The 1,077,676-nt window shown below is 41.6% G+C and overlaps 5 protein-coding genes, 1 non-coding gene and 4 pseudogenes across 9 annotated transcripts; 7 read left to right on the top strand and 3 right to left on the bottom strand.

The window, feature by feature from the left end:
• Nucleotides 1–51,538: 51,538 nt before the first annotated feature.
• On the bottom strand, nt 51,539–197,625 carry LOC126419551 (uncharacterized). Its single transcript, XM_050086741.1, has 13 exons — nt 197,466–197,625; nt 95,640–95,774; nt 93,227–93,383; nt 83,004–83,256; nt 82,631–82,741; nt 82,390–82,495; nt 71,915–72,066; nt 67,194–67,299; nt 64,592–64,748; nt 60,103–60,355; nt 59,702–59,812; nt 59,470–59,575; nt 51,539–51,997 (listed from the first exon to the last, which is right to left on the bottom strand). The coding sequence occupies exons 2-13, from the start codon at nt 95,716–95,718 to the stop codon at nt 51,843–51,845; spliced, it is 1,746 nt and encodes a 581-aa protein (XP_049942698.1). The 5' UTR covers nt 95,719–95,774; nt 197,466–197,625; the 3' UTR covers nt 51,539–51,842.
• On the top strand, nt 133,329–133,447 carry LOC126420204 (5S ribosomal RNA; annotated as a pseudogene).
• LOC126419104 (retinol-binding protein pinta-like) lies at nt 193,603–517,298 on the top strand. The gene is made up of 7 exons (XM_050086202.1): nt 193,603–193,997; nt 311,137–311,295; nt 374,826–374,982; nt 385,677–385,929; nt 493,153–493,263; nt 501,244–501,346; nt 515,801–517,298. The coding sequence occupies exons 1-7, from the start codon at nt 193,982–193,984 to the stop codon at nt 515,956–515,958; spliced, it is 957 nt and encodes a 318-aa protein (XP_049942159.1). The 5' UTR covers nt 193,603–193,981; the 3' UTR covers nt 515,959–517,298.
• On the top strand, nt 259,959–260,033 carry Trnap-ugg (transfer RNA proline (anticodon UGG)). Its single transcript has one exon. It is a non-coding gene; the product is annotated as a tRNA-Pro (tRNA).
• On the top strand, nt 355,491–355,608 carry LOC126420246 (5S ribosomal RNA; annotated as a pseudogene).
• Nucleotides 417,597–417,715, bottom strand: LOC126420276 (5S ribosomal RNA; annotated as a pseudogene).
• Nucleotides 517,299–518,123: 825 nt separating the features above from the next.
• LOC126419552 (hydroxyproline dehydrogenase-like) lies at nt 518,124–698,509 on the top strand. The gene is made up of 10 exons (XM_050086742.1): nt 518,124–518,177; nt 559,662–559,851; nt 580,415–580,599; nt 606,846–606,969; nt 607,074–607,239; nt 618,430–618,581; nt 635,058–635,218; nt 654,641–654,834; nt 667,718–667,882; nt 698,430–698,509. The coding sequence occupies exons 2-10, from the start codon at nt 559,684–559,686 to the stop codon at nt 698,507–698,509; spliced, it is 1,395 nt and encodes a 464-aa protein (XP_049942699.1). The 5' UTR covers nt 518,124–518,177; nt 559,662–559,683.
• Nucleotides 698,510–743,151: 44,642 nt separating this feature from the next.
• LOC126419553 (uncharacterized) lies at nt 743,152–744,957 on the bottom strand (annotated as a pseudogene).
• A 68,124-nt stretch (nt 744,958–813,081) lies between these two features.
• LOC126418796 (uncharacterized) lies at nt 813,082–894,144 on the top strand. Of its 3 annotated transcripts, none has more exons than XM_050085727.1 (14): nt 813,082–813,352; nt 860,298–860,823; nt 862,477–862,645; nt 863,898–864,253; nt 864,658–864,879; nt 870,208–870,586; nt 878,915–879,209; nt 879,380–879,561; nt 879,665–879,780; nt 882,931–883,044; nt 884,354–884,616; nt 885,378–885,809; nt 887,442–887,829; nt 892,697–894,144. In XM_050085727.1, the coding sequence occupies exons 1-14, from the start codon at nt 813,297–813,299 to the stop codon at nt 893,321–893,323; spliced, it is 4,125 nt and encodes a 1,374-aa protein (XP_049941684.1). In that variant the 5' UTR covers nt 813,082–813,296; the 3' UTR covers nt 893,324–894,144. The 3 variants fall into 3 exon arrangements, with proteins under 3 accessions (XP_049941684.1, XP_049941685.1, XP_049941686.1); XM_050085728.1 differs by lacking the exon at nt 813,082–813,352 and adding an exon at nt 840,484–840,601; XM_050085729.1 differs by lacking the exon at nt 813,082–813,352 and adding an exon at nt 841,266–841,285.
• Nucleotides 894,145–919,906: 25,762 nt separating this feature from the next.
• Nucleotides 919,907–1,030,352, top strand: LOC126418801 (guided entry of tail-anchored proteins factor 1-like). 2 transcript variants are annotated; one of them, XM_050085736.1, is made up of 4 exons: nt 919,907–920,041; nt 994,177–994,342; nt 1,027,628–1,027,695; nt 1,030,124–1,030,352. In XM_050085736.1, the coding sequence occupies exons 1-4, from the start codon at nt 919,973–919,975 to the stop codon at nt 1,030,127–1,030,129; spliced, it is 309 nt and encodes a 102-aa protein (XP_049941693.1). In that variant the 5' UTR covers nt 919,907–919,972; the 3' UTR covers nt 1,030,130–1,030,352. The 2 variants fall into 2 exon arrangements, with proteins under 2 accessions (XP_049941693.1, XP_049941692.1); XM_050085735.1 differs by lacking the exon at nt 1,030,124–1,030,352 and adding an exon at nt 1,028,621–1,028,921.
• Nucleotides 1,030,353–1,077,676: the final 47,324 nt, after the last annotated feature.

Consider the following 1,077,676-nt stretch of genomic DNA (forward strand, 5'->3'; position numbering starts at 1 on the left):
TGAAAGTTAGTTCTGAAAACTTTAACTACCTTCCGTCATTCTGTCACTTTCCATGTCGACCCATCTTAATGTGCTGATTCCATACAACCCATAAGGGAACTGTGTTACTTATGTGGCTCATGGTGTGTTATACAACCTGATTCAATTGATGTATGGATATGTAATGATGTTCATATAGAAAGATAGATGTAATGAACACCTTGGGAAACCATAAGATTATTTGATAAAAGATATTTAACTACTGATCTAGCCTTAAATAAACACTGAAGCAGCAAAGAAACTGGTACAGGCATGCGTACTCAAATACAAAGATATGTAAACAGGCTGTGTACGGTGATGCGGTCGGCAACGCCTATATAAGACAAGTATCTGGAGCAGTTGTTAGACCGGTTACTGCTGCTACAATGGTAGGTTATGAAGATTTAAATCAGCTTGAACGTGGTGTTTTAATCGGCGCACGAGCGATGGGTCACAGCATCTCCGAGGTAGCGATGAAATGGGGATTTTCCCCTACGACCATCACGAGTGTACCATGAATATCAGGAGTCCGGTAAAGCATCAAATCTCCGACATCGCTGTGGCCGTAAAAAGAACCTGCAATAACGGGGCCAACGACTGAAAAGAATCGTTCAATGTAACAGAAGTGCAACCCTTCCGCAAATAGCTGCAGATTTCAATGCTGGGCCATTCACAAGTGTCAGCGTGCGAACCATTCAACGAAACATCATCGACGTGAGCCTTTGGAGCTGAAGGTCCACTCGTGTACCCTTGATGACTGCACAACGCAAAGCTTTACGCCTCGCCTGGACCATTCAACACCGAAATTGGACTGTTGATGACTGAAAAGATGTTGCCTTGTCGAACAAGTCCCGTTTTAAATTGTATCGAGCGGATGGACGGTATGGAGAAAACCTCATGAATCCATGGACCCTGCGTGTCAGCAGGGGAGTGTTCAAGCTGATGGTGGCTCTGTAATGGTGTGGGGCGTGTGCAATTGGAATGATATGGGACTCCTGATACGTCTAGGCATGACTCTGACAGGTGATACGTACGTAACCATCCTGTCTGATCACCTGCATCCATTCATGTCCATTGTGCATTCCGACGTACTTGGGCAATTCGAGTAGAACAATGCGACACCCCAAACGTCCATAATTGCTACAGAATGGCTCCAAAGGATGCCTTGCAACGTGCTGTTCAGAAGAGATCTCCACCCCATCTTACTCTCATGGATTAATGGACAGCCCTGCAGGATTCATGATGTCAGTTGCCTCCAGCACTACTTCAGATATTAACCAAGTCCATGCCACGTCGTTTTCCGGCACTTCTGCGTGCTCGCGGGGGCCCTACTCGATATTAGGCAGATGTACAGTTTATTTGGCTCTTCATTGTATAAATGAACACTAAATGTAAATTATCTGAGCTCCACCTAAGGGTAAATTAAATATTTGTTACGCAGTGAATACTATTCTGCATTGGAACTGTTGCAGCCATTAGACCTGAGGATAACCGGGCCATTCCCCCTGTCGTTCAGTTCTGGAAATGTCTTTTCTACGAGGGGATAGCGCAGCAGATTCGCTCAGGGGACAGCACAAAAGAAGGATGGCAGGTGTGACTCGGCGTTTTGGGAACGCCTTTTTTTCCCAATAGGAGGTTTCCTGCAGACAGATTGAGCTGTGGAGAGGAGTCTGCCGGTAGTGATAGTGAGAGGTCATGTGTGTGCTCTACAATACTGGAATATTTGTGGTAACTTTGGAACAATTGATGGTAACAAGTAGTAACTAGCACTTCTGCAAGTAAACATCGTCCCTGTTATATTTTTGACGTGGACACAAGACTTTTCTCAGCATTATTTGGTGTGGCAAATGCTGCACCATATTGTTTCAAGTGTGCTGAGCAAGGGTAGCCAATATGACACTTCAGTCTACCCAAGTTATTGGAGACGTAAAGAATATGCTAGACTACCTTAGAACCGCGTCCTCTTCTTCATTGCATCAACAAACAAAAGCAACAGATATTTTATTCTTTAGTATCGTGCAATAGAGCCAGACTCATATTAATTCGACAGTGTGGGAAGTGTTTTGATTTCATACATCAACTGTGAAAATTAACGAGTGTCCACATATCACTTCAACCACGTTTCCCATATATTTTAAATCTTCTCTTAAAATTATTAGTTCACCAGTTAAAGCAGTGGTGCTGTTGTGTATTAACGTTAGAAAAGGAGTCTCACAAATCTGATGGATCGCACTGCATATTTGCTGGACTTTCGTTGACATAAATTCATTCACTCACGGTTCGAGATTAAAATAACTGATTGCTGAAAATCAGTATTAAGCTCAAGTCTGTTAACAAGTTACATAAAGTAATGCTTAAATACGAAGTAAATTAAACTCTATAAGTTTCATTCCGGTACAGCAAGCATCAATAATATTCATAAAATATTAAGTTCAATAACTGTTATTAATCAAACTAACTAGTTGAGTTTCGTATCTCCAGGAGATGCCTAACGTTTATAACAATTACTAAATTACTTCTCAGAAGAATGGTTCACAATCTGAATCATAATTGATCCTGCCCAGGTGCTTTAGTGGAAAACATCATCTATTAGTTGAAGGTAAGAAGTAAAGTGCATTTCATTGGTTTTCAACGATCCTCTAGTTTGTCCACTAAACGATTCAGACGAAGTAAGATTGCTTAGTTAATTTTCAATCCAGATAATTATATGAAGCGTCTCCAAGTTAAAACAACAATCTACGAAGTGTTTATATTGTTGATTTAGTTGCGGGTCGAAAATTATAAGTTCCGAAATTGGTGGCAACGTCACGCTGCTTTGCAGGTGCGACCAAAAACTCTTAACATAAGACGATCACAGAACACTCTATTTTACTATAAGGAAAGGGACTGATAGGATAGTTACAAACCAACTGGCACGTACACATCGTTGTGACCTTCAGCCGTGATCACGTGACCATCTGGATGTAGCACTAGAGCATCAGCAGCGCCTCATATCAAGATAGGGATGACTAGTATTTTGTCTGAAGAGCCTGTTTTGTATTGATGTCTGCACTGGTGTCGTTCTTAGCTCTCGTAGACTTTCGTTCCCAGTTTTCCCTGCTCTGAATCGTCACTTTTGCAGCTGTAAGTTACGTTTCCTGGTACAGAGTATATGTAATCACAATAGTGATGCAGATTTGTATCCACCTCCAGATTCCAGCCTTCAGCATGTCTGACTACCAGACAGAGGTCCTCGGTTCGAGCACCAGCAATACAGAAGATTTTTTTCCGTGATGTAGGGCAGTATGTCAACACGAACTCTTCGCAATGAAGCCTTGTGGTGATGCCCTAAGGCACAGTGTGAAGAAATGTGAGGTCGAAAAGGCTAATGTCTTCTAGGTTTAACCTCACTAAGGAGTTTACTTCAATCACGTTTTCACTAAAAAATGATCATAACGTGCTTGATGGGCAGTGGTTTGGGGGCAGTGATTTACGAGCCTATCAGTGTACTTAGACTCATCCTAAAAGTTTAATTTAAAGAAGAAGACAACTCAATAAGAAATACCAGAAGCAACGTGTTTCAAACCTTCGTGGAGATGCCACTGCAGAGTATATGCAATACGATGAATTAACGCACAGGGAAAAGAAACAGTTACCACAACATTCCATCAGAAATACTTCCTACACGAAGAAATGGAATTTAGTACATTTCATGTATTTGCCACATACCAACAGCGTGCTGCAAGACAACTGTACATATTACAGACTGGGAATAAAATTTCTCAACATATTACATCTTTTATGTGAATGAATACGTTAGTGATCAACCAGACATGTGCAATATATTTAATAGTCAGCCACTTCCTGTCAACAGCTAGCAGGTTAAATCAGAATGCCAAGAATGGTCCAACCATGTTTCAACGAACAGGGTTGAGCAACAAGTATTGTAAAAATTTTTACGGCAGGTTCTGATGTCTCAGATGTCCTGAGATGATCACATTCGAAGATAGCTTATTTAGTTTCACTATTTTTTTCTTTTTATTTGATTGTAGTTTTCCTTTTGTTTTGTTTCATAAGGCTTATTCTTTGATTCCTGCTCCCCTTGCATTGAAATCGATTCGTGTTAGCAGACACACTGGTGGAGGCAAACATTTTTAGCATTTTATGTAAATCAACGTTCGATATCTGAAGTGAACACAGACCGGGTGCCAAGCACCAACGATTCATTTACATGCTTTTCATCTGTGTCACCTGCCGCCTTAGTCTTTCGTTTCCTGCGTTACCACACTACTAACATCTTTAAGAATCAGAAACAAGTCCTCGGTTAGCCACATGTGCAAGTCTACGGAAAGAAGGAGTTAGGTTAGAGCACAATATACCGCCGACGTTGAAGTCATTAGAGATGGGACACCAGCTCGGACCAGCCAAGAAAGAATCCTGTCGTGGCCCAGTTTAAGTAACCACACAATAATTCGCCTATAAAGACGCCTATAAACCATTTCAAAACTCAGTCAGGACTGAAATTTGTTTTCGCTCTATGTCATATTCATTGTATCTCTTCGCTCATTGCCGGCCGGCGTGGCCGAGCGGTTCTAGGCGCTTCAGTCAGGACCGCGCGACCGCTACGGTCACAGGTTCGAATCCTGCATCGGGCATGGATGTGTGTGATGTCCTTAGGTTAGTTAGGTTTAAGTAGTTCTAAGTTCTAGGGGACTGATGATCTCAGAAGTTAAGTCTCATGGTGCTCAGAGCCATTTGAACCATTTTTCTTCGCTCATTAACTCTGATCGGTAGTATTGTAGGGATTCAGAGGGGAACAGGTCCCTTAATTTCATTTACTAACATTTTAATGGCAAGACTAATACCCACCCTGACAGCTGCGCACATTATCACGCATCTTTCGGGATTGTGGGAGATGCGCCAGCCCCCGGTAGAATCTGCCCGACGGAATAGAGATGAGCAATGATGTGCCGGTCAGCCTGGATGTGATTTCTGGGGGTCATCCAAATCCGACTAGTCGAACATTGAGCTGGTGCTTACGTCCAGGCTGTTTTACTTGTTTCACAAACATTTCGAAGAAACGTTCTCTCAATTTCACATGGGTTGACCCTAGATGCAAACAAATGAAGGGGGACCAAGAGGGGGTGGGGGGGGGGGGTGGAGGCGACAGGAAGATCATTTGACTGCCCTCTGCTACTCTCAATGCCAAATCCAAAATAACAGGCAGACTATGTATAGACACAAAATAAGGCCAGGGCGCCGTGAATGCAGCATCCAAGCCACTTCAAATTGCTACGAAGGTTCCTTCATGCTTTTGTATGCAAACAATTAGGATTTGAACATAACCGTACGATGCAGCTAGCAGTAACACCATCTGCATTCTGTACATAACGAAAGATTGTCCAGCAAGCTTCTCATTCAGCAGCTGCATTTGAATATTCTTTGCTTGTGGGAATACCGTATTATGGCTTGTGTAGAGAGGAGGAACGCCTACCAATAAGTGTCGAAATTCGACGGCGTAGGATCTTGATCTTTCTACTTATCCGGCACTTGAGTTACAAATTCTACCTTCTCGAGCTGCGTCGCAACCGTAATGGCAGCGGCCAAATCCTTTGGATTCTCCGTCCACACTTTTCTCGACACATCAGGTGAAAGTCGCCTCAAAAATACATCCAGCGGCCTGTACTCTGCCTCTTGCACAATCATCTTATCAGCCTCTTCATTTCGTGTGCACTCATAGATTTGTGCATTGATCTTTCTGATTGTATCCAGGAATGCTTCTAACGAATCGTTTTGTTTCTGAGGCAATGCATTTAGTTGTTCCCTGGATAACCTAGCACTATTTTGTTTTCGGTAACGCCGAAGAGTTCCTTCTTAATGTGTTCAAATATACACGCGTAATTTAACCCCTCATGATACATGACGTACGTCTTCGCATTACGCACCAGTCGTAACTTGGCCACGTGCAAGCGTATCTCATCTGACCAAATACACAGCAAATCGGCGGCTTCCCAGTCATTAATAAACCAGTCGGCCAACCTAAAAAAAAAAGATCCACTAAGTTAGCCACAATGGGACCCACCGAATTACCTGGTCTGTCCTCGTTATCTGCCTCTACACTGTCTATCCCCCATTTTAATGCTTCATCCTTCTCTCTCAGCTCGGAAAACAGCTTCGACGAAACTTCACTCAGCTCCTGCGTCGTTAAGACTCCTGTTTCCGGCATTGGTGCAACCTCTATGTAACAACACAGTAGAATTAAATTACGGCACAAATCAAGGACACGAACTAGAAATACACAAACAGAGATATCTGACGAATGACACTAGTGTCTATGGCAGATCACAGCCCACCGAAAGTCCGGGTGCTGATAAGACCTCGTGCCCATCATGTCGGTATATTTCACAATGATTCACGACCAACTAAATCACAATATTGTCACTTCAAACACCTTTCTTTGTAATACTCTTAAACTGTGTTAATCAGCTTTCATTAACTGTACTTTCATATTACTACATTTGCCGGCCGGAGTGGCCGAGCGGTTCTACGCGCTACAGTCTGGAACCGCGCGACCGCTACGGTCGCAAGTTCGAATCGTGCCCCGGGCATGGATGTGTGTAATGTCCTTAGGTTAGTTAGGTTTAAGTAGTTCCAAGTTCTAGGGGACTGATGACCATAGCAGTTAAGTCCCATAGTACTCAGAGCCATGTGAACCATTTATTACTACACAAGTCCCGTCTGTTCACCATGGTCGTGAACAAAAGAAAAAAAGGGCCACAAAAATAAAAATCACTCACCAGAATCTGTATGCTGAAATGCACCTACAAATAGAGATGTGGTCCAGGATCCCAAACCACTGACCACTGTGAAACCGTTCGTAGCGACTGGAGTGGTTGGCTGCTGTGGTGGTTGGTGGAACTGGATAAATCCAAGTCAGGAAACCGGTAATCCACCACTCAGGGCGAGGGTAGCAGTGGTGTGGTGAGTGGGTGCCTGCTGGACGCCCGATGAGACTTCAGAGAAAGAGCGTTGGAAAACTAATCATTTATTACTCAGACTGCATCAGTAGTCTGTTCGTTCCCCAAAGAGTTAGCGCACATAGGGCATCAGCAGTACACGTTCTAGGGGAGGAAGAAAGCAGTGATCAGCACACTGCTTTTGGCTACGGCCAAGAAAGCAGTGACGTCAGCCCCAGTGACACCGCAAGGCCGCTGACCCAACAAGACGTGAACACTGCATCAACCGCTTCGACTAGAGACCGCTAACGGCACCGGGAGCGAACGGCCGCGGCGTGCCGGACCACGCTGGTGACCTCGTGCTGCAGAGGCAACTCACAACAGCAGAGTCTGTCCAGAGCTGAGGCTGGCAGCAACCAGTTCGACCGCACAAGCGATGATGGTTGAACGGCTACACAGACCTGGATGAAAGCCAGCGATCTTCAGAGTGGAAGCTGGCATCAGCCAAAGTAGGCTCTCCGTGTGGCCCGCCGGACCCTGCACAAAGAGCAGCGCCGCAGTCAGCAGCGACTAAGTCCAAAGGAGGAGATTTGTACAACCACAGAGACTGGTAGATTGCTAGGCGCAAAGACTTCACACCGTCATGGATTCTTGTAACTGATTGCCAGCAGACTGCAATGCCTCTGGCTGAAAACGAATATCTTTTTTGGTTTGCCCTGTCATTTTTTTGCTACTTTACTGGTTTCTTCCACACAAGTCACAACAGAACCATGACCCTAGCACGGATAATCAAGCCACCCGCTCTGTGGCAGCTCCTCCTTTCCGCTGCAAAAAAATGTTCAAATGTGTGTGAAATCTTATAGGACCTAACTGCTGAGGTCATCAGTCCCTAAGCTTACACACTACTTAAATTAAATTATCCTAAGGACGAGCACACACACACCCATGCCCGAGGGAGGACTCGAACCTCCGCCGGGATCAGCCGCACAGTCCATGACTGCAGCGCCTATTTTTTTTTATTTTTCTCTTTTTGTTCGTTATTGATCGTTGTGTTAGGTCGTTGCAAACGTCGTAAGACATCCTGTTCAAGTTCTGTGGTTGATCCTTCCACTCAGTTTTTTTATTACAGAGGCCAACCGACCGGCTCTCTGACCGAACACGCTGAGCTACCGTGCCGGCTGTTTTTTCTTTTTTTTTTCGCTTTTGTTCGTTGCATTTACTCGGGGCGGACGTTGTAAGACATCCGTTTTAGTTCGTTGTTGATCGATTAACTCAGTTTTTTTTTTTATTACAGAGGGCAGCTAACCCACTGACCGAACACGCTGAGCTACCGTGCCGGCGGCCTTAGAGCGCTCGGCTAATCCCGCGCGGCCCTTTCCGCTGCATTGATGCTTTTGCGCCTCTGGTCGCCCTGCTTGGAGACAGCCTGAGTAACCCCCTCCGCGTCGCGGCTGTAACAATCACTGCATCAACAGGCCACCCTAACGTACCTTGCTCGGACGCCCCTTCTTGACCCGTTTGTCTGACTCTTGCAGTATGCGAAGAAGCTGCCTCACTTCCCCTCCGCGGCGCGAAGTGAATTTTTGCAGCGCAACAACGCCTTCAATGGACCTCACATCGCAAACACTGGACAGCAGCTGACAGGAGGCGATTTTGTCTCGTTTCAAATGATACAAGGCATCGACTGCAGTGACAGCCGAATGAGGCGTTTAACCAGCGGAGCAGGTAGTTCTGACCCCCGCTTTCTGGGCTAAGAGTATTCTTCGTGAATGTACAGACTTGCCCCACAACAATTTACTATAAATATAACAGATAATCAACTAAGAAAGTGTAATAATTTGTTTCGGAAATAGATGTAGTAATGCCAGATTCCAACCTTATTGCTTGGATGATAGTAAGAATGATTGCCTAAATTGGGGCAACGACCACCGAACTATTAGCAAGAGCGAAAGGTGAATAAATAAAATAGAATCAATTTAGATGTCGAACGTTATTTCCGAAAATGAAATGATCGTATGGCATTGTTGGCCGAAAATTATTCACCTATAAGCCCGGCATTAAAGTTTTAGTGTGGCGATTTACAATGGGCACAGCGAAAGGAAAATTGAATGTAAGTGAACAATAACAATTGTGCTAAATATCTCACCAAGCATAAAATCGTTTATGCAACGTGGCTTTTAGCCTTATACTACAAATGTACCTGCGGGCCTGAACTGTTATACTCAAATACAGGCACTGAATAAGCACACTATCTGTAGAACAAACTACTGCGTCTCTGCCACCTGCTTCAGCAACAATACCTACCTTTACTATTGAAAAGCATGCAAGGGAACATATTGTACAGTATTACTAGCGATTGTCACTGTTGTTGACAGAAATTGCAACGATGAAAATCAGGAAATTCTACCAATTCCGCTGGGGAAATAATACGTTTCCCAGGAAGTTATCGTATTTCAACTGCTGAAAGCAAATCGGCCTAATTCGTTTAAACAGAAAAATGACTGGCGTGGAAAATGAATGGAAAGGATATTTGAATGAAAATTCATATACTTTCCTTTAGAAAAGTGATTAACTCATAACGGCACAAGTACTACTGGTGCCCAGAAAACGTGTAGCACACAGAGTTCCAAATGCAAGAAAATCGAAGAAAGTGAGATGTTCGCTAGTAGAGAGTGTGACTACATTGACAGTATTATCATTCGAATGAACTGATTACAAACGGATTCTGTACCGAAACATATTCCTTCATAATGAAACAAACACTACTATCCACATTTGAGACGCGTGTCCAGCACACGAAAGTTAAAGCAACTTAACGATCCGAAGCAAGAAAATAGTTGAGCCTGAACCACACTTTCGTCGTGAATGAGTAACTGAATAGTACTGTAAGCGTGCACTGGCTGCAAGCCACATTTCACCACCGTACCATCCAGTGATCAGAAACCCACAGCATTCGACACCAAACCACGACCTTCATCAACATGGCGGAACAGCAGAGTGTATATCCAAACTCGTGACGCAGCATTCCCAGCGAAGCGGGCTGTGACCAAATTAATCGGTTCAGCCGGTACTCATAGAGTCCTTCCTGTACGCCTCACGGACTATCTCAAAGATAGCTAAGCTGTTCATAATAGGTAGTAAATACGGAACTATATCTTTGCAGTAAGCCTCCAGAATTAGTACACGAAAATAAATGAATCGAAAAAAATATTAAAAAAATATTGAAATCTGCAATGTAACAGACATTTTTCAAGGGGAAGTAACATTGTTTGGAAGATAAACGTAGTTATTCCAATGTGTGGCATCTAAAGTGCGATTAGATCTAGTTATGAATGTGGAACCTTTGTCAGAGATCTATCGCTCTTCTCGGCCTGTACGTCACAATTTTTGCAAACAGAGTCTCACAAGACTTTCATCACGCAGAATATGCATACGAACGGAAGACAAAATGGTTCAGATGGCTCTGAGCACTATGAGACTTATTATCTGAGGTCATCAGTCCCCTAGAACTTAGAACTACTTAAACCTAACTAACCTAACGACGTCGCACACATCCATGCCCGAGGCAGGATTCGAACCTGCGACCGTAGCGGTCACGCGGTTCCTGTCTGAAGCGCCTAGAACCGCTCGGCCACATCGGCCGGCTAGCGGAAGACAAGAATGGCATAATATGCTAACCGCTGCCGCGACGGATGCATTATAAGGGCAAGTACGGATTCCCCATGCATTGAGAAACTACTGAATACCCGAACGATGGACCACTTGTTACAAAATATGCATTGGCTGTAATAAAATCTAATTCTGGGTGGCATGTGGGTAGCACACGTTACAACGAGTGACAGTATTCGCTTTGAAATGCATTTTGTACGCCTTTACCAGCTTCAGATAATTTTGCACACTTTTGGGGAGGCGCACGTTTAATTATCAGCTTCGTCGTGCTTTCTTCATGCTTTCCACACCAAATACAATACAAAATTCATTCTAACTGCACTCTTATGTATGTTTCTCGTACTCTGAGTAAGAGACGTAAATGTATAATGAGGAAGCATCTTGTTGCGACTTAAGATGCGAAATTAAGAGAAAAATTGATTGTGTCGTATTGAAGGGACAATACCCATCATAACCCGAGTGTGGGACGTTATTATCAATAAGAAAACGTGAATTTTTAGAAAACGGTGTAAAAGCATACAAAACCGGCAAAGAAAATGAAAATACCTTGCAAAACCGAAACTGTACCACTCTGATGCACCCCTCCCACCGGCAACAAGGCTTACATGATAATACTCTTTCAAGTTTGTGGTAGTGTACGATCATTCACTCTAAGACAAGTAACTGAGAAGGTATGGGAATTCCAAGTAGATGTCCACATATTATTTTTAGATTTCAAAAAGGCCTACGATAGCATACACCGACAGACGCTCCTAAATATAATGAGGGAATCTGAAAGACCATCAAAGCTCATACGATTAGTTAGAATCTGTATAGACGAAACTTTCTATGTCTACATCTACATGGTTACTCTGCAATTCACAGTTAAGTGCCTGGCAGAGGGTTCGTCAAACCATTTCCATACAACTTCTCTACCATTCCACTTTCGAATGGCGCGTGGGGAAAAGGAACACCTAAATCTTTCCGTTCGAGCTCTGATTTCTCCTATTTTATTATGATGATCATTTCTCCCTATGTAGGTGGGTGTCAATAAAAATATTTTCGCATTCGCAATAGAAAGTTGGCGATTGAAATTTCGTAAATACTCCTCGCCACATAGAGAACCGCCTTTGTTTCAGTGACTGCCACCCAACTCTCGTATCATATCAGTGACACTCTCACCCCTGCTGCGCGATAACACGAAACGAGCCGCCCTTCTTTGCACCCCCTCGATGTCCTCTGTCAATTCCACCTGGTAAGTATCCCATAACGCGCAGCAATATTTCAGCAGAGGACGGACAAGTGTAATGTAGGCTGTCTCTTTAGTGGGTTTGTCGCATCTTCTAAGTGTTTTGCCAACAATCTGCAGTCTCTGTTTCGCCTTCCCCACAATATTATCTATCTGGTTCAAATGATTCAAATGGCTCTGAGCACTATGGGACTCAACTGCTGTGGTCATCAGTCCCCTAGAACTTAGAACTACTTAAACCTAACTAACCTAAGGACATCACACACATCCACGCCCGAGGCAGGATTCGAACCGGCGACCGTAGCTGTCGCAGGGTTCCGGACTGCGTGCCTAGAACCGCGAGACCACCGCGGCCGGCTATCTATCTGGTCTTTCCAACTTAAGTTGCTGGTAATTGTAATTCCTAAGTAATTAGTCGAACTGACAGCCTTTAGATTTGTGCGATATACCCAAAATTTATCGAGTACCCATGTGGAAGACCTCGCACTTTTCTTTCTTCAGTGCCAATTGCCATCTTCGTACCATACAGAAATTCTCTCTAGATCATTTTGTAATTGGAGTTGATCGTCTGATGATTTTACTAGACGGTAAATTACAGCGTCATCTGCAAACAATCTAAGGGCGCTGCTCAGATTATCACCTAGATCATTTATGTAATTTTGAAGAGCAGAGGGCCTATGACACTACCTTGAGGAACGCCAGATATCACTTCTGTTTTACTCGATGATTTACCGTCCATCCTCTCTGAGAGGAAATCACGAATCCAGTCACACAACTGAGACGATACTCCATATACACGCAATTTGATTAATAGTCGCTTATGAGGAACGGTATCAAAAATCTTCTGGAAATCTAGGAACATGGAATCGATCTGAGATCCCTTGTCGACAGCACTCATTACTTCATGGGAATAAAGAGCTAGCTGTGTTGCACAAGAACGATATTTTCTGAATCAGTGTTGGTTATGTATCAATAAGTCAATTTCTTCAAGGTGATTCATAATGTTCGAGTACAGTATATGATCCAAAATCCTACTGAAAATTGAGGTCAGTGATATGCGTCTGTAATTCAATGGGTTACTCCTATTTCCTTTCTTGAATATTGGTGTGACCTGTGCTACTCTCCAGTCTTTAGGAACAGACCTTTCGTCAAGTGAGCGGTTGTATATGATTGCTAAGAAAGGCGCAATTGTGTCTGCATTCTCTGAAAGGAGCCTGGTTGGTATACCATCTGGACCGGAAGACTTGTCTTTCTTAAGTGATTTGAGTTGTTTCACAACACATAAGATATCTACTTTTATGTCACTCATACTAACAGCTATTCTGGTTTCGAATTCTGGAATACTTACGTTGTCTTCTTTCGTGAAGGAATTATGGAAAACTCATTTAGTATCTTCGCTTAATTGACACCATCATCGGCAACATTTCCATCACTATTGCGCAGTGACGGTGACGATATTGACTGTTTTTTGCCACTGGTGTACTTTACATACGACCAGAATCTCTTTGGGTTTTCTACCATATTTTGAGACAATGTTTCATTGTGGAAACTATTAAAAGCATCTCGCATTGATGTCCGTACTAAATTTCGAGCTTCCGTGAAACTTAGCCAGTCTTGGGGATTTTGTGTTATTCTGAATTTGGCATGCTTTTTTCGTTGCTTCTGCAACAGTGTTCTGACGTGTTTTGTGTACCATGGTGGATCAGTCCCGTCTCTTATTAACTTATGCGGTATGAATCACTCTATTGCTGTCGATACTGTATCTTTCAGTTTGAGCCATATCTGGTATACACTTACATAATTAGCTTGTAAGGAATGGAGACTCTCTCTTAGGAAGGCATCAAGCGAATTTTTATCTGCTTTATGTCATATAAAGACACCTGTAGGAGAAACTGAAAATTTTAAGGTGTTCTCTGGACCGAGACAAGGGTAAACGATTACACCTATTTCCATTTTAATCTAGTCTTAGTTGAGATCGACAGAGAATTTAGTAAAACTTATCCACAAGGGATCCAATAGGATTAATAAGTAGTTCCAAAACAGAATTAATCAGAGTGATGCAGAATTATTACAAAATCGCTGAGAAAACAGGATTACGGGTCAATGAATATAAGACTGAATATCTGATCATAAGTAACAAAATCCAAAGTGATGCATCTCTGGCTGTAGGTGGATCAACTTTCAAGACCGTTGACCGCTTCAAGTACTTACGGTGTCTTTTTAGTAACAACAATAGAAAGGAAATATAAATAGATTCCCGTGTAACAACAGCGAACAAAACACTTTTTAGTATTATCAAAATCTTCAAGAAAAGATCATTTAGTGCACTTACAAGGGAACCTCCCCATCGCACCCCCCTCAGATATAGTTATAACTTAGCACAGTGGATAGGCCTTGATAAACTGAACACAGATCAATTGAGAAAACAGGAAGAAGTTGTGTGGAACTGCGAAAAAATAGCAAAATATACAAACTGAGTAGTCCATGGGCCACATAGGCAACATCAAGGAGAACGTGAGCTGAGGAGTGCTGTGGTCCCGTGGTAGCGTGAGCAGCTGCAGAAGAAGAGGTCCTTGGTTCAAGTCTTCCCTCGAGTGAAAATTTTACTTTATTTATTTTTGCATAGTTATTATCTGTCCGTTCGTTCATTGACGTCTCTGTTCACTGTAATAAGTTTAGTGTCTGTGTTAGGCGACCGCATCGCAAAACCGTGCGATTAGTAGACGAAAGGACGTGCCTCTCCAATCGGAACCGAAAACATTTGATCGCAAGGTCATAGGTCAACCGATTCCTCCATAGGAAAACACATCTGATATATTCTATACGACACTGGTGACGGCATGCGCTTCACATGACAGGAATATGTTGTCGACCCACCTAACTTGTACACTTGGCGAATGGGTAAAAAGATTCTTCTACCTTGCCCGATTTAGGTTTTCTTGTGGATGTGATAATCACTCCCAAAAAGTGATGAAAACATAAGAGTGTGTCACATAAACTGAAAATAAAAAATTAAAGTTTTCGCTCGATGGAAGATTTGAACTAAAGACCTTTCGTTCCGCAGCTGCTCACGTTACCACCACACCACGGCGCTCCTGCGTTCACAGTGTCCTAGATGCTGCTAATCTTCCCATGAACTACTCAGTATGTATATTTTGCTTATTTTTTTCACAGTTCCACACAACTTCTTCCTGTTTTCTCAATTGACCTGTGTTCAGTTTTTCAAGGCCTATCCACTGTGCCAACTTATAACTAAATCAGAGGGGGGGTGCGATGGGGAGGTTCCCATGTTAGTGCTTACTTAAAAATCCGTGGCGCGTGGGATTAGCCGAGCGGTCTAGGGCGCTGCAGTCATGGACCGTGCGGCTGGTCCCGGCGGAGGTTCGAGTCCTTCCTCGGGCATGGGTGTGTGTGTTGTCCTTAGGATAATTTAGTTTAAGTAGTGTGTAAGCTTAGGGACTGATGATCTTAGCAGTTAAGTCCCATCAGATTTCACGCAAATTCGAACATTTTTCAAAATCCGTTTGTATCAATCAACTGTTATACCAATAACATTGCACGGATGTGAAGATTAAAATTGAAAAAAAAAGATGAAGAAAAACTGGTAATATTCGATAGAAAAATACTAAGGAAAATTTTGGATCGGTATATGATAAAAATAACATGGTATGTTGAGGCAACAGCTTTTGCTACTTTAGATGCGAAAGTAACAGAAAAACTGATTATGTCGTATTGGAGATTGAACAAAGCAGGCCGTGTAGCAAGAGTAACAGTAAATAGGCTACCCAACACAGCATTCGACATGACATTAGATGGAACGAGAGGAAGAGGAGGATCCAGTATTAGGTTACCAGAGAACGTCAAGGTTTCACTTTCATATCCGAGGGAAAGATAGTGTTTACTGGACTTCCAGGCAACATGGAAATGCTGCGCTGCGTTCTTTACAAAACCTAGTGGAGATGGATTACCAATTTCTTCCTCCACCATATTGATTGAGAGGTCGCAATGCGTCATGGGAGTCATTGTGAAAAGTTCTTAGACACTGGAGTGTGTTTCTGTTGGTAGGGATCGCAGGATCAAATCAGATGCCGACGTTCAACTTGCACTTATCGAACAGCAGTGTGGTTACAGTCAAGACAGACCCCACGCGTCGGACCTATCTTACTACGTATTAGGTTACTAATTCTTAAATGCACCATAGTGAGATTCGGAACTTAGCACAGAAACGTAAACTGTAAGTTTTCAGTTCTGTTCCTCTACCTGCTCAAGCTCAGATTACGAAAGGGTAGGAAGTGAAATCGGCTGTTCCCTTTTCGAAGGAACCATTCCGTCATTTGCGTGGAGCGATTTAGGGAAATCATGCAAAAACCTAAATCTGGGCGGTCGGACGGGGATTTGAACCGTCATCCCCCCGACTGCGGGCCCTGTATGCTAACCACTGCGTGACATCACCTGGTCACAGTCGAAGGAATGTCAGCGTTTGATGTCCCGTCTAAGTTAACGACATCGGGATAAAGTAGTTGTCCAGGTCGAAAGTAAGAAATCGACATTTCGCCGCAGTAGAGCTCTTCAGTCTGTTCCCCTGAAGGGATTTGCAGGAAAAAAATCAAGGAGCATAAAAATCATAATGGCCAGTTGGGGATCTGAACTCAAATCTCAAGAACGGAAACCTAGCGGCATGGTCACTACGTCTCCTCGTCAGAACGTTACGCAGGCTGTCTCCACGGTTCATTAGTGAGCATGGGATATTCTAATACGTTTAAGCAAAGGTTTACAACGCACACGCTTTCGGTAAATGCTGTTAATTCATTGCCAGAGATATCCGTAGGTTCAAATGTTCGCATATCCATTTCTTCTGCGGGATCGAGTAAAAAAAACAAAATAGATTTTTATCTCGAAGTTATAATCCCCTGACGAGAAGCACTTTCATTTGCAAGGCCGATGTTGACGTGCGAGACTTTAAAGCTATAAAGCTGCATTTGGGAATTTGACCTCAGTGGCGTTAGCTAATTAACTTCTTTAGAGCGTCTGTCTTCTAAAGAGATAAGTTACAGTGAGAAGTGGAATCAAAGTGCAGTGCAAACAGGACGCCGGCCACTGATAAAATCCGAGCGACTGCTGCCTGCAATCTTGATAATTTTCGTATGGCGAAGTCACGCGTTATATACGAAGCGTCTTAGAGGAAGAGGTTCCCCACAGAAGTCGAACAAGACTGCTGTGACTATTACAGCCCTAAGGGGCCCCCAATTTCACCTCCGTAGCCAACTGCCTTAACGTACACGAGTTCCGTGGCGCTCAACGAGGAGATACCTGATTCAGAATATGGTGGTGGAAGGAAGTTCATCAGAAGTCCAGAATAAATGTTTCACTGTGCAGAGTAGCGTGCGCGGCTTTTAAACTTGCTGGCAGATTAAAACAGTGTGCCAGATGGCGGCTCGAAATAGAAACTTTTGCTTTACGTTGGCAATGCTCCTACCGACTAAGCTACGCAGGCACGACCCAGCACTCGACTTCACATCTGAAATTTCGCCAGTACCTCACTCCTACTTTTCAAATTGCACAGAACGCTGTCTAGCATATCTCGCTGGACTAGCACTCCCGAAAGTTAGTGTATATCAGAAAAATGTCTTTGACACTCTGTTGGTTGTTCACTCTGAAGCGGAGTGTGCACTCTTATAAAACTTCCAGACAGATTAAAATCTGTGTGCCTAGCTAGTAGTCGAAATTGGAACATTACTAGTTTTGGAAGGCAAGGGAGGAGAGGATATGGCGTGCAGTTAACGACTAACTGATTTTTCGGCAGTACACCCGGTACACACCGGTAGCTTACGAAAATGCCTAAGGACGGAAAGAGAAAGTGTCACTTTTCGCGTGATTACATAAAAGAGTGGTATTTTGACAAGAAAGGATGGTACGAACAGAAACCATTGTGTGAGATTTGTAGCTGTTTCATCTCAGGGGAGGATGGGGAAGGAATTCGACTGTGCCCTTTCAAAGGAACCATCCCGGCGTTTGCCTGAAGTGATTTAGGACAATTCCGTAATCCAATACCCGATTCTCGCTCTCTACGACTGTCTACTACTCACTAGCTACACACGCGTCTTAATATCGCAGCATTCAACGGTGTAAACTTAATGTCACAGTTGATGATTTCATTTACCGATGACAAGCAATTTTCGCCATCCTAACTCATTCACATGCTGGTGTTACGAATAGTCTGACTTACGATTAATCTTTGAAGAAATTTCCGAATAGCACTGTTTGCGTCCGGCAAATTGTAACACGAATAATAAAACAACACCAATTGGTATATTTTGTAATCTTTCCAAGGCGTTTCACTGCATTAATTATGTTACTCTCGTAGAAAAACTATAATTTCATGGAATTGATGACTTTACACACAACTGGTTTCGGTCACACTTAACAAACACGAGGCAAAGAGTTGTGCTGAATAATTCAAACACTGTTGAAAGGAGAGAAAACTGTAATGATTGGGGAGGAATAATGAAGGGAGTCCTGCAAGGTTCAATTATAGGTCACCCCTATTCCTTATATAAGTGAATTACATTCCACTTGACGAAAACCGGTTCAAATGGCTCTGAGCACTATGGGACTTAACTGCTGAGGTCATCAGGCCCCTAGAACTTAGAACTACTTAAACCTAACTAACCTAAGGGCATCACACACATCCATGCCCGAGGTAGGATTCGAACCTGCGACCGTAGCGGTCGCGCGGTTCGAGACTGTAGCGTCTAGAACCGCTTGGCCGCTTCGGCCGGCTCCACTTGACATTCATGAAGCAGAATTGGTACTTTTTGCAGACATGACTAGTGTTATAATTAATCCCATTAGAGTGAAAGCAAGATTATAGATTGTTAAACGATGTATTTCAAACAAACTCTCCCTAAATTTTGAGTAAGCACGCCATATTCAGTTCTGTACAGCAAATAGAGCCATACCAACAAGTGACGTAGCTCATGAACAGGAGTCAGTAAAAAGTGTAGAATGCTCCAGATCTTTTGGTGTATACATACGAAGGTTGCCCAGAAAGCAATACACCGCATTTTTTTCTCAGCCGAAAACAATGCTACAAATGCGGTAGTACCGTATTGTTCGAAGTCTCCTGAGTGAGCGCACCCAGTTTCCGTCACTTCTGACAGATAGTATAGCTGCAGGACACTTTCAAGATGACGTCTGTAGGTGATGTACGCTACAAGCAACGTGCAGTCATTGAATTTCTCACTGCAGAGAAAGAAACTGTGGGGAATATTCACGAACGCTTGTGGAATGTCTATGGAGCATCTACTGTCGACAGAAGTTCGGTTGGTCGCTGGGCACAGGGGGTGAGGTCATCATAAGGCCGTTCGGCGGAGCTTCATGATATGCAGCGGTCGGGGAGAACATCCACGGCTGTCACACCTGAGCTCCACTTGTCTGGGCCATTACAGGATGCCATTCGTGGAAGACATTTTAAGGACGATGAGGAGGTGATTCACACAGTGAAGCACTGGCTCCGCCACCAGGGCAAGGATTGGTACAGACAGGGCACTCACGTCCTTGTTTCGCGCTGGAGGAAGGCCATGGAACGAGATGGAGATTACGTGGAAAAATAGGGTGTGTATATAAAACTCCATTCTTTTGTGTGTGTAGTTATCATTATGTTCAATAAAGAACTGTTGACGAAAAAAAATTCGTTGCATTACTTTCTGAGCAACCGTCGTATTTATGCAAACTTGAATCGGAAAAACCACATTATTGAGCTGCTCAGACAGTTAGATTCTGCTACCTTTGGACCTCGTAGAAATGCTACTCTTGGAAACAACGAAGCATCCTTCTCACATATTTTGCATGTTTCCACTCAATGTCCTATGGAATAATTTTCTGGCGTAACTTATTACTTATATAGAAAGTAATGATTGCACATGTACGAACAGTAAGAATAATATTTCGTGTTCACCTGCGATTGTCACATTTAGACACCTCTTTATGGAGTTAGGTATCTTAGCTATACCATCACGATACACATATTAGCTAGTGATATTAACCACAAATCCATCCCAATTTGGGAAGAATAGTGATGCCCATAACTACAACACTAGAGGAGAAAGTGACCTTCGTTACCCGTTATCAAAAACGTCAATGTCTCATAAAGGAGATGTATTCAGGAACAAAAAATTTGATCATCGACCCAATATCATAAAATATTTGACAGAGAGCAAGGAAAGTCTATAGCTAACGTAAAATCATTTCTCCTGGATAACTTCGATTTCATGGCCAAATTTTTATTTAAATGTGGTAGCCAGTAAAAAAACTCGTTTTTTAAATATATTTCCATGAGAATGAACAAAAAATTGCATGTTTATTAATGTTGATACTAATTATGTATGCGTATCCTGCAAACTGACTCGCTCCAGATCATTTCGGTGAAAAAATCATCCAAATGATCTATAGAACGTGTAACTATTTAACTGACTGAAATGAAGACAGGCTGGAAGATTCATCTTCGTATCAGGCCCTGTGACGTAGGTTCCCCGACTACGAGCGTAGTTCTGTTTCCTCGTTTTCTGTCTGAAACTCTGAGACGGTGTAGCGTTTGAACGTCACACGCGCAGACGGCGGTGACTGAGAACGCGCTTTAGTACCCACTCACCTTCTGCTCGCATAGGAGGATTAGTTATGAAGCTTCTCTACACAAGCTGGATATTAGGGATACAAGAACTATTTAATTTTTTAAAAAGTCGCTCTTCGACTAATACAGCTTGAAACACGTCACAGACAGACGAAGGTAGGTCAGATAAATTTCTAGTCCGGTTTTTGTGCCGTATAAAAATCAACAGCCCAGAATAAGATGCCCAACGTCGTTCCATTTCGTGTTGGTTTGAACTGTCGCACGAAAGTATTTTAATGAAGTAAGTTTTTGATAGTTGCATATAAACTCAAGGGGAAACCAGCTCACCGACGGGTTCATTAGTTGAGCCTGCACATTATCACACATATCTGTTTACACTCTTCTGACTTGAAAATTCATTAAATAACGATCAGCTGCTTCTAAGTGTGCCCACGCACGTAAATGCGAGCTTGACAACTACTCGCAATCAGATAGTTTGTGAAGGTATCGACGAAAACCCTACGACTCCACCGAGTGCAAGCACGCTTGTAAAAACGAAAAAAGAGGAGAAATGTTGCATGTTGGATAAACAGTTGTTAAGCAAACGAGAAATGGATTCTCACATTAAGCTACTCCGAGGAAACGTGTATTCCCATGACTGGTCAATTATTTCGCAATAAATCGAGCAACCTATTTGAACCTATTACTAGTCACGACATTGTCAATTAAAAAGCAATATACAGTCATGAGAGAAACCGTACCACCACACGAAAGACTGACAACAAAATCGCGATTTCTCGAGTTATTAAAGTTGTGTGAAAATTTCAAATAAACATCCATACACAACCATAATACACAAATGTTGAGTTGTGCATTTAGTCTTCCTGTCCCCGATCAACCTTCGATTTATGCCATCCTGACATGCCTCTCTACTACAATGTCAATTGCTATGTATTTTGTTGAATGTGTAACATATGGAACGTTCCTCTTAGCCTTACCATGATAGGATTTCGATTTGATGCTGTTTAAACAATATACTCGAATAAACTTTTCCGGCATTTTGCTTTTGATTTGTTTCGTGTCGCTTGACGTAGTGCCAGTACAAAGATTGCCTGGCAACTGACGTTTGCTTGTACAAGCCTGCATATTGTCGGTCATCGCGCTAAAGTACATCTATTTTGGCATGACTGTGAAAACTTCCAGAACTGAAAATCGACCAAGCCTCAAGCAGCTCGAATAATCCCAATGGTAGCTAAAAATTATCCTACAGTCAAGCACCCCTGTGAGTCAATTCTAGCGTCTGATTCCATCTGTCCGTTTTGAGCAATGACGTCGTTAAGGCAAAGACGCTATGCAGTGTCAATCTTTAAAAAACAACCGATCATATTCGTAAACAAAAAGATGTATCATTACCATAAAATTACAATTACGGTTCACGTGATTAATTACTTACCCACGAATTATATCGAAAAAAGGATGGTAACGAAAATAAATAAGAACAGAGAAAGAGAAATATACAGGTCTGAAATAAATGTTTATTGTAATTTGTGCGAGTAAGAAATGCACAGACAACCTTTAAATCTATTACAGTATAGCGTATGGTAAAGTCGTAATATCGTGACATAGCATTAATTTATAATAATAATAATTATTGAATTAACGGGACTACTACGAAAAGTGGTGGTTTTGCAACAAGGGGTAACTAAATTTTAACACAACAACGGGAAAATGAAATACATAATAATGTATATGAAACAGTACCATGAAATGTGGAGCAACAGACACAGAAATCCTAAAAGAAAAGCCAACACAAAAGTAACTGAAATTCACAAAAAGTAACAAATACTAGAATCGGTAAAGCTATATAGGTCAGTTCTAGTTAGCTATTCCAACCATTCTATGATTCGTTACTTACTGCAGTTGTAATTTCTCTCCGAACTACGGCGAGAAAATAACCAATATTGAAATCGGTAACTAGTATTAAGCTATATAGATCAATTGTAGCTACCGTTTCCAACCATTCCACAGTTTGTTATTTAAATCGTTTTTGCAACAAGAGTGTGCACTACAATGTTACAAGATTTCTGCATTTGATATTACCCTCTTTATTACAAAACTTGGAATCAATACAAGCTATATTTGTTACATTTTCACAGTAGTTCAGAGAACAATAGGAACTCTACAAATCCTACAAAAACCGAATTCACACACTTACTTCAAACATGTCCAAAATTATGAACCATCGAATGGCTGGAATTGATGACCAGAATTAACCTCCTATGTGAGTCAGTTCTGCTTACCAATTCAACACTTTCATGGTCCATTATTTAGGTAGTTTTTCCTGTAGCTGTGTACAATAAAGTGTAATAGGATTTCTGCACTTATATTTCCTCTCTAAACTACTGGGAAAAATGACAGACATTGGGATAGGGAACTATAATTAAGCTGTATAAAAGGTCGATTCTAGTTACCGATTCCAACAACTGATAGTTCATTATACAAATCGTTTTTGCAGCAGGTGTGTGCTTTGAAATGAAAAAGGATTTCTGCACTTGTAATTGCTCTCTGAAGTGCTGCGAAAAAGTAACTAATATTTTGTTCGGTGACTAGAATTAACGAATAAAGGTCAATTCTAGTTACCGATTACAATATTTGTTACTTTTTGTGAACTTTCGTTATTTGTGTACTGCCTTTTTATTTATTTCTCTCCACGTTTCATGCTACTGTTTCATATGCGTTATTATTTATATCATTTTTTCCGTTGTTGTGTTACATTTTAGTTTCCTGCCGCCCACTTTCCAGTGGTAGTCCTGTAAGATTCAATAATTATTATTACATATTAACACTACTTTACAATATTGCGACTTCACCACTATACTGTAATGAATTTAAAGGTTATCTATGCTTTCCTTAGTCGCATAAATTACGACAGTAATAGATTTCAACCATATATATATATATTTCTCTTATGTTTTATTCTTATTTATTTCCGTTATCTACAATTCGTTTTGATATAATCCGTGCCTAAATATATAACCGCGTGAAATGTGATCGTAATTTTATCGTATGCTACATTCCTTTGTCTGCTAATATCATCCGCTCATGGAAGTAAAAAAATAGGGGGGTTTCATTATGTCACGAACTTGAATCCGATGCCCGCCATCTTAACTAGCCCAAAACATTAGGTTCACCGCATTCATACATCCATGGTTCCACGCTTTGACGCTTCCCTTGACGTGCCCGTGCCTAGTTTCGACCGTGTTGGGTCTTAATTGCGTGGAGACGTTGTTGTTCCATCGAGAATGTCAGCTTGCGTTGTTTACGGCTGTACTAATCGATCCGGTCGTAATCTAAAGTTTAAAGAAATCGCATTTCATTCCTAAGTGGTGCCATTAAAGCAATATTTTCTTTTATATGCATGAATTATTGCTGCACTGTTTACTTTTATTGTAGTGGTCTAGTTTCTGTCGTTTGGCTTTAGATTTGCCCTACTTTACTCAGTGTCCGTTCTTTCTCTTCTTTCCTGTGTTTTCCTACATCCGAGCCGCAATGTATCAACCGTCTGGTCCCCGCACAACACAGGGCTACGTAACCGCGCTGATTTTTGGCAGCATCCGATGTGCTAAATTCCTCTTGTTGTTGATTATTATTCATTGTGTACATTTCCTCCCCCTATAAAAACGATTTTGGCCAGAACAGCTGGAGACAGCAGTCTTGTGAGCGTGAGTTTTGTGTGTATGAATGTGTATGTGTGCTATACTCCCTTTCTGAAGAAGGCTTTGGCAGAACATTTATGTGAAGACTCGTTTCGTCGTGCCTGCCTTGTGCTCAGCGTGCGACTAGCAATCTATCTGTTTCGTTGTATAGTTATTCCGCCATAAAGTTTGTTGTAAATAGTCCACTGCACTTAAACACTAACAGTGATGTACATAATTACAATATGAGAAGAAAAAAATGACATTCATTACGCCACATGAAGTTTGTCTGTAGCACAAACAGGGATTCACAATGCACCAATCAAAAGTATTGATCACTTACGCATTGATATAAACTGCGTGACACACAGCAAATTAAAATTTGAAACTTCTCTCTTTGATTACTTCTATTCCGCAGACGATTATCTATTACTGTAAGGTGTAAATGTCTGTCTTCAATTAAAAAACATAAAAACCAATAAATAATCAGCGTAGACGCACATTTATAAAAAAATGATGTCAATATCATGATTACGATTCATTGTTTAAATGATACATGGAATATGAAACTAAGTAACTAGCTATTCGTATATCACAAAACATGGTATAGACTAATATGCTATGAAAACCTGAAAATGAAATTCAAAAGTAAAATCAAGCAGATGATCAATGTAGACGTATATTCATGAAAAACTGACAAGAGTTACTGGCGAAAAATATTCCGGGAAAAGAAGCAAAGAGGCTACTGTTGGAAAGGTAGGCCCACGTCTTACACATGTTAGGCTAGCATTACTAAAAAGTTACTCACTGAAGCGTTTGAGACCATCCCCTTAATCACATTTATAGCATTCCAAAATGCTTAAAAAATATATCTTTTTTACCCTGCTATTATTGGCCACTGAATGACGCATCATATATAAGATTTCAAAGTAAGAAGATGTGTAAACCACAGGGAGACTAACGCACTGACAATCTAATAAAGCAAGAACTCATTCTGCAAGGAAGTACACCTCTACGCAATTCTGTTTCTTTGACATTTTGGTGATCATTTACGTTGTTGACTTAAACAGTATACGATGATAGCATGCCTTGCATCTTTCTTCATTGCACACGTTTATAGGCTAGCAAAGAACATGTAGCAAGTTTTTTGCAAACGTAAACACTGCTAATGTTGTCATATGGGTTGAAAGGTGAAAAAGTAATGAACAAGAAGCATTACCGGTACCAGTAAGCAAACACACATTGGTTTCAGAGTTGCAGTTTCATTTGCTATCGATACACATAGGATACAGTAACAGTGGAAATAAATAGACTACGAAAGCATGCTTTTCACATCACTGCTTTCTGTTTCTGATTATCCGAAATATAGCAGCAAAAAGCAAGTTACGTTAACGGGGCCGAATGTGTTATTACTAGAGCAAATGCACATTCAAGAACAGAAAAACGTTCAAAATTCCTTTCCTTACACTACGTTATTCACGTAAACACTGAAATGTTTAGTACTGAAAACAGTTGTTGCGCGCACATGACAGGAATAATGAACAAGAAGCAATCGCAAACAGTAGCCTGATAATGTTTTGGGCTACTTAAAATGGCGACAGGACCAGCTCACTTTGGCTTCAGAACAAAGTAAAGCAAACGTCTGTAGTGCCACCTCCCTTATTTTTTTACCTTCATGCATTCGCTGCTTTCAAAGATTGCCTCTATGTAGCGTCTTTGCCTCTGGTATCACGTCCTTGCTCAAAGCCGACGAGTGGAATCGTACACTAAAATCTATCCCAAAGCCTTCCACATGCACGCTTATCAAACTTGCAGTTAGATCTGTGGCCGCCTTAACCGCCATTCTTATAATTTACGGCGGGACCCGCAAAGATATCTGCGTTTTTCTTTCGATATAATTAATTGACGGTTTATATAAAATGTTTGTGTTACGTTCTGACAAATGTGTGACAATCGTCAATAACCGTTCCGTGATTGTGGAAAAGGACAACGGTGTCAGGAGACATTGAAATGAGAAAAGCTTCTAAAAGTTTACCTTAACGTAATACTCACCGCAAGAAGAACAAAGTCCGACACCACTTCTTACAGAAGTAGCGAAAGCTTGCCATTTACGCATCGTTCGTGGAAACTGCAAGAACTCCGAAGAGAGGCCAGATGTCATGCGATGGGTCATCACCGCGGATAGCGAATGTCACAAATCAGTTACCACGGAAACCTCGTCGTGTCTAGTCATTGTTGTCGGAGGACTACGACGCCAGGAAGAACTTCGTAGTATCCTCGCGCACACAGGTGAGGGAAGAATATAATATTCTGAATGCGATTCTGCTTTCCGATGAAACTGTTTTCCATGTTGCTGGGTTCGTCATTGCCACCTTTGGCATTATTCTGCTTCTCATGTAGAAAGTTTAAAACTGTAGACGAGGAAATTAATTTGTTGTTCGTCCATCGTCGTGTGCTGTTATAGCCGAGACAGTAATCGGTTGAGTACGTATCTTCTTAGCGATCTAATACGTGTGGGTAGCTGCGTGCAGTTGCTATAATCATTCGTTCAACCGAATGTTGTAACACAGAACGCTGAAGATGATGAGCACATTTTGCACTCTTCAACTGATATTTGGCGCATGCCAAATGTACAGAAAAGCTGATTAGCTGCAATGAGTCTTGTTTTGAGAAAGGCGGATATAGGGCCTATACTTTTCTCGCAGGTCTTGTAGAGGGCCCAGCTCTTAGCAACCTAGTACAAATTAACACTATCGCATTCTGTTAAAAAATTCTCTATTTATTTCCACGATATTAGCCCGAGCAATACCAATGCATTTTCCATATCCCGTGTTACCAAGGGGTTTGGGCTGTACCTTTCCAACCCTAAAAAATCAATAAAGCAAATTTCATTAATTGTTGTTGACTTGTATGAACAATATGCTTTTTAAAGAGATACCGACGTGTAAGCAGGATCCAGAACCTGAAAATACCTTTCAACACACTCTTAGCAGCCGACCGGAGTAGCCGAGCGGTTCTAGGCGCTACAGTCTGGTCGCAGGTTCGAATCCTGCCTCGGGCATGGATGTGTGTGATGTCCTTAGGTTAGCTAGGTTTAAGTAGTTCTAAATGCTAGGGGACTGATGACCTCAGAAGTTAAGTCCCATAGTGCTCAGAGCCACTTGAACCACACTCTTAGCAATACTTAGGAAGGGCACCTAAAAAAAGTTTTCAAATGCAAATTTCGTTAATTGCTGTTCGCTTTACGCCACAACAAACTATTTAAAGATATTTTGATGTGTCAGTAATGACCCGAACATGAAAATACTGAATACAACATTCATCGGAGAAAGTGGTATCTACTACTAAGATTTACATTTTTGGATTAGATTTAACTGAAAAATTTGAAACATCTATGAAATCTGGTAGAAAAATTCATTAAAAACAATAAACATTTTTTTCAAAATTTTAAAATATAAAGTGAGTGACTAGAGAACGATACTTTTAAGGTGGGCATAAAGTATCTCCCCCCCCCTCACATTGATATTGCGAGGATTAACCACTATAACATTATTTGTAAAGGAAGACCTCTTTGGCCGCGACATAAAATGCACACATTCACATTCAGTAAGTGCGCTGACAATAAAGCCGTCTAACGTCTTAAAATAATCATCATCTCCGTCTTCTTCTTCTTGTCATTTAACCCCGCTTAGTGTGTTTCTACAAAGGTTTATAGCTCGTCAATTACGCTAATTTTCAATTGTGCAATTTACGGAGTGACCCTATCGTCTAGCAGGTAGAGCACTAAACTCCAGGCATGCAGGTCCCAAGTTCAGTCCTAGATAGAGGAAGGGATTTTCTCAGGATGGAGACAGGTCCTCTCAGTCTGCTGTCAGATAAGGGCTGAGGATCGTTCCCGGGGCAAAAGGTGGTCTGGGCCATGGTCGCACCATCCTCCCTCTCCTAGTGCGTGGGGAAGAAAGGCTGCTTTCTACTTACAGTCCGGCCAACAGACGTTTACATCCTACTTCACGAAACGTAAAAAAATGTATCCTCTGCCTCCAGATTAAATGGGCCACAATTGGGGTCAGGTATGTCAGACAAGTGTCTAGGAATAACAATGCGTAGAATGCCAAACAGGGCGACCGCTACGCTCATTTCAAGCTAAAGGAAACAGCAGGGATCGAATAAACGGTAACATCTTAAAAATAGTAATTTGTATACGAATGACATTACTTACTAAACACCTGTGCAATTTTTATTGCGATCGATTTACACAACAATGTTTTGGGCTTACTCTTAAGTCTACTATGTATCACACCAGTATAGGACTGATAATACAAAATAAAACTACTAACAAGTCAAACACAGGCACAGGAACTTCCTTTCCTCCGCCTACAAATAAGATATGAAGAAACTGTGATATAAAGGAAAACATACCTTCGTTAGGCAGTTTAATGTATAGAGATTGATGCGGACCTAGATATACCCAAAATTGCGTACATTAGTGCAGAGTCTGTCTTCAGTGTTTGTGTGTGTGTGTGTGTGTGTGTGTGTGTGTGTGTGTGTGTGTGTAAAGTTCGATGCATGCGTGTCCGAAAGAACATAGTATCGAACTTTATAGACACTGTCAAATACAGACAACGCAATAAAGTATTTCATGCCAAAGCCGAGGCAACCTGACGAGAAAACTAGTCTCCCGCTATGCGAGAACTGTGGGAAGCAGACACTGGGACAAGCGGAAGTTTGAGTCTGTCCAGAAACTGTTCAGATAGCCAAAGCGGTTAAGGTTACCGCTCGCGTAAAGCGGGAAATCGGGATTCGAGTCCCAATCCGATACATATTTTCATTTGTTTCCAGTAAATTGTGTAGCTGTGGTGGCACCCTACACGCAGTGTGCGAATACGTTTCATGATAAAACAGCGTACCCTTAAAACCACGTGGTTGCAACACATTAGAAGCTATTATTAGATAAAACAAAGTGCCTGCACGTCACTGGACATACTGTCACGACCCTACCGAGCGTTCAAACACACCTTCAGTAATGTCTCTTGCATGTCAATCCTTCAATTGAAACATGCAAGAGGAATTTGCATACTACACTGCCTAATAAAAAAAAGTAATAAAGCACCAAGAAGGGAAGGAAGTAAGAGTAGGGTTAACGTTCCGTCAACATCGAGATCATTACAGGCGGAGGAGCACACGTTCGGATTGCCTCAAGGATGGGGAAGGAAATCGGCAGTGGCTTTTCAAAGGAAGCATCCCGCCATTTCCAGGAGTAATTTAGGTAAACCACGTAAAATCTAAAACGAAAGGGCCGGGAGCGGATTTGAACGCTCGTCGTTCCGAATGCGAGTCCAGTGTGCCAACCAATGCGCCACCTCGCTAGGAATCCAGAACGGGAGAAGGAAACGAAATGAAATTTCACGGGTTGAGACGAAATGTGATATTATTTCAACAATTCAAAATCGAGTCAAATTTACAAAGTAATTGGCAATATGAGCCCCCTTATGACGTTGCACCCCCTCTGGTCTGGAATTACATTCTCTCTTGAGACAAGCGGGCTCAAACCGTTGTAAGTGGCCTTTGATATCCTAGATACTAGCGTTGGTATGGAACTGACATCCGAGTTGTTCCCACGTATGTGCTATCAGGGACAGATCTGGAGATCTTCCTGACCACGAGAATGCATCAGTATCATGCACACAGTTCATAGAGACACATGCCGTGTGCAGACTAGCATTGTCCTGTTGAAAAATGGTACCACGATGAAAGATAACATATGACGACGTACGATATCTGTGATGAACCGTTGTGCCGTCAGATGTCCTTCAATCATTATCAGCCCTGACCAGACCCTATGGCTCCCGGTAGAATGGGATCTCTCCCCAAATCGCCACCATATATGGCAATGATGGTCATTCGGGGTATGCAGAACCACGATTCACCGCTAACACAATGTGACGCCATTCGTTAGCATTTCGTGCTTCCCTGGTCACGGCACCACTCCAAATGCAGCCATTTGTGTTTTGGTGTTTATGCTGTTCTACTACGTAGTGTCAGTGGCAGTCTACGCATTGAATGGTTATTCGCCAGTCCTGCTGCCGCTACTCTCTGATTACTGGTGCGGTATGGCACAGAATACTACAGGGAATCCATTAACTTTTCTGGGATGTCAGGCGTAGATGAGAAGCGGTTAAGACGTGCTTGGTGCACAACACAGTGTTCCCCCTTGTGGTGGTCAGTCGTCGTCGATCGGAGCCATGAAGACGAGTACGCCTGTTCGCATGTTCCCATGCAGTCCTACAAGGCACCACTGTCACATCCGTATGCCCACAAATGACATTAGTGCACAACCTGACTAGTGGGCAAAAAGGAGACCCACAATGAGGCCCCTTTCAAACTCTTTTAGGTGCTGATAACGCTGTCTCACACGAGAACGCAATGTCTCCGTGTCCTTGAGGGTGCCGTGCGGAGTGGTCGCACGGTTAGAGGCGTCATGTCACTAATCGTGGGACCATTCCCGCCGGAGGTTCGAGTCCTCCCTCGGGCGCGGATGTATATCTTGTCCTTAGCGTTAAGTTAGTTTAAGTAGTGTGTATGTCTAGGGATCGATGACCTCAACAGTTTGGTCCCTTAGGAGTTCACACACATTCGAACATTTGTCCTTGAGGGAGATCATACAATATATGCCGCTCTTCACACGCCTTATATACCCTACCAGGCCTAATAACAACACTAAACACGAAGAACAGTAATTCACTTCAGTGACTGTTGGAACTGTCACAGAAAATTGTAACTACACTGGTGTCAAAAATTAAAGCAACAAACGGAAATTTTCCAAGGTTCCGTTTATTTCGTCACAAAGTAGTATAAACAGGTGACAGTAAAGTAGAAAATGTAAAGAATGCACAGCGTAAACAGCTGCAATATGCATAACGGTAGGCAAAAATGTTCTTCGTTTTTGCCAGCTTAACGGATTTGTACACACTTTCCGACAACTGGTTATTGTGCTCAGTATTGCCCTGGCAGCAATACAGCATGTTGTGAATGATATCACCAATCTCAAGTTGAGGTAATAACCCCATTCTTCCTGGAGAGCTGCTCGCAAGTGTTGATGGATGCTGACGTGATGCAACTCGTCTTCCTAGTGCACTCATGGGATTCAAATCAGGAGAGCGAGCAGGCTACGCGATACGTGCAATATCTTCCGCTTCCAAGAAAAAGCCAACCGTTCTTGCTCTAAGAGGGCCATCATTATCGTCCATCAATACAAGTCTGGGCCCGCACCGCCTCGCAACAGCAGCACATGAGATCCCAAGATCGCGTCACGATACCTGACAGCAATTAAACCGTGCTGATTCATCCATACTATTTCATGAAGAGGTTTTCATGTGGTCAACACAATCCCTGCCCACAACATTAGGGATCCTCCTCGATGTCGGTCTCTTTTCACAATATTTGAGTCCTGAAATCGTGTTCCACGTTTCCTCCAGATGCGAATGCGTTGAGAATCACTCTGCAGACCAACTCGGGACTCATCTGTAAAAAGAACTTTGGCAAACTGTTCGACCGCCAGGTGGCATGTTGACGATTCCACTCTAGACGTTCCCTTCTGTGAAGACACATCAGAGGTACACATACAGCACGTCTGCAACAATAAAGGCCACTCTGCTGAAGCCTTCTGTACACCGTTTGCCTCGATACAACACGTCAAGCGTATGGTGTGAGATCAGACGCCAGTTGCTGTGCAGTGCTAAGGCGGTACCATCCCTCCCTTACATCCAAATAACGGCCCTTTCTTTCTGATATCACACGTGGTCGGCCTTGTCCTGCTCTTCAGGATACTGTTTCGGTCTCTATAAATCGTTGCCACATCCGAGAAACAACAGAACGATTCACATTAAGCCATCGGGCCTCATCAGTGCTTCCTTTCTTCTCATGGCTTTCCACAGCAGAGAGTCTGGCAGGCGCCTTCTTTGTGCCATACTGCACTGTCGGTGACTGTGTACACAGCGATTGTGGATGTGGGACTACCCAGCAAACACTAACACGTTTGATAGGTACTCTCACGTCATCGTTGACGTGGTTGTTTGTTGACCGTAATGCCATTTTCCGTGCAGAAGACAATTGTATGACATCTGTTGACAGTTTGCACGATTATACGGTGAATTAGACACAAGTCGAGGAAATAGGGTTCGTTGCTTTAATTTTGGACACAAGTGAATAATCATTTATGTACCCATCGATGGTGTGTACGTGAGCAAGTTACATTGGCATACGACCACGTCTTCAAAGTGCCTCACTTTTTTCGTCAGGCGGGGTACCTTTTCTGCGTAATTTGTAACGCAATGATGCCAAATTTTAAATACCGAATACCGTAATTTATCCTATTATCAAAGGCTATAATTCTGTATTCGGCTACAGTACCCATACTTTCAGCAGTATGACGTATCTCACTATCTCACGAAAAATATACCAGAGTTTTTCTGTGAACAAAGCAAAGGCATGAAAGCACTTCCATCGAACCCAAAGCCACCAGACCTTAATTATGCTGAATACAAATTCAGATACCGTCCAAAGTAAAACCCGGCGACAGTTGTACAACAAAAACAAGTGACCCACGAAGCATAATGAATAAACAAATAATGAGAAGATGGAGGTGCCGTCCAAAGTGACGGAAGAATAATTAAAAACAATAAATACAATCGAACGTCAGTCAGTCATTTCCAATGCCAACTTTCATAATCAACAAAATGCTGATAACTCTGATCTCTAAGGACATTCCAACAGTAGCCTACCCTCTGCCTTGTTTTCTACACCTTTCTTGTAAAGCTTTGTGTTCTCCAATACAACAACAAAGAAATCTAGCAACGTATGTGGCGTTCGGCTTGCCTCTTGTCTGTCAAATCTTCCGCTTTAGGTCCAAATTGCACTTGGAAAGGCTTCATCATGGATCATGAGAAACAAAAGTAGAATCAATTAAATGCGGCTCTCGCATCAACTGGCACATGCTAATATTAGTGATGTTGTGTCCAACAGAAAGTACGACTGCAGTGAATCGACACCAAATCTGATATCTTCTTTTCGTGTCTCATATTTCCCATCACTAAGAACAAACACATAATGTCTGATTTCCGTTCTGAAGGACTTGAGATCATTAATGTATTTTAATTTGATTTTGTGGTCCTCGTGGTTATGTTGTCACTATCAGACACTGAAGGCAACTCCTTGTAGATGCAGCCATCATTCTCTGAATCTCGCCATCTTTACCATGTGGTTGTAGTTGCAGCAGTTGATTCTGCGGATAGCACTTTGTAATATATTTTTCCCCATGATCTTTCCTTCGAAATAATTTATACGAAGCTGGTATGACGAGTTAGCTGTCTAGTTAATTTCGTTCTCCTTCCCTATATCATGTGAATCAACGTACTTTTCTCTTTAATTTCTTTTAGTGTTTGTTCATTTGATTTTTTTAAGTCCGGTTAATTTTTGTGATTCTTCTCCGTATTCACACCTCCATTGCTTCTAATATTTCTTTTTCCTCGTTCACCCTGAGGCCATCCTTCACAAACATAATTAAAATGCTCCAAACATACGTCTTGATGATATGCCCAGTCGGAAATTGAGTTGTCCCTCTTTCAGGCTGCATCCGTCCACTAGAATTTGCATTTTCGGCGGTATTTGCCTTTTAGTAGTGATGTGTTTCAAAAACATTGTCTTTTACAATATTCTGTGTGGAATTCCGGGCAAATGTGGTTCACATTTACAGATCGGTATAACGGCGATAAGCGTTCTGTCAGGGGCAATAGCACGAAACTCCTATATTACATGAGTCACGTTAAGAGTCTGATAACTATTGTAATGAGTTTATGTTGATATTCAGCGCCGATAAGACTTGTTGTGAACACTTGCGGTACGCCAGTAATATACGTCAATCAGATTCCCTATTTCCCCTGTCCAGCTCCTCCCGTTGTATGAGGGATATGCGGCGAACAAACGCTGGTTAGAATAGCAAATAGAAGTACCTAACGACAAATAACAACTCAGGTAGCAAGAGCTCGACAGGAATACAGTTAGCAGGTGTACAGCAGCAAAACGTCAGAGAATCATTCGTCGCTGTCGTATGTAATATTGGCAGTGAACTAGAAAGAATCAGTAAGGTTCATAGGTTGTCAGTCAGCGATGTAGTTGTTTAAAGTAAATGCCATGGCTGTAAATTTGCAAAAAAAGCTGTAAACGGAGTCATTTACTTACATAAACGTTAATTTATTTGTCATATACGTATTATAGCAAGATTTATACAAAAAACGAAATACAGATACATCTACATCTACATGGATACTCTGCAAATCACATTTAAGTGCCTGGCAGAGGGTTCATAGAATGACTTCACAATCTGTATTACTCCAGTCTCGTATAGCGGCCGGAAAGGACGAATACCTGTATCTTTCCGTGAAAACCCTGATTTCTCTTATTTTATCATGGTGATCGTTTCTCCCTATGCAGGTCGGCGTCAACAAAATATTTTCGCATTCGGAGGAGAAAGCAGGTGTTTGGAATTTCGTGAGAAGATTGAAATGGCTCTAAGCACTATGGGACTTAACATCTGAGGTCATCAGTCCCCTAGACTTCGAAACTAGTTAAACCTAACTAACCTAAGGACATCACACACATCCATGCCCGAAGCAGGATTCGAACCTGCGACCATAGCAGCGGCGCGGTTCCAGACTCAAGTGCATAGAACCGCTCGGCCACAACGGCCGCCATTAGAAGATTCCTCCGCAACGAAAACCGCCTTTGTCTTAATGATGTCCACACCATATCCTGCATTATTTCAGTGACACTCTATGCCATATTTTGCGATAATACAAAACGTGCTGCCCTTCTTTAAACTTTCTCGATGTACTCCGTCAGTTCTGTCTGGTAAGGATCCCAAACTGCGTAGCAATATTCTAAAAGAGAACGGACAAGCGTGGTGTCTCTTTAGTAGCACTGTTACATTTTCTAAGCCTTCCCCACAACATTTTCTACGTTGTTGTTGTTGTGGTCTTCAGTCCTGAGACTGGTTTGATGCAGCTCTCCATGCTACTCTATCCTGTGCCAGCTTCTTCATCTCCCAGTACCTACTGCGACCTACATCCTTCTGAATCTACTTAGTGTATTCATCTCTTGGTCTCCCTCTACGATTTTTCCCTCCACGCTGCCCTCCAATACTAAATTGGTGATCCCTTCATGCCTCAGAACATGTCCTACCAACCGATCCCTTCTTCTGGTCAAGTTGTGCCACAAACTTCTCTTCTCCCCAATCCTATTCAATACTTCCTCATTAGTTATGTGATCTACCCATCTAATCTTCAGCATTCTTCTGTAGCACCAAATTTCGAAAGCTTCTATTCTCTTCTTGTCCAAACTATTTATCGTCCATGTATCACTTCCATACATGGCTACACTCCATACAAATACTTTCAGAAATGACTTCCTGACACTTAAATCTATACTCGATGTTAACAGATTATTCTTCTTCAGAAACGCTTTCCTTCCCATTGCCAGTCTACATTTTATATCCTCTATACTTCGCCCATCATCAGTTATTTTGCTCGCCAAATAGCAAAACTCCTTTGCTACTTTATGTGTCTCATTTCCTAATCTAATTCCCTCAGCATCACCCGACTTAAATCGACTACATGTCATTATCCTCGTTTTGCTTTTGTTGATGTTCATCTTATATCCTCCTTTCAAGACGCTATCCATTCCATTCAACTGCTCTTCGAAGTCCTTTGCTGTCTCTGACAGAATTACAATGTCATCGGCGAACCGCAAAATTTTTATTTCTTCTCCATGGATTTTAATACCTACTCCGAATTTTTCTTTTGTTTCCTTTATTGCTTGCTCAATATACAGATTGAACAACATCGGGGAGAGTCTACAACCCTGTCTTACTCCCTTCCCAACAACTGCTTCCCTTTCATGTCCCTCGACTCTTATAACTGGCATCTGGTTTCTGTACAAATTGTAAATAGCCTTTCGCTCCGTGTATTTTACCCCTGCCACCCTTAGAATTTGAAAGAGAGTATTTTCTATGTGAGCTTTCCTATTTAAGTTTTTCGTAATTCTAATTCCTAGGTATTTGACAGAATTTTCGGCCTTTAGATTTCAGTGATTTATCGTGTAACCGAAGTTTAACGGATTTCTCACACTTTTCGTTATTCACGGTCAATTGCCAATTTTCACACCATTTAAATATCTTTTCTAAATTTGCAATTTGTTTTGATCATCTGGTGACTTTACTAGTCGATAAACGACAATGACACCGGCAAACAACCTAAGACGGCTGCTCAGATTGTCTCCCAAATCGTTTACATAGATAAGGAACAGCAAAGGGCCTATAACACTACCTTCGGAAATGCTAGAAAACACTTCTGTTTTACTCGATGACTTTCCGTCAATTACTACGAACTATGACCTCTCCGACAGACAATCACGAATTCAGTAACATAGCTGAGACGATATTCCATAAGCATGCAATTTCACAACAAGCTGCTTGTGTGGTAAAGTGCCAAAAGCCTTCCGGAAATCCAGAAATACGGAATCAATTTGATACTGCTACAGTCGAGTCGACTTGCGGAAATCACTGATATCTGGCAGCGCTTTTGACTGTAGCAGTATCTTAGTAGTAAAGAATAAATGTATAAAAACTTCATGCGTGAAGCGGCATTTTTTCACGCATCCTAGTGTTTATGGTGTCATATCTCCTGAACTATGATAGGTACATGGTTCTTACACTGACAATGATTGTTGCCTGACAGGAAGGGAAATGTAAACCCAGTTTGGTTGAAATGGTTTAGGAGGTAGTTTGAAATTTATCTTCTTCAAAAACATTTTTATTACTATTACTAGTCTGCATTTTATACCCTTTTAAGTCAGCCTTCTTCAGTTATTTCACTCTCCTAATAACAGAACTGATACGCTATTTTGTTGCCCCTTTCCTAACATAATTCTTACAGCATCACTTGATTTAATTCGATTACATTCCATTACCTTTTTTTCTACTTTTGTTGATGTTCTGCAGGTACATCTACATCTACATAGATACTCCACAAGCCACCGTATGATGTGTAACTTCCTTTCCTGTTCCAATCGCAAATAGAACGATTCCGTATAAGCCCCAATTTCTCGTATATTACCTTTGTGGTCCTTAAGTGCAATGTATGTTGGCGGCATTCCGGTCACGGGACAGTCACCTCCAAATGACTGTTCTCTAAATTTCCTCAATATTAATTCTCGAAAAGAACATCGCCTTCCCTCCAAGGAGTTCCCACTTGAGTTCCCGAAGCATGTTCTTACATACCGGTAACAAATCAAACAGCTCGCCCCCAAATCGTTCGTCTTAAAACCTTTCTTCAAAACATTACCTATTCCGTTCAACTGGTTTGGAAGTGATTTACCGGATCTGACCGTACTACAATGTCCTCGACAAACCGCAAAGTTTTGGTTTCTTGTCGCTGACGTTTATTTTCTCTGCCAAATTTCTCCTTCCTTTATCCCACAGCTTCCTTAGGATATAGAGGGAATAACTGGAGGAAGAGGCTACACACCTGTCTCACTCCCTTATCAACGACTGCTTCCTTTCATGTCTTTTCGCTCTTGCGATTGCAGGCAGGTTTTGTCTCCCTGTATTTTGTCCATTCCACCTTCAGAATTTCAGAGATTGTATTCCACTCAACACTGTCAAAAACTTTTACTGTATCTGAAATTGCTATAAACATAAGTTAACTTCTCCCCAGTCTGTCCTTTAAGACAAATCGTAGGGCCAGAATTACCTCGCACATACTTACATTTCCCCAGAATCCAAACTGGTCTTCCCCGAGGTCGACTTCTACCCATTTTTCCATCCTTCTGTAAATAGCTCATGTCAGTATTTTGCAACCACTGTTCATTATAATACTGGTTCTATACTACACCACTGGACATTAAAGTTGCTACACCAGGAAGAAATGCAGATGATAAACGGATATTCATTGGACAAATATATTATACTAGAACTGACATGTGATTACGTTTTCACGCAATTTGGGTGCATAGATCCTGAGACATCAGTACCCAGAACAACACGTCTGGCCGTAATAACGGCCTCCATACGCCTGGGCATTGAGCCAAACAGAGCTTGGATGGCGTGTACAGGTACAGTTGCCCATGCAGCTTCAACACGATACCACAGTTCATCAAGAATAGTGACTGGCGTATTGTGACGAGCCAGTTGCTCGGCCACCATTGACCAGACGTTTTCAGTTGGTGAGAGAGCTGGATAATGTGCTGGCCAGGGCAGCAGTCGAACATTTTCTATATCCAGAAAGGCCCGTACAGGACCTGCAACATGCGGTCGCGCATTACCCTGCTGAAATGTAGGGTTTCGCAGGAATAGAATGAAGGGTAGAGCCAAGGGTCGTAACACATCTGAAATGTAACGTCCACTGTTCAAAGTGCCGTCAATGCGAACAAGAGGTGACCGAGACGTGTATCCAATGGCACCCCATACCATCACGCCGGGTGATACGCCAGTATGGCGATGACGAATACACGGTTGCAATGTGCGGTCGTCAAACACGGATGCGAGCATCATGATGCTGTAAACAGAACCTGGATTCATCCGAAAAAATGACGTTTTGCCATTCGTGCACCCAGGTTCGTCATTGAGAACACCATCGCTAGCGCTCCTGTCCGTGGTGCAGCGTTTAGGGTAACCGCAGCCATGGTGTCAGAGCTGATAGTCCATGCTGCTGCAAACATCGTCGAACTGTTCGTGCAGATGGTTGTTGTCTTCCAAACGTCCCCATCTGTTGACTCAGGGATCGAGACGTGGCTGCACGATCCGTTACAGCCATGCGGATAAGATGCCTGTCATCTCGACTTCTAGTGATACGAGGCCGTTGGGATCCAGCACGGCGTTCCGTATTATCCTCCTGAACCTACCGATTCCATATTCTGCTAACAGTAATTGGATCTCGACCAATGCGAGAAGCAGTGTCGCGATACGACAAACCGCAATCGCGATAGGCTACAATCCGACCTTTATCAAAGTCGGAAACTTGATGGTACGCATTTCTCCTCCTTACACGAGGCATCACAACAACATTTCACCAGGCAACGCCGGTCAGCTGCTGTTTGTGTATGAGAAATCGTTTGAAACTTTCCTCATGTCAGCATGTTGTAGGTGTTGCCACCGGCGCCAACCTTGTGTGAATGCTCTGAAAAGCTAATCATTTGCATATCACAGCATCTTCTTCCTGTCGGTTAAATTTCGCGCCTGTAACACGTCATCTTCGTGGTGTAGCAATTTTAATGGCCAGTAGTGTATAAACACCTGTCAGCTCCTATGTTCTTGGGATTTGGATTATTACGGCCTTCTCGAAGTCTGGGAGTGTTTCCTCGGGCTGATGGTCTAGCTGCTACATAACGGTAGCTCTGCGCGTGCAGTCAGAGGGCTGCCTGTCCTCTGTAACAAAACAACTGAATGAAATATTCACCGATGAATCTGAAGAGGTATCACGTGACATCCAAATGCTAAGAACGAAAACGTAGAAAATGGGGAGGAGGGAGGGGGAAGGCGATTAGCGCTTGACTGGAAACAAAGCACCAGCGGGGTCTAATCCTGGTCAGACCCTGGATTTTTCAATTTGCGTTTTAACCTAGCTTCCACCTCTTAACGACGAGAGGAGCCTCCAGAAATGACACGTGGCTCTGACTCCGTTTTAACTATACGTCCTCTTCACCCGGGCCGCGCGGTTGTAGCCGTTCGGTCTTTGGAGCCTTGCCACGGTTCGCGCGGCTTCTCCCGTCGGAGGTTCGAGTCCTCCCTCGGGCATGGGTGTGTGTTGTCCTTAGCGTAAGTTAGTTTAAGTTAGATTACGCAGTGAGTAAGCCTAGGGACCGATGACATCAGCGATTTGGTGCCATAGGACCTTACCACAAATTAAATCTTACTCTGTTGGACAACTGGAATAGGTTCGAGACACGCACGCCACTCATTTTCGATGCTAATAAGTCACAAAATTTCAGGTTTTCTACTGTTGTTAAGGTATTTACACTGTCCTAGGCATCACACAAGCCAAGAAATAAATAACAGGCGGAAATTTGTCAATTACATAAATGTAAATTCTCAACATGGTTCTCCACCAAGTGGAATTCCAATTTCTGTCACTCAGCGTTTAAGCCTAAAGAAGAGAAAAGGTTGCTTGTAATGTAGGTGTATAGCACAATAAAGCCTTCTTTTGAGCAGTTGAGGAAATAGCAGCTTGTTGCCAGGAGTGGATACGGTATCAGGTCCCTCGTTCAGAGGTAATCGAGTACTTCAGTTGCTATCGCCTGACAGCTGCTCCTCTACTGAAGTAGGCCGCTCCTCTGGCCTTGCACAGGTACAAGTAAGGTGGCAAGAACCCGGTGGTCTAGATACGTTCTTATCTCGATTGTCTTCGGCACATCGCTATATTTTCTCCACCACAGAAGTGACCACATTGTGCAGGGGAGTAACTTTTGTTCGTGTGCAAATGCAGAGGTTCTTCAATTAACTTCCAATTCTGTCAACTTCATTGAATTATTTGAGGGTTACCATGTAATTCTCCTCAATCTTTTCTTTATTAAAGCCTTTTGTGTTTATTTTTGGGGCTATCGGACTGTCGAACTCAAGTATTGGGAGCTTTACACAGAGATCATGCTTCCTCACAAAAATAACCTGGCAATGTGGCTAAGGCGATGAATGAAACATGTCGGTTTGTAATAATAGCAGTACAGGTTAAGTTAGTTTAATTCATTGTTTCGCCTAACACACTTCCCTGACGACGTCTACGTTCATCCAGACTCGTTTAACAGTTATGTTAGTCACTCATTCACACTGAAGCAACCATTGATACGTTGCGTTTCCACTGATCACGGAAGCCTATTTATTTACGTTCTACTGTTGCTTCTCAACGAGAATTAGTGATTTTGAAATACGACACTGCACCAGGCATAAATCTCATAATCAACCCCGGACGCCTTTCCGCGAAATAACTGAAGTACTTTTCTTATAGGAACCGGACGAAACACTTTAGACGATTAATTCCACTTCCTACCAAATTCTGTACATGACTTAAGCGACTGTTGTGTACAGAAGCTGAACACCGACTTCTCTTTACACGCCAAGACGGTACGTGACCACTAGCAGTGGGGCAGGCCCGGCTCTAGGGGGCGGGAGGGCGGGGGAGGGGGGGGGGGGGTGTGAAACCGTGGTATCTGCCCCGGGCGTCAATTTCACGGGGCACCAAATTCATATGCATGAAGAAAAAAACCTTGTTTCACAAAGCGCCTGGTCTATCGATTATTCATATGATTTGAAACGCATCCCAACTGGTTTTTGAACATTTTTGAACACATTCTAAGTTGATTTCTGAACGTATCATAAGTCGATTTTTGAATGCGTGCATAGTGTACGTGATGTCTCTGCTAGGGGGAATCCCCGTTGCATCCAGAAATAAAAAACTTTCCGCAGGCAAAAGGGAACGGAGCTATACGAGCTGAACCAAACCAGAACTCTTGAACGCCAGTCGCTGTTTGCATATGTGGTTTGGATGGATGTGCGAATGATCAGCGTTGTTACAGTTATTAGCGAAATCCATAGATTTAGATTTCCAGAGTGGAAATAAACCACTAATAGGAATAACAGGTAAGAAAGGTTACATGCCTTGTCGGTGTATCCAAGAAAGTGAAATTTTGACAAAAAATTTTTGTCAGGTCGCTACACTACTGCTGGTACAGTGCCCTGTTAGCAGTCGCTTTTAGTTCTATTCTCGGAACAGCGCGGAGAACGCGTTGCACGAACACGTACGAACGCCTAACCGGAGAATAAAAGAGGGATAGCTGACCGTGTCATCCTGACAGGGTTAGTGAAGTTAATTGGAGAATAAGTTGTGACAATGGCAGGAATAGTTAGAGAGTTGGTGATGACAAGGTTATTTGTTAGAACGAGGAAGGAGAAGAAACGGGGACATCACATAAATTATAAGGAAGAATATGACGATTCCAAATTTGTATAAAACTTTCGTACTACTACTTTTCGATCTCAAGCTTGAGAAACTGCAGCGTATGAGTGAAATGTCAAACTATTTCCTAACGTAAAACTTTTTGCTTGTAGTAGGCGTGTTAGGCATTTGATATTGATACCTCGTGAATTATGTTCTGTCGTGTTATTTATGTAAATACTCGCTTATTAGGCATGTATCAACAATTGCTGCAATATTAGAGAGGCCTATTTCGTTTTATCTAGCAGACAGTGACAAAATGGACATAATAAAATCGAGAAACTACATCACTCTTGGGTACTTTTCGTATCAACAGATTTTTCACTTTTAGACAGCGACAGTTTGATTTTTCATGGAACGAAACGTTTGACGAACTTTGATGAAGTAACCGATTCTTTCGCAGAAAGGAAAGCACGCCGTGTAAAACTGTAACGAGATTAGAGAGAAAAGAAGACGGGGAGCTAAGTATTGAAGAAATGGGTACTGTCTTGCTTGTCTGTTGTCTTTACTGGTTTTATGTTTGCTATATTTAATTTTGTCATACAAAAGAGGGAGTTATTAGCTAATAGGCAATAAAGAGTGAAAATGTTTTGAAGAGTTCTTATCCTCCCGGTCACAAAAAATCCCACCCACTATTAATTGTGAGTTTTTTTAAGGGTTGTAGGATGTCAGACCGGCCGACTTGGAGCAGGTGAGGCACCACAGGACATTTTAATATCCACTGACCTGAATATAGGTTTCATAGCTTCCATTACAAAATACACACGTCTGAATTGAACGGAGCGAAATACAGTGACGTGCGTTAGAAGAATGCTCTGTGAAGAGACTTGGCACTGCACTTTGGCACATCTAAGACCTAATAACATGTCTTACATTTCCTCGAACGTATGTGTTTTATACATCAAACTCTCAGGAAGATGCCGGCCGGTGTGGCCGAGCGGTTCTAGGCACTTCAGTCCGGAACCGCGCGACCGCAGGTTCGAATCCTGCATCGGGCATGGATATGTGTGATGTCCTTAGGTTAGTTAGGTTTAAGTAGTTCTACGTTCTAGGGGACTTATGACCTCAGATGTTGAGTCCCATAGTGATCAGAGCCATTTGAACCATCCCAGGAAGATGTGGACTACAAAATGAACATATTTTTGAAAATCATTTTTTTTTAAATTTTTACATTCTGTCTCAAACACTCGAAGGGGGGTGGGAAAACGATCAAGTTTTTGCCCCGATTCGGAAATATGGAAGATCCGGGGCTGCACTGGGGCATTGTTGTTATTATAGGCAAGACAATGCTTTCACTGATAAAAGGCGCCCTCAGCTGCGAAAGTTCCAGAAGCCAGCGATTAACTAAGCAGTACAATATCGATACGTTTGCCATTAAAGACAGCAGCACTCCTTATAAACAGTGATTTGTATGTAAAAAAAATTAACCTGGTAACGCCATTTGCTTCCTTTAATCTACAAAATAAGTGGACCAAAATCCCGTGCTTGTAACAGGAATAAACTTAATGTGGTTGCATGTTGAAACCAAGTCGTATTTTATAGGATGGTCAAGTAGTTGCCCATATTATCCCTATTCTGTATCGGTGGAAAAATGCACTTATCGGAGGACAAAAGAGAAGAATATGCTCTTGTTTATTAAAAGACTAACTGAAAAGTGGGGTACCAGCTGCGCCATTCTACCTCCCTCAGCACCTTTAAAACTTTTTGCATGCGACATAGTCGCGCTTTTTTAACATGCAGCTCGTCTGTCACTTCTACAAGCTCCCCCAACAGTCACTCACTCACACCCACTAGTCCATCGCTGTAAGTAGCTCGCCAATCCACTACTATTTATACTACAGTGTGTAATGCATATTAAGGGAAACTATTCCAGTTATCAACAGTGTGACATGCGACATAATTATAACAAAAGAAGCAAGCAGAACATAGTTTCTTTCCCAATATAACTACAAAAATACACAAAAGTGCTTCCTGTACAAGTCCATAAAAATTTTAGTGCCATACCCCAACATATCAGGGAGGATCTTCCAATTCAACAATTCAAAAAAAAAGTAAAAGAACTTCTTCTTGAGCTCAGCATTAATGAAACTGATGAATTTTTAAGAGTGGCAAAGAATATGGTATGACTACACTTTATGTGATCAGTTTGTATATGCTTCTATATCTCAGTAAGCCTGTAATTGGCTAAATTTACTATGCAATATCAATTTGTACCAGAAGTTTCTCTGTTTTGTATTTGTGTGAAGGTACTATAATTATTTGTGTAATATTTATATTGTGTAATATTTTTCTTGTTTATGTAATTATTTTTGTAATATTTGTACTTTGTAATATTGACTTTCGAAATGCCTCAGGTGATCTCTGAGGTCTCTACAACAATAAAAATCAAATCAAATCAAAGAGGCACTGCAGGCGATGTCGTGCTGTTAGCAAAGGCACTCTGCTGCCATAGCCCATTAACCCCAGATTTCGCCACACTGTCCTAACCGATACTTTCTTCGTACGTCCCACAGTGATTTCTTCGTTTATTTCACGCAGTGTTGCTTGTCTGTTAGCAATGACAGCTCTGCACAAACGCCGCTGCTTCTCAGTCGTACGGGAAGGCCGTCAGCCACTGCGTTGTCCGAGGTGAGAGGTAATACCTGAAATATGGTGTTCTGGACACACTCTTGACACTGTGGGATACTGAATTCCCTAATGATTTCCGAAATGGAATGTTCCAAACGTCTAGCTCCAGCTACCATTCCGCATTCAGTGTCGAATCATCTGCAGTGGCGTAGCGTGAGGGGAGACTTTGAAACTTAGTCTCCCCTGTATTCGTGCTTAAAAAAGATGCAATAGTAATTCATAACAAAACAATAAACAACTTTCTACTAAGAGCACTAAATGTGCGAAGACGTCAGTTTTGTAGACCGCGCCGCCGCACCCTGAGTATTGGTGTTTTTGCCTGTTTGAGACTGAACTGCTCCCAGTCTGTGCCTCCCTTCCCCTCCCTTACCAGGCTGTGTGCACTGCCCACATTCATAAACTGGACTAAAATACGTTAAAAATAATGTATTAAGAAACTATGAAGACCACTGAGTCCTCGCAGATTACTGAGTTAAAATTATTAAAACACTGAAGCAGCATTATCGGAGCTAATATTAAGTTGTAATTGTAAATAGAGTGTACATGAGCTCAGCGTGTTTAGGCTGAATTTACACACGCCGGAATGGTAAATGGTCATCTGTCATTTTGATGGTCCAAACCCTGTGCAAAGTGCGATGGGAATCAGCCTTTAATGTAAAAATTAAAAAGTGTTTCAAGCCTCACAAAAGTATCCCTATTGTTGTCACGTTAAGATAACCTTTTGCTACCTTCCAATATTGTGGCCATACTATTAAATAATTGTGAGCCCTAAAATTATTTTCTGAAGCTTCACAGTCGCAACTATCACCTAAAATATCATGGTTTGTTAAATTGATAGTATACACTTTTGTAAAAGGAAATGGGAACTGAACCTTTGAATTACACCTAAAATTGTCATCCCAAAACTGATCTGATCCTAAGGTTGACAATTTTGGCACCTCCAATATTCTTTATTTAAGTTTAGCTGCAAACATTTATAGAAGATGTCAATCTACTTAAGTACATTTAGATATATTCCTTTAAAAATTAAAATTTCTTACTAAATTGTTGATTATCATTAAACAGACCAGTAATAGCAAGGAGCTTACTACTGAAAATTAATTGTTACTAAAGAACGTCACAAATAAATGTATTAGACCTACTTTTCTTATACATTAGAGACTTTTTGAAAAGATATTTAACCATTTCCTCTGTCACTGACAGTGTAATTTGAGTTGCTTTGCAACACCAGGGATATCTACTTCTAAATTATGTTTGCAGCTGTTCTCATTTCGAATTCTGGAATATTTACTTTATCTTCTTTGGTGAAGGAATTTCAGAAAATGCATTTAGTAACTCCACTTTAGTGGCACTGTCATCAGTAACATTACCGTCGCTGTCGCACAGTGAAGGTACTTACTGAGGCTTTCCGCTGGTTTACTTAACATGGGACCAGAATCTCTTTGGATTTTCCGCCACATTTCTAGAGCGAGTTTCGTGGTGGAAACTATTAAATGCATCTCGCATTGAAATCCGCACCAAATTTCGAGCCTCAGAAAAATTTCACCAATCTTGGGGATTTTGCGTTCGTCTAAATTATACGCGCCTTTTGCGGTGCTCCTGCAGCAGCTTTCTGTCGTGTTTTGTGTACATGGGGTATCAGTTCCATCTCTTATTAATTTATTTGGTATAAATATCTCGAGTGCTGTTGATACTATTTCTTTGAACTTAAGCCACATATGGTCTTCATTTACATAGTTTGGAAGGATTGGGGACTATCTCTGCTGTTTTTATAAATAGATGTATTTCGCGATCAGTTTTTTTTTAATTTCTTTGTTACGGAAGTGAGCCTCGCTACGATTTAGTGTTCACTAATCCTTGTATCAGTCGTGATGCTCAGGATTATTTGTGGCTAAGAGGTCAAGTATGTTTTCGTAACCATTTACAATTTGAATGCCCTCGTCAACTAATTGTTAAAAATAATTTTAAAAAAAAGCATTTAGAACAATTACGGAAGTTGTGTTCTATTTACAGTAGGGTATGAAAATATATTTTTGTCAACATACGGAAAGTAGATTGAAGTCACTGCCATTATTGTATGAGTAGGGTAACTATTTGTGAGGAGACTCAAGTTTTCTTTGAACTTTTTACAGCAACTGTTTCATCTCAGACAGGGTGTCGGTAAAAGGAGCCCGTTAATAATTTATTCCGGTTGTCGAATATAACCTCTTCCCATGTTAAGTCACAGGAACTATCTGCTTCAATGTCGATTGTGAGCTTGAACACAAATTACATTATTTTTCCTTACGTTGTCCTTCTTGGTTCAGTTGTAGTGCAGATAATTACAATTACGGCTTTTTCCTCCAGAACCTAGGATGCTTTCTCTGTGACCCTGCCAATACCAGAGCTAAACAATGTAGAACAACAACGTACGTTACAAGCGTAGCATTCTGTATAACTTCATTTCCTTATTTCTAACATTTTAAAATTGTACGTTGACTTCAGATGACATGTCAATCATAGATGTTCTTATCTACATTTAGTGAACATGTTTTCAGTTATGTTTTGAACATTGACCCGCTACACTTTATTAACTAATGTTTTTAGAGAGTAAGTTAATATGGCGTATGTCGTTCTTCTTTTCAAACATTCACATACCCATTTATTCTTTCCTTATTGTCTTTTGGGTATGCAGTTGTAGTAATTAAAGTAGGCACAAATGCAGTGATCAAAAAGAAATGATTAGTATACATTCGCATTCTAGTTACATCGTTCCTTTCTTGTTGCTCCCATGGCGATGGACTGTTTCTATCGCAATCAGTAAGCGTGAAAGGAAGCTACCTTACAGACAGAGGGATCTATATTTATACTTGGCAGAACTAATTACAGACTGACAAAATCGTCGGTATTGATTTCGTTTCCCAAAAGTTATAAATATTTCGATTTCGGAAAAGAAGCTCAATATTTCACCAAGATGAAAGTCCCTTACGTACTGGTCGTATCGAGTAAGATGTGGAGACGGCGGTTTGAAAGCGGACATAAGAAGTGCGAGGAAGGGCGTCCCTTACCTGAGGGATCGCTACTCAAGCTACCTGGCGAAGGGGCAAGTGTGGCATATGTCCGGCGTGGCAAATGTCCGTCATTCATTCTCGGCTCCCCTCTCGCACGAAGGCTGGTGCGCTGCGCTTGCTAGCAGGTATCGAGACTAGTCTCCGCCGCTTCTATGCTGGCTTTTAACACGGAAGTGAACAGTCGCGCTGTTTGTTTTCATAGTCATTCTTGTTTGATTTTAGTGCATATTTTCGTTGTGTCGCCAACATGAGTGAGCCAGCAACTGAACACCTTATAGAACTTTTATAAAAATGCCCTTTTCTACATTATCGTACAAAAAAAAAGTGCGAATTGAAGGAGAAACGACCTACTCCTATACTCAGTGTAGTTTTAAGTGAAGCCAAACAAAAACGCACTTAATCATTTTGTGGTGCAGTTCTTCTTGAAACGCACTTTTCAGACAGCCTGATACACAAAGTATGCTTGGCTGACTACGAATGCAGTTAGTAACAGATTATATTGTTATATATGTCTTCTATTTGGTGGTGAAATGGAATGATGCAATGAGGGCATTTGTACAATAAAGAACTTTGAGCCGGCGAAGTAGCCGTGCGGTTCTAGGCGCTGCAGTCTGGAACAGCGAGACCGCTACGGTCGCAGCTTCGACTCCTGCCCCGGGCATGGATGTGTGTGATGTCCTTAGGTTAGTTAGGTTTAACTAGTTCTAAGTTCTAGGGGACTAATGACCTCAGAAGTTGAGTCCCATAGTGCCCAGAGCCATTTGAACCAGCCAAAGAACTTTGACAGGAAAGCACAAAAGCATCAGACATCAAAATGTCACCTGCAGAACAAAGAATCATTCAGCAAAAGTAGAATGAGCACGCCCTTTCTGAAGCCGCTCGTCTGACAGCAATAAAATACGACGAACAAGTTGCATCCAGCAGGAGAGTATTGGCTCGTCTTATTCAGGCAATTGTATTTCTTTGTAAACAAGAACCAGCCTTTCGCGGCCATCGAGAAGACGAATCCTCCAGCAACAAAGGTAACTATCTGGAATTGTTGGATTTACTAGTTCAAGGAAAGCAGTTAATCCGAGACCATGTGTCATCATCTTCAACCTTTAAAGGAACTTCTCCAGATATACTGAATGATGTAATAGAAATGATAACTCTGCAAGTTAATGAGAAAATAAAATCTGAAATTCAGAACTGCAATTTCATTTCGATTCAGGCTGATGAAACATTAGACGTGTCATGCAAGAGTCAAATGAGTATAACATGCAGGTATTGTATTGCAGACAAAATTGAGGAAAGATTCGTTGGATTTTACGATGTTTCTGGAGATAAAACTGCTGAAGGTTTGTCAAACATTATTCATGCAATATTGAAAGAATGGAATGTGGAAGGAAAAGTGGTTAGTCAAACATATGATGGCGCTTCAGTAATGGCGGGCAGAGATAGAGGACTACAACAATCGGTGAAGCAGTTCTGTCCCCATGCGCTGTTTGTTCATTGTTGCGCACACCAACTGAATTTGGTACTGTTACATGCCTCCAAAATCATACAAGTACGCATGTTTGTAAGTGTGCTTACTGTATTCCATTCTTTTTTCAGCAAGTCATCAAAACGAACTGTATTGCTAACTGAGAAAGGATTTAAACTGCCACATGCAAGCAACACTCGCTGGAACTTCCGTTCCAGGGCAGTTTCAACAACATCTAGTCATTTTTTAGGGCTATATAGTGTTTTTAATTATATATTTGATGATACGGATTCTCAGTGGGACCCAGAATCTTCGAGCTGTGCTGTGCGAATGAAACAACGGATGGATGATCCTACGTTTGTCTACTTGCTTTGCTTCTACCGAGGGTGCTTTGTTTATGTTGATCATCTCTTTTACGTTCTTCAGTCGAAATTGTCAGTATAACTGCTTGCCACGACGAAATAAGAACTGTTTTGAGAAACTTACGACAATTAAGAACGGAAACATTCGTTGATGAATGCCTTAAATGCACTTTCTGTTTGAATGGCAACTTACCATTCTGTGACAGTCAAAAGACATCTCTCAGGGCACTAACTTATGGGATACTGGATTTGCAAATTGTTCAGGTGGAAAGAAGGTTTGAAGACTTTCCTCAAATTCAGTTTGTTGAACTTTTGAACGAAAAGTGTTTCCCAAACTAACAAAAAGAATTTCCAAAGTTGAAACTGCTTCAATTATTAGAACAGTGCCCTTTTTTCAAACAAGAACAACTTGAAAATGAACTGTGTTACATATACGCTGGTGAGAAAATACACTTATCTCCAAGAATCCTCTTAAAGTACGTTATCAACAATGATTAGACTCCGTTTATGAAGAAACAACGAAGCTCCTGCGTTTGGTTTTGACCCTACCCGCAACTACAGCAAGTAGTGAACGAAGCATGAGTTCTCTTAAACGAGTGAAGAATTATTTACGGAATTCAATGTCCAACATCCGGCTGTCGTGTTTCAGCACGTTAGCAATAGAAAAGACACTACTTGAAGAGCTATCCATTGATCAGATCTTTGTAAATCGAGTTATAGACTTATTCGTGGAAAGAAAAGTCAGGCGCATTGGGCTTGTGTACAAGGAAATATAAGTGCTTCTTCTCTTGCTGCTGGAGTTCTACAAATTTGTCATCGTTTCTTGAACAAGTTAGTTATTATTACTATTATTATTAGTGGAGGTGGTAATGGTAGTGGTAGTAGTAGTTGTTTCATTTGATGCATTTTGTTTCATTTGTTTAAATTATTGTTTATTCTACTATTTTGTCTCCCTATAATAACTGCAGAGTCTCCCCAACCTTTACAACCACGCTATGCCACTGCATCTGAGTACAATTAACTGCACCGCCAATGCATTGCCAGTTAATACCTGTACGCGATACTATCGCCATCTATATATGAGCTTATAGCTATCTTATGACTTTTGTCACCTTAGTGTAGTTACGTTTCACACTGGCGTGTAACGTGTGCTACAATTCGGAGCCCTCTAGCGACAGACAACTAAAAATTTATAGTCAAGAAGAATAAAGATGTAGAATGTTAATAACGTTGTATTATTTAAAAAGCCTTAAGAGTTTTCACATATAAAAATTCGGAAGCATTGTTCTCTTTTTTGTTTTTGTTTTTCTTTTTTTTTTGTTTTTGTTTTTCTTGTTTGCCTAACCCTGTGACGAGGCTGTATAGTTACCACGTGCAAGCAGGCCACAAGGCAACAGCAACTACTTTCGGTGGTAAAGGGTTCTCTTCCTGCCACCTATTTACGTTTGACACAAAGTGTATTTGATGATTACAAAGGGACAAGCATCCTCATTTTGCTGTAAAACGTAAGTTACATACAGAACAATGTGTTCTAAACGAAAATATTAAATTTAATTTTCCAAAAATGCATGGATAATCTGCCAACTAGATAATCCACACACGGACAGTCGAAGCTTACTGTACATCCCCTAGCCAACAAGCTAGGCTAACAGAAACTGTTACCCCTTATGATGAAGGGGCTTCATAGCGAATTAAATGTAAATTTGTGTCGAGAGTGCAGAATTCTATTAATTATTGAAACTGAACCAAATGATCGTTATCAGTGCGATGAGAAACATTTTCGTTTGTGAGAGAGAAGGAAATCTTAAGGTGAATTTGACTAGTCGTTTTAAAGTCAACACAGCATGATTTCAGGTATATGTTATATATTTTAGTATCATGGTAGCTCTTTTACATGGTAATCTTTACAAACAGAGAGTGTCGCAACTTCATTTACACTACTGTCAGTTGACTGAACAGTGAATGTAGACTGCATAGTGAATATCGTAGATGTTATCCCATTTTTTATTAGAAATAGGACATACCAGTCCCATTTCTGAATACAGCCTGCAAGATTTTCTTGCTCCTGTTGTATAAAAAGAGTGCACGCATCTTGCGAAGTCTGGACAGGAGCTCACTGGCTGCTGACTCATTCTCTGCACCCGCAGACTTCTCAGTCGATGGACAGCTTCTTGAAGGACCCCTCTGCCCCGAAGAGGTCTCCCTGCGTCTTCAGCTTGCCTTGCCTCTTGCTCTCGTCCACTCTCCATTTCGACTCTGCCTCCACATAACTTCCTCCTGTCTTAGTCACCAGCTCTCGCATTTCGCCTGCAACAAATTTTACATTTACATATTCTTGTTACATGTTTCTGAATGATTTTGTCATTTGTCATACTCTATTGTTATGACAGTGTGAAGTGAAGTGTATGTGGCACAGAGGAATCACAGAGAGCCCATACCACTCGTGATCAGCGACACAACTATTCAGCGATATGCAGCTTACTCATTTTTTAGATAGTATTTTACTTGCTTATATTTCTTCCGTATGAAGGTAACGTCTAATGAAATGTTTTATGACTAATTTAGTTACTAATATGCAATACATCATGATTTTTTAGCCATCATCCAAGCAACATAATCATTATGACTTAAGATTCTGAAACTATCCGTCACACTTGACTCTTAACAGTTTCCAAGAAAAAATCGTAAAACTGAAATATAAACTTTGGATCACAATTCACTTAGGCCATGCACATACTGAAACTGACCCAAGTGATCAGAGTGCTCTCACTTTTACTAACCGGGCAGAGCAAGGAAACTACAGTCACATATTTTTATCATTGCTCGAATGACCAGCAAGTAGAAGTGACTGTTGCCCGGCATTGCAGACTCTCTCAAAATTGATCATAAATTACCATTTACAGCTCACATGAAAAAGTAAATTGCAGCTTATTATAAACTTAGAGTTTCAACTTTAGGATATAAAAAACTGCAACAGGCACACAATAATTCTGTGCCACACAGAAGACAGTAAATTTTTTTTTTTTTACATCAGCTACGAAAAAATCTTTTGTTACATCAGCTGGGAAACGTTAATTTACTACAGATTGAATGGTGGAATTTGTAAGTCCTACACTGCAACATTTGGTGGATGAAAGTGAGAATATTGGCGTATCGTAATGATTTAAAAATTTGGACAGGAATGAAAACTTTACCAATGCATGGCAGCAAACATACTGCAAAAATTCACCGCATGTGAAGGTAAAATTAGTGAAAGAACTGTAAAAATATCATCGCAAAAACAACACCACATGAGCTAGATTAGCTTTAACCTTAATTCAAGGCACAGCTTCTTACTTTGTGAGTATTCTGGTTGTGCGATTGTTTCAGTGACCGGCCTACACTGTTTGTTGATAAGCATCACCCTCCGGTGTGGCCTTGATCAAATTGTTGGCACCATTTCATTACAGATGGACGCATTTGGTTCATACCCCACCAGAATGCCATGGTGAATCTGTGTGCAATTTGCCCACAAGAATCGTTTTGTCCGACATATTCAACTATGGAGCAAGTTTCCAGTTTCACTTCCACACTGTGACACACCTGTTATCCATACCACAGTAGAATTATATCCACAGAAAACCCAGACCATGTACAATATATTCTCCGCTAGCCACCAAGCGGTGTGTGGAGGAGGGCATTATTCGCGCCAAAGTCGTATTTCCCTCCCTCTGTTCCACTCGCGGATCGCGCGAGGGAAAAACGACTGTCTGAACGCCTCAGCACGAGCTCTAATTTCCCTTATCTTTGAATGGTGATCATTGCGCGATTTGAAAGTTGGTGGAAATAATATATGCTCTACATCCTCGACGAAGATCGGATTTTGGAATTTAGTCAGCAGCCCCTTCCGTTTAGCGCGCCGTCAATCTGCAAATGTGGCCCATTTCAAACTTTCTATGAGATTTGTAACGCTCTCACGATGGCTAAATGTACCAGTCACGAATCTTGCCGCTCTTCTTTGGACCCTCTCAATCTCTTGAGTCAGGCCCAACTGGTAAGGGTCCCATACAAACGAGCAGTGCTCTAAGACTGGACGAACTAGAATATTGCAAGCAATTTCCTTTGTTGAAGGGCTGCATCGCTTCAGGATGCTACCAATAAACCGCAGTCTAGAGTTCGCCTTACCCGTTACTTCTGCAATCTGTTCATTCCATTTGAGATCATTTCGAATAGTCACACCCATATACTTGACAGATGTTACCGCTTCCAAAGACTGGGCACTTATTTTGTACTCGTACATTAATGGGGATTTTCACTTTGTTATACGCAGTAGGTTACACTTACTAATATTAAGCGATAACTGTCAGTCATTGCACCACTCATTTATTGTCTGCAAATCGTCATTGATTTGTTCACAACTTTCGTGTGATACTACTTTCCTGTGGGCTACAGCATCATCGGCAAACAGTCTAATGTCGCTGTTAATGCCATCAACCAGATCGTTTATGTAAATCGTAAAAAGCTGAGGACCTATTACGCTGCCCTGGGGCACACCTGAAGTTACTCTTGTTTCTGTTGAAGTTACCCCGTTCAGGACGACATACTGGTCCCTATCTGCCAGAAAACTTTCTATCCAACCGCATATGTCATCGGATAGACCGTAAGCGCGCACTTTTTGTAGCAAGCGACAGTGCGGAACTGAGTCGAACGCCTTCCGAAAGTCGAGAAATATGGCATCAACCTGGGAGCCGATATCTAGAGCCTGTTGTATATCATGCACAAAGAGGGCCAGTTGTGTCTCGCATGACCGCTGTTTCCTAAAACCGTGCTGGTTTCTGCAGATGAACTTCTCAGAGTCTAGAAAGGTCATTATGTCTGAACACAAAATATGTTCCATGATTCTACAACAAATCGATGTCAATAAAATTGGCCAGTAACTATGTGCATCCGATGTCCTACCCTTTTTATAGATTGCTATGACGTGGGCCTTCTTCCAGTCCCGTGGAACTTTCCGCCGTTAAATCTCTGATAGATGACGGATAAGAATAGTGCTATATTTGTAGCATAGTCAACATAAAATCTTACGGGGATACCGTCTGGGCCAGATGCCTTTTGGCGTCTAAGGAACTTAACTGTTTTACAATCCCGGATACACTAAACACTATGTCATTCATCCTTGCGTTTGTTCGATATTTGAAAGGGGGAATGGTGCTGCAGTCATCTACCGTAAACGAGTTTTTGAAAGCTAGGTTTACAATTTCGACCTTCTGTTTATCATCATCCGTTACCTTACCCGTACTATCAGCAAAAGAAGGTATTGAATTGTTTGTAGCGTTCATAGATTATACGTACGACCAAAATTTATTGGGTTTATTTTTAGAATCTGATAAAATATTGCTTTCAAATTCGTTAAAAGAATATCTCATTGACCTTTTGACAGCTGCTTTCATTTCACATAATTTCTGTTTGTCAGCGGGGCAGTGACTACGTTTAAAACGACTGTGCAAAATTCTGTGCTTTCTCAGCAACTTTCTAATACGTTTGTTGAACCAAGGTGGATCCTTTCCCTTCCCTATATTTTTGCTAGGCACATATTTCTCTAGCACGTTGTGGACAATACCTTTAAATTCCGACCAAAGGTGCTCAATACCTTTGCGTCCCGCGGTGCATGCTTGGAGCTGACAATGAAGATATTCATTAACAACACTTTTATTTTCTTTCCCAAACAAGAAAACTGTACGTTTCCACTGACATAGAAGCCACAACGACATTATGGTCGCTAATACCTTCTTCTAGATTAACTTCCTCAAAAAGATCGTGTCTGTGTGTCACCAATATATCTAATATGTTCCCGTCTCGAGTTGGTTTTCTAATCAATTGCTTAAGGTTGTATGTTGAGAGTGCTCCTAGAATAACTTCACACGAGTCTTTGCTTCTGGCCCCTGTGATAACCGTGTAATTTTCCCAGTCAATGGATGCCGGATTAAAGCCTCCAACTATAACTACCTAATGGAAAATTTGGATATTTATTTCCTATGTACCAGTACTCAAGACTTTCCCTGAAACGTTCTGCGATGTTTGTTGCAGATGCTGGTGGTCTATAAAAACATCCTAATACAATTGTCTGATTGATAGATTTATCCAGACTTTTTCACAGTGTCATCCAGTATCGATCTCAATTGCATTTAAACAGCTTTTAACTGCAATGAACACACCACCTCCCATAGCATCAGTCCTATCCTTCGTAAACATTGTCCAATCCTAGTTAAAAATTTCACTGCTATTTATGTCTGGTTTCAACCAGCTTTCAGAACCTAATACAATATTGGCATTACTACTGTTTATTTCAGAGAGTAACTCGGGGATCTTGCTACAGACATTTCGACAATTTAGTAACATGAGATTTAGTATACTTAAATCCTTTGGAATTACCTGTTTAGGTGTACTAACAATTTTTACAGTTGGCACACCCATATCAGTGTCATGAACTGGTAATTTTTCAGGCCTTTTTACTTAAGGGAAGTTTAATCGAGCAATAATGGGACCTATTAGCCTGTTAACATGCATGACATTCCATTTACTTATGTTAAGAGTTCATATCAGCAGTTCCTTAAGCTGAGAAATTGAATAAAGAATGCATGGTAAATACACATATTAAATCACATTCATTTTGCTGAAGACATTCTGCTGTTTGCTGATACTATAGATAATATTTAACCACTTGTGAAAGGACATACTAGGCAAAGCTTGAAACTAGGTTTGGAAATGAGTTAGAACATGATAAAAATTATACAGGGTGACTCAAAATTCCTATTGCAGGTTTCTAAGGGTTGGAGAGGGGACTTGGTAGATGAAGTTTTGATATGGAAGCCATGTCCACAAATGTGCCACTTGGATATAAAGTAAGTTTGAAGATTGAGACACTTCAAATCTCCTTCATCACAGCACACACACAGTGGAGACAATGGGCCCCAATCTATGTGCTGTAGGAGCATGTGCGATAGGCAACATTTTGAGTACTTGTCCTCATGATTTCTTCTGTGTGACAAAGGATGTCCTCTCCAAAGTCTCTTTGTAGCACATGTGTGGAACACCACAGCCAGCCTTCCTAGTTTCAAAAGTACCAATTTCTCACAGCTGCTGTTGTGTGATGTCATAATTACAACAGGAACTACAGTGCCCTCTTCTCAGCTTATGTGTGTACAATGAAGTTTGAGATTTGAAAGAAATCCAGACTTCAAATTTATTTTATATCCAAATGGTACATTTCCAGACTAGGATTCCTTACCAAACCTTCATCTGCTAAGTCTCCTCTCCAACCTCTAGAAACCTGCAAAACCCTGTACTGGGTAGTGAACAAACTGAAAATGATTTTCTTTTCCTTAGTGCTACTGAAGACGAGACAGACATCAGAAATTGCTTTTGGTCTGCATTATCAGTAGTGGAGATACGTATGTCAAGGATAACTGGGAGAGGAAGGAAAACAATCAAATGGGCCAGGGAATGCAAGAGGCAATTACGAACATGAAATGGCGGTGAGCTGATCATGTAGCCATACAAATAGGTAGTAAATGGAAAAACTTTTCTTGAATTCAAGAAATTAGAAAATGATACAATGACAACTTAGTGGAAATGAGTGGATGGCATTATAAAACATCTGGGGGGCAATGTGGACCTGTGTAGTTGAAGAATGCAAAAAAATGCAAAATTCTGAAAGAGACCTGGGTATATGCAGCAACAGATGTCAAATGGATGTCGCTGATGATGTTGACCTTGCAATATTTGCAGCAAACAACAGTGTCTGCAGGTCTTTCCATATTTCACAACAGTTTTCCAATGAAAACCCCCCTTCCACCCCTCCCCATCCCTCCTTTCCTGCTTTTACTGCAATATCCTTGACTAGTCTCGAAGAACTGCTGATATCTGCCATACCACTAATTCATGTAAAGAACGATAATAATTGTATCACACTTCCTTGTGGCATGCATGCGCATACTTTCACCTCTATCAGTTTCTACTCACTGAGAATGACATACGAAGCTCTGTTAAAGCCTTTAGTAAATTACATTTGATCCCAGAAGGAGCTACCGCTAACCAATCTTACAGGCTGTATTAGGAGGTGGAAACACACTGTCGTTCATACCTGATGGCAACCTCATTAATAGAAACAACAAATTTGTCTTTGTGCAGCTTGGCCATCTGGTTTGCAATTTCTACGGTGGGGTACATGTAATACTGCACCTTATTTGTCAGCAGCAGGCCACAGCCTTTGTCAGTTTTAATGTTTTGCAGTGACAGATTCCTGAAGTTGAATATACACCACCAATGACTCCAATATGAGGAGACAAGTTTGTGCCATCCTGGCAAGACATTCACTGTTAAGTTATCACTACCTTCTAGCTGATTTATTTGCAACTTATATCCAATAGAAGAAAGGAGAAATGGTGCTGTCACTAACAATTTCATTACATGTGTGCAGACAGATGATACTGTCACCAATTTAATTAAGTATGTGTGATAGGACCACTCTAGTTCTTTATAAACGGTGACTGTTAACTAATGATGTTGTAGTGTAACGAAAATTTTTGTCATTGTGTGACTGTAGGAGGATAGGGATGACTTAGATAGAATTTATATTTGGTATGGTGAATGACAGCTTACTCTAAATGTAGAGAAATGTAAGTTAATGTAGATGAGTTTGAAAAAGAATCCAGTAATATTTTAATACAGTGTTAGTCGTGTGCTGCTTGACAGAGTCACATTGATTAAATATCTAGACATAACATTGCAAAGTGATATGAGATAGAATGAGCACATAAGCTTTTGGGATTCGGACCAGTTCAGGTTAAAGGAAGACACTAAATCAATTCAGAGGTGTTCTGCTAGATTTGTTACCAGACAGTTCGATCAATGCATGAGTGTTATGGAAGTGCTTCATGAACTCAGATAGGAATTCCTGCATGGAAGAGAGTATTAATCAAATTTAGAGAACTAGAATTTGTGACTGATTGCAGAATGATTTTAGTGCCACCAATAAACGTGTCACATAAGGACCATAAAGACAACATATGAGAAATTAGGACTTGTATGGATGCATGTAGACAGTTATGTTTCCCTCACTCCATTTTTGAGTGGAACAGAAAAGGGAATGACTAGTAGCAGTAAAAGGTACCCTTCACAATGCACCATATGATGGCTTGCAAAGTATGTATGTAGGCACAGATTTAAATGCAGATATTGATCTGAGATGTGATCTGTCACAGCACACTAGTTTTTCCAAATATTGTAGCAACACTAAAGCACAATCATGTGTGTCATAGCAAATATACTCTGAGCAAATGCATTGGTGACAGTTTAGGTGAACCATCAATCTAAAGAGCACAGAAACTATAAATCAAAAGAGCTGACTCACAATCCAATCCATTCACTATGATCCCAACTCCCTGACTTCATAAAGAAAAACTTTAAAATTCCTAAAGCTAGGTTGTAAGCCACACAGGTACCATTCTATGGTGTAGTTTTTGTATTCTTCAGACATTGGTCTGATACAGCTTTCTATGCTACTCTGCCTTGTGCATGTCTTTCCACATCTGCATGAGTGCTGCACCTACATACATTTGAATCTGCTTACTGCAGTCAGAACATGGTCTCCATCTACAGCTTTTTACAAATGAAAATGTTTAAGCAGTGTCCTGCAGCTGTCAACCTTGGTTCAATTCCATAACAGAAAAATGCAAAACTACAGTTATTCACATAATTTAATTCAGCAACTGAAGTCACAGAATTACTGTTACTCATACCACTTAATTCAGCAACAGATTTCTCTTTGCCACCATAATCCTTTGGCATCCACTCCTTGTTATACACCTTGTAGAAGTCTGCATTATCTGCCTTATGGAAGTAAAGCTGTAAAACAAGATTAATCTTAATGCAACCCATCTCTTTTGTGTACTTATAAAGTGTAACATATTTCCTACAGTGACTTAGTGTTGAAAAATCAAAAGCAAAGGCAAAAAAATTTATTTCACTTACTATTGCGGCCAGTTCCTTATTAAGGAATGGTTTGATAAGCATCATGATCTTGTCAATGACAGATGTTGTGTTGATGACATGTACAGCTTTCATTCTAAGTGGAAAGCCTTCCTATTCACAGAAAAAGAAAATTTGAAAGAAAACCATATACCAAAGGAAATAACTAAATTCTTAACCATAACCTAAAGCTTGTATGGAATTTTGTGGGAGGTACTCCCAGCCAATCACTGCACATGACTATTACAATTATTGTGGAGTATAAAACGTCCCTCACAGTTTAATTAGGAACTGTTTCATTGATTTACAAAGTGTTTTTAGTATTAAGAAAGTGCTAACTTCTAGAATTTAATATTTACCTGTAAAGTGATATGTTAGTAAAGTGTATTGATGTTAGCATATACCTGAACATATACAAAAAATTTCCTGATTGTGTTCACAGATATTCTGGCAATATGTTGAAGAGAAAACCCAGTCTGGTCAAACAGGAAGACATAACCTTCAGCTGTGGGCTCATCCCTTATTATTATTTCAAGACCCAACAGAGCTGCCTTTACAATTTCATCGAAATCAAATTTTGAGGGATCATTATCCTTGAGACGTGTCAAAATCACTGTGTTTCCCTTCTCATCTTTGTGTGGCAGTTTGCAGGCCTCACTGTAAGAAGTCAAATTACACCATAAATCATTATTGTAGCTTACATTAGAAATAAAAAATGTATGTTCAATAATGTTAGCATTTAATTTTGAGGAAAAAATTCCATTAATATAATACATAGTCCCTTAATGCTGAGTGGTTGGGAAGCTGGGCTGTTGGCTAGAGGATGTGGGTGCAATGGGATAGTGGATAGTTAGGCCAGGAGAATTACAGGAATGAAGGATATGTAACAAGGCTGTGGCTAAGCCATGTCTCCGCAATATCCTTTCTTTCAGGAGTGTTAGTTCTGCAAGGTTCGCAGGAGAGCTTCTGTAAAGTTTGGAAGGTAGGAGACGAGGTACTGGCAGAAGTAAAGCTGTGAGTACCGGGCGTGAGTCGTGCTTCGATAGCTCAGTTGGTAGAGCACTTGCCCGCGAAAGGCAAATGTCCCTAGTTCGAGTCTCGGTCGGGCACACAGTTTTAATCTGCCAGGAAGTTTCATATCAGTGCACACTCCGCTGCAGAGTGAAAATCTCATTCTGGAAACATCCCCCAGGCTGTGGCTAAGCCATGTCTCTGCAATATCCTTTCTTTCAGGAGTGCTAGTTCTGCAAGGTTCGCAGGAGAGTGTCTGTAAAGTTTGGAAGGTAGGAGACGAGGTACTGGCAGAAGTAAAGTTGTGAGTACCGGGCGTGAGTCGTGCTTCGGTAGCTCAGTTGGTAGAGCACTTGCCTGCGAAAGGCAAATGTCCCGAGTTCGAGTCTTGGTCGGGCACACAGTTTTAATCTGCCAGGAAGTTTCATATCAGCGCACACTCTGCTGCAGAGTGAAAATCTCATTCTGTAACAAGGATAACTGCCATCTACATAGTTCAGAAAACATGATACAGGTAGGAAGGATCCAGATGGCATGTGTCACCAAACAGCCATTGAACTTGAGCTTGTTATGATCAACAGCGTGTTCCACCACTGGATGTTCAACTCTCCTCTTGTCCACAGTGTGACTGTGACATTCATTCTGGTGGGCAACTGATTGGTGGTCACACCAATGTAAAAATACTGTGCAGAAATTGCAACAGAGCTCGTATATGACTCAGCTGCTACCACAGGTGGTCCTACCTCTGAAGAGATAGGATAAGTTTGTTACATGCTAGCTGTATGAACTGGACAGATCTTGCACCTGATTCTTCTGCAGGGATTTGACCCCTGTGGCAAGAGGTTTGAAGTATAAGTGGCATAGCGATAGACCAGGATATTATGTATGTTGGGTGGTTGGTGGATTACCATTTTAGGAGGGGCTGTATAAACTTTAGCTAATATTTTCAATATGTAATAAATCTGAAATGACTACTATGAGACAAGGAAAAAGTAAACTGTCCTTTTCATTCTTATCCCATCTGGTAGGTCTTCCCTGACCCGGCATTCTGGGCAACTTTTCCAAATTCTCTCCCTTTTCCTAGACCTCACCAGTCCTTTTCCATCACCCCTCTCTCTTCCCCTTTAACCCTTCTACCAGAAGAAGGACCCACTGTCTTCGAAAGCTTGCAAACTGTACTACTTCTTATATGTATGTTCCCCTGCCACCTCTTGGTGAGTAGATTTTTTATCTATCTAGTTACAGTAACGTAATTTTAGCATTATAATTCTTCAGTCAATTGTTTGTAGCACTCACCAGACATTGTAAATTATAGGCACTAGGAACTACTGACTATTAAAGAAAAGAACAGGTTTTAAAACAGAAACTCAGTATTGTGAAAACAAATGATGAAATAGTTATGATATCTGATTTCAATGCAGCAAACAATGTGGAATGCTACAAGAAAGAAAAAACATCTGAAAAAATAAAAAACACTGAGCTGTATAAACCACTCTTTATTTATCACAAAAAGTTTGACTTTAGCCATTATTTCAATAGAAAATTAAGGCAAGAAATGCAACAGTCTTATAATGTGTAGCAGGCCTGTATATCCAGTGATTTGAACCATGTTCACAGTTGTATATAAAACAGCTAATACATCTTATTTCAAAATTTTGATGAAGGAAATTTAACTGACAAAAGCAAGCCATCAAATATGATAAATATTATGCAGTGAAAACAGTTGCTAGGCAGTAACAATTATCTAATATGAATCTCGTAAACACAGACTTTAACCTTTTAATGTAGTTAATTAGAATAAAATGTGGTGGATTTATTATAAAATTCACTAATTTTGATAATTACACGTGTAGATCACAAAGAGGCAAGTTCTGTTCCAAGAAAGCAGACATACGTGTTTCAGAATGGTAAGCCTGATGATCTGATATCATCATTATCTTTTATTTCTTATGGTTAAGACAAGCCAAGGTAATAGAAAACTTTGCTAGCATAGTTAAAAAAAAGAAACTGAAATGTGATAGTAACATAAAATATTTTAGACTTTGAATATTAGTTTTAGTGTTAATAACTGGACTGGTGTATATGAAAGAGTTTTAGGTAATAGCATGCTTCCAAGACTGAAGTATTAGTTTCCATTCAAACCACTAAAAATGTTCCTTTGCAGTATCATTTGCATGAAACCAGGTAGCTCTGCTGGATAATTCTGTTCAAAGCTTCTACATGATTCCAGTTGAACATCTTTGTTATGAACTCAGGAACTTATTACATACTCCATTAATTCATCTAAGAACCCAATAACATCTATTCACTATATCAGTGGGAAGAATGAAAATAAATTTCACCATCAGTGTGTCATAACTTAATTGAAAGCTGAAGATTAAACATCATGATAGTAGTAAAAGAACCTTGTATATTGTATTAGTTACATAACTGGTCTCTTTGGAATGAATAACAGTGGGCTTCAAAAGCATTCCAGTACATTGCATACACAAAAAAACTTATTAATGTAGAAAATTTAGTTATGTCTGTTGTATGGGTATATGCTTAATTACAGTCTTTTCTACAGTAAAATGGGGTTTTTGAACTCAGAATCAAAATGTTATGGTAATTTGTGAAAGGAGAGTCTATTAACTCCAGGTTATATTTTAGTTTAAAAATTCTGTCATTTATAAGTCTCCTGTAGGGTCTGTGGACAAACAAAAAATATTGGCATCAGAAATAAAAGTGCTAATTTGCATCTTCAACAAGGATGCAGAACCCATGAATCCATATGTATGTAATGCCTATATCCTGTCTTGCAGTAAAGTTTATCGTTGTTTACTTCAAACTGCTCTAATATTTGAAATGAATAACACTGTAATCAAATTACTCTTCATACAAAAGTAAGAAAAAATTATAAATAAAACAAATAAAAAGCCCTTGAGTTGTATTGTACAAATATACACAATATTCTCATTTGTACAAAAAGCATTTTTACTGAACTCATAGTCAGACTCATAACCTCAGAAATTGTCTCATAAGAAAGCAAAGACAGAAGTTATGCAAAAAATGTTAGCATGTTCATCTAGTAAGCAAAGAAAGGTAGGCTTACTGTTTATAGGAGAAATAAATAACTCTCATAAGTTTTAATTTGTATTATATAGTGACACTGAGAGAGAAGTTTTTTGCTGGGATTCGCATAAAACACTTGTCTTAGCTGTCCAAGTATTGTTGAGTGTATTCCTCTTATTGGTGTACTCCCCATAACATCAAACAATGGAAACTCCAGATTGGTACTTACCATAAAGAAGACACATCACATAGCAGACAGGCACAATTAAAAGACATAAAGCTGTCGATCACAGTCTTCATCAGTAAAAGAGAGACACACTCCATTCACACACATTCAAGCAAGCACACCTCATGCACACATTACTCCCAACTCCAGCATCTCAGGCCAGATGCTGGAGCTGGTGGTCATGTGCGCATGTGCTTGCTTGTATGTGTGAATGGTCTGTGTCTCTCTTTTAATGATGAAGGCTGTGGCCAAAAGCTTTATGGAAGTGTCTTTTAATTGTGCCTGTTTGCAACTTGATGTGTCTTCTTAACAGTAAATAGCAATTTGTTTTTTCCTACATTGTTGATATTCCACATAATATAAAATATGATAAATAATCATGGGGAGATGACACTTATTTCACCTGTAACTTTAAAATTCATATGTATACTCTTCACAAATTGTAAAGCATAGCATTATTACTGGCAATCTGTGGCCCATTTTGAGACATATTCTGAAGTAAATGGTTCATATTTGTAACAGTTGCATTCATGGCAATAGTTGGCGGAAAACTTCATCAATTTGAATAGTTCTATCACATCTGAAAACAAAAAATCAATGCTTACATGACATTCATAGCTGCCTGAACCTTGGGCAACTTTGGGTCTCTGTTTGAAAAAACTTCAGGTGCATGTGTCCTTACTGTGTAGCAGACATCAAGCGCTTGCTTCGCGCGTTCGATGCTGTAATAACAGCTGTGCAGGAAAAGCACCAGTTGATCATCTGCAATAGAGAGTACAAATCAGTTTTCAAACAGTAAACTTTTTAATTATTGATATAAAGGTGATGTTTGCAACATCAGTTTCAACCAGACCTTTTTGCTGTACAAATGATATTTGCAAATGTTACTTTTGTTGTGAGGTGTGCACTGAATGTTTTAATTTAAAATATTATATTTTTGAGTATTAATCCTGAATTAATTGTATGTATGTTTCTCATTCTCTGTCGCATAACCTTTGTAACTGTATGTTATTATCGAAGTTAATCTACTTGGACTTCAAGATTTTGAGGTATGGATGGTACCAAACATCCACTTGAAAGCCAAATTTGGTACCCAGCATTCATTCCACCATTTGGTTATTTTTAGCATTAAAATGTAGACTTTTTTATCTCTTGTGGTGAGTATCAAATGTGAACACTGTGTTTGTAAAAAAATTGCTGATTTTTAGACTAGACCAGCATAATGCAGATAAATAACATTGTTGTATGTTTTCTTTCTCAGACTTGATCTCTTCCATAAGCGTTGAATTCACTCACAATGTACCACCATTGAGTACCCTTTCCCCCAAATATTATTCACATATATCACAGTCCTTCAAAAGAGCTCTACTACTCTGACAGTTTGCAAATCTAGATCGGAACGTTCAGCATGGCATTTCTTTTTGATGGATGATTATGATGGCTTGAGACTTGGTGACAGAAGTTGGTGTATGTTCATTTTCTGGATACGCTGTGGCCAAAGGATCCATTTACTTTTCCCTTAACTAAAACATGAAGAAAAGGTAGCTGCCTCTTTTTTTAAGTTATATCATAAATTTTATATCGGGATAGATATATTTTAGATATTCTGAGAAATCATAAAGTTTTTCCATTCCATTTGGTCACAACATACAAATATTTTCCACATATTGATAGAAATAAATTGCTTTAAAAATGACAGAGAGCAGCAATCAGCTGTCATTTCCTTTCTAGCTTTATTAAAGCAGAGCCATATTTCTTAGAGTTCATTCAAGACTTGAATGAAATGTGACAGGAGCCCAAAATATGGGGGAAGATGTGCTAGGCCATGTGTTAAAACTCTAAAATACTGCATTGATAATGGGCAGTTACTACCCAAAATATGGCTCTGCTTAATAAAGCTAAAAAGGAAATGATGACTGATTGCTGCTCTCTGTCATTTTGAAAGTCATATCACAGTCAATGAGTGCATTCCACTTTCCTAACGGAAGGTAATTTGAGAAATACATTGCCTTTAAGGTTCTAGTGCCTTCGCTCATACTGTTCCATATATAAGTTTGCTATAACTTGATAGCCCTCTCATTAATTTGTGCATAAGATTGTCTGTTAGCCAGGATGTGGTGTTCCTGAGGAGTTTGGCAAATGATAATTGAACTTTTCACCTATTAGTTATAAAGTGCCATCAATGATGAGGTCATTAGAGGTGGAGCACTAGCTTGAATTAAGGAGAAATGGGAAAGGAAATTGGACAGCTTCCAATGTCTGCCTTATGCAATTTCCAGAAACCATGGAAAACTCAAATATAGATGGATTTATGGATGGATTGCAATTTGAGCTACCATTCTACTAGATGTGAGTCGAATATCATGCTGTTGCAGCCCTCACTTGGTCCTAATAGTTCCATTGATTTCAAAGGTGGTAATTTTGTACAGAAGGAAGTAGTATCAAAAATAACAATAACATTAACATTCTAGAGCCATAATTAAATGAGATGCTGAACAAATGCAACAGGGTGTGAATGAGGTGTCTGCTGTTCTCCAATGTTCACTGCAAAGGCTTTTAAGATATTTTTCCAGCTTGCACATGATTGTGTCAGTGCTACACAACTACTGGCCTTAGATGACTTTCTTCCTTATATGCCGGATGAATCTTTTAGCTTTGCAGTTCAACAGATGTTCATATTCCAAGATCCTTAGTGACACCACGTGACAAGCCTGATGCATTAAACAGATTCATCACATTCTTCCTGATTTCTTTTGTTCACATTTGGCTGTTAGTTATATCATTTGAGAGGTCACAGTTTTTTTGTTACAATCCAGTGAAACATTAAGTTTGTAGCATTGTCCTTGTAATTTTTTTATGTGTGATTCACAGTATTTTCTGTTACCTACATCCATTATCACCAAAGTCTCTATAATGAACACTGTCACCCCTCAACTGCCTGTTTTCTGCGATATCCTACATTTCTTGCCAGCATATTCTCCTCAGTTTTCCATGTTTTCATCTTTCAGGAACTACCCAATTCGAATTTTTTTAAGCTCACCTTTTCTCTTTCATTTACACACATAGCTAAAGCATTAAGAATAAAAATATTTATTTTCTTTATTCAGTGGCATAAATTATAGATTCATCAGACCAGTTATACACAGATAAATATGTTTAAATAATTTTCTGTCAATGAAATATATACTAGTTCAGTATGTTGCTCACCTGGAAGAGATGGAAGGTGTGGCTGCTTCTTCAGCCATTCCCGAAGTGCTTCCATATCCTCTTTTTTAACTCCACTCATCTTGGTTTTATTGATTTTACTGTGAAACTGTTATAAAAAGTTTGCCAGAAGTGCACCTGCAACAAAAATATTTCATTGCCCATATAATAATAAATTATGAAGAAATCATTGTAACTGTTTTATTGCCATTGTGATGAGTACTATATATATTATTAGCATAGTATTCTAGTTCCTATCATCATTTTGTGGGTTCTGTTACAAAAACCTGTCTTTATCAAAAGACATCTTAAGTATTTTGTACTTCCTGTGCCACAGTTCTGTACAAATTTAGTTTACATATTACACTACTAGCAACACCATTTGCAAGTGTAATAATAATTCCATAGTCCTACTTGCTATACAAACTAATTTTACAGGAATATATTTTTCATTGTCTATTTGTATCAGTTTTCAATGTAAAATGCAATTTGTTAACATGTTTTTGTCACAGATATGGCAGTACTTACCTAGGCACTGAATATGATTTTCTCAATATAAGTAGTATTATTAATAGTAATGAAGGTGTAGCTATTTTTTCATGTCATGCATCTTTTTCTGATGGGAAAATTCAGTGTACTGGTTGTAACATCTCATAAAAAATGAACCATTAAAAACTTTTTATTAAAATTTATGCAAACTGAAAATTTCTATATCTGCACAGTAATTGCCAAAAGAAAATTGTAAACGTTTCATGATTTTTCTTTACATCTGTCGGCAACATTTATTCAATAGAATCACGGTTCTATGAATAGATTTTTTTTTTTAATTTCAGGCTTTATGCATGGAAAAAATCTCAGTCAATGTACCTGTATTATTTATTCTAATATGGGAGGTATCTGAGGTGTTAATTCTTCCATCTTCAAGTTTTTCAGGTCAAAACTTTTCAAGCTATCACAATTACTTATCTAGTCATCTTCAGAACCAAAATCACTAACAATATTATTGGACAATTCTTCCTCAAAAATAACTTAGAATTCTGCGTCGCTTAAAGATTGTATCCTATTCAACTTTATTTGCTTCAGATGTGAAGATCCTGCTAATCCATTTTTTAATGGCTACAATTTATTCCGATGATACAGATCTGTTAATGATTTGTAGATGTGATACAATTGTGTATGTGAAAAGTATTAAGTTGTACTGTACTTCAGATTACACATTAAATTCCAGGTTCTCCTAAAGTCAACTTTATAAATTAGTTCAAAGGTCAGAGCATTTCAGTAGGCATTACATTCTTAAAACAAACCTTCAGCCATTGACTGCTAATGTCCAACTGTATTAACAGTAGTTTACCAATGTTAGTACCTGTATGCCCTTATATATTCAAGCATGGTTATCACCCAATGAAAGTTTGTCAGACAATGTGGGAACTGCTACCAATGAGTTTAGTACTATATACATATATTATACATTGTTTTACAGAACTATAAAAGTAATCAGTAATATGTACTTCCATCTAAAGTGTACTGTAAAGTATATGAGCTGGTGGGTGAATAAAATTGAATGAACCATCTTTTGATGCATGAAATACTTTTTTTTTACAACACTAATCAGTTCATCTAGTTAAATGTATTAAAATTACTATGAAAATAGGCATACTTTTTCATTAAAGATGCCATTAAACTTCATTGAGTCTGCCCTGAGTGTGGGCAAACTTTCTGTTCCTCTCTTAAATAAAAATATTTTTTCATACACGTAGTTATTATCACTGTTCAGGAATAATCAGTGCACTCAAATATTTATTAAATATTGTACATCACTCTAGACATGCAGAAACTGAATTGTACAATTAGAAAAGGCTTCTTAGATCTTTCTACTGAGTATTGAAAAACTGGCTTGCAACCTTTTTTATTGTATTATTTCAAGTCACATAAGCTGCCTAACATTTATACCATTTACAAAAGCAAATCAACATAGCTGAATCTCTGTGAGGGTGTATAGTTTAACTTGCTACCATTACAAGAGGTTCATTTCCTGATAAAGTTATTTGCAGACCATAGTGAAAAAGGATGTAAAATTTATGTCCTAGGAATAAATCCAAAATAATATATTAAAAACCATATCCCAATAATTATAAAAGATAGACATATACTAATCAACTTGCTTAATGTGTATCAGTAAATGTACCTGCAGCTATTAGATACAATTATTTGTCTAACCTGTCAGAGCTCCTTCTTTGTACACAGCTGAAACAGGACTGCAGCCACAGGCTCACCTGCTAAGCAGAGTCCACTCTTCACTTGGTGCAAGAGATAAGATTCACACTTCTCAAGATTGTAAGCTTAGCTGCTCTTTAATACTTTGCCTCCAGGTCATTGAGTAAAACTACTATTTCATGGGTACACTTGTCCTTGCTAAGCTTCATTCAGGTAAGAGAAAGTAAGAGAAAAAGAGACAGACAGAGAGAGAGAATGTGTAATGCTTTCTTATATAAATTAATGGCTATTCAACCTAATCTGCATTAGAAGGGGATTTAAATTATGGTACTTGAATCTATGAATGTTAAGTGATATCTGAGTAAGATATTTGGAACTTCCTATATCCATATATTATTAATCTTAGAACTTCACAAAATTCTTTAAGTTGAAATGTGGATAAAATTTGGAAAAAGAAGCAAAATATTTTGCTCTTTAATTCCTACTGGTTACTAGTGACTTAAAGAGAAATGTATTTGAAAACATTTGTAATGTTTAGAAAGCTACTGCAATCTATTTCTTTTTCCTTATTGGTATAGATAGTGTTTACTTACATTTGCTGGAAAAGATAATTTTCAGGTCAGTTTTTGACTGACACAAATATTTTTACATTGCAGCAAGTCAGACCAGTTTATGATTAACCAGCCATTCAGTATTAAACTAAGTTACTTTCAAAAGCCACATAAGTAACTAAACAAATTTTATAAGTGCATACAAGTTGCTTGTGAATCAACACTCATTACTTTTTTACATGTAAAACACAAAAGGAAGTTACTTCCTGTGATTGTTATCATAAGTTTTAGATTTTTCTTCCTAGTTTCTGTATTACTTATTGGCTTAAAAACCACTGATAAGATTTTTAAAAGAATATTTGAATGTCATTATGAAAGCTAGAAATAAAAAAAAGATATCTACTCATACAAATATAACTGGAATGAAACTTTGCTTTATTAAATTGTACTCTTTAATCCTTTTCACCCATTTTGTATTCTTTCTTCCTTTCACAAATTTCTGATTACTCAAATCACTTATCTCTTCGTGTGGTTCTGATAATTATTGGAATTCTCCGTTTCTTTTTGTTGGGATGGTTCAGGAGTTTACACTTAGGTTTTTCTAACTGTACGATACACTATAATGTGCACATAAGAAGCAGGATGTAGATTAGCCCTCTACATGAACCCAACCTGTCTGTGAAATAACATTCTTTATCTAGGTTTATCTTTCTTGATTACAGATAACTGTGCTTGAGTGTTATATTTTTCTGTTCCAGAGATTACATGATAAATATGTTATCTTCATCCACAGCAATAGTTGTTATTTTGCTGTTGTTTTTCTTATCAAATGTAATTATAGTTTGCATGTGATGTTATACGCAGTTCAGAGTAATTATTTAACATTTGGGTGCCATCGGTACCATATTCCCCCCCCCCCCCTGTCCCCCCCCCCCCCCCCCCACACACACACACTACAAATATTTCCAGAATCCGGGAACTACCAAGATTTGTTTTTTTATATAGTTGAGTTATTCAAGAGTCAATAAATGATTATTGTCAGTTTAACAATACAACAGAAATTACTACTTGGATAGCAACTGTGTGTTTTACATGTCACCTACTAGAGTTTTATACTACCCATTTTTACTATCAATTACTTAAATACCTCAATTAATGAACTTATTAACTCATTCCACATCTCAGAATGTATCTGCATAACCACAACAAATTAATGAAATAATTTAATATATGCATTATGTTTATTTCCACACTGATTGTTTTTAAAACTCCACAACAGTGGTAGACAATGTCATTTAATGAATAAACATTACAATCAATCAATTTAAATAAGTAAGTTTTATTTTTCCATTTCAATATTTATGATTCACAAATGTAAAAGCAAAGTTATGACAGTCCTGAAAAATAATATTTTTACTTTATTGACTGAAGACAAGTAATTTAGTTCTTGAAACACTCTGTAAAGAAATAAGTAATATCTTGCGACTGCATGTAGGAAGTTTTCATGTTCCTTATATTGTCAATTGAATCAAGCAGTTGTTACTTTCTTGGTAATAATCATGACTGTTTACAGGAAGAGAAGGAAGACTCAAGCTGAATTTTGTGGTTGCATTTAAGACAATGTGAATTTTTTCAGATAACATTTATTGCAAAAACACAATACCATTCCTTACATTTTTTATCTTATTATACAGATAGTATTGTACTCGTTCTGCTACTATTAGTTATTTGAACAAGAATTAATAGCTCACTGTATCATTCAAAATGTATTTTACTGCATGTTTAACAGTGTAAATGTTTTCTATTTTATTTTCTGCAAAAGAAAACAACACATTTCTGAATATGGACTACAGGATCCTGTTGTTTCTGTGGTTTTGCGAGAGTACATGTATCTGCTTAACTCCATGCAAAAAATGTCACTGGCTGCAGACTTGTGCTCCATCTCAGGCAGCTTTTTCAGTCGATGGACAACTTCTTGAAGGACCCGTCAGCTCCAAACAAGTCTACCTTCGTCTTCAGCTTGCCTTGTCTCTTACTCTCATCCACTCTCCATTTAGCCTCTTCTGCCACGTAACTACTCCCTTCCTTGAGAACCAACTGCCGCATATCATCTGCAACATATAGCACACTTTTGTGTAATTGTAATCAAGTTACTGACTGAAAAGGATCCCACAAATATTTTATGCACTTAATTCAATGAGTAGCAACTTTTTCAAATGTATAATAACACAAAAAGTAAAATTTTCAGAAGAAGTGAACTACTTATACCACAAAAAGTATTTTATTAATTTTACACAAAATACTTAGGTAGGGCTGCTGATTAAAATTCGTTTATTACAAGGATATTTTTTTCCCTTCAAGATATAAGTACTTTTTTGACAGACTAAATGGTTTTTGTTGTCTTCTATTGGACAATATGACTTTTGATGTAAGCTAATTTGGACATCGTGCATTTTGATTAGTTTTCAATAACATAAAAATATTTTTTGAAAATTTACCACATTTTAATATTCAGTAATATTCAGTAAAGCATAAATGAAAACATAAATGTACTTCATTTCTAGTTACAATGTCCACATTATTTTTCCAAAACAGGCTCCTCTTCTATACAATCCAAACAGTGTCTTGGACAATTGGTTCATTACATATAAGGCTGATGATTTTGGTGAAAATTTTAAACACTTAATTTTCTCTCCAATCTCTTCTAAAGCTAAGGCTTAGTAGTTTATTACATCATGTTTCTTTTCTTGTTTAATCCTGTTTAGAGATGTCACTTTAGATCTATATGCTATGTTTCTAAAGCTGTATCCATGTTTGTCTAATGGCAAAAATCACTTTGAAGGATTATTAGAAAAGTAGTGCAGGTGAGTTTTCATCATCACATCAATTACTTTTTTGTGTATCATGCATTTCTTCAGATGAAACCGTTTCAGATTACTGGTCACATTCAGGTTTCAAATTTTTACTTAGTTCTTTGTAGTCAAATATTTCCCAATCTTTCCCCAAAATCTGTGTTTCACCCACCTCTCTGTAAACTTCCTGGTATTTTCAGATTCAATATTTCTGAAATTTTATAATTTTTTGTTTATTCTCAGTCAAAAATTCAGTCAAAACCTCAGTCAGCAGGTAAAAAGTAGTGTTCTTGAATTGGAAAGCAGAGAAGTGCGTCAGTAACATGCACTGGAGATACTCTTCTAACTAAAAAAGGTGGAAATCAATGAAAAATATGCACCCACTCTCTATCATATACCTGATTTTAACAGGACAAGTTTTTACATCTGTTTCTTGAAAAAGAAACATACACAACACTGCTGTAATATTGAAAACAAATACTAATTGGTCATTTTGGTCAGTTAAACAGTTTCAAATCAATCCACCAGTCTTACATTGTAGGCAACATTGCTTAATAAGAAAATAATTAAATCAGCTGATGGACTTCATACAGTTTCATTCATTCCTATTTGCTATATATTGCATTTTCTACTTTTCAAAGCTCTCCTTGAAGGTTTTAAAACACATTTTCATGGGACCTGCTTGTAGAAGTCTATGGCATGGGTCAGAAAATACATGATTTCATATCAAATTCAATTTTGTCCACCAGTGGACATAATGCATTTTGAAAAGTTGCTCCTCAGTTATTAAAAATTAAAACATATAAATAACTGCCGTACTCAGAAAAATAATCTAGCCACCTCTGTTTGGCTAGGCACTGTAAAAGAGTGTTTAGAAAGTAGTCATCATTGAGAAGTTTATACCAAAAAAAAAAAAACTTCTTATGTCGAAGCATGTACTCATACATAGACCAAATGTATACTGTGATTACAGCATTATATTTTTTCCCTCTTCAGATGCACAGTAGGATACTGATGTGAGCCTTGTCAGGGAAGAATAAAAAAGAAAGATTGATAAAAATTATGTGAGTAAATTCTGAATGGAGATTTTAAACAGGTATAAGTTCAGGTATAGAGACAAAAACAGAATAAAATTATAATGTCACTGTAGGTAGAATCATGTTTTCATTATAAATTTACATGTCACAGACCATTTTGTAAAATGAAAACAAGAACAAATCAATACATTGTATGTACATGAACACAAAGAAAACAGAACAAGAATGTAGCTTCTACATGTACAGAATAAGTCATAAATGTAATTTTTTTGTAAGCTTGACTAGATAGCGAAGAGAAGTTTGTGTTTAACCACTGCACAACCCTGAATAATATGGAAACACAGAAATGGTGCAGAGAAATGACAAATGGTGAGTGATCATGGGTGTATCAGCAGTGGAAAATGCATTTAAAATGCTATATCTTAGTCAGTTTCTTGAATTTTTAGAACCGTAAGTAAGATGCAAGTAAGAAGTTAAATTGCAATAGTCAAAAATGTATGACTCAATGATATTGGTAACAACAAACTGAAATTGCTACAATGTGTGTACAGTTCATAGCATAAGAATCTATTGGCCAATTCACTGACAGACACAAGCAAAAATGATTACCATTTTCTCCATTCAGTGTAGATTGTCTGCCACACAGAAGTAAACCTTTTAACAATGTATCACATAACAAAAAGATTATATGGGTTACTTAACACCACTGGACATTCAAAGGTTGGAAGATGGTCACCTGTACTGAGTTGCAGTGTCAGTGAACATTGGTAATTCAAACACCACATGAGACAATTGTCCTCACGTGCTATTAGAGTATGCGTCAGGTGAATGATGACATCCTCATTTGGGGAATGTTTATGTGGAGTGATGTGAAATACTCAAAGGCCTGTCTTATTCCTCACAGGAGAAGATACTTACTGAGATATCATTTGAACCCCTCACAGCATGTACTTAGAAACATATCCCTATAATGATATAGTGCACTGTCACATTCGATCTAAACAGTGTTTAAGTGGTTCCACAAACACTTCATGGATACAAAATTATTTGCCTGGTCTCTGATGTTGTCTGTTCTCTGTCCTATTAATGATGTCTAAGATGCTATCAAAAGCAGTATGCCTACTTTAGAGTTCTATCTGACTAACTTGCAACTAGAATGAAATTTTCACTCTACAGCGGATTGTGCACTGATATGACACTTCCTGGGAGATTAAAACTGTGTGCCAGACCAAGACACGAACTCAGGAACTTTGCCTTTCGCGGGCAAGTGCTCTACCGACTGAGCTACCCAACCACAACTCACGCCCCATCCTCACAGCTTTAATTCCGCCAGTACCTCGTCTTCTACCTTGCAAACTTCACAGAAGCTCTCCTGCGAACCTTGCAGAACTAGCACTCTTGGAAGAAAGGATATTGTGGAGACTTTGCTTAGCCACAGCCTGGAGGATGTTTCTAGAATGGAAGGTAGGAGACGAGGTACTGGCAGAATTAAAGCTGTGAGGACGGGGAGTGAGTCATGCTTGGGTAGCTCTGTCAGTAGAGCACTTGCCTGCGAAAGGCAAAGGTCCCGAGTTCGAGTCTCGGTCCAGCACACAGTTTTAACTTGCAACTGTCTATCATTCTCACACCATCATCACTTTTGAACACTTGTTGTGTCCTGTGGAATTCACACCTACATAAAAGTGAGCACCATCATTAGAACAAAAGGGCATGCTGCATGCTGTGAGTGACATTTCTTTGTCTGAACAGCTTCTCAATGTACTTTATCCATATGGTCATATGTGCAATGTAGTACCATACTGTGACAAATAAAATTGAATATTGTTTTGATATTGATTTTTTAAATTTATTATATGGTCTACATTGGACCACTTTAGTCAGTAATATGAACTAGGTTCTTCTGCTTCTTGTTGATCCAATACTTTTTCATTCTTTCAGATTGTGCCCTTCTCTCCTCATCTGAAATCACCCTTCTCATTCTCTGTTTGTTAATATATATTGGTAGTGTGATATACTTGTGCTGATGTGCCTTGAGTTCATTTGTCTTGCCATTCAAATCCTCCATCGTAATCTGTTATTTTATCATGTCCTCCTTGATCTCTGTGATCCATCTAATGCGACTCTTACTATTCCATAATTTCTCGATTATTTTCCTGCTAATTCTGTTGTCCTCATCAGATGTCCTAGGAAAGAGATCCCTTTCTTTTTTATTGTACTTGTCACTGTTTCTATTTCTTTACAAACTGTTTCATTTGAAGCTATTCTCCAAACTCTGTCTTTTCTGTATTTTTTTATTTATACATGTTCTGACTATCCTTCTTTCTATTTAAAGTAATTTGTCTATTGCTACAGTATTGGTTGTTTTAAATATAGTTTTGCTAGCATATGTTATTTGTGGCTGTGTGACTATTTTGTAGTGTTTCAATTTTGTGGCTATTGAGAGGCATTTTTTGCTACATGTGTTCTTGGTAACATGATGTGTTTTAATCAGTTTTTCTTCCACTCTGCTACAATGGTTTCTCATTCAGATTGTGTGTTATTATTTCTCCCAAGTGTTCAAACTTTTCAACAATCTTGATGTTATGTTCTCCAATTCTAATTTTGTTTGCCAGTGGCGGATCTTTTAGCATAATTTCTGTTGTTTCAAAATGTATTTTAAGGCCAATATTGTGGGCTATTTCCTGTAATGTTTGTATTTGTTGTTTGTTTCTTGAATGTTGCTGGTGAGAAGAGGGAGGTTATCTGCAAACCCTAAACAGTTCAACTTTATGTTATCTTTTTGTGTTCCAATCTTGATGTTCTTTGGATTGTACTTGTAGCATTCCTTCATTATGTATTCAAGAGCACAATTAAAACGAAGTGGTGGCAGGCCATCTTCCTGACTTAAATCTGTTTTTACCAAGAATGTTTCAGAAAATTCCCCTCTGAACTTAATTTTCGAATTTGTATTTGTTAAGACAAGCTGCATCAGTTTAATTAATTTTGGGTGGAGTCTGAAATGTGTCAAAATTTTTAACAGTGAGGGTCTATGGGCAGAATCATATGCTTTCTTAAAATATACAAATGTTATTCAGAGAGGCTTGTTAACGTTTGCGTTAATAATTCGTGATTAATTTCAGAGTAATTATTTGTTTGGCACAGCTGCTCCAAGGTCTGAAGCCTCCTTTGTATTCCCCTTGTTCCTTATCCAGCTGTTCTTTGATCCTAATGTGTAAAATCTTGGAAACAATTTGGCAGATACAGTCCAAGTGCAAGATTCCTCTATAGTTATCTAGATCACTTTTGTCTCCTTTCTTATAAAGTGGGTTAATTATAGCTCTGCACCAATCTTCTAGGAATTTTTTTCTATTTCTTGTACTATAGGTGGGTTTATATTTTCTGGCTTGGTTTTTACAGGGACACTTGCGTCTATTGTTAAAAGCTTTCCATGTTCAACACAGTTCAAGAGCTTGTTGAAAGCTTCTGCCATGATTCCTGCATTTTCCTTTTTATTATGGGCTATGATATTGATTTTTAAAACACTGCTTTTCAGCAACATAAATATTTACATACTGTAGTCTTACTTTGCTATCACACTGCCCAAATATACAAAAAATTACTAACGTTCTGGCCAGCAACCTCAGCACTTTACCACATAAAGCAGATTGTATCATGAAAATGTATCTACTTATGAACATCACTACTGTGACTACAAAGATAGACAACACTCTTGAACTGGTTTAAAAATATATTGTTGAGTGTCTAAAGAAGTGGTTCTCCAGATGTGATGTCCTTGTCAGTCATCACAACTGTAGCATTCCACTGCTGAAAGTCATCATTGATCATCTACAGGCAATATGTGCCAGTATGTTAAAAAGTATGGAGCTACCCCCACATGTCATAAGAAAAATTTATCGTAGTATTGGTGGCAATTTTATAAGCAACAACCATTGACTGTAAACTGCATACACATTCTGCCATCACACAAGCACAGTAGTGATGAAATTACCTGTAACCCATGAATTAGTTGAAAATTGAAACCTACAGTCACATCTCACTATCAACCAATATTTGGCTATGATGTGAATTTGTGAAGAACTTCATTGTTATCGGCATGCTCTATTCCATCAGTGGAAATGATGCTCCTTATTATTCTATGGCTGCAGCCATCCCTCTAGCATCAATGTCAAACTGATTCTATAGTCCAGTTGGCTAATTATGAGCATTTGCACCTTATTGACAATGCTGCTTTTGAGAATGAGTGCTGGTGATTTTCCATACAGTGAGCTGCTTCTGCAGTGTCCAGAGGTTACTGAACCAATGCCTAACACAGCATTAAAGAAACTTTCAACCAAGCACCATACTGCTAGGAAACCAGGGCCACTGGTCAATGCGTTGGTATGCCTGTTGCCCCAAGAGATGCCTCAAGTCTCAAATGAAGAGACAAGGATTCTTCTTTAACCTTATGCTTGGGATCTGCTGACCTTCAGATATAATTTGGGCTTCGTCATTCCACATTGTCCTGAATATGTGTTTAGTGAAAATTGTTGCCAAATGTGGACTTGCACTAGATTCCCTGCTTCTTTGTGCTTTCGTTACATTGTGGGTTCAGCATTTCTGACATTGGTTTCACCTCCATCAGTGGGCTTTGTGGTGTCTTGGTAAAGTTCATACCTGGAAACCAAAAGGCTGTGCAACAGAATCCCACTGAAATCTTGAAATTTTTCAGTCTGCCTTTGTCCCTAAGTTTTCACCTCTCCGTGATGTGAATATACGCCAGGAACAATATTTAGTTCAACTTCTGTGCTAAACTGTAAGTCTCTTTTTGCTCCCAGTATTACTTGGGTAGGGTAGTGACATCCAAGTCTCCAAAGTGGCAACCCCTTGAAAAACGTGCACCAGGTGACTGAACACCTCTCTTAAGAGACTCTGAACCAATCATACTTTTTTTACCCACACCAAAACAGTCATTTCATTTAAGAATTTCTCTGAACCTTATTCAGCTGATACACATCTGGCATGGCTGAGTAACCCAACAGCAAATTCCCCCCCCCCCCCCTCCTGTGGCATATTTCCTATATTATGCATAGAAGAACTGCCAGTTGCAGTGTTTGGAAATGATACCTGGAAACATGAATGACAATGAAGCACTGAATGAGGCCTGGAGGTTTACTCAGATAGAAAAGGAAGTAATCTGCATCTGAAAATTGGCCTGACACATATTTTTGTTTAGTTGTGGCATATTCATTACAATGAAAGTACATTTCAGCTGCCTAGTAATCACTGGTATCTTCTATCACTGTATCTTTATTGCTTTTATTCCCATGAATTTATTCACTTAATTTCAGTGAATCTAATTCAACTAACTATGCGCAGAGTCTAAAAATAATGATGGACTGCACCTTTGTGGTGTTGTGGTGTCCACTGAAAAAAAAAAAGAAAAGAAAAACACACACAGAAGTAGTGCACACTTCAATGCAGAGTGAAATGTTCATTCTGGAAACATTCTGCTAGGCTGTAGCTTTGGCATTTCTCCACAATATCCTCTCTTCCAGTTGTGTTAGTCTAGGAACAGATCATCTGTGTTTTCCATAAAAATCTTATTGCTACAAAGCTCATTCCTAAGGCTGCTGTTGGCACTGCATTTCATTTTAAATTAATACCATCCTGAGTATACAACGCTATGGAAAATATTTCTGCATTTCACGTGTGAGATCACTCAGGATCTCAGCATCTGCTACATATAAATCAATGAGGTACGGTAAGAATTATGTGATCTGCCGAAGCTGAAGATCTTGCACATCTGCAAGAAGTATCCAACACACTCTGAGGCAGTGGATTCGTGATTAAGCACCCACATGAGCATTTGGAAAAAAGTCTTTCACTGTGGAACATACTTACTTCTGGAAAGTGCAAGGGCTATGTACAAATTCACACAACCCATCGTGGTGCATGTCACTTGTGGTGGTTCTTGAGCTCAATGAAGTTCTATCATAGATTTTTTTTTCTCCTACCATGTACTTTTGGCCACACCTCTCAGTACGTTCCTGAGAGATTGACAAGAAGACTTATTGCTGTATATAAGTCAAGCAAACACCACTATCACCAACTATCTTAGTGATCATTCTACTGGCTTACACTCCTCCTACAGCATCACTCACTCTCATAATTGTAGGAGCTGTGCTATGACATTGCATCAACCAATAATGGCAGCCTTTGTTATTCTCTAGCCAAAAGCTATCACTGTTCAAAATAATTGGTCTGCATGTGATAATGAGCTATATACAGCCTACACTTAGATAAAGTAATTGTGGAGTGTTCTCCAAGGTCAACAACTTATATTTATCATGGATAAAAAAACATTTCCTTCCAGTGGCCAGATAAAGCATAACTGTGACTGTTGTGATATTTAGACTATGATGCACTGTTCACAACAGCTCTCAACTATGTTGACAATTAGTGGAACACACAAGTGGCCGACACTCCCATACTGACTTGCTCATCAATTATCTTGAATGCATCATTCATACACAGGAGGGAGACAATAATCTTAGGTATTCCTTATAGATCCAGCAGATGTGTTGCTTTGGTATGTACAAATGTCACATTGTAACACTGAGCTTTATTGCAGTGTCTCAATATCACACTCTGCAGTCAGTCAAGAAAGCATTAATCTCAATGAATACAGAGAAAGACTGCAAGTACTTAATAGATCAGGGTGATACCTGCTGATGTAATCAGGTGACTCATCATATTGCAACACTATTTTGCACTTTTGTTGCTCCAAATCAATGATTCAAACATTGTGAATACTGCCATATTGTGACCATTACCACAATTCAAAGGGCATGATTATTTCTGACAGCAACCGAGCACATCTCACAATGCCCTGAAGCATTCTTCTAGGAGAATGCAACAGCCTACCCTATTCCTAAGACTGCCTTCCATGAATGAATCATCTGCTTCAAAAATCCACACTATGTTACACTGGACATGCAGTCTCAACCATGCCTGCTTAAAATACTTGCCTATGGCCAGAATCAAGTAGATTGATAGAGGTCTCACTCATATGCCATGTCTATGAACACTTGACTCAGACTCTTCACATAACCTTACTGGGCTTACAAAAAGTTTTTAAAGAAGGCTTCACTGTAATAAAACCTGAAATAGTTTATGGTCAGACACTTCTGTTTCTTGGTGTAAACTTCCCTGATGCAAGAAATGACACCATCATGTTAGGTTTTGTGCAATACTTGTGGTCACATAACTTAAAGCAAAGTATTCTTGCATGGAAACAACACAATACTCAATGCTCATTCATTTTTCTTAACATCCAGTCACATAAGCAGATAATGTTGTCGAGAAACCTCCAGAATCACTTTATGATGAATAATACAATGTGATATTTGAAGCAACATAAACAGCATTTCAACTACAGTCCATGTGTCAAGTTTAAACCAGCAGTCTCAAAAGACACTCAAACCCTTAAGCATGGGAAGACTCATTGTTCACAGGGTGACTGGACTGCCCATATTTTACATAAGTGGCCAGCCAGTGACAATTTCCTGTGGCATCCTTGATGCCCCCTTCTCATTTTCCTCACGTTTTATTTTATTATACAGCATTTTTCATCTTTTCCCACTTGCTTTGCATGTATGCTTCCATTTTACTAAATTTGTCCACATTTTTTTTTTTTTTAATGTGTGTCGAGCGCTGATTACCTCGGCGTCGAGTGCCCGTACGCCCCAACACACACACACACACACACACACACACACACACACACACACACACACACACACACACACAGTGTAAGGGATCACCTGCATGTTAGCCCACAAGAGCTTGGATGTATCCACTCCTCAGCAAATACCTTCAACTAGGAAACCAGTCATCATGCAGTCAGAATGTCAAGTACATTTGATTCCCATATACAATTAACACTTGACTGGTAGTACTGAGGCTATAGTCGTTACTTCTGATATATATATTATGTAGACTGAATTTTATAATCTATAATCTTTGGGATCTATAAAAAATATGCTCTTTTTGCCAAATTAGTATGTATATGCTACATTACCAGTCACAAAACAGCCTTTTCCTCTAGAAATCAATGTGAAGTTCCCAAATGAGTATGCATTACTCAAGATTAAGTCATGTATAATTTCTGTATATGATTCATTTTGCTGATGGATGGTACATTCCTTGAATTTTAGGGAGAAATGCAAGTCGTTCAGTTGCCCTCTGCACAGATGATTTTATATTTTCATTCTGTTTCATATTTTCTTTATATTGTTACCCACAGATTAGAGTGATGGGAGAAAATCCAGAGATTCATCCCTAGTGCTCTAACTAAATATTACTTTCTCACAGAGAACAGGATGATCATGAATGTAAAAGATTGAACTTTCTTTGATGGTAAATTAGTAAAGCTACTTCTGGCCAGTTCTGAATGCTAATTACTCATTGTATAATTCCTCATGTCATTAATTAGTAATCTAAGATATATTATACCGCATTTGAAACCTAACAGCTGAAAAGTTTTTAAAATGGTTGTCATTCATACCAGTTAGTTCAGCAAAAGTTTTTTCCTTGCCACCATACTCGCTTGGCATCCATTCCTTATTATACACTTTGTAAAATTCATCATTTGGTGGTGTGTGGAAGAAGAGCTGTAAAACAAATATCAATTACAAATAGTCTTATAGAACACTATTGTTTATGCACAAAATGTAATACATTTCTCAAAAGAGACACACAGTACTTATAACACATATATGGAAAAAATGTGTATTTTATTTACTTACAATGCTAGCCAACTCCTTATCAAGGAAAGGTTTGAGAAGCATCATGACCTTGTCAATGATAGCATTTGTGTTGAGCACATGCACAGCCTTCATTCTAAGAGGAAAACCTTCCTGTTTATCAAAAAAATGCAAGTAAAATGCAAGAGCAGTCCATGTAAGAAACAGGTTAACAAAATTCTTTGCGTACATAGATACTACCATAGTTCATAAAGAAACTTGTTCAGAAGGTAATTTATTGTAATTCAACCAAGAAAATGTACTGAATTGTAAATACACCTGCAATGGCGATCAAATTCTACAGTTTTGAGATTTTTGATGTCGTGTTTCTTCAATAGAATACAAATAAAAAAAAAGGGTTGATGTATTTACGTACCTGAACATACACCATAAACTTCCTGATAGTGCTTATAGTTACTTTGGAAATATGTTGAAGACCAAAGCCTGTTGGATCAAACACAAAGACGTAGCCTGGAGCTGTAGGATTCTGTTTCAAAAGAACTTCAAGACCTAACAGAGCTGCCTTTATAATATTATCACAGTTAAATTTTGATGGATCAGTATCCTTCAAACGAGTAAAAATAATAGTATTTCCCTTATCATCTTTGTGTGGCAGTGTACAAGCTTCTCTGTAAAATAACCACAAATTATATCATAAATAATTGTTGCAACTTATTGTAGTTATCAAAATTTTAATCATTTTATTCTACGAAATTTAATATATTGCCAGTATCAATAAATCATTAACGTACAATGACTATAGACATAAGAAAAATGTAAGTGATAATTTTCATATCTACATTTTAATCTAATGAGACTGTGATATGCATGATCATTAGCTGTTTAAATTTCACATTTTGCAATACATCAGTACCAAAATTTTATAGATTTGAAAAACATGAGAAAGTAGTAGCCTTTTATTCCAATGAAGTTATGGGACAAATCATGTTATAAATACTTAACAGACAGATGATAATAAAACTGAAACTGAGAGCTTTAATTTTAACAGCAATGTCAGTACATTTAGTCACTTGGCACAATGTTGCCATTAAGGTTTGTATTTTTATGTACAGGGTAACAATTATTGAATTATATGAAATAAAATCATCATAATTTCTGAATGGTTTGTGTTAGGACATTCAAACTGCATGATTGGCTGCAGGGCATGATGGGAATTAGTATGCACATGGTGTGGTTTAGCGATGAAGCCCACTTTCATTGGGATGGGTTCATCAATAAGCAAAATTGGCGCATTTGGGGGACTGAGAATCCACATTTTGTGATCAAGAAGCCTCTACACCCTCAACAGGTGACTGGGTGGTGTGCAATGTCCAGTCACGGAATAATCGGTGTGATATTCCTTGGTGGTTGGTGACTACCAAACTCTACGTGAAGATTTTGGAAGATGATTTTATCCCCATTATCCAAAGTCAAGATGTGGTCCATGCAAGATGGAGATCAACCCCATCAAAGCAGGAGAATGTTTGGCCCTGGAGGAGCCCTTTGAGGACTGCATGGCTTGAGGATACCCAGAGGCCACTGGCATGAGCCTCGATTGGCAACCATATTCTCTGGATCTGAACACATGCTACTCCTGTTTGTGGGGCTATATTAAAGACAAGGTGAACATCAATAACCCCCCACACCATTGCTGAGCTGAAAACAGCCATTCAGGAGGTCATCGACATCTTTGATATTCTGACACTTCAGCAGATCATGCAGAATTTCACTATGCATCAGTCACATCATCGCCAATGATGGCAGGCATATTGAACATGTCATAACCTAAATCCAAATATCTGTAGTGATGTTTGCATGTTGAATAAAGTGTCTGCATGCTGTAGTTTGCAACTAATTTACTTTCTTCCAAATAGTTCAATAACTGTCACCCTGTATGTCTATGAATGCATATTTTGTTAGCTCTGAAAAAGGTTTACCAGGAAGCTTAGCAACATTATCAGCCTTGATTACGTATCTCTCAACACCTGAGTTATGCTGTGAGCTGTTACTTTTACTTCTTCAATTATTTATTATTAAATGCACTTTGTTATGGAAAGGAAAAGTGATAACCACAAATGTGATATATTTTAAAAGCTACTAATGGCTGGATTGACACCACATAGAAATAACACAATTAAATCAGGAAATACAATAAGAAACAAAACATTTTGATGCATTGTAATGAGAATGACAAAATATCATAGTGGCTATTTCATCCCATCTGGTAAATCTCCCCTGACCCTCTGTTCTGGGTGACTTTTCTGAACTCCACCCCTTTTCCTGAACCTCTCCAGTCCTTTTCCTTTATCTGTCTTCCTTTCCCTTCTCCCTTCTGTGAGAAGAAGGAGCCACTGGCCCTGAAAGCTTACATATGTAGAACCCTTTTTATATGTATGTACTCCTGCCACCGCTTTGTGAGTAATTTTTTATCTTGCTAATTACATTACGCTATCAAAAATTTATTATTTTTATTGTTTTGTAGTGACTGAACTGATATCCACAATTCTATTAAGATGCAAAAGGTTCCTCAAGGCTGTTATTCGAAATTAATCAATCATAAAATGTGGAAAATGTAATCTTTACAATTAATAATTCATGTTTGTTAACATTGTCTTTCAAAATCAATCAATCTTAAAATGTGGAAAATTTTTCTTCACAATTCATAATTCATGAAGATAACATTACTGGACTCTCTCTATGAATAAAATCTTTTATAATATACATATAAAATCTGTAATGGACATACAGAAAGATTTTCATTTTCAATAAGTTGGCAGTTTCCTCAGAATTTTGCCACCCATTTAGTCAGCTAAAATTGTTGTGTCCAGCATTAACAGTTTAATCAGTGAATATTATTTGGCTAGGTTTAATATTTCCTAGCAACAATAGTTGTTGTCTAATTTGTAGTCAAACAGCACTAAATTCAGCAGCTCAAAAAAAAATATTCACATTCGAATCACGGTAGAGACAAATACACAGTGCCATTAATCAATGGACTTTTAGACTTCCTGGTGGAAAGTGATATTACAAACATTAAACATAACAAGGGCAACACCCATTACCAGAAGACAGAATATTTACAACTCCACATGAGCATGAAAAATTTGGGAAAAGACAGTAAGACAGTGAAAACATGAACAAAATGTCATCTCATGATAAAGTATTTAAAATAGATAAATGCAATAGTCAGCAGAGGAACTGAAGAAACATTGATAAAAGCAAGTATTTCAAGTTTTGAGAACCCAGGAACTTGTATGTAGAACATCATAGAAAATTGTCATACTGTGTCAAAAATGCAATATATTGTGATATTTGGCAGAGCATACAATGTGTACAGAAACAAACTCATTGAGGTAACCCACATTCTAAGCTACATCCTCACCCCAAAATAATGGATCAAAAAATGAGAATTACAGGCATACCACGTAGTCATAATCTCATACTGTCCTCATGTGCAAATATTGAAACATAAAAGGCAAACAGGTTATCGAAAAAACTCTTTCAGTTCAGTACTTATGCCTCCTTCCTCACCATGGATGAAATGCAGATAATGTACTTCAATGAAGCAAATATGTACTTGGAAAAGTTGAGGAAATCAAAGCCAAGCCAATAAATCAGTACTATTCTGAAAATTATATATTCAACATGTGAGATCCTAGATCCATTTCCTGTGTCACCAGCTCCTAAAGAAAAGGAGGAAGAACCATCACCAGCATATGAGGAAAAATCATCTCCAACTACAGTTCAAGAAAAAAAAGAGTTAGCAGCAGCAGAATGTGAGCAAGAAGACTAAACACATCATCATGCACAGCATCTTAGGAGGAAGCATCTTTGAGTTCTCCCCAGGATATGGGAGGCATGTGAAGAGTGAGTGCCACAGCAGTAAGGGAGCACGGAGAAGGTGAAGCATCATGTGTCACCAGAATCAGTACCGGGGAAAAAAAAAATAGCTGAGCATCCATTGGAATTGGAAACAGCAGAATAGCTGTTGAGACAACACCTGGACCCATGGGAAGAAATGCCAGGAATGAGAAGTCTACACAAGAAGATCAAATCCTTTCATATCCAGATGTAAGAGAAAAATCAATATAACAAACAGAACAAAAGTTTCTAATGATTTCAAATTAAAAACACTGCACCAAAATGTGCAATATACATCTAATACATTCAACATGTGAGATCCTAGATCCCTGGAAGAGCCCTTTGAGGACTGCATGGCTTGAGGATACCCAGAGGCCACTGGCATGAGCCTCGATTAGCAACCATATTCTCTGGATCTGAACACCAATTGCTTCTGACCATATAGAGACACTTGAGTCACAAAGAGACTGTTACACAATAGGCTTTCAGCCAACAAGGCCTTTGGGAGAGGGCAGGATAGCAGGGTAGGAGTGGGTGACGGAAGAGTGCTGCTGAGAGCATGCAGGGACAAGGTGGAGAGTGGGGCAGCTTAGGTGCAGTCGGCAGGTTAGATGGAAGGAGGGGAAGAGAAGAGGGGTTTAGCGGAACAGGAGGGAAGTGAAAAGACTGGGTGTGTTGGTGAAATAGAGGGCTGTGTAATGTTGGAATGGGTACAGGGGCTACATGGGTAAGGACAATGACTAATGAAGGCTGAGACCAAGAGAGTTAAGGGAACATAGTATATATTGCAGGGAGAGTTTTGACTGCACAATTCAGAAAAGCTGGTGTTGGCGGGAAGGATTCAGATGGCACAGGCTGTGAAGCAGTCATCAAAATGAAGCACGTTGTGTTGGTTGGTGTGCTCAGCAGCAGGGTGGTCCAGTTGTTTCTTGGCCACAGTTTGTCAGTGGCCTGCGGACATACAGCTTGTTGGTCTCATACCCACATAGAATGCAGCACAGTGGTTGCAGTTTATCTTGTAGATCACATGACTGGTTTCACAGGTAGCCCTGCATTTGATGGGATGGGTGATGTTTGTGACAGGATTGGAGTATGTAGTGGTGGGAGGATGTAGGGGACATGTCTTGCATTTAGTTCTATTACAAGGATATAAGCCATGAGGCAAGGTGTTGGGAGCAGGGGTTGTGTAGAGATGGATGAGGATATTGTGTAGGTTCGGTGGGCGGCAGGATACCATTGTGGGAGTAGGAAGGATAGGGGGCAGGACATCTCTCATTTCAGGGCATGAAGAGAGGTAGTTGAAACCTTGGCGAAGAATGTAATTCAGTTGCTCCAATTCTGGGTGGTGGAGTGATACTCTGTGGCCAGATGGTGAGGCTTTGATAGGTGTCAGGTGAGTGGAAAGATAAGGCATGGTAGATCTGTTTTTGCATAAGATTTGGAGTATAATTACAATCTGTAAAGGCCTCAGTGAGACCATGGTATATTTCAAGAGCAAATGCTTGACACTACAGATGTGACAGCCATGGGCAGCTAGGCCGTATCGAAGGGACTTCTTGGTATGGAATCGGTGGCAGCTGTATTACCTACAAGCAAATCCAGGGTACGGCTATGGATACCTGCATGGCACCATCCTATGCCAACTTATTCATGGACCATCTAGAGGAATCCTTCCTAAACACCCAGAATCGTGAACCCCTCACCTGGTTCAGATTCATTCATGACATAACCATGATTTGGATCAATGGTGAGGATACCCCATCTATAGTACTCTATAACCTCAACACCTTCTCCCCCATTTGCTTCACCTGGTCCTACTCAACCCATCAAGCCACCTTCCTCGATGTTGACCTGTACCTCAAAGATAGTTATATCAGTACTTCTGCCCATATCAAACCTATCCACCAGCAATACCTCCACTTCAACATCTGCCATCCCTTCCACACCAAGAAGCCCCTTCAATACACCCAAGGCTGTCACATCCTTAGTGACTAATGGCTCCTCCCAAAATATACTGAGGGTTTCACTGAGGCCTTTAAACTTGCAATTACACTCCAAACCTTGTACAAAAACAGATCTCCCGTGCCTTATTTTCCAGTCATGCAACACCTCCCAAAGCTCCTCCGTCTGTCCACAGAGGAGGATTCCCCTCATGACTCACTACCTCCCAGGACTGGAGCAACTGAATTACATTCTCCGCCAGGGTTTTGACTACCTCTTGTCATTCCCTGAAATGAGAAATATCCTGCCCACTATCCTTCCTATTCCTCTAACAGTGGTATCCCACCGCTCACTGAACCTTCACAATATCCTCTTTCATCACTACAAAGACCCTGCTCCCATCCCCTTGCCTCATATCTCATATCCCTGTAATAGACCTAGATACAAGAACTGTCCCATACATCCTCCCACCACCATGTACTCAAGTCCTGTTACAAACATCACCCATCCCATCAAAGGCAGGGCTACCTGTGAAACCAGTCACGTGATCTACAAGCTAAGCTGCAACCACTGTACTGCATTCTATGTGGGCATGATGACCAACAAGCTGTCTGCCTGCATCAATGGCAACCAACAAACTGTAGCCAAGAAACAACTGGACCACCCTGTTGCTGAGCACCCCACCCAACAAGATGTCCTTCATTTCAATGACTGCTTTACAGCCTGTGCCATATGGATCCTTCCCACCAACACCAGCTTTTCTGAACAGCACAGCTGGGAACTCTCCCTGCAATATATGCTCTTTTTTCATAACCCTCCTGGTCTCAACCTTCGTTAGTCATTGTCCTTCCCTGTTCCCATTCCAGCATTATGCAGTCCTTTATTCCACCAATGGACTCACTCTTTCTAATTCTCTCCTTTTCCATTAACCCTCCCCTCTCCTCCTCTCTCTGTCTAACCTCCCAACTGCACCTAGCTGCCCCACTCTCCACCTTGCCCTGCATGCTCCCACTGGCACTTTACTGCTTTACCATACCCCACCCCTACCCTGCTATCCCTCCCTCTCTCTGCCCCAGCCTCTTCCTTATCCCCACCCAGCTGCCTCTCCCATAATGCCCTGCTGCTTGTGGTTTGGCTCCAGCTGCTAGAGGTCATGTGTGTGTTGTCATGCGTGTGTGAGTTGTGTTTGTGTGACGGTGTGCATGTGTGTATGTTGTCTAATTTTGACAAAGACATTGTTGGCCAAAAGTTAATTGTGTGACAGTCTTTTTTTGTGCTTTTCTGTGACTCAGCATCACCACTATATGGTGAGTAGCAACTATCCTTTTCACTATATTGTTACATTCCCTCTTGGATTGCCCATCATCTAATATAGCAGCAACATTAGAAGTATTATTATCTGCTGCTGTACTTGGCACTTTCATGGTGACAGAGCATTGAAGGAAAGTGAATTAATGCTTTTTAATCCAGTGACTTACAAAAATGTAGCATACTACCCCAGAAAGAACTGCAAAAGCATGGGAGTAGCAATATATGTACCAGCAAAGTTAGAGACTACACTCCACAACAGGTCTCAAATTGCACAGAATTCTGCTGTGATGTAACAGCAGTAAAAATAAAGTTTATTAGGGAAAAGTGTCTTCTTATAGGAATGTATCAATTGTGATGCTCAAGTACTTGAAGCCTGTTATTGGAATTTAATGTATTGTTGTATAAATCAAGAAGAAATTCACTTTTGTAATAATATCAGGCGAACTTTAGATAGATATCCTGGAAGACAATGGATGTACAAGAAGTTTTCATGATGCTGTAGGAACCTACAATCTCCAGTTCCATGTAAGAAATGCAAAAATGTGTACAGACACATGAACCTCATTAACACACTTCATTCCTAGCCTAGAATTCTTGCTAAAAATATAAATATGGAGTGATATTTCTGTAGAGGATAGAGTAGGAGAGAGCTGGGAAGCTTCTGTGATATATATTAAGATACCACATAAGTGTAGTTTGCCCAGAAGTTCACAGAACTGTTAATGGTAAATTAAGCATGAAATGGATCACCATGGAATATAAACATCTGAAATGAACTGATAGACCTGTATACAAAATACCAGAAATATAGATAGGCCAGACCAGTCATGAGGTTTGCAGAAACAAGAAGAAAGCATATACTAAAATGATAAGAGAAACAAAAGCTAACTAGGATAGAGATGTCTTCAAAAATCTCTCAAATAATATGTAATTATGTAAATTTGAAAAGAAAAGAATTACATGTCTTAAAATGTATCAATATAATATTAATAATGAATGGGAAAGAAGTAACAGATCCATTAGAACTGTGTAATATCTTCAGTCAGCACTTTATAGACATAGATGAATAACTACTTAAACAAAACATAATACCACAGACAAAGTGCCAAAAGTGTGACTGAGAGCTTATTTCTATTTGCAACAAACGGCTTGGAAGTTTTGAAGATTATTGAGGCATTAAAAAATAAAAATACAGACGTACTGAATGGGATATCAACACAAATGGTTAAATAATTTGCTAATGCCTTACAGAACCCCTGACCTCTCTGGTGACTCTAGTAATAAAGAAAGGATTACTCCCGACATGCCCAAAAAGTAGCATGATAATACCAATACTCAAAAAAATGGATAAAGGAGACTCTGGAACTTACATACCCATAACTAGTACAACATCTGTCTAAAACGTTATACACAATCATTAAGGATAAAATAATAAACTTTACATGACCATGAAAGACCTTTGTGCAACTAAGAGACTCCTCCCATTTAGACCCATCAGTCTACACAGGAATAAAACTGTGGAGCTTTTTTAATACACTGACTGCAGTGATGCCAGTGGCAGTCATAGCAGACCTATCTGTTCAAATGGTTCAAATGGCTCTGAGCACTATGGGACTCAACTTCTGAGGTCATTAGTCCCCTAGAACTTAGAACTAGTTAAACCTAACTAACCTAAGGACATCACACACATCCATGCCCGAGGCAGGATTCGAACCTGTGACCGTAGCGGTCTCGTGGTTCCAGACTGCAGCGCCTAGACCTATCTGTTGTGGTGCCTCCAGCCTCATGCCAGTCAATGTGTTCCAACATTGCTAAAAAATATTTGCAAAAGGAAACTAGAGGTGCTATATTTTTCTTAAATTCATCACACCTAAAACAACTAGGGGCCCCTTAATAAGCCAAACTGGTGATTTTCCTCCAACCCTGGCAGAAAATATTGCTACTTGCCACACTAGCATTTAAAAGGTTGCTCTTTATATGAATCCCATGGGCCTCAGTGCTCTAACACAGACTGGCCAGTGATGATATGATGTACAGGTATTTGTGGTAGGGAATAGATATTATATGCCTGCTGCATCATGAGCAGATGCCACATGATATTAATGGCTGGTTCCCCAATCTCAGCACAAATGCTGGAGATAGGACTGGTCCTAAATACTCTGTGGCTAGCCTGTTTCCCTTCATAGAATCATACAAAGGGTTCATAAAATTGGAGTAGGCATGATCTGTTCACTCCCAGAGCCATGTGCCTTACACATTTTAAAATACTGAGTGTTTTGAGACAACTTGCTTTCATGTCTCTTAGGTGCTGCAAACAATTTAGTTTTTCATCAAATATTTGGCCCTTGTGAATCTTTCAAAATTTAAAATGATATCCCACTTTTTAATTTGTGGAAGATTAAAGATACTTACATAATAATTAAAATGAGCACACATAGATTTTTGAGCATAAAACTTAAAACCTGTATTGTCTGCTCATTTCTCCAGCCTTTAACAGTTAATTGAACTGTTGTGTGGTTGCTGGGAGGCTGCAAGAAGAGCAGGAAATTGATAAATCAACCACAAATAAGAAGCTCCATAGAGGCCATTAAAAAGATGGCTACTATTGAAACACTACCTGGTGGGACACCTTTCTCTTGTATAAAACACTCTGATAAGACATTACTGAGACTGTATTTAACATAAAGAGGGGATATGAAGGGCCTTAGCAAAACTGGAAATCATCCCTAAGAAAACAGACACATGAAATTAATTGAAGATGTTATGCCTTCTGGTAGTACTGTAGGCCTCCTCAGTGTCAGAAAGGATACCTACTATATGACACCTGTGCAGGAAAGCAAGTTGTATAGCTGCTTCCAGTAGGCAGGTTGTCAGTGATGAGTACAGCTCACACGCACACACAGCCACTGTTATCTCAGACCCTACTGCCCAGAAACAACATTGGCCATTTGTGCATGCTTTGCTTGTGTGGATGTGTACAAGTTTTCTACTTCTGATGGACGACATAGTCCAAAAGCTAAACATTTTAACAATCTTTTTCATTGTTCTACTCTGTGACTCAATCCCTTCTCTATATGGTGAGTGGTAATCTATCATTTCCATCTTGTTGTTAGTTTTTTCCTTGATGTATAGTGACCCCTCATTTTTGCAAAATGTATATGCACTTAGGGCTATCCAGTGGCTAGTAACATTTTTGTATTTGTTCATTAAGGGCGTCAGTTTTATTGGGAAGGGCACATCATAACAGTTCTGTAGAACTCTCATTAAATAATTCACCTTAGTGTCAACACACCTGGTAGAGTAAATATTGTGTCCATATTCAGAACTGTGTTCTTGTTTTTAACTTTGTATGTTATGAATAAGTATGTATTGCATATATACTGGTTGACACCCATACAGTGTAAACTGTCTGAGTGAACAAAAAAAAAGAAAAAAGAAAATAAGTCAAGGTATACAAAAAAGAGGAAACTGAAAATGAGTGCTCACATTACATTCACAGCTGACTGGACATCAGCTGAATCTGGAGCTCTGTTTTCAAAAACTTCAGGTGCATGTGTCCTTACTGTGAAACAAACATCAAGTGCTTGCTTCGCACGTTCCAGACTGTAATAACAACTGTGCAAGAACATTATCAGTTGATAATCTGCAACAAAATGAAAAAAAATACCAGTTTTTTTAATTGCCATATTTTAAACAGTAATATAAAAATGGTGTTTTCAAGGCCAGATAAAACAGTTTTGCTACCAAAATTATCTTTCCAACATGTATCTTTGCTTTAGCAGTTTATGTTGAAAATTTAACACTTTGTTTTCTTAATTTGAAGTATGTCCACTTTTTTAGCTCTGCATGTATTTCTAATGACATGACCCTCACAATAATCAGATAAAACAGTTTTGCTACCAAAATTATCTTTCCAACATGTATCTTTGCTTTAGCAGTTTATGTTGAAAATTTAACACTTTGTTTTCTTAATTTGAAGTATGTCCACTTTTTTAGCTCTGCATGTATTTCTAATGACATGACCCTCACAATAATCAGCTGTTCTCAAAATATCAGCAGCAACACAAATAAACAGAAACAAACAGTTAACTGTACAAAAGAGAAAATTTATTGAGAAACCTGTAAACTTGTAACACAGCATTTCTGGTCAGTGATTACCCTCAGGATATAAAATTCTTACTTCTGCTAATAGATGTACATAAAACTTGAAGAAAATGCTCTAGCTTTCAGAATTATTAGTTCTTTTCAGCACAACTAGAATGGTTTGAGCAGTTTACATCACTGGTCAGAAGATCTTGAGTTTTGCTTGAGCTTTCAAGAACCATGCAATCTGGTGACTTTTTGTTGGTACTGTCTCTGTGACATACCTTAGAACTGCATTTTAATAATAAAATTAACTTTGAAACCTGGACTGCAGTATCTTCTATGTAGCAGGTCATATGTAGGAACATCAGCTATTAAGTAAATAAAAGGTCACAATCATGCTTCCGTCCAATTATCAAGCTTTTGCTCATTGCATGACCTAGTGATGTCTGTTGGTACTGCTTCCATGATGCGTCACACCAAAATAATAAATTTTCATGATCACTATTGCAGTCAGTTTAATATAATTTAGTTTGTGTATTTGTCATTTAATTCTGGGTTATTTTTCTTCTTTGTTTCAGCTGAATGTTACCATCTTGTTTTTAAGCTGATTAAAAGATAGTAACTGTTTTATGTGTTATTCTCATATGTAAACAGGGATCAAAATATTCATTTGCAGTCCACTTGGTAAATCATTATTGTCTCTGATAACCAAGTAAAATACTATGTTCAGTTTATTAGCTTTGCTTTTGGTCAATTTATGCACCATCCTGCACCAGCACTAAAGCACAAATGTATCCATACACTGCTTGTGTCTGACCCTAATGGTTCATGTTAAACAGTCATAGAAGAAGAGAGAAAACATGAGTATTTCAACAAGCTGTATTTTTGTGCTGTTTGTTATCTATCTGTTCTTGACCAAAAGAAGAACTAATTACTGAACAACTCAATATCTCCAGGTACCTTTCTTCTCATGTCATCCAAAAAATTCTCAAGTTCCTTGAATATATTGTGAGAAGAGATAGACAGAAATCTACAGACAATAATAATAGTAGGAAAGATTGGGGGCTTGAGACAAAGGCAGAGAGAGCAAGCAAGTGGACAGGGTAAATAAAGAATATCTCCAGTCTACCTATTTAGCAAGCTCTAAGAGAAGCAGGTAACTGTCCAGGACAGAGTTGCTTGGTTCATAGGATCCCAATACTCAGCAATCAATTGCTCACCCTTAATTCCTTCCTTGAAAGAAAATAGGGATAAGCATCAGATATAAAAACAAGCAGCAGTACGTGAGATACAACTCAGAAGAACAGTGCTCAGCAGAGTAGTGTTGGCCTATTCCAAAAGTGAATATGGAATTGTTTAGCTTTGAGCAGGAGCCTCTTTAACTAATTGTTGTCTGTAAATTCTTATACTCTTTCCCTTTAATACACTTGCTACATATTTAAAATATGTATAGAACTCTTTTAACAGTGATTTATTGTCTGGAAATAATTGTAAAACAAAGAGCACAATGCTTAAGACATCAAAATATGAATTCCCATATTCCTCAGAGGTACAATCCATGCTTTAAGTTATTTGTATGGTTATTATTTTTCAAATAAAATTTAGTAAAAATGGGTTTTTATTTATGCTGTGTCACATTTTTAGGCAACTGCTGTGCCACAAAGATTGATATGATTAACATAACGGTGTATTTTTATGAAACTGTGTTAAATTTAGGTGCTACAACTACAGTATAGTTCCCTGTCTCACCAACTGAGTTGAACATCATAAAAGATTTAGATGTATTACTAAAATTCACACAAGGTTCTCTCACCTGGAAGAGATGGGAGGTGTGGCTGTTTCTTCAGCCACTCCCGCATTGCTTGCAGATCCTCTTGCTTAACTTCACTCATCTTTGTTTTGTTGCTTTTACTATCAGAGTCTTAAGGTGAGCCAACCAAATACACTCCTGCAGTAAACAAAATATATGTGTTTCTGTATTTATTCACATCAAAAGAAAATGAGGAAAGCTACACAATGACCAAAACTATGGTTTTTTATGATTTCTGAAAGTTCTAGAGATAATATTATTTGCACAATCTTCTAATTGGAAAAGTTCTTTCTATGGATTCTCTTTCCAACCTTGTATTTATGAAAATACAGAAGGACATATTAGATATCACTCAGCATAGCTTTGTTCAAAATTGGTGGACTGGTCATTCTGCTATGACTATAACTTCACAAGAATATTACCTGTTCAATATTCCACTTAGATCCCAGTGGGAGATATGACTGCTTAAGTATAGTAATGTGCTTCACAGAATTATAGACATCTTACAAATCAAACTTTCATGTGAAGTGTACCACGCTGACCAACAGACAGGAAATGACTTGAGATGACAAGCATACACATCAGATTTTTTCATTTAGTGATGAGTAAAATATCTGTGCTTCTTAACGGCATTGCTCCAAAAGGACTATAACTTCAATGTGATGTAATGTAATCACAATTATTTATTGAAAAAGGTAAGCGGCAAGAATTATTGGAAAAAATCAATGACATAGAAAAGAAAATACTTTGGAAAAAAAACTAATATCTTTGGAGTGGAATACATGTGCAACATTAACTGAAAGCACAAACATAACAAAAACATGGAAAAGCTCCAGAAAGAGAGCAGTTTAAACAAGTAAACAACTACAAAGAGCAACACAAGGAACACTAAGAAGAGTGAAAAAAGTTCCAAAATAGTCATGTTCACAGGAAAGCAAGACAACTTCATAAAAAAATAACTCTCAAAAATTTTGTAATCAAGAAATTGAGGGATGAAATGCAGAAATGACTTAGCAGTGATGACAAATGTCATCCACTTCTAAAATGTCTACAGCTAAACCCTAAATTTAGAATTTCCAGAGATTAATGAAGATCTAGAAAAAAATTCTGCAGATACTTTTGATTACATTAAGAATGTAATTACTGAAAAACCCTACAAATACCAAAATGAAAGGGGAAGAAATACATAACAGATAATATTCTAAAATGGCTCAACTGAAAATTATAAAGTGATTTACAATCAATTTATAAAAAACTCTGGAAGACAGAAGATTCCAGATCAAAATTCACTTTTTTTTTTTTTTACGTTCACAACATGTACTTTTACAAGCATGGACAGTGTCAGTATAGTACAAATTACAGCATTATTTCTTACGTTATTCTGCAATTACATAATTCAGACAGTAGGACCGTAATTCATTCTACAATAGTTCTAAAGCAGCATTCCATAAGAAAGATAACCAAAAATATCATTTCTGCCTTTTGGCTCTTAGACAATGTTGCTGGTAACAGAAGAAATTTCGATAACCTAGATTGATGATTTGAATATAATCCTAAATTTACAAACATAAAACAAAATTATCATCAGAGCATTAAATTCCATCATTCATGCTGAGGAGAAAGAACAAAAGTAGGAAATTAAATTTCTGGTATTTGATGATGATTCTTAGTATATTTTCTGAAAGATGAACAAATGCAACTGTGCTAGTTAATCTCATGAAGGAGGTAGCCAAAACAGGTTTAAGAATCTCTGTGGAAAAAAATAGATTCATGGTGGCACAAAAATTTCAAAACATTCAGTAATATACACTCCTGGAAATGGAAAAAAGAACACATTGACACCAGTGTGTCAGACCCACCATACTTGCTCCGGACACTGCGAGAGGGCTGTACAAGCAATGATCACACGCACGGCACAGCGGACACACCAGGAACCGTGGTGTTGGCCGTCGAATGGCGCTAGCTGCGCAGCATTTGTGCACCGCCGCCGTCAGTGTCAGCCAGTTTGCCGTGGCATACGGAGCTCCATCGCAGTCTTTAACACTGGTAGCATGCCGCGGCAGCGTGGACGTGAACCGTATGTGCGGTTGACGGACTTTGAGCGAGGGCGTATAGTGGGCATGCGGGAGGCCGGGTGGACGTACCGCCGAATTGCTCAACACGTGGGGCGTGAGGTCTCCACAGTACATCGATGTTGTCGCCAGTGGTCGGCGGAAGGTGCACGTGCCCGCCGACCTGGGACCGGACCGCAGCGACGCACGGATGCACGCCAAGACCGTAGGATCCTATGCAGTGCCGTAGGGGACCGCACCGCCACTTCCCAGCAAATTAGGGACACTGTTGCTCCTGGGGTATCGGCGAGGACCATTCGCAACCGTCTCCATGAAGCTGGGCTATGGTCCCGCACACCGTTAGGCCGTCTTCCGCTCACGCCCCAACATCGTGCAGCCCACCTCCAGTGGTGTCGCGACAGGCGTGAATGGAGGGACGAATGGAGACGTGTCGTCTTCAGCGATGAGAGGCGCTTCTGCCTTGGTGCCAATGATGGTCGTATGCGTGTTTGGCGCCGTGCAGGTGAGCGCCACAATCAGGACTGCATATGACCGAGGCACACAGGGCCAACACCTGGCATCATGGTGTGGGGAGCGATCTCCTACACTGGCCGTACACCACTGGTGATCGTTGAGGAGACACTGAATAGTGCACGGTACATCCAAACCGTCATCGAACCCATCGTTCTACCATTCCTAGACCGGCAAGGGAACTTGCTGTTCCAACAGGACAATGCACGTCCGCATGTATCCCGTGCCACCCAACGTACTCTAGAAGGTGTAAGTCAACTACCCTGGCCAGCAAGATCTCCGGATCTGTCCCCCATTGAGCATGTTTGGGACTGGATAAAGCGTCGTCTCACGCGGTCTGCACGTCCAGCACGAACGCTGGTCCAACTGAGGCGCCAGGTGGAAATGGCATGGCAAGCCATTCCACAGGACTACATCCAGCATTTCTACGATCGTCTCCATGGGAGAATAGCTGCCTGCATTGCTGCGAAAGGTGGATATACACTGTACTAGTGCCGACATTGTGCATGCTCTGTTGCCTGTGTCTATGTGCCTGTGGTTCTGTCAGTGTGATCATGTGATGTATCTGACCCCAGGAATGTGTCAATAAAGTTTCCCCTTCCTGGGACAATGAATTCACGGTGTTCTTATTTCAATTTCCAGGAGTGTATTAATCAAATAGGAAAATCAAATATGCATAAAAATAATTCCTGACTGTGATTTAGAATTATCTGCTCTAGAGGGAATGATACACAAGACAGAGAAATCCTGTGGCATCATGAGGAATTTTTACAACACATACATAATATTGGAAAGAAAGATTATCAGGAAAAAGTTTAACCAAACTGATCTTCAAATAATTTTGTCATCAAAAGTTAATGTCAAGCTGGATTCAAGAGATCAAGAAAGATTTACAAAGGAACAACACAAGAGAAGAAGGGACAACACAGAGATTTTGGAACAAAAGTGTTACAAATGGGAAAATTCCAAACAGGAGGAATAAAAAAATAGACTCAAAAGGGATAGAGGAGAAATAAAAGGACACAGTGTTGGGATGAAGGAATACTTGAGGGAAAATGAGAGAAAACAATAAAAGTTGAAGAACTGATATTGATATGTGGTCCTGAGGAGAGAAGAAGATTTAAACCACATGGAAACAGGACAGCAGAAACGAACAGTGTCTTGTCCATACAACATTACCCATTCCCACCAACAATTTATGTTATGCTTGCTGTAAAAATAAGTACAATCTGTGGTTAAGGACTCTCATTAGCCTAAGTTGACTGTGAACTAAGGTTTGACAAAAGATTCAATTCAGACTAATTTGATCTGAGAAATATGGCAATAAAAGCACTCAGAGACATGCAAGCCACATTGTAAACTTGTTTTGTAGTGCATAATTGCTGCCTTACCTGAAAAGCCTGGAAGAGAAAAAGAAATTTACAGCAGGATTAAAAACATTTCTACTCAAGAAACGTTTATATGAGTACGCTTGTATTGAATATGTTGATTCCAACTAATACTAACTCATTATGGCTTTTGCTGAGTATAGTCTTAGACAGATAGTAGGTTGATAATCTAACCAAAGAAAAGGTTGTGAAATGTTGATTGAAGTTGGTGTATGTACTTATCTATTCATCTCTCTCTCTCTCTCTCTCTCTCTCTCTCTCTCTCTCTCTCTGTGTGTGTGTGTGTGTGTGTGTGTGTGTGTGTGTGTGTGCGCACATGCATGCATGATTGGGTGTGGGTGTCTGTGAGCATGTTTGTTTGTGGAATGACCAATTCACTAATATGATTGTTAGGTATGTTTGTAGCATATGACCATGCAGCTGAACAGTAAATTTTAAATGTGAGGGTTTCATGGCAGTGATTTGTTTACTGGTGATTATATAAGATATTAATTTGCTGCCATTCCAAGTGCAAATTGAATATAACATTGTCATTGACAAATAAAACAAGCAGCAGTTCATCATTAAAAGAGTTAACAGTTTTATAGTGTACAAAGCAGTTCACTACTGCTCTACCTAAATGGTAATGCATATTTTTACTAATTCTACAGCACACTCTGTTCTCCCTCATAATGTGCTCCTTGAAACACAATGAGTGAATAACAAAATGCATAATCAAAATGTGTTCTTCTATATTGTCAAAGGCTCTGCCTCATTGTGGCATCTATTTAACACTCTGTATCAATGATTTGCTAGCATGTTATAAAAACTGTTCTAGCATTATTTCAGAACAAATTTATATAAAAGCTACATTCAACTATGAGTAAGAGTAAAGGGATGGACACATGTATACCAGACTGTGTTTGACAGAAAAACTCGCAGCTTCAGACATTTGTCTCACCTGTCAGAGCTTCCTCCTTGTGCACAGACAACACAGAACTGCAGCCACAGACACACCTCTTAAGCAGTGTCCACTCCTTGGTGGGTCTCAGAGATAACACTCACACCACTCCAGATTATCTGCAGTAACCTGTCTTTAGTAGTTTGCCCTCTAGTCATTACATAAAACCATTACTTAGAGGGTACTCTTTTCTTTGATAGTCTGCATGTAGATATATATATATCTGTCTGTGTGTGTGTGTGTGTGTGTGTGTGTGTGTGTGTGTGTGTGTGTGTGTGTGTGCGTGCGTGCGAGAGAGAGAGAGAGAGAGAGAGAGAGAGAGAGAGAGAGAACAGATTGATTGATTTTCATATGATAGACACACTACTTAAAGGTTAACAAAGCAGTATTTAAATTGATCACTGAGTAAAAAAGACAGTTATATTTGAATTGTGCAATAAGAAAACTAGATTTAACACAGAGACAGGCTTTTGTACAACTAATTCATCCACCACCACAATTTGTTCTTAGAATGTGCAGCACTCTTCAGTCTGAGTTGCCCAAATTAATTTCAAAGAAGTGTCAGTTGTGTGCATTTATGAAGTTTGTTCAAGTTGTGTGTCACAATCCAGCTGAAATTCAGCATCAAACAAGTAAAAAGCATGACAAAACTATCAGGAAGAAGGGCTTACCTAGCAAGGAGCAGGCGAGGGCATGTGTCATCCCCCCCCCCCTCTCCCCCTCTTGCCCCTTGGAAAAAATCTTCACACATCAAACTCATATACTGCCTCACCAAAAAGACAGATATATCAGTTCAGTATCAGTTTGAAGAAATGCAGAACATGCGGTGGCAATTCTAAATGTTAGTCAGGGGGGGAGGGGGGGGCTAATGGCAGAGGGGGGCGGGGGGGGGGGGGGATTTGAGAGAATGGAACATCGCTTAACAGCAGGAGAGTTGGGGTCCTCCACTGACAAACTGGTAAAATTTGGTGTTGCTTAAAGTAGTTTTTGGTAAGTGTTTTGGAGTTCAGAGTAAAAACGTGTCTACAGAAGTATGTGCTCAAGAAAATAATACGATTTGACCCAGATGTCCAGCGATTTTGAAGTTTTTGTTTGGGGTCAGCAGTTTAAGTGTTGGTAGGCATACCCGGCATATTTAGCTTTCTTGATTATTTTAAGTGATACTCGTACATTGGTATACATCCAATGTATAATAATAAATAATAATGAAATACATTGCAAACTATATTGCTACATAATTATAAAAAAATTATTGAATCTGTCGAAATAATATATTCGCTGATTTCTGAAGTCATTTTATCTGGTATAATATGATACTCCATTGAGGGAGGGGGGGGGGGAGTTTCTGTAGCCCCCATAGCCTCCCCCTTGCCACTGAGAACGTGTAATGGATTCTGACTAATAGTAGGTGTACTCAGAGCCATAAGTCCTGGAACCTCAGTCACCACAAAACTAACATGAGTTTACCCACTCCACATAGCTCGGATCCTAGTTACAGTGTTGATTATGAGTAAAATTTAAGAATAGCAATGGTGCAGGAGTACTCAGTACAATGTAACAACAACTGTTTTCTAGTTTGCCAGAGGGACAAATCTATTGTGCCACTGGACCTTGTGCTATTAGAAGGAAGGGCTCAGCTAACAAGGGGCAGGGGAGGGCATCTATACCCCCTTCCCCCTTTTCTTAAAAAATATCTTCACATATCAAACTCACATCCTGCCTCACTAAAATTGCAGACATATCAATTCAGTATAAGTTTAAACTATATAGTTTGTGAATTATGTCAAATCACAATTGCTGAGCTGTTCAGCAGTTTTCCTGTGAATAAACGAGTGGCACACTCCATCTGAGAACTTTGAATTTGGAAAATTGGTGTGGTGGGTTCACAAGATGTAGTGTCATCATTAGAAAATATAGTGCATATGTAAAGCATTGGTGTTTTTCAATTGCTAGCATAAGGAATGAGAAAAATTCCTGAACAACACTGTAATTCTAAATGAGGTGTGGATCTTTTTCAACATTGAGGAAAGTATAGAACAATCAAAACAAGTGACACATTGTCACTAGTTAAACAATCCATAATGTTGAAACATATCAGCAGAAAATGTATGCCTACTGTGTCTTCAGACAGAAAAATGAATTTGCTATTTGAGGTCACAAACCCTACAGTGCGCATAACTGCAGTCTCATATTGTGAAAGAATTCTTTCGTTATAAAAATAATTCCACAACAAGTTCTTACATGTAATATTCTTTTGTGAACTGTGGGACATGCTCTAGCTTTGTAGAAGTGACCAAATTAAAAAAGAAAAGAAAAGCGTTATAAAATTACAATGAAATGAACACCTTTAGCTGCTTACAGGCGTTGATATATGTCGACGGGGACAGATGAAAATGTGTGCCTTGACCGGTCGGGGCACACATTTTCATCTGTCCCCGTTGACGTAGGTCAACGCCTGTAAGCAGCTAAGGGTGTTCATTTCATTGTAATTTCATTCTAACGAGCTACATGGTCACCGATGGTATCTGTTCTTTCAGACATGTCCGAAAGAACAGATACCATCTTAGTAAATATAAAAGCATTATATGCGGTTTTGAATATGGGATTCTGGAAAATTGATTTTACAGACAGAACTCTGAACTGAGTGACTTCTGTGTTTTATAACATGAAGTAGCATCTATGAGTGCAGTATTTCTTAACAAATGAGTTGCTGCAGAGAACTATGAGGAACTGGATGAACCAACAGATTGTCTCTTTGTGTGTAGCTGCTATAGGAAACTAGTGCTCCAATATGAGACATGTGTTACCAATTCCACAAGTTCTGTTGAAAAGTAGTGTTACAGTGTACGTGCTTGGTGCAAATTAAGGGTATTTCAATGTCAGGCAACCTAGCAGACATTGAAAACTTTATATCACTCATCTCAGAGCTGGGCTAAAGATTTATTGTGAAACTCCCTCCCAATGAAATGCAGAAAAATCTTAGGGGGGGGGGGGGGGGGTGAATGCAGTAGACAAAGGACTACTAGGGTCAGTAAACTGAAATAAGGGTAGGCAACAAAACAAAGGGTGAAGTATCAGCAGGAAGAGGTGACTTTCTGGCATTAAATAATAATATTTTAAGTCCAATGAACTGTTAACTTCAAAAAGAAATACATTTAAAATTATAACTTTTGGATAGCTTACAGATTTAATTAATATGGAACTACTAAAAGTGTTCATTCTAGTTGCTTGAAATGATAATCTTGTATTCAATTTCTCAATTTCACACATATTTTTCCATTATTGCAGTCCATAAAACTAATGGTTAACTATCCAACTGTGAATACAAAAGTTACATAGATACATAAGTAATAAAAATACTGTTTGCAGTACACACAAATTGTTTGTGAACTGCTGTCTGCAAACTCTGGCCAATATTAAACAATGAGACATTGTACCCTATGGCCATTACTATATGTTTCTCTGTATTAGCTTCTGAGATGCAAGCAAAACCAGTAAAAAAGATTCCAGAGGAATGTGAATGTTTTTGTAAATAGCTAACACAAAATTCCTAAGTATTCAAATAATAATTTTTCAAAATTTCATATATACAGGTACACTCAGAATAAAAATACTTTATTAAATTGTGATAACTGCTCCATTTCTGTGTTCCTGTTTCCTGAATTATCTCATTGCAGTAACATGTTTTGTTTTTTCCTCAGAAAAAGTTTTCACTCAGTGCTGTAATGTTTGTGTAATATATTATACATGAATATATGTTATCTGAGAAACAAAACTGTTTATCTAAATTTCCTTGGTTGATTACAGATAAGTGTGCTTGAGTGTTATATTTTTCTGTCACAGAGATTACATGATAATACCATGTTATCTTCATCTGTATCAAAGGTTATTATTCTACTGTTGCTATTGAAATACAGTTGCAAGAGAGTTACTGAATAAATGTTTTCTGAAGTATCTGTCCATAAGACAGCACTGTGTATTACAGCTATTCCATGAAACATTTAAAATGTATTTCCCACATCTCTGATGAGTCTCCTACACACTGAGGTCTATGGAACATTATATGAGAGGGAGAGAGGGAGAGAGAGAGAGAGAGAGGGAGAGAGAGCATGCTCTGATGTTTATGATTTAAGTAGTTTTGAAAAACAAAATATTGATGGCACGTAGAAGGCTCTCACACGCAGGCCTGATGTAATGGCTAGATTTGGTCCAATGCTTTTTAAAGTCAAGTGCCAAAACCAGGCATATTGCCTGATGTATGAGAGTGCATTTTAGGGGATATAATATCATTTGATTGTGATCTACAATAGATGAGCACATGCAGCTAGAAAGTAAGTCAGATCACAGTGTTAAAATATAGAGAGGTGCCATAATTTATTGGTAGGCAGTATGGTGAAAAGTTTTTTGATCACACAGTATATTTGACCAGTACTGCAAAATTGTTATAATTACATGAAATACCCAGGTACACATATTCCTGTGTTTTGTCCTTCGTAAAAAACCGTAAGTTGTTTGACCGGAATGGATGTGCACGTAAAATAAATATCAGACATGGTGAGCCTAATTTGGTTGCACATGGCAAAATATTTGTACTAATTCAGAGCTGTAAGATGCTATTCTTATTAATATTGTATTACTGTCACTTGTTTTAATTTAATGGTGAGATGAACAATATTTATTGTTTTTCATATGACTAAATATGTAAATGTTTAGATGATAGCCATAATCTACATGACATAACCTTTCCCATTTGTGTAACAATTGTATGATTGTTATTGTCATTTGTTATACTGACTGTAATAATTAAAAAAGATGCTTTGATACTTTCTAATTTAAAAGCCAATGCACTCACTGGCCACAGAGTTGCACTTGAATATAAGACACGACACTAATGCCATTGAACATTTCCCAGTACTGTTGTTGGCTATGCTTGCCTTCAGTTTGATTCTAGATTGTATAGTGAGCATATCTATACTGTGACATTTATTTGCCATCTCTGTGAGGTGCATGTATTGGAAATTTTAAATGGTTGCAATTAAGTTCAGGCACTTTCAGTGCAGGTGTTACTTAATAAAATAGTTAATTACTTTCCATATTTGTATTTTACTGTTTGCTTACATCTATTTTTGTATTGTAGCTTCAGTAGGTCAGACTTGAGAATGAACCACTTCGTTTGAAACTAGTTGTCAAAATATATGTGCTGCAATTCTGATAGATTTGTAATAAACTCTTCATAAGAAAGTGTAATGTATTTTGCAAAATAGGCACTAAAATCCTTTATTGTTAGATTAGACAAGCTCTTGAAAGATCAGATTCATGTAACTACTGCTTGTTACAAATTTTTTTGTACCCATCATCATAATAAGCAGTTGCACAAGAAATAGGTTACTGAACTCAAGGGCATGACTAGGATTTGTACATTTATCTGCTCTTGTGGAACCACATTTCATGATGAAATGCTTCACATTGCTATTATTCCAAACCTTGCTGACAGCAGGATATAGGCTGAAACTCTGATGCACCACAGTCCTGGTCTCAATGGCATGCTTAAGGTAACTGAAACTCAGAAAGTTAAAGACTTTATAGAACTGGACTTAAGTGTGCATGTTGTTGCAATGATAACCTCAGACAGCTCACAGCAGCCCCAATTTTGCAGGGCACACAACAACTGCTGCCACAAACAATGACATAAACACAACATGAGGTGCTCAACCACCAACCACTTCCTTGGCTAATTCAAACCTTATGAAGTCTTGTGTGAAATTTTGTGTAATGCATGACTGAAAAAACGGCTTTCTCCACCATACAGAATGCCAACACTGCCATAATCAAGACACACACATCAAGTGTGAATGCAAAGGAACCATAAAGTAAATTCTGTTCCACACAAATCTCAAACTGAGAGAATGGAAGTACATATGATCTCCCATTCTGATTCTTGTTGACTCCTTCTGGTGATCCACATAGGAACCACAGATGTAAGTGACAGAAACACACAGAAAAATTCTCAGTGTGAAACTTGCCTCATTCTAACCAGCTCTCCTCTAACAGATGTAAGCTAACTACTTTGTCAAATATAAATCTGGCAATGATTGTCTTACACAAGTCAGAACAGATAGTCAGATTCAGGGGAAAAACCAAACTCATTGCCCCCCCCCCCCCCTTGCAGAATTGTGATCATTCTGCATCATTTCAGTTACATACAGATGCTTCAGTCACACTGATTAATTGAAATACTTATGAGCAATTGCTACCCCCTTAACAACAAAAATTATGTCTACATCTCATGGCCTACAATGGCAAAAATATCTTTATTCTTGGAATGTGTTCTTTTCATGCAGCATATAGAACAATTACTTCATCAATTTTGGTGTATTCTTGCATAAATTTTTGTATGTAATTCTAAATTTTTCCACCACCATGGGTCCTTTTCCTTCCATCTGCATCAATACAGAAAAGTTTCCTTATTCCTAGCCAGACCCCAGTCTCACATACTGTCCCTGCGCTGTTACTTGGCTCATGGAATCCCCCCCCTAATGACCTTACCATCAAATTACCAATCTCTGTCTGCCACCCCTCCTTCCACAATGACCTCCACCTGTTCAGAGTCCACCAATCCTTAGCCCTCACCAACATAGTCCTGCGAAACCACATCAACTGAGCCCAAACCTCCTTGCACTACCTTCTCTCCATCTGCAAAATTCCCCTGCTGTGCAATCCCAGATCCCTGGAACCCATAACACATATTGAAACTCTTGCCCTGCAGGAAACTGAGCAACATGTACAACATCACTTCAAAAAGCTCTCCATCCTGCTCACTTCCCACTCCTGCCTTGGAGTACCACTGTCTACCACCTCTACAACAACCTCCAAACCTCCCCCACAACCCTTCACTGCTGACAAACCCTATCTCGCAGACCTACTACACCTACTCTACCCTCCAAAACTTCATCCTACCATCACACAGAATCCAGAGCCTAAACAGACCCGCAACACAGTCATGAACCTTTCCTCCAGAAGCCTTAGTCCCACAGAAATATCAGTCCTTTCCAAAGGCCTCACCCTCTGCCCCACTCCCAAATTCAATCATGCAGGATTTGTTAAAGACCTCCCCTTCTCCTGGTTCCTACAGTAGGAACACTTTTTTGCCACCAACCCTATCAATCAGACTCAACCAAAGACCAATACTGAACCTTGCCTAACTCAGTTCACTCCTCCATCCAACCATGATCACCACCACAGCCCCCAAACCACTCCCTGTTAACTTTCCAGAATTTCTTAACCTTGAACTTTGCCTCACCAGCATGCTCCAAATTCCCTCAATATGCAAGCTAATCTTACATCTACAGAAAGAACTGCAGTCCACCGTCTAAAAACTGATCCTGACCTTACAATCCTACCTGCAGACAAAGGCTCCACCACTGTTGTTTTGAACTGCAAGGATTACCTGGTGTATGGACTCCACCAGCTGTCAGATACTTCCATCTACAAACCTAGCCACTGTGACCCCATTCCAGTAATCCAGCAGGATGTCCAATCACTACTCAAATCCTTAGACCCATCCCAGAACCTCTCCGCGGAGTCCATCTCTCTAATCACCCCACCACTCCCTGCACTCCTACCTTCTACATGCTTCCTAAGGTCAATAAACCTAACCACCCAGGAAGCCACATTGTGGCCATTACTGTGCCCCCATCTGAGAGAATCTTTGCTTTCATAGACAGACATCTTCAACATATTACCGGAACCTAACCTTCTTTATAAAAGATACCAACCATTTCCTTCACCGACTCTCCACAGTTTCTGTCCTTTTACCACACGGTGCCCTGCTCGTCACTATTGATGCTACCTTCCTCTACACTAACATTCCTAAATGCCCATGGCCTTACTGCTACTATGCAACTACACTTAAAAACAAGTTTTTTGTATGGGAGGTGTAACCCGGAAGGTGTACACGATCAAAGGCAGAGCCAAGTGTGAAAGCACCCACGTGATTTACCAACTGACCTGCCTACACTGTGACGCTTTCTATGTGGGAATGACCAGCAACAAACTGTCCATTCGCATGAACGGACACAGGCAGACAGTGCTTGATGGTAATGAGGATCACCCTGTGGCTAAACATGCCTTGGTCCATGGCCAGCACATCTTGGCACAGTGTTACACCATCTGGGTTATCTGGATACTTCCCACTAACACCAACCTGTCTGAACTCCGGAGATGGGAACTTGCCCTTCAGTATATCCTCTCTTCCCGTTGCCCACCAGGCCTCAACCTCTGCTAATTTCAAGTTGCCGCCACTCATACCTCACCTGTCATTCAACAACATCTTTGCCTCTGTACTTCCGCCCAGACTGACATCTCTGCCCAAACTCTTTGCCTTTACATGTGTCTGTATATGTGCGGATGGATATGTGTGTGTGTACGAGTGTTTACCTGTCCCTTTTTCCCCCTAAGGTAAGTCATTTCGCTCCCGGGATTGGAATGACTCCTTACCCTCTACCTTAAAACCCACATCCTTTCGTCTTTCCCTCTCCTTCCCTCTTTCCTGATGAAGCAACCGTGGGTTGCGAAAGCTTGAATTTTGTGTGTGTGTTTGTTAGTGTCTCTATCAACATACGAATGCTTTCGTTTGGTAAGTTACATCATCTTTGTTTTTAGATATAAAATAATAAAGAGATTGATATGACACCATTTTCTTCACACTGTGACTACGTTATCAAGTTTAGACCAAGTCAGGTATACAAACAAAGATTAACGGCTTTGTCAGTGCAAGGATATATAATCCACACTTTAATTAAACCAGTTGTAAAACAAAACAGAAAAATGCAATATCTCTGTGAAATAATTTCTCTACAAATGCTGTATTTATCTTCGGATGAAAAATAGAATGGGCTATAACTTTATTTAAATGCTTATTAGTGTATGCAAACTAAAGGTATTTTTGCACAACTGTATTTATTTTTCTAAATCAGATCTGTTACACATTGGTTCAAAGACTGTGTAATGACCAAATTTGACTAGCTAACCAAAGACACAAAAATGCGAACTCGTCTTATGTTTTCAGTTATGTCCTTTATTATAAAAGCTAAATATATCTAACCAAACAATTATATAATTCCAAGAATTAAAGTCATTAAAACAAAATTGTTGAACTGACCAGTAAATGTGGTGTTGTCCACATATCAGAAAGCATCTGTTTTTGTGTACAAAGAAAGGGAAAGTGCCTTGTAAGTCAGTCAGAGAGAGCTGTCAGTGGTGGAAGCTAGTAGTTTCTTTTGTTTTGGTGCTTGGAAATGTTACATAATGAACTGCTTCTTTTCTTTTTCTTTTAAATTGTGATTGATCTACAGCAGTAACAAGGAAATGACATGGTTTTGGAAATATAAAATCGGAAAACATCTTGTGTCCAGTTTAACTGTTCTTATGACCCGCTGCCCAACTTCTGAAAACAGTAGGAGAAAGCAGAAGCAAATTGGCGCACAAAGCAGATAGGTAACAGAACTCAAATTCTTAAATTGAATGTATTCCTCTCATCATATAAGCTATGAGCACTGACACATAAACAGATGTACTGGCACTTTCACTGTCGTCAGAAGAGCAAGCCAGCAATCTAATACTTTTTATATATGAAAGAGGTTTACATGTGGCTTCTGAACATTGGGCTGGATGTTTTATAAACCATTTATGAAACTGGATAACTCGATGTTTTTATTCTTTATTTGTCTGTGGATCATTTCTTACAATGACATTGGATACTTTCATGTTTACATAAATCTTGCATATACATAGCTAGTTACAAAAAGGTAGTACATATACATATATTTTATAGAATATTAACAGAAAATGTCACTAAAGTACATTATAAAAATGTATACATACACACTATTTAATTTTTATTCCAAGATTTTCTTTAACACTGTAAGGACAAATACTGATCAGATGTCTTTTTAATTTTCCTTTAAAAAGAGACATATCTTCTATCATCTTTATACAGTATGTGCCCAGCATTCACAGGTTCTTTGTCTGTTAATTTTAGCCTAGTCAGTTTTTATTCTTGTGTTGTGTTCCTGATATTCTCTGCTTAGCAATGCTTTATTTCTGCAGGGTTCTCTAGATGATACTTTTGCGATGCATTGTACAGCTCTCTTTTGTAATCTTAACACCCTTTGTGTGTGTATATTGGCAGCATTTCCCCATGCCAGGATGCCATATGAGAGGTGTGAATGGACTAGTCCATAGTACATTGTTTGTATTGCGTGTCTGTTTATTAACTTTGGCATTTTTCTCATCAGAAATATGCTTGAACCTATTTTGCTGCAGGTTATTTATGTGATTCTACCATGTCGTATACCTATTCACTGTCACACCTGGAAATTTATAGCTGTCTGTCTCCTTTAGTTCTAGGTCTCCAAGCCTGACTGTGATGTTGTCCAAAGTGTGTTGTTTGTTTGCATGTATCTGTATATATGTTGTTTTGGTTCCATTTATAAAGAGATTGTTTTCCCTGAAATAATTGTTTCCACTTTTCATATTTAGCAAAGCCTTCTCTTGCAGGTCATCTGTTGTAGAACTGGTAACAACAATTGAAGTGTCATCTGCATACATGACTACACCATTGGATACTGATTTGGTCATATCATTGACTTAGAAAATGAAAATTAGTGGACCAAGGATGGACCCTTGTGGAACTCCATATTTAACAATTTCATAATTTGAAAAGACCCTTGTAACATTATTTCTCACTTTCTGCTTTATTTCTATACACTGCTTTCTATTTTCCAAAAATGATTTAATGATGTCTACTGCTTTTCCCCTTATACCACACAGATGAAGCTTTTCTAATAGGATGTCATAACGTACACAATCAAATGCTTTAGATAGGTCCAGGAGCATACCACAGACTTTCTTTTGCTTATCAAGTGCTTTAGTTACCAGTGTTGCGAATTCAGCTATTGCTGTTTTGGTAGATTTGCCCTTTCTGAATCCATGTTGTTCATCGTTTTGAATATTGCATGTTTGTATAAAATTTAATATTCTGTCTTTTATTGTGGTTTCTATTAGTTTGGAGAGTACAGATGTAATAGTTATAGGTCTGTAGTTTCCTGGGTCTTTTTTGCAGCCTCCTTTATGTATAGGGATTACTTTACACTTTTTCAGGTACATTGGAAATATTCCTTTTTCTATAGATAAGTTTATCAGACAGGCTAATGGCTTTACTACCCATTGTAAACAGCATTTAATTAGTTTAATGGATATACCATCAATCCCTCAGTGTTTTTTGTTTTTAGACTATGTATTATTTTTACAATTTCTGATTCATTATTTGGGGTCAGGAATAAGCATTTTGTCTCACATGGAATTTTTATTGTGTTTATTTTGGAAATATTATTTTGAGTTATTAATTTTTCCACAACTTCAATATAGTGTTTGTTTAAAGTATTGCTGACATTTTGTGCATTCCTCAGTTCTCTACTGTTTACCTCAAGTGTTATGTTATCAGTGTTTTCCGCACCTACACCTTTCCTCTTTTCATTTATGAGAGACCATATGGTCTTAGTGACATTTGTTGTGGTTGCTACCTTGTTTTCATAATATGTCGATTTAGTCTCTTTTATCAGTTTGGTGTATGTTTTCTTCTTTTCCCTATATGCATCCCTATTTCCTTGGGTTGGCCTTAACTGACACTTTTCATACCTGCTTTTCACCTCTTCCCTCTCCCTTTTTACCTCTACTGTGACCCAATTTTTATTCTTCTTCTTATTTATTTCTCTATGTACTAATGGACATGTAACATTTATGTAATGGCCTAATGTTTCACAGAATGATTCCCAGCTTTTATCTAGGTTTTCTGTTAAGTATACTTCACTTAAGTTTTTGCTTTCCAAGAGCCTTTGTATCCTATCTATGTTTGTTTGTTTTGTTTGTCTAAACTCTTTAAATATTTTTTTTTCTTGCTTTCCTATGTTGGCTACTAATTCGACTACTACCCCATAGTGGTCTGTCTGTAATGGTCATGTTTATGACCTGTACTGTCTGCCTGCTCTGTTGTACATTAGTGATCACGTGATCTATTCATATTTCTGTTTTTATACAGTATCTAATGGGATTGTCTACTGCTAAATGAAGGCCATAAGTTTTAATCTGATCTTGAAAACTCATGGTGTAACAGCTGTCTTTTAGTGTGTTGATATTTAGGTCAGGAGCTACAATTATATAGGAGAATTACCTGCTAGCCTTATCCAACAGTACTTCTAACTCTTTTAGAAGTCCATTTATCTGACTGTTTGGTGATCTGTGTCTTTTACAACTTCATTTAGAGTTGTGCCCAGATGGGTAAAATCAGTTACTTTAAGTTTAGTTTGCACAGTTTTATGGTACGTTATTTGGTCATGTACTTAGGGAATGTACAATCAGAGTGGGCAATACTTATTTGTACACAATCTGAGAAATTTTTTAGGTACGGATAGCTCAAGTCTCATGGTAAAAAAAACCATGGACACTTAAATATTTAAACTGATCGCTGATTTTAACTAAATGTCATGCAAAGCTAGTATTTCTGAACCAAAATAATTATTTCATAACATTATAAGTTAGTGGCAAAAAATTCATAATTTTGTTCAAAAGCATTTTATAACAAAGATGAGATATAGAATATTTATAACCATTTTTTATTATTTTATTCACAAATTATTATTGCCTTCTGTCATAATTTTACATCTTCATGACTTTCCATGAATTAAAATTGCCTACAGTGTAACAATCAACACTGCACTGTTGAAAAGAGTCCATTTGCTTTTTTCATCTGCTTCTCTTTCAACTTGTATAGCCAAACTGAATTTGTACATGGACGAGAATGATCCAAGAAGACCAGTACTTGGGAAATGGAAACTGCACACTGATCTTTTGATGATGACTATTTGAAAGCATTAGCAGGATCATGAGGTGTCATAAAGAAGTCTTGCAGCTCATGAGGGACACGTATTATCTGTCCCATCCACTACTGATTGTCACACACAAGAAATGAAGTGGCTCACTACAAAGTCTTTTAATGTATACCATGGTCTCTGCATTTCACACACACTAACAGGCTGCATTTCGTAGAGAACCATTCTTGCAATGTGTGTGTCACTCCAGGATGCAACCTGGTAGTGACTAGATTGTATTCCTACCACAGGCTTCATAGCACACCACTCTTCTCTGTTTTTTAAACAGAATTCCCTGAATGAATTTTCATTTAGAATTAAGAGTTTCATGTTTGTTACTAATTTTGGGGATTGCAGAAGGGTCCAATTTCACCTGTCTGCTTAGACCCATGACATCATCAAAATGGCAAAAATAGCTAGTCTCAGCTTCTCCAATATGGTGCCTAAGGAGTCACTACGTACACACGGCAACAAACATTAAAATACATATAAATAAGACAATTACATCTCCCTCCAAAAATACAATCAAACTAGCATACTAACAGAACTGTGGAAAATTGGGGGTTTTAGGCTGGGGACAAACTAAATATAACAGTAAAGAAAACAAACCATGATTCCAAAACACATAAAATGATGAACATAAATAAATTACAGCATTCCACTGCACCAACAAAAATCCATAGGTATCAGTCACTTCTCTTGACCTATATAGCTCAACAACAACTATTGATATCACAAAAACAACACCTACAATATGAAAATTCGAAATGGGTATTTCCCTTGACCTATACAGTTCAACCACAGATGTTGGTACCAAAACACAAACATCACCAAGTATGAAACATACAATCAGACATTTCCCCTCACGTATATAGCCCAACCACAACTATCGATACCAAAAAACCAACACCCACAACTACAAAAAATAAAACCAAAACCACAACACCCTCAAAACCCCAAAAGTAAACATCCCGACATAAATTAAAACATGATCAATACACAATAAATACACAAAACATGACAACTCGAGAAGAATTGACCCAAAAAAACAATTACTTACCACCAACAAACTGTGGTGCTGCAAACTAGAACAGCCACACCAACCACACGGACAGAAACACACACACAAACAAACAAACAAACAAACACACACACACACACACACACACACACACACACACACACACACACACAAAACTGAAACAACCCACAACCTACCAACCCCTACCAACCCCAAACCACCTACCTCACCCCCACCCCCCCCCCAAACAAAAAACCACCAAAAAATAAAAACCACAAAATAAATGAAAAACAATAACAATGCAATGGCCACCATAAAAGGTCCTCTACAACATAATCATAAAACAATTCTCCTCACCCATAACCCATCCTCCTAAATCCACAACTATTACCCACAAGCCTCCCCCCTCTCCCACACATACCAAACCCTCTCAACTAACCAACCTTGAGCTGTACATCATACCTACAGCATTAAAAAAACACAGAAAACACAATAATCCCCAGGGATGCTCTTCCGCCAGTAATACTCGTCTAAATGAGACGTAGGTTAGAAGAGCACCTCTAAACCCCCCCCCCCCCCCCCCCCCTTATGTCTGATTTAACTTCCTCCTTTGCACTGGACAGTGTGATGCACAAGAGGGTGGAAGTACTCCAGCAGCAGCTGGAAATGATAAAGAGAGAACATATGAAAGAAATGAGAATAAAGAATCTCAAAATTTTGGCACTAAAAGAAAAATTAAAATATTGGAAGCAGAAGAATCCTACCAAATGATATGTAAACGTTTAAAAAAAATTGTTATTTGTGCACTATAATAATTTCAAATAAAATTAATTACATATTTTACATGTATTAAGTAACAGTTTACCTCAGTGAAAATGTTCATCAATTATAGGGTGATGAACTGCTCGTCCCAGTAATGTGTCATCACGATACATTTGCTAACCAGGAGGTATTGGCTCATTATTGTTGATATCAGGGCCCCTCTCGCTATGTAATAGCCTCAGCAGCCACATAATTTCCATATCTTCTGGTGGCTCTTCCTTGCTTGTGCTCCTTGCAATATTATTCAAGACAGCCAAACTCACTATAAATGCCATTGTCTTTTGTGGATTACACCTCATTCCCATAGATAAAATGGGGAATCTCTTCTTCCACAAACCTTATTGTCTCTCCACAGCGTTCCTTGTGGTAATTTGAGACCTATTATATCGGTGCTCTGCTGCACTCTGTGGATTTGAAAGTGGTGTCAATAGCAAGGTCTGCACGCATAGCCATTGTCTCCTAGTAAGTGACCGACTGGTATTTCACCATTTTCAAACTGTGCTCTTCAAGCGCGATTACAAAATATTGTACTATCATGCACAGAGCCAGGCCACCAAGCCACAATGTCCCGTATTATTAAATTGTGGTCGCTTATTGTTTGATAATTAAAGGAGAAATATGATTTCCTACCGCAGAAATGTTCTGCATTCTGTCCCCCAGGTGACTTAATCCTTATGTGAGTGCAATCCATTGTACCAACGACCCCAGGAAATCCAACCAGTGTTTTGAAACCATCTGTCACAGAGCGTACTTCCACTCGAGAAGAAAACTTTATGTTTTGACGAGACATTGTTGCTATGATTCCCGACACTTCATTTATAATTCTTAGTGCCATTGTAGAATGTACCTCTAGCACTGTCACCAATTACTATATTAAATGCTCCAGTTGTGTATGCCCTTAATGTCATCAGAAGTGTGTTCATGGACGAGACCGGATTATTTCGGTAAGTTGGAAATTCTAACCTATTGTAGATTTGATCCAATAACCACCACACTGTTTCTTTAGAAAGATGAAACCTCTCTTCAAATTTCTGGTCACCGTAATCTTTGAAAGGATTTCCCCTTTCCACAAGTACACCTACATGGTTGTGATGATTTATATGTTGAAGATATAGCATTTCTTTGCCTTCTATGCCATCTAAAACGCCAAAACGTGCTGCCAAGTTACTTGTTTACAATAAGTTAACTGCGATCAATTCGAGATAATAGACCCTTAGTCATGATCAAATCCCTCGATTAACTTTGATTGAGGTTGGTGCAGCCAAATATGGAGTTAATCAGTGTTAAATGCTGACTTGACTGTGGTTAACTTTTAATCGGCATTGGTGCAGTTGGCCCTAAGTTAGCAAAACAATCTCTCTCACAGGCAACCCAGATTTCTCAAACTAGGTCTAATGGAGTGCCAGACATTATCATGCTGACACTGCCACCACCATGTGCACCGTCCCTGATCCGAGATGGCGGAACTCTGGCCAGCCTCATGTTCTCATGGCAAATATCATACTTCACAACCTCAGTGATGAGTCCAAATAACTGGAGGAATTTAATAATGAGCAACATTTCCTCCCCCATCTCTGAATGCAACACAGTACTGCTATATTTCATCACCACATCCATACCTAACAACAGAAGCCACACAATAAATTAAACATCTTACAGCACCACAAACAATAAACCAATATCACCTAATGAAAATACAAAACACATAAACAAAAAAAATAAATTAATTGATAACTCACTGAAAACTTCCAATCCTTACACCCCAAACTACAAACATTGCCAACGGCTTCAAACATCCAATGCCAGAGCTCAAATGGTTCCTAATGAACATGAAGACAGTGATATGTGCATGAAATGTTGTGTGCTGTTTCAAAACCTAGACACTGCTATCTCAGCAGTCATCTGTACTGAGAAAGTACAGTTATTGATACTGATACCAGATAGCTACTCTAAGCAGCAGATATAGAAATACATACCCACTTCCTCACATTATTTGACTTTAAAATCACGTAAAATAAAGAATGAGAAAAGTATTTGGGCATGCCCAAAGACATCTGTTACAAGATGATATGCTTACTGTTGCTCTGGAATATTACCTAAGTGATGACAAAGATTGCAACAGGCAAAGTCCTAACCAGGCTGATGTTATCTCTGTTAGTGAAAATGGTGAAAAAGTTGAAAAGCTAAGAAAATGTATGACAAGATCAATAAGAGTGGCATATCTCTTAATGAAAAAGGACAACCGGAATTTAAAAATTGGTCTCTTACAACCAAAATGGGTAAAATACCAGCCAATGAAGGAAGTATGCACATGTATTTACTGCACAAATTTGAAACTTGTTTGTTTCACCATAAGTAGTGTCATAGGAAAGAAGTACACAGAGATGGACCTGAAGCTTTTGTGTATATATCAAGAGCTGCAAGATAAATGTTGGCTGCAGGAGTGTGCAATGTGTCATGGTGCTGAAGCTATGACCACTGAAGCATTACACCTGGGTATGCCTTTCTTCTGCTTTTCTTTCTTGCAGTAATCTATTACATTTTCCATCATTTTCCACTCACAGCTTAGAATTGCAGATCTTTTACTTTCGGATTTGACTCATAATGACCCAACAAAGATTGTGGGGGGCCTCTTAATCAGGGAGTGAAACTCATAAAGGAACTTCTGGTAACATGAACTTCATTCACTGTCAGGCCATCTGGAGCACTGTAAGTTTATCAATCCTTCATCTCAGTTTCTTAACAGAAGCTCGTTCCATTGCAGAGCACTCTGTGGACATTTGTTCCTTCCTATGAATCCATGATTGAAATGTTTAATTTAAATCTTTTACAAGTATATTGTTTATATTCACATCATCATAATTATGAACACAATGTGTTAAAACCAAGTGCTAAGGTGCAATTATTTGTGCTTCACAATGGCCAAATGGCCTAAAATACAATACTGTACTTTGCAATAACAATAACAGAGAAGGAAAGTTGCTATTCACCATATAGCGGAGATGCCGAGTCAAGATAGGCACAACAAAAAGATTCACACAATTGTAGCTTTTGGCCATAAAGTCCTTTGTCTGCAGTAGGCACAAATACACATACGCGCACACACACTCACATAATGTGGTTTCAGCTCTCTGAGACTGTAGACGTGTGTGCAAGTTGTGTTTCCGTGAGTTTGTGTGTGCGTGCATGTGTGTGTGTATGTGTGTCTACTGCAGACAAAGACCTTTATGGCTGAAAGTTACAATTGTGTGAATCTTTTTGTTGTGCCTATCGCAACTCATCATCTCCGCTATACGGTGAGTAGCAACTTTTCTTCTCTGGTATTGTTACATTCCATCCTGGATTTTCCATTGCTGGACTTTGCAATAAATAATTTTACAGTCAAATGGCAACAACAATATCATTTAAAAAATTTTATATGATTGTGAACCACAGTTACAAGAAGTTAACCTTGGTTTTTGATTGAAGTTTCCCTAATATGTTACTTTATGAGATCTGTCAGTTTGCAGGCAGATGACAATGACATGCGATGACCCATCAGGATGTACTACCCTGTCGGAAGACATGTAGCTGTCCAATCCTGGCTCCATTGGACACCTAAACCCTGGCAACCAGAAGTGCCTGCAGCAATAATCAGGAACAGAGGCACCAGACTGGTCTCTCGCCCGATAGAGACGATGTCAGTGCAACAAGTACTGTGAGATACACAGTTGTTGGAAGGCCCTTATCCTCTCCACCACTGATGTGGCAGGCAACCAATGAGATGTCCAATGAGTAGAAGGTCATGGTTACTTGGATGTTGTCACCTTGGGAATGACAAGCAGCATGTTCACTGGAAGAACTGGAACTTCTAATACATAGATGTCACTATACCGTAATAATCACTCAAGTGAGTGTTTCAGTACAAACACCATTGAGCCTAATGACCAATGTCAATAGTCCCTGTTCCACTGTGTTTGCTTAAAATTGTGCTACAGACTTAACTGTACTGTCAAGTCTCTGGTGGATATTTCTGCATCCAAGGTATAGCCTGTTGTTACATGCATTAAGAGCGGCAATGAATATGTATCTCTCTCTCTCTCTCTCTCTCTCTCTCTCTCTCAGTGGACGTTCTGGTGAATGTATAACTTGTGCCTAGTGACTGGTGCCAATGTAGCAACGAGTGCTCATGTCTGCCACTGACTTCAGTGCAGACTGTTTCTTTCTGCTGGATAACTGTCACCATCTCTGTCTGATATTCCCTGTGGCTGTGCTAAGCGTGAACTTCAGGATTACACATGTTAACTCTGAACTAGACAGGTGACCAAAATGATGTGTGCCTTTGATTTTGTGAAGAATACATTCATTATAATTCTACTTTATAAAACCACATTTGGCATACTGCAAGTAGGTAAAGGTGTTTTATTTGAATGTTTTGTAATACTATAGTCTGCTGCACATTATAATGGGCGTGCATCACAATATTGTAGACTAGACAGCTTTATTTACACTCTTTACAAAGGTCATCTAAAATCCATCGTGTTCCTAGTGTGCGCAACTCAGCCACACCAGTAGATATTTTTAATAGGTTTCTCTTTCAGGATGCTTTCTCTCTTGATTGGTCCTACATTGTGAATATGTTTGATCTTATATTGAGATTTAAGAGCTACCAACTTTATATTATTATGTAGGCAACTAAACCCCCAGTACCAACAATCAGAGTGCAGATATGTGCATATTGTGAACACCATTCTGAGAAGGTCTCCCGTCAATGGGTAGCCAGGCAGTGAAGTTTGTATACGTGAGAATATGGTATGAAAATCTATATTTTTACTTCAGAATGTAGGTATGCAATTTAGATGACACTAAAGCTTCACCTGGCAGACGGCAACCCATAAGACTTTAGCCGGATCGCTGGAGCAGCAACATTGCCAGCTGAGCTTTTAATATCTCTTTATAATCTACTAACTATCCCTGCACAATTCTGTGAGTGAACTACGTTTCCTACTTAACCATCTATATACTCGCAGAATCGATGCGCAAAGTAGTACAGTACTATTACTATTCCATAAAGCACATAATTGCACACTCTGGTGTGTGTTGGGGGGACTTCTAGGATCTTCTCCGTGCCAAATAGCCGTATTGAATAATTGTAATTTTGTTATCGAAATTACTAGAAGAAAGAGATTGAAAACATATTGTATGCTACTAAAGAAAATATATGCTGAGCGTTTACATCAAAGGTGTGTAAGGAATTTCATTATATATGTATTCTCTAATTGGATATTTGCACGGAGGTGTCGTTTCATAGGTAATCAGAAGGGAACTTCCAATGAATTGGAAATGAACCTGCAATTATTAGATCCAAGAGCTCCATTATTTCATCGGATGATTAAACTCTATCAAAGCAAACTTTCCACTTGATTTGAGGTTTCCTGACTGACTACACAACGCAAGAAAACCAAGACATTTTATTTACAAAGGATTACAGATTGCTTCGAATCATCGAGACTGCAGACAAGGAGAGTCATCGTCCGATTCTGATTAAACAAATAAAGCTTAATTATAACTTTCTTGAGCGACTGTGATGACTGTGATATGGCTGCTTATGAATGAGATCATTAATAAAATACTAATAACTAACTTTCCTCCTCACCAGCAACCAGTATAAACACAATAGTAATTAAAATTATCAGCTGATAACAGGAGTCAGCAGAATTTCACAATGGCACTGGTACATGGCACCCGCAGAGGCTGACGGAAAGACACAAAGCTGTAAATTTGAATGAATAAATAATAACTTGCTAAAAATGTTGTATTAGTGCCAAAGATGCTCTACAGGGACCACAACACCGTCTTGGTGATGTAGAAGTGTCTCCGCACAGCACTCCTGCAGAAGTGGGCACTCTGAAAGATGCGCAAGATCCATCCGAGGTAAACCTTGATACCAGATCTGCAGCAACTTTGTTCCTCCTAGCTATATGTGATATTACCTTTAGACCTACATCATCTTTTGGCACACAATACTGGAGAAGGTAAATTTAGTCCAGCAATGTCTACAGTCTCCAAAAATGACTTTGGATAACGGCCTCACTAAATTAAAAACAAAGAAACAGTTTTTACTAATGAAACGAACTACAATTAAGCTAAACTGAGGCAAGTGCACCCCAGAAATGAAGAAACAGAGCTTTAAGCACATTTATAACTGTTTAATTTAGCAATCTGGAAGAATGTAATCATTTTTTCACATCCTTTGAAACATGTTGAATTAGATTTTATGGATGTAGGTGACACTACTAGATGATAAAATTTTCTGCATTTTTAAATGATAGTCATCATCAAAATGCACTTGCCTCCCCATAGACGTGCAAGTGCATCTTCACGTAGTAGTTGGCATACAATATCAATGTGAGACACGAAAGGGCAAGAGCGTCTTACTACAACCTTCCCTTGATCTTGGTTTTGATTTAACACAAATGTCATGGATAATGCAGGTTGTGTGCACTTATTTGTTAAAAAACAACCACTGCGTGTTTCATAAGACTGCTTATTTAACTCAAGCAATGTTTCAAAATGACAAGTAAGTTAGTAAAAACTTAGAAATAAATACATGGACTTATTTCTTATTGTATATTGTAATTATCGAAAGACACATTGAAATTTATTTCACCTCTATGACCTATGTTTGGGATGGGTGAAACAGGTACAACGTTACTTTTGAGAGCAATGGACAAATCTTCAGCTGGTGCGAATATAAATACTGGTTTGTTCTTCAAGAATGAGCTCTTTCTGGTGAACTTCAGGGAAATTCCGTCATTAGAAATACCACAGACTTGAACTACAAAAAATCTGGATAACCAGTTCCCTCTTGTGCAATCCATTCGTTCCACATACACTTATCTTTTAAGACAATTGAAGGGGGAAGCTTTTTCCCGGAAGCACTACAAGCCATTAATACAGTTGTATTTTCTCGTCCTGGTCCACTTACTGTCCTTGTAGATGGTTTGCCAATTCTTCCTACTACTTTTGTTTTTGAAGGGTTTGAGCAAAACTGAATACCTTGTCTGGTTTATTCAAGAAGTTCTAAGTTGGTAAGAATAGATTCAAGAAGGGTGAAATAATCATGAATTATGAAAGGACCCAATACTTTCTTTCGAGCCACTTCTACATTTTGAGGCTTCTTAATAGAAAAATGTTGGCGCTTTATGAAATTTGTCAACCAGTCTTTTCCCGGTCGGCCACGTTTAAATTAAGTTTTATTCCAATCTTTGTAACAAATTCTCCCACAATATCTAGTAACTCAATGTGTTTGAACCTGAAGCCCCATTTTTCCATTGTATAAAATGTATTGGCAATACTTGTTTCAATTTCAGAAAACATGTCCAGTGTTCGACCAAAAGTGGAGCTCTTCCTTCTCTTCTCCCTTTCAAATGAAATTGAGTTGTCAAACGAATGTTGTGCATTCTACTTGCTGTTTTTATTGTCAGAGTTCCAGCTTTTATCTCGGCGACAACGTTTTGTAATGTTTCTTCAATGTATGATTTAGCTGGATCGCATTTTCTGACGTAATTGCGGACCATATTGAGGCACCTGTAATAATAAGGTTTTTCACGCAGAAATATTTTATTTAATAAAGTTTTGAGTAAAAATATTAAACACTGAGTAATCATGGGGCAAGAGCGTTACGCTCACGCTCTTGTCCCTCAGAATATACATTACGGGGCCCCGTATGTGTATTCTGAGAGGCAAGAGCGACCCCCTTAGTAAACAAAAATCGTATGTATATCTTAAAATTAGGTATATTTATGATGTAATAATGATTTATATTTATCAGGACATGTGTTCACAGTAAATATCCACAAAATTACAGACGTAATGAACGACGAAAAAAATGTAACACACTCGTAGTCACACTATGAAGCGCACTGTCAACTGCCAATTGTTACCTCGCGAGTCAGAATTTAATTGTTTACGCGTGCACCACTTTGCAGTGTTGCCACAGCTCCAAGGGAGTGGAACATGCACGAAAACTGCCAACACTGACACATAAAAATCCTTTTTGGCTAAGAGACGCACTTGCACCACCTTACCCAATCTTCATCTACATCTACGTGATTACTCTGCTATTCACAATAAAGTGCCTGGCAGAGGGTTCAATGAACCATCTTCATGCTGTCTCTCTACTGTTCCACTCTCGAACGGCACGCGGGAAAAACGAGCTCTTAAATTTTTCCGTGCGAGCCCTGATTTCTCGTATTTTATCGTGATGATCATTTCTCCCTATATAGTTGGGTGCCAACAGAATGTTTTCACAATCTGAGGAGAAAACTGGCAATTGAAATTTCATGAGAAGATCTCGTCTCAACGAAAAACGCCTTTTTTTTAATGATTGCCACTCCAATTCATGTATCATGTCTGTGACACTATCTCCCCTATTTCGCGATAATACAAAACGAGCTGCCCTCCTTTGCACTTTTTCGATGTCATCCGTCAGTCCCATCTGATGCGGATCCCACACCGCACAGCAGTACTCCAGAATAGGGCGGACAAGTGTAGTGTAAGCAGTCTCTTTGGTAGACCTGTTGCACCTTCTGCCAATAAATCGCAGTCTTTGGTTTGCTCTACCCACAATCTTATCTATGTGATCGTTCCAATTTAGGTTATTTGTAATTGTAATCCATAAGTATTTAGTTGAATTTACAGCCCTCAGATTAGTGTGACTTATCGCGTAATCGAAATTTATCTGATTACTTTTATTACTCATGTGAATAATTTCGCACTTTTCTTTATTCAGGGTCAATTGCCACTTTCGCACCATACAGATATCTTATCTAAATCATTTTGCAAGTCGTTTTGATCATCTGATGACTTTACAAGACGGTAAATAACAGCATCATCCACAAACAATCTAACAAGGGTATATTTTCTCGACAACGGCTGGGAAGTGCATCTTGGTGCTTTGCCACATTACACCTCTGGCCATGAGCTTTTATTATGCGCAGTATGAATCGAATCTGAATTTCACAATTGGTGGCCTCCCCTTGTAAGATGGCTACTCAGATTGTCTCCTATGTCGTTAATATAGACCAGGAACAATAGAGTGCCTATAACACTTCCTTGGGGAACGCTGGATATTACTTCTGTTTTACTCGATGACTTTCCGTCTATTACTACGAAATGTGACCTTTCTGACAGGAAATCACGAATCCAGTCGCACAACTGAGGCGATACTCCGTAGACATACAGTTTGGTTAGAAGACGCTTGTTAGGAACGGTGACGAAAGCCTTCTGAAAATCAAAAAATATGGAATCAATTTGACATCCCCTGTCGATAGCACTTATTACTTCATGAGTATAAACAGTATTTGTGTTTCACAAGAACGATATTTTCTGAATCCGTGCTGACTATATGCCAATAAATCGGTTTCTTCGGGGTACTTCATAATGTTCGAATACAGTATATGCTCAAAAACCCTACTGCAAATCGACGTTAGTGATATAGGCCTGTAATTCAGTGGATTACTCCTACTTCCCTTTTTGGGTATTGGTGTGACTTGAGCAATTTTCCAGTCCTTAGGTACGGATCTTTCTGAGAGTAAGTAGTTGTATATAATTGCTAAATATGGATCTATTTTATCAGCATACTCTGAGAGGAACCTGACTGGTATACAATCTGGACCGGAGGCCTTGCCTTTATTACGTCATTTAAGCTGCTTTGTTACACCGAGGATATCTACTTCTATGTTTCTCATCTTGGCAGTTGTTCTTGATTGGAATTTAGTGAAGGTATTGACTGCGCCTTGCCACTGGTGTGCTTTATGTATGACCAGAACTGTTTGGGTTTTCTGCCAGATTTCGAGACAGAATTTCGTTGTGGAAATTATTAAAAGCATTTCGCATTGAAGTACGTGCCATATTTCGAACTTCCGTAAAACTTTGCCAATCTTGGGGATTTTGGGTTCTTTTAAATTTGGCATGCTTTTTTCGTTGCTTCTGCAACAACGATCTGACCCGTTTTGTGTACCATGGCGGATCAGTACCATCACTTATTAATTTATGTGGTATATATCTCTCAATTGCTGTTGATACTATCTCTTTGAAAACATTCCACAACTTTCCTACACTTACATGGTCAGATCGGAAGGAGTGAAGACTGTCTCTTAAAAAGGCGTTAAGGGCATTTTTATCAGATTTTTTAAATAGATATACTTCGCGTTTCTTTTTGATGGTTGTAGGTGTTACGGTATTCATCCTAGCAGCAACTGCCTTGTGGTCGCTAATCCCTGTATTCGTCACAATACTCACTATTTGTCCAGGACTATTTGTTGCTAGAAAGTCAAGTATGCTTTCGCAACCATTTACGCTTCGAGTGTGCTCTTGAACTAATTGTTCAAAATAATTTTCTGAGAAAGAATTCAGTACAATTTCGGATGATGTTTTATACCTGCCGCCGGCTTTAAACGTATAATTTTTCCAGCATATCGATGGTAGATTGAAGTCACAACCGACGATAATTATATGAGCGGGGTACTTATTTGAAATGAGACTCAAGTTTTCTTTGAACTGTTCAGCAACTATGTCTTCTGAGTCCGAGGGTCGGTAAAACGATCCAATTAATAGTTTAGTCCCGATTGTCAGGTATAACCTCTACCCATACTATTTCACATGAACTATCTAATTCAATTTCGCTACAAGGCAAACTACCTCTGACAGCAATAAATACTCCACCATCAACTGTATTTAATCTATCCTTTCTGAACACTGTTAGATCGTTTGAAAAAAATTTGGCTGAACTTATGTCCGGCTTTAGCCAGCTCTCTGTACCTACAACTATTTGAGCTTCAGTGATTTCTATTAGGGCTTGGAGCTCTGGTTCTTTCCCAACACAGTTACGACAATTTACAACTACAATACCAATCGTTTCTACAACTACCTTACTGTGTTTTACCTGTCCACTTTCTGACGGACGCCCCTTCTGTGGTTCCCTGATACCCTCTAACCTAAAAAACCGCTCAGTCCCTTCCACACAGCCCCCGCTGCCCGTGTAGCCGCCTCCTGTGTGTAGTGGGCTCCTGACGTATTAAGCAGAACCCGGAAACCCACCACCCGATGGCGCAAGTAAAGGAATCTACAGACTACACGGTCATAGAACCGCCTGAGCCTTTGATTCAGACCCTCCACTCGGCTCTGCACCAAAGGACCACAGTTGGTTCTATCGACGATACTGCAGATGGTGAACTCCACCTTAATCTCGGAAGCAAGACTGGCAGTCTGTACCATTTCCGCTAGCCACCCGAAACCAGACAGAATCTGCTCCAATTCAAAGCGACACACGTCATTGGTACCGACGTGAGCCACCACCTGCAGTTGGCTGCACCCTGTACTCTTCATGGCATCCGGAAGCACCCTTTCCACATTCGGAATGACTCCACCCGGAATGCACACAGAGTGCACACTGGCTTCCTTCCCCTCCTTGTCAGCCATATTCCTAAGGAGCCCCATTACGCGCCTAACGTTGGAGCTCCCAACTACCAGCAGACCCACCCTCTGTGAATGCCCAGACCTTGCGGGCCGAGAAGCATCCTCTGGGACAGGGTGGACGACTGCATCCGGCTCAGAGACATCGTCAACCACAGATAACGCCTGAAACCTGTTCGCCAAACGAACCGGGGAGGCCCTACGATGGGCCCCTTGGAAAGTTTTTCGCTGCCTGCCAGACTTTGGAATGATCTCCCACTCGACCATGGGTGAGGGGTCAACCTCAGTGCAGGCAGTACCCGGGGAGGTCACAGCAGTGGACCGATCGGAGGACACGTGGGACGTGCTCGACGTCCCTCGCATCCTCGCGTCCGATCTCCCACAGCGACGCCCCCTGGCAGCAGCCTCAAGATGTGTGACGGAAGCCAACGCAGCCTGAAGCTGTGAGTGAAGGGTCGCCGGTTCAGCTCGCATCTGTACACAACAACCACAGTTCCTACCTATTACTGCACTCCTCCTGTTTGAAGCTAGTAAAAAGATGTAATAAACGAACGGTGTACTCGCCTTAGTAGCAGCAGGAACTACCGATCCGCTCTCTCTGATAGTCTGACACTGAGCTGTTCTAACCAAACAAACAAAAGCCTGTACGATACGAGGGTCGATACAACGGTCGATAGCAACGGCAGTACTGCACACTACTGTTTCTCCTGCCGCACATGGATACTATCTCCATTGCTGGACCATATGACAATGACCAAGGCATCAGAATGAGGACATTGCATGTAACTACAGCCACAATCTACATGGCACCACCGACTACCTGGCCAACAACGTGGGCAACAACTACCTGCAGAACCATCACACAACCTTTTCACAACATTTTAGTACCACCAGTAGTGCCTCCGGCCCCCTAGGACACAGCACCAGCACCGTCGCCACTAGCTAACAGCACTAACCACATTATCGCCAGCAGCATGATTAGCCACAGCATCAACAGCAAAAGTAGCAGCCATCAGCAGGAACAGCCCCAGTGCCCCCAGCCACAACACCAGCTATGACGTAGACAGTTACACCAGGAATCAAACATTCCCTACCCCCAATCATCCCATATAATCCCTTCCACATCCAACCTAAACCCATCACTAAAACTACGAAAAGGCGAAGTATAAGTGAGCGTCAGGATGACCCAGCCAACGCTTCCAGATACTGATGATATGCAGGTCGATCTCATCCCAGAACCACAAAACCAAATCCACTCCCCTTCCGTACGCTGAGCAGATATGACCCCAAATTTCTAAATCCTAAGACAATCCTCATTCACATTCAGCAGTACATACCGGCAACACAAATCCAGAAACTCATCCCTAGGAGAGATTTCGTCATCATTAAAACCAACTATCCTCATTACCACTTAAATACAAAAAAAAAATGGTTCAGATGGCTCTGAGCACTATGGGACTTAACTTCTGAGGTCATCAGTCCCCTATAACTTAGAACTACTTAAACCGAACTAACCTAAGGACATCACACACATCCATGCCCGAAGCAGGATTCGAACCTGCGACCGTAGCGGTCGCGCGGTTCCAGACTGTAGCGCCTAGAACCGCTCGGCCACCGCGGCCGGCAACTTAAATACAGCCAAATGTGAACTGAACTCACAACCAGGCATCAATGCATGCAAGGCACTCCACATTCGGAGTGATAATAGGAGTATTCTCTAAATCACGACACTACTGACAAACTAATAAAAAATTGGGCCTTAATTTACCACACAAGCATATTGCTGTCAGCTTTATCACCTGACAGAAAATTGCAAGCCGGCCGTTGTGGCCGAGCGGTTCTAGGCGCTTCAGTCCGGAATCGCGCTGCTGCTACGGTCGCAGTTTCGAATTCTGCCTCGGGCATGGGTGTGTGTGATGTCCTTAGGTTAGTTAGGTTTGAGTAGTTCTAAGTCTAGGGGACTGATGACCTCAGATGTTATGTCCCACAGTGCTCATAGCCATTTTTTTGAAAATTGGAAAAAATCCAACTTGTCAACATTGCGAGGAACACCATCTATCAAACAATGCCCGGAGATTAAATCCCCACCTACCTGTAAAATCCTGCGTCCAGTCTCTCCTTACCTACTGCTGCAAGTGCAAATCAGAACCTTCTCCCCAAGAATCTGGACTCGCCATCCCCATCTGCACAATCTGTCCGCCACTCCACAAACAATACCTGCCGTCCTCCACCACCACTAAAGATATTATCCGTTCCATAATCTTAGTCCTGCTAAACATACAAGCGTTTGAAAGATCCCACATCCTACAGCAAAGAACCCTCGCTACCTGCATCATCTTCCATATCAATACGTATGTCACCTACTCCCAGAATCGCGCCTATTTCATTTTTGATCGTCTCGAAACTCTAGTCTAAACCTATCACTCATGCACCTATTTGTTCTCCTGAAAATGGCGCAAATGAGTTAGTTTGGGTTGGGGTCATTCTCGGCAACCGTAATAAAATAATAATTGGATACTATTAAATACCTCCCAACTCTAATGATAAAACTTGCTGAAAGGCTCAAAGAAAATTTCAGTCTAATTTTCAACACATACCCGACTCATACAATTATAGTTGGTGGTGACTTCAAGTTCGGAGGTATGTCATCCGACATTGTGCTAAACGCATTCTCTGAAAATCATTTCGAGGAGTTAGTTCATGAGCCCAGTCGAATAATAAACGGTTGTGAAAACACACTTGATCTCTTAGCAACAAAGAATCCTGAGTCAATAACAAGAATCAAAACGGATATAGGGATTAGTAAACAACGACAACGCTATTTGTCGTAGCGAGACTGAATTCTGCAACCCTCAAATCCTCCAAAAATAAACAAAAAATATTTCTATTCCTAAGAGCACACAAAAATTCGCTTGGAGCCCACCTGAGAGACAATCTCTACTGCTTACAAATTAACAACGTAGTGCAGAACAGATGTGGCTTGAATTCAAAGAAATAGTATCGACGGCAATTGAGAGATTTACACCAAACAAATTAACAAATGCCGGAGACGATGCCCTATGTCACTCAAAATACATCAGAACACTGTTGCATAAACAACGAAAAAAGCGTGCCAAATTTAAACGATCAAGATCTTCAAGACTGGCGATCTTTTACAGAAGCTCGAAATTTCGCTCGGACTTCAATGCGCGATGCTTATAATAGTTTCCACAACGAAACCTTGTCTCGAAACCTGGCTGAAAGTCCAGAGAGATTTTGATCGTATGTAAAGTATGCTAGCGGCAAGACACAATCAATGTGCTCTCTGCATGATAGCAATAGAAATACCAACGATGACAGTGCTGCTAAAGCAAATTACTTTACCAAACAAGACGAAGTGAATATTCCAGAATTCGAATCAAGAACAGCTGCCAACATGAGTAACTTGAAGCAGATATCTTCGGAGTAGTGAAGCAACTTAAAATCGCTAAATAAAAGCAAGTCTTCCGGTCCTCAATCTATACCAATCAGGTTCTTTCCAAAGTATGCTGATGCAATAACTCCATACATAAAAATCATACACAACCGCTCGCTCGATGAAAGATCCGTACCCAAAGATTGGAAAGCTGCACAGGTCACACCAGTATTCAAGACAGGCAATAGGAGTAACCCACAAAACAGGCTCATATCATCAACATCGATATGCAGCAGGATTTTGGAACAAATCTTGTGTTCGAACGTTATGAATTACTTCGCAGAGAACGGTCTATTGACACACAGTCAACACGGATTTAGGAAATATCGTTCTTGTGAAACACAACTAGATCTGTACTCACACGAAGTGTTGAGTGCTATCGACAAGGGATTACAAATTGATTCCGTATTTCTAGATTTCCAGAAGGCTTTCGACACCGTAACTCACAAGTGGCTTGTAATCAAACTGCGTGCTTATAGAATATGGTTTCGGTTATGCGAATGGACTCGTGATTTTCCGTCAGAGAGGTGACAGTTCGTAGTAACTGACGGAAAGTCATCGAGTAAAACATAAGTGATTTCTTGCGTACCCCAAGGTATTGATATAGGCCCTCTACTGTTCCTTACCTATATAAACGATTTAGAAGATAATCAGCAACGGCCTTAAGTTGTTTGCAGAAGACGCCGACGTTTGCCACCTGCTAAAGTCATACGAAAATCAAAACAAATTGCAAAAGACAGAAAAGATAATTTTATGGTGCGAAAATTGGCAATTGACCCTAAATAATGAAAATTGTGAGGTCATCAACATGAGTGCTAAAAGGATTCCGTTAAACTTTGGTTACACGATAAATCAATCGAATCTAAAGGCTGCAAATTCAGCTAAATACCCAGGAATTACGATTAGGAACAACTTAAATTGGAAAGAATACATAGAAACGTTGTGGGGAAGGCGAACAAAACACCGCGTTTTATTGGCAGAACACTTCAAAAGATGCAACAGATCTACTAAGGAGACTGCCTACATTACGCTTGTCCGTCCACTTGTGGAGTATTGCTTTGCGGTGTGGGATCCTGACCAGATAGCGTTAATGGAGTACATCGAGAATATTCAGAGAAGAGCAGCACGTTTTGTACTACCGAGAAATAGGGGAGGAGAGTGACACGGACATGATACAGGATTTGGGTTGGACATCATTAAAACTCAGGCGTTTCTCGTTGCGGCGGGATCTCCTCAAGAAATTTGAATCAGCAACCTTCTTCTTCGAATCGGAAAATATTTTGTTGATGCGAACCTACACAGGGAGAAACGATCATCATAATAAAATAAGCGGAATCAGAGCTGTCACGGAAATATACAGGTGTTCGGTTTTTCAGCGCACTGTTCGAGAGTGGAATAACAAAGATTTATTGTGAAAGTGGTTCGATGAACATTCTGACAGGCATTTAAGTTTGATTTGCAGAGTATCCATGTAAATGTAGATTAGAGCAGATATACAACATCTTGCATCAAGATATCCATACCCTCCATTCCAATAAATTTCTTCTTATCTACACCCTCTGACAACATGAAATACATGCTGTCCTCCTCAACGAAACCATTCTTCAACCCCACCATTTCATATATATATATATATATATATATATATATATATATATATATATATATATATATATATATCCTTACATAGTAGCCATCTCCCATCTTCGAAATAGCTCTTATACATCCCAGCCACTCCTAAAGATCCAATTGAGCACCTCATCAGCAACATCTTTGTACCAAAACTCATACTAACCCTCCCACCCCTTACGATTTCCTAACTTGTGGGGACTGAACATTTACCACGTACATATTCACTGTTGACCTCCACCTTCACTCCCGCGCAGTCGCCAAGAAACAATTGTGGCTCAGTATATCAACTTCTCAATAGCTATGATATTCACATCTCTGGCGACGCCCGTCCTGACACGGATACTACGCTCAGTTCCATTATTGTCTCCCCTAACTTCTTAAGGTGTACCACAACTGATCCTAGATGCAACTGGGAGTGATCATTTACTTGTCCTTCTCCAGCTCTCATATTGTGCACCAAACCCAACTCATCCCTCTCATAATCACCATACGTGACAAATCCACGAGTATCCCTGTGCAGACTGCAATGCATAATGTATGCCGTGTCAACGTCCATACTGTAATCGAAGCCACAGTTTCAGCCTTCAAAATCGTGACTATATAAAACGTGAGGATGATTTCCCACGACACAGCATCACAGATGTAATTTCCAATCACATCTTACTCCCAGCCATCTACTGTGGTAGTTCTACTCTTCCTCAACATACTCTTGCCCTGCTCCCAGAATCCCACCATTTCTACAGAGAATTCCTTCGTACTCATGACTGGGACTGCCACCAACAGTTATAACAAGCTGAACGACATCGGGACAAGACATGACATGCACTAAACTATAAGAAACACTTATAAACTCTACAGAGTATTGGAAAGCATTTCATAGGCTCTCCAGAAATAACCCCACTCCCATCTATCCCATCCTAGATAACAACAAACCATTTCCTGATAACCTCACCAAAGCCAAACACTTCCCATCCTACCTGGAAGATACATTCAGCATCCCTTATAATCCCATCTTTGATTACTCGGTGGATCTCTATTTGTGTGTATGTGCCAACACAGCTATCCCACTACTCACATCAAACTTCCACTTCTTACACAGCACTCCATGAACAGGAACAAACACCCCAATAACAGCTAAAGACATTACAGAAAAACTCGCTAAAAAGCGAGACACTGCACCGGATCACAATACAATAAACTACCGCCACCTCAAGGAATGTCCTGGAGCCTATCACGAAACTCTTCCCTGCCTTTACAGTATCATTGTCCACACAGCTTATTATCCAGAGCAATAAAAAACGTCCAGTCTTCCTCTTCCTGATATCTGATAAAGCACACTACATCTCATCCTATCTGCCTATAAGTCACTCACCAGATTCAGCTAAATCCTTTGTTGGTGAAAAAATGTTACCTTCTATGCCAATGCAATCAGACGATATGACCATTTACGTCGTGTATTTTGAGACTCGCGCCAACGGCCTTGCTACAGTGGTAACACTGGTTCCCATCAGATCACCAAAGTTAAGCGCTTTCAGGATTGGTTAGCACTTGGATGAGTCATCGTTTGGGTATGCCGGGTGCTATTGGCAAGTGGGGTGCACTCAGCACTTGTGAGGAAAATTGAGGAGCTAGTTGGTTGAGAAGTAGTGGCACCAGTCAGGAAAACTGACAACGGCTGGGAGATTAGTGCTGACCACATGCCACTCAGTATCTGCCTCCGGTGATGACATGGTGGCCGGTGGGTACTGTTGGTTCTTCAAGGCCTGTTCCGACAGTGTTTGTTTGTTTGTTTTATTTTGATATACGCAGACTCACTCACTAAAACCTGTAGGATACTTCCCCTTGATGTAGAATCATGTGATTTGGTAGCAAGAAAGGCTTGACAGTACAAGTACAGGAGAAAAAAATCAGAATATTGTTAATTTGTAATTATATCACACCAAAACATATTTGTTTTGTCATTTGTAATTTGACTTAAACTTGAAATTAAAACAGTCTCGAAAGTCTTGGAGTCCTTAGGGCCGATATCTTGCCAGTATCAATGAAGATAACATGCAAAACTCGTCAAGATCCTCCATTCCCGGAATGGATGAACTCTCTATACACAAAATTAAGTTTATATAGTACCCTCAGTGCATATGTCCTACTCACATGTGCCAATTTATGTAATTTGAGTTCCAGAATCCTGTAAGATTTTTCTTTGTTCTCTAGTCCATTTTAAAACTCAGTCAACGCAGTATGTTTTACGTAAGTTTTACATCATTTTATTGAAATTTTCATCTCATTTCACTGATAAGTTTCTAGGAATTTATGTCTTAAAAATCTGGCCCCAGCGGTTACAGGCTCTTTTTCATATTCATAACGTAAACGAATTCTTACTAGGGTCAGCTGCCCCCACTGTGCCCTCCCCCCCTCCCGCTGGGCGCCAGCTTCGCCCCAACAAACTACCGACCAATTAGGTTGTTGCAGAAGTTCATAGCGTTTTTCCGCAAGTTTAATAAACGCGACACATACACGTAACAGAGATTATAGTCATTAATAATATATATTCTTCACTATTTGCAAGTCTGGGCAACAGCCTTGTCACAGTGGTAACACTGGTTCCCATCAGGTCACTGAAGGTAAGCTCTGTCGGGCTGGGCTAGCACTCGGATGGGTGACCACCTGGTCCGCCAAGCATTGTTGGTAAGTGGGGTGCACGTAGCCCTTGTGAGGCAAACTGTGGAGCTACTTGGTTGAGAAGTAACGTCTCCGGTCTTGTAAACTGACATATGGCCACGAGAGAAGTGTGCTGACCACATGCCCCCTCAATATCAGCACCCAGCGATGCCTGTGGGCTGAGGATGACCTGGCGGCCGGTTAGTACCGTTGGCCCTTCCAAGGCCTGTTTCGGGCAGAGATCAGTTTTTTTTTTTTTACTAGTCTGCCAACGCTTACGTGACTTTACGATTCCGCAACCGTAGAAATCACGTGGTTTTGAAGCAAAGGACTCGTCGAGCATGTTTGGAAAGCATTTTCATCTGGAAAGGAAGTTCCTTGATAGTTGTTCGATAGAGAGCAGAAAAGATGAAAATCTGAGGGTGCAAGACCAGGTGAACAAGGTGGGTGTGGAATGATTTCCCAACCCGACTCCTGTGTAGTGTTTTTTGTCAGTCTAGCAGAATGTGAGTGGATGCATCACTTCACTGGTCATTGTTCTTGGATTGTGTCTGCAAGACGTCTCAGTTGTTGTCAGTACCTGCCAGCAGTGATTGTTGCAGCTCGGGGAAACAATTCGTACACCACACTGTTGCTCTTCCACCAGATACATAATACTATCTTTCTTAGATGCACGCATGTCTTTGTCCGAGGAGTTGTTTCTTTGTTTGGGCCCAATCATTCCTTTATTTTCCTTATAGTAGAATAAGGACACTATTTCTCATCACCATAACGATGCATGATATGAATGGTTCATGTTATTCACAATGTAATTGATGACGAGTAAGTAGAAATGTGGATATGTCCACTTGGTGATTTTGGCTTAGAGAACACATTACTCTTACACCCAGCTTTTGCATTGTCCCCATTGTATGCAAATTTCGCACGATGGTGAAATGACCACAGTTCTCACATCTGCCAGTTCTCGAGTACAATGGCGTGGGTCATTGTGGATTACAGCGTTTAAACGATGTTCTCCATATCTCATACGTCTTCCTGAACATGGTGAGTCACTAATGTCAAAACGATCCTACTTAAAACGAGAAAACCATTTTCTTGTCGTGCTCTGTCCAATGGCACTATCCCCAGACACCTGACAATTGTTTTGTGGCTGCCTCCACTGCCGTCACCCCGCTATCACACAATAGAGAGTATACAGAAAGGAAAGCTGAGGGCGGGTTATACGAATGACGCCAAACGTTGCGCTCAATGCTGTATTGAAATCGAATAAACGTGAAACGACAGCATGCGCTCGTAGGTAGCACAGTGCGCCTTGTACACGTCAACTGCGGCACTCGGGGGTCACAGCACCAAGTTAACACACCTGAAGATGGGTATACAAGAACCCAAAACTGGTCGTGTGATAATAAAAGAACTTTAGAACTGAAGCGGTATTTTCAACCTCTGGTATAATGCTCAGTTGCGGATGTTCCTCCAACAAGATTGTTTGTAGTAAAATACAGGGCGTTTGAAAAAGAACTCCCTAGTTTTAATGTGTTCTAGAATCTGTACAAAGTGACATACGCTATTCTAGTTTGTGTTGTTTGATTCGTCAACTCTCCAAGTTTGGCTCCCCTACAGTTGGCAGGTCTGCTTGACCTTGAGACGGCACCAGTGCTGTTTTTTCCTCTGTTCCCTCAGTTCACTCCAGGCGTGTATGCAGTGCAGTGCATGGCAACTCAGCAACAATGTGTACTCCGCAACAGAAAGCACAGTGTGTTATTTGGCTTGTGAAAACGGAGTCATTTATAACAGCGCATCGTGTGTTTTTTCCAACAAGATGGCGCCCCACCTCATTACAGTAACCATGTGCGTGCGGCTCTTGACACTCACTTTCCAGGAAGGTGGCTAGGCAGGGCTGGCCTAATACCTTGGCCACCACGAAGTGCAGACTTAACCCCACTGGACTTTTTCTATTGGGCCACATAAAAATTTTGGTTACAGTCAAAAGATCAGAGACATCAATCATTTACAGGAGAGAATCGTCGCAGCAGTTGAGGCAGTTACACCTGAAATGTTGGTGAATAAGTGCCGAGAAGTAGAATATCATCCCGACGTGTGCAGGCCGACAAATGGATCCCACATTGACGTGTACTAACATTAAACAAAACCTGAAGGAATTCTCTTTCATGATATGTACTCATTGATGTAATTTTTCATAAAATTCTGCATTAAATTTATACTTAGAACTAGAGAGCTTTTTCAAACACCCAGTACTGAGCATTATTTCGGCTTATTTGCAATGGAAGTAACATAAAAATTGAAAAAGACGTTGCCAGTTTCTGTACTTTTCCCGCTGTGCCAACCGCTGTCTGGAAACTACGCTCATGTCTCGCCTTACCCACGCCAAAAATGGTGTTTCTTCCAAATGCTTGGCATCTGGAACGCCCACTCCTGCCACTTTCACAGACCAGATACACTGGCGACCCAAAAATTTACGATCACCTATTTAATAGCTTGTTTGTCCGTCTTTGGAACGAAATATATCACTGATTCTGCATACAAGGGGTTTGTACAGTTTTGTGGCGCTAGAGGTCTAAACACAGGTCACATAATTCGCGTAAATAACGGGCCGCTGATTTGTGTACGCTGTGACGGTGCCCGATAGCGACCCAGATGGCTTAGGTATGATCTACATCAGGCGAATTTGGTCGCCGAGACACCAACGTGAGTTCACCATAATGCTCCTCAGACCACTGTAGAACGGTTCTGTCTCCGAGACACGGACAATTATACTGCTGAAAGATGACATCTACGTCGGGGAAGACATCAAGCATGAAGGGATGCAGGTGGTTCGCTGCTGTCAACGTCTCTTCAATTACTACCACAAGTCCCATGCAAGCGCAGGAGAGTGTCCCCCATAGCATAAAACTGCTCCCACCTGACTGCATTCGTGGGGCGCTGCACGCTTGAGCTGGGATTCAGCTCGATGGCAGTGTTTGTGGAGACGACCATCGACGTGTTGTAGCAAAAACGTGATTCATCCAAAGAGTTGACACATTTCCATTGATTGGCGATCGAATCCCGATGGTCGCATGCCCACTGCGATCGTTATTGACAATGCCGTTGGGTCAACATCTGAATACTTAGGTGTGGTCTGCTCTGGAGCTATGTGTTCAACAATATACACTACTGGCCATTAAAATTGCTACACCAAGAAGAAATGCAGGTGATAAACGGGTATTCATTGGACAAATATATTATACTAGAACTGACATGTGATTTCGTTTTCACGTAATTTGGGTGCATAGATCCTGAGAAATCAGTACCCAGAACAAGCACTTCTGGCCGTAATAACGGCCTTGATACATCTGCGCATTGAGTCAAACAGAGCTAGGATGGCGTGTACAGGTACAGCTGCCCATGCAGCTTCAACACGATACCACAGTTCATCAAGAGTAGTGACTGACGTATTGTGATGAGCCAGTTGCTCGGCCACCATTGACCAAACGTTTGGTGAGAGATCTGGAGAATATGCAGACTAGGGCAGCAGTCGAACATTTTCTGTATCCAGAAAGGTCCATACAGGACCTGCAACACGCGGTCGTCCATTATCCTGCTGAATTGTAGGGTTTTGCAGGGACTGAATGAAGGGTAGAGCCACGGGTTGTAACATATCTGAAACGTAAGGTCCACTGTTCAAAGTGCCGTCGGTGCGAACAAGAGGTGACCGAGACGTGTAACCAATGGCACCCCATACCATCACACCAGGTGATAAGCCAGTATGGCGATGACGAATACACGCTTCCAATGCGCGTTCACCGCGAGTCGCCAAACAGGGATAAGACCATCATGATGCTGTAAACTGAACATGGATTCATCCGAAAGATGACGTTTTGCCATTCGTGCACTCAGGTTCGTCGTTGAGTACACCATCGCAGGCGCTTCTGTCTGTGATGCAGCGTCAAGGGTATCCGCAGCCATGGTCTCCGAGCTGATAGTCTACGCTGCTGCAAACGTCGATGAATTGTTCGTGCAGATGGTTGTTGTCTTGCAAACGTCCCCATCTGTTGACTCAGGGATCGAGACGTGGCTGCGAGATCCGTTACAGCCATGCGGATAAGATGACTGTCATCTCGACTGCTAGTGATACGAGGCTGTTGGGATCCAGCACGGTGTTCGGTATTACCCTCCTGAACCCACCGATTTCATATTCTGCTAACAGTCATTGGATCACGACCAACGCGAGCACCAATGTCGCGATACGATAAACCGCAATCGCGATAGTCTACAATTCGACCTTTATCAAAGTCGGAAACGTGGTGGTATACATTTCTCCCCCTTACACGAGGCATCACAACAACGTTTCAACAGGCAACGCCGGTCAACTACTGTTTATGTATGAGAAATCGGTTGGAAACTTTCCTCATGTCAGCACGTTGTAGGTGTCGCCACCGGCGCCAACCTTGTGTGAATGCTCAGAAAAGCTAATCATTTGCGTATCAGAGTATCTTGTTCCTGTCGGTTAAATTTCGCGTCTGTAGCACGTCATCTTCGTTGTGTAGCAATTTTAATGGTCAGTAGTGTACTACTAACGGTGTGCTCTGAAATACTTGTGCATGCACCTGCATTGTACTCTTTCGACAGAAATGCCACACATCACCATCTATCCTACTTTACAGAGCACACAAACCTCCGAACCCCACATTCTGTGCAGAGTCATATACCATTTAACGCTTAGTGGTAATTTCACAGTCCTACTTCTTTCTGAAGGTGCTCATGACAGTAGCTCGTGAACATTCGACCAGTTTCGCTGTTTTCGATATACTCGTTCACAGGCCCTGTGTAATAATAGTCTAACCTTTATCAAAGTCGTTTATCTCCATGTATTTCCCTATTTGTGGCATATATCTTCGCTAGGATGATCCCCGTCCACAACTGCTCCGCTTACATACTTTTGTTACCGCGTCATGTGCCGTCAACGCTACCAGGCGGCTTCCAACGCCGCGGTGGGTAGTGGTCATAATATTTTGGCTTATCAATGTATTCCTTAAGTTTGGACGAAATTAGAGATGACGAGTACGAGCGGTCCCCTTGAGGATAGCCAAAAGTTACGGAAAGAGTTGTCATGTATGATGATGCTCAGCGTTTGGCGTCAGAATGTTACAGGTAAATGTTGCGTATGGAACCATGATATTTGTATCTCAGCAGTTTGTTACAGACAGGTGAGTAGCGAATATGACAGCATCTCGTTGAATGTGGGATGATAATCGATGAAACATGAAAGGATCATAGTGTATCGGACATTAAACATGGGTTCGGAACTCCGAGATCAACAACGTTTAGCATAGATCTTAGATATCACTGCGATAGTGATTCCATGCGCTTAAACATCAGCACAGGGCGACTACGAGTGTTTCACGAACGGATGTCACGTTGGCTCTGCAGTCTATAGGGCGATCGACATTCTGCCGAGAGTCGTATCGCCACCGATGTGAATGTGGAGCCTCAGGAAACCAGTTCTTACCAGGAGTGTGCTGAGACATATGGACCACACAGGCAACAGCAGCACACGACCGAGGAGTCACACACTGTCTTTCCATAACTTTTGATCACACAGGGACATCACCTACACTACCTGATCAAAAGTTTCGTGACACACATTAGTGAACATTAGTAAGGGGTGTGTCCACTCTACGCCTTTATGATGGCTTGAACCCTGGATGTGGCACTTTGGATGAGATGTCTGAATGTCTGTGGAGGAATGGCAGCTCATTCTTCCTTAACTGCAGAAACCAGAGAAAGAAGTGATGCTGGACGTTGGGGTCTGTGGCGGAGTCGATGTTCTAACTCCACCAGAGGTGTACCGTTAGGTTCAGATTGGAACTTCAGCAGATGAGTCCATTTCAGCAACATTACTGTCCACAAACCACTGCCTCACAGATGATGCTTTAAGACAGGGTGTATTATCAAGTTGATACAAATAATGATTGTCTTTGGACTGCTCCTTTACTGTACGTGTAAAATGGGCTCACACCCTTCCGCATCTAGAGTTTTCTTAAGCTAAATGAAGGAACCATACCATAACAAGGGAAACCCCCCCCCCCTCACACACACACACACACACACACACACACACACACCACATTCACCACTTCCTCCATGCCTGACAGTTCCTACTACAACTGATGGCTGGTAATCTTCTTCAGGCATTCGCCAAATCCAAATCTGTGCCACTGAGCTGATCATCAGTCGTCGCTCCAAATCACTCAGTTCCAGTCATACACTGACCCATGGCATCGCTCTTTAGACGACCACGAGCTTTGCTCAGCACTGCCTAGCAAAAGCTGTGGCTTATAAGTAGCTATTCGACCACTGTACTCCATTCTCTGTAATTCCCTACGCACAGTCATTGTGCTATTTGGACTGCTGGTAGCACTCTGGAACTCACGAGTGAGTCAATCTGCTGATTTCATGCCATTTTTTTACAACCACTCTCCGACTGCACGACAGTCCTCCTCTGTCAGTGCATGAGGTTTGGTTGGGCTATTTTCGTTCCTTCGCGTTTTCACTTCACAGTTACATCAACAACAGACTAGATTTTTCCTGATAGATTTGTTACTCATGTAACATCCAATGACTATCCGCATTCGAAGTCTATAAGCTCCCTGACCATTCTGCTACTACTGTTTCTCTACTGGCAGGTCCGCTTCATGTGAGATCTAGTGCTCAATTCCGCATAACCTAGGGCTGTCCAGATACTTTTCATCAGATAATATACACTAAAGCGCCAAAGAAACTGGTATAAACATGTGTATTCACATACAGAGTTACGTAAACAGGCAAAATATAGCACTGTGGTCAGCAACTCCTACATAACACAACAAGTGTGTGGCGCAGTTGTTAGATTGGTTACTGCTGCTACAATGGCTGGTTATCAAGAGTTAATTGAGTTTGAACGTGGTATTATAGTTGACGCCAGAGCGATGGGACACATCATCTCCGAGGTAGCGATGAAGTGGGGATTTTCCCGTATGACTGTTTCACGAGTGTACTGTGAATATCAGGAATCCGGTAAAACATCAAATTTCCGACATCGCTGCGGCCGGAAAAAGATCCTGCAAGAACGAGACCAACGACCACGTCCAACGTGACAGAAATGCAACCTTTCCGCAAATTGCTGCAGATTTCAATGCTGGGCCAGCAACAAGTGTCAGCGTGTGAACCATTCAACGAAACACCATCGGTATGAACTTTTCGAGCCGAAGGCCCACTAGTGTACCATTGATGACTGCACATCACAAAGCTTTACACTTCCCTTGGACCCATCAACACTGACATCGGACTGTTGACTCGAAACATCTGGTCTAGTCGGACAAGTCTCGTTTTAAGTTGTATCGGGCGGATGGACGTGTACGGGTACGGAGACAACCTCCTGAATCCAAGAACCCTGCAAGTCAGCAGGGGACTGTTCAAGCTGGTGGAGGCTCTGTAAAGGCGTGGGGCGTGTGACGTTGGAATGATGTGGGATTCCTGATACATCTAGATATGACTCAGACAGATGACACGTACGTAAGCATCCTGTCTGATCAGCTGCAGCCATTCATATGCATTGTGAATTCCGACGAACTTGGCGATTCCAGCAGCACAATTCGAGACCCCACACGTCCAGAATTGCTACAGAGTGGCTCTAAGAACACTCGTCTGAGTTTAAACACTTCCGCTGACCACCAAACTTCCCAGACATGAACATTATTGAGCATATCTGGGATGCCTTGCAACACGCTGTTCAGAAGAGATCTCCACCGTCTCGTACTCTTACGGATTTATGGGCAGCCCTGCAGGATTCATGGTGTCAATGCCCTCCAGCATTACTTCAGGCATTAGTCGAGCCAATGCCACTTCCGTGTTGCGGCACTTCTGCGTAATTGCGGGAGCCCTACAAGGTATTAGGCAGTTGCACCAGTTTCTATGTATATTCTGTGGTGTCACCGCCAGACACCACACTTGCTAGGTGGTAGCTTTAAATCGGCCGCGGTCCATTAGTACATGTCGGACCCGCGTGTCGCCACTATCAGTGATTGCAGACCGAGCGCCACCACACGGCAGATCTCGAGAGACTTACTAGCACTAGCCCCAGTTGTACGGACGACTTAGCTAGCGATGCAACACTGACGAAGCCTCGTTTATTTGCAGAGAAGATAGTTAGAATAGCCTTCAGCGAAGTCAATGGCTACGACCTAGCAAGGCGCCATAGCAAGTGATAGTTATCGTATGAAGCATGTCTCATCAAGAACGATGTATACAAATGATGGATTAAAGTTAAGTATTCCAGAAGCCACGTACTTTTCTTTATAGCATTCATTACGTATCCTGTTTCAGACCTCAAGCCATCCTGCATGAGCTTATAGCGTGCATTTCGGCCTTCGCTAGCAATATAACATATTCAGTGTACGTCAGAGGCAGCAACACCGAGGAGAAAAACTTAACGAAGTAGCTCGAGAATAGCTACAAAGCTTCACGGAAGTTAAAAAAGACAAAAGAGATCTAACTGAGACTGACCTAATATCCCTTGGCATATAGTTACTTCTGAAGGACTGCAAACTAAAGCACAAATTATCGCGCAATGTTACAGTCTCCCAGAAATGGAATGAAGTTTGTGAAAATGCGGCACCAGGAAGAATACATGTAATTACAAACTGTTTTGTACTACAGATTACTTACATAATAATACGCAAATGATTAAGAATGCTGAACTACGCCAGATCTCCGACTTCGAGATTTCAGTATGGTATCAAGCCCTCACGCACTGCCATCACACATCGTAATCTTCGTGACATGGGATAGATCGTGGTTTGGATATCTTCCTAGTGAATCTACCCATGTGCATTTTATTTGCAAGTTGGCAAACCTGGTCTACAGATATTCTTGTGACGATTTGCCTTAAAAATGTAAAATTCGAGGAAACAGTGGCATCTACTGATCGTCGAAGAATGACACGCGCAACAAAAGAAATCGTCGAACCGCTGATGCTGAAAAGGTTGACGCACGTCACTATGCTCAAGTGTAGAGAGACAACACAGGACAAAACTGGACGGCCCATTATGGTCGCGAGTACTAAAAGCTGTCAGTGACACCAAAGTTAAAGTACCCAGATACTCGTAGGGGGCGTAGGAACGGAAATCTTCAGTAGCAAAGAAAAAATGGAACTGCCTAACGTTTTAAATGTGGAAAGGAATATCTGGGTGAATTGCCCCAGTTCAATTCTCACGCCAATGGAATTAAGAGTGATATAGATATACAAGGTGAGTCAAAAAGGACTTTACAACTCCGGAATGATATCGAAATTTGTTGAGATAACTTATAGAACCGGCAGTAAACAACCTGAAGTTTGATTCACATGGTGCACCTGTACCCCATTCCGGCACTATGAGCGCCGGCATATTGCAAGTTAAAATGTCTACTTTCACTAGTACGAACCGTGCTAGCTGTACGTTTTGGTTTCATGAAACGAACTCTGCAACAACTGTTTGGCTTAAATTTCGCATCGAATACGCTAATGGTCTTCAAAGCAGGAGTACAGTTTACTCTTGGCACAATAACTTTGTTGAGACGGATTTTTCACTGCGACAGGATAAATCACCAGCTCACCCGCATTTTCATGAGTATGTCGAACACGTTAGGGAGGGCTTTGCCCGCAGCCCACAAAAATCAACGCGACGTGCGTCTCGCGAGACTGGCATTCCACATCAGACTGTTTGGCGAGTCCTCCGTAGATGTTTACACTTGAAACCATAAAGATTCACAATAATTCAGCAGATTAGTGACGCAGATCTGGTTGGTCGTGGGGAATTCTGTACGGAAATGTTGAATCGGACAGAGGATGACGAGCCATTCCTCAACACAATAATCTTCAGCAATGAGTCAGCATTTCATATCACTGCTACTATGAACACCCACAACTGCAGAATATTGGACAGCGAAAATGCTCATGCAGTCCTGGAACTCGTCCGTAACAGTCCCAAATTAATGTATTCCGTGCCCCTAGGAAATTGGAAGTGTGCGGCCCTTTCTTTTATATGGAGAAAACTGTCGCTAGTATTGTGTATCTCGATATGCTTGAAAAAAAAATATTTTTAGCTTTACACAGACAGTATGGTTTACTACCAACAAGACGGTGCAGCGACTCATTTCCTCACGGAATTTCGAGATTTCCTCAATAATCGCTACTTAGATCGATGGATTGGCTGTGAAGGACCAGTCGCATGCCACTTCTCTCCCCAGACTTGACACCACTGGATTTCTTTGGAAAATTTGTGGTACGTCCCATGGGACCAAATAGCCAAGGTCATCGGTCCTCAAGCTTACACACTACTTAATCTAACTTAATCGACCTTACGCTAAAGACAACACACACACACTCACGCCCGAGCGAGGACTCGAACCTCCGACAGGGGCAGCCGCGCGAACCGTGACAAGGAGCCTCAGACCGCACGGCTACCCTGCGCTGCTGGATTTCTTTCTCTAGGGTTTCATTAAAGACCGTGTTAGGTTTCTCCCCTACCAAACCACTTAGACGATCTGAAAAATCGAATGTACGCTGCCGTTATATCGGGCGTGCCCGATTTGTTGCAACGAGTGTGGGTAGAAATTGACTACCGGTAGAATATTTGCTCATCAAAAATGGTAGTAACATCGAACCAAAATGACACTCGACATTTTTATGAGAAACTTGAGGTTATTTTCTGCAAAATGACACACCTACCGATTCTTCAAGTTACCTCAACAAATTTCCATGTCATCCCAAGTGTGTAACGTTCTTTTTGACTCACCCTGTACGTTGATATTATTGTCAGTGGCATTGGGAAATACCTGAAATCATTAAAATTAAACAAGGCTTCAGGATCCAATGTAGTTCCTATCAGGTCCTAAAGAGAACTGACAGCTTAGTTATCTCTTCTTACAACCATAATGTACCGTAACGAAAGACATTGCTCAGTATTTGGGAGAAGCACATGGGAAACCCATCTTTAACAAGAGTAGCAGGAGTGATCCACGAACTACCGTCCATTATTTTTGACATCCATCTGTTGTAGTCTCTTAGAACACAGTCTGAACTCAAATATTGTATATTATCTTTTCCTCTGTGGTGCATCCACAAAGTGTCACGTCCTGGATAGGGCTCGAAGGTGGATCAACCACGCGTTACGTCTGGAGACGCGTTCTGTTTTCTAAGTTGCATCCACCATTGGGAAGATTGGGCCATGGGAGCTGTCCGCAACACATGCACAGACTCAGACATGAAGAAAACAGAGCAAACGCATTGCAACTGTCGAATATTTGGTTGGAGGTGACTGGGCGCGTTACAGTACAATGCTATACTGTACTCCGACCAGAAAAGTAGTGCATTTGCATGTGTTGCTAGGTGTTGGCAACTGTACTGCATTTACAAGCAGTTTTAGAATATGGAGTGAGAAATAATCTCATGAATGCGCAGAAGTGACGCTGGTGTTGTTGTTGTGGCCTTCAGTCCGGAGACTGGTTTAATGCAGCTTTCCATGCTACTCTATCCTGTGCAAGCTTCATCTTCAAGTAACTACTGCAGCCTACATCCTTCTGAATCTGCTTAGTGTATTCATCTCTTGGTCTCCCTCTACGATTTTTACCCTCCACGCTGTCCTCCAATACTAACTTGGTGATCCCTTGATACCTCAGAACATGTCCAACCAACCGATCCCTTCTTCTATTCAAGTTGTGCCAAAATTCCTCTTCTCCCCAATTCTATTCAGTACCTCCTCATTAATTACGTGATCTGTCCATCTAATTTTCAGCATTCTTCTATAGCACCACATTTCGAAAGCTACTATTCTCTTCTTGTCTAAACTATTTATCGTTCATGTTTCACATCCATTCATGGCAACACTCCACACAAACAGTTTTAGAAAAGACTTTCTGACACTTCAGTCTATACTCGACGATAACAAATTTCTCTTCTTCAGAAACGCTTTTCTTGCCATTGCCAGTCTACATTTTATATCCTCTCTACTTAGATCATCATCAGTTATTTTGCTCCCTAAATAGCAAAACTCATCTAGTACTTTAAGTGTCTCATTTCCTAATGTAATTCAACTCAGCATCACCTGACTTAATCTGACTATATTCCATTATCCTCGTTTTGCTTTTGTTGATGTTCATCTTATATCCTCCTTTCAACACACTATCCATTCCGTTCTACTGCTCTTCCAGGGCCTTTGCTGTCTGACAGAATTACAATGTCATCGGCAATCCTCAAAGTTTTTGTTTCTTTTCCATGGATTTTAATTTCTACTCCAAATTTTTCTTTTTCGTCCTTTACTGTTTGCTCAATATATAGATTCAATAACATCAGGGATAGGTTACAACCCCGTCTCACTCCCTTTCCAACGACTGCTTCCCTTTCATGCCCCTTGACTCTTACAACTGCCATTTGGTTTCTCTACAAATTGTAAATAGCCTTTCGCTTCCTGTATTTTACCTTAGCTCACCAAATGGAAGAGTTTTGTCATGGTTGGCTCACATAACGCTATCAGTAGTTCTAATGGAATGTTGTCCACTCCCGGGGCCTTGTTCTGACTTAGGTCTTTCAGTGCTGTGTCAAATTCTTCACGCAGTATATCATCTCCCATTTCATCTTCATCTATGTCCTCTTCCTTTTACATAATACTGCCCTCAAATACATCGCCCTTGTATAGATCCTCTACATACTCATTCCACCTTTCTGCTTTCCCTTCTTTGCTTAGAACTGGTTTTCCATCTGAGCTTTTGATATTCATACAGGTGTTTCTCTTTTCTCGAAAGGTCTCTTTAATTTTCCTGTATGCAGTATCTGTCTTACCCCTAATGATATACGCCTCTATACCTTACATTTGTCCTCTAGTCATCTCTACTTAGCCATTTTGCACTTCCTGTCGATCTCATTTTTGAGACGTTTGTATTCGTTTTAGCCTGTTACATTTACTGCATTTTTATAATTTCTCCAAGGATTTCTACTAGCACTCGTCTTTTTTACCTACTTGAGCCTCTGCTGCCTTCACTATTTCATCTCTCAAAGCTACCCATTCTTCTTCTACTGTATTTCTCTCCCCTGTTCTTGTGAATCGTTCCCTAATGCTCTCTCTGAAACACTCTAAAACCACTGGTTCATTCAGTTTATCGATGTCCCACCTCCTTCAATTCCCAAGTTTTTGCAGTTTCTTCAGTTTAAATCTACAGTTCATAACCAACAGATTGTGGTCAAGTCCACATCTGCCCCTGGAAATGTCTTACAGTTCAAAACCTGGTTCCTAAATCTCTGTATTACCATTATATAATCTGTCTGAAACCTTCCACTGTCTCTAGGCCTCTTCCGCGTATACAGTCTTCTTTCATGATTCTTAAACCAAGTGTTAGCTATGATTAAGTTATGCTCTGTACAAAATTTTACCAGGCGGTTTCCTCTTTCATTCCTTACCCACATTCCATATTCACCTACTACTTTTCCTTCTCTTCCTTTTCCTGCTTTCGAATTACAGTCACACATGACTATTAAATTTTCGTCTCCCTTAACTATCTGAATAATTTCTTTTCTGTCATCATACATTTCTTCATCGTCTGCGAAGCTAGTTGACATATAAACTTGTACTGCTGTGGTAGGCGTGGACTTCGTGTCCATCTTGGCTACAATAATGCTGTTCGTAGTGGCTTACCCGCGCTCCTATTTTTTTATTCATTATTAAACCTACTCCTGCACTACCCCTATTTGATTTTGTATTTATAACCCTGTATCCACCTGACCAGAAGTCTTGTTCCTCCTGCCACCGAACTTCACTAATTCCCACTATATCTAACTTTAACCTATACATTTCCCTTTTCAAATTTTCTAACGTACCTTCCCGATTAAGGGATCTGACATTCCACGCTCCGATCCGTAGAACGCCAGTTTTCTTTCTCCTGATAACGACATCCTCCTGAGTAGTCCCCGCCCAGAGATCCCAACGGGGTACTGTTTTACCTCCGTAATATTTTACCCAAGGGGATGCCATCATCATTTAGCCATACAGTAAAGCTGCATGCCCTCGGGAAAAATTAGGGCTGTTCGCAGTGCCAGCACAGCAAGGCTGCTTTGCTTAATGTTACAAGGCCAGGTCAGTCTATCAACCAGACTGTTGCCCCTGCAACTACTGAAAAGGCAGTTACCCCTCCCCAGGAACCACACGTTTGTCTGACCTCTCAACAGATACCCCTCCGTTGTGGTTGCACCTATAATACGGCTATCTGTGTCGCAAAGAGACGCAAGCCTCCCCGCCAACGGCAAGGTCCATGGCTCACGGCGGGGGGGAGGGGGGGGGGGGGGGGGAAGTGACATAAAATTTATAAAATTACGAAAAATGACGGAAAATACGTCTAAATTGAGGGAAAATACGTCGAAATGTGGGGAAATTGAGGGAGTATTTAAATGTTTTCTGCTTGGTGCAGCACAATTCTTATACTTTGAAACGAGAACGTGACAGCAAGAGAGATACAAACAAAAGTTGACATGGAAGCACTGGGAACTAACGAATTAGTCTTTTTTTTTTCGTTGGCAGCTATAAAATGGTTGGAATGGAATGCTTAACGTGATTGACCACCAAATGTAAAATAATAAAATACTATATGTCGGATCACAAGCCCAGGTGTCACCCCAAAGTTATCAGCAGCTATCTTATAGATTTTATTAAGTGTCCTTAGCTGAAGAGCGTTGTGTTACCAGCTGGGGTGACTGCAATGTTCAATTACAGAATGGTCGCATGTTTGACCCCGTGTAGGACTGTTTACGTGTTTTAAAAATTAACAAGTTGTATTTACAATGTGCTTCTCTGTATTCTCCGCCAATCGCAACGTTGAAGTGTCAGCTGACAAGCAGTTGCTGTATGGTTTTTCTAAAAACACTCTACTGCATGTCTGCTGAGTCCTGTGTGTGACTTGGAGCACTATCTACCTGTGATCGTTAACAGCAAACCACTCCATACCACAGTGATCAGAGGACTTCCAGCTCACGTGTAATGAAACATGTCCATCGGTGGGAAGCTTGTTGAAGTACCCTCCTCTAGAAAAACAAAGATGTATACGAAGTAGTCCATTTCTCTCCCCATCTTGGATGTAAATCGAGTCTTCCGTTTCATATAGGTATGAAGTGACTGTTACTATACTTTTCATGTTCGTCCTATCCTAAATGCATGCAAGTGGATCATCGGGGAGAGGACAAGTCTCAGTAAGTTGGTGTAAAAGATGCTCAAACATTCTCGTACAAAATCAAAACAGCATATGGGTACGTCAGCAATGTGAGCATGTCCATACGGAAAACTGTGGAAAAAAATGAAAAATGACAAAAAATCAGTAAAATTCGAGGAAACCTGGTATAATCACGAACAATTGATGTGAGATACGTAAAAATTGAGGGAAATACCACGAAATAAGTAAAATAGCGAAACAAAGCAAAATTATGGAAACTGATTCAGAGTGCATAAAATTAGAGACAAATACCATGAAACGGTACTGAGCGAAACCAATAAAATTGTATGCTCTGGAAGATGAGAGTACACTGATGCTACATATACACACCTTAGTAGTGAAGAGAGGAGGCATTATAGAGATGTGGCGTCAAGGCTAAACGGCAATATTATCCCACAAATGAGTAATATAGCCTAACGTCAGGCCCTGACTTCTGTGTGCAAGAGGAAAGTACCCAGGGGCAATGATAAATTGCAGTAAGACTATTATATCTCTCCTGGCTATTGATCATTGTGTTTATTTCCTTATAATATGTCGCAGTTTGTTCATATGTATTTTCGGCTGTCGACAATCATTTTATAGGGCTGTTTGAACATATCATAATTTCCTAACCGTAATCTGGCCTGAACTTCTTAAACAGCAGGCACCATAAACCTCTGGAAAACTATTTGGTATTTGTGTCACAAAGATTCGATGTTTTCTTTCGTGTGCAAGATAGTAGTTTTATCACTTTACATTTTATCATCATAATTTATCGTAGACAAACTTGCAGGGAAAGTGTATGTCATGCGCTGGTGATATACACAGAACAGCCAAAGAAACTGGTACACCTGCCTTACATCGTGTAGGGCCCCCGCGAACACACAGAAGTGCCGCATTACGACGTGGCATGCTCTCGACTAATGTCTGAAGTAGTGCTGGAGGGAACTGACACCATGAATCCTGCAGGGCTGTCAATAAATCTTTAAGAGTACGAGGGGGTGGAGATCTCTTCTGAACAACATGTTGCAAGGCATCCCAGATATGCTCAATAATGTACGTGTCTGAGGAGTTTGGTGGCCAGCGGAAGTGCTTAAACTCAGAATAGTGTTCTTGGAGCCACACTGCAGCAATTCTGGACGTGTGGGGTCTCGCATTGTGCTGTTGGGATCGCCAAATCCGTCGGAATTCGCAGTGCACATGAATGGCTGCAGGTGATCAGACAGGCTGCTTACGTATGTGTCGCCTATTAGATTCGTATCTAGACGTATCAGGAATCCCATATAACTCCAACTGCACACGCCTACACCATTACGGAGCCTCCACCAGCTTGAACAGTACCCTGCTGACATGCAGGGTCCTTGGATTCATGAGGTTGTCTCCATATCCGTACACGTCCATCCACGCGATACAACTTGAGACGAGACTTGTCCGACCAGGCTGCAAGTTTCCAGTCATCAACAGTCCAACGTCGATGTTGACGGGCCCAGGTGAGGCATAAAGCTTTGTGATGTGCAGCCATCACTGGTACACTAGTGGGCCTTCCACTCCGAAAGCCCATATCGATGATGTTTCGTTGAATGGTTCGCACACTGACACTTGTTGATGGCCCTGCATTGAAATCTCCAGCAATTTGCGGAAGGGCTGCACTTCTTTCACGTTGAACAATTATCTTCAGTCGTCGTTGGTCCCGTTCTTGCAGGATCTTTTTCGGGCTGCAGCGATGTCGGGAATTTGATGTTTTCCCAGATTCCTGATATTCACGGTACACTCGTGAAATGGTTGAGAGGCACCTACGTGCCTTGCTCATACTGTGGCATCAAGCAGTCAGGCCTGCAAGATGAGTGGTCTGCCAAGCGAGTGGATTCATTCTTATTTATAGAGTAACATGAACTCTCGTACTCACAATTAAGTCACTAAACAACCTCCTGTATGAATAATACGCAACGGAAACGCACAACTGACTATCAGTAATTTACAGAACTCTGACTGTTCACTACGCACTGGCAATACCACATTTTCTTTTTTCTTTTATTTAACGGCTTTTATCAATACGTGGCCACAGCACTGAATATGAATGGCGCACACATTATAAATTCGGGATATCATGACAACATAGAATTCGAAGGAAAAGTCCACCAATCTTTTTCTTTTCACTATCTTATTTATTCCGATAAACTCTATAACCTAAGCACACAAATTCTATAACCTACAACAATAACACATGAGAAATTCTGCCCAGTGGGCATGGCTTTACATTGGTGATTCTCTACCATATGGTCTCGTAATTATTTAACGCTACAGTGCACTTTCTGGATAGGATGGTGGATCTTTTATTATACCTCACACTTCGACTCTCACAATCATCATCACGAAACTTTCCTCCAGACCGAGCGGTACCGAAGGAACAAGCATAACCCACTAATCTTTTGAAACTACCTTGCTACTCTCCCATGCAAACTACACATACCCAAATTACATGACATACACCACACTACAACATGAAATACTACACAGGGAATAGTCACAAAATTATCACTTTCAGCTTTCCCACTTCAATTAATATTTATCCCAGTTTCACACGACACTGCCCCACTTCGTAATTCTACTTTCCTACTATGAACTCTGGAGATATATGCACGGCTTCCTGTGCAATGCAAGCCAAGTGGCGTTGCTGGATAGACAGCTGACTCACCTTGTTTCTCTCTCAGAGTGTTATAGTTTGAATCAAGCGTCACACAGAATAATATCACGCAAAGTAATATTAAGAACATATTCATCACACATGCGAGTCCTCAACTGATACTATGGACGAGTACTTCTCTTTATCCTTTGTCTCATACACAGATTGAGACTCACACAGTACTCACCACGTGGAAGTACTCGTCTCTAATTTCAAGTCCTGCACACGCCATTTCTTAAATATTTCAACTTATGGTACACACGCTATTTCTTAAATATTTCAACTTATTGTACACACGCTAGTAGTTCAGCTTAACTTAAGCACACAGAATTATTTCAACTTATTGTTACACGTGGTTTCATTGTGACCGTTGGTCACTTCCGAAGATTACTACGATCCCTTTAATATTACCTGCCTGACATTTAATTCTCCCCACAAAAGTTCCTGAAATAGAGAAATTATTATTTCAAACTACTCTTAAATATTCCACATGCATACCATGCCTCCACTCTTTTGTCTTTACGGGGCACACCCAAGACAGGTCTTAACAGCACAAGATCCAGCGGCAGAGTGCTGAAACATGGCCATTCTTCAGGTCCTCTCGCACCTCTGTCGAAGTGGGGGAGCACCTTGCTACCGTATTGGTCAGCCACATTTCAGGCGCTCAAAGCTCAGGTAAATTTCATCTCTTTGGTCCCACCAAAGGATCATCTCAAAGATGATCATATATTCACATCCACTATCTGCGGTTAGCAGACGACCATACATTCATTCATTTCACAGATCTCACCAAACTGGATGTGGGGATTTATTTTGAGGGAGTGCACATGTGATCAATTAAATAAATAAATTGTCATTCTTTCCCACACTGGTATCCGGCTTCACTGTATTAATTGAAATTGAGTTATTATTAGAAAAAATATGTTGTTCAGACAAGAATAATGAAGTATGTTGTACCTATTTTCAATGTCGGGCGGTACTGTGCCCTTTCATGGTCATACAGGAAAATCCGCACTTCATCGATACCTTGGATATGCCGTGTCCCATCGCTCGTGCGCCAACTAGGAGGGGAGTTGGAAAATAAGTTTCCCATGTCGACTGTGCGCAGAGTTGTGTGACATGGGTGAAAGACGACACGGCAGGTGAACACGCACGTGTAAGACACCGATACACGATTAGGTAGAGGTCGACCGTGATCAAGCAGATGGCTCTGTCGCAGTGCCTGCGCAAAGCGGAGGCCAGCAGCTGATTTTTTTCTGGAGCTATGGAGAGAAGGTGCGTTGTGGAGTCGTGGTCAAAGGCAGAAGTGAGATCTGTTATCCGCTATGAATGGGCACGTGGAGTATCAGGCACAGAAATTCATATCCGCCTTGTTGAGGTGTATAGGTCAGGCGTGATATCGAGGCAAATGGTGCGGAGATAGTGACAGCAATTCAGTGATGGACGTCAGCAAGTGCAGGGCACACCAAGACCTGGACAGACACGCACGGCCACTACAGATGCAATTGTCAGGAAGGTGGATGACATGATTAAAGTGAACCGGCGTATCATCATCGATGGAGTAGCGGTAGAACTTGGAATCGGACATGATCGAGCTCACAAGATCATCCACGCCGTTCTTCGATTCAGGAAGGTGTCAGCATGATGGGTGCCCCGCCAACTGACCCCGACGCACGTGGAACAACGCATGGCGTTCAGCCTGGAACAGCTCGTGTGTTACCATGAATCTGACAATGACCTTCTGCTTCGGGTTGTGACGGGGGATGAGACGTGGGTCCACCATTACACGCCTGAATGGAAGGCCGCATCCATATGGTGGAAACATCCATCATCACGTGTCTGAAAGAAGTTCAAACGCGTTCCGACTGCAGGTAAAGTGCTACTCACCGTTTTCTGGGACGCCAAAGGAGTTTTGCTACTGGACTTTCTGGAGGATGCTACCATCAATGCTGCGCGGTACTGTGGCACTCTGTCGATATTGAAAGGGGTGATTCGGAAAAAGCGGCCTGGCCTTCTCAGATCTGGCGTTCTGCTGTTGGATAACAACGCGAGACCACACACGGCGACGACAAGGCAAAACCATATTGCAACTCTTGGCTGGGAGCACCTACACCATCCGCCTTACAGTCCGGATCTCGCACCAAGTGACTTCCATCTGTTTCCTGCTTTGAAGAAGACTCTCGGCGAAGGCGCTTTGGCAGTAATGCTAACGTCAAACAAGCTGTTCAACGCTTCTTCCATATGAAAAGCCTTGATTTTTTCCTGGAAAGCTTTTCGAAGCTTATAAAGCGGTATGACATATGTCTCAATGTACATCGAAATTATGTAGAAAAATAAAGATATGTCTTATCTTTAATGTCTTTCTCTTGTTTTTCCTTTCACACACAACTCTGACCACAGTCGACAGGGGATTCTTATTTTCCAACTCCCCCTCGTATAATACCACGTTCAAACTCATTTAACTCTTGATAACCAGCCATTGTAGCAGCAGTAACCAATCTAACGAGTGCGCTAGACACGCGGTGTCTTAGACAGGCGTTGCTGACCGCAGAGCTATATTTTGCCTGTTTATGTATCTCTGTATTTGAATACACATGCTTATACCAGCTTCTTTTGCGCTTCAGCGTATTTTTTACACTGGAGTATTACAGCGTTCCATTTCTCACAACTAACAGGTCAGAAGCTGCACCACTTTGGCGTTATAGCATGTTTTAAGTACAAAACCGTCTAGCCCTAGGAATGTATGTGTTTATGTTCCATGATCATTTCTCTCTTAGCAGCACCTGTTTGGCACTGACGCCAGACACTAGAACAATACTTTAGAATTTATAGCACAGTTGATTTACATAAAATGCTTCAAACTACGTCTGGCTGAGGCTCCATCATGCATAAAAACCACACATTTTGTCATCTTACCAGTCTATTGTATCATCAAAACACCTTCATATCTGTTATACACCAATGAGGGGTACTAACTTCCTTGACATGCGCGCATCTGGAGAAATCTTGTGCTGTTGGATGGGTGCCATGAGTAAGATTGGCGCGGAACAGCCATTACGGACACAGCTCACTCTGCTCCTTCACGAGATGTGGAATGCAGCCTCCTAGGCTGTAGAAGACACTTCAATTGCTGGCGACCTGCTTCAGTGAACCAATACCTGTACATTTAATAGGATCGCCACATGTGCTCAAAGTCAGTATTTGTTTTCTATATATCTGAAGAGACAGATATGGTAACATCTTATAGAGTCCTCTATTGGATAACATTAGCGGAGTTTTTATACACTCCTGGAAATGGAAAAAAGAACACATTGACACTGGTGTGTCAGACCCACCATACTTGCTCCGGACACTGCGAGAGGGCTGTACAAGCAATGATCACACGCACGGCACAGCGGACACACCAGGAACCGCGGTGTTGGCCGTCGAATGGCGCTAGCTGCGCAGCATTTGTGCACCGCCGCCGTCAGTGTCAGCCAGTTTGCCGTGGCATACGGAGCTCCATCGCAGTCTTTAACACTGGTAGCATGCCGCGACAGCGTGGACGTGAACCGTATGTGCAGTTGACGGACTTTGAGCGAGGGCGTATAGTGGGCATGCGGGAGGCCGAGTGGACGTACCGCCGAATTGCTCAACACGTGGGGCGTGAGGTCTCCACAGTACATCGATGTTGTCGCCAGTGGTCGGCGGAAGGTGCACGTGCCCGTCGACCTGGGACCGGACCGCAGCGACGCACGGATGCACGCCAAGACCGTAGGATCCTACGCAGTGCCGTAGGGGACCGCACCGCCACTTCCCAGCAAATTAGGGACACTGTTGCTCCTGGGGTATCGGCGAGGACCATTCGCAACCGTCTCCATGAAGCTGGGCTATGGTCCCGCACACCGTTAGGCCGTCTTCCGCTCACGCCCCAACATCGTGCAGCCCGCCTCCAGTGGTGTCGCGACAGGCGTGAATGGAGGGACGAATGGAGACGTGTCGTCTTCAGCGATGAGAGTCGCTTCTGCCTTGGTGCCAATGATGGTCGTATGCGTGTTTGGCGCCGTGCAGGTGAGCGCCACAATCAGGACTGCATACGACCGAGGCACACAGGGCCAACACCCGGCATCATGGTGTGGGGAGCGATCTCCTACACTGGCCGTACACCACTGGTGATCGTCGAGGGGACACTGAATAGTGCACGGTACATCCAAACCGTCATCGAACCCATCGTTCTACCATTCCTAGACTGGCAACGGAACTTGCTGTTCCAACAGGACAATGCACGTCCGCATGTATCCCGTGCCACCCAACGTGCTCTAGAAGGTATAAGTCAACTACCCTGGCCAGCAAGATCTCCGGATCTGTCCCCCATTGAGCATGTTTGGGACTGGATGAAGCGTCGTCTCACGCGGTCTGCACGTCCAGCACGAACGCTGGTCCAACCGAGGCGCCAGGTGGAAATGGCATGGCAAGCCGTTCCACAGGACTACATCCAGCATCTCTACGATCGTCTCCATGGGAGAATAGCAGCCTGCATTGCTGCGAAAGGTGGATATACACTGTACTAGTGCCGACATTGTGCATGCTCTGTTGCCTGCGTCTATGTGCCTGTGGTTTTGTCAGTGTGATCATGTGATGTATGTGACCCCAGGAATGTGTCAATAAAGTTTCCCCTTCCTGGGACAATGAATTCACGGTGTTCTTATTTCAATTTCCAGGAGTGTAGTTCGTAGTTTATCTCTGTTGGGTGGTATAAAATAACGTTGATAAAGAGAATGTTTGATTGACAGACATGAATGCACTCTCAGGGGCTGCAGATCTCCTTCGGACTGCAGTATCTGTATGTACGAGGCGTGTTTTTTAAGTAAGGTCCATTTGAACATAAGTACACAACGAAAGGTTATTTCAAAAAAGTAAGTTTATTTCCAGAAAGTACATACTTCACTCTATTTTTCGACATAGTTGCCAAGTTTGTTGAAACATGTATCATACCTCTCAACCAATTTTAAAATACCTTCTTCATAAAAACTTGCCGCCTGCTCCGATAACCAAGAGTTCACTACCGTTTCCATGTCATCGTCATCATTGTAACGGTTGCCGCTGAGGTGTTGTTTGAGGTGGAGGAACAGATGATAATCGCTCGGCGCAAGATCAGGACTGTAGGGTGGGTGGTCTAAAACTTCCCAGCCAAAACTGTCCAATAAATCAGGGGTGTGACCTGCAGTGTGAGGTCTTGCATTGTGATGGAGGAGGATAATTCATTTTGTCAACATGCCACGTCTTTTGTTTCTGCATTGATAGTGGTTCCTCATTGCATGAAGTCGACCAACAAAATATCTTGCCTACCCCAAAACACTGATGCCATGATTTTGCCGTGGGACAAATTCTGTTTGGCCTTCACCTTTACAGGCGAGTGTGTGTGTGTCTCCATTCCATGCTCTGTTGCTTCGATTCTGGCATGATATGCGAAACCCATGTTCCGTCTCCAGTTACGATCTGATCCAAGAAGCTGTCACCTTCGACGTGATAACGAGTCAAGAACTTCATCGCACACTCAAACCTTTGGTTTTTGTGGTCCTCTCTTAGGAGTTTCGGGACCCAACAGGAGCACAGTTTCCTAAACTTTAGGTGTTCAGAAGCAATGTTGTAAAGCACTGATCTCGACACGTCAGGAAATTTGTTTCAGAGGCCTGTTATTGTGAAGCGCCTGTTCTCACGAATCGTCGCTTCAACTGAAGCCACCAAATCGTCTGTAATCGAAGAAGGGCAACCGGAGTGGTCCTCATCATGGACATTATCACAGCCATCTTTGAATTCTCATACCCATTTACGCACTTTGCTTTCACTCATAACAGTATCACCGTATACTTCGCAAGTCTGTCGATGAACTTCTGGAGCAGACAGGTTCCTTGCTGACAAAAACCGTATCACTTAGAGCGAACCTCACACGCGGCGGGCAAGTTGAACATTTTGAAAGCACAGAAAAGAACCGCACAGGTTAGCTACAGAGCTGAAACTGAGCACAGTTGTTCCCGAGGCATGCCGGTACACGACGCACGCGCTCGTTGCGGTATGCGCACGAACTGCTAGTGTCTACAACAAAACTGATCTTTCTTAAATAACACTCCTAGTAGTTCGGAGACACATCGCAATGAAGTAGCGAAATCCTCATCTGTCTTTCAGTTCCTGTATGATGTAGTGTCTTGCTAATTTTTCCAATAAGAAATTGCAGGAGAAAGTTTTGTTTGATGCTGGCTTTAAACACTGTACACGGTTGACGAAGCTACGACAACATGTTCCCATTTCGGTTCTTTCGCATTGACTCAGTTCACCCTCTTTCTCCAACAGCTCCAGGGGATGCTAGATATAGTGCTTTCCGACTTCTGCTCAGTTACGACTTAAATTGGATCATATGCACAAAGGTGCACGCATGGCGGGGCAGGGACTGAGTAACAGTTACAAGACATAGAGAAACTGTCCAAAAAAACCACGCTGGCGTTTTGCTGTAGCAGATAGATTTAAAAAAAGGTGACACGTTTCGAGATAGGAGCGTGTCGCGAATATGATTCACCAGTGGCTGTAATCATTAAAATATTTCTTCATAATATCTTAGGCAAGTATGTGGTTGAACAACTTGATTCCAAATCACAGACAGCATTTCTACCAGAAAGTGTTACACTATCAGCGACTCTTGCGTGAGCCTGTAGAACCAAGACCGCTTTTTTTGGAGGGTGACAGTAACACAGAAGTTGTGATGGTTTTAATAGTGCAGTCCTTACGCGAAATGTATGTTGCTAGCAGTAGAATCCTTCTGCGGTCAGCTTCAAATGTCGGTTCTCAGTAGCGTTCCTCGAAAAGAACATCGTCTTCCATCCAGGGATTCCCATTTGAGCTACTTTGTGAGTGTAATCCGACTGCTGGAAAAAATTACTCGCCATGCAAAGTGACTTTCACGATCAGTTTCATTAATTAGTCTATAAATTTGATGTCAATGATGTGCTTCCTGGTGGGTGGAAGCGATGGCTATGGTAAAACAGATATGATTCTTGACTTGGCGTTTTTTTTCCTTGTGGCGACATGTTTTAGCGATGTTTCAATCCCTCACCTACACAGGAAGTGACGACCATTGTAATAAAATCAGATGTATTGCCGAATTTATAAAGTGATAACTAGCATAAAGCTGATGTATACAACTTTTCTGCGCTGTTACTTAAGCGACTTTGTATGTGGCGAGGCATTTGGGTGCTTTAAGTGAGTTAGAAAGTGAGGAGGCGTCCTCTGATAGAGGTAGATCTTAGCACTCCAAAAATGAGTTTAATATTTTAATTCTGTGATGCCTGATGTACCTGATAAGAAAATATTTTTTCCTACCTGATGAGAAAATAAATTAGAGGAAATGTAGCATATGCCAGCAGAATTTTCACGCAAGTAACGATACTTCAGTGATGTGAGAATGAGTGTATGTCTCAATTTCTTCTGTCTTCGAAAATAACTCGTATAAAAGAGAGAAGTCTGCATTTCACGTGAGAATTTCGAGGTGTATGGACAACAACATCGCTGCCTCAAACTACTGTATACGTTGTAATATTAGTATCTGCTTTGATAGCTTAAACAAACTTAGGTTCGATAATCTAACCATGCAGGTTCATAAAACCTATCTGTGTAAAAATTTCTTATATCGTCGCTGAGTAGCGACCACCTGATATTTCAAAGAATATCTTACGCACCACGGCGCGGAATACGAATTGTTGATAAATTGTATCGATAGAGATATTTTGTGTTTCTTATTTTTTGACAGCTGAAGAATTGTAACCCTCATCTGTTAACACAGTCGTGATATTTTTTAAAGACAGCGGACGCATATATGGCTTGGTCCGCAATCACCAATTAGTTATTATAAAATATTACTATTGTGAAGTGCTATGTAAGAATTTATGTGTGCAGCTAAGATGAAATGTCGAAAATTTTGAAGTACTTAATTTAAAGAAACAGCCAGCAAGATATAAAATTGAAATGTACAGAGCCTATTGTTAGAAATACTGACTAAGTGTTGTGTACATAGTTCTGCGTAGTCAGCGCATACACAACTTTCCCACTAGAGCGTGCCCTGCTAAGCATAACAGCACAGGCGCATCGCACGTCCATCTCCGCACGACGAGATGGCGCTGCATAAGAGATGGACCAAAGTCTGCTTCCGCCAATCCGCGTATTAATATGTAATGCAGCCAATAAGATTGCTGCTAACGTAGAACCTTTTCTCCTCGCGGATCACAATCGCGCAGTGATACCTGAACGCTCGAGGTATTATAATGAGTGTACAGACCTCAGATTTGCCAGTCTACATTAGTCTGTATTAGTCTGTAGTCAAGTTTCAGTCTGCGCCTAATAGGATTATCATATTCCTGTACATAGCCATGAAGATAAATGTATAGATACTTTGTCAAGTATCAGAGATGTGTGAGAATAAGATTAACGTACCAAGACCAAAGGAACTTCAGATTGTCAGTTGTAAATAGCATCTAGAATCAAGTTAAGTAAGGTTTATGATTGTTATTATTTTAATAAATGTGTGTGAAAATTAATCAAGTTCTGTTTAAAGTTGGTCACCGTCAATCTGCTACTCTAAGCATGCAAGTGGCTCTTCTATCGTCTGACCTAACGGCAGAAGATAAACACGCCACGATAAGACCACGAGACATATTGCTGACACTCGCCTACTTCGCTAGAGCGACAAGTCAAATAATCTGATGGTGTGTGTGTCGAAGGTCTTACAGTACGCACACCACACTAAGGTAATTAAATTGGTTATTGTGCTCTCAAATGCTGTAGTGCCTGCTTATTACTGAAAGTATTTCTATACTATCCATCTCCTATTAATGGCAACAGAAATCATGGTGTTTCATACAGCTACCAGGGACCGAATGCATGTCAACAAATGTCATAGTTAAGGCAGAAGGCGCATTGCTATTTACCTTGTTTGTGATTTAAATCCAACTTCTTTTAATGTGTGGTGTAGTATAGCAAAGAAAATTTGCAGCTCTGTCTGGTCCGTTAGGTTTCTCTGTTCGTAGTTGCTATGTCCCATATCCGGTCGTGATCGAACATGATCACGACACAAATAAATTAAGTGGCAATGCGAACTCTGTTCTTGATATTGAGAACGTTACGCCTTCTGCAAACGATTTCAGGTGAAATATAGATAAACTATAACTTACAGTACTTAAGTTTTTTGAAAAGTCTTTGCTCTTCCCGCCGAGAAGTGGTGCAAAACTCACAACAGATTTCTGAATCTTCACAAGAGAATAATAATTTCATCAAAATATATTTTTAAAAAAAAGAACACCACAACGTCCAAGCTGCAGCTGCTTGATTCACGGTACACCAAGGCTGGCTGCAAGGGCGATCACGAAGCTTCGGCAACTGGAAGTTGAGGATTAGCTCAGCCTGCGATAGGTTCAGGGAATGCGCCGAACTGTCTCATCTCGCCCACGGCAGCAAGGGCTGACGAAGTGATCAGTGTGCTGGGCGAGTGTGACAGAAGCGGACGTGCGTGTTGCATAAGAGAAGATTCAATACGGGCATGTGTTTACGCTGGACATATTGATAAAATTTGAATTCCTACCACTCCAATCATCCCCAGATGCCCTCCTTGGCCGGGGGTGGTGCACTCTGGCAAGCACAGGCGTCCGATGCTGTGGCTGCAGCTGTGGTGGTAGATTTCACCGACCTCTGAGGGTTGGGGCCAGCGGCACGCTTCGTGTGGACATAGGGACGAGAGCACGAGGAATGTGTGGGTGTTTTAGCGCTCTCCGATATCTGGTCATGACAGCTACTGCTACGGACTGGGTCGTGGGTTAAGCGTGTCACGTTTACAGCTTCTCAGAACATCGCAGTGGACTCTGTCTTGCATAGGTATTTGTTGTTGTTGCTACAATCCCATCAAATGGTGGCCCCCGTTCTCCCTCCTTCTTCGTAGTGGTGTAGCGGCGCGAACCAGTCAACTTAGAAATTCTTTAGCACTTTAAAAAGAAAATACACTTAGTAGACCTGTAGAGATCGGGAACTATAACCATGATGGTAAAAATTTACGCCGAAATTTGAAATTCGAACTATAATTTCATACATCACCACTTCCAACTTTGATGTCGAATAACAATAGGTTTGGATTATTTAATGAAATTTCTCATCAAAAACATAACAATGTTGTTTATGCACGCGAAATACTGTGCAATGTCGATTTTTTTTATTTTGAGTAGTTTTAAACTGTATGTTGCAAGTTGTTTAAATGCTTTATTAACGATTTAATTAATATTTCCCTTGGCACATCTTCTGAAGCAACATTTTTGACTTCTTCCATATGTGGTATTCCGCACCAGATTTAATAAGTCCTGAGGCAGTTCGTGAAATGCACCACAAGCAAGTGGGCCAGGATGGCTGCGGCAGTTTAGAGCCCACGGCGAAATGAAATACCCCATGCTAGTTCATATGTCATCCGCAAAGCAGACTACAGCTCTCTCTCTCTCTCTCTCTCTCTCTCTCTCTCTCTCTCTTCGTATGCAACAACCTTCTCTTTAAAGTGTATTTTGAGTCAGCCTGCTCTTACTTTTGTGACGTGGTCAATTTGTGAGTGTGTGAAAAAGCTACCGAGTCCGCCTTATATTCTTTACATCACAATCATGTGACCGGAGATTAATTACACAGGTCTGCGACTAAAAAACTGCACAGGATTTTTTAACATTTTCTTATAGATTTTGACCTCCAAAAAAAAGGAAAAAATATTCAAAAAATTCTATCACATAGGTTTTTATGTATATTGCAGTATTTATCTTCATTAGTAATAAACATATGTCTTTTTTAATTTAATAATTATTAAAAATATCAACTATAATTGATAAAATAAACTTAAATTTAAAAATTTTCAATGTTAACTATTCTTTGTTACCATTTACAGGTTTTACCGTGAACTCCTGGGCGCCAGGAGCAAATGCAAACAATCTTATTGTTCAGTTTTATCGTGTTGCGACAAATCAAATGACGATTTGTATCTCGCAAGAAATGAAGAGAAACTCTCAGTAGACATATTGCTATTCAAGTGAACAGTGCTGTTGTTTCTGTCTAGTCATGGCTACAAGAGGTTGTGTTATTTCTCCAAACAGTTTTTGCTATATCTGTGGTGAATACACTATTAAAAGTCAATAGAGAAACATAAGTGATTTTGCTTACTTTAAATTAAAACTTGGTGATCAAGATAAACCATGGGCCCCGCATAAGGTGTGTAGAAGATGTGAAGAAGATCTTCGTTTGTGGTTTAAGCGTAAGAAAAATGCATTTCGATTTGGAATTCCTATGATATGGCGTGAGCAGAAAAACCATACCACTGATTGCTACTTCTGCTCAGTTGACGTAAAGGGATTCAATTCAAAAACAAAAGAAGTATAAGTTATTCTAACCTTGACTCAGCTATACTTCCAGTGCCCCATAGCTCTGAAACACCTATCCCACAACCACCTTCCGGTTTGGATGAATACCCGAGTGAGTTGGAGGACGAAGCTACCTTACCTCCTGAGGGTGAATCAAGCTCAGATTTTTCTTCAGACGAAGATGGAAGGCCTCAACTATTTTCTCAAACTGAGCTCAATGATCTAGTAAGAGATTTAGGTCTTTCAAAAGATGCAGCCGAACTGTTAGGTTCCAGATTAAAAAATAAAAACCTTTTATCATCTGACACCTCATTTTATGGTACAGACACCGAGAAAAAGAATTTACCCAGTTTATCTCAAAAGAAGGAAATTTAGTTTTTTGCAATGATGTGGAAGGACTCATGCATTGCTTTGATATGCAGTATGACTGATCTGAAAGGCGCCTATATATTGATTCATCCAAAACTAGGCTTAAAGTATTATTATTGCACAATGGAAATAAATTTGCATCGCTTCCGATGGGACATTCTGTGCATATGGACGAAAACTATAACGATTTGACCATTATACTGGAAAAAATCAAATATCAGGACCATCAATGGATGGTTTGTGGGGACTTCAAAATACTCACAATGCTTTTGGGTGAGTAGGCAGGCTATACTAAATACCCATGCTTCTTATGCTTGTGGGAAGTAGAGCCAGAGAACAGCAATGGACTAAAAGTGATTGGCCACCCCGAGAAACTTTAAAACCTGCGGAGAAAAATGTTATCAATAATACTTTGGTACCACCAGAACAGGTTTTATTGCCCCCTCTCCATATCAAATTGGGGCTGGTGAAACAATTTGTAAAATCGCTGCAAAAGGAGGGGGACTGTTTTAAATATCTATGTACAAAATTCTCGAAGCTGTCAGAAGCAAAGTGGAAAGATGGAGTTTTCACTGGCCCCGACATAAAGAAACTTTTAACCGACACCCTCTTTGTGAAAAGTATGAATGAGAAGGAAAAAGAAGCTTGGGTATCGTTCAAGAATGTAGTGCGAAAGTTTTTGGGAAGTAATAAGGGCCGGCCGCGGTGGTCTAGCGGTTCAGGCGCTCAGTCCGGAACCGCGGGACTGCTACGGTCGCAGGTTCGAATCCTGCCTCGGGCATGGGTGTGTGTGATGTCCTTAGGTTAGTTAGGTTTAAGTAGTTCTAAGTTCTAGGGGACTGCTGACCACAGATGTTAAGTCCCATAGTGCTCAGAGCCATTTGAACCATTTTTTGAAGTAATAAGGATCCTGACCACAAAACCATTGTTCAACGGATGTTAACAGCATACGAAACTCAAAGCTGCAAGATGAGCTTGAAAGTCCATTTTTTACACTCCCACACAGACAGTTTTCCTGAAAACATGGGAGCTTACAGTGAAGAACAGGGAGAGCAGTTTCACCAGGATGCCCGTGATATCAAGAGACGGTACCAAGGAAGGTGGGATGTCACTATGCTTGCTGACTACTGTTGGATGCTTAAGCGGGAAACTAAAGATATAAATCGGAAAAGGACTCGGCGAAGTATCAAAGAAAAGAAGAAAAGGTTTCATAAAAAACATGAATAAGTGTAATATTCTCACTATATGTTTCAAAATAATGTTTTATTGGTTGTACAAAAATATGTTTGATAATTTTGAACAAACGAGTGCTTTTACCCATTTTTTGTGTTTGAATTTGCGAAAAAACCTTATTTGATAGAAAAAAATGGACATCACTTCTGAAATGAGCGCATCCTAAAACATATTATTCAGTAAAAATATATCATGCAACTTATAATTTTTTCAGACCTGTGTTGTTTATTAATTTCAGCAGTATTTCAGGATCGATTACCAATCAGGTATTTCCTTTGGAAAGAAGGCATCTCTCGCATGCACTGATATCCGACAGGTTGGTTCACGCATGCAGACCACTTGGGACAGCAGACGAAAGCCGACAGCGGTGTTGCGAGATTTTTGGCGTTTCCAAAATCCATCCAGTACGTCCCGACTCCGGGCACCCTGCGCGCATGGTGCGATGCGAGGAAGTTTATCAGATATCTTTAAGCAGTCTGTGACAGTGTAAATGGGTGTTTCCTTACGCGATGGGAATGAAGGAGCATCGCTATTGTTTAAATGTTCCATGCATCACCTTTTATGCCATAAATTGTTTAAGTAAACAATATTCCACACATTGTCTAAATTGTTTAAACAATATTCCACATACTGCAATCGATTTTCCACCAAATTCTTTAAATAAATGAATAACCCATCTACATCTACGTGATTACTCTGCTATTCACAATAAAGTGCCTGGCACAGGGTTCAATGAACCACCTTCAAGCTGTCTCTCTACTGTTCCACTCTCGAACGGCACGCGGGAAAAACAAGCACTTAAATTTTTCTGTGCCAGCCCTCATTTCTCTTATTTTATCGTGATGATCATTTCTCCTCATGTAGGTGGGTGCCAACAGAATGTTTTCGCAATCGGAGGAGAAAACTGGTGATTGAAATTTCATGAGAAGATCCTGTCGCAACGACAAACGTCTTTGTTTTAATGATTGCCACTCCAATTCACGTATCGTGTCTGTGGCACTATCTCCCCTACTTCGCGAGCCGCCCTTCTTTGTACTTTTTCGATGCCATCCATCAGTCCTACCTGATGCGGATCCCACACCGCACAGCAATACTCCACAGTATGGCGGGTAAGCGTGGTGTAAGCAGTCTCTTTAGTAGAACTGTTGCACTTTCTAAGTGTTCTGCCAATGAGTCGTAGTCTTTGGTTTGCTCTACCCAGAACATTATCTACGTGATCGTTCCAATTTAGGTTATTTGTAATTGTAAGCCGTGACTATTTAGTTGAATTTACAGCCTTCAGATTAGTGTGACTTATCGCGTAATCGAAATTCAGCGGATTTCTTTTAGTACTCATGTGAATAACTTCATACTTTTCTTTATTAAGGGTCAATTGCCAATTTTCGCACCATACAAATATCTTATCTAAATCATTTTGCAACTCCTTTTGGTCACCTGATGCCTTTTTTTTTTAAGACGCTAAATGACAGCATCATCTGCAAACAATCTAGGACGGCTACTAAGATTGTCTCCTATATCGTGAATATAGATCAGGAGCAATAGAGGGCCTATAACACTTCCTTTGGGGAACGCCGGATATTACTTCTGTTTTACTCGATGACTTTCCATCTGTTACTACAAACTGTGTCCTTTCTGCAAGAAATCACGAATCCAGTCGCACAACTGAGGCGATATCCCATAGGCACGCAGTTTGGTTAGAAGACGCTTGTGAGGAACGGTGTCAAAGGTTTCTGGAAATCTAAAAATATGGAATCAATTTGACATCCCCTGTCGATAGCACTCATTATTTCATGAGTACAAAGAGCTAGTTGTGTTCCGTGCTGATTATGTGTCAATAAATTGTTTCCTTCGAGGGACTTCACAATGTTCGAATATAGCATATGTTCCAAAACCCTACTGCAAATCGACGCAAGTGATGTGGGCCTGTAATTCAACGGATTTCTACTACTTCCCTTTTTTGGTATTGGTGTGACTTGAGCAATTTTCCAGTCTTTAGGGACGGATTTTTCTGTGAGCGAGCAGTTGTATATAATTGCTAAATGTAGAGCTATTGTATCAGCATACTCTGAGAGGAACCTGACTGGTATACAATCTGGACCCAAAGACTTGCCTTTATTAAGTGATTTAAACTGCTTTGTGACACCGAGGATATCTACTTCTATGTCTGTCATCTTGGTAGTTGTTTTTGATTGGAACTATTCCATGCATGGCTTCATATCCATAAATTGTTTAAATAAATATTTTACACATTATCTAAATTATTCAAACAATATTCCATACACTGCAATCGATTTCCCACCAAATTCTTTAAATAAATAAATAAACTATATTGTATGAATTGTTTAAACAACATTCCATACATCGTAATCAAGTTCCCATCAATTTTTTAAATAAATTAACTATTTTCATACACACTCTTGCAAAACCATAAATTGTTTAAATAAACAATATTCCTCACATTGTCTAAATTGTTTAAACAATATTCCATACACCGAAATCGATTTCCCTCCAAATCGCCAATCAAATGAGTCTTTATCCTGCCAATTTCTGGGTGGGGAGAGGAGGGAGAAGTGTGCTAGTATCAGTGAGGGTAGTTCCCAGAGGGATGAGGGAGGAGAAGGGGGAGGGAGAGGAGGAGGAGGGGGGACAATATGTTAAGGACTTGTCAATGAAAAGGATGGATTGTCCCCAGGGCTCATAATCCTCTTAGCAGAATAAATACTCCCCTGAATGTATACTTACCCCTGATTTAGGTGACCCACACTAACAAAACGCTCTGGTGTCAATGTTGTCCCGCTACTGTCAGGTAGATACAGTATTTTGTGATTTCTGAAACGTATTTGACTTAGTACTGCAGCTATTGTCGTGAGTGTAATTCATGACTGGCTTGAGAATTTCTCGACAGGGACACCGCAGTATGTTATCTTAGATGGAGAATCATTGACAGATGTTGAAATTACTTCAGACGTGCCCCAGGGAAATGTGTTGAGACCCTTACTGTTCATGTTGTTTATTAATGGCCTTGCAGATAATATTAACAGTAACTTCAGAATTTTCGAAGAAAAGGCACTCATTTATAATGAAGTATTGACTGAAAAAACTGCACAAATACTCAGTCAGATCTTCAAAATATCTCAAACTGGTGTCAAGACTGTCAACTCCCTTTACATGTTCAGAGATGTAAAATTGTGCGTTTCACAAAAGGAAGATACATAGTCTCCTATGACTGCAATATCAATGAGTCACAACTTGATTCAGTCGACTCATACAAATACCTAGGTGTACGAAATGCAACGGTCACACAGTCTAGGTCGTGGGTAAAACAGGTGGCAAACTTTGTTTCAGTGATACTATACTGGAAGAATGCAATCAACCTACAAATCAGACTGCCTACGAACCACTGGTGCGATCCATCCTAGAATATTCCCAAGTTTGTAGGACTCATACCAAATAGGACTCACATCGAATATTAAAAGTACACAAAGGTGGGTAACATGAATGGTTACAGATTTGCTTGACCTATGGGAAAGTGTCACAGGATTGCTGAAACACCTGAGCTCGTAAGATACTTGAAGAGCGACCCCTGCTTTAAAAGTTTCATGAACTAGTTTTGAGAGAGGAATCTAGAAATATTCTACAATCCTCTATGTATCTTTGCAGTACGGTAGGGGAGATAAGATTAGACCAAAAATCTGGAATGGTTGGTGTTCAGCTTTAAGATACACAATGTGAACAAAAGCATCCGGCATTGTGCTGCCATCTACTGCCAGGTACTCCGTATCAGCGACCTCAGTAGTCATTAGACATTGTGAGAGAGCAGAATGGGGCACTCCGTGAAACTCACGGACATCGAACGTGGTCGGGTGATTGGGTGTCACTTGTGTCACACGTCTGTACGCGAGATTTCCACGCTCCTAAACATTCCTAGGTCCACGGTTTCCGATGTGATAGTGAAGTGGAAACGTGAAGGGACACGTACATCACAAAAGCGGACATGCCGACCTCGTCTGTTGACCGACAGAGACGGCCAACAGTTGAATAGGGTCATAATGTGTAATAGGCAGACATCTATCCAGTCCATCATACAGGAATTCCAAACTGCGTCAAGATACACTGCTAGTACAACGACAGCTAGGCAGGAGGTGATAAAACTTGGATTTCATGGTCGAGCGGCTGCTCATAAGCCACACATCACGCCGGTAAATGCCAGACGACGCCTCGCTTGGTGTAAGGACGTAAACATTGGACGATTGAACAGTGGGAAAACGTTGTGTGGAGCAACAAATCACGGTACACAATGGGGCGATCCCATGCTAGGGAGTGGGTATAGCGAATGCTCGGTGAACGTCATCTGCCAGCGTGTATAGTGCCAACAGTGAAATTCGGAGGCGGTGGTGTTATGGTATGCTCGTGTTTTCATGAAGGGGCTTGCACCCCTTTTGTTTTGCGTGGCACTATCACAGCACAGGCCTAAAATGATGTTTTAAGCACCTTCTTACTTTCCACTGCTGAAGAGCAATCCGGGAATGGCGATTGCATCTTTCAACACGATCGAGCACCTGTTCATAATGCACGGCCTGTGACGGAGTGGTTACACGACAATAACAACCCTGTAATGGACTGGCCTACACAGAGTTCTGATCTGAATCCTTTGGGATGTTCTGGAACGCCGACTTCGTGCCAGGCCTCACTGACCTACATCGATACCTCTCTTCAGTACAGCATTCCGTGAACAAACCTTCCAGCACCTGAGTGAACATATACCTGCGAGAGTGGAAGCTGTCATCACAGCTAAGGGTGCGCCAACACCATATTGAATTCCAGCACTACCGATAGAGGGCGCCACAAACTAGTAAGTCATTTTCAGCCAGATGTCCGGATACTTTTGATCACATAGTATTAAAGAGCATTTTCTACACACCTCGAGCTGCACTTGAAAAGTAAATTTGCCAAACCCATTCTCGGCTGTACAACCCATCTTCAGTGGCATACTACGTGCCTTCTATAGCAGTGATAGGCGTGTGAGTAAATACGATAGAATATGAAATCCGTCCTATCACATAGCACACATGTTGTCGTGTATGTTATTGCTGTCAAATGGCAGGCAGCGATAACTTTTGATCACGTCTGACATAACTATAATGCCGCCAGAGGGCTCCTAATTGTAGTGAGTAACTTGACAGCGTGCTGTAATCGATTTTCGAATTCGAAGAGCTGGTCCGCACATGATACATCCTCTCCTTGAGCACGACAATGCCACACCACGTACGAGTGCCGCGATATCGGCAACAGTCCGACGCCCTGCGTTCACGGTCATCGATCATCCTCTTTGCAGTCCCGACTTGGCCCCACCAGATTTTCAGCTGTTTCCGAAACATAAAGAACACCTTCGAGCACTTGTCTTTGACAGTGCTGAAACGGTGTAATCATGGGTAAGATTTTCAACAAAGTCAAACATTCTACAGTAACGGAATCAACAAACCGGTCCCTCGTTGATAGAAATGTGTTCGTCGCCCGGGTGACTATGCTGAGAAGTAAATATGTAGACATGAAAAATAAAAATGTAGAATACTAATATTGTTTGTTCAATTTAAAAAGCTTTAAGAGTTTTCACAGGGGCACTACTTTTCTGCACGCCCTCGTATGACACTTATTTTGAAAATATTTTTTCCCCTTCCAGTAGATTATTCTTGAAAAACTCAGCAGCACATTAAAAATAAACCAACACAGACGGAAGCAAATATTCACAATATTATTCCTTCTCAAATGTACGTTAATGTTCATTCTTGAAACGCAAGGAAAATAATAGTTAAACCAATTTTCTTCATCAGTGTGTAACTTTGGAAAACAAAATCTAAGATGATATTTTTTATTTCGCATTTTTTTTATAAAGGAAAAATGTATCCCCTGTGCTTGAAAGGGCTGAAACTGATGATTCACACAAATCGAGTGATACAGGCAAACTTCATTCACAAATTTAGCGCTTGGGATAAATGCTATACCTGTCCCACTGAGATAGACATAGGAGACGGTGACAGACGTAATAATATAAACAGTGGGAGACATTGTATACAAGTCAAAGCCTGCAACAGCAGGAAACTGTCGGTATTGCTTGCTGGTAATTCAAGCGATGGTAACAATGTGAAACAATGACTCCTTACTCTTCTGACTTAATGAATGCAAGGGGTGAAAACCGCGGTCATTTCGATACTTTCAGTGTATACAATGCCTAAGAAGGTAGTGCTCCAAAAATTTTCTTTCAGTTTATGATGGAGGAACTTATCGTTCATAATAATTAAACAATACTTTAAAAATTGAATACATATTGGTGAATAACGGCTTCTTTTTCATCACTGTTACTGATCCCGAGCGACCTAAAACGAAATGTATGAAGAACGGACAAGATGAACGGAGTCCAACAGGAAAACGGGTCAAACACAATGTAGCAAACGGGAATCTTCAGCGTGCGCTAACTCAACAACGGTCTTCTAAGCCTGACTCATTAAAAGGTGCGAGAAACAAACAAGAACTGTGTTTGCAGCGAAGAGCGTGCAACTGAACCTCAGGAGCCGTAAAATGCTAAACACGGAGGGGATAGTACTACTTTCCAAACACATCGAGTGGATGGAAAACGGCAAAAAAATATGAAACACTATCAGAGTCAATAAAAACGAAAATGTGTTGGAAGTATGACTCGCAAAACAATAAAGGGGTTGGGCTGATTTGATGGAAGAGACCAAACAGCGAGGTCGGTCTCATTGGACTAGAGCAGGACGGGGAAGGACATCGGCCGTGCCCTTTCAAAGGATTCATCCCGACATTTGACTGAAGCGATTTAGGGAAATCACGGAAAACCTAAATCAGGATGGCCGGGCGCGGGATTGAACCGTCGTCCTCCCGAACGCGAGTCCAGTGTGCTAACCATTGCGCCACCTCGCTCGGTAGAACACTAAAAAAGAAAGTATAAAAAAGAGGTATAAAAAAGTACAATCAAAATTGCCACGTGGATTATGCTTGAAGATATGCAGAGTATCCTAAGAGGTGCTCCATATCTGATAAGTAATTTATGGAATTCATCTTGTATAAACACCCTGACAGCTAGTGGGTGAATTGTTTTAATTTTACAACCAGGTTCGGTCTTTAAGATCATTTTCTACATCTACATCTATACTCTGCAAGCCACCTGACGGTGTGTGGCGGAGGGTACCTTGAGTACCTCTATCGGTTCTCCCTTCTATTCCAGTCTCGTATTGTTCGTGGAAAGAAGGATTGTCGGTATGCTTCTGTGTGGGCTCTAATCTCTCTGATTTTATCCTCATGGTCTCACACTGGACTCGCATTCGGGAGGACGACGGTTCAATCCCGTCTCCAGCCATCCTGATTTAGGTTTTCCGTGATTTCCCTAAATCGTTTCAGGCAAATGCCGGGATGGTTCCTTTGAAAGGGCACGGCCGATTTCCTTCCCCATCCTTCCCTAACCCGAGCTTGCGATCCGTCTCTAATGACCTCGTTGTCGACGGGACGTTAAACACCACTAACCTAACTAACCTAACCTCATGGTCTCTTCGCGAGATATACGTAGGAGGGAGCAATATACTGCTTGACTCTTCGGTGAAGGTATGTTCTCGAAACTTCAACCAAAGCCCGTACCGAGCTACTGAGCGTCTCTCCTGCAGAGTCTTCCACTGGAGTTTATCTATCATCTCCGTAACGCTTTCGCGATTACTAAATGATCCTGTAACGATGCGCGCTGCTCTCCGTTGGATCTTCTCTATCTCTTCTATCAACCCTGTCTGGTACGGATCCCACACTGCTGAGCAGTATTCAAGCAGTGGGCGAAAAAGCATACTGTAACCTACTTCCTTTGTTTTCGGATTGCATTTCCTTAGGATTCTTCCAATGAATCTCGGTCTGGCATCTGCTTTAAAGATGATCAACTTTATATGATCATTCCATTTTAAATCATTCCTAATGCGTACTCCCAGATAATTTATGGAATTAACTGCTTCCAGTTGCTGACCTGCTATTTTGAAGCTAAATGATAAGGGATCTATCTTTCTATGTATTCGCAGCACATTACACTTGTCTACATTGAGATTGAATTGCCATTCCCTGCACCATGCGTCAATTCGCTGCAGATCCTCCTGCATTTCAGTACAATTTTCTATTGTTACAACCTCTCGATACACCACAGCATCATCTGCAAAAAGCCTCAGTGAACTTCCGATGTCATCCACCAGGTCATTTATGTATATTGTGAATAGCAACGGTCCTACGACACTCCCCTGCGGCACACCTGAAATCACTCTTACTTCGGAAGACTTCTCTCCATTGAGAATGACATGCTGCGTTCTGTTATCTAGGAACTCATCAATACAATCACATAATTGGTCTGATAGTCCATATGCTCTTACTTTGTCCATTAAACGACTGTGGGGAACTGTATCGAACGCCTTGGGGAAGTCAAGAAACACGGCATCTACCTGAGAACCCGTGTCTATGGCCCTCGGAGTCTCGTGGACGAATAGCGCGAGCTGGGTTTCACACGACCGTCTTTTTCGAAACCCATGCTGATTCCTACAGAATAGATTTCTGGTCTCCAGAAAAGTCATTATACTAGAACATAAACGTGTTCCAAAATTCTACAACTGATCGACGTTAGAGATATAGATCTATAGTTCTGCACATCTGTTCGACGCCCCTTCTTGAAAACTGGGATGACCTGTGCCCTTTTCCAATCCTTTGGAACGCTACGCTCTTCTAGGGACCTACGGTACACCGCTGCAAGAAGGGGGGCAAGTTCCTTCGCGTACTCTGTGTTAAATCGAACTGGTATCCCATCAGGTCCAGCGGCCTTTCCTCTTTTGAGCGATTTTAATTGTTTCTCTATCCCTCTGTCGTCTATTTCGATATCTACCATTTTGTCTTCTGTGCGACAATCTAGAGAAGGAACTAGAGTGGAGTCTTCCTTTCGGCCTTTAGTCTGTCATCCTCTGTTTCAGTACCATTTTGGTCACAGAGTGTCTGGACATTTTGTTTTGATCCACCTACCGCTTTGACATAAGACCAAAATTTCTTAGGATTTTCTGCAAAGTCAGTACATAGAACTTAACTTTCGAATTCATTGAACGCCTCTCGCACAGCCCTCCTCACACTACATTTCGCTTCGCGTAATTTTTGTTTGTCTGCAAGGCTTTGGCTATGTTTATGTTTGCTGTGAAGTTCCCTTTGCTTCCGCAGCAGTTTCCTAACTCGGTTGTTGTACCACGGTGGCTCTTTTCCATCTCTTACGATCTTGCTTGGCACATACTCGTCTAACGCATATTGTACGATGGTTTTGAATTTTGTCCACTGATCCTCAACACTATCTGTACTTGAGACAAAACTTTTGTGTTGAGCCGTCAGGTACTCTGTAATCTGCTTTTTGTCACTTTTGCTAAACAGAAAAATCTTCCTACCTTTTTTAATATTTCTATTTACGGCTGGAATCATCGATGCAGTAACCGCTTTGTGATCGCTGATTCCCTGTTCAGCGTTAACTGTTTCAAATAGTTCGGGTCTGTTTGTCACCAATATGCTATCGCCACGACTCGGTTTCTCTGTTTAACTGCTCAAGGTAGTTTTCAGATAAAGCACTTAAAAAAGTTTCACTGGATTCTTTGTCCCTGTCACCCGTTATGAACGTTTGAGTCTCCCAGTCTATATCCGGCAAATTAAAATCTCCACCCAGAACTATAACATGGTGGGGAAATCTACTCGAAATATTTTCCAAATTATCCTTCAAGTGCTCAGCCACTACAGCTGTTGAGCCAGGGGCCGTATAGAGACAGGCAATACAATAACATACTAACCGTTATTTTGCTCTGTACTTCATTAAGTAGGTGCTGTAGTTATGGGGTAGGTAAAACCCTCCAGTGACATCAAGTTGAGGCGGCGTCCTTATGGATGGAGGTGGGTGGAAGTCTGGGGGTCGGGAGATGGCAGGTACAGGAAACGTCACTAGTAAGTAATTGGATTATTGATCCACGGATAATTTTACAATGCTATATCTGCAGATGACATAATATGGACACTGGTTAGTCGGACTCTCATAAAGGTCTGTAAGACTATAATCTGTATTTACGAACTGGAGTGTGCAGTATCCGAACAAAACATTAATGAATACTGATTAGTGGACATTAATATGGGGAGTATCTACCTTAGTCTTTATTAGGGCTTGAACTCTGCTGGGGGTTGAGATGTCTGAATGTCTGTGAAGGAATGGCTGCCCATTATTTCTCAAGAGATCACTACCAGACTGGGTGTTTGTGTTGTCATCGTTTCATCATCACTCATGAAAGTGGCGAGATTGGACTGAGCAAAGGTTGGGAATTTGTATGGGCGCTGATAACCACGCAGTTGAGCGGCCCACAAGCCAAACATCATCATCATCATCACTACCAGAGTAGGTAATGATGTTGGGCACTGCGATCTGGAGTGAAGTTTACGACCTAACTCAGCTCAAAGTCATTCTACTAGTTTCAGGTCATTAACCTGGGCAAGCCAGTCCATTTCAAGATGGTTATTGTCCAAAAACCATCGCCTCAGAGATACTGCTTTATGAGAGAGTGCACTGTCATTCTGATACAATCATTGGCTCTGAACAGTTCCTCTACAACACCACCACCTCCCTACTTCACTGTCAGTACTACACACGATGGTAGGTAACGTTCTCCAGATATTCACCAAACTCAGGCTTTTCCATCGTATTGCCACAGCGTATAGCGTGATTCATCACTCTAAATCACTTGTTTCCATTCAACCACTGTCCAGTGACGGCAGTCTTTACAGCAGCTGAAGCATCACTTATAACTGTCTACAGGAATGTGTAGTTTACGAGGAGCTGCTTGAACATTATATCCCATTTCTTTTAACTACCGCCGGCCGTTGTGGCCAAGCGGTTCTGCCGATTCCTTTCTTTTCCCTGCTACAGCAGGACATGTCACAGGTATGAAAATAACTTCGTGGGCCAGTTAATTTTGATAGCATACTTACGTGGAATTGCACTAACTTAAATGTAATTTTACACTTCAGACCCGATTTTACAGGCACAAAAATTTTAATGAGCTTCAGACAGTGGCGGATGCATATGGGCATATGGGGGGGAGGGGGGCGCTCGGGGCCGAACGCATTGATACTATCTCCGCCCCCGCCAGTCAGCCCGCAAGCTATTCGTTTGTTTCTTTCGTCAGTCGACTGGAGTGAAGTTATCGAGTAGTTGTACTTTCCTACGTAGCATGCGCATCCGCGTTTCTGTCTGGCACATAGACAGATAACAAATACCTAAGAGAAAAGTCGCGGCCATTCTAGTGATCTCGATACATTATTCTGTCTGGCATTTGTTCGAGAAAAGTCACGAATATTCTACTGTTTTCTTGCGCAGAGAACCTTCGAGGTCGACAATAAAGGAGGACCGACTTAATGGATTAGCTCTGTTGCACACTCACCTTGACATTTATTGTCCTATTTATTATATAATTAACCAATTTGCCAGGAAGAGTAGGCACATATGATTCATCATTTAAGGAAGAGAACCACAATTCTAACATTTTATATCATAAGATGGCTTTGTCTTGTGTACGTATTTAATCAGTTTAAATAAAACTTTCTTAAACTCTGAATGTGACGATTATTTTTTATTACAGTAAAACTAAAGGTAGCTCAAGATATCTTTAGCGCCCCCTCCTTGAGGTTTTTCTGTATCCTCCACTGGCTTCAGTACTACAACAACATGGGGCTTCCAAAACCTTCCTGAAGATAATGTAGACACTTTACAGCATACCGTATCTCTCCGTGCTACGTAACTTTAGAAACTATGTTCTCGCATCACACCAGATTTTACCTGTGTATTTTACGTATACAAGTAGGGTAATTTTGAACCTATGTATCTCGGAAACAGATAAGGACATCACGAAAAATTTCAAGGTGGTTCTATACCGTGATCTTAGGAACGTATCGTAACAATTTCCAACCATTTGGCACGCATAGTCGCCTTGAAATCTGCAGCTCGGTTTTGGTATCCAAAAGTATTGTTTTCCATGTTTTCTCAGGACCTGGCTGTGAACTAAATGGTGCCTCCACAGGCCCCTTAAGACACACCATAGACCACATCTAATGCAAAGAGAACCGACCGATCTGCTCCATTTCCCTAAGCTGGAGGAAGTGTGTAATGTTTAAACTTTGACCCTGTACAGTATGGTAGTTACAGTGGTGCGATCCTTCTGTTGGGTATTCAAATGGTCACTTTCCCAAGTGTCCTCCAGAACACTTCATCTTGCCTTTCTCCCACCAACAAAGCCCGAAGTACGAGCCTTCGAAAAATTCCGCTTTTATGCACGGCGTTTTGGAACATACAGTGACATAACAAAACATCGGGACGCCAAGAAGGATTGTGCCACGTAAACGAAAGTTGGTAAACGTATTTCAACATCTGAAAGATGATGTCGAAACAGATTTCTCACTAGTCGCTTAAGAGTGGCGATAGTAACGCCACTACGTGCTGGCAAATCAGGTTTGCTTTAAACATATGCTGTAACGGTTGTCAGAGCTTGTTTGTTACCTTTGAGACTGGACATGGTGAGATGATATTAGTTAAGACTGCCCTTAAGGCGACTCAGACGCTTTTATCAACACTTGACTGAGTTTGGACGATGTCACGTAACAGGGCTACGAGGAGCTGGATGTTCCCTCTGCGTTTGCAGAAAGACTTGGCAGAAATGTAGCCACTGTACACGATTGCTGACAGCGGTCACGAGAAGACTGGACTCTGGATGGCCAGGTAGTACTACTGAGAGGGAAGACCACCGTGTTGGGCATATGACACTGGTGCATTGGCTGCATCTGCAGCACCAGTTTGAGCAACATTTGGCACCACAATGACACAACGAACTGTTACAAATCTGTTACTTCAAGTACAGCTCCGAACCAGAAGCCCTGTATCGTGCATTCCGCTGACCCCAAACCACTATAATTTGCGACTTCAGTGGCGTCAAGCGAGAGTTCATTGGAGGGCAGTGTGGAGCTCGTTGTGTGATAAAAGCTGGTTCTGACTTGGTGCCAGTGATGGCTGTGTGTTGTTTAAGACAAGGCGAGTTGAGTGCCTGCAACGAACCCTTCTGTGTGCTGGAGACACTGGACCTACATCTGGAGTTATGGTATGGGGCGCAATTTCATATGATAGCAGGAGCATTCTCGTGATTATCTCACGCACCCTGACTGCAAATTTGTATGTCAGTCAGGCGATTCGACCTGTTGTGCTGCCATTCATGAATAGTATTCCAGTGGGTATTTTCCAAGAGGCTTATGCTTGGCCATACACCGCTATTGTAGCTCAACTAGCTCTACAGAGAGTCAATATGTTGCCTTGGCCTGCTTGATCACCAGATCCCTCCAATCGAGCACATATGATACACCTTTGGATGATAACTCCAGCGCCATCCACAAACAACATTAACCATCCCCGTACTGACTGACAAAGTGTCCGCCCCCGCTAGCTGAGCAGTCAGCGCAACTCAATGTCAATCCTAAGGGCCCGGGTTCGATTCCCAGCTGGGTCAGAGATTTTCTCCACTCAGGGACTGGGTGTTGTGTTGTCCTAATCACCATCATTTCATCCCCATCAATGTGCAAGTCGCCGAAGTGGTGTCAAATCGAAGGGCTTGCACCCAGTGAATGGTCTACCTGATGGGAGGACCTAGTCACATGACATTTACATTTTACTGACAAAGTGCAACAGGCATGGAATTTCATCCTGCAAACTGACATCTGGTACCTGTACATCACTATGCATGCACCTTTGCATGCTTGCATTCAGCATTCTGGTGGTTAAACTGATTGTCAATGCACCAACATTTCACAACATCAATGGTTTACCTTGCATTTAAATTAACCTGTGGTCTTGCAGTGTTCATCATTTAAATATGTACCTAGACAAATGTATTCCCAAAATGTTGTTGCTCCGCAAGAATTATCTTTTTGGTGTTGTGACTTTTCTTAATAGTTTATTAGGTAGCACATGCCATTGCATGTGTACCAATAATCCTTCATTCCAAGTGGTATGTTGTAGCAAATGGTTCATAGCTTGCATGTGTGATATTCATATACAGGCAAACAAATGTGTATCATAGCAAAGCTTTGTGGATGTGTATGACACACAGTTGGAAAACCTGAATAGAGGAGTTTCGAAGCATCTGCAGTATGATATTATAGGAAAATGCTGAAAATTAAATTGATTGATAACATAAGAATGAAGGATGTCCTTTGCAGAATCAGTGAGGAATTGAAAATGTGGAAAACATGGACTATATGATGGGACAAGATGACAGGGCTTGTGCAATACTACAGGAAACTGTAAAGAGCAAACAGTGTAGGGGAAGATCGAAGCTGCAATATATACAACAAATAATTGAGATATTTGTTGTAAGTACTGCTCTGAGATGAAGAGGTTGGCACAAGAACCGAAAGCATGATGGTTGACGAAATGAAAGCCCAAAAAAAGAAAGCTGAGAAGTTGTATTTAGCCAAGTACCCACAAGGAGGCATCCAGTGCACAAATTGTTCCCTAGATTGTTTCAGCAGTTAAGGGAAACAAGGCAAGTGATATGGGCAGGGAGGGGGAGTCACAGATTCTTGCAATCTCTCTCCTCCCACTGTCAAATCTAAGTTGATGTCACTACTACCTTTAACACGCTATAGACTCCTACAATTATAGTAACAATAACAATAAAATATTTTTCATGATGAAACTTGGTTTACATCAGTCAGTACATTGTTTTTGCATAACTTGCTTAAAACTCCATTTTATGGAACTGCAGCATTTGTAAGGTATACATCCAATAGTGTGAGAAGTAGATATAGTGTGCAACTTATTTAAGAACTATAGTCCTAATAGCAACAAATTTTCATATTTTACAACATCCAAATTTACAAGTATAAAATCAAAGTATGCACTCACCATGATCAGTGTTTCACTCAGTAGTACTATTATGATCATAGATCTACAAAATACAGCTACGTGAGTTGTAAATGAGGAGAAACCTGCTGTTTCATTCAGACTCTTCCACCTACATTCTGGAAATCAGTCTCTGTGTTTTTCCTTTTTTCTTATTTTTTTTCTTAGTGGGATGGTAGGTGTTTCTCTTTCTGCCTAAGTTTACTTAGCTTCCTGTGGTTTAACAAGCATACCTGTGGACTCTTGAACAGTGATGAATTTAATTAACTTTTCATAACTGGGATTCACAGTCATGTGAAATTTCTTGAAAGACATCATGTTTATGCCAGTGACTGTAAGGCTTTTTATTTCCACTACTGCAATTTCAGGCTTAGGCCATTATTAACTTGTGTGCAGTTACAAGAAATGAGTGGTTCATTGGCTCTTACCTGTTTTCTCCTTCATTAAATGGACCCAAAAAATTGCTTTTCTACAGAGACATGCTCATCCATGTTATTAGAAGATATGACACTTGATCTCCATGTAGATTATGTGATTGTAACGTGATGGAGTCACCAGCATTGTTTGAACAGGTCCAACAGAAACTTCCTGGCAGATTAAAACTGTGCAGGACTGAGACTCGAACTAGGGACCTTTGCCTTTCGTGGGCAAGTGCTCTACCAACTGAGCTACCCAAGCACGATTCATGCCCTGTCCTCACAGCTTCACTTCTGCCAGCACCTTGTCTCCTACCTTCCAAACTTTACAGAAGCTCTCCTGCGAACCTTGCAGAACTAGCACTCCTGAAAGAAAGGATATTGCTGAGACATGGCTTAGCCACAGACTGGGGGAAGTTTCCAGAATGAGAATTTCACTCTGCAGCGCAGTGTGCGCAAAGGACCCGAGTTCGAGTCTCAGTCCGGCACACAGTTTTAATCTGCCAGGAAGTTTCATATCAGCGCACACTCCACTGCAGAGTGAAAATCTCATTCTGGAAACATCCCCCCAGGCTGTGGCTAAGCCATGTCTCCGCAATATCCTTTCTTTCAGGAGTGTTAGTTCTGCAAGGTTCGCAGGAGAGCTTCTGTAAAGTTTGGAAGGTGGGAGACGAGGTACTGGCAGAAGTGGAGCTGTGAGGATGGGGTGTCAGTCATGCTTGGGTAGCTCAGTTGGTAGAGCACCTGCCCGCAAAAGGCAAAGGTCCCAAGTTCAAGTCTCGGTGCGGCACACAGTTTTAATCTGCCAGGAAGTTTCATATCGGCACACACTCCGTTGCAGAGTGAAAATCTCATTCTGCAAACATCCCCCAGGCTGTGGCTAAGCCATGTCTCCGCAATATCCTTTCTTTCAGGAGTGCTAGTTCTGCAAGGTTCGCAGGAGAGCAGAAGTTTGGAAGGTAGGAGACAAGGTACTGGCAGAAGTGAAGCTGTGAGGACAGGGCGTGAGTCGTGCTTGGGTAGCTCAGTCGGTAGAGCACTTGTCCGGGAAAGGCAAAGGTCCAAAGTTCGGGTCTCGGTCCAGCACACAGTTTTAATCTACCAGGAAGTTTCATATCAGTGCACACTCCGCTGCAGAGTGAAAATCTCATTCAGGTACAACAGAATTTTGTGCTCTGATGTCATACCAGGATGGATAGGGTACACCACTCGGGCAACTGCTGTGGACATAGCACCTAATGGAAGTGATGCAGATAAATAAAATAATTATGATAAGATTCGTCCATGAATTTTTATCATTGTGTCACCAGACAAAAAGTAAATTTGAAATTTCCCTATTTTATAGCTTTCAACTTAGTTGTTATCAGACTTTCATTCTCTTTTTCAATTCCATACATTTGCTTCCCTTCATTAAATCTGAGTGTATGTATCATTATCACAGAATGATACAGTATGTCAAGATTCAGGGGCCATTTTTAGATTCAAACTATACAAGTGGACACTTGAGCTGTCAAGCCCATAGGGTCACCACGTGCACCAAAGTGCAACATGTCTATACAAGGAGCAAAACTGACACGGGATACGAAAACATTCCAGTAAGCATGAGTCTGCATAAGAGCTGTTTGTGAATAATTGTGAATGTCCATTTATTTTTAAAGTTCTTACAAAGTGTACAAGGAAAAGCAACTAATTTCTTATGGGAATTGGGGGAGGGTGCAAATTGATATGTTGCTTGGGTGGAAAAGTTTTCTCAAACTGCCCTGTCCAAGCTGTGGCTTTGTCATTTCTCTGCAGTACCCTTTCTTCCAGGAGTGCTAGTACCAGAAGAGCTTCTGTGAAATTTGGGAGATGTACTGCAGAAGCGAAGTCGTGAGGCAGAGTCATGAATCATGCTTAGATAGTAGAGCACTTCACCCATGAGAGGCAAAGCTCCCATATTCAGCTCCCCGTCTGGAACAATATTTCAATCTACTTAACAGTTGCTGGCTTGAGGGCTAGCTGATGATGCACAAGTCACTCTCCACTTCAAACACTTACTTTCACCAAAGTAACAGAACCAAGATATCTTCAACATAGCAATTATTTCTAGACCAACCGTTCATCACTCTGTCAACAGAATATAGTTTGGAGTGTACATCACTGTATATGTCTGCTTGTGTCTGTATATGTGTGGATGGATATGTGTGTGTGTGCGAGTGTATACCCATCCTTTTTCCCCCTAAGGTAAGTCTTTCCGCTCCTGGGATTGGAATGACTCCTTACCCTCTCCCTTAAAACCCAAATCCTTTTGTCTTTCCCTCTCCTTCCCTCTTTCCTGACGAGGCAACCGTTGGTTGTGAAAGCTAGAATTTTGTGTGTATGTTTGTGTGTCTATCGACGTGTGAGCGCTTTCGTTTGGTAAGTCACATCATCTTTGTTTTTTAGATATATTTTTTCCCACGTGGAATGTTTCCTTCTATATATATATATATATATATATATATATATATATATATATATATAGAGGGAAACATTCCACGTGGGAAAAATATATCTAAAAACAAAGATGATGTGACTTACCAAACGAAAGCGCTGGCAGGTCGATAGACACACAAACATACACACAAAATTCAAGCTTTCACAACAAACTGTTGCCTCATCAGGAAAGAGGGAAGGAGAGGGAAAGACGAAAGGATGTGGGTTTTAAGGGAGAGGGTAAGGAGTCATTCCAATCCCGGGAGCGGAAAGACTTACCTTAGGGGGAAAAAAGGACGGGTATACACTCGCGCACACACACATATCCATCCACACATGTGTGGAATGACTCCTTACCCTCTCCCTTAAAACCCACATCCTTTCGGCTTTCCCTCTCCTTCCCTCTTTCCTGATGAGGCAACAGTTTGTTGCGAAAGCTTGAATTTTTTGTGTATGTTTGTGTTTGTTTGTGTGTCTATCGACCTGCCAGCGCTTTCGTTTGGTAAGTCACATCATCTTTGTTTTTAGATATATATATATATATATATATATTTACTGAAGGAGGACTACATTCAGTACTATCTGAATAAAGCTGGAAATTGTGAAATTATTGTATTAATACTGATGATAAAATGTGGTAAAATACAACTTACATCAAAAAGTTTGATGACTGGCATAATTATGAAAGGGAAACAGAAGATATAAAAACAATATTATTATTTGTCCTCAATCTCTATTAGCCACAATACTTCATGACAGTGCTTATAAAGCATCGAAAAACTGTCAGCAAAGGCTTATTTTGTAACCGATCAAAGCATTTATGTCAAACTTCTCCGAAGATGCAGCACAATTTCCTGCAGGTGCCATGGTATCCTTTTCTTGAACAAGCTCTTAATACTGGAGTGTGTCAACTATGATGATATGGCCAGGAGTACCCACACCTATGAGCAAGGGAGGGAGGGGGGGGCATGCTCCTTCGCTCCCCCCACCCAGTTCTCAGGGAAAGGAAAAAATACAGTGTATTTAGGTGTTTTCATTCAAGAAAATGACTTAAAAGTCCGTATTTCTCTGGTTTTTAAAATGGTTGAACTTGAAAAATTTTTATGGCTACTTGCATGTTGTCACTCATCTTCCGAAATATTAAAAATACACCATTTCCCATGTCTACGCCTCCCCTTGCAAATTATTTATAGGCAGCCTTCGATATGGCTCAAATAACATCTGCAGAAGTTCTTGTCCTGAATATATGTATTCTGAATCAAAGACTCTCTATATCAATCTTTTCAAGCACGTAAGTGTTCTGTCATGGTGATGATAAAATTTTGAGAAATATGACACAAGCTTGTTGTGATTTGTTGAAAAGTTGCACTTCTATCAAATTCACAGGATATAGAGCAGTTAGGCCATTTGTTTTCTCTTGGGAAAGTGAAGTATATGCTTGCCCTTACTTAGATTAATTCTTTTGTAAGTACATTTGTATTTCACAGATGTCATTAACTTCTCTGATATGTTTATGAAGTTATAATCAAGTGTTATAATGGCAGTTTGCCCATTGATATGTATTTCATCACATATAGTTACATTTGTGATCAGCAGCCAATTGCTATACCGGACAGTAATTTTCTGCATTTCACAATAATCTTTTTAGGGTACACAATAATCATCTTGGATTCTGCAGTTCCATAAACAGCATTGTCCTCAGGAGATGTTAGAGAACAAAAGAGATTACCTAATATACCATCTGCGTGTGTTGTGAACACTGACGCTCTTGCTGCATTTATTACTATTAGTGGTACTATTTATTAGCAGATCCGCATAATTCACCAGTCACGGTGTGACAGATTGCATCTTATTTACAATATTAATGAATTGCAATACAAGTATTATTTGTATGACATTAAAAATAATTTGAACAAAATATATATTTTATTTTAAAATACATTTATGATCAACATAGATTGCATCAATAAATTTAATATTTGGAGAAAGTTTGTCATACCCATTCACTGTTATCTGAGACAAAAAATCCCTGTAGTAATTACAGCTTCCCCCGCAGTAAGATCTGCATATGCAAGAGTAGTGAACAACATTCTCAGAGCAATTGTCAGAAAGTTCTCTCTTGTTTTAGATGGTTGGGAGTTTGCTGCATCTATGGTCTCTTTGTTGTAAGTATTGAGGTTGTATACATTATGCTTATTGCTGAATGTACTTAGGTTCCCTGTGAAACTGATAAGGCACAATAACATATACTGGCCATAAAGGGTCATTATTCCATGCAGGGCACTTGCTTACTACTTAGTAAGATAATTTGTACTTAGTTTTTTTACAGTAATGACCCACACTTGTAGCCCATATGGAATACGGCTGTGGAATATAGTGTGATATGTAGTTACCAGATAGTCTGTAATTAGTCTTTTCAATCTCTTCAGGAGGTACAACACGTGACAATTTCTTGCGCACACAGGCCTACTCATTATATCAGTTTCACTAAAGTATGTGATCAATAGATCAGAATAGATCCATAGCTGAGAAGTTCCACAGTTTCCACACTCTCCAGGCATGTGTTTTTGGGAGGCTGCATGCCAATGAGTGAACCACTCTTTGTTCATTTTGAAATGGCACATCTACCCAGGTATAATTATTTCCCTTGGCAATAAGAGTAGTGTAATCAGCTATTTATAGGTGTGAGCATCTTGGCTTCAGATCGTTTACAAAGATCCCTCAGTTATTTCTGATATTATGCTTATGCTGGATGGAGACTTATTAACCAGAACAATAGGTTCAGGTCTGCCTGTTGTAAACTTCCCAATGTAGTCAAATATAGGCTGAACTAGATGTCCAACAACAAAATTTTGAATATCCTTCAGGGATATTTTCTGAGTATTTGGGCATTAGGAATCCATGGTCTCCAATAGCTCACTACAGAGTAATAACACAACTATGATTTTTTCATTAACTGTCCCAATTACTTTGTTTCTGTGAAAATACCTCCAAAATAGTAATACAATACTGTAATTTGCTATACCCAATGGATTTCTTCTTCAGGGGCATGGAAGATCCTAGTTTACAAGACTCTGGAAAATACTCAAATGGATTTGGTTACTAGGATTATCACAGCTGCAGAAGTAATACACCAAACTCCTGGGATTCTGGAATGTGTAGGACAGTCAATGATGCATTGCTGTACACGCCATGTGGTAATTATGGTCAACAGTTTGGACAACACCTGTAAGTGAACAATCCTGCATTTGTTATATATTGTATTGTACATAGATAGAACAGACTGAACAACTGTGATAGAAGTGTATGTGTTTTACCTGAGAGTTGTTGTATTTCTTTATGTTTTGTGTTTTACATTTTTGTGACTGCATAATATAGGCTATTTCAGTGTTGTAATGGTGTTTTCACAAAAACAAAGATAACTGGGATAATAAATGGGATAAATAATAATTATATTATTAGTCCATAAAGAGCCCCTCGAAACCACACATTTCTTCTATCAAAATAGCCAAAAAAACTTTAACAACCTCCAAAACTTCATCACTGCAGGTCTGGTTCATAATGTATGTGCTTATCTAAAACATGGGGTATATTTTGCTTAAAATAGCAGTCATGAACTACACAGATGATTTTTTAGAAGCATCACAATCTGGCAGACATCATGAACTTATTATTCGCATATTTATACAAAACCCAAAAGAGCAGTGTAATTCAGAGAACTGAGATGCAAATATGGATTCAGGCTGTTGTGGTCTTTAGTCCTAAGACTAATTTGATGTAGATTTTCATGATAGTCTACCTTGAGCATGTCACTTCATCTTGGCATAAATACTGCAACTTACATCTATTTGAACCTGATTGCTGTAGATGAGTTTTGATATTCCAATTTAAGTTTCATCTCCCATGCTTCTTTTCAATGCCAAATTAACTAAAATTTTAATCCTCGGGATGTGACCTACCAGCTGTTTCTTTCTTTTGCACAAGTTGTGCTCTAAATTTATTTGTCCTCTATTTCATTCAGTATCTCTTTGGTTACTTATCTGATCTATCCACCTAAGCTCCAGCATTCTTCTGTAGCTCCACATCTCAAAAATTTCTATTCTATTTCCATCAGTATTGTTTATCACATTTGTTTCATTTCTGTATATGGCTACACTCCAGACAAATACTTTCACAAAAAAATTGCTAGTACCGAGATTTAGTGTGTTTTTCTTTTCTGAAACGCTTTCCTTGCTGTTGCAATATGTCAGTTTACTTATATTTTGTATCATCAATAGTTCTGCTGTTCTCAACTACTTTGATCAAGCAAGGAGGCACACTGGTTAGCATACTAGACTCACATTCAGGAAGATGACAGTTCAGATCTGCATCTGGCCTCCAGATTTAGGTTTTCCGTCATTTTGCTAAATAACTCCTGGGATGTATCCTCTGAAAGAGGCTACCTTCCTTCCCTATCCTTGAAATATTCCAAGTCTCTAATGACTCCAGTGTCAACAGAATGCTAAACCCTAATCTTCCTTCAACTATTTTGCTACCCAAATAGAAAAACTTGTCCGCCACTTTCTGTGTCTCATTTCTGAATCCAATTCACTTAACATCATTGATTTAATTTGACTACATTAGACTATTTTTGCTTTACTTTTGCTGATGGTCATCCTGTAGCCTTCAATGAATTAAATTCATCTTCCAAGTCCTTTGCAGTCTGTCAGAAATATAATCTCATTGGGAAACCTTGAAAGTTTATATTTCTTCTCCTTGAACTTTAATTCCCTTGCATAATTACTTCATGGGTCCCTTCACAGTTTGCTCAAAATACGGACTGAGTTACATGAGTTGAAACACAGAAGAGGATTCAGGCTGTAGGAGAAAGAAGGGTAAAGTTGCCAGGTTGAGAAAAGTGGTCACTGCTTATTTGATGTCTTCAACAGTGCTGCTTCCCACCAAGAAGTGGTCAGACTAGGTGTAATAAACACTATTAGTGTTACCAGTGATACTGACAAAGGAAGCTTTCTTCATTATCTTTCTCTGAAAACATTTAGGTTTTTGGGTCATTTAAAGTAAGGTAAGTCACTTATATTGTTTGAGTTGCATCACTTTTATATATAGCAATAGGTTTTTGCAATTTCACACTTTACATAATGCCTTTTGTCTTACAAATATAAGACGCTATTGTTTTCTTTGGTTGCACTATTTACTGTGTGAACCACTGGTACAGACATGGTGTTCAATCAGAAAAACTGCCCACGCTACACATTGGAAAAAGCAGCCAAGGCAACCACAGGTGGCCATTATTTCTAACCTGTTTATCCCAATGACAATTAGCTAATTCCATATTTTATGCACAGTATAACAACTAAACTCAAAACACTGCAAAACATTTTATGCATAAAACTAATATCTGTTATCCTGTTCTTCTGCAAGGGTTTTCAAGAGCTTCAAGATGCCAACAAAATACATCTGGAAAACAGAGGAACAAACATGAGACCTTGTTGTGATGCAAATGGCAATTGAAGCAATAAAGAGTGATATAATGTCTTTTTCAGCAGCAGCCAAGTCATTCAATGTTTCATGTAATACGCTAAAACAAAGAGTTATAGGGAAAAATAGAGATTCAGTTGGCAGTAAAAAGGTTACAGGTAGCTCAAGGGCAGTTTCCAGTGACGAACAAGAGCAAGAAATCCTTAATTACATTTTTTGAAATGGAAAAGAGATTTTATGGAATAACAGTGAATGACCTGAGGCAATTAGCATTCAAGTTGGCAGAGGGTAACAAAATACAGGCAAAGATTTGGTGGTATGCTTTAGAAAACAGCATCTTAATATTAGACTTAGGAAGACAAAATCTGCCTCTTCTGACAGTTCAGCCCAAGGACAGCAAAGCGTTTGCACTCATAGGAAGACAACAAGTCAGAGCCGTTATATCATCTGATAAAGGTTCAGCATCAACTTTTATAGTGCATGTCTGCAGGAGGAAATTTCATTCTGCCTTTTGTAATCTTCCCTGGGATGAAGAATGAAGGTTGAATTTAAAAATGGGTCTCAGCCAGGAACTGAATTTGTGTGCCACTCTAGCTGCTGGTTGAATAGAGCAATTTTTTTGGATTGTTTTGAACATTTTTTTAACAAGCAAAATCAACTGCTCAAGATCTATTTATACTAATCTTAGATGGTCGCTGTACCCATACTAAGAACATAGGCTTCATTGACAAGGCCATGAAAAATCATACAACTGTTTTGTCCTTGGCCCCACACTGTAGCCACAAGCACCAACCTTTTTATGTGGCGTTCATGTCTCCTTTTAAAACCTTCTACATACAAGCTTGTGAAAAATTTCTTTGCACTAATCCAGGAAGAACTATTACACAGTTTCAAATATGTGCACTCTTGGATGAAGTGTTTCTTCATGCAGCCATTTCAGCGAAAGCAATCAATAGCTTTAGAAAGTGTGGAATTTTTCCTCCAGATCCTAACATGTTTGCTGATGAAGACTACACTGCAGCTGAGGTTACTGATATTCCTTTTGGTCGGGGCACTAATATTGTGCCTTGTTCAAATATAGGTCCTTCTCATTGCAAAACTGCTGAGTCTTCTGCAAATGCTGGTTCTCTGGACATCAAACTATTGTGTCTTCTTCAAATAGACCTACTGGTTCATTTCAGGAACCAACTTATGAGGATGTCTTCAAGTGCAGGCTGCCTTCAAAATATAGATGATAAGCCTTCTCTAACAAAAGGTTTCCATCAAGGTACGATCACTGAAGAACGTCTCTCCGAGTACCCACCAGGTGGGTCCCGCACAACCCCGGCCGATGTAAAACTTTTGCATAAGAAGTAAAGTGTGAATCAAAGACAAACTAGGAGTGAAAGAGGAAATACTGCTGTAATCACACCAAGTTTTTATAACAATGTGTTGGCTGAAGCTAAAAGATGAAGTATGAAGAGCTTTTAATGAAAAATAGGAAGTACGTAGAAAAACAAACAGATAAGGCCAATATTCTACAATGTAATGCAACATAAAATGTGGCTAAGAAGCTAAAAGTGGAACCAAATGCTACACAAGTTCTTCTAAAAAGAAACTTTTTGAAGAAGAAATGGAAGAAGAAAATTCCACTTTTGAAGTCAGCCAGACAGACTCCTTTTCCTGCAAGGAAATGTTTTCTAGATCTAAATAAAATTAAGGATGGATAAGACATCAGAGCTGTAAATGCGGGGCTTGTGAACTGTGCACTGGATGTGATGAGGATGATGACAACACGAGTTTTGCATATGACTTAATTTTGTTCCTGAATGGATAAACTGAGAATGAGTTAAACTGAATACTAACCCATAGTAAATTGTTGATTTCTTCATTTACAGAATGAGATGTATGTGCCACGAACTTCTGTTAATAGCAATGGTTTTAAGAATATTCAATTTCACTTAGAGTGGTCATTTTATCCCACCTTCCCCTAGTTGACAATATATTAGAACTGAAGAAGATAACAAAAGTATTAAAAAGAATGCAGAGATCTGAGCCAGATTTTGTGAGACTATACTTGGCTTTCTTTTCAGAGAATCCTTTGCAAAAGCCAAACTGAAAGGCAGTTAATGTGCTGTGCTACAAAAAATGAGTCAGTGTTCTATTGTACACCACTTTCTCAAAACATTGTAAGAAGTCTGAGAAGAGGCAGGTGAGTCTGAAATCAGAGGTTATTTGCTTGCCTGCATTTTTTGTGGGAATGTGTTGGTTTATATACTGAAGACCCTCAGTAAATATGCCTTGTGCTATGCAGCAGTTACAAATATAGGTCAATGAGGATCCCATAACGTGCATAAAAGTTTTTAATACACTTTTTAAAAAAATGTAAAAGTAAGAAGAATTACTGCTTTCACAACATAATTTATGTAATTTCTTTGAAGCTATATTTCTGACACTAATTCATGCTGGTGGTTAAAACAGTGAGTGCTGGAGTAAATCTAATACGGTTTAATTTGATTATTTATGAACAGGTGCTATGTCTGCTGCCAACTGTGTAATAATGACACATAGTTTTTGCTTTGGTATTTCAGTGTTCTATTCCTATGTAGATTACGTATATTTTAGCCGTTTTGATAAAGAACAGAACAATATTGTGGTACAGTCTAGTTGTTACAAAATAGTTTAAATCATATGTTTTATCCATCCATTCTCCTTCTTCTTCTTAATTTTACCCTCATTTGTTACAGAGAAAAACAGGATTCTAAATGCTGAAGCAATATGTTTAAGAAAGAATTCAGTTTGACACAAACTTAATCTCTGTAAATCACTTTCCAGTACTTCTCTGAGAAGTTTTATCTAAACTTTATGATCAAGATATTCTCTAGACACTACTTTTATAACTGAATCTAACAATCTGGTGTGTTTTATTGTCAGTATTTGACCATCATTGCTAGATAAAACATTTGTTATTGCTCTTACATCTAATAAGTGAGGGTATTTTTTGGTCTAATAACTTTTTGTATGCACTATGTCCTTCATGCATATCAGGGCTTTTGCATTGGGAAGTAATTCAAAGCTAGACAATAATGACTCTGTATTGCACTAATAAGTATGATCAGACAGGAAATAATATTAAAGTCTCCACAAAGACAAAGTTTTGACTTCCTCTTTTTCTAAGTACTTGATTAAAGTTAAGACAAGTCTTGTTGATAGTCTGAGAAATGTCAGTACTTACAGTTTGTGTGCTTTCAGATCAACTACTGTTATATTGTAATCGAAGACTTGTTCAACACAAAATCCCTGAACTTTTGGATGCTGAGAGTTTCATGTAAGCCACTTCTCATTTTTACAGATCCTATGATATTAACATGTAATAACTACAAGCTCTGTTAAATTTCAGTGATTTCTAATTGAAGTTCAATTAATGACAACACAGCTACTGATATTCCATGTTCCCTTTAATTTTCCTGTACTTATATCAAAAGTTCATTCTTGTTATTCTTTGAGATTCTTATATTTTGGTCCAAGTTCTTTATTTTGGTTTCTTAATAATTGTTTCAACTGCATATTTGCTTTGTAGTTCTGTCTGTCAGAGGAATTCACTAAAACAAGACCAAGCAGGAACATTGGAAATCACTGGTATGGAGTACCTGCAATGGTATGGAATACCTTTGGTTGGACTGAACTGAATGCTGCTGGCAACTGCCTGTTCAAGTATTCTCCTGTCAAAAACATTAAGTTGTAAGTTATATAACCTGTGATGATACCAAAGCTCTATACAAAAAAATGTATATCATGAGTCCCATGAAATTATGAGTAAAACCAAATCACAAATTATAAGATATAACAGAAAATTATGTTTATTCATTCAACATCCAGGAATGAGAGTATGCAGTCAACTCTATACAAAAAATGTATATCATGAGTCCAATGAAATTATGAGTAAAACCAAATCACAAATTATAAGATATAACAGAAAACTATGTTTATTCATTCAACATACAGGAATGAAAGTATGCAGTCACATTGTGACGTACATAGCCAGCCAGCTCTCCAAGAAATTCATGATTTAACTGAAAAAATTTTGTGTACATCACTAAAAGTGCTGAATTTCTAGTTACAAAATTGTAGGTTTTTATTGAACTTCAGATATTTTCTCAGTGCTTACTTTATGTTCTGTATACAATCATGTAGCTGCAATCTTTATATATAATATGATTCTTTAGTAAACCAAAACAGAATAAAATAAGAAAGAAAATGTAAAGCTCCTGTGTTTTTGCGTGTGCCTGTCAGCAACTCCGCACTTCTGCTATTTGGTCAGTGGTCTGCATTGTTCTTAAAGTATTTACACCACCAGAATTTCCCATACTATATCAAATGTTGTAGGTCAGATGATTGCACGACTGTCTTTTTCATTTTTGTATCAGTGCAATTTGATATTTTTCTATGGTCATTTACTTGTATTAACAAATGTCTGATACTCCATTTAATATAAAATTTAACTCAATTTTTTTATGTGTATTGCCTTTGAACTGACTTATCACCACTGCAAAAATGATTCCTAGGCCAAATAAAAATGAAATAAAATGGAAAGGGGGTATGTTCTAAAGATATTAATGCACTAAGACTGATTTATTGATTGAAAAACCAGTGTGGTGATATACTAACTCCTTGTTAAGTAATATGGCCAATTTTATGTATTAGTCTTAGTTCATGAACATGTAATGCTATGTCAGGTCCCCACTTCCCTTTCTTTCCCCCTTCCTGCTTTCCCCAGCCCACTTGCCAGATGTCCAGCAGTGGCTCAGGAAGAGGAGTGGGGAGAAATGAGGTCCAGTTGAGTAGCAGCAGCAGAAAGCACAGGTAGGGGGAACTGGAGAAAGAAGAGACAGGTGTATTGTAGCCTGCACTGGGCAAGGGGGCTTGGCACTCTATGTGGAGGGGGCACTGGAAAGCTGGAGTTGTATAACATAGAAGGACAGAAGTGGGCAATGTTACACAAGCAAGAACGCCTGGCATCCGAGGAGCTCAGTAGCTGTCAGTGTGTAAAGTCAGGGGAGACAGTTCAGAATGTTTTGGTGCAGCTGGTGAAGCACTTCCTGTATCAGCTGCATAAGGAACTGTATCTGATTAACACTAGGTTTTGAAAATGTGCATTTTAGCTCAGTGACAAAAGGAATATATTTTCTGTGCATCAGCAGGATATCTCAGTCATCATGACCGGCACAGCAGGTAAACAATACAATATTCCTTTACTTGTAACAATATGATAGTTGAAACTGAAGATGCCAGTACACAACACATCCTCATGAGTTTAAATGCCACAATGTGCCCTCATCATTCTTTCACTGGCACATAATTCCAATATTTCAATATAAGAAAAAATGTGATCTTATAAATAGCATGAAAGTTTTTAAGCATAAGTGTAAAAATGTATTTCTTATCATTTCCCCTTCTCCTTGTCTTATTTTGCTCCTTCATGGAATGAAAGGAGCAATTTAAGCCTTTTATAATATATGTTCAAGTGCACAAAACTGTGGATTTTTACTCATGTACAGTGAGGTTTTGCATTACAGCACTTGTTTAGTATTTCCATCCAAATGAAATATTTGTGAGATAAAATCTCAGTTAGCAGCAAAAATAAATATGATTAAAATGTCTAGCATTGAGCTATCAAGAAATATATGGAACTGGTCTATAAAGGGACAAAAAAAATTAGGAGCGTAAACAACTTAAAAAATTTAGAAGTGCACTTGTTATTAACCAATCAAAAAATTATTTGATTGTATAGGTATGATGATTGATGATTCTTGTTAGCTTCATGACAAGTAACAATGTTCATTGCTATCATGTTTCTGCTGTCACCAATGTAAATGGCTGTCATAATTTGTTCATTAACAGTGAAGTCATACAAATGTTAACCCAGATGTAATAGGGAAAGAGCAGTTATTAGGTATACAAGAGAGAGCAACAGCTTATCTCGAAGCACTGGTAGCAGCTTTTCTGCTAATCTTATTGTGTTAAATTTAGCCAGTGAAAGCAGAAATAATGTGTAGCAGTAAACAGTGGTTGTGTATTGGTAACACAGCACTTAGATTTATTTTTTAACAGTTGCTTCTCTTTTGTTAATCCCACATCCTGAAAGTAATCTATCAGTATGCAATTTGTGGAACACAATAAATGATGAAAGAATGGAATCAGTAAGTTAATAGCCTTGCCATAGAATAATCAATCTGTCCTGTAAGTTCTGTTTTTGAATGGTTCTGTTTTTGAATGGTTTATCATTCATTAAATAAAACTCTTAGCACATTAGATCATAAGGGACATAAAAATACAACTTAATTTTTTGGTCAGGAAGTAATAATAGACATCTATAAATAATAACACCAATACACTTTTGTTTATTATTTGATAATGAAATGAGCAAATATGAAAGAAAGAAAGTTTCACTAACAAGAGGACAGAGTGACCCAATTTTGCAGACCTGTCAGCTGTAGAGGCTGCTTAACGGTAGTGACACCGCAGTCTTGAGACAGCCCTGTGACCCACTTATTTGAATGGTCTGATGCACTGACAGCTCTCTCCACGTGCTCTCCCCACATAGCAAGCAATCTACTTCCTCCTTCACTACAGACTGTTCTGCTGCAAAAAAAGGTCAACTGCACCACCATGCATAACATTTCTTACAAAAGGGATAAAATGATTTTGTCAGAAGCTAATACAGAGGAAGATTTAGCGCAAGATTTATTTAGCACTAGCGTCACCTAAACACTTACATTCATCTTATTTGTCCCATTTATCTCTTACAAGGAAAAATTTCTAAATAAATACATAAAGTGAGTCTATTTCATTTAACATCTGCACACAGAAAACACTAGTATTTTGCCTTCATGCTTCTATTTTTCATCAGAACAAAGATGAAGAAATGTTTGTGCACACTTTTGTGTGATTTTAAACAATCTGATCCCTGTCCTGGTGAACAGAAGTTAGAAAACTCATAATTATAACCTCCATTTCAATATGTCAGTATTCCACTTCTCCCTTTTTTAAGGGAGGTGATGCTTTTGTTATTTCAGGTTTTAATGACTGTAGATCTTGACATTTCTGCAGTTTTTCAAAAGTGTATTCATTGAGTTCCTATAGTTAATTAATTTCTCTTGCTCCTTTTTTGAAAAAATATTTTTGGCACTACCAAGTGCAGGCAAGTGCTCTACCAACTGAGCTACCCAAGCATGACTCACGGCCCATCCTCACAGCTTTACTTCTGCCAGTAACTCTTCTCCTATCTTCCAAACTTAACAGAAGCTCTCCGCTGCAGAGTGAAAATCTCATTCATTTATCTGCTAACTTGTCGCCATTTGAAAACTTGCTGCTACTTTCCTTTTTATCCAAGTCCTTTAGACTCAAAGAGCATCTTTTCTTGTCTTCTTGTTACTAAACAGGGAAAGTACACACCCGTCAAGCCAATCAATATGGTAGTCAATTTTTTGTTGTTTGTGCTATGATTCCATGTTTGTCTATAAAATAATTAACCACTGAAAAATGTAGACCTGTCTGATTACTGTGCAGATCTTTCACTTGCTACCACATAGGCTGTGGTGATTGAGAGCCATAATGACACTTCTAAAAAATTGGCCATTTTGACATATCTGTTTCACCACGGTCTTAATGTTAAAGCTGGAAAATTGTTGAATGACTGTAAGCATGAGGTATTATGATTATCACAACTTAAATTTTGTGGTGGTAGTGACAGTGTTTCTAGTGTTGCAAAATTTCTTTTGCCTTCATCTCAAAACATGAATTTTATAGATACATCATCATGACTCTAAATCGTTGTAGAGTGACTGTCATTGCTGCAAATTTATGTACGTAACCTCCAGATTGTACCTGTGAGGCTTTATGAATACCACACATTTTTGACACTGAAATTGGACAATTATGAGGAACACAATTTTTTTGGGTATGTTACATGCTTTGACTAATGATAGTGAGATTTTTTATGCAAAAACCATTAAAACAATGTGAGCTGCTCATTGAGAAATGGAGAGATACACGTTGGAAACCAGTGTGAGAGACTGGAAAACTAATCAGGGTACACAACACCAAAGTGAAGTGATTATGATTTTTATGTTGACGAAATGGAAGTTGTAGGGACATGAAGCCAGATTAATGGATGATGGTAGATGAACCAAGAAAGCTCTCTGCCAGATCCAAAGAGATGAGGAGAGAGCAAGATGACGACCTAAAGGACGGCAGGATAGAATGATTGACTGATTTTTGTTTGGTACTGTTAAATTACATTCTGTACCAAGTTTGTACTGTGGGTAGTTACTATTAGAAATTATATGTTTAGTTGAAGATCATAACACATGGAAAAACTGTAGATGACGCTGTTATTCGCCAATGAATGTCAACTGGTTGCTCTCGATGATAATGTTGACTAGGAATTGAACGTAATGGAACCACTAGTCTGTAGATGTGGCCACCATAGTGAAGTGCACCAAGGAGGTTATGCAGTTGAACCGCATGGTTAGTTGCACCATACGGGTTAACTATAGTCGATGACAAACGATGGTGTTTCGCGCAGGTCAAGGCACGGACGGTCCAGTTCCTAGCGACAGTAGCGGTGCACGCATACACATGTTTTCGTTTGAGGAAAGCGTGTATCCTACAAATTATTATGTAGAATTTGTCGCTTACCATCACCAGATATAACAACTTGCAACAGATGGAATAAAAATTCACTAAATAGCTCGCTTCGATCACGTTTGATGCTCACTCTGGCTGCTACATTCACAGCAGAGCACACAGGATACTGCGTCCGTCGGAGGATGTCTGACGTAGGTGCGCAGAACGAGTCTAAACACGCCCGCCATCATTTCTGACTCCAACTGCAGCGAACCGCTAAGGGAGCGGAAATTGCGAAACTGAGGCGAGGAGTAGCAAAGTTTGGATGGGAGTCCAGAAAAGTTCGGGAAATTGTGTTATGCTGTTAGCTGCTTACCTACATCATGGTGAGCATTTCTTTTCTGGCCATGAAACCAGTAGCGAAGTTTAGTAGAAGACTGTTTCCTACACGAAATCACAAAACTACAGCGCTATTAAAAGTGTTTTACATAATGAACTCGTACGTCACCAGAAGTTGTTCAGGGTTCATTTCTGAGTGTTTCAGCATAAGGGACCCGTGGTCTTCCACACAGTGTGGTCTACGGTACCGTACAGGGTAATAATGTAGTCATTATTCATTTGGTTCGTCATCCGAGACACCTTTATTTCTGTGAAAATACCTTCACGACGGTGAAAATGCTTGTAATGTGAAATCACTAAAATGTACAACACAAAATAACAGAGTAATGGAACAATCCTGAGATACAAAAGTACTGTAACGTGGTTGTCGTCGCTGCAGAAAAACTGAGCATACCCTGTCTTCTATTGTTGTGTGAACCTGTACGTGAGGTAGGCTACATGTCAGGCAACTTGTGGTGTCTCACTTAAATTACCGGCAAAACCAAACCGCGAGACAACGTAGCAGAACTGTCTACAAGTTTGAGGGCGAAGAGTAAATTAAGTATTATTATTTCCCACATCGAGTACCGTGAATTTGTTTCCAAACAAGACGCACAGCACAGACTTTGAAAATTGCATTCTTGTGCAGATATTTTTAATGTAATACAGAAACAAAGATAAAGTATGAACTAACGAGCCACTGGATACCACGGGTGACTTATGCCAAAATACTTTTAAAATACCCCCGGACAGCCTCCGAAATTCCATCGGTTGAATTCGGGTGCACCTCGTACATAAAAACAAAAACTACAATACGTTTTTCCACTTTCTTGAGTATTTACTTTAGCTTTCATCTCAAAATCTTTCATTTCCGACAGTACTAATTTCTAGCAACTTCTCGTTGCGAGCGGTCTAAGGTTGCAGTCGTGGACTGTGCGGCTGGACCCGGCGGAGGTTCGAGTCCTCCCTCGGGCATGGGTGTGTGTGTTTGACCTTAGGATAATTTAGGTTAAGTAGTGTGTAAGCTTAGGGACTGATGACCTTAGCAGTTAAGTCCCGTAAGATTTCACACACATTTGAACTTTTTTTTTCGTTGCGTTTTATTGTTATTACTAAAGTATGCATACGTTTTTATCTCAGGTTGATTGTTATTTCTTTTATTGCATTATTCGACATTTTAATCGAATTTATTTCTGCTAATCTTCGGGTGGGCGCTGATAACCCCGTCGTTGAGCGCCCCTAAACACACACGCACTCACACACACATACACACACACACACACACGCACACACACACACACACACACACACACACACACGTTATTGCTGAAGCTGGTGCCTACTGGTTAGCATATCGGTTTCTTCTACCCATGGTTACGGCTTTAAAACCGGCAGAAATGGATGGCTGTTTCTTCTTCCTCTTTTCTGGTTAAGAAACAATACATCGCATACATTGTAATACAAAAATATAGCCTCTAAGAAAGCTATGGATTCATCTTTACTGCACTTCCTGTAAAAATCAAACCTTGGAATTCGCGTCCACATGTTTACTAGTGAGGCAGTAGAGGAAATAAAATTGAGGTGAAACTGACCTCTGTAGTTTCGAACAACATCCGAGGCCTAGTTGACAATTGTATTATTGTCGTTAGCTGTCATTAGTCTGTGCACGAACGTAGCTATCCCACAGTGCAGGGTCAAAATTTAAATATTAGACGTTTCCTCCAGACCAGGGAAATTTAGGAATTCGGTTGAAAAACGGCACTGAGCACTATGGGACTTAACTGCTGAGGTCATCAGTCCCTAGAACTCAGAACTACTTAAATCTAACTAAGCTAAGGACATCACACGCATCCATGCGCGAGGCAGGATTCGAACCTGCGACGTAGCGGTCGCGCGGTTCCAGACTGTAGCGCCTAGACCGCTCGGCCACTCCGGCCGGCCCAATTCGGTTGGTTCTATCGTCTTTAGTGTGGTCTGGTTTAGGCATCAGGCAGCTTATAACGCCATCATTTTTTCATGCGCTGTTTTGAGAGGACTCCGAAAAACAATGATATTTGTCCATGAAAAATACCAGTTGTGGGGATGACCAGTTCTATAATTTCTATTCGAATCTTTTACAACATGTTCTTAAGATGATGTTCTCAGACAACTTTCAAACTTTTTTCGGTATCATCACCAGTTACCGAGATCTAGGTTCAAAGTTATCGAATTTACGCACATAAAATACACTCCTGGAAATTGAAATAAGAACACCGTGAATTCATTGTCCCAGGAAGGGGAAACTTTATTGACACATTCCTGGGGTCAGATACATCACATGATCACACTGACAGAACCACAGGCACATAGACACAGGCAACAGAGCATGCACAATGTCGGCACTAGTACAGTGTATATCCACCTTTCGCAGCAATGCAGGCTGCTATTCTCCCATGGAGACGATCGTAGAGATGCTGGATGTAGTCCTGTGGAACGGCTTGCCATGCCATTTCCACCTGGCGCCTCAGTTGGACCAGCGTTCGTGCTGGACGTGCAGACCGCGTGAGACGACGCTTCATCCAGTCCCAAACATGCTCAATGGGGAACAGATCCGGAGATCTTGCTGGCCAGGGTAGTTGACTTACACCTTCTAGAGCACGTTGGGTGGCACGGGATACATGCGGACGTGCATTGTCCTGTTGGAACAGCAAGTTCCCTTGCCGGTCTAGGAATGGTAGAACGATGGGTTCGATGACGGTTTGGATGTACCGTGCACTATTCAGTGTCCCCTCGACGATCACCAGTGGTGTACGGCCAGTGTAGGAGATCGCTCCCCACACCATGATGCCGGGTGTTGGCCCTGTGTGCCTCGGTCGTATGCAGTCCTGATTGTGGCGCTCACCTGCACGGCGCCAAACATGCATACGACCATCATTGGCACCAAGGCAGAAGCGACTCTCATCGCTGAAGACGACACGTCTCCATTCGTCCCTCCATTCACGCCTGTCGCGACACCACTGGAGGCGGGCGGCACGATGTTGAGGCGTGAGCGGAAGACGGCCTAACGGTGTGCGGGACCGTAGCCCAGCTTCATGGAGACGGTTGCGAATGGTCCTCGCCGATACCCCAGGAGCAACAGTATCCCTAATTTGCTGGGAAGTGGCGGTGCGGTCCCCTACGGCACTGCGTAGGATCCTACGGTCTTGGCGTGCATCCGTGCGTCGCTGCGGTCCGGTCCCAGGTCGACGGGCACGTGCACCTTCCGCCGACCACTGGCGACAACATCGATGTACTGTGGAGACCTCACGCCCCACGTGTTGAGCAATTCGGCGGTACGTCCACCCGGCCTCCCGCATGCCCACTATACGCCCTCGCTCAAAGTCCGTCAACTGCACATACGGTTCACGTCCACGCTGTCGCCGCATGCTACTAGTGTTAAAGACTGCGATGGAGCTCCGTATGCCACGGCAAACTGGCTGACACTGACGGCGGCGGTGCACAAATGCTGCGCAGCTAGCGCCATTCGACGGCCAACACCGCGGTTCCTGGTGTGTCCGCTGTGCCGTGCGTGTGATCATTGCTTCTACAGCCCTCTCGCAGTGTCCGGAGCAAGTATGGTGGGTCTGACACACCGGTGTCAATGTGTTCTTTTTTCCATTTCCAGGAGTGTATGCACGTCTCATCCAGTTTGAAGCGTAAATGTAGTTTTAACTGACGTAGTGAACACTGGCAAGGATTCTAAGGTCACCAAACTATGTTTTTAGTCAACATTTTTCACCAATAATTATGACGTACTGTGCCTATATGCTGACCTGACAGAAGCCCGGGGACACCTCCTAGTATCGTGTCGGACCTCCTTTTTCTCAGCGTAGTGCAGCAGCTCGCCGTGGTATAGACTCAACAAGTCGACGGAAGTCCCCTGCAGAAATATGGAGCCATGGTGCCTCTACAGCCGTCCATAATCATGAAAGTGTTACCGGTGCAGGATTTTGTGCACGAACTGATCTCTCGATTACATCCCATAAATGTTCGATGGGATTCACGTAGGGCGATCTGGGTCGCCAAATCATGTTCTTCAAACCAAGGTGGAACTGCTTGTAGCCTAGTTACATGGCGCATTGTCATCGATAGAAATTTCATCGTTGTTTGGGAACGTGAAGTCTACGAATGGCTGTGGACGCTCTCCAAATAGGCGAACATAACCGTTTCAGTAATCGGTTCCGTTTGACCGGAGGACCCAATCCACTCCATGTAAAAACAGTCCACACCAGCTTGCACAATACCTTGTTCACAACTTGCGCCCACGGCTTCGAGGGGTCTGCGATACACTCGCACCCTACCATCAACCCTTTCCAGCCGGAATCGGGACTCATTTGACCAGGCCAAGGTTTCTAGTCGTCTAGGGTTCAACTGATACGGACACGAGCGCAGCAGAAGCGCTGCAGGTGTTGTGCTGTTAGCAAAGGCACTCGCGCCGGTCGTCTGCTGCCATAGCCCATTAACGCCAGATTTCGCCGCACTGTAGTAAGGGATACCTTCGTCGGACGTCCCATCTTAATTTCTGCGGCTGTTTCCCGCGGTGTTGCTTATCTGTTAGCACTGACAACTCTACGCAAACGCCGCTGCTCGCAGTCGTAAAACGAAGGCCGTCGGCCATTGCGTTGTCCGTGGTGAGATGTAATGCCTGAAATTCGGTCTTGTCAGCATGTTCTTGATACTTTGTACCTCGGAATATTGAGTTGCCTAACGGTTGAAATTGTAATTTTGTCACAGACAGCAAAGGACTTGGAAGAGTAGTTCAATGGAATGGACAGCGTCTTGAAAGGAGGATATAAGATGAACATTAACAAAAGCAAAACGAGGATAATGGAATGTAGTCGAATTAAGTCGGGTGATGCTGAGGGAATTAGATTAGGAAATGAGACACTTAAAGTAGTAAAGGAGTTATGCTATTTGGGGAGCAAAATAACCGATGATGGTCGAAGTAGAGAGGACATAAAATGTAGACCGGCAATGGCAAGGAAAGTGTTTCTGAAGAAGAGAAATTTGTTAACATCGAGTATAGATTTAAGTGTCAGGAAGTCGTTTCTGAAAGTATTCGTATGGAGTGTAGCCATGTATGGAAGTGAAACATGGACGATAAATAGTTTGGACAAGAAGAGAATAGAAGCTTTCTAAATGTGGTGCTACAAAAGAATGCTGAAGATTAGATGGGTAGGTCACATAACTAATGAGGAGGTACTGAATAGAGTTGGGGAGAAGAGGAGTTTGTGGCACAAGTTGACTAGAAGCAGGGATCGGTTGGTAGGACATGTTCTGAGGCATCAAGGGATCACCAATTTAGTATTGGAGGGCAGCGTGGAGGGTAAAGATCGTAGAGGGGGACGAAGAGATGAATACACGTAGAAGATTCAGAAGGATGTAGGTTGCAGCAAGTACTGGGAGATGAAGAAGCTTGCACAGGATGGGGTTGCATGGAGAGCTGCATCAATCCAGTTTCAGGACTGAAGACCACAACAACAACAACAACGATTTCAGAAATGGAATGCCGGCCGAAGTGGCCGTGCGGTTCTAGGCACTACAGTCTGGAGCCGAGCAACCGCTACGGTCGCAGGTTCGAATCCTGCCTCGGGCATGGATGTGTGTGATGTCCTTAGGTTAGTTAGGTTTAATTAGTTCTAAGTTCTAGGCGACTGATGACCTCAGAAGTTAAGTCGCACAATGCTCAGAGCCAGAGAAATGGAATGAAATGTCCCATGCGCCTAGCTGCAACTACGATTCTGCGATCAAAGTCCGTTAATTTCGGTCGTGCGGCCATAATCACATCGTAAACGTTCTCACGTTAATCACCCGACTACAAATGACAGCTCCGCCAATGCAGTGCCCTTTTATACCTTGTGTACTCCTATCTGCCGCTATCTATGTATGTGCATATCGCTGTCCCCTTATCGTAAATTTTGTCACCTCAGCGTGTAATGGGCACTTCCCGCCTGTACAAGTATGCCCAAAGTGCTACAGCAGTGACAAAGCATGGGCTAAAATAGTCTTAACATGCCTGAAAAGAACTTAAAATGATTGTCAAATTCACTCAAATAATTGGAATAATATTTTTGCACACTTGTGACGCAAATCATAAGTCGGGCGTTTTCGACCGATTGTGAGCGGTGAGCGAACTATCCAGAAAAAAAGTAAAGCAAACGACTTGTGTTAATCTCATATTATTCATACTTATTTGTTTGTATAGGACAAAGTATATAAATGTGTCGAAGTATATAAAGAAACTGTCAGTAGTTTAGTGGTTTACAAAATTAGTCTTATAGGAGTATAAGCAGTGCACCCTGGTGTAGGAAGCAAGAGAATGGAACCAGTGGAAAAAAGCTCCTATCGCAGCACAAAAAGGCGAATTTGTTGTTCTTTAAAAGACTGACAGAAAAGTGAGGAATCAGCTGCATCACTGCTCAACCCGCCTTCCTCATCAAAAATTTTGGCATGCGATGATGCGCACATATTCGCGCTTTTTTGTGCTGAAAGGCAATAGCAGAGGGACAATGACAGTGTAAATAAAAGCAGTGTGGGTAAAAGAGAGGTGAGACTGTAGAAATGAAAAATACAGATGAATGGAGGCCACACGTTGGCTTTGGTGAGGTGGAGGGGGGGAGGGGGGGGGGGGCTCGATTCTCGCAGATCGGCAAACGTTTACACGTAGGTATAGGGGAGGGCGCATTTTAGACCTAAATTTTAAACACTTGGTGTAGGAGGAAAATTAATTGGACCCTCGAATTGTGAGCTGCCGAAGTACGCTGGAGACAGTGACAGTGGGAAAGAAACACAAATGGAGACAGTGTAAGTGTGTGACGAGAAGTGACAGTGGGATATACAAGGAGAAAAAGGAGACAGCAGGAGAGAGATATATAGACAGTGGCATTATGAGAGAGGTGCCGACTATTGAGGCTTAATTACAAAGAGCGACTGGATAAAAGGATTTAGAATGATCGGTGTTAAAACAGCGCGAATATGATGGCATGCCAAAATTTTTGATGAGGAAGGCGGAATGAAGTTTCAGGCAGTTGGTTCGCCTCTTTTCCGTCAGAATCTTTCAAAGAGGAACGTATTCGCCTTTTTTGTGCTCCGATAGGAGCATTTTCCATTGGTAGATACTGTGTAATACTTCGTTATTTTGTAACTTCTTTGATATTGTTTTTATGACAAATATCACAAACATTACTAAACCATCTTTTGATATGCTTTTTCTATACACTGTGACCTGAGAACTATAAATTCAGAGCAACAGAAAAATTCAATACTCATAGATTTCCGGAAACCGTTCGATGTTGTACCACCGCTGTAGACTTAACAAAAGTCCGGAGACCGGGCATACGCAATAGAATGTCAGTTATATGGCTGGATCGGAGACTTTTAGAGTGATACAATGAAGTAGTCGCGTATGTCGCATTTGGCCGGGAATCCCATTGTGGCGAATTCGGTCGTCTGGTCCAAGTCTTTTCATTAGACTCAACTTCAGGCGACTTGCGCGTCGATGGTGATGAGATGATGATGAAGTCACACACACGTGCACGTACGCACGCACTCCCACACAAACACATACACAGTCAAGAGCGAATGGAAGTCCCAACCAGACAAGGTACTGAAACCCGGGGAAGGGGAGGGGGGGGGGGGCTGATCGAGGGTCAGCAACCCTAATAACAAGACCGCGAGCTGTTGTATCCTTCACGGAGAGGTTCGTCAGACACTGCAAACGACAGGAGTGTCCCAGGGTAGCGTGAAAGAGCCGTCCTGGTTCTCTCATATTGCTTTGACACAGTTGTGTACACTGTACGGGAAAGTTTCGTTGTCGACCAACTGTAGAAGGATTCGAGATGACTTGATACTTCATTTCTGTTTGCCGTGAGGCATGGCAGTTGCTTAAAATGTTTAACAATTGTAAGAAAACGCGAACGGATGGGAGAAACATTTCTGCAGTGTTTGAATACAGCGTTAGTTGTTTAATGCCTCACTCTGTCACGTCGATTACATATAATAATTTTAATAGGCGAACACACGAAATCGATTGTAACAAAGTCGAATGGCGGCCTATGAAGTGTTGAGAAAATTCTGGGATAGTACAAAGGAGGCCAAGCAGAGAACTCGAGACCGAAATGTTGAGAGGAACATCATCATTCTTTTCAATTCAAAATACACAGATTACTACACCTTGTGCAGAATCGCAAGAAAATCGCAAACTACCGTTGTCAACACCGTACTGCATAGTTAGGTCGTGGGATTCTTGCCGGTCCAACGTTAGTATTATGTCTACCAAAGAAATGTGTTGCCAATCAACTGATATTCCACCTCGTGTTCATTATTCATCATATGACTGACGACCCGCCACGGTTTCGCACAGGTAGCACTGAGTATCTACAGCCGAAACACGTGTCTGTCTTGGCAGTAATAAATTACATACACAAACCTCGCTCGTGAGTCAATCTATTACTCAAAAGCGCATCAAAATCGCTACAGTAGCTCCTGAGATTAGCCTTCACATACGAATACAGACAACAAAACCGGGCAGGGAACTTTAACTTATAATATTTGTAGATATACAAGGCGATCAGAAGAGAGTTGCCAATCAGATCGTTGTATGCGCAGATTGAAGAGGCCCGCCAAATAAAAATGTGTCAAGCTGTTCTCATAGCATAGATGACAGCGCACGAGACTGTCAGCCTGTGGCTCGGGGTCGATCCTTATTACCGTACAATGACCAATTTTTGTATTGCTCTTTTGCCCGGTTTTAGGAAACCACAAGATACGGCGAAATTATCGTACAGCATTGAAGGTCGGGAGTCCGCATCTGGTTAAGCTCGGTCGCCGAGTTGCAAGTTTTTTCAGTCGACGCCATACGGGGCGACTTGTGTGTCGATGATGGTGAAAACAAAACACCCAGTCCCAGAGTGGAGAAAAACTCCAACCTAGCAAGGAATCGAACACGTGTCCGCAGCAAGGCAAGCAAACGCGCCGACCGCGCCAGCTTTTTACTGCTTTTTCCACGAGATACCGCCCGCTCTGGTAGCTGATCGCTCCGTAGCTTCCATCATTGCCACTAGACGTCCTTCCAAATGCCAATTAAACAGATAACAATACATGTATTACATACTCGTCATTATTGTAATTATACAAACCTTCCTTGTGAATGAGTCTCTTTATTAGTGCAAGTACATCAAAATCTCTACAATAGCACTTTTTTTTAATTTTTATCTAGTTAAGACAGTAATCTCAATGGAACATTTTAAAATTAAAGCAGTTTTGATCGCAATACAATATTTATTAAAAATGGAAACCAGTTTCGGCCAAATAGCGCCCGTCTTAAGACCATATGCATTGAAATTTAAGTACAATATAGAGGGAAATCTGATAACAGTTAATGTCAGATACATAAAATATGACCAAAGGTAAAACACGCTATTGCAGTGTCTGTATTATTCCTAATTACAATGCAATGTATCTTTGTACATGCATGCATGTCCAAAGGAACAGTCATTATGAAATACTTTAAATGTATTCGCCGTTGTGAATATCGACAATCGTCAGTTGTAGAATGGAATGGCTGAAGACATATGGAAATTTGTGTGTTGTACTGAGTCGTGCACGGATAGCCAAATGGTCAGGCGACTGCTCGCGATAAGTGGGAAATCAGGGTTGGTCCAACAGAAATGCTCACTGTCGTCATTCCGTTCTACGTTTGATGGTTGTCCATACAAAATTTAAATAAGTTATACCCATGATGGTAGGTGGTTGCGGGGAACGGAGCAGATATGCTAGATGCTTAGGGTAGAGGGGTCTAAGGCGCTGCAGTCATGGACTGTGAGGCTGGTCCCGATGGAGGTTCGCGTCCTCCCTCGGGCATGGGTGTGTGTGTTTGTCCTTAGGGTAATTTAGGTTAAGTAGTGTGTAAGCTTATGGACTGATGACCTTAGCAGTTAAGTCCCATAAGATTTCACACACATTTGAACATTTTTGCTTAGGGTAGAGGGGCTATGGATGCTCTGCTCACCGCTTTTCGCATTTCGTCTGTAACAGCCAATCACGCATACTGACGTAAAAAGCGTTATTACAAATCGTGTGCAGATAAAACAATTGTATAAATATTAAGTTACGTTATATTACTTGAATATCTGCTACATAAAGCAGTTTGTCAAATTACATCCAAATAGATACAGGAGAATATGCAAGAGAATAGCCAGTTGAAATCGGCTGTCAGTACGGAATTGCCTTCTATGAACATCTGAAGAAAATTCGTAGAGCGTATAATCATGACAGACGTAAAGCTACAGCGTTCCTGAGATTAGCCTTCGCATACAGCGGGGGACTTTAATAAGTATAGGTAGATTTTCGAGTTAGTAAAGCGACGGTATCTACGAGTGATTTATAGGTCTCAACCCCGTCTAAACTGTTTCTGTAATGCCTGACACAAAAGTGCTTACAGATGTAACGAAGGTAACAGGCATCTCAGCGGGAGATACATTCTACGATGAAGTGTGTGGTTATGGCCGATCATTCCTGATACCTGTAGAAATTTCGGTGCTGACAGCTCAGTTGTTCGCTATCTTTCAGGCCATACTACATGCAACACAGTTAAAAATCGACAGAGTCCTGTTACGTACCGATTCCATGGAAATTCTGTTATCCCTTACAATAACAGTTCAAGGAAAACGTTAAACTGTCTAGCACATGACATTCTAAGACGTCTACTGAACCTTCGCCACTACAAAGAACAAAATGAGCCCTAGTTTCCTTGCTACACAATTCTTGCAAATATTCTCAGTTCGAATATAAGTTTCCGTGAGAAGGAAAATCTTCTGTCCACGAATCAGGACGGTTATAGACAACATAGCTCGTGCGAAGCTCAGCTTGCCCTTTCTCACATGACATTCTGAATGGAGGGCAACAGCCAGATTTCATATTCCTAGATTCCAGAAAAGGATTTGACACGGTGTCCCATTGCAGACTGTTAACGAAGATACGAGTATAGGGAACAGGTTCCCAGATATGTTAGTAGCTAGCAAACTTCTTAAGTAACAGTCCAGTACGCTGTCCTCGATGGCGAGTGTTCATTAATGACAAGGACATCGTCAGGAGTGCACCAGAGAAGTGTGACAGAACCGTAGTTATTTTATATTTACAAAATAATCTAGCAGACAGGGAAGCAGCAATCTGCGGTTGTTTGCTGATGATGCTGTGGTGTACGGGAAGGTGTCGAAATAAAGTAGCTGTAGGAGGAGACAAAATGACGTAGACAAAATTTCTAGTTGGTGTGATGAATGGGAGCTAACTCTAAAATTAGGAAAATTTAAGTTAATGCAGGTGAGTGGGAAAAACAAACCCACAATGTTCGAACGTAATTTTAGTAACGTGCAACTTGACACGGTCACATGATTTAAATATTTGGGCGTAATGTTGCAAAGCGATATGAAATGGAAAGAGCATGTGAGGATTGTAGTAAGGATGGTGAATGGTCGAATTCAGTTTATTTCGAGAACTGTGGGAAAGTGTTGTTCATCTGTAAAGGAAGCTAGTGCGACCTATTCTTGAGTGCTGCGCGAGTGTTTGGGAACCGCACCAGGTCGATTGAGGGCAGACGTCAAAGCAATTCAGAAGCGGGCTGCTAGATTTGTTACCGGTAAGTTCGAACAACACGCAAGTGTTGCGGAGATGCTTCGGGAACTCGAGTGGGAATCCCTGCAGGGATGGCGGCGTCCTTTTCGAGGAACGCTTATGAGAAAATTTAGAGAACCGGCATTTGAAGCTGACTGCCGAACAATTCCACTGCTGCCAACTTACAGTGCACGTAAGGACCACGAAGATAAGATACAAGAAATTAGGGATCGTATGGAAGCACACAGACAGTTGCGTTTCCCGCGTTCTATCTCAAGAGTGGAATAGGAAACGAAATGACTGTAGTTGCAGTCACGAACGATGGCGGTCGAGTTTAGGCTAGTTTTGCGCACCTACGTCACGAGTTCTCCGACGGCCAATGAGCGTTCAGCAGTGTTCTGAGCGCTCTGCTGTGAATGTTGTCTGCAATGTGAGCATGTACGCAATCGTAAAGAGTTATTTAATGATTTTGTACTACATTTGGTGTGATTTATCATGGTTGACGGCGCTGATGAAAGGCAAATTCTGCCAAGCGAGCGAGCGACATAATTTGCAGGATATGCGCATTCCTCAAGAGCAAAGCATATTTAGCCGCATACCACAACTGCCGCTTGGAACTGGCAACACTGCTATCCCCGTCCTTGTCTCGACCTGTGCAAAGCGCCATCGTTCGTGGCTCGCACTATAGCGTTGGTGTAGAGTACCCTCCACCACGCATCGTACGGTGGATTGCGGAGTATATACGTAAATGTAGATGTATAAATATAAGTAAGGAGAAAAACTTGAAATTGCCTAACATGCCAGAGAAATAAATCGCCAAAGATGATGACCTTGCAGCAACATATTTAAAAATAAATCCTAAGACGTCTTACGATATCGAAAGACCTCCATAAATCGAAATGTTTCCGGTGGGTACCGGGCCACATCGATTTAATGAAATGATATAATGGCATGACGTCACTGACAGCAAGACGCCATCTCGGGTAGTTCGGCGATTTGCGTGTCGATGAGAATGAGATGAAATAATGAGGGTGTAGCGGTTCATTTGGTGTATGAAAAACTGAGTTAACCTGAAAGTAACTTCACTCTTCAGTTTCCAAGCTTATAGTAAAAGTGAAAGTTTATCTGGGGTGAACCAGCAGCAATAAGGATGTAAGACGAAAATTCCCTGAGAATACTGATAAAACAGCACAAATTTCGGGACTCGGATACTAGAATACGTATCTGACTACGTTAGGAACATTACGCTTCATGTCTGCAGAAAGCAATGTCAACTATATTCTTGATAAAAGCTACAGGCAATGCGCCTTGTATTATTAAACCCCTGCCTGACTTTCAGTAGTTCAGTTAGATCAGCAAAGGCCTGGCGCAATGATAATCTGGTCAATGCACAAAGAACACAAATCAACGGTAGTATCAATCCGGTTTAAAAAAAAAATTAGAAAAAAGCCAGCTGCTTATTGTATTACCATTGTTTTGCACTTCAGCCGCATCTGCGTAGCACTTCCGGGTACTCCATCCCACGGGATGTGTTACTGCGTGGCGGCTCGTACGTTATTTGCTTGCAACGGATTTTCACAAAATGGTTAATAATAAGATTTTCTTCTCACTTGCCGCTCTCCTCCCATCACTCAACAAACGTTTGGAATTCACTATCGAAGCTCTTTATTTGGAATTAATATTTTAGAAGGACCGTTGGTGCGGTGGCTTGCGTGCCTCAGCGATACAAACCCTAAGTGCAACCACAACGGAGGGATACCTGTTGAGAGAACAGACAAACGTGTGGTTCCTGAAAAGGGGCAGCAGCCTTTTCAGTAGTTGCAGAGGCAACAGTCTGGATGATTGACTGACCTGGCTTTGTAACATCCACCAAAACGGCCTTGTATTTGTATGGAGTGTAGCCATGTGTAGCCATGCAGGGAAGTGAAACACGGACGATAATAGTTTAGACAAGAAGAGAACAGAAACTTTCGAAATGTAGTGCAACAGAAGAATACTGAAGATTAGATGGGTAGATCACGTAACGAAGTACCGACACAACTTGACTAGAAGAAGGGGTCGGTTGGTAGTTCTGAGGCATCAAGGGATCACCAATTTAGTATTGGAGGAAAGCGTGGAGGGTAAAAATCGTAGAGGGAGACTAAGAGATGAATGCACTAAGCAGATTCAGAAGGATGTAGGTTGCAGTAGGTACTTGGAGGTGAAGAAGCATGCACAGGATAGAGTAGCATGGAGAGCTGCATCAGACCAGTCTCTGGACTAAAGACAACAACAACAACAACAACAACAAAAAGGATGTACACTGTGTGATAAAAAGTATCGGGACACCCTATCTAATTTGGATTTGACTCTTAGACGCCATTAGAAGCGGACCCGTCTGTATAAGAGGAAGCGGTCATTATTGTGATGTCGGAGAGAAGTAATAACAGCAGAATTTGTCGGCTAGGAGAGTTCAGTGTCTTCCAGCGTGGACTAGTAGCCACTGCATGTCGCTTCAGTAATCAACCCATCAGGGACATTTCTACCCTTCTAAAGTTGCCCATGTTGACTGCTCGCGATTTGACTGTAAAGTGGAAATGCAACGGTAGAACTGCAGTTAAACCAAGATGAGGCAGACTGCAATGTACCTACGGATAGGGACCGCTGAGCGTTGACGAGGCGGGTTGTAGGAAATCACATTAATTGAGAGGAAGAAGAATGCAAAATCCCCAAAACTGGCTGAGTTTCACGGAAGCTCGAAATTTAGTGCGGACGTCAATGCGAGATGCTTTTAATAGTTTCCACAATGAAATATTCTCTCAAAATATGGCAGAAAACCCAAAGAGATTCTGGTCGTATGTAAAGTACACCAGTGGCAAAAAACAGTCAATATCGTCACTGCGCGATAGGGATGGAAATGTTACCGATGATGGTGCCACTAAAGCGGAGTTACTAAATACAGTTTTCAGTATTTTCTTCACGAAAGAAGACGAAGTAAATATTGCAGAATTCGAAACCAGAACAGCTGTTAGCATGAGTGAAATGAAAGTAGAAATCTTAGGTTTTGCGAATAACTCAGATCACTGTAGAATGGCAAGTCTTCCGTTCCAGATGGTAAACCAATCAGGTTCCTTCAGAGTATGCAGACACAATAGCGCCTTTCTTAGCAATCATATACAACCGCTCACTTGACGAAAGGTCTGTTCGTAAAGAGTGGAATGTAGCACAGGTCACACCAATAATCATGGAAGGAAATGGGAGTAACCCATTGAATTACAGATCAATGTCACTGACCTCAATTTGCAGTAGGATTTTGGAGCACATACTGTACTCGAACACTATGAATCACCTTGAAGAAAATGACTTATTGATACATAACCAACACGGATTCAGAAAATATCGTTCTTATGCAACACAGCTAGCTCTTTATTCCCATGAAGTAATGAGTGCCGTCGACAAGGGATCTCAGATCGATTCCATATTCCTAGATTCCCAGAAGGCCTTTGATACCGTTCCTCACAAGCGACTATTAATCGGATTGCATGCATATGGAGTATCGTCTCAGTTGTGTGACTGGATTCGTGATTTCCTCTCAGAGAGGTCACAGTTCGTAGTGATAGACAGTAAATCATCGAGTAGAACAGAAGTGGTATCTGGCGTTCCGCAAGGTAGTGTCATAGGCCCTCTGCAGTTCCTGATTTACATAAATCATATAGGTGATAATCTGAGCAGCCCCCTTAGACTGTTTGCAGATGACGCTGTAATTTGCCGTCTAGTAAAATCATCAGACGATCAATTCCAATTACAAAATGATCTAGAGAGAATTTCTGTATGGTGCGAAAAGTGGCAATTGGCACTAAACAAAGAAAAGTGCGAGTTCATCCACGTGGGTACTAAAAGAAATCCGATAAATTTTGGGTATACGATAAATCGCACAAATCTAAGGGCTGTCAATTCGACAAAATACCTAGGAATTACAATTACGAGCAAATTAAATTGGAAAGACCACATAGATAATATTGTGGGGAAGTCGAAACAAGTCCGCAGCTCGTGGTCGTGCGATAGCGTTCTCGCTTCCCGCGCCCGGGTTCCTGGGATCGATTCCCGGCGGGGTCAGGGATTTTCTCTGCCTCGTGATGACTGGGTGTTGTGTGATGTCCTTAGGTTAGTTAGGTTTAAGTAGTTCTAAGTTCTAAGGGACTGATGACCATAGATGTTAAGTCCCATAGTGCTCAGAGCCATTTGAACCAATTTGAACCAAATCGAAACAAAGACTGCGCTTTGTTGGCAGAACACTTAGAAGATGCGACAAACCCACTAAAGAGACAGTCTACATTACTCGTGTCCATCCTCTGCTGGAATACTGCTGCGCGGTGTGGGATCCTTACCAGGTAGGATTGACGAAGAACATCGAAAAAGTGCAAAGAAGGACAGCTCGTTTCGTGTTATCGCGCAATAGGGGTGAGAGTGTCACTCATATGATAGGCGAATTGCGGTGGCAGTCACTGAAAGAAAGGCAGTTTTCTATGCGGTGAGATCTATTTACGGAATTTCAAAAAAATGGTTCAAATGGCTCTGAGGACTATGGGACTCAACTTCTGAGGTCATCAGTCCCCTAGAACTTAGAACTACTTAAACCTAGCTAACCTAAGGACATCACACACATCCATACCCGAGGCAGGATTCGAACCTGCGACCGTAGCGGCCTCGACGAAATTTCAATCACCAAATTTCTCTTCCAAATGCCAAAATATTTTGTTGACAGCCACCTACGTAGGGAGAAATGATCATCGTAATAAAATAAGAGAAATCAGAGCTCGAACGGAAAGATTTAGATGTTCCTTTTTCCCACGCGCCATTCGAAAGTGGAATGGTAGAGAGGTAGTATGAAAATGGTTCGATGAACCCTCTGCCAGGCACTTAAGTGTGAATTGCAGAGTAACCATGTAGATGTAGAAGATACCGATCGTTAGTTACAAAGTGCGAACAGCAGAGAAACTATCATAATGACTGTGCACAGGATGTTGAGTAGAATGGAGTACACCGGTCGAGTAACTCTTCATAAACCAGTGCTAAGGGACGCTTGAGGCGGCGTTGAGATCGAAGCCTCCGGACAATGGATGCATGGCAGGAGAAGTTTGAGCGATGAATTACGCTCTACCCTGTGACAAACCGTGGAAGAGTTTGGATTTGGCGACTATCTTGACGACGTTACGTGCCATAATTTGTATAGTCAACAGTGAATTACGATGGAGGTGCCGCTACGGTTTGCGGGTGGTTTCCGTGGCTGGAATGTGGAAGTTTATGAACACATTCCAAAGCATTTTGTGCTGCGTACAGTGGAGGAACAGTTCGCAGGCGATGATTGTTTGTGCCAGGGTAACGATATAATGTCGTGTGACTAGGGCCTCCCGTCGGGTAGGCTGTTCGCCGGGTGCAAGTCTTTTGATTTGACGCCACTTCGGCGACTTGCGTGTCGATGGGGATGAAATGATTATGAATAGGACAACACAACACCCAGTTCCTGAGCGGAGAAAATCTCCGACCCAGCTGGGAATCGAACCCAGGCCCTTAGGATTGACAGTTTGTCGCGCTCACCACTCAGCTACCGGGGGCGGACAGGATAACAATGGACCCTGTCAAAAAGCATCCTCTATGATGAACGGTACGGGGACATTACTTACTTACTTACTCCTCGGCTCTACAGCCCTTGAAGGGCCTTGGCCTGCATCACAATATCCTCCCATTCTATCCGGTCCATGGCTTTCCGTCTCCATCCTCTGACACCTAGCTTTTTCATGTCTTCTTCAACTCCGTCCACCCATCTCTTTCTGGGGCGCCCCCTCCGCCAGTCTGGCTCCAGCCTTGCCATCAAAAATCCTCTTACATGCTGTCTTCTTCCATTCTGACCACGTGCACTGCCCACCGCAGCCTTCTTATTTTAATGGTAGTGACAGTGTCAGGCTCTTCTAAAAGGTGTTGTAGTTCTGCATTCGTACGAATGCGCCAACTTTCTTGAACATATATAGGGCCGTATATTTTACGTAGCACCTTTCTCTCCCAAATGCTAATGATCCTCTCCTCATTTATAGTCATTGTCCACGTTTCGGCACAATACATAAGACTGGTCTTATAATTGTTTTGTAAATGAGGATTTTGGATTTTCGTGATAGAAGCGAACTCCTAAGCATGGGTAATGCGGCAAAGTAGCATCTGTTACCTGCTGCTATTCTGGCTTTCACTTCACTGCCGCCGGCCGTGGTGGCCGAGCAGTTCTACTCGCTTCAGTCCGGAACCGTGCGACCACTACAGTCGCAGGTTCGAATCCTGCCTCGGGCATGGATGTGTGTTATGTCCTTAGGTTAGTTAGGTTTAAGTAGTTCTAAGTTCTAGGGGACTGATGACCACGGCAGTTAAGTCCCATAGTGCTCAGAGCCATTTGAGCCATTTGTCTCAGTGATAGTCGACCCAATGTAGTTGAAGTGTCTCACAACTCCCTGTCAGCTATTCTGAGATTTGGTACGTTTTGTTGGTTGTTCATTGCCATATACTTGGTCTTTTCGAATTTGACTGTCAGGCCAAGTTCTCTTGCACCTTTCTCCAGTTGTTGATTGGTTTCGCCTAGTACAGCAGTGTTTCGTGCGAGTAAAGCCACATCGTCAGCGTAGGCTAGGTACTGCAGTAAACGATTTAAGAAGGTTCCTCCTTTATGTAACTCTATCTGACTTACGACTATTTCATTATAGCATTTGTAAAATAGACTGATATGCACATAGTCCTGACCAGATCCCAAAGGAAAACCTCTAGGATGAGGTAGAACGTCGACTTCCTCCCAGACTGTAGTGTCCAACTTCACTATCTTCCCTTGTTTTCCGCTCTACATCTACATCTACATAAATACCCCGCAATCCACCATACGGTGCGTGGCGGAGGGTACCTCGTACCACAATTAGCATCTTCTCTCCCTGTTCCACTCCCAAACAGAACGAGGGAAAAATGACTGCCTATATGCCTCTGTACGAGCCTTAATCTCTCTTACCTTATCTTTGTTGTCTTTCCGCGAAATGTAAGTTGGTGGCAGTAAAATTGTACTGCAGTCAGCCTCAAATGCTGGTTCTCTAAATTTCCTCAGTAGAGATTCACGACAAGAACGCCTCCTTTCCTCTAGAGACTCCCACCCGAGTTCCTGAAGCATTTCCGTAACACTCGCGTGATGATCAAACCTACCAGTAACAAATCTAGTAGCCCGCCTCTGAATTGCTTCCATGTCCTCCCTCAATCCGACCTGATAGGGATCCCAAACGCTCGAGCAGTACTCAAGAATAGGTCGTATTAATATTTTGTAAGCGGTTTCCTTTACAGATGAACCACATCTTCCCAAAATTCTACCAATGAACCGAAGACGACTATCCGCCTTCCCCACAACTGCCATTACATGCTTGTCCCTTTACATATCGCTCTGCAATGTTACGCCCAAATGTTTAATCGACGTGACTGTGTCAAGCGCTACACTACTAATGGAATATTCAAACATTACTGGATTCTTTTTCCTATTCATCTGCATTAATTTACATTTATCTATATTTAGAGTTAGCTGCCATTCTTTACACCAACCACAAATCCTGTCCAAGTCATCTTGTATCCTCCTACAGTCACTCAACGACGACACCTTTCCGTACACCACAGCATCATCAGCAAACAGCCGCACATTGCTATCCACCTTATCCAAAAGATCATTTATGTAGATAGAAAACAACAGCGGACCTACCACACTTCCCTGGGGCACTCCAGATGATACCCTCACGTCCGATGATCACTCACCATCGAGGACAACGTACTGGGTTCTATTACTTAAGAAGTCTTCGAGCCACTCACGTATTTGGGAACCAATCCCATATGCTCGTACCTTAGTTAGGAGTCTGCAGTGAGGCACCGAGTCAAACGCTTTCCGGAAGTCAAGGAATATGGCATCCGTCTGATACCCTTCATCCATGGTTCGCAAGATATCATGTGAAAAAAGGGCGAGTTGCGTTTTGAGAAAAACAGTCTGACATTCCTCCACAGACATTGAGTCCTAGCAACAGTCATAAAGACACAGGGTGGCCCCACCCCATTTTGATGTCCACTAACAGATGTCCAGATACTTTCGACCAGATAGTGTAACTGTAGCGTCACAAGGGGTAAAGGACACGCTGACCAGTTGGCCAAAAACGTGCGACATCTCGTACGCTCTACAATATCTCGTCCGATCTATAAGTACTATGATGCCTCCCAGGAAAGGCAAAAGCAAATGGTCATCGTTACGTAATGAGAAGACTAACTTGAAGGAAGTTGGTACTGAGATATCCAACAGGATAAAAATAACTCTATGGTCGTCTGCATTAACCTAGAACGAGGAAGATATAGCATCGACGATTCCTTGAATAGACGAAGCAATTTCAGAGAAGACCTTATCTGGACACGGTCGTATGTCTCCGTGTCTGAGCTTCAGTAGTAGCTCCACGTGCGAGACGGAGTGCGCTAGTAAACGCCTCGCCTTAGCTGGCCTTCTGTCATGGCCGGTAACCGGCATTCCATAGGAGAAATTCCCTCGGGCTGGCCGCTCAGCTGGCGGCCTATGCGTCGGACAGGCGCTATTTGTATGGAATCTGTGCCTCATACAAGTACACTTTCTCCGCCACAGACTAGTGGACGTTCCGCCGCTCGGCACTCCCAGCAATGTCGTCCCGATGGGCAGCTCGAAGAACCGAGCTCGCGTGTATGTACCGACAGATGTCTTTGGACACTGCGCTGAATGATCTGGATTCCATTACCAGGCGGTAATTCCTGCATTTCTGGCAGGAGAATGTCAGGGTTGCGTTTCACGCAACTTTCTGAAGCCAAATAAGGGGGGGTTTTGAGATGGAACCAACGACATTCACGAGCCGCCGAAGTTTCATAAAGGACAAGACCTCCACAAGTTCATTCTTCTCAAACTAATAACTCTCCTGTATGGTTCGATGCGGACCGCTACGACTTCCTCACCTGTGCCAACCTCTTCATCTCATCTCAGACCAGAACTTACACTCCACAACCTCAATTACTTGTTGGATATACTGCAAAATCTGTTTTCCCCTACACTTTTTACCTTCAACGATAGAGCTCCCTTTAGACCTATAGCAGTTATGTCTCATGACCTGTCCTACGATCATGTCACTGCTATAATCAGTGTTCTCCACATACTCCTTTCCTCGCCGATTGGTGGAAAATCTCCCCACTTCTTATCTCATCAGTACATAAAATTTTCAGCATCCATCTGCAACCCCTTCTTCGCGATTTTCTCAAAGCTCATGCATGATTCACCTCTGTGCACTGGACGTGCAGTCTCAAGAATTTAAAATAAGGCCCATGTTGATATTATTAGTCTCCTTTTAGCGAGGAATACCCTCTTGCATTAAAAGGTCTCGAATTTAGAACCCAGTTTCACAAACCAAATGAGATTAACTGCTATGGTTCTCTCCCCAAAAGTGGCTCTGAGACTGTCAATAATATTGCACAATATTACTGACGTTCTCCCTAGACTGCTCAATAATACTGTTGATAATACTGCTCAATAATACTTTGCTTCGGAATGTTGGACGATAATGGTGTTGGTGATGTGATAATTAGTTTTCTTTGTTGCAAGCAGAGAAAAAAAGTGGATGAAAACGGATCCAAGGGGCGTCAATGATCACTGATGAAAAATTGTTGAGAGAATTGAGGATGAACAAAAAAGATATTGTTATAACGCTTTGTTTCTTGATGGTCCAATATTTGACACACTACTGGAAATGGTTCTCCCCATACATTGGCGTCTCCATACATAGGCGTTGCCCTCTCCCCCTCTCCCCTTGTCAAATTTCAGCGTACGCCAATGTCACCATCATCAGAGAAACAAAATAATTCAACGTGAGACGCAGCTCCACTAAGTTAGCACTTTTCTATTACGCTACGTTATCTTGCTACTGGCAACTCTTTCGAAGACTTGTAGACATAGTTCTGGAAATGGGTCACAGTTATCGATTAATATGAAATAAAATCGTCATAACTTTTCAACTGTTTGTGTTGGGACTTTCACACTGCACAGTTGGCCACGAGGCATGATGGGAACTAGTATGCGATGAATGGTTTGATTTAGCGACGAAGCCCACTTCCATTTGGAGGGGTTCTTCAATAAGCAAAATTGGCGCATTTAGGTGACTGAGAATCCGCATTTTGCGATCTTCACCCTCACTGGTGACTGTGTGGTGTCCAACGTCCGGTCACGGTATAATCGGTGCGATATTCCTTGATGGCATGGTGATTACCGAACGGTACGTGAAGGTTTTGGAAGATGATTTCATCCCCATTATCCCTTGTGACCCTGATTTCTACAACATGTAGCAGGAGAGTGTCTTATGTCCCGGTCGGCGAGTACTTTGGGGACGGTATTCTGGCTCTGGGGTACCCAGAGGCCACTGGCATGGGCATCGATTGGCCACCATATTCTCCGGCAGACGCATGTGACTCCTTTTTATGGGGCTATATTAAAGACAAGGTGTACAGCAATAACCCCAAAACCGTTGCTGAGTAAAACAGCATTCAGGAGGTCATCGACAGCGTAAATGTTTCGACACTTCAACGGATCATGCAGAATTTCACTATTCGTCTACGCCACATCATCGCCAATGATGGATAGCATATCGAACATGTCATAACTTAAATACGAATATCTGTAGTGACATTTACGCGTTGAATAAAGTGTGTGCACGCCGTGATTTGTAACTAATTTAGGTTTTTTTCATATATATCAATAATTGTCACCCTCTACATGCACTATAGGATTATATTCGGTTAAGTAATGTACGTACAGAGATAAATATCTACCTACCTTTTAATTCAAAATTTTGTATTAAATAATTTCCTTTATAAACAACTTCCTTCGTGACAGTTCCCTATATTTTCTGAGCAACAAATCATTCGATACATCATTAACATTTCTGCATTTGTACTCATCTACCCTAATATCCCACAATTTGTGGAATGATTTATACATTTTGATACAACCTAACATTAACGCTCTTTCGTTTCGTTTTGAACTCATTTTTCAACGCAACAACAACAAATCTAAACTAGCCTCGCCCCCTCTTCTGTGTAGGACGCGAGAGACTGTCAAGAATACTGTCGATACTACGCACAGATGGCAACAACACTTTGAGGCAGCGCAGTATATTTCCAAAGTTTTTGATGTTCACAGTATTATTGCGCAACTTCTCAACCTCAATCCCTGACAGTCAATAACTGCGCAACCGGGAAATACTGTCAATATTGTTGACCGTCTAGGGGCCGATCAATAATAACATTTCACCACGCTGATTATCGGTGGACGAAGTGAAATTTCCCTTCATAATCTTTATATTACTGGACGGTTTCGTTTGTGATGTTAGTTACAGATAGCCATTCTGGTGGACTGCACTTATGTTTGCTAGAAACTCTTCACTCTGTCACATAGTTGGTCTGATATTCCCTACAGTCGTATTTTCTTCATTAGGCGGCAATGCGGAACTGCACTGAATCCCTTTCGGAAGTCAGGGAACAAGGCGTCTACTTGGGCGCCTGCATCTACCGTCTTCTTGATTTCGCGGACGAACGGGGCGAGCTGTGTGAGATACGACCGTCGTTTTCGGAACCCTCGTCGATTCCTGAAGAGGAGATTGCCGGACTACAGAAATGTCGTAGTACCCGAGCATAAAACAATGCAAGTAGCGAAACCGCAGAACGATAAACCATTGTCTCGACAGACCACCCTTCTGCTGCTGAATTCCGACACGTGTTGGTAGAGGTTTCTCCTTCTTACATGAGGCGAAACGTTTAAATGCGATTTCTGAATGAGAAACCCGCTGCATAACGCTTCCTCATATACAGAATGTAAACAATGTGCAGTTTGACGTCTGTTGCGTGCCTCCTTCGCAGTGCTGCAGTTTTAATGATCAGCTGTATTAAGAGGGTGGTTTCAAAAGTTCACGGAACGGAATAGAAAAAAGTACTTATGTCACTGAAACGTCTTTTATTTTTCAATGTAGTCTCCTTGTAGATTAATGCACTTGGTCCAACGATGTTCCAGTGCCTTGATCCCATCTCGAAAATGAGTTTCCTCCAGGCCTGCAAAATAGTTGTAAACTCTGGCTATCAATTATTCGTTTGAAGTGAATCTTCGTCCACCAAGAAAAATTTTCAGTTTTGGGAAGAGGTGCAAGTCTGACAGAGCCGTATCAGGTGGACAAGGTGGGTGTGGCAACAATTCATACCTTAGTTCGTGTAATTTTGCCATGGCGACGGCACATGAGTGCGGGCGTGGATTGTCTTGATGGAAGATGCTAAACCTGCTAAACCTGGCTTTTTTTCGCGTATCTTTTGTTGCAATTAGTCCAGAAGGTTAGCATAGATTCTCCAGTAATTGTTTGCCCAGCGGAGAGATAATCTACAAACAGTATCCCATTTGCATCCCAGAACACTCATGCCATGACCTTTCTCGCCGAAGGAATTGCCTTTGCTTTCTTTGGTGGCGGAAAATCAGCTTGTTTCCACTGCTTTTACTGTTGTTTTGTCACTGGGCTACAGTAGTGCACCCAAGTTCCAGCTGTGGTCACAAACCGTCGCAAAAGATCTTGTTCGTTTCTCCTAAAATGTCCATTCTCATGCGTGTTTGATCCAGCAGATAATGTTTTCATTTCTAATTCTTCAGTTAAAATGTGATATACCCTTTCAGATAACATCTGGAAAGCATGAGTAATTTCACGCACTTTCAATCGGCGATCCTCCGTGAGCATTTTGTGCACTTTTGCCATGATTTCTGGAGCATTGACGCATCTTGGCCGACCACTGCGCGCATCATCATCCAAGCTCTCCTGGCCAAATTTAAACTCATTTGTCCACTTGGCAACAGTTGAATATGATGGATCAGAGTCCTCCAGAGTATTCTGAAAATCGGCATAAATGTCCTTTGTTTTCATACCTTTCTTTACGAAGTACTTAATCACTACTCGAATCTCGATATTTTCCATCTTCGCAAACCACTACGCGAGAACAACAGAGCCACATCACCGCCACAGCTCTCTTCCAAGAGCACTGACGTGGCACGTGTTTACAGGCCACAGTGCAATGAATATCACGTGAACAACTAGTTGCGTTAGGCTGACCTCTCGTGGTGATTCCGAAAACTTTTCAAACCACCCTCGTAAATACACAACAACTGTGGTTAATCGGCGGCGCCAATCCCTGACAGATGTCTGAAAGTTAGCGTATACTTTAAGCACCGGTGAGTATCGCTTCATAAAAATATCCAGAACAACACGTTAAGTGCAGCAACGTTGCGATCTCTAGTTTACGGCTGAGAAACTCATTTTATCTGCGAAAGATATTTCTTGTAAAGCCCTATTGATGTTCACTGGATGACTGCTCGAGATTGAGAAATCTGCATCCCCTTTTATTGACTGACGCACTGAACCTTTCTAAATAAGCGCAGCGCGATCCGTCAAAGTCTGGCTTGACATCCTGGAGAATGCCATAGTAACGCCGAAAAAAGTTAAGGATGTTTAAAACTGACACTATCATACCGCATCACCTACTGGATGGACGGATTTTACGTATCTATTACTAACAATGATCAACTTGGAAGTATCATTTTGTCCGGCTCATACTGATATATTAGTTAACATGAAGTTAGTATAATAGCTCGTATGAGAGAACATTGGGGAGAACTGCCTAAATCGTACGACTTTTGATATTGCATTTATCATTGCTTAAACAGTAAGTTACAAAATTACTCAAACAATGGCATCCTCAGCTGCAGGACGTTGTACTTGGTATCTAATTTAAAGACTAAGAATTGTGAGGAAAATAAATACGCTATACACTTCGAAACATGTGCAGGTGGTATAAATTAGGAATTTCGTTTCCTAATTAGTACCAGTGGGTGCATAAACCGTGCCGCTCGTATAAACTAACTCCCTGAGCATGAAGAAATGTGAGTTTAAGGAATCCTTACATGTTTTTATTCTTACATCGCTATTTTCAGGCATTGCAGTATAACTTTTTCCCTCCTTTCTCCATCATTACACCCTTCTTGATTTCATGTATCCAGCCATTTCTTCCATTCTGTCTTCCTTGCACAACTGGCTGCACCAATTCTCTGTTTTACGACTGGGTTTTTTTGGTGGCTTACTCGCAGAGTTTCAAAACCACTTCTTACTGGCAGCTGTACCTATAGCTAGTTCTACATTTCTTCCCCTTTGCTTCGGTCACTTTTCTTACGTTCGACATGCTTAAACCGATCGTCATCTCTTCAAATGTAAAATATGCTCTTCCGCTTGGTTTTCAACACCGCCAAAAATGTTCATACCCCAGTTTCCATTTTCCTTTTTATTTTCAGCATGTCTCTTAATTTTTTTTAGCTTAGGCCCATTTTATACGCGTACACAATCATTTAATCCATAATCCTCATTTAAATATACTGTTCATCTTCGCCTCACTTTCCATAACGCCTTTCTGTTCCCATATTGTAACACAAAATAACTGTTCAATTAATAATTTGGAGTAAAGAACACATTAGAAAGTTCATGACATTTTTTGTAAACAATATGTTGCATTAATAATGCTAAACGTATTTTTAAAGCTCGCTATACGAGTTAATTTCTCAAATTGTACCGGTACAACATCAGCAGTAGGAGCAACATCGCTATTTTCTCTTTGTAGATTTCCTGCAAACGAGTCACTACGAGTACAGAATCACGATTGTCTGGAAACCAAGATATTTCATGTGCAGCCAGCCCTAAATAAAACATTATGTTCCCACTTACTTTACAGCAATAGTTCTCTTCGTCACGTACACAAAACGTTAGATGAAAACTATTAAAAAAAATCAGCGTTGTCTTCAGACGATCTGTTTCTCACCACACAGAGCTCATGGCCGAAAATATTACTGAGAAAGCACATAGATTTCGCTGACCTCACTCATTGTCGGTTAGTACACGAGCTACGAATTTCATATCAGCGGTACAAATTAGGTCGGTACAATATAGGAAACTCTGCACTACAGTCTACCTTCTCACATTCCACCCTATAATTTAACGGAAAGAAACATTAACGTACATTGCAATATGGTCATCTGGATCCACTGCATAGCCACCATCTCTCCCATATATATCCACAAGGTCATCTGCAGACAGAGTGTAACTCTGAGACAAAACTGTTGTCGCTGTTGAGTATTTCTTCCCTTGTGAAGGCAGCCTTTTTAGTATATAAAACACACCTTTAGAAGTCTGAGATGTTTACGGTTTGGTGTAGATACCATTTTCAGAAATGCACGCGCTGCGGAAAAGTCATCAGCTGATACATCTTGTATCTTCTGATACTTGAATGGATACATTTCCGTCCCGTGCAGGACCTTCCACAATTACCGTTGGAGGCATTAACTTACTTGGCGTTGACTCGTCTGCTGAGAGCGTCCTCAATTCGCTGTAAGAAAGTGTCTCAAACCGAACAGTTTGCACACGATGAGGTCTACCAGTTTCCCGTCCCATCGGTCTAGTATTAAGGACCCTGTTTCACGAAGACTGGTATCAAATCTTTGAAATGTGACATAATTTGGTTACGTCTTCCCTGGAAAACGTTCTGCATGCAGGCACCTTGCTTCTCTTCATTGTTACTACATCCCCCTGGCCCCATATGGGCGGGAGAGGAATTGGGGCCGGCCGCGGTGGTCGAACGGTTCTAGGTACTTCAGTCCGGAACCGCGCGACTGCTACGGTCGCAGGTTCGAATCTTGCCTCGGGCATGGATGTGTGTGATGTCATTAGGTTAGTTAGGTTTAAGTAGTTCTAAGTTCTAGGGGACTGATGACCTCAGATGTTAAATGCCATAGTGCTCAGAACCATTTGAGGAATGGGTGGGAGCGGGGGGTGGGGGGGGGGGGGGGAACTTTCAACGGTGCAACATCACTCTCTTCAACCAAGAACTTTAGCAATATAAATAAAGACTTACAAACAAGATTAAATGATGCAAGTTTTTAACAATTCATAAGCAGATGAATGTTTGATCCCATTTACGTAAAATTACAGTGTTCTTTTTCTTGGTTTCTTCGAAAATTAAAATAAAAACGACTGAAAGGTAAAGACTAAAAAGATACTTAAAACACTTTGAAAAAGACGGCAGGTTTGTTAACCCTAGGACACTAAAGAGGAAAAAATGTTACATTGCTACTTACTTGTCGTGAAGTTTACTATGTCACATTTTATTCAAAGGAAGTCATAATTTATAGGTTATGCATTAGTTAATTACAATTATTATATCACCAATGATATGCTGCGTATCAAATTAAGCACAAAATGTCCTGTTTTGTACCCTACTGCAATCGAAAATTTTACGAGGATTTATTAACCTAGGGTTAAAAAGGAGCACTACACTTTCACTAAAAAGTTGAAAGTAATTCACTGGGTAAAAGACAGGGGAAAATACATTCTGTAGGTTCGAAGTGTGTGTGTGCCCACGCACTTTTATGAGAAATTGGAATGATGGGCATCATATTGGTCTCGCTGTACGGACGGGCTGTCGTTATCGCTAATCTTCTGACAGCTGGTAGTGCAGTACTCTCGTGAAACAGGTAAGGCGCAAAATATTGGTGTTTACTCTGCTAACCAAGTGGCTCCCTGGAGTTGTTTAAGAAGTATGTTCATAAAGTAAGCGTGCTGTGTCCATAACTTGCTGTATTTTTTTTTTCGAGGGTTGTCAGTCGTAGAGGGGGTTCCCCTGACCAGAGCGAGCATCGTAGGAACACGGTAGTACGTAAAGAGACGTTGTAGTGTCCAGTTACGTGAAATTTTGGGTAAGAACTCCCGCCAGGCGCGAGCCACGTGCTGTGATCGTCTTTCTACTCGCGGAAGGAATTACACGTACCCAATTTTTTTCGCGGATCAAAACGGTTTAAGACAAAAGCGTTACGCATAGGACCGAATGTGTTAAAGTGGTGTAGGGAGTTAAGTCGAGGCAGAACAAGAGTTCATGACGAACAGAGGAGTCGGAAGATCTTTCATTTTAACTGATAAGTTGGTGCAAAAAATCGAAGAAACTGTTCGTGAAGGCCCGCCGATAGACAGCAGAGGAAATCTCCGCGATGTTTCCACAGCTCTCCAGAACTCTCTCATACGAGACACTCACAAAACGCTGGGATACTGGAAACTGTGCCCAAGATGAGTCACAAAACAGTTAACAGAGCAACACGAGTAAAATCGGGTCAACAGCGCCCGCAAGTTTCTTGAGCGACTTGAACTGGAAGGTGACTATTTTCTGAGGTCTGTTCTGACTGAAAATGAAACGTAGGTGGCACATTACTAGTCTGAGACACAAAGACAGTGGTCACAGTGGAGTCACAACGATTTCCCATCTGCCAAAAAATTCAAAACGGCGATTTCGGGCAAAAAATCATGCTCAATGTTATTTTGAGATCATACAAGAACACAAAATCAGCTTTCAGTACAAAATGAGGGAGATACTGATGAGTGGAGTGTGTTTGCTGCACGACAACGCACTACCTCACACAGCCTAATTCACCAGGGCGCTCTTGGGCTCATTTGGTTGGGATATTTTGAAGCACGCCCATATTCCGCTGACTTGGTGCCTTCAGTTCATCGTCTTTTCCCTTCATTCAAGGCACACGTAAGTGGAATTAAATTTTCAACAGACGAGCAGGTGTAGCATGGGGTTCTCAAATGGGGGAAGGAGCTGCCGGAAGAGTTCTTCGAGAAGGACATAGAGAAGCATGTGCCATGCCTCACCACATGTATTGAAGGGGATGGCGATTATGTAGAAAAATAGTTAAAAAGTGCAGCAGTATCCTGTAACTTTTTTTTCGAATTTGCTTTTTTCTAAAAAAAAAATACAAAAATATAGTACACGTGCTTTCTCAACAACCCTTTTATGTTCCTCGTGCTTTGCAGCTGCCTAGTTGCATCCTCGATGGCTACAAGGCTGCTACTGTCTGTCCTGTTAGAACTGAATTTGTATTTATACTTCCACAGCCTTCCAGAATTTCGTTCTATAAATATTAGGTGTACAACTTTGCTTCCGCCGTTTTTTCCCCAACATTTGAGGCTTTAATGAAACAAACTGGTTACACATGAATCATTCAAAGTATTTTCCATCGCTGGCCACTACTTTCTCCCATCTTTCGGGCAGTGTACGAATCCCGCGTCGAAAAAATTTTTCATCTTTTGAAGCGATCCACGAATCGATCCAATTTGTGACTTCTTCATGAGATCGGAAGTGTTGCGCAGCTAGGCCATGCGCCATTGATCTAAACAGGTGATAGTCAGAGGGAGTAATGTCTGGAGAATACGGCGGGTGGGTAGGACTTCCCATTTTCACGTTTCCAAGTACGTTTTGACCTCTTTTGCAACGTGGGGTCGAGCTTTGTAGTGCTGCAAAATCACTTAATGGTGCTTCCGGCTGTATTGCGGCCGTTTGTCTTTTAATGCTCTGCTCAAATGCATTAATTGCGTTCGATAATGAGCACCTGTGATTGTTTCACTTGGTTTTAACACCTCATAGTACACGACGCCGAGCTGGTCCCAGCAAATGTAGAGCATGATCTTGGAGCAGTGAATATTCGGTTTGGCTGCCGACTTGGAAGCATGGGTGGGATATCCCCATGATTTTTAGCGTTTAGGGTTATCGCAATGAACCCATTTTTCGTCCCCGGTCACAATGCCATCCAGAAGTCCCTTCCGTTTTTGCCTCTGAAGCAACTGATCACAATCACACAAATGCCGTTGAACGTTCCGTGGTTTCAGCTCACACGGGACCCAAGTTCCTTCTTTCTGAATCATGCCCATAGCCTTGAGACGTTGTGAAATGGCTTGCTGTGTCACTCCTACTAATCGTGCCAATTCTTCTTGAGTTTGACGCGAGTCTTCACTCAGCAATGTCTCCAATTCTGCATCTTCGAAAACATTCTCTCTTTTACCACTATGCCGGTCTACGACGTTAAAATCACCGTTCTTGAAGCGTAGAAACCACTCACGACACGTTCTTTCTCTAATAGTGTCCTTAACATACGCACTTGACAGCATTCGATGATAGCCGCTGTTTCCTTCACACTGAACCTAAACAGTAACACCTCCTGCAAATGACGAGAATTAGGCTCGTAAACTGACATTTTCAATCAAGAACAACTTTATGATGCAGACACAAATCGACTAATGTTTGAATGAGGTTATGTTGACCAAGGTCCAAGCTAGCTGCCTGACGTCTGGGATCTGTTTCTTTCGACCGTTACTTACCGTTGTCACCATCTATCGGCAAACGGCGGAAGCAAAGTTGTACACTTTGTACTTTATTAGCTATCACGTTTTTGCTGTTAAAATTTGTGTCTAGTGAGACAAGCGATGGTACTCATCGTTACTCATTGAAGTCTTGCAACTATCTCGCCATACGTGACACTCCAGTGTCCTACTGAAGCATGTCAGATGGATTCGCCAACACGATATTGCAACGGAACAGCTCTTTCCGGTCTGAGCGTAACCAAATTAGCAATCCTAAAAACTACTTGCGGCTATCCAAAAGTACAGTACGCATAAGTAAAAAAATAATCGTAAAATTATAACGCGAAACTCTGCTAAAGTCAGCCAATGAGTAGCCGTCGTCACAACTTGTGTATCGAATAAAATTACATCTCCACGCCAGTGACACACTTTACCGTTAATAGCTCATTTTAAGGTAAAGATCGTTCCGAAACCACCATGCGTTACTCGGCATTGTCCTATTGGAGGTGGTATGCCCTTGCCTCCCTCGACCTTTGGACTGATTTGCTTCAAATGGCTCTGAGCACTATGGGACTTAACATCTGAGGTCCTCAGTCCCATATAACTTAGAACTACTTAAACCTAACTAACCTAAGGACATCACACACATCCATGCCCAAGGCAGGATTCGAACCGGCGACCGTAGCAACTGCGCGGTTCCGGACTGAAGAGTCTAGAACGGCTCGGCCACCGCGGGCGGCTTGATTTACCTAGCTAGTTACACACTGAGGTGACGAAAGTCATGGGACAGCGATATGCGCATGTACAGAAGGCGGTAGTATCGCGTACACAAGGTATAAAATGCCATTGTATTGATGGAGCTGTCATTTGTAGTCAGGTGACTCATGTGAAAAGGTTTCCTATGTGATTATGGCCGCGAGAAGGGAATTAACAGCCTCTAAATGCGGAATAGTTGTTGGAGCTAGACACTCCATTTCGTAAATCGTTAGGGGGTTTAATATTCCGAGACCCACACTGTCTAGAGTGTGCGAGAATACCAAATTTCAAGCACTACCTTTCGCCACGGACAACGCATTGACCGACGGTCTTCAAACGACCGAGAACAGCGGTGTTTCTGTAGAGTTGTCAGTGTTAACATACAAATAACACTGCGTGAAATAACTGCAGGAATCAATGTGGGACGTCCAACGAACGTATCCGTTATGACAGAGCGGTGAAATTTGGTGTTAATGGGCTACGGTAGTAGACGACCGACACGAGTGCCTTCGCTAACAGCACGACAGCGCCTGCAGCGCCTCTCCTGCGCTCGTGACCATATCGGTTGGACCCTAGACGAGTGGAAAACCGTGGCCTGGTCAAATGTGTTCCGATTTCGGTTGGTAAGAGCTGATGGGAGGGCTCGAGTGCGGCGCAGACCCGAGCTGTCAACAAGGCACTGTCCGGACTGGGGTCGCTCCGTAATGGTGTGGGCGTAGTTTACATGGAACGGACTGAATCCTCTGTTTCAACTCAACTGACCATTGACTGGAAATGGTTATGTTCGGCTACTTGGAGACCATTTGCACCCATTCATGGATTTGATGTTCCTGAACAACAATGGATTATGTTCGAGTATAATGACTTTTCTGGAGACTAGAAATCTACTCTGTAGGAGTCAGCATGGGTTTCGAAAAAGACGATCGTGTGAAACCCAGCTCGCGCTATTCGTCCACGAGACTCCGAGGGCCATAGACACGGGTTCTCAGGTAGATGCCTTGATTCTTGACTTCCGCAAGGCGTTCGATACAGTTCCCCACAGTCGTTTAATGAACAAAGTAAGAGCATACGGAATATCAGACCAATTGTGTGATTGGATTGAAGAGTTCCTAGATAACAGAACGCAGCATGTCATTCTCAATGGAGAGAAGTCTTCCGAAGTAAGAGTGATTTCAGGTGTGCCGCAGGGGAGTGTCTTAGGACCGTTGCTATTCACAATACACATAAATGGCCTTGTGGATGACATCGGAAGTTCACTGAGGTTTTTTGCGGATGATGCTGTGGTATATCGAGAGGTTGTAACAATGGAAAATTGTGCTGAAATGCAGGAGGATCTGCAGCGAATTGACGCATGGTGCAGGGAATGGCAATTGAATCTCAATGCAGACAAGTGTGATGTGCTGCGAATACATAGAAAGAAAGATCCCTTATCATTTAGCTACAATATAGTAGGCAGCAACTGGAAGCAGTTAATGCCATAAATTATCTGGGCGTACGCATTAGAAGTGATTTAAAATGGAATCATAATATAAAGTTGATCGTCGGTAAAGCAGATGCCAGACTGAGATTCATTGGAAGAATCCTAAGGAAATGCAATCCGAAAACAAAGGAAGTAGGTTACAGTACGCTTGTTCGCCCACTGCTTGAATACTGCTCAGCAGTGTGGGATCCGTACCAGATAGGGTTGATAGAAGAGATAGAGAAGATCCAACGGAGAGCAGCGCGCTTCGTTTCAGGATCATTTAGTAATCGCGAAAACGTTACGGAGATGATACATAAACTCCAATGGAAGACTCTGCAAGAGAGACGCTCAGTAGCTCTGTACGGGCTTTTGTTGAAGTTTCGAGAACATACCTTCACCGAGGAGTCAAGCAGTATATTGCTCCCTCCTACGTATATCTCGCGAAGAGACCATGAGGATAAAATCAGAGAGATTAGAGCCCACACAGAGGCATACCGACAATCCTTCTTTCCACGAACAATACGAGACTGAAGCAGAAGGGAGAACTGATAGTGGTAGTAAAGGTACCCTCCACCACACACCGTCAGGTGGCTTGCGGAGTATGGATGTAGATGTAGATGTAGATCTGGTATGGATGAAAATGCGCACATGTCACTACGCCACAGCTGTTTGCGATGGTTTGAAGAACATTCTACACAATTCGAGTGCCCTACATGAGTGTCATCGAACATTTATGAGACATATTCGAAAGGTCAGTTCGCGCACAAAATCCTGCACCGGCAACACTTTCGGTATTATGGACGTCTATAGAGGCAGCATGGCTCAATATTTCTGCATGGGACTTCGTACGACTTGTTGAGTCCATGCCATGTCGAGCTGCTGCACTACGCTGAGCAAAAGGAGGTCCGACACGGTATTAGGAGGTATCCCATGACTTGAGTGACCTAAGAAACGTGAATTCAAAACCAAGGTGCAACTCGGTATTTTGACACATCAACGAACATCGCCAAAGATCAAAGAAATGAGAAGTGACAGATAAAGCTCCTAGGATCGAACGCAGAACGAGCCAGAGACTTTTGGATTTATAGTACGGCACTTCAGCACAGAGCCACCGAGCCACAGAGTCAAACGTTCTAATGGTCTCGTAGTATTTAAGGCTGCATTGCGAGTGTCAACGACATCAGTCGTCAGACACTGTCGCAGGAGGTCGCCCGATAACATCGGACGATAGCTTCCTCACCGCGCATCCGATTTCATTCCTCAGTTTTTGGCGGGGTCGAGTAGGTTAGGTTAGGTTAGAATCTGTTCTGTGTATGAATTACATTAAATATTAACCTCCAAGGGCGGGGTGATTACCACGACGTCTCTGTGCTTGGAGACGAGTGCTGCAGTGCGGCGTTCGCTGTTAAAAACATGCCCAATGAGCTGTGTATGTCTCGAAAAGAAAGTGACCAGTACTGTAGGCTCTCTCTTCAGTTACTGGAATTAATAGACAATAACCGTGTCTTACGTGTTTGTGTGATTTCAGTGATACACCTCATTAAGGAACTCTCCAAAACACGTTGCTGAGACTATTGTTTGTTATGCTACAGTGGCGACTTCGGTGTATAAATGTTTTGACAATGAGGTTATGAGCACATAAGGGTTAGTTTACTTGGGGAAAGTAGGTGTTATCTGTGTGTAAAAATGGCTATGAGCACTATGGGAATTAACATCGACGATAATCAGTCCCCTAGAACTTAGAACTACTTAAACCTAACTAACCTAAGGACATCACACAACACCCAGTCATCACGAGGCAGAGAAAATCCCTGACCCCGCCGGGAATCGAACCCGGGAACCCGGACGCGGGAAGCGAGAACGCTACCGCACGACCACGAGCTGCGGACTATCTGTGTGTAACTATGCAAGTATTATTTTATTAGTAAAAGGTAGATTTGCTGTTTCACAGCAGCACACTTCAATTTAGAAAAGGTGAATATACATGCAATACTGGCAGAAGGTAAATCACATTCTAGTGCAAGAAACTTCACTGCTCTTTAAACACTTGCCCAGTGGATTTGCGAAAGGATGTAACAAGATTTCTGGTGCCAATATCATTAAAGATTGACTATAGCTTTTAATAAAGAAAATCAATTATATTATGGTGTCTTTTAGTGCGCTTGCACGAAGCATAACTCCAAAATTCGGGATAGAATAAATTAAAAATTTCGTGGTATATGGAGTGCAAAACTGAAAACATTAACTTTTAAGTTAGTATTTAGGGCATCGTAAATATCTTCCAACATATCACACAAAAACTTTGAAATGGTACTTTTCAGAACGTGATATAGGCCTAATCATTGGAAAGATGTAATCACCAGATTTCAAATAACAAAGTGCATCCTTAATGTGACAACCGGATTTTTTTAACAGTGCTCAAATCACACCTCTACAAGCACTAGAAATCTGTTTTGCAAAATTTATTTGAAGTTCTGCAGATGTGCGTTAATTACCTTCAATGACTGTCAGTCAGCATACGTGTGGAAGTTTGGAATAAGATACTCTGAATAGCTAAAGCACTGTGAAGTGTAAACGCATAAGGGCACCACATTCGCAAGCCGCTTCATGTAACAGAATCACCAGCTTGCTGGCATGAAAACGCTAGCAAGCAGTAATAAAACTTTGTAGGCAGCTAACGTCCACCTACCACAACCCAAAAAGACCCGCTACAGTAACCTTAAACATATCATACAGCATCTTCCCCCCGTCATTTGAACAATCTTCCGTCGGAGGTTCGAGTCCTCCCTCGGGCATGGGTGTGTGTGTTGTTCTTAGCATAAGTTAGTTTAAGTAGTGTGTAAGTCTAGGGACCGATGACCTAAGCAGTTTGGTCCCATAGGAATTCACACGCATTTGAACATTTGAACGAACTATTTTTCCAGGTTACAATCTACACTTAAAGTTCCCGATAAAGGTTTTGCCTACTTGTGGTTTCCAATAAACCAGCGATTTCAGTCCATAGATGTCCGCCCCCGGTAGCTGAGTGGTCAGCGCGACAGGGCCCGAGTTCGATTTCCGGCTGGGTCGGAGATTTTCTCCGCTCAGGTACTCAATGTTATGTTATCATCATCATTTCATCCCCATCGACGGGAAAGACGCCGAAAAGGCGTCAAATCGAAAAACTTGCACCCGGCGAACGGTCTACCAGACGGGAGGCCCTAGTCACACGACATTTATTTAAAAAGTCCATAGGTTGCGAACTGTATCCAAATTATGATATTTTTCATCCTCAGGATGCCACAAAGTAGTCCTCTGAGTAAACGTATCAGTTTCTCGCTGTCCATGTTTCGTGTCGTGTGTGCCATTATGACCGAAAAAGCAACTGATCTGAATTTTACCGAGTGTCTTCTGAGATCTGTACGTTCGTGCGATGAGATCGGCTACCTTGTGACCGCACACGTACTGGCGTCCTGATTCGAAAAGATCTGGCGTCTTCAGACGATTTAGGTCGTCGGCAGAATCCAATGATATCGGTGTCACTGTGATCGGAGCACAATGAATAACCACCGGTCTGGCTGCAGGAACTGCCAATTACTTGTAAACATTATTCAACGGAATCACGGTACAAGGTACGTTACGATTAACAGTGAAAACTGACGCAGGTGAAAGTATGCGACAACACAGCAGAAGTAAAAGCGCTTTCGTAACGATCAGTCCGCAAACAAGCAGTTTGCGAGATAACTGCGACTGTGTGCTTATGGGCTACCACTCACTCCGTTATGATATATTGCCCCAGTTAATACAACTACATTTGAAATGCAAGCTTCCTGATGAAGGCCCCATCTGATTGGGCTCAATTTTCACCACCGCCTATATTAACGAGAAATATAGTAGTACATCTGGATCAGAAAAACAAAGTGATTGACTGTTGGACAAGGAAGAAAATGATGTCGGTGCGCCGTTAGGCGCAAGCGCAATACGGGTTCGGTAGCCGTCGCTGTGCGGTTGCGTACCGAGTACCTTCACCTGTTCCCCGTTAACGTGCTGTGTCTAATGACCGCGATGTCAACGGTACGTCGAACTCTGGTCTTCCTGCCCGTTAACCTGCATTATCGAGTTCGCTCTAAAGGATCTTAATAGTCTCATCAATAGCCAAAGAAGTTTCACAGTTATCAAATTCCACAAAAGAATCGTATCATACTAATTAACGAGCGTACGCGGATTTTGGTGGTGGTAAATTCCTATGGGACGAAATTGCTGAGGCCATCGGTCCCTAGGCTTACACACTACTTAATCTAACTTAATTTACGCTAAGGACAACACAAAAACCCTTGCCCAAGGGAGGACTCTAACCTCCGACGGGGGGGAGCCGTGGCAAGTTGCCTCAGACCGCACGGCTACCCCTGGCGGCCGAGAACAAATCTCAGCCATTACACTGAGCTGACAAAAGTCATGGGATACCTTCCAATACACTACTGGCCATTAACAATACTACACCACGATGATGACGTGCTACAGACGCCAAATTTAACCGACAGGAAGAAGATGCTGTGATCTGCAAATGATTAGCTTTTCAGAGCATTCACACAACGTTGGCGCGGGTGGCGACACCTACAACGTGCTGACAGGAGGAAAGTTTCCAACCGATTTCTGACACACAAACAGCAGTTGACCGGCGTTGCCTGGTGAAACGTTGTTGTGATGCCTCGTGTAAGGAGGAGAAATGCGTACCATCACATTTCCGACTTTGATAAAGGTCTGATTGTAGCCTATCGCGATTGCGGTATATCGTATCGCAACATTGGTGCTCGCGTTGGTGGAGATCCAATGACTGTTAGCAGAATATGGAATCGGTGGGTTCAAAAGGGTAATACGGAACGCCGTGCTGGATCCCAACGGCCTCGCATCACTAGCAGTCGAGATGACAGGCATCTTATCAGCATGGCTGTAACGGATCGTGCAGCCACGTCTCGATCCTTGAGTCAACAGATGGTGACGTTTGCAAGACAACAACCATCTTCACGAGCAGTTCGACGACGTTTGCAGCGGCATGGACTCGGAGACCATGGCTGCGGTTACCCTTGACGCTGCATCACAGACAGGAGCGCCTGCGATGGTGTACTCAACGACGAACCTGGGTGCACGAATGGCAAAACGTCATTTTTTTCGGATGAATTCAGGTTTTGTTTACAGCATCATGATGCTCGCATCCGTGTTAGGCGACAGCGCGGTGAACGCACATTGGAAGCGTGTATTCGTCATCGCCATACTGGCGTATCACCCGGCGTGGTGGTATGGGGTGCCATTGGTTACACGTCTAGGTCACCCCTTGTTCGCATTGACGGCACTTTGAACAGTGGACGTCATATTTCAGATGTGTTACGACCCGTGGCTCTACCCTTCATTCCATCCCTGCGAAACCCTACATTTCAACAGGATAATGCACGACCGCATTTTGCAGGTCGTGCACGGGTCTTTCTGGATACAGAAAATGTTCGACTGGTGTCCTTGCCAGCACATTCTCCAGATCTCTCACCAACTGAAAACGTGTGGTCAATGGTGGCCGAGCAACTGGCTCGTCACAATACGCCAGTCACTACTCTTAATGAACTATGATATCGTGTTGAAGCTGCATGGGCAGCTGTACCTGTACACGCCATCCAAGTTCTGTTTGACTCAGTGGCCAGGCGTATCAAGGCCGTTATTACGGCAAGAGGTGGTTGTTCTGGGTACTCATTTCTCTGGATCCATCCACCCAAATTGCGTGAAAATGTAATCACATGTCAGTTCTAGTATAATATAATTGTCCAATGAATACCCGTTTATCATCTGCATTTCTTCTTGGTGTAGCAATTTTAATGACCAGTAGTGTATGTACATATCGCTATCCCATGACTTTTGTAACCTCAGTGAATGTTACAGATTGTAGTTGTTGTCCATAGCTGACTGGCAACCAGTAGCCGAATTAGCTGAGCGATATTGCCAAAGTCGGGAACTTTCGGCATTATAAATCCTTAAAATAGGCAGGCAAAAAGGCGATATAAATAGCTGAAGTCATAGAAAAACCTTATTGATTTTATTTTCTGCTACCCGTCACTTTTATTTTTTTCATGTTTAATTTAACATACCGCAACCTGTTTTTAACATGTTCTCATTCACACGTTTATGTATACAGGAGTTCGTTACTTAAAAAATTGTCTTAAACTAAATTAACATAGATCTTTTTGTTACTGTTCGCCGCTGGAGTGGCTGCTGGGGTATCTGGAGGGGTGGAGGTGTCATTGATTGGCCAGAAATTACTGTCCACTGATATTTTCTGCAGGTGTGGAGTATGTCTCGTAGGTTATTGTGACTGACACTATATCTGGAACGGTCAGTGAGGAAACGCTGTTGGTAGCCTCTTCTTGGTTCAGGGGCGGTCAGTTGCTCAACAGTTAGACGTGTATTCGCCCATAAACATCTCCACAGTCAACGACCACCCCTGTCATCTCTGGCCGTAGAACACCACTGTTGCCTCACCAGCTTGTTTTGGATAGCACCGTTTTACTTTAAACACGATGGCACGCGAACAGTTTAGAAACTTAGGCCTTTCGGAAATGCTTCCACCCTTGGCCCGAAATGCTTCCACCCTTGGCCCGAAAGCCAATGATCATCCCCTTTTTACGTCAGGTAAATCCCTCCGTTCTCAAATTGTGACAAAGAGTGCACTGTTTTCCGCCCCCCCCCCCCCCCCCTGCCCCCGACAGACGTTATACACCCTCCACTGCTAGTGCTACGACCTGCCGTCTCTGAGTATCTATTGCACGTTAGACGTCGAACATAGTCGGTGGTCACATTAATGTCCCTCGGCCGTGTATACGCCAAGTTGCACTATACTTCGGATTCCACGTGAAACAATACGTCCCCCTGTAACTGAGGGCGATAGCCACAGCAGTGATCGAAGAAGTCAAGAGGATACCATCAGCAATAGTACCAGTCCTCTTAAATCTGCAGATTGCAGACATTATTATTATTATACAGGATTGATTAATACAAAGATCACTTAATAACAACATTCGCGTTACCTTCTGCCATGCCTCACTATTCAGAGGATCCACCTTGGATACACCGCGGTACTCCACTATTTTAATGATGCGGTCTTTCTAAGAACGCAGTATGCTCTCTTTCGGTCTGCCAATTAAAAACTGTCTTTGGCTAGCAATGATATGGCGTTCCCAATATGTGTCTATACCAGTTTAACGATTTTTCTTCAGTTCCATCATTGTTTCATTTGTCCATATCCTAGCTCTTGCTTCATTGTCCACTATTCTACCTGGTGAGCGAGATACGGGAGACAGGGAAAATACCCTCAGACTTCAAGAAAAATGTAATAATTCCAATTCCAAAGAAAGCAGGTGTTGTCGGGTGTGGGTATTACCGAACTATTAGGTAAATAAGTCATGGTTGCAAAATACTGACACAAATTATTTACAGAAGAATGGAAAAACTGGTAGAAACCGACCTCAGGGAGGATTACTTTGGATTCCGGAGAAATGCTGGAAGATGCGAGGTAATACTGACCCTACGAGTTACCTTATAAAATAGGTTAAGACAAGGCTAACCTACATGTATAGCATTTATATACAGGGTGTTACAAAAAGGTACGGCCAAACTTTCAGGAAACATTCCTCACACACAAAGAAAGAAAAGATGTTATGTGGACATGTGTCCGGAAACGCTTAATTTCCATGTTAGAGCTCATTTTAGTTTCGTCCACCTACGCTCAATGGAGCACGTTATCATGATTTCATACGGGATACTCTACCTGTGCTGCTAGAACATGTGCCTTTACAAGAACGACACAACATGTGGTTCACGCACGATGGAGCTCCTGCACATTTCAGTCGAAGTGTTCGTACGCTTCTCAACAACAGATTCGGTGACCGATGGATTGGTACAGGCGGACCAATTCCATGGCCTCCACGTTCTCCTGACCTCAACCATCCTGACTTTCATTTATGGGGGCATTTGAAAGCTCTTGTCTACGCAACCCCGGTACCAAATGTAGAGACTCTTCGTGCTCGTATTGTGGACGGCTGTGATACAATACGCCATTATCCAGGGCTGCATCAGCGCATCAGGGATTCCATGCGACGGGGGTGGATGCATGTATCCTCGCTAACGGAGGACATTTTGAACATTTCCTGTAACAAAGTGTTTGAAGTCACGCTGGTACGTTCTGATGCTGTGTGTTTCCATTCGATGATTAATGTCATTTGAAGAGAAGTAATAAAATGAGCTCTAACATGGAAAGCAAGCTTTTCCGGACACATGTCCACATAACATATTTTCTTTCTTTGTGTGTGAGGAATGTTTCCTGAAAGTTTGGCCGTACCTTTTTGTAACACCCTGTATTTCCTGAAAGGTTGGCCGTACCCTTTTGTAACACCCTGTATACACTGACGGAAAAAGTCACAATAACAAAAAATAATTGATGTAGTGTACTGAAATTTCGGGAATACATTTGTCTAAGTAACACATTTAAGTGATTCACGTTGCAAGATTACAGGTTAATGTAAGCGCGAGATAAGCCATTGCTGATGTGGAATGTTGCTACATTAAGAACCGTTGTAGCCCCCTGAATGTTAAACGCAGGTAAGCATTGCGTTGCGCAGGTGCCGGATGTCAGTTTGCGAGATGGAGTTTCACGCCTGTTGCACTTGGTCGGTCAGTACAGGGATGATAATTATGGATAATGCTGGAATCTTCTTCCAGTGATGTCCCATATGTGCTTGATTGGAGACAGATCTGATGATCGAGCAGCTCAAGGTAATAGTAGAGCATGCTGGGTTACAATAGAGGTATGTGGACGAGCGTTATTTTGTTGGAAAACATCCCCTGGAGTGCAGTTCATGAATGGCAGCACAGCAGGTCTTATCATCAGATTGACGTACAAATTAAAAGTCAGGTTACGTGGGATAACAACGAGAGTGGTCCAGCTGTCGTACAGAATCGAATCCCAGACCATAACTGCAGGAGTATGTCCAGAGTGTCTAGCACGCAGACAGGTTGCTTGCAGGCTCTCAACTGGCCTCCTAACCAACACACGGCCATTACTGGCACTGAGGCAGAACCAGCCTTCATCAGAAAACACAGCAGACCTCGACCCTGACCTACAATGAGCTCTCGCTTGATGCCACTGAAGTCGCAAACGGCAGTGGTTTGGGGCCAGAGGAACGCACGCTGCTGGCCGATTGGCTCGGAGCTCTCCTTGAAGTAACTGATTTGCAACACTTCGTTGTGTCACTGTGGCGCCAGCTGCTGCTCACATTCTGCTGCAGATGCAGTACGACGTGCTAGAGCCATGAGCCGAGCACGATGGTCATCCCTCTCGGTAGTGCAACGTTGCGGTCTTGTAGCCGCCGTACATTCCCATGACCACCGCTGCCAGCAGTCTTGTTCAGCGGGTATATTCCTGCCGGGTCTTTTTGTAACTAACATCCCAGGAGCAGCCAGCTTCTTGTAGGCCTAGTACACGACCTCGTTTAAACTCAGTGAGGTACTGATAATGACGTCTTTGTCGCCTTAAAAGCATTCTTAAGTATTCTAACAATACCAACACATGCAAAGTAGATTAGAAATCAGATTAATAATGTTGCTCACGCAGCATATGTTCGCTTTATCGGGCAACAACAAAGTTATTGACTGTGGATGGTATCGTCAGAATGGAAATAATGAAGTCGCTGTAAAAAAGTCATTAATTTTGGCACTTATCTTGAATGGATTCACACGTAGATTTCGTCGAAGTTGTTATGGCTCATCTTGTTGAGTCTAGGGTAATTCCACTTTGACCGCTAGAAGGTCCAGATCTGTATTTTAGCGATATTTGAAGTCCTAACAAATGCGTTTTTCAGGAAATTCTTAATGATCAAACAATCCCAGATCAGAACAATGGTATGGTAGAAACAATTTTTGACTTGGTGTTCACGATCCACATTTTTATTAAACTTCTTGTAAATTCACATACACTTCTTCTTAATTGTCACATCATCAAGAAAACAGTTTTGTATCAGTCTTCATATATTTAATTTCCACTTTAACCAAACACAAGACTTGACTGTTCTTTTACAAAGCGAAATAACAACTTAACTTCTGCAAAGTGAAACAAAGACTGCTCTGTGCGCATTCGCGCCAAAACGGTTACAAGTAAGTCAAAGATTATGACAGTCTCACAGAAATGAATACACACAGGAACCATATCACTGTAATATATCGATACAACGGAGTAGCTATACATTAATAAAATCAAATGTGAATATTGTCACAAGAATATGTCTGTTACTTCGCAGAAACGTAGTACGATATTACTGGTATCGAGAACTTGGGTTAGAGTACCGCAATGGTCACGTAAATAAAGAACCATTACAGTACCATCAGCTCATTGCATCCGGTCTCAAAGGTAACTAACGCTCGAGACCGTTACAGCGTGTATTTAAAGGAAACCTGATTTTCCACTTTTACGTGACTACCGCGAAATTTCATAGACATCATTTTACAGATGTAGAAACTCTCCTACCAACTTTCGTTTATGTCGCACAGTTCATTCTTGGTGTTACGATTTTTTTTCGCGTCAGTGAATATTTGTAGAAAGATTTTGACAATGTTGATTGGAACACTCTTTAATTTTCTGAAGGTAGCAGGGGTAAAATACCGGTAGCGAACCGTTCTATGGAACGTGTACAGAAACCGGCAGACAGTTACAATAGTCAAAGGGAAGCAGTGGTTGAGAAGGGAGTAAGACAGGGTTGTAGCCTATCTCCAGTGTTATTCAATCCGTATATTGTACCACGCTGTGAATTGAAGCAAGGAGAAATCAGGAAACAGGCCTGAAGTTCAGGGACAAGAAATAAAAACATTATGAGTTGCCAATGACATTGTAATTCTGTCAGAACCAACAAAGGACTTAGAAGCGCAGTTGAACGGAATGAGCGGTGTCTTGAAAGGAAGATATAAGATGAACATTAAAAGAAAGCAAAACAAGAGAAATGGAAAGTTGTGGCGATGCTGAAAGAATTAGATTAGGAAGCGCACCACTACAAGTAGTAGCTGAGTTTTGCTATTTGAGCCGTCAAACAACTTATAATCGTCGAAGATGGGAGAATATAAAATGTAGACTGGCAATGGCAAGAAAAGCGTTTCTGAAGAAATTTGTTAACATCGAATATAGATATATGTGCTAGGAAGCCTTTTCTGAAGATATTTGTGTGGAGTGTAGCCCTGTACGGAGGTTGTTCCGTGGTTGACAAGCATTTCAGACAACAACTGAATAGAAGCTTTTGAACAGTAGCGCTACAGAAGAATGCTGCAGATTAAATGAATATATCGCATCACTAATGAGGAGGTACCGAACAGACTTAGGGAGAAAAAAAAGTACGTGTCATGACTTGACTAAAACAAGTGCTCGGTTGAAAGGACATATTCTGAGCGTCAAGGATTTTTTAATTTAGTGCTGAAGAAAATGTGGGGAGAAAAAACTGTAGTGGGAGACCAACAGACGAGTACTGTAAACAGTTTAAATGGATATGGGTTGTAGTAGTTATTCGGAGATGAAGAGATAGAGTAGCGATGAGACAGCCTCAAGCCAGTCTTCGGGCTAACGACCGCAACAACTACTACTATTACTTCAGCACTAGGTTTTTTTCCTGAATTCTTGATCTCCTGGCGTTCCAAGGATCGTTGGAACAATCTGTTTAGGGAACTGCCTCAGACATTTCGCCGCTGCGGCTAGAGTACTGTGCTCCTCCGGTCAGCCCTCTCTGGTACTAATCCCCGACGAAGACGTCAGCTTTTCGGGTCGATAACAAAGCCGCCAGCTAACTAACGGTACCAGAGAGGGGCAATTATCACGCCATAATGAGAAAGCGGCAGCGTCATGCTACCAAATACGTTGCCCTAGCAACCGAAGCCAGGTGGCTGGGAAGAGGGGGGACCAAGAGTTTCTTTTGGTTCGCCAGCTGTTGCGACCAGTAGACCGTGCTGCACGGAAGAACGCTCTCTTCCACAACGCCGCGCCGACGAGCACGCCTTGAGGTCGTGTCCTACGTAAGCGTCAGAAGCGACCGACAGCGAACGACGTCTGGATGCGCGACACTCCAGCAACAAGCAGAAGCATCGGCGAAAAGCCCGGGTGTCCTGCGTGCGAGCGACCACCTCCCACTACAAGAGAGCCGACCAGCTGTTTCTATAGATTAGATTAGATTAGTACTTGTTCCATAGATCATGAATACAACACTTCGTATTGCTGTGGAACGTGTCAGGTTAATAAAAGGTGTCTACACAAGATATTACATTACACAAAATATTACACGACGCTTAATATTTTTAATGTTTTTTGTGGGAGTTGGGGAAATTACCCACTTACTATATCCAAAAATTCATCTAATGAGTAGAAGGAGTTGCGATTAAGAAATTCTTTTCACTTCCTTTTAAATGCTGTATGGTAAGTGACCAAAGACTTTTGTGGCAGCGTAATTTACTCCCTTGTGAGCCAAAGTTAGATGTAACCTTGAGTAGTGAAGATCATCCTTTCTCCTAGTATTGTAGCCATGTACACTGCTATTAATTTTGAATTCTTTCGGATTGTTAATAACAAATTTCATAAGTGAATATATATATATATATATGTATATATATATATATATATATATATATATATATATATATATATATATATATATATATTGTGAGGCTACAGTGAAGACCTCTAGCTCTTTAAAAAAGTTGTAACGTCCCCTTAGAAAAATTAATGAATTACTGTGCTGATAAACCCCTACGTTATTTGATTTTCAAACAGCTGAGCAAAACTGAACGTACTCAGAGATTCACTAAAGTGACACACAATATTCTTAGCGCAACGCAATCTGACTTTCAATAATCCCTACGAAAGAATGGCCCTCACTAACATTAACCTACACGTTTCACAAATCACTTACCTCACAAAAATCTTCGTTACTCGAACTACTGCAATACAGCGAGCGCCACTACTGCCAGCTAAATAAAAGATTCAAACTACTAAAGGCACTAACTACTGATAGGCATAGTTAGCAAATGAAAGATTTTGATAGAGAACAAACAATGTCTTTACCTTACTAATGTTCAAAAGTCATAATATATATAGCAGTTCATGACAACCAGTCTTACAAATTTCAAAACTCCGCCATTTCTCTCCCCATATCCACCACTGCTGGCGGCTCACCTCCAACTGCGCAACGCTACGCGCTGTTCACATCCAGCTGCCCAACACTACAATGGCAGACAACAATGCAAACTAGCCACAGACTGCACACAGCACAGCCAGTGATTTTCATACAGAGCGCTACGTAACGTTGCCAATAAGAAAACCTAAACAGCCTACTTACAAATTGTCTGCAGGATGATCTTACATAAGCTCCAGCAATTATTCTGATTGCACACTTTTGTGCAATGAACACTCTTTTACTCAAACGGCGCCCCTAAACTCTAGAATACTGTAGCTCGAGAGTTCTTTCTTTCATTCTTTCTCGGGGCCTTTGTCCCACTCCAACGAGGGGTCGGCTTTGTTAGTACGGATCTGGCAGTGTTAATTGCAGAGGCTGGCCGAATGCCCTTCCTGATCCCACCCCGAACCCTCCAGGACGGAAGTAAGGTACCCCAGCTGTCTGTGTCTGGTGTAAGTCATGAAATAGTGTGAACGTTTTCAAATGTCTGTGAGTCGTGTAACTGAGGCGGAACTGGGGGACCAGCCCGGTATTCACCTAGCAGGATGTGGAAAACCGCCCAAAAACCACATCCAGGCTGGCCGGCATAGCGGCCCTCGTCGTTAATTCGCCGGGCGGATTCGATCCGGGACCGGCGCGCCAACCCGAGTCCAGGAAGCAGCGCATTAGCGCTCTCGGGTACGCTGGCGGATCACTGTAGCTCGAGACTAAGGCTACAAAATTAGCTTTACTTAGGAAAATAAAGCGAAAAGGAGTGCTGTGCATGAAATTTACTAAAGGAGGAATCTCCATTCAGAATTTCATGACTTACATCATCAAGTACGAAGATCACCAGACAAGTTCTTCTAATACACGTGAATGAGCAGCGGAGCATTCGACTATCTCATCAATAAATTAAAGGCAATGTTTTTTACATCATCAATAACTTTTAAAAGCCGATAAATGCGGAAGATTGACTGACTACCTTAAATACAAGAGATTGAACATGGTGCATTAGAGCCCTCTGTGATGTAACGGTAGCGTACTCGGTTTGCAAGGACGTGCGTTCTGTTCCAGCTACTTCTTATATCTAAACTCACTCACCTGCAATTCTGTATACTAAGTTTTATATATAACTGTTTACAATGCATCAAATTTCAAATGTTCTAATGTGGGAGAATTCCTAAGGGACCTAGACTTACACACTAGTTAAACTAACTTATGCTAAGAACAAAACACACACCCATGCCTGAGGGAGGACTCGAACCACCGGCGGAAGGGGCCGAGTTTACACTGCATCGCTAAGTATATTTTTAAGTTCTTGCCTAAGTACTGGATCTTTAAGTGTACACACACTGAAACCTCCCCTTAGAAAAATTTATTGATGACTGTGGTGATGAGCCCCTTACGTTATTTGATATTCAAACAGCTGAGCAAAACTGAACGTACTCATCCATTTCGCTCTTTACTTATTCTGATCAACACTAAACTGACACACAATATTTTTAGCGCAACGCAGTCTCACTTTCAATAATCCCTACAAAAGAATGGCCCTGACTGACAATAACCTATACCTTTCATGAATCACTTACCTCACAGAAATCTTCGTTACTCGAACTACTGCAATACAGCGACCGCCAATACCGCCAGCTAAATAAAAGATTCTAACTACTGAAGTCACTAACTACTGATAGGCATAGTTAGCAAATTAAAGATTTTGATACAGAACAAACAATCTATTTACCTTAATAATGTTCAAAAGTCGTCATATATATATTAGTTCATGATATCCAGTATTACAAATTTACTCTTTCTGATGGACACACGTTCAGATCGTCCGCTCTCGAAAGTCTGCCATCTCTCTCCCCACATCCACCGCTGCTGGCGGCTCACCTCCAACTGCGCAACGCTACGCGCTGTTCACATCCAACTGCCCAACGCTACACAAGCAAAAAGTCCAACAATGCAAACCAGCCACAGACTGTACACCGCACAGTGATTTTCATACAGAGCGCTACGTCGCGTTACCAACATAAAAACCTAAACAGCCTACTTACAACACCTGTCCCCGAATATCACACACGTTAAATTCCTAATAAAATACAATGAGCTACCACGAAATTTTACTAATATTTGATTATTGCGAACGCACTTCATCAGCAGTCAACGTTAAGGCCAAGCGATTCAGTTAATCTAAATAGTCAGTATGAACACAGCAAACAATATTTTTGAAAAGGATATCAAAGGTTTTGTGAAATGATTTGTCTAAAAGTAGGAATGAAAATATTAGAGAAACATTTGATGCACCTTATTTTCTGTTCATGATTTCGAGCATCATTCAAAGACACGTCGAATGTTCATCTAGTTTTATTCAGAATGCATGACCTTATCGACACCTCGTTTGCCTACCTAACGTATTCTGTTCTCGCAGATCCTAACTTTGGCACTTGATTCGATGGAAGCCTTTTTGTCATTCAAATATCGCTCCAATGTATCTTCTTATTGCACAATAACTAAGCCTTGAACAGATGAACTTTTTGACACTTCATTTACATATACTATGTGAGCAAAGGTATCCGAGCACCCCCAAAAACATACGTTTTTCATATTAGGTGCATTGTGCTGGCACCTACTGACAGGTACTCCATATCAGCGATCTCAGTAGTCATTACACATCGTAAGAGAGCAGAATGGGGCGATCCGCAAAACTCACGGACTTCGAACGTGGTCAGATGATTGATTGGCTGTCACCTGTGTCATACGTCTGTACGCGAGATTTTCCACACTCCTAAACATCCCTAGGTCCACTGTTTCCGATGCGATAATGAAGCGGAAACGTGAAGGGACACGTACAGTACACAATGTGGGGATCCGATGGCAGGGTTAGGGTGTGGTGAATGCCCGGTAAACGTCATCTGCCAGCGTGTGTAGTGCCAACAGTAAAATTCGGAGGAGACGGTGTTATGTTATGGTATGGTTGTGTTTTTCATGAAGGGGGCTTGCACCCCTTGTTATTTTGCGTGGCACTATCACAGCACAGACCTGCACTGATGTTTTAAGCACCTTCTTTCTTCCCACTGTTGAAGGGCAATTTGGGGATGGCGATTGCATCTTTCAACATGATCGAGCACCTGTTCATAATGCACTGCCTGTGGAGGAGTGGTTACATGACAATAACATCCCTGTAATGGACTGACCTCCACAGAGTCCTGACCTGAATCCTATAGAACACCTCTGGGATGTCTTGGAACGCCGACTGGGTGCCAAGCCTCACCGACTAAGATCGATACCTCTCCGTGAAGAATGGGCTTGGACGTATGCCTGCGAGAGTGGAAGCTGTCATTAAGGCTAAGGGTGGGTCAACACCATATTGAATTCCAGCATAACCGATGGATAGCGCCACGAACTTTTAAGTCATTTTCAGCCAGGTGTCCGGATACTTTTGATCACATAGTGTAGCCTGCAGCAGCTTCTCGTGAGATATTTTAATTTTTCCTCAACTCAGTAATTAAGCTATACTTAATTACTCTATTTACTATTAAATATTTTCATGCAAAATTAGATCTCACCCTGTTAAACTATTTCTCTCTCTTAGGTTGCTATCAAAATTCGAAGAAAACCTCATTGTGTAGTCCATAGGGAGACTTGTTTTCGCTCTGCTCACACGTTTGACAGAAACATATCTAGTGTTACTCATATAATAAAATAGTCCTTTCTGCGTGCTGTCATTTTCCAAAAAACGTCGTTTCGATATCTTGAACCGCTTATGAGTACGGCGATTCTTACGCCAACGTGTCCTGATGCGCACAAAAGCATACGGACCCAATGCGAGCGACCCGTCCGCTGATGTAAGAACCAGTATTTCAAGGATGAAAAGAATAACATTCCGCTCTCACCTCTGAATACAGTTTAGACATATTTGTTATATTTCACACGCAGTAGCGTATAGCCTAAAATGAACTGTACGGACAATCTACGTAATGTGATCTTACCTCTGCAAACTCTTAAAAATTTCGTGCAGCCATGTACTCAGTTTAAAGCAGCACAATAACTATGACGAATGGCAAAAATAAATTCAGACCTTTATCGAGTGAAAATATCAAGCTGTAAGAATCAATTTTCTTCACCGAATAGTGTTCTTAAAATCGGATGGTAAGTGTTTCATAGCTGCCGGCGCGTCCGCTCCACTGCTTTGCCGAGAAGACTCAAAGCTGTCGCCCTCACTGTCGCGCATGCTGCAGCGGCGAGATTCAAACACGTTTGAGTTCAAACGTCCCTAGTTGCAGCAGAGGACAGCCAGCGCTCCGGAAGTCGCCCACGCAGGACAATTCAGTAACCGTACCCGCGGTGGTGGTTAGTCGTTTATAGCTGTCAACCGCTGTCGGTCGCTTCTGTCGTTTACGTAGGACGCGGCCTTACTCAAAACTGCCTGTGGCCATGGTTTCACCTGACGATGACGCTTATCTGGTCTTGTACATATATTTTTGCTGTTTAAGCTTGAAAATCAATCATTCGAGAGAGCAACAATCGATATTACGAGCAATATTCTAAAAGTACAACACGTTTGTTTCTCAGACATTTGAATTCAAAATAGTAGCCGTAAAAATTCAAACATTTGTCGTAGGTCTGCAAGTTTTCCTGTGTCTTCTCCATACTCAGTTTCCACTAAGATGTCAAACCAACCAGCAACGCTCTCTTTCACTTCGTTGTCATTCTCATAGCGCTTTCCTCTGAAAAAATCAATTTGAGAAAAAGATGGTAATTACTCGGGGCTCAGTCCATCAGTCGTGAAACGCCTGCTGAATTTTTTCTCAGTCCTAACTTTCAGTTCATCATTCACTACTGAAGGTCGGTCTGATCGTTCATCAAGAATTTCATTAGTCCGCCATTAAACACGATCTTTCATTTTCGAACTGAAGCTTCATTCATTACATTTCTATAAACTTCGGTTATCTGTCTGTAAATTACGATAGGGGAGTGTCTCTTTCACTCACAAACCATACGAAGTTCAGACTTGGTCGGATCATAAATTTTGTCACACATTTTAAAATGCTTGTATCTAAGCACCGATATGTACGAAAGGAATGAGAGTGGTGTAAGTGTCTTTCCGACGTGCGTGTGGTAAATGCAGAAATGTGAAATATGGCGACTTTTTACCAAATTCGTCAAAACAGGACCAGCGTGCTGCTATTTTTTCCCTTGGCTGCCGTAGGATAAACGCCCAGGACATACATTGGAGAACGAGGAATGTATATCGGGCAGCATGTCTGTCGAAAACCGCCGTTGTGGAATGTTGCTCCAAGTTCCGTTCTAGTCGTCTAGACGTCCATAGATCGGAAATGTAACGCGAAAGTTTCTCCAACTTAGGTGGCGACACTTGAGCACGCCTGCAAGAGCCGACGATTCCTGTCGGACCGAAGGGAGACATCGAGGTCATTGGAGATGGAGCACGAGCACGAATTGTGTCAAGGTATGGAAGGAAACCGGTTGTGCCATTTCAAAGGAACCATCCCGGCAATTGTCTCGAGCGATTTAGGGAAATCACAGAAAACCTAAGTCAGGATGGCTGGACGCGGGATTGAACGTCGTCCTCCCGAAGTCTAATGTGCTAGCCACTGCGCCACCTCTCTCGATATTCCTGTCGGAGAAAGTTGTGCAGCAGGCAGTTACGGAATTTTTTCACTCAGCCGAACACGATGTTTTACCAAAAGAATGTTTTTAATTTGAAGCTTCGGTGGGATGATTACACTACTGGCCATTAAAATTGCTACACCACGAAGATGACGTGATACAGACGCTACATTTAACCGACAGGAAGAAGATGCTGTGATATGCAAATGATTAGCTTCTCAGAGCATTCACAAAAGGTTGGCGCCGGTGGCGACACCTGCAACGTGCTGACATGAGGAAAGTTTCAAACCGATTTCTCATACACAAACAGCAGTTGACCGCCGTTGCATGGTGAAACGTTGTTGTGATGCCTCGTGTAAGGAGGACAAATGCGTACCATCACGTTTCCGACTTTGTAAAGGTCGGATTGTAGCCTATCGCGTTTGCGATTTATCGTATCGCGACATTGCTGCTCGCGTTCGTCGAGATCCAATGACTGTTAGCAGAATATGGAACCGATGGGATCAGGAAGGTAATACGGAACGCCGTGCTGGATCCCAAAGTCCTCGTATCACTAGCAGTCGAGATGACAGGGATCTTAGCCACATGTCTGTAGCAGATCGTGCAGCCACGTCTCGATCCCTGAGTCAACAGATGGGGACGTTTGCAAGACAACAACCATCTGCACGAACAGTTCGACAACGTTTGCAGCAGCATGGACTATCTGCTCGGAGACCATGGCTGCGGTTACCCTTGACGCTGCATCACAGACAGGAGCGGCTGGGTGCACGAATGGTAAAACGGCATTTTTTCGGATGAATCCAGGTTCTGTTTACAGCATCATGATGGTCGCATCCGTGTTTGGCGACATCGCGGTGAACGCACATTGGAAGCGTGTATTCGTCGTCGGCATACTGGCGTATCACCCGGCGTGATGGTATGGGGTGCCATTGGTTACACTCTTGGTCTGAATTATCCATTTTGGTCTTGAAAACAAGTGCAGCATGCATCACTTCAATCCAATCTAGCTGAAAAACGAAGGTTTATTATATTAATGTGAAAACTCTTAGCTTTTTTTTTTAACAGACAGCAGCTAGCCCTCTGACTGCACACACAGAGCTACCGTGATGGCGCAACTAAGCCATCCGGACACAGTACTCAGCGCAACTGCATTGACTACTGTAGAGCGCCTCCCGTCAGACCCAAAGTGTGAACTTATCCACACACTAGTAAGTCGTGCCCCTGCCCGTAGTCCTCATTACTCGTGGCTTTTCGCTGATTCTCGTAAGTGTTCGAGCCTGTTATGCATTTGTACTGAAGAGCTGATTGGCCGTCTTCGTCTTAACTACACTCCTGGAAATTGAAATAAGAACACCGTGAATTCATTGTCCCAGGAAGGGGAAACTTTATTGACACATTCCTGGGGTCAGATACATCACATGATCACACTGACAGAACCACAGGCACATAGACACAGGCAACAGAGCATGCACAATGTCGGCACTAGTACAGTGTATATCCACCTTTCGCAGCAATGCGGGCTGCTATTCTCCCATGGAGACGATCGTAGAGATGCTGGATGTAGTCCTGTGGAACGGCTTGCCATGCCATTTCCACCTGGCGCCTCAGTTGGACCAGCGTTCGTGCTGGACGTGCAGACCGCGTGAGACGACGCTTCTTCCAGTCCCAAACATGCTCAATGGGGGACAGATCCGGAGATCTTGCTGGCCAGGGTAGTTGACTTACACCTTCTAGAGCACGTTGGGTGGCACGGGATACATGCGGACGTGCATTGTCCTGTTGGAACAGCAAGTTCCCTTGCCGGTCTAGGAATGGTAGAACGATGGGTTCGATGACGGTTTGGATGTACCGTGCACTATTCAGTGTCCCCTCGACGATCACCAGTGGTGTACGGCCAGTGTAGGAGATCGCTCCCCACACCATGATGCCGGGTGTTGGCCCTGTGTGCCTCGGTCGTACGCAGTCCTGATTGTGGCGCTCACCTGCACGGCGCCAAACACGCATACGACCATCATTGGCACCAAGGCAGAAGCGACTCTCATCGCTGAAGACGACACGTCTCCATTCGTCCCTCCATTCACGCCTGTCGCGACACCACTGGAGGCGGGCTGCACGATGTTGGGGCGTGAGCGGAAGACGGCCTAACGATGTGCGGGACCGTAGCCCAGCTTCATGGAGACGGTTGCGAATGGTCCTCGCCGATACCCCAGGAGCAACAGTGTCCCTAATTTGCTGGGAAGTGGCGGTGCGGTCCCCTACGGCACTGCGTAGGATCCTACGGTCTTGGCGTGCATCCGTGCGTCGCTGCGGTCCGGTCCCAGGTCGACGGGCACGTGCACCTTCCACCGACCACTGGCGACAACATCGATGTACTGTGGAGACCTCACGCCCCACGTGTTGAGCAATTCGGCGGTACGTCCACCCGGCCTCCCGCATGCCCACTATACGCCCTCGCTCAAAGTCCGTCAACTGCACATACGGTTCACGTCCACGCTGTCGCGGCATGCTACCAGTGTTAAAGACTGCGATGGAGCTCCGTATGCCACGGCAAACTGGCTGACACTGACGGCGGCGGTGCACAAATGCTGCGCAGCTAGCGCCATTCGACGGCCAACACCGCGGTTCCTGGTGTGTCCGCTGTGCCGTGCGTGTGATCATTGCTTGTACAGCCCTCTCGCAGTGTCCGGAGCAAGTATGGTGGGTCTGACACACCGGTGTCAATGTGTTCTTTTTTCCATTTCCAGGAGTGTATTTACAAGTGGTGTCTGTTCTTACGGGTATGTCCGCACTAGTGCACTACGGTTACTTCCTTCTGCGTGACAACTGCAGTGTGAGCTGCTTGAGTGAACATACTGTACAGTCCCCATTTCACAATACCATACAGCACGCAATGCAGTGGTGCAGTTGCTCGAAACAAGGACATAACAACTACAGTTCACAAACTATAAAGACATCTTCATGCTTGGAAACTAGGCATTTCCTCAACAAGGGACTAGCACCTCTGCAATCAGCGACACAGTACGCGCCCAGTACGTATGTTTTTACCAAATACGACACATACAAATGAAAAGCATTATGAGCGTTATCACGCGCGTTTTCACAGTTTTTCCGGCAGTTACATATGTTTAACTATATGTAGTTGTCTGTTGTTATTACCTACTACATTAAGAGTGGTGGAGAGTAAGCCACGAAACAAATTGTTCAAATGGCTCTGAGCACTATGGGGCTTAACATCTGAGGTCATCAGTCCCCTAGAACTTAGAACTACTTAAACCTAACTAACGTAAGACATCACACACATTCAAGCCCGAGGCACGATTCGAACCTGCGACCGTAGCAGTTGCGCGGTTCCGGACTGCAGCGCCTAGAACCGCTCGGCCACCGCGGCCGGTTGCCACGAAACCATAACTTTAAAACATACAGTACAACTTCCAAGATACTTTTAAAGAACAGTCTAATGTCTATTTTCCAGATCGCTAACATTATAATACGTGCTGTATTTTACTTCAATGTCCTATAGCGCCGCTCATATTTGTAATCATTTGTTCGTCACGTCTTCCTTGCCCGACTTGTCCTGTCCTGTGTACCGAGCCGCACCGCTCTCTCTCTCTCTCTCTCTCTCTCTCTCTCTCTCTCTCTCTCTCTTTCTCTGCAGCCTCCATGGAGCAGAGCTACTCATCGTGTTTTAACTGCCCTTGTTAAGACCTCTCCTAACAGCCGTCAGACGCAATTACTCTAGTGTTTCGGTAGATATTTGCACTTTCGTTTCTGCAGTGTATAGTTGCAGTCAGTCCAAACAAACAGAGCTCCATTGCGTCTTCCATGCAACGCAAAATGTCGACGAACATGGTTTGTTTCACATTACAATCTAAAGTATTTTTAAAGCTTAGTTTTACATATCCATTCGACTGTGCGGCTGCAAATTAGTCTAGTGTGACATTCGTTTTATTGGTAGATATTAAGAGAAGCAGTGAAACACGAAGCTGAGTGCAGCTGCTAGCAGTCCACACGAGCAAACCAGTTGCGTCTCTACCTGCGGTTACTAGCACTTTAGGTACTAGAGTTATGGAGGGTTCTGTTTAAAAAGAGTAGTTCGATGTAGTCGTAGGGCCGAGTCGCACACGTCTGCTTTCATGCCCCGCAGCTAATTCGCTGCAGATAATAACCTACAGCTAAGATCCTGCAGTCAAGTAGTCTGTGCATTGGCTAGAATTGCGAATTAATAAAACACACAGAAATATAAAATAAAAGATAAACGAATAATTTAATACAAAAGTTTCTATTCTAACATCCGTAATTGATGAAGGCGACTGAGAATTGTGCTAAATAATGTTTATTCGAAAAAGGGTTCCTCAAATAAACGGGAAGTGGTCCTATGATATTGTTAAAATACAGACAGAAAATACCCTTATCAAATGCAGTAAAGTTACGTTGAGAGCTTTACGAGAATGGTAGCAAAATCCCCAAGCTAAATTGTGATCAAAGACTCGCTAAAACTAAGTCCAGTTTGTTATCACAATACACGAAACATTCTCCAGCTGAAAATAGTTCAGAGTTTAAAATGACAGTTCACAAATTAGCACACGTAATACGAAGACTAGTAACTCATTCGCTGTCTATTCTCAGTTCCGTAAATCAAGCGGCAAAAGTTAAAGGAGTCCTACTCTCGAACACATTCAGACCTCTCGAAATACGCGTATAAAGTACCTTCAGAAATCGGAGTATTCTAGCGACCGTTCACCGCCCAGAAACAATCACCTACAAGGCGAAATCGCGCACGCTACTCTAGACAGGTCTGACTTCTTCCAGAACTCCCCACCAAAGTGTCGAATCACTCCCTTGAGCTCTTCGCTCAAACAATCCAGTCTCCACCTGAGCCCCGTAGTGTTCCGCTGCTGTCTGGTTTTCCATTGGCTGACGGTCATTCCCACCAAAAACACGTCGTTCTGATGTGCTGCAGACATGATTTGAGGCATCTTGACCACTTCTCAGGCTAAACTAATATATTACAACAATAAATATCATAAATATTGTCATATTCAATAATTTACAATAATAATAAATAATGGTTTGTCTATAAGTGAATGGGTCAGTAATCTTTCGTGAGTGCGCTCACATTAAATGGCAACGAATTGTCGTTAAATATTATTTAAATAATTATTTATACCTTCTTGACAGAAGCGTCTTTTGATTCTCTGTTCGCTTGTGGAGTGCGCTAACACATGCGACTGACTACCTTTAAAATAGCACAATTTTTTAAATATCACCAGCAATAAAGAATTAAATAAAGGTACTGGCAAAACTGTAAACTTAATTACATAAATAAGCAAGTATGACAAAATATGAGACATTCATGCTGTATTCATTAGCTGTGCAAATGTGGAGAATACAATGTTCTGACAAATATTTGCATAACTTTTTGTTACAAAAAAGGTCAAATCAATATACAAAATAGATCCAGATGAGTGGCTTCCAGGAATGATACCTATCGTGCAATGCTGTCGTCGATTTGCTGAAATCGCGCGAAGCGATTAAGACTTGTTAATTCATAGGTTCATTGTGAAAATGATAATTCACTGTGAAATATTACCTTCTGTAGTTTTAAAGATATTGAAATATTGTTGTTTCATTGGAAGTGCCTCATATTTGAGAACTGCGCTAATATTTGACTGTGAGTTACTGTCGAATCTCAAAGAGCTGTGGCTTAGCCATCTTTAAGGTTCTCTGACAGTCCGCCATTTCTTGGGGCATCTCCTGTTGCAAGACCACGCGAGTAACAGCCGCTAAAATTCCCAGCTTCGGGATTTTCCCCATTTCCGGCGACGTTGCTAGCCTTTGTACGTGGACTCACTCGTAGCGGTCACCTAGCCGGAAGCCGGAACTGTCGCTTAGACCTGGGCCGTTAGTGCTCAGCCGTACACCAAATTCATCTCTTCTTGTAGCACTTCCATGCGACCGATTAGCTCTTCGACACACGCGTAACTTTGCAGACTGTGCCACCCAGCGCAAGCCAGGGCGGTGCTATCGCTGCTAAAGTTTTGCCATTTCTTCGTGTTTTAATGTCCCTATTAAGACATATCGATAAAAAGAGTATCGAACTGGACTAATCTGAACAGCTCTATCGAATGAGCATGTAAAATTTCGCTTTTAAAAATCCCTTTTATTTGTCACGGAAAAAAGTCAACGTTTTCCGTCGCAAGTGTGCGCCGAATGAAACACGTGATGAGCATTATTTAATTTGGCTGACTCCAGCTACAGATTGCAAAAACGGAATTTCAAATATCTGCCCAAAACCGCTGAAAATGCGCCTGGTGACTCTTAGAAGAGACACCCCATATATACGGGCCATTAAAATTGCTACACCACGAAGATGACGTGCTACAGACGCCAAATTTAACCGACAGCAAGAAGATGCCGTGATATGCAAATGATTAGCTTCTCAGAGCATTCACAAAAGGTTGGCGCCGGTGGCGACACCTACAACGTGCTGACATGAGGAAAGTTTCCAACCGACTTCTCATACACAAACAGCAGTTGACCGCCGTTGCCTGGTGAAACGTTGCTGTGATGCCTCGTGTAAGGAGGAGAAATGCGTACCATCACGTTTCCGACTTTGATAAAGGTCGGATTGTAGCCTATCGTGATTGCGGTATATCGTATCGCGACATTGGTGCTCGCGTTGGTCGAGATCCAATGACTGTTAGCAGAATATGGAATCGGTGGGTTCAAAAGGGTAATACGAAACGCCGTGCTGGATCCCAACGGCCTCGCATCACTAGCAGTCGAGATGACAGGCATCTTATCAGCATGAGTGTAACGGATCGTGCAGCCACGTCTCGATCCTTGAGTCAACAGATGGGGACGTTTGCAAGACAACAACCATCTTCACGAGCAGTTCGACGTCGTTTGCAGCGGCATGGACTATCAGCTCGGAGACCATGACTGCGGTTACCCTTAACGCTGCATTACAGACAGGAGCGCCTGCGATGGTGTACTCAACGACGAACCTGGGTGCACGAATGGCAAAACGTCATTTTTTTCGGATGAATCCAGGTTCTGTTTACAGCATCATGATGCTCGCATCCGTGTTAGGTGACAGCGCGGTGAACGCACATTGGAAGCGTGTATTCGTCATCGCCATACTGGCGTATCACCCGGCGTGATGGTATGGGGTGCCATTGGTTACACGTCTCGGTCACCTCTTGTTCGCATTGACGGCACTTTGAACAGTGGACGTTACATTTCAGATGTGTTACGACCCGTGGCTCTACCCTTCATTCGATCCCTGCGAAACCCTACATTTCAACAGGATAATGCACGACCGCATGTTGCAGGTCCTGTACGGGTCTTTTTGGATACAGAAAATGTTCCACTGGTGTCCTTGCCAGCACATTCTCCAGATCTCTCACCAACTGAAAACGTCTGGTCAATGGTGGCCGAGCAACTGGCTCGTCACAATACGCCAGTCACTACGCTTGATGGACTGTGGTATCGTGTTGAAGCTGCATGGGCAGCTGTACCTGTACACGCCATCCAAGCTCTGTTTGACACAATGCCCAGGCGTATCTAGGCCGTTATTACGGCCAGAGGTGGTTGTTCTGGGTACCGATTTCTCAGGATCTATACACCCAAATTGCGTGAAAATGTAATCACATGTCAGATCTAGTATAATATATTTGTCCAACGAATACCCGTTTATCATCTGCATTTCTTCTTGGTGTAGCAACTTTAATGTCCAGTAGTATATACACTCCTGGTAAATGGAAAAAAGAACATATTGACACCGGTGTGTCAGACCCACCATACTTGCTCCGGACACTGCGAGAGGGCTGTACAAGCAATGATCACACGCACGGCACAGAGGACACACCAGGAACCGCGGTGTTGGCTGTCGAATGGCGCTAGCTGCGCAGCATTTGTGCACCTCCGCTGTCAGTGTCAGCCAGTTTGCCGTGGCATACGGAGCTCCATCGCAGTCTTTAACACTGGTAGCATGCCGCGACAGCGTGGACGTGAACCGTACGTGCAGTTGACGGACTTTGAGCGAGGGCGTATAGTGGGCATGCGGGAGGCCGGGTGGACGTACCGCCGAATTGCTCAACACGTGGGGCGTGAGGTCTCCACAGTACATCGATGTTGTCGCCAGTGGTCGGCGGAAGGTGCACGTGCCCGTCGACCTGGGACCGGACCGCAGCGACGCACGGATGCACGCCAAGACCGTAGGATCCTACGCAGTGCCGTAGGGGACCGCACCGCCACTTCCCAGCAAATTAGGGACACTGTTGCTCCTGGGGTATCGGCGAGGACCATTCGCAACCGTCTCCATGAAGCTGGGCTACGGTCCCGCACACCGTTAGGCCGTCTTCCGCTCACGCCCCAACATCGTGCAGCCCGCCTCCAGTGGTGTCGCGACAGGCGTGAATGGAGGGACGAATGGAGACGTGTCGTCTTCAGCGATGAGAGTCGCTTCTGCCTTGGTGCCAATGATGGTCGTATGCGTGTTTGGCGCCGTGCAGGTGAGCGCCACAATCAGGACTACATACGACCGAGGCACACAGGGCCAACACCCGGCATCATGGTGTGGGGAGCGATCTCCTACACTGGCCGTACACCACTGGTGATCGTCGAGGGGACACTGAATAGTGCACGGTACATCCAAATCGTCATCGAACCCATCGTTCTACCATTCCTAGACCGGCAAAGGAACGTGCTGTTCCAACAGGACAATGCACGTCCCCATGTATCCCGTGCCACCCAACGTGCTCTAGAAGGTGTAAGTTAACTACCCTGGCCAGCAAGATCTCCGGATCTGTCCCCCATTGAGCATGTTTGGGACTGGATGAAGCGTCGTCTCACGCGGTCTGCACGTCCAGCACGAACGCTGGTCCAACTGAGGCGCCAGGTGGAAATGGCATGGCAAGCCGTTCCACAGGACTACATCCAGCATCTCTAAGATCGTCTCCATGGGAGAATAGCAGCCTGCATTGCTGCGAAAGGTGGATATACACTGTACTAGTGCCGACATTGTGCATGCTCTGTTGCCTGTGTCTATGTGCCTGTGGTTCTGTCAGTGTGATCATGTGATGTATCTGACCCCAGGAATGTGTCAATAAAGTTTCCCCTTCCTGGGACAATGAATTCACGGTGTTCTTATTTCAATTTCCAGGAGTGTCTATATATGAGCCACAGAAACTGGCTCGTATAGGGCCACCGCGAGCAAGCAGAACTGGCGCAACACGACGTGGCATGGACTCGACTAATGTATGAAGTTGTGCCGGAGGTAACTGACACCATGAATCCTGCAGCGCTGTCCATAAATGCTTGAGAGTACGATGGGTGGAGATCTCTTCTGAATAGCATGTTGTAAGGCATCCCAGATATGCTCAATAATGTTCGTGTCTAGGGAGTTTTTTGGCCGACCGAAGTGTTTAAACTCAGAAGAGAGTTCGTGGAGCCACTCTGTAGCAATTATCGAAGTGTGGGGTGTCACATTATCCTGCTGGAATTGTCCAAGTTTGTCGGAATGCACAATAGACATGAATGTATGCATGTGATCAGACAGGATGCTTACATATCACATGTCAGAGTCGTATCTAGACGTGTCAGGGGTCCCATATCACTTCAGCTGCACACGCCACACACCATTACAGAGCCTCCACCAGCTTTAATAGTCTTCTGCCGACATGTGGGGTCCATGGATTCATGAAGTTGTCTCCATACCCATATACTCAATCTGCTCGATACAATTTGAAAAGAGACTTGTTCAGCACGACAACATGTTTTCAGTCATCAACAGTCCAATGTCAGTGCTGATGGGCCCAGGTGGGGTGTAAAGATTTGTGCCGTGCAATCATCAAGGGTATACGAGTGGGCTTTCGACTCTAAAAGCACATATCGATGATGTTTCGTTGAATGGTTCACACACTGACACTTGTTGATGACGTAGCATTGAAATTTGCAGCAATTTGCAGAAGGGTTGCACTCCAGTTATGTTGAACAATTCTCTTTAGTCGTCGTTGGTCCTGTTCTTGCATGAGCTTCTTCTGTGCGGATGCACGCTTATTCCCCGAACTCTTACGGGACTTGGTAAGAATGTCTTCCACGAGTAATGAGTGTGTTGGGGTGGGACATTAGGAATGTAGTGTGTGGACATACAAGGTGAGAATGTGAGTCTCGCGGGAGGCGTGCGCGAGATAGTCCCTACAGTCGCACTATCCTCTGTGCCCTCGGTGGCTCATATGGATAGAGCGCCTGCCATGGAAGCAGGAGATCCCAGGTTCGAGTCCCGGCCGGGGCACACATTTTCACCTGTCCCCGTTGATATATATCAACGCCCGTTAGCATCTGAAGGTATTAATATAATTCTAATTTCATTCCTTTTATATTGGCGGGTCCACCTCTCCTGACGTGTACCGGCCAATTCCGCATTACATAGAGATTCCAGATGCTTCAGGTCAAAAGGTGTATAAAGGCTAGTGGACCTTAACTATTCGCATGTGTCGTTCCACATGCATTGCAGGTTTAAACAAAATATAAAATTACATACACAAATGTTTTTTATCAAGACGTGCATAAAACTGCATTAAAACGTCTGAAACTAGTATGCCTATTTTAATTTTCAGACCTCTTATGGTATGGCACCACTGTGTTTTACACATTCTAGTTTTGACAAAATTTTTATAGCTAGATTTTAGCTTTTGAACTTCTTTTGCATTATTGACTATCTTGCAGATTTTTCTTGCCGAAAATTGAATGTGATTGTGCCGGACAATAAACCGTTTTTTGAAAATTGCTGCAGCGCCATAGTTGCGAAATTGTAAGCGACCCTCCTGTTTCACTACGTGATGTCATATTTAGTTTAAGGTAGGTTACGCGAACGCTGAACTCAAGTTACAGTTTGGCAATCTAGCAGATGTAAATCCCACTAGTGGCATAATCTCTATTAACATTATTACAGGCGTCTACTGAAGCGTGTGTGATACTGAATCCCACGAAAGTTTCGTCAAACCATATGCCTCGACTACTTGCATCATCTTAAAGGGAAATGAACCTTAGAGCTTAACAGCTCGTTGGCGTCGGAGGTTTAGGGACAGATTACTACTCCGCTGCAGAATAGAGAAAGTGTGATCTGCATGTGCAAACATGGCAGCACTCGCACGAATTGCTTCGTGGAAAACACGGAAAATCATTGTGACCGGACGGCTACCTCAGTCGTGCTCCCTGGTCGCAGATCGAGAGTTTTAAATCACAGAGCAGTTTTTCTCTATCTCGCGCATTAGGTCTTAAACTCTGAAGTTGTAATTGAAATTCCTCTTAGATATTCATAGAGCTTATTAACAGCCTATATAATATAGCATTTTACTCAACAACTATGTTGCTGATTGCAGTATTAGATAATTAATTGCGTGTTGCAGAAGGTAAGTTTAGTGAAATCAGATATCACATGGATTCTAGGCATTCTGTGTACCAACAATTTAGGCATTAATGCTGCACATGTAATCTAGGGAAGCTGAAATGTATGACGGCAAGTCCATAGCAATTACACATAAATCAGATCAAGGACTAACCGCGGTTTACGTGGATTATCAGTTCCAAACATTCAGTAATAACGGATAAACTGTACAAGGATTTTACTGTGATTTTAAAGGAATTGTCAACACTTGTTGGCTGAAAATGCAAACACAAATGTATGAGGGATAGTCACGATCCGCCGTGGTTACACGAGATGATTATGAAAATGCTAAAGAGGTTATAACAGCTACTATTGTAGAACTCATAAGAGTACGCGAAAGCAGAATTTAAATTTGACCACACAATTCAACGGTTTCTTCATATCATTCTGACTAACAGCTGTTATAGGAATTCTGCACATTACAGTAAATATTACAAGAAACTATTCGAAAAAGCCTAATGACGTTTAGGGCCTTCGAAGCCCCACATATTATCTACTATGCAACCACAAAATTGGTTGTTAATAGCAACAGGGGGCGGGACTGGATGTATAAAATGGTGAGTACATAATGAGGCTACGGGGCGTAGTTAAACTGCTTGCTGGACGAGTGACTCACAACATTGCTCCAGTGCTACTGGTGTTGATACAAAACATTATGCCTACAAACACAGTGGCCGATGTCAAAATTTCTTCGGAAACGAACCCAAGGAATTTCGCAGAGTGAGAAAGAAGAGACAGATGAGATACTAGCATTTCTGCAAGGCGAGTCAGTGGAATGTGTGATGTATTCACTCGACCTTGCGGATAATGTACACGAGGAATACAATGATGACGATACGTCCTTAACAAATGAAAGTGATATTGAAACAGTTGACGAGCCATGTGGCTCCTCATCCCTGTCGGGCAGGGAGCCATAAATCCCGTCTCCAGTAAAAATGGAAATGAGCGTTTGGCGTCATTGGCCGGGAGGCGCCTTGCGGGGCAGGTCCGGCCGCCTTGGCGCAGGTCTGATTACATTCGACGCACATTGGGCGACCTGCGCACCGGATGAGGATGAAATGATGATGAAGACAACACCCAGTCCATGAGCAGAGAAAATCTCCGACCGCACCGGGAATCGAACTCGTGCCCATAGGACGGCAAGCCGTCACGCTGAGCACTCACTATCGGGGCGGACACGCCTGCAGTGAAAGGTAGTGAAGGACAAGCGTTGTCCAAGGAGCGGATACTAAACATAATTAAGTACAAGGAAGACCAGCCACAGCATAGTTAAAAAGAATTACGAATAGATATCGAATACGTCTGCAGCAGCATGACCGTGTAGTTCATAAGAAAAACCGCAGATACTCAAGGGAGGACAAGGTGCACTTGTTGCAAAGCTGGTGTTTGCGAGTTTCAGAGGTGCTCGATACAGTTTCCAGAATGTGCTTAATGGGGACCTACTACGCTATGCACATCAAATTTCGCGCGACATAAATTACAGTGACTTCAAGGAAAGCAGTGGATGGTTAGATAACTTAAACAGTGCTACAGAATTGGAAGACGCAAAATAACGAAATTTTAAACAAAGCGTCAACTTGACGATCCACACCAAACTGCGGAATCGATCCGAAAATTTATAGATGAGGTAAACAAACTTATCCTACCGTTCAGTAAGGAATTTATTTTCAACTCTGACCAATCGGGATTTGAAGATGAAATGCGTATGAAAGGAATCCTGGAATTCAGAGGTAACGAGAGAGTTTTATCGAGATCAACTAACATCGGTGCCTTAATGCATTCGTATACAATTACACCAACTGATAATCTGGATGGTGAGTTGGCTGGAAAGTTATTTCTTGTGCTGCAAGAACTTGGAGGTGCTCTGCCCCCTATGATTATTTCTCGCGTGTGTGATCTTGCATGGGCTGCAGGGAATATTTTAGTGATAGCAGGCAAGAGTGGGTAAACGGGCGTAAGAGTAATATAACTATGGTTTGAGCATTGATTTTGGCCAATAGCTGGAAAAAATAACTTGCTTTTGCTTGATTCCTAGTCTGCGTATAAAAATCATACTACCTTAGAGCAAAGTATCCCTCCTGAAAAGTGTGAGACGTTGCAATTCATGGCTGCTGGAACAACTGAGCAAATTCAGCTTTTGGATATTTGTTCTTTTCGTCTCTATAAAACATATTACCACACTATCTGCAGCTACGTCTTAAAGGATAACCAGTTTCACTATAAACTCGACGACAGAATGTTTCGTGTTCGTGTGCTTTACACCACAATCCGTCAGCTCTCACTACCCTGTTACACCAATACGATTCGATGTGCATTCTTTAAGCGTCGGTACCTAGTTGAACGTCCGGCAAGGTTTCTATCTCTCAAGCAATTCGTCTTCGATCTTGATGGTGCAAACCTTTGTGATCATTGTGGCGCGCCATTTTCATTCGGTGTTCATGGTGCAAGTTAATAGTTTGTTTTGAACATTTCTTAAATGTCGACGATGTCCATTTTGTGAAGTATAGTACACTCATCCCAAAGAAGGTTGATCTCTGTCTCTCTCGGACACACATTCTTTATCTCATGGTGAGCCATTAGCAACTAATACCTTTCATGTCACAACTGTTAACACAACACTTTCAAATGAACCTTACTAAAGACTGAACTTGTGACCTCGCACTCAAGGGTTTCTTGTTCGTTGTTTATTTGTGTATGCTCTCGGACAATGTTTAAAAAAAATTCTAATGACCAGATATAATTATTGTAATAATCGTGCAGTAATCGAGGAACTCAGTGCGTCTTTTCCGGAAAGTTCACTATTTAACTACATTGGTGTCCAAAACTAAAGCAACAAAAGAAAATTTTTTCGAGATTGCGCTTATTTTGCCGCAAAACAGTATAAACAGGCGATAGTAAAGTAGAAAATAATGTAAAGAATACATAACGCAAACAACTGCAACATACATAACAGTAGGCAAAAATAGTCTTCATTTTTTCCAACTCAACGGATCTGCACACACATTTCGACAACTGATAATTGTTCTCAGTATGGGGTGTGACCACCTATCGTAGCAATAAGGTATGACAACGACGGGGCACGCTGTGAATGAAGTCATCGGTGTCACGTCGAGGCAGTGACGCCCATTCTTCCTGGAGAACTGCTCGCTGGTCTTGGAGAGTGATTTGTGGTTGCAACCCGTGTTCCTAGTGCATCGCCGGCCGGGGTGGTTCAAATGGTTCGAATGGCTCTGAGCACTATGGGACTTAACTTCTGAGGTCATCAGTCCCCTAGAACTTAGAACTACTTAAACCTAACTAATGTAAGGACATCACACACATCCATGCCCGAGGCAGGATTCGAACCTGCGACCGTAGCGGTCGCGCGGTTCCAGACTGTAGCGCCTAGAACCGCACGGCCATTCCGGCCGACGGGCTGCGAGCGTAGTGATGCTGTCACCAGAAAGCATGGACTACTGATGAATGGCGTCATATTGTGTTCATTGTTGAGTCGCAGTTCTGCATTACCCCGTATGACGAACGTCTGCGAGTATCGCGTTGAAGTGGGGAGACGTACCATTCTTCAAAACGTTTTGGACAGGCACAGCTGTGTTACTCTTTGCCTCATGGTGTGGGGAGTCATTATATATGACTTCAGGTCACAGCTGCTTCGATTGAGGGAACTGTCACGGCACAAAGATACGTCAAGGACATATTGAATACTCAAGTCTTACCTCTCATGAAATACACACATCAAAAAAAGTTTTGCATCACCTCAGTTCCGAGAGTTCCGGAACCTGTACAGAAATTTGGAATAGAGATCAATATAAACATTATTTCCGCCCTTTTTATTGCTCATGAAAACCACACATTGCATGTCGTACCACCATACAGCGAGACCTTCAGTGGTGGTGGTCCAGATTGCTGTACACAACGGTACCTCTGACACCCAGTAGCACGTCCTCTTGCACTGATGCATGCCAATATTCGTCGTGGCATACTATGCACAAGTTCATCAGGATTGTCCCAGATTGTCCCACTCCTCAACGACGATTCGGCGTAGATCCCTCAGAGTAGTTGGTGGGTCACGTCGTCCATAAACAGCCCTTTTCAATGTATCCCAGGCATGTTCAATAGGGTTCATGTCTGGAGAACATGCTGGCCACTCCAGTCGAGCAATGTCATTATCGTGAAGGAAGTCATTCCAAGACGTGTACGATGGGGGCGCGGATTGTTGTCCATGAAGACGGATGCCTCGCCAATACGCTGCCGATATGGTTGCACAGCAAAGGACTTGGAAGAGCAGTTGAACGGAATGGATAGTGTCTTGAAAGGAGGATATAAGTTGACACATCAATAAAAGCAAAACGAGGATTATGGAATGTAGTCGAATTAAGTCGGGTGATGCTGAGGGAATTAGATTAGGAAATGAGACACTTAAAGTAGTAAAGGAATTTTGCTATTTGGGGAGTAATATAACTGATGATGGTCGAAGTAGAGAGGATATAAAACGTAGACTGGCAATGGCAAGGAAAGCGTTTCTGAAGAAGAGAACTTTGTTAACATTGAGTATAGATTTAAGTGTCAGGAAGTCGTTTCTGAAAGTATTTGTATGGAGTGTAGCCATGTATGGAAGTGAAACATGGACGATAAATACACTCCTGGAAATGGAAAAAAGAACACATTGACACCGGTGTGTCAGACCCACCATACTTGCTCCGGACACTGCGAGAGGGCTGTACAAGCAATGATCACACGCACGGCACAGCGGACACACCAGGAACCGCGGTGTTGGCCGTCGAATGGCGCTAGCTGCGCAGCATTTGTGCACCGCCGCCGTCAGTGTCAGCCAGTTTGCCGTGGCATACGGAGCTCCATCGCAGTCTTTAACACTGGTAGCATGCCGCGACAGCGTGGACGTGAACCGTATGTGCAGTTGACGGACTTTGAGCGAGGGCGTATAGTGGGCATGTGGGAGGCCGGGTGGACGTACCGCCGAATTGCTCAACACGTGGGGCGTGAGGTCTCCACAGTACATCGATGTTGTCGCCAGTGGTCGGCGGAAGGTGCACGTGCCCGTCGACCTGGGACCGGACCGCAGCGACGCACGGATGCACGCCAAGACCGTAGGATCCTACGCAGTGCCGTAGGGGACCGCACCGCCACTTCCCAGCAAATTAGGGACACTGTTGCTCCTGGGGTATCGGCGAGGACCATTCGCAACCGTCTCCATGAAGCTGGTCTACGGTCCCGCACACCGTTAGGCCGTCTTCCGCTCACGCCCCAACATCGTGCAGCCCGCCTCCAGTGGTGTCGCGACAGGCGTGAATGGAGGGACGAATGGAGACGTGTCGTCTTCAGCGATGAGAGTCGCTTCTGCCTTGGTGCCAATGATGGTCGTATGCGTGTTTGGCGCCGTGCAGATGAGCGCCACAATCAGGACTGCATACGACCGAGGCACACAGGGCCAACACCCGGCATCATGGTGTGGGGAGCGATCTCCTACACTGGCCGTACACCACTGGTGATCGTCGAGGGGACACTGAATAGTGCACGGTACATCCAAACCGTCATCGAACCCATCGTTCTACCATTCCTAGACCGGCAAGGGAACTTGCTGTTCCAACAGGACAATGCACGTCCGCATGTATCGTGCCACCCAACGTGCTCTAGAAGGTGTAAGTCAACTACCCTGGCCAGCAAGATCTCCGGATCTGTCCCCCATTGAGCATGTTTGGGACCGGATGAAGCGTCGTCTCACGCGGTCTGCACGTCCAGCACGAACGCTGGTCCAACTGAGGCGCCAGGTGGAAATGGCATGGCAAGCCGTTCCACAGGACTACATCCAGCATCTCTACGATCGTCTCCATGGGAGAATAGCAGCCTGCATTGCTGCGAAAGGTGGATATACACTGTACTAGTGCCGACATTGTGCATGCTCTGTTGCCTGCGTCTATGTGCCTGTGGTTCTGTCAGTGTGATCATGTGATGTATCTGACCCCAGGAATGTGTCAATAAAGTTTCCCCTTCCTGGGACAATGAATTCACGGTGTTCTTATTTCAATTTCCAGGAGTGTAGTTTGAACAAGAAGAGAATAGAAGCTTTCGAAATGTGGTGCTACAGAAGAATGCTGAAGATTAGATGGGTAGGTCACATAACTAATGAGGAGGTACTGAACAGAATTGGGGAGAAGAGGAGTTTATGGCACAACTTGACAAGAAGAAGGGACCGCTTGGTAGGACATGTTCTGAGGCATCAGGGGATCACAAATTTAGCATTAGAGGGCAGCGTGGAGGGTAAAAATCGTAGAGGGAGACCAAGAGATGAATACACTAAGCAGATTCAGAAGGATGTAGGTTGCAGTAGGTACAGGGAGATGAATAAGCTTGCACAGGATAGAGTAGCATGGAGAGCTGCATCAAACCAGTCTCAGGACTGAAGACTACGACAACAACAACATGGTTGCACTATCGGTCGGAGGGTGGCATTCAAGTATCGTACAGCCGTGGCGGCGCCTTGTATGACCACTAGCGGCGTACGTCGGCCCCACATAATGCCACCCCAAAACAGCAGGGAGCCTCCACCTTGGTGCACTGGACAGTGTGTCTAAGGCATTCAGCTTGACCGGGTTGCCTCCAAACTCGTCACCCAAGATTGTGTGGTTGAAGGCATATGCGACACTCATCAGTGAAGAGAACGTGATGCCAATGCTGAGCGGTCCATACGGCATGTTGTTGAGCCGATCTTCACCGCGCTGCATGGTGTCGTGGTTGCAAAGATAGACCTTGCCATGGACGTCGGGAGTGAAGTTGCGCATCACGCAGCCTAATGCGCACAGTTTGAGTCGTAACACGACGTACTGTGGCTGCACGAAAAGCATTACTCGACATGGTGGTTTTCCTGTCAGGGTTCCTCCGAGCCATAATCCGTAGGCAGCGGTCATCCACTGCAGTAGTAGCCCTTGGGCAGCCTGAGCGAGGCATGGCATCGACAGTTCCTGATCTCCTCCATGTCCAAACAACATCACTTTTATTCACTCCGAGACGCCTGGACACTTCCCTTGTTGAGAATTCTTCCTGGCACGAAGTAACAATGCAGACGCGATCGAACCGCGGTATTGAGCATCTAGGCATCGTTGAACTACAAACAACAAGAGCTATGTACTTTCTTCCTGGTGGAATGAATGGAACTGATCGGCTGTCGGACCCCTTCCGTCTAATAGGCGCTGCGCGTGCATGATTGTTTACATGTTTGGGCGGGTTTAGTGACATCTCTGAACGATCAAAGTGACTGTGTCTTTGATAGAATATCCACAGTCAACGTCTATCTTCATGAGTTCTGGGAACCGGGGTGATGCAAAACTTTTTTTGATGTGTGTAGAATCGTTATGCCATTTTCCAACAGGGCAGTGCACGTCCGCACATGGTCCGTGTGTCTACAAACTGCCTGCGTGACAATGAGGTACTCCCACAGCCAGCATGACCCCCAGTCTGTCCCCAATATAACGTATGTGGGAACAGCTCGGAGGTCAACCCCTTCCCAGCGCCAGTATCGAGGATATCAGGGTCCATTTATAACAGCAGTGAGTCAGGCTGCCTCAGGAGAGGATACAACGACCTTTGACAGCCTTTCCAATCGAACCTGTGCATGCATCCAAGCCAGCGACAGTGCTACGTCCTGTCACATTAATGAGATCACGAGTAGAGGCCTAAATAACCTCGTTTTACAGCGTGGACCGCTGTGGGATATACAAAGAGAGTCACATAGGTTTTGGAAGGTACTGACAGCGATGTGGAGCCATGCTGACTCCTGTGCCATAGCCATCTGCGGTTGAGGACCGATGGCGTGAGCAGTCCGATCTAGATGGTCCCACAGATTCTCAATTGGGTTTAAATCCGTGGACTTTGGTCGCCATGGGAGTACAGTAAACTTATCCTCGTGCTCTTCGAATTACAAACGTGAACTGCGAGCTGTGTGACATGTTGCACTGTCCTGCTCTTAGATCCTGTCATGCCAAGCAAGAACAAACTACAGGTGGGGGTGGACATGGTTCCTTAGGAGAGAAGCATACTTATGGTGATCTATTGCGCCTTTCGGAATGATAATATTACCCAGGCAATGCCATGAAAACATTCCCCAGACCACAATTCCTCCTCCTCTGGCCTTTAACCAACCGATGATTGTTGCAGGATGTTTGCTTTCAGACGTTTCATGCCATACATGCCAATGGCCATCTGTCCAATGGTGGGTCAAACGCTGAAAACGCCACCTGCCGCCCGTCGATGGACGTCCCGTTGTGGTACTGGCGTGCAAACTTTAGTCTTCGTCGCCGATGATCAGCAGTCAGCATGGGTGCATGAAGCAGGCACCTGCTGTAGGGGCTTAGAGGCAGCAACGTTCGCTCAACAGTCGTTAGGTTGGTAGCCCCTTGGATCATCTGGGTGGTCAGCTGCTCAACAACTGCAACGTCTATTCGTCTGTACACATTTCCATAGCGATCGTTCACAGCCATCACCTACGGTCTGTAGTGCCGCTGTTGTCTCGGCACCCCACAGTTGTCTCGGCGCCGATTTTGGATAGAGCCATTTTCATATGCGCGGTATATACCGGGTGATCAAAAAGTCAGTATAAATTTGGAAACTCAATAAACCACGGAATAATGTAGATAGAGAGATAAAAATTGACACACATGCTTGGAATGACATGCGGTTTTATCAGAACCAAAAAAAAAACGTTATCGTGCCTTTTTTCTTCGAGGAAATGCGTGATTCTGGTTTTGTAACTGCTACCGTGACGGGTGAGAGGTACGCCGATATGTTACAGAATCGCATCATCCCCAGCCTGGCTGATAAACACCTGCTGGATGTTTATGCAGGATGGCGCTCCACCCCATATTGCTACACGCGTGAAAGATCTCTTGTGCGCGTCGTTTGGTGATGATCGTGTGTTCAGCCGCCACTTTCGTCACGCTTGGCCTCCCAGGTCCCCAGACCTCAGTCCGTGCAATTATTGGCTTTGTGGTTACCTGAAGTCGCAAGTGTATCGTGATCGACCGACATCTCTAGGGATGCTGAAAGGCAACATCCGACGCCAATGCCTCACCATAATTCCGGACATGCTGTTCACAACATTATTCCTAGACTCCAGCTATTGTTGAGGAATGATGGCGGGCATATTGAGCATTTCCTGTAAAGAACATCACCTTTGCTTTGTCTTACTTTGTTATGCTAATTATTGCTATTCTGATCAGATGAAGCGCCATCTGTCGGACATTTTTTTAACTTTTGTACTTTTTTGGTTCTAATAAAACCCCATGTCATTTCAAGCATGTGTGTCAATTTGTACCTCTCTATCTACATTATTCCGTGATTTATTCAGTTTTCAAATTTATACTGACTTTTTGATCACCCGGTAGTTTAACCATCGCGGCATACGAACATTTTGCATATTTAGCCGTTTCGTAAATGCTTCCACCCTTGTCTGGAAAGCCAAGGATCACACACTTTTTCTCCATCACATAAATAAAAAAAAATGGCTCTGAGCACTATGGGACTCAACTGCTGAGGTCATTAGTCCCCTAGAACTTAGAACTAGTTAAACCTAACTAACCTAAGGACATCACAAACATCCATGCCCGAGGCAGGATTCGAACCTGCGACCGTAGCGGTCTTGCGGTTCCAGACTGCAGCGCCTTTAACCGCACGGCCACATCGGCCGGCTCACATAAATCGCTCAACGCTTTACGACAACGACTGTACTAACGGCTGCATTCTTTTCCGAATCTTCTCGACACGCTTTATATACCCTCCACTGTAGACGGTCTAAGACTAAGAAGATCCCTGACAGCGCGCCGCGCTGTTGCCAGTTTTCAGTTGCGAATTGCTTACGGCAGCAAGCGCGAACATCAGTCTCCAGAGTTCTGTTAATACTCAGGCATTCCCACAGAAACGTTTATAAAATCACGCTACATTATTGGTTGAGGTAACCCTGCGAAGTTGCCATGTCCGGCCCACTGCCGCTGTCAGAGATCAACTTCCGCCGAATCAACTACAGTTCTACCACCTGTCCTCTGCGGATGGTTATTGCCCGTTGACGTCGAACATAGGTGGTGGTCACATTAATGTGTCTCGACAGCCTCATGATGCTAATTTCTTTCTAAATTTGACTCGATTTTGTGATCACTGAAATAACACCGTACAAGTTTTCAGAGCTTGAAGTTTCATCTTATTTCTTCCTTCTCTTCTGAGTGCTTCAATTTTTTTTACCTGTCAGTGTATGTGATAACAGAAGCAAAAACATTCCAGTAAATATGTGTCTGCAAACGAGGTGTTTGGGAGATAATTTCAAACACCTTCGGGTTATCTCGTAAATCTAGACAGAGTGGTGTGATTCGCTTCTCCTGTTTGTCAACAGTATGAACTACAGTGCTGTGCATTTCATGTTTGCGGATACATGTCTATACAGTGCAGCGTTTTTGCATCTATTACCACATACTTTTAGTCGTGTTAGTTTTCAGTATTAATTATGAAACACCATGTACATATCATCAACATCTTTAATCGCCGTTAGACGCCTGTTGAAACTGGAGCCAGGATAATATGGCTCTGCCCGGGTTCCCGGGTTCGATTACCGGCGGGGTCAGGGATTTTCTCTGCCTCGTGATGGCTGGGTGTTGTGTGCTGTCCTTAGGTTAGTTAGGTTTAAGTAGTTCTAAGTTCTAGGGGACTGATGACCATAGATGTTAAGTCCCATAGTGCTCAGAGCCATTTTAATATGGCTCTGAGCACTATGGCACTGAACTTCTGAGGTCATCAGTCCCCTAGAACTTAGAACTACTTAAACCTAACTAACCTAAGGACAGTACACACACCCATGCTCGAGGCAGGAATCGAACCTGCGACCGTAGCGGTCGCGCGGTTCCAGACTGTAGCCCCTAGAAACGCTCGGCCACTCCGGCCGGCGCCAGAATAATAACTCAGGCGTTTCTGTGCAATGCTCAAGAAAGTGTCCAAGTTCAATTCGTTTTACAATTAATATTTATGACAATGCTGCAGTTCTTTTTGAGTTATTCCACAGCATTAACCACAATACCTTTATTAGGGTGGTAGTGTTGCAATACCTAGAGCATGGCCTCTCAAACACGGAAAATCGCGCGCATGCAAAGTAATGTGCAGAGAGTGTGCACGGTGCATTGGTCCAACTCGGCTTAATTTGCCTTAACTCGGCTTGCGTGGTGCAACTACCGTAGTGCGCTGCGGACTGCGTTGATGATGGGTTTTTCAACACTGAAATAAATGAGGGAAGAAATATTGGAATAATGGAACAACCTGCTTCGGAAAAAAGCAAATATTTCCGAACGTCCATTTAAGCCGGAGTGGGAACAACCTTACTTTGTTTGTTAGCTGTGACGATAAAGCCAAATGTCAGACCCGCCTTACAGTAATTACGTTTGTAAGAAAATCGTCTTTTGAAAGATACTACAGTAAATTGCATTCAAAAATGTATAGTGAAATCATAGGGGACGCCAGAGGGGAAGAATTAAGGAAGTCGCTAACTCTTTCAGAGCAGAATTCTTTATCCGCAAATGAGGTTTGTACGGGAACTAAAGAATATTTCTTTTGGTTAAATGTCCTGAGAAACTAAGTGAAGTTTGTTTGCATACCTCTCAAATGTGCATTCTTTTCGTTTTCGCATGTATTATTCCTAACACAATCCTTTCTCAGTATTTTAGGGTGAAGAAGATGAAGTGTGCTGCGAAACGACTCTTAGAGCTAAAGTTCCTCTGCGTTTAGCAAGAGCTGAGAAGCCATTTATGGAAGGACCATTAACAAACAGTATTTTGTTGGACATAGTACAAGTAATGAAACACAAATTAGCTTCCGCATACAGCAAAGCACCAGTTTCCAGGATGACAGTATCATGGCGAACCAGCGATATTGCAAGGAAGTTGCATGTATAACTAGCAGCCAAAATTTAAAGCCTCCTTGCGTACTCCATCGGACTTAATGAGCCCGTGGATATTAGCGTCACAGCTCATTTAACCATGGGAAAATGTGTTTTCCTTAACCACAGAGGCGCCAGCAATGCGCGGCAAAGCAAAAAGAAAACAGGGGTCAAGTCTTGCAGAATGTCGAGACAGGCGCAGCGAGCCACACGAGCGTCGGGAGATAGAGAGAGATATTGCGCAAAGTTAAGCAGAAGAGGTTCGCAATGTCGTCAACGTAGCGAAGCCGTCTTCAGCACTGCGCGATACGGTGGTGTAAACACCCTGAGAGGCCCTGAGGTACAGTCTAGTAGAGCTGTTAACACGGGGTTTCTAAATTGATACCGCAGATCGTTATGGGCGTCATGTTAGGTACATTTTAGGAGTATGTCTAGACTTACAACAAAAAATAACAGCATAGGACATTAGGCAATTCTTGCCTCAATCGAAATTATTAGGCATGGTTCTGTTGGAGGTGCCCTTGCCTTCCTTTCGATATTTTTTCGCACTGATAATTGTGTCAGTTGAAAACGGAGTTCCTTTGTGTTATTTTTTATGATTAATGGTAGATCACTGACAAACGTCAAGAAAACCGTAATACTCACTCCCACTCCTTCCTATTAGATTTTAATTAGTTTCCTGATTGAATTTACTGCAAAACTTGCTTTGCAAGACTTGACCTCTGTTTTCTTTTTGCTTTACCGCCCATTGCTGGCGCGTGTGTTGGTTACGGAAAACACATTTTCCCAAGTGAGTCCTATTCCTTCAGCTGCAGTTTCAACCGCTTCTAAACTATCTGCCCGTGTAGCAGTGTCCTTCCCGAAAATTATATTCAGGAGCTCTTCCATTACATGTAGGTCGTTGTCCGCGTCATGCAAAAAATGGCTAAATGAGCTGTGTCGCTAATATCCACGGGTTCGTTAAGTCCGAAGGAGTACGCTAGGAGGTTTTCAATTTTGGCTCCTAGTTATTCATGCAAATTCCTTGCAATATCGCTGATTCGCCGAGATATTATGCTGTATGTAGGATCTAATGTGTGTTTCATTGTTTGTACTATGACCAAGAAAATATGTTTTGGTAATGGACCTTCCGTAAATGGCTTCCCAGTTCTTGCTAAATGCAGGGGAACTTTATATCTAGCTCCAAGAGTCCTTTCGCAGCACATTTCATCTTCTTCGCCCTAAATTAGTGAAAAAAGATTGTGTTAGGAATAACACATGCGAAAACGCATGTAAACTTGTATATGTGGTATGAAAAAGTTCCCTGTAATCCGCGTACAAAGCTAAAGCAGTCCTGCAATAATAATGGACAGGAGTATTCTCATGGAAACCTTAAAAAATGTTCGTGTCGAGTGGCAAGACAGGCTGATAAAGGAATTCTACACAAGTCGGAAAGTGGTAGTAAGGATTGGCTATGAGAAAACACATGAGACAGATATTGGAAGAAGTATCAGAGAGAGTGTTGTGCGTCACTAATGCTTTGCAGTATTTTTGTGATGAGAAACAAACAGATTAAGCACTGGAAAAAACAAGACGTATAACGCCACGAGATGAACGCATGAAGACAATTATCTATGCCAGTGCCAAAGCAATATTGGCTGAATCTGAGGAGGAACTACAGTATATGAGGGAGAGGGTAGTAAATGCAGGAAATGAGTGTGAGATGAGGATTACTGTGGGAAAGATTAAAGGGATGACAATCACCAAACACGAAGGTTCCACCAAAATATGACTGGACTTTGGAAAAAGTAAAATTTTACATACTGAAAATTTTGGTGACGGACAACGTATGGGTAGGTGTCCGAAATCGGAGAGTGTGGATGGGGGAGGGGCACTTGCGTACCCCCCCCCCCCCCCCCACATCCCCCACACACCGCCCCGGAAAATAAAAATTCCGATAGAATTAAGAAATATATGCTCCAAGTCTTTTATCTGTATTGAAATATTGTAAGGCGGCGAAACAAGAACAGTCAAAAAGTAAGAGAAAAAAATGCTTCGATAGGTTTGAAATGTGGTTGTAGAGAAAAATGCTAAAGTGTAATGGTCTGACAGAATGACGAATGAAAAAGCACTTCTAAGAGTAGAAGAGGAAAAAATCTAGTGAAAATGTTAAAAGTGGAGGAAACATTTGTAAGCTTCCCACTATATGTTTCTGTATGAAATTTAGCCCGAATTTACCTCCAACACTATTAAAAAAAAGAAAAAAAAAGAAAAATCTACCTATTACCAAAACTAGGCACCCACAAACTGTTACCCACTTTACCACTTTAATACTCGTATGCTAACCTTCCACTAAGCAGAACCTAAATCGAATTACACTGTAACTGGTCTGAATACATCTTGTCTTTATATTAAATGCGCAACTGAAGTAAAACAATTATCTGGCTGTAGTCCAAAATTTCCATTTACTTCGCGTCTTGACAACATTGTTGCAGGTTTCAAAAAATGGCTCTGAGCACTATGGGACTTAACATCTATGGTCATCAGTCCCCTAGAACTTAGAACTACTTAAACCTAACTAACCTAAGGACATCACACACATCCATGCCGGAGGCAGGATTCGAACCTGCGACCGTAGCAGTCGCGCGGCTCCCGACTGAGCTCCTAGAACCGCTAGACCACCGCGGCCGGCTGTTGCAGGTTTCAAAAATATTCAAATGTGTGTGAAATCTTATGGGACTTAACTGCTAAGGTCATCAGTCCCTTTTTTTTTTTTTTTTTCAAATACGCCAATTATACCGGTTTCTCCTTCCAGTAAACAAAAATTAGTCTCCTTCCTCTTCTACATCTACATCTACATTTATACTCCGCAAGCCACCCAACGGTGTGTGGCGCAGGGCACTGTCATTACCTCCCTTTCCTGTTCCAGTCGCGTATGGTTCGCGGGAAGAACGACTGTCTGAAAGCCTCCGTGCGCGCTCTAATCTCTCTAATTTTACATTCGTGATCTCCTCGGGAGGTATAAGTAGGGGGAAGCAATATATTCGATACCTCATCCAGAAACGCACCCTCTCGAAACCTGGCGAGCAAGCTACACCGCGATGCAGAGCGCCTCTCTTGCAGAGTCTGCCACTTGAGTTTATTAAACATCTCCGTAACGCTATCACGGTTACCAAATAACCCTGTGACGAAACGCGCCGCTCTTCTTTGGATTTTCTCTATCTCCTCTGTCAACCCGATCTGGTACGGATCCCACACTGATGAGCAATACTCAAGTATAGGTCGAACGAGTGTTTTGTAAGCCACCTCCTTTGTTGATGGACTACATTTTCTAAGGACTCTCCCAATGAATCTCAACCTGGTACCCGCCTTACCAACAATTAATTTTATATGATCATTCCACTTCAAATCGTTCCGCACGCATACTCCCAGATATTTTACAGAAGGAACTGCTACCAGTGTTTGTTCCGCTATCATATAATCATACAATAAAAGATCCTTCTTTTTATGTATTCGCAATACATTACATTTGTCTATGTTAAGGGACAGTTGCCATTCCCTGCACCAAGTGCCTATCCGCTGCAGATCTTCCTGCATTTCGCTACAATTTTCTAATGCTGCAACTTCTCTGTATACTACAGCATCATCCGCGAAAAGCCGCATGGAACTTACGACACTATCTACTAGGTCATTTATATATATTGTGAAAAGCAATGGTCCCATAACACTCCCCTGTGGCACGCCAGAGGTTACTTTAACGTCTGTAGACGTCTCTCCATTGATAACAACACGCTGTGTTCTGTTTGCTAAAAACTCTTCAATCCAGCCACACAGCTGGTCTGATATTCCGTAGGCTCTTACTTTGTTTATCAGGCCACAGTGCGGAACTGTATCGAACGCCTTCCGGAAGTCAAGAAAAATAGCATCTACCTGGGAGCCTGTATCTAATATTTTCTGGGTCTCATGAACAAATAACGCGAGTTGGGTCTCACACGATCGCTGTTTCCGGAATCCATGTTGATTCCTACATAGTAGATTCTGGGTTTCCAAAAACGACATGATACTCGAGCAAAAAACATGTTCTAAAATTCTACAACAGATCGATGTCAGAGATATAGGTCTATAGTTTTGCGCATCTGCTCGACGACCCTTCTTGAAGACTGGGACTACCTGTGCTCTTTTCCAATCATTTGGAACCCTCCGTTCCTCTAGAGACTTGCGGTACACGGCTGTTAGAAGGGGGGCAAGTTCTTTCGCGTACTCAAACTTCCTGCATTTCGCTACAATCCTCTTGATGGCGAAGAAGCAATCTTTTGGAACAAAAAACGTTTCTCAAAGCCAAAATCAAATTTCTTTTTCCTTTAAGAACAAATTATGAGGAATAAATAAGCAAAAGTTTAAGTTGTCGTGTGGCTTGTAGTTAAAGACCAGTTCTTACAGGAGCACCTGAAGTGTCTCCGCCTACAGCAGGCCAGCTCGTCCAAACGTGTCTTCTCATTGCGTAGGCGTGGGTTCTGGGTAGCAGATCTATTCAGTTCGGTTCTGTTAATACAGTTTTCAGCTTCTCAGGGCTTGGACGTTCCAGCTACGAGGTGGGTCGTCGAAGGTGTTCCGTAAGAAATTGGGAAAATATTGCTTATAGCGTGGGTTGCGTATCAGGACGCAGTGTCGTTCGTTGAGATAAGTCCAATATCCTAGCGTAGACTTGTCGCCAGAAGTAAAAAGATAGCGGATCGTGTGGCCACAGATCCAATTCACAGAGTGAGTTTTGGCGGAGGGGTAGAAAGTCTTATCGGGGTACAAAAGCATGTGGACGTCGATCTGAGCTGGTGTCTGTCGAGTAAGAAACGCCAAAATTCGCCGCGCAAGTGTCCAGACGTCGAACGCTGTGCCACAGTGGAACCGGTGGACATCCGTGTCATCCACTCCACAGTGGGTGCAGAGGGATGAATCGGCGAGATGGATGCGGTGTAGACGATCTCGGTTAACTTGTTTGCCATTCACGGTGATGTACCACGCTGATTGAACGTCTGATTCGAGAAAACGCGCATGGATCGCCTTCCATATGTGTCGCCACACGTACTGTGAACACTTACGTTCGATGGGGCTGGACGGGCGGCACTGTTGTAACAATTCGGAGATTGTTTTCGTGAGCTACAAACGTGTAAGTGGTAAGGAGATCCGTTATCGGAACCCGCCTTGATAGCATCTACCACTTCATCTGTGGTTACGTCGTCTTGGAGGTCGTGCACTGCATCCTCCGGAAGTGTGTTCGTAGTAAGCTGAGCGACTTCTGTGATCAGTGCTGCAGAATGCGGTACGGCTGCGTATAGCCCGGCAAAATGAACATGGAGAGCACGACCGATGCTTTGTTGGGTGTCGTGCCGGCGCCCTTCCACATCAGTGAGTACTTGGATCAGAGCTCGTCGTCGTCGTTGTCTTTCCTGAAAGAGGTGGCACATCGACGGACGTTCTTGAGGGATACGATTAGAAGCACGAGAACGGACTACAGTTCCTTCCAAGTGACGCCGCATGATCAAGGAGATCTGCGCCTTCGTGAGATGGACCATCGACTGCCGGGCTGGCGAGAAAGGCATCGTCGCACAGTCACGTAGTATGGTGTAGTAGAAGTGCAAGGTATTAGTTTGCCACGCCTTAAATTCCTTCCCATAACTCATCAGTGTCTTCCTGAGGGTCGGCTTTGCACAGGAGAGCCACCATGATAAGGTGGAGTCATAGGCTTCTCGACGATGGCGGCAGCGTGCCCAGTGCTTCTTCGACCATACGGCGACAGTCTGAGGAGGTCAGGTGAGCGACATTAAGTTTCCACAGACCACTATGCCACACTCGCTCTCGGGCGAGAGTGAAGTCACAGAGGTACGCATCATGGTCTGAAAACGCCAAGGGCCAGACTTCCGCATGACGTGTGCCATCAGCAAGGGAGCGGGTAACGTAGATGCGATCTATGCGGCTTGACGAGTGGGAGGTGTAGAATGTATAGCCCGGTTGACCACTGAGAGAGATGCACAAGGTGAATGTCGCGGGAGTTGGTCCGCGGGCTCTTGTGTCGAGTTAAAATCCCCACCGAGTACCAAATCGTCCTGCGGACCTGTGAAGAGGAGTGTGACGCTTTCGGCAAAAAAAGTTTGTCGGTCATGACGACGGAGCGTAGATATTAATAATACGCACGCCGAACAGCGTGAGGGCCATACCTCGCGCAGTGGGGATGTAGATGACGTCCTCTGCAGGGAGTCCGTCGCATAGCAGGATGGGCGTTGTATCCGGTGGGAACTAGGAAGTCAGCCACAAACACCTCTTGTAAGAGTGCTATATCAACACCCGCAGAGTAAATAGTGTCTCGGAACATGGCCAGTTTATGGGGGGCACGAATGGTGGCAAGATTCATCGTGGCGATACGATAATGCTGTGTACGGCCATCCTCACTATTTGCAGAAAGTGCGGTAGAAGTATCCGGTAGGTGGAGACCCGCCTGTGGTGCCGCAGTGGTGATAGTTACTGGCAGGGCGCCAGCACCAGTGTCGCCGTGGTGGACTCCTGTGCAAACACGCTGGCAGTCTGTTCCACTTTTTCTTCGACGTCATCGGCCCAGGAAGCCGACGACGTGGTCATGTGACGGTCACATACTTCCGGAACGGGTGTTGTGGATTCCGCAACATGAGTGGCAGGGGGACCGCCGTCATCATTCGTTGACAACGGCGAGGAAGCGTCCCAGGCTGGGAGAGTCGTGTGAAGTTAGCACCCCTTTTTCGAAAAATATACATTTTTTCACAGTTCTTGTTAGATGTGCCACAGTTCTAGAGTTCTTTGCATAAAATTTCAATAGTTCTGCAAAATGTAACGACGAAAACAACAATACTCGAAAAAATTTTCGTATCGAAAACATTCTCTGACAATTTCCGCGAAATGTAAATAAGTACAAGAGTTCTGAGCACAGTTCTGAACAGAGCTCCAAGAGTTCTTTCGAAAATCCAAGTAACATTTTTTTCTGCAGCTAATAGTTTACGAGATAATTGCAATTTAAGGAGAAAATCTTTTCACTTACTGTGAAGTTGGCACCCATTTTTTCAGAAATGTATATTATTTTCAGAGTTCTTGATAGATATGCCATAGTTCTATAGTTCTTTGTACAAAATTTGAATAGTTCTGCAGAATTTAGCGACGAAAACAACAATATTCGAAAAAAATTTTCGTATCGAAAACATTCTTTGGCAATTTTCGCAAACTGTAAATAAGTACAACAGTTCTGAGCACAGTTCTGAACAGAACTCCAAGAGTTCTATCGAAAACCCAAGTAACATTTTTTTGTGCACCTAACAGCTTACGAGACAACTGCAATTTAAGGAGAAAATCTTTTCACTTACTGTGAAGTTGGCACCCTTTTTTCCAGAAATGTATACTTTTTTCAGATTTCTTGGTAGATATGCCATAGTTCTAGAGTTCTTTGTACAAAATTTCAATAGTTCTGCAGAATTTAGCGAAGAAAACAACAATATTCGAAAATTTTTTGTATCGAAAACATTTTTTGTCAATTTTCGCAAAAATTAAACTTGTACAACAGTTTTGAGGATAGTTCTGAACAGAACCCCAAGAGCTCTATCGAAAATCCTAATAACATTTTTCTATGGCGATAATAGTTTGTGACAAATTGATTTAATGTGGGACACACTTTCTCTACAGAAAATATAAATATATTCGTACAACAGTTCTGATGACAGTTCTGGACACCACGTGAAGAGTTCTATCGAAATTCCTAGTAGAATTTTTTAGTGCAGGTAATAGTTTAAGAGGTAATTGCAACTTAATTAAAAACCCCATAAGAGCTCCTACTGTGAAACTGGCGCCCTTTTTTTCAGAAATATATATTTTTTTCAGAGTTCTTGATAGATAAGTCATAGTTCTAGAGTTCTCTGTACAAAATTTCAATAGTTCTGCAGAATTTAGCGAAGAAACAACATTGTATAACATAGCTGATTCAGGAACCCTTTCCTTCTGATACAATTCTTACTGTTGCCACAATATATCACTTGTGCATAGATTCCAACTGTACTGATCATTACAAAAATACAACCATTGACCAGCGGCGCACATTTCTTGCAGCGTTGTACAAAGCATTCGGCTTATCCGCTGTGAAAATACCACACTTAACGCTATTGTAAAATTTACGGTGGATGGCTTCCGTTTATCTACAATGTCAGCATCTATCGAATTATCTTCATGCAAACGTGATGCCTGGATCACTCACTTCCCCTTTTTAGGTACGGAGGAAATTAGAGTTCAGTCTTGTGGAAGCCAAAAAAGGAAATGTGGGCAGCCCTTCTTTTACTGATAGCAAACTCTAGAGAAATCTCCACGCTTGTTTTTCTTCATCATGCCAACAAAAGAAAAATTCTCCCTTCATAGCTCTATTATCATTCCAGTACTAGAAAACCAGTTGTCCGCTTTCACATTTCGACCTGACTGATATATAGGTTTACACAGTCACAGAACAACATCAAAATGTTTATTGCTCAGTTGGTAAATTCTTCTGGTTGCAACACAGCGTATATTTCCAAATTGTACAGGTAAAATACTTAAGAATCCACACTTAAGAATCCATACGCGTTTGTTTTGATTGATACATATTGGCGAAAACTGTACCTTCCACAGAATCCTTCCAGCTTCTTGTCTACTGTAACATTTTCTCCAAGGCTGTAAGATTTGTGGTAGTTGCATACAAACACAGTAAATATTTCCCAAATAGCTGTTAGCTTGTCTAATTGTCTCCTTTCATCACGAATAGCGCGACTGTAAAATCTAAGGCTCTCCAGAATAAATTTGAAACGTTTTATGTTCATTTGCGAGGTGAAATTTTTCAATGCCATCACCATCAGTTCCACATAGATCTTCCAGGCTTTATCTGTTACTTTTGTTAACAACAATTAAAAACAAGAGACTGATGATGGCTTTCAATTCAATATCATCTATTGATTTTACCCCTCTCTCACGGTGAAATGAGGCTTTGATGCTCTCAAAATTCTGATTGGAATACAAAACTACAATAGACAAATATCGTTATCTATGAGGTAGTTACAGCATCACAAATACTGCTTTGGCTGCACCTATTGGTACAGGTAAATTTCGAATAATATTATGCTCTTCGAACAATATGCTTTGGATTTCTTCAACATTATCTAGTACTTCCCACTTACAATAATAAAATTCCTATAAAATAACGCAACCAGGCGCAGTGTATTAATCTGAAATTTGACATTCAGACAGCGGACACTGACGATTAAACAGTTCAAACAGAATTTAAGTGCAGTTTACATTCTGGATTAGCTTTGTACTACTTACTACGTTGATAAACAAATAAATTAATCGCTGAAATGAAATACGAAAGGGCACAGTGGATAAAAACGAGCAATCGTCTCATATCTCATCAAGAGAGCATTAGCGTCGATACTGAATCATACAACAATGAAAGGCATACATGAAGTGTATATTTTTAGAATCAGGAAGAACCAGATGAATTTTATTACGTAAAACAGTAATTGTTTTGAGCTCTCATGACATCCAGGACCCAATAACAGCTAAAAATATGCCCAGGACCCTCATGGATGAAAGTTATGTGGCAACATCACCAGACGCTAGGATACATAAAAACATGTGCTGTGTGTAACGAATAAATTTGAAATTCCTGTCGTTAATATTGTTGCAAACATTTGTTCTAGTTAGAAAGGAAGTGTGGAAGTTTGATGAGTTACACTACAACGAGATTTAAAAGTCTTTACAATGTATAGAAATGTAAGTATATTTACTGAATATATCGTACAAACGAACTAAGTAGTATGTTTAAATCCTAATTCAATACATGACTGATAGAGGTGTTATAATGTTGAGGGGATACAGTATTAAAGTTAATAAGAAGTTCGAAATTTGTAAATAAGAACCTCGTTTATTTGGTCCTCAGTAATCCGGATTTCCGGTTTATCCGGATTCATATTTTGTGTCCCTTGGTATTTTTCTCTTTTTTCTTATAACACGAAGATGTGTAGTCGGTGAGGTACATAGGCCGCTTATCACTAGGCCGGTAATTTAGTCTAGTACTGAGTGATAAGGAACTCGGAGTGTGTGAATGACATTGTTTCTCAAGTATTGTACATTAATATAACGGTGCATTGATGCCCATCAAGTAAGTTGCATAGTAACCACGCCAACAGCACTCCACCACAGCTCATTGTACCTCTGGTGCGATTCTCGACAGGTGTGACACCATCTGGCTAGTGGCGCGTGTGAATGTATCTGCTCTCTCAGCCATCTGTTTGTTTTGCACTGACGAGCCTTCTCTCCTTGAATCATCTAAGCGTCCACATCCCACGCTTCCACCTACAGTTACTACAGTCAGTCTCAAGAAGGTGTACTGGCATTTGTATAGTGCTGAACATTTAGACTTTTTGCATTTAGTAGAATATACATCCGGGTTTTCGATTTTCGGTTTTCCAAAATAAAAGTGAGAATTTACCATCGTCCTCATAGCTGTACTTCCAGTAGTACTTCATCTCCTGCGTTCCCAATTTCGTAGAAGTTGTCCTACGAAAATTGCAGAAGAAGCACTCCTGGACGAAAGGATATTGTGACGATATTCTTTCGTCACAGCCTGGGGTTAGAGACCCGGTCCGGCACACAGTTTTTATCTGCCAGTAAGTTTCACATCGGTGCACACCCACTGCAGAGTGAACACACAATCTATTTCATAATCTACTGGCACCATAAAAATGTTATGAGGGTTTTTAAAAGAACTCTTTCGGTGCTATCCAGAACTGTCAGCAAAAGGGTTGTGCCAATTTATTATAATGTAGACCAAGTGGGTCTCTCGAAATTGCTATTATCTCATTAACTGTTATCCCCACAAAAAATGTTTTTACAGTTGTCGGTAGAACTCTTAGGGTCGTATTAAGAAATGCCATCAGATCTTTTGTACGAATTTATTACTTTTACATGACAAAAGTGAGTCCCACATCAATTATCTCATATAATGTCATCGTCACAAATAATGTTATTATAGTTTTTGGTAGAACTCTGTGGGTGATATTCAGAACTGTCATCAGAACTATTCTACGAATTTTGCTATATTAGATAAAGTGAGTATCAGATAAAAACAATTATTGTATAAACTATTATCGCCACAAAAATGTTCTTGTCATTTTCAATGCAACTCTTCCGGTGCTATCCAGAACTGCCAACAGAACTGTTATACAAATTTATTTTTTCCAAACTGACAAATAATTTTTTACCATACCAAAATTTTGCCGAGTTATTGTTTTCTTCCCGAAATTCTGCAGAACTATTCGTGTTTTGAGCAGGGAAATCTAGAACTATTGCATATATATCAAGAACTATGAAAAAAAATTATATTTATCGTAAAAGGGGTTCAAACTTCACGGGAAATGCTCATAAGCATTCCTTAATAAAGGCAGTTACTACGTAAACAATTAACCTTGAAATGTCCCCTTTGAACAATTATACATGACTGTGCTTAACCTGACACACAATATTTTTTAGCGCAACGCAATCTGACTTTCAAAATTCCCTACAAAAGAATGGCCCCGACTAACATTAAACTATACCTTTCACAAATCACTTACCTCACAAAAATCTTCGCTGCTCAAGCTACTGCAATACAGCGAGTGCCACTACTGCCAGCTAAATAAAAGATTCAAACTACAGAAGGCACTAACTACTGATAGGGATAGTTAGAAAATGAAAGATATTAATAGAGAACAAACAATGTATTTACCTTGATATCATCATATAATATTTAGTTAGCGCAACGCAATCTGACTTTCAAAATTCCCTACAAAAGAATGGCCCTGACTAACATTAAACTATTACCCTTCACAAATCACTTACCTCACAAAAATCTTCGCCGCTCAAGCTACTGCAATACAGCGAGCGCCACTACTGCCAGCTAAATAAAAGATTCAAACTATGGAAGGCACTAACTACTGATAGGGATAGTTAGCAAATGAAAGATATTAATAGAGAACAAACAATGTATTTACCTTGATATCATCATATATAAATACAGCAGTTCATGACAAATTTCAAAATTCCGCCATCTCTCTCCCCACATCCACCACTGCTGGCGGCTCACCTCCAACTGCGCAACGCTACGCGCTGTTCACAGCCAGCTGCCTAACACTACAATGGCGAGTATTACAACAATGCAAAGCAGCCACAGACTGCACACAGCACAGCCAGTGATTTTCATACAGAGGTGGCGTTACCAATAAAAAAAAACCTAAACAGCCTACAAAAACCTAAACAGCCTACTTACATAGCCCCCATGCTCCCCACAAAAAAATTTTACAAATTGGCTTGGGCAGTGGCCAATACAGATTTGAAAAAATTTTTCATAATTACAATAACAAAGAAATCAAATGCACACACTTATTGATACAATGTTGGTCAAAAGCTCAAATTTTCTCACAGAATGCACACACTTATTGATACAATGTTGGTCAAAAGCTCAAATTTTCTCACAGTCCATAAAGACAGTCCTGATCATTCATCATAATAGTAATTACAGTTTCTCATTAGTAAAAGAAATTGCACATAGAAGTAGTGGGTTTCCATACAGTCTTGAAGAAGTAGTGTTGTCCTTCCAACAGAAAGACAGTGCTGACTCTTGACATGCTGACAGGTAATGGGCCACAATGGAGCAAACCCACAGCAGAGTCATTCGAAGTTTTGAAGAATATTGGTAGGTAGGCCATCACAGAGCAGACCCACTGGAGTCCTGGTAGAGATTGTGGTATTGGTGGGCCACCAGAGGTGCAGACCCACTGCAGTCCTTGTAGAAATAATGGTATTGATGGATCATCAAAGATGTAGACCCACTGTAGTCCTTGTAGAGAAAATGGTACTGGTGAGTCATCAAAGATGCAGACCCACTGTAGTCCTTGTAGAGATAGCCAGCAGCCATCTGTTGCGACTGTGCAGGTGCACAATCACCATCGAAGAGTCTTGTGGACAATATAGCAAGTCCATAAACCACCACTTGTGCACTCACAAAGTTTTTGAAATTGTCCTTCGAACCAGCAATGCTGTTTTCCAGTCCCTTGCTGAATTATTAACACACATGCAAACACTAACAGTCCCTACTTCTCACATATTGTCCATATACTATGACCAACCGAAACATGTGCAGTGAAATGTAACTAACAAGTTAATAATATCATGAACTGGTGACAATTACAATTTTATAACATAAGAATACAATAACAAAGGTACAAAATACAGCATTAAAAACATAACAATACAGATAACATTTGTAGTAAAACAGGCTTTACAAAAGAATAGAAATAGACATATACATCAGTGTTACAGGAATTATGACATGAGTACATACATAGAAGATCAGAATAACTTGCGAAACATCAACTTCACACATGAGCATTTAAACAGAATGAATAATGTCTAACATCTTTACAAAGTAAATAACATATTATTAATGCCAATTATATTTGAGGATAACAGTATTCCTCATCATAGTGAATGTAGCTTAATATTAAAAGAGGAAAAATTTCTATGAAACTACACAGAGACAGGAAGAAAACAACTACACAAGGGTACACAAACACATAGTGGGATAACACCAATAGGAAAGGACAGGGTTCGTTTTAAAAGATTCAAACTACGGAAGGCACTAACTACTGATAGGGATAGTTAGCAAATGAAAGATATTAATAGAGAACAAACAATGTATTTACCTTGATATCATCATATATAAATATAGCAGTTCATGACAAATTTCAAAACTCCGCCATCTCTCTCCCCACATCCACCACTGTTGGCGGCTCACCTCCAACTGCGCAACGCTACGCGCTGTTCACAGCCAGCTGCCTAACACTACAATGGCGAGTATTACAACAATGCAAAGCAGCCACAGACTGCACACAGCACAGCCAGTGATTTTCATACAGAGGTGGCGTTACCAATAAAAAAACCTAAACAGCCTACTTACATAGCCCCCATGCTCCCCACAAAAATTTTTACAAATTGGATTGGGCAGTGGCCAATACAGATTTGAAAAAAAAAAATTTTATAATTACAATAACAAAGAAATCAAATGCACACACTTATTGATACAATGTTGGTCAAAAGCTAAAAGTTTCTCACAGTCCATAAAGACAGTCCACATTGTTCATCACAGTAAAAATGCAGAGTTTTTCTCAAAGTCTGAGCAGTAAAAGAAAATGCACATAGAAGTAGTGGATTTCCATGCAGTCTTGAAGAAGTAGTGTGGTCCTTCCAACGGAAAGACAGTGCTGACTCTTGACATGCAGACAGGTAATGGGCCGCAACATAGCAAACCCACAGCAGAGTCATTCGACGTTTTGAAGAATATTGGTAGGTAGGTCATCACAGAACAGACCCACTGTAGTCCTGGTAGAGATTACGGTATTGGTGGGCCACCAGAGGTGCAGGCCCACTGCAGGCCTTGTAGAAATAATGGTACTGGTGAGTCAGCAAAGGTGTAGACCCACTGTAGTCCTTGTAGAAATGGCCAGCAGCCATCTGTTGCGACTGTGCAGGTGCACAATCACCATCGAAGAGTCTTGCAGAGAATATAGCAAGTCCATAAACCACCACTTGTGCACTCACAAAGTGTTTGGAATTGTCCTTAGAACCAGCAATGCTGTTATCCAGTCCCTTGCTGAATTATTAACACACGTGCAGACACTAACAGTCCCTACTTCTCACATATTGTCCATATACTATGACCAACAGAAACGTGTGCAGTGAAATGTAACTTAATTTGAAGAACTGGTGTCTGTACAATTATAAAATTACAACATGAAAATACAATTACAAAGGTACAAAATACATCATTAAAGAACATAACAATACAGATAACATTTGTAGTAACACAGGCTTTTCAAAAGAATAGAAATAAACATATACATCAGTGGAATTATGACATGAGTACATACATAAGGGATCACAATAACTTTTGAAACATCAACTTCACACATGAGCATTGAACAGAACAGAATTAATAATGTCTAACATCTTTACAAAGTAAATAACATATTATTAATGCCAATTATATTCGAGGATAACAGTATTCCTCATCATAGTGAATGTAGCTTAATATTAAAAGAAGAAAAAATTCTATGAAACTACACAGAGACAGGAAGAAAACAAATACACAAGGGTACACAAACACATAGTGGGATAACACCAATAGGAAAGGACAGGGTTCGTTTTCAGTGTAACATTTGGTACTGCAGTCCAACCCAAAACTTCATATATCTTTCCTCTTATTTCATCCTTTGTTTCCACCAAAAAAATTCTACCTAAGCATGCTTTCTGTATTTATATGTTCACACATTTCTTACCTCAACATTTATTTCCAAGAAAATCCTACCTAAACCTGTTTTCTCAATGCATTTCTTCCAATTCATCGCAACTCATTCTCTTAGAGGCTACCCCCTCTTAAGCTAACTTAAATCTACTGAGCTCAGATGCTAAACTAAGGGACGAGGCAATGCAGCAGCACAAAATAAGTAACACAAACAGCAATGACCAAAAAATTGGAAAATTGCAAAGCAAGCTACAGTAAATCTAAATTACCAAGCAATGCAACATTACAACTAATATGAGCCAATGTGCAGCAACAAAAAAATAAATCTGGCTTAGCAGAGTAACACAAATTAAAGTTCAGTAGCACTATGCCTGGCAAACAGCAGCTTATATCTAAACATGACATAGCTCAAGCAGAAAAAATATTACAGTAAAAACAACAATGCAGATAAGGGAAATGTATATTCACATCTTAATGTCTAAGTAATTAAAGTGGTGCACCACAAGAAGTTATTCTACCAAAAAGTTACCAATTACTTGAAAAGAAAATTATGAATGAAGTTCCTGTGAAGGTAAATGTCATTTTGTGCTCTCTCATTTTTTTAAAAAAAATTATTATTTACTCGATCTGTAGACAGAAAATATTTATATTAGTACATCTATAAAATTTTATTTTAACCAATGCTGCAGTGCAGCTAGAAACTAGATATCAAATGAAATAAGCAACTATGTACAAAGCAAAGCATAAGAACATCGTTCAATAGTCATGTGGCATTTCATAAGTAGTAAAAAAATCTCTCATCTAGAAAGACAGTAGTCATAGTCAGGTGTGTAGACAAACTATTTCTTGTCATTTCATTAGGCATTTCAGTAAATATCAGAAAGTACGATATGTTTCCAAGTAATCAGCGTGTCGGATTTGCGATGCTTTCTCTAAAGGAATGACAATGGCCAGGATAATGGCCTCCCTTTTTTTTTTTCCTGTGCTCTGAAAGGCACGCGCTAATGGCTTTTTCTCCAGGCGTCTGACACAGCTGGGTGCCCACGACGCATTACGTGCAGGTGGTCACTTAATTTTCTTACGGAAAGATTTACGACAACAGTTCCCGCTACAGTGGCAGTCTCATATAAAAATATTTCACAGGTCAAGAATTAGCGTTGCAAATCTGTAGAAAGAAAATCCTATAAATATAAGTGTCCAAATGAAATATTCGTCAGCATTGTGATACAGTCACGCATTTACGCACATTTCATAACTCTTAAAGTATGATTCTTGGTTTCCAACATACTTCTTATTCCTCATACACGGTAGCATCATCTTATTGATCATAAACGTATCTCAACAGCATAGTACACATCATCGTAAAAATAATATCATAACATCTCAGTCAATTCTCAAAATCGTCGTAGCTTCCTCCAATAATTTCAAAACCTAAAAAAAATTCTCTGCTCATTTCAATAGTGTCATCTACCTCAAACATACTTTAAAAATCATGAATCCATACCAAATATATCATTCAAAGCTCTCATAGTATCACAATGATTCCGAAAAAATATGAACAGTTTACAAAGTACAGACAAAATACAGTTTCATAAGTGTGAAGTTATCCAACTGTGTAATTACGTAAACATCTGTCACTGATATAGTAAAATAAATGTTTGTCTCTCTCAGTTAAATGATCAGATAGCTGTGTAATTTGTGTGTTAGAGAAATATGGTACCGATGTGTGAAGTTGTATAAGCAAATACCATATTAGCTAGGGCTCCTTGTGTTTGCCAAACACATGGTACACAAAGTAGGCGTATACCCCCCTGAGGATAAATGTAATTATACTCCCAGGTGTTACAAATTACAGCAATGGAATGAAATGTATCATGGAAAAACTTCGTATCATTGTACTTCAAATATCTTTAAAAATAAATGTTTTAAGTACAAAATTAATCACTCAAATGCGTGTCCTGTAGCGCTAAATGTGCGTCTTGTTGCAACATAATCTCTGTGGAAGTGTCGTAGTTATCGTCCTCCGAAAGCTAAGTTCAGCAGAAGTCAATGTACTTACCTCATAATACACAAAAGTGAAATGCTTTGCGTATAAATGTCTTAGTTATTACGCTTATTGCCGTAATGAGGAAAGTACTGTGCTGTAATGTATTGTTGTGCTACGGAAAAGGCAGTCTCATTGTAGCTATACCACAAAAGTTACTACTAAAACCTGTTTTACTTTCCAGAATAAAACAGAAAACTGTGCAGATATAAAACAGAAACACTGCAAAAGCAACATTGTAAATTGTCACTCATTAGTAGCGTCGTGATAAAATCGTGTAGCTGTCACATAAACTAACCACTGTGCCGTCTGGTATCTCACAGAAAGTACTTTAAACCCAGAATGTATTTTCAAGTAAACCAAAATGTTGCATTAAAATCTCATTAGCAGTACCAGTATGTGTCCTAAGTATGTAAGCCTGATAGTCGTTACGTAATCGTGCAACTAACAAGCAAGAATGTACAAATACAACACTGTGTCGTCTGTTCACTATAACAATGCATTCGTAATTTCTGTTTCAATAAGTTCTCTTGGTTCTTGACTGGATATTTAACTTCAAACATTGTTGTATGTTAACAGATTCTTAAGTCTGACAAAGCATACTAGAAATGTGAAGTGAAAAGTTTTATGGCAAAGACAAAGTTAAAAAGCAGATTATCTTTCAATAAACGGTTTTACATGTGAAATGTGGTGTAAACCTTTACTCTTCCTAGTGCACAGAGTTTCAACTTCAAAGCAATTATCATGTTGTATACACCGGTAAAGAATGCTAAAATTTTTCTCAAGGCTAGCGTCTTATGTTATTTTTCTCGGAGCCAGCGGGCGCAAGCGGCTGCCTGCTGTGCAAGTCATTGTCTGTCTCTTTGTTGGCGCGCGCCGTTATTGGGATTAGGAGACCTAACTTCTACAAATTCACTCTGACGAGAAGGCCCTGCCCTGTTTGAATCCCACCAGTTCTGATGCAATTCAGCTCTGTCGTTACGATCACATCGTCTGTCGTCATGTTGGTAGTTCCTGTAGTTTCTTTCTTGTCGGTTAAGTGGTGGAGAATTTCTCCCTGAATCGTAACTGCGCCCTGGACCGTTGCGTCTAAAGTTATTCTGTCTCCCGTAATAATAATTATTTTGGTTCCCATATTGTCTGTTTCTCTGATTGTCTCTGTAATAGTCATTACCGCGGAGAGGTGATCTTTCCCTGTAATTATTACTACTCTGCCAACGGTTGTCATACGGGTGGTGTCTGTTTTGGTCACGTTATAAGAATAGCCTTGTCGTGTATTATTTCTGTCATCGCGGAATTGTGACAGATGTGACCTGTAATTGTTGTGCTCCTGTATCCGCATCCCCCGATTGTCAGTGTCAATTTCCAGTTCTTGTAACAGTCCCTGAAAAGCCTCAATGTCTTCTTTGCAACGTCCTGCTAAAATAATATGTCGTAAATGTTCAGGTAATTTGATTAAGCAAATGCGGATGAGTTCTGAGGGGCTGTATGGGTTTGACAGGTACTGATTCTTGTGCAACATGTCTTCAAAATATTTCACAAGACTGGAGAATTCAGATTGTTCGAAATGTTTCATCATTATGATGCCATGTTTTACTCGGTCTTGTGTGGCTTGAGACCAATATGCTGAGAGGAAGGCATGGTAAAATTCTCCTTCACTGTGGCAATCGTGAATGACCGATCGCATTCTTACAGCTGGTTCATTCTCTAAATAGTCACACATGAATTCTAATCTGTGTTCTAACGACCAGTTGGGAGGAAAACAATGAGAGAATTGATGGAGCCATGCTTGTGGATGAATGTCGTTGCCAGAATTCTTAAATGTTTTGAATTTACGTGTAGTAATGAACAGCTTATAGTCAAAATCATCATGTCGGCAAGTCGCATGTCGGTCATTGTTACGTCGTTTCGGCGGTTCCATCTCAAAATTCGGCGTACCTTGCCAACTTCTTTCACAATTTCCGAAGTGCCCTGTGTTGTTATTTTGTGTCTGTTCCGTATTTGAATGTCCCTCTTCCCGTATTGGGGCGCGAGTGTCCTCTGAAATACGTAATTCTTGTACTACTTGTGCCAACTGATCTTGTAGTTCCCGGATTTCTCTTTTGTACTGTGTATTGATTTGATTTTGATTCTGTTTGAATTTTCTAATTTGTTCATACTCTTCTGTGTCAGTGAAGGCTACAGGTCTTGTGTCATTCAGATCATCATCTACCTTTGTAGATAAGTTAGTAACCTGATCCGAAAGTTCGGCTACTTTCTCCGATAGTGAACACATTTCCTCAGTGTGTTTTTCTGAACCAAGTTTCAGAGTGTCCATTTGTGTTGAAATCGAATCTACTGTGTCCTTTAAGTTTTCCTGAGTTTTTGCAAGTTGCATAACCGTTTTGGTAGATGCAACTGAGTCAAATTTTGCTTGCAAGGTCTCATGATTTTCATGAACAATAGTTTGCAGTTCTTTTATGGCTGCTTCGTGATTCTGTAGTGCATTTTCATGACGCGAAAAAATAGGTTGGAAATGCTCACAAATTTGTGTTTTTACGTCATTACAGACTTTTTGACATTTCGATTCAATGTGATGTAACTCAGCAGTTAAATCCTCACGTGTTCGTTCAAGAGTTTGCTCCAATGAGTCTAAGTTTTTAAGATTTTGTTCCATTGTGTCTAACTTTTGAAGCTTTTGCTGTGTTTGTCTCTGATTTTGTTCCATTGTGTCTAACTTTTGAAGCTTTTGCTGTGTTTGTCCCATTTGTTGTATTAATTGTAATAACAATGCATTGGTGTCTGAAACATGTTCCTCAGTGCTTTTCGGCAGTGAATTTACACCGGAAACATTCACATTTTGACAAGCAGAAAATGTGTCTTGACTTATTTGAGAAAACGGTGAGGATCCAAAACCTGAATCTACAGTATTTGCGAGATCGTGTCGTGTCATTTCGGCTTCCTGAGGCGAGCTATTGCCGACCAATCGATCGATAATGCTTCCCTCTTCACTAATTGTTTCACTGTCCACGCCATTGCCGCCCGCTCCATTTCCCTATGCACAATTACCAAATTACTACTTTGAACATCAGTTAATTCATTACTCGGTGGCGCTAACACACTGCTTTCATTTTCACTGTCATTTCTCAGTTTACTTTGGAGCCTAGTATTACGTTTTTCACACGCCATTATTGTCACAGTATTTCACACGACAACACAGAAAAACACAATTTGAAGAGCAAAAATAAGAGAACACATTAACATAACACTGAAAACAATATCTAGTTAATTGTAGCTGCGAAATACTTGGTGCAAATCTACATGCATGCCACAACTGTTTTACTGTACAACAATGAAAGACTGCAACTACAAAGGAGATTTTCTCTACAATTACGCGCTAGCAATAAACAAAATCTACACTAATTAAACAAACTACAACAAAAGATCAGAAGATTCCAGTGAGGTATCCTCGGCTAAGGGTCGACATATGAAATGTCCCCTTTGAACAATTATACATGACTGTGCTTAACCTGACACACAATATTTTTTAGCGCAACGCAATCTGACTTTCAAAATTCCCTACAAAAGAATGGCCCTGACTAACATTAAACTATACCTTTCACAAATCACTTACCTCACAAAAATCTTCGCTGCTCAAGCTACTGCAATACAGCGAGTGCCACTACTGCCAGCTAAATAAAAGATTCAAACTACGGAAGGCACTAACTACTGATAGGGATAGTTAGAAAATGAAAGATATTAATAGAGAACAAACAATGTATTTACCTTGATATCATCATATAATATTTAGTTAGCGCAACGCAATCTGACTTTCAAAATTCCCTACAAAAGAATGGCCCTGACTAACATTAAACTATTACCTTTCACAAATCACTTACCTCACAAAAATCTTCGCCGCTCAAGCTACTGCAATACAGCGAGCGCCACTACTACCAGCTAAATAAAAGATTCAAACTATGGAAGGCACTAACTACTGATAGGGATAGTTAGCAAATGAAAGATATTAATAGAGAACAAACAATGTATTTACCTTGATATCATCATATATAAATATAGCAGTTCATGACAAATTTCAAAACTCCGCCATCTCTCTCTCCACATCCACCACTGCTGGCGGCTCACCTCCAACTGCGCAACGCTACGCGCTGTTCACAGCCAGCTGCCTAACACTACAATGGCGAGTATTACAACAATGCAAAGCAGCCGCAGACTGCACACAGCACAGCCAGTGATTTTCATACAGAGGTGGCGTTACCAATAAAAAAATCTAAACAGCCTACTTACAACCTGCACAGAAAATGTTACTAGGATTTTCGATAGAACTCTTACAATGCTATCCAGAGCTGGCATCAGAGCATACGAACAGACATAATTTTTTTTTTTTTCGGTAAGTGTGCCCCACAATTAATCAATTACCATACAAACTATTATAACCACAAAAAATTTTATTATGATTGTCGATAGAAGTCTTGAGGTGTTAACCAGAACTGTTCATCAAAACTGTTGAACGAATTTACTTTTTCTGTCGAGAAAGTGGGTCTAACATCAAAGCAGTTACCGTATAAACTATCATCGCCACAGAAAGATATTATTAGGATTTTCGATAGAGCTCTTGGTGTTCTGTTCAGAACTGTTGTAAGAATTTCTTTTTGCGAAAATTGACAAAGAATGTATTCGATACGAAAAATTTTTCGAGTATTGTTGTTTTTTTCGCTAAATCTGCAGGACTATTCAAATTTTGTACAAATAACTCTAGAACTATGACATTTCTATCAAGAACTCTGAAAAAATACATATTTCTGAAGAAAAGGATTCCAACTTCACAGTAAGTGAAGAGGTTCCCTCCTTAAATTGCAATTATCTAGAACGTGTTAGCTGCACAAAAAATTGTAATTAGGATATTCGATAGAACTATTGGGGTTCTGTTCAGAACTGCCCTCAGAACTGTTGTCCGAATTTACTTTTTGCGAAAATTAATAACGAATGTTTGCTATACGAAATTTTTTTCGAGTATTGTTGTTTTCTTCGTTAAATTCTGCAGAACTATTCAAATTTTGTACAAAGAACTCTAGAACTATGCCATATCTATCAAGAACTCTGAAAAAAATATATATTTCTGAAAAAAAGGGTGCCAACTTCACAGTAAGTGAAAAGATTTTCTCATTAAAATGCAATTATCTCGTAAACTATTAGCTGCACAAAAAAATGTTAATTGGATTTTCGAAAGAACTCTTGGAGCTCTGTTCAGAACTGTGCTCAGAACTCTTGTACTTATTTACATTTTGCGGAAATTGCCAAAGAACGTTTTCGATACGAAAATTTTTCGAGTATTGTTGTTTTCTTCCCTAAATTCTGCAGAACTATTGAAATTTTGTACAGAGAACTCTAGAACTATGACTTATCTATCAAGAACTCTGAAAAAAATATATATTTCTGAAAAAAAGGGGTGCCAGCTTCACAGTAGGAGCTCTTATGGAATTCTTAATTAAGTTGCAATTACCTCTTAAACTATTACCTGCACAAAAAAATTTCACTAGGATTTTCGATAGAACTCTTCACGTGGTGTCCAGAACTGTCATCAGAACTGTTGTACGAATATATTTGTATTTTCCGTAGAGAAAGTGTGTCCCATATTAAATCAATTTATCTCAAACCATTAGCGCCATAGAAAAATGTTGTCGGGATTTTCGATAGAGCTCTTGGGGTTCTGTTCAGAACTGTCCTCAGAACTGGTGTACAAGTTTAATTTTTGCGAAAATTGACAAAAAATGTTTTCGATACGAAAATTTTTTCGAATATTGTTGTTTTCGTCGCTAAATTCTGCAGAACTATTGAAATTTTGTACAAAGAACTCTAGAACTATGCCATATCTATCAAGAACTCTGAAAAAAATATATATTTCTGAAAAAAAGGGTGCCAACTTCACAGTAAGTGAAAAGATTTTCTTATTAAAATGCAATTATCTCGTAAACTATTAGCTGCACAAAAAAAATGTTACTTGGATTTTCGAAAGAACTCTTGGAGCTCTGTTCAGAACTGTGCTCAGAACCCTTGTACTTATTTACATTTTGCGGAAATTGCCAAAGAATGTTTTCGATACGAAAATTTTTTTCGAATATTGTTGTTTTCGTCGCTAAATTCTGCAGAACTATTCAAATTCTGTACAAAGAACTCTAGAACTATGCTACATCTATCAAGAACTATGAAACAAATGTATATTTCTTGAAAAAGGGGTGCTAACTCCACACGACTGGCTGGGAGAGGAGGCGTCACAGGAGGGGCGCCTGTTCCTGCCGCATTGCGTGACTGGACGCAATGTGGGAGATCACCGTCAGACATCAGGTCGACATCTCGTGGGGCCGTCTGAGAAAGGGCGTCATCGGAAGGCGTTCGTCGTCGTTTCCTGTGTTTGCGAGGCGACCGCTGTTTTCTGATGTGGCCTTCTGAATCAGAATGTGGTCGCCCGTCGTCTGACGCCGAACCTGTCTGGACAAAGGCAGACGTCGGCACGACACTGAGGTCGACGTCCATGGTTCCAATAGGAACATCGGTTTCGGTCTGCAACCCGGACGGTCCTGAAGCGAGCAGTGGAAGCGACGCCGTGCTTATGTCGTCGGCGCGTTGTGCCGCGGTGGGTGGCGTTGACGATGCTGCTGGCGCAATCGGAAGTGTCACGACGGGGTCCTGTGCAACCTCATCGTAGGTGATGGGTAAGGACGTGACCGTCGAAGCCTGGGTCTCTTCACGTAACGGCGTCTGTATTAAACGGTGGTGTAAGCATTCGGAACGTACATGTCCCTCCTGGCCACATCCCGCGCACGTTCGTGGCTGTCCACCTTACATGACGATAGCCCTCACACCGCCAATCAGCAGGTACGATGGGACATGTTTCGTCAGCTCAATTTTTATTTGCAGGGCGCCATTTAGTGCGGGGTAGGTGGTAAATGTTTGCCACTTCTCCGCGACGTGACCCAAGACGGTGCCATATGATTGGAAAGCGGCAATGACCATATCGTGAGGCACCTCGAACGGGAGCTCAAACACCCGCAATGTCCGGAGACCGAATCCAGCATGGGCGACTGTCACAGCACCCATATGTCCATCAGAGTGTTTAAATTTTAGTCTGGGGGCATGACGGTGAATTATGTCAGTGCAAATTTCCTCCGTCGACATCTTGATGTAGACAACACTTCCAGTGATGGAAAAATGTATGCCGATTACGTCCCGGGGGTTCAAACGTAGATCCTCTCGGATGAACTGTTCGACTTCGAAAGCTCTGGGTCGTGGATGTTCGGCCTGAAACGTTACTTTGATCGTTGCACGGCGGTACGAGTGCGCCATTGAGTACGTTAATACTGGACTCGATAGACACAAACACCGCGACGCGGAAGTAAACACCGCCGAGAGCGGAGCGTCGGACAGCACGCGGAGCAGCTTCGCACGCTAACACGGCTGTGGACCGCTCGGCTAATCCCGCTCGGCTGTTGCAGGTTTCTCGAAAGCACAACAAACAGTAAACAGGCAGCAGCTAAGCTACTTTTCTATTTTTTCGATAAAATTTCCACACAATATGCGTACCATATGGTACAAAGTGGTGATGCGTAATGATAAACCTTCTTTAAACAATATGATGTCGAAGGACATGAAAGGGAAGCAGTGGTTGGGAAGGGAGTGAGACAGGGTTGTAGCCTATCCCCGATGTTATTCAATCTGTATATTGAGTAAGCAGTAAAGGAAACAAAACAAAAAGTCGGGGTAGGAATTAAAATCCATGGAGAAGAAATAAAAACTTTGAGGTTCGCCGATGACATTGTAATTCTGTCAGAGACAGCAAAGGACCTGGAAGAGCATCTGAACGGAATGGACAGTGTCTTGAAAGGAGGATATAAGATGAACATCAACAAACGCAAAACGAGGATAATAGAATGTAGTCGAATTAAATCGCGTGATGCTGCGGGAATTATATTAGGAAATGAGACGCTTAAAGAAGTGAGTTTTGCTATTTGGGGAGCAAATTAACTGATTATGGACGAATTAGAGAGGATATAAAATGTAGACTGGCAATGGCAAGGAAAGCGTTTCTGAAGAAGAGAAATTTGTTAACATCGAATATAGATTTAAGTGTCAGGAAGTCATTTCTGAAAGTATTTGTATGGAGTGTGGCCATGTATGGAAGTGAAACATGGACGATAAATAGTTTGGACAAGAAGAGAATAGAAGCTTTCGAAATGTGGTGCTACAGAACAATGCTGAGGATTAGATGGGTAGATCACATAACTAATGAGGAGGTACTGAATTGGATTGGGGAGAAGAGAAGTTTGTGGCACAACTTGACTAGAAGAAGGGATCGGTTGGTAGGACATGTTCTGAGGCATCAAGGGATCACCAATTTAGTATTGGAGGGCAGCGTGGAAGGTAAAAATCGTAGAGGGAGACCAAGAGATGAATACACTAAGCAGATTCAAAAGGATGTAGGTTGCAGTAGGTACTGGCAGATGAAGAAGCTTGCACAGGATAGAGTAGCATGGAGAGCTGCATCAAACCAGTCTCAGGACTGAAGACCACAACAACAACAAACAATATGATGAGGACCGCAACTATTCCTATGAAATGATATTCCAAGACAACGATTTTAGAATGAAGTATGTATTCGAACGACAGAGTTAAATGTCGCGTGATCGTCACCCATATCATTGCTCTGAATAATACTACGCTTAATAAAGTGAACAATGATTTGAAAAGGATACAGTGATAGCAGAGAATTTCTATAAAAACAAACAGCTTAATTAGCTGACATCTTAATGCACGACGCAGGGAAGTGGGGTGGTCTTTCTCTCAGCTCTAAGCAAGTTAATTATTGACAATAATCATTCAGACAAACTAGATGTGCAATGCTACAGTCTTACCTCAAACATCTTCTCTTCAAAAATATTTTAAAATTTACATTATTTTCGCCTTCCAATATATACATCATATTCGTCCTTGCTATCCTTTACAATAATTCTTCTGTGAAAGATACAATCACAAAGCAGTATACCACTACTGAATATGTGCGTCATCCACAACATTTCAGTTAAGAATGTACCAGACTGCGCGGAGGCAAAGAGTGTGCCACAAAAAGACCAAAGATTGTTTAACAGTAACCTAAATTGCTCTCTCTCTCTCTCTCTGACCTGAACATCGATAACTTACAAGATCAAAAGGATATACCCACCTTAAACTTTTTGGCTGGGGACACATATTGCAAAGAAATTGCCTGGAGGAATAGATATTGAAGCAAAGATTGTAGGAGAGAAGAGGAAGAAGAATATTTGGAAGGCTGGATGACGTTAAAGAAGGATGAAGTTAGCAGCAGATTAAGCGTCTAGCCGTTATCCATCATGATACAGATCTGCCAAAGAGGAAGAAGACTGTTGTATCGCTCGTAGCATGGTTCAAGCCTTTCGACTTGAAGCCAGTTCAGCTGCTTGAGTGTCAGTGCCGCTAGTTGTCTTACCAAGCTGCTTATCATTTGACCTCCCGGTGCTGAATGAACCCCGATCCAGACTTCCCTCAGGAAAGTCTCAGATTGTCATCGAGAATCGTTAGGCCACTGCGGTGCTAGTCGATGGACTACGGAGGTTGCCTAAGGCAATAACAACCAAGATCGCATGACCAGAGACTAAGCCGGCCGCGGTGGTCTAGCGGTTCTGGCGCTGCAGTCCGGAACCGCGGGACGGCTACGGTCGCAGGTTCGAATCCTGCCTCGGGCATGGGTGTGTGTGATGTCCTTAGGTTAGTTAGGTTTAAGTAGTCCTAAGTTCTATGGGACTTATGACCTAAGATGTTGAGTCCCATAGTGCTCAGAGCCATTTGAACCATTTTTGAACCAGAGACTAATTAGATATTATGCATCACTGGGTTTTCCAAAACCGCAGTTGCGGTTGAGCTTGTGACGAACACATGGCGAGACGTTGTTTGCACAACAGCTGGAACACGACGAGCCATGACCTTCTTCCATACAGCAGCCTTGCTGGGGTTTTATAAGCAAACAAACCGGTTGTCTCACACAGCAGCCGAAGACGATAAGGAGACAAGTTAAGAAGAGGGGAAAGGCAGAAAGAAACCTCCACCTCGTTGACTTCGTAACTATCTCGGGGATTTCCACTCTTTGTACGTGAGAGACTTGCGCAACTAGCTGATTTTAGAACAACACGGTTACTCAGTATAGGATTACAATTAAGAATAATCACATCTCCTTAACACGTAACAAGCATGTAATAAACAGGACTGCCACTAATCAATGCCAATATTGATACATTATGAACAAAGCGTGCAAATTATACGACAGCTACACTATCTGATCAAAAGTATACGGACACTTACCGGTGGCCATTACTGTGAGGTGTGTTCAGCGTTCAGCTTTAAGATGGCTTAAACTATGCTGGGGACACTTTCCATAAGGTGTCTGAATGCTTGTGGAGGAATGGCAGCCAATTCTTCCTCAAGAGCCGAAACCAGAGAAGGTAGAGATGGACACTTGGATCTGAAACGAAGTCGACGTTCAAACTCATCCCAAAGGTGTTCCATTTGGTTTATGTCGGGACTCTGGGAAGACCAGTTCATTTCAGGAATGTTAATGTTCAGAAATCATTGCCTCACACATGCTGTTTTATGACAGGGAGCAGTAATCGTCTCCCAACTGTTCCTCTACTGTTCAGAGTACTCAGTGCTGTGAAAAGTGTTCATAGCCTTTTCCATTTAGCGTTTACTTGAGCGCACTAAGGGGACCACACCCCAAGCACAAAAAACACCCCCATACCGTAACACCACCTCCTCCGTGTATCAATGCAGGCACTATACTTGATGGGCAGGTAACGTTCTACAGTCATTCGCGAAATGCAAACCCATCCCTCGGATTGCCACGGGGTATAATGCTATTAGGCAGTCCAAATCACTCGTTTCCAGTCAGCCACTAACCATTGGCGTCGCTGTTTACACTACCCAAGCGTCGCTTAGCACTGACGATAGAAACGTGTGGATTATGAGAAGCTGGTCGACCATTGTTCCCAATTCTTTTTAATTCCCTACAGGCAGTCATCGTGCTAGCTGGACTGCTGGTAGCTCTTTAGAATTCCGCTGTTATCATGCGATTTTCTTACAGCCACTCCCCACAGCTCTTGACGGCTTCTGACCATCAGTGCATTAGGTCTACCTGGTCTACCGTCCGCCCCGATAGCTCAATGGTCAGCATGACGGACTGCCGTCCCAAGGGGCCCGGGTTCGATTCGCGGCTGGGTCGGGGCAAGGCGGCCGGACCTGCCCCGTAAGGGGCCTCCCGGCCCATGACGCCAAACGCTCATTTACCTGGTCTTGTATTAGCAGCTGTTGTGTTTCCTTCGCGTTTGCACTTCACCGTCATATCACCAACAGTGCGCTTGGTCAGCTTTAGAAGGGCTGAAATATCTCTGGTGTATTTGCTACGCCAGTGATATCCCACGTTAGTGAGTTCTCTTGAACCACTCATTGCGCTGTACTGCTTCTCCAGTGGCAATCCAACACTCCCCGTCTCCTTTCACACTGGCGGGTCCGTCTCTCCTGACATCTAGTGGTCAGTTTCTCGTTACACAGGCGTGACCGAATACTTATGATCAGGAAGTGTAAACGTGTGATATTCGAAGTAGTGTACAACGTGTGCTTCAAATTACATTTGTTGTTGTGGCCTTCAGTCCAGAGACTGGTTTGATGCAGCTCTCCATGCTACTCAATCCTGTGCAAGCTTCTTCATCTGCCAGTACCTACTGCAGCCTAAATACTTCTAAATCTGTTTAGTGTATTCATCTATTGGTCTCCCTCTACGATTTTTTCCCTTCACGCTGGCCTCCAATACTAAGTTGGTGATCCCTTGATGCATCAGAATATGCCCTACCAACCGATCCCCTCTTCTAGTCAAGTTGTGCCACAACTTTCTCTTCCCCCCAATTCTATTCAATACTTCCTCATTAGTTTTGTGATCTACCCATCTAATCTTCAGCATTCTTCTATAGCACCACATTCCGAAAGCTTCTATTCTCTTCTTGTCTAAACTATTTATCGTCCACGTTTCACTTCCATACATGGCTACACTCCATACAAATACTTTCAGAAACGACTTCCTGACACTTAAATCTACACTTGATGTTAACAAATTTCTCTTCTTCAGAAACGCCTTCCTTGCCATTGCCAGTCTACATTTTATATCCTCTCTACTTCGTCCATAACCAGTTAATTTGCTCCCCAAATAGCAAAACTCACTTCTTTAAGCGTCTCATTTACTAATCTAATTCCCGCAGCATCACGCGATTTAATTCGACTACATTCCATTATCCTCGTTTTGCTTTTGTTGATGTTCATCTTATATCCTCCTTTCAAGACACTGTCCATTCCGTTCAGATGCTCTTCCAGGTCCTTTGCTGTCTCTGACAGAATTACAATGTAATCGACGAACCTCAAAGTTTTTATTTCTTCTCCATGGATTTTAATTCCTACCCCGACTTTTTGTTTTGTTTCCTTTACTGCTTACTCAATATACAGATTGAATACCATCGGGGATAGGCTACAAACCTGTCTCACTCCCTTCCCAACCACTGCTTCCCTTTCATGCCCTTTGACTCTTATAACTGCCATCTGCTTTCTGTACAAATTGTAAATAGCCTTTCGCTCCCTGTATTTTACCCTTGACAACTTCAGAATTTGAAAGAGAATATTCCAGTCAACATTGTCAAAAGCTTTCTCTAAGTCTACAAATGCTATAAACGTAAGTTTGCCTTTCCTTAATCTATTTTCTAAGATAAGTCGTAGTGTCAGTATTGCCTTACGTGTTCCAACACTTTTACGGATTCCAAACTGATCTTCCCCGAGGTCGGCTTCTACCAGTTTTTCCATTCGTCTGTAAAGAATTCGTATTAGTATTTTGCAGCCGTGGCTTATTAAACTGATAGTTCGGTAATTTTCACATCTGTCAACACCTGCATTCTTTGGGATTGGAATTATTATATTCGTCTTGAAGTCTCAGGGTATTTCGTCTGTCTCATACATCTTGCTCACCAGATGGTCGAGTTTTGTCAGGGCTGGCTCTCCCAAGGCTATCAGTAGTTCTAATCGATTGTTGTCTACGCCCGGGGCCTTGTTTCGACTTAGGTCTTTCAGTGGTCTGTCAAACGCATCACCCAGTATCATATATCCCATTTCATCATCATCTACATCCTCTTCCAGTTTCCATAATATTGTCCTCAAGAACATCGCCCTTGTGTAGACCCTCAATATACTCCATCCACCTTTCTGCTTTCCCTTCTTTGTTTAAAACTGGGTTTCCATCTGAGCTCTTGATATTCATGCAAGTGGTTCTCTTATCTCCAAAGCTCTCTTTACTTTTCCTGTACGCGGTATCTATCTTACTCCTAGAGATATAGGCCTCTACATCCTTATATTTGTCCTCTAGTCATCGCTGTTTAACCTGTCGATCTCATTTTTGAGACGTTTGTATTCCTTTTTGCCTACTTCACTTACTGCATTTTTGTATTTTCTCCTTTCATCAATTAAATTCAGTATCTCTTCTGTTACACAAGAATTTCTATTAGCCTTCGTCTTTTTACCTACTTGATCCTCTGCTGCCATCACTATTTCAAAGCTACCCATTCTTCTTCTACTGTATTTCTTTCCCCCATTCTTGTCAATTGTACCCTAATGCTCTCCCTGAAACTCTCTACAACCTCTGGTTCTGTCAGCTTATCCTGGCCCCATCTCCTTAAATTTCCACCTTTGTGCAGTTTCTTCAGTTTTAATCTACAGTTCAGAATCAATAGATCGTGGTCATTTCCACATCTGCCCCTGGAAATGTCTTAACATTTAAAACCTGGTTCCTAAATCTCTGTCTTTCCATTATATAATCTATCTGAAACCTTTTAGTACCTCCAGGCTTCTTCCATGTATGTAACCTTCTTTCATGATTCTTGAACCAAGTGCCTTAGTAACCTGATAAAAACATCCTCCTGAGTAGTCCCCGCCCGGAGATCCGAATGGAGGACTATTTTACCTCCGGAATATTTTACCCAGGAGGACGCCATCATCATTTAATCATGCAGTAAAGCTTCATGCCCTCGGGAAAAATTATGGCTGTAGTTTCCTCTTGCTTTCAGCTGTTCGCAGTAACAGTACAGCAAGGCCGTTTTGGTTAGTGTTACAAGGCCAGATCAGTCAATCATCCCGACTGTTGCCCCTGCAACTACTGAAAAGGCTGCTGCCCCTCTTCATGAACCACACGTTTGTCTGGCCTCTCAACAGATTCATTTATTCACTAAGAATTTTTTTTACCAACAATCATTATGATGTTGGCCCCAACAGCAATATCCATAAAAACACAGTGTTAGAAGGGAAACTAACTGCTTTATTCACTACTGAATTTAACTCTGATATGGAAGGAAGTGAAAAACACGCTACTACCTCTTCGACAATCCACCCACGGAGGTGAAGCCTGAGAGACAGCAACTTCAAACGCAGATTTAAGATATTTGTCTTCGATGGTTCTTCTTTTTCACATAATATTTCCTGAAGAGAAATAACTAATAGACAATAAGTAGCCATGTAACAAATGTTTTTAAAGAAGACGTGTAACTTATGTTTACCTGGCATGTTCCACCTAATGATACGTCTCATTAATATAGCTTAACAGTATAATTAACAACTAAGTAAAATGTAAATTATACAAGTTTGCTGCGTACGTAGTCTGAACAACGTCTGCTGAATAGAAGCATTAAGCGTACTGAACACATAGTCCTAAGTTATCATATGCCTTTCATTCTTGTTTTTGTTTATGGATAGTGTATATGAACCTATTGAAGTTATCCCATGCATAAACTGGCTCCCGAGTGTTTATCTAATATCCAGTTTAAACATGAACCGGCGGAGTGATCTCACAGCATTGTAACATCGGTTAGGACCTTTTTACGACCACTGTTCTCCCGCTGTGTTCATGGCTGTGAGAGATACACCACTCCCTGTAAATATGCTGGACAGTCCTCGTTAGTACACCAACAAATCGGGAAACTTCATTCTCGATATGAGCATGGCCAAAAACGATAGCTCCTTTCTGCCACTCTGTCACACCTCCATGTCGGCCCATCTTAGTGTGCTCGTTCCATACAACAGACTGGCACATACACATTGCCATGACTTTTCTCACCAGCAGAGCGTCCTGTGACCGCCTGGTAAAGTCCGCGCACGATACGGTGGCCGACGTGCAGTGACCAATATTCGACCGAAGCGCTGGACGAGTTCATTCGTTTGACCGGAAGGGGAGGCCAACATCGCTCGCTCTCGGCCAGTCAGCGGCGCGCTGCGGTGACAGAATCTAGGCGCACGTTCTGCAATCTTTCTCAAACTATTTTACAGAAATTATTCGATAAAAAATTGCATTTTTGCACTACTTATAGCTTTTTAGGTCAGCTTCATGATGACATGGCCATCACTTCAGTAAAGTTATAGTTTTTGTGATGTTTGCAGTAAAGTAAGAAAGTGCACAAATTTCGAAAAAGTATCCAATGGAAGATGGGTGTCGCTATGATTTTGCGTTTGGTGCATATTACATAATATGTTGCTCCGTATGAAATTTAGCTGACATATTGAAGTTTTCTTTAGACTTGGGTGGAGATCTCTATCTGCCACCAATCTTCAGAAAACCTATCTGTTGTAGCACACTCATTTGCGAGCGCATTTGAAAGCGGCAAAGCTAGAATGAAATATCCACAACGTCCCTCATACTTCATAAACTGTTTGAGATATAGAAATGAAATTTTGGCAAACGACAGTACAGGAAGAGGAGAATATTTTGCTATATATTTATCATGCGAAACTTCATTACATACTGTATGAAATTTCCCATTAGAAAAATTACGAACGACTGTAAACCTCTTACGTTATTTGACTTTCGAACAGCTGAGCAAAACACAATGTACTCAGACAATTTTTCTTTACTTATTCTGACCATACACAATATTTTTAGCGCAATGCAATCTGACTTTCAATAATCCCTACAAAAGAATGGCCCTGACTAACAATAAACTATACCTTTGATGAATCACTTACCTCACAAAAATTTTCGTTACTCGAACTACTGCAATACAGCGAGCGCCAATACTGCCAGCTAAATAAAAGATTCTGACTACTGAAGGCACTAACTACTAATAGGCATAGTTAGCAAATGAAAGATTTTGATGGAGAACAAACAATGTATTTACCTTATTAGTGTTCAAAAGTCATAATCTATACACTACTGGCCATTAAAATTGCTACACCAAGAAGAAATGCAGACGCTAAACGGGTATTCATTGGAGAAATATATTATACTAGAACTGACATGTGATTACATTTTCACGCAATTTCGGCGTATAGATCCTGAGAAATCAGAACAACGACCCCTGGCCGTAATATCAAAAAAAGGTTCAAATGGCTCTGAGCGCTATGGGACTAAGTTGCTGAGGTCATCAGTCCCCTAGAACTTAGAACTACTTAAACCTAACTAACCTAAGGACTTCACACACATCTATGCCCGAGGCAGGATTTGAACCTGTGACCGTAGGGGTCGCGCGGTTCCAGACTGTAGCGCCTAGAACCGCTCTGCCAGGCCGTAAGAACAGCCTTGATACGCCTGGGCATTGAGTCAAACAGAGCTTGGATGGCGTGTACAGGTACAGCTGCCCATGCAGCTTCAACACGATGCCACAGTTCATCAAGAGTAGTGACGGGCGTATTGTGACGAACCAGTTACTCGGTCACCATTGACCAGACGTTTTCAGTTGGTGAGACATCTGGAGAATGTGCTGGCCAGTGCAGCAGTCGAACATTTTCTGTATCCAGAAAGGCCCGTACAGGACCTGCAACATTCGGTCGTGCATTATTCTGCTGAAATGTAGGGTTACGCAGGGAACGAATGAAGGGTAGAGCCACGGATCGTAACACATCAGAAATGTAATGTGTACTGTTCAAAGTGCCGTCAATGCGAACAAGAGGTGACCGAGACGTGAAACCAATGGTACCCCATACCATCACGCCGGGTGACACGACAGTATGGCGATGACGAATACACGCTTCCAATGTATGTTCAATGCGATGTCGCGAAACACGGATGCGACCATCATGATGCTGTAAACAGAACCTGGATTCATTCGAAAAAATGACGTTTTGCCATTCGTGCACCCAGGTTCGTCGTTGAGTACACCATCGCAGGCGCTCCTGTCTGTGATGCAGCGTCAAGGGTAACCGCAGCCATGGTCTCCGAGCTGATAGTCCATGCTACTGCAAACGTCCTCGAACTGTTCGTGCAGATGGTTGTTGTCTTGCAAACGTCCCCATCTGTTGACTCAGGGATCGAGACGTGGCTGCACGATCTGCTACATACATGCGGATAAGATGCCTGTCATCTCGACTGCTAGTGATATGAGGACTTTGGGATCCAGCACGGCGTTCCGTATTACCCTCCTGGTCCCACCGGTTCCATATTCTGCTAACAGTCATTGGATCTCGATCAACGCGAGCAGAAATGTCGCGATACGATAGACCGCAATCGCGATAGGCTACAATCCAACCTTTATCAAAGTCGGAAACGTGATGGTACGCATTTCTCCTCCTTACACGAGGCATCACAACAACGTTTCAGCAGGCAGCGGCGGTCAACTGCTGTTTGTGTATGAAAAATCGGATGGAAACTTTCCTCATGTCAGCACGTTGTAGGTGTCGCCACCGTCGCCAACCCTGTGTGAATCCTCTGAAAAGCTAATCATTTGCATATCACAGCATCTTCTTCCTGTCGGTTAAATGTAGCGTCTGTAGCACGTCATCTTCGTGGTGTAGCAATTTTAATGGCGGGTAGTGTACATCGGTTCATGACAACCGGTCTTACAAATTTCGTTTTCCGCTCTCAAACCTCCGCCATCTCTGCCCCACATCTATCACTGCTGGCGGCTCACCTCCAACTGCGCAACGCTACGCGCTGTTCACATCCAACTGCCCAACACTACAATAGCGAATATTCCAACAATGCCAACCAGCCACAGACTGCACACAGCACAGCCAGTGATTTTCATACAGAGCGCTATGTAACGTTACCATCATAAAAACCTAAACAGCTTACTAACACGTGTTATTCAAATAACAACAGTTTTTCGATGAAGGAATGTATTTTTTTAAGAGCCATCGATAGCTGGTGAAACGAGAAGTGCTGTGGGTTTTGGAACAATATAAGTGAAGACATTACACGTTTATATTTGTATCGATGACGTGTTTTTTCATAAGCTATTGGACTTCTTCTCAGTTGCTCTCTGAATAAGACATTGTTTCAGATTTCTCTCGCAGTTGCGTCTGTACATGTTAGTGAAGTGACATTGCGTAAACTGTGCTGTATTTTGGTAAAAGAAGCAAATTTTAACATGAGAGCAAGACAAATGTAGGCTTTACTCAAAATTCGCTACTCTCGACGCTTCTCTGAATGTTACAAATGGTTAACGACCGACGCGAAAATAAATCGCTGTTTTTTTTTAGTGGAATTCTTTTTAGATACTAACGAAATTAGAGGTACTGTAGAACTTTTTTAAAAATCGCCATGTAAGTGCCGGCCTCTGTGGCGAGCGGTTCTAGGCGCTTCAGTCCGGAACCGCGCTGCTGCTACGGTCGCAGGTTCAAATCCTGCCTCGGGCATGGATGTGTGTGATGTCCTTAGGTTAGTTAGGTTTAAGTAGTTCTAAGTCTGGGAGACTGATGAGCTCCGATGTTGTCCCATGGTGCTTGGAGCCATTTGAACCATCACCATGCAAGTGTAACTGTGGACGGTCTCCACATTATACGAGAGTCACTCCAAAAGAAATGCACACTACTTTTGTAAAAATATAGTTTTCATTCTACATGTGTGAAAGTTTTACAATGCGTAGATACATCCTTCCCACTTGTTTTTGGATCTATGGAACAAAAAACTAATCTAATCTTCAAACTTAGTTCAACCTGTTCCCGTGATTGGCGTTACAATGCGTAGATACATCCTTCCCACTTGTTTTTGGATCTATGGAACAAACAACTAATCTAATCTTCAAACTTAGTTCAACCTGTTCCCCTGATTGGCGCCGTCACAGCATGTCTTCAAGATGGCTGCTACACTTGACGTTCGACAGAAGCAACGTCCTGTCAGAATTCCTGTGCTGTGAAAACGAGTCGGTGGGAAACATCCACAAGAGGGTGAAAACGGTGTATGGAGATGCTGCTCTCGATTGCAGTACAGTTAGTCGGTGGGGAAGCAGGTTACGTGATGAAAGCGCGCATGGCAATATTGAGGATTGTCCTCGCAGCGGCAGGCCTCGTACTGCACACACACCAGACAATGTGCAGAGAGTTAACGAATTGGTGACTGCTGACAGACGCATCACAGTGAACGAATTATCACGCTACTTTGGGATAGGGGAAGGAAGTGTTTGCAGAATACTGAAAGTATTGGCGTTAAAAAAGGTTTGTGCCAGGTGGGTTCCCAGGATGTTGACAGTGACTCACAAAGAAACAAGAAAAACAGTATGCAGCGAACTTTTGGAGCAGTACGAGAATGGTCGAGATGAATTTCTTGGAAGAATTGTGACAGGTGATGAAACATGGCTCCATCATTTTTCACCAGAGACGAAGAGGCAATCAATGGAGTGGCATCATGCAAATTCACCCAAGGGAAAAAAAATTCAAAACCACACCTTCTGCTGGAAAAGTTGTGGCTACGGTGTTTTTCGATTCTGAAGGACTCTTGCTTGTGGACATCGTGCCAAGTGGAATCACCATAAATTATGATGCATATGTGACGACACTGAAGAAACTTCAAGCTCGACTAAATCGTGTTCGACCACATCGGCAAAAGCAGGATGTTTTGCTGTTGCACTACAATGCACGGCCACATGTCAGTCAAAAAACCATGGAAGCGGTCACAAAACTCGGATGGACAACACTGAAACACCCGCCTTACAGTCCTGACCTGGCTCCATGTGACGATCATCTCTTTGGGAAACTGAAAGACTCTCTTCGTGGAACAAGGTTTGAAGATGATGACTCCCTTGTGCACGCTGCCAAACAGTGGCTTCAGCAGGTTGGTCCAGAATTTAACTGTGCGGGTATACAGGCGCTGGTTCCAAGATGGCGTGAGGCAGTTGAGTGGGATGGAAATTATGTGGAGAAATAAAAATATTGTTCCTAAAGGATGCATCTACACACTGTAAAACTTTCAGACATGTAGAATAAAGGATGGATTTTAAAAAAATAATGTGCATTTCTTTTGGAGTGACACTCATATTTACATAAAAATATGAGTGTAGGCTTCAGTTTCGAAGGGCACTTTCCTCCAGCGCTCGGCATTTCCCCTACAGTGCCTGCCGTGTAACCCTCACAGCTGCCGCTCTCCGCACGCGTGCCCAGCCTATTGCGCATCTAGCGGTCACGTTATTCTGGACGGATTCTGCTAACCGTATAGCATATACAGTGCAACAAACAGAGCGGAACACTCTTTAAAATGACTGAGTAATATTGTCTGGCATCTAAGTTAACTGTTTACTGGCTACAGCTTGGGTGGTTTCTTCAATTGCTACTTGTGTGTGCGCAGCTCCGCCGGCAGAGACGGAAGCGCCTCCGCGGGACCAGAAGGAGCCGCCCTCGCCATTCCTGAGGGGCCTTCCTGAGCCGCTGCCCGAGAACCAGCTGCCCGCCGTCCAGGAGCTGCGCCGCTGGCTGAGCACGCAGCCGCACCTGCCGCCGCTAACAGGTCTGTACCCTCGCCCACCCACGTCCTGTGGCAAAGTCAGGCACTGACAGAGAAACAATCACGTCGCACCAAAGACCAACTCCAGGAAAATTAAGCTCTTATGAGGGGTACTCATAAAGTGTTAATCAACACCTCGAATGTATCTAACTGCGACCATGAATTCTAGTGATGGTGCAAGTCCTTCTCCTAATGTTCACCCTTCAATGTGGCACTGTTCTCAGCGACGGTAGACTTGACGGAGTCCTTGGTTGTACGAATCTGAGTTTTGGCTGTTCAGGAAACGTTCCACCTCGAGAACGACAACATCGTCACTCTGGAGATGCCGCCACGGAATGGTTTGTTAAGGGGGGTAGGACGTTAAACGGGCCGTCTTGGAGCAGGAGAGACACCACAGGACTTTTTAATTCCCACTGTCTATACTTCTACGAATAAATTCTCAAAACTTTGTCAGCATGACCAGGAAGGATTCAGGATTCACACTCATAGCAGTGGAAGTTTAAAAACATAACAAAATTAATTTTGTTTTACATGTGCAAGTTCATCATTTCTTCACTTAATATTGGCTGCGTTTGTTGCTGTAGGTACACGTTTCTTCATAAGTAAGAGAGATTGTTCGATGAATTTTGCACAGCATAAAAACTATACTTACAGGTGCATGAAACTCTAGAAATTATTTAATTTATGAAAAAATGAAGGTGCTGTTACATTTTAAACTTCATGTTTAGAAAAAACTCAAATTTTATAGTTAATTATCTCAATTTTTAGCATAGTTTTCAACATATTTGGAAAATTCTAGAGTTTCATACACCTGTAAGAATGGTTTGTATGCTGTGCAAAATTCATCGAAGAATCTCCCTTACTTATGAAGAAAAGTGTACCTATAGCAACAAATGCAGGCAATGGTAAGTGAAAAAGGTCAAATTTCAAATGTAAAAAAAAATTATTTTCTTATATTTTTGAACTTCCACTGCTATGAGTGTAAATCCTGGATCGTTTCTGGTCATTTTGGCAAAGTTTTATGAATTTATTCGTAAAAGTATAGACAGTGGAAATTAAAATGTCCTGTGGTGTCTCTCCTGCTCCAAGTCGTCCCGTATGACGTCCTACCCCCCTTAATGCCAAAGAAGCAGCACGTGTGACTGTTCTCCAGAATAAACGGGGACCTTGTCATGGAGCAAAATTCTTATCTATCGAATTAATACGAAACCCTAAAGAACCCTACACAATCACCAATTGACCGGCCGACAAATTGGACGCGTGTAGAGTTTTAGCCAGCAAACCGACTGACTTTTGCTGTCGACTGTCAGCAGGAAATTTTCTCTTCGAGTGTTTTGTCGAAAAGGGAAAGAGAGATGCGGCGATAAAACTCCCGATAACGAGACTTCACGCCAATAAGAGGCTTCTGATCAAATAGCGTACCTATGACGTATCGTCACAGTGGTGATTTCCTGTCATAAATAACACAGTTGGTAATAATTCACTGAACATCACGAAGTAAGACGGAAGTGATACCTGGCGTTCCCAAAGGAAGTGTTATGGGCCTTCTCCTGCTCCGCTGCCACTAATCTATGTAAGTGATTTAGGGACAATCTGCGCAGCCCTCTTAGGTTGTCTACAGATGGTGCAGTCATTTACCTTCTCGTAAAGTCATCAGAAGATCAAACCCAAGTGCAAAATGATTTAAACAAGACATCTGTATAGCGTGAAAGAAATTGACTCTAAATAATAAAAGCGTGAGGTCTCCAAATAAGTTCTAAAAGAAATCTATTAAATTTTGGTTGCATGATAAATCATACAAATCTAAAGGTTATCAATTCAATCAAATACCTGGGGATAGCACATACGAACAACTTAAACTGGAACGCTATGGGTTAGGCGAACAGAAGACTGCATTTTGTTACCAGAACACTTAGAAGATTCAACATGTCCAATAAAAGGACTGCTTGCGCTACGCTTGACCGTCCTCTGCTAGAGTACTGTTGTGCAGTATGGAATACTTGCCAATGGGATTGAGGGAGGACATTGTGAAAGTTCAAAGAAGGGCGGTTCGTTTTGTACTGCCACAAAATAAGAGAGAGTGTCACAGATATGACACTCAATTGAGGTGACAACCCCTAAAACATAGGCGTTTTTTGATGTTCCGAGATCTTTTCACGAAATTTCAATCTCCAATTTTCTCCATCGAATGCCAAAATATTTTGTTGACGCCCAACTACATAGGTAGAAATAATTGTCGTAATAAAATAAGAGAAACGACAGCTCACACGAAGATATTGAAGTGTTCGTTTCTTCCACGCCCTTTTCGAGAGTAGAACGGTAGAGAGAGAGCGTGAAAGGTGGTTCGATGAAACCTCTGCCAGGTACTTAAGTGTGAATCGCATAGTAGTCATATAGACATAGCTATAGGTGTAGTCCTGGATTAAAGTCCTAGCCTCTCCACTTTGGCTAATGGCATGAAGGTGTGCGGCACGGTTGGTGGCAATACAGCAGTCGGACGTGGACGATGAGCTCGACGGCACTCTCGCTACTGTTCGACAAAGCCGTCTTCACACGGAACGTGCGTCTCTCCGTGATGCACGCCAGACGTGGTGTAGTCGTGATTGCTGCACGCTCTGAAACGTTCTCCTCATCGTCATATACGACCTCAACGCCCTCCAGTGGAAGTCTTGCATCTGGCTCGTAAATCACAAAGTTTGTTTGCGAAAACAAACGCGCGTAAAATAGTAGATTTCAAGATCGAGTTTCGTTTCTCAATTTCGTTTGAATGGAAGAGGAAATTTTTTCGAAGCTGCGCACCATAATTAAAAAAGATATTTACCGATAAGATTCCAATATGAGGCAGTCTATAAAACCAAAAAGGCACCTAGCGGGGTGGCGCAGTGGTTGGCACACTGGACTCGCAAACGGGAGGACTTCAAACCCGCGTCCGGCCATCCTGATTTAGGCTTGCCGTGAGTTCCCTAAATCACTTCAGGCAAATGCGAGGATGATTCCTTTGAAAGGGCACGGCCGACTTCCTTCCCTATCCAATGGGAATGACGACCACGCCGTTTGGTCCCCTCCTCAATCAACCAACCAAACATTTTAGACAACGTTTCATAAGTGTGTAGCTTGTGTTTACTTTCTGATATACACCGGCAGTCACGTAAAGATTTCTGGCCACGAGGGAACATTCCATCAAGAATTGCAACAGACACATTATTTACAGTAAGTAACGTCGACTACTGCAGGTAATACTTGCATGAAATCAATAAAAAAAGTCCCAGAATCTTTTAAAAAACAAAAGTAGAATAAAAGTTTAGATGCTAACCTCCTACTTTTTGCTTCTCAGCTCACAACGCTGTCAACTAACCTATGACTTGAACGTGGCAGCCAGGTCTCTGTATATGGTATAAACTGTCTAAGGACTGTATCTGCAAATGTCTTTATTTGACATTTAACTACGACAAACTGTATCAAAAGGATGAGATTTGATAGCTCACCATTGTGCCGTAGCATTGAAACGGTATACTTTCATAGCATATAAGTTATAACATTAAAAACATCGAATACAGGAAGCCCTAACTACCGATATGTAGTTTCTAGTCAATTTATAATAAAAAAATCGTAGCTAAAATTGCGCGTTTTCGAGAGACCCTCAATTTTCTAATGCTTTTAAACAGCTTATCTTCATAATCACTTACTCTTTGATAAAGAAAATCCACCAAATACATAGTTTAGCTCAACACGGTATGGCGGGTCCTGAGTTCTGCTTGCGACGTAAAACGATGTCGCATCTCATTGATCACGTTTATCACCACGAGACACAAGCTGGACTTGCCACATTCTTTATGTCACGCTCCGCATTGGAGTGGAACGTAGAATTCCATGCTGTGACGTCACGAGCTCCTCATCCACGTGCATTTAAAAAAAATGGCTCTGAGCACTATGGGACTCAACATCTTAGGTCATAAGTCCCCTAGAACTCAGAACTACTTAAACCTAACTAACCTAAGGACATCATACACACCCATGCCCGAGGCAGGATTCGAACCTGCGACCGTAGCAGTCCCGCGGTTCCGGACTGCAGCGCCAGAACCGCACTGCCACCGCGGACGGCCACGTGCATTTCCACATAGCGTGGCAGGATGGCTTAAGCGTAGGCTGTGTACCGGAATCGGCTTACATCCTCTCACTTCCCTGATCATCAATTAGCCGAACGTGACACTAAACTACACACACACACACACACACACACACACACAATTAGAGTCAGATACGTAGTTGGGACACGTTCCATGCAAACCGCCCAGGTCATCTGCAAAGGCCTGCACCAGGCTTCTCTATGATAGTCCCTTTCCAGTCTATCTCAGTTACAAAGTGTAATTTTTTCCCGTCTCGTGACATACGGATCATCCAACTTGCACGGGTCCCCAATTGCAGCACAGATTATTCCCTATCAAATATCCTCTCTGTGGAAAATAATGCGTATTGAGCTGTCATCGGACAACAAACTTCCTCTTCAAATTTCTAGGTTCGCACTTTTTAATCGGAAAAATTTGTAAGCGACTGTGCTTATGTTGAACTAAACGACCGCGAGGATGTGAAATTTGTTTATCCCGTATTATCTGTTAGTTACCACGAGCTTGCGTTATCGCTCGTCTTGCTTATCACTCACTGCTTGTATCTGGGCTCCGAAATCCTGTTATCGTAAAACAATATACCAACACTGTTTCTGGTTTATCATGTAAACTCTCTGATATCGAGTTTGGAAACGCGATTTTAGCCACGGATTTTACTTCCACAACTGAATTCGCCCCCATACAAAAGCTTTTGAAACCTGCTGAGGTTGTCAGGTTCCCACTAGCATTTTAAAATGTCAACCAACACGTACGGAGTGATTCTCTGTGCAACGAAAGAGAAGAAGGAATATTAAACTGAGCGCGAAATCGTCCACCTTCCTACATTTAACACGAGAGCAACAGTTACAATGCTCACAAAAACCGAAACCGAATAGCTGGTTGCCAGAGGTCATTCGTGTCTAACTATCCAGATGGTGTGACGACAGCCCGATGTTGGACTGTGAGTGAATGTGAGGCCAGGGATATCCGCCGTTATGGTTCAGGTCGACCTCGCCTGTGTACCGGAAGAGAGGATCACCGTATTGGGCAGCAAGCGCGTCGCAACACCTTCCCGCCTGTGGGTGTCATTCAAGAACAAGCAATGGGCTTCCTGAAACATTGTCTTCCAACCTGTGCCATTCATCGCACACCAGCAGGAGAAAATTAGCGGATTACCGTCCCGTGCGTAGGGTGCCGTTAACACCACAATACAAACGGCTGCCTTTGCAATGGTGCCAAGACTGGGAAGCATGGAATGCTGATGAACGGCGTTGCAATGTGTTCAGCGGTTAATCGTTGCTCATCACTACCCCGGATGTCCATAGTCGGCAAACAGGCGTGGACCTGGGCAGAGGTCACACACTTCCATTGTTTGGGAGAGGAACACGCGTCATGGTGTGGGGGAGGAATATGTGAAAACTGCACGCAGTGGAATCTTCACCCAACCAGAAATCTGTGAATTTTACACCCAGTATACCTGGAATCTACCTGCTCACTACGTCACAGCCTATCTCCACCCCGAGCCCTCGCTCACTCCCTCCCTACGCCCACAGTGGGATGTTTCGGAACCCACACTGTTTGACATGGAGCAGGTGTTTTTCTTCTGGACACATCATTACGTTTGAGCTCAGAATATATGCTAAGATTCTTCAACAAACGGATCTCAAGGACACTGGACGTTAATTTTGTGGTTCACGTCTGTACGTCGTTTGTAAACGGGTATGGCCTGTACTTTCTTCCAACTATTGGCATTGTTTTCTCTTCGAGTCGTGTGGACGCCACCATGAAAACAAAATGTTCTACTGCCGGAAGAAGAACAAGAGCGCCACTAACAGTCTGCTTAAGATATTCCCTCTGACATAAGCATATGGCACTGGTTTTAAAGCTTATATCATACCTCTCATTCTTTTATGTCGCATACTCTGTCCCAACAAGAGAAATTGTTATGCATTGTCAGCTTAAAACGGTTTTTTTTTCCTTTTTTACTAAGTTATGACGTTACGTACGTTGTGATAAACACTCCGTTCTTTTAAAGTGCATCTTACTTAATATACAATTTTACAGTGCTCATGTATTTTCCTCTTCGCAATAACGACAGTTATATGCAGAATTATCGTTAGCCTCACATAATGCTCGCACCACTGCAAAGATGAGTAATCTAGATATTAGTGTCAGTGGTGTTGAGAAACAGCGGAAATCGCTAAAATTCAACAAAGTTTCAGGACTCGATGGAATCATTATCATATTCTACAGCAGATTTCCATCTGAGTTAGCGCCTCTTTTAACCATAATTTGTCGTAGACTCCTCGGACGAAAAGTAGTGCCCAATAATTGGAAGAAAGTACAGGTCACACCCGTCTACAAGAAGCGTACAGACGTGAACCACGACATCCTTGAGATCCATTTGCTGTAGAATCTTAGCACGCATGTTGAGATCAAACGTAGTGAGGTATGTAGAAGAAAAAGACCTTTTCATGTCAAACAGTGTGAATTCCGAAAACATCACCAATGTGGAACTCAACATGCAGTTTTTTCATATGACTTCCGGAAAGGCATAGATCAAGGCACTTAGGGAGATACAGTGTTTCTCGATTTCCTAAAAGCATTTGACTCAGTACCACATCTGCGATTACTATCAAAAGTACGATCGTATCAAGCGGAATTAGTGATTGGATTGGGGGTTTTTTGGTAGGGAGGAAGCGGCAATTTATCTTGGATAGAGAGTCGTCGATATATGTAGAGGTAACTTCAGGTGTGTCCCAGGAAAGTGTGTTGGGTCGTTTGCTGTTCACGTTGAATACTAATGACCTTGAGGACAATATCAATAATAATCTCAGACTTTTTGCAGATGGTGAAGTCACGTCTAATGAAGTATGGTAAGAACGAAGCTGCACAAATATCCCGTTAGAACTTGATAAGATTTCCAAGTGATGAAAAGATAGGCAACTTGTTTTAAATGTTCTGAAATGTAAAATCGTGCCTTCACAATCGAAAACAACTTGGTATCCTATGACTACAATATCAAAGAGTCGTAACTGGTATTGGTCAACTCATACAAATACCTAGGCGTAGCAATTTGTAGGGATATGAAATGTAACGATCGCATAGATTCAGCAGATTGCACACTTTGGTTAATAGGTAGAATATTAGGGGAATGCAATCCGTTTACAAAGGACATTGCTTGCAAGAAAATGGTGTGGCCCGTCCTACAATATTGCTCAATTGTGTGGGATCCATATCAAATTGAGTAACAGGAGATATTGAACCCATACAGAGAACGGCAACACTAACAGTAACAGGTTTGTTTGACCCATGGAAGAATATCATATAGATTCTGAGGAAATTGAACTAGCAGACGGTCGAAGATCAAGCAAATTATCCTGAGAAAGCCTCCTCCGTAAATTTCAAGAACCAGCTCTAAATAATAACTCCAAGAATATACTAAAACCCACCCTACGCACCGGTCCGGTAGGGATAGCGTGGACGAGTTCAGACTAATTACAGCGACCTCTGAGCCGCTTCAGCGATCATTCTTCCCGTGATCGATAAGTGGATGAAACGTTAAAAAAAAACCTTAATAACTGCTACAATCTGGAGTACCCTCTGTCGTGCACTTCACAGCAGTTTGCACAGCATTAGTGTAGACATAGAATTATTGTTATAAAGAAAATTGTTTCATATTTTAAGCTACATATAGTGGACGCGTGCACGTAGTGCTAGCAGTGGAAGAGGCTGCGTACAACTCATGTCACCTATACCGGACCGAAAACCACCGCTAAAATTTTGGAGGTTGTTCGGAATATTTTCTGGGTATTTTGTTATAAGGGACCCGTAGTCTCTTATAGTATGATTTACTTGGGTTGTTACCTGAATTATCTCTATTTCTGTGAAAATACGTCAATTACAGTGGAAAAGCCTGTAATACACAATCTTCAAAACATAGCAGCACGAAAAGATCCGGAAATTCGGGGGTTCATATGTACAAAAGCTAAACCATTGTTATGTTACAGCCGTCGCTGCGAGAACAGCTGAGCATATCGTCGTTGTGGCGTTTTTCCATTGCATTCAGTTAAACCACAGACGGGACGCACATCAGCCGTTTCTTTCAGTAAAACTACCCGTACTGGTGTGTATCAGTGTTAATGTACAACTAAAAGAGCCGCAGAAAAACAAATCCGAGACAGAACTGAGTAATAATGAATACAAGCTTGAGGACCAGAAGTACAGTGGGCATAACTGTTGTCAACAGCAATTGCTGTGAGTGAATGGAACAGGTCTGCTTCCAAACAATACACAGAGCGCACATCGTCGACATTTTCATTGTTGTGCATATATTCGTAATCCAATACTGATACAACGTCCAAGAAATCAAACGAAATGTAATTATTTCTTAATGAACCAACGGGGGCCACGGGTTCCTCATAACAAAATACTCGGAAAATACCCGAGAATAGCCTCCGAAATATTGTCCGTGGAATTCTTCTCCACCCTATATACACGCATAATTGCCTTTTTGTTAGAATCAGAATCTATCTTACGTACATTACAAGTACAGTATGCTGATCCACAGGAACAGACCATATCGAGGAGAAGAGATGCTATTTAAACAAGTGGCTGCAATTCGGTTTTAATGTTTCCGATTGGTTTTTGAAGATGTGATCGAAAGCAAAAAGAAACTTATTGGATCCGACAGAAAATCAGGAAAATTGTATAGACATTACAGTTCTTCTTCGAGCATCTCCAGTCCTGTTAATCAGCCCAACCGGTTAAGGGCCCTCGGATCTTCTAACTGCCAGGCAAGTTATGGAGTTGGGACGGGGGGATCAGTGGACTCTCCCCTGCCCTTTTCTGGCTGCAAATTTCATTAGGTACAGATTTTAGCGGGTGCAGTTTACAGGTCAAATCTGGTAGTGATTGAGGGAACTCTGACTGCATAATGGCACATTATGGGCATCGTGTATTCTCAAGTGATACCTCTCACGCAACAATATAGTGGTAGCAGTCTTCAAAAGGACAATGCTCTCTTGCACATTGTAGATGTCTGTATCAACTGTCTGCGTCCCCAGTAGTGGAGCCGACTCGAACGGAACTACTTCCTAGTGCCAGTATTCAGGATATCAAGTCCCATTTACAACAGCTTTGTGCCAGCTTGCTTAGGTTATAAGATACAGTGGCTTTATGACACTCTTCCCTATCGAATCAGAGCATCTATGCAGACTAGACGGGATGACGTTTCGTACTGAGAAGTCGGCTTACACTGCCGAGTTCTTTGTAAACTTGATTCTTTTTTGTTATCAGGCATATTCTGTGACGGTGACTGGATATATTATGTTATCCATCTTCTGACGGTGGCTGTATTCGCTAAAACTTTTTTATGTTTAGTAAACAAATGTAAGAAGACAAATACACTCCTGGAAATGGAAAAAAGAACACATTGACACCGGTGTGTCAGACCCACCATACTTGCTCCGGACACTGCGAGAGGGCTGTACAAGCAATGATCACACGCACGGCACAGCGGACATACCAGGAACCGCGGTGTTGGCCGTCGAATGGCGCTAGCTGCGCAGCATTTGTGCACCGCCGCCGTCAGTGTCAGCCAGTTTGCCGTGGCATACGGAGCTCCATCGCAGTCTTTAACACTGGTAGCATGCCGCGACAGCGTGGACGTGAACCGTATGTGCAGTTGACGGACTTTGAGCGAGGGCGTATAGTGGGCATGCGGGAGGCCGGGTGGACGTACCGCCGAATTGCTCAACACGTGGGGCGTGAGGTCTCCACAGTACATTGATGTTGTCGCCAGTGGTCGGCGGAAGGTGCACGTGCCCGTCGACCTGGGACCGGACCGCAGCGACGCACGGATGCACGCCAAGACCGTAGGATCCTACGCAGTGCCGTAGGGGACCGCACCGCCACTTCCCAGCAAATTAGGGACACTGTTGCTCCTGGGGTATCGGCGAGGACCATTCACAACCGTCTCCATGAAGCTGGGCTACGGTCCCGCACACCGTTAGGCCGTCTTCCGCTCACGCCCCAACATCGTGCAGCCCGCCTCCAGTGGTGTCGCGACAGGCGTGAATGGAGGGACGAATGAAGACGTGTCGTCGTCAGCGATGAGAGTCGCTTCTGCCTTGGTGCCAATGATGGTCGTATGCGTGTTTGGCGCCGTGCAGGTGAGCGCCACAATCAAGACTGCATACGACCGAGGCACACAGGGCCAACACCCGGCATCATGGTGTGGGGAGCGATCTCCTACACTGGCCGTACACCACTGGTGATCGTCGAGGGGACACTGAATAGTGCACGGTACATCCAAACCGTCATCGAACCCATCGTTCTACCATTCCTAGACCGGCAAGGGAACTTGCTGTTCCAACAGGACAATGCACGTCCGCATGTATCCCGTGCCACCCAACGTGCTCTAGAAGGTGTAAGTCAACTACCCTGGCCAGCAAGATCTCCGGATCTGTCCCCCATTGAGCATGTTTGGGACTGGATGAAGCGTCGTCTCACGCGGTCTGCACGTCCAGCACGAACGCTGGTCCAACTGAGGCGCCCGGTGGAAATGGCATGGCAAGCCGTTCCACAGGACTACATCCAGCATCTCTACGATCGTCTCCATGGGAGAATAGCAGCCTGCATTGCTGCGAAAGGTGGATATACACTGTACTAGTGCCGACATTGTGCATGCTCTGTTGCCTGTGTCTATGTGCCTGTGGTTCTGTCAATGTGATCATGTGATGTATCTGACCCCAGGATTGTGTCAATAAAGTTTCCACTTCCTGGGACAATGAATTCACGGTGTTCTTATTTCAATTTCCAGGAGTGTATATCATGTTGCTCACATAGTTCAATACTGTTGTAAAATAACTTTTCTGCGATTCAAGATTGTTTTAAATTCTATACAACTTCAAATAAACTAGTATTTTAATTTTTGTGTGGGACATATTGTTGCAGAATTAAAATTTAAAATTGTTCCCATCCTCCGGTTCTGTATAACTTTTACAGGAGGTTTCGCTTGGTACGAGGCACATGCTGGAACTGGTAACCCCTCGCAAATATTCTCAACTGTGACTCCCTTTGCCCCACTGCCAGTTCGACTGAGAATTTTTTGTCTCTCCAATGGGCCATTACGAAAAACAGCCCGCTCTACCTACTGAATGAACAGTAAGCTCTGACAAAAGAAAGCCATCAGTACTGTTGTTGAGAGCTGACAGTAGGCTAGAATCGTATAAGACCTTGCTGAGCTTAGCCGACTTTAAGAACTGAAAAGCTTGCATGATGGCCTCTGCCTCTGTGCTGAACAGTGACATTTCTGTGGCCGCGAGTATGACTAAATATTTGGAGGTCAAGAAAAAAAATTCGCTATCCACATATAGTTATTTTCGAACTGTCACTCAATGTTTTAATCCCATTCCGCCCCAGAATTTGCACATTTGTTTTAAAAACGTTAATAACGTCTGGCGCTTCCTTTCTTAGGCGATGATACATTTGGCCGAGCGCACCAACCTCGGTCAAAAAGTAAGATAACCAGGGTCCCGTGACCACGGTTTTAAGTATCTCTCGTATAAAATGTCGCTGTGGTACACCAACGCTAAATGCCGGTCAGCAAACCGACGTCAGTCAACCATGAGTTTGCCCGCGGCTAACTCCGTGTATCGCTATGGAAGGCAGTCTGTAGATCAAAGATGTTGACAGAGATATGAATTTGCACCAGACTGCCTATATGCATAAGTTTTCGAGACAATCGCTGGTGAGTGACGTCATTATCATTTGCTGTGACTTTCGTCAAAAAAGTAGAAGTATGTTTAAAATAAATACTTCGCAGTTAGTCCATTCGTTTATGTTTGGCGAATTGAAAACAAAAGAAGAATACATTTATCAAAGTACAAGATGGACATAACTTCTCGAATTGGTGCGAGACAATGAAGCAGTTCTTCAAAATAAAAGATCTGACGGCTGCAGCATAAAAGCAGAGATGTACAGTGTCCCGTTTCGGTCATTATTTTTTTGTGTGTGTTTTTCTCCGTACGGTTCGAATACCCACGTCATTTAAATATAAAATTCGTCAAATATATGCTAAGTAACACGTCTGTCATTTTTTATGAACGTATACGTGGTCTGCTATCTAACTACATACAAAAATCCAGTTTTCACTGAAAACCAAAGTTCTTAATTACCGATCTTTTATAAAAGTTAATAAAGGTGATGTAACTAAAAAAACTAAATTTTTTTAAAAATCGTTTTGTGTTCTACACTTCCTTTAAACGATAGCAGAACATGTCATTTGTTTAAAAATTTCATTCCACCTGCATTCGATTCCAGGGTGCTCAACCAGCGAGCAATCACGCTGTCACAGAACTACATTACTTTAAAAACATGTTATTTATTTTAGCATGTTAAACATGGTCGGCGAAATTAGAAGTGTATTTGCTCAAGATTTTTTGACAGATGATTCGAACAGCTTCGGGACAGGTACATTTCAGTTTTGAACTTGACGTACCGTAAATATAAAAAATATTACAAAAATCCTATTGTTGTGTGGCGTCCTTGTTAGAGAAAAATAGGCAGTGTGGTCACACGTAGAGGCACAATTTAACCCTATTCCTGATAAATGTGATTCATAAATTAATAAACCTACTGCGGCCATCTTACGTATGGGGTGCGGTATCGGCGCCTTGAGTCTGTCTCAGCGCATCGAAACGCGCCGCCGCCTTAATACCTTACGCTTGTAAAACCCTGGCCATTTGACGAAAATTGGCGTGAGCCATGGTCAGATTTAACCGCGTTGAACGTCCTCGTTTCCCTCTGACCGTGGTCGGTGCACCAGAATTTTGCGTTGAAGAGGTTTAAATGCCAGATTTACCGCGGTCAACTTTTAATAGATGTCGGTGGACTCCGCCGGTTGCGTAGGTGAACAACGGGAATTTCGAATTGCCGGTTAGTTCGGTGAACTGGGTAGTAGTGAAGCGTTCCTGTAAAGGCCTTGTAAACAATCAGACTTGTCTGTCAGATTCAGTGTTGGCTATCCACGGGTTTGTCAAACAAGAGCGCAGACGAACCAACCACGTTCGCCAAATTCAACCTCACTCTGGAAGCCGTTGTCACGCTGTGTGTATCATATCACAAAGTATTTTGACTCTAGTGGGCTATGTACGAGATGCAATCCTGGATACAAACTTTCAATCTCCGAAATCTGCTCCTATTGCTAGATATCTCAAAATTATAGATAACAGTCTGGCAAGCAACTGGCTATTGTTTAACAAACGCACACGTAGACAGTGAAGTTTATTTGTCAACTCGAGCGCCAATCAGAATTTCTCTCAAACACGTCAAACAGTCTACGTTCCACAAGACTAAAACGTCAAGCAAAGCAGCACACTGCCAAATATTTTGACAGACACGTGAAGTTTGACAGACTGTTCGTTCGTTGCCAACTGCCTTTAAACTGTGGTTACTAATAAGCACTGTGCTCTTTGTTACAATGAGAAACAGCGATTGGGCCGAGAACGCTTGTGTAATTTTGAAAATTGCCCGTATGAGTACATTAAGGATACACAGAAGAGTTTCGTGGAATGACTGAAGACTTTTGGCCAGGTAGAGCAATCGAACAACAATGAAATGAAATTTGAAATCATTGCAGACATGTATCTGTATCCTTAGCTAGATTTCGAAGCACCCACAGGTAGCAGGGCTAAAGCTTTCGCCATGTGTGCGACAAAAGCCTTCCTGCAGTAGCAAAGTGCCCGGAAGTGTACAGCTACAGAAGTTCGCGTAGTTTTCTTTCCATTGCTGGCGACCCGAACGACAATGGTGGCGAAGTCGCTTTACGGATCACAAACTATAGGGAATGTTCCCAGGAAACAACGGGCAAGATATTTGGACTGTGCAAAAGTTCCGTTCAGTTGCGTGTAAGAGTTACGACCCCGTAGCGAGCATAGCATTTCTGTGGGCTGGTTTTGTCTGCCTTTCGCGTTTCCTTTGCTGTCAGATGAAATTCATTTGCAGCACGCAGAATCTTTTCACACCTCACAATCAGCTGTACACTTTATATGAGGTAATGCTGAGTTCTGTCGACTAGTATTTGATCATTTCACAGACTGGTAGTCTCGATCACATTATTGAATCAAATGCAAATTGAGGTATTTGATCTGTAGTAGCTATACCATTGTGGGTACAGTTATGTCGTTATTATGTTTTTATCTGAAGTCAGCAATCTTTGGCCTATGGTGATGTGCGCTACCATTTGGCTTCATATTCTGCGTTATTCACTTTGTGCGTATATCTAGCATTGTTGACTGCGGCGGAAAATATTGTAGCTTTATGAGTCAGTGAATTAGGTTGCTTTGGTTGTCAAACTGTTCACCCTTAACTTCCGAAAGACATGTGATACAGTTCTCCGTTATTGTCTAATGAATAAAATGCAAGCGTAATTAATATCAGACCATTTTGGAGATAGAACTGAAGAGTTCATATCAAACATTATGTTGTCCTAACGGAGAGAAATCTTCAAATGCAAAAGTAACTTTGGGGGTAACAAGTGGAGCGTTGAAAGGTCCATTTATACGCAATGATCAGCCACGTAAAGACAAATTCTCTCAATCCGGAATTTATAAATTAACATGCGCTCAGTGACCTGTCTTACAATGGACAGACTGGCTGTATGTTAAGAACGAGATTCCAGGTGCATGTGATTGTTAAAAAAGGCGCAAGTAAAAATACTTCTTCGCTAGCTGAACACTTAAAAGCTAATGGACACATGGAACCTATATTATAATCGTTCCAAATTTTGCATTGTGCAGCCAAGAGCAAAAACTTGACTTGGGTGGAGGAATTAGACATGCTCAGCGCTATGCAGGACCTCAACGACTAGTGTCCGACAGGACAGATATACCCTGTTCACTTGGCTATGCAGTATCGTACCACCTCGTTATATGCCTTGAGTCAGGTAATTTTTCTTTAATCCTCTCGGCTCCCTTATTGACCGCCTCTTTCTACCGTATATTTCGTCAGTGATCACTGGTATGAAAGCTAATCCCGCGAAGTACGTCGATAGTTCAAGATCCCTAGCCGTCAAATCTCGAAACATTTTCCTATAACAATCGATACTGTTGTTGACATATAATCTTTTTTTTTTTTTGTTCGTGCTTCTACGGAATGAGGATACTTTGGTTCAATGCAAGTTGAGGAGTGGAGAAAGAATGTCATACCTTACACGTCTAGAGCGGTCGTGAGAGGTGGAATGTTTGCCTGCTTTACCGTCAGTTCAGGCAACCAACGGATGCGTTCGCCTCGTGCCGTTGAGCAACTGTGGTGTAAATATGGTACACAACTAACAAGGGTTCTCGGAAACGAATTATAGAGACATTCATGTTTAAACACACTCGTTACATTATTTACTTCTCAACTGACTCACACAAGCTTACTGTGTGTTGTGTGCCACTGCAACCAACGTTATTTTATAGAAATTAGTAGTCGAAACGAAAAAGAAGTGAAGGCATCCTCAAATAGTCTGATAATGACAGCATGGTCATTAAAAACGTTGCAGGTGAGCTAAAAGTAATTTTTCATACTGTTAAACATAAAATCAGCTATGGAAATATAGATTGTGGAAAAACAATTATCAAAGGAGTTTTACATGGTTCTAATTTGACTAAGATGATGACATGTGGTCGAACTAAGGCAGAAGCAATTGTGAAAAAGGCTTTGGCTCCAAGAAGTGTTCAGAACTTCAATGACGTCTTACCAGATCCAGCTAAATCAAGCAGCTTTTTCTCTATTGCAGCCGATGCCTCCAGCCACAAAAACAGACAGATGTTCCCTCTAATTGGGGGTATTTTGATCCTGAAACGGTAATAAGAAATACTTAAAGACTTCATAGAACAGACAAATGAGACAACTTATGGTGTGCACAGCTTGATCAAGTCTCCACTAAATTTTCGTAATTTATATATAAATGTAAGTTACAGGAAGCATAGTTATGTGTTCGAACTGCTTGACGAAGACGACAAGCATTTTGTGAAACCAAACGCTTAGATCACACACTGCATATTGCAATAAAATGTGCATGTGATGCATTAGATGTAGGTACTGAAATGCTAGCCTTGAAAATGTATGGGTATTTGTCTTTATCACCCGTACTAAGAAAATTCTATGTAGTCGTACGGCTGAAATTTATTGCTATCGAATCTCCCTTAAATGACAGATGTTGCTCATCTCCCTTAAAACCATAATCAAATGTTGGGCGCCCTAGTGTAAGTAGGCTGTTTAGGTTTTTATATTGGTAACGCCGCGTAGCGCTCTGTATGAAAATCACTGGCTGTGCTGTGTGCAGTCTGTGGCTAGTTTGCATTGTTGTCTGCCATTGTAGTGTTGGGCAGCGGCAGCTGGATGTGAACAGCGCGTAGCGTTGCGCAGTTGGAGGTGAGCCGCCAGCAGTGGTGGATGTGGGGAGAGAAATGGCGGAATTTGGAAATTTGTAAGACTGGATGTCATGAACTGCTATGTATATTATGGTAAATACATTGTTTGTTCTCTATTAAAATCTTTCATTTGCTAACTATGCCTATTAGTAGTTAGTGCCTTCAGTGGTTTGAATCTTTTATTTAGCTGGCAGTAGTGGCGCTCGCTGAATTGCAGTAGTACGGGTAACGAAGATTTTTGGTGTGATAAGTGATTTATGAAAGGTATAGGTTAATGTTAGTCAGGGCCATTCTTTTGTAGGGATTATTGAAAGTCAGATTGCGTTGCGCTAAAAATATTGTGTGTCAGTTTAAGCACAGTCATGTATAATTGTTCTAAGGGGACGTTTCACTAGGAAACAGGTTTTCTTGCAGAAATACAAGGAAAATGTGACGACATTTGGACCACCATGGACCAAGTTGGCGATCACTGTTGCGAGTTTCCTTGACGCCACAGCAGAGAGAGGTTAGCCGATTGTGGTGCGCTGTGTGGAGGCTTCGAGGAGAACGAATTTTGATAGACCGCATTGCTCAGTGTTATACAAGTCCAGCTCCTGACAAGGTAGTATAAGCTGTCATCGACTACACAACATCAATTCTGGTTCACACAGCCGTCGATCTGAACAGCAGCCTGTAACGTTTCTAAAGTGTTAAAACCGGTGGTTGTGCTCTGTCTTTGACGAGACAACACCTGCCCAACATTTTGTCCACTCTGTCCTGACCTACATCTATTCGGAGTCGAGGGTTCAAAAATGGCTCTGAGCACTATGGGACTTAACTTCTGAGGTCATCAGTCCCCTAGAACTTAGAACTACATAAACCTAACTAACCTAAGGACATCACACACATCCATGCCTGAGGCAGGATTCGAACCTACGGCCGAAGCGGTCGCGCGGTTCCAGACTGTAGCGCCTAGAACCGCTCGGCCACCCCGGCCGGCGGAGTGGAGGGGTTTGCCTGTCTGTCTGCCCAGATCGTAAGCAGCACAGCACAAGGTATCCATATCTCTCATCCAAGTTTAGTCCAGCTTGATGCCTAGACAGGTTAGAACAGTTGTTATACCAGAGGGGACAGCCCTGTGTCCAAAGTTTTGCACCATGTATCACCTACAAGTTTAATCGTGTATTCTTCTTTGTGCCAACTATACCAGTGAAGAAATGGTCCTATCAGAGCACAAAAGAGTCGAATGTGCTCCCGCTTAAAAGACTCCTGTGACCGAGCGGTTCTAGGCGCTTCTGTCCGGAACCGCGCTGCTGCTACGGTCGCAGGTTCGAATCCTGCCTCGCGCATGGATGTGTGTGTTGTCCTTAGGTTAGTTAGGTTTAAGTAGTTCTAAGTCTAGGGGACTGATGACCTCAGATGTTAAGGCCCGTAGTGCTTAGAGCCATCTGAACCATTTTCTTAAAAGACTCCTGACTAAACAAAGAGATACCAGTTGCTTCACTATGACTGAAAAGTGGGGTACCAGCTGCCTCATTGTACGTTCATCAGCACCTTATAAATTTTCCCAAATATTTTGACATGGGTACGTATTTGTGATCATTTTAAAGTGCAGCTCACTCCCACAAGCTCCTCCCACTGTAACTTGCTCAAACATAGCTGTAAATCGCTCATACCCATCCACAACCACTTGTCCAGTCTCACTCACTCATTCGTCGCAACTTGTCATTATCTCATTGTGTCTCTGTAGCCGTCACTGCCTCTTGTCTCACAGCCACAGTGTCCATCGTTCTGTCCAACTATTACAATCTCCAATCATTGTCACTGTCTCCCTCTTGCACTCTTATTGTTGATATCTCATTTATTCCTTCCCACTGCTGTTCTCTCTTCTCATTCTCGTTATATATATATATCTCCCTCGTTGCTATTGTTATTGACTCTGACCATTATCTCTCACCATCTTCCAATTTCTCCTTCTCGTTATTCCTCTCCCACTAGCACCATCTACTTCATTCTTTCTCTACCATTGTTCTGTCACTGTCAGTTACACTATGTGATCTTGTTAGGCGTATTGTGCTGCCACCTACTGCCAGGTACTCCATATCAGAGACCTCAGTAGTAATTAGACATCGTGAGAGAGCAGACTGGGCGCTCTGCGGAACTCACGAACTTGGAACGTGGTCAGATGATTGGATATCACTTGTGTCTTACGTCTGCACGCGAGGTTTCCACACTCCTGAACACCCCCCGGTCCACTGTTTTCGATTTGATAGTGAAGTGGGAACGTGAAGGGACACTTAACAGCACAAAAGCGTACAAGCCGACCTCGCCTGTTGACTGATAGAGACCGTCGACAGTTGAAGGGGGTCGTTATGTGTAATAGGCAGACATCTATCCAGACCGTCACACAGGAATTCCAAACTGCAGCAGGATCCACTGCAAGTACTGTGACAGTTAGGCGGGAGGTGAGAAAACTTGGATTTCTTGGTCGACGGCTACTCATCAGCCACACATCACGCTGCTAAATGCCAGACGACGCCTCGCTTGGTGTAAGGAGCGTAAACATTGGACGATTGAACGGAGGAAAAACGTTGTGTGAAGTGACGAATCACGGTACACAATGTGGCGATCCGGTGCAGCGTGTGAATGTGGTGAATGCCCGGTGAACGTCATCTGCCAGTGTGTGTAATGCCAACAATAAAATTCGGAGGCGGTAGTGTTATGGTGTGGTCGTGTATTTCGTGGAGGGGGCTTGCACCACTTGTTTTCTTGCGTGACACTATCACATCAAGGCCTACATTGATGTTTTAAGCACCTTCTTGCTTCCCACTGCTGAAGAGCAATTTGGGGATGGCGACTGCATCATTCAACATCATCGAGCACCTGTTCATAATGCACTGCCTGTGGCGGAGTCGTTACACGATAATAACATCCCTGTAATGGACTGTCCTGCACAGAGTCCTGACCTGCATCCTACAGAACACCTCTGGGATGAAACGAAACCTCTGGGATGTTTTGGAACGCCGACTTCGTGCCAAGCCTCACCGACCATCGATATCTCTCCTCAGTGCAGCACACCGCGAAGAATGGGCTGCCACTCCCCAAGAAACCTTCCAGCACCTGAGTGAACGTATGCCTGCGAGAGTGTAAGCTGTCGTCAACGCTAAGGGTGGGCCAACACCAAATTGAATTCCAGCATTACCGACGGAGGGCGTCACAAATTTGTAAGTCATTTTCAGTATGGTATCCGGATACTTCTGATCACATACTGTATGTTCTACTAACACCGCGTCCCTCTTTTTCTCTCACACTGCCAACTGTCCTTCGCTCTTTCTATACGACAAGCACTGCCTGCTCCCTTCCAGTATTTATTACTTTTCCGTCTCTTCTCCACTGCCACTGTCTCCTTCTCACCCATCACAAAAAAATGCGAATACTTTCACAAGCCAAAATTTTTGGGAAAATTTTTCAAGGTGCTGAGGAGGGTAGAATGAAGCAGCTAGAGGCTCACTTTTCAGTCAGAGTCTTTTAAGCAGGACCATATGCGCCTTTTTTGTGCTCCGATAAGAGTATGTTTCCGCTGATTCCTTTTATTCCCAGCTACAGCAGGGCATGTCATTCATATGAAAAGAACTTTATGGGTCATTAAAATGTTGATAGTATACTTAAGCGGAATTGAAATTTTACACCTCAGATCGGATATTATGCGCGCAAACATTTTGCGTGTGTTCCAGTACCACAGCTTGGGGTTCCCAGATTCCTTCTAATAATAACTGAGACACTTTACAGCATACTTCTCCGTACTAATTCACTTTATAAATTACGTTTTCGCCTCACACCTAATTTTAAATGCGTATTTTACATGTACAAGTGGGGTAACTTTGAACCTCCGTACGTAGGAACCGGATAAAAGATATTATCAAGAAAATTTTCAAGGTTCTTGAAATCGAGATCTTCAGCCATTTGATGTGCTTACCTGTGTTGGAGTCCTCAGTTCGGTTTTAGTACCCAAGAACCATGTTTTCGGGGTGTTTCTCGATAATGGATAAAGTTTTTTGAAAACGAGCAGATGACACTTCTAGATAAATCCCTATAGAATATACCGTCAAAATTTGAGCAATTTGCTATGGTTATTTGTTTAAATATCTGCTGCTGACGGTGAAAACATGGTGAAAAACGCTTTTTTTGGGTATTCTCAGGGACCGTCCAAGAACTAAATGGAGCCTCCATAATCTCCTTTAGGCCCGTAATAGACCAGATCTAATGCAAAACGAACCAACCAATTTGTTACATTTGCCTGTTCTGGAAGAAGTGTGTAATATTAAAATTTTGAGCCTGTACTCTAGCATACTTACAGTAAAATGATTCTTCTGTTGGATATACAGGGTGGTCCACTGATCGTGGCCGGGCCAAATATCTCACGAAATAAGCGTCAAAGGAAAAAACTACAAAGAACGAAACTTGTCTAGTTTGAAAGTGGAAACCAGTTGGCGCTATGGTTGGCCCGCTAGATGGCGCTGCCGTAGGTCAAACGGATATCAACTGCGTTTTTTAAAATAGGAACCCACATTTTTTATTACATTTTCGTGTAGTATGGAAAGAAATATGAATGTTTTAGTCGGAACACTTTTTTCGCTTTGTGATGATGGCGCTGTAAAAGTCACAAACATATGGCTCACAATTTTAGACGAACAGTTGGTAACAGGTAGGTTTTTTAAATGAAAATACATTGTTCCAATGTGATAAATGTACCTTTGTGAACTTATCATTTCTGAGAACACATGTTATTACAGTATGATAACCTGTAAATATCACATTAATGCAATAAATCCTCAAAATGATGTCCGTCAACCTCAATGCATTTGGCAATACGTGTAACGACATTCCTCTCAACAGTGAGTAGTTCGCCTTCCGTAATGTTCGCACATGCATTGACATGCGTTGACGCATGTTGTCAGGCGTTTTCGGTGGATCACAATAGCAAATATCCTACAACTTTCCCCACAGAAAGAAATCCGGGGACGTCAGATCTGGTGAACGCGCGGGCATGGTATGGTGCTTCAATGACCAATCCACCTGTCATGAAATATGCTATTCAATACCGCTTCAACCGCACGCGACCTATGTGGCGGACATCCATCATGTTGGAGGTACATCGCCATTCTGACACCCAGTGAAACATCTTGTAGTAACATCGGTAGAACCTTACGTAAGAAATCAGCATACATTGCACCATGTAGTTTGCCATCAATAAAATGGGGGCCAATTATACTTCCTCTCATAATGCCGCACCATACATTTACCCTCCAAGGTCGCTGATGTTCCACTTGTCGCAGCCATCGTGGATTTTCGGTTGCCCAATAGTGCATATTATGCCGGTTTACGTTACCGCTGTTGGTGAATGACGCTTCGTCGCTAAATAGAACGCGTGCAAAAAATCTACCATCGTCCCGTAACTTCTTTTGTGCCCAGTGGCAGAACTGTAGACGACGTTCAAAGTCGTCGCCATGCAATTCTTGGTGCATAGAAATATGGTACGGGTGCAATCGATGTTGATGTAGCATTCTCAACACCGACGTTTATGAGATTCGCGATTCTCGCGCTATTTGTCTGCTACTGATGTGCGGATTAGCCGCGACAGCAGCTAAAACACCTACTTGGGCATCATCATTTGTTGCAGGTCGTGGCTGACGTTTCACATGTGGCTGAAAACATCATGTTTCTTTAAATAACGTAACTATTCGTCGAACGGTCTGGACACTTGGATGATATCGTCCAGGATACCGAGCAGCATACTCAGCACACGCCGTTTAGGCATTTTGATCACAATAGCCATACATCAACACGATATAGACCTTTTCTGTAATTGGTAAACGGTCCATTTTAACACAGGTAATGTATCACGAAGCAAATACCGTCTGCACTGGCGGAATGTTACGTGATACCACGTACTTATATGTTTGTGAGTTACAGCGCCGTCTATCACAAAGCGAAAAAAGTGGCCCAACTAAAACATTCATATTTCTTTACGTACTACACGAATATGTAATAAAAAAAGGGGTTCCTATTTTAAAAAAACGCAGTTGATATCCGTTTGACCTATGGCAGAGCCATCTAGCGGCCAACCATAGCGCCATCTGACTTCCCGCTTCAAGCTAGACGAGTTTCGTTCTTTGTAGTTTTTTCGTTTGATGCTTATTTCGTGAGATATTTGGACCGGTCACTATCAATGGACCACCCTGTATAAATGGTCACTTGCTATGGGCTATCCAAAACAGTTGAGCCTACCTTTCTATCACCAACAGCAACCGCGGTATTAATTCCGTAAGAATACCGTTTTTGTGGGTGGCGTTTTGTAACATATTGGTAGTGCATGCTGTCACATACGTACCGACAACGCGCAGTAAGAAAAATTTCGTTATTTGCTATGCTTCCTGTTGTTTGCAATTTTGATGGGCAGTGGCGTTTTACCTCCTGCTACGAATAACTCGCGAAAAGACCATGAAGATGGAGACTTCAGAGTTCGTATGGAGGCTTGCCAATAGTCGTTCTTCCCGGCAGCCGCGCATACCTGGGAGTACCAGTGGTCCCCGAAGATCCTTCGCCAGAGTTCTTGTGGACTGATGGATGTAGATGTAACTAAAGAAAAACACAGACATATTTGACTTTAAATAAAGTTGCGATTTACCCTTTCAGTATAATGGGACGGGACCAAGAGGGCCCATCGACAGCAGGAATCCAGCTTTTGCGGTGTGACGCTGATGATGCGACATTCGTGAAGCGTGGTTAGCTCTGACAACGGCAGTCCCCACAGTCTTGGACCGGTCAGCCTTTAACACGGCTCCCAGAGCCTTCCATCCGCCGCAGACACTGGAATGTGACACCCGCGCTGCCGCCGCGTGTGGACACCCGGCACCACTGAAGCTGGGGAAACCCGCGCCGTTATATCACGCTCGCCTGACCGCCTGCAAGTTTGCTGAAACCACCCGACCTGGGCTAAAGCCCGCCTCTCAACACGGCGCTGGCGGGTTTCCCACTCGTTGCGTCCGCACGCCATATTGTCTGTTCAGGTGCTGTGGCTGTAACAGGCCACTTTCTCTTTTATCTCTGAGGCGTCTCCGACACAGGCCTTCATAACGTAGCTGCCTTTTGATTTCTCACTGTATCCACTCCAAGTAACATACGAGGTACATCTGTAGGAATTTGCAGTATCCTTTGAAGTGATACTTCTGGTCATTCACTGCAGACTAGCGGGCGAGGTACAGCTTTGGTAAGACACTGGACTAGCGGTCAGGAAGACAGTGGTTCAAGACGCCATCTGTCATCCGGATTTACATTTCTCGTGGTTTCCCTGCATCCCTTAAGGCGGATGCCCGGATGGTTCTTTCCGAAAGAACACGGTCGATTTACTTCCCGGTCCCTCCCCCATCCGAGCTAGTCCTCCTTCTCTACCAATCTCGACGTCGACGGAACGGTAAACATTTTCCTTCTTTCCTTAGCAAAACCACTTTGTTTGCTTTTTTTAATTCAGAAGTATTTACAACTACATTATGAAATTGAAACTTCCTGGCAGATTAAAACTGTATGCAGGGCCGAGACTCGAACTCGGGACCTTTGCCTTTCGCGGGCAAGTGTTCTATCACTGAGCCATCCAAGCACGACTCACGCCCCGTCCTCACAGCTTTAATTCTGCCAGTACCTCGTCTCCTACCTTCCAAACTTCGCAGAAGCTCTCCTGTGGCTAAGTTATGTTTCCGCAATATCCTTTCTTCCGGGAGTGTTAGTTCTGCAAGGTACGCAGTATAGTCACCTCCAAAACTGATACCGAGCGAGGTGGCGCAGTGGTTAGACACTGGACTCGCATTCGGGAGGACGACGGTTCAATCCCGCGTCCGGCCATCCTGATTTAGGTTTTCCGTGATTTCCCTAAATCACTCCAGGCAAATGCCGGGATGGTTTCTCTGAAAGGGCACGGCCGACTTCGTTCCCCATCCTTCCCTAATCCGATGAGACCGATGACCACGCTGTCTGGTCTCCTTCCCCAAACACCAACCAACCAACCAAAACTGATATGCCCGTAGCGGCCACCAAAAAGGGAACACCATCTTTATAAAATTCAACTCTTCGCCTCCTGTTCCCGGTGCCAGATGGTGCACGTATACACTACTGGCCATTAAAATTAGTACACCAAGAAGAAATGCAGATGATAAACGGGTATTCATTGGACAAATAAATTATACTAGAACTGACATGTGATTACATTTTCTCGCAATTTGGGTGCATAGATCCTGAGAAATCAGTACCCAGAACAACCACCTCTGGCCGTAATAACGGCCTTGATACGCCTGGGCATTGAGTCAAACAGAGCTTGGATGGCGTGTACAGGTACGGCTGCCCATGCAGCTTCAACACGATACCACAGTTCATCAAGATTAGTGATTGGCGTATTGTGACGAGCCAGTTGCTCGGCCACCATTGACCAAACGTTTACAATTCGTGAGAGATCTGGAGAATGTGCTGGCCAGGGCAGCGGTCGAACATTTTTTGTATGCAGAAAGACCCGTACAGGCCCTGCAACATGCGGTCGTGCATTATCCTGCTGAAATGTTGGGTTTCGCAGGGATCGAATAAAGGATAGAGCCACGGGTCGTAACATGTCTGAAATGTAGCGTCCACTGTTCTAAGTGCCGTTAATGCGAACAAGAGGTGACCGAGACGTGTAAACAATGGCACCCCATACCATCACGCCGGGTTATACGCCAGTATGGCGATGACGAATACACGCTTCCAATGATTGTTCACCGCGATGTCGCCAATAACGGATGCGACCATCATGATGCTGTAAACAGAGCCTGGATTCATCCGAAAAAATGACGTTCTGCCATTCGTGCAGCCAGGTTCGTCGTTGAGTACACCATCGCAGGCGCTCCTCTCTGTGATGCAGCGTCAAGGATAACCGCAGCCATGGTCTCCGAGCTGATAGTCCATGCTGCTGCATACGTCGTCGAATTGTTTGTGCTGATGGTTGTTGTCTTGCAAACGTCCCCATCTGTTGACTCAGGAATCGAGACGTGGCTGCACGATCCGTTACAGCCATGCGGATAAGATGCCTGTCATCTCGACTGCTAGTGATACGAGGCCGTTGGGATCCAGCACGGCGTTCCGTATTACCATCCTGAACCCACCGATTCCATATTCTGTTAACAGTCATTGGATCTCGACCAACGCGAGTAGCAATGTCGCTATACGATAAACCGCAATCGCTATAGGCTACAATCCGACCTTTATCAAAGTCAGAAACGCGATGGTACGCATTTCTCTTCCTTACACGAGGCATCACAACAACGTTTCACCAGGCAACGCCGGTCAACTGCTGTTTGTGTATGAGAAATCGGTTGGAAACTTCCCTCAATTCAACACGTTGTAGGTGTCGCCACCGGCGCCAACCTTGTGTGAATGCTCTGAAAAGCTAATCATGTGCATATCCCAGCATCTTGTTCCTATCGGTTAAATTTCGTGTCTGTAGCACGTCATCTTCGTAGTGTAGCAATTTTAATGGCCAGTACTGTATTTATAAAACGCATATTGTAAATGGTGGCTGCTAGACCCCTGGCGTCTGCCAGTTTCTCAACATCTTTGATGATGACTCCTTCTTTGGTGAGTATCGCCGTTCCGATGTCACGGTCGTTCCCTGAATTTACGACTGCATTGTAATCTGTGATGACATTCAGTCCAATATCTGTTACTCCTTGTAACATAATAACATCAATATCGGCGGCATAGAGTGTATCTTGCAGGTTTTTAAGGTTTAATTCGCTACGGATTTTGTTTAGATTCAACTTCCCGATTCTATAGCTTGTAATGAAGTCGTGATTAATTAAGTATACAAGTCGTTATGGCCCACTGTCTTTGCAGCCTAAGGTTTTCCATGTAGTGAACGACTCGACGTCTCGTCCCTCATTTGCTTGTCTTTCTGCACTGGAATCTTTCCTCCTGGTAGGTGTGACACTTCCTTCATGTCCTCGTCTGCGGGAAATTCTTCAATGCCATCTATCCAGTTTCTAGTATCACTGTGTTGAGACACCTCTGTCCCTCCCCCACGTTGAGATGGAGCCCTGTTCTTCGTTTCCTTACTTGTGGACCGTTTCGTTTAGCCATCCTGTTGGGTCTGCGTTTTCACTTTTCGGAAGTCGTCTTTTCCCGCTTTGTGCAGTGTCTGTGGGTCTACGTAAAAACTGACAGGTGTCATACCACTGATTTTGCGACCGATTTGTTGTGCCTTATGACGCACTGATTATACCTTTTTGGGGAGCGTCAGGTGGAGCTATCCTCCGTTTTTTATGTTTGTTGGGAGAAGATCCGGATTTCTGTCGCTCCTCGTTCTCGGAAGCCGTGCTGAGATCTTGTGCAGCATTCTCGTTCTCGTCTCGCTGTACATCTCGTTCAAAAGTTCCATCACTTTTGGAAAGAGATCCTGCTTCTGTGATGGGCGCCGCTTCAGGCGACGGAACGACAGTCGTTACTTTAGTAGAGCTAGTAGTCACTGACAACATTTGGTCATCGTCTTTTCTCTCGCCACTGCTCACCACTGCGAAACTCGATGTCGTAGCAGTGTGGCCACGGGTGGCCGTAGCATATGTCACTGGTAAGGTCGTCATCGTCATGGAAGGGACTGCTTCCCCCACCGGTACCTGCGTCACTCTCCTCTGTATACATTCTGAACGTACGTGTCCAGTCAATCCACAGCCGGAGCAAGTACGCGGCTGTCCATCTACATCTCAACAGCTTTACAACCGCGTACGTAAACATACGAGGGAATGTGCTGCTGAAGATCTATTTTTATTTCCCTGACACCATTTAAAACTGAAAATGTTTGAAAGGTGGTCCACTTCTCCGCAACATTACTAATGGCCTTCCCGTATGCTTTAAGGACGCAATTAATCTGTTCCGCAGTTATTTTAAAGGGGAGTTCAAAAATCCGGACCATTCTAATCCCGAAACATGCATGATCTACTTTGACATCACCGACGTTTCCGTCAGTGATTAAATTTAAAATATCCGCCACATCCTTCAATAATCGCATCACAGCATTTAGGATTTACCATCTTTACACAAACTGTGTTAGTCACAATTAATAAGTATATGCCAATTATATCAGTGAAACTGAGCTTTACTACATCGCGCAAGACCTTCTTCTACTTCGAATGCTCTAGGTCATGCAAAGCGTTCATCAAAGGTGATCTTCAAAGTATCTTTTCGGAGCGGTTGCGTCATATTCATGTTCAAAACACACGGCGACACAATTTAGGGATGAACAGATACTAAACTGAATTCCAATGAAATGAATACCCTTAGCTGCATACAGGCGTTGATACACGTCAACGGGGAGAGTTGAAAATGCGCGCCCCGACTGAGACTCGAACCCGGGATCTCCTGATAACATGACAGACGCTCTATGGTTCAAAAATGGCTCTGAGCACTATGGGACTCAACTGCTGAGGTCATAAGTCCCCTAGAACTTAGAACTAGTTAAACCTAACTAACCTAAGGACAACACACACAGCCATGCCCGAGGCAGGATTCGAACCTGCGACCGTAGCGGTCGCGCGGTTCCAGACTGTAGCGCCAGAACCGCTCGGCCACCACGGCCGGCAGACTCTCTATCCATCTCTCTTTTTTTTTATCGTTCTGTTTGGCCGTTGCGGACGTAACCTGAAATCAGTTCAAGTTCGTTTGTTGATTCTTCCACACAGTTCTTTTATTACAGAGGCCAACCAGCTCTCTGCCCGAACACAATGAGTTACCGTGCCAGCAGCACATCCGAACCACCGAGGACGCAGAGGATAGTGCGACTGCAGGGACTCATCTCTGGCACGCCTCCCGTGAGACCCACATTCGCAACTTATTGTCCCGCACTAAATTCGTAGTGCCCCTGCCCATAATAGTCAGTACTCGCGGCTTTATTGCCGATTCCCGTAACAGTTCGGGAACTGTTTCTGCATCCGATCAGAAGAAGATGGTCAAATGGCCGGTGAGCCTTAACTATATACAGGGTGCTCCATTGATAGTGACCGGACCAAATATCTCACGAAGTAAGCAGCAAACGAAAAAACTACAGAAACTCGTCTAGCTTGAAGGGGGAAACCAGATGGCGGTATGGTTGGCCCGCTAGATAGCGCTGCCATAGGTCAAACGGATATCAACTACGTTTTTCTTTAAATAGAAACCCCTCATTTTTATTACATATTCGTGTAGTACGTAAAGAAATATGAATGTTTTAGTTGGACCACTGTTTCCGCTTTGTGATAGATGGCGCTGTAATAGTCACAAACGTATAAGTACGTGGTATCACGTAACATTCCGCCAGTGCGGACGGTATTTGCTTCGTGATACATTACCCGTGTTACAATGGACCGTTTACCAATTGCGGAAAAGGTCGATATCGTGTTGATGCATGGCTATTGTGATCAAAATGCCCAACCGGCGTGTGCTATGTATGCTGCTCGGTATCCTGGAGACATCATCCAAATGTCCGGACCGTTCACCGGATAATTACGATATTTAAGGAAACAGGAAGTGTTCAGCCACATGTGAAACGTCAGCCACGACCTGCAACAAATGATGATGACCAAGTAGGTGTTTTAGCTGCTGTCGCGGCTAATCCGCACATCAGTAGCAGACAAATTGCGCCAGAATTGGGAATCTCAAAGACGTCGGTGTTGAGAATGCTACATCAACATCGATTGCACCCGTACCATATTTTACGGACCAGGATTTGCATGGCGACGACTTTGAATTTCGTGTACAGTTCTGTCACTGGACACAAAAGAAATTACGGGACGATGAGAGATTTTTTGCACGCGTTCTATTTAGCGACGAAGCGTCATTCACCAACAACGCTAACGTAAACCGGCATAATATGCACTATTGGGCAACCGATAATCCACGATGGCTGCGACAAGTGGAACATCAGCGACCTTGGCGGGTTAACGTATGGTGCGCCATTATGGGAGGAAGGATAATTGGCCCCCATTTTATTGATGGCAATCTAAATGGTGCAATGTACGCTGATTTCCTACGTAATTTTCTACCGATGTTACTACAAGATGTTTCATTGCTTGACAGAATGGCGATGTACCTCCAACATGATGGATGTCCGCCACATAGCTCGCGTGCGGTTGAAGCGGTATTGAATAGCATATTTCATGACAGGTGGATTGGTCGTCGAAGCACGTTCACCGGATCTGACGTCCCCGGATTTCTTTCTGTGGGGCAAACTGAAGGATATTTGCTATCGTGATCCACCGACAACGCCTGACAACATGCGTCAGCGCATTGTCAATGCAAGTGCGAACATTACGGAAGGCGAGCTACTCGCTGTTGAGAGGAATGTCGTTACACGTATTGCCAATTGCATTGAGGTTGACGGACATCATTTTGAGCATTTATTGCATTAATGTGGTATTTACAGGTAATCGCGCTGTAACAGCATGCGTTCTCAGAAATGATAAGTTCACAAAGGTACATGTATCACATTGGAACAACCGAAATAAAATGTTCAAACGTACCTACGTTCTGTATTATAATTAAATATCCTACCTGTTAGCTACTGTTCGTTTAAAATTGTGAGCAATATGTTTGTGACTATTACAGCGCCATCTATCACAAAGCGAAAAAAGTGGTCCAACTAAAACATTCATATTTCTTTACGTACTACACGAATATGTAATAAAAATTGGTTGTTCCTATTTTTCAAAAACGCAGTTGATATCCGTTTGACCTATGGCAGTACCATCTAGCGGGACAACCATAACGCCATCTGGTTTCCCCCTTCAAGCTAGACGAGTTTCGTTCTTTGTAGTTTTTTCGTTTGACGTTTATTTCGTGAGATATTTTGCCCGGTCACGATCAATGGACCACCCTGTATGTATGAAGGTGGTACCTGTTCTTTCGGACATGTCTCATGGGAGGTGTGCCAGACTTTAGTCCCTGCAGTCGCACTATCCTATGTGGCTCAGATGGATAGAGCGTCTGCCATGTGTGCAAGAGATCACAAGTTCGAGTCACGGTCGGGGCACACAACTGTCCCCGTTGACTTATATCAACGCTTGTATGCAGCTAAGGGTATTCATTTCGTTGTAATTTCATTCTATCGAGCTGCATGGTGACCGATGGTATTTGTTCCTTCGGACATGTCCGAAAGAACAGAACCATAGTCATATATATACAGATAATAAATTGACTATACTTTTCAATATTTTTTCGAGAACTACACGAACACTGATGGCTGTTGACGTTGACCAGAGATATTACCACTGAAAACAGTGGGTGATCTCTCAGAACGGCTCTCGAGGAATATCTATTTACATGAAATTCTCTTAATTCTTGGTCTCGTTAACGCCACTTGACGACTGGGACGAAGGGCTCGGCAAAGTACATGGTGCACGATGTCCGAAATTGCGAGAAAATAAAAATGGTTCAAATGGCTCTGAGCACTATGCGACTTAACTTCTGTGGTCATCAGTCGCCTAGAACTTAGAACTAATTAAACCTAACTAACCTAAGGACATCACACACATCCATACCCGAGGCAGGATTAATTGCGAGAAAAGTTGGAATAAGCTATAGAGAAAGAAGTATGAAATAGAGTATATACAAGACCAAAGAGGGAGCAATAAAAATGGAAGACCAAGAAAGAAATGCTCGGATTGAAACAGGTGCGAAAAACAGATCTAGTTTTTATCCCCTATTGTTCAATCTGTACATTGAAGAAGCAATGAAGGCAGTCGAAGAAAAGTTCAAGAATGGAATTAAATTTAACTTGAACGAATATCATTGGTAAGATCCGTTCATAGCGAAAGTGAAGGACAATTACAGGAGATATTGAATGGACTGAGGAGTCTAATGAGTACAGAATATGGATTGAGAGAAAACCGAAGAAAGAGGGAAGTAATGAAAAGCACAGATGAGAGTGCGATAAACTTAATATCAAACCTGGTGATCACGAAATGGAGAAAGTTAAAGTATTATGCCCCCTGGAAATAAAAAATCGCATGACGAACGAAGAAAAAAAGGAGAAAAAAAGCAGATTAACGTAGGCAAAGAGGATATTCCTGGCTAAGAGAAGTGAGTTAGTACGAAACATCGGCCCTAAAGAGAGGAAGAAATTTTTGGGAATGTGCGTTTGGAGCACAGCATCGTATGATAGTAAAACATGAACTGTGGGGGAAGCTGAGAGGAAGAGAACAGAAGCGTTTCAGATGTGGTGCTATACAAGATTATAAAAAATAAGATTGACTGATAAGATAAGGAATGAGGAGGCTGTCTGTAGAATCAGCAAAGAATGTAATACACCATAAACACTAACAAGAAGAAGGGACGGGATTATAGAACATCTGTTAAAATGTCAGCGAATAACTAGAGGGAGCTGTAGAGGCCAAAAACCTTTGGAGAAGACAGATTGGAATACATCCAACAGCAACATCTACATCTACATATATACTCCACTAACCACCAAGCGGTGTGTGGCGGAGGGCATTATTCGCGCCAAAGTAATATTTTCCCCCTTCTGTTCCACTCGCGGATCGCGCGAGGGAAAAACGACTGTCTGAACGCCTCAGTACTAGCTCTTATTTCCCTTATCTTTGAATGATGATCATTGCGCGATTTGAAAGTTGGTGGTAATAATATATGCTCTACATCCTCGGCGAAGATTGGATTTCGGAATTTAGTGAGCAGCCCCTTCTGTTTAGCGCGTCGTCTATCTGCAAGTGTGTCCCACTTCAAACTTTCTATGAGATTTGTAACGCTCTCGCGATGGCTAAATGTACCAGCCACGAATCTCGCCGCTCTTCTTTGGTCCTTCTCAATCTCTTGTATCAGACCCAACTGCCAAGGGTCCCACACAGACGAACAATACTCCAAGGCTGGACGAACTAACGTATTGTAAGCAATTTCCTTTGTTGAAGGGCTGCATCGCTTCAGGATTCTACCAATAAACCGCAATCTAGAGTTCGCCTTACCCGTTACTTGTGTAATCTGATCTTTCCATTTGAGATCATTTCGAATAGTCACACCCAGATACTTGACTGATGTTACCGCTTCCAAAGACTGATCATTTATTTTGTACTCATACATTAATGGGGATTTTCGCCTTGTTATACGCAGTGGGTTACACTTACTAATATTGAGAGATAACTGCCATTTATTACACCACGCATTTATTTTCTGCAAATCCTCATTGATTTGTTCACAGCTTTGGTGTGATACTACTTTCCTGTAGACTACAGCATCATCGGCAAACAGTCTAAGGCAGCTGTCAATACCATCAACCAGATCGTTTATGTAAATCGTAAAAAGCTGAGGACCTATTACGCTGCCCTGGGGCACACCTGAAGCTACTCTTGTTTCTGTTGAAGTTACCCCGTTCAGGACGACATACTGGTCCCTATCTGCCAGAAAACTTTCTATCCAATCGCATATGTCATCGGATAGACCGTAAGCGCGCACTTTTTGTAGCAAGCGACAGTGCGGAACTGAGTCGAACGCCTTCCGAAAGTCGAGAAATATGGCATCAACCTGGGAGCCGATATCTAGAGCCTGTTGTATATCATGCACAAATAGGGCCAGTTGTGTCTCGCATGACCGCTGTTTCCTAAAACCGTGTTGGTTTCTGCAGATGAGCTTCTCAGAGTCTAGAAAGGTCATTATGTCTGAACACAAAAGATGTTCCATGATTCTACAACAAATCGATGTCAATAAAATTGGCCGGTAACTATGTGCATCCGATGTCCTACCCTTTTTATAGATTGCTATGACGTGGGCCTTCTTCCAGTCCCGTGGAACTTTCCGCCGTTAAATCTCTGATAGATGACGGATAAGAATAGTGCTATATTTGTAGCATAGTCAACATAAAATCTTACGGGGATACCGTCTGGGCCAGATGCCTTTCTGGCGTCTAAGGAACTTAACTGTTTTACAATCCCGGATACACTAAACACTATGTCAGTCATCCTTTCGTTTGTTCGATAATTTAAAGGGGGAATGGTGCTGCAGTCCTCTATCGTAAACGAGTTTTTGAAAGCTAGGTTTAGAATTTCGGCCTTCTGTTTATCATCAACCGTAACATTACCCGTACTGTCAGCAAGAGAAGGTATTGAATTATTTGTAGCGTTCATAGATTTTACGTACGACCAAAATTTTTTGGGGGTATTTTTAGAATCTGTCGATAAAATATTACTTCCAAATTCGTTAAAAGAGTCTTTCATTGTCCTTCTGCTTCCATTTCGCGTAATTTCTGTTTGCCAGTGGGGCAGTGACTACGATTAAAACGACTGTGCAAAATTCTCTGCTTTCTCAGCAACTTCCTAATATGTTTGTTGTACCAAGGTGGATCCTTTCCCCCCCATATACTTTTGCTAGGCACATGCTTCTCTAGCACGTGGTGGACAATACCTTTAAATTCCGACCAAAGATGCTCAATATCGCCGGCCGCGGTGGTCTAGCGGTTCAGGCGCTCAGTCCGGAACCGCGCGACTGCTACGGTCGCAGGTTCGAATCCTGCCTCGGGCATGGATGTGTGTGATGTCCTTAGGTTAGTTAGGTTTCAGTAATTCTAAGTTATAGGGGACTGATGACCACAGATGTTAAGTCCCATAGTGCTCAGAGCCATTTGAACCATTTTGCTCAATATCTTTGTGTTCCGCGGAGAATGCTTGGAGCTGACTATGAAGATATTCATTAATGACACTTTTATTTGGTTTCCCAAACAAGAAAACTCTACGCTAACTGATAACATAGGCTGCAAGTGCTACTGAGACGAAGAGGTTGGCACGAAAGAGGAATTCTGGCGGGCCGCATCAACCAGTCAGAAGAATGAAGGCTCAAAATAATTGAATAGAAATGGAAAAGGAGCCTCTTGCTAACACTCGCTTGTGCGGTTCTGGTCGACTCCTGGGGTGGAAGAGCTTTTCATCGCCAGTCTTTGGCCGGCAAAGGGAGGAGAAGCGATTTCGTATATTTCTTGGTCAAGAAACTTCGTGCCAATATTCTTTATTAAATTCCAAATCTCTCCGGACTGCCTCGTGGAGTCACGGCACGTAACACTGTTATTGGGGATGCGTCCGTCGCAAGGGTGCAGGCTGCTTGGCGCTATTCGAGAGGGCCACGCTACGTTTCTTCCCTACCAGAAAGGCTTTGAGAGGTAAGACTTTACGACGTAGAGTAAAGGGGGATTCTGAAACCGTAAATCTTGTAGCTGATGCTGTCTCATAAAAAGCGAGGCTTGGCTGTAGTCAAAAGAAGATTAAGGCCATTAGACGACCCCAGGGAACGATAACAAAGCCGGACAGCTCTACGACCGCCTGGTCCAGTAAAACAAGAGTGAAGGGAGGTGGCCACAAGCGTACCTAAGAAGACCGAGAAGTCAGTGAGGTAAGCGAGGCGCTGTCATCCGTCGCCATGCTGTCTAGAGGCAGCAAAATATTGCTAGACACGGAAGGGTAGCTGATCTGCTACAGGACGTAGAGAGAAACAAGATACATTTCGACTGTGGAACCATAAGCAATCGTAGTAAAAGTATTAGTTTTAGTACTACTAACGTAATCTTCATTAGTATGCAACGGCGCAGTTTAAGTGTTCTTCCTACACGAAACAGTCCACTAACGTTTCGGTCTTCTGCAGTCATGTCCACACGTTTGATCTGTTAGAAAATGAATAATGTTCTTCGGCGAGAGAAAGCTGTAGCGGAAACTAGCCTCAAAGCACGTCTGCGTCGGTTGCATCAAATGTTTTCTGGTCTCAGTTTATCAGAGCTGTTAAACCATAGATAGTTTGAAAGTGAAAACTTCATTATACTGTCGCTTTCTTGATACAAAGCCACTGCCAAGCCTGTGCTAATATCAAGATACAGTTTCCACACACACACACACACACACACACACACACACAAAATCGCAGTAACTCATAAGAGCCAACTTATAGTATTTAACCAACACCTTTACCTACCACAAGGATTACAAAACGGATTGTCTATGACAGAATGTTAGCTCAAATGTTACGCAACGTCCCGACTTCCAAAATGTACCACGCTGAATCTATTTACTTCGTAAATCATAGCTCACAGAAAATTTGGTATTTCGAGTGTCCGTATTTCTCACTCGTTCACATTCACTTTGCGACACTCCACGGTCAAGTGTAACTCATTATACCGCAATAATCTCAACCCCTTGCACCGGCGTCCGAACATGCTCAATGCTGAGCTCCAAACTTTTCCTAGACTTCAAAAAGCTCTTAAGATACGTGCGAAAGTACCGTCCTCTGATTGGCTGATACACATAATAGCCAATCCGATATCAGTATTAAACTGCGCAATCCCGCATCTTTAACATTTGACCAGTCAGAACTTAATGATTTCTATGAGGAATTCGTTAAATTAACAAAATTATAAAACCCACAAATATCAAAATAACTCCCTCTTTAAACACTTGAATTATTGTAAGATGTTTCATATTTTCCCAGTAACATAATCCGGCTAGTTGTACTCTACAAATTTGCCCTCAGAGTATGATTCACTCTGTGCATACTGATACAATTCCCACACTACCATTTACTCAGTTAAGGCACATAATTATCATTTATTATATTACTTTGCACCCACACCTTCATTCACACTAATAACTAAACATATTAAATCAGCAATAATTAATAGAAGTCATAATACCCACAATAGATACAGTTTTGTTTCCTAAATGCACTGTTTTTGTTACTGGATTTTATAGTCCGTAAGATGCTGACACCTTTTTTCGGCAGTCGTAATTACTTGGAACTGCTGCGGGATCATCGAGCACGTCTGTCATGCTAGAACCATTAGTCATCGTTGTCTCTGCTACCTACCATCCAATTTTTTTTTATTTCCTTTATTTGGGTTCGGGGTCACAAGGACCATACAGCCAACAACGGTTACAAAGTGCCAAAGAAAAGTAGTCGCAAAAAAGCAGAATAGCACAAAATTACTGTTTTAGCACATAAACACACTCTTAAAGTTAAGTAAAAGCGCAATCACACAAACACCAGACAGCTGACGGCAATGACGTCAATGACATTACCGTCGATCTTATATATGAGCGATATAAGGTGCCACGCCTCCAAAGTAGTAGCTGCCGTTCAAAAATCAAGGTGATGGTTGTAGAAATGCGGACATGTTATGCTTGTAATAGTCGCGTTGTTTGTTAGTGTGGTAGCAGAATATGCTGTTGGCAAAGTATTAGTATCATTAGGTACAAGATAACTGTAAAATTAGTCAAGAAAACGTGAAATAACGAAAAGCAATGATGCTTTTTCTGTTACGGTTAAGAAACACCCGACAGAGTGGAAAGAGAGGTGGTGGTGGTTTTGGGGGAGGAGACCAGACAGCGAGGTCATCGGTCTCATCGGATTAGGGACGGATGGGGAAGGAAGTAGGCCGTGCCCTTTCAAAGGAACCATCCTGGCATTTGCCTGGAGCGATTTAGGGAAATCACGGAAAACCTAAATCAGGATGGCCGGACGCGGGATTGAAACGTCGTCCTCCCGAATTCAGGTCCAGTGTGCTAACCACTGCGCCACCTCGCTCGGTGGAAAGAGAGGCTATAGGAAAGTTGGAGTAGCTTATACGTAGCCGTGTCAATGTTCCAGAGCATAGTAGTAGAAAGAAATACAGATCAGGAGAAAATATTATGATAAACTCCGTAAACTTAATTCAATCTTTAAACTTAAAAAAAGAAAGAAAAAGAACAGATTATCATGAAGATTCACATCAAAGTAGTAACGGTCGATTGTTGTTATCAAAAAAGTTAACTAAGATAAATTCACAATTTTGTCCCGGGACTGGGTTTCATTCTCTGCCTTATGTCTTGGCTTCAACAACACAAACATAACAATTAAACAGTATACGTGCAAACCATCCGCCGAAAAACAAAGATGGTGTACGAATACGCATTAAATTGGGGACGTGAACGCCATAAAATAGTACCTAAATATCTTTAAATGAGTGAAATGTCAATGACTGTCAACTAACGTTACGAACTGCTAATGAAAATAAGGCAATAAAATAAAATACCAACTACTTTAGTTGCACAGTGTCCATCTGTGATAAACTCCTTGAAAGAAATAAGTTTCCTGCATTGATTGATACTCATTTTTATTTTATCATCACAAGCATAGTCGGCTACTTGGTCAACATTATTAATACAAAAGTGCCCGTGAGGGAGACAAACTTAAAAAATTACTTTTTTAAATGTTACGCTAAAACTAATTACGTTGGCAGTTCGACTCAGACTTAACCGTTAAAAGCACAGTAGTTTCGTAGTCAGAAGTCCCGATGAATACAAAGATGTAATTGTTTATTTTATGCTGTTGAGATTCACAAAACTGTTATGTAAAACTTAAACAAAGGTCAAAGTTACAATTTGTAGATGCTCGACTGAGCCGGCGGCATAATAATGACAGTCAGTGAAGACCTAAAAATATTTAATGTGGGAAATAATTCGTACAAAAAATTAAAAATCCTGGCTGGTGGGGGCTGAGGACCACTTTGTACATTTTTCTTGAATAAATCGAAAACTACAGCTTCTAGTGAAAACATATTTCAGAGAAAAATTTAACTACATTGAATTTTCAACAAAAAAGATCCCGTTCTATTTTTCTGTAGGGCTAATAGTTTGCACATAGCGAGCGATAGGATATGAAACTCTCGCGTGCGGTTTACGACCAGCTATAACATTGCAGGTTGCATAACACGACAGTGGTAGGAGCTGCTGACTCGCCTTGTATATCATTAAATCACCTGTTTAGCATTGCAGTTTAATTTAGTATCGTTACACTACCAAACAGGTAATTTGCGTCTCAAACCAACATAGTTTTTCGTGCGGTTTACGACCAGCTATAACATTGCAGGTTGCATAACACGACAGTGGTAGGAGCTGCTGACTCGCCTTGTATATCATTAACTCACCTGTTTAGCATTGCAGTTTAATTTAGTATCGTTACACTACCAAACAGGTAATTTGCGTCTCAAATCAACATAGTTTTTTCCCCAAATTTCATTATCACCATAACAAAGGAAGGAAGGAATATTAGGCTTTAACGTCCCGTGGACATCGAGGTCATCGGAGCACAAGTTCGGAAAATGGGATGGATGGGGAAGGAAATCGATCGCACCATTTCAAAAAAAACCATAATGGTAATTGCCGGGAGCGATTTAGGAAAATCGCGGAAAATCTAGATGGCAGCATACGGATTTGAACTGTAGTCCTCCCGCATGCGAGTCCAGTGTGCTAACCATTTGCGCCACGTCGTTCGGTACTAGTATGACACATCTTACAACTTTCTAACAGTGACATTAATAGAGCATTAATGTATAAATGTCAGAGTAAACATTTCTCTGGAAGTGAACGGGTCTGTGAAGGGAAACACGAAGTTAGTCGTACAGATCAGGTTCTTAAAGTGAATGTGGCACTCAGCAGCTACTTAGTTTCTTGTGCTAAAGAGAAAGCCACTGTATACAGACTCCACAGGCTGCAAACTGGATCACTCTCCGATAACAAACTGTTTCATTTCAGTTATTGACTAAGCCATGATGAAGTACATAGACGTTGTCGTTTTCAGCTGGATTGAAGTTACTGAAAATGCAAGATACTTTACTTTTGTAGAACGTGGTAATACTTGCCTCTACAGTGAGGCATTTTTTCACCGCAAAATGCTTTAACTCTTCATACACAGCATAAAATCCATTTAAGTACTATCATCTCTTAGCAAATAGAGAGTAATTTAGAAGTACCGCTCCTGAAATGAGAGCTCAGAATTACTAACTAGCAAGCCACGCTGCTTTGGATTTTCCACAGTTTTTCAGGGAGAATGCAGGGACATTTGCTAATATAAGGCTTTTACAGTCAGTTCCCTATTCCCTATTATTATTGCAGGTCAAGTAACTTCTACTGAACGGTGCACTACAGTGCAAAGTGACAGACACATGACAAATTTTTTCAGTATAGTCGCTAAATCTCTATATACAACACTTGGAACGTTCTACCAGTCATTCAGTTTCGCAATAATAGCGATTCGCTCCTTAGTTACGGCGCCATTCGAGAAGAGCCGTATCAATTTCCTCGTTGTTGGAAAATCTCCTTCCCCCATATACACCTTCAGCACCAGGAATGGCTAGAAGACAAATGTAAGAGCCGGCCGCTGTGGTCGAGCGGTTCTAGGCGCTTCAGTCCGGAACCACGCGGCTGCTACGGTCGCAGGTTCGAATCCTGCCTCAGGCATGAATGTGTGTTATGTTAGTTAGGTTTGCGTAGTTCTTAGTCTAGGGGACTGATGACCTCAGATGTTAAGTCCCATTGTGCTTAGAGCCATTTGAACCATTTGAACAAATGTAAGGGTTTAGAAGGGTATGTCTCTAGGGGAATAGTAAATAACGCCTACAAGAAAATTAAAGAGGCCTTTGGAGGGAAGAGAAGAAGCGGTATGAATATCAAGAGGTGAAATGGAGAGAAGATATAAAATGTGGACTGGCAATACCAAGAAAAGCGTTTCTGAAGAAGAGGAATCTGTTGTTATCGAATACAGGTTGAAGTGTAAGAAAGTCTTTTCTGAAATTATTTACACGGAGTGTAGTTATGTATGGAAGTGAAACATGGACAGTAAACAGTTAAGACAAGAAGAGAATAGAAGCTTTTGAAATGTAGAGCTACAGAAGAACGTTGAATATTTTATGGGTAGATCGCGCAACTAATGAGGAGTACTGAATAGAATTGGTGAGCGAAGAAATCTGTGGCACAACTTGACTAAATGAAGGGTTCAGTTGATAGGACACATCCTGCGACATCGAGGGATCACCAGTTTAGTATTGGAGTGAATTGAGGGCGGTAAAAATTGCAGACGGGGACGAAGATATGTATACAGTAAGCCGATTCAGATGGGTGTAGATTGTAGCAGTTATTCAGGGATGAAGAGGCTTGCATAGGCTAGATTAGGATGGAGAGCTGCATCAAACCAGTCTTCTCACTGAAGACCACAACAACAACAACAACAACAACAACAACTTTTTCAGCTTGCCAAAAAGAACTCTCGATCTGACTGTATGGTGGATGCTTTCAGACCTTCCATCGCAGATACGCTTGTGTTGTTTGCGCCGTGTGAGGTGCAGCATTGACATGCAGGAGAATAATGCCATTGCTTAAATTTCCATTTCTCTTGTCCTTTACGCATTGCGCAGTGGTGTAATTGTTACACAGTAGTAAACTGCGTTATTGGTTAGCCGTAAACTCTGTGTACACAGTCCTTCGCAGTGGAAGGTAAACGTTGGCCATGACCTTCTCTGCTGATGGCGCAACTTTACATTCCTTCTACGAAGAAGAGATGTTGTTTTTCCATTCCTTAGACGCTCTGCTTCTTGCAAGTGTCAAATAATGGACCCGTCTCATCGCACTTAATGACACGGTTTAGGAAACCATTGCCTTTCACGTGGTAACGCCTAAGGAAGTCCAGAGACGCCATACACCTTGCGCCTTTGTGAGAAGGTGACAGTGATTGCGGAACCCAGCGTACACACAATCCCGGATACTGCAGACGACCTCTGATGATGGAATGAGCGCTGCCTATTGAGATGCTCATCTGCTGAACAATATCCGCGATGCCACTCTGTGATTGATGCGAATCATCTCCTCGACGGCCTGGAGATTGTCGGCTGCAGTCGGTGCCGATAGCCTTCCTCCCTTATCAGCATCACTCAAGTATGTGCGGTCTCGGTCAAACTGTTGGCAACATTTCACTACGGCTATACGTAACATGCATTTGATTCGCACACCACTAGAATTTCATCGTGAATTTATGTTCAGTTTACATGTTTTGCGCGCAAGAACCGTACTGTGTCACGTACGAGGGGAGTTCGGTAAGCAGTGTAACATTTTTTTCTCGGACGTTTTCGGTTGAAAAAAAGCTCAATTTATTTTGAGGCATCGTGGAATATTCTCGCTTCGGCCAGTATACTACTGGCCATTAAAATTGCTACACCACAAAGATGACATGCTACAGACGCGAAATTTAACCGAAAGGAAGAAGATGCTTAGCTTTTCAGAGCATTCACATAAGGTTGGCGCCGGTGGCGACACCTACAACATGCTGACGTGAGGAAAGTTTCCAACCGATTTCTCATACACAAACAGCAGTTGACCGGCGTTGCCTGGTGAAACGTTGTTGTGATGCCTCGTGTAAGGAGGAGAAATGCGTACCATCACGTTTCCGAATTTGATAAAGGTCGCATTATAGCCTATCGCGATTGCGGTTTATCGTATCGCGACATTGCTGCTCGCGTTGGTCGAGATCCAATGACTGTTAGCAGAAATGTAATCTGTGGGTTCAGAATGGTAATACGGAACGCCGTGCTGGATCCCAACGGCCTCGTATCACTAGCAGTCGAGATGACAGGCATCTTATCCGCATGTCTGTAACGGATCGTGCAGCCACGTCTCGATCCCTCAGTCAACAGATGGGGACGTTTGCAAGACAACGACGATCTGCACGAACAGTTCGAAGACGTTTGCAGCAGCACAGACTATCAGCTCGGAGACCATGCTGCTGTTACCCTTGACGCTGCATCACAGACAGGAGCGCCTGCGATGGTGTACTCAACGACGAACCTGGCTGCACGAATGGCAGAACGTCATTTTTTCGGATGAATCCAGGTTCTGTTTACAGCATCATGATGGTCGCATCCGGGTTTGGCGACATCGCGGTGAACGCACATTGGAAGCGTGTATTCGTCATCGCCGTACTGGCGTATCACCCGGCGTGATGGTATGGGGTGCCATTGGTTACACGTCTCGGTCACCTCTTGTTCGCATTGACGGCACTTTGAACAGTGGACGTTACATTTCTGATGTGTTACGACCCGTGGTTCTACCCTTCATTCGATCCCTGCGAAACCCTACATTTCAGCAGGATAATGCCCTACCGCATGTTGCAGGTCCTGTACGGGCCTTTCTGGATACGGAAAATGTTCGACTGCTGGCCTGACCAGCACATTCTCCAGATCTCTCACCAATTGAAAAAGTCTAGTCAATGGTGGCCGAGCAACTGGCCCGTCACAATACGCCAGTCACTACTCTTGATGAACTGTGGTATCGTGTTGAAGCTGCATGGGCAGCTGTACCTGTACACGCTATCCAAGCTCTGTTTGACTCAACGCCCAGGCGTATCAAGGCCGTTATTACGGCCAGAGGTGCTTGTTCTGGGTACTGATTTCTCAGGATCGATGAACCCAAATTGCATGAAAATGTAATCACATGTCAGTTCTAGAATAATATATTTGTCCAATGAATACCCGTTTATCATCTGCATTTCGTCTGGGTATAGCAATTTTAATGGCCAGTAGTGTAGTTTCATGAAGTTCCGATAGGTGTCATCGAATTCCTTTTGGCGGAAAACCAGAGCCATCGTAGATATTCGTAGGAGCTTCCAGAATGGCTACTGACAGCTGGCAGTGAATAAAAGCACGGGAGTATCGCGATGATGACAGACACCTCGCCCAACGCGCAAACCCTCCTTAGTGTCTGCGTGTCGGCCGGCTTCACACAGCTGTAGAAACGCGCGGATGCTCTCGTTCGAGGTGATGGACGTATCACAATCAAACACTTCGCTGCACAATTGGACACCTCCGTTCTAAGTGCTGACACACTCGTCCACCAGTTGGGAAACTCAAATGTGTTTGCCCGCTGGGTCCCAGTTCGGAAACTCAAATGTGTTTGCCCGCTGGGTCCCTCGTCGCCCACCGGAAGACCATAATGAGCAACGAAGGACCATCTGTTAGGTACTGACTGCGCGTTTCGAAGCTGATCGTGACAGTTTTTTTTGTCGTACATTGTTACAGGAAATTAAGCTCGGGTCCTTACCTCGAACCGGAAATAAAACGGCATATTAAGAAAGAAGCAGAGGGTAGAGGGAAGTGGAGACCGCCGACTGTCGATACGTATCGTAAGACATACATACCAAAGAAGAGGTAATTCTTTTGTTGTAGTGATATGTTCCATGTTGATGTAGCAAAGCTGGCCGGCCGCGGTGGTCTCGCGGTTCTAGGCGCTCAGTCCGGAGCCGCGCGACTGCTACGGTCGCAGGTTCGAATCCTGCCTCGGGCATGGATGTGTGTGTTGTCCTTAGGTTAGTTAGGTTTAAGTAGTTCTAAGTTCTAGGGGACTGATGACCACAGATGTTAAGTCCCATAGTGCTCAGAGCCATTTGAACCATTTTTTTAGCAAAGATGAAGTGAATAAAAGACAAATAAATAAATATCTAAATTTATGAATGCTCAAAAAAAAAAATGTTGAAATGTGTGTGAAATCTCATGGGACTTAACTGCCAAGGTCATCAGTCCCTAAACTTACACATTACTTAACCTAAATTATCCTAAGGACAAACACACACACATACCCATGCCCGAGGGAGGACTCGAACCTCCGCCGGGATCAGCCGCACAGTCCATGATTGCAGCGCCTGAGACCGCTCGGCTAATCCCGCGCGGCTATGAATGCTCTAGCCACTTTAGTATTATCACGATATCTCTGGTTTGGCTCAGTTGGTACCGATTAGACTGCAATCCTGAAAGTCCGCGAGCTCAATGGCTAGTCGGTCCATAATTTTCGGTCACTTAATGCTCTGAGGCAACGGCCTTGCCGCAGTGGATAAACCGGTTCCCGTCAGATCACCGAAGTTAAGCGCTGTCGGGCGTGGCCGGCACTTGGATGGGTGACCATCCGGGCCGCCATGTGCTGTTGCCATTTTTCTGGGTGCACTCAGCCTCGTGATGCCAACTGAGGAGCTACTCGACCGAATAGTAGCGGCTCCGGTCAAAGAAAACCATCGTAACGAGCGGGAGAGCGGTGTGCTGACCACACGCCCCTCCTATCCGCATCCTCAGCTGAGGATGACACGGCGGTCGGATGGTCCCGATGGGCCAGTTGTGGCCTGATGACGGGGTGCTTATTGCTCTGACAATAATTTATGAACGTGATAAATGCCAAGTTTCAGCCTGGTTCGGAGTCCTCTTTAAACTGTATGTCCTTCTGCAACTAGCTGGGTAAATTAATTCACAGGTCGGAGGAAGAAACCTGCACACCTCCTCGTAATAGAACCGTGCCTTGTGCAACACTGCAGCCTTCAGACAAGTCTTCAGGCTGAGGATAAATTTGCTTATGAACTAATAGAATGTCAGAAAAAAAGAGAAGACACACAGTCATTGGCTGTGTTATACTGTCAGCTGGTATGTATTTCGTAAACATAGTAACGTTCCATAAGTTGGCACTACAAATCTGATAATAAATACTTTTATACAATGCCTGACAGAAAGGGGAAGCAACCAGAAGACATGGTCGGATGTCAATGTAAATTAGTAGACGTACAGGGTATTGGCGGGTATGTGAATTATCAGAGTTGCAATTTTCTGTGACTGGTAGAACGGGCACCAGCGTTCATTAGTGTTGGTAGTGTATTATGTTGTTATATTACATGGTAGGGTATATAAGGGCAGTCAAGAGCGTCAGATGTTAAGTGATCACTGAAGAACGCAGAGATGCCAAGTACTCGTGTGAAACAGCATTATCAGTGTTTGACAGAGCTCGAAATTGACCTCATTGTGCGTCTCAGTTTGGCCGGTTGGTCGAATCGTGCAATACACGGATTTGTGTGGCATTCGGATATGACACTGCTACGGTCGCAGGTTCGAATCCTGCCTCGGGCATGGATGTTTGTGATGTCCTTAGGTTAGTTAGGTTTAACTAGTTCTAAGCTCTAGGGGACTAATGACCTCAGCAGTTGAGTCCCATAGTGCTCAGAGCCATTTTTTTGATATGACACTGATCCGATGCTGGGCTGGATGGGAGCGTGAGGGCTGGCACAATCTTCGACATGATTCCGCTCGACCACGTCTCGCCACCACATTGGAGGATCGCCCTATTGCGCACCAAGAACATGGTAAAGCCTTCACATCTCCGCCTGCCATCCGAAAATAAGCAATGAAACCCTTGCGACATTCTGTGTCATACCGTACCATTGCCCAGAGACTAATAGCTGAAGGACTAGGGAATTGCCGTCCCATTCGTACCCTGCCATTAACAGCACAGCCGGCCGCGGTGGTCTAGCGGTTCTGGCGCTGCAGTCCGGAACCGCGGGACTGCTACGGTCGCAGGTTCGAATCCTGCCTCGGGCATGGGTGTGTGTGATGTCCTTAGGTTAGTTAGGTTTAAGTAGTTCTAAGTTCTAGGGGACTTATGACCTAAGATGTTGAGTCCCATAGTGGTCAGCGCCATTTGAACCATTTGAACCATTAACAGCACAACACGGCTTTGTTGTGAGTGGCGTAGTGACCGGGAAGCATGGCCTGCTGATGAATGGAGTCGCTTTGTTTCCAGCGATGAACTGCGATTCTCCACTACCCTGGATCAGAATCGTCGCCGATTATGGTGGCGACCTGGAGGAGGTCCCATTCTGGAGAGGCACGGCTGTCTTACTCATGGAATAATGGCGCGAGGAGCCATCATATTACTTCAGGGTCACGGCTGGTAGCGATTGAGGGAACTCTGGCATCACAACGGTACGTCACGAACATCCTAGATCGTCATGTGTCACCTCTCATACGATACATCATCGTGCAGTTTTCCAGCGGAACAATGCTCATGCACACGTGACACGTTTTTCAATGAACTGTCTGCGTGATATTGATGTGCTCCAGTGGCTGCCGAGACCGGTACATTTGTCCCTGACAGAACTTGTGTAGGACCAGCTCAGTTCTCAACTCCATCCCAGTACCATTATCCAAGATATCACAGGCCATTTACAACAGCTGTGGATCAGTTAGCGTCCTATGAGGATACAACGGCTTCATGACACCGTTCTCAACCGAATAAGTGCATCCATCCAGACCAGATAGGGTACAAAGTCATCGACATCTGCATATACATTGATACTCCGTAAGCCACTGTAGCGTACGTGGCGGAGGGTACACTCTACCACTACCTGTCATTACCTTTCCTGTTCCACTCGCAAACAGAGGGAGGGAAAAACGACTATCTATATGCCTCCGTATGAGCCCCAATTTCTCGTGTCTTATCTTCGTCGTCCCTACGCGCAATGTATGTTGGCGGCAGTAAAATCGTTCGGCAGCCAGCTTCAAATGTCGGTTCTCTAAATTTTCTCTGTAGTCTTTCTCGAAAAGAACGTCGCCTTCGCTCCATGGATTGCCGTTTCAGTTCCCGAAGCATCTCCGAAACGCTTATGTGTTGTTCGAACCTACCGGTAACAAATCTAGCCTCCCGCCTCTGAATTGCTTCGATGTCTTCTTTCAGTCCGACCTTGTACAGATCCCAAACACTGGAGCAGTACTCAAGAACAGGTCGCACCAGCGTCCTTTACAGGTGAACCACTCATTCCTAAAATTCTGCCAATAGACCGAAGTCGACCATCCGCCTCCCATACCACAGTTCTCACGTGCTCGTTCCATCTCATATCGCTTTGCAACGTTACGCCCAGACATTTAAACGAGTTAACTGTGTCAAGCAGGACACAAGTAATACTGTATCCTAACATCACAGGTTGTTCTCTCTACTCACCCGCATCAACTTACAGTTTTCCACATTTAGAGCTATGTGCCTTTCATCACACCAACTGGAAATTTTGTCTAAGCCGTATCTTCCTACAGTCACTCAACTTCGACACCTTACCGTACACCACGGCATTACCAGCAAACGACAGCACATTGTTGTCCACCCTGTCTGCCAAATCATTTATGTTTATAGAAAACAACAGCGGTCCTGTCACACTTCCCTGGGGCACTCCTGACGATATCCTTGTCTCTGATGAACACTCGCCGTCGAGGGCAACATACTGGGTTCTATTGTATAAGAAGTCTTCGAGCCACTCACATATCCGTTAACTTATACCGTATGCTCGTACCTTCGTTAACAGCCTGCAATGGGGCACCGTATCAAATGCTTTCCGGAAATCCAGAAATATGGCATCTGCCTGTTGCACTTGATCCATAGTTCGCAGTATATGATGCGAGAAAAGGGCATACTGAGATTTGCGCGAGCGATATTTTCTAAAACTAATGATTCGTGGACATTAACTTTTCAGTTTCAAGAAAGTTTATCATATTCGAATTGAGAATATGTTCAAGGATTCTGCAGTAAACAGGAGTTTGTGATGGTGGTCTGCAACTTCGCGGGCCCGTTCTTTTACCCTTCTTATATACTGGAGTCACCTGCACTTTTTTCCAGTCACTTGGGATTTTGTGCTGAGCGAGAGATTCATGATAAATGCAGGCTAGGTATGCGGTCAATGGTGTAGAGTAAAATCGAACTGGGATTCCATCCCGACCTGGTGCTTTATTTGATTTCAAATCTTTCAGTTGTTCCTCTGCGCTAGAGATGCTTATCACTATGTCGTACATACGGAAGTCTGTCCGATGGTCAAATGACGGTATTTTTGTACGACTCTCCTTTGTGAACCATTTATGCAACGCGAAATTTTAAAGTTCGACTTTCGCTTTGCTATCTTCATCTGCTACACAAAACTGGTCAGCAAGGGACTGAATAGAAGACTTAGACCAGCTTAGCGATTTTACGTAAGATCACAGTTTTCTCGGGTTATCTGCAAGATCTTTTACTAAGGTGTAACGGTGGTAGTTGTGTACTTCGCGCATAGTTCGTTTTAAAAACGCATGGATCTCGACTGACTTTCGCTTGTCGTTATTTGTGCGTTCCGTTTTGAACCGAAAGTTCAACAGCCTGTGCTTCCTCAGCATCTTCCGACTTTCGCAGTTAAACCATGGTGCGTCTTTTCCATCCTTTATCCACATACTAGGCATATAACTCTCCAGATCACGATTTACAGTCTGCTTAAACTTTGTCCATAATTCCTGTGTATTCATCTTACTGGACCTAAGTGATGCGAATTGACGGTCTAAGTGTGGTACTAATAACTGCTTATCTGCTCTATCTAGTAGAAACACTCTCCTAGCCTTCTTGACTGATTTATTAACTTTCGTAATCATAGTTGCTATAATGACGTCATGTTCGCTAATCCCCGATTCTATACTGACATCGTCGATAAGGTCCGGCCTATTTACAGATACAAGGTTTAAGATATTTCCATTGCGTGTCAGCTGCCGAGCCAGATGCCCAAGACAGTGTTCAGAAAATGTGTTGAAAATATTTCGCATGACTGTCTGTCCGCACCCCCGTAATGATTCAGTAGACACCCCAGTCTATACTCGATAGATGAAAGTCGCCTCTAACTAGTATTGCATGGTGTGGGTATTTGCGCGCTAGTGACAGTAGATTTTCTTTGAATGACTCTAGAACTGTCACAGCAGAATCGGGTGGCCGGTAAAAAATCAAACAATTAACTTGGTTTCACCTGCACCTGTTATACACGACCAGATGACTTCACTGTCACACTCAGCTTCGACCTCAGAAGCCGCGCCTTGTTGCCGCGCGGCCTTGGCGTCTTGTCACGGTCCGCGCAGCTGCCCCCGTCGGTGGTTCGAGTCCTCCCTCGGACGTGGGTGTGTGTGTGTTGTCCTTAGCGTAAGGTAGTTTAAGTTAGATTAAGTAGCGTGTACGCTTATCGACCGATGACCTAAGCAGTTTGGTCCCATAAGATCTTACCACAAATTTTCAAAAATTTCGACCTCAGAAGAGACAATATTTTTGTTAATTTTGTCAACGACAATGAACACTCCGCCTTCTATGGCCTTTAATCTGTCTTTCCTATATACGTTCCACCACTCACTAAATATCTCACAATTTTCCACATCGGATTTCAGCCAGCTCTCGGTCCCAAGAATAATTTGACTGCGAGAATGTTCCTGGAGGGCAGTAAATTCGGGAACTTTATTGCGAATACTTTGATAGCTTACTGATAAAATTACGACAGTCGAAGTGTCTTTATTCTGAACGCCGTTTGACTTCCCTTGCTGCGTATCTACTGGCGCATGTTTATCAGAACACCTCAAACTACTGCCTAGCCTAACAAAGCCTCATGTGAACTCCACAAGTACTCTGCTGCACGAGTAGCTGCTTCCTTTGTATAGTGCACCCCTGACTTATCAAGGGGAGTCTTACAAAGCCCCTCACGATAGCGCAGGTCTAGAAATCTGCAGCCAAGACCGTCACAGAGGCGATGAAGCATTTGGTTGAGACCCCCCACTCTGCTCCAAACCCAAGGACCTCAATCATCTCTGGGAACGGTCCTGCGAACTGCGAGCTCTGCTTGCACCCCGCACGCGAGTCCACCAGCCTGTACGAACTGAGAATCGCTGCAGAGTCCATGCTATAGGCGTCATTGGTCCCGACGTGAGTCACTACTTCCACACAACTGCACGCTGGGAGCTCGATGTCCACCGGTAAGGCTGCCTACACATCTCGGATGAGACCCCCCGACAGACACACCGAGCGCACATTGGCTTTCTTTCCAGCCCTGAACGCTATCTACTGGAGCTCCCAATATCTAGCAAACCTGCCTGTTCGGACTCTGCTGGACAGCCACCTGTCCACAGAGTGAATGGGCGACGCCTGGCGGCCAGTCTCCACATTGGCCCTCCGTCTCGAGAGACACGCCACTCACCCTGCTGTGAGGGCGGATCCAACATGTCGGGCGTGCTAGGAGGCAGAATTGTTAGCGCCAGGATTTCGCCCGGAACAGATCCCGCCCATTCACCCCCCTCCATGGTAAGGGTGAAATCCTGGAGCTAAGGGCTCGTGCTAGGAGATGGAACCAGAGCCCATGGCAAAACAAGCGACACCTGAGGTCTCCCATGCGACGCGCCACCGCTACACCCCGAGGCAACAGCCTGAAGGTGACTGACAGTAGCCAAAAGCGCATTCAGCTGTTCGCGAACTGCAGCCAGTTTTTCCTGCGTCCGCACACAGCATGCACACGTACTAACCATCCTAACAAGACTACCTGATGCAGTAAACGATAAAAACAGACAACTTGCTACCCTCTTGATGAGTCACCGATGGATGCTGATGCGTTAATGAGCAGCTATTCGGTTTACGAAATCAAATTTTGGGAGTTCAGTGAGCAAATATTGCGCTATTGACTGAATGAATTTGCACTTGCAAAAACGCGAGATTAAAGCTCTTAGCGCTGCTGCTACGGTCACAGGTTCGAATCATCCCTCGGGCATGGATGTGTGTGATGACCTTAGGTTAGTTAGGTTTAAGTGGTTCTAAGTCTAGGGGACTGATGACCTCAGATGTTAAGTCCCAGTGCTTAGAGCCATTTGAACCATTTTTGAAACCTCTTAAACAGAAAAACACGCACGAAATAGAATAAATATACTAAGAGGAAAACACAGAAAAAGATGAACACATAACTTATCGCTCTGTTGTATTTCATCTGACAGCTGGAGCCTGACTCACGTCGATAAATGGGCTCATGATGCCTAGTTCTTCTTCCCTCCACACACTGTGGGTTAAAAACTTGTCATTGTGCCGTCGAAGCTTTCGATGCCTTTCTTCATTTCAAATGAGGCAAATTCGCGACTCGCTGACCGCTCCACACACCGCCATTCAGCTACGGTCCAGTTTCTGTATTGTGTGGCCCACTAACGAGATTCAAATTCTGTACCACACGGACAGATTGTCTTTCGGGAGGCACTCGACCCATATTGCCACGCATGCAGTTTCCTCCCCAATGTTCGTTCGTAAACTGGTTGAGGTGGAGTTGCAATCACTGCCAACAGCAATTCCTGTCGGCTTTGAAACCAGTTGTCATTGACGCGGCGTGACGTTCGTCTGTGGTCCCTGTCGGTGAGGATATTATTACGACCACTGCTCTTACGGCATTGCGAGTGGTGCACCATTACTTGCAGACACGTCGGACATTCAGCGTTGATGCATCAACAAATCGGGCATTTCATTAGCGATGTGGTCATGAGAAAGCACAAACATGCACACCACTTCATTGCCATGACTTACGTCAGCGCTGGAGAATCACAAGACAAGCTGTTATAACTCACACACCAGCTACATTGCACCAAAGCGACAAGTGCACTCAGACAGTTGACTAATATTGTGTCTGGTAGACTATGTTGGGTACTGTAGAGGTTTTATACGTCGTATAGGATTCCTAATTACGAGCCTTTGTTGCCCAAGACGAGGAGAGTAGTCTCGAACCTTGTTTTTCTTCCAGACAGTGTATTTGGAACTCTATCTCACCAGCATTCGATGCTGGAAGTTAGAAGCGTTTGACAGTTCCTCGCTCCTTTCCATCATTATCGTCGAACCTAGCCCCTTCAGATCGTTGTTTTTCTTACAGATGCGTAGAATTTTCTCAGGATCCTCCCAACAAATTTAACTCTCCACTCATGTTCCGTATTACTTATTTCAAGTATTAATACCAGCTAATATAACTTTGTAGACATTTACATACCCTGGGTAGTCATACGGTATGACAAGCTCCGAGCCGGCCCTGGTGGCCGAGCGGTTCTAGGCGCTTCAGTCTGGAACCGCGAGACTGCTACAGTCGCAGGTTCGAATGCTGCCTCGGGCATGGATGTGTGTGCTGTCCTTAGGTTTAAGTAGTTCTAAGTTCTAGGGGACTGATGACCTCAGATGTTAAGTCCCATAATCCTCAGAGCCATTTTTTTTTTTTTTTTGACAAGCTCCGAAATCTTTCCACAAATAGTATAGCCAAGTACTGTCCGTTTCTTTCTCTACGTTATCCGTCCTGCTTTTCTCCTATCCACTATTTAAAAAATTACACAAAAAGTAAGTACTAAACCGTTCTGAAGCGATGCTAACCTCTCGGTTACACAATTACCAGCGAACAATCCGGGAGTGCTGTAAATCCTATACGATAAGTCGTTTATGATTATTGACAGCGTTATCAGTCCTATTAAACTTGCTTGAGACACATCCGACGTGACTACAAGCAACTGTAGTAAGACTGCTAATATTCTCAACACACATAAACGGTTTGTCATTCTCGAATTGTTCACTGATGGTATTTTCATCATCTGGCATAGAATGCAGGTACCTGTCTGTTTTTTTTTATCAGCAAGCTGTTCTGAAACTATTGGTTCAAATTAATACAGGCTTTTTTTTGTCATCAGCCTTCTGACTGGTTTGATGTGACCGAATTCCTCTCCTGTGCCAACCTCTTCATCTCGGAATAGCACTTGCAACCTACGTCCTCAATTATTTGCTGGATGTATTCCAATCTCTGTCTTCCTCTACAGTTTTTGCCCTCTACAGCTAATACCATGGAAGTCATTCCCTCATGTGTTAACAGACGTCCTATCATACTGTCCATTCTCCTTATCATTGTTTTCCACATATTCCTTTCCTCTCCGAATCTGCGCAGAACCTCCCCATTTCTTACCTTATCAGTCCACCTAACTTTCAACATTTGTCTGTAGCACCACATCTCAAATGCTTGGATTCTCTTCTGTTACGATTTTCTCACAGTCCATGTTTCACTGCCATACAATGCTGTACTCCAGACGTACATTCTCAGAAATTTCTTCCTCAAATTAAGGCCGATATTTGATATTAATAGACTTCTCTTGGCCTGAAACGCCCTTTATGCCATTGCTAGTCCGCTTTCGATGTCCTCCTTGCTCCGTCCGTCATTGGTTATTTTACTGTTAGGTAGCAGAATTCCTTAACTTCATCTACTTCGTGACCATCAATCCTGATGTTAATTTTCTCGCTGTTCTCATTTCCACTACTTCTGATTACCTTCGTCGTTCTTCGATTTACTCTCAATCCACGCTCTGTACTCATTAGACTGTTCATTCCGTTCAGCAGATCATGTAATTCTTCTTCACTTTCACTCAGGATAGCAATGTCATCAGCGAATCGTATCCTTTCACCTTGAATTTTAATTCCACTCCTGAAACTTTCTTTTATTTCCATCATTGCTTCCTCAACGTACAGATTGAACAGTAGGGGCGAAAGGCTACATCCTTGTCTTACAACCTTTTTAATACGGTCACTACGTTCTTGGTCATCCACTCTTATTACTTCCCTCTTTACTGTTGTACATATTGTATATAACCCGTCTCTCCCTATAGCTTACGCCTACATTTCTCAAAATTTCGAGCATCTAGCACCATGTTACAATATCGTATGCTTTTTCCCAAGTCGACAAATCCTAGGAACGTGTCTTGATTTTTCTTTAGTCTTGCTTCCATTATCAATATCTACGTTAGAATTGCCTCTCTCGTGTCTTTACCTTTTCTAAAGCGAAACTGATCGTCATGTAACACATCCTCAATTTTCTCTTCCATTCTTTTGTATATTATTCGTCTCAGCAACTTGTACGCATGAGCTGTTAAGCTGATTGTGCGGTACTCCTCGCACTTTTCAGGTCTTGCGGTATTCGAAATTGTGTGGATGATGCTTTTCTGAATGTTAGATGGTATGTTGCCAGACTCATACATTCTACACACCAACGCGAATAGTCATTTTGTTGCCACTTCCCCCAATGATTTTAGAAATTCTGATGCAATGTTATTTATACCTTGTGCCTTATTTGATTTTAAGTACTCCAAAGCTCTTTTAAATTCTGATTCTAATACTGGATCTCCTATCTCTTCTAAATCGACTTCTGTTTCTTATTCTTCCATATCAGACAAATCTTCCCCCTCATAGAGGCTTTCAATGTATTCTTTCCACCTATCCGCTCTCTCCTCTGCATTTAATAGTGGAAATCCCGTTCCACTCTTAATATTGTCACCCTTGCTTTTAATGTCACCGAAGGTTGTTTTGACTTCTGTATGCTGAGTCTGTCCTTCCGACAATAATTTCTTTTTCGATTTCTTCACATTTTTCCTACAGTCATTTCGTCTCAGGTTCTCTGCGCTTCCTATTTATTTCATTCCTCAGCGACTTACATTTCTGCATTCCTTAGTTTCCCGGAACATTTTTGTACTTCCTCCTTTCATCGATCAAATGAAGTATTTCTTCTATTACCCAAGTTTCTTTTTAGAGATGACCATTCCTCTTCAACTGTACTGCCTACTGAGCTAACAACCGTATCCCATCATTCCTTAGTTCTTTTTTGCGTATTGATTCTTCCTGATTGATATTATCTTAAACTTCAACCTACTCTTCATCACTACTATATTGTGATCTATGTCTGCTCCTGGGTACGCCTTACGATCAAGTATCTGATTTCGGAATCTCTGTCTGAGCATCATGAAATCTAACTGAAATCTTCCCGTCTCACTCAGCCTTTTCCAAGTATACCTTCTCCTCTTGTGATTCTTGAACAGGGTATTCGCTATTACTAGCTGAAACATGTGACAGAACTCATTTAGTCTTTCTCCTCTCTCATTCCTTGTCCCAAGCCCATATTCTCCTGTAACCTTTTCTTCTACTCCTTTCTCTACAACTGCATTCCAGTCTCCCATGACTATTAGATTTCCATATCCCTTTACATTGTAAGTAGGCTGTTTAGGTTTTTTTATTGGTAACGCCACCTCTGTATGAACATCACTGGCTGTGCTGTGTGCAGTCTGTGGCTGCTTTGCATTGTTGTAATACTCGCCATTGTAGTGTTGGGCAGCGGCAGCTGGATGTGAACAGCGCGTAGCGTTGGGCAGTTGGAGGTGAGCCGCCAGCAGTGGTGGATGTGGGGAGAGAGATGGCGGAGTTTTGAAATTTGTCATGAACTGCTATATTTATATATGATGATATCAAGGTAAATACATTGTTTGTTCTCTATTAATATCTTTCATTTGCTAACTATCCCTATCAGTAGTTAGTGCCTTCCATAGTTTGAATCTTTTATTTAGCTGGCAGTAGTGGCGCTCGCTGTATTGCAGTAGCTTGAGCAGCGAAGATTTTTGTGAGGTAAGTGATTTGTGAAAGGTATAGTTTAATGTTAGTCAGGGCCATTCTTTTGTAGGGAATTTTGAAAGTCAGATTGCGTTGCGCTAACAAAATATTGTGTGTCAGTTTAAGCACAGTCATGTATAATTGTTCAAAGGGGAAGTTTCAACATACTGTATTACCCTTTCAGTATCCTCATACACTTTCTCTATCTCTTCATCTTCAGCTTGAGAAGTCGGCATGTATACCTCAACTATCGTTGTCGGTGTTGGTCTGCTGTCAATTCTGATCAGAACAAACCTATCACTGAACTGTTCACAGTAACACACTCTCTGCACTACTTTCCTATTCATAACGAATCCTACTCCCGTTATGCCATTTTCTGCTGCTGTTGATATTACCCTACACTCATCTGACCAAAAATCCTTGCCTTCGCCGGCCGCTGTGGCCGAGCGGTTCTAGGCGCTTCAGTCCGGAACCGCGCTGCTGTCAAGGTCGCAGGTTCGAATCCTGCCTCAGGCATGGATGTGTATGACGCCGTTAGGTTAGTTAGGTTTAAGTAGTTCTAAGTCTAGGGGACTGCTGACCTCAGATATTAAGTCCCATAGTGCTTAGAGCCATTTGAACCATTTTGAACCTTGTCTTCTTTCCACTTCACTTCACTGACCACATATCTAGACTGAGCCTTTGCATTTCCCTTTTCAGGTTTTCTAGTTTCCCTACCACATTCAAGCTTCTGATAGGCTAGATAAGGACCCTGATGGCAATTTCTGATTGTAAGAACGTTTACACAGAAGGTAATTGTCATGCTAATTACAGCAGTGGGATTCACAGGAACTGCTGAAATGCACGGTCATTGGCCTGTATGCATACAGTACATCGTCGAACCATTGGCTATTGTTTCCGTTCGAGGATTCCTGACAAGTACACACAATGGTGCCAGCAGCGACGGCAGTTACAGCGAGGAGGGCTTTTTCTGCTTCCACAATGTCTTCATACACCAGCTGCTTCTTATAGCCCCAGAGGAAGAAATCAAGACACGTAAGGGTGTATCCAATTGCAGTCTTTCAGTCTTTCTCGGCGTATTCCACTGATGAATTCTTCTTCGCCAGAAGATGATGTGTACGAAACTCATTGAAACGTTGCGACAAGACGACGCTACCACTCGGCCGATAACCCGAGAAGAATTCATCACGTAAGGGTGTTCAAGCCACAGGGCCATCTCGTCCGAACCATCGATTCCTGAAGGTGGCTCCCAGGTGACTCCTCGCATAAATGCGGTCTCGTAAACTGACATGCGGTCGGGTGAGCAGTGTGCTGTCCACAAGCCCCTCTATATCCGCATCCAGTGAGCCTGTAGACTGAGGATGACACGGCGGCCGGTCGGTACCGTTGGACCTTCATGGCCTGTTCGGGCGGAGTTATCAATGCGAAATAGGGGGGGGGGGGGGCATCGTGCTGGAAGGACAGTCCTTTGTCTAACATTCAGGGGAACATCCAGCCTGTACAGGCAACAATCCGCCTACAGAGCAGATTTAAGTGTCAGTACACATTCCCAGTCAGCGACGTGTACGTAGCAGCATACGTCAGTACCACTAAAGAAGTCTACCCTGACATTACAAGTTGACTTTAGAGACCGTATGATCTTTGTTGAAATATATTTGTTTTGATGTTCTCTATCTCCTGTATTAATTTGACGAATTGTTTGGAACACCCTGTATATTATTAAAAGGCTAAAGTAGGGTGACCAACTTTCCCGTATTTCCCGGTATCTACCGTATTACAGCAACATTTTTTTTTCCCGGCTACTTTACTGACCGCCTGTTTCTTCCGTATATTTCGTCAGTGATCACGGTCATAAATATAAATTCCGCGGAGTACTATCGGTAGTTCAGATTCCCTGAACTACAGATCTCGAAAAGTTTTCCTATAATGATCGTGACTATTCTCGACATACAGTCTTTTTTCTGTCCATGTTTTTACGGAAAAACACAGTTTGGCTCAAGGGAATGGGAGGAACAGAGAAAGTGTGACAGCTTATGCGTCTGCAGCGGTCGTGAGAGATCGAATGTTTACTTGTTTCTCAGTCAGTACTAGCAACCGACGAATGCGCTTCGCACCGATCAGCAGCTGCGGTATAAATAACACACGGAAGTAACAAGAACTCGCGAGAATATTAAATACTCGTTTGTTTATTTGAAGAAGTGGTAGGAGCAATATTCTTGGTTAAAGCCCACGACCTTCAACGTTAACCTAGCTTACTGTGTGTTGTGTAAGCATGACTACAGCATCGCCCATAGAGGCAATGCCGACTGCCACCAACATCCTTGTACAGAAGTTCATAAGCGGAACGAAAGAGAAATGAAGGCGGCCGCGCGGGGTAGCCGTGCGTTCTAGGGGCCTTGCCACGGTTCGCGCGGCTCCCCCCGTCGGAGGTTCGAGTCCTCCCTTAGGCACGGATGTGTGTGTCGTCCTTAGCGTAAATTAGTTTAAGTTAGATTAAGTAGTGTGTAAGCCTCGGGACCGATGACCTCAGCAGTTTGGTCCCATAGAACTTACCACAAATTTCCGGTTTCCAAATGACTACTTTGTTAATGGCAGAAATGACAGTGGAAACGTTTCATGTTAACTAGAAATAAGTTGCCCATACTCTCAACCATATTATAAGCTACAGAAGTATGGATTGTAGATTTAAATAACCGAAGGATGTTTACCATGACTCTAATTTGGCTAAAGTGATGCCATGTGGTGGAACTGAGGCAGAAGCAATTGTGAAAAAGGTTTTGGCTCCGAGAAGTGTTCAGAACTTCACTGAAGTCTTGAAATACCCAGTCAAACAAAGCAATCTTTTTTCTAAGCAACCGATGCCTCCAGTCACAAAGACAGAAAGATGTTAATTCTGGTTTATCTATGGAATAGAAGAAGCTGGCCTCCAAAAAGTCCAAATTCTATTTAAAGTGTGCTTTGCCTCAAACTAAGCTCTTAATGACTGCTGGCAGCTTATGAATATTGGATCCCTTTTTGGACGAAAGTACGTGATTTCAAGTCTTTACATAGACTGTTTTTATAGCTTGTGCTGATACTGTGTAGTGAGCTCTTGGTTAAAAAAAAGAGACATATTACTTACAACAAACCTCATTAAGGATTAAATATACTGAGAAGCAGTGATCAGTATATGCAATGCTTTGAATAGGTTTAGGCATGCTCTTTTTGCATTTACACCAAAATGAGAATTATTACACGTTTTTGCACTGTAAAAATTTTCTCTCGGTTTATGAGGTTACCCCACAATATAACAAATGGTTCAAATGGCTCTGAGCGCTATGGGACATAACTTCTGAGGTCATCAGTCCCCTAGACCTTAGAACTATTTAAACCTAACCAACCTAAGGACGTCACACACATCCATGCCCGAGGCAGGATTTGAACCTGCGACCGTAGCAGTCGCGCGGTTCCAGTGTAGGCCTGTGCTGTGATAGTGCCACGCAAAACAACAAGGGGTGCAAGCCCCTTCCATGAAAAACACGACCACACCATAACACCACCGCCTCCGAATTTTACTGTTGGCACTACATACACCTGCAGATGACGTTCACCGGGCATTCGCCATACCCACACCCTGCCATCGGATCGCCACAATGTGCACCGTGATTCGTCACTCCACACAACGTTTTTCCACTGTTCAATTGCCCAATGTTTACGCTCCTTACACCAAACGAAGCGTCGTTCGGAATTTACCGGCGTGATGTGTGGCTTATGTGCAGCCGCTCGATCATGAAATCCATGTTTTCTCACCTCCCGCCTAACTGTCATAGTACTTGCGTGGATCCTAATGCAGTTTGGACTTCCTGTGCGATGGTCTGGATAGATGTCTTCCTATTACACATTACGGCCCTCTTCAACTGTCGGCAACCAATGCCTATCAACAGACGAGGTCGGCCTGTACGCTTTTGTGCTGTACATGTCCCTTCACGTTTCCACTTTATTATCACAACGGAGACAGTGGACCTAGGGACATTTAGGAGTGTGGACACCCGATCACCTGACCACATTCGACGTCCGTGAGTACCGCGGAGTGCTCCATTCTGCTCTCTCACGATGTCTAATGACTACTGAGGGCGCTGATATGCAATACCTGGCAGTAGGTGGCAGTACAATGCACCTAATATGAAAAACGAATGTTTTGGGGGGAGGGGGGGTGGTAACTGGATACTTCTGATCAGCTAGTGTATATCCAAGAATCGATTACAGGAAGGTTTTGTTTATGGCTGACTATATAGTCCTACCTGTTCACAGATTAAAACAATGCGAAATATTGTCATTCAAACTACTATGCTCACAGATCCAGCAGCTGGAGGGGTCTCTCTCATACGCCCTGTACTAATGAGTCCAACAGATTTATCCACTCATTTTGACTTATGTTCTCGATCAGGGTTCCATTTGCGATAAGGACAAGATCAGAGAGAAGGGAGAGGAGGACAGAGAGAGCATGGGATAAGAGATATACAGGGAGATGGGTGTAGTTGATGGACAGAAATAGGGGGGAGAAGGAGGAGATGGTAAAGGGTAGGGGGGGATAGGGACAGAGGGGCAGAGAGAAAGAGAGAGAGAGGGAGAGAGAGAGAGAGAGGTGGAGAGTAAATCGTATATCCAGTTGCCAAATATATTTAGTGACTGCGAAGCATTTCTGCCTTCGCTAGTTTCAGATAATTAGTGACCGAAGTCAAGAATTTAAAATGGCATCATAATCTACACATTAACACGTATAACGTTACGTTGAAGGTTTAACGCAATAAGACGTGTATTAAAGTTATAAACTGCGTATGTGTCAAGAGCCAGCGTAAGTGTCGACGTGCAAAATTCCACATTACATTCATTCACTGTTTAAGAATGGGAACTCTATCAATTCTATTACCAACACAATTCGCAGACAGTGTCCACGTATATCACTGAATGTACCTGAAAAATAATAATATTGTACGATGCATATCACGAGATAGGACGTCATAAACATTGAGACGGGTGGAAAACTAGCTTCTCTTAAAAACGCAAATTACGCGGACTACACTCAACCGGTTCAAAAAAATGGCTCTGTACACTATGGGACTTAACTGCTGAGGTCATCAGTCTCCTAGAACTTAGAACTATTTAAACCTAACTAACCTAAGGACATCACACACATCCATGCCCGAGGTAGGATTCGAACCTGCGACCGTTGTGGTCTAGCGGTTCCAGACTGTAGCGTCTAGAACCGCTCGGCCACCACGGCCGGCACACTCAACCGGTTTTGGTTTGACTCTTCATTATTCTACGCGTGAATAATTCAGAACTAATAAAATCAACATAATTGGGGTTTTGCTTCTTAGCCATAAGGGTTTTACACGCTTTGCTACAGACATTTAACGCATTAACAGATTTATAAAGTAATCAGACGTTTAAAGCTGTTTTACACGTGTGAGTTTGATTCTTTAGAGAATCGTGGGCAGGGTTACTGATTTGTTCTATTCGTGAACAGGCGAGTAGATATCCAACCGTATACAGCATAAAGCACAAAGGGTCCTCTGCCACGGGCGTCATGGTGATGCCTGACAATTCCCCTGTTGTGTCTACATCTACACTCCGCAAACCACTATGAAGCGCATACCAGAGGCTACATCCCATTGTACCAGTTATTAGGGTTCTATCCCGTTCCTATCACGTATGGAGCGCGGGAAGAGTGATTGTTTGAATGCCCTCGTGCGAGCTGTAATTAAACTAATCCTGTTCTCACGATCCCTACGGGAGAGATATGTAGGGGGTTGTAGCATATTCCTAGAGTCACCATTTAAAGCCGATTCTTGGAAGTTTCTAAGTAGACTTTCTGACGATAGTTAACTTCTATCTTCAATAGTCTGCCAGTTCAGTTTCTTCAGCATCGCTGTGACACTGTCCCCACGGGTCAAACAAACCTGGGACCATTCGTGCTGCCCTTCTCCATGTATGTTCAATATGCCCTGTTATTCCCATTTGGCACGGGTCCCACAAACTTTAACAGTACTCTGGCATGGGCGACACGATTTATTTGTAAGCAGTTCACTTTGTAGGCTGATAACGTTTTCCTAGTATACTGCTGATAAACCAAATTGTACCACCTGCTTTATCCACGACTGTGCCTATGTGATCATTTCATTTCATATCCCTACAAATTGCTGCAGCCAATCATCTGTAGGGGTTGGACGATTCCAACTGTGACTCATTGATATTATAGTCAGGGACGATGCCAAGGAAAAATAGATAATCATATTACACTGGATAAAATTACTTCAGAAATCAGCGAATATATTACTTCAACAGATTTAGAAGGAGAGCTGAAACTACGGAAGAAAGGTGAGTTGAAGAAAGTCAAAGATCTGAGACACCAACTGAAGATTTAAAGAACTGTGACAAGCAGTTTTTCCCAAACGGATACGTTTCCCTTCAAATATTTGGGACTATTCCTGTCACTGCAAGCACTCCTGAACAAAACTCTACTTTGAGACGAATAAAGACTTATTTGCGTAACACAATGGGGCAGGTGAGACTAAATGGGTTGGCTCTTGCAAATATCCAGGAAGAAAGAGATATGGACATTGAAAATATCATTGTCATATTTAGTAAAAAGAAACACAGACGAATGAGCATGACAATTTGGGCAGAAGACGGAAATAACCAGTGAATTTTGTAACAGAATTTTTTTTATATTCATGTCAAGTTCAAGTTTTTACATTCATGTCATCTTCTGTATCCAGAAAATTAATAAAACCTTATTTGTTGTAAGTTGACCTATTTATGGTTTATGTAATTTATAAAATCTCCCATGTTAAAATAAGTTTTCTTTACCCTGAACTCCAAAACAGTTACCAAAATCTACTTTAAGCAACACCAAATTTTACCAATTTGTCGGTGGATGACTGTCCCTTTGTTAAGCCATATTCCATTCCCCCAAACCCCTCTCCCAATTATCCCTCCCCCCTGACCGACTTCTAGAATCGCCTCTGATTGTAGTCGTAGGGTACTACGTTCTTTTGTTTTGTGAAGTGCACAACTTTACATTTCTAAACATTTAAAGGAAATTGGCAATTTTTGCACCACTTGGACATCTTATCAAGATCTGACTGAATATTTATGCAGCGTCTTTCAGGCGGTCCTTCATTACATATAACGTCATCATTTGCAATATTTCTCGCAAGATTATTAATATACAACACGAACAGCAAGGGTCCCCACTCCAGTTAAGACAAGTTCTGCTTCCTCCCTACTAAGAGATACTCATCCAGTCACAAACTACGCACGATACTCCATACGATCATACTTTTGGTAATAATCGTAGATGTGGTGCTAACTCAAATGCTTTTCGAAAATCGAGAAATATTGCATCTACTTGACTGCCTCGATCCAAAGTTTTCAGTACGTCACGTGTGAAAAGAGCGAGTTCGGTTTCACATTATCGATGTTTTCGGGATTTGCGCAAGTTGGCATGGAGGAGGTCGTTCTTTTCCAGATACCTCATTATGCTTAAGCTCAGAATATGTTCAGAATATGTTCTAACAACAAACCGACGTCAAGGATATTAGACGGTAGTTTTATGGTTTACTTCAGCTACCCTTCTTGTAGGCAGGTGTGGCCTGTGCTTTCTTCCAACAACTGCGCACGGTTTTTGTTCGAGCGATCTACGAAAGAATATAGTTAACAGAGAGACTAACTCAGTCGCAGATTCGTTATATGGTCTTATAGGGATTCCGTGGAGCCTGGAGCTTCGTTCGATTTTAATGATTCCAGGCATTTCTCACTGACACTAACACTATTTCACTCATCTTACCAGGGATGCGAGGATTAAATTGGGATCATTCTCATGGACTTTCATTTGTAAAGGAATATTTGAAAACGGAGCTAAGCATTTCTTGTTTTATTTTGCTACCCCGAACTTTATTTCCTGTCTAATTCACGAGTGTCTGGAAGCTAACTTTGATGTCACTAATAGCCTTTATATACGACCAGAATTTCTTTGGGTTTTCTGAAATATCATCTGAGAATTTTCTGCTGTGGTAGTCGCTCAAGGGTTCACGCATTGCTCTCTTGATAGCCGAACGCGTATCAATTTCCCATCTCTCTATCTATAACCCTCTTCTTTGTTGCAGACGAGCACCTGCACCTGTTCCTGCACAGCTGTTATGGAAACCTGGAGCCCACCAAGAAGACCATCGAGATGTACTTCACGGTGCGCACGCAGTGGACGGACCTCTTCTCCAACAGGGACCCGCTGCTGCCCGAGATAGAATGCCTCATGGACCTCGCGTAAGTAGCAAGCACCCTTACGACACGAAAGGCCACTGACATAAAACGGATTCTTACATTAATTTTTATGCTACAACTCAGTTTATTATTAAACATAGTCTCCCGCAGATCAGTACACATCGTCCAATATTTCTTTAATTCAAAACCGCCTCCTTCACTGTTCAGAGTGTCTCACTGCCATCCTGAAAATAAGGGTTCGATTCCTTGTATTTCTCAGGCGTTTTTCTTTCTGGGAGAACTGGAAAGCGGTGTATGAAGTCCAGTTGAGGAGCAGCTTTAATGAGGAATATGAGTTCCAGCGTTTGGGAGAGCGGGGTGCTCTCTATCCCGTTTCCAAACAGCGCCGTAAGGCAGATGGTGACACAGTGGCCGACTGGCATCGCAAGGACCTCCGCGCCGGAGCGTGAAGTTACTTATATTTTAAAAAACTAAAAACTTTATTATTTACGTAACTGCATCATGTACAAAACAGGTGGAATACCCTAAGACTTCAAGAAAGAATTCGAAAAAAAAGCAGGTGCTGACAGATTTGAATATTACCGAACTATCAGTTTAATACTCTTGGTTGCGAAATAGTAACACTCATTCTTTACAGAAGAATGGAAAAACTGCTAGAAGCCGACCTCGAGGAAGTTCAGTTTGGATTCCGGAGAAACGTAGGAACATGAGAAGCAATACTGACCCTACGACTTCTCATAGAAGATAGGTTAAGGAAAGCAAACCTACGTTTATACCATTTGTAGACTTATAGGAAGTTTTCGACAATGTTGACAGGAATACTCTCTTTGAAATTCTGAAGGTAACAGGGGTGAAATGCAGGAATCGAAAGACTATTTACAACTTGTACAAAAACCAGACGGCAGTTATAAAAGTCGAGGAGTATAAAAGGAAGCAGTGGTTTAGAAGGAAGTGAGTCAGGGTAATAGCTTATTGCCGATACAATTCAGTCTGTACATTGAGCAAGTAGTAAAGAAAAAACTATGGAACAATTTGAAGTAGGAACTGAGAGACGAAATAAAAACTTTGAGGTTTGCCGATGGCATAGTAATTTTGTCAGAGACAGCAAAGGGCTTGGAAGAGCAGTGCAACGTAATCCACAGCGTCCTGAAAGGAGGATAAAAGATTAACATCGTCGTTGTTGTTGTGGTCTTCAGTCCTGAGACTGGTTTGATGCAGCTCTCCATGCTACTCTATCCCGTGCAAGCTTCTTCATCTCCCAGTACCTACTACAGCCTACATACTTCTGAATCTGCTTAGTGTATTCATCTCTTGGTCTCCCTCTACGATTTTTACCCTCCACGCTGCCCTCCAACACTAAATTGGTGATCCCTCGATGTCTAAGAACATGTCCTACCAACCGATCCCTTCTTCTAGTCAAGTTGTGCCACAAGCTCCTCTTCTCCCCAATTCTATTCAATACCTCCTCATTAGTTATGTGATCTACCCATCTAATCTTCAGCATTCTTCTGTAGTACCACATTTCGAAAGCTTCCATTCTCTTCTTGTCTAAAGTATTTATCGTCCACGTTTCACTTCCATACATGGCTACACTCCACACAAATACTTTCAGAAACGACTTCCTGACATTTAAATCTATACACGATGTTAACAATTTTTTCTTCTTCAGAAACGCATTCCTTGCCATTGCCAGTCTACATTTTATATCCTCTCTACTTCGACCATCGTCAGTTATTTTGCTCCCCAAATAGCAAAACTCCTTTACTACTTTAAGTGTCTCATTTCCTAATCTAATTCCCTCAGCATCACCCGACTTAATTCGACTACATTCCATTATCCTCGTTTTGATTTTGTTGATGTTCATCTTATACCCTCCTTTCAAGACACTGTCCATTCCGTTCAACTGCTCTTCCAAGTCCTTTGCTGTCTCTGACAGAATTACAATGTCATCGGCGAACCTCAAAGTTTTTATTTCTTCTCCATGGATTTTAATACCTACTCCAAACTTTTCTTTTGTTTCCTTTATTGCTTGTTCAATATACAGATTGAATAACATTAGGGATAGGCTACAACCCTGTCTCACTCCCTTCCCAACCACTGCTTCCCTTTCATGCCCCTCGACTCTTATAACTGCCATCTGCTTTCTGTACAAATTGTAAATAGCCTTTCGATACATGTATTTGACCCCTGCCACTTTCAGAATTTGAAAGAGAGTATTCCAATCAACATTGTCAAAAGCTTTCTCTAAGTCTACAAATGCTAGAAACGTAGGTTTGCCTTTCCTTAATCTATCTTCTAAGATAAGTCGTAGGGTCAGTATTGCCTCACGTGTTCCAACATTTCTACGGAATCCAAACTGATCTTCCCCAAGGTCGGCTTCTACCAGTTTTTCCATTCGTCTGTAAAGAATTCGCGTTAGCATTTTGCAGCTGTGACCTATCAAACTGATAGTTCGGTAATTTTCCCATCTGTCAACACCTGCTTTCTTTGGGATTGGAATTATTATATTTTTCTTGACGTCTGAGGGTATTTCGCCTGTCTCATACATCTTGCTCACCAGATGGTAGAGTTTTGCCAGGACTGGCTCTCCGAAGGCTGTCAGTAGTTCTAATGGAATGTTGTCTACTCCGGGGGCCTTGTTTCGACTCAGGTCTTTCAGTGCTCTGTCAAACTCTATACGCAGTATCATATCTCCCATTTCATCTTCATCTACATCCTCTTCCATTTCCATAATATTGTCCTCAAGTACGTCGCCCTTGTATAGACCCTCTATATACTCCTTCCACCTTTCTGCTTTCCTTTCTTTGCTTAGAACTGGGTTTCCATCAAAGCTCTTGATATTCATGCAAGTGGTTCTCCTTTCTCCAAAGGTCTCTTTAATTTTCCTGTAAGCAGTATCTATTTTACCCCTAGTGAGATAAGCCTCTACATCCTTACATTTGTCCTCTAGCCATGCCTGCTTAGCCATTTTGCACTTCCTGTCGATCTCATTTTCGAGACGTTTGTATTCCTTTTTGCCTGCTTCATTTACTGCATTTTTATATTTTCTCCTTTCATCAATTAAATTCAATATTTCTTCTGTTACCCAAGGGTTTCTACTAGCCCTCGTCTTTCTACCTATTTGATCCTCTGCTGCCTTCACTATTTCATCCCTCAATGCTACCCATTCTTCTTCTACTGTATTTCTTTCCCCCATTCCTGTCAATTGTTCCCTTATGCTCTCCCTGAAACTCTCTACAACCTCTAGTTTAGTCAGTTTATCCAGGTCCCATCTCCTTAAATTCCCACCTTTTTGCAGTTTCTTCAGTTTTAATCTACAGTTCATTACCAACAGATTGTGGTCAGAGTCCACATCTGCCCCTGGAAATGTCTTACAATTTAAAACCTGGTTCCTACATCTTACCATTAAATAATCTATCTGATACCTTTTAGTATCTCCAGGGTACTTCCATGTATACAACCTTCTTTCATGATTCTTGAACGAAGTGTTAGCTATGATTAAGTTATGCTCTGCGCAAAATTCTACCAGACGGCTTCCTCTTTCATTTCTTAACCCCAATCCATATTCACCTACTATGTTTCCTTCTCTCCCTTTTCCTACTGACGAATTCCAGTCACCCATGACCTTTAAATTTTCGTCTCCCTTCACTACCTGAATAATTTCTTTTATCTCATCATACATTTCATCAATTTCTTCATCATCTGCAGAGCTAGTTGGCATATAAACATGTACTACTGTAGTAAATGGCTCTGAGCACTATGGGACTTAACATCTATGGTCATCAGTCCCCTAGAACTTAGAACTACTTAAACCTAGCTAACCTAAGGACATCACACAACACCCAGTCATCACGAGGCAGAGAATACTACTACAGTACGCGTGGGCTATGTGTCTATCTTGGCCACAATAATGCGTTCACTATGCTGTTTGTAGTAGCTTACCCGCACTCCTATTTTTTTATTCATTATTAAACCTACACCTGCATTACCCCTATTTGCTTTTGTATTTGTAACTCTGTATTCACCTGACCAAAAGTCTTGTTCCACCTGCCACCGAACTTCACTAATTCCCACTATATCTAACTTTAACCTATCCATTTCCCTTTTTAAATTTTCTAACCTACCTGCTCGATTAAGGGATCTGACATTCCACGCTCCGATCCGTAGAACGCCAGTTTTCTTTCTCCTGATAACGACATCCTCTTGAGTAGTCCCCGCCCGGAGATCCGAATGGAGGACTATTTTACCTCCGGAATATTTTACCCAAGAGGACGCCATCATCATTAAATCATACGGTAAAGCTGCATGCCCTTAGGGAAAATTTACGGCTGTAGTTTCCCCTTGCTTTCAGCCGTTCGCAGTATCAGAACAGCAAGGCCATTTTGGTTAGTGTTACAAGGCCAGATCAGTCAATCATCCAGACTGTTGCCCCTGCAACTACTGAAAAGGCTACTGCCCCTCTTCGGGAACCACACGTTTGTCTGGCCTCTCAACAGATACCCCTCCGTTGTGGTTGCACCTTCGGTACGGCTATCTGTATCGTTGAGGCACGCAAGCCTCCCCACCAACGGCAAGGTCCATGGTTCATGGGGGGAGGAGATTAACATCAACAAAAGCAAAACAAGAGTAATGAAATGTAGTCGAATTAAATCTAGTGATGCTGGGGGAATTAGTTTAGGAAACGAGGCACTTAAAGCAGGAGATGAGTTTCGTTATTTGGGTAGCAAAATAACTGATGATGGGCAAGTAGGGAGTATATGAAATGTAGACTGGGAACAGCAAGAAAATCATTTCTGAAGAAGAGAAATGTGTTAACATCGAATATAGATTTAAGTGCTAACACTTAAGTCTTTTGTGAAGATATTTGGTTGGAGTCTAGCCATGTATGGATGTAAAACATGGACGATAAACAGTGCAGCTAAGAAGAGATAAGAAGCTTTCGAAATGTGGTGCTACAGAAGAAAGACGAAAATTAAATGGGTACATCACGTAAGTAATGAGAAGATACCGAATAGAACTGGAGAGAAAAGAAATTTGTGGCACAGCCTGACTATAAGAAGGGATCGCTTGATAGGTCTGCGACAAAGCGGCATGATTCATTGAGTCGTAGGTGCACATGTTTGGCAGGGCTGGAATTATACCACACAGGGCATGCGTACTCCACAGCTGAACAGCACAAGGCCAAAGAATGGGAAGGAAAACGGCTAGAGCACTGTGCAATCCAAAAACTGGGGTGACACATTAGATGAGGCACTCGGCTCAGGAGAATTTGCATGAACACGAAGCAAAATTAGCTGCTAGAAACATCATCTTGCGCAAACTAGCACTAACTACATTAGGTGCATAACAAGGACAGTAAGGACTACTACCTTACGTGGATTACGATGGCGTCTAAGTGTTGTCTCCTGACGTCTGAGTCACCAGTGGCAATGTCTAGTAGAGGAAAAAAATACTATCCCGCAACATGGTTCATAGTTTTGTGGAGGTCTGTGGGGGGATGAACGAAAACCAGTGGAGTGTTTTTATTTTTATTTTGGTTTCACATTCATAGTTTCGAAATAGTGATTTGTTTTTCTCTTCTAGAGAGTGTCAAAGGTTAGTCTAAAATCATAACAGAACATATACAGAGGGTGAACAGAAATATGGAAACACCACAAGTAAAACGCATCACCGTGCCTAATACGGTGTAGGACAACAGATGACATTCAGAAAGCTTTCCGTCGTCTCGGAATGGATGAATACAAGTCCTGTAGGTTTTTCAAGGGGACCTTATGTCATTCTTCCTGCAAAATAATGGGAAGTTCAGGTAGCGACGATGGAGGCGGATATCTATCCTTTCTCTCAAAGGCTCAATAATATCGAGATCTGCTGACTCTAGTGGTCACGGTAGACGGAATGTTTCATCATCGTGCTCATAAAATCAGTCCTGCGCGATGAAAGCTGTGTAAACAGCTCTTGTAACACAGCATTACCATTGGGAAACAGATATTGTACCTTGGGATGGGTTTGATCATCCAAAATGGTCAATTAGTTCTTGGCAGTAATGTGTCATTGCAGAGTAGTTACGGCTCTTATGCAGTACCACGATGTGGCTGTCCGAATCGATACTGGACCCTCGCCATTTTCCGCTCTTGGGACATAAACTCAGCTAAAAGTTGGAAACAGTGTGAAACAAGACCGATCCGACCAGGTGTCATTGTTCCATTGCTCCATAGTCCAGATTATATGGCTTCGACACCACGTTTTCCCATTACGGGCATTTACATCATGATATGTAGTTTTGGAATTCCAGCTCCCGTTGTTTTGGTACTAACAGTGTTCGCGAGTGCAACATTCAGTTTTGCAGTGACTTTTGCTGCTGCCGCTCTCATTTTTTGTCTCAGTTTTCTTCAGTGCGCATCCGTCGCAATCACTAAACACACACTTTCGTCCGCGTTGTGATTCAGCGAAAGTTTTTCCACTTTCATTGTATGGTGGTGTAAATTTTCGAATGTCCCACCATACGAGCACAAACAAAATGAGCACGCTCTAATTCACTTAGCTGCGGTATATTGCACTAAAAACTACACAAAACACTATTCTGACCACGGCTGACATATGTAACGTATTGAGGATAGAGTTGCGCTGTAGTAAAACTACGGTTCGTTAGTTTTGATACAGTATATAAATGACGTTGTAAAACGTAGGATTAGTCGTTGAATTTGAAGCGTTGTTAGGGAGAGAAACATAAATAAATGCGTGGGGGAGAAACTGGTAGCCGAGGACTTCTCTTTGTTTGTTTTTTGTTTATTTGTTTTTCACATAATTAGAACCGTGCATCGTTCTTTCTTAGTCCATTGTCTGTTTTATATCCTTACAAAATGTAAATTGCATTTTAAAGGCAATGACATTTAGTTGATCGCGTAACTTGTGCGCTTTTATGTGACCAAATCAATTACTTTTGATGCAAGTACAGTTTACATGCACAAACATAAAAAATCTATATATTTATTGTTGTTATTTTGAACTCAATAGAATGTTCTACATCATGATGCAAGACAAGAGTTTCCTGTTATTACTGATAAGCTTGAAGTTGTTCACAACTAACAGATACATGTTTTATATAATCTCGGCGAAGTACTAACGCGATGTTTGATATGTTTTTGTTTCGCGTTTTTTTCTTAATTTTCCTTTTTTTAGCGTATTGCATTTTCTAGCGCTATTGATAAATCTCTATTGTTTTTTATTTATACTACAACATCTCTGTGTATCATCTTAGAAATCAACGATTTTCGAATAAAGACCTGAATTAAACATTAACAATTTCAATTTTGGTCTAAATACCGTTTATTTTTAGGAGACAGACAGAAGGGTAACAATGTACAACAGAAATGTTCCGTAGGTTACGCGAGTCTTTATATATCCTCATTGAGTTTCTAGACGGTTCATCATTTCCGGTTTCTACGTGAATCTAGTAAGACACTGATCGTATTAGGCAAACAAAGCGATCGAAATGAGGTAACGCCTGATTGGTATGCAACACACCTAACGTACCGGTAACGCGGGGCTTAACTGACCAAGGCTAATAGAGAAACTACCGTAGTTTTGCGTTTACTGTGATAATCTACAGTAGCTTACGGTAGTTTTACAACTCTAATGGAGGACACTATCAAATACAACAGCGCAAGCTGCAGGCTTGGCCAGCGTCTGCATTTATGATAAAGCATGCGTTTCTCACGGTGTTTCCATATTTTTGTCCAATCCCTGCAAATCTATCTGATGATGCAGCTTTATACTTGCGAAATGTGCTTTGGAGTTAAATAACACTGCCTGACAACAGTAAACTTATTGCTTCATTTGACAACACAAGTAAGCTACAGTTCCAATTTTTTCTTTCATGTGTTGTTGGAATTTCCGGACTCCCAACTGCGACTTCTGTTAAAAATAGCAGTTCATTTCCACTACATAGTGACGTTAGTTATAGTTCTTGTAGTTGCTTGGTAAATCGCTTATGTGTGGCGTGATCGAAGCGAATGACCGATTGGAACTGCAGTGATATCGCTGGCGATATAGCCAGCAATCCGTCATTCCTCTGCGTAGGGCCCTTAAGTCAACTGAACATTGATGTTATTGCCCCGCTGGCGACGCACCACGCACCACGATTTATCGGTTTCGACGAGAAAGTCGCTCATGTAAGGTGGGTATTTAACACTCGTACAACCCCGATTTTTTTTCTTTCATTGCATACCATTGCGATCATAAAGACACCAAATAATTTACGCAGAATGTATTGGCAGTATTTTAGTGAACCAACATAAAAAATACATTCCAGAAGTTCACACTAGCTGTCAATATTTTATTTTCGTAGATGTTACATTCAAGAAACGAAAAGGAATTTAGTTTGTCGTCATAACGATGCCAGTGGAGCTCAGCGGAAAAACCATGAATAAGTTTTAATGCGCTGTGTATATAAAATTGAACGAAACATTATTGGATACAGCTGACAAGGAGGAAGTGATATACATAGAAGAGCCAAAGAAACTGGTACACGTGCCTAATGTCGTGTAGGGCTCTCGCGAGCAAGCAGAAGTGCCGTAAAACGACGTGCCGTGGACTCGACTAAAGTCTGAAGTAGTGCTGGAGGGAACTGACACCATGAATCCTGCAGGGCTGTCCATAAGTCCGTAATAGTACGAGGGGGGTGGAGATCTCTTCTGAATAGCACGTTGAGAGGCATCCCAGATACGCTCAATAATGTTCGTGTCTGGGGAGTTTGGTGGCCGACGTAAGTGTTTAAACTCGGAAGAGTGTACCTGGAGCCACTCTGTAACAATTCTAGACATGTGGGTTGTCGCATTGTCCTGCAGGAACTGCCCAAGTCCGTCAGAATGCACAATGGACACGAATAGATGCAGGTGATCGAGGAGGATGCTTACGTGCATGTCACCTGTCAGAGTGGTATCTGGATGTATCAGGGGTCCCATATCACTCCAACTGTACACGCCCTACACCATTACACAGCCTCCACCTGCTTGAACAGTCCGCTGCAGACATGCAGGGGTCCATGTATTCATGAGGTTGTCTCCAAATCCGTACTCGTCCATCCTCTCGATACAATCTGAAACGACACTCGCCCGACTAGGCAACATGTTTCCAGTCATCAACAGTCCAATGTCGATGTTGATGGGCCCAGGCGAGGCGTAAGGCTTTATGTCGTGCAGCCATCAAGGGTACACGAGTGGGCCTCCGGCTCCGAAATCCCATATCAACCATGTTTCGTTCAATGGTTGGCACGCTGACACTTGCTGATGACCCAGCACTGAAATCTGCAATAATTCGCGGAAAGGGTGCACGTCTGTCACGTTGAACGATTCTCTTCAGCCGTCGTTGGTCGCTTTCTCGCAGGATGTTTTTCCGGTCGCAGCGATGTCGGAGATTTGATGTTTTACCGGATTCCTGATATTCACGGTACACTCGTGAAGTGGTCGTACGGGAAAATCCCCACTTCTGCGCTACCTCGGTGATGCTGTGTCCCATTGCTCGTGCGCCGACCATAACACGACGTTCAAACTCACTTAAATCTTGATAACCTGCTATTGTAGCAGAAGCAACTGGTATAACAATTGCGCCAGACTCTTGTTGTCTTACATAGGCGTTGCCAACCGTAGCGCCGTATTCTGCCTGTTTACATATCCCTGTATTTGTATACGCATGCGTATACCAGTTTTCTTGGCGCTTTAGCGTATATTGCGAATTGTTGTTGTGGTCTTCAGTCTTGAGACTGGTTTGATGCAGCTCTCCATGCTACTCTATCCTGTGCAAGCTTCTTCATCTCCCAGTACCTACTGGAACCTACATCCTTCTGAATCTGCTTAGTGTTTTCATCTCTTGGTCTCCCTCTACGATTTTTACCCTCCATGCTGCCCTCCAATGCCAAATTGGTGATCCCTTGATGCCTCAAAACATGTCCTACCAACCGATCCCTTCTTCTTGTCAAGTTGCGCCACAAACTCCTCTTCTCTCCAGTTCTATTCAGTACCTCCTCATTAGTTATGCGATCTACCCGTCTAATCTTCAGCATTCTTCTGTAGCACCACATTTTGAAAGCTTCTATTCTCTTCTTGTGTAAACTATTTATCGTCCACGTTTCACTTCGTTACATGGCTACACTCCGTACAAATACTTTCAGAAACGACTTCCTGACATTTAAATCTATACCCGATGTTAACAAATTTTTCTTCTTCAGAAACGCTTTCCTTGCCATTGCCAGTCTACATTTTATATCCTCTCCACTTCGACCATCATCAGTTATTTTGCTCCCCAAATAGCAAAACTCCTTTACTACTTTAAGTGTCTCATTTACTAATCTAATTCCCTCAGCATCACCCGACTTCATTCGACTACATTCCATTATCCTCATTTTGCTTTTGTCGATGTTCATCTTATACCCTCCTTTCAAGACACTGTCCATTCCGTTCAACTGCTCTTCCAAGTCCTTTGCTGTCTCTGACAGAATTACAATGTCATCGGCGAACCTCAAAGTTTTTATTTCTTCTCCATGGATTTTAATACCTACTCCACACTTTTCTTTTGTTTCCTTTACTGTTTGCTCAATATACAGATTGAATAACATAGCTCTTAAAAACTTTCCGATGTGCTTATGGGGTCATATGGACCGCAGTGGTACTAGGTGGGTTAGTCTCGGCGCCGTGGAGGCTGCATTTCAGCGTGATGCAGTACTGGAGTCGGTGTTGCAGGCACCTGATGCAGCTGCCACAGCCGACGCCGGAGGGCTACCGCGTCATGCTGTACCGGCTGGTCAACCCGGACGCTTCGCGGCTGCACTTCGGCACCGCCGTCAAGGCGTTCTGCATGTACAACGACATGCAGCTGTCCGAGGACGGCCTCGTGCCCGGTTATGTCGTCGTCTTCGACATGGCCGGCGTCCACCTGGGCCACCTGGCGCGCGTCAGCCTGGCAGTGGTGCGGAAGTTCATGATCTACATACAGGTGCGTGACGTGACGTCTGTCTGCACTACCTGACTAACCCAGGCCCTTATCTAAGTGGGGGCGGGCGCCAAATACATATTCTTGAAGGGGGGGGGGAACTTATTTCACAAAGCGCATAGTTGGTCTATAGATTATTCATATGATTTTACGAGTCCCTGTTGGGTTTTCAAAATTTTTGAACACATTCTAAGCAGAAAAGAATGAGATTTTCACTCTGCAGCGGAGTGTCCGCTGATATGAAACTTCCTGGCAGATTAAAACTGTGTGCCGGACCGAGACTCGAACTCGGGACCTTTGCCTTTCACGGGCAAGTGCTCTGCTAACTGAGCTACCCAAGCACGACTCAGGCCCCGTCCTCACAGCTTTACTTCTGCCAGTACCTCGTCTCCTACCTTCCAAACTTTACAGAAGCACTTGCCCGCGAAAGGCAAAGGTCCCGAGTTCGAGTCTCGGTCCGGCACACAGTTTTAATCTGCCAGGAAGTTTCATATCAGCGCACACTCCGCTGCAGAGTGAAAATCTCATTCTGGAAACATCCCCCAGGCTGTGGCTAAGCCATGTCTCCGTAATATCCTTTCTTTCAGGAGTGCTAGTTCTGCAAGGTTCGCAGGTACGTGACGTGACGTCTGTCTGCAGTACCTGACTAACCCAGGCCCTTATCTAAGTGGGGTGGGGGGAGCGGATCTCTGCCTCGGGCAGCAATTTCAGGGGGCGCCAAATACATATTCTTGAAGGAAAAAAAAGGGTCGGTTGCACTGGGTGTACATAAAGTCAGGGAACACTTTCAATTATTTATTGCACAAGAACCAAACATTGTACAGATATCATACATATGTCATTTTGAAGAGAAACTCTGAAAGTTTTTTTTTTTTCCCATGTATACCGCCACAGCGTAGTTTGGTAATTTGCCGATGGCGCTAGTCGCAAACATGGCGAGTTAAGGTGCGGAGCGAGGTTTCTGTGTATTGGTGTTCGACAAAAACAAGTGTGCTACAGCTGTTCAGCCGATGTTTAGAACCAAGTACAGTAAGAAGCCTCCAACAAGAAAGGCCATTTACCACTGGCACAACAAATTCTTTACGACGGGTTGCTTGTGCCCGTCAAAGAGAAGCGGCCGTCCAAGTGTGAGTGAAGTGAATGTGGAGCGCGTACGAGAGACATTCATAAGGAGTCCAAAGAAATCAGTGCGTCGTGCATCCCGTGAACTCGAAATGGCTACTGCGACAGAAGCTGTCTATGAAACCATTTAAATTGGAGTTAGTGCAGAAGCTCAATGACGACGACAAAGACAAGCGTTTTGAGTTCTGTTCACAGTTGCAACAATTGAATGAGGGTGGGGATAGTATTGTTGATCGCTTAATTTTTAACGACGAAGCCACTTTTCACACTAATGGGGAAGTGGACAGACATAACTCTCGAATCTGGGGTACAAAGCATCCACACGAATGCATTGAATTTGAGCGTGATTCCACAAAGGTAAATGTTTCTTGTGTCTTGTCCAAAACTGTACAGGCCATTCTTCTTTGGCGAGAGCACTGTCACTGGATATTCCTACTTGAACATGTTGCAGCAATGGCTGATGCCTCAAATTGAATCGGACTCTCCGTTCATCTTTCAGCAGGATGGTGCTCCATCCCATTTTCATCGTGAAGTTCTTGGATACATGAACACGGAGCTACCGCGTCGATGGATCGGCCGTGCTACAAAAGGGGACAGCTGTTTCATGAAATGGCCTCTCCGATCACCAGGTCTCAAACCGTGTGACTTTTTTCTGTGGGGACAGATTAAGTGGTTCAAATGGCTCTGAGCACTATGGGACTGAACTGCTGTGGTCATCAGTCCCCTAGAACTTAAAACTACTTAAACCTAACTAACCTAAGGATATCACACACATCCATGCCCGAGGCAGGATTCGAACCTGCGACCGCAGCGGTCGCGCGGTTCCAGACTGTAGCGACTAGAACCGCTCGGCGGCTACGACAAGCTGACACATTAAAGATCTGGTGTAATACGGCCTCTGCCACGTGATGTAGCAGAGCTGCAGGAGAGAATAAGGGAAGCGACTGCCACAGTCGACGATGGGACGGGTGTGGCAAGAACTCGGTTACCGTATTGACGTCTGCCAGGTCATTCATGTTTCGGATATCGAATGTTTGTAAAAAAAAAAAGCTTTCAGAGTATCTCTGCAAAATGCTATATGTATGACATCGGTACAATGTTTAGTTCTTGTGCAATAAATAATTGAAAGTGTTCCCGGACTTTATGTACACGATTACAGTGCCCGGTTGGCAGCCGCTTAAGATCTATTCTCGGAATAAGGTGGAAAACGCATTGTTCGAACACATAATAACGCCTAACCGGAGAATAAACGCGGGATAACTGAACCGGTGATTCTGGCAGGGCTAGTCAAGTTAACCGGAGAATAAGTTTTGTCAGTGGCAGGAACAGTTACAGACTTAGTGATGACAAGACCGTTTTTTTAGAACGAGTAAGGAAAAGAAACGGGGACACCACACAAATCATATGGGGAAACATGACGATTCTACATTTATATAAAAATTCCGTACTACCACTACTTTTCGATCTCATGCTTGAGAAACTGGAGCATACAAATGAAATGTGAAACTATTTCCTAACACAATACTTTTTGTTTGTAATAGCCCTAATCGGCGTTTGATATTGGTACCTCGTTTATCATATCTGTCATATTATTTATGTAAATGAAATAGATAAAAATGACCATTTGTGCAAAAAGTCTCGCTTCTTGGGCGTGTTTTACAATTGCTGCAATATTAGACAGGCTTATTTCGTTTTATCTAGTAGACGGTGGCAAAACAGACGTAATCAAGTCGAGAAACCACCCACTCTTGGGCACTATTCGTATTAACAGCTTTTTTTAGTATTAGACAACGACATTTTGATTCTTTATGTAGCAAAACGTTTGACGAACTTTGATTAGTTAATAGATTCTTTCGCAGAAAGAGAAGAATGACGTGTAAAGCTGCAGCAAAATTAGAGAAAAAAATATGCTGGAACCTAAGGACTGAAGAAATGTGTATGGTCTTGCTCGTCTCTTGCCTTTACTGCTTTTACGTTTCCTATATTTAATTTTATGTTAGACAAAAGAGAAAGTTATTAGCTAATAGGTAGTAAAGAGTGCAAATTTTCTGAAGAGTTCTTATTCTCTCGGTCACATATAATCCCACCCAGTATTAATTGTAAGTCTTTTTAAAGAGGGGCAGGATGACAAACCGGCCAACTGGAAGTTTCCACAGAGCGAAATACAGTGACGTTCGATAGAAGAATGCACTTTGACCCACTTAAGGCCAAATAATAAGTCTTACATTTCTTCGAACATATGTATTTTATATAGCAAGCTCTTTAGAAAAAAGTGCGATAAAAAATAACAATTTTTGAAAAATCCGTTTTTTAAATATTTTACGTCGTATTTCAAACATTCTAGTGGGATGGGGGGGAGACACTATAAAGTTTTTGCCCCGGTTTGGAAATATCGTAGATCCGGAGCTGGTCTGACCCTCCCCTCCTCCCCCTACTGCCGTCTGGTCTTGCTAAAATTTCCACATGATCTACAGCTTCCTATCTTGAGTTTGGCTGTAACTCTTCTAGTTGCAGCAGCAATTAACCTTCGCTTCTAGATAAACCCTTTCACCGCTGAGTGCACAGTAACAGTACGGACGTCTGTGTGGGACCGAGACGCTCCACTTGGCAGTGGCCTGCGTGTTGGGCACGATACGGCGCTATGCACGGCAGCGCCCGTTATCATCACAGGCTCTTATGTACGTATTTATACTCACCAGTAATTTCTTAAGACAAATTGTACTTTGAATATTCTTCATTGCTGAAGTTCCTAGTAGTAGATAACACTGCAAAGAAGCACACTTGGCGTTTGACGCAAAATAAAAATTCATTTTGCAGTGGACACATGGTGTGTCGTGGGGCGATCACTCTGTTTTTAAAATAACTGAAATGCCACGATCGCTTCAGTCGTTTATTAGATGACAGATTTCAGCACTCTGAAGGTGCCATCATCAGATCTGAAAAGTGTATTAACATTTATAAAACCGTGTGGACATCATGACATATGAGGCAGACCATCTGATAAAATCATTGTCACAACCAATAAAAAAATAATAAAAAACTGCTCTCATGGTCGTTCTTTCCATAAAATATAAAACTGAAGTCACCATATGAAACTGCCACTGCTTGCCTAACACGGTCGGCATCATCACTCCGGAGAATATGGTGGCAATCGAGGCCCATGCCGACCGTGTTAGGCAAGCAGTGGCAGTTTCATATGGTGACTTCAGTTTTATATTTTATGGAAAGAACGACCACGAGAGCAGTTTTTATTATTTTTTATTGGTTGTGACTATGATTTTATCAGATGGTCTGCCTCATATGCCATGATGTCCATGTGGTTTTATAAATGTTAATCCACGTTTCAGATCTGATGATGGCACCTTCAGAGTGTTGAAACCGGTCATGTAATAAACGATTGAAGCGATCGTGGCTTTTCAGTTATTTTAAGAATTAATTTGTCCGTATCCACAGAAAATAACTCTGGTCAGTAAAGGTGAAAAGAGGTTTTCCCAGGCATCTGACAAAAGTATGCTAAGCTTTACATAAAAACAGAAAAATAAGACTAGATGCTGCTAAACAACTGACTCCAGTAATACAGATATACCAGGCAGTAAGTCAAAGGCAAGGTCCGAGAATTTCATCTACACTGGTCAACATCTACATCGACGTCCCAGTCATAGGGAATGGTTGACGGACAGAATACGTAAAGGTATGAGAAAGAAACCTCTCAATACAGTGCCCTTTGCCGACAACCAGGTAAAACACAGGACAGTGAAGACAAACTAGAAATAGTGTTCATAGGTTAAGCAATATAAGCCTAAATTATAACAACAAGGGAAAAACGACGACAAATTACAAGTAGCGGTACATAGATTAAACAATATACGCCTACATCATAATCTAAAGACATCAAATACCAAGCCGAAAACAATCGTCTTTTTTGGAAAATACCCCGTAAGGACCAAGATAATCATCGGTAACGCAATAATACAAGTGCTGTCCCATTTCCAGTATCTCGGATTGATACAACTTTTGGCGAAGATATAAATAAGAAAATTAACCTACGTTTCTATCATTTGTAGACTTAGAGAAAGCTTTTGACAATGTTGACTGGAATGCTCTCTTTCAAATTCTAAAGGTGGCAGGGGTAAAATACAGGGAGCGAAAGGCTATTTACAATTTATACAGAAACCAGATCGCAGTTATATAAGAGTCGAGGGGCATGAAAGGGAAGCAGTGGTTGGGAAGGGAGTGAGGCAGGTTGTAACCTCTCCCCGATGTTATTCAATCTGTATATTGAGCAAACAGTAAAGGAAACAAAAGAAAAATTCCGAGTAGGTATTAAAATCCATAGAGAAGAAATAAAAACTTTGAGGTTCGCCGATGACATTGTAATTCTATCAGAGACAGCAAAGGACTTGCAAGATCAGTTGAATGGAATGGACAGTGTCTTGAAAGGAGGATATAAGATGAACATCAACAGAAACTAAACGAGGATAATGGAATGTAGTCGAATTAAGTCGGGTGATGCTGAGGGAATTAGATTAGGAAATGAGACACTTAAAGTAGTAAAAGTTTTGCTATTTGGGGAGCAAAATAACTGATGATGGTTGAAGTAGAGAGGATATAAAATGTAGACTGGAAATGGCAAGGAAAGCATTTCTGAAGAAGAGAAATTTGTTAACATCGAGTATAGATTTAAGTGTCAGGAAGTCGTTTCTGAAAGTATTTGTATGGAGTGTAGCCATGTATGGAAGTGAAACATGGTGATAAATAGTTTGGACAAGAAGAGAATAGAAGCTTTCGAAATGTGGTGCTACAGAAGAATGCTGAAATTAGGTGGGTAGGTCACATAATTAATGGGGAGGTATTGAATAGAATTGAGCAGAAGAGGAGTTTGTGGCACAACTTGACAAGAAGAAGAGACCCGTTGGTAGGACATGTTCTGAGGCATCAAGGGATCACAAATTTAGCATTCGAGGGCAGCGTGGAGGGTAAGAATCGTAGAGAGAGACCAAGAGATGAATACACTAAGTAGATTCAGAAGGATGTAGGTTGCAGTAGGTACTGGGAGATGAAGAAGCTTGCACAGGATAGAGTAGCATGGAGAGCTGCATCAAACCAGTCCCAGGACTGAAGACCACAACAACAACAACCAGCATATGTATGACACAATAAGAACAACTGAAGGGTAAAGTGGGAAGATAAATCTAAATCAAATTTCATAAAGTCTTGGCACCACCAACAGTACTATACTGAGTAGAAAGTTCTACCATTAAGAACAAAAGACTTGAAACGTCAGAAAATGAAGTTCCTTAGTACTGTCAAAGGCTGCACAAGACAAGACAAAATAAGGAAAGAGGAAACACCGAAAGAAATGAGAGTACAGCCGTTAATTGAAAATGTAATCCAACGAAAGCGGGATTGGAAAGAGCATTTATTGCGTATGTCATCTAAGAGAGTCCCTTGACAAGCAGTGTGATACAAGAAGAAGTGTGAGAAGGCCGAGGAACAGATGATAAGGCGAGGCTGGGAGGGGACCATAAGGCCTAATCCTGGACTGGTAGAAGAAGCACATTTCACAAAGTTCTTTTTCTTGTGACGCGCAGGGTAACAATTGTTGAACATAAGAAAAAAACGTAAACTAGTTAGAAACTACCACATGTACACTCTTCAGTCAACATTTAAACGTGGCTACAGATATTCGGATTTAGGTTATGGCATGTTAGAAATGGCTGCCATCATTGGCGATGATGTGGCGCTAATGAATAGCGAAATTCTGCGTGATCCGCTGAAATGTCGGAATATCGATGTTGTCGATGACCTCCTGAATGGTTGTTTTCAGCTCAACAATGGTTTTGGGGTTATTGCTGTACACCTTATCTTTAATACAGCCCCACAAAAAGGAGTCACATGTGATCAGATCCGGAGAATATGGCGACAATCGAGGCCCATGCCAGTGGCCTCTGGGTACCCCAGAGCCAGAAAGCGGTCCCCCCAGAGTGCTGCTCCAGGGCATCAAACACTCTCCTACCTCGATGAGGTCGAGCTCCGTCTTGCATGAACCATATCTTGTAGAAATCAAGGTCACTTGGGGCAATGGCGATGAAATCATCTTCCAAAAGCTTCACCTACCGTTCGGTAATCACCATGTCATCAAGGAATATTATTCCGTGACCGGACACTGCGCACCTCACAGATACCCGTCTTGATCGCAAAATGCGGATTCGCAGTCCCCCAAATGGGCCAATTTTTGTTATTGACGAACCCATCCAAATGAAAGTGGTCTTCGTCGCTAAGCCAAACGATACTAATTGCTTCATTTTAATTGAATCAAACATTTGGTGAAACATTGTAAATTAACTAAACAAACACTGTTTTTTGCGTTGTTTCACAATTTTATTATTAATGTTACACCACAACCTAGGTTTCGGCTTACAAGTCCATTTTCAAGTACATTACCGATTACTCAGTCCACTGTGTAGTATCTCGCGTTTGGCCATTAGACGGCTGCAGTGGGGCGGAGCGTGCGAAAAATAACCGCTCCTAACAACCAATCCGCGCAAAAGTTTAAAAGCTGTAGGTAGACTGAGAAGGCCATAACTGTGTACTGTCAGAATTATGGTCCAAACTTTCGCACAGGAGCGATTGTTGGGGCTGATATCTTGCAAGTGGGTTTTTTTCTTCTTAAAACGTGAGGCCGAGCTGGTGGCGACTCCCTATCAGTTGTACTGCTGTTGGTCCGTGTCGCTCGGAGACCGTCTATGCATGTAAACGCGGGAACGCCTGCTGACTTGTGCGCGGCAGTTGAAAAAATGACAGTGACTGGTCGCTTTACGAGCTATATAAAACTTCGGCTCGCAAAAGCAAACAATCGACAGATCAAAGTGGCACCGCTCTTTACGGCTGTCTTCTGCAGCAATTGTGGAAGGATAATTCCGCGATGTTAAGTTTTCAGACACTGGTATCTGCTATCGTCCAGCTGAGATTTGCGTCACCCAACGCTCATATTTACTCTGCAGAAGTCTCACTGTGTGTGAAGGCGTTCAAGTTCCCGCAAAGTCTTAATTTTAATGAAAATCGCCATTTACGAGGGTTGCCCAGAAAGTAACGCACCGCATTTTTTTTCTTCAACAATTCTTTATTGAACACAATGAGAATTACACACACGAGAGAATGGTGTTTTATCTACACACGCTATTTTTCCACGTAATCTCCAGCCCGTTCTACGGCCTTCCCCCAGCGTGAAACAAGGGCATGTATGCCCCGTCGATACCAATCCTAGTCCTGGTGGCGGAGCCAGTGCTTCACTGTGTGAATCACATCCTCATCGTCCTAAAAATGTCTTCCCCGTTTTGTTTCGGGCTCAAAATGGTGAACCCGGGTTTCATAACCTGTCGCAATCCGGGACGAGAAGGCCTCCCCCTCAGTTTCAAAACGGTGCTACAAATCAAGACAATTTTATTTTTTTTCCGTGCGATTTGTGATCCACCGTTAGACACTGCGGGACCCATCTTGCACACATTTTTTAATATCCAAGAGTGCGGATAACTGCATCCACACTTCCTTTACCGATTGATATGCAGCCGAGACGTAATGGGTCTGTCCTCGCGAATGACAACATCAACTGGCTGCGACATGTCAGGTGTGACAACCGTGGAAGGCCTCACGCACCTCTGCAGATCGTGAAGCTCCGCCAAACTGCCTTCTGATGACCTCACCCTCCGTGTCCAGCGACTAACTGTACTTCTGTCGTCAGCAGATGCTCCATAGTCTTTGCACAATGGTTTGTGAATATCCCCCACAGTTTCTTTCTCTGCAGTGAGAAATTCAGTGACGGCACGTTGCTTGTAACGTACATCACCTACAGATACCATTTTGAAAATGTCCTGCAGCTACGCTACAGGTCGGAAGTGACGGAAAGTCAGGAGACTTCAAAAAATACATACGTAACGTTTCGCATTCGTAGCATTGTTTTCGGCTGACAAAAAAAAATTCCGTGCATTACTTTCTGGGCAAACCTCGTAGTAATAATTAGTAAACAGGCTGTGACGAACCCATGTGTCCGTCATATCCTTTCTTCTAGGAGTGTTAGTCCCGCAATGTATGAAGGAGAATTTATGTGAAGCTTGAAAGGTAGAGGACGAGATACTGAAGGAAGTAAAGCTGTCAGGGCGTGACTTGTGAGTCGCGTTTGGGTAGCTCAGCCGGCACGCTCGACAGTTCCGTCGCCGCAGCTGAAGAGTTCGGTTGTGTGACAGCTCTTCTCGGACCGCGCGCGATTGCCGTTTGTCTGCAGCCTGGTGCAACTTTGTGAGTACTGACTTACTGTTTGCGTAACGGAAGCCGAGTTAAGGAAACGTATGATGAAAATCGCGTTCCCCTACGGGTCTGAGAGGCCTAAAATATTACAAGTTGTTGATTTTCGATTCGATAACATTGCTCCAAAAGACGAAGAAGTTTTCGGAATACAGTACGATTTCCTTGGAAACTGCGTTTACGTCAGACTGCTAGACGACGAAACATGTCTTAGTGCCATGGCTAAAGCTAGTAGCGACGCCTATTTCAATTACATTGCCCAACGACAAAATGTTTCGGTCTCAAATATAACTTATTCTCGTGTATTTCCACCTGCTGAATTCAAAGATCACCATGTAAATGACCAGTTAGCTCCTGCTTTGGTGGTACAATGAGATGTCTTTTTTCCATATCTACATTTCTGATTTGCGGGTAACTACTTTTTTGGAGTTGTTACACCTACTAATAACAAAACATATGGTTCCCCAGCTCTTTGTAGGTTGTAAATATTATTACTGTGTATTGCACAGCGTTTGTATTGTAATTAGTGCACAATTTTCGGTTTTCGAGTGCTTTCGAAGTGTAAAATTTGTTGAAACAAACCTCCACGAAATTCAGCAAAAAGTTTTGTAACATTTGTGGTGAAATAACATTTTCGTCACAGTAACGCAGTCTGATGCCACTCGTGAAGACTGCCTGTCGAGTCGGCATTATGTGATACGAAGGTAAGGATTCCGCATATATGTTGCAACTAATGATTATTTATACCACAAGAATGCCTGAGAAATGAAAATGAACCATCTGTGGCATTTCCTGTGCCTATGGTTTGGCGGGAAACTACAGACCATACAGGTAGCTGCTATTTCTGTCTGACTCCGCCTATGAAGGCAGTACCGTCAATGAAGAAAAAACGGCAGCCGTTTAGATATTTTACCAGTGCCTACTCCACGCCAAAGCTGTGAGCTTAAAGCGGATGATGGAGACAGTGCAGAAAAAGAAAAACCCGACAAGCCTTCCACATCCCATGTATGGGATTTCGACGAAAAAGGTGATAAACTTCACAGTATGCGTCAAGCGGAATTGTGTGATCTCGGACGAGACTTTTATTTGTCAAAGGAGAAAGAAAACTTTTAGGGTCAAACGACAGGAATGGAATCTCTTCCAATGGATGTCAGATTCTCACAGAATAGGCATCGGCATCCCTCTTTTGAGAAGGAAAACAATTTTGTTATTTCTTGCGACGCTAATGGCGTGTGAACTATTTGCGTCTAAATTATGATCCAACTGACCGAAGGCTGTTATAGACTTCATAAAGCTTAGTTTGAAAGGTGTGTATTGGTGGCGCTCCGGAACAGTAGCCAAAAGACAACGATCTTATAAAGCCACCACATAGTGCTCTTTAGACCCAACCAACTCCCAGTCAGTCTTCTATCAATTTGGAGCCTTAGAATTAAACTGTCATTAAAAAATATGAAATTCAATTTCAATGTCGTCGGCGTATGGAATTAAAATGGATCGTTTTCTCATTAACCGTTAAAATAAAATACTTCAACCTATTCTGTAGCACAGAAGCTAGTGCAAATAAAAAATTTTCTTTTTCATATTTCTTTTTATGAAACAAAAATTAGTGAGATTTGACTCATGTAATGAAGATTTTTTTTGCGGTGTTCTTGTAGCGACGAAGTCTATATTCAACTTGATTTCTGAAATCGACCTTGCACGGGCAAAGCGGTCGGTTTCTGCACATCACGCAGTGCGACAGATCTGTGGTGAAAAATGGAGTGGCCTTAAGCACTTCAATGTTGACAACGGTGTTGAAAATGTGAAAATCGCATTACGAAAGCACATTCTTTGCATATAATGGTCCATAGCGTCAAAGTCCTTGTTGCATCTGACGGGTAGACACGTACGTGTGTAGTTTGTGGCTCCCGTGACCACATTAAAGCCGCAAGCCCGCGTGTCGAATTTGTGCATAGGGACACTGATGCAGGGGTGCACAAAAGTACGGAAATACCAATAATACAACTAATTACCGTGCCTAATACAGTGTAGGAAAACCGTTGTCATTCAGAATAGCTTCCACTCGCCTCGGAATGGATAAGTAAGGGTCCTGTACGGTTTTCATGGGAACCTTATACCATTCTTCCGGCAAAATAGTGGCAAGTTCAGATAACGATGGTGGAGGTGGATACAAATCGCATACCCTTCTCTCCAAAGCAGACAAAATCATCATCGTAAAGGCTATGCCTTGTCGATTTAGCCACGTCCCTCTTCTCCATTGTCGTCCTCTTCAGTTCGTCATACGATTTTATCCCCTTATCTTCTTTGATGTTATTAAAATACGTTGCTCTTGGCCTACCTCTTGGTTTTTTCCCTAAAAATTTCCCTTCAAATACATTCTTTAGGAACTGGTTGTGTCTCATCATGTGCTCTATCATTTTTGATTATGTTCTTCCTATATAATTTAGCAGCTTTCTGCTCTCATTCACTTCTCTTAAGACCTGTTCATTACTTTTTCTATCTACCCAGCTTGTTTTCGTCATTCTTCTCCATATCCACATTTCCATTACTTCCAGCCTCTTTTTCTCTGCCTTTCCCAGAGTCCACGCTTCACATCCGTATGTTAAGACACTCCAGACAAAAGTTTTGGCAAATTTTTTCCTGCTTTCTAAGCTTATATGATTTTCTGTTAGTAAATTCCTTTTATTTTGGAAAGCTTGCTTTGCCAAGGGTATTCTTCTCTTTATATCTGTGATACATTTATTGTTGTCAGTGATTGTGCTCCCCCAATAACAGAAGTTCTCAACCTGCTCTAGAACATAATCTTCTAGTTTAATATTAACTTTGCCATATCTTTTGTCTTTCCTACTACCATAGTTTTTGTTTTCTTCTTATTTATTTTTATATTAAATTCTCTTAGGATTTTGGCAAATTTTACCAACATAAACTCCATTTCCTTTACTGAGTCAGCAAGTACTACTATATCATCTGCAAAACGTTAATTTTGATTCCTTTCGTTATTCTTCTCAATTTTTCAGTGGTTTTTTCAATAAATAAGTTGAACAAATATGGTGATAATGGGCATCCTTGCCTTACTCCCCTCCTTACTTTTGCTTTCTTCTTCAGACCATTCACTTCTATCTCTGCTTCCTGCCTTTTACACAGGTTCCAGATTAATCTTCTGTCCCTCCAATCAAGACAAAAAAGTCTCAATAATACTGAGATTTGGAGAATGTGCTGACCAGCGAGTATGCGACAATACACCCACGCGCTCGCAGAAGCAGTCTTACACGATGCGAGCTGTGTGAACAGTGGGACTGTCATCTTGGAGCGCAGCATCAATATTGGGGAGCAATCATTGTACCATGAGACGGGTCTGAAAGCCAAACTGGTCACATAATTCTTGGCAGTAATGCGACCTCGCACAGTAACCATGGGACCCATGGAATACTGCGATACGGCTGCCTGAATTGTCACGGAAAGCCAGCCACGTTTCATTCTTGGAACGTAAACTCGGCCAGAAGTTGGAAACTGTGTATGATAAGAGTCACCCAACCAAATGACTTCCTTCCATTGCTCAGTACTCCATGTTTTATGGCTTCGGCACAAGTTTTCCTGATCTGGACACGTGCATCAGTGATGTGTAGTTTTGTAATTCCAACTCACACAGCAAATCACGCATACGCTGACGGCGTTAGAGTTATTGCCAACAGGCAGACGAATACACAAGAATTAGGATGAGATCGTAATCCGCTATGCTGACCTCTGTGGCGCTAGGCTTAATCCATAAAAGCATAAAATAATGCCTCATAACACTGTGCCCAATATATGAAAACCTCGTGGCTCTAGAAAACTGACGCGATTCACGACGTAGGTATGATGTTACGCCGAACCCGAGGATATTGTGTCATTTACATTGCTAGCAGAAACTGAATAACATGAGGTCATTAGACGGACTGCAGAGGTTTCTGTTCGTCAACTGGTTTGTAATCAACAAGATCTACCACGTTACTGCTGTGCTACCAATCCCCAATGCAGTCGAGCAAAAAATTCGGGCAGTTGCGTGCTGGTGTTCTTCCAGGGGAAATTTCTTCAAAGTATCGTTTCAAACTGCCATGTTGCCTGGACTGAACAGAGTATCAAAGATATCCGATCCCAATGTACGGCAATGTTTCTCAATAGCGCTTCCAAAATATTGCACTGCAATTTGGTCAGCACATCAAAAAACCTAATTATCGCTTTTGACGCTAATGATCGATGCGATTTAATACATGTTGGACTAATCAATCCAGCATTGGACTTTGTTCGAAAATATTATGTCAAACGCAATGATGCACAAGAAAATGTTCAAAAACTTAATGCCGGCCGCGGTGGTCGAGCGGTTCTAGGCGCTTCAGTCTGGAATCGCGCGACTGCTACGGGCGCAAGTTCGAATCCCGTCTCTGGCATGGATGTGTATGATGTCCTTAGGTTAGTTAGGTTTAAGCACTTCTAAGTTCTAGGGGACTGATGACCTCAGATGTTAAGTCCCATAGTGCTCAGAGCCATTTGAACCATTTTTTAAAAACTTAATACTCATATATTATACTGTAGACTTACGAAGGGCCACTCCAGGTATACAACTAAGATGAAGTACAAAGAAAAAAACTGGGTGAAGGTATGGCAAAATATCAGTCACCCTACCTCACGTTCAAATATAATCTCTCTTTTGTATGACGTGGTTAATGAGAAGATTCTCACAGCTGTTAAGCTCTGTAAAATAAGGCACAGGCTCACTAGATGGTGTGATTCCTAGCAACTGGTGGAAACTCTAGATGTAATCACGAAAAAATTTGAATCCAGAACTGGAGAAGAAAAAATCTGGAAGTCATAAATAGAACCTCGGAGAGCAACACCGCGATGAGAGATATACTTAAGCCAAATACCCACTCCGAATTTTACTTTTGTTTCCTTTACTGCTTGCTCAATATACAGATTGAATAACATCGGGGAGAGGCTACAACCCTGTCTCACTCCCTTCCCAATCACTGCTTCCCTTTCGTGCCCTTCAACTCTTATAACTGCCATCTGGTTTCTGTACAAATTGTAAATAGCCTTTCGCTCCCTTTATTTTACCCCTGCCAACTTCAGAATTTGAAAGATAGTATTCCAGTCAACATTGTCAAAAGCTTTCTCTAAGTCCACAAATGCTAGGAACGTAGGTTTGCCTTTCCTTAATCTTTCTTCTAAGATAAGTCGTAGGGTCAGTATTGCCTCACGTGTACCAATATTTCTGCGGAATCCAAACTGACCTTCCACAAGGTCGGCTTCTACCAGTTTTTCCATTCGTCTGTAAAGAATTCGCGTTAGTATTTTGCAGCTGTGACTTATTAAACTGATAGTTCGATAATTTTCACATCTGTCAACACCTGCTTTCTTTGGGATTGGAATTATTATATTCTTCTTGAAGTCTGAAGGTATTTCGCCTGTCTCACACATCTTGCTCACCAGGTGGTAGAGTTTTGTCAGGACTGGCTCTCCCAAGGCTGTCAGTAGTTCTAATGGAATATTGTCTACTCCCGGGGCCTTGTTTCGACGATCATCAGGCATCAGTAAAATCCTGCACTCATTGATGAAGAGAGTAGGACGCCATCGATCTAGGTCCCACTCCAGGCGTACCACGCTGCTGCGGCGCTTGTACTGTCGTTCGTAAAAACACATGACAATAGGCCAGACTGATCGCGTGGACACGGCTGCGTAGTGGCTGGGGTGGCACAGACCATCCATTCGCCTCCAAGAACGCAGCGCGCATTGCTAAGGCGTTCCGCTCGGGGTACGTAGACATAGTAAGTTACGAGTCGCGATTGTCGGCTCATAATCGTTATCCGCGAGCGACCACTACTAGCCAAATCTCCGATGTCTTGTGTCTCACAATAGCGGCTGAATGTGTCTCACAATAGCGGCTGAATGTTCGAATGGTGTCGCTGTGGTGTACGCCAGATCGGCTGGCGGGCAACTGCCAGCGCTGACAATCCTTTTTGAGGTAAAGGCAAATGCGCGCACGGGCTAAGTCTCAAATAACCATAATCACAATGGTGCAGACAGTTCACATTGTACCGTTCAACGGTCAGAGACACAGCGTTCTCTCTTAAATTGCACTCAGAATACTGGTTTACTTTCACCTCCATTACACTAGTGAGTGTACAAATGAAAGCGAGATTCTTTTTTTTTAAAAAAAAAAGGCACAAATTGTGCAAGTCAAAAGGGCGGTGCAAAACATTTTTTTAACAATTTACACTGCCCGTCCAAAAAGTTCCGAGACTGATTTCATTCCTGACACATAAGCGACGTCACGAGTCAGGAATAAAATCAGTCTCAGAGCTTTTTGGACGGGCAGCGTAAATTGCTTAAAAAAGTGTTTTGCGTCACCCTTTTGACTTACACAATTAAGCGACATCATGCCACTTATAAGAACTGGGGTGCAAAAAGCGAAGCAATCTGTATACTGAGCAAGCAGTGAAGGAAACAAAAGAAAAATTTGGCGTAGGAATTAAAGTCCATGAGAAGAAATAAACTCTCTGAGGATTGCCGATGGCATTGTAATTCTGTCAGAGACAGCAAAGAACTTGGAAGAATAGTTGAGCGGAATGGACAGTATCTTGAAAGAAGGATATAAGATGAGCATCAACAAAAGCAAAGCGACGATAATGGAATGTAGTCAAATCAGATGATTCTGAAGGAATTAGATTAGGAAATGTGAAACTTAAAGCAGTAGATGAGTTTCACTATTTGGGAATCAAAATAACTGATGATGGTCGATTAGGTTCAAATGGCTCTAAGCACTGTGGGACTTAACATCTGAGGTCATCAGTTCCCTAGACTCAGAACTACTTAAACCTAACTAACCTAAGGACATCACACACATCCATACCGGAGGCGTGATTCGAACCTGCGACCGTAGCAGCCGCGTGGATCCGGACTGAAGCGCCGAGAACCGCTCGGGCACCGCGGCCGGCTGATGGTCGATTAGGGAGGATATAAAATGTAGACTCTCTTAAAAAAATGCCTTCAGCTAGAGCACTCATCGAGTCTGTCCGTTTCCTACACGTTCTACCATAAGAATCCCACGAAACAGCAACGCTATCATAAAAGAAACTGTACTGCTATTATTCTCTGTGACACTACTGAGCATATTGATTGCACTCGCTCAATATGATACTCACTTTGACGTAATTTAAAACATCCTAATTGAGCTTCCTTGCAAATAAATCGTACAATAAAATAAACCACTTAAAAACTCATAGTAAAAGAAGAAAATTGTGATAAACATGACTGAGCGTATGGGGTATCCAAAAGTGTACCAAGACCTATGAGGTACATGACTTTGGATGTTTTGAAAAGTTAATTATCTTGTTATAAATGAAAAAACCAAAGTTTTGGAAGTTCTACACTGTAACATCCCCAACTTTGTGCTTTTAATTCATCAATATGAAGTTGTCCTACCAAGCAGCGACGCAATCAGTTAACATTAACTAACAACTCTTTACACACAGTTGTAATCACCCAGTTTATGAACAGAAGCTTTCCTGTATCAAGCAAAAGCTATTATATTCGAACTTAGAGTACGGTCAAGAATTGTGCAGAAAATCGGCGTTAAGGATATTGATTTTGTGCAAGAAGGTTTTGGTGATTCCGCGAGGTATGAATGCTCAGAGATGCTTGCAGATCAACACAAAGAGAGACGGATGAGTGCAGCTATCAAAGTTTGAAACTTTACTGTGTCACTGTAATAAAAGACAATGTCTTGCACACATTGACGTTGAAGCTCGTGTTTATTTCGGAAATCCTGGAAAAAGCAACGTCAATTAATGGACTGCGAAATCCAAAGAGAACGGTCATCCGAAAGAGAAATGATCTACTGCTTCTCGTTTCTACGCCTTTAGTAGGCACGATCTGTTTTTATGCAAGTTGTGAAACTCCAGATAAAGTGAGGTGGATAACACGGTTATCGACGAGGTATGTTGTCTTTCAAATTATGACTCTTCCTGACAAAAAGTGACGAAGGTTGCGCGTTGGTTTTACGACACAGTATGACGTTTAACACCACAAGGAAAAATATTTTTCTCCATCCGTCCCTGCGGCTGTCTCCGGAGAATACGAGCTCACATATAGTCACATAGATGAAGGAGAGCGACGTGATAATAACACAGAGACAATGAAGAAAGTACAGGACATAAAGTATGTAAGTAACACAAGGAGACTGTCGCGCTCTTAAATTATCGTCCACAAATTACAGTTCAACGGTACAGCATGACGCCATTATTGCACTATTACACGATTGCAGAACATCACCAGAAGCAGTCACACCGGTTAAACATCTATGAGTATGTATACGGAGCAATTTAAAGTGGAACGACCACAGTTAACCAATCGCAAGGAAGGGAGTTACGAGACTGAATTTGACTGGAAGCATCCTCAGGACGACGTGTAGTCCAGCCTCAAAATATGTAGCTTACAACACCCTCATTCGATTAATATCCAAGTAATCCTTGTCAGTCTGAGGCCAAAACCAAATAGGATGAATAAAGAAAAGAAGAAAATCCAAGAAGAACAGCGCATTTCGCGACAGGTTCTACATCTACATCTACATACATACTCCGCAATCCACCATGCGGTGCGTGGCGAAGGGTACCTTGTGCCACAACTAGCATCTTCTCTCCCTGTTCCACTCCCAAACAGAACGAGGGAAAAATGACTGCCTATGTGCCTCTGTACGAGCCTTAATCTCTCGTATCTTAACTTGGGGGTCTTTCCGCGAAATATAAGTTGGCGGCAGTAAAATTGTACTGCAGTCAGCCTCAAATGCTAGTTCTCTAAATTTCTTCAGTAGCGATTCACGAAAAGAACGCCTCCTTTCCTCTAGAGACTCCCACCCGAGTTCCTGAAGCGTTTCCGTAACACTCGCGTGATGATCAAACCTACCAGTAACAAACTAGCAGCCCGCCTCTGAATTACTACTATGTCCTCCCTCAATCTGACCTGATAGGGATCCCAAACGCTCGAGCAGTATTCACGAATAGGTCGTATTAGTGTTTTATAAGCGGTCTCCTTTACAGATGAACCACATCTTCCCAAAATTCTACCAATGAACCGAAGACGACTATCCGCCTTCCCCACAACTGCCATTACATGCTTGTCCCACTTCATATAGCTCTGCAGTGTTACCCCCAAGTATTTAATCAACGTGACTGTGTCAAGCGCTACACTAATAATGGAATATTCAAACATTACGGGATTCTTTTTCCTATTCATCTGCATTAATTTACATTTATCTATATTTAGAGTTAGCTGCCATTCTTTACACCAATCACAAATCCTGTCCAAGTCATCTTGTATCCTCCTATAATCACTCAACGACGACACCTTCCCGTACACCACAGCATCATCAGCAAACAGCCGCACATTGCTATCCACGCTATCCTAAAGATTCATTTATGTAGATAGAAAACAACAACGTACCTACCACTCTTCCCTGGGGCACTCCAGATGATACCCTCACCTCCGATGAACACTCACCATCGAGGACAACGTACTGCGTTCTATTACTTAAGAAGTCTTCGAGCCACTCACATATTTGGGAACCAATCCCATATGCTCGTACCTTAGTTAGGAGTCTGCAGTGCGGCACCGAGTCAAACGCTTTCCGGAAGTCAAGGAATATGGCATCCGTCTGATACCCTTCATCCATAGTTCGCAAGATATCATGTCAAAAAAGGCCGAGTTGCGTTTCGCAGGAGCGATGCTTTCTAAAGCCGTGCTGATGCATGAACATCAACTTCTCTGTCTCAAGGAAATTCATTATATTCGAACTGAGAATATATTCGAGAATCCTGCAACAAACCGATGTTAAGGATATTGGTCTGTAATTTTGAGGATCCGTCCTTCTACCCTTCTTATATACAGGCGTCACCTGCGCTTTTTTCCATTCGCTCGGGACTTTACGTTGGGGTTCTTTTAATAAGCTCGAAAGCGTCGCAAAGAAGCTCATCCAGCTGTAGTGGAGAACGTTACAAGACAGGCTTTATGCATCGTAGTGTCGTTTACTGCAAAATTCCGAGGCCGTAAGTTCCTAGATGAGTCAACCATTGTATTGCTTCATCGTGCGTATTGGTGACGAAAAGCCCATGGAGGCAAAATTAGAAAGACTGGAGTACACACGGAGGCATACCAACATCATTCTTCCCGTAAATCATTTGAGACTGGATCACGAAAGGGGACAAGTGACAGTGGTACAGAAAGTATTCTCCATCACACACCATAGGAAGGTATGTGGAGTATAGATATGCATCTGCATGATTTGCGATAGTCAGTGACACAGAGAAAGAGACGATTGTACAAGGAGAAACTTCATTCACCGTACTCGGCGCGAGGGAAGCTTTCACAACAGGATTTTGAAAACTGACAAGTCTACAAGAAGCTCCACTTGCCAGGCCCGTTGGCCCTGTTCGCAAGTAACGAGACTGGCCAGTTTCTGACCGACCTCCTCGTCTCGTTATGCTGTTGTCCTTCTATAAAGGCGTGCGGCTGGTGGTGTGAGCCTCCCCTCCCCCCCTCTCCGCCCCCCTATCTGAGATACTGTCCCAGACAGTTCAGTTACCGTTACATGCAATTTTCGCTCTTATTCTGCACTGATCACCAGTTTCTTGCCAACACAGCTTCCCAACAACACTCTGAAGCGTTTATAAGCAAACCCGTAGTACTTCTCGTAACTGGCGCACCATAAAATCGCTCGAAATACTGTCGCTAGCGTCGTTTTGACCCGTGAGACAGGTTTAAAAATACGATATTGCCAAGCGACGATATTGCCAAGCGACTTTCAAGTACAACGTTCGACCTTTACGGAAATATACATTATGGATGTACGAGTACAGGTCGTAGACGCATGGTTGACGACATGTGGAAGTTTGGGTCTGGCGGTGAATCGTGCACGGATAGCCAAATAATATGGCGACCACTCGCGATAAGCGGGAAATTCGGATTTCAGTCCCAGTCCGGCACAAATTTTCATTGTCGTCATTCCCTTCTACAGCTGTAGGTTGTCCTTTTTCGCAATTTGGAATTCCTTTAAGGTTCGACATAGTCATGACATCCATACCAAGAATAAATACACTGTAGGAATTCAAACAGGTACGAAATTATAAAAAGGTAGGAAATTAAGGCAGTAGAATAAGTTGAAGGGGCTAGAAATTACTGAGAGTTTTAGAGGGAGGATTAGGCAACGTTTGACAGAAACAAGAGAGAGGAATACAGCAGAAGAATGGGTAGCTTTGAAAGACGTAGTGAAGGCAGCAGAGGATCAAATGGACACAAAGACAAGAGCCAATAGAAACCGCTGAATAACATATGAGAAAATACATTTAACTGATGAAAGAGGAAAATTTAAAACTGTAGCAAATGAGGCAGGCTAAAGGACACAGAGATGTCTACAAGGTGCGTTCCATAAGTAATGCGACCAAATTCATAAAAAATCATTTATTGAATATATTCGTAGAAATGATCAAAAATTTTCAAAATAGCGCCCTCTTGCGTTGATACACTTCTGAAGGCGATGTTTCCATGCCTGGAAGGCATCCTGGAATGCCTTTTCCGGAATGTCCTTTAGAGCTGATGTAACATGCACCTGGATGCTTTCAATTGTGTCCCGTTGTTTTCCTTTCATGACTCCTTTTAACCGAGGAAACAAAAAAAAAGTCAGCGGGAGCCAGGTCAGGACTGTAGGGAGGATGGGGAATCAATGGGGTCTTGGTCCTGGCCAGGAGGTCGTTGATAATTAAGGCGCTGTGACTCGGCGCATTGTCGTGGTGAACTTTCCACGTGTCTCTGAATGTCGCTTCGGCAGAGCGAGACCCTCCTTTTCAGTCTTTTCAGCACTTCCAAGTAGAAAGCTGAGTTCACTGTAGTCCCGGTAGGTACGAATTCGTGGTGGACAATGCCTCTGACGTCAAAGAAGACAATGAGCATGGTTTTGATCCTGGACTTGCTCATACGTGCCTTCTTGGGACAGGGCGACGATGGGGTGTCCCACTCTGAACTCTGCATTTATGTCTCAGGGTCGTACTCAAAAGTCCACGATTCATCACCAGTGATAACTGAGTTTTAAAAAATGAGGATCATTTTCACACATTTCCAACATTTCTCGCATGTGCTTGTGTTCGTCGCTCAACACTTTTGGGAAGAGTTTGCCACACACCTTTCTCATGTTCAAATCTTCGGTCACAATGAGGAAAACGGTTGTTTTTGACATGTTTAGCGTTTGTGCTATCAATTGAAGGCTAAGCCGTCTGTTAGAGTTCAAACAATCTCGCATACGGGTCACATTTTCGTCGACTCGTGCGGTTGATGACCGTCCACTGCGAGGTTCGTCGGTGATCTCCTCTCGGCCCTCCATGAACGACTTGTGCCATCGGAAAACTTGTGATTTGGAGAAGCAATCAGTCCTAAAGGCATGCTGAAGTAATGGAAACGTTTCTGCGGCGGACTTCCCAAGTTTAACGCAAAATTTAATAGCGTACCGTTGCTCTACAGTATGATTCATTGTGCCGTGTTACATAAACTCAAAACGGGGTTGACGGAAACGCAAGTCCTGACTCTCTGGCAGCTCGCAGCCGAATGAGACAAACGCAGCCGAATGAGACAAAGAGCGTTTTGAAGCTAACACCTCCCTCCACTTAGCCCAGCCGGTTACAACACGCTGTGGTGCACCGTTGCGTCAGAAAAAAATTGGTCGCATTACTTATGAAACGCACTCTGTAAAAATGAGATTGGCAGAAAATGCAAAATGACTAAGCAGCAGTGTCTAGAGAACAAATGAAACTTTGTAGAAGGCTGCTCGACCAAGGTAAAGCCAGATGCCGCTTATAGGAAAAGTAAAGAAACCTTTGTAGAAAGGAGAAGCAGCTGTATGAATATTAAGAACTCAAATAGCAACCCAGTACTAAGCAATGAAGGGAAAGATGAAACGTGGAATCAATCTACAGAAAGGAGGTATAGGGTACTAAATTGGAAGATAACATTGAAATCGAAGTGGAAGTAAATGAAGATGAGATGGGAGATATGATCCTGCGAGAATAATTTGACAGGGCACTGGCAGAGCTAACTGGTAAGAAGTAGACGACATTCCCTCAGAATTATTGAGAGAGGCAGCCATGACAAAACTATTCCACATGGTGTCCAAAAATATGAGTGAGGTGGAAACCCTCAGACTTCATGAATAATGTAATAATTCCTAATCAGAAGATAGAAAGTGTAAATTTTATCGAATTACCATTTTAAAAAGCTATGCATGCAGAATATTTATACAAATTATTTACGGAAGAATGGGGAAAATAACGATAGCAACTGACCTCGAGGAAGATCAGTTTGAGTTCTGGAGAAATGTAGGAACAGACAACGCAGTACTGACCGTAAGACGTACCCTGTAAGATAAGTTGCACTCTGTTAACTCAGCAAACTATTTCACGTAGTATCAATATTGTAAGAGTCGTAATCTAAATAAAAAAGAAAACTTACAATATTTTATAAAACTGGTAGAAACCGAATTACGTGACGATCAATTTAGGTTCCGGAGAAATGTAGGAACACCTTAGGCAATATTGACCCTAAGACGTATCTTAGAAGATAAGTTGCAGAAAGCCAAACCTCCGTTTGTAGCATTTGAAGATTAATTCTTTTCTCAGCGTTGTCCCCACTACATTCTTAGAAATTTTGAAGGTAGGAGGGATAAAATATAATTAGCAATAGGCTATTTACAACATGTGCAGAAGCCAGAATGCATTCATGAGAATCGTAATAAATGGAAGGGAAGCAGTGATTGAAAAGGGTGTGAGACAGGATTGTAGCGTCTCCCCGTTGTTATTCAGTCTGTACGTTGAACGAGCACTAAAGTAACAAGCCAAACAGAAATTTAGAAAGGCATTTAAAGTTCAGAGTGAAGAAATAGAAACGTTAGGGTTTGCTGACGAGATAGGAGTACTGTCAAAAGTGATAAATGTCTGACTGCATTTCAAAATATTCTACCAATGAACCGAAGTCTGCCACCTGCCTTACCTACGACTGAGCCGATGTGACCATTTCAGTTGCTGTCCCCACAAATTTCTGTTCGCAAGTATTTGTATGAGTTGACCGAGTATAATTGTAACTAGTTGGCACTCTACACAAGAGATAACACTTTTCTTCGTTTTGTAAAAAACACAATTTTACATTTCTGAACATTTAAAGTAAGTTTCTGTCATCGCACTGCTTTGAAATCTCATTATGATCAGAAAGAATATTTGTGCAGTACATCATTTTAGTGACTGCTTCATGCGAGGAAAGTTTGAGGTCACTATTAACATTATCTGCAAGGTCGTTAGCATGCATTATGACCAGCACGGGTTTCAACACAATTCCCTGGGACACACCTGAAATTACTTGTACATCTGCCGATGGCTCTCTACCCAAAATAACATGTTGCGTCCGTTCTACCTAGAAATTCTCAGACCAGTGGCTTATCTCCCACCGCTTTTGTTCAGATGAACCAGTTGAAATGTGCCACGCGTTGGCTGTAGTCTCAGCCAACAGAAATACAGAGGGGGAGACACGAGAAATGCTTAAATCTGAATGCTGATTATGTAGAGAAATAATAAAAAAGGGTACATTTTAAGATATTTCTGGGCAACGGCCTTGCCGCGGTGGATACACCGGTTCCCGTGAGATCACCGAAGTTAAGAGCTGTCGGGTGTGGTCGGCACTTGGATGGGTGACCATCCAGGTCGCCATGCGCTGTTGCCATTTTTCGGGGTGCACTCAGCCTCGTGATGCCAACTGAGGAGCTACTGGACCGAATAGTAGCGGCTTCGGTCAAGAATACCATCATAACGACCGGGAGAGCGGTCTGCTGACCACACGTCCCTCCTATCCGCATCCTCCACTGAGGATGACACGGCGGTCGGATGGTCCTGGTAGGCCACTCGTGGCCTGAAGACGGAGTGCTTAAGATATTTCTAAGAAGTTTGCTTTAACTTTTCCAGTATTATATTTGTAACTGATATGATGTTACATCCACTCGTTCCAATATCTTGGATTGTGTAAAAACTCTGCTTGCAACAATCCTCATAAAGAGGTCCCTTACAGGGAAGGGGATGGAGAAGAGGACTGCAAGCAATGAGCCTACCTGGACACTCTTCAACAGCAAATCACATGTTGCAGAAAGCAGTTGTCATTGGGCAGGCGGGAGGAATGGTCACGGACATCTAAAATCAAAGGCAGTCACTACGCACTAATTCATCCCACAATTCCGAGAGTACCATAGTATAATAAGAGAAAGACATCGAATGGCTTCACGGCATTTATAGCACGCGTGAAATTTAATCATTAGAAGTTCAACAAAGATCTCTATCCGCACAACAAAAGCGCCACCCCTCTATGTGTTTGCGGAGGGGAAGAAGATCCAAACCATACATTCCTACGATGTCCTCGGATCACATATCACATAAACATACTTGCAAGTAATCTTCAGGCTCTTCTTAATCAGTTCCCAGGCAACCCCCAAACCTTCTTAGCATCCAACGATGTAAGCTCCGTCCGAACATGCCATGAAGGCCGAACGGTACCGACCGGCCGTCGTGTCATCCTCAGACCACAGGTATCACTGGATGCGGATATGGAGGGGCATGTGGTCAGCACACCGCTCTCCTGGCAATATGTCAGTTTCCGTGACCGGAACCGCTACTTCTCAATCAAGCAGCTCCTCAGTTTGCCTCACAAGAGTGGAGTGCACCCCGCTTGCCAACAGCGCTGGACAGACCGGATGGTCACCCATCCAAGTGTTAGCCCAGCCCGACAGCGCTTAACTTCCGTAATCTGACTGGAACAGGTGTTACTGCAGCAAGGCCGTTGGCATCCAACGATGTAGCAATGTGTAAAATACTGTACGAGTTGGTCAACAGTGCCAAGATCCCGGTTGGTGCACTGCTAATCTAATGCTTTTGGTAATTAGGATGCTAGGAGGAAGACCAAAGCACAATTAACTGACTAAATTCCCACGTGCTTCTCAGCAGGATGTGGAACGACCAGTCTATAAATGTATGCCACTATGTACCTCCTATACGAATGTGTCTGAATACTGGCGTACCTACTCTGAAGTCACAAAAGTCATGGTATAAAAGGACATTGCACTGGCGAAACTGTCATTTGTACTCAAGTGATCCATGTGGAAAGGATTCCGTTGTGATTATGGCCGCACGACGGAAATTAATAGGAATGGTTGTTGGAGCTAGACGGATGAGACATCCCATTTCGGAAACAGAAAGGGAATTCAATATCCCAATATCCACAGTGTCAAGAGTGTGCCCAGAATAACAAATTTCAGGCATTACCCGTAGGACGGACAATGCAGTGGTCGATGGCCTTCACTTAACAACCTAGAGCAGCGCGTTTGGGTAGAGTTATCTGTGCTAAGAGACAAGCTACACAGCGTGAAATAACAGCAGAAATCAGTGTGGGATATACGGCGAACGTACCCGTTAGCATAGGCAGGGATGTGGCAGCAGACAACCGACGCGAGTGCCTTTGATAACAGTACGACATCGCCTGCAGCTCCTATTGGTTGATCCTAGACGACTGGAAACCGTGGCCTCGTCCATTGATGGGGACCGAACCGCACAATAAATCTGCGTTCGGTGTGGGGTGGCGGTGGAGTGGGTGGACTGCTGTGGCCTGTTGTGGGGTTGTGAACCACTGAGGGTTCAAATGGCTCTGAGCACGATGGGACTTAACATCTGTGGTCATCAGTCCCCTAGAACTTAGAACTACTTAAATCTAACTAACCTAAGGAAATCACACACATCCATGTCCGAGGCAGGATTCGAACCTGCGACCGTAGCAGTCACGCGGTTCCGGACTGAGCGCCTAGAACCGCTAGACCACCGCGGCCGGCCCACTGAGGGCTACGGCGGGAAGAAGCCTATACGTCGTTTCTATGTCCCCGATTTTAATACACAATACACAAGCTTTGTGGAGATTTTGATCAGATATTGTTGTTGTGGTCTTCAGTCCGAAGACTGTTTCGACACAGCTCTGCTGGTTAATTTATCCTGTGTGAGCCTCTTCATCTCTGAATGACTACTGCTACCCACGTCCATCTGAATCTGCTCACTCTACTCGTCTCTTCGTCTCCCTCTAGGATTTTTAACCACCCACACTTCCCTCCGCTGCTAAGCTGACGGCCGGCCGAAGTGGCCGTGCGGTTAAAGGCGCTGCAGTCTGGAACCGCAAGACCGCTACGGTCGCAGGTTCGAATCCTGCCTCGGGCATGGATGTTTGTGATGTCCTTAGGTTAGTTAGGTTTAACTAGTTCTAAGTTCTAGGGGACTAATGACCTCAGCAGTTGAGTCCCATAGTGCTCAGAGCCATTTGAACCATTTTTTTGCTAAGATGACGATTCCTTGCTATCTCAGAATGTGTCCTATCTACTGATTCGTCATTTGTATGGATTTACACTACTGGCCATTAAAACTGCTACACCACGAAGATGACGTGCTACAACGCGAAATTTAACCGACAGGAAGAAGATGCTGTGATATGTAAATGATTAGCTTTTCAGAGCATACACACAAGGTTGGCGCCGGTGGCGACATCTACAACGTGCTGACATGAGGAAAGTTTCCAACCGATTTCTCATACACAAACAGCAGTTGACCGGCGTTGCCGGGTGAAACGTTGTTGTGATACCTCGTGTAAGGAGGATAAATGCTTACCATCACGTTTCGGACTTTGATAAAGGTCGGATTGTAGCCTATCGCGATTGCGGTTTATCGTATCGCGACACTGTTGCACGTGTTGGTCGAGATCCAATGACTGTCAGCAGAATATGGAATCGGTGCGTTCAGGAGGGTAATACGGAACGCCGTGCTGGATCCCAACGGCCTCGTATCACTAGCAGTCGAGATGAGACTCATCTTATCCGCATTGCTGTAACGGATCGTGCAGCCACGTCTCGATCCCTGAGTCAACAGATGGGGACGTTTGCAAGACAACAACCATCTGCACCAACAGTTCGACGACGTTTGCAGCAGCATGGAGTATCAGCTCGGAGACCATGGCTGCGGTTACCCCTGACGCTGCATCACAACCAGGAGCGCCTGCGATGGTGTACTCAACGACGAACCTGGTGCACGAATCGCAAAACGTCATTTTTTCGGATGAATCCAGGTTCTGTTTACAGCATCATGAAGGTCGCATCCGGGTTTGGCGACATCGCGGTGAACGCACATTGGAAGCGTGTATTCGTCATCGCCATACTGGCGTATCACCCGGCGTGATGGTATGGGGTGCCATTAGTTACACGTCTCGGTCACCTCCTGTTCGCATTGACGGCACTTTGAACAGTGGACGCTACATTTGAGATGTGTTACGACTCGTGGCTCTACCCTTCATTCGATCCCTGCGAAACCCTACATTTTAGCAGGATAATGCACGACCGCATGTTGCAGGTCCTGTACGAGCCTTTCTGGATACAGAAAATGTTCAATTGCTGCCCTGGCCAGCACATTCTCCAAATCTCTCACCAACTGAAAACTTCTGGTCGATGGTTGCCGAGCAACTGGCTCGTCACAATACGCCAGTCACTACTCTTGATGAACTGTGGTATCGTGTTGAAGCTGCATATGCAGCTGTACCTGTGATCGCCATCCAAGCTTTGTTTGACTCAATGCACAGACGTATCAAGGCCGTTATTACGGCCAGAGGTGGTTGTTGTGGGTACTGATTTCGCAGGATCTATCCACCCAAATTGCGTGATAATGTAATCACATGTCAGTTCTAGTATAATATATTTGTCCAATGAATACCCGTTTATCATCTGCATTTCGTCTTGGTGTAGCAATTTTAATGGCCAGTAGTGTAAATAACAAAATTTTCATTTCCTTACGAACTTGATGTCCATTGTCAGTGTCGCTAGCGGGTGTGACCCACCACAGGCACGAATAAATCCTCGTATTCGTTTTGGCGTGGAAGCAGTCAGCCTACGAATGTCATCTGAAACGCTTGCTGTGCCAGTTCATGAAGATTGATTACTAATAGCAAAGTATACGTCTTCCCACCACACCCCAGTTATGTTCTATGGTGACAAGTCAGGGGACGAAACACACCAATCCATGACCCGTACATTTCTTAACGCTTTTGTGTTGCGAACTGCAGTGTGGGGTCTTGCATTATCCTGCTGGAAAGTGAATTTAGTATCCTGGTAACGAAGGGTATGAGAACTGCGTTTCACATTCTTGCCACATACTGGCGTGTGCCCAGCCGTCGTTCAACGATTACCAAATCAGTCCTGTCACTACGTACCACACCACAATAATCGAATTTCCAGAGGCTCGGGAATCGCTGCTTCCTGTGACCTTTCACCGTATCGTTTACGAACACGTTTGCGTCGATCTGACCACTGCAGACAGAAACGAGACTGATCACTGAACACCGAAGAATGTTACATAAACATCAAGTTGACTCTGGCCGTAGACCAAGCAACTGTGTGTTTCTGTCGCATGGCAACGGCGGTAAACGAAGCACAGCAGCTAGAAGTCTCAACCTAGGTTACGTTATTTTCATCGTATGACATACAGTTTTATAAGTTGATTACTTATAATTAAAATGTCATTAAAAACGCAGTATGCCCAATGAAAGAGAAGTACAAACAATTACGTATTTAAAAGTAACGGCCATTTCGAAGTAAGTAAGTCTGAATTACTATGTTTTGTACAGGATGTATTAGCAAATGGCAGCACTTTGCACTTTTGTAATAGCGGAAATCATATACAAGTTACTCAACTACTTCTGAGCAAGAGTACTTAGAAGAATGTTTTATTTGAATATTTTGTTTTACTTGATTTGTTGAGTTGCAACAACGCAGAGGAAAAAGTATTTGGACAATCCAGATACATTCTGTTATATTTGTGGCGTTCTAGGATCACCAAAGACAGATGGAATATAGCCTCGTTTGTTAAAAGTGAGTGAAAGCAGGGCATAAGGATAAATCTTGGGCTTCTCATAGAGTGTATAACGTTTGTGTTGCAGATTAAGAGAGTGGTCAAAGGGAAAGCTGAAGTCCCATGTTTTTGGAGTTCTAATGCTGTGACGTGCACCAAATAACCACCTTGATAATTGTTACCTCTGCATTTGTAAAGTAAGCGCCTTGAATAGGGAAAGCAAAACAGGAACGATTTATCGTGATTATAGGATACAAGAACATCGTCAGAAAAAGGAAAAAGCTTAGTACATCCTCAGAAAGTTCTATTATCTCGTGCCCTCCCCCCCCCCTCCTTCCACATTAAATTAAGGATAATGAAGCAGTTTACAAAGGCACTGGATAAGAATGGCAACTGTGTTAAAACCGTACCAATAAGTTTGCTGTCCTCAAAAAATGTTCAAATGTGTGTGAAATCTTATGGGACTTAACTGCTAAGGTCATCAGACCCTAAGCTTACGCACTACTTAACCTAAATTATCCTAAGGACAAACACACACACCCACGCCCGAGGGAGGACTCGAATCTCCGCCGGGACCAGCCGCACAGTCCACGACTGCAGCGCCATAGACCGCTCAGCTAATCCGCGCGGCTGTTGTCCTCTCAGAGGCAAAAGTCAGAGATGGTTTATTTGCAGGGCTATAGATCGGGAGACTAAGTAAGGATAAAAGTTTCGAAGGATGTATGACTCCTCAAGAAAAGAAAGCTTGTGTCCAAAGAAGTGGTTCAGAAGTTCTTGGAAAATACGAAAGAGTCAAACTGGGTGGAATACGTGAACAAAATTCAGGATAAATGTAAAGTCTAAGGACGCAACATGAGACAAGGTACTCTTCCTTCACTCACAGTGCGGGTCAGTGAATGAAGATGAGGGTAAGAGATTTCATCAAGGCGTTAAGGAGATGGACTGCAGGTATCAGGGTCGGTGGAGTACATCCGTAATGGCCAACTACTACTGGTTGCTGCAACGGGATAGTCCTGCACAACAAAATAGAACATGTTTTTTCATCGTTACTATTTACCTGCTCACGCAAGTGAACAAAAGAACTGAATTTGGCGGTTTTTTATTGTAAATTTTAAATAGGTGCTTTTTTATTGTTGTGCACTAAATTCTCTCTCTTCTATGAAAGTAGTACGATAGAATATGTGTTTAATTCATGTTTAGTACATTATACTGGTCTTGGATCGTATACGAAACCAGGGTTACTGAGAATTCGAGGCATGAGGAGGAAGATTCAAAATGGTTCAAATGGCTCTGAGAACTATGGGACTTAACTTCTGAGGTCATAAGTCCCCTAGAATCATACAATGAAGGTTTTCACGACCGGATGGTACTGTTGTTGATAATTCTTCCGGGTTATATGGCCGTGGACCATGGAATTCTTTTATTCCTAACATTTCGTCCAATACGACGTTGGACATCCTCAGAGGTATGGCTGGTCCTGCTGAGTCCCGCCGACTGAATAGAAGAATTCCATGGACCACGGCCATATAACCCGGAAGAATTATCAACAACAGTCCCCTAGAACTTAGAACTGCTTAAACCTAACTAACCTAAGGACAGCCGGCCGCGGTGGCCGAGCGGTTCTAAGCGCTTCAGTCCGGAACCGCGAAACCGCTACGGTCGCAGGTTCGAATCCTGCCTCGGGCATGGATGTATGTGATGTCCTTAGGTTAGTTAGGTTTAAGTAGTTCTAAGTTCTAGGGGACTGATGACCTTAGATGTTAAGTCCCATAGTGCTCAGAGCCATTTGAACCATAACCTAAGGACATCACACACATCCATGCCCGGGGCAGGATTCGAACCTGCGACCGTAGCGGTCGCGCGGTTCCAGACTTTAGCGCCTAGAACAGCTCGGTCAGAGGAGGAAGATGGTGTCAAGAAGTTCCTGATAAATTAATGGTGAGCTGGAAGGGGCTGCGTACCACTATAATGACTTCTCTTTCCTCTGAGCTGAGCTATATACGAGCCATAAGCAATAGTTTAGCGGCAGTTTTTAAACATCGATAATTCATTTATATAGAATAAACAGACAAACTCCATCTGAACATACCTTGAAGGCCCAACGGTACCGACAGGTCGCCTTTTCATGCTCAGCCCTCAGGCGCCACTCAGTGCAGATGAGGTCAGCACACTGCTCTCCCGGCCGTTGTCAGTTTCCATGACCGGTGCCGCTACTTCTCAGTCATGCAGCTCCTCAATTGGTCACACAAGGGCTGAGTGCACCACACTTGCCAACAGCACTCGGCAGACCCGGTCGGTGACCCGCCCAACTGCTAGCCCAGCCCGACAGCGCTTAACTTTGGTGATCTGACGGGAACCGGTGTTACCACGGCAGTGAGGCCGTTGGCTATTTATATGGAACAATATTCATATAATTAGTACACTTATATTAAATACTTTAAAATCTGTGATTTATAAAACTCAATTTCGAAGCAAGGTTAAAAACGCAGAATTCCCTGGGATTTTATGAAATTCCTGAAATTCCCCGAGATTTCCCCGATTTTTCGAGGTAAAAATGTAGTTCCCTGAAAATTCCAGGTTTTCCAGAAGAATCGCCACCCTGGAAATACGAATAAAGTATTGCAATTTTTAAACCATATTGTAAAGTTCTGTATTACGTACAATATTTAAGAATCCTGATATGATACATGAAAATGGAATTCTATTAAGTTAGTCGCATATCTTCAACATGCAAAACAATTTAATATATTTCGAAAAGGTCTTTTTTTTGCCTGTCTAATCAACCAGTGCTGCGTGTGGTGACACTCTCTCCGTAACCTCTATCTGGAATCCAGCTATTGTCACCAGTCTATTCGTCAGAGCTAGTCGAACAGTCCTCCCACCAAAAATGGTTCAAGTGGCTCTAAGCACTATGGGAGTCAACTTCTGAGGTCATCAGTCCCCTAGACTTAGAACTTCTGAAACCTAACTAACCTAAGGACATCACATACATCCATGCCCGAGGCAGGATTCGAACCTGCTACCGTACCAGCAGCGCGGTTCCGGACTGAAGCGCCTAGAACCGCTTGGTCACAGGGCCGGCTAGTCCTACCACCTTCTCGCCGTGTAACCCTTCTGGAAGGACCCGTGGCTGCTCTCCCTTGCCACACGTTGCCCTTAAGTCCATTACGTCAGTATTCGCTGTGCCGTCACTGCACTGCAACCAGCTTCCTGTGCAACCTGTCTTTGTGATGCTCCCATGACCCTCCTGCCAATGCTCTGTTCTTTTTCAAAGCCTCAAAACTCACTGATCGCAGAGGATTCAGTCACCGTGGTCATAAGCTAGTACACAGCAAACGTTTAACTTTGTCTTTCCCCTGATATTTTCTCGGCATATTCGAGTATTCTTGTGAAAGCCAGAATTACATCATTGTCGTTAACGAAAATAAAAGGCAAAAAGTTTTCTCATCGCGATAAAGAGACTTCGTAGGACAAGTTTATTCCTGTACATCATGGTTAGTATGTTTATCACAAGTTTAGCTCATGGTCTCACGGTCGCGTTCTCGATTCCCGGCGGGGTTAGGGATTTTCACCTGCCTCGAGATGACTGGGTGTTAGTGTTGTTCTCGTCATTTCATCATCATTCATGAAAGTGGCGAGATTGGACTGAGCAAAGTTTGGGAATTGGTACGGGCGCTGATAACCGCGCAGTTGAGCGATCATCATCAGGTTTCTCATAGTTTCTTATATAATCTGATTGTAGTACCTAAACTAGGCTTTGATGGACTACAGGCATGTTTCCTGTACAGCTGTCTATAAAAAATAAATATTTAAATAAACAGACTTTTTAACATAACAAGCTTTTAAAACAGACATAAAAGTACAAAATGATTTCTCCTAACCCTACACTGATACTCCTGTCAATTTGTGCTTGTGATTTTTTAATAGCTATGAACAATACTTATAAAATTCGAAATGAAAAACGTGAGCCGAGAGAAATAGATAATTGATGCATGGATAGTTCGCCTGAAAGTCACTAAAAATTGTATTGCGCTGCAAAAGATATGAACTGTTTTGAGATTTCTCGTAACGACAGCTATTCTCTACACTCCTCATTATTATCCACTACATGCGCCGCACGTTTTTCGTTTTAAGTTTTACAAGTATTGCCTTAGGTATTAAAACACCACAAGTACAAATTTTCCCTGATTTCTCGACGTAAAATGTAGTTCCCTGAGAACTCCGTTTCAAAAAGGTGTTTCATTAAAAAGTTTTTTATTTAAATAATCATTTTATGCTTTTTAGACTTTCAATCGATTTCAAATATTCTGATGAAATTACAGAGATGTACGGTAAATTTCATGTTTAATTAAGTTTCTCTCCTCCTGAGTCAGCCAGTATATTGCTTCCTCCTATGTACATCTCGCGGAAAGACCGTGAAGGTAAAAATAAGAGATTCCAGCTTACACGGAGGCTTACCTGCGGTTGTTGCTACCGCGTAAAATTCGCGACTACTACAGGAAAAGGGGGAAATAGCAGTGGTGCACGAAGTATCCTCCGCCACACACAAGAAAGCGAGGTACTATTGCACTGTCATTCAGTTCTGAGTGACGTTGAAAGTTTCAAGTCTGTAGCTCATCAGAAGTCAGTTTGAAATTACTCGCAAAAACTGGATTTTAAAAATATTCTGTCCTGCATCGACTTAGAGCAGTGAAAGGAGTTTTCACAACGAAAGCAAGCTCATAGCTTGGAAAGATAAAACCGTGTACGGGAAGTAAAAAGCAAAGATAATGAAAATAGTCGCAGTAGAAACAGCGGCGGCATGCACTGCTGAGGCCGTAAATCATCGTTGCCATTTCACGCGATGTCACTTGCTACATTCTCAGAAGCATTCCGCAGCTAGATTGGAGCGTTCTGGTTTCTAAACCTGATGTCGAGGCCTTCAGCGAGAAAAGGCTGGAGTGTGTTGGAATGTAAATGGTCAGATAACTTGTTTACTCATGAGACGTGTGCGAGAATGACTAAGAGCCGCGCAGAAAGTTCTCTCCATTTCACATATTTAAAATGCTACGCGTTTACACCGAATGGCTATAATTTAAGTGCAGCTATTCACGGAGGTCCAGTGTGCGCTTTAATTATCGTACGGCAGCGAAACTCGGTAGATGTGCTAATGTGTTAATGCGGAACCGATATACGCTTAAAAAGGACTGGTTCCAATTTTGGCCACTAGGTGCAAGTGTGGCGCTGTGAATCCAGGAAAGACGTATATAAATGTTTCCATTTTTAATGAATTAGGAAAGGTACGTGGACAGAAAAGGTCAAACAAGTGAGAAAGGCGTAATTCTGATTTTATTATTAACCAACGCGTACACAGATTGTTCAATACGAGCACCGAAGACGCCGACAAGATGCTGCATCCGTAAAGCGACGTGGTCAACAGTTGCTCGCAGCAGTCCCAATGGGATCTGAACAACTTGTTCCATGTACTGGCCTTCAGTTCGTTCTGCTGGATATCCCCAGAGCTAAAAGTCACATGGATTCAGATCAGGTGATCTTTGTTTGTTTTAGGACGCAAAAACAACTAGGGTCATACGCACCAGCTGATCTTGGCGGTCATGCACCTGGAAAACCTCTGAAGATAACAGGTTTCTGGAAGGTTACATTAAGCAGATCTTTCACTGGGCTAGCGACTGTAGGTATTACACGGTCCTGCATGGAAACGGTGGTTTCCTCACAGCTGCGCTCTCCCAAAGCAGGTAACACGTGCTGTGCTAGGAGGCCTCGATAACATGCAGACGTCACGACACAGCTGACAGGGCCCCTGGGTGTATTGTCTTCAAAGAAGAACAGACCGAGAACAATGGTACTTGTAAATCCACGTCTCACAGTCACATTCGGCGAGTGCTCTGGCTCTTCGTCCACAACACGCGGTTCATCAGTGCCCCGAATTCGACAGTTCTGTGTACTCTCCATACTGTTGACTAAGGAATGGACAGTTCTTGTGACACTACACAAACACTAACACTATCCGGGGAACCTGCTCCACTGCCAGTCAAGGCGACAGCAACCTCGTCAATAACTTACACCGGGATATGACACCTTCCTCTTCCAGGTACCACACGCAGCTCCCACATGTTTTCAAATTTCATTAGCATCTTCTGAGACCTTTCAATCGGCGATACTCTTTCGACGCACCACTGTAATTGCTACCCTCCACATAAAGCAGTTTCACTAACAGCGCGCCGTTTCTCTTCTCGATAGCCATACTGTTTACTCACGTTGTGTCAAATGACAGCGTTAATGTCATATCCTGATAGAAACAGTGTACAGCGCCAGAGTCGCACACGTTGGCCGCAAAACTATTGTTTTCCTGCGTAAATCGGTTCCGCATTAACGCATTAGCATATCTAGCTACCAAGTTTCGCTGTCGTACGGTAATTACAACCCACAATGGACCCCCTTGAGCAACTGAATTTTAATTATCACACGGTACCCCTTCTCATTTTCTGAAGCTTTCTGTATACGGTGATACATGATACTGGGGCAACTGAAGTTGTCGACAGTTAAGCTCTACGCGCTGTTTAAATACACCGATGATCCAAAGCATTATGACGACTTCCCACCGTGATACTGAATGATGCTCGATGGCGTATCGGGCACGTAATGCGGCAAGAAAAGGATCGAGTCATTATAATTAAACTTTCCCTATTTAACACTTTGTAACACGGAAACTAATTACCGTACAAGGGCCAAACTTGGTAGCATTAATGTCAAGCACATGGCGAAGAGAAATAATGCAGAATGAATTCAATTGAAACACTTTTAACGAGATCCTACGGTATATCATACCGTTACTTATCGGTACCATTACTGCTACAAAAGGAGCTCAATATGGCGCCCATCAGTGTCCAGAAGAGCCTGAAAGCGCAGCATTGCCTTCTACACAGCAGAACAAAGCATGGCCGTAGGTATGCTGACTACCTCTCTTGATACGCTGCGCTCCAGTTCAGCACATTTATGAATATTCCCTGGTAAACCCTATCCTTCAGGTCACCCCACAACCAGAAATTACAGGGAGTGAGATCAGGTGATCGTCCCGGCCACACATTTGGAAACGATCGGCTGATAATTCAATCTTTCCAAATGTGTTTCGGAGAAGCGGTTGAACTTCATGAGCGATGTGCGGTGCGGCCCCATTCTGCATGAAAACTGCTGAGTTCAGTGCGTCTCTCCCCTGTAGGGCGGGTATGACATGCTGGCGCAGCATATCGCAGTAACGCTGGCCAGTCACACTGGACGTCTTTGGTCCTTGAGCGCCAACATGTTCAAAAATGAATGGGCCAATGATGAACGTAGCCGTGAAGTCACATCATACGGTGACACGTTCACCATATGGATGAACTTCATGCACAGTGACTAGAGGTGAATATCCACACACTCGGCAATTCTGTGTGTTCACTTCACCCGTCAGAGAAAAATGAGCTTCGTCTGTCCATGGGGTGGTCCAGACTTCAACTTCAACCCTTGCGAGAAAGTGGAGAACGAAGTCAACATGTCTTTGTGAGTCCCCTGGTGCAAGGTGGTATACGACATGGATCTTGTACGGATGTCATTTGAGAATGGTTCGAAGCGCCTTCCGTACAGTGGACACGGGATGTTCAACTATCGTGACACAGCACGCGCACTGCCTGACGATCGGGAATTGTGCACAGCGTTGTCCGCCATACAGACAGCGATTTTATCAACCACCTGTGGTGCAACCAGCTGTCGGCCTCTTCCCGGAGCGACGCCCAGTTCTCCAGTTGATTCGAACTTTTTCATCATGCACCGCACAGCAAGTAGAGAAAGAGGACCTTTCCGTAATCCTTTCTGCTGATGATATCCCCGAAGTGCAGCTGCAGTATTACTGTTGTTTTGATAACAGAGCTTCACCAATAATGCCCTGCTCCTTTTGTCCAAGCTCATGTTGACACGTAAACAAGTGCACTGTGACTGGTTAGGTTTAAAAAAGTGGTTCAAATGGCTCTGAGAACTATGGGACTTAACTTCTGAGGTGATCAGTCCCCTAGAACTTAGAACTACTTAAACCTAACCAACCTAAGGACATCACACACATCCATGCCCGAGGCAGGATTCGAATCTGCGACCGTAGCGGTCGTGCGGTTCCAGACTGTAGCTCCTAGAACCGCTCGGCCACGCCGGCCGGCTACTGGTTAGGTGTGCGAGACTATGAATCACGATGACTGATCGCGGCACCTGGTGGCCATAGTTGGGACTGGACGGTGGCAGTGTGGCGCATGGAAATTATGCACCCCTTACTCTGGACATTATTGCTACCAAGTTTGGTACTCGTACGATGATTAGTTTCTATGTTATAAAGTGTTAAATAGGGAAAGTTTAATTACAACCATCTTGTATATAAGCAGAGCAGAAGCGAGTGGAGGATACTGCTTGCGACGATACCGGCCGCAAACGGGAAAATCCACTGATATAAGTAAGTTTCACAGGGGGGCAGACAGTTAATGCCCAGCGCCTGTGATCGAGCATCTCGTAAAAGGCGAAGTTAGCCGGCGTTTGCGTGCCACTTTCTTGAGCACCTGTGAGGAGTAGATAAAGAACAGTGAAACCATGAATTGGCGACAAGATGTGACGTCAACACCTCATCACAGAACGCAGAGGTCGGGCGCTTGCCCAGTCTGTGAAGTAAAGCTGCGATCCCTGCACACCTGACGACAGGCTACAATGCTGTTTCAGGCAGTGTTTCGGAATATAATGTGCAGCGCAGGGGCTCCACAACACAAGACCCATATGGTGTGATCCTGTGTTCCCATGTTGAGCCATCGAAATATTCTAAGAACCAAAAAAATGGAGGACGCACCACAAAGGAATTATCCGAATGAGACGGAAATCGGTAGATGTACAGATGTACGTGCACAGACAAATAAAAGAAGGAACGATTACAATTTCAGTAAAATTGGATGATTATCAAGACAATCAGCTCCCCAAATTGAGCAAGTCAATGACTCGCCGGGCCGCCTCCGGCCCTTACGCAAGCAGTTATTCGTCCTGGTATTTATTGACAGAATTGCTGGATGTCCTCCAGAGGGATATCGTGCCAAATTCTGCTCAACTAGAGATCGTCAAAATCCCGAGCTGGTTGGACGGCCCTGCCCATAATGCTCCAAACGTTCTAAATTGGAGAGAGACCCGGCAACCTTGCCGATCAAAATAGAGTGATACGACTGCTTATGTTCTCTATACGTATAAATGATTTGGCGGACAGTATGGGCAGCAATCGGCGGTTGTTTGGTGATGATGCCGAGGTGTACGGTAAGGTGGAAAAGTTGAGTGATTGTAGGAAGATACAAAACGACTTTCATAAAATTTCCAGCTGGTATGATGAATGTTGGGATGTAGTGTTACTAGTGTTCTGCCTGACACAGTCGGGTGGTCTAAATATCTGGCCGTGACGTTGCAAAGTGATATGAGGTCGAACGAGCACGTGAGAACTGTGGTAGGGAATGCGAATGGTCGACTTAGGTTTTTTGGGAGAATTTTAGGAAATAGTGGTTCACCTGTAAAGGAGACCGCATATAGGATCCTGGTGAGACGTATTCTTGAGTTCTGCTCGCGTGTGTGGGAGCTGTCCTAGGTCAGATTGAAGCAAGACATCGACGCAGTTCAGAGATTTGCTACCGGTAGGTTCGAACAACACGTAAGTGTTACGGAGATGCTTCGGGAGCTCAAATGGGATCTGTGGTGTCACCGCCAGACACCACACTTGCTAGGTGGTAGCTTTAAATCGGCCGCGGTCCATTAGTACATGTCGGACCCGCGCGTCGCCACTGTGTGATCGCAGACCGAGCGCCACCACAAGGCAGGTCTCGAGATACGGACTAGCACTCGCCCCAGTTGTACGGACGACGTAGCTAGCGACTACGCTGACGAAGCCTCGCTCCTTTGCCGAGCCAATAGTTAGAATAGCCTTCAGCTAAGTCCATGGCTACGACCTAGCAAGGCGCCATTAGTAACATTGCATGTATCTAAAGAGTCTCACTTGTATCGCCACAATCTCCACATGTACCAAAAGGATGGATTAAAGTTAAGTATTCCAGAAGCTACGTACTTTTCTTTATAGCATTCATTACGTATCCTGTTTCAGACCTCACGCACCTTGCTTTAACTTCGCGCGTGCCTTTCGGCTTCCTCGCATTGTGTCTAGGCTGTCTTGTCTAGACACAACAGGAACCCCTGCATGGAAGGCGACGTTCTTTCCGAGAAACAATGTTGAGGAAATTTAGAGAACCGACGTTTTAAGCTGACTGCCGGAAGATTCTACTGCCGCCATCATACACACATCAAAAAAAGTTTTGCATCACCCCAGTTCCCAGAACTCCTGAAGATAGACATTAATTGTAGATAATGTATCACAGACACAGCCCCTTTGACTGTCACTAGACCTACCCAAAGATGAAAACAACCATGCACGAGCACCGCCTATTACACGGAGGGGGTCCGACAGCCGATCAGTTCCAGTCATTTCCCCAGGAAGGAGGTACATGCCTCGTGATGTCTGTAGTTCAACCATGCTCTGACGGTCAATGTGCCAGGAATGGCTCTCAACAAGGGAAGTGTCCAGGTGTCTCGGAGTAAACCAAAGCGATGTTGTTCGGACATGGAGGAGATACAGAGAGACAGAAACTGTCGACGACATGCGTCACTCAGGCCGCCCAAGGACTGCTGCCGCAGTGGATGACCGCTACCTACGGATTATCGCTCGGAGGAACCCTGACAGCAACGCCACTATGTTGAATAATGCCTTTCGTGCAGCCACAGGACGTCATGTTACGACTCAAACTGTGCGCAATGGGCTGCATAATGCGGAACTTCACTCCCGACATCCATGGTGAGGTACATCTTTGCAACCACGACACCTTGCTGTGCGGTAGAGATGGGCCCAACAACATGCCGAATGGCTGGCTCAGGAGTGGAATCAGTTTCTCTTCACTGATGAGTGTCGCATATGCCTTCAACCAGACAATCGTCAGAGACGTGTTTGGAGGCCACTCAGTCGGGCTGAACGCCTTGGACACACTGTCCAGTGAGTGCAGTAAGGTGGAGGTTCGCTGCTGTTTTGGGGTGGCATTACGTGGGGCCAACGTATGCCACTGGTGATCATGGAAGGCGCCGTAATGGCTGTACGATACATGAATGCCATCCTCTGATAGGTAGTGCAACCATATCGGCAGCGTATTGGCGAGGCTTTCATCTTCATGGACAATAATTCGCGCCCCTATGGTGCATATCTTGTGAATGACTTCCTCCAGGATAACGACACTGCTCGACTAGATCAAATGGTTCAAATGGCACTGAGGACTATGGGACTTAACATCTTAGGTCATCAGTTCCCTAGAACTTAGAACTACTTAAACCTAACTAACCTGAGGACATCACACACATCCGTGCCCGAAGCAGGATTCGAACCTGCGACCGCAGCGGTCGCGCGGTTCCAGACTGAAGCGCCTAGAACCGCTCGTCCACTTCGGCCAGCTGTTCGACTAGAGTGGCCAGCATGTTCTCCAGACATGAACCCTATCGAACAAGCCTGGAATAGATTGAAAAGGCCTGTTTATGGATGACGTGACCCACCAAACACTCTGAGGGATTTACTCTGTATCGCTGTTGAGGAGTGAGACAATCTGGACCAACAGTGCCTTGATGAACTTCTGGATAGTATGCCACAACGAATAGAGGCATGCATCAATGCAAGAGGACGTGCTACTGGGTATTACAGGTACCGGTGTGTACAGCAGTCTGGACCACCTCCTCTGAAGGTCTCGCTGTGTGGTGGTACAACATGCAATGTGTGGTTTTCATGAGCAATAAAAAAGGCGGAAATAATGATTATGTTAATCTCTATTCCAATTTTCTGTACAGGTTCGAGATCTCGCGGAACCGAGTTGATGCAAAACTTTTTTTGATGTGTCTACATTGCTCGTAAGTACCCTAAAGACAAGATACGTGAAATTAGGGCTCATACGGAAGCATATAGATAGTAGTTTCTGCCTCTCTCTATTTGCGTGTGGAACAGGAAAGGAAATGACAAGTAGTATTGTAGGGTACCCTCCGCCAAGCATCGTTTGGTGGCTTGCGGAGTATTTATGTTTATGTTGACGTAGATGTAGAGTTTGGCAAACACGAAGACAAGCAGTAAAAAATCTCGTGTGCGAGTGTGCATTGTCTTGCTGAAGTGTAAGCCCAGGAGGGCTTGCCATGAAGGGCAACAAAACGAGGCATAGAATGTCGACGGCGTACCACTGTACTGTAAGGATGACAACCAAAATGATCCTGGTATGAAAAGAAATTGCACCACAGATTATCATTCCTGATGGTGGGGCATCCAGGCACGTCTTCGGTCTATAATCCCATTGACTGGAACAGAATTGCCTTCAGTGAACAGTCTCGCTTCGAAATCAGCGCCGATAACCAGCGAACACAACAGTGCCAACCCGAATTTGCATAAGGGGCAGTGATGGATCAACGCCTTATTGACGTGCTAGATTTATGACGCTCTTTCTTTTGAATTAATCACCAAATTTTTCTGAAATTGTGATCATTTGCCCAATCCTGCTCCATTCAGATCATTCCTTTTTTGTCTTAGAGCGCATATGTACCCAAATTTTATGCAGGCTAGAAGTATTTTGACATCATATTTTATTGTTTAGATTTTATATATACTTAATCTCTTTTGGATAGTGTGTGTAAAAATCCTCCACAAGTATATATTAACACCGCATCTCATCTGAAACATAGGTACATTAGGGCAACGTTTGTCTGGTATTGTTTTTAGAATATAATCTACAAATTAAAAATGGTTCAAATGGCTCTGAGCACTATGGGACTCAACTTCTGAGGTCATTAGTCCCCTAGAACTTAGAACTAGTTAAACCTAACTAACCTAAGGACATCACAAACATCCATGCCCGAGGCAGGATTCGAACCTGCGACCTTAGCGGTCTTGCGGTTCCAGACTGCAGCGCCTTTAACCGCACGGCCACTTCGGCCGGCTCTACAAATTATGTGTTCCCGTAATACAGTAGTGTGCTTGGCCTACCTGAGCTGTACTTGGTTATTACTCGTCTGCTAAATGTATTGTTGTTATTGATTTTATGCTTAAAGTGAGCTTTGGTCATCGGTAATCTTCCGTGAGGTTTTAGGTTGGAAAACTGTTTGGTGCGGTTTGCTATTTATACACTCCTGGAAATTGAAATAAGAACACCGTGAATTCATTGTCCCAGGAAGGGGAAACTTTATTGACACATTCCTGGGGTCAAATACATCACATGATCACACTGACAGAACCACAGGCACATAGACACAGGCAACAGAGCATGCACAATGTCGGCACTAGTACAGTGTATATCCACCTTTCGCAGCAATGCAGGCTGCTATTCTCCCATGGAGACGATCGTAGAGATGCTGGATGTAGTCCTGTGGAACGGCTTGCCATGCCATTTCCACCTGGCGCCTCAGTTGGACCAGCGTTCGTGCTGGACGTGCAGACTGCGTGAGACGACGCTTCATCCAGTCCCAAACATGCTCAATGGGGGACAGATCCGGAGATCTTGCTGGCCAGGGTAGTTGACTTACACCTTATAGAGCACGTTGGGTGGCACGGGATACATGCGGACGTGCATTGTCCTGTTGGAACAGCAAGTTCCCTTGCCGGTCTAGGAATGGTAGAACAATGGGTTCGATGACGGTTTGGATGTACCGTGCACTATTCAGTGTCCCCTCGACGATCACCAGTGGTGTACGGCCAGTGTAGGAGATCGCTCCCCATACCATGATGCCGGGTGTTGGCCCTGTGTGCCTCGGTCGTATGCAGTCCTGATTGTGGCGCTCACCTGCACGGCGCCAAACACGCATACGACCATCATTGGCACCAAGGCAGAAGCGGCTCTCATCGCTGAAGACGACACGTCTCCATTCGTCCCTCCATTCACGCCTGTCGCCACACCACTGGAGGCGGGCTACACGATGTTGGGGCGTGAGCGGAAGACGGCCTAACGGTGTGCGGGACCGTAGCCCAGCTTCATGGAGACGGTTGCGAATGGTCCTCGCCGATACCCCAGGAGCAACAGTGTCCCTAATTTGCTGGGAAGTGGCGGTGCGGTCCCCTACGGCACTGCGTAGGATCCTACGGTCTTGGCGTGCATCCGTGCGTCGCTGCGGTCCGGTCCCTGGTCGACGGGCACGTGCACCTTCCGCCGACCACTGGCGACAACATCGATGTACTGTGGAGACCTCACGCCCCACGTGTTGAGCAATTCGGCGGTACGTCCACCCGGCCTCCCGCATGCCCACTATACGCCCTCGCTCAAAGTCCGTCAACTGCACATACGGTTCACGTCCACGCTGTCGCGGCATGCTACCAGTGTTAAAGACTGCGATAGAGCTCCGTATGCCACGGCAAACTGGCTGACACTGACGGCGGCGGTGCACAAATGCTGCGCAGCTAGCGCCATTCGACGGCCAACACCGCGGTTCCTGGTGTGTCCGCTGTGCCGTGCGTGTGATCATTGCTTGTACAGCCCTCTCGCAGTGTCCGGAGCAAGTATGGTGGGTCTGACACACCGGTGTCAATGTGTTCTTTTTTCCATTTCCAGGAGTGTAGATACTGTTGCGGATTTTTAAAAGCGCTTACTTATGTTTTGGTGTACTCCTTCGTGAGTTGTGAATGCTACTACGTTGCTACGGCTTGCAGATACTTTTCACTGCACACTCTCGTCTCAGATACGCTTCTGACCGTCATTGTTTCAATATTTTGTCCTATAATTACGTCTATCTCTGTGCGAGAGGTTATGGGAAACGCCCTCTGTCGAATTTGTGCAGGATATTCACTGCAAAACTGACAGCCCTGTTTCGTGCTCTCCAACTTATCTGAAGTTTCCCAAACCTGAACTTCCTCGTATGTCGTGTCACCTTGAGTGGACTGCGAACGGGAAACCAATGCTACCCACATAACGTGTCGGTCTATGACATTCACTACCTGTCATACGACCTCCGAAGACCAGGAATCTCCATAACTTTTCTTTCGACACCGAGTCACGTGAGTATTCCAAGCAATCAGCTTGCCGACAAAAACGCAACCGCAACGGATACGTTACAACCTAGAGTCCCATGCACTGGCTTTCGGTCACATCTCAGGCACCATATCTTGAGGAGATAGGAGAATGCCAAAATACTGAAAATACCAGCAAACATCTAACGATCAAAGAGACTAATAAAGAGCAGCGAATTTCACTCCAGGCCTCTCGCGAATAACAGTCGTCTGCGGCGCCTCCCGTCGGAGCTTTGAGTCCTCCCTGGGGCGTCGGTGTGTGTGTGTTGTTCTTAGCATAAGTTAGTTTAAGTCATGTGTAAATGTAGGGAGCGATGACCTCAGCAGTTGGGTACCTTAAGAATTAAAAAAAAAAGAGTCGTCTTACGCCGTTTACGTACTTTTTCCTCAAAAACTCACACACGATTATCTCTTGCAACAAGACTACCCCTGATCTTATCCCCTCGACTCTCCACGACACCCCATCCTACAGCAAGCACGGGGAACATGACGGTGACTCAAAGAGTGCGCTATTTATCATAGGCTTATAATAAAACCTCGTGTCTCAGAAAAGTTATGCGTGGTTTCCTCGGTATGGTTATCTAACAACATATGTGGTGTCTTTTTATCCTCACTAGGACAGGGTACATAGGTCATTGCCCCTCATTGGCTTACTACTACTTGAGATACGGTGTTTTCCACCTAATAAGATATTTTTTGTTTTATCCTTGAGATGCAGGTATTCATTTTAATCCAACGTTACATTACTAAACTGTTATCCGGAAATCCATTATCAGTTGCAGATTGACTATATAACGGGTCTATCAGGGGGCTACAAAAAATTTGATTTTCATAGTTTCGCATAGTTATTGACTGAATTTTAAAATGTAAAATGCGGTCATAATCTGCTCATTAAGACGTATAATCTGTTGTTAAAAGTTTAACGCAATAAGGGAAGTGTTACAGTGAGAAGCTGTTTGTCCGACTTGAGGCAGCGTAACTGGCGGCGCGCAATTACTCTGACTTTATTCATCCAGTGTTTTGCCGGCCGTTGTGGCCGTGCGGTTAAAGGCGCTTCAGTCTGAAACCGCGTGACAGCTACGGTCGCAGGTTCGAATCCTGCCTCGGGCATGGATGTGTGTGATGTCCTTAGGTTAGTTAGGTTTAATTAGTTCTAAGTTCTAGGCGACTGATGACCTCAGAAGTTAAGTCGCATAGTGCTCAGAGCCATTTGAACCATCCAGTGTTTGAGAATGACAGCACTCTTCCAGCAAAGTTCACTCGTAATTTCACGCCTTAACGGAAGTTTTCTCGCTGACACCTCCCACAAAATGATGAGAGGGTAAATGGTTATCGCTACCACATTTTCGCTGTTCTTGCAGTAAGACTTCAGCATCACATATGGTGTTTTGATTTATTGCTTCTTTACCACCAGCTCTATTCACAACACAGATTGCAGAGAGTAGCCACATTTACCACTGAATGTGCCTGCATAGGGGCTTAATTGAAAAGAAAAGACTAATATCAATGAATAAATCCAATAATTTTAGTAGCTGTGTGACCGGTTACGAAGTCTCGTAACCGGTTGGCCCTGACTAGTATTAGCACGCAGTTTGACTGCATTAAATAAAAAAATAAAGAATGACAAGGAATTTCCATTAACACAATTGATTAATTAAGTCCCCTGCAACTATAAAAGCTACGAAACAACAAAGCACAAGTGTAACTGTTCTGTGTGTGGTAGTGTGACTCAACGTACATGTATCTGGCTCGGTTCTTTCTCAATACGACAAAATATTTTAAACACCACTTACAATGAACTAATTGAAAAACCAAAATTACTATAATTGCACATAGAAACCGGACTTACAAGTCTAATAAATGAACACGAGCCAGATGCTTTGTTGACTGTACCTGTGAGCAAGAGAGCTTGTCATTAAAGAAAACTGTAATACCTTTTTACCTAATAATATATTGACAAAAATATTCCATTACACCAGCATCATAAATCAAAAGCCCATCTGCTTTCTCAAATATATTCTGACAATTGCAACTTCTTCCATGAACAGCGTCTACTCTCTCGCCCAACAGAACAACAACTCCCTCGACATCCTCTGAACTACTACTGCTCAGTGGAGGCGGCGGAATAATAATCTTTGGCGCAATGTCTGGCGCTGAGACTCAGTGTAGCCACATTTCATGCCTGCAAAATTAAATCAGTATGCGAAAAAAAACGAGCTTGTGCTTAAAATGGCGCGAAGTGAAACTTCAACATGAAGCATTACGTCTTAATTTATTACTTACTAACCCTATTCGCAACGCACTTTGCAGACAGTGCCTGCGTACGTTACTGAATGCACTTACAAAATTATATCATTGTACGACACATAGTTCAGGACATATGATGAGCGAAAAACTTAACTTAAAATAGAGCGTAAATTGCTGTGACTATATTCATCCAATGTTTCATAATGTGAGCACTTAGCAACTTCCAACAAACTTGAAGCGTTGCTTCAAACTTTATCTAAACTTTTTCTCTTGTGCATGCTTAGCTTTAGATATTTAACACATTAACTCATTTGCAAATTAATTAGACGTTGAAGCTGTTCTGTGGTGCCGGCCGTGGTGGCCGAGCGGTTCTAGGCGCTTCATTCTGGAACCGCGCGTCGAATCCTGCCTCGGGCATGGATGTGTGTGATGTCCTTAGGTTAGTTAGGTTTAAGTAGTTCTAAGTTCTAGAGGACTGATGACCTCAGATGTTAAGTCCCATAGTGCTCAGAGCACTTTTTTTTTTTTTTTTTTTTTTTTTTTTTTTTGTGGTACACAAGGGAGTTCGACTCTTCAAAGAATCGGGGTTTACTGCTTCCAGCTGTCCTACAACGTAAACTGAGACAGGGGGGACACTGCCTCAGCTGCTAACCGACCACGTTTTAAGTTCTTAAAGAGGGAGAGGATACTACAGTTAAGTATCCGAACTCCGATAGGCCCTCGGCTCCGCGACGGCTCCGAACCGATGCGTGCTACTACCTTTCACTCTATGAACCTTCTCGTCTAATTCCTTTCACTTTTAGCATACTGTTTTATGCACATCCCTCTACATACCGTATGTACTGAAGTCTGACCAGTACTGAATGCTAACCTTAAGAGTGAAGAGCATTACTGATGTCAACAGCAAGTGCCGTGAGGGAATGGAACAGGTTTGCGTTCAATCGGGACATACAGCGCACACTGTTGAAATTTGTGCTGTTTCGCAGATATACTCACTGCAGTACAGACACAAAGAAAAATGAGTCTAATAACTGAAACGAAACGTAATTTCTCTGTATCGAGTCACTGGAGACCGAGGTCCTTTATGTCGAAATATTCAGAACATATACTTGAAAAACGTCCGAAATTTTACCGGTGCATCTAGAGCATTCCATTCCATGGATAATAGACGTACCTTATTCATATCCACAGTGGCCGTTACGCTCCTGTTTACCAGTAATGACATTACGTATATTTCTTTTACGTACTTAGAATCTTCTACGTTTACTCTAGCATGCAACGCGATATACTAATTTAAAGCAAAGGAATAACTTAGATTATCAATAGTTGCGTCTGCGCTCTAGGAGGTACGCAACTTGGTCCATCGAATATTGAACACTGTTCCTCTGTACGTATTGTCATCCAAACTCCTGATCGGAAATTAACTTCACGGAATAATTTGTGCAATATGATCGTCGTGCTTGCAGTATCTAACTCCTTTTCGGTGTTCTTTTGGTATCGGTCCGTGCACGACAGTGTTCCGAAAAGTCGCAGGCGAAAATGCTGTTTTTCAGGGAGTCGTTAGGTTTGGTTAGATTAGGTTAGGTTGTTTGGAAGAGGAGACCAGACAGCGAGGTCATCGGTCTCATCGGATTAGGGAAGGACGGGAAAGGAAGTCGGCCGTGCCCTTTCAAAGGAACCATCCCGGCATTTGCTCAGGGAGTCGTGCCCAGAGTTGGCTGGTTCAAATGGCTCTGAGCACTATGGGACTTAACTGCTGAGGTCATCAGTCCCCTAGAACTTAGAACTACTTAAACCTAACTAACCTAAGGACTTCACACACATCCATGCCCGAGGCAGGATTCGAACCTGCGACCGTAGCGGTCGCACGGTTCCAGACTGAAGCACCTAGAACCGCTCGGCCACACCGGCCGGCGCCCAGAGTTGAATTGATGACAGAGATAAGAGCTCAAGTGTTTTTGACAGCCCTTGACTTATCGACCAATACCATCCCTAACAGAAGAAATGGCATACTATAGCTGTCTTGCAGTACATGGTCAAAATGTAAACGTCACACACTTTCTCCAGCCCACACAAATTGAGAAAATCAGTTGGTCCTTTACTGCTAAGTGTAGTCTATGGTTGGCCTTAAGCGGATTGCTCATGGACTGTTCTACATCTACATCTACATCTATACTCCGCGAGCCACCTTACGGTGTGTGGCGGAGGGTACTTATTGTACCACTATCTGATCCCCCCTTCCCTGTTCCATTCACGAATTGTGCGTGGGAAGAACGACTGCTTGTAAGTCTCCGTATTTGCTCTAATTTCTCGGATCTTTTCGTTGTGATCATTACGCGAGATATATGTGGGCGGTAGTAATATGTTGCCCATCTCTTCCCGGAATGTGCTCTCTCGTAATTTCGATAATAAACCTCTCCGTATTGCGTAACGCCTTTCTTGAAGTGTCCGCCACTGGAGCTTGTTCAGCATCTCCGTAACGCTCTCGCGCTGACTAAATGTCCCCATGACGAATCGCGCTGCTTTTCGCTGGATCATGTCTATCTCTTCTATTAATCCAACCTGGTAAGGGTCCCATACTGATGAGCAATACTCAAGAATCGGACGAACAAGCGTTTTGTAAGCTACTTCTTTCGTCGATGAGTCACATTTTCTTAGAATTCTTCCTATGAATCTCAACCTGGCGCCTGCTTTTCCCACTATTTCTTTTATGTGATCATTCCACTTCAGATCGCTCCGGATAGTAACTCCTAAGTATTTTACGGTCGTTACCGCTTCCAATGATTTACCACCTATGGCATAATCGTACTGGAATGGATTTCTGCCCCTATGTATGCGCATTATATTACATTTATCTACGTTTAGGGAAAGCTGCCAGCTGTCGCACCATGCATTAATCCTCTGCAGGTCCTCCTGGAGTACGTACGAGTCTTCTGATGTTGCTACTTTCTTGTAGACAACCGTGTCATCTGCAAATAGCCTCACGGAGCTACCGATGTTGTCAACTAAGTCATTTATGTATATTGTAAACAATAAAGGTCCTATCACGCTTCCCTGCGGTACTCCCGAAATTACCTCTACATCTGCAGATTTTGAACCGTTAAGAATGACATGTTGTGTTCTTTCTTCTAGGAAATCCTGAATCCAATCACAAACCTGGTCCGATATTCCGTAAGCTCGTATTTTTTTCACTAAACGTAAGTGCGGAACCGTATCAAATGCCTTCCTGAAGTCCAGGAATACGGCATCAATCTGCTCGCCAGTGTCTACGGCACTGTGAATTTCTTGGGCAAATAGGGCGAGCTGAGTTTCACATGATCTCTGTTTGCGGAATCCATGTTGGTTATGATGAAGGAGATTTGTATTATCTAAGAACGTCATAATACGAGAACACAAAACATGTTCCATTATTCTACAACAGATTGACGTAAGCGAAATAGGCCTATAATTATTCGCATCTGATTTATGACCCTTCTTGAAAATGGGAACTACGTGCGCTTTCTTCCAGTCGCTAGGTACTTTACGTTCTTCCAGCGATCTACGATAAATTGCTGATAGAAAGGGGGCAAGTTCTTTAGCATAATCACTGTAGAATCTTAAGGGTATCTCGTCTGGTCCGGATGCTTTTCCGCTACTAAGTGATAGCAGTTGTTTTTCAATTCCGATATCGTTTATTTCAATATTTTCCATTTTGGCGTCCGTGCGACGGCTGAAGTCAGGGACCGTGTTACGATTTTCCGCAGTGAAACAGTTTCGGAACACTGAATTCAGTATTTCTGCCTTTCTTCGGTCGTCCTCTGTTTCGGTGCCATCGTGGTCAACGAGTGACTGAATAGGGGATTTATATCCGCTTACCGATTTTACATATGACCAAAACTTTTTAGGGTTCTTGTTTAGATTGTTTGCCAATGTTTTATGTTCGAATTCGTTGAATGCTTCTCTCATTGCTCTCTTTACGCTCTTTTTCGCTTCGTTCAGCTTTTCCTTATCAGCTATGATTCGACTACTCTTAAACCTATGATGAAGCTTTCTTTGTTTCCGTAGTACCTTTCGTACATGATTGTTATACCACGGCGGATCTTTCCCCTCGCTTTGGACCTTAGTCGGTACGAACTTATCTAAGGCGTACTGGACGATGTTTCTGAATTTTTTCCATTTTTGTTCCACATCCTCTTCCTCAGAAATGAACGTTTGATGGTGGTCACTCAGATATTCTGCGATTTGTGCCCTATCACTCTTGTTAAGCAAATATATTTTCCTTCCTTTCTTGGCATTTCTTATTACACTTGTAGTCATTGATGCAACCACTGACTTATGATCACTGATACCCTCTTCTACATTCACGGAGTCGAAAAGTTCCGGTCTATTTGTTGCTATGAGGTCTAAAACGTTAGCTTCACGAGTTGGTTCTCTAACTATCTGCTCGAAGTAATTCTCGGACAAGGCAGTCAGGATAATGTCACAAGAGTCTCTGTCCCTGGCTCCAGTTCTGATTGTGTGACTATCCCATTCTATACCTGGTAGATTGAAGTCTCCCCCTATTACAATAGTATGATCACGAAACTTCTTCACGACGTTCTGCAGGTTCTCTCTGAGGCGCTCAACTACTACGGTTGCTGATGCAGGTGGTCTATAGAAGCATCCGACTATCATATCTGACCCACCTTTGATACTTAACTTAACCCAGATTATTTCACATTCGCATTCGCTAATAACTTCACTGGATATTATTGAATTCTTTACTGCTATAAATACTCCTCCACCACTGGCGTTTATCCTATCCTTGCGGTATATATTCCATTCTGTGTCTAGGATTTCGTTACTGTTCACTTCCGGTTTTAACCAACTTTCCGTTCCTAATACTATATGCGCACTATTTCCTTCAATAAGAGATACTAATTCAGGAACCTTGCCCTGGATACTCCTGCAGTTTGCCAATATTACGTTAACTTTTCCCGTTTTTGGTCTCTGAGGACGGACGTTCTTTATCAACGATGATAATGTCCTCTCTGGTAAGCCGTCAGGTATTTTATCGTTTCGCCCAAGGGGGGGTCCCTCTAACCTAAAAAACCCCCGTGTGCACGCCACACGTACTCTGCTACCCTAGTAGCTGCTTCCGGTGTGTAGTGCACGCCTGACCTGTCTAGGGGGGCCCTACAGTTCTCCACCCAATAACGGAGGTCGATGAATTTGCAACCATTATAGTCGCAGAGTCGTCTGAGCCTCTGGTTTAGACCCTCCACACGGCTCCAAACCAGAGGACCGCGATCGACTCTGGGCACTATGCTGCAGATATTAAGCTCAGCTTGCACTCCGCGTGCGATGCTGGTTGTCTTCACCAAACCAGCCAGCCGCCGGAAGGAACCAAGGATGGCCTCAGAACCCAAGCGGCAGGCGTCATTCGTTCCGACATGTGCTACTATCTGCAGCCGGTCACACCCAGTGCGTTCAATAGCTGCCGGAAGGGCCTCCTCCACATTACGGACGAGACCCCCCGGCAAGCACACCGAGTGCACACTGGCATTCTTCCCCGACCTACCCGCTATTTTCCTAAGGGGCTCCATAACCCGCCTAACGTTGGAGCTCCCTATAACTAATAGGCCCGCCCTCTGTGACTGTCGGGACCTTGCCGGAGAATCGGCCACTGGCCCAACAGGCGAGGCATCCTGTGGTGGCTCGGAAACGATGTCATCACCACTAGGAAGCACCCCGTACCTGTTGGAAAGGGGTAAGGCAGCTGCCACGCGGCCAGATCTCACCTTCGCCTTTCGGCCAGGCACGCGCGAGCCCACCACTGTCCGCCATTCACCCTGGAGTGATGGCTGACCGGTAAGATGCTCACTGCCGGAAGACGCAGCGACATCAGGGGTTCCATGTGATTCCAAGGCCACCGAAGTAGGCATAGGTCTCACCACAGTTGCCCCAACGCCACTACGAGCCGACGCCTGCGCCTCGAGCTCGATGAGCCTAACAGACAAAGCCTCCACCTGCCCCCGAAGAGTGGCCAATTCTCCTTGCGTCCGCTCACAACAACCACAGTCCCTACACATGACTATGTTTACCCTACTCTATACGGTGACAAATTCCCAAGATAATCTTCTGATGGGCTACTCTGATAATCAAGAAACACTCACTGAAATACGAGACGCGAAAACTACGCTAGGTTTTCCCAGAAAAACTATTTAAAAGCTAAGCGCAGCAAATAAGTACAAAAACGCTTTATACAAACAGTACTCGCTGCTGCTGGTGCTCTCGCTCTGGCTGTCACAAGACAACTGCTGATTCAAGTGACTAGTGGCTAACGGCCGCGAAACAAACAAAAGACGGTTTTAGGGCGCTTTCTGTTCTAACGATCAAGAAAACACTAAGAAATCTAACACGAAAACTACGTAAAGTTTTATCAAGAACTGTTAGTTACTATGCAGAGCAGATAAACACAAATAGAATCCCTTCCTTAGTGGAAGGTCGTAAACAAAATGCAAAATAAACGCTTTATACAAACAGTACTCGCTGCTGCTGGTGCTCTCGCTCTGGCTGTCACAAGACATGGTTTTCCTGAGAAAACCATGAAAAGGTTCCAGTTGTGGGTATGACCCCATATATACACTCCTGGAAATGGAAAAAAGAACACATTGACACCGGTGTGTCAGACCCACCATACTTGCTCCGGACACTGCGAGAGGGCTGTACAAGCAATGATCACACGCACGGCACAGCGGACACACCAGGAACCGCGGTGTTGGCCGTCGAATGGCGCTAGCTGCGCAGCATTTGTGCACCGCCGCCGTCAGTGTCAGCCAGTTTGCCGTGGCATACGGAGCTCCATCGCGGTCTTTAACACTGGTAGCATGCCGCGACAGCGTGGACGTGAACCGTATGTGCAGTTGACGGACTTTGAGCGAGGGCGTATAGTGGGAATGCGGGAGGCCGGGTGGACGTACCGCCGAATTGCTCAACACGTGGGGCGTGAGGTCTCCACAGTACATCGATGTTGTCGCCAGTGGTCGGCGGAAGGTGCACGTGCCCGTCGACCTGGGACCGGACCGCAGCGACGCACGGATGCACGCCAAGACCGTAGGATCCTACGCAGTGCCGTAGGGGACCGCACCGCCACTTCCCAGCAAATTAGGGACACTGTTGCTCCTGGGGTATCGGCGAGGACCATTCGCAACCGTCTCCATGAAGCTGGGCTACGGTCCCGCACACCGTTAGGCCGTCTGCCACTCACGCCCCAACATCGTGCAGCCCGCCTCCAGTGGTGTCGCGACAGGCGTGAATGGAGGGACGAATGGAGACGTGTCGTCTTCAGCGATGAGAGTCGCTTCTGCCTTGGTGCCAATGATGGTCGTATGCGTGTTTGGCGCCGTGCAGGTGAGCGCCACAATCAGGACTGCATACGACCGAGGCACACAGGGCCAACACCCGGCATCATGGTGTGGGGAGCGATCTCCTACACTGGCCGTACACCACTGGTGATCGTCGAGGGGACACTGAATAGTGCACGGTACATCCAAACCGTCATCGAACCCATCGTTCTACCATTCCTAGACCGGCAAGGGAACTTGCTGTTCCAACAGGACAATGCACGTCCGCATGTATCCCGTACCACCCAACGTGCTCTAGAAGGTGTAAGTCAACTACCCTGGCCAGCAAGATCTCCGGATCTGTCCCCCATTGAGCATGTTTGGGACTGGATGAAGCGTCGTCTCACGCGGTCTGCACGTCCAGCACGAACGCTGGTCCAACTGAGGAGCCAGGTGGAAATGGCATGGCAAGCCGTTCCACAGGACTACATCCAGCATCTCTACGATCGTCTCCATGGGAGAATAGCAGCCTGCATTGCTGCGAAAGGTGGATATACACTGTACTAGTGCCGACATTGTGCATGCTCTGTTGCCTGTGTCTATGTGCCTGTGGTTCTGTCAGTGTGATCATGTGATGTATCTGACCCCAGGAATGTGTCAATAAAGTTTCCCCTTCCTGGGACAATGAATTCACGGTGTTCTTATTTCAATTTCGAGGAGTGTAATTTCCATTCGTGGCAGATCGTCGAAAATTTTACCATATGTCCTTAACATTATATTCCCAGGGGACTCCGAAACTTGTTTCGATATCATTATCCATTACCGAGATGAAGGGGTTCAAAGTTACCTTACTTACGCAGAAAACCGATTTTTAGCCGATTTCACTCCATTTGCCGCAATTATCTAAATAACTAACCGCAGCAGATCGCTCACATTTTAACTGTACATTCCTTAGACATTCATTTAGAAAATGTTTTCCCTTATCCTGTTTCCGAAAATCTTAAAATGTTAAAAAGATACATCCAAAAAACCATGATTCTTTGGTACCAGAAGCAGCAGTTGTGGGGATGGTCACATCAATAATCTCTGTTCATGGCAGATCGTCGAAATTTTTAACATATGTTCTTAGAATGATGTTCTCGAGGAACCTTGAAACTTTTTTCCATTCCATTATTTTGTATGATTCATCGAGAGCTTCCAGTATTTCGCTCGTATAAGGACAAGTAATCAAAATAGTTTTAGAACTAGCGTGAACATTTCGCTGGTGCAAAAAAATTAGTTGAACCAAGTACAAGCTTAACGATACATAAAACCACAAGTATCGATTCGCATTTCAAACTGTACGATTTCTCTTGCACGGCGCGAGACTCCATTCGAAAAGGTGTATAAACTTCTATCGCTTGGTTGACAATCAAAAATTGGAGTACTGGCAACAATTCATCCGTAATGAAGATTTGGCCAGGGAGCTCAAACGATATACACAGCCCAACTGCCGTATTTTTTACAGCACCTATTGATGTTTTGCTTCTGAGTGGTACTGAAATATTCACGTTCCATAAATCAGCAGACCTGCCTCTTTTTTAATCGTTGTTAGGCTACAGCCGACGTTCTCCTTGTTGTCGTTTTAGTCCAGAGTGAGGTTTTTGCACATACTTTCAACATGTTCTAGCCCTCGTGTATAACTTGTGTTAAGTACTTCGGGAGAATACATTTAAATATATGAAATGGAACAATAAACGAACTCGAAAGTATAACTCAATTTTTTCTGTGACGATTCGGCGACAGAGTAATGACTGTGTTTGGGAATCTGCACACCGGAATCCAGTGAAACCTGTTCTAGAGCACTAATCGAAAATTTGATGCCCTTGTACATTTGGGTGAAGATCGTGACCATTTTGAAACGTGATCACGAGGTAGTGGCCTAAGCCATACGGTACCTGCGTGTGAAATGGCGTACGAAGTATCCAGGGAAGATTCGCTGGAGGATAACTTGAGATCAGATACGAGTATAAAGCGTCCGCACTTCTTGTAGATCCCGACACTAATCATCTTGCATGACAATGCTTGACGTCACGCTGATGAAACAATGATTCAGCTTGTGGCTAGACAGCATTGGGACATCTTCTGACATCCATCATACTCGCCGGATGTGAGCATATTTTTTTAACGTCTGTCCTCGAAGAAAAGGCCGCATGCGAGTCGTCGAGTTTCGATATTCGATGAATGTGAACACGTCGATATAAACCTTCATATCTGAAGATTGTCTTGTGAGTTATCTGCGACGGATATACGTTGACTTTTGTTTCGTCCTTGTACAATAACAACTTTGTGAATGTTCCGAGCCTCCAGTTTGTCTCCGATCGTCGTAATGTTATGCTAATCTGCGTTATAAAATGAAATGATTGTGGAGCATTATTGGCCGGGAAATACAATGTGGAGTAGTTTGCCGCCCTGGTGGAAGTTTATTTGACGCCATTTCTGCGACTAGTACGTCGATGAAGAAGAGAATAGATGATGAGGATAACGCAAACACCCAGTCCCCTAGCAAAGAAAATATCCGACCCGTCCGGGATCGAAACGGGGACCTATAGATTTATGGGCAGCGACGCTAACAAGTACTCTCTTCTTTGTTTCTACCTGTTTCTTCGCCGTTTTCTTCAGTATTTCTGTACGGATGTCACACAACATGTCTCAAACTATGCCGGCCGGTGTGGCCGTGCGGTTAAAGGCGCTTCAGTCTGGAACCGCGTGACCGCTACGGTCGCAGGTTCGAATCCTGCCTCGGGCATGGATGTGTGTGATGTCCTTAGGTTTAATTAGTTCTAAGTTCTAGGCGACTGATGACCTCAGAAGTTAAGTCGCATAGTGCTCAGAGCCATTTGAACCATTTTTTGTCTCAAACTACGTTGATGAAAACATCAGTCAGTTTTTTATTACAGGAGCCAATCATTTGATCGAACCGCTAAACCACGAATTGTGGTCATCTGCGTTATGAATTTCCAGCGAGAACAAGTTCTCGGGCTCCCAGTTGCTTTGTTCCCCCATGGCAAACGTTTTTATGCTATAAAGGATATCTAGAATTACTTTACGTAGCACTGTGACAACACAGTTCTCAGAATAACTTCGAACGCTATCACAATAATGGATGAACCTATGAGAGACAGAGACCTGGAGAAATCGTACAGGATTGATACATTAAAAAAATACAGTTGTCTCTAAATTGGCTTGTAAGTTTAATACAAGGGACATTCATTAATAATGCAAAACTCATTTGTTCCTGAAAGCAGGTTGGTTTTATTCAGGATTCCAATACATCATATTATTCCCCACTCATTTTGGCTATAAAACCCTATTTTTCAAAGTAGGCTAGTCTCAGTTCAACGTGACGGCCTCACGCCACCTTCCTGCGAGGACCTGTATGCCCGCCTAGTACCATCCTACTGATGGACGGTGGAGCTAACATCTTACTACAACTATAATCTTGCCATCATCAACGCTCTGCTTCCCGCGGGGTGCATCTACATCTACATCTATGTGGTTACTCTGCTATTCACAATAAAGTGCCTGGCAGAGGGTTCAATGAACCACCTTCAAGCTGTCTCTCTATCGTTCCACTCTCGAACGACACATGGGAAAAACGAGCACTTAAATTTTTCTGTGCGAGTCCTGATTTCTCTTATTTTATCGTGATGATCATTTATCCCTATGTAGGTGGGTGCCAACAGAATGTTTTCGCAATCGGAGGAGAAAACTGGGGATTGAAATTTCATGAGAAGATCCCGTCGCAACGAAAAACGCCTTTGTTTTAATGATTGCCACTCCAACTCACGTATCATGTCTGTGACACTATCTCCCCTATTTCGCGATAATACAAAACGAGCCGCCCTTCTTTGTACTTTTTCGATGCCATCCGTCAGTCCCACCTGATGCGGATCCCACACCGCACAGCAATACTCCAGAATAGGGCGGACAAGCGTGGTGTAAGCAGTCTCTTTAGTAGACCTGTTGCACCTTCTAAGTGTTCTGCCAATTGTGGCGTTCTCTGTGCTATTCAGTGGTCTGGTATTTAACTAATTTGTAAATGAAAATGATAATCTTATTTTATTACAGTGAGTAATTACTAAATAATTTTTCTCCCGGCTAAAGATTTGGTCAAGTTGCTAAAGAACTCCAAGTTGACGTTGTGTTGAAGTGTTGTCTGTAAGTTGTGTAAGTGTCACTAAATCACAGTTCACAGAATAGATTCTATACAACTATTGATTATGATGGAAATAGTTATGTTCAGCAAAATGATCATTAAAACCATCGAATATCAGCCGCGCACAACACTGACGTATGTTACCTGAAGCAATATTCTTCGCAACTCGTGCGTAACTAATTTCGGCTCCATACATCAGCAAGAAAAATTTGTTATATGGATCGTGCTATGAGCACAGCTTTTTAAAGAACCAATCTGATTCGAATTATTTTCATTAAAATGAGTTCGGGACTACCGCTGCACATTTATTTTTACACATTTTTATTACCTTCGGCATTTATGTCTGCAGAGTTGCGTAATTTGAATTTGCCGCTGATAAGTTGTTAAGATGGCGGCAGCAATTGATAGAGACTTTCTACTGTTAGATCAAATTTTCTCTTAACAGGATAAGTATTTGAAATGCTTATTAAACTTTGCTTTCATATTGTGCACTAGTTAGACTAATTTTCATAAAGCAAACCTTTGATACCTTTGAAACACAGATAAAAACGCGATACAAATCGCTATCATCAATGGCTGCGCTCCTTGCAGCGGAAAGAAATAATTAACACAGATAATGCTTATTGAGAGAGGAATTAAAGTTAAACATAATTATTCACTCATATTTATAATAATAATGAACTCTATTCTCAAGTAAGAATTAACAAATAATTACAATTTCTTAACAGACCTCAGTTTGGTATACGTCTTGCGTCTGCAACCTACAAAAGCCAACCAACAAAAGGTAAAAACAAAGGAAGACAAACGCAGATCATAAAAGGAATTTACAATTATCATTGTCTTTGTATGATACACATCGATTTGTCCAATTACATCATAAAACATTATATAAATAAATAATATTTATTATCGTTTCCCTTCACTATTCTTTCATATGTCCGATAGATAATGTTTATAACTGTTAGAGGCATAAGTTCCTCTCGTCGCAGTGTAGCTAAAACTTATCTCGTGGATGTTACACAATGAATCGCAGTCTTTGGTTTGTTCTACCCACAATATTATCTATGTGATCTTTCCAATTTAGGTTATTTGTAATTGTAACCCCTATGTGTTTAGTTGAATTTACAGTGTTCAGATTTGTGTGACTTATCGCTTAATCGAAATTTAGCTGATTTCTTTTAGTACTCATGTGAATAACTTCACACTTTTCTTTATTCAGGGTCAATTGCCACTTTTCGCACCATGCATATATCTTATCTAAATCATTTTGCAAGTGGTTTTGATCATCTGATTAATTTACAAGACGGTAAATGACAGCATCATCTGCAAACAATCTAAGATGACTACTCAGATTGTCTCCTATGTCGTTAATATAGATCAGGAACAATAGAGGGCCTATAACACTTCCTTAGGGAACGCCGTATATTACTTCTGTTTTACTCGATGACTTTCCGTCTGTTACTACGAACTGTGACCTTTCTGACAGGAAATCACGAATGCAGTCGCACAACTGAGGCGATATTCCATAGGCACGCAGTTCGGTTAGAAGACGCTTGTGGGGAACGGTGTCGAAAGCCTTCTGGAAATCTAAAAATATGGAATCAATTTGACATCCCCTGTCGATAGCTCTCATTACTTCATCAGTATAAAGAGCTAGTTGTGTTCCACAAGAAGTGCCTCCTTCACTGGACTAAACAGATGGAAGTCGGAAGGTGCGAGATCAGGGCTGTAAAGTGGTCGAGTGGGAGCAGTCAAATGAAGTTTCGTGAGCTCCTCTGGGGTGTGCAGACATTTGTGACACCTTGCGTTGTCATGGAGAGGAGGAGCTCGATTGCCTTTTGTGGCGACAAATACGCTGAAGTCGTTTCTTCAGTTTCCTAAGGGTAGCACAACACACTTCACAGTTGATCGTTGCAACATTAGGGATGTCATCAAACAGAATAGTCCCTTCAGAGTCCCAGAAGACTGTCGCGTTTACTTTACCGGCAGAGAATACGGCTTTGAACTTTTTCTTGTGAGGACAGGAGATGTAGTGCCACTCTTGGACTGCCGTTTTGCTTCCGATTCGAAGTGATGGCCCCATGTTTCATAGCCTGTGATGGTGTTCGACAAAAATTGTAATGATCAGCCTCCTAACACGGAAGCAATTCAGCACATACACTACTGGCCATTAAAACTGCTACACCAAGAAGAAATGGACATGATAAACAGGTATTCATTGGGCAAATATACTGGAACTGACATCTGATTACATTTTCACGTAATTTGGGTGCATAGATCCTGAGAAATCAGTACCCAGAACAACCACCTCTGGTCGTAATAACGGCCTTGATGCGCCTGAGCATTGATTCAAACATAGCTTGGATGGCGTGTACAGGTACAGCTCCCCATGCAGCTTCAACACGATACCATAGTTCATCAAGAGTAGTGATCGTGACGATCCAGTTGCTCGGCCACCATTGACTAGACGTTTTCAGTTGGTGAGAGATCTGGAGAATGTGCTGGCCAGGGCAGCAGTCGAACATTTTCTGTATCCAGAAAGGCCTGTACAGGACCTGCAACATGCGGTCGTGCGTTATCCTGCTGGAAAGTAGGGTTTCGCAAGGATCGAATGAAGGGGAGAGGCACGGTTCGTAACAAAATGGTTCAAATGGCTCTGAGCACTATGGGAGGTAACATCTGTGGTGATCAGTCCCTTAGGCCTTAGAACTACTTAAACCTAACTAACCTAAGGACGTCACACACATCCATACCCAAGGCAGGATTCGAATCTGCGACCGTAGCAGTCGCGCGGTTCCGGACTGAGCGCCTAGAACCGCTCGGCCACCATGGCCGGCGGGTCGTAACACATCTGAAATGTAACGTCCACTGTTCAAAGTGCCTTCAATGCGAACAAGAAGTGACCGAGACGTGTAACCAATGGCAACCCATACCATCACGCCGGGCGATACGCCAGTAAGGCGATGAGGAATACACTCTTGCAATGTGCGTTCACCGCGATGTCGCCAAACATGAATGCGACCATCATGATGCTGTAAACAGAACCTGGATTCATCTGAAAAAATAACGTTTTGCGTTTCGTGCACCCAGGTTCATCGTTGAGTACAGCATCGCAGGCGCTTTGTATCTCGACCAACGCGAGCAGCAACGTCGCGATACGATAAACCGCAATCGCGATAGGCTGCAATCCGACCTTTATCAAAGTCGGAAACGTGATGGTACGCATTTCTCCTCCTTACACGAGGCATCACAACAACGTTTCACCAGGCAACGCCGGTCAACTGCTGAGAAATCGGTTGGAAACTCTCCTGACGTCAGCACGTTGTAGGTGTCGCCACTGGTGCCACACCTGTCTGAATGCTCTGAAAAGCTAACCATTTGCATATCACAGCATCTTCTTCCTGTAGGTTAAATTTCGCGTCTGTAGCACGTCATCTTCGTGGTGTAGCAATTTTAATGACCAGTAGTGTATTTATACGAAATATTGATCTTAAATTAAATTTCGTAGTAGTACTGTTAATCAGTAAGACTTCATATAGCAGATTGCAGGAGAAGATGCAATTCTCGGCAGTACGTACACGCCCAGCTGTGAGTTATCTGGTTCAGAAACGCATTTTGTCTGCTGAGCTGAGCAAGCGAGCGAGTTCAGGCCTTCGTTCGCGCCGCGGCCTGTCTTTCTCGTGGGCCTCGAGTTACGGCAAGTGACGTTGTAACTGCAAGAAAGGCAGTTAAAATTACGAAGCGCCCTTGATCCTGGGACTTTGCCCGCGAATATGACGCGAGACAAACACGTATGTGCTAATGAGCACTCAAAAGCCCATTAGAGCCGCGCTGTCCTTAAACTCATAGTAGCCTCAGCAAATTTCCCGTAGTTCCTACGTAAGAACGTGAAGGACACGTAATATGCTGCTTAACACCTACTGTATGCTTCGATCGAACAGATTAATCAGACACAGTGCTTGATAACACGAACTGCAAGCTCTATGCTGGAGAGAACAGACAGACAAAATTTGAAAGTTTCATATTGTTCAAAATATTCTAAGATATTATACGACTGAGTAAAATACATCTCTTTATCTCTCTTTCTCCCCTTTCCACCTGTGGCTAAATAAATGTCGTATGACTTGGGCCTCCCGTGGGGTAGACCGTTGACCGGGTGCAAGTCTTTCGATTTGACGCCACTTCGGCGACTTGTGCGTCGATGGGGATGAAATGATGATGATTAGGGCAACCCAACACCCATTCCCTGAGCAGAAAAAATCTCGACGCCGCCGGGAATCGAACCCGGGATTGATACTCTGTCGCGCTGACCATTCAGCTACCGGGGGCGGACTCAACTTATGGATAGGATAAATTGATGTTCTGTGCTGAAGGAGGCCTAGTGAAATAAGTCCAGAGAATTGATATAAGATCGATCACCGGTGTCAGTCCGTACTACACCGCCCAAGCCTTTCTAAATTGTTGCTATGTTGCGGCAGGCATCCTCCGTTCTCTATAGGACTACGGAGTAGGAGATTGAGAAAGTTGTTACATTTATGGAATGGTTTATTAGGCTCCCTTCAGATTGGCAATTCCCTGTGGAAGTGTCACTTCCTTGTTTTTCTGTTCCAGCCACGAGCTATACACGACTGGAACAGGAAAGGGGTGATGTAACATTGAGGCACAAAGTACCCTCCGCCACACACAGTGAGGTGGCTTGCGGTGTATAGATGTACCACGTGTCTCAAAAGAAGGAATGGATTTCAATCTACTGGGATTAGATTAATTTTGACCACATATAAAATGCATGTACACCAATGCAGCCTGCAAGTTGCCCAGCTTAAGAATTGCAATTATTTTTTGAAAATAACTTCGGAAAGATGGCGTCTTTCTTCCCGCACGCACATTAAAAGCTATTTTTAAAGTCCAAGATGCTGCTCCAGGCGGGTGTAAAATGCGTGTGCGCAGCGGAAAATAATAAACACTAAAATGATGATTTGGCCCTGTCTGACTACCCCCTGAACCAGATCTTAGGAAGTGTTAATGCTCTTTTTTACATATAAATTACAATTTAATCATAAATGAATGATGAAGGCAGCTAATACTACTAAATGATAAACGTTGTTGTTCAATATATATTTATTATAGATTAAAATCAACCCTTTGAGTACAATTGTCTATATTTCCTAACTAAAATCATCAATCAAATGCCGAACTATGCCCCTTATTTTGACTGCGCGGTCTAATATCACTAACGCGAAATGACTGACATCATCTACGTACTGAACACTAGAAGACACTGCTTTCAAAGATGATCTACGGTGGTGTGGAACCTCAGTGGAAATAAACTAACGTGATCACAGCTGTTTAGCTGTATAGCCCTAATAAGCCGAAGCAATTTGCGATATCACTGTATGTACTGCGTCCGGTGCGTCGAAGTGATGGTTCTCGTACTCGTCTGCGACGATTAAAGAACTCCAGCCACAAATAAACTCTTTCAAACACGAGGACGGCAGAAGGCGGTCCTCTAACTAATATACTCTAATACTCCGGGGAACGTGAAGGCCAGTGCAGATCGCATAAACGTGGAATCAAGTGTTGAGGAAACATTTCTCGAACAACTGCCGTGGATGCATTAGCCGTGTTGGCTGTGGCTCCATCTTGTTGGAACCACATATCTGCCATGTTGATCCCTAACACTCTAAGCGCCAAGCCCGTAAAATTTACGGGCCTGGGATCGCGCGAAAATCACCAAGCCCGTAAAATTTACGGGCCGCTACATTTAATTTCATTCAAAACACTGCAACGTTATTTCTACGGGTTTGGCCAGCGCTATACGTTTTTCAGATGTTTATTAACAAAATGCGTCCATAGATGTCACGGCAGCGCTGTAATTCATGTTAAAACTTATCTTTGCGTTCTCAGTCTGTATATCATTCAGTTGTTTGTCATCATGTTTCGGCGCGGTTTATCAGACGCAGAAATTGCGGATTTGATCAATCATAGCGACACTCTGGATAATGTAGAGAGTGATTCAGACGATTCTGAATGCAATGGTGTGTTTGAAGGTACGTATTTCCGAATTTTCCACGTAATTGTGCAGTACGCACATATCTGTTGAACATGTGTAAACGATGTATGTAGTTACACATAATGTGATATTCTTTTTAGAAGACGAGATTGATGACAGTTTGTCTTCAGATGAAGACGAGAATGATGTTGAAGGTGTTGCTTCAAATCCAGCAGCTGTGCCGTATCCGAAAGACAGTGAGTGGACTGCAGTTGACACCTACCGACCTCTGCCTGTCAACACGACACCCAGGCAGATACTAGTGGATATTGATGAGTCGAGTTCTGTACTGGATTGCAGTAAAGTGTTCCTTACTGACAGTGACGTAAATGAACTCAAGAGACAGACAAATTTGTATGCATCACAGACAATACAGAAGAAAAGAAGAGGAAATAATCTGAAGCCCCATTCAGTTTTGAGTTCGTGGAAGCCAGTGACTATAAGTGAGATGAGGCGTTTCTTGGGTATTATTTTCCACATGTGTGTTTCGAAAAAGCCAAAAATTGCGGACCATTGGAGCACTAATCCTGTTCTTAGTTGTAACTTTTGTCCCCATGTCATGAGCCGTTTGCGTTTCACTCAGATACTGTCATGCTTGCATCTTGTTGACAATTCAAATCAGAAAAAACCAGGCGAAGATGGATTTCATCCACTTTACAGAGTTTTGCCATATTATAATAATTTGAAGGAGCGATGTATCCAGGCATATCGTCCCTCAGAAAAAGTGACAATTGATGAAGGAATTTGCCCATTTCGAGGTCGTGTGAGTTTCCGTGTTTACATGCAAAATAAGCCTCATAAGTATGGACTGAAAGTATATGCTGTTGCTGAAGCCAGTAGTGGCTATGTTGTAAATTTTGAAGTTTATGCTGGTAAGCATATTGTTGACAATTCTTCGTCTGCGGTTATTTTGCGATTGTTGTCTGACAGCAGCTTGCTGAACAAAGGCCACACTGTGTATTTAGATCGATTTTATTCCAGTCCAGAGCTATTTCAGCAACTGGCAGAGAAAGGCACTGGAGCTGTTGGTACTGTGAACAAATCCAGGAAAGGATTGCCTAAAGATTTAGTATCTGCTAAGCTGAAAAAGGGCGAAATGTCTTTTCGGCGTAAAGATAATGTATTGGCAATGAAGTGGAAAGATAAGAGAGATGTGTATACATTGTCTACAAGGCATCAAGCAACATTTGGTACGCATACTAAGAGAAATGGGTCTGTAGTATTGAAACCACTTCAGGTACTTGATTACAACCTCAATAAAATTGGAGTGGATATTGGAGACCAACGCCTGCAGTACAATCCGTTCCAGCACAGAACTGTGAAATGGTGGCGAAAATTATATTTCCATTTGCTGCTTATGGGAGTATCAAATGCATTTTGGCTGTACAATGCAGTGCACAGGAAGAAAATTACAATAACAGACTTTATAACAGTGCTTGCAGTTCAGCTTGTTGAAGACGACACACTTGAATTCATTCCAAGAAATGAAGGAACTGTAGGTCGGCTAACAAAGAGACATTTTTTGCAGCACATACCTGCAACTACTAAGAAGTATGCTGCTCGTGTGTGTCACGTGTGCAGTTCCAGGAGCAAGAAACAGAGTGGCAAGGCTTCTCGCAAAGAGACACGATACGAATGTGAACAGTGTGGCGTTGCACTCTGCCTGGAACCTTGCTTTAAAATTTTCCACACTAAAAAACAATATGATTCTGTGTGAAATTTATATGTAATACTGTATACTATCAGAAACATGTAATGTAGTGCCACAATTTTGGTTAAAAATAAATCACAATTGTATTCCCTTATTCGTATGACTTTTTCTAAATTCTTAAAACATCTAAGTGATTTCTATAACTGTACCTTAAAGCTGTGCATTGTAAAGTAGTTTCTTTCACTCAGAATTAAAGTAGAAATGTGCAGCTTCAAGATGGTACCAAATTTGCCACAATCCAAACAGTAGATTTGATGCAGTAATTTTTTTAATATTGGTAAAATTGCCCGGTTTCTAGGGACGGGTGCATAAAATAGGCCTGGTACAGAGAGTGCTAAAGCCCCAAGAAGTTGTGGCATCTCAAAGTGCCAACGAGAGTGAGTTCTTCCTATAGCAGATCGTCGGCTAACTTGATAGATGTGAACCAGTTATCAACTATAACATTTCGGTTAGATCCTCTCGCCGACCGGGGTAACCAAGCGGTTCTAGGCGCTACAGTCTGGAACCGCGCGACCGCTACGGTCGCAGGTTCGAATCCTGCCTCGGGCATGGATGTGTGTGATGTCCTTAGGTTAGTTAGGTTTAAGTAGTTCTAAGTTCTAGGGGACTGATGACCTCAGAAGTTAAGTCTCATAGTGCTCAGAGCCATTTGAACCATTTAGATCCTCTCATTGTTTTTGTGAGCTCCTTCGTGTAGTATTCTCCAAGTGGCAGACCGTTAGTATCTGTGCCTTTGCTGAGATATGGGGAAGCATCTACCATATATTTTGTTCCTGCTTCACATGCTATTACAATTTCAATCCCATATTTAGCGGACTTGTTGACTATGAACATACGAAACGGACATCCACCCCGAAAAGCAAGGTGTTATTCGTCCACAGTGATGAATGCGCCTGGTCTGTAATAGCTACGGCAATTGATAACAAATTCATCCCATAATTCCCTGATAGCTGCAAATGGAACGTACTGCATTCGTTCCTCACGAGTCGACTTATCATCAAAACTCAGATAAGACATTAAAAACTCAGATCACTCGGAGCTCGTGTCTGCTTTATGTCTAGGGCTTCATAAATTACTGTCAAATAATTCACGAGTTGATAAATGGTTATTCTTCAAAGTTGCTGTCAAAATCAGTGTGCCAATTAAAGCTTTTAATTCTTCAGTGGAAGTTGTACTCTGAGTGCTCTTTGGATTTTGATATTTCCCTCATTACCTCCTCGTTCGTGTGATTTACTATTAACTGTAACATGATATTAACTGTAACAGGATATGTAAAAGGGAAAAGGTCAAAAAAAAAAACCATGGGTCACACAAGAAATGAATTCCAAGATGGAGGAGAGAAGAAAATTGAAAAACAAGAACACTGAAGATGCAAGAAAGATATACCGAAGGTTAAATAACGAACTGCGAAGAGAAACAGAGCAGGCTAGGAAAAAATGGCTAAAAGAGGAATGTGATGAAATTGAAGAACTGGACAGGAAGGGAAGATACGACTTACTATACAACAGAGTAAAGACTATGACATGGGAACAAAACAGAGCAGGAAGTGCTACTATGGAAATTTTGAGTAAAGACGAAGAGGTAGTGTACAAAGATCGTGACGATGTCCTCCAGAGATGGGAAGAATATATAAAAGAGATATATGACACAAATAGCAAACCAGAAACTCTGGAACTTGAATCACACAACAGTGTAAGTGATGAAGAGAAAGGACCGACCATCATAATGGCAGAAGTAAAGTTTGCCATTGCTGCAATGAAAAATGGCAAAGCAGAAGGTACAGATACAATACTGGGAGAAATACTAAAATGCTTGAACCACAATGGAATAAGAGAAATATTGAGGTTATGTAATAAAATATATGACAGTGGTGAATGGCCTGAGGACTTTTTGACAACAGTAATGATTCCATTACCGAAAAAACAAGGAACCAAGAAATGCAGCGAGCACAGGACAATCAGCCTCATTTCACATGCAGCCAAAGTGATGTTAAGAATAATTAATACAAGACTTGAAAAAGTAATAGAGGAGAATCTCGGCGAGGAGCAGTTTGGCATTAGACGGAATACGGGCACCAGAGATGCAATAGGGCTCCTACGAATCTTGGGAGAAAGGTTTATTGAAAAAGGAAGAGACCTATATATGTGCTTCATCGATTTAGAAAAGGCATTTGACAAATTTTATGAGGGAAAAGAGAGTGGACTGGAAAACCAGAAGACTTATAAACTCATTGTACCTTAATCAAAAAGTTTCAGTTAAAGTGAGAGGAGAAAGTACAAACTGGATCAGACTAGGGAAAGGAGTAAGACAAGGATGCTGTTTATCACCTACTCTTTTCAACTTGTACTTGGAAAATATGATTGACCAATGCTCATTAGATGACAAAGGAGTAGAAATTGGAGGAAGAAGAGTAGGGTGCTTGAGATTTGCTGATGACATGGTCCTTCTAGCCACAGGGGAAAAAGAATTACAGGATTTAGTGGACACCATAGCAACTAACGGAAAAAATATGGAATGAAAATTAACACAAATAAAACAAAAGTATTGGCAATAGGAGGAAATAAGGAAATAAAAATTGTGCTGAATGGAGAAACACTAGAACAGGTGCAAAATTTTAAGTATCTTGGAAGCAGGATAGACACCGACTGGAACTGCACCACAGAAATTAAAACAAGGATAGCAATGGCAAAAGAGGCGTTTTATAAGAAAAGGAGAATCTTCTGCAGTGGTCTGGACAGAGAACTCAGAAAGAGACTCATAAAATGTCTTGTACGGAGTGTTCTTCTATATGGCGCTGAAACATGGACTATGAGGAAAAAAGACAGAGAAAGGCTGGAGGCTTTTGAGATCTGGACATGGCGGAAGATGGAAAGAATAAGTTGGATGGACAGAGTAAAAAATGAAGAAGTACTGAGAAGAGTGGGAGAGAAAAGGCAGTTACTAGATGTAATAAAGAGAAGAAAAAGAAATTGGATTGGGCATATATTAAGAAAGAATGACGGACTGATAAAAACAGTTATAGAAGATTATGTAGAAGGGAAAAGGAAGCGAGGAAGGAAGAGATTCCAGATACTGGATGACATGATGGACGGTACAACATACAGCAGCCTTAAGAAGGAAGCAAAGGATCGCAGAAAATGGAGAGGCAAAGGACCTGCTAATATAGCAGATAACTGATGATGATGATGATGTAACATGTCATCTGTGAAAAATGAAAAAAAATATTTCTAATGGCGTAGCAGCAAAAAAAAAAAAAAAAAAAAAAAAAAAAAAAAAAAAAAAAAAAAAAAATGGTTCAAATGGCTCTGAGCACTATGGGACTCAACTGTTGTGATCATCAGTCCCCTAGAACTTAGAACTACTTAAACCTAACTAACCTAAGGACATCACACACATCCATGCCCGAGCCAGGATTCGAACCTGCGACCGTAGCGGTCGCGCGGTTCCAGACTGTAGCGCCTAAAATCGCTCGGCCACTCCGGCCGGCGCGTAGCGGCATTTCTAGCGCCATTGTTTAGGGGACTGAATATGTTGAATCGTATTTCTTTGAGCTGTAGGCGCTGTCTCTTTTCTTAGGAGCTCCAGATGACCAGCGACGTCCATCTTTATCCTGCAGAGGGATCTTTCGAGGCCGAATGATGTAGTCCTCACCATCGAAAGATGAAGAAACACTTTTACCTGAGTCTGAAATGACGGGTGAGAGTGATGACGAGGACGATGAAGAAACGATACTGGGTCGCTTTCTTTTCCGCCAGAAATTGGGGGGTCTGCACCAACGATTGTAATTTGGCGTTCTTCACTCTCGCCATCTGTAGGATCATTATCATCCTCTTCAACGTTATGGGTTTCATCTTCACTTGTCGAGTCGTAGCTGTTACTGTCATTCTCCTCTTGCTCCAGCTCATCAAGTAATTTCATTATCTTATCTCCCAGATTTGCCTTTATTAAATCTGACATCTGAAATAAAATACGAGATAGTAATAGACTGAGTTTATAAATGCTCGTATTATTATCTCAGTAAACAAAGCTAGGATCATGCTTAAAAGTAATAATAAACCCATATTGTGAGTATTGCTGACCTTGTAAGATGTAACGAAGTTACAAACGATTGTAAAAATTACGACCTTCAGAAAAGCTGCCACTGTTTTCCAAGCACTGTGTGGAGCTTCTTCTTGGCAGCCATAAGCACATCAATCAGTCTCTAAAGCTAGGAAGGTACGAACGAGATGGAAACGCTTGCAACCTTACCGCGCTTTTGAAGCAACATCGAAGAACTGGCAGCCGTAGTAATTAGAATGCTCTGTAGCGAGCGACGGGACATGCCCAAACTCGGATTACGCCGCATGTTAGTCGAGACGCTGTAAAGTCTCAGTGTTGCCGCAGCTCTACACACGGTTACTGTTTTCGCCCGCAGTCGTTTGCGCTTCGTAGTTGAAAGCTGGCAACAGCGCTGCCAACCGTCAGGGATCAACTTAACGCCGACTCCACTATAGTGGAGCGACGAGGACTTTGAAGAATACACTGTTTACCCTTTCGGGTGTCTACATTTTCTTTTTTCTGGAGTTCGCGCCGTACGAGAACAAGCAGTCGACTACTTCTTCGCAACGGATCCAGTTGTGCGAAAAGTGTTAACCCAGCAAAGTATTGTGTTGTGATCAGGTATCGAACCATTACGCTCAAAATTCAGCTGTGTACGGAAAAGCCGTTGAACGGTGATAACAGATTCATTACTTTTGAAATGATGTTCAACAGTGAAGCCTGCATCTCGTGGTCGTGCGGTAGCGTTCTCGCTTCCCACGCCCGGGTTCCCGGGTTCGATTCCCGGCGGGGTCAGGGATTTTCTCTGCCTCGTGATGGCTGGGTGTTGTGTGCTGTCCTTAGGTTAGTTAGGTTTAAGTAGTTCTAAGTTCTAGGGGACTGATGACCTAAGATGTTAAGTCGCATAGTGCGCAGAGCCATTTGAACCATTTTGAAAGGAAGCTACCGTACAGACAGGAAGGAAGGAAATACATTCAAATCGACAGCATGGTTAACAAAATTAGAAGATGTAATACAAGAGCTAGTTCATAAAGTATTCGTCCACCATCTGAACATGCCGAAATTCTGTGCGCAGTGATTAAACTACAACGCTAACCCACGGTACACACTAAGAGTCAACCGTGCGCGGTCCCACTCAATCGCCTGGACGGCGCCGATACAGTACAATTAGCGCCATGAGCCGTAAGGGTAGTGAGACGACGCTGACCGAAAGAAAACTTATTCTGCGCTTACATAATGAGTGCAGATCTGCTTACGAGATTGCTAACGTAGTCGGTAGACCTAGATCGACGGTCGTTGGTTATAGACCGATTCTGCGCAACAAAATCATTAAGAAACCATCCACGTACCGGACGCCCTCACACTTTGACTGATGTAGATGTGCGATTTATCATGAGGGAAATGAAGGAGAAATCTAAAATCAGCGCCCCTGTGGCTCCTGTACAATAGTCTAGGCGAAAGAAGGTATGTGCCAACACATTTAGAAATACCTTCAAAACGTATGGGTATCACGGCCGAGTAGCGCGCAAGAAATTTTGGATCAGTGAACAGAATCGAAAGAAACGTCTTCATTTTGCGATGGAACATAGATTCAAGATGGAAGACTTCTGGAATAGAGAAATATTTTCTGACGAGAGTAAATATAACGTATTCGGGCCGGATGGCAGGCGAATGGTGTGGCGTAAGAAGATTGCGGAGTTGTTACCACGCAATCTTGTGCCAACAGTTAAACACCGGGGTGGCTCCCTGATGGTGTGGGGCTGCATGAGTGCTTCAGGTGTTGGAAAATTGCATTTCATATAAGGTACAATGGATCACCATGTGTATATCAACATTTTAAAGGACAATCTGAATCCCTGCGCCGAAAAATTAGGTCTGCAAGGAAATTACATTTTTCAACAAGATAACGACCCAAAGCATACGGCTCTATATACAAGGCTGTGGTTCCAGTAGAACACCCCAAAACAACTTAACACCCGTCCTCAGAGCCCAGGCATTAATCCTATTGAACACATTTGGAAAGTACTGGAAGATAGCATCAGCAGAAGACACATTTCTAACAATAGAGACCTAAAAGGAGCACTTCAAGACGAATGGGACAAAATTCCAGACTCTCTGACGGCAAACTTGGTCAAGTCGATTCCCAGACGACTACAAGCAGTAATAGCTGCAAACGGAAACCCCACTAACAATTAACTTTTGTGACTGAAATCATATTTTCAGATTGTAAGTTTTGAAAAAAATATGAGTGGACGAATGCTTTTTGAAGCAGCCCTTGAATAAATTCTCCATTTTGTCAAATTTTTGCCGTGCGGGATTAGCCGAGCGGTCTTGGGCGCTGGAGTCACGGACTGTGTGGCTGGTCCCGGCGGAGGTTCGAGTCCTCCCTAGGGCATGGGTGTGTGTGTTTGTCTTTAGGATAATTTAGGTTAAGTAGTGTGTAAGCTTAGGCACTGATGACCTTAGCAGTTAAGTCCCATAAGATTTCACACACATTTGAACATTTTTTTTGTCAAATTTTTTATCGCTATGGATGTATTTATTTCCTTGTCCATCAATAAAAATGACTTACTAAGGTTCGTTGCATATGACTGGATGTATGCATTTAATGTTCCCTTACTTTCACGTGACGTATACTTAGCTTTTTAAAAAAATTACAATTAGACGAATACTTTTTGGACTCAATGTAGGTACAGTTCAGATAGATAAGACTTAAAACACTTGGCCCTCTTTGTAGCGATTTCGGTATAGTACCCGTAATGTTCTTAATATGCATAAACTGTGTATCAGACAGGGTCAGCAGCACCACAAGATTGTCTGCTGACGATGCAGTTATGTTCGGGAAAGGCAGTATCGTCGTTGGACGATTGTAAGGAATTGCAGAAAGAACAGGGCAAAAATTCTGCTTGGTGCAATGAGTGCCACATTTTCTTGGATGTGGATGAATGTATGACAATGTCCATACAAGCAGAAGGAACCCGATAGTATTCAATTATTAGATTGGTGGTGAACATGTTGAGTACATGACATTTAGGGGTAATATTAAGAAATGCACAGCAACTTCTATTTTAGAAAATTTGACTCTACAAGTGTGCATACCGTTTCAGGCAATGTTTAATTTTTAGCCAAATAATACTTGATTTATGACTGTCGATAGGCCGGCCGCTGTGGCCGAGAAGTTGTAGACGCTTCAGTCTAGAACAGCACTGCTGCTACGGCCGCATTTTCGAATCCTACCTCGGGCATGGATGTGTGTGATGTCCATAGGTTAGTTAGGTTTAAGTAGTTCTAAGTTCTAGGGGACTGATGACCTCAGATGTTAATTCCCATAGTGCTTATAGCCATCTGAACTGTCAATAATGTGCTGTTCGTGATGTTCCTGTTAGAGTCGTTAACATTCAAACACCGATTGTGAGCTTCCCAGATAAATGACCGTGATAGACAGCAGAACAGACTCATCTCTATAAAACTTTAAAATCATTATTATTTGGTTTTTGCCGTTCGGCGGGGGATGCTTCCCTTGTCAGGTAAAGTCGCAAAATCCATTGCGGCTCAGTTATTAATTAGTTTGGCACTCGCAATCGCACTGTGTTGGGGTAATCGACAGTATTCGACAAAATGCATTAATTTCCTTCTCGTTCTAAAAAAGTAAAAAATGTGTGTGAAATCTTATGGGACTTAACTGCTAAGGTCATCAGTCCCTAAGTTTACACACTACTTACCCTAAATTATCCTAAGGACAAACACACACACCCATGCCCGAGGGAGGACTCGAACCTCCACCAGGACCAGCCGCACAGTCCATGACAGCAGCGCCTTTTTTTTCTTTTTTTTCGGTTTGTTCGTTGATGATCGTTGTGTTTGGTCGTTGCGGACGTCACATGACATCGGTTCAAGCTCGTTTGTTGATCCTTCCACTCAGTTTTTTTTTTTTTTTTATTACAGAGGCCAACTAGCTCTCTGACAGAACACGCTGAGCTACCGTGTCGGCCCTAAGACCGCTCGGCTAATCCCATGCGGGCTTTCTCGTTCTAGCTTTAAGCCCAATTTGCGTACTTTAGGTCGCATGCACAACAGGTATAGTAATACATCAGACAGATGGCTACAAGGGAATCAAAAACCAGTTGGCCCCTCAGTCTGGTTGTGCGGAGGATTCGGCCAGCGCACTGGAGAGAGGCGGGTTTGTGGCCACTAAGAGATCTGAACGCTGCAGCAGGTAGCAAACTGCGCTCGTCTTGGAGGCAACGATGCCTGTTTCCGGCCCACCGGCGTCTCACTTGGCTGCCGCCTTCGGCTGAGCTGAACACGTGTGTTGTTTACACGCTGGAGTTCTCTGAGGTTATACGTCTACAGGTTATTCTCAGAACGGATGCTACGGCTCTTTGCTTTTGATACGATTGCCGTTCTAAACTAGCGGCTGTATTAGTTTTGTTTCCTACCGGGTGGCCCAGTGGTAATGCGCATGCCAGTCAGCCGAAAGGTCGCCAGGTCGTTTCCGGGTCTGACTACGAAATTTCCCGCCTCCTTTTAACCTAGCTTTCACTTCTCAATGATGTAAAGATTCGCCAGGAGAGTCACGTCGTTCGGATTCCATATTAAACTGTAGGATCCCTTTCCCTGACAGGCTTACTTGGCTTGAGACCACACACCTCCGAACGGGCGACGAACTCAAAGACCCGCACCTAGTCTTTGAGCTACACGGAATTATTATTATTAATGTTGATTTTGTAACTGTTGTTGTTGTTTTACCTAAATTTGTCCATGTTGGATGGAATTGTCTAGCCGGCCGATGTGACCGAGCGGTTCTAGGCGCTTCAGTCCGGAACCGCGCTGCTGCTACGGTCGTAGGTTGAAATCCTGCCTCGGGCATAGATATGTATGATGTCCTTAAGTTAGTTAGGTTTAAGTAGTTCTAAGTCTAGGCGACTGATGACCTCAGATGTCCCATAGTGCTCAGAGTCATTTGAGCTATTTTTTTGGAATTGTCTGAGATCTGCGATTGTATTACAAAACTGTTAAAATAAGACCTTTTCAACTTCAGTCACGATTATTGTTAATTACATATTCCTGTGAAACGCTAAAATATCTATTTATTAATTTCTTGGGTGTTCCAGTGAGGTTACGTTCCGAAATATTGCGGCCCCTTCCCAGAAGATTAATTTATGTTACTGTGCACCACTCTGGATGCGGCATTGTTTGTATTTAAATAATTTAATTATTTGCATATCTATTTAAATAATATAGCATACACAATAACACACTAACATTTATTGATATCTCTGGACAGCGGAAAATGTATTTCGGAATATGATATTACTGGCACATTCAGCAAAAAAATTCCTTCTCACTAGCCCATGAACCTATTATTAACAAAGCCCCTGTACGATGCGCAGCGGAGGGTACGTTGAACCACTATCATTTCGCTTCCTCTTCTAGTATAGAGCAAGAGAAAAACAACTATCTGTATGCCTCCTTACGAGCACTAATTTCCATTATGTTGATGCTCCTTAGACGAAATGTACGTTGACGGCAGTACGATCGCTCTACCGTCAGCTTCAAGTGCAGGTTCTCTAAATTTTCCCAACAGTGTTCCTCGGAAAAGAAAACCGCCTTCCCTCCAATGATTCCATTTGCGTTCCCGAATCGACTCCGTAATACTTGCGTGTTGGTCGAACCTACCGATAGCAAATCTAGCAAACCACATTTGAATGCTTCAAATTATTACTTGAATTCGATCTGCTGGGGTCCCAGACACTCAAGCAATACTCAAGAGTGGGTCGCGCTAGTGTTCTATACGCAGTCACGTAACAGATGAACCACGCCTTCCTAAAATTCTCCCAGTAAATTGAAGTCGACCATTCGCCTTCCCCATTACAATCATTACAGGCTAGTTTCATTTAATACCGCTTTGCAACGGTACACCTAGATATCTATTGCACCTGACTGTCAAGAAGCACACATTTAACGCTGTATTCGAACATCACCGGATCTTCAAGTGCCCGACAAGGCACAAATTTACGGTAAGGCAATATTGTCTGCAATGAAAATACGTGATCTAGATGGTATGTTTATAAAATAGCATATAAAGTTTCGTCTGTTAACAGTTGGGTTTTCGAGTTGTTGCTGTTGTGGGATCATGAACAAGTAGTAAAGGAAACAAAGGAAAAATTTGGAAATAAATTCAAGGACAAGAAATTCAAACTTTTTGAGATTTGGCCATGAAAGAGTAATCCTGTAAGCGACGCAAAGGACTTGAAAGAAAAGTTGAACAGAATGACAGTGTCGTGAAAAGAGGTTATAAGATGAACATTCAACATCAACTAAAAAAGCTGAATGAAATGAAGGCGATACTGAAGAACTAGAGGAGGAAATAAGACACTAAAAGTAGCAAAGGACTTTAGCTGTTCGGGCGGCAACATAACTGATGATTGCGAAGAACAGAGGATATAAAATGTAGACTTGCAATGGCAAAAAAGCGTTTCTGAAGAAAAGAAATTTACATCGAATATAGATTTAAATGTTAGGAAGTCTTTTCTGAAAGTATTTGTATGGAATGTAGCCATGTATGGAAGTGAAACATGGACAATAAACAGCTTGGACAAGAAGAGAATATAAGTTATTCAAATGCGGTGCTCCAGAACAGTGCTGAAGATTGGGCCGGTAGACCGAATAACTAATGTAGAGCTAGTGAATCGAATTGGGGAATAATCCTGAGGCATCAACGAATCGTCAGTCTGGTAAAGGAGAGAAGTGTCAGTGTGTTTGTGTGTCGGTGTGGGGAGGGGGAGACCAAGGGATGAATACCAAAAACGAAGGTTCAAACTGATTAGGTTTCAGTGGTTATGTAGAGAAGAAAACTGCACAGGAGAGAGTAACGAGGAACGCCGCATCAAACCAGTCTTCGGACTGACGACCACAGACTTCAAAGTCGGCAGGTGCTGCAGCTGTACGAACTACGAATGTCCCGCTGCTGCCGCAGACGCGCGCGCGATCTGCACCCGCACCTGTTGTAGCGGTAGCAGTGCACGTGCTGCGATCTGCCGGCGACCGCGTCAACCGCACGGACGCCTGGTGACCCAGATAGCTGTGCAGCTAGCGCGCGCGTTGTGTTGCGTTTCCCGCCAGACGGCGAGCACCTAGCAGTGACCTCTTTACCACGGAGGAAACGCTTTCCCCGAGAAGCTCCTGCTCCCGGACGCACGGGGCAGGTCATAAAAATGGCCGAATTACGGTCTCGTGCACACAGCGGGACAGGAAACCACAGCGTCGTTGTGAGGTGATCTTTCTCCGTGTACCGAATAGACTATTGTTTCGAGTTACTGACTCTCCCATCTTCAAAGAATACAGCCTAGAAAAAGAGCAAATCAGGTCATTCAAACCTGCAAATAACGATTGCGGCGATATTAAATGGAACGAAGTAGAACCAGTTGAGGACAAAACAAGCAGGACAATGCTATAAATCGATATCAACTAGAGCGTACGCAGAAATTTATCAAATAGCGGCCAAAATTTCAAAACTGCCATTATTCTACTTGTGTGATCCGATGAGCTTGAGAACGTATCGTCTCCAGCAACTAAATTTAACTGCAGGTACAATAAATTATCAAACGTTAATAGTTGTCCAATGTTTTTGTGATATAGATTAATTAGATTCTTAAGAACCTAACGCACGAAGACGTGCTGAAATGTAATGCCTCGAATTTCTTATGTGAAACCTCTTATAGCTTCTTATAAGAATCAGATGTTATTAACATTCTACATCTTTATTCTTCATGTCTAAGTATTTATTTCTCAACATAATAAACAAAAGAAAAATCCGGAGTAGGTATTAAAATCCATGGAGAAGAAATAAAAACTTTGAGGTTCGCCGATGACATTGTAATTCTGTCGGATACAGCAAAGGACTTGGAAGAGCAGTTGAACGGAATGGACAGTGTCTTGAAAGGAGGATATAAGATGAACATCAACAAAAGCGAAACGAGGATAACGGAATGTAGTCGAATTAAGGTGGGTGGTGCTGAGGGAATTAGATTAGAAAGTGAGACACTTAAAGTAGTAAAGCAGTTTTGCTATTTGGAGAGCAAAATAACTCATGATGATCGAAGTAGAGAAGATATAAAATGCAGATTGGCAATGCCAAGGAAAGCGTTTCTGAAGAATCGAAATTTGTTAACATCGAGTATAGCGTTAAGTGTTTATATCCTCCTTTCAAGACACTGTCCATTCCGCTCAACTGCTCTTCCAAGTCCTTTGCTGTCTCTGACAGAATTACAAATGACTCTGAGCACTATGAGACTTAACAAAAAAAATGGTTCAAATGGCTCTGAGCACTATGGGACTTAACATTTGTGGTCATCAGTCCCCTAGAACTTAAACCTAACTAACCTAAGGACATCACACACATCCATGCCCAAGGCAGGATTCGAACCTGCGACCGTAGCAGTCACGCGGTTCCAGACTGAAGAGCCTAGAACCGCACGGCCACACCGGCCGGCTATGGGACTTAACATCTGAGGTCATCAGTACCCTAGAACTTAGGACTACTTAAACCTAACTAACCTAAGGACATCACACACATCCATGCCCTATGCAGGATTCGAACCTGCGACCGTAGCGGTCGCGCGGTTCCAGACTGAAGCGACTAGAACCGCTCGGCCACGCCGGCCGGTGACAGAATTACAATGTCATCGGCGAACCTCAAAGTTTTTATTTCTTCTCCATGGATTTTACTACCTACTCCGAATTTTTCTTTTGTTTCCTTTACTGCTTGCTCAATATACAGATTGAATAGCATCTGGGACAGGCTACAACCCTGTCTCACTCCCTTCCCAACCACTGCTTCCCTTTCATGCCCCTCGACTCTTATAACTGCCATCTGGTTTCTGTACAAATTGTAAATAGCCTTCCGCTCCCTGTACTTTACCCCTGCCACCTTTAGAATTTGAAAGAGAGTATTCCAGTCAACATTGTCAAAAGCTTTCTCTAAGTCTACAAATGCTAGAAACGTAGGTTTCCCTTTCCTTAATCTTTCTTCTAAGGTAAGTCGTAAGGTCAGTATTGCCTCACGTGTTCCAACATTTTTGCGGAATCCAAACTGATCTTCCCCGAGGTCGGCTTCTACCAGTTTTTCCATTCGTCTGTAAAGAATTCGCGTGAGTATTTTGCAGCTGTGACTTATTAAACTGATAGTTCGGTAATTTTCACATCTGTCAACACCTGCTTTCTTTGGGATTGGAATTTTGTCAGGGCTGGCTCTCCCAAGTCTATCAGTAGTTCTAATGGAATGTTGTCTACTCCCAGGGCCTTGTTTCGACTCAGGTCTTTCAGTGCTCTGTCAAACTCTTCACACAGTATCGTATCTCCCATTTCATCTTCATCTACGTCCTCTTCCATTTCCATAATATTGTCCTCAAGTACATCGCCATCGTATGGACCCTCTATATACTCCTTCCACCTTTCTGCTTTCCCTTCTTTGATTAGAACTGGGATTCCATCTGAGCTCTTGATATTCATACAAGTGGCTCTCTTTTCTCCAAAGCTCTCTTTAATTTTCCTGTAGGCGGTATCTATCTTACCCCTAGTGAGATAAGCCTCTACATCCTTACATTTGCTCTGTAGCCATCCCTGCTTAGCCATTTTGCACTTCCTGTCGATCTCATTTCTGAGATGTTTGTATTCCTTTTGGCCTGCTTCATTTACTGCATTTTTATATTTTTTCCTTTCATCAATTAAATTCAATATTTATTCTGTTACCCAAGGATTGCTACTAGCCCTCGTCTTTTTACCTACTTAATCCTCTGCTGCCTTCACTACTTCATCCCTCAGAGCTAGTTTTATTTAAAAAGCTTCATGACCTTTCACGTAGAAAATTCGGAGGCATTGCTTTTCAGCACACCCTCGTGTTTCACTAGCGCATGTAACGTATAAGTTTCCTATATTATTAATAAGAATTTGGATGCCACCTTTTTGAATTAACAATCGAAAACATTCTCAGCGTATCCAACTAGATAGGAAATAGAACATATTCAAGAAAGCTATTTTTATTCACAAACTAATAACGTCGTGCTCATAATGAAAATTAAACATCAGAATTTTTTTTAAATGTTTGACTAATGAAATTCTCTTAGATACTGACAAAAATAACCCGAAAAATGCCACTTATGAATACCACTTAGAGTGGAGAAATAGCTAACTTTAAAAAACGTGTATGCCATCTGTAGCACATTTTTCTTTTCACAAAAGTTAATATTTGATTGATACATTATTTTCATGTCTTTTATTTCTTAATGTCGATGGGTATGATAAAATTTGCCCAATAAATGTTGTGAAAGCTACTTCTTTTTACTTTGCTTGGTTAGAATGTAGTTCTGGGCCAGCATTCGACGAGATTAAAATAAGCTTCAAATTGACCGCTAGAACCAGCCTAAACATAAACTAAGGTGGTACTCACCACCTAGATATTTTGAAGCCATGCCAGCTGGACTGAAGAATTCATAAACATATAGCTGCATGTTGCACTTCGCTGCAACCCATACTTTGTCGGAAGGTTCCAAAGTCCTACAGATGTCATCTTCCCAGCCTTGAAGTTTCACACTGTTTTTTCTCTCTCTTATATCGCAGGCTGTGGTATTTCTTCTTTTCAATGATTTACTTGGGTCTATCGATAATATTTTGGCAATGGCATCTACACTATAACACATCGATGTCCTCCAGAGTCTTCTACAAGACGGAGTCAAATGGAAACGAGACAGATGGAAAAAAGTACGTAAACTGCTTATTATTTCAAAAGTAATCGCCCTAGCTGTTAGTACATTTATCCCACTGTAAGACTAGACTGTCGCTGCCTTCTGGAAAAATGTTTTCGGTTGCCTGTGGAATGACGAGTGTTCCCAAGCGTGCACCTCTTCGTCCGAAGCAAATCAGTGGCCACAAATGTCTTTCTTCATGGCTCCAAAATATGGAAATCGCATGGAGAGAGAGCGGGACGTATGAAGGGTGTGTAACACTCTCCCAGCGAAACATCTGCAGAACAGTCATGGACTGGAGCACATGTTGCCAAGGTTGTTTCACCATCGCTGCTAAAGTTCCGCAGGGAAGCCCCCAATCATCCTCCATACAATCTCGATCCATGTTTTTTGAGCCTGAGGAAAGAAATTCCTGGCCGTCGAGTTGCTTCGGAGAAGGAGGTGTATGCCTGGGTTCTGTAGGCAACCACAAACATTTTTCCATAAAAGCATTGAACCTTCTATAGTTGGAGTCACGAACGATGGCTATCAATTTTAGGCTTGTTCTGCGCAATTACGTCACGTATTCTCCGATAGCCAATAAGCGCTCAGTAGTGTTCTGGGCGCTGTAAAAGCCGTAACTAATGTGAGCATTAAACGTGTTCCTAGCAGAGTTGTTTGGTGAATTTCGTTTCCATTTGTTGCGAGTTGTCATCGTTGATTGTGGTGCTAAGTGATAAATTCTACCTAATCAAGCGAGAGACATAATTTGCAGGATATACGATTTCTTCAAGAGGAAAGCAGGCGCATGCGCGTACCGCAACTTTTGCTTGGAATCATCAACAATGCAATCCCCGTTCTAGTCTAGATCTGCGCGAACCGCCATCGTTCGTGGATCGGACTATAGTCTCACAGTGGGATAAATATATTAACAGTTGTGGCTATTACTTTTTAAATAATAAGCACTTCCTTTTACCGTCTTGTTCTCATTTGACTGCCCCTTATACAATCGCTCTGCTGTCAATTTAGTCTCAGCATGCCTTGATTATTCGTCTTTCTCCATAGACGAATGGTAAACTACGGTTATGATTAAGTTGTGCAGAAATGAGAGGGCAGCTGGATACACGTTTGCTTTGTGCTGGGTGTTGAACTGTCCCTCTCTGCAGCTTGATAAGGAATACTCGAGGGATCGACAGATGTGACACCGTGAATCGTATTTCATCAATTTTCTGTGACGTTTCACATCCTTAATGACAAAAAAGGACGAAAACCGTTACTGCGATAAGAGATGGGCATATTTTACAGGGAACAGCTTGACAGGCAAGTAAACCCAAGTTATGTAGTTCTTGCAACGGCCATGGTGTCACTTGTATTCGATGATGCTATAAGTACTACTGTTATTGGCAGTCAAATGAAAACCGAATACCCGCCATGGAATGATTTCATTGAAAAGTAATCATCACACCCGTTAACACATTTATCCCACTGGGTGAGGAGACGGCCGCGCGGGATTAGCCGAGCGGTCTGAGACGCTGCAGTCATGGACAGTGCGGCTGGCCCCGGCGGAGGTTCGAGTCCTCCCTCGGGCATGGGTGTGTGTGTTTGACCTTAGGATAATTTAGGTTAAGTAGTGTGTAAGCTTACGGCCTGATGACCTTATCAGTTAAGTCCCATAAGATTTCATACACATTTGAACATTTTTTGATGACGAGACGAACAATTCCTGTTTCGTAGAACTCGATCGGCTGGCGACGTTTCCACAACCGCGCTTACTCTCACACTCCGTCGTCCAACCAAAACCGACGTCTACGCACGTCTTTCTTCAGGCCGCCGAAGACGTGAAAATCACTCGATGAGGGATCCGTGCCGTACAGAGGATGTTGCAGTGTTTCCCAACCAAATCGTTGAAGCGTAGCCTCATTGGTAGTGTCGCGCGGGAGGGGGATGGAGGGGGGCCTTATTGTACAACGGGGTGATTCTGTCCGACAGCATTCAGACAGCCCGTGGGTAAACTGCAAAGTCAACAGTGGAAACATCTCACACCTCCCCCGCCAAAGAAATCCAAAGCTGTTCGCACTAGTTCCGGTAAGTTCATGATGTTTTTCTTCTTCGACTGCTGGGACCCTCCGCTCATCGAATTTGTCAAGCGTCAAACCATAATCAATGCACAGCGCTATGAAAACACTTTGCAATTATTGCGACGTGTCATAAAGCGAAAAACCCACGGAAGCTGTCGGAAGTAATCATTCTGTGGTACGATAACGGTCGCCCCTACACTGTCAATCGTTCGAAAGCCATGCTTCAGCGATTTGGTTTTGAAACACTGCAGCAATCTCCGTACAGCCTGGATCTCTCACCGCGTGATTTTCACATCCTTGGCGACCTGAAGAAGAACAAGCGTGGACGTCGGTTTAAGACGGACGAGAAAGTGCGAGAATGGGGTGTGGTTGTGGATCCGTCGGCGGCCATCCGCGTTCTACGGAACAGGAATTGATCGTCTCGTCTCCCATCGGGGTAAATGTCATAACACGTATTCTGATCACTTTGGAATAGAACCATTCCATAGTCCCGGTGTGGTCGGTTTTCATTTGACAACTTCTTATACACTGAAGAGCCAAAGAAACTGGTATAGGCATGTGTACTCAAATACAGATATATTTAAACAGGCAGAATGCGTCGCTACTGTCGGCAACGCCTGTATACATGACAAGTGTCTTGCGCAGTTGTTAAATCTGCTACTGCTGCTACAATGGCTTGTTATCAAGATTTAAGTGAGTTTGAACGTGATGTTATAGTCGGCGATGTGACACAGCATCTCCGAGGTAGCGATAAAGTGGGGATTTTTCCCTACGGCCATTTCACGGGTGTACCGTGAATATCAGGAATCCGCTAAAGTATCAAATGTCCGACATCGCTGCTGCCGGAAAAAGATCCTAAAAGAACGGGACCAACGATTATTGAAGACAGTCGTTCAACTTGACAGAAGTGCAGCCCTTCCACAAATTGCTCCAGATTTCAATGCTGTGCTATCAACACGTGTCAGCGTGTTAAACCATTCAACGAAACATCATCGATATGGGCTTTCGGAGCGTGATGTCTGCAGGACACAAAGCCTTACGCCTCGCCTGGACCCGTCAACACCGTCATTGGACTGTTGATGACTGGAAACATGTTGCCTGGTCGGACGAGTCTCGTTTCACGTTGTATCGAGAGGATGGACGTGTACGGGTACGGAGACAACCTCATGAATCCATGGACCCTGACTATCAACAGGGGACTGTTCAAGCTGGTGGAGGCTGTGTAATGCTGTGGGGCGTGTGCAGTTGGAGTAATATGGGACCCCTGACACATCTAGATACGACTCTGACAGGTGGCACGTTCGTAAGCATCCTGTCTAACCATCTGCATCCATTCATGTCCATTGTGCATTCCGACGGACTTAGGACAATGCGACACCCCACACGTTCAGAATTGCTACAGAGCAGCTCCAAGAACACTCTTCTGAGTTTAAACACTTCCGCTGGCCACCAAACTCCGCAGACATGAACATTATTGAGCATCGGCTGGGATGCCTAGCGACGTGCTGTTCAGAAGAGCTTTCCATCGCCTCGTACTCTTATGGATTTATATGTAGACCTGCAGGATTCTTGGTATCAGTTCCTTCCAGCACTATTTCAGACATTAGTCGAGTCCATGCCACGTCGTGTTGCGGCACTTCTTCGTGCTCGTGTGGGAACAATTGACACATCCCCTCACAAGTCTCCGCCCATCGCAAGATCTAACCTTGTCATTTAGATTATGCTCATCTTTTTCAGCATCTGTTTTCTGAAGGACGCCAACGTGAAGAGACAACACACTAGTTGCGTTAAAATTGGTTTTGAACGCAACTGGTGTGCTATTTCTCCACATCGGATGTCTTGTTATTCCGTTCACACCGCCAGCCCCTGTGCAATAGGACTTCTTGTTTGAGCCACCTATACTTGCTTCACACAGTCACAGAAAAAGACTGGACGTGATTGCAGCTCAAAAAGTAGTAAAACTCCTTCACACAGTGAAAGTAAAATTATGTTCTACTACAACTTCAAAAGGACAATTTCATATATTTCCCAGAAGTTGAGAAAGAAATATAAAATAAAAATATCGGCACTCGTTATTGTCATTTCGATAATGCTATACCGGGGATAAAAATATTGCCGGTGTATACAGATACACTTTGGAAAACATATCGATATATCGATATTTTGTCAACAGCCTTAATTAACCGTATACATGCAGCAACAGAGCGCTTAGCGCTGGCGGGCAGCGGGCAGCGGGCAGCGGGTGTGACCATGGGGTGTGTACGTGACGGCCACTCCAGCCGTGGTACCTGGCTTGTGGAGTATGTATGTGGATGAAGATGTAGATGTGGAAGGAGTTATATTAACTGAGTGGCTGGGTCATCGTCTAGATTTGTATCTACGTGAATAAGCTGGTAATGTTGTATCGATTTCTAGGTTGTCCTCCGCATCTATATCTACGTAACTATTCCGCTTTGCATCATACACAACTGGCCATTAAAATTGCTATACCAAGAAGAAATGCAGATGATAAACGGGTATTCATTGGGCAAATATATTATACTAGAACTGACATGTGATTTTACATTTTCACGCAATTTGGGTGCATAGATCCTGAGAAATCAGTACCCAGAACCACTTCTGGCCGTAATAACGGCCTTGATACGCCTGGACATTGAGTCAAACAGAGCTTGGATGGCGTGTACAGGTACAGCTGCCCATGCAGCTTCAAGACGATGCTGCAGTTCATCAAGAGTATTGACGGGAGTATTGTGACGAGCCAGTTGCTCGGCCACCATTGACCAGACGTTTTCAATTGGTGAGATATCTGGAGAATGTGCTGGCCAAGGCAGCAGTCGAACATTTTCTGTATCCAGAAAGGCCCGTACAGGACCTGCAACATGCGGTCGTGTATTATCCTGCTGAAATGTAGGGTTTCGAAGGGTCAAATGAAGGGTAGAGCCACGGGTCGTAACACATCTGAAATGTAACGTCAACTGTTCAAAGTGCCGTCAATGCGAACAAGAGGTGACCGAGACGTGTAACCAATGAGACCCCATACCGTCACGCCGGGTGATACGCCAGTATGGCGATGACGAATACACGCTTCCAATGTGCGTTCACCGCAATGTCGCCAAACACGGATGCAACCATCATGATGCTGTAAACAGAACCTGGATTCATCCGAAAAAATGACGTTCTGCATTCGTGCACCCAAGTTCGTCGTTGAGTACACCATCGTAGGCGCTCCTGTCTGTGATGCAGCGTCTAGGGTAACCGTAGCTATGGTCTCCGAGCTGATAGTCCATGCTGCTGCAAACGTCGTCGAACTGTTCGAGCAGATGGTTGTTGTCTTGCAAACGTCCCTATCTGTTGACTCAGGCATCGAGACGTGGCTGCACGATCCGTTACAGCCATGCGGATAAGATCCCTGTCATCTCGACTGCTAGTGATACGATGCCGTTGGGATCCATCACGGCATTGCGTATTACCCTCTTGAAACCACCCATTCCATATACTGCTAACAGTAATTGGATCTCGACCAACGCGAATAGCAATGTCGCGATACGATAAACCGCAATCGTGATGGGCTACAATCCGACCTTTATCAAATTCAGAAACGTAATGGTACGCATTTCTCCTCCTTACAGAGGCATCACAACAACGTTTCACGAGGCAACGCCGGTCAACTGCTGTTTGTGTATGAGAAATCGGTTGGAAACTTTCCTCCTGTCAGCACGTTGTAGGTGTCGCCGCCGGCGCCAACATTATGTGAATACTCTGAAAAGCTAATCATGTGCATATCACAGCATCTTCTTCCAGTCGGTTAATTTTAACGTCTGTAGCACGTCATCTTCGTGGTGTAGCAACTTTAATGGCCAGTAGTGTGTTACTTCAAGGCCTGTTCCATTCGCGAATGGAGCGCTGAAAAGATGCCTATGGGCCGTTGGAACATATTCTGATATGTCTTATCTCGATTTTTTGGCCCTTCAGGCGTGATATACGACGCGCATGGTAGAATCGTTTTACAGTCCGCCCGTAATACAAGCTCTAAAAACTTTCTCAACAGAATTTTGCTAAAGCCCATGCAAATGATATACTCTGTCTGACACCATTCACATCATGCGTCCCACGCTACCCACATCGTGCATCCCGCACTGGAGCCACAGTTTGGATACAGATATTTTCTGTACAAACGTAGCAACCGTAGCACTCATGCACCGATTGCACCGGTATATTACAAACCTAGCAGCATAAGTCTGAATTCATTTGAGTCTTTTCTTTGACTCAGCCATTGACGATGACAAACATTCGAGCACTATTCAAAAAGATGTCACACGCCGATCTTGAACTCGGTCTTATTTGCAACTGTACTATTCTCTCCTACTCTCCTAGGTATGTACCAATCAATAAATACGAACTTTCCTCCTGGTCTCCCTACTGAGAAATTTCCTATTTAAATCTTGAAGGGGGCCATCCTGATTTAGATTTTCCTTACTATTTCAGAACAGCACACCGTCCTCTTGTACAACACACACAAACACACACAGAATATGAAACAGTGGGAATATGATTCCCAGCCTCCGTAGACCTTGCAAAAGATTCCGCAGACTTCTGTTCAACTGAACTTCAAAACAACATCATTTTTACATGCCACAGCCTCCCGTCCATCCCCATGCAGCACCCCTCCCTCCCCCTTTCCCCCCACCCCACCCCACCCCACACACACTCATTCATACACCTATCCTGTATCAAAGGGGGAATTTACATCTACAATACTTCCTTTGTCTGTTAGCAAATCGAGGGTGTATCAACCTTGGTTGAAACTTTTTGGAAGGGCTATAGACTTCTCACCGCCATCTCATCCCTGTACAGGGGGCCAAGAGATTTCTTAGCTCCACAGCATTTTTACGAGGTAGTAAGTGTGTATACCAAGCTTGTTGAAGAAATAGCAGCCTACACACAGACCTCCATTTTTACTTATTTAAATTTTCAGACACGTTTCGAAGAATTACTTCAGTATCTTCAGTGGAGATTACCGCGTATTTAATATTCACTTGGAATATAATGTTTCCTCTTGCGAACATCCTTATTCTGAGTCTTCCATTTACTGTAAGCGGACGAAATGAGGTGTGTTAGGTTTCAAGAGGTCAGGACTATGCATACGTCTACTAATGATCAAATTTAATCAGAACACGGGGGATTCAGCTAAGCTGTTCACTTCAGGTGTTGAAGATACAGTAATGTAGTTTTCAACGAGACTAATTGTGAAAAAGTCCTCATTAAACAAAATATAGTTTCCAGACTGAAATCTTCACTCTGCAGCGGAGTGTGCGCTGATATGAAATTTCCAAGCAGATTAAAACTGTGTGCCGGACCAAGACTCGAACTCGTGACGTTTGCAAGGCTACGCTCTGTAGCGCCTCCTGTTGGACTTATATGAGGCTTTCTTGATTACTATACAAAGCTGTGACGAAACGCGTTGCCCTTCTTTGGATCTTAAGTATTTATGAATCCTACGTGCCAAGGGTCGCAAACTGACGAACAATATTAAAAGTAGCGGTCGAATGAGTGTTTTGTAAGCTAGCTCCTTCGTGGAAGGACCACCCTTTCTGAGGTGTTCTTGCAGTGAATCTCAGTCTGGCTTCTGCGTTTCCTACTATTATTTTAATATGGTCATTCTACTTTAAACCGTTCCATACACAAAACTGAGAATCTGTTAGATGACAATTAGTCTGGCTTTAGGAAAGGTAAGGCGCCAGAGAGGCAGCTCTGACGTAACGAATGATAATGGAATCAAGACCTGAAAAAAAGTCAAGACACCTTCAGACGATTTGCCAGCATGGAAAAAGCGTCCGAAATTCTGAGAAAATAGATGTAAGCTGTAAAGAAAGACAGCTGAAACACAGTTTGTACGAGGAGCAAGAGAAAGACAAGAATGAAAAGCTAAGAACGCAGCGATCGAATTACAAAGAATATAATAATACAGGGGTGTAGTCTTTCGCCCCTATTGTTCAGTCTATCCATTGAAGACGCGATAATGGAAATTTTTAAAAAAAAGTTTCAGGAATGGGATTAAAATTCAGGGAGAAAGGATATCAATGATGATATTCACTGGTGACAATGCTATCCTCTGTGAAAGTGAAGACGAACTACATGATCTGCGCCGGACGTTGTTGCCGAGCGGTTCTAGGCGCTTCAGTCTGGAACCGCGCTGTTGCTACGGTCGCAGGTTCGAATCCTGCCTCGGGCACGGATGTGTGTGATGTCCTTAGGTTAGTTAGGTTTCAGTAGTTCTAAGTTCTAGGGGACTGATGACCTCAGATGTTAAGTCCCATTGTGCTCAGAGCCATTGGAACCATTTGAACATGATCTGCTGAATGGGCTGAATTGTCTGTTGTCCCCTTACCTTAGATTGAGAGTAAACCGAAGAAAGACGGAAGTGTTGAGATTAGCCATAAACTTAACATCAAACTTGGGGGCCACGAAGTTGTGGAATTCTGCTGCCTTGGAAGCAAAATAACACGTGACCGACTGAGCGAGGAAGACAGAAAGCAGATTAACACAGGCGAAGAGGGCCTTTCTGGCCAAAAGAAGTCTTCTAGCGTCAAAGATCCTCCTATCTGAGGAAGGTATTTACAAGAATGTACGTTTGGAGCATAGCATTGTATGAACGCTAATCAAAGATTGTGGAGAACCGGAAAAGAGTCAAGTAGAAGCGTTGGGTGTGTGGTGCTATAGAGCTCGTTGATGATGTGGACTGTTGAGAGTTCTTCGCAGAACCAGCGAAGAGAGGAATATATGAAAAACACTGACAAGAAGGAGGGCAAGACTGATAGTGTAATTCTTTTCCTTTTTAATTTTTTTCTCATCTTTCATTCCCTTCCGGAAAGGGAAGGGAGGACCCTTGTAAAGTTAGTTATTTTGAGCCACGCTAGACTAACTGGAAATGGGGTTCGGGGGATCCCAATTTAAAATAGTAACTTATCTCACGGCAACATGAGCTCCACGTGGACCTGCAGGGAACGACATTTTTTAGTCTCCAGTGCTAATTTAAAGAACACCGCTGCGTCAGTGAGCTTTATCATCCTACTCACTAGTGCGTTGGACATTTTGGGACGAAGGTAAGCAATAAGTTATGTATTTATGTGAAACAGTAAGAATTTAGTCCACGACCTTAGGTTAATAATGATACAAGAAAGGTATGAAATTTAAAATAAATGTGATGTGTCGTCCGAACAGGACACAGCCGGGGCAAAAGCACAACAGGCGCTAAAATGCGAGTTGGTGTGAGGGCCATAGAGACTAGCCACTTGCCCGAGTTCCATCAGCGCCCCGGGCGGCGCTGAGGATGAAGATATCGACTTCACCTCGGCCAATTGCCAGCCGAGAACAATCCGCCAATGACTGGACGACAACGGACAGAAGCCTATTCGGAAGATAAAAGAGCAGCACTCGCCCACTTCGTTATAGATCATCATCCAGGGCAGAATTAGACGGGGAACGTCGTTAGTGAACTCTTAGAACTCACCAGACAGTTGTTGTAATAGCATTTGCTATGTACTGTGAAGTTTACCTACGACTATTTGCACTTAGCCATTGAGGGGCTGTTTTTGTGTTACATGACAAGCAGTTTGCAGACTTCATATTTCAACTAGTCACAAAGATAAGTAAGCCTTTTAACTCATTTGTGTGAGTTTGTTACTAATTTGTTGGAGTTGTGTAGAGCCTTTGTTCTCCAGTCCTGTTACCTGACCCTGGGGCATAGCTGTGTGATAGTGGGAGAGAGAAATTGCCTTAGCGGTGTACTGCACCAGAAGCCGTTTCACGAACTCACAAACTCGGCCTACCTTAACAGTGGCATCTCGACCTCCACAGCAGTATCGGCGCAATCTTTACAAAACGGGCGTCGGGGCTTTACAAAAAAATGAATGTTTGTGAAACAAATAATGTGACCTAATTTTTTTTCTGCGACCCTCACGTAGTCTTGCGGAGGGGTTTCCAGCCCACGATACTAGCAAGCCAGTACACCACTGTCATTAAGCAACGGTTCTTCCCTTGTTCTATACAATATTTCTTCCGGGCATGGATACCCTTGTCGCGAGAGGAGTTGGCAGTAGCTTGTCCTCGCGCACTCCTCAGACACGGCTTCCGCGAGTCTGCTCCACCTACGCCATCTGACAATGTATTACTGACCTTGGTCGTGGTTCCGCTACGCCACACATCTGGATGGCATTGAACTCAGGTTCGCTGGAGCGTCACTCCCCGAGGTGCTGACTTCCCCAAAGCACAAAACAGCGGAAACGTGGCCTTGGTCAGGTCACCCTCGTTGCGTTCCGTGCGGTGCAGTGTTCCACAGGCCGGTGAGAACACTCAGCTGCCGGTAGCGTTTACACCTGACCGTCCGCGAAGTAGAATGAGGAACAACGTAGGCTATAGGCATATACTCACCGGTTTTTCTGCTTTAATAATTTTTATTTTCTATGGATCAGTATGTGCTGCTCATTAAAATTTCGCCTGCCAGGGTGGCCGAGCGTTTCTAGGCGCTACAATGTGGAACCGCGCGACCGCTACGGTCGCAGGTTCGAATCCTGCCTCGGGCATGGATGTGTGTTATGTCCTTAGGTTAGTTAGGTTTAAGTAGTTCTAAGTTCTAGGGGACTGATGACCTCAGATGTTAAGTCCCACATTTGAATCATTAAAATTTCTGTACGTTGTAGGATAGCAAATAACTTATCGTGTCTATACAGTAATGTAGGAACAATACCGGGTTGTTATAATTAAACTTTCCCGCTTTAACACATTATAACACGCAAACTAGTTACCGTACGCGTACCAACCTTGGTAACATTAATGTCAAGGACGTGGGGAAGAGAAATCATGCTGAATCAGTTCAGCTGAAATATTTTTAATGTGCTGCTACGGTGCATCATACCATTCATTACATATCGGTACCATTGCTGCTACAAAAGGGGCTCGATATGATGCCCATCAGTGTCCAAAAGAGACTGAAAGCGTAGGACTGCCTCCTGCACAGCAGAACGAAGCATGTCCGTAGGTATGCTGGCTACCTCTCTTGATATGCTGCACTTCATATCAGCACATGTGTGAATGTTCCCCTGGTAAACCCTGTCCTTCAGGTCACCCCGCAACCAGAAATTACAGGTAGCGAGATCAGGTGATCGTGTCGGCCAAGCATTTGGAAACGATCGGTTGATAATTCTATCGTTTCCAAATGTGTTTCGGAGAAGCAGGTGAACATCACGAGCGACGTACGTTGGGACCCCATCTTGTGTGAAAACTGTTGAGTTCAATGGGTCATTTTCCTGTAGGCCGGGTATGACATGCTGGCAAACATATCGCAGTAGCGCTGGCCAGTGACACTGCACGTCTTTGGTCATTGAGCGCCAATCTGCTCAAAAAAGAAAGGACCAATGACGAACGTAGGCGTGACACGTTCACCATATAGAGGAAATTCATGCACAGTGACTGGAGGTGGAGATCCCCACAATCGGTAATTCTGTGTGGTCACCTCACCCATCAGAGACAAATGAGCTTCATCTGTCCATAGGATGGTCCAGGGCCAGCCCTCGTCAACTTCATTCTTTGCGAGAAAGTGGAGAGCCAAGTCATCACGTCGTTGTGTGTCCTATAGTGCAAGCTGTTGTACGATATGGATCTTGTAGAGATATTATTTGAGAATAGTTCGAAGGACCTTTCATACACTGAATCCCAGAATTTTCAACTGCGGTGACACACAGCACGTGCGGAGCCTGACGAACGGAAACTGCGCGCAGCATTTTCTGACTTATGAACAGCGATTTCATCAACCACCTGTGGTGCAACCGGTCGTCGGCCTCTTCCCGAAACGACGCCCGGTTTTCCAGTTATTTCGAACTTCTTTTTCATGCTCCGCACAGCAGGCGGTGAAAGAGAATCTTTGCATAATCCTTTCAGCCGGCGATATTCTCGAAGTGGAGCTGCAGCATTACTGTTGTTTTGATAATAGAGCTTCACCAATAATGACCTGCTTCCTTTGTCCAAGCTCATATCGACACGTCAAGAAATGCACTGCGACTGATTAGGTGTGCGAGACTATGAATCACGATGACTGATCAGGGCACCTGGTGGCCATAGTTGGAACCGGACAGTGGCGCTGTGACGCATGGAAATCATGCGCCGCATACCGCATACTATGGACATTAATGCTGCCAAGTTTAGTACGTCTACGGTAATTAGTTTCCGTGTTATGACGTGTTATATTGGGAAAGTTTAATTATAACCACCTGCTACACAATTAAATTTGTAGGAGTTTTGGGGGTGCACAGGGCGTGATACTTGGTATACAGAGCAGCCAGCTCTAACAGCAACAAATGCCCTAAACGCCCGGGCATCATGACAGATGTGGGTATTCCATTTCACGCTGCTTCAAATGAATGACATAGTTTGTCAATCGTAGTGGCGGCTGAATGATGGTGCGTCAGTCTCTCGGAAATCCGTGGCATGTTTTCAGCGGGCCAGCAGTCTGGGGAATATACTGGCCATGTTAGCAGTAAAACAGTTGTGTGTCGAGTTAGATTAGGACATCACGGACAACAAACCGTCTTGCATTATCTTGTTGAAAGACGATATCACAGAAACTTCAAAGATAGGATGCAGCAACCGACCTTAAGCCGTCAGAAATGCAGCAACGTGTCCACATTACTGGCTATGTGAATTACATGTACCGAGCGAAATGGCGCAGTGGTTTACACACTGTACTCGCATTTGGGAGAACGACAGTTCAAACCCGCATCTGGCCATCCAGATTTAGATTTTCCGTGATTTTCCTAAATCGCTACAGGCGAATGCTGGGGTGATTCCTTTGAAAGGGCGCGGCCAATTTCCTTCCCACCCTTGTCAATACGAGCTTGTGGTCCATCTCTAATGATCTCGACGTCGATGGCAAGTTAAACTGAATCTTCCTTTCTTCCTTCTTTGTGAATTACATGTGATCATAGTATGTACCTACTGGCACATATTTCCATCACAGCAAATGTGGGGCCATATTATGATAACTACATTGGCGAGCAAACCTTAAGGAAAAGTAACTTTTACATCGTGTGTCACTGCCAAGTAATGTAACTTCATGAAACATGGACCATTCATAGAGTAGTACAGGAGGTAATTGAAAGGAATACGCCATGAGACGAACAGATATGGCACTTTTATTGAAAGACAACAATTAAACTGAGGTCACGGTGGTTTATGATGGCCCGCTGGACATTACAAAAGCCAGTACTTGGTTCTTAACAGGGTGTGTAATCACATGAGATGGCAGTGCAAGCTCTGTAACGTGTTCTCATGCAGACCACAATGTAGGTAAGGAGTTCTTGTGATTGGGCGTTCTATTCCTCTACCGGTGTGGTTGAAAATTGCCGGATGATCATTGGTACAAGTGGATGTGTTGCAATAGGTCTCCTCAGTGCATCCCACAAGTGTACAATGGGATTTAAGTCGGGAGAACGGACAGGCCAGTCCGTCTGTCGAATATCCTCTCGTTCCAAGAGCACCTCTTCCTGCGCGGTTCTGTGTGATAATTGATAAATATTAAGTCAGGGCTGAATGCACCCCTGAAAAGATGCAAATCGGGAACGAGTACAGCATCACAGTAACGTTGACCAGTCAGAGTACCTCATTGAATGGTTTGGAGCAAGTACACCCAGGCAGTATTAGGCCTCCCCACGACATAACCACCAAACTGATCACGTTCGACAGTGTTCCTGCGCCCACTGCATAAGCTCACATGATGACTGGCGGGAACACGTGTACTTTACCACACAGTTAAGCATACATAATCAGCTCCTTTTCCTTAGTTTTTATCCTTTCTAGTATAGGGTTCACCTTTTGAGGATTTGTCATATTTCATTTAATTGGCCGGATGCTTGTCTTGACGCTGGACTCGTCAAGGTAACTTGGAGGGGAAATCGTGTGCGCCACCTGTCTGTGAATAGTGTAAACTACGTTCTGTGTTGTCGTTTTTTAACTGTTTTGTATCGTATTCGTCGAGACGAAATCCGGAGACCAACATAGCTTTTGCCTAAACGAGCATTGAAAACAGCCTAAAACCCACGCTCAAGCTGGCCAGTGGACCAGTCCATCATCGTTAGTCTGGTACACAGATTCGATCAGGTTCCAGCTCACCTCCCTAATTCAAAAGTTAGTACGCTGCGTGTTGCGCTGTACGATTACATTATGCATCAGCAATCATAAACAGTATCATTAATTTCCATTCAAACCTGCTAACAGTGAAATGTCTCCCGGGAATTTGGGCAATGAGGTTGCAGAGACTCTGGTACTGCAGAGCCCATGCCTATGCTTGAAAGGTTAACCACCATTGGTGCTCCCGCACGTTTTCAGTGTGTATGGCTGAGCGAACATAATGCACATTACCCAGATCAGTGAATAGATCAAATCCGTGGCAACTTCCACAAATTTTATCTCTCTCTCTCCTCTTATAGGCTTATCAAATCAACAGTCGACCCAAAACACACAGTTGAAGCATGAGAGGCTGGACGCATTAAACAATAGCTGACCTTCACATAACCATGATTGGAGTTATTACTTTACTATGCATTTGACTCAGTACCACACATACACTTATTATCGAAAGTACGATCGTGTGAGAATATAAAGCGAAATTTGTGACTGGACTAAGAATTTCTTGGTATGGAGGATGTAATATGTTATTGCAGACAGAGAGTCATTGACAATTGTCGAAGTAGCTTTGACAGTTGTAGAAGTAACTTCAGGATGTGACCCAGAGTCGAGTGATGGGAACCTTGCTGTTCATCTCATACGTTTAAATGTACACACAAACAAATGATTGCAATTTTAGAAAAACTGGATCATCTATTCACGAGAATGAGCTTCACAGATTGAGCAAGTTAGTAACGCACTGGTCCACCTCTGGCCCTTACGCAAGCAATTATTTGGATTGACATTGATTGATAGTGTTGCTGGCTGTCCTCCGAGGGATACAGTGATATGTTAACTATATTCTAAGATATTCAGAGCCTGAGATGCTTGGAGGGCCCTGCCCATAACGCCAAAGTAGGATTTGGCATGCATGATGACTCTCACCGCATGCAGGTGGGCATTATCTTGCTGAAACGTAAGCCCAGAATGGCTTGCCATGAAGGGCAACAAAACAGAGCACAGAATATCTTCGACGTTCCGCTCTGCTGTAAGGCTGTCACAGATGATGACCAAAGGGGTTCTGCTATGAATAGAAATAGCACCCCAGACCATCACTGTTGGTTGTCTGGCCATAAAGCAAGTGACAGTCAGGTTGGTATCCCACTGCTGTCTGTTGCGTCTCCAGACACGTCGTTGCTGGTCATCGCCGCTCAGAAGCGGGACTCATTACTGAAGACAATCCTGCTCCAATCAATGAGATACCAGGCCGAAGAAATGTGCGGAAACGCCCCTGCCAGCAGTGAGGTACCAACCTGACTGTTGGTCACCATATGGTCCAACAACCGAGAGTGATGGTGGGGGTTGCCATTTCTTTTCGTAGCAAGCCCCCTTTCCGTTGTCATCCATGGCACCCTTATAGCACAGCGGAATGTTAACTATATTCTATGAACCATTTCATTGCCGTTAATGGTAAGCCATCCTTGGCTTATATTTCAGCAAGATAATGCCTGCTCTCGGCCAGCAAGGTTGCTGGACCTCTGATCAATCGAAAAAATTTGGGCATTATGGGTAGGGCCTCCAATCATCTCAGGAGTTTGATGATCTAACGTGCCATTTGGACAGAATTTAGTACAATATCCCTCACGAGGGCATCTAACAACTCTGTCAATCACGCCAATGTGTTACTGACTTGCTCAATTTATGAAGCTCTTTCTCTTAACAAAATCATACATTTTTTTCTGAAATTGAAATTATTTGTTTGGCTGTACATGTTCATCACCTCTATTGGTTTCCATCCTATTCTGATAATTATTTTGTGGTGCGCATTTTTTGTTTTAGTGTATATAAAAATGAATATTCATTTGTTTGTCTTCTATGCATTCATATACCATTCGTTCGATTATGATGAAACTTTGGTGAGTTGTTGGCTCATGCCTGCGAAGGTTTCTTTGGAGTGAGAACAGGCTATCCATAGGCATGGAGGTGAAAAGGATGTTACATAGGAGCTTAACTCAGGAACGTCTGGAGCAGTTTCAGTCAAATTCTGTATATACATGACTCATTATTTGGATAAACATATTATGGGATTTATACCCCATTCACTCCTAGAGATGTGGAGGTTGGGGTGAGCAAACATGACATGTAAAAGTATTTGATAATGCCCAATATTAACACTAAATCTATATTTTTCAGGGCCACTAGATTTATTGATGACAGTCACAATGATGTTTCACCCCTCGAGTTGGGGAAAGGGCAGGCGACATATCACCATATCTCTGTGCCAATATTGGCACACACATAACTTGCCGTCTGGAAAAATTTACTGTGACAATGTGTGACCCCTAAGGCAGTGGATTTGGGATTAAAAGGGCATATAACATAAGCTTACCAGTAACTCAGGAATGCCTGAAGCAATTGCAACCAAATTTGGTATCTATCACTAGTGTGGGAGTGACAATGAGAGGGAGTAATGTGTAGCAATGTCCAAAAATTACCTGTGAAATTTATTGATTTAGTTGACTTGGAATATATGTTACAAGTTCTGTACATCATCTGAACAATTCTTTTATTGAAATGACATCAAATGGGTCAGTTTACAGGATATGTATACCTGATTAGTATTTACATTAATTAACACTTTTTAGTCCTACTTATCTGACTAGACTTATTTTCATTTATTTATTTATTTACTTATTTATTTTTGTTACTGGATACCAATTTTTAAGCAGAAATTCATCAATGGTATAGAAGGAGTTATCCACGAGAAATGACATTGAAGTAGACTTAAAACTTGCTTTGCTTGAAATTTTATATTATTGGGCAAATGATCAAAAATTTTGAAATAACAGGCAATTTTTCCCTCTAGCGTTGTAGGTATGTAAGTCACTGTTATTCTCAAATGTATGAATCACAATTGGCTCTATTTCGTATTGTTCAGTGCATCAATGACATCACGTTTCATGGCCAAAGATAATGCCACATGGCTCAACAGCACAAACAATTTAATGTCCTCTCTTGAGTAACATGATGATCTGCCTCTCACAGCTGCCAGGAGTATTGATTGCTGACTGGCTATTGTTCATGTCATCATAAGGAATCCAGAAAGTCTGTAACAGTGCCGCCTGATGTATTGGCCTCAGAATAGCTCTACTGACATTTAATCTGTCTCTTAGGTTTCAGCCTAACTACACCATTGGAAATTGGTACAAGCAGCAATGAAAATCTTCTGTTTTTTAATCACACTGAAGTTGCAAGATTGAAGAAACTCATTCTACATCTACATCTACATCTGTATTCTGAAAACCACTGGGAAGTGCATGGCGGAGGGTATGTCCCAATGTACCAGCTATTAGGGTTTCTTCCCATTCCATTCATGTATGGAGTGCAGGAAGAATGATTGTTTGAATACCTTTGTGCCTGTTGTAATTATCCTAATCTTATACTCACAGTCCCTATGCGAGTGATATGAAGGTGGCTGTAGTATATTTGTAGAAACATCATTCAAATCTGGTTCTTGAAACATAGTTAGTAGGCTTTCTTGGGATAGTTTACGTGTGCCTTCAAGAGTCTGCAAGTTAATTTCTTCAGCATATCTGTGACACTTTGTTAGTCCTGTTTGGTACAGGTCCCACACACTTGGGCAATGTGAATGACTGTAAGCATTCTCCTTTGTAGTGATTGCACTTCTCCAGTATTCCCCCAATGAATCAAAGCCTACCAGCTGCTTCACCCACAGTGGAGATTATATGATCACTTCATTTCATATCCCTACAAAGTGTTACACCCAGGTATTTGTGTGAGTTTGTTTCAACTGTGACTCATTGATATTATAGTCATAGGATACAACATTTTCTCATTTTGCAAAGTGCGCAGTTTTATATTTCTGTACATTTACGGCAAGTTGCCAATCTTTGCACCACTTTGAAATCCTATCAAGATCTGACTGAGTATTTATGCAGTCTCTTTCAGACAGTCATTCACTGTAGATAACTGCATCATCTGCAAACAGTCTGCAAGGCCATTAATATACAGCATGAACAGCAAGGGTTCCAACATATTCCCCTGGAGCACACCCGAAGTTACTTCTACATCTGATGATGACTCTCCATCCACAATAACATGCTATGTCCTCCCTGGCAAAAAATCCTCATCCAGTCACTAATTTCACTTGATACCCCACATGATGGGACTTTTGACAATACGCATAGGCATGATGCTGAGTCAAAAATTTTTTGGAAGTCAAGAAATACTGCATCTACCTGACTGTGTTGATTGAAAGCTTTTAGTATGTCAAGTGACAAAAGTACAAGTTGAACTTTACATGACCGACGTTTTCAGAATCCATGCTGGTTGACATGGATGAAGTCATTCTGTTAAAGATACCTCATTATGTTTAAGATCAGAACACGTTCTAAGATACTACTTCTAGCACCCTTCTTACAGATGTGTGTGACATGTGCTCTCTTCCAACTAATGGGCATGGTTTTCTGTTCAAGGAATCTACAATAGATTATAGTTAGAAGAGGGGCTAACCCAGCTGCAAATTCAGTATAGAGCCTGACAGGGACTCCATCAGATCCCAGAGCATTGTTCAGTTTCAACAATTTCAGCTGTTTCTCACCACCACTGACACTAATACTGATTTCACTCATCTTTTCAGTGGTAAAAGGACATTTCTCCTGGGTTTTGCTTTGTAAAGGAACATTTGAAAACAGAGTTAAGGATTTCAGCTTTTGCTCTGCTACCCTCACTTTTGTTTCCCGTTTCGTTTGCTAGGAACTGGACACTAACTTTGGTGCCCCCAACAGCCTTTGTATAAGACGAGAATTTCTGTTGGTTGTGTGGAAGATCATTTGACAACATACTGCTATAGAAGTCACTGATGGCTGCACACAGCCAAACATGTTTCTTTCAGCATCTCCCTATCCATAGTCCATTGTTTTGTTTTACACCTATTATACAGTAGTCTTTGTTTCTTTACACTGACTATATACCATGGACGGTCCCTCCCATTGTGAACTGTTCCACTGGGTACACATCTATCCAGTGCGTGGTCAACTATTCTTTTAAACTTGAGCTGTAGTTCCTGTACATGCTAGTGCCCAGTGCTGAAAATGTTGTTCCTTGTTGAGATATGACACTACTGATTTTTTATCTAGTTTATTGAACATATAAATCTTTTTGCTTGTTTTAGTTGGAATTTGTACTTTGTTAATCATTGTTGGCACAACTGCATCATGGTCACTGTTATCAGTTTCAAAATGGACATCATCAAAGAAGTCAGGCCTATTTATTGCTATTAGATCCAATATATATCCATCATGAATGGGGTTCCAAACTATTTGTTCTAGGTAGTTTACAGTAATGTAGCAAAGGATGTCTTGGCATGCCCACCATTAACAAATCCGTGATTTTTCCAGTTGATTGTTGGATGGTTAAAGTCTCCACCTATGATTACCGTATGATTGGGTAGCTTAGGTAAATGTGGACTGAGGTTTCCTCTAAAGTCATTGGTTATATCGGGAAATAAGTCTGCTTGATGATAGAAGGATCCAGTTAGCATTTTAGGCCCACCCCTGATAATGAATCTTGCCCAAACAATCTCATATACACTTTCGGTTAATATTTTGGTGAATTTGAGTTTGTCTGCTTTGACAAATACATCACCTCCATTTTCCATTACCCTATCCTTTTGATATACAGTTAAATTTGCCCCAAAAAACTCGTTGCTATCAATTTCAGGTTTCAGCTACCTTTCTGTACCCACTATTCCTGAGAGAGCATACTCTCATACGTAAATAACAACAAATCTTGCAAAACAAACTTGTATTACATTAATAACAATATCCCAAAATCTGTAACAAATGTAGAGAACGTGAAAAAAATTAGCATATAGCAATATGAAAAACTAGTTCCATTGACTCCATAACTTCATGAACCTGTTCATCATGTCTCACTGAACTCGTGCAACTTCAGGCATTATCTTTCATCTTACGATATTCTGAAGTCTTATACAACTGATATGTTATTAACTGACATTTAATTATAACAAGTTATACTATGAGTTCTGTGTTTGCGCCATTGCCTTGAACCAGCATACTGACATAACACACAACTTATAACACAAACACAATGAAATATGATGAAATTCAGTATGGCATCTGACTGCTGTGGAGTTTCATGCTCAAATTAAGTTGCACTATGATGCCATGAACATTAGCCAATTGCGAACCCAATACCTTGGCATCTTTTAGATGCAGTACACATGGTGTAAACACACAGTTGCAGTGACAGTCATGTTCTCCAAAATGACAACAAGTTGCTTGCAGGATTACAAGTTTCCTCAGAATTCAGATAAAGCTGCAGGGCAATAGTTGCTAGAGATACAGATAAAATATGTACACAAATTCAAGTGAAACATGTTAAATGTAACAAAGCGTATGTGTGACATAAGTGTCTGCTTCGTAAAATTACAACAATAATAATAATAATAATACTTTATTCAACGGTGAGCGATTCATTGCATATCTATAAAACAGTCTAAAATTCTTAGTGCATAGCACACTAACTGATAAACAATATGATCAAAATGCAAATAAAATGGTTTGTTAAACACTTTTTACATATTTTTTGAAGCACCTCATTTTCTGCATGTAAGTATGGTAGCCTTCTAAGGTGTATAAGGGATTTTGTAACAGGAATTATTTTAGCTGAAATTTAAGTTTCATTGTGGGCAGGATCATAACTATATTAGGCAGTGCACTGGCTAACTTTAAACCTGTATATTGTGAACCCATTTCATAGACTGCTGTTTTGTGTCTGCTGATGTACAATTTTTCTTTATTTCTGGTGTTGTACTGATACAAATCAGAGCAAATGTTGGGCTGCAATCTTTTAACAAATAATATGGCTTTTAAAATGTACATGTTTACTATAGTTAGCTCATCAGTTTTTTGAAACAAGTCACAGAATGATTCCTTACAGTTTGCTCTACAGATAATTCTTGTAGCTCTTTTCTGAAGTAGCAATAGCTTATTCAGATATGCTTTGGTAGTATTCCCAAAATTTCTATTCTGTAATTCAGGTGAGAGGAAAACAGAGCATGCCATGCAGTCTTTAGGACAACAGTGTCTTTGCAGAACTAGCTAATCATATTAATTGCAAATGTATTCTTAAACAACTTATATGCTAGAGTGTCAACATGTGTGTCCCATTTTAGATTTCTTGAATTGTTAAACTGAGGTATATTACACCAAACTCTTTTTTTCCTACTTCATTGCCTATGTATAGTTTAATTTCATCACTAAAACTACTTTGTTAAACTCCATGAGACATGTTTTACTTCTGCTTACCTTTAAGTGGCTTTCATTAAAGTATTGTGCAATTTCATTTGTCGCATTATCACAGTGGGTCTCTAGTTCATTAAATGATGTTTTATTTTTACACACAATGGATGTATCATCTGCATACAGAACTATTTTGGAACTTTGAGTGCAATATCTTATGTCATTTGCATAAATCAAAAACAGAAGAGGACCCAATACTGAGCCCTTGGGCACTCCATATTTTTTATCGTGATTTTGGATTTGTGAACACAACTTCCAGTTTCAAGCAGTACAAACTGTTTTTGGTTACTCATGTAAGATTTTATTAGGTCATGAGCAGTCTCTTTGATGCAAATGTTCCATAGCTTATCTAATAAGATGGTGGCATTCACACAGTCAGAGGCTTTCTCAAGGTCAAGCTTTATACATGCAATATGTCGCTTGTTCTGGATGCCATTTGTTGTCTCTTCAGTTAACTGAGCAGCTGTTGTGCTAGTTGAATTACATTTTAAGAACCCATTTTGATTTTCAAACATTACGTTGTGCATCAGGAGAAAGTTTATAATTCTGTTATATATGACTTTTCAACTATTCTGCAAAAGACAGGAAGTATTGAGATTTGTCTGTGGTTTTGAATCTTGAGTTTTTCACCTTTTTTTAAGATTGGTGTTACATGAGCTATTTTTAGTGTATCTTGGGAGGTGCCTGATTCTATTACATTATTTCTTGCCACAGACAGAGGTACAGAGACATTTTGTCTACACACTTTTAATATATTAATAATTAGGCCATTTTGCCCTGTGGAACTGGACAATTTTAGAGAGCTAATGATGTTAATGATTTCTTAGCAATTTGTGGGGGCTAGATATATGCTATGCTCAAATGGATTGCGTTTAAAAATATACTGCAAGTTGTTTTGGTTGTCATTGATAGCTTGCCCTACTGAAGAAAAATATTCATTGAATATATTAGCAATTTCCAGGTGATCTTTTACTACCATCATACTGTGGTCAATAAGAAAGTCCATACAGGATTTGTCTCTGATTGATTTAAAACTGTTTATCACTCCCCATACACCAGTAGTAACATTGTGCGAAGTCTGAAGCTTGTTTGCAATATAAAATTGGAATAATACTGTATATAGGTACTTCACATACTGAAGTATCAAGAGCCCAACAAAAATTTATAAGCACAACAAAACTTTAAGTCTGACACTATCTTGTTGGTCAGTAGAACAACAGTACAAATTATACCATGTCCCAGATTATACCATGTCCCAGCCAGCACCTTGTTGAACACTTAGAGTTGCATGGTCGTAAAGGTGGTGTGCTGTCCAAACTGATTCCTTGCCATGGCACAGGTGAAGGTGTTCTAGTTGCTGGCTCCAACAGACCTGCTTTCTGAAGCTCGTGTACTAACCTAAATAGCTTTCTCATAAATGGATACTTATGGGCCTATGAGACACAGTGGATGAATGAAGAGCTTCGTTTTTGTCAGTGAGCTCTAGCATCACTGTGTACGCCACCTCGTGGCCTGGCTGCAGAATTACGGGGTTGCAAAATCCCATGGTATTTTAAACTGTAGAGGCTGAGCTTGCAGCACCCTCATGTTGTATATATTGTGTGTAGTGTCATCAGTACCTGCTGTCTAGAGCACCACAGCAATAAGATGAACTTTTAACCAATGAAAATATAAATTTCAGTTGCTAATTGTTAAAAGCCTCACAATTTGTGGCCAAATACCACTGAAATTTTGATTGCATGTCAAATTTTAGGTTAGTTCACCAGTTATCTGTTCCATGCATCATTTCTCAAGACATAAAAATGTGGAATAGATCAGATTACAAGCTCTTAATGTAACTAATTATTGTATACGAGTACATATTACCATATTTCATTATGTATACAACAGAACGAAAAAGTTAGTTTAGTTTGTATTTTTTTACAATATATGTGTTTATGAGTTCACAGCAAAAAAAATAGTAGAAAGAGTTTTCAAGATTAAATATTGTCATTTTGTTTTTAAGTCAACATTTCTCTGTCAGGAATTTTATTTCAGCTGCCAGAGAATAAAACAACTTTGTCACAAACACTTCACCACTTTGTTTTGCCAAAATCAATTAAGTTGGCAGAAAAGTTGTTGTGTCTTTAGTTTTCACAGAAGTGATCAGCACTGAAATAGTTAAGTGCATTTTTAGCAAAAATTATGTACTGTCGATGAGGAACTATATCTTGCTAATTGAATTGCTTTTTAGATGAAGCTTATGAGGCCATGCTGAAAATTACTGACTCCAATTTTTATGTGAAAATTCTTAAAGCATTTCAAATAAAAATAAAATTTACTAAAATTCTACATCTTTATTCTTCATGTCTGCATATTTATTTCTGAACATTGTCACCCTTGCAATGAACACATTTCTCCCAACAAGAAACCAGTTTATTGCATGGGCATCACCACCAGGGGGGACAGTGGGGATGTGTTCACCCTCTCCCCTGCCGCCCACCCCCAATATTTTTTGAGAAGCAGTTTCAATTTTTGAGTCTTAGTTGACAAAAAACAACACAGCATTCTCATCCAAGCTTAACAATTACACATATTAAAAGTTCTTATGCTGTAAGAATTAATGGTTTGTGGCATTTACTAATGCGCCAGCATTCCAAGTTTTAATTATCTTTGTAGATACAATAATGAGTGATAATTCAAGCATACTTTAGTTTGAAAAACTATTCACTTTGAAACAGTTTCCATAATAATTGCGCACATACTGTCGATAAATTTAAATGTTAACACTATATAACATTTTTATATTCAGTATTTGCAAAATACATTTTAATCCAGGCTAAAAATGGCATCCTTTACGAGTTTTAAGTTCCATTGAAATATGTGGTCTGAGGCATCAAAAATGTTCCAAAGATTGGTTTTAGGTCCTAATTTTTTCCAGATTTTTACAAGGGAGTCTCCCATTTAGACAGTCTTGTGTACCCTATCTACTGACAAGGGAACCTCCCCATCGCACCCCCATCAGATTTAGTTATAAGTTGGCACAGTGGATAGGCCTTGAAAAACTGAACACATATCAATCGAGAAAACAGGAAGAAGTTGTGTGGAACTATGAAAAAAATAAGCAAAATATACAAACTGAGTAGTTGACGCGTAAGATAGGCAACATCAAGGACACTATGAACGCCTGAGCGCCGTGGTCCCGTGGTTAGCGTGAGCAACTGCAGGACGAGAGGTCCTTAGTTCACGTCTACCCTCGAGTGAAAAGTTTAATTTTTTATTTTCAGTTTATGTGACAAACTCTTATGTTTTCATCACTTTTTTGGGAGTGATTATCACATCCACAAGAAAACCTAAATCGGGCAAGGTACAATAATCTTTTTACCCATTCGCCAAGTGTACAAGTTAGGTGGGTCAACAACATATTCCTGTCATGTGACGCACATGCCATCACCAGTGTCGTATAGAATATATCAGACGTGTTTTCCTGTGGAGGAATCGGTTGACCTATGACCTTGCGATCAAATGTTTTCGGTTCCCGTTGGAGAGGTATGTCCTTTCGTCCACTAATCACACGGTTTTGCGGTGTGGTCGCAAAACACAGACACTAAACTTATTACAGTTAACAGAGATGTCAATGAACGAACGGACAGATCATAACTTTGCAAAAATAAAGAAAGAAAACTTTTCACTCAAGGGAAGACTTGAACCATGGACCTCTCGTTCCGCAGCTGCTCACGCTAACCACGCGACTGCAGCGCTCGTAAGCTGAGGCTGTCCTTGATGTTGCCTATCTTGCCCATGGACTATTCAGTTTGCATATTTTGCTTATTTTTTTTTCCATAGTTCCACATAACTTCTTCCTGTTTTCTCGTTTGATCTGTGTTCAGTGTTTCAAGGCCTATCCACTGTGCCAACTTATAACTAAATCTGAGGGGGGTGCAATGAGGAGGTTCCCTTGTGAGTTGTACCCACCTTCCCCTTCCCCTCTTCCCAATAATATAGTACTGGTTACACCCACAGTTTATCAGTATCATCACTCTAGAATGTTTAACTTTGTCGATGGAGCCACAACCCCACCTCTGCTTGCACTGCTTCATCACTGTCAAAGTGAAGTCTTGGAATGTGTTCTTGATGATTTGGAAACAGACAAATATTGTATGGGCCAAATCAGGACTGTATGATCAATGACAGTCCATCCAGAGTGTCAGATTGTTGCAGATGTCAATGCATTCATGTGTAATCTGACATTATCATCTTGAAGGAGAGGGTGCTCCATGTGGATGAACTCTTTGAATTCAAAACTTTATTATGGCCTATTGTTTCCCATGCACTAAAATAATTACATTAGACATTGCCACATTACACAACACAGTTCAGAGTCCTCTAGTGACAGAAGACTGCAAATATATAGGCATCAAGAATAAAATGTAGAATATTAATAACATTTGTTTTATTTTCTAAAGTTTTAAAAATTCAAAGGCATTACTTTCTAGTGCAACCCTTATACATTCCTTATCTCTGTTTATTTGGCAGGCAGGATGCAGGTCCAGTTTGCAAAGATTATTTGTTCTATGTGGGTTGGGTCATACTTTTTGTACTTGAGCATTTATTGTGTTTCTTCGTTGCTTTTATTTCATCAGAAACAGACCACTGTCATTTAGATAGACTGTAATATTAATCATTATGAGTTTTGAAAAATTTCATCTTCCAGCTTCCATTCGTTTTTTAGTTTGGTACAATCATGGCTTATGTTCCATTTTCCACATGTAATCTATTTCAGGAATGCTTATTCATCACATTATTTAAATAGAAAAACCTATCTCACTTAGAATATTGTGAAGACAGCAATTAAATGAAACACAATAAAAAGGTGATTATTCTTTTACAGGACTGCCATCCTGTCCGACTGAAAGGGGTTCACGTCATCAACACAGTCGGTTTCATTGACAAAGTGTTAGCACTTGTGAAACCCTTCCTAAAAAGTGAAATCATAAAACTGGTGAGACTTCATTATATTTTTATTTAGCTCCATTTAATGTAATTATCTACAACCTATTTTATTTATTTTTTAAGGGTACCATACACTTTGTATAGCTATTACACACTAAAAAAACAGTTGCTGTACAAAATTGAATAGTAATTTAATTTTTACATTACAATGGCAACTGGCTTAATGAGCGCCTACTGTAACGCACAATTCACATAATGAGCTAAACAAATTGCAAAAAAATATTCACTTAATGAGCAATGTTTCACATAACGAGTGACAATAATTTAATGTGATGTTACCAGCTGCTCACATGCAGCAGGAAAACATTCAACAATATGAACACCTTTCATTGTTGGCAGCAGCATATGAACAATGACTTTAGTACATACTGCAGTCTCGATTTAGCGCTCTTTCTGCTACCATCATTGTGAAGCTTGTGATCACACATTTTTCTCAACTAGCGTTCACGCAGTGTTTCTTGTGTGCAAATTTTAATAACCATTGTAGAAATGTCCCTGAAGATAAAGCCACACGAAGATAACCACAAGAGAAAGAAAATGACCTCAGATATGGAGCTTAAAATTGTTGAAAAATGCGAACATGGTAAGAGTGTTGCTGATTTAGCACACACATACAATTTGTCTACATCAACTATGTGCACAATCCTCAAGAACAAGAACAAAACTGAGGAGACAAATGCTTCAAAGGAAGTGGCAAGGGCATCTAAACAATAGTTTCATATTCTGGATGCTGTTGAAATGTTGCTCCTTATATGGATAAGTGAAAAGCAATTGCAAGGCAACACTATTAGAGAAAACATCATTCATGAGAAGGCGAGAATAATTTTTTGCTGACCTCATTAATAAGATGCCAGGATCATCAGCAGCCAAAAAAAAAAAAAAAAAACATGTTTAAGGGAACCCATGAATGATTTGAGAAGTTTAAGAGAAGAACCGGCATCTACAGCATTGTGAGGCACAGCGAAGCAACCAGCTCTCACACAAAGGCAGCAGAGAACTTCATCAGCAACTTCAAGATGTTCGTAGGTTCTGAAGGTTATTTGCTGCAATGGAGTTGTAATTGTGATGAGCCAGGTCTATTCTGGAAAAAGATGCTGAAGCGTACCTTTATAGCACCAGAGGAGAATACATTCCCCCGCCACAAGCCAGTGAAAGACTTTCTCACACTGCTATGCTGTGCTAATGCAAGTGGCAGTTGGAAAATTAAACCACTGCTTGTTTACCATCCAGAAACTCTATGAGTCTTCAAGATGTGTGAAGTCCAGAAGAGCAGGTTAAATGTGAGTTGGAGGTCCAACACAAGGCTTGGGTACATGTGATCTTTTTTGTGACTGGATCAGTGAAGCGTTTGGTCCTTCAGTGAATAAATATTTGCTTGAGATGAATCTGCCACTCAATGCTGCTGCCCATTCTCCAGGCGTAAAAGACCACCTCCTTGAAGAATTTCAATTCATCAAAATCCAATTTCTGCCTCTCAGCACCACTTGCGTTACTCCAACCTATCGACCAGCAGATTATTTCTAATTTTAAGAAATGGTACACTAAAGAACTCTTTTGCATTTCCTTGAGTTGACTGAAGCTACCAGTCTTACTCTCAGAGTGTTTTGGAAATATCACTTCAACATTGTTGCCTGCATCAATATCATCATATAGGCAAGGGAAGGGGTTACCAAGAGAACTCACACTTCTGCTTGGAAGAAGATTTGGCCAGAGTGCATTGCCGAATGTGACTCTGAGGCATTTGAGTCAGTACCTGTGGAGCTTGTTGTCAACGAGATTGTGTCTTTGGCCAAGAGCATGAAACTAGAAGTGGATAACAATGATATCGATGAGCTTGTGGAAGGTTATGGCCAAAAAATGACCACCTAAGAGCTTATGGAGTTGTAGTGTGTTTCACAGCAGGAGGTTGTGGAGAGAAGTTTTTCAGAGGAGAAGGAGGAGGAGGAGGAGGTGGTGGTGGTAACTCCAAAGCAGTAATCTTCTGGTGCAATAAGAGGAATGCTGAAAGCATGGGAATTGGTTGCATCATACATGGAAAGTCATCACTTCAATAAAACAGTGACTATGCACGCTACAAATTTATTTGTCAACAATGCTGTGTCGTATTTTCACCAGGTGTTGAAGCATTGGCAGAAAGAAATGACTATAGATAGCTTCCTAGTGAAAAAGAATTAGTTATGCACTGTAAATATTTAAGTACATAATACTGTATGTACAATTTTCTTTGAATAAATATCATCAATAAGATAAAACTTTTAGTACTTTTTCTGCGTGGAACACATTATTGCATTTTACATTAATTTATACAGGATAAACTGTTTCACTTAACGAATGTTTCACAGCATAACATTCTGAAATGAATTACACTCACTATGTCAAGTTCCACTGTACAGACATTTAAAAAAACCACTCCCTTCTAATTCACACACAGGGTGTTTTAAAAAATGACACTTATTCCTACAGAAGGCACCATTGGTCAAAACTAGAAGAAATGTTCCTATAATGATATGTCCCATAGCCCAGTACCTCATAACATGTGGCTCAATCATTCCTCTCATACCCATCTCTCTTGCATAGAAGTAGGCACTATATGCACTGCTGCATATGGTTACCACATATTTTCACACATCCTTCTGCCCTTCTTCAAAGTGAGTCATGCACTCTTTCAGACACATCTGGCTTCATTCAAACTGCATCACAGGCATTGGTCACACACTCATAACTTTTGCACATTTCAGTGGGTAGAGTACGCACCAATACCTTTAAATATCTTCATAGCCAAGTAGTCCACAGATTCTGATCCCGTGAATGGTTAGCCCATGCTATCAGACCTCCTCAACCAATCCATTAATGATGAAATGTGGCAATGAGGTACTGTCACATGATACATAGAAAATGGGGAGACGTCCCTTCATGCATAAACCACAGTCATTGTCTTTTTGCAAGGGCAATGTTATCCAGTGCTGCTGGTTATGCATTATACAGAAATCGGTGATACATAGCTCCTATTAATCCATTTGGTAAAAGTATGACCCGTGGTCTAGGGGTAGCGTCTTTGATTCATAATCAAAACGTCGTCAGTCCCGGGTTTGATCTCCGCCACTGCCTAAATTTTGATAAATAATCAGCATTGGCGGCCGAAGACTTCCGGCATAAGAAGTCAGCCTCATTCTGCCAACAGCCTTGTCAAAGAGGGCGGAGGAGTGGATAGAGGTTCAGGGCACTCTCTTGTCCTAGGGGTGGGAAATTGCCCCTAAAGGCGGAAGAATCAGCAATGATCAACGACATGAGGATGCAGAAGGCAATGGAACCCACTGCATTAAAGACACGTAACGTGTATCCACAGGACATGTGGCCTGTAATTGAAGAAGTATCATGATGATCTCTCCATTGGCAAAAGATTCCGGAATAGTCCCCCATTCGGATCTCCGGGAGGGGACTGCCAAGGGGGAGGTTACCATGAGAAAAAGATTGAATAACCAAGGAAAGGATAACGTTCTACGAGTTGGGGCGTGGAATGTCAGAAGCTTGAACGTGGTAGGGAAACTAGAAAATCTGAAAAGGGAAATGCAAAGGCTCAATCTAGATATAGTAGGGGTCAGTGAAGTGAAGTGGAAGGAAGACAAGGATTTCTGGTCAGATGAGTATCGGGTAATATCAACAGCAGCAGAAAATGGTATAACAGGTGTAGGATTCGTTATGAATAGGAAGGTAGGGCAGAGGGTGTGTTACTGTGAACAGTTCAGTGACCGGGTTGTTCTAATCAGAATCGACAGCAGACCAACACCGACAACGATAGTTCAGGTATACATGCCGACGTTGCAAGCTGAAGATGAACAGATAGAGAAAGTGTATTAGGATATTGAAAGGGTAATGAAGTATGTAAAGGGGGACGAAAATCTAATAGTCATGGGCGACTGGAATGCAGTTGTAGGGGAAGGAGTACAAGAAAAGGTTACAGGAGAATATGGGCTTGGGACAAGGAATGAAAGAGGAGAAAGACTAATTGAGTTCTGTAACAAGTTTCAGCTAGTAATAGCAAATACCCTGTTCAAGAATCACAAGAGGAGGAGGTATACTTGGAAAAGGCCGGGAGATACGGGAAGATTTCAATTACATTACATCATGGTCAGACAGAGATTCCGAAATCAGATACTGGATTGTAAGGCGTACCCAGGAGCAGATATAGTCTCAGATCACAATAAAGTAGTGATGAAGAGTAGGCTGAAGTTCAAGACATTAGTCAGGAAGAATCAATATGCAAAGAAGTGGGATACGGAAGTACTAAGGACTGACGAGATACATTTGAAGTTCTCTAACACTATAGATACAGCAATAAGAAATCGCGCTGTAGGCAGTACAGTTGAAGAGGAATGGACATCTCTAAAAAGGGCCATCACAGAAGTTGGGAAGGTAAACATAGGTATAAAGAAGGTAGCTGCGAAGAAACCATGGGTAACAGAAGAAATACTTCAGTTGATTGATGAAAGGAGGAAGTACAAACATGTTCCGGGAAAATCAGGAATACAGAAATACAAGTCGCTGAGGAATGAAATAAACAGGAAGTGCAGGGAAGCTAAGACGAAATGGCTGCAGCAAAAATGTGAAAACATAGAAAAACATATGATTGTCGGAAGGACAGACTCAGCATACAGGAAAGTCAAAACAACCTTTGGTGACATTAAAAGCAAGGGTGGTAACATTAAGAGTGCAATGAGAATTCCACTGTTAAACGCAGAGGAGAGAGCAGATAGGTGGAAAGAATACATTGAAAGCCTCTATGAGGGTGAAGATTTGTCTGATGTGATAGAAGAAAAAACAGGAGTCGATTTAGAAGAGATGGGGGATCCAGTATTAGAATCGGAATTTAAAAGAGCTTCGGAGGACTTACGGTCAAATAAGGCAGAAGGGATGGATAACATTCCATAAGAATTTCTAAAATCATTGGGGGAAGTGGCAACAAAACGATTATTCATGTTGGTGTGTAGAATATATGAGTCTGGCGACATACCATCTGACTTTCGGAAAAGCATCATCCACACAATTCCGAAGACGGCAAGAGCTGACAAGTGCGAGAATTATCGCACACTCAGCTTAACAGCTCATGCATCGAAGCTGCTTACAAGAATAATATACAGAAGAATGGAAAAGAAAATTGAGAATGCGCTAGGTGATGATCAGTTTGGCTTTAGGAAAAGTAAAGGGACAAGAGAAGCAATTCTGACGTTACGGCTAATAATGGAAGCAAGGCTAAAGAAAAATAAAGACACTTTCATAGGATTTGTCGACCTGGAAAAAATGTTCGACAATATAAAATGGTGCAAGCTGTTCGAGATTCTGAAAAAAGTAGGGGTAAGCTATAGGGAGAGACAGGTCATATACAATATGTACAACAACCAAGAGGGAATAATAAGAGTGGACGATCAAGAACGAAGTGCTCGTATTAAGAAGGGTGTAAGACAAGGCTGTAGCCTTTCGCCCCTACTCTTCAATCTGTACATCGAGGAAGCAATGATGGAAATAAAAGAAAGGTTCAGGAGTGGAATTAAAATACAAGGTGAAAGGATATCAATGATACGATTCGCTGATGACATTGCTATCCTGAGTGAAAGTGAAGAAGAATTAAATGATCTGCTGAACGGAATCAACAGTCTAATGAGTACACAGTATGTTTTGAGAGTAAATCAGAGAAAGACGAAGGTAATGAGAAGTAGTAGAAATGAGAACAGTGAGAAACTTATCAGGGTTGATGTTCATGAAGTCAATGAAGTTAAGGAATTCTGCTACCTAGGCAGTAAAATAACCAATGATGGACGGAGCAAGGAGGACATCAAAAGCAGACTCGCTATGGCAAAAAAGCCATTTCTGGCCAAGAGAAGTCTACTAATATCAAATACCGGCCTTAATTTGAGGAAGGATGTATGTCTGGAGTACAGCATTGTATGGTAGTGAAACATGGACTGTGGGAAAACCGGAACAGAAGAGAATCAAAGCATTTGAGATGTGGTGCTATAGACGAACGTTGAAAATTAGGTGGACTGATAAGGTAAGGAATGAGGAGGTTCTACGCAGAATCGGAGAGGAAAGGAATATGTGGAAAACACTGATAAGGAGAAGAGACAGGATGACAGGACATCTGCTAAGACACGAGGGAATGACTTCCATGGTACTAGAGGGAGCTGTAGAGGGCAAAAACTGTAGAGGAAGACAGAGATTGGAATACGTCAAGCAAATAATTGAGGACGTAGGTTGCAAGTGCTACTCTGAGATGAAGAGGTTAGCACAGGAAAGGAATTCCGGAATTCGTGGCGGGCCGCATCAAATCCGTCAGTAGACTGATCGGGGGAGGGGGGGGGGGGGGGGGGGGAAGAGAGAAGAAAGAAAAAAAAACACCAAATGAGTCTGTCAACTACAGTTCCTGCCCATACATTGATATTGAAGTGATCTTAATACTTCACCTGCATAACTGCTTGAGGATTCACATTTGTCCCCACGTACATTTTGAAGTAATTTACTATGCCATCTCTTGTGAACCATGCCTTATCTGTAAACAAACTTAAGGCTGTGAACTGCGATCTTCAACAGCTCATTTCTCAACAAGTATTGGTTTGCAGACATAATACTGTAGGAACTTTTCTTCTTATTTTGACCCATACTACAACCTGCAGAAGTAAGTGACACTTCACCCTGTATTCAACACTAGGCTGAAAGATTAAATATGCTGAAGCTAAACCTAGTCATTTTTTAAAAATTAAATTATATTGATCTCATAAATCATGTTGTATGTTGTTACATGTGGATATGGGATAAATGATAATCTGAATTTGTATAAAACTATAATTAACTAATGATACAAAAAACAGTGGATATGGGACAAATTGCAATTACAATTTATATAAATATTATTAGGAACTCTTAATTAAAAAACGACAGTCACATCTGTAGAATGAAATAAATCAGGTGAAAACTTGTACTTAAGAAAAGATTTCACTTGGTTATTCAGAAGAAAAATAGCATCAGAAGAATTCCAGAGGTTGAAAATCTCGCTGCAGTTGTAAGGTTCTTTTGTTGCGTTCTATATAAAAGAACCTTACAACTGTAGCCGGATTTTCAACCTCAGGTTTAATGCGCAGTTGCAGATGTTCCTCCAACAGAATTGTTTGATCTGAAGAATGAACTAACCAGCTATAAGCTTATGGTACATAAGAAAATATTTAACTTTGTTATTTTAGAGTGATATTCACAAATTGTTCTACTGTACACAAGCAGATCTTCTGAAGCAACATTTTCACTTTTCATTAATTGTGCTTTATTTGATTTTAAACTTTCAGGAAGCATGTTGTATTGAGTATGATGTATGTTAACCAAGCTATGTGGTTTTGAAATTAGAAAAACTTTACTAGCAGCAAATAGTACCCCATAATATGAGTAATCTGAGCTTTCAAAAACAGTTATTTCCTGACAGTTTGTATTCCAGGAAAATGACATTCAATCACATATAAGCCATACAATCATTCAAAGATGATCAGTTTATGACATGTCATCTCTGCAGCAGTGAAAAGACAATGTTTTTAATGTAACATGTATTTTTTGTCTCAAGGAGGTGGTATTTTGTAGGATTCTACCTTGATTTGTCTCAGAATTAAAATGGAAATACAAACCGTGCAATGTCTGTAACAATCTTCTTTTGCATATTACTGTCAGGATAATGAGCCACTAAAATTTTATTTTACTGGCTCTTCTCTCTGAATGTGGCACACTACAGAATTGTTACATACTGCTTCATTTTTCAACTCTTTTTTCAACATTTTGTGACCAAAATTTACAGCTGAAATCCTGCCAATGTATTGTGGTCAACAATAATTGGTTAAGAATATTTCCTTCTTTATAGCTTCAACACACTGTCACATATGTAGCTTGTGCAAATATGGTTATGTGTAAACCACTAGACTTTGTTCTTTTTTTTTAGCTTCACTTCCATGGCCCAGTAACATCATTAGGAAAATTTTTACCACTTGATATATTACCTGAAGAATATGGTGGAACAGGAGGGAAATGTCAGGAACTTGCTGGTATGTATATATAGGTCCTGGAGGACGTTGCCAGCTCTGTTTAATTCCTGATGGTCTTGCTATGGCAACAAAATTTACAGTTTAATATATATTAATATTTCTTTGGCTTTTGTTTCTGTTATCTTAGGAATTTTGAGCCTTAATTACCATACTACATGATAATAAGTTACAGAATAATAAAGTTTGCTTGTGCACTAGCACAAAGGCAGTTTTACACACTGTCTGATGGGCATGAGCAACGAACTAATATCAGTATCAACTCACAGCTAGCAAGTGCTTTTGAGTAGCAGACAAGCACACATAAACAAAGTGCACAACACTACAGTACAGATTTCAAACTTGTATTATTTGGCAGGAGCACTTACATGCACAATTACTGACAGAAAATGTGTTGTCTCAAGAAGTGGTATAATGAGAATTGATAATAAATGAATTGAAATATGAATTATCTGATGAATGACACTGACCTCCATTTCAAAATGTAGTCATACATCCCAAACCCCCTATGGAGTTTAAAGCATCATTTGTATGGACACACTATTCTTGTGCACTTGGCAGCCCATAAACATTTCCACAAGTCTATATGAGTGGTTCCAATATTCAGACAGCACAAAATCATGATTTTTCCTGTATTCATGTAACTTGTTTCAACAAAAGAAGAAAATAATGTATAACTCCTGCAAGTACGCAAGCTTTCCTAGGAAACAGCACCAACAGCAAAGTGTGTTTGTTTCCCTTTCAAGTCTGTGTCAGCAGCTCAGTTTAAAATACATGTAGCCCTCCAGGAGGATAAGTCATCACTCTATTGGATACTGAACATACCCAGGCTATCTGAAAAGAATAAAATTAAGACTAATCAATGCATGTGAGTGGGGTTGCCCATGGGGTATGGCAGTTTAATAAACAGTTAGTAGTGTCTGATGACAATGGAAATTTCTTTCAGAATCCAACAATTTCTATAATACTGAGAGGAGAAAGGCTAACAAATCTAAGAAGTTTCCTTGAAAGACTTAGAAATATACACAAGGGAAGAAGAGCTTGAGCAGTCATGTCAAAAACCTGTGCAGACACATCAGAGATGCTGGTCATAACAACATGAATTAGAGAATGGGAAGATCAGACAGAGAGTAAAACAGCTATAGGTTTGGCTGAGAAATAGAAGGAGGCCTACACAAAGAGGACACTGTGTGAGGATTTTTGAGACTAGTGATTCTCACTGGCTTTAGTGAGGCTCTCAGCACAAGACCTTAGAGCAACATACCTAATGACCATGGTCTCAGAAGGTACTGTGGGTGGGTGGTCCTGGAATTCTACACACAGAACCTGAAGAAAGAGGTCTCACCAACAACATACATGGTAAAATGAACATTTTCCATTTGGGATTGGCTGACTGTCTCTTGAATTAAATTTCCATTCCTAGAAACAAATGCAACCAGCAGGGTTCACCACAAGTGTGGAAAAATAGATTAGAAAAAGACTTTATATTTTCAGAATGAAATTTTCACTCTGCAGCAGAATTTACATTGATATAATACTTCCTGTTAGATTAAAACTGTGTGCAGGACCAAGACTTGAACTCAGGAGCTTTACCTTCACAGGCAAGTGTTCTACCAATTGAGTTACTGAAGCACAACTCATGTCTCCTCCTCACAGCTGTATTTCCACCAGCACCCCATCTCCTACTTTCCGAACTTCACAGAAGCTCCACTGCATACCTTTTAACACTAGCACCCCTGGAAAAAAGGATAATGCAGAAACAGGGCTTAGCCACAGCTTATGGGTTGTTTCCAGAATGAAATTTTCACTCTGCAGTGGAGTGTGCACTGATATAAAGCTTCCTGGCGGATTAAAACTAAGTGCTGGACCAAGCCTCAAACTCGGGACCTTTGCCTTTCACAGGCAAGTGCTCCATCAACTGAACTACCCCAGCATGACTCATGACCCCTCCTCCCAGCTTTACTACTGTCAGTACCTCATCTCCTACCTTACAAACTTCACAGAAGCTCTCCTGAAAACCTTGCAAGACTAGCACTCCTCAAAGGAAGGATATTGTGGAGATTTGGCTTAGCCACAGCCTGGGGGATGTTTCCAGAATGAAATTTTCACTCTGCAGCAGAGAGCTTCTGTGAAGTTTGAAAGGTAGGAGATGAGGTACTGGTGGAAGCAAATTGGTGACAGGGGGTCGTAAGTCGTGCTTGAGTAGCTCAGTCAGTAGAGTGCTTGCCCATGAACGGCAAACATACCTAGTTTGAGTCTCGGTCCAGCATACCAAGTTCCACTCTATGTTTTATTTTATAATAAAAACTGGTGGTTGTTTAGTAGTTGCAGTATTGTTTTAAATGATGAAAAACAGCACCAGTTACACCAGGCTTTCCAAAAACATTTATTATAATGAACAAAATTAAGTAGCAGTATTAGTAGATTATTTGTTGTTTTATCTTTTATTTTCTTTAATCATGTAATCATTTTATTTTGAAAATTAATTCTCCTTTTATTTATTATTTTGATATTAATTGCATATTGATTATCATAAATACATCACATGCTGAGTTGAAGACAGATAAAAATTCTCTGGACCCAGGAGAACAGTTTACATGAATCAGAGGAAAAGAGTTATGAGTAATCCAAGAGAGCTAAACAGGCAACACAGAAAAGTCTCTTGTTTTAAAAAAAAAATCAATTACATAATTATTTAGAGTGAGACTAAATAGCTGGCCAGTTTTTACCTTCATAGGATGAAATTCCAATGCTGCTAAGAGACACACTCAAATGCCAAAAAATTGTTAGTAATTATTGGAACTGTTAGTTCCTTCCTCACAGAGGAAAGAGGGATAGGTTTTGGAAGGCTGGGAGTGAGAGACACGATACGGAACTCTCAGACTGAGAGTGACCCACTTGTGAGAATGAAGGGAGAAAAAGATGCAAGAAATAAAAACTACCATAAAATGTCTTACAGGGATTCAGAGAAGGTACTCAGTTCACTAATGTAGATCATCATCTCTCTTGTCTTTCATGCCAGAAGTGCAGAAATTTATGACAAAAGCTGACACAGAGACAGACTATCAACATGAACACAAATGTGTGTTAATGCTAGTGGAATTATGAAACTTTTCTTTCATACATAAGGAGCCTTGATATAAGCATCTACATCTACATGACTACCTGCAAGTGACACTTCAGGGCTTGGCAGAGGGATCATCGGATCTCCTTCAGACAAGCATGAGAAAGAGAAAAAACATTTCAATCTTTTCGTTCAAGCTCTGATTTCTTATACTGTATCACAACGATAATTGCTCTCTATGTTGGTAAGTAACAACAAAATATTTTCATGTTTGGAACAGAAAGTTCGTGGCAGAAATATGGTGAAAAGACCTTGCAGCAAAAATGCTTTGTTTTAATAATTGCCATCCCAATTTTTGTATCATATTCATCACACACTCTGCCTTATTCCATTATAAACAAAACAAACTGCCTTTCTATGAACTTTTTCAGTGTCCCCTGTTAATTCTACCGAGTCATGACCCCACTCAGTGCAGCACTACACCAGAAATGGACAGACAAGCCTAGTGTAGGAAACCTCTTGCATCTCCAAGTATTCTGGCAGTAAAATACAGTTCTTGGTTTATCCCCCTCCCCCCCCCCCCCCCCAATATTATCTGTTATCATTTCAGCTTTAGTTGTTCATAATTGTTGCAATTCTTAGGTATTTTGTTCAATTGACATCTTTAAATTTGTGTGATTTATCATATAACCAAAATTTAAAGGATTCCTTTTGGTACTCATGTGGATGACCTCGCCCTTTTTATTGCTTAGAGTCACTTTGCAGCTTTTTCATCATACATATGTCTTGTTCAAACCAGTTTGCAATTGGTTTTGATCTTCTGATCACTTAACGAGATGGTAAACAATGTCATTATCTGCAAACAATCTAAGAGGGTCACTCAGATTGTCTCCTAAATTGTTTATATAGATTAAGGAGAGCAAAAGGTCTATAACACTTCCTTAGAGAATGCCAGATAACACTTTTGTTTTACTTGATGACTTTCCATCAGATACTACAAACTGTGATCTTTCCGACAGAAAATAAAAAATCCAGTCACACAACGCCATAGGCATGTAATTTGATTAGAAGCTGCTTCTGAGGAATGGCATCAAAAGCCTTCTGGAAATACAGAATAAATTTGAGATCCCCTGCCAACAGCACTTCATGTGAATAAAGGGCCAGTTGTGTATCACAAATATGATATTTTCTTAATCCATGCTGACTATGTGTCAGTAGATCATTTTCTTTGAGATAATTCATAATATGAGGTATGTCCACTATGTAAGTTCCATTTGGTTATATAAAACAAACATGTAAAGATACAGAAAAAATATTTATTGTACAACTGTTAAACTACCTTTCTACATAGCTTCTGAAATTTTGTAGGCACTTGTCACAGCGTGGCACAAGTTTTTGTATGCCTTCATCATAGAAGGTTGATGCCAGGGTATTCAACCATGTGGTAACATGTTCTTTCAGCTCATCATCATTGTTGAAGTGTTGACCACCAAGGACAGATTTTAGGTGTAAGAAGAGATGAAAGTCACTAGGTGCAAGATCCGGGCTGCACAGAGGATGATCAAACGCGTCCCAGTGAAATTCCCGTAAGAGTTGTTTGGTCACATTCATCGTGCACTTGATCACGTCCTTCATTGAACAGTCTGACCCATCTTCTAACCATTGAATCACTCATAGCATTTCACCCGTAAATGTCGCAGATTTGCCAATGAATTTCCTTTGATTTAACTGTCTTTGCATTTAGAAAACGAATCACAAATCTGATTTTACACGCAGCGGCATTTTCAATTATGGCTGACATTATAAAGAAGGACTGCAAAGCACATGTCGTCAGCAGCAATCTGAAAATGGCATACATGTCTTCTCCTTGAGTCGGCGTAACTGCCACGCATGCTCGGAACTGCAATCGTAGCGCTGCCGCGGATAAAAATAGAAACGGAACTTACTTTGTGGATGACCCTGGTATTCACATAGTATACATTCCAAAACCCCATTGCAAATTGATGTCAGTGATATAGGTCTGCAATCAGTGGATTACTTCCATTTTCATTCTTGTGTATTGGTGTGATCTGTGCAATGTTCCAGTCCTTAGGTACAGATCTTTCATCAACCGAGTGGCCGCATATGATTGCTAAGTATGCATCTATTACATCAGCATAGTCTGAAAGGACCCTGACTGGTGTACAGTCTGGGCTGGAAGACTTGTCTTTATTAAGTGATTTAACACTAGAACACCAAGCTTTGAATCATTCCTTAGAATACACAGTGGAGGTCAACTGCCCCTTGAGGTTCTTATTGGATTTTACACTTTTTTATTACAAAATGTTATGTTATTCATATTTACTGTCTTTAATATTGCTTTTAGTATTTTTTCTTGCATAATAATGCTTCCAGCACCTCCATCGAAAGACTTGCACCTGGCGAACGATCTACCCAAAAGGAGGCGCTAGTCACACCTCCAAAATCAAGGATAGCTCCATTGAGTACAATATGTGCTTCTGTTTCAGTGCATTTTTCACCAGGCACAACATATTTTCATGAATGGCTTGGCAAAATGCACTAGGCAAGGATTCTTCCCTAACTTTGCGTGCCCTATAGATCACAGAGTCTCTCAAATAACATTGTGCGGACTTTTCCTTCCAGCATGAAGGATTGTATTCATTGCCTAATGCACAATTTTCATTGTGCTCTCCCTGTAACCCTTGTGCTTCTGACTGAGTTAGAGACATCCAAATAATTTCTATAATTTCGGCTTCAGAAGAGATGCGACTACAATAATGATCCATTATGGTCCAACAGCTGAACTGTTAGTGAGAACAGCCAAATGCACAAAAACTGTTCCACACAACATTGCACAAAGTTCACTGTTGTGGCTAAGGAAACAGCCAAATAAATCTGTGAGAAGTGATCAGTTGACAGCACCAGGAACCAAAGGTTATCTTAAAACAATTTAATTGCAAAGCAAACAAATTAAGGCAAATTAAAACTCCTCTAAAATGATTAAACTATAAAATCACAGGAACAGTCTATTTTATACACCAAAGAGATTTGCATCTTAAGATAAAAAATGGTCAGTTGACCTCCACCAGCATTCTACTGTTAAGTTGCTTCGCTACACTAAGAGAATCTACTTCTGAGGTGCTCATGTAAGCAGCTGTTCTTGATTTCGATTCTGGAATATTTTCTTCATGTTCTTTGGTGAAGCAATGTCGGACAACCATGTTTAGTAACTCCATTTTAGTGGCATTATCATCAGTAATATTACCATTTCTATCACACAGTGAAGGTATTGATTGGTGCTGGCGCACTTTAAATATGGCCAGAATATCTATGGATTGCCTGCCAGACTTCGAGAGAGAGTTTTCTTCTACAAGAGTGCTCTGACCTGCTTTGTGTTCCATGTAGGAACTGTTCTAACTCTTAGCAGTTTATTTGGTATAAATCTCTCAACTGCTGTCATTACTATTTCTCTGAATTTAAGCCACATCTTGTGGCATAATCCCTTTCCTATTTTGCACTCATTTCTCATTGACTTGAAGTCTCATATCCTGATGTTTTTGAAATAATATCCTGAAGACTGACTTTAGAAAGGATAGTGCCAAATGATTCACTGCACACATTATTTGAATATAAGTAATTCCTTTTCACTTCACTTGCAAAATTTCAGTAGCCAGTTCCTGTCATACAATATGCAGTTTTCATACATAAAGAGAACTGCTCATCTCCTTTCATAAACTTGTGCACAATACTATACCTTGGCTCAGTGACTTAACTATTCTCTGGACATCACAATAAAAACTTGACACAGTGGCAACACATGATAACACACAGTGTACATGTTGTTTTCATGTAGAAAGTCAACCACATAATTTTTTGAAATTCTAATAAGCAACTTTTATGAAATAGTCACTTTTTGATATTGGATGTTTACAATCATACCTGAGATTTAAAGATATGTAAATTTTACATGGTTATTTGTCAGTTGCAGGCTTTTACAAGTGAGCAAAACAACTTTTGCTATCCAAGCCCAGACTGGATCCTACAGATTCTTTCATATCAACCAATATAATTACTAGCAGCTGGTATGTTTTACACACTGATTTCACATAGATGTGAACCTCAGTAGACACAGTTGCTGCCTGTAAGCTTCGAGGTCACAACTTTTATATACATAGGTGGTATGAGTTGAACATTGGACTCAGACTGGAAATTTTGGGGTGGCATGGGCTATTTAAAGATTGGCATGCAGATATTTGTTGATCTCAGAAACTACATAATATTTTGAAAATTAGGTAGGTTAAAGCTTGCTATTTTGGATGGACTACAAGACTTTATTGTTTTCAGTTTTATGAAAAATGTTGAAGGCTAGAATACAGTATACAGAACCATCTTATGCTTCCATTTGAAAATACCTAACTTACAGGTATGGCATCCATCTTGAACATAATTTTATATTATGATAACTTATGCAAAATTTAATTAATTATTGAGGACTGTCGTGTGATTCAGAACAAATATATTAATATAATTAGAGCGCCAAATTTCAGAATCTAATAATCACATATGCAATATCACAGAGGCAAAATTCACTCTTTAAAATGTAGTTTTTCCATTGTGTATTGTTGTAGAACTTTCAATAAGCAGTAACTTTCAATTAATGATCCTCTAACAAAAACTATTCTTCTTACTTGAATATGTATATCCAAATTAATCACCTGAATAATTAATTTAAATGGAAATTTGCCAAATTGATGTTCTGAAATAGTCATGTGCATATTACATATTTCATTTGCAACTGTATTAAAATTAGAATCAAAAATCAGGTTATTGATGGGAGTAGGAAGCATAACGGATTGAGAGTTTCCAACTTGCCACATCTCAGTCTGGTTTACAGGTTTACACTTACCTAGTTTGGAAGCAACAGAGAATGAATCTATTATTAATTTGTTCTGGCTGTTGAGTATAGCTTCTAACCACACTAAAACACAACAATTATCTACTTCAATTCCACTACAAAAGGAACTACTAACAACAACAAACATGCTATCCTTTGTGAACACCATTATGTCCTTGGTAAATACTTCAGCTGAACTAAAATCCAGCTTTCAGCTTCTATAACAATGTTTACTTCAGTGCTTCTTATGAACACTTGGGGCTTTGATTCTTTTCCATTACAGTTATGACAATCTACAACTATAATACTAATGTTTCTTAGGTCTACCCTCATCTCATGTGTGACATGCACCCCTTGAGACTGAACCCATATTTTTACACTTTCACAAACTTCAAACTTAGAAATCATCCAGTCTTTTTCACACTGTCCCCACTACCCGTGTAAGCACCTCCTGTGTGTAATTGACCCATGACATATTATATGCATCCTGACATCCCTCCACTCTATGATTCAAGTTAACGAATCTGAATCTGCAGCCTATACAGTTTCAGAGCCCTCTGAGGTTCTGACGGTCCTGTAAACAATGCTAGTGATGGTGAGCTCTGTCTTCATCTCACAAGTAATAGTGGCTGTCTTTTCCTCTCAAATAGCCGGCAGAATCCAGAGAGAATACTTCAGGTCCAAACTGATGCACATCACTAGTACTGACATGAGCCGCCAGTTGCAGTTGGCTGCACACTGCGCCTGTTGTGATATCTGGAAGAACTTGTTCCCCAGAATGTGCAAAGAGTATACACTGCACCCTCCTCGGCTGCTATAAGCCTAAGAGGATCCATCACATTCCTAACATTGGAGCTCCCAACAACTAATAATCATACCTTCTGCGAGTGCCCAAACATTGCAGGCAACTGTACCAGGCTAAGAATCTTTACCAGCCACACTTCAATGTGGGCAGTAACTGGACCAACCACAGTAGCAAGTCTATTGGTGGGACATGTGGGGTTCTGGACATCCCTTGGAACCCCACAGTGTTGCCTATTGGTAACAGCTTCAAGCAATGAGACTGAAGCCAGCACCTCTGTGGAGATATGAGTGAAGGTCACCAACTCAGCTCGCATCCAAACATAGGATTCACAGTTCCTATACATACTAAAGACAATGGAAAACTACACAACACAAATGCTCTAGAAATTTATGATTAAACTGTAAAAGCACACAGACACTTCTTGATAAGTAGTTCATTTCTATCTAGCACTGAAGTACCAAAAAGCTGATGGCAGCAGTGAAACAGAAAGTGGCAAAAGTATGGCCTGAAGTGTACCAAAATGATCAATGCCATTAATACTTCTTCTGAAGTGAAAATAATGACTGAATGATCAAAAAACCAAACAAAGTCAGTCCAAAAGCATCTGACCAAGTTTCATTGGTGCTAACAGAACAGTCTAGAATCAAATCTGCTGTGAAAGCAATTGACTATGAAGTCTGCTATAATCAAACACTCTCATCTCTAAATCCACAACTGCCACACACTTACAATCTCTACAGACAGGTAATGGGTCAGATGTAAGACCTCACTAATAAAATTGCTCATATAATCCAGTGGGATGTAAATGGTTCCTAAATTCATGCAGAGGAACTTAGACTCTTAGCACAGGGAAGATCAACATGCTTTTGTCTTCAAGAGACATCTCTAAAACAGTTGCATACCTCTGTGTTCAAGGGTTTCAGCCTCCAGCATTAGTATGGGGATGGCTAAAGGTTGTGTGTCATACTCGCTGACAATGAAAATCCATACTTTACCTCTTTCCCTCATTGTCATCTATAAATTGGTATTGTAATAGAGTGTAAGTCATATATAGTACTATATGTAATGAAGATTTAAACCTAGAAGTTCTAACTAATCTCATTGCACATCTCTCTTCTTCAATGCTTATATGTGCCATTGGACTCACTTACTAAATCAGAAATTTTATGTGTCCTGAATACAAGATGAGCATGTATTTGACTACTGTAACCAAGCCGTTATCTGTTACTGATCTGCCAACATGATGTCTTGCCCTCAGACAAACTGAAGGATTCAATGATTCCCTATTTACTGACCCCTCCCCTATCTGGATATGAACAGCAGGTGTAAAAGTGCCAGAGAGAAAGCCATCACAGTAGATTTTCAGAAAAGCAGACTAGATTTGTATGACTACCTGGCTGTCTTTGAACACTGCAACAGGGTTAAGATGGAGGGATCACTTTATAACATGATTCACAAATCCACTGGTGCATACATTCTAAAATCTTCAGGAAGCCAGCAGAAGCTGCCTGCCCCATAGTGGAGTGAAAAGGCGACACTAAAATCAGGATCTGCAGTGCTCTAAGTCCCGACCACTGCAGATAGCCTAGCAGCCTTTCAAGTGGGAAACGTTATGTATTTTCATCATAATATGGAGAGGGAGATGAGATTGTCTTCAATCTCATAAGCAGTTGCAGAAATCCCACATTAGTAAAGAGTCCTACTGGAAAATTTTTGGATGAGGTGGAAGATACCCAGTCACTAGAATAATAATAAATCATAATGTTGTCACCTCTTGAAGGGCAAGTTCATAATTGTAAATGAAAAGCACAATACTGTGTATGTTTTACAATACACTGCACACACAATACACAAGATTATGCTTTTCTTTTGTAAAAAAAAAAAAAAAAAACATGGTAATCTTATGACCAACCAGAGAATATAGTACTGAAAGTAGTGAAACATTTCTAGGGAGTGACAATCACAACAAGACAGCATCAAGACTTCCACCATGACACAGAACAGAGAGAAGCAACGGGGACTTAGATTCCAGTAAAAATAATATTTACAAATGTCCGTTCTCCATTTGAAAGCTGGATCTGGCATTTTTCAAGGCATCTGATGCAACAACTAATCATGACAAAACCCATTACATAGTATTAAGTACCTTATAGAAAGTCCTCCCTACTCTATTCAATCACATATTAAAGACAAGAGACTTTCCTAACTCTTGGAAGGATGTGGTATTAACACCTCTCCCGAAATCAGGGAAGCCATTAAGTTGCACAAATGGTGTAGGGAAGATCCTTGGGCAAATGGCAAACTGGTGCTCAGGTTAGACACTCAAGTCCCGTCAGCTGCTAAGTTCAAGAATAGGTATACTCATAGTAACTCTAATGTGTAACATGAACATTTGCACTCTTTTACAAATGTGGTGACAGTAATCAAAAGTTTCAGGGGAAATCTTAGCAGAAAACATTTATTACAATTTATTAATAATTGTTTCTTGTAGACTGTCTAATCAGTGCCATTATCAAAGTCCAATCAACAAGTCTTTGTTGTAATATAATAAATGATGTATTTGTATTTCTTTATCAGGACTATCTGATTTGTAAATGCTAAGCTTAATGTGAGGGAAACAGTAGTATAGATTCTGAGTTTAATAATGGTTGTTGAATTACCAAAACAACTTTTATTCTCATTTTGATCTACAGAAATATCTATGGCTCAGCTTGTTGACTTCATATTTCTTGGGTAAGATTTTCAGGCAGAGGTTTCTAAAGTTTCTGTGAAGGTTTTAATTCACACTGTAAGACTCATGATATATTTCCAGTTTCAACAGTTCAACTTCACATTTTCAGCTTTATGAACTTTGCTGCAGGGAGTCATTTGGGTTTCTATATAAAATTCACTGTTTGTAAATTAATGAGATGGAACTGCACTTCACTTCCATAGCCCTTTAGTAGTCACAAGATTAAATAAAAATGCTGTACATGATAAAGACTTAGTTCTCAATATTCAGACAAAGAATGCAGCTTCACTCTAAAGCAATCACATAGTTGTTCTGCTCCAGTTCCAAATCAACACTACTCTCCCTGAAAATTAATCAAAGACTGTCTAGCTCTTTGGTGTAATGTAATTGAATAGGTAAAAAATCTACTCACCAAGCAGCAGCAGGAGAATGCACATATAAAAGATATTAAAGTTTGCAAGCTTTCAGGTCCAGTGGCTACTTCTTCTGGCAAAAGGTTGAAGGAGAAGGAAGAGGTGTGAAGGAAAAGGACTGATGAGGTTTAGAAAAAGGGGTAGAGTTTGGAAAAGTCACCCTGAACCCCAGGTCAGGGGAGACTTACCAGACGGGATGAGAAGGGAAGATTGCTTGTTGGGAATTGCATCAGATGATATTTGAAAACCTGAGAGCTCAAAAGTGGAAGACAGCATAATGCACAAGGCAGAGATTACTGCCAAAGCACTGTGCACCAGTTAGTTAGAGCAAAAAGCTAAATGCATTATATGTGATAAGAGATGGGAGGGAGAGGGTGAAAAGAGAACAGGTCTGGAAATGAAAGACGCAGAAACATAAAGGGAGTGAAGAAAGAAATAGTTACTCAACCAAAGAAATTAATGTAAATTAGGGCCAGTTGCATGACGAGAAACAAGGATATGTTGCAATACTAGTTCCCACCTGTGGAGTTCTGAGAAACTGGTGTCTGAGGGAACAATTCAGATGGCAGGTCTGATGAAACAGGAACTGAAGTCATGACTGTCATGGTGTAGAGCATGCTCTTCAACAGGATATTTTGTGTTGCCAGTATACACCCTCTGCCTACATCCATTCATCCTGACTGATAACTTGGTGCTGGTCATTCTGATGTATCAACTGGTATACAATGTGTCATTTCACTGGTGGCTCTCCCTTCGATAGTATATTTTTTGCCAGTTACAGGGCTGGTATAGGTGATGGTAGGAGGAAGTCTTAGAGTAGGGATGATAGCAGGTGTAGGAGCCATGTAGCAGAAGGAGCATAGGGTCTGACAAAGATATTGTGGAGATTAGGAGAGTGGTGAAAAGCAATTCTAAGTGTGGTGGGCAAAATGTTGGACAGAAAGGACCTCATTTTAGAGCATGATTTTAGGAAGTCATAGCCTTGTCAAAGTAGCTGCTTAATACAGTCAAGGCCACGATAATACTGAGTAATAAATGACTGTCTATCCAATTACATTACATGTTCAAAAATTGATTATTTCTGTCGATTAACTCTTTGGTCTGTAACACCAACAACATAATTTTATAGCATGAAAATCTCAATCTTTCCAAAACTGACAAATGAGTAAATTAAATCTTGTATATATTTTTTCTTCCTGCTCAAGTTAATATTTCCCATGAAAACATGACTTTGGACACAAATAAAATTTATAGAAATGGAATTTTCATGACCAAATACCACAAAATCTAGAATATTTGCCAGTTATATAAGAAAGAAGCAAAGGGAATCTACAGGATTATTAATTTCTTTAAAATCAAAGACAAAAATCAATTCCCAAAACATGAATAATGAAACCTGAAATAAGTACAATACATCGTCCGCAGCTCGTGGTCTTGTGGTAGTGTTCTCGCTTCCTGCACATGAGGTCCCGGGTTCGATTCCCAGCGGGGTCAGGGATTTTCTCAACCTCGTGATGACTGGGTGTTGTGTGTTCTTGATTATCATTTCATCATTGACTCACAAGTCGCCGAAGTGGCGTCAACTAAAAAGGACTTGCAATACGGCGGCCGAACTTCCCCGCATGGGGCCTCCCGGCCAACAATGCCATACGATCACTTCACACAGTACAATACACCAATCCTAAAGGCTCTCTTTTAGTACATAAGATTTGCAATTGTCAATAGAACATAGCTGAAAAAAGAAATGGAATGGAAATTTCATCAATCAGGATAGGAATTGTTATCTACTGTTGAACAAAAGTCCCTGTGTTACAGATTCTTACAACTGTTCATTAATAATTGATTTTGTGAGCTAATTATACAGAGCTCACCTTTTAAATGAAGCAGCAAGTTTATTTACACACTGACCTTTGAAAGGTTTTAAACACTGAACTGTATTTTATTAGATCTTTGCATGTGTTCATAGTATTCTTGTGCATATGACACATCTCAGTTGCAATATGCTTATTTGTTTTGCTGTAATGTGTAAACTTTCAGGTTCAAATCAAAGTATATTAGTGGTTCACAAAATCTCTACAAATAATTAACAAGGAAAAACAGAACAGTTCAATTGCTCATAGTAAAACAATTTCTTTTTATTCTTTGTCATTATTCTTCATGACTAAAATGAATAATATGATAATTACTAAAGGAATATTCTGATCTCCATTAATGAAGAAAAAATGTTTCTGATATGATGTGAATTTATTATACTTCTCAAAAATCACACAAATCCTTTCCCATATAAAGAGAAGCCTTACCATCATTTGTGTCTTTGATTCCTCTTCTCTCTCTCTCTCTCTCTCTCTCTCTCTCTCTCTCTCTCTCTGTGTGTGTGTGTGTGTGTGTGTGTGTGTGTGTGTGTGTGTGTTTTATTCTTCATTTTTAGTTTTTATTGCTTTTTGTCCTCTAACCATGTTTCTTGTCTCCATTGTCTCCATTCTTAGTTACATACTAATTTTGAACTAAATAAAATTTCTCTCTTCTCAATTTGATTACTTGAAATTACAGATAAATATCGCACCTTGCTGCGGACAAGTTACAGATCATTTTTAATGGAAGAAGAAGTTCTGCGTGTGGATGAAAGTAAGCGTCCTCCAAAACAAAGTTGGTGGCAGATCTTCTGGGGCAGTGACACTAATTCTCTTCAACAGCTTTCTCTCGATTGAAAAATTCTTCTAGTCCTTGCATATTACCAATTTTGTGTCACATTTTTGGCATTGAACAGTACTTTCACTTTTCCTGACACTCCCACCAACTGAATGTTATACGCCATTTTCCATATCTTATGTTACATATACTACTGACTTTGTGAATTATCCAACTGCGTAAAATGACAATGTTTAAAGTGAATAGTCACCCCACAGGTGTCACAATTCCACTACAATATACTTGATTTCATGTGTATATATTATATAGGCCTACTCACTTACTTTTTACTCTTCTATAAGTTCATAGGCCATAGTAATATGGTAGTGTGCTGTACATTTTAGATTTGTGTTTGCTGACGTGTGTAATTGGCAACTGTCAGCAGTGTTATTAATGTAACATATTGTTATTATGTTGATTATAATGAAGTTTACTGTCTCAGTTTTGAACCTGCAAGTCTCTAGTGACAAAGAATTTTATAAAAACAAATAACATACCAAATATGTTACTCAATATTGTATTTAATCTGTATAGCAATAAATCTTCTTATTCATCTGCAGAACATAGCTTCTTATACATCAAAATGGAATTTTCCTAGTCATAATGTTGGCACATATCTGGAGCAGCATTAAGGAAAGCAAGACTCAGAACTTATAAACACAAAATATCATTCTAGTGTTATATGTCAATGGTGTTATAATGTTATCATAATCTATACTCTGAACCAAAGCAATGGGAATGTGCAATACTTTTGCAGTAATTTTAGTTTGTTTTATAATATAAGGATTAATGATCTTTATGAATAGCCATACTTGATTATTCTTAAAGACTGGTTATTTCTAAAGTTAAAATTATGACACAGATCAACTCTTTTACTGAGCTACAGTTTGAAATTCTGTGTATTTTCGATATTCAGATGCAGAAGTAGGTACTATTTCTCTGTCTGCTGGTTTTGTTTTATTAATAATTTTTCATTTTCTTTATTTTCAATTCATTTCTCAACTTGACTTTTTCTTGCTGTAGATCAAAAGAAGCAAATCTGCAAAACATGGAGACATGTTTCTAATTGAAATAAAAAGTGCTCTATTTGTACTATAGTCTATGATAAATCTTAGCACTTTTTCCAATGCTCATCAGACAACCTAAAAACAGAGTATGAAAATGAAGGTTATTTTCTAGCTGCTGAGTGATGCTATGTATTTGGTATGGCTTTACAGTTTACTGATCATTAATCATCTGAACATTTACAAGTTATTTTATCATGTTAGTTATTAATGTAAAACAGATAATATTATTTTAAGTATGCATTTTGTAAAAGTATGTTCAAGTTTTCTACCTTTTTAGGCAAGTACTCCCATGTATTCACAATAAAAAAAGTGTTTATGGCATTGGCCATCAGTGATTTGCTGTTGTGAAATATATAATCAGTGCAGCAATAAACTTGTTTTCTTTTTCTGGATTTTATGCACATGGTTGTGACTTTGAAACAAATTAAATAATGAGAAATGTTCAGGCCACAGACCTAAATCACAAAGTGAATTTTTGAATAAACCAGTTTCAGTTGGTATTTATGTACTTGTTGTTGATATTATGATGAGATGCTATGCTGTATTAAGGTCTGTATGTGACTGAATTGGATGGTTCAACTTGTAGATCTAGTGAAGTGCTTCTTCAAAGATCTACATTTTCTTACATAAACATTTCAGCACTACATGCCCTAAAATATTTCTGATTTCTAACATTGTTTGTAGTCATAAACCAAAGAAACTGTCTCACCAAAAACTAAAGTTAATGCACATTGAGTCTGTATGCCACCCCAGAGTTCAAAATAGTATGCTGTACAAGACAGTAACATCTTCACAAGACGCTGACAACTGATGAAAGATGCTAAAAGTGTTCATACTAAAAGAACAAGTGTTTAGCAGGCCTGAGCAGTAGACAGATATATACCAAAGGACAATGAACTGCTAAGCTTTCGTGCAAAGTCCTCTTCCAAAGAAGTTACAAACAAATACTCACACACACACAAATACACACACACACACACACACACACACACACACACACACACACAAACACAAGAGACAGAGAGAGATTAGTATGTAAGCTTCCACACAATGTCCTTCTTAAGAGAACTAACAAACATACATATGCACACATGCACACAAGGCCTTCTTTTGGGAGATAATAATCGAACATGCGCACCAAGCTGTCTGCTACTCAACATCGCTTCATTTTGGTGAGTAGTGGTCCATACTTATACAGATACATAATTTCATCTGACACAATTTTAACAAGACTTCTGTAATTTAAATGACAAGCATCATTAGTCCCTAAGACTGAGGTAATAAAACAAACATAAATTCATCTAATATATTGAAGGAAGACTCATCAAGTGACAACTGCTGACTGCTTCTTGCAGTCACACAGTGGAAGATAAATTGAAGCACTCAGAACTGATAACTCATATGCATACAATGTTTTAAATTCATATTTTACTTTAATTTCAAATATAATTCCTGATTAGTTACAGGTATATAGAGATATATGTAATAATCACTAATAGACAACAGCAACCACATGCTATAATGGGGGAAGGCCCTGACTGGAAAATAACACTGTAAATTGAGCAGAACAAAACATTAATTCTAACAAGCTGTTGAAGAGTACTTAATAGCAATATCAGACAAATTACTACTTTTATTAAATCAAACAATGGAAAGTCCAGAATTATACTTACATATGGTAATTGCTCTATATTTCACTCCCTTGTTGACATATGGAAAATGGTTATCTAGTTTCCGTAACATTTTGTTATTCAAAGACTAATACACATGAACAATTACCCATAAAATGTGTTGTAGTGATGGCTTTGCATGTATTTTAATCATCATACAAAATACACAGTATAACATATTTGAGAACAATTACCAATACAACTGCTCAAATAGTCCCACGAAAATGTAAATAGCTTTTCAGCTAACACTAACTCAATGAAATACTAACTCTTCCTGTTTTTAATTTGTTGTTCAATTAAACAGATAGCAAAATACATTGTTCATTCATTCATTCATTTACTGTGTTCTGTCGATTCTTTCAAGAAGGAGAACATCAGGGATATGGAATGAATCAAGACAACTTTCAAAATAGCTGCTGCCCTCTCACTCATACTATAGAGCAGTCATTTGTCATTGGTGCAGACTGCAAGTGAATTTAATACCTTATTCAATATGGTACTATATCCAAACATTTTAATGATGTAGGTGACAGACGATTTTCATAATTTCATTAGAAATTGTGCATTCGAATTTGAAAGGCTTAACAGACATTTACTGTGTGTCTGTCTGATGAACACCACATTTTCAATAGCACACTGTTCATTTTGGTAGCCCACTTTATTAGCCACAATGAGCAATAATAGACTGAGTTTTGAGCTTGTTTCTATCAAATTGTTTTATGTGACTTTATAAAGGAGTGAAATACACTGATCAACAAAAACATTATGACCACCATCCTACTACTGATATAAGCCCATCAGATGGCAGCAGCATCCAGTGAGGGATGTCTGCTAGTCAGACACATGCACAGTACATGAAGTATCAGTGAGTGTGCTGTCTATGTGTAGAATGGGGAAGTCACGCTATCTATCTGAATTTCACCGAGGACAGACTGTGATGGCTCTGATGCTCATCATGAGCATTTCAGAAACAGCATGATTTGTCAGGTATTCAAGGAGTGCTGTGGTTAATGTCTTCAACACATGGCAAAACCAAGGTGAAATCATGTCCAGACATCATGGAGTTGGGCAGCCACTCATTACAGATGTCAGATGTCATAGGCTGGACACACTGGTAAAACAGAACAAGCGGAAAACTGTGGTGAAACTAACATCAGACTTTAATTCTGGGCAGAGTTCAAGTGTGTCTGAACACACAATGCAACAAACACTCCTAATGACGGGCCTCCACACCTGACGACCCATGCATATGGCAATGTTAACACCACAACATCGGCAACTACGACTGAAATGGACATGTGACCGTTGGCACTGGATGTTGGTGCAGTGGCAGAGCATTGCATGGTTTGGTGAATCTTGACACTTTCTTCACCATGTGGATGGGAGAGCATGACTCTGTCATCTTGCAGGGGAACAGCTCCTTGATACCTGTACTGCAGGACGGAGACAGGCTTGTGGTGGCTCCATTATGCTCTGGAGAACATTAATGTTGGCATTCATGGGTCCAGTGGAGGTCATGTAAGGCACCATTACAGCCAAAGAGTATCATACACTGGTTGCAGACCCTGTACACCCTTCAAAAAGATCTTATTTCCTGACAGCAGTGGCATTTTTCATCAAGATAATACGCCATGTCACAAGGAGAGGCGTGTGCTAACATGGTTCAAGGAACCCAGTGATGAGTTCCAATTGATGTGCTGACCCACCAACTCACAGATCTTAATCTGACTGAACACATCTTGGAGGTGACTGCACACCTTCCTGGGATTTATTGGATTTAGATGAATTGTGTATGAAGTTGTGGTGCCAAGTCCCTCCAGCAACCTACTAAGGTCTCGTATCATGACATATTGCCACTGATATCCATGCCATAGGTGGACATACCAGCTATTATGCAGGTGGTCATAGCGTTCTGGCTGATTGGTGTATGTGCAAGAATGTCACTATTCAGTCATTGACAGATTCATATTTTCACCTTGTTAGCTGAATAGGTTCCTCGTCAAGCGCAACTGGTCTATATCATGTAAAGTGCTCTGCAAATATATGATTCTCTCTCTAGACAGATATACAGTAAAACAACCCCTTTTACACTTTCTAGCTGTCAGACTCAAAAAAAGTGTAAAATTCAGGAAAGTGTAAAATACAGGAAAGCATAGGAAACAACAAGCTGTAGATTTTGTGCCTAGTGATCTCTGTTTATGAAGACTGCCAACTGTAGCAATTTAATCAATATCGTGTTGAAAGTTTTATTTAATGTAATTTTATAATGATTGTCAATAGTATGTCTCACATTAGAACATGAATATCTTTTTAATGTGGTTTCATGGAAGACTTTCGCTTCCATGTTTTATTTACACCGTAGGATATGGTTGGAATGAAAAAGGAAACACATGTTTGTGTGTGTTAGCACTCAGCCAATGACTTCATGACAATCACAAAGGCAGTGGATGAGTGCTGACACACACACACACACACACACACACACACACACACACACACACACACACACACACTTGGGTTCCCCTCTTCATTCCAATCATGTCCGATGATGTAAATAAAACATGGAAGCAAAAGTCTTTCATGAAACCACATTAAAAAGATATTCATGTTCTGATGTGAGGCTTATTACTGATGTTTGTAAAAAACTACAGTAAATAAAACTTGTATCACAATATTTGTTAAAATAATAAAGTTGACAGGCTTCATAAACAGGGAACAATAGCCACAAAATCTACAGTCTGCTGCTGACAAGGAGGATGCTCAGTTTAGGGACATCATGGTTGAAAAACATGGCAGAAACTGTCATCCTGTTACAGAGCATCTTGAGGAGAAATGTTTTTGTCTAACTTCAGGATGTACCAATTGGCATATTTCATGTGGAAGTAACAATGATTCACGAAAGCTCATGATAGAGACAGCCATCTTCGAAAATGGTGTTTATTTGTATAAATGACTGAGAAATTAAATTATAGCTGTTGCAAATAACACAAGCAGCAAAAGGAAGGTTGTTACTAGAGTTGCTATCACCAGATCATGATTATCATTAAGGTAGGGATTCAGCACACTTTCCCACCCTTCCAAGCACTGCAAACCTATAATACAGGTGGCCATGACCTGACACACCGAAAATGACCATGCTAACACTATATTACATGATCAATAATTTTGCATATAGTCTACATTTTCTGCATTGTTTCAAGGCTGACTTTGAGCAGGAAATGTGGTGCTACAGAAGAATGCTGAAGATTAGATGGGTAGATCACGTAACTAATGAGGAGGTATTGAAAAGAATAGGGGAGAAGAGGAGTTTGTGGCACAACTTGACAAGCAGAAGGGACCAGTTGGTAGGACATGTTCTGAGGCATTAAGGGAACACGCATTTAGCACTGGAGGGCAGCGTGGAGGGTAAAAATTGTAGAGGGAGACCAAGAGATGAATACACTAAGCAGATTCAGAAGGATGTAGGTTGCAGTACGTACTGGGAGATGAAGAAGCTTGCACAAGATAGAGTAGCATGGAGAGCTGCATCAAACCAGTCTCAAGACTGAAGACCACAACAACAACAACAATGCACTTTTTGCATAAATCTGTGTGAAAATCAATGTCAAAGGCCATGATAACACAAAGAAAAGTTAAAATGTGGGAAATGTTCTAATACAGAATTGTTAATGATGGGAAAGCATTGTACTGAGAAAATGGACTTCTGCTGGGAGCAATAAAAGTGAACATAATAAGCAGGAAAATATAAAATGTGGGAATGTAATAACAGGGTGTCACTGTACTTTTAATTCCACAATTCCATAATGAGGAAGGAAGCAAGGAAGATTATGGTTTAATGTCCATCAACATCGAGGTCATGATACACAGAGCACAAGATTGGAATGTTTCAAGGATGGATAAGAAACTCAGACATGCCTTTTCAAAGGAATCATACCGACTTTTGCCTGGAGCGATTTAGGGATAGCATAAAAAATATAAATCCTGATGGCTGGAGATGGATGTAGAACTTGTCATAAAAACAAACATTTAAAGCATATTTACAAAAGATGAGATATGCTTAAGTTTCCTCCCCAGATTCTAACCAAAAATGTCCTAAAGATGTGGAGTAAATAAAAAATACTTGAAACACATTTCCATTTTACTTGTGCAGATTGCACTACTGCACTGAAGAGTTTAGGTTGGATTTTAAGTAATACTCACATTACTTTATTTTTTTACTAGTATATATCAATCTGTTCTATTAAGAAACTAACCAGTGAGGTAAAAGAAGTTGGGCACATCTAAATGTTTTATAAATAGCTAAACTTTTTATCATTGAAAATGTGCATTCTTTGATAATGTTACCTTTCTGAACCAAAGTCCCCCACCTGAATTTACTGCCAAGCTGAAATCCAAAGGATTAAACTCGCACCACAAGGTAACATTATCAAGGAACACACATTTTCAATGATGAAAAGTTTAGCTACTTATAAAACATTTAGATGCACCCAACTTATTTTACCCCACTGGTTAGTTTTTTAATAGAACAGATTGACTAGTAAAAATATCAACTAATGTGAGTATTACCTAAAATCCAACCTAAATTCTTCAGTGCAGTGGTTCAATCTGCAGAAGTAAAATGGAAAAATGTTTCAAGTATTTTTTATTTCCTCCATATCTTTAGGACTTTTTTTGTTTGAATCTCTTCAGTTTGGGTGGCATCATATTTTAGACTTATGGTGGGTGGACACCTCTTGCAAATTCTTAGCTGTATATGGCGTGTCTTCTCAAAGTTTAGTGACAAAGAATGGCCTAGAAACCATTTACACACATCAAAAAAAGTTTTAAATCACCCCATTTCCCAGAACTCCTGAAGATGCACGTTGACTGTGGATACTGCATCACAGACACAGTCCCTTTGACTGTTAAGAGACGTCACTAAACAACCATGCATGAGCAGCGCCTATTAGACGGAGGGGGTCTGACAACCAATCAGTTCCAGTCATTCCATCAGGAAGGAGGTACACGGCTCCTGTTCTCTGTAGTTCAACCATGCCTAGACAGTCAATACTGCACTTCGATCACGTCCACATTGTCATTTTGCGCCAGGAAGGGCTCTCAACAAGCGAAGTGTCCAGGTGTCTCGGAGTGAACCAAAGCGATGTTGTTCAGACATGGGGGAGATACAGAGCGGCAGGAACTGTCGATGGCATGCCTCGCTCAGGCTGCCCAAGAGCTAATACTGCAGTGGATGACTGTTGCTACGGATTATGGCTCGTAGGAACCCTGACAGCAATGCCACCATGTTGAATAATGCTTTTTGTGCAGCCACAGGATGTCGTGTTATGACTCAAACTGTGCGCAATGGGCTGCACGATGCACAACTTCACTCCTCATGTCCATGACGAGGTCCATCTTTGCAACCATGACACCATGCAGTGCAGTACAGATAGGCCCAAAAACATGCCGAATGGACCGCTCAGGATTGGCATCACATTCTCTTCACCAATGAGTGTTGCATATGCCTTCAACCAGACAATGGAGGCAACCCAGTCAAGCTGAACGCCTTAGACACACTGTCCAGTGAGTGCAGCAAGATGGAGGTTCCCTGCTGTTTTGGGGTGGTATTATGTGGGGCCAACGTATGCCACCATACGAATGCCATCTTCTGACAGATAGTGCAACCATATCGGCAGCATATTGGTGAGGCTTTCGTCTTCATGGACGACAATTTGCACCCCCACGGCGTTCATCTTGTGAATGACTTCCTTCTGGATAACAACATAGCTCGACTAGAGTGGTCAGCATGTTCTCCAGACATGAACCCTATTGAACATGCTTGGGATAGATTGAAAAGGCCTGTTTATGGATGACGTGACCCACCAACCACTGTGAGGGATCTACTCCGAATCGCTGTTGAGGAGTGGGACAATCTGGACCAACAGTTCCTTGATGAACTTGTGGATACAGGCATGCATCAATGCAAAAGGACATACTACTGGGTATTACAGGTACTGGTGTGTACAGCAATCTGGACCACTACCTCTCAGTGTCTCGCTGTATAGTGGTACAACACACAATGTGTGGATTTCATGAGCAATAAAAGGGCAGAAATGATGTTGATCCCTATTCCAGTTTCCTGTACAGGTTCCAGATCTCTCAGAATGGAGGTGATGCAAAACTTTTTTGTATGTGCATATTATAAACCAAGAAAATTTGATTAACAGCTCTTTCTGAAACTCCACTCAATTTGCTGGTTTATCACAATGTTTATATACTCTGCTAACAAAACAAACTTAGCATCTGATAATGCTATTGATGTAAGATCATTAAATTTCTGCTACCTACTAAGCAGAGAAACATGGGATGTAATGTTCAAGAAAAGAGATGTCAATAGAATGTTCAATAACTTCCACACAAAGTTTATTTCAACAGTTTTCCCAATTAAGCAGCATAGATTAAAACCATTTGGAAACAAAAGGTAGATTACAGCTGATATAAAAATCTCTAGTGCAAAGAGTTGTGTTGGCTACTGTGCAATTCAGCACCAACACAAACGAGGAAGGAGAGAAGTTGCAACAGCCAGTGGCAGGAATCCAAAATGATCTGTACATTAGACTTTCTAATTAGCAGGACACTTTATTTCTAAAGGACAAGAAACATGATTAGCTTCTTGTTATGAGGTTGCTTGAGGTGCATCTTGTGCCTCCTAAATGCAATTATGTTTGTACACTACTACTACTCGCAGAATGCAGGCTAAGTATCATGTTCCTATTACTCAGTACTGATGCTCTTGAAATCTGTGATCGAACTTGGGACTAACCAGCAATGGGTGGCTGGTTAAGTCAATGTTGACAGGGAACGCTGAACTCTGTCTTCCTGGAGGTGTGGCGCTGCTCACTTTTTCCATTGGTGTGTGGGTCGGCACCTTCTTGATGCCATTTTGTGGCACTGTACTGGTCGGTGTTCACTCAGTGCTTCATGACTGCACAATACTCCCCCCCCCCCCCCCCCCCAAGTAACACACTGTTGTCATGTACGGAGCCATCTTATGACAATGGGAGAGACGGGTGGCTGGAAGTTGGGTGGCTTGAGGAGCTGGGAGCTGCAACTGGAACTGACATCAAACATCCAGCCAAGCTCCGACATCCATCCTGCACTCCGAAGGGAATGATGATCACAAAAAAACCCGAAAGGGTGCTCACCCTCTTCCTGAGCCTGTTTGATGAAAAACAGAGAGGGTGGTGATGACAACAGAGCTAAGTTGAACTGCTGCAGCAGCAAGGGTGATGGGTCCAGCTCCATCGGTTCTGCAGGTGGTGCTGAGGCAGCACCTGTGGGCAGCCATACTAGCCACATGACCCCAATAGGATGTGAATCTGTGGGCAGAAAGCCTGTGGAAAAATCTTGCAATTGACAAGCACAAATCTGATTCTGATGGCAGTGCAGCAACCCATCAGGACCTTGAAAATACATGCAAGTGCCCAAATTTTGAAGAATCATTCCACTCTCCCAGCACCTGGTATGACAAAAAACTCTGAAATGTATAGGACCATATGTGCAAAGTGATACTTGCAGAGCATGCGACATACTGTGCGCTGTGGTGGGTGCAGCTATTGGAGCAGCATGTGGTGGCGCCGGCCATGTAGAAGCTGCACGGGCAATGTACCATTGCAGGGCTGGGAGCTGCCCATTGAGGGGAAGAGCAGCAGTGCTTGTGCCCGTGAGTGCATGAGTAGGAGGCACGTAGTTTGTTCATCCATTGCATGAATGAATGCGCGCATTAATCATTCAGTGTTTCTGTTCAACTGAGGATGAAATGGAGCACTGGTAAGCTCAGTGGCACTATTGGCTGTACAAAACTGCTCGAAATCCTGAGCCATATACTTTAGACTAACTTCAAAACAAAAAAATAGTTCAGTAGTTCACAGGCATTGCAAATGGATATTTGCTAAAAGAGTGCACAATAATAAGCCAACAAGTGTTCCAAAATGGACCAGTAAAGTCAATATGCACTTGTTGACAGAGCGATTGAGACTTTGGCCAAGATGAAAATGTTTGCAGTGAGGCAGATAGATTTTCAGCACAAGCATGACACTGTGACCTCATCTGTTCAGTGTGAGCATCCGGCCAAGTACAGTGCCAATGCATTAACTGTTTTGTGCATACAATTCCCTAATGTCCTTGTTGGAGCAATCACAACATATCTTTTTACAACACTTTAGGAATAAGCACTTGTGAACGTCCAGAGTCATTTTGCTTTAAAATCACACCATGCTGGATGGAAAGTCTATGCCGATGAGCAAAATATCAGCACACAAAAGAATTCTGAATGTTTTTCACTGAATGAGGGCGAGCAGTACGGATGTAGTGCAACCGAAGGTTCAGTTCAAGAACTGCTTCTGTGGCCTACACAATTTTCCTATAGAGCAGTGGAAAAGTCTGTAGAATTTCAGTGTCTTGCACATAGATCAGACAACAAGATGTGGTAGTAGCACCAAGTTCAGAATCAGGACAAACAGGAAGGTAAGAAAGGGCATCAGAATTTGCGTGCTTCGACATGGACTGGTAAAATTTTTCATACAGATACCGTGACAATAACAAAGTCCAATGTTGCAGCTTCTGAGCCATCCATGGTTGAACAGGTTTGGATGGATGAAACAGACTGAAGTGGCTTACAGTCCATCACTAGGTAAAACTTCTGACAAAACAGATAATGGGAAACTTTGTCATGCCGTAGATAATAGCAAGCACTTCCTTCTCAGTTTGGGAATGGTTACACTGAGTCATGGTCAATATCTCAGAAGCAAAATCAGTCAACCTGTCCTGTAAACCAAATTGGTGTGAGAGCACAGTTCTGATTCTGTATTTAGAAGCGTCCACTGCCAAAACCAGAGGCTTAGTAGGATTGATATAAACATAGCACCCATCACTCAACAAGGTATTTTTAAGTTTCTGGAATGCATCCTGACAGTCTTTGGCCCAGACAAAAGGCACATTCTTCCAGTGAAAACGATACAATAGAGCCACGATCTGGACTGTTTTTGGTACAAACTGTATATAATATGTCAACTTCCCCAGAACTGACTGTAATTCCATCATGTTCCATGGGGCAGGGTGGTCCCAGATGGCGAGCAAGTGTGATTGAAGGGGATGAATATCTTGGCTATTAAGAACATGGACTAAGTACTGAATTTCAGTCCCAAAAAAAGGCACATTTGTCCAGGCAACACTTCAAACCTGCTGCTGAAAAGACTTGAAAAAGTGTACGAAGGTTATTAATATGTTCCTCCAGTTTATATTCTGACACTACAATATCAGCCAAGTAATTTGAATAGAATGAAACTTTTGCATAAACTGTTCTTGGTAGCTTTGGAATATGGCAGATGTGAAAGTGCTGCCAAAGGGTAAGCACAAAAATTTGAACAACCCTAAATGTGTGTTGACCACCAACACTTTCTGAGAGAGGAATTTGCAAATAGGCCACGTAAGTCAATTTTTTAAAAATAGTGGCCTGCACCAAGCCTATCCATTAATTCCTCGGGGTGCGGCAGCCTGGATATGAGCAATAACACAACTGTCTTGCCATTCTTTAAGTTCACTTGCAACTTTGTCTCTAACTGCATGAGGGATGGGATGTGCCCGAAAAAACTTAGGTTGTGCATTGTCCTTCACTTCAACGTGTGCCATAAAATTATTTGCTCTGCCAAGTCCTTCAGAAAATAAATCAGGAAATTCCACAATCAATTGTGCATTGAAAGCAGAAACAGAAAGTACACTGTCCTGATTAGGGAGACCAAATAAATCAAAAGAATCTAACCCAAAAATATTTTCACAGCCTCATGAACACTGTTCTGGTTTGAGACTGGAATCTGTCAGACAAACTACATGTACCAAGCACTGGAATGTTCAGACCATTATATGCAGTAACTTGCATGCAAGATTTTGTTAACTGTGGTGAGCCCAGCTGTTCACAAGTGGCACAATAAAGCAATGAAATGGAAGTGCCAGTGCCCAACTGAAGCATCCAGCAATGACTAAGTTCACAAACAGTTTGTTAGACTGTCATTGCACAGCACTTAGTTGAGGTGAAGGCACATCCTGAATTTGGTCATTACTACGAGGGTCACTCCAAAAGAAATGCACACTATTTTTGTAAAAATACAGTTTTCACTCTGGATGTGTGAAAGTTTTACAGTGTGTAGATACATCCTTCCTGCTTGTTTTCAAACTTAGTTCAACCCGTTCCCGTGAGTGGCGCCATCACAGCATGTCTCCAAGATGGCTGCTACACTTGACGTTCGTCAGAAGCAACCTGCTGTCATAGAATTCCTGTGCTGTGAAAACGAGACAGTGGTAAACATCCACAAGAGGCTGAAAAATGTGTATGGAGATGCTGCTGTCGATCGCAGTACAGTTAGTTGGTGGGCAAGCAGGCTGCGTGATAAAACTGGGCACAGCAATATTGAGGATTGTCCTCGCAGCGGCAGGCCTCATACTGTACACACTCCAGACAATGTGCAGAGAGTTAATGAATTGGTGACTGCTGACAGATGCATCACAGTGAACAAATTGTCATGCTACGTTGGGATAGGGGAAGGAAGTCTTAGCAGAATACTGAAAGTGCTGGCGTTAAAAAAGATTTATGCCAAGTGGGTTCCCTGGATGTTGACAGTGGCTCACAAAGAGACAAGAAAAACGGTATGCAGCGAACTTTTGGAACAGTACAGGAATGGTGGAGATGAATTTCTTGGAAGAATTGTGACATGATGAAACATGGCACCATCATTTTTCACCAGAGACAAAGAGGCAATAAATGGAGTGGCATCATGCAAATTCACTCAAGAAAACAAAATTCAAAACCATACCTTCTGCTGGAAAAGTTATGGCTATGGTGTTTTTCAATTCCGAAGGACTCTTGCTTGTGGACATCATGCCAAGTGGAACCACCATAAATTCTGATGCATATGTGATGACAATGAAGAAATTTCAAGCTCGACTGAGTCGTGTTTGACCACATCGGCAAAAGCAGGATGTTTTGCTGTTTCACGACAATGCACGGCCACATGTCAGTCAAAAAACCATGGAAGCGATCACAAAAGTCAGATGGACAACACTGAAACACCCGCCTTACAGTCCTGACCTGGCTCCATGTGACTATCATCTCCTTGGGAAACTGAAAGACTTTCTTTGTGGAACAAGGTTTGAACATGATGACTCCCTTGTGCATGCTGCCAAACAGTGGCTCCAACAGGTTGGTTGAGAATTTTACTGTGCGGGTATACAGGTGCTGGTTCCAAGATGGCATAAGGCAGTTGAGAGGGATGGAAATTATGTGGAGAAATGAAAATATTGTTCCTAAAGGATGTATCTACACACTGTACAACTTTCAAACATGTAGAATAAAAGATGGATTTAAAAAAATAGTGTACATTTCTTTTGGAGTGACCCTCGTAGTACGACTAGCTGGTTTTGGAAAAATTATATTCACTGGGTGATAAGATGCTCCACACTTACAAGAGTGAATGTTCTTTTTCTGTTCCAAGCACACAGACTGTACATGACCTGGCTTTCCAGAAGCAAGGCAAGTTGCATTCCGAGAAGGGCAATTTTGTCGTTTATGCATGGGAAAGCTAAAGAGGCATCATTTCACAGCAGACAGATGCACTGACACTTGTTTACTCTATTCATGGCACAGTGGCCTGTATGCACACAGTGGTCAGCTGAAAGGCCATACCTGTTTGTCACTTGCGTTACACAGCAAATGGAAGCTATCTCAAAGTTTCCCAAGGTACTGTCGCAAGAGTCCCAATGTCCAATAATTTGTACAACTTGTTTCAAAGTAGGGTCAGAATTTGTTAATGAATCCTACTGTCTGGCACATTGTACATAATTGCATCATGAATCATTGCATCACTATAGCACTGACCACAGCTGCAATGAAAACAACACCGTCATGTCAAACCCTGAAATTCAGTGACCCACTGACAGTATGTCTGTTCTGGCTTTTCCTGCAATCAAAAGAACTTGTAATGAGCTGCAGCAACCTGAACCTGAACCTCATAATACTTAGTGAGAGGTGAAACCAAATCTTCAAAAACTAGCAACTCTGGCCTACTAGTCAGGAATAATTTCTGAGCAAGGCAGTAAACTCCTGTGCCGGCCTTCGACACGAAATAAGAAAATTTCATAGTATCTTGCATTTGATGTGCACAACAATGAGCATTGAACTGAACATACCACTCATTCCATTCTTTTTGTTGTTCATTAAAAGCTCAAAACAGTGGAATCCACGGAGATGGTGATGTGGATGTAGCTGGCTGTTGTAGTGCAGATGGTGCAGCAATGGCTTGTGTATTAATGAGCTGCTGGACTTCTGTCATCAACTGTGACATTTGGTAGTTCTGAAACTGAGTAAACCGCATTAGATCAAAGCCTGCAGCAATCTGAGGCACAGGCGCAGTTGGTCTAGGAGATGAGTTGGGGGCCATTTTAATTAGAGGAGCATGACAACAAAATAATTAGCAATGTAAAGATACAAAAAGTGGAAGTATCATGGCTAGTCCACAAAAAAGAACACAATTAGTAACAATGCTCCTTTGAAAGAAAAGAGAGAAATATTTGTGACATGCTGTGACAGAGCAGTAAAGAATAAAGGCACTGTTTGTTCTGGAATCTGTGGCACCAGATATTGTGTCAGCGACTGTGGGAGTCAGCACTAAAACAAACAAGGAAGGAGAAAGGTTGTGATGGCTGGTGGCAGAAATCCAAAATGATCTGTACATTAAGCTTTCTAATTAATAGGATACTTTATTTCTAAAGGGAAAGAAACATAATTAACTTTTGGTTATGAGGTGGCTTGAGGTGCATCTTGGGCCTTCTACATCCAATTACATTTGTACACTACTACTATCTGCAGAATGTATCATCTCACTATTACTCACTACTGATGCTCTCGAAGTCTGTGACCGAACTTGGGCCCAACCAGCTATATGCGGCTGGTTAAGTCAGCATTGACAGGTGCTGCTGAACTCTGTCTTGCTGGAGATGTGGTGCTATTTCCATTGGTGCGTGTGTCAACGCCTTCTTGATGACACTTCATGGCACTGTACTGGCTGGTGTGTAGTTGATGCTTTATGACAGCACACAAAGAAATGATTTCTGCATTCCTATAGAAACAGATTTCTGCTTAATTAGAGACACAAAATATGAGGGGATGCTGAAAAGTAATGCCTCTGGATTTTTTGTGTGAAATCTCTTAACACTAGAACTGGGTGATACGGTCTAACCTATAAGGACCAACCGTCATTCTGATGGGTGCAATATTATCTACCTTTTTTAAAATAGTAAATAAATTTTGATATATAGCAATTTTTCATCTTGTTTATATGGTTTATCAGTAAACAGTTTTACTTTTTGCTGAAGAATTATATGGTAAACTGAACATTTTGTATCTAATAATTACTCCAAATACATATGATAACAAAATACATAATGGATAACTTCCCCTAGCAAAAATATGTATCAAAATAAAATTTTGAATAGCGCAATATATAGTACAGTAAACATTTATGACCCTAATTTCACGCATTCAAAGCCACCTGCTGCATTACAAGACGTGACACATGCGTATTCAGTGTTGCCTAAGCACAGTCCACAAACATACTTGTTGCACTTCATACATAAGTGCTTGCTTCTATTCTTCCCTATATATCCTCCAATTTTACAAGCCTTGTGAATGTCACTACATTGCAGTCCTGTACTAGGAAGTGTATTTAGTACCTTTGTGGCCTTATATGCTGAAGGCAACTCTTCTGCCAACTTGTATATAAACTGATGTCTGCTTATTTTACCACCTGTTGCTTCCTTATAGAGCACCCTGCATTAATAGCTGCCGAGTCCAATACATCCAATACACAGAACAAAAAAAAAGTATGGCCATTTGGTCGATGATGTCGGTCCCGTGCTTGTTGGTACTGTTGTACACCCTTGATTCCGGTAGCCTTTTAGGATGTCATTCATTAATAGTAACTATGTCATGCCTTGAATTCAAAAAGGCACATTTTTGTTCTTTTTTCCCCTAATAGCATGTTGCAGTCATTTCACCTGACTATAACTATAGTTATGTGCAAAGGTGCTACAGCAGATTTTGCCAATTGAGAGATTTCCCTTCTAGATTTCCTCACTGTGCCTAAAATGCTTCTACTCAAGCAATTCAAAGTTTCTACAAGACATTTGGTTCTGAAAAATTATCACATGTAATATTCCTTCCTGTGGAAACAAAGGACTGTATAAAACATATTACAACATGGTCTGCAAGAGGAACACCTCTAGGTTACTGCTCATCTTTGCTTAGCTCAGGAAAATCATTCGCCAGATACCTGGAATTTATATCAACTGCAAGCCCAAAGTATATTCCATTTGTCTGATTTATTGCCAGTATACTGAATGAAAGAGCATCTACCCTTGCATGGAAACAGTCGCTCATCCACAGTGATATTTTCATACGGAATGAAACACTGCAAGGAACTGACAATGAAAGGATTCCACACAGGATAGCAGGTGCAAAGCAATATGTTCTTAGTTTTTGGAAATGTATGTTCTTTTCATCAAATCACATAAACTACAAAATTCCAGTGGTTTTTTTTCCTGCTCATTGAGTTCTGGAAAAATATTGGGTCCCCACAAATTTGACCATAATAACTCCAAAGGAAAGTTTTTTGCTCTGTATATGTCTCATAAATACATAAGTGACATTTTGTTTTGGGGTGATCAGTCTTCTGACTGGTTTGATGTCGTCCACTATGAATTCCTCTCCTGTGCTAACCTCTCCATCTCAGAGTAGCACTAGCAAACTAAATCCTCAATCATTTGCTCATTTGCTGGATGTATTCCAATCTCTGTCTTCCTCTACAGTTTTTGCCCTCTACAGCTCCCTCTGGTATCATAGAAGTCATTCCCTCATCCTTTCCTCTCCAATTCTGCACAGAACCTCCTTATTTCTTATCTAATCAGTCCACCTAATGTATAACTTTCGTCTGGAGCACCAAATCTCAAATTCTTCAATTCTCTTCTGTTCTGATTTTCCCACAGTCCATGTTTCACTACCATACAATGCTGTACTCCAGACATACATTCTCAGAAATTTCTTTCTCAAATTAAGGTCGATATTTAATATTAGTAGACTTCTCTTGGCCAGGAATGCCTTTTCTGCCATTGCTAGTCTGCTTTCGATGTCCTGCTTTCTCCATCTGTCATTGGTTATTTTACTGCCTAGGAAGCAGAATTCCTTAACTTCATCTACTTCATGACCATCAATCCAGATGTTAAGTTTCTCACTGTTGTCATTTCTACTAGTTCTCATTACCTTTATCTTTCCTCATTTTACACTCAATTCATACTCTGTGCTCATTAGACTGTTCATTCCATTCAGCAGATCAAGTAATTCTTCTTCACTTTCACTCAGGATAGCAATGTCATCAGCGAATTGTATCATTGATATCCTTTCACCTTGCATTTTAATTCCACTCCTGAACTTTTCTTTTATTTCCATCATTGCTTCCTCGATGTATAGATTGAACAGTAGGGGCAAAAGGCTACATCCTTGTCTTACACCCTTTTCAATATGAGCACTTCATTCATGGTCATCCACTCTTATTATTCCCTCTTGGCTGTTGTACGTACTGTATATGACCCATCTCTCCCTATAACTTACCCCTACTTTTCTCAGAGTTTCGAACACCTTGCACCATTTTACATTGTCAAACACTTTTTCCAGGTCAACAAATCCTATGAAAATGTCTTGCTTCCATTATTAACCATGACATCAGAATTGCCTCTCTTGTGCCTTTACCTTTCCTAAAGCTAAACCAATCATCATCTAGCACACCCTCAATTTTCTTTTCCATTTTTCTGTTTATTATTCTTGTAAACAACTTGTGAAGCTGATTATGCAGTAATTCTCATACTTGTCACCTCTTACCATCTTTGGAAATGTGTGGATGATGCTTTTCCGAAAGTCAGATGGTATGTCACCACATTCATACATTCTACACACCAACATGAACAGTCATTTTGTTGCCACTTCTGCCAATGATTTTAGAAACTGATAGAATGTTATCTATCCCTTCTGCCTTATTTGACCTGAAGTCCTCCAAAGCTCTTTTATATTCTGATTCTAATATTGGATCCCCTATCTCTTCTAAATCAACTCCTGTTTCTTCTTCTATCACATCAGACAAATCTTCCCCCTCATAGAGGCTTTCAATGTATTCTTTCCACCTATCCACTCTCTCCTCTGCATTTAATAGTGGAATTCCCGTTGCACTCTAAATGTTATCACCCTTGCTTTTAATGTCATTGAAGGTTGTTTTGACTGGCCTGTATGCTGAATCTGTCCTTCCGACAACAATTTCTTTTTCAATGTCTTCAAATTTTTCCTGCGGCCATTTCATCCTAGCTTCCCTGCACTTTCTATTTATTTCATTCCTCAGCAACTTGTATTTCTCTATTCCCGAGTTTCCCATGACATGTTTGTACTTCCTCCTTTCATCGATCAATTGAAGTATTTTTTCTGTTACCCATGGTTTCTTTGCAGTTACCTTCTTTGTACCTATGTTTCCCCTCCCAACTTCTGTGATGGCCATTTTTAGAGATGTCCATTCCTCTTCAACTATACTGCTTACTGAGCTATTCCTTACTGCTGTACCTATAGCCTTAGAGAACTTCAACCATATCTTGTCCTTCCTTAGTACTTCCGTACCCCACTTCTTTGTGTATTGATTCTCCCTGACTAATGTCTTAAACTTCAGCCTACTCTTCATCACTACTATATTGGGATCTGGATCTATGTCTACTCCTGGGTACACCTTACAATCCAGTATCTGATTTCAGAATCTCTGTCTGACCATGATGTAATCTAACTGAAATCTTTCCGTATCACCCGTATCCTCCTCCTGTGATTCTTGAGTAGAGTATTCACTATTACAAGCTGAAATTTGTTACAGAACTCAGTCTTTCTCCTGTCTCATTCCTTGTCCCAAGCCCATATTCTCTTGCAACCTTTTCTTCTTTCCCTACAACTGCATTCGTCTCCCATGACTACTAGATTTTCATATCCCTTTACATACTGTATTACCCTTTCACTATCCTCATACATAGATGACACAGTGGCAGCTATTGCATCTTGGCCAATGATCCAATCATCACCATGCAGTTCTCAACATGCTCTGCTATTATAAACTTCTATATGTTTTGAAGCAAGCTGTCATCAATTAGTAACCTACAAGCACTGTAATACATACCCTCCATGACAGACCTCTTCACATAGCCCTTAGATGCCAGCGCTACATTCAAGGTGTTCTGCTGTGGCCGTCTTCCAAGAACAGTTTGTGTAGATGTAATAGTCCATGTTGTTCCATCATTAGCTGTACTGCTACTTCCAATGGAAGGATTTCCTTTCACCTAAGTATTTCCTTTCCCTCTGCCATGAATGCCTTTAATATTGTTAGGAGCTGGGGGTAAGGACACACTGTTGTCTCACGTACCAAAAAATATATAATATTGTGTTGGTGCATAAGCTTGCAGCATTTTTCCATGAGCTTACTAAACACAACAGATACACATAACAGAGATTTTAGAATGAATTTACTTTATTTCCGCCAATGATCACAAAAACTTTGGTCCTTAAACTACTGGTTTTGGCCAGCTGTATTACTTTAGGATGTGTTATAAAAAAAATCTGAAGATGGTCATTGCTGACCAAAATTGGTAGCCTAAGGACCAAAAATTTTCTGATCATTGATGGAAATAAAAGAAATTTACTACGCACTTCTTGGATCACTGGTTTAATCTGCGATCATGTCACAACTTGTTAAACAGAGACTTCAGTCATCAATAATAGATTCGCCTTCACAATTTACTTGGTGTAACTTTTTGGTTATGTGACTGTAGAAATCACATGGTTTTGAAGGTAAGAACTCATTGAGTTACATTCAGAGAGCGTTTTCACCCAGAAATGAAGTTCTCTGAAGGTTGTTTGCTGGAGGGAGAAGGAGAAAATCTGAGGGGGTAAGATCAGGTGAATAAGGTGGGTGGGGAATGACTTCCCAACCCAACTCCTGTACAGTGTTTTCTGTCAGTCTAGCAGAAAGCGGGTGGGCATTGTCATTGAGAAGCATCACTTTACACAGTTTTTCTGGTCATTGTTCTTGGACTGTGTCTGCAAGAGTTCTCAGTTGTTGACAGTAAATGTCAGCAGTGATGGCTACATTTCAGGGAAGCAATTTATAGCACACTACATCATCACTGTTCCATCATCTGTTGTGGCTGGGCACAGGTTTCTGTATGGGGAGTTGCTGCCTTGTTTGGGCTCAACCATTCCTTTCTTTTCCTTATGTTAGCATAAAGACAGTAATGATACAGGATAGGAATGGTCAGTACTGTTCATGAGACAATTGGTGATGAGCAAACAGAGATGCACATATCACCACCCACTGATTTTTGTGATTTTGGTTTAGAGCATGAAAAACCCATAAACTTAATTTTTGAACCTTCCCCACAGCATGCAAATGTTGTATGATTGTGGAATGATCACAGTTCATCACATTTACCAATCTTCAGTATACTGATGTGGATCATTGTGGATTAATGCACTTAAATGATCTTCATCAAATCCCCAAGGACTTCCTAAAACTAGGAAGTCGCCAATGTCAAAATGAACCTCCTTAAAATGAGAAAACCGTTTTCTTGCCATGCTCTCTAAAATGCCATTATCCCAATACACAGTCAAAAGTTTCTGCCTGCCTCCACTGCTATCATCCCTCTACTGAACACAAACAGAAGAATACATCAAAAATGTTCAGATTTCTCCCACTTGGCACTCTATTTTCTAGTGCCCAAGGCTCCACTTACCATCTCCAAATGACAATATGTAAACTCAGATAGCAACCGTGAACTACAAATGAAGAAAATGACAATGGTTGAAAAATACACTCAATTACGTGTCTTTCCTCGAGAGACATGGAATTAAGTGTGTTTTTCAACCATCTGCAAAACTGAGAAACCTGTTGGATTCAGTTAAGGATGACCTTGGACTGAGGAAATGTGGTGTGCAAGATGCCTTGTCAGTGTGGGGCAGCATATATAGGCCAGACATTCTGCACAGTACAAGCACGCTGTGATGAACATCAGCGTCATACACGCCTTCATCAACCGGAAAAGTCGGCAATTGCGGAACACCGCCTGAATACAGGACATCATATGATTTATGAAAAGACGGAAGTTTTATCCCCAGCATCGTCTTTCTGGGACTGCATCATTAAGGAAGCAGTTCATATCTGTACAGCCAATAATCTCATCAACAAGGATACGGGATTTCAACTGAGCACAGCCTGGAACCCTGCATTGGCTGGTATTAAACGATGCGAAAATCAAGATTCTTCGATAACAGGCCCATCGTAACACTGGCCTAGTACAGCCATTGGTGAGTAATGTCTGGCTGCACTGTTGACAAACACAGTGCATGCGTGGGAGAGCCGCTCAGTGATTTTCAGCAAAGGGAGTTTGAATAGGGCAAATCACTGCACATGCACTATTTCCGCGGCTGCGCATTCTTCACGTGCACGTTCTAAAAATGGGGCACTGGTGTGCGGATACCAGCAGTCGTACCTAGCCATGAGAAAGGTTGAACCACCTTAAGATGTCGGACAGTTGCTCTAAGGAAATATTGTGGAATTTGCACAATGTGATCTGGTGGCAAACCTGTGAAGACTATTTACAGATTTACAGGCCTTAATCCAAATCCAAATTGGTCTGATGCAGTTAGTGTTTGGAAACAAAATATATGATACGATATGGCTCTCTCAAAGCTTCTAGATTATTTGACATGTCAACATGTAGTATTTCGAGAATTTCAGGGTAAGTTCTAGAAACACTTGGCTCTCCACCATCTCAAACACCCGATATTTTAATGATGAGGGTGAGAGAGCATTACTGGCGTCACACATATCTGTGTGTCAGCTGCATCGGATGAGCAGCCCTGACAAGTGGTTACCAGCAGTGCCTTGGAATTTATATCAACAAGTCAAAGAATGTTTGTATATTGTTCCATGGTTTGTGGTGTCATAAGGATTGCTACAGAGACAAATGAAACATGTATTGTATAGAGACTCTTACTTCATGTCTTGGCTCTGCATGAGGCAGCATGTATGTAATTGTATGGGTGTTTTGTCGATTCTGACATTTATCTTGGAACCAGTTGGCTTGCTGTAGCTTGTACAGAATAATTGTTACTTTGGGGAAGAGAGTTGAAAATATATTGTTGTTGAACTGAAAAGATTCTATGAGTACATGATTTATTTCAAGAATAGAGAGTTGGTTAATATTATTCCCTTTAACCTGATACAGTCTTCATAGAAGAATTAAATGGTGAGAGCGACGTAGCTGATGACCCAAAGAAGAGGATTGGCTGCACGAACAATGTACGAGTCAACTGGAAGAGATATGTGAGTCATGCAACCCAACACAGCACTGTCTTTTGTTGTCCAAAAAAGCATTAGAGGCTCTAATTTAGTGTGATTCCTGTTTTCAGATTATTCATCAAATTTAGAATGTTTCTTGAGGAGATGTATTTATATGAAGATTTTTAGTAATAAAAGTTGACAACAAAGGTTAAAACATTTGCAATTATTAAAACTGGAAACTTCCTGTTATGTTACAACATTGATTACATGTTGATATTTGAAATACAAAATTATAAACGGTGATGTAAGTTTTATCTGCAGTTGAAATAGTCTATTAAAATTATTAATAATTATTAATAAACAGAACTACATTAGTTCTGTTTAAAGAGGATTTTCTGTTAAACTTTTGTAAACTAATTTTCAAAGTGCATCTTTGCATAAAGCGAACTTTTCGATGCATACACAAAAAATATAATTATGGCAAAATTACACTCAAGAGTTAGAAACATTCACAAACATCCATAGTAATGGATTATGTACTCTATAAACGACAATGAGACCATCTCTGTCCAGAATTTAGGTGACATCATATATTTCATTAGTTGGGAAAAAGGTTCCATCAGACCCTGTTTTATTACACAGTGAACTGGTGTGTATGTTTCAGTTGGCTGTGTGGAATCAGGACAGTAAAATGGGTCAACCCAGAGACATGTCTAAATGGTAGAAAGGAGCTACACTGTTTGGATGTGCTGACCCCACACCATAAATGAAATAGTTCAATATACTGGTGTTTCAACACAGACTATCCAATGTGCCTCCAAGCAACAATATATCACTCACAGCCATGTAGAATGATATAAAAGCAGTGGCCATAGGAAGATCCTAACTGACAGGAACCTGAGACAAGTTTCACATCTTGTCAGTGACAAATGGCAACAGATCTGACAGGAATTGTAGCAGTCATTGAATGAAAATCCATTTTAACCAGTTTATGAGTGAACAAGCCCATAGAAAATTTTTAAGACTGTTTGGAACAACACAAGTCAATCCATTTGTCATGTTATAGCATTAGAGGGAGATTTAAACTAGCTATAAAGTGGGAGACTGAAGTGAATATGGCAGTTACCAGGAACAGCATTCATGTGATACTGTTTTACATGCATTATCTGAAAATTAGCTTCAGCATTTTGTCACATAGATGAAACATGATGGTAATGGCTTAGATCTCATGTTTACAAGCACGTATGAAATTTTTGGTTTGGTTAATGTACAATAAAGAATCAGTGGTCATGAGAACATATGGCATAGCTGTCTAGGGGTGTCAATACAAAGTTAAGAACACTAGGAAGATATTTTTGTTTTGTGCATGTGAAAAGAAATGATTCCAGTTGCCTAAGCAGTCAACATGAAACATTCATCTCTGGTACTGAAATCATTGAGCACAAATGGATAAAATTCAAGGCTATTCACACAAGGATGGTGTTGATTGTGTCTTGCTCCTCATATGGTTTACATTTGATCAGAATTTCTTTGGATTTCCTGCCAGATTTCCAGGCATAATTTCTCTGTGAAATCTGTTATAATCATCTCGTATTGAAGTCTGTGTTAAGTATCAAGTATCTTATCTTGGAGATCCTGCAACCCTTTAAACATGGCATGCTTTCTTTTTTGGTTGCTTTTCCAACTGTGTCCTTGCACCACGAGAGCTCTATGCCATCTCTTATTAATTTACTTGGTATAAAACTGTCAGTGCCATCAACATTATTTCTTTGAAGCTATAGAGGCCTTGGGTGGGTGGCCTCTACAGTGGCAGAGTTGAGCTGAGACAGTGGGTTGACATCAGGATGCTGACCACTGGTGGCTCAGGAAAACAGGAGCATTAACAGTAACATGTTTTTATTAGAAAACAAGGTACAACATTCAAAGCATTGTTCCATAGTAGTTGTGTCCTGTTGGCATGCACCAATAGCAATATGGATGCCAGTTTCTGATGCAATGGCTGACCAGTGGCCAGCTTGACATCAGCAGTGGAGCAGGACTGCCAACATAGTGTAAGTTCACCAACCTAATTTTCGCAGTCTCTTTTCCATCACTTCTTTAGTAACATGTCAGTCTGTCATCTTGAAGCTGATAATATTATTGAGTACTGGATGGTGCTTACTCAGTAATAAACAGAGCACCACAATTTTGATTTCACCTTCCCACACATTTATTGTCCGTGAAGTTCTGTTGTTGGGATGTTTGTCAGTTTTTCAACTTCATACGATAAATAGCACATAAATCACATTGCAGTTCACAGACAAACAAGAGCCAGTGGCATAGTTCATTGAATAAATTATAAAGTCGTTGAAGCACAAGTTAATAAAACACTGTCCAAGAATCAATGGTAGCTCTAAGCCATCACTAAACAAAGCAATTAAGTGTGGCACAGAACATACTTTATGTTTACACTAAACATTACAGTTCATGACAGTATTCTCTTCCAGTAATCCACAAGATAGGAGTACACTACAACAGTTTGCTTAGATCAGCCATTAATTAAAATCACCTCTTTCTCAACAATTACTCATTCCAATGACAACGATAGTTCAAGCCTCCTACCAACCACAACACAATTCAGTCAAAATATTCATTAACTTGAGTTACAGAAAACATCAGCATCACTGAGTTTTTTTGGATGCTGATACAAGCATATTCGTGAACAAACTGTGCATAGCTGTCATATTGGCGAACACCAGGAGCAGACTCAACATAGGTTGTGACGTACCAATGGAGTGGTGATGCTGGATTTTACAGGCATACATAATGACATTCCAACAAACAAAGTTTCATGCTTTTGCTACACACAAATATTTAAACAGAAAACTCAAGAGGTGGACCCCCAGTTAGTCATACAAGAGAACCGATAAAACAATTTTATCACACAATTTCTTTTAACACCACTTTTAAGATCAATGAGAAGATTAAGACAGCAATTAATGAACCAGCATGACATAAATGTACTTGGGGTCAACCTTTCAGATTATCTACTGGATTCACCTTCCTGCAGTTAGGATAAACAGTTTTAAAAGGGCCCACAGATAATCTTTATATAAAAAACAAGTCCAATCAACTAACATGCCAGACAGAAATTGCAAAAATCTCACTAGCAGTTAACAAGAAAGATTTAATTATTTATTTCAAGTTTCTGCTACCAGTCAAAGTTTCTGGTAGCGGAAACTTGAAATAAATAATTATCCCATACAGTCACGGTCCACAAACATAGCCATTATGGCTGAAAATAAGAAAGATTTAAATTCACACATTGGGTTCACCATCCCGCTTTTCAGAATGAATAATATTGAAATGGCCACAGGTAATCCTTACACAATAGGCAAGTCCATTACTACGTTGAAATGATAGCTCACATGTTAACATTACTCATATACAGCTGTCGTTCCAAAATGTGAACACCACCTTTCTCAACAATAATCAAATGAATAACAGGATATTCCATACTCAATATAATGTAGCAAATATAGTTCTTGTCAGTATAAGCAGGTGCATCCAAAACCACATGGACTCTATACAATAACCACAATGTGCTCCAGTAACGTACTTCATTGCAACCAACTAAGTCATCCAATCATGTGAGCACTAAATGTGTCTTTTCAATCTGTTGAAGCCACCAAATCCACATAGACTAACAGTTGCAAACAGCCATCGCAACCAACACCACCTTTTTTTATGTGGCTGTTTAGCGTTGGTCAGAGTCCACAACTTGACGACAGGCAGTATGCAGCAGTTCCAATGGGGGCCTACATAAAATTTTTCATATCCACTCAATCCAGCAACAGCTTGAAACCTTCGGTTGACTGACCATGTGCCCTGACCAGTCCAATGGATCGCCAGGGCATAGACTGCAGCCACTCTTCATCAGGCATCTTTGTCGTAGCGAGAAGTTTTCATCATACCCCTCTGGAAGGCTCTGCCAGCACTCTGCCACCAGCACAGATGTGACCAGTCCTGGAGTGCCCTCTCAGCCATTGTGGCCACTGGAGGCACCACTCAGTGGGAATTCAAGTGGCACCCTACTGGCGCTGGAATGAAACCATCGCACCCTCCCCCCTCCTTAGACCACACATCCAGGTCATGCAGAAGGATGAAACTCGTACACTGGTATTAGTCACATTGTTACGGCACTGCGGCATCATACTACCATCAAGATACTTTAAAGTTATTTCATAACCAAGGATATAAGATGAAGCATTTTTTTAAAAAGCTTCACAGTGAGTATAACATTAAAGAAACTAGCTATTACTGGTGCATTACCATCTTCAAAAGGTTTAATTTGAAAAACATAGACCCTAATAATTCTCTAGGTCTGTGAGTTTTTAATGAGCAAGGTGACAAGTGTTACAAAGCAAAGGATCTGGACAGGGCCCTCAAATCTGGGCAAGAGTTTCTCCACCACCCTATCTGCCTCCCAACTCACTGCCACAAAGTTTTTAATCCAAATCTTGTCGCCCAGCCTTAATGAGATTGGCCGTCTCCCAGCATTATAGCGGCATCCTAACCTCTCATGTGTACCTCAAGATTTCTCTTGGCACACTTCCAGTTTGCCTGTATTCATGTGGAGGCAACTTTCTCTGGCAGTAGGTCATCCAATGCCCACAAATTAGATAATGGAGAATTGGGCTAAAACACAAACTTCATGGCCATCAGAGTTTGCTTGTGAGGCTCATGTATTAAAAGCATACCCCATCTGGGGCAGTAAGCTGCCCCACTGGGTATGGTCTGCATGATTGAGGCAATAATGGCCGCCCACAAGTTTCAGGTTACTCTCTTGGCAAATGACGGATTAGGGTAGTACGCCATTGTAGCAGTGTGACTACTTCCACTCTCAAAGTAGAAACTGCAGAAGGCCTCTGAAGTAAATTTAGGAGCATTGTCCATAACTAATTCACTACATATGCCCAAAGGTCCCAAATATCACCTGAAGGCATCTGATAGTAATCTGGGATGTCATTCCATGCATCGGGATTAACCAACAAAAACACAAAAATGTGCACATGCATACAAGCGTGTAGTGGTTCCCACCTCGTGAGCACAGGAATGGCCCCACATGTACATCCTCTCCACAGGCTGATTCACCACATCAGATGTCAAGAACCCTGAGTGGGTGTTCAATGCTGGTTTTCTAATGGTGCACTTCTACAACTTGCCACCAGAAACTTATCTCTTTATCCATAGACTTCCAAATAAAATGCTCCCTTATCTCCATTCTGGTCTTGAAAACGCCCAGATGATCACCCACCAGGCTTTCTTGAAAGTACTTAAGAACCAAAGGTACCAAATTCTTGGGAAAGACAATTTTATGGTCACTCCCTTGCACCATGTGACACAGAACATTCCCTTTCAGATAATATGGCTTATTTGAGTCACCTTTCCTAATTCTCTCCTTCAACTCTGGTAACTCTAGCTCAACATCCTGTAGTCAGTCAGTGTCTTTAAAGAGAAGCAGACAACCACTTAAGCTTGGACAAATTACATGAACTAAGCCATCTGATGCATTTGATCCACCTACTTCCTCAACCAGGAGCTGATCTTGCTCATCTCAAAACATTCTGCTCAGACTGTCTGCAATGATATTCTCTGTGCCTCTGGGCCTTACTTTGCCTTACTTTGAACTGGAACACCGACATTCTCACTGCCCAACCAGCAATGCGCCTGGTATGCCTCGGTCTTGCCAACACTCAGCTAAGGGCCTGGTTATCCATTTCTAACATGAATTGACAGTGTTAAAGACAGATTCTAAATTTTTCAAATGTGAATAACACTGCCAGTGCCTCCAGCTCATACATGGAGTACTTCATTTCTAGTGAGGAGAGGACACGTGAAGCGTACACAATATTGTGGCACTGCTCGTTCTCCTCCTGCAAAAGAACAGCTGTGACACCTAACATCGAGGCATCAGCCAGCACCAAGAACTCGTTTTCAAGGTCAGGCAATGCCAAAATCAGAGTGCTCACCAAAATAGTCTTCAGCACCTCAAATGTGGCTTCTTGGGATGGGTTCCACTCGAATTTTCTTCCTAAGATCATTTAAGGGAGCTGCTAACTGGGCAAAGTTAGGTATGAATTTCCCAAAAAGATTTAGCATCCTAATACACACATCAAAAAAATTTTGCATCACCCCGCTTCCCAGAACTCCTGAAGATAGTCATTGACTGTGGATATAGTATCACAGACACAGTCCCTTTGACTGTTCAGAGATGTCACTAAACCTGCCCAAAGATGTAAACAGCCATGCATGAGAAGTGCCCCGACAGCCAATCAATTCTAGTCATTCCACCAGAAAGGAGGTACACGGCTCATGTTGTCTGTAGTTCAACCATGTCTAGATGGTCAATTCTGCAGTGCGATCATATCCACATTGTTACTTTGTGCCAGGAAGGGCTCTCAGCAAGGGAAGTGTCCAGGCGTCTCGGAGTGAACCAAAGTGATGTTGTTCGGACATGGATGAGATTCAGAGAGACTGGAACTGTCGATTACATGCCTCGCTCAGGCCGCCCAAGGGCTACTACAGCAGTGGATGACCACCACCTATGGCCTATGGATTATGGCTCAGAGGAACCCTGACAGCAACGCCACCATGTTGAATAATGCTTTTTGGGCAGGCACAGAATGTTGTGTTACGACTCAAACTGTGCACAGTAGGCTGCATGATGTGCAACTTCACTCTTGACATCCATGGCAAGGTCCATCTTTGCAACCACAACACCATGCAGCGCGGTACAGATGGACCCAGCAACATGCCGAATGGACCACTCAGGATTGGTATCATGTTCTCTCCGCCGATGAGTGTCGCATATGCCTTCAACCAGACAATCGTCAGAGACATGCTTGGAGGCAACCTGGAAAGGCTGAATGCCTTACACACACTGTCCAGAGAGTGTTGTAAGGTAGAGGTTCCCTGCTGTTTTGGGGGAGCATTATGTGGGGTTGACGTTCACTGCTGGTGATCATGGAAGGCGCTGTAACAGCTGTACGATACGTGAAAGCCATCCTCTGACCAATAGTGCATCCATATCAGCAGCATATTGGTGAGGCATTCATCTTCATGGATGACAATTTGTGCCCCTGTCATGCACATCTTGTGAATGACTTCCTTCAGGATTAAAACATCACTTGACTAGAGAGGCCAGCATGTTGTCCAGACATGAAGCCCCCCGAATATGCCTGGGATAGATTAAAAAGAGCTGTTTATGGATGACATGACCTACCAAGCACTCTGAGGGATCTACCCTGAATCTCCGTTGAGGAGTGGGACTATCTGGACCACCAGTTCCTTGATGAAGTTGTGAATAGTATCCCACGAAAAATACAGGCATGCATCAATGCAAGAGGATGTGCTACTGTGTATTAGAGGTACCGGTGTGTAAAGCAATATGGACCACCACCCCTGAAGATCTCGCTGTATGGTGTTACAACAATCAATGTGTGGTTTTCATGAGCAATAAAAAGGGTGGAAATGATTATGTTGATCTCTATTCCAGTTTTCTATACAGGTTCCAGATGTCTCGGAACCGAGGCGATGGAAAACTTTTTTTTATGTGTATATAATGTACCACCCCTTTTGTATTCTTTGGAGGATGAAATGATGGATGGCCGTTGGTATGACTTTTGTCTACCTTGCCCCCTAGGTGTCCTAAAAAGAAAATTTCAGGATGGGGAAACTTAGCTTTGGCAAGCTTAACTGTGAACCCGACCTTCTTAAAACACTCCAAAACCTCTCTAATATGCTCAAGATGTTGTTTGAAATTCTTACTAATGATCACTAGGTCATCAAGGTAACGATAAATACATCTAAATTTTAACCCATAAAAAATATTATCTAAAATTCTAGACAGGACTGTGGCGCCGGTAGAAAGTCCAAACAGCACTGTTGAGATTCCAGTCAGTAATTTGGAGCTGTCGATGACATGCCTCGCTAATGGAACCCGATAATAGGCCTGATTACGTGTGAGAGCTGTAAAAATCTTGGCATTCTTAAACCAGCCAAAACCCATAAGCAGATCAACTAATGGTATTTACTGCAGAACTACCTTCTTATTCAAGGCTCTATAATCCACTACTGGGCATACCCCATCGTTTTCCTTAAGTACCACAAATATGGGGATGCATAGGTTGATGTAGACATCCTTACAACCCCCTCTATCAACATTTCGTCTAAGCGTTTCTTGAGATACTTAATATGAGGTGGAGAGAGATGATATGGTGGGTGCCATACTGATGTTGTCAGTAACCTCAAGTTTGTTCTCCTCTCCTTTCACTGTACCCAAACGATCATCAATACATTGCCAAATTCATTACACAACTGGCACAACCCCACTGCCTGTTCAAGGGACAGATGTCTAAAATCACAACCATCCTTAACTCCCTCAATAGTTGCCACTCTAGACTGATTCTCGATACCACTTCCCTACCAGTGCTTACAAAATGGCCCTAAACCATATGACGCAGTATCTGATATAGTTGCAGGTCAGCTAAACCAAATATCTCCCCATGATCCTGCAGTACTAATAAAAAGTACAAGCACTGCTCAACATCCTCGCTACATTCCTTTTAGCAGATTGGGGTGTTTATTGAAAAATCACTATCACAACTACTTAGCCCCTGCATTCTCGCAACTATTTCCTTAACTGAGTCCTGCAACTGTTCACAGAGCACATCCATGGGCATGACATTGTGCAAATTCTGAACTCTATTACCATATTGCACTACATGCACTCTAATTCTACTAACCGGCAAGCATGAAGGCTCCCCAATTTCAAAAAAGGACACTAACAAGCTAATCTCTGCTAACACACACTGAATGCTGGTGATGACATCACTCACCTTGTCTGGCTGCAAGACCAGTGCGGTGACAGGCTTATTGACTACCTTCTTCATCCACTGTGCTAACTCAGCTGTGCTCCTGGCAGCATCGCCATTCCTAACAGCAATACAACTTTTTTAACCCTACTGAATGCAATTATGCACACCACCCACAATCCAGCACAACCACATTCTGCTACCAAAAATGTGATGTAGCAATGGTGCTGGGGTTTACAGGCATACATAATCACATTCCAATGAACAATATTTCATAGTTTTATTGAACAAGAATATTTAAACAGAAAACTCAAGAGGTGAACCTCCAGTTAGCCTTACAAGAGAATCAACAAAACAATTTTATCATACAATGTTTCTATTTTTTTTAAATAACACCTTTTAAGATCAATGAGCAGGGAAAATTTGAATTTAAATCTTCATTCCCCTTTTACCCTTAATAAATAACCAAACAACTAATATTAAGACAGCAGCTAATGAACCAGCATGACATAAACACACTTGGAATCAACCAAAACAACTTTCAAATTATCTACTGGGTTCATCTTCTTGCAGTGAGAATAAACAGTTTTAAAAGGGTCCACAGATAATCTTTACATTAAAAAACAAATTCAATCAACTAACATGGCAGACAGAAATTGCACAAATCTCACTACCAATTAACAAGAAAGATTTAAATTTTTGCACTAAGTTCACTGTCCTGCATTTCCATTACTACACTGAGTTGATAGCTCATATGTTAACATTACTCACGTACAGCCCTCCTTCCAGAATGTGAATGACACCTTTTTCAACAATAATCAAATGAATAACAGGATATGCCACACTCAGCGTAATGTAACAAATATGGTCCTTGTCAAGGCAAGCATGAACATCCAAAACCATGTGGACTCAATACAATAACCACAATGTACACAAATAACATACTTCATTACAACCAACAAAGTTATTAAGTTGTATGAGCAGTAAAAAAAAAAAAAAAAAAAAAAAAAAAAAAAAAAAAAAAAAAAAAAACGTTTCTTTACAAGTTGTAACAGCCACACTAATCCACATAGGCTAACAGTTACAAATGGTCATCTCAACCAACATCACCCTTTTTATGAGGCTGTTTAAGGTTGCTCAAGGTCCACAATTAGGCAAATGGCAATATGCAGCAGTTCCAGTGGTCCCCTTCATAGAATTCTTCATGTCCATCTATCCAACAAAGGCCCGTAGCCTCCGGTTGATGACCATGTGCTCCAACCAGTCCAATGTATCACCAGGGCAATGACTGCAGCCACTCTTCATCAGTCGTCTCTGTCACAGTGAGAAATTTTCATTGTCCCCATCCAGAAGGTTCTGCCCACATGCCACCAGCAGCATGGATACCACCAATCCCAGAGTTCCCTCTCAGTCATTGCAGCCACTGGAAGCACCACTCAGCAGGAATTCAAAGTGGCAGGCACCGGTGCCAGAATCAAACCACCACAAAGGTATTATTTGTTTGTTAGCTCCAGTGGAATTGGGTGCAGACTGATGGCTTTGGGTGATGTCTGACTATTTAAAAAAATTAGAAAAGTTTATGGACACATTTTATGCATCTGCATTAGGAATACCCAACTTACAAATACAAAAGCCGATTGAAAATTACAGTAAATTATGCAAAAATCTTAATTAATCAATTAATGAAGCACATCATCATATGAATAAAATTTAGTTCTACAAATTATAATGGTGAACATCAGAATTTAACGAGCTTAGAGGCAAAATCTGCAATTGAAAATGTAGCTACTTCTGAAGGTGGATATTAATTATCTTGTAAATTAATTAGTTTCAAAGAATTTGAAATATGCTACTTGAAAGTTTAATAGCCAATCTTTACAGCTAGTGATGTCACCATGCCTAGAAAGACATTCTACCTCACCAGGCTATTTTTATTATGTAATGAAGTTGAATTTTCATTTAGGTATAACTTTTAATTAACAGGTTTCCTAGTAGACTGAGTGCAATATTAGAATCAGCACATCAGAAATATTACACTGAATAATGAATCTAAGTGTTAAACAATTTTATTTATGTTTTGGAATATCAAAAACCTTGCTACTTGAAAGTTTAATAGCCAATCTTTACAGCTAGTGATGTCACCATGCCTAGAAAGACATTCTACCTCACCAGGCTATTTTTATTATGTAATGAAGTTGAATTTTCATTTAGGTATAACTTTTAATTAACAGGTTTCCTAGTAGACTGAGTGCAATATTAGAATCAGCACATCAGAAATATTACACTGAATAATGAATCTAAGTGTTAAACAATTTTATTTATGTTTTGGAATATCAAAAACCTTGCTACTTGAAAGTTTAATAGCCAATCTTTACAGCTAGTGATGTCACCATGCCTAGAAAGACATTCTACCTCACCAGGCTATTTTTATTATGTAATGAAGTTGAATTTTCATTTAGGTATAACTTTTAATTAACAGGTTTCCTAGTAGACTGAGTGCAATATTAGAATCAGCACATCAGAAATATTACACTGAATAATGAATCTAAGTGTTAAACAATTTTATTTATGTTTTGGAATATCAAAAACCTTCTACATGTATACTATTTGAATAATGTACAATAAAAACAAACATGGTTTTGCAAGCTGCCACCTCAAGTCCCAGACTACACCACTGATAAACAGATAAAAAGACAGTTATTAACAGGAGTTGAAATCATAACATGTGGAACAGCTCAACTTTCTATGTCACAGTGGGATACCTGTCGTACCACATGCACCATCTCAGTGCAACTCGGCAATTCAGGGCCAAAAGTGGCTGCAGATATGGAAGACCACCACAGTTCTTGTAGTAGAAGACAGCTTCCAGCAGTGATGTCCACCCTTGCAAGTGGAGGCATGCAATGTCAGTTTACCTGCATATACAGGCAGATGGGAGGCTGCATCACCCTGGGTTTATGAACACCTGCCCTCCACAACAGAAGTCCAACTGCACTGAAGTGAGCCTGAGGTGGCCACCAGTGGGACGGTTCCCAGCCCACAGGAGTGTGCTTACAAGCAGTAGACAGATCATCAGTGGTGTAGTCTGGGACTTGAGGTGGCAGCTTGCAAAACCATGTTGTCCTATCAGCTGGTTTTTACCTCAATTCTTAGTATGTTCTGCCAGATTGTGAATGTCTCTATTGAAAATGGTGGGTATTTATGCAGGTTCGGTGCCCAGTTGTTGTGCTGAGGAGGCATTGCCTCTGATCACAGACACCAAAACAGCGCAGAGAGTGGAGGAGTGGCAAATTGCCTGCCACTGCCATGGTCAGCCTGCAATTCTGTTGCATCATCAGCACTGCAAGCACTGACCCCTGGCACACAATTTGGAAATTGGCTGGGGATATCACTCCATCTGATGCAATGGAGTTTTGCTCTTCTCTGCATCCACTGGCATCTGCAGCCCATTAGTGAAGCAGCCACAGTGCTGCTATTTTACTTAATAGTGCTGAAAATTAGTGGCAGTGCTACAGTACCTCCCTCCCACAGTAGATCCAGTCCCTGTATCTTAGCTCTGGATAAATATGTAAAGACTCAGCACACAATTTCACACTGACAGTGATGTGGGGCGGGAGCCGCGCGAAGCATGGCAAGGCACCCCAGACGGCGCAGCTACATAAAATAAAATGTAATGTATTGAATATGTTTATTCACCTTCACAGTAGGTGCAGAAGTGTCCGTACTTCAGCACACGTGAGCACGTCTCAGGAGATTCATATATACCCTTGTCAGTTCCTGTGTTGTGATGCTTGGATTTTCTGTCGACTAGTACCAGTTGTTCTGGCGATTTATGTACTCAGACATATGGAACCACCCCTCGTCACTCATGATGAACCTTGGTGGGACCAAGACACTACTGGCAACTTCCCTCAACTGCTATGAACGGAAATGCACTCTCTTCTGCAGGTCAGGCTCCTTCAGCTGTTGCACAACACTTATGCGGTACGGTTGTAATAACTTCAGTCCCCTTAAAACACCTCTGCAACTTCTCTCACTCACATGAACCTGTTCACTTAATCTCCTGGTTGACTTATGAGGACTTTTTGTCATTATCAAAATGGTTCAAATGGCTCTAAGGACTATGGGACTTAACATCTGAGGTCATCAGTCCCCTAGACCTTAGAACTACTTAAATCTAACTATCCTAAGGACATTACATACATCCATGCCAGAGGCAGGATTCGAACCTCCAACCATAGTGGTCACGCGGTTCCAGACTGAAGCACCTAGAACCACTTGGGCCCACCGGCCGGCATTCTGTACTCCACAGGTAGACCAGTGTACTTGTAGTTCTGCTTCTCTTAACAAATTAGCCTTACCAAATCATTCTTAACAGTAAATGGTTCAACTTCATTAATCTATTATGTCTGGCATTTCTATTCAACTATCTGATGGCTTCTTTGCTCACCATTTTGGTACAACATTAGAAACTTAGATTCTATGACCAAAGTTGCCCTTATGTTTTCACAGAAAACATACCCCTAAAATCGTGTTCACATATAAACCACATACAGTACTACCACAAAAAATACACTGAAAGGTAATTCTACTTACTTCCCTGCTGTAGTGCTAATCACAGACTGAATTCCTCTCATAGTACTAGGCTTTCCTGTAACCCCACTAACCCAAAGCAACTACCCAATGTTATGCAAGATTACATCATGCAAATTACGCCCTAGTGAGTTTATATGCAGTTCAACTGATTATTCCTTAACATAAAGGAGTCTTGTGATAGTATTTCAGTGCTAACAGCTTCCCCTGATTGAACAATTTCCCTTAGGTTACACCGTGTTTCACAGAAGGTCAGTTTTGGCATAATGCTTGACCCAAAACTCTAGCCCAAGTTGTGCAGTATCCTTCACGTAAGTTACATCTGTTTTGCACAGTGAACCATGGCTGCACTCTAAACAGCTCACTGTCTGCATCAGCAGCCTGTGCTGTCTGCCACTCCATGACGCTGTGACCTAGTGTTTGTACTGCCATAACCTTCTGATCATCAGGCTCACATTCCTTGAAGGATTCTGCCATCTTGGAAAATGTAGGTACTTCTGAAGGTGGATATTAATAAATGTATCTGTATGTATTACTTTACTACTTGTAACGTCTGCAAAACAATCAGCAACAATAAAAAGCTTCTGTGAATTCTCTGTATCTACAACAACATTACTGCCTGTAGTTCCACTCTGCATGACACAAAAATCATCATCACATGTACTTTCCTGTAGATCTGCCCCAGCCTCCCCAGCCTGGAAACAACACCCATTATCACACAATGGGATAAATACTACTGCACTTGAATCACTCACATTGTTATCTTCATACTTCTTTACTTTGGTATAGCCCAACTTGCTTCATCTAGTATGACAGCTACTTCAGCCTTCGTATTTTCACCAGATTCGGAACTGATTACTCTCTTTAACTTCTACAACATTACTGCTCTGTGCAACTTCTCTCTCCTTACTTTCTGCTTCCCTCTTCTTTCTTAATTTCCACAAAATCCTGTCATTCCTTACTGCTAGCAAATTGTGCTTCTTTCTAACTACCCAGTCATAAAATGTCTTCTGCTTCTCCTTCACATACTGTAGAGTAACTCTCCTGCATGAAGCTCTGTTTCTTTCTTCAGCCTTTATTTACGCATAGTCAGCTTGCAACCAAGCTACTTCAGCTGCTAAAATTCGTAATGTTTTATCCTGAATAGCCCTCTGAGGTGCTGTAAATGACATGATTAACCCTATACGAGCTATATGAACAACAAAAAATTATGAGAAAAAACAAAATGGTAACATTTAAATGTACTATTATCCTAACACTTCCCTCTATTTTTACATTTTCACTTACCAAGCCATATTCAGCACTAAACAAACCACAAAATATGTTGTGTCTGTTCCCAACAGTGCAAACTAACATACATTTCCCACAATTCTTAGACTCTGGCAACATGAAAACTCTGTTCAATAAATATAACAAAACAGCAAACCAAAATAAAATTCTGAAAATGATACTTAACTTAAACAAGATCATTATACTTCTTACTGTACTGAGCTTCACTTCCTGAGCTGCTACATATACTTAACACCTTATACTCCTCCAGATAATGAGCCACCCCCTAACTCACATGTCAATATAAGGGACAGTCAAATGAAAATAAGAGAGATGGAAAAATGTACATAAACTGTTAATTATTTCAAAAGGAATTGCCTTAGCTACTGACACATTTGTCCAACTGTGAAACAAGATGGTTAGTGCCTTTATGTAGAAATGTTTACAATTGCCTGTAGAACCATGATTGTACTCAGGCATGCACCTCTCTGTCCAAAGCAAACTGACAGCCATAAATGTTTTTCTCCAGGGCTCCAAAAACATGGAAATTGCTTGGGGGGAGATCAGGACCGTATAGATGATGTGTAATGGCTTCCCAATGAAATTTCTGCAGTGTACTCAAAAGAATCTTGGAAAAATGTGGGTGGTCCTGCATCAGTCTAAATAATAATAGTAATAACCATAATATATTACCTCTGTCTTTTCTCATTCATATCAAAAATGTCCTGTTTAAAAATTTTTCTTGGATCTTTCATCATTTTTGCATTGAAACCCCCACATGCATAACTTATCACTTAGTCACATCATACATGTCATGATTTGCGTTTAAATGCTTCTGGTAAGGGGCAACTTATGACTAAGTGCCAGTGGAATCCAGTCTGAAAAAGAAGTATCTATCCTTTTCCAGTAATATTCAGTGTGTTCATTACACCTTTTTGGGCAAAATTTGTCCAAAAGACAAAGCTGCAGAATAAATATACACAGTCTTGTCACATTAATATGACCACCACCTACATTCAATGTCAATGTGTAATAACAACTCACAGATGGCAGGCGGCAGCACGAGCAGTGGAGGATATAGACTGAAGTGCCAAAGAAATTGGTATAGCCAGTGCTGTTTTTCTGGGGGAACGCTGGGGGATGCATACCCCTAAACTTTTTCGTCGACAAAGTAATTCTTTTACGATGCTGAGAACTTGGAAGAGTGCCAAAGATTTATTTCACGGATATAATTTTTGTATTTCATTTTTTCGTGTTGGTAATTGCAATATGAACGATACCAGTGCAGTTTTTGATGGGAAAAGCAATGTCATTGACTGTTTCAAGCATTTTGAAGCTGCAGCAACCGTTCTCGACAACTGAATCGCTGGCAGTCAGTTCGACAAGCATGTAGTGCCGTCGCCCGCTAATAGTGGGCGATGGTAGTACTAAACGGATATGCGTACGCTCAAACACCAAGCTACCGATAGATGTCTCTACAGTCCCGCTACCATGATCCTTCGTGATTTCAAGCAAAAAACTTGGCTGCAGAATTTGCAAAGAAGTAGGAAGTTTAGGCATAGAAAGAAATAAACAAGGCATGAACATTGCACAGCTTTGGGCTACAGTATCTGTGTCATCTTCAGGTGGTTCCAGAAAAGAAGAAATGGTTTCTTTGCATGAAGTCAAATGAAGAGTCTGATACCCTTTTTTTTTTTTTTTTTTTTTAGTTCGACATGTTGATGACGTCATGGCTGAAAGCAGATGGGTGGTATCCCATGCTTCAGTTATAAGTAAATTTTCGCTGCATTATATCCAATGTCGGAGTACCCTCAAACTTTTTTTTCGAAAAAAAGCACTGGGTATAACCATGCGTATTCAAACACAGTGGTATGTAAACAGGCAGAACACAGCACTGCAGTCCATAAAAGACGAGCGTCTGGCACAGTTGTTACATTGGTTACTGCTGCTACAATGGGAGGTTATCAAGATTTAACTGAGTTTGAACATGGTGTTATAGTCAGTGCATGAGCGATGGAACACAGCATATCCAAGGTAGTGATGAAGTGGAGATTTTCCCGTATGACCATTTTGCGAGTGTACTGTGAATATCAGAAATATGGTAAAACATCAAATCTCCAACATCACTGTGGCTGGACAAAAGATCCTGCTAGAACAGGACCAACAACGACTGAAGAGAACCGAGGCATTGAGATCAAAAAGGGGATATGTCACTCAACTGATGATCTGAGATACATTGAAAAAACTGTATAACTCTAAATAGTGTTATTCCCAAACCTTATAGTTAGTCCCACAGACTCGTGAGGAAGAATGCAATGTCATACTAACAATCTGTAATCATAGGATGAAGGCAACTAATAGAAAATGGTAATAGAAAATGACTGACATATCCCCTTTTTGATTTAAACAACAGTCATTGTACTGAAATGTTGTATAGTGAAACATGGTCATACACATGTAACATTGGAGAGTTAATTCAACATGTTTTACTTATTAAATAACCCCTTTTATATTGACAGAGATATATGTTCATAAATTTGTCACTCTTGGTCACTGTCCCAAACTTCACTTCCAGATTCATTGGCGTTCTCTCCACTAGTCAGTTTATTAATGTCGCATTGCTTTAGAAGGCTATCAAAATACTCATGAGACTGCAAAGAGATAACATCAATCATGCCTGCAATATCCTTCAGTTTCTCAGGTTTCAGTGGAATGACGTCCATGTATGCTCTCGGCACATTATGGAAATGAGGGACTGTCCCAGCCTTAACCAGACGAAAGTCATATTTCACCATTCCACTGCTATTAGGTGAAACAGAGACAAATTTTTATTGGTCAGTGTACTCAAATTGTTTGTAACATGTAACAGACCATTTTTCTCCTTTCACAGTTACAGACTTCTTAAAAAATGAATCTAGATGTTTCTGATAGTCAAGAAATGTGTCCTGTGTGCATAGTTCAATATGCATGCTTTTCCTCGCTTTCTGTAGTACTGTGAACCATAGGTGGGGAGTATACACTGTGTCCTGTTTCCTTTTCTGTAATTTCAGACTTGTAAAGTCCCTATCATAGGCATTGTAGGAATGCCCATGGGTTGCGAACATGTGGAAAACGTTAGAAAATTTACCACTATGAACTAAAGTGTACCAAAATTTAACCATTGCGTGATTCCTATTCTGTCCTAAGCAGGCATCTGAAAATCCATACAACGTTTTCACACTAGAGGCCACAGGTTTAGTTATGAAATCCATAAGGAGAGAAACCACTGCATTACGACCCTTCTTATCAGTTACTTCATCAACATATAAATTAAAGCTTTGTTATCAGAAAATCTATGAATACCAAATACAAATACCCATGGCTGCCGCAAATAGAACATATCAGTTATCAGTATGTGGGGAACAGGCATGTTCTGCATGAAATCGAATGTGATCATTTCTGATTTTCCCACCTCTTCTCCTTGTACAATTTTTTCACAACATGCCCATGACCTTCTTTTGTTTAATCACATTCTTCTTCCACAATTGAGGGCATCTTTTCTTCCTTCTAAATTCATGTAAATCGTCTTGGGACTCATCTGATGGTTCCATCGCCAAAGCCGTTTTGAAATCTCACAGCTGATTACTGCAAACCATTACAGTGCTGCCCTCACGCCTCACATTCTTTTGTGCAATATAGGGACTTGTCTCTCTGACAAGTTCTCTTTCTGCATGAAACATAATTTCAACACTGGTTTTGACAGGGAAGAAAAAACTGAACAAGTCCCATTTTAGAACCAACACATTGTGGAATCGTGTGAAAATACCAACTACAGTAATAACTCATACACCCCAAAAATGATGACAAGTCCCTTTTCTGATCTCAACGCCTCAATGTTCAACATGACAGAAGTGCAGCCCTTCCACAAATTGCTCCAGATTTCAGTGCTGGGCCACCAACAGGTGGTAGCATGTGAACTATTCAATGAAACATCATCGATATGAGCTTTTGGAGCCAAAGACCCACTCATGTACCCTTGATGGCTGCATGACACAATGCTTTATGAATTGCATGGGCCTGTCAACATCAACATTAGACTGTTGGCAGGTTGGACGAGTCTCGTTTCAAATTTCATCAAGTGGGAGGATGTGTAGGGGTATGGAGGCAACCTCATGAATCCTGCTTGTCACCAGGGGACTGCTCAAGCTGGTAGAGGCTCTGCAATGATATGGGGCATGTGCAGTTGGAATGATATGGAATCCTTGATAAGTCTAGATATGACTCTGACAGGTGAGTTTTATGTAAGTATCCTGTCTGATCACCTGCATTCATTCATGTCCATTGCACCTTCCAACGGACTTGTACAATTCCAGCAAGACAATGTGACACCCCACATGTCCAGGGACACTCTTGTGAGTTTAAACACATTTGCTCACCACCAGACTCCCCAGACATGAACATTACTGAGCATATCTGGGATGCCTTGCAACATGCAGTTCAGAAAAGAAACTCCACCCCCTTGTACTTTTATGGATTCATGGACAGTCCTGCAGGATTCATAGTTTCAATTCCCTCCAGCGCTACTGCCACACCATTTTGCGGCACTTCTGTGTGCTCGCAGGGACCCTACACAATGTCAGGAGGGTGTACCAGTTCCTTTGGCTCTTCAGTGTATACAGTGTGTCAGGAGGGTGACATGGATCAGATTTTATCCTCCAACAGACAGGTGATCGTTGGTGTGTAGGGCGTGAAATTTTTGAAAGCCAAGGTTCCACAGGGGAAGAGAGAGTGTCATGGTCTGGGGGGTTGTTTTCATGGTATTTCCTGCAGAATCTCATCATTCTGGAAGGCACAATGTATCAACGCGGGTATGCATCTATCCTTGAATACCATTTCCATCCAGATGCAGTTTGTTTTTCCTCAGAATGCTGATGCCTACCAGCAAGACAGTGCAACATGTCACACTGCTCACAGTGAACAAGCATGTTTCAAAGAACACCAGGACGAGTTTATTGTACTCCACTGGCCAACAAAGTTTCCAAATTGAAACTCAACTGAGAATATGTGGGGACACCTTGGTCAGGCAGTTCATGTCACAGACCCTCAACCAAGAAACCTAGCACAGCTGGCCATAGCAATGGAGTCAGCATGGCTCCACACCCCTGGCGGTACTTCCTGAGCCTCACTGACTCTCTTACTGCATGTCTCACAGTGGTCCACACTGCAAAAGGTGGTTGTTCAGGCTTTTGACATATGATCACAGTGTGACTGGGCAGTATATCTGCACTTGAAACTTACTACTCATTAGCCACTCCATCTACAAACTATCTGAATATCTACATTCATGGACTGTAAAGTTCTGTTAGTTACATGGCAAGCAGCAGTGTTTGTTATAAATACATGTGACAGGTAGGTGTCTACTGTAAATTTGAGTCAATATCTACAGATGCAAGAAAATATTTTCTTTGAAAAATATGATGGTAACCTAGTAAATGTTGAGTTATTAATAGCAGGCAAATAGCAACTATATAGTAAAACTGAGAAGGTAACAGTTTATTCCAAAATAGAAGCTTTCTTTCTAGTTTACTTGGTTAAATTTAGTTAGCACGAGCATGAGTAGCACTAAGCAGTAGGGTGATAGTTTACTGTTAATAGAGAATACAGATTATTAATATATACCTTGATTAAACAGATTATTAATGTATACCTTGGCTTGTTCCATATCCCCAAAGGTTTTCCTTCATCATGGGGTCTATGGAACATGATGATTGAATGAATGAATGAATGAACTAATGAATGAATGAATAACAAATGAATGTAATCAGCTGATATTATAATTTTATTTTCAGCATACTGCACTCCGGGTAGAAGATGCATGTCAGTGGCAGATTATCACAGTTAGCCAAGCAGCTACTGGGGAAGCTTACTTTCGATGATCATCATGCTGTGTTCAGCCATAAGACTAACTGGGAACTCCTGCGAGCACTTAGTGTCCTGCTAGTGTGTGGTTCTGATCGACTGGTAGACAACAGTCTCCCGGTTTGTATATTGAACTTTTCATAAATCCTGTGTATGCTTTTAATATTCTGTAATTGAAGTTCAGCATAATTTGTGCATAGATGCACAAGAAAAAGCTGTTTCACTGATTTATCAAACTAACCTCTTATAAAAATGTGTAGACATAACAAGAACATAGAGGCTGATAAAACTGATCACCTTTGCCTGTGGCAATTTTAAGCTGAATGTTTGGGATGTGTGACTGTTTAATCAACTAAGGTGCTGTCATTAACTGTCTCTAAACTAGTCTCTTATTGGAAATACAAGGTGTGCCAAGAAGTTTGAAGAATGGCACCCAGTAAATAAATTAAAAAGAAGAAGAGAAAATATCTTAATGCATCTTCAAAGTCATTTCCATTGACCAAATACATATTTATCAATATTTGTAAGACTACTGGAAATTATCAGTGACTGCTTCTTTTGGAAGTGCTTGAAACATTGATTTGCTATGTCTATAGAAGCCCATCAATATGTGATGCTGAAATGATGAGAACTTTCTGACATATTTGGTAAAAATTGATACTGAAGCTTTTCACCTCCCTTGATGATAATTTGCAGATGTATTGGTGAAATCTTCTGCAGTCTGCATTCCTGTTTACTTCTACTTGTTACTCAAACTGTGCAACATAACTTGAGAACAGATCTTCCACTTATTCAAATCTTTATTATATGGTGATATCAACACTGCCCTTGCTAAGTAGCAATTCACCTACCATCAACCTAATTTTTACCAGTAGCTGCTAGAATAGCTCAGTGGTGTCTATCATACTGCTTGTTAACAGTTGACCTGAATATGACTCATCATCAACAGTTTCCTTTCTGTCTACAAAGCAAATAAATCAATCTTAAACATATTGTCTGACATGGCTTCTGTTTCACACACTTGGATCAACAGTGTATAACTCTCTGTATCTGGTTTTCTCAATTTGTAACCAAACTTGATGTTTAAGCATTGCCTCCTATATGAGTTAAATAAGTGTTCATCTTGGCACAACCTCAGTGTGTCCAGTACTAGAAGGCACTTCCCAAAATGCCTCTTGATGTGTAGGTGTTCACATGCCTCATTAACACACATTGCCATTTATTTTAACTTTGTACGAAATTAATGTAGTAGACGGGTCTTATGTACAAGTCCACCACAAAGGGAAAATAAGTCTTAATGTTGTTTATCAGAACATCATCCCATCAGCTGTTCAAAAGAATGTTACATGGTATGTTGCAATGCAGCATAAATAACATTTGCCATTATGAATGAGCCTACAAGATATTTTAAGACTTGCTTATGAAAGATCAGTACAGAAATTATGAATGCTTAGCATTTTAATTAACTGCAAATAGCAAAGCGCAATCAAAGCAATTTCATTCTCCTGAACAACAGTGTCATACACTGTCTTAGCTTCAAATGTTGGTCTTAAGACTGTGGGCAACAATTCCAAATGTCCTTGCATTCATTAACTGCTGTTATTTAATATGATAAGAGTTACATCTTTACAGACAGTATCACATGTACAGGATTAGACAGTCAACATAACACTGAACAGATTGACATTACTCATCAGTCATCACTTATCAGTCACCCAGTCTAAAGTGCTCTATTTCTTCACCAAACAGTTTTATATAGTATCAATATTTTAACAAACAGGAGATTAACAGCTGGCATAAAAAGAGCTGAAATCTATATAAATAATACATCTCAAAATATTTTATAAAACTAAGAAAGCCAAGCTTGAGGAAGATCAGTTTGGGTTCCAGAGAGATGTAGGGATATGTGAGGCAATACTGACCCTACAACTTATCTTAGAAGATGTCTGATCCCAGTAGCTGCGTGGTCGGCGCAAGAGAATGTCAATCCTAAGGGCCCGGGTTCAATTCCTGGCTGAGTCGGAGATTTTCTCTGCTCAGCGACTGGGTGTTGTGTTGTCCTAATCATCAACATTTCATCCCCATCAACGTGCAAGTTGCCAAAGTGGTTTCATATTGAAAGACTTGCACCCGGCGAACTACCTACCCGATGAGAGGCCCTAGTCACACAACATTTACATCTTACAAGGGAACCTCCCCATCGCACCCCCCTCAGATTTAGTTATAAGTTGGCACAGTGGATAGGCCTTGATAAACTGAACACAGATCAATTGAGAAAACAGGAAGAAGTTGTGTGGATCTGTGAAAAAATAAGCAAAATATACAAACTGAGTAGTCCATGGGCCACATAGGCAACATCATGCACAATGTGAGCTCAGGAGCGCCGTGGTCCCGTGGTAGCGTGAGCAGCTGCAGAATGAGAGGTCCTTGGTTCAAGTCTTCCCTGGAGTGAAAATTTTACTTTATTTATTTTTGCATAGTTATTATCTGTCCGTTCGTTCATTGACGTCTCTGTTCACTGTAATAAGTTTAGTGTCTGTGTTTTGCGACCGCATCGCAAAATCGTGCGATTAGTAGACGAAAGCACGTGCCTCTCCAATGGGAACCGAAAACATTTGATCGCAAGGTCATAGGTCAACCGATTCCTCCACAGGAAAACACATCTGATATATTCTATACGACACTGGTGACGGCATGTGCACCACATGACAGGAATATGTTGTCGACCCACCTAACTTGTACCCTTGGCGATTCTTCTACCTTGCCCGATTTAGGTTTTCTTGTGGATGTGATAATCACTCCCAAAAAAGTGATGAAAACATAAGAGTTTGTCACATAAACTGAAAATAAAAAATAAAAATTTTCACTCAATGGAAGATTTGAACCAAGGACCTTTCGTTCCGCAGCTGCTCACGTTACCACGAGACCATGGCGCTGCTGCGATCCTATCATCCTTGATGTTGCATATGTTCCCATGAACTACTCAGTTTGTATATTTTGCTTATTTTTTCACAGTTCCACACAACTTCTTCCTGTTTTCTCAATTGATCTGTGTTCAGTTTTTCAAGGCCTATCCACTGTGCCAACTTATAACTAAATCTGAGGGGGGTGCAATGGGGAGGTTCCCTTGTTAGAAGATACGTTAACCCTTTTGTGATTGATGGGACACATACGTCCCACTAAAGTGATATACAGTTTTGAGGATTAGGATGTCTGTATCCCATATCTGTCTACTGCTACAATGTAGTAAGGAGCTTTTGAAAAAAAAAACTATAGACCATTAGGTCCACATACGTAAGGCTGTGAGTGATTAAATTGGCTAGTGTATGTTTATAGCCAGCATACTGCATCTGTTTCATGAAAAACAGATCAAATCACCATCTTCTCTGTATCAAGAAGGTCTGAAGTAACTAATTGTGTTTTTTATGATAATATACATTGGCCTGAAACATTATTACACTTCTTAGTGGTTCTGTTGGTTTGTACATAAACAGCAAGAGATTGGTATATGATATGTCAAACCCACATCACAATATTTGCTTGGTAAATTTGTGTGCAATGTTCACGTTTTTAACTGTCATGAGAGTAAATGAGTTTTGGCTTTGATTTGTAATACTTTCTCTATATTTTACATCCTGATAAAATCACTCTGCAAACAAAACTTTAAGTCTGAAAGTCCAAGATTCATATGAAAGTATGGACCTAATTAGGTTCATAGAACACACGTCACACACCTCACTGATTTTCAGAATTGGTCGCCTCAAAATTATTTTGGTGGTGAAAGTGTATTATTGAATATAACGGAAGACAGTGGTGGCCCTATATTTTTCAAATATGTGTAAGAGAACTTTTACCCTTGTAAGGGTTACGCAATGTAAACTTGCATCCTTAACATCTGTACATTTAGACAAAGTCAGTGGGCAAGTGGCTGCTCCTTCAGCAGGGCCCAAGCAGGCACACAGGGGCAAATGCTTGCTGGTTATTGGGAGCTCCAACATTAGGCGGTTGATGGAGCCCCTTAGGGAAATAGCGTACAGGTCTGGAAGGAATTCAACGTGCACTCCGTTTGTCTGCCAGGGGGCCTCATCCACGATGTGGAGCCGGCCTTGGCTGCAGCTATCGAGCATACGGGGTGCAGTCGTCTGCAAGTAGTTGCTCACGTCGCCACCGATGATGCCTGTCGCTTGGGTTCTGAGGCGGTCCTCACTTCATAAAGGCGGCTGGCAGTTTTGGTGAAGACCGCTGGCCTTGCATGCCGGGTGCAAGCAGAGCTCTCTATTTGCAGCATCGTTCCCAGAGTGGATCGGGGTCCTTTGGTTTGGAGCCGAGTGGACGGTCTCAATCAGATGCCTCGTCTACTCTGTGATCGTTTTGGCTGCAGATTTCTCGACATGCGCTATTGGGTGGGGAATTGTCGGACAGCCCTAGATAGGTCAGGTGTGCACTACACAAAGGGAGCGGCTACTCGGTTAGCAGAGTACTTGTGGCATGCACATGGGTTTTTTTTAGGCTAGGCAGTAGTGCGAGGTGTCCTGACGAACACTCACCAGTCGACATGCAGGCAGGGAAATCAGGACGCGCTCAGTGTAAAGACACTTCATCTATCAAGATATTAGCAGTAAATTTTCAGAGTGTTTGGAATAAAGTTCCTGAATTTACTGCCCTCCAGGAAGCGTGTGGCACGCAAATTATTCTCGGGAGTGAGAACTGGCTGAACCCTGAGATAGGAAGTTCTGAAATATTTAGTGAGGATTGGAACGTGTATCAGAAAGACGTATTAGACACCGTAGGCGGTGGTGTCTTCATTGCAGTTGACAAAAATATTGTGTCTACTGACGTTGAAGTAGAGTGCGACTGTGAAGTTATTTAGACACGTTTAACAGGGCTAGGAGAAATAAAGTTAATTGTTGGGTGTTTTTACCGGCCACCAGGTTCCACTGTGACAGTTCCAGAATCATTCAAACGGAGTCTACACTCTGTATCGCAGAAGTACCTGGATCATGCTATATTAGTTGGAGGCGACTTCAACCTACCTGGTATAGACTGGGATGTCTATGGATTCATTACAGGTGGTACAGACAAGCCGTCGTGTGAACTACTTGTGAACACATTATCCGAAAACTGTCTTGAGCAGCTAAATTGACAGCCAATGCGTAATGGAAATATTTTAGATCTGGTAGCCATGAACAGACCAGACCTCATCGACGGTGTCAGTGTTGAGACAGGGATTAGTGATCATGATGTTGTCATTATGACTAGGGTTATGAAAGTTAGAAAGTCGGTCAAGAAGGTTAGGAGAGTCTTCTTAATAGAAAGAGCAGATAAGCAGTTGTTAGCATCCCACTTAGTAAATGAATCGACTTCATTTACTTCCGGTACGATGGACGTGGAAGAATTATGGGCAAATTTTAAACACATTGTAAATCACGCATTGGAGAAGTATGTGCCAAGAAAGTGGGTTACGGATGGAAAAGACCCACCGTGGTTTAACAGCGCAATTCGGAGAATGCTCAGGAAGCAAAGACAGTTGCACTCGCAGTACAAGAAAGATTGGGAGAATGAGGACAGGCAAAAGTTGGTAGAGATTCGTGCTGCTGTAAAAAGAGTGATGCATGAAGCATACAACCACTACCACTGTCATACCTTGGCAAAAGATCTTGCTGAAAACCCAAGGAAATTCTGGTCTTACGTAAAATCGGTAAGTGCGTTGAAGGCTTCCATCCAGTCACTCCCTGAGCAGTCTGGCCTGGCAACGGAAGACAGCAAAACAAAAGCTGAAATTTTAAATTAAGCATTTGAGAAATCTTTCACGCAGGAGGATCGTACAAACATACTGCCGTTTAAGTCTCGTACACATTCCCGTATGGAGGACATAGTGGGGTTGTGAATCAGCTGAATGGGTTGAAAATAAATAAATCGCCAGGTCCAGATGGGATTCCAATTCAGTTTTACAGAGAGTACTCTACTGCATTGGCTCCTTACTTAGCTTGCATTTATCGCGAATCTCTTGCCCAACGTAAAGTCCCAAGCAACTGGAAAAAAGCGCAGGTGATGCCTGTATATAAGAAGGGTAGAAGGACGGATCCTCTAAATTACAGCCCAATATCCTTAACATCGATTTGTTGCAGTATTCTTGAACATATTCTCAGTTCAAATATAATGAACTTCCTTGAGACAGAGACGTTGCAGTCCATGCATCAGCACGGCTTTAGAGAGCATTGCTCCTGTGAAATGCAACTCACCCTTTTTTCACATAATATCTTGTGAACCACGGATGAAGGGTATCAGATGGATGCCATATTCCTTGACTTCCGGAAAGCATTTGACTCGGTGCCCCTTCTGCAGACTCCTAAGTAAGGTATGAGCATATGGGATTGGTTCCCAAATATGTGAGTGGCTCGAAGACTTCTTAAGTAATAGAACCCAGTACATTGTCCTCAATGGTGAGTGTTCATCAGAGGTGAGGTATCATCTGGAGTGCCCCAGGGAAGTGTGCTAGGTCCGCTGTTGTTTTCTATCTATATAAATGATCTTTTGGATAGGGTGGATAGCAATGTGTGGCTGTTTGCTGATGATGCTGTGGTGTACGGGAAGGTGTGACTGTAGGAGGATACAAGATGACTTGGACAGGATTTGTGACTGGTGTAGAGAATGGCAGCTAACTCTAAATATAGATAAATGTAAATTAATGCAGATGAATAGGAAAAAGAATCCCATAATGTTTGAATACTCCATTAGTAATGTAGCGTTTGACACAGTCACGTCGATTAAATATTTGGGCGTAACATTACAGAGCAATATGAAGTGGGACAAGCATGTAATGGCAGCTGTGGGGAAGGTGGATAGTTGTCTTCGGTTCATTGGTAGAATTTTGGGAAGATGTCGTTAATCTGTAAAGGAGACCGCTTATAAAACACTAATACGACCTATTCCTGAGTACTGCTCGAGCGTTTGGGATCCCTATCAGGTCGGATTGAGGGAGGACATAGAAGCAATTCAGAGGCGGGCTGCTAGATTTGTTACTGGTAGGTTTGATCATCATGCAGGAGTTTCGGGAATGCTTCAGGAAATCGGGTGGGAGTCTCTGGAGGAAAGGAGGCGTTCTTTTCGTGAATCGCTACTGAGGAAATTTAGAGAACCAGCATTTGAGGCTGACTGCAGTACAGTTTTACTGCCGCCAACTTATATTTCACGGAAAGACCACAAAGATAAGATAAGAGAGATTAGGGCTCGTACAGAGACATATAGGCAGTCATTTTTCCCTCATTCTGTTTGGGAGTGAAACAGGGAGAGAAGATGCTATTTGTGGTACGAGGTACCCTCCGCCACGCACCGTATGGTGGATTGCGGAGTATGTATGTAGATGTAGATGTAGATGAAGTTTTAAGCAATGTTGACTGAAATATGCTCTGCAATTCTGGTGGTAGCAAGGATAAAATACAGGAAGAAAAAGGTTACCCACATCTTATAAAGAAACCAGACTGAAGTTATACAGGCGGAAGAACATGAACGGAAAATAGTTGTTAGAAGGGAGTGAGTAGGACTGTAATCCATTCCCAATGTTATTCAGTTTATACATTGAGCAAATAGCAAAGAAAACCAAGGAGAAGGGACAAAAAACAAAAATATTGAGGTTCACCTATGATATTGTAACTGATGGCAGAGACAGCTAAGCACTTGGAAGAGCAGTTGAACATACCATCATGAAATAATATTATAAGAGGAACATCAACAAAATAGGCAATGCTGAGGGTATTAAGACTAGGAGATGAGACATCAAAAATAGTTGATGAATTTTGTTATTTGGGCAGCAAAATAACTGATGATGGCCAAAATAGAGACAATATAAAATGCAGACTGGCAACAGCAAGAAAACTATTTCTTTAAAAGAAAGATTTTTTAGTATCTAATACAAATCCAAATGTCAGAAAGTCCTTCTTTAAGGTATAAGTGTGCAGTGTAGCCTTTCACAGAAGTGAAAAAGAACAACAAACAGTTCATACAAAAAGAGAATAGAAGCTTTTGAAATGTAGTGTTGCAGAAGAATGCCATAGATTAGATTTGTAGACTGAATAACTAATGAGGAGACGCTGAATCGAAATGAGCAGAAAAGAAACTGATGGCACAGCCGGACTAAAATAATGAATCCATTAAGAGGCTTCATGCTTGGGCATCACGAAATCAGCAACTGGTAATTGAAGGAAGTGTGGAACAAAAATTGTAGGCAGAGACTAACTCTTAATTATAATGGTAAGATTCAAATGGATGTAGGCTGCAATAGTTATGCAGAGATGAAGAGACTTGCTCAGAACAGACTAGCATGAAGAGCTGCATCAAACTAGTCTTTCGATTGAAGACCACAGAAGGACAACAACAATAACAACAACATTATTTTATTGTTTAAAATTTTGTAAAATACAAGGTAACTTACAGTGCATCACTTTTAAGTGTTCAAACAGTAAAAATGTTATAAATGTTCAAATTGCAATTTACCCTGCTGCTGTAAATATACTTTGACATGACATACAAATATGGTTCTCAGGTTCGGCACTGGATAACATTGTGCAAATCCCACAATTTTTCATCAATATAATTGTACAACATCTTCAGGTGGTGGTAACTGCTGATTTCAATGCTGCAAGATGTGATTGATGGTAACCACATGACAGCATTGAAATTTGTCAGGCTAGGAGCAGCAAATACACATGCATGAGAAAGCACCCAAAGTCGGACGAAAGCAGCACACAAAGCGCTCCCTGTCAGCAGCTGCAGAAAGGCCTTCTGCATGTGCACTGTGGGCAATGACTGTGTTCCTCAACACTTCTGAGGTTAAAACCTAAATTAAATCTCTACAGTGTGCTACATCCAATCATGAATCAGAGGTTCTTGTTTCTCCTATTTTAATTTAGTGGCAACCAGTGCTGACTTCCAGGCACAACTTACTTGAAAACCTGCATCCCTGTTGATAGTATTGTCTGCTGTATGGATTAATTTGGCTTCCTTAAAAACCCTATCCAGAATGATGACACTGAGATTAAAATTGCTTCATGGTCAGGCAATGCGTTCTTGCATGGTCGACATGTATGCCCAATGTAAGATTCCACAGATTGGCATGGGATCTTATGTTCACCACATTTTCTATCTCCAAGATTGTTTGTGACCAAACACAACAAATTCCTCAGTTTTGATGGTGGATGAAAAACACTTGCTTAGAAAAGAAAACATGGAATATTTATCTGTCAGAATAACTGTTCGGTTGCAATAACTTTTTTTAGGTGCTATTGGTATCTAGACCACATATCCTCTATGTACCAGAGAGCATGAGACATTAGTGCATTATGCAGGAGGGTGAGAGCTTGTGACCTGCAAAAAATACTTTAGACCTTTTGAAGAATTCTATTCTGACTAATGTCATTGTGGGCCTGCATCAACAGGCTGCAATTCCCTCACGACTGTATAGCCTACCAAGGAACCATAAATGAGTCACCTTATGGTAGATACTATGTCCCAAGGGACTGCAGACTTTTCTTCTGACCATGACATCCAGGAATGGTAAGATGCCATCTTTTTCCCACTTCCATGATTTTCTTAATATTCGGATGGAGTGAGTTCAAATGCTGGAGAAAATGAGTAATGTCTTTGTTCAATGGGGCTACATTGCAAATGTATCATCTGTAAACCACCAGAAACAGGAAGGTTCAAGACTTGCCAATTGCAGTGCTTTTTCTTCAGAGTCCTCCATAAAACAGCTGACCTCCTTGGGAGGCAGAGAACTTCCCATGATGATACCACCCACTTGTTCAAAATACTGGTTATTAAATAAAATAAGCTGAGGAAAGTACACGGTTAAACAATGCCATAACATCTTTCTCAAACATACTGCTGATAAGCTCTAATGAGTTCTGTAGAGGTATTTCCATCGATAAAAATACTATATTAAAGCTAACCAAATGATTTGTCAATTTTTGTTTAAATGCCTTAAGTCCCCTGAATTCTGGAGGTGATGGTCACATTTGCCTACAAAAGGTTCTAACAGCTAACTAAGATGTTTATCCAGGAAATAGGTAGGATCTCAAATGTTGCTCACTACTGGACAAAGAGGAGACCCACCTTTATGAATCTTTGGTAGGCTGTATAGTCTTGGTGGAATTGCAGCCTATTGGTGAAGGCCCTTGAGGACATCAGTCAGAATATAAATCTTCTTCAGAAGGCCTACAGTTTTTCTCTGAATCTCGCCAGTGGGATCTTCTCTTAGCTTCCAAGGTGCAGGGTTGTCAAGCAATGCCTCTATCCTGCCACTGCACTCAGCTCATGAGAGAAGGACATTGACATTACTCTTGTCAGCAGGCAAAATAATGAGGCCTTTGTCTGCTCTCAAGTCTAGCAGAATCTGCCTTTCTGCTGAAGCGATACTACTCATTTTAGGCAGCTTTAGGTTCAATTTCAACTGGTGACCTTCCTAATCTCTTCTGCAATGTCACTAGGAAGTTTCAAAATTGCCTGTTCTGTCGCTGAATGAGTCTTCTCTTTGCCCATTAGGGAGCAACAGCAAAAACAATAACTTCCAATTCATGATCAGAAACAGTGCATTGCAGAGATTTAATTCAGCTTTTAACCTCAAAAGCATCCAGCAGCACAGTCTTTGCCCACAGCACACATGTGAAAGGACTCTCTGCAGCTCCTGACAGTGGCCACTATGAATGTTACTTTCGTGAGTGTCTTCTCCCGCCAGCATATTTTCTGCCCCTAGCCTGATAAATTTCAATACCACCATGGGATTATCAACAGTCACATACTGCAGCATTGACAACAGCAACTACAGCCTCCTGAAGACGTTGAACAATTGCGTTGATGGAATATTGTGGGATTTGCACAATAGTATTTGGTGGTAAGCCCGAGAAATGTGCTTGCAACAAATCTGTTAGGGAAGTCTAAAAACTCATATTCTTTGACATATTCAATATCATTCAAAACAATGATCAAAGGATGAGTAAGTAAATAAATAAATCTATAGCAAATAGCACTAACAAGGAATACTGACTCTAAAAAAAAAAATCTAGATGTCAGCTGTGCCACATAACCCTGCTCACAAAGTTTCAAGAACAGATATTAACTAATGAATCTAGAGACACATCACCATGATTATCTGTCACTCCCGTATGATGTGTGATGAAAGGATTAGACTAATTACAGCATACACAGAGGCATTTGTGCAACTATTCCTAGATTGCTCCATATGTGAATGGAATGGAACGACACCTTAATATGCGCTGAAGTGGGAAGTACCTTCTACCAGGCAGTTCACACAGAATTGCAGAATATGGGTGTAAATTCTACTAAGACAAAGCAGACAAAGATTCATAGGCTCTTGACAAATCACATGACCTGGAGGAACACCAAAATTGTTTGTTCTAGTGTGTACTTTACTTGTAGGTGGAAATTTCTGACTGTATAATGGGCTTAACTAATATTCCCCCAATCTCAACACATATCAAAAGGAGCATAGTTTCATAATATATCTACACCTGCCAAGAGTCTGATGATTTAATGCTGAGGATACACTTGCTCTATAACCAATGGGGAAGACAGAGCAAAAGCATGCAAAATCTCTTCTCTGGTTAGCAGACCATAAATGTCTACAATGAATGTAGGCAGGAACAATGTGACTGGAGACTTATCCCTCTCGGACAGTGTGATCCGCAATTTAGGCGGGAAGTGAGAGTGGTGAATAATTGGATCTTTGCATTTAGGGATGTCAAAGCAAGAGTGTCTGTGAATTCATTAATTGATTCACACACCATGTTCCAAAAATCCTAATATAAAGGAGAGCCGTCAGGGATATAGAATGAATCAAGTTATGCAACCAGAAGCAGATACTGCTGGCTACTTTTAAAAAGTACACTAAGAAAAATTAAAACCAGTCCTAAGCTGCTCAAACTGATATTATGATAATTATCTCCATACTACTTAATATATGTGTGTTAGGAGAAAAACAGCTCCTCTGAAAAATCCACTGCTCCTCATCCTACACCACTGAGCTGGTGTTCTCATATACTTTAAATGCAACATTTATGCAACTTGACCCACTCTACTACCAGCTGTCAATGTACTTGTAATGTAGGTTTTACCTAATACAAATATTAGAATTTATGTTCCTGATTTCCAGTATTCTGAAACACTATCTGATCTAACTAGCAATATGCATCAAGAAAAAATATGATGCAGAATTGACCACAAGATGTCACAAGAGGAGGAACTGATAATAGAAAAGAAGGCAGAAAGCACTGTGTCATTTGTAGAAAGCAGTAGCAGCAGAATGAGTCAGTCAGGAGAGCTCAATGATTTTAAACATGGACTAGTCACTGGATGCCACTTTAGTAGCAAATCCATCAAGAACATTTCAAACCTTCTAAAATTGCCCAAGTCAATGGTTAGTGATGTGATTGTGAAATAGAAAGGCAAAGGAACAACCATAGCTAAACCTAGAATAGGCAGACCTCATGCACTGTTGGACAGGGACCAATAAGCATAGTGGAGGAAGGTTGTAAAAAAAAACACATGGAATCAATGGAAGGAATCACTAGTTTTTTCCACTTTGCTACCAGCAGCCAGCTAACATAATGACTGTGTATAAGGAGTTGAAAAGAATTGGGTACAATGGTCGACAAGTTCCTCATCAGCCACTTATTTATGCGGTCAAGTGCTAAGTGAAATTTGAGGTGGCATAAAATCTGACGTTACTGGACAGCAGATGACTGGACATGAGTGACTAGGAGTGATTAATCATGCTATACCCTGAGCCAGTCCAGTGGAAGGGAGTGGGTTTGACAAAAACCTGCATAACATCAGCTGCTATCATGTGTAATGCAAACAGATAAGTACAGAGAAGCTGGTGTCATGGTACAGGAGCATGGTCCCCATGTCATGCTTAAGAGAAAGCTAAACGCGGAAGAATATGAACACATTTTACAGTATTCTGCACTGCATACAGTAGAGGAACAATTAGGAGACAGTGATTTTATCAGCATGACACTGCACACTGTTATAAAGCAGCATCTGCAAGGCAATGGTTTGTGTACAATAACATTCCTGAAATAGATTGGTCTACCAAAGCTCCTGACCTGTACCCAATGAAACACTGTTGTGCAATGAGTTAGAACATCAGCTTCTTGCCTGACCCCAGTGCACATCATCACTACCTTCTCTTGTTTCAGTTCTTGAGAAAGAATAGTCCGCCATTCCTCCATGACACTTCACTGAAGGTGTCCCCAGCAGAGTTCAAGCCATTATAAAGTGAAGAGTGGACACAACACAATACCATATATTAATGTACACTAATAGGTGTCCAGATACTTTCAGTCAGACAGTGTAACATGTAGGAGCAGCTAATGAGGTCTTATTTTACTTAGTTTTTAAATATTGGGGGATTTTCAATTTTCTGCAGATGTGATTGACTTTTGCATCAGAATATAAAATGCCATTTGAACCCTTGATAGTGATGAATGGCTTATCCAGAAATCAATTTTACTTCTTGTATGGTGACTGCAAATTGCTGAGTTCATCCTAAATTAACTTTTGTCATTAATCATAAATTCCATTAGGAAGTATATGTTTTGGCATGTAAGAGTAATAAACCCAAGGGCCATGAACAAGCTTCTGCAAAATGTTTGGTTATCAGTTTTGCACAATATTCTTAATACATACTTATGCAGAATAAGTACTTCTTTCACTTTAGCTGAAATGCTCCAGAAGATTATGCCAAAGGACAGAACTGAGTGAATGTATGCTAGCAATTCTGTCTGCAGGTCAATACAAGGAGAAATATATCTAAAAACAAAGATGATGTGACTTACCAAACGAAAGCACTGGCACGTCGATAGACACACAAACAAACACAAACATACACACAAAATTCAAGCTTTCGCAACAAACTGTTGCCTCATCAGGAAAGAGGGAAGGAGAGGGAAAGACGAAACGATGTGGGTTTTAAGGGAGAGGGTAAGGAGTCATTCCACACACGTGTGGATGGATATGTGTGTGTGTGCGAGTGTATACCCGTCCTTTTTTCCCCCTAAGGTAAGTCTTTCCGCTCCCGGGATTGGAATGACTCCTTACCCTCTCCCATAAAACCCATAACCTTTCGTCTTTCCCTCTCCTTCCCTCTTTCCTGATGAGGCAACAGTTTGTTGCGAAAGCTTGAATTTTGTGTGTATGTTTGTGTGTCTATCGACGTGCCAGCACTTTCGTTTGGTAAGTCACATCATCTTTGTTTTTAGATATATTTTTCCCATGTGGAATGTTTCCCTCTATTAATTCAATACAAGGAGAGATATTTCTGAGCAGAAGCAGGCTTTTTGTTTAATTTATCCACATGCTGGTGCCACTTCAATTTATTATCCAGAAGCTGAGGAACTTCACACATGTGCCTGCTAATCACTGCTGCTGGTATCTGTAAGTCTCTCCTTTTGCCATGTACATGTGTCATCAGCACACATTACAGTTTATGCCAAGTCATCCATGATGTAGGCAAATCATTTATATAGACCAAGAACAGGAGCAAGCCTAGGATCAAACCCTGCAGCACACCACATTTAATGTTTAACATTTTGGAAAATGGGTTAAAATGGTGTGTAGCACCATATTCTACAAATACATCTACAAAACCTCCTGAAACATTGTTTTTCAGAGAATGAGAAGGTGAGTAAAATGTGGTTGCACTGTACTGGCAAATTGCCACCATGTTGATACACAAGTTCACTAACTTAATTAAAAATGTGTTGCACTGTGAAGTTAACATTAACTTACCTCCAAAATATGCTCTGCCAATGTTACAACCAAGCATAGCATCATTCAACGAAATTAAACTCCTAGTACAAATCATTGTTTTACCCACCTACACCTCATTTGTTCAGTAGCTCAGTCATATTTGGTGCAGTTCTAGTGAACAACAATGTTCTTTTGATGTAAGATAGTATTTATATTTGCAAACACAGAGTCTGGCTTTAGCAGCTGCCTGGAGTGGATGTGTTGTACTTCTAGCTGTGGAGCACGTGAGCTTGTGTTTGTTTACATAGCGACTTAGTCCACGCGTGAGCATGCATTGAGATCAAGGCTAATAAGTTCAGGAAATCGACATAATGTTTCAATGATCAACAACACTATGTGCAAGCATGTTTTGAACAAGACCAAACAGGGACTCTGTTTCCGACACACTGAGGGTAATGTCGGCATAGTCAAAGTTGAACATGCAGGATTAGGTGTTACAACTATTCACCTTTTCAAACTACCATGTGAGGTACCTACAGAGGCCACCTTAGTGGCTTTCTGTTCATGACCATAAGGCAGAATGGTGGACCCACTTTTGCATGTATTCTGTTCTTAATGGGGTGCATCAGATCACAACCGATCTGTGCAGCCATGTTCCATCTTATCTGACCATCAGCAGATGTCAGGTCATAATCATGTACAACAAACAGATGCACTCTTGTTATGGCTGTTGAAAAGAGGGGAACATCAGATCTGAATGTCTGCAGTGAGGGATAATGCAACTACCAACTAGAGGAGTGGTATTTCCCTCGTCATCTATGGTACTTCCGAGCACATATGAGACGGTGCTTGAGTCACCACAGGCCACCTGGCAGCTCTCGGAATCATGTGAACAGCTGATGGGCAGTGTTCTGCTCCTTCCTGAACAGATTCCGGATGAGGTGACTGATTATGTGACTTCAGCCATGTTTCCAGTTTCGGTGGTTGTTCTGGCTGCACCCGTGGCCAATGCTGATATTGAACACGACTCCTTGATCGACTCTCTGGTTGTCCTGATGGCGGCCTTTCTGCCTGGCTGGCATGACTCCCTCCCATCTTTGGACACGGAAGGACAACTGCGTAAACAACACTCCCCTGAACGATGCAGAAGGAGGTGCCATACGATGTTGGAATAGGTCTCGTCATCCCGGCCAAATGATACAATACCTGCTGAGGAAATCAATGTTTCAGCTTCTGAGAACTTGGACGATGACGTTGTCTATTCATCTGTGGAATGGTGGCCCTCAATGGCTCTCGCATCGTTGGAATGGAATGTTCCTACTTTTGAAACCCCTACTGATGAAGGGATGATACCAGGCAATCTGGCAGTGTCAGCAGCCACTGAACATATGTATACCACTGCGACAGAGTCACCGTCGTCATGGAGCAAGAATTTTGAAGAAACAGCAGATCTCATACAGGAGTCTTCACCATTAGGGGGAGCAGCCTGCTGATGTCAACTTCTGTACTGTGTGAAGGGCAGCAGCAGACACTGGTGCTGAGTGCCCTCGCATCTTCACAGCAGCGACTTGCAGTCCCCCATGCTTGTAGGGCACGGTTCCATGCATACCGAATCATGACATTGAATGCTGACAGTGTTCATGCACCAGTTGAGATCCATCTTCTGAAAGAAATGATACTGGCTTCAGAACTAGGCATTACACTATTACAGGAGGTGCACTTAGCAGCGTTATCCCTGATAGCAGGATAGGAGTTCTATGTCTCTCACAGCGATCACCTTGGCTGTGGAGTGACAGTCTATGAATGTAAACACATCCTGATTGATGACATCATGTATCCCCAGTCTGCCAGGGATATGGCTTTCACGATTCACACATGTCATTAACGCCTATGTGCCTTCTGGTAGTGGATGTCAGCATGAAAGAGCACGACTTTATGTGGCGGAGATTGCCCCACTGTTTTCAGGTCGACATGAACATATTCCCTTTCAAGGGGACTTTAACCGTATACTCGTCCGGAAAGATCGATACCCAAATTTTACTCCATGCCAGGAGTTGTGTCACATTGTTAGTGTTCTAGCCCTGTGAATTACCTGGCAGGTGAGGTGCACAGATATCCTGGTCTTCATATTTCAAGCGAGTCATTTGGCTAGTCGGTTAGACTGCATTTATGTCTCTTATTGGCTGGTTGATGAGGTGCTCAATGTAGAGTGCTGGTCTGTGGTGTTCTCTGACCACTGCACATATATGAGTACATTGCTCCTTCCCTGTCAGGAAATTTGGAGGAGTCGAGTACCAAGGAAACTCAACACTCAGCATCTGCAGGATCCTGACTGTCACCAACATATCACTGAGACATGGAAAAGATGGGAACAGCAGCTCCAATCCTACACATCCATCATGGACTGGTGGCTGAAATATGCCAAGCAGATACTCCGGTGCACATTCATCAGTTACGGCAGGGAGGCACCCGCTTGATTTAGGCAAACTACTGACTTCTACTTCAGTGCTCTCCACGACCTTGATGGCCAGCCACCTTCCTCCAAAGTATAAACTGAATGCAGTGTGATTGAGGCAAAGCTACTGGCGATTACTCGATGGAAACTTCAGGGGGATGTGGAGAGCACCCGCAGACCTGATGTGGTGTGGCGAGAGAATCCCTCCATGCACAATATTGTGAACAATCACAGATAGTAGCCAAACTCATAGATCACAGATCATCATGTGCAGTGGGTCACCTGCCAAGCAGACATAGTCGATTGCTTTGTTGAACATTATCATTAAGTCTACTGCGCCAATGATGGGGCCATCACGGACTACGATCCTGTCAGTGGACTTTCCATGCAACCTCACACTTGAATAAGGGATTGTTAATGCAACCTTTCACCTCCGAGGAGGTCACTACCACTATCTTCAGGGGTGCACTGTGCACGTCACCAGGCATAGATGGGGACCCTACTGAATTTGATCATACATTTTGTGGTCTCATGTCTACACAATGGATGGAGATGTGTAATGAATTGATCACATCTGCAGGTGTGATTCCTCCAGCTTTTGTCGGGGGCCTTATTGTTTCCATTCATAAACTGATGCCTGGAATTACTATGGATCACTATTGCCCTATCATCTTATTAAATAGTGATTACAAGATTATTGTGTGGTTATTGGTGGTACCCTGCAGACCCCTCTTACCACGTGTCCTCTCCACTGCACAAACTATGCCAGGTTGCACATTTAATGTCCAGACAGCAACCAGAGATTGTCATGACATGTTTGTACTGTAGAGAAGTGCAGACTTCATGCAGCAATGAATGCTGTAGATTTTGACAGTGCATTTGAAAGGGTGCACCATGTCCTCCTATATTCTCTTTTGGAACGGGTGGATTTCACTGCCTGATTCATCAGTGTCCTTCAGCGGCTCTTTAGTAGCGCACGTTCGTTGGTCCAGGTCAATGGGAATGTGGCAGATCCGATACAATTTCAATGGTCGATCTGACAAGGCTGCTCCCTGTCCATACCCCTTTATGCATAGGTACTGGAGCCATTCATAAGCCTGCAGACAATCGAAGCTAAACTGAGCTGCTGTTTAAAGGCTACTCTTAGGAGGATGGTTCAGTATTCTACTGTAAGCCACCTTTCAATAATTTTTTCAGGGCAGCGGAAGCTGGGAGATTGGTCTTTAATTAGAGGTCAGTTGCACATCTCCAGTTTTGTATATTTTTAACAATTATATTTTGTATTTCTTATATCACTACAGCATACTTCAGTCTTTCTGGAAAAACACCTTGCCTCATCGAATGATCAGTCCTACCAGGCCAGCAGAAGATTTTAGTACTTTGGCCGAAATACTGTCATAGTCATATGAGTTACTACTTTTTAGTGGCCTAATCATTTTTATGATCTCTTTAAAAGATGAACTGGTAAAACTGATGTCTAGTGCAAGAGTATGCATTGCCTAAGTAAGTTTATTGGATCTGCTTCTGAGGTCAATGTTATTTGTCTTGTCAAGTTTATTCGTTTCTTGCCTAATAGTGCTCCAAACTGTTCTTGCCTTGTTCTTGGAAATCTGCATTTTCTGTGCACAGTACATGATTGTTGCCTTTTGAATTTTGGGATACGATTTTTCGTACATTCTTGAGTCTTTAGTAGAGCTAGTCCTTTGCATTAAATAAAGCTCTCGGTTGCTGATGCAAAATATTTTGACCCCAACATGTTAGCCACTCTTTTCCATAACTGCCACTGTAAATATCTCTTATTGCTTCTAAAGCCAGGCCAGATTCATAGTGCTGTAAGAACATTTTTAGAAAAGAATTACATTTTTCATCTACTATATATCCTTGGCTAAACTTCTTCCCATTTTCCATCCTCTAAATTATCTCTGAACAGTTTAAATGAGGCAGCATTTATAGTTCTGTGAAATTTTACTTTTCCTTTCTTAGCTAAACCTGATTGATGGGGATGTTTTAATACTGCCCTTTGACAACCATAGTCACATAACACAATTATTTTGGGGCTCACAGCTATTTGATTAAAGGCAGTTTGATTCAGGAATAAATTATCAGCTGCTGTTGCATACATGCTTCTGATCTTGTTGGGAATTTTGCTGTGAGGCAAGTGCACTCATACCTGGGAACCGGGAACAAGGGGGAGCTGCAGTACCCCCCCCCCCCCTCCCCCCTCCCCCCCGTTTCCAGATCTCAGTGAACGAAAAATGTATTGCATGGTCAGGTGTTTTTCTATCAAGAAAATGATTTGAAAGTCAGTATTATTCAGGTTTTTAATAGGTTTGTAACTAGAACTTTGCAGCTACTTACATGTGGAGTCAAACTATAGCTCAACATCAGCAATTTTAGGTGCCCTTGATCAAAAGTATCAGAAAAAAAATCTTCTGTGAAATTTACACATACAGTTACATCCTAGTTATCTGTACTGTCTTATTAGTGCCTATTCTATCTGCCTAATGAAGTTTAAAACATTTCATGCTGGGGGCCTGCAGATTACCAGAACTTCCATCTTGTATATTTACAAGTCTGTTACTGAGGAACATCACTCAAACAGCTGTTCAGTGCACTGTTATCTGAGTCTATAGCTTTGGGCTTTATTCCACATATTGTATCTAAAGCTGGTGCCCCATTCCTCAATTACACTACAGTAATGTAATACTAACTTACAATTATCTAGATGCATGTGTTCAATTTCTGTAACTTACAACAGATGTTTGTTACGCGTAGCATATGTGTAAAAATATCTTTCAAGAAGAGAGAGCAACTGACCATAAGAGTTGTAACTTTCAAGCCACCAACTATTAGTCAGAACACAAGAGCCTCACCAGCAAATATTAGGGCATACACAAGTAAAATATCTCTTCCTGCACCCACAGTGAAATACTACCAAGCATAACAGATATTGCAGAGTGGACATAACTGTGTCCACATAGTTGCTAATGACTGACGTTTGCAGCTCAGTTGTATTATCAATGAGCACCAATTCTGATAACAAATCTGAGCAAGCCTAATTTTTTATTTGGTCTGGTTTTTACCCATTCTCCAGGTATTTGTTTTTCATTAAATTTTATATTTCTTTTAATATATTCAAGTGTGTACCTCTGGTGCCCATAAACATAAAAGATATGTAGCCTTTCATAAGCCAGCCCATTATTTTTATCACTGATTACAGTTAATACTTTACTTAACTTCAGTGTTTTAAGTTTTAGCTTCTCCATAGGATGGCAGAAAGAAAGTTCAGTACAACCTATCAGGAACTGAACTGAGATACAAGTTGCTGTGCATAGTAGAACAGTGGTTACCACAAATACTAGGTACCAGTAAATGATCATAATAATGTGATTTGATAGAGTTTCTTGACAAAACTGAGGTCTGTTAACATGATGTTAAAACACTAAAAATTATATATTGCAGCTGTTACGCTTGGCAGATCGACTGGGTCTCAGCAAACTGGTCTTGAAACCAACAGTGTATGCACAGTTTGTAGCAGGCAACACAGAGCAAGACCTTTCAAGAGCTGCAAGAGACCTGAAGGATCTCAACCTGAGGCTCATGGTGGCCCCCACTCTGGAAGAAGATAAAGGAGAGGCCAGTGACAAGTAAGCTGAATGCTCAAATCGTCGTAACTTCCGTCTGCTTCACGTCTGCTGTGCAGCGAGCTACCTTAATTTAAGTATTAACTGTATTTTTCTTACTTGTCACTTCTTCTTCCGTGTGTATTTGCTTTTAGGAAGCTTTAATTGTCGGGTGCTATTAATAGTGTTCCATAGATTTCGTGTTTGTTTTGAATACAGTCAGAGAGAGTCCCTTTAGTCAGCCATAGTGCCAGTAGTGCTAGTGTTAGTTTTCAATACAGTCCAGAGACAGGTAGTGCTATTTTCATTGTTTTCTACAAGAAGTGCCTAGCAACCACAGTTTAGTTAATAAACAGCAGCCTTTAGTGAATTAGCAGTCTAGTTAAAGGTTGATTAACTCTCTTCAGTAAATTGATTCATTAGGATGGATAGGATGTGTGACTGCTGTGTACGGACGCAGGAGGAGCTGGCCACTGTTCTGGCCGCGGTCAGCCGTCTTCAGGCTGCTGCCTCGGAGTGTAGCGGCAGTGGGGAGTCTGGTGCGTCGCAAGGTACACCCCAGGTGTTACGTGCTTCACCCACTGTCCCTGCTGTCGAGACATCTTCGCGTGTACTGGGCGCGGCTGGGCCACCCTCTCCCCAAGGGGAGTGGCGGGTTCAGCGGCGTTCGCGGCGCACGAGGCGGAGGGTCAATGTGGAGGCTGGCCGTGTGGCATCGCCCGCTCTGCCTGTGAGTGGACATGTGGCTGCTCCTTCAGCAAGGTCCGAGCAGGCACACGGGGGGAGGGGTTTATTAGTTATTGGGAGCTCCAACGTTAGGCGGGTGATGGAGCCCCTTAGGGAAATAGCGGGAAGGTCGGGGAAGAAGGCCAGTGTTCACTCTGTCTGCTTGCCAGGGGGTCTCATCCGAGATGTGGAGGAGGCTCTGCTGGCGGCGATAGAGAGCACTGGGTGCACCCGACTGCAAATTGTTGCTCATGTCGGCACCAATGACTCCTGCCGTCTGGGTTCAGAGGTCATCCTCAGTTCGTACAGGCGGTTGGCGGAATTGGTGAAGGCGGAAAGCCTCGCTCGCGGGGTGAAATCAGAGCTAACTATTTGTAGTATCGTTCCCAGAACCGATCACGGTCCTCTGGTTTGGAGCCGAGTGGAAGGCTTAAACCAGAGGCTCAGACAATTCTGCGGAGATCTGGGGTGCAAATTTCTCAACCTCCGCTATCGGGTGGAGAAATGTAGGGTCCCCCTGAATAGGTCAGGCGTGCACTACACGCTGGAAGCGGCTACAAGGGTAGCGGAGTACGTGTGGAGTGCACATGGGGGTTTTTTAGGTTAGAGAATCCCCTCCCTAGGCCCGACAAGACGCCTCCTGAGACGCAGCAAGGTAGGAGTAGGCAAAATGCAACAGAGAATAACAATATTAATGTGCTAATAGTAAACTGCAGGAGCGTCTACAGAAAGGTCCCAGAACTGCTCTCATTAATAAACGGTCACAACGCCCGTATAGTACTAGGGACAGAAAGTTGGCTGAAACCAGATGTAAATAGTAATGAAATCCTAAACTCAGATTGGAATGTATACCGCAGAGACAGGCTGGACAGTGAAGGGGGAGGCGTGTTTATAGCGATAAGAAGTGCAATAGTATCGAAGGAAATTGACGGAGATCCGAAATGTGAAATGATTTGGGTGAAGGTCACGGTTAAAGCAGGCTCAGACATGGTAATTGGATGTCTCTATAGGCCCCCTGGCTCAGCAGCTGTTGTGGCTGAGCACCTGAAGGATGATTTGGAAAATATTTCGAGTAGATTTCCCCACCATGTTATAGTTCTGGGTGGAGATTTTAATTTGCCGGATATAGACTGGGAGACTCAGACGTTCATAATGTTTCAGGGACAAAAAGGTGACAAACAGACCCGAACTATTTGAAAAAGTTAACGCAGAACAGGGAATCAGCGATCATAAAGCGGTTACGGCATCGATGATTTCAGCTGTAAATAGGAATATTAAAAAGGGTAGGAAGATTTTTCTGTTTAGAAAAAGTGACAAAAAGCAGATTTCAGAGTACCTGTTGGCTCAACACAAAAGTTTTGTCTCAAGTACAGATAGTGTTGAGGGTCAGTGGACAAAGTTCAAAACGGTCGTACATAATGCATTAGATGAGTATGTGCCAAGCAAGATCGTAAGAGATGGAAAAGAGCCACCGTGGTACAACAACCGAGTTAGAAAACTGCTGCAGAAGCAAAGGGAACTTCACAGCAAATATAAACATAGCCAAAACCTTGCAGACAAACAAAAATTACGCGAAGCAAAATGTAGTGTGAGGAGGGCTATGCGAGAGGCGTTCAATGAATTCGAAAGTAAAGTTCTATGTACTGACTTGGCAGAAAATCCTAAGAAATTTTGGTCTTATGTCAAAGCGGTAGGTGGATCAAAACAAAATGTCCAGACACTCTATGACCAAAATGGTACTGAAACAGAGGATGACAGACTAAAGGCCGAAATACTAAATGTCTTTTTCCAAAGTTGTTTCACAGAGGAAGATTGCACTGTAGTTCCTTCTCTAGATTGTCGCACAGATGACAAAATGGTAGATATCGAAATAGACGACAGAGGGATAGAGAAACAATTAAAATCGCTCAAAAGAGGAAAGGCCTCTGGACCTGATGGGATACCAGTTCAATTTTACACAGAGTACGCGAAGGAACTTGCCCCCCTTCTTGCAGCGGTGTACCATAGGTCTCTAGAAGAGCGTAGCGTTCCAAAGGATTGGAAAAGGGCACAGGTCATCCCCGTTTTCAAGAAGGGACGTCGAGCAGATGTGCAGAACTATAGACCTATATCTCTAACGTCGATCAGTTGTAGAATTTTGGAACACGTATTGTGTTCGAGTATAATGACTTTTCTGGAGACTAGAAATCTACTCTGTAGGAATCAGCATGGGTTACGAAAAAGATGGTCATGTGAAACCCAGCTCGCGCTATTCGTCCACGAGACTCGGAGGGCCATAGATACGGGTTCACAGGTAGATGCCGTGTTTCTTGACTTCCGCAAGGCGTTCGATACAGTTCCCCACAGTCGTTTAATGAACAAAGTAAGAGCATATGGACTATCAGACCAATTGTGTGATTGGATTGAGGAGTTCCTAGATAACAGGACGCAGCATGTCATTCTCAATGGAGAGAAGTCTTCCGAAGTAAGAGTGATTTCAGGTGTGCCGCAGGGGAGTGTCATAGGACCGTAGCTATTCACAATATACATAAATGACCTTGTGGATGACATCGGAAGTTCACTGAGGCTTTTTGTGGATGATGCTGTGGTGTATCGAGAGGCTGTAACAATGGAAAATTGTACTGAAATGCAGGAGGATCTGCAGCGAATTGACGCATGGTGCAGGGAATGGCAATTGAATCTCAATGTAGACAAGTGTAACGTGCTGCGAATACACAGAAAGATAGATCCTTTATCATTTAGCTACAAAATAGCAGGTCAGCAACTGGAAGCAGTTAATACCATAAATTATCTGGGAGTACGCATTAGGAGTGATTTAAAATGGAATGATCATATAATGTTGATCGTCGGTAAAGCAGATGCCAGACTGAGATTCATTGGAAGAATCCTAAGGAAATGCAATCGGAAAACAAAGGAAGTAGGTTACAGTACGCTTGTTCGCCCACTGCTTGAATACTGCTCAGCAGTGTGGAATCCGTACCAGATAGGGTTGATAGAAGATATAGAGAAGATCCAATGGAGAGCAGCGCGCTTCGTTACAGGATCATTTAGTAATCGCGAAAGCGTTACGGAGATGATAGATAAACTCCAGTGGAAGACTCTGCAGGAGAGACGCTCAGTAGCTCGGTACGAGCTTTTGTCAAAGTTTCGAGAACATACCTTCACCGAAGAGTCAAGCAGTATATTGCTCCCTCCTACGTATATCTCGCGAAGAGACCATGAGGATAAAATCAGAGAGATTAGAGCCCACACAGAGGCATACCGATAATCCTTCTTTCCACGAACAATACGAGAATGGAATAGAATGGAGAACCGATAGAGGTACTCAAGGTACCCTCCGCCAAACACCGTCAGGTGGCTTGCGGAGTATGGATGTAGATGTAGATGTAGATATCGGTGATGTGTTTCTCAAGGTGATAATGTGATTAATATAATGAAATGAATAACATATAACTCATTTCCTTACAATGTCTTTTCTTAAATCCAAATTATTTCTCAACATACTCTCATTTTACTCCAATATGCACACTTCTCAACTAAGTAAGCCTAGCAAACTATACAATGTCCTAGGCCATGTATAATAACACTACGTTTCATACAGGACTTTTTTTTTTCGAGGTATTCTAACAATCTCCACGCCTAGGATTGCTAAAGCATTTTAGTGCGGCAGCATTTGACAGAGAGATAACTGTAATTAATCTTGGTGTCGGAAAAAAATATCTCCAATTATTGGCCAGCAAGAGAAGGACACATGATGTGAAATGTTCCTGATGACCAGACCTTGCACTGTAGTTCTGGATTAAATCCTAAAGCTTCCAATAGTGTCCCACAGACTGAAGGCATATGTCAGTGTTGATGGAGATATTATCCTATGTAACCCCTTGGTATTGTTTAAGATGAATAGGTCAGTGTTAGCACTGAGTTTCTACTCTCTTCCTTTGTTTCATTTACTCTTTCATAACAACATAAACACAACAGTACGTCGCACAAGCACTATTGTGGTCATTCAAAATATGAATTCCATATGACACAGATCCAAATTCTCTTCTTTGCAAGAGACCAGAGAAGGCCATGGCAAACCATCTCCACTAATACATTGTGCTATACAGCATTGCAAGTTTCCCACATTTCCCAACAACCATTACCGAAGTATCAGATACAGATTTTGCATTAATAAGTAGTTGCTAAGGCAGAATCTTAAGTGTAAGGGCCATGAGACAACAGTTTCTAACAACAGTTTCTAGCTGTGAGACGTTTTCATCATGACAGTTCTACAAGAGTAACAAGATGTGAGGGCACTTTTCCTTGACAAATAGTCAATTTTTCATCCTTACAAGTAAAAAAGCTGAGTAATGAGACTGAAATGGACTATTAATTATTTCTCCCATTTCTGTATAGTTCAGGTGGTGGAGAAGGAGTAGCAGTATCATCTGCCCTGATGACAGAGGTGACACATTTTGCCACGAGATCCATGAGGCATTGAAAGCACTGGGAGCCACATTTATCTATGAAATAGATGTCAGATCTTGATCCAATATGGGAAATATCAATATCTCTCAGTGCGATCCTCGATGTGCTCAATAGCTGGATTTGGATATCACACAAGCACCCTTATACCTGTTGAGTGATGCTCAAAACATTTTGGCACAGTTAGCAAGTGATGGGGGAGTGCACTGTCTTGCTTAAGATAAAGGCCACTTGGTGAATAAAGGCTCTTGGTGAACAAATAGATGCATATGGTTTGACAGTGGGTACTTGGTCCACCTCTGTAGTGCAGCGGTAGCGTTACCGCCTACCACGCAAGGGGGCCCAGGTTTGATTCCCCGCAGGGGACTGGCTGTTGTGTGTCCTTCACCATCATTTTCATCATCATTGGCACGCAAGTCGCCAAAGTGGGGTCAACTAAAAAGACTTGCAATATGACGGCCGCACCCTGAAGGGGATATCCCGGCCAATAAATGCCATACGATCATTTCATTTCAGTGGGTACTCATATTTTTTGCTAGTGAGAGACAATAGCAGACCCTGCAAGAGACTCACCTCACCTCACTCCATATATATATACTGTTCACAACATTCTGAAAAAGCACTCCCATGCTCTGGACTGGCTGAAGCCTGTGGTTGTCAGTAGCCTTTAGACAACAAGTGTTTTGTGTCTGACTACTCCCCACTTCAATGAACTAACAATACAGTACCTGAGTGTCCTATAGCCCTTACGAGCACATGTGCAGTGCCAGAGCTGTGTGATGAAAGAGCAGATTGTTCATATCACATTGCCACTCTCCTCACAGATGTAAATGTGTACATTTTTCGTACAGGGAGCTTGCTTTACCCTCTCCTGAAACCCCCTAGCAAACTTAGTCAGAATGCTGTGAACAAACTATAAACAAATTACACGATACAAGGACGTTCAGAAAGTACGTGTATTATATTTTTATGTCTTTTTTTTTTTTTAGAAAAAGTATATTTTGAAAAAAGAAGAATACAGGATATTGTTGATAAAGTTGGTGACTATTTTTCCACATAATTGCCATCCCATTCAACACATGTGGTGAAGTGAGCTGTAGCACCAGATTCCTTATGCCATCCACGTGCAACTCTCCCACCTGCTCCTTCCCCCACTTCACATTCCCCCACTTCACAACCTATTTCTGTACCTGCTCGTCGGTTGAAAATTTAATTCCACTCATGTGTGCCTTCTGGAGGTGAAAAGATGATAATCTGAAGGTACCATATGTATGAGGATGGGCATTTTCATGCAACAAGCACACTCTTTTTATCAGCCTTCCCTATTTTTGTTTTGAATATTCTTTTTGAATTTTTTAGGGTCTCAAAATATCACTGTGCATAGATGATCTCCCAGTGAGGCAAAAATTCGATCAAAATGATGCCTTTTTGGTCCCAAAACAATGAGGCCACAACATTTTAGCTCAAAATTGTGCTTTCAAATTTTTTAGCAGAAGGGGAATTGGTACTACAGCACTGTGATAACTGTTTCAGGCATGTAATAAGCAAGCCAAGTATCATGTTCAGTCACATTAGAGCTCAAAAATATTCAACTTCCAGTGCCATAATCTGTACCACTTCAGGCAGCGGGGTTACCTTCATAGTCTCAGATGTTACTGAATTTAGAATAAAATTCACATGTAAGAAACATATATATTTTTTGTTTTCACCAAAACAATTCCTGCACTGAGATACAGGCCTCCAAAGATGACACTGTGAACACCATTTAGAAGATTTGAATTTCGGAAAATTTTTTAAACAGTTCAAGATATTTTGTTAGAGTTTTTTTTATTTGAAAGATAATTGCTTTATGATTACAATGGTATCCTCCACTGTCAAAGTTCTTTTACTGTTGCGTTTTGGATTTTTTTATAATTTACAGAAAATTTTTTTTTTCAAAAATGCCAATCCAGAGAAGTTAGATTTTTTTCTGTTGATTAGTACCATGTAGTACCATATTCTCTGTAAAGGAGAGCTTCCACTTTTAAGTTGGACAGGTTTTATTTTAAAAAAACATTTTTTTCCAACTTTCAAGGGTGATGTATGTCTTCACTGAAGTTGTTTCTTACTAATTTCTTTGTTACAATGTTTATTTCTATTGTCTTTGTTGCAGTTACTTCTTATCACTTTCTTTGTTGCAGTTATTCCTTTTCACTTTCACTGTTGCAGATATTTCTTACACTTCGTTGTAGTTTCTTGTCAGTTTCTTTGTCGTGGTTCTTCACTGCAGGTTTCTGTATTGTTGTTGTTCAGTGCTAGTTTGTTTACTGAAGAGGCTTCAACAAAATCTGAGATCATCCAGTGAGTTCTGTGTTTTCTTGAGGAATTTGCCAGTTAACACAGCTGCAGTGTGTTTTGTGAAAATGACTGTTTGAACTGTCTTCTAACTGGGGTCACAGGAGAGTGAAGTGTGCTCACTATTTGCATATCCATAAAAGAGTGATATATAAGACAAACGAAAAAATCAGACTATGTTGAGGTTGGGAATAAGTGTTCTCATTTGAAGACTCTGTTTCAAAGTGAAGATTTTTCCAGTGACGACTTTTTGTGCTCTAAATGTTTTGACAGAATAACAAAAATGATAGTATTTGAACAAGGTGGTGCTTCCAATGGTGCAGATGATGCAGATTTTGCATCAATACAGGAAGAATTAAATACCCTGAATCAGTCAATTACAGAGGTAGGTGCTAGTCCTGTTAAGAAACTGTGGTCAGTGAAGTCTAGTCATGCACTCTATGCATCAAGAAAGCACAGAGAAATTACTAACGCTATCGATGAATACGCCACAGCAAAACTGACCACACTCTTTAAAGTAGAAATTCCATCTTCAGAAAAAAATGAACCAAAGCACTCTTGCACCTTTTGTCAGGAATTTATCACAAACATCAATTCAGCTGTTGAATATTGTGCATCCAACAGTGAAAAGGTGCAAGTTTTAACTATTATTCCAGAGACATTTGCACATAAAACGATTCTGAACCACATTCTATCAGTACCAAAGTACATGGTTGACAAATCAAGAAATGCGAGGTCTGTAAAAGGAGTCTTTGGAAGATCAGATCCCTGTTATAGTCATCCAGTAGAAGCAGCTCAAGTTCAAATAGTGCAGTCATTTTATCTGAAAGATAAATGAGACTGTCTTGCCAGAGTGCCAACATATAAGACACTATTACTGTAACAATTGAAGGTCAAAAATTTGTGAAAGTGAGGAGGTACATGACTCGCAGCATTAAAGAAACTTTTGCAATGTATAAGAGCAACTATACAAGACAAAGTTTTATGGACTATGACCTAAGTGGGTAGTTCCACACCCACCTAGAGATGTACGTTTATGTGTGTACTGCGCGAATTTTGAACTTTGTGTGGTAACTTTGAAGAACTTACTGAAACACGTGACATATGACACCTTCGTTGGGCATGTGAAGTCATTAGTAGTCTGTGGCGTAAAGTGAGAGACTTGTTTGTTTCAAGAATAATGAACTGTCATGGAATGGGAGGACTGTCTTTACAGACACTTGGCCTGGAAGACGTAGCAGATAACTCTGCAGAAATTACATATCTGACATGGGAGGAAAATAAACTAATAAGAAAACTGTTGCCTTTGACAGTTTCATTGATGAACTTGGTAAATGGTCAGTGAAAGCAGTAACACACCAGTGTCTGAAGAAATTGCAACAACAACACATAGCAGAAGTGAAAGGGTGTGTACAGGATGAAGAGCTATGTTGGATGCTTCACTGTGCTTTTGCTGAAAACTGGTCTGTAATTGTCCCACAAGAAGTACAAGGGTATCATTGGAGTAATGACCAGGTTTCAATTTTTACAGGAGTGACATATTTTCAAAACAAGACCACAAGTGTTGCACTTATAAGTGATGACACAGGACATGACAGCACATGCTTTGCTAGCAATGCGCAATATTCTTCAACTGTGAACAGGGGCAGAGAAGATCACCATTATTTCTGTTGGTGCTCCTAGTCATTTTAAAAATCGTTATCAGCTGTTTGTATCGAGTAAGTCACTTGTACCAACTGATTGGGTATACAGTGATACTGGTCATGGGAAGGGGACTTGTGATGGTGGAGGAGGCCTGCTGATGCACCATGTTACAAAATACAGCTGCAGTTCAGAATACTGAGGATTTTACGAGAGTCGTGAAATCTTACACATCCACAGCCCTCGTTCTTTTGTCCAAAGAGGAAATCAAAGAATTCCATGAGCAGAAAAAAGAAGAATGGTCCAAATAAACTACTCCTGTGAAAAGAATTCAGAAGACACATTTTTGGACTCAAAGTGATGGACGAACTCATATTGCATGCACCTTAAAGAGCAAGAAAGAAGAAATTTTGTTCGTTCAGCCAACACCTCAGAAACAGCAGGATAATATTCAGATTCACAACCTGAGGAGGAGGATATTTATGCTTGTGTGCAGGGATCATAGACATCAGTTACGAGTTAAACAAAATTGTAGTGAACTTTAAGCTATCACATGGACCACCTGCTGGGTATAGGTTTACAGCTGAAGGACAGCAACAACGCCATCAGTGCTCACTTCCTGTTCACAATGTACTGAAGATTGTAAGTGCTCCAGTTCCTATTGGTTCAACAGGAAGACGTCACTCTATATCAAAGGAAAATACTGAAGCAGTGGAACACATTTTTAGTTCATTGACTGGCTAATTTCAGTACAAAACAGAATGCACACAAGTTGTATAAATTGAAACCTTTAAGTCTTTGGACCTTTCACATACATTTTGCAACCATTTAATATGCTTGAAATATGAGTCTTTTACTCATCTTTCAAAACTAAAATTATGTTAAATAAGGGTAGGTTTTGATTTTTAAGAGCCTGTTATGTGATAATAAAACAGGTCTTATGCATGGCAAAAATTTCAATTGTTTATGAAACCTGTTCAATCTAAAAGTGGAAGCTCTCCTTCTCAGGGAATGTAGAATTACAGCAAAATTTCATGGATTGGCATTTTTGAAAAAAAAATTTCCATAAATTGTAAAAAAAGTTCAGAATGTTATGATAATAGAACTGTGGCAGATAAGTCCAAATGGAGGATTTCTTTGTCATCATAAAGCAATTATCTTTTAAATAAAAAAACAACAAAATACCTAGAACTGTTAGCATTTTAAAATTTTTTTCAAAATTCGCATCTTCAAATTGTACATGCAGTGTCATCTTTGGAGGGCTGTATCTCGGAGCAGAATTTTTTTTTGGAGAAAACAAAAAAATACATGTTCCTTACTTAGTCCTTCATTTTAACATAGGCTAAATTCAATAACATCCAAGACTATGAAGGTAAGCCTAAGAATTTTTCCTAGGTTGCCTGAATTGATATGGACTATGCCCAGTTCAAATCGCTCAAGAAATTCACAGGCACTACTAACCCAATTTTTCTTGTGCTGCTGTTTTGGATCCATTTTGCACACAGTCTGCAGTGTTCCTGCATTTCTGTGACAGTCTCATATAAGATAATTCTGGAGAGTTGTGGAAACATTGCAGAAATTTCATCCACTGTCAACTAATAGTCTTCACGAACAGTTTCATCAATTTTTTCCACCAACTCATCAGTCAAAAATAAATAAATAAATAAATCAGTACATATGTTATTCCTACCATGAGTAGGATGCAGACCACAGCATGTAGCTCACACTTGATGGGATTTCTAACTGACATTTTCATGCAACTGAACACTGCAATGTGAGTTTATGTACTACTGTGTTAATGCAATGCTCGCTCTGGTCAGGGGGTCCCTCTCTACCGCTCAGTGTTTCCAACCCTCAAAAAGCAATAATCGACAGCCCATTATGGTCACAGTACACTTACTTTATAAACATGCCTTGTAATACACCCACCATATGCTGAGTTGTGTCCTTGTTGGGAAATGTGGTGCCTCATCTACAGTGGTTTTCAATGTACTGGTACTCTGCCATTGAGGGGTACCAGCATGTACTGTGATTCATCAGGCCAAGCTACATTTGTTCATGACTCTACGTCTACATCTGTACTTTGCAAATTACTGTGAAGTGAATGGCAGAAGGTACTTTCCATTGTATTACACACTATGGTTTAGTGTTGTTCCACTCACACACAGAGCACAAAAAAAATGACTGCTTATATGCCTCTATGAGCACTGTAATTAGTCTACTAATGTCTATACCATCCCTATGAGAATGATACCTAAGAGATATGAGCTCACAGCAAAAAATATTTGTCACCCCTTGAAAAAGCACACAGTTGCTTTGAACTGCTGTAGGTTGTATATAACATGTACCAAGCAGTCACAACATCCTCTGCTACTGACACAGATCAAATGTCAATGGTGTGGTGTGTATGTACCAGTCACTTGTACAGAATCAGCACAGTAAGGTTGGTTGCTTGAAGATTTGACGGAATGGCAGAACAGTGTTATTGCGGTTGGGTGTGTCCATGACCACACCATGAATGAAGTTGCCCGATTTGTTCATGTATCATTGCAGGTTGTCCAGTGTTTCCCCACAAACAACAGGGTACTACTCGCAGCCAAGTTACTGGGGGTAAGAATAATAGTCATAAAAAGATACAATTGGCACAGAACTGAGGCCAATGTCACACCTTTTCAATGGTAACTGACTTCACACCAAACAGGAACTACTGTGGTCAACCAGTTTGTGAATTAACAGTGAGAAAAGAACTGCATGTAATGGCCATTTGGAGTCGGGCACCTTGCAAAAGACTACTGATCAAAGTGGCACATACAATTGCATGTACTGAATGGGTCAATAACACAGAAACTAGACAGTAGCTGACTGGAGGTGTGTTGTGTGGTTCCAATAGCTGTGGTTTTTCTTCTTTTCATATGAAGTAAGGCATAAGAGTGCACTTTCGTCCCAGTGAGGTATTTAACCTGTAGTGCGTGGAGGCTGTAGTTCGTTCCTGTACTGTTTTTTCATACCACGATTGGGGCCAGTCATTCAGGTTACCATGAACAAGAACTAGATTGATTGATTGGAGGATGTTGATTTCCACATTATCGATGACCGAGTGTTGTCCTTCCTTGTACACTTTTACATCTTCAAGATTAGCATGTTGTGTACACTCCCGTCTACTGAGATGACAAAACCTATGTTCAAATGGCTGCATGCATATGTTCCTGGTCTGATGAACCACTGGTGGTTTCAGGTCAAGTTGAACCCAGAAGTCGTAACTTACATAAGAAACGAACATGTAATCGATTAATGCGTCGCAGAAGCGACACAAAAGGTTGATGGCAAGTTGCTAGAAGGAACAGGTACAGTCTCATGTCTGTAAATCGCATTAACGATTTCTACGCACACGGATCAACACTTTATTCGCAACGGTTACTTACTGTTAACGGCGCACAATACTACTACGTTGCTAAGGTTGGGATATAGCAGAAACATTCCGGAGCCACACGACATCAGCCGAATTCCCCGATCATAGGTAGGCTAAGTAAACTTGCGGCGACCTGTAGACCTACTGCTTATAACGTCTCCTACAGAATAAAATTTTTGAATCACTATGAACTTATTACGAGAATACATTGACGCTGATGAAGTACCAAGATGCTCCAACTCTTCTTTTTACTAAACTGGAAGTCTTAGGTATACACTGTTCAAATTTTTGCAGTCCCGCGAATTAACGGCGGGAACTGACAGTTGCCCACCATTGCACAGTCGCTAAAGCACGCTGATTGTCTCGAAACTGATAATAAATTATTACAGCTCAGGTTAAAAAGTAAAACTCATCATGTTATAAATTATAAAATTTAGAACTCTGGATTAAAGAAAATTTCGTGACGCGCCCCGTAGAGCTATGCCACACACTTATACATCACGACATACCGACAGGGAAAGCCGGATCTACGTTGAGTTTAGTGGCGGAAGCTGGAAATATAACACTGCAACATACCGTCGCTGAGAATGAGCACAAAGGCGTATTTAACTGGATTAAATATCAAAGCAAGCATGAAAACTACTCTAGTGGTGTGAGTATGGTCTGCGTGTTATGTAGTGTATTGGGTTCATTTGAGCGTCGTTGGTCACAGTGTGAATTAATTTGTATTAACTGCGATTGAAGAAATGAAATTGGTTTCAGTGAGTTACCAGTTTTTTTGTTTATGTGATTGCCATGTCGATTGGTGTTGTTGGTTTGCTGTTTGTCGTGCGGTAAGGAGTTTATTTTGTGGCTCCTTTTGTTAGGTATGAATATGACAGTGAAATTTAACGGTTCGCGGTTGCATGCTGAGATGCGGGAGGACATGATGTCCCTCATAAAATTTTTTCAGGTGTTTGGACTGTTGACCGAAATAGTCAAGTGCAGTGTTCGTAAAGAGAATATGCGGTTGGCGAGAGTTCCGGCGTCTCGGACCAGGGACTGCTACATGTGGCGGTGCCGAACGGATACCCTTTGGCGCTCCAATAGACGCAGTACCTGGTTCGAGAAGTGTAGGTTGTCCATGAGAGAGATTGTTTTGATAACTTATTATTTTTGTTATAGATCCTCCATCAGTTTTTGCCCGCAAAGTGAGTTGTTCTCGTATTGCGGAAACGTAGCGATTTTTTGACCTCTTAAAGGGCTTGGTCATTGGTTTTTGGGCCAAAGGTGGACTCATTAACATTACCAGATGCCAGGTTCGTTTTGTTTGCCGATGATACAAACATTGCAATAAATAGCAAATCAAGTGTAGTCTTAGAAAATCAGCTAATAAAATCTTTTTGGACATTAATCACTGGTTCTTAGCCAATTCCTTGTCACTAAACTTTGAAAAAACACACTACATGCAGTTCAGAACTTGTAAGGGGTGTCCCACGAGTATATGCCTAACATATGATGACAAGCAGATAGAAGAAGTGGACAGTGTTAAATTCTTGGGATTACGAAAGTGGTTCAAATGGCTCTGAGCACTATGGGACTTAACATCTGTGGTCATCAGTCCCCTAGAACTTAGAACTACTTAAACCTAACTAATCTAAGGACATCACACAACACCCAGTCATCACGAGGCAGAGAAAATCCCTGACCCCGCCGGGAATCGAAACCGGACGTGGGAAGCGAGAACGCTACCGCACGACCACGAGCTGCGGACTTGGGATTACAGCTTGATAACAAATTCAACTGGGAAAAGCACACCACAAAACTGCTGAAGCGTCTTAACAAATCTCTATTGGCAATGCGAATTGTGTCAGACATAGGGGACATAAAAATGAAAAAGCTGGCATACTACGCTTACTTTCATTCCATAATGTGATATGGGATTATTTTTTGGGGTAATTCATCAAGCCAAGCTAAAGTTTTCCGGGCACAAAAACGTGCAGTAAGAGTTATATGTGGTGTGAACTCAAGAACATCCTGCTGAAGCCTGTTTGGGGAACTGGGGATACTAACTACTGCTTCCCAATATATTTATTCTTTAATGAAATTTGTCATTAAAAATATATCGCTTTTGCAAACCAACAGCTCAATTCATCGAATCAATACTAGATATAAGAATAATCTTCACAAGGATTTAAAGTCACTTACAAGGGGAGGCCGCCAATTGTGAAATTCAGATTTGATTCATACTGCGCATAATAAAAGCTCATGGCCAGATGTGTAATGTGGCAAAGCACCAAGATGCACTTCTCAGCCGTTGTCGAGAAAATCGACGGTTAAAAGAAACAGTTGCGGTGAAATACTCTCAACGATTAAAAATTTTCCAAAGCGTCGTGGTGCAGCGGTAAGCGCTCGGTTTTGAAATCCAAAGGTCGCCGGATCGAATCTCGCACCATACAACTTTTTTTTAGTATTTGTTTTTTGTAACAAATACTAAAAAAAAAGTTGTATGGTGCGAGATTCGATCCGGCGACCTTTGGATATATATATATATATATATATATACTTACTTATCGCGAATGGACCCAGAAGGATCACGCAAAGCTTTCTGACGTCGTTTCTTCCATACTTCTTTCATTCGTTCTCCATGTTTTCTTTTTCTTTCTTCTGTCCATTTTGTTCCTGGTCTCTTTACTGCTTCCTTCTCCGACAATACAATCCACTTTTCCACCTTATTTCTAAAAGTTTTTCTATCTTTGACATCTTTAAGTTCAGTATTTGCTTTTTGTAAATCTAATTTTACTTGGCTAATCCATGGTGTTGTTGATTTGACTTTTTCTATGTAAGTGAGAATTCTGTTGGTGAGTCGTGTGGGGGGAAGTCTAGTGACATGTCCATAAAATTTTAATCTTCGCCTTCTTATGTCTGCTGCCAGGTTTGATATAGTTTCTGTGGTTCTTCTTGATTGTATCCGGTATCCTTCATCTGTTAATTTTGGACCTAAAATCTTTATCATAATTTTGCGTTCTTCTTTTAGTATTTTTTCTAAATCACATTTTGTGTGGAGTGTGAGCGTTTCACTAGCATATAGTGCTGCTGGCTTAATTACTGCGCAGTAGCGTCTGATTTTTGTGTTCGAGGAGATGCATTTTTTATTGTATATTTCATGTGTCATACCATATGCTCTCTTCATTTTCTGTTGTCTGATCTTCTGTGCACCTTTTCTCCTCCGGTTGGCTCCAAAATTTCATCTAGGTATTTAAAATGTTTTACTCTATTTATTTTTCCATATTTTGTGTTCAAACTGTGTATATGGAATTTCGTACAGAAAAATTCTGTCTTTTGAAACGAAATTTGTAAACCTACTTTACCCGCGCATTCCTTAAGGATCTCTATTTGTTTGGTGGCGATTTCTTCATCATCTGCAAGTATGGCGAAGTCGTCCGCGAATGCTAAACAAGATATCTCCACGTTGTCTTTGGTTCTACCAAGATGGATTGGTTTCCAGTAGGATTGATTTTTTAATTCTTTTTCCCATTCCTTAATGACTTTATCCAGGACTATATTAAACAGAAGTAGAGATAGCCCGTCACCTTGACGTACTCCAGTTTTTATGAGAAAAGGTTCAGAGATTTCTCCCCAGAATTTAACTTTAGATACAGTGTCTGTCAGTGATTCTTTGATAAGCCTTAGTGTTTTGGAGTCAAGTCCAAGTTCCTCTAAAATGTTAAACAAAGATTGCCGGTCAATTGAGTCATAGGCTTTCTTAAAATGTACAAATGTACAAATTATGGGGGCATTTCTAATTGCTTTGTGTTTTAATATTGTCTTTAAGTTAAATATTTGTTCTACGCATGAGCGACCGGGCGGAAGCCTGCTTGATAATCACCAATTTGGCGTTCCAGCTGCTCTTGTGTTCTTTTCAGCAGGCATGTTGAGAGAATTTTGTAGGTGACTTGTAAAAGTGAGATTCCCCTGTAGTTATTGACATTTGTTCTGTCTCCTTTTTTATGTAACGGGTGAATAAGGGCACATTTCCAATCCTCTGGTAATTTTTCTGTTTCCCATATTTTTGTTATTATTTTTGAGAGCTCTTGCAACGTCTTTGGTCCTAGGTTTTTTAATAGCTCTGCAACAATGCCATCTTCGCCAGACGTTCTATTATTTTTTAAGTTTTTAATGTGACATTTGATTTCTTCCTGTGTTGGTGGTAATGAATCCGGTTGAGCGTTGGCACTGATTTCTTTGGGAAACCTTAAACTAGGTTCTGGGCAATTTAGTAGGCTAGAAAAATATTGAGCCAATACTTGACAGTTTTCCTGGTTTGTTAGGGCTAATTTACCATCTGGTTTTCTGAAACATAAATTTTGAGGGATATATCCTCGTATTTTATCTGCGAAAGTTCTGTAGAAGTCTCTTGTATTATAGTTTTGGAAATTTTCTTCTATGGCATCCAGTTGTGCCTTTGTGTACTTCCTTTTTGCTTGCCTAATAGATTTTGAAACCTGTTTTCTAACCTCGTTAAATAAATGTAGACTTTCTTGTGATTTTTTACTGTTATATTCTTGAAATGCCTTTTTTCTCCTTTCCAATGCATTTTCACAGTCTGAATCCCACCAAGGGTGTTTGAATATCTTTTTCAAGGGAATAGTTTCCTTAGCTATTCGCGTGATTTTAGAATGAAATTCTTCCCATGTGTTTGCCTTTTCCTTCTCCCATTCTTCTTTTACTTTAGATTCTTTAATCTTCTTGGTGTCATATTTCTGTTTTCTTCTGATGACTTCTTCGTGCTGTAAACTTGATTTTCATTCTAGTTAGGTAATGGTCTGAATCAATGTTTGCTCCTCTGCGTACTTGGACGTCGTAAATTTCTTTTTGTACTGGGTATGAAATCGCCACATGATCTATTTGAAACTCGCCAATTTGTTGTATAGGAGATCTCCATGTCTTTTGTTTTCTTGGACATTTTCTTGGAGATGTTGACATTATCTTCAGGTTATTCTGCTTACATAGTTCGACGAGCCTTGTACCATTTTTATTGGTAAATTTATGTGCAGGATATTTGCCTACGGTTTTTTGGTGGATTTTCTCTCTACCAATTTGGGCATTAAAATCGCCGAGTAGAACTTTTGTATCATCTTTTGGAATCTTGGCCATTATATTCTCCAAATTTTCCCAGAACTTTTCTGTTTCTATGGGGTTTTCTTGTTGTCTCCGTTTGTGGGAGCATGAACATTAACCATTGTGTATGTTTTGTTGGCACATTGTAAGCGCATCGTCATTATCCTATTATTTACGGGAGTAACTTCCTTGATGGAGCTGACCACGCTCTTGTGTATGATAAACGCCATCCCGAGATGGGGGGCTCCTCTTCCGATTCGTTAATCCGTCTTGCTCTTAAAGATGCGATAGTTGCCATAATCTGATGTTTCTTCATCTGTAAAACGTGTCTCCTGTAAAGCTAGTATTACTATCTTTGGTTTTCAAGTTCTGTTGTAAGGTTTAGAAGTTTTCCTGGTTGGATTAATATATATATATATATATATATATATATATATATATTATTTTTTTTATTTTTTTTTTTTTTTGCAATCAGTTGCAACAATTATGCATATAATAAGTTGTTGAAAGTCGTTTGTCGTGGAAAAACTGGCGACTTCGAACATCATTATGTTTTCCGCAAACAAAGTTGTATTTCACAAATGTTATTAATTGTCTTCATAATGTTAACCACGTATAGGTAACGGAAGACGTAGAAACGATATTCCGAAACGAATACGTATAACGTAAGTCAAACGTTCGAATTAGAAATGAGACCCCACGAACACAAATTCGCTGTGGCAGGTATGAAATATAAACTCCGTTACTCGCTCGTTACACTTGAAGGACAGATGTTGAATGGGCCGAAACGAGCCGCCGCATAACAGCGTAGTTGCCTGCTAACTTCGAAAGAAGGTAGATGCGGTCCCTAGCGCAACTTATAACATCGTCGAAAAGCAGTGCGGACGGGAAAGTTTTGGTACACCCTGTTAAAAAAACGGAAAAATGGAGGCGGTACAATTGGAGAGCGAGCCGCCTTCACCAACATGCATAAGCAATTCATTAATAGTTTGTTTATATATATATATAAAATTTGAATTACAAAAAACTAACAATAAAAAAAATTGCATGGCGCGAGATTCGATCCGGCGACCTTCGGAATACGAGCCCGAGCACTTACCGCTGCGCCACGGCGCTGTAGAAAACCACTAATCGTAGAGAGTACTTCAGCGCAACGGTTTCTTTCTTTTTCTTTTAATTGTCGATTTTCTCGGCTGAGAAGTGCAACTTGGTGCTTTGCCACATTACACCTCTGGCCATGAGCTTATGCGCAGAATGAATCGAATCTGAATTTCACAATTGGCGGCCTCCCCTTCTTAGTCTTGTACAGAAAGGTGTGCATTATTCAGGAACACACATTTTCAATAACTTGCCAGCAGCCATAAAAACCTTAACAACCAATGAAATTCAGTTTAAGAGAAGCCTATAGGATTTATTGGCGGCCAACCAACACCGACTAAAAGGAAGGCCTCGGCGTTTGTTCGTGACGTCACGTCAGCTAGGCACGGCGAACGCCAGGTCCGTTGCGGGCAGAAACGCCTGGGCGTGCTTATCACCGTAATCTCTTATTTTTGGACAAAATGTTTGGTATTGTTTTGGATTCTGAAGTTTTATTTAGATGAAAGATTTTCTTACTATCGTAAACCTACAAATGACGATCATAGTTCTATATTACTGAATCCTGTCGAAACAAACGAAGATCAATATGAGAAGATGCTTTGCCCCATTGCAAGCTTCGGAAATTTTACATTCAAGTAACTATATTTACTTGATCCATTTTGTTGTCGAAACTTACCCCAACCCCCTTACAATGAACTCGTTTCTTTTATTTATTTATTTTCGTTTGACATCGTCAGTGGAAATGTGAACTAATTTACATGTGTAAATGTCCAACTGTTGCCAGTCATTAGATTACAGTCGTTTTCAACGAAAGGAATTCTAAACAGGAAGCAAAATAGCTTCATACATCGAAAATACTGCTGAGCTTAAACTTTTTTAAACATGCACATTAGAAAAGATAAATATTCCCCTCTTGCAACTGAAAGGAGAAACTTTATAAGATAAAAAAATTTTATTTGATGAAACAAGTATCTCTCTTTTGCCTCTTCTTCTGTCCCCCACCCCCTCCTCCAACGTGTACAATCGCAAGATATTTCATTAACATTCAGTGCTCCTCACCCCATAGTCAGCCAAGATACCTAAAGAAGAGCACAAATATGTTCACAGTTTCTTGTAAAAGCAACCCAGTACAAACGTAACTTCCTCAGATTTACAAATAAGGTAAAGGAGCACGAATTCTGTTGCTGCTGGACCATGAAGTTGTTTTTGTATGTCAATCCTTAAAACACGTGGAAATTTAAGTTCAGGAGTACACTATTTGTTAAGAAGTGTAATGAATTGCACAATTAATTGATTGCGGAATTCTCCCAGAACAATGTGTGTTGGTCAACTACCGCCAATAGTTTCACATTTTCCTGTGTCAGAGAGGGAGACACCACCATTATAAGTATGCCTGCAACAGACCTGGCGTTCGCCGTGCCTAGCTGAAGTGACGTCACGAACAAGCGCCGAGGCCTTCCTTTGAGTCGGTGTTGGGCCAACTCCGTTGACGAATTTCTCAGTCAGTAGAACCAAATGATTTGTATATATATATATATATATATATATATATATATATATATATATATATATATATAAGTACAATATAACTTCTGCACAATTTCAGTGCAGTAATGTGTTCATTGTAAAAAAGTGTGTGTGTGTGTGTGTGTGTGTGTGTGTGTGTGTGTGTGTAAGTACAATCTAACTTCTGCACCATTTCTGTGCAGTAATGTGTTCAATGTAAATAAGTATTATAGTAGTTGTATTACACGTTTATTACCTTATAAATAAATAAATAAACGTTTTTTATTTTAAATTCAGTGCATTAGTATTTGTAAAATGATTCTTTCATATAGTGTTCATTAAAAAATGACGATCATTCCACTTGGGACCTGTAGAATGGTACATTAGCTTATTTGTTTGAGTTGTAAATATTTGTCATGTATTGTCGTTTTTCTGACATGTTCCACACCCTGGAGGACCTCCTCACTACGGATCAATTGGAATGAAAGTAAATCTAATCTAATCTAATTTCCAAAATGGATAATTTAGTAAACTATGGTTAAAGTATGGCAAAATGATGCCATCCAAAACCAGCGCTGAGGCAACGTGGTGTACAATGGGTCATAGATGACAGGGGTGACTGACACCTGTGGAGAAGTGTACGGCTGAAGATACGTGCAACTGTTGAGCAACAGACCACCCAGATGAAGCAAAGGGCTACCAACAGTGTCTCGTTGACGACTGTTGCTGCGTATGGTTCTCTGCAGCAGGTGACTGGTTCATGCGCTCTTGCTGACTGGTGTTCATCAGCGACAAAGGCTGGAATTTGCACACCAATATCGCAACTGGCGTTCACAGAGTTGCGGCAGGTGGCCTTTTGAGATGAATTGCGTTTTATGCTCCAGTTGACAGATGGCCATTGGTGTGCACAGCCCTGCAACAATCGTCTGAAGGGCCCAGACTTGAGGATGGAGAGTTGTGGTCTCAGGAATGTTTTCGTTACATCTCCTGGGTGATCTCATCGTTCTGGAAGGAACAATGGATCGACACAAGTATACATCTATCTTTGGTGACCATGTCCACCCCTACGTGCACTTTGTTCATCCTTGACATGAAGTCATCTACCAGCAGGACAATTCAACAAGTCACACAACCCTTCAGTGTACGAGTATGGTTCTACCAGGTGTACCGGTATGAAATGAGCGCTAAGATACAAATGTGTCGGTAGGGAACATTAGTTGTGAACGAGCCTTAAATATTTTTTTTTGTTTTTTTTTTTGTTTGGTTAGTATGACATCTGTCAAATATATTTAATATACATCAAGTCATGGAACAAACAACATCATATATTTTCATCGTGTTAACAATGTCGAATTTTGTACCAGAAAGTGATGATTTGCGGAAAGCATTAATTTTTTTGTTTTCATCTGAAAAAAAAGTGCTGCAGAGTCGCATCGAATGCTTGTCGAGGCATATGGTGATCATGCTTTATCAGAAGCAACATGCAAAAGATGGTTTCAACGATTCAGAAACAATGATTTTGATGTAGGAAACGAAGAACGTGGAAGACCACCGAAAAAGTTCAAAGACGCCGAACAGCAAGCAATATTGGATGAAGATGATACTTTGAGTCAGAAGCAAATGGCAGCAATGCTAAATGTTGCACAACAAACAATTTCTGACCGTTTGAAAGCTGTGGGAAAGATACAAAAGTGTGGAAAATGGGTGCCACATGAATTGAATGAAAGACAGATGGAAAACCGAAAAACCATTTGTCAAATTTTGCTTCAAAGACATGAAAGAAAATCAATTTTGCATCGAATAGTTACTAACGATGAAAAATGGATTTATTTTAAGAATCCTAAACGGAAAAATCGTGGGTTAATCCGGGACAACCATCAACATCAACTGCAAAACCAGATCGATTCGGCAAGAAGACAATGCTCTGTGTTTGGTGGGATCAGAAAGGTGTGGTGTATCATGAGCTTCTAAAACCCGGTGAAACTGTGAATACTAATCGCTACAGACAACAAATGATCAATCTGAACTATGCATTGATCGAAAAAAGACCAGAATGGGCCAGAAGACATGGCAAAGTAATTTTTTTACACGACAATGCACCTGCACACAAAGGACAACTGGTTCAGGATACAATCAAAATACTTGGCTGGGAGCTGCTACCCCACCCGCCGTATTCACCAGACTTGGCCCCTTCCGACTATCATTTGTTTTCATCAATGGGACACTCATTGGCTGAGGAACGCTTCGATTCCTACGAAGAAGTCGAAAATTGGGTGTCTGATTGATTTGCTTCAAAAGACGAACATTTATATTGGCGTGGTGTCCACAAATTGCCAGAAAGGTGGTCAAAGTGTATAGAAAGCAATGGTCAGTACTTTGAATAAAATGTTTTTAATTTTCAATTCAAAATTAGTGTTTCATTTTCACAAAAAAACGCTCATTTCATACCGGTACACCTGGTAAAAGCACCAGGATCAGTTTATCGGACTCCCCTGACCACCATAACCTAGATTTAAACCCAATCGAGAATCTGTGGGACAACTTTGGCAGGGCTCTTTATGCCATGGATCTTCAACTGTGATATCTGATGTAATTAGCCATGGCACTGGACGCAGCGAGGCTCTACATCCCTGTGTGTACCTCCAAGAGCCTCAATGACTTTCTTCTCGCACATCCGCACTGCGGATGATCGTTATTCAGCCTTTTGACAGGTGTTCATATTAATATGACTAACCATGTAGCTCCTAACGCAATGTTTGCTCAGGAACTGGTTGACATTGACCTCGATTCATTGACAGCAACAATTACTATTTAGTTTGAAATCCCAATGGCTGCAAATGGTACACCATTCCTCGTAGACACGTTGGACAATCCCAAATTGACACGCCAACAAATCGGACAACTTTATTCACGATCTGATCATGGGCAGTTCCAAACGTGATAGCTCATTCTTTCATGCCTCCATGTCAAGCGATCTTGCTGCGCTGATTCCATACAACCGAATGGCAGATACGCACCACTTCTCTGGCATGACCTACGCTCATATTGGTGGGTCACGTGACCTCATAATAACACTTCTACACCAACTGCATCACTCTAAGCCGACCAATGTGCGGTTTTAAATGGGTGGCTAAATTTTTTATCCCGTGAATTTATATTTTTAATATACAAATTCTTTTCTGTGTATTCTTGTGGTATTTTTCTGAGGCAGAGGCAAGGCCGATAATCGCTGTTAACAGATGAGGAAACTTGGCGAGAGGCGAATAGGTCTCGCGCTCTGGGGGGATTCCGTACAAACTTAATTATATGTTTCCATAATTCATTCATCCTGGGAACTGAGAAACTCGAAGATTTTTGCCTACTGTCGGCATTGAGACTGGCAAGATTTTGGTTATGGGACTTCCAAGACATTTGAGAATGTTTTAATTTCAAGTTTGAAAACGGATAACGGAAAATATGATACTTTTTTCCTTGTGATATGATTGCAAATTAACAATTTCCAGATTTTTTACTTTACTTGTACTGTAAAACACTGCCCCTTCCAAGTTCCGTGATTCTAGGTGAATGGGAAGGACTGTATTGGCTTTAATGAGTGAGCATGCCAACATCACGTGACATAAATAGCCGTAGCTTTCCATTGCATTGAATTAGAAGATTAACCTTTTTATAGCACCAAGGGACAATGGACCTTAGAATGTGACATAAATTTCGGCTTGCTACCTCATCCTTTCCTGAGTAAAAGGGTTCTTGATAGACGGACAGACAGCCAGTCAGATAACAAATAACAACAACAAAAAAGTTTTCGTATGATATAGTTACAAATTAAGAGTTTTCGGATTTTACCCTTCTTCTACTGTGAAATTTACTTCTTCCAGATTTCATGGTTGTAGGTCAACGGTAAGTAATCTATAGGTTTAAATGAGTCAGTTTGCGAATATCAAAATATGTTACGTAAATAGCTGTATCTGTTGACTGCTTTGGCTTAGAAGCTTAACTTTTTCATGGTGCCAAGGGGCTGTAGATCCTAGTATGTGACAAAAATTTCAACTTGATTCGTCTACCTGTTCCTGAGGAACAAGGTTTCTAACAGACAGACAGACAGATAGGGGGACTGCAAAGTCATCCTAAAAGGGTTCCACTTTTACTGACTGAGGCACTGAACACTAAAAATCTACCTGACCAAACGTATGCCGTACTCCGCACCACACAGATCGTCAGCTAGATTGGGTGTAGATTCAAAGACTTACCCTTCGCTTTATAATATCAGTAAATATCTCGAAGTCTCACTACGGAACCTGTAAGAATCGGCGCCCTGGTATACTTGCAACATGCATGGCCGCCGCAAAGCAATCCACGTTGACCTATGTTATTACATTTGTGATACCCATGGAGCAATAATGACATAAAAATTCCAGCCATAGTTTCTCAGCAACTACTCAGCATCTTTAAGTCAATTCCTTCAATATATGTTAGGTTGTAACGTTTTCCGTCCTTTGATGTCCCAGACACGAAAAAGTAAAAGCTTGCAAAAATGTTCTTGGAAATGGAATACAACTTAGGTATGAAGTTATTGATTCAGTTGTTGACATTTCAGATGGCTGACTATGATTTTGTATCGTGTAAATACCTCAGGGATTCATTTCCGTAAAGTGACCACAAGTTTCTGCACTGATAGCTTACTTAACTGATGGCAAAAGTAAGGTCACCTATTTTTTTTTATAAGTACACAGACCTGTTTATTTCTATAATGGTTTACATCAGTTTACAGCTTGAACATTTAGCTATTTTTCGACATAATCACCATTTCTGTCGATGCATTTTTGTAGACTGTGGCAGTTTTTGTATGCCCATGTCATACCAACTCGACGCCATGCTGTTCAGAAAGTTATGAACCTCTTCTTTCACCTCGTCGTCGGAGCTGAATCGCATTCAGGCCAAATGTTCTTTCAACTTAGGGAACAGGTAATAGTCCCTGGGCGCCAAGTCAGGACTATAGGGTGGGTGGGTGATTATGTTCCACTGAAACTGTTGCAGGAGAGCAACGGTTTGCCGAGCGATGTGTGGGCGAGCGTTGTCATGGAGAATGTGTACGCCCTTGCTCAACACTCCTCTTCTCCGGTTCTGAATTGCCCGTTTGAGTTTTTTCAGAGTCTCACAATACCTATCAGCGTTAATTGTGGTCCCAGTGGGCATAAAGTCGACCAACAATACCCCTTTCCGATCCCAAAACCGGTTGTCATAACTTTACTGGCAGACTGTGTTTGAATTTTTTGCGGCTTTGGCGAAGAAGGATGCCGCCACTGGCGCGACTGTTGCTTAGTTTCAGGTGTAAAATGGTATGCCCAGGTTTTGTCACCCGTGACAATTGAGTCCAGAAAGCTGTCCTGTTCGGCTGCAAGGCGGTGAAGAAATGCGCGGGAAGCATCAACTCGTTGCCGCATGTGGTCCTCAGTCAGGATACGTGGCACCTATATTGCGCAAACCTTCCGGTAGTTCGATGTTTCCGTTAAAGTTCTGTGAACGGTGCTTCGGGAAACCTCAGGAACCAACGTGCAGAGATCATCCAGGGTGAAACCCTCAACACTGTCTCCTCAGAAACTGACGGTCTCCCGCTCCTCTGTTCATCGTGAATTTCGGTCCGACCAGCTGCAAACTCTCTACACCACTTACGAACATTTTTGACGTCCATGAACGACTCACCATACACTTCCGTCAATTGGCGATGGATTTCAATCGGCGCAGTGGCCTTTGCCTTCAAAAACCGAATAACTGCGCGCAATTCGCACTTGGCGGTAACATCCAACGGGAGCTCCATTCTCAACGGCTGCCAAGCCAAGACTGAGCGCCTCAGCTCGGCGTGCGTATGTTTACACACAGCGCGTGAAGCACTCTTCATAACAGTGTGACAAACTGCCACACAAATAGAGTTCTGTACTTATAAAAAAATAGGAGACCTTACTTTTGGGATTACCCTCGTATCTTTTCACAGGCAGGAGAAGTATGATAGAAATTTAAGCGAACTGGTAAACTTGGCTGAAATGGTGTCAAAGCACGGTGGCCGAAACCCATGTCTGCAGACGAAGATAACATCCCTTCTCTCAGCCGACACTTTGGTAAGCACTTACGATAAGCACAGACTTATATCGACGCTGCCACTCCTTGACTGGAGCACCGTTTGTTGTTCAAGTACCATTAAGTAACTTTCTCTTCACTGCAGGTCAGCTTAACGAGACAGTTCTACGGTGGAGACAGCAGCTGTACGTCAGTGGTCGAAAAAGTCGCAGCGGCGATATCCGACGATAGGAAATCTTGCGACATACAAGGCCTAACCGCAGAAGAGTCCAATAATCTTCGCCATGCTGTCCGAAGGCTATCCATTCTTGGTAAGGAAAAGAGAAGTTACTTTCTCTCTCAATTAGTGATACACAAAACAAAAGTGGTTCTAATGGCTCTGAGCACTATGGGACTTAACATCTGAGGTCATCAGTCCCCTAGACTTAGAACTACTTAAACCTAACTAATCTAAGGACATCACACAATCCATACCCGACGCAGGATTCGAACTTGCGACCGTAGCAGCAGCGCAGCTCCGGATTGAAGCGCCTAGAACTCCTCGGCCACAGCGCCCGGCTACGCAAAACAAAAAGCAAGACAAATAAAACATACAAGGATTAATTTTAACGTTTATGAAAGCTAGTAAAGTGTGAAAGAGGCAGGCATATTATGAGGAACGTTCAATATGTAATGAAATGAAATGTCGTGTGGCTAGGGCCTCCCGTCGGGTAGACCGTTCGCCTGGTGCAGGTCTTTCGAGTTGACGCCACTTCGGCGACCTGCGTGTCGATGGGGATGAAATGATGATGATCAGGACAACACAACACCCAGTCCCTGAGCGGAGAAAATCTCCGACCCAGCCGGGAATCGAACCCGGGACCTTAGGATTGACAGTCTGTCACGCTGACCACTCAGCTACCAGGGCCGGACGCAAGGCATTTCTTTCTGAAAACAGGTTGGTTTCATTCAGAATACATCATATTATTCCCCACTCTTTTGGCTACAAAACTCCCATTTTTCAATATAATCTCCATTCAATGCGAAGGTCTTACACTGCCTTACTGGGTTCACCTGTATGCCTTCATGGTACCACTTTACTGGTCGACATCAGAGACAATGTCTTGCTGCATCGGTAACCTGCTCATCATCCATATATTACTTCCCACGGATTGCATTCTTCATTGACCGAGCGAGGTGGCGCAGTGGTTAGCACACTGGACTCGCATTCGGGAGGACGACGATTCAATCCCGTCTCCGGCCATCCTGATTTAGGTTTTCCGTGATTTCCCTAAATCGCTTCAGGCAAATGCCGGGATGGTTCCTTTGAAAGGGCACGGCCGATTTCCTTCCCCATCCTTCCCTCACCCGAGCTTGCGCTCCGTCTCTAATGATCTCGTTGTCGACGGGACGTTAAGCACTAATCTCCTCCTCCTCCTCATTCTTCATTGGGCCAAACAGTTGGAAGGTGCGAGATCCAGCCTGTATGTTGGATGAGGAAGAACAATCCAATGAAGTTTTGTGAGTTCTTTTCAGGTATTCAGACTTGTGTGAGGCCTTGCATTATGATGAAGGAGAAGTTAATTTGTATTTTTGTGGCGACAAACACGCTGAAGTGGTTTCTTCAGTTTCCTGAGAGTGGCACGATGAACTTCAGAGATGATCCTCGCTCCATGAGGGAGGACACCAAACAGAATAACCCCTTCGGAGTCCAGAAGACCGTCGTCAAGATTTTACCAGCTGAGGCTTTGAACTTTTCGTTTGGAGGAGAAATAGTATGACGCTATTCCATGGATTGCCGTTTTGTCTCCGGTTCGAAGCGATGAACCCATATTTCACTGCCTGTGACGATGTTCGACAAAAAATGTCAACAATCAGCCTGATAATGCGCAAGCAATTTCTCACAGAAGGTTCTTCATTGCGCTTTATGGTCTTCTGTTAGGCAGTAAGGGACGCAGAGGACAGACACCTTTGAGTACTCCAATTAGTGGACGAATGTCTCACCACTACCAGAAGAGACATACAGTTGTGCAGCGAAGTGTTTGAGTGTGATCCATCCATCACCTCGAATGAGAGTATCCGCACATTCCAACATTGTAAAGTGTAGTTTACACGAGGACACTAGGTTGCAGGCAACTGCGCTACCGGCCACTGCGCATGCGCGCCAGGCGCTTGCGCAACTCGTTGGTGAAACTAAACACTTTCGGCGTGTTCCAACTTTGGCGACACTAGTTGCATGGGTTTTGAGGTTATGTGTCTTCGTAGAGTGTAGACAAACTGAAATAGGAAGTGGGGAACTGAGAATAATGTTCGCTCTTTGGATATCTATGTTTTGCATAAATGTTTGTGGGATTTCAGGGATGCTGATTACAAAAATAAACAACATATTGCTGTCGCTGAGACCGTCATGTACGATCATAACACAGATGGTTTGACAATATCTGAGCAGCAGGGCAAAATTTATTGAGTTAGGAGCACATATACAACTGAATTAAGAAAACTACAAGCAATTCTAACTGTGGCAATGCTCTCGTCTACAAGACTAAAATCCCATCGTTTGAGCTGGCCAACTCTTTGTTAAGGAATATTGTTGACAGGAGGGAAGGCTATATAAATTCAAGAAGCTGCATTCTTTATTCAATATTCATCTATTTAAAGCGTCACATATGTTAGAATTTTGAAATATTGCCCCTGTACAGATCTATCTTCAAGAGAATAGTTTGCAAACCATTCTCTTCTTAATGCTGCCTGCTTCCAAAAATTATTATTGCTAATGTTAATAATTATTACTGTTAATGTTAATAATTATCATCACCAATCAAAACCATATATTATAGCATGCCGAGTGTCCTCGATTGTAATAATCGCAATATGATATGTAATTTAAATTCTGGCGACAGTACTTCATGCATTACAGTACCTTCATTCCTTATTGCATAATTAACTCTACTTAGAACAAACGTGAACAGTTCTGGTGACATTCTAAGATTATTAAAAGAGCTTATTGGAGCTTCTGTTAAAAATTATTCCAGCAAGTATGCTGAGCAACCGAGCTGACGTCATTTCTTCATCCAGTCACGAATCGAAACACGCTTCTTATTTTTCTTATGCAGCGATTCCACACAACAAGCTATATCTCCATCACAACTCGTGCAACGTGCTGCTGCTGATACTTTCATTTCAGACACGACTCAGGGACCGACAAAACGACGAAACTGAAGTGTATACTGGTGTCGCCGTGTCGACATTCATATATGAAACCACTTGCGTGCAACTCATTCCACGTAACGAGTGGCGCAACCCAATGTCGTCGGGTAAACTAGGCTTAAGACGCACAACGGTGTGCGGCCGGCCGGCATATGAGAGATAGGACAGGTTTTTACGAATTTGTCGCGATGATTGCAGACACCTCGCCCAACGACTCATCGTGCTTTTGTTCACTGCCAGGTCTCTGTAGACATTCTACCAGCACCTATGAATATCTGCGATGCTCTGGTTTTCCGCCCAAAGAAACTCAGTGACTGCACTCTGCTTGGAACGTACCTCCGTTACAGACGCCATTTTCAAAGCTACGTATAGTGTCGTCACCTATCGGAATTACGTGGAACTATCGCGGCTGGAGCGGGAACATTCCATGATGTCCCACAACAAATTCCGCATTTATTCATCCGAAATTGGCAGAGAAAAAAAAATGTGTTGCGTTACCTACTGATCGCCTCTTGTATATGAAACATACATTGCAGTCGAATTAAACCAGTTATTGCTGAGGGAATTCGATTAGTAAATGAGGCACTAGAAGTAATTGATGAGTTTTACTATTTGGACAGCAATTTAACAAACGATGGCCAAGACAGAGAAGATACAAAATGCACATTGCAATTGCAAGAATAGCATTTCTGAAAAAGACAAATCTACTAACACCGAAAATAAATTTAGGTGTTAAGAAGTCGTTTCTGATGTCTGGAGTGTAGCCTTGTACGGAAGCGAGACATAGGCAATAGACAGTTCAGATAAGAAGAAAATACACTACTGGCCATTAAAATTGCTACACCACGAAGATGAAATGCCACCTTGAACATTGGACGCTACATTTCAGATGTGTTACGACCCCTGGCTCTACCCTTCATTCGATCCATGCGAAACCCTACATTTCAGTAGGATAACGCACGATCGCATGTTGCAGGTCCTGTACGGGCCTTTCTGGATACAGAAAATGTTCGACTGCTGCCCTAGCCAGCACATTCGCCAGATCTCTCACCAATTGAAAACGTCTTGTCAATGGTGGCTGAGCAACTGGTTCGTCACAATACGCCAGTCACTACTCTTGATGAACTGTGATATCATGTTGAATCTGCATGGGCAGCTGTACCTGTACACGCCATCCAAGCTCTGTTTGATTCAATGCCTGGGCGTATCAAGGCCGTTATTACAGCCAGAGGTGGTTGTTCTGGGTACTTATTTCTCAGGATCTTTGTAACCAAATTGCGTGAAAATGTAATCACATGTCAGTTCTAGTATAATATATTTGTCCAATGAATACCCGTTTGTCATCTGCATTTCTTTTTCGTGTAGCAATTTTAATGGCCAGTAGTGTAGAAACTGCTGGCACATGGCTATAGCCGGCCGGGGTGGCCGAACGGTTCTAGGCGCTACAGTCTCGAACCGCGAGACCGCTACGGTCGCAGGTTCGAATCCTGCCTCGGGCATGGATGTGTGTGATGTCCTTAGGTTAGTTAGGTTTAAGTAGTTCTAAGTTCTAGGGGATTGATGACCACAGATATTAAGTCCCATAGTGCTCAGAGCCATTTGAACGTTTTGTAAAGTCAACGCATAAACATAAAATGAAATTTTTGGTAAGTTCCTATGGGACCGAATTGCTGAGGTCATCGGTCCCTAGGCTTATACACTACTTAATCTAACTTAAACTAACTTACGCTAAGGTCAACACACAGCCATGCCCAAGGGTGGGCTCCAATCTCCGATGGGCGGATGGGGGGTGTGGGTGGGGGGGAGGGGGGGGCGCGAAGTGTAGCAAGGCGGCTTAGACGGCGCGGCTACATAAAATAAAATGTAATGTATTGAATATGATTATTCACCTTCACAGTAGGTGCGGAAGTGTCCTCCGCCCACTTCAGCACACATGTGAGCACGCCTCAGGAGATTCATATATACCCTTGTCAGTTCCTGTGTTGTGATGCTTGGATTTTCTGTCGACCAGTACCAGTTGTTCTGGAAATTTGTGTACTCATACAGGTGGAACCACCCCTCGTCACTCATGATGAGCCTTAGTGGGTGCAAGACACTACTGGCAACATTCCTCAATAGCCATGAACAGAAAAGCACTGTCTTCTGCAGGTCAGGCTCCTTCAACTGTTGAACAACACTTACGCGGTACGGTTTTAATAACTTTAGTCCCCTTAAAACACCTCTGCAACTTCTCTCACTCGCATGAACCTGTTGACTTAATCTCTTGGTTGACTTACGAGGACTTCCTGCCATTATCTCCTGCACCTGCCCTTTAATTCAGGTGGTCTGTTCCTGGAAGCATTTTGAACCGATCCTGTATGGCGCCATTTTTCAATCAATTCCTATATGGTGCTTCTTGCTGGCACAGAACGTCCTGCAAACTTAGGCCTTTTCCTCAGCTAGTCTCGACAAGTTTCACTAGCTGTGGCTGCAGGTGTTTTACATAACAAAAAAGTTCCGCGCAATGTTGGTACATGAGAGGAAATGATTACTTCGCGCGCGACTGCTTGGACGGCGTTTCCATTATTATTGACGCGCGTGGACATCCTGGAACATCATCATTGCGTACGACGGGTCAGTTTTACGTGCCGCACCTTGTATTTCTGTTTCAACAATTTTTCATTGTTGTCGTAAGTGCATATTGACGCATTCTCAGCAGTGCTACCGAGCGGGGTGGCGCAGTGGTTAGACACTGGACTCGCATTCGGGAGGACGACGGTTCAATCCCGCGTCCGGCCATCCTGATTTAGATTTTCCGTGATTTCCCTAAATCGCTCCAGGCAAATGCCGGGATGGTTCCTCTGAAAGGGCACGGCCGACTTCCTTCCCCATCCTTCCCCAATCCGATGAGACCGATGACCACGCTGTCAGGTCTCCTTCCCCAAATCAACCAACCAATCAGCAGTGCTAGTTTGTAAGGTTTGCTTTTTATCAAGCACTAATTTCTTCATTAGCTGGCAATACACTGAAACGCCAAAGAAACTAGTATAGGCATGCGTATCCAAATACAGAGATACGTAAACAGGCAGAATACGGCGCTGCGGTCGGCAACGCCTATATAAGACAACTGTCTGGCGCAGATGTTAGATTGGTTACTGCTGCTACAATGGCACGTTATCAGGATTTAAGTGAGTTTGAACGTGCTGTTATAGTCGGTCCATGAGCGATGGGACACAGCATCTCTGAGATAGCGATGAAGGGGGATTTTCCACTACGACCATTTCACGAATGTACCGTGAATATCAGGAATCCGACAAAGCATCAAATCTCCGACATGGCTGCGGCCGGAAAAAGATAATTCAAGAACGGGACTAACGACAACTGAAGAGAATCGTTCAACGTGACAGAAGTGCAAACCCTTCCGCAGACTGCTGCAGAATCCCGGGTCATCAACAAGTGGCAGCATGCGAACCATTGAAAGAAACATCATCGATATGTGCTTTCGGAGCCGAAGGTCCACTCGTGTACCCTTGAGGACTACATGACACAAAACTTTACGGCTCGCCGGGGCCCCTCAACACCAACATTGGACTGTTGATGACTGGAAACTTGTTGCCTTGTCAGACGAGTCTCTTTTCAAATTGTATGGAGCAAATGGACATGTAGGGGTACGGAGACAACCTCATTAATCCATGGACCCTGCGTGTCAGCAGGGGCCGGCCGGAGTGGGCGAGCGGTTCTAGGCGCTACAGTCTGGAACCGCGCGACCGCTACGGTCGCAGGTTCGAATCCTGTCTCGGGCATGGATGTGCGTGATGTCCTTAGGTTAGTTAGTTTAAGTAGTTCTAAGTTCTAGGGGACTGATGACCACAGCAATGAAGTCCCATAGTGCTCAGAGCCATTTGAACCATTTTTTTGTCAGCAGGGGACTGTTCAAGCTGGTGGAGACTGTGTAATGGTGTGGGACGTGACCAGTTGTAGTGATATGGGACCCCTGATACATATAGATACGTCTCTGGCAGGTGACACATACATTAGCATCCTGTCTGATCACTTGCATCCATTCATGTCCATTGTGCATTCCGACGGACTTGAGCAATTACAGCAGGACAATGCGACACCTCAAACGTCCAGAATTGATACAGAGTAGCTCCAGGATCACTCTTCTGAATTTAAACGTTTCCGCTGGGCACCAAACTCTCCAGACACGAACGTTATTGAGCATAAGCGGGATGCCTTGCAACGTGCTGTTCAGAAGAGATCTCCTCCCCCTCGTACTCTTATGCCTTTGTGGACAGCCCTGCAGGATTCATGGTGTCAGTTCCCTCCAGCACTACTTTAGACATTATTCGAGTCCATGGCACGGCGTGCTGCGGCGCTTCTCCATGCTCGTGGTGGCCTACAAACAAGTGAGCATAACAGAATTACCTTTCCGGATCACCTTCGCACGTCTAAGCATAAAGTAGTAGACACGCTACAATATGGAAATTCTACAAGCCTACAAAAGTTTAATATAGTGACAAACATACAAATTTACAGAAATAAAAAGAGATACCCAGATCACCTTCTTAATAACCAATTAGTCAGGTGAGCAATTTTTTTTAACATTTTCGATGCTGTATTGTAAGTTTATGCAAGGAAATGTAAGAGATAGCAGGTTGCTAAGTTGGTTGGACTATTTATAAAGATCACACATACAGACATATAGGCGCTTAGAACAGCCTTTAGTTACCATGTCATTATCTCAAAACTTACAGGTAACCTATCACAGGTGTAAACGTCTCGTTGTATAACGAATACACACATCAAAAAAAGTTTTGCATCATCTCGGTCCCGAGAGATCCGGACCTGTACAGAGAATTTGGAATAGAGATCAACATAAACATCAATTCCGCCCTTTTTACTGCTCACGAAAGCCACAACATTGCATGTTGTACCGCCATACAGCGAGTCCAGAGGTATGTATATGTGATTAGTGTTAACATTAATAAACGCATCATTATTTCGGTCCTACTCACGCAACTACATTGAAAAACAAAGGTTTGTTTTCTGGCTACCAGTTTTTAAGTGGAAATTTGTGAACAGAGCAGAAGGAATTCTGCATGCGAAATGGTTTTTACACACATCAAAAAAAGTTTTGCGTCATTTCGGTACCGAGAGTTCCGGAGCCGGTACCGAAAATTGGAACAGAGATCAACATAAACATCATTCCATACAGCGAAATTTTCAGAGTGGTGCTGTACACACCGGTACCTCTGACACCCAGTAGCACGTCCTCTTGCATTGATGCATGCCTGTATTTGTCGTGGGATAATATCCACAAGTTCATCAAGGCACTGTTCGTCCAGATTGTCCCAGTCCTCAACGGCGATTCAGCGTAGATCCCTCAGAGTGGTTGGTGGGTAACGTCGTCCATAAACAGCCCTTTTCTATCTATCCCAGGCATGATCCATAGGGTTCATGTGGGCAGAACATGCTGGCCATATTAGTCGAACGATGTCGTTATCCTGAAGGAAGTCATTCACAAGATGCGCATGATGGGGACGCGAATTGTTGTCCTTGAAGACGAATGTCTAGCCAATATGCTGCCGATATGGCTGCACTATCGGTCATAGGATGGGATTCACGTATCGTACAGTCGTTACGGCGCCTTCCGTGACAAGCAGCGGCGTACGTCGGCCCCACATTATGCCACCCCAAAATAGTAGGAAACCTCCACGTTGCTGCACTCGCTGTACAGTGCGTCGAAGGCGTTTAGCCTGACCAGGTTGCCTTCAAACACATCTCCGACGATTGTCTGGTTGAAGGCATATGCGACAGTCATCGACGAAGAGAGCGTGATGCAAATCGTTAGCGGTCCATTCAGCGTATTGCTGGGTCCATCTGTACCGCGCTGTATGGTGTCGTGGTTGCAAAGATGGCCTTGTCACGTACGTCGGGAGTGAAGTTGCGCACCATGCATCCTACTGCGCACAGTTTGAGTCGTAACACGACGTCCTGTGGCTGCACGAAAAGCATTATTCAACTTGGTGGCGTTGCTGCCAGGGTTCCTCTGACCCATAATCCATTGGCAGCGGTCATCCCCTGCAATAGTGGCCCTTGGGCGGCCTGAGCGAGGCATGTCATCGACAGTTCCTGTCTCTCTGTATCTCCTCCATGTCCGAACAACACCGCTTTGGTTCACTCCGAGACGCCTGGAGTTGAGAGCCCTTCCTGGCACGAAGTAACAATGCGGACGCGATCGGACCGCGGTATTGACCGTCTAGACATGGTTGAACTATAGACAACACGAGCCGTGTACCTCTTTCCTGGTGGAATGACTGGAACTGATCGGCTGTCGGACCCCCTCCTTCTAATAGGCGCTGCTCATGCATGGCTGTTTACATCTTTGGGCGGATTTAGTGACATCTCTGAACAGTCAAAGGGACCGTGTCTGTAATACAATATCAACAGTCAACGTCTATCTTCAGGAGTCTGGGAACCGGGCTGATGCAAAACTTTTTGTGATGTGTGTATATACTTTGCACCCAGCGCACAACGGATATCTGATATGACATTCGTTTATTATTTGATCGTCTAGTGCATTAATTTGAAGCTTTATCATCATATTACCATGAGAGGCTGTGGCTGTAACAGGCTCCGTCTTATCTGTCAGACATAATGGTAATAAGGACCTAGGACTCAGTTCAGCTACTTGATCTTCGTCACTGCTATTTCCTTAAATGTCCCCGTTTATAATAGTTTGCTGACACACAACATGGATTGCAGAAACCCTTCTCGCGCTGTCATGACCTATTCGCAAACATATTTTCGGTTCATTTGTGCCTTTAATTTTATTGTAGTTGTCTACATTACTTTTTATAATACATACCATTTCCATTCGACTCTGTAGTAGACACCTCGCACCCAGTATGACTCGTATCTCAATTAGATTGTTCCTGAAGTAAGTTTACCTCTGTGTGGTTTTTCATGAGTGGTACTTTGCGGGACCCTTCCTAGGTCTGGCCGGCTTAGCATTCGCGCTCGCGCCATTGTGGTTTTCACTTTACTTCATGTTGCTTGGATAATTAAAGATATGGGTTACTTTTAAAAAATTTTTACTGTTACTGTAATTGCCTCACTGTGTCATAAGCAATCAGTATGTATGACTATATATTTTATATGGAGCATAAGCCCATGGTGATTTTAAAAGTAGGTCAGTTGGCATTCCGTTGTTATATCGGGCATTTTGAAAAATCCACCTTTATTTCTGGTGCACCGCTGTTCATTGCTTATAACCTCGGATGTGTTCATTTAGGGTGTACTACTTGCGGCACCCAATGGTGAGATGGTAATTTTATAGCAGATCTGCCGCCCCTATTTTAACACACCGCCCGTAGTGTAGTGCTGTGTGGCAAGCTTGAGAGTGTCTTGTTCGACGCCGATATGTATGGATGGCACGATGATGTCATTAACTATGTGCGTTTTCTCAGCTGTGTGTTTTTTATCGAGATATATATGTGTGAAGAGTGCCTTTTGTGCTTTGTAATGTAGCATGACACTTTTGTAAGACGTACGTGAAATTTTGTACTTTATATAATAAGTTAAATTAATCGAAGTCTTCCCTCCCCCCCCCCCCCCCCCCCACTCCTCATTATCTTCATGTTCTCTCCTTAGATCAAATGATGACAGCCGGCAGCATAAAACTGTTGAAACCGGTCATTTTGGAACAATGGAAGTTTCTATACTGCGATCGCGGCGTACGATGTGTGTTCCTCATTCTTCATTTCCAAATGTACTGATCCTTCCCACAGCACAACATGTATACTTTACACAGATATGAAGATGCCTGCACAGGATACACAGTGGCGTGGAGAGGTGCATCACAGCAGTAATTTGGCTGGAGACCACAAGTACGTTTTTATATTTTCTCCCTTTGCTATTTTAATATCCTGTGTGACATCTAAGAAACTGTTCTAGGGCTTGCCTTGTTGCTTGGTTTTACCCTTTCCTGCATTCATCTACTATATTATATTCCTTCCTCCTGTTTCAGTTGTTCATTGCATAATTATGCTTCAGAAACTCTCAATTACCTCTGGTGTTATTTTATACAGGTCTCATTTGCTAATTTTCCTATACCTTTTATTTGGCAGATTTGTCTACTTTCGAAAAATTCTCCATATTATAGGTCTGAATCTCGTTAATTTCCAGTTTTTTATAGTGTCACAGTTTTCACAAATAGTTGCGTAGCTAGTCAGAAAGGCATAATATTGCAAAGAATAGTTGTCTGGTGTGAAATTATGACTTTGATTTAACGGTTAAAATGTTATGACTTCATATGTAAACTACAATTCCAGGGAAAGCAGCTTCATCGAAATCCGTGCGGTTACTGGTTGATGCAGAGTACAGTTACGTCAATGGAGGCTGCAGTTTGATGACCCTTGCAATGATGACTGTTTTCAATCAGGTGTCACCAGTGATCGGATATACTTACCAGTGTTACTTTAAGGTATGTACTAAAACGAATCTAGTATGTAAATGGATTTCTTTTATTTCCATCAATGATCACAAAGCTTTTTGTCCTTAGACTACCAGTCCGGTCAGTAGTTTATTACCAATAGTAATAGAGCCAGTATGTCAGAACAGCGACCTAGTTTAAATCATATTTTAAATATGTGCGACGATGCTATGCTAATTTTGTGTATATTTTGTGACGATGCCACTATGGCTTTATTATTTTAGGACATGTTACAAGACAGATCTGAAGATGGTCATTGCTGACCGAAACTGGTAGTCTAAGCCCAAAAAATTTTGTGATCATTGGTGGAAAGAAATGAAAGTCGTTCTACACTTCCGGGATCATTACTTTAAACGGCGTCTATTTCGCAACTTGTGACATGTACATCTTTTTCAACATTTGAGAGAATAATCAGATGAGAAGGAAATGCATACCGTTACAGGACGTGGACAGTAGAATGCGAGTGTAGAAGTTGGTCCCGTTGCACCCATTGAATGATTCTGTACGGCGTAGAAATAGATTTTTGGGACACACTATAGTGGTGTGTACGTAAGATGGCTAGTGGTAGTGTGATGTGCAGTAGCAAGGGGCAGTGTGGTAGTGTACCACGTGACGCTCCAGCCAGTAGTGTCTATATGTCGCGTCTGTCTGTAGCGTGTGTTTGGGTTGCGCAGAAAATATTTAGCATTGACTTTTATGTTACTTCAGATATGTTGGAGGTTCTTAGCTCCTGTAGTATCCATTCTGGGTGGCCTGAAGGAAACATGACGTTAACAACAAGAGGGGGGGGCAACAGTTTTCTGAGCAGAGGATTTTTTTCTACATCGACAAATCGCCATTCCAGCAGAACAATGACATAACTGTCAAAATGAAGACTTTACAGGAAAGGCAGAAAAGCAAACGACATTTTTTAAGAAGTTCGTAAAACAACGGCAAAATTATCTATGGAATTGGTAATTGACCTAATTGTGACACTAAGGTTCTCTACAAAATACAAAAATTATTTCCTTCAAACAGCATCTCACTCACGCCCTTGCAACCCTTTAAGTAATTGTGTCATTGTTCTTCCGACATTGTTATCGAAATTAACAAATACGACTAAAGAAGGTGTGTGGAAATTTTTGTTCACTCTTACAGTTTCATTGTTTTATTATCATTTTTATTATTGTCATCTTATAACTGACACAAAATAATATACTAAGTGAAATAATGAACTTCCAACTGACATAAAAGCAACAAATTACATTTATATGGAAAGAGAACTATAGAAGAAGGCCTTGTAATATTTAGGAATGATATTGCTGTTACTCAAATTGTTTAAATCTTTAATTTTGTTTCCTGAGAGGGTCATTTTGGTAGTATCAGCAGGTTTCAGATCCAAATTACTCCCCCCCCCCCCCCCCCCTACATTCTCTGTTAAACGTCTCTGTCTCCCTTTGAATTGAACCTCCCACACTCAGACTGTTTGTAGCTGTTCTTATACTGAAACACATCACTTCCCTTTTCACATCGAAATAATTTAATTTCGGACACTTTGAAAATACTTCTGTCAACGTCCTTGGCCATGGAAAGAGCCATCCCATCATGCAAAGCTTTAATGTCATTTAAATCTGAAAAACCCATTTCTCTAAGATGTAGCGGATTTCCCTTCTTTTTTGCATTGATTGGGTTCATAAATTGGCCATGATTTCTCAGCACTCGTAACTGCTCTCTCTATGATGCTGTGAACTGCGTCTCCCTCCTTCTGGGTATGATCACGAATCAAATACTTGTGCGTAATGGACCAAATATCCAGCCTTTGTACTGTATACAAATACGTTGCAATCATGTATCTGAGATAGAAGAGAATGGACATTTTAATCGGTGTGACTTTTACAATAGAAACATTTTGTTACATGATTTCTGCGAATCACAGTCTGAGTTATGGTACTTACTTGTTTTTCTGTTGCCCCCCACAACTGTCGGAGTTAAATACGACATCCATACCGGGAAGGTTCTTGGATAACTCTTCAAGATATTGTAAGACACAAGTTGCTATTTCTAATTTAAAAAAAGCAGGTAGTTTTGTCGTTTCCAATCTCAGTGTCCTGCAACAAACAACAAACGTAAGTAGAATAGACTTCGAGAGTAACAACAGATAGTGAAAAAAATGTATGTATGGACACTTGCTATGAAATTGTAACAGTTGAACCTCGACTTGTAGAAAAGGGCAGATGTGTGTCCCGTTGTTACCAGTAAGACAGCTTGTAAATCATAAACAGCCAGTTGTATCTTCTTATTTTGGGCCAACTCCTTATCCAAGTTTTTTTCTATGCGACTCAATTCTTTTTCTTCCTGATGTTCTTGAAATGCTTCTTATAGCTTTGCCTTGTCTTCATCTGTAGCGTTTTTGTAAGCTTCACCATGGTCACACTGATCCTTCTTTGGAACAAACAATCCTATGTTAAATTCGGTATTGAATATATGAGCGTAGGCGTCATAATTAGCAGCTGGCAGGTTAGCGGAAGATCGCTCTGAAGAGCAATTTCTGTGCATTTCTGCGATGGATAAGCCACCATCGATGAATACTCTTGTTGTGTCACTTCTTAAATAGTGACTCTCAACATGGGGAATTTAGTTTATGTGATTCCTAACTGACTCCAAGATTTCTGGATCAGTCTTACAGTGTTTTCCATAATTTCCTCTTTTGTCCACGGGTGATATCCCAGTTCCAGTCCGCTTTCTATAACAGTACAGATTTGCGTTTCGGTTATTCCCAAAGTGTTTATCAGAAATGTTTTGTACAAACAAATCTTCTGCTAATCTTTCACCAAGTAGAAAACGCAATTCTGCTTCATGCCGGCCGCAGTGGCCGTGCGGTTCTAGGCGCTACAGTCTGGAGCCGAGCGACCGCTCCGGTCGCAGGTTTCTAATCCTGCCTCGAGCATGGATGTGTGTGATGTCCTTGGGTTAGTTAGGTTTAATTAGTTCTAAGTTCTAGGCGACTGATGACCTCAGAAGTTAAGTCGCATAGTGCTCAGAGCCATTTGAACCTCGCAATTCGGCTTTCTAGGTTCTTGGGCAGTAATGCGACGATATTTGAGAATGAGCGTCTCATGCATGTATTTAGAAAATTCCATTGTCTTTGTACCGATCCCAGTGCCCAGTAATTCATGAACAGCTTACATCTATAGTCTTCTGTTACTTTCTTTGTACAAGAGAGGATACATTTATCAGTACACGGAGCACCCGTTTTCGAGCCTTGACAATTTTACCCCTACGTGATGTACAACTTTTCTCACTGTTTCTCAACGTTTTGGCTCTTACTCTGCCCCAGTTGCTAACATTTCGAATTCTTTTTTAGGCTTTTTAATGAGTGATTTTTCTTTAAGGACGACTGATTTTTCACTGGAATTAGACGATTCATCGCTGCTTGATGGATGATAATTGTCACTTGAGCCAGAGGACAAATCTGAACTGCTATCGGAAGTGCTGCTCGGCAAAGAGGATGTTACTGGCACCCTTTTCAAAACTGATTTTGTCGCACTTGCCTTTCAACCACAACACATTTGAAGCTTCAGGCAACTGAGTTACCTTGGATTTATGTTTTGATGATGATGCCTGTGGTTCCACCTTGCTCACTTGCTTGTCTGTTATTTCACAGCGTGGGCTTGATAGTTGTTGCTCTATACTGCTCACCCGTGCTTGTGGTTTACTTATGGAACAGTTTACTTCTCTTGTCCGTTTGTTATCCTCCGCTAGCCCTTGAAGAGCAAGTTGCAAAATCTTTTTTGATGTGTTGCTCATTTTTACCCCTATAAAACGGAAATGAAATTGACCTAAATGTATTAAAAATCCATTTTGTTTACATTAACAATGACGCGAAGAACAGCTATGACAAAAAAGTTATTTAAAAGTTGAGGAAGCAATGAAGCTATGAAAAATTAGACGCAGAAGTTATTCAGACATCGGGAAAACAATGACACAATGTACAATTACATCGTTACAAGGATTTTAGTTGAAATGATTCTGAGTCCGCAGTATTCATAACGTGTCTTTATTTCACTGGATACATTACTACACTCACCAAATTGAAACACGCAACTAACAATTACGACTATGTTCTTCCCAACCCAAGTCACGACAATCGATATTTCCTCACAGACGCAGCTACCCTCTAGCGGCACTATGTGTAACTACAGGTCTGGCGATCTTTCACTGCATGCGCTACCTATTTCTGAGATGACTGGTACAATAACCTCGATTTGGTGAATTTTGCAGTTGTGGCATTGTTCTTACGGAACAGCGAAATACCGTTTCTGTCAGTTCTTCTTTCTAGCGTAAATTTTTCTGTAGGATTCTTTCATCGTATCGCCGTCTGCAATCTGTTTCTCCTACTTCTAGTTTTTTGTGGTTGTTACACACTTCAAGTCGCTATGGGCGCAACTTCTAAATTTGTTTCTGTTGTTCCTGTTTTCGGGGAGTGAACACTGTAATGAGTCCTTTCGCTTATTTGGGTGCAACATTTGTAAACTTGAGTGTCAGCTGCCTGTAATTGCACCAAACGTTGACCCTCGGCAAGTGTTTCTACATTTCGCAACTTACATTTATGCATTGATCACGTAAATTCCGTATATATAAGGGGTAGAAATGCAGATGTTTTTATATGTGGTACCTCAATATGTTCGCACGTCTGTGTGTCTGTTGCTTTTTCTCTGGGCCGAACAGTGCTACAAGCACGTCACCTACACAGTCATAACTACACAGTTAACTGGACTACATCTGTCAGTATAGAATAACCAGTTTGCGTCCACAATTCAACACCTGACCTGCTGCCCAGATGAAAGTATGAACTAATGGCTTGATGTTGCTACATCTACTTGGAGGTACTACCCAACCTAAAAACTCACGACCTGTAATTATCAGTCAGAAAATGACGTAAATACTGACGTAATCTTGTTCAGAACACAGCCCTCAGTCACTTAATCTGTTACACCCTGTATATACAGGATAAGTCGTCAGGCACTTTTTCTGTGGTGTTTTCGTTTTGGCTATGAGTTACTGGAGTCATAACAAACAAATACTGCTCTTGTCTCTCATGCGACTCCCAGTGCCCACGGAAATCGTCGGTCGGTTTGTGTGCTGTTACAAACAAAACGATTTTTAAAGCGGAAATTTGTGTTCCCTTCCAATAGAGCGGTACCAGGTTAAATCTAGTACGATATTTGCTTTATCGCTGTGTATAAAGAGGGACATGCGAACGTAGAATTCCGCTTTAGAAATAATTTTGTTTGTAAGGCGAAACAGATTAATATTTTCTATCCACACTAGATGTCGCTTGAGACGTGATGAGCAGTATTTGTTTCGCTACACACTGAAAAAACGAAATTGCAGATATCTGCCGAAACACGAGAGAAAATGGATCTGACGACTGTAACGACAGGGAAAGAATAGTTTGCTACTCACCACTTGGAGGTGGTTAATTGGAGACAGGCCTAATGAAAAAGACTGATAAATTATTTAGGCATCTTTCCCAAAGCAGAAAATACATAAGCACAAGCTATAATATATCTGGCTTTACAGCCATCATTTCCCCATCTCCAGACGATCCAAGCCAAGGCTCGTTCCCGACTCCGTCTCCTCAAGCTCCTTTCCGGCCGCACGTGGGGTCTGGACCCCTCCACAATCCTCCACACCTATGAATCCCTCATCCGCCCTATCCTTTGTTACGCCCATCCAGCCTGGATCTCCGCCCCCCCTACCTTCTATAAATCCCTCCAAATCCTTGAACGCCATGCTCTCCGCCTTGCCTATCGCATCCGTCTCCCCTCCCCCACGCGGATCCTGTATGATCTCATCCCCTTCCCCCACCTCCTCCTTTTCCTTGAAAGGATACGGATCCTGTACACCTCCCGTAAACTTGATCCTCCCCACCCGCTCATGTCCCCGATCCTCTCCCACCCCCGCCCGCTGCCGCGCCTGTATTCCCACGTCCCACCCGGTCTCCATCTCTCCACCCTCCTTACCCTCTCCCAAGGTGGCTTCCGCCAGCTCCCCCTCCCTGATGATGTCCTCGTCCCCTCCATCTACCCCTCTTATCAACTTTGATCCTCCCCCCCACCTCCTGTGTCCTCTCCTTTAGGCACCCTCCCTCCCTCCCTTCCCTTCCCTCCTCTTTCCTTTCCCCCCCTCCCTCCTCCCCTCTCCACCGGGCTTCCCCTCCCCCTTCCTCCCTCCCCCTCTCTCCTTTGCCCATGGCATCTCTGCTCCCCCCTCTCCCATCTCCCATTCCCCTTCCCATTCCTCCTCCTCCACCTCCTCTCTTGGCAGGTCCCCGGACTTGTACACGCTCAGTGAACATTCGCGCGCCGGAGATCATCGCCGTCAGTGTTTCGTGTGTGTGCCTTCGTTTGTGTGTAGTGTTGTTCGCCGTCACGCCCCCACCGTTCACGTGCCGTCGCCATCATCCATGTTCTGTGCATCGTGTCGCCCAGTGTTAGTGATGTTTCTCGTCCAGCGTGAACGGCTACGTGTTTTTTCGATTTTTAGTGTCTACATTTTTTGCCCACCGTTTTTACTGTCTACTCTGTGTCACCTTTATGTACTACTTGTTGTAACTCTCAAGGCTGAAGAGCGGCGTATTGTGCTGCTGCCAGCCCGCCTTTGTATAAGGTGTTAAAATCACAATAAAGTAAAAAAAAAAAAAAAAAAAAACAGCCATCATGTTGAGGTACAATAAGCTCCTCTTACAGAAGTTGAGAAGGCAGCAGTGGCAATACGATGTAATGCGCAGTTACCGACGACATTTGGTTTGTTCGATACGGTTATCGCGAGAAAGACCTTCTACATTGTGGTCCTTCTCTGCGACTGGCTGCTGCATTCAGAAGTTGCGCGCCAAAATTATAATCTTCTGTTATTAATATTAGGAAAACTGAACAGCGTATTTAGCTGCATTTCAGATTAAAGCATCTCTCAACAGCGTGCTATCATTCCATTATTTCACAAGTATTAATAACAGCAGAATGATAAACAACTGCTAAACGAAAAGGCAGACGAAGCACTTCAGTGATCTTCGGATCGTGCCTAACTTGGATGGTGGGCGAAGTGGTTCGGTTGTAAGATTAGAGCTGGTTGGGAAGCCTCGGAGGATAGTTGAGAAGAGTGAGACAGTAATTACGGAAATACGTAGTTCATTATTTTGTTGAAGAATGAAAATTATTTGTGATTATGAAGTGGAATGTAATTGTGCAGTTTCTCGTGTTCTGCCAATAAAAAGCAAATGGGATCCCATGTAAACAAACTAATTGGAAATTTAATTATTACATAATATCAATTCCTCGCTAAGAGTTTCTTACAGCCTCAAGATAACAGATTCACGACCTCGTTCTGTTTTCTGCGCAGGGGACAACTGCTGTAGAAACCTGCGGGTTGGTGGACAATTATTACAACTTACGCAATCCACTCAGGGCGGTGGAAGCAAATAGGCACTCGCGTGTACTGCAGTCTCAGTACAAATGAGATCAGTGATAACACAGAGGAGGTATGAAGGAGAGAAATTTTAAAGGGAAGGGGTTTATCATACGCGCGTGCGTATCTGCCTCTCTCCCTCATCCTCTCTTTTTCAGCTTGCCGCAACAAACTTTGTGTGGATGCCTAAATATTTTAGCAGTCTGTTTCAGTGTGCCCGTCCGTGACATCTATCCGATGAGTTGCAATGTATCCTTTCCTTTTTGCTGTTATTACATATTGGACTAATATATTAGTCCACTATGTAATATATATAATGTGTATTTGTGTTAGGCGTAATATAATTGGTTCTCGTATCTTGAAATGAGATACACGTCTTATACTGAATTTTTGATAATACAGAATGTTATGCGAAGGAAAACTATCTGTATGTTATCTTTGAACCCATTGTTTGTTGTTGTGGTCTTCAGTCCTGAGACTGGTTTGATGCAGCTCTCCATGCTACTCTATCCTGTGCAAGCTTTTTCATCTCCCAGTACCTACTGCAACCTACATCCTTCTGAATCTGCTTAGTGTATTCATCTCTTGGTCTCCCTCTACGATTTTTACCCTCCACGCTGCCCTCCAATACTAAATTGGTGATCCCTTGATGCCTCAGAACATGTCCTACCAACCCATCCCTTCTTCTGGTCAAGTTGTGCCACAAACTTCTCTTCTCCCCAATCCTATTCAATACTTCCTCATTAGTTATGTGATCTACCCATCTAATCTTCAGTATTCTTCTGTAGCACCAGATTTCAAAAGCTTCTATTCTCTTCTTGTCCAAACTATTTATCGCCCATGTTTCACTTCCATACATGGCTACATTCCATACGAATACTTTCAGAAATGACTTCCTGACACTTAAATCAATACTGGATGTTAACAAATTTCTCTTCTTCAGAAACGCTTTCCTTGCCATTGCCAGCCTACATTTTATATCCTCTCTACTTCGACCATCATCAGTTATTTTGCTCCCCAAATAGCAAAACTCCTTTACTACTTTAAGTGCCTCATTTCCTAATCTAATTCCCTCAGCATCACCCGACTTAATTAGACTACATTCCATTATCCTTGTTTTGCTTTTGTTGATGTTCATCTTATACCCTCCTTTCAAGACACTGTCCATTCCGTTCAACTGCTCTTCCAAGTCCTTTGCTGTCTCTGACAGAATTACAATGTCATCGGCGAACCTCAAAGTTTTTATTTCTTCTCCATGAATTTTAATACCTACTCCGAATTTTTCTTTTGTTTCCTTTACTGCTTGCTCAATATACAGATTGAACAACATCGGGGAGAGGCTACAACCCTGTCTTACTCCCTTCCCAACCACTGCTTCCCTTTCATGTCCCTCGACTCTTATAACTGCCATCTGGTTTCTGTACAAATTGTAAATAGCCTTTCGTTCCCTGTATTTTACCCCTGCCACCTTTAGAATTTGAAAGAGAGTATTCCAGCCAACATTGTCAAAAGCTTTCTCTAAGTCTACAAATGCTAGAAACGTAGGTTTGTCTTTCCTTAATCTTTCTTCTAAGATAAGTCGTAAGGTCAGTATTGCCTCACGTGTTCCAGTGTTTCTACGGAATCCAAACTGATCTTCCCCGAGGTCGGCTTCTACTAGTTTTTCCATTCGTCTGTAAAGAATTCGCGTTAGTATTTTGCAGCTATGTCTTATTAAACTGATAGTTCGGTAATTTTCACATCTGTCAACACCTGCTTTCTTTGGGATTGGAATTATTATATTCTTCTTGAAGTCTGAGGGTATTTCGCCTGTTTCATACATCTTGCTCACCAGATGGTAGAGTTTTGTCAGGACTGGCTCTCCCAAGGCCGTCAGTAGTTCCAATGGAATGTTGTCTACTCCAGGGGCCTTGTTTCGACTCAGGCCTTTCAGTGCTCTGCCAAACTCTTCACGCAGTATCATATCTCCCATTTCATCTTCATCTACATCCTCTTTCATTTCCATAATATTGTCCTCAAGTACATCGCCCTTGTATAGAACCTCTATATACTCCTTCCACCTTTCTGCTTTCCCTTCTTTGCTTAGAACTGGCTTTCCAACTGAGCTCTTGGTATTCATACAAGTGGTTCTCTTATCTCCAAAGGTCTCTTTAATTTTCCTGTACGCAGTATCTATCTTACCCCTAGTGAGATAGGCCTCTACATCCTTACATTTGTCCTCTAGCCATCCATGTTTAGCCCTTTTCACTTCCTGTCGATCTCATTTTTAGACGTTTGTATTCCTTTTTGCCTGCTTCATTTACTGCATTTTTATATTTTCTCCTTTCATCAATTAAATTCAATATTTCTTCTGTTACCCAAGGACTGCTACTAGCCCTCGTCTTTTTACCTACTTGATCCTCTGCTGCCTTCGCTGCTTCATCCCTCAAGGCTACCCATTCTTCTTCTACTGTATTTCTTTCCCCCATTCCTGTCAATTGTTCCCTTATGCTCTCCCTGAAACTCTGTACAACCTCTGGTTCTTTCAGTTTATCCAGGTCCCATCTCCTTAAATTCCCACCTTTTTGCAGTTTCTTCAGTTTTAATCTACAGGTCATAACCAATAGATTGTGGTCAGAGTCCACATCTGGCCCCTGGAAATGTCTTACAATTTAAAACCTGGTTCCTAAATCTCTGTCTTACCATTATATAATCTATCTGACACCTTTTAGTATCTCCAGGGTTCTTCCATGTATACAACCTTCTTTCATGATTCTTAAACCAAGTGTTAGTTATGATTATGTTGTGCTCTGTGCAAAATTCTACCAGGCGGCTTCCTCTTTCATTTCTTAGCCCCAATCCATATTCACCTACTATGTTTCCTTCTCTCTCTTTTCCTACACTCGAATCCAGTCACCCATGACTATTAAATTTTCGTCTCCCTTCACAATCTGAATAATTTCTTTTATTTCATCATACATTTCTTCAATTTCTTCGTCATCTGCAGAGCCAGTTGGCATATAAACTTGTACTACTGTAGTAGGTGTGGGCTTCGTATCTATCTTGGCCACAATAATGCGTTCACTATGCTGTTTGTAGTAGCTTACCCGCATTCCTATTTTCCTATTCATTGTTAAACCTACTCCTGCATTACCCCTACTTGATTTTGTGTTTATAACCCCGTAGTCACCTGACCAGAAGTCTTGTTCCTCCTGCCACCGAACTTCACTAATTCCCACTATATCTAACTTCAACCTATCCATTTCCCTTTTTAAATTTTCTAACCTACCTGCCCGATTAAGGGATCTGACATTCCACGCTCCGATCCATAGAACGCCAGTTTTCTTTCTCCTGATAACGACATCCTCTTGAGTAGTCCCCGCCCGGAGATCCGAATGGGGGACTATTTTACCTCCGGAATATTTTAACCAAGAGGACGCCATCATCATTTAATCATACAGTAAAGCTGCATGCCCTCGGGTAAAATTACGGCCGTAGTTTCCCCTTGCTTTCAGCCGTTCGCAGTACCAGCACAGCAAGGCCGTTTTGGTTATTGTTACAAGGCCAAATCAGTCTATCATCCAGACTGTTGCCCTTGCAACTACTGAAAAGGCTGCTGCCCCTCTTTAGGAACCACACGTATGTCTGGCCTCTCAACAGATACCCCTCCGTTGTGGTTGCACCTACGGTACGGCTATCTGTATCGCTGAGGCACGCAAGCCTCCCCACCAACGGCAAGGTCCATGGTTCATGGGGAGGGGGGGGGGGGTTGAACCCATTATGAAATGAAAAAGGAACATTATCCGAAAAAACAAAGTTGCAATGTACCACAGCATAAAATGATGTGTTCAGTGCACTATTCAATAACGTGTAGGCCATCCACGAACACAGAGGCACTCTTGAATGCAAAGGGACCTGCTCAGTACCAACTCACTGCAGGCCCCCTGAGACATATTGTCCCACTCGTCAATGGCAGCAGTCCTGAGAGCTTCAATCGTTAATGTAGGATGTTGACGACTACAAATTGCTCCTTTGAGCAAGATCCATGTACACTCTATGCAGTCCATGTCCAGTGAACATGATGGCCAATCCTTTCTTCGGATCCAGCGTCCTGCCAGATACTGACACACACTGCGAGCACGATGAGGTCGGGTGTTATCATACTGGAGTGAACCCTTACCCTACAGCCTCTGTGAAATCACTGACTCTGGTCGGACAGTGTTGTTTTCATACACTGCTGCAGTCATGTTGCCTTCAATTGAAACGAGTGTGTGCGGCGGCCATACATGACACAGTATGTGAACAAAAGTATCTGTAAACTCCCAAAAGCATACGGTTGTCATTTTAGGTGCATTGTGCTGCTACCTACTGCCAGGTACTCCATATCAGCGACCTCAGTAGTCATTAGACATAGTGAGAGAGCAGAATGAGGAGCTCCACGGAACTCACGGATTTCGAACGTGGTCAGATCCCTAGGTCCACTGCTTCCGATGTGATAGTGAAGTGGAAACGTGAAGGGACACGTACAGCGCAAAATCGTACAGGCCGACCTCGTCTGTTGACTGACAGAGACTGCCGACAGTTGAAGAGGGTAAGAGGGTCGTAATGTGTAGTAGACAGACATCTGTCCAGACCATCACACAGGAACTTCAAAATGCATCAGGATCCACTGCAAGTACTGTGACAGATAGGCGGGAGGTGAGAAAACTTGGATTTCATGGACGAGCGGCTGCTCATAAGCCACGCATCACGCCGGTAAATGCCAAACGAAGCCTCGCTTGGTGTAAGGAGCGTAAACATTGGACGACTGGACAGTGGAAAAACGTTGTGTGGAGTGTCGAATCAAGGTACACAACGTGGCGATCCGATGGCAGGGTGTGGGTATGGCGAATGCCCGGTGAACGTCATCTGCCACCGTGTGTAGTGCCAACAGTAAAATTCGGAGGCGATGGTGTTATGGCGTGGGCGTGTTTTTTATGGAGGGGGCTAGCGCTCCTTGTTGTTTTGCGTGGTACTATCGCAGCACGGGCCTACATTAATGTTTTAAGCACCTTCTTGCTTCCCACTGTTGAAGAGCAATTCGGGGATGGCGAGTGCTTCTTTCAACACGATCCAGCACCTGTTCATAGTTCACGGCCTGTGGCGGAGTGGTTACACGACAATAACATCCCTGTAATGGACTGACCTGCACACAGTCCTGACTTGAATCCTACTGAACACCTCTGGGATGTTTTGGAACGCCGACTTCGTGCCAGGCCTCACCGACCGACATCGATACCTCTCCTCAGTGCGGCATCCGTAAAGAGTGGGCCGCCATTCCGCAAGAAACCTTCCAGCATCTGATTGAACATATGCCTGCGAGAGTGGAAGCTGTCATCAATAATAAGGGTTGGCCAACACCATATTGAATTCCAGCATTACTGATGGAGGGCGCCACGAACTTGCAAGTCATTTTCAGCCTGGTGTCCGGATACTTTTCATCACTTAGTGTATCTGGCCAGAATACGATTGAGCTACCGGATTGTTGGTGACGTTCCACAGTCACTGAGGGATGAATGCGTTCTCCTTTTCGCCTCCATATGCGAACAGAGTTGTCGGCAGGATGTAAACCTATTCGCACTTTGTGAACAGCGTTTTGGTAACCCCTGTGGCTTCTCGAAGCTCTTGGCGAAGAGCAGTCACTATCTTTGTATAGTGTCTCCGTGCAGATATCATTACGTACCGGTCCTGAGCTGCTGTCGCATCTAGGGCTTGCGTGATGCCGTTCTGATATTGAATGCGTTTCCTGGAACTTTTTCCACAGTCTGGAAACAACAATGTGAAAAATATTCGCAACGTCAACTTGTCTTATCTTTGTTCCATCAATGTGATGATTTTGATACAGTCTGGCATGGATGACCTGTTCCGAATTATTGTGCATCACTACGAGGGACGCGGACAACTGTGTATTCACAAGAACTCAGCCCTGGCGTACCGTCTTTATTTACAAGCTGTTCAAGTGGCTCTGAGCACTAAGGGACTTAACATCTGAGGTCATCAGCCTCCTAGACTTAGAACTACTTAAACCTTACTAACCTAAGGACATGACACACATCCATGCCCGAGGCAGGATTCGAACCTGCGGCCGTAGCAGCAGCGTGGTTTCGGACTGAAGCGCCTAGAACCGCTCGGCCACAGCGGCCGGCTTACAAGCCGTGGCTGTACGGCCCCTGATGAGGCAGAGTGGCATCGGCGAACGAGTTCGCGTTATGTGAAGGCCTTGCCGCCCCGGTTCCCGTAAGGTCACCGAAGTTATGCTGCTTAGGACATGGGCACTACTGCACAACAAGAGTGGTGCATTGTAAGAAGAGCGCCGGCCGGAGTGGCCAAGCGGTTCTAGGCACTACAGACTGGAACCGCGCGACCGCTACGGTCGCAGGTTCGAATCCTGCCTCGGGCATGGATGTGTGTGATGTCCTTAAGTTAGTTAAGTTTAAGTAGTTCTAAGTTCTAGGGGACTGATTACCTCAGCAGTTAAGTCCCATAGTGCTCACAGCCATTTGAACCATTTTGTCAGAAGGGCGTCCATGTTCCGGGTTTATTGCAGACAGTTCTGCTGTGGTTTGGACAACATATACACTCCTGGAAATGGAAAAAAGAACACATTGACACCGGTGTGTCAGACCCACCATACTTGCTCCGGACACTGCGAGAGGGCTGTACAAGCAATGATCACACGCACGGCACAGCGGACACACCAGGAACCGCGGTGTTGGCCGTCGAATGGCGCTAGCTGCGCAGCATTTGTGAACCGCCGCCGTCAGTGTCAGCCAGTTTGCCGTGGCATACGGAGCTCCATCGCAGTCTTTAACACTGGTAGCATGCCGTGACAGCGTGGACGTGAACCGTATGTGCAGTTGACGGACTTTGAGCGAGGGCGTATAGTGGGCATGCGGGAGGCCGGGTGGACGTACCGCCGAATTGCTCAACACGTGGGGCGTGAGGTCTCCACAGTACATCGATGTTGTCGCCAGTGGTCGGCGGAAGGTGCACGTGCCCGTCGACCTGGGACCGGACCGCAGCGACGCACGGATGCACGCCAAGACCGTAGGATCCTACGCAGTGCCGTAGGGGACCGCACCGCCACTTCCCAGCAAATTAGGGACACTGTTGCTCCTGGGGTATCGGCGAGGACCATTCGCAACCGTCTCCATGAAGCTGGGCTACGGTCCCGCACACCGTTAGGCCGTCTTCCGCTCACGCCCCAACATCGTGCAGCCCGCCTCCAGTGGTGTCGCGACAGGCGTGAATGGTAGGGACGAATGGAGACGTGTCGTCTTCAGCGATGAGAGTCGCTTCTGCCTTGGTGCCAATGATGGTCGTATGCGTGTTTGGCGCCGTGCAGGTGAGCGCCACAATCAGGACTGCATACGACCGAGGCACACAGGGCCAACACCCGGCATCATGGTGTGGGGAGCGATCTCCTACACTGGCCGTACACCACTGGTGATCGTCGAGGGGACACTGAATAGTGCACGGTACATCCAAACCGTCATCGAACCCATCGTTCTACCATTCCTAGACCGGCAAGGGAACTTGCTGTTCCAACAGGACAATGCACGTCCGCATGTATCCCGTGCCACCCAACGTGCTCTAGAAGGTGTAAGTCAACTACCCTGGCCAGCAAGATCTCCGGATCTGTCCCCCATTGAGCATGTTTGGGACTGGATGAAGCGTCGTCTCACGTGGTCTGCACGTCCAGCACGAACGCTGGTCCAACTGAGGCGCCAGGTGGAAATGGCATGGCAAGCCGTTCCACAGGACTACATCCAGCATCTCTACGATCGTCTCCATGGGAGAATAGCAGCCTGCATTGCTGCGAAAGGTGGATATACACTGTACTAGTGCCGACATTGTGCATGCTCTGTTGCCTGTGTCTATGTGCCTGTGGTTCTGTCAGTGTGATCATGTGATGTATCTGACCCCAGGAATGTGTCAATAAAGTTTCCCCTTCCTGGGACAATGAATTCACGGTGTTCTTATTTCAATTTCCAGGAGTGTACATTACTGTGTATGTCAGACAGTGCAGCAACAGGAAACGTACTCCAAAGCTGATACACGCGAGACGGTATGAGACTGTATGACCTGTCGGCTAGTTAGAATGGTAAATAGCGGAAACTAATGATAAGTCCAATGCTGGATTTTCAGTGTACCAGTACCACTATTCTGGAACTCTTATTTCACAAGGATCGGAGGACATCACGTCGAACGGTCAAATACTAAGGGTGCGAAAGTAATTAGCCCATTGCTTTCGTGTCTCGTTATGTAAAAAAATCGACGAAAGAACGCCAAGAACTACTGTTACTGACATTCTCGCGTAAGTGAAAGACATCTTACCATATTTTCTCAGATAACGACAGAAAACTTTGAACATACCCTTAGTTATTCGTTCTTGCAGCAGAGGGCCCACCCATTTGCTTGGTCATTTTATTCTGCGCAGTTCCAAAAATTTCTACCACTGGAGTTCTGCGTCCATCTCGCAGCTGACTGAACAATAAAAGTGAAGAGCCCAGATCTGGCTGATCTCTGAAGTTGGCAGTCTTGTTGCTCTTAGTGCTTAGTGCTTAAGAGGCCATTTGCCCGATGTATCCCGATTCACGGCGAACCATAGAGAACAAGACATTTCTGTCGTCCGTACTACAGTTCTGCTATTGCTCCCGCCGTTTTCCATCTACTCTTACGCCTGAAGAAATTACTATCTGGTCAACATTTTAACAGTAGCTAAAAGGTACAGGCAGCTGTCACACAATAATTAAAATCAAAGGCAGCAGATTTCTAAGGCACCAAATTTTACTCCACGGTAATAAAAAATCTCATTACGTGCTGCGACTGTATAGAGAAACTGCCCAACGAGTGCTGTATAACGTTCGAATAAATCATTCTAGGCAGCTGTTTCTATTAACAGCACTAGGGAAACTTACGCTCTGGTTTACTCTAGTAACATGTCCGACCTGTTTCTCCCCACAATTTTCACAGAAATCTTCTTCTTGTTGGAATTTAAAGGGCGCCTCTGACATGCTCTCACAAGAACTTAAAATACTGGAAGAGCTTGGAGCATGTTTTGCAGCAAAACTCGTCCGAGGCGCTTACTTGGAAAAGGAGAGGCAGCAACCTGTCCCATTAACCTGCGAATCATATGAGGCCACAGGAATCAATTACTGCAAGTAAGTACATTTTCCTTAGTACTCGATCTAATTTTTATATTGATACAGGCTGTAGTAGAATTATTTTTATTATTTTGTGCACACTGCTTTTGGGCACAGGGCTTCTGCAATTGTTGTTATTTTATATATATAATAAAGAGTTGATAATGGCGTATGGGTCGTATTCGATGTTGTTAATGAATACTTTTTAGTAAAACTGAATCTGCCTTTTGATACAATAAAAGAAACCGGACAAGTATAAGAAGAACAAGTGCACTGGGGGTTCTGCACAAACTTAATTACGTAAAATGTAAACTTTCACGGCCGGAATTGCCACAATCAATGAAATATTCCGGGCTATTATGCCGTGGTCGAAGGGATTTCACTTTAAAACCCGACATTTCGTCTCCACCTGCGGAGGACTTTCCAAGAAGGACCGGAGCTCTGTCGAATGTCCGAGTCACACCCCGCTCGCTACTGACTACAGCAAAATTCCGCTTCCGCGAAGGTCCCGCGCAGTGGCGTGACGTCACTGGTTTTGAATACGCGATCGCAATTGGCCGTTGTCGACTGGTTGGAAGACTGATACACATCTTCTTCAGCACCTGAAACCAAATTCCATTCAATTTCACGCCCTCCTCCTTCCTACTGAAATTCCTGGCACGTTTCAAAGTCTCTATGGCGTCTCTGTACAGCCTTTCGTGGTATCCGCTTGTGGCTGCCAGTGCTTGAGTTTTATCAAAATGAATGTGTTGGCCTCCTGGCTGTAAAGCATGTTCCGCAACAGCTGATCTGTAAGTCTCCCGTCTCCTGCAATTGCCCTTGTGCTCTTCTAGTCGTTTTTTGACAGTTCTTTTTCAAGTACTCATGTACATCTCCCCACAGCTACACGGAATCCTATAAATTCCAGCTTTTCCCAGCGGTTGGCGAACATCTTTGGCCGATTTTAGATGGTCTTGTATCTTCCGTGTGGGTGTGTAAATTACCGCGATGTTCCGATTTTTCGAGACCTTTCCCACGCGGTCAGTCATGTCCTTAAAGAATGGCAGGAAAACTTTCGATTTCATCGGCGCTTGAGCATTACTATGAGTTCTACACGGTGGTCTTCACTGTCCTTTCAGCTCAACGAAGGAATAACCATCCTTAAGCTCTGAATACTACTGACAGCCTTGGGAGAGCCAGTCCTGACAAAACTCTACCACCTGGTGAGCAAGATGTATGAGACAGGCGAAATTCCCTCAGACTTCAAAAAGAATATAATCATTCCAATTCCAAAGAAAGCAGGTGTTGACAGATGTGAAAATTACCGAACTATCAGTTTAATAAGTCACAGCTGCAAAATACTAACGCGAATTCTTTACAGACGAATGGAAAAACTAATGGAGGGCGACCTCGGGGAAGATCAGTTTGGATTCCATAGAAATGTTGGAACACATGAGGCAGTACTGACCCTACGACTTATCTTAGAAGAAAGATTAAGGAAAGGCAAACCTACGTTTCTAGCATTTGTAGACTTAGAGAAAGCTTTTGACAATGTTGACTGGAATACTCTCTTTCAAATAATGAAGGTGGCAGGGGTAAAATAAAGGGAGCGGAAGGCTGTTTACCATTTGTACAGAAAGCAGATGGCAGTTATAAGAGTCGAGGGGCATGAAACAGAAGCAGTGGTTGGGAAGGGAGTGAGACAGGGTTGTAGCCTCTCCCCGATGCTATTCAATCTGTATATTGAGCAAGCAGTAAAGGAAACACAAGAAAAGTTCGGAGTAGGTATTAAAATGCATGGAGAAGAAATAAAAACTTTGAGGTTCGCCGATGACATTGTAATTCTGTCAGAGACAGCAAAGGACTTGGAAGAGCAGTTGAACGGAATGGACAGTGTCTTGAAAGGAGGGTATACGATGAACATCAACAAAAGCAAAACGAGGATAATGGAATGTAGTCGAATTAATTCGGGTGATGCTGAGGGAATTAGATTAGGAAATGAGGCACTTAAAGTAGTAAAGGAGTTTTGCTATTTGGGGAGCAAAATGACTGATGATGGTCGAAGTAGAGAGGATATAAAATGTAGACTGCCAATGGCAAGGAAAGCGTTTCTGAAGAAGAGAAATTTGTTAACATCCAGTATTGATTTAAGTGTCAGGAAGTCGTTTCTCAAAGTATTCGTATGGAGTGTAGCCATCTATGGAAGTGAAACATGGACGATAAATAGTTTAGACAAGACGAGAATAGAAGCTTTTGAAATGTGGTGCTACAGAAGAATGCTGAAGATTAGATGGGTAGATCACATAACTAAGGAGGAGGTATTGAACAGAATTGGGGAGAAGAGGAGTTTGTGGCACAACTTGACTAGAAGAAGGGATCGGTTGGTAGGACATGTTCTGAGGCATCAAGGGATCACAAATTTAGTACTGGAGGGCAGCGTGGAGTGTAGAAACCGTAGAGGGAGACTAAGAGATGAATACACTAAGCAGATTCAGAAGGATGTAGGCTGCATTAAGTACTGGGAGATGAAGAAGCTTGCACGGGGTAGAGTATCATGGAGAGCTGCATCAAACCAGTCTCAGGACTGAAGACCACAACAACAACGCTATGTATTGCTGAGGTGTTTTAATTCTGCGTCAAGCAGCTCTGGTACACAGATTTTCCTTGCTCTATCCGACAACGTTTTTATGAAACTTAATTACGTTTACTAGTATCGCCTGTGGCCGAAATTAGACCAACTGTGTATATAGCACTCCGTCTTCAGGCCACATGTGGCCCATCGGTACCATCCGACCGCCGTATCATCCTCGGAGGAGGATGCGGATAGGAGGGGCGTGTGGTCACCACACCGCTCTCCCGATCGTCATGATGGTGTTCTTTGACCGGAGCCGCAACTAATCGGTCGAGTAGCTCCTCAATTGGCATTACGAGGCTGAGTGCACCCCGAAAAATGGCAACAGCGCATGGCAGCCTGGATGGTCACCCATCCAAGTGCAGGCCACGCCCGACAGCGCTGAACTTCGGTGATCTGACGGGAACCAGTGTATCCACTGCGACAAGGTCGTTGCCTAACTTTGTATATAATGTAACGAAATTCAGATTTTTATATAATTAATTGGAATTTATTCTTATGCATTTTCATAGTTCTTACATGAACACAGTGCGGATTTTTGGTTGTTACTCGAACGCTATGAGGAAAAGAGAGTAAAGGACGAAGAGGAAGCAGGCGACTTTTAAAATTTGGGATTACGTCGGGGTGCACATTTAAATGTATCTTTCAAAACAGAATTGTTGTCAATGGCCACATTATTCCTGTTAATCTGTCAAGGACAAATTTCTCTCTCTAACTCTTCGTCTTCAATCCAACCCGTCAGCGCTCTTCTTCGAGGCATAACCCAAAGCAAATATCGTTTTCCGTATTTTGAGGGAAGCCATACCTATTCAAAATAAAGAAACTGCAAATCATGAACGTGCTTCAAATGTTGTGTTAATGGCAGCAAATGAATACAAATTTAGTTCCGTTTACCCTTACACAGAACTAACGAAGAAACGATTCCAGTAAACAATGTTAGGTACTCGTACAATCTATGTTGGCTCCGAAGGCTTCGTTACTATGGTGTTTTGTTTCCCACTGCTGACAACAACGGCCTAGCAGTTGTGCATTCGAGATGCGTTATTGCAGATAAGCCATCTGCAACATTTAAACATGAAAGTCCCTAGAATGAGACTTTACGAAACGTTGTTACTTTCACAGCTCGTTTCTACAATAGCACCAGATCGGTACGCGGGTTAGGAGTTGGTAGCAGAGCGAGAGAAAAGGGAAACTTTCATCATATGCGTTTTCTGATGTCTACTTTTCTTTGACCTCTCTCAGCGGTGCGTACACATTATTTCTTTGTTCACACCTATGGCTGTGAACCTTTCGAATTATGTAAGTTTCATTAGCTTCCTTGTATAATTAATGTTAAAAATTGGTACTTCAATTTTCGATGTTCAGGTGTTTAACATTATGACAGATAATTATTATTTCGTGTACTTTAGTGGCCAGGGGCAAGTCTTCCTATTGGATGCCACTTCAGCGACTTGCGTGTCCCCAACCTTCCCGAGTTATCTGACCTGGGAAAGTGGACCTATAATTTACTGTGAAATCGAACCCACGTGTTGGTTCAAAATGGTTCAAATGGCTCTGAGCACTATGGGACTCAACTGCTGTGGTCATAAGTCCCCTAGAACTTAGAACTACTTAAACCTAAGGACAGCACACAACACCCAGCCATCACGAGGCAGAGAAAATCCCTGACCCCGCCGGGAATCGAACGCGGGAACCCGGGCGTGGGAAGCGAGAACGCTACCGCACGACCACGAGATGCGGGCCCACGTGTTGCTTCTGGCGATTTCTCACATCGGTGAGAGGTGAAGGATAGGTTAAAACGAAGACTGGAAAATCTGTCGTCCGACCGAGGTTCGATCTCGCGAACTCACGGTTGACAGACAAATGTTTTACTGTTTTTTTCCCCTTCATTTTGTTTGTCATTGTCCTCTTCATTTGATCTGAGCGAACGTCACACGACACTCCTAGTTCATCGTTGAATACTTCTATCAGTTTTTCTTTTTTTCTTTCTTTCTTTTTGACCGAACAGGCTGAGCTATCGGGCCGGCTTAGACGGCCACGCGCGACACGCATGATCACTGAGTTTGCGAGTATCAAAACATGTGACGTATATAGCCGTATCGTTCGATTGCATCGACTTGAAAGCTTAAATTAGTTACACCTCCTCCAGGAGACCGTAGGATTTGACATAAATCTGAACTTGACGTACTTTAAAAAGAATTACTTTTACATACTTTAGGAACGGATTGCTAAAGTCAAAACAATGAAAAAAACGTCCATACAAACTTACGCCCTAAAACCTTTAATTATAATCGCATATACACTCCTGGAAATGGAAAAAAGAACACATTGACACCGGTGTGTCAGACCCACCATACTTGCTCCGGACACTGCGAGAGGGCTATACAAGCAATGATCACATGCACGGCACAGCGAACACACCAGGAACCGCGCTGTTGGCCGTCGAATGGCGCTAGCTGCGCAGCATTTGTGCACCGCCGCCGTCAGTGTCAGCCAGTTTGCCGTGGCATACGGAGCTCCATCGCAGTCTTTAACACTGGTAGCATGCCGTGACAGCGTGGACGTGAACCGTATGTGCAGTTGACGGACTTTGAGCGAGGGCGTATAGTGGGCATGCGGGAGGCCGGGTGGACGTACCGCCGAATTGCTCAACACGTGGGGCGTGAGGTCTCCACAGTACATCGATGTTGTCGCCAGTGGTCGGCGGAAGGTGCACGTGCCCGTCGACCTGGGACCGGACCGCAGCGACGCACGGATGCGCGCCAAGACCGTAGGATCCTACGCAGTGCCGTAGGGGACCGCACCGCCACTTCCCAGCAAATTAGGGACACTGTTGCTCCTGGGGTATCGGCGAGGACCATTCGCAACCGTCTCCATGAAGCTGGGCTACGGTCCCGCACACCGTTAGGCCGTCTTCCGCTCACGCCCCAACATCGTGCAGCCCGCCTCCAGTGGTGTCGCGACAGGCGTGAATGGTAGGGACGAATGGAGACGTGTCGTCTTCAGCGATGAGAGTCGCTTCTGCCTTGGTGCCAATGATGGTCGTATGCGTGTTTGGCGCCGTGCAGGTGAGCGCCACAATCAGGACTGCATACGACCGAGGCACACAGGGCCAACACCCGGCATCATGGTGTGGGGAGCGATCTCCTACACTGGCCGTACACCACTGGTGATCGTCGAGGGGACACTGAATAGTGCACGGTACATCCAAACCGTCATCGAACCCATCGTTCTACCATTCCTAGACCGGCAAGGGAACTTGCTGTTCCAACAGGACAATGCACGTCCGCATGTATCCCGTGCCACCCAACGTGCTCTAGAAGGTGTAAGTCAACTACCCTGGCCAGCAAGATCTCCGGATCTGTCCCCCATTGAGCATGTTTGGGACTGGATGAAGCGTCGTCTCACGCGGTCTGCACGTCCAGCACGAACGCTGGTCCAACTGAGGCGCCAGGTGGAAATGGCATGGCAAGCCGTTCCACAGGACTACATCCAGCATCTCTACGATCGTCTCCATGGGAGAATAGCAGCCTGCATTGCTGCGAAAGGTGGATATACACTGTACTAGTGCCGACATTGTGCATGCTCTGTTGCCTGTGTCTATGTGCCTGTGGTTCTGTCAGTGTGATCATGTGATGTATCTGACCCCAGGAATGTGTCAATAAAGTTTCCCCTTCCTGGGACAATGAATTCACGGTGTTCTTATTTCAATTTCCAGGAGTGTAGAAACAGATGTAAACGAGAGGAAACTTAATGTACATCCTGTGGTAGCTAATTTCGGCGAAATACCTCAAATAATAAACAGATAACTACAGGAAATCATCCAGCCTTGTAGCTTAAATAGTGAAGCAAACAGAGAGAGAATCTCTAAGCGTAATAAAAGCCTACAGGATCCCTTCGACGAGATACAACACTAAAAAACTAATAATATCCCAGAACATATAACTAAGACAGAACAACAAAGTAATGAGACCGCAAGCATAATACACTTCGTAAACTTGGATAATTAGACGCAGATCTTTAAATAAAAATATAAAAAACCTAGAAATAAATCTTCTCAAAAACATGTTTGATGAGTCTGCATAAGTGGAATTTGAAAGAACAGGAAATCTTAGAAATTATAACAGAATATTGAGAAATATTTCTGAGACTTTCCTGAAGAGATAATTGAAGTTTTACGGTCAAATTTTCAGGAAAAATTATGCCGGGATAGCCGCGCACCTCAGCACGCCGCTTCCGGGATTCGAGGAGGCGCGCCGGTCCCGATTCGAATCTACCGGGTGGTTTAATGACAAGTGCCTGTGTCAGCAAGCCTGAATGAGGTTTTCAGGCTGTTTCCCACACGCGAATATGTGAATACCGAGGTGGTACCAAGCGTCCCGCCTGTCGGTTGAACGACTGGCAAACATTTAGAAAACGTTCGCGCAATTTCACGCGGAGAACACTAGACCCAGGCAGATGGGGTATACAAATTCCGTCCTGGAAGGGGGAAAGGAGGGGGGGGGGGCAACAGGAAGGGCATTTGGCCATCCTCTACCACTAACACTGCCAAATCGAAAAATTAACACCTGTAGGTACGAAACAAAGGTCAGTAAAAAGGTCAAATTTTCCAGAATGAATTGTCAAGCTGACCAGAACGATTGTCAGTTTATTCATCTCAAGGAATGTTACGAACAGTTGGCTGCTTGAATCTGAAAGAGGTCTCCAGGAAATTAGCATCACAGATGAAATGGGACAGGATAGACCTGTGTTCATAACACTTGGCGCGAATTATCAATATTTTATTCACATCCACTTACATAGGGAAAAATGATCATTGTAACACAATAAGGAAAATAAATTCGCATGGAAATGCTTATGGGTTCGTTATCCCGGGCGCTGTTCGAGAGTGGAACGTTAGAGGAATTGTGTGAAAGTGGTTCGATAAATCTCTGCCAGGTATTTAAGTGTGAATCGCAGCATAGTCATGTAGATTTAGATGTAGACATCAATTTGGAGACAAACCGAGAATTGGAATCATAAGAGCATGGACATAAGAACGGATGTGAAACTTCAGATAAGATATGAAAGTACATATTTTAGAGAAGAAGAAATGAAACTCATAAGCTAAGCAAGTTTCTCGGTTGAAACTTTCTGGCAGATTAAAATTGTGTGCCGGGCCGAGACTCGAACTCGGGTCATTTGGTTTTCGCGGCCAAGTGCTTCACCGTCATTGTCTGGCACAAAGTTTTAACCTGCCAGGAAGTTTCTTATCAGCGCACATTTCGCTGCAGAGAGAAAATTTCATTCTGAGTTTCTCGGTTGTAAATATTCATGTAATAATAAATGTAAATATACTAATTCCTAATAAACGTTCAAAATGTACTCTTCATCCTTTCACACACGCAAGCGTTCGCACCCGCTCAAACACCGCTGGGTGTCATCGAACGCTTTCATAGATTTCCATGACACGTTGATGAGGCGGCGCCCCTGTGTTGTGGGCGTCTGCTGCATAAACCAACAGTTTAAGATGGCATCGCTTGTAATTATCCTATGGTTTGAGGTGGGAGGAATATGCAGGCAATGGAACTAGTCCATCCCTACACATCCATCTGCTATGGAAGATATCACACATTGCTTCTAGAAAAATGTGACTGAAATGTGTCAGTTTCATGACATCTGGATCAACTGCACAATGTATGCGCCCGCGCATTGTCGTGCAAAATGATGGATGGGTTGTGCAGAAAGTGTCACCGCTTCTTTCGCAAAGCTGGTCGCAGGTGATGCTTCAATAACGAACAGTAATACTGTGCACTGACGGTCTGCCGTGGAGGAACGTAATCCTTTAGGATAACACAATCATTTTGTTGACTGGAATACTCTCTTTCAAATTCTAAAGGTGGCAGGGGTAAAATACAGGGAGCGAAAGGCTATTTACAATTTGTACAGAAACCAGATGGCAGTTATAAGAGTCGAAGGACATGAAAGGGAAGCAGTGGTTGGGAAGGGAGTAAGACAGGGTTGTAGCCTCTCCCCGATGTTGTTCAATCTGTATATTGAGCAAGCAGTAAAGGAAACAAAAGAAAAATTCGAAGTAGGTATTAAAATTCATGGAGAAGAAATAAAAACGTTGAGGTTCGCCGATGACATTGTAATTCTGTCAGAGACAGCAAAGGACTTGGAAGAGCAGTTGAATGGAATGGACAGTGTCTTGAAAGGAGGATATAAGATGAACATCAACAAAAGCGAAACGAGGATAATGGAATGTAGTCTAATTAAGTCGGGTGATGCTGAGGGAATTAGATTAGGAAATGAGGCACTTAAAGTGGTAAAGGAGTTTTGCTATTTGGGGAGCAAAATAACTGATGATGGTCGAAGTAGAGAGGATATAAAATGTAGGCTGGCAATAGCAAGGAAAGCGTTTCTGAAGAAGAGAAATTTGTTAACATCCAGTATTGATTTAAGTGTCAGGAAGTCATTTCTGAAAGTATTCGTATGGAGTGTAGCCATGTATGGAAGTGAAACATGGACGATAAATAGTTTGGACAAGAAGAGAATAGAAGCTTTCGAAATGTGGTGCTACAGAAGAATGCTGAAGATTAGATGGGTAGATCACATAACTAATGAGGAAGTATTGAATAGGATTGGGGAGAAGAAAAGTTTGTGGCACAACTTGACCAGAAGAAGGGATCGGTTGGTAGGACATGTTCTGAGGCATCAAGGGATCACCAATTTAGTATTGGAGGGCAGCGTGGAGGGTAAAAATCGTAGATGGAGACCAAGAGATGAATACACTAAGCAGATTCAGAAGGATGTAGGTTGCAGTAGGTACTGGGAGATGAAAAAGCTTGCACAGGATAGAGTAGCATGGAGAGCTGGATCAAACCAGTCTCAGGACTGAAGACCACAACAACAAAACAGGGCTTTGACGCACTTTCGACTTTCGCGGCGACTCATAATGACGCCATTCGCTGGATTGGCGTTTCAGTTTTAGCTCATACGATGTGGCCCATGTCTCATCCAGTGTTACGATACGGCGTAAGAAAGCCTCTCCTTCGCGCTCATAGCGCTCCAATTGCGTCTGAGCAGCCTCGTAACGCATCCATTTCTACATTTCCGTCAAGGCATGCGGAACCCATAGTGATACAATTCTTCGAATGCCCTGGCGTTCCTTCAGGATTCGAAGCACAATCGTATGCTCTAATCCGGTATCGTGGGCAAGCTCACGAATCGTATGGCGTCGATCACTGTCTACTAACGCGGCAACAGCATGCACTTCTTCTTCAGAGACGCTAGGACGACCTGCCCGATGCATGTCCGCCACAGTTTGCCGACCTTCGTTGAAGGCTTTTATCCAACGTGCCACTGTTCTGTACGGCAAAGCCGATTCCCCGCACGCGTCTTGAAGACCTTGAGGACACTGTCGTGCTGTACGACCTCTGGCATTCAATCTTGATCCAACTCCGTTGTTCCTGTTTCGAAAACATAGTTACACCGTTACGTTAGATCGCTCGCTCACGAGAGACTGTTTTTCCTCGATTGTGCGCATGCCGGTGACGTGGGACGGGCGAGTCCATTTGCTCGGAGGTAAAGTAGGTATGTCAACAAAGTGTGCTATCAGCGACAATAGTAGTTTCCATTGCATAGAGTCTCCACAGCAGTGTTGCCACTATTTAAGTTCCAACTTACATATTCTTTCTACTGCAGAAACAACACTTCCAAAACCCCGTTCATAAAATTCATAAAACACCTATGAATTAAGGGGCAAATTAGTGGTCTGGCAAAAATGCGGCTTAGTTTGAAATTCCTCAGTAACGGAAAGTATTATAAAAATGTATTACTTCTTAAAATATATGCATGGAAAATGTGGCTGACAAGACACCCCGATGACACCCTGGATTTGTTGGACAAAGTCTATACGACCGATACAGAGCTCATTTGACATGGATGCTTCGTAAGAGCGAGTATAACTCACAGTATTCTGAATTTCCTTTAATTACTAGGTTTATAAACTCATGCTTCTCCAACGCAAACTACCTCAAACAGACAGACATAAACAGTCTAGATGGCTGGCACGCAAAATACAGCTACATTGAACGTAACTGTAGTATAGAAGACCTCCACATTCATTAAATGTACATGCCTTTGAGAGATTGTTACTTTTAAGAGATTGTTATGCGTCTGCAGAAAGGTACAGTCGATTTGAAGCCTGTGTTTGGGATGCCACTGATTGTCCGAACTCTGATATTTGTTTGCCTTACCTTCGGACTGCCGTCGTTGCTCCATGCTCCGACTGCATTTCCCGGTATCTTACCGGGCACAGGCACTTTCACGTTGCTCACCGGTCGCCACGTTTCAAACCAATGCTAAATAGTTTCGTTGGCCGCTGCCGAGACCTCTGTATTGTTTACTACTGCGCCACATGGCGATGTGTTGTTTACTCTGAGAGATATACGGTAAATAATCGCCACACAATTAAGGAAACCAACCATCCAGCGATAATACACACTAAGACATAAAAAAGACGCATCACGAAGGAATTATCCGAATGGGACGGAAATCGAAAGAAGTGATGTACATGTATAGACAAACAAATGATTTCAATTTTAAGAAAAAGTGCACGTTTTATTCAAGAGGAAGAGCTTCACAAATTGAGCTGATTAATAAGGTCTTCCTCTGTCCCTTACGCAAATGTGTATTCGGCTTGGCATTGATTGACAAATTCTATCCAGCTGACGCGTCAGTCAGATCGTCAAAATCCCGAGCTGATTATAGGGCTCTGCCCACAATGGTCCAAACGTTCTCTACTAAGGAGATATGCGGCGACCTTGCTGGCCAAGGCAGGATCTGACAAGCACGAAGACATGCTGCTGAAAATTTCGCCGTGTGAGAGCGGGCATTACTCGCTTAAATGTAACCCCGGATGGCATGCCATGAAGGGCAACAAAATGGAGCATAGAGTATTGTCTACGTACTGCTGTGCTGTAAGGGTGTCGCAGTTGACAACCAAAGAGGTCCCACTATGAAATTAAATGGTATCCCAGAACATCACTTCTGGTTGTCGGGCCATGTCTGTGGGCGACTCTCAGGTTGGTATCTATCAGAGCCGTCTCTAGACATGTCTTCGCTGGTCGTCTCTAGACATGTCTTCGCTGGTCGGAACATCACTTCTGGTTGTCGGGCCATGTCTGTGGGCGACTCTCAGGTTGGTATCTATCAGAGCCGTCTCTAGACATGTCTTCGCTGGTCGTCTCTAGACATGTCTTCGCTGGTCGTCGGGGCTCAGTTCGAAGCGGGACTCATCTCTGAAGACAATTCTACTCCAGTCAGTGAGATTCCATGCCGAATGTGCCCGACACCAAAGCAAATGGGCTTGTTTGTATTCAGTGATCAGTGATAGTCAGCACCAGCAACGCTGAGTTCAGACCCCTATTGTGAGCGGCATGTTAACGGTCAACACCAACTGCTCGACGGATCAATGATAATGATGAATCCAGGGCTGTGAGTGCCTCTCTCACGATTGCTCGGTCCTCTCGTTCTGCTGTCCCTCAGGGTGGACCGCTTCCTTCTTGATGCCGTACTCGATCCTGGGTCGCCCATTCCTGCCAGAACTGTCGAATTGCGGCATCGCTCCTATTCAAATGTCGAGCGATTCGCTATTAACTCCAACCGTCTTACGGCTTCTACATATTCCCTCTCAAATGCGGACATCTGTATAGCTATATTGCCCTTGCGCCTGTCTGCGAGGCATAGTTTCTGTGCGGCTGAGTGCACGGAATGAAATTCGCGAAGACTTTATGCCGTGGTATCGACACGTCCCCTGTTTATCATCCTTGATAGCTGCACGGTTAAATAGCTCTACAGCATAACACATGCATCCATCGGCGGCCAAAGTTTACAGTTTTGGATTTCCGTCGATACTTGTATCATTATCAATTTGTGACCAATTTGCGTAACCGCTTCATGGTGCGTCGTTTTTGTGTGCTTTAGTGTTGTAGGGTCGTACCTAGCTTGGGACGACCGAGGCGGTGCAGCTGAGGTTTTGTATTTACTTAAAATGTACACTGAGTTGTGTGCAGTATTTGTTATGTGCAATGACGCGGGGATGAATAGGTGTTGCAGGTATGGGTAAATTGGGGAAAAATTTTTAAGGTTATGTTTTGCTTCACCAAAATGTTGAAAATAAAATGCTGTTTTTAAGTTTTTCCTTATTTTAGTATTTGTATTCAAGTGAGAGGAGAGCGACAAGAGTAATGGTGTAATTTGGCGCTCGTGTATGTCAGAGGAAAAGGAGTGGGGGACTGGCTGTGAAAGACGATGTGTGGGCGACGTTTTGTTGAAATGGGAATGTGATGAAGAGGGGTGGTTCTGTACGTGTGGTAGTGGACCCCAGTTTATATGTTGTACTTGCCCTGGGTCCCCATGACTGTATTTAAGGCCCTGATGGCATGTTTCAATAAATTCCTCATAATATATGCTGGGAGAACTTATGACTTAACCATCAGCCAGCTGCAATTCCTGCCCAGATATTACTGTTCAACTGTTGCTGGCATCTACCCTGAACTGTAGGAGGAGGATTTACACACACTCACAAAAGCCTTGGGAGCTCATGCAAATGCAGAAGCAATTGGAGAACATTATGAACATTTGTCATAATTTTCTGGCTTGATAACTTTGATCTTTATTTAATAACTGAAAAACGAGATTTCCAAATATGTTTTAATGCAGATTTTTCCTTGCTTTAGCGCAAGAAATACACCTTGCCCTCCCTCATCCTTCCCCTCTCCACAGTTTCTAGAATAATTCCTGATATATTCCATACATTACCTGTCACATTCGTACGAAACCTGCTTTACTTAAGTGAATGTTCTTTCATTACCTGTTATAAAACGTATCATGTATTTGTTTTCCTGTAAAACAAAACGTACTTTGAATATGAAAATTCTTTATTAGTATTGTAAGCTAAGAATTAAAATTTAGCTATTGGTTCATTCTTTTTACAAGGGATCATAAATTGCTTACTGAATATATAAGGCTTTTACAAGTATAGTTTTTCAAGTTTATCGTTTTTACATCTATGCTGTTTGCTTGGGTGTAAATATTATAATAATACCTGCAAAAATAAACGGTAATAACATTCAGGAAAAAAAAATTTTTGCAGCTTCAGTACTTTAGGAATGAAAAATGTAATGACAAAAATAAAGTTGGAATAAAATGATACCGAATATTAAGTGAGAGCCTTTTTGACAGAATGTTCCTCGGATAAGCCGATTGGAGCAGAACAGACAGAGAGAAAGAGTATTGCAGATTAACATCTTGTCCCTATTTTAGCCATTAGATATGTCATGTAGCTTAGTGGCAGAAAGGACATCGAATGTTTCGGTCGTGACCTGTTTAGGGAACAGACCTGGCAGTAACTTGAAGTGGTTTACGGATATCGCAACAGAACACGTGTAACTGCAGACTACATTATGGAAACGATCACTGCTAGACAATGTATAATTTAGCTGTTACTGATGGAGCATATGTGAAATCATGAAACCTGTATGTGCCACTCTTGGATATTTTAACCATCAAGAGATTATGAATTTTCCAGTTTCGGCGAATACTGAACGGAAAACTAGCTGTGGTTTTCGTGCAGTATTCATAGACGAACTGGGAACATGCTTAAGCCTTTTGCTCAGTGCATTGTGGATGCACATGGCGAAACAGGAATTGTAACATATGACATTACACTCACAGTTAATCAGTTGCATAGTAATTAAAAGGTTAGTTGGTTAGAAGGCGAGTAGGAAAGGCTGTATAGTTACTTGTTAGTTAATTTGAAGTTTTACATGTTTAATGTCGTAAAGTATATAAGTTTTTCACTTTTTCTTTTTTTACTTTCTTGTTTACGTTTTTTCCTCAAACCTCTACATCACTGACATAAGATCATAAAAATTATTAAATGTGGTGAACTTTCTAAAAGAAAAAATAATAAATCTCAGAATACTGAATCATAAAACGTCAAAGTGGAAATAACCAAGAAAATAGTAATACTAAGAAAAATTCAATGCAAGTATTCATTTTTTTCCAAAAGCATGAACAACAAAGAGGGAAGGTGCACAGTGCCGTAATTACTGAGATTACATGTATAATGTGACTGAGGATTTTGTGTATTTTTATTGCGTTAAATGTAAATTTTTTGAATGGCTTTACAGTTAAGATTAATTTTAAATAGAACTATAGATTGTCCCCGTACTTCAGGACTCATCATTCGGCAGGAACACATGGAAACGTGAAGCAGAGTTACTATGTCCTGCACAAAACATAGCATCTTACTTTTTATTCAATTCGCAAACTATTCAGTGTAAAAATGTAGAATTGGGGTTAGTGTGTTTTGTAAGAGTTACACTACGTTTTCATTTCAGTTTTTTTGTAGCAAAAAATTATTAAGACAATGTACGGACGGTTAACGAACATGGGTTTTCTGTCGACGTTAGCGAATTTTCTACCATTTTATTGTTATTGAGTTTTGAAGAACGCATTATCTGAACGAAAAAATACATCACATTTTCATCTGCTCGAAACCAGAAATCGGTCGGAGTTTTCTGAAAAGAGATCATTTCAGCTAAATGTGATGCACAATGGTCAAATTTCGCGCATAGTACTAAGAGATCGCCTGTTTCGTTGTCTGATCATATCAGAAAGTAACCTATTTTCGCCGCGCTGCTCGTGTTGTAGTTGTGGATTTTGTGCTTTTGTATCATCTTACCCTTTATTTTGTTATTTTGCATCATTTTCATGGCAAACTGAATTGTATTATTTTTTCATTGAGTTTTCTTCCTTAAGCGATGCCAGATATCTGAAAAGGAAAAATGATTCACGTTTTACAATAACAGAATAGAGCTCATGCCTGTACTGTGCATAAGTAAGAACGTATGTTGATGAAGGTATTTTCATTGGATAACATATTTATGCAAAAAAGTCAGCTCTATTGCAGGAGAAAAATGCTGTTGTTTATGACGTTATGTGCTACGTAAATACACAAGGCGTGAAGTAAACAGCTACTGGTTATTCCCTTATAAATGTTGTTTGATGCGCCTGTGTTTTCGTTCTCCAAAAAGTCGTAATTCTTTAGCATAAAACATATTCCATAATTCTACAACAGATTGCAGTCAACGATGTAGGTCTATAATTATGTGCATCTGGCCTACAACCCTTCTTGAAAACGGCTATGGCCTACGCTTTTTTCCAGTCGCTAGGTACCCGTTGTTGTGCCAGCGAAAGAACTATGACAAAGTCCCGCTAGAAGGGCAACAAGTACTTTCGCATAATCTTCATAGAATCTTACAGCTATTTCATCTGCTCCTGATACCTTTCCACTACTAAGCATTTATAGTTGCTTTTCTATTCTGTGCTCGTATATCTCAAGTATCTACAATTCGTACGATGATTGGAAGGCGGGACCGTATTACCGTTTTCCACGGAGAAACAATTTCGGAATTTCTCTTCATTTCCTTCTGTTTCGCTACCTGTGCGGTCACTGGGTGACTGGATAGATGACTTTGAATCGCTTTTATGTAAGACTAAAACCTATTAGAGTTTTTAATCCGATCAGTTCAGATTCATTGAACGCTTCTCTAATTAGCCTCCTTATGTTCGTTTCCGCTTCGTTAAGCTTTTGTTTGTCTGCTCGGTTTAGACGTCTCTTGATTCTGTGATGCTCTCTTTGTTTACGTAGCAGTTTTGTAACACGTCTGTTAAACCACAGTAGGTCTTTTCCATTCCTTACGACATTGCTCGGAACACACTTGTGTAAGACATACTGAATGACGCTCCTGATTTTTTTTTACATTTCTGCACCATATCTTCGTCCTCAGGACTGAATATTTGTTGTTGACTATTCAGAGACTCTGCAGTTTGTATCTGTCACTCTTGTTTAACAAAAATATTTTCCTGCTTCTTAACATTCTTTGTAATACCCGTAGTCATTGTTGTTAGCGCAGCCATACGACCGCTGATATCTCTCTCTACGGTAACTGATTCGGTTAAGTTCAGGTCTGTCTGTAGATAGGAGATCTAAGATGTTTCCTTCTAAACTTGGTTCTCTAATTATCTGTTCGAAGTAATTTTCGGACAAGACGTTCAGAATAACAGACACGAATCGCTATCTCTGGCATCAGTTTTGATAGCATTTCTCTTCCAATCTATACATTGCAAGTTGAAGTCACCCCTTCTTACAGCAATATGTTCAGGAAAGTTATTAACAATATTCTGAAGTCCTCTACCACTGTATCTCCTGACTCATGTGGTCCATAAAAGTATCGAAATACCACTTTTGACCGACCTTTGATTCTTATCTTCACCCAGATTACTCCACATTCTGAATCCTCGATAACCACATCAGATATTATCGAATTCCTTATTGAAGTCAATACGCCGCCACCACTGGCGACTAATCTATCCTCGCGATAAATATTCCAGCCTGAACTTAGGATTTCGTTGCTATTCACTTCCGGCTTCGATCAATTTTCTGTTCCTAACACTCTCTCTGCGTTATAACTTTTAATAGGCAACAGTTCTGGGACCTTCTCTTTTATTACTTCCACATTAATCTTTTCTGTATCCGTTCTGCGAGGACGAGTATTCACTGAGAATGGAGGGTGTGATCACCATCTTCCCACACGACAACAACTGTATGCTGATCTCCAAATCTTTGAACATGGCGCGCTCAGCGATCAGCGTTATTGTGACACTACTCCTTCACCAAGTGCGTCTTTTTAGGGGGTGCTTTTGGCCCTGACTTCATTTTTGTGGATGGCAGTGTGCGACCGCATCGAACTGCGCAGGTGGGGGAGGTCTTGGGACGAGAGGATATTCGGCGAATGGGCTGGTCTGCCCGTTCCCGAACCAAGCTCCCATCGAGCACGTGTGAGATACATTGGGGGATATACACTTTTGGCCATAAAAATTGCTACACCAAGAAGAAATGCAGATGATAAACGGGTATTCATTGCACAAATATGTTATACTAGAACTGACATGTGATTACATTTTCACGCAATTTGGATGAATAGATCCTGAGAAATCAACACCCAGAACAACCACCTCTGGACGTAATAACGGCCTTGGTACGACTGGGCATTGAGTCAAACAGAGCTTGGATGGCGTGTTCAGGTACAGCTGCCCATCCAGCTTCAACACGATTCCACAGTTCATCAAGAGTAGTGACTGGCGTATTGTGACGAGCCAGTTGCTCGGTCACCATTGACCATATGTTTTCAATTTGTGAGAGAGCTGGAGAATGTGCTGGCCAGGGCAGCAGTCGAACATTTACTGTATCCAGAAAGGCCCGTACAGGACCTCCAACATGCGGTCGTGCATTGTCCTGCTAAAATGTAGGATTTCCCAGGGATCGAATGAAGGGTAGAGCCACGGGTCGTAACACATCTGAAATGTAATGTCCACTGCTCAAAGTTCCGTCAATGCGAACAAGAGGTGACCGAGACGTGTAACCAATGGCACCCCATACCATCACGCCGGGTGATACGCCAGTATGGCGATGACGAATACACACTTCCAATGTGCGTTCACCGCGATGTCGCCAAACACGGATGCGACCATCATGATGTTGTAAACAGAACCTGCCATTCGCGCACCCTGGTTCGTTGTTGAGAACACCATCGCAGGCGCTCCTGTCTGTGATGGAGCGTCAAGGGTAACCGCAGCCGTGGTCTCCGAGCTGATAGTCCATGCTGCTGCAAACGTCATCGAACTATTCGTGCAGATGGTTGTTATCTTGCAAACGTCCCCATCTGTTGACTCAGGGATCGAGACGTGGCTTCACGATCCGTTACAGCCATGCAGATAAGATGCCTCTCATCTCGACTGCTAGTGATACGAGGCCGTTGGGAACCAGCACGGCGTTCCGTATTACCCTCCTGAACCCATCGATTCGATATTCTGCTAACAGTCATTGGATCTCGACCAACGCGAGCAGCAATGTCGCGATACGATAAACCGCAATCGCGATAGGCTACAATCCGACCTTTATCAAAGTCGGAAACGTGATGGTATGCATTTCTCCTCCTTACACGAGGCATCACAACAACGTTTCACCAGGCAACGCCCGTCAACTGCTGTTTGTGTTTGAGAAATCGTTTCGAAACTTTCCTCATGTCAGCACGTTGTAGGTGTCGCCACCGGCGCCAACCTTGTGTGAATGCTCTGAAAAGCTAATCATTTGCATATCACAGCATCTTCTTCCTGTCGGTTAAATTTCGCGTCTGTAGCACGTCATCTTCGTGGTGTAGCCATTTTAATGGCCAGTAGTGTACTTCAGGACGTCCACATGCGCCAACGACCATCTAGCAGCTGTGAACCACGCTGGCGGAGGAATGGAACGGCCTGCCACAAGAACTTCTTTCCAAGAGTGTCGCCAGCATGGGACCACGTTGCAGAGCATGTGTTGCGTCTATGGTCATCACGCACCATATTAAGTACTGCCTTTTGGAATGTCCAGGGTATCATAATGATTGCGCTGCCTTCAATGTAATCATTGTCTTTGAGTAAAAGTGTTATTTCTGCTCGTCTCATTATGTATTTCTTTGTTACCCTTTGTCCTATGTTGTTGCAGTTCTTTCTACCTGCAGACCAATTTTCATGCAAGTATGGTTCTTGGGAGTGACAGGTCAGGCAGAAGTTTCTGTCGCCCTTAAGGTTTGCACACCAGTGTAATTCCGCCGTAACTGACTTCAGACTAAAGTAATTTTGAACAAACAGCGATTCCCGCATATTTTCTGCTGATATTTTTCTTTCTTGAGTTTTGGTGTGCTGGTACAGAACTATCTCATCCTGTATGTTCGCAGAGTGCTGGATCAGGCCCTGGACTACGTTGTTGAGAACCGGAAGAGACGCAGCTTTCTCGTGGTTGCGACCCACAACGAGAGCGCCATCCACCACGCTGTGGAGAAGCTGGGGCAGCTCGGAGTGCGACCTGACCAAGAGGACATAGCGTTCGCTCAGATCTACGGGATGGCCGAGCAGATATCCATACCACTCGGTAAATCCACTCCATCCATCGTGCTTTTTCGCCATAGCACACTTATCTCCAGAAGTACCTGAGCACATGTGACATACGAAGCTATTCCCTAGAGATTGACTAACAACAGGACCGCGCCTACTCATCACCGATTTGTCCAAATTTATAGTACATGCCGGGCTTGGCCTGAAATGAAATGATAGAAGTACGGCCACTAGATGGTCAAGCGTCTAGAAAAAAAATAGGATTTTTGACGGGGGCCGAGCGAGAGATGATCCATTTTTGTTAACGTAGGTCCCAACCACCGTCTGGCGCATCGAGAGAAGTAGGGAATACTAATTCGAGGATCGTATATTCGAGCCCCTCGTACTGCAAATAAACTGCAATAATGCTCACTATAGAAAGGAGGGGAAACTACAGCCGTAATTTTTTCGAGGGCATGTAGCTTCCCTGTATGGTTAAACGATGATGGCGTCCTCTTGGATAAAATATTCCGGAGGTAAAGTAGTCCCCCAATCGGATCTCCGGGAGGGGACTACTCAGGAGGACGTTGTTATCAGTAGAAAGGAAACTAGCGTTCTACCGGTTGGAGCGTGGAATGTCAGATCCATCCCTTAATCGGGCAGGTAGGTTAGAAAATTTAAAAAGGGAAATGGATAGGTTAAAGTTAGATATAGTGGGAATTTGTGAAGTTCGGTGGCAGGAGGAACAAGACTTCTGGTCAGGTGAATACCAGGGGTAATGCAGGAGTAGGTTTAATAATGAATAAATAAATAGGAATCCGGGTAAGCTACTACAAACAACGTAGTGACCGCATTATTGTGGCCAAAACAGATACGAAGCCCACACCTATCACAGTAGTACAAGTTTATGTGCCAACTAGCTCCGCAGATGATGAAGAGATTGATGAAATGTATGACGAGATAAAAGAAATTATTTAAATAGTGAAAGGAGACGAAAATTTAATAGTCATGGGTGACTGTAATTCGATAGTAGGAAAAGGAAGAGAAAGAAACGTAATAGGTGAATATGGAATGGGGGTAAGGAATGAAAGAGGAAGCCGCCTGGTAGAATTTTGCACAGAGCATAACTTGGTTCAAGAATCATGAAAGAAGGTTGTATACATGGAAGAAACCTAGAGATACTGGAAGGCTTCAGACAAATTATATAATGGTAAGACAGAGATTTAGAAACCAGGTTTTAAATTGTAAGACATTTTCAGGGGCCAGATGTGGACTCTGACCACAATCTTTTGGTTATGAACTGTAGATTAAAACTGAAGAAACTGCAAAAAGGTGGGAATTTAAGGAGATGGGATCTGGATCAACTGACAGAACCACAGGTTGTAGAGAGTTTCAGGGAGAGCATTAGGGAACGATTGACAAGAATGGGTGAAAGAAATACAGTAGAAGAAGAATGGGTAGACTTGAGAGATGAAATACTGAAGACAGCAGAGGATCAAGTAGGTAAAAATACGATGGCTAATAGAAATCCTTGGGTAACAGAAGAGATACTGAATTTAATTGATGAAAGGAGAAAATACAAAAATGCAGCAAGTGAAGCAGGCAAAAAGGAATACAAACGTCTCAAAAATGAGATCGACAGGAAGTGCAAAATGGCTAAGCAGGGATGGCTAGAGGACAAATGTAAGGATGTAGAGGCTAATCTCATGAGGAGTAAGATAGATACTGCCTACAGGGAACTTAGACCTTTGGAGAAAAGAGAATCACTTGCATGAATATCAGATGGAAATCCAGTTCTAAGCAAAGAAGGGAAAGCAGAAAGGTGGAAGGAGTATATAGAGGGTCTATACAAGGGCGATGTACTTGAGGACAATATTATGGAAATGGAAGAGGACGTAGATGAAGATGAAATGGGAGACATAATACTTCGTGAAGAGTTTGACAGAGCACTGAAACACCTAAGACGAAATAACATCCCGGGAGTAGACATCATATCAGTAGAACTACTGATAGCCTTGGGAGAGCCAGCCCTGACAAAACTCTACCATCTGGTGAGCAAGATGTATGAGACAGGCGAAATACCCTCAGACTTCAAGAAGAATATAATCATTCCAATCCCAAAGAAAGCAGGTGTTGACAGATGTGAAAATTACAGAAGTATCAGTTTAATAAGGCACGGCTGCAAAATACTAACACGAATTCTTTACAGACAAATGGAAAAACTGGTAGATGCCGACCTCGGGGAAGATCTGTTTGGATTCAATAGAAATGTTTGGACATGTGAGGCAATACTGACCCTACAACTTATCTTAGAAAATAATAGGATAATAGGATAATAGGATAGGCAAACCTACGTTTCTAGTATTTGTAGACTTAGAGAAAGTTTTTGACAGTGTTGACTGGAATACTCTCTTTCACAACCTGAAGGTGGCAGGGATAAAATATAGGGAACGAAAGGCTATTTACAAATTGTGCGAAACCAGATGGCCGTTAGAAGAGTCGAGGGGCATGAAAAGGAAGCTGTGGTTGGGAAGGGAGTGGGACAGGGTCGTAGTTTATCCCCGATGTTATTCAATCTGTATATTAAGCAACCAGTAAAGGAAACAAAAGAAAAATTCGGAGTGGAATTAAAATCCATTGGAGAAGAAATAAAAACTTTGAGGTCTATCCATTTCATTGTAATTCTATCAGAGGCAGCAAAGGACCTGGAAGAGCAATTGAACGGAATGGATAGTGTCTTGAAAGGAGAAGTATAAGATGAACATCAACAAAAGCAAAATGATGATAATGGAATGTAGCTGAATTAATTCAGGTGATGCTGAGGGAATTAGGTTAGGAAATGAGTCACTTAAAGTAGTGGACGAGTTTTTCTATTTGGGGAGCAAAATAACTGATGATGGTCAAAGTAGAGAGGATATAAAATGTAGACTGGCAATGGCAAGGAAAGTATTTCTGAAGAACAGAAATTTGTTAACATCGAGTATAGATTTAAGCGTCATGAAGTCGTTTCTGAAAGTATTTGTGTGGAGTGTAGCCATGTACGCAAGTGAAATGTGGACGATAAATAGACAAGAAGAGAATAGAAGCTTTCGAAATGTTGTGCTACATAAGAATGCTGAAAATTAGTTGAGTATATCACATAACTAATGAGGAGGTATTGAATAGAATTGAGGAGAAGAGAAATTTGTGGCACAAGTTGACTAGAAGAAGGGATCGGTTGGTAGGAAGATATTCTGAGGCATCAAAGGATCACTAATTCAGTTTTGGAGGGCAGCGTGGAGGGTACAAATCGTAGAGGGAGACCAAGAGATGAATACACTAAACAGATTCAGAAGGACACAGGTTGCAGTAGATACTGGGAGATGAAGAGGCTTGCACAGGATAGAGTAGCATGGAGAGCTGCATCAAACCAGTCTCTGGACTGAAGACCACAGCAACAACGACATCATATTGTATTTATTAATAGTCTCATAAAACGCACGAAAAAGAAAGGCAAGAAAAATTTGTGGTTGCAAGTATTTTTCCATGAAAGGATTGTACTTACAGCGCCGTCAAGGACTCTGTAAATAACTTTCCAAGACGGGATTGTATTTAAAATGTCCTACCAGACAGATAAAGCCAATGGCCTTGCCGCAGTGGTTACACCAGTTTCCGTCAGATCACCGAAGTTAAGCGCTGGCAGGCAAGGCTAGCGCTTGGATGACCGTTCTGGTGTACTGTGCGCCGTTGCCAAGCGGTGTGCACTCGGCAGAAGCAGACAGCGGTCTCGAGAGCGGTGTGCTGACCACGTGCCCCTAGATATCCGCATCCAGCGACGCTTATAGGCTTAGGATGACAAGGTGGTCGGTAGGTCCCCCTGGGCCTTCCGTGACCTGTTCGGACCGAGTTTAGTTTAGATCAAATAGGTAAATTCGAAAATTGTTCAGATGGCTCTGAGCACTATGGGACTTAACATCTGATGTCATCAGTCCCCTAGAACTTAGAACTACTTAAACCTAACTAACCTAAGGACATCACACACATATATGCCCGAGGCAGGATTCGAACCTGCGACCGTAGCGGTCGCGCGGTTCCAGACTGAAGCACCTAGAACCTCTCGGCCACACTGGCCGCCCAAATAGGTAAATCGACAATTCTCCTTAACTGGAGTCAATAGAAAAATCTTTTTATAGTCACTTATAATAAAGTATTTACGTTGTATCCTCTCCAGATTGCCAGTACCAATCGACTTATAACCGAGCCATGTACCACCGAGGGGCAAAAGAAGTTCTCGTGAAACGACGGGATATGAACCACTCGTATACAGCACAGTATACTCCAAATCTGAAACTTCCCCTTTATAATGTAAATAATGACTGTGCTGGTAAAACGTCTACGTTACTTGATTTTCAGACTCCAGAGTGAAACTGAACGTACTGAGACTGTTTTCTCTTTACTTATTCTGATCATTTCTAAACTGACACACAATATTTTAGGGCAACGCAATCTGACTTTCAATAATCCCTACAAAAGAATAGCCCTGATCAGCAATAACCTATGCCCTTCATGAATCACTTACCTCACATGAATCTTCGATACTCGAACTACTGCAATACAGCGAGCGTCAATACTGCCAGCTAAATAAAAGATTCTAACTACTGAAGGCAGTAACGACTGATAGACATAGTTAGCAAATGAGAGATTTTGATAGAGAAAAAACAATGTATTTACCTTAATAGTGTTCAAAAGTCATTAATTATATATATATATATATATATATATATATATATATATATATATATATATATATATATATATATATAAATTCGTGACATCCAGTTTAACAAATTTCCTTTTTCTGACGGACACACGTCCAGATCGTCCGCTCTCAAAACTCAGCCATCTCTCTCCCCACATCCACCACTGCTGGCGGCTCGCCTCGAACGGCGCAACGCTACGCGCTGTTCACATCCAGTTGCCATCACTACAATAGCGAATATTCCAACAATGCCAACCAGCCACAGACTGCACACAGCACAGCCAGTGATTTTCATACAGAGCGCTACGTGACGTTACCAACATAAAAGCCTAAACAGCCTACTTACATGTGTTATTCCAATAACAACAGTTTTTCGATGAAAGACTGTATTTTTTTAAGAGCCATCGATAGCTGGTGAAACGATAAGTGCTGTGGGTTGTGGAACAACATAAGTGAAGACATTACACGTTTATTTTTGTATCGACGACGTGTTTTTTCATAAGCTCTTGGACTTCTTCTTAGTTGCTCTCTGAATAAAACACTGTCTCAGATTTCTCTCGCAGTTGCGTCTGTACAACATGTTAGTGAGGTGACATTGCGCAAAGTCCGCTGTATTTTGGCAAAAGAAGAAAATTTTAACATAAGAGCAAGAGAAATGTAGGTTTTACTCAAAATTCGCTACTCTCGACGCATCTCTGAATGTTACAAATGGTTAATTATCCAGGCGAAAATAAATCGCTGGTTTTTTTTTTCTCTAGTGGTATTCTTTTTAGATACGAAAGTAGAGGTACTGTAGATCTTTTTTGAAAGACCGCTATGCAAGTGCCGGCCTCTGTGACCGATCGGTTCTAGACGCTTCAGTCCGGAACCGCGCTGCTGCTACGGTCGCAGGTTCGAATCCTGCCTGGGGCATGGATGTGTGTGATGTCCTTAGGTTAGTTAGGTTTAAGTAGTTCTAAGTCTAGGAGACTGATGATCTCCCATGTTAAATCCTGTAGTGCTTAGAGCCATTTGAACCATCACCATGCAAGTGTAGCTGTGGACGGGCATCTCAGAACTCTGGCATCTGTCACCCCACATCCACCACTGCTGGCGGCTCACCTCCAACTGCCCAACGCTATACGGGCTGTTCACATCCAACTGCCCAACACTCCACTGGCGAATAACTTCCAACAACGAGTCCAACCAGCCACAGTGCCGGGATGGTTCCTTTGAAAGGGCACGGCCGACTTCCTTCCCCATCCTTCCCTAATCCGATGAGACCGATGACCTCGCTGTTTGGTCTCTTCCCCCAAATAACCCAAACCAGCCACAACCTGCACACAGCACAGTCGGCGATTTTAATACAGAGTGCTGCATCGCGCTACCAACATAAAAACCTAAACAGCCTACTTACAACCCTTTCTACAAAATTATTACCAACGGTCTACGTTACGCCTACCGACTCTTTTGGACTGAAGATTCAAAAACCGGTGGATGTGTTTGCGGCAAAGTATAGGAATGTCGTTTTTGTTCCACCAAAATCTAGAAAACTTACAAGTGTTATACAACAAAATTTTTGACTGATGTGATAAAGTCCTACGGACAGGAGAACAAATTTCCTCGTAACTAACTCGTGGGGAGGATACACAAATCCACAATTATACGATGAAATTTTTCGAGATGAAAAGTGATTCCCCTCAAATTCATTTCACTAGAGGAACCCCGAAATGTCAGTTGTTATGGTTATGTAAAGAATTATTCGAAAATACTCAAAACTGCTTTTATTTGAGCAAGAGAGAAAAAGAAATCACATCCCGAGAAGACTGCATCAAACTACGTTCCATTTACATCAGAAGCTGTACTCGCCAATATTTGGCATAGTTTGCTGCCAGACTGTACGATGAGAGAGAACCTTTTATGAATGTGAACAGTTTTTTCCCTATTGAAACTTTAAAACAACCAGGTATCTGTATAAATTTGACTTTTGTAATGTGTGCAAGACGCCGAGAAAATTATTGCTTTCCCCATTTTTACTACGACTGTCACCCCAGCTTTTGTAAAACATAAACTGTAAAATGAGAAAAGTTATTTTACAGACAAAATTTTCTTCGCCGCATTACGAACTGTTCCTGGAAATTTATGCGCCATGACACATTTTCGTATGCCTTTCCTTTTCAAGCCGGCTGCGGTGGCCGAGCGGTTCTAAGCACTTCAGTCCGGAACTACGCGATTGCTACGGTCGCAGGTTCGAATCCTGCCTCGGGCATGGACGTGTGTGATGTCCTTAGGTTAGTTAGGTTTAAGTAGTTCTACGTTCTAGGGGACTGACGACCTCAGATGTTAAGTCCCATAGTGCTCAGAGCCATTAGAACCATTTCCTTTTCAAGGATTTTATGAAAATATTAATTAATGCAATATACTGGACAATATTTCGGCTTATTTACAGTGTAAGCAACGTAAAATATAAAAGGAAAATTGGTTTCGCCACGGTAACTCGGACCTGCGATCTTGAGTTTACCGTTCTCTACTCTTTCCGCTGCATCAACCGCTGCCTCGAAACCACGCTGAGATAAATGACTCATCCCCCGCACGATCCGCACCGTAAATGCTATCTTTTTCCTAAACTCTTGGGCGCCTGGAAGTCCCACTTGTCATTGTCACATTCACTTCTGGTCAAGCCCTGCATATACCATAAATGCGGACGAAAGCGGTGATGACGAGTATGTGCGGTCCCTTTGTAAGTCTACGTTTTTCCCACAACTTGCAAACGGAGTTACACATCTCTCTCTCTCTCTCTCTCTCTCTCTCTCCCTCTCCTCTCCTCTCCTCTCCTCTCCTCTCCTCTTCTCTCCTCTTTTTGAGCTTATTTAGAGTAATTATCAATAACAAAAATGAATCGCCACTGACCATTCGCACGACAAAACTACACTGTTGCGTAATAAAATCGCAACATTGGGAAGTACAGCAAGTAACGAAAATTTGGTTATTGTGCCTATTCAGTATAGTAAAAAGAATAAACGCTCAACATTTCAGTGATGTTTGGATGTAAAGGGTGCGAAATTTAGTAAGCAGAGCAGCCCTTTCTAGCAGCAACAGTGGCTCCAACCCAGCGGGCTGTAGAGTTAAACTGAACTTGGATCACAAATATGGGGACGACATTCCACGCTGCAGCAAAGCTATCCCAGAGATCATCAGTCACAGCGGTGGGCGAGTGGTCGCGTGGCAGTATATCGCAACCCATGATAAGCTTTCCTCGGCTGACAGGTCTGGAGAACGTACTAGTCAGGCCAACGGTTGAACACCCTCTGCATGGAGGTAGGTCAGGACAGTATGAAGAACCTGTAGTTTTGCGTCGCTATGTTGAGAGATAAAGTCACGGAGAGCTTGACGAAGAGGCACAACCGTCGGCCTTAACACGTCTGAAATGTAAAGCCAGCTTTCCATGTTACTGGCTATGCGAACCAGAAGGGATCCTGTTGCGTACTCAACGGAACCACATACCATCAGGCTATATGGTGAACCTGTATGATGATGAATGCAACCTAGAAACGTGCGTTCTGGTCGGATTCTCCACACACGAACATGTCCAACGTGATGCTACATGCAGAACCGAGATTCGTCTGGAATTAGGACGCGGTGCCACTCTTGCGTCGACTGTTGCCGTTGAATGCACAACTGTCAATGCGTCTATCTACCGCCGCATCAAAGGATAGTCATCGTGCTGACTGTCCATTGTGTTCCAGAGGTCGCATGTCCGTGTGGGTAATTGTGCCGCTGCAAACATGCACTTTTCTTGGAGCAAGATAAGCAACATGGCTGTACAGTCCTGAACGGCCGGGCAAGCAGTATGCCAGTCCTAGAGATCCGGTATGACGTTGATTGTGACCCTCCTTAACCCACAGATTCCATATTAGTTATTCAGTCGTCGGGTTGTGGTCAAATGAGCAGCAATAGCACAAGACAATATACTACAGCCCTAATAGGCCACGGCTGCTGTCGAATTCCGACGCATGCTGACAAATGTTTGTCCATATTACATGATTCTCTCTCTCTCTCTCTCCTCTCCCTCTCCTCTCTCTGTGCATCTATCTCTCTCACACACATATACACTACTGAAATGTGATTTCTCAACAAGGAAGTAGATGCGTAACGTCTTCTCGTGCACAGGATGAAAGTTATGTTACGCCTACCTACTTTGTGCGACTGCTTTGAAATGCAAATTATATGCATATCCAACCATGTAGTACGCTTGATGCAAATTTGTCATTTGCCCTCATCGTGGTGAAGTTGCAGTTATAATGCCCAGCAATGAATAATAATGTAATGGTGCTCGACCTGCATATCAAATCCAGATGGAGGAAAGTATTCACCCATAAAGGAGACTATAGGGGTTGCAGCACAGTTCCTGATCATCAGATCTTAGTCTGCGCACCGTGTAGTGGTGGTAAAATTGAACGTTCAGTTCAACTGAGAACATCGCGTCTCCAATCAGTAAAGGACGCAGTTCGGTCTGTCAAAATGTCATGAAGTGTCATTTCAAGCATAGGTTGTGCTCGCATTGTCACTTAACGACAAAGATGATTTGTCAACGCGATGAAATGGCGTACAGTGACCCCCATTTTGAGTCACAGACCACTGAAGACCTAGTTCTTAACTGTCACCTGCTACCAACGCACCAGCTAGTGAACAGTACTTACATATTATAATTCGTAGGTACACCAAAGAGAACGCTGCGAAACTGTGCGGTCCCTTTTTGGAGACTGCTGAAAAGGCTATCTCGTCCCAGATAGTACACAACCGCCTCTTACAATTAATTTGACCTTGAACGTCCATTACGAACAACAGCATAACCTCTCCCCCTCAACCCACCGCAACAGCATCGAGCTGAAGAGGTGAGGGAAGGAGGTACCCACCTCACTGCAACACTGCAAAACCCCACGTGCGTAGAATGTAACGACCTGCGCCAGAAACTGAGGCACACACCCTTGAGACGCAAGCGAAATTTCGTTATGGACTTTCACACCTCGTTAAAAGTGACACTAGCAGAGTTGAAGCCGTCATAAAGACGAAAGAGGGGCACAACCCTATTAATGTCCAGTAACAAGTTATCGACACGTCTGATCACATAGCGTGCTTCCCCACGGCGCACCTAAAATTACTTTTAAGTCTATAGACATGTTTCTATGCACGTCTGCTTCCCTGCCATGAACAATCCAGTCACAAATGTCTTTGGATATCGCCATATGATCGTGTTTTAGTTAATAAGCGTTGGTGTGGTTCTGAATGGTTACAAATTAAGTGCAGCTACTCGTAGACGTCCAGTGTGTGCTGTAATAATCGTACGGCAGCGAAACTTGGTAGACACGCTAATGTGTTAATGCGGAACCTATTTATGTTGGCAAAAAATAGTTCCAGTTTTGGCCACCAGGAGCAAATTTGGCGCTGTACACAGTATGACATCCACGTCGCCATTTTAAAGCCATCGAACTGTATGGCTATCGAGAAGAGAAACTGTCTTGTGTGAACGGCAGCAATTACAGTACTCTATTGGGAGTGTATCGCCTTGTGAAGGGTCTGAGGAGAGGCCTGATCTCTTTAAACGGTTTAAAGAAGATGCTAACGAAATTCAAAAACACGGGTCAGTTTGTTGTCGCATGTGGAAGAGGAAGGCGTCCTATCCTGGTAGAAGTTACTGACGAGGTTCCTCTTGCTATTGACTGACCAAGCAGCAAGTACCCCAGGTAGTGTTAGCTCAGTGTCGCGAGAATTGTCCATCCCATGGTCAACAGTACGGAAAGTTTTGTTGTCTACATTACACTGGTACCCGTACAAGACCCAGAAGGTGCAGCAACTGAAACATCATGACCTGCAACAACATTCTGAACTTACTCTTCTGTTTCTGGCACGAATCGAAGTTGGTGACATGTGTGTGGGCAATATTCCATGGAGTGACGAGGCACATTTTGCACTACGGAGTGCAGAGAACAGACAGAACTGCCGAATATGGGGTCCAGTTAAACTTCGTGTTGTGCACGAGGAGCACTTTCACTCACTGTATGAGATTCACAAGCTCCTTTATTGCCTGTCCGTTCCTCTTTAACAGAATACACCCACAGGGTCCGTCAGGTGTACCGCGACAACTGCACGTAATCGAGGCCATCTTGTACAGCCTATGATTCCTGCTTTGGAAGAGCGTGGTTACGTGGCAAGCACTGTTTTCATGCGAGATGGTCACTCCCCCAATGAAAGATCTGCATAACGCAACATTCCACGAACGTGTTATCTCCAGAGCTTTTTCCTGATGCATTGCCTGCAAGACCACCTGACCTGAATCCATGTGATTTTTGGCTCTGATAATTTCTAAACGTATGCGTTTACCGGTGACAAGTTCAGCCTCTACCTCATCTGATGGCTAGCGTGCAGAAACTCGTTGCTCAGATTCCAAGGGAATCGCTGCGAGCAACTGTTGATCACGTCGTTTACGGTTGCGGCATCTCATCGTCATCTCCGGTGCTCATGTTGAACAAACCATGTAAGTGGCAGTTAGGAATACTACGAGGGTAGTCCCAAAAGTAAGGTCTCCTATTTTTTTATAAGTACATAGACCTGGTCTACAATGGTTTACATCAGTTTACAGCTTGAACATTTAGCTATTTTTCGACATAATCAACGTTTTTGTCGGTTCATTTTTGTAGACGCTGTGGAAGTTTTTGTATGCCCATGTCATACCAGTACGCCGCCATGCTGTTTAGAAAGTTATGGACCTCTTCTTTCACCTCGTCGTCGGAGCTGAATCGCTTTCCCGCCAAATGTTCTTTTAACCTAGGGAACAGGTCATAGACACTGGGTGCCAAGTCAGGACTATAGGGTGGGTGGGTGATTATGTTCCACTGGAACTGTTGCAGGAGAGCAACGGTTTGCCGAGCGATGTTTGGGTGAGCGTTGTCATGGAGAATGCGTACGCCCTTGCTCAACATTCCTCTTCTCCGGTTCTGAATTGCCCGTTTGAGTTTTTTCATAGTCTCACAGTATCTGTCAGCGTTAATTGTAGTCCCAGTGGGCAAAAAATCGACCAACAATACCCCTTTCCGACCCCTAAGAACGGTCGTCATGACTTTACCGGCAAACTGTTTATGTTTGAATTTCCGCTGCTTTGGTGAAGAAGGATGCCGCTACTGGCGTGATTGTTGCTTGGTCTCAGGTGTAAAGTGGTATGCCCAGGTTTCGTCACCTGTCACAATTGAGTGCAGAAAGTTTTCCTGTTCGGCTGCAAGGCGGCGAAGAAATGCGCGGGAAGCATCAACTTGTTGCCACATGTGGTCCTCAGTCAGCATGCGTGGCACTCATCTTGCGCACACCTTCCGGTCGTTCACTGTTTCCGTTAAAATTCTGTGAGCGGTGCTTCGGGAAACCTCAGGAACCAACGTGCAGAGATCATCCAGGGTGATCCGCCGATCTTCACGTGTGCTTTGCTCAGCCTTCAACACTGTCTCCTCAGAAATTGACGGTCTCCCGCTTCTTTGTACGTCGTGCATTTCGGTCCGACCAGCTGCTAACTCTCTACACCACTTACGAACATTTTTGACATCCATGCACGACTCACCATACACTTCCGTCAATTGGCGATGGATTTCAATCGGCGCAGTGCCCTTTGCGTTGAAAAACCGAATAACTGCGCGCAATTCGCACTTTGCGGTAACATCCAACGGGAGCTCCATTCTCAACGGCTGGCAAGCCAAGACGAGCGCCTCAGCGCGACGTGCGCATGTTTACACGCAGAGGGTGAAGCACTCTTCATAACAGTGTGACCAACTGCCTCACAAACAGAGTTCTGTACTTATAAAAAAATAGGAGACCTTACTTTTGGGATTACCCTCGTATTTGTTTGATGCTGTTCACCTCCCATTCCTGATCCATTACATTTGGAAGCTTTTCTCTAGATCTTTGTTGCATTCGCAGCGCCAAATTTGCACCTGGTGGCCAAAATTGGAACTAATTTTTTTCCATTATAAATCAGTTCCGCATTTACGCATTAGCATATCTACCAAGCTTTGCTGTCATACTATAATTACAGGCGGCACTGGAACTTGATGAATAGCTGTACTTTAATGATAACCACCCAGTATGAGTTACACTCCTTTTTGAAATGTTTCTTGCTTCGACTTACGGAGGTCGGCGGCAGGAACAAAACGGAATGAAGGCGGTGCGGTGTGTTCCCCAGCCGCTGCGGGCTACACGGTGTACAAGTCGGTCCCCGTGGGCGGCCTGGGACAGGCGCTGCCCTACCTGGCTCGCCGCCTGGCGGAGAACCGATCCGTGCTGGCGGGCGCCCGCCACGAGCGCCAGCTGCTGCAGAGGGAGCTGCGACGTCGGCTCCGGCCTGCTGGCGCCACCCGCTGACCGCAGCGGAACGTCGTCGCCGCCACCGCCGCCTCTCGCACTTTTGCCTCTATTGTCTGTGAAACATGTGAATAAATACTTGCAATCGTAATGAAAGTACCCTGCCTGGCAAAAAAGTGAACCAACCAATCGGATGCCAATTTGATTTCGTACGCTTTCAAACCATTGGCGGGTATGCTAATGATCAGACTTTCCTGTCTGTGATAGGAAGAACATCCACCAGGGTGTGTTAGTGCTGTTAGGGTTTAGTGTAATTACCCAGCAAACACAACACAGCATGCTGTTCTCAATGGAGACACGTCTACAGACGTTAAAGTAACCTCTGGCGTGCCACAGGGGAGTCTTATGGGACCATTGCTTTTCACATTGTATATAAATGACCTAGTAGATAGTGTCGAAAGTTCCATGCGCCTTTTCGCGGATGATGCTGTAGTATACAGAAAAGTTGCAGCATTAGAAAATTGCAGCGAAATGCAGGAAGATCTGCAGCGGATAGGCACTTGGTGCAGGGAGTGGCAACTGACCCTTAACATAGACAAATGTAATGTATTGCGAATACATAGAAAGAAGACTCCTTTATTGTATGATTGTATGATAGCGGAACAAACACTGGTAGCAGTTACTTCTGTAAAATATCTGGGAGTATGCGTGCGGAACGATTTGCAGTGGAATGATCATATAAAATTAATTGTTGGCAAGGCGGGTTCCAGGTTGAGATTCATTGGGAGAGTCCTTAGAAAATGTAGTCCATCAACAAAGGAGGTGGCTTACAAAACACTCGTTCTTCCCATACTTGAGTATTGATCATCAGGTCGGGTTGACAGAGGAGATAGAGAAGATCCAAAGAAGAGCGGCGCGTTTCGTCACAGGGTTATTTGGTAAGCGTGATAGCGTTACGGAGATGTTTAGCAAGCTCAAGTGGCAGCCTTTGCAAGAGAGGCGCTGTGCATCGCGGTGTAGCTTGCTGTCCAGGTTTCGAGAGAGTGCGTTTCTGGATGAGGTATCGAATATATTGTTTCTCCCTACTTATACCTCCCGAGGAGATCACGAATGTAAAATTAGAGAGATTCGAGCGCGCACGGAGGCTTTCCGGCAGTCGTTCTTCCCGCGAACCATACGCGACTGAAACAGGAAAGGGAGGTAATGATAGTGGCACGTAAAGTGCCCTCCGCCACACACCGTTCGGTGGCTTGCGGATTATGAATGTAGATGTAGTTGTAGATGTAGATGTAGGGTACAAACGGGGAGCGAACAGTGTCAGACGTTGAATGACCACTGTGAAGGACACAGAAGTAGGTCGTGCTCTCGTGAGACAGTGTTATCAGTACATGGCACAGTAGTTTGAGAGGGCCCTCTTTCTGGGTCTCCATTTGGCCAGCTGCGAGATTCGTGCAATTTCCAGATTTTGTGGGGCATTCAGACAGTCGCCGGGCGTTGGGCTGCATAGGAACCTCAGGTGAGGCGTAATCGACCTCAGGTTTGTTGTCGTCCACATCTGACCATCATAATGGAGCCTTTCCATATCGTGCACCAAGCACATCGTAACCATTTCACATATTGTGCGCTTGACATCCGAGCCAAGTAATGGATAGCCTGCAACATTGGTCGCAGAGCAGACGGACTGGGGCATTACTATCCCACACTTAACCTGCCGTTAACACAACACAAACGGCTGCGTGTGGAGTGATGCCATGGCTGGGAGCATGATCTGCTGATGAATGGCATCACTTTGTGTTCAGTGATGAGACGCGATCTGGCACTAACACGGATGACCATCTTCAGCGAGTATGACGGCGATCTGGAGAGATGTCACCTGGAGAAAGGTCACATTCTTCTACTATTGTGGAGTCCGCCTCGACAGCTGAGTAGTCAGCGCGACGGAATGCCATGCAAAGAGGCCCGGGTTCGATCCCCAGCTGGGTCGAAGAGTTTCTCCGCTCAGGGACTGGGTGTTGTGTGTCTTCATCATCATCATATCATCCCCATCGACACACAAATCGCCGGAGTGGCGTCATCTAAAAAGACTGACACCAGGCGACTGCTCTACCTGACGCGAGGCCCTAGCCACACGACATTTCATATCAATATTGTGGAAACGGACAGCGGTGTTCGACCAAGCGTCATGCTGTGTGTAGGGAGCCATTAGTTACGACTTCAGATGGCTGGTAGTGACTCAGAGAAATCTCGTGGCACAATGATGTCACGGACATCCTGCGTCCTCGTGTGTTATCTCTCATGCAACAGTACTGTCATGCCATTTTTCAACAAGACATTGCTCGTCGACGCAAGCCACGTGTGTCTATAGACTGTTTGCGTGACGATGAGATACTTCTTCGGACAGCAAGATCCTCAGATCTGTCCCCGATTGAACATTTGTGAGACCAGCTGGGATGGGGACTCTGTCCCAGTACCTGTACCCGGGACATCCCCAGTTATGGGTCTCCTTGCCTCAGGAGAGAATACGACGCCTTTACGACACCCAACCGAATCAGCGCATGAATACAGGCCACAGCGGTGCATTGTTAAACTCATAAGTGGGCTCATACTGCCAAGGTCATTGTAGATTTAAATGGATTTTGTAATCAGTGCAGTAACATCACATATCCTCTCAGCCCGTGAAGTTTCGTTTCGTCCCCCTTTCTATGAGCTTCACTTTTTTGTCATGCAGTGTACTATTTGTTTCATTTATTTTCTCTGCTTTCCTTACATTAGTGCACAAAAACAAATGATGCACATAAAGAAATTGGGTTTCTGTACGCCCACAACTGACATGTTGGTCCTGCTGCGTAATATTATTCCAGTGTGGAGACTGTTTCATTTGTTGATAGTTGGTCCGTAAGAATTTACAGTAGTGCTATTTCATTATTGACAGCTGCACATAGCAATTATCGTTCTTGTATTTAAAATGAGTTTCATTAAATTTTTAAGATCAAGTCTTTCGCACAAACTTCATTCGGCAAACCCGTTGGGATGCTCAACAGGCATTGGTATGTATCAAAAAACAGTTCGCATGAAACATATAATGCTTTTGAAAAGCTTGTCACGGCACGATGTAGGCCGATGGTAGCCCAAAATTGAGGAATACATACCATCACAACAGTCTGTTTGATGAAACAAGTAACTAGAGTAGAATTATGCAAAAGAATGACTGTGTTATTGACTTTACTTAGATTAAAAGTCATACAGCCACATACTGAAATGAACTGCCAGACTGGCTGGTCAAAAACACATCTGGATCTCGGAACGATATTAACTGTACCAAACGTTCCAAAACTTTTCTGAAGCAAATGTTCCGAAAAGCGTCTCTGGCAGAACGGGAGAAATTATAGTAAGACATTACAAAAGGTATCATCATAAAACTATTTTCCAACAGTGCATTAAACACTAGCGATTAAGTAACGGGGTACGGAAAACAGAGATGTTACTGTTATTGATTTAGAATAACCAACGACGTTAGGTGTCCGTCCACTGCAAGCAATCAAAATTTTAACAATCAGTTGCAAAGCGAAATACGAATTAATTGAGGGCAACAACTACTCTAAGAGGAATTATGTAGATTCAGTTCTCTGTTGTGTGCCTACAACAAAGCTCGTAATTTAGTGAACCAAGACATGTGCTAGTAATGGATCATCCTATGCAAGTAAACCACTAATTAAAACAGTACAGAACATCAAAAGGTCTTATAGTTGCAAATTAAATTACACTCAGAGCGAAACAGTAAAATTGCTTTACCATACGAATTCAATGATTGCTGTAAGGACTTGTACATTGTTCTCATTAAAAAGTAAAAGAGCGTTCTGTGTGAACTGGGCAAGTAATGAACTCCAACGGTGCATACATATTCCCTCAAAAATTCATACTTGCAAGAAAAAGACAGCAGATGGCTTAGATGCCCCACACAGGCTGATTGTCACGGTCACAAAATGGCGGTGCACTGGTAGTGATTCTATACGAGTGAGGCAGAAAACTTCCAAGACCAAATCTTATCCCGCAAATCGTGTTAACGGTTCGGTTTGGCAAATGACGATCTGTAGATCAGATCTTTCGGGGTGACAGGTGTTACCTCTGCATCCCAAAACGCATTTAGACGCGTTCCACTATTCTTTTCACTCGATCGTAATTCTCGGTGGCGAACAGACATAGAATTCTTTTGATGGTGAGCATAATATCAAGACATAACTAATTAGGCATTGCCACTTTACCAGCTTTTCAGCCGTCTCTTTACTGGCTATAATTATGCTGCTTCTAACCCACGCTACATCTACTGCCTGATTTCGGTTTCTTCGTTTTAGTTTTATAAGCTCCTACATTATTTTAAGAATGAAGCGTCTTTCTGTCCTGGGCCAGGGTGAGTAACTTTAAATACTTTTTTTCTGACAAAACTGATGAGAAAATTTTGATGTTATTGGTTACCATCTTTAGCAAAAAAAAATTCAACTACATGACAACAACTGTTAGAATTTCAGAAGTTGCACTAGAAGTGGCACTAGTTTGTTTTGTCTCAGTATTTTTCCTCCAAGAATAACATGGGAAACTTTTACGTGTGTGGTCCAGGACGAAATGGCAAAAACCTGAAACTTCACTCATTTCAATCGCATAGTTCCTTGTACTGTGTTAATCAAGAGTTAGATTGCATTTTAATAATGAAACCGAATAGTTTTGTCGTGGCTGACTACCGTCTATTCTAGGAGCCTTGCTTTGACTTAGGCCAATTTAGTGCTCTGTCAAATTCTTTAAACAGTACCTTCTCTCTCATTTAATCACCTATTTCCACTTCTCTTTCTTCAAAATTGTCTTCATATTTGTTTTTCTTCTATAAATCGCCTGTGTTTTCCTTCCACATTTCAGTCTTCTCTTGTTTGTTTAGTACTGGCGTGCCATCTGTGCTCTTAAAATCCCACGTATGCTCCTTTTTTTTCTATCCAAAGATCACTTTAATGATCCTATAGGCGGCATTTATCTTCCTTATAAGCATTCAGGCTTCTACAGCCTTCTATTACGTATTTAGCCATTTTTGGTTTACCATTTTGCACTTTGGCGTCTCATTTTTAGTCGTCTGTATTCTCATGTGCTGCATTTTTCTCCTTTTGTCAATTAATTTCAACATCTCATGTGTTCAAGGATGTCTGCTGGCCCTTTATTTTTGCCTATTGGATCCTCTGCTGCCTTCGTTATTTCTCTTTCAAAGCTACCCATTCGTTTAGTCAATCCCTTTCAAACCCTCACCGGCCTCTCATTCGTTGAACTTATCCAGGTCTTGTCTCGTTAATTTCATACCTCTGATATTTCTTCAGTTTTGACCTGCAGTTCATAGCCATTAAATTACGGAGAATCCACTTCTGCCCCTACAAATTTTAATATTTTTTTTTGTGTGGGATCTAAAATTTTCCAAACCTCTCTCACATCGGCCTGATTTAGCTTCACTGATCAGGATAGTAAACACATGCGTATATTAAGGGAATTTTCATTCACAAAGCAGGCTTATCACATTCACACAGTTCAATACTGTTCTATCCTGATGAAATTGAGCTTAACTTAAATTCCATAAGGCAGTGAAGCAATTTCGAAGTCTCGGTGCGACGAAGATTGTCAGTCGATCTCCTGGAAACATTTGTAATAATTATTAACTTTCGGTGATCACATGGGGAAGACCGGATATCTGCTGGTAAGACCGTGTTAGTCCATTTATTTGAAATAACTGGATATCTTGAGCATACAAAACGGCAGGTTCGTCCAGTGTAAATCAGACGTTCCCTACTGATCCCGTGCAACACAGCGTAGTAAGCAGACACTGACAATAATAATCAGTTAAATAATACGCGAACACACTTACTTTAGTTTAGTTCATGTATTAAATTCCTTCTCATACAGAATCTCATCAAGATGGCGACTAGCTCAATAATACATACATATACATCCTCCTTCTTTCACGACTAATCGGCAAGAAGAAGTCCTTCATTCGTTTCATAAGAGAAAACATAGATATCAGAGAAGCTATTCCATGGAGTAAATGGACGCTCCAAGGAATAACTGGGCTTGAAACTACTTTGCATTGATAATCGGTAAGATAAGAAGAGATATTTCGAGATATGTACTGAGTTATACAATTTATAAAATTTCTGAAAATATCGCGGAGAAACCGCTGCAAGAGACATTACAAAATGTTTTCGTTTTAAAATATGGCTTCGTAATCTTAGTCTTACCATTATATAACCTATCTGACACCTGCTAGTGTCTTTAGATCTCTTCCATATATAAAATCTCCTTTCGTATTACTGTTGATTTGATGAAAGAGCCTGAGAAAGCTTTAGTTTTGGTTTATGGTAACGATTTAATGGAACTTGGAGCAATTGAACTAGGATCTGATGACTTGACTGAAACCGTCAGTGAAGTAGAAACTGGAAAATTTCCTCATAAATCATTATATTATGCCCTGCAAGAAAAGAGTCTTGATGACTTTGTGACTTAGTTACAAAGGAGAAACATGTCAATGGATTGTTAAGAATCATATTACGATGAGACAAAAGGACTTGATTGAAAACGCTGCGTGGGAAACTTTAGGAGAAACAGGAAATGGCTTTCAGGAGGAGGTTATTGTCCCTATTTTTGAAAAATGTTTCATTGTTTTCTTTTTTTAAGTTAGGTTCTACCATTCTTTGAATTTGATTTCTATGTTCGTTTCATAATATTTTCAGTGAATATTCATCCAGCTGTATCTGAGACAAGCGTAACATTATTTCTGGTAAGAACAATCATCTCTAAACACAGTTGGTAAGCAAAACATGGACCAAAGTCACCCGAAGTTAGGGTGAAACGGTTTCACAAATTTCGGGCTGCGCATAGCAAAGTTTACTTAAAAAATTCGAGGATAAAGGCGAAAGACCCAACTTCGAGCCCTGCTGCGACACAAAGTCTTAATACGCCAAGAGGTTTCAGACCAGCACACACTCCGCTGAAAAGTGAAAACTCATTCAGAAAACAATCCCCTAGGCTCTGGCTAAGCTATGTCTTCGCAATACACTTTCTTACGTAAGTGCTAGTCCCGCAGGATATACGGGATAACTTTTCTGAAGTTTCGAAGGAAAGACATGACAGGTACTGACAGAGGTACGGTTGTGAGGGTAAAATGTGGACTATGCTTGGTTTATTAACTCTTTGGTTAATATATACATTTTTAACGATATAAAAGTAATTGTTAAGCTGTATACCGACATTTTTAAAGGGCTCGTAAAATATTTTGTTAAAAAAACATATCTCAGTCGGTAGAGCACTTGCCTGCAAACGGCAAAGATCCCAGGTTCGAGAACCGTTCTGGGACGCAGTTTTAATCTGGCAGGAACTAAATTATTTTGTTTGTAAAAGTATCAGGTCGTTCCTCATTATTTAGAAACATATCAATGAATTTTTAAAGGACGTCTTACTCGCCACTGACCACGCCCTTTAAAAAATTCCAATTGATTGAGAACACCAATCACAAAAAGTTTATATATATATATATATATATATATATATATATATATATATATATATATATATACGAATGTTCCTCAAACGAAGTAACCGATACAGAACTGAAATGTTAAAGAAATCGCAAAGAAACGACCAACCCGACCCTTATCTCGTGTTGCAGTGACGCTCTTAGCTGTCGTTTCCACGTGCTACAGCCAAATTCTAGAGGCTCAGTTTTCAACCAGTAAACCCCCGTTTCGTTAGACTCGAACTGCCATGTTTAAAACAGCTCCATTCGTATGTATACATATGAGTCACTCTGTTAAATATTTGACCTTAGGGAAAAGTTTAGAAAACGTTTGAATTTATGTTTTAAGTTAGTTGGAAGTCACTAAGTGTTCTCATTACGAAAAACGCTGGTTGAATATAGTCTGGGAAATTTGTGCTCCATTTTAAGCAAAAGCTAATTTTTCACTCACCACGTGAACTACGTATCACACAAAGTTATAATTTTGCAAGTGTGGTATATGAGGGTATCGTCTGCAAAATGAGTTGCAGATAGTGTGGGTAGTAAAGAAATTATAAATTAAAACCCCATGCCTGATGTTTTATTGCAAGAACAGCGAAAACGTAGTGAGCGATGAGTTTTTCTTTTTCCTCTTAGCATTTTGTGAAGGTTGTCAGTGAGAAAAAGTATCATCAAGGTTAGAATTTATGTTTAAAGTTTGTCGGAAGTCACTAGGTGCTCTCATTCTCAAATACTTGTCCATTAAACATGGGCTCCAATGTGCGTGCTTCAAGAGCTACGAACACTTCATCTTCGCTGCTGTGAAATGTCTCTTCTATTGAAAAATTGTTCATAGCTCTTCAGTTAAGCGTTTTAGAGCCCATATTTACTAGAATTTTTTGCTTCAAATGATCGTTCCTGTCAAACGTTTGAACATTGACCATTCCTCTTGGGACACCCTGTATAAAAGACAACTTTCAAGATCTAGCACAAATTAAACTATTCTCCGAGAGTATTTATTAAGGGTGTAGCCTTTTATGAAGGTTGAATACAGTAAGTAGGTTCAAATGGATGCGGTTTACGCTGAGGTGACCAAAGTCATGGGATACCTCCTAATATCGGGTCGGACCTCCCTTTGCCCGGCTTAGTAAGTAAGGCATCTCGACCTGGCATGGACTCAACGTCTCTGAATTCCCCTGCTGAAATATTGAGCCATGAACCCTCTGTAGCTGTCTGTAACCGCAAAAGTGTTTCCGGTGCAGGATTTTGTGTACAAACTGATCTCTCGATTATGTACTATAAATGTTCGATGTGATTCATGTCGGTTGATCTGGGTGGCAAAATCATTTTCTCGAAATGTTTAGAATGGCTCGGTGACACGGGGCATTACCATCCACAAAAATTCCATCATTGTATGGGAACATGAATTCCATGAGTGACTGCAAATGGCCTTCAAGTAGCCGAACATAACCATTCCTAGTCAACGTTCTGTTCAGTTGGACCAGAAGACCCAGTCCATTCCATGAAAATACAGCCCATGTATGGAGCCACCATCAGCTTGCACGGTGCCTTGTTGAGAACATAGCTCTGCCACACTCGAACCCTTCTATCAGTTCTCACCAGCTGAAATCGGGACTCATATGATCAGGCCACGATATTCCAGTCATCTAGGCTCCAACAGATATGGTTACGAGTCCAGGAGACGCGCTGCAGGCGATGTGCTGTTAGCAAAGGTACTCGCGTCGGTCGTCTGCTGCCATAGCCCATTAACGCCAAGTTTCAACACGTTGTCATGACGTATACGTTTGTTGTACGCCCCACATTGATTTCTGCAGTTATTTCACGCAGTGTTGCTTGTCTGTTAACACTGACAATTCTGCACAATCGCCATTGCCCTCGGTCGTTAAATGAAAGCCGTCGCCAACTGCGTTGTCCGTGGTGAGAGGTAATGCCTGAAATTTTGTATTCTTGGCACACTCTTGTCACTGTGGATCTCGGAATACTGAATTACCTAATGATTTCCGAAATGGAATGTCCTATGCATCTACGAGGGTAATCCCAAAAGTATGGTCTATAAGTACATAGACCTGTTTATTTCTACAATGGTTTACATAAGTAAACAGCTTGAACATTTAGCTGTTTTTCGACATAAGCACCTTTTCTGTCGATGCATTTTTGTAGACGCTGTGACAGTTTTTGTATGCCCATGTCATACCAGCTCGCTGCCATCGTGTTCAGAAAGTTATGAACCTCTTCTTTCACCTCGTCGTCGGAGCTGAACCGCATTCCGACCAAAGTGGTATGCCCAGGTTTCGTCACCCGTGCCAATTGAGTCCAGAAAGTTGTCCTGTTCGGCTGCAAAGCGGTGAAGAAATGCGCGGGAAGTATCAACTCGTTGCCGCATGTGGTCCTCAGTCAGCATGCGTGGCACCCATCTTATGCACACCTTCCGGTAGTTCAATTTCCGTTAAAATTCTGTGAGCGGTGCTTCGGGAAACCTCAGGAACCAACGCGCAGAGATCATCCAGGTTGATCCGCCGATCTTCACGCATGCTTTGCTCAACCTTCAACATTGTCTCAGAAATTGATGGTCTCCAGCTCCTTTGTTCGTCGTGAATTTCGATCCGACCAGCTGCTCTCTACACCACTTACGAACATTTTTGACATCTATGTACGACTCGCCATACATTTCCGTCAATTGGCGATGGATTTTAATCGGCGCAGTGCCCTTTGCGTTCAAAAACCGAATAACTGCGAGTAATTCGCATTTGGCGGTAACATCCAACGGGTGCTCCATTCTCAACGGCTGCCGAGCCAAGACTGAGTGCCTCAGTGCGGCGTGCGCATGTTTACACACGGCGCGTGAAGCACTCTTCATAACAGTGTGGCCAACTGCCACACAAACAGAGTTCTGTACTTATAAAGAAATAGGAGACCTTCCTTTGGGATTACCCTCAAAGCTCTAACTATCATTCCGCGTTAAACGTCTGTTAGTTTCTGTCGCGCGGCTTTAATCACGTCGGATACCTTTCCTTATGGATCGCCTGAGTATAAATGACAGTTACCTCAATGCACTGTGCTTTTATACCCTCTGTACGCGATGCCATCTGTACATTTGATTATCGCTATCCCGCAGCTTTTGTCACTTCACTGTGTATTAGTTAAGCAGAGACGAAGAGACCTGTTCAGGATCGACTAGCATCGAGAGCTGTACCAAACCAGTCTGGTTTGAAAACAACAACAACACCATATCCATTGAGTTTTGGACATCGTCTAACACCTGACACAGCTGCTGCAGCTTCAGTCAATGGATCCTTTTGGTAGACGTCTGTGAGCAGATGTTCTGTTAGAGACTGAGAAGTCAGTGTCTGTATTTCATCCCAAAGCAAGACAACCCGACAAGCAAAAACAATGTCTCTCCCTGTGCGGCAATCATACGATTTGTATGTGACCACTACGGTATGTTGAAACTAGACATATGGAAGTTTGGGTTTAGGCACTAGCCATGCACAGACAGCCAAAGTGCTTAAGCTGACCACTCGCTTAAAGTGGGAAATCCGGGTTCGAGTCCAAGTCCGGAATACATTTTCATATACTATTAGTAAATCGTATAGCCGGAGTACACTCATATTCCCAGTTAGCGAATGTGCTCGATAATTTAATACGGCAATCATCAGCAGTGTCTGTTCCTTCGGATGTGTATGCATGTATGTCCGAAGGAACATTACATCGGACTATGGAGACACTATAAAATACAGACTCTGTCCTACTGAGTTCGCTGACATTTTCCAACAGCTTTACAACCAAAGTAAAATGTATTTTGTAAGTAATGGTAATCACTTTGAAGGCCAGGAAAGGTATTTTGTTGTAACCCTTGTTTTCTTTATTTCCTGGGACCATTCACTGAACTTTTCAGACGCACCTTGTACATCACCTCTATTTTTCATAGTTCTCTGTTCTTACGACCAGATCTTTTGTGGATCTATGTTACATACTCTGGATCATTGTTCTTCCTTTAAATCATGGATGTGTCTGCTCTCGGCTGGAGTTTAAATTTTCCAGGCAACTGAGTAACGACAATAAAGAAGTTTTTCTATGGTCCTTTTGGTCTATTTTTACTTTCATTCTTGATGTTACATGGCACAAGTGAATCTGTTGGGTTCCCCTTCGTATTATGGATTAACTTTCTTGTTTTCTTAGACTTACGCACAGCCCTTAAGGTCCCATTTGCAGTCTCAAACTGCGTAATTTGAGAAATGAGATGATCGTCCATACGCTGAGTTACATACTTACAACTTCAGCTAAAGGTGAAGCTGCCCTAAACCTGCAGTTTAGTTGGAACACACATTGCTTTACTAGACATGGACTTAATGGGTATAGTAGCCATTACATTCATCAGACCTCGAAACTGAGTTATCAGTTACAGGTTGACCTAAACGTGGACTCCAAAACACAGTGCATCTTAGCTTTTTTAACACATACAAATTAAAAACCTCATAAAAGATATTGTCAATGAAGTCTCTAATTGAAATGGACGTAACAGATACTTCAGATACACTGACGGAGAAAAAATCGCAACACCAAAAGATAATTAATGTACAGTAATGAAATTTCGTGAATAGATTCGTCTAGGTAATACAATTAAGTGATTAACATTGCAAGATCATAAGTTAGTGTACGAGCGAGATAAGCCACTGCAAATTTGAAATGCTAGTAGTTTAATAACTGGTGTAATCGCCAGAACGTTGAAGGCAAGCATGTTTACGTGCATGCATTGTGTTGTACAAGTGCTGGATCTCAGTTTGTGGGGTGGAGTTCCATGCCTGTTGCTTGCACTTGGTCGGTCAATGCAGGGACGATTAGTGCTGCTGGTAGATGACGCTGAAGTTGTCATCCGATGTTGTCTCGTATGTGCTCGCTTGGAGACAGAGCTGGTGATCGAGTAGGCCAAGGCTATGTGTCGACACTCTGTAGAGCATGTTGGGCTACAACAGCAACTTGTGAGCGAGCGTTATCATGTTGGAAAATACCACCTAGAATGAAAGGTCCCGAGTTCGAGTCTCGGTCCGGCACACAGTTTTAATCTGCCAGTAAGCTTCATATTAGCGCACACTCCGCTGCAGAGTGAGAATCTCATTCTGGAAACATCCCCTAGGCTGTGGCTAAGCCATGTCTCCGTAATATCCTTTCTTTCAGGAGTGCTAGTCCTGGAGAGCTTCTGTAAAGTTTGGAAGGTAGGAGACGAGGTACTGGCGGAAGTAAAGCTGTGAGGATGGGGCGTGAGTTGTTCTTGGGTCGCTCAGATGGTAGAGCGCTTGCCCGCGAAAGGCAAAGGTCCCGAGTTCGAGTCTCGGTCCGGCAAACAGTTTTAATCTGCCAGGAAGGTTCATATCAGCGCACACTCCGCTGCAGAGTGAGAATCTCATTCTGGACCACCTAGAATGCTGTTCATGAATGGTAGTCCAACAGGTCGGAGCACCATACTGACGTAACAATTTGCAATCAAGGTGCATGGGATAAACTCGAGAGTATTCCTGCTTTCATACGAAATCGTAGCCCTCACCATAACGCCAGATGTACATAGGTCCAGTCAGTGTAGAACGCAAACAGGTTGGTAGAAGGCCTCAGCTGACTTCCTCTTCTAACAACACATGGCCATAAATGGCAACGAGATGGTTTTCCCTCTCGATAGTGTCACGTGGCCGTCCGGAGTCCAGCCTTCTTGTGACTGTACATTCTCATCACTACGACTGACAGCTACCAAGTACACTGGCTACATCTCTGTTAAGTTCCTCTGCAATATCGCAGAAGGAACATTCAACTCCTCGTTGGTATTACAAGACCTCGTTTAAACTCTGAGGTTGTTAATAATAGGGTCTTTCTCGCCTTAAAGGCATTCTTGACTAACATCAACTCGCCACGCCCCATCTCTAAGGTAAGTAAAGCATAAGACCATATTGAAACAAATCTGATTTGCATATCTTCTCTTGCGACGGGCGCGAAATTTTAACAGACATCATGTTTCAGATGTAGAAACACGCTTACCAACGTTCGTTTATGTCGCTCAACTCTTTGTTGGTATTGTGGTTTTTCTTCCATTAGTGTAAGACTGTTGGACCACGAGGACTATTTAATTTCTCGCGTACCACCCATATCTAGGAGGCATTACCCAAGCTATCTCGAAAGGCCTACAGCCTCCTGGAAGTTATTATTAGTATATTAACTGTATCATTATTTTCGATTATTCCCTTTTAAGAGAGCGATTGAACTTGAGTAGTCATGATTTCTTCATCTTTCTTCGTTCTTCCCAAATTCTCTTCATACGTTCACTGAGTTCTCTCTTGTTTCCTTCCGACCATCTTTTTCCCGTTCTGTTCTCCGTGTGTTCTTGTTTCAATGTGTGTTTCTTCAAGTTGTTTCTAAACTGTTCTCTAATGTTCATGTTGTCTTGTGTGATCCCACGTTCTTTAATGTCTTCTTCTGTTTCAGTGATCCATTTTGTCTTGGTTTTGCTCTTGTTTACTATCTCAAAGAATTGCCTTGTGAGCCTGTTTGCATTCATCCTACTGATATGTCCATAAAATTTCACCCTTCTCTTTCTAATGGTGTCTGTTATTGTTTCTATGTCTTTGTAAATCTCTCTAGTTGGCATCTTCATCCAAATTCCTTCTCGAAACACTGGTCCATATATTTTCCTCCGAATTTTTCTTTCTTGCTTTTCAGTCTCTGTGGTCTTCATATTACCATGAACCACTGTTGTTTCTGCAGCATAAAGGGCTTCTGGTAGGACTACTGTGTTGTAGTGCCTTAGTTTGACGCAGACAGAAATAGATTTCTTATTATAGTGATTCCAAGTGGGCTTATACGCTTTTTGTAATCTGGAGATTCTTTTATTGGCTACTGAGTTCAGTCCTGATGGTTGGATTATCTCTCCCAGATATCTGAAGTGGGCAACTTGTGCCACTTTCCCGTACAGGGTAGTAATGGGGAGATTATCTACAGGGTTGTTTTCCATATACTGTGTTTTCGCATAGGAGAAAAAAATGGTTCAAATGGGTCTAAGCACTATGGGACTTAACATCTGAGGTCATCAGTCCCCTAGATTTAGAACTACTTAAACCTAACTAACCTAAGGACATCACACACATCCATGCCCGAGGCAGGATTCGAACCTGCGACCGTAGCAGCAGCGCGGTACCGGACTGAAGCGCCTAGAACCGCTCGCTCGTAGGAGATTTGTAGCCCAGTTTTCTGCGAGATTTCGTGTAGTTTTTCCAATGCAAGTTTGACTTCCCCTCTATTGTTCGTTAGAATGGCAAGATCGTCCGCGAAAGCCAGACACTTCACCCTGATTCTCCGCTCTTTTTTAATCCCAAGCTGAATTCCTTTTATTTCCTTTCCCCATCCTCACAATTTTTTCCAGACCCATGTTAAATAGAAGGGGGGACATTCCATCTCCTTGGCGAACACCAGTATGGATATGAAATGCTTCTGATGATCTCCCATGAATTCACTGTATTATTATTATTATTATTAATCGTATGGCAGATACACATCACTCTAGAAATAAAAATACAGTATAAATATAATACAATACATAATTTACAAATGAACAGACATATTATTTATGTAATTTATCACATTTGCTACGAATTTTGAGAGTGTTCTTCGACAATGTGTGGGAATCCACGGATGTACTTTGCATGGTAGTCTTTCCCAAAATGTAGACTATGTCATCGCATCTGCTGTGGTTGGTCTGGATCCCGTCAAGCGTATTCTATGTCCTCCGGGACAGATCACGTAGCCATGGTTTGTTATTGGCATAGGGAAAGCTATGGAACTATGGTGAAGTATTATACTGAGAGGACAAATAAGATGGTGTAGCGATATGCACATATACGGATGGCGGTATTATCTCGTGCACGAGGTATAAAAGGGTAGTGCATTGGCGGAGCTGTCATTTGTACTCAAGTAATTCATGTGGAAAGGTTTCCGACGTGATTATGGTCGTACGAAGGGAATTAATATACTTTGAAATTGGAATGGTAGCTGGAGCTAGGTGCACGAGAAATTTCGGTAATCGTCAAAGAAATCCACAATCGAAGATCCACAGTATCAAGAGTGTGTGGAGAATTCATTTCAGCCATACGTCTCACCACGGACAACCCAGTGGTCGATGGCCTTCACTTAACGACCGAGAGCAGTGGCATTTGTGTAAAGTTGTCATTGCTGACAGAGACGCAACACTGTTTGAAATAATCGAGAAACCAATCCGGGATGTTCAACGAACGTTTCCGTTAAGACATTGCGGCGAAATTTGGCGCTAATGAGCTATATCAGCGGACGACCGCAGCTAATGCCTTTGCTAACAGCACGACATAACCTGTAAAGCCTTTCCTGGGCTAATGGCCATATCGGTTGGACCCTACACGATTTGAAAACCGATTTCAGTTGTAAGAGCTTATAGTAGGGTTCAAGTGTGGCGCTGACCTCAAGACGTCAACAAGGCACTGTGAAAGCTGATGGTGGCTCAATAATGGTGTGTTTACATGGTATGCAGAGAGTTCTCTGGGTATTCGGCTACTTGGAGACTATTTGCAGTCATTCATGAACGTCATGTTCCCAAACAACGATGGCATGTCTGCAACTTACAAGCTAAATTGTAGCAGAGCTAGACCTTGAGGTAGGCCATTGTTGAAAGTCTTTTGGACACTTGTGGTGTTGCCTACAATTACCTGAAACGATCTGTCACTCAGCATACTGTTAAGAAATTGTGCTATTCTTCTGCAGGGTACTGCACGGAGCAAGGCTGACAGACAACACCCTGCTCCTAAACGGTATATTATGCTGCTGGCAGGTCAATCAATACATCAGAAGCCCTATTTCTGGAAGCCATATTCTATGTAAGTTGTCAGTGAAAGTAATTGATCGACAGAGTCATGTTTGCCCGGAATCCGGCCTAGTCAACGGGAATCTTTCCAAGTATCTCGGTACGTATTCTACTACACAGCCATCTCTTAAGTAATTTGTACATGATACTCAGAAAGGCAGAAGGACGATAACTTTGAGGTTTGTCGTTGGGTTTACCTGGTTTCAAGATGCCAGTGATCTTCGTCTGTTTCATAGCGCGTGAAATGAATGGTTCAAATGGCTCTAAGCATTATAGGACTTAACATCCGAGGTCATCAGTCCCCTAGACTTAGAACTATTTAAACCTAACCAACCTGAGGACATCACACACATCCATGCCCGAGGCAGGATTCGAACCTGCGGCCGCAGCAGCAGCGCGGTTCCGGACTGAAGCGCCTAGAACCACTCGACCACAGTGGCCGTCTCTTGAAATGAACACTGACTCCATAATATTGGAGAAAAATTAAGCTAGCCATGTTTTATCATAGTACAGAAGGAATTCTGTACATGTATGTCATCAAAACACAGAGCTTCATCTGATTTAGTGTCTTGTAAAGCTTTTGAGATTTCTTCAGGAATGAATGGGACAGAATATGGGCTATGATGTGACAATTCTGCCATCATGGTTCTCAGATCTCGTTTCACTTGAATACCGTGAGGACGTGATTAATTATTATTCGCTATTCATCTGACGTGGTTGTATGTTTATGATCGCGTGGCAAAGTTATACTAGTGCTACGAAATAAAATTTGACATAAGCTAAAGGAAAGAAATAATACATATTCTCGCTGAAGAACACACGTGGTGTGTACGGCTTCGTAGCGCAATGCTGGTTCTAGTGGAATAAATTATTTCCGATCGCCAGAAGCGGCACGCGACGTTGTGCTCTCGTTTTTCCGCAGTGGTTGCGTAACTGCTGCATTCTTACATAAGCACGACATTTTCTCCGGCCTCTCAGCTTTATACACATGATTGAAGAGCGGAGCTTTGCCTGTACAGGGAAAATTGAAAAACATGGAAATTCGCAACCTACCGTGTGCTGAGGAGGTGCTATTGTGTCTACTTCATCCCTAATGATGGACAGAAGTCCATACCGTATCTACATGGGTAAACTACATGACTGCCAGTGTCGAGCCGGAATGCAAGATCAACTGGGAGACCTAGGGAATACGCACTAACAAGGGGCAGCGGAAGTATGCACAACCTAACTCTACATCTACATCTACATCTACGTGATTACTCTGCTATTCACAATAAAGTGCCTGGCAGAGGGTTCAATGAACGACGTTCATGCTGTCTCTCTACCGTTCCACCCTCGAACGGCACGCGGGGAAAAACGAGCACTTAAATTTCTCCGTGCGAGCCCTGATTTCTCTTATTTTATCGTGATGATCATTTCTCTCTTTGTAGGTGGGTGCCAACAGAATGTTTTCGCAATCGGAGGAGAAAACTGATGATTGAAATTTCATGAGAAGATCCCGTCGCAAAGAAAAACGCCTTCGTTTTAATGATTGCCACTCCAATTCACGTATCATGTCTGTGACACTATCTCCCCTATTTCACTATAATACAAAACGAGCTGCCCTTCTTTGTACTTTTCCTATGTCATCCGTCAGTCCCACCTGATGCTGATCCCACACTGCACAGCAAAACCCCAGAATAAGGCGGACAAGCGTAGTGTAAGCAGTCTCTTTCGTAGACCCGTTGCACCTTCTAAGCATTCTGTCAATGAATCGCAGTCTTTCGTTTGCTCTCCCCACAATATTATCTATGTGATCGTTCCAATTTAGGTTATTTGTAATTGTAATCCCTAAGTATTTAGTTGAATTTACAGCCCTCAGATTTGTGTGACCTATCGCGTAATCGAAATTTAGCTGCTTTCTTTTAGTACTCTTGTGAATAACTTTTCACTTTTCTTTATTCAGGGTCAATTGCCACTTTTCACACCATACAGATATCTTATCTAAATCATTTTCCAAATCGTTTTGATCATCCGATGACTTTACAAGACTGTAAATGACAGCATCATCTTCAAACAATCTAAGGCAGCTTCTCAGATTGTCCCCTATGTCGTTAATATAGATCAGAAACAATAGAGTGCCTATAACACTTCCTTGGGGAACGCCGGATATTACGTCTGTTTTTCTCGATGACTTTCCGTCTGTCACCACGAACTGTGACCTTTCTGACAGAAAATCACGAATCCAGTCGCACAACTGAGGCGACACTCCGTAGGCACGAAGTTTGATTAGAAGAAGCTTGTGAGGAACGGTGTCGAAAGCCTTCTGGAAATCTAAAAATATGGAAGCAATTTGACATCCCCTGTCGATAGCACTTATTACTTCATGAGTATAAAGAGCTAGTTGCGTTTCACAAGAACGATATTTTCTGAATCCGTGCTGACTATATGTCAATAAATCGTTTTCTTCGAGGTACTTCATAATGTTCGAATACAGTATATGTCCTAAAACCCTACTGAATAGCCGGACGAATATTTAAAAACTGACGTCATCGCGAATACGAGCGCATTGTGCTAACCGTAGCGTTACCTTGCTCGATTCAATTTTGAAGTATCGATTGCTTTTGGGGAGGAGGGGAGAGAGGATGGTAACCTTTCATTATTACGAAATATTCAGAAATCTCGAATAGGGTATTACATCAGCTGTGTGGTTCTATAGACATGTAAAAATTATCGCGAGCGGTCGCCTTAACCAATTTTGTGTGTGTGCATAAGCGTTTGTGGAACAGGAGAGCGGGTTAAACAAACACTCGTTATTCGTACAATTGTGCCCTTCTAGGGGTAAAGAAAGTATCTAAACAGCAAAGAAAAATTAAAGCCTAAGTACAACGCGAAGGTCGCCCTTCCAGCGGAACTGACATTAGACATTACACCGTCGGCTACTAGCGACAAGACGTCCGCCGGTTCTTCCCATTCGCCACTGGGACAGGTCACGTCTTCACAGAGAAGTGGTCCGTATTGTTCTGTCACTTGTTCTGATCCGTAAAACTGACATGCACTTAACGTTAACGTCTCATACCGGGCACACCCCAACTGCGGGGAGAGTCTTAGAGTGAATCATTCCAACAGGAAGTTCCAAAAATCGAGAAAGTGCTTGTCAGCATTCTGGTAAAGATACAATATGGTCAAACTCTTGATCCACGTCATTGCATGCACGTGGATAAAATGTCGTATCCGGGGAAAGAAGGGACGTCAGCCTCACTGCTGTAGACGTCATTCCCAGAATTTGGGCCAACATCTGTCTCGTGAACATCCACACCTCCATGGCGGAACCACATTCCACTTGGTATTCATCCGTATCCGGTAGACATCACTGGAGACATAGCGGAAAGTCTCCCATTTGTATGGAGTGGAGTCTATTCGTGGTTGGCCATCAAATACCAGGCCGCTCTGGCGTCCGAATCGAGGAGAGCGCCGTTCACTGACTGCCCGCCAAGTCACCAAGCGAGAATGGCTTTCAGTCCGATTTCGGGTATTACCTCTCATCATCCGGCAATAATCGGTCACGGACCCTCTTTAGTCGCTCACTCGGCTAAAGTGCGCGTCATTTATGTTGGCGGCTGAGTTCAGGTTCGTTCTGCGCATCTGACGTCACAAAACACAGTCAACCAATGAACAGAGAACGACGTTGCCAGATCTCGACGCAGAGCAGAGCACGACGAGTGTCTTCAGTTTCAGAAACGTTCAGTCGTAAATAAAGTAATAGAACAAAAGCAATGTCTTGATAGCAGACTTTCTTTTATAGAAAGTTTGGAAAAAGCATTCTTTATATCAATTGCTTCATATTCTATTAATGAATTAAACCAAACAAGCAATAAGACTCCTAATTCAGGCGATAGCAAGGAAAGGTGTTTGTATCAATCTGACGAACAGCTTTTTCGGAATAAAGAATAGTGGTAATTGTTTATTTCCTATTGCACTTCGACGAAGTGTCAGTAATTCATAATCATACCAACAGTGCTTGTCAGTATTTTGCGTGACCTGTTAGAGTTCTCATGAAATTACATTGTCGTACGAGGTGTGTTAGTGTAACGGTTAAGGTGTTGGGTTCGTAAGTGAAAGGTAAAGAGTTTACGCCTTGTGTGGTGTATAATATTTTCTTTATTTAAAAACAATATCGAAGTGTCTTACTTCACGAATTTTATTCGTTTGAATGCAATTTTTTGAAATTTCTAGTGCTTTGTCTCTTCATTAACCCTTTCGCTGCTGCAGACACGTGCTCCCCGCACTCCGCGCTGTGCGCGATTTTGTCATGTACCTTATGTGGTACTTAAATTAAATAAGATATTGTTACACAGTAAATTTTATATGAAATTTAGGTATCTTGTCCACATTTCATTCTCAACATTGTGGCAACTAATATTGACCATACGGAAAGTATACGCTATGGACTTTTACCTCTGCAAACTCTTCAAAATTTCGTGCAAAGGTTTACTACATTTAATGCTGCACAATAACTGGGTTGAACATCGACACAAAATTAAGTCATTTATGGGGGGAAGGTATCAGTCAAGAAGATGTGTAAAAATCTAATTTTTGGGCCAAGTAGTTTTTGTGGAATCGAAATGATAAGAGTGTCAAAGCAGTCGGAACACCATGTGTCAGCACAGGCGAGCAGTGCAGTGACAAAATCGCGCACAGCGCGGAATGCGGGGAGCACGTCTCTGTAGCAGCGAAAGGGTTAATGCGGCCGTGGTGGCTTTACTTCATGAACTGTGCGCTACCCCCTAAACGTAAGCTTGCGAACTATGCTATACTAGGGCGCTGCTTCTCTTGGCGTGTGCGTCGTGTGCAACTGGCAACGCAGCAATCTCTCGCGTTTGGGCGGGCATGCGCGAGCCGCCTAGATAAAAGAATTGAACTATAATCGACGCTGACTTAACTGAACGCCACAAAAAACTCCTTAAGGTGAGACTTTCGGGGAAATATGCGCCACTGCAATCGGCGGTTCGTGAGAGGCGGGAGTTAGTTCTTCGAACCACTTCGGCTATCGGTCCGAACTTACTTAAGTCGTACTGTCTCTCTCTATGTCCCATAGAGCTCGCACACCACTCGTGTAATGCCTGCATAGAGTGAGACAATGTTTTTCTCGGCGGTTCGCCTTGTTCTGACACCAGATACAGTCCGTGCAGTGTCTGTATTTCACAGTGTCTGGATGGTTCGATGCAAATGCCCTTCAGTGATGCAGGCGACTACGCGCAATAAACAGGAAATCAGTGTTCGAGTCCTGGCCCGGCACAAATTTTCATGTGTCTATAGTGAACCATACAGCTGATGTAATATCCTATTCCCAGATTTCGAATATGAGTACATTTCATAATTTAATGCTGTTGTAGATCTACAGCAGTATCTGTTCGTTCAGACATTCATGCATGTCCGAAGGACATTTGCATCGACTATATAGACACTGCCAAACATAGACACTTCATTAACGGTATTTCATGCCAAAGCCAAGACAAACTGACGAACAAACATTGCCTCTCCCTACGCAGAAAGCACACGAAAAGTGTGAGAGCGCTGTGGGTTGTAGATTCTACGTCATATGAAAGTTTGAATCGGTCCGCAAAGAGTCTGCGGCTAGCCGATGTGGTTAAAGCATCCGTGCGTAATAAGCGACAAATGCAGGTTAGGATCCCGGTTCGACACAAATTTTCATACGTCCATAATATAACATACAGCTGATACAGTTGATGTAATACCGTATTCCCAATTTGCGAATACGCTTCATAATTGAATATGGCTGTAGATCGTCAGCAGTATCTGGGTATTTGCATCGAACTATACAGACACTGTCAAACACAGACTTTGCACTATCTTTCATTATTAATTTTTTGAGAATTAAAACATATGTAACACCTACGTGATATAGTAACAACACAAGCGTATAGTAAAAAATAGATTTCATTCTAAGCTTATAACGACTGTACCAGATACCAGCAACAACAATATATAATATTTCATAACATGTACCACTATCTAGCATTATACAAATAGGCAAGAATTCGTTTACTCCACATGGCACAGTAAAATAAATAATTGTGACTGGACATTTAAATATTGATGCCACCTCATTAGCGATTAATAATTCTAAACGTTTATTGATTCTTTTAACATATAGGAACGAATATGTGTCTAGGTTTGTGCGTCTATCTACCGTAAGCTATATCTTTGTTAAATATACCACATTTAGAGTTACTCATAATCACGTGAAGCCCGCAAAAAACCGCTATTCAAATCGTTCTTCCTCATAAAGAAATATTATAATGGACTATTGGCGCTAAACCATTCTTTATCGATATTCGTTCTTACCACAACAAAAGAAACTAAACACCTTACCTTATCTGAACTTCTGGAAGAAGACTGTAATGTAAGAGTCTTCGTAATATTTAATTATTACAAACATTAGTGACTATCGCCATAAATGCAATATTGATCAGTTTAACATATTATATTTTCTTTTTTTATTCTCTGGAAATAATAATTTTTAATATGCAATCGCTACTTGCTTTCGCTTAAAGAAGCAACTTCACCAAGTGGGAAATCTCGGAGAGATTATTCAACCTGGTCTCTGCAAGACGTCACTCAGAATGTTTACATGGGGCTCCAAAAACCGATTTCATAAACCGATTTCGCTACACCGTTTCCAGCTGCTCGTGTAAACACTCCGATATTGATTCCTGAAATGCGGTTCTATCTGTTGGATTTCCGCTTCCACAACTGATTTTCGCTCCCATAGAAAGGCAGACCATTTTTAAAACGGGCCCGGGTTGTGAGGTTACGTCTTGCTTTTTTTAAAAAAAAAATGGCTAATCTGGACGGAATAACTTGTAAAGTGAAGCAAAAGAAGAAATATTGGACTGAGCATGAAGCTGTTAGCCACTAATGTTTAACTGAAGAGAAATAACCACTATGTTGACTAAATCAGAAACTGGAATAGCTCATTTCCAGACGCAATTTGCGTGAAACAACATGCGATCGGAAACCCAATATTTGATCAGTCTAGCAAAACCCCTTCAGACAGTAGCAAGTAAACACGGAAACTGACGTCGCTTTCATAGCCAGCAGCTCGAAATACCATTTTTTTGTTAAAGAAAATAAATCAAAATGTAATAAAGATGGTCATACGTTAACATTCTAATGCATTCTTTAGCATAGGAGAAACAAAGGGCTGATAATATAACGAAAGATAAAAGAAAAAATTACGTACTCGTTTCGCAAAAAGAAAATTTAGGAAAATGACCAAAGTGTTCCCAAACAACGAGAAAATGTCTGCTTACGTTCGTTATGTTAGACTACTTCATTTGCATCCAGCTGCTTTCTTACGTGGTAATTCGTGTTACGATACGGAACTTTCACGGCCTGTTACTTAGGCGTTCTATTTTAACTCAGCTAAAAGAGTATAATTAGAAATTGGAATAGCTAAGAAAAGTTTAACACACGGTGTTTCTAAAAAGCCGTTGAAATATTAAATTTCATATACGTTTATTAAAACGACTTACAGACTAAGCTCTATTGTAATTTTGTAGACAAACAGCTCGACTTTTGACTCTCTGCAGAATCGACGAAGGAAGGAACATTCGGAAAACAAGAGAAAGGTGGGACAAGGCGATAGGACATTTGTTAAGGCATCAGGGAAAAACCTCCGAGGTACTAGATGGGAACTTCAGAGCGTAAAACAAGTGGGGGAAGACAGAGATTGGAATACATCCAGCATACAACTGAGGACGTAGGGCGCAAGTGCTGCTCTGAAATGAATAGATTGGTGCAGGAGAGGAATTCGTATCGAGCTGCATCAAAGCATTCAGAAGACTGATGACATAAAAAAGACTTTCTTTTTTACAATCTCTTCCAGAGGAGTTATCTCATCTAGAACCCCACTGTTTATTCATTTCTCGGCACCAATCACAGCACACATTACTTTATAGCGTAAAAAGCTTGTTCTACACTGTTCATTAATTTATATTGTTTCGAGCTTCTCAGCTTCGTCCACTTCCCTTTTTAGATAACTGCTCACAAATACAGTACTTAAATTTTTACGCGCGTGATATTCATATGCATAACAACATCAGCATCAGCCTTTTTACATCCGCTGCAGTGTTAATACCACCTTTAAGAATATTCAAGTATTGCGGTCTTCAGCTAAGTACCAATATTTATGCCGCCTTTTTCCCTATGTCACCTACTCACCTTCCATTTGATCATCGTTTACGTCTTTTCTTATTTCACAGAAACCGTGGTCCATATACCACTATTTGCGTGCCTATACAGGTCAAATGTAAATGCCGTGTGACTAGGGCCTCCCGTCGGGTAGACCGTTCGCCTGGTGCAAGTCTTTCAATTTGACGCCGCTTCGGCGACTTGCGCGTCGATGGGGATGAAATGATGATGATTAGGACAACACAACACCCAGTCCCTCAGAGGAGAAAATCTCCAACCCAGTCGGGAATCGAACCCGGCCCTGAGGACTGACATTCTGTCTCGCTGACCACTCGGCTACCGGGGATGGACCCTATACAGGGTGAGTCGCTAACTATTGCCACCGAGCATAACTCCGAAAGTATGATAGGAGCTGAAAAGTTTGTGGGACAAAAGTTGGATGGGACAACTGCGGCCATAATATGACGTCGGTTTTTTGTTGCTAGATGGGGTCGCTTCAGAGATACTGTATGAAGGTCAACTCTGTTTTTCTAAATGGGATACTATAGGTTGGTACTTATTTTCTGATACCGGCTATCGAGACGAACCCAATGATGTAAGGTTTTTGAAGGTCAACGAAGGTCACAAAGGTGGCATGAACGTCCATTTATAGAAGGTGTTCGAAGTGACGACCATTGGTGTCAATGCAGTACAGCAATCTTCTTATCATGGATTAAGTGGTATTCCTCATCACATCGCCACTTATCGAAGCACATGCTCTGACAGTTCTCTCTCGCATATCTTCAGGCGTAGTTGGAACGTCTTTATAAACAATGTCTTTTACGAATACCCACAATAAAAAATGCAGTCTGACGAACCAACCGTCCACGACACATCGCGTCCAATCCAACGATTTGGGGATTATCTCTACGATTCATTTCTAGCCATCAGTGAAAAATGTGCGGGACGTCCATCTTGTTGATACCACATTCTGTTCCTTGTTCCTAAAGGTATTCCTTGCAATAACAGACCTAATGTTTCTTGCAGGAATGTGGTGTACTTCCTACCATTAAGATTTCCTTCGATGAAATAGAGGCCTATAATTCTGTCCTCCAGAACCCCACACGACTGTGCGGCTGGTCCCGGCGGAGGTTCGAGTCCTCCCTCGGGCATGAGTGTGTGTGTTTGTCCTTAGGATAATTTAGGTTAAGTAGTGTGAAAGCTTAGGGACTGATGACCTTATCAGTTAAGTTCCATAAGATTTCACACACATTTGAACATTTTTTTGAATCCCACACCATACATTCACCGACCTCGGTTTTTGGTGTGCAACTTTCCGCGGCCAACATGGATTTTCAGTTGCCCGATAACGAATGTTATGCAAATTAACATTTCCATGGTTCGTGAATGCAGCCTCGTCAGTAAATGAAATCAGATTAATAAATGTGTCATCCCTCTTAATCTGAAGTTGAGCCCACTGGCAGAATTCAATGGGACGCATACAATCCGTACCAGTTAATTCTTGGTGGTGACTGATATGATAAGGATGATATTTGTGGTGATGAAGAACACGAACAACACTACTCTGGCTCCCGCCAGATTCCCTTGCGATTTGACGCGAATAATACAAGAATCTCGAACCACAGTGGCAAGAGCGCCAATTTCCCTTTCTTCGTTAATAACTTTCCCTTGCCGGATATGTTTCTGATGCATTAAAGATCTAGTTGTTCTCAATTTCTCACACACATATTTAAATGTACGACGTTTGGGTGATTAGGTTGAGGATATCTTTCAGCGGAAAAGTCTCTCGCTCTCACTCAATTTCGTTGGCATTCTACGTAAATGAGAAGCATATCGACTCGTTCTTCGAAGAAATACGTCATTCACATTCGCTTGATAGACGATACTAGTCTTACCATTCCTGTTAGTGTTCTGTTGCGAAACCGTCGAACGGTGTTTACATGTCAATGGCACGTTAGATGCATACGCCGTATTCGGCGAATATTTACTATTTGCGTTATATACGGCAGAGAACTGACAGAGCGTGTGCTTCTATAAGTGCCGAAGTGATACGGAATACCACTCAATCCATGATACGAAGATTGCAGCACTGCACTGATACCAATGGTCATCACTTCGAACACCTGTAAAAGGACGTTCATGCCACCTTTTTGACCTCCGTTGACCTTCAAAGACCTTACTGTTACACATCATTGGATTCGTCTCGATAGCCGCTGTCAAAAAGTAAATACCAAACTATAGCATCCCACTTAAAAAAACAAAGTTGACCTTCATATCTCTAACGCGATCCCACCTAGTAACAAAAAACCAACGACATATTATGGCCCCCTCTGTCCCATGCAACATTTGTCCCACAAACTTTTCAGCTGCCATCATACTTTCGGAGTCACTCTAGGTGACAGTAGTTAGTGACTCACCCTGTATATCTAACCTGTCGCCATTTCATTTGTATTACGGCTGTCATTATGTCTGCCAATGTAGTTTGTTCGCTGACCCATTAATTAGTGTTTCTGTTTCTCCTAGCATATTCCCTACAAACATCTTTCCCTTGAATCTGAACAGAGCTCAAAATACTTTTGATGTCTCCCCCAGAACTGTTATTGTGATGCAGTGTGAATGTACTAATAAATCTGTAAGGCCAGTTTTATCAATTTTTTTAGGGGGGAGGGAGAACGGTGCAAATTTCTTCCTCCCAGGTGGTGTTACCACGGAGTATGTCCGGAATGGATGTGATAATTTTCTTCAAGGGTGACGTAGTGGACGCATCAACGACTTTAAGCAGGGGTGTTATTTTCCAGACAGAAAGACGTCTTTGTAACTAGTCACCAGTGGACGTTAAACGTGACGTGTAATACAAGGGAGGTGTCGAACGAAATACGAAGATTGGAATGAACTTTTCCGGGACTGCATCTCGAAGCCATGAGGGAAGAAATAGAGGCACACTGTGAGAATGTCAGGGGTTGCGACTTTCGTATGAAGAGATTAAGGGATCATTTACGTCAAGTAATGGATTTAGCGCCACAAACATTGTTATGATGGAAGAAAAAAATGGTTGAAATGGCTCTGAGCACTATGGGACTTAACATCTGTGGTCATCAGTCCCCTAGAACTTAGAACTACTTAAACCTAACTAACCTAAGGACATCACACACATCCATGCCCGAGGCAGGATTCGAACCTGCGACCGTACGGTCACGCGGTTCCAGACTGAAGCGCCTAGAACCGCACGGCCACACCGGCCGGCTATGATGGAAGAGGCTATGGTTAGATGCAGGAGGGGAGGGGAGGGGGGAAGACTTATTAAGGACTGTGCTTGGTACGACGAATGATGATGACGACGTCCATGAGTTGAACAGTACATTTGTACAAGTGCAGGGCGTAGAGGATACTACTATGCAGTAAGCAAATTTGGTGCGAGATATGCTGAATAACACCAGGATAGTATGGAAATCGACTGCAGAGTTAACAGGGTATAGAAGACATATGTGGGAACAGTTAACAAAGATTCTGGTAAAGTGCAGACTGGACTGAACTTGCTGGATGAGAGAATGGCCTTAGCAAGGTTGCTGAGATCACTGACAGACGGCTTAAGTGTGGTGGTGTTAGCATTGGAGGAGGCAGTCCATCACGTGATGCATCGACATTTGAGTCCTACGTAATTGCAACCACATTAGTTCTTAGCTGGACTATGAAAGGTGCAACAAGAATTAACGCCAGAGTTACATAGTACAATTAACGGAACAGGGTTCCCCACTGTTTTATGATGTATCAGCAGTTGAAATCAACACGTAAAACATGTCCGTCCATTAGAGTCTGTCAGTTAACTGCCAGAATGGTTTCATATTATGCTACTTACGTGACCCTGATAGAGGAAGCATAAGAATAGTCATCATAAGCGACATAAACAATTGTAAGAATATATGAATAATGCCTCCTGCATTCTCCCACCTTAGTTGTAAGGCAACGGTTAGACAATTTAAATGAAACGTAAAGAAAAATGTTTTTGTCCCTTCGTTAAATTTTTCGTATGTACACGTTTCAGGAAGTGTATTGAGGCACATACTAGCAGAGTAACGGCACAGACAAGACACAGCTGGGAGGACCTTTTCGTAGTCAGTTCACAACAGCGTCTTTAGAAAGACAATGGACTGCAGCGCGCGTGCGGGCTGAGTCGGCAACGTGTGTCGCTGGATGCTCAGTAAACACGCCCACTTGTTTACCTCTCCGTGGTGGAGCCACTTATCGAACGTATCTTTGTATAAGAACGGCGCGCCGGGCTGGCGCAAAGTAATAATCTCTCAAGGGGTGCTTTCTATTGTCTAGCTTCAGTCGTTTTGATCACGATCTGACACATGGAGTGAGAATGGAGCTCTTGTTCCCTGGCCTTAATTATTCTCTCGGAGTTACACTGTGTGATCAAAAGTATCCGGACACCTGGCCGAAAATGACTTACAAGTTCATGGCGCCCTCAATCGGTAATGCTGGAATTCGATATGATGTTGGCCCACCCTTAGCCTCGATGACAGCTTCCACTGTCGCAGCCATACGTTCAATCGGGTGCTGGAAGGTTTCTTGGGGAATGGCAGCCCATTCTTCACGGAATGCTGCACTGAGGAGAGGTATCGATGTCAGTCGGTGAGGCCCGGCACGAAGTCGGCGTTCCAAAACATCCCAAAGGTGTTCTGTAGAATTCAGGTCAGGACTCTGTGCAGGCCAGTCCATTACAGGGATGTTATTGTCGTGTAATCACTCCGCCACAGTCCGTACATTACGAAAAGGTGATCGATCATGTTGAAAGATGCAATCGCCATCCCCGAATTGCTTTTCAACAATGGGGAGCAAGAAGGTGCTTAGAACATCAATGTAGGCCTGTACTGTGATAGTACCACGCAAAAAAATAAGGGGTGCAAGCTCCCTCCATGATAAACACGACCACACCATAACACCATCGCCTACGAATTTTACTGTTGGCACTACACATTCTGGCAGATGACGTTAGCCGGGCATTCGCCATAGTCACACGATATAATCGGATCGCCACATTGTGTACCGTGATTTGTCACCCCACACAACATTTTTCCACTGTTGAATCGTCCATTGTTTACGCTTCTTACACAAAGTGAGGCGTCGTTTGACATTTACCGGCGTGATGTGGGGCTTAGGACCAGCTGCTCGAAAATGAAATCCAATTTCTCTCACCTCCCGCCTAACTGTCATAGTACTTGCAGTGGATCCTGATGCAGTTTGGAATTCCTCTGTGATGGTCTGGATAGATGTCTGCCTATTACACATTACGACCGTCTTCAACTGTAGGCGGTCTCTGTCAGTCAACATACGAGATCGGCCTGTACGCTTTTGTGCTGTACGTGTCCTTTCACGTTTACGCTTCACTATCACATCGGAAACAGTAGACCTAGGGATGTTTAGGAGTGTAGAAATTTCGCGTACAGACGTATGACACAAGTGACACCCAATCACCTGACCACGTTAGAAGTCCGTGAGTTCCGCGAAGCGTCCCATTCTGCTCTTTCACGATATCTAATAACTACTACTGAGGTCGCTGACATGGAGTACCTGGCAGGCGCGAAGCGTCCCATTCTGCTCTCTCACGATGTCTAATGACTACTGAGGTCGCTGATATGGAGTACCTGGCAGTAGGTGGCAGCACAATGGTGGCGGTGGTGGTGGTTAGTGTTTAACGTCCCGTCGACAACGAGGTCATTAGAGACGGAGCGCAAGCTCGGGTTAGGGAAGGATTGGGAAGCAAATCGGCCGTACCCTTTCAAAGGAACCATCCCGGCATTTGCCTGAAACGATTTAGGGAAATCACGGAAAACCTAAATCAGGATGGTTGGAGACGGGATTGAACCGTCGTCCTCCCGAATGCGAGTCCAGTGTGCTAACCACTGCGCCACCTCGCTCGGTGCAGCACAATGCACCTAATATGAAAAGTGTATGTTTTTTAGTATATCCGGATACTTTTGATCACAGTGTATGTCTCCATATGCCTTTCTGACGCCAACAGGGCTGCAGGAATGCCTGCACTCGGTATTGTGGTGGGAGGATGCTAGTGGTCGGATTACAATGTCCGTTACATAAGTTATCGTCACGGCATGACGGTGCCACATAGTTTGGTCAAGTTCCCATCTACAGGTGGTAAAATCTGATTGGCCATCAACCAAACTTCATGTGAGAAGGGACAGTAACTTCACGTTGATTTGTGGGCCAGTTGTACGATTTTGACTGGATGAAGCATGCTACGCATTTTTTCTTAGGAGAGACTAGGTGAAACTCAGATGCGAAGCACGAAAAACATTCTTGGAGCAGAAGTTGATCAATTCTGGAAGCTGATCCTGAGTGGTGCAGACTCTGTGCGTCTGCAAGCAGAGTCCAACGGATGCTGGTGCTGGCTTCACCAGCAACTGCAGTCGTTGTAATTTATAATAGTGCCATCGCGAAATAGGGCGTTAGGTCCGAGCCGAATTTGACAAGCTTTACGGAGCCAAGTATTCCACATAGATTCGTTCCATTTATTCAATTAGGCGCTTCTCTTTAACTCATGAGTGAACGTTACATCTGTAGTTGCTTATCCATTGCCGGCGAATGTAATTTCACCTCATGGATGCTTAACTAACATTTATGTAGTACAACATTGTCAAAGCAGTTGGATTTGTACAGTCGCACAGCGAAGATTTTTGTCCAAACTCATTTCTTCCGTTAGGTCCTGCCGGTTTTCCTTGTGGCCCAACGTAGGGTACCATGCCCATTTCTTATGTTTCTTTAAAGACGTTAATTAATATGCTGACGTTCCATTTAAGACGTTAAAAACTTTTGTAATTGTGATGTTAATAAGAAGTAATAAATGCATCGATCATAATTAGGATCTACAGATTCCTTTTCTTAATTATTCTCCATTACAATCTACTCCCATTTAATTGATCCTGTCTGAATTAATTATTCACAAGTAGTAGGTATTTTCCAGTTAGCTTACCCTGCCAGGATAGTTCTATTTCATATAGACCTCCCAATCCATAGCTCCGTTTTATATAGCTCATCCTACTAGGATTAATTATCCGCCATTAGTAGAAACGTTTTGGATGGGTAGAACCCGGCAGCCAGAGTGAAAATATCAAATGGACAGCAGGAAGGCAGAGCCAGTGCAGTGGTGATGGCCCGTTTACTTCACATCCAAGCCACAATCTTGTGGTTTAGATGCGTAAAACCGATGTCGTAGCAAAACAAAGACAGGCTAAGTCCTTACAAATATTTCTCATTTTTAGACAAAGATGTCGCAGTTTTCCAGACACCAGTCCCGAGGAGGGACTTAAGTCAGTCCAGTGTTTCTACGAGTCTACAAGTGTAGAGGGCTGAACCAGTCACCCTCTTCAAACTGCCTGTGCTAGCGGTAATTCTGCGTCTATGCCAAGTCCGATGTTGTGGATTTAGCACCCTCCAGCTGGCGGGTCACCTTGAAAGTTAATAAATAAAAAAGTAATAAAGGTTATGTGAATGTGCACATGTTTGCTTTAGTTCTGGATACTCTCTTTCTCAAAGTATACAGAGTGGTCAATTGATAGTGACAGGGCCAAATATCTCGCGAAATAAGCATCAAACGAAAAAACTACAAAGAACGAAACTCGTCTAGCTTGAAGGGGGAAACCAGATGGTGCTACGGTTGGCCCGCTAGATGGCGCCGCCATAGGTCAATTGGATTTCAATTGCGTTTTTTTAAAAATAGGAACCCCCATTTTTGATTACATATTCGTGTAGTACGTAAAGAAATATCAATATTTTAGTTGACCACTTTCTTCGCTTTGTGATAGATGCCGCTGTAATAGTCACAAACATATGGCTCACAATTTTAGACGAACACTTGGTAACAGGTGGGTTTTTTAAATTAAAATACAGAACCTAGATACGTTTGAACATTTTATTTCGGTTGTTCCAATGTGATACATGTACCTTTGTGAACTTATTATTTCTGAGAACGCATGCTGTTACAGCGTGATTACCTGTAAATACCACATTAATGCAATAAATGCTCAAAATTATGGAGGAGGAGATTAGTGTTTAACGTCCCGTCGACAACGAGGTCATTAGAGACGGAGCGCAAGCTCGGGTGAGGGAAGGATGGGGAAGGAAATCGGCCGTGCCCTTTCAAAGGAACCATCCCGGCATTTGCCTGAAGCGATTTAGGGAAATCACGGAAAACCTAAATCAGGATGGCCGGAGACGGGATTGAACCGTCGTCCTCCCGAATGCGAGTCCAGTGTGCTAACCACTGCGCCACCTCGCTCGGTTCTCAAAATTATGTCCGTCAACATTTGGCAATACGTGTAACGACATTCCTCTCAACAGCGAGTAGATCAATAGACCGCGAAACCCTGTGTGAAACTATGGAAGAATTCGGAATCGACCGAAAGACCCGAAAAATCATGGAATAGGCACTTACAAGAACAACTTCCAAAGTGAAATTTATGGGTGAGATATCGGAACTCTTTCAAATTAAATTGAGAGTATGGCAGGGTGACCGACTATTCCCGATTATTTTTAACGTTGTTCTAGAAAAGATCGTAAGAGAATGGGAACCTCATGTAAAACTGTCCAAATTGGTATCAGAAAAGAAAACTGTACAAAGTAAAATGCCCTGTCTTCGCGGACGATACTGCGATCATCACAAAGAACAGGACACAAGCGATTCACACAGTTGAAAAACTACATAAAATTGCACACGAAACTGGACTGCAAATTTCGTATGGAAAAAAACAGTATATGGAAAGACGGCCAGAAAATAAGTCTCCGCTAATCACAAAACACGATAACATCACACAAGTCAGCCACTTTAAATATCTTGGCGAAACTATAGAGTCATCAGGACTAAACAGAACAAAAAAATGGCTCTGAGCACTATGGGCCTTAACATCTGAGGTCATCAGTCCCCGAGAACTTAGGACTACTTAAACCTAACTAACCTAAGGACATCACATACATCGATGCACGAGGCAGGATTTGAACCTGCGACCATAGCGGTGGCGCGGTTCCAGACTGAAACGCCTAGAACCGCTCGGCCACACCGGCCAGCTAAACAGAACCGCCAATGAATAAAGGATCAGCAAAAGGCATATAAATTAATATGAGTCTTCTCGAACAAGTAATGCATTTCGACAGATGCAAATTTGAGACATTACAAAATTGTGATTCTTCCAGAAGTAAAATACGCAGCTGAAACAATGGTAATTCGCGGTTACTCCAAAATTAGGGAAATAGAGAAACAGGAACGAAAAATTCTGAGGAAGATTTACGGAGCAATCAACAATGACATTTGGATGAAGAGACCTCTGAACGAACTCTGTCAAAATACCAACACAATAACAGAAGAAATCAGGAACCGCCCAACAAAATTCTGCACACATCTTTAACATAGAAAATCACGAAGACAGCAAAGAGTGCCGGAGTAAAATCATGAATGTGAAGTTCGAGCAAAGAATAACGCAACAACCTGGTAAACAGTGGACAGACGAACGGAAGAGGTAACATTCTGAGAGGATGAAGAGTTTCTGGAAGAGGAAGGGGGAAAACATCAAAAAAATCGTGAATTCAAGTTCAATCAGTTCAAATGGCTCTGAGCACTATGGGACTTAACAGCTGTGGTCATCAGTCCCCCAGAACTTAGAATTACTTAAACCTAACTAACCTAAGGACATCACACACATCCATGCCCGAGGCACGATTCGAACCTGCGACCGTAGCAGTCGCGCGGTTCCGGACTGAGCGCCTAGAACCGCTCGGCCACCACGGCCGGCCAAGTTCAATCAGTCCTCTAAAGGGAAATAATAGATAAAATAAATAAATAAATAATACACATACAGTTTGTCCTGGAGGACCTACTTTAGCTGCTGCCGCCTTCCACCCTGTAGATCACCGGTTCCCATCCGGGGAAGTGCAGCCCCTCGTCCACCATCGCCCTTCAAACTTCTTCCTGCTGGCCTCTGCTCTTGGCAGGCTCTTCCGTTGTGAACTGCCTCACTGGCGCCAGGTCTCCAGCGTGGTTATGCTCGCCTTCGTCGTCCTCCCCTGGAACTGTCAACGGCTTCTCATCAGAGTGGTTGACATAGTGCTGCCACAGTCTGTCACGACACTTCGCCTCGATTTTGTTGCCTACCGCACCAGCAGCGCCCCAAGCGGCCAGTAACTTAAACTGTGAGTTCGGCGCGATCGAGAAAGCGAATAGTGGTTGTTTATTATGATTTCTACAATGGTTTTTACAAGCTGGTGCGTTTGTAGCACAATAAATTGCAGCAACAACAGGAAGAAGACACCACAGCTGTCTTTTTTACATTTCCTAAGAATCCTGAGAGGTATATACCAACATGTTACTAAACTGTATCGCCAGGATTCACTTGCAAACTACATGTGTACTAATGATTAATGTTTCGTTTTAGGAGCAGAAAATGGTTAATTAGTAGCAGACGAGAAGACCTTAGGAAAAAAGACCCAGTTTACCTGTATAATAATATTAGGTTTTGTTCGTTACATTTCGAACAAAACCAGTTCATGAACGCAGACAGTAAAAAACAGTTGCTTGTCCCACTTAGAATAATACAGGGTGTTACAAAAAGGTACGGCCAAATTTTCAGGAAACATTCCGCACACACAAAGAAAGAAAATATGTTATGTGGACATGTGTCCGGAAACGCTTACTTTCCATGTTAGAGCTCATTTTATTACTTCTCTTCAAATCACATTAATCATGGAATGGAAACACACAGCAACAGAACGTACCAGCGTGACTTCAAACACCTTGTTACAGGAAATGTTCAAAATGTCCTCCGTTAGCGAGGATACATGCATCCACCGTCCGTCGCATGGAATCCCTGATGCGCTGATGAAGCCCTGGAGAATGGCGTATTGTATCACAGCCGTCCACAATACGAGCACGAAGAGTCTACATTTGGTACCGGGGTTGCGTAGACAAGAGCTTTCAAATGCCCCCATAAATGAAAGTCAAGAGGGTTGACGTCAAGCCGGCCGAAGTGGCCGTGCGGTTAAAGGCGCTGCAGGCTGGAACCGCAAGACCGCTACGGTCGCAGGTTCGAATCCTGCCTCGGGCATGGATGTTTGTGATGTCCTTAGGTTAGTTAGGTTTAACTAGTTCTAAGTTCTAGGGGACTAATGACCTCAGCAGTTGAGTCCCATAGTGCTCAGAGCCATTTGAACCATTTGGTTGAGGTCAGGAGAGCGTGGAGGCCATGGAATTGGTCCGCCTCTACCAATCCATCGGTCACCGAATCTGTTGTTAAAAAGCGTACGAACACTTCCACTGAAATGTGCAGGATCTCCAACGTGCATGAACCACATGTTGTGTCGTACTTGTAAAGGCACATATTCTAGCAGCACAGGTAGGGTATCCCGTATTAAATCATGAGAACGTGCTCCGTTGAGCGCAGGTGGAAGAACATGAGGCCCAATCAAGACATCACCAACAATGCCTGCCCAAACGTTCACAGAAAATCTGTGTTGATGACGTGATTGCACAATTGCGTGCGGATTCTTGTCCGCCCACACATGTTGATTGTGAAAATTTACAATTTGATCATGTTGGAATGAAGCCTCATCCGTAAAGAGAACATTTGCACTGAAATGAGGATTGACACATTGTTGGATGAACCATTCGCAGAAGTGTACCCGTGGCGGCCAATCAGCTGCTGATAGTGCCTGCACACGCTGTACATGGTACGAAACAACTGGTTCTCCCGTAGCACTCTCCATATAGTGACGTGGCCAACGCTACCGTGTACAGCAGCAACTTCTCTGACGCTGACATTAGGGTTATCGTCAACTGCACGAAGAATTGCCTCGTCCATTGCAGGTGTCCTCGTCGTTCTAGGTCTTCCCCAGTCGCAAATCATAGGCTGGAATGTTCTGTGCTCCCTAAGACGCCGATCAATTGCTTCGAACGTCTTCCTGTCGGGACACCTTCGTTCTGGAAATCTGTCTCGATACAAACGTATCGCGCCACGGCTATTGCCCCGTGCTAATCCATACATCAATTGGGCATCTGCCAACTCCGCATTTGTAAACATTGCACTGACTGCAAAACCACGCTCGTGATGAACACTAACCTGTTGATGCTACGTACTGATGTGCTTGATGCTAGTACTGTAGAGCAATGAGTCGCATGTCAACACAAGCACCGAAGTCAACATTACCTTCCTTCAATTGGGCCAACTGGCGGTGAACCGAGGAAGTACAGTACATACTGACGAAACAAAAATGAGCTCTAACATGGAAATTAAGCGTTTCCGGACACATGTCCACATAACATCTTTTCTTGATTTGTGTGTGAAGAATGTTAACTGAAAGTTTGGCCGTACCTTTTTGTAACACCCTGTATAAAGATGAAGGTCGTACTTGTGGCAACAGGCGACAACAATGACAAACACAGTAGGCCTACAGAACGATAAATGAGCTGCCGATCGCTTTTGCATGTAGAGGTACATGTATGTGCTTTTTACGTGAAATTGTGCGTTTATATTCTTTTGATATCAACGTGGTAAACTGTAGTTCTATCCAATGTCACAAGTATTTCATCACGAATGTGTTGTAGCTTGCCACTCGATTCACGGTTTTTGTCCATACTTGCGTTTATTTTAGAATCATTTTTAGAAACATCTATACCTTCTGATACTACACAAATCCTTAGAGGAAAGAAAATTACTCAAATATTTTGTAAATTACGTAGGAAATGGATGCAAAACAAACTTTATGCTTACGACACGTCTGACGTTCATCTTACTCGCCGCGTGGAGCGCTAGTGTCGCTCCATCTGTCAAACGGTAACAACTTCTACAGCAGTGAGTGCCGCGACTGTTACGTTAGACTGTGGTGCTGCACACCTGCACTGCTCTGGCATCGCCTCCGCGCTACATACTGGTGGCAACGCACCGCGAGCTGACTCCAGCGCCTTCTTCGACAGCGCCCACTGTTCACGTCCCCTTCGGACTGTCAGTGACGCACCGGATGTACTTTGAGTGATAAATGGTTGGTTCTCCAGTTCTGTTTCTGTGACATCTCACTGGGCGTCTAACAGGCAACCTTCACCTGTTGTTGTTGTTGTGGTCTTCAGTCCTGAGACTGGCTTGATGCAGCTCTCCATGCTACTCTATCCTGTGCAAGCTTCTTCATCTCCCAGTACCTACTGCAACCTACACCTTTTTGAATATGTTTAGTGTATTCATCTCTTGGTTGCCCTCTACGATTTTTACCCTCCACGCTGCCCTCCAGTACTAAACTGGTGATCCCTTGATGCCTCAGAACATGTCCTACCAATCGATCACTTCTTTTAGTCAAGTTGTGCCACAAACTTCTCTTCTCCCCAATCCTATTCAGTACCTCCTCATTAGTTATGTGATCTACCCATCTAATCTTCAGCACCACATTTCGAAAGCTTCTATTCTCTTCTTGTCCCAACTATTTATCACCATGTTTCACTTCCATACATAGCTACACTCCATACAAATACTTTCAGAAACGACTTCCTGACACTTAAATCTATACTCGATGTTAACAAATTTCTCTTCTTCAGAAATGCTTTCCTTGCCATTGCCAGTCTACATTTTATATCCTCTCTACTTCAACCATCATCAGTTATTTTGCTCCCCAAATAGCAAAACCTTTACTACTTTAAGTGTCTCATTTCCTAATCTAATTCCCTCAGCATCACCCGACTTAATTCGACTACATTCCATTATCCTTGTTTTGCTTTTGTTGATGTTCATCTTATATCCTCCTTTCAAGACACTATCCATTCTGTTCAACTGCTCTTCCAAGTCCTTCGCTGTCTCTGACATAATTACAATGTCATCGGCGAACCTCTAAGTTTTTACCTCTTCTCCATGGATTCTAATACCTACACCGAATTTTTCTTTTGTTTCCTTCATTGCTTGCTCAATATACAGATTGAATAACATCGGGGAGAGGCTACAACCCTGTCTCACTCCCTTCCCAACCACTGCTTCCCTTTCATGTCCCTCGACTCTTATAACTGCCAGCTGGTTTCTGTACAAATTGTGCATAGCCTTTCGCTCCCTGTATTTTACCCCTGCCACCTTCAGAATTTGAAAGAGGGTATTCCAATCAACACTGTCAAGAAAGGGTGGCGGTATTCCGGCATCGTGACATCGATCTACCCAGTTCCACCACTTACCGTAGTGGCTTATCAATGGGTCATTATACAGAGTCTTTCAAAAAGAATGAACTGATTTTAAAAATCCATATTTATTGATAAATACGTGCTGCAAACATAGGATTATTTGAAAAACACTCACAAAATCTTAAAGTTTTAGTCATGCTATTGCAAATGCTCTGTGTCCACCAGCAGCAGCACCAACACCACCTAGACAGTAGCCAAGTTCGTCACAACTTTTATACAATGTCTCTTCTTTTACGGAAGTTATGGTAAATGTTATTCTGTTCTTCTCTTCTTCTATGTCGCAAGGTAAAGGGAGATGAACACACATTTCTTAACATGTCCACGAAGAAAAAATGGAGTCATGTCTGGCAATGTTGGCGACCAAGAATGCAGGGCAGTGTCCTGGGATACAGTGCGCCGTATCCAGCAATGAAATGTCTTCAAATGCTGCAGAACTGGATTTTCCGACAAGTTCAGGACTACTCCAATTACCTCATTTTCCAACAAGATGGAGCTCCGCCACACTGATACAACAGCGTGCTGCAGTTTCTCCGTTACACACTACCTCAACATTCCATAGGGGCCGATCGGAGTGGCCGAGCGGTTCTAGGCGCTTCAGTCTGGAACTGCGCGACCGCTACGGTCGCAGGTTCGAATCCTGCCTCGGGCATGGATGTGTGTGATGTCCTTAGGTTAGTTAGGTTTAAGTAGTTCTAAGTTCTAGGGGACTGATGACCACAGCAGTTAAGTCCCATAGTGCTCAGAGCCATTTGAACCACTTGAGCTGTATAGGGAGCATGGAATCCGGAGACACTGGCCTGCATCCTTGGCCACCAAGATTGCCAGACATGAGTCCATGCGATTTTTTCTTGTGGGGTTATGTGAATGAAAGGGTGTTCATCACCCCATTACCTCATGACACAGAAGAGAAGCTGATGCTGCTGGACATAAAGAGCATATGTAGCAGCACAGTTAATTTTTTTAGATTTTGTAAGTATTTTGCAATTAATCTCATCTTTGTGGTATGTTTTTATCAATAAATATGGAGTTTTGAAAAAAGTTCATTCTTTTTGAAACCCCATGTAATACACGCTCATTAAAAACCTTCCATTTTAGACACGTGGAAACTATTTAGCTTATCAAAAGCACTACTGGCAACTTTTACTATTACGTTTATTTCGTTTTCTAGCCATCAACCAGTTGTTGTCAACTTGTAATATTATATTTATTTTATTAGGGAATTGAGTTATAAATTAAAATAAAAACCTTGCCTCCCGATTTTCTAGTTGCCCCTGCGACCAGAGTGAGATGGGAATTAGATACAACCATTCTCTCTCTGTTCTGGGGTATTTTTTGGCCAGAGAGATTTTAATGTAACACCTTTCAATCTGTAATTATTGGTATATGAAGATTGCATCTGTTCATTCGGACATCTCCGAGAGAACAGATACCATCGGTGACCACGCAGCTTTCTTAGAATGAAATGATTATTAAATCAGGACCCTAAGCTGTCGACAAGCGTTGATATACATCAATGGAGACAGTTGAAAACGTGTGCCCCGACCGGGACTCGATCACGGGATCTCCTGCTTACATGGCAGATGCTCTATCCATCTGAGCTTAGGGTCTTGATTTCATTTGTAATTATTGGTGGTCACCAAGACGGCAGTGACCAGTAGAGAGACTCCTTGGTTTGAAGCAGAACGTCGGGAGCCCAGGGATGCCTAATAGGGTAATTGGCGGTTCCGGCCAGCCAGGTAATGGCAGCCTGGCAAGTCTGAAGAGTTCCCTCAGAACTCTCTTGTAAAGCTTTTTGTAGATGGGATGGTCAGCGTGGCGATAGAAGGTAATGGCCTACCATGAAACTCTGCTTCTATTTATGGGACCGAGTATTACTGCTTTCAGTACTTGTAAACTTATAAGTAATTACGAAAGATAGGAAATAGTTTAGATTTATAGAAGTAGTACTTCAGAATGACACTGAGTCTCCCGCCATCCGCGGGCGAGAAGCTCAGCCCGCCCTAAGATGCCGTCATCCTAAACCTAGGTTAGGTACCTTTCTATGTTTACTAGCGTATCATAGCGTGTGCTGATGTGTGTAAATGTTTTTAACATCTGTTAACTATTACTATTCGTTACAAGTTTTGAGAGCTTTATGCAGGACGCAGCCATTATACTGATGGTGTAATTCATGGGCGTAGCCATAGGGGACGGGTTGGGGGTGGGGTGGGGGGTGGGGGCGGGGTGGGGGGAGCTGAGAGTTCAACCCTCTCACCCCACCCCCCTGTATCCCGAAATGTTGGTAAATCTAAAAAAAGAAAAGAGAGAATTGATTTTAAAATCTGTTCCAATATAATCATTGTTACAAAATTACTACGTTTTCAAATCGCGGCTATTGCCAGCATGGCGTAGTGTGGCGAGGGAAAAACGGCAGCAATGAGACGGCGTTGTGACAACATTGGTATCAATGTATAGACTCAGCCTCAATGAAATGTGATTTGTCTGGAGAGTCCAGATAGTACTGTCCCAGTGTGAGGGTTACCCTTCTGTGGTGAGCGTCTTTTAAAATCTTTTAAGTAGTGCTATATAGGAGAGAGGAACGGCTAATGTGCACTATGATAAATAAAGTACAAAACTTTGTTTACATGGGTACTGGTTATGTTTATTATTAATTTTGTCAATATGGGCGTCTACGTAGCTTAACACAACTGGACAACGAATTGTTTTGAGAGATTTATATATATATATATATATATATATATATATATATATATTTGGGACTTCAGACTGTCTGATATCAGTATAAGGTTCATTCAGAAGCTGATAACAAATTTAGAAGATCTCGTGAGCCATACTTTTATATATCATTTGTTCAAAACCTAGGTCTGTACTAGAAACGAAGAATCTCGATCTTCCACCTGAAATAACAGAATGTCAAAGGCAGTAGATTTTCGTCTTTGGCATCGAACGGTTCCCTTCTTTTTTGAACAAACGCTCATTCTAAGAAGTAATTTAAGTGACTCCTGGTGCCACTTTAAACTTTATCCAAAAACGTATGTTAAGAGAGATACAGGCCCACTTTATAAACTAGTGATCTAATATCCTTCAGGATTACAGCAGTAGTTTCAGCAATTCAGATGTGTTCCTTTTATTGGTCTTTGCTTCTGGCCTCGTACCACATGACAGATACGAATACCCTGTGTTTTGAAAGCATAACATAGTTTTCTTCTGATTTGTTTTTCCAACGAATAACAAATCTTCACAGAACTTTTAAAACAGCTGTTTTTGTATGATCACGATCTTTGAGGATTATCCACAGTAATTCATCAGAACATCTTAAAGTGCGAACTATCATTCATCTTTATTTACTTCCAAACGCTTACGAATGAAATTCACCCAGGCAGCTACCTCATCATCTTTTGGCCATCCGACGAATTGCAACATCTGAGTCAAAAACCTTTTTGCACCTTCGACAAAAAAGGTAATATTCAATGTGCACCACTCAAAATTTCACTTGAATTCCCAAGTTATTGTTCCGTTTTGTCACCATGTCCGTGACTGACATTGAAAATGCCTTTGTAACGTCACGAACAACATTTTTTCTAAAAATTCAGCTCCTTCACCTCGTTTTTCTTGCAATCCTGTGATGCGTTATCTCCGCCAAAGAAAGTCTCTTTTAATGTAAATTTTTTGAATTGACCGTCTATAAATGTTGGACTCATTCTACACTTTACCCGTTCTAGCATAAAGATCCGTCTAACAAGATTTCCTGCACTTTTTTTAAACAACTACAACAACGGTACAATACACCAAAACAATGTTTCCCATCATTTCTCGTCTTAACCCTTTCAATAAACGTTTGAAAGCCTTCTTTAGACTCTTCGCATCCATAACACTTTCTCCACAAATAATTCAAACGTCGTGCTCACTTTCACCGACGAACGTTAACTCAAAAGCAGTCAGTTGGCGCCTGACTCCTCCTTCACTGCCAGATTTAGCAATGGCGGAAAGAGAGCTGGCAGAACGCACCTTTTCAACAGCATAGGCACAAAATCCACGGAATGATTGCACTGATAAATAAATGAAACAACAGGAATGAATAATGAAAAAAATCGGCCGGAAACTAAAAAAATGATGGTCATTAACAAAGCGAATGCCATAAAACTGATAAATGGTGACATTTGATAACCAGCTAGGCTTTTCGACACTTTCTTTGACTTTTTAAACATTTTACTGCTATACAACTTTTCCTCTAGAATTTTTTTCCACGCGTATGCCAGTTATCAGATATTGCATATTTCATAGTGACGAAAGAAGTTGTTATCGAAAGGTGAAAAACGACTCTTTTCTGATGTAGCAAGGAAGCAACTGTGTTTCGTGAAAGCGCATTATTGATACATTCACGTTCAGATGTAGTACTTATTTTTGGCAATGAGGATGAAAATAAATTAATCCGCTTCAAAAATTTCCAATTATTCAGTTGCTTGCTAAGGCTGGAAGAGAAATGAAGCAGAACACGACTTCTAGCAGGAAGTATAGATCCGAAAAGGGGGGGGGGGGGGAACTGCGAAGAAAACTTTCACAAGCTATAGTCCTAATCAATAGGCCCTTGTGCTGGGAAAAGTCGGTGAAATTCGTGTAGTAGCCGGCCATGTCGACCGTAGCAATCTAGCATTGTTACAACATGCTTAATTTAATTTCATATTCATTAATATTAATAAAGTTTGGACATAAACGCTCCTATTCTGCACTTTCACGAAACCTTATAATTTTCATCTGCCATCTCTGCCACAGCACTGAACGCGGCGACGTAGTGCCTAATGCACTAGAAGCGCATTTGCCAGACATGTGTTCGACCCTAGAGTCAGCCATCCAAATTTCGGTTTTTCGTGGTTTTCCAGTTCACTGTAGGGAGTGCTAGGATGGTTCCTTGAAAAGGCTACGTCGCTTCTTTTTACTCCGATAATAATAATAATAAAAATCCGTGTAAAGCTCAATCCCTAATGACCTTAGCTGTAAAACATCGTCCCGTAAATTCTCTTGTGCTCAGTGGCAGATCTGTACACGACGTTCAAAGTCGTCGCCATGCAATTCCTGGTGCATAGAAATATGGTACGTGTGCAATCGATGTTGATGCAGTATTCTCAACACCGACGTTTTTGAGATTCCCGCTTCTCGCGTATTTTGTCTGCTACTGATGTGCGGATTAGCCGCGACAGCAGCTAAAAAACTACTTGGGCATCATCATTTGTTGCAGGTCGTGGTTGACGTTTCACATGTGGCTGAACACTTCCTGTTTCCTTAAATAACGTAACTATCCGCCGAATGGTACGGACACTTGGATAATGTCGTCCAGGATACCGAGCAGCATACATAGCACACGGCCGTTGGTCATTTTGATCACAATAGCCATACATCAACACGACATCGACCTTTTCCGCAATTGGTAAACGGTCCATTTTTTTCCTTTATTGTAATTTTTATACCTGTACATCAGGTAGGCTGGCAGCAGCATCCTACGCTGCTCTTCAGCCTTAGAGTCGACAATGAGAAAACATAAAGAAGATAGATAATAGACAAATTGACGGGCAAAAAACAGTAGACACAGAAATACAATAACACGGGGCCATTCACACTCGACGATTAATACACTGAAACACGTGGGCACGGCGCACAAACACTGATGATTTCAACGGCACAAGTGAACGTTGTAGCGTGACGGCGAACACTAAACACAAAACACGATGGCACACACACGAGAAAACGGATGGCGATGATCTCCGGCGCACGAATGTCCACGTAACATGTGCGAGTCCGGGGAACTGCCAAGAGGGGTAGGGGGAAGGGGAGGGGGAGAGGGGAGAGCAAAGATGCCAATGGCAGAGGAGATGGGAGGAGGAATGGAGGTATGGGGGTAGGTGAAGCCCGGGGGAGGAGGGAGGAGAAAGGGAGGAGGGAGGGAGGGGGGGAGAGAAGGGAGAGAGGGTGCCCAAGGGAAAAAACATAGGAAGAGGGAGGGAGGATCAAAGTTGGTAGGAGGGGTAGATGGAGGGGAGGAGGGCATCATCAGGGAGGGAGAGCTGGCGGAAACCACCTTAGGAGAGGGTGTGGAGAGCGGAGAGATGGAGAGCAGGTGGGACGTGGAAGTACAGGTGTGACAGCAGACGGGGGCGGGAGAGGATGGGAGAGACCAGCGGGTGAGGAGGATCGAGTTTGCGGGAGGTGTAGAAGATCTGTATCTGTTCGAGGAAAAGGAGGAGGTGGGGGAAGGGAATAAGGTCGTACAGGATCTGCATGGGGGAGGGGAGACGGATGCGATATGCGAGCATGGCGTTCTAGGATTTGAAGGGATTTGTAAAAGGTTGGGGGAGCGGAGATCCAGGCAGGGTGGGCGTAGCAAAGGATAGGGCGAATGAGGGATTTATATGTATGGAGGATGGTGGAGGGGTCCAGACCCCAAGTACAGCCGGAAAGGAGTTTGAGGAGACATAGTCGGGAACGTGCCATGGCTTGGATCATCCGGAGGTGGGGGGTCCGGGAGAGGCAACGGTCGAGGGTGACACCAAGGTACTTAAGGGCAGGGGTGAGGGTGATAGGATGGCCATAGATGGTGATGTAGAAATCGAGGAGGCGGAAGGAAGGGGTGGTTTTACCTACTATGATCGCCTGGGTTTTGGCAGGATTGACCTTAAGCAACTACTGGTTGCACCAAGCGGTGAACTGATCAAGATGGGATTGGAGAAGGTGTTGGGAGCGCTGCAGGGTGGGGGCAAGGGCAAGGAAGGCGGTGTCATTGGCGTACTGGAGAAGGTGGATGGGGGGGGGGGGGGTGAAGGCGGTGGCATGTCCGCCGTATACAACAGGTACAGAAGAAGGGAGAGGACGGAACCCTGGGGCACACCGGCGGAGGCGAAAAAGGTGTAGGAATCCGTGTTGTGGATGGTGACGTAGGAAGGACGTTGGGAAAGATAGGAGCCGATCAGACGGACGTAGTTAATAGGAAGGGCGAAGGTTTGAAGCTTGAAGAGGAGACTGGAATGCCACACACGGCCATAGGCTCGTTCAAGGGCAAGGGAGAGGAAGATAGCGGAACGACGGGAATTAAGCTGCTCGGAGAGGAGATGAGGTGAAGGAGAAGGTCATCGGTAGAGAAGGACGGCCGAAAGCCACACTGGATAACGAGAAGGAGGCGGTGCTGGTGGGGATGCTGGTGGATGCGTCGGGTGAGGATGGATTCCAGGACCTTGCTGAAGACCGAGGTAAGGCTGATGGGATGGTAGGAGGAGACAGCGAATGGCGGTTTACCGGGTTTAAGGAACATCAGGATATGGGAGGTTTTCCACAAGTTGGGGTAGAAGCCGGTGGACAGGACTACATTGTACAGCCTGGCCAGGGTGGAGAGGAAAGAGGCAGGAGCTTCACGAAGGTGGCGATAGGTGACACGATCGTGACCAGGAGCGGGTCCGCAGCTCGTGGTCGTGCGGTAACGTTCTCGCTTCCCTCGCCCGGGTTCCCGGGTTCGATTCCCGGCGGGGTCAGGGCTTTTGTCTGCCTCGTGATGACTGGGTGTTGTGTGATGTCCTTAGGTTAGTTAGGTTTAAGTAGTTCTAAGTTCTAGGAAACTGATGACCATAGATGTTAAGTCCCATAGTGCTCAGAGCCACCAGGAGCGGTGTTGCGTTTCGTGGGGAGTGTAGCGATGAGAGCCTGTGTAGTGATAGGGGCATTGAGTTCTGTGCGTGCAATGTTGTCCAAGTACTGGAAACCAGGTGCGAGGGGAGGGACAGAGGTGTCAGTTCGATCGCGGACATCTGGGAAGAGGGAGTAATCGAACTGGGGATCGTCTGGGATGGTAAAGACATCGGAGAGGTAGGAGGCAAAGTGATTGGCCTTACTAATGTTGTCAGGGAAGGTTGGTTGTCATGAAGGAGAGGATAGTATGGGGGGGGGGGGTGTTAGATCCGGTAAGGCGGCGGAAGGCTGACCAGTACTTGGACGAGTTGATAGGAAGGGTAGCGTTTAAATGGGTGCATGTCTGTCTCCAGTCCCGGCGTTTCTTAGCCGCGAGCAAGTTACGGATGTGTCTCTGGAGTTGGCGTCGTAGTGTGTCCAGGTCACGCGTGCGGAGGAATGCACGGTAGAGACGGCGGGATTCACGGAGGAGGAGGACGGCCTGTGGAGGTAAGGTAGGACGGTGGGGGTGGATACGGTCCATTTTAACACGGGTAATGTATCACGAAGCAAATACCGTCCGCACAGGCGGAATGTTACGTGACACCACGTACTTATTTATACGTTTGTGACTTACAGCGCGAAAAAAGTGGTCAACTAAAATATTGATATTTCTTTACGTACTACACGAATATGTAATAAAAAAATGGGGGTTCCTATTTTTAAAAAAACGCAGTTGATATGTATTTGACCTATGGCAGCGCCATCTAGCGGGCCAACCATAGCGCCATCTGGTTTCCCCCTTCAAGCTAGACGAGTTTCGTTCTTTGTAGTTTTTTGTTTGATGCTTATTTCGTGAGATATTTGGCCCGGTCACTATCAATGGACCACCCTGCATATGTACTTGTGTTCTATTACAAGTGCACTTTATTACGATGCCCATTTGTTGAACCTCCCCGTCCCCACCCCCCAATCAAATCTTGCCTACGCCTAAGTAAACCTCTGATTGTTATAGTGCCTTCCTCGTGTTTTATGCTGAGCAAAGCTGACTGTACCTTCTTTCTCAAACGTCATATAATTTTTATGCATATAGTTGCTGTATAGATACAATATTGATTGTTCTGTATTTATAATCCTTAATATTATCTTATGTCTTAATATTATGTTACCTCTACATCGTTGTGTATCCATCATATCGCATCGTTGTCCGGGTCTGCTTGGCATCTGAGTCGGAGTGTGAGTCATTTGACGTGTTCAGTTGTCGTATTTCTTGTGTGTCCACTGACTCTTGCGTATGGTCGTTCTTGTGTGTATGCTTCGTCAAATGTATTACTCAGTACACACCAATAAACCGGTCTTCGTTTTATTTTTCCAATTTTTTTGAAAAAAATGCAAGAAAGATATACCGAAGGTTAAATAACGAACTGCGAAGAGAAACAGAGCAGGCTAGGAAAAAATGGCTAAAAGAGGAATGTGATGAAATTGAAGAACTGGACGGGAAGGGAAGATACGACTTACTATACAACAGAGTAAAGACTATGACATGGGAACAAAACAGAGCAGGAAGTGCTACTATGGAAATTTTGAGTAAAGACGAAGAGGTAGTGTACAAAGATCGTGACGATGTCCTCCAGAGATGGGAAGAATATATAAAAGAGCTATATGACACCATTAGCGAGACGCAAGTGATCCACGTGATTAAGAAACAACCGCCGGACGTTGTCTGTTTCATCTGACGAGATGCTACGGCCTACAGATTGGGCTGACGCGCCATCATGCTGTTGCTCCTCATTGATAATCTCTCTTTCATTTCAGCCATATAGTTGTTTCCTTGACATCTTTTGCAGCTTGTATTTTAATTTAATTAAAACCAAATCGATTTTATACTGGTAGAAGAAAGATTGGTTGGTTGGTTGGTTTGGGGAAGACCAGACAGCTTGGTCATCGGTCTCATCGGATTAGGGAAGGATGGGGAAGGAAGTCGGCCGTGCCCTTTCAGAGGAACCATCCCGGCATTTGCCTGGAGTGATTTAGGGAAATCACGGAAAACCTAAATCAGGATGGCCGGACGCGGGATTGAACCGTCGTCCTTCCGAATGCGAGTCCAGTGTCTAACCACTGCGCCACCTCGCTCGGTAGAAGAAAGATACAGGAATGGAATCAAGAAGGTGCACACATTACCAGGTGCAGATATTAATAGTGACCACAACTTACTTATGGCAGAAATAGAAATAAGAATGAAAAAACTGAAAAGGCGACAATGGTGAAGAAGTGGGATCTAGAGAAGATAAGGTCCAACAAAGAACAAATTACAGAAATGCTGTTTCGGGACTTTCTAAACACATTACGAGACAAAGAAGCACCTGATAATGCCAACGAGTACTGGAATATGCTGAAAGAAGGAATCATTAATGCAGGACAGCAAAATATAGGATATGTAAAAGGGAAAAGGTCAAAAAAACCATGGGTCACACAAGAAATGATTTCCAAGATGTAGGAGAGAAGAAAATTGAAAAACAAGAACACTGAAGATGCAAGAAAGATATACCGAAGGTTAAATAACGAACTGCGAAGAGAAACAGAGCAGGCTAGGAAAAAATGGCTAAAAGAGGAATGTGATGAAATTGAAGAACTGGACGGGAAGGGAAGATACGACTTACTATACAACAGAGTAAAGACTATGACATGGGAACAAAACAGAGCAGGAAGTGCTACTATGGAAATTTTGAGTAAAGACGAAGAGGTAGTGTACAAAGATCGTGACGATGTCCTCCAGAGATGGGAAAAATATATAAAAGAGCTATATGACACAAATAGCAAACCAGAAACTCTGGAACTTGAATCACACAACAGTGTAAGTGATGAAGAGAAAGGACCGACCATCATAATGGAAGAAGTAAAGTCTGCCATTGCTGCAATGAAAAATGGCAAAGCAGTAGGTACAGATACAATACCGGGAGAAATACTAAAATGCTTGAACCACAATGGAATAAGAGAAATATTGAGGTTATGTAATAAAATATATGACAGTGGTGAATGGCCTGAGGACTTTTTGACAACAGTAATGATTCCATTACCGAAAAAACAAGGAACCAAGAAATGCAGCGAGCACAGGACAATCAGCCTCATTTCACATGCAGCCAAAGTGATGTTAAGAATAATTAATAAAATACTTGAAAAAGTAATAGAGGAGAATCTCGGCGAGGATCAGTTTGGCTTTAGACGGAATACGAGCACCAGAGATGCAATAGGGCTCCTACGAATCTTGTGAGAAAGGTTTATTGAAAAAGGAAGAGACCTATATATTTGCTTCATCGATTTAGAAAAGGCATTTGACAATGTGGTTTGGGACAAGCTGGCGACTATTATGAGGGAAAAGAGAGTGGACTGGAAAACCAGAAGACTTATAAACTCATTGTACCTTAATCAAAAAGTTTCAGTTAAAGTGAGAGGAGAAAGTACAAACTGGATCAGACTAGGGAAAGGAGTAAGACAAGGATGCTGTTTATCACCTACTCTTCTCAACCTGCACTTGGAAAATATGATTGACCAATGCACATTAGATGACAAAGGAGTAGAAATTGGAGGAAGAAGAGTAGGGTGCTTGAGATTTGCTGATGACATGGTCCTTCTAGCCACAGGGGAAAAAGAATTACAGGATTTGGTGGACACCATTGCAACTAACGGAAAAAAATATGGAATGAAAATAACACAAATAAAACAAAAGTATTGGCAATAGGAGGAAATAAGGAAATAAAAATTGTGCTGAATGGAGAAACACAGGAACAGGTGCAAAATTTTAAGTATCTTGGAAGCAGGATAGACACCGACTGGAAGTGCACCACAGAAATTAAAACAAGGATAGCAATGGCAAAAGAGTCGTTTTATAAGAAAAGGAGAATCTTCTGCAGAGGTCTGGACAGAGAACTAAGAAAGAGACTCATAAAATGTCTTGTATGGAGTGTTCTTCTATATGGCGCTGAAACATGGACTATGAGGAAAAAAGACAGAGAAAGGCTGGAGGCTTTCGAGATCTGGACATGGCGGAAGATGGAAAGAATAAGTTGGATGGACAGAGTAAAACATGAAGAGGTACTGAGAAGAGTGGGAGAGAAAAGACAGTTACTAGATGTAATAAAGAGAAGAAAAAGAAATTGGATTGGGCATATATTAAGAAAGAATGACTTACTGATAAAAACAGTTTTAGAAGGTTATGTAGAAGGGAAAAAGAAGCGAGGAAGGAAGAGATTCCAGATACTGGATGACATGATGGACGGTACAACATACAGCAGCCTTAAGAAGGAAGCAATGGATCGCAGAAAATGGAGAGGCAAAGGACCTGCTAATATAGCAGATAAATGATGATGATTTTAATTTATACTTGATGGCGTGACAAACCTGATACTGAATACTAGTGCACGCTTTCTTCCCCGTTTCCGTGCTTAGTATTCGATTTTTTCTGTTTGTCTGTGAACGTTAGCCGACCGTCGTGGCCGAGCGGATCTAGGCGCTTCAGTGTGGAACCGCGCCACCGCTACGGTCGGAGGTTCGAATCCTGCCCGGGCATGGATGCGTGTCGTGTCCTTAGGTTAGTTAGGTTTAAGTAGTTCTAAGTTCTAGGGGACTGATGACCACAGATATTAAGTCCCATAGTGCTCAGAGCCATTTTTTAAAGTCAATACCGCCATTAGACTGTTGTTTATTTACAGTGTTACATTTACATTTGCACAATCATGATTTCTGCTTCAACGTGCCATTATCAAGTGTTTTAAGTGCAATAAATTGCCTAAGATGGCATACTGTCGTATTAAAATGGAACATTGTGTCTAATAGCGTATTTTAATACGACAGTATGCCATCTTAGGCAATTTGTAACACTTTGAAGCCGAAATCATGAATGTGCAAATGTAAATGTAACACTGTAAATAAACAAGTCTAATGGCGATTTTAAAGGCATTAGTTAAACTTTCTGTGCCAGACTGTAACGTATATTTTACACCATGTACTTTCGGCGCATCGCCGTACAACTACAGTATGCTTGAAACAGTATCCACCATAAAATATTTTGGAGTAACTATCCAGAGTGACCTTAAGTGGTATGAGTACGTAAAACAAATAGTAGGAAAAGCAGTTACCAGACAGCGATTCATAGAAAGGAGTAGTCACAATCAAGCAACAGTAACCCATTGCAAACAGTATTGTAAGGTGCTTAAAAACGTTATTAGGAAGGCGAAGAGTATGTGGTACGCAAAAAGAATAGCTAATTCACAGGATAAAATTAAAACCATATGGTCAGTTGTGAAGGAAGTGTCTGGTCAGCAGCACAAGGTCGACGATATAAAGTCAGTTCGTAGTAAGAATATTTCTGTTACTGATAAATCAGATATATGTACAGTACTTAACAATCATTTTCTGAGCATTGCTGATGAATTAAATAAAAATTTGATTTCTACAAGGAGTCATATAACACTCTTCGAAAATGCCTTTCCGAGACTGATGTCTGAAATGCTCCTCTGTGATACTGACAGGGGGAGATTGAGTCAATAATTAAATCACTGAAGACTAAGGACTCTCTTGGACATGATGGAGTGCCTAGCAGAATATTAAAGTACTGTGCTCCACATGTTAGCCCTGTACTCAGCCATATTTGTAATGTTTCCTTTGGGAATGGTCCGTTTACTGAATGATTAAAGTACTCAGTAGTAAAGCCGCTTTATAAAAAGGGAGAAAGAGATAAGGTAGACAATTTTAGACATATTTCTATGCCATCGGTGTTTGCTAAAGTTATTGAAAAGGCTATGTATGTAAGGATAATTGATCATTTTATATCACATAATTTGCTATTAAATGTACAGTTCGGCTTTAGAAGTCGTTTGACAACCGAAAATGTTATATTCTCTTTTTTCTGTGAGGTACTGAATGGGTTATACAGAAGGTTTCGAACGCTAAGAATATTTTTTTATTTAACTAAGGCGTTTGACTGTGGTGATCACAAAATATTACTCCAAGATATTGCTCCAGAAGTTGGACCATTATGGAGTATGGGGAGTAGCTCACAATTGGTTCACCTCTTACTTTAGCAACAGATAGCAAAAGGTCATTATTCACAATGTTAAGAATGGCTGTGATGTGGGATCAGAGTGGAGTACTGTCAAGGGGGGAGGGGTGCCCTAGGGATCAGTGTTGGGACCACTCCTGTTCCTTATTTGTATAAATGATATGCCCTCTAGTATTACAGGTAACTCTAAAATATTACTGTTTGCTGATGACACTAGCTTGGTAGTAAAGGATGTTGTGTGCAACATTGGCTCGGTTTCAAATAGTGCGGTTCATGACCTACGTTTGTGGCTTTTAGAAAATAAACTAACGCTAAATGACAGTAAGACTCAGTTTTTACAGTTTCTAACACATAGGTCAACAAAACCCGACGTTTTAATTTCACAGAATGGGCATATGATTACTGAAACTGAACAGTTCAAATTTCTGGGTGTTTAGATAGATAGTAAACTGTCATGGAAAGCCTACGTTCAGGATCTTGTTCAAAGACTTAATCCTGCAATTTTTGCTATTCGAATGGTGTCTGAAGTGAGTGATCTTTTGACACGAAAATTAGTCTACTTTGCTTATTTTCATTCACTTATGTCGTCTGGTATTATGTTTCAGGGTAACTCTTCCCATTATAAAAGGATATTTTTGGCTGGGGTGGTGTGAGTGGTGGGAGTTCGCGAACCTCTTGTCGACCACTGTTCACTAGTGTTGGTATTTTGACATTGGCCTCTCAATATATGTATGCTTTACTGTCGTTTCTTGTTAACAACATCAGTTTATTCCCAAGAATAAGCAGCTTTCACTCAGTTAATACTCGGCAGAAATTCAATTTGCATTTGGATCGGACTTCCTTAACTCTTGTACAGAAAGGTGTGCAGCATAGGGCTGCTTCCTTTCTCAATAAGTGACGACAAGAATTCAAAAATCGTAGCAGTAATCCACGCACTTTCAAATCGAAACTGAAGAGTTTCCTTACGGTCACTCCTGTTCTGTTGAGGAGTTCCTTAAAAAATTAAGCTCATTCTTGTGTTATATTGTTGACTGCGTTTACTGAAACTTACGGCTTGACTTTTTTTTGGGTTCATAAACATTTTGTTTTTATGTGTTATTACTCTTGTGTTGTAATTTCATGTACTGACACGTTCCACAACCTTGGAGATTTGCTCCTCAATTTGGTCATACGTAACTTGAGGTGCAAATAAAATAAAAACAAACAAACACCATCCGAATAGGCTTTGAATGCTCAAAGGAACCGACCGGCCACCGTGTCATTCTCAACCCGTAGGTTTCACCGGATGCGGATACGGAGGGCATGCGGTGAGCACACCGCACTCCCGGCTGTTGCCAGTTATTGTGACCGATGTCGCTACTTCTCAGTCAAGTAGTTCCTCAATTGGCCTCACAAGTGCTGAATGCATCCCACTTGCCAACAGCACTCGGCAGATCCGGACTGTGGCTTGTCGAGTATGGTGTAGACATAGATGTTGACGTTTCTGCAAGCTCACAGCAAGTTTCAGCATCTGCTTGACGAAAACTGTTTATCACAGCGTCAGCATCTTTTCGAGAAATAAAGGTAATTTCGGAACTCGAACTCGGGACCTTTGCATTTTGCGGGCAAGTGTTCTACCATCTGAGCTACCCAAGCACGACTCACGCCCCGTCCTCACAGCTTTACTTCTGCCAGTACCTTGTCTCCTACTTCCCTAATTTCACAGAAGCTCTCCTGCGAACGTTGCAGAATTCATACCAGCGCACACTCCGCTTCAGAGTGAAAATCTCATTCTGGAAACATCCCCCAGGATGTGGCTAAGCCATGTCTCCGCAATATCCTTTCTTCCAGGAGTGCTAATTCTGCAAGGTTCGCAGTAGAGCTTCTGTGAAGTTTGGAAAGTGGGAGACGAGGTACTGGCGGAAGTAAAGCTGTGAGGACGGGGCGTGAGTCGTGCGTGGGTAGCTCAGATGGTACAGCACTTGCCCGCGAAAGGCGAAGGTCCCGTGTTCGAGTCTCGGTCAGGCACACAGTTTTAATCTACTAGGAAGTGTCGCATCCACTGCAGAGTGAAAATCTCTTTCTGGAAAGGTAATTCCGTTTTTTGTAATTTTGAACGAGAATGTTGTTTAGAATTGCTGTAATATACTAATACACTCTACAGTATCGAATAAGTGATTGCTTATTCCGTCGCTTTTTTTTTTGTGTAACCGTAAGTGTACATTCGGCAACTACCTATACTTTCACATTCAGTGGAGGAATGCAAGAGGAAGAAGAGGAGGAATGTAACGACAAATATGTTGCAGTCCCACTGAGGAAGCACCCCCGAATACCAAAGACTGTGCCCTCACCAGCAGCAAAGATGTTCCATGCCATCACCTAGCTAAGATGATGAATAATACCCAAAAACTCTTTTCACACCTATGTTGCCTGCATGTAAGGGTTTCATAATTGTGGTGTGCACCAGACGCAAAATACCTCTCCGTCTCACCGAAAACAGGAACGGTTATTTGCAACTCCATAAAAATTGTAGAATTACAAGTTATTTTCTGGCCGTATTTTCACGCATAATAATAAAACAACATTTTGTGACAGTTACATAAATATGCAAGGTGCGACAGCATAATTTCATGATTTCAAAACGAAATAAAACCCATTTTATTAATCAGATTTTTTTTAATGTTTTAAATAATGTGGGTACATATCTAAGGTTTTGGTTTACACAGTTCTGAAAATCTTATAGGTAGATGACGCCCTCAATTGCCCACACACTGAATAAGCCGATTTCCGGCATTCTCATGACCCTTACCAGCATAGGAGAGGGGACGTTGGCAATTTCTACTCGGATGTTTGCCTTCAGGTCTTGTAGGTTCCTTAGACGGTTCACATAAATGCGGGATTTCAAAAATCTCTACAAAAAATGGCAAAGGGACCAAATCGGAGAGAAATCAGGAAGCTATGCTGCTGCATCCGTATTTATGTATTTTTCTATGCTGCTGCATCCGTATTTATGTATTTTTCTTGTAAGTATATAAATGTTCAAATGTGTGTGAAATCTAATGGGACTTAACTGCTAAGGTCATCAGTCCCTAAGCGTACACACTATTAACCTACATTATCGTAAGGACAAACACACACAACCATGCCCGAGGGAGGACTCGAACCTACGCCGGGACCAGCCGTACAGTCTATGACTGCAGCACCTTAGATCGCTTGGCTAATCCCGCGCGGCAAGTATATAAATAAAATCCATCAAAGCAACCCCTGAAAACATTTCATTCCTAGGATAAAATACACAGTTGAGTCCTGATGTAGCATATATGCGACATGTCCTAATACCGGGTGGTTATAATCAAAGTGCAGCTATTCACAGAGGTCCAGCATGGACTGCAATTATCGTATGTCTGCGAAAATTGGCACATATTGTGCGTTAATGTGGAACTGATTTTTGTTGAATAGAAATTAGTTCCAATTTGAGTACCCAGTGCAAATCAGGTGCTGTGAATGCAAGAAAGACATATGTAGTGGGTTAGGAACAGGACTTGGGCAGAAGAGGTCAAACAAGTCAGAAGACATAAAGTTAATTTTATGATTAAGCGCTGATTACACAATTTGCTCAATATGAGCGCTGGAGGCATTGACGAGATGCTGTGCAGTGTCAGAATTGAACCTGGTGGCCAAAGCTGGAATTAATTTTTTTCCAGCGTAAATCGGTTCCAAATTGATGTATTAGCATATCTAGAACGTTTCGCTGCCATACGGTAATTACTGCCCACTCTGCACCTCCGTGAACAGATGCACTTTAATTGTAACCGACCGCTATTTTGGTGAATCAAGGCAATTTTTTGAAATTTAGCATTTTGGTCATATTTTGTCCCATAACAACGCATTGACCAACAGTATAAACTTTTCATTCATAAAATGTAAGCTCAGGACTGAGTGTGTTCAGGAGATCATTGTAGGCAAAACCACCCCTTCCTTCCGTCTCCTCGACTTCTATATCACAATTTATGGACATCCTATCACCCTCACTCCCATCCTCAAGTATCTTGGCGTCACCCTTGCCCATCGCTTCTCCTAGACCTCCCATCTCTGGACTATCCAAGCCAAGGCACGCTCCCAACTCCATCTCCTCAAGCTCCTTTCTGGTCACACATGGGGTCTGGACCTCTCCACCACATCTATAAATCCCTTATCCACCCTATCCTCTTCTATGCTCATCCTGCCTGGATCTCCGCCCCTCCTACCTTCTACAAATCCATTCAAATTCTAGAATGCCATGCACTCTGCCTCGCCTATCGCATCCGCCTCCCAACCCCCATGCGGATCCTATATGACCTCATCCCGTTCCCACGCCTCCTCCTTTTCCTCGAAAGGATACGGATCCACGACATATCCCGCAAACTTGATCCCCCTCACCCGCTTGTCTCTCCCATCCTCTCCCACCCCTGTCCACTGCTATGCCTGCATTCCCACATCCCATCTCTCCGCACTCCATATCCTTGCCCAAGGTGGCTTCCACCAACTCCCCCTCCCTGATGATGCCCTCCTCCCCTCCATCTACCCCTCCTACCAACTTTAATCCTCCTCTACCACACCCTGTGTCTTTTTCCCACAGGCACCCTCTCTCCCCTCTCCCTTCCTTCCTCCTTCCTCCCCCCGGGCTTCCCCTACCCCCCTACCTTCTTTCCTCCCCCTTCTATCTCCACTGCCATTGGCATCTACACTCTCCCCTCTCCCTCCTCCCCCACCTTTTCCCGTTTTTGGCGTGTCCCCAGGCTCGTACACGTATAGTGAAATTTTGCGCGCCGGAGATCATCGCCTAGTGTTTGTGTGTGCTGTTATGTTCGTGTTCCAATGTTTCATCGTTTCTGCTCCATCTTTTGCATGTGTGTGCTGTCCTTAGGTTAGTTAGGTTTAAGTAGTTCTAAGTTCTAGGGGACTGATGACCATCGATGTTAAGTCCCATAGTGCTCAGAGCCATTTGAACCATTTTCTTGCATGTGTTATCTCTGTGCGTGTCCACGTTTCTGAAAGTTTTTATTTTGGACACTGCGCCCGTGAACGGCTCCGTGTGATTTAATTTTGTATGTTTACATTTGTATGTCCGCCATGCCTGTTTTTCGATTGTCTCCTTTTGTATCATTAGTTATATCTGTGGCCGAAGAGCGGCGTAGTATGCCGCTGCTGGGCTACCTGTATCAGGTGTGAAAATGACAATAAAGAAAAAAACTGAGGGTATTAATCGAATCTGTACGTTGAAACACACTGAGAACATCGCTGTAGAGTTTCGCAACGCTAAGGAACAAAGTTAATCACGGCCCTACAAGCTGTGAGCCACATTGACAGTCCTGTCTATCGTACAAAATTGGGGAATGGAACGGCTCGGAAAAGCGGTCGAATTCTTTGTTGACATTGAAGAGCAGCTGTATTCGTCGAGGTCACGATCGATAGACACCTGCGCCATAAGAAACCTTTGCGTGCGGTCTGTCGCCTGAAAGTTACACCGTCGCGCCGCAGCGTCGGCGCAACGGTCGATACTCGCGCCCCAGCGCTCGCTGCTTAATTACCGTCTCCTAACAGGCGAAAACCCCAGCAGTCTGGTTGAGCGTATGCGCGCTACGCTGAACAACAGCTTAACCGACGAAAAAATCTGCAAGTTTTGCGTTAATTCGGAGATGACACCGTCAAAAAGACTGTATTCTCACCCACTAACGTCTTACGGTATTATCTACTGGGGCAGGTCAACATTTCGAAAGAAACTAATCCTGTGATAGAAGGAGGGACGGATGATTAATGTTTAACGCCCCGTCGATAACAAGGTCATTAGGGCTGAACGGTCATCTGGCTATTAGCCAGATGGTCACTGGTTCAAATCCAGTAGGATCCACCATTTATAATCAATTTCTTTCAAGAATATTATTGGAAGATTACCTAAGTCTGATAGAAGGGCGAGGAAAGAAATATTGAAAACATAATGTATGTGGAAGGAAATCGGCCATGTCCTTGTCGCTGCAACCATCACGAAATTTGGCTTAAGTCATGTAGGTCCAAATGGCTCTAACAAGGGAACCTCCCCATCGCACCCCCCTCAGCTTTAGTTATAAGTTGGCACAGGGATAGGTCTTGAAAAACTGAACACGGATCAATCGAGAAAACAGGAAGAAGTTGTGTGGAACTATGAAAAAAATAAGCAAAATATAAAAACTGAGTAGTCCATGCGCAAGATATGCAACATCAAGGAAAGTGTAAGCTCCGGAGTGCCGTGGTCCCGTGGTTAGCGTGAGCAGCTGTAGAACGACAGGTCCTTCGTTCAAATCTTCTATCGGGTGAAAATTTTAATTTTTTATTTTCAGATAATTATCAAAGTTCAGGCACTCACACATAATCAACTTCGCTCTCCAAAATTCCAGGACATGTTCATATTTGCTTGGACATATACAGAATTTGACGGTCTACGCACAGAAACATTTGAAAACGTAAAAAAACATGTGTTTTGACAAAGCACAGGGAAAACTGTGCGACTCTGAAACTGTTGCATTCATTTGATGCAGTTTATGTGACAAACTCTTATGTTTTCATCACTTTTTTTGGAGTGATTATCACATCCATAAGAAAACCTAAATCGGGCAAGGTAGAAGAATCTTTTTACCCATTCGCCAAGTGTGCAAGTTAGGTGGGTCGACAACATATTCCTGTCATGTGACGCACATGCCGTCACCAGTGACGTATAGAATATATCAGACGTGTTTTCCTGTGGAGGAATCGGTTGACCTATGACCTTGCGATCAAATGTTTTCGGTTCCTATTGGAGTGGCACGTCCTTTCGTCTACTAATCGCACGGTTTTGCGGTGCGGTCGCAAAACACAGACACTAAACTTATTACAGTGAACAGAGACGTCAATGAATGAACGGACAGATCGTAACTTTGCGAAAATAAAGAAAGTAAAATTTTCGCTCGAGGGAGGAGTCGAACCACGGGCGTTTCGTTCCGCAGTTGCTCACTCTAACCACGAGACCACGGCGCTCATCAGCTATCATTGTCCTTTATGTTGCCTATCTTGCACATGGACTACTCAGTTTGTGTATTTTGCTTATTTTTTCATAGTTCCACACAACTTTTTCCTGTTTTCTCGATTGATCTGTGTTCAGTTTTTCAAGGCCTATCCACTGTGTCAATTTATAACTAAATCTGAGGGGGATGCGATGGGGAGGTTCCCTTGTAAGCACTATGGGACTTAACATCGGAGGTCATCAATCCCCTAAGAACTACTTAAACCTAACTAAGGCTATCACACACATCCATGCCCGAGGCAGGATTCGAACATGCGACCGTAGCAGCAGTGCGGATCCAAACTGAAGCGTCTAGAACCGCTCGGCCACAGCGGCTGGCTATGTCATGTAGGGAAATCACTTTGAAACACAAATCTGAATCGCAGCCGTCAGCCAGAATGAGACCATTGTCGTACCACTGTGCGACGTCGTACAGTAACATTACGTAGAAGTGTGCAACCAGTGTAACAGATGTGTCCACTCTAGAAACTTGTTTAGAGAGTTCTTCAAATAGCTACTCCCTTATGGAGTACTCTCTTTCAAATTCTAAAGGTGGCAGGGGTAAAATACAGGGAGCGAAAGGCTATTTACAATTTGTACAGAAACCAGATGGCAGTCATAAGAGGCGTGGGGCACGAAATGGAAGCAGTGGTTGAGAAGGGAGTGCGGCAGGGTTGTAACCTATCCTCAGTGTTATTCAATCTGTACATTGAGTAAGCAGTAAAGGAAACAAAAGAAAAATGTGGAGTAGGAATTAAAGTTCAGGTAGAAGAAATAAATACTTTGAGGTTTGCCGAGGACATACTAATTCTGCCAGTGACAGCAAAGGAGTTAGAAGAGTAGTTGAATGGAACGGACAGTGCGTGAAAGGAGGATATAAAATCAGCATCAAGAAAAGCAAAACGAGGATAATGGAATGTTAAATCAGGTCATGCTGAGGGAATTAGATTAGGAAATGAAACGCTTGTAGATGAGTTTTACTATTTGGGAATCAAAATAACTGATGACAGTCAGAGTAGGGAGGATAAAAAATGTAGACTGGCAATGGTAAGAAAAGCGTTTCTGAAGAAGAGAAATTTGGTAACATCGAGTATAGATTTAAGTGTCAGGGAGTCGTTTCTCAGAGTATTTGTAGAGAATGATGAACAGTTTCGACAAGAAAAGAACAGAAGCTTTTGAGATGTGGTGCTACAGAGGAATGCTGAAGAGTAGATGGGTAGATCATGTAACTAAGAAGGAGGTACTGAAAAAGATTGGGGAGAAGAGAAATTCATGGTAAGCTGGCGCGCTGCCAAGATGGCTTTGAGCCGCCTTATCGGCGGGGTCAAAGGTGACGCGCTCAGAGAGCTGACGTAACATGCTGTTGCATACTCTATGTCGACAGATCCTAGATGTACCCTTGTCCGTTTTTAAGCTACGCTACAGATCACTTTATTTGTGAAAATACAATGTACAATCTCCAACAAATTTAACATATTCACAGGTACCTTTACCTTTAATCCATATAAAAACAGTTTCATTAACTGATATCTTACGTCTACTACGTGTATACACGTATACTACGTGTATATAGTAGAGAGTGTGCAGCGACAGATTTGATGGTATTCTTTTTCTTGTCGGCGACAGATGTGGTCATTTCGACGTCTTCAATAGTTTTATATATTGTCTGTCTTGCACGACGACGGGATCTTCTGTATGGCATCTTGGCAGCGTTCAATGCAGTTGCCTGTGCAGCAGCAGCAGCGCGAATGATCCGCTCCGCGGGCAGCGCTCGCTTCTATAGCCGCGCACTGGCGCGACGCTGATAAGGGACTTAGAATATTTCCAGTGCCAGCCGAGAGTTATCCCGGACGCGGGCACTAGCACTGGAAATATTCTAAGTCCCTTATCAGCGTCGCGCCAGTGCGCGGCTATAGAAGCGAGCGCTGCCCGCGGAGCGGATCATTCGCGCTGCTGCTGCTGCACAGGCAACTGCATTGAACGCTGCCAAGATGCCATACAGAAGATCCCGTCGTCGTGCAAGACAGACAATATATAAAACTATTGAAGACGTCGAAATGACCACATCTGTCGCCGACAAGAAAAAGAATACCATCAAATCTGTCGCTGCACACTCTCTACTGGATGGACCTGCAGTGTTTTGTGGTTGCAGACTGAACTTCAGCATTGACATCAATGATTCGTTTACCCACGGTAAGAAGTGATCGGTTGGTAGGAAATATTCTGAGGCACCAAGGGATCACGAATTTGGTACTGAAGGGAAGCTTGGGGGATAAAAATCGTAGAAGGAGATCAAGAGAGGAATACAGTAAGCATATTCAGTGGGATGTAGGTTGCAGTAGTTATTTGGAGATGAAAAAGCTTGCACAGGATAGAGTAGCATGGACAGCTGCATCAAAAAAGTCTTTGGACTGAAGACCACAACAACAACAACAACATGTAGCTTGTTGCCACCAAGCAGCCCCAGCTCGAGAACAATATACTACACTGGTGTCGAAAACTTAAGAAGAAAGTAACTTTCGCATAACGTGTCACTGCCAGGTAATATAGCTCTATCAGATTTGGTCCATACATAGAAAGAGCTGCTACAGTACAGGGTGTGCGAAAAAGAGCTGCCGGGCGCTGGTGGCCGAGCGCTTCTAGGCGCTTCAGTCTGGAACCGCGCGACCGCTACGACCGCAGGTTCGAATCCTCTCTCGGGCGTGGGTGTGTGTGTGTGTGTGTCGTCCTTATCGTAAGTTAGAGTTTAAGTTAGATTAAGCAGTGTGTAAGAACCGATGATCCTAAATTATGCAGTTACGACGATTAACTGTTCCACTGACATGAAATGTGGTGTCACCACAAAACAATATTTTTTTGAAAAAATTACATCATCATCAATCTGTGTAGAAAGTCCACAGCAAACCCACAGCTTTCGATTTTATCAGTAAGTTTTATTTCATGTAACAGCTTCAACTTTTAGGCACGCAACTTAAGTCTTTTATGCACAGCATCTTACACAGTACCTTTACGCTCTCCTAACTGTAGACTACCTCTGGTCAATGACTTCAGGCTCCGAACACACGAAACACGGCTCTCTTCAATAACATTTTCAGAAGTTTCGGTCTCCCTAGCGATTTTGCTGTTGGAACACTACCAGTTTCCTTGAAAGACTTTAACCAAAGACGGATAGTTTTTGCTGTAGGTGCTTCACCACCATACTGACGTCTAAAATTACGTTGCACTGTTATAACTGACTCAGTTTTCACAAGGCAAATAACACACTGCGCTTTCTGTTGCGGAGTACAGATTGTTGATGAGTTGCTCTGCACTGCACTGCGCGCACGTCTGGACTGAACTGAGGGAACCGAGGAAAAGAAACTGTATTGATGCCGTCTCAAGGTCAAGCAGACCTGCCAACAGCAGGGGAGCCGAATTTGGAGAGTTGATGAATCAACTTAATCTTAATAGCGTGAGTGATCACCACAGACGACAATCCGTGCCTTGCTGCGTGCTTCAGTTTTGGCCTTAAGGTTAGTAAGAAGTTCTGCTCCTCCACCACAACTCTAGGATGGCCGTTTGTGCATGTGGACGTGCAACAGTATGTCTTACCAATGCATTCCATACGTGCTCGATAAGATTAAAGTTGGGAGATGGGCGCCGCGGAATTATCATCCATAAGAATGAAGTCAGGGTCGAACTCAAGACATGCAACGGAAAGGGGTGTCAAAATAATGTTTATCGGTGAGTGTACCGTTTCCAAAAATTTGGATGTCAGTGCATCTTTTCAGAGACGCATTCGGCCATGATTTCATTTATACGGATGACAACGCAGACCTGTGTACGCCTGGACTGAACTGAGGGAACAGAGGAAATGAAACAGCATTGATGCCGTCAAGCAGACCTGCCAACAGCAGGGGAGCCAAATTTGGAGAGTTGATTAATCAAACACCACAAACTAGAGTAGTGTTTGTCACTTTGTACAGATTGTAGGACACATTAAAACTAGGAAGTCCTTTTCCAGACACACTGTATAATGTAGAAGGTAACTGATTGAAATACAGAGGAAGTGGAAGAGTTCTTGGAACGAGAGGATATCGTCCCCCGACATTGATCCTAAAGCACGTGTGGAATGCGTTGACTGGACGTACTGCAGCACCTTCATGTGCACCACCGACCATTCAGCAGTCGTCAGCCGCGATGGTGGAGGAATGGGGTGCCCTACCACAAGAGCTTTTTACCAGCCTTGTAGTCAGCGTAGGAGCATGTACGTGGTGAACGTACACCCTGTTAAGCACTATGTCCTACCTTTTGAAATGTCCAATGGATCGACATAAATCGCAATGACTTCAGTGTGATTACTGTCTTTGAATAGAAATGCTATTCTTGCTTGTCTCATTGCATACTTTTTCTCAGTTACCTTCTGTACTGTACTGCATTGTGCTCTAGCAGTTCCCTCTGTGTATGATCCATGTTTCATAGAGACATGTTACTTGGGAGCGCATATCACGCGAAAATTACTTTCGTTCTTAATTTTCTGCACCTGTGTGGAAAGTGTGATTCGATTGCTAAGCAAAACACTGTAGAAGCAAACACGCACAGGAAAATAATGAGCTGCTAGATGAAGTTGCTTGAATACAATTTTTTTAGAAAGTTAGGCAAAAAATAGCTCTGAGCACTATGGGACTTAACAGCTGAGGTCATCAGTCCCCTAGAACTTAGAACTACTTAAACCTAACTAACCTAAGGACATCACACACATCCATGCCCGAGGCAGTATTCGAACCTGCGACCGTAGCGGTCGCGCGGTTCCAGACTGTAGGGCCTAGAACCGCTCGGCCACCTCGGCCGGCTCTAAGGCAAAAGAAGAATATATATGACGTGCCACAAAGGAATTACGCGAATGGGGTGGATATCGGCACACGTGATGTACGAACAGAGACAAACAAATGATTATAATTTCAAAAAAATTGGATGCTTTATGCAAGAGGAACCGCTTCACAAATTTAGAAAGTAAATAACGCGTTGTTCTACATGTTGTGCTTATACAATCAGTTATTCGGCTTGGCACTGATTGACAGAGTTGTTGGATGGCCTTCTGAGGGATATCGTGCCAAATACTGTCCAATCAGCGCGTTTGATCGTCGAGATCCAGCATTTTCGGTCAAAGTACGGTTTGGCAAGAACCAGTAAAAACTCTCGTTGTTTGCGGGAGGGCATTATCTTGCTGAAATGTAAGTCCAGGATGGTTTGCAACGAAGGGCAACAAAACGGGGCGTAGAATATCGTGGGCATACCGCTGTGCTGGAAGGGTGCCGCGGGTGATAAACAAAGCGGTCCTGCTATGAAAAGAAATGGCACCCCAGATCACCACTCCTGGTTGTGAGGACGTACTGCGGGCCACTGTCAGATTGGTATGCCACCGCTGTTTCTAGACGTCTTTACTGGTCATCGCAGTTCAGTTCGAAGCGGCACTCATCACTGAAGACAATTCTACTCCAGTCTATGAGATTCCAGGCCGACGAGGTATCTGGAGAGGCCCCAGACAGCGATGGGATAACAACTTGACAGCCGTCCGCCATACGGCCCTACAACCAGGAGTTAATGCTAACGCAAAACTTGTAAATATCAATACCATAGGCCTTTTACATTTTGTTTAAAACGTTGCTCTCTCTTTGAAATAGCGTATTTGTAAACTTTTAGATAAAATGTTTGCTTTTTAGGTCGGTTTGGTCGTTTAAAATATTATTCGGATCTTTTTTCATGTCAATTAAAATTACTAGTTCCTCAGTAATGTTTACATATTTGCTATTATCGACCGTTTGTAAAATTTACGTGTAATGTGATATGAATATCGTTTCGTGATTTTACTCTCTCAAATATGTACTGAATACTGATGGATTGTTTTCACTGTTGTTCATGTCTTCTCGGAACCTTCTTTTTAAACACCTCGCCGAGAAACCAAATGAAACTCTCAAGGAAGTTTATGATTGGTCAATAAGCAATAAAGTGACATTGAACATGAAGAAAACTAATGCCATGAATTCCAGTTTGAAGAAGGAAAATGACAATGTTAAATTAAATGTAGATGGCACCTCTATAGACTGTGTAACAAATGCAAAATTTCTAGGAATGAATATTGATTCTCAGTTGCAGTGGTGTGAACACACAAAGGTACTTGCAAACAGAATGGCATCAGCATGTTATGCCCTTGGAATCCTACTATTGGTATGTAACATGCATTGTCTTTTAGTTACATATTATTCGTATGTACATTCGATTCTTAGCTACGGCATTTTTTTGTGTGTGTGTGTGGGGGGGGGGGGGGGGGGGGGTAACAAATGCACAAAATATGAAGGTAATTTCCAAACTCCAGAAAAGAGCCATAAGAATAATAACCAAAAATAGTAATCGAGCTCATTGTAAAGATCTGTTCAAAACACTGGGGATTTTAATTGCTCCATGTGAATACATTTATCAGTCAGCTGTACACATAAAAAATAACATTGCTAATTACAGCACATACAGCTCTGTCCATGACCATGCAACAAGTGGTAGACTCAACTTACATTTACCAAGAAAAAATAAACATAAAACTCAAAACAGCATTTTCTACCAAGGTCTAAAACTGTACAATAAATTACCAAAAGAAATTAAAGAAACTGCAAAAATACACTTATTTAAAAAGACAGCTAAAAAGTACCTATTATACAATACATTTTATACATTAAAGGATTACTTAGCTAAAACAGAGTATAGGTTTGATAAAAATGTTATACAAATTAATAATAATGATTATAAAATAACCAACATTCCATATAACACATCACTTTATGTTTTTTTCCTTCTTTTATCCTTTCTAGAAATACCTTCTCCCAAGCTATGCGTAGCTCAATACTAACACCTCTTCCTCTTTCTGAGCTCAACATCTCACTCATTATGGAGGGATGCTGATTCAGTTTTTCAGGATAGCAAATGGGAAGTTGCGGTACAGAAAATGGCCCAGAAATCACCAGTGTGTGTGTGTGTGTGTGTGTGTGTGTGTGTGTGTGTGTGTAGTGAGTGAAGTGTTATAAAACGATATGTGTATAGTGTCTGCAGTGACTGATAGTGAGATATGAGTGAACAGTGTGGCATTACATTATTTAATAAGTTATTTGTAAAAAAAAGTATTGTATACCAGGAGTAAGTCTAATGATTATCTCTAACTAGAAGTCTGTAAATATATGTGTACACGAATTAGCTTATTTTAAATTGATCTAAATTTGTAAATACTTTGACATGTACTATATCCTTGTAAAAAGAGATCTACGGATGAATAAAGCTACTACTACCACTACTACTACTACTACTACTACTACTACTAAAATGCCTCCCTGTTTGGCTGATGTACGTATGTTTTTTATTATATTTTATTTATAAATTCCAGATCTGTAAATTTTTTTGTTGTTCTAGTTACTGGTGTGCTCATATTCTTCTGTATTCTCTGATTTGAATCCAAGGTTTAGATTGGTTGCTGAATTTATGTGATATTCGTCCCCAGTACGGTAAAACAATGTATTTGGCTGTCTCTTTATTTTGAATTCGTCTGTCAAGGAGAGGCCTCGACGCTCGGATCACGGATTTAATTCAAACTTTGTACACATTTAGTAGCCCATTAGGACGACATAATGTGCAATTAGTAAGGCGTAGTACATAGGCGAATTCGAGAAAATTGCAAGAGAAGTTTCACGCGTCAAGTGAGGTACACTTGCGTTGCGACCCTGAGCTCTAGATGACGGCTGTGATGTAATTAGCATTCAATTTCCCATACTCGCTGAATTTTTTTAATTTGTATTATTATTGCAGCACTAGTCATATTATTTCATGCAAATTACATTTCAAAGGTAATATGATGAAGAGAGATGTGTATTTGCATGAAATTTATTGAATTTGCTATGTTATTTGGCTCTATGCTAATTTTCCTATCGACAAAAAATACTACATTTATAACTGTCGACCAGTAAATAATCAAATGCATAAAGCTTTCTTGAAAACATATTCCTGTCGTGATTTCCGAACTCCCTTATACTTGCAATAGGGTAAGGCACCGAGGGCAGCTTTGCCTCTGGACACTTCGATCTGTAGACATAGGTTTCAAGGACGAGGGACAAGCTTGGAAAGTTCCAGTCAAACATCGATAATTAAAGGTACAAATAACTTTATTCAATAACACAATGAGTTACAATATGCCGGAGGATGAGGGCAATGTACGATTAATCGTCGGATGTTCTTTCGGCGTTACAAGTCGCAGGATATAATCGTTAACTGTGGCCCTGAAAAGGGCTCGGGTATATATGTTTCTGGTGTGAAAGGATGAGCCGTCAGATTATTTTGAATCATATTCTCACGTTGACCAGAGTACGCCCTATTGCTTTTATCATTCTGATCGCAGACCATCGCATTCTTCTCGGAGGCTCCTTTCGTGTACCCCACAGGAATGGACGACTTGGAAGTCCCTGAAAAGACTGACATTCGGAGTTGAAAGATCAAAAGTTAACCTGGCAAAATGGGGATACACTGATCCAAATGATATTCGGTGTGACTGTGGAGAAGAACAGACAGTCCGGCACATGCTTCGTTGTCGATTGTGTCCAGTCTCCTGTACAGAAGATGACCTTCAACGAGCAACATAAAATGCGCTGGAAGTGGCCATGTATTGGTCAAAAGTAATTTAATCATAACTGTGTAGAAAGTATTTACATGTACTTGTATGTTTCTGACACGAGAATAACAATAATAAGTCGCAGGATTATATTTTTCATCCAGACACGGAAAACATAAATTAAAACGTCATATACTACATCGAATGAGTGCAGTTTTCCCGGATCCACAAGGAATCTCCAGGTTTCCTAAGGAAAACAAAGCTTGTTGACATTTTGAAAAATTTCTCATCCTTCTGACAATTTGGATGCAAACCAAGCGTAACGCAACGATTTCGTAAACATCGGAGCCAAAAATTGGAGATGTACGATTGAATGTATTTTAATATCATCTTCACAAGCAACAAATTCTCTTTCGCTAATAAGCCAAATATGAACAGATTTGCAGGCACTTAATAAAATATCTATAGAAATAAAAGTTGCAAATATTTTTTCTAATAATAAAAATTAATAAACAGCGAAATAAAATTGGAAATTCAATAAAAAATTCATGTGTCTTTCCATCATGCTACCTTCCAAAAGTAATATGTATAAAATAATATGACTAGTATTGAATAAACTTATAAATTAAAAAAAAACATGAGCAAGACGCAATCAAGCGATTCACAGATTGACCGCTAACATGACCGCCGCCATTTCGTGCTCATGGTTGCAAGTCACCGGCACATCACTGACGCCTAAAATTTCTCTTGCGATTTTCTCGAAATCGCCTAAGTAGTACACCTAACTACTTGCACATTTTGTTACCCTAAAGGACTATTAAAAGTTTACAACGTTTGAAGCAAATCCGTCAGCCGAATATTGTGGCCTCCCGTTGTATATGTAATTTCTATTTCTTAATTTACTTTTATTTGTTTTGTTTATTTTGCAAAGAATTTTGTCAGATTTGTAGGATTATATCCATTGTTGTGTGTCATGGGTTAAAATGTGGCCGTTTCTTATTTAATATTTTCTTGACTTAGACTTATTGTTAGTGTATATTTGTGGGCTACATTCTCTTAATGCAAGCTCTAAAATAGGCTTCTTTGTTGCTACTATGATAGTTGTTGTGTTTCACCGTATTCGCAATTGCAGGTTTCCTGAAAATGTTAAAGACATGTGATGAATATTATTGTCCAATTTTTAGATATAGAATTTATTTTGTTGTTCTCCTCACGTTTTGCTGTGAATGTGATGGATGGGTTGAAGTTAGCTGAATTGTGAATGGAATGTATCTATCCATTGATTAGAACTATATCAACATATCACCAGTCATCAATATATCTTTGGCGTATTATCATTCCCCTTATTGTGCTTATTGAAGAAATCATTCTCAAATTTTGTCAAGAAGTACAGGGTGAGCACCAAGTCTTGCCCTGATTATAGCAATTTATTACAGAATAACCGTTTGACATAATTTACATTTGATGCCGTTACATAGGTTAGTGTTATTAGTTATTTTTTAAGACCACTTACGTTAGTAAACCTCAACGTGTGCTCCCTTGGTAGCTCGGAGAACGTCGAGGCGGTATTCCAGTTCCCGCCAGGTGTTTCGTAACATGTGTTCTGTCACAGTACCCACAGCAGCTTGTATCCTAGCCTTCAGTTCGTCGACGTCAGCAACTGGTGTGACGAAGACTTTGTCCTTGATGTTGTTGTTGTTGTGGTCTTCAGTCCAGAGATTGGTTTGATGCAGCTCTCCATGCTACTCTATCCTGTGCAAGCTTCATCTCCCAGTACCTACTGCAACCTACATCCTTCTGAATCTGCTTAGTGTATTCATCTCTTGGTCTCCCTCTACGATTTTTGCCCTCCACCCTGCCCTCCAGTACTAAATTGGTGATCCCTTGATGCCTCAGAATATGTCCTGCCAACCGATCCTTTCCTCTAGTCAAGTTGTACCACAAATTCTGTGATATATTGATAAAGCCCCATAAAAAAAAAGTTAAGGGGCGCAATGTCTCGAGAGCGGGGTGGCCAGGGTGTTGGACCGTTCCTTCCAATCCACCGATCGGGATCGGGAAATGTTTCATCCGGGAAATCACGCACTGTAAAAGCCCAGTGATCGAGAGGGGGGGGGGGGGCGGGTTTGCTCCATCTTGCTGGAAAATTATCCATGGTTGATATTCTTCTAACTGTGGGGCAATGAACTGTTGCAAATCGTGTAAGTAAATGTTTGCGGTAATGGATTTTTCCGCGAAGAAAAACCTTGTTATGCGTGAGGCCGCACCAGACATTAACTTTTTCGCTATCTCGCTGTACGGTAGCATGAGGAGACTCTGAACCCCATATACGGACATTATGCCTATTTACCATTCTACAGAGATGAAAGGTGGATACATCGCTAACGCATATTCGATTTAAGTAATCGTTAGCGCCGTCAACCCTGTTGAGAATCTCAGTTGCAAATTCAGCACGTGTCAGAAAATCATTCGGTTGCAAGGCCTGCACGATTTGCACTTTGTAAGCGTGCTACCTAAGCCTTTCCTGAAGAATCTGCACCACACTTGCTTGCGGTATTTGAAGTTCACGTGATGCTGGACGAGTTGATTTAGACGGACTCCGTTGAAACGCTCAACAGTTGCATCACTCACACGAGGCCTGCCACTCCGAGAACGATCTTCAACGCTGCCTCCCGAATGAGATTTTCACTCTGCAGCGGAGTGTGCGCTGATATGAAACTTCCTGGCAGATTAAAACGGTGTGCCCGACCGAGACTCGAACTCGGGACCTTTGCCTTTCGCGCGCAAAGAAGCTTCTGTAAAGTTTGGAAGGTAGGAGGCGAGATACTGGCAGAAGTAAAGCTGTGAGGACCGGGCGTGAGTCGTGCTTCGGTAGCTCAGATGGTAGAGCACTTGCCCGCGAAAGGCAAAGGTCCCGAGTTCGAGTCTCGGTCGGGCACACAGTTTTAATCTGCCAGGAAGTTTCAACGCTGCCTGTTTCGTAAAACTTTGCATACCATCACTTTACTGATTTAGCGTTAGGAGGGCTGCATCCATAAGAAGCCTGAAATTTACGCTGAATACTGATGGGCGATTTCGTTTCGTGAAACCAAAGCACACATTGCGCTTTCTCCTGCTTCGACGCCATTTCGCCAGCAACTAACGTGACCTAATAGACCGTGTCGGCGTTGTGGAGCACTAGCGCCATCTGTTGGTCACAACAATTAGTAACACTAACCTATGCAACGGCATCAAATGTAACTTATTATGTCAAACGGTTATTCTGTTATAAAATTTTATAATCAGGGCAAGACTTTGTGCTCACCCTGCATATTTACTAGATTGCTAGCAAGACAAATTCCCATTGCAAGACCTGTCTTGACTGTAGTATTGGTTAACATCTTCGACGGCCGGCCGGTGTGGCCGTGCGATTCTAGGCGCTTCAGTCTGGAACCCCGTGACCGCTACGGTCGCAGGTTCGAATCCTGCCTCGGGCATGGATGTGTGTGATGTCCTTAGGTTAGTTAGGTTTAAGTAGTTCTAAGTTCTACGGGACTGATGACCACAGATGTTAAGTCCCATAGTCCTCAGAGCCATTTGAACCATTTTTGACATCTTTGACAACAACATAATATGTCATATACATTATAAACCCCGATTAATCTCATTTATGTTAATTTGAGGGAGTCTTAGAAACCATACAAAATTAACAGAACATCACCAAAAACTTCTGTGAAGGCCTCGACGTAAAACGCGATTGCATACTGAAAGTAATATCTCCGATTTTTTTAAAGAAAACAAACATTATTAGTATTATACATCCATTCTTCATATCTACATATTTGTAGCGTCCTACCGCTAGAGAACTCCGAATTATAGCATGTAACATGGCGGTGTCTAACGTAACAACGTCGGTGAATGAGGAACAGCGTGCTGTAATCGAGTTTCGAATTGAAGATTTCGCCCACATACAAGTACTGATTGTACAAAAGCGAGAAGAAAGAATAATATGTGATGCCCGCCCACAGACGTCATATAGGTATCTCTAGAAGAAGCTAGGCATTTTAAATGCGCGTCCACAGTGCACTATTCGCTAACGAGATTCCATCAGAGTTTGGGGAGAACAGTGATGTCCATACCTATAACACTAGAAGGAAAAATTATTAATCATTGTTAAAGCTTTCAGTGGCTCAGAAAGCAGTTCAGTACGCAGGAACAAAAAATTTTTGACCATTGGCCCAATAATAAGAGTCTGACAGGTGGCAAGATTTAAATCTAACTACACGCATCAAAAAAAGTTTTCCATCACTCCGGTTCCCAGAACTCCTGAAGATAGACGTTGACTGTGGATATTGTATCACAGACACAGCCCCTTTGACTGTTCAGAGAAGTCACTAAACCCACCCAAAGATGTAAACAACCATGCATGAGCAGTGCCTATTAGACGGACGGCGTCCAACGGCAGATCTGTTCGTCATTCCACCAGGAAGGAGGTACACGGCTCGTGTTGTCTGCAGTTCAACTATGCCTAGACAGTCAATGCCTCGGTTCGATCGCGTCCGCATTGTTACTTTGTGCCAGGAAGGGCTGTAAACAAGGGAAGTGTCTAGGTGTCGCGGAGTGAATCAAAGCGATGTTGTTCGGACATGGAGGAGATACAGAGAGACAGGAACTGTCGGTGACATAGCTCGCTCAGGCCGCCCAAGTGCTACTACTGCAGTGGATGACCGCTACCTACGGATTATGGCTCGGAGGAACCCTGACAGCGACGCCACCATGTAATAATACTTTTCGTGCAGTCACAGGACGTCGTTTCACGACTCAAACTGTTCGAAATAGGCTGCACGATGCGCAGCTTTACTCCAGACGCCCATGGCGAGATCCAACTTTGCAACCACGACACCATGCAGCACGGTACAGTCGGGCCCAACATGCCGAATGGATCTCTCAGGATTTGCATGATTTTCGCTTCACTGTCTTTGGTTTCAATCAAACAATCGTCGGGGATGTGGTTGAAGGCAACCCGGTCAGGCAGAACTCTAAGGTGCGTCCACAGTACTCGTGCTCGCCAGACTTGTGCTCATCATACTTGTCATACTTGTCATACTTGTCATACCTCTCTGACTTGCACTCGTGCTGCTTATATCTTCATCCACACTACTCCAGTTGCTTGCCAGGCTTTAGCTCGTGAGGATCCACACCGTACTATAGTTCAATTCTTTTATCTTGACGGCTCGCGCATGCCCGCCCAGACGCGGGAGATTGCTGCGTTGCCAGTTGCACACGACTCACGCGCCAATAGAAGCAGCGCCATAGTATAGCATATTTCGCAAGCTTACGTTTAGTCACGAAAGGCGGAATATTTCTCAATATTACATACGACACCTATGTGGTACTTAAATTAAATGAGATATTGTTATACAGTAAATTTTATATGAAATATAAGTATCTTGTCCACATTTCATTCTCAACATTGTGGCAACTAAAATCGACCATACGGAAAGTATACGCTATGGACTTCTACCTCTGCAAACTCTTCAAAATTTCGTGCAATGGTTTACTACATTTAATGCTGCATAATAACTGCGTTGAACATCGAAACAAAATTAAGTCATTTATGGGGGGAAGGTATCAGTCAAAAAGACGTGTAAAAATCAAATTTTTGGGCCAAATAGTTTTTGTGAAATCGAATGATAAGCGTGTCAAAGCAGTGGAAACACCATGCGTCTGCACAGACGAGCAGTGCAATGATGACAAAATCGCCCACAGCGCGGAATGCGGGGAGCACGTGTCTGCAGCAGCAAAAGGGTTAGTGAAGAGACAAAGCACTAGAAATTTCAAAAAATTGCATTCAAACGAATATAATTCGTGAAGTAAGGCACTTCGACATTGTTTTTAAATAATGAAAATATTAAGCACCACACAAGGTTTGAACTCATAACCTTCTACATAGAAGCCAAACACCTTAACCGATACACTATTGCAGCTCGTCCACCCAGAGGATGCCATGAGGACTCTAACACGTCACACAAAATACTGACAAACACTGTTGGTATAACTATGAATTACTCATGCTTCGTCGAAGTACAATAGGAAATAAACAATTACCGCTGTTGTTTATTGCGAAAAAGCAGTATAAAAGAAAGTCTGCTATCAAGACATTGCTTTTGTTCTATTACTTTATTTATGACTGAACGTTTCTAAAACTGAAGACACTCGTCCATGCTCTGCACTGCAGTCGAGATCTGGCAACGTCGTTCTCTGTTCATTGGCTGACTGTGTTTTGTGACGTCAGATGCGCAGAACGAACCTAAACTCGGCCGCCAACATAAATGACGCGCACTTTAGCAGGCGTGACAAGTGCCAGTTTCCTAATTTAAAAATGGACGAAGTGGTTATAGCAAGTGCCAGCTTCCTTGCGATGCGCCTTTTAGCTGAGGAAGAGGATAGAAGAAAACGCTACGAAGTCCCAAGAAAACGCAGGTGGTGGATGACCACAGTTTTCAGAAGCAGAAGAAGATATAGTGGGAGTGATTTGATGGATGACTTGGATGTTGAAAACATACATTTCAAGACGTTTTGTCGTATGTCCGCATCACATTTTGAATATCTGATAAAGTTGGTAGGACCGAAAATATCAAAGGCTGACAGCAAATTTCGGAAAGCTATACCAGTTGCTGAGCGGTTGGCACTTACGCTCAAATACCTAGCAACTGGCGATTCCTACACCAGCCTCAGTTTTTTATTTAAAGTCTCCAAGCAAGTGATATCAAACATTGTTCCTGAAGTATGTGCAGCTCTTACTGGCAGCTTGAAGGAGTTTGTAAAGGTAAGTTAATAAATTATACAAATTTTGTTATTAATGCAGCCGCGCGGGATTAGCCGAGAGGTCTAAGGCGCTGCAGTCATGGACTATGTGGCTGATCCCGGCGGAGGTTCGAGTCCTCCCTCGGGCATGGGTGTGTGTGTCCTTAGGATAATTTAGGTTAAGTAGTGTGTAAGCTTAGGGACCTTAGCGGTTAAGTCCCATAAGCTTTCACACACATCTGAACATCTGTTATTAATGCACTTTTATTCACCAGGTAATAAGCAAAAGAAATAAAAACATTTAGATTTAAAGAATGAGAAACAGTTAAACGCAAATATTATTATTTTTAATTATAAATCAAGCAGATCCAGAAAATGTGGAGAGCCTTGTTCGGTGTTGTCAGAAGTAGAAGTAGATCCCTGTTGGAAGTTGCTTTGCATCTGCTCATGGGCATGAACTTGTTGAGTTGAAGGAACCGGTAAATGCGACGAGCAACTGTAGTCGCTGTTGGTTGAACTCGGTCCTGAATGTTCGAAACAGCCGCTTTCTGCTCTGAAAATTATGTCGGAAAATTCTTTTTTAACATAAGCACGTGCTCTGTTGTCCATGGACCGTAGAACGTTCGCTATGTACTCTCCATAGACGTCAAACTCGTCTCTAGTTTTAGACAAATCAGTGGAGACAGAACTAAAAAGGGACTGAACCCCATTAAGTTTGTTAATAGTTTGTTTATACATTTCCAAAAATAAATACATTTTACTTCCATCTGTATTGATTGTCTTCTGCGGCTGATATTTGCAGTGCAGAAATTCAAATGCTTTGAAAGTGAACCAGTTTGGAGCGTTCACTTCCTCAAACCCAGCGCCAGACTTCCCGAGCTCAGTCTTCTTCTGGCGGACTTTCCTGTAAGTGGCTAATAAGCTGGTCTTTTTTTTTTTTTTTAATTAGGCCACATCCACGCCGAGGTCTGTCGCGATGGAATCCCACGCTTCACTTTTATTTTATTTTATATTGGGAGTTTGTTGCATCCCACAGCACAGGGTATTGTTCATAAGTAATTATGAATTTAATGACAAAGTCGTCGGTCCACTCAAAGAGAAACCGATGTCCACAACACCGAAAAAGAATAATACCAAGACCAAAGTGTACGAGTGCAGCGAGCCAACTGGTAAGTGCTTCGTTGCCGTCCACACCACTCGCGCAGCTCGCCGCGCATCTCTTTGATGTACCGACAACATCCGGAGCCAGACAAGCCGTAAGCTCGGGCGGCTCGCAAGCCTGTTCCGCGGCGAGCCCTCGAAGCCTACCTCCGTCCACATTACTCGTAAGGCTCGCAAGTCTCACAAGTGCACGAGCCACACTAGCAGTGTGGACGCACCTTTAGACACACTGTCCAGCGAGTGCAGCAAGGTGGAGGTCCGCTGCTGTTTTGGGGTGCCATTACGTGGGGCCGACGTACGCCGCTGGTGGTCATGGAAGGCGCCGTAACAGGAGTACTATACGTGAATGCCATCCTCCGAGCGATAGTGCAACCATATCGGCAGCATATTGCCGAGGCATTCGTCTTTAATGGACGACAGTTCGCGCCCCCTTTGTGCACATCCTGTGAATGAGTTCCTTCAGGATAACGACATCTCTCGACTAGAGTGGCTAGCATGTTCTCAAGTGTGCATGTCAGGATGTGGCTGAGGTGGAAGTGGGGTCTATAAAAGAACAAGTGTTAATTTTTCAACTCCGGTCGGCAAACTGCCTCCCGTTTATTGAGAAAACATTTGCTGACTGACCTAGCCAGGGTACATTATGTGAGTTTAGTGGCCCTAAGGCGCAAACAGATTGAGCCGGGGCTCAAAAAGTGCACGGAGGCAACCGGCCAACGCGTCTGATCTCGTCGAGGGCCTGTCAGTAAATAGGGCGATCCACACGCCTCGTCCGCGCAGCTCGGCGCGGTGGGCGCTCACACTTGATCTCCTGGACCTTTCTGATTGGCTGCTGTAGGAGCTCTGCCTAGGCAAGCGACGCTTCCCTAAGCGTCACCCCGTCGGCAGAAAGGTTGTTTGTTCGTCGTGCACGTCAACAAACCGTGGGATAGCGGCACATACTGGAAAAATCTGATGTGTCGCCAACCCAGGGCCGTGCACGGTTTTGTGAAGATCCATTGCCATCCATAGCTCACGCATTTTAAAAAAATTCCCTTTTCATTTATTGAAAATAAAGGACTCCCGTACTCAATCTGCTAGCACCTGTACACCAGACATTAACCTTATCGAACATGCCTGGGATAGATGGTTGTTTATGGACGACGTGACCCACCAACCACTCAGGGATCTACGGCGAATCGCCGTTGAGGGGTGGGACAATCTAGACCCACAGTGCCTTGATGAACTTGTGGATAGTATGCCACGACAAATACAGGCATCTATCAATGCAAGAGGACGTGCTACTGGGTATCAGAGGTACCGGTGTGTACAGCACCGCTCTGAAAATTTCGCTGTATGGAATGATGTTTATGTTGATCTCTGTTCCAATTTTCGGTACAGGCTCCGGAACTCTCGGTACCGAAATGATGCAAAACTTTTTTTGATGTGTGTAAAAACCATTTCGCATGCATAATTCCTTCTGCTCTGTTCACAAATTTGCACTTAAAAACTGGTAGCCAGAAAACAAACCCTTGTTTTTCAATGTAGTTGCGTGAGTAGGACAGAAATAATGATGCGTTTATTAATGTAAACACTAATCACATATACATACCCAGTGAGTTTTAAGTCTAATTTAAAATCATATCGCTGGACTCCATTGACGAATTTCTACTCTTAACAAAACGAAAGAAAACAAAGTAAGTGTAGTTGTGTGTGTTGGACTAAAACTAATGATTAATGTTAACACTGATCATGTACACATATCCTGTAAAGTGACTAATTTCGCATCATTTAGGTAAAAGAATAGTTCAAATTATGTATGGAACAGGTAACTAACTAACTAACTACTTTCTCCTTCAGAATGACAATGCCAGACCATACAGCGGCGCTGCGACATCTAAAACACTTTGATGCCTTCAGAGGACTTCACTTTGCTAGTGATGAAGCGATACAAGCAGAGGTGAAGTTGTGGCTTCGTCAATAAAGCCAAGCATTCTGCAGCAACGGTGTCAACAAACTGATCTCTCATGGGAAGAAATGTGTTCGTCGCCCAGGTGGCTTTGTTGAGAAATAAATATGTAGACACGAAGAATCAAGGTGTATTGATAACGTTTGTTTTATTTAAAAGGCTATAAGAGTTATCGCATAAAAAATCAGGAGACATTACTTTTCAGCACACCCTCTTATAAGTACGTAATAAACAGGTTAACACAAAATTATAAATTTCAACGCCCATAGCATACAGTTTGTAGCATATACTAAGTATTATTTTTATATATATTATGCATCACCAGGCGAAATTCCCTCTCACTTCAAGAAGAATATAATAATTCCAATCCCAAAGAAAGCAGGTGTTGACAGATGTGAAAATTACCGAACTGTCAGTTTAATAAGTCACAGTTGCAAAATACTAACACGAATTCTTTACAGATGAATGGAAAAACTGGTAGAAGCCGACCTCGGGGAAGATCAGTTTGGATTCCGTGGAAATGTTGGAACACGTGAGCCAATACTGACCCTACGACTTATCTTAGAAGAAAGATTAAGGAGAGGCAAACCTCCGTTTCTAGCATTTGTACACTTAGAGAAAGTTTTGGACAATGTTGACTGAAATACTCTCTTTCAAATTCTGAAGATGGTAGGGGTAAAATACAGGGAGCGAAAGGCTATTTACAATTTTTACAGAAAGCAGATGGCAGTTATAAGAGTTGAGGGGCATGAAAGGGAAGCAGTGGTTGGGAAGGGAGTGAGACAGGGCTGTAGCCTCTCCCTGATGTTATTCAATCTGTATATTGAGCAAGCTGTAAAGGAAACAAAAGAAAAATTCGGAGTAGGTATTAAAATGCATGGAGAAGAAATAAAAACTTTGAGGTTCGCCAATGACATTGTAATTCTGTCAGAGACAGCAAAGGACTTGGAAGAGCAATTGAACGGAATGGACAGCGTCTTGAAAGGAGGGTATAAGATGAACATCAACAAAAGCAAAACGAGGATAATGGAATGTAGTCTAATTAAGTCGGGTGATGCTGAGGGAATTAGATTAGGAAATGAGACACAAAGTAGTAAAGGAGTTTTGCTATTTGGGGAGCAAAATAACTGATGGTCGAAGTAGAGAGGATATAAAATGTAGACTGGCAATAGCAAGGAAAGCGTTTCTGAAGAAGAGAAATTTATTAACATCGAGTATAGATTTAAGTGTCAGGAAGTCGTTTCTGAAAGTATTTCTATGGAGTGTAGCCATGTATGGAAGTGAAACATGGACGATAACTAGTTTAGACAAGAAGAGAATAGAAGCTTTCGAAATGTGGTGCTACAGAAGAATGCTGAAGATTAGATGGGTAGATCACATAACTAATGAGGAGGTACTGAATAGAATTGGGGAGAAGAGGAGTTTGTGGCACAACTTGACTAGAAGGAGGGACCGGTTTGTAGGACATGTTCTGAGGCATCAAGGGATCACAAATTTAGTATTGGAGGGCAGCGTGGAGGGTAAAAATCGTAGAGGGAGACCAAGAGACGAATACACTAAGCAGATTCAGAAGGTTGTAGGTTGCAGTAGGTACTGGAAGATGAAGAAGCTTGCACAGGATAGAGTAGCATGGAGAGCTGCATCAAACCAGTCTCAGAACTGAACAACATCATCACTGATGATATATGAATGTGGTTGATATCGCTCCGATAAATTTTAAACACAAAATAAAAATCAAGCAGCATTGTCTTTATACATAAATAAAAAACGTCGTTTATCAACTGTATGGAGGGTGCAAGGTGGCCGGAATAAAAAACAGTTATAAGTCTTTGACCATTTCTCTAGTGCTGTAGCCTACCAGGGTACCACAGTGGTGTGGCAGTGTACCCGTTTCGGCAGGATGGCGATTCTGACACACAGACCAGTTAAAGTTAGATTTTCTGTCGTTTTCTTAAATCTCTGGAAGAAAATGCCAGGATGGTTCCCTGGAAAAAGAATACAGCAGTTACTACGTCTACATCTTCATACGTACAGTACGTGGCGGAGAATACCCTGTACCATACTAGTCGTTTTCTTTCCTGTTCCACTCGCAGATAAATCGAGGGAAAATCGACTATCTATATGCCTCCGCAAGAACCCTAACTTCTCGTATCTTATCTACGTGGTCCTTCCGCGAAATGTTGAAGCCAGTAAAATTATTCTGCTGTCAGTTTCAAATGCCGAATCTCTAAATTTTCTCAAAAAGAACATCGCTTTCCCTCCAGGGACTCCCATTTCAGTTCCCGGAGCATCTCTGTAACACTTGTGTGCTGTAAACTACCGGTAATAAATCTAGCTTCGATGTCTTCCGTTAATCCGTCCTGGTGCGGATCCCAAACACTCGAATAGTATTCCAGAATGGATCACAGGAGCGTCCTTTATGCTAGTCCTCACATGTTCATTCTATTTCGTATTGCTTTGCAATGTTACACCCAGATGTTTAAACCACTCAGCTACGTCAAGCAGATCACTACTAATGCTGTATCCAAACATTACAGGTTTGTTTTTGCTACTCATCCACATAAACTTACATTTTTCTACGTTTAGATCAGCTGTCATTCATCAGACCAACTATAAATTTTGTCTAGATGATCTTGTATCATCCTACAGTCACCCATCTTCGACAACTTCTTGTACACCACAGCATCATTAGGTAACGGCCGCAGACTGCTGCTCACCCTGCCCGACAGTTCATATGTGGATGCAGAAACTACAGGAGCCCTATCATTCCCTGTAGCACTCTTGATGATGTCTGTGGTGTCACCGCCAGACACCACACTTGCTAGGTGGTAGCCTTTAAATCGGCCGCGGTCCGTTAGTATACGTCGGACCCGCGTGTCGCCACTGTCAGTGATTGCAGACCGAGCGCCGCCACACGGCAGGTCTAGAGAGACTTCCTAACACTCGCCCCAGTTGTACAGACGACTTTGCTAGCGATGCTATACTGACAAACTACGCTCTCATTTGCCGAGACGATAGTTAGCATAGCCTTCAGCTACGTCATTTGCTACGACCTACCAAGGCGCCATTACCAGTTTATATTGAGATTGTTATTAATGTATCATCAAGAGCGATGTACACCAATTATGGATTAAAGTTAAGTATTCCAGCAGCAACGTACCTTATTGGCTATATTAATTACATTGTCCTGTTCCAGACCTCACGCCAGTTTGCGTGAGCTTAAACGCGTGCATTTCGGCCTCCTCTAGCAACACGGTGTTGGCTCTTCTGCCAACACATCACAATATCCTTGTCTCTGATGAACACACACCGTCGAGGACAACGTACTGGCTTCTATTACACAAGAAGCCTTCGAGCAACTCACATATTTTGGAATCTATTTCACATGCTCGTACCTTCGTTAACAGTCTCCAGTGGCCTACTGTTTCAAATGCTTTTCTGAAGTCTATAAATATGGACACCTGCCTGTTGCCCTTCATCCGTAGTTTGCAGTATATCATGTGAGAAAAGGACAAGCTGGGTTTCGCACGAGCGATGCTTTCTAGAACTCGGCTTATTCGTGGACATAAACTTTACGGTCTTCAGGAAATTTATTACATTCGAAACCAGAATACTTTCTAGAATTCTGCAGTAAACCTATGTTAGGGAGACTGAACTGTAATTTTGCGGTCCGTTCTTTAACACTTTTTTTGATACAGGAGTCTCCCGCGCTTTTACACTTTTTTTGATACACGAGTCACCTGCGCTTTTTTCAGTCGCTTGGGACTTTTCATTCGCCATCCTTCCCCAACCCGAATTCGTGCTCCGTGTCTAAGGGAAAAACATTTCTTCTTCAGTGCTTGTCCCTGAAAAGAGAAATCTACCAACTTGACCTCAGATTTCAAAGAGGAAAAGGGACTCTAGCAAGATATCAGCCCCAGCTATCGATGCCGTGTGAAAAGTCCGCAGCTTGTGGTCTACTGGCTAGCGTTGCTGCCTCTGTATCACGGAGTCCCAGGTTCGATTCCCGGCCGTGTCAGGGATTTTCTCCGCCCAGGGACTGATTGTTTGTGATGTACGCATCATCATTCGAGAAGTGCCAGACTGGAAATGGAAAGATTTGGAACTTGTACGGCCGCTGATAACCATGATGTTGAGCGCCCCATAAACCACCATCATCATCCGAGCGAAAATTTGGGCCATAAATTTGATTGTAAGCAGTTATGACCTTCTGAATGTGCAGCTTTTAAACACTGGCGTACACCGATTCTTTGTCTATTCGCGGTACACTGAAGGCCAGGGAAGAGGAGGGGGAAGCGTCATATTTGACCAGCGTGTTTTGAAAGAGAACTCCTCGCAGAGAAAGCAAATGTAAAATTGACATGCAATGTGATATGAATATCGTTTTGTCATTTTATTGTCTCAAATATGTACTGAATACTGATGGACTGTCTTCACAGCTGTTCATGTGTTCTCGGAACCTTGTTTTAAAACTCCTTGCCGAGAAACCAAATGAACCTCTCAAGGAAGTACACGATTGGTCAATAAGCAATAAAGCGACATTGAACATAAAGAAAACTAATGACATGAATTTCAGTTTGAGGGAAAACGACAATGTGAAATTAAATGTAGATGGCACCTCTGTGTGACAAATGCAAAATTTCTAGGAATGAATATTGATTCTCAGTTGCAGTGGTGTGAACACACAAAGGTACTTGCAAACAGAATATCATCAGCATGTTATGCCCTTAGAGTCCTATCATCAGTGTGTAACATGCAGTGTCTTTTAGTTACATACTATTCATATGTACACTCAATTCTTAGCTATGGCATTCTGTTTTGTAGAACAAATGCACAAAATATGAACACAATTGTCAAATTCCAGAAAAGAGTCATAAGAATAATAACCAAAAATAGTAATTAAGCTCATAGTAAAGATCTGTTCAAAACACTTGGGATTTTAACTGCACCATGTGAATATATTCACCAGTCAGTTGTATACATCAAAAATAACATTGGTAATTACTGCACAAACAGCTCTGTCCATGACCATGGAACAAGAGCTAGATTCAACTTACATTTACCAAGAAAAAATAAACATAAAACTCAAAACAGCATTTCCTAGCAAGGATTAAAACTGTACAATAAATAACCAAACAAGATTAAAGAAATTGAAAAAATACACTTATTTAAAAAGGAAGCTAAAATGTACCTGCTATGTAATACATTTTGTACTTTGAAGGATTACTCAGATAAAAAAGAGTATGGGTTTGATAAAAAATAGTAATAATGATGATTATAAAACATCCAGCATTCCACATAACACCTTCACATTATTTTTTTCTTCCTTGTTTTTTTCTTTGTAAGGTGGCAATGGCCTTGCACCTTACATGAGTCCATTTAACGTGGCATTTTAGGTTTTGTTGGAGTCTTACTCTAAATTACGGTGTAGGAAATCTATGTGGAAACGCATCGGCACGCGAGAACTCCGCGATTTTGTAATTACAAGATTTTGCGGAAAGGCAGTGCGCGAGACAGAGCTCGGCTACGTCCCTGCCTAGTTGCCGAAGACCACAGCCTAACGATATGAATGGTGAACTGGGGGATTTTTGTAATCCGTTTAGAGAGGCCACAACGGTCGCCAACCTCTGAAGGACATGCGGCTGCAGGTGTTCAAGTGTTTACCAAAACAGAGCAGTGGATAGCTGGACGGGCTTTCCAGTGCGTGCTCTCGCCTATATCCCTCTAATTTTACGCCTTCGAGTAACTGAAGTGGGGCAGGCCAGGAGTTCCGATTAACAAACTTTCAATGCAAGAAGCTGTGTTCGCTACGACGGGAATACTGCCGGGAAAATCTCGAGTGGTCTCTTGGGAGAAAACTTACAGTAAACGTGTTATTGCCCACAGCTGTGGTGCTTCCCAGCCGGCGAGGGCGGAGTTTACTTGTGAAACTTTGTGGAAATAAAAGAATTGTGGAAAAGAGTTCTATTCCCAGGCCGTACACTGGTCGGCACTGGCAAACTGGGTATTTTGAGAGCTTCTACTGATGTGATTCGCTTGGTAAAGTTGAGGTGAGAAAAGAAAGGTGAAGAGCGATCTTGCTGGACTCTCGGTAGAGGTCTTCTGTTCTGGGCTCTCGTACTGAGAGGACGTTAGCCAAGTCGTCTCCCCTCTTGGTCTTTCGTTCTGAGGGGACAATAGCCGCGGCAGCTCATTGCTGACGGAAACATTGTCGCAATTAGAGAAGTTTACGGACAGCAGTTTGGTGTTCGAATACTGTAAGATTGTACTTTCCGAGACGCCACACGCCGATCGCACGGCCGCGCCGGCGCCGTCGGAGACCGCCGCTACAACAGGAATATTACGGTGAGGTCGCTCCAGCTTCGGCCTGTGTTAGGACTAACGTTAAATAGTTGGACCAATTGCAACTGCTTTTTCCACAGAGGTTTCACAGTACTTTGGAGTGTAGTGGTTCTTCGCCGGTCGGAGTGGCCGTGAGGTTCTAGGCGCGCCTGCACGGTAGCTCAGCGAGTTAATACAGGGTGATTCAAAAAGAATACCACAACTTTAGGAATTTAAAACTCTGCAACGACAAAAGGCAGAGCTACGCACTATCTGTCGGCGAATTAAGGGAGCTATAAAGTTTCATTTAGTTGTACATTTGTTCGCTTGAGGCGCTGTTGACTAGGCGTCAGCGTCAGTTGATGCTAAGATGGCGACCGCTCAACACAAAGCTTTTTGTGTTATTGAGTACGGCAGAAGTGAATCGACGACAGTTGTTCAGCGTGCATTTCGAACGAAGTATGGTGTTAAACCTCCTGATAGGTGGCACTTATCTGTCCGTAACTACCTGAACGTCAACTACCCGAGGCGATGGATTGGCCGCCAGGCAGCCCGTGACAGAGCACTTCATCACTGGCCTCCAAGAAGCCCTGATCTTACCCCCTGCGATGTTTTCTTATGGGGGTATGTTAAGGATATGGTGTTTCGGCCACCTCTCCGAGCCACCATTGATGATTTGAAACGAGAAATAACAGCAGCTATCCAAACTGTTACGCCTGATATGCTACAGAGAGTGTGGAACGAGTTGGAGTATCGGGTTGATATTGCTCGTGTGTCTGGAGGGGGCCATATTGAACATCTCTGAACTTGTTTTTGAGTGAAAAAAACCTTTTTAAATACTCTTTGTAATGATGTATAACAGAAGGTTATATTATGTTTCTTTCATTAAATACACATTTTTAAAGTTGTGGTATTCTTTTTGAATCAACCTGTAGATCAACAACGAACTTAAAAGGGTGTCTTACGACGTCCCCCCGATCAAATTCGACGAACAAAAGCGAACAAAATTAGATTTTAAAAAAAAGAAAAGAAAATAAAGGCGCTACAGTCTGGAGCCGAGCGACCGCTACGGTCGCAGGTTCGAATCCTGCCTCGGGCATGGATGTGTGTGATGTCCTTAGGTTAGTTACGTTTAATTAGTTCTAAGTTCTAGGCGACTGATGACCTCCGAAGTTAAGTCGCATAGTGCTCAGAACCATTTTTGTAGTGGTTCTTCGTATATATGTCATAAGAGATCGCGTTTTGGACCGATTTTAACACAGTTACTGCCAATGCCAGTTAGGAGGATAATTTGTAAATTGCGCATTGTGTTTTATTCAGCATTGATCTGAAGGTTACAATAAAATTATTGTAATTCAGTAGAGCCTTTATTTTCAGTAGTTGATCCTGAATTCACCCTTTTGCGTTATATTATTTTTGTGTATGTGTTTGATGTCATTGAACACTCCAACTGTTCATGATCGTTCATGTTTGGAAGTAAAAACAGGTGTGATTTATCGTCAACATTACCACTGCAGATTAATTAGGGGTGACAGGGCCACATTTAAATCTAGCGTTATACATTTTTGCGTACAGTTCCACTCCCAATTTCTCTGTAAGTTGTTTGTCAGGGGCGAACACACGCAAAAATCGGACAAGCAACGGGTGGGGTGTTTACCTTTCTAGAAATACTTACCCCCAAGCTATGCATAGCACAACACTAACACCTCTTCCTCTTTCTGAGCTCAACATCTCACTCATTATAGAGGGATGCTGACTCAGTTTTTTAGGATAGAAAATGGGAAGTTGCAGTACAGAAAATGGCCCAGAGATCACCAGTGTGTGTGTGTGTGTGTGTGTGTGTGTGTGTGTGTGTGTGTGCGTGTGTGTTACGAAACAATGTGTGCCTAGTGTGGGCAGTGACTGATAGTGAGATATGAGTGATCAGTGTGGCATTACATTATTTAATAAGTTATTTGTAAAATAATGTATTGTATACCAGGATTAAATCTAATGATTGTCTCTAACTAGAAGTCTGTAAATGTATGTGTATACAAATTAGCTTATATTAAAGTGGTCTAAAGTTGTAAATACTTCGGCATGTCCTATATCCTTGTAAAAAAGAGATCTACGGATGAATAAAGCTACTACTACCACTACTACATTCGAGAACACGTGTTATTTTAGTCGAAAAACAGGTAATTAATATGAGTACATAATACGGTATGTCAACCTCATGCTCATATAGACTCAATATTGACTATAACCGACATTATTGTCTTGAGCAGTTCAGCAACTGTATTCATATTTAAGATAACTCTTTTTTATTATTCCATCTCAGTTGCACGTTTTTAATGAAATTACATGTTTCCATCACTCTGGATAACCTTTAAAGATAAACTTTAAAACAAGTTACATTAAATATGTACTATATAATACGAGACACGTTCAAATAGTAGTGAAACACATTTTTTTGTCGGCCAATTTCGGTTGAAAATATGCGGAACTTGTTGTGGGATATCATGGATTATTCCCGTTTGACCCTCTATAGTTTAATGACGTTCTGACAGATGGTGACACTGTACGTAAGCTTCAAAATGTCGTCTGTAACGGAGGTGCGTACCGAGTACAGACCTGTCACTGAATTTCTTTTGGAGGAAAACCAGCGCTTTGCAGAATGTCTACGGAGACCTGGCAGTGAAAAAAGCACGCTGAGTTTGTAGGGGGAAGCGTCTGTTATCATCGCAGCAAGGTGGCTCGAATTTGTCCAACCTCCCGCGCGCCCACAGTCCGCACACGTCTGCGCTACACTCAGTAAACTGAAGAAACGACTTCAGCGTGTTCGTCGCCACAAAAATGCAAACCTCCTTCTCCATGACAATGCAAGGCCTCATACAAGTTGCACACACGAGAGGAGCTCACAAAACTTCATTGAACTGTTCTTCCTCATCCATTCGGACCTCGCACCTTCCGGCTTCAGTCTGTCTGGCCCAATGAAGGATGCACTCCGCGGGAAACAGTACATGGATGATGGGGAGGCTATTGATGCAGCAAGACGTTGGATCCGACGTCGACCATAAGAGTGGAACCATCTACATCTACATCCATACTCCGCAAGCCACCTGACGGTGTGTGGTGGAGGGTACTTTGAGTAACTCTATCGGTTCTCCTTTCTATCCCAGTCTCGTATTGTTCGTGGAAAGAAAGATTGTCGGTATGCCTCTGTGTGGGCTCTAATCTCTCTGATTTTATCCTCATGGTCTCTTCGCGAGATATACCTAGTAGGAAGCAATATACTGCTTGACTCCTCGGTGAAGGTATGTTCTCGAAACTTCAACAAAAGCCCGTACCGAGTTACTGAGCGTCTCTCCTGCAGAGTCTTCCACTGGAGTTTATCATCTCCGTAACGCTTTCGCGATTACTAAATGATCCTGTAACGTAGCGCGCTGCTCTCCGTTGGATCTTCTCTACCTCCTCTATCAACCCTATCTGGTACGTATCCCACACTAGTGAGCAATATTCAAGCAGTGGGCGAACAAGTGTACTGTAACCTACTTTCTTTGTTTTCGGATTGCATTTCCTTAGGATTCTTCCAATGAATCTCAGTCTGGCATCTGCTTTACCGACGATCAACTTTATACGCTCATTCCATTTTAAATCACTCCTAATGCCTACTCCCAGATAATTTATGGAATTAACTGCTGCCAGTTGCTGACCTGCTATGTTGTAGCTAAATGATAAAGGATCTTTCTTTCTATGTATTCGCAGCACATTACACTTGTCTACATTGAGATTCAATTGCCATTCTCTGCACCATGCGTCAATTCGTTGCAGATCCTCCTGCATTTCAGTACAATTTTCCATCGTTACAACCTCTCGATATACCTCAGCATAATCCGTAAAAAGCCTCAGTGAACTTCCAATGTTATCCACAATGTCATTTCTGTATATTGTGAACAGCAACGATCCCACGACACTCCCCTGGAGCACACCTGAAATGACTCTTACTTTGGAAGACTTCTCTCCATTGAGAATGACATGCTGCGTTCTGTTACCTAGGAAATCCTCAATCCAATCAGACAATTGGTCTGATTGTCCATATACTCTTACTTTGTTCATTAAACGAGTGTGGGGAACTGTATCGAACGTCTTGCGGAAGTCAAGAAACACGGCATCTACCAGGCAACCCGTGTCTATGGCCCTCTGAGTCTCGTGGACGAATAGTGCGAGCTGGGTTTCACACGATCGTCTTTTTCGAAACCCATGCTGATTTCTAAAGAGTAGATTTCTAATCTCCAGAAAAGACATTATATTCGAACATAATACGTGTTCCAAAATTGTACAACTGATCGACGTTAGAAATATAGGTCTATAGTGCTGCACATCTGTTCGACGTCCCATCTTGAAAACGGGGATGACCTGTGCCCTTTTCCAATCCTTTGGAATGCTACGCTCTTCTAGATACCTACGGTACAACGCTGCAAGAAGAGGGGCAAGTTCCTTCACGTACTCTGTGTAAAATCGAACTGGTATCCCATCAGGTCCAGCGACTTTTCCTCTATTGAGCAATTTTAATTGCTTCTCTATCCCTCTGTCATCTATTTCTATATATACCGTTTTGTCATGTGTGTGACAATTTAGAGAAGGAAGTACAGTGCAGTCTTCCTCTGTGAAACAGCTTTGGAAAAAGACATTTAGTATTTCGACATTTAGTCTGTCATCCTCTGTTTCAGTACCATGCGGGCATACAGGCCCTCCCAGTAAGGTGGTGTAAGGCCGTCACTTTGAACGGAGATTATGTGGAAAAGTAGGACCTTGTAGTCAAAAGAGTGGGGAATAATATGGTGCAAACAGGAAAGGAAATCAAAGAAAAATTTGGAATAGGAATTAAAGTTCAGAGAAACAAAAACTTTGATGTTTGCCAATGACATTATAATGCTCTCAGAAACAACAAAAGACTTGCAAGAGCGTTTAAATGGAATAGATAGTGTCTTGAAAGCAGGATATAAGAGGAACATCAACAAAAGAAATACATGGATAATGGAATGTAGTCGAATTAAATCAGGTGATGTTGAGGGAAGTAGATTAGGAAATTAGATATTAAAGTAGCAAATGAGTTTTGCTATTTAGGCAGCAAAATAACTGATGATGACCGAAGTAGAAAGAATATAAAATGTAGACGGGCAATGCCAATAAAAGCGTTTCTGAAGAAGAGAAATATGTTAAGGTCGAATACAGATTTAAGTATGAGGAAATCTTTTGTGAAGGTATTTGTCTGGAGTGTAGCCATGTATGGAAGTGGAACGTGGACGATAAACGGTTAAGACAAGAAGAGAATAGAAGCTTTTGAAATGTGAACATTAGGTGGTCAGGTCACGTAACTAATGAGGAGGTACTTAATAGAATTGATGAGAAAAGAAAGTTGTGGCACATCCTGACTAGAGGAAGGGATCGGTTGGTAGGACACGTTCTGAGAAATCAAGAGATCGCGGATTTAGTACTGGATGGAAGTGTGGTGGTAACAATCGTAGGGAGAGACCAGAGATGAATATAGTAAGCAGATTGAGAAGGATGTAGGTTGTAGTGGTTATTGGGAGATGAAGAGACTTGCACAGGACAGAGTAACATGCAGAGCTGCATGAAACCAATCTTCGGACTGAAGACCTCAATAACAACACTGAACATGTTTTGTAGGGCGGGCAACCACAGCCAAGCTTTCGACATTTTTTCCAAAGAAAATTCCGCACTGGCTGTATGAATGATTTTTGTTAAAGCTGCGACAGGTTTCGCACCACTTATCGGTGCATCCTTAGGCAATCTGTACAAAAAATAATATAATTAGAGCTCATGTAAACTATTCGATCCCCCAATTCTGAGGTGTAAATTAAACTTTTCAATAGCCAGTTTTTTTGAATGAAACAAGAAAGTGCTCACATACACGATTTATAACGTAGTATTGTTGAACATTGCCCTGTAGCCACTCCCCACCATTCACGTACAATATACTGTCATCTGGAGAAAACGGTGGTTAAAATTTAAAAATCTTTTTTACAAATTTTTTAAATGATGGGAGCGGCAATGACCTAGAAAATAGAAATAAAATACGATGCTGATAAGACTCCCCTAAACACGAACGAAGAAGAGCGGAACATTAGCATGAACAAACAGCGGAATTACGGCCATGTAAACATATCAGAACATACCGTGCAATTTGAAAGGAGCCGCGCGGCAACGGACACGGCCTGACTGACTGGCCGAAACCCGGAAAGCGCTCACGCAGTGGCGCGAGAATCGCCAGAGGCCGGATGACGTGAACAAGGGGTGAAGAGTGGGGGGTGCTGAACATTGATAAACAATTCCTTATGACTATTTTTTTTAAAGTTTAATACCATACTAGGTGGCCAATATTTTGTACAGATTGCCTGAAGATTCACCGATAAGTGGTACGAAATCGGTCGCAGATTTCATAAAAATCATTGATACAGCCAGTGCGAAATTTTCTTTGGAAAAAACGGCACTGAAGCCCTGAATAAAACCAATTTACTTTCAGAAAAAAGTGTTGCATTACTTTTTGAACGCTCCTACTATTTTGCAGTAAAGAGAAAAGAAAACAACTGTACAAAAATGAAGAATTTACCTAAATAGTTATCTTAGCAACCCGTCTTGTCCACTCAGAACCACAAATCAGGGTACTGCGTTTTGCAATTGCGGTCAATGTTTTAAACAGGGTCTATGTTGGAGGTAGGGGAGACGGAACAATAAATGAAAATTATCTTAAATATCTCTATCTGTCAAGACGATTATGTAGGCTGTAGCGAAAATGATGCCCGGTCAGGCTGAGAGAGACTTTTACTTTACTGAACATGAAACTAAAATTAATGAAAAACTGTTGTAAAATTAAAATTAGCAAGAAATGCTTATATCAAAATGTAATCCAAAGGCATGCAGAATCTAAAATCTATAATACAAAAGTAACAGCTTGCGCAAAAAAGAAGAAAAATAATATGTGGATAAAAGCAGCAACCAGGGAGGCCTACAAGAACAAGGACGCACTAAATGAAGAGTTACACTTATTGCACTTACAGATAGCCGCAACATTATCTCTTGTACAATTTGACGGCCTACGCGCACTTATTGACAATAGAGTCGACAATGAAACAACAAAAATAACTGCAAGGTATCATAAGAAAATACTATGTATGACAGGTGGAAGGAAACAATACTGCACCTAAAATATACGAGTTCTTCGACAAGCTTGTTAATCTTACGGATATTCCTCTTACAGCTGAAGAGATATCTCTTATATCAAAAGGTGCGAACCATAATCCCAAACCAACATTAGGACAGAAAGACATAAAGAAAATTACAGCAGAGATCAAAAGCGCTAGTAATGTAGCAAAGCTTCCCACTCATAAACAGAAAGGCCTTCCCGTCAAAATCACCAATGCGTTAAAAAACAGTTTCAGTTAAAAAGTAACCGTAATAATGAAAGCAGGTTTATAGATAAATTTGTCGCTAACAGCCCTGCAGTAGCCAGCCAAGTTCTTTACTATTAGTATTACTATGCTGATCATGCTAGTTTGTTAGTTAAAGAAGATCAAAACGATATTAATGACATAGCAGAGAGAATGAGTACTATTCACGCAAAAATTAGGTTTACAGTTGAACTCGACAATAAAGGAGCCCTCAACAATCTCAACATTACAGTTACAAGAGAGGCGTGTAAACACCGTTTTAGCATGTTCAGAAAATCGACCTGTGCAGACATTACTATTGAGTCTAAGTCCTGGCACCCTGAAAGAATCAAGATACGCGTAAAATCATTTTCGATCCGTGATTAATAGGTTATTAATAATTCCATTAAGCTGCAGTAAGCAACGGTTATTTAGTCTCAACAGTAACTAAAAGTTACTGCAGAAAATGAAAAGACAACAATAGCGTAAAATCAGTCAGCAGACTAACAGGCGAATAGGAAGACAGGAAAGTCGTGTACATGCCCTTAAGTTAAAAGTACGAGTTTCAGGAAGTATAGTTAGACAATTTCGCAACACCAATTTGCATGTAGGGTTTAAGACTAGTGACATTCACTTCAGACTGAGACGCCGCATGGAGAGGAAAGCCTCGAAATTCACTGCAGCAGGTGTATGTAAACTAAAGTGTGGAAACTGTCTAAGAGTTCACATACGTCAGATAGGCAGAACGTTTGAAACACACTTCAAAGGGTACACTTCAATCCACAGTAATAAAACAGCGTTTGGTGAGCAACTTCTAACATCGGAGCATGCTGTTGGAACTATTGATATGCATTTGGAAGGTCTGCACAGGGAACCTAAGGGACATCAGCGCGTCGTTCAACGTCATCAAGCAGAAGCAAATGCAATTAACCGTAACTGTCACATCCTATTATCTGCAACCTTAGTTACTGCACATAATTTCACTTTTATAATTTATTTTATATTTTTATGGTTTTATATTCTCAATGTTTTTTGTGGTGTCACCGCCAGACACCACACTTGCTAGGTGGTAGCTTTAAATCGGCCGCGGTCCATTAGTACATGTCGGACCCGCGTGTCGCCACTGTCAGGGATCGCAGACCGAGCGCCACCACAAGGCAGGTCTCGAGAGACTGACTAGCCCTCGCCCCAGTTGTACGGACGACGTAGCTAGCGACTGCACTGACGAAGCCTCGCTCCTTTGCCGAGCAGATAGAATAGCCTTCAGCTAAGTCCATGGCTACGGCCTAGCAAGGCGCCATTAGCCTTACATAGCTTGTATCTAAAGAGTCTCACTTGTATCGTCAAGAGCGATGTATACAACAAGGATGGATTAAAGTTAAGTATTCCAGAAGCTACGTACTTTTCTTTATAGCATTCATTACGTATCCTGTTACAGACCTATCTCTTGCCTGCGTGAACTAAACGCGTGCCTTTCGGCTACTTCCGTGGCGTGGCTGTCTTGCTACGCCACAACATTTTCTTTTTAAATCCATGGTACTTAATGATACTTCATAACTTCAGTTCGGCGATTTTTACGTCCGCAGCCCGTAGTCTAACGTTGCCGGCACGGTAGCTCGGCGTGTTCGGTCAGAGGGCTGCTCGTCCTCTGTAATACAAAACTGAGTAAAGGAATCAACGATCAACTTGAACGGATGTCTTGTGACGTCCGCCCAGACCAAACGCAACGAACAATTCCGAACAAAATACAAGAAAAAAAAAAAGGCTAGCATTGCTGCCTCTAGATCACGGGGTCCCGGTTTCGATTCCAGGGCCGGGTTGGGGATTTTCTCTGCGCGCGGACTCCGTGTTTGTGTTGTCATCATTTCCTCATCATTCTTGAGAGTGGTGAGACTAAACTGTGCAAATATTGGGAATTTGTACGGGCGCTGATAATCGCGCAGTTGACCGCCCCGCAAGATACTAATTCACTTTTCACTACTTTATTTTCACTTTTATAATCTACTGTTTAATCCGCCTGTTACAATTTTACACATCCATTCTGGTATTTTAACGGAACGTTTTTTACATAATTGACTTTATGGATTTTAGTATAAGACTCTCTCTTGTAAAACTCATAGGATCCCCACCGCTATTACCCCTTCCTCACCCTCCCCACCCTTGCGTCCTTTGGCTGCTCTCAATCCCTCTAGCTCCATCTTATAATTTCATTATTTTATGCTGTTTACTTTTTACATACCCATTGTTCTACACTATTAGTGTTTCAATGAGAACTTTTACATAATTATACGTTCTATGATTTTTGCACATCTCTTATTAAACTCATGACATCCCCACCACCCCCTCCCTGTTTCCTTTCCCCATCGCAACCAGCCTCACTCAATTTCCCCTTCCACTCCCCCTCTTCCCTGCCTCCCACATATACCTTTTGAAAACACTGACCGCAGTTACAAAACTCAGTACTGTGATTTGTAGTTCTGAGTAGACGAGACGGGTTGCTGAGAAACTACTTAGGTAAAATCTATATTTATGTACAATTTTTTTTGTACTTATTGTAAAGTACTAGATGGCACATATTTAGTTTTACTTTGGCTTAGATCTGAAGATGATCTACAGTGATCAAAATATATAATCTGACTAAAAATGTGGAACTGAGACGAAACAATAAATGACAATTGTCTTACATTCAATATTATTTTAACAATATTCCAGTAAAGACATTCTACAGCAGTTTACACCGTCCAAGATGCTACTCCAGGCGTGTTAAAAATGAATGTGTGCAAGGAAGAATAATAAAAGCTAAAATGAAGATTTGGCCCTGTCTGACTACCCTCTGAAGCAGATCATAGGATCTCTTAATTCTATATATTACAATCGAAACATAAATGAATGATGAAGGCAACTCATCCTACTAAATGATAAACCTTGTTCCTGCTTATATATTTATTGTAGATTAAAAAAGCCCTTATATTACAAAGTTTACATTCCCTAAGTAAAATTACTAATCAGTTGCTCAACTCTGCCCCTTATTATGATTGCGCGATCTAATATCAATAACGCGAAATGACTGACATCATCTACGTACCAAACACTAGAAGACACTACTTTCAAAGATGATCTACGGTGATGTGGAACGTCAGTGGAAATAAACTAACATGATCGTAGATGTTTAGCTTTATAGCCCTAATAAGCCGAAGCAACTGAAGTGATGGTTCTCGTACTCGTCTGCGACGTTGGAAGAACTCTGCCCACAAATAAACTCAAACACTAGGACGGCAGAAGGCGGTCCTCTGACTAATATACTCTAATACTGTCTTCTCCTCTCTGTGTTCTACAGAAGAGAAACGCGAACTCCCAGTCACGAGGACAGAGTTTAGATAACGTCTCAACGTAAGTATAGGCAGAGGAAGTGCTCTCAATTACTGAACGCTGCATACTCAACGACGACTTCCAGCCCGGAGGTGAAGTCCAGAATAGTATAGGTTCGCAACAGTACAGTGCCCAACTGTTCTAACAATAAATTCTCCTGAGAGCAAAGACAGCAAGTCCGTCTGTATCAACAAAGCTGATACTGTGCGACCGTCACACACGGGCGCTCTCAACAGAAGACGTCATCTCTCCACTGTCGGCCTCCCAGCAAGGCTCAGCTCCCCACCATCGTAATTCCGAAAACGGATCATCTTCCTAAACCACGGAATATTTTCCCTCTCCACAGATTCTTCCGAACGCCGACCAGCCGTATTCTAGTCTTTTGTCGTCCAGCGCGGAAAGTTTGCGAGGAAAAACCTATACTCGCACAATGGTACGCTTCTGAGAAAGAATCCTTGGAAATAACCCAGCCTGCATGGTTTCCGAGGTGCCGCTTTTTCGTTCCCATGGAGATAAAAATAAGAGAAGTTGTCATGACGTCACAAACTTGAAGCCGACCCAAGCGAAGATCCGCCATGTTAGCTACCCCAAAACATTCGCTTCTGATGGTTTGATTCCGTGTAGTCGTGAAGTGTTTTTATAAAAATTGCCGGCTTGCGTCGCTTACGGGTGTACTAATCGTTCTGATTGTAGTCTAAAGTTTAAACAAATCACATTTCATTCGTAAGTGGACTTATTTAAGCGCTATTTTCTTATATATACTTGAAATTCTGATGCACTGTAAAGTTTTACGGTTATTTCTGTGATTTGACTTTAGATATCCTATCAATCCAACGCGAAGAGCTCTCTGCATGTGAGCAATACACTTGGTTTTCATTGTTTGGTCATTCCCAAGTAACTGAAAAGTCCTGGCAAGAAATATCCTGGAAATGGGGACTAATGTTTTAAAATGCAATAATTTAATATAAAAGTAATGTAACTACATGTAGTTAATTAAATCTTCAGTCAAATGTGTGGAACACCTGTTACAGTGGTTAAATCATAACTACTTAAAGGGTTACATATTTGTTAAAGCAAAGTTCCCTATCTAGGTCCAGGCTATTTAGATCATTACGTTAATCACTATGTTGACGTGTTACCCCGTAAATTGCTGTTATTTGCCACACTGAATGTTACTTGGTAGGTACAATTTAAAAACAAAGCAGATGTGTAAACTACAATAGGCCTGACAATCTTAAATTCAGTCTTCGTAATTTAACGACTCTATCACTTTGTTGACATGACAGCTGGCTTGTTTATATCATCCCTGCATACATCTATGGGACACCAAAGGAAATAAGGTAAGTTTCTTGCAAACTTGAACATTTAAAATTTGCATTTGACTTGAAAATGCAACGAATACAAATCGGTGCCTCTAAACTATCAATCATTGCTTTTGGAGTTCTGGCTTTATCAATTATCGACACAAAAACAATGAAAGTGAACAGAAATAGATTACGAAAGCATGCTTTTCATAGCACATACTTCTCTTCTCAGTTATTCGAAGTGTATAAACAAAAAGGAATTACAAAAATGTTGAAATGTGTGTGGAATCATATGGGACTTAACTGCTAAGGTCATCAGTCCCTAAGCTTACAAACTACTTGACCTAAATTGTCCTAAGGACAAACACACACACCCATGCCCGAGGGAGGCCTCCAACCTCCGCCGGGAACAGCCGCACAGTTTACGACTGCAGCGCCTTAGGTCGCTCGGCTAATCCCGCGCGGCACGGAAGTCCAGTACTGAGGCCAGAAGCGTGATATTTTCGTGTCGTATTACTTTATCGAATACGCATTTAAGACCAGAAAAACGTTTGAAGTTGCATTCTTTATGCTGTGTTGTTCACTAAAACAATGTAACATTTACTATATAACATAAATATCTCGTGCACGCGACAGAAATAACGAAGAAGAAGCAATTGTAAACAGTCGTCTGCTAATGTTTCGGGGGACCCAAGATGGCCGCAGGCCCCACCCACTGGCTTCAAAACAACGTACTGCGTAAGTCTGTAGCGCCATCTCCCCTTATTCTACCTCCATGTTCGTTCCTCTCGCCTGCGTCCAAGATTTCCGTAGTTTCCGAAGTGTAATCCTTCCGGTTGTGCTACAAAACCGGCCGGTCGCGACTCTTTTGTGCTCCAGCGCTTAGGTGCTACGACGTCCGTCTCCTACTTCCTGTGTTTAAGCAGGACCAACAAACCTGTGTGAGCCATCCACCCAGGGATAGAGTTCCGTCTGCCGTTTCATTTCCACTGTCGTTCCAACCTCTACTAGTATGATAATAAAGACACTCCGTCACCTTTCATGCAATAAGTGTTAACAATTATTTACAAGGCGTACGTGACAATGTCAGTCTCCTTTAAATATCCATATATACGATGTACTACTATCAAATAATACCTAATGTGGTTGTAGATCATGGCAAAGTATGTGGATGAGTGCTTGTAAGTTGCAAAATTACAGCCACCTTACAACCGATAAGCCAAAACATTATGAGCACTGTCCACTGCGATATTGGCCGCCAGCTGGTGGTGTTGTGGGCACGTGACGCGATAGTGAAATTATGTAAATCGAGCAGACACGGACGTGGAATTACCCTAGCGAAGATACGGGCTGCAAATAGGTAAATCCATTGAGATAAGCGACTTTCAGAAAGGGCAGGTCATTATTACGCAGCGCCTGTGAACGAGTATCTTGATACCGCGAGAAACTACTCGAATATTCACGTGCTACTGTCGTAAGCATCTATGGAAAGAGGTAAAAGGACAGGGAAACTACCACTAGGCGCTAAATGGTCTGATGTTCATGATTCTTCACTGACCGTGGGGTTCGGAGGCTTGTCTGCTGTGTAAAATAGGATACACGGTGATCTGTGGCATCACTGCCGAAAGAGCACAATGCTGCTGCATGCACAAGTGTTTCGGGGCACACCGTCCATCGTACATTTTGAACATGGAGCTCCGCAGCATACTACCCCTAGGGGTTCGCATGTTGACGCAACGACATCATCAATTACGTTTGCAGTGGGCGCGGGACCATCAAGATTCGTCCGTCGATCAATGGAAACGTGTCGGCTCTTCGGGTGATTCACAATTTTGCTAACTAGGTCGACAGTCGTCTCCACAAACGCCGTCATCGAAGTGAACGGCAACTCGAAACGTGCAGCGGGCCACGGATGCAGCATGGTGGGAGCAATATTAAGCCACGGGAGAAATTCTCCTGCGCTTGCATGGGACCTGTGGTAGTAATCGAAGACACGCTTCCAGCTGTGAGCCACTTGCATCTTTCATGCTCGGTCATTTTCCCGACAATTGTCTTCTTTCAGCAGTATAATTGTCCGTGCCTCTGAGCCAGAATCGCGCTCCAGTGGTTTGAGGAGCATTATAATGAACTCACATTGATGTCTCTGTGACCAAATTCGCCTCATGTAAATCCTATGGAATCCGTCTGGGTCGCTATTTCCGCTTACGCAAATCAGCGACCCGTTACTTATGCGAATTACATTACCTGTGCGTAGATATCTAATGCCACCTACCTCCACAAACCTACCTACCAACTGTCGTATCCCTGAATCAGTGATGAATTTTGTTCCAAAGACGGACAAACAGGCTATTAAGCTGGTGATAACAATGTTTTGGGTCATCACTGTATAATTTTGTTTATAAACGTGAAAATCAAACTGAATAAATCTAAGAAACTGAAGAAGTCTTATAAAACGAAATTACTAATTTAGTCATGCGAGTCACTAAAAAAAAGCACAGCAGCGATTTTAATAATTAAACAGCACTACGCTACTTCTTTAACGACTCACTCAGTCATTTCATTAATTTCTCGCATCATTAAAGTGTTTAAAGCAAAGAGATCTCAGGCACCAGTTACAGATTAGAAGCCGCACACTTTGACCTGACGAACAAAGTGTGGTGTCACCGCCAGACACCACACTTGCTAGGTGGTGGCTTTAAATCGGCCGCGGTCCATTAGTACATGTCGGACCCGCGTGTCGCCACTGTCAGTGATCGCAGACCGAGCGCCACCACACGGCAGGTCTCGAGAGACGGACTAGCACTCGCCCCAGTTGTACGGACGACTTTGCTAGCGACTACACTGACGAAGCCTCGCTCCTTTGCCGAGCAGATAGTTAGAATAGCCTTCAGCTAAGTCCATGGCTACGACCTAGCAAGGCGCCATTAGCCTTACATAGCAATTGATACTTATCGTATAAAGCATGTCTCATCAAGAACGATGTATACAACAAGGATGGATTAAAGTTAAGTATTCCAAAAGCTACGTACTTTTCTTTATAGCATTCATTACGTATCCTGTTTCAGACCTCACGCCATCCTTCGTGTGTTTATAGCGTGCATTGCGGTCCCCTCAAATCACACTGTGTCGGCACTTCTGTCGACACATCACAAAGTACTATCGTTTGTTGGTACAGTGACAGTCACTACGTTTACATGCGACACGTCTTCCGAAACACGAAAAATAAAATTCGTAAATCGTTTTTCGCTGTCGTGTTTACGTGTTAAGATCTGAAGCGGATTTGCCAGCGCAATTAAATATGGCGCCTGGAAAACAGCTGTTACAGTTTATGATTCAGTCAGCACAATCGTTATTTATCTTCAGTTAGACGAAGCTTCAGTCTAATATTTCTACTTATCCTTTGCTGTACAAAAAGCCACTCCGTCCATATCAACCGAACTTTTTTCAAAACAGTACGAAACCTGATAGCCCAAGCACGTTTCAAAACCCATTGCGTTTACATGGGAACGAAAATCGATTTCGGAATTGGAAAACCGGCAACCAGAAGCAGATTTCCAGAATAGATTTTGACGTCTTCGCATGACTACCCAGAAGCGGTATTAGAAAATCAGTTTACGAAATCCGGTTCTGGAAACCCATGTAAACGGGATGAATTATGAACTAGGGCGACCAACGTTTTATAATGGTATTAAGGGAGATGACCAACATCTGACCATGACTTTAAGAGAGATGTAGTCTTCATAAATTTCAGCTGGACAACTACATCGCATTTTCTTGGAATTGGTGACACTGGAGATATAAATATAAAAAACTTTGATTACTTTTACCGTATCATCCGAAATGTGATGTTGTTTTGTCAACACACCTCGATTTTCTCACGCGAAATGTAGATTCCTTCCTTTTATTCGAGTTATTTTCGAATGCTGAAGAAATCAGACCACACACGCATTTTCACATCGCTAAAGTATCGTTACTTATGAAAATCCTGTATAACACTATGGCATAGGCTATATTTCGTGGGTATTTCCAGAGTGCACCAGAACGAACATACAAAAGCGCGCGAAATCTGTGGCCAACAGACCAGCACCAACTTGTCCTGTGTGCTCAGACCAGTGTTCATCAGCAGGTGGGGAAGAATACCGCACTCCTATTGGCTCACTGGCTGAAATGGTGGCTGGAGGGGGCACATGTTATACAAACACTTGTCGTGGTGCATTCACTCTCATTCTGCCACTATCAGTTCGCCTGTGTGTTCATTTGCGTTTTTTTTTTTTTTTTTTTTTTTTTTTTTTTTTTTTTTTTTTTTGCAGGAACTATGAAGCGTACCTATAGTAGCATCAACGCCAGAGCAAGCAACATAGAGTTGAAGGAGGTTAAGGAACTGGAGACGTTCACCCGCATCATTCTGAGAAAGAAAGTAGGTAACTGTATGGCTGTAAAGGTTGGTGGAATTGAAAAGAAAGTACATGACTTAACTGTAAAGGTCGAGCGAAACGTGTATAAAGTGCAACCTGTCAAGCAGCTCGCTTAGTATATAGCAAGATTTCAACTAAGTATAAGGTCATAACTGAACGGAAGATAGTTTACAGAAGTTACGGTTGCTAACGGTAGGGCATTTGGATGGAGAACAGACACTGCAAGAATCGTTTAAACCAGTTACTGAATCTCTCGATGAACTCTGAGCGAAATTACACAATGATGATGATAATGATGATGCCAGTTTCATCAACCATCAAAGCAACGCTATGATAGACAAAGCATTTGGTGTCAATTGTGAAAAACCAGACACGTTGGGCACTCAGCCTACATGTTTAAATGAAGAAACAATATAGATAGGGGGTAAGGAATTTCAAAGAACACTAGGTCTACTGAACCTCATTCTCCTAAAACCCTCAAAAAAGTAAAATTTTCACCCAATGATCTGGAGATGTATGGTCAAAAATTAACGATTGACTGGTGTACACAGGAAAGCAGGAAACCAACACAATGGGAAATACAGAGACATTATAAAGCCATTATTATTAGCCTGTCGGTATAGCAGTGATGATGTATTGACATTCAGCATAAAAGTGTCGGCAATCAGCCCCCTCCGTATATATATTGCAACAACTCCAGTGGGATAATACATCGACTACGACTGCTCATGGCATCAGCTGCAGTGGGCAGTAACGCCCACGCAGATGAAGTTGTCTCAATAATTTCAGAGCTCAGAGAAAGAGGTATAATCGAATAAATACGGAGACAATAGTTCGAGAACTGCACAAACCAGCACGCAAAACATACCCTCGTAGCCACATTACGATTAAAGGTTTGGATGACTTATAGCAGGCTGATCTTAGATATGATGTTCACATGAGAATAATAGCTTCAAATATACTTTAATGGTTATTGATGCATACTCCAAATTTACTGGGCATTACCTGTTAAACCAAAAATTGGGGGAAATGCCACGGAGGTGTTTGAGCGTTTTTTGCAGACAGGGATGAATCAATTCCCTGTAACCTTCAAACCATTACGTTGGAGAGTTATACAATAGGTATTTCAACACCGTGACTCAGTGGTGTAGAATATATCAGTACTCAACATTCACCAACCTGAAGGTGGATATCGTGGAACCTCTCAACAGGACAATAAAAGATCAAATGTGGAGTCCTTTTACCTTCGCGGCTCATACAACTGGATAGATATCCTCCCAGAAACAATCGCACAGTGTAGTCGAAACAAACACAGCACCATAAAAATGAGACCAATAGATGTTTGTGATGATGGACTCAAGGCTACGATGTATTATCATATTAAAATGCTCTATCCACATAAGCAGAAATTTAATGTGGGTGGTTTGATACAAATCTCAAAACACAATACAGAATTTGAGAAATCATACCTCCCAAACTGTTCAAGTGTGATATTCACAGTTTCCAAAGTGCAGAGAGCAAATCCCAGAACTTACATCTTAAAGGATAGTAGTGGAACTGAAATTTCTGGATGCATCTACGCTGAAAAAATGCAGAAGAGCTCAGAACAACAAGTGTTTCTCATGGACATCGAGGAGCTAGAGCGCTAGTCAAAATGGCTTGATTTTCCTGCAACACAAAACAGCACGATTGACGCTGACTATTTGCTACATAATTATGGGCACAGCGCACAACCAGCACAATAGCATAACATACATGAAAGGATAAGCATTATAGGAGGTGGTGGTACTCTCAACAAACTTCCTCTCGAATTGCACATTCTGGGGTTTAATTACTAAGGACGTGGAACAAAATTTCAAAAACGTTTGGCTTGTGATGATAATGTAATTAATCTGCTTGACGAGGCATGTTTGGAACACGACATTGCATGCACAAACCATAAAGACCTCCAAGGACATCACACTGCAAATCGAAATTTAGTTGATAAAGCCAAGGCATTACATGCGTGAAAGGATACTGGTACAGAAGAGCGTGTTGCAGCGTTTGTTGCTGATAAAACCATGTATCAAATGATAGAGCACAGCATTCAATCGCCCTTTTCTTGCAGATTTTTTTCGGCAAATCTAGATTTCCGCTAGTGCCTAGTTATTATCAACGCACCATTTCATCGTATCAATGCATGTTTTAATATGTCCGTCCTCTTTTGTTCGGGCTTCTGTCACAGTTCTTTGAAGACTACTTCCTAATGGAAGGTAACCTGCTAAAAACCATGTATGGTGAAATTAAATTGGATTTGGGTGTGAATTTCTAGCAAGTTATAAATGCAGCATGTTGTGCACTGAAGAAGAAGAAGAAGAAAACTTTGAAGAAGAAGGAGGGATGTTTCAGAAACTGCATACTGACAGCGATGTATCCAGCTAAAAGTGCCCTGAGGCATAAACATCCGTTTAAAGCACCCAGGGTTCTGCCAATATCCAAGACATCAGGTTGAATTATCCCCTTCCTCATTCCTGCCCTTGCAGATCTCTCAGCGATGGGTTTACTGGCTACTGCCAGAACAATGAAGAATGCACAGAACTCTCTGGAGCAGCCAGAGGAAGCAAGGAGACAAAAACAACTTGATGGAAGCAGCTGCCGTTGGTAAAGACGTATACCTGAATCCTAGGTCTCTTCATAAATAAAAAAAGCCCATTTGCTATCCTGCCAGATACACCACTTACAAACACAAATCTGCTCAAGTTTTTCAGGAAAAAAATCAGCATTCCAAGATTCTGTGGTGTGTTTGTGGGGATGAAACGCGTACGTACTCAGTACCAGCGATGGCGAGGCATGACAGAATCTGTGACCAGAGAGTTGTTTATCGTTGGTAGTCTGCACTTGACCGCGCGAATGTTCAGTTGCGTGTAGGGAGTCGCGAGTTGCAGTTGCGAGTTGTACTCAGTTGGAGTTGTGTGTGAGGAGTCGGCGGGCGTCGACATGGGTCTCTGGTCACGGTTCGGGACGAGGTATATTGTAAAATAAGGTAATGAAGCAGCATTGCGCACATATGATAATGTAATGTATGTCAATTGTAATTAATTTGTTCAAGAAAAACCCCAATAATAATTCTGTTTTCAAAGCAATCGTTTTTTTTTAAAAAAAAAAAAAAGAATCATTCCAATTGAAACAATATTTCCTATGCTTTTCCTCCCAGAATCAATTTATCAGATTAATTATTGCACAGGGCCTAAGGTCAGCGATGCTGCCCTATTATTGTGGGTTTAATGATTAATGTTCATTTCTCAATTTTTGTGTCGAGTTTACATTGGGCGATTATTTTTCAATATTTTTGTAGCGAAGTTACAGTCACTTTTATTTCAATTTAACGATGTTTTGTGGGAGGTCAACAACATTTGGGTTATTATTATTCTATAATTTTTGTGGGGAGCAAACATTTGGCTCGTTTTCATTATCATAGAATTTTCTTTATTTCTGCTGGGAGGTTACGTTTTACAGCACGATGTCCATTCACATTTAATTATTTTCCATCATTTTTGTGGGGAGGTTACACTTGGCTGTATTCAGATTAACATTTAAATATAATAATTTTCTTTAATTTCTGTGGGGAGGTTACACTTGGCGACATCCGGACCAGGATCGTATTTCTTTGAGAATCTTCTGAAAAGTAGTCAGATATCTGCTCTTATTTACTAAAATATAATTAGCATTTGGCGCAACGCGTTTACTAATTTTGTGACTTTCTTTCCTCAGATCATCGGCAATTCGTTGCTCTTTGTTGTATTTGTATTTGTTGGATTTTGCATTGTCTTTGTTTCATTTGTGAATAATTGTGATTAGTGTAAAAATGCCGCGAAAGACTATTAATAGTACATCGCGAGGTATAATGAGTGAAATAACCGAATTAAACAACTTGACCGATAGTACCTGTGACACGCAGTGTAATGATGACAATCATGCGTTCACTGACAATCAGTGCATTCCAACCACCAATAATGATGTAGATCTTAATGATGAACAAGTGAACTTAATTGTGTCCTCTGTTAATTTGACGACAATTGATGACGCGGGGAGCTCTATTGTAATGAGCGCTGCCCAGCTTAACACACCCGGTCTGGAAAATTCAAGTAACGTACAGACAAATTTTTCTAATGAAAATGGACAGTGTACTGAAAGTACGACGGATTTATTTAATTCCGAAATAGTGACTGACAGTATACATTTGACTGGCAAACCTTTTTGTAAATCTCAGGATGACCAAATGGTCACACAAAACGCAATCAAACAGGACAGATAATAAAGTAGATAATGTTACATTAGGTCATATTATGGCAATATTGCTACAAAATAGGGAAGATTCCAAAAAACAGAATGAAAAACTAGACAACAATAATGAAGATCTCAAACAACTTTGTGAACAGGTCAGACAACAGAGTGAAGATAACAAACAAGATAACGAAAAACTCAAACAATGTTTTAATGAAAAATTAGACAACAATTCCAGGCAGCTTAGTGAACAAATTAGAGACGTTGCCGCACAGTGTCATGATGCTAAGGAACAGTTACGCGTGGAAATTGAGGCTTGTTCAAAGAAGAGTAGCAAAGAAATTAGATCTGTTGCTCAAGAATTAAGGGATATGCAAACAGCTACAACAGAAACACTTAGAGAGGAAATTAGCGCAGTCGGTAGACAATGCTCTGAAAAAGCAACACAATTACGCGACGAGTTTAAGTTAATGACAGCAGAACTTTCGCCCACAATGGGTGCAAAGATTGACGCGAAATTTGAACAACAGAACAGTCAAATTGACGAGCGTTTTAATCTTCACCTACAAAACAGTGATAAGCGTTTCCGCAAATTTATACAGGGTCAAAATAAAGTAAAACGTCAACTAATGGAAACAATCACTGTACAGAGACAAGAAGATAAACGTAAAATGTTCGCGAAAGCAAAAACATACGTAGACAACAATATTGCTACAGTGTCCGACGAAATTAATACCATCAAACAGTCAAACACAGAATTACGTGACGAAATTTCCGATCTTAAATCGAAAACAGACACATACACAACAGACTTTCAGACAGTGATAGACAGACTCGAACAATTAGAATTAACACAGGATTCCGATGTCGTCAAAGCTGATGTTAAAAAATTGAACGAAACCACACGTAAATTACAAAAACAGATTAATGCTTCTGACACTAAGAACGATGATCAGGTAAAAATACTGACTGAAAAATGTGATGAATTGGCCAGTCGTATTGATGTTATTGAAAGTAATAATGAGAGCAAATCAGACGATACTGCACAGATTTTGTTTAACCAAACACCTGAATTCCAAAATCTACAACAGACAATTAATGAGATAGATTCATCTAATAACACATTGCGTAGGAAATTGTCAAGTTTACAGCAAGAAGTAACAGAGATGAAAAATATTTCAGATAATAACACATCACAGCAGACGCCACTTTGCGAACATTTGCCAGACTCACGCAGCGCGTATAATTTGAGCAATTTACAGAGACTACGCGACTTAAAATCCGAAAAGCCACGCGACTTAAAATCTGAAAAGCTACGCAACTTGAAATCCGAAATGACACAGACAAACAGATTCTCACACAAACCTGAACGTGTTCTCAAATTCAGTGACGAGAACGTAGATTGTGAGCGATTTTTATCTGTAAGAAAATCTAAGGAATTTAATAAGGACAGAGCACAGATACACGATTTGAACTGTATACGACAATTTATTTTTGTATTTTCATCGCTATTACCTGTAATGCAGAAACTAGCTTTGAACCGGATACAACAATTTGCTATTGTATTTTCATCAGCATTGCCTATAATGCAGAAATTAGAATTAGCATGGATACAGCAATTTATTTCTGAATTTTTACCGCCATTGCCTGTAACACAAAAGCTGAAGTTTATTTGCAGCGTGTAATTGACCTCAGGGGATTCATTACGCTTTAATGAATATGTGCCGTAGCGTGCATAGGGCCCCGAGCTGTAGTAGTGCTGTTTCATCTTTAGTTTTCTGCACTGCTGCCTTCTCTTCTACTATCCTTTATATCTATCAAAACAGCTCTTTAACTATTGCTCTACCTAGAATTAAGAAACATAGTAAAGAAAACCCGATGTGACAAATTTTTTTACCGAAAGTGACAATTTTCATTAGGCACTCCAGAACTATCAGAGCAATTTAATAACAGATAAAATTGTAATCATCAGTATGTGTAAAATTTTCAGCAGTCGCAACCACATTTTGGTAACAATAGACGTTTTTCACCACAACAGCATGAAAGTCAGCCGCTTAGCATACCTAACCAACAATGCAGTCTACAATGTCAACCAGACTTGAATGTTTCGCCGCGTGCATGTATAGTCCCAGCTACAACAAATAGTAACGCACGGCAGCAAAGAAATGAATACGTACAGAAAACACAGTACTTCAATTCCTATCGCACTGCGCTGTATAGAAATGACTATCATGACAGACGTAAAAACGGTGAGCACAATTATCAACATACGTTTAATAACAGTCGGTCTTACCAGCAACAAGAACACCAGCAACAACATATTATCATGAATGAACCAGACAATAGGTGTCATCCATAGCGTAAGACGTCAGGAAGGAATAACAGAACTGTTCAAATAGTTGAAATGCCACAGCATCCCCCCGAAAATAATAACATGTCAGATAAAATTTGATTAAATACAGTACAGGTTGCATATTCCAGTAACGCAAGCAATACTTTTGACACGCAGAATCTTGTTCACGAGAATGTTATTTGAAACACGCCTTGTTGAATGCACCACTTTCATCGCACGCAGACCTTACCAGAAATTTTTCCATTGCCACTGACAGTTCCAACACCGCTTAAGGCTTACACATTTTTCAGGAAATTGAAGAAGATGGCTCAACAGTAATTAAAAACATCGCATTTGCAAGTCGCATTCTGTCACCTGCTGAACGAAATTATTCTGTTACTGAACTGGAAACATTATGTGTTGTATGGGCTTTTACGAGATTTAGGCACTTTCTTTATGGCAGACATACCACCGTATACACAGACCACAGAGCGATACAATTCTTACTTTCGGCTAAATTCACTCACGACAGATTAAGTAGATGGAAACATTACTTGCAGGAATTTAATTTTACAATAGTTCACATTCCTGGCACACAAAATATTGTAGCAGACGCTCTATCCCGTTCTCTCAGCAACAACCAGCAAGACATCGCAACCAACTTCTGCAAAGCAAATTTCAGCGTCATGTACATTCAACAAGTTGCATTTGAAAATTTTATTTCGTCGTCATTACAGGACATAGCTCAAGAGCAGAGTAAAGACAACGTGTGGAAAGAAATTAAACACCTTTGGCAAGATAGGAATAATGTTACGATTAGAAACCATTACACTGTACGCAATGACATTCTGTTTCGCCGCTCTCATCCTGACAGCAACAGTTGGTTATTATGCATTCCTGACGAGCTTGTTAACAAATTAATCTGGTATACTCATTTAAGTTACGTACATTATGCAGCTAGAAAATGTTTTCTTATACTGAGACAGAACTGTTATTTCGCCAACATGGAGAAACGTATACGACGAGTTTTAGCGTCATGTAAAATCTGCCAGAAAGCTAAGTCAGACACAACTTCACATATTCCTCCATTATATCCCATTGTACCTGTTAAATTGAGACATATGGCCGCTGTAGACATTTTTGGTCCAATTCCGAGAACTAATAGAGGTTTCTGCTACATCTTTGTCGCTGTTGAACTCACTTCAAAATTTGTTACTTTCACTCCGTTATGCAAAGCTACTGCTAAAACCGTTTCGAAAGCATTTGTAAAGCATTTTCATGTAGGGCATGTGTTGAAAGTAATTTCTGATAATGGATCACAATTTCGCTCTGTTATATGGACACGTATGTTACGAGCTAGAAACATTTCTCCGATCTATATATCCAAGTACCATGCTTCTTCGAACCCTTGTGAACAATTAATGAAAGAAATTGGTAAACTGTGTAGAATATACTGCCACAAAAGACATATTGATTGGGACACACATATACACTCATTCCAGGATGTAATTAATTCCATCCCAAATGAATCCACTATGCTATCTACATCTGTTATACTGAAAATGCTGAACCACCTAACAAAATTAAAGAATTAGTAACATTTCCTACAGCTCGTCGATTACAACACCACGAAATAATTGACATTGTGCTGAACAACATCAAACGTGCCGCAGAGCGCCGGAGAAGACAGCAAAAACAGGTTTGTATACGCCGTGACTTTCACATTGGACAGAAGATATTAGTACGTACACACCATTTATCCAGCAGAATAAAAGGTAAGTGCAGTAAATTTGAACTTCTATACGCAGGTCCATATCGGATTCGCAGCATTCCTCACCCCAATGTTGTACACGTCGAAACTCCGAGAACCAGAAAAAGTAAAGGCAACCACCATGTCACCAATATTAAACCCTTTATTGAATGAAGACACTTTATGATTTAACATACTATGATGCCATTTACTAATTTTTATGATCACTTATGCAATTATATTCACATGACTAATTATTGATGATTATCGTATTTTCTCTTGGCAATTGCCCAGCAAGGTAAGGTTAGCAGGTCGCTCTTCTTGTCGTTACACATCAGACCGTGCATATTTTTCCAGATGAATTTACTCATTTATGACTATTTCTGCAATTATATTTATGTAGCTACTTATTGATGATTATCGTATTTTTTCTTGGCAAGTGCCCGGCAAGGTAAGGTTAGCAGGTCGCTCTTCTTGTCATTACATATCAGACTGTGCACATTTTTTCCAGAGAAACGTACGTATCTTATGAATAATTATGCAATTTTAATTAGTGACATATTAATTTTATTAAATTCTCTCTCCATTAAAGTCTTTAATTCTCGCCTCTACTAACTACACAACATACAAGGTGAACTCAAAGAAGGTCACATTTCTTGTCATCATTTTTTTTATGTATGTACGATTGTTTTCATATTTTGTTTATATGCACTGTGAAATAATTAAGATATAACACACACCAGTTGACTTTGACATTTGCCCTATGATATCTCAACATCGTGACTGTTTTACATTTTTTGCTGCTGCATTGTGATATTCTGTGTACATTTTTGCATTTGAACACTGTCTATTTTTTTTCATATTACGTTTTCTCTCATGGTATGCTGTATGCTTAATTATGTTATCATAAACCAGTCATTATTTAGTGAGTATATGATGTAAATGCAAGACATTAATCTTTGTTCATCAATTTCAGAAAGAAATGATGCGTAAAAGAAATAAATTGAACAGAAATGGGAATTTCACCTTCGGAATGAACGAAAGAAGATGCAAACCTCGTGATGAAGAGTAAATGGATCAGGATTAACAAGCATTAACAAGAATATACCATACACATCATAGAATAGCAGTCTTAACTAATTTTTTCTTTCAGAGTACAAGGCGATTGATGCAGGCTGTCAGACAGAACTACACATCTTAGTTTTAGTGATGGAATATGCTAGAGATAAGGAATACTTATGTAATGAGTAATGAAGCGATATTTTTTTGCAGATGATAATGAATGCTGATGAATAATGTTGAAGAATATGCTACTATGGATAATGAAGTTTTTCTTTACAGGTGATGATAATAATGGAGTTATGATAATGAAGTGATGGATAATGAAGTTTTTTTCTTTACAGATGAGGATATTGTTGAAGTTATGTATTTATGCTATGTAGTTATTTAAGTATTTGTTGCAGTTTGCTTTGACAGCAGGTGTTATATTGCATAGTACAATGACGGAAGGTTTTGGAAAGGACAGCTATGGAACACATTTTTATACACATTTCACTACTTGTTAATTCGAAGTTCACTACTTTTCAGCATAAAATGCATTTCTTCTTTCAGCTTAATAATCCATTTTTGTATATTTTTGCAGGAGAAATTATTTATGAAATTAATGTGCTATAAGCAGTTGTTCATTAAATCTATGTCATTTATGAATGTGATTACATATACTCTACTTGTTTCATAATCTTGCAACAGCGGACTCATGACGAATGACGTTACACATTTTCATTTACAGCAACAACCCAGAAGCAATTTCTTTTTCTTGCTTTCCCATATAATTACCCAAAGCAATGCATTGCCAACAAAAAAATGTATTACCAGTCCCAAATAATGATATCAGTTTAAGAGAGTTCTGAGTAATGCTGATCAGCTATGAATAATATGTCACTTGAATAATGAATGCTAATGATTACGGTATTGAAATGACCAATGATTAATAATGCTTTGTAACTAGGAAATGAATGCTACTAATTATGCTTTGTAACAAGGAAATGAATGCTACTGATTATGCTTTGTAACTAGGAAAATAATGCTACTGATTACTGTATTGAGATGATTACTGTATTTAAATGACCAATGATTAATTAATAATGCTTTGTAACAAGGAAATGAATGCTACTGATTATGCTTTGTAACTGGGAAAAGAATGCTGCTGATTACTGTATTGAGATAATTACTGTATTTAAATGACCAATGATTAATTAATTATGCTTTGTAACAAAGAAATGAGTGCTACTGATTATGCTTTGTAACTGGGAAATGAACGCTACTGATTACGGTATTGAAATGACCAATGACAATGTTGTCTGTAAATCAATTAATGAACATTTTTCTGTAATACTACATACATGGTACAGAAATGTTCAATAACTAGGCTATGAATGCCGCAAAAGACTAATGTAATTCCCAATGAAGACTAGTATGTGACTTAATGTCCTTCACTTTCTGACCTAACTACCCTGAATTACTGTAATATCCATTTGTCCTGTATATCCTCGTGATCATGGAGCACTATATTTGGTTTTTGCACTAATTCTACGTTGGTGTGCCTTGTAAGAGCGTGGTGTTGACACAACATGCTGTCCACCACCATGACCGATGGAGACGTTATTATGGACCCACTGTTTGGCGTACCTGATGTACTGCCAAAATGATAACATGGAATATTACTACGACATTTCAGTGTCTTGGGTATGCTGCTAAATACTTCTGGGAAAAGAACTTCATATTGCCTGACTTGGTGTTGTACTTCTGTGGAAAGATATGGACTTTCAGTGCAGCTGTGTGCAACCTAAAGTGCTACAACCATGATGCAATCCTTCCCTTTCCTATCCTAATTCTTGTAACATAGTGAAAATCATCTTTTGCTAACATCATTTGTATTCATGGCCCATACATTTTTTTTCGAACTACAGTACGAGTGCACTTTTGTTATTTTCTAACATGATTACTACTCATTGTATGTACATTTCGATTTGCTGATATATTCTGAACTACAGTGCGTGTGCACTTTTCTCGTTTTTCTAACATGATTTCTACTCATTGTATATACATTTTGTGATTTGCTGATATATTCTGAATTTCAGTGCGTGTGCACTTTTGTCATTTTATAACATGATTACTACTCATTCTATGTACATTTTGATTTGCTGATATGTTCTGAACTGCAGTGCATGTGCACTTATGTCAATTGTCAACATGATTTTTGGCATTATGTTTATTTGTTGTGAAAATGCTAAAGAGTTTTCAGTGCGTGTGCACTTTTGTCATTTATCAATATGATTTGTATATACATTTTTCTGATTTGCTAATATGTTATGTACTCATTGTATATATTTTTTTGTCATTGTCTGAAATGTTTTGTACTCGGTCCATGTGCACCACATTTAATTCATGTTCTACATCTGAATATTCTGTGATTGTAAAAGTTAATTAGTTAAGAAAAAATTTGTTGCTCATGGCAAGTCCAAATGACTCACCATCGCTGCCAAATTTTTGCCCCCCCCCCAGTGGAGGGTTATGAAACGCGTACGTACTCAGTACCAGCGATGGCGAGGCATGACAGAATCTCTGACCAGTGAGTTGTTTATCGTTGGTAGTCTGCACTTGACCGCGCAGGTGTTCAGTTGCGTGTAGGGAGTCGCGAGTTGTAGTTGCGAGTTGTACTCAGTCGGAGTTGTGTGTGAGGAGTCGGCGGGCGCCGACATGGGTCACTGGTTACGGTTCGGGACGAGGTATATTGTAAAATAAGGTAATGAAGCAGCATTGCGCACATCTGATAATGTAATGTATGTCAATTGTAATTAATTTGTTCAAGAAAAACCCCAATAATAATTCTGTTTTCAAAGCAATCGTTTTTTTTAAAAAAAAAAAAAAAGAATCATTCCAATTGAAACAATATTTCCTATGCTTTTCCTCCCAGAATCAATTTATCAGATTAATTATTGCACAGGGCCTAAGGTCAGCGATGCTGCCCTATTATTGTGGGTTTAATGATTAATGTTCATTTCTCAATTTTTGTGTCGAGTTTACATTGGGCGATTATTTTTCAATATTTTTGTAGCGAAGTTACAGTCACTTTTATTTCAATTTAACGATGTTTTGTGGGAGGTCAACAACATTTGGGTCATTATTATTCTATAATTTTTGTGGGGAGCAAACATTTGGCTCGTTTTCATTATCATAGAATTTTCTTTATTTCTGCTGGGAAGTTACGTTTTACAGCACGATGTCCATTCACATTTAATTATTTTCCATCATTTTTGTGGGGAGGTTACACTTGGCTGTATTCAGATTAACATTTAAATATAATAATTTTCTTTAATTTCTGTGGGGAGGTTACAGGGAATACATTAAATGAGACTATGTGGAAATCTGGAGAATCAGAAATTGTGAATTTATGGGGGGGGGGGGGGGGGGGGGGGGAGAGGTGGGGGAGGGTAGCGGCTAACAGCCGCTGAAAGAGTTACAATGATACTTCACCGACAGAAGACTTGAAGGCTTGTGTTCTACAATTTCATCACAGCCAAGACTTTGATACCTAATTATGCGGCCACCTGTGCATCGTGTTCCTCCTAATGTTTATGAAGCAGCATATATATATAAGGAGATGCGCTAAGTTCCCACTTCTCAGTTGAGGTTCAGTATGTGCGAATTTACCTCCTCCCCCCCTCCCCCTCCCCAAGATCTGAGTTAAGCAACGGGGCATGGGGTATTGCACTGATTGGACTAGAGACTTATAACAGCATTCCGAATATCTCAGAGGTTAACAACAAACTTCATCTGGAGATTACTGGTGGAAAAGAAACTGTGCGCAATCTGAAATAAAAACAACATGTCCAACGATTGACTTTAACAAGAAAGGATCAATAGGACGGCTACTGGGTTTCACAAAAGGATAGGTTTTGCAGAGGAATCCTAATAAATTCTGTAGATCCTACCAGTGAGTCGATATGCTTCCTGTCGGTACAATCCGTGTCGAGTGCAACATTGCAACAAACACTTATCTCAACAACAGATTGATTCATACAATTTATGGATTCTTCCCGTAAGTGGGAACAAGGTATAAGATCGCTGAGACCCCTACCAACGCAAATTGCCTCCCAGTAACAGTTCAGGCAGTGGACTATTTGGAGCTGCCTATTATGGACCAGGATAATCAACTTGTATACTTTTGTTGTGAGGAAATCATTGTACGGCTACATCTAAAGCATAACCAGCAATGACCTTAAACGCGTGGAAGCAGAAGCGACGACCTTTAACTTGCCAGACCGGAAGCATCAGCGGCAAACTTCAACCAGCCAGGATCACAGTTTCCCTGTATTGACAAGGTTGGTGTAAGGTAAAAACCAAAGTGCACAAAACTGAGCGTGACACTTCACACCAGAACAGCGAGGTGATAACATGTGCAATCTATGAGTTCTCAAATCAGTATGTCTGAAGCCACGCAATGACGTCGTTCAGTATAACCAGTATGACAAGACTATTATATGCCAGAAATACTTATGCATAAACCTTATGCACCAACCACATTTAACAAGAACGATGAAATTAGGGTTGTCATCCAACACCAAGACACTTTAACCCTAGAATGCAAGACTTTCATATATCTTGATGGATCATTTACGAAAAGGGATGGTACTACTACAGTGCTGTCGAACCACACACATAATGCTTTAGTTTTCCTCTTTCATAAGATATGAAATTCATGGAGTCGAGATTGAACGTGCACACAACGTTGGCACAACATCAACTCTTAAAATAAATGTCTCTGCTTCTCCCTCGGATTTGAACGCTTTAGAAAATTCTGGATTGCTAATTGACGAACAGTGGTTACAACAATGGAAGAGTACAAGAAGTTTACTGCATGTGTACCTTTAAAACTTTGAGTACATGTTATGAATTGTTCTGAATGCCAAATACAATCTTATTCTGGTATGGAGTGCAATTGATAACAACTCCTACATTCAAGGAGCTCAAGACAAGGATGAGATCACCATCAATAAAATAGTATGGAAAATGCCACACATAACAGCATCAGATGAGCAGCATTTGAAGCTTTAAAAATTCTGAATGCGGGTTTATTTCTACCGTTATCCCTCTGTTCATGGGAGGTTTTCGAGTACCCATTACTACTGACAGCAAGCAAACAGACGTGGTCTGTTGAAACCTCCACACAACTGGAGACGCCCAGGTTCAGCATCCTAGGATGCTGAGAGGAAATACAGCAAATGATTCCACCAAATTTGGCAACTGCAAGTTAACTAGTGCCATAGTCTACCTGAACTCCGAATTCTACCCATTTGACAATTTACACCTGCAGTGAGACGAAAATGTATGCAGTCTAATATATGAAAAATATATGCAGCTCCATGCTTCATACTGTGAAGAGGAAGGATGTCTACTCAGTCAATGGAAACCCAAGAGATGGCGCCAATAACTGTAATAGACTTCTCAAAACACATTGAGATAATTAAATCCTGACCTATACAAATTGAATTTGAATCTGCAGCAAATTTCCTAGAAAACACTGCCTCATATGCTGCAGTTCTACATGACTGTGTGATTAACTACTGTCCACTCACCAGTGTTTTGCAATGCGCTATATAAATGAACAGGTGCTGCGCTATACCCTCAGCAATCCAAAGTAGCATCTCAACGTGTGACCGTCACTGCAGGCGATCAGGGTTTCTATGATGATGAGCGTAGACAGTTCATATTTAAAGATGTTGCATTCGTAGCAAGCACAGAAGATGCAGGTACAACAGAGACTCGCTTCCATTACACCACCGCACGGATACCATCATCTATATGAAGGGGAAGGAGAAGATTGCATGGATGTTTCGAATCTTCAAGCTTGCTGCTATTCCAGACCTGCACTTCTACATGTGTCCTGCTCTCCACTGGCTCAAGACAAAGAAGAAGATGTGTGAAAATAATGTCTTGTCTGCTTATAAAAATATAAAATTACCTTTTAGTTGGGTGAAAAATAAACGGATGTTAACCGCATAATATGTATGTACTTTTTTTAATGATATCACCCTGATCCATGTAGTATAGTCCAGATAGTGGGCCTGTGAGTTTCCTCAAGCACTGGCAATTTAATTTTAGACATGTTTGCTATACGTCTTTGGAAAATTGCAAGGCCACATGCTATCTGCTCCCATAACCCAATACTGGCAGCTCGATAGGCAAAGTCTCATGTCACCATGTCATGTATTTTGTTCTTTTCCACCTTAAACGTCACATCCCTCTTGTTTCAAACCAACACCTGCTGCATCTTGCATAGCCTTCATATATATTTGTGAGGGTAGGGATCTGATAAATAACAACAAAGACTTATGGAAAGGAATTCATTTTTATTCAGAAATATATATACACTCCTGGAAATGGAAAAAAGAACACATTGACACTGGTGTGTCAGACCCACCATACTTGCTCCGGACATTGCGAGAGGGCTGTACAAGCAATGATCACACGCACGGCACAGCGGACACACCAGGAACCGCGCTGTTGGCCGTCGAATGGCGCTAGCTGCGCAGCATTTGTGCACCGCCGCCGTCAGTGTCAGCCAGTTTGCCGTGGCATACGGAGCTCCATCGCAGTCTTTAACACTGGTAGCATGCCGCGACAGCGTGGACGTGAACCGTATGTGCAGTTGACGGACTTTGAGCGAGGGCATATAGTGGGCATGCGGGAGGCCGGGTGGACGTACCGCCGAATTGCTCAACACGTGGGGCGTGAGGTCTCCACAGTACATCGATGTTGTCGCCAGTGGTCGGCGGAAGGTGCACGTGCCCGTCGACCTGGGACCGGACCGCAGCGACGCACGGATGCACGCCAAGACCGTAGGATCCTACGCAGTGCCGTAGGGGACCGCACCGCCACTTCCCAGCAAATTAGGGACACTGTTGCTCCTGGGGTATCGGCGAGGACCATTCGCAACCGTCTCCATGAAGCTGGGCTACGGTCCCGCACACCGTTAGGCCGTCTTCCGCTCACGCCCCAACATCGTGCAGCCCGCCTCCAGTGGTGTCGCGACAGGCGTGAATAGAGGGACGAATGGAGACGTGTCGTCTTCAGCGATGAGAGTCGCTTCTGCCTTGGTGCCAATGATGGCCGTATGCGTGTTTGGCGCCGTGCAGGTGAGCGCCACAATCAGGACTGCATACGACCGAGGCACACAGGGCCAACACCCGGCATCATGGTGTGGGGAGCGATCTCCTACACTGGCCGTACACCACTGGTGATCGTCGAGGGGACACTGAATAGTGCACGGTACATCCAAACCGTCATCGAACCCATCGTTCTACCATTCCTAGACCGGCAAGGGAACTTGCTGTTCCAACAGGACAATGCACGTCCGCATGTATCCCGTGCCACCCAACGTGCTCTAGAAGGTGTAAGTCAACTACCCTGGCCAGCAAGATCTCCGGATCTGTCCCCCATTGAGCATGTTTGGGACTGGATGAAGCGTCGTCTCACGCGGTCTGCACGTCCAGCACGAACGCTGGTCCAACTGAGGCGCCAGGTGGAAATGGCATGGCAAGCCGTTCCACAGGACTACATCCAGCATCTCTACGATCGTCTCCATGGGAGAATAGCAGCCTGCATTGCTGCGAAAGGTGGATATACACTGTACTAGTGCCGACATTGTGCATGCTCTGTTGCCTGTGTCTATGTGCCTGTGGTTCTGTCAGTGTGATCATGTAATGTATCTGACCCCAGGAATGTGTCAATAAAGTTTCCCCTTCCTGGGACAATGAATTCACGGTGTTCTTATTTCAATTTCCAGGAGTGTATATATATATATATATATATATATATATATATATATATATACAATTTTTTACAGAATCCTTTTGGTTCACATCACAGATGTTTGAAATAGTTTACAGACAGAATTCAGTTAGATTCAAAGTATCACTGATTGAAATACTTTGACTCACATCACAGATTCAAAGTGGTAGTGTTTGAACTATTTTGGATCAAATCACAGGTACAAAGGACTATAACTAACACAAAGGCACTTCTTTCTCTAATACTAATAGTAAAGAAATTCTATCCAAACACATGAAATAATTTACAATGAAATGGGTGGATCTATATACATCTACACTTCAAAACTAATCTGACTGGATGGTTAGCGGTAAGAGAAACTTAAAAAGTATTTATAATTACGTGACACCCATGGTGCACAGATATATTTGGATGTCTAAATGGTACATGCAATGTTTATAAATAAGTAAATATTTAAATGACTAGCAGTAGAGATAGTCATATATTTCTTTTTACATTTTCAAACTTTTTTCTGTGCACACAAATATTGTGTTAATAAATAAGTTAATATTTTCACCACACACACCAACACACAATTACCTTCACTGTGATAAAAGGGTCATACTATTCTGCAGACGCTCTCTCTCTCTCTCTCTCTCTCTCTCTCTCTCTCTCTCTCTCACTCTCTCTCTCTCTCATTCTGTACCTCTTACTGTATCAGAGTCCCTCATCCCTTCTCAGGCTACAAGTGAATAATGTGAGTCCATTCACCTCATGTTTCATAACGCCAGTAAAGTTCTGTGGAACAGTACCATGAGAATTATGGCTACGTATGAGAAAGAATCGAATTCATTACCTCGATAACTCATTACTTCAAATGGATCACAGCTCTTCACCAAATAGATGAAGCTACCAGTATCCATATAAAGTAAATAAGGATCTGAGAAATAAGTTTTTGTTAACTCATAGTGGAATCGGTATATGTGGAGTTTAGATAGGTCTAGTATGAACATACTGACATAAATAGGTTTTGTAAACTCTCTGCAGTTTTCGCCATCTCCACAACAACAAAGCTCATATTGAATATGGTGACCTTCTTAAAATTTCGTCTGCAACTGCATTTTATTACGTTATAACACCCATCTCACCTAATTTTCTAATCAAAATTTCACGTCGTTTACTCAAATTCTCCATTGCTTTATCGAAAATTAAATGATTCATTAAGTTAAAAAAGTCTTTCTCAAAGTTACATGTCACGGAAGCTCTCAGTGTTGTATTCACATCAATATACGCCTTCAACCAGTGGTACTGGTTGAAGGAGATAGCCTGGGTGATTCTAACCAGCTCCATCCTCAAGCTGAGACACTGCTGGAGATTATAGTAATGAATACTGTATCTCCACTTATCCCCCAGCGTTGCCATCTGTTTTTATTTATTTTACTTACACGTCAAGTTCCGTAAGACCAAATTGAGGAGCTAATCTCCAACGTCATGGATGTGTCAGTACAAGAAGTTACAACATAAAAGTAATAACAGACAAAAATAGAATGTTTATCAACCCGAGAAAAGTCAATCCATAAGTTTAAGTAAATGCAGTCGACAATACAACAAGAATCAGCTTACTTTTTCAAGGAACTTCTCAATAGAACAGAAGGAGTGACCCAAAAGGAAACTCTTCAGTTTCGATTTGAAGGTGCGTGTATTACTGCTAAGATTTTTGAATTCGAGTGGTAGCTTATTGAAAATGGATGCAGCAGTATACTGCACACTTTTCTGCACAAGAGTTAACGAAGTCCGAGCCTAATGCAGGTTTGACTTCTGCCCAATATTAATTGAGTGAAAGCTCATTGTTCTTGGGAATAAGCTAATATTGTTAACATGAAATGACAGTAAGGAATATCTATATTGAGAGGCCAATGTCAAAATACCCGGACTCATGAGCAGGGGTCGACAAGAGGTTCGTGGACTTAACACCATTTATTGCCTGAACCGCCCATTTCTGAGCCAAAAATATCCTTTTATAATGGGAAGAGTTACCCCAGAATATAATATCATGACATCAGCGAATGAAAATAAGTAGAGTAGTCTAATTTTCGTGTCGAACTATCACTCACTTCAGATACTGTTTGAATAATAAAAATGGCAGCATTAAGTCTTTGAACAAGACCCTGAAAGTGGGCTTTCCATGACAGTTTACTATCTACATGAACACCTAGAAATTTGAACTTTTCAGTTTCACTAGTCATATGCCCATTCTGTGAAATTAAAACGTCGGATTTTGTTGAATTGTGTGTTAGAAACTGTAAACACTGAGTCTTCATGTGATTTACAGTTAGTTTATTTTCTACAAACCATGAAGTGATGTCATGAAGTGCACTATTTGAAATCGAGCCAATGTTGCACGCAACATCCTTTACTAACAAGCTAGTGTCATGAGCAAACAATATTTTAGAGTTACTCATAATACTAGAGGGCATATCATTTATATAAATAAGGAACAGGAGTGGCCCCAACACTTATCTTTGGGGCACCTCCCACTTGAGCGTACCTGACTCGTACAACACATCACAGCCTTTCTCAACGTTGTGAATAATGACCTTTTGCTGTCTTTTACTACAGTGAGAGGTGAACCAATTGTGAGCTACTCCCCGTATTCCATAATGGTCCAACTTCTGGAGCAATATTTTGTATCAACACAATCAAACGCCTTAGTTAAATCAAAAAATATGCCTAGCGTTCGAAACCTTTTGTTAAACCCATCCAGTGCCTCACAGAGAAAAGAGATTATAGCATTTTCAGTTGTTAAACGACTTCTAAAGCTGAACTGTACGTCTGATAGCAAATCGTCTGATATAAAACGATCAATTACCCTTACATACACAGCCTTTTCAGTAACGTTAAAAAACGCTGATGGCATAGAAATAGGTCTAAAATTGTCTACATTATCCCATTCTCCGTTTTTATAAAGCGGATGTACTATTGAGTACTTTAATCGTTCAGGAAACTGACCATTCCTAAAAGAAAATATACAAATATGGCTAAATACAGGGCTAACATGTGCAGCACAGTACTTTAATATTCTGCTAGGCACTTCATCATAACCATGAGAGTCGTTAGTCTTCAGTGATTTAATTAATGACTCAACCTTCCCCTTGTCTGTATCACAGAGGAGTATTTCCGACATCAGTCTCGGAAAGGCATTTTCCAAGAGGTATATGATTCCCTGTAGAAACTAAATTTTGATTTAATTCGCCAGCAATGCTCAGAAAATGATTGTTAAATACTGTACATATATGTGATTTATCAATAACAGAAATATTCTTACTATAAACTGACTTTATATCATCGACCTTGTGCTGCTGACCAGATACTTTCTTCACAACTGACCATATGGTTTTAATTTCATCCTGTGAAATAGCTATTCTCTATACCACATACTCTTTGCCTTCCTAATAGCATTTTTAAGCACCCTACAGTATTGTTTGTTGTGGGATACTGCAGCTTGATTCTGACTACTTCTAACATTTTGATATAATTCCCACTTTGTTCTACATGATATCCTTATCCCACTACTCAGCCACCTGGGCTGACTACTACTGCTGGTACCCCATTTAGCAATTCTCAAAGAGCATGAGAAATGTATTAAGGAAAGCATTATATTTATCATCTATGTTATGGGCACTTTAAACATCCTTCCATTCTTGCTCCTTGACAAGGTTTAAAAAACTCTATTGCTGTTGGATTAACATTCCTACATAGTTTGTAATTACATGTGACATTTATTTGAGTATGGTAGTCTTTTAGTGTTAAAATTTGTGCACCTTGGTCTGAAAGGCTATTCACACTTTTATTAACAGAATGCCCATCCAGTAATGAAGAATGAATAAAAATATTGTCTATGGCTGTGCTACAGTTCCCCTGCACCCTAGCTGAAAAAACACAGTCTGCATCAGATCATGTGGATTTAGGAGATCTACCAACACCCTTTTTCTTGCACCATCATACACAAAATTTATATTGAATTCACCACATATAACTAATTTCTTGTACTTCCTACAAAGTGAATCAAGAGCCCTCTCCAGCTTGAGCAAAAATGCTCTGAAGTCAGAGAAGAATTGCCTCATCCATTGCAGGTGTCCTCGTCGTTCTAGGTCTTCCCCAGTCGCGAGTCATAGGCTGGAATGTTCCGTGCTCCCTAAGACGCCGATCAATTGCTTCGAACGTCTTCCTGTCGGGATACCTTCATTCTGGAAATCTGTCTCGATACAAACGTACCGCGCCACGGCTATTGCCTCGTGCTTATCAATACATCAAATGGGCATCTGCCAACTGCGCATTTGTAAACATTGCACTGATTGCAAATCCACGTTCGTGATGAACACTAACCTGTTGATGCTACGTACTGATGTGCTTGATGCTAGTACTGTAGAGCAATGAGTCGCATCTCAACGTAAACACCAAAGTCAACATTACCTTCCTTCAATTGGGCCAACTGGCGGTGAATCGAGGAAGTACAGTACATACTGACGAAACTAAAATGAGCTCTAACACGGAAATTAAGCGTTTCCGGACACATGTCCACATAACTTCTTTTCTTGATTTGTGTGTGAGGAATGGTTCCTGAAAGTTTGGCCGTACCTTTTTGTAACACCCTGTATTTCTCGACGCCCTCAGCTAGGACACTGACCGGATTTTTCTCCATGCCGAAATCAGACAAGTGCTCAACAGGAAAGTAAATTTCATTCAAGCTTAAATTAAGGTAGAAAACTGGTATGTGCCTTCATAAGCGGTATTTCAAATTACATGTATAGTGAGCTGCGCCACAGAACTTCCCCATCTGGTGACAGTGGTCCTACAAGGAAATTCTGCTTTCCTGCCTAACAGTAGCCCACAAGTATGACACTCAACTGCATTATTGTACAAGTCTTCATTCTCCTTCGATCTGGTCATAGAAATTTGGTCACTGTAAAGCTTATCAACCTCCCACGGGTCTTTCGAGCTAAGTGAGATTATACCCGTCATAAGATTTGTAGCGGTAGTACTAGGCTAGTGGGGTTACAGGTCTAATGTTGACATCAAATTGATATGCAAATTAATTAAATTTATCAATTAATCATCCCCTGCCACAACCAACCCCCGCAACCGACCACACCCACCCCCAACCCCAGCTGACATCACGTGTTTTTCTCAGCCTGCACGTGTGCCACAGTCCCCTCCCCCCCTCCCACCCACTCCCTCGCCAACCTACCCTACTGGCAGAAATTTCGAATTTTGGCAGGAATTTCGAATTTTGGCGGGAATTTCTTTGTACCAGGGCTGTGCTGACACCCCATCCCACTCCCCACCCAGAAATTGGTGGGAAATTAAAATTGGCGGTGCCCTTTGAGGGACTCGAACCCTGATCCTCCTGGATGAAAAGCCCAATTGCACCATCTAACACAGTTATACCACCAGAGGCACTCAGAAATGACGGGAATTAAAACTGGCGGTGCCCTTTCTGGGTCTCGAATCCTGATACCCCTGGACGGAAAGCCCAAGTGCAACCCCACCAATACATGGAAACTGTCCAGATGTGGGAGAGGAAGGTTAGGTTAATATACTTCATTTATTTTGATAGGGAAACTGACGCAAATATCGATCCTAATTACATAATAAATCACAATGATCGGGCCTAATTTCACAACTACATGCATAGCGCAATACAACTCAAAAATTGGTGATACCATACAAGTGGTGTTATCCTGCTGGGAAAAAGTTTCGTAATACTACTCGAAACTAGTGACCGACACACTCAAACTCTACCATTCAATTACAACGGTACTACCTTTAATCTTTTTTTTTTGGGGGGGGGGGGGGGGTGGTATACGTTCAAGTGATGAGATGCTGGTGTTGGACAGAGAGGAATATATTACCTGCAACCATACAGTATCTATCACTGTTTGACGTCGGATTTCGCCACAGATGCCTGCTCAAAAACCTTCCTGCAGCCCAGGTAATGGAAGTCAATACACGCTATCACAACTGATAGAAACAAATGCACCACAGTTCAAATTACTCTTCAAAATTGCCATGAAAAAAACCAGCACTCGTAATAAACGGGTCATCATGCAGCACATGTATTGGGGAAAATGTCGCCCTACACCCTACGAGACTGCATGGGTAGGACACATGCTTTTTGAAACTGTAAGACGCTCCGCCGACCACCTCGCGTCTCGCTGCTCCACTGCCCGCACTACGGCCGCAGGTTCGAATCCTGCCTCGGGCATGGATGTCTGTGATGTCCTTAGGTTAGTTAAGTTTAACTAGTTCTAAGTTCTAGGGCACTGATGACCTCAGAAGTTAAGTCTTATAGTGCTCAGAGCCATTTGAACCATTTTAACCCACTGCCCGCCGTTTGCTGTTTTTCTGCCGATCCCTCTACGGCCGCAGGCCTCACCAAGTCCTCCGCGGTCACTCGCGATATGTGATATGCCTTGAGGCGACGGTGCTAGACAACACAAAAGGGAAATTAAGTAGCATACCCCGTCCATCCGGAGAATGGTCCAGATGGTCTGCAGCCCTCGGCTTTCCACCATATGACCGCCCCTTAAGGCGACGCTCCTATGCCAAGACTATAGTGTGTATAGTCAACTAAACAATAGAGGATAAAAAGACAGCTGCCTCAAGTCCAACTTGTTCATCTATAGTGACACAGTCGCCACAAATGGTTAGGGGTTCTCACCTGTGGCCGCGACCTGACACAGACTTGGCAGGCCCCCAGCCCCCCAATAGGCCTCTCGTTCTGCGATGGAAAACACTTTTATTTCATGTCAACAACTGCCACCCCGATAGCTGGCATGCTCCGAATTGTCTTCAACAGAATGGGTATAGGTTAGGAACTGGATTCCTAGTAGAGAGGGGATGGGTTGGGTCACGTTCCCGACCCTAACCTCACCTGCAAGTCACATATGAAAAATAAATCAGTAGTACAGCAGATACAAGAATATGACGGCAAACATCTGGTGCCTGATATAAAGGAAGATCTTGAACCCCCTAAGGATGCGTTTAGAAGGCTGGAACTGACAAAAATAACAAGGCAGTGAAGGATTTTGCGATGTCGCTGCCCTGTTTGGGACTGCTCTCCTGTCCACGTAATTTACCCTGGAAGGAACACACATCAAGGATTTACTGAATGATTAAGTTGGGTCTGGGAAATGATGATGAGGAACCTCAGGCTGCAGAAGAAGGAAATGTGCATGCTGAACTGCCACTAGTTGAAGGTGACAGTGAAGGTGCTAAATTGTGCTACTGCTAAAGACTGAATATGATTCCTCATTCTTTGAATTCTGTAATTTATGACTGTAATTATCTGTCACCGTATTTGTGTCATTTCATTGTAGCCATTTTTGTTACTGTTTTTGTGGAATAAAAAAAATAGTGCTCAGCGTGACGGATTTCCATCCTATGGGCCCGGGTTCGATTCCCGACTGGGTCGGAGATTTTCTCCGCTCAGGGACTGGGTGTTGTGTTGTCTTCATTGTCATTTTATTCCCATCCGGCGCGCAGGTCGTCCAATGTGGGGTCGAATGTAATAAGACCTGCACCAAGGCGGCCGGACCTGCCCCACAAGGGGCCTCCTGGCCAATGACGCCAAACGCTCATTTCCATTTCCATGTCAACAACTCTTTCCTGCAATCTGTTAAAAGCATTTCTGTAATTCCAGAGAATGGTCCAGATGGTCCGCAGCACCTTTATTTCCACCATCTGGCCGCTGCCTTAAGGCGATGCTCCTGCACCAACACAATGGCGTGAATAGTCAAATAAACAACACAATAGCGTGAATATTCAAATAAACAACACGAGATAAAAGGATGGCCGCCTCAAGTGCATCTTGTTTGTCTAACATATAGTGACAGAGCGCCCAATCACCGCCCCATGGGCAGAGAGAGTCACCGACAGCAGACACGCCCCCACTGCCACCCCCTTTGCGTCTTCCGGGGTCACTCGCGATACGCGACGTGCCTTGAGGCCACGGTCCTAGATAACACAAAAGAGAAATTTAGTAGAATAACCCAGCCCTTCCGGAGAATGCTCCAGGTGGCTACTTCAATAGTTGGCGGCTTGCGAAACAGATAGCCTCACGCCGGCATCCCTCAGAACCGTGATAAATGACTGTTATCCCAACCGAGAGAGAGACTCGGTCTGTTAGGGAACTCGCCCGCCGTTCTGCGCTGGACTACTTAACATCAACACGACTCCTATAACAAAGCAACTATTAAAAAAGAAAAACACAATCGCAACCATAATAAACGTCCTCTTTCCACTAAAATAGGAGAAATCCATTTTCTCTTAGTTTTATGAGAAAAATCGGTGTAGTTTTTACGTTTGACTGCTGGGTACAATGTGCATCTCATTATTTTGTGACGTCCAATGAAGTCCACCACCACCAATCACAAATGACCAGCAGAGAAATGTCCATCATGTGTAAAATCAGGAAAAAGAAAAAAGACTTCGACTATTTTGCTGTGAAAATTACCTATCACCGCAGAATGCTCTCGTCGTCTCGAAACAGTCATCGGAGTAAAGAAAAAGCGAGAATTTAAACTCCAAAGAAAAAATATCTAATTAAGCAATTTCTTTCAGCTTGTTGAACAAATTACACGACCTGAGAGCGTCTCTCATGTTCAGTGTCTGTAAATAAACTGTCGTCCACATGTGCATTACAAACATTTCAGACAATCTTCCACATCGCTGGCTCATATTTCGGAAAAAAAACACATTCATTTTACGTTCGACAACAACAAGCTACAATTCAAGAGAACGTAGCTGTTTTGTACACTATGACAGGTCCCCTTTTACCAATGTGATGCCATGTTACACTAGCGTTTACCAAACAGATCATGAGAGCCTATCTCGCCCTGTGTAGGTGGGAGATTGAAATTTGGTTAAAAGATATCGCCACAGCGAACGAAAAGAAAAATCTGTCAAGAATCATTCCGTAGTGCCCCAGACATCTCCTCCACCCACCAGCTGGCCCGTCATTGATACCAATTTGATAGGCTAAGTAATTAAATTGATCGTGAGAGTCAGTTTGCATAGTGGGTAATTTTTTTTTCAGTAGTCGGATTACACCCACAAGGTAGGTCAAATAGGAATCTGTGGAGGGAAGACAATGTTCTTTTCGAGGAGCACTATTAAGAACGACATTTGAAGCTGATCGCAGAGGGATTCTACAGCCCACACCATAGATTTCGCGTAAGGACTGCATTGTTAAAAACATGATCGTAGCGACTATGTCACCATCACCCTGCATAGAAAGCGGTCTTGAGTCTACAGGCACACACACGAGTCGCTGATAGCATTACGCTTTCGGATAGAAATGCTGTCTGCAATTTGGACTCATGAAACAAAAACAGACTGCTTTCCAGCATTGACCATATATGGCGATCCTATTAAATATACAGGTATTGGTTCATTGGAGCAGGTGGTTCGTGATCGAAGCCACCTCCACAGACTGACGTAAAGTTTCATCACCTGAACTGTAGGAGGATCATATCCAACAGACTATCAATCACGTGAGAGGGTTCCCGTATTGTTCCATCATAAGCAGTTTAATACATTGTTTTACCGGTTGTAACACACCCAGTCAGTGTACACAGCCATACACTTTGTTTCTTCTACCATCCGTGTGAGCTGCTGCTCAACCAACATTAACACACTTCGATCCTCTGGCTCTCCCAGAAAGCTGAACATCGCATGGCATAAACTATGCAGCTACCACAACACAGCCTGGTGGAAATAAAACACAGAGGCGATATCTCCCTTTGACAAAAATGTGGAAGACATCGCAACATATGGAAACTGGAAAAGTTTGTGGTATTGTAGAGTGCTTCCAACAGCTATTTGAAGATGATGACCCGTACAGTTAATCTCGTCTTCCCCATTGACAGGTTAGCGGATGTCTCGGTGTTCCATTTTGAAATTACTCTTCCTTCATTTTGTAGTCATGTACATGATTACTGGTCCAGTGTTGACCATCGCCAGAAGGTGCTGTTCACAACATGCGTGGGGCAGTACAAACAAAGAGGTACTGTCACCTTATTGGTGAAACAAAAATAAAAACAAGTGAAGGCCATCGCAGCATAAGGAAATAGAAATAGTCTGTATCATTGAGGAACGCTACCAAACAGCTGTTTGGAGGTGATAACTTCTATATTTAATCCCATGCTCCACAGCGACAAGTAGCAAATGTCCAGTATTCCATCAAGGCTTCCTCCATCTCAGCTCAGTGGTGTCAATCAATCATTATTTGGTAATCATCAGCATACCCAATCACGGTTGCAATGAGTAAAACACCAATGATATGGAATGATGTGTGTAATACCCACCGCAGTTGATAGCGAGATCAATTTTATCCAGATGTCGGAGAGAGCTGTATCTACCATATTCTACAACCTGTGTAGAGACAGAGTGAGCTGAGTTAATGCTATAGAACCGTGTTTTGACCACTCAGTGGAAATGGGAACATGTTGTCGTAGCTCCGCCACCTATGTACGATGTGTGAGGTCAGCGCCAAACAAAGCCTGCTCTTGCGACATGACGTAGTATAAAAGACAGTACGAATAGTTATGGTGGTGTTTCTTATTGGGAAAATTAGGAAGAATCAACACCATCCAGGTACTGCAGTCTGAAGCAGATCCGCGTCCCTCGTGGTCCATTAATGTCTATCACCCAAACATTCTATCTCCGTTATTGTGTACCATCCAACGGAGAAAAACTATGAACTATAAAAACTCCGCTAACTTCATATGACAGATTTTTAATGCACCTCTCTCTTCTGATACATCAAAAACGAATACCATCTACGTGCCAGCATCGAGCATATGTGGCGATCCTATTAAATATACTGGTATTTATCCACTGGAGCAGGTGGCCAGTGATCGATGTTGCTTGCACAGACCGGTGTAAAGTTTCATTGTCTGTACTGTACGAGAACCATTTCCCACATGTTATCAATTGCAGGAGAGGGTTCCTGTTTCGTTGTTAGATACACCGCATTTTCTGCTGTAACACACTTTGTACACTGCCATACTTTTTTTTCTGCCACAAGTTCAACGCCTGTGGCAGATTCTAAACTGATATTAACCCGTTTTGATCCATTGGCTCCTCCATAAAACTAGACATCGCATGGTGTAAATCATGTTGGTGCTGCTGATCCCACAACACACCCACACACTGGCTGACTGAAATAAAAGACAGTCACAACATAAGGAAACTGGAAGAGTTTTGAGGCATTGTGTAGCGTTCCAAAACTGCTGTCCGAAGATGACTGACGACATCTGTGGTGTCACCGCCAGACACCACACTTGCTAGGTGGTAGCTTTAAATCGGCCGCGGTCCATTAGTACATGTCGGACCCGCGTGTCGCCACTGTGTGATCGCAGACCGAGCGCCACCACAAGGCACGTCTCGAGATACGGAATAGCACTCGCCCCAGTTGTACGGACGACTTTGCTAGCGAATACACTGACGAAGCCTCGCTCCTTTGCCGAGCAGATAGTTAGAATAGCCTTCAGCTAAGTCCATGGCTACGACCTAGCAAGGCGCCATTAGCCTTACATAGCAATTGATACTTATCGTATAAAGCATGTCTCATCAAGAACGATGTATACAACAAGGATGGATTAACGTTAAGTATTCCAAAAGCTACGTACTTTTCTTTATAGCATTCATTACGTATCCTGTTTCAGACCTCACGCCATCCTTCGTGTGTTTATAGCGTGCATTGCGGTCCCCTCAAATCACACTGTGTCGGCACTTCTGTCGACACATCAACATCTACATTTAAACTCGTCATTCATAGCGATGGGATAACTGATAACACTGTGTTCCGTTTGATTGATTCCTCATATTGCTGCCATGCACGCAATCACTGTTTCAGTGTTAACCATCCCCAGAAGGTGTTGCCTCCTCCACCAAGACTCTTCCTCCATCTCAAACAAGCGATGTCAGTCAGTCATTATGTGGTAATCAACAGTGTACCAGTGGACTGCTTGGATGGAAAAGACACCATCGATGTACTGTAATAACAAGTATCATAGCTGATAGTGCGATCAATTTTAGCAACTTTCTCCTTACTTCAATACCGACCAATGACGCAGCAGCATATATACCAATTTCTGTACTATCGCTAAACAGCCCCTCCACTACTTTGCGAGTACCATCGTGAATGTTAATAGATCACCGTGCGGTATATTCATTCATTGTTAATTCTGGAGCAGACACACCAAAGTATACCAGACAGCGGCCTACATATCTCTAGCACTTCGATCATAGTGCATAACGTACTATCTTTCTCATGTGGATAGGAGTCACAGGGCATTCTCGCATTCTTAGGATAAAGCACTGGCACCAATTTAATCTGCAGCTGACCAGAAGTAGACCGCTACATTCCACGTTCTGTGCAGAAACGGTGCGAACCGAGGCTGTAACTGCTGTCCCACACCCACCCAAGAGCACAAGGTTTCTCCAGATGCGCGGATGTCAAGGCGGTTAGCACCTCTTAACAGTGTGTGGTAGATATGAATCTGTTGTGATGATATAACAGACGATTAAAAACAAGAAACGCCTGGTTTTTATGCATGATGGAGCTCCAGACAGACGGAGTTGGTGCATTTTACGCAAACCAACTGCGCTATCAATTATAATGTCTTGTTCTGGTGTCTGGGGTCATTACCAAGAAGGTATTGGTAAGAGAGAACATGAACACATGCACTCCTAAGGCTACAAGGTTCTGCACTTAAAACACGCTATAATGGTGGATCGTTGTGGTTTCTGACCTATCTGTATTAGTCATATTTAATGCAATGCTGTTACTATCCTAATGTAAGAAATATATTTCCAGTGCATGATATATATTCTCCATGCAGGTTTCTCTACAATAAACTATGGTTATAAACTGTAAAATGAAAAACTACTTCCTTAAAACATCGATTCCTTGCGATTCATGTACAATATAGCTTTCCAGAGGTGTATAGCCCCCACTATACACATCTGATCTCGGTTCAGAAATTATGCTATGCTCGCATCAGTCCTAGATAAAACGATCGTTGGTAATGGAGAATGCCTCTTACAAAGAAAGAGACAAACGCATAGCAGTGGTGCTTGACATGTGAAATTACACATCATGCTACCACTAACTCCATAAACAGGACATCTCTATGCTGTTCATTTTTGGAACACAACTACGACCAGCTTAGAGACAGAAGTGATGACATTTTCTGCACGACCTGACCATCATTTTGCAGGATAATGCTCATGCACGTACAGTGGAAGCTATTTCTGATTTATTTGACTGATGGGGCTGCTAAGTGCTATACCACCCTCTCCACTCCCCTGACTTAAGCCCTCGTAAGTTCTACTCGATTTCTAAACTGAAGGAAACACTTCACAGCATTCGCTTCAGAACTGCTACAAATTCGTCGGACAATAGACCGCACTGCTCGAACTGTCAACACAACTGGCGCTGCTAAGGGTATCCTACGACTTCCACATCGCAGGCAAAAGGTTGTACATAATGCTGGTGACTAGTTTAAGGTCAGCATAACTTCGAAACATGTATCTATTTTGTACGAGCTGTAAATAAATAGTTGCCACTATTAAAGTTCCAAACCTCATATTTAGAGAGCAGCCAATTTTTTTTTTTTTTTTACGTAAGTGCTAGGTTAAAGTGTCAGAACTCTTGGACACTTTCCTAGAAAGATGCAAGCTACAAGAGAGATCCATTAAAACCACAGCACCATTATACTCCAGATTGACAGACAGATCTGCGCTAAAGGTTGAAAGAGAGACTGCAATAGGGATTAACAACTTATACTACTACTGGTCATAGTCTGTCTAAAAACCATTTATTGGACATTTAACCATTTTTTGATTGTTCTCTCCCACAAGATCGGTTGTGGTAAATTTACTGCTTTTGATACATATGCATTGACGTACTTTGGAACAAAATTAATGTACACTGGGAGAGAGGGGACTCCAGAGATGCTGTCAGCCCAGTTGCTGTTTTGTCTCTACTCCTCACTACACTGCTGTGTGATATGTCATGGCTGTTTTGCAGCTGAATGCTACTTGAAACACTCCTGGGAGCAGTTTGGCATCACCCCGGTTCCCAGAACTCCTGAAGATAGACGTTGACTGTGGATATTGTATCACACTGTCCCTTTGACAGCTCAGAGAAGTCACCAAGTCCGCCTAAAGATGTAAGCAACCATGCATGAGCAGTGCCTGTTAGACAGAGAGGGTCCGACAGCTGATCAGTTCCAGTCATTCCACCAGGAAGGAGGTACATGGCTCGTGTTGTCTGTAGTTCAAACACACCTAGGCGGTCAATACTGCAGTTCGCTCGCGACCGTGTTGTTACTTTCTGCCAAGAACGCCTCTCAACAAGGGAAGTGTCCAGGCGTCTTGGAGTGAACCAAAGTGATGTTGTTCGGACATGAATGAGATACAGAGGGACAGAACTGTCGGTGACATGACTTGCTCAGCTCGCCCAAGGGCTACTACTGCAGTGGATGACCACTACATACGGATTGTGGCTCTAAGGAACCCTGACAGCAACGCGACCATGTTGAATAATGTTAATAATGTTTTTCGTACAGCCACAGGACGTCGTGTTACGACTCAAACTGTGTGCAATAAGCTGCATGATGGGCAACTTCCGACGTTCATGGCGAGGTCCATCTTTGCAACTATGACAGCATGCAGCACGGTACAGATGAGCCCAACAAGGTGCCGAATGGACCGCTCAGGATTGGCATCACGTTCTCTTCACCAATGAGTGTCGCATACGGCTTCAACCAGTCAACTGTCAGAGACATGTTTGGAGGCAGTCCGGTCAGGCAGAACGCCTTAGACATACTGTCCAGCGAGTACAGCATGGTGGAGGTTCCCTGCTGTTTCGGGGTGGCATCACTGGTGGTCATGGAAGGCGCCGTAATGGCTGTACGATACTTGAATGCCATCCTCTGACTGATGGTACAACCATATCAACAACATATTGGCGAGGCATTCGTCTTCGTGGACGACAATTCGCACCCCATCGTGCACATCTTGTGAATGACTTCCTTTGGGATAACGACATCGCTCGACTTGAGCGACCACGATGTTATACGGCCACGAACCCTATCGGACATGCCTGGGATAGATTCAAAAGGGCTGTTTATGGACCACATGACCCACCAACCACTCTGTGGGATGTACGGCGAATCGCTGTTGAGGAGTGGGACAATCTGGACCAACAGTGCCTTGACGAACTTGTGGATAGTACACCAGGACAAATACAGGCATGCATCAATGCAAAAGGACGTGCTAGTGTGTATTAGAGGTACTGATGCATACAGCAATCTTGACCACCACCTCTGAAGGCCTCGCTGTATGGTGGTACAACATGCAATCTGTGGTTTTCATGAGCAATAAAAAGGACGGAAATGATGTTTATATTCCAGGATGAGTTCGAGTCTCGGTCGGGCACACAGTTTTAATGTGCCAGGAAGTTTCGATGTTTATATTGATCTCTATTCTAATTTCCTATATAGGTTCCGGAACGCTCGGAACCGAGGTGATGCAAAACTTTTTTTGATGTGTCTAAGTAAGGGGTTGTGGTCTTCGGCTGTAGATATGAGTCACTTCAGCTCAAGATCTCATTCCAGCCTAAGACGTGCTAGCAGCAACATCAACAGCATCGACAGAATCAGCAGAGATGCAACACGATAGTGGGTATGATGGCTAATGAGGAACTGATGTGTGACCCTGATTTGACTCTTGAGATCCTTACAGGTATGATGATTGCTTTTTGTTTTTCTCATATTTTTGCATGTGCTCATTACAGCTGCTAATAATCTGATGACTAATTTCTACTTCTTCTTCTTCTTCTGTTTCAGATTTCATGAACGTGTGCAGCTTCGGAAACCTGCTTGCAACTACTACACGATCCGAAAAGATGATGATGCTTTCATCGCCCAGCCCCATTCATCCACATTATGTTCACCAAGCCTACAGACACTGCTGTAGTATGGACTGATGATCCCTGCTTGGCCATGTCCTGGACCAGCTCACAGTCGTCATGGACCTTCATCTACATCTACGTGATAACTCTGCTATTCACAGTAAAGTGCCTGGAAGAGGGTTCTATGAACCACCTTCATGCTGTCTCTCTACCGTCCCACTCTCGAACGGCGCGCCGGAAAAACGAGCACTTAAATTTTTCTGTGCGAGTCCTGATTTCTCTTATTTTATCGTGATGATCATTTCTCCCTATGTAGATGGGTGCCAACAGAATGTTTTCGCAATCGGAGGAGAAAACTGGTGATCGAAATTTCAAGAGAAGATCCCGTCGCAACGAAAAACACCTCCATATTAATGATTGCCACTCCAATTCACGTATCATGTCTGTGACACCATCTCCCCTATTACGCGATAATACAAAACGAGCTGCCCTTCTTTGCACTTTTTCGATGTCATCCGTCAGTCCCACCTGATGCGGATCCCACATTGCGCAGAAATACTCCAGAATAGGGCGGACAAGCGTAGTGTAAGCAGTCTCTTTGGTAGACCTGTTGCAACTTCTAAGTGTTCTGCCAATGAATCGCAGTCTTTGGTTTGCTCTCCCCACAACATTATCTATGTGAGCGTTCCAGTTTAGGTTATTTGTAATTGTAATCCCTAAGTATTTAGTTGAATTTACAGCCCTCAGATTTGTGTGACTTTTCGCGTAATCGAAATTTAGATGATTTCTTTTAGTACTCATGTGAATAACTTCACACTTTTCTTTATTCAAGGTCAATTGCCACTTTTCGCACCACACAGATATCTTATCTAAATCATTTTGCAATTCGTTTTGATCATCTGATGACTTTACAAGACGGTAAATGACAGCATCATCTGCAAACAATCTAAAACGGCTACTCAGATTGTCTCCTATGTCGTTAATACAGATCAGGAACAATAGAGGGCCTATAACATTTCATTGGGGAACGCCGGATATTACTTCTGTTTTACTCGATGACTTTCCGTCTATTACTACGAACTGTGACCTTTCTGACAGTAAGTCACGAATCCAGTCGCACAACTGAGGCGATACTCCGTAGGCACTCAGTTTGGTTAGAAGACGCTTGTGAGGAACGGTGTCGAAAGCCTTCTGGAAATCTAAAAATATGGAATCAATTTGACATCCCCTGTCGATAGTACTTATTACTTCATGAGTATAAAGAACTAGTTGTGTTTCACGAGAACGATATTTTCTGAATCCGAGCTGATTATATGTCAATAAATCGTTTTCTTCGGGGTACTTCATAATATTCTAATACAGTGTATGTTCTAAAACCCTACTGCAAATCGACGTTAGTGATATAGGCCTGTAATTCAGCGGATTACTCCTACTTCCCGTTTTGGATATTGGTGTGACTTCAGCAATTTTCCGGTCCTTAGGTACGGATCTTTCTGTGAGCGAGTTGTTGTATATAATTGCTAAATATGGAGCTATTTTATCAGCATACTCTGAGAGGAACCTGACAGATCGTATAATCTGAACCGGAGACCTTGCTTTATTGATTCAAGCTGCTTTGTTACTCCAAGGATATCTAATTCTATGTTTCTCACCTTTGCAGTTGTTCTTGATTGGAATTCAGGAATATTTACTTCGTCTTCTTTGGTGAAGGAGTATCGGAAAACCGTGTTTAATAGCTCTGCTTTAGTGGCAGTGTCATCAGTGACATCACCGTTGTTATCGCGCAGCGAAGGCATTGATTGCGTCTTGCCACTGGTGTGCTTTATGTGTGACCAGAATCTCTTTGGGTTTTCAGCCAGATTTCGAGACAGAATTTCGTTGTGGAAATTATTAAAAGCATCTCGCATTGAAGTACGTGTTATATTTCGAACTTCTGTAAGACTTTGCCAATCTTGGGGATTTTGCGTTCTTTTAAATTTGGTACGCTTTTTTCGTTGCTTCTGCAACAACAGTCTGACCCGTTTTGTGTACCATGGGGGATCAGTACCATCACTATTAATTTATGTGGTATATACCTCTCAATTGCTGTTGATACTATCTCTTTGAAAACAATCCACAACTTTTCTACACTTACATGATCAGATCGGAAGGAGTGAAGATTGTCTCTTAAAAAGGCGTTAAGAGCGTTTTTATCAAATTTTTTAAATGGATATACTTTGCGTTTATTTTTGATGGTTGTAGGTGTTACGGTATTCAGCCTAGCAGCAACTGCCTTGTGGTCGCTAATCCTTGTATTCGCCACAACACTCACTATTTGTCCAGGATTATTTTTTATGCTTTCGCAGCCATTTACGCTTCGAGTGGGCTCATGAACAAATTGTTCAAAATAATTTTCTGAGAAAGCATTCAGTACAATTTCGGATGATGTTTTATGCCTGCCGCTGGCTTCAAACGTATAATTTTTCCAGCATATCGAGAGTGTATTGAAGTCAGGACCGACTATAATTGTATGAGCGGGGTACTTATTTGAAATGAGACTCAATTTTTCTTTGAACTGTTCAGCAACTATATCTTCTGAGTCGGCGGGTCGGTAAAACGATCCAATTAATAGTTTAGTCCGATTGTCAGGTATAACCTCTACCCATACTATTGCACATGAATTTCGCTACAAGACAAACTACCTCTGACAGCAATAAATACTCCACCACCGACTGTATTTAATCTATCCTTTCTGAACTCTGTTAGATCAATTGAAAAAATTTCGGCTGAACTTATTTCCGGCTTGAGCCAGCTCTCTGTACCTACAACTATTTGAGCTTCAGTGCTTTCTATTAGGGCTTGGAGCTCTAGTTCTTTCCCAACACAGCTACGACAGTTTACAACTACAACACCAATCGTTTCTACAATTACCTTACTGTGTTTTACTTGTCCACTTTTAGACAGACGCCCCTTCTGTGGTTCCCTCAGACCCTCTAACCTAAAAAACCCTCCAGTCCCTTCCACACAGCCCCCGCTACACGTGTAGCCGCCTCCTGTGTGTAGTGGACTCCTGACCTATTCAGCGGAACCCGGAAACCCACCACCCGATGGCGCAAGTCAAGGAATCTGCAGCGTACACGGTCAGAGAACCGTCTGAGCCTCTGATTCAGACCCTCCACTCGACTCTGCACCAAAGGACCACAGACTGCTCTATCGACGATGCTGCAGATGGTGAGCTCCGCCTTAATCTCGGAAGCAAGACTGGCAGTCTTTACCATTTCCGCTAGCCGCCCAAAACCAGACAGAATCTACTCCGATCCAAAGCGATGCACGTCATTGGTACCGACATGAGCCACCGCCCGCATTTGGCTGCACCCTGTACTCTTCATGGCATCCGGAAGCAATTGCTTCGAACGTCTTCCTGTCGGGACACCTTCGTTCTGGAAATCTGTCTCGATACAAACGTACCGCGCCACGGCTATTGCCCCGTGCTAATCCATACATCAGATGGGCATCTGCCAACTCTGCATTTGTAAACATTGCTCCAGAATGATTCCACTGACTCAAGTGTCAAAGTTGCTAGAGATGAAGGTGTGGAGGGATGACTGATCCTCATTGGTCCAGAGATGAGGGTTGGAAAGGGTGAGATGGCAGATGAGGAATGCCTGTGGGCTCCCCTGGGTGTCCTTGATCAATTCCAGGTGGTTCCCTGAGTGCCAGGGTTGAGGGGGGGGGGGAGAGAGGGGGGGGTGATATCAAGGAATCCAAGTGTATAACCTGACATTGGACTGTAAGCTGAGACCAGATGTGATAAGATCGTTATGTAGGCCAAAACCCACCCTGCTATTCTACTGCTAGTCAGCTGTGGCCCATCATATCACAAGCACATATTGATAACACGGCTGCATGCTACCGAGACCCTGCAACGTTTCTCAATGTCTGTCAAGGTGTTCTGGAAAGAGTACTCACTGGATGTGATGTGTCGCACGATGTTTACCTGTCCTCATTCTCGGCTGGCTAACCCACTTAAATATATGGTGCAGCTATAGCTAGATTCTTTAGTTCACTAAACAAGCCTCTGGAGGATGTTCTTGCTTTCACACCACAAATAACTGTTGTTTCATGTTTTTTAGCTTGGCATGATAAGTTCTGTACGACATTATGGAATGAAACTAAGCAAAGTATGTTAGCTTCTTTGTCTTTGAGTCACGTGTGTCTGACCACATTCGATTTGAAAATAGATTAGGTGCATAGCAGTTCTGTAATAGGTGCCTCCCACTTGAATTTAACATCAAGCTGTAATCTGAAGAATTTAGCACTGTCTACTTCTTGTGTATGCTTGTCCTCATATTTTAGGCATATACTGGCTGGAAACCTCTTACAAAATCTAAACTGTATATAATGTATAATCTTTCCCTATTTATTTTTTTTTTCAAAGTTTAGTGGCAGAGAATTTCCTACACAACATTTTAATGTCCATAAAAATTTCCTTAACCGATCTTTCTAAAACTACACTTTTGCTATTTGTTGCAGTGTATGTTTCATCTTCAAACAAAACAAACTTGGAATCTGGTACTGTTGCTGGTAACAGCTCATTGATATATAGGCTACAGAATAAAAAGTGAGGGTCCTAAGATAGAACGTTGTGGGACACTACATACAGCTAATTTCCAGCTGGATGACGCTAGATAGCCTGACTGATTGATTTGCGCTGTGAGACAAAAGAACAGTGGTTCTAACTTGAGTAGAAGGAGACCCTTTATTAGTTCTTTATTAGACATTTCTTCAGGAATTAATTACCTGAATATTCTGTGTTTGTGGTATACTTTCATCCCTCTCATGACACAGTCTGCGTTTAGGGGCTTCTTTCTCTACACCCATCGTGTGTAGGCGTTGATTAAAGTTTCCATGGCCTGTGATTAGTCCTACATTAGTTCAGTCTGTCTCCCTTTTCAAACCCAGGATTACAGAACGTCTCTTGAAACATAGCTTCTTTATCATTAGCTTACCATGTTTTTGTTTTTGGATCTAAGTCAAATATTCTGCGTGTCGCCTCCTAATCCAGTTTTATCTTACCATCGCCTCAGTAATCGTTAGGACAGGTTCTGGTCCAAGAAATGGAATCGTCGCATCTGTCCTGGCCAATCGAAGAGCTTGTTCATAGCCATTAAGTACTGAGTGATCAGGGATCGGCAGCAGGTTTACCCTGTTGGTCTCCTGCCCTCCCCCCTCTAGATTCACAAGAACTTCACAGCATTCTGCCACGATCCTTGATCTCGTTGCAGGTGTTGATACAAATTTCAGAGCTGCTTGGCTGTCTGAATGAACATAGTTGCCACGATCCTTGTAGCACATGTGCAGATTCTCCTTCCCACATAATCAGATAACAGATGTTACTACTTGGAATACCATGGCCAAATCCCTACAGAGACTGTTCTCTCTAGTATAGGCTGTACCTTGTATACCACTGCCGCAGGCCGGAGTGGCCGTGCGGTTCTAGGCGCTACAGTCTGGAACCGGGTGACCGCTACGGTCGCAGGTTCGAATCCTGCCTCGGGCATGGATGTGTGTGATGTCCTTAGGTTAGTTAGGTTTAATTAGTTCTAAGTTCTAAGCGACTGATGACCTCGGAAGTTAAGTCGCATAGTGCTCAGAGCCAGAGCCACCACTGCCGCAGCAGCCTTGTCTGTTTTCGACGCGTCAGTAAACAAGACTGTGTCCTGCAAGGTATGTGGTTTGTTCTTCCTCTGCTCCCTAGTTCCAATTTTTATCGTGGAAGATTTATCGAAGCAGGTGGAAGATACTGTACAGTCAGAGAGCATTTCCCCGGCCATTCCTATATTTACCGCATGCACTATATTTGTGTGGGATTTTTGGTATCCTAAAGATTTCCAGTTTTAACCTATATGCCTTTGTCGCTGTCTCCATTGTAACCAAAGGTGTAATGGGTGCATGTCCACCATGGTCTCCATCCCAGCAGTGGCTGTGCGTGTAATTCCGGCTGTTATGTCTAAGCAGGCAAATCTCCACACCTCGCCAAGCTTCTTAGCAGCCACCTTCTATTCTACTTTATTTACCATACCATAAAAAATGGTTCTGAGCACTATGGACCTTAACTTCTGAGGTCATCAATCCCCTACAACTTAGAACTACTTAAACCTAACTAACCTAAGGACATCACACACATCCATGCCCAAGGCAGGATCCGAACCATACCATAATAGTCCCATAAATTGTCAATTATCTTATTACAGTGGTGTGTATCCAGTACATACTCCTATTGTCACAGGCCCTTCTAGTGCACAAAAGAGCACATGCTGCCATCGAACATACACTACTGGCCATTAAAAATGCTACACCAAGAAGAAATGCAGATGATAGACGGGTATTCATTGGACAAACATATTATACTAGAACTGACATGTGATTACATTTTGCCGGCCGGAGTGGCCGAGCGGTTCTAGGCGCTACAGTCTGGAACCGCGCGACGGCTACAGTCGCAGGTTCGAATCCTGTCTCGGGCATGGACGTGTGTGATGTCCTTAGATTAGTTAGGTTTAAGTAGTTCTAAGTTCTAGGGGATTGATGACGTCAGAAGTTAAGTCCCATAGTGCTCAGAGCCATTTGAACCATTTTGATTACATTTTCACGCAATTTTGGTGCATAGATCCTGAGAAATCAGTACCCAGAACAACCACCTGTGGCCGTAATAACGGCCCTGATACGCCTGGGCATTGAGTCAAACAGAGCTTGGATGACGTGTATAGGTACAGCTGCCCATGCAGCTTCAACACAATACCACAGTTCATCAAGAGTAGTGACTGCCGTATTGTGACGAGACAGTTGCTCGGCCACCATTGACCAGACGTTTTCAATAGGTGGGAGATCTGGAGAATGTGCTGGCCAGGGCAGCAGTTGAACATTTTCTGTATCCAGAAAGGCCCGTACAGGACCTGTAACATGCGGTCCTGCATTATCCTGCTGAAATGTAGCGTTTCGCAGGGATTGGCTCAAATGGCTCTGAGCACTATGGGACTCAACATCTTAGGTCATAAGTCCCCTAGAACTTAGAACTACTTAAACCTAACTAACCTAAGGACATCACACACACCCATGCCCGAGGCAGGATTCGAACCTACGACCGTGGCAGTCCCGCGGTTCCGGACTGCAGCGCCATCGCAGGGATTGAATGAAGGGTAGAGCCACGGGTCGTAACACATCTGAAATGTAACGTCCACTGTTCAAAGTGCCGTAAATGCGAACAAGAGGTGACCGAGACGTGTTACCAATGGTACCCCATACCATCGCGCCGGGTGCTACACCAGTATGGCGATGACGAATACACGCTTCCAATGTGCGTTCACCGCAATGTCGCCAAACACTGATGCTACCATCATGATGCTGTAAACAGAACCCTGATTCATCCGAAAAAATGACGTTTTGCCATTCGTGCACCCAAGTTCGTCGTTGAGTACACCACCGCAGGCGCTCCTGTCTGTGATGCGGCGTCAAGTGTAACCGCAGCCATGGTCGCCGAGCTGATAGTCCATGCTGCTGCAAACGTCGTAGAACTGTTCGTGCAGATGGTTGTTGTCTTGCAAACGGCCCCATCTGTTGACTCAGGGATCGAGACGTGGCTGCACGATCCGTTACAGCCATGCGGATAAGATGCCTGTCATCTCGACTGCTAGTGATACGAGGCCGTTGGGATCCAGCACAGCGTTCCGTATCACCTTCCCGAACACTTCGATTCCGTATTCTGCTAACAGTCATTTGTTCACGACCAACGCGAGCAACAATGTCGCGACACGATAAACCGCAATAGGCTACAATCTGACCTTTATCAAAGTCGGAAACGTGATGGTACGCATTTCTCCTCCTTAACACGAGGCATCACAACAACGTTTTACCAGGCAACGCCGGTCAACTGCTGTTTGTGTATGAGAAATCGGTTGGAAACTTTCCTGTCAGCACGTTGTAGGTGTCGCCACCGGCGCCAACCTTGTGTGAATGCTCTGAAAAACTAATCTTTTTCATATCACAGCATCTTCTTCCTGTCGGTTGAATTTTGCTTCTTTAGCACGTCATTTCCGTGGTGTAGCAATTTTAATAGCCAGTAGTGTATCTCTTTCATGTGCCTGGTAGCTTAATATACGTCTCTCTTCCACTGACACTTTTTCTTTTCTGTCGAAGCTACAGGTTAGATCCATTTTGCAACATTTCCTATTATACCGTAATATTCCACTTTACTTAAAGAAATATGGCGATTTACAGTGTCAAATGTCGTTGACAGATTAGAAATATACCAGTAGTGCGCAATTTATTGTCCAATGAATTAAGTATATTCTCACTGTATAAGTAGATAGTCTTCTCAATATCTAAATCCTTTCAAGACCAGCCAAAGAACTATTTAGCTCTTGTATTACGTAAGTTTCAAGTGGCTGTGATCAACTGTGCACTGTCTTGGTAACTACGAAAGACGTTTCGACTATAATTTTAGAATATGCAAGAAGGAAAAACTTGTTCTCAGAGGTTTTTCTGCCATCTGGTGTCAACAAGACGAATCCAGATCCGAAAGTTCAACGGCTGATGCTAAAGACTCCAAGAGCTGTAACGGTAAACTCTTTGATCCATTTCAAGAAAAGAAGTCCACTAAACAGTGACCGACGTTCACGCATAGAGCGAAAGACGGCGAGTCCTGTAGGGCCTCTCGAAGCGGCTCAAAAACTTTGACAATATTTTTTTATGGCATTAGTTTTCGAAGTGTTTGAACTATGTGACGAACTGGCCACATTTCTACAGAATCGAGATTTGAATGCAACCAGAGTGAAACGCTATGTAGATGTTCTGAAAGCAGAGACTGAAACACACAGAAACGTCGTCCGTTCCGGAAGAAATGTCACAAAAACGAAGATTTAAGAAAGATGTGTCTCAAATTCTTGATCTCCTTCTGAATGATACTCATCGAAGGTTCAGCCTAAAGAACCTTATGCGACTATCCCAACTTGAAGACATATTTTTTACGATCTCCCAAATAAATCCTCCATCTACATAACGTTTCCAAGAGTTGCTCGAAATACACAAACAGCAACTTTAACCTGTACCGTACAGGCTTCATGCACAGTTCAAAAAGCTGCGAATCATTACAGCTGGTTTACAACCATGAAATGAATCCCCTGTTGGAAAAGAACTTATTGCTGCCCCCATTGGAAAAGAGCTCTTTTGTGTACGCGTAGGGTTAAAGAATTGGTTTAAGAAGTTATTCGCCTAATCATTCTGATAACAATAGTTCCAGTAACGTCATCATCCTCTGAGAAGTCATTTAGCATATAAAGACGACCTTAAATTTGCTTGATATCAACAATAACACTTACTCCTTAATTTTCAAAACTGGGCTTCAGTGGATATATGAAAGAATTCTTTTTCCGAACCGTGGAAAGGAAAGCTACGTTTGGAAATTGCGTATAAAATATTTATAGTTTAAAAAGAAACTAAATAAAAGCTTACTTATTCTTCAAACAAGAAAAAAATCGATTTTCTTTTTTCCATTAAGATGCGATGCTCAATGTTTTTAAAATAATAATAATGATAAGATGTTTATCTCTGGCCATTTGATATTAAGCTTCACAGTAAATCTGAACGCTTGTTCGTAAGTGGTCTCAGAACAAAGAAGAACTGATGTCTTTTCAGGTACGTGATGTCATTTTCAAAATTAAAAGAACGAAATTGTTTTCAAGAAGCAGGGCCTTTAATACTGGGCCTGTATTTCCGATTTTTAATATTAATGAGTTGTTCCTCTCTGTAGAACAACATGGCTCTGGCAGCTTGAACATCATCCCACATTATTTATATACATTTTTGCGTAAAGGTTTTGCTTAAACACGTCTAATTAGACGTACTGTGTGACTAGGTTTACTTGCCTCCCTCCCTCCAGCAATCCGTAAATAGATTTTATTGCCTTTTCCTCGAACCCCTTCACCCCACGTCCCCCATCGTCACCACTGAAAAACCAATTTCTACGCAGTTGCTGTTCAGATCTTTACGCTTCTCACATACATCACAGATTTGTACAGTTAATTATACAGCTCATAAAGTATGGAAGATATAGTTAATTATCTCCAGTGGTTGGAACCAGAATGAAGGCCTTGTGACAAAATTTCTGGAACATCGTTTGAAAGTATATTTCAAGAGTACAAGCAGCAAAAACAAAATTAGAAAAAAACAAGCAAATGTCAAGACATGCCAAACCTGATTCATTCTAGAGAAAACAGATCCACAACAAAGGGTATGAATACTGATAATTTTTTTTAATTTTTCACGACTGTCGTATGAGACAGTAAACACGATATTAAGTGGGACAAAATTTCGATTGGAGATCAGCTGTATGCACATGGAATCGTATCGCCACTGGCGTTGTTACTGGGAAAGAAATGATGTAAAAGAGAGTTATAGCATTCTTTTCAAACAGCTTCTGCCCTGGACTGAAGCTTCACAAATAACCTACAGCATGTAAACGAAAATGCAAGTTACTACGGCGGTTATTAAGAATGGCGGCTTTCTTCTTTCTTTCACTTAAAATTTATTACCCGTATATTTCTTTCGCGTATGTTGCCTCGCATTATGTATTCTGAAATGAAAAGTAACTGATGAAACAAAATGAATGTGATATTGTACAACACTACGAACTTATATGACTGTCTGCAATGACCTCGATATCAATGGAATAACTTACAAAAAAGATAAGGAAACGACATATTAAATCTCCTGTAGCTACTAGTCCGTATACTAACGTAATAAGACGGAGTCCATTTCTATTGGACGATAGTAGAATATCATTGTTGTTCCAAAACGTGGCGCTCTTCATCTCACAAATATAGCTGAAAGTATATAAAAGCTTGGAATTATATTCTGATACCCAATCCATGTTAATTTTATAGGTGCTTCGACGAACGGGTACGGAATTGTTCCAATTAATTATGCTCTTAACAGCGCAGTCTGTACGTTGCGTTTGTAAAATGCAGTTAAGTAGCATCTAAACTTTTGAATTGGGCGCCAGTAGTTCCGTTCTGACCCGCAGTGACGCTCCAGGTTTTAGCTTCAACCGTGTTGTCGCAGCGACGAATGGGAGAGCAGGAGCTTACGTATCAGTCCCTGCGCAAGCCAACAGCCGCCATTCGTGTGCAAGACGTGAAACAGTTAAATACGTTGCTTGGGTTTCTCCGCTTACACGAAAAAGAAGGCTGAGAAAGGAAGATGGCCACGATAATAAGCGTAGTCTTTATTTTCACAGCTAACATTTCTTCCTTTAATTATTAAGTGATGTAAATTCACGATCAGTGATATATATTTTTACTTACGCATCTAAATAACAAATCAGACTCCCTACAAAAAAACTTTGTGTTGCAAAATGGCTCACGAAAGTGCATTAACCCAGGCATCAAATATAAAGGATGAAGAAGAAAGGTTTGCATTTCTACGTTCCCAAATTAACGGAACGATTAAAAGAAATATATTATCCTTCCATTTAATTTTAATTTCCATTCTTCGAGAGTGTTGTTAATAATTGTGTAGACCCTTAGCCAAGTAATCGAAATTTTGTGCTAATTAAGAACGAAGTTAAGCTGTCGGTGATATATACGGATTTTGTGGGGTCATTGATCTTCATTGCATGAGTGGTTCATGGTACACTATTTTAAAATAATGGCTTAAAATATTGTTTTAAGTTTGTCGTCATTTTATACAGTATGCTAGTAAGAATTTAGAAGATGCTTTGGTGCAGGGCATATACCATTAATGCTTCTTTTGTTGCATGTCAAGTATATTCACAAAATAGGTAATTTTTAAATATGAGGGTAACGGATTTTGTTTTGTGTTCATTATGTTCAAAATGTCGAGATTGTAACTGCTTATGTGGCCATACTAGGGCGTTGTGACGTCATCGCTCCATAGGGTGTATAGTGACAACGCAGGGCGTTAACATGAAAATAGCTCCCTAATAGGCTTCCATCAATTATTATGCAATCTTGATTAATAACTGAGAAGCCAAGTAAGCTGCACGGTCTTAATAGTTGTTTCATCCATAACGTTAAGTCCAGACTATAGAATGTATTAACCTGTTTACGTGTCACTACGCTAATTTATCTTCTTGTACAAGCTGTTAGGTTAAAAGTAACCTTTAGTCTTCCGACGACATACTGTAAGTAAGAGATTTATTATTTTTTTTTTTTTTTAAGAATAGCATTGTGTTATTAAATATTAATAACGTAATATAAGATCCCGTTGTTGCATACAATGCTCGACGTAGCTTTTTTTTCTTTGCACATGTTTTAAGTTATGTTGTTATGTCTTCATACTTTTTTGCGTACATCACGTGCTGCATGACGTAAGTGACGCGTTGCCTCATTCCGTCCTGAAATTGTGTTCGGAAATCTCCACTGTTTGTTAGGTCTTAGTGTTCTGCACATCATCTGTCCTGTGGTACGAGTAAGAATGAAGCTTAAAAAATTATTTTTCACTGCATGGACGTATTGTCCGCAGAAATGTCCTAGGTATTTCGTACCCCATTCTACTTTTTTTTCCTTTTTATAGTGCATAGAGGGAAAACGCTTCTACATTAATGTGGATTTGTTAGGCTAGGAGTAGACAACAAAAGACAATTTTAATTGAATGACCGTATCCCATCCTTCGCGGCGCGGCATATAACATTTAATCGCTTACGACGGGGTCGGTTTCTCAGGTAATACGCTAATCAATACCATAAAAATGTTGGAATTGTGTAGCAGTATGTCGTAGAACAACGTATACGGAAAAATGTAGGGAGTACGCTCGTACTGATTTCTTTTGTACAATTAATTTTTCTCACAAAAAGTCTGCTTTTTACGAGTTAGTTTTAGGGCATGAAATAGGGTGTCGCATTACTGGTTACGTAACGTAAATTACTCTTTATTCTCAGGTGCATCAGGAACTTTGATTTAATAAACTGTGTTTCATTTTGTAACGTAATATCAACTGTAAATTAATCCGTTCGACACGTGCAAGTTACGACAAAAATTCGTTAAATGCAGTTCTTTGTACGTCTGTTGTTAATAGTCTAATAATATGTGCTGTTAACAACAGCAGAGTTTTTATATGCAGTTATGTTTAAGATTCGAAAATAATTGTAATACGGGTTCAAATAGTAATATTAACTTGAGTGAGGGGGCGGGGGCGGGGGGGGGGGGGGGTGGAGAAAGACACATACGCGTGAATTACACTTTGATTGAGATCTTTGGTGAATATTTGAACTGTTTTTTTTTTTTTTTTTTTTTTAACTGTGTGCTGTAGAGCTCAGTGAACACTCTTTCATCGGTCTCTTCCCTTGCTCGGCATGTCTTGATTTCTTTCCAACTAACCTAACATCTGACACGCTTGGTGATAAGAGCGTTAGAAAGCAAATTGAACTTTATACTGCAGTGGGTGTACAGTTAGGGAGAGGCGCGTTTGGAGCTTAGATTTTACGTATTGTTGACCTTTAGGAGTAATGCAATTTATTTGCCTGCTCCATTGACATCCTTGGACTTGCACTGCGTCGGTAGAAACCCTATTCAAAGAACGTTGCTTCTATTGTCAGCGTGAAGTACCCGCATTCACGGGTCTTTGCGAATTATTTATGGTCATAGGCCACGAAGAGAGATTTCAATAGATTCGTAGAAACTTCGTTGCAGTGCATAAATGACGCGCTCTTAATTTAAAAAAAAGAAACAAATTACAGTTATGCAAAATTGAAATTCAGAATCACCATAACTGTTGTGACGTCATCAGTGCGTATCGTGAATTGTAACGCTGTCAACATGTTTATCAAGTCGCGTATTACGAAATTCTATCATAGATAGCGACGGGTCTTTCGTAGTATTCCGCAATAATTTTGGAATTGGGACGAGCCAAATAGTTTTGGCGAGCAAAGAATATAAAATTTCAGAATAGCGGCACCCAAAATGATAATTAGTTCGCAACCGTAGCATCTTCTCATTCCCTTTTTCCAGGTGGTAAATAATGTAAATATCAATATCAGAGCAGTCTAACGTATGTCCCAGGGTAATTACCTTGAAGTTAAGGTCAGTCCACTTTTGAGCGACGCGCTTAGCTTTTTCTGCACGAGTTCAAGAGCGGACCAAGTGGTCAGGACCAGGTATGAGGGGTGGGGGGCGCTGCTGCGCAGCGCACGTGAGTTTGGCGGCGACTGCTGAAAAACGGCAAGCTCCCGATTATCCGTTTTAATGAGTAACCGCAACTGCACAGGAAATCGAAAAAAGAGGGCAAACCAAAACACACGTTTTTAACACAAACTGCCGTTTACAGAACCAGCTTCAAGACGCATTGGAAAAAAATTACTTGCGCATTATTCGCCGGATTGACAACTTATTTACAGAATTACACTTAAGACATACTGTGCCTCGTCTCAAATTTTTAGGTCGTTTTCGGTAAATAACCGTACATTTTTGTGTTTTTTTTCCAATTCATTCTTTTCCTTACGATAGTTCTTATTTTTCCTGCAGCACCAATAAGAAATCAACGCATTTCGCCGCGTTGATGAACATGTTAACGGATTACTGGATCGCGTCGTATTCAATCTCTTCTTTTACCAAACATACTTTGTCACTTTATCCGGTTCATTTATGTAACTGCTTCCTAGGGTTCGCTATTTAACCACCCGCAGATGGTTTTGTCGTCTACGTCGTCACAACCCGAACTTTTGATTATTATAACATTATACATCAGGTTTAATATTTATTTTTCAAAAAAATCGCCGATCTATGAACAGATAATACGCAACATATTAATCGGGAGATCGCAGTAGGTGGAGATTTCACGGTAGATACCACGGGGTTTACTTGCTGACAGTTAATAATTACTTTGTAGTTGACTTGGAAATCATACTAATGTTCGGCGCAGAAAGTGAGTTCGGTTTTCGTAGTTTTTTTCAGTAGGTGAGGAGGGGATAGAGGCGGCACAGCAGTCCACCCACCCCCCTGCCGTACGGATCCTTGCATGGGTACCCATTTTTGGTCTCTGGTGAGAGCCCCGTGCAGGCAATCGATATTAAGCCATGAACATGTAAGCAGTGCTATGGGCACTTCCTTTCCATCAAACAGCGACAAGTTAGCTCGACTCTAATTACCTAAATGTCTATTAAACGTTTAACTCTTGTAGTTAGTCTTCCCACCGAATGAAATAGACACTGGACGCTTGTTCGGAAGGACCGGAGTTCAGATACCCATCCAGTGTTCGTAGTTTACTTTTTCCGTGCTTTCAATAAGTCAAACTCGGAAAGGATTTTGTTTATAATGCCGTATGGCAGATTCATCCTCTCAGGACTGAGCCAGTGCCCGGTCTCATCTTTGGCAAGACAAAAACTTTACCAATGTCGTCCTCTGCAACCTCCCAGTTTTAGTGTGTGTATTTTCGACGACCATCTTCATTGGTGCACCCTTTAAAAATGTCGAATTCAATAGGCTTTACTGTTCAATCAAGCGCTAATCCACAGCCGCACACACCCGTTTATCTTCCGTTTTACTTTCATGCTTTTTTTTAACGACTCCACATTCGATAAAGCACAAACTCGTCGAAGAAAAACAAATCAAGAAAATACATTAGGGAAGAAGTAGAACGGTCGCAGGTTCGAATCCTGCCCCGGGCATGGATGTGTGTGATGTTCTTAGGTTAGTTAGGTTAAGTAGTTCTAAGTTCTAGGGGACTGATGACCTCAGATGTTAAGTCCCATAGTGCTCAGAGCCATTTGAACCATTTTGAAGAAGTAGAGTGCTTTTACAGTGACCGGACTGTGATATTGAGAACCCCAATGTTTTGTAGGAGCTAGTCTCCACAAATTTCGTGAAAAGTTATCAGCTATTCACGTATTTGAAAAGAAAACCAAATCTATATGGCCGGGAAGGGGCTGGAACCCCGTCCTCCTGTTTACGCTGTGCTGTAAAGCAATTTGAATTATTCAGCGTACCCTTGATCGTATTGCAACTAATTACGCTAATTTAGTTTCCCTGTGCTAATAAAAGAATTGGTGTAAGGATCTTAAGTGATACATTATTTGTCTAAATTTTAGTTTCAATCGGAAACACTAGGAATAGTTGCTTACACTGGAGTTCAGACCCAGAGCGAATGCGTTCGGCTAGACTGGACTCCTCTTTAGGAGGATCAGGGTTTAAGTCCAGATCATAACACCTGTTTTGCTTTCCATGGTTTCCGGAAATTGCTGTTTGCGAATGCTGTGATTGCTCGTTTGACACGGCATTGCTGCTTCCTTCCTCCTTGCAGAGGTGAGCCAGTGCGCGGTCGTGGTTGTTCAGGTTGTCTACAAATGATTAAAACTGACCTCTGGTCTATTCAGAACGGAAAGAAATAATATTACAGCGCTATTAAGAGGTCGAGATTGTTAAGAAAAGCAGGCACCCACATGTCTGTGCAAGACTCTTGAATCAATCCCATCTTCGTCTTACCAGTTTTCGCGTTTGCAGCCGGATTCTCCCCCCCTCCCCCACCCCCCCTTCCACCGCCTGCTGTTGCCGGAGCGTGGTCCTGGCGAGTATATCTACCATTTATACCTATCCCTCCTTATCAAAAATCGGCAGTACCCTTCTTCGGGCAAACAATGTTTGTTCTTCAGCAACAATTGCTAACAATTATGTGGTTCTTAGTAGTAGCATCGGGGTTCATATTGTTGAAAGTTTTCTGTGATTTCGCAGTGTGATGGAGTATGTCTTCAAGATGTCTGTCAATTTTAAAAAGAAAGTCGTTCTACACAAAAGCCGAAAGTGCGTGATATTTTATAGGTAAGATTGCTATTAAATGTAAGGTTGGTGCCTTTCTCATCTCCTCCTGCGTCTCATATAAGTCTCTTCGTCAGGATTCATGAAACGTGAACAAATGATACGGTTTTCTGCAGTAATGAATGTATTAACATGTGTTTCTAACATGTACACGATCGCCTTAAGAAAACTTGTGAGATGTCATTGTGCAGACAGAATGATACGGGCAAATGACCTTAACAATGAATTGTAGATTATACATACAGGAGGGAGGCTGCGGTCTGACTCTTAATTCTGACCGTAATGAACACCTTCATTCGTATTAACCCTTAACTCGCGAGGTGACTTTTCAGTAACGTATACCACGAGGTGAGGTTTCTGGGACCCGTATGTTTAAACCGAGGTTTAAGGCAAGAATCATATGAAATTTTTAATTTATGCTATATAACATTTTTTACAATTATTTAAATGTTGTTTACATGCTCCTTGTTTATTTTATTGAAATAAACAAAGCCTGCAGCATTTTACTATTTATCACACAAAAGTACTAAATTTTGTGTGGTTCTTTTAAATAGCAACACATAAATGGACTGATAGAGCACTGAATTTTACATTCTGAAAAATTATATAATCTTTGTAGCAAATAAATTTAACTTCCAGGGTTTAAATTTGCGCATAAAAATTCCATCCGATAGGTACAGAAAGTAAGTATGTCAAGATTTGACATTCATTGCTGGGAACTACATTTTTCCTGTCATCACTTAGAACACATTCCATTTTAACATTCACTTTAAGTATTTCACTGAAGAAACAAATTCTCATCACTACTTTCCTGAAGTTCTTCATCTGAATGATACTCCTGTTCAAAAGCAGAATTGTGATACTGGCTGATGTAAAATCGTCTGCTTTTTCGTTTATTTCTTCATCCATATCACTGAAACCTTCCTCCATAGACCGAATAACAATTCATCAAACTCGAAAAGTTAAAACTGACACATTCATGCGAATACATTTTGAGCTATAGGGTACCGTACTGAAGAAAACAGGTACGTAGTTCACGAGACGCTGTCTAGGAGACTCCAACACCTATCAGTAACACGTTTCAACAATCAACACAGAAGGCGAAAACGCAACCGACAACAAAACATCGTAGGCTTGGCATTTTAAGGAGGGTACGGGGAGTATAGAAGCATTCCACCACAACTGGCCTTGGGGAGCGAGCTCGAAAATTTTCACGCGGTCTGAGAGATCACAATTTGTGAATTACGGGGTTATGTATAAATAATAACTCATAGTTCCTTATACGAGATCACGGGGGACTACCACCGTAGTACCTCCATCCCATCCTGATCAAAACTGAAGCATATAGTGACCTCTCTCTTCGCAGCTCAATCCATTACGGACTGATTTATTTTCAAGGAGATAATAATAATGTATCTAGCGGGATTCGGTAGTGAGGAGTATCAAACGGTGAATCACACTGCTTCGCTTAAGTGTATAGCTTTGAGTTGACAGATTGGCCTGTTGTGTGCCTGCAGTCTGTGTAATTTAAGAGTGGAAGTAGTTTTCTAGGGGGAGCGAAGTTGCTAGTTATGCTAAGTTCTGCTATCAGTATTACTCGGAAATGTACGGGAGTTTGGCTAGTGCTTCCCACGACAGCTAGGGCATCGTAATTCGCAGATGCGGGGTGGGGGGTAATAACAGTGAGAACTGGCTGTTGTCAGGTCTGCCCACTCGAATAAAACAAAGAACAGAGTGATAACTGTCCGGCAGAGTATGACTTTTCAGTCAGCTAAATAAAACTGCTTAAAGCAAATTTCAGGATGACTCGTTTGAAGAGCCACGGGCATTTTTCTTCTCCAACCTGAGCTTTGAGCTTCGTCTCTAATGACCTCGTAGTCAATAGACAGTTAAACCCTGTTCCTTCTCCTCCTTAAATCATTCTAGTTCTTTAAATTACCATTATGGCCGTGAAGACGGAGTCTCCCAAGATTCTTTCCATTCTCCCCTCATGATACATTGTTAGTCTGAATTCATATTTATTGGGCAGAAGTATAGACCTTAACCATGTCTCTTCCTGACAGTCTAATACAGCCAGTAATAAATATTGTTGGTTATAATATACCAGTATAACATATTATCATGACAGTATGGAGGGGAGGAATAAGAAACAGTGATAATCAGCGTGTAAGTCCGCTGAAGCCAAGCACCTTTTACGTTTAAAAGTTTTTCTTAATTTTGAGTTTTGTCGCCTTGTTGATCCAATTCGTATTACACAACGAACCGCGTAAAGGTAGTCTTAAAAAATGCGAATATAGAGGTGGGTGTGTGTTCCCAGTTTAAGACGTTCATCCACTGTAAAAAAAATTATGCGGTTTTAAAAACAAGGATCACAAATTCTATAACCGTGTCTAGAAATCATAGTTACACAAATATTTAAAAACAATTGTTTCATCCATACGTCCAGGCGCTAATGTGCCTTCTCTCCTTCACTCGACACATATATTGCACTGACACTGATTATCGGCTTTTTTGTTTCATTCAAGTGTGAGTGTAATTTCGTATTATACTACACGTATGAAACGAAGCAGTTTCTGTAACTTGCACTTTCCCTCCCGAGTTTTGAGGCGTTAATGGCTTGAAGGCTCAATAATAGTGTAAGGTTTCGATCGAGAGGCTGCGGATTCAATCCCTGGTCGGTCCCAGAATTTTCATCTCTTAATAGTCACTTCTTTCACATCTTGCAAAGTTTGCTAATGTTAAAAATGTCGAGTTTCACCATAGTTCGGAATCCACGTGACACGGTAGGACTCCCTATAACTAGCTGGGTATGTCATCAGGACGCAGGAAGGTGCCACCTCCAATAGAATCTTATCTAATAAAGCTCTGCGGTGTTAAAACTAACCTTCCTTGTGATGATAAATTTACCCTCCTTTTAATTTATCCCAAAGCAAGCACGCACAAGCAAGCACCAGCGGTTTAACAATCACTTTTCTTCAGGTCTGGATCTACACAGCGTATAGCAAACATAATTTTTATATATATATTTTTAAAGTTGATAGATGACCGCACTGCATGGATGTCACATGTTTTCTGTTGGCATCCTCTGAGCTACTAGTGCTGGACATGACATTAAAAAACATCTCCTGTCCAAATTTCTGATTTGAATTCGAATCATGGGATGAGGCTTTCTAGAAACCAGCCTATATGCATTATGACATTGCATCGAACAGCTAATACAGTTGGGACAATCCAAGTTTCCGTATATTTGCAATTAGTACTTTTGTGTCAAAGTCAGCTTCGCTTAGCATTGACCACAGAAGTGTACGGTCTGTCAGGAGCTGCTCGATAATTGTGTCCCATTCTTTTCACCTCCCTAACGCAGTCATTGTGCCACCAGGATTGGTGGTAGCACTTTGGAACTCAAGAGTTAATCTTTCTGCTCATTTCATGCCCTTTTTCACAACCATCATTCATAATGCTCGACGGTCCCTGTCCTCCAGTACATGAGGTATGCTTGATCTTGATTTAGCTGTGTGTTCTTTTGTGTTTCCACGTCACAGTGGATTTGGGCAGAGTAGAAGAGTGGAAATGCCGCTCACGGATTCTTTACTCAGGTGCCCAATGGTTAGTCTACGTTCGAAGTCACTGAACTCGCCTGACCGACCCGGTCTGCTATTACTGCTTTTCTACTAAAAACGCAATACTTCCCACCTCCTTTTATACAAGCGGGACCGTCTGTAGTGACGTCTGGTGCTAGTAGTCAGTTCCGCATTGTATAGGACTGTGTGGATTGTTTTGACCAGATGGTGTTCGACTAGGCGAATATTATGTTACTTTTGCTTCCATAAGAATGGTCTTCCTGATTTCACTCCAACAGAAAGTTTAAATAATTTTGGTACAGTGTCCGAAATTATTTTAGAACAAAGATTAGAATCGATAATGAATATTTTATTTGCCCTGATTGAGAATCATATGATTCCAAGTCTGTACCTAAGCTCTTATGCCAACAAACGGTTCTACCTTGTGTTCGTGCGAAGGAGAAAGGCTAATGTATAAAGTCCCTTTGCGACGACGCCATTGTAGATGGAGCAAAATTTCCTTTTCGAAGGCACTACCCTGGCAAAAGTGAAAGAGGAAAACCCAAAATTTCGAAAGAGACTTGAGAATATGATCCAAATTCTTTCCTAAGCTAGACCAATGGGATAACTACTACGACTCTTTGGTCGGTTTGAAATCACTAGAACGAAGGATCCAGGTCGGTTAATAGAATTAGCTTTTGTTTTTTACTCCTTCCACAAGATATAACGATATTGGACAAGTCTCCTGTTCTTTGATCTTGTAGCGTATGTGATCTTATAAACAGGAAATCTTCATGCTTGAGGCTTGTATTTTGTGTAGCGAAAAAGACTGTAACAGTTTTATGAGACAGCAGTTGTATTCTCATGCTGGGAAAGTTAGCTGTTTCCACACTTTCGCAGTGTCACGGTAAGCACCTTATTTCTGTCGGTGTCAAACAAGTTTTTTGAAATCAGCAAACTTGAACTTATGAAATGCTAAAATACGTAAACGGTCATACCTCAAAGATTTGATAAGATCCGCGTATACGTTCTATACAGTTAACGGCATTTTTACTCGCTTCCCAAAACAGGTCAATGGTTTAATCAAAAATAAAGATTTGTAGTCACACGAATCGGTCTCGGAAGTTTAAAGTACTTTGCCATTCAAGTTAATGAGATGTTGATTGTCGCATTTGAGAATTTTCGCAAGGTAGGAGATGAGGTACTGGCGGAAATACAACTATGAGAGCGGATCGTGAGTCGTGCTTGGGTATCTCAGTCGGTAGAGCACTTGCCCTCGAAATGCAAAAGTCCCTGGTTAGAGTCCCTGTCCGGCATACAGTTTTAATACACCAGGAAGTTTCAATGAATTTCCTGTTTGCTGATGCCAATAGAAAAATAGATGCAACGATGTGTTTTGTACCCACTGATGACTCAGATATGGTTGTGGTGCCCCTTAGTCATTCCATGCCTCGCTTTCCCTTTATTGCGAAAGGGGTGAGTCATCAACCGTTTCGTTTGGTGTCCTCCAGTTTGCTTCGTTGTTGTTTATTGCGTACATCGCACAATCGGTATTTTTGTCCGACAAATCTCCGGCCGTCGAGCTCGCTTTCCTGGCATTCACTCTGCTCTTTCGGCTTTCCAGGAACCGATCAATGCTCGCCGCAGTGTTTATTCGCGTGCTGGATCGGTATAAAGCTAGATGCGAGCTTTTTGTAAGCTCTCGTGAACAGCGTGTAAATGACCTAATACTTCAAGTGTTCCACACTGCTTTCCGTACCCACTGCATCCAGCCAGTCGTCCCATCATTCAACTATCTATCATCTGTTCTCTCTCTCTCTCTCTCTCTCTCTCTCTCTCTCTCTCTCTCTATCCCTCCCTCCCTCCCTCCCACCCACCCACCCACCCACCCACCCACTCACCCTCCCTCCATCAACCCCTTACCCTCCCTTCCTTCCTCACTCTTTCGTTCTCTTGGGATGTAGTAAGCAAGTGAGTTACATCAAACAAACTCCACCTTCCATAGATGCTTTGTCAATTCATTGTGTGGTGTGACAAGTGAATTCCATCCATTGTTTTTATACCTTGTTAACTAAGTTACCACTCAACATCGTACCGAGCGACGCGCCACAATGGTCAGCACACTGGACTCACACTCGGGAGGACGACGGTCTGATTTAGGTTTTCCGTGATTTCCCTAAATCGCTTCAGGCGAATGGCGGAATGGTTCATTTGAAAGAGCACGGCAGATTTCCTTCCCCACGCTTCCTTAATACGATGGGATCGATGACCTCACAGGGTGTATACGACCCGGGACAACCGGGAGATCCGGGAAAAACCCGGGAATTTTTTCATCCGGGAGAAAACCGGGAAAAACCCGTGAATTTTTTAGAATTCCGGGAATTTTTCATTGTTTTAGCTTTCAGTTAAATTTTTGTGATTCTGACTGGTAAGAACCAATACTCTAACAAAGGATATTACTGTATCCCGCTACTGCAGAATAATACTGCAGCAACAAAACATGAACGAGAGAAAAAAAGAAAACGAAAATAAAACTTAAGTTGCAAAGGAAATGCACCGTATACAACAACAAAACAGTGCTCATACAAGCGTCTGCCAACAGCAAAGTGTGTCAAAGGCTTTAGGAAGACTATGTAATGCTTTATAACAACAAACTGCCTCCGATGAGCGTGACGTGACAACTGTTTAAATTAGATTCGTTTGAGCTGTTGCGGGCGGGCTCTTGACCATGCGCAGTGGAGTCGCGTATGAGTTGTACCTTCTCCCGCTTCTGGTTACAGAAGTATGGCTCGGCGCCACTGCTTAATGTTGCCTCGGTTCGGAAATGTAGCAAATCTGGGGCTGATGCACAGAGCAGTCAGAGTTGTTGTGGGGAGGTGGGCAGCGTCCACGTGATCTGTGTTTACGTTCAGTGATTTTGTTGTTTCCTCTTCGTTTATTGCTCTCACGTTGTTGTTGTTGTTGTTGTTGTTGTTGTCGTCTTCAGTCCTGAGACTGGTTTGATGCAGCTCTCCATGCTACTCTATCCTGTGCAAGCTTCTTCATCTCCCAGTACGTACTGCAGCCTACATCCTTCTGAATCTGCTTAGTGTATTCATCTCTTGGTCTCCCTCTACGATTTTTACCCTCCACGCTGCCCTCCAATGCTAAATTTGTGATCCCTTGATGCCTCAGAACATGTCCTATCAACCGGTCCCTTCTTCTTGTCAAGTTGTCCCACAAACTCCTCCCCAGTTCTGTTCAATACATCCTCATTAGTTATGTGATCTACCCATCTAAATGATCTCACATTAAATGATAACAAAACTGATTTTCGTGGCCGGGAGCTATCAAATGAATTAAAATACGTTCGCATAATTACTGAAAGCTAAAATATGTTATTAGTTTCAGATTTTATTTCCACCTTCCTGACAGAACAATGAAGTTATTTTTGCCGGTTTGGTAAAGAGATTTGGCTTAAAGTTAATCTTTTCTACTGAGGCAGTCAGTTCATTTGAAACAAAGTGTTTTATTTCACAGTATTGCCTAGTTTCAATTGTTCGCTGCATTTCAAGTGCACGTATGGCATTATGCCATAATAAAGAACCAAACATGAGATAATACAGTACTGGTACTCCAAGAAAATTTACATACGAATGTGCATTTTAAGCCGAATTATGCGTTTTAGTATGGTTCACGAAATTTCGACGGTCTTGAAGTATCATCTGATGTATTGTTTTTTATGCCATACGTAAGATCTTTTAATGTTTTACACGTACGAACATATCGGCTTCCTGCGTCATCGTAGCTGCGCAAGCGCGGTGACGCCTGTTATTTGTCATTCTCTTGCAACTGCTGAAACGAACCTAATTCTAACAGGTCGCGGGAAAATATTGCGAATGGTGGTTTGCAAAGCGTTACATTTCAAAGCAATTATCCTTTTTACGCAAGATAAACTATGTGCGAGAATGTACGATGAATTTCTTAAATCACATAGCGTTTGACTCTCATTTAAAAATCAACTCTTTGAGGACGACCATTTAGAAGAATTTCGAGTCCAAAAGATCAGACATTTACGTCATTTTACCGGCACATTTGTGTGATGTATCTTAAAGTGTAACACGCGCAAAAAAGATCAACATTATATGTGGAAGCTTAGCCTCTTTTCCAGCTTATTGATCTTCGAGACCAATATTATATGTGAATGCTGTGTAAATTCATTTAAACCGTTAATTTTTCTTATTTGTGTGTTCGCTCTACTTAAGAGTGATGTTGCTATTGGCCCACTACATCATGTGTCCTATGCTGCCATCAGCTGGCGAGATCACGTGACAAGAGCTATGACTGGCTTACAAAAGCGCATCGCAATCTCGATTTCAATGTTTCGGAAAGTAACATGCGGAGTTTGGTGGAATTCAAATTTATATCTTCGTAACACGAAAATATGGAGCATACATGTTGCTGCACATCAAAGGTGTTTCAAAACGTGTTTTCCCCCTCTTGAGTTTCGTTTTCTAAAGTGCCGGGAAATTCTACTCACGCATATAAAACCATAGGCCTGATGAGTTTTACAGTGCCGAGGAATAGCATACTGTCACTTATCACGGAAAAAGTGTATTTTCATCCGGGAGAAAGTGTATTTTTAACCGGGAAATCCGGGATTTTTTTTTCCTTGTCCACGTATACACCCTGCCTCACTGTTTGGTCCCCTCTCCCAAATCAACCAACCACTCTAATTTCGTCTTGGTCCCATAAGAACTTACCCACACTCTACATAGTAACGCTATTCCTATCAATTCTACTAACTTTAACTCATTTCTCCCGAGGGAATTCCAAAACACATACGAATAAATCGCGTAAAAATGGAGAATTGATTCAACAACTTAAGTTTGAATACTACGTAGTGTAACAGTTGCGTTCTAACGTTAAGGACACGCAGTAGATCTACATCTATACTCAAAAGTACCATTTGTTGTGTGGCGCAGGCTACTTTATTTATCACTGTCAGTTCCCCGTTCCCTGTTTTAAAGTCAGTTAAAAACAGTGCCTACGCCCAGACCCGAGACAAGTATCTAATACGCAACCATCTATTTACGAAGCAGCAATGGTACGACAGAATAGTAATAAAGAAGCTGTAGTAGTAAAATACTACTTTTAAAGCCTCTTCTCATTTCAGAGTCTACAGTGTCTCCATACCCTACAAATCACTGTGAAGTGCATGACAGAGAGTAATTCCAATTGTACCACTTATTAGAGCTGCTTCCCGTTCCATTCACGTTTGGAGAATGATTGCTCAGACACGTTGCGTGCGCTGTAATTGTCTAATCTTGGCCTCGCGATCCACGTGGGAGCGATGCATAGGGGGTTGTGGTATATTAATCACTTAAAATAGGCTCTAGAAAGTTTGTAAGTAGTCTTCCTAGGGATAGTTGTGCGACATTCTGCGATGGGTCGCACATATGTTTTTGTAAGCAAGCTCCTTTGCAGGCCGAGTCTCTGTAATCGCTCCATTTCAAATACGTACAAATTGTCATACCCAAGTATTTAATGAGTTGATATTGTAGTCATAGGACACTAGTTTTCTCTGAAATTCCGATTACGTTTCTCTACATTTAAAACAAGTCGCCCATCTTTGCAACACTTTGAAATCCAATCAAAATCTGGCAGTATTGGGTAGCGGTGGAAAGCCAAGGGAAAGTGTTAGTGTTGACGTTTATCGTTGTTTTTTCGTATATGTTTTTCCCTCTTACTCAATCTCTGTGTAATTAGAGGGAGCGGTAGCTAAGCCCAACTTTTCAGGTACTAATAGTTTACTGATCCCGAGATGGCGGAAAACTTCGAATACTGGACTTTTATTCCAACTCTGTCATCCTGACTTAGTTTTTCGGTGTTCTACTTAAACCAGTTCACTAAAATGAAGAATGGTTTCTTAAACAAAGCGACAATCAATTACCTATTTTATTCTTGTTCAGCATAAATAGCGTATAGCGACGTTACGCCTATACTTTGTTCTCCTGCACTTCGTACGTTGCCCTTACATACTTACTTCAATTACAATTTTGAGCGTGGTTCTGTTTATGTACGCAGATCATGAAATGTTCTTCGTGACCCACCCGGGTCTGGCATCGAACTAACAGCAATTCTACCCCCGCCCCCCTCCCCAGTTCCGTGAAAAGTAATCACTCAGATGACCAGCTGTGCGCGAATTTGTTTATATCATAATTATTTGTGATGAGGCAGATAGAATAACTCTTGCACTTGCGAATACACAAAGGTATTTAGTTGTCTTTTCGCGATTCATACAATCTTCAGCGTACGAACGAGGAAGACAGTCCAGCGATAACAGCGGTAGTGGGATGACCTTGGGAGTTGGTCTCCTCCGTTCTTTGTTACGTAAGCTGACGCGAAGCTAAACGTGCCGCCTGCCGTTCACGTGATCCTGTTGCCCTGGTTTTGTCATAGGTGCCACAGAGCGAGGTAGCTCCTCTTACTCAGTTAAAGCAGATGCGGAGGCAGATATGGGTGTTGTTCTACTGAAAAGGACACGGCAGATTTCCTTCTGCAATCTTTGTGCTCTGTCTACGATAACCTTGAGGTTAAATCGTAAGCTTACTTCCTTCTTCCACATTCTATCTGCTCCTTCTGTTATTAGCTGCCCTCTTGCACCCTTAGGCCCAAACATCAATACTGCCATGACTTAATTTATCTGCTGCAGCTTAGAATGCTGCTTAGTATCTTTCATATGGGTGTTAATTGAAGATTGAGTAGTGAAATTTTCGAGAGCGTTTCATCCTACCAGATTTCTTAATATTCAGCAGTTTCGTGGTGTTTAAACCATGTATAAATTTTTGTACAGAGCAGCAGCTATCGGTTTAGGCACCCTCGCAACAGGTACCATTCAAGTATTATCGCTAGGAGGACACCGAAAACCACATGTTATTCTCCTGTTATCGGCAGTCGGACGGAGCAAAATATGAGTCAACGTTTCCACAAATTACTGCAACCAGATGCCTTTTGTTTTATTATTCAGTATTTATTTTCCGTTATCTGTTTCGAATCGCCGTGCCATTCATCATTCGGTGGTACATATTCGTTGCATGTTTTTAGCATTGTGGGGATCGTGTAGAATTAGTAGTATCAAACCAACAGCTGCTACTAACTCTACACGACCTCCACAATGCTGCAAACATGCTGTTAATGTGTACCATCTGATGATGAATCGTAAGGCGATTCGAAACTCGTAATGGACAGTAAGATTTGAATAAGACAAAAGGCGACTGGCCACAGTAATTTGTGGAAACGTTTATTAATCAGTCGCAATGTTCCACATCCATAATTGATTTACGTTTTAAAACGTAAGTCGTTCTTCTCAAAACAGTACTACGCTCGATTCAGTACAGGTGTTAATCTATCGCAATCACTTATCGAATACCCCCTCTCTTTAATTGGCATCTGGCATTTATCATGATTGTGCCTGCTCGAGTTCGGTCCAGCGAAGCCACATCACATGCATACGACATCGGGACTGTAGGAGGGGAGCTCAATTACTTTGAACGCTGTTTCACAACGGTGTGGTGGAGCGTTGTCTTGGAAAAAGAAAGAAAGGAAATAGAAGACTGATGGTACTAGATCTTAGATTGATTGCTCTTCAAGCTCTTCTCAAGTAAGAATCTAGCTGCATACATTTCTGCGCGTTTCCTATAAGAAGAAAACCCTCTTCTGACAGAGAGGTGTTTTTAGACTGCGAAAGATGCAGCATATGTTTCTTCTTGTCCGGTGACTTAACAAAACAGTGTAGTAAGAAAGCGAGGTTTCGTCGGTTGTAGAAGTGCCGTTCGTATAGCTAGATGCTAACTCTTTTTATGGGATTTCTTGAATCGAGGGAACGATATCTTCTTGAACTATGAGTGTAGCGCCTCACCACTGCACTTACCCATCGGAAACTTTTTGACCATCTGAATATTCATGTGTTGGGCCAACCGAAATTTTGAGTCAGATAGAAATTCGAACCCAGTTCATGTGATAATCTTGAGCAGTCGGCGTATGGGAGGAGGATGTGCGTAATCTTCTCCAAGCACTGGGGAAATTTACTCATAATACGACTGGACTGCAAGTTCCCGAGAAAAGCTGTTACACAATACTGTGGTTAAGAGACTGAACTCTGATGAGGAGGATCAATCGCTTGTGAGTATCGAAATTAGTGTTTCCGTGGTTTGCGTAAATTGAGGCTAATACTAGGATGTTTCCTTTCAAAAACACTCTTTACGTTTCGCACCCCATTCTTGTCCTAGTCCCATTTTTTTGTATTCCATTTCGTAATTTCGTCAACAGTACCTTAAACACTATTTTTACTTCCTTCCATGTATTTCTACCACTACAACTTTTCAAAAAGAGTAACCGTGATGTGTGTTACTAACAGCTAGAACGGGACACGGTCCCAGTTTGCGTGTATGTATCTAATGGCTTCCGGAGGCAATAAGCAATTGATTTTTAATATTTTATACAGTTATTGATCGAATTTAAAACTTTAAAATGCTGTCAGAGCCCACTTATTAAGAGCTGTAATCTTATAAAGATTTAACATAATAAGTATAACAGTTAGAAACTGTGTATGTATGTGTCTCCTGAAACAGCGTCTCTCATGGCGCGTAGATAACCGAAACTATATTCATGCAGTATTTGGCAAATAGAGCACTTAGCTACTTCCAATGAACTTTACAAATAATTTCAAACCTTTACGAACCTTTTTTTCGCTGACACCCCTGCAAAATAATGAAAGAAGGCAGTCGCTTACTACATGTTCGCTGTTCATGTAGTAAAACTGCAGTATCAAGGATAATGTTTTAATTTATTACGTCGTAATTACTAACACTACGCAAAACACACTTTGGAGACAGGATCCACATATACCACTGGATGTACTTGTAAAATTATAGTATGGCACGGCTCATAGATCGGGAGATAGGACGTTTTATACACGGAAGTTCGAATCTTTAAATATTCGGAGCAGGGATTTAAGGTGCAAAACCTAATAAAAGCAATCAGAGTTGCCCGTCGCGGTATATGTATACAAATGTTGATACATGTACGTTATAAAATTTTGACTGTGTGTCACAGTGCGATTGTAGCTTTCATTGGTACCTCGCCAAGGTCTTTGCTTTGTCAAAAATTATGCCTGTTAGTGTTTCAAGTTTCACCGTATCACCACTCTTAGGGAAACAGCGATTGTAAGATACTCGGCAGTGTTTATTGCAATCTCAGACATTCCTTAATACAAAATTTCAAAATTTTCTTAGTTCCTTACAAAAAATATAACAATTTTACTGATCAGTGTAACGCAGTAGGAGACAGTGGATTAGTGTTTTAGAAGGGTTCGCTTTAAACGCTCGACAGAATAACCTAAGTTTAGCTTCCTTTCGTATTTGTAAATCATATGGATGGCTCTTTTAAAAAATGTTAAGATCGACTGCTCAGCGCTGTTCTCTCACCATACAATGACCACGGCTGCTCCCCCCCCCCCCCCTTTTTTTCCAGTCTGGTTCCACATTCCTGAAACCGTGCAGTGTTAGATTTTATCTAGATAGCGCCAGATTTTATCAGGCTTATCACAGGTGCAGAGGAGAGGAAATTGACGGCACCCATCAGTGAAGAGAGGCCTGCCTAGTCTAGTAGGAATTTTATGCTGTTCCTATTGACTGTACTGACCACGTTAATACTAGTAATTGCTGAGGAAAAGGCATGGTACTTGGTCATAATTGTCTGTTCCATGATCAATGCGGATGAGAGGTAAAGTCATCTCTGCAGAGCTCATAGCTAAGTGGCCAGCATAGCTTTAGAATCGATAGTGTATGCGGGTCAAAGTGTTCCAAATTTGATCCTCGCAGTCTGGGTCTCTCAATGTATTTCATTATCTCTTTTTAACGGTACCCTCAAAGAACGTTACGAGAAAGACGTAATTCTGTTTTGTAATCATTTACTTTAGAATCCAATTTAATAAGCTGTAATCAGTGGAAACGTCACTGATGACACTATGTCTTAGCTCTTCGTTTTCGATGTAACTGTGATGCGAAAGTGTACTGCGAAATTATAGTACTTCTATAGAGAATAACCAACCAAAGACGTGCAATGCTAGGGTTCGTACTCCGGAGGCGCTGGGTTCGAATCCCTTTTCAGCTATTGGTTCCTCTAAATCACAGTCTTTTACAGCTTATGCTCCGTTTCAGGTGGTAACGACGCCAACGTGCCTTTAAATTCCAAATTTCCTTTTCTAACAAGACTTTTCATTTACTTAAATTAAACAGGCAAGCTATCAACGAAAGTTTTGTTGGTTACTCAACTTATACTAGGACTCGTTTTAGATACGCTTTAAAAAAGCGTGTAACAAATGGAGGGAAAAGCAGTATTTTCGGAAAACAAGCAAGGCATTTTCTGCTAGTCTACCTTCCGGCAATCTGATCAATTTGCAGTCATCTCATTTTGTAATCGTTATCAGTAAAAAGTAGTGTCATACTGAATAACCTACCCTAGCACAGATTTTAAAGTCAAAATAATCGTAAACCATGGTCGGTACTTTTCTTCTACTTTACACGGAAGAGTCTAAACCGAAGAGGATATGTGTAAATTTAAATTACGAACGCTAAGCCATCTCACTGTACCTACCATACCATACCATACCATACCATACCATCAAAACCAAGTTATCTTTTATGAAACGAAATACTATAGAATGGCTTTATTACAGCTTTGTGAAAGATATACGTATACTATTCCGAGAAAATCTACCAACAAAGTTTCAAGAACCGGCCTTAAATGATGACACATGAAATATATAACAAGCTCCTACGTTTAGCACACATAGGTATTGTGAGGATAAAGATTAGAATAATTAGAGCACGCACAGAGGCGTTCAGTCATTCTTCCCACACTCCGTTCGTAAATGGAACGGGAAGAAACCCTAATAACTGGTACAATGGGACGTACCATCTGCCATACACCTCACGGTGGCTTTCAGAGTATAGACGTAGACGTAAGTGGGCTCAAAACATTTCTCCTCATCACCTCTAGCCGCACCCCTATGGGATCTCTAGTCAATTGCGAATATTCCATATCCAACTGCTTATCGGAATTTGCAATATCAGTAAACTGTATAGGCATTTCGTGGCGACTTGCCATCTCCGTATTCTATCATTACTGTGTTTGCCATGCAACATTACTATTGATAGAAAGGAATCCACAACATATCGGATGTTTATAACCTTCATGTAAAGATACACTGGTAAAGGGTGAAATGACTCAGCAAATAAACGGCGGTATATAAGGGAGGACAGGTTGTCAATATATGCGCCGGGTTACCGTTATTTTCGTTTTCTCCTTTAAACACTCTACACAGATAGGGCATAGGTTCTATGCACAAGGCTGTCATCGTTGTTTTCCCTAATCCTTGCGGAGTCAGAGATCCTGGTGTATCCTTAAAAACATTGTAGTCATCTGAACATGGAACCCTTAACCCATGCTAATCTTTGTTAGACAGTTTTCTTGTTCTAGAGCCACAAACGGCTTGCGTATTTCAGATGTATATTTTCACCAACACATTCCGCCCTTCGATTGACAGTTGGCCAGCTGTTAAGATATGTGAGGTGAATTTAAAGCAATCCTATTTTAACATGGTTTTCCGAACTGGGAGTTATTTCGTGTTCACAACCGCACAAATCTGCAAAAACCGAACAACAGCAGTGGCACTTTAAAATATAGACAGAGAAGGAAAAAAATCGTGTGTGATTGCTACAGTTCAGACGATTAGGAGGCACTTTACCATCTGCGAGACAGCATCGTGTTTTATTCAGGCATCAACAGCATTTCGCAAAAAGAAAAGAAGTGGCGTAACCGCTCTTGGTCGTAGTAGGTACGCACTGGTTTGGCGTAGGAGATAAACGAATTTAATATAAACGGAAGGGTGACTTGAAAATTTCGTTTCTTGTCTGACAGTATAATGGTTAAAGAAATTACAGCTATCTCAATATAGTATTTTAATCTCAAGTGGAAATGTTTATTCTTCGGTTAAGTAGGCGGTAATAATTTGACGTGTGTTCCTTTTTTGTGGATGGTCATGTACAAGGCACAGTTAAATGAAAACGAGACAGATGGAGAAAAGTAAGTAAACTGTTTATTATTTCAAACGTAATCGCTGTATCTGTCAGTACATTAATCCCACTCTGAGACAGGCTGGCCAGTGAAAATGGTTCAGATGGCTCTGAGCACTATGGGACCTAACTTCTAAGGTCATCAGACCCTAGAGCTTAGAACTACTTAAACCTAACCAACCTAAGGACATCACTCACATCCATGTCCGAGGCAGGATTCGAACCTGCGACCTTAGCGGTCGCGCGGTTCCAGACTGTAACGCCTAGAACCGCTCGGCCACACTGGCCGGCACTGGCCAGTGCATTTATGGAAAAATGTTTGCGATTGCCTACGGCACCACCATGGTTGTACCCTGGCGGGCACCTCATCATTCGGAGCAAGACGGCGGTCATGAAGAATGAAATCGCACGGGGAGAGATTCCTGTGTGTGGAGGTATGCGCCCGCCCACGTGTTGTCAAGATTCTTTCGAGTATGGAGCAGGAGTTTCGATGGAAACCATTACACATTCTCGATGAAGTCCCGATCTCTTCCGATGCGATTTCCATATTTTTGAGGCCGTGAAGAAAGACATTCGTGGTTGTCGATTTGTTCGGACGAATAAGTGCACGCCTGGATACAATCATGGATCCGTAGGCAATCGCAAAAAATTTTCCATGAAGTCACTGACAAGTTGTCTCAGATTGGGGTAAATACGTTTGAAATAATACAGTTTACATACTTTTTCCCATCTGTCACTTTTTCATTTGACTGCCCCTCAAAGAAACAGTAAAATTAGGAACACAGTTCTTACAGTATATCGCAAATGATTTTATAACATCCGTCAGGGTTCGCGGAGAATCAGTCGGAGTATAGCGACCGTTTGTTTCCTCTCTGTTTGCGACAGATGCGATAAACTGCAGCCGGGTCGATATCTGTGGGGCTCCAATAGGGGTGGAAGCACATTCCACGTAGCGTGTGCAGGCGACACCCTTCTGCTAACATTTATCACGAGTAAATTCTTCAGTTGATCAGTAAAAAAGAAAAGAAATTCTTGTCACAGTGAAAGAATTCCTTGTTAATAAGTGTAGTGGCTCCCGACGTAAGTATGGTTACAGTTTTTTGACCTGGTGAATAACTTTATTATTCTGAACGGAATATTGTTAGGTGGATTATTTGGTATCAGTTGCCATTAATGTTGGTAGATTTTCAAAATACAAGGTATTACTTTCTAGGGATGTGCAGTGGTTGATTCATTACACTAATTGGGGGTAGTGGTGTTTGCTATTCCTACTTTATATGTTGTGATGCGCTTTCTTTACCCGTGTCTTTTTCTATCCTTATATTGCAATTGTATCGATTGATTTAAAAATCTCCAGATCCTCCCTATTCGAGTAGAGAGAAGCTATTGTAGTACTGAAAGTGCAGTTGCATCTAAAATTTAATACATTTAGGATCAGCAAAATAGATTGCTAATTTTGTAGTGGAAGTTCAGTGCACAGGCATAATAGGCCAAGAAAATCAGATTTCTCGCTTCCAAAAATTTGTGAAACTCTGAAAACTGTTTTAATTACTCAAGTAGGCCTCTGATATGAATAATCTTAGCTTGCCTAATTTATAAGTGAAGCTTTAGCCATGACGAAAAAAACACAAATTTTCGATTTTTTCTCTTTTTTTCACATTCCTCCAAAACGAGGATCAAAAATATGCTTTTGGAACAAGTTTCGCCATAGAAGAGTTACGTCAGAAAATGGTTCTTTTTCGCAATTTGCCAAAAACTCTCTTTTCGCCAAAACTGAGATTTGGCCAATTTGATGCAAACTTTTATACGAGGAAAATTGTTGAGCATTAAATTTTGTTTTCATAGTGTCAAAGAAAATGACAAGAAACCTAGCTGACAAGTAAAAATCGCCGTTATCGCTTATATACAGGGTGAGTCAAATGGTTCAAATGGCTCTGAGCACTATGGGACTTAACATCTATGGTCATCAGTCCCCTTGAACTTAGAACTACTTAAACCTAACTAACCTAAGGACAGCACGCAACACCCAGTCATGACGAGGCAGAGAAAATCCCTGACCCCGCCGGGAATCGAACCCGGGAACCCGGGCGTGGGAAGCGAGAACGCTACCGCACGATCCAGGGTGAGTCACTAACTATTGCCACCAAAAATAACTCTGAACGTATGATAGAAGCTGAAAAGTTTGTGGGACAAAAGTTGCATGGGACAGCGGGGGCCATAATATGACGTTGGATTTTTGTTGCTAGGTGGGGTCGCATCGGAGATATGAAGGTAAACTTTTTTTTTTTATCCATTTACAGAAGGTGTTTGAAGTTATGACCACAAGTATCAATGCAGTGCTACAATCTTCTTATCATGAATTGAGTGGTATTCCTTATCACATCGGCACTTATCGAAGCACATGCTCTGACAATTCTCTCTCGCATATCTTCATGTGTACTTGGAACGTCTTTATAAACAATGTCTTTTATGAGTCCCCACAAGAAAAAAATACAGAGGCGTCAAGTCTGGCGAACCAGCCGTCCACGACACATCTCCTCCGCGTCCAATCCAACTATTTGGGCTTTGTCTCTACGATTCATTTCTAGCCATCAGCGAAAAATGTGCCGGACATCCATCGTGTTGATAACACATTCTGTACCTTGTTCCTAAAGGTATTTCTTGCAATAACAGACGTAATGTTTCTTGCAGGAAAGTGGTGTATTTCCTACTATTAAGATTTCCTTCGATGAAATAGGGGCCTATAATTCTGTCCTCCAGCATCCCACAACATACATTCACCGACCACAGTTTTTGGTGTGCAACTTGCCGCAGCCAACGTGGATTTTCAGTTGCTCAATAATGCATGTTATGCAAATTAACATTTCCATGGTTCGTGAATGTAGCCTCGTCAGTAAATACAATCAAATTAATAAAGGTGTCATCCCGCTGAATCTGAAGTTGAGCCCATCGGCAGAATTCAGCGCGACGCATACAATCCGTACCAGTTAATTCGTGGTGGAGACTGATATGGTAAGGACGATATTTATGGCGATGCAGAGCACGATCAACACTACTCTGGCTCATGCCAGATTCCCTTGCGATTTGACGCGAATAACGTAAGGATCTCGAACCACAGTGGCAATAGTACCAATTCCCGTTTCGTCATTGGTAACTTTCCTTTGCCGGATGTGTTTCCGATCCGTTGAAGATCTAGTTGTTCTCAATTTATCATACACATATTTAAATGTACGACGTGTAGGGTGAGTAGGTTTGGATACCTTTCAGCGTATAAGTCTCTCGCTCTCACTGAAATCGTTGGCATTCTCCATAAATGAGAAGCATATCGACTTCTTCTTTGAAGGAATACATCATTCACATGCGCTTGATTCGACGATACTAGTCTTACCGTTCCTATTAGTGTTGTATGGCGAAACCGTCGAATGGTGTTTACATGTCAGTGGTACGTTAGATGGATACGCCGTATTCGGCTAATATTTACTATTTGCACGATATATGAGAGAGAATTGTCAGAGAATGTGCTTCGATAAGTGCCGAAGTGATCAGGAATACAATCCATGATGAGAAGATTGCAGCACTGCATTGATACCAATGGTCATCACTTCGAACACCTTCTGTTAATGGACGTTCATGCCACCTTTGTGACCTTCAAAGACCGTATTGTTACACATGATTGGATTCGTCTCGCCGGCCGTTGTGGCCGTGCGGTTCTATGTGCTACAGTCTGCAACCGCGTGACCGCTACGGTCGCAGGTTCGAATCCTGCCTCGGGCATGGATGTGTGTGACTGGGACTGATGACCACAGATGTTAAGTCCCATAGTGCTCAGATCCATTTGAACCATTTGATTCGTCTCGATAGCTGCCATCAGAAAATAAGTACCAAACTATAGCATCCCATAATCATCTTGAGCTGGGACAACAAAAAAAAAAAAGGTTGATCCTTATATCTCTGAACGTCATATAATGGCCCCCATTGTCCCATGCAACTTTTGTCTCACAAACTTTTCAGCTACTATCATACTCTCGGATTTATTCTTGGTGGCTATAGTTAGTGACGCACCCTGTATGAGCAACATGAATTTAGCACTCAGTTGATGCAAATGTAATTTCCACATTTTTTGTAATCATGAGTTTTCAATTAAAGGCTCTCAGAGGAATTTAGAGAAAACGAGAAACACTCCGAAATTTTTGTGGTTTACTTTTCATCACAGCTGAAGCTCCACTCAGAAATCGGGGCAAACTTTGATTACTCATATCAGAGACCTACATGAGTTATTCGAACAGCTTCCAGAATTCCACTGTTTTTTGGAAGACAACCACGTTTTTGGAGCTAATTGTACTCTCTCATAATAGCACTAGGTACAAGGTAGTCGGTAACGCCCTACAGCATCCGTTTAACCACCTGTCTGGCTCAAAATGCCGTTAAATTTCTGCGTTCGTTTACCTTGCAATGTTTGTAGGATCTGGAGTATTCTTTTTCATTCGCAGTTTCTAAATTGGCTACAATGAATCTGGACGGATTACGTTAGCTATGACACGTGAACTGAATGGAAAACCCAGTATTGAGTCACTGCACGCTGAATCATCACCGTATGAAAGCCGAAGACGAGACACGAGTGATGCATTTGCGCGAAGTAGCTGTGAAATGTACAGGAAGTGCTACGTATTTTTGTGTATTGGTACGGTCACAATTCTAGAAACATTTCATTAACACTGCAGGTGTCTATGCAATGATTAGATGCGTATTTTGCCACCGTACACGTTTATATTTTTTGAAATTAGGTTCATTTGGATATCAAAAACAGTTCGTTTAACACACTGAAGGGGTCCATTTTCTTAAGGTCTCATCTCATCTGCTTGCACTCTTTCTAGGAGTAAATTACGTAAATATCTCAAGTACCATCTCATCTGCTTGCACTCTTTCTAGGAGTAAATTACGTAAATATCTCAAGTACATCAACACTCTTCAGTGGTTAACAAGCCGTTTTTTTGTTATTAAAAAGAATCGTAAGTGTAAAATATGTGTATCTGTGACAACAAATTTAGTAGTTCCGGAGAGAGATCCAATCCTTTCTTTCTCTTTCTCATGAAATAAATTTTCCACTGCTACACTTTCCTAATTTGTGCCAAGACGCGTTAAACATGATTTTATCCATCCGTGTGCCAGGCTAGTACAGTGAAAACCAATACTGGCACCAACGAGCGTGAGCTCTTCGGCACTGAAGCTAGTTGCGAGCAAATAAAGTAATAAAATATTCTGTGGAAAGTTATTTCCAGAATTATCGTCAGCTACGGATCTGCAACAAAATTCTCCCAGAAGAATGGAGAATATTGTGAATGATTCCAAAAGAGTAGGGTTTCATGTCCCGTTGACGACGGATTGAGGAAAGAAGTCGGTCGTGTACTAATAAGAACTACAAGGATATACCCCTGGAAACTATGTAGGGGAGTAACGGAAAACCTAAATCTGGATTTGAACCAATGCCCTCCCGAAAACGAGTCCAGTGCGTCACCTCGCTCAGTATAAGTAATTCCAAGCGTTAAGAAGTATTCATACAGCAGCTACAGATACTATGGCCATAAAAATTAAGAATAGAATGCTGCAAGTTTGAGAAACGCGATGTGTCCTGTGTTTCCATCGACAAAATACAGTAGCAACAGTTAATGTATTTCACACCCCAAACCGAAAAATTTTATTCAACGCTTTAGCAAGAAAAGGCGGGCAAGGCCTCATTACGAATCGAGTACGATAGCCGCGCTGTTGCCACTTTTTAGACGGAGCGGCATGCAGCTGTGATTCAGCGGTCGGTGCGATGTTGCCGCATGTAATCGATTCGCGCCAGCTTTGGGTGCGTCAGGTACGGTACGAGAAGAGGCTCAGAACAGAATTTCTCTCTTCGGTCGCAAGCTGCGCTTCTCCCGTGGTAACGATCCGCCTGTTGTGGGAACCGATTCCCCCTACCCTCGCCATGCCTTCGGAACCTTCCTCCTTCCCGTACCCGGCGCTGCAAGTAGGCGCGCGCTGGCCCGGTAGTGACGTCACAGGCGAGCTCAGTGCGCAGGCGCGCGGCTCTCGGCTGCCTAGTAGTAGCTGCAGCTGCCGACCCAGCAACGCAAGACCATCATCTCTTCTCTGGCCCGCCCGCCCGCCTGCCTTTTGATCTGTGATCAGTCTCAAAATGAGGGGGGGCGCACGCGTTGTAAACCATTGGTGAGACTTGTGTCGTTTACTGCATCATCACGACTTAAATTCTCTTCGCTGTGGAATTATTTCTATCCGTTGCGACTGTGGCCGCGCCGAGGGGGAACGAAAAGCAAAATGCCGGAACGGCAGCCGTCGTCGATTCCGTATAAAAGAATTATTCATCTTGGGGATTTCTTAGTTATAACGCCCATGCAGACGAGCTGAAGTGCTTGTATTATTAAATGCTCAGTGAAGTTTATTAATTTAGCTCTGAGCTAAATATAACTACACTTTTTAAACAAATCACTTTTTTTTAGTTACGCAGCGTACTCTCTCTCGTTGTCGGGGTACGTTCCGAAATGACTCTCGTTAGTGGGAACCTTACCGCGAACGTTAAAATGAGGCCTATAGTCATGCTTTGTTGCTAGAACGTTCCAGACGAAAATAGCACAGCGACGAAAATACTGCGTCGCTACTGTTCGGACGGTAGTCATATTGAACGTATAATCCGGATTTTTACAGGAATCGGGACGCTGTCTACATCTTACAAGGGAAATCTAACCCACAGAAACGTGTATCTGCCACATTCAGTGGAAGTTACACAAATCGGTGCGCGACGGTAGAACATAATTTAACATCAGGTCGTCACAGGACATGAGTGGCAAAAAATAATCGCACGCCGTCGTACCATCGCATCAAAGAGGAGATGAGGTATTCTGTCATTAGTGTGGTATGAAATGTAGTAAATATTTACTTGCAAAAGTTTGAAACGTTTTCAACGATTTCCTTTGTCCCGTTACTGCGTGCCTCAGTGGCCACTGCTGACGTCATCGCGGGGCCTCGCCCGAGGCTATTTGTAGCCCTTATTAAATTAGTGTAAGTTCGTGTTTTGTGCGTTCCCGGTTGAACTGTAAATGTATCCCCATGGTAACAGCTGTTATAGCCGAGATACAGTAATAACATTAGACGGAATATCCCTGGTTTTCGCGATATCTGCTGTTCGTAATACTGTAACAAGTAAATTCTGAACAGCTTGAATGCTACAAGACTTTGGAGGACACAAGTGTGGGCACTCTGTTATTTTTGCCGAACATAATGAACAAATAAATATCATTTCAATGATTTTATTGCCATCAGGCGAGGAGGAAATATGTAGATGTTACTTTTTCGTTTTATTTCTTTTTTAATTTTGCTGGGAAATTAACTCGTTTCCGTACAATTAGAAATCTTCATAATTCCATTTAGGAATGAAACAACATTCCAGAGGTTTGGAATTATCATCTGTAGTGCTGGTGCCTGGGACGAGCGCCAAACAACATACTGACATGGCGATAACGGTAACTGCGTAGTGATAAGCGTAGTTCTTTCATGCGTCACGGTATGTGACGCCATTCACGTTCCGGTCGGTTTGTTTGTCTCAGTTTCAATCGTTTTTGTAATACTGGTCAGAGAATAGTTTAGCAGGTAATAATTTCGGCGAAACTTGCAGTCGTATGCTGACCAGATGTGAGAAAATGTAGTTATCCGCGAAAACAGTCATACTGAACGTCATTTCCGTACACAGGGCTCACAGATAAACATCAAAGTATTACGAGAGTGTTTTTTTCCTACATTGGAAGGCAATATCACATAACCGATGAGACATTCCGCTATCCATTTAGGGTAGTAGTTCGCGAACTTGAGATATACCACTTTGTCTTTCATCAACACAAAACATATGAATGTAAATGAAACAAATTACAGGAAAGTAATGGCGATTACTCTCAGTCTTTGTACACCCCCGATCAGAATAAATAACACATTAATCCCCTAATTCGGCTCATACTGTCATGAATCACCTGGAAGATTGACACACGGCTATGTTTGTACCCGGAAACACCTGCAACTGGCATTGTGACAGCTCAGTAAACGTGCCGCACCTAGATACAAAATGAAAAAAGAAAAACTATGAACAACTTTAGAATGCATACAGGGTGTGCAAAACAGTAATTTGTTAACATTTGCTTAAAATGTTTCAGTATTAGATGTGAGTTTTACGTTGATTGTAATTCCAGTTATCACAAAATGAACACCATTCGTTTTTGCTTGTGAAATCGGAAACTGTGTGTAGTTTCCTTGGCGAGGAGAGCGAGAGAGAGAGAGCGACAAGTACTGAAACAACCTTGGTGAGGGAGTGTGTGTGATGTATGATTCATGTTTGTCGGCTAACGGACACTGTGTAGTGGAACTGCGCGATTCATAATACCTCTCAGTTAACTTTCATAAGGACACTTGCGTTGTGCCCTCCGTAGACAGGAAATATTCATTCTGGAAATAATGTTTCAATCCACTGCACGGACGTTTTCTTGCAGTAGGTTCTCATGCCACTTCCAGCAGGATGGCTGAATGTGTTACGCACGTCACCCACCATTGCCTTAACGAAGGGAGACGTGAAATGAAGAAAAAAAAAAGAAGATGGACGCGCTGTTACCCGAGCGAGTTTGCTTTGCTGTTTTGTAAGGCAATAGAGGCTAGGCCAAAGTTAGTTCTGTCGGCATCGAGGTCATTAGACGAGAACTAGTTCAGCGATACTGAAATAGAGCAGAGCGCACTTTAGAGAACTGACCCAGTATTTATCATACAGTGAATTAACGAAACCACGAAAAATGTGAACCAGGATGGTCGCGTGATATGAGTGAACCGTGCTTCACTAGTTTTCACTGGATTAACCACTGCGCTACATCTGCCTCTCCCGGTTGTTAAATAGTAATATCTTGGTGATTCTAGAAACTCCGAAAAGGGAAAGAAAGGAAAAGCTTATGTTGAGCGAGAAGTGGGGTGGGGGGGGGGGGGGGGGGGCAACAACAACTAGATGCAACATTTCGACCAAAATCCGTGCCTTGGCATAAGTATTGCAACAGTTTTAAAGTGGGAATCTCGCTTTGGAACCTTCACAACAGGCTCTAGCTGAAAATTCATATGTTGCAGTTCCCGTTGGACGACAAAAAATTTTGTTGTTCTTTGTAACTTGGGTCTAGAGATTCTTGAGCTCGTAAATGTAAACTGTCGCGTACTTTTTCATATATGAGTGTTGTGAGCCGTTACATACGTGAGTTGGAAGAACGAAATGTGGTCTTTCGTTTCAATATGAGCTTTAAAGAGATCTTTGTCATATAATCTCTGCTTGAGCAGCGGTAATTGGTATTACGTAACAGACGATCATTAAATATTGACGCCTTTCTAAGCTCGTTGCTGAACATACAGCGGACGGATTTCAATGAACTCTTTCCTCGTTTTACACCGCCTTTCTACGTGCTAGTTTAAGTCCGTCGTCAAATCAGATGACTAGTAGTTCTTTAAGATTTCACATAAGCAGTTTCGAAAAAAATTAGCATCTAACCTGAACCACACTTCACCATTATTCGGCCAGTGCAGTGAGTCTAACCTAGCGTAAATTTAAATTGGACGAATGCTATTCATTAGAAAAGATCACACGCCATCTTTCTCTAAGATGCTCAAATTATAGCATTGTAGCCTTTAATTCAATAGCAACGGCAAAAATTACAGTCGATGGCGTGGTTGGCTGTGAACTGGAGGGTTAGGTTCAGTCGGCAGCGCGAAATTTTGTAAAAAAGTTCAGTTAGATATTGTAAGATCTGTCGAATTATTCGGGATAACGGTATACGGTGCCATTGTTATGGAGATAAATTGTTTGAGCTCTGCAATGCTTCACTGAGCTCGGTCCTTTTGGAGGTGGTACGCTCTTTAAAATCCTTCCGACCTTCGAACTGACTTACCAGCCAGTTATAATGTGGTCTACAGTTTAACATTAGACATTTACAACTCTTGGTTTATTGTAAGAATGTAGTGTGATTGTAAGAATGTAGTGTGATGAAGTCATTGTTGTTGTGGTAAATGCAAACATACGGAGCTAGGCGCCTCTCTTTGTACTCGAAAGCTAGACGGCAGCTGTTCGAAGGTCGCTACACTTACGGAAGTGTGCGCACAACATGGCAACGTCGCTTGGTGAGAGTTGCTCAGGTATGCAGCTGCAAGGTAGCGAGTTCTTGCAGGCGGCCGAGAGGAAGCACAATAGGGAGGCCGCGCTGAAACACCTTGTGAGAGCATTGTGTACTGGCTATCTCCTTTGAACTCACTGCCCAACCGTCGTTCTCCAGCCCGTAAAGAGCTGTTCACACTGGAAGCACGACCTAAAACGTCTCTGTCTCGTAGGCGTCACTTAGGTCTTTGAACGTAGGTACACTCTAATTTCTCGTTTTCAGCCGTCATTGTGACTACCACGTGGTAAACTATATGTCTGCCATTACCGTTCTTTCTTGTGCATATTTTTATACTTTGCTCGTTTAGGAATGGATTTATATAGTTTTTTTTTTCTCTCGCATTTTACGTCTGACGTTATCATCTCCTTCCCTCTTTGTCGTCTTGATTTATGCTGTTTACTAGATACAAATACAATTTAGGGAAAGATATCACATTGGTTCTGTCAGCTCATTTTATTGTGGTAGAAAACCTAACGGCTATGGGAAACCTTAAACTGTCAGCTAGTTCTTTTATTTGATTTTCCCAATAATTCGTATTAGGTGTAAAAAAATTGTAACAATTTTGCATGAATATGATGTATTTCTTGGATTATGCGTCGGTGCTTCACTTACTCAGTTGAAGAAGAATGGGGAAGGCAATCGGCCAAGGGATATTCAGTGCAACCAATACAGTATGTTTTGTAGAGTGACTTAGGGAAACCACGAAAACATGGCGCGGATGTCAAGTGGTCTTGATTCGTAAACCGGAAGTAGAGTGTTCGAATACTGTCTTAGGCATGGGTTTTGATTTAAATGAATCTGAACTGAATGCAATTATAATAAAAGCATTCAGTTCTAAAGACGTTAAAACTCAAATAGGAAAATACATTACATATCTAAGCCTTTCCCGCTCGTATCAGCTGAATGGCTGATGTACAAAGGCCAGTGAAACACAAATTATTATTCTTTCTTCCGTCTGACGCTTACAGTAATTTAAGGCTCTTTTCCATGAGACGCATTTCGTTTTTACTGTATTTGCAAAGCTTCCTATGTGGCCATTCTGGAAAGACTGTATACAAGTAGATAGCGTTTCTGTACTTTGCCGTTTGTAGATTAAAAACATTTTTTCTAAATAAATTTGGCGTACAATTTAATATTCAAATCTCGAGACAGTAAAAAACTTTGCCGTTTGTAAATTAAAAACATATTTTCTCAATAAATTTGGCGTACAATTTAATATTCAAATCTTGAGACAGTACGTATACCATATTTCCAGTGAGACTAACGACGTGTTTTGCAAATAGAAGTAAGGCGTCTGGTGAAGAACAGCTGCTGCGGAAGATGGCCCTGCAAATAAACAAAAATACTTGTGCTCGTGCAATGATATGGATTACCTATTTTCTGACAGAAGTTAAGTGTCTTAACCAGTACCCCACCTCTATTGTTTTCTGTAATTTAGTGAAATTTTACAGCCTGGCCACATTCGAAACTTGTCGTAAAAAGCCATGTTTTCGCCTGCGGGCTGCTTTACTCTGTTTGGTGTCATAAATGATTCTACAAGCGTCGACGCCTTTCTTACACCAAAAACGTAAACAATCCCTTATGTTTTTATTAACAGATTCACATCATTGCTTTCCACTCGTTGCATTTGTTTTTCTATGACGTTTGATGATATTTTGTCGATACGAGGAGAATGTTCCTGGGTTCCTGGGACATTCAACTCCAGGTACTGAACCACCGTGTTACGTACCTAAAATCATTTCAGGAGTGGCTAAACAAACGACAGAAAATGAACGATCATTATGAGTCGTGGGAGGGAAGAGCGATTGAAATATATTATTAGAGGGGGTCGGTGTTTTATTATAGGTTTCACTGAATTTTTTAAATTATTCGTGTTAATGTCAGATGATGAGCGAATAAGTAGGAGGTAGAAACTTTTCTACATGGCTGTGAAAAATGTCAGTTTGCACAGTAGGTTGGATTCCACGTAAACCAATTGTATTCCTCATATAAATGGGTAAGGCTTCGTTACATGTATGAGAGAAAGAAGTAATACTGCACCTTGGATGTTACATGTAAGTAGGCTTCTGGGTTCTACATTGAAATATTTTTCAGGAAAAATGTGATGTATTCCGTATCCGACGATTTAAATAAGAGATTTGTGACATGCACTGAGAGGAAAAACTGACATACAAAAAATGTTTCGGGTTCTCTAAATCTCTATGCGGTTGTCTATGACTACAGTTTTCCTTTGCCTTATTAAACTGCAACGCGCTTGATTTCCACTCATTACCAAAGATTGAGCCCGTATCTCGTGATCAAATGATTAGCGTAGCTGCCTCGACAGCGTGGTGTCGAAGGTTCGATTTCTGTCTGCGTTGGAGATTTTTGTCCGCTAGGGAACTGGGTGTTGTGCTGTCATCATCGTCGTCTCATTATCGACACGCAAGTGGCCGAAGTGGTGTGAAGTAGCAAGACTTGCACTGAGCCGAAGTACCCCAGGCGGATCCGCCGGCCAGCAGTGCCATTCGACCATTTCACAAATGACTTCAGGCGCTTCTTCTAGCACGGAAAAATATTGAATTAATAGATACAAACATATTTTTTCTTTTTTTTAAAAAAAAGAGGGACGGCGAAGATGAGACCAAGTAATATATTTTTTAAACCAAATTAATTAAGATGTCTACTCTGAAAATCACAATTGAAGGAACAAAGTCCGCAGCTCGTGGTCGTGCGGTAGCGTTCTCGCTTCCCACGCCCGGGTTCCCGGGTTCGATTCCCGGCGGGGTCAGGGATTTTCTCTGCCTCGTGATGACTGGGTGTTGTGTGCTGTCCTTAGTTAGGTTTAAGTAGTTCTAAGTTCTAGGGGACTGATGACCGTAGATGTTAAGTCCCATTGTGCTCAGAGCCATTTTTTTTGAAGGAACAAATCTGTTCATGATGGCTTTGAATATGTGTTATTTGTCCTCTCCATACGAATTTCTGCCATATCCGGCTAAGGAAAATTTTATCTTCTCGTGTCAAAAGTTTGAGAAGGGCCTATTCAGATACAGTAATTAATGGCACCGTGTTCTAGGAAGCAGAATATCACGGTCCTACTTAAAAGACCACACACACACACACACACACACACACACACGCACACACACTCTCTCTCTCTCTCTCTCTCTCTCTCTCTCTCTCTCTCTGTCCGGCCCCTCCCCTCCTTTTCACTGCAGCGAGCTGCTACCCGTCCTCTCTCTAGTTCTGCAGTCCTCCCCCCCCCCCCCCATAAATCTCTCCCTCTCCCTCCCTCCCTCCTCGCGCGCTCTTTCATCCTCCTTCCTCCCTCCCTCCCTCTCTCCCTCCCTCCCTCCCTCCCTCCCTCTCTCTCTCTCTCTCTCTCTCTCTCTCTCACACACACACACACACACACACACACACACAAGAACAACGTACTTATTGAGTTAAGCACTAGACTAATCTGATGACCGGGAAACAAATACTCTGCTAAAGCATTTCTCTTTCCGTGTTGCGAAGTGCGGAGCAATATGTCCTGCTTCGAAACATTGTATCTACGGGCTACTTTGTAAAGAAACTTTCGGCGCTACCAGTTTGTATAATATTTAGCATAAATACTACCGTTACCGATGGCTATTGACACAGTAGGTGATTGTGCTCAACAAACTATATTGTAGGTATGTCGTGGCGTCCCACAAAATAGGCTTGGAATTTTTACATTGTGTCATCACTCATTTTGTTTCCTTTGGCAGGACTTTTCGTACTTGTGGTGGTGGAGGGTGATACAATAATTTTGCTGTTTTTTACTACTTTTATTCCTCACGTTCAAGTTGCAGAGATTCAGGGCTATTATATCAGAATAGGATAAGGACTATTAACTTAATACGATATTTCTATTAAATAGAAATCTTGTGTTTCTTCTGCTTTCAAAATAGTTGATGCGCTAACGACTTATGGGTTCTATATATTATTGCAATACGAAATATTCACACACGTATTTTTCAGGTACTTGCCCACTGCGTGTTTGGTGTAATTTGACAGTTTATTCAGTTAAGTGATGCAGTGGTTCCTACACTGGATTCGCATTCGGATAAGAGATTTTGTTCACCGTTCGACCATTATGCTTTAGTTTTCCGTTGTTTACGGGTATTTCTCTCTTGCTAAGCCGAAACTGTAGTATTTCTCTCTTTCTAGGCCAATATCACATATTTGCACGTCTGTCATCCACTTACCCTTTTACTATTATGACGGGGGCGTTTCCCAGATGTATTGATTCTAGAAGAATATTTAACTACCACCCTGCGATGTATGTAAGTAGCTATCAGGTTACGAAAACGCTAGAGCGGCACCATGTGACTGACTCATCTGGGGAGCGATATTTTTATACGTATTTTGCGTATGTCTGACATTATTCAGAGCTTCGTTAACCATAAATGGATAACGTGCGTCTTCACCTCATTTATACTGTAGAACGAGAGAAGGAAAAATCGGGAAAGCATTAAGTCTCATAAGGAAGAATGCACGTTGTTATGTTGCTTCGTTAAGTGGTAAAATTTACGATAGTGTGTGGTGTTCCGTACAGGCTCATTTGCTATTTTTTGTGTCTGTGACTGTCCTTACTTTCCCTTACTGCCCACCAAAATCTAGAAATAAGAATGAAATTGCGCGGTCCCTCCCGATGGAGGGTCGAGTCCTCCCTCGGGCATGGGTGTGTATGTTGTTCTTAGCATAAGTTATTTTAAGTAGTATTCTAGGGGCCGATGACCTCAGAAGTGTGGTCCAATAGGAATTCACACACATTTGAACATTTTGAAAATGAAATTGCAAATAAGAGGTACACGTAGGAGAAGTAGCGGTTGACAAGACGCATCTACGATACTAATTGTTAAATGGGAGTACACTGCAACCATGAAAAGTAACAGCTCTTGCAACCAGCTCTCAAACCATCATTAAAACCTTATTTCTTTGAATTGCGTAAAAGAGTGGCAGACAATAACGCTGGTTAAAAAGCTCGCTGTTCAGCATAAGCTAATAATTTTGTACGCAGCGAGGTTTCGCTGGTTAAGACAGTGGATCCCCATTGAGAAAAAATGATGTTCTACCCTGTCATTGAGATTACATGCTACGTAATGTTCATGTTTATAACTAACAGGTTTCTAGGAGTATCGGAACACACAGTGGGAAAAAAATGAAATGAAATGGGCGTATGGCATTGTTGGCCGGGAGGCCCCATTCGGGGAAGGGGAAGTTCGGCCGCCGAGTGCAAGTCTTATTGCAGTCGACGCCACACTGGGCGACTTGCGTTCCGGTGATGAGGATGAAATGATGACGATGATGATGATGATGATGATGATGATGATGATGATGATGATGATCGGGAATCGAACCCGCTGCATGGGAGGCAAGCACGTAACCACCCAGCTAAGCAGGCGGGAGAAACGCAATGGAAACAGAATATTTGTAATGATAAATGTGGTTAAACTTATCGCTGTAGTTGACTGTAAACGATGGGTTAGGAGTTTGAATTCCACCGTAGACAAGTATCCGTGTATTAATCGATACGTACTACATATTGTAATTATTACGTTCTAAAAGCGGCGATGTGACTTCGTTTGTCTACACGATCGGTTAACAGATAGTTTTATCAGTCACAGCTGTAGAGTATCCAGGAGTATTGGAATATAACGACCAGACAAGTCTAGTTGTGAGGAATTCTGATGCCTGAAAGGTTCTCAGAAGAATCGTAAGAGAAATATCGTTTACCCGAAAGACGCTGCGCAGCTTTGTCGCCGGGTGGTTCAGCCAGTGCGATTAACTCGCAGAAGTGCTCGACAACTCCCACTTGGGGACAGTACAATGGCGTTATGGATCGCGAACAGCCGGGAGTCACGTATAAATACGAGTAACGAAACATTGCTTCCTTGCTCTCCCCGTTTATGCCTTCTACTCTGTCTTTTGACTTTCTCGTTTTATAGTTTGATGCGTCTGACTGGATCCGTCCACTTTTAGCGGACCCGCTCTCTTCCGCGAGTAACTTTGGAATCGCGAGACTGATGACCTCGCCGTTTAGTCCCATAACCCTCTTCAATCAATCAGTCAAACATTACTTCCCCGACTTGCAATCTTTTACTGACATCCAGGATGAAAGCAGAAAAATTAGGTCGTACACATTTTTATCTAATAAATGATGGGGCTTAAGGCCTGGTAGAAGCTTTTCTAGTTGACACCACTTAGGTTATTAGCCGGTCTGATATCTTTACTGTGACTGCGTCGTGTAGGTGACTGATGAAAGCGTGTCGTATTTTTGTTGTTGTTTTCGATGATGATGGTGGTGGTGGTAATGATGATGATGATGATGATGATAGAACTCAGATGGTAAAAACCCTGTATGTTAAGGTACTGACAAATTTTCTGCACGCGTGCCATCTGCGAATTCAACAGAAAGGAGAAATGATAGACTTACTGAAGTACAATGTGAGAAATAGCACGAAGTTTTTTTTTTTTTTAAGAAAGTCTGCGCATAGATAAACTTGAATAAGGAAGCAGATGAACTGTGTGTAAGTACGATTGAAATGCTTCCACAGGTTTTACAATAATGATGCCCTTGTATTGATGTGGACTATCGCGAACAAATCGGCGGGATGTGTAATACCCGTCGCTCATCTACGTTGGCGCTGCCACACGCGTGTTCCAGCAGGACTGCTGTATTGATTTGCGCCGCAATTGTGGGTCGGCGCCCAGCTCAAGAGCTGGGGGGGAATGCTGCAGCAGCCACCAGACACGGGTCGCCAGTTGGGTTGTCCGCCTGCACGGAGACTCCGAGTCTCCGTCGTCGCTGTCTCCGGTGTGTCGTCACAACTATTAGGAGCGACTACTGCGTTCCATTTACCATTCCTCTTTACATTCTTGAAAAACTAGCTTGCGTCCTGGGGAGGACATACAGGGTTTCAGATTTTTGTTGCCGTAGAATGACGAACAATTTCGAAGTAACTGCAAGACTTAACGACTGTTGGTAAAAGGATAGTTATGTTAATCTTACCTGTACCATCCGTAATTATTGATTATGGTATTCATTGATATGCAGGGTAGCTGCCTCCCTAAGAGTAATTAGCGGCAGAAAGAATCTTTCCAAATACTTGCTAGATTTCTGCTGTACTACCGGTTTATATTGATGATATTAAAAAAATTGTAAACACTTAGAGTGAGAAGAGTTGAATTATTTTAACCGATATGAATTTATACTGATCAATAGAATGTAGTTGTAGGTATTGTCATTATGGTTACAGTCATTTTGCCTTTATTGTTGTTTTATTTAAAACTCAAACTCTTTTCAAAGGGGTCGCCTCTCATCTTTATATGGAGAAAGCATGTGATTATATATGGTATGTTTAAGTAAATAAACTTAGGAACATCTTCATGTGGACAAATCACGAAAGTACTGATAAACGTTTTCCATCAAGGTAGTGAAATTTTATTACACAGCCTAGCGTATGGGAAAGGTGTTACATCCCCATATTATCACGAATATGAGATTGCTCGCAAAAGTTTTGGCTTGCTGTACAAATTTGAGTTCGTCTGTGGTTTGATGGTAGATTTGTGTGCCACAGCAGCTCATTATAGAGACATTTGTTTTAAAATATCTTTTGTTTCCTGTACAACTATAAAGCATGTTCCACGGACTGAATAGCTGTTATCTATTATTACAATCATATAGGACATTTATATCACCAAAATGACGAATGTATTTCAGTGTTTTTAGTTTCCAGCAGTTTTTGGCTCGGCACTCTTGATTTACGTTAATTCCCAGTTTTTTCACACGTGAAATTCTTAAGAAATAAGTAGCGTTTAGCGGGATCGTGTTTATACCTAATAGCAAAGCAAATTCACTGATTAACCTGAACATCGACGTAGTATCCAAATGAGCAAGTCATTTCGGTGAAATTTCGTATTCACTTTAACAGTATTGTCGGAACGTCCGATGGTACTTGTAGGAAACCTGCAGATCTTACCTGGAAAACACTCCCATAGACCTACTGTATGTCTCATGTAGTGGCTAAAACATGAACTTGTATTGATTACATTTTCCGTAGTTTCCCAAGATAAATTAAGGCGAATGCCGAAATGATGTTTTTAGAAGGTCACTGACGATGGCCTGCCTCATTCTTATATAGCATTCCAGTCCCTGCTGCTACGCGGCGCAGATTTGTCGTGTTTCAATTTATATCAGAGCATAAGGAATGAGAATTTATGTGTCATTGTTTATAAGGGTGAATTCTTCTGATGATTTTTACTTTAAACCATACCACTGCTAGGTTGTTAGCGCCCGGATTATGAGCTTTAATTGTGAATTGAGCCAGACGAACTCAGAGATCGCTTCTTTGTAATGGTTACGGCACAGTCTTATCTGAAACACACTTTAAACGGAAATGCAAACGTACTTGAGATTGAACTTCCTCCAAAACAAGGCAAACGGGATCACCTTCGAATATTTTAGTCTGTATGCGGACATTGTGGGTTACCCTGTATCCTAATTTTCAACAGTTTTCAATCCACACATAATTAAAATTCATGCACATTATTACAATTCATGAAGCCGACTTCAGATTTATAACCGACGTTCGCGGCGTATTACAGATTCCAGGAAGGCAAAAGTACGCTTCCGTTCATATGTATTCTTTCAGTAATAAAAAGTCTTAATAGCTCACTAGTCATAAACTTTGTGTTTCAGCTACAAGCCCGATCGTACCTTAGATGCAAAAATGAAAATGACTGTCGAAAGGCTGTTTACGGTTTTATTCATACTCGTAGAAATTAGCAAACAATCGATGTTCGTAGCGTTTGTACTAACTCAAGGATCCCATTCGTATTAGAAAGTTAACCTTGGTTTCGTTTCAGGTGGGACATTAATCGACATCTACAAATCATTAATGAACTTCTCATCATTAGGGTTATATACAAATCTAGGCGAAATATAGTCTTTCGAAAGAATTACAATAATCGTTCCGACACGTTTATTACGCATTTATTAATGTTTTGAATCTCACAGAAACTATAGAAATGATACGTTAAATTTATGCCAGGAATTGCTTTGGAATAGAAAAATTTATTAGCTTCTGTGAAAAGTTTCCATGGAATGTCATGCGCTTCAGTGAATAGACAAATGGAAAATGTGCACAATATTTTTTCGCAGAACGTTGTTTTAATACTCCTGCAGCAGAATTTTATTCACAATTCGTACGTTCGATGGCACAATTCTACAGTAGTTCTACCTGTCTCTATGTCGCTATCGCTAGTAGATCAGTCTGAAACAGAACTGTCTGAAGTAAAATACGAACGGTAAGAAAATTTAAGACTGTGAGGGGGCAACTGTTTTTGAGAGCAGCGTGTGTATGTCGTGGGGGATAACTTTCTTAAGAGAACAGATCCGATATAGACTTTATCGCGCTTCGAAGAATGTTGTGAATGCACTGAAAATAACGTTCTCACCCGTAAGAGAGTTTTTGCGTTGTTTGAAATGTTTTTAACTGTGTACACCGTCGGTTTTAGTTTAGCTAATTTTTTGCTTATTCCGAATTATAATTTCTGTCCCCAGAAACACTGTATTTGCAAAGATTCGTTGGTCCTTTGATGGTGTTGGTCCTACAATAACAGTCGACGATACGCTTTGTTTCCTACTCCATAAAATATATAATTAGTGCATTAGTCAGTACACTAATTCAGAAATCTGAAAGGCCATTGTTACATTAAAAATTTTGTCAAGTGTAGAAGTACATTTTAATTTTAATATTTCTGTGGGACCTTGAATATGCGGTTGCAAATGAGATTTTGATTTCTTAGGATTTTTCGTACACCCATGTACGGCGCGGTTACGGGACGGGAGAGATATTGGAGATCTTTTTGCCACCGTTCCATATTTTGCGTGACGCTCGTCAGAGCTTCAGCTGTGTACTAGTGACTTGCGTCAAATGCACCTTTTCTTTTGGAGTCAATTTTCACACCGAACTCTTAATTGTATCCTAGATCACGTAATAATGTATGTGATCTAGGGTTGTACGAGATTAGATTACCATTATATTATTATTTCTGTGAATTATATGTGACTGGCTTACGCGTATGAGCAGCATCATGTTGCTGCATAGCTGCTTTCTTTGCGGTTTCACTAGATGATGACATGCAGGAGATGTACTAATTTACATTCTTTCTTTGTGCCATATACGTTCTTCCGTAATTTACTTTCTTTCGTTCTTCCGTATTAAAATACCTGCAGCGGATATCAGAACGCTGATTGAACGTTGAAACACTGAAACATAAGAAACAATATTGTGAACATAAGAAAACATCTGAGAGGGAAAAAACGACAGTCCACTGCAGATTAATTTGCGCGACAGCAAGATCAAGATCACGCGAGTTGTTGGTTAGACGAACAAATTGTGTCGGGTGTTGATTAGTTTTTGGAAAGAAATGCTTATGTGTATTGATTTATTGCTGTTGAGAACATTACCGTAAAACCAACTATCTCCACTCAGTTCAGAGGGAAGCGTCTGTGACGAGAGGCGACGGTTAACATGTGTTAAAATGACATTACATGATTCCATTTGAATATCTTTCAGTCACTGCCTCATGTTGTTTATGAAATAAACAAACCTGTTTTCTAGACGAAGTTCATGAGAACGGTGGGCCTGCTTTCGACTGAAACTTGTACAGGAAATTATCTGTAGCTAGGTGGATCATAAGTTTGACACCTTTCAAAACAATCCATTCCTCGCCGTCTAGGCTCCGACTTTCTCGAGCAAAAGACTGTTCAGAAATGTGGATTTTAATACGTTTAACGTGTACTGTAGATAAGCTTATTTATTCTGAAATAATACATAATCCTGTATTGTAGAAATACACAATGAATTTAGAACGTCGTCGTTAAAGAGTTGATGATGGTTTTTGCTCGACATTTGCGTTGAGATTGCAATAGTGAATGCCTCTATGTTTTGTTACTGTCACATTTAGGCATAACAGTTGATCTGTTGCGTCAGTGACCCTTGTTGGTGGCGCGTTGGAGGGTGGGGGAGGGGGTGGGTAGTGGAGGTGGCAGTGGCAATTAAAAAGCAAGCAAACTCAAGTAGGCTACATAGGCTCATTTAACTGCACACACATTATGTAGTGGTGGCGCACTTCTCACTTTTTTTGTCCAGGATAGGCGTTACGCCGGCTGGTGTGGCCGAGCGGTTCTAGGCGCTTCAGTCTGGAACCGCGCGACCGTTACGGTCGCAGGTTCGAATCCTGCCTCGAGCATGGATGTGTGTGATGTCCTTAGGTTAGTTTGGTTTAAGTAGTTCTAGGGGACTAATGACCTCAGATGTTAAGTCCCATAGTGCTCAGAGCCATTTGAACCATAGGCGTTACAGATCGGATCTACATAATACTCTAATTATCTGTGTAATGTAGTCAACATAAATACAGTTGATTGCCGCAGTGCGTATTTGAATGTATTGTGCATTAGTAATTTTTAGCCAAATTCTTACGAGATACGTAAAAACAACTTAACACATATCGCGTGCTATGTATTTTTCGAAATTAGTGTGTTAGGTACGGGGACTAAAAACACGTGGTAAAGAACGAAGAAGGTCACAGCTCTGCAGTACTTTTATAGGACATAAGTAAACGATCTGCCTTTTTATACTTGTGACTAACTACTAGCACTATTTTCAGTTTCCAATGCATTCAACAATATCCACATGATAATCGAAGTAGTAACAGATAATATTAATGCGCATTTATCTTTCAGCTCTTTACACATTGAATGAATCGCGATTTGCGTGGAAGGAACTGAAAGGAGGAGATGGTGCTTGTAACTTAGTCCAGTTTGGAAGATGTGTTAAACATCCTTCCAGACCTTGCGTCTGTTACATCATAGGGTTACTTTCGTAGTCGTATAGTTACACGTAGGCAGCGGAAATGAATTCATCGCTTCGGAATTTCCGGGTGTGCGACGTCAGTCATTTAGTAGTAGAGAGTACGAAAGATTTGCTGCAGCTATTCTCATAAGTGCACGATAAGGCGCTTTTTTGTTTTGCATGTGTGGATGTAGGTGATGTACACACTTTACACTGGAAGAGTAGGAGAGGCTCCTTTCTTTGCAGTAATGAACAAATTCGTAGGCTATTTGTATAGAGAGAATGTTTTAAACAGCGGTCCTAACATTTTATGGGAAGGTTAAAAAAAAGATCAACATTTTCCCACCGGACAAACAGCCGCCCGCAGGGGGAAGGGGCTTGAGCGTGCACTCATGGCCCCACCTCCCCCCTCCCCTCTCCATCCCTGTGTCCCACTGCATGCTTTGAATCTGGAGTACAGAGTTTTCATTCATTACAAAAGTCTCAAACAGTTCTAGAAGTGAGTGAATAACCATCAGTTAATTGGGATGTAATTTCTTTTGTGTCACCTATAAGCTTTGGGATTTGCCACATGATATCTCTCGAAACTAACATGTTCATAATAAAAAAAAAAAAAAAATAAATAAATAAAAAAAAACCCGGTGATTGTAGAGTCTTGGCCCTCCACCCTCCTTGCCCCCTGGGTAAATTTTTATTAACATCCATGCTGACACCCCAATTATTTTAAGCTAAAGTGTTTAATCCTTTGTGTTTAAATATCAGTTATTGTGTGTTTGAAATGTATTACAAATGCCGTTAGAGAACATAGCCCATTCTTGAAACCAGTATGATGAACTTGAGATGTTTGGGGCATGGACTAGCAGCAACAGACTTATCAAATATCACCCAGCTGATTTATGTCAGTGTCATTTTCAAGAATGGCTGAAGTTGCTGATTCTAGATTAAAAGATGAAATTTTATCCAAAAATTTACTGCATGCAATTACTTACTGGTATACTAAAACCTGTTACCTTTCCCAGAATACAAATGTTACAAAATATTTTGTTGCCCAATATTTCATTTATGTTTATGGACATCCAAATACAGCATCACAAATTTTGGAGCTTGGGTGAACTATGAAGTGTAATTTGGGCAACCATATTTGTGACTACTATTCATCTATTTACATGACTTAGGAATATGTATGAAATTAACAACAAAGCTGAAGCTGTTGTTAGGGTTTTCAGTTGGAATACTGAGTTGATACAGTTTCCTGTGCAAGACTCTTCATGTCTGAATAACTAAAGCAACCTACATCCTTTTGAATCTGCTTACTGTATTCATATCTTGGTCTGCCCCTACATTTTTATCCCCTGTGCTTCCACCAGTACTAAACTGGTGATCCTTGATGTCTTAGAATGTTTCCTATCAACCAATCCCTTCTTCTAGACAAGTTATGCCACAAATTCATTTTCTTGCGAGTTCTGTTCATTACCTACTCATTGTTTACATGCTGTAACCATCTAATCTTCAGCATTCTTCTGTAATACAACATTCTTATCTCAACTGTTTATCGTCTACTTCGCACTCCCATACAATGCTACACTCTAGACAAATATCTAGACTTCCTAATTTAAATCTATATTTGATGTTAACTAAGTTCTCTTCTTCAGAAATGCATTTCTTACCATTGCCAATCTACATTTTAAATCTCTACTTTGGCCATAATCAGTTTTTTTACAGCCCAAATAGCAAAATTTAAGTACTACTTATGGTGTTTTGTTTCCTAATCTAATTCTCACAGCATCCCCTGATTTAATTTGAACACATTCCATTACACTTGTTTTGATTTGGTTAATGTTCATCTTATATTCTCCTTTCAAGACACTGTCTATTCCATTCAATTGCTCTTCCAATTCCTTTGCTGTCTCTGATAGGATTACAATACCATCAGCAAACCTCAGAGTTTTTATTTTATCTCTGTAAACTTTTAATTCCTTCTCCAGATTTTCTTTGGTTTCCTTTACTGCTTGTTCAAAGTACATATTGAATAACTTTGGGGGTAGGGTACAACCCTGTCTCAATCCCTTCTCAACAGCTGCTGCCCTTTCAATATCTCTTGACTCTTAAGATTGCTGTCTGATTTCTGTACGAATTGTATATTACCGTTCGCTCCCAGTATTTTATCCCTGCTAGCTTCAGAATTTCAAACAGTGTATCCAATCAAGGTTGTCAAAAGCTTTCTCCAAATCTACAAAAGCTGCAAACATATGTTTTCCTTTTCTTAACTTCGAAGATAAATTGTAGAGTCATGATTACCTCAAGTGTTCCTACATTTCTCCAGAATCCAAACTGACATTCCCTGAGGTCAGCTTCTACCAGGGGCCTTGTTTCAACTTAGATCTTTTGGAACTCCGTCAGATTCCTCTTGCAGTATCATATCTCATCTTATCTACGTCCTATTACCTTTATATAATACTGTCTGCAAGTTCATTTCCCTTGTGTTAAACCTCTGCATATCCCCTGCCACCCCCCCTTCCTTTCAGCTTCCCCAAGTTTGCTTAGTACTGGTTTACCATCTGAGCTGTTGATATTAATACTGCTTTTTTTTTCTTTTCCCCAAACATTTCTCCTTTTGACTGCTTGATTTGTTGAATTTCTCAGTTTAGTCCTATCATTAGTTAAATTCACTATCTCCTGTGATATCCAAGAATTTCTACTAGACCTTATCTCATTACCTGTTTGATTGTCTCTTGCCTTCACCATTTCATCCCTCAATGGTACCCATTCATTTTCTACTGTATATCTATTCTCTGTTTCAGTCATCAGTTGCATAATGTTCTGTCCAAAACTTCCATCAGTCTCTGGTTCTATCAACTTGTCCACATCCCGTCTCCTTAATTTCCTACCGTTTTGCAATTTCTTCAATTTTAATCTACAGTTCATAACCAATGAATTGTGGTCAGAGTTCACATCTGCCCCTGAAATGTCATACAGTTTAAAATCGGGTTCCAAAAACACTGTCCTACCATTATGTAATCAGTGTGAAATATTCTGGTGTATCCAGGTCTCTTCTATGTGTACAACCTTCATTCGTGATTCTTAAACCAGGTGTTAGCAGTGATTAAATTATGCTCTTTTTCCTGATAACAATGTCCTCCTGAGTAGAGCCTGCCTGGAGGTCCAAATGGGGCACTGTTTTACATCTGGAATATATTACCAAAGATGAAGCCATCACCATTTAACCATATGGGAGAGCTGCACGTCTTCAAGAAAAGTAATGGCTTGCTTTCAATCGTTTACAATAGAAACACAGCAAGGTCATGTTGGTAGATGTTGCAGGTCAAGATCAGCCAGTCATCTAAACAGTTCTTTGCAACTACTGAAAAGGCTGCTGCCTCTCTTGTGGAGTCACATGTTTGTCTGGCCTCTCGACAGATACTCCATCATTGTGGTTGCACCAATGGTGCGGCTGTCAGTATGGCCAAGCTATGTGACGTGAATTTGAGCTGTTTATGCTCATCATAAATTCTCTCTTCAAGAAGAATTTTTATTTAAATATAACACAGTAACATTCTGAAAGGATGAGGTGGGGGGGGGGGGGGGGGGGGAAGGGAGAGGACACAATTTTCGATGATGGCATACAGAATTTTAGCTTCTGAAATAATAATTTTCAATAATAAAATAGGGAGAATGTAAAATAGTTTAATGGTACCAGAGCATAAGATAATTTAATGGGAAATAATCTGATAAATATTTATGTAGATATAGTGAGTAAATGAAAATATGTATTCACTGATTTATCGTGTGTCTGACAATGGCATGAACATTTTGCAGTATGACTGAGGCTGATCTAGAAGAGGGTGAGATTGAAGATGGAGAATTACCAGAAGAAGGTGAGGTGCAAACTCCTGATGAAACTCCACCAGTGCCAAAGGCTGAACAGGTACCAGTGCAAGTTCCAGTTGTTCCACCTCCAGTAAAGAAGGAACGCCGTGTACCTATGATTCCCCGCCCTCCCCGCCGCCATGCACCACAGCACCACCGAAGACAAATGGGTCCTCGGATTTACCATGAACCACGGCTGATGAATGATGACAGTGAAACAGAAGAGGATGACTGGGCAAGCAATGTTGAGAAAGCATTGAAGGCAGCTTTAGCAGGTACTGAGGCAGCAACTGGACCTGCCAGCTCCGCTAGTCCAAATGCTACAACTGTGTCTAAAAATGAAACCACTACTGATAATGAAGAGAAGGATGAAAATAGAACATCCTCAGATGATGAAAGGCGACTAAAGAAAAAGAAACGCAAGAAGAAACACAGAGAGGAGAATGAAGATGAAGATGATAAGAGAGATTCTAAGGTAATTTTATTTACAAATAAGAAAAAATAAGTTGACACAGACAATACTTGGCACCTCCAATTTCTTTTTTTCATTATAAGAAAATATTGTCTTCTGTTTTTTAGTAGCATGTTTTAGTGTGCTTACAATACTTTCAATCAACATTTGTTTAGTAAGTTAGGCAACATTTGCATTGAAAGAAAGTAATTTTCTCTTGACGCTAAATAGACTGAACAAGCATTATTTCAATATGTTTTAGTCATTTTTAGTGCATTCAACTTCTACATCATTACAGTCGAGTTCTTCCTTTAAGGAATTCTATATTTAAAATCTGGAAGCAGTTAGGTTCATTGAATTGTGGGTAACATTAGGACAGACCTGTCAAAACATTTCTGTTGGTCCTGAGAGGGTTGGTAGGAGTTCTGTGGAAGACAACCAAGCATGACTGTGTGATGGAAAGTCTCTCATAACAATGCAATTCAAATTATGTTTTCTTTTCTACTTGCAGATACAATTTTACTCTAGCAGTTGTCAGATTGTCATGCATGCTATGATTTAAGACCATAGCACAGAATATTTTTTTCCTGTTCCAGTGTGATAGGGATATTGTTTGACATCTGGTTGGAATGTGAGACTGAGTGACATATCTGACACACCAACAAAACAAAGATCACACTGAAGTCTGTCTGCACAGTTCATAATAATTTTGTATGATAGTCATGTAAAATATTGAATCCAGTACATCTGTACATCGTATATCATTATTTTTGTCTGTGGTCTCCATGTTGTCCTCAGATCTTTAATTGCACTACTAGTACTATTTATTTGTGTGAAAGTTCTCCCTTACTTGTTAGATTTATCAGTAACAATCACTCCTGATGAGAAACTGTATTGTTGTTTTCTGTATGTGTAATAAAGGATAGGCAGTTATGCAGTGGTTGCTGCTATTGAAATGCGTGGTCAGACAGGTTTGTACATTGCTTAGTGACTGTGTGCAAGAGCTACACTATTGAATGTCTGGCCGTGCATTTGACTGAGTTGCTAAGTGGCATTTTCTGGTTTCACTGACTACAACACAACTGAAGCCAAGTTTCAGTCAAGGAACAGGCTTTTTTATGTTCTACCACTTCCCTTGGATTTTTTTGTGATAAATAACAGAATGTTAAAATGTGTTAAGTAGTTAGTACCTGTTATGAATTATATATTGTTTTTTCTGAAAGATACTAGTACAGAGCTTTGAGGCAAACAAGACACCAAGAACTGTCAATTCACAGAAAGAATACTAGGCATTAGTTTGTAAAAAATATGGTCTTCCTATACTTGAATGATGTTAGAGAGAGTATTTTTTGTCAAATGAAAGAAATGGAAGCCAAAACATCAGTGAAAAGAAAAATATATATCTGAGGCCCCTCTTGAGAGTGCTGTCCTTTGGGTATGTTCCCATGTGTCTTCAGAGCATAGTTACTTATTGCTTCAAAATGCATTTGTAAAGTGTCACAGAAATATTCTGATTTATTTCTACTTTTGCTTCTTATAATTTTTTTCTTCTGTTGTTGTTTACTTTTTAAACTCAGGTCGACAAATGATAATTTTTCTTCTATGCAAGTAATTATAACTGTGCTTTCTGTTAGCATTTAAAGTGCAAAGAAAGATTGTATTTTGTGGTATATTTAGAAACGGAGGAAATCACATCATAAAGATGTTTGGGAAGACAAGGACGAACAAGGAGATGAAGATGAGATGTTATTTGTCCGAGGAGCATCTCCTAACACCCGAAGTAATTTCCACCCTGAAGGATCTCCTTCCAGAAATTTTGGGGAGAACTCTTTCTTTGGTGATCAAGGTTAGTGTAATGTAAATGGTTGTATTTATTCCTATTTGGTAGAATCAGTCAGTCTTCAAGCAAAAGTGTAACTGCATTGTTAAATTCTCCACATAACACACTTCACAATTACAATTCTCAGCACATATTAAATACTCACCAAAACATTGTATTTTTATTAAATTTTCTTACATTATTTTTCCTTTCTGAGTAATATTGATATCTTAGTGAGCTTTCTTAACCTTCTTCGACTACTCACTGTTTTGATTTATGCATTTGTTATATTTATTTGTTCTAATTAACTTCAAGTATATTGGAATTGCCTGAATATTTAACATAATTCTGAAATGCTACAAATGGATTGTCTTTTATTGCTTTGGGCTCATACATCACTGTTTACAGTTCATTTTAAGTAGTCATTATCTTCAGTATGAGCTTGTGCTGTATTAGGTATGGCCAAGTGATCTGTAGAAACAGATCCCATGTACCCTTAGGATCAAATATGATAAAGATTACATTAATGAGGATCATACCATCGCATTGAGGTTTGTTTACTATAGTATGCCATTACAGCTGAATTAGGGAAATGGCATTTACTAATTTAGATAGATGTGGAATACGATCTAAAAGTACTAATCTCTCCACATGTAAGACTGTGGCAGTTTTTCTAGAGAATACTGAGTGTCAGTTAGGTACACTTCTTTTAATTGGGAACTAGGTAACTACTAGCGTTGTGGATTCCAAGGCTATGTATCTGAAGATACTGAAAGCTTGTAAGTCACTACAGTAATTGGCTATCTGTGAGATGACTGGCTTTATGCAATAAACAGAAATAGAGGCTTATTTGTCATTGTATGAGATACCATTAATACTTAGATCTGTGAGCTAGAATATATTGGAACTTTTAAAGAACACAGTAGGAAAGAGCCACCAATATTTGATCACTGAATGTTAACAATTTTCTGATTTCTGTTCTGGGCAGTGGAGATGGAGATGGAGGTTGGAGGTGAAACTTCAGTTGAATTGGGCAAAATGTGTGAAATCAAATGTGTAAAGAATGATTCTGAGTTGGATAATTGGAATAACTTTGTGAGAAATTGTGAAAACAAGTGATAGAATGTGAGTTAAACATCAAAAGATTATGGAAGATAAGGGCATATTTTTATAAAGAATGTTTCCATTCTCTTTGTGTATGGAAGATAGGGGCATATTTTTTATAAAGGATGTTTCCATTCTCTTTGTGTTCCATTAATTTAAGTGACGTTGTTTCCAGGTGCATTTGATGAGGCATATGATTCCTACCATGAAGAGGGATCTGACTATGAAGCACGAGATGAGTTCCCTGTTCGGAGGGGAGCACGAGGTAGTGATGAAGACAGTTTGCGCCGAAACATTGGCCGAGGAGCAAAACGAAGAATGCGAGGTGGGAGTGGTTCGATGGGACGTGGTGGGGGAGACATTGGTAGCCAACGTGGAGGACATCACATGAACAAGAGAATGCCACTAAGTCGGAAGGATGTGACAAGTGGAAAGAACATTGGCAAGATGCGTGGAGGTATGAGACGAATAGGAGGACGTGACAATCGCTCTGATGTTTGTATGTTCTTCATGCAAGGGAAATGTCACAAGGTTAGTAAATCTCAATAAATCCAACTATGTTCAGTCTTTACAGAAACAACTTTCTTGTAGGGCACAGCTCTCATAATTTTAATGTAACACCGTGTGTAGTAAGGTGATATGTCAGTTAAGAAATCAGGCTACGAGTAAGCACATACAACATTTTTTGCTTGTTTGGAAATTAGTGGCAGCAATTGGTCATGTGATATAGCTCTGTGCAGGTTAAGACAGATTAATATATCTATGCCAACTGCACTTCTTAATATCAGCCAACAAATAAAATGATTGTTAATTTTTAAGTATGAAATTGGAGCAGACCAGCTCCAATTTCAGTCACTAAATAATTAAATAAATATTCAGCTATTAAGCTCATTATATAAAGGTGAATTGTAATATAATTAACTTTGTATTTACAGGGTGAAGATTGTCCATATTCTCATGATGCCATGCCCGCCCGAAAAAATGAACTGTGCAAATTTTATTTGATGGATTGTTGCGCAAAGAAAGACAAATGCTTGTACCTACATGAGTCTTTCCCATGTAAATTTTTTCATACTGGGCTCAAATGCTATTCAGGTGCTCGATGCAAATTCAGCCATGGCCCTTTGTCTGAACAAATGAGAACTGTCCTAATGAAGGTAAGGTACTAAAGACATCTGAAAACAAAAATTCAGTATTTCCTTTAGATACCATAATTAATTCTAAGTAAAACTTAAAATTTCAACATATAATGCGGATGATTGGTTAATTATGGAAATATGTAGTATTAAATTTGGAAGCCACAGTTTAGGCATGCTCATGTTAAATGTACTGTATGTTTTATTAAGATGAGCTTTGGTCGTAAGGTTATTGTGCTAAGTTATTAGTGTAGTGCATATTTTATGATGTGTTTCAATCAGTTTATTGAACACAGCAGGAAATGTAAGAGATAAATTAATCATAAAATAACTATATATTCTGTTACATTATTTAAGACAGTCTGACAATGCTCAAGCAGTACACCGATTCCACACTTGAAGAAACCTAATGGTTTGTAGTTGAAGATTCTATGAAACAGGTTCAGAATGCATTTTTGTCCAGAAAAAAGTTTTTCTGATAGCTTCTCTGGTGAAATCAGCCAAGTGCAGGTGGCCATTATCTTGGAATAGCAATACTTGATTCAGTTTTCTTGGTGTTTTTTCTTACAATGCAACTGAAAGATATCTCAGTTATTGGCAACAAATACCTGCTGCAATGGACACACTCCTGGGGAGCAATTAGTATTACAAACCACCATTTTTGTGCCATCAAATGTAAAATATTATCTGTCTACGCTGCTGTTTGCTTGAGAAGGCATCCTATGTTAGGAAATGGCCAATAATTTCATTTTATGAAGTTAAAATGGCGTTATAACTTGTGACTTGGTAACAGTGTTACATAGGAATGGTCAATGAGCAAATTAAGGACTTTCAAGCAGAAAAGCAGATACATTCAGCCCCTTGAGTTTTGTTACTTTCAGTTAGAGCATGCAGTTATCTTGCACCTGATTTCTGAACCTTGCCCATTGAATGGAAATGTCGCATGAAGGTTAAATGGTAAAAGTGCATCATATTTGCCAATTAACCAAAATCATTCATGCTAGAACAATCAAGAAAATCATTTTCTGAGATAATTTCTTCAATAGCAGGTTACCCCACATACAGCACAAATGTTTCAAGCAGCCTCCACTGCCTAACGCCTCTATTAAATCCAAAATGAACAATGTCACAAATGTTAGATGTCCTCCCTCTTGAGACCATATTTTGTAACACACAAACAAGATTTTTTAAGATTCAAATATGCAAAATCCAATATGCAACTGCAAGGCAAATACTAGAATTTCAAGGAAAATGGCAATTGATACACTGATGCTAACCTATTTGCCGACACATCAAACATAAACATTTCAAACTTATACACTAAACCAGTTTTGTTGTAGACAACTTAACTTTGATGGTAGTTTGCTCCCTTCAGTGTTCCTCGTGTTATATGCTGTGTGAGCAATGTCTGCGCTGTGGTGTTATTGCATGCTGTCCACTTAGTTTATCAAAGTTTTTAGAAAAATCAAACTAAAACATCAAACAATCATATGCTTGCCAATGTTAGATCAGAAACATGCTCAAGATACATTGCATCATGATCACCTGAGTAGATGATGGCTGTTGCCAGGGGGTACTGTCTGCTGCATGGCAAGGAAACTCTGAAGCGCAAATTGTTGTGATCTTTACTCAGCCACAAGCTCTTTCATGGAAAGGTACCTATACTGTTGTTATTTTTGGGCTTGCATTGAACTTATACTTTAAGTAGACAGACAAAGTGAACTGGGACTTCAGTCTTTGCATCTTCATGCGAGACTTTTACCACCAGATCACAAGCAAATATAGCACAACAACAACAACAACAACAACAACAACAACTCAAGTGGAAGACAACGCTTCCTCCAGAAACTTTCATACCTTACTATATTTTCAGATCATGCAGATGGATAGACTTAAAATTCTGGTGTGTGGCCATTTTTACTTGTGTCTCAAGTGAACAACTCACACTTAGTGTTTGTGGTGGCAAGATGGTGGCAGGTTTTACATCAAAGACAGTACATATTCAGTGGTTCCAAGAATATTAAAACATGTTTTGTGTGGCAGAGCAGTTTACAGTGTATTTTATTGTGCTCCACATTCACGTTTCTTTGTTGTTGTTTTTTTTTTTAATGTGAGCAACAACTGAATTGTTAGATACACAACAAGCAAAAATGAAAGATATGCAAGTAAAGAAGTAACTGGAGAACTAGGTGCAATTGATGCTAACAAACGATACTGGAGAAAGACTGCCTCCTTCCGCCTTACTACTGAGGTCATGAAAATTCCTGAAATATTTGAGGTCACATTTCACCATCTATTCTAATAGTATTTATATCATCATAAGTGCACCTTATAGTGACTAAAAGAAGAATAGTATTGGCTGTGAATATCAACAGTATTAGTCTACTAAGTGATTTCAGCAGATATTAGTCATGGATGTAAGTGATTTAAAGGACAGTGATTAATTTCATATTATTCTCTGATCCTACCTGTGAGTTATAGGTAGTCTGAAATTGTTCCCAGCAGACAAAATAGACAAGGTCATCCATGATTTCTTTCTCCAGTGACAAAACGTTGTGCTGTATCATATATCGTTCACTGGTGGGGTGCGGTGGTTGAGGGAGAGAGAGAGAGAGAGAGAGAGAGAGAGAGAGAGAGAGAGAGAGAAGGGGGCGGGGGTAGGGGAGGGGGGGGGGGTTAGTATACAGGGTAGTCAGAAACAGTCTGAAAAGCTTATAAGGTTGTTTCAGATAGGTTGTGCCTGAAGTTAGCCAATCAGGCCATTGCATGTGGAAAATCAAGCAGCCTACCAGATACAATTAGTGTCAATTGCTATGTAGTGTAGATGATAGCACATTAAACAACTCAGCCTTTGTTTGATTCTTACTATGGTCCCATGTCCAGTTTCTGTATCTCTCTTTTGTTCAGTTTTAGGAAAGTGAATGAAGAACACATTTGGCGACACCATCTCTGGCAAGCCGCTTGAATTTGCATGCACAACGACGTGATTAGCTAACTTCGATGTTAATTAACTCAGAAATGATGCAAAGTACTGATTTTTTTTTTTTAAGATTATTTCTCAGCACAATCTGTTCTGCAATACTTTTACAACCTTTTCAACATGTTTCCGTCCACCTGGAATGTACTACACTCCTGGAAATTGAAATAAGAACACCGTGAATTCATTGTCCCAGGAAGGGGAAACTTTATTGACACATTCCTGGGGTCAGATACATCACATGATCACACTGACAGAACCACAGGCACATAGACACAGGTAACAGAGCATGCACAATGTCGGCACTACCACAGTGTATATCCACCTTTCGCAGCAATGCAGGCTGCTATTCTCCCATGGAGACGATCGTAGATATGCTGGATGTAGTCCTGTGGAACGGCTTGCCATGCAATTTCCACCTGGCGCCTCAGTTGGACCAGCGTTCGTGCTGGACGTGCAGACCGCGTGAGACGACGCTTCATCCAGTCCCAAACATGCTCAATGGGGGACAGATCCGGAGATCTTGCTGGCCAGGGTAGTTGACTTACACCTTCTAGAGCACGTTGGGTGGCACGGGATACATGCGGACGTGCATTGTCCTGTTGGAACAGCAAGTTCCCTTGCCGGTCTAGGAATGGTAGAACGATGGGTTCGATGACGGTTTGGATGTACCGTGCACTATTCAGTGTCCCCTCGACGATCACCAGTGGTGTACGGCCAGTGTAGGAGATCGCTCCCCACACCATGATGCCGGGTGTTGGCCCTGTGTGCCTCGGTCGTATGCAGTCCTGATTGTGGCGCTCACCTGGACGGCGCCAAACACGCATACGACCCTCATTGGCACCAAGGCAGAAGCGACTCTCATCGCTGAAGACGACACGTCTCCATTCGTCCCTCCATTCACGCCTGTCGCGACACCACTGGAGGCGGGCTGCACGATGTTGGGGCGTGAGCGGAAGACGGCCTAACGGTGTGCGGGACCGTAGCCCAGCTTCATGGAGACGGTTGCGAATGGTCCTCGCCGATACCCCAGGAGCAACAGTGTCCCTAATTTGCTGGGAAGTGGCGGTGCGGTCCCCTACGGCACTGCGTAGGATCCTACGGTCTTGGCGTGCATCCGTGCGTCGCTGCGGTCCGGTCCCAGGTCGACGGGCACGTGCACCTTCCGCCGACCACTGGCGACAACATCGATGTACTGTGGAGACCTCACGCCCCACGTGTTGAGCAATTCGGCGGTACGTCCACCCGGCCTCCCGCATGCCCACTATACGCCCTCGCTCAAAGTCCGTCAACTGCACATACGGTTCACGTCCACGCTGTCGCGGCATGCTACCAGTGTTAAAGACTGCGATGGAGCTCCGTATGCCACGGCAAACTGGCTGACACTGACGGCGGCGGTGCACAAATGCTGCGCAGCTAGCGCCATTCGACGGCCAACACCGCGGTTCCTGGTGTGTCCGCTGTGCCGTGCGTGTGATCATTGCTTGTACAGCCCTCTCGCAGTGTCCGGAGCAAGTATGGTGGGTCTGACACACCGGTGTCAATGTGTTCTTTTTTCCATTTCCAGGAGTGTACATTTAGTTCCTACTTTTAACCAAAATCATCAACTGTGGTATTTACAGAATCTTAAACTGGTCTTGTTCTTTTGTGGTCAAAAAATAGCTGTGGGAAAAATTCTTATGGTGTATAGAACATCAGTAGCATTAATAATGAGTGCTGTAAGCTGCAAAATACACATTTGGTGTCATGTTTTAGTACTAACGTCAACAGGGTGAATATGGTTGACGTCCATATGTTCTAATTTATGAAGTAGCAGTTGTTGTCTTAAGCTTTAAATTATTTATTTCTCTCAAAGTTTTTCACTTTGTGGCTTGTGACAGTGAAATCTAGGCAAATATTTCGCCTGTCACTAGCATTACAATAGTTCAAACACACCTTCTCTTCCAGACAATATAATCTATCAAAACAATGGTTTTCTGTCATTAAACTTGCACAGGACCACACGTAGACTGTGATGACAAATGGTTTATTGCAGAGGGTGAGGAGTTGAATACTACACAAATTGTGACGGCATTCCATTTAGTTTGAATGTGTTAGCTTTTAAACTACTGGTTTGGCAACTGGAACTGACATGCATTTACCCCATGGCAAATATTTCATTATATATGTTTAATAATATTGGATATCACTTTAAATTTCTGTCTGATGGCCCTTCTGGTTTATCTTTGTGACTTATAGTTGGGAGTAGATGGTGTGCTGCGCTGCTTGACAAGATGGGTTGCGTAAAATAAGTAAAGGAACTGAATGTACCATTTTATGAACATAGTCCCCAAAATTTAAATTTTAATTATGAAATTATCTGTTTCTTATAGCATCTGGAGACTGCACCAAAAGACTTGCTGGGTGATTACCCACGTGTGGGTCGTGACAGTAATTCTTCTGGATCGTACCACAAAAGAAGAGATAATGAACGAGGCGATCGTCCAGACAGAAATGACAGGGAAAGGGATAGGGAGAGGGAAAGAGATAGAAGCGAGAGGGTGGAAAGAGGGGAGAGGTCTGATAGGAATGACAGGAGTTCTGTGCATCGATCTGGGAATGGGAGTGCGAAGAGAGGTTCCAGATCCATCCCATCACTTTTTGACATAGAGGTTCCAATCCATGTGCAGCGGTTAGCTGAACAAAAGGATGTTGACGGAGAAAATTCCCCAGCACGTCGATCTACACCCATGCCAGAATCTGAAAATGAAGGTATGTTAAAATGTAGTATTCATTTCCCATTGTTATTTGATAGTACATTTCGTTGAAATGCATCAGCTCCTCTCCTTTTATGTGTGACTGTAACCATGGGAATTTTTATCACATTTTATTTACCAGTTTATAGCCCATTGCTTTAAGGACTCGAAGGATATTTCTTTCATTAGTTTTCACATGTCTTCTCTGGTCACCTAAATGTATCTCTGATTAATACAGTTGAATGGTTTTGTGATTGGTTACATCTTTTAAAGATTGAGCACTCGTCTAAATTGCACTTTGTAATTGTGTATGTGTTTCAATTTAAAAAAAAAAAATGGCTTGCTATTCAATATCCTGTTTTTTCATGGCTTTCATAGTTGAGGCACCTAATGTATGTACAGTCAAATGATTAGGCTAAAACAAGGTCCACACTAGTTATCCTAATCACAATGATAACTGGCAGCAGAACGACCACCATTGCAAATTACCATCAGTATTGCTGACATTCTACCCAACTGGTAGGAAAATATGTGTTATTATTTACACTGATTTGATTGTTCATATTGTGTTGCTTCTTTTGCCTATGAAAAGGAAAGTTGCACTGCGCTTCAGGATAAATGTTCAACTGTAGGTTGTTCTTTAATCAGATAGGTTAGTCAGTTCATTGGCTGGAGGAGGCAAGGCCACACCACTTCAAATAGTCTTGGATATTATAGAACCATGCTATTCAAACCAATCTCCAGATTTAAGGCAGCTTTACTATTGTTGAGACTGTGGCTTAGAATGTAGATCAAGAATCATTCAAGTCTCCTAATACAGACGCATATTGTGGTACTTGGTCATAATGCAAATAACTTTCTCATTTGTTTTTACTGCAGTTACTTTTGAATGATGATTTGTGGTGTCACTTAAAGTTAGTGTCCACATATGCATAAAAAAGGTTTCTGTAAGACAGTTTGTATTTGAATGCAAATTAAAATGTTTGGTGCCATTTCTTTCTAGGCTTGTGACTCTAAAAATTTTAGTCAGTAAAAATAAATAAACCGCTGCACATCATATTGACTGCTAGGAAATGTACCCAGAGCCATTTCTTCCGAAATCGCAAATTTGTATTTTGCGGTTTGCCACTATTCTCCTTGAAAATAAAAATGCCAGATGGCTCTGGGTTCTAATAGACGTAAGTAGCATTGTACCCTCACTTTGTGATAGATTCCTCATGCTGGTAGCCAGTGTCAAAAACTAATAAAAATTTTATAATAGAAAGGATCTGCATGTATTTGAACATTATCTGCCAAACAGCAAACTAATATTTACGTATTGCATCCAATTTATGTTCTCTCTGTCGAACTTCTTGTGGGCAGTAGGTACCCATTATGAAGTGATAGCATTAACATATCTAGTATGTTTTTTCACACAAATTTGATCGAACTTTGTAAGGACAGTGATGGTTCATAAGCTCCTTGAACATCGGCAGATGTTGCACCAATGACACAGGGCCGCAGGGGGGGGGGGAGTGAGTGAAGGATATGCTTGTGCTTGAGATGTTCCTTTACTTTTTGAGGATTCCACCATTCTTTGTTCCATATTTCCATGTAACTCTTTTGTGGCGGCGTTCGTAGCGACCAGCAATTCGCTGTAGAAACGGCTTATGAAGTCACCGCCACACTTTTAATAGCAGGCCGACCGGTCTGCTGGAACAGTGAACAGAAAGATGAAAACCCAAACACTCTGATTAAATAAAAGTCGGTACTTATCTTTATTAACGAAGATACAGAAACACAGTAGTGAACTCGGTGTCTACAGAGATCTGTCTGGTTAGAGTCGGAGCGGCTAGGTCAGCGTCGGCTGACGACAAACAACAACTCTGCTGCGATGAACACACAACTGACCAGCAAGTACACAATTCGGTGGCGAGTATACAACTGAGCGGCGAATACAGAACTGTCCTAGCGCTCGCGACTCCAGCGCTTAAGAAGCCAGAAGCCAGCGGTGGCGCGCGCAGACTTCCGGCGATTTCCTGTATCGCTGGCGCTGCTTATGCGGACGGCGTCCGGACTTTGATGCTGCCAACCTTTTGGCAGCGGGCTCGGGTGGCATTACTGGCTAGGATGTAACAAACTCTTTGTAGGAAATAAGTGGCTGCAATTCCACAATGACTAATTACTCCATTGTGAGTGGCTTCCTGAATGAAGATGTAACCAGTTAATTTCCCTTTTTGATGTTATGAGCCTTTATGCAACAGTGTTTCTCATCATGGAGACTATTTTATAATAATGTGAGCAGTTGTACATAGTGGGGTGATTACTAATTCCACTGTATAAATGCTTTAATAGTGTCAATGCTGATCTAGAATCTTAACAATACAGCGATCGGTTCCTCCTCGTGTTGGTACACGTGTTGGAGCCTCTGTGGGATTACTTATCAGCTCCAGTATTACATCTATATGTTTATTCTACAATTCACACATAAATCCTTGGCAGAGGTTTCGTTGAACTGCCTTCAAATTATTTCTCTTCCATTCCACTGTCAAATAATGTGCAGGAAAATCCTTTTGTGCAAACTGATTTTATTTTATTATGACTTCATTTTATTTTACTACGAAGATCAGAGGCCAGAAGTTTAGAACCTACGAATAATTAAAACAAGGAGACAGAACACATTATAAATAGCTAAAATAGGTAATACAGAAAAACCTGACATTATCACGTCAATTTATTTACTGGGCTACACTAAGACAATCACACAATCCACATTGTATGTTAACATATATTATATCTTAGAGTTTTAAACAAAATGAGAAATGTACTCAACAGGAAAAGGAAAAAAAAAAAAAAAAAAATCTTGAAAGCTTCTGCATTACAATGCCTTATCAGCTTATTGGTTGCACCTGACAACCAAATGCTTTTTTAAATTTTCTGGAGTCATGTTGAGTCTCTTGTCAGATAATACATTTTTCAACTGAGTAAATGACTTCCCAACATCTACAGAGGTAATTAGAGCAAACCTAAAATACTAAGCTATTGTGGTATCCTTTTTTACTGTAATAGAATTGTCAGCTTATAGAATTTTTGGAATATTTCTAAGTTTGTCAAGATCAGGACTTCCCGAAAAAGCCAATTTTACAATTTTCCGTAACTAATGAACCCCATTTCCCTGGTACATGCTCCACCATTATCACTGCATCAAAGGTTGCCCTTTTTCTTGAAGCTGGCAGATCACATGTGGGAGGAAACAAACTCGACCACAATGAAATTTCAGTCATTTCTCACGTCTGAAGATTCAAGAATTTTCCTTGATGCTACAGTTGAAGATACTTCATCCTCCAGAGCAGCACCACCTTAGTCATCTCAGGGAAAACTGGAAGTATTTTAAACTGTTGTTGAAATCCGTGACTATCATTTCATTGCAATTGGTTGAAAGGGCAGCGGGATACTTGTTGCAATGTCTTTAAGGGGACGGTCCTTGAATACCAGGGGAAACCTTGAAAAAATTGTCAGTTTTATAAATAGTGTAACCCAAAGGATAAGATTTGTAAGCCCATATGATGCTTACCTCTTTTAAAACATCTTTTAGGAACATTTTTTATGTATGAACCACAGCTTTAGTGCTCGCACTTTTTTTAATTGTATTTTTTTGGTTGCAAGTGAAATAAACCATGCTAGTTATTTATGTACACATCATAGATACACATTACACAAAATACAAACAAAGTAGAATGTTTATTTCTGTCCTGTAAGTTATTTACACTATTATCTTTAAAGCCAACAATTGAAAAGATGGTGCTGTCATTTAAGTATGATTATCAAAAATTTTGGAAATGAATCCAGGGTTTTTTTTTCTTTTTTTTTAAAATCTTATTTTCAAAGTTAATTCACAAGAGTAGTTTACTTTATAGTTAAGCATGTTTCAAGACAGTATACAAAATTTAAGCTCTCTATCTTTAATAGTTTTTAGCCAAAGTGTAGCAGAACATAAAATAATTTAACTTTCAGGAAATTCAAGTTAAAGTCAAAACTTGCGTTTTCTATTAAACTTGCATGGCCTTAATACATCCCAGGTCCATATTAATCTTGTTTCCTGTGTTGTTCTTCCTCCCTTCTCTTTTTCACACTGCTACTTATTGTTGTTGCTTCTTTGGGGGCTTCCAACATCAATTTTTCTGCTTCAAAGAGTCTTCTTCTGTCAGTGGCTTTTAGAGCTCTATGCATATTTAGTCCACCAGGCACTCCCATCAGTTTCACAACATTAAGCCTTGACACTGCACCGTCATTGAAACACAGTTCCATAACGTTAAGCCTTCGCTGCGCACCATCATTGAAACATAGAACAGCATTTGGCACGCCTATTTTTCAAAGTGTTTAGTCCTACTAGAATAGTTTTTGGTATCCGTTCCCACATTCAGTTGTTGAAACTTTCATTTGGATTTTGAGTCCTGCCATGTAAACATTTTTCTAATAATCTTGTGTCACTAAGATCCCTGTGTATAGGTTTTATAACTTCTATTATAGCTAATTGCAAAGAATGTTTATGCTTGTAGGTCTCGCCTTGAGTAACAGCACTCTGGTAGCCACACCATGACTCACTGCCAGGTGGGCAGAGTGCATGACATGGGTTGTCACCTGTGGTAGCCCATACTGCCTTTTTCATTCCCCTAAGGTCTTTTTTATTTTGTCTTATGGCTTGTCCATAATAATACTACAACCTGTAGTTCACTGACTGCTAACATATTTTGCACAGACATCACTTAAAACTCCCAAGCTGTTAGGCTGTAGTCAGTGTACAAAACTTTCTCCTAACATTCTCTCTCAGACTGTGGGAGACATCTTCGGAGGTAAAATGGCTAACTGGTGACTTTCGCACAGAATTATTCTACCGTTATTATAAAATGTATTGGAACCTGAATTATTAATGTAACTTTACAATCTACTGTGATAGGAACACAACATTTCAGCAAGCTACTAGATACATGCTCAACAGTGTCACAATGGAAACTGAAAGAAAGAGAAATTTAGAACAATAATGAAACCATATCTCAGCTTCAACATTCATTGTTGCTTTTGATGGAGATATCATCTGATAATAGGCCAAGGAAACACAAGTGATAATTAAAAAAAACCTTACCTACTGGTACCTCTTTTCATGGGGACACTTATTAATATTTTTAATAATAAAGGTGCAAATAATGATAAAAAAGGCATTTATTTCAGCAATTATGTAAAAAAAGGCTGAGAAAGGCAACACAAAACTGCTGCTTGGCATTCACAAAAATGCAAATTGCACAGATTCACATTAAAATTGAAGATAGATTTAACACATTTGAAAAGAAATTCTGCCAAATTTTCCATCTGTAACAATGAATGTTCCTCCGTATGTGGGTGGGCATCATAAAAGTATTTTTGCATCTGGAGAAGACTGAAAGTCCATGGAAAGATTGTGCTGCAGTAAAAAACTCATTGTTTTAATGATTACCATCTCAGCTGCGAAACTCTTTCCCTATTTTGTGATTATATAAAACGAGCTGCTCTTCTTTGAAATTTTTTATGTGCTCCATCTATCCTATATGATAAAGATCTCAGGCCATGTGACAGTATTCTAGAAGAGGGCAGACAGGCATAGTGTAGGCAGTATCTTTAGTAGATATGTTGCATCTCCTAAATATTCTGACAGTGAAACACACACAAGCTTTGATTTGGTTTCCCCACATTTTCTTTGTGATCATTCCAGTTTAAGTTGTTTGTAATTGTAATCTGTAGGTGTTTAATTAAACTGACAGCCTATAGATTTGTGTGATTTATCATGTAACCAAAATTTAATGGATTTCTTTTATTATTTAGTGTTTTATCCATCCTCAGCAACTGTAGTTGTACATAACGAAATAATAAGCAACCAATTGCATAAAAGAAATTTTCTTTCTCTACTTGTTTTGGGCACTTAGTGCTCTTTTTCAGAAGGTTATACAAATCACATTATTTGCGAGTGTCAACAGTAAGATGCATACAGCAACGTGCCATGGTTATGTGGTTCATAGTGTCTGTATAAAATTCTGTTGCACTTAATTCGTGGGTCACAGGATATTGCGTGAGAAGAGTGCAAGCTGAGTTTCATGTAAGTAATGCCTTTAAAGTCCATGCTGATTTGTAGACAGAAGCTTTACCATCTGAAGGAAATTTATTATATTCGAACTGGGAATATTCTCAAGAATTCTGCAGAATCTTGATGTTAAGGATATTTATCTGTTTGTTTATACAGACACTGTGAACCATGTAACCATGGCATTTTGCTGTATGCATCTTATTGCTGACTCTCGAAAATATTTTGATAGGTAGTTATGAAGAAGGGCACTCAAGTGCCTGAAACTGATAATGAAATTAAATTTTTTTATGCAACTGGTTGCTTATTATTTCATTATTATTCCTCATATTACTCATCTGGATGGCCTCACAACTTTTATTGTTTAACTCAACTGTCATTGTTTGCACCATGAAGATATAATGTTTAAATGATTTTGCAGTTGGTTTGAATCTTCTGGCGTTTTTAATAGATGAATAGAGACTAAGAGCCACATTTTCCTGCTCCACTCTTAATAACCTTGTCTCTAATGAACACTCATCAACAAGGACAATGTACTGGTTCTTATTACATAAAAGTCTTGAAGCAACTTAAACATCTGGAACGTATTCCATATACTCATACCTTCATTAACAGTCTGCAGTACTGCACCATGTCAAATGCTTTCCAGGAATCTAGGAGTGCGGAATCTGCCTATTGCCCTTCATTCGTGGTTCACGGGATATCGTACAAGAAAAGTGCAAGCTGAGTTTCACATAAGCAATGCCTTCTAAGTCCATGCTATTTTGTAGACAGAAGCTTTACCATCTCAAGGAAATTTATTGTAATCAAACTGAGAATGTGTTTAGGAATTCTGCAGCACATTGATGTTAAGGATAGTAGTCTGTTCTTTTACACTTCTTACATACAGATGACACTTTTTTTTATTTTATTTTTTTCTCCCAGTTGCTTGTGACTTTATGCTTAGCAAGAGATTCGTGATAAATGCAAGCTAAGTAATGTGCCAGTGCTGTAGTTTACTCTCTATAAAACCAAATCAAATGGGGAGTCCATCTGTACTTTGGCAGTTACTACTAATTATGACCATATCTTGAAATATAGGATCAATCTGAGATCCCCTTTCTATGGCACTGACTATTTTGTGTGAATAAAGAGCCACCCAAGAACAATATTAGAACAATGTATGGCAGACACATTAATTTTGTTTTTCTTTTGGTGATAGGATCCCAGTAAGTGCCTCCACAACTTTCTTAACTTAATGAGACATAGATATATTTGAGAATGACACTTCTTAATATGTAGGGATGATTTACTACATTACTTTAGGTCTTGTGTTTAAGAAAAAGGTCTAACACAGGTGTTTAACATACAGGCACACATCACTGCATCTTAGTTTTTTTGTGTGTGTGCTGCATGTTGTTGTGTGACAGCAATAAGAGTTGCACAAATAGACAGGAAAAATCATTTATGGAAGTGAGTCTTCACTTTACCATTCCAGCTGAGCTGGTAATAATCTACTATTGCTCCATTGTATGCAGAAGCCATGACTGCAACACCAGTGGCAAACTGTAGCAGTAAAATGCAAGGCGGGTGCTGGGAAAACATATGACTCGGTATATTGTGCATCTTCTTGGTTCATAGGACTAATTTTCTTTCTGTTAACCTTAAACAGTGTTAAGTTTCTCTCCAAGTAAGTGTAGAACCCTCTCCATGCTTGCAAATCAGAGATATTACTTATGAAAAGACTGAACACAGTTCTTTAATTAGTAACCATTCTTTACCACAGTTTTTGTTGTCCACCTTGATTATGTCTTGTCAGCCGGATTGCTCACACACACTCATGTACTCTGTTACTCAAAAACTACTATTATATAATTATAGCTTACACTGCATTAGCCATAGCCACCACTAATACACTGCATACACAATTATCAGTGTTTATACTGTCATGCTTATGAAGCTATACATATATGAAAAAGACACACAATATTACATGCCAGCAATCTTACTAGGACATTCTCTTACATTTAACTATTTCATTGTGTGGTCTTTTCTTTTTGTGATGGTGATTCATGTTATATTGTATTTTCATTGGTCCTATTTCCTACAAAAACAGCTTATGCATAAGATGTTGGACAAGTCAGTTTACATGTAACTAGGTGAAAGTGATTTATTTGCATAAACACTTAAATTTACAAAAAATTCATTCCAGACATTTAAATATTCTTCATTGGAGTAAAAACAGTGTATGCAACACATACTTCTCTGTTACAGATGGAACAGACTCACCTACTTCATCTTCAAAACTGGAGTCAAGGCCTTCTAGAAGCAAGGAAAATAGATGGGTTTCTGATAACTCAATGCCATCAGGGCATAGCAAAGAATTTAATGCCGAGAAAACACCAGAGAGAAAGAATGACTCTGATGTGCAACATGATGTACAAAGGCCGACTTTCCGTTTCTATCAAGATACTTTAAGTTCTGATGAAGGAGAACATCGAAAGGGAGATGATAAGCATAGGAAGAGAGAACACAAGAGTAAAAGAGAAAGTCATCATAAACGCCCAAAGTGAGTAAATATTTTATTTCTGCATACATGATGTTGATTTGAAGCTACAGATTCAAAAGAAGGCACATACTGCATCTTTCTGTATTTATTTCCTCCAATCAATGATAGGCTGTATGAAGAAAATTGTCAATAATTACATACATAATAATTTAAGTGGAATTTTCTTACAGGCTTTCTCCTGACTCTGCATCACTGGACGAGTCTGTAAAAAGTAAAAGTTTCAGCATGACTACAACAGATGAAAAATCTTCAAATTCTGAAGAAATAAGTATTGTTAAATCAGAGCCGCAAGATGAGAAACCACAGAAGATTGACTCAGCACATGATGCACGAGATTCTCAGGCAGAGACTGGTAAAATTATTAAATTATGTAGCTCACATAATTGATTGGAGAAAAGAAAGTGTCTTGAAGTTAAGGATCTCTCATAACATCTAATCTGAATTAACATTCCTAGGTGAAAGTGGCACTGAAAGCAACGATGGAGCCAATATTCCTCTCCACCTTCCCAAGAAACAGCGAGAACTGTTTTTGAGAATACAGCAGCAACAGAGAGAAGCAGACAGCAGTCAGGTATGAAGGAAGCTATTGATGTTCGCAATATCAGTTAGATAAATTATGAAGCCATGCTAATCCGTGCTGAACAAAGAATAGACCACGATATGCTTATAATAATAAATTATGGTAGATATTAAGTGGATGCTTTGAGCCTGTGCCACAAATGTGAGTGCTTTCATCACAGCAGCTGGGTGAGATTGATTCAGTACATATTTCCACATTATATACTATATCCATCTTTGATTTATATAATTATGTCATCAGATTTTTCAGTTGCGTATTACATTTTTGTAGGTGCTAGTAATTCACAGTTGGCCACTCTAATTGTAAGTCACCATGATCATCTCTAACTTTGCTTGTCAAGTGGCATTGGACCTCTAATGAAACATTATTTCATACGTAAAATGTTAAGAAGGGTGTACATTAATCCGTAAGATTGGCAGATGGCGTAACAACACTAGCATAATATTTTAATGATCGTGGTTTTTACGATATGCAGCAAATAATATTAGTTTATTCTGGTATCTGCTATGTGTTTTGCGGTGTGGGTCATGTATTTTTATTTACAATTTTCTGCTTGGCTTGTGAATATGTCCAGCGAATCATTAAACTGTAATGATGATTTTGACTTTGTGCCAGACATTAACAGTGCTGGACATTTCTAGATGCAATTGTTTGGTGATTTGTTGTGAGGTTGTCTCCTTCATATTAACTATCAGTCACGTAAATGACACAAATGCAATTATTTCACAGCAATGAGAAGCCACACATCTTATAAGCTAGTCTCCTGCATATTGTCTTGTGACAAGCAAGTACTGTGTGTCATGGAAATGTATGTGTCATTATCGCAGGATAACATAGCAGATAATACAGTGTGTTTGTTATTCTTCATGAATATGTTTTGTAAAGATTACAGATGCTCAGAATTTACATTTTTTATCTAAAATGTAGACCATTCTTTGGGGAGGGGGATTTCATGTAACATTCAGTGAATTTTAGTCTGTGAGTAAGACTACACATACACCCTAAATTCATTTTTCAGTTTCCCACTTATCCCAGTAACTGCAACCACCACCACCACCACCACCACCATCACCACCACCACCACCACTATCATGATTGTAGTCATCAGCCATTTAATGTCCACTGCTTGATAAAGACCTCCTTTGACTTCTCCATGGATTACAGTTTTCAGCTATGTGCATATATATTTTTTCTGTATGTTTACATACTGTTCATAAACTTCCTTTATTTTGAGACATCAAAAGCTTAGTTTTAAAAACCTTATTTAATTTATCAAAAGCACTCTATGCCATTGTTACTCTTCTTTTAATGTCTTTTCCTTGCCACTAGTTATTGTTTCAGCTATCCTAAATACAAAAAATTATGAACTGATACTATGACTTCATTATTAATTGGTTTTTATTTTCTATGGAATGTGTTGGTTATACATTGTTTTGTATTATTATAATTGATTTATAAGCCTAAATTAAAAACTGATGTGGTCCCATAGCATGGTTATAGTTCATCTGTGCTAGCGACAAACAATAAATTGTCATCCACAAAATACACGGGTTCAGATAACCATTAACATGTATTCCTTATCAGGGTATCCAGTTTAAGGACCTGAAAACTTTGACTAGGAACCCTTGAAATAGCTTTTTGTATGGAATCACTTTGTCTGATTTCTCTTTCAGCTTTGAATGTCTCAGCAGAATCTTGATGAAATATAAAGAATTGATACTTTTATTCTTTAGAACATTATAACATATGTAGAATTGAGGCTTTGTTTTGAAGGGCACTGAGCTAGGTGGTATAATGGTAGGACACTATACTTGAATCTGTAAAAGAAAGCAGTTCAAATCCTCATCTGGCCATCCAGATTCACAATTTCCATGGTGTCGTAAGTTGCTTAAAGGTAAATGCTGGGATGTTTCCTTAGAAACAGACATGACTAATTACTTCCTGTTCCTCCCTAAGCTGAGCTTCATCTCTAATGATGTTGTTATCAATGGATATTTAAACCCCAATATTCTTTCCTTTCTAAAGGATATTGGCATAATGTTAGTTGAAATTGCATTTTGATAATGTATGAGTCCCAGACAAAGTGGTTTTGGATACCCATTACTCTGTTCTACAACTTTGTTCATGACTTGCAGATGAACCATTGTGCTTTATTCATAGCCAATCTGTTCCTTTGCCTGATCAAAGTCTAGTGGTCTTTCTGTGTGGTTTTGGTAATCATATTTAGTATGGAAAGTCTGGTGGTTCTATAGCTTTTTATGTCTTGTGTTCCCCTTTGTTGCAAAGGAGGATTATTATAGCATTGATCCAGTTTGGAAATTGCCTTTATTTCACAAACATCTATTCATAATTTTTCAAGTGCTTATTGTATAACTTTTCATCCAGCATTAGTCATTTATAGTGAAACACCATCATCTCCATGAGTGTTTCCTTTCTTCCATATCTGGAATGACTTTATATGTCTTATTTAGAATTACACCTGGAGCATCATTATCAACTATGTGTTTCTTTTTCATTTCTTGAACAAAATAATTATTTAACCTTTTAGACTGTTAACTTCTATACTTGATGTACAGTTTTATTTATTTTTAATTGATACCAATTATCGCCCAACAGAAACACCTCCACATCTTTTACTCTAAATTACATAATGTTTCAGATGCTTTATTTGAAAAGGAAATTTTAGAACATAATTTCTCATTGAAGCCCATTTGTAGCGTACACTTAGTTGAGTACAAACGCCTGTCAAAATAGGGCAGGGTAATTTATCATACCAGAAGTAAAAATGCTCTTTGGAAATTGTCATGAGAATAGTAGATTTATATGTCCACTGAATTGCTTGCATCTTGAACAAAGGAACTTAGAATCACAAGCCTTACAACAACATTACTGATAATTTAATAATGTATACTGAAAAAATCTAGTATGACAGGAGGAAAAAAAATAAAGTTATTATTATAGTTTTTGCCAGGTGAGATAGTTGATATTGTAAAGTAAATGGATTGCGTGGAGTTTCATGAGAAAGTAATTATATAATTTCAGTAGTTAACAGTGCTGTTGTAAGGAGCCCATTTGAATATGTATTGCTATTTCATGCTGTAAAATTTTGAGGTGTTTATTTATTCCAATGCTAAATTTTAGGAGCGTAGTGGGGACAATGAGGATGATGATGACAATTGTGCAGATGAAAACTGGTACTCGAGTGATGAAGAGGATGTACCTTTGACTGACTTACTGAAAAAGCTGTCCAATCAGGTACGCTATTGTTTGTATTTATCTTTCTTCCAGCCCATCAAATTTGTTATACTGGATCTGTGTAAACAAGAGACAGTTACAATACATGTTATGAAGAGGAAAGGTATGGAATTAGGACCAGTTACACAGGAACATTGAAAAGTCCTGAACAAGTCACAGAAAATAATAGTAGTTTAATATACAAACTACATACATAAATATTTACTATTAGCACAGAAATTTAAGAGCTTCCAGTTGCAACATATTCTTGAAATGGCAGCTGTGTTCAGAAATGCATGTGCACTATCAGATCAGAATGTTGGAGGCAACTTGAGGAACACTTTTACTCTGTACACTGATGTTAACTGCGCTCACATTGTATGTTGTAAGGACCTCCACTCTGTATGGATTGTATGTTTGGAGCCTGTGTTGTAAGTTAGAGATACTAGTTGACAGTGAGTGTGATAACAGAGATCTTAACTTCAACTTGTGTTTTAGACACTTCCATACAAATACTCTAATGGTATTAGCGCTCTCTACAGCCTCACCTTTCATGGTTTTATGCTTAGTCAGTCTGCATAGTCTTCTAGTTCTCTTCCTAATTATAATGAAAAGTCATTTGTGCTAACCAGCACTTAATTTATGTATCCACCAATACTGCTTTTGGATATGTGTGAAGAATCTCACCTGAAATGTGTGTTTATGACAAATAGTCAGATAAAGTTAAACAGTGAAAACTCTTCACTGCTATAACACATCTTGCATGTGTACTCCTTATTATGTAGTTAGTTAATTAATTAGTTGTTTCATGTTCCATGGAGCATTCTGCACAATATATTATAATTATGTGGAATGCGTCATTTTACTTTCACTTCGCAAAATAATTTGCAAATTTGGTTACATGCTGAACATTTATAAGACTAATAATTTTTTCTTAATTTTTATTTCTAAATATACAAATGTGAGTTAGAAATTGCTACCCACCACCTGTTACACATTACAACAACAGAAATTCTTCTACAGAATAGGAGTTGTCAAGGAAAAACTTTTTCAGTTTGTTTTCAACTTTTACTGGCATGCTTGCAGGAATTCTTAAAGTTTTAACCTCACTTGTTACTCTCCTCCAGTGTAATTATAAGAGAATGAAATCACTATATGTTACAGTGTAATAATAAGAGAATGAAATCATCATATACTGTAAAATTGTAGCTATCTGCATTTTGAACTTTGTTATAATTCACTTGCATGATAAGAGTGTAAATTATATACATACTTCAAAAGAAGATTGTATATGGGCATCAAATTTGAGTTTTCTGTTTATTTTTCACAGGAGCCGCAGCTGCCTAAACAACAAATACTACAAGATGAAGAAGAACGAAAAGAAATGACCCCACCAAAGTCTGTAGATCAGACTTCAGCACCAGTTGTCCCAACTGTGACAGGATTAACATTGAAAGACTTGTCACAGATAAATATTTCAGAATCAGTTACAAAACTTTTGTCAACAATACGGAACCAAGGTGTTGTGCCAGTTGCAACCAGCATAGCTGTACAGACATCAACAGTTGCTATGGTGACTCAGACACCTGAGAGGTACGTCCATGTGTTTAACAATACAGGATACAGGAAAGCGCTCTCTCTCTCTCTCTCTCTCTCTCTCTCTCTCTCTCACACACACACACACACACACACACACACTCACTCACTCACTCACTGCCTCGTCACACTCCCCATCTCATCATGTGTCCTTCCTCTGCCATTTTCTCATTCCGCATACACTATAAAGCAAATTTATTACTGTTTCTCTAGTCACTTGCGATGTCACGGAAAAATGTAATGTCTTAAAGCAGTGTTCAAGTGGACGTAATTCTGTTGTTGAATCAAAAGGCAAATGTTGCACAGGAAAGGATGAAATTATGACAGTGAAGAAATGTGTGTAAAGTAAACTACAGAAATCATAAGATGCAATTGCAGGAGTGTCTATGCAGTTGTTACTTGTGAAGATAAATTTCCTTTTCATTTTTAAAGAAGAGAGTTTGCTGACAGATAATAATAATCTCTTGTGATATGAGATGCTGCAAGACAAATTTTGAGAATGTGGCAGGGGCTATGTCTTACATAGTGAACATTCATTGTACAACAGAATGTAACTTTTGACAACTCGCTGCCATTACACAAAATACTAGATGAAATTTCTTACACAACTTTGTTTTGTCTTCATATGTATGCAGTAATTTCATTCAAGATCTGTATGTTAAATACAAAATGTAACTGTTGTCTTGAATGTACTAATGATAGTACTTAGTGATTGATTTGAATCAAAAGTCTTATTTCCATTATTTCTGCTGTTTTAGAACAACCATTTCGACACCAATACAGTCACCTCAGCAACAGGGCAGTCCTGTGATACGAGACCCTCGCGTTTCCCGGGATCCTCGCAGTAGAGCAGCAGTGGCAGCAGTAGCAGCAGCTGCCGTACCTGTGTCTTCAACTAGTGGTATTTCAGCCGTTACTGCAGCAGCATCAGTGGGGCCTGGGCCTCCAGGTCTTTTGTCCCCAAGTACAAGTTCTTCTGCTCCATCTGAGGCACCTGCTCCTCCCACCCGTCGACCTGACCCACGAACGGCTCGTGCAGATCCTCGCAAGGCTGCAGCAGCGGCAGCTGCCGCAGCTGCTTCTGCATCCACATCATCTGTTGGAGCTAGTCCAGGTGGAGATGACAGCCACAGCAAAAGCATTTTGTCTGGTCCACCACCTCGGCGGACGAGCTTTACGAGTATCTACAGGTATAATATGACTTATGGGAATTACATTACATAAAATGGTAGGGTATAAAAGATGTAGTTTAATATCTGAATGCAGATGAAAATATCCACTATCCATTATGAATAATGCACAAGGTAACATCCTACTACTGCAAAAATATCAGCTGTGCAGACTGCATAGCATTAAAGAAAATAATCTTATCTATTGCAATGTTTTACTATTGGTTTTATTTTTTGTGTAGTTCATAGAATGGTTACATATGTATTTGCTGAGTATTTTAAATTATATGCATTTTCGTTTATATACTCTACAAACCAGTGTAAAGTGCATGGCAGAGTGTGTGCCCCATTTTACCAGTTATTAGGGCTTCTTCCCATTTTACTCATAGATGGATTGTGGGAAGAATGATTGTGGAGATGTGCAAGCTGTAATTATTCTGATTTTGTCTTTGCAATCCATATGGCAGAGATACATAGGGGGTTGTCATATATTCCTAGATTTATCACTTCAAGTTGGTTCTAGAAACTTTCTAAGTAGGTTTTCTCGGGATAGTTTGCATCTATCTTCAAGTGTCTGATCCACAATCATTACCTCTTGTTTCCTCAACTGCTGCCAAAATAGCCTTTTTTCAAAACATGTTGAATGAGGCCTCTATGCATACACACTGAGTGCACATTGTGTTCCTTCCCATTCCTTGCTGCTCTTTCCCTAAGGGGTACCATTATTTGCCATATGTTTGAATTGCCAATGATTAATAGACCCTACCCTTTTATGTTTGGCCCCCCTTAACATGGGACTCAGCACATTTCCCAAGAGGTGAAATCAGTCTCGTTGACTTACTTTAGGTGTCAGTGGGAGAAGCACCTCGAACTACTTAGTTAGGGGGATGGGTGTAACATCCTGAGTAGTAGGACTTCCATTTTCTCAGAAATTTAGATCATGTCCTAAGCAGAATGAGTTGTAAATACTTTTGTTCAATGGAATGAGTTATTTCATCTGTTTAGAGGCATATTCACAGGCATCAAGGCTTGAGTCCTCAGTTGAAACACAATTCTGGTTTCTCGTAGGCATTCATTGTAGCACATACTGCATTAGAAATACATAATTTCAGTAACGTCTTTGAGGCAATGACGAAGTGAAATTCACCAGTGCTTAAGTTATCCCAGAGATGCTAGTACAACAGTATAGTTGGAAAACCTCTGAATAGTTTTGGAGATATGGCAAGGAACTAATGGGAAGTTGGGAGGATGTGCTCAGATAGATCAGTTGCCTGTGCACTGCCTGCAGAAGGTACTTATTTTTAATTTGTTGCAAATGTTCCCTCCTTTACTTATCTAGTCACATCTCTAAAGATCTAAGTGTTACTGTTTTATACCAGTTTTGGTTGTTTGCTACTTGAGATGTACCTACATACACCAAACAGTAGTCGTTCACAGAGAATAACATGAAAAATATAGAAGTGCAGCCATCACTTACTGCTGATGCAAAAGATAAAAATTGTTTGTTACTGTTGAGTGTCTTGTAATTTTAAATAGTTTGTAGCTATGTCTATATTCTATACTTTGGCATTTGATAAATTCCTTATGATTATTTTCAATAACCATGTAACTTATCTTAATTAATAGGAACATATTATTTACATTTGTGTGCAGCAATGCAATAACTTCGCCAGGCGACGTGGATCTCCGTAACCTACCTCGCATGACTGCTGCAGCTACAACAGCATCCTCATCTACAACAGGAGATGTGGACCTGAGGCATGTCGGAGATACTGATTTTAGGCATATCACAGGATTTGGTGGGTCCAGTGACACTGACCTGCGGCCACGAATTTCAGCTGATCCTTCAGCTGCTCTTAGCGGAGATGTCGATCTTCGCCGTGTCCTCGAGTTGCCTTTTAAACCAGTACCAATGCATACACCAGCTACTGAAATTGATGCTTCTCTCACTTCACATCCTCCAATTCCATACAAGGTTGTAGAAATCACCATTCCAAGGCCTGATTACACGAGGCTGAAGCTGAGTACATCTGATCCACAGGTAAGGAACATTCATTGCAAATTCAATAGTGTGATGCATTATAGAAATCGTTCATTAAAAGAGATACATTTAAAGAAGTGACATCTTATTGATTGGCAAAGAAATACGGTGGAACATTGCTTAACGAGCACCTCCCATAATGCGCAATTTGCGTAATGAGCAAAACAAATTGTAAAAAAATACTTGTTTAACAACCGATATTTTGCACAACGAAGGATTGTTTGCATAACGAGTAATGACAATGTCACCCCCATTCGCACATGGTGGGGTAAATGTTCCAACAATATGAACATCTTTCATTGTCGGCAGCAGCATATGAACAATGTCTTTAGTACATACTGCTGTCTGGGTTTAGCTCTGTTTCCACTACCATCTTAGGACAGCTTGTGATCACACATTTTTCTAAACTTGTGTTCATGCAGTGTTTTTTTTATGTGCAAATGTAATAACCATCATAGAAATGTCCCCGAAGATAAAGCTGCTGGAAGACAACCATGGGAGAAAGAAAAGACCTTAGAAATGAAACATAAAATCATTGAAAAACGCAAATGTGGTGTGTGAGTTGCTGATTTACCATGCACATACAATCGGTCTACATCAACCATTTGCACTACCCTCAAGAACAAGGACAAGATTAAGGAGATAGATGCCTCAAAGGGAGTAACAAGAGTATGTAAAGAATGGTTTCGTATTCTGGCCAGTGTCATAAGTTTGCTCCTTACGTTGATAAATGAAAACAGTTACAAGGTGACACTATTAACCAAAACATCATTTGCGAGAAGGCGAAAATGATTTTTGCTGACCTCGTTAAGAAGACACCAGGATCATTAGTGCCCAAAAAGTGTTTAAGTGAAACCATGGGTGATTTGAGAAGTTTAAGAAAAGAACCGGCGTGCACAGTATTGTGAAGCAAGGCAAAGCAGCCAGTCCCAATGAAAAGGCTGCAGAGTACTTCATCAGCAACTTCAACATGCTCGTAGATTCTGAGGGCTACCTGCTGCAACAGGCTTTTAATTATGATGAGACAGGTCTATTCTGGAAAAATGGCAGAGAAGAATGCATTGCCCAATCACAAGCCAAGGAAAGACTGTCTCGCACTGCTATTCTGTGCCAATGTGAGTGGCAGTTTGAAAATTAAACTGCTGCTTGTTTACCATTCAGGAACTCCATGAATCTTCAAGAAGTGTAAAGTCCAGAGAGTAGGCTAAATATGCCATGGAGGTCCAACAACAAGGCTTGGAGGACATGTGATCTTTTTTGTGATTGGATCAATGAAGTGTTTGGTCCTTCAGTGAAAAATATTTGCTTGAGATGAATCTGCCATTCCATGTCTTGCTTTTTATGGACCACGCTCCTGCCCATTCTACAGGTCCACAAGACCACCTCGAGGAAAAATTTCAATTCATCGAGATCCAATTTCTGCCTCCCAACACCACTCTGTTACTCCAGCCTGTGGACCAGAAGATTATGTTCTCCAGCCTATGGACCAGAAGATTATTTCTAACTTTAACAAGCTCTAAAGTAAAGCACTCTTTGACCATTGCTTTGAGATAACTGAAGCTACCAATCTCACACTCAGAGTTTCGTAAGTATCACTTCAACATCGTTGCCTGCGTCAAGATAATCAAAAAGGCATGGGAAGAGGTTTTCAAGAGAACAGAACTCTCACTTCTGCTTGGAAGAAGCTTTGACCGGAGTTCGTTGTCAAAAGTGACTGAGGCATTTGAGTCAGTACCTGTGGAGCCTGTAGTCAACAAGATTGTGTCTTTGGCCAAGAGCATGAGTCTAGAAGTGGATAACAATGATATTGATGAACTCGTGGTAGATCAAGCCAATAAATGACCACTGAAGAGTGGAGTTGCAATGTGTTTCACAGCAGGAAATTGTGGCAAGGATTTCTTTGGAGGAGGAGGAGGAGGAGGATTAGGGTGAGGAGGAGGAGTAGGAAGCAGTAACAGCAAAGCAGCAATCTTCTGGCTCAATAGGGGAAATGAAAGCATGGGAATCGGTTGCATCATACATTGAAAATCATTACCCCAATAAAGCAGTTGCTACGTGTGCTACATATTTGACGATAATGCTATGTCACATTTTTTGCAAAGTGTTGTAGTGTCAGCAGAAACAAATGACTATAGCTAGCTTCCAAGTAAAAAAGAATTAGTTATGTATCATGAATAATAAAGCATATAATACTGTATGTATAATTTTATTTGAATAAATGGCATGAATAAGATGAAGTTCTTAGTAATTTTCTGCATGGGGTGTATTATTGTATTTTACATTAATTTATGTGGGATAAGTTGTTTTGCTTAATGATTGTTTCACCCTATGAATAAGATTCTGGACTGAATTATGCTCGCTATGTGAGGTTCCACTGTATGTTCTATTTATTATGTGGTACATGTACATTCAAGTTATCTCCGTCTTTCTGTGCTGTTGTGCGCCAAGAAGCAAGGTTCACGTAACCATGCAATGGGTATAGGTCTAACATAGTTTTGCTCATTTGCTTCGATTCAATGTTTTGTACATTTAATTGTCACTCATTTCTGTGTGTTATCATACGTCCTTTCCTTTTATTGTTATTTCTTTACAGCTATATTGTGTGTTGCTTTTTCAAAATCTTCATGGTGATTTTTTTCAGTTTTTTAAGTTAACTGTTTTCCTCTTGTTGCATAATAGTTCAACCTTGCTGTTTAATATTATTATAATTCTAAGTTTTCTCTCTTTATGTATTCCTGCCCCCGCACCTCCTGGCACCCTCTCTTCTGTGTTTGTGTGTGTGAATGTTTTGAAGAATTTCCAAAGCTGACTTGCATTCTTCAGTCTCTTACTGCAATGCTTATATACTTGAAGTATTTCATCTAGATGATGGATGTGTGGTTGACTTTACTGTCATCATTGTTTCTTTTGGTGCCTCTCTCTCTCTCTCTCTCTTCTCTCTCTCTCTCTCTCTCACACACACACACACACACACACACACACACACAATCACACACTCTCTCTCTCTCTCTCTCTCTCTCTCTCTCTCTCTCTATCATAATGCTGGCAGTATTATTTTTGGCTCTACGTACTTTCTTGAATGTAGTCTGTGGTGACGGCTTGGACGTAAGGTGGGAAAGCCAATGAGTGGAATTACTGTAATTGTTATGGTGAATGCTATCAGCAGGTTTAATGTTTACTGGTTTTCTAATATTCCTGATCTCTATACATGAGAGCATTCTTAATTACCTCCCATTTTAAATTGTCATAACTTTCTGAATGTCTTAGCCTTCTAGGATACCAAACAAATCTCTATTAATGCTCATTTCTCTGTAAAAGCTTCACTGTATCTCGAGCAAACTATTGTGCAGAAATATCTCCAGTTCTTCTAAAACATATTGTATGCCCCACTGTCATCTTTTCCCCAACAGTGACCTCTGCTGTATTATTTGTCTTGAGAACCTTTTTTTCTTGATGCAAGTACAAGATTTGACTGTTATATTGCTGTTATTTAAACTCTCTAATAAAAAACATTAACTTGTGAACAAAAAATAAAACTGATTGTAACCATGATTTTTCTGTTTTAATTGGCAGTAAAGTGTGCTTTCCCCCAAAAATATATCAGTTTAACTGGATAAATTACCATAATCATCAGCCATTGCTGAATATTGGCCCTCCAAAATTCTCCATGTGTTATGTTCTTCAGCAATAGCTTCCATATTGCTGTTTCATGTTTTCCATTGTTCTGTACCCACATTCCACTCAGTCATCATTTTTGTCTTTTTTCCCCTCTAATAATCCAACAAAGAATTTCATTGGTACATGTGTCACTCATTCTTTGGCTATACCTCCCACCCATTGCACTTTATATGCATTATGGATGTATCTTCATTTACCACTCTAGTTTGTTCCCTAATTCAATTGTTTCCACAACTCTACAAATATGATACAACTTAAAGTAATGGCATTACTCTGTGAATAGGAAAACATAGCAGATGTCAAGAATCTGAATGAATAAATAATGAATGCTCACTGAGCAACTCAAAGGGTTTGATATGTTCTCGCATTGGAGTTCCATTTGTTCCTGTCATTAGTCTAAATTGTTTATAAACTTTCACTTCAGGCATATTGGAAGCTTAGTTTCAAAAATACTGTTTAATTTCAGCACTCGAGCCATATTTACTCTGTTTATTTTCCTGTGCTTTGATTAATTGCTGTAAACTGTGCTAAATACAAAAAAAATTAAGAAAGTGTTTCTGTTACTTCATTGTTAATTTGCTCTATTTTCTTTTGGAAATGTTTGGGGTATATTTACTTCAGTCTTAATAATTGATTTTCTGACCTTTACTTTCCCAATTAAATTCTACAGTTAGTTGTTGCTCTGCAGGCAAGCCTTACAATGGCCTCAGCAGAATGAAAGTGGTCCTCTTATGTCCCATTAATATGTATTCCTTCTTAATTTTCACAGTTTAGGGTTTTGAAAATTTTTCTGTGGGGCAGAAGAGAATAATTTTGCTGATACAGAATCAGTAGTTTGATGGATTCAGAAGAGTTGTTAATATACATTTACTTCAAATTGAACCAAAAGCTTTTTTAAAAATATTCATGTATCCTAGGCACAGTTGTAATTCATACTTTCACCTTTTTAAAAGATCCATTTGCAGTATCCACTTCTGCAACCAGCATGTTTCTTTTCTTGTGGTTATGATTATAAAAGAATCTTTTAGATTAAAGATAGACAGTTGATCTATAGGGTATATAGTTTATTGTCATTTCTGTCCAAAATTTGTTTATATTATTCTGTTTATCATATATGAAGATGTGCTTACATAAAATGTACTTACCCTTATTTGTAAGATGATGTGTTTATTGAATTGTGTTCTTACAGGCAGAGAATGATCCACGATTACGCAAAATATTCAAGTTACCTGATCCCCCTGTGACTACCTCTTCAAAGACTTCCACAAGCTGTCCAACAACAACTACTACTACTACAGCTACAACAACCACCCCTAGGACAGATCCTAGACGCTTGGCAACTCCAACTTCAGCTTCTTCAAATGCAGCAAGTGTCAAATCAACAGTCCCGCACACTGCAGTTACTGTCTCAAGTTCTACAGTTGTATCTGCCCCTGAACCAAATACTCTTGGTGTATCACAGTCACCTTTTGGAAATATGGGTGATCTAGGTGTGGGACCTGTTGGCATGGTAATGCCTGGTGTTGGAACAATGGCCAATGTGGATCCTCGGCTACCAAGGACACCTGCAGTGAATACGGGTCGTCAAGGCTTGCTAGGTGTAGCGCCCCCAGGTTTCCCTGTTGCACCCAATCCAGCCTTAGCTGTAGGTATGCGGATGCCATTTTTTCCTGTGGAAGATGGTGATGGAGGCCACTGGAATCCAATGCAACCACATCAGCAGAGACCTATATGGAGAGGAATGCGCAGAAATGTCCCAGGTGCATTTGGTGAGCAGGATATGGTTGGTGGACAGACTTTTACTCCATCACTATAGTGTTAATTTAACAATCCCCATCACAATAATTGGCAGTTCATTCAATCAGTACTTTGAGTATACTAGTGTTACTAGTATGTTATTTATTGACTGTATTTGAAGTGAGTGTTCTCATGGCTACACTTCAACAGTGCAGGTGTTTTGTGTGACATGCCCGAGTTGTGGTATCATGTAACCTTGATATCAATACATTCACAATAAATTGAAAAAAAATAGGTGGTGCTCATAACTACATTTTTCATCAGTCTTTACATGTAATATATGACTCCTCTTTATATTTTGTGCATTGATTATGCTGGCTGAAGAAAGCCTTGATCTCATTTAGTGAACAATTTTATAAGTGGCAGCCTGGATTTTTTTTAAGGACTTGAATAGCTGAGACAGCAATATGGACAAGTGGAAAAATGGAAAGTGGTGTAATTAATTTTGTACAGATATAAATGTATGTGATACTTAATTAAAAACTGAGGAGTGACTGAAACCATACCATCAACAACTACACTAAGTTTTGAAAGTCTGTCCAAAGTGCAATATTTATGTATAGTTTATATTATGTATCACAAGTATTCCATAGTACTTGGTGCAACTGCTGAAGGTAATATTTATTTAGTTAAGCTGTGGCTAAGATATTTTACTTCTTAGCTGTTAATAGTTGCATTACTATTGTTTTGTTTATGGCAGATGTTCCTACATTAACTGAAAGGGACTTTTGCATTGTGTTATGTAAATATAATGACACAAATAATGAATTACACAAATCATTCTCTAGTTAGTGTACAGTGAATTAACTTTTATACTGCTTTGTTCTATTTTCATATTCTGTTTTACAGTAAATCTCATAAATCAAAATATAAATAAAATTTTCTAAATATTTTAATATCATTTTGCTCTATGAGCTGATGTTTTCCTTTAAGTTGTACAAGATGTGTATAATTAGCCCTAATATCTATGAAGTTTCACTCTTTTTCTCTACAATTTCACATTTTTCGCACTCAGTTTTGCTGTTTTTATTATGTGGCTGAAATTATTATTGATGTGTATAGTGAAGTCTTCTCTTTTCTTTATAATTTTACATTTTTTGTGCTCTTTTTTGTTGTTTTTCTTACTATAGCTAAAATTATTTCATAGTACAGTTCTCCTTTTTAAGTCCATAAAGATTTTTTTAAATATATTTTAAATCAGTGTGACGAAATACACATATTAGTGAAGCTGGTTTAAATAGACAAGAAAGCCTTTCTTGTGCAAGTGCTCAGGAAACTTGTTGGCTTGGGTGAGCATGTGTGTTACCTGCTATTTATGCCTGGTCTTCTAGATGCAATTTTACTTTCTGAAAACTGAAAGTAAAGAAGAGAAGTCTGTCAGCAAAGTTTTATTGTTGGAGAGTGAATGTCTTGACAGTTAACTGATATTCCAAAATCAGTTTCTATCTGAGATTTCAAAGTTTGTATTTAATATCGCATAATAAGACTTCACATTGTTTTTGAGGACCACTGCTCTGTGATGGAAAGGAGTGTTTCCAGGATGTGGTAAATACAAGGTTGTCCTATGCTCGTTTGCATTTTGTTAGAATTCTACTGGAGAGAGAGTTCTCACAATCTTAAGTTGTTATTTTTAAGATCCATATTTATGTTCTGCTAATGGGCCAGTCCTGTTAGACAAAACCGTAGTCTGACTAGTCATTCATAATTAAAATTCTGTTTTAAGATCCCATGAAGAACATTATAGATGACCCCATTGCGTTTCTTCTTAGCCCTTTGATCTAATTCCAGTATTCAAATGATTTGGATTTATAGAAAAGGACAGTATGAAATCAATCAGCACATGGGTTCAGATTATAGTGAAACTGACGTGCATCACATATAATAATTGTTATTGATAGGTGCTATTTTTTAAACCCAGAGTGATGGATTGCATCATCATGATTTGCACTATATTCGTGTGAAAGGTTTTTACAAGTTGTCTATGTTTGTAGACTGCTTATCAGATAAAACAGTTTTTTCCTTTTCTGTTGGAGTGCTACATATATTATTTTCTTGGACATTGGATTTAGGTCCTGTGTGTAACTCACCCCCCTCCCTTCTTTGCTGTCAATAGTATTACACATCAAGCAGTCCTTGAGTTATAACAAGCATTAAAGTGTCATTACTGCAATAATAGAAATTCCCCAATGGAATGAAAAATAATAATTGAGAACAGGCAATATCTCATCTTTAACAATAAATATTGTTTGTTGTACAGGTACACAAAAAGTAATGATTACTGGTAGTTTTCAAACCACTGTTATTGGTTGGAACAAGAAGATAATATGACGATTTACACACGCTTTTTGTGCAGCACTTCTTTGCCAGACATCCTGCTCACTTTTCAAATGATATGATAGTGTAATGTCATTAATATTACAGCAAGGAAATACTGATACAGAAAGAATGCTTACCTTTTTACTGGATAAAGCATACCTTTTTTGTGAAGTACATGTGTTTTAATTTGAAACAGGGGATTGAATATTCGACATATTCATGAAATTTGTAAATCATGCAGATATACCAGTATATACTACATGTATTTTCAGATGATAATAATAATAATAATAATAATAATAATAATAATATTCAGGGCAGAGCAGTGGGTAGAAACAGTTCAGTGACCACATAAGTGGCTGTGGAATCAAAACTAGGTTATTAATGCAATTATAGTAGCAGCAGAAAGCAAACAATGGAAAATCCAGGATGGAATGTAACAGTATAATGAAAAGGATAGTTGCTACTCACCATGTAGCGGAGATGCCGAGTTGCAGATCGGCACAACAAAAAGACTGTCACAAAATAAGCTTTCGGCCAACAAGGCCTTTGTCAAAAATAGACGACAGACACAAACTCGTGCAAATGCAACTCATACACGACTTGTCATGTCATGTCTTGTATGAGAGTTTTGTTTGCACAAGTGTGTGTGTCTTGTAATCTGCTTTTGACAAAGGCGTTATTGGCTGAAAGCTTATTTTGTGACAGTCTTTTTCTTGTGCCTATCTGCGACTCAGCATCTCTGCTACATGGTGAGCAGCAAGTACCCTTTTCATAATACAGTAGCAGCACATGAGACTTCAGGGCAATTGTGATGTGTTGCCTTTTTTTTATGTTTTTGATGGAAGGAAATTTAGTATTTTCTTTCTGTGTGGGTCAGTAGATGTAATTCTATCCTTGATAAGCTGGTGCCATTCAAATTGCCTAGTCAGTAGGATTTTGTGCACATGTAACATTTAACACAAAACTTTGTGTTTCCATGAATAGTCCTGTTATGGCCATTGACGTTTCCAGAATTTTGACTTCAATGAGAGCCATTCATTTTTACGCTGATTTTTCTCACAAAAAATATTTTCAAGTTATGGAAATGTGATCATTCAATGTACCACCATGAGCAGGATAGCACTTTTAATTGCTACTACTTTCCATTGCATATGATGAATCTTCATTCCTCTATGGTGCTGTTTGATTGTGAGCAATTCATCTACTTACTACTTCCGTTACTTCAGTGCAACACCACTATTTTTTCTGCAACTGATTAATGGTGTGCAAGAGTGAACAAGACTGTCAAATTTAAAAGTATGAAAAATTATTTCATTCAATAGTAACACTGTATCTCTTTTCTTTACTGGGACTGAAATGTGTATTAAAGACAGCGTACTTGATTAAAAAATTGTAAATATCTCAGCCACTCGTTTGATAGAAGGACAATTGTGTATTACATTTTAGGCATCTGATGTGAAATGCTTCAGATAATGTGACATCCTGAAGTAGCTGTAGCACATGGTGAACAAATGGAATTGATCTTCTGCAGCTCTGCAGATTTACTGTATCTTACTTTGTATCCATTTTTTTGAGACTGCTGGTTTTTGCTGTTTCTCAAATCAAAATGTATGACATTTTCTTAGGACCCCTGAAAGTCCATTTATCACATGACTACTCACATGCAAGACTTCCACAGATTCTGGGAGATACACAAAATACATTTAAAAAAAAAGGAATAATGCAAATTTCTCCAAATGTGGAAAAACTAACAATTAATATTTCCATCTTTTGCTGGGTCTGACAAATACCTTTCCCCCAACATCCTCCAGTTTATTATAAAATGCTAAGGTCAGAAATGACGTTTTTCCAGAATACATATTTCTTTCCGTATTTTATGAAGTACGAGATAAGTGACAAAAATGAACAGTAATGGGTAACAATCTATGGCAGTCCTGTGTCACAGGTGGGGGTGGGGTGGGGGGCATGGATGGTACAGCAACATTGTGTGAATTGCAGACTTTTCGTTTGGACAAGAGGCATGACTAGGATAATTTATGGTAAGGCGACTACTTGTGCAAAGCAGGAAATTCAGGTTTGTCTCTTAAGATGGAGGAGAATTGTTCTTCTTAGTAAGGAGAGGCGGGGGCAGCACAATATTTTAGGTGTCATGAAGAGTAGATGTTTTTTGTGGTAACTAGCTTATCTAATAAATATTGGGGTAAGGACAGGAGATATTTTATTATTTTTAAAATTATTTAGTAATTTAAAATTTTAAAGACTGATTAGTATATTAGTATTTTTTCGTTGTCCCTGACATTTTTGCGTGCTTTCTCTCACATTTGACGTGAATGATGATTATCTCTTATGGCTTCCCATAATCACCAACAAAATTAGGTCCCCAGCAATGGGATTGACTTTCTGAAACCATCTATATGGTGAAGTAGGTTAAGAATTCGGGTATCACACCCCACAGCTATTCACCCTGGTGGACTTACGTTTGCGCGTAATTGACGACAAAAATTTGGAATTTTACACGATGCTCAGTAGTATTAAAACAGAAGAATTATGTACACTGGTTGTGTGATGTGATGGCTAGGATAAGGCCTATACATACTGAAGGGCATGGGTTTGAATCTCGTCAGGTGCTAAAATTTTTTTATTTTAAAATCTTTTTAGAAATGCCTATGACCATTATTTTTATTCAAATAATTGGTTTAAATATAATCTTGTATTTCTGTTGCTTTGTCACAGCATTTTAATCATCATGTGAATTTTTTTCAGTTTTTCTTTTTATCATTCTTTTTTTGATCAGAATTTCTGTGAATGTGAATTTAATTATAATATTTAAATATTTGAAAATGCTACTCTATTGGTCTAATAACAAAAGACAAAATCTATTTATATTGACTGTGCAGTGGCGCCAAAAATGTATTTTTCATTACAATCTATGCATTTAGTTTTTTGTTTTGTAATCATCATACTAACATTTAAAATATAGCCTAAATTCCTATTACACTATGGACAAAATAATGCAGATGAAGGGTTTTTTTTCCTTAAAAGGGATTATAAGTAAAACTAGGTTCCAGCAAAATGAGGAGTAGAAATAATGAATGTAATAACATGGGGCAAAAAAGAGGGTGATAAAACAAAAGAAATAAAATCAAAATTAATTAAAATCACGCAATCAGAAATTTCATCCAGAAAAAGAGTGATGGGAAGAACAATGAGAGCAAATGAAGAACTGATATGATGATTAAAATGTGACGAAGGAATAAAAATAAAAAAATCAATTTAAACCAATTAATTGAATAAAATAATGATCAAGGTAATTTCGATTAAAATATATAAATAAAAGAAAATTAAAATACTTGGCGAGATAAGACTCCACAACCTACTGCAAGTCAAGGCCTTACCTTGTCCATTCCATTACACCATGCAACCAGTAAATATGATAATACTTATTTTATGGTACTGATTGTCACGCAAAGGGCCTACTGGATGAATGGCTACAGAATTTGATAGCTGAGATCTTAACCTATATCACTGTATGTTTCAAAAAGCTGATCCACCACTCCTTGTAAGTAAAAATTGAAAACACTTTCAGCAGTAAGATAGCAGCATTCTTCATGTGCTGTAAAGGTAAAATTGCAGATGTTGAAGGAAACAAATTGGATAGAGCTTATGAACTGCACTCTTTATCTAAACTAAAACTGATTTACGGAGAGGAATGAAAAGGGTGGGTCTAGGCCTGGGAGGGGAGGAGGGGGGACTGTGGAGGATAGGTCAAAGTCAGCTAAGTTTATGCCATGATAGAGCAAGAAACGAACAACACAAATTATAACATTAGCCAGAAGCTGAAAACATTTTATTTTGTCATCTGGCACAGACTGCTCATCCATTTGTACTTTATTGCTTGGGCATCATAATCGTATAATATGCCGAAAACTTGTCACCAGTGGTGCTGAATGTGTTCGTTGCAGTTAGTGCCTAAATTCGTGGGTAGCTGTCTTGCAGTTTATGAAGTATTAATATTAGTATTACAAGTGATTAGGCAAAATATCCATAGAATGTTAAAGAAATCGATTGCATTAAATTAAGTGCCATTTGGGAGGGGGGGGATCTAATTACTTAACATTGGAAGGAGTAGCAAACTATGAAGTGAGCTTCTCTCATGTTATTTGAATTAAGAGCTTAATATCAAGTGTCATCCTAAATGCCTTCTTTCTGGATTGCTTGGACATTGTAAACATGAAATGTTGGTGAGCCAGTGCCATTTGGTTATGAAGAATGTGCCTTATTTTGAGGCAGTCTTGAAAACTGAGATATGAGATGGAGTATTGGAAATGAAAATAGTTGTTAGCTTCAGTTTTGTCTCGTACAAGTATGTGATTTAAATGGAGCTGCTTCTGACTTTGAACGTTGTTTTTGTTATCATATCTCATTTTGGTAGTGTTATGCTGTTGTAGGCGAAACTACATGAGAATAGTTATGTAACACTGCTTAAAAACCGACATCCAAGTTCAAGAAGTTTCACTTTCGAATGTGGTACAAAAAGTTAATGACTGCCTTGTGCCAAGATCATTAAAGAAAAAAAGTAATGATTTTACTGGACTGGTGAAGTACACACAGTAGATCACCATACACAATTCCTTCAACAAAATGTAATTTTGAATTGTGTTGGACCTTTGTGAAAAACAATTCCCATTATGAAGAGATTAACTGTAAGGGGTGAGGGAGGGGGGAGAGAAGAGGATGCTATTGGTCATGGCAATGAACAAGAAAGTCCCCTTAGATTAAAAGTCTCTTGATTTCCTATTGTTTATTTTCTTTTATGATTATAATGAGCCACACTAAATAGACTCAAGTTTTGCACAGAACAGGAGTATTGAGGGACAATATTGTCAGTATGCAGTTTTATATCATATTGGTTTCTCTGTTAATGATTGTAATGTGTGTTCTCACTAAATAACAACAAATTATTCCCAATATGTTTTGCTCTAAGCAATAACTAATTCTGTGAAAATGCTATCTGGGGCGTACAAGACAGTATATAATTTTAATCTGTTTGACAGTGCACATGAAATTGCTACCTCCAGTTCTTAAGTTTCAGAAATTAATCATCAGTAGTGACAAAGATATATTCATCCTTTTTGCTCATTTGATGGGTTTTCTGTTTCCAATCTTGACTCGCTGTATGAAGGTTATTCATGACACCGGTACTTAAACTGCAGACTGTACATGTCTGTCTTTTCAAAATGTCACTAATTTTACTATATGGTTTATGTGTTGTGGTGCTTTTGACTTCAGTTTGCCGAGTTCACCTTCATGTGTGGCTTATAATAACAACATACTAAACTTATCTCACACATTGCTCTTTTCAATAACATAGGCCTCTTACGCCCATATATAGTTCCCATTTTTAAATTTTGCTGTAAATAGGAATAGAGCTGTAGTTTACTCTCACTTGCTGACTATGTCTTTTTCTTCTGGATGCTTTACTTGATGAGAGCCCTAACCTTTAATATTTGATGTGGTTGGTGAATTTCAAATGTAAAAATATGTTGTTTTAGTATATTTTTCTTTCACTCTTTCAAATGTTGGAAAGGTTGTAATTTGTAGTGTGTTAAGTATTTCAATGATAGCCCTTGGGAGTCCTTGCAAATAAAGCGCTTCACAAATAGTCCTGTAATCTTAAGTTCACCATTTTCCTGTGTGCATCTTCCGTCTGTATGGATCACCTCACCTGGAGATAACTAACACACATTTAGGTTACAGATAATGAAAAACAAACAAGTCTTGTCATAAAAGGACCACGTACAGTACATTCAAATAAAATTATCTTTGGTTTATGAGGTAAAGGGAGAAGTGTTTGGACTTTCAGCTGTAACAAAACAAAACAAAACGTATGTGGACATTTGCAAAAAAAGGTTCTTAGAAACTGTGTAAAGCTAGTTAAGTAAAAATTACTGAACTAAAGAGAGGAAGAATAGCGTGTACACACTATACCATTGCACCTCACTGCTAGTGTTGGCAACAAAATAACTTAAATTTGGACCTGTGTGTCCATTAATATCATCACATTACATCTCTCCTTTCATACTGCCGCACTACATCCTTTCTGGGATGTATGATTTTTACTTTTTGTGCACATTGCTCTTGTAGCAGATTCTAGTTGTCACTCGGTAAGAAACATCAGTTGTTTGATGCATACAGAATATAAATACTGTATGAAAACACACTGCTTTTTCCTGCATGAGATTATGATGCATCTAACTGAAACATATTCTATTTGGTGATACTTCAGACTACCACCTGGTACTGTAATGGGTGCAGAAATATGTTAGTTTCTTTCAAACTTTTTGTTTAAGGTCTTTGAAGAGACCAACAAGATAATTAAAATCATTCTCAGTGGCCTGTAATGTTCTACGGTTCTTTCATGTGATATCAAGTCCAGTCACCTGCTATGCTTTTCTATGCAGTTATTTATCTCATCATTATTGGTAGATATTCTTTGAGAAGTCCCTGACACTGATTGAGGGCAATTGGAACTTGTTCAAGATGGAAGTGCATTACCATTGTCTTCAATGACGTCCAGTTCACGTAACTGTAAAAATCTGTGCATCAGGGTGTCTTCCATATACATTACCTCTTTACAAGGTGATAATATTGTGAATTCCACAGTCTATTGCAAGTAAAGCTGTCATCAACCTGAATGTTTGCTTGAACATCACTGTGCTTTATGAGGCATGGTCTTATTGTAGGTGGTACGCCTTTGATGCCTCTGATCTCGAAGTGTGCTACCAGCCATTCATGGAGGGGCCTACAATTTAAGGTGGATTCCGAACAATGGTGAAATATGCCATTTGTGAAATTAATATGTAATTACCAGATGTTAGAATAGTTTTAATTGAGAGAAAAAATCCTAGAACCAACTGAGGACTGGACCTGGGCCTCTGGATTTTGTAACCCTAGACATACCTACTGAGCCATATGATGTAAGTGATATAAATTGGTTGTACTTTTGTAGGTCTTGTGTGTTGGTGTTCTTTTAGACAGGTGAGAGATAGGGAGAAGTAGTGTGTGTGTGTGTGTGTGTGTGTGTGTGTGTGTGTGTGTGGGGGGGGGGGGGGGGGGGGGGAATTTGTGGTGAAAGGGAAGATATAATTATCAGAGATTGTGTTATGATTTCAATAATCATATTCCATATCATAACAGTGTGTGGTGGTGCAGTGCACTGGACTCTCATTAGAGATGAGTAGAGTTCAAATCCATGAATTGCCACTCAGGTTTAGGTTTTTCCTTGATTTTCTTAGATAACTTCAGGTAAATGCCAAACAGGCTCCCTTGAAAAGGCGACAACCAACATCCTTTCCAAATCCCAGGAATCACCCTGTCATCAACACCATCTTCAAAATGTAATCTTCTTTCTGTCGAGAGATATGGATGGAAATTTGAATGCAGCTGCTTTTACCACTATGCTCTACTGGACTTGATGCTAGGCATGAGTGGCTATTACATTTCAAAATTAGCATTCAACCATGAAAGATTTCATTTAAGCAATCACACTACAGTGATGGAAATGTAGCTCTCAGGTGACACACTAAGTAGACTGCAATACATACTTATTCTTGAAGCACTCTTTGCAGGCAGTTCATCAGTTATTGAGACTACCTACACAGGACCCGACTCCTTTTCACTGGTTTTGCAGTGATTGTCAGATTACTTTACGCCTTTACTGTTTGTGTTAATTTTGTTCAAGAGTTTGCACATTTGCAGAACCAGTTTCTCTCTTACATATGCTATGGCAGCAGATACAAGTTTTTGCTGCCTATACAGAAAGAAATAGAGTTTTATTCGTTTGATGACACATCACAGCCAAAGCTTGATGGTGGTGATCTTATTTTGTGCCTTTGTTCTGCATCAGCATCGGTCAACAGGATTATTAACAGATTCGCCAATGCTTATGTCATAGCCATATGGCCTTCCTGTTGCCACCCCATTACCTCCCCAGGATGGAATATGTGTATCCAAATTTGTCTACATAGTGTGTTATTCATGTGAAAGTGAGCAAACATTTTCGAAATGTTTGTGAGTCATTTGGGTACCAGACTAGTATTCACCTAATGGGATGTGGACACTGCCTAAAATCCCCATCTAGGCTGGCTTGCGCGTAGAAGCTGGGTGGATTCAATCCACAGCCACTTACCTCCCTGTCCCGGAAACAATGCTTTAACATGCATGACTATCTGGGTCAGTCAAAATTTGGTGTTGATACATGCTTATACAATTGGGAGAGCAAAGAAGAAAGGTGTGATTTGTCTTTGTACAAATAAAATTCAGTCTACAAGTTGTGCTTTTGAAGGGACAAAAGTACTATGCATCAACAGTGGTGTGCAGTCTTACATAGCATGTGTAGACACATGGGTTGCTTCACAATAAATAATCCTTTGACAGGTATGTTGATCTTTGGAGTTTGTTCTAGAAGTAATGACTTCTTTATAAGGTGTGTATATATGTATTTGTGCTCCTTTAATAGTTGTGCAATTGTCAATTTGTATTTTCTTGACCTTGTACATGTATGTGGTAGCCAAAGTTGTTAACACCATCCTCTTACAAAACAAAATGTTTGTAGTTAGTGATTGAAGACATGCATACAGCAGGTTCCTCGTCTACAACAAAACAAATCATTTCATTCTTCATGTTGTTGTTGTTATGGTCTTCAGTCCAGAGACTGGTTTGATGCAGCATCCTTCATCACCTCCCAGTACCTACTGCAACCTACATCCTTCTGAATCTGCTTAGTGTATTCATCTCTTGGTCTCCTTCTACGATTTTTACCCTCCACGCTCCCTCCAATACTAAATTGGTGATCCCTTGATGCCTCAGAACATGTCCTGCCAACTGATCCCTTCTTCTAGTCAAGTTGTGCCTCAAACTCCTCTTCTCCCCAATTCTGTTCAATACCTCCTCATTAATTATGTGATCTACCCATCTAATCTTCAGCATTCTTCTCATTTTTCATAGTGTGCACATTTTATTGTTGCCACTGCTCCCTAAAAAAGTAGTTTTTAATCTTGACTTTGTTATCTCAATGCAGCTCTTTTTTTTTTTTTTTAAAGAAAATTCTACAGAATCCAGAGCCTCTAAGTACTTTGAAATCTGATCTTTTGAAAGCAGAATTATTGTTTTGAGAGTTTAACTCTCTTGTAAAGGTCTGTTACAGTTGTGAAATGAGGGATACTTAAATTCCAGGAAATGATAATGTAAAGGGTGATTATTTATAATTTATTACCACAGGCACCAAAGAGATAATGACATTAAAGGTATATGTGGGGAGAGGGGGTAGCTAGGGAAAGATAGTAGGAAATGTTTCAACTTGGACTACAAGACATTGATTAGACCCAAATGTTCTTCATTTCAGTCCATTCATTCTTTTGTTTGCTACATCACCGGAATATTGGTATATTCTCATACAATTATTTTTATTGCAATAAAAAATAATTTCCAATAATTGCTACACGCACTGGAAGATGAAAATGTGTCATAACTGGTACAAAAAAAATGAATATTGAAACTTCACTTTCATGTTCATTTACAAATCTTTCTGTTTGCTGCCTTCATGGATCGTAGGCATAGTGATGTTTCATTTAATAAATCTAAGCAGCGACTGAGGAATGCAAATGTAATATCAACTGGATACCCATTCAGTACATTTACAATGGGAAAGGTCTATGTTATTGCTACTTTGTTGAAAACTGACATACTGAGACTGTGGCTGTATAAAAAATACAGGTCGATTCTTGCAAAGAAGGAAACCGCAACCAGCCTTTTTTATAATGCTATTCACTTATATAAACAGTGCCTTATTTCTACACAGTAGGTTAGTTTGTTTGCAGATGTTTCCGGCTTCACTAAATAATCTTTGGCCTGTTTAGACAGTATCATCCACATTGTTTTATTAACTTTGTGGATTTTAAATGGAACAATTATACTCGCATGAAAAAAATGTACTTTTAGTTATGTAAAATGAAACAGTGGTAGTTTGTAGTGGCAGTGACTGTATATTTATAAAGGCTGTAGGCTTTTCCCCATTAAGACTCAACAAGACTTGCGTTGTTGATTTATCACAAAAAATCCCTCCTCTTAAACTTAACCATACCCCACAGCACTACTAATTTATCACCAAAAATATCCCTCCTCCTAAACTTTACCATATCCAACAGTAAGATGTAGAAGAGGAGTAAATTGAGTACCTGATATGTATTCATAATTGCAAATTAGGGTAACCATCAGGTGTATAATGGAGCGACGACAATGAAACTTTGTGCCAGACCAGAGTGACGACAATGAAACTTTGTGCCAGACCAGGTCTTGAACCCGTTATTTCCTGCATATCACAAGCAGTTGCCTTACCATTAGGCTATCTGAGCACACTTCCTGTCTAAAACCTGCACTTGTACATCCTCTATGTGTACTCCTGTACAGGGGAGACATAATTGAAAGTCGCTTGTCCAGTACCGACAGCTAAATACAATTTTGCCTTGCCTTTGTTGTTGATGCCTGTCCGAAGGAACATTGCATCGTACTTCTGAACAACACAGACACTGCAAAATCATAGTAAACTGAATGGTGAACTGATACAATGCTGAGACCACTACAGGATAAAGTCATCTGATTCTACATATTGTGAATTTCCTCCATAATCCCTCTCAGATATATCATATGTATGCTACCTGATTATGTAACTCATTTTCTTGGCCATCTTCAGGATATAACAAGAGAGAGTGACTGTTTAACATGAGGTCTATTTATGATTTTTTTCAGTAGTAAAAGTAATTCAAACTGAAATCCATGTAAACTCCAAACATAAGACAAAGGGCTTTGAAACATGATACAAAGGAGTAGGAGAATGTAGTAGCAGAGAGAATAAGATCCAGTTCTTTTAATATACTTGTCATCTGAAATGGAAATAATTGTTCAAAGGACAGGTCACAACACTTAAAGACGAAATGCTGAAACAAGGAAAACTAGTGATGATCAGGGCATTCAAATTTCCACATGCACTGATATTCGTACGTTGTATTTCAAGGGATATCCTTGAACCTGAATTGTTTTTCCAGCCTCCTGCTCCCATCCATTTTTTGGGTATAAGCCTTAAAATTTTCTAAAATTAATTTTTTTTGTGTACCTTTGTTGCTTAAGGTCTTTTAACAGACATTACAGCTTATCTCATCGGACGGTGGTAGTCTTTCCTTCTGTTTCAGTGTAGCATTGACGTACTCCTTGGTCTATTTTTGTCTTTAGATATGGATACATGAATGTTACAAAAATGCTACTTCATTAACTGTGAGGCCAGATTCCAGTAAAGGCAGCATATTTTTACTTACAATTTCGTTAGGTGTGTTTTTCTTTCATTTTGTGATTTCTGTTTAAATAGGGGCAGTAATTTAATGTTTTAGTAATGTTGCAGTGCGATATCAAGGGAGATTTTTATTAATTACCATTACAATTAAGATGACGTTGCATGACACTGTATAATTTTTAAATATAAATACTCAACAAAACTAAGTTATAATCAGTGGGTAAAAATCATGAAAGTGATAAGCTACCATATATACAATACCAATGTATTTCTGGAACTGCTAATCCTTAGTGATGTATATTTGGTTAATGTAAAGCAGTCCTTGTGGTTTCCATTCAATTTTGTTAAACACACTTGTATTTGCCTAATAATAATTTTTCAACTGGCTATATGGAGCTATTGTAAATGGTAAAATATATAACAAATTTTGAAATATTTATGGAATACAGAACTTCCTATGCTAGTCCTGTTCTCATACATAATCATGTGAACATTGTGAACTTACGTAGAATGCACACGATATTAAAATGTCTAGCTTTTAGACTTTACTGTAATGTTAATAACTTGTGATACTATCATATTTTATGAATACAACCTATGTTTTAAACCTGTTCATTAAAACTGCATTTATTTCAGGCTGAAACTATAAAGTTAATTAATATGAACTATTATGTGCATTGTGAAGATTTATCATTCAGCAATTCTAGTGTTGTTCATAACACTCCATACAATATTCTTACTATTCTTTAAAACTTAAATATTTTTGCAATTTTTTAAGACTTACAGTTTTGAGAATATACGAAAATAAAAAAGATAATGACAACATTTCCCACAACTTCCAGGGAAATTTTGAGAAAACAAGTAATAGTCACTAATATCAAATGAATGGTGATACACATTGTACGTAAGTTTCATATAATGTTGATTGAAATAAGATGCAGTATGGTATTACTGAAGACTGTCAATTATTAGCAAAGCTGATCTTTGGTTTTGTTTATGATGATAATGTTATTTGAAGTTTGTTTAGAGACAATTAAAAAAAAACTGCTGTGATATAAAGGCTGTGATACAGTATAGTCTGTTTACATTATTTTTTTAATAAAATATAATCAGTTTTGTATTTGTATTGAGTGTTATTCTAATACAAATATTTTTTTTCCTTTTTACTTTATATATATATCTATTCAGTCCTCCTCCCTGTTCCAATCAAGCACACAGAATTACAATAATGTTCGCAAAGAATCAATCAAGGTAAGTAATACACACGGGAAAATCCAGCCACTTACTGTGCTGAGGACATTTCAGGCATTCCTCGACTTAATCTGCAGAGAAAGCTGTATTTGAACAGCTGACATGAGGGGTATCCCAACTTGAACAGCTAAATCCGAATAAAAATGATTTTAAAATATGGATGTTGTGTGTTTACCGTTGAAGTCATTTATCTGTGAAACTGTGCACTTGTGTGCAATCAATATCAGAAGATTAACAAAGGTATATAATGCAGCAGGACAAGTCCCTGAAGAAATGAGACTGTTATAGGCAATTAAAATTGGCGGATCTTCAAGTAATAAGTGAAGTATTTGGCAAAAAACCTTCACATTTGTATGAAACAATGTTACCATGTGAAGTACTTGCAGTCACACACAGAAGTTGCTGTGCTGGCATAAAGTCTTCCCTATAAAGTGCAAATGTGGAGTTTTAAAGAAGTGATGAAAATATAGCAGAATAGAACACTCCACACACTTGTTATGAACAACATGCGGGCACGCCACATCATTTTTTGGAGTGTTCAGAATCAGTAGTCAAATATCAGGAGCCACAGTGGTCACATTATCCAGATTTTTGCCATAATCTGTTCCAAATATCGACCGTACTGACACGCTGGGTTATCACTGAGGTTCAAACCCGACTTGTACAGACATTGCATCATCTTTCTCAGTGGATAATTGGTGCCATTCAGCTACAGACAATGACCAAAGAATTAAACCTTACCATGCAACAATGAATTACAGCTATAACATATGTAAAAGGCAGATCACTGTAGTTTCATGTTCCATGGGCCATTCTCCATGACAAATGACAATGATGTGGGACAAGTCATTTTTCATTCACATTGCAAATTATGTAAACATGCTGAACATTTGAGTTTGTTTATAATTTTTTTTTTTTTTTTTTTTCAAATAGGTGTACATATGTGAGTTTTTAATTCCTACCCAGTACCTTTTACACATTACAATAATAGAAATTCTTTTACAAAATAGGAGTTGTTGAGGAGAAACTTTTTCAGTTTGTTCTCAAATTTTACTTTGTTGTCTGTCAGACATTTTATATCACTCGGTAAGTGATCAAAAATTTTAGTTGCAACATTGTGCACCCCTTTTGTGTTAAAGATAGCCTTAATGTGAAGTAATGAATTCATTTTTCCTTCTGGTTTTGCAATTACGTACATCATTGTTCCTTTTGAACTGTAGTGAATTATTTACAACAAACTTCATGACGGAATAAATATACTGCAAAGCAGTACTCAGAATACCCAACTCCTTAAATGGATGTCTACAAGATGATCGTCAATGGGCACCACATAATATTCTTACAGCACATTTTTGAACACTGAAGACTTCTTTTCTTAAAGATGAGTTACCCCAGAACATTATTCCATATGAAATTATCAAATGCCAGCTTAGTGATGTGTCTCTCCCCAAGATTTGCAATAATTCTAAGTGAAAATGTGGCTGAATTAAACTGTTTCAGGAATTCCAAAATGTGCTTTTTCTGATTTCAATTCTCATCAATATGAACGCCTAAGAATTTTACCGTTTCCATCCTATTCATTATTTTCTCACCAGTTTGTACCACTAAATGTGCAGAACTGAATATGTTGTGTCTCTTAGTGGAGTGAAGTAATCATGGCTCTGGTTGATTAGTATGTGTAAATTAACTATCAGAGCCATAAAGGTCACTCATCATTTATTCATTCACACATTGTGTTCCATAAATCTCATGATATGGGAAAACCTTCAGGGATGTAGAATGAGTCAAGTTATAAGTAGAAGCAGCCACTGTACGCTACTTTTGTGTGAAATATACCAACAACAAATTATGACTAATGCTATCTATTTATGATTGTTGAGTATTACTAATGGTATGTTTTTGGGTCATTGAAATGTTTACATGTAGTGAAATGAACAGCTGAATACCTGAAATAACTCAATAATCAGTTTCTTATGGGTGACCACCAAAGCTTGATAAATTTAAAGAAATACATCATTCCACCACGGTGTGTTAAGATATTATTGTACTTTATTAAGCTTAATTAAGTACAATTTTAAAACACAGCATGACAGAACAAAGTCTTTCTTCATACTCATAGGAATTACTTCTACATTAGACTTTTTATGAGTGTGAGTATGTATATTAGAAGAAAAACCAAATAAAAAAATGGAAACCCCAGAATGGAATAGTGACAGTAATGTAAAGGATACATTGCTACTTACCATACCACATGTTGAGTTGCAGGTGGGCACAACAAAAATACTGCTAAACATATGAGCTTTCAGCCGAAAGGCCTTCTTCTAACATAGTTGTGCTTGCTTGAATGTATGTGTTTTCTATGTTAGAAGAAGACCTTTTGGCTGAAAGCTCACATGTTTAGGAGTATTTTTGTTGTGCCCACCTGCAACTCAACATCTCCTGTATATGATGAGTAGCAGTCTATCCTTTTCATAATATTAGGAGAAAAACAGCTACTTCAAAACAAGCAATTGGCACTGCTCCTCCTCTTACACTATTCAGCTGTTTTATTTAATACTATAAAACTAAGTATTTATGTAACTATACACACAATAATATTTGCTATTTATGTATTGGTGATGTCAAAACCTGTTTAATATAAACATTAAAGTTAAGCTGAATTTACACTACAGAGTCCAAACATTCTTACGTATTCTAGAAGATGATGTGACTAACAGAGTACTCATTTACTTTGTTTTTAATATCAGGGGCTTTTCAGTTCTCTGTGTGACGTCCACCAGCAACTTCATATGAACTTTAGCACCAGAAAGTAAACCTCCAGTCTGAAACCTAGACTTGAATGTGTGGTTTACATGGAAATTATTTTACTTATAGTACTGTGGTTGTGAAGTTCAAAGTCCAGCCTGTATTCACTATTGTTGCTGTCTTCAGTCCTGAGACTGGTTTGATGTAGCTCTCCATGCTACTCTATCCTGTGCAAGCTTCTTCATCTCCCAGTACCTACTGCAACCTACATCCTTCTGAATCTGCTTAGTGTATTCATCTCTTGGTCTCCCTCTACGATTTTTACCCTCCATGCTAAATTTGTGATCCCTTGATGCCTCAGAACATGTCCTACCAACCGATCCCTTCTTCTAGTCAAGTTGTGCCACAAACTCCTCTTCTCCCCAATTCTATTCAATACCTCCTCATTAGTTATGTGATCTACCCGTCCAATCTTCAGCATTCTTCTGTAGCACCACATTTCGAAAGCTTCTATTCTCTTCTTGTCCAAACTATTTATCGTCCATGTTTCACTTCCATACATTCTACACTCCATACAAATACTTTCAGAAACGACTTCCTGACACTTAAATCTATACTCGATGTTAACAAATTTCTCTTCTTCAGAAACGCTTTCCTTGCCATTGCCAGTCTACGTTTTATATCTTCTCTACTTCGACCATCATCAGTTATTTTGCTCCCCAAATAGCAAAACTCCGTTACTACTTTAAGTGCCTCATTTCCTAATCTAATTCCCTCAGCATCACCCGACTTAATTCGACTGCATTCCATTATCCTCGTTTTGCTTTTGTTGATGTTAATCTTATATCCTCCTTTCAAGACACTGTCCATTCCGTTCAACTGCTCTTCCAAGTCCTTTGCTGTCTCTGACAGAATTACAATGTCCATCGGCGAAACTCAAAGTTTTTATTTCTTCTCCATGGACTTTAATAGCCACTCCGAATTTTTCTTTTGTTTCCTTCACTATTATTATTATTATTATTATTATTATTAACAACTGCAAATACCACTAGGGAATTAATGTATTGGTACACAAGTGTAAGAATATAAGTCCCTAAAGATATATCTGCTAGATGTATGATTGTCAACTTTCCCCACAGATAAGTACTGAATAAAAGTACACTAGCAATTCCATCTGCAGGTCAACAAAGTGGTAGTGCAAATGATGTTGACATCTACCCAAGAAAATAACAATATCCAGATGGATAACAATAATGTAAATTCCTGGATGGAGCATAACATAAAATAAGGGAATACCACTCACCTATAGTGTACTGATGAGTTGAGCACAGAAACATAGAACAGAAAACAGCATTCACACTAGCTCTTTTAAAAGTAGTACACACAGTTTAACACATGCTACAGGTAAATGTTATGCAATTGTTTGAAAGAGTCAAACCAACATACACTAGGGTAGTTTATCAACTTCAGGTTTATGAAACAATCAGCTATTTTTTATGTCCATCAACAGTGCCTCACATTTTTTATGAAGTCCTCATTACATGTTGCAACTCTTAACAGAATCTACAGGTGTTGCAGTATCATTACTCGTACTTCAGTACTCTTTGTAGTTAGTGTATCTTCCAGAGCCTTGACCCTCCTTTTCATGGTATTAACAGATTTTCACACTGATTTGAGCTGAGTGATTTACTTCTTTGTGCCTTCAATAGTTTTATTTTCCTTCAGGCAATGTACTTCTGCTGCTGAATATTTTCTCTATGTTGACAATTCATTCACCGTCTGTAAATATTTCACTCTTTCCTGAAATTCTCATTTTAAGTAATTTCCTTACATCTGATAAACATTTCATACAATTACTGGCTTTTTATTTTTAATCACTGCCTATTTCTACCTTTTTTGTAAGCTCAGCTGTAATCTTCACTATTAAACTTGCATTCAAACAGTCAACATGTATAGTTCCTTCATGCCACAAAACACAACACTGCCAATGGCTTAAGACTTTGGACACAATGCATTGGAAGTACTGCTGCTATTTACTGTTCGCACCGACTTGGCATTCCCCTTAGATGTTGGCCATTTTCACCAGTCGTCCTTTGGAGATGACAGCAGCTGCCAGTATAATTGTCCTCTGTTGTAGTCCTCAAGGTAATTTGGAGACACTAAGGCTTGTTGGAGATGGTAAACCAGGTGTTCCTTAGTCAAACATTCAGATTCAAAATTTCTGTTTATTAATAAAATATGGAGTTGTGAGATACCTACACTGTACCATCGCTACATGTAAGTACTGTTCATGCTCTAACTGCTTATACTAACATCTATATGAATTTTTGTTGCTTCTAGCATTTTCCAAATGAAGCACGACACAACAGGGTTCTTAATTTGTTGTTGGTGGCTGACCTTTTCAACACTGATTTCTAACTTTTGACAAACTTCTGGTAGTTTCTACACCATTTGTTCATCACCCCCCCCCCCCCCCGCCCCCCCCCCCTGCTGTCTCCTCTCAATATGAAACCTGGCCAAAGATAAATCTTATCACTTATTTCAAAGGTACTTCACTCATTACAATCTGGTGAATTTCAATAGCTGCTTCCCAACCTATGCTAATATCTAATGTCTGTGCTCTTGCCTTAGTAGTTTCTCTCTACAAAGACTGCCTGTCCAGTCATCCCAGTGTTGAATATGCCAAAACCATCACTTAACAGCTCAGACCTACCCCTCAACCTCTATCTATATTCACTTCCCTCACACTGTCAAAGACAACTCCTTAACCCTGTCTGACAACTGCAATCAGAGTGTGCCTAATGCTGTGTGTGTGTGTGGCTTTGTATGATTTAACATATACTAGTAACCGAAATTTTGGGGATTCCTGATAGTACTCATGTCGATAACCACACATTTCATTATTTTGAGTCAACTGTCTCTTTTTGCACCATATAGGTATCTTATCTGAATCATTTTTCAACTCAGTTTGATCAACTGATGACTTTATGAGACAGTAAACAACAGCATCATCTGCAAACAATCTAGATGACTGCACAAATTGTCTCGCAGATTGTTTATATAGACCTGGAACAGCAAAGTGCCTATAAGATTTCTGTGGGAAATGTCAGACATCATTTCTATTTTACTCGATGACTTTCCATCAGTTACTACAAACTGTGGTCTTTCTGACAGGAAATCACGAATTCTGTTGTACAATTGAGATGATACTCTGCAGGCACAGAATTAATGAATAAGCTTAATTCGATTAGCAGGTGCTTGTCAGGAATGGTGCCAAAAGCCTTCTGGAAATCTAAAGATATGGAATCAATCGGAGATGCTCCATTGATAGTACTTGTTAATTCATGTGAATTTGTGTTTGACAAGAATAATTTTTTCTGGATATACTTGGCTATTTTGAGGTAATTCGTAATGTTCAAACACAGTATGCATATGTTTCAAAATCTTACTGGTTGGTTTGGGACACCAAAGGGACCAGACTGCGATGGTCATCGGTCCCTAAAATCTTACTGCAAATCGACGTTAGTGATATGGCCTTGTAATTCAGCAGATTTCTTCTATTTTATTTCTTGGCCACTGGTGTGACTTGGGCTACTTTCCATTCGTTTTTTTTACGTCGGATATTTTGTCGAGTGAGCAATTGCATATGACTGCTAAATATGAAGCTATATCAACATACTCTCAAAGGAAACTAACTGATATAATATTTGGACCAGAGGCTTTGCCTTTATTACGTTATTTAAGCTGCTTCACTGCACCAAGGATATCTACTTCTAAGTTACTCATGTTGGCAGTTGTTCTTGATTTGAATTTTAGAATATTTCCTTCACCTTCTTTGGTGAAGGAATTTTGGAAAACTGTATTCAGTAACTATGCTTTAGTGACACTGTCATCAGTGACATAACCATTGCTGTCACACAGTGAAAGTATAGATTGTGTCTTGCCACTGGCATACTTTACATATGACCAGAGCCTATTTGGATTTTCTCCAGATTTTGGGACAGAGTTTCCCTGCAGAAATTATCAAAAGTATCTCACATTGAAGTCCGTGCTAAGGTTAGAACTTTAGTAAAACTTCACCAATTTTGGAGATTTTTTGTTCTTTTATGTTTGGCACGCTTTCTTCATTGCTTCTGCAACATCGTTCTGTCCTGTTTTGCGTAGCATGAGGGACCAGTATCATCTCATTAATTTATTTGGCATATATCTCTCAACTGCCTTTGACACTATTTCTTTGAAGTTAAACCACATCTGGTGTACTCTTACTCAGTCAGACTGGAAGGAGTGGAGACTGTTTCTTAGGAAGGTGTCGGGATAATTTTTATCTGCTTTTATTTTTGTGGGGTTTCGATCTTACAGTATTCAGTCTTGCTACAACAATGTGGTGGTAACTAATCCTTGTATCTGTCATGATGTTCCCTGTTGGCTCATGGTTATTTGTTGCTAACAGTATGTTTACGCAACCATTTACACATCAAGTGGGTTCCTGAACTAATTGTTCAAAACAATTTTCTGAGTATGCATTCAGTATGATTTCAATGTTTTTGCCTACCACCGATGCTAAACATATGTTTTTGCCAACATATTGAGGGTAGCTTGCAGTCACCACCAATTTTAACTGGATGAGCGGCATATCTGTTTGAAGTGAGGCTCAAATTTTCTTTGAAGTGTTCAGAAACAGTGTCATCTGAGTTGGGGGTTGGCAAAAGCAACCAGTTAATAATTTATTCTGGTTGTCAGGAATAACTTCTAGCTATGCTACCTCACAGGAACTCCTTCACCAGGAAACACTCCACCACCAAGCTAGCCACAGAATGGGGAAACATAATACATGGGGGGGGGGGGGGGGGCGCAAGAATTGTTTTTGGGTCTGACATTGCTCTTAATGTACATAAATGAGCTTCTAATGACTTTAATGGGTGATTAAAAAACTGTAATGTTTGCTAATGACACAAGTCACCAGACAAAGATTAAATTATTGCTGAACTGGTCTACAGCTAGTTCACAGCAAATAGTTTACGTCTTATTCTGCCAAAAACTCACATTGTGAAACTTCAAAAATCAGCAATGAATTGCTAGCAACAGTAGTATTCCTTGGAGTCCAGCTGGATAGGAAGTTAAAATGAAATCAGTATGCACCAAACTCTTGTCTTTTCTTGGCTTTATGGAAATTATTCATGAGTGCTTTATTTTTTCACCTCTCTACCCGCATATTTGGTTCAAGTTGTGTCACTAAAACCAAAGTTTAAAAGTCTAAATAAAAACTACATACAATCTCTGAACACAATTGAACCAAATAATTATTAGATGAACACAAGTAAAATGAAATGACTATAAGTGTTTTACCCATCTGCATGTTACTGTAATGCAGTTTCCTTATTGAAACACGCCTGTTGCTATTTTTTTAAAAAAAACTAGTCCACATGGAAAACAGTTTATTATGCATGAAACTCCTTGTTTACTTCTGTTAATGAATATGCATATAGCTTCATATCACAGAGAGATTCTTACAAAAGTCTGACATTTGTCTACATAAGACCAAATTTTAAAAATAATCAATGCAAGGGCAGGATAATCCACCCAGCGAAGTAATATTAATCTCTCAAGTTTTCTTGTTGCAATTGATTCATAGTGTGCTTCTGGATGTTCTGCCCAGCTGTTTCCATTTTATGCACAATATTTCGACAACTGTCCCATTCATTTTCTAAAGCTGCTGCAAGTTTTGCTGTTATATGTACTTGCTGCTTGGACTCCAAACACACTGTGAAGTATTGTTGGTCTCACACTGCTATTTATAACTGAGTTTGATTTCCAATGCCCACTATGCCTTTTGCCTAAGAGACTCTCCATCAAAAATAACATGCTACATTCTCCTTACCAGAAACCTTCACTCAAGACACATTTTTTTTTGATAGCTCATATGGCCATAGTTAGTATAGTATGTTAGTATAGTACTGAGTCAAATGCTTTTTTGGAGGTCAAGAATCTACATACCAGACTGCCTTGATCCATAACTTTCAGGATGTCATGTGAGAAAAGTGCAACTTAAGTTTCTGATGACTGTTGTTTTTGGAGTCCACATTGGATGTACAGAGGGGATCATTCCATTCAAGACCCCTCACTACATTTGAGCTCAAAATCTTTTCTAGAATTCTACAACATGTGAATGCCAATTATAATGAATGGAAGTTTTAAGGATTTCTGTGTTATTCTTCTTGCAGACAACTATGACACATGCTTTCTAACAACCAGTACTGGCATTAATATCAGTATCACTCACTCTATAGCAGTGGGCTGTGAATTAAGCTGGGCTGTACTCCCTTACCGTCTTCACAAACAAATATTTGAAAATAAAACTAAGATTTTCTGTTTTCACTATGCTACACTCAACTTCAGTTCCTGATTTCTATGAGGGTCTGGACAATGTCTTCGACAGTTTTTATACTGATAGCTCATACACATTACCAGAACTGCTTCTAGTTTTGTTGGATGTTTCGATGAGGCACTGGTGTAGTAGTTGAAGGGTTCGTGCACTGCCCTTTTGAAAGCCAAACCAGTTTCATTCATTGTCCCTCTATCTGTTATCCCTATGCTTCGTTTTATACCTGTTATGCCTTCACGGAGACTGTATTCTATAGATGATCTTTTTCAATCATGATCTGTTCTTCTAGATACATATCCAGCTTTTGGTCAACTATTCTAAAATTGAGCCATGGTTCCTCTACATGCTCATGCACTGGGCTAAATGTTTCAAGTTGCTTCTCGGAATTGACACTACCTCTTCTTTAACTAATTTACTGAACATGTACATCTTCCTACATGTTTTACTTGTGCTTTGTACTTTTGCCATTAATGTAGCAGTCACTGTTTTTTTGGTCACTGACATTAGTTTTGATATGGATGTGCTCAAAGAGATCAAGTCTATTTCTTTCCACTAGATCTACTATAATTCCATCATGAGTGGGCTTCTGAACCATCTGTTCTTAGCAGTAATTAGAAAACCATTTAGTATTGCTTGGCAATGTGTCTTCTCACAACTACCACTTATTAAATTGTAATTACCCAAATTGATTGTTGTAATTGGATAGATAAAAAAATCAACTCACAAAGCAATGGCAGGAGGACACACAAATAAATGTATTTCTGACATGTTCTACATCCTAGACGTCCTCCTCACTATGGATCAATTGGAATGAAAGTAAATCTAATCTTAAAATTTGCGAGCTTTTGGGTCCAGGGGCTGCTGCTCCTGGCTGAAGGGGAAGGAAGAGGGGGGGAGGTGCAGGAAAAGGACTGGCGAGGTTTAGAAAATGGGGAGAGTTTGGTAAAGTCGCCCAGAATGCTGGGTCAGGGGATATTTAACATCTGGTAATCCTCTCATCTGCCAGTTGTAGCAGTATGCAGCTGACTCCTGTGGGACAATATTATGCCTATAGAAATTACCGGATAACTTAGTCTACATTTAAAAGCTTTCAGTATGTCACATTTTGCAGCTCACAAATATCTAAGAAAAGACATTTTTTTAATTTCACACCAAAGGTGCTGGCTGATTAGTTTCGGGCTTTGTTCATTTTCGCAAGCCACCTATTATTATGCACATTTGACACATCCACTCATAACAAATTTTGTGTCGCTCTCACACGTAAAAATTTATGTGGACTCACACGATGAGCTAATGACTTCACGTCACTCACTTACCCGCTATGTCTTGTTGGTTCTGTAATGCTGGGAACTGGGGGCATCAGTTTTTAAACATTTTGTTATAAGGGGAAATGGGTATTCTTTAAACGTTTTCCTTCCTCTCAACTGTGCTTATTGTTGTTTTGGTCATATTTTTATTTTGTTACTTCGAAATCCTTAGTAAAATAAATAAAAAAATTGTTAACACAAACGCATGAAAGAAAAATTGAGGATAGCCTTTATCCTCCATACCAAAAGCTAGAGCTACGTGCTTATAAAGATAATTATGAGAACCACGAAGAAGACATTCCCTGAAGTACACAATGCAAAAGGTGTGACGACTGTTTTGGCACACAGTGAAGTAATATTTCTAGTGTTCATAAAAACAGTTGGAGTCATCTTGAAAAATTTCGTTTCAAAATTAGTCAGATTTCATGATTGTAGGCTACTTCACAAATTCTGGTGAAAATGGCTTGTAATCTGCGGGGCTCAATTTTAAATTACTACGTTATTAAACATAACACAACAACGAAAACCGCAACATTATTAATATACAATGTACTGCATAACCGGGCGCGTGGATCAGACTAGTCCTTAATACGAGGTACTACTGTACCAACTAAAAAATTGCCATCCTGTTTCTTTCGACTGTTGTTCTCCACAATACACTGCGCCTTTGGCGTATTAGCACTTTAGCAGTATTTTTCTTTATCAAGAGGCTAAAAAGCTATCTACCAAAAATTAACATTCAGTCCAAATTCAAACCTACATCGTGTGCATCGCAAGCTACAGGAAGGAATTCGGTAAATTCGCTCTCAATATCACTCTAATTACACATTAATTACGTTGTTTAAATAAATATCATCTGTCGTGCCATTTTTCACACGGTTATGACAAGGAAACAAATTGATCTCTACGTAGTATGTGCTATGTACACCGTTGAGCGAATAAAAAATTTCTCCACAATTTTTTTTTATAACAATGTATGATCATAACAGCTCCGGGTTGTATCGGTTTGCTGTAGACGGAAAACGTGTTTCGCGATCTAAATAGGCAGCATTCCAACATAACGTAGAATATTCACAACATCCTGTCACCGTATTTTTTTTCGAAACATTTATCTATGTTCTGAATACACTATACAGACTTGAAATCTCCGTTTCAGTCACTGCTAACTTTGAAACAGATAAAAAAATTATCTCTTTCTTCAAGCGTGGATATGTTTTCTGCCCCATCTAAGAAATCTCACTCCTTACTCCTCCTTGGTTTTTTATGAAAGATCTTTGGTATTGTTTACATACGTAAAGTAAATAAACTATTGAACCGGCGATGTATATTTTACTGTCAACGACATGTATCTGCTTTATCAACGCCTTTCTTCCAGTTATTGTCAGAAGTGTGAGTACTGTTTTGTCAATTAATGAAGAGAAGCACTAGCCATTCGCATAAATTTCAGCGACGTGACGAAGTACGATGCTTTTATAAAGCACTATTGTTTCGGAAATGTCATTCAGACACCTAGCCGTGCAGATTCTTGATGGTTTACTCATGGAGAAATGAGAAAACGAAAATCTGAATTAGAAGGAAGCGATTTGTGCAGCAAGAGAGTGGTAATATTGTAATGCTCTGTATTTAATACTGATTGTGAATCTGGTACTTATCTCTCAAAGTTTCTCCCCGTTCTCACGGTTGTTTCTGAAGCTCTTCCTCAACAATAATATTCCTTTTTATATCATTTAATACACCACTGAAAATAATAAACGTATTTGCAGATTGTTGTATGTACAGTACAACTGATCACAACCACCTATGTATTTGACTCGTAGTCTAATCACCTGCAGTGCAACCTACCTCTATATTCTTTAGCATCTCTTTTTCCTCAACTTCGTCCTTCCTATCTTTTGAATGAAATTCCACAGTGCATGACACTGGAATCATAATCTGGAAGAACAAGGATCAAATTCAAATCTGATTATTCGCGTTTAGGTTTCAACAACCAATGTTGTTTCCATGTCCAACCATACTACTGCTTCATTTCTAGTAATCATGTTGCTATGGATGTTGAACCCCAATTTTCCTTCTTTCCTATTTCTTCTGCTGTTTATATATTTTTCATTCACTTTAGTTGGGCTACATACTCGCAGAAGACCTGCATTCCACGTGGTTTCTCTATCAATAATATTTCATTTTTGCATAATGCCTGTGTTGTCCCTGCCCCTTCAGAACTGCAGTCTTCATTTTGAATGTATTGATTGATTTACTTGTCTTCTTGCTTTGTCATGTTTTGTCCTAGAGGTAATGGCTGTATAGTGACTGTGAGAGGCAGCGCAGTAATAAATACTGGATTTATATTTTTAGGATTGCTCTTTTATAGTCTGTGACTGTGCGGGACGATTGAGATCGGTAGTACAGTGATTAAGGTACTGGTTTTATGCTTGTCTATGCTGAATTACCATTTGATTATCTGTTTTTACATTCGCATCTTTACACTTTTGAGTCAGTATAAAGTGAATAGCAGAGGACACTTTTTGTTCTGTGAGACATTTAGTTTTGTTCATATTCTTTTCATGGATGGAATATTGGAAAAATATTTGCATGTATGCCATTCTGTGTAATGTTGTTAATCAAATTATACTGATACTCACCTCAAGGGAGTCATAATTATTTAAGGTAAAGGAATTAAGAATATTTGTTATTTCATTCCTCAAAACCAGGTCAATGAATATATTGATTTACGAGAGATGTTTAGCATCTACCATTTGAGGATTTGCCAGCTTATGTTTTTCAACAATTTTATTATACTATCAGCTAGTCAGACAAGCCTGGTGACCATTTGTGATGTCCTGCTTAATACGCTGCTGGAAAAAAAAATTAGTACACCCTTTTAGAGGTTTCCAGTTCACTCAAAAGTTATTGTTGCAATACTGTATATGGAGTAAATGAAATGAATACATTTACAGATAACAGCACAAGTGATTCTGAGGTACCAGGTATCGACCCATGCTGGAACACCCACATTCATGTGTGATGTAGCCTCCACAGATGGCAATGCAAGTGCTGACTCGTGTCATCCAGTCAGTTGTACAGATGGTGAATACTATCCTGGGATATTTTATGCCAAGCCTGCTCACCCTGTTCACTTACTTCTCTAAGAGTTGTTGGTTGATGAGTTGCACGAGCCACTTCTTGTCCCATGATACCCCACGTGTGCTCAGTTGAACGCGAGTCAGGAGATCATGCTGGCCAGGTTATAGAACCCAGTACGTTGTCCTCGATGGTGAGTGTTCATCCGAGGTGAGGGTATCATCTGGAGTGCCCCAGGGAAGTGTGTTGTTTTCTATCTACATAAGTGATCTTTTGGATACGGTGTATAGTAATGTGCGGCTGTTTGCTGATGATGCTGTGGTGTACGGGAAGGTGTCATCGTTGAGTGACTTTAGGAGGATACAAGATGACTTGGACAGGATTTGTGATTGATGTAAAGAATGGCAGCTAACTCTAAATATAGATAAATGTAAATTAATGCAGATGAATAGGAAAAAGAATCCTGTAATGTTTGAATACTCCATTAGTAGTGTAGCGCTTGACACAGTCACGCCGATTAAATATTTGGGCGTAACATTGCAGAGCGATATGAAGTGGGACAAGCATGTAATGGCAGTTGCGGGGAAGGCGTATAGTCGTCTTCGGTTCATTGGTAGAATTTTGGGAAGATGTGGTTAATCTGTAAAGGAGACCGCTTATAAAACACTAATACGACCTATTCCTGAGTACTGCTCGAGCGTTTGGGATCCCTATCAGGTCGGATTGAGGGAGGACATAGAAGCAAGTCAGAGGCGGGCTGCTAGATTTGTTACTGGTAGGTTTGATCATCATGCGAGTGTTACAGAAATGCTTCAGGAACTCCGGTGGGAGTCTCTAGAGGAAAGGAGGCGTTCTTTTTGTGAATCACCACTGAGGAAATTTAGAGAACCAGCATTTGAGGCTGACTGCAGTACAATTTTACTGCCGCCAACTTACATTTAGCGGAAAGACCACAAAGATAAGATAAGAGAGATTAGGGCTCGTACAGAGGCATATAGACAGTCATTTGTCCCTCGTTCTGTTTGGGAGTGGAACAGGGAGAGAAGATGCTAGTTGTGGTACAAGGTACCCTCCGCCATGCACCGTATTGTTGATTGCGGAGTATGTATGTAGATGTAGATGTAGTTGCTGCACATCCTGCAGAGCATGTTGAAAGGGTTGGCACAGGTGGCACTCTGGTAGCTGTGCCAGTATGCTATCTATTGGCAGATGACATTGAAACTATTATCAGTACATCTCCTATACCCTAGATGGCATGTGCCATTACCAGATCAAGATTGACATTGTCTTTCCATGTGCACTATGCCCCCCCCCCCCCCCCCCCCCCGCGGCAGTGTATGTTGGCAACATGGTGGTCCTGTTAGCCTGATCTGATATGGGTTCACAGCAATATTATAGACTGAGCTGCACAACTGTTTTGTAAGCAATTTTGTCCCTAGATCAACTCCGGTTTCCCAATATCATCCCAATGGATAAAAATTGATATTCATTTGACTGACACTTTACATGACTTCTCCACATCGTTCCATGTGACTGCCAACTATTTCCACCAAGAAACCAATGGGCACTTTCTTTTTTGTCTCTGTCATATTGAGCTAGTGTGCTCCATTTATAATATCAACAATTTGAAATCAATTTTTATTTTATTGTCAAAAAATAATATTAATTCATTCTTTTGTTTTTTAAAATGCATCTTTTAAGTGGACTGCTGAATAACTTATGCCTCAAGTTGCCTTGAAGTTTTTTTATTCCATGTGGCCATACCATAATACATTTTGTACACATATTAGTAGAAACATGTTGATTTAAGCTGGGCAGCTTCTAGTGCATAACATATTTTGCTCTCGTCACTGAAGATAAAAAGTCTTTTTGTATTAATAAAGATGATCTGTCTCTCCAAAATCCGACTGTACACTACATTCTGCGCAAATGTGGCATGTCTTATGTGGGAGAGACTATCACGACAGTTGAGGAGAGATTCAAGGAGCATCAGTGACACACTTGACGAATACAACCATACAAATCAGGTGTCACCAAGCACTGCCTCTGATATAATCATGAAGTGAAATAAGATGATACACATATTGTGGTCAGATGCTAAGTTTCTGGAACAGCGTAATGCTGAAGTCTGTTGAAATGGAGATGTCACCAGACAGAATTAACTGGGATGGATATTTCATTTTAAATTAGGATTGTGATCCAACACTCAATTTATTAAGATTTCATCAACCATTCCCATCCAACAGAGTTAGTAAACATTGAGAGAATGTGAATTTCATAAAATGTTAGTGAGACCTCTGAAATATAGAGCATCAAAGAGTGTATTACATGTCAAGAGTAAAACTCAGCTATAAATAGAGCTTTGAGACCAACAGCAGTTCACAGTCTGGTTGGAGTCAGGCAGCAAGTACACATAGCAGCACAACTCTCAGTACTTGAAGTAACTGAAATATTGTGCATAAAATAGATGGTTGAAACATCAGAAAAAAACCTGTTTTTGAACTACACTTCATAATTAGTAACGAAAAATGAAGCTGTAAGCCTGTGTGGAAGATCGGTATCAGAACTGATATATTTAATACAGATGGGAAGACCATAGGAGAAGGAACAAGAATGCCAACTCTCACAATTTAGATATTGTCGATGAGCTCATAATGTGCAACGGCATGTAAAGCTACCTTCTGGGAGATAAATGTCAATGCTTACAAATGGAGCAGGACATCTACAGAAATCCACATCCATTCTATTCGAGACAGTTCATTAAATTGTCCAAGAAATTTTTGCCACATCTTGGTTTATTTTTGTGATCTTATATACCAAAAGCAGACCTACTTAGCCCATTAATCTACACAAACACTATCGACAGTTACTGGTAGGAATCATGTGCCCACTTTGCTACAACAACTGTGCATTGTGTGTTTTACTCAGTAACTTCTTTCAGTTTATCTGTGTCCTTATGTACCCAATTTATTCATGGTCTTCGTTGAATTTATCAGCTTTTTGTGACGGTTTTCAGCTATCCTCTGAAAGTGGCTAATTAACTACTAAAACCAGTCATAGAAAGTCATTGTTAACATCAAGATTGAATAAATTGGAGTACAACTGCAGTAAGTGATCACTGTAGTTCTGTGTTTTAGTTAAGACATAATGTAAACCTTTATAACACTGTTCGACATGGGTTCTATTTCTGATATTGAAGTATGTGCTTCTAGACCATTTTATCGTGGGAAATTCAAATATGTAAACAAAATATCGTTGTCAGGGATACTTTTTATGTAATACGTATATATATGTATATTCACAATTCATGGCAAACACAGAGATGTTATAGAGAAATACGGGTATGTTGCCGCATCCTGTAGTGATTGAACGTGATAGTTTCTTGTGCAACAGCAGGTGGGAAGAATCAGACATCATTTGTTTATCCCCCGCCACACCTAAGTCATTATGACCACCTGAAACATCTCATTAACTCGAACGGCGACAGCCGATCGCTGCCTCGGCAGTAAAGCTTCACGCATCCTAGGAGCAGGTGCATCGAGTTTACAACAGTGGTGTTAGCCGCAATTTGTGTCAATCTTAACGAGTGGGTGTTTTGGCTGACAAGTAACTGTCTGTCATATTTCCGAGCACGGTTGAATTTTTTAGTTCCTGTGTGTAAACTGATAGAGCCTGCTGCTGAAGGTAAAACGACTGCTTGTTTTTACACATCAGTGTTCCTCTAGTTGCCTACTATTAATTTAATACGGGTGTATTACCAAAGTGGTATTTTTAAATTTGCAGAAATGCCACGTCGTCGTGGATGTCGATATAAGCCAGACAACTTCTGCTAGATCTGTGGGAAGTTCACTTTTGCCAGAAATAGGAAGAAAATTTCTTCAGTGATAAAGAAAGCATACAAACATTACTTTGGAGTAGAGGTAGGAGACCAAGATAAAGAATGGGCACCACATTTATGTTGTGCTACATGTTACTGCAAACTAATTCAGTGGTGGAAAGGTAAAGAGAATGTGGCGTTGTTTGCTGTTCCCATGGTGTGGAGGGAGCCTAAGGACCATGTTACTGATTGTTATTTCTAACAAAAATTAAGGGTTTTACAAACAAAAAGTCGAAGAGGCACATTGTTTACCCAGATCTGCCTTCAGCGAGAATGGCAGTGCAGCATTCGGACAACCTTCCAGTACCTTCAAGAGCTCGAGGTCAAATTCCGAGTGACAGTGGAATAAGTAGTACTGAAGAAATCACAGATGATGATTCTTTATATCACTGCACAAGCGAGTCAAATGGTTCAAATGGCTCTGAGCACTATGGGACTTAACATCTGAGGTCATCAGTCCCCTAGAACTTAGAACTAATTAAACCTAACTAACCTAAGGACATCACACACATCCATGCCCGAGGCGGGATTCGAACCTGCGACCGTAGCAGTCGCGCGGTTCCAGACTGAAGCGCCTAGGACCGCTTGTCCACCGCGGCCGGCCAAGTGAGTCGTCGCCACATTTGTTGACACAGACAGATTTAAATGATTTAGTACGTGATCTAGGACTAAGTAAACAAAAGGCGCAGCTGCTTCGTTCAAGATTACAAGAGTATAATCTACTGCACCAAAGTACTAAAATCAGTGTGTTCAGGCACAGAGAACATGCCTTTATTTCTTATTTTTCAACTGACGAAGCCCTGACATTTTGCAATGACGTTGCTGGCCTCATTAAAGTGCTGAACTTCACTTATATGTCACAGGAGTGGAGACTTTTCATAGATGCATTGAAAACAAGTTTGAAGGGTGTTTTGCTCCATAACGGAAATAAAATACCCTCTGTTCCAGTAGCTCACGCTAGTTTGACAAAAGAGAATTACGAATTCGTATTAAGGATGCTAAATTCATTAAAATACAATGAACACAAATGGAAAATATGTGAAGATTTCAAGGTAATTGCTATGGTACTGGGAATGCAACAAGGCTACACAAAGTATGCCTGTTTTCTTTGCGAGTGGGATAGTTGAGACCGAAATTCTCACTACGTGAAAAAGAAATGGCATAGGCGAAGATGGAATATTGGCGAAAAGAATGTACAACGTGAAAGTCTGGTAGCTCCTGAATATATACTACTTCCACCGCTTCACATCAAACTTGGCCTGATGAAACAATTCGTGAAGGCCATGGATCCAACAGGCTGTGGGTTTGCATATCTAGCTACCAAATTCCCCCATCTTTCAGCTGCAAACATAAAGGAAGGTGTATTTGTGGGCCCACAAATCAGGGAGCAGCAGAGATATGCAAATTTTGAAGCATGTTTAACTGATAAAGAAAACACCGCATGGGACTGTTTCAAGATGGTGTCGAAAAACTTCCTCGGAAGAAGAAGAGCTACTAACTACAAAGCAATGGTGAAGGATATGATCAAAGCATATCAGGATTTGGGGTGCAATATGTCCTTGAAGGCACATATGATGGACTCTCATCTGGACTACTTCACAGAGAGTTGTAGTGACGTATCGGATGAACATGGGGAACGATTCCATAAAGACATTTCTACCATAGAAAGGTGCTATGAAGGGAAGTGGGTACCTTCTATGTTAGCAGATCATTGCTGGAATATCATTCGAGAGAAGAAAGATTCACAATACAAGAGAAAAAAGTGATGTGCATTACAAGGCAGTGGCTCATTGTTTGTCAATTTTCTGTAATTTCTCATGTCAAATAAATGCTTCAAAGTGTATACACAAAGGTTACTGTGTTATATGTTAGATCCCACCCTCCATTAATGTGATGAACTTATAACATCATAAAGATGTGCATTTGTTTGTCGAATTTCACCTCACGTTTGCTGCACTATATCAGAAACTGAAAAGAGAAATAAAATTGTGATTACTCGTAAACTATCCCTGACAGAAAAAAACCAAAAACAGTTTTCAATTCAGAACTCAAAATACAACTAGGATCACAATATTTTTTATCAGAAATAGAAAAAAAGGTTTTTTTTGTAGAACAGTGTTATTTGGCCATTCATCCCCCCCAAAACTATTGACCTGCCCTGCCCTGGGGTGGCTTGCGTGTCTCAGCAATATGGATAGCTGTATGACAGGTGGAACCACATTGGATTTGTATCTGTGGGGAGGCACACTTACAAAATGTTCCTAAAGAATGGCTGCAACCATTTCAGTAGTTGAAGGGGCAACAATCAGCATGAGTGTCTGATGCGGTTTTGTAACATTATCCGACACGGCCTTGCTAAGTTGAGGCTGTGGCATGACAGAAAGCAAGGGCAACAATCAGCATGAGTGACTGATGCGGTTTTGTAACATTATCCGACATGGCCTTGCTAAGTTGAGGCTGTGGCATGACTGAAAGCAAGGGGAAACAACATATTTTATTTTTACAAAGAACAAGTCACTCTACTATGTGGTTAAATGAAGATAGCATCTGTTCATGTAAAATATTCTATAGGTAAAACGTATACCCATTTGGATCATGGGGCAGGAACTACCCAGGAGAATGTTTTCACCAGGGAAGAACGAATTTGGACTTATAAGGGTGGAGTGTGGAATGTTAGATCCCTTAATCATGCAGAAAGAATAAAATAAAGAATTTCAAAAGCGAAATGAGTGAATTGAAGTTAAATATTGTGAAATTTTGTGAAGTGTGGTGGCAGGAAGAACAGGGTTTTTAGTCAGGTAAGTACAGGGTTGTCAGCACAAAATCAATGGATAAATAGTCTAATAATAAATAAGTAAATAGCAGAGCACCTGAACTGCTATACACAGCATAGTGAAAACATTATCATAACAAAGACACAGAACATATCAGTATGTTCAAGAACATCATTCTATAGGCCATCTTATTGTATACTGTATCCAGTTGCACATCTTGACAAAAAAAAAAAAAAAAAAAAAAAATGTGAATCATCCAGAAGGGGAGGAGGAACCAAACTGAAGCTTGACAGATTGAGTGGGTATAAAATATTGTTACAGTGTTTAAAAAATCAAGTCAAATTTACAAAGAACTTGGAAGTATGAGCCCAGTTATCAGTGAAATACAGTGCCCCTATGGCCTTGATGTGTGCACTGATTCGGTTGGGAAATGTGTTATAAAGCCGTTGCATCCTCATCTGAGGCAAGCTGTCCCACAGCTGGTCCTGATATTCTGGAAATGGACTCTGGATTGTCATCTAAGCTGATCCCATGCACATTCAATTGGGGACAGATCTGGGAATCTTGCTGGCCATGGGAGTAAGTCAACAGTACACAGACAGTTCATAGAGAGATACGTCATGTGTGGATAAGCACCATCCTGTTGAGAAATGGCACCACAATATTGTTGCTTGAGAGGGAACGGGATGTCCATGACATGCTGTTGTTCTGTGGGTTCTCTGTCATTACCAGCCATGACCTGAAGCTATACATGATGACTCCCCTGAGCCCAATAGTAACATTGCTGTGCCTCTCCAAAATACAGTGGAACCTCACTTAACAAGCACCTCCCATAATGTGCAATTTGCATAATGAGCAAAATAAATTGTAAAAAAAGACTCACTTATTGAGCAATCCTTATTGTAATGAGTGATGATGATGTAGTGTGACATCACCAACAGCCGTGCGGAGGGTTAAAAGTTCAGTGATTTGAACACTTGTCGTTCTTGGCAGTGACATATGAACAATGCCTTTAGTACATACTGCTGTCTGGGTTTAGTGCTCTTTCTGCTACCATCTTAGTGCAGCTTGCGATCAAACATTTTTCTAAACTTGTGTTCACACAGTATCTTTTTGTGTGCAAGTTTAATAGCTCTTGTGGAAATGTCACTGAAGATAAAGCCATAAGAAGATGACGATAAGAGAACATAAATGACCTTGGAAATGAAACATAAAATCATTGAAAAATGTGAAGGTGATGTGAGTGTTGCTGGTTTAGCATGCGCATACGATTGGTCTGCATCAACTATTTGCACTATCATCAGAGCAAGGGTAAGATTAAGGAGATAGAGGCTTCAAAGGGAATGACAAGAGTATCTAAACAACAGTTTCGTATTCTGGGTGATGTGGGAAGGTTGCTGCTTATATGGATAAATGGATAGCAATTGCGAGGCAACACTACTAATGAGAACATCACTTGTGAGAAGGTGAGAATGATTTTTGCTGAGCTCATTTAGAAGACACCAGTATCATCAGTGGCCAAAGAAGTGTTTAAGGGAGCCACAGGTGGTTCAAGAAGTTTAAGAGGAAAACGCATCCCCAGCATTGTAAGGCATGTGGAAGCAGCCAGCTTCAACACAAAGGCAGCAAAAGCTTCTTCATCAGCTTCAAGATGTTCATAGATTCTGAGAGTTATCTGCTACAACAGGTTTTTAATTGTGATCAGACAGGTCTATTCGGGAAAACGATGCTGAAGTGTACCTTTATAACAGCAGAGGAGAATGCATTGCCCGGTCACAAGCCAGTGAAAGACTGTCTCACACTGTTATTCTGTGCCAATGCAAGTGGCGATTTGAAAATTGAACTGCTGCTTGTTGACCATTCAGAAACTCCACAAGCCTTCAAGAAGTGTAAAATCCTGAAGGGCAGGTTAAATGTGATGTGGAGGTCCAACAATGAGGCTTGGGTGGCAAATGACGTTCCTTCTGATTGGATCAATGATGTGTTTGGTCCTTCGGTGAAAAAATTTTTGCTTGAGATGAATCTGCCACTCCATGTCTTGCTTGTTATGGACAACACTCCTGCCCATTCTCCAGGCCCACAAGACCACCTCCAGGAAGAATTTCAATTCATGAAGATCCAGTTTCAGCCTTCCTGCACCACTCCATTACTCCATCCTATGGACCAACAGATTATTTCTAACTTTAGAGGCTCTACACTAAAGCACTCTTCAAGAATTGCTTTTAGTTGACTGAAGCTACCAACTCACTCTCAGAGAGTTTTGGAAATATCACTTCAACATCGTTGTCTGCAAGAATTCTCACTTCTGCTTGGAAGAAGCTTTGGCAGAAGTGCATCGTCGAATGTGACTCTGAGGCATATGAATCAATGAATCATTACCTGTGAAGCCTGTAGTCAGTGAGATTGTATCTTTAGCCAAGAGCATGGGACTAGAAGTGGATAACAATGCCATAAATGAGCTTACGAAAGATCACCGCCAAGAAATGACCATGGAAGAGCTTATGGAGTTGCAGTGTGTTTCACAGCAGGAAGTTGTGGAGAGTTGAACTTCAGAGGAGGAGGAGACAGCAGCAATCTTCTGGCCCAATATGACAAATGCTGGAAGCATGGGAATCGGTTGCAGTGTACATTGAAAATCATCCCCCCAATAAAGTAGTGGCTATGTGCGCTACAAATTTATTTCACAATAATGCTGTGTCACATTTTTGCCAAGTGTTGAAGTGTCTGCAGGTGACTATAGATAACTTCCTAGTAAAAAAGAATTAGTTATGTGCCATGAATAATAAAGTACACAATTCTGCACATAAAATTTTCTTTGAATAAATGGCATGAATAAGATAAAACTTTTAGCACCTTTTCTGCATGGAACACATTATGGTATTTTACAATAATGTATATGGGATAACTGGTTTTGCTTAATGAGTAATTCATACTATGAGTAAGATTCTTGAACAAATTATGTTCGCTATGTGAGGTTCCTCTGTATTGTAAGAATGGGAACCATTCCAAGGTCACCACCATGTTCGCTGACGATGGTCATGTGGGGATATGCGGAACTACAATTCATCAATGAATGTGATGCAGTGCTATACATCAGCAGACCATGTGTTCAGGTCATGCACCGCTCCAAAAGCAGCTCTTTGTTTTGTGGTGTTATTGGCAGCCTAAGCATAGGATGGTAATTCCCTAGTCTGGCTGCTGCTTTACTTTTATTAATGGTGTGAGATGACACAGAATGTTTCACAGATCCATTCATTGTTCTCATACGGCAGACACAGATGTAAAGGAGTTATGGTGTGCTTGGTGAACAGTATGACAATCCTCCCTGGTAGTAGTCAGACATGGTTGACTGGAACCTTGACAATGAGTATGCCTGCACTCATGTTCCTTTGCAGTCCAGCCTTGGACCACTGCTCCACCCAATGACCCCACATATCTGCATATTGCACGATTTGACCAGCTGGCCAAATGCAGATCCACAATGAGTCCGCTTTCAAACTCCGTCAGATGCTGACAATGCTGTCTCATACGAACATGTCTCATCTCCGTGTCCTTCGAAGAGATAACTCTGATGGTGTTTGTGCCCCTTACATATGCTACCAGGCCTGATAATGACACTAAACATAAAGAACACTGATGCACTCAAGTAGTCTATCTGTCACAGAGAGTTGCAGCTCTAATCATTTATATACCGGCCAGTGATGTGTATGTGTGTGAAGTTACTTTGACATCCGACCCTGTCTCATGAGTGCTTCATTACTTTTTTGGGGCAGTGTAGTTATGAGGTGTCGTTTAAACACTACACCGTACCTTCTTCCAGTTAATCAAACAGTAAACTGGAAACTAAATATAGTTTTCAGTATTTCATTATAACTGGGCAGCTAATGTTCTATGGTGTTTACCGTAGTAATCTTAATAAATACATAGTCTGATAGTACTGGAATTATTGTTTTATATCTGTTCTCCATCATGAATTTAAAGTAGTTCCAATAAATTTATAGAAATAATTATATTACATAAGTCAGTACTGTAGCAATTAGTTTTGAATTTAGTGGTTGATGTACCACATTTTACTTTGGATATTTTTGGACTTAATTTACAGTGATATAAATGGCAGAATCATGCACTGGCAATGCCAAAGAAAATTACTGTCTAAATTATTTTAAATTTGAATGAATATCACTGTGTGTTACATGCAAAATGTATGTGTGTGTTTCCCTCTGCATAGTCTGTAGTACCCAGTTGTGTGTTATTATCATACATTATACAAATAGTGGTATCTATACTACAACCCCCTATGCTTCCCTCACATAGGGATCATGAGGATAAGACTAGAATAATTACTGCATGCATAGAGGTATTCAATCAATCGTTCTTCCTGTGCTGCTCTGTATGTGAATGGAAAATGAAAAAGCCCTAATAACTGGTACAATGGGATGTACCCTCCACTATGCACCTCATGGTGGTTTTCAGAGTATAGATGTAGATGTAGATATCTAGATTGTGTAATATTTTTTAATCATATAATTTTGTATACCGTGTTTAAGTGTCTGTCACTTTCAGACTTAAGCATAGAACTGTTGAAATAAAGTTCGTTCGGAATATACACAAAATCTAATTACAAAACAGTGACAATTGGGTTTTGGATCTGAAAATGCTAAGAGCCTAAAAATGTTAACCGAAGTAGGGCATAAATTAATTTAAAAAAAATGTGTAAGCTATCTTTACTACACCATTCATAAAGTTCATCACAAGTGAAGACTCATATCAGGAATTTGTATTTCCTTCATTAATTGCTCAGTGTGTAACCGGAGTTGAAGAAATCTGGGACAGAATTGGGTGAGAGGGAAGGGGCAGAGAAGAAGAATACCTTCGTATGAAATAAGTTAGTTATCAAAGCAGTAAATAGATTAATTATTAATAAGTAAATAATAATACAGTCCAGATAATGGTAATGGGTGAGTGGCTGAAGACTAGTGTCCGAGGAAATTACCTTTGCAGATGAAACAAATGATAGTGTTCAGTTGGCAAAGCATTGAGAATCTGGGGATGTAACTGTGTGGAGTCACCTGGAACAATATTGCTGCCCTGAGGTAGCTCAACTGACCTCTCTGGACCTACAGTTAGTTTGCTCTGATCAATGTTTGTGACAACATGCCTTGTATTTGTAGGACAATAAAATGTATTTGTATTGAATCGTATAACCTATTAGTAGTTGTTGTTGTTGTTGTTGTTGTTGTATGAACTTCTACCAACAGCTCAGTTCATGTAGTCAATACTAGAAATAAGAATAGTCTTCACAAGTATTTAATGTCACTTACTCTTGTACAAAAATGTGTGCATTATTCAGGAACACACATTTTCAGTAACTTGCCAGCAGCCACAAAAGCTTAACAACCAAGGAAATAAATATCTCACGAAATAAGCATCAAACGAAAAAACTGCAAAGAACAAAACTCGTCTAGCTTGAAGGGGAAAACCAGATGGCGCTATGGTTGGCCCACTAGATGGCGCTGCCATAGGTCAAATGGATATCAACTGCATTTTTTAAAATAGGAACCCTCATTTTTTATTACATTTTCATGTAGTACATAAAGAAATATGAATGTTTTAGTTGGACCACTTTTTTCGCTTTGTGATAGATGGCGCTGTAATAGTCACAAACGTATAAGTACGTGGTATCACGTAACATTCCACCAGTGCGGACAGTATTTGCTTCGTGATACATTATCTGTGTTAAAATGGACTGTTTACCAATTGCAGAAAAGGTTGATATCATGTTGATGTATGGCTATTGTGATCAAAATGCCCAACGGGCGTGTGCTATGTATGCTGCTCTGGTATCCTGGACGACATCGACCAAATGTCCGGGCAGCTCGCCAGATAGTTACATTATTTAAGGAAGCAGGAAGTGTTCAGCCACATGTGAAACGTCAACCACGACCTGCAACAAATGATGATGCCCAAGTAGGTGTTTTAGCTGCTGTCATGGCTATTCCGCACATCAGTAGCAGACAAATTGCGCGAGAATCGGGAATCTCAAAAACGTTGGCACTGAGAATGCTACATCAACATTGATTGCACCCGTACCATATTTCTTGGCACCAGGAATTGCACGGCAATGACTTTGAACTTTGTGTACAGTTCTGCCACTGGGCACAAGAGAAATTACGGGACGATGACGGATTTTTTGCACGCGTTCTATTTAGCTTCATTCACCAACAGTGGTAACGTAAACCGGCGTAATATGCACTATTGGGCAACAGAATATCCATAATGGCTGTGACAAGTGGAACATCAGGACCTTAGTGGGTTACTGTATGGTGCGGCATTATGGGAGGAAGGATAATTGGCCCCCATTTTATCGATGGCAATCTATGTGGTGCAATGTATGCTGATTTCCTACGTAATGTTCTACTGATGTTACTACAAGATGTTTCACTGCATGACATAATGGCGATGTACTTCCAACATGATGGATGTCCGGCACATAGCTCGCGTGCGGTTGAAGCGATATTGAATCACATATTTCATGACAGGTGGATTGGTCATCGAAGCACCATACCATGGCCTGCACGTTCACCGGATCTGACGTCCCCAGATTTCTTTCCGTGGGGAAAGTTGAAGGATATTTACTATCGTGATCCACCAACAATGCCTGACAACATACATCAGCGCATTGTCATGCATGTGCGAACATTATGGAAGGCGAGCTACTCGCTGTTGAGAGGAATGTCGTTACACGTATTGCCAAATGCATTGAGGTTGACGAACATCATTTTGAGCATTTATTGCATTAATGTGGTATTTACAGGTAATCACGCTGTAACAGCATGCATTCTCAGAAATGATAAGTTCACAAAGGTACATGTACCACATTGGAACAACTGAAATAAAATGTTCTGTATTTTAATTTAAAAAACCTACGTGTTACCAGCTGTTTGTCTAAAATTGTGAGCGATATGTTTGTGACTATTACAGCGCCATCTATCACAAAGCGAAAAAATTGGTCCAACTAAAACATTAATATTTCTTTACGTACTACACGAATATGTAATAAAAAATGGGGGTTCCTATTTAAAAAAACGCAGTTGATATCCGTTTGACCTATGGCAGCGCCATCTAGCGGGCCAACCATAGTGCCATCTGATTTCCCCCTTCAAGGTGGACAAGTTTAATTCTTTGTAGTTTTTTCATTTGATGCTTGTTTCGTGTGATATTTGGCCCGGTCACGATCAATGAACCTCCCTGTGTGTGTGTGTGTGTGTGTGTGTGTGTGTGTGTGTGTGTGTGTGTGAGGAGAGATGGGAAAAAAGGGAAGAAGGGAAAGTGGATTCAGTTACTCACAACCCAGGTTATGAAGCAACAGGGAAAGGTAAACAGGGAGGGTAGCAAGGATGGAGGCATGGCTGTCAGAGGGAAGCCAAAGATATTCTACTGTTAAGTGCTGTGCCAGCTTCAAACCACTACCTCTCCCAACGCCCACCCGAAGATCTTCCAAAAACCTCGTTTCTTATCATTCTCACCCATAATTACTTCACTTTTGAAGGCCAGACCTACAAACAAATCAGGGGAACAGCCATGGGAACCAGGATGGCTCCATTCTATGCCAACCTCTTCATGGGGCGCATGGAGGAGGCTTTCCTGAAGACCCAACAGCTGCTTCCCCTGGCCTGGTATAGGTTTATAGATGACATCTTTGTGGTCTGGACTCATGGTGAAGAAACACTCCTTAATTTCCTCCATAACCTCAACTCCTTTTCGAATCTGAATTTCACCTGGTCCTTCTCCAAAACCCAAGCCATGTTCCTGGATGTTGACCTTCATCTTGTTGAAGCTCACATCCACACCTCTGTCCACATCAAACCCACAAACAAACAACAGTACCTTCACTTTGATAGCTGCCATCCATTCCACATCAAACGCTCCCTTCCCTACAGCCTAGGTATTCGTGGCAAACGTATCTGCTCCAGTGACGAATCCCTCAACAACTACACCAATAACCTGACCAGTGCTTTCCTCTCCTGCAACTATCCTGCAGACCTTGTCCACAAACAGATCTCCCGAGCAATACATTCCTCCCTGTCCAACAACAATGTTCCTACCCCCAGACCACACAGAAGCATCCCCCTTGTCACACAGTATTATCCTGGCCTCGATTACATCAACAAATTACTCCACCAGGGATATGACTTTCTCAAGTCAAGCCCTGAAATGAGATCATCCCTTGACAATATTCTCCCCACACCACCCAGAGTTGCCTTTCGTCGCCCCCCTAACCTCCGTAACATCCTTGTCAAACCCTACAATATTCCCAGACCACCTTCTCTACCCAGCGGTTCCTACCCCTGTAACCGACCCCGCTGCAAAACCTGCCCCATGCATCCCCCCACAACCACCTACTCCAGCGCTGCTACTGGTAAAACATACACAATTCAAGGCAGGGCCACATGTGAAACAACACGTCATTTATCAGCTGACATGCCTGCACTGCACAGCGTTTTACATCGGTATGACAACAACTAAACTGGCTGAGCGCATGAACGGGCACAGACGAACTGTCCGCCTAGGAGATGTTCAATACCCAGTAGCAGAGCATGCCGTCCAGCATAATTCTAGGAACCTAGGAACCTGCCATTTGGCTTCTCCCACCCAACAAAAGTCCCTCGGAACTGCGGAGATGGGAACTTGCAGTCCAACACATCCTTTCGTCCCGCCATCCCCCTGGACTGAACCTACGTTAATCAACCTCACTCCCATTTACTCTTCAGTGTTCTCCTTTTTCCCTCTCCTCTTTAGCCATTCACGCTTCTTTTCATCCTACATAGTTGTGTTTATCTTAATACTATATACCTCTTTACTTCTGTATGCATCGTCTTTGGTTTGAAGCTGGCACAGTACTTTTTAGTAGAATATCTTTGGCTTCCCTCTGACAGCCATGCCTCCATCCTTGCTACCCTCCCTGTTTACCTTTCCCTGTTGCTTCATAATCTGGGTTGTGAGTAACTGAATCCACTTTCTCTTCTTTCCTTTTTTTCCCATCTCCCCTCCCTGATGAAGGAACAAAGTTCTGAAAGCTAGGAATGTAAATTTTCTGTTCTGTTTTGTGTAACTATCGGCTGTACTGAGCTGAGGTAAGTACTGGCCAGCCCCTCTATCTCTTTGTTAGTATTTGTTTCACATCTTTATATGAGATTTTCCATTCACCATTTCAGTGCAGTAATGTGTTCATTCTAAATAAGTATTGTAGTAGTTCTATTATATGTTATTACCTTATGAATAATTTTTTTTTTTAATTTTAAATTCAGTGCATTAATGCGATCGTAGTAAATGAGTGTTGTAAAATGATCGTTTCATGTAGTGTTAAAGAAAAAAGAAACAATCATTCCACTTGGGACCTGTGGAAGGTACATTAGCTTATTTCTTTTAGTTGTAAATATTTGTCATGTATTATTGTTTTTCTGACATGTTCTACATCCTGGAGGACCACCTCACTATAGATCAGTTGGAATGATAGTAAATCTATTTTAATCTATCCTGAGTACCGTACTTCCTACAAGAACAAAATCATGAAGTTTGAAGTATTCATAAAAGGAGTGGAGCTCATGTAATACTAGGTGCAGAAATCCAGCTGAAATACAAAATTGATAACATTGAGGGTATTTGGGGTAAATCTATAAGTTTATTGAAAACATAGTGAAATGGGAAGTAGAAGTGGTGTCCTTGTCAGAATAGGCAAGAAACTTGAATTTAACAAGATCATTTAGTTTAGTAGTAAATGGTAATTACTATAAAGTAATTGGTGGTTGTGCTAAAACACAAAGTAATTGGTGGTTGTGCCAAAACACTGCGCCAAACAATACTAAATAGTTTTCTGATTATTGTTTAGAACAGATAGTTTGGAAATACAATCATGACAGAAATGTAGTTGATCTATTGGCAACGAAAATTAATGGTCTCTTTCAGGATGTCATGTTGAAACTGATATCAGTGGTCATAAAACTTACGCAACAACAGTGATTACTAAAATACAAAGAGCAACTAAAACAAGCAGAAAGATTTATATATTGATTAAAGTAATTAAAAAAAGTAGTAGTGCCATATCCCAAGAAGGAACATGAAACATTTAGCTCTTCACATCCCAAGAAGGAACTTGAAATATTTATCTCTCTGCAGGAGGATGCAGAGGAACTTTGGCTTTGCAAGAATAGTTGACTAAGTGCTGGATAGACGTGTACCTAGTAGAAACAGTTAGTGATTGAGGGGCTGTCCATGAAATACAGTCTCTGTGAAGAAACTTCTAAAGAAACAGCAACTACTGCACAATAGAAGTAAAACGAAAACATAGGGATACGGATAGAGGGACAATGAATGAAATAGGTATGGCTTTCAAAAGAGTATTGTGTGAAGACATCAGCTATTCTCGTACCAATGTCTTATCGAAGGATCTTCTACAAAATCTAAGAAATTGGGTCATGTGTAAAGGCTCGCAGTATTAAGGCTGTCAAAGATAGTGTCTGGAGCCTCATACATAACACAGGAACCAAAATTGAGAGTAGCAGTTCAAAAACAGAAATGCTGAGCTACATTTCCAAATATGTCTTTGCGAAGGAGATACAGGAGTACTGCTCCAATTTAATTCTCCGTCCACTCCTAAAATGAGTGGTAATGATATTAGTGCCAGTGGTGATGATAAATAGTTGAAATCACAGCTGACGTCTCATAACCACAACATAAACGAGGGGGGGACCCAAAAGTAACTGGAATCGTAATGCTGCACATCGTGTACTTGTAGTAGCAGGTTGCGCTGCCAGAGGATTGTAGTAGGAGCTCTGCTGAGTTATTCTGCCATGCGGCGTCACCCAACAGTGAGAAGTGTAGTTTCTTTGGCAGTTCTTTGAGTGTGCGTACAGTGCAGACATGACACGAGGAAATGGCTAGTTCTTACGAACAACGTGCAGCAGTGGAGTTTTGTTTCTTGCTCGGCAAGAACGCAGCAGAAACTGTTACGATGATTCAGACAGCCTACGAAGACCATGCTCTTAGTAAAATGCAAGTGTATGAATGATTTTCTCAGTTTAAAAAGGGAGAAATGGTGGTTGAAGATCAGCCCCTGTTCCCGTCGACCTTCAACTGCTTGAAGCAAAGACAACATCAGCAAAATCCGTGATCTCATCACTGATGATCGACACAGGACAATCGACCAACTCGAGAACTTGTCTGGGTTTTCCTGGAGCTCAATTCAGCGCATCTTGACTATTGATTTGGGGATGCGAAGAGTGGCAGCAAAATTTGTGCCGAAGCTTCTTATCGGAGATCAAAGGGATCGTCCATTCAAGCCTGTTTCGAAATGAAGGACGTGTTCGAAGATGATCCACATTTTTTCAACAAAATCGTTACAGGTGACGAGTCATGGTGCTATGGGTACAATCCAGAAAGTAAACAACAGTCATCACAATGGAAGTCACTTGGCTCACCTCGACCAAAAAAAAGCTCGACAAGTGAAATCAAATGTGAAAACAATGTTGATCTGTTTTTTTGACATCAAAAGGATCGTACACTTTGAATTTGTCCCTGAAAACCAATCAGTAAACCAACAATTCTATTTGGAGGTTATGAAACGGCTTCGCAGAAGTTTGTTGCAAAAACGTCTGGCTTTGTGGGATTCCGGCGTGTGGTTCCTGCATCACGACAATGCTCCCGCGCACACAGCTCTCAGCGTTTGTCAGCTTTTGGCCTCAACGACTATCTTGACCCACGGCGCCCTATTTGCCGGATTTAGCACCCTCGGACTTCTTCCTATTCCCGAGGATGAAAAGAGACTTGAGGGGAATCATTTTGCGGATGTGGAAGATGTAAAATGCAATGTCATGAAAGTGCTTGCAGGTATCAAAGAGGACAAATTTAAAAGGTGCTTCGAACGCTGGAATGAACGTTTGGGCAAGTGTATTAATGTTAATGGAGAGTACTTCGAAGGAGATTAAGGTTGTATTTGAAAACAATAAAGTATATGCTTTCTAGAAAGAAATTCTGGTTATTTTTGGGTCCCCCCTTGTATAGTTCACTTGAGCAAATAACTTCAACAAAGTGATGAGCAGCTCATGATTGAGAAATTGAGGTAGACTCTTTAGAGGAGGCTATTTTTCTTTTTTTTGTGAAGGTGAGTACACATTTGGTGTAACAGAATGACTAAAATCAAGAAGATTGTCTGTCATATGTTATTTTAGAACTTCCAAGCTGATACTCACTTTAAGAGGATGAGTCTACTGAAATTAATCTTTTTGTGAATGATCTGGAGAATGCTCAGTTATTTACAAATAGTTGTGGTGCTGCTGAAGATCAACCTAGCGAGATAAGGGAAGAAGGTTCGTCCTTTGTGATTCTGCTCAGGTCCATGACATTAGCTTAGTTTGGAATACCCCACTTCTTTGTTCCAAAGCATCTTTGAAGATCTGTAGAGAGTAATCAAATATATTATCAGTGTAACTAGTTTTGGACTAAAAATTGTGAAGATTTGATTATTTTCAGACATGAAATAGAAAAAAAGAAAAAATATTGATATTCTCAAATAGTATTGTGCACCATCTTATCCTCACACATCATTCTGTCTATCACTGGTGCCATCAGAGCTTATGTTTGATTCTATTGCAAAAAATATTTATTTCTTTTCTAAATGCACAAGTGCTTACAGTATTTCATAATAGTAATTGCTCTTTGCTGTGTCTTTCTTGATATAAGACTTGATCCAGGCAACACCTGTGACCAATCCTGCATCAGTCCCACCCTGTTAATATCATGACCCTATTAAGTGTTAATGCTTCCCTAGCATGGAATGTACAGCCCTGGTGGCACCCGCTACATATGATTGGTTGGTTGATTTGGGGTAGGGGACCAAACAGAGAGGTCACTGGATTAGGGAAGGATGGGGAAGGAAGTCTGCCATGCCCTTTCAGAGGAACCATCCCGGCATTTGCCTGAAGCGATGTAGGGAAATCATGGAAAACCTAAATAATGATGACTGAATACGGGTTTGAACCATTGTCCTCCCAAGTGTGAGTGCAGTGTGCTTACCACTGCACCCCCATGCTTGGTTGCTACATATGGTGAATTACGTGACCAGTAGTAGTAGCTCCCCTTGAACTGCCACATTTCTACATCTACATTCTGCTAGCCACCAAGTGGTGTGTGGCACAGGGCACTATTCACGCCAAAGTCATACCTCCCCCCTCCCTCCCCACCTCTGTTCCACTCGCAGGTCGTGCAAGGGAAAAATGACTGTCTGAACACCTCAGTACAAGCTCTAATTTCCCTTGTCATTGAATGATGACCATTGCGTGATATGAAAGTTGGTAGCAATAATGTATGCTCTACATCCTTGGTGAAGATCGGATTTTGGAATTTAGTGAGCATCCCCTTCTGTTTAGCACATTCTCTATTTGCAAGTGTGTCCCACTTCAAACTTTCTATGAGATTTGTAATGCTCTCGTGGTGGCTAAATATACCAGTCTCGAATCTTGCCGCCCTTCTTTGGTCCGGACGAACTAAAGTATTGTAAGCAATTTCCTTTGTTGTAGGACTGCATTGCTTCAGGATTATACCAATGAACCACAGTCTAGAGTTTGCCTTACCCGTTACTTGTGTAATCTGATTGTTCCATTTGAGTTCATTTCAAATAGTCACACCCAGCTACTTGATTGATGTTACCGCTTCCAAAGACTGGGCATTTATTTTGTACTCATACATTAATGAGGATGTTTGCTGTGTTATATTCAGTAGGTTTTACTTACTAATATTGAGAGACAACTGCCAGTCATTACACGGTGCGTATATTTTCTACAAATCCTCTTTGATTTGTTCACAACTTTCGTGTGATACTACTTTCCTGTAGGCTACAGCATCATCAGCAAACAGCCTAATGCCACTGTCAATACCATCAACCAGATCGTTTATGTGAATCGTAAAAAGCAGCAGACCTATTACGTTTCACTGGGGCACACCTGATGTTGCGCTTGTTTCTGTTGAAGTCTCCCCATTCAGGACGACATTCTGCTCTCTGTTTGTTAGAAAACTTTCTTAGCATACATTATTATGGGATGTCAGTCAGAAGACTTTGTCAAGGAACTCTTACAGGATGTTCTAGGAGGAATGGTCAATATTCAGGGATATGACAGGAACACACATTTGAAGCAGCTAGTTCGTCAGCCCATATTTAGTGGACATACCTTAGACCTTGTAGCCATGAACAGGCTGGACCGTATGAATGGCATCATTATATAGATGGGGATTAGTGAGCGTGACTATGGTTATGAAAATTAATAAATCTGCCTAGAAGTCTAGGAGGGTGTTTTGCTAGAAAGAGAAGATAAGCAGTTGTTAGCATCTCTCTTAGACAGTGAACTGCAATCATTTAATTCCTGTGTTATGGATCTGGAGGAATTATAGGCATAGTTTAAATAGATTGTAAATCGTGTTCTGGACAAATATGTGCCTAGTAAGTGGATTAAGGACGGAAAATACCCACTGTGGTTGGGGGGGGGGAATGCTGAGGAAGCAGTTGGGGGGGGGGGGGGGGGAAGATTTATGCAGGAAGCATAAAATAACTACCACAGCACACCTTAGCAAAAGATCTGGCCAAGAACCCGAAAAAATTGTTGTCCCATGTAAAATCCCTCAGTGGATCTATGGCTTTCATCCAGTCACTCATTGACAGGTCTTGTGTGGTAGTTGAAGATTGTAAAACAAAAGCCAAAGTTAAGTTTTAAATTCTGTATTTAAGAGCAAAACAAAAGCTGAAGTTTTAAATTCTGTGTTTAAGAAATCGTTCACACTGGAGAATAGTACAAACATACTGTCATTTGATAATTGCACAGAGTCATGTATGAATGGCGTAGTAAAAAGATGGACTAGAATTTAGTGGTGCAAATTTCAGATGGAAAAAGGAAGGGAAAAGGTGCTCAAATAAAGTAAAAAAGGTACAAAAAGTGCGAGTTATCAACTAATTCAACGATTTCTCTTTCCTCTATTCTAGTTTATTGGAATACAAGCAAGTACATCAAATTATCACTCCTCAAAAGAAGGAAAGAACATGAAGCTGTTGTACTTTAGTACATTAAGGATCTCTACATTTTTGAAAGTCAGTCTTTTTCTGGTAGGAGATAGAATGTCTTTGTAGATGCTAAAGCTTTTTTTGCCATCCACAGAAACCAATGGGGTGAACTTTGTATTCACTCAGAATGGCACATGTGGCAAATTCTTTGAAGTCTTTAGCCTCCTGAAGACAAGACTCAAGTTTGTGTTTGGCAAAACCATATAACAACTCCCTCTTTTTTTTTGAGTCATCAGTCTTCTGTTGGGTTTGATGTGGCCCACCACGAATTACTCTCCTGTGCCAAACAGAGTAGCACTTGCAGCTCCTATGTCCTCACTTATTTGCTGGCTGTATTCCAATCTCTATCTTCCTCTACAGTTTTGCCCTCTAGTACAATGGAAATCATTCCATGATGTCTTAACAGATCCTGTCCCCTCTCTTTGTCAGCGTTTTCCACATATTCCTTTCTTCTCCATTTCTGCACAGAACCTTGTCATTCCTTACCTTATCAACCCACCTGATTTTCAACATTCATCTGTAACACCACACCTCAAATGCTTCAGTTATCTTCTGTTCCATTTTTCTCCCGCGCAGTCTGAGGCGTCTTCTCACGGTTCACATGGCTCCCTCCGTCGGAGGTTCGAGTCCTTCCTCTGGCATGGGTGTAAGTTAAGTTAAGTTAGATTAGTTAATGTGTAAGCCTAGGGACCGATGACCTCCGCAGTTTGGTCCCCTAGTCCTTACTACAAATTTCCATTTCCATTTTTCCCGCAGTCCATGTTTCACTACCATACAATGCTTATGTTAGATACTAGTAGACTTCTCTTAGCCAGGAATGCATTTTTTGACAGTGCTAGTCTGCTTTTGATGTCCTCCTTGCTCCATCCATCTTTGATTATTTTGCTGCCTAGATAGTAGAATTCCTTAACTTCATTTACTTTATGACCATCAATCCTGATGTTAAGTTTCTTGCTGTTCTCATTTCTGCCACTGCTCATACTTTTGTCTTTCTTCAATTTATTCACAGTCCATATTCTGTATTCATTAGACTGTTCATTCTATTCAGCAATTCATGTAGTTCATCTTCACTTTCACTAAGGATAGCAATGTCACCAGTGAACTGTATCATTGATATCCTCTCACCTTGAATTTTAATTTCACTTCTGAACCTTTTTTGCATTTCCACCACTGCTTCTTCGATGTAGAGATTGAACAGTAGAGGCAAAAGTTTACATCCGTGTCTTACACCCTTTTTAATTTGAGCACTTCGTTCTTGGTCATCCCCTCTTGGCTCTGTACATATTGTATATTACCAATCTCTCCCTGTAGCTTACCCCCATTTTTCTCAGAATTTCGAACATCTTGCACCATTTTACCTTGTCGAACGCTTTTTCCAAGCTGACAAATCCCATCGACATGTCTTGATTTTTCTTCAGTCTTGCTTCCATTGTCAACCACACCGCCAGAATTGCCTCTCTAGTGCCTTTGCCTTTCCTAAAGCCAAACTGATTGTCATCTAACACATCCTCAATTTTCTTTTCCATTTTCTGTATATTATTCTTGTCAGCAACTTAGATGCATGAGCTGTTAAACTGATTGTGTGATAATTCTCGCACTTGTCAGTTCTTGCAGAATTTGGAATTGTGTGGATGATATTTTTCCGAAAGTCAGGTGGTATGTCCCCAGAATCATACATTGTACACACCAAAACGAGTAGTCATTTTGTTGCCAATTCCCCAAATGATTTTAGAAATTCTGGTGGAATGTTATCTATCCCTTCTGCCTTATTTGATCTTATCTATGCTCCAAAGCTCTCTTAAATTCTTATTGTAATTCTGCATCCCCTATCTCTTCTAAATTGACTCCTGTTTCTTCCTCTATCACATCAGACAAATCTTGCCCCTCATAGAGGCCTTCACCTATGCTCTCTTCTCTGCATTTATCAGTGGAATTCCCGTTGCACTTGTAATGCAAACTGCTTTTAATTTCACCGAAGGTTGTTTTAAGTTTCCCATACGCTGAGTCAGTTCTTCCGATGATCATTTCTTTTTCAATTTCTTCCCATTTTTTGTGCAGCCATTTCATCTCAGCTTCCCTGCACATCCTTTTTATCCCATTCCTCAGCAACTTATATTTCTGTATTTCCCTAGATACTTTTGTACTTCCTTCTTTCATCGAACAGCTGAACTATTTCTTCTGTTACCCATGGTTTCTTCACAGTTACTTTCTTTGTACCTATGGTTTTCTTTCCAACTTCTGTGATTGCCCTTTTTAGAGATGTGCACTCCTCTTCAACTGTACTGCCCACTGAGCTGCTCCTTATTGCTGTATCTATAGCCTTAGAGAACTCCAAGTGTATCTCGTCATCCCTTAAGTATTTCCGTATCACAGTTCTTTGCACATTGATTCTTCCTGAGTAATCTCTTAAACTTCAGCCTACTCTTCATGACTAATACATCGTGATTCGAGTCTTTATCTGCTCCTGGATACATCTTACAATCCACTATCTGGTTTGTCTGACCATGGTGTAATCTAACTGAATTCTTCCCATATCTTACTTACCTACTTACTTACTCCTTGGCGCTACAGCCCATGTAGAGCCTTGGACTTTCTGATGATCACAGCCCAATCGTGATGATTTTCTGCTTGTTTCCTCCTTCTCCTGACGCCAATCTTTCTCAAATCATTTTCCACATCCCCCAGCCGTTGTTTCCAGGGTCTCCCTTTGCTCTTTTTGCCACACGGATTTCCTGTGTAAACCTTTTTGACAGCTTGATCCTCTGACATTCACTCTACGTGGCCCAGCCATCTCAATCTGTTACACTTAATTTCAGTCACTAACTCAGGATTTCTATACAGTTCTTCCAATTCATTGTTTCTCCTTATCCTCCATTGCCCCACCTCATACACAGCTCCAAAAATCTTTCTTCATCTTTTCCTCTCCAATCTTCTCAAGAGCTCTTCTTCTGCTACAGTCATTGTCCATGTTTCTGAGCCATACGTTACCACTGGTCTTATGACTGTTCGTAGACAATCTCCCTCGATTTTTTGCCCAGGCTACGTGACTGAAGGACCATGATCAGGGCCCAGTAAGCTCCGTTTCCTGCAGCAATCCTAGATTTTATTTCTTCTCTTATTCTGCTCTCCTCTGTAACCAGCCCTCCCAGGTATTGGAACTTCTCACATCTCTCATAATTGCCTCTGTTCAATGTAATATATTTCTCTTTAACAACAGCATTTTTCTTGGAAGCAAAGAGATACTGTGTTTTTGTGTTGTTTACTCTAAATACCATCTGTTCTGCCTCCTTTTCCAGTCTGCCAAATCCTTCTTCCATTTCTTTCAAACTTCTAGACAGCATACACACATCATCGGCATAAGCTAGATTTTGGTGCATACAGTTAAACAGAGTGCTACCTCGGTTATCAATCTCCATCCTTTGCATCACTTCTCCAACACTATGTTGAAGAGTAGTGTGGATAATACATCACCCTGTCTTAACCCTTGGTTGACCTCAAATTCTTTAGAAAGTTTTCCTTGTACTTTTACCTGGCATTTTGTGGTGGTGAGGGTCATTTGTACCAATCTGATAAGTTTACTTGGAATTCCATCTCCATTAAGGTGTCATATAACTATTTCCTTTTAACACTATCATAGTCCTGTTTTAAAGTCTACAAAAAGCTGGTGTACATCCACATTATATTCATAACACTTTTCCTTTATTTGCCTTATAATGAAGATCTGGTCAGTTGTTGATCTGCCCCATCGAAAACTGCACTGGTAGTCTCAGAGTACTTCTTCTGTAATTGGTACAAGTCTCATAGCAATGACTTTGGCTAACACTTTGTACACCACGCTGACTAAAGCAATACCACGAAATTTTTCACAGTTTGCTTTGTCCTTATGAATCGGTCATATAATGCCCATGTTTCACTTGTCTGCCATCCCTTCCTTTTCCCATATTTCCACTATCAGTTGATGTACCAATCTTCTTAGATGTTCACCTCCACCCTTGATCATCACTGCTGAAATGTTGTCATTACCTGGAGCCTTATTATTCCTTAGGCTTTTAATTGCCTTCCTAACTTTCTTTGTTGTTGTTATAGGTACAGGTCTTTCATTCTGCCATGGTTAGTCACCCTGTGTTTCATTTCCTTCCAGAACTTCTCTTTCTGTAGTGACATTCAGCAGCTCACTGAAATATTCAGTCCATCGGTCTAGAACGTGTTCTTCTCCTCCTATAAAATTTCCTTCTTTATCTCTGCAGAATACTGTACGTGGTTGGAAGCCTTTCTTCAGTTCCTGAACTCTCTTGTAGAATTTTCTTACTTCTTGATCATTATACTCTTCTTCTAACTCCGTAATCCATCTCCTCTCTAATTCTCGTTTTTTTCTTCTGAAAATCCTGTCTGCCTCTTTCCTTTTCTTCATGAATTCTTCTGTATTAGATTAGATTAGATTCTTCCCATATCACCCTGCCTTTTCTAAGTATACCTCCTCCTCGTGTGATTCTCGAACAGAGTATTCGCTATTACTAGCTGAAATTTGTTACAGAACTCAGTTAGTCTTTCACCTCTCTCATTCCGTGTCTTGTGCCCATATTCTCCTGTAAACCCTTTCTTCTACTCCTTCCCCTACAACTGCATTCCAGGTCCCCATGATTGTTATGTTCTCATCTCTTTGTATGTGCTGTATTACACTTTCAATATCCTCATGTTTTGTTGTTGTGGTCTTCAGTCCAGAGACTGGTTTGATGCAGCTCTCCATGCTACTCTATCCTGTGCAAGCTTCTTCATCTCCCAGTACCTACTGCAACCTACATCCTTCTGAATCTGTTTAGTGTATTCATCTCTTGGTCTCCCTCCATGATTTTTACCCTCTACGCTGCCCTCCAGTATTAAATTGGTGATCCCTTGATGCCTCAGAATATGTCCTACCAAGCGATCCCTTCTGCTAGTCAAGTTGTGCCACAAATTTCTCTTCTCCCCAATTCTATTCAATACCTCCTCATTAGTTATGTGATCTATCCATCCAATCTTCAGCATTCTTCTGTAGCACCACATTTCAAAAGTTTCTATTCTCTTCTTATCTAAACTATTTACTGTCCACTTTTTTTTCCATACATGGCTACACTCCATACAAATACTTTCAAAAACAACTTCCTGACACTTAAATCTATACTCGATATTAACAAATTTCTCGTCTTCAGAAACGCTTTCCTTGCCATTGCCAGTCTACATTTTATATCTTCTCTACTTCGACCAACATCAGTTATTTTGGTCCCCAAATAGCAAAACTCCTTCACTACTTTAAGTGTCTCATTTCCTAATCTAATTCTCTCAGCATCACCCGATTTAATTCGACTCCATTCCATTATCCTCGTTTTGCTTTTGTTGATGTTCATCGTATATCCTCCTTTCAACACACTGTCCATTTCGTTCAGCTGCTCTTCCAGGTCCTTTGCTGTCTCTGACAGAATTACAATGTCATTGGCGAACCTCAAATATTTATTTCTTCTTCATGTATTTTAATTCCAACTCCAAATTTTTCTTTTGTTTCCTTTACTGCTTGCTCAATATACAGATTGAATAACATCGGGGAGAGGCTACAACCCTGTCTTACTCCCTTCCCAACCACTCCTTCCCATTCATGTCCCTCGACTCTTATAACTGCCATCTGGTTTATGTAAAAATTGTAAATAACCTTTCACTCCCTGTATTTTACTCCTGCCACCTTCAGAATTTGAAAGAGAGTATTCCAGTCAACATTGTCAAAAGCTTTCTCTAAGTCTACAAATTCTAGAAACATAGGTTTGCCTTTCCTTAATCTATTTTCTAAGATCAGTCGTAGGGTCAGTATTGCCTCACGTGTACCAACATTTCTATGGAATCCAAACTGATCTTCCCCGAGGTCGGCTTCTACCAGTTTTTCCATTTGTCTGTAAAGAATTCATGCTAGTATTTTGCAGCTGTGGCTTATTAAACTGATAGTTTGGTAATTTTCACATCTGTCAACACCTGCTTTCTTTGGGATTCGAATTATTATATTCTTCTTGAAGTCTGATGGTATTTCGCCTGTCTCATACATCTTGCTCACCAGATGGAAGAGTTTTGTCAAGGCTGGCTCTCCCAAGGCTATCAGTAGCTCTAATGGAATGTTGTCTACTCCCGGGGCCTTGTTTCGACTCAGGTCTTTCAGTACTCTGTCACACTCTTCACATAGTATCATATCTCCCACTTCATCTTCATCTACATCCTCTTCCATAATATTGTCCTGAAGAACATTGCCCTTGTATAGACCCTCTATATACTCCTTTGACCTTTCTGCTTGCCCTTCTTTGCTTAGAACTGGGTTTCCATCTGAGCTCTTGATATTCATGGAAGTGGTTGTCTCTTCTCCATAGGTCTCTTTAATTTTCCTGTAGGCAGTATCTATCTTACTCCTAGTGATATATGCTTCTACATCTTTACATTTGTCCTCTAGCCATCCCTGCTTAGCCATTTTGCACTTCCTGTTGATCTCATTTTTGAGACATTTGTTTTCCTTTTTGCTTGCTTCATTTACTGCATTTTCGTATTTTCTCCTTTCATCAATTAAATTCAATATCTCTTCTGTTACCCAAGAATTTCTATTATCCCTCGTCTTTTTACCTACTTGATCCTCTGCTCCCTTCACTATTTCATCTCTCAAAGCTACCCATTCTTCTTCTACTGTATTTCTTTCTCCCATTCTTGTCAATAATTTCCTAATGCTCTCCCTGAAACTCTGTACAATCTCTGGTTGTGTCAGTTTATCCAGGTCCCATCTCCTTAAATTCCTACCTTTTTTGCAGTTTCTTCAGTTTTAATCTACAGTTCATAACCAATAGATTGTGGTCAGAGTCCACATCTGTCCCTGGAAATGTCTTACAGTTTAAAACCTGGTTCCTAACCACACGTTTGTCTAGCCTCTCAACAGATACCCCTCTGTTGTGGTTGCACCTTTGGTATGGCTACCTGTATCGCTGAGGCACACAAGCCTCCCCACCAATGGCAAGGTCCATGGTTCATGAGGGGGGGGGGGGGGGGGGGGCAATATTCTCATATACTTTCTCTATTTCTTCATCTCCCTCATGGAAGTAGAAATATCACGTTGTTTTTCCTTTTGCAGACCTTGTTGTTCTAATCATTCAATAGCTGCAGTTAGGTACTTGTAACTATGGACACAATATAGTTCTGTATGCAAATTATGTATTTTCTCTGGGAATAGAAGTTGCTGTGCCTTGGAAATTGTACCTGCGTTGGCTGGATCCAAAGAAAGCACAACCTCTCCAGTTTTGTCAAAATTCTCACACAGCATAGCAGTACACTCACTCCAAGATCCCCAACAGGTAATGACCGGGAAATTTGGAAGGGGCAGGCCAGTGGTTTTCCTGTAGGCAACAACAAGACTCAACAACACTACTCAGAGCTTTCAGTAGAATCTTATTCAGGGCAGAGATAAATTGATTTGTGATGTCATATTTGTTCCTTATGGATTCACAAATCCTGTGAAGTGGATGAACCAAGCATGTCACATGCTTCAACTTAGGAAATAAAGGTTTAAATTGGTTAACAGCTGAAACAGTGCATGAAACGTGGTCTGTAACCACAAGAAGAAGTTTTTCAAACTCGATACCAGTAGACCTGAGTTTTTGGGCAGGATTCCATAACTGATTGCATTACTTTACAGGCATTTACTTTCTGCAGCTCATACATTTATAACAACATGGGCTTAACTTTCTTTCCTGCTAAGGGGAAAACTAAAATGCTCAAAACATATCATTCCATTGAGTCTATGGTTTCATCCACAATGATTCCCACTTCCAATCATAGTAACCGCCCCCCCCCCCCCCCTCCATGCAGACTGATGACGTCTCTCACAGTAACAAACTCTCATTCACAAACAGCAGGCTTCTGATTCTGGTGGGACAGATTCACTCATTGTCAATTGCATTATTGCAAGCTACTTTATAGTGTTTAGCAGTAAAGTGAGAGAAAGAAGTTTTGTTGAACACACAATTATTTCCAATTGTTGTTGGTGTGCCTTCAACTCCCACACAGCATATACTGAAAGAAGTAGGCTTACTATTTGCACAAACACAGCAACCTGAGGAGATGTTAATTGAAACTTGAATACTTTATATTGCTTAGAAACCTTATAGAATAAATTGGAATGAAACTTAAAAGAAAAAAAGGGGATTATGGGCACGGTTTGGGGGAAAAAGGATAAAGGCCCCAAAAAGAGAAAAATGTATGTGAAAAAATGCCTCTTTCCACAACTAGAATTAAAATGTTATGCTGCGTTGTATTTAAAAACAGTTTTAATCAACCCTAAGAAAAATAGTGCCCACCTAAAAATCCTAACCCTGGTAATAAGTATCACTGGCGTAGAGAAACAACCATAAGAGTTGGAAACAAATAAGTCACCAGGTCCAGATGGAATCCCAGTTTGGTTTTATAAAAAGTACTCTATGGCATTGGCCTCTTACTTAGCTTGCATTTATTGTGAATCTCTCACCCAGCCCGAAGTCCCAAGTGACTGCAAAAAAATGCAGGATTATATACGGAGGATCAAAGAACAGACACACAAAATTACAGACCAATATTCTTGACATTGGTTTGCTGCAGAATTCCAAAACATATTCTGAGTTTGAATATAATACATTTCCTTGAGACCAAAAAGTGATGTTCACAAATCAACATGGTTTTAGAAAGCATTGCTTATGTGGATCTCAGCTTACCCTTTTCTGTGAACTGTCGAAGGGCAACAGGCAGATTCCATATTTCTAGATTTCCAAAAAGCATTTGACATGGTACTCCAGGTGCATACTGTTAACGAAGGTATGAGCTGCAGTATAAGTTCCCAGGTGTATGAGTGGCTGAAAGACTTTTTAAGTAATGGAACACAGTATGTTGTTCTTGACGGCGAGTGTTCATCAGAGACAATGGTATTGTTATGCATGCCCCAGAGAAGTGTGGTAGGACTGCTGTTATTTTCTATATAAATAAATAATCTGGTGGACAAGGTATGGGAAGATGTTGAAGGTAGGATGATACAAAATGGCTTAGGCAAAATTTGTAGTTGGTTTAATGAATGGCAGCTACGTTTAAATGTAGAAAAATGTAAGTTAATGTGTTTGAGTAGGAAAAACAAACTCTTAATTGTCAGATACAGCATTAGTAGTATTCTGCTTGAGACAGTCACATTGTTTAAATATCTGAGTGTAATGTTGCAGACTGATATGAAATAGAATGGGAATGTGAGGCTTGTAGTAGGAAAGGCAAATGATCAACTTTGGCTTATTGGGAGAATTCTAGGAAAATGTGGCTCATCTGTAAAGGAAACCACACATAGTTTGCTAGTGTGACCTATTCTTGAATAATGTTATAGTGTTTGTGATTCACACCAGAACTAGTTAAAGGGAGACACTGAAGCAGTACGTTCGAACAATATGAAATGTTCTGGAGATGGAGATGCTTCAGGAACTGAAATGGTAATCCATGGAGGGAAGGTAACATTCTTTTCACGGAACACTACTGAGAAAATGAAGAGAACCTGCATTTGAAGCTGACTGCAGAATGATCCTACTGCTGGATAAAGACCATGAAGATAAGATACGAGAATTTAGGACTCTTACGGAGGCACAAAGACAGTCATTTTTCCCTCACTCCATCTGTGAATGGAGCAGGTAATGTAACGACTGGTAGTGGTACAGGGTAGCCTTCACTCGTAGCTTGTGAAATATGGATCATGATGTAGATTGTAAGGGTGCAAATTCACATGGTGGTGAACGGGAGTTGGTGATATGTACCCTTACTGCTGAATTGAGATTGCAAAATGGTTTGTGTTGTGGTGTTCATAGAAATATATATAAGGCTGAGTGTTGAACCACAGAAGACTATGTTTAAGTAATAACAGTTATAGATGAAAAAAATTATGTCCTGTTCAGTTTGGTATGGTGATTTGTTTTGGAGATATTCTGGAGGCACCAGATGGCTGCTCATGACATCAAAGCAGGCAGGGGCTCTAGAGTATTCATAGCTCTATCCAGTGTGAAGTACTGTGATCGTGGGACTTGGTAACTGGGGAGAACTGAATTTGACCCAGAACCATAATGAGAGTCTGTTCTTGTTGTTCGTCGATTGTATGAAGTTACTGCCAATCAGAAATTAAACCAATTTGTAATTGGGATAATAAATCCTGTTTGTGAACCTACCATCATCTGTTGCTGTGTAATTTCATAGGAACAGTCTGGTTGAAGGTGAGGTTCCTCCAAAACAATTAAGAAGATTGCTTCAAGAAGGATAGAACCCTTGCAAGATATAGAAGCAAATACTTCATACGGACATGTGTCCTATTCCAAAGGTTTCCCAGATATGCAGGGTGAAAAGTATTTAACCCGACAAACTCTGGAAGGTTGTAGGGGACATAAAAACAAATATTTTTCCCTAATGTCATTATTATTATATTCAAACCGGTGGAAGCCGTGTTACGCTCTTCAGTTGTTAGAGGGCATATTATGCTCTTCAGTTGTAGGCAATTGCTGTCCACTAGTGTAGTAGTGCATTGTCTCTGTTTACTAATGGAGTGATACACCTGGAGTGAGTACACTGATATGGTTGGTGCGTACTACGTAGCGCACCACAACGGACGAGCTGCACAGCAGGTTTATCAACAACAATATCATAATCGCCGTATCCCACATCATACGACCTTTGCTACTGTGTACCAACGTCTGCATGAGACCGGGTCATTTAGCAGATTACCTGGATAGGGACGCCGTCGCACGGTAAGAACGCTGCAATTTGAGGAAGCTATCTTGTAGCATGTGAAGTGGGATCCTTCAGTCAGCACTTGTGCAATTGCACATAACATGGGGACTTATCAGACGAATTTAAGAACAGTCCTTCAAGTGCAACTGTCACGTCCATTTCACCTGCAGCGTGTTCACAACCTGGAACCAGTTGATTATCCACCCAGAGCACTGATTTCGCAGTAGTACGTGGGACAGTGTGAAATGCATCCTACATTTTCATCCTCTGTGTTGTTTACCAATGAAGCAACGTTCAGGCATGATGGAGTCTTCGACATGCACAATTCGTGTATATGGAGTGAGGATAACACACATGCCACACACCGAGCTAGGTGGCGCAATGGTTAGCACACTGGACTCGCATACGGGAGGACGACGGTTCAATCCCGTCTCCAGCCATCCTGATTTAGGTTTTCCGTGATTTCCCTAAATTGTTTCAGGCAAATGCCGGGATGGTTCCTTTGAAAGGGCATGGCCAATTTCCTTCCCAATCCTTCCCTAACCCGAGCTTGCACTCCGTCTCTAATGACCTCGTTGTCGCCAGGATGTTAAATGCTAACCACCACCACCACACATGCCACAGTTACTAGTGCTCACCAACTGCGGTTCTTCGTTAATGTGTGGTCGGTGCTGTTGGGGACTGTTTAATTGGGCAGTATCTGCTGCCTAGGCCATTAAATAGCAAGCACTATTACAATTTTCTCGCCACAGCGTTGCCGGAATTGCTGGAAGACGTCCCGCTCCCTACAAGAGAATGCATGTTATTCCAACATGATGGGGCGCTGGCACATTTCAGTCATCGTGTGCGTCAATTCTTGGACCAACGGTTCCCAGAAACGTGGATTGGCAGAGGTGGTCCTGTACCATGGCCTGCTCGATCCCCAGATATGTCCCCTCTGGATTTTTTTGTGTGGGGAGAGATGCACAACCTTGTTTATGCAACTCCTGTTGCATCAGAAGAGGACCTGGTGGCCCGGATAGTAGCAGCAGCAGGAACAATTCAGGATACTCCTGGGGTTTTTGCCTGTGTCAGACAGAACATGATCTGACGGTGTAACCTTTGTTTACATGTCAATGGAGGCATTTTTGAAAATGTTCTGTAATTGAAATTGGTTTGTGTTAATGTGTTGTTTCTTGTTCATAAAAAAATGGAAAAGTGTTTGTTGGTTTAATTAATTTGCAGCCAGAGAAATCTTCCTCTACTGGTTTAAATACTCCTCATAGGTAAAAATGACATTAGGGAAAAATATTTGTTTTGATGTCCCCTACAACCTCCCAGAGTTTGTCGGTTTAAATACTTTTCTCCATGTTGAACACATTTAACAACATTTGTGTTTGGGCTAGTGGTGCACACATATGTGTGTTTCACACCCAACATCTTTAATGTTTTATTATAGCCCAGTCTCTTTACTCAGGATGTTTTTCTGCCATTAAACTAGCCTGTTTAACGTGCAATTGTTCATGGTGTATTGTGAATGAAGTGATGCAAGGAACTTGAGAGTGTATCAGAGAAAAGCATTGGTTAAGTGTGTTTGTACATGTGCTGGATGAAATGCCACGTGTCTGCACTAATGGAGAATATGCTTATATGGTGTACGTTTGGGTTTTGTACTGGTTGTGCTCCTACTGCTGTCGAAGAATACCGTTAGTGCTTTCGAATTCCTGATTGTAGGGTGTTTACCATACCAGAGTTTTCAGCACATTGCATGAAAAGTTTTTTTCCAAGTTCCCATATTTCTTCTGAGTGCATAGTTCAACAACAAAGTGCAAGAACAGCAACATGTTGTGGAAATGGTGCAGCTTAGTTCTACTACCAACACACACAGACTTTCTGCACATATCAATGTCCCACGAACACATGTATGGTGAAATTATGTCATAATCTTCACACTGCTGACAGTGCCTTACAACTTCAATTATGTTGCTGGTTAAATGACAGTCGTCATTTACTTCCATTAATACTGTTCACTAGTGGAGTCATGTTTACATGGAATAGAATCAACAACACACATAATAATCATAGATGGTCACAGGAAAACCACATGCTACATTTGAAACCATTTACCTAGTTCAGTTTTTGATCAGTGTTTGTTGTGGCATGATAGGTAACTTGTTGATGCAGGTGACAATTATTGAGCTATATGAAATAAAATTGTCATAACTTCCAAATGGTTTGTGTTAGGACATTCAAACTGCACAGTTGGCTGTGGGGCATGATGGAAATTAGTGTGCTCATGTATGGTTTGGTTTAGTGATGAAGCCCACTTTCATTTGAATGGGTTTGTCAATAAGCGAAATTGGCATTTTTGGGGTACTGAGAATCTGCATTTCATGATCGAGAAGTCTCTTCACTCTTAATGGGTGACTGTGTGATGTGCAGTGTCCAGTCACGGAATAATTAATGTGATATTCCTTGATGCCACAATAACTACTGAATAGTACTTGAAGGTTTTGGAAGATGATTTCTGTGAGTTTGACAAAATGTGGTTCATGCAAGACAAACTCGACCCATCAAAGCAAGAGAGATTTGATGTTCTGGGGGAGCACTCTGGGGACCACATTCTGGCTCTGGGATACCCAGAGGCCACTGACGTGGGCCTTGATTTGCCACCATATTCTCTGGAGCTGAACACTTGCAACTACTTTTTGTGGGGCTAAGTTAAAGACAAGGTATACATCAAGAACCCCAAACCTATTGCTGAGCTTAAAACAGCCATTCAGGAGGTTATCGACAGCATTGATGTTCCGACACTTCAGCAAGACATGCAGAATTTCGCTGTTCGACTGTGCCACATCATTGTCAATGATTGCAAGCATATTGAACATGCCGTAAGCTAAGTCCGAATATCTGTAGTAACGTTTACGTGGTGAATAAAGTGTGTGCACACCAAAGTTTTAACTATTTTACGTTTCTTTTCATGCATTTAAATAATTGTCCCTCTTTTTTTAAGTCCAGTCATTTTAGAAGAGTGAATGATGTAACAGAGTTACTTGCTGTTTTTGGAAAATTCATTTGTTGAATTCCTTGAGGATGTTCCTTTGGTCACGTGGATTGAAATGTACTTTCAGCATGATGAGGCCCACTCCACATTTTATGAGACGTTTGAGGGAATATCTCAACTGCATTTACCCTATTTAGTGGACTTGTCATTTTAGTACAATTAACTGGCCACCACGATTGCCAGATCTTATGCCATTAGATTAGAGTTGGATGAAATCTGAAGCGTACAAGTGAAAGGTGAATAAGCTGGATGAACTGCTTGGTCACTTCATGGACATTGTGCTGCCCTCATTAGGGAACATGCAGAGCTAAAAAGACAACCAACACATTTTCTCAAGCGCACAAATGCATTGAAGCTCACAGCGGAATATTCAAACACTTATTGTAATGTGGCATATACAATAATGCCCAGAGCTGAAAGTGTTAGAATATGTATTTTTCAATTGGTACTTTGTAAAATGCATGTTGTAATGTTCACTAACTCTTTTACATTTATAAACCTGGGAATGTTTGAATAATACAGATAATAAAACACAGTGTACTACAATAAAAGTGTTCTACTTGGAAACCATTCATGACAGGCATATTTCCATATCAAATTTTTTGCTTCGAATGATCGTTCCTGTTATATCCTTGAACAATTCCTCATAGGACACCCTGTATTTCATCCCGCTTAGAAAACTGGGCCCTAACCCATTTGCTTGTGAGGATGTATGAATGATAGTAATGAAAATGATTCACACTTTACATAATATAAAGATATTGCTTGCTAGATGTTATGATGATGTTATAGTATTTAGTCTGAAGACTGGTTTGATGCATATGTCCTTGCTAGTCTGTTCCCTACAAGCCCGTTAATCTTTGCAGAACCTCAGCAATCTGCGAACTACTGCTTCCCTTTCATATCCATTGATTCTTATAACTGCAGTGTGCTTCTGTACAAGTTGTAGATAAACATGCTCACTGTGTATTATCTTTGCTATATTGAGAGAATTTTCCATTCAACATTGCCAAAAGCTTTCTATGAACTGACAAGTCCTGTGACTGCAGGTTTAACTTCTAAGGCAATAGACACCCCTATAATAAAAGACACACCTTTGTAATAAAATACGTCTTTTGGAAAGTGAGACATGTAAAGTAAATTAAACTGGATTCCAAGAGGTCTACATGCAACTTAGTGACCCAGTTGTTATCATCCAAAATGTTGCTTTGTCTCTGTAGATTATGTTCTACTTTTACTTTGCTTATGAAATTATTATTCAGTTTCACATTTTTGTCAGTTAGATAACACCATAAAGCATGCCATAGCATGCACAAAATGTATTTAAAGAAACAGAATAGGATAACTAAACAAGAACCCTCAGAATAAAAGTATCTCGGAAAATACAAATATTAATGCTGTAGAAAAGTTCTTTTAGAACTCATGAATTAAAGGAGACCACTCATTGAAAAGCAGAAGCATTGAGTTGTTGATAGACACACACAAAAGGAGGAAAATTTTCTTTCAGAGTTATCCTTTGGCAAATTAGAGTAAACACACACACACACACACACACACATATACACTCTCCGCTCTGCCCCACATGGTGCTGGCTGGACTAACAGTGCCAATGCTTTGTTCCTCAGGATATGGATTGGTTGTGGTATCGGTTGTGCCAAGTGGGGTTGGTAGGGGGAAAGGGAGGCAGGATGCTGGGAGAGGGACTGCAGGTGGTTGGATAGCAGCTTGAAAGGAAGCAATGGTTTGCTGGCTAGGAGTGCAGCAGGGAGGGCTGGAGAGTTATAAGCTATGCATGTAATCAACGATTGAAGAGGCCAGTGAGGAATGCACACTGAAGACAATGTGGGGGCTTGAATTGAGAGGGGGTGACAGGAAGGAGGAAGGGTAAACTGTTGGATGGAGTGTGCGGGGACAGAGTTTGCTCAGGATGACTACAGGAGTGGAGGATGTGTTGTGAGAATTCTGCTTAATAGATCAGGGGTCCACTACACACAGCAAGTGGCTAGATGGGTAGTGGGGGTGCTGTGTGGAGGGGACTGGGCAGGTTGTTATGCCAGAAGGTCTCGGGAAAATACAGAAAGGGCATCATTCTAAAAGGGTGCAGCAAAAGCTAGACCTGGGCACAACGGGTATTGTAGTTCTGAATGGTTGTAGCTGTGTTGGAAAATAACTGGAGCTCCAGGTGCCAATAGAAAGCACTGAAATGAAACTTCCTGGCAGATTAAAACTGTGTGCTGGACCGAGACTCGAACTCCTTTCTTTCAGGAGTGCTAGTCCTGCAAGGTTTGCAGCAGAGCTTCTGTAAAGTTTGGAAGGTAGGAGACGATTTACTGGCGAAAGTAAAGCTGTGAGGACGGGGCGTGAGTCGTGCTTGGGTAGCTCAGTCGTTAGAGCACTTGCCCGCGAAAGGCATAGGTCCCGAGTTCGAATCTCGGTCCGGCACACAGTTTTAATCTGCCAGGAAGTTTCATATCAGCGCACACTCTGCTGCAGAGTGAAAATCTCATTCTAGAAAGCACTGAAGCTCAACTTGTTGTACTTATGGAAAGCTGGCTAAAGGTGGAAATAAGGTCAGCTGAAGTCCACAGATGTCCTCACCATAGTGGTGAAGTATTTATTGTTGTCAGAAGTAGTTTACCTTGCAATGAAATTGAAGTAGATAGTTTCTGTGAGTTAGTATGGGTGGAGATTATACTTGACAATCAGAAAAAATTAATAACTGGTTCCTTTTGCTGACCCCCTCGCCCCCTTCTTCCTGCCTCAGGTGATACACCTGCTGAACATTTCCAAAAACACTTGAGTCCCAATTCAGATAGATTTGCCACTCATCCAACTATAGTTGGTGGTGACCATAAGCTACCCACAATACGTTGGCAAAAATATAAATTTAATGTTGGTGGTAGGCATAAAACATTGTCCAAAATCATAATGAATGTGTACTCAGAAAATTATTTTGATCTATTAGTTCAGGAGCCCACTCTAAATATAAGTGTCTGTGAAAATTTACTTGACATATTAGCAGCAAGTAATGCTGAGCAAATAGGGAATATCATGATGGATACAGGGATTAATGACCACAAGGTTGTTGTAGCAAGACTGATTGCCTTAACATCCAAACCCATCAAAAATAAATGCAAAATTCACCAGTTTAAAAAAGCAGATAAAAATTTACACGATGCCTTCCTAAGAGACAGTCTCCACTCCTTCTAGTCTGACTATGTAAACATAGACCAGACATAGTTTAAATTCAGGTAAATAGTATCAACAGTAATTGAGAGATAAATATCAAAAAAGTTAAGAAGAGGCGGTACTGATCTCCCATGGTACACAAAACGGATCAGAACACTGTTGCAGAAGCAACAAAAAAGTTTGTAAAACTGAAAAGAACAGAATACCCTCAAAATCGATGAAGTTTACAGAAGCTAGAAATTAAGCATTAATTTCAGTGCGAGATGCTTTTAACAGTTTCCACAATAAAACTGTGTCTCGAAACCTGGCAGAAAATCCACTAATCCAGATTGTATACCAGTTATGTTCCTTTCAAAGTATGCTGATACAATAGCTTCATACTTAGCAACCACATACAGCAGCTCACCTGTTGACAGATCCATACCTAAAGCCTGCAAAATTGCATAAGTCACACCAATACCCAAAGAAGGAAGTAGGAGTAATTTGCTGAATTACATACCCATATTGCTAACGTCAATTTACAGTAGGTTTTGGAACATACAGTGTGCTCGAACATTATGAATTACCTCGAAGAAAAGGTTTTATTGGCAAGCAGCCAACACAGATTCAGGAAATATCATTCTTATGAAGTAATGAGTGCTATTGCAGGGGTCATCAAATTGATTCCATATTTACAGAAGACTTTTGACACCATTCCTCACAAGTGAAAATTGGGTGCTTATGGAGTATTGTCTCAGTTGTATGACTGGATTCTTCATTTCCTGCCATAAAGTTCACAGTTCTTAGTAAATGATGGAAAGTATAGAGTAAAACAAAAGTTATGTCTGGCATTCCCAAGGAAGTGTTATAGACCCACATTAACAATGTAGAAGACAATCTGAGCAGTCCACTTAGATTGTCTGCAGATGATGCTGTCATTTACCATCTTGTGAAGTCATCAGATGATCAAAACCTACTGCAAACTGATTTAGACAAGATATCTGTATGGTGCAAAAAGTGACATTTGGCTCTAAATAATGAAAAGTGTGAAATTATCCATATGAGTACCAGAAGGAATCCACTAAATTTTGGTTACACGATAAATGACACATATCTAAAGGCTGTCAGTTCAATTAAATACTTAGGGGTTATAATTACAGGTAACTTAAACTGGAATGATCACATGGTAATGTTTTGAGAAAAGCAAATCAAAGGCTGCAATTTATTGGCAGACCACTTAGAAAAGACAACAGGATTACTAAAGAGACAGCTTACATAAACCTGGCCACCCTCTTTGTAGTACTGCAGTGTGGTGTGGGATCTGCATCAATTAGGATTGATGGAAGACACTGAAAAAGTTCAAAAAAGGGCAGCTCATTTTGTATTGTTGTGAAACAGAGGAGGGAGTGCCATATGGAGTATCAAGTGAAATATGTGAGTGGATTGAGGACTTTTTGGTAGGGAGTATGCAGCATGTTATCTCAGCTGGAGCATCATTGTCATATGTAGAAGTAACTTTGGATGTGCCCCAGACAAATGTGTTGGGACCCTTGCTGTTCATGTTGCATATCAATGACTGTGTAGACAATATTAATAGTAACCTCAGACTTTTTGCAGATGAGAGCAGTTATCTATAATGAAGTACTGTCTGAAAGAAGCTGCATAAATAGTCAGTCAGATCTTGACAAGATTTCATAGTGGTGCAAATATTGGCAACTTGCTTTAAATGTTCAAAAATGTAAAATTGTGCACTTCACAAAGTGGCTATAATATTACTGAGTCACTGCTGGAATTGCCCAACTCTTATTATGAATACTTGAGTGTAACACTCTGTGGGGATATAAAATGGAATGATCACATAGGCCCAGTTGTGGGTAAAGTGGGTGGTAGACTTTGGTTTATTGGTAGAATACTGGGGAAGTGCAGTCAGTCTACAAAGGAGATTGGTTACTAACTGCTTGTGTGACCAGTTTTAGAATACTGCTCAAGTGTGTGGGACCTGTACCAAATAGTACTAACAGGGATATTGAACATATACAGAGGAGGGTAGCACAAATGGTCACAGGTTTGTTTGACCCCATGGGAGAGTATCACTGACATGCTGAAAGAACTGAACTGGCGGACTTTTGAAGATAGATGTAAAATGTCCCAAGAAGTTTCAAGAACTGGCTTTATATGATGACCCCAGGAGTATACTATAACATCATACATATCGCACACATAGGGACAAGACTAGAATAACTACTGCACACACAGAGACATTCAGACAATCATTCTTCCTACACTCCATACGTAAATGGAATGGTAAGAAATCCTAATAACCAGTACAATGGAGCATTCCCTCTGACATGCACTTCACAATGGTTTGCAGAGTATAAATGTAGATGTAGATATAGATATGATATGCAAATAGGGATGCCAGTCATTAAAACAAAGGTGTTCTTCATTGTGGCAGGATCTTCTCATGAAATTTCAATACTAACTTTCTCCTTAGAGAGTGAAAGTGTTTTGTTGTCACTCACGTACATAAAGGGAAATGATCATTGTAATAAAATAAGAGAAATCAGAACTCGCACAGAAAGATTTAAGTGTTTGTTTTTCCTGCACACTTTTCGAGGGTGGAGATGTAGAGAAATAGCTTGAAGGTGATTCAATGAACCCTCTGACAGGTACTTAATTGTGAATTCCAGAGGAATCTTATAGATTTAGATGTAGATGTAGATTTACGTCTACGTCTAGATGTGAAGAATAACTCTCATCTGCATAGTTCAGAGAAGCTAGAGGTGGAAGGAAACATCAAGTCGGCATGGGTTATGAAGCAGCCATTGGAACTGAGCATATTATGCCACCATGTGGTCAACTTTGTTCTTGGCAACAGTTTGGCAGTGGCTATTCAATCTGGTGCACAGCTGGTTGGTAGTCATACCAACGTAAAAAACTGTGCGGTGTTTGCAGCAGAGTCTGTATATGTCATGGCTGCTTTCATGTGTGGCCCAGCCTCTGGTGGGGTAGGGTAGGCCCTTGACAGAACTGGAGGAAGAGGTGCTGGGTGGGTGGAGTGTGCTGGTCTGGCACCTCAGTCTGCCACAGGGATGTGATCCATGAGGCAATGGGTTGGGAGTAGGAGTGGCACAGGACTGGACTAGAATACAGGGTTATATCGTGTGACGAAGGGGGCACTCTTTTGTAGCTGATTCTTGGGGGTGGTTTGAGGTTTGGAGGTATGTGAGGATATTGCATGGGAAATCTGTTTGTGGACTAGGTTTGGGGAATATTACAGGTGTGTGAGGGCCTTCATTATGCCTTAAGCACAATGGCCAACAGAGTTCTTGTCACTGCAGATATGTTGTCCACGAGTGTCAAGGCTATATGGGTGGGATTTTTTGGTGTGGAAAGGTTGACAGCTGTCAAAATGCAGGCACTGTTGGTGGGTTTAATGTGCACAATGGTGTGGATGGCTCCATCAGAAATGTGGAACTGAGAGTCCAGGAAGGTGATGCATTTGGTAGAGAAGGATGATTAAAGTGGATGGGAGAAAAGGTGTTGAGGTTGTGAATCAATTTGTGTAGTATGTCCGGGTCCTGAGTCCAGATCATGTTGTGGCCCTGAGTCCAGATCATGAAGGTATCATCAGTGAACCCGAACCAGACTAGCAGTTGGGAAGCTAGGAAGGTTTCCTCTAGATGATCCATAGACAGGTTGGCATAAGAAGGTGCCATCCAGGGGCCCATGGCTATTTGCGTATATGTTTGCATACCTTCCCTTAAATGTAGTTATATTGTGGCTAAGGATATAGTTGGCAATGTCTATAAGGAATGAGATGGTGGGTTTTTAGTCTGAAGGATGTTGTGAGAGATAGTGTTTGATAGCATCAAGACCATGAGCATGAGAGGTGTTGGTGTATTGGAAGGTGGCACCAACAGTGATGAGCAGGGACCCAGGAGGTCAAGGGCTGGGGATGGTGGAAAGATGGTGACGGAAGTGGTTAGTGTCTTTGATGTGGGAGGCTAGGTTTTGGGTAACTGGTTAGTGGTAACGGTTGACAAGAGTGGAAATTCTTTTGGTGATACTGTGATAGCCAGCAACTACGGGGCCTCCAGGATTGTGGACTTTGGTTAGCAAGTAGAAGGTGGGTATGCAGGATGTTGTAGGGGTGAGAAGGGATATGGGCTCAGGGGAGTGGTTCTGGGAAGGGCCTGTGGATTTCAGTAGGGATTTGAGGCTATGTTGGACTTCTAAGATGAGATCGTTATGGCATAGGTTGAAAGTGGGGCAGTTGGACAATTGGCAGAGGCCATCTGTCAGGTAGTCACTGTGACTCATCACGACAGTGATGGAACCTTTGTCTGCTGGCAGGATGATTAGGTCAGCATTTTTTTTAAGGTTGTGTGTGGTTGTTCTTTCTTCTGCTGAAAGATTAACATTGTTAGGAAGGGACCTGGGGAAGGGCGGTGAGGTGAAGTTGGAAGTAAGGAAGTCCTGGATGGTGACCAAGGGGTCATAATGTGGGAGGGGAGGCAGGTCATGGTTAGCTGGTGGTATGAATTGGGAGAGACAAGGTTCAAAGTTGGAATTAGGTTGATTTTGGTGGCAAAGAAGTGTTTTCACTGTTGGGATTGGGAGGAGAGTAGGTCTTTGCTAAGTCCAACAAGGTTAAAATTGGGCATAGAGTTGAAGTTGAGGCCTTTGGATTGAACTGAAACTTCTATGGGACTAAGGTTTTTGGTGGAAAGGTTAACATCAGTGTTTTGGGTTTTTTGGGGTGTTGGGAAGGATTTTTGGAGGAAGTGCTAAATTGAAGTGGTCAGCTGACAGGGTCAAGGTGATAAGAGGGGTCGACGAAGGGGTGCACCTTGAGTAGGATGGATGTATGTTGGTAGATTGTGGTACCCTGAGGTAGGAGTAGTATGTCAACTGATGGGACAGTTTATGGAGATGGTGTCTGGAATGCTCCTCCAGATGTTGGATTGCAAGGTTTCTGTTTCGGAGATGTTGTGCATGCAGTCAGGATTGCACATTAATAGCAGCTTGTCAAGAGAGTAGAGGTGGTTCTGGGATGCTTGTGTCATGGAGGGGTGTTTCTGCAGTACCAGGCTTGTGAGCTATAGGTGGCAGAATTTGAAAAGGTGAAAGTCGGTGTGAAAGAGTGGATGAATAGAACTGTACCCTTCCCTGTGTCCTTCAGACTCCAGATTCACCACCTCATCCTTATACAGCTTACCAAATGCACTATACCAACTACATCCTGACCAGCAACTACTTTTGCTTTGAATGGAAGGTATACAAACAAAACCACGGCACAGCCACGGGAATCCTAACCTCCCAAAGCTCACAACCACTAGTCGATTCAGATTCACTGATGATATCTTCATGATCCGGTCTCAGGGCCAAGACATCCTACCCACTTTCCTTCACAAGTCCATTCACTTCCCTGGTCCTGCTGCACCTAACATTCCACTTTCCTGGACGTTCACCTCCACCTGTCTGAGGGCTCCGTGTACACCATTGCCCACATTAAACCCACTAACCCCCAACAATTCCTGCATTTTGACTGCTGCCATCCTTTCCACGTCAAAAACCACCTCCCATACAGTCATGTTACTCTTGGATGATGTATCAGCAGTGACAACAACTCCCTTTCCCAGTATGCTGAAGACTTCATGAAGGCTTTCACAGATCGGCAATACCCCCCGAACTTAGTTCACAAACAGATTTCCCATACCATATCCTCCCACCACCCCAAGAATCAGCTACTAAGGAGCACCTTCCCCATCATCCAGTATCACCATGGACTTCACAAGGGCCTTGATTATCTCACATCATGCCTCGAAATAAGACACGTCCTACCCAAGATCCTCCCTACCCCTCTTAAAGTGGCATTCCATCACCCACCCAACCTATGCACCATTCTAGTCCATCTCTGTGTCACTCCCACTCTCAAACCTTTGCCACAGTGATCACATCTCTGTGTCAGACCAAGGTTCAAGACATGCCCAAGCCACCTCCCCAGCACCTCTTAATCCAGTCCTGTCACAAGTTGTTGTACCTCATCAAAGGCCAGTAAACACTCTGCTGTAAACACTGCACAGCTTTTGATGGTATCACTGCCAAGCATTTGCCCACCAGGATGAATGGCCACTGCTAAACTGTTGCCAAGAAACAAAGTTGACCACTCAGTGCCACAACATGTGGCTAAGTACAGTGTGCACAATTTCAATGGCTACTTCACAACTAGGGTCATCTGATTCCTTCCCTTCACCACCAGCTTCTCTGAACTGCACAAATGGGAGTTATCCTTATAACATATCCTCCACTCCTGTAATAATCCTGGTCTCAATCTTGGGTTAACATTTGTCCTGTCACCTTCCACTGAACAGTTTCTCCTTCTCTGTCCTGTCAGTCCCACCCAATTCACGTCCCCTTGTTACCTTCAACATGTACCATTCCCCACTGGCCCTTACAGTCATGGATTACATGCCAAGGTCATAAACCTACCACCTCTCCCTCCCTCATTCTTAACAGGCAAACCAACTGCATCCCTCCGAGCTGCTATTCACCCACCCAAAGACCCTTACCCTTCCTTCAGTCTCCCTCTCACTCGACCCACCCCACCTGACACTATCCTCACACATATAGTTCACCTGCCAAGAAACAAAGCAGTTGCACTGTAAGTCCAGCTGACACCTTGTAGGGGCAGAGGCATGTGTATGTGCAAATGTGTTTGCTACATGTATTTTACTCTAGCTCATCAAAGGATAACTCTGAATGGTAGCAAGTTTTCTCTCATTTGTGTGTGCCTATTGACAACTCAACACTTCTGCTTTTTTTTACTGGCCAGTACTTCAGGAAAAATGTCAATACTCCCAGAAGACACATGTGAAAGTGTGTACACTGTCATAGCTTTTGAAACTAATAATTACAGCCTCGTGGAAGAAAGAGGGCTAGAATAGTTCAAGTTAGAAAAAAGTGCAGGGCTCTCAGATCCCAGGATGAGAAGGACCCACCTGGTGATCAGGATGAAGAGATACAAAATATTCGCTACAGAGTTTTTTTCTTGATACAGTTCTAATGCTGATAATATGAGGTCCATTCAAAAACTCCAGAACATTCATAATTTTGTGCCAGTGGTGTGTTGGTGCAAAATGCAGTTGGTATCCCTGCACATGCCTGCATTTAATGTGTAGCTGCCAGAAGTTTCATTGTTGTATTTCTGTTAGTTATTGTTCAGTACTGCATTGAGAGGAACATTGTGTCGCACAGTTTGCAAACTTAGAGATGGCGGAGCTAGAGGAGCAATTTGTCTGTATCAGATTTTGCGTGAAACTCAAGAAAATCTTTACAGAGACATGCCAAATGATGCCAGAAGCCTACGGTGATGAGTGCTTAAGCTGTACTCAGTGTTATGAATAGTTCATGTGGTTTCAAAATTGCTAGACAGAAGTTAAAGATGAGCCTTATTCAGGTTGCACTTCGACATCTATTAACAATACACATGTCAGGAACATGAATGAAATCATGCATGTCAATCGAAGAGAGACTCTCCAAGAGATTGCAGAAGAATGTAACATTTCAGTCAGACTGTGTCATGAAATACTGACACAGCATCTTGGAATGCATTGTGTTGCCACCAGGTTCGTCCCACAGCTCATGAGTTCCAACCAGAAAGACCTACGCCTCACTATCTGTGAAGAGCTTGTGGATCGCGCAAATGGATCCTTAAGAGAATCATAATTGATGATGAGATGTGGATCTACGGTCATGATGTTGAGACCAAAGTGCAGTCTTCACAATGGGTTGTGAAAGGTTCTCCAAGACCAGAAAAAACTTGTCAGATAAGGTCAAATGTCAAAGCCACACTGATAGTTGTCTCTGACTTTTAAGAATTACTTCATCATGAATTCATGCCACAGGGACAAACTGTTAATCCATCGTACTATCGGAACGTGTTGCTATGCCTATGAAAAAGTGTGTGCAGGAACAGTTTTAAATGTGGTGAGACAATTCATGGCTCTTGCAACACGATAACACACCCACACATTCATCCCTGTTGGTGCGTGACTATTGCACAAAAACCAGAATCACTGTGCTGCCTCATCTTCCGTACTCTCCAGACCTGGCCCCTATGAACTTTTTTTTGCTTCCAATGTTGAAAACCCCATTGAAAGGACTAAAATTTGCAATGATTGATGAGATAAAAGAAAATTTGCAGACAGCACTTTATACAGTTCAGCAAGAGGCATACCAAGGCAGCTTCCAGAAGGGGAAATGGCATTGAGAGGTGTGTATCAATTGTGGAAGAGAGTATTTTGAAGGAGACCACACACAATAAATAAATGGTAACTGTAGAAAAATTTTGTAGGTAAAGTTCCGGGATTTTTTGATCAGACCTTGTAAATAGCAGACATACAATATAAGAATTTACTTGGTTCTACATATCTTAATAAGGATCAAGGAAAGGGAATGGTACTGGCCACAATTTATTAGTAAGAACCATCTCATTGTTCACCTCGATATTTTCTTTTTTTGGTGGGTGGGAGGTTGGGGGTCGATACAAGACACCTAAACTATGGTTGCATCTTTGTTATGTGATCAACTGTCATCCTTCCGGTATGTTGTGCACATAAATTAAAATAACATTGTAATTGCCTTTTCATTGTGTCAGAGTGATAGGAGCAAACCACCAGCTATTAGCAGCATGCCAGCAATTCTGCCATCCACCGGAATCTGTTTGAGCTGTAGTAACACAATTATATCCAGTATGAGACTTAAGTAAGTTAAGTACTCAAAAAAAGTATTATCTAAATAAGATGTGACAAAGAATGGAAAGAATAGTCTTTGAAGAGACTCTTAGAGAAGACATTTCAGCTTCTTGGAAATTTTGATGCATAAGAAGAAGGTTGAAGAACATCTGAGGCAGGATACTCACTGACAGACAGTGAGACTGTGACTCGTAAGCAGTAAAAGCTGTGATTAAAATATTCTGCTTACTAAGAAAATAACTTTTATATTTGTGACCGCCAAATTTTATTAAAGCACATGGAAAATAAGTATACTGTGCAATGAGACTGCTGTTAAATACATGCTAAGCAGTACTGAATAGAGTCCAGGAAAAGTACTAAAATTTACACACGGCTGAGTGATAACATGAATACTTTAGCGTGTGCGTAGTGATGTGAGCAGCATGCCATCCCTTCAAAAATCACTACAGCCAGTGGTGACAAGATTTGGCTGATGAACTAGTCTTCTTTGCACTTCTCTTCCATGATCAGTGCATCCAGAGGTGCTAAAAAGGCAAATAATGCTGACATTGCCATGGCCTGAGCAGAGAGAGGAAGGGTGCCTAAGACAGTGCATTGATCAACTGTTTAATCAGCAGGGTTGTGGGAAGATGCCTTTTTGTTGTCTTAGAGCAGTACCGGTACCACCCAGTTGTCCTGTCTGAAACCCTAAGGCTGTTATAGCATCAGCGTCCACATGTGTTAGCAGAATGTTAAGAAATGTAGAAAAATAGTTGTGCGTAGCAAGAGTGACAGGGAACAAATTGCAGGTATGCCTGTAATGTCACATACAGGTATGTAACTAGTCAACATCAATTATTCAACCATGACACTGAATATGTGGGTCCAACTGGATAAAATTCTAAAGCATTTAACATTATGTCTTACAAGGGGAGGCCACCAATTGTGAAATTCAGATTCGATTTATACTGTGCATAATAAAAGCTCATGGCCAGAGGTGTAATGTGGCAAAGCACCAAGATGCACTTCTCAGCCGTTGTCGAGAAAATCAACAGTTAAAAGAAACCGTTGCGGTGAAAACTCTCTACGATTAATAATTTTCTGCAGCGTCGTGGCGCAGCGGTAAGCGCTCGGGTTAGTAATACGGTCACCGGATCGTATCTCGCGCCATGTAACTTTTTTTAAATTTTTTTTTTTGTAATTAAAATATATACACACACACTATATATCGTCCACCACCAATTTTCTCCGATTTTTGCCGATATGATACGATACGCGTGGTATGCATCAAACCTGACGAACAACAGAACAATTTTTTCAGAATGTCAGTCAGCTGTTTTTCCCAACATATAATTTAAAAAACAATTGTTCTTGTAAAAACGCATCATTTGTCAGATGTGCTCGATGTCGTGCTGTTTTCTGCTTTCCCTGTTTCTATGATAACTATCACTCTGGTTCGTGTGATACTCCAGCTACTTCTGGTCACTAATTCTTAATTATGTGCGATTGTATACCGAACTTTTGAATAAATTGTATCCACTTGAATACTATTTGTGATATTGTGTTTTATTTCAAGCATTATTTTTCCACGACAAACGACTTTCAACAACTTATTATATGCATAATTGTTGCAACTGATTGCCGGGAATTATATATATATTTGAATTACAAAAAAACAAATAATAAATGACAAATAATAAAAAAAAGTTGTATGGCGCGAGATTCGAACCGGTGACCTTCGGATTACGAACCCGAGCGCTTACCGCTGTGCCACGACGCTGCAGAAAATTATTAATCGTAGAGAGTATTTCACCGCAACGGTTTCTTTTAACTGTCAAATTTCTCGACAACGGCTGAGAAGTGCATCTTGGTGCTTTGCCACATTACACCTCTGGCCATGAGCTTTTATTATGCGCAGTATGAATCGAATCTGAATTTCACAATTGGCGGCCTCCCCTTGTTAGAGTAATAACAGTAGATATGTTAGAAAGTTGCTGTGAAAGCAAAAAGAACTTCATCACAGGTTTGAATGAAGTAAAAACCTTGTTGACAAACAGTGCTAAAAAAAGCTAAAATGAGTATACAGAGAGCAGCATGAGAAATGTTCAGTGAATGGCATATGTTAGTATAGGGTGACAAATAAACAACCTACCAACAGATCCAGAACCATAGGCCCAGCTGAAGACTGCAAAGGCAGCTGTGCCCCGGAGGCAGCAGACTGTATTAGTATTACAGGGATGAGGGAAGACTGGGGCAGAGGGAGCTGTTCCACCTCCGTAGGCTCCCACACTGTTATCCCTGAACCAGCACTGTGCCAAGTGGGAGCACAGGGTGGAGGTCGTACTGGGATGCAGAGTGAGGGTGCGAGGCACGGCTGGTGAAGAGCTTGGTGTCCAGCCCATGTGTCAAAGACAGATGCAGGGGATGCCAATTGTGACTGGAGTCACAGCTGGAACTGGATGTGGTGATAAGTCAGACAGATGTGCCCATCCGACTTCTAAGAACTGAGGCCTACAATGACCCCTCGGGTGCACCCCAAATCCTGGCTGAATGTGCATGCCCAAACACAGGTTCCCTACATGTAGACAGGCCTGTACACAATCTGGGCATGCTGCATGGAATGCACAACGTCTGAGAGTGTGCGATGTCAATGCCTGGGCAGTATTTAGGCCAGACTGACCCAGTTCGTGGGGGGTGGGCTGGAATGTCATGAGGAAACTGTGCAAAGCTTCCTCAATAGATGATGTTGGCAAGGCCTTCAATATATGTACTTTGACTGTATGAGTCATCTGCTCAGCCCCTCTGTTTGATTTGGGGTGAAAGGGGGCAGGTGTTTGATGCCATTACAGTACAGGAGGCATGGAATTGTGTCGGTGTAAAATGGGACCTTTTTATCCGACACCAGGGTGTACGGTGAATATCAACGAGTGGGCATGGATGGTAGTAGGGGTGGTAGTGGATAGCATCCATGCTGCATAAGGGAGGTTCGAGAGGGTGTCCTCGACCAGCAGCTACTTAGCTTCCTGAAACAGCCTTGCAAAATCAACATACACACTCCCCCATAGGTGGTCAGGGTGGTGAGAAACATTATGCAGGGGCCACCTGATTCAAAGAATAGGCATAACAGAAATACACATTCAGAGTTGGCATTGAGCTGGACCAGTAAGTGTGCTGCCAGGCCAACATCTTAATGTGCATCATCTCGCAAAGCAAAGCATGAAGGAGCTGGAGCATGTGGATGCAGAATGATAACCTGGCATTCAGAGTCCTCTTTGGGCAACATTAAAATGCCCTTTGTGGCACTGAGCCTGTAGCACAATGCGAAATAATTCCCTAAGCTGGGGTCGTCTTGACTGGAAACATCCCCTGGCCACACTTTATGTGCTACTGGGACAAAACATTCCCCACGATGGTGTCACAGGATGATGCCACAGTTATGTTGCACCCAATCAACAGGAATTTGTGCAGGGTTCATAATAGAAGTTGGTCCAGATTTGCATTAGTGAGTTGGGCAGTGGAATGAAAGTGGATTTCATAGTGATACCTGCTCAAAAACAATGCTCAGCACTGCAAATGCTGTGCTGTCTTTTCCAGTACCTTAGAACGAAGTCCAAATGCCAAAATTGATGGTTTTTGTTCTGTCAGCAGGTGGGATTTGCTGCCATACAAATACACATGAAATTTCTTGAGGACATAAATGATCACTTAAGCTTTCTTCTCAGTTGTGAGTAGTTGAGCTGCACCACAGTCAACAATTTGGTAGCAAAGGTGATTGGTCATTTGGAGCCATCCAACAACATATGGGACAAAACCACAGCAATACTGTACAAGAACTTGTCTTGTAACTATGCCCAGCATATATGGCATATGGCATCAGGCATGGCATGGTACTACATTGACACTGCCGTTAAGATGCTGAGAAGTCTGTTGACAGGTGGCCAGGCACACAAATTTGATGCCCTTCTTGCATAGATGGTTTGGAGGGTGTGTGATTTCTGCCACTTTGGGGATAAACTATTATCCACGAATGCCTGAATGTGTTTGAAGGTAGTAGGGGTTGGCATATTACTGATGGCATTGATGTGGTGACATGTAGGCATGATTTCCTTGCAACTAAGAGTGTGTACCAGTTATCTGACACTATGGTTGAAGAAACTGAATTTTTCCAAATGACAGGGCAAGTCATTTTTCTGGAACCTTTTGAAAAGGAATTCAAGGTTCCTGCAGAGTTCTGCATGTGTTGATCCAATAACAATCATATCATCTCAATAATTAACAGAGGACAGAGTACCTTGAGTCATTTGTTATAAGTACTTTTGAAAAATGGTGAGTGCACTAGCAATTGCAAAAGATAAGCAGTTGCAACTGTATAAGCTAAACGACGTATTTAAAGACTAGCAGCTGATGTGATGCATCGTAGACTGGCAGTTGTAGATACGTATCGTTTTGATCTATCTCTGAAAAATAATGGCCCGCAGTCAATTTAGCCAACAAATCCTCCAAGCAAGGCATGGGATAGGTATCATTGTTGGAGTGGGCATTCATAGTACAGGGCGTTCAAAATGAATGTGCTGGTTTTAAGACTTTGTAGCATTTATTACATTCAACTTACAATCATAAGTAATACATCCAATGAAAGATAAATCAAACAATTTTGTTTGTATACCTTTGCACGAAGAGAAGAGTATGGAACGAACAAGAATGACTGAAGAGCATGTTGAATGAGTAAGAGTCTTCCAAGTGTAGTGCCAAGAGATCATTTTGAAAGGCTGTTTGAGGATTAACAATTCCATTGACCTCTGTGTGGAGCCTTGATAGGAGACATTTACAGACTAGTCCTTATCATTTGCAGCTGTTACAGCATCGAAATCCTACAGACTACATTTTACATGCTGGCTTTGCAAAAAAAATGTTGCTGCAAAACGACAATGATTTTCTGGATTGTGTTGTCTTTAGAGATGAATCGAAATTTCATCTAAGTGGAAACTTGAACACACATACTGGTAATATGCGCATCTGGGTTTCAGGAAATCCCCACAAGACGGTACATTTGTTTCGAGATTCCAACAAATTTGAAGTTTTTTGTGCCATATCCCGATGAAAAGCTTCCAAAATGATCTCTTGGTTCTACGCTTGGAAGACTCTCACTAGTTCAACATGTTCTTCAGTCATTCTTGTTTGTTCCACACTCTTCCCTTCACGCACAGTCATATAAACAAAACTGTTTGAGTTGCTCTTTCGTTTGATGTATTACTTATGATTGTAAGTTGAATGTAATAAATGCTATAATGTCTTCAAACCAGTATATTCATTTTGAAACGCCCTGTACTAAAATCACCATAACTGCCTAAAGACCAGTTAGATTCTTTAAGGGCAACTATATGCATTGCTCATGGACTGGTTGAAACTAGGGAAATGACAGAGTTGCCCTGAAGCTGTGCGACTTTCTCTCCAACAGCTTGTGTAACTTCAAATGGTAACAGGTGAGCTCTACAAAATTTTGGCACCAACAAAGGCTACATAGGGATATGAACATTAACATTAAGTGCACTCCTGAGTGTTGGTTCAAAAATCTTCTTCAAATTGCACAGTCCATCAAGAACAGAAGAAGGCACCATTTCAGACACTAAATTGACTTTTTTCATGCTTTAAAACCAAAAGTAGTAAAGGTGTCTAAGCCGAAAATGTTAGTGACTCCAGGGAAGTGCACAACAGAGAAGATTAGCACACGTTAAACGTTGTTGTACTTAGCTGCCAGCTAAAGTTCTCTGAGGAGAGGAATGGTTTTGAAGCAGTAATTTACGGCTCTGTGCTGCACCCTTACCAGTGAAGGAGAGCCGAACCACCAATATGTGTTGTCATTGATTATTGACACGGCAGTGCTAGTATCCAGCTAGAGTTTCATGTACTGGCTGGAAAGAGTAAGGTCCTACATAAGCTTCTGCTTTAGACACAAGGGAGCCACCTGCTTTGCAGCTGTGATGGTGCAGGCTGATGTGTTGTCCCCATGCCATAACTGAGTGTGCGGCTAGTGGGCCACTTGCTGAGGCACTGCTGTGAGGGGGTCTTGACTGCCACATTCCAAATAGTCTTCCGCATGCTGAGGCCAGCTGGTTCTGGAATGCTGGCTTCTGCGGGCAGGGAAGGAGTGAAGTTTCTTAACATTACAAAAAAGGTTTCTCACTGTTGAAGTGGGAGCAGAATGATCGATATACTGAAGTCTCTCATGGGACACCAGTGATCCAGATGCCCAGAACTCAAGTGAGACTTAGAGGTACAAACGATGATGATAAGGTGAAATCATCAGTCAGCTGGTGGTCATGACAGTGATGAACTACTGTTGATACTTGATTTTTGTTTGTGAAAACATGCTGAGCTTCTGAGGTAACCTTGAAAGATGTAGCAGTTTTATGCACATCACCAAGACTATGATGTCAGGCATGGCCAAAGCTTACACTGAGACTTCCTTGTTGAGGGTGAGATGCACAATACATCCTGAATCAATGATTTTGCATACAATACTTTACAGTCCTGACATATGAAATTGCACTTGTGTGTAAGACCCTACAAGTTGGCAGTCCCATGTTCACAAGATTGTCGCCGGCGCGAGTGGCCGAGCGGTTAAAGGCGCTACAGTCTGGAACTGCACGACCGCTACGGTCGCAGGTTCGAATCCTGCCTCAGGCATGGATGTGTGTGATGTCCTTAGGTTAGTTAGGTTTAAGTAGTTCTAAGTTCTAGGGGACTTATGACCACAGCAGTTGAGTCCCATAGTGCTCAGAGCCATTCACAAGATTGTCCATCATGTTGTTTATGACTCTGACTGAACTGTAGCCTAGCCATAGCTAAGTAGATTGATGGTCATAGTACCCAGTGAACAGAGCACAGAGATCAGTGAAAGACAAAACACTGGGGTCCAAGAGTGGTTGCGTTTTCTGTTTTACCATGTGTAAATGACTACAAGAAGACAAGAGCAACACAGTTTGCTGCCTGCCAGAAATGCTATTGGTCAGGGCTGGTCGCAGCATGCTAAACTTCTTGCTTGCACGGTGTGTGGGCTGCATACAGGCCAAGGCTTGGCTTGTCTCGGGTTCGCTCAGTCCTTCTTGGAAGTACTTGGAACTGTCCAACATTTCATTGAGTGCTGCAGTGTGGCACTTTTTGGTTGGCACAACTCTCTTCGGTTTGGCAGACTCGTGGTGTCCCCTATGTTTACCCTTCATCATTTGCTCATTATATGAAGGATGTTTACATCTCCAGTAATTATTTGTGCAAAAGAGTGATCTATGTTCACAAGCCTTTAAAAAATGAATGGGAATGACAGAAGAGAAGGATGAGAATTTCTCATTACATATTATGCAGTCACATAAGCGATGGGTACTGAAACTTTGCTATGAAACATCACAGTATCATGCAGAAATAATTTAAAGCTTTGGTTGACAATGGAAGGGAAAAAAATACAATGATTGACAGACAGGATTCATTATTTTGTACATCAAGAAGCACTTTCTGCAAAATTTGCAGGCATGGAGCACATGAGGAAATTGGTGATACAAATAGTAAAATATCTGAAGTTGCATGCATTATTCCACTGTCAGTCACAATAGTTTTTGATAGAACAGAACGAAGAGTATGGAGACTTTATATATTGCTGAAAAGTACATTGGTTAAGTCAAGGGACATGCCTGGAACGATTTTTTTTTAATGCTATGTTTAATGCTATTGTTGCATTTATGAAGGGAAAAGGAGTGCAGGAATAAAAATTAAGACATCTGGAATGGCTTGCAGCCCTCACATTTTAAGTGGGCTTGACTGCACCCTGCCATCAGTAAGACATAGCAAGTTGAGAAACAGCTTCTTTACGATTTGGTAGGGATGCATTTAAAAAGAAAATTGCATTTTAGAAGGGACACATTCTGACAAACACAGTCCAGTTCCCTAAGCTCACTGGAATTAAAGAAAAAGTGAGGTTTGAAGAATTTATTGTGGCCTTCAAAGAATTATAGACAGAGTTATATGTCACAATTATGCGACAACCTGATCGTAAAAATCTGTGAAATTGTCTGCATCTGTCAGTATGCTGACAGTTTGTACCAGATAAAAATTATATTATGTCTTCAATGTCCAAAAAATAATTAAATAATAATGAAAATGTTTTGTTTCTTATATCTGTTGTTGAGAAATGTGAAATATAAAACAATGTCATATGTGGTGCAACTGTATTGCCATTTAAATGGAGTGCATTCACGCTTTCCCTGGCCCCGGACTCAGACAGTGTGGTTGGCAGTTGGGAACTGTGCCAGCCAGGCTGAGCGCTGTGGCAATCATGCCAGGACACAGTTCACGAGTTGAATTCTTGGCCACCCCTGTGGTAGAACATTCTAAATCCAGTCACAAATCTGAACCGATGCTCATTATTTTTTCACTAATCGACTGCATAACTGTATCAAATGCCTTTTCGATACTGTTGTTTACGGCACAATTGCTCTTTTGGATGAACAAAGTGCGCTGAGTTTTGCAAGATCTCAGTTTGCAGAATCTGTGTTGATTTTTATAGAGGAGATTTTTGATCTCCAAAAAGTCATAATTCTACAACACACAGATGTAAATAATATAGGCCTATAATTATGTCAATCAGTCTGGCAAGAACCAGTTTGATAACAAGAACAAGTTGTGCTTTTTTCCAGTCACATGGTACCCTTTATTGCTCTAGAGACCTTTATAAATTTGTGCTTGAAAGAATGCACATTCTATCACATAATCTCTGCAGAAGCTCACAGATGTCTCATATGCTCCAGATGCCATTCGATTGTTGAGGTATGTTGACTTTCTTCTCCACTACAATTTGTCTCAGTATCTGCCATTTCATTGTTTATGTTATGATAGAAAGGACTGGTGATACAGGATGTCCATAAAAGAATGTCCCAGTGTAATTTGGACTATTTAAACAAATCATACATCAAATTGAAGTAAAACTAATCTAATTTTTATTAAAAATGTTCAGTGTGTGCACCTTTAGTTATAAGACAAATGTCCAACTTAAAATAAAATTCTTCCCAAACTTTGGATAGCAAGTCTAGAATAATGGAAGCAGTAACCTCTTCAGTTCTGTATTTTGGCTCTGGCAAATCATAGGCAGAATGCAGACACAATCTTTTATAAAGCCCCAAAGGAAAGAATCGCATGACCTGAGGTGAGGTGCACATGGAAGTCAGCGGAAAACAGCACTGTCGTATTGACCATTATGACCAATTCAGCGGTCAGGGACTTCGACATTAATCCACTTTCATACAAAGAGATGGCAATGGTAAGAGGCTCCGACTTGTTGCCAATTAAAGTTTTTAGGTTTATCTTCTAATTGGGGAAGAGCTGTTCGTGCAACATATCCAGATAAGCAACACTTGTTACGGTAGCTTCAGTGGAAAAAAAAGAAAAAATTGTCCATACACTTGCTGTTCGGAAACAGTGCAGAAAATGTTTAATTTCAGGGGGTCTCTCTGAAATTGTTCAGGTTCATGGAGATGCCCTGACCTCTGGATACAAACATTATGGGTATTTACATTCCCACTTCGATGAAAAGTTGCCTCATCACTGAACACCTTACATTTAAGGAAGTCATCTACCACTGCAGCATTTCACTTGCAAAGTTATAATGTACACTATAATCATCTGGCTTTAAAGCATGTACCAACTACAATCAGTATGGATACATGTGTAAATATTTTCTTAAAACCGTTCACATTGTTGTCTTTGGCAACTGAAGTTTAAGACTTGGTTTTTAAACATACTTTTTAGCATAATGAAGTTGAGAAGCTCTGACATGGTCAATATCCTCTTCAGACACTTTTGGTCATCCTGTGCTTTTCCCTTTACACACAAGTCTGGTTGTTTCAAATTGACTATACCATTGGTAAATGTTTTTGCCACGTGGGGGATTGCAGTTAACTTTAAATGAAACACATGTTGAACTGAAATTGCAGAATCACTCTCAGCAAACCACAGAACACAAAATGTTTTACACTCAGGAGTTGCAGTTTTGTGTATATGGCACTGGAAGTACGGAAATAACAAAACAGTACTTGCACATGCAGTTATCTAAAACTGTTGGAATTACGCTTTAATTAAGTTACTGCAACATTCTTTTATGGATAACCTGTATTATGATCTTCAGCAATGAAACAGCTCCGGAAGACCAAATTCTATATTTTGACCTTCTCTCTGTCATCTGCTGTTTCACTGTCAATATGATAATTGAGTGACTGAATAATTGATTTCAGTCCACTTACTGACCCTACATAAGACCACAACTTCTTACATTTGACCCATTTTTACTGTAGACACTCCCATAGCTATATCAGTTTTGGCCATCATGTAAATACTGTGCATAGCTGCCTTGTTCTGCATGCAGTGCTGGCAGAAGGGAATTAAAGTGCATGGTTTCATAAGATAAATACTTCTGTGTATGCAATATTGTGTAATGTTTCTTTTTTTCTGGTCGCTCTGCAGTGATTGCTATGAAAGAGGGTGAGAATATGGGTTATTAAAGATTGCAGAATGATGGCCAGGGTTGCTACAAATTCTGGAAATCAGGGAATTTCAAACATGTCATGGAAATTGGGGAAATATCAGGGGGGGAGGGGGAGGGGGGGGGACCACACTGGAAAAATATAATTGGTCTCATTTCATCAACATGTTGTCTGTGACACATGCATAACTGGTCACACAAGTGGACTTCCACGATGGGCCAAATCACAGGCAATTTCTGTGGAATATCTGTAACGAATGGGCCTCCTGATCTGAAGCCCATCATTTCCCACTAATATGTGAGCCCTGCTCATCAGATCTAGTCTCACCTGCAGTCTGGGTCTGTTTGTGTGTGGCATAATGCGGCAGTTTTTCGTGGTTTATCCAAGGTCCCAGGACTGCAGTACTCCTCGGCAGACCAGAGGCCATGGGCATGGGTTTCAGGAATTGAAACCATCTCACCACAAGTACATTGTATAGTGTGGCATTTTATAGATATTTTATTTATTCTAGTACATTTCGAAAATAATTTATATATTAGAAAGTATGGATAATAAGAACAAGAAAAGTGTGGCAGTCGCTGACGGTTTGTATGCTATGTACTCGTACATTTCTTGAAAGAAAAATCACACAATACCTGCAAAATAACACTGTGACTAATAACTGACAATAATGAAAATAGTAGAACCAACATTTCATTGGTGGTCACAGATAGTTTTGGTTTACACAACTCTTCCCTGCCTTATACACTTCTTTCAAGAGATTATCTTTTTTCTGAGTTATTCCTGAAATCACTGAAGGTATTTTAAATCTGGTTTGAAATTCCAAGGAAATGCGTATTTTTGTGACAGATGTGTTTCGTTTTATTGAAATAAAAAAAACAACAGAGATCTTAATGGAACACGTATGCCATTTGCCTTGCATTCTCCATCTAAAAACAGTTTATTACAGAAGATGTTGCTGTTAGTACTTAAAATTTTTGATCACACGGGAGAGAAATCTAGCACAGGGCCCCAGTCTTTGCAGCATCTTTTCCCTTCCATGCTGCATGTCTATCCTCTTGCTGTTCTTTTTCCCCTCCCTTGGGGAACATGTTAGGAGTGTTTTTGTGAATGTTCTGCACTGTCCATAGCTGACATAAGAACAGTCTCACCACTGTTTTTCATTCCTTGTTCCTTTTTTTGTTCACCTTCTCCTATCCTTCCTCCACTTCAGCATTTGAGGCTCCTCTTTCTTCTTCTTCCTCTCTGTGCACTCCTGAAGGCAGCCCCATGTGTCTGACACATAACAGGTGACTGGGTTACACGTAATTCCCAGCCCTGGGTCGACAGGTAGGTTTGGCACATACCGCGTGGTACAGGCCAGGCCCAGAGAGGGGTGATTGCTTGAGCTGCTACCTTCCCAAATTGCCAATTGGTCCCTCCGTCAGGTGTTCGGGATGTGTAACCTGAGGTGTGAACAACCACTTAAGGCAGGTGCACCCACTTGTGAAAGTGGACCCCAGTTGGAAGGAGCATGCCTTTGGAGACTCTGGCAATCTTGCGATGAGCCGATCACCTTCACAACGTACATCTACAAAACATAAGCGGAATGAGGCTAATGATTCAAAGACTCTCCCAGCCGCACCACAGTTCCTCCTTGTTTCACGTACTGAAAACAGTCAATCCTTCACAATGGTAAATCCATTTATTATTCAGAAAGGTATTGATGCAGTTGCCAGACCTGTGAAATCTTGCTCTTTTTTTACGGAATGGCACTTTACTTTTGGAGACTACTCCTGGTTCTCAAGCACAACAACTGCTTGCTGCTTCACTTCTCCATGGCTATACTGTTCGTATCGAGGCCCATCAAATACTGAATTCTTCCCGTGGTGTTATTTACACAAAGCTGCTCGACGGTCTGACTGAGGCCGAAATCCAAACATACCTCTCTGATCAGGATGCCATTGCCGTCCATCAGGTGATAAAAAAGGTAGATGCTTCCTTAGTGCCCACACGCACTCTTTTTCTCACCTTTGATAGAGTGGTGTTTCCATCCAAGATCAAACAGGCTGTGAGGTTCTCATGGTCTAACCATACATTCTGAACCTGATGCTCTACTACCAATGTCATTATTTCAACCATACTCGAATGTCTTGCCGACACACGGCCAAATGTGTAACCTGTGGTAGGAATGCGCATGAGGGTGACTGTCCACCTCCCTCTCCCTGCTGTATCAGCTGCAATGGCAACCATGCCACTTCCTCTTGAGATTGTCCTGTGTACCTCGATGAGCGGGCTGTCCAGGAGATCCCGGTAAAGGAAAAAATTTCCTTACCCAGTTGCTCGCGAGTTATTGGCTAGTTGCAAACCCTGCGTTTTACAGTCTGGCACTTATAGTACTGTTCATGCTACATCTCACTCCCGGAGGACATAGCCACACGCAGACATAATAACCAAATTCGGCTCTGAGGTTGTGAAATCACCCTGTGTCATGGTAGCATTGCAGTCTCCTCATCCAGCTGTGCAACAAGCTATCAAACTCTCGCCTCTCAGCTACACAACCGGCCAACACCTGAGTCTTCCTCTGCCAACCAGAAAGGCTCGAAGAAGTCCTACAAACGCAAACGGTCTTCTCCTTCGCCGACTCGAAGATCCTTTTCGGCAGTGTTGCCATGTGATACCTTTGCCCGGCCTGCCTCCATGTTGCCGGTGCGCACCCCCAACCGTTTTTCTGCGTAGGACTCCACAGGCCAAAAGCAGAAGAAAGCTGACACTTCTGTGGACCTCATGGAGCAGGATCCTCGTGCCTTAGTGTCCTGTAGCAGCGAGTCTTCACAGGCTAGCACTCGGCAGCTGCCAAGGGACACCAATCCATTTTTTCCTCATCATGACACTCTTCTAGCGGTATGTTCCTGGCTTTCAATCCAACAAAGGGGATTTGTGGCTGCTTTTAGAACTGCAGTATCCACTTGTACTCTGCCTTCAGGAAACAAAATTGTGTCCTCTTGACGACTTTGAGCTTTCGCATTTCTTCCTGTCCATTTTGACCTTCCGCCCAAGGATTCCATTTCATGGGGGAGTCATGCTGATCATATGGAATGACGTTCATAGTCAACCAATCTTCCTGACTACCCAGCTTGAAGCTGTTGCAGTTTGCCTTTTCCTTCCTCACTTGACCTTTCCCCTTGTATCATTTACATCCCCCCATTATTCGATGTCGCCAGTGCCATCTTCCTCCAGCTTATTGGGCAGCTACCTCACCCATTTCTGCTGCCCACCATCCCATTTGGGGTTCTCCCAGAACCTGTCTGAGAGGTGCCCTCTTGGCTGACATTCTTAATCAACTTAACCTTTTCTGCCTTAACACAGGAACTCCCACGTTCCTTTAAGACTCCTCATACACCTATTCCTATATGGACCTATCCTTCTGCACTGACCATCTTGCCCATTGTTTTGAGTGGTCTGTTCTTTCTGTCACCTACTCGAGCGACCTTTTCCCATGTGCTGTCTATTTGCTGACTCCTGCACACCCAAATCGCAGATTACTAAGGCCGACTGGAGGCTGTACTCCCCCCTGGTGACCTTTGACGAACACGATTTCTCCAGTTTATTGACCAGGTGGAATATCTTACAAACATTAACTTAACTGCTGCAGAACGTTCTATTCCTCAGCCTTCCTCTTTACTACACCATATCTTGGTCCCTTGATGGACTTAAGCGTGCCGCGACACAATTCGCGCACAGAGATGTGCTCTCTGTGTTTTTAACTGTCATGCTATGGCAGCAAACTGCATTCACGATATCCAGATGTGTGCACAGTGTTGTCCTGTTTCTTGGGATAGCAAAAAAGCCAGCTGGGTTTCATTCACTAGTTCTTTTAACAGTCCCACCCCCTCTTCCGTCATGTGGGCCAACCTCCGATAGCTCACTGGGACCAAGGTCCATTCCCCAGTTTCCGGCCTGACAATAGCAGGCAATGCCATCATCAACCCTATTGCTATCTCCAACACCTTGGGCAACCATTTTACGGAAATTTCAAGCTCCTCCCACTATCACCCTGCCTTCCGCCATTGGAAACGAGTGGAGGAGGCTCAGGCGATACCCTTCTCTTCTCAGAATCGTGAGTGTTACAATGCCACATTTACTATGGGGGTGCTAGATCATGCTCTCACTTCATCCAGTTCGTTTGCCCCAGGGCCAAACACTATTCACATTCGGATGTTGCAGCACCTTTCTCTTGCAGGCAAGCACTTTCTACTTAATAGATACAACCGCATCTGGGCAGAGGGCAAGTTTCCCAGACACTGTACAGTGAGGATTTAGAGCACGCCATTCTGTAGTTGACCATCTTTTCACTTTGTCCACCCTTGTCATGAATGGTTTTCTGCAGAAATCCCAGACTGTGCACATGTTTTTCAATTTGAAGAAAGCGTACGACACCTGCTGGAAGACTAGTATCCTTCGTACTCTCTACACATGGGGCTTCTGTGGCTGCCTACCCCGTTTCCTTGAGGAATTTTTAAAAGACCAAGTTTCAAAGTATGCGTGGGTTCTGCCTTGTCGGACACCTTTATCCAGGAAAACGATGTGCCTCAGTGTTCCCCCCCCCCTGAGCAAATGTTGTCTTTGCTATCGTCATTAACCCTATAATGCCCTGTCTCCTGCTGGGCATCTCCGGCTCCCTTTTTGTTGGCAATTTTGCACACTATTGCAGTTGTTCATAGACCTGTCTCATTGAGTGGCATCTTCAGCAATGTCTTGATTGTCTTTACTCATGGAGCTTTCACAATGGCTTTCATTTTTCCTATGCCAAAACCGTTTGTATGAACTTCTGGGAGCACAGTTGGTTTCTCCCACCACCTTTACATCGTGGGCCTGTTACTCTTCCATTGGCTGAAACTTTGAAATTCCTGGGTCTCATGCTCGATAGGAAACTCTCTTGGTCTTCCCACATGTCTTACTTGGCAGCCCGCTGTACTCAGTCCTTCAATCCCCTGTGTGTCTTCAATGGTACCTCCTGGGGTACAGATCGAACCATCCTCCACCTTTTGTACTTGTCCCTTCTCCATTCAAAACTATAGACTATGGGTGCTTTGTTTATGCATCTGCATGTCTGTCCCTCTTATGCTCTCTCAGTACTATCCACCATTGTGGCATCCATTTGCCCACTGGCACCTTTTGCACTAGTCTGGTTGAGAGTCCGTATGCAGAAGCTGCTGAACTACTGCTGTGACTTCCTCCTCAGCAGATATTCATGCCATTTGTCTGCCATGCATGGCCACCCATCCTATGCCTCCTTCTTCGATGACTCCTTTGATCGCCAGTATGGGGCGCATCCCTCTTCTCTGTTACCTCCTGTAGTTCGCTTTTGGCTCTTTCTCCAGCAGATTAACTTCACACTCCCTGCAACTTTCCTGGTGGGTGTGGACCCTTCTCCACCTTGGCTTCATGTGGCGGCCCATGTACACCTTGGCCTTCATTCACTGCCTAAGGACAATACACCAGCCTTGCTCTGTCGCCTTCAGTTTCACAACTTTCACTTGGAATTTCACAGTATTACCTTTACGTACACCGATCACGGCGTCGGGCGTGCCTTCGTTGTTGGTGCTGACATTTTTTTGGTATTGGCTTCTGGCACACTGCTCAGTATTTACAGCAGAGCTCTTTGCCCTTTATCAGGCCACGGAGTACATCCGATGACCCAGGCTTTTCAATTGTGTCATCTGCTCAGACTCTCTCAACACCCTTCAAAGCCTCTGTACACAGTGCACTGTCCACCTATTAGTGCAGCGGGTCCAGCAAAGCTTGCACCTGCTCACTCTTGATGGAGCCCCTGTGATGTTTATGTGGGTTCCTGGTCATGTCGGTCTGACAGGAAACAAGGATGCTGATGCTGCTGCCAAGGCTGCAGTCCTCATACCTCAGCCCACTAGTTCTTACATTCCCATTGATTATCTATCTCTGTGTTGCCATCTGTCAAGAGATGGTGTGACTTTGGCATCGCCACTGTTCCTCCCGTCATGGGAATAAGCTCTGGGTTATTAAGCCTCTCTGAGCGTCTTGGATGACCACCTTTTGCCCCTCCTACCTTGAGGTCATTTTAACTACATTGCGTTTTGGGCACTGTCTTTTTAGCCATCATCATTTGTTAAGTCGTGCTCCCCCAACACTTTGTGCACATTGTGCCCAACTTTTAACTGTCCACATTTCCTGATGGAATGCCTTTTTTTTTACCAGTTATGTTCCTGTTTGAATTTGCCATCTGAGATATCAGCTGTTTTAGTGAACAACGAGCGGGCTGCCGACCGCATTTCACTTTTTATCCATTGTAGCAATACGGCGAAGGCCATTTAATTTTTAGTTCTGGATCTCTATTTCTCTATTAAGTATTTTATAAACCTTTCTCCAAGTCCCTGGCACATACGACCCTAGTTGTTTTTGTGCCCTAAAACAAAACAAAACTGAACTGGAGAGAAATACGGAAGTCCTTATTTTTTTTGTCTATTTATGTCTTCATTTACCCTTGAGATCTCAGAGTTTGTCAGGGAAAAATGCTAAAACTTGTCTGGAAATCAGGGAATTTCACTTGGGGAAACCTGTGGCAACCCTGATGAGTCTCTGTGTCAGTGCCATTGCTTTTGCCGGTAGGTCTTCTTTGGTTGCTCAAACTATCAGTCTTGATAGGATTGGAAATCTCTCTACCATTCACTCACTCACTTTGTTCAGTGTAAAACATTTATTTATATGTTCATTCATTCATTGATTCACGCGATCAGGCCCAGTGGTCTGCGCGCCACCACGGTTAGAGCTCTCCATCTGTCTCTGTCTTCTGCTATCTGTCTCCTGTTTTCCATGACTTCCAGCCACAACAAGTCTTCTTTCACTCCATCAGTCCACCTCGTTCTAGGTCTTCCCACTGGTCTGCTGTTTGACGGGATCCAGTCCATTGCAGTTTTGGGCCACCTTGTTGCCTTCATTCTAACTTCATGTTCAGCCCATTGCAGTCTTTTGCTTTTCATCACTCCCAAGATGTTAGACTGCTTGTACAACTCTTCTAATTCTGTGTTATGGCATCTTCTCCATTCTCCAGTAATCTGATCTCGGACTGTTCCAAATATTTTCCTGAGGACCTTCCTTTCAAATGTAAGCCCTCGGTTAAGGTTTTGGTTTTGAATGTTCCAGGTTTGAGAACCATAAAGTACTACTGGCATTATTAATGTCTTATACAACCATAGCTTTAGTTGTTGAGAGACACTTCTACATGTCTAGAGAGTGATAGCATCTGTTTCTCACCTGCAGTCATGCTTTTGTCTCTGTTTCAGTTGATGTTACTTCTGTAAAAATTGATCCGAGATATTTGAACCTTTCACATGCTTATACCTGGTGTGGTTCACAATTAAATCTTGAGAGTTTTGAATCTTTCTTCCTATGGTTATATACTCAGTCTTTTCAGAGCTAATTTGTAGACCAATGCTAGCTGCCATCAACTCCAAGGTCTGGATACTTTTTTTCAGATCTTCTTGAATGCATGCTAATGGTGCAATGTTGTCTGCATAGGCCAGATATGTAATGTGTTCATTGCCAATTTGAATGCCCTGGAAGTTTTCTTTGTTAAAATCCCACATTTCTTTCTCAAGGGCCAGGTTGAAGAGGACAGGTGATAATAGCCCATCACTTTGGTGTAGTCCTGTTGCAACTTGGAAGCTTTGTCTTTTTCTTGTGCACCTTAACTTTAAGTTTTGTGTCATTTAGGCATACCTCTACCAGTTTGACCAATTTCTTTGGCATACCAAGCTCTGTCATAGTTCTAATCAGGCTAGGTCTATGTATACTTCCTGCCTTCTTCAACTCTACAAACAGGAGCTGTATCTCTCGGCTGTATTCGTTCATTTTTTCACGGACTTGTTTTAGGACAAAAATCTGGTTCGTGGTTGATTGCATGCTTGAAAACCTCCAATTATGTCTGTTGCTAGAGGTTTTATTTGATCTAATAGGCAGTTGGAGAAGATCTTATAACAGATGTTGAGTAGCGCATGCCTCTATAGTTGTCACATAATGATTTGTCTTTCTTTTTGTATATGGGGCATATCACAGCTACCTTCCATTCCTTTGGTATTTCATGTTTTGCCTAAATTTGCTCGATTAGCTTGTGGATTTTGAAACAGAGGATTTTGTCTCCAGCCTTGAGAAGCTCAACGGAAATTCCGTCCTCTCCTGGACTTTTACCATTCTTAAGGTTTTTTTATTTGGTTCCTTATCTCTTCAATGATGGGTGGAGGATATTCTGAGTCTACTGTTACTGGGTCATCAAACTCGAGTAGTTCGGTCAGCTCATCAGAGTTTAATAATTCTCTGAAGTATTCCACCCATCTTCCCCCAATGTTTTGATCTTCTGTTAACATTCTTCCATGGGCATCTTTTATGAGTTCGTGTTGATGGTATGTCCTTCCTTTAAAACTTTTCACTTTTCTATGAAGCTCTTTATACCTATTTCCATGAAAGTCTTGTTGAGCTTCCTCCATGATGCTTTTTACATATTTTCTCCTTGCTTTCCTCATGGTGGCTTGTGTCTGCTGTTGTATTTCTTCGATCTTTGATTTTTATTCTTCCTGCATATTACAAGGCTATTACAAATGATTGAAGCGATTTCATAAATTCACTGTAGCTCCATTCATTGACATATGGTCACGACACACTACAGATACGTAGAAAAACTCATAAAGTTTTGTTCGGCTGAAGCCGCACTTCAGGTTTCTGCCGCCAGAGCGCTCGAGAGTGCAGTGAGACAAAATGGCGACAGGAGCCGAGAAAGCGTATGCCATGCTTGAAATGCACTCACATCAGTCAGTCATAACAGTGCAACGACACTTCAGGACGAAGTTCAACAAAGATCCACCAACTGCTAACTCCATTCGGCGATGGTATGCGCAGTTTAAAGCTTCTGGATGCCTCTGTAAGGGGAAATCAACGGGTCGGCCTGCAGTGAGCGAAGAAACGGTTGAACGCGTGCGGGCAAGTTTCACGCGTAGCCCGCGGAAGTCAACGAATAAAGCAAGCAGGGAGCTAAACGTACCACAGCCGACGGTTTGGAAAATCTTATGGAAAAGGCTAAAGCAGAAGCCTTACCGTTTACAATTGCTACAAGCCCTGACACCCGATGACAAAGTCAAATGCTTTGAATTTTCGGCGCGGTTGCAACAGCTCATGGAAACTTGTTTCCAGTGATGAAGCAACATTTTTTCTTAATGGTGAAGTGTTTAAACCTCCTCTACCAAGAAATGTGCCAGAATTGCGAGCTTGCATCAACGATGCTTTCGAACTCATTGATGGGAACATGCTGCGCCGAGTGTGGGAGGAACTTGATTATCGGCTTGACGTCTGCGGAATCACTGAAGGGGCACATATCGAACATTTGTGAATGCCTAAAAAAACTTTTTGAGTTTTTGTATGTGTGTGCAGAGCATTGTGAAAATATCTCAAATAATAAAGTTATTGTAGAGCTGTGAAATCGCTTCAATCATTTGTAATAACCCTGTACTTTGTATCCACAGTAATTTGGCCCATTGTCTCTCCCTGATGGCTTCCTCACACTCCTCATCAAACCACACTCTTTTTTCCCTTAGTTCACTTAGGGATTACTTCTTGGACTGTTTCTTTAATGGTCTCTGCAATCGCCTTCCAGTTCTGATCTTCCACAGTATATCCTTCCTCATCATTCAAAGCCTCAAAACAGTTTGTCAGTGCCATCTTGAAAGTTCTTCTTATATTATCTTTAATCATACTCTCCTGGTAACATCAAGTGACTGTTTGCATTCTTTTGTACTTCCTGGCTCTCCATATTGTTTTCATCGTTCCCCTGACAAGGAAGTGGTCTGATCCACGTTCTGCGCCTCTTGCCCTTTTGACATTTTGTATCCACTTCTTTATTCTCGTCTCTACAATTAGATGGTCTATTTGTTTCACTGTCTTCCCATCTGGAGAAACCCAGGTTTCTTCATTTATTCTCTTCCTGTCGAAATCAGTACTACATATAAACAAGCCTTTTGCAGTCCCAAAGCTAACCAGCCTAGTGCCGTTATTACTGCTCTCATCATGTAAACTGTGCTTTCTGATGGTCCTCGTGAAGGCTACTTCTTTCCCTATTTTTGCATTAGTTTTGTAATGTTCACTTGGTACATTGTCTAAAACTGTTTCTAATTCCTCATAGAAAATATCTTTTTTGTTGTCATTGCTTTCTTCGTTTGGGGCATGACAATTTACATATGAGAGTAGGACAGGTTGGTAGCTCATCGCCAACCCGCAACCTGGAGGACCAGGGTTTTTCATTTGGGGTTTCCTCCTGTAGAAAGATTGGCTTCTCCATGCCTGAGATCTTTTTGCCGTTTTGTACATATATCAGGGAATGACAGGAAAGTGATATGCTGAGGACAGGTTTGGGATAGAGAACGGCACTGATAGGTCGTTGTGAGACACACTTTGTCTGGCTCCTCCCCTTTGGCCTGTCTGGCTTGGGTGATCCTGCTGGTAGCTATGCTACCGCTGGCGTAGCACTCCAGATATGGAGCACGCAAACCTCCTCGCCCACACAAACAGTGCTATATTAAGGTGGTATTCCCGGAGGAAGTGTATTTATTTATTTATCCATTCAGGGATCATCTTACATACAACCTATCATTGCTCAAAAAATATTCTGGATTAATTTGTAGATGTGAGAATGTTCCTGAATTAGCATGGCATATTGTTGATTGCAGTATATGTCACAGTGATACGAACTGAGGAAAAAAGCTCTCAATACTGTGGGCTTTGCACCAATAACTTTTTAGATTGTTTTGGAGTCTAAAAATGCTCACTAAGGCTTATAAGTCACCAAAAGGCACTTGGTCCCACTGAGATCCACATGGAGTGTCTTGACTACAAAATATTATGTATCTGATTTGTAGAGCCTTGTCTTTAATTTTGAATACTTTGTTTTGGGCCTAATTTGTCACATCTTTGTCATAGCCTGCCTGAAAGTCAATAGCAGGAAGGACCAGAGTTTTACCTACTATATGAGTTACCCAGTATTGGGGTTGTGGCTACATTTACATTTTGCTGGAGAGAAGCAAATGTTTTGTCACACACGGGTGATCTTTGGAATGGTATCCCAGCTGTAGCTCATTTAGCGGAGTCATCATGTTGGCTGTAACCAAACATAATTCTGTCAGTCACATATCTTTTACACTGAGAATGTGACTTACATATTTAGTTTGGCTGTGGAAAAACATACACATAATACAATTGCACTTTAATCTAGCTTGTAATGAGCAGACATAGTCCTTAGATTCAATGATGGGTTCTGCTAATGAGTGCCTGTGGCAACTTATATTGGCCAGGTAATTAGAGTAATGTGTTAAATGCGGTAAGGACTTCTGAAAGATAATGGGTGCACTCTCTACCTCAACTAGTGGTTTTTGTATTATTGTAAACATAATGATGTGTTGACTAGTACCATTAATTTACATTTGTCATCCAATTAGAATTACAAATGTGCATCTTTCGATCAAATTTTTGAAAATTTTTTTCTGCGAGCTTGCTTGGAAAGTAGTTGTTTTGTATGGGAAATGAGGTAGGTGTCAGTAATGTTTTGTAAAGAATGAAGGGCCACCAAACAGCTACATTTTTTGAAGACCAGTTTTGGAAAATCGTGTTTCTGCTATCAATATTGTGCGAGGAAGGAAATATTATTATGTCAATAATAAAAGGTACAAAAATACATACATTTTTAATATACACACACAGCATTGATTTAGTGCTTACTGTCCATTACAAAATTGATTACACAACTTGGATTATACAATTGTGAACCCACTTCTAGCATCTACCATGCAGTGCTTCAAAATAAATGTCAGTAATGTAATGAGCTTGTGCCATAAACTTTAATCATGTAACCTTAAGGACCCATTTTGTTTTGTCTCAAAGACTATAGGAGTTGCCATCAGTATAAAATTTGGGCCTTAAACTGAAAAGCTGCAAAAATTTCGTAAATAGATCTCACCGTGACGAAAAACGTCTTTGCTTTAATGACTTCCAACCCAAAACGCGTATCATATCTGTCATACTCTCTCCACTATTACGTGACAATACAAAACGAGCTGCCCTTTTTTGCACCCTTTCGATGTCCTCCGTCAATCCCACCTGGTAAGGATCTCACACTGCGCAGCAATATCCTAACAGAGGACGAACGAGTGTAGTGTAAGCTGTCTCTTTAGTGGACTTGTTGCATCTTCTAAGTGTCCTGCCTATTAAACGCAACCTTTGGCTCGCCTTCCCCACAGTATTATCTATGTGGTCTTTCCAACTGAAGTTGTTCGTAATTTTAACACCCAGGTACTTAGTTGAATTGACAGCCTTGAGAATTGTACTATTTATCGAGTAATCAAATACCAACGGATTTCTTTTGGAACTCATGTGGATCACCTCACACTTTTCATTATTTAGCGTCAACTGCCACCTGCCACACCATACAGCAATCTTTTCTAAATCGCTTTGCAACTGATACTGGTCTTCGGATGACCTTACTGGACGGTAAATTACAGCATCATCTGCGAACAACCTAAGAGAACTGCTCAGATTGTCACCCAGGTCATTTATATAGATCAGGAACAGCAGAGGCCCCAGGACGCTTCCCTGGGGAACACCTGATATCACTTCAGTTTTACTCGATGATTTGCCGTCTATTAGTACGAACTGCGACCTTCCTGACAGGAAATCACGAATTCAGTTGCACAACTGAGACGATACCCCATAGGCTTGATTAGAAGTCGCTTGTGAGGAACGGTGTCAAAAGCTTTCCGGAAATCTAGAAATACGGAATCAACTTGAGATCCCCTGTCGATAGCGGCCATTACTTCATGCGAATAAAGAGCTAGCTGCGTTGCACAAGAACGATGTTTTCTGAAACCATACTGATTATGTATCAATAGATCGTTCTCATCGAGGTGATTCATAATGTTTTTTTAATACAGTATATGCTCCAAAACCATACTGCAAACCGACGTCAATGATATAGGTCTGTAGTTCGATGGATTACTCCTACTACCCTTCTTAAACACTGGTGCGACTTGCGCAATTTTCCAATCTGTAGGTACAGATCTATCGGTGAGCGAGCGGTTGTATATGATTGCTAAGTAGGGAGCTATTGTATCAGCGTAATCTGAAAGGAACCTAATCGGTATACAATCTGGACCTGAAGACTTGCCCATATCAAGCGATTTGAGTTGTTTCGCAACCACTAAGGTATCTACTTCTAAGAAACTCATGCTAACAGCTATTCGTGTTTCAAATTCTGAAATATTCCATTCATCTTCCTGGGGAAGGAATTTCGGAAAACTGCGTTCAATAACTCCGCTTTAGCGGTACAGTCATTGGTAACAGTACCATCGGCACTGTGCAGCGAAGGTATTGACTGCGTCTTGCCGCTTGTGTACTTTACATACGACCAGAATTTCTTCGGATTTCCTACCAAATTTTGAACAATGTTTTGTTGTGGAACCTATTAAAGGCATCTCGCATTGAAGTCCGTGCATGATTGGCATGCTCTGGTAATCAAACAGTTCAAATTTGTTGTTTGTTTGAGATAACTGTATGGGTTCTAAGCTTCTTCATTTAGCAATATAGCCCCTGCATTTGTACTGTTGTGGAACTTAATCATGTTGTTGTGAGTTAGAAGCACTATTTACAGTTGATTGGGCTTATCACTGCCTGGATAATATAGAATTGTCAAAAAAGATCATATCCATTTCTTCTAGGTTCTGTGTTTGAATCTGCATTCTATAGTTGCTGTGACATTACATTAGCTCTACACCAAAATTTTGATAACTGCTGCACATTGTGTGGCAGCGAGGGCTTGTTGATGTTGTATGAAGCTCAAAAGAATCAGGGCATGACAGATAAAAAACAAATCTGTGGAACTTTCGCCTTTGAAAATATTGATACTGAATTTGCTAGTGTGTGTTTCTAGTTAATTTGCATTCTAGTTAATTAGCATTATAAGATGGCAAGACACAGCAGGATATCAGCTGACTAGTTGGTTTGTTCTGCTGGTGTCAAAGACTGCTTTATTCTTGATCTGATGTTCAGATGAGGAAGTGGGTAAGTATCAATGACTACGTGAATAGAATTCAAAAACACTTATTTTTTGTGAAACCTATCTGTCTGTATTCAACACTTGTTCAAATACTTGTGCAATAAAGAACATGATTTATGATAAAGAACCTTACTAGTTTGGTGATTCATGCCTGTTTTGTCTAGGGTGTACTTTAATTGAGGCATACTTTAACATGTATTCATATACCACAATAGATAAATATTTAATCTTTTTTATTCAGTACTTACATTTTACAACTATAACAATAACAATGAGCTTTACAGGACATTACTATATTCCTCATATCATCAGCCTCATTAATAATCATTTCATTTAACAGCTGTTGTCCTGTATATGTGTTGCATCAGCACATGAACGGGAACTCAAGACTGAAGAAGCACATGTAAAAGCAGAGTTAGCAACAATCTCAATGATTGATGAATTTGCGAAATATGCTCGAATGCAACGTAAACTTAACAAAATTCAGAATGAATTGAAAACTGTAGGTAAGTGTTCAATATATAAAGAATACTTGTCTCTATTTTCTGTGTATTAAGAAGAAGGATATTATTTGAGACGTTCTACTCAGTATAGCAGTTCTTTTTCCCTACTCCCAAAGGGAATGTACTTCTTATTAACATATTTCTTTCTGTGCTTGAGAAAATTGTCAATTAGCAAACTAAGTCATATAATAATTATAGCCTTAAGGCGAAATACTGCAATATTTCAATACACTTCACAATATTGATAGAGGTATGTATTGTATCTGTCTCCACTTGAGACAGCTCCCATAAAAAGTTAAAAATAAACTTTAGAATAATACTGTTGTTTTTAATTAAAACTTTGTGTGTGGTAAATCACATCATGTGAGGAATCCTTATATATGTGGAATGAGTCAAGATATAGTTTGTCACTAAGACACAGCTATTAGAAACTGCCTCCGTAGACTGCAGCAGTGATGATTCATTGATGACAAGTAGCTTATATTATATATTAAGGACAATGGTTATACTCTTATTTAAACCTAAAAAGATCACAAACTTTTGCCTTTCATATTTAGAACGACAGCCTTTACTTTGGAGATGGAAAAATGAGCAGCTGATTTTCCAGTTACAATATATAGTTGTTGCTCATTTATTGCTATAAACATAACAATTATATGAATATGCTGATACCTTCAGTCCAAAGATTAGTTTGACACAGATGTTCAGACTAGTTTATCTTATGCAAGCCTCTTATCTTTGCATAGCTATTGCAATCTACAATAATTTGAAGGTGATTAGTGTATCCAAGTCTTGGTCTCCCTGTAAAATTTAATTCCTCGCCATCACCTCATTCAATTTGACAACATTCCATTTCCCCCCATGAACCATGGACCTTGCCGTTGGTGGGGAGGCTTGTGTGCCTCAGCGATACAGATAGCTGTACCATAGGCGCAACCACAACGGAGGGGTATCTGTTGAGAGGCCAGACAAACGTGTGGTTCCTGAAGAGGGGCAGCAGCCTTTTCAGTAGTTGCAAGGGCAACAGTCTGGATGATTCACTGATCTGGCCTTGTAACAATAACCAAAACGGCCTTGCTGTGCTGGTACTGCGAATGGCTGAAAGCAAGGGGAAACTACGGCCGTAATTTTTCCCGAGGGCACGCAGCTTTACTGTATGATTAAATGATGATGGCGTCCTCTTGCGTAAAATATTCCAGAGGTAAAATAGTCCCCCATTCGGATCTCCGGGCAGGGACTACTCGAGGATGTTGCTATCAGGAGAAAGAAAACTGGCGTACTACGGATCGGAGCGTGGAATGTCAGACCACTTAATCGGGCAGGTAGGTTAGAAAATTTAAAAAGGGAAATGGATAGGTTAAAGTTAGATATAGTAGGAATTAGTGAAGTTCGGTGGCAGGAGGAACAAGACTTCTGGTCAGGTGCCTACAGGGCTATAAACACACAATCAAGTAGGGGTAATGCAGGAGTAGGTTTAATAATGAATAGGAAAATAGGAATGCGGGTAAGCTACTACAAACAGCATAGTGAATGCATTATTGTGGCCAAGATAGATACGAAGCCCACACCTACTACAGTAGTACATGTTTATATGCCAACTAGCTCTGCAGATGACAAAGAAATTGAAGAAATGTATGATGAAATAAAAGAAATTATTCAGATAGTGAAGGGTGACGAAAATTTAATAGTCATGGGTGACTGGAATTCGGTAGTAGGAAAAGGGAGAGAAGGAAACGTAGTAGGTGAATATGGATTGAGGCTAAGAAATGAAAGAGGAAGCTGCCTGGTAGAATTTTGCACAGAGCACAACTTAATCATAGCTAACACTTGGTTTAAGAATCATGAAAGAAGGTTGTATACATGGAAGAACCCGGGAGATACTAAAAGGTATCAGATAGATTATAGAATGGTAAGACAGAGATTTAGGAACCAGGTTTTAAATTGTAAGACATTTCCAGGGGCAGATGTGGACTCTGACCACAATCTATTGGTTATGACCTGTAGATTAAAACTGAAGAAACTGCAAAAAGGTGGGAATTTAAGGAGATGGGACCTGGATAACCAGAGGTTGTACAGAGTTTCAGGGAGAGCATAAGGGAACAATTGACAGGAATGGGGGAAAGAAATACAGTAGAAGAAGAATGGGTAGCTTTGAGGGATGAAGTAGTGAAGGCAGCAGAGGATCAAGGAGGTAAAAAGACGAGGGCTAGAAGAAATCCTTGGGTAACAGAAGAAATATTGAATTTATTTGATGAAAGGAGAAAATATAAAAATGCAGTAAATGATGCAGGCAAAAAGGAATACAAACGCCTCAAAAATGAGATCGACAGGAAGTGCAAAATGGCTAAGCAGGGATGGCTAGAGGACAAATGTAAGGATGTAGAGGCTTATCTTACTAGGGGTAAGATAAATACTGCCTACAGGAAAATTAAAGAGACCTTTGGAGATAAGAGAATCACTTGTATGAACATCAAGAGCTCAGATTGAAACCCAGTTCTAAGCAAAGAAGGGAAAGCAGAAAGGTGGAAGGAGTATATAGAAGGTCTATACAAGGGCGATGTACTTGAGGACAATATTATGGAAATGGAAGAGGATGTAGATGAAGATGAAATGGGAGATACAATACTGCCTGAAGAGTTTGACAGAGCACTGAAAGACCTGAGTTGAAACAAGGCCCCAGGAGTAGACAACATTCCATTGGAACTACTGACAGCCTTGGGAGAGCCAGTCCTGACAAAACTCTACCATCTGGTGAGCAAGATGTATGAAACAGGCGAAATACCCTCAGACTTCAAGAAGAATATAATAATTCCAATCCCAAAGAAAGCAGTTGTTGACTTACGTGAAAATTACCGGACAATCAGTTTAATAAGCCACAGCTGCAAAATACTAACACGAATTCTTTACAGACGAATGGAAAAACTAGTAGAAGCCGACCTCGGGGAAGATCAGTTTGGATTCTGTAGAAATACTGGAACACGTGAGGCAATACTGACCTTACGACTTATCTTAGAAGAAGGATTAAGGAGAGGCAAACCTACGTTTCTAGCATTTGTAGACTTAGAGAAAGCTTTTGACAATGTTGAGTGGAATACTCTCTTTCAAACTGTAAAGGTGGCAGGGGTAAAACACAGGGAGCGAAAGGCTATTTATAATTTGTACAGAAACCAGATGGCAGTTATAAGAGTCGAGGGACATGGAAGGGAAGCAGTTGTTGGGAAGGGAGTAAGACAGGGTTGTAGCTTCTCCCCGATGTTATTCAATCTGTATATTGAGCAAGCAGTAAAGGAAACAAAAGAAAAATTCGGAGTAGGTATTAAAATCCATGGAGAAGAAATAAAAACTTTGAGGTTCGCTGATGACATTGTAATTCTGTCAGAGACAGCAAAGGACTTGGAAGAGCAGTTGAATGGAATGGATAGCGTCTTGAAAGGAGAATATAAGATGAACATCAACAAAAGCAAAACAAGGATAATGGAATGTAGTCGAATTAAGTCGGGTGATGCTGAGAGAATTAGATTAGGAAATGAGACACTTAAAGTAGTAAAGGAGTTTTGCTATTTGGGGAGCAAAATAACTGATGATGGTCGAAGTAGAGAGGATATAAAATGTAGACTGGCAATGGCAAGGAAAGCATTTCTGAAGAAGAGAAATTTGTTAACATCGAGTATAGATTTAAGTGTCAGGAAGTCGTTTCTGAAAGTATTTGTATGGAGTGTGGCCTTGTATGGAAGTGAAACATGGACGATAAATAGTTCGGACAGGAAGAGAATAGAAGCTTTCGAAATGTGGTGCTGCAGAAGAATGCTGAAGATTAGAAGGGTAGATCACATAACTAATGAGGAGGTATTGAATAGGATTGGGGAGAAGAGAAGTTTGTGGCACAACTTGACCAGAAGAAGGGATCGGTTGGTAGGACATGTTCTGAGGCATCAAGGGATCACCAATTTAGTATTCGAGGGCAGCGTGGAGGGTAAAAATCGTAGAGGGAGACCAAGAGATGAATACACTAAGCAGATTCAGAAGGATGTTGGTTGCAGTAGGTACTGGGAGATGAAGAAGCTTGCACAGGATAGAGTAGCATGGAGAGCTGCATCAAACCAGTCTCAGGACTGAAGACCACAACAACAACAACAACAACAACATTCCATTTATCTTATAACCTCTTTTCAAGACTCTACCCCTTTGCTATCTTTGGAAGAATTACAATGTTATTGGCAAACCCCAAAGATTTTACTTTTTCTCACAGAACTTCAATTTTCTATTTTATGTTTTTTCTTGGTTTTCTTTACTACTTGCTCAGTATACAGGTTTAATAATGTACCGGATAGGCTACAAATCTGCTTCCCTTTCATGCTCTTAGGCTCTTATAGCTGCAGTCTAATTTCTGTACAAAATGTAAATAACGTTTTGCTGCCTACATTTTGTGCCTGCTATCTTCAGAATTTCAAAGAGTGTACACTGGTACCTATTTCTTTCTGTTTGTATGGAGACAAAGTTATAATGAACATAATTTATTCCAGTGATGAGTCCTTATGCAATTATAGCTCATTTTTGTTTAATGAATACCTTGTTGACCTTAGGTTCATTGCTCCATGCGATTCTCGTATAAAGTTAATTAGATAGTGATAGTACTCAAAGGAAGCTAGTATTTTTTCCACAGTGGTGAGAGATGATTCTATAGTCAAAACACATTGAACTGGGTTTTAATGGCCAGCATTCAGTTTGGTTGTTCCATTTTGATTTGTTGTCTATCTTTACACTAAGAAATTTTACACATGCAAATTGTCTGTCTGGTGAAGTATCGTCTAGTGACTAAGAAAATCTTTATTTCTGGGACCTTTGACCTCTGTGTTTACTGTGCATTTATACGAGGTGGATTTTAGTAAGAATAAGTCTTAAGCTGTTCGTTGTTAGCCGGTAGGCAATATATGCAGGAGAGGAAAAGTTCTGAATCTCATTGAACATTAAAAATATTATTTCTTTTCTCAGTTGGACATTATTTGTACTTCTCTATTACTCTCTTTTAATGTCACATGCTCAATATTTATTTCACTATAATATTGTATTGATATACTGTGCAAAAGTGCAAGACCAAATGCAAAAGTGCAAGGCCAAGAATGGCGCAATAATTATGCCTGGGAAGAGTCAGTTACAATACTTCCTTTGTAGCGAACATATCAGCACTTGATTATGTACGATTCACATGTATTGTCATTGCTGTCACTACATGCTGCAAAAAGAAAAGCAGGAGGGAGCAGCTATAGGCAAAAAAGTGGCATGGAAAGTGTTCTACATATGGCCATACTACCACACTAAAAGAAATTGCAACACAGCCAGATGACTGTTGGAATTTTTTAAGGATGAAAGAGAAATCTTCCATCAAATTGGTGAACTTTGTTACACCATCTATGCACAGAAAAGATACTGTTCATGCACTCATTGGATTTCACTTTCCACAATGCTGGAAGTGATCTATAAATCTGAAATTTTTGTAGGGGACTGGTTGTTAAAGCTGTAATGTATTTCTGCAATAAATAACTAAGGCTTTAAAACAAACAAATAAGCAGTTGCAGTGTTATTTCCTTGAGCTTAAACACTTTTGTCAAATGTTTCTACACTTAATTCTGAGTAAGTATTAAATATATAATCAAGCTACTCACAGCTGCTCTCAGTGGCAACAGACTGTCTGTCCTTGGCTCAAGCAGTCCTTCTGCACTGTGTTTGCAGTTACAGGCCCCATTGTTTATGCCTGACCAACCACAAATCTGGTTTGTAGTCTTGAAAAACACAGTAACTGACCTACGGGCATGCTCTGCTTATAGCAGCGTACAGAGATAGACACAACGAACACATATGTCAACCCACAACAACCATCAGTTAAGAGCAGCAACAAAGAAAACATTGTGACTTCATCCGAGCTGTTACAAATACATAGAAGCTAAACGTGCTTGTGGTGAAACCTGAACCTCCAGCATGTAATCTAGAAGATCTTCCATAGTTAAAGAATAATTGCCATGGTAGTAAATCTACTCTAAATGCCACGAAAAGAAGTATGAAGTTGGAAAAAAGAAAAGGAGCCAGTACAAGGTAAAAACCAAGATTTAACAATGTCTTCCACGGAAAGGGAATTGGAACTGTTAAAATGGAAATAGAAAAATTTCAAAGGGGAAGGGCTTATCTCTGAAAATCATGTGAGGTCAGGGTTGCCACAAGTTCTGGAAATCAGGGAATTTAAGGGAAATCATTGAAATATCAGGAAAATTTGAAAAAAAAAAAACATTGGAAAAATCTAGTTTTTATCTCAGTAGATGAAATGGTTTGTTTAGTGAGATGTCATGCATAGTCACTGGCTGGGCGCAGCTGAGTATGTGAGCCACTTCCCGAATCCCTCATTCTTATTGCTTCTTCCCTTTCTGCCACTCCCCTCAGCTTTCAGTCAGTGCTGCCACCACTTCTTGCTGCTAGCCTGGCAACTGCGGATGAGAGGCAGGGAGGTGTCAGGAGAGGTTTGTTTGGATATGATTCTCAGAGACTGTTGATGCAGCGGCCAGAGACAGCGGTCATGTGTGCATGAGTTGTGTCTGAATGATTGTGTGAATGTGTGTGTGCTCTCATTTTCTGACAAAGGCTATGGCCAAAAATTTAGTTGTGAGAGTGTGACTGTCTTTTCATGTGCCTGTCTGCAGCTCAGTAATCATCTTTACGGTGAGTTGCAACCAATCCTCATTAGTATCGATTTTCAGAGTATTCACACAAGTTATCTATTGCATGGATTGATCACTTCAGTATCATTTTGTCAACATGGTGTCTGTGACATGTAAGTAGCTGGCCACATCAGTGGTCTTCTATGACAGGCCAAAATAGCAGGCCATTTCTGCGGGTATCTCTATCAGATCGGGCCTGCCAATCTGAAGCCCCAAATTTCCCACTAATGTGCAGGCCCTGCCCATCAAATCTAATCTCAACAATCTGACTGCAGCCCAGGTCTATTTGTGTGTGGTGTAATGTGCCAGATTTTCGTGGTTTATCCGTGGACTCAGGACTGCGGTCCTCCTCGGCAGGCCAGAGGCCACATGTAATGCATTTCAGGAATTGCAGCTGTCTCACCGCAAGAACATTGTACAGTGTGGCATTTTATAGACATTTTATTTATTCTAGTACATTTTGGCACTTTGAAAGTAGATTATACACACATCAAAAAAAGTATTGCATCAACCCGGTTCCCAGAACTCCTGAAGATAAGAGTTGGATATTGTATCACAGACACAGTCCCTTTGACTGTTTAGAGATGTCACTAAACCTTCCCCAAGGTGTAAACAACCATCCATGAACAATGCCTATGAAATGGAGGGGGTGTAACAGCCAATAAGTTCCAATCATTCCACCAGGAAGGGGTACACGGCTCGTGTTGTCTGTAGTTCAACCATGCCTAGACGGTCAATACCAAGGTTCGATCACATCTGCATTATTACTTTCTGCCAGGAAGGGCTCTCAGCAAGGGAAGTGTCCAGGCATCTTGGAGTGAACCAAAACGATGTTGTTTGGACATCGAGGAGATACAGAAAGACAGGAACTGTCGATGATATGCCTCACTCAGGCCACCCAAGGATGCAGTGGATGACCGCTACCTATGGATTATGGCTCGGAGGAACCCTGACAGCAGTGCCACCATGTTGAATAACGCTTTTTATGCAGCCACAGGATGTCATGTTACGACTCAAACTGTTTGCAATAGGCTGCATGATGCGCAACTACACTCCCGACGTCCATGGCAAGGTCCATCTTTGCAACCACGACACCATGCAGCGTGGTACAGATGGGCCCAATAACATGCTGAATGGACCACTCAGGATTGGCATCACGTTCTCTTTACTGATGAGTTTCGCATATGCCTTCAACCAGATAATCATCGGAGACATGTTTGGAGGCAATCCAGCTAGGATGAACGCCTTAGACACACTGTCCAGCGAGTGCAGCAAGGTGGAGATTCCCTGCTGTTTTGGGGTGCCATTATGTGGGGCTGACGTATGCCATTGGTGGTCATGGACAGCACCATAATGGCTGTACAATATGTGAAAGCCATCCTCCGACCGTTAGTGCAACTGTATTGGCGAGGCATTCATGTTCATGGACAACAGTTCGCGCCCCCATCTACATCTACATCTACATTTATACTCCGCAAGCCACCCAACGGTGTGTGGCGGAGGGCACTTTACGTGCCACTGTCATTACCTCCCTTTCCTGTTCCAGTCGCGTATGGTTTGCGGGAAGAACGACTGTCTAAAGCCTCCGTACGCGCTCTAATCTCTCTAATTTTACATTCGTGATCTCCTCGGGAGGTATAAGTAGGGGGAAGCAATATATTCGATACCTCATCCGGAAACGCACCCTCTCGAAACCTGGCGAGCAAGCTACACTGCGATGCAGAGCGGCTCTCTTGCAGAATCTGCCACTTGAGTTTGTTAAACATCTCCGTAACGCTATCACGGTTACCAAATAACCCTGTGACGAAACGCGCCGCTCTTCTTTGGATCTTCTCTATCTCCTCCGTCAACCCGATCTGGTACGGATCCCACACTGATGAGCAATACTCAAGTATAGGTCGAACGAGTGTTTTGTAAGCCACCTCCTTTGTTGATGGACTACATTTTCTAAGGACTCTCCCAATGAATCTCAACCTGGTACCCGCCTTACCAACAATTAATTTTATATGATCATTCCACTTCAAATCTTTCCGCACGCATACTCCCAGATATTTTACAGAAGTAACTGCTACCAGTGTTTGTTCCGCTATCATGTAATCATACAATAAAGGCTCCTTCTTTCTATGTATTCGCAATACATTACATTTTTCTATGTTAAGGGTCAGTTGCCACTCCCTGCACCAAGTGCCTATCCGCTGCAGATCTTCCTGCATTTCGCTACAATTTTCTAATGCTGCAACTTCTCTGTATACTACAGAATCATCCGCGAAAAGCCGCATGGGACTTCCGACACTATCTGCTAGGTCATTTATATATATTGTGAAAAGCAGTGGCCCCATAACACTCCCCTGTGGCACGCCAGAGGTTACTTTAACGTCTGTATATGTCTCTCCATTGATAACAACATGCTGTGTTCTGTTTGCTAAAAGCTCTTCAATCCAGCCACACAGCTGGTCTGATATTCCGTAGGCTCTTTGTTTATCAGGCGACAGTGCGGAACTGTATCGAACGCCTTCCGGAAGTCAAGAAAAATAGCGTCTACCTGGGAGCCTGTATCTAATATTTTCTGGGTCTCATGAACAAATAAAGCGAGTTGGGTCTCACACGATCGCTGTTTCCAGAATCCATGTTGATTCCTACTTACTAGATTCTGGGTTTCCAAAAACGACATGATACTCGAGCAAAAAACATGTTCTAAAATTCTACAACAGATCGACGTCAGAGATATAGGTCTATAGTTTTCCGCATCTGCTCGACGACCCTTCTTGAAGACTGGGACTACCTGTACTCTTTTCCACTCATTTGGAACCTTCCATTCCTCTAGAGACTTGCGGTACACGGCTGTTAGAAGGGGGGCAAGTTCTTTCGCGTACTCTGTGTAGAATCGAATTGGTATCCCGTCAGGTCCAGTGGACTTTCCTCTGTTGAGTGATTCCAGTTGCTTTTCTATTCCTTGGACACTTATTTCGATGTCAGCCATTTTTTCGTTTGTGCGAGGATTTAGAGAAGGAACTGCAGTGCGGTCTTCCTCTGTGAAACAGCTTTGGAAAAAGGTGTTTAGTATTTCAGCTTTATGCATGTCATCCTCTGTTTCAATGCCATCATCATTCCGGAGTGTCTGGGTATGCTGTTTCGAGCCACTTACTGATTTAACGTAAGACCAGAACTTCCTAGGATTTTCTGTCAAGTTGGTACATAGAATTTTACTTTCGAATTCACTGAACGCTTCACACATAGCCCTCCTTACGCTAACTTTGACATTGTTTAGCTTCTGTTTGTCTGAGAGGTTTTGGCTGCGTTTAAACTTAGAGTGAAGCTCTCTTTGCTTTCGCAGTAGTTTCCTAACTTTGTTGTTGTACCACGGTGGGTTTTTCCTGTCCCTCACAGTTTTACTCGGCACGTACCTGTCTAAAACGCATTTTACGATTGCCTTGAACTTTTTCCATAAACACTCAACATTGTCAATGTCGGAACAGAAATTTTCGTTTTGATCTGTTAGGTAGTCTGAAATTTGCCTTCTATTACTCTTGCTAAACAGATAAACCTTCCTCCCTTTTTTTATATACCTACTAACTTCCATATTCAGGGATGCTGCAACGGCCTTATGATCACTGATTCCCTGTTCTGTACATACAGAGTCGAAAAGTTCGGGTCTGTTTGTTATCAGTAGGTCCAAGATGTTATCTCCACGAGTCGGTTCTCTGTTTAATTGCTCGAGGTAATTTTCGGATAGTGCACTCAGTATAATGTCACTCGATGCTCTGTCCCTACCACCCGTCCTAAACATCTGAGTGTCCCAGTCTATATCTGGTAAATAGAAATCTCCACCTAAGACTATAACATGCTGAGAAAATTTATGTGAAATGTATTCCAAATTTTCTCTCAGTTGTTCTGCCACTAATTCTGCTGAGTCGGGAGGTCGGTAAAAGGAGCCAATTATTAACCTAGCTCGGAGTGTAACCTCCACCCATAATAATTCACAGGAACTATCCACTTCTATTTCACTACAGGATAAACTACTACTAACAGCAACGAACACTCCACCACCGGTTGCATGCAATCTATCCTTTCTAAACACCGTCTGTACCTTTGTAAAAATTTTGGCAGAATTTATCTCTGGCTTCAACCAGCTTTCTGTACCTATAATGATTTCGGATTCGGTGCTTTCTATCAGCGCTTGAAGTTCTGGTACTTTACCAATGCAGCTTCGACAGTTTACGACTACAATACCGATTGCTGCTTGGTCCCCGCATGTCCTGACTTTGCCCTGCACCCGTTGAGGCTGTTGCCCTTTCTGTACTTGCCCAAGGCCATCTAACCTAAAAAACAGCCCAGCCCACGCCACACAACCCCTGCTACCCGTGTAGCCGCTTGTTGCGTGTAGTGGACTCCTGACCTATCCAGCGGAACCCGAAACCCCACCACCCTATGGCGCAAGTCGAGGAATCTGCAGCCCACACGGTCGCAGAACCGTCTCAGCCTCTGATTCAGACCCTCCACTCGGCTCTGTACCAAAGGTCCGCAGTCAGCCCTGTCGACGATGCTGCAGATGGTGAGCTCTGCTTTCATCCCGCTAGCAAGACTGGCAGTCTTCACCAAATCAGATAGCCGCCGGAAGCCAGAGAGGATTTCCTCGGATCCATAGCGACACACATCATTGGTGCCGACATGAGTGACCACCTGCAGATGGGTGCACCCTGTACCCTTCATGGCATCCGGAAGGACCCTTTCCACATCTGGAATGACTCCCCCCGGAATGCACACGGAGTGCACATTGGTTTTCTTCCCCTCTCTTGCTGCCCTATCCCTAAGGGGCCCCATTACGCGCCTGACGTTGGAGCTCCCAACTACCAGTAAGCCCACCCTCTGCGACCGCCCGGATCTTGCAGACTGAGGGGCAACCTCTGGAACAGGACAAGCAGCCATGTCAGGCCGAAGATCTGTACCAGCCTGAGACAGAGCCTGAAACTGGTTCATCAGACAAACGGGAGAGGCCTTCCGTTCAGCCCTCCGGAATGTCTTTCGCCCCCTGCCACACCTTGAGACGACCTCCCACTCTACCATAGGTGAGGGATCAGCCTCAATGCGGGCAGTATCATGGGCAACCACAGTCGTAGTCTGATCGGGGGATGCGTGGGACGAGCTGGCCGTCCCCGACAAACCCCCATCCGGAACCCCACAGTGATGCCCATTGGCAACAGCCTCAAGCTGTGTGACCGAAGCCAACACTGCCTGAAGCTGGGAGTGAAGGGATGCCAACTCAGCCTGCATCTGAACACAGCAGCTGCAGTCCGTATCCATGCTAAAAACTGTTGTGCAAAGAACATCTGAACTAATCTACAGAGAGCGCAAACAAATCGACACAAAATTTAAACGGTTATTAAAATACAAGATTGCCTAGTAAATGCAGTAATGCTGCTACTTGCGCACTGCGGACACACTGCTCGGCGACGGAAGGAGACTACGCGATTTTACACTATTCAGGTACTAAAACGCGATGCTACAACTCTCAAATACTATAAAACGCCCGAAATTTATGAATTAAACAATGCAAGTACCAGAAACACGCAAAGAAATTAAGAATTAAACTATGTAACAAATGAGTGAGCTAGGAGTATACGACTTGCTGCTGCAGCTGCTTGTCCAACGGCGGCAGGGAGCACACTGACTGTGACCAACCAACACTGGCCGTTCAAAACAAAAACAGAAGACAAACGACTACGCGAATTTACACTATCCAGGTACTAAAACGCGATGCTACAACTCTCAAATACTACACTCCTGGAAATTGAAATAAGAACACCGTGAATTCATTGTCCCAGGAAGAGGAAACTTTATTGACACATTCCTGGGGTCAGATACATCACATGATCACACTGACAGAACCACAGGCACATAGACACAGGCAACAGAGCATGCACAATGTCGGCACTAGTACAGTGTATATCCACCTTTCACAGCAATGCAGGCTGCTATTCTCCCATGGAGACGATCGTAGAGATGCTGGATGTAGTCCTGTGGAACGGCTTGCCATGCCATTTCCACCTGGCGCCTCAGTTGGACCAGCGTTCGTGCTGGACGTGCACACCACGTGAGACGACGCTTCATCCAGTCCCAAACATGCTCAATGGGGGACAGATCCGGAGATCTTGCTGGCCAGGGTAGTTGACTTACACCTTCTAGAGCACGTTGGGTGGCACGGGATACATGCGGACGTGCATTGTCCTGTTGGAACAGCAAGTTCCCTTGCCGGTCTAGGAATGGTAGAACGATGGGTTCGATGACGGTTTGGATGTACCGTGCACTATTCAGTGTCCCCTCGACGATCACCAGTGGTGTACGGCCAGTGTAGGAGATCGCTCCCCACACCATGATGCCGGGTGTTGGCCCTGTGTGCCTCGGTCGTATGCAGTCCTGATTGTGGCGCTCACCTGCACGGCGCCAAACACGCACACGACCATCATTGGCACCAAGGCAGAAGCGACTCTCATCGCTGAAGACGACACGTCTCCATTCGTCCCTCCATTCACGCCTGTCGCGACACCACTGGAGGCGGGCTGCACAATGTTGGGGCGTGAGCGGAAGACGGCCTAACGGTGTGCGGGACCGTAGCCTAGCTTCATGGAGACGGTTACGAATGGTCCTCGCCGATACCCCAGGAGCAACAGTGTCCCTAATTTGCTGGGAAGTGGCGGTGCTGTCCCCTACGGCACTGCGTAGGATCCTACGGTCTTGGCGTGCATCCGTGCGTCGCTGCGGTCCGGTCCCAGGTCGACGGGCACATGCACCTTCCGCCGACCACTGGCGACAACATCGATGTACTGTGGAGACCTCACGCCCCACGTGTTGAGCAATTCGGCGGTACGTCCACCCGGCCTCCCGCATGCCCACTATACGCCCTCGCTCAAAGTCCGTCAACTGCACATACGGTTCACGTCCACGCTGTCGCGGCATGCTACCAGTGTTAAAGACTGCGATGGAGCTCCGTATGCCACGGCAAACTGGCTGACACTGACGGCGGCGGTGCACAAATGCTGCGCAGCTAGCGCCATTCGACGGCCAACACCGCGGTTCCTGGTGTGTCCGCTGTGCCGTGCGTGTGATGATTGCTTGTACAGCCCTCTCGCAGTGTTCGGAGCAAGTATGGTGGGTCTGACACACCGGTGTCAATGTGTTCTTTTTTCCATTTCCAGGAGTGTATAATACGCCAGAAATTTATGAATTAGACAATGCAAGTACCAAAAACACGTAAAGAAATTAAGAATTAAACTATGTAACAAATGAGTGAGCTAGGAGCATACGACTTGCTGCTGCAGCTGCTTATCCAACGGCGGCAGGGAGCACACTGACTGTGACCAACCGACGCTGGCCGTTCAAAACAAAAACAGAAGACAAACGACTACGCGAATTTACACTATCCAGGTACTAAAACGCAATGCTACAACTCTCAAATACTATAATACGCCAGAAATTTATGAATTAGACAATGCAAGTACCAAAAACATGCAAAGAAATTGAGAACTAAACTATGTAGCAAATGAGTGAGCTAGGAGTATACGACTTGCTGCTGCAGCTGCTTATCCAACGACGGCCTCTCGCGAATGACTTCCTTCAGGATAACGACATCGATTGACTACAGTGGCTAGCTTGTTCTCTAGACGTGAACCCTATTGAACATGCCACGATAGATTGAAAAGGGCTGTTTATGGACGACGTATCCCACCAAACACTCTGAAGGATCTATGCCGAATCGCCATTGACGAGTGGGACAATCTGGACCAACAGTGCCAAAATGTATATTAGAAAGTATGGTTGATAAGAGAAACAAAATAGTGGCAGTCACTGGCAGTTTGTACACTACGTACTCATATGTTTTGTGAAAGAAAAACCACACAATACCTGTAAAATAATAGACATATCACAGTGGGCAATAACCAACAATAACAAACGTAGTAGAACCAACATTTTATTGGCAGTCACCTATAGTATTGGTTTACACAACTCTTCCCTGCCTTATACATTACTTTCAAGAGGCCTACTTTCTTCTCAGGTTATTTCTCAAATCAGTGAAGATATTTTAAATCTGTCTTGTGATTCCAATGACATACATATTTTTCTCACCAAATGTGTTTTGTTTTATTGAAATAAAATAACATCTCCAGTGTTAATGAAATATACATTAATTACATTTGACTTGCTTTCTCAATCTAAAAACAGTTCATAGTAAAAGGTGTTGATTTTAGTACATAAGATTTTTGCTCACATATTTAGAAATACAGAAGCCCTTACATTCTTTTGTCAACTTATGCCTTGAGATCTCAAAATTTGTCCCCCCAGGGGGCCAACAACTCTTTGGTGGGTATATGGGTGGCGCTCATGGGTCCCTTAGCTACTGCAGCCTTTATTCTTTTCTGGGCTGCTTTCCCTTCCCCTTCCTTCTCCTTAGCTGACCATCTTCCTTTCCCTTTGCCCCTGCCATTCCTTCTCTTGGTGTTCTTCTTTATGTCAGCCTGACTATTCTCATGACTTTGCTTCATCTTGTGATGTTGGTTGCTTTCCCTCCTCCTTTTTGGCTTTTATTTTTTGGTCCCCCTCAGGTGTTTGACCTCCATCTCTGAAATCTGTAGGGTGAGCCAGATGGGAAAGAACTCCTTCCTAGTGTCTTTGGCTTGGATTTCTCTCCTCCTCCTCCTCCTCCTCTCCCTCTCCCTCTCCCTCTCCCTCTCCCTCTCCCTTTTACCCCTTCCCCTCCCTCCCCGCCAAAACCCTTTTGCCCCCATGCTAGGTCACCAGCTAGGTAGCCATTCCATGTGGTGAACCTGTTATGTACCCATCTGGCTAAGCCTCTGATACCACAGGAGTCACACTGCCAGTACCTGCGCAGTGAACACCTTGTGCAAGCCTAGGAGTGGTTGCCAATCTTTTCGGGGCATTGTAACTCGTGGCAATAACTGGCCCACTAGGCGGCCATTGCTGTGGCTGGGTGGCGCCCACAAGGTGAGCACCTGTTCGGAGTGGGTATTGCCAGGGTGGACGTTTGGCACATGAAATGTGTTAAACACTCTGGCTGCTCTACTGCGGCTGTGTCTCTTCCTTAACGTAGTTCTGTCTCAGTTCCTGTTTCTGCCTTTCCAACCTGGGAGGAGGGCCACACATGCCGACTTGGAGTGAGGCCTTTTCCATGGTTCCTGGTCTGTAACAGGACTGACAGGGGGACTTTTGCCACCACCAAACCCCTTTTCTTTGTGGAACATAGTGAGGACAAGTTCGGCGAAGTTCGAGTCATTAAGCAAGATGAGCTCTGGCTCTCTCCTTATAAAGACAACTTCTGCCAGTCAGCCAACATCCCTCTGTGCCTGCAACCGTTTAGGAGACAACCTCATGGCTATTGCTCCTCACAAGTCTCTCAGTATGACACAGGATGTAATGTTCCATAGGGACCTTCTCCTTGAGTTCGATGATGAACTTATGGCAAATCTGGAACAACATGGCATTCATTTTGTCTTGCATGTCCAGAAAGGCCCTAAGGACCATTGCGTAGACACTGGTGCTCTCATCATGGCATTTGAGGGGCATAGCCTGCCTGAGAAGGTCAGGGTAATGATGTACAGATGCGATGTCAAACCCTACATTCCACCTCCCATGCATTACTTCCATTGTATCAAGTTTGGCCCCATGTCCTCGCGATGCGATGACACACCCATCTGTGGTGAATGTGGCTACCCTCTTCATGTGGGGAGCCCTTGCACCCTACTGCCTAACTGTGTAAATTGATCTGGTCTCCATTCTTCCCACTCACCGGAGTGTCCAGTGTACATGAAGGAAAAAAGAATTCAGGAAATAAAGACCCTTGACCTTCACAGCTTCTTCGAAGTCTGGAAGAAATTTGACAGATTTCACCCTGTAAATCATCTATGTATGCCTTAGTTATGCCTTCCCCTCCTCACCCCTCACCCTTACCCCCATCCTGCCCCCCTTCAGTTTCCTCACCCTCGGCAGCTCCCATCCCTTTCCCTCCAGGAACCGCTCCTCCTCCTCCTCCTCCTCCTCCTCCTCCTCCGACATGGAAGACATCCTCTTCTCTGGCTTCTGCTAGGGATGGGGCTCCATCTCAGAATACCCCTCCCTGGTGTTCTCAGGACAGGAAGCTTGCGTTCAGGCTAGAGGAGAGACACGCGCTCTGAGGGCCCCAAGGCCACTCGCTCTCTGTCAGATCCATCCCGATATCACCACCATCTATTCTCTCTGAGGAAGAAGAAGAAGCAGAACAAGTCAAAAGTTGAAGCTTCCGCAGCTTTCTGGGGGGCTTGAATCTCTTCACCTCATACTGAATCAAGGCCCAGTTTTTATGGATGTTACACCATCCTCATTGGTGAAGACCACCGACCAAGTGACTTGACCTTCCCTCAACTTCTTTATGACTCTCCTGGACTCTCACCACACGATAATCCAGTGGAATTGCAACAGATATTATCGCCACCTCCCAGAAATACAATGCCTTGTTTCCTGCTACTATTCATTCTGTCTTGCTCTTCAAGAAACTCACTTTTGTGGTGATCACTTGCTAAAGTTTTGTGTTATTGAGCATTCTCTTGGAACTGTGCCTGCCCTGGGATAGCGTCTGGAGGGGTCTGCATGTGGGTTTGCACCAATGTCATTAGTGACTGGATCCCCCTTCATACCAACCTGGAAGCAATAGCAGTTAGAGTGCAGATGACTGTGGCAATCACCATTTGCAACGTCTACCTCCCTCCAGGTAGGTCGCTTCCTTGTGTTGAACTGTTTACCTTAATACAGCAACTCCCACCCCCGTATTTCCTCCTTGGGTACTTCAATGCACACCATCCCTCTGTGGGGGAGTGCCACTGCATTCAGCAGGGGTCTTCTACTTGACCAACTTACTACAGACTTTGATTAGTGTCTCCTCAATGATGGTTCCCCTACCCACTTCAGTGGCACTCATGGAACCTTTATTGCTGTCGATTTCAGTCTCCTCCTCTGCTCTCATGGCTTGCCTACATTGGTCACCCCGTGATGATCTTTGTGACAGTGACCACTTTCCAGTGATTCTGTCATTCCCCTGCCACCGCCAGGCAGATAGGCCCTCCATGCTGGGCAATCCGCAGGGCCAATTGGCCTTTATATACGTCTGCTGTGCACTTCGACACCTCTCTCACGAACTGCATTGATGTGGTTGTGCAAGGTATTTCTGCCACTATTCTTCATGCTGCTGGTACTGCTGTCCCCCTATCTACAGGTCCCCCTAATCATCGACCAGTACCATGGTGGACCAAGGACATAACAGTCGCTGTCCAGGACTGCCAACAGGTGCTGCAATGATTTAAATGACATCCTTCACAGACCAACCTCCTCGCTTTTAAGCATCTCTGTGCTAAGGCTTGTTACCTTATTAAGCAGACTAAAAAGGAATGCTCGCTATGTTTCCTCCCTGGGGCGTATGGCTCTTCATCGCAGGTTTGGTTCAACCTCTGTAGCCTTCTGGGCCACCAGCGACAGGCAGCTGTCCAGTGGCTTATCCTCCGAGGTGCTCTGTCTACTGATCCGTTGGTCCTTGCAGAACACCTCGCGACACACTTTTCGACAGCGTCAGTATTCTCTTCCTATACTGCCACCTTTCTCCAGCAGAAACTCAGGGCTGTTTCAACCCTCACCAAGCTGAACCCTATAATGAACCCTTCACTAATGGGAATTCTTGCAGACTTACCGCTTCACATGACACGGCCCCAAGCTCAGATTCCATCCACAACCAGATGATCCAACACTTGCACATTACACAAACACAATATCTACTCAGGATCTTTAACCACATTTGGGTCACATGTGCCTTCGCCTCACAACAGTGTGGCAGTATAGTTATCCCCATCCTTAAGCCTGGGAAGAACCCAACGACAGCTACTGCCCAGTTAGCTCAATGAACATACTTTGTAAACTGCTTGAGAGGATGGTTAGTTTCCGATTATGCTGGGTACTCGAATTTTGGGGCCTTTTGTCTCCATATCAGTGTAGCTTCTGGGAAGGATGATCTTCAACACTGACAATTTACTCAGATTTGAAACTGCAGTCTGACTGGAATTTATTAACTGTAGGCGCCTTGTCACCATCTTCTTTGACACACACAAGGCATATGACATGGCTTGGCACCATCGTATTTCAGTTACCCCTCTCCCACGACAGGGGCTTTCGCAGCCCCCTTCCAATTTTTATTCATGATTTTTTTTATCCCACCGGCTCTTCTGGGTTCCAGTTGGCACTTCACTCAGCACCCTTCATATTCAGGAGAATGGTATCCCATAGGGTTCTGTATTAAGTGTCACACTCTTCCTCATAGCCATCAATGGGATTGTAACCTCTGTTGGCCCTCAGGTTACCCCGCGTTGTATGTTGACAATTTTTGCATCTAGTGCAGATCCCACTTGGTAGTGTCTGCTGGGTGCTGGTTTCAAGGGGCTGTCCGACAGACCTCTGCATGGGCTGTCTCCCATGGCTTCCAATTTTCTCGCTCCAAAACATGGATTATGCATTTTTGTCATCAATTCATAGTACACCCTGATCCAGAACTTTATGTAGGTGACCATACCGTAGATGTTATAGCACAATCCTGTTTCTTGGGCCCTTTTTTTTTATGAAAAGCTGACATGGGTGCCCCATATTTGCCGCCTGAAGATGAAATGCACGCGGAAGCTTAATGCTCTCTGCCTCCTGGCTCACACATCTTGGGGTGCAGACCATGCTACTCTTCTCTATCTTTACAGTGCTCTGGTCTTGTTCAGACTAGGTTATGGAAGTCAGGTTTATGGCTCAGTGGCTCCTCCCGCTCTGAAAATACTTGATCCTGTTCACCATTGTGGGGTGTGTCTGGCTATTGATGCCTTTCGCACTAGTTCTGTTAACAGTTTCCTCCCGGAAGCGGGATTCCCCCTCTACAAATATGATGAAGCCAACTCCTAGTTTCTTACACAATCATCATTCGCAGATTCCCTGACCATTCCATGTATCCTGGCCTATTTGGAAGTGTAGGATGTCTTACTCCTGATCACTGCCCATGGGTGGGATTGCCGGTTGGAATGTGTCTCACTTCCCTCTGTTGGGATCTCCATCTCGATTCACTGAAATGTGCCCTGTGTATTTCCCCCTCACACCCCCTCTTGAATGGTGCCTAGACCACAGATTAGGACCAGCCTATTGAAGGGTCCTAAGGTCTCTGTCGCCCCTATGGTCTTCCGGCATCTTGTACATTGCATCCTGAAAGAGTTCCAGGGTGCTACCATTTTCTACACTGATGGTTCTAAGATAACAGACAAGGCAGGTTACACTTTCACGTCTCCTCCTGGCTTAGAACACCATTTATTGCCGGAATCGTGTAGTTGTTCACAGCAGAGCTGCTAGGTGTTACCAGGACCCTCCATTTTGTTACTTGGGCCTCCCTCCACAGTGTGTTAATATGTACTGACTCATTGAGCATCCTGCTACTCTTGTCATCCTTTGGTCTCTGCAGTCCATGACCACTTCTCCTTCCTTGGCTGTGACATCCGCTCATTTGTCTTTCTCTGAGTCCCAAGTCATGTGGGTACCCCAGGGAATGAACGGGCTGACTGTTTGGCTAGATAAGCTGATACTCAATCTCCCTTCCCTTTCATGACTCCAACTGCGGATATGCAGATCTTTGTCAGATCTCTCTTTGCCCAAAAGTGGAATGACATTTGGTGTGCTACTGCTCTCAGTAATAAACTCCGCACAATCAAGGAGACTGCTGCACTTTGATGCTCTTCCTTTTGCTCCTCTTGGAAGGAGTCCACTGCTGCAGTTCAGTGCTCTACCTTCCACTCCTCTCAGAAGGAATCCACTGCTTTATGCCATCTATACATTGGTTATACCAGGCTCACCCATTGTGCCCTCCTGTGTAACGAACCACTGCCACAGTGTAGTTGTGAAACCAGACTGACAATATCTCACATACTGAAAGAATGCCTCCTTCGTGCTAAGTATAGTCTTCCTTAATTTTATTATTAGTAGACAATTCACATATGGTTGAACTGGTCCTCACTTTCCTCTGTGAAAGTGGTTATTTCCAAATATAAGGTTTTTCTCTACTCCTGGAGCAGAGGCAGGGTGGTTGGGTTGGGGCCTCTCTTCATGTTTTCTCAGTGCGGGTCCCCATGACCCCTCCCCTTGTAAAATTTTTTTCCAGTTTTTAGATTTGGTCTAACCTTTTATGCCTTTTACTGTGTATGTTTTAACTTCCTTGTCTTGTAGTTTGACTCCCCTGACTGGATCCATCCACTTTTAGCTGACCCTCTTTCCTCTGTGAGTAACTTTGGATTCGTGGGACTGATGACCTCACCATTTGGCCCCAGAAATTAATCAATCAATCAGTCTCAAAATTTGACAGGGAAAAATGCTAAAATGTGTTTGGAAAGCAGAGAAATGTCAGGGAATTTCACTTGGGGAAACTTGTGAGAACCCTGGAGGTTCAGGAAGTGAAGTCTCCTGATTGATTTATGGATACTAGCTCAGCATTGCAGTGTCAAACACAACAATGTACACAATGTCCGTGCATGTGACCAACCCATTTTGCAACTTGTCCACAGAATTCTCGCAAAACATTTGCTTTCATGCCAATGGATGCCAGCATAGTCAGCAACCAGTGCAACCATCACACAGCACGAGTTATGGCTTGTCTTCCATCAGCAGAACATTTGACAGCAAAGTCCTGCAGAAGATTGCATCCACCACAAGGTGGTGGTTTTGGCACCAATTCCAGGCTAGCAGGTGGCACTAGTGGTGCTCAGATATGTCGCTGGCCGCACAGAACTATTTTCTCCCACCAGACACGTGCTGCAAATAGTTTGCCACATATCCTGCCACCCAGTAAGTGTTTAAGCTGACACACTACCCACAGTTAGCCACTTCCGTCAGAGTGAGTGGACTGAGCCAGGTGCTGAGTACATTAGTACTTCTTCAGTGAGGGGCTCACACTCTACGTGCCATCACCTGTAAAGAATATTGTCACGGCACTCGCTCCTAGTACTTGACTTTGCTAGGCGATGTGATACTTAGGACAATGTTATTCTTTTACTCACTGTTTCCTTGTTTGGTTGTCAGGTGATTGTGATTTGACGACTTTAGTCAAGTGCAGTGTGGCACTGTGCTAATTTTCCAAGATTGTTTTTTTCTGAACAAGTGCCGTGTTCCAGACTTGAGACCACACAAGTAAAGTATCGTGGTAGTGTTTCTGTTATTAAGTTTGGGAGTCACGTTTAGGTAGTACTGCATACAAAAGTGCAATAAATGCAAACTTTTGTTAACATAGCCATTTTTCTGGAACTTTGCAAGCTGCAAGTAAACTTTCAAGTTTTGTTAAACGCTATCTGGGCTTCTTTTGTGGAAGTATCCTCAATCAAAGGATACTTCAGCATATAACATAAAAAAGCACATGTGAATGTATGCTTTCCCGGCGTATACAGCTTTCGAAGAATTCTCGGGCTTCCAGCCGGGTGGCGGTGTCTTCAAACTGCAGTTTGAAGACACCGCCACCCGGCTGGAAGCCCGAGAACTCTTCGAAAAAAGCACATATTTGAAGAAATGCTCCAAGCAGAAAACCCGTCATTCCAACAGCCCTTGATTTTCACCTTTGCTTCTCGTTCGCAATAAAGATGACTTGTGGTGTCTCTGTGGGGATTACTGCACTTTAAACACCTAGATAGTTCCAAACAGGTACCTTATGCAAAACATTCAAGGTTTTACATGTACTTTAGCTGGTGGAAAATTTTACTGCATTATAGATTGTCACAAAGCGTACAGCCAAATACTTGTGCCACTTTGTGAACTCCTGAAGATGGTGGTAGCTGTGCTCTTCGACAAATTTTAATTTTTATTTATGCCATTTGGTCTCAAAAATGCCACACAGACATCACAAAGTTCTATGAATGAAGTGTTAAAGGTACTTCCATTTTCCTTCCCATACCTTGATGACATTCTAGTGTTCTCACCAAATGTATGGCTACACGAACAACATGCGTAGGAAACACAATGGCAGTTGTGAGACTGTGGCATAGTACTGAATGGAGAGAAGTGTGTCATTGGCAAAGCAACCTCACCTTCCTAGGACATATGATTTCAACTAATGGCAGTTATTCATTACTGTTACCTGTGATCTTCAGGTGAGCCTAACTAGTGCAGTGATCTTTGCTCACCGAGTGCCATTTGTGCTCCTAGCAATATTCATTGATGTTAACCAAACAGCAATATGTGCAGTGGATCGACCAACATTGGCAACCGTTAAATTTTCTTTCAAAAGTAGCAACCAGCACAGCACACCAGTGATGAGTGCTCCTCTTGGCAGTTCAGATGTATAGAGTTTGTCAGCCAGTTTACAATGGATGTGCATCACATAAAAGGAGCAGGTAATGTTGGTGCTGATTACTTTTTGGATGCTGGTAGTTTGGCAAATGCCGTGGACTACAAGAACTCGCCAGCACTCAGATTACAGATTCACAACTACGGCATTTATTTCTGACCCTTCCACAGGACTGTGACTCACCCAAATCTCAGTGCGAGGCATCAGATTGTCACTATTGTGTTACATCTCCTAGCAGAATCAAAGGCTCTACATTTTGCCAAAATTTCACAAAGCTGCTTTTGGCATTGCTCACAATCTGTTACATCCAGGAGCAAACACGATCATCAAGTTACTGACACACAGTTTTGTTTGTCCATCAATTAAAAAAGATGCTTGGTGCTTGGGCTCATTCGTATATTCAACATCAACTATGCAAAATGAAATGGCACATATGAGCTGACATTGGGCAGTTTCAAGGTTCTAAGCCATGTCCCCGTTCATCTTGCAGACTCCCTTTCAGCATTGGACAGCTACTGATACATTCCACAGCAGTTGACGGGTGTACTCAGTGGGCAGAAGCTACACCCTCACAGAAGTTTCTGTCGAGACAACAGCAAAGACTATAATTGCCACCTCGTTAGTATGATTTGATTGCCCCCCTCCACATATCTACCTAATAGAGTTGGGAATTCCAAACCGTTTCGTTCTAATAATTGTCAAAGTTGTGTGGCTCCCAACATCATCATATGACAAACTACCATCCTGCCATCAGCAGGATGGTAGAAAAGTGACATCAGACACAGCCATCGTGTGCTACCTTGAGAAATGGAAAACCCCCTTTCATTGGTCCTTTTAGGCCTTTGCACAGTGTAAAAGCTGGAGATGGAGGCATCACTAGCAGAAATAGTGTACGGGGAGCAGTTATGCATTCTGGAAGATGATCTGACATGTGCACTGCTGCCATCCACAGCAGAACTACCACATCTGGTGCAGTATAGCTGAGACCACAAGGCTAAGATCCAACACCTACCTGCTTCACGCCATGCCAAACTCCTATTTTCATCCAGAAAGCTTTGGATTACAGTACTCATATTCCACTCAACACAGATCTAATCAGATTGCTGCTCCTACTACACAGACTGATCACTTTCTGATGTGACTAGGACTCCAATACCATGGAGATCGTTAAAATGTCAAAATCACAAAGATCTAATGAGTCAAGCCAGCATAAGTCCTACCTACATCCTTACCATGTTGACGTCATTAGTCTCACCACACTGGAGACACCCATGCAGACATCATCGGTTGTTATCAGCCTCTTCCACCACCCAGCAGCTGCACCATTGTTGTGTCAACAGACCAGACAAAACCCATCTGGCAAATAAAGTTCAAATTTCCTTACATTTCAGGTGACTCACATTATTGGGGGGGGGGGGGGGGGAGGAATGGGGTTTGGGAGGAGAAGGCTGTGTGTGTCTAATCAATACAGAATGGACTGTAGTGTTTGTTACCACTGATATAAAGTTCATCTCTGAAGTTACTTTGTGTCAAGTCATCCTTTGTTGTTTGGAAATGTGTTTTTGTGTAATTAAAAATAGAAAGTAACTCATACATTTTATTGCCATGAACATTATTTTAGGGGGAGGGGTGGAACTGGGGTCATACACGCTTAAGCCAAGACTGTGGAAATGATCACAATTTGCTGTCCATAAAAATGAGGATTAACCTCGAATTCACCAAGAAGAGTGGATAAGGAAGCACTTTGGGAATTTGGTGATCTTGTAAGACCAAACTCCGAAAGATCAGTCTTGATAAGGAAGCACCAGTATTAAAAATATGGGACTAAATGGAGAAGTTTGTTTCCTTGTCACTTCCGACATCAGAATGACCACAAAGTCCAAAACATTCTTGGGATATCAAAGTTTTCACTATAGGCAACTGAGGAGAGAAGCAGTCTGAAGAAAACTGGTATCCACAATACCCAGGATCAAGGCAGGTATAAGAACCTGTGCTGGGAAATACAATGGAATTGTAGAAAAGACAGATCCACTTCAGTAGCAGTATCTGTGATGAAATAGAATAACATCACAAACAAATCAAGTATGTGATCTCTTCAAAAAACTTAATAGCATCAGAGCCAGTGAATTTAATTTTTGTATGTGGGAGGCAGCCGATGAGAATGCCTACCCTATCAGAGACAAGGACATTGCTGTTTTGAGGTGGAATCAGTACTGTGAAAAATTGTATTCTGGAATTAACAACAGAGTGGATGGTCAAGCAGTTGAGCAACTTACATTGGAACCTACAATCTTACACAGAAAAATAGAGAATGCAATTCAACATTTGAATAAGTGTAAATCCCCTGGTGTGGAAATTATATCTGGGGAGATGAGTAAAGAAATGGGGCAAGAAGGGATTAATATGCTGCATTCATTGTGTGCAACATTATGGGAAGCTGTGGAGTGGCCAGAAGACTGGTCGCACTCTCTCTTCCACCCCATATACAAGAAAGTGTCAATCAGGAACTGCTCCAACAAATGAACTATTGCTCTCATATCCCATGCAAACAACATTTTGCTCTACATCTTGAACCAGCATTTCAAGCTGTACATTCAGCCTCACATATCCACACATTTTAATGAAGGAAAAGGAGAAACTTTTGACTGTGTTTTCTAGGAAGACAAGTTCTGGCATGTCTGATTTCTTCAGGGAAGCAAAAGTTGTCAAACAGGATTGTGTTCTATTGCTCCAACTGTATGACATCAGTGCGGAACCTATGTCACTAGGAATGTCCACAATGGTTGGACTAAAGGCATATCAGTTGGTGGTAGAACTATTAACAATCTCTGATTTGGTGATGACACTGTGCTTTAGTCAGCAGTGATGATTAACTTTCTGAGAAACTAAGAAAAATAAAGTACATTGGTTTACCATATGAATTAGACACCAGCCTCAGCGAGTCAAAACTTGTGCTAACTGATTGAAGAGCACAGGTTCAACTTGCAAGTCAATTAAAAGAACTGAAAGTCACGCATTCTTTCATCTATCCAAATTTACGGCTCGATTCAAGACTTCCTTGCAGTTAGCACTCAATACATCAGTCTTAATGGAACAAAATGGACAGGTGTAAAGGTAATTTCCGGAGTACCTCAAGGAAGTGTGACAGGACTGTTACTGTTTACAATATATATAAATGATCTAGTAGAAAGTGTTGGATGCTCTTTAAGACTTTTGCAGATGATGCTATTGTCTGTAACAAAATAGCAACGCCAGAAGATAGTTATGATTTGCAGAATGATCTCCAGAGAATTGATGAATGGCACAGGCTCTGGTAGTTGATACTGAACATAAATAAATTTAACATATACATAGGAAAAGAGGTCCACTACTGCACAGCTACACTATTGATGACAGACTGCTGGAAACAGTATCTACCATAAAATATCTATTAGTAACTGTCCAGAGCGACCTTAAGTGGAATAGAACAAATAGTGGAAATAGTAGATGCCAAACTCAGATTCATAGCAAGAATGTTAAGGAAATGTAACTCATCCATGAAGGAAGTGGCTTATAAGGCACTTGTTCAACTGATTCTTCAGTGTTGTTTATCTATCTGGGATCCCTACCAGATAGGTGTGATAGAAGAGAGAGAGAAGGTCCAATTTCATCAAGGGATTGTGTAGCCAGTGTGAGAGTGTTACAGAGATGCTCAACAAACTCCATTGGCAGATGTTACAAAGAGACGTTGTGCATCATGGAGAGATTTACTATTGAAATGTCCAGAGAACACTTTCTTGGAAGAGTCAGACAATATATTACTTCCCCACACACACACATCTTGTGTAGTGATGATAAGGAGAAAATTTGAGAAATTGGGACCAATACAGAGGTGTACCAATAATCATTCCTTCCATGCACTATTTGCGAGTGGAAAGAGGTTGGAGGTGGTACAAAAAGTACCCTCTGCCTCACACTATTAGGTTGCTTGCAGATTATGATATAGGTAGATAGGTATTCTCATGTCAACCAAAAATTCTCCAGTTCTTTGGCTATAGTGTGAGAAGACATGGAGAAAATCTAGAGAAAATAGTCACGGAAGGAAAGATTGAGGGCAAGAGACTAAGGGGAAGAGCACCAAGCAGATAGACACATCAAATCAAGATCATCTCCAGTCTAAATCTTCAGCAGGCTTTGAGGGAAGATGGTAAACATCTGGGATCAAGTCACTTGGTTTATGGGGTCAGTGTGCACAGCAATGAGCATGACAACTGGCATTAATGGTGGTGGTGACGAGGCCTTATTGGAAAAGTAAATTAAAAATGGTGGAATAATATGCAAAACAAAGTATTAAATTTATTGCCTATAATGCTGGGTTTTAGGCCATTCGCACAGTGTATCCTGTAATTCTTATCTACACAGTCGACGTAATTATATATGGTAATGACAGAAAATTCTAGGTACTTCTACCAAATTGAGCAGGACAGTTTGCTGCTATTGTTTCACAGTTGTGATGTAAAGAGCCATTTATTATTGGTGAAAATGTAATTCATGAAAAATAGATAGATTTATAAACATATTTCCAGTGATAGTTGCATTATATTCTATTCCGTGATACGGTTATAAATGGAAATTGTATCAATATTCTTGTCATGTGTTTCTGATGAAGATTGACATTGTGAATTGTGGTTTATTAGTCTCATAACGTACATAATCTAAATCATTTGATTCAGGTACAGGAGACACGTCAAAATTTTGGAAGTTTTACCATATACATACAACACCTAATTTTAACAAATGGTACCATAACAATAATACAATATAAAAATACATGTACAATAAAAAACTAACAATTAATTACAACAGTTGATTTTAACAAATGGTATCATAATAATAATAATACAATACACATACAATAAAAGACTAACAATTAATTACCCCTTGCTCAAATTATCATGTCATCCTCTATGAATTCCTCTACTGAATAGTAGCATTTCTCCCACAGAATCTGCTGTAGCCTTATTTTTAGACTCTCTGGCTTCATATTAAATATATTTTTGCCCATTAGCTTGTTATATATTGTCATCCTCATATACTGTGGAGTTCGTGCATATAATTTCAAATGGTGTGTGGGTAACATAAAATTATTTTTATTTCTTGTGTTTTATGTGTGGTTAAAATGATTTTCCTCAAATAACTTTTGTCTGCTGTGCACAAAGATTATAATTTCATAAATGTATATGGAGGGAACTGTTAGGATTTGCAGGTTCCGAAATAATGGGTGACAAGATTCTGTTTGTTGTGCACTACACATGTATCTTATCATTTTCTTTTGCAGTTTCAGTATTCGAGATATACTACTTGAATTTCCCCAGAAAATGATACCATGCCTAATGACAGATTCAAAATAACTATGATATGCTATTTTTAGTGTACTCATGTCAGTAGAGTTTGCTAGTATTTGCATTGCAAATGCAAAGCTGCTTAGTTTATTTGATAGGAACTCATTATGTGTACTCCAGTTTAAGTTGTTGTCCACATTTAGTCCAAGGAATTTGACTGTGTTAACTTCTTCCATAGGATGATTGTGATGATGTATTTTAAGATCCACACATTTCAAATGTTCGGTTTTGAAATGTACCATATTGGTTTTAGCAATATTCAGCTTCAAGCCATTTAACTGGAACCAGTTTTCTAGAGTACCCATTGTGCTCACAATGGAGCTCTGAATTTTTTCTGCATCATCTTCAATTACAACAGAAGTGTCATCCGCAAACAGAACTGACGGGGAATTTATATTTATGGGCAAGTCATTTACATAGAATAGGAACAGAATTGGCCCCAAAATAGAGCCTTGAGGCACACCTTGTGATACTGTACTCCATTTAGAATAATAATTCACTGCATTTGATGTGACACTTACCCTTTGCTTTGTGTTGTGCAAGTATGATGTGAGCCATTTCAGAGGTTTGTCCTTAATCCCATATTTGTTTAATTTGTAGATAAGCAAGTCATGGTTCACCAAGTCAAAAATGCTTTTGAAAGATCGCAGAAGATACCTGCGACTTTACTCCTCTGATCCAATGATTTGCATATCTTCTCAATAAAGTTATTTACTGCATCCAGTGTGTTTTTTCCTTGTTGGAATCCAAATTGGTTACTGACAATAATATCATGTTTTACGATAAAATTTTTGATCTGATTTGCAGCTACTTTTTCTAACACTTTTGGCAGGATTGGGAGAATAGAAATAGGGCGATAGTTTCCCCTATCTTCCCTCAACCCTTTCTTGAACAGGAGTCTCACTTTGGCATATTTTAACACATCAGGAAAGCACCCCTGTTCAAAAGATTGGTTGATTATTTTAGCTAGCGGGGGTGGTATTATGTTATATACTGCTTTAATCACTTTACTTGGTGTCCCATCCCACCCAGCAGAATTTTTATTTTTTAATGACAATATAACATTTTTAACATCCTTTATTGTGACTTTTTTTAAAATCTGTGAGATACTCAGCTTCTTGGTCGAGTCCAAAGGCATTTACTTTACTCTGATATCCTGCTACATCAACTTCTGACTTTGCTAAATTTATGAAGAATTCATTTAAACACACTGATATTTGAGCTGGGTTTACAACGACATTATCATCTACTTTAATTTTAGTTATTTCATTACTACTGACTTTAACATCTAACTCAGATTTGACAACAGACCACACTGCCTTTGTCTTACTGTTATGTTGTAAAATAAACTTATTGTTTGCCATTTGTTTTGCTGCCTTTACAACTTTTTTGAATATCTAACACTCGTAAATGCTTATAGTTTAAACAACATTAAAACGTGATCAAGATGGAAAATTACAATCAACAGTGCGAATAGTGGCTGACTTCTGTAATGATTTTCTGTCATTTACTGACCACATTGAAATTCTAGGATGATGGTATGCAAATCTGGGACTGTTTTCCCTTGTTAGGCTCTGTTAATTAATTCTGATCAATATTCAAAACATCCAGTTGTTTGCAAAAAAATTTAGATGATTACTTTTTTTTTTTTATTTCTGAGGCAACAAGTCTTTTCTCTACTACCGTGATGATGTTTCACTTCACAGAGCCTGAATTATTATATCATAATTTGAAGAAATTTAGGTGAGTTTGCTGAACATTAATTCTTCATTAAATGTACTAGAGCCAGCTATGGAGAATTTCCTGAAGATGTAATAGTAAAATGAGGTTCTACATAACATGAGTTACATGACTAGTTTATTTGGAGTTAACAATGGCAAAAGTCCAGAGGCTTTCAGCAATATGACATTCATAAGTATTTCCAATTATTCATACTAGATATTAATGCTCTCTCCAGTCTTGGGATGCACTTAAAACCATTCAAAAAATCCCAGAAGGGAAAAAAATGTGTATCGTACCAATGTTTGGAACCAAACCTTGCCTGTTGCTGGCAGTGCATGAATGTGCAAATCAGAAGGTTTGGTTTCACTTTTCAGTCTGCCAACAACTACCTTTTGTGTTCAAAATACTGTGATGTGTCACAGGATGCAAAGAGCTTTTGAACACACCACTCATGAAGATAAGAAATTCTGGTTTTGTGCTTGTTGCTAACTCCACTTTCCTTTTGCTCATTCTCAAGCAGTATGTTCATAATTTGCAACCACCATGGTCTATAGGCTTAGTTTATTAATATTCTGAAAAGCATAACACATTTGCAGATATACCAGTTGATCTTTCAGTTTCTTGGTAGTATTCTGTGCATTATGCCTGCTTTCCACTTAATGCCAATGTTTTATATTTCTGTTTAATGTGTTGCTATTAAGTTTTAGGACAAGACAGGATCAGCTTAATGCTTGAATAGCTGATGGCATTTAATTTTTTTGTCACTGTAAATCTATTTTCCTCAGCACTGATGCTATTTTATTAAAATTGTAGATATATTCCCCCTCATGTCCCATCCACCTGTTCTTAGCTCTACTGGGTCATTCATGCCAAAGAAATACTAGCAGGAAGTTGGGAACTGCTTAAAACAACGTGACTGAATGCAGTGACCTGTCAGCAACGTAACATAAACCTAATTATGAAAAGAAAAGATTGCTACTCACCATGTAGCAGAATTGTTGAGCTGCAGAGAGGCTCAACAAAAGGACTACTGAACACATAAGCTTCAGGCCTATTTCGAAATACACACACACACACACACACACACACACACACACACACACACACAAACAGTCCTGTAAAACCACATCAACCAAGCCCACATCTGCAGTAACGAGCGATTCCTCTCAAAACGTACTGAGGGTCTCACTGAAGCCTTCACAGACTGTAATTATCCTCCCAACCTTGTACAAAAACATATCTCCCTTGCCTTATCTTTCCAGTCCCCCACCACCTCCCAGAGTCCCGCCATCCCACCAGAGAGGACCATTCCCTTCGTGTCTCACTACCACCCAGTACTGGAGCAACTAAATTACATTCTCCACCAGGGTTTTGACTAGCTCTTGTTGTGCCTTGAAATGAGAAATGTCCTGCCCACTATCCTTCCCACCCCTACCACAGTGGCATTCTGTCCACCACCAAAACTTCACAATATATTTGTCCATCCCTACACAACCCCTGCTCCCACTCCCTTACCTCAGGGGTCATAACCCTGTAATAGACCTAGATGTAAGACATGCCCTATACATCCTCCACCACCACCTCCTACACCAGTCCAGTCACAAACATCACTTATCCCATCAAAGGCAGGGCTACCTGTGAAACAAGTAATGTAATCTATAAACTAAGCTGCAACCACTGTGCTGCATTCTATGTGGGCATGACAACCAACTAGCTGTGTGTGTGTGCACGAATGGCCACGGTCAAACTGTGACCAAGAAACAAGTCGACCACTCTGTTGCTGAACACACTGCAAAACATGACATCCTCCATTTGGATGACTGCAATCCTTCTGGCCTCAACCTTCGTTAGTCATGGTGCTCACCCATCCAGCCCCTTCCCTGTTCCCATTCCGGCACTACACTAACCTCATTCCAACATTCCAGTTAGTCTTTTTACTTCTCTCCTTTTCCTCTACCTCCTCCCTCCCCCATCTCTTGCCTGCCCTCCGTCTAACCTCCAGAACTTCGCTGTCCGTTACCCCTACCCTACTATCCCCCCATCTTCACACCCCAACCTCCTCCTTACCCCACCCAGTCGCCATTCCCATCACGCACTTGTGCTGCTGCTTGCAGTGTGGCTTCAGTTGCCTGAGAGTGCAGGTGTGTGTGTGTGTGTGTCTGTGTGTGTGCGGTCTAATTTTGACGAAGGCCTTACTGGCCGAAAGCTTTATTTATGACAGTCTTTTTATTGTGCCTATCTATCTGCAACTCAGAATCTCCGCTTTATTGTGAATAGCAACCTTCCTTTTCATAATATTGTTGCAAAGAATATATCTTTAACTTTCAACTACCTACTGCTGACGACGAAAACTAAATTGCACAGTAGTGGGTGATGAAGCCCAGATTGACTGCAACTGTTGTAGATCTATCTTCATACACTGTAAATGCATACTACCTTGTTTACTCCATGCTAAGGGCATAATTTTAGCAGGGGAAAAAATAAAACTTTTTCTGACCAGGGAACGAAAGTTACCCGCAAAGGGCCAAAGTAACCTGAGATTGCGGTATATCTCTTAGAGTAGATTAATGGGAACCGTTGAAACCACATCTATCATAAATGTTCCTTCATCACATTGGATAGGCACATAAACAGTCTTTGACATAATAGCAGTTACACCATCTCCACATAGTGTATGGCCCTGTGGAAAATATAGCTGACAAATCTGTGCGCTCTGAATAACAATACAATTCCATAAGTTGAGTTGCAACATTTGTGTCCATCCAGGATTTTCTGGTATTATACAATTATAGTAACAGCAGTAATGATAGTAATAGTAGTAGTAGTAGTAGTAATAATAATAATAATAATAATAATAATAATAATAAATGTTTGTGACTGCATATGAACATTTAAATATGATTACATGATTCTCATTTTCATATTTGGTTGGATATTTCTGCTAAAAGTGTGTGTGTGTGTGTGTGTGTGTGTGTGTGTGTGTGTGTGTGTGTGTGTGTGTGTGTGTGTAAAAACCTAATACTATGAACTATAACCCTGGTATCAGTGAGCTCTGTGTGTGTGCACTATAATTCTTACGATTTTTTCCCCTCTGTTACAGCTGCTTCACGACTGGAATCACAAGCAAAAACCAAAATTGCTGTTTTATATGCTGCACAATTGGTGTTGGTGAGTTTGAATAAGAAACTTTGAAACATAAAACATGTAGAATAATTATATATGTAATTTGTATATTGGTATTCAGTCAGTAAGAAAATTGGCTGTGAAAGGCAAGGGTCCAGGTTTCAGAGATAGCCCAGCATGTGCTTTGAAACCATCAAGGAGTTTCACTATAGTTCACTTTGGGATGCGCTTTTTTGTGTCAGCGTGGCAATGCTACTCTGTAGACAGGGCAAGAGAGAGAGAGAGAGAGAGAGAGAGAGAGAGAGAGAGAGAGAGAGAGAGAGAGAGAGGGGGGGGGGGGGGGGGGGGGAGGGAGTGTGTTAAATTCTGTGGACTGGTATGATCAAAATACATATTGCCAACACTGTGTGAAAGTTACAGAAACTTTAGTTCTGAGTGTGTATCTCATATTATTTTGAGTTTCTATTGCTATCACTTATAAATCTTGGTATGAACAACACTTATCATAATGATGTACTCCTTAGCAGGCATGACAATATGTTCTAGAAGATTAGACTACTTAAATATTTGACAATAATGTGTAACCTAGGAATTTGTAACGAAAGTACATTGTGTATTTATGAACTGATTACTTCCAGTACCCGCGTCCTCAACGTAGGTGGGTTCCTCTCATCCTATAGTCTGAGTCACCTGCCCATACCTTGTAATCTTCTCCAATCTATCCCGCTCTCCTCTCTGAGGAAGGAACTGTTAGTTCCACAGATAGGTAGTGTATCACTTTTACATGTGTTGGATAGGCAGTATTCCGTATTTTGCCTCCTAAAAGTAAGTGCTGGCGAGCAATTCTGTCTCGTAATTCAGCAGTTTTCTCAATGGAATTTTCCTTTGATACAATGAAACAAGATCTTTGTCATATATTCCGACTTATTTATCCATATGTTTCCTTTAGTAATGCCTTGTTAACTTACAGGGCATCATTACCTGCTGCTTTGTCTGGATGTATAAGCATGTACCTGTTGCAACTTTTCCACCAAATTGGATGAAACCTTTCGGTGCATTTCTCTCATGGCCATCTGGCATTGATGGTGGTATAAGTATTGTTATTTGGTTGTTTTGTGTTGGACACGTTGCAAGAAAAGCAGCTAAGCAGTTTTGTATTTGAGTGTGCTAAATATTGTGTATGTCAAGATGCCTAATTTTGTTATGAGAACAGTACTTGTATTTCCATCCCAAAGAAATATTTTAAAAATAAAAATTTTGTTGCTGAGAAATTCTTCCTGTTTTGTTCCTTCTTCATTTGATATGTGTGAAGCCACTGGAGCAGAAAATGTAAACGTATGTCATTTGTTTTAATTTATACAGTGCAGTCTAGGATGTCTAATATACTAGGTGCACTATCTACTAACTATACTGGTAAAAGATAATTACTTTTCAGTATTTTGAGAAAAAAAGGCTATCACCTAGCCCTAAGTCCAAATTTAGGTGTTTACAATACTGCTGTATATACTGTATTTTACAGACTATAAGATGCCCTCTTTTCTCCAAAAAATTGCCTCCAAAATTCAGGTGTGTCTTATACCCAAAATTAATTTAAAAATGTCCAGTGTTTGATTTAAAATTCCCACCAGTCCTAAAAAATGACCATATATTTGCTGCCACAGGAAGCCTATCTCTACCTGGCCACACTGGATTCAACTGGCAGCAGCAGTGCACTGATGCAATGAACATGAGTTGTGGTGATTCACAAGTTTGCTAACACTGTCTCCCTCCCACCCCACCATCACAAACCCAAAACACTGTCTTAGCTTATGATGCATCACTGCAGTCTATGGTGACACTGAACTTGAATTGAAAGTTTGAAAGTGATTTGTGATATCAGTAACAGTACAATATTTTTGTTAGTAGCTAATTTTGTAATGGAAAGAAATAAAAGGTATATGAAGAAGGAGGTTCAGATGACGATTTTCAGGGATTTTGAGGGTCAGTTCAGTTTTATGAACTAAGATTTTTTTTTAAGCCTGGCTTTGCAGTCTAATAATACAAATGGTTAAAAATGTTATTTAAAAAAAATTAAGGTGTACCTTATAGTCTGTAAAATAAGGTGGTATTGCTCAAGTGCTGAATGAAAAACAGACAGCATTATTAACCCTTAACCCGAAACATCATTCTCTCAGACGCATTATTTATTTTAAACACTGAGTGTGGTAGCACTGCTAAAAACAACAGCCTCTCTTTTTCAGTACCTTCATTTTAATATTTGCTGCAAGTAAAGCAACATTCAACAATTAGCTTGACTTTGTTGGTCTAACAATAAAGTATGTTACTTAGAAAAGAATGCGAAATTAGGTGCTTGTCTGACTGCATGTTTCACATTATTTGTAATAATTACTAAATATTTTTCTTTCAGTTGCTTTTTTAGATTTTCTTATTTTATAACATTTTATTATATACAAGAATTTATGTTATTTTTCAGCTGTAGCATGGAGCAACTTTCTAAGAGGAATAAGATGTCTGCAGTTGATCCAAATTGTGAAACTTGGTTGCAGCAGCAATTATGTGATGTAGGTGAAGAGGAAAATTGGAATTACAACTGAATCCTACAATTATGGATAAAGGGATGTAAGGCAAAAGGCTAGGGTCCATGTAGCATCATGTGTCATTTCCTGTTACTAACTTATTGACATAAATACCTCTGAAACAGATAGGCCGTTGGCAATCTCAATTTCAGTTAATTACAAAACAGATTGAGTAAAATATCAAATCTCAATAATAGGGCAATAAAAACAATTGATAAATAAGAGTTTCAGCTAATCCAAATGTTGGAAGAGCTCTTAATTTAATTAAAAGGGGACAGGCAGGCTTTCAATAATGACAACTTCAGTTAAGTGATATTACCAAATAGAAAATGAGCAGGCCTTCTGTAATAACAGCTTCAGTTAAGTAAGATTACAAAATAGAAAAAAGGTAGGCCTTTATGAATAACCAGGAGTTTGAATTGCCTCCTCACAAAGGGTGCTCTAGAAGGCTTATAAACAAAGACTTAAGACTACACCAAACAGTAAGGCCAAGAAAGGTTACAAAGAGAGGACCAGCCTTCCAAGGGCCTTTTTGTTGGGTACAGACCAGTCAAAGAAATATTAACACAGCAAGGTTAATTACATGAAGGCAACAATAACTAGCCAAATGGTGTACCTGTGTCACCGCAAGATACAGCCTCTACAACGGCACGAAACACCTGAGAGAAAACTAGGCAAAAACCCAATTACATAGCCTCAGCAATTGCAAATTTTGAGACCCAGGCACCTCCTAAGCCAATATAATTAACAGAGCAGTGACATCTGCAATTCCTGAAGGTATCTTGAAATCGGCTGATGTTCACAAATCGAAGCTGAAGCTTGCTGGTTCCAAAGGAGGCCCAGAATTCAGCACAGTGAAACTGGCTTCAACTCTCTCATTAGTGTGCCACATCCCAGAGCTGGCTGGCCAGGCTATGCATAAAGACAGCACACGAAGTCAGTCACGGATTCAAATCGGCCCACAAATACACCCAGCATCCACTCACCAGATTCCGTGCACAAGACGCTTGCGCAAGTGCTCACCTTAGTTGCCGGGCGCACCTCTCATACTGTCCCCCTCGCTCCGTTGCCACTCCCTAACTCGCCACAGCACAACACGCTCCATCCCCATCAACAACCTTGAGCAAAGATCTTAGTGGCCTCAAACCAGAGGGACATCATATAATGGATCGATTTAGTGGTGCCAGGAATTCAATAGATGACTCCAGAAACTCCCCCATGCCAAACCTCTCCTCCTTAAACCAATGGATACTGGTCCAGCCCACAGAAGAAGAAGGGGGAATTTAATTAATGGGCTTAAGTTGATTAATATACTTATATGGATATGGTGTCTGTTCTTTCGGACATGTCTGGAAGAAAAGACACCACTGATGACCTGCAGCCATCTAGAACGAAATTAGAATTATATATTAATACCTACAGCTGCTGATGGGCGTTGATTTATATCAACGGGGACAGGTGAAAATGTGTGCCCTGACTGGGACTTGAACCCGAGATCTCCTACTTACATGGCAGACGTTCTATCCATCTGAGCCACCGAGGGCACAGAGGACAGTGCAACTGCAGGGACTATCTCGTGCATACCTCCCGCGAGACCCACATTCTCAACTTATATATCCACACACTACATTCGTAGTGTCCCTACCCAACGCACTCATTACTCGTGGAAGACATTCTTACCAAGTCCTGTAAAAGTTTGGCTAATATGTGTGCATCACCACATGGCCGGTATTGCCAGAACTATATACTTATATGGATATGGTGTATGTTCTTTCAGACATAGTATTTATCAATGCCCGTGTGCAGCTGAAGGTATTAATATATAATTCCAATTTCGTTCTAGATGGCTGCAGGTCATCGATGGTGTCCGTTCTTTCGGACAAGTTAGAGTGAGGGGAACTGATAGGATAAGTAAACAAGAAAGCGGCAGGAACTGCCTTGGATGCTCCGTGCTGCGCAGTGTTAAATGCAAAATTGATCCAAGGCAAGGTGGTATCCCACTTACTCTGAGACTTACAATGGTAAATGATCAAAGCTGACTTAGAGTTGTGATTCACTCTCTCAGCAAAATGTGCCTGGGGATAACATCACATGTTGGTTAGGTGCTTAACAGTGTTACGAAAGCCAAATTGCTTAAACTGTTCACAAACAAATGCCGGAGGGTTATTGCTAACAAGAGCCTTTGGAAGTCCAAACTAGCTGAAAATGTTGGTCAGATGTGCAATGGTAATGGCCACTGTGACCCCACAACTAGGGATTAGCCATACACATCTGTAAAATATGTCAACAACCACCTGAATATATCTGTTCCCCTTCTTGGTACGAGGAAGAGGCTCTACATAATCGATAAAGAGTTTGTCCATAGGGTTCTCCTCACACTCGGATTGTAACAAGTCCTTCAGAGGACTATTACTGGGTTTAGCCTTCTTACAAGCTTCACTCTCACCCACTAATCGCCTGTTATCCCCTAATACAAAGAGGGCCACTTGAGGTGAGCCTTAACCTTTTCTATGGTTTTATAGAGGTCCAGATGTCCTCCCATTCAAGAATTACGAAAATAATGGAAAATGGGAGGCACCAGCCCCTTAGGCAAACGAATTCTAAAGTCTCTGGCTTCGTTAACGTGTTTACGTAGAATGCCATTCCTGATGGAGTAGTCACTAACCTCACCACTGGATAAGAGTTGCTTTCTTAATGGACCCCACACTGGATCTTGATCCCGTTGGGTTTTAAGGTCCACACACAACTGGGGAACTTCAGCTAAAACGGTATACACAACCAGGTGAGACACATTAATGCCCTTATTCTCGACAGCCCCCTAATCCTGAAACATGCGACTGAGGGTGCTGGTGACTTGGTTGTCGGATTCTTTTATGCATAGCACCTTGAAATGAAGTGTAGAGATTCTGACCACCCACGGGCAATCTCACCATTTTTCCTGGGTTGAGCCAACACCCAATTTAGGGCTTGATTGTCTATCTCGAGATCAAACTCCCTATGCTCGAGATAGAACTGAAACTTCTATAAGGCAAAAAGCAAAGCTAACACTTTACACTCATGAATGGAGTAATTCATCTCAGCACCAGATAACGTTCTAGACATGAAAGCTAATGGGTGACTTATATCATAATCTTCCAGCAACAACACAGCAGTAATACCAGCATTGGAGGGATCAGTTTGAATGATGAATCTTTTGCTGAAATCCAGGATGATAGCTTCAAAAGCCGCCTGTTGGCTCTCACCCCAGACAAATTTCTACCCCTTCCTACATAGTTTATTCAGGGGAGTGGTCATCTGGGCAAAATCAGAGACAAAATGTCGAAAATAATTTACCATCCCAATAAATCTGGCTATTTTCTTCCTATTTTGAGCCTGAGGAAATTTCTCTAACACATTAGTTCATTCGTGGTCAATCCTAATGCCATCCTCAGAAATTAAATGCCCCAGAAAGGACACCTTTTTCCCAGCAAGTGTAATCTGGACGGCTTTACGGTCAACCCCACATCCCGAAACTTCTAGAGGACGTCCCGAAGATGGGAAATATGATCCTCAAAAGACTGACCATAAATGACAGCATCATCAAGGTAACTAAAGACACAAACAAAAACTTCAAGTCACCTAGAATACAATGTAACAAACGAGACAAAACTGCCATCTCAGTGGACAAGCCGAACGGCACCCAGTTGAACTCGTAAAGGTTCCAGTCAGTGCAGAATGCAGTGACATATTTAGACTCCTCGGTAAGTGGAATCTGATAATAAGCTTGGTTGAAATCAAGCACTGTGAACCACTTAAACCCTGAAAACCAGGTAAAACAGTTGTGAGGATCCAGCAAGGGGACAAATTCCAAGATAATCTTTTTATTAAGGAGTCTATAATCAACCACCAGCCTGTCGTCCTGGCCCTGAGCTTTGGGAACGAGAAAAATCAGTGACGCGTAGGGAGATGGAGACAGCCTAATGACCCCTTCCTTCAACATACTTGCCAATTTCTGTCGCAAGATTTTCATTTTGGGTGGTGAGAGGTGATAAGAAGATGCAACAGAATATCATCAGCCAAGTGTATGTGGTACTGTGTGACGTTAGTGAGCCCCAGCTTATTAGAGAAAATCTCTGGAAACTCCCCCCAGTATATTCAACAACTGCCCTGTCTGACCCAGTTCAAGATGGGTCACATCAAATTCACCGGAGTTACAATTTACCGAATCTTCACACTTGCGCAACGGCAAGAGCGATAGGCTATCTTGTGACTAGGTGAAAACCTTAAAGAGAAGGTGTGGCTCACAAAGTTGAGAACTAATCCAGTTTTCTGAATAAAATCATACCCAAGCAACAAATTGAGCACTAGTTCTTTAACAAGCAAGAGTGTAATGGGACATGAGAAGTTACAAATGGACAAACTACTATGCACCTCGCAGACCAGAGGCAACTATTGCCCATTGGCCACATAACATCTCTGAGAAAGATAATTTACACAAACTCCAAATACCAGTTATAATTCAATAAGTAAACGGAGCTACCAGAAGCCAGCAGCATGCACAAGGGTTCTTGTCCTAGCAGGGCACAAATGAAAGGGAGGGCAGATCCAGAGGGTGCTTTAATATGCACCTTCGACAGAAACAGTGTCTCCCTTCTTCACCTGGTGTCATTTGCTAGGTCTAGGAGACCATGCTATGCCCCAAGTGATCGCGGGCGCCACTCCGAAAACATTTCCTAGAAATATTTTGGATGACTGAGGAGCCCTATTAATTCTCGAGGTGGGCAGAGGAGCTTCCACGTGCTCCACACACCTCTGCTCCTCATCAGCAAATGACAAGGATTCAGTGGAATCAGCCGTTGTTTGCAATTCCCGGAAGCTAGTGGGCAGGAAGAAAAGGCCAAGCGCGACCTATCCTTGGTATGCATGCCTTCCAAAATGTCTGATACAGTATTGAGTTCCAAAACTGACATAGCAAGAGCCAAGATGGCTAGGTGCCCTCACTCGACATACTCGCTCAGCGGTTTGAATGATGCCTCCACCTGCCAGTAATATTTGCGATCAAGCTCATTCCGCATCTGTGGCGAGAGCTTCCTATTGACAATCAGTCCCCTTAGTTGTCCTATTGAGCCTGTCTGCATCAGGACTTAAGATATAGAATCACTCAGAGTACCTTTCGCCAAGGGGCGAAGTAATGCTAATATCAAATGGTGAGATGTCCTCAAGGCATCCGCATGAAATTCAAATTGCACCAAGAGCCACAAAAACTGCTGGACATGGCCCAAAGTATTGAGTGGAAGCTCTGAAATATCACTGAAAGGACATAACTGGAGATGCCTGAACAAAGAACTTGATTCGTGGGGATAACTGCTGGACGTGCTCCCACTTCCTGACTTTCCAAGCTTAAGGATGCTGCTTGGATCTGCAAATTCCTCGCTCAATCACACAACTGCTCCACCCTGGTAACTTCATGCTGGCTAAGTTGCAAGGAGATAATGACCCTCAAACAATTCCTCAAATGTGCTAGGTGGGCCTGAATTCTACCAATTTTCCTAACAGTAGGTTGACTGTCCTGCAGAAAGGACAGGTTCTGCTGAACCTCATCCAACACCGTGGAAATATTATTGAGAGAAGCATCGAACTCCCCGATGGTGCTCACCAACCGGGGGGGGGGGGGGGGGGGGGGGATTTCAGGCACAGCATAGAAAAAACACATTATCACTCTGATTCAGGAAACACCATTGGCTCACACAGGTTAAGATATTCTGTTAACAAACAAGCAAGGCCAGTATCAACTCAGGAAATGTAAACAACGGCCACAATTCAAGGAACCAACTGGAGGTATAATAGATCAGCTAAGAAATCACAATGATCACAACATGTATGTAGGTATCAATAACAAAATAATAGTTGAAGACCTCAAGATCCAAAACTTAACTGAAGTTAACAAATCGAAGTTGAAGCTTGCCAAATCTAAAGGGGGCACAGAGTTCAGCCACAGAAAAATGCTTCAACTCTCTCATCTGTGTGCCACAGCTCAGAGGTGGCTGACTGGCCAGGCTATGCATGAAGACGGTACTCGAAGTCAGCTACAGGTTCATATTAGCCCATAAATATGCCCAGCAATAATTTGCCGGACTCCATGCTCAAGATACTTGTGCAAGTTCTCGCCTTAGTCACTGGGCGGACCTCCCACACTGTCCTCATTCGCTCCGTTACCACGCCACAACACATCCAGTCGTCATCAACGTCAGCAACCTTCAGGAAAGATCTTAGTGGCCTCAAACCATAGGGACATTGCATGACAGATCAAGCTAGTGGCACCAGGAATTCAAAGGCAACTCCAGTAACCCTGCCACAGCTCAGCAATGACATTTTTGATGTTTCTGATGGTGATTCTGATTTTGGTGCAGCTAATGCTCAACATGAAACAGAATGTGATACTAACGGACAAAATTCTTTGTTGGAAGAAGAGCCTGTTGTGCCCTGTACCACAGATAGTTACTCAAAGCAAATACATTTTTGTACGGCAAAAATAAGTTCAAGTGGAAATATTCAAAGTCTGTTGGAGCAAGAAAATCACCTCAATACATTTTGATAGGAGGAATGCTTGGAGTAAAAGTAAAAATTGAATTTTGCCACAAATACATGCCAAATCTCAAATATAGGAGTATTATTTGATGATGAGATGTTGGAGGTATATAAAACAGATAGAATGGACTGAGAACACATGTGTGAAGTATCCTGTATCAAAGAAAAGGAAAACAGCGTAAAAGTGCACCAAATCTCGTCAACCAATTTGCCTGGAATGCAGTAGGAAGATGTGTGTAAACTGTGCAGAAGGTCTACAGTCATTTCAAGATTCATGCTATATGTGTGGCGTTCATTTTTAATAATGTAATCAGTGGAGTCTTAATAAGCACTGAATAGTATTTCTTACTTACAACATGAAGCAACTGACTATTCACTTTATTTTTGTCAGCTAATGTGGAGTTATGTGATAAAAAGTGTTACAAGGTCTACTGGACCGCATATTGCTAGTTGCACACATTTAAGAGATTTTTCAGGTTAAGTGTTAAGAAAAATTTTGTGGTGTCTAAATAACTTTTAAAAATACGAAACCATTTCAGTGATTAGCTTTGTAAATTTTGCAAGGTTACTTATATCATGAAAGTAAGAGGTTCAGTGTGACTACAAAAGTTTACTGTTTCCACTTAAAATATTTCTGATATATATTTAAAAGTGATCAGGCTTACGACATTATTAAGATAAATTCAGAAGTATTGTGAACAGAAGGTCACAGAAACAAGTTAATGTGTAAAACAGTAGAGGAAGTCTGAAGCAAGCAATCAAATACCCAGTTAGTGCAATAATCTAAACAGTATGATGGTGGGTTCACCTTATTCACCAAACCACCAACCAAGAGCACTGGAATTATCATCATATTTGAGGATGTTGTAAAATTTAACCTCTTTACAGCATTAAACTGTTAGCATCCCAATGAGACATTACACTGAAAACGAGCTGGGGCTGAGCTGTTGTGGGTCTGTCTGCCTACCTCACTCACAACTTTAATATGCAAATGCTAGACGAGTGAGTGCTACGTTCATTATATATTAATTTAAACAAATTAACCAAAATTGCTGATGTGTGGAAATATCGTCACAGTGAGATAATAAATTAGATATGCAAGTAACTAACTTTATTTATTATTTACAGATTGTGTAGTTAGGATTAGTTGTATGATAATCAAGTTTATGATTGCAAAGCAAGAATGCACTGAAAAATGTCAGTTCACTGCAAAAATTCTACATTAACCAAAGAAGCGATTACTAAGCAATTACCATCATGAGAATAATCAGTTCTCTGAACATTAATAGCAAACAGTGGCTCATGAGAAGCTTATTTGTATCTTAATGTACATTGGAGGATATGTCAAATCTAACTGGAAGACTGCTTTGGAAGTGCAAAACTTTCGTAATCTGTAGAGCTCACAAATGCAAACTAATAGAGTGCAAGACTTGCAAAATAAGATAAGTAATCAAGCAAGCTAAGTTGTGCTGCAAATCCTGCAAATTGTGAGCTGCTAAAGTGCTAATTGCAAAATGTTAAACGTACTTAGAACTCAGCGGACCTCGACCCAATGCATGAGTCAGCCCCAAATGCAAAATGGCTGAGATGGCAGTTGAGAATAACTGTCATCAATGTCAGAACAGTTTCAGACCACCTTTCCATGGCAAGTCCCGAAACATAATGGTCGTCTCCTACTAATTTCCTTCCTCTCGAAAAATTCAACCTGGAGGGTAGGATCCCCAGTAATGCCACAGGCCACTGTGACCACCAAGAATTTCACTTTCTGATCTGGAATACCCTACCCCATGAACCATGGACCTTGTCGTTGGTGGGGAGGCTTGCGTGCCTCAGCGACACAGATAGCCGTCCTGTAGGTGCAACCACAGTGGAGGGGTATCTGTTGAGAGGCCAGACAAACATATGGTTCCTGAAGAGGGGCAGCAGCCTTTTCAGTAGTTGCAGGGGCAACAGTCTGGATGATTGACTGATCTGGCCTTGTAACACTAACCAAAACGGCCTTGCTGTGCTGGTACTGCGAACGGCTGAAAGTAAGGGGAAACTACAGCCGTAGTTTTTCCCGAGGGCATGCAGCTTTGTTGTATGGTTAAATGACGATGGCGTCCCCTTGGGTAAAATATTCCGGAGGTAAAATAGTCCCCCATTCGGATCTCCGGTGGGCAGGGACTACACAGGAGGACGTTGTTATCAGGAGAAAGAAAACAGGCATTCTATGGATCGGAGCATGGAATGTCAGATCCCTTAATCGGGCAGGTAAGTTAGAAAATTTAAAAAGGGAAATGGATATGTTAAAGTTAGATATAGTGGGAATTAGTGGCAGGGGGAACAAGATTTCTGGTCAGGTGAATACAGGGTTATAAATACAAAATTAAATAAGGGTAATGCAGGAGTAGGTTTAATAATGAATAGGAAAATAGGAATGCGGGTAAGCTACTACAAACAGCATAGTGAACGCATTATTGTGGCCAAGATAGATACAAAGTTCACGCCTACTACAGTAGTACATGTTTATATGCCAACTAGCTCCGCAGATAATGAAGAGATTGGTGAAATGTATGATGAGATTGTTGTTGTTGTTGTTGTTGTTGTGGTGGTCTTCAGTCCAGAGACTGGTTTGATGCAGCTCTCCATGCTACTCTATCCTGTGCAAGCTTCTACCTACTGCAACCTACACCCTTCTGAATCTGTTTAGTGAATTCATCTCTTGGTCTCCCTTTATGATTTTTACCCTCCACACTGCCCTCCAGTACTAAATTGGTGATACCTTGATGCCTCAGAACATGTCCTACCAACCGATCCTTTCTTCTAGTCAAGTTGTGCCACAAATTTCTCTTCTCCCCAGTTCTATTCAATACTTCCTCATTAGTTATGTGATCTACCCATCTAATCTTCAGCATTCTTCTGTAGCACCACATTTCAAAAGCTTCTATTGTCTTCTTGTCCAAACTATTTGTAGTTCATATTTCACTTCCATCCATGGCTACACTCCATACGAATAGCTACTTTCAGAAACGACTTCCTGACACTTAAATCTATACTCGATGTTAACAAATTTCTCTTCTTCAGAAATGCTTTCCTTGCCATTGCCAGTCTAGATTTTATATCCTCTCTACTTCGACCATCATCAGTTATTTTGCTCCCCAAATAGCAAAACTCCTTTACTACTTTAAGTGTCTCATTTCCTAATCTAATACCCTCAGCATCACCCAACTTAATTCGACTACATTCCATTATCCTCATTTTCTTTTTGTTGATGTTCATCTTATATCCTCCTTTCAAGACACTGTCCATTCCGTTGAACTGCTCTTCCAAGTCCTTTGCTGTCTCTGACAGAATTACAATGTCATCGGCAAACCTCAAAGTTTTTATTTCTTCTCCATGGATTTTAATACCTACTCCGAATTTTTCTTTTGTTTCATTTACTGCTTGCTCAATATACAGCCTTTCCCAATCACTGCTTCCCTCGCATGTCCCTCATGACACAGTACATCTGGCTTCACTTCTATAAAGAGTAATAACACATTAAGTTTAGTTCTGAGACAGGCACTGCTTATGATTATGGGAGTAACTTTCTGAGCAGTATGTGATCCGTTTAAACTTAATTCTTCTTTGTGTTTGTCACAGAAAAGATTATTTCACAGGAATATTGGCGTTTCTCTGGAATAAAAAAACGATACATCACAATATTTTTGAGCCACGTTGCATTATCCATTACATTATATCTAAGCTCAGAGTAAACACTTTCATGCTTTTCAGCTGTAAAGTTGTTATGTTTAGGGAAGGTGGTTTTTTTTTTTTGGAAGCTAATGACGTTTTCTGGAGTTGTACAAATTTTGACTCTGTTCAGATGTAGCCATGATCATTTTTCACCATACAACATTCCTTATGCAGGTTTTTAACAGGGCTGGAACTGTACTATGGCTACTTAAAAGCCGCTTTTCGTCTTCCAAAATATTAAAAATACTTCATATTCCCCCGTTTGGTACCCCCTACATGTGAATGCGAAATAAACCGTGGTAGCAGATTATGTGTTAACTTTTTATCCACATTTATTTTTCTATATTTAACGCACATTTCGTTATAACAACTAAGATTCACAGAAAAAAACTGACACTTATCGGTAGAATATTTCGGCGTATCTGTACGCACATACATCAATTACGCAAATTTCAGTATGCGTCTACCGCGGAACTTTTACACTATTCTGTTTATTGAACATGAACGACTAAAACATTAGACGGAAATTATTTTATGCTTAACTAGTTCCTTCGGTATTCACGGGTGCAACTGCATGAAAACCGTCATCGCAGCCAAGTGTTTACTGAAGGGACAGTCATGTGACTTCCGGCAGCTAAACTTCAAAACAGCCACAACTGGCGACGTTCGAATTCAAACTTGTTAGTTGTTTGAATCTTGTCGCTGCAGCACGCGCGACAGCCACGTGTCGTCTCGCCAAAGCAGTGGAGCGGACGCGACAGCTGCTGTGAATTGTTTGACATCCGATTTTAAGAAAACTATTCGGTGAAAAAATTTGATTCTTCCGCAACCTATAGCTTGATATCTTTAAACGATAAAGGTTAGAATTTATTTTCGTTATTCGTCATAATTACTGCGCTGCACGAAATTTAGTACATGGCTGCACGAAATTTTTAAAAATTTGCAGAGGTAAAATCACATTGTGTAGACTTTCCGTATAGTTCGTTTAAGGCCATACATTATTGCTTATGAAATGTAACCAGTATATCTAAATTGTATTTAAAGTTGAGACCAGTCTTGAAATACTGGTTGTTATATCCGCGGACGGGTTGCTCGCGGTGCGTCCGAATCTTTCCTGCGCTTGTGGTCGTAAAAATCGTCGTATCTCAAAAAGGTTCAAGATGTCGAAACGACAAATTTTTGAAATTACAGCACGCAGAAAGGACTATTTTATGATATGATTAACACTCAATACATTTCTGTAAATGCGTGAGCAGAGCCGAAAACAAGACTCCCTATAACTTACACCATGAGGTTTTGTCCAAATTTTCATATCCAAGCAAAGGGAGAGAAACGAGGTGTCAAAGTGACCAGCATGAGGCCTAGTTTGGCTGAAAATATTTAACTGCTTGAAAGTAATCAGGGTAATTAACGAAAACTTAATAAGCTGAGGAAAAATTGAGATATTTCACGAAAAACTGCTATAAATGAAGTGTCAAAAATGTCATCTTATCCAGTCCTAGCTATTTCGCACATAGAAAGATACATTGGTGCGGTATTTAAATGTCAAAAAGGCTTCATTTGAATAAAGTACGTTAGGAAAGCAAACGAGGAGTCAATAAAATCATGCTATCTGAATAAAACTTGAAATTAAAAAATGAAAAAAATCAGTCAAATATTTTATGAAATGATTTGTGTAAAAGAAATAAGTAGATCACAGAAACGTTCCACGTGCCTTTGAATGATGCTCGAAATCATGACCAGAAAGTGAGGTGCACCAAACGTTTCCCTAATATTTTTTATTTCATACTTTTAGACAAATCATTACACAAAACGTTCGACTTTCTCTTCAAAAATTTTGTAAGCTTTACTTTTACAGGCTATTTAAAGTAATTGAAACACTTGACCTTAACGTTGGCTGCTGATGAATTACATTCGCAACATCAAATATCTGTAAAATTTCATGATTCATTGTAATTTATTAGGAATTAAATGTGTGTGATATACTGGCATAGGTGTGAAGAGGCCACATCCCGGTTCTTAGCTAACTGTCAAACTCTCACAAACTGCCGCTGTAGTGCTTGAAGAGTCTTCAGCAGTAACATCACATGTGTCTATGCTTTCGTTGAGACCTCCAGAGGGAGTAGGAGCGAAACATGTCTTGTCTTCACTTGCTTCCATAGTTTCAGATCCAGATGCCGAGCACGTTTCTTGATCCTCGTTTACAGATTTGGTCAAAGATTTCGTAATAGAACCTGCCAGATTTTCTTTTTGTCCTTTCTTCCCTCGTTTCTGATAATGAAACCGAGTCCCAGAAGTTTTTTTTCCCTCTGTAGTTCCTGATACAATTTTTGGGCGAAACTAATGAAATTGTGATTCTTGAAGTTTTCCCGGCATATTGAATGTTTGATGAGATTTTGGGATTGCAGCCGGATCATGTTGACTTTTTGCCACGATATTTCGGCTGGCAATCGTCCAGCCATCTTCAGGTGAGTGTTCGTCACTGGAGACTGCAAGATCCCGGAGTCAACTTTATAGCAAAAATTGGCGCGAAAACGCATGCACATTGGCCTTCGCCACAGGAGTGTCCTCTATCGAAATCCACGCCCTCTGGAGCTACTGTTCTATCTGTGGCACACAGGCGCATGCGTGAAGGTGAAAACTACGAGGTGCATTCAAGTTCTAAGGCCTCCGATTTTTTTTTCTCCGGACTGGAAAGAGATAGAAACATGCGAATTGTTTTAAAACGAGGCCGCGTTCATTGTCAATACGTCCCAGAGATGGCAGCACCATACGGCAGATGGAATTTTACCGCCAGCGGCGAGAATGAGAACTGTTTTAAATACTTAAAATGGCGACGTTTTCCTTACTTGAACAGCGTGCAATCATTCGTTTTCTGAATTTGCGTGGTGTGAAACCAATTGAAATTCATCGACAGTTGAAGGAGACATGTGGTGATGGAGTTATGGATGTGTCGAAAGTGCGTTCGTGGATGCGACAGTTTAATGAAGGCAGAACATCGTGTGACAACAAACCGAAACAACCTCGGGCTCGCACAAGCCGGTCTGACGACATGATCAAGAAAGTGGAGAGAATTGTTTTGGGGGATCGCCGAATGATTGTTGAACAGATTGCATCCAGAGTTGGCATTTCTGTGGGTTCTGTGCACACAATCCTGCATGACGACCTGAAAATGCGAAAAGTGTCATCCAGGTGCGTGCCACAAATGCTGATGGACGACCACATGGCTGCCCGTGTGGCATGTTGCCAAGCAATGTTGACGCGCAATGACAGCATGAATGGGACTTTCTTTTCGTCAGTTGTGACAATGGATGAGACGTGGATGCCATTTTTCAATCCAGAAACAAAGCGCCAGTCAGCTGAATGGAAGCACACAGATCACCTCCACCAAAAAAATTTCATGTAACCGCCAGTGCTGAAAACATTATGGTGTCCATGTTCTGGGACAGCGAGGGCGTAATCCTTATCCATTGCGTTCCAAAGGGCACTACGGTAACAGGTGCATCCTACGAAAATGTTTTGAATAACAAATTCCTTCCTGCACTGCAACAAAAACGTCCGGTAAGGGCTGCGCGTGTGCTGTTTCACCAAGACAACGCACCCGCACATCGAGCTAACGTTATGCAACAGTTTCTTCGTGATAACAACTTTTGTATGATTCCTCATGCTCCCTACTCACCTGACCTGGCTCCTAGTGACTTTTGGCTTTTTCCAACAATGAAAGACACTCACCGTGGCCGCACATTCACCAGCCGTGCTGCTATTGCCTCAGCGATTTTCCAGTGGTCAAAACAGACTCCTAAAGAAGCCTTCGCCGCTGTCATGGAATCATGGCGTCAGCGTTGTGAAAAATGTGTACGTCTGCAGGGCGATTACGTCGAGAAGTAACGCCAGTTTCATCGATTTGGGGTGGGTAGTTAATTAGAAAAAAAATCGGGGGCCTTGGAACTTGACTGCACCTCGTACATGTCCGCCCTCTGTCGGAATGCGCGCCGGCGTCGCTAAAAACAGACGTCAGATGTCGCCAGACGTGTCATTATGAATAAATTGTCTTTCCTCAGAGCAAATTATAGAGATCACCGGGTCCCAAACCTTGTCCAGTTGAAAACCGCCATCACGATTTATAAGATTTTGCACTAGGCGTATCTCCACAGATTATTTAATTACTGAATCCCAGAAATTTTTCGCTAGGGCCAAGATTTTCGTGGCAGAAAAATCCATAGCGTGCCCTGTGGTAATACAGTGCTCAGCTACGTCTGACGTACTGGGCTGGGGTTGGGGGTGGGGTTGTTGGGGGGGGGGGGCAGACAGCGGGGTCATCAGATTACGGAAGGACGGGGAAGGAAGTCGGCCGTGCCCTTTCAAAGGAACCATCCCCGCATTTGCCTGGAGCGATTTAGGGAAATCACGGAAAACCTAAATCAGGATGGCCGGATGCGGGATTGAACCGTCGTCCTCCCGAATGCGAGTCCTGTGTGCTAACCACTGCGCCACCTCGCTCGGTTCTACTGGGCTGCGAAAGGCGATTGTGGTGTTCGTGTTCAATGCACCTTTTGAAATTGTTTGTTGGTACTTGATTCAATAAATTTACAAATGAATGAAATGCTTACCCTTCTGTTCTATAATATTTTATTTTGTGTTACTGTAGACATTTTAGAGCGTAATATATATCCTTCCATTTCTGACACTCTCGTTGTTTTCCCGGCATATAAGTGACTGTTGAATTCAGAACATGGTCGATAACGCTACACAGTGTCTCTTAATTTTTTCGAAGCGTTTGTTAATTTAGTTTACAATTGGCAACAGATCCAGTAAGGCGGAGCGAATAAATCTATCCAAATACGAAACCAATTTTATGTATGTTAATGTAATACGGAATGTACTTACTGTACTGTTTTGACATTAGTAAATAGTGTAGCTAATTTATTGGAAAATGAGGATTCGCTATTGGCTGACATTGCATCCATATATGGTAGGGTTTAACAATGAGAATATCGGTGATGTACTGGAGACGATAAGCAACCAGTAAAAAACGCGACATGTTTCTCAGTTGTTAATCGTCTGTTACGGAAGTCACCTCTCCTTTGAATGCTACATTATGAGGTCGTAGCCAGTGGTGGCTGGTGATCATGTACTACTGTACTACAGCGCTTTGTCAGTATCGTACGAAAATTTTGCCATTTATCTTCGAATGCAAGCCATAAATCGCAGTAAAATTACGTCACTTCATTTCGATTGTGAACAGGAAATGGCAGTAAATTTCCGGCTTTTCTCCTCGATTGTGAGCCGGAAATCGCAGTAAAATTGCATCAATTCTTTCCCAACGCGTGTTGGTATGTAAATAAAACGGAGTAAAACGCGTTTTGGATATTAATCCTGATATTAACGACGTAGGCTAATGACATCAAAAACAGGAATGTGTCAGGCAGCGTAATATGTGAAAGCAGCAAGTCATGTGTCAGTGACACAATGAATGAAATTTACATAATATATGAAGGTGTACGGGGTGGGGGCACTGAATTTATCCTACAGGGCAGCAAAATTCGTCAAGACAACTGAGCTTATATACGAACCTGTTTATGATAGATAAGAAATCAGAAAGCTAGAAATCTTGTTTATATTATTGACAAAATTTCATAAAATCAGTTTACCACAATAATCAAATGCGTATTGGCACAAAATTACTTGCTCCTTCCGTAAAAGGAGATAATGATGCTTACTTTTTTTGAGAATTAACCGTGTTATTCTTGTTTAAAACTCCTTCGTTCGTTACTTACTGGGTGTAAATGACGTTTTCCAAGTGGCGCTATTAATAATTAAAAAAAAAAGGTCACTCCGAAAAGGCAATAGGAAAGGGAATTAGAGCAACATTAGCGTAACTGATTCGCTACACAAATGTTTTAAACTTACGCGAAAATTTAACTTCTAATGTCAAAGGTGAATCGCGGCCACTTTGGGAGAACGTTACGTCCGACCGATGGTTTCAAGTTCTGTATAGACACTGCTGTCAGAGGTTAACATGTTAAAACAGCGACTATAAAATTGGAAATATTTAGTATTAGAAATTACTACAATTAAACTATAAAACGTAATCACCATATGGACTCTTGTTTCTCCGCCTATGTTTTATAAAATGAAAAGAATATTCACTGATAACACTCCTTAAATTGCAGCAAACAATCAACGGCTTTATGTAACGGTTCGGAGCAAGTGAACACACGGGGGTTTATTCACTCAAATGCAACTGTACGGGAACCGGCATCTGGGGGCGACTCTGCCGGCTTCTACTTATTAATAACCCCATTGGGGATGTGCCTTCACAAGTAGAAATACCTGCCGTTATTAATGCGGTTCACGCATACAGACGTTTGGTATTTTAATTCGAACAGTCAGATATACATTGCATTCTGAGGAGAGGATTAAATACTTTTGTCACTCAGATATGGAGACATTGAAACTAACCCGATCAAAGCGATTTGCCTCTACGCGTGCCGCAGCGTGCGCCGCACGCCAGCTCCCAGTGGCTCTGCACGATAACAAAAGATAGGAGACACTGCAAGGATTGAATAGGCGCAAATTGGATGAGATAGCCAAAAAAGTACATCACAAGGCACATTAATTAAAATATCTTTGTACTTAAATTTACTGTGTGATTTTAGGAAATAAAAATGCAGATTAAAGATGAAACATGTATTGTTTTTAAGTAGCCATTCACATTTGAAGGGTAAAGGAGAAGAAGGTGCTCCTTGCCTTTTCGTCATTTCTATCTGTAACTACTTGGGCACAAAAGCGCCCATAATTGGGGTGGGGCAATACCTGGGAAGGCTATATCTTCCTGTTGTCGAGATCTAGGGGTGGGTGGCGGGAGGGGGGGGGGGGGCGCTCTGCGGCTTCTGCCCATGCCCCTCCCGTCACGCCTTGAACCCAGGTAAGGGAGCCCTTGCAGCGAGTTGCCTTATCTTGGGAACTAACTTTGTCAATTATTGACCATTGCTGCACTGCCAAATTTAAATTAACCATTTCTCGTTATACCTTTTTGTCTTCATTTGTTTCTACTTTTATTTAAAATAAAATTCATTGACTACCAAAGAAACGCGCATCAGCAATTTTTCAAATGTATCTAAAACAATGGTGATAAATATAACTCTCGATCTTTAAAAAATCTACCCACCAATCAGTAGCAGGAGAACATTATATGTATAGGGTGGTCCATCGATAGTGTCGGGGTCTAATATCTCACGAAAAAACTACAAAGAACGGGACTCGTCTAGCTTGAAGGGGGAAACCAGACGGCGCTATGGTTGGCCTAGTGGATGGCACTGCTATAGGTCAAACGTATATCAACAGCATTATTTTAAAAAACAGGAACCCCCATTTTTTATTACATATTCGTGTAGTCCGTAATGAAATATGAATGTTTTAGTTGGACCACTTTTTCCGCTTTGTGATAGATCGCGCTGTAACAGTGACAAACGTATAAGTGTGTGGCATCACGTAACATTCCGCCAGTGCGGAATGTTACGTGATACATTACCCGTGCTAAATTGGACCGTTTACCAATTGCGGAACAGGTCGATATAGTGTTGATGTATGGCTATTGTGATCAAAATGCCCAACGGGCGTGTGCTATGTATGCTGCTCGGTATCCTGGAAGACGTCATCCAAGTTTCCGGACCGTTCGCCGGATAGTTGCGTTATTTATTATTAAGTTTATTCAGCCACATGTGAAACGTCAGCCTCGACCTGCAGCAAATGATAATGCCCGAGTAGATGTTTTAGCTGCTGTCGCGGCTAATCCGCACATCAGTAGCAGAAAAATTGCGCGAGAATCGGGAATCTCAAAAACCTCGTTGTTGAGAATGCTACATCAACATCGATTGCACCCGTACCATATTTCTATGCACCAGGAATTGCATAGCGACGACTTTGAACGTCGTGTACAGTTCTGACACTGGGCACAAGAGAAATTACGGGACGATGACAGATTTTTTGCACGCGTTCTATTTAGCGACGAAGCGTCATTCACTAACAGCGGTAACGTAAACCGGCAAAATATGCACTATTGGGCAACGGAAAATCCACGATGGGTGCGTCAAGTGGAACATCAGCGACCTTGGCGGGTTAATGTATGGTGCGGCATTATGGGAAGAAGGATAATTGGCCCCCATTTTATCGATGGCAATCTAAATGGTGCAATTTATGCTGATTTCCTACGTAATGTTCTACCGATGTTACTACAAGATGTTTCGCTGCATGACAGAATGTCGTTGTACTTCCAACATGATGGATTACCGGCACATAGCTGGCGTGCGGTTGAAGCGGTATTGAATAGCATATTTCATGATAGGTGGATTGGTCGTCGAAGCACGTTCACCGGATCTGACGTCCCCGAATTTCTTTCTGTGGGGAAAGTTGAAGGATATTTGCTATCGTGATCCACCGACAACGCCTGACAACATGCGTCAGCGCATTTTCAGTGCATGTGCGAACATTACGGAAGGCGAACTACTCGCTGTTGAGAGGAATGTCGTTACACGTATTGCCAAATGCATTGAGGTTGATGTACATTATTTTGAGCATTTATTGCATTAATGTGGTATTTACAGGTAATCACGCTGTAACAGCATGCGTTCTCAGAAATGATAAGTTCACAAAGCTACATGTATCACATTGGAACAACCGAAATAAAATGTTCATACGTACCTACGTTCTGTATTTTAATTTAAAAAAATCTACGTGTTACCAACTGTTCGTCTAAAAATGTGAGCCATATGTTTGTGATTAGTACAGCGCCATCTATCACAAAGCGAAAAAAGTGGTCCAACTAAAACATTCGTCTGGTAAGTTTGCCCTGACTGGAGGAAGGAGAGAAACCTCATCCTATCTGGTAAGTCTCCCCTGACCCAGGATTCTGGGCGACTTTTCCAAACTATCCCAATTTCCTAAACCTCACCATCCTTTCCCTTCACCCCTCTTCCTCCCCATGCAACCAACCTGCCATTAGGAGCCATTGGGTCCGAAAGCCTGCAAATGTAAATACCTCTATATGTGTTTTCTGCTACTGCTGGTTGGTGAGTAGATTTTTCTATCTATCCAATTACATTCGATTTTCAAAAATTGATTATTTTCGTTGATTAAACAATGATAAAATGTACGTGAATTGTTATGATCTTTTATACTTGCAGTTTTTATTTCTTTTGTTAATTGTTCATCTGAAGCATCCAATTCGAATTGGAAAGTCTGAATTCATTATGTAATTGTTATTACTCAGAATCTATTATCATTTTAACAAACAACTGAGTGTTTTGTGAGGCGTCTTTCCCAATTTTTGTGTGACAGGAGAGCTCTTAATGTTACAAGAGCGCTCTCACTGACGGGACATGAGTTCGTACCCCATTACCAGCGTACCTAGGAGAAGAGCGTGAGTGAAAAACCTAGGATGGGGGCGCACCGTCCGTGGACCTGCCCCACTGCCCCCACATATTTGTCATGTCAGTCACGCAATAGGTTTAAGTTTTTTTTTATTTTTTTTATTTGGCCTTTGAGTGTGTACTCAATTTAGCCATCGGCAACACATAGTGGCAATGTACACATAATTGAATAAACAAATACAGAAATGCATATTTACAAGAATAAAAAGCTTAACTGCTACAGTTTTGTACATAATGTTTTAAAAATTGAATTGAATTGAATTGGAAAATAATTAAAAGTGTCTTGGCTTACAGTCACACCAATTCTGAAATATTTTCATCAGCAAGACATATTTATAATTATCGTACACCATTAAAACCTACAGATTGTAACCAGTACTCTTGATGAAGTTAACTATCGCTTTATATAGACGAACGTCTTTAGTGCACAAAAGAGAAGAAGCTGATTGAGGAAGATGTTAGCCCATACTCAGCAATCTCTTCAGAAAGACCAACCGTTCACGGTCAAATTTGGGGCACATAAATAAGATGTGGTTGACATCAGCTTCCGACTCAGGATGACACTCACATGCTGGTGAACTGTAAACGTTGATCCGATGTACTTGTTGTGGGAAAGAGGCATGATTGAAGCGGAGTCTTAGGATGGTAGAAATCGTGGATTGGTCCAGGTGTGTCCTCATGAGCCACGGTTGTGAAGGAATCCGAGGTTGTAGCACTGCGTAATAACCGCCTTTTGTCTGTTGAGAAACGTTCCGCATTTCCTGCCATTGTTGTCTTGCGTGATCCTTGACTTCACGTAAGTAGTCTGTATAAGGAAGGTGCAGATCCAGGACGGTGCCTAAGGTTGCCGCTTGTTTGGCTAATGCATCAACTTCATCATTATAGAGGATACCAGAGTGGGAAGGTACCCACAACAAATGGATCGGTGTTCCTCAGCGTTCATCATGTTTTAAGTGTACGTACAAGTATACTAGTTCATGATGTGATTATTGGAATAAATAATGTGTGGTGTACCGTCATCAATAATGACGTTCGCGGCTCGTGGTCTTGCGGTAGCGTTCTTGCTTCCCGCGCACGGTGTCCTGGGTTCAATTCCCGGCGGCATCAGGGATTTTCTCTGCCTCGAGATGACTGGGTGTTGTGTGTCTTTTATCATCATTTCATTCACATTATTATTATTATTATCAGTAATGACTAAGAGCAAGACAAATGAAGAGAGCAGAAGTTTCTAAGAAATATAGTAAGAAGAATTTTGTTAAGTGTACACTACGAAGGTATTGCTATTAGGTTAATATGCCGGGAAATGTTGTGGAAATGAAAAGATATTTAATTTGCCACTACATGAGTAAGCATAGTTCATTGAAGGAAATTAAAAAACTGTTCATCTAAAATCAGCAATTTGTCATCAATACCACTTTATGTTAACACTACTTGGGCAAACTGAGGCTGTCATGTAAGCATTATACGAAGTTCACTGATCAGCCAGTACATTTTGACCACCTACCTAATGGCCGGTACGTTCACCTTCGGCACGGGTGACAGCAGCTAAGCGTCATTGAATGGAAACAGTGAGGTCTTGGTATGTTACTGGGAGGAGTTGGCACCACATTTGCAAACACAAATCATGTAATTCCCGTAAATTCCGGAGAGGGGGCGATGAGCTCTGACGCCACATTCAGTCACATCCCAGATATGTTCGATCGGGTTCAGATATGGTGGGGAACCAGCACATCAATTGGAACTTGCCACTGTGTTCCTCAAAGACTCGATCACACTCCCGCCCTTGCTGAAAATTGCCACTGCCGTCGGGAAACACAACTGTCATGAAGGGCTGTATGCGGTGAGCAGTCAGTGTAGATGCTCCTTGGCCGTCTTGGTGCCTCGCGCGAGCTCCACTCAGGGTGTATACGCCCTGGGAAATCCGCCCGGGAGAAGACGGGGAAAAACTCGGAATTTTTTTAGAATTCCGAGCATTTTTCGTTGTTTTAGTTTTCGTTAAATATTTGTAATTTTTATCGGTAAGAACTGATATCCTAAAAAAGAATTTTACTGTGCTCCAGCAATAAAACGTAAACGAGAGAAGGAAAACTAAAACTAACCTAGGTTTCAAAGGAAATGCGCCATTTGAAACAAGAAATCACAGTGCACACACAAATGTCTGCCAATAGGAAAATGTATCGGAGGCTTTAGGACGAAGACTATGCAGTACTTCATAACAACAAACTGCTATCGATGAGTATGATGGGCCGATGCTCATTAGGTTCGTTTGAGCAGTTTGCCAGCGGACCCATCCGCATGCATAGTTGAGTCGTGTAGAGTAGTACGTTCTCCAGCTTCTGGCTGCTTGAAGCGCGGCTGTTAGCTGTATCAGAAGTGGCAACAAGCAGCGAGATTCTACTCGGAAAAATATTTCTGACACGCCCAATCTGCCAGATTCGCGCATGCAAAGAATAGTCTGAGTTTTAGTGGGAGGGGTAGTCTCCACGTTACCGTGTTTATGTTTGTTATAATACCACAGTCTAATATATATAGTCGCGACACACTGGCTGATTTTTATTATACACCGCGACAACAGCGCCCCAAGCGGTGGAGAAGCTACGCTGCTGAATACGGTATTCAGTAAATGTAAACAGTATCGTTTATATTAATTTTTAACATGGTTTTTACGAAAGGCAGCGTATGTAGCGCAATCAATTGCAGTAATAATAGGAAGAAGACACCACATTTGTCATTCGTCAGGTTTCCTAAGGACCCTGAGAGGTATGAACATTAGAGCGCTCTTTATTTACAATTTTTTAAAAAGTGTATTGAATTACTGAATTTGTTTTTCTATTTTAGGAGCAAAAAATGGTTAATAAATAGTAGAAGACAGGACCTGCTGCAAAAAGATATCCTTTATTTGCACAATAACATGAAGTTTTGTGTGTTACATTTCGAGTCAAACCAGTTCATGAGCGCGGAAAAGAAGACATTGGTATGGAATCCAGTTCCTATGTTATTTGATGTGCGGAATAAGCCACAACTAGTGATGATGAAGAGAAAGTTGCCATACAAACGTGAAAGTGTTACTGCAAAAACAATAAAACTGTCTCCTGACACAGAAGAAACAGTTACCACAAGTGTTCCTACACGAGAGACATATATAAAATCACTAACAATGTAATCTGCAACACAGACATCTTTTGAAGATGAAATGCTTATATTACGTGAAATTATTCACGTGTTGGAAAATCGTGTGAAATGTAAAAATGTGCAAATCATTAGACTTCGTACAAAATTACTACGTGACAAGGAAAGTGCCCATCGTAAGAATAAACTGCAACCACAGCGTCACAAGACGCAAGTACAAAAGGACAAGCTCATTTTAAAAAGTATTGGTTCCAAGTACTTGAAAAAAGATGCTCTCGATTTATTCATAAGCCAAATTAGTATACCACTGAATGGAAAACGTGGTGCGAGATGTAAAGATGAAACTGAATTATTTGCACTTAATTTGTTGTATTATAGTACTCAGGCATACAGTTTTTTATCACACTGTTTTAGCCTTCCATCAGTATGTACCTTACAAAGGTATGTGGAAGATATACAATTAAATCGTGGGTTAATAATAACATATTTCATCTTTTAAAGCAGAAAGTGGAGCAGTTACCAGAAACTGATATAATTGCTAATTTGTCTATGGATGGGATGCCACCAATGGAAAATTTGATATATGACAGCTCTAGGGATCGTGTTATTGGATTTGAAGACATGGGTTTCATACGTACATCTATGGTTGCCAATACTGCATTAGTTATAATGATTAATGGCATATTCTCAAATTTTAAACAGCCATTAGTATATTATTTCTCCAAAGAACCAGTAGGAGCCACCCATCTGATGCGCATATTTTTCGAAGTTGTCGAAAAACTCCCAGAGATTGGTTTGGTTGTAAAAACATGTGTGACTGACCAAGGCTCGAATTTTGTGGAGTGGAGGCACAGACTGGGAATCACAACAGTTAATCCATGCTTAGTACACGAAGGGAGTATGATCGACTTTTTTTATGACACCCCACCCTTGATGAAAAGCATACGTAATCATTTATTCAGGTATAACATTACCCATACAACAGACGAAGGATGGATTGGCACTGCTTCATGGAAGGACATTTGTCAGTTGTACTCAAGTGATTGTGAAAGGAAGTACAAGTTGGCCCCCAACTTCACTAAAACAGCTGCCCAACTTCCAGCATTTCAAAAATGAAGGTAAGCACTGCAGTTCGTGTATTGAATCATGCAGTAGCAACAGGCATTGAGACACTTGTTACTTGTGGCACCATATCATTATCTGCTACTGCTACCGCAGATTTTTGCCAAAACGTAAACGATATTTTTGACATATTTAATGCATATAGTGTTAAAGGGCCTGTATCCTGAAGGAACTGCATTACAAGTGCCTCAAGACATTTGGAAATATTAAAGCCATGGATACAGTCATGGAAATTTGTAGATGTTGGTGGGAAAGATTTTTCATCTATGATTAAGTGTGTTAAAGGACTTCTGGGTAACATAAGCGCTTTGAACATGTTTGTTGATGATGTTTTGGATGGAACCAAGTTATATTTATTAACACGCAAACTTAATCAAGATCCACTGGAAAACGTTTTCTCAGTGATAAGGTATAAAGGTGGTTTTTGTAGCAACCCATCACCATGACAGTTTTTTGCTGCATTCAGTAATTGTGCTTTAAGCAAATTAATGAACAGACACAGTGTAGCTACCTCCAATTGTGAGGGTGTCAACTGGGGTCAGACAATAGTGGATATGAAAGCAGCGCCCAAATTCCTTGTTTCACAACTGTTGGATATCAGTGACACGAGTTTAGTTATCAGACTACCAAATTTGGAAGTCCAAACAGACCTGGGAGAGGCAAACAGCATGAGATACGTGTTTGGTTATGTATTAAAGAAACTGCTTACGATTCATGACTGTTATAAATGTAGGACAGTACTTGTAGATGGCAGCCAAGACTTAGATGCAAATGACAAAGTTTATTGTTATTTTAAAAGTTATGAAGGCAACTTTGGAAGCCTATTTATTATTAAAGATGGTGTCACAGAATGTTTAACTCATTGTGAGACTAAGATGACTTCTACTTTTGATGAATATGCTCACATAAGTAATTGTGGTGCTTTCTTTGTGAACATGTTGATGGACATCCCCAATTTTCCACCTGGGTGTTGTGTAGAAACCAAGCTGCTGTTAATAAGACTGTTTGTGAAAATGAGGCTCTTTTACATTATTAAATTCAGGAATCAAGACTTAGTCTGTGGGAGTAAGAGAAGAAATAAAAAAGTGATGAAGCTGGCTCATTTGAGTTGCTAAAGTGGTAGGACTGACTCATTCATTTAATTTTATTTTTGGTAAATGTATCAATGAGATATAATAAAGTTTTAAAACAGTCATGCTTTTTATTGAGAAAACCTGATACCACAAAGAATAAGATGGAAATCATATTTTTGGAAGCAGGCTTCCTGCAAAACAGAACGTAATGAAAAGTGATATATTGCTTCATTTTTACACAAGAAAGAGCATCTATATACTTCATATGTGGGATATACAGTGTGCATTCTCTTACTTTCAGTGGAATAAGTACGATTGTATGCTACTTCTTAATTATTTCTCCAAGAATATGTTGCAGCTTATGTCACTTCATTCAATAGTGCGTGCTTTGTTTACTTATATTTCACGATCATTTACCATACGTCTCTCACTGTTCTCCTAACACTTGTGACGCAAAAATATACTAAATATTTTGTGAATTACGTACAAAACGAATTAAAAACAAACATTATTTTTATGTTGCATCTGCCGTCAGACAAAGGCGAGCTTTCTGGCTGCTAGGGGCGCTATAGTGCGCGTCATTTACGACGGCGGGCGAGTTTAGTTTCATTCTGCGCATCTGACGTCACAAAACACAGTCCGCCAATGAGCAGAGAACGACGTTGCCAGAGCTCGACTGTAGTGCAGAGCACGGACGAATGGCTTCAATTTTAAAAATGTTCAGTCATACATAAAGTAATTGAACAAAAGCAAGGGCCTCAAGTACCAGGAAATAGTACTCAAAAATAGTGAAAATATTGAATTAAAAGATGAAACTCTGGCAAATTACATCAATCATTACTTTTTAAGTGTACCAGTGTCATTAAGTAAAAACTTTACTAAACATGAGAAATTAACAGCCCCAAAAGTAGACAGTAGTATGTTGTTAACTCCCACAAATGATAATGAAATGTTAAATGTGATAAAGAGTCTAAAATCAAAAATTTCTGCAGGTGTGGATGAAGTGCCTGTGTCAATAATAAAAAAAGTTGCCCAAGAAATTATAAAGCCCCTGGTACATATTGCCAATTTGTCTTTCAGCGAAGGTGTGTTTCCTGAGAGGTTGAAAATCTCTAAGGTTAGACCTCTGTTTAAAAAAGGAGATCCATGCAAGTTAGAAAATTGTAGACCAATATCCCTTCTCCAATCATTTTCAAAAATTCTAGAGAAATTAATGAAAACCAGACTCATAAATTACTTAGATGCTCACAAATTTCTAAACTGCAATCAACATGGCTTTCGCTCGGGCCACAGCACAGAATCAGCTATCCATGCCTATACCAAAGAGATTGTCAGGAGTCTCGACACTAAAAAATGTGTAGTGGGAATTAACTCAAATTTATCTGTAGCTTTTGATACAGTAAATCACAAAATTCTGTTAAACAAGATGGAGGCCATAGGTGTAAGGGGAGTTGTGAAGCAGTGGTTTGAATCTTACCTTCAAGATAGAACTCAGGTGGTAGAAATCATCGCAGAACATAAAAATCAGAAAATCAGGTGGGTCTCAGATGCAAAGAAATTGGAAATAGGTGTCCCACAGGGCAGTGTTCTTGGTCCCTTATTATTCTTGCTTTATACAAATAACATAAAAAATCCTAATATTTCTACCAAAATAATGTTGTTCGCAGATGACAGTAGTATAATTATAAGTGATGATAAAAAAATCATTAACCACCACAACTGATATAGTCCTGAAATATATTCAACATTGGTTTAATGCTAATCTAAGTAAAACAAGTTATATACAGTACGGCAAAGCAACTCGATATGGACCTCCAGTTAAAACTAATGGATAAGAGGATAGAGAGTGTACAATCCACAAAGTTTTTAGGCATGCACATTGATCAAAACTTAAGCTGGAAAGACCATCTCAAGTACTTATCCCACAGGCTCAATTCGGCATGTTTTGCATTGAGGATATTATCTAGAGTATGCAGCACAGACTGCACTAGACTAGTGTATTTTGCTTACTTTCAGTCCATCTTGTCTTACGGCATAATGTTCTGGGGTTAAACTAAATCAAGCTTAACAGACATCTTCAAATTTCAGAAAAGAGCTATACAAATCATGACACATAACTCTCCAAGAACTCATTGTAGGCCCCTTTTCTAAGAACTGCAAATACTCACAATACCATCACTGTATATTTTTAAAAGCATTCTGTGTAGAAGAGCACATATGAAAAATCTACGTACAAATGAGGACTGCCATAATTATAATACTAGAACTCGCAAGAATTTGTATGTAGAAAGGGTAAGGACAACACAAACCCAAAAGCATGTAAGTTATTTTGGAATAAAACTTTACAATGCTCTGCCAGTGTACATGAAGGAAATAATAGATGAAGTAAAATTTAAGACTGAGCTTAAAAATTACCTTTTAAGCAAAACTTTCTATGACATAGTTGTGTGTAAATTTATTGCCAAAAATTTTAATTTATATGTCTAAATTTGTACTTTTAAAAAATGCCTTGAAAGTGATATTCCATTATTATGTCTGTAGCACTTGTACTAGTATGATAACTTTGTTGTGACAATTCCTACATCATGTAAATGATTTACAGGAAGATAATAAAATGAAATGAAATATCTTGATAGCAGACTTTCTTTTATAGAAAGTTTGGAAAATGAATGCTTTATAGCAATTACTTCATATTCTATTAATTAGTTAAACCAAACAAGCAATAAGCCTCCTAATTCAGGCGATAGCAAGGAAAGTTGTTTGTATCATTCTCACGAACCGCTTTTTTGCAATAAAGAACAGCGGTAATTGTTTATTTCCTATTGCACTTTGACGAAACGTGAATAATTCATAGTCATACCAACAGTGTTTGTCAGTATTTTGCGTGCTGCTTTAGACTCCTCCAGGATTTCTGTTTGAACAACGAGCTGCGTTAGTGTAATGGTTTGATGTTTGGCTGCCAAGTGAAAGGTTCTGAGTTCAAACCTTATTCCGTGATAATATTTTCTTTATTTAAAAACAAAATCGTAGTGTCTTACTTCATGAATTTTATTCGTTTGAATGTAATTTTTTGAAATTCATTATAATCACGTAAGTTTTCGTTTTTCCTAATTTTGTCCCCCAATATTTCTTTTCACAGCAATTAAAAACAATGAAAAGGCACACATACAATTTTCATGTTATCTGTTTTGTTTGTATATCTTCTCTTCCGCAGTCGCTGTTTTACTATTCATATTGAGATATATTCTTTGCGACAGTATTAAAAGTATTATTTAGAGCACAATTTCGGCTCGTACGTTGCCGAGGTACTTGATTGTCTGACGCAATTCTTTGCTTCGCTGCTTTGGCAACATCATCATGTTCAATGTATTCATCAACTGATCTATGTTTTGGCAAGTATTTGCTGTCATTGAAACAAACACAAATTGTTTTCGCACTGCGCCTCACTGATAATATATTTTAGTTTCTATGTGTTATTACGTCCACAATTCAGTTTTGTGTACTTCGCCAATTTTGTTTTAATCAGAACTTTTTAGAAAAAAGCGAAACGATTCTGGTATAAATAAAACTTTCATTACAGTCGACGCTATATTTCTCTATATTACGACACCTATCTGGTACTTAAATTAAATGAGACATCGTTATACAGTAAATTTTATATGAAATTTAGGTATCTTGTTCACATTTCATTCTCAACATTGTGGCAACTAAAATCGACCATACAATAAGTATACACTATGGACTTTTACCTCTGCAAACTCTTCAAAATTTCGTGCAATGGTTTATTACATTTAATGCTGCACAATAACAGCACTGAACATCGAAACAAAATTAAGTCATTTATGGGGGGAAGGTATCAGTCAAGAAGATGTGTAAAAATCAAATTTTTGGCCCAAATAGTTTTTGTGAAATCGAATGATAAGTGTGTCAAAGCAATCGGAACACCATGTGTCAGCACAGGCGAGCAGTGCAGTGATGACAAAATCGCACACAGCTCGTAATGCGGGGAGCACGTCTCCGTAGCAGTGAAAGGTTTAATGCGGCCGTGGTGGCTTTACTTCATAAACTGCGCGTTCCCCCAGAAACGTAAGTTTGCGAACTATACTATACTATGGCGCTGCTTCTCTTGGCGCGTGCGTCGTTTGCAACTGGCAACGCAGCAATCTCCTGCGTCTAGGTGAGCACGCGCGAGCCGCCAAGATAAAAGAATTCAACTATAGTGTCACTTGAACTGTCAAATGGTAACAACTTTCACAGCAGTGAGTGTCGCGACTGTATATATTAGACTGTGATGATACTGAGTTTGCTGTTTACACTTCGTTGACAGCTCTTACGTCAACTCAAAACAAAACGGATTTCTGTGGCCTGGAGCTATCAAGTGAATTAAAATACATTCCGATAATTATGGATGGTTAAATTATGGTATTAGTTCCAGTTTCCGGATTTCATTTCATTTCCATGTTTTCGGTAGTCAAGCATTAACCCATTATATCCCATCATATGATTTATCATACGCATGCTATTTTTAGGCATTGTAGTTTCCAGAAGCTCATGGTCAACAATTGAAACCTTTTTTATACTTTTTATTGTTAGTTTAGAAGTCCATTGTTGGAAACAACAATAACAGTGAAGAAAGAGATCGTTTATTTCGTGGCAGAAGGTATTTATTCTAATTGCTATTGATTCTGCGGCTTTTCGTCATGGATAAGCGATAAGTAATCATACAATTATGATGTATATTGTTATAATTTTGCACATATTACTATGGATTACTAATCTGAATACTCCAAATCAATATATTAGCTCAAATTTAAAAAGCTTACCGGTGCTTTATTAGCACTGTTGTGGTATTGGCTTGTATTTTGATGTATGAAATATCATATGGTGGGCAGTGAGGAATAATTTTCTATCAACTAGTACGATTTATTTCAGATACAATTTGGAAAAGGAGAGAGACTTAGAAGAGGTTCTAAATATGCTATTCTCCACAGAGGATCATGATTAAACTGCCATTGATGAATTTGATGAATGCCAGGAACTTAAATTTTTGCTTGTTCCACCACATGATGGTGAGGACAGTGATGAAGATGACTCAGCTAGTGATTCAGAAGGGCAACCCGCCACTGTTGCTGATTTAGGGAAAAAGGTTCTGGGCCAAACTGCGCAGGTAAGAGTAGTAAAAAGTGACAGACTTATTGAAGATGCTACATCTTTATCTACTCAGCAGCAAAATCCTTGCTGTTCCAAATCACAGTCATGATCCTGAGTTAGGAAAAAAAAGACAATGGATAGAAGAAAAATTAGACTCTTCACAAAAATTTGAGTAATCTCGTGATACTACACCTGATATAGTAGAACATCTCCGCACATCAAATTCGACTCCAGTTGACCTTTTTCGTACAGTTTTTGATGATGATCTGGTTGAGATTCTGATGAGAGAGACAGTGAAATATGCTGCTCAAAAGGGACCCAACATACAAATAAGTCATGATGACATTTACAAATACAGTGTTATTTTGCTTTTATCTGGGTATTGTAAGGTCATGCATAGACATATGTACTGGGAGACCCGACCTGACACAAACAATGCCCTTGTTTCTAATTCTATCTCCAGAAATTCTTTTGACAAAATTCACAGATTCTTCCATGTCAATGATATTGACAGCATTGAAAAAGAAGATAAAGTTTGCAAAGTTCGCCTCTATGGTAAAATTTCTTCTTGGATGAGACCATGGAGCCTTATTCTGGACACCACTTTATGAAACAGTTTATAAGGGGCAAGCCAATTCGCTATGGTTTCAAATGGTGGTGTTCAATTACATCTACTGGATATCTTATCAAATTTGAGCCATATGTTGGGGCAAGTCAAAGAGATCCCCAGAAGACAGTGGGGAAGTATGTTGTTGAAAAGCTTTGTGTGGGCTACATCCCTCAGAACAGCAGACTGTACATTGATAATTACTTTAACTCTTTGCTCCTACTTGAATTTCTTTCTTCACATGGAATCAAATGCATAAGAACCCTGAGAAATGACCGCTTGGAGAAGGCACCTATGCCAGATATAAAGTAGACACCAAGAGGTACTACTCGTGTGTTACGTGATACAGAAAATTCTGTCACACTGGTAAGATGGAATGACAATAGTGAAGCGACTTTGGGGACAAATGTACAGGATGTAGGTGTATAAAGTGAGAGTACATGCTTGAGGTGGAATAGAGAATCAAGAAAGAAGGTTTCCGTATCACAGCCTTCTCTTGTGCAGGAATATAATCGCCACATGGGAGGTGTAGACCTTTTTGACAATCTACGAAGTTTATACCACATTCGAAAAAGATCAAGGAAAGGGTGCTGGCGTTTGATCACGTTCTGCCTGACTGGGGCTGTTGTGAATGTGTGGATCTCATACAGGCAACTAAATTACAGTACATGAGCCTATTGGAATTTACCAGACATATAGTACTTTCAATCCTGACCTTGCCCAACGTTGAAAAGCCAAGAGCTATGAGACCACGATTTCTATCCCAGGCGCAAGAAGACATCAGATTTGATAATACTGGACGTATAATTGATGAGCAGAGCACACAAAGAAGATGTGGACAGTGAGGTAAATGCACAATATTCCATTGTGTAAAATGCAATGTAGGACTCCATTCGAAGCGGTGTTTCATTTTGTATCACCAGCACTAAGAAGACAGTTTCCTGATAAACCATCATTTTTGTCATTCATTCATATTATAGCAATGTCTTTTTATTCATGTAATACATCAAAGTTACTTGTTTGTTCAACAATTTGTTTTTACCATATATCCTTAACATGTGAATAAATAATGTATATTTAAAATATAAATAATAATGAAGTTCAAAAAAGTCTGAGTTATTGAATGACAATAATAAAAAATTCAACATTTTAAGTGTGATAAAAATCTGGAAAGAATTCTATCCCTTACTGCCCACTGTATGATATATCATACATTAAAAAAAGTATACATTTCAGGCCACAATAACAAATTAACATTCAGAATATAATTATTATTGCTAAAGAAATTTAGTTTTTACTAACCATTTCCACAGAGGCAGTACATTTATTTGAAAGTGTTTCATTTCACACTAGGCTAGTTTCAGCTGTTCGCTGAATTTCAAGTGCATGTTTTCATCTTCTGGCCCGTATGGCATTATGCCATAATAAGGAACCAAACATGAGGTAATACAGTACTGGTACTCCAAGAAAATTTGCATCCCGCAAACCATGCTGAAAAGTTTAAAATTAGATTGGGGGCTACTTCATTGTGAATCTAGACGTACAGATGTGCACTTTAAGCCGAATTATGCGTTTTAATATGGTTTACGAAATTTCGTTGCTCTTGAAACATATGTGACGGCTTTTACGACGTGATGTAAGATCTCTTAATGCTAAATACGTACAAACACACTGGGCTCCTACATTATCGAAGCTACGGATGTGCAGTAATGCCCGTTTCCTGATGCTCTCTGGAAACTGTTGAAATGAACTTATTTCTAATGGATCACGGGAAAATATTGCGAATGGTGGTGTGAAAAGCGTTATTTTCAAAGCAAATTTCCTTTTACAGAAGATGAATTATGTTACGTTAGAGAATGTGCAACGAATTTCTTAAATCACAGCCCGTTTGATTCTCATTTAAAACTTAACACTTTGAGGACCAGCCACTTTCGAGCCCAGAAGACTGGACATTTATGTCATTATTTAAAATTTTCTTGGCACATTTGTGTGATGTATATTAAAGTGCAACACACGGAAAAAGACCAATATTATATATGGAAGTTTAACTATTCTTGTAGTTATTAATGTTCAAGGCCAAGATTATTTGTGATAGCTTAGCTTTTCTTGTAGCTGCGCTATGTTTATTAATTTAAAGCATTAACTTTTCCTATCTGAGTGTACGTGCTACTTAACGGTAATGCTGCTATCGATTGACAACATTATATATCGTATGCTTTGAATATCTGCTGTCATCGGTTGGTGAAATCACGTGACATGAACTATGATTGGCTTACAAAAGTGCATCACAACCTCGATTTCAATGTTTTGGAAACAAATATGTTTGGTAGAATTCGAATTTATACTTTCGTAATATGAAAATATGCAGCGTACACGCTGCTGCACATAAAAGATCTTTCCAAAACCTGTTTTCTTTTAAGTGGTAGAAAGTTCTACACCTGGGCATAAAACCTTAACCACTCAAAGGATTGATAAGTTTTTCAGTTTCGAGCGGAAGTATACTGTCACTTAACATGGAAAAGGTATATTTTCATCTGGGAAATAGTGTATTTTTGACCGGGAAATCAGAGAACTTTTTTTCCTTGTCACATATAAACACTGCCCTCTGGACCCATTGATGTCAATGTGAATGTTCTCTAGAGCATTATTGAGTAAACGGCAGCTTGTTTCTGCTCTGCAATACAGATGTCAAGGAGCTGTACACTTGGAAGACGACAGATTCACGCCCTCCCATCAGCATGATGAAGAAGATATCAGCGTTCATAAGGCCATGCAATGTTCTGCCACTGTGCCAACGTCCAGTGTCAATGCTCATGTGCCCATTTCAATCAAGGTTGCTGATGTTGTGGTGTTAACATTGACACATGTATGGTTTGTTGGTTTCGGAGGTCCGTTGTTAGGAGTGTTTGGTGCACTGTGTGTTCAGACACACTTGTACTCTGTCCAGCACTGAAGTCTGATTTTAGGTCTGCTACAATTCGCCACCTATCCTGTTTTCCCAGTCATTCCAGTCTACAACATCTGAGACCTGTAATGAGGTGTGGCCGCCCAGCCCCATGATATCTGATATCTGGATCTTGGTTTCCCCATGGGTCGAAGACACTCACCACAGCACCCCTTGAACACCTGAGAAGTCGGACAGATTCCGAAATATTCGTGCTGAGCCTCCGAGCCATCACAATCTGCCTTTGGTCATACTGGGACAGATTACACATCTTCCCCATTTTACACATGCACAACGTACTCACTGATACTATATGCGCCGGCCGCGGTGGTCTCGCGGTTCTAGGCGCGCAGTCCGGATCCGTGCGACTGCTACGGTCGCAGGTTCGAATCCTGCCTCGGGCATGGATGTGTGTGATGTCCTTAGGTTAGTTAGGTTTAAGTAGTTCTGAGTTCTAGGGGACTGATAACCACAGCAGTTGAGTCCCATAGTGCTCAGAGCCATTTGAACCATTTTTGATACTATATGCACTGTGCCTGTGTTCGACTAGCAGCCATTCCTCGCTAAGTAATGCTGCTATCTCCTGGATCGGTTTATATTGATAGTAGGTTGGTGGTCATAATGTTCTGGTTGATGAGTGTGTGTAATGTTCTTGGGAAAAAAGTACAAAACATCTCACTGATGCTGAATTAGTGAAGTAATGTAAGATGACTGTCTCTCAAATTTTGTTTCAGTGTTTCTCAAACAGTAAACAAATATTGGCTGAAATAAAAACTTATACTTTCAGGGTCTACCTGTGCTGCCACATGCCGGCCTGCGTGGCCGAGCGGTTCTAGGCGCTACAGTCTGGAACCGCGCGACCCCTACGGTCGCAGGTTCGAATCCTGCCTCGGCCATGGATGTGTGTGATGTCCTTAGGTTAGTTAGGTTTAAGTAGTTCTAAGTTCTAGGGGACTGATGACCTCAGAAGTTAAGTCCCATAGTGCTCAGAGCCATTTGAACCATTTTTTTTTTTTTTTTGTGCTGCCACATGAGAGATTTCGAAAATATGTTGGAGAGGACAAATAATGAAGTAAAAATATGCAAATACTTCAGGCTTGCACAGTACAGATTTAGCTCCAATGGTTCAGTTTTTATTATTTGTGATAGAAGAAGACTTCCTGGGAATTATAACCATGAGAAGTCAGGTCATGCAAAGGATTGTAATTTTATGAAGGCAATTAAAGGTTTTGGAGAAAAAAAATGGCTTACCAACAAGCAGTTTAACATCAGTGTGTACAGACGGCTGTTCGTCAATGATCGGCATAAACAGTGGTTTGATAATATTTGTTAAGCAGGAATAGAATTTACTGGATGTACTGTCTATTACTACATCAAGAACGTTTGGCATGTCAGATGTCAAATAATAAATGAAGGATTGTACAAACAACATCACAAGTGTTAAAACTTCAGTCATGCATGTGAACTTTATCATCAAAATTTTACAGTATTACTGGAGGAATTGCAACAAAGTGGCAAAAATTATGCTGAATTTGATAACGATGAATAGTCAGGGTGTATTCAACCCAGGACAACCGGGAGATCCGGGAAAAACCCAGGAACTTTTTCATCCGGTAGAAAACCGGGAAAAACCCGGGAATTGTTTAGAATTCAGGGAATTTTTCATTGTTTTAAGTTTTCAGTTAAATTTTTGTGATTTTGACTGGTAAGAACCAATACTCTAACAAAAGGTATTACCGTATCCCGCTACTGTAGAATAATACTGCAGCAACAAAACATGACCAGGGGAAAAAGAAAGAAAGAAAATAAAGCTTAAGTTGCAATGGAAATGCGCCGTATACAACAACAAAACAGTGCTCATACAAGCCCCTGCCAACAGCAAAGTGTGTCAAAGGCTTTAGGAAGACTATGCAATGCTTTGTAACAACAAATTGCCTCCGATAGGCGTGGTGTGACAACTGTTTAAATTAGATTCGTTTGAGCAGTTGTGGGCGGGCTCTTGCGCATGCGGAGTTGAGTCGCGTATGAGTAGTACATTCTCCCGCTTTTGGTTACAGATGTGTGGCTGGGCGCCACTACTTAATATTGCCCCGGTTCGGAAATTAGTAAATCTGGGTCTGATGCACAGAGCAGTCTAAGTTGTGGTGGGGAGGTGGGTCGTCTCCACGTGACCTGTGTTTACGTTTAGTGATTTTGTTGTTTCCTCTTTGTCTATTGCTCTCATGTTAAATGATAACAAAATGAATTTTTGTGGCCGGGAGCTACCAAATGAATTAAAATACGTTCGCGTAATTACGGAAGGCTAAAATATGTTATTAGTTTTAGATTTTATTTACACCTTTCTGAAGCCTAACATTAATCGCCTTACAGAACAATGAAGTGATTTTGCCCGGTTTGCTAAAGAGATTTGACTTTTATTAATCTTTTCTGTTGAGGCAGTAAATTTATTTGAAACGAAGTCTTTAATTTCACACTATTGGCTAGTTTCAACTGTTCGCTGCATTTCAAGTGCACGTATGGCATTATGCCATAATAAAGAACCAAACATGAGATGATACAGTACTGGTACTCCAAGAAAATTTGCATACGAATGTGCATTTTAAGCCGAATTATGCGTTTTAGTACGGTTCACGAAATTCCAATGCTCGTGAAGTATCCTGTGATGTCTTGTTTCTTTTATGACATAATGTAAGATCTTTTAATGTTTTACACGTACGAACATATGGGCTTCCTTCGTCATTGTAGCTGCGCAAGCGCGGTGACGCTTGTTATCTGGCACTCTCTTGCAACTGCTGAAACAAACCTATTTCTAACAGGTCGCGGGAAAATATTGCGAATAGTGGTTTGGAAAGCTTTATATTCAAAGGAGATTTCCTTTTACGTAAGATGAGCTATGTGCGAGAATGTACCATGAATTTATTAAAACACAAAGCGTTTGACCTTCATTTAAAAATCAACTCTTAGAGGACGATCATTTAGAAGAATTTCGAGCCCAGAAGATCAGACATTTACGTCGTTATTAAAAATTTTACTGGCACATTTGTGTGATGTATCTTGAAGTGTAACAAGCAATCAAAAACTCTCAAATCCTTCGCCAAGTCTGGCATCGTGCGCTTCTAACATAGCTCCAAACATGACTACATTATCTAAATACATGAGTGGGGTGTGATGAGCCTGGTAAAAAAGCAAGGATAAATGTTTGTTTCACTAACATAATATGCAAAAAAACTGGTGTTTTCTCAAACTGGGGAACAACCAAGAATGGGGTGCCACAAGGTTCAGTCTTGGGTCCTCTGCTGTTCTTAATATATATTAATGACTTGCCATTCTATATTCACGAAGATGCAAAGCTGGTACTTTTTACCGATGATACAAGTATAGCTATCACACCCAACAGACAAGAATTAACTGGTGAATGTGTTAACGATGTATTTCAGAAAATCATTAAGTGGCTCTCTGCAAATGGGCTCTCATTAAACTTTGACAAAACACAGTACATACAGTTCCACACAGTAAACAGAATGACAACATGAATAAATATAGACTTCGATCACAAATCGGTAGCTAAGGTAGAATATTCAAAATTTCTAGATGTATGCATTGATGAAGGGTTGAAATGGAAAAAACACACTGAAGATCTGCTGAAACGTTCGAGTTCAGCTACTTATGCTATTAGGGTCATGGCATCATATTCAGGGGTAACTCGTCATTGAGTAAAAGACTGTTCATTGCACAAAAGCGTCTAATCAGAATAATTGCTGGAGCTCATCCAAGATCATCCTGCAGACACTTATTTAAAGAGCTAGAGATCTTCACTGTAGCCTCACAATATAAATATTCACTTATGAAATTTGTTATTAACAATCTGAACGAATTCAAAAGTAATAGCAGTGTACATGGGTACAACACTAGGAGAAAGGCGGATCTTCACTACTCAAGGTTAAATCTAACTCTGACTCAGAAGGGGATAAATTATGCTGTCACAAAAGTCTTTGGTCACTTATCTAATAGCATCAAAAGTCTGACAGATAGCCATATAGCATTTAAAAGGAAATTAAAAGAATTTCTTAATGGCAACTCCTTCTATTCATTAGATGAATTTTTGGATATAGTAAGTGGGTAATTTCCCCCCCCCCCCCCCCATATATATATATATATATAAGTGTCATCTAATATTTTGTGTAATGTAATATCTTGTATAGACACCTTTTATTAACCTGCAACGTTCCACATCATTACGAAGTGTCGTATTCATGATCTATGGAACAAGTACTAATCTAATCTACACAGTTCATTAGTTCTTGACATAGGCTCCTTTGAGGGATATACATGTGGTTGAGTGATCGTCCAGATTTTTCATCCCATTGGAAAAATATGTTCTATTGAACTCTGCAAAATACTCATTAACCTCAAGTATCACTTCCTGATTTGATAAAAACTGCTTCCCAGCAAGACAGAATTTCAAGTTAGGGAAGGGGTAGAAATCATATGGAGCTAAATCTGGTGAATAGGATGGATGAGGATCTAATTCAAAGCGTAATTCATGCACTTTCGCCATGGTATCCTTGATATGAAAGGGCACTTCTTTGCATGCCAAACCTGGTATTTTTCAGCCTTCGCAAGTTTTAAATGATCCAACAATGAAGCATAAATAGTGTCCTGTTATGGTTCTCCCTTTTCCAAGTAACCTAGGTAGTCACCATACAAATTCAAAATTTCATAGAAAAATTTAAAATAATCTCAAAAAATCAGTATAAATTTCAAAAAGGCAAAAACACAGTATCTACTATAAATAATTTTGTTGATAAAATTAGGTCATCGCTAGACAACTCACTGCATGCCACAGGAATTTTTTGTGACCTGTCAAAGGCCTTTGATAGTGTGAATCATTCCTTGCTACTCTGTAAACTGGAAAAGTATGGAATTAGGGGCACGGCATTAGAATGGTTTAAGTCATATCTAACCAACTGAAGACAAAGAGTGGTTATAACATCAGAGAGAGGAACTTAAAAATGGAAATCCATTTTACATGGAGTTCGTCAAGGTTCTGTCGTAGGTCTCATTCTGTTTTTGTTTTACATAAATGATATGCCACTTAGTATTGGGTGTCACTCAGTTTTATTTGCAGATGACACATCTTTAATCATTGAAAGTAACAGTACTAATCAAAATCAACAAACTGTATTAAATACTTTAGAAAAATTAGATACCTGGTTTGTTTTAAACGGGTTAAAATTAAACATGGAAAAGACTCAGTTAATGCAGTTTGAAATAAAACAAGCAAAATTAAATGATATTCAGGTGGGTCACAGAAACCAGGATTTGCAGGAAGCTAGCCATGTGAAATTCCTATGAATGCAACTAGATAAAAATCCATCATGAGGATCACATATACAGCACCTTGCAAATAAATTAAATAGCCTAGCATTTGCAATTAGAATATTGTACAATACTACCAGTATGGGCATAAGAAAAGTAGTATATCACAGCTACTTTGAGTCAGTAATGGATATAGAATTGTATTTTGCGGTAAATCAATCCATATGTGTCGAATACTAAAACTTCAGAAAACCGTCATTAGAAATATGCACAATGTAGGGTGAAGAAAATCATGTCATCCACTCCTAAAAAATTTAAGTACATAAAGCGTTCCCTCACTATACATGTATGAGCTGATTATCTTTGTATACAGTAACCCTGATTTATTTGTAGCAAATCATTTTCAACATGATTACAACACCAGAAATCAAAATAATTTTATGCTGCCCACTCACCATTTGAAACTTTATACTCAAACTCTACATTATATGGGTATGAACATTTACAACGAAGTGAAAGGAAGAGAATTGATCAGCATAAATTCAGAAACACTGAAAAAATCCATAATATGAGAAACTAGTGCAGAAATGTTACTATTCAGTAGAAGAATTCATAAATGACAACCTGAAAATTTGAGCAGGAGAGAGGAAGTAGTTAGGACTGTTAATCTTAAAAGTTTGTTACTTTCAAAGAAAAATTATTAATTACTTCATTAAGTAATTATTCGGTATTATATATTATATTACTGGTATTATAAGGAAAATTGTAAACCAGTTTTTGTGTTTTGATGAGTCTCCTGTACTTTAAGTCAATTGCTTGAAATTGCATGTTATGAGACAATAAACTTCTACTTCTATAAGGATTATTCCTTGTGAATCCCAAAGAGTAATGGCTATCACCTTACCAGCTGACAAAATGGTCTTTGACTACTTCAGTGCACTTTCACCTACCTTTGTTCATTGTATTGATTGCCATTTTGTCTCTGGCATGTAACATGCATGCAGGTTTCCTCAACAGTCACAAATAGGCACAAAAAGTCTTGCAGATTGTGATTAAACATCGCCAGACATTATATTGAAATGTGCTGGAAGCAATTATGGTTGACTGTGAGCAATCACAGTACCTACCATACACAGCTTCTTCATAGCCAATTCTCCATGCAGCATATTATGCACTCACTCAGTTGAGACGCCTACAGTCTCAGCAATCTTGTGAATTTTTATTTAGTGGTCTTGCATTACCATATTATGGATTTTGTTAGTGGTTTGCTTTGTGGTGACATCAATTGGACTGCTGGAGTGTGCGTTTTCTTTGGTACTTGTCCAACCATATTTAAATTCATTAATACAAAAGCGATTGTGCAGAGTCCAAGAGAACTTCATACAATTTCGTTTTAATTTATGCAGCAGTCCAGTCTTTCAAATGAAAATGTTTACTAACATGAAACAAGGTTTTTTTTCCATTTTCAGTCAGTTCACACTGACCAATTCAGTTGACTGTCAACAGTGAACTGTATGCTGTACATTGTTGAAATTCTTTACACTATCTTGGAATAATCAACCCGACTAATGATTATTTCATGGAAATTTATCAAACTTATCAAAGAACCCTTATACAAATACCTTGAGTCACTGAAGTCCGGTTAGTATTGTGTTCATCAGTCTCTGAAAAGGGGTCCTCAATTTGTTATTCCCACCGGTAACGTTTTGTATTCATTATGTCTTTCTGGAGTAGAGATGGCTGCTTCCTCCCTGTCATCCTCATTCAACGGTATTTGGTACTAACACATTGCCATTCTAAAGTGGTGAAATATGTGGCTTTTCCTAAGCTGTCTAAAATATCATTAATATGGGGCAGTGGAAACACAAATGTCATTCAGTCTCCAGTATTTTGCAACTATTCACCACTTTCGATTTCCTGAAGTGTCTATAAATCATCAATAATGGAAAACTGCACCCCCCTTGCACTGGTTATAAAGATATCTTTCATTGACATCACATTAGCATTGTTTTGAAGAGCATCCTTTTATGCCTCTGGTAGTCGATATGGTTGAATATTTATTAGTCTTCCTTGCACTTCTGGTTTCAACTTAATTTTATGCTTCACCATCTCAGTGTAAATTAATCTATTTCCAGGCATGTGAAATGCTTTGTGATGTGTAGTACACATTTCAATAGTTGATGCCCTTTTTTCTTTGTTTAAATGAGTTACTCAAACCATTTGCTTTAATCTGCTAGTTTGCAACCTTGTCTCTCGGTCCATTGAAACTATACTGTATATGCAGCATTCCTCACCTTCTCCTATGTCAGGTACTACTTCTTTCTTCACTTTGGGACATTCAAATATAACTTCTTCTTCTGTGGTATTCATAGTAGTTGTGATGCAGGTGCTTCTCTGCATGGTCACTAATTGTATAGGCAAATACACTCCCATTTTCAACTGCTGCTTCTCCACTATTCCTTTGGTCAAATATGTGTTCTGCACTTTTATCATTAAAATCTTTTCTCTTCTCATGGGCCTATGCATATAATGTTGAACAGGCTCTCTTTCCTTTCCATCTGCTGCTCTTCTTTGTTTCTTGCGTCCCTTGGATGCGGTATCTTAAACTATTTATCTCTTCTGGTTCCTTGGTTTGGAGGTCTCACTCTTCGCTTAGTCCAACCCTACTCGAATACTGCAGCAACAAAACATGACCAGGGGAAAAAGAAAGAAAGAAAGAAAATAAAGCTTAAGTTGCAATGGAAATGCGCCGTATACAACAACAAAACAGTGCTCATACAAGCCCCTGCCAACAGCAAAGTGTGTCAAAGGCTTTAGGAAGACTATGCAATGCTTTGTAACAACAAATTGCCTCCGATGGGCGTGGTGTGACAACTGTTTAAATTAGATTCGTTTGAGCAGTTGTGGGTGGGCTCTTGCGCATGCGGAGTTGAGTCGCGTATGAGTAGTACATTCTCCCGCTTTTGGTTACAGATGTGTGGCTGGGCACCACTACTTAATATTGCCCCGGTTCGGAAATTTGTAAATCTGGGTCTGATGCACAGAGCAGTCTGAGTTGTGGTGGGGAGGCGGGTTGTCTCCACGTGACCTGTGTTTACGTTTAGTGATTTTGTTGTTTCCTCTTTGTCTATTGCTCTCATGTTAAATGATAACAAAATGAATTTTTGTGGCCGGGAGCTACCAAATGAATTAAAATATGTTCGCGCTGTTCTCTCCCAGCTGGCAAGACTCATCAGTTCAATTCCAGTTCCGCCTGTAATTATACTCATCTTCTCTTTACCTATAGTCTCTCCATTGCATAATCTATGATTACTCTTAAATTCTTGCAGAAGTGTCTGTTCCTTTCGTTCCTTTATATGGGATACCTAACTCGTGCTCCACTATCTGAAACTTGTCCCCCCCCCCCCCCCCCCCCACACACACACACAAACAAACAAACAAACAAACACACACACATACATCGTCATCTATCCACAGCATTGACATTGCGGCTCCCTGTGTGTCTATTATTTCTTTAGTGCTCTCATTAAGTTTTGTTTTTTATTGTTATTTCTGCCCACCATACTCTTCAATGCTGTTTTCCTTATTATACTCATCTGAGTGGCACTATCTACAGTGAAACTTGTGCACTTCCTTGTGCTCATATTTGCAGCTCCATTCCTGAGCTTACAATCTGCTGAGCACAATTTTGTGGCATAGGTCAACTGTTTACTCATTCCATTCTTTTGTTTCCCAGTTTCTGAGTCTTCGTATTTGCTAGCATAGCACTGGCATTACGCTGTTGGACTAAGTGCACTATTTCATTACAAATGTAACATATTATAGAGCTCACATGATTACATGGCCATGGACACCCTTGAAGATGGCATTGATGACAAACCATCAGTCACTGGCTTCAGTTTCCTTGTGATGACTTCTACATCATGTTTTCTGTATCCTTCACGGTGGTGATGGTGGATGGTGTGCCCCCATTTCTCTGCTCCACTACTACTTGGCTGCATGGCGTCTATTTTCCTGGAGGGTTGTTCCAGAGTACAGTTCTTGCATGATGGCCTCCTTTCTTACACCTGCAGCAGAAGTGTCTCAGGTATCTGGATTTACGAAACAATGGACAATCCAGGATAGAATGCATTGTTGGATTCACCAAACTTTACTTTTGGCTCTTTTCTGTCTGCTAGAGAACAATAAACATGCAAGGTAATCCAAAGTCCATTTTGACACTAAGTTCTTCAGTAAAATTCCATTTGCCGAAGTTGTTGTTTACTTCAAGCTGCACCCACAATTCTAGTTTTAACAAATTTCTGTAACCAACCATGACTATGGGTTGGCATTAGTATGAATGATAGGACAAAATTATCTATGAATAACTGAAGTTCATCTTTATCCACCTTTATTTCCATCAAGAGCTCTTGAGATTAACTTAAATGTGTCAGACAAGACTATTTGCTCAAGGGGAACCTTGCTACCTTCCAGATTCATATCAAATATTTTTTCATCCTTTTTCATAGCTGTAGAGCTTATACTATGTTGAGATCCACTCACCCTTTTTCTTCTTCGAGTGTTGTGCTGTGTTGCTGTCTTGTGTACATGCCATATTGGAATTCATGCCACTGATGCAAACCTCAGTTGTTTTTGACTGCTGCAAAGGCATCCTCTGTTGTTTACTGCCATGAGCTACTTGCTGTGGTCTTGTAATTCTTCAACACAGGATAGTGACTTCGTCTTCTTTCTTGCTTCTCCCCTGCTGTAAACTAAACGGGAGTGCTCTGCATGTGTACCATACCTGATCTGACTCAAAAGCTCACTCCGATTCATCCTAAGATGGAGCTGGCTAGTTCTCCTCAAAGAAAATCCAATCTTTTATACTCTAAGGCACCTTACTTCTTAGTAAAGGTACTCAGCTGTGAACTGAAGCCTGGACCCCACACCTGACATGAGTTTTGTGTGTTGTAACCCAACATGGGACCTGGCATACTTACTTTGGTAGTAATCTGTTTCTTGATATGTCAGTGGCTACATACATGAATGAAATGGTGATGGGGTCAAGCTGTGATTTTTCAGGTGTCTGCGGTGGAAGGGAGTATGGAATGACTTGGACATTAGACTATGGGTAAGTATGGAGATGGTAGGAGAAATGAGACTTTGAGTTGGTTTACTGGGCTCCTTTTTATTGCTTCTTTGTGTGTTAGCATGCAGAAGAACACAGGCACTGGTTAATAAATGAGGCTTACTACATTCTCCAATCATAAGTCTAGTCTAGAGGCACATACAGGCAAACCTTGCAAGTCCTTTTTAGTACACAATGCTAATTGAGTCTCACTGCTTACTAACATAGTATTTGCTGAAGGCCCGTCCATCCGAGGCTGCCATTGCTCGCTGAAACTCCTCAACTCTGCCTTGACTGCCATTTGAGGAACTACGGTATATTAAGGTGTTTGGGACTGTTTGCTTATAGACGATACAGTTTCTGCCTCCAGTTCGCAATTTATGTGTGTAAATCAGTGGTTTCTCAGTGTGTATGACCATTTATTAGAGTGATGAAAGTACCTTGCACTGTGCACCTCTACTTAAGTTACTAGACTAAAAGCTAACATTGATACTTGAACTATTTTTTTCTGGCAACCTTTCATGAGTCAGTCACTACAATACCAAAGATTGACTTATAGAAGCAGTCAGTTGATATGATGCATCCTGAGGATCAAGGAATCTTAAGTTTTTAGTGGAGGGAAGTATGAAGGGTAAAAATTATAGAGGGAGATCTAGGCAAGAATAAAGTAAGCAGATTCAAATGGATTAGGTTGCAGTGTTTATTCAGAGATGAAGAGGCTTGTACAGAATAGACTAGCACAGAGACCTGCTTCAGATCTGTTTTCAGCTGGAAGACCACAACAGCAGCAGCAACAGTTTCTGCACAAAATTTGAAAATGATACTTCCAGGAAAGCTTTCCATTTGCTTTCAGTCCTAAGAATTGAAAATGATCAACTTAACTGACTGCTGGACTACCTTGGGACAACAAGATTTCACTTGTAGAAGAATTCTGTTCTAGAAACTGTACGCATTGCATTCCAGTTAAGTATTAATCTAGTCTTCGAAAGCCACATGTTAGTGTTCCTGACTGCTATATTAGCAAAGTCATTTATATTATCTGTCATGTTTAGCAGCAAACAGGGCCAGTTCAAACATTTTCCACACAAGCAACTTATCACTTAGTGCCCCCTTTTCCCTCGTGTCAGTTTTTGCAACTAATTATGATATGCAATGAATAAAAATCTTGCACTAGGGTGCCCAGCTCATCTTGGTGCCCACATAGCCATGACTAATGTTGTGAAAAGTCCTATATAGAAATCTTACAGTTGTGGCTTCTCTCAGCATGGCATCCCGAATGGCAGCTTGTGTCTTAAACCAGCCCAGGTGGCAGATCATTGATGTACATCAAGAAAAGCAATGGGCACGGAATGGAACCCTGTGGCACCTCACACTTTAGCTGACCCCAATCAGGTTCAAAGCTCTTCTCTGTTTGTTGAGACAGGAGGACAACCTCTGCTTTCAACTTTTCAGATATGAAGTGAACAACTGTTGAGATTTGTCGCTAATCCCATAATGTTACAACTTACACACAAATGTTGCATGGTTCACACAATCAAATGCTTATATTAAATCAAAGAAAAGTCTGCTATCCTCAACCTATCATTTGGCTCTGATAATGCTGTATACTCAAAAGAATAATTGCATGTTTTGTGAGTGCTCATTTCCTGAAGCTGAACTACAAGCCTGATAGCAAGTTATGTACACTGAAGTGTGCCACTTTTAAAAACAATGGTAGCAAAGAAATTAGCCAGTAACTACATTCTTTCTTTCTCTCCCCTTTTTTAAGTGGTTTCATTAACGATTATTTCAATCTGATAGGAGACTGACCACACACGAGACACACTACATGGGTGACTGACTACAGAAATAATGCATGGTGCCACTAAGCTGGCTACTTGAACTTTCATCATACCTATGGAATCTTGATTCCTAAATGATATAATAATTGATTTAATTAATCTTTCCTTGTTTCCTGTAGCTGCATGTGATGTACTTGTCTCAGAACACCAGCTTTCAAGAGTTCTGCAGATTTATCTGGACCAAAGGAAATTTTGATTTAATTACCGGTTACTGACAACAAGTGATTATAAATATTTGCACAACTCTGATGGATCACTAACAGTTTCATTACCACACAAGAGAGGTGTAATATGAGGTGATCAGAGTACAAGTGGTGTAAGACCATAAAAATTGTATTTTGAGAACAGAGGCTTAGTGCACTCTGAATTTACAGAATCTTTAGTGCAAACTAGTGAATGAAGTCCTTGGCTCAGCACTATGGTGCCATATGGTAACATTTTACTTGGCGACTGAAATAGCTGCTTATTATTTCAGATGACAAATGAAGTTAATCCACACTGCATGCTTTGTAATTCCACTACACCAAATAATCATTACTATGGAAATAGACTGTTCAGAAGAAAATGAAGATAAAATAATGTAATTTAAAACATACTGTGAAGCATACATTACATTTTTGTCACTTATAGCATTTCTATACGTGGTTAACCAATAATATGTCCAGTCTGGAACCACTAATGCACTACAATGCACTTATTTGTCTCAAATTTTACTTTTCTGTGTTTGTAACAGCTATTTTTATTGTATTATTTGTTGTAGGGTTGAGAGAGGGAATCAAAGAGAATAGTCAGTCACCATTAAAGCAGAGAGGAAGGAAATGTACATGAAATGTGGAGACTTGGAAAACCATCAAAAGGAAAATTCTCCAAAGTACTGGACAAAAGTATATAACCAAAAAAGAACAACTGGTTAAAAGAAAAGTTTTTATCAACAGAACCTGCACATGTCGATTAAAATATTCTGCAAGAATAATGGAAGAGCAGTCTAGGAAACTGTTTCATTTTTTTTGGACCCTAGGTGACTATTCACAACAAAATATTTATCTTTGAGAGACAGTGCAATCAGTAAGTGTGAGAAGGAGACAGTGCAAAATGGTTCTGGAAATCAGAATTTATTCCTAGGTTTGTAGAGCATTCTTTCTAAATACATTTCAGATATCTGATGGATGACTGTACTGCTGCATATCAAGCCAGATATTTTTACTGCAGTTAACTCCCACGGCAAGAAGAACCCGGGAACTAAAATTGATGACATGGATGTTATGGAATATATAAAATCATTTCAAGCTTATCAAAGTCATACACATGAAACAAAAAAGAAAGTACTTAATCCCAGACTTGTGTATTTCCAAAATGTATAGCATGTACTTACAGAAACATGATGAAGAACATCAAACACCAGCAAAAGAGAAATTCTAATACCAGGCCTTTTCAACAAAATT

Source organism: Schistocerca serialis, chromosome 9, assembly GCF_023864345.2.
Source record: "Schistocerca serialis cubense isolate TAMUIC-IGC-003099 chromosome 9, iqSchSeri2.2, whole genome shotgun sequence".
Lineage (NCBI taxonomy): Eukaryota > Metazoa > Arthropoda > Insecta > Orthoptera > Acrididae > Schistocerca > Schistocerca serialis.

Excerpts from the sequence above, each read along its gene's own strand:
- LOC126419551 (XM_050086741.1), bottom strand. The coding sequence starts at position 95,718 with ATGAGTGAAGTTAAGCAAGAGGATCTGCAAGCAATGCGGGAGTGGCTG. Across the intron at positions 67,300-71,914 it reads TCAAGAAGTTGTCCATCGAC|TTTCACAGTAAAATCAATAA; the intron begins TGAAAAAGCTGC and ends TTTTTATAACAG. Across the intron at positions 51,998-59,469 it reads ATCTGTTGCTGAATTAAGTG|GCGAAATGCGAGAGCTGGTG; the intron begins GTATGAGTAACA and ends AATTTGTTGCAG.
- LOC126419104 (XM_050086202.1), top strand. Across the intron at positions 311,296-374,825 it reads GCACCTGCCGCCGCTAACAG|ACGAGCACCTGCACCTGTTC; the intron begins GTCTGTACCCTC and ends TCTTTGTTGCAG. Across the intron at positions 374,983-385,676 it reads GAATGCCTCATGGACCTCGC|GCACCTGATGCAGCTGCCAC; the intron begins GTAAGTAGCAAG and ends TCGGTGTTGCAG.
- LOC126419552 (XM_050086742.1), top strand. The coding sequence starts at position 559,684 with ATGCATGTCAGTGGCAGATTATCACAGTTAGCCAAGCAGCTACTGGGG. Across the intron at positions 580,600-606,845 it reads AAAGGAGAGGCCAGTGACAA|GCAGGAGAAGTATGATAGAA; the intron begins GTAAGCTGAATG and ends ATCTTTTCACAG. Across the intron at positions 607,240-618,429 it reads CCGAAGGCTATCCATTCTTG|GGAAAGCAGCTTCATCGAAA; the intron begins GTAAGGAAAAGA and ends CTACAATTCCAG.
- LOC126418796 (XM_050085727.1), top strand. The coding sequence starts at position 813,297 with ATGGCTCACGAAAGTGCATTAACCCAGGCATCAAATATAAAGGATGAA. Across the intron at positions 862,646-863,897 it reads CTCTTTCTTTGGTGATCAAG|GTGCATTTGATGAGGCATAT; the intron begins GTTAGTGTAATG and ends CGTTGTTTCCAG. Across the intron at positions 879,210-879,379 it reads AGTCATCATAAACGCCCAAA|GCTTTCTCCTGACTCTGCAT; the intron begins GTGAGTAAATAT and ends ATTTTCTTACAG.
- LOC126418801 (XM_050085735.1), top strand. The coding sequence starts at position 919,973 with ATGTATATTTTACTGTCAACGACATGTATCTGCTTTATCAACGCCTTT. Across the intron at positions 920,042-994,176 it reads TTCCAGTTATTGTCAGAAGT|CTGTTGTCCTGTATATGTGT; the intron begins GTGAGTACTGTT and ends TTCATTTAACAG. Across the intron at positions 994,343-1,027,627 it reads GAATGAATTGAAAACTGTAG|CTGCTTCACGACTGGAATCA; the intron begins GTAAGTGTTCAA and ends CCTCTGTTACAG.